Source organism: Notolabrus celidotus, chromosome 19 (assembly GCF_009762535.1).
Source record: "Notolabrus celidotus isolate fNotCel1 chromosome 19, fNotCel1.pri, whole genome shotgun sequence".
Classification (NCBI taxonomy): Eukaryota; Metazoa; Chordata; class Actinopteri; order Labriformes; family Labridae; genus Notolabrus; species Notolabrus celidotus.
Window position 1 is genome coordinate 9,098,651 of NC_048290.1, and position 1,112,500 is coordinate 10,211,150.

At 39.5% G+C, this 1,112,500-nt stretch overlaps 7 protein-coding genes and 2 long non-coding RNA genes across 15 annotated transcripts in view; 5 read left to right on the forward strand and 4 right to left on the reverse strand.

Moving 5' to 3' along the window:
- rgs3a (regulator of G protein signaling 3a) overlaps positions 1 to 57,889 on the forward strand; it is a 122,629-nt gene extending 64,740 nt beyond the window's left edge. For both annotated transcript variants that reach the window (XM_034709281.1, XM_034709282.1), the window contains exons 6-11: positions 11,900 to 12,889; positions 40,151 to 40,221; positions 52,580 to 52,681; positions 54,414 to 54,475; positions 55,456 to 55,622; positions 55,731 to 57,889. In XM_034709281.1, the coding sequence (XP_034565172.1) occupies positions 11,900 to 12,889; positions 40,151 to 40,221; positions 52,580 to 52,681; positions 54,414 to 54,475; positions 55,456 to 55,622; positions 55,731 to 55,931 (1,593 nt within the window). In that variant the 3' untranslated portion in view covers positions 55,932 to 57,889. The remainder of the gene's footprint in view (positions 1 to 11,899; positions 12,890 to 40,150; positions 40,222 to 52,579; positions 52,682 to 54,413; positions 54,476 to 55,455; positions 55,623 to 55,730) is intronic.
- Positions 57,890 to 67,317: 9,428 nt separating this feature from the next.
- LOC117831537 lies at positions 67,318 to 74,205 on the reverse strand. Its single transcript, XR_004635024.1, has 4 exons — positions 74,132 to 74,205; positions 73,338 to 73,396; positions 68,055 to 68,215; positions 67,318 to 67,448 (listed from the first exon to the last, which is right to left on the reverse strand). It is a non-coding gene; the product is annotated as an uncharacterized LOC117831537 (long non-coding RNA).
- A 26,993-nt stretch (positions 74,206 to 101,198) lies between these two features.
- znf618 (zinc finger protein 618) lies at positions 101,199 to 141,073 on the forward strand. 5 transcript variants are annotated; one of them, XM_034709164.1, is made up of 15 exons: positions 101,199 to 101,562; positions 114,951 to 115,356; positions 116,592 to 116,669; positions 116,923 to 116,967; positions 123,310 to 123,399; positions 126,926 to 127,006; positions 127,472 to 127,561; positions 127,894 to 128,022; positions 128,224 to 128,313; positions 129,671 to 129,748; positions 130,631 to 130,675; positions 131,272 to 131,349; positions 132,238 to 132,426; positions 132,516 to 133,609; positions 134,007 to 141,073. In XM_034709164.1, exons 2-15 carry the CDS (start codon positions 114,978 to 114,980, stop codon positions 134,553 to 134,555), a joined length of 3,015 nt encoding a protein of 1,004 aa, XP_034565055.1. In that variant the 5' UTR covers positions 101,199 to 101,562; positions 114,951 to 114,977; the 3' UTR covers positions 134,556 to 141,073. The 5 variants fall into 5 exon arrangements, with proteins under 5 accessions (XP_034565055.1, XP_034565057.1, XP_034565058.1 ...); XM_034709163.1 differs by lacking the exon at positions 101,199 to 101,562 and adding an exon at positions 114,830 to 114,848; XM_034709165.1 differs by lacking the exon at positions 101,199 to 101,562 and adding an exon at positions 114,830 to 114,848 and having other exon boundaries at positions 127,894 to 127,983.
- Positions 141,074 to 161,347: 20,274 nt separating this feature from the next.
- On the forward strand, positions 161,348 to 266,355 carry pappaa (pregnancy-associated plasma protein A, pappalysin 1a). Its single transcript, XM_034709161.1, has 22 exons — positions 161,348 to 162,750; positions 168,688 to 169,792; positions 178,563 to 178,708; positions 178,925 to 179,218; positions 179,484 to 179,676; positions 179,963 to 180,084; positions 186,861 to 187,365; positions 197,605 to 197,733; positions 197,833 to 197,924; positions 203,071 to 203,267; positions 220,248 to 220,358; positions 221,840 to 221,975; positions 222,131 to 222,344; positions 227,312 to 227,486; positions 235,386 to 235,569; positions 237,385 to 237,586; positions 237,688 to 237,892; positions 238,876 to 239,023; positions 239,250 to 239,365; positions 246,477 to 246,548; positions 247,657 to 247,755; positions 260,475 to 266,355. The coding sequence occupies exons 1-22, from the start codon at positions 162,360 to 162,362 to the stop codon at positions 260,577 to 260,579; spliced, it is 4,941 nt and encodes a 1,646-aa protein (XP_034565052.1). The 5' UTR covers positions 161,348 to 162,359; the 3' UTR covers positions 260,580 to 266,355.
- Positions 266,356 to 270,674: 4,319 nt separating this feature from the next.
- LOC117830879 (astrotactin-2-like) lies at positions 270,675 to 754,836 on the reverse strand. The gene is made up of 24 exons (XM_034709203.1): positions 754,508 to 754,836; positions 713,671 to 713,755; positions 582,840 to 583,027; positions 535,840 to 536,269; positions 500,935 to 501,087; positions 466,603 to 466,710; positions 460,260 to 460,406; positions 451,874 to 452,041; positions 427,298 to 427,382; positions 425,325 to 425,399; positions 420,280 to 420,417; positions 400,424 to 400,574; positions 382,117 to 382,283; positions 378,327 to 378,515; positions 347,805 to 347,929; positions 344,742 to 344,846; positions 343,157 to 343,336; positions 325,154 to 325,479; positions 314,368 to 314,501; positions 312,306 to 312,454; positions 285,480 to 285,621; positions 275,691 to 275,791; positions 274,826 to 275,009; positions 270,675 to 271,162 (listed from the first exon to the last, which is right to left on the reverse strand). The coding sequence occupies exons 3-24, from the start codon at positions 583,023 to 583,025 to the stop codon at positions 270,925 to 270,927; spliced, it is 3,681 nt and encodes a 1,226-aa protein (XP_034565094.1). The 5' UTR covers positions 583,026 to 583,027; positions 713,671 to 713,755; positions 754,508 to 754,836; the 3' UTR covers positions 270,675 to 270,924.
- Positions 333,278 to 340,514, forward strand: trim32 (tripartite motif containing 32). Its single transcript, XM_034709204.1, has 2 exons — positions 333,278 to 333,387; positions 335,332 to 340,514. Exon 2 carries the CDS (start codon positions 335,340 to 335,342, stop codon positions 337,386 to 337,388), a length of 2,049 nt encoding a protein of 682 aa, XP_034565095.1. The 5' UTR covers positions 333,278 to 333,387; positions 335,332 to 335,339; the 3' UTR covers positions 337,389 to 340,514.
- A 42,871-nt stretch (positions 754,837 to 797,707) lies between the features above and the next one.
- LOC117831225 (myosin light chain 4-like) lies at positions 797,708 to 800,021 on the reverse strand. Its single transcript, XM_034709822.1, has 2 exons — positions 799,956 to 800,021; positions 797,708 to 798,530 (listed from the first exon to the last, which is right to left on the reverse strand). Exons 1-2 carry the CDS (start codon positions 799,965 to 799,967, stop codon positions 797,934 to 797,936), a joined length of 609 nt encoding a protein of 202 aa, XP_034565713.1. The 5' UTR covers positions 799,968 to 800,021; the 3' UTR covers positions 797,708 to 797,933.
- A 78,547-nt stretch (positions 800,022 to 878,568) lies between these two features.
- Positions 878,569 to 887,916, forward strand: LOC117831644. Its single transcript, XR_004635041.1, has 3 exons — positions 878,569 to 878,676; positions 884,053 to 884,183; positions 887,783 to 887,916. It is a non-coding gene; the product is annotated as an uncharacterized LOC117831644 (long non-coding RNA).
- Positions 887,917 to 932,795: 44,879 nt separating this feature from the next.
- The window catches only part of brinp1 (bone morphogenetic protein/retinoic acid inducible neural-specific 1), a 184,775-nt gene continuing 5,070 nt past the window's right edge, over positions 932,796 to 1,112,500 (reverse strand). The window contains exons 2-9 of one of the 2 annotated variants that reach the window (XM_034709655.1): positions 1,097,764 to 1,097,999; positions 1,056,124 to 1,056,391; positions 1,019,278 to 1,019,468; positions 1,004,120 to 1,004,289; positions 976,201 to 976,306; positions 953,849 to 954,085; positions 943,342 to 943,564; positions 932,796 to 934,165 (exon numbers count right to left, since the gene is read on the reverse strand). In XM_034709655.1, the coding sequence (XP_034565546.1) occupies positions 933,025 to 934,165; positions 943,342 to 943,564; positions 953,849 to 954,085; positions 976,201 to 976,306; positions 1,004,120 to 1,004,289; positions 1,019,278 to 1,019,468; positions 1,056,124 to 1,056,341 (2,286 nt within the window). In that variant the 5' untranslated portion in view covers positions 1,056,342 to 1,056,391; positions 1,097,764 to 1,097,999 and the 3' untranslated portion in view covers positions 932,796 to 933,024. Of the gene's footprint in view, positions 934,166 to 943,341; positions 943,565 to 944,856; positions 945,154 to 953,848; positions 954,086 to 976,200; positions 976,307 to 1,004,119; positions 1,004,290 to 1,019,277; positions 1,019,469 to 1,056,123; positions 1,056,392 to 1,097,763; positions 1,098,000 to 1,112,500 lie in introns of those variants that run through there. The other variant, XR_004634922.1, reaches the window with a different exon arrangement.

A 1,112,500-nucleotide genomic window follows, 5' to 3' on the forward strand; every position in this document is an offset into this window, starting at 1 on the left:
TCCTCCAAGTGATTCAGCTAGAAGATGTACTTAAGTGTCCACCTCTTTTTTTATCCCCCTGGGTTTCCTTGAAACCACAGGCCCTCTTCTCCCATAATCCCTTGCTCACTTTTCCATTTTCTCCTTCCCCTTCGGCCTGATCAGGTTCGCAGGGTCTGACGGATAAACGACTATTACTGTCTCATCGCTCTTCTCTCTGTGAAATCAAGGGGAAAATAGGCCGGTGCGTTGCGGTGCATGTAATGAGGCCACTCAAAGATTGATCATCTATATGGCCTGCTGGCTTAATGAGTTATTGGTACAACAGCAAGCAACAATGGCATTCAAACCCTTCAGACACAGATTGATCTGGACAGCACATGCCAAAACATATCATATATACATTTAGTTGTGGCGCGGTCATGCAAGCACACACACACACACACACACACACATGCACACACAGATCGATGTGCTGTTTTCACTTCAGTCATACACGTACTTCTTTTCAAAGAAGCACCTAGCAGCAGGATGATTATAACCTCCGAAATTAGACAGACATGTGTGAGTGGTTTGTAATATGTGACCTGTGGTTGCAGGAATGTAGAAAATGAACCATGAGTTTGAGATTATATAACAACCTGTGACGTAGGTTTGAGCAAATGATTCCACTTACGGCAAATAAACAACTGGAGTTTATAAGGAGAAGTTTTGGTGGAAGAAAATGTTGTTTGCAGGTGCAGTAAAAAAACAAGTTGTTATCTCTGTTGAGGAGAAACAGAAAGCATCACTCCCATCAGGAGGCTCATGGTCTAAAAATGTGATCTTTAACTGTTGCATGCTTCCCAAGTTAGTCTTGATTGAACATCTTCTTCAAAGCACAGATATAAAGCAAGACTGTGTTTGTGTCAGATCTTTTTCTGTACCTCTTATTTCTTCTTTTATTTTTTTTAGCTCCTCTTCAGATAGAATTGGAATTCTACCAGCGCTATAAATAAATGTGACTTTTATCTTCTGAGATATTAATTTAGTGTTTAAAATGACGGTGCCAAAAAGTTAAAGCTAAAGTAGGGAGTTTTAAGGGGGTTATGAAACAGATTGAAATTTACAATGAGTCCTGTTTGTGACCTAAAAAGGTAGAAAAGACCATCAGCAACAACACTGATCATTTCTGCAAAGTTATTTTTAATGCTTTTTACCACTGCTGGGGGATAGGTGTCAAATGATAACTGTTACAGCTCACTACCTAAACAGCCGTGGTTTAAATTTCCCACAGCAAACAATCACAATGAGTGTGCAGGACATAATTAGTTAAGAGATAAGAGGTGACTATTGCTTGAACAAAATGCTGGCAGGAACTGCTATTTAACATTTTGAAATATCATTTCTTCTTTTAACTGAAGTCAAGGATCTGAATCCTCTGTAAGATGTTGTATAGTTAATGAATTACATTATACTTGTCTACAACATACTATTCATTTTATTATGTAATTAAATGTCATCATAGAAAGGGAGGGAAATACAGAAAGACAAATCTGAAGCAGATAGTGCTGGTGCTATGTAGATATAAGATTTAGACTCTGTCTGTGAGTGGGGAGCTGTTAGGGATCATACTGTTGCTAAATTTGGAAAAAGCTCCATTTGAGTTTGCCTTTGCATTCAACTTACTTAGATATGAAGTGGGGATTCCACTGAAGTCAGAAGACATAACTTTGGCTGCATTCAACTCCTCAGGGACTCATTGCGGTCATGAGTTACGAGGAGGTTTGCATGTAGGAAACCAGCGATTTAACAACTGCAAGTTTGGATGCTGTGTAGAATGTTAATAAAAACAGATGGTTTCAAAATAATTGAAACTATATATTTTCACTGTAAACTCTGCAAAGAGAACATATCAAACTTTGAAACTGAACATTTAAAATTTGGGATTGTTTAATGAAAAATATATGCTCATTTTGAATTTGATGCCTGCAATACATTTCAAAAGGGCTGGCACGGGAACAACAGAACCCTAATGAAGTTGTGTAATGCACAAAAAAAACAAAAAAAAAACAAAAGAAAAAACACCTAGAGGGACATCTCTTATTAATAAGTTAATTTGCAACAGGATAGTATCATGACTGAGTATCAAAAAGGCATTCCAGATAGACTCAGTCTCTCTGAAGTATAGTTCAAAAGAGGTCTGTGAGAGACTGTGTGGGCACATCTTAACAATTTCAGAATAAGGATCCTCAGTTTAAAATTGCAAAGAATTGAGGGATTTCAACATCTATAGTACATAACATCATTAAAAGACTCAGATAATTCAGATAAATCTTTGTAATAAAAAAGGGGACAAGACCGTAAACCAATTCACAGTCAGCACTGCAAGAACAGACATGACTCTGTAGTGGAAATCACTGCATGGGCTCAAAATCACTTTCAAAAAGCATTGTCTGTGAACACAGTTTGTTGTTGCGTCCACAAATGCAAGTTTAAAACTGTATCATACAAAGAGGAAACTATATATAAACATGACCAAGAACGACTTCTCTGGGTCCGAGCCCATTTAAGATGGACTGAGGAGAAGTGGTGAACTGTCCTGTGGTCCGATAATTGAAAAATGTTACATTATTTTCGCAAGTGGTAGCAACATGTCCTCTCAGCCAGCTTGTCATCAGCGCACCGTTCAAAAGCCAGCATCTCCTCTACTGGAATGTACCTGTAACTCTTATTGTGACAGTCTATTTGTTTTAGAAACAGACATTTGATTCTAGCATAGATGATCCATGTTTCCTTTTACAAAGGCATACATTCAGAAACACGATTGCTGTTACATTCGTTGGACGTCTGAAGTGGAGCAGGTTGACACTTTTTTTTGGTTCTTCCTTTCAGAAAGTCTTGGTGCTGATCAGGATGACAGCTCTTGAGATGCACAGTTAAATTGGTTGTGTCAAAGGAGTGCTGTTTTACAAGCATTGGAGGGAGCTATTTTGATGTCTAATTCTGACACTTCAAAATACTTCCACACAGTCGTCATGTCGAAGCATGATTTTGGCGCCACATGCACATAATTGATTTTTCATCGTATCGGTCATACTGGTTGAAGATGAATGAGGGAGACAGTGCCCAGTTTGATCAACTTTGTCCAGATTTCTTGTTCTTTCTTTGGTCCTTTGACTCCATTAACTCCCTTAAAGCAGGAAGTCTAGCCTGCTCTGACCTTACATGTCCTACGGGGAAATCGATGAGATAAGTCTGTGGGCAAAGAAAACTGAAGAACAACGTAAACAAGAGTAATGCAGACTAATCGGGTGGAGATACATCAATTAGACATCCTGCCAGCCACTTGGCTGTCATGTACATCCACAGCACTGAGTTATTATGAGGAAGAGAGTCGAGACGGGAGTCGAGGGAGTGGCAAAGCGGAATAGAAGAGAAAACATGCCCTTTTGTTTACCAGTGTACAATATACTTAACAGCATTGCTAATTGAGTTGAGCTGGATTTATGGTGGATGGAGTTGGATTTGGCAGTAAACCATTAATATCAGACTGAGTAAAGTGAAGCAGGGGATGACTTTAATGCTCTTCAGTGCAATGTCTTACTTAAAAACAGAGGAAATTAAATAAAGAAAAGGAGGGGAGGGGGTGAGGGGAGGGGGTGAGGGGAGAGGAAAAGATAAAAGATGGCACATTGAAGTTAAGAAGCAGGCAGGGTTCTGGGGAGAACACAGAGAGATGACAGAGTTCAGAGGTGCTTCTTTAGCTTTTGGAAAACAGCTGCTCCCCTGAGATGGATCACATTGCCATAGTAACTGTGGGACAGAGGTCATAGGATTGTCCCTAGATGGATGTCAAGGAGTGTGTGTTTGTATGTGTGTTTCCTGTAGTTCTGTCTTTAAAATAAGATGTTGACCTTCAGAGATTTAGACCTTCAGATTGTGATTTTTTTTGGGAGGTGAAGATCATTTTTGTCAGTCTTCATTACTTTTTGGAAACAAGACGAAATCTCAATACTCTCTTTATTTTCCACCTAGTTGGCACAGTCACACTCTGCATGAGTCACTTGGCACGATTCCCTGGAAGGTGCTACTTATTTTCTTAACAGATGGTGTAAAATTAAAGGCATATGCTTTTGGATTAATATTCCAGTTGGAGTTGGATCATTAGACAGTTGAGTTAATGCGCTCCACACACCAGAATATAGTTTGTGATTTATGACTTTACCATTTCAAATTCATATTATCTCAATCTGCTTCATCTCAGTGTGCAACCAAACCAAAGAGAACAGTACTCAGTGAACTCAGTATCGTTCTCTTTGGTTTGTTTTAATCGTGAGTTCTTTTGCATCTCTATAGCATTGTAAATGAACAAAACAATGTTTTTTAAACTAACATAAAAATTGATAACTCAAACAGTTATTTAAATTTCTTGATTCAGTTCTTGTACTCTGCTGTGCCCTGCTGTTGTGCACATTAAAATACCTCAGAATCCTGGAAATGAGGTCAAGAGGAGCTTTCCTCATCAGCCCATTTGAACTACAAAATCCAAATTTCAAATCATTGAACTCTGAAATCTGCAAAGCATGCATGTGTTTTGGCATCCATTGATTGTTTGTAGCTTGTGATTCGTCCGTGTGCACACAGTTGTACAGTATCTTTGTTGCAGTTTTGCCCAATTACCCTCGGGCCTAGTGTGATATCAAACAGAGCACGAGAAAGATCTGTTTTCAGAAGTTTTATAATGAAGTTTTGAATCCATTAAGCCTTTTTCACTGCAAATTGGATTCCCCCAAACTTCTGTTTGAAGCCCAAATGTACTCCGGGGGGATGAGACAGAGTTTGCCTATATGTAGGAAATGTGATAAACGTCATCATATGCTGGGTGCGTAGCTTCCATTTAAAAAAAAAATATATATATCTGTTTTTGCCAACATGTTACCGTATTCAGCTTTGAACTAATGCAACCAAAATATTAGCACTGCCAAATGTTAGATTAAAAGGCACTCAAGAGTTTAATTGTTAAAAGTTGAGGCCTGAATTATTTTTGATTGGCCAAAATGTAATATTAGAACAGGGCCCTGGACGATCTTGAAAGGATTAACACGAAGTGAGCACTGAAGAGACATAAGTGGTCATGCATTATTTATTCTGAGGCTGCTATTAGAGAAGAGAGAGCGGTCAACATGTTATGGAGGTCAACTTGTGAGGTTTTAGAATAACAACCACAGTGATGGGGAACATTTTCGAAAAGTAACAGTAAATAAAAAAATTAAGTGAGAGAAAAGTAAGAAATACAGAGCCAAAGTTGACCCCTGTCACTTGTTAAAATACAGCGTGAGATGTTGGCAGGTAAGTCAATGCACTAATCTGACTAAATGGTTTGGAAGTCCCTCAAGCACTCAGTGTTGTTTCCATTAATACTATGTATACTTTTTGTCAATGGTATCGGAGAGGCACTAGATATCAGCCAATAATCAACTCTGAGTATCATAATTGGTTAGATTTAGAATTCAATTTTAACAGCAATGTCAATAATTTGGAAGGTATTCATAGAACAATTGATGACAAATTCGATTCAGTCCATCAATAAATAATTGGGATCACCAAAGTTCCCACCAAGAAGACGCCATGAAGCATAAAGTAGGTTTATATCTCATCAAACAGCCATTGAGACACTCTGAACCACGTCATTTGTACCTGCTGGTGGTTAACTGGAAAGTCAGGCGATCCACTAAAGTCATGAGGAGTCATCCTCTGTGGACAATGAATGTCTATGAATGACAAGATTAGAACTCCAGGTATACTTGAGAAGAGCTTCAGCAAATATTTATTCCCTGGACAGAATGAGACACAAATAGTGTATGAAAACAGCAAATGTTGCTTGTGCTCTTAACAATACACATACAACAATGTAAGAAATGTGTAAAAAGACCCAGAGTGAGATCCCTTGGGCGTATAACTTGTGGTGAATTAATGTCAGTAGCCAGTATGTCTGCCTCTTGGCTTTGAACACAAAACGGCAAAGTATCATATTTTAAGCTCAGTGAACACAAGGAGGGAGCAGGCCAACAAAGCATTAAATTGCATCTCATAAGTCAGCTGAATCTAATCTCTTCTATATGACCTTCTACAAAGACTTATAAAACACTTCACTAACAAAATTGCGGTTGGAAACTCATATGTGCTGGATTAGTTTCTTCTTCTTGGTGGATAATTTCATCACGCTTGGTGATTTTGGAATTAAAAGAAATAACCTTCTTGATATGTCTGCTGTTAAGTCACTGTACAAACAGTCATCCTGCTTTTAATGCATCAGCATTATGAAACCAAGATGGACAATGTCCAAGATTTACTCTCCACTCATCTCCTCTTTTATGTCTTTCCCTCGGTCCTTTTCACTCATCCCATTTCTGTGTCACTGCCTTTCTCTGATTCCCCTCTTCCCTTCTGCTTGTCTTATCCACTTTGTCTCCTCCATCACTTATACTCTACATCCCACTCTCGCTGCCTTTTAGCGCTGCTGTTGTTTCCTTGCCAGGGTTTGTATTGTGTTAAATCATTGATGACTCTAAGCCGTATTTGAATACATTTGTGTTGCACTTGCATATAAACATGCACATAAACACGAGTGTATTGCCCATTAGCTTGTGACTTTTAATCCATCTTTTGAAGCAGGTTTATTGAAGAGAGAATGTAAGAGGTGGTAATTAGCAAAATTAGAAAATGCCTTGAACATTTCTATGTTTGTTAATGAGTCTATTCTTTTCAAATCCTGTGTAAGACATGAAGGACAGGCTTGAAAGAGACAAGGGTTCTTTTCTTACTGCATTTCTTGTTTTTGTGTGTTCCTCTGTGTGTGTGTGTGTCCACTGAAGGGATTGTGAGAAGGAACAAGTGTATCTGACAGGACAGGTGGCTCCATTGTGTCTCAAGCCATATCTTCAACAGACAGGGGTTTATGTATGTAAGACAGGGAGAGAGAGAGGGAGGTCAGCAAATTCTCAAAATGGAAGGAGGAACTGTCCGTGTAAATCACAGTTCTAAATAAAACATGGGTCCAAACAGCAATAAATGTTCCTCCCGTGTTTTTTCAAAATGTTCAAACTCTGACAGTGACTCATAAATCAAAAGTCATAATTTTTCTGACAGTGACTCACTTTTTCTAAACGAAGGAAGAGGAGAAGGAGGGGCTGTAAGGGATAGAGACAGAGGATTTACTTCCACTTTTCTACACTGATGCTTTTATGGAAGAGCATTGCCTTCTAAAAATACCCCTCATCCACCCATCGCATCAGTAGAAGCCTTGATGACTTGGTTTGAACACTCCTGTGAACCTTTGGATAGGATCAAGGGGAGGTTAAGAGGGAGTTAGAATGTACAATGAGAGTCTGAATCACCTTGGGGGGTTGTGGAACATACCCATGAATATCAAGACAAGTCTAGGTTATGTTTATTGCTTTGAGTCTCTGTTCTAGTCTCAAAAGGTTTCACAGCATGAACACTGGGGAAATAGGTCTGATAAAACTTGGGTACTTGAAGAAACTATCTCTTACTTGAATGAAAAAGCATCCTGGAAAATAGATATGTCACAGTTGCCTGTTCTTCTTACCTGTTCTTTGTCTAACTGCCATTCTTTGTGTTACACAATACATCTGCAACATGTCCCTACTGAAACCAAAAAAAAATCCAAAATGCAGGGTTTTTATTTTTCACCATTAAGGGCCTGTGTCCACTAACAGGTTTTTTTTTCACTGGCAGCATCTATTTTCAATGCAAAATTACTGCTGTTGAGCATTTTCAGCTCCTAGCATTGTCAGCACAAAAAAGCCCTCATTAGCTGTTTTTTGTCACTGCGCTGTCTTGGAACACCACTGCACTTGTTAATATCACTACTCCCTCAACAACCAATCAAAATCAAGAAAGGGCGGGACTTCTGATACAAGTTAGTCAACGACAACAGCAGGGGTTCATACAAAGGAAAAACTAAACATTTGCACAGATCCAGGTCTAGAGCTTCTGCTAATGCTACAACATGGTATCTCTCAGTTGTTTATAAATTTTCATTGTGAAAGTTTCAGTTTATGAAAGCAAATTTGCAGCATACTTAGCATTTTAAAACAGACTTAATGTTCACTACTAAGGGAAGCAGTAACCGTGAGACTACTTTTATAACCTAGAAATAGTAGGCAATGGTGAGAAACACTCTTAAATGTATCTAGAGGGTTGCAGGCTCTGGTGGCACAAAAATAAGTGGTTAGTGGAAACAGGCCCTAATTGGCACTCAACTGATTCATCAGTAGCTGATACCTAGCTCTAGCCTCTTCGTACTACATTACAATGTTGAGAAAGCAAGTGTAGCCACTATACTCAGGCCTCCATTATTTGCCACTGCCTTCCTATCTTAGCTTATTTTAACTTGCTTTAAATGCAAATTTTAATGTAATTTTTAATATATTCCAATTGTCCCTTTTCTTTTATGTTTTATTATATTTGTCATTTTAATTATGTTCTTTTATGCCTGTCTGAATGTCTCCAATGCTTTTAATCTTTTAATGTAAAGCACATTGAGTTGCCCTCGTGTATGAAATGTGCTATACAAATAAAGCTGCCTTGCCTTGCCTCCATTTATCAGTTAAAACATATTCATGCTATTGTTGAGTATGCTTATGAAGGGATAATGATGATATTAGGGCCTGATTTTCACTTGTACGTTTAAGAGGCTTGGAAACTTGTGTGGTGTTTGAGTTGCTTCCCTCTTTGTCCCTTCTCTGTCAGGGCAGAATTTTGTTTGCAGTAGGCATAACAAGCTACAATCTTAGCACAAGTAACATCAGGATTAGTACAGGATTGCTTTTTTGGAGCTGGTCCTGACTAAAAGTTCCAAAAGCTCTCTGCAGAGTTTATAAATACAGGTCAAAAGTTTACAAGTCAGTGTATCTTGAAACTAACATTAGCTTTACAAGTACACAAACAGCTTGTGAAATATCATGAGAGCGGTCTGAAAGCAGGCAGCATTGTCTCCATTGAGAGCAGAGCGTCTTGTGACTGCAGCTTGTCATCAAAGGTTAACTTGACCAACACAGTGAGACCCTTCACAAGACTTGTTGCTGCCTTAAAGCAATCAAAGCAAGAATTGATTTTACTTGTTTTATTACTTTAATGTAGTAATCATGCATATCTTATTTTGGGAAAGGGGAAAAAAGTATATGTAAATGTATAACTTTCCAACAGTTCCTTAATTTGCCTTGGCTTGTTCCCTAACATCACAAACTTTGATCTTAAGTCGAATAAAAAATGCATTTCTGTGTGTTTGCACAATTTTGGCCCATTCAAAATGCTTTTAATGAAACTCCCACTGAGTGCATTTTGAGGTTGATGAGGTTAACGCAGCATTTACTTTTGGGAGGTTACGCAGACAGATTACAAGCTGTGTGTGTTTGTACTGTATACAAACATGCACATTATACCGTGTTGCAGACATACTTTGTTTGACCCTGAGAGGTTGATGGGGGCAGTGGATGACTTGCACACTGTGTGTGGTCAGTTGGATGAGAGGGAAATAAACAGAAAGTTGAAATGATGGAAACATATCTGTGTGTCTGATGCTTACTCTATGTAACAGTGATATCATACATTTCTGCATGAGGCTTGTTTTTCTATCCCACATCCCCTGAGGGTACAGAACCAGTTAGTTTGACTTAATATGTGCAGAAAGCTCAAGTTTATTGCTGTAGCTATATCTGCTAGAGTGAGAAAACATCAGTGCATCAAATTATTAACTCCATTGCACTTGTGTTGCAATATGGTCTCTAGCAGACTGGCTTTGTATCAGTCTTGTGAACCAAAATTAGCACTGAGCCTGACAATGTGTTGTCTTTTTAATGTTATATAATCACTCAAAACCAGTCCTGAATCAAGGATGCCTCATAACAAGACAACCCTATCACAACTCCTATGCTGTCATCCACCTGTTTTGAAATATATAGTGTATAATAAGTTGACCCAGTCACCATTGCATCAGAGATTCATTTATGCCTCTATCCAGGTTGACAGGTCTTGGTTGTGACTTGCACTTGCCTGTGATTTGTCAGTCGCTGAGTGTATTTCTTTTAAGCATACCAGTCGTCTTCCATTTTCACCCCAAATGGGACCATTATTTACAAGATTTTGACATCATAAGACATCAACAAGTGACAGAGCCCATAAAGTCATCAGTAAATCTTAGCTGAAGTATTAAATCAACTAAGGAGTACGGCCCTTTTTCCATTTACCTATATCCATTTGTCTTCTTTCTGTAAACAACAAAGTCTGCGTTATATGAGAAAAAATACGGATGTGAAATCAAATTGTTCAACATTGCACTAATGATTTAAGGTGAGAAGGGTTAACAAATAGTAAAGTGTGTGTCTTAGCTATAACAAAGTGTCACCCTCCGGGGCTGAAAACTGAAGCCAATGACTCATAGCACAAAGCTGCAGTTTTCGAGTGTCACAGGGAGTACATTCTTTTTTATAATGCATTCATTAATACAATATTAAGGCTGAGAGTTAAACATTAATTTGCATAATTAGGGGCTGAGTTGATGGACAGTCTTTTAACAGGAGGCTGAAAGTCTACCTCGGCTCCACGTTTTTTTTAATGTGTCTAGGTTGATCAGAAGTAAGATTCCTTTTTAAATGTTCTTCATTTGTCCCACACAAGCACCGACGATGTAATGCACCAAAACTGTGAAATGATCTGCCTTTGGATGTTAAAGCAGAAACCTCTCTCTGTGTTTTTTAATCTAGCTTTTATCTCATAGTAATTTAAGGGTTTAGTCAAATTTTGTATTTAATTCACAATAGTTTTATTTTTCAGTATTGATTTTGTTTTATTCAAATTGTATTGTTTTTAATTGATTTTTATGACTTCCAGAACTGTTTTACTCTGTTAATATAAAACATTTTGTTAAAATTCTATTTGAAATTAATTTCATTTGTTATTATTTTAACTGTTGCTGTCCTATGTCATTTTTTGTTTGTTGTTGTGAAGCCCTTTTGGCTGCATGCTTTTGTGTATGAAAGTTGCTACATAAATACATTTGAGCTGAGTTATATTAAATCATCATTTCTAACATGAGGCCCACCATCATTGGGCTTCAAATGGATGATCTCACAGAGACCACATCCATGTTGTATACAGTCTCTGGCTGAAACTGTGGTCTCTATGCCAACCTGCAGTTCTTTATGTTTTACACAATACCTTTGTTTACAACATGTCCCTCATAAATCCTAAATTAGTCAAAAAATTGCAGTTTTTTTATTTAGTATTGGCACCAAATCATGTGAAGGTATCTGATAGCAAGCTTTTAGCTGGCTGTCAGCATCTGACTATTAAACCCAGGCCTCCATTCAGTGGATAAAATCTGCACATGCCAAGTGTGACAGCTTGATTGCATAAAATAATGTGTCTTATACCATGATGATTTCAGATCTTTGCAAACTTTATTATAATAAGTAATGATGTGATCAATCATTGTTGTGGACACTCCTGCCTAAAAGGTCTGCTTCTTGCCTCACTACCCAAGGTCAAAGGTCATGAATGACTTTATGGTGTGGTCAGTCAGAGTTCAATATGTGCTCCATCTCTTGAGCGAGTAATGGCGGCACTATAATCACTTCTTGTGACATTGTGACCTCATGAAACGACATAAATGTCATCTAGTGTGGTCCCAGTGTTTACAGCTAGGTTCACTAACATTGAGCACACCAGAGATATGTCAAAACCTAATTCAATAGCAGTAATGGAATAGTTGTGATAAGTGGATTTGCTGGTGGCTGTGCAGTAAATCTCAATCACGCAGACTTAAACTTGTTAGATTTATAGACACTACATTAATTGTCCAAACAGATTTGACTTAACGGTTCTCTCTCTCTGTGTCTCTCTCTCTCTGTTCTAGATGTTGGAGCCTAAGGTGGATGCCTCTTCATGTGAGCTGGGTGGAGTAGGAGGGGACAGAGGTGGGGTGTGCCTCCACCTGCCCCCACGCAGCTCTGAAGGAGAAGAGAGCAGCCTCTACCCCTCCAGTCCCTCAGAGCCCCCTACGATCGGCAGCCCTCACCCGTCTGAGCCTCTCACCCCTTTGGATGAGATCTACACTCCTCTTGGGGGGTCTGTGGAGCGACACAAGGTGCCTCCCACACCACCTCCTTCCACAGAGGGGGAAGACTGCAAGAGCATGGAGGGGAACGAGATGGAGATCTGGAGGGAAGGGAAGGATGTGGAGAGCCGGGGAGAGGAAGAGGAGGAGGAGGATGGAGCGAGCAGAAAGAGTCCAGGAAGTGAATTTGTGGAGAGAGAAGATGGAGAAGAGGAGGATGGAGACAGGAACGAGGAGGAGGTTAACATAAACCTGTTGGTGTCAAACACAGATGAAGAAAACGCCTCAGAGCCACCTGACACCAACGCCCCCCCTTCCTCCTCCTCATCCTCATTTGTCATCCCTGAGCTGCGTCTCGATCGCTCCTTCAGCGCAGACGCCCTCTCCTCACCTAACACAGATGACGAAGATTACGATGAAGACGAAGACGAAGACGATGAGTCTGAAGAGGAGGAAGAGGAGGACGAAGATGACAGCGACGACGCCTACCTGCAGCGTAGCGACAGCAAGCGACGCAGCATGGTGGAGGGGGCCACCTGTGAGAAACACGGAGGAGGCGGGCTCAGTGTGCAGAACTCCCTCCGCAGGCGCACACACAGCGAGGGGAGCCTCCTGCAGGACCCCCGCACGCCATGCTTCACCTCGGACAACGCCATCAACTGCCTGGAGGTCGGGGGAGGACACCACAAGGGTGGGTGGACGCTGCCATCGCCCAAAACCCTGAAGAAAGAGCTGACCAAGAACGGAGGCTCCATGCACCAGCTGTGTATGCTGTTCTCTGGGAGGAAGGTAAGCAGTGTCACACTGAAACCATAACACAGACACAAAACAACTGAATACATACAGCTGATTTTAACACCATGATTGTCATACATTCAATGTTTTTCATAGTTGTGATTCAAAAGAGGAGGGCCAAAGATGTTCAAAGAAAAACTCAAACACCATCACACTGACACCTCTATTTACATACCAGTACAGTATTTCTCTGTAGCTCCTCACTGTTGTATCAGCAGCATGTAAGTGATCTAACCGCTCAGCCCACAGTGTTGGTTTGCTTCTTTAAAAAGGGTGACATCAAGTGGTAGGATGGAGAAAGTACACACAAATCCTGTGTTAACATGGTTTGTGTAAACTGAAATTTCCAGTTTATCACACAAACATTAGTCTTAAGCTCATTAATAGGAAAACTACTGTATATAGAGCAACTCTAGCTGTATGGGGCAGTTTTATGTCAGATTGAACAGTCCAAAAAAAGAGCCCAGTGTCTAAATAGAATTGCTTTGTATTAATTTTCTGCCTAACTAGAGTTTAATTTAAACATTTTAGCTGTAGTCAAGTCATTGTACATTGCACTCAGCTTGGCAGAGTTACATTAATATCATACTTTATATTGTATTATTATAATCAAGACTAAGCACATATCCATGTTTGAATTATCATACATTCCCTAATGTAGTCAAACTCATACAGGTTTACACAACACAGCACAAAAGCAATGCAGAAAATAAACTACTACTACTACAACATAATAGGGAGTGTTTAGTGAGGCACATTCAACTAAAAATCAGACCTAATGCTTTCTTATTATCATGATATAAAATAATGACATAAAAAATGATGAAATATATGAAATGTAACCCTGCATGAGTGTTTTATCATTTTATACAATGCCAAAAACTCCTCAGATGCAAAAGTGAAAGAATGCAGTGTGCTAAATGTCAGTTTAAAAAAAAACTATTCAAATTAACACCTGATCAGTAATGTTTTATAGCAAACTTATACCAATTTGCTCAGACATTATTAACAGTAGCAGAGGAGAAAAAGATCTTACATTGGTTTAAAATGTACTGATGGCTTTGAAAGTCTCTTTTTTCCCACATGTTCATACGCTATGTTGTTTTAATGTAGAATCTACTTCACAATTAGTTTGACCTTAGAGTAAAGATGAATAAATGAATGAGATAAGGTGTTTTAAATTAAATCTGTTTCATTTTGCTCCTTCATAAAATGAGAAATGTTCTTAAACCAGCAGGGTAAAATGTCAATCAACACTTATTAGAACCTGTCTTACTCCTGTCACATTGTGTCTCTGGAAATAGCGGATCCTGAAACTCAAAATTCAATACACGTATCACAAACAGTTCCCTTTTTATCTCTTTAAGGAAATGTTTTCTGCAGTGAGTGTCCTCTTGATTTCAGTGGAGATAGTAGTAGAGCTCAGTGTCCAACAGAGGGAGGCATTCATCACAGCTCGTTGGCCCGGCAGCCCCAGATTCATGTGCATCACATCATTCCTCACTTCACTTTGGCCAAGGTTGAGCAATGAACGGTAACTGAGAAAAAATCTCACAGCAGTGACTTGTCTTCTGTTTAACAGTAGAGTAATGCTTTTTGTGAGTTCTCAGGAAAATTCCACCCCTGTTGGAATGCAGACAGGTCGTCATTTCTGCAATGATTTCCCCCCAAAATGATATTTCTAGTAATCTGAACCAGCACCTTCACACCTTAGTCATGACTCTTCTGGTGATTCTCTTTGAATACAAGATCAGACAAATGAAGGGAAACAGAAAAGGGAGAACATGTCAATTATCAGAGCTCCACAAACATCATGTTGACTTTATGATACACAAATGACAGAAGTGATGAAGAGCTCACTCTGTCATTGTTGACTATCAGAAGCACTGCTCCACTTTATCTATCCCTCCTTCCACTCGTCTGTCAGCACACTCGGTAGCCTTAAATGGCAGTTTGTGTGAGCTGTGCAGGGGAGGAATGCAGCAGACAGGGCTGCAGCCTATTGGTCTTGGCAGATTCAAGGGTAATTTTACTACCTATTGGCGTCATGGCCTCAGTTCCTTTAGTGCTCATGTTTCCATTATTTAGAATGATCAGTTAACCCGCCACCTCACTCATCTATCATGTGACATTTTTAGCTGCAGGAGTTCAGTGTATATGTGTGTCCAACATCTGACCTAAAGAATCTACTGGGATATTTTGGGATCAGTTGATTTATGAGTGGATGCACAGACTGTGAATGTTCACAGTCTGTGCAAAAGTTCAAAGTTCAGAGTAGGAAGAAAAATATCTCTCGTGTCCCAAACGCTGAACCCATCAGCTATTGTCTTATGAGGAAACATGCTTCTTGGGATTAACATCTTTTAGGGGCATTAGTGTCACACTGAAGCAAAAAACTGGACCAAAATACAAAACTTGAAAGACAGATCAAAAGTTCAAATTCCAGTTCATTGACACCAAGATTTGGCAAACAGGGAGTCAAAAATGAAAAGTTAAAGGTGTCCAAGACGTGAGGCAAAAAGCTGGTCAAACTTACCAAAACTGGTAAAAACACGACGAAGACAGGCTTGACTGCTGACGCATAGAATACAGGATGAACTGGGACAGAGGGAGGGGACATTGAGACACAGGTGATGGCGGGAACAGAAGGGCATGAAGTCGATGGACCTGAAACGAGAGATTTGGGGGAGTATCGAAATTAAACTGTAAGCACATGACATGAATCATGAGGGTGGAAATAAAATAAGTAATCAGGAGCCGTGAAAGTGTGTGTAGTCAACGGTCAGCGATAACTAGCAAAGAAAACAACTTCTTTACACGCACTCCGTTGTTTACCGTCCAATCAGGAACTTGGTCTGCTGCCATGCAGTACAATTCTGGAAATATTTATCTGAAACGAATGCCGTCATTTCATTAAATCCCACAGCGTACTACCTGTTAATCTGTTTCTGGTGAGTCTCAGTTACACTGTAAATAGTAAGTTACATAGAGACTTCAGTCAATTACTGTTGCAATATGAACTCAAAAAGAGAACAGTTGCCTTGTGATTTACTTGCAATGAACAGGTCTTAACGTTGCCAATATAACAACATCATGATGCAGATTTCTACATCGTAACAATGCGAGCTTTGTCAGGTCAGTCCTCAAGAGGATAAGAAAATAACTTTTAAAAGCTTTTTTGTTGACTCAAGGCTGGATTTGTAACAGCTTGTGTATGCCTGCTGTCGCTCTCCATGTGGACTGTTTTTCCTCATACATCAAAACACGCACACAAACAACAAACTTCAGGACTTTATTTATGAAGCAGAAAGAACCATGCCCTCCCTATTTTTCCCAGAATACACCACATCCTGCTGTACTACAAACGTACTACAAATAAAAACCAACGCACTTCCTGAACTTAAACCCAGGCATCCATCTACAATTAATGACTAAGATACAATGACAGTGAAAGACTTTTATTTGAGGGTTATTTTCCAACTCCATTTATTACAACCATTTGATTTATGTGGTAATAACAGTCTTGCATTGTTTACAATTAAGATCTATCACTCATAACATATGACATTGTACAGCGACTTAAACACCCACAGTCGTGCTTTAATCTTTTAGCTCAAACACATAGAGGACAAATCTAAAGTTCCACAGTACTAAATATGATTTTAACATATACTTTTTCATATTATAGAAAGAGATGAGTGTGGCAGAGGAAGAGAGTTATTGTTATTCCACTGTTGTTGCATAATGTGAAGCCTCTCTAATCCCCGTCTCTGTCTCTTTCTGCCTGTCACCTCACTTTTCTTTGCCAGCCAGTGTTTACTTGCCCTTTGACAACCACACACTCTGGTCCTATCTTTCTTTCCACTCTGCAGTGTTTCTTCCCAGTCGGTGTGGCTTATCATCCATGCAAAGAGAGCAGGTGACAGACAGACAGGGAGAAGGTTAAGAGCGAAAGTGTCAGTTTGTTTGACAAGGGGATTTTTCTTGACTACTGTTTAATAGAAACTCCGTCATTCCCGTCGCTCATGAGGGGAAAGTTGAGGCTGAAGCTGCTGAGTCAATCTTTATGGGTCACTTTTTAAAACAAAGTGATGCTTCTTTAGGAGTAAACACAAAATAAATGTAACAAATATCTCTATGCAACTCAAAGATTATGTTTTAAATGTCCTAACTGTGTATGCATACATTACATAAGATTACTGTGATGTTGTGTTCTATAAGGTTTACCTTAAAAAACCTTTGCCTTTTCTATCAGGCTACCTTTTAAAAGTAGTTCAAAGTCCGTTCAGCATATTCACAGGGGGATTGTTCTCCTCTCGAGCCTTATGGCCTGTGGTGCCGCTCTATTCCAGGTTGTAAGCTGTGTAAATTGAGAGTATGTGACAATCTTTATCATTCCGCCACTGCTCAATAAATGGGTCACTAATAAGACAACTGATGACTCATTAACTAACTTCTGCAACAGCTAAAGCTAGTATTCAAGCACTTTCTAAAAAACATGGATGGCACAACAGCTTCTGCCAAGTGAAGCCAGAATATTTACAGCTCCTCCTAGTGACTGGCTGCATAGGTCACAGCCAGTCACTAGGAGGAGCTGTAGGAGCTGTAGGAGATGTAACATGAACTTTCCATAACTTTCCTTGAGTTTAGCTTAAATCAACAAAACAATCTATTGGATTATAGCAACTTTCTGGATCTTTAACGTTTTATCGGAGCAGCGGGACTGACGTCACATCCCCTCAAACACATTTGACGGGATGTCACGTCAGTCTTGCTGCTCCCCCAGCCACAGTCAACAGTATTTTGGCTTCGCTTTTTAACGATGAGAAGAAATGGAGGCATGCCATCCATAAAAATACATATTCACTTGTATGAAACAAATAACATTTACTACCATTAATTTCTAGTGAGTGGCTGGACACTGTCATTAGCTGCTTTCTGCTTGTAACTAATGAGTTATCTGATATGTTTTGTTCTTTTATCTTAAAATATGACCAGATTTAGTTTGGATTCAGAAGCTGATCATTTTGTAAAAGCAGAATTGAAACACAGCCATTGCTAAGATACTATAACAACATTTAAGCTTCCCACCCTGAGCAGAGGATAATTACTGCTGTGCAGATATTTTAATAAAGACTGACATGCTTGATTGACTTAGACGCAAGTGCTCACAATGGGCTTCATCTGATAAGTGTGCCTCAATCTGCCTGTTAAATTATTAATACATTATATAATAACTTTCCGTTCAGAAGATTAATGTTTCAAAAGTATTATTAACAGTTGTGTCAAAGCTCCTCTAAAAGACAAAGACTACCATGAAAGCACCAATTAAACATTTAGATAGTAAAACTCCAAAAATGGAAATTCAAAAGAATATGATTTGATAAGTTTTCAAATTTGTTCCACAAATCTCTTGTAGTTTGCAACCTCACTGCAGCTCAGACATCAATATAATCCCATTTTCCATCACAAAGCAGCAGCGAGAAGCATGTCTTAAATACCCTGACACTGCGGAACAGTGTCAAGACTAAACCACTGCATGTTCTTTCCTACAGCACCATCAAATTAAACCTTCATCTTGCTTTCCAACCTATGAATTCCTCCCTTTTTAATTGCTAATCATTGTACTATCCATCATGTTGTTTCAGTTTGTGTATGTGTTGCATCCACACAGAGGTTGTTACAACAGTGGGGGACATCAGATTATTGTGCTTTTGGCTCAAACATTTTGTTTATAGGGTGTAAGTGTTTGTTTGAAATCTGGATAAATATCAGCTGTCTTTGCAGATGCTGGGGGGGGGGCTTTTAATGTGTTTACTGCTGCCTGTGTGAAGGTTCACATTCCTTGGTTCTGTCAAGGACACACAAGTGAACAGTACAACATGAATTTAGGTTATCATGGAGCCATACTTGAAAACAGGTGTGCTGGTGTTTGGTGCAGCCTTCATACACACACAAACTTACTTACAGACACACTCTGACACATAGATTTGGTATGTTTGCTCGACACCTACAGAATGATTCAGAGTGGTTGTGAAATGGAGGTAGATGCTCTGCTGCAGAACTGACTTTTGGAGGGAGTTGCAGGGAGTTTGGTACAGATAGTGAAGAACAAGATGGAATAGAACTGTTAATCAGATGGAGGAACATGTGCTTCTGTCCTTTATCACTTTTTATTTAATCACATTTCTGTCCTTGATACAATCTAGATAGTAAAACAATACTGACATTGGTTTATTAATAGTATTTCTATTTAGTCCTGGGAACAAGAGGCAGATTACATCTTTGTTTGGCTTTAAAGCCCCCAAAATTCAAGACTCAAGCAGCCAATTTCCATTTAATCTTAGCACACAGCACACATAATCAGCCCATCACTTATTACTTTTTTATGCAAACCTGTAGGCTACTGCACAACTAAATTAAGATTTCAATGGAAATTAAATAAAGCTGCCTAAGCCTGATCATAAACACAGGAGAGAAGCAAGGAAAGTCAAGAAAAAAGCTAAGCTGTTGTCTGTATTACAGGAATCTTAACTAGATAAACAATTTTTTTTTGCCAGAGAATTAACACTGGGCAGCACACATAGCTTTGATTAATCCAAGTGACTCACAATTATCCTAGGGGTGTATCCAAGAGATTGCAAGGGGTTGCATTGGCCCACCCCATAATCTTAATCTGATCTGTGATTGGCTGTCATGTCAAAGAGAGGGTTGAAATTCAGACTGCATTTTTGGACTGTGTAGCAAAATGCTGCTTTAGTGGGATTTAATAGCTGCACAGTTTCTTTGAGTACTACATCATCTGACTTGAGACCAAGCAGCAACATCTGGTGTTGAAACATGAAGCCAGTGTGGGAGTACAAAACACTGCAGTTCCTGAAGTTTCCACATGAGGCTGGCCACAAAGGCCAAGAAAGACCCATTAACACCCGTGTTAAAATGACCATTTTGACAGCAAAATAAAACATGTTCACAAACTGGATGGGGGGGGGGTACGTTTTTCATAACTCTTTGTTATATCACATGGATGTTGTCTCAATGACATCACCCATTGGTTTCTGAAGCAGTCTTTTGAGGCCTATCCGGTCGACCTTACTCCAGGCAAAGAAGTGGAGTTGAGGCGGGTCTTTAGCTTCATCCCTAACAGCTACAGTGTGCCTACTTGTTGGTGAAGTCAGCCAAGCACTTAATTATGCAAAACTCAGAACCTTAACATCTTCAAATATAATGAGTTATACAAAATTTGAAAATAAAAAACAGGTGTATGGCTTCTGGTGCTTCTGGAGCCAGCCCCAAGTGGACACTTGAGAAACTGCAGCTTTCAACACCTCTGCATTGGCTTCATATTGTTATAATGGAGGTTGCTGCTTGGTTGACTCACAGGTGGGCACAATTTAACTGTTTGCTGGGAGGCTTGCGGCCCACCTAGTCTAAAAAATCTGGACATGCCAATGCATCATCTTTGGGGCTTAATGCAGTCACACTCTGAACAAACAGTATGTTGCCACATGTGGACAAAACTTTAGTTTGGACTGACCTGTGTGATTGATAAAAGCTAATGTTAACAGTGCCTGCACGTGCCCGCCTAATAGTAGTAATATAGATGTGATCTCAACTTGAGTAAAGTACACAAGAAGGAGTTCAGAACAACATGTTTGCAGTATTGTGTTTTCCAAGTACAGTGTTACTCCCATTTCCTGGACCTCCACTTAATGTCCACTGCACTGTGATAAGCAGGATAAACAGTAACAGGAACCTAAGCATGCTATTTAAGGCCCACGCACTACAATATTAGTAAACTTCTTGTACTTTCCACTCGTCTACAAGTACCTCAGCTTCATGTCTAGACTCTCAGTGGTCTTCCAAGATAAATCTATCAGTGCTGACCTCTCATCCGTCATCAGGCCCTAATGTCTATTTTCCTTGTAGTTTTCCACATCTCAGCTCAGATGTTGTAGTATAAGGAGGCAAAGCACTTGGATGCGTTCCTTAAATGGGTCAGCACTTGTGATACCAGCTAATAATAGTGTGTTTTTTTACATAGAGTTCATGGAAAAGAACACAAAAGATACATGGTTTTAATGGGCGCTAGTCTAATAATTTCAGTGTTTTTCATCTAAATATGAGTCTACTGGGAATTTGGCAGGAGGCACATGGTAAATCCAAATCCTCTAGTACTCTATGATATACTGAATAAATAGTGTTGTAGGTAAATAAGACGGTTTTCTTCTCTTTGACGGATCAATCAGTGGCCTTGATGGGACAGAAGGTCTCTGGGGTTCATCAAACCAGACTGGATCTGTCCAGGGAACTGCTAAATGAGTAACAAGTAAATATTTACAGCAGCAGACTGAACAAGCTTTCAGGACAGTCAACATAGTGTCCAGTCACCCATGTGTATATTGACAAATAGGTTAGGGAACTGAACGTGATGTTGTTGCAGCTTAGCTTGTAGCTAATTTCCAAGACTGCACTATCAACAGACCACCCACAGTATGGAAGGCAATATAGAAAATGAGACTGCCAGGGAAGAAAGGCAGCTACAACAGATGAAATAGAGAAAATATTTTTTCATTTCACACGTACACATAGAAGTAATTCCTCAGCAAGTTTTGGCAGACATAACAAAGACACATTATGCAACCAAATGGTTCTCTCACTCTATCTTTCCATTATTCCAAGCAACTCTCTCTATTCTTTTTATTTACAACCTTGGCCTGAATAGCTTTGACACAATGTAAGAATTTATGATACTTTAAATTAAAGTCTGAAACACACACACAGACAAACACAAAAGAGCGTGCATGCACACAACATATGGCTACAAACATTGTAAACATGAGTTTAGTGTTAGCTCTACTTATTGCTTCATATATACTGTGAGATAAATCAATTCTAAAGCTCATCATCCTTAGTGAGTGTTCGACATTTGCCAAGCACAGCACAAAAGCAGTTTAATACAGTTAGATTAATAAAGGGCTGACAGTTTCAACTTTGAAAGCTGAAATGCAAACTGTCGCCAGCAGATTTTAGCAGCTAATGCTATTCATCTTGGATTAGCAGTAAACGTTACACAGTTTGTTGTAATATAGTCTTGTGCAGAGGCTGAGAGTAACTGATTCATTTTACTCATGTTGCGGTAATTGAGCAGCTTTTTTGTGTACATTTTTGAGTAGTTTTCAACATCTGTACTTTTAGTTTTACTAAAGTATGTCTGAAAGTATTAGCCTTCGCTGCATTTCACGTTAGCAACAGCCACTTAGCCACTTGTGTACTTAAAATAAGCATCTTTCTCAAATGGTGCCCTCAAGACAAGTAGATATCCTGGCTTTACATATAGCCGCCATGCCAACAGGAAGGGGAAATCTGCAGCCAGTTGAGTCAAGTATGATAACAAATGAAATAGTCTCCATGCAAGAGCTATCAGTTACATGAAATTCCTGATAGAGACACTTTGTTTTGACTTTGTTGAATGGAATAAATCCCTCTGCACGTCTGCTTATTACATTTCCTCTTACCCTGACATCAGAAGCGATGATGTGGGAGTTCAGATTTCCACTATGTTTCTGAGATTTTCAAAATAAATGTGCCAAAAAAAAAAAAATCAATGGAAGGTTAGGTTTATAGCCAATGAGTTTAAGCAGTGGGACACAGAAGTATAGAAAGGGCATCCTAAACAAATGATAAAAAAGGATCCAGTGTATGTCTGGGAGAACAAATCTTAATAATAAAAAGCTTTAAGATATCCATAAAGACCCTGAAGTTTTAGACAACACTAGCATAAGTGAGACACCTCATTGCTATTTTCCCCTGAAATAAAACCCATCTGTTTTATCAAACTAAGTAACTATTTCCGACCTTGTGAGAGTTCAAAGCTCCCCAAGCTAATCCATCATTGCCAAGGAAGCTCCCATTTGGCCAAAAACTCTGCCTGCACACTTGTTTACTTTTTTTCTTTGATATTACCAAAACATCTCTGTAGTCTCCACAGGGACTTATATTCCTTCACAAATCCCCACTGCAAAGGCTAAGCTACAATGCGTCTTGTTAGTTGTTAGTTTGGCTGTTTGTGATTACTGGGGGGGTTTTAATGAGCTACCTGGATTGTTAATGCTGTGAACTGTGTGCGTAAAGGATCGTGGGAACACTGTGTTACCATTCATTAACTCTGGTATTGCTGTAATACACTGTGAATCTGGGCTGTAATAGCTTTCTTTGGATGTGATTCCACACAGTGATTGGTGCCGATTTTGAACAAAGGAACAGGAACAAAAGAGAACAAGTCAAATATTTAATGTCAAAAGTTGCATGTGCTAAACTCTTGGACAGACATTTAGCAAAAGTCACAACATGGCAACAGCAGCAGTATGGTGCCTCATGTCTGATTAAGATTAGAAACATTTGTATATGGATATCTTTTTTGGTGCTTGATGCAAAATGAAAACCCACCATATTACAGTAGTGCAGCCTTTCATCAAGCCACAAAGTGAACTGAAAGCTGTGCATACACTCTGCACCTGTTACTGGTGCTGGTTAAAACTGTGGCCACCTGAGGACCAAATGCTATGTTAAAATATGGACAGCACAACAGTTCCCTCAAAGTGAAACCAAAACATTTAGAGTTCCCCCTGGTGACTGGCTGCAGTACATATCTTAAAGCCCGCCTCCTCCATTTTAACAGATGGAACATGGATTAAACAATTAAATCAAAGTGAGTGTCAAATAATTTTTTCACAAACATGTTTTTGTCATAGACGTTAGTTCCCTTGATGCTGAATTTTATGCAAATGTTAATTTTTGAGGAAATTTGATTTTAATTAGCTATTTGGGAGGAGTGTGATGTTAGTCCCACGGCTCCACCAGCCAGATTGCTTTTGCGCATGCCTTAGTTACAAATAATAATAATACAATTTATGAATAATGCACTTTATATTTAGAGCAAATCTCAAAGTGCTAAAAGACACATCATTATAACAGCAAAGATTATGTCACTAGAACTATATTTCAGCACCCAGGAGGTATTTTGGCTTCACTTCTTACAATGGGAGGCGTTGGAGGTGCCGTCCATATTATTATACAGTCCATGGTAGGGGAGTGGTGGCAGAGTGGACATGCTGCAAATGTTAAGTTCTAGTGGCTTCATCTACAGCACATGTAGTTGTGTGTCAAGTCACAGTGGATCAGTGGTCAGTGCACAGAGTACAGAGTACATATGTCAAGGCAGCACAAGACTCTGAGCTCTCTTCATAAGTAGTAACTGTCACAGAACTGGACAATCGTTGTCATAAGTAGCTCAACTGTAACACAAGTCTCATTTTACAGCTTTAAGAAACATGTCTCTTTTATGTTCTCTTTCTGGTCTATGTTTGTGTTAGAGCCACTTTCAGAGGGCTGAACCAATTATGGTTGAAGTAGGAGGTTGTTTAGTTAGAAAAGAGACTTTAAATCTGAAGTAATAAAAAAAAAAGTGCAGTTATCTGGTTTAATTGTCTCTGTTTTTTATTTTGCAAACTATATCACAGACGGAAAGGGTACCACAATGTCATTTTTTCCAGTGTTGTGCTTGTGTTAAATTGGCACTTAAAAAGTTAGCAGTGTAAAACATACAGTGTTTATGCAGATGATGCAGGTAGTATCTAGTATCTAGGTAGCAGTATCAGTATCAGGAAAAAAGACAGGCCATCAGAACATCTCTAACATACGAAGAGGAGGATTTTATATCCTTGTGAATATCATACAGTAGACCTCACCCTGGAAACAGTCACAGGGGGCCTTTTTCCAATCAACATCAGCTGGTTTGACAGAGTAAGTAAAACTGTTGGCAGCACAACATAAATTACCCTCATCACATGCAACGTAAAACCAGCTTATGGGAACACACAACAGTTACTGTCAGCACGTCTTTTTTCCGTAAGGCCTGATGGTTTGATGTCATCGCCTTCAGTAACTGGACCTATTGCAGGACTCCCACGCGTCCTGCCCACCTTAGCGCCCTATATTATGTGAAGTTAGTTTGTTAAGTAACAGGACTTTGGATGCTGTCACGGCTACAACAAAGCCTTCTCCTGACATTACCTAATTTAGGAGAAGATCCAGACGGCCCCTTGTTTCATAGCTGTGCTGTGCTGTGTGTGTGTGTGTTTGAACGGAGGTGTTTACAGCGCTGTTGCCATAGCAGAATTTTGGCTGAATCTTGAATGGTTATATAAACGTTAATAAATGGTTTCTCTAATGGGAATACACATGCACTAATGCTCTAAAACTCACACCATGTAGTCTTAGGTTTCACAAACTGTCAAAGATACACGGTGCAGATGGCACTCATTTCAAGAAACATCGTACAGTGTGATGTTTTTTTAACCACACTAATGTTTTTGAGCAATGATGTCTAACAGTTGTAAAGATCGAGGTTCATTCTCATCCCACATCAAACTTTGAGATGGCATTTTGATTAGCTAACGACCTAATTTCATAACGTAACCAAGACCTTTTAATAACCTTAAACAAACTGCTTGACTTTTCGAAACTGTGACCCAGTGTTTTGTAGAGTTATATCACTGACACGAGTGCATACACAATGAGATATATTGAGTGCACAGACTCCTGACCTGCATTTACATGTCACCCGCTCCAAATTCCCCTGTCTGATCTGCTCTCAAAGCTCTGCTCAAGATTACCAAAGATTAAAGATTGGTCCTTTTTATATTTTTTTACACCATAACATTATGTCAGTTACTGTTGAAGTGTTAAACGACATGTTTGTTAGTTGATTTAGCAATAAAACTGTAGGGAATATTATTTACAATATTGATCATTACACTTCTGATGCAATAGACTGTATTCTTCATGAATTGAAACTTTACTTCAATCTCACAACGTACACAAGAAAATGAAATATTAGAAGGGTCAGCATTAATGGGTTCATCAGAATGCAACTAAGGTGCATTGTGTCTTTTTTTAATTTTGTGCTTTTTTTACCTTTTGGCACACTGTAGTAAAAAGAAATGATGTAAATAACTCCACTACCGTTTTGGAGAGTGAATTTCCCTTTGCGATATCCTCAGATGGCTAGTTGACAAGTCAAAATAATATATGAACAAAATTAAATTATCAACAACGTACTCTGAGTTTGAGCTACCACTTATGAGCTAAGCAAGGGAGTGCCTTCCAAAACCTGTGGATGAAACTAAAACGAAGTAGTTAACTACAGCTCTTGCTAAATGAATGGCGACTGACTTTAGGCCAGAACACATAATAGAGGACTCAAGGTCCTAGAAGCGTCCTCAGGTTATTATGTATTGCTTTACATTGTTAATATAAACTTAAAAACAGTTTTGAGTTTCAAAATTAAACTTTTTAAAAAAATTTGATTAAAAATACAATTTATCAAAACTAACTTTCACAATTCTGCAATTAACTGCTATTTAAAAAATAATAGTTTTACAGCTCAAGAAAAAAAAAAATAATAATAGTTGTGCTCATAAGTTTATATACCCTGGCAGAATTTATGGTTTCTTGGGTAGTTTCTGTTGTCTTTATGATATAAAAAGAGTAAACGCAGTTGTTTAATAAAAATGTTGCTTCACCCAACTGCTAACCATGAGTGAAAAAAAAGTTTTCTCTTATCATTAATATTCTCTGAAAAATGGCCAGAAAAAAAAATCACAAATCCTGCCAGGGTATGTAAACTTATGAGCACAACTGTACATATATTTAAAAAAAACTGAGAAAACCGCAGGGCAGTTAATGATAACTTACCTTCTGGAACAAAGTACCTGGTAATCTTACACTGCTCTACATAGACACTCATACAGAGCTTTAATGTATTTGGCAAAGTGGCCAAATGTCCCCAGCACAACTAACAACAGTTATCTCAAATTAATGGTCAAGTTTGGCATGTTATGTAGGATTAGGAACATTAACCAATCACTTGACTGAGTCAGATAAGAACTATGGCACCAGTTTAAAAAGGATACATGATGGTAAATTACAAATAAGGTCTTCCTTCCTACATCCAGACTGATGCCAATCACATCAAACAGCTGCCTAACCAACCTTTTGAATACAAACATATCAATTTCATTTCATTTTTTAAAGTTTACTTTGGGGTTTTTATGTCTTTATTGAGAAATAGGAAAGTGGATAGAGTCCGAAACTGGGAAGAGAAAGTTGGGAATGACATGCAAAATAGGGCCGCAGGTCGGAAATTAACCTGCTGCCCCTTCAAAGACCATAGCCTAACAATGTCTAAGGAGCCCCAATATTTGAATATTTAGAATATTTGATGAACTACTTTTTTTTGTGCAAACAATCTTGCACGCAACACCTGAAAACAGAACCTCTACCTTTAAACACTCATCCACAGCCATGTAAGGAAGCCTTCTGCAGCCAAGTGTGTTAGATACATGGCTTTTTGTTCATGTCTCGATGTGTTCTCAGCATCTACTGCAGGGTTTTTTTTTGTAAAAGGAACATACAGTGAGATAACAAGTACGTTGTGTACTTTATCTGCGTGCCAGGGATGTGGTCCTCATCAGTACGCTACCTTGGCTTCAACTGAACACAGGACACGCAACTGTGTATCAGCACATGTAGAATCAGGACACAACCACACACACAATCAGTCATACTTTACAGGAGGCAGGAGTCAGGGTTAACAATGAGTGTGGGATGATGGGAGTAAACACGATGTTATAAGTCAAGGGAACAGAGAGTCCTAGGGGTAGAGGTAGGGAAGTTCACTCCTTGATGGAAGAATAAGATGTGGGTTATGAAGTTTCATTTTTAATGAACCTCACTGATTTTTTTCTCTCTGTCAAGGGGAAATAGTCAGTCTTTTGAAGGTTTCCTGTTTTGACTACAAAACCCATTCAGTATTTAATTATCTCATTTGGTGTTCGCTTTCCTTTCTCAGAACTTTCATAGAAAAAGTAATTACAGGATGTTGTTCTTGTGTATGTACACTAGTCTGTGTTGAAGTAATTCTTTCAATTGATACTATCGATGGTCAAAATATGACAAAATCTGTGCAATGTAAGATTTTTTTCTCAATTCACCCCACATCCAAACAGACAACCAAAAGAAGAAGAAGAATCACAGCTGATCACATATATTAGGTATCCAAAACACAGAAGAAGAAGAAAACATTATAAACAATCACACAGAGAAGTGATAAACAGTTTATAATAATACTTTAAAAAGAACAAAGAGGGATACACAAGAATTGGATAAATTGATAGGATGTAGAATCACCTCAATCTATAACCAACCCTACTTAAAAACTGAATCAATACAGAAAACAAATTTGGAAAGATGAAGAAGGTAGAAAGACAAAAGTAACCCGTACTCAGTTTACTGTTTTTGGTTTCTTGTAACATTTTTAGTCTTCTTGACCTTCATTAGTCAATCTTCTGTTTCATTATTTCACCCTTTGTGTGATTTTTTAAAGGAGTAGTTGGTTTTTTTTTGGAGTTGAGGTCATATGAGGAACTTGTCATTGTATGACTCGCACAGGATCTTGGTCAGCTCAGCCCCTTTGTCAAGAAACCGTCTGGAGAACTGACACAGTAGATAGGCTATCAACAGCTGCAGTCGGGGTCCAACCCAAACACTAAATAAGTGTTAGTGCTATATTTTGAACAATTCCAGCACCTTGCTTTTCCTTTGTCAGCTGTTCAGGTCTGCCGGTTTTGAAAGGGACAAAAGTAATAACAATATTTACTCCAGACATGAAGGACACCTTTATGAGCCGGTGTACAGAGAGGAAGAGGAAGACAGAGGCTCAATCAAACTTCAAATAGCCGAAATATCCCTTTAAACACAAAGTTTTTGTTTGGTACATTTATTTAGCTGGAAAGTTACAATAACCAAGTAAACAGTATTAGTCATACACATTTTTTCAGGCACTAAGGTGTAAATTTGCCAGTGGTTATAGTGTTGCCAAAGTTTTTATGTATGCATTTCTTAGCATTTGCATTTACTATTAAAACATGTTGAATCAAACCGTAACAAACTATAACTTATCAAAGACTTGTTGGCTAATGGTTATGCATTATGTAACACATTCAATAAAGCCTGAAACTTGGACTCCAGCTTTACCTAACCGTCAGTCAACACATGCTTTAATTTAATCTGTCACTTCACAAATAGAGACCAGCTGTAAACTCAGTTATTCCATGACTGCTGCGTGATGTTTACTTCCACGGGGAGTTGGAGTGCGACCTTTACATGAGGGTTTGTATGCCCAACATCATTCCCCGGCTGCCCTTGTCAGAATCTCATTTGCAACATTCCTCCCTTCACTCTCCGCTGCCAAACATCTCATACTGACATGCCGCTTTCCTGGAAATCACTTTGCTTATCTAGAAACCTGCCCTTCATTTAGGCCGTGAATAGAATTCCTGAAGCTTATAATTGGCACCTAGCAGCACCTGAACAACACCTCTTTAAGTACATATATCAATTATCCCTCTCTGAGTGTTACCACATAGGAGTCAAGGCTGCAGAGCTGTTGGAGGCACTGAATGTGAGAGGAATGTGAAGGGGCATCGGGAATGGCCCTCGAGCCTTATGTTGCAGCGTCAAGACAGTGTGATAATATGTTGGACGTCACTCACATAAATGTTCAAAAACACTACCTCAATTAAGCATGAGAAATGAGTTTTCTCTACATTAACATGCTTTTACCCCATTAATACGTGAATGAGATTAATGACCTGTTGAAAGTATGTTTGTGGACAGAGAATACTAAAGTACATCATGTCCTTATCACAACATTACAATAAATACTCTTTATAGGCGTAAAAAATTTAACTGGACTACCACTGTGATATTTATTTCATCCAAACAGTGATGCTGTACAGTAATTACTTCATGAAAAATGGCTGTGCAGCTGTAACAACCGGAAAAAGATATTTGGATTGTGAAATAAAAACCACCCGCCTAATCAGTCAAACCAGAACAACACAGAGTGAAAGCTGATTACAACAGACTGACTCTTTAGCAGAGGAGTTTGAGATGTCCGGAGGCAGGTCCATAGATGTATTAAGCTGTCTGGAGCTCATGTAAGATGCTGTATCAGTTTAAAAACACAAAATAAAGTATCACATCAAGAATCAGGGGTTTTACTACTCTTCCCTTTTACATAGCTAGCTGACGTTAGCACAGGTTGTTGACTTCTTAGCTGCAATTCAATTACAATCTTTCTAAAAACCCTGCATTTGAAGGTTCAAGCCTTTGTAGCCTGCGTGGACCTCTCAGGCTGAAGTGAGATGGTCTAGTCTACGAGGGATATCCTATTTGTGTCAACAGCTTGTCCCGCCTTTACACTTGCGGTGCCCCTGTCGCTGAGCAAACGGCAGCTAGCTGGCTACCATTTATTGGGAATAAACCCTTGAGATGTGTCATCTCTTTTTTATGGGGATCATTCTTTCTTGGCACAGGATGGACTCATTGGTCGCATTTGAAGAAGCCTTCAGTAATGGACAGCCTTTGAAGGATGCAGCCATGAAATTTAGACAGAGCTCTTGACTGAGTGTAGTCCATACAACAGCAATAGCAAACAAATCACATATATTCAGGGTCTGTAGTAAAGGCTACATCAGTTATATAATGATATTTAATAGTGTTGTTTTTTTAGAATTGGCACGTACTTAAGTCTAGGTATTAGAAATTTGGACTAGGAATAATAAAATGCTTTAAAAACATTTAATATTTTCCATCTATATTTAAAAAAACATTCAATCTTGACTGCATGACTGCAAGTGGCACACTCATCTTTTCTTATTGCCTGAGAGCGTCGGGAGCAGAAAAGCCTCACAATCAGACAACAGATTGCAAGCTTGGGTTGAGATTGAATTATAGTTATTAAGCTTCTAGAAACATGTCATTTAAGTCATGCAGCTATTGTAGCACATTAGAAAAATATACAGTCATGATTTGCCTCAGTGTGGCTGCAGCTCGTTGGCCCATTATTCTTCCTGCTCTGTGAATACTGTGAGGATGTGACCATTAAAATACCAAGTAGAAGGTCATTGGCTGGTCAGTAAAATGTCAGTAGCATTTTGATATATAGCACCAGTTACTGGACGGAGTAACCTGACAGCTTTTTAGAGCCGATTCAGAGAAGTGACGCTTTACGAGTATTGTTCGTTAGCATCCTGTGACATGGGAAGTACTTATGCAGGAAGCCGCAATCTCCTGAACACCGCTGAATAACAGGAGGCAGAGGAGAGTCCGATCAAGCACGAATGCACACACACACATACACACACGCACGCACAAATTGATACACTGTCTCACACACACACAATTGTGCGGACAATGCAGCTTTTGTATCCGCTTTCATTATGTAGTTTGAGTAGGAATGAGTCAGTATCCTGTCTGTGGGTCACTGGGTTTATTTTGAGATATTGCTGCATATTTTGGCTCTGCTGTTGTACTGTATGTGTGTTTTGTGTGTAAGTGTGTGTGTAAGCAGCTGTCATCAAGTTACACAACCTCTCCGAGGCAAAATTTGCACTTCCTCAGCTCCAATCATAGATTTGTTTTTACCCCAGAGTTTTAATTTTTTAATTGGGTGTTGGAAAACTGTTTCCTGTGGCATAAACTGGAACAGTAAAAAAAAAGTGGTATTCCAAATTTTTTGTTTTTACACCTCAAAGACAAAGAAAAATCTTTGAAGTTGTTTCTTCAAAGGAAATCAAAGAGATGAAAGACATCAGTACTTTTTTCTCACTGCTTTTATAAAAACAAAGACAACTATTCGAAACACTCTTTCAGAAACTCCATACATATAGATATAAAGCTGTTTTAAATTAATTTAAACTCCAATTTCAGCATTTCCCCCATGTGTGTTAAAACATTTTTTTTTCCTTGATTTAGTCTCGTCTCTATCTTCTCATATTTTCTGATTCTTATAAAGCTCCATTGTTCCTTTAATACCCCAAACACAGAGAGCCCAGTCTTCTGTTTTTCCTCTCCTTTTTCCTATTTTCTTTTGGCTCTCAGGCCAATATCTACAAGGAAGTGTTGACACTTATCCTAGCCAAGAAATGGCCAAGAATATCATCAAACAAGCAAGCCGTGTCCTGTTATTTGCTTGGTTAACTAGTACCAGTTCAAAATAGAAACAGCAAGCACATTCTTCTTTTCTTTTTTGTCTCAAATGAAATCAAATTAGGCATGTTTTCCCCCAAGAAAAGAATAAGAATAAGTTAATTTGTTGTGTGTTTGAGAGAACATTCCAGGAGGAGGATCTCAGAGTCAACCCTGGGAAGTGAAACTATGACTGTAAATGTTTCTACTTTATGGTACATAGCTGAAAGGAAGAGTAAGCTCAATCTTTGTCATGCAAATGTCATACTTGTGATCACACACAGAGCTTTAAGTGGGAAAAAATATGTGCCAGACTCCACTTATTCACTTGTTGGTGTGTGTATCATGAAGCCAGTATCAGAACATCATTAGAATTAATTCATACATTTCTACAGTTCATCAGAGAGACCCAAAGATAATGTTGATTTTCACTTACTTTCATTGTGTCTGCAAGCAAAGAACCTCAGCATCACCATGCTCCTATCCAATTTTCCATCAGGCTATATAAACACTTTGGTGTGTGGTGCAAAGAAGTTATCAGGCCTTCAATAAAGGATTACTGGAAAGTGAGAAAAACAAGTGGTCTCCCCTTCCCTCAGACAACAAACAAACAGGGATTGGAGAGGGCTGTGGCATTCCTCTCAGGCAAAATAACAGACAATGTAAAGCCCACCAAAGGATGTGGGCATCACGTACAGTTGAGGCCAACATTATCAGCCCCCCAGGAATAATGGAACATTTTCCTTAAATTCTGCCCAATGTTTGCATCATTGATAAAACTTGATATAATCAAACATTCACCTGTGTTATTTTGGTATCTTTGGTACATTTTGGAATGTAAAATACATTTTTAGGCAAGCTATATATCAAATATAGTGAAAAATGGGGTGGTCAAAAATATTAGCCCCCATTTGAATTTTTGCTTTCAAAACACACCTGTGCAGTCAGCTGGTTTCCTAACAACACTTGAGCATTCAATCGGCATTGAGATTTACTTAAGGGACTCCAAACAGGGAACTTGAACGCATTAATGAGATAGACTACTCTTACTAGCCATGCCAAAGACAATGGAAATCAGTCTTGAGCTCAGAAAGAAGATAATTGTGACTCATAATAAGGGGGAAGGCTATACTGCCATGTCCAGGTGTTTTACAGTGTCTAGAACAGCTGTACATTGCATCATTGCAAAGTACAAGGAGTCAAATTCTGTAAGAAACAAATCTGGGCGTGGTAGAAAGCGCAAGATTTCAAGAACTTTGGAGAGGAAAATAGTTGAAGATGTCAGCAAGAAGCCCCGGACATCTGCCAAAGTGATTGGTAGCAGTCAATGTCATTACAGTGGTTTATGCCAAAACCATCCCTGCTGGAGCTGAATATCTTTGATAGACTTTATGTTTGATGGAAATCTAAATTGTAAATAAATGTTGATTCAACCTGGGTAAATTTTTTTTAATGGAGCTCTTTGTCTAAGTGAATTAGAACCCATCATTGTCCTCATGTTACACTGGGAGCCCCAAGAATCCTGGAGTAGATTACAGAAATAATTAAAATGGAAAAAAAGGTCATAAAATTGTAACACCTGCTCAAACCAATGAGGTGTCATTCCAGTAATTTTGGCCCATTAAGACTGTTTTTATCTACTACAAAGTCGTGTAAACACAATCTGCTCTGTTGGATGCTGCAGCCTAATAAGTTTCAAATAAGTTCCTTACACTCTCACAGAAAACAGCAAGTGTTAACTGACTGTGATTCACATCTCGTCCTGTGCCAAACCAACCAGCTGCATAGCCATCCATTTTCCATTCATCATCAGATTAATGGATGTGGAGAAGGTTCAAGTTGAACAGGATGCTACTTTCTTTGGTTAGGAAGTAAAAACTTAAGCAAATAAAATAAAATAGAATTCAGAAATTGAATATTCAATCATCTCATCAATGCAGGCGTACAAAAGCCTTACAGCCTCATAACATACTTAGTGTGTTATTACCCTCATTGATAACCAAATAAGGAATGACCCCTATTTTCTGTTGACAAAATAACATGTTTCCAGTGAGTTAACACGGTGCAGGCTGGTTTGGTTAGTCACATGGAGACAATTAAGGGAATCATTTCCTCCTCTGTTTGTGCTGTTTTTAGCTCCTACGTCCTGATAATGTCATATGACTTTGGTTAAGACTGAAGTGGATGCTTTCTCCTGACCCTAGTGGAAAGTGAAAGTGGATACAAATGGAAAAGCCCAACCAACAAATGGTTGTCTCTCTTTTCTTACAAATATCATCCATTATTTAAGCCCATAAACCTACTAATCAGTATTTACACATGTCCCAGAACTGCAAGCTCTGCCTACATTGCTGCAAAATGGAAAGGAAATAAGTAAAAAGATGGTGTTTTTATTTATGCTTCTTTAATTTGTCTCCCTTTAAAAGTCAGCCAGCTTCTCGTTCTTACATAATCAGGTATAATAGATTGAACATTGGGCTTAAAATCTGTATGGAGCTATGGGTTCCTCTCTAAAGTCATAACTGGTCGCTAGCTGTAGTTTGGTAGAATACAGTAGAATATTTGTTCGGGATGGCATAAGTTGTTGAAACCAAAACAAGTGAAGGTTTTCCTGCAATCTGGGGTTAAATATCCACAGTGATCGACATTCAACTGACCTGAGAAGTTGGCTTATTTTTAAATTTTGTGGCATGTGTTGGTTACATAACTTGCGCTACTTATATGACATACATGACTGATGATATGCAGATTATGATTTATTTCAATCCTAACCAAGATGTTTTACCCAAGACTGACCAAGTCATTTCACTGCCTTAACAAAACTAAATCCTTTCCTGAACATAAAAATGGTGTCATCTGCGAACAAGTTGCAACCAATGCAGAAGTGCTAAAACCTGCAGTTCCTCAAGCGTCCACTTGAGGTTGCAAAAGCCCCAGAAGCAACTTGCAGGTGACACTATATCTGCTAGCAAGGAGGCTAAAGGCCCGCCTCAACTCCACCCCTTTGCCTTATGCTAGGTCAACCAAAAGTTAGGTTGGGTCAGTATTTCCAATATGGCAACCCCCACTGGTGGGCTTCAAGACTCAATGGGTGATTTCACTAATACTACTTCCATGTTTTGTACAGTCTATGTCTTCAAATAACACAAAACTGCAATAAGACTTAAAATAATTTATTGAAAGGGTCACAATGGACTTATGATACTGTACTTTTTTAATGGCAATCTTTTAGTAACTGTTAAAATGTGTTCATGTCAAAGCTGATCAGCTTCACAGCTTATGTAAATCCAGATGAGGAGCAGGGTCATGATGCCAGGTACAATGAAGTTACTTTGTAAGCCCATAAGTGATATGACACACTTACCGACACAATAACCTAACAAATGCTGCACTAAATGGAATGGAAGATTGTCTGGGTCCCCATAACACGGGTCAGACTCCAGCATGTCAATTTATTTTGACATAAAAGATACAGCAGGGGAATAAGAGGGAAGAGAGCAGCCTGGGGGAGGTCTGAAGAAGAGAAGCAGCAGGGGTTTATCTGGTGAGAAGAAGTTTAAAAACACAAAGAGAAGGATTCATCTCTTCACCTCATTGGGTTTTAGGTTGATGGAGGTTTTAGCGTTTTGGTTGACTGGGTCAAGAATGTCTCTGAGCTGCGAGGAGAATATTGTTTCTAGACTGTGTTTGTTAGCGCACAGTGAGGAATGTAAAGTTTGTTGAGACAAAGAAAGTTTTGCCTTGTTATCAGAGAGTGGCAGACCATTTGTTTCTAAACTTCTCCACCCAACTCACACACACACACACACACTGCTCTCCCTTGACTTTGGCCAAACAGACATGTTCCTGGGTCATGTGCATGTGTGCCTATAAATGTTTTCCTGGACTTTCATTAGCCAAAAACGTGATTTCCTTCACACGTGCATGTATGTAAGACTTCTATAGACAGCAGAAGTGGCTACAAAAACACGTGTGCAACACACATGCAGCCCATTTAAAGCATTATCTGTGTATCTGCACGACCATCCAACAACCCTTAACAGTGTAAACATCTGCATCACATGCCTGAAGGGGCTGTAATGTTGTGTGGTCTTTTGCTGAATCCGTGTTTTCTTACTGTCTTCAGCGAGCTGTATGGACATACACATACAGCGAACACACAGCAGGGTTATTTTTAGAAAAGAGTCAGACTTTTTTATGCTCCACTGGCCATTGCTCGGCAGTCAGAGTGTGAGTGAGTGTGAGTTTAAGGCTCTTGTATGTGGGGCCTGGTAGGGGTCTGGAATTTAATGGGAATAAAGACAAAAAGAAACCTGAGAATAAAGCGGTAACATCTTTCAATGCAGATCTATTCTGACAATGCTACATAATTTGACACATATCTGCCTTTGTTTATGGCACATTTAGACTAATTATGTACATGTATTGTATGTCAAAGAAGCTCTTATTCCTAACAATGTATCGAATTAACATCATAACAATGCTAGCTGCGGCTAAAAGCAGAGATATCTCACTGTTTGTGTATCCCTGTGGATCTCATCCAGCTGGAACATTGCAGTCGAGTGTGAATGAGCATTCAGTCCATGCATACAGGCAGTCAGGCAAAGGCTGACCAAGCAGACAGACAATCCCCCCTCTCTTCTCTAATGGCTACGCAGCATAATTTTTTCTACTGATACCCCCAAGTAATCCCGTCCTGAGGACAAAAGCCCAGCCGCCAGCCTCCAGAGAGGGCAAGGTTTACATCGTCTTCTAATTGTTGCGTGTGGTTTCAGGGAAAAGTGTGGCTGATGACTCCTAAGTGACTGATACTTCTCTGTTACACTGTCACCTCTCAGATTAATGATTAGGTTTCATGTCTTTTCTGACCCTAAATGACTTAATAACAGTGTGAGTGGCTGCTTTTAAAGGATGATTTAGTAACTTCTTGACCTAAAAATTATACTCATGTGTGACAACAGATCATCTTGGTTTTATTGTAAGAAAACAGCATTAGCTTGAAAAATATATGCCATGTCTCTTCTATTTTCTATCTTGTAAATACACCATACAGCTCGTCTGGCCTTGGTTCCCATGAAACAGCAGCTCTAAAAATATTTAGTCCAAGCTCTTAACTTGTACTTATTTTTAGACAGCTCCTACATAACAGACACTTCCTCACCTTTCACAGTCAACTGTGACTTCAGGCAGAAAGCGCCGGGTGCATCAGCGCACACTTCCTATAATCTGAATCTAAGTAGGAAGGAAGAATAATGAAATGGATGATGCAGCAGAGAGATGGTCAAATGATATCCAGGACTGTGAGCAGATGAATCTATTCATAGACTTTAAGATTTATTCCGACTATCTCATTACTAGGCAGTTAACTTCTTATCAGTGAAATAAAAGGAACTGACCCACATTAGCTCTGAATAAGGAACAACTTAGCACCATGACATGAGCAGTTTCTGTGTTGTGCTTCTTGCTGAAATCTTTCACATTTGAGAATCTTTGAAATTTAAGATAATGACTGCCAATGTTTTGTAGTAAAGTCTAAAATCCTAAGGGACACAACCAGAGCATAAATAGACTTGGGATAAGCTTGGACTAAAACTTTTAGTAGGATTTCAGTTGGTAAAATGTACAAGGTACAAAGTACAAGGTTAAAGCAGATTAATACAAATAGTATGGTTCCATTTGAAAACACCTCAGTGCTGTGAGGTATTTCGGAGATTCTGTTGAATTCAGTCTGCATCAGCTGAAAAGGGACCAGGCAAAGCCGGATGATCATGAACTTCCAAATAGTGAAACAAAAACCAAGCAGAGATAGAGGTGAAGGTTTTTAACTTATGGCAAAAGAAGCACTTCACCTCATGATTGAACAAACAGTCGGCTTTGTCTTCTCCTTTTTGCATTCCTTTGCTAGTCTTCTTAAAAAGCTTCATAAGCATGATGTATTAACCAGATTCAACAGGAGAGCAAAAGAATAGCAGGATGTGACTTTTGGCAGCTGCTGTATGTTCAGCATACTGTAGATGGTAGGAAAAATGCAGGAAATAGTTTCTCAAGGGGCTTTGTATTGTTGTTTAAGGCAATAATAATCTGACAATCACAATGTGCACACACACGCACACACACATTTCCACTTTATAAATGCACAATTGTTTAGCCATAACCTTTGCTCTGAATCTTCAACTCAAAAGAAGTAGAAATTTGACATTTTGGGAAACATGCTTTGTGTTCTTTTATCAAGAGTTGTACGAGAAGGTTGATACAAATCCTGTAGCTGTATGTTAGTTTTGTAGATATAATTAAGACGTGACTAGCCTCATTTAATATGTGGACTAAAAACAGGAGGAAGAAACTTATTCTTTTTACTCATGTAACTGGAAAAATTGTAGCATACTTGCTGTTGAATGTTAGCCCATGGTACAGTACATAATACTACACAAATTGATATGATAAGATATGATACGATACGGTACGGTACAATACTATACAATATAGAGAGGTTTTAGGCCCTTTGAAAAAATATCACATTGGGCCCCACCACTTAACTTCTGCAAAGTTTCTGTATTTTTTAAAGCCCCATGTCAGTTGTGGACCCTTGGCATCATCCTAACATTTCTCCCCAGTGACCCCTTTACATTACAATGCGATACATCATATGATATAATATTAAACAGTACTAACTGATATACTGCTATACAATACAATACAGTATGCTACTGTACTGAACAATACAATATGATTTGATGTGATACAATATATTATGACACTGTAAGATACAATATGATACTAAATCAAACGATACTGTACAATACACTATTGTACAATACCAAACTATATGATACAACATGATGTGATACTATACCGAAGAATACAATATATGATACAGTACAATGCAGTATGACAATAAAATACAATATGAAACAATACTCTATATGATATAACATGAAATGATACCATACAAAATTATACAATTTGATTACACACAATTTACTATGATACGATACGCTACAATATAACATAATGCAATATGATACTACACAAAATAGTACAATACGGTATGATTTAATTTGACACCTTAAGATGTGATATAAAATTATAGCATACTTAATGATAACATTTATGACATTACAATGGGATACATGATATATGATGATATGAAGTCTTGATTAATTTAAAGTGAAACAATTGCCACTGAATTTTAGTGTGAAAGCTGCTCACATTGGAAAATTATAAACTGTCATCACTGCCAAAAGTGAAGATTTTAGTGGTTTGAGAGGTTTCAAGAGCTACTTTTGATAAGACCTTTGTGATCCAGTATAACCGTATGAATTCAAGCCAACAACGAAAGATCAGACTCCACAGACAGCATTAAAAACTTCAGGGGATGAGTGTTTCGGTTGAATTTCTCTTGTAATTCAAACAGAACCTTGAGGAAAAAGAAGGTCAGCCAGAATGGTCTGTCATTTGCCAGACTGTCCTCTCTGTGAAGGTTGATAGGAAACACACACCATGTGTTACCAGCTGTTACCAGGGTCTAGCTCTGATTCAACTTCTGTTCCTGTAATACAATGGCTCATTATTTAGAGCCTCGCACACACAAATACAATGGGGCAGCTCCAGGCCATTAGATTAGTGCAGATTGACCCCTTCCCCACCCTGAGGCAACTTCCTTTTTTTCTCTTGACCAATCAGAATGGAGTGTCGGCAGAAAGTGTAATGTGAAACCAGAGGTCTTGGCTCCACACTTCAAACCTGGGGCACAGTTGGAGGCCGACAGAAAACAACAGCCGTAGCCTTTCACACTCTCACACTCGCACAGAATCTCCTGACTTTGCTAAACCAAGAAACAAACTGTTTACAAACACCATCTGCTGCTTACACACAGTTTTGTTCCTGGATGCACATCTCTGAGAGCTTTGCCTTGTTGGATTTACACTGCGGTATGGACTGCTGCTATGGATTAACCATTTTGGTGACTGGCTGTGTGTGTTACAGTCTGGACTAGCCTCAGTTAACCCAACTGAACTCACTGTGGCTCTGCTAGCTCGCTAAGCTAGCTTCACTGCCCATCAGGGCAAGCCAAAGCCTGTATCTGCATTACGCTACAGGGACCTCTTTCTGTTTGGAGGCTGGATGATGCAGTGTGTGCTCTCCTTCATTTCCCCCCAGCTGAGCTCCGGATCCCCCTGTAGCTGTGAGGTTGGCTCTGACGGAACAAAGAAGAAGAAATCCAAGAACCTGTAAGTACAGCTTCAAATATATGCACCTCTTTATGTTCCTTCACTGTGTGGTTTGCTTTAGTTTGACCATCTGCTCATTTTGAACATTGCATAGACTGCCATGGTGTTCTTTTCCTCCACAATGTTGATTTTAACTTAAAATATCCTACCATATTAAAGGAAAAGTAAGCATTTGACTCTAATATGTAATTAGATGTGCAAGTAAAGCAAGCAGAACAGAGTGGGCAATACTTTCACAGTCCTGACAATCACATCACATTTGACTTTTGTGTTTCCAGCACTGAGTAATTGGCCTTTATTCTCATGCAAATTAAACCAACATGTGTATTCAGTGAAAGATTTACACTTTCACACCCTGCTTTAATAGCTTCTATTTTGAAAGGATTTCTCTTGTGCCAAACTAATGGTGAATAACAATGGCCTGTTTCAGACACATGGGGGGTAAAGTGAGACTTTAGATGTGACAGTTTGTGCTGGTGTGATTGGATCAGTAGACTGGGAGATGTCAGGACATGTTCACGTCTGGATGGATAGATTTAAACATTACTTTAATATTATTCAAAGAAAGGTGATAGTGACAGTGAGTACTAATCATTTAGCAGTGTTAATCACTGACTTAATTAACTGCCAAGTGTGTGCTGCTACAGTATAGTACCATTTGTATGTCACACATTTTAAACAGTGCGTGAAGTAAGGATTGTGTGTGTTTGTCTGTGTGTGTGAGATGTGTCAGTCGACGCCTCAGTGATTCTTCAGCTGCTGAATGAGCTGTATTCACACATCCCCTTCATCAAGATGAAAGCACATTTCACACCACGGAGACAATACAACCACTCACTGTGGCTGTCTTGAGGCCTGATAGCCGCCCATTCTTGTGCACAGGCTGCGGTTTAATGTTGTTTAGTTAACCAGCAGATTAAGTGATTAAGATTGCACAACCCCCCTTTTCCCTTGAATCCAAGAGTATGTTTCCTTTTGGCAGCTGTTGCAAGACAGCTTCAGAGCAGCTTCATTCCCTTTAATGAAACAGACTGCTGCACAGAGGTTCAAGGGGGTTCGTCCCCTCCCTTTCAGTGCAGCTTTGTATTATTTTTCTGTCGCTTTGATGAAACTGAGAGATGAAGCCATTTATTTTCTGTTTTGTTTTCGTCTTATGATCAGTTTTTGTGAAGAAATTACAAAAATTTGTACCCTAACACCTTGCTGTTATGATAGTTTAACCAATCGATGGACCACATATAAATAACTACAGTAGATCATTACTTCTTAAAGCACTTTAAAGATAAGATAAGGTAAGATATATTTAACTGCTCCACTATTGGGCGATATTCACTCTATACAATAGCTCACACTAAAAGACAAGGACTATAGAGTAATGTATATAAATGCATAGGACATGGACATATACTGACAACAATACAATAGAATAATGATAAAGCAACCAAAAACAAATAAATACATACACTAAGTGCTCCTTTCACTTATAGCCAAGCTGTTATTACACACACAACCTGGAGCACATTTACATGATAAAGTGAAACACTGCCAACATTTGAATGTATTTAACTGAAATCTTGCAGCCCAGAATAATAAGTGAGTCACTAATGACTCACTGAGTCGATTGTACCAGAAATTTCACTCACTCTGCTTGGGAGCATTTGTTGATGCAAGTCAAGGTTTTGCAAACAGTGATTGTGTTACTAATAATAGGTAAACAAACATGCATCTTTATGTTAGCATGGCTAATATTAAACATGAACTTTGTCCCGAGATAATTCTCTGTTTTATTGATTTTTAGAGATAAGCGCGGAAACATGCAAAGGAATAGGACAGTTCAAAAGGAATGATAGTATAGGCAGGAAATAGAGATGTGAAACCTTCAACCAGAGCTGTATTTAGATGAATTGTGCAATACTGTGTCAAGCAGAGCAACATGAATATGAGCAGTGTGGATGCATAACATGAGCCATTATACTTATAAATCTCTATGTTTTAACATAGCAATATTTCATAGCATGATATCTAATAGGCTTGTTGGTGTTGGATCACACATTGAAGCTAGATGAAAGTCAATGGATGTGACAGTACTCTGAAAGAAATGCCACGTCTGTTATTCTAACAATGACTCTTACCCCATCTTCACCTATATCACTTCCTCTGTTGTCCCTGTGCCATTTATTGATGGGTCGCTTTGTAAACTTATAATGCAGATAACCTTGTGTGAGTCAAGCTGTGTTTTTGCTGTTAAAGAGACATCTGTTAACAGTGATAAAGCCTGCCTGGAAAAAAAAACCCTTGTGTTCAAAATGACCTCCTGCCATTGAGTGCAGCTCTTTGTCTGTCAGCATTAGCCAATAATGGAGAGGAAACACAGCATGTTGGAAACTCCACATGTTTACACACTTGTCTTGTATTCTGTCTTCGCAGCCCTCGTTTTCATTAAATTGCAAATGTCACGCGCTCATTATCATTCATAAATAGCTTTTCACGGTCCAGTATTTGACCCATTTCCAGCCATTTTTCATTATGCCACCCTGTAAACCAATAACAGAGGCAATAATCTCTTCAATCATAATAAGCCACACCAATAAACATACCCTCAATACAGTATCTTCCCATCTCACTCAGAGGAATACAGATGCCATAATATGATGTTGCTATAGATAGAACACCAGACTCCAGAAAATCAAGCATGAAGGAAATTATTTTCTTTAGATGTTGGGGAGTGATTTATCATATAGGAGGAGACAAGCAGATGCATAACCGTGGTTTCCAGGAAGATATCTTATATCTTGGCCAAATCATGCAAGGCTGAAGCAATTTATAGCTTCGAGAAGGCACTGTGGCCTAGGGCCGTGTGGTTTTTTTGTTGCAAGGTATCCAGTAATAACAGAAGGTTTTATTTCCTGTCTTCTCACTGTCTGTCTTTTTGTGTTCACTGTGTGCAGCGTGTTTTTAACCTTTAGCAGTCCAGATTCAATCAAATGGAACACATTCATACTTACAGTGTGATGATAGATGATTAATTTCAGCTTGAATAATTTCAACTTTAATTTATTATTTGCTAGGTATTAGGCTGGTAATTATGTTACAGTTGTACTGTATACAATACAACACAATTTGATACAATATGACAATACAATACAATACAATATGACAATACAATACAATACAATAAGACAATGCAATACCATACCATACAACACAATATGACACGATATGTTACGATACGATGTTACAATACGATATGATGTGAGACAACATGACACGATACCATACAATATGTTACGATACGATATGTTACGATACGATATGTTACAATACGATACGACACAACACAACATGACATGATACCATATGGTATGGCACGATAACATAGGATACGACACGATATGTTACGATACAATACGTTATGTTACGATACAATACTTTATGTTACGATACGATACTTTATGTTACGATACGATATTATACAGTACGATATGATACGACACAACACAACATGACAAAATACCATACAATATTTTTCCTGTATGTCTCGTATATACAGTGAAAATTGACAATAAAGACCTTTGAATCTTGATCTTGATATGGCATGATAACATAGGATACAACGCAATACGATACAATATGACACAATACTATACAATAAAACAGTATACAGTTACAATACAGTATAATACAATATAACACGTTATAATGCAATATGATATGACACAATGTGATATTTGACTTTATAAGATACCATATATTGCTGTATGATATGATACATTAAGATACATAACACTACAATACAATATGATACAATGCAATACATCACCACGTTATACAGTATGATATGATACAATGTGATATGATATATTTTACTATATGATAAGATAGGATATGTTACATTATGATACAATACAATTAGATACGATACTTTTTGATATGTTATAGCATGGTATATACACATACACAATATAATGAGATACAGCAATTTGCAATATAATACAGTTAACTTAATGTGCCCAGGAAGGAAATTTGTCTTAGTCATAGCCATACTTTGTTCCTCCTAGTGTGTCCATTGTAATCCAGAAGAAACAAAGGTTAGAGGAAAAAAGATCTTGATCATGCTTCATCTTTTACTACGACGTCATTCCTCAAAAATGGAAGTCTGAAGCATCTCCTTAGCTTTACTTCTTCCTCTACCTTTTTAACTTGTTGTTCTTCCTACGTATCTTCCTTTTGCACCCTGCGTGCAGTTTTCTGGACCAGCACAGCTGTTTTCCTTAAATTGTTCACATTATCTCTTCCCCCTCCCCCTCCTCCATTATGGGCTTTTGTTTCTACTCAGCCCAGGTGTCCTGCTTCCTCAAGCAATAGATGTGGTGGTTTCCAAAATAGTAGCAGTTAAGCCATAAACCCACACTGCACCAAGTAGTGCACCAGCCTAATATGTGCAGCAATGTGAGCTCTTTGACAGTTTAATCTCACTTTATAAAAATGATGCATACCCAGAGGGAGTTTTTCATTTCTTTGGATATAGAAAACAACCATATCAAATGTGCAACGAAATAGTCTGAGGAAGGATTATGGAACTAATACCGCTGTTATTAGAACTAGTAGCCAACTGCGAATCATAAAGACTTAAATATAGACCGATGGCGAAGACAGAGAACCACGGAACAAATAACAGGGTCTCTGCTCGGTGGTTATTGGAAAACACAACACAAATCACTGTATGTGTTTGTGTGTTTAATGAATGTATGTTTGTGATTTATACACCATATATTCATAAGCTGATGACATACTCTTGTCAGTACTCATCAATGTGATGTGTTTTTCACATCATAATACTGATTCTGTACCAGCTGCAGTAGCAGTTTGCAGAGAAACAACTCCTCTCATCTGATTTTGCTGCAATCAAGGCTATTATTGTGTGCTGTGATAGTTGGTCAAGGTGAATATTTGTTCTGTAGTAAGACATGATGTGTAAATACCTTTTTATAGAGTCAGTGTTGATGTTATGTGAACAACTTACACCTGCTATGTCTACACCGGTCACCGAAATTGTTGCAATTTATCAGACTTTGCACAAATGATTCATTCAGGAAAATATCACCTTGAAGCTGTGTTCACACATGCACAAAACTCCTGAAAACTTTCAGGGTGAGCTGCCAACAGCCAACATTTTCATCTGGACTTTTTCCTGCCAGCCTCCGTGTAAAATTTGATCAGCCAAAGGTGTCTGCAGACCCGTCTGTATACACTAAGCATTGATATAGATGCAAAAACTGTCACCTAAGCAGAGGTCCATGTTGCTTCGTCTGCTGTCATGCCACATTGTGGCTTTCGTAGCGTGCTTTTGATGTCATGTCCTGCCCTCCAAGACTCACCCCCCAAATCCAGTCCAACACCCTCTTCACTAAGCAGGGTAGAAGTTACGCTGTTAGGGAAATATGTGAGCAAACAACTAAAACATTTTTTTTTTTTAATTGTACATTCAATATATGACAATTCTTTTCAGGATTGCATGTGTGAAAGGGGCTCTGGTCATGTTAATAGTAATAAATTAAAGACAAGCTGAGTGCAGAAACTAAGGAAGAGATAACAAGAGATTGATACATCACACATGAAGTCTGCATCACTCTGCCAATCACTTCTCTTACCAATTCCATCTCAAATTGCAAACCCATTCAACCCAAAATCCAGACCAGACCCCAGTGGAAGGAATCTATCCCGTCTCAACACTGCGTTGTGATTGGGTGAGCCGAGGGTCCGCCTTCTCCAGACCCTCCTGACTATAAAAAGCTCCACTAGAGCCTCTCAGGGGTTAGAGGAATGTGATAGTCAAACAAAACCCCTGGACCCCAAGCGTCGGCACTCCTGACACGCGCTTACATGCAGTCAAACTCCCGCACATGCCGAGTGAACCTGCGGATAAGCTGGCACCCATGTTTCACACTATGGTCGATTTCTCTGAGAAGTACCTGGAAAGGTAAGAGCAGGGCAGTGTGAGGTGTGTGTGTTTGTGTGTTTAGGTTATGAAGAATCAGAAACATGAGAGGGGAGGGTATAAGGAAGGAAAGGAGGAAGGAAGGCGAGGGTGGGGGCTGTTTTTGCCTCCCTCAGGAATGGTCCCTCTTGAGCTGGAAGGAAGCTATGTGACCTCTACGTGGATCTCATTTGACAGTCGCAGTGAGGGAGGAAGAATCCCCCCGTGAGGCTAACTATTTTGGAGGAAGCAGCTTTTTAACTTCTAACTTCAGGCTGCCCCTTTTTCTTATTATACGCAGCCTGGATTTCAGGAATAGGACAGCTCATGTGGTCTTGGTGGCTGGGAAGGTGAGTTTGCTCAGATATAGAGTTTTTTTTTTCTCATTGGACTTATTTAAAGAGACTGTGAGTGAGATGGTGTTGCATTTATGAGGGGAATTAAGGACAGTCCCCTTTTTCTTGGTTTTTCCAGGAATATTGAGGGACTTCATCTTTGTTTTGAAGCACCTCTAAAGATTTGTCTTTTAGATTTCATGCAAAGTTGGTTCAAGTTTCTGGATAAATTGCATCTGTAGGGTGCTTATTCTGGGAAAAGAGCACATGATACATAACCTTTGACACATACTGACAGAGAAACAGATCCAAAACACTCTCACATGCTGGCACAGTGTTATGTACTGTATGTGTCCACACAACCTTCTGTAAATAGAAAGTTGCAGACTGAATCAAAACATGCTAGAACATTGCTCACCTTTCTGCTGCTGCATTTCAACCCCCCTCTGTTCCCACTGCTGAACCCCATACCTCACACACCAGGCTTTTCAAAGGGTTAACTCCTATCATTGTGGGAAACAAAGCCAGCATTAAAAAGTGGGGTTTAAGCAGAGCAGTGGATTTGGCTGGGTGCTTTGTGCTCTGCAGTACGTCTGTCTGCAGCTCTCTCCCCACATGTGCTCCCAGAGCCTTTCCCTGGGAGTGCGGCCTACTTTGTCAGAACACCAGGAATAGCCAGCGGGGTGCTATTAGTGTGTCTAATGTGAGCCAAGCAAAGAGGGAATAAAAAGGACAGAAACCTGCAGATAATTGCAGAACTGAAGACCTCTTGCTCCATCACCCTCACACTAGCAGTCACTCAGGTGTGTACGTACACATTATCCCTGAGCTGCAAACACGGTCAGTGCAGCATTCATCCCATGAAGGCACTATGTTAGATCAAAGATTGTCCTAATTTGATAATCCTCTTTAGAGTATGCGTCAATCTTTGGACACGTTAGGTTAAGTGAAGGGGTTATTGTGAATCCCTTGAAATGTGATGCAGGACATTGCTAATGGTTTTAGTACTGTGATGATATTAGCGAGTGAGGCTTACACTTTAAACACAGAGATGCTACATCCATATTTGTTATTCAACAAATCTGATACTTGAATATGTGTCATCCTTTTTTTTTTTGTCTAAATGTGTTGCCATGTATGGACCGCCTTTTAATCCAGTTTAAAGCCTAAGCTAAGGGTTTAGAGCTTCATCTGACAATCTTTTACTCAATGTGCTAATAGTGCTTTCCCTCCGTTCAAGAGATTAGTTATGGGGAGTTATCTAATGTTACTAATCTTTGGTGTAATAAAAGTGTTAATCTGTACAACTGGTGGACACAGACATGGCTGTAACACTTGGAATCCAACTAAATAAAGGGGGAGATAGTGTCTGCCCACACTGAGTGAGTTCTTAACGTGAATTGAGCTTACAGACAATTTCATTTAAAGGCACAGTGCGTGGAAATGGGAATATTGAGAGATATTTAGGAGTCAGATTCTAGATTGTAACACTCCCCTGCTCATCGCTCTTGTCATTGAGGTGACTGTGGCCTTTGAGGACAAGACGCTCCTTTGCTGTATGATAATATGATCCTCCATTTGTCAAGTTTTTACAATCAAAAACATCTATCAATAACTTGTTTTTGCCCACAACCACTCTCTTCTTCTTTGTCCATATGTGTATTTCCCCTTACTAGTCTATTCTGTAATACTGAAGAAACATGGCGGTACAAGATGACAGCTTCCTTGAAGTGGACCCACTCTTATGTAGAAAAAAAGACTCAAAGTTAACCAAAAAAAAAAAATATATATATATATTCAGGTGACTGTACTCTAATCTATTGAATTTCTACCATGTCTGTTCTGCGTAATGCTGCTAAAATCTACACACTGTACCTTTAAATGTGCCTCATGTTTCACACACAAGCAATAACGAAAGAGCTTCCTGTTTCAATGCTCTTAAACTCTGAGACTCTCTTCCTCTTGGTCTCAAAATAGTGAGCTATTTTTTAAGAAAACTTAAAGCTCCTGTGAGGAACTTTTCATTCATGCAGATTTAGGTACCTCTCATCTCTCTACTGATCTTATCTTATACATGTGCAGTGTCACTCTTACCATGTCACTTACTGTTAAATTTTGGCTCTGGTACTGTAAACAAAAGCTGTCTCTGCAGCACGTGTTAACTCACTTTGTCTGAAACTCACCCCTCAGCAGCAGCTGTGATTTATAGTTACTTAATGAAATTACTAATGGTTTATTTTCCTTTTTTAGATCATACTGAGGCATCAGTATTAATTTCAGTCTGTTCCATAACCCGCTAAAAGCTCCTCATAGGAGCTTTAAAATGTATCTGTTAAATTGGCTTTTAATTTGAGGTAATCAGAGGTTTGGTCAATGTTTTTATTATTGTTTATACTTGAAGTTTCTAACATTAACATTGTTACTGTATTAACTCTCACGTTTAAGCATTACATTGTTGTCCTCTGTTGCTTTTTATTTCTGCGCCTACTTTCAGTCTGTTTGTTACTATGTGGAGGGCTGCATGCTTTTATGTATGAAAGGTGCTTTATACAGGTAAATTAAGGTGAGTTGAGTTTGTATGCAGCAGAACTCAATGAACCTTACACCTCCTGTACAGTTTAACATGCAGACATATAGGGAAAAAAGGGTTACTAAGATTGTTGTTGCCATCGTCTGTGGCTCAAATGAAGCCACTACACAATATTTATCACTTGTTTTTATGAAGAATAGTGTCTGTGCTGTGTTCCTGATGATAATTGATTAAATAAATCAGTGTGTTGTAAGCACGAGTAGTTGACAACTCAAGAGTTAAAGAATGCCATGCAAGCAATCTGTGCTGCTAGAGGAGTGAAAACTGCCACCTTGTTTGTGTTTGCAGTATCCATTGACTCCCACATGGTGGCAGGATAGAAACATACATCGTGCCTTACAGTGACATCATTGTTACATCGTTCCCATGCAGGCGCTGCTTGTATAAATCCAGACATAAATAATGAAGCTTCTTTTGTCAGCCAACAAAACATTTTCCAGCCCTTATAAAAGCAAAGTTTCTCCTCACACGTACCGGCTCTCTTTTGGATACTACATGCACAGCTCAAGACCTAATTGCCTTGAGTGCAGGCTAAAAATAGAGCAATCTAATGAATCCTGCTCGGGTGTTATGAGTTTATTTAACAGCAAGAGGGTTTTTATTTAGGGAGTAATGTCCTTCAGACTGGAAAGTGTGAAAAGATGAAAGACAAGCCTGTTTTTTGTTCAGCGGGTCTACATGAGGTGTAAGTCTGCTTCCAACAGGGGGCTTGTATTATTTCAATCAATGGATGAGTCATCTCTCCAGCAGTGACACTGAGAGGATGCTCAGGTATACCTCTATAAAGAGGTGAAGTTCATGCTGTCATGTCTCTGCTCTTTTTGGTTAGAGGGGGAATTTATGCTGTTTAAGAGTTTTTCAGTCTCTGTTTTTGTCATTTCTTTCACTTCTTGTGTCGCATTTTCCCACTTCTTCATCTGGAACTGGACAGATTTGGAAATACCCAGGATGTGAAAGAGAAATCAAGAGTGTATCACATTTTCTTTTGTATTATTCTCATTACAACAAGTTAAGAATAGAGATGTGCACATTTAGGTGATTGAACATTGTCTCCCTCGCTAGTCAGCACTAGAAAAGTGCTGTAAAAGTTGTACTACCCAGATGTAAAAAAGCACAGATGAAGGATTCCATCTCATAGCGCGGCACAGTTTGGCAGTATCATGATCTAGAAAGTGGAGATAAAGTTGTGTGTAGGCTGTTGTGGTTAAACTGGCATAGAACCACTGGACCGGAGGAATGTGTAGCCAGCACAGGCATGTGGATGTTAACCTGCAAGATTAAGCCTAAGGCTGGTGGTGCTAGCTCTGCTAACCTTAGACACACTCTGCAAACCAATGTTTGTCAGCTGTGTTCAATTAATTATCCTCAATTCTGACTGTTTTGTGCGTGTTTCCTACTTTTTGACTTGTTGGCGAGTCAGAATCTAAATTTCTGTTTAAACGACCACTTGGATGTATGAATTATGGGTTCAAAATCCTAAAATAAATTGGTGCATTGATGACAGCAAAATGGAACAGTTGTTAAATTTTATGCTTAAAAGTAGTTCCTGGAGGGGCACTGGTGGCCTAGCGGTCTAAGCACCCTACGTATAGAGGCTACAGTCCTCGTCGCAGAGGTCCCTGGTTCGACTCCCGGCTGGTCGACCATTCACTGCATGCCTTCCCCCACTCTCTACTCCCCACATTTCCTGTCTCTCTCCAGATTTCCTATCCAATAAAGGCAAAAATGCCCAAAAATATAACTTAAAAAAAAAAAAAAGGAGTTCCTGGAGCTTGGTAGAATCCTTGGGAGTTAGTCTTCTATCTGTCCACCTTGGTTTCTTGTCTTAGATTTGCAGTCTTGTAATCCTGTTTTTGTCTGTTCACATTAGCTCTGCATGACACTATCATTATGTAAAATCAAATCTTACCCTACCTGAGAGATGATAAAAGCATAAGCATATTTTTTTCAAGATGCACACCAAAACATACATGCATTTGAAGTCACAACCATTTTGAAAATAACCCATAGTGCCTCTTATGCTCCAATGAGTGAACTTAAGTAACCTGCCCTGGCTCAACCCCCTAAAACCTACACACACCCAAAATCATCCCCTCACAAAGGTCACCCTCAACCTGACTTTAAAGAAGCCATTCATCCACTGCTGCTGCAAACACCTCCTGTAGTCATCTTGTTTCATGTGCGTGGGCAGGTTTCTACCTCCCCAGTAGGAAAAACTCACCCCAGACAGCTGACTGTGTTCTCTGTTCAGTTTCAGCAGTCGCGTACGATCACGCACGCATAAATTATCTTTCTACCACTTCCCCTTCACAGACACATGCACACACTGGGGGGAGGTTTCCAACACCTGTGACTGGCATGAAAGTGGCAGTGAGTGGGCATGAGTTGGCAAAAATGGAGGGGGGGATTCTCCAAGTGTTTCATCCCCATCTGGGTGTATTGTTGTACAGTTTTTGTGCTAATCTGCAGCTGTTGGGTCTTCCACCCCCTCCTGTGTGTGCAAATTTGACTGATGTCTATTACTGGAAGCCTGTGTCTTAATTTGGGGTGTTCATGCTCTCCTGGGGGGGGATTGTGGGTTGGCAGCGGAACAGCTTGCAGTGATTAGGGCCACTTCAGCGCTGCATTATTAGCAGGCCAGGCAATCCACAGTGGAAATCAAAAAGCAGGGACTCAGGAAATGGGTGTTGAGTGAGGTCACGTCCCAGCGAGGCAGCACGTGCTCCAGGTCGGGAAAAGCCAGGACACGTACCTTGGGATTGTGGGCATACAGGGACTGAGGGGTTGTGTGTGATTTAAGGTGGTAGCTACGTGTGTGTGTGTGATTGCCAAAGGAAGGTGAAAAAAGGTGAGGTGGGCGGTCAGGAGGATTTCGGATGATGCAGCAGGAGGTCACTGTGCCCCATTGCCTTGGCCCTCGGGGTCAGCTTCCTCTCAGAAACCCCTGTGGGCACACTTTGAGGAAAGGCGTGATGAAACAGAGGAGTGAGGATTGAGTCTCTCTCCTCCTTCTCTGTCACTTTCACTCAGTCCCTGCCGAGGAACCTGCCAGGGACACATCTCTACAGCGAAGAGATAACAGATTGACAGGATAGACAGCGAAGAAAGGGAGTTTAAAGTCTGCCTTTTTGGAGGAATTCTGACCTTTAACCAAGACTGAAGACAGAAAATGTACACTAAAGCATTTATTTTCCTCTTTTCTGGCTTTCATTGAATTGGTTTTGGTTGGATTTACATTGCTGAAGAACTTAATTGGTGACCCTCATGCCTTGGATTGTTTCAATTGTGGACTGGACTTGGACTCAACACACTTTCTTCTTTTTGTCCTCCTCTTCTTCCTCCTTCCATTCCTTTCATCATTCCATTTTCCTCCTCCTGTATCCATAAATCTTTCTCTCACTCCTCTCCTTTGCCAACTCTCTCCTCCTTTCTCCCCCCTATCTTTCCTCCACTCAGGGCCAAAGACATGAAGAATCGGCTGGCGTTCCTGCGGAGGAGGAATGAATCCCCAGGAAGCAATCCAGCCGGCAAGTTAGACAAATCCATGAAGTCAGTCAAGTAAGTGGCCACTTCCTGACGGCATGTGTGCATGTGGGTGGGTGTCAGACTGTTTTCCGGGTCTCACCACAATAACCGGTCGTGACCTGGCCTTGGAAGTCAGACATGTGGGCAGAAGGAGGGATGGGAGTGTACTTGTTGTGTGTGGAATTACTGAAGTGAATGTTCATAAAGCAGTGGCACGACATAGCAGGGTAAAGTGAAGAGGGAAAGTCAAAATTTGAGCTGTTTTTTGTAATTTGAAAGAGAATAGCACGTCTTGTTTCCCTGTATGAGCTTTGGTAATTACAATAGACAGACTGAGACAAGCTCGCAAATGTTCAACTCGTAAGGAACCGGTCTTAACTGACTGCTTGTATACTTCTTAATTAATACTTCTCTGATATTACTTGATTGTTTTATTTCCTTTAAAATGGGGTCCTTTATTTATTGCTTCCCATTCAGTTGCTGTATCAAGCTCTGTATCTAGGAGGTAGGGGCTGTAGTAAGGCGTGTAAAAGCTTCTTGAGCCCCAGGGCTGAATGGAGTCCCCTACCAGGTTTATAAAAGCGGGTGGGCATGATGTACTTAGATTTCTGTTGGGATTATTAAGAATTGTATGGTATAAATAAGTCATCCCAAGAGCTTGGTGTAGAGCAGGGGAAATCTTAATTCCCAAGGAGAAAGAGTCCTCAGGTTTAAGTCAGTTCCATCATAAATACAGAGGGTACAATTTTCTTTAGCACAGTGGCAGGTCAACAATGTAGAAGGGGCAGTAGCTTAATCAACAGTGAAGACAGCAGGAATCCCAAGGTGCATAGAACACACAAGTATGATGGGGCACCAGATTCAGGTGGCTGAGATACAGAAAATAGGTCTACATGTATGCATTTAGTTCAGTATCAGACAGCCTTATTTGGAGAACTTTTGACTGCTTTAAGGTGCCAGGAGTGATTTTAAACTTGGAGAAAGCATACTTCAAATATATAAGAATGTGTATCTGTATTATAACGTGTGTGTGTGTGTGTCTGTCACTACTACCTGTGAGCTTAACAACAGTTTGGCAGAAACTAGAAGTAGGCATTTTGGGGGGGTGCACTATTACCCTACAAGCAATCATGATGGCAGTGGAATGCTAGTTTTAATAACAAGACATGTCAGGAAGACAAAACGTAAAAGCATCTACATTTTTGCTGCTTTGATTAAAAAACAACAACATCTGAACTGATTAAAGAAAGACGTCACAGTGACACTGACATTTAAATCCATATAAATGTGTACAGATTGACGAGTGTAACACAAATAAGGTTCAAACAAGGCTTCGGATGTGGATTACAGTGTGTGTAAGATGAGCTTTACAGCAGCAAGGATGAGAGGCAGCAGGGGGCAGACAGACACCGATTGGGGGAGGAGGGCTCTAAACCCCGTCAACACATCCCCATTGGCTCTCTTTAGCCCCTCCTCTCCCGCCTTCAAAGTTGCATTCAATGGGAGTATAAAATCCTTCCCCCCACCAGGCTGAGGCAGACAGACTCTTTAGTGTTGTGAGCTCCGTGAGGCAGAACTGAATGTGAGGGAGGGAGTAAGTGAGACACACACAGACCTGAGTGGAAGGAAGCAGAGGAGAGGATTTATACGCTCCCACGTTTCCACTCATCCGACCTGAGTAGACGAAAGTTCTGCGGATGGGTCACACAATGAGAAACCTGGCTGAGATGGGCTTGTTAAAGAACCGCTCTGCTTTTATCTGCAGGCCCACCCCGGAGGAAGCGCTCAAATGGGGGGACTCACTGGACAAGCTGCTGGCACACAAATGTAAGTCAACTTTTTATTCCTTCACTTCTCTTTCTTTTGTTTACATTTTCTCCTGCTCTGTGTACAGCCTCTGTCTTTTTTGTTGTTGTTGTTGTTTTATTTGTTATATATATTTTTAAAGTGTGTATACAAAGCTTGCACGAGGTTTTGGGGGAGGGTGGTGAGCACAGGAACCAAGCATAAATGGATTACACACACACGCACACACACATTGCAGCAGGGAACAGGCAGCTTGCACCAAGTTACCCTAATCCCAACGGCGACAAAGTCCATGCTTAGCATAAGAAAAAGAGGGAAACTGCAATAACCTGCAGACATCTTAGTGTTTCTGTTTCTGTTTCCACGATTCACCCTGAGCCCCACTCCTTCCTTTAAGAAAAAAAAAAAAAACTCTGACATTAATCCAGCGCTACATCTGTTCCTCATTCAGAAATGTTGGCCTCTTTATTCTCTCTCTCCTTATTTCCTCTTACCTCACTCCTGCTCACCAGTATGAGGTAAGGGATGACCGCGAGCTCTGGCTTGCTGTATAAGAGCTCTGGGTGATTCATGGGAACGGAAAGGTGCAGACCGGAGCAGTGGGTGGACGCTGCTTCCTGCTATTCTTCTCCTGCATGCCGTCTTCCTCAAATCATTAACTGAAGTGAAACTTAAAAAAAGCCCAGAGTGACAGAATCAGTCCTCTCTTTCCCTCTTGCACTAAAACAGAAACGTCTTTGTTCACACAGTATGAGTGTAAAAGCTGCAAAACTAGGAAGGATTGGGTCAGCAGGGTGATGTCACTTTACACACTTGAATATACCATGCAGAGCACTTTTTACGCCTCACTTTTTTTCCAACCACATGACTCAAAAAGGCCGTCTCAGAGCTATTTTTGGGGGTGCTGAAACTCTGTGGAGTGCCTCAGCTGTGAGGTTGCTATGGAACTCTTGTCAACTCTCCTCATGTTTACCCTCCTCCTTCTTTCTGCTCTCCTTCAGATGGTCTGGCAGCATTCAGAGCTTTTCTGCGCACAGAGTTCAGCGAAGAGAATCTGGAATTTTGGCTAGCATGTGAGGAATACAAGAAGATCAAGTCGCAGTCCAAGATGGCGTCGAAAGCCAAGAAAATCTTCGCAGAATACATCGCCATCCAGTCTTGTAAAGAGGTGAGTGAGAGTGGAGAAACGGCATCAAAGCAAACCTAGAAAAACATGCAGTTCTAACTCTGCTTCTGTTCCTCTGATTTAACTCATCCTCTTGCATGTTTTCTCCAGGTGAACTTGGATTCGTACACCAGAGATCACACGAAGGACAACCTGCAGAATGTGACGCGCTCCTGCTTCGACCTGGCGCAGAGGCGGATATACGGGCTGATGGAGAAGGACTCATACCCCCGCTTCCTGCGCTCAGAACTCTACTCGGACTTAATCAACCAAAAAAAGCAGAGCTCCACTCCGACCTCCTCTTCATCATAAATAAGAGACCAGAAAAAGAAAATGAAGATGATGAAGAGAGGAGAAAAAAAGAGGGCAGACTTGAAAAAGTAGACTGTTTGGTTTGGGTGGGATGTGAGGTTCTTTGTTTGCCTTTTTTTATTTTACTTTTTTTATGTCTTGTCCTCGTGTCCACTATGATTTTTTTTTTATTTTATGGTGTGAGAGGACATTGAAGAAAAAAAAGCTATGGCACTGCAAAGGAATGTAGTTTACACAGTTACACGGTGGCTGGGTGTATGAGTGGAATCATGAATGGACGGATGGATGTTGCTAAAAATACAGAAGCCCACATGTGAGGGCTGGAGCAGGAGCTGGACGCTTGTCTGATCACTGTCTTGTTCATTTTTTATGGTATCAATGTTTTGGTCCTGTTTTTTTAATTTTTGTCCAGTTGTACTGGAGAAAAGGAGGGGTTACTCAGAAAACCCTGCAGACATGAAGACAGTCCGGTACTGTTTTGTCACTTTTTTTCCTTTAATTTCCCTCCCCTCCCCTCCTTCCTCCACCTCGTTCTCTGTGAAGCCACTTCAAAGCTGTTGGTACGACACCAAGTCCTTTTTTTCGTCCTGTATTTTTTTCTGTATGACGGAGGGGGGAAAAAAAACAAGATGTCTGAATGAAAGCTAGCGCTACTGCTCTGTTTCACACCTCCACCCTCACAAAGCTTCTATAAACAGCTTTCAGCTCATCCCAAGACTGCAGATGGATACTGTGAGCGCTCAACGGAGACAAAAGTGGAGACAGAGACGGGCGAAGAAACAGAAGTATCAACAATAAGGCATGATGGACTGTGATGAAACACTGATGGGTGTCACTCTCACATTAAAAGACATTCAGAAGTCACACTCAAAGCCAGTAGGGGGAAAAAAAGACGACGACTTGCTTCCTGTCTCCAAAGACTGTTTACAACAAGGAACGACAAGAAGAAGAAGAAAAAGAAGCAAAATGCTCCGTGCAGCCAAACGACATTTCCTTTAACATTGTAGCTCATTCTGGACTAACGGGGAAGCATTCTCAGGACATTGCTATGACAGGTTCCAGTTTATCTTCTCAGCTGTTTCTGTTTTTCTACACACTCTCACTGTTTTTATATGCGTTAGGGTTCCTACCTGCACTCCCTTAAAACTACTGAGCAATACACAAGAGGTTGCTCGACTCATAGAAATGCTTCACGTTGTACAAAAGTTTGCCTATTTATTTAGATAAACTCGCTGGATGCTACGACACACACACACCCTCACCTCCTCTTAAGCACTCAGCTCAAAGCTCTCTCACTTTTCCTCTTAACCACCAAACAGGTCCAATGCTGTCCTGAACTTTAAGTGCAATATTTTTTTTATTTTATTTTATTATTATGTTGGTTCATTTATTTGGATAATTTTGAATTTTTATGGGAAAGACGAACAGCTTGAGCTCTGTATTAACTGTATTTGTTAAGACACACAAAAAAACGTAGAGCTATAAGGTTGACTTACAAACTTTCAAGAAACATAAGTAGTTTAATGAATTTTAAGCAAGTGATTCTAACTGTGTGTTAACCCCCCTGGCAGCAGGCAGCTGGGGGAATTATGGTTGTAAATATAATTCTTTAAGAAAACTATGTGATAACACATTAAAAAGAAACAAAAACAGGAAACCGATAGGTCTCTGCTGGTGATGAATATGGGACCCAGCTGTATCTATGTAAATATGAGAGACTCAAAACTATAAGATGACATGTATTGTTAAAAAAATAAAACAATAGGTGAGCAAGTGCAGGTTCAATCTGCTCTTTTCCCCTGGTCATACACTGCTTGTAAGGAGTTTTCTGAAATGCATTTTATCATTTTCACTGTTTACAATTCAAAATGCATCTCTCCTCTGATAGCAAGTGAAAACAGTAGAGTACATTTGGTGTCATTGCTAATGATAAATAAACCAACCAACTGATGAAGTTACATGTGTTGTCTCTTGATTTTTCTCGTAATGTGCATTATCCCTTACAGCTGGACGGACTCACTGGAAGTTAATGAAGACGGCTTCACATACTGGATTTTACGCCTTTCTTATCCTTGCTGTTTTGTAAAGATACTGAAATCTTAAAGAAGTAGATCTGGAAAAAGTACTTCCCAACCACACATGCTGTTGCTGTGTTGCAGAGTAAGAGAAAACTGTTGAAGTAAATGACCACATCACAAGGTGCTCAGATTTGTTGCTTGGTTTGCAACTTTTGTAAACATTAATAGGCATGGGGTAGCTTTTCCCTTTTTTCCCTCCAAAATTAACCTAAGTTTTGTTTTTAAAAAGTACTCTGAAAACATGCAAGCTGGTGACTTTTCTAAAATGTACTCAACGTACATTACATAACGTTCACCTTTACTGACAGACTTCTATTTGTACTCTATTAGCTGCTCCTAGCTTCTTTTTGCTTAGCATGAAGACTGGAACAACTTCCCTATATTTTAAATCCCAAATCACCCAACAGCACTTTTAAACGCTTACATATCATGACATACATTTATATAGCCCCCTTTAGATTAAACACCTGATCATAATCTTGCTTGAACATCTTTCATTTCTGGAAAATAAGAAGCAGACTCAGCTAAAACTTAGCCAAGCACAAAGACTCAATATTGTTAGCCAGATTTTATTCAAAGTTTCCAAACAGCACCCTTAAACACTCAATCGTAAAAGGAGAAATTAACATTTAGTATTTATATTAACACCTTTTGATATTCCTGCTTAAAACTTCACACATATTTGGCGAAAGCTGCTGCTAAATTTAGCTTAGCTGCCACTAGCCTGACTTCCATCAACGTTTCTTAACAGACACTCTAAAGCACATTGCGACATCAGCATGAACAACAGCTTAATTTGGAGAATGGTTTTTCGTTTCATCTAATGTCACTGTCAGATATTTGGCAAATATGGAGCTACTGCCAACTGCAGCTGAGTTTAGCCTTTGCTAGGTACCATCGGTAGCCTACCCACCTTACCAGTGGGCTAGCTAAAATGTAAGCTAATATAGGGCTATGTTGCTTTGGACATGGAACTGCAAACACAACTGGTAATTGAACATATTTTGGTGTTATTTACTGAGGCTAGAAACTTCAAGTTGTCAAAAAAACTTTTGTTTAACCAACCTGTGGCTTTCACATTTAAGTTTTTGTTCAAATGTAAGGTGCTATTTGGTAAACTTTGACCTCTGATTTGAGCAGAGCTTGGCTAGTTTCTGCTAGCCGGCTTAATGCTATCTCAGTTTGAAGAGTATGACCATTATACATTTTTATAACAACGGCCAGAATGACAGCCAGGATGATAAAATAAGTGTTGCTAAAATTTGACTCCCACACAAGCTGAAAACATGACTTTGTTCACTTACTTTGACAAAAGTCAGACATTGTCAGTGATTGAGGAGTGATGAGATTTTGACACAAGATCCATCAGCACTTGTCCTGATCCCAGCTGTCTTATTTTTCTGAATTGTTGACTGTTTTTGGGGATAGGACGAAAGGAAACAGTTGACATAGTTGAGTGTTTGTGTTTGGAGGGGGAGGTTTGATCAGTCTGAAGTGTTGGATACAGAAGTAACAACGCCTAATCTTCTTTACCAGCTGCCATCTGTTTTGACAGTCACAGTTTCTTTTTCCCAAAAGAAATTGTCTGGGGCCTTTTCTATCCTCTCTCTGCCTGTTTCCTCCCTGTCTCAGTCCCTGCAGACTATCTTTCAGAACCCACGCTTGGACTTTTTTATGCTCATCTTTCATGCCAATCGAGGTCCCGCTCCTGAGCTGGATTCCTTCACCAAATCCCTTTGTCCAAGCTTCCTTCCTCTCTATAATCTGTGTAAACCATATCACAGTGTCTGTCATTGTTTTTAAATACAGCTGTCACGTGAGCCCCAAAAACATGCCAGTTTACATTTCCTCTCATATCCTGCTGCACCAAATATGGCAGTCAAAGTTTTCTACACATTGGCAGAGCCTTATCTTATTTTTTGTCATTTGAAACTTTGTCAACAGGATATGGAGTAGGAAGTCTTATCTTTAACAGCAGTTTTTCATTGTTACGCAACATTATAAAGAGAAACATGTCTTGTTAGCTGGCCTTCAGTAAAATAGACCTCTGAATCTTTTTTCTTGCTTGCTTTTACAGTTCAGTAGAACTTCCAATGTGATTAAAAACGAAGAAATGAAGCCATGTCCATTGATTTAAATCAAAAAAACAAAAACAAAACCCAACTTCTCTTGCTGAGACGTACAATAGCACTTACAAATCTGTCTGAACTAGTCTCGAATAGCCTGGGTTAGCTCACTATAGTTTAGCCTAGCTTAATTTAAGATGGGGAGCATATTGAAATACAGTCTAGCCAATAAACACTATGAGAACATTACTACCTGACATTTATTGTTATGTTATATTATATATAGTGTTATATTAAGATATGTTGTGATATTAACAGGTGTTTTCAAGACACATTGTTATACTTGGACATTTCCAGACTATCTGTTTCTTATCCCCTAATTCCTTCCTAGCATAACTCAGCTAACTAAGCTAAGCTAATGACCAGCTGGCTTTGGCTTCATATTTGAGGAACAGATACAAGATTGGTATCAATCTACTCATCTTAAATTAAAGAAGTTTAGTAAAAGCATCAGACATTTTGGACTGTTGCATGTGGGCTTTTTTCCTGATATTCACAGGTCTCTAATGTCCGGCAATTCAGACAGCTTTAACAACTGACGGCTTTGGGGTCTGACCTACTCAAAACTTTTTACATGGATCAGCTAACTGTGAGACTAGTCGTGAATAGCTCAGATTAGTTTGGCTAGACTTAATTAAGTTTATAGTAAAAAAAAATTAAGCATATGGGATCAGAGCCTAACTAAGAAAACGTTAAAGTATATAACATTTTATAAAACCAAAAGTTATAAATAAGATAAGATAAGATAAGATACTCCTTTATTCGTCCCACAACGAGGAAATTCATGGAGTTACAGCAGCAAACAAGAAGGTGTACAGTACAAGAATTTCAACAAGAATACATATAGGAAAGAAATGACAGCTTGGCCATGATTCTCCTGTCAGCCACCACCTCCACAGGGTCTAGGACTGAGCTGGCCTTCTTCACCAGTTAGTTCAGTCTCGCTCTCCTGTATCCTGTTCGCCGACAGCAGGTGAAATCCTTCCAATGTGGTGTTCATGTCCGGTGGTAGCTCTGTTAGCATGATGCTACTCTGCCAATATTCCCTCGGGTGCTGGGTTAGCTCGTCCACCTTATCTTAAATAGATGAATGAATGAATCAAATACATTTGTTTCTTCTTTAAAGTGTTTTCTGTTTTCAAAATAAACTAAACTAGGTTGAGAATACGGTGAAGCATTTCACTTGACCTTTCTCTGACTGCAGGGTTTCTCATGTCCCTATTTTCCAAAACAACAGCTATCTCTTCCAAGTGTCAGTTATCATCTGTTAAACACATTCAATCCAGTACAGAGATATCCACATGTTGATGTGTTGAACTGCTCGAAACTACCCGCACAAACTACTATCACAAGAGATAACACTTTTAAAAGTTAATGTGTTTTAACCTTGTGCATTTTTGCTGCCAAGAAAACATGGCAGATACAGACTTTTAAAATGTGTTTAGTTGGAACATGTAATCAGGAAGCTAAAATTCACAAAGTAAACACATTCTGTTTTTACACGCCTCCAACAGACAACATACCCATAAGTATCTCAAGAGAAAGTGTTTAAATTTTGAAATCAAATATCTGTTTTTATTACACTGAACCCAAGAGAGCCTTGAAGAAGCAGCCGGGCTGAAGTCAGCATGACTTCCTCTCCGGATCTCATCTATTTGTGCAGCAGTCAAGGGGCTTATGCCACGATTAATCCCTAATACTCTGATCGGCCGATCCTTTCAACTCTTGGCAGGTTTACAAAGGAAGCATCATGTCTACCCAGCTGCCGTTTCTTAAATCCTGTTTGACGCGTGTTTGTTTGTTGTCTGGCCTCTTGTCTATACTGCATTGAACTTGTGTCTTATTCCACACCAAGCTCAGATCTTAATATTTGAACAAAAAATGACAGAGGATTAGATTCATTGGAGAGTACTCATTAAAATAACTTATTTTTCTTTATTAAACACAACTTCTTCACATGCTACATGAGGTATAAAGATCATGAAAGTCAAAGACATGTTTATTTTCTTGCATCATCCAAGTTTGCTGCCAGATTTTCCGATGTTTGACTCAAGTGAAAATAATGTTCCGGTTTTAATGAGCTAGGGGAGCCCTAACTGCTCTGAGCTCGCCTTGATTGTGGAACATTTCGCACTTGACGCTGTACCTGCCTCATGCACAGCCAATTTCGAAAGCTCGTCCAATTTTCCGTCATTAGCATGTAGCATGGTAGCTTAAGCAGATGCCGTCATTGCTGCTGGCAGAATGGGACTTTAAAAAACAGCAACACAGAGAGGAAGGGAGAGAGGAAGGAGGCAGAATGAAATAGGCTGCTTTATCCCAGAGGTCCAATCAGAGAAGGTTGGTTTTATATATAGACGGCTGATGTGTTTTTTTCCCCCGCAAAATACTGGACACAGAGAGCTTAAAGAAACAGATAACTTTTTTTGTCAAGATAAAGACATTTTCCTTTTTAACATTTGTTGAGAAGGTAGATTAATGCCACTGTTATACCCTCTGTTTGGTTCCCTCCTCTGTTTTTTTGCCCTCTGTCTTCAGGACTGCAGACTTATTGGCAACTTCATCAGCAGTATTAGACACACCTTGGCCTTACTGTATATATGAGCAGCTGTAAGACCTTCTGGCGGATATCATCCCACTACCCACCCTTGTGCTGCTAATTTAAATCCCTTTTTATTATTTTACAGCCAAACTCATCTACTACATACACAACCAAGCTAAGAAATTATTTCCACCTCATTTTTGATTAAATATTCAGCTTAAATACATCACTTGGTAATCAAGGATTCACATTTTTCTCCCATTTCTTCACCGTCTAAGAGAAAGACTAACAACATTTAATATGAAGCTAGAATGACGCAGTCTGCTAGCTGACAAAATCAGCTGGAGGTGGCTTTCCAGTAAGTAGGCCATAAATGAGATCATGCCCAAGCCCATTATTGGGGATCAAGAGACTCCTCAAAAATACCTTAAAGGGAATGATTCCATAATCACATGCCAAAGGAAGACAAACAAGATCAACCCAATGATACATGTTTTCATATATTTGGCAATCAAAGTCTAGAAATTGACAAAACTTAGCTCTGTTTCCCTGAAGATACCTAAGGGCTTTGCTAATTCCTAAAAAAGACACTTTGTAATGCAATTATGATTTTGTTTATGACTGAAGTAAAACAGAACCGCTCTGAGATACAAAGACAAGACTTGATTAAGTGGGATATTTGTATTCCCCTCAGCTTCATATTTGGGCAGCTGTGGCTCACTGGCAGACTCGGGGAATCCACAGGATGCGTGTGCTCCGCGTTACGGCTGCGACACGGCTCTGCTCCGTCCCGGGGCTTTCGCCCTGGTCCATAGGATGCGGGTTTGGAGCGGCGCGCACTCCGGAGCAGGAAACTCAAGATCCCTCGAGAACTCCAAAACGCGCGAGAACAACACAGTATAAACTTTTCCGACTTTTCCTCGTCCATGGTGTCGGATATCTTTTGAGACTGGCGTCTGGCCCGATGCCACAGGTTATGACGTAATGTTGAAGAAGTGGTGAAATTTACGATCTTGTGTTTGCACATGGTGTTTATTTTGAAAGTGAGCGGATGTTGCATACGATCCTCGTGCCTGACTTCCGGGATAGTTCGATCATTTCTGTGTGGATTGACGCGTGCTGGGCGCGGGGAGCGGCGAAAATAGACTCCCCGCGTATCTCTGGCAGAGCGGCGCGGCGGAACGCTCCAGAGACGGAGCTGAGACGCGCCGCAGCGCGCCCTGTGGACTCTAGAGCATTGACTTGAATGGGAACCTATTTGCTGCGACGTGCACGGCGCAGCCGTAACGTAACGCGACGCATCCTGTGGATCTTGGGCTTGAGTCAGTCATCTCACAATCAGAAGGTTGGGGGTGCAATCCAAGGCCCTGCTGTCCACATGCTGAAGTGTGCTGTACATAGCAGCCTCTGCCATCAGTGTGTGAATGGGTTAAAGTGACATGTAATGTGAAAGCACTAGCATATTTACCAGTTTCCAGGCTAGGCTAACTGGCAGTAGAGTTTTCAAGAGTTTTAAGGTTTATAACAATATGTTTAGAGCTTCTATGCTAGGCCGATTTCTCCAATCTGTGCCTGCATGTTCAAATGCTGATTCTCTTTACTCCTTGGCTGACGATATCAGAACATCAATAAAATTACATAACATTTGTTTTCTGGGACCTCACCAGTGGCTTAGACTATTGTGTTGTCTCCATTCCTCCTCCAAAGTTATTTTAATGGTCCACACAACCACAGCTGAAGCTCAAGGACACAGTCTTCCTCCCAGGAGGAGCTTTAGCTCCAGATGGTTCCTCAATAATGAAACAGAATTTAATCAACACCATCCAACAGTTTATTTTCGTCTCAACTTTAAAATCAAAGTGACGTTCCGCAAGGTCAATCAGAGCCAAACGCTGAAGGGCGGATACACTAAGAGTGGATCACAGCCACTAATAGCACCATGAATTGGGCATCAACTGCAACTCCTATCAGCTCCGTCTCAAGGTCCAATTTGCAGAGCATACTGTGTAACTGATATTCAAGCGTTAAAAAGTTGATAAACTTCATCAGCACATTTTGCTCTTGTTTTGTGTCGGTTTGTGAAGAGGAGCTGTGTTGAAACCTCCACCTTCTCATTAAGTTTCAACAGATGTGATACAAGTTTCACTGTTTATCAAAGCTTCCGCCCAGGAGCGAGACAGCAATAGCAACCCCTTTATTATAAGTCATGTTAATGCCTTCTGACAATGAAATCCCCTCCAGGATTTGAATCCAGCTCATTTCACTCAAAGGTGGCAGACCTTACCACCACACTACCATGCCATCTATCAGTGGTGCTTTGTTTTCATGTTTATATTTAAGTTAATCATAGAAGTATAAATCCATGGACAACATTCCAGTGGAAGAAAGCTGGGACACTGTTGTTTCACACTGAAAGCCCCATGCCTGGATTTGAACCCAGAACCAGCTTACAGTTAGGCAGCAGCTCTAACCACCACACTAGCATCCCCACTTCAGTCCTTACTCATTGGGGTGCATAGACTTCCCATTTCACTCTGGTAATTAGGAGTCAAAATAGATATGAGTCGATGAGATAGAAAGGGTAAATGTAAGCTATTCATTTGTGTGTGCGCAGGCAGTGTCTTTATGCCATCCCTACAAAAGTCTGTGCCCAAGTTTTGCCACCCCAGTTACAAAAGTCTGGCTAGCCTGAGTCTTTGGAGCTGGCAAAAAAAATCTGGGTTACGTCGGCCACTAACATGCTAACAGAGCTAACACCGGACATGAACGCCACATTGGAAGGATTTCACCTGTTGTGGACGGACAGGATACAGGAGAGCAAGACTGAACACAATGGTGAAGAAGGCCAGCACAGAACATTTCTTTTTCTATATATATTCTTGATGAAATTCTTGTACTGTACACCTTCTTTATGCTGGGGGGGCAATTTCTCAAGTCATATTTTGGGGCATTTTTGCCTTTATTAGATAGGACAGCTGAAGGGAGAGTCAGGAAATGTTGGGAGCAGAGAGTGGGGGAAGACATGAAGCAAATGGTTGAGGCTGGGAGTCAAACCCGCGACCACAGCCTCTGTATAAGGGGCTCGCGCTTTACCGCTAGACCAATGGCGCCCCTCTTCCCAGTGTTTTGCCCTGCCAATATTTTTCATAGCATACCAAAGGGCCTTAAGTGGCCAGCTTTACCCTATAACCGAAACTGCTGTGACAGGACCACAGCCTCCATACATGGGGTGTGCGCCCAAACTGCCAGGCCAACGGTGCCCCTAAAAAAGATTTTTGAGTTTTGTTTTACAAAGCTATATTAGGCCTTTTATTTAAACACTACCTCTTATTTTTTCCTTATACTAGCCTACCCTACCCCAAGCTTGTTTAACTCTCCTTAATATCTTCTATAAAGCTACTATTACAAACAGTGCTAGAACCTTTTCCGTTCCTTAGAGAATATGTCACTTTAAGCTGTTTGGACACAAACCCCGCAGGTGCTCGATCAGATAAAGAAAAGGAAGGTGAGCTCTTCCCCAACCAAACACTTTAAATGATGAATGCTATGAGTAGAGTAACACAAAGCTCTAATGATGCACGCAGCTAATAGGATTGTAATCAACTAAAAACAATCCACTGACCTAAACAGATTACTCTACTCTACTAGCCACAACAGTATCTGTAGTAATGTTCCCTAAACCTGCTTGTGTATTACAATATAAGACAACTGAGGACATGGGATTTACAGAGCAGATAAATATGCTGTGACAAAAATAAAAACACATTCAATTTGATTTCAGTTGCACTTTATCCTGGTTTAACCCTCACTGTTGGTCATTCACAGCCATTTAAGGGATGAAAACATTGATTCACACTGAAATATCTCAACTTGGATGACATTTGGTGAACACATTTAAGGCCCGGAGAACAACATTCTGGTTTTTAGCGTTTCAATATGTTGGCATTTAGGGTTTGAAGCAAAAACTCTTGACAGCTGGTGGATGGATTACTTTTCAATTTAGTGCTGCACCCTGTGCATCAAACTTTTTGTGATCCTCTGACGTCTTGTAGGCTGCCATCATTGTTGATTATACATCTAACTCTCACGATAATCCAACAGTTTTGGATTTCCTTTTCTTGTTGTGGCCATATTGACTTGTACACGTCGCCGCAGGGAGAATTCGTGGAAAAGTAGTATTACACCAGAAAACACTTGGAGTTTGACATGTTTTAATGAGCTCTTTGATTCTGTTGATCTGGCTTTAGTGAATCTGTGTGTGTCATCTAAAGAGGGGAAGTGAAGCAGCGGAAATTAATCAATCTGGGCACGTCCTAAATAACACATCTTTTTGAAATCTGGAGTGACTCATAGTTTGTTTCATGTTTGATTACAGATATTTTAAGGTAGGCAGCACAGAGGCGAGCAGAGTTATCACTACGCATAAAGGAAGTTATCTCTGCATTGAGAAAACCCACACATCATCTCTCCTACTCTTACAGACATTTGGCTTCTCTGACTTGTTTTTTCTGGCTGCAGAGATGACGCTATTTCTGAGATATTGGAATTAATATACTGAATACATTTAACATTTTTAGAGGCACAGTCTGCCTTTTTATATGGAAAACTTTTCCTTCTGAGACTGAGTAGAGAAAAATAACTGGAAAAAATGAGTGGTTTAATAACAGGAATGATGATCCATGACTGTGAAAAGATGACGCTCACACATCATTGCACGTGACTGTTGACTTGGTGGGAGATGAGTGCCGTCTTTCTTGCATATCTTCAAGCACTGAAGCAAAGAAACCAACCTTAGTGTAATTTTCTCCACAGTGAGCTGATTTCATGCGATGGCAAAAATAGAAACAACAACGTCAATACTTCATCAACTGAGTTAGCCAGAGGGAATGATTTTAAATGCATCATATTTTGCATTAATACATGCAGCATTAGTATTGTCACAAACCCTCTGGCATCTCAGAATAATAAACGATTCCCTGGAAGTGCTGTGGAAAGCAAAATAAAGGCCAACGCGTAACCCAGAAAACAGATTAAGGTTTGTGTAGTAGGTCTAACGTGACACTGATGTGTTACAGCCCCAATTCTGTAATCACAGGATATGGAAACAAGACTTTGAACACGGAAAACCTCAGGAGAAGATAGGAGTGAGAATTGACACGCTCCATTTATCTCTCTTTTCTTTGTTTCTTGTGACCTGATTGCAAAATGCAAAGTAAATCTGGAAGTTGTCAAGCTCAACATAGAAAGAGAGCAGATTCGTATGAGGAAAGTGAAACATAAACTTTGTTAAGTTGAAGTTCGTCCATCTGCAAGGAAGGGAAACATCAGCCACTTCTGATCCAGTTAACAGTGTTGTGTTTGAGCCAGCGCTATGTACCTCTGTGCTGTACAACTAGTGCCAGCACCTCTTAACCGTGCAACTTGAAGTCAAACTTCTCGTCCCTTCTGCTGCCATGTGTCTCCGGATTATCCTAAGGCCACGGCTTGAAATAAACAGAGAGCCGGAAGTGAAGCACGGGAGGATCAAATCAGAAGGATCTGGAAAGAAGCAGTCAAACAGAGAACTTCTGTTGGAGTCATTTTTCAATGAGTATATAAAGTATAGCCGCTGTTTTCTGGAAAACAGTCTAAGTAAGTAGCTGCTTATAGATGGAGATTTACACAAGCCTAGTTTGAAGTTATTCAAGAAATAAAGACCAGCTGAATATCACTCTCATTAAAATTTTCACTTTGGGGAGTTTGGAAATCACAACATGTTCTTTCAGCCTTCACCCATAAAGTCCACTATCAATGTGGTTGAGTTTATCTCTAACCCATGAAGGTTCCCATAAATTCAGACGACTTGGTTCCTTTGCTCCAGCAATCCTTGCATTCTTCGCAGTAATTAACACTGCACTCCAAAAAAAATAAAAAATCCAGGCATAGCACAAGCTGTCCTTTGAGCTCAGCTTTGGTCTCCACCACATCCTGATTTATCTTATTCTATCATTTTGTGACTATTTGGTCAGCTCTATTATTTAGAGCTTTAGAATATATCATGTAGCTGTTTGTGTTAACCACGTGAATGAGAGCAGTGAGACAAAAAAAAATACAAAAATTGGGACCTGCCAAAAAATTCAAAACAACTGGCAGACAGATGCTAAAATGCCAAGTGGACACTGCAAAGCAGGTGCAAATTCACTGTGGATACATCATATGAAATAACCCTTTTATATTAAAAATGGTGATTCTATATAGGCTATAGTTGATACAGAAACAGTTTTGAACCACCTAGTATATTTTTTTCAAGAATTTTTGGGCTTTCCAATTCCTTTATTGGTAGGATAGGACAGTCTCAGAAACTAAATGCATGGCTTACTCTTTATTCATTACTATTGTCATTTAATTTCGCTATAAGACACACTTTTATAATAATGCTTTTATTTTGTAAATGTTTATTCTCTGTTTGCTTTTATTGTGTCATTACTTTTATCGTCTTTTTTTGTGAAGCACGTTGTTTCTATCCAACAGTGCTATACAAATAAAAGTATTATTATTATTATTATTATTGTAATTTTTTCAATTATTTGTTCTCATTCTTTACAAGTACCAAATTTCAACCCACCTTGTTGCCATTCTATATCGTCCAAAGCCAGTCTTGAAAATCAAAACAAAGTTAAAATTTTCCAAAGTGTTGATGAAAATGTAATTATCTTGTTTCTCAGTATATTACTCGACTCAAAATTGTCTTGTTTATACAGCTCATTATTCAGAGGCACTGCACTGGAGGTGGAAGTTATTTATGCCTGACAGCGTCAACACATAACCTGCAATAGACTTCACTTCTTGAGCATTACAATCACATGCACTCACACCCTTCATGTCCTCCTATACGATACACTCAAAGCCTCCATGTACCAATCAATACATGATTTACACATGGATTAGGTGTACTGCGCTGAGTGCACTGCATCTGCAGGTGTTTGCCACATGAATGATTTATCCATTTTCCTTCTCTCTGGCCATCTGGTTATGTAATGCTTTAACACTGACCAGACACTCTTTCAGCTTTCATTGCTTTCCCTCTCTGACTTTTCATTTTGTCTTTCATTTATGTTTTGTACTGAAAGGAAGCACAGGTCTGTGTGATTTCTTCTAGTCTAAGAAAATCAGACATTGTTAAGATTATGTCTAAAACAGTAATAAGCTTAGCTGTTTATTTATAGGAGGTGGCAAAAAAAAAGCCAAATAACTAGAAGCATTTAGTGAAAACCGTTCAACCGGGTTCGTTTTGTAAATGTGATAATAAGCCAGGTAAGAGTCTGCACTGCGCATAAGAGGTACTTTTGTTCTTTTCCACAGGAAAGCCAAGATAATGGCCTTCAGCCACTTTGGACCTTGCAGGTAGAGAAAAAAAAAACAAAGGAGTAATCATTTCTATATGCAGGATATTGAAATATAAACAGCTGTTACATACGGTGCAGGTGAGATGCGTCTGGCAAAGATCTCCCCCAGTAACACAAAAGCTTCCCTCCACAAAGAGAGAAATATTTTGGCAGGTAGTATCAATCCAATCTCTGTTGTATAAAGTTTATCTTCCATCTCTAAGAATGTGGTGACTGATGGCATTGGATGAGCAAAAGGGGTTTTCAGCGGTTTCCATCTTGGCAGTGAGTCATACATCTGCAAACTCCCTGAGGATTAATGTGTCAGCCAAGTCTGTGCAAGTCAAAGCAGGAGCCAGGAAAAGAAACCACTGGCTCAAGTGAGCGCACTGCGTTTATGAGCATTTTTCACTAACATTAGCATTGAAAATAATAACATTGATAATAATGAGGATGCAGTAAACTTGTTTTTTTTTTCAGTTGAGGTAATTTTGCATAATACTTATGATAAACAAATAATCATTCCCCCTCAAAAGTATAAGCAAATTAAGTGCTTAGGCTTCTTATTTTTAACCTTATTTTATTTAGAAAATCAATTTTACATATCAACTAAGTAAAAACAAGTACTGTTCATAATATAATACATGGTAGCTTATTACAATAAATCATGATGTAAAAGATTATTAGCTCAATAATGCAAATTGTGTAAAAATCAGACACTGGATTTATTTAATGCCAGGGTGTTTCAACCATTGACAGTATATATTTTATTTACAGTCTATGGTTCCGTGCTTGCTCCTAAGCTGTTTCATTGGCTGCGTCCAATGACGACATGTGGCAAAATAATTTTGGTGATCTGATTTTAGTTGATTTTTTTGTCTTTGTTTAATAGGACTTCAGAGGCATAATCATCAAAAAAAAATTATTCTGTGTAGACATTAACAGGACAAGAACATTCCTGTTTACCATAAAAACAAAATGGTCATACACCACCAAGAGTAAAGACACGTTTTCACACAGCAGAGCTCAAAAGAAGAGTAACGTACATAATTTCTCTGGACAGCTATGTCTTCTCTTACTGTTTTTAACAGTTGTTGTAGCTACAGCAACCACTGATGCATCCTGCTGAAAGTCATCAGTTAACATAGTCCCATCTTAAACTGTAACACCTGCCTACTGCCAACATGTCATTCAAGTTTCCTAAAAAAATGTCCTGTGAAAGCTGATATTCTCCAGGCCTGATGGCTGGTTCTGAGGTTTTCTCTGTAGTGGTCTGCTATTACTTTCTAGCAGACTGTTGCTAGGGAAGTGCCTCGGATCACAGACTTTTTATATGTTAAGTTTGTGACCTCGGGTGAAATGAAGTGTGATCATATCAATGTGCAGAAAGAAGTCGGTTGGAATATGCAGAGGTCCCTTCATTTACAGGAAAACCAAGAAGAGAGGCAAAACGTAAAAACTGTTGTTTACTGCAGAGAAATTTGCAACATGGAAGATTACGTTGATGTGGACACAAACACGGCATTGTATACGTCATGTTTGAAGACTCAAACAACATGCTCACTCATCCATTTATGATCACTATTAGTTAAGTAAGTCAAGAAGCTTTGATGTGGAGTTCTGTTTGTTCTGACTTGATAGATGATATTTCATGTTTGTATTCATTCTTAGCCCTGACTTTGCTCTTTCTCAGTCCCCTGAGGGAAATACTATGTTTGCGATTATCTGCTGAATGCTGCACTTTGTCTACCAGCATGTTTCTCTTTTGATTTGCATTTGGGTGCTTTAAGATTACATTCTATGAGTTGTTGCAGTGTTTAACCAAAAAAATGTAGCATGAAACATTACTTTATACAAAACAGATATTGAATATATAAAGAAGATATAGAAGAGGAGCTATGAATACTGGGAAACAGAATGGGGAGTAAAGGGTTTTTGAGGACAAAGAACTTAAATGACTTCACTGCTCTTACAACAAACCTTCATTTCACAAGTGACTTTCTTCTCTATGTTATATTTTAAGTTCAGTCATGTGTTATTCGCATTATTTGGACATATGCTTACACTAAAGTGTTTTTATCTCTTGGTTCTGCATTTTTCATCTAGACCATTCAATCACTGGATCTATGAATCCAATAAAGCTCTCCTGTTTCAAAGTTTCAGACAGATAAAGTTCCTCGAAACAAAATTTCCTAGGTTACATGAAAGTCAATATTGCTGCATACCATGCGAATAAGCATAGCATTAAGATGGAAAACATACAGTTGGAGCGTCACTTCAGCTTATAGTGGCATCAAATAATGTCTGACTGACTCCAAAACAAACTCACAGCAACAATCCTTGAAATACCTTGGCACCATTTTAGGGTTTTTATGAGGTGAAGTCCTCAGCAAGTTTTTAAGAGGCACCTACGTGTCTGCAAGAGTCACACAGACAGAGTAGGCGTCAAAAAATCTGAATGTCAAACATAGTGGGCGCAGTTATGAATTTGTTGAGACAGGCAGCAGTCTGACATGTGGATGACTTGTTTCCTCTCTGCTTCCTGTTTGCCGCATCACTCAGGGTGGGCGCCTCAGGGGGGCAGGGTTTGGGTGAGAAACTGTGTTGTCATTTAGGATCAGAGGGTGACACATCAACAGCTGTTCACTGTTGGCTTTTGGCCACATGCTTTGATTGCAGACTGCTAATTCTTTAATGGTACAGTTATAGGTCACCAGCTAAACATGGGTGGTGAATGTGGTGTCAAAATCCGCCATAAGTGGGAGTGTGGGGTGAAGAAAGAGAAAGGATGTTGTAAAGTTTGATGAAGTAAGTCAGAATGCAAGGTTGGGACAGACTGGGTCAGCATAGCGCACGACACAGAGTTGGGGATATGGCCTTAAATTAAACTCAGATTTTTCACACTAAACACGATTTTAATCTACTTTGTTTTTCTTCTTGAAAAACTACAAATGACAAAGAAATTATTGAAAAAATAAAAGTAGAAAATAGTTTAAAATGTAAAGTAAAATCAAAATTTAATATTTTCAGTGCTCCATGATTGCAAGGTAAGGTTTAGAGCAATTGCTTTATTTTATTGCATAACTCGAAGCCTCAGAGCAGCAGGAGAAATACCAAAGTGAAAGAAAAACACCATCAGTCAGTTTTAGAACTGTGATGGGATTATTTCTCCACTGCATGTTCACATTGAGTCAATTCAGGTAATGAGAGTTGTTGCTTGGTGAACAAATTTAGCTAGATCAGTAAAGTTTGCACTTTTAATGCATCAAAGTAGAAAATCAATCTTTTTGGCTTACCTGGTGGTTCTGCCTTGCTTGTGAACTCCAATTTGGTGCTTTACGTTCAATGCAGAAAGCTAAATGTGAAGAAGAATAAAAACACGAGGAAAATTACCTCAAAAGGACAGTAGAGTTAATATTGTCATATCATATTGTATCATAAGGTGTGCTAGAATGTCTTATATGATAATGTATCCAGATATAACGTTTCATGCCATATCTGTCATGTTGGGGGAAAAAGTTAAGGAGGACCCAATTCCAGATTTTACAATACAAAGGTTTTACAATGTTACAATGTTACAATATCATTTAGCAGATGCTTTTATCCAAAGCAACGTACATACGAGAACAAGAACAACACAAGCAAAGATCTAGACAAGAGGAAACAAGATCAGTACGGGTAACAAAGTGCTTCAAGTTTATTTGGGTGCAGGTACTGCCAAGCAGTGTAAAGGCAATGCACAAAAGTAAATAAGGAATTATTTATTTATTTATTTATTTTGTAAAATAAGGAACATCTACAATGTAGCAACCAAACCATTTAAGACTTTCCATTATCATCATCAACAATTAACATCACCACAATAATGACCAAAGTACCAAGTGCTGGGTCACTCAAGAGCTGAACACAGATTCCCAGAGTAGAGCAGGACAGTGCGAGTCAACTGTAGCTGGAAGACATGATCTGCCACTGGGGACAACAGTGGAGAACAGTCTAGCTAAGTGCATAGTGCTTCCTAAAGAGCTGGGTCTTTAGCTGTCTTTTGAAAGTAGAGAGCCTTTGATAAACAAAAGTTACAAACAAAACTTACTTAAATGTCCAAAAACTAAATACAAAGGGAAACAAAGGGACACAGAATCACACAGAACACAGGAGAGACAAACAATGATTCAGGGGAAACAGAGGAACTAAATACACAGAGTAATTAACACAGGTGTGGAACACAGCCCACAGGTGAAACCAATGAGGGTGATCAAAAAAGGAGGGAAAAACACAAGGGCATGAGGTGAAACTAAACTGGAATCGCAGGGATCAAGGACTACAAAATAAAAACAGGAAACACAAGACTAGACCATAGAGTGTATAAATGTAGACTAGACTAAGAAAGATAACAAGAGACATGGATCACTAAACACTCAAGGGTGACACAGGATATATCTAATAGGCTTACAGAATAAACACACGGAGGAACCAAGGTAAGAAACACAAGGAAAAAACTGAACATCAACTCATGACAATATCCTGGTCATCATTGATCAGCTATGATATTATGGCTTCAGTATGTTGGACAGTTCTCAGTCCTTGGCCTCTAGTATTCAACTTTGAGTCACATATTTGTGAATGGGTTGTTGTCTCTTCTGTTAAACAAGAATCCTGGAAATGATTCACAAAACAGTCGTAAATTTGAACTGATGATGCTTTTTGGATGTGTTTATTTTTTGCTCTCTTTGTGTATCCTTTGTTGATTCCTGCTCCTTCAGGCTGAAATCTATATCCTCTGTAATCACTTTGGTTACATCACCAGCAGAAAACACATGCGGATGAAAGAGATTGAGGAGGATTTTGGAAAATACCGCGCTGCGCTTTGGTTTCCAAAATGTCTCTGTGGTTGTTAAAAACATCTCATTGTCATGAAGCACTTTATATGGTTAGTGGTGGGACAAAGGCAGAGTAACTGTCTCTGTATCTACAATGAAGCCGCACGGGCTTGTTAAAAGTGCAGTGATGATAAATGAGCCTTTTCCACTCTATGACTGTTTTAACTTCATTGGGATCCTCTCCTGTCTCAGACACTGCGTCCCACATAGTTAGCTGGTGGTTTGAAAAATTACAGGTGCGCAAAGACGAGGAGCAGTCTCAGGTTTCCCACAGTCTGCTCTGTGAGCCTCTTAAAAACAGCAGGGGCATTATCGATGTTTTGTGGGCACAAGTCTGGATAGTGTGAGAGCATTTGCCATGTGGGAGCCAATACTCAAGATCAAGTGAGGTAAACGTTTTATATCTGACAAAGCAGCCAGAAGCATCTGTAATGAACAGGTTCACAATCTGAGGCTGCTGCATTTAAGCTCCTTTCTGTCTGTCCTAGAATGTAGCTTATGGAGTGTTTTGTAAATGTTTAACATGTTCCCCTCTTCCTCTGAATCTTACATGAGACCTTAAAAGAAAAAAAGGCAAATTTGCAATAATGCAACAAAAAGGCATTTAATAATTGAATTACAATTTGCAGGAAAATAGAAAGAGAATAAAAATAGAAACCTATACATGAAAATTAGAATTACATGCTATCAAATATTTTTTGACATTTAATATGGCCAACACAGCACACCCTTCCACACTAGCAGAATCCACTCACCAGTGATCAGATTACTGACTCTTAACGTTGGAAGTCTTGCAGAATCTCTCACAGCGAAATGTGACTTAAGAGTAAACAAACATGGCAGACAACAGAATGGTTGTCAAGCTACAAGTTGATAGCTACTAACGTGTGTTGTGGCCACAAATCAACAAGTTATCCATCTTCCTTTATGCCTCCCGTTTACCATATTTGCCGTGACTGCATGAGTTGCGGCTCCCTTCCAAGACAGCTTGCTTCCCAATATGGTATCGTTTTGTTCCTCTTGACAATCCACAGAGTGCCTTGCTTGACTATTTTCAGGGTTACCCCCCTCACAGCAGGATTGTAAATTGATCATGTTTAATTTTAATGATTTAAAATCTGTGTGGACACTATCTTCTTACAAGCAGATTAGAGATAGTAAAATCCCTTTCAACATACCTCACAACACAGGGAAATTTGGAAAGATGATCTTTAGAACCATCAAAAAAATCTGTCTGATGTCTACTTTTATGTGACCGGGACATCAACCATCATGAAAACTATCAAACAGCACTTTTTACCCTTTTCTAAAAAGCTGCACTAAAGTCTGCAGGAGTGGTACCACCTTATTTCCATGTCTGAGGCCCCTTGGACAGAACTTTCTTTCAGTGACTTGGCTCTGGCTGAACACTACAGTTATTTTGCAAATGGCACAGTGCTTGCCTGTTTGCTGAAGTGGCTCATTATATGCCTGCGTATATATATACACATAAATCAAGCTGTCACTGCTCATTCACATTATAGAAGAGGTGTTAGTTTCAACACATTTTCTCACCTGGCAAAAATATCATATGTTTTTATGTCTTAAAATAAAATGCACATCTCTTTTTGAGTTAAGTTATTAGGAGAAGAAATATTTACGTAGAATTTTTCAAGCAGTTTAGTTTCATTATCTGTGTAGGATTAATGTAGAGTGCTTATAGAGGGACATACGTGACTGGCTTTTGCACACAAACAGCTCAGTAACACACACCCTCTCTCTCTTTTTATTGCAAATGTCAAGGAAACACCTCATTGCAGATTCACTTAATCTCTCCAAACCTAAACAGGAGCACACATCCTCCCCTCGCCCACAGACCTGTTACCTAATACCACACACTTAATGTCAGCTTGTTCTGCCAGGTTCTGAATGTGAGACCTAAATTTATCAACTCTGAAATAAACACTTGAACGAAGGTACATTGGGCTAAGGGTGAAGTGACACATCAAGTTGTGATTAGCAGCGTGTATGACATAGAAACACTGTATTAATCATACCTTTTCCCGTTGCTTAGAGTGAATAACCAATCCTGGAAACAAAAGACGTTGTACTTGAACACTAAACTGTATAAAGAAATAGTACACTGTAGAGCCGACCCTAAAAGGATTATGCTTCGTTGCTCAGCTCTCCTGTTAGTGGCAGTGGCCTTCGAAGGCTAGAAGCTCCTGTGATGTATGATAATTAAGATCCTCCATTTGTCAAGGTTTTACTGTCAAAACGTCTATCAGTACAAATTATTTTTGCACAACAACCAGTATTCTTCTTCTTTGTTTCTTCATTATCCAACCCCTGCATTTTCGGTGGCAACCCACTTAAGAAAAACCTGTGTATGGCCCTTTCTAAGTTAAGACACAATAATTTTTGTATTCTGATAATACACAAATCTAAACATAGGAATATTATATTATACTCATTTTTTACCAAGTCTGTTCTGCTAAATGCCGCTAAATCCTACACACTGTACCTTTTTTAAGGACCCATTTTTCAAAACCCTGAAAATCAATAATATTTGAGCCATGGAGTGTCACCTGACGATAGCCTGTTGTGCAAAAAAGGGCGACATAGTTGCTACATTTAACCTAAGCAAAAGATAAGGATAATAGGGATCATTTCTTGTAATTGGGTGAACACAACCTGCATGGCTGAGTACATCAGCAGTGTGCTTCAGATTAAATCAGCTGCCCAACCTTCAACTGAAAAAACTCCATTAACTTCGGCTACTGTACTGCTGCTGCCGTGGAACACTCCTCCTCCTCCTCCTCCCCTGAAATCGGCACCCGAACTTAGCAGCAAGTTTCATTTGTCAGGAATTGTAATCCCATTTTGAAATCATAAGATAAGATAAGATAAGATAAAGCTTTATTGTCTGCCCCAGATGGTGGCAGAAATTCTACTTTGACAGGGCTCAAACAGGCGCATACACTTCACAATAAAGACAAAAACAGAGACAAAAACATATATTTAAAACACATACTAAAGACAAGCATCCATATACATAAACAGCAACAGGCTGCGGTGCTTATTTTAAACTGTTCAGGGTGGTTATGGCAGAGGGAGTGAAAGATTTCTTGTAAATGTTCTTACGGGCCGGTGGTACTCGATACCTTCTGCCTGATGGCAGCAGCATGAAGGAGTGGTGGAGTGGGTGTGAGGGGTTCTCAGTGATCAGGGTGGCTTTCTTCATCACTGAGCGGCTCTACAGTTCAGATAGGGGGGTTTCACCAGGGTAAAAGCTAGTTAGCTAACTTAACAAGGTTACATAAACTTACATGATCATGAGTCTCACCTTTAAGCCAAATAATAGAAAATAATTAATTTGGGAATCGCTAAAGACTCAGATAATTAAGGAGGCTTGATAATAGTTGAAATTAGAGATCCTAATCCCAGCATGTAATTAACTGTCAAACTACAACTTTTCATTGTCTAATAACAGTTCATGTACAGATTAAACTCTTTCTCAGATTTTCTTCTTTTTTCTTTTCACCTTTTTAAATTAGAAATTCTAGCCTGACTGTTTCCCTTTGTTAATGCTAAACTAGGCTAACTGGATTTTGCCTTTGTATACATACACAGGTAACCAACTCTACAGTAACAGGAGGGATTAAATTTATATATCTTTTTTTACAAAGTATTGGAAAAACCTTTATGCAGGATGTTGAATTCATCCTCTAATTTTATACAAAACTATTATTATTATCCAATGACTTCATTTATGTCGCTGATTCATTTTCATGTAGAAGTTATCATCTTGATTATCTTCATTCAATGTAAAAAATACTCCACTTGGAGCATCTGACATAATCTTATGATGGATAAACTCAAGGTAAAGTAACAGACACAATGTCACTTGTACTGTTTTTCAAAGATTTGATTATGTTTTTCTTATTTAGTTATTTTGAGACGAAGGTGTTATTCCAGAAAATGTTTTTCTCAAGTACAGGTTAGTCCCCTGACTGTTCCAGGCATTGTTGTTATCCCGCTCTTCAGTTTGTGTTTATGAAGCTGTTAATCCATGCATGAATCCAGCCTCCTCTCGTTGCGTCAATAGGGCATTAATAGCACTGGGAGGCTCAAGTGATGTGTAATAACCGCTGCTAATCTACTCATCCTGCTCATATCTCTGCTCCATGACACATTATCAGAGGCAGGCTGCACAGATGTGGATGCACACTCACATAAGCTTTGTATGAGAGGGGTATAATAATCTCATTTACGTTCTTGTGGGACTTGTACACAATATAAACCACACTGTGCAACAACGAAAGTGTTGCTGATCTCTGTTAGAGGTAGAACAACATGTTTCAGGGTGTGCAATTATAGGAGGAACAGGCTTCCATTACTCTGAGGCATGTTGTGAATTTAAATTCCTCACTCTATTTTTATACTGGAGCGGTGATCAATAGAATTGTGTCGATCAAAAACAGATGGTATTGTAGGATGTGGGAGGGAGGATTAATGGAGTGGTATGCTGCACGTGCTTGACAGATGTTCATGTGAACAAAACACACCAAGGCTTAGTTATTTTTTCCCCAGTGAAGCAGAGGTAGACAATTTCATATTATTACTTTTACTAACAAAATTTTATGTCACTCTCGCTCATATGCTCAGCTTCCCCTGGTCAGTGACTCACTCCTGCCGTTCCTTTAGCCCCTGACTTTCCATTAGTCTCCTAGCAACCAGGGCTTGATCCCTCAGGCAAACTCCTCATCTCCTTTTTTTCTGATGTAAAATTAGAAAACAGAAACCAGAGATGGGCGACAAAGTCCCTCATCCTACTCCTTACTGGCTGACGTGTAATCTCTATTTAAAGACTCTACATAAAAATGTGGAATCTGTACCTCCCAGGGTCTGTATTTGAGAGTGGGCAGTGTTTGAATTTCCATTTGCTGTAAATCTGTAGTCTGAGTGGTGGTGGTAATCATCATTCATGAATCAGAAGGCTTTGGTAAAGGCAGGAGGAGACAGTCAGTGTGGAGAGCAAAAGCAGGAGCAATGCGATTCGCAGTAATGATATCTTGGCTCCCACTGGCAGTACTCTGACAGCTCTAAAATTAAGATCTCTGCATGGAAGTGCAGGTATCAGTTCATTATAAATTCAAAATTATGATCTTGAGCGAAAGCCAATCATTGATGAGATTTCTCAACTCCCTGCCTCACAATCCATTGGTTTGATACCATTTAACAAACAAGCCTTATAGAGGTTGTTTTCTTCTTCTTGTGAGGATAAACCTGACACTTTTTTTTTTACAAATCTGCATTATGATATTGTAATTTCCTGCTTTTATCAACTTAGAGCCTTGCAAGTAAATCACAAGAGAATGTGTTTTTCTTTTCAGGTTTGTATGACTGGAATAAGCCAGAGTGAATGAGCCCTCTGTGTGACTGACTATTTATAGTGAAACTGAGACTCACCAGATACAGATGAACAGAATTCAGAAAGGATGGCTTTTCTGAAGCAGCAAATTCCACTTCACTTTTGACCTTAACACTCTATTGCTTCTTAAATTGTAAGTGCAACTGTAAACAAGGAGTGCATGGGAAGGAAAGTCATGTATGGTTAACCGTTGGCACCAGAATGCCTGTAACGTTGACTATTGATCCTGGGGATCCCTTGTTTTTTCATTTGTTGTCAGTTTGGTGATCCCCTTCTGTGTTTTTATTCTCAGTAGTTTAAGTTTAATTCACTCATTTCTCCAAATTTGTGAAATCATGTTAATATCATAGATATGCTTTGTAATTATTTTAACATGCAGGAACATGTGTCTGCAGCAGCTTACCAGAAGATAACAACTGGGTTTAGGGAACACTAATAAGATCTTTGTGCCATGAAAATGAACAAGACCACACATGTTTGATGCATTTTAAAATTATCTTTCTCTCATTTCCTTTTCCTTCCCTGAATCACTGAAAACCGTTCACTGAGCAGTTTGGGTCCCATGACTCTGAGAAAAGATGATTTGACTGTTTTCAATTTAATTCCAATTACACAACCTGTTCCTCTGCATGTGGCTTTCCAGAAAGGTATTTATTTTTCTCCCCCTCAAAGTGCCAATAGTCTACAACAATATTGTAACTGGCAATCTTCCTCCTGCTTGGCCTGGGAAGAATGATAAAACACAATCTGCTGTACTGTCTGAGACTAAAAATATCTAATTAAATTATAGCAAAGGTTGGAACAGGAAGGCCACCTCATCCTTTACTCATGGCGCAGGCCAAACATTTCTCAACAGCCTTTTACGTAACATGTATCCCTCAGTAATTCCTGCTATAATATATCATTTAATTCCTATCCGTCCTCCCTAAAGCATGTTATTGTTGAAGTCCACACTCAATTTAAAATCCTTTAACTTAATAGAGAGCTCTATAGAAACCCCTGTACTACCATTCAAGTATCAATCAATCAATCAATCAATCAATCAATCAATCTTTATTTGTATAGCGCCAAATCACAACAAACCTTATCTCAAGACGCTTTTACAAACATAGGAGGTCTAGACCACTCTATGTCAAATTATGAACAGAGACCCAACTTCAAGACAGGGTAAGACTCAGTCTGACCCCACCTTAATCCATCATGAGAATTGCACATTGCAGTATTTAGCTAGTTACAGTGGCGAGGAAAAACTTCCTTTTAACAGGCAGAAACCTCAGGAAGAACCAGACTCATGTTAGACAGCCATCATGCCTCGACCGAGTTGGGTCTGGAAAGACAGATAGAGGGGAGTAAGAGAGAGAGGTGATAGTGATGATACGAGTAGTAGAAGCTGTTGCCGCTGGAGTCCAGCACGTCCGTATCAGCTGGAGTCCAGAACGTCCGCAGCAGGAGGACGTCTACAGCAACTCAGAGGAATAGGACAATAGAGCTCAGGGACTCCAGAAAGGTCTATGGTTAGTAACTTTAATGGGACAGGCAGATATGTCTGTATGTATATGTGAGTATGAAGTTTGAATCGTGACTGGTGTTGAAAGATCACGTTAGAAATAAACTCTTTACGAAAGAAAAACCTCAGCAGGAGCATCTTTTACAAAACAGGAAACGACTAATAAATACCAGCCGCTTAGTAATCACATCTGATGTTTATTAGCTGTGGTTTGGTGGCTGCTCCACGGATGCAGCATTCAACATCAGTGGAATAGTGCAGATTTTTCTGGTTGGACTGACGTCTGAGTGTGCCACTTAAATCAGCTCCCTCTCAAACACAGCTGATGACGGGACGGGTTGTTGTAGATGACTAGTTGGGTATAGTGTAAACAGATGATTCAGGGTGGCACTAAATCCTCTGACATAGATTGGAAAACTTTAAATAAATGAATCAACACCAGAAGCGGATGACGGAAAGCGTGTTTTGTTTTTGTTGAGTTTGAGACGCCACGTTTTCAATAAACACACCATGAACACGCCTATAACTCTATCAGATCAGCAGGCGCATGTGACGCATGTGTTTCTACGTCACCCTGTGACTAACAGGCTCAAGCGGTTGTTTAAAGGGGATTTGCAGAATGAAAGGCCACTGAGGAAATGTAAATGTTTCACTGTATATAACCCCAAGCCTTGTACTGTAAATGCTGCAAGAGAGCGTGACTAAACCACCAGAGTGACGCCACTCCTTTGGTCTGAGGAGGGATGATGCATTCAGAAGTGAAAGGGAAAACGTAGTAGTTTTTGTTATGGTGGATAACTCAGCATGTCCACCCCCAGAGTAGGAGGGTCACGTGGCAAGAGGGTCCAGTGTTCCTGTAAAAAGTTTAATTCTGGTGCTTCTTTTTTGGATGCAAACGTGACCGAGACGCTCGGTCATGTAGTGTGCAGGCCTCAAATGAGCGGTGAAGACTTTGTGACATACTTAGAGTCTACTTTTAGACAAGTGCTGAATAATTGTCCAGTTTAAAAACAGTCCTCAGACATTTTTGCAAGATTTTAGCAAGATACTACAGCTGTAATTAAACAGAAATACATATGAGAATAAGAACTATATGAATAAAAAGGCAAACATGCCCTTGAACTTCATGAGAAGAAAAATGGCAGAAAAGAGGAGGTTAATGACTTTGCACTGAAAGATCCAAAAGAGAGTGTAAGGAGTCAAATCTAAAAATATGCTTTACTGGACCACTTCCATTCACAAGTTACAACCATAACTGGCAGCCGGGTATGAAGCATCCAGGTCAGCATAGAGCTGCATTCCCGCTCGAGCCTCGGAAAAGAGGAAGAAGCTGTTGGAAACTCAACCAGATTAGAGCTCACGTTTGGTTTAGCATAATCCTCAATGCTGGCATCATCATCAGCAGAGAGTTATGATGGGAAATGATGCACAAACAAAAGCGCATATTCACTGTGTGTGTGTGTATGAGTGTGTGTGTTCGTGAATGTATACACAGCTGGATTTCGTAGATCCACACGTCACAGGAGGAGGGCTCATCCATTAAGGTTATTTGATGTCTATTTTTAGGGGCGCGTTTGCACACAAAAGGATGAATGACTTCAGATTAATATGGACAAATATGCAGACAGAATCATGCTGCTTGTTTTGAAATAAAAGGCAAATCTTTCTAATTAAATAGTATTACCAGCACATTAATAAATGAGGTGTTAATAGTGTACTTCACACTTTTAACTTCACTTTTTCTGCAGCAGAAAACTATTTTGCTATGTAAGAAATGTCTGTACTTCTGCACTTTCCATTTTAGTCAATACAAACATATTTCCTCTCTAGTGGGGCGCTGGAGGCTTTTAAGGACAGGAAATACACCAGGGCTTTTACTTTTCATGGAAACCACTGGCAGAACATTGACGAAATAAATGAAACCAGCATCCTCTTCCCCCTGCTCTTCATGTCCGCTATACCTGCAGGTCAATTATGTAATATCACAAAATTGGAGCATGAGCTGGAGTGGCTCCATTTCTGATGCGTGTAAAGACAGAAAAAGGTCTGACACAGTCTCCAAAAGGAGGAAAGGACAGAACAAAACAGGAAGACATGGATGACAAAAGCACAAGTGCTCTACAGTAACACAGATATTTTCCTTGACCTATCTGCACAGAGTTTGTGAGTAAAAATTGCACACACTTTTTTTTTCCAAAAGGCTTACATTTAGAAGAACAGCCCCCACACAAACAAACATAATCTAGAGCCTTGGTTGTTGACATCTATGATGTAATACTTCTCTCTCTTTTTTATATCTGTTGTGCTTCTTGTTTTTTGATCTGCTGTTTGTGTGAAATGAACTTGTTTGGCTCAGCACTAGTAAAAATCCTTAACTCTTCTGTTTTTGATGTTTCAGTTAGACGCTATGACACAATCAATTCAACATATTACAGAAAAAACTTGCCTTTAATTGAATATTTCATGTTCACTGCCTTAAAATAAGTTGTACTTTACAGCATTATTAAAAATCTGTTGCTTTTTACACCAACAGTAAACTATTTTGAGCTACCCACATCCTGCCTCTGAAACACATTGTCATCTTAAAGCATGTTATTTAGGATCTGACCTTTCTCTATAGCCTCATGTGACGCGTCATATGTGTTATGAAGGTCAGACAGACACTTGTGGTTGTTTCTGTTGGGTGGTTTAAGCTTCAAGTACAAGATCCAAAAGAAAATGGAAAATTAGAGTTTGCAATTAAAGGAGAACTCTATTTTTGAGTAAGAAAATACTTCGTCTTCAATGCAACATATACCAATATGGACGCCAGTATACATTATGGCAGGTGTATTCATTTAGACTGAGTATATTCAGTTACTAGGAAACAGCATGTGACTGTGATCATCAATAACATGGCAAATTAAGTGCAGCTCTCAAGCTTTTAATGTGGAAGCAGTCAGTGCTTGGATTTGAAACAATAAGGAGAAATTGAGTTAGTTTTTTATAGGTTATCAACATCATATTACCAGACTGTGTAATGATTCTGATAGGTCAAATTTCCATGGCAAGGGTGATCAATTCTCAAAAACTAAAGCAGCTCTTGCGGTAACCTGATCACTCATCATATTAAATCAATCTGCAGGGTAGAATTTCAGCACATTTCACCTTTGCTTGTTGACCATGTGGCAAAAACATTAGCTTCTGTCACATACTGGTCTGGAGAGTCAGAGAATGAGACATGAGAGCAGCCTGTGGACATGTAAACAGAAATATTCCTGCAGAAGTCACCATGTTACCTTCAGTCTAAGAGTTCAGCTTCATGTGCAGGTTCATGATTTAACTTGACTGTGAATAGCAATGTTCAGATTAATGTTAATTTGTTTTGCGTCAGGGTCTTGCTCACCCTCAAGGGATTCTACTTTGCATAACCACCCATTCACTTGAAATTATCCTTCACATAATTTCTTTGTTTGACGTCATCTTCCTGAATCCACAGGAACACTTCTTCTAAAAAAAAACATGAAAGCTATATATAATTGCCTCCGAAGATCAAACCTACACATGTGAATCACTCATTTTAGAGTATTTATAATCTCTTTGTGAATCAATCCATACATTGTGGGTGTGTATGCATGCACTTGCAGGTTTTACTGAAAGTAGGGCAGCACTATGAATATCAAGTACTGCAGTGTTTTGTAACATCCCTGTGTAGCCTGCAGTATCTCAGTCTCAGTCATTTGGTCTTCATTCATAACAAAGACAGGCAGACAGATAGATGATATGAGGAAGGACAAGGATACTTAGTGATTCAAGTGAAAACTGAAACTACAGAAAAAGGATGTGAAGGACATTGTTGAGCAGACCAGCAGCAAGGTAAAACCTACATAGAGAACAAAAGGGAGGGCAAGCTGAGAATAGCAGCATTTGGGTCAGACATCAGAGATTTAACAAGACATATGAGACATTTTTTTAAAAGGATAAACGGCAAAAATTCCATGTTTTCATCTACTGGCCTGAGCTGGAGCTGTAAAACGTTCCTCACAAGAATAATTAAGCAGTTTTTTTTAAAGTTTCCCTGCGGCTACTTTTATCTTTAGTTGGCTTGTCGTGCTGCATTCAGGACGAGGGAGACAAAACCAAGCTGCACAAGAGGATTGTGAGTGCAGGTTACACAAAGGCAGATGAATATGGAGAACGAAACTGGCTCTTCACATTAGAGCAGTGGCTTCAAAGAGCTGAATATACAGCTCTCAGAAAAATATGGACAATCAGGCACGTTTACTGAAAGGCACAAGCATTGCGTAATCCTTAACAAGGTTGAAGAGCCACTAGGGTGGGATCAGAGAAATAAAGGATGGGTAAACACAAACTGATTTCAGTTTTGTGCACATAGAAATATATTTAGTCTAATTGCAGCCTGATGTACTTTATTTGGTAGAGTTGTGGAAAATGGATTCAGATCCTTAGGTTGAAATAAAACAATATTACTCCAAGTAAAATTACTTCAAAAATACTTAAAGAATGTGGAACTATAATCTGTACCATATATATACCATTTAGTTATATGCAGTCTTTGTAGTATAGATTAAAAAAATGAATTGCTAACATCATGCTTGGAAATGTAAGCACTTACTACAACTCTTCTCCACTCCAATGTTTTTTCTGAGGCAAACTTGTGTTTTCTTCTTAAATTTATCCTTAAAGACGTGACAAGAACTTGATGGGTAGCAAGCTAAAACCTAGAATATTTCCAGCTACACAAATTGGTGCAAAGATGCACAAATTGAAAATACCATTATTAAGGCTCCACTTGTTCCAAAGATTATACTTGGAGCTGCTGTGAGGAACTTTTTGTATATGTTGATTTTGGCGCCCTCTGTGGAAAAAGCGGGACATCAAATATCTTTACTTTAGTCCTGTACTTGTTTATAAAGAGTATTCTGATGGGAAACCTCATCCTGCTTTTTTTAACAGTCAGTCCCCATGAGTATTTTCTGTAGTAGATGTACAACAAGAATACAACCTGTTAGACAACTATCCAACAGAAGTGGTTAAAGGCATAACAAATGACTGCATAGAGATGATCAGCCTTGTGGCTTGTTTTCTTATTTGCATTTGCAGGTCACATTCATGCAACAATATTTATTTAAGTCAGTTTCATAGCTGGCTGGAAACTCCTCATAGGAGCTTTAAGTATATTTACTCAACTATTTTCCCACCACCTGTTTGGTACAACCATAATGTACGGTAGCTATGCTCAAACATGTTAGCAAACTTTACCTAGATATTAGTTGTGACTATCATTACTGAGATAGTTGGATCATTTGACAAATTGTCATCACATAATTTGGTTCAGAGAACTCTGCTATGTTGTTATTCTAGTGATCTTATTAACCAACTGTATGCTATGTGCTTTACCTGTCAAACTGCCCACGTAGAGAAAATGGCAGATCTTAGAAGCAAATGAAAAGCTGGATAGTTTCATGTTATGTTTTTTTTAGAACAAAACAGAGTCCAGAGGGACACGCATTCACCACTGAACAAACATAGTTCTGCAAATCAGCTTTAATGCCTCTCCATATCTTTTGGCTGTGTAAATAAGCAACTGTTGGCAAACCACATTGCTAATAGAATTTAGAAGGTAACACATCAATGTCAGGGTTGTGCTCATGGACTTCTTCCCTAATGTTATCTGGAGGGCGTTAGAATCAGTTATGATTGAAAACGGAGTGCCTCGGAAAATCAATGGATGGTAAATACCACTAAAGCCCCAAGGAATGTAATAAGAGTTGTAAAATTCACTACCTGCAAATTGTGCATCAAAGCCATGCGGTTTGTAGGGACTGGATAAAGACAAAATGTTTTGCACTTGCAGTTTGGACGCTACAGAAGCTAAGCTGGAGATTGGATTAATTTAATTCCTGGAAGTCAAACACTTTTGGTTTCATGCCACATTAAACAAGCTGTGAGTAAAAAGCGTCCCCCTGCGACCAAGGTGTTGGACATTGAAGTCAGGGTAAAGTACAAAAAACTGCAGTTTCTTCAGCATCTACTTGAGGATGACTCTAGAAGCCTTGGGAGCCCCTGTAATTCCCATGTTAAATGCCTATAGTTAAAGCAGAGGCTCATGTACATCTTTCTCCATAGAGCAATGGTACTTTACACCTGCCCGAGTGGCTGCTGTTTAAGTCAATTCCATAGACACACTTTAAAAAATACTCTGCTCTGGTATCCTATAACTAGAAGCTAGAATAGTATCATATGTTCTATAATTAGCTTCACAATCTCCAGTAATGACACTCCAACCGATAATGTTTTCCGAAGTGATACCAGGCAAAAAGTCACACTTGAACTCTTTTGTGGAGGAACCAATAGGATGTGTCTAAGTGTTGCATCACTCGCAGAATTTAAAGCCCCCAGGGTCCTTGTGATGACCTGTCTCTATTATAACAGCCCGCTAATGAGGTTCCATTTATAGACTGTTCATTTATATGATGTCAGCACTCAGGTCAAGCCAACACACACACACACACACTCACACACATGCATATCCATATCCGAGTCTCATAGGAGCACATTCCTAATGGATAAATGTAATTTACGAATACCTTGAGAAGTCTTGCTTTCCTAATATTCTCATCAGGTAATTTATTTCCGGAGTTCCTCTGACCTATATGCATACTGTGTTATAGTTACATAAGTGTGTTTTATTTCAGTAGAAACCAAAATCTGAGGTTTTACTCAACAGTAAAAGCCCCCCTAAGATTGATCTGTAGAAACCTTTGATGAAGCGTAACCAAACATAGATCATAGATGCCATTCTTGGATGTATATCAATGTCATGACGCTGATATCATCTGTCTTTAATGATGGATGGGGTGGGATGGGGGCAGTTTGCTGATTTTGCCTTTAAGGCTTGGTTCTCTATTCGTTATCTCCCTCCACTACAATGCCTGTATTAGTGTAACCAATGCATCTAACCTGCAGTCAACCTTACAGTGTGTCTTAGTCTCTTTTTAATTAGATTTCCTTTCAACCTTGAACATGCTTGGGTTACAGCCAATACTGCAACAGACAGGATGCATTACTTCAAATACCTCAGTCAGCCACGCACTGCTTCTGTTTGTCTTTGCACTTGTAAAGGTGGTTAAGATATGTGAGAATTATTTGGAAATAGGTAGTCCCACAGACTTTCTGCCAACAGTCTTAAAATTTGAATCACTGTATTATCACAGGGGTTGGCTCTATTGGCTGCTATTTGTCGAACCGGGTCAAACCAGGCTAACAGAGTCCTGATAAAGCAGAATAAATAAGTGTGAAACTCCTAATAAAGAATACATTGACACTTTTTGTTGTCGTTTTACTTTGATCCTTGCTTATTTAGTCATGAACATGCAATTACATGAAGGAGTGCTTTGAAAGACTTGAAGATTTTTTGGGAAAATGCTCAAAAACCCTTTCAAAATAAAGCACAAGTAAACCCTATTTTTAAATTCCTATTATCTCTGGTTAATCCCTGACCTCTGGATAATTGAATTCTCAGATGGAAAGTAGGATGAAGCGCCTTGAATGCATCATAACCAATTTACTTGAATTAACTTGTTTTGATTGAAGTTATAAATAAACCATACAAGCTAACCTTTAAGAGATAAATGCTGTCCCTGTTATCTTTGTCGAGTGAGGTTGGAAGCTCAGACAGTCCGTCTCATGTCAACCTCCACAACCCCTGCCCCTGGTCAGGGGGCAAAGGTCAGCTTTGAGACTGCAGGAGTTCCACATGGTGCCATACTTAGAACTCTTCTATTTAGCCAAAAACAATCACTGCTTGTGCTCACGTGGACTTTGATCTCAAACTTTGAAAGGACAGATGGTTTCCACCCAAGGTCTCGCTTGAACCATGATCTCCCAGCATCTTCAGACAGAGATCCTCACAGGTTTTTTTAAAGTATCATAGCATATGCTGAATTTTATAGTGTAGTCACACTAAAAGTAACATATGTCTGGATTGGGGCCTGGTGGTACACAAAACAAATGCATCTTGAATCATGTAACTTTTACATGCTCAAACAAAGGGTCATTTGTTGTATTCCTGTTCATCCTCCGTTGAAAAAAAGCCATCTGTGCTTCTTGTTGAAATTTGTCACCATCTGTATTTTCTGGCAAGTGGCTTCCTCCCTCTCTGCAGATGGAAAACTCATTTTGTTTTCCTTCATACTTTTGGTGCCTTGTAATCAGATGTTGTTCTGACTTGGCCTGCCTTCTGGTTTTGTTCTCAAGAAAGTTATGACAGATGGTGCATTTAGGTCATTGTCACTGTTTTCAATATACTAAACTCAATTTATCTATCTGAGTACATTCTTAATTTTGCAAGTAATGGACTCAGCAACCCTTGAGAATGTGGAGTGGGGAGTCAGCAATGTTTTTTTTAATAGGCACTTACTCTCAGAGTGAGCGAATATGTTTGTATGTCTTCATTTTCTATTTTTACCTGTCACCTAAGGGTGAAAAATTGTTCTTTCTGTTAGGATAGTTAGTTTTGTAGGACAGCTTCATGCTCAAACATTAGCTCAGAGGAGAAAATTAAATAGAAAGACAGATGCGGGTGAAAGTTGATGACCTAGTTTCACATTTCCTTTTTTTCTTTACTTGCAGTTGGAACCACTATTGTGAAAAAGTACAATTTATTGAAACCATAAGCATTGCATGGTAGCAAGGAAAATGTGATGTTTGCTGGAAGCATGGCAAACGTCATTACATATTTGACTTTGAAATATAATGTGTCTGCAGATGAAACACGTCCGTCCTTGTTCAACTAACGGTAGCACGAGGGAAGTTAGACAAGATATGTCTAGGTGATATGTCTAAGTGATGACGTGATAGAAACTTCACCAATTTTGTCATGGTAGTGTATTTCTCACAGTGGTGTAATCATGGCTGAAGCTACTCCAGCTTTTCTCCGTCTTAAAGTTACAGAAGAAGAGTAAAAAATAAAAGGCATGTAGAAGAGAAGACAAAAACTAGATGAAATGTAAATATAGGTCAGATGTTTACACAGAAATTCAAATACAACCATCCACATGAGCAGAGCGCAGTAAATGGAACAGATAAGTTTCATATAAAAATCTATGATGGCAAGCACACTGCCAACTCTATCAACAAGGAGGTTTAGAGGCTGTTTACAGTTCACTGGACTTCTCCATTAAGAAGAGGCTTTGATAAAGGTTATGTTGAGTTTGCAGCTCAATGGAGAAATTGGAAAGAAATCAGCTGTTGTCCTTGGCCTCAGTGTGAACTGCAGTGGGATTTTGTGGCGCAATAAAGTCTTTAGAAATAAAACTGTTATCAATAAATCTAAATGTAGACCCATGAAGTAAAAAAAAAAGGTCTTTGGTGAAATGCCTGCAATACTAATGCCATTACATATCGAGCTATACTTTGAGATAAGTGACGATTTGCAAATGTTTTTGAGCATGCTGACATTAGCTTTGAGCCCAAAGCTTTATTGCAGGAGCCTCACAAAACCCTTGATGCTGATGTAGACTACTCTCATTTTTATCTTTAATGTCACTACTTGAGGTTAAGCTGGATCCAGAGTTAGACTGGGGACAAAATATGGCCCCATTTTTTAATTTTTTTTTGTAGACAGGCCCTGTTTAGGCCTTCCACCTTCAAATATACACACAAAGTCATGAGCTAGCTAACAAAACTGTTTGCTGGAGATTAACATCTGCTAGATACAGGAGTGGCTGAGCTAACATTACTGTTTGATGGTGTTACAAAAAATACAACTGAAGGCTTAATGCTAGAAAAAGTAACGTTAGCTAGTAATGGTTGAATACTAGCAATGGTTCTGGTCTATGTTGTTGGACTTGCCCATGTTCATGGGTTGCTGGATAGCCAGTCCAGCCATGGCTATATAAAAAAATGGTAATCTGAGCTTTTCTCTGAGGATATATGACGGTAAATTGCAAGACAGTTGACAGTTGGTGCTCATAGGGGATGATGCAGATTAGTGGAAGATGAAAAATTAATGACACCTTTCTGAACAGCAAAGGGCACTATCTGTGTTTGACTTCTCTTGTTAGCCATATGTCTCTTAAATCTGTAGCTATATATAGGCATACAGTAATGGTGACGCAGATAAAGATTCTGCAGTTGAGGATGCACAGCCAGTGTTTCCCACACATTGACGACACCTGGGCCGACCGCCAAAGTACATTTGCTGAACATTTTTGCATTTTTCTTATTATACCCATGTTTGATTGCTATCTAATAAACTTGTATATGAGCCCTGTCTGTCTACCGCTTATGTATGTGTTGCAAGTAGGGTCTCCACACACCTGCTCTTCAGGAAACAAAGAAGAGAAGGGTTACAACAAAGTAAGAGCTAATGCCTCTTCAGTGGTTTTAACACTTTTTTATTTTTACCTGTTGACTGTTCTTTGAGCTGTTATCATTTGCACTCTTAACTTTATGTTGTAGCACATGTATTTTTGTGCCCTTTCAAAGTAAAAGCTTGTTTTTTATTAAAATAGAAAATAAAGTAACCCAAGCTTAAGACAATGAACAAGGTGAAATAAAAAGCATCCCAATTAATAGCTGTATAGGCAACTTCTTCTCTTAAGTTTGAACATAAACAAGGTTCCTTTGACCCTCAAAATAATGTTGGAAAAATCATATTGAGAACCAAATATTATCCTGTCGTTTGTGGTAAAGCCTCACTCCATTACTAGTGGAAATTATGCTGTTTGTTGTTTTGGAGCACTTCTTAACTTTTAAAACCAAACATAAGAAGTTGCAGATTCTCCTTGATTTAGACTATTTCTAGCTTTTAGTGGTGAGGCTAAAATAACTTCATAACACTTGATGTTTTGAATGACCAAAGTCATTCAAAGAGAGTTACTGTACATAAAATAAACTGTATGTCTTTAGTTGAAAACTTTTTGAACCACAGTCAGGTTCTGTCTGGTTTGTAATGACTCCCGCTTATAGCAGAGCCAAGTTCAGTACAGGATGTGAACACATCACGTGCAGACGCTTATATTTTCACTTTCTGGATGATGATTTGAGGTTGTGGCATAGACTCGACAGTGACCTAACACAAAAAACCAACATTCAAGTACAGGAAGCCAATTACTATAATTAGCTTCAGAAAGGGCACTACTGTATTCTGATACATTTTGTCATTGTGGGCAGCAAAAGTTTACAGCACAGTCATTGCATGTTTTATTCTTAGCTTCCTTCTCGTCCTCTCATTCATATGAACTTGTAGGAGGTGCAGTCAGTTCATACCACTCTGTTATAGCTATAATTACATTACTCACTTCTCTTGGCCTAATCAGCTACTCAGTGTTAGTTTGAGACTGCGTTAAAGCAATTATGGGCTTTTTACACCATGTGCTCTTGTCATGATTTGCAATCATGTGATGAACAAAACAGGCAGGAGCCTTTGATTGGCGACAGGTCGGGGTTAAAAAGTGAAAATGATCACTTGTCCCAAAATAGAGCTGCTTACGTATGGTTAAGTCTGTTTTTGTTAAAGTAAAAGCAGGTCAAAGGCTGCACTTAAGAGTTTACACATGGAAGCATAACTTTTTAAAGATGTAGATATACTTAGATAGATGTTTCAATAAGGAGAGTATAACTTAAGATGAAATTAGAACAATAAAATCAACATTAAGAAAAATAGATTAGCAGATTTCACAGAAAATCTCCATAAGCTGTATTTTCTATGTACTTGTTTATTCTGCAAAGCTACATCTTACAACCACAACTTATCTCTACACCTCACACAGTTAAAGAAAACACATGTTTAACCTCTTATCTCACTACGTGTGAGATGGCAAACATATTTTCCAAAACATCTAACTAAGCCTGGAGTCTTGTCCAGCTTGTTTTTAAACCTGTCACTTCAGAAAAACAAAAATATCCTATTTTCCTTCTGAAGACGGCATTAGCAATAAACAGTTTTCCCTGATCCCAAATAACACACTGCACAAAGACTCAAGAGCCCACTGATTGGTCAAAATTGGACAAAAACCCTGCAATTACTCGTGGCAACAGAACAACAGGCGAGACTCCTTCCTGCTTTTACTCGTCTGTGGTCGGGCAACAACTACTGTTTTCTTGTACAATACACATTGGGTTAAGGATAAACCTGGTGGTTGGTATTTGAACGGAAAACAAAGAATAGTCAGAGATTACATCATCCTGTTTTCTCATTATTCTCGTGCGAGGTAGCTGTTGTCTTAAAAAACACTCTCATCATTCTGTGATCAATCACAATGAGGCAAGATCTTCTCTGTACAACATCAAGTGTGGTGAACACTGTTTTTGCATCACCTTCAGGCCCTTCTTCTGTGGTCTGTGTGTTGTCAAGGTTAGTGTATATATTAGACTCGAAAAGTAAATAGTGTTTCCACTCCAAGGCTGTGATTCAGGATCCATGTTGTTCCTCAAAGTCAGCTGCTTGTTACAGGCTGTCATTGCTGTTTTGAAGGACATTTTAATGGAGTATGTTTTGACATACAAACGCAGAAAGAGAAAGCACCAGCGTTACCAGCACTTTTTAAAATAATGATAATAATCAGGGCCTGGTGTTGTGCATACCTTCTTATTATTACATGCCTTATTATGCCGGATCTTACTTAACATGTTTATTGTGTTATAGAAATTTCATATAAAAGCTTCTCAATTGTCCTTTAGTCTTTAAGCTCCAGCCTGTTTTCCTGTTTTCTTCAATATGGAAATTATGTTAGAAATGACTCTCATGCTTAGAATTTAAATCTCTTACACATTGCAACTCTACAACAGCGCTGGAACGAAGTCCTGCCATCACTATGCATTGGTATTTAACACATTGCACCACTAAACCGTGGGAGAATCAGAGGCAGAACAACTTTGCCTCACTATTACTCCTCTGTGCGTCACACATTGCAGACAGGATGCAACAGGTGTGTCAATATTCATCCTTGAAATGGCAATATGTGAGAGCCCAAAGTGCAGTGAAACCATCTATTTTGCATGATAATCTTGTTGGTCAATTTTGGCCAATTTTCAGTATTTACAGTTAGGTGTTAAACTTTTTTCTCAACAGAGGTCACTGAAGCTTTAACTTACAGTTGCATGAGGAAACACAGACTTTCCTTAAAATGTTAGCATGGTGAGATGTAACTGCTTCTTGTTATACCTTGACGCAAAACCATTAAAATGTCCATCTTATCCTGCTCAAATGTAATGAAACAGTAGCATCAGTAGGCAAGAGTGTAGGAGGCTAAAAAATGACTCAGCAATGTCAGTTAGCAATGTCTAAAGTCAGCTTACATTAGAATTAATTAGCCATCAGAAGCAGACACTAGAGCAAAACTGTAGTAGCAGCAAAACAGCTGAGTTCATGTTTTTTGGCTGGTTGCACGGTCTGTCTTCGAGTCGCACTTGTTAATCTAGTGAGTTGCTAGCTAGTAGCGACTTTAAACTGTTAATTAGCATTGGTTTGCCTAGTGTTAAATGTGACAGATGCCTTCAAACTTGTTATTACCTTTGAAATGAGTGATGGTGTCAAAGTTATGCGACACAAGCTATATTAGCTAGTTAGCAAGCCAGCTACCTGTTGCAAGCCAATAGAGGCAGCGCTATGTGAGCGAGTGTAAGGGTGAGAAAAGTTGATGATGCAAACAGGAAGTCCTCCGTAGACCAGATTGTCTCATGTTAGTGCAGCCTTTAGAGGTCTACACAGACTACAAGCCTGGATCCTTTTAGGTCTGAGTCTTTTGAAAGATCTTACCACTGAATTGGGACACAGTTACAGAAAGTTTCATATCAAACAACTCATTCATTGATTTTGAACATTTATGCCTTTTTCCATGGCCCACAGCATGCTTACCTCAGGATGTTCTCTTTATGCAGGTCACATTTTGGATAACCTAGATTTTAGCCACTCCAGAGGTGGAAAACTGTCTCCAAATCACACCAAAGCTCTTCAGCATGCAGTAAAGGTCTGGCGGCTCTCAATCTCAAGTAGGTCACTGAGGGAAAAAATAGCATCCTTGTTGTCGGCTCCACTCACCTGTTGCTTCATCTGCCACTTGAAGGAATATATCTCAAAAAGTAGGCTGAGAGCAGGTCAGGCCAACCTTGAGCTGTGAGAAATGATCGAGGAAAGAGAGAGTGTGTTTTGCTAAATCGAGGACACCATGGTTGCTAGGTATCATCCCAAAATGAAGAGGATGCCAGTTGTTTGAACAGGAGTGAGAAACTTCTTCCTTTGTGTGACTCAGTGGACTCCATTCGCTGTCCGATTCACTCTCAGAAAAATTCCCCTAGACTTTAACCCTTGTTTGCCTTGCACATTAAACTTTTGTCTGGTTTGTGAGTTAGTTATAATCACAAGGGCAGCAGAATGAATAACTGAAATCTCTGTTTGTTTTTTTGGCTAAATTTTCCTGTTAAAACAGTCACAGGGATTGTACCAAAATACAGCCACCCTGTGACCTGGAACACAAAATCTGATAATAGCCTGTGGCATGATGTTAAAACAGCTCCACTGGCTACCAATTAAATTCATAACTGACTTTGCTTGCCTTTGATCTATCCTCTTTTTCTTTATATAAACTTGGAAATCTAAAATGAGTGTGAGACAGAGCACACAAGTATGAAACAGCCTATTTTGTGACATGTTTGCACCTTTAAATTCCTATTTAAATTCCTAAACCCTATACATTTCGCTCATCATCGCTTTTAATATGTTTAGTGCTTCCTCTCTGTGCACACGCTTTAATTTATCACCAGGTATTTCCCCTTGACTTGCTCTTCATAAGATTCTGCTCCCCAAACTAGCTGGTAATTTAAAGCAGACACCATCTATCATCCAGTGTAATTCTTATACCAATAGATAATTTGAATTCCTTAAGTTCAGTGGCATTGAAAACCACTCAGGAGAGTTATCCCACCTACCTCAGGGTCTCAGACACCTTCTTGCATACCTATGAGGCATCAATATGGTGCTCTCCTTGACGAAGGGATTTTCTTCTAATGAAATTCAAGACTATCTTAGCTGCAGTTTCTGGTTAGGTTGGCCATCGACAACCCCATTTCTCAGTTTGTGTATACATCTGAAAATCACGATATCTAAATGAATAACTGACATTCTTTATTTTGAAAGAATGGACAAACCAATGAGTGATCTTTCCCTGAATGCACCAAAAGCTTTAACAGGACACTGAGCACTCTGCATTCGACTTCATTGTTGAGACCAGACATATTCCAGGGGAGTAAACAGAACAGCGTTCAGGAGCAGTCACTCTCCAGTAGTCTGAATTTGATCAGACAGTTGCACAATTCAAGCAGCAGAGGGGGAAAGAGAGCGAAACATGTGCTCAACTCTTGTAGTGTTGTTTAAAACCACTTTTCACTCTTTATTGGTACGTTGGTGCTCTCTGCTGGACAAACACTCTAACTACAGGAAGAGACACAGAGAGAGGGGAGCAGTGGAAACAAAGAATGTAGATCACAAACACTTTGTTTTTGATTTACGATGAATCACATGAGCACCAATTATAAATCTCAAAATCAAACTCTGTCAGAATTCTCATCCAAAGCAACTCTGTGTAACTGAAGAGTGTAATAAAAGGAAGGTATATGTAAAAATGTAGTGGCACTAAATAAAACTACCCTTTATTTGTTTTGATCATTGGTCCTGTATACTAAGACAGGATGAATGACTTCTTTATGCTGTGTGTATGTTGTTAATGTCATGTCATATATCAGTTATGGCATATACCTCTATGCAGGAATTTGCATGTTTAAAAAAAATGAAAAAATATGGCCCCTTTTCATTTGATATTTAAGGTAAATAAATCAAGCCATACCCATGACAAACACAAAATTAATGTATAAGGACCCACACAGCCTCCCTTTTTTTCCTTTGTTTTTTCAACGATAAATCAATAAATCACTGGGTGGGATCAGAGTTTGTGAGTTGATGCTGTGAGAGGAATAAACCCAGTTTACTGAATAGAGACATTTTAAGTTTAAACTTCAGAACAAATGTAAATCAGAAAACAAACCACTGTATATATATCAGCTACAGTCAGGGTGGCTTCTGTTCTGTGACAGCAGTTTTAAGTCTATGTTCATGAGTACTCTTTCATAGGGACAAACTGAATTTTTCACCATTCTTCTTTGTAATATTGGTCAAAGAAGTTAACAGCGAGTTTGTACAAGTATGTAAGCAACTAAGAAGTCCCCACCTTTCATTTTTGGTTGGACTCTTAACAAGTCAAGTTTAGTGCTTCAATACTTTCAGGCATTAGCCATTCCTGTTAAGATGTATAGATATGGCCTTACATGTACAGTTGCTGACTGAAGGAAGCTTTCTTCAGGATTTTCTCCATGTTTTACTGGATTGATTTGAACCCCTCTACCAGCACCATACCTGCAGAGGCAGCAGCTGAGAAGCCTCAGGATGATCTGAAAATGTAAGGATGTTGTGTCTGCTGATGTTCAGTTTGTTCCGTCTTCAGTATGTTGACCAAAAACACCCCTATTTATTTTAAATCGAACCTTTCATATTACTAGATATCTCACTTTTTCCTTCATATTTCAGAGTTACTATTATTCCCTTTAGAAAACTTAAGTCCAGACTCAACCGACATCTTGATTTTTTTTTCCTGTGTGTAAGTGTCTCACTCCTTACCATTTTGAGAATCAGCTGGACACTTGCAGCTCCATCAGAGTTCCCATTAGCATTTTTGCAGGCCTTTCTCAGCACATATCCCATGAGGATGTATATTTTTTAATGAGGTATATATTCTCTCCCTGCTCAAAACCTCGCAATAACTATGACACTGGCTTTTTTTCAAGTGGGTCTGAGTCCTTGGGTGCAGTTGAACACTGACATTAAGCTGTCATTTCAGTCACAGGTCTGTGTTAAAAAAATCTGGTACAGGCTATCTGAGGTGTCTTCCAATAATTCTTGCACTTACTCATCCAACCAGTGTTTTTCTTTAATGTCAAATAGTTTAATCTGCTTGTTGTTTAATGTCAATGTGTCAACAAATCTTAAAACAGATAAAGTCAGTTTGTCATAAAATGTTTTGTATGCTTTAATAAAAGTCTGTTAGACCAAAATCTCAAAATATGTGGAACATTTAAATGCTACAAGCATGCAGATGTATCCTCTATCATTACGGTCAGGTCAGCTGATCGGCTTTAAGTGTAAAACTGTAACATTGTAAAACCTTAATAAATTAATCATTGAAATTAATAGAAAAAGACAAATACAAATGCATGTAATTATTCTGATTTACAACTGTGATAGTTTGACATTTGTACATTTATTTGTCATTTTTGCAGTACAGTTTATGAAATATGCATCAATAATTGTTTCTTCTTCTTGTATACTGTCCTTCTTTTATCAGAAGTACACCCTATAACTGCTTTACCTCTAACCAAGTCACTAAAAAGTATGAATTGATTAATTAGCAATTTGAATAATAATCTATTAATGTATAATTATTTCATATTTTAATTATTAAGATGACTGAATACCCCTTCTTAGAGGTTCGCAGATTTTTTAATTGAGATTACAGAGTGATTGAGGGTATAGTGAGAAAAACATGCAAGAAAAAGCAGGAAATCCTTGTTTTTGTTATTGAATTATATTCATGTGATTGTCAACTCTGAGCTTTTCAACCCATTTCGCACAATAAATGTATTATACATAGTAAATATTATGAGTTGACATAATAAAAGCTGGTTCTTTAGAAATCCTGCTCAATGAGAACTTTCAGAAACAAAAACGAAACTATTTCAAAAGAGAAAAAAAGAGTGTTAATTCTCGGAGTGAGGTTTTGGATTCAAAATATGTTGGCCAACCAAAACTAACCCTTGGCATGTACCGTTGAAATAAACTGCATGTGGACTGCTGCAACAAACAGCACAATCATCAGTGCCGTTTTTTTGTGCAAAGGCTCAGGTATATTAAATGTTGGTTTATTGCACATGCTGAAGAATTAAGAACTTTGCACCATGACAGAACTATCTATGAAGATGTGCTGCTGCATACATGTTCATCACAACACTTAAACATTTGGAGAGCATGTGAATGTATCATTGGCATTTATCCGACTATGAGTCAAATAAGTTCAAACATGTGCAGGGTTCCCACTCTTTTCCAGAGATCATTTTCCAGGACATTTTCAGTGATGACCAAGCTGGTATGACAATCTAAATTTAGTTCCTAAATAGTCTAATATGTTCCTCTCAGTGGAAGTCTACATTGAAAGTCTATGGCTATCCATAAAATCATCTCTTACATGCTTAAAAATGATGGCAAATTGATTATAGAATAATGCAACCACAGATGTACAGCACCTTATTAGTGCAACCAAGTAATAATGATGGCCAACTCTCATCTCAGCTTTCTCTTTTCTCAAAAAATATCAAATTAGCTAAGTAAAAAACAAAAGAGCCAGCAAAGGACGTCTGGAAGCTGCCTTACTGAAATAAATAAATAATGATAATCAGAGGATCAGAGCATAAATTGAATGGGGATATGTTTTTTTTTTAACTTTGTCAGGTCGCACGAAGTCATGTTGGAATAATTTTCCAGGACAATCTGTGATTTTCCAGGGCTTTTTACTTTTTCTCCCATTTTCCAGGAGTTTTGGAAAGCTGGTCAACTATTTTCCAGGTTTTCAAGGTTTTCAAGGACGTGTGGGAACCCTTATGTGCCATATTAGAAGCTTTCATCTTAATGATATATTCTAAAGTGTTGACAGGGCAGAGCTGCAGTATGAGCATATTATATTAAATGTTACAAGCTCTGCAATAAGACCGTTTAACACCAGCACTGCTGTGTCCCGTTAATCATCTGTTGTCATCTTTCATTCCACTACATGGAAGTTACTATGTGACTTGGCACATTCACAAATAACTACTGTATCCATCTGAATCGCACTGTTCTTCATACTGTGTATGTTTGTTTTTAAATAACTTGGTGCATTTTTTTATCGTGCAATAACTTACCTTATCTATTTATCAGATAGAAGTGTACATAGTGTGTATATATCTGTAATAGTTGCCATATTTTATTTTATTTTATCGTTGTCATTGCTATTATTATTGTTATTATATTATTGCTATTATATTTTTTAACATTGTTGTATTCCCCTGTCCCATGTTGTAAACTGCTGTAACAAAATAATTTCCTCCAACAGGGGACAAATAAAATATATCTTACCATATCTTAAGCTCACGTGAGAATTTTTTCCTCTGCGTATTTTCCAGCCTCCTTTTTTCACCGTGCAACTTCATGGTTGGCCAACCCTTTTTACTGTCTTCCCAGACTTTTTTCTCTTTTCTTTCTTTTTTTTTTTTTTTCATGTAGGCTAATATACAGGCCGGCGCTGCAATTTCGGAATCTGCCCTTGTATATGGCGGACGAAATTTCCACAGGAGGAACTGCAACACAAACCCTCGTATGCACGGCAGGAACGGAAAGCTTTGCAACGGAGACAGAAAAACATGAATCATCACGCCATTACTCTTTCTTAAAATGTAACGCAGCGTGTCGAGGAGGCAGAATAACCGGCGGTGGTGGAAATTTTTTTTCAACATTTGGGAAATTCTCATAACTAATTCACAATTTTTTTTTGAGGAAGCAGTTGTGCAGCAGTCACCTCTGCTCGGGGAGGGAAGATTTCTGGAGAGCCTGTTTCGCATGAGCTGCATCGTTTTTGGAGGTATGTCACACCGCTGTGTTTTCTTTTTTCTGATTTAGAAATCCTAAATTTGTGAAATTTTCAGCTGCCAGTGTTTAAGTTTCAGTCTCCCTCCACTTAAAAAAGGCGAGACCTGGCTGTGTTTTCGCACTATTGCCTGACACCAGGTGCAGCAGGCTTTGAATACATCCGAAATGTATCAAATCTGTTGATGTGTTTTTGACTCAATTTCCTAATGAAGTTTCCGTGTAACTGCTGACTAGTCGCCTGTCAGTGCACCTGGTTTGTCCACATTTACACTACCTATAAGCTGTGCACTGAATCCGCCGACAGGGCAAAGAGGACCAGGCGGTAGTGGCAACATGAAGGACGATGAGGGGAGGAACAATCTGAAACACAAAAACCTCCTGCAGCCATGTTTTGTGAATTTTCCAGCAAATTTGAGCAGAGCTTCGGAGTTGCCTTCTGTCAAAACTCACAGCACAGTAAGGAGACTTTCTGCTGGATTGAACGGCTTTGTTTTCTGTGTTGACAACCGTGGGAAAACATCAAAGTGGCGTCGTATCGAAATACATTTGGATTTGTATTTTTTTCTTTAAGGAAGATAGAGGATTTAAAAATCTGGGTGTCGTTGGCGCCACCTGTAGGCAGACATTTTTGGAAATTAAAAAATTCTAATGAGAATTGTTTCGAGACTTATTTTGTAAATCTTGGTGTTTGCTAAATGCTGATGGAGACACATTTTATAGCCTCTTTAAGTGAAAAGACAGCATCATACATGGTGGATTCAGATGCAAGTGAAAAGTATTTTTTAGATTTTGTGATTATTAATACAAGGTGTGCCTTTTTTTCCTTCTTTGTTTTTTGACTGATGCTTCCTACTTCAACTTCTCTTTTTGGTTTAAAAAGCATCTCAATTCAATTCAATCTTTGAATGTATCTGTGATATAAGGATTTTAAAAAATCCCCTCAAGTATCCATCCATGCTAAATCTCTTCACTCTGACATGTGCATCAACTCCATGTTTGTCCTCGCCTCTGTATGTATGTGTATTGATGTGTTCTCATGGCCATATAGGGATTTAATTTTCTACTTGGTAAACATGGAACAAATTGGATTTTTAAACTTCTAGAGATTGGAAAATGTGTAAGTGGAAAATAACTATCCAGAGTGAACAGCTCTGGAAGAAGAAAGGACCATGTCAGCATAATTTGAGGGCAGGAAAAACAATCACAACCAGCGTCTCTACTGTTTATATTAATCCTGCAGACGCCAAACAGTTTCCCATCTTGCTCGGCTTGCTTTTATTTTAATGTAAGGGAAAACTGCGGAGGCCATCTTTTTTTCCTTTTTTTTTTTTTTTCTTGCTGTGGGTAATTTTAATGCTGACCTTCAAATCTGTTTAAATTCAAAGAGCTAGTGGAAATTGTATGGCTGGTATGCAAAATCTGGGTGTAAATTCTGACCTTTGCTTGGAAAGTCTCATCAAAATGCAGGAGTTTGAGTTGAAGCACAGGGCTGAAGAAAGGCAACCAGTGTCATGGGTTTAATAGGGTTCTGCCAGTGATGGGAATGTTTATATGCAGAATACCTGAAGCACAGAGTAATAACTTATAAATCTCTCAGGAATAATGCAGCAGTGTTGAAATGAAAAACACCTTAAACCCTGATCAGTTAATGGGGACTTTGTTGAGTGTTCTTCTCTTTTTAAGTAAGGTAACAGGAATGCTGGTGTGCCTGCACTTTAATGAACAAAAGCTTTGTTTCATGCAGGATTTTTGGGGCAAATAGTTTGGATGGAGGGGTGAAACTTGTCCCTTCAGGCTCTGATAAACAGGAGATGTTGAGGGATCATATCACTGCCTGTGGGTTTCAGTATTAAACATTGTTTTGCTGCTGCTCTGATTGTCATTAAGTCAGCACAGAGGTTTAGTTTCCATTTTAAAGGCTAAATGATGTTTCACAAACAGTTTCAGTCTTTGATGTTATTCCATTTCCTTCTTTTCTTAATGCACAATTACACATTCATGATTTGGTCTCAGATGTGTCTGGGAAAAAAACATACATCCCTTTTAGACATAGCGCACATCTTATCTTCTGCTACTTTCTTAGTGGCGTGTTGAAACTGTCTGAAAATGGCTTCACTTAAATTAGTCTCCAGGGAACGGCTTTTCAGAGGTTGGGGCTGCTGCATTAAAGAAAAAAAATCTGTGCATTCTGCACATATTTTTCCTGCCTCTTCCTTTTTAAAAATGAACCTTATTGGTTCCATGAATAATGCATGAGGACGTTCAATTGCTGCAGCAATGAAAATTAGGGCTGTTTACGTGCAGTGGTTATGTACACAGAAGCTTCTTTTTTTTTACCTTGACCATTTTCTGAAAGGTAGAGCAGAGCCTGAGTAGCTTTTCTGAAAACACAAATTTTCAGCAAAGCAAATCTCATTTCTATGAGTGAAAGGGGAGGGGGGAGAAACTCCCTTGGGTTTAATGAATCCATAAATCACAATAGTGCCAGGTTTGCTGCGCCTGCGTCAGTGTGCAGTGCAATTTTGATTTTCATCAAAAATTTAATCTGCCAGCCTACAAGGGTTTAGCAGCAGACCGGATGCCGCCCTGAATTTCTAATTTTAGGGGCCTGATCTTTCAGGATTTATTTTTGTATAATTCAAGTCTGCTTTTCAATATCTCTTGTTATTAAATTTTAATTCGTGGCATTAACATATAGATTGAAAAGGTTTTTATGGGGGTTTGAGTGTATGCTGATGGAATTTTACTAGACGACACAGTTTCTTTTTCCAGAGCATCCCGGGCGTGTGTGTGTGAGGTGGGGTGAAGGGAGGGGGGGGGGGATTTATCCATTTCTCTGCATTATTGCTTTTTGAAATCATTGGTCGTACACCATCTTGGAAGACATTTATTACAGAGGACGAGAAAATGTGCATTTGATTAAAGAAACAGGGAAAGCAAAGCATTTAGTGTGAAACAGGTTTTACAGGACCCCTGCTCTCAGTCACTGACTCTGCTCGGAGTTATACAAACATGCAGTGAAAGCAGTGATTGAAGTGACCCCCTCCACCCCCCATTTTAGCTCATTCCTATTTTTAATCCCTCCAGAGTGGAAACATTTCCATGAGCCTTAAACAAATTTGTATTTTATATTTGGAATCTCTATTCCAGCCTACTTGGCATGCAGAGCACAGTGACTTTTGGCAATGCAAGGTACAATTCAAAGTCACAAAATCTCTCTAACTTAGAAGAAAAGAAAATATGTTTTTTGCTTTAACCAAGCACAGTGATTGATTTACTTCATTATTGCAGAGGCAGATACAGTACTGCCCAAATATAGGCCAATTATTTTAAGTACCTCGACTAAGTGCTGAATTGTGAGCAGAGGTACGTCCTGGAGATGTTTTCCATGTACGCCTAACCTCCTTATTCTGTAACTCCTTATAAATGTAGTGCAGGGATTTAATACATTGTCGTTAATATGCATGCATTGACATTTTAAAACACAGCAGGGCTAAATCATAAAGAGAAAGCTAGTTTAGCAAATTGACACAAACCACAGGGCCACTTAAAGAACCTTACTTCTTGTTAGTGCTACATCTTTAATGTGGAAATGGGTTTGCTTTAACTTAATTTCCTGCTCCTGTTGTATGTTTATCTCCCTTTTTTGTTTATTTTAGCTTGTGCTTTTATTTGTAATGAACATCAAGCAAATGTACATCTGTTTAAGATTTTCTTCCTGCACGGGGTCTGTAGGTTACATTATATCAGACGGCTCAGACTTTAAAAGAACGGAAGGCCAGATGGCTAATTTTGCATTTTGACTTTAATTAGAGGAAAACAGGCCACAACAGGCATTTCATATATTCAGGGCATGCATTCAAAATGTTGCACAGGAAATATTACACAGCGAATAAGAGATTGATCTAATTTTAATCTTTCCCTGCCATTATTTTATTTGATTAGAGATGATAAAAGTCACTTAATGTTGGCATTATTTTAGTCCGATAATTTGATATGAAAAAAAGCAGGCATAAAAATAAGTGACATATCAGCCTGTTTCATCTCGGCCAATCAATCCTCTTACAGCTGCAAAAAGCCGCTTATGATCTTCTCCAACATCACACAAAGTTGAGTGTGTTCATGTGTGAATCCAGTTCAAGAACTGACTCACATCACACATATAGAATAACAAACTTTGATAGTATGTTAGCAGCAGTTGGTGCTTTTAAAAAGTTTCCTGTACTCTTTTGAAATGAGAGTTTTCAAGGATAAGCAGGTCAAAGTTGCCTCGTAATAAAACAATGTTGGGGAGTAGCTCTAATTATGTCCTTAAGTACAGCTCTGTGAGACTTCAGTTTGATATTTAACATATAATTGAACCCTTTTTATGACAAAGTAGCACCTCATTCACCCATCAGCGTATATCCACAATATATACTTGGGTATTTGCAGTTGAACTGTTCTTAGTCATAACTAATTGCAGATTTGTAAAGTTGCATTTACTTGTCATAATTCCAAATGTAGATCAATATGACCACTTTTAACCACTCAAAATGTATTGTTGGTATCTGGAATTATTTCTCATTATGCATACTAAAATGCATTATATAAAATTCTAACTATTAACAATTGGCTTATGGATACCCGAAATTGAGTTACACTACTGTAGTTATCAAAAATGTTCATTCTGGGTAGAAAGAATCTTATCTGGAATTGAAAGCCCAAAACACATGAATGGCAAAAGTGATGTCATTTGACCTCAGAAGAATGTCAATGCAGATATCTAAAATGCTTAGAACAGCTTGCCAAGTGAAAGTACATCCTGAATAAGAAGAATTACATTAACAGATATCCACAATACTTATATAGAGGTCCACAATTGTATCATTTCTGGTGAACTTTCTTTTTAACATATCCAAAATGTTCTCTCTACTACTCTAACAGTACTACTCAAAATGACATAATGGATATCCGGGGTGGTTTTTCCTCATGGGTGTTGAAAATTAAGATAATAACCAGTAACAACTGGTTTAAATATTTGAATATGACTGAGTTTGGTCTACACCTGCTTTTTTTTGAATGAGTCTTGAGATATGAAGACATGCTTTGATTTGTTCTGTACTACAATACAGATGGATTGATAGTAGATATCTGAAATGACAAACGTCCTTATTGATGTCTAAAATGGACCTTTTTAAAAATTAATAATCAATACCTTTCATACCAGCAGTGGGGCAAAATGTTGATGCGTCAATGCATCGTTGTCCTGACTTGTGATATAAGTGGCGCCATATATGAAGATTTAAATTGAGAACATAAAGCAATATGGCGGATCATTTTTACCTTTAATGGGTACGTAATATTGTTCAGTTAATCAGATATTAAAATGACAAATTATCATAAAAAATACTGTAACATGATAGTATTGTTATTGTTGGCATTGTTTCTGGTGTTGTATCATATCCTATCGTGAGTTACCCTGTGATTCCCACCTGTACCTCTTAATGTTTATCCAGTCCAACTATTAAATGTTTTAATGTCATTTCTGCTTTTTAAATATTCAAAGATATCTTGAACTACATTTTTTTTTTTTTTAAGTTATATTTTTGGCCTTTTTGCCTTTATTTGATACGATAGCTGAAGAGAGACAGGAAATGTGGGGAGCAGAGAACGGGGGAAGACATGCAGGAAATGGTCGACCGACCGGGCATCGAACCGGCGACCCCTGCGACGAGGACTGTAGCCTCTGTATGTGGGGCACTTAGACCGCTAGGCCACCAGCGCCCCTTGAACTACATTTTGACTAGTATAAATAAAGTTTTCATTTCTAGAAACACAAGTTTTAATAATGAGAATGTATAGGGATATTATATATATATGGATATGTATTAACAAATACAGATATAATGAGAAAGAATTAGCTTTAATGTAAAATATCTCCTGCGACTTGTATCACATTTATACACATTACTGTAGAGTTGGGCGGTAATCACATTTTGGTAGTTAGAACTCTCCCACTTTTGCCCAGGGTATACGCTACTGTCAAAATAACATTGAAACAAAAACAACAAAAAAACGTCCACGAATTTTAGGCACACTGAGTTACTTCACATACAGTCCTGTCCATATCTAGGTTCTGATTATTCTTTTAATAACTTTGAAATAACTTCTGAAAAAGAGAGCAAGTGAGAGGGTGAGTACCACTATGCACAGAAGTGGAGGATGAAGAACAAAACTTCATATGGACATCTATATATGTATGGTTTACCAGGCAAGTGTGTGAACAATGAACAATGGCACTTGAAAATCTTGCACACAGCCTCGTCAAGATCTGTTAGCTCTGTCCCGTCATTTAGTGGGAATCTGAAATGCTGCCAAATGCAGAGATGTTTTTTTCGTTTGGTGCGCAGCGCTCCATTTTTTTCTCTTCTTATCTCCCTTCTGACGGCAGCTGTAATGTGACTACTACACGTCCATAAAAGTAGTCAATGCCATCTCTTAAATCAACAGTTAAGTGAAACAGTTTACCGTTGGAGAGAATAGCTGAAAACACAACCACATAGACAAAGGAGCTGGATAAACTACATTTTTATGGCATTTATTACATATATTATGCAGCATCTATGCTACTTTTCTATACCATGGGATATCTTATTACCCTATTACCATACAAGCCTATATTATAGTAATGTAAATTCTAATCAACAATATTTAGGCAGCATGTTGTGGGTGTAGTCAATGAAGTTAGTTGTATCTACTTTATTAACAGTCTGTAGGAGTTAAGCCACTCCCTAAAGGTCTCCAGTTCAATCTGAATATTTTGAGATAAAAAATTGAAGAGGAAAAAAGAAAAGAAAAAAGAGCATGCTAAACAAAATCTGTTTCTGATTATTATTTTTTTCAACTTTTGTCTGATCTTTGCTTTGGGGTAGAATAATGTATAATTTTACCTCTTTTTGCTTCAAACAGTTATTAAAATGAAACCATGTGGGAGGTTCAGAGGGGAAGCGTCCCTTAACAGGGCCCAGGCTCTTCCAACCACACAAAGTTTTCTGAAGGGGGAACATATTTGGGTATCACTGGTTTCATCTTTAACGTTAGAGGCACATCTTCTCATTCCTTATTTTACATTTAAGCCATAACGTAACTATATGCTTAAACAGAGGGGATTGTGAGGCTTAGTTGCTGTGTTTAACATTATTCTTATTTTCAACATTTGTGATAAAAATGTTAAAGAAGAGGATCCATATGCTGCTTTGTTAGCTTTTAAATACTACCAGCCCCCCAAAACACTTGAGTAGTGCCTTCATTCTTTCTTTTTCAATGGTTTAATTTTGAATCAAGTGAATGACAGGCTCTTTGCATACCCTTTTGTGTTAATAATTTACAAACTAATGATAAATGCATCCAAGCAAAGAGTCACTATCACGCCGTCTTCATTTGTTTAGCCTGCCATTTGAGCTGACAGAAGGCCTCTACCCTATCATTCAAGAGAAAACAATGATGACACATTGCTTTTGGTGTGCATGGTGGATTAGACTTGTCAAACTTTGAGGTTTTTTTTTAGTTGCTAGTCTAAGTTCTGCCAGAAAAGCACCAAATTCTGCTGTTGTCAGCTTTGAAATCCCTTCCTTTTGGAAAGTACTGAGACATAGGGCTACATTTTGGAGAATACTGAGGCACAGGAGCCTGGCTGTATTGTGCTTTTCTTTAGTTGATCTAACATTTTTACGCAGTGTTTTTATAATATTAATCTTGCTGACAATGCTAAGTTGTTAAATTGGTATTCAAAAGAAAGACAGTCCATATGCAGTGAATAAGTGCTTCAATTTAGCCCCTGAAGATCATAAAAAAGTGAAATATTCTGAGTGCCAAAATCTAAGATTTCCCTGTTTTTTTTTAGCAAACTAGCCTGGAAGGTAAACTTAACAAATGTTAACCTTGCTGTAAAAAAAAAAACCGGCCAGAATCTATTCACAAACATCATGCCATTAGAAAAAACAAGTTAAAATCCACTCTCTGCCTCATGCAGGTGCTCTGTATTTTGTGTTTACCATTTTTATTTTCACTGTGGTTTTAATCCTACATGGTGCTGCTGCATGTCTGTCAAGGAGCTCATCAAATTATGTGCAGTTTCACAAATAAATGATATTGTGAATGTGTGGATGTATTGATTACGTTTTGTGGACTTTAAAGGCTGTCATTATAGGCAGGCAAAGACCAGGAGAGCTTATTCGTGTGTGTTGTTGTATCAGCCATAAGGAATTGTATTAAAAGAAAGAAAACAGCATACTATTGACCGCTGCATATTCCAGCATGAAACATTTATGAGCATTTTTCTTGCTTTAACAGATGATCATGAAAGCTGCTTTCTTAACAGCAATGCACTTAAAAAAAAAAGAATGCCAACCATTACAAAAATTCACTTCTAGGCAAGAGAGTTCAGCTAGAAAATGGAGAGCTGACCATTTAGTTTATGATGTCACTGGGATTTCAAATCTGGCACTGCTGCGTATACAGCAAATGGGCCACTAACTTTGCTGACCCAAAATATTTCTGCACAAATGCAGCTGTAAGGCCATTTCAGTCCTTGCCTTAAACTGAGGTTTAAATTTAGTTTAAAAAATCTCTTTGTACAGCATCTCTGAACTTTACTTTGTAGTTTCATTTGACAACTGCATTTGTGACAACACAAGCGCGACAACTTCAAGGTTTTCTCTGGTTTCTCACTGTAGATGAAAAGAATGATTCATCCATAGATTTTGCCCAAAATCTTTAAGAACAAGAACAGGAGTGAAACAGGAAACTTTAAACTGGTTGTATGTTCCCTAATGATTTTAAATGGTGACCCAAATTATTATAAAAGGTAGAGTAGAAAATTCTTACCACATATAACGTGGATCTACCAAATTCTTGACAATTTGATATAAACAAAGGCTACATCATTAATCTGCTGAAACGTATTGAGTTCAAATTAGAAAAAAAATTCTGCTCTGTTTTTCTGAATTAACGAGTTAATTATCTAGGAATTTCTTAATTAACAAATTAATTGTCTCAGAATTATGAGAAAAGTTCTTGTAAATAAAAAAAAGTCTTCTCTGTTTTTCTGAATTAACGGCATACCTCTATAGGAAAATCCCAATAGCATGTCATGGAAGTAAACATGCCCTGGTTGTTCAGTTTAATCCAGTTTTATTTGTCTCTGGGTTTAAGACATTGGGAGATACTAGTGACTCTAAGTAACATAGATGGTATTGTGATTAGGGATGCACGATCCTACTTTTTAGGTCCCAATGCCGATACCAATACCTGGGCTTTGGTATCTGCCGATACCGATACTGAACCGATCCGATCCCTGTATTGATTTAGCAACCGCTATTCCTTAATGTGAGGATAGAATCATGTTTTGGCAACTTCAGGCTTTTCTGACTTTGAAAACCACAATGAAATGAACATTTTTAAACTGACAGTATCATTATTCAAGAGTTTATAAATGTGTACCAGCAGTTTGGTGGGTAAATCTTCATAACCAACAGATATTACAGTTCAGCTGTAAACCTCAGCCGTGGATAACAGGAATTAAATATTCTGTATAGAAAAACTGCTTCAAATGAGAAAATAAAAAATAGGTCAATGTAGTGTTTACATAGTGTTTCCCACAGAATGACCTGTTGTACCTGTAGCAGGGAGGAGGGATATTAAAATCAGCACTATATATCGGCTCCTTGTCGCCTATATCCGATCTAGCTTTTTGAGTCCGATCTGGGCGATATCCGATACCAGGATCGGATCGGTGCATCCCTAATTGTGATTAGCTTGTAAACTTTTGCACCTGAGGACCCTGCAGCTGTTTAAACGTAAGGCCCGTTCTGAGAAAAACTGAGCACTTTTCTCATAATTCTGAGATAATTAACTCGTTAATTCAGAAAAACAGAGCAGAATTTTTGTTCTCCTGTGAACACAATATGCTTCAGTATTAATCAGTGATCAAAATAGATTATTGTTTTTGTCAGTTGACAGGGATCCATTGATTTATCTCTACATTCATCTTCAAGTTTTGCAACAAAATTATAATTATCACTTTTAATACCTAACAATTAAGCCAGTAGTCCAAATTTGCTTTGTTTTTCTCATAAATAAATGACTTGAAGTAAAAGATGGTTGAAAGTTTTTTTTTACTAATCATAATAATATTCCCCTCAACTTTTTTCAGTTGGTACAGGTGTTTCTGTTAAATCAGTGTCTGAGTGTATGTGTAACCTAATATCTCTTTTGCCACTTTTTTTTTGTAATGTTTCCTTCTTCCACATCCAATCCTCTTAAAATCATACCAGTGGTGACTCAGGGGAGGAAATAGTTTAACTTGACTAAGTTTTATAAGAATTGGCAATCTTCACCAAACCAGTTCCGTTATGTAACATAATCTGCTAACAAAGAAAATGTGTTGCTTTTGATGTACCCCTCCAAAAAAAACATTACAAAGCAAAGCCTTCAACATAGAAAGGCTTGTTTTTTTTATTTAATAGAATCACAAGTACGACTGAAAGTTGATCCTAAATGATAGTTATTAGCTCCAGGTGAAAGCTGTAGGAACCTGGGTAAGCTGTCTGGCTCATGTCTACAGTAATAATAAAAAAAAAGTTGTGTAAGGGACAACATAACATTGAAACAGTTGTGTAATGCTAAAAAAATATCTGGATGAACATTTTCTAACTAATAAGGTTCATTTGCATTAGGTTAGTAACATGACTGATTATAAAAAGGCATTCCAAAGAGACAGAGTTTCTCCCACGTAAACATGGTAACAGAATAATGTGAAATGTTGGTATTTCATTATCTACAGTACATAATATTAAAAGATTCAGACAATCTGGAGAAGTCTCCATCATAAGGGACAAGACAGAAAACCATTACTGGATGGCTGTGATCTTAGGGCCCTTTGGAGGCATTGCATTAAGAAAAACACAGGACTCTTTAGTGGAAGTCACTGCTCAAAAACACAGTCACTGCACCCAGAAAGGCAAGTTAAAACTGCATTATGCAAATCCAGAAACGCCAGTGACTTCTTTGGCAGAGTGCAAAACTGTCCTTTGGTCTGAATAAATAAAATTTAACATTCCTTTTGGAAATCATGGACACACCACATCCTCCACTCCTAATAGGAGAGGGACCAATCACCTTGTTATCAGCAGCCAAAAGCCAGTATGTATGATGGTATGGGGATGCATAAATGCCAATGGCATAGGTAGCTTACACATCTGGTAAGGCACAATTCATGCTGAACAATATATACAGGATTCTGAATGGTTGAGCGGCAAAATCATATATCCATATGTCAGGCAAGAATATAACAACATTTCACTTCCAAAACTCCAGAAATGGGTGTCTTTGGTTCCCACATATTTACAGTGTTGTTAAAAGAAGAGGTGATGAAACACAATGGTTGACTTACTCCTGTCCTAACTTATTTTAAAACATACTACTAGCATCACATTTGAAATGAGCATATATTTTTTATTAAACAAAACAATTTACACACAACATTTAACATGAAGTCTTTGCATTTTTATTTGTATTATTTTCTATTGAATATAGTGTTGAAATGATTAGCAAACCATCCAATTCTGTTTTTATTAGATGTACCACTGCATGCTAACCTTTTGGGATTTTAGGTTGTACCAAATAAAAGCCCTGTGGATAACCTGTGAACAAAACAAAGATTATTGGCTTATTCGTTTCACATTTTCACCCAATGGACAGTGGATATAATGTAATTGGTAAAACAGCTGCATTTTCCTTTTTAAAATGAGGAAAACAGACTACTACAACAAGGAGGAGAGGAGAAATCGTAAAAACCCTATTTAGAAATACTTGATAAGATAAATATATAAAAATATAAACCCAAGGAACATTTAGAAAATAAATAGTTTAGGGTAATAAAAAGAAAAGCTTGTTTTTGATTGAACTGAAACTGAAAAGAACGCCCCTTAAAAGAAAACTGAAAAGGTCTGTTTTTTCCACAAGAAGGTCAAATTCCCTTTTTCTAGTTATGTTATTCATTTCAAGATAAAGAAATAGACTGAATGAAATTCTCATGAAATATGCTGTGAATGTACTTATTACACACAGTTCACAATTTTAATTTAAACCTAACTTCAAATTTGTGAAGCCATGTTCATACTCGTTCCAACTAACAACCTTCAGTTGTGCAATGTCATGGAGCTGACAGTTCTTTCTATATTTCTGCACTCAAAGGCCACCAATTTAAATGGAAAATCTTGAGCATTTTGATTCCAACATTATTCTTTTTTTGCAAACCTGTTTGCTCAGGCTTTCTGGCCATGTATCACTTCCAAAGAAAGGTGTGTTTGGGCTATGAAAAGGCTTGTTGTTGCTGTATTGGTGCGCTATTATTAGAAGACCAATTTTCCCTCTTTCCATAATATCAGTCATCCTGGCATAACTCTGTTTTGCTTGGTTGCATTTTGAGCACATTCTCTTGACAGGGCCTTTTATAGCCTTGTGCTGAAGTGGCAAGTTGTGTAATTTGGATGTTTCTGAAATTAGAGCATTTGGATGTGACAAAGCCGTGGAATTCATGCCGTCAAAGGTCAGTCATGAGCAGTAGAACCACTCTGCTCGTCTTCATGGATAACTGGAAAAATTTGTCTGCTATTTCTGTCCTCAAAATGACACTTACTCAGATAAATGGCCGGTGGTGACTCCTGTGCACTTTTAGCTCACACATCTCTGTTTTCACAAAAAGGAAAACAAAGGATGACTGTTACACAATTTGGATTTCATTTTTTTTGACTCTGAGTAGTTATCAGATGCTGGCTAATTACCATATTTACATGGCTGCCATTTGTCTCTAAAATCAAGGTCAGAGTGTGAAGCTCAAGAGCTGTGTAAGGCGTCTCAGGTTGTATTCATGTGGATTAAAGGAATCTAAAATTACGACTGTATTGTACAGCAATCTTTGGATGATAAGCGACTGAAAGAAAATGGAGAGCCCGATATTTACACAACCTTTAACCAGGAACAAAAGTGCACGACATCTGGGCAGCATTTGAGCTTTCCTCCATGAGTGTGATGTCGGAAGAAAATGGCTGCCGGGCAGATATTGTCAGTTTTTCAGACTGCTCTTAGGTTCTCAAGTTATAAGATAATTTGAGATCAAAGCTTAAATGAGCAAAATGTTTTTTTTGCTCTGATATGGATGGTGTTTCCATGGCAATTTGAAAACAAACACATCAGACCCTGACAAACATGGGGCACTTATAAAATGCATTAATGGTAAATGTTGAAGGAGGCCTCTGATCAAGTCCAGACTGTACATCATGACAGAACTGTATAGTAAAGCCTTTGTCTCTCTCTGTTTTGTTTATCCTCCAACAGAAGCACGGGTGCAGAGGAGGTGGAGTCATGAGTGTACAAGAGGCACCCAATCCTGTAAAGGAGCAGGAGGATGCTAGTAGTGCTCCCCCGGATGCTAGCAGTGCTGCTCCAGAAGCTACCCCCCCACCGCCACCTCCACCACCACCACCACCACCACCACCTGTAGCCCCAAAGCCTAGGAGTCCCAGTCCACCACCTGTCACAGTCACAGTCACAGTAAAGAAAGAGCCTGAGACCTCAGAGTTAAGTAACGGGACAGTGCCTGACACCAACCCTGCTGAGATCTGTGTTGTCTTGGGTGGAGGTGATGGAGGAGTGAGTGGAGCTGCAATCCGTAGACCTCAACCAGAGGGTATCTTTGCTCTCGGTACTCCTCCTCCGACAAAGAGCACAGACTCATGCATAGGTATGTACACACACATATTATACATTTAAAGACGTGTGGGTTTTCTTCATAACACAAAGGTTGTCACTTTGACCCTGACTTTTTCAGAGCGGCTACAAAACAAGACAAACAAACTGCACAGCATTTGAAAAAAAAAATGACATTTTAAACATTCAGCAGCAGCGTCTTTTTTCTGAAACAATGTCCTTGTTACTGAGATAATCCACACACCCTGCTGTAAGCCGTTTTAATTGGAACTACTTTCTACAGACAAAATGGCTTTCCTGAAATGTATTTACAGCATTTTGTTGCTGTTGAATTTTTCAAATGTCATTTTCCAACCCCTTAGGCACAATTGAAATTCTGTTCACCTCTTTTTTGTGTAGTGTTTTGTTTCAGGGTTGCAGCTGAAATTACAAAGACAGACAAAACCTGGGTGGTGGTGATGATGATGGTTATTTTAAAGATATTTTCTCTGCAGTTGACATTTTCTCTGTAAAATGATTTGCATAAATACACAGCTGTACTATTTGTACATTCATTCTCCAATCTAATGCAGTTAATACACCAGCTCAGCAGTAATCCGAAGTTTGCATTGTCTTTTTTAATATTTGAAACTCATTCATGTGAATTAGGAGGAGAAAGGATTAGATAGGCCCCTAAATTGGACAAAATGTTATTCAACACCACCACCAAAAAATGCAGTCTTACTAACCCCTCTTAACTTAAAGCTAACTCTATAGCTTAGCTTTTATTGTTTTTAGCTAGCTATATCTCACCTGTAGGTATTTGACTGTGATTTACAACATTCACTCTTGGTTTCACAACTTTTCGTCTGGCACACTTGAGCATCTCTGACAGCTCACATAATTGCAGCACAATAAACAAAGACTTGAAAATGGAAGCAGGATTATATCGCTCATACTGACCGCTTAAAAACCCCTTGATTGGCCCTAATACCAGTCTTGGCTCCTGACTTTCATTATTCATATTACAATCAAATAATCCGATTTGTGGGTAATTCTATCCTTTTAGGCAACAAAAGCTGAGAAAAATATCTCAGATTCATAAGATGGAGAATTGTATGGAAAGTGACATTTAATTGGATTTCAAAGTATGAATTGTTTTTCGATAATATTTTGGTTAGGACGTAATCGGGAGTTAAATATTCACAGCACACACCATCAGATATGCTATAAATTCACTACTAATGATCCTTCAACTTTGTTTTTTGTCAACATTGAATTCTCATGCAGGTTCATATGTATGCGGGGTATGTGGGAAGAAGTACAAGTACTATAACTGCTTTCAGACACACGTCAGAGCGCACAGAGGTAAGACCTTTTCACATCTTTCTGTCTTTATGAAAATCCAAATTTTTTTTGTCTTTACCTTATGGCCCTAAATGATTCTTTCCATCCAAGTGCTCATAAACAGTGTTTCCTGCTCTAGCTAGGAACTGTCACTGATGAATATAGTAGAATTATGTAGCCATTTGAATAGATTTTGCATTAGATATATTCATTTGTGAGCATGCACTTCTTCTACTCGCACATTTCTCTAAAGCTGACTGTTTTCCCCCTACAGAATCAGAGAGCATGGTTGCAGATGGTCTACCCCCGACGCCCAACAGTGAGTAGTTTTGCACGCTCGTTCAGTGAACACACTCAAGTTTTAAAATCAAGCCAACACAAGCTGTTTATTTCACACATGGCTCATTGAACAGACATCATGTTTCTGTCTTTTATATCAAAGCTTTTTTTATCGATCTACTCAACTTCTATTCGCATAAACTAGAGCTCAGGGAGTGTAGCGTTCAAACAACATTTTCAGCTGATAAAAGCATATAAAAAACCATTTCTGTACTAGCATATGATTTTTCAAATAAGTGCAGTAATCTGTAAACTTCTGAAAATAATGCTTTGGTCATTTGAACATCATGCAGGTTGTTCAGCGTGTTTATAATAATAATAATAATAATAATAATAATAATACTAATAATAATACTACTACTAATAATAATAATAATAGTATGAAGTTAACAGTGCTCACAGCACTCTGCCTCTGCACAAGAATAGGTTGAAAATGTTCAAATATTATTGGAAACATCAATGATTATAATCATTATTATTATTATTATTATTATTATTATTATTATTACTATTATAACTATTCTTATTACTATTATTGTTGTTGTTATTATTATTATTATTGTTATTGTTATTGTTATAGTTCTTACTATAATGCCAATAATAGAAATACAAATAATAATAATAATAATAATAATAATAATAATAATAATAATAATAATAATAATAATTCACATGTTTTTTATTATTCTTATAATTCTTATAATGAATGTTTTTTTTTTCTTTTCTAATTTGTATTAATTACACAAAATTATAATACATCAACACATCACTGACTGGGCAAGCTCTAACCCACACAAACAAAATGAAAGGAAAAAAACGAACAACATATGATATACTACAACCGAACAATGTCGGGGAAAAGGGATCGAGTGTACATATTGCTGAGTGCATGTTTCCAAAAAAAATTATTAAGAGAGAAAATTGAAAAAACATGTATACAATTATGTTCATTCAAAATTGACAGGGTTTAAAACTGAATTATCAATAGAGGTCTATCAGAAGTGAACTGTTGAAACATTAGTTTGAGAGAACAGTGCATGGTTTGTCCTTGGTCATTTGAAGCCCAAAAATGCAGAAAATTGTCCTCCATATTTTTTCTGTTTAAATTGATATACATTCCAAAAAAAATGTCATATTACTTGAATTCTGCAACATCTGACCCTTTGTGACTCAGCAGGTTTAAAGCCATATTATTTCCTCCCTCTGTCCTGTGTCTCCCCCATCAGTCTTGTTTGTTCATTATATTTGTCTTCCATAGGTAACACTGTATTATTAAGTATCTGTAAGGCGACATCCAACTTAACCTCAACATTTCTGGCGCAGTCACAGCCATTGAGGACACAATGTTCTCATTATCCAAAAGATATTTTGCTGATAAAATTGGCTTGGTTACACTTTAACTGAATTATCTCAGCAGAGGCAATTTTAGACCATGTCCTCACGGCCCAAAAATGTCACACACTGGACCCTCATTGTCAGCAACACCAGTTTAACTAAGGTTAACCCTAAACTATTGTAAAAAAAAATCTATAAAAATAAGTGGCTGTTTGCAGATTGGGGAATGTTGCTCCAACATTTCAGTGGTCTGTATTTATCAGACATCTTAAAAATCACTCCCAGAAATCACTGTGAAAGTTTGATTAGGACTAAAAATAATCCTACCTCAGAGTAGTACTTGAGAGTTATTTATAAAACGTCCTACACTCACACCCAGCAATCATTACATGAATGTGCACATCGCTTAAAAGCAGCAGTATCAACATGGCAGGAAGAAAAGAAAGCAACTCCTTCAACAACAGGAATTTTTTTCTGTTTTTTTTTTATGGAGTGCAAACTTTTTTTTCTTGACCAAAAAGCCTGCGACAGTGTTACTAAGTAGGCCAGAGAGACGGCTTGGCAAAATGCTGATAGATTAAATTCTTAAGAGGAGGGAACATGCTGTAACGCACTTTTGGTTGATGCGACATACTTAGACTTCCTTCTTGATTATGACTGGCAGGCCAATTTAAAAAGTGTACTTTCAATATAGCTCATGAGAAGTCCAAGTAGCCCCAATACCATGTGTCAGTGATCAAAAATATAACAAATTGAGGCTTATTATAACTTGTTTCAGAATAAATTTGTTAAAGTTGAATAGACAGAGTGATGACCGTAGAAGGAAAGAGTAAGATTTGTTCTGCATGTCACTGATCAAAAGATTAAAGCTGAAGTTCAAGGCAGCAAATTGAAGATACAGCGTTATTGTAACCTTGACTTTAATCCATTTGAACACCAGATGTCTTCTTAGAGATTGGTCACCATATCTACTTCCTCTGGATCATTGTAAGCATGCACTTCCAAACCAACTGAGGCAAATTAATCCAAGACTACAATAACCCTGAATCTTCTAGAGTCTGTGATTTGTACAAGATTCCTCAGTTGAAGAAGCTGGGGCATTGGGGAATTTTGGAAAAAGGCAGAAGACAACACATGCTGTGGTGTTGTGGAGGAGTTCAGGGAGTTGGAATAGAGTATTTTGGGAGCCCTGCTTGAACAAACTTTGTGTAGTTTTGACTTTGTGGGCGTTGGGACTGAGAAATGAAGGGATTTGGCAGAGCTGTGTTGTTTCAGGTACCTGTGAGATGATAAAAATTGAGGCTGAAATCCAAACATTATATCCAAAATAATACAGATGTATTATAATTTAAGATTTTACTACTCCTTGAAAGTTCTTTATCTTTTGTCATGCTAGTTATGAGGTAACAGTAGAAAAACAGGTTATTAAAATGTTACAAACACGTTATGGTAGCCATTTGATGACATTCTGTTGAGGATTGAGTTAAGCCACGTTCACTTACAGGTATTTTCTGGACAACATTGTGATTTTTTTGTATTCCATTCCCTCAGTACGCTTCCATGCTGTGTCAACATTGCGGTCTCATTCAAATGTTACCATCACAGTAGGATTCTTGGAAACCTGGCTCAATATTTATCAAACATCTCAGAATATCTCTCTGTAAGCACGCTGAAATCTGGGCTAAGACTAAAAATATCAAAGTTAAATACCTGAGAGAGAGACTTGTTTTAAAAACTGCGAAATGAAAATGAAAACACCACTAACAAGTCATTGAACGTTTACTCCAAAATACAAACTTGTCAAGCTGATTGAGAATTCCAAAAGGGAAATGGATTGTGTCTTTTCAGTTTGGTTGAATAGGCAGGAGCTGCGTATCCTAAATTGGAAAATGTCAGCTGTAATGGCATCTGATGTGAAGTATGTCATAGTTTTAGTGCTCATCAAGTGAAAATGAAATGTAAATGTCAGTTTGGATTCTCAGCTGACTAATGGGTTTGTTTTCCCCTGCCTTTTTCTAATTCTCCTTCAAACCCAGTGGTAAGTTTCCAACTATTTGCTTGAACTTGTCTTCAAACAGACAAATAAGAGGACATTCAAGGTTGTCTAATCCTGACCTGTTTGTCTTGTTGTTCCATCAAATACAATAAAGTAAAGGGAACTGAGTCTGGTTGCAGATTTGATTTGTCTTTTCACTGTCCTTGCTTTCTGTTTAGAGTGTTTGTGCGGCTCTATATAAACCAGTGCACTGTAACTTCACAGTGAAAGACAAATCCACCTTGAGAAGATCATACATGAGCAGCGGTGGATGCCGTTACTGTGTTGTTAATGTACTCAGGATGTGTCCTCACCTGTGGTTGGAGCCATGATGTTATGTGAGCTTTAATTACTCTGACAAATACCAGGAACCTAATCATTTGTGGAAAACACTTTTAATCACGTGAATTGGTGTTGAAATTATTGGTTTCGTACGCTATTGGAGCCTTGAGGTGTTTCTAAATGCAATTACAGTTAAGCACCCTAATAATCACTTTGGTAGCTGTATTTCCTTGTTTCCAATTAAGCATAATTTACACAGACTCCTTGCTGTGAAGTAGAGGAGCTGGTTCCTTTGAAATCAGCTGTGTTGACCTTATTTGGTGCCCCCTGGTATTACATCACACTGGCAGGAAACCCATTTTTAAAACTAGAATTTAACTTTTGAGATCATTGACGAGGATGAGGACATTTTTGCAGAATTTGGAATCAGCTCAGTGCAGGATTACAATTCTAACCAAATTGTACATAACATGAATTTAAAAAATGTAGAGACATTGGATTGGATTTGATTTGATGCCTTTATTTCAAACATGTAAAAAAAAAAAAAAAAGGGAAAAACATGCAAATAAACAAAGAAGAAATAAAAAAACTAAATTAATCAATTCCATCAGCAAGTTGTGGAATCTATCTTCAGTCATGACATGAATGCATTTCCACTAAATTGCTATTAGATCGAAAAGAAACTGAAAATAGACATGTTAATCTCAAAGACATCAAATAATACACTTACTATAATAAAACTCTGGGAAACACAGGTGAACTCCAGACCCAGAGGGGGATCTAGACAGCACACTCTCACTTCGATTAAATAATTGAATGGTCAGTCATGTGTCATGAGAGGTTTTACCTTTATTTCTCTGCCAGTTAGTCATTTCTTCAGGAAGTACCCAGAGCCACTGTCCAATTCCAATGCAGACATTTTATGTCCAATTTGTTGCCATGCATTTTTGGCAATGTCCAGCGTAATTTCTTTAAGTTTGAATTGAAATTTGCAATTGCACGCTCCCTCAAAACTAGCAATATCTGTTGCTGTTTGCTGTGAAAAAAACTGTTAATGAATTTTTGCCCTTTGGTTTTTACAAGCCCTAACACTCGTGGAAGAATGAAGCTGTTTCATCAGCATTGTTATACACCACATCTGACAGAATGAAAAATATGTTTGCAAAGAAGTGCTCACTGTAAAATATGTACAAGAAATTATGAAAACAAAAGCAGTGCTTTTATTTATTTTGTATTATAAAAAAAAAAACATTATTATTATTATTATTATTACTATTATTACTATTATTACTATTATTATTATTATTATTTATTTTATTGAGTTAACATTATATACATCCGTCATATGGAACAAGTTACCCAGTTTTACATTTTTTAAGAACATACTATATGTACAGATCAATCCCCCTCCCTTACCCCTAAACATCATTCCAAAATGCTCAGAATAATGAAATTAAACAATCAAACAAATAAAGAAAACAATAATAATGGTAATTATAATAATGACTATGATGATGAGGATAATAATAATAATGGTAATGATAATGATAATAATAGTAATAATAATTTGAATGCATTTTTTAAGTACCTCAGGAATTCAGCCTAGCATGTGGTTGATCAGCTAACAGCCAAAATTGACAGGAGGAAATTTAGAAGTTGGCACTCTGCTTCCAAATCTGAAAACATTTGCCACATGGGCGTGTAAGGTGAGGGGCCTTCTGCTGGGGCAATCTATGTCAGACATACTGTATAGACAGAAAAGTAAACATAAGCCTCCTGAATAAAGGTAATCAGGGAGGGATTTTTGTCACGCAGTTGATCTTTGCAACAGATTGTCTTCAGACAGGATCTCTCTGTGCTGCGCCAAGAGGCACTGTGGTGTTTTTGTCAAAAGCCACCTGGCTGCACAATTCTTCCCATTGCAACAAAATTAGCAAGAGCAGAACATTTAATCTGCAGCCTTTCACTCTCTTTATAGAAAATATCCACGCGTTGGGGGAAAAAACGAGTTGAGTGTGATCTGAACAAATACAAAAGTTGACTTTATATAAAACTCTGTCAGAGATTTAAATACAAAATCCAGCTTTTAACTCATTTACATTTAATTAGTGTTGCATACATTTTCTTTAGCTTTCTGTGTATGTTTTTTTTTTTTTACTACACATAATTTAAGAAAAAATGAATTCATTATTACCACTTCTCTCAGCTGTCTCTGAGGGATTCATCAGCCTATTTGTCTTGTTTATCTGATCTCATAAAGCTCCCTCTGTCTGTCTCAGCACAATCCAATCTGTTCCTATGCATTTTAATCTTACTGTGTTTATTATTTATCCGTGGTTCTAATGCCGATGTTTCTGTGGTGCTTTTCTGCAGACTGAGTTTGAAAAGAAATAGACACTATGTGGAGAAGCTGCTTTTTTCAACGTATTAAATCGGGTGTTGTTTAGGTGTACGCTCTGCAGCTGCAATGTCCAAGGTTCAGTTCAAACAAATCATATCTGCTGTTTTAAGTTCTGTTTTATTATTTTACTTTTATATCTACCCTGTAAGCAGTTCTCAATTCAGTCATCCAGAAAGTACTGCTCTTCAGAGCCGGTAGCACCGCCTGCCTGCATGTGTATCAGCCGCAGATAAACAATGCTGGTCCCTCTTTTATCTCTTCCTCTGCAGGTAGCTTCCGATACTCCTGTGACATCTGTGGCAAGAAGTATAAATACTACAGCTGCTTCCAGGAGCACCGTGACCTGCATGCAGTGGATGGTAACCCAGAGTTTTTTGGAATTTTTCATGACACTCTTTTTTTCTCTCCTTTGAAACTTGATACCTTGAACTGGAAAGTCATGTGTAAGTGAACTCCCCATTTCACACTTTCCTCTCACTGCAGAATTTCTATTTCCTGCAGGAGCAACAAAAGCCTTGTAGCGTACTAAAAAAAGGAATGGATCTGAAAAACGCTTAATGAAAATAAGAAACCCCAAATATGTATTAAATACACACAGGCTTGACTGTGGGAACAATAAATTCAATTTGAAGGCTTTATTGGCTTGAAAGTTTCAGGGACAACTTTGCCTTAAGTCTGTCTGTCGTTAAGTGTTCAGACTGGATTTGACATCACATGGGGTGACATAAAGCCCACTCTCCTACACCAAAACGTCACTCCTGGCAAAGTTATAAGTGGGAAAGAAAAAGAAGTATCAGCATGTGAGTTAACAGTGGATACTCTACTAGAAGAAGACAGGAAACATCAATGCTTTGGTGGTTTAACTTTTATATTACCTTATGTTTGGTTCCTGAAAATAGATGTGCTTTGAAATAAATATTGAACTTGTTTTTTTATGTAGATGAAGCACATTGAGGCTTAAAGTGTTTCAAGCATAAGTGTTTGACTGTTTTTTGATCTCCTGTTATGTGAATGTAACATATAATTTCCTCATTCAACGTTTGACAAAGTAGTCTGATTAATAAATACAATGAACATAGTTATTATGACAACAAGTTTCGAGGTCGCTGCTGGATTATGATTTATATAAGCCCAGTTCCACAAAGTTGAGATGCTGTAAAATGTTGATAATAACAGCTTGATGGTTTGAAAACATTTAACCCTTATGTGTAATTGAAGAGACGCATAAGACAACTGTCAACAAATATCGAATCTAAAAATATATATTTTACTTTAAATTTGATGCCAGCAACATGTTTCAAAAAAGTCACGACATAGGCTTGTTTACCATCCTGTTGCATCATTTCTTTTTTTTAACAACATTCTGTAAATATATGCTCATTTTGAATTTGATACCAGAAACCTGTTTCAAAAAAGTTGGGACAGGGGCATGTTTACCAATGTGTTGCATCACCTCTTCTTTTAACAACACTGTAAACATTTGGGAACTGACGAGACAAGTTTCAAGAGTTTTGAAAGTGAAAAGTTGTCCAATTACTGCCTCATATTGTAGGTATTCGGCTTCTCAACATTCGGAGCCTCATTTGTTGTATTTTTCGTTTCATGTTGCGCCAAATGTTTTCAGTGGGTGACAAGTCAGCGCTGCAGGCAGGCAGGCAGGCAGGGAGGCCAGTCTAGCACCCGATCTCTTCTACTAAAGAGTCATGCTTTTGTAATATAGGCTGAATGTGGTTTGGCATTGTCTTGCTGAAATATGCAAGGTCTTCTCTGAAAAAGCATTGTCTGGGTGTCAGCACATGTACTGTACATGTATTATTCAGCATTAATGGTGCCTTCCCATGTGTAAGCTATCCTAGCCATGAAAAATGCAATGCAATATCACCCCTGTAGGATACTGGAGAAACATCATCTTTTGAGCTTTCAGCATTTTAAATTGTTTTCAAATTTGTGTCTTGTGTATAATATTTTAAATAGCTTGGCCCCGCCTCCACTGCGTCAGTTTATCAACTTTTGCTCAGTGGACTCCATTAAATCCACAAGAATATCATCGTTTAGAAATTGCAATGTACCCTTTCGCCGTAGTGCCTTTGGGCAGTCAGCTTTTTCTGTGAAAGCCCAACTCAGTGGAACACCTTACCAGAGGACATTAAGAACTGTGAATCTCTCAGCAGCTTCAAAACCAAACTGAAAAGTCTGCTAAAGGACAATCAACACTGCAACCACTGATTTGATACTTTTAACTTGATATACAGTATTGTTTGTTTGATTGTTTGTTTGTGTTTGTGTGTGTGTGTGTGTGTGTGTGTGTGTGTGTGTGTGTGTGTGTGTGTGTGTGCATGCATGCGCGTGTGTGTGCGTGCGTACAAGCGTGCAAGCGCGCAAGCGTGCAAGCCAGCGTTTTAACAATGTGATGTTTTAATTGTGACCTGCCAAGGGACTGCAGATGTAAATTAGCTTTAAGCTAACTTAGGTACAATGCATCAAATGGTGACATTTACGTTAAATATTGCACATGGTCCCTTTACAAATAAATGGAATAAAAAAACAAAAACAAAAAAAACAAACTTATAAATCCCCATACGTTCTGTGATATTATGGGGATTTGTACGTTTTGTAAGTGGCTTTTGAATTGTGTGCTGATAACAAGCCAAGTGGTCCCTCCCCTATTTAGAGCTGAGGACATGGCGTCCATGATTTCCAGAAAGAATGTAAAGTTTTGATTTGCCACTTTGCCCCTGTCCATCTTAAATGGGCTCAGATCCAGAGAAGTTGCTGGCATTTCTGGATCATGTGTATATGAATGGTACGGTTTTAACCTGCATTTGTGGATCCAGCAACGAACTGTGTTCAGACAGTGGCTCTTGGAGGTCATTTTGAGCCTATGCAGTGACTTCCACTTCAGAGTAGGGCTGTACGATAAATCGATTTAGTTGATTAATTCGCATTTTTGGTTTCAGGCGATTTTATTTTTTATATTTAGCAATGTCTAAACAGTCAGATTTTAGACTGAAACGCTTCCTTGCCCACCTGTCCTGTGGAACAACAGTGGCCTTTAATGAAAATAAGTTCCTGTGATGCATGATAAGTATGATACTCCATTTGTCAAGTTTTTACCATGAAAAAAGGAATATCAGTACAATGAATATTGTTTCCCATTCCTACCAAGTATGTTCTGTCACTATGTACTGCACACTGTACCTTTAAGGGGAAATTCAGTTTGCCTTTGTCAAATTTTATTGATAAAATTAAATCAAAACTTTTTGTTAGTCATTTGTAGTTTTCTTTTTTTCAGGAGAAATACACAAAATCGATTAAAATCTTAAATTTAGTTTTTTGTAAAAAAATTGTGGATTTCATTCTTGGGCTATATCGCCCAGCCCTACTTCAGAGCCATGTCTGTTTTTAATGCAGTGTTGCCTGAGGGCACGGAGATAACTGACACCAGTATTGTTTTTCAACCTTGTCCCTTTTGTACAGATATTTCTCCAGATTGTTTGAATTTTTTAATAATATCAAGTACAGTAGATGAGGAATTTCCAAAATTCTTTGCAAGTGAGGGACATTATTTGGAAATTGTTGAACTATTTGATCACACAGTCTCTCACAGAGTGGCTCCTAGGTAAAGGCAGAAGGAGGTTCACCACTCATCTTCTTTGAAATACCCTTTCTAATACCCAGGCATGTACTAACCTGTTTCAAATGAACCTAGTTATTTAGGAGATGTTCCCCCAGGTTTAAAATGAGCATATATTTCTCATAAAAACTGATCATTTTATTACGGGGCTCTTTCTCTCAGACTTTCCATCCTATTTTAAGATGCGTGACAGTTTTCACTGAAGAGTAACTACCCTGTTCTCTCCGCCCTCTCTGTCCCGACCCTCTCAGATCCATACGAACAGGTAGTGTTACCTGTGGATGGCCTTAAAGAGGAGGAGCCTGTTGAACCCTACCAGAAAATTGGACCAAGTAAGACTGTTTGATGCATTTCTTTAGTTAGTAACACACATATTCATTACAAAAGCAAATAATTGCAGAGCAGAACAAATGATGACATTGGGATATTTGCACACATTATTTTCTGATGCTTGTTTTGTTTTATTTTAAAGGAAATATTTTGACTTCAATTGACTTCTAACTCAAACTCTATTTGCTTGATTGGTATTAACATTCTAAAATAGGTTGTAGCTGCCTTCATCATCATCCCTTTGATTATTCGTATATGTCATACAGCTGGGCGGTCTGAAGTCCACCTGTGTCCGATTAAGTCAAGCAAGGTCACCTTTTTTTTGTTCCAGATCATTGGACACAGTTAGTCGTGAGCGACTCTAAGTCATGGTTATGATCCGTTTAACTAAAACATACAGTAAGCATATGAGCTAACTCCACACTGGAAAGGTTTCAGAACATGAGTCCAAAAGTCCTCCTTCGCAGGGGAAAAAGCACTCGCCCACCTGTGCAGAGAGCGCGGGTTCTTCCGACGGCAGCGGGTGTCCCTTCAAACGCAATTGGCAGTGTTCGCAGGTGGGAAGCCTGCACTTGTCACTGCACTAATGACTCCTATTGATTGGGGGGTTAACATGAACGTCTATGCACTATTGCAGGGAGAACCTTGCCTTTTCTGCTAAACGTAAACTGTCAGAGTTATCAGTTTGGAGAATATCAGAATCACTAGCTCCTTCCTCCTCTCCACCTCTCCTTTCTGCTTCTTCCTGATGAAATGAGAAACTATTAACCAAATAATCATTTTATCGCACAACTAATTCAACAAATTGGATCTTAATTGAAATGACAGGTTATTATAGCAACATAGATGTATGTGAAATCACAGGTTTGATGGTGTGTCTTGTCTACAGAAACAGGGAGCTACGTTTGCGAGTACTGTGGGAAGCAGTACAAGTACTTCAACCCGTACCAGGAGCATGTTGCTCTGCACACGCCAATGGGTGAGCCTCAGTTAACCGCAATACCTGGTATACTAAAATGTAAGACTCCTGGAGAACCCTCTTCACAAATTTTCTTTGCACTCAGATTCAATCGCACACACACACATCAGCACTTTGGATTTTGTTTTTGTGTTTACAATGTCTCTGTAAGGATAAAATCAGTATTCTCATATCTGAAGTCACTGGTCTAAGGCAAAGCTTTGAGATTGAACTGACTCTGTGAATGTGTCTTTGATGTAGGCTCCTTTGATTTGAAGGCATCACGGATACCTGAATGTGGAAGCATTGATATGAGTAAATTTGGCCACAGCCCAGCTGCTAAGATAAAAAGTAAGGCCGCTTCTTTTGTCCAATATTTTTCCAGTAGGTCAGGTGATCATTTTATTACTGCAAGCAAGTTTTACATGCTTCTTAATCTAAATACTTAAGACACAGAGAGAGAGGTAGTTCTACCAGCTCGAGGTGATTGCTAATTTGAACAGAAAGCGTCTACATTATGCACCTTCAGAGTTTTTTTACCCTCTGCTCAGTGCCCTTTATTACATTGAGACATCATATTTTATACCTCTCATTTTTGATGTAGAACTTGAGTTCTTTCTAATTAACCAAGGTTGTCAACATGACTAATTGTGATTCTATTTGAAAGAAGTCAGGACAATATTGAGCTTAGATTGATGCAGATAAAAGAGGAAAACATCATAAACATGAACTGTTAAATAACGTCTTTTTAAAACGCTGGTTTCACTCTTCATGGCTGCTGAAGTGCAGCCGTCGGTTCACAATGACACTGACATAGAGAGCTTTGAGGGCAGGGACCGCCACAGTAATATACCAGACCTGCTGTTAGGGCGTATTGGAAATTTATAAGAGCATAGCTCAGTATGAGTGAAGTGTGTTACACTGAGCGAGTGGAAACAGGATTTAAGTGAACCACAAGAGATTGAGTTTAAGGTTCTGGGTCACCTTGTCGCTGTATTTGTGGCAACCCTGCTGGAAACTATTAACCATTGGAGGAAAGTAACTGCACAGTTTTACTGATAACGCATTGAGAAATTTAAATTCTTGTGATGAATCTTTTTGATTGTCTTGAGTGTCCATTATTTTCGGAAACACACAAATTCCCAAAGTCTCAATAATAATACATTTTCATCCAGTATGATTCAACTTATAAGATACTTATTTTTGTAACTGATCAAGTTAAATCAAATACAAACATATATTTTCTGATTCTATTTAACAAATTATAATTCAACAGTCAATTTTTTGTATCCCTGCACTGCTTCATAAAAACTTTCTAGCTGTCCTGGATAATTTTTTCTCCCAAACTGGTTCTATATTTTGTGGTTCATGACACCCCCCCTCTATCTTTCTGCTAAGAAGAGCGCTGCCATAAAGAACTATTTAAAGCGTGGCACACTCACATGGTAGAAGTGGGTCAAAAAGATGGAATGAAGAGGAGGAATTAAACCCATATTTAAACGTAATACGAACAGTCGGATCCTTTTATCATGGCTGTTAGCCGGATTGATTTGCACGCCGCAAACTAGTTAAGATGAATAACTTGCATGTGTCAGACTTTGCTCCCTCTTCTCTGTTGTGTGGGGTCATAGTTTGAATTCAGAATATAGTGTAAGTATTGTTTATCACTGCCTCGTCTCTGATTGTTCTCCTGTGTTTCCACTCGCAGACAGTCCATTCAGGCGGAAGCTGGAAAGTGCAATTCAGTCTAGCCTGGTTGACACAAACAGCTCGCAGAACTCAAGCGGTGAGTACTGAGTCACTTACTTAATGTGGATGTTTGTGTACTTGTGAGGAAATGTATCATTTGTGCTCGGAGCGTGAGAAGTATTTTCAGTTTCTCGGGCTGGAAATTGAGATGGAGGGGGGAGTAAGGGATGTAAAGAGGTTTATGTGACCTACCTTACATCAACTGTCACTATATAAAGCTCTAGTCTGAGAGCTCCATTATTATTATTATTCCAGCCCATACTCAGACCCTGAAAACGGAGACCTTGTTGAATAACATGTTGGATCACCTTTGGCTCTGATAACAGCTGCCACAAATCAAAGCAGTGACCCAAAAATAGACTCGCAATTAAAGAGCCTGAAAACACATTTCCTTCTGCAGCCTTGTACTGTAAGTTATTCTGTCCTACATGAGCAAAAAAAAAATCTGCTTAAGTTCCAAAATCTTTAAGTCTTCCTCACTAAAGTTTCCTCTTGTCTTTGACATTCATACTCATTGAAGTTTTCTGGGATTAGAGGTGAAGGAAGCGTGTGTCTGTGCTGCGAGCCGCCTCATTTCAGTCACAATCTGATGATTGTGTGCCGTGAATTTGCCTTTTTTTGTCAGGCCTGGACAAACAAACCCCAGTCACACACAGAAAGACTAAAAACTAAAAATAATACCTTAAGGATGTGACTATCTTCAGACCTAACCTTAATGCTTGTTGAGTCAAAAATATTTAAAGATGTATTGAAGATTTAAAAAGGAACTTTCTGAGACACCAAATCAAGGAAAAACTCTTGATTTATGCTTCTCTTCAACACAACTGTATAAGCTGAAGGGAAAAAAAAGGAGAGAAAAGAGCAAGAGAGAAAGGTTCACTGTGCCTGCAGTTCTAACCACCATTGTCCTTTTCCTCAGGAACTCCGAGCCCTCTGGTGGCCAGCACCTTCACCACAGCCCAAAGTAAGACCAACCCCACCTACCTGTCGAAACAGAAAATATGCATGCTGTTACCTTCTCGATTTGCCCCCTTTTTTTTGGGTATGCCTACTTTTTATGAATGTAACACTTCCTCTCTAATGCACAGTTATACAGATGTCCTACACTTAGCTGCATTATATATACTATCTCAGCATAGGCAGACTAATTATAAGGTTTTCTTTAAGTGGACAAAAATGTTTGTTTGTGTTTTTTTATCTTTATTGGAGGGAGTATGTTAGAAACTGACAACAATTCAGGGGACATTTTAAAAAGGGACACGTGACAAAGTCCCTGTGTTAGATTCATACCAGAATTGTTATGACACATTAGTGCCTTAAGCCTCTAGGCCATGGTTGCAATCTCCGGCAGAGTAACACAACAACTGCATCACAACTTCTGCTGCTTATTCAAGTCGATTTAAGAAACCACAGAAGCAAGAAACCGCTGGAATTGGTGAAAGTGACTTTCAGAGCTGCTGATATAGCTACATAGATTCCGGGATAATAGATGCCAGCAGATGTATACATTTTCTGCTCTGACAAAGAGTCAACACTCTTCTGGGCCCTGTGATCTTTTAGAACCCTACACTTGTGGTGCCTGTGGCATCCAGTTCCAGTTCTATAACAACCTGCTGGAGCACATGCAGTCCCACGCTGGTGAGTCCACGACTACTACTGCATGTTAAGCTCAGCAGGAGATTAATACAGGGACTAATGCAGAATGTGAACACACCAAGGGGTGGCTGCAATGCATGTCAAAGTCTTTCCAGTTTAGTTAACTGCCAACTGAGATATAGGCATCTACTTAATATCACGCAGCACACATATGTAGAGTCTCAGGAATTTAAAAAGTACAGTGATGGTTGTTGCAGATCTGGTTCTGAGGCTGCTGCATACATTTTTTCCTCAGTGCATCATACATGTAATCTTAAAACATACATACAGTGGGTGTATCATCACGTGATTGTGTAATCAAGTCATTAGTTAGCAACGAAATGCAAAAAGAAACGCACCAATTCCAATTTAATGCAACCATAGCTGAAAGTCATGACAAATTTAGATCAGAAACAACAACAAAAAAGACGACATCACAACAAGGAGAGTGAGCAGACCCTTCTCTAAGGAGGTGTTAACATAAAATGTTTGAAATTGTACTTGAAAAATAAGTTGAGTGCAGTTTGTGATCCTCTAATGTATCCTCTAGAATCTCACAGTCATCACCTAGGAGTCTTAGGATGCGGGTATTCAGACCACAGCACATAAACAAGTTGTAGCTGTCAAACATTTGCTCTAAACTGCCTTTGTTTAATGACAAACCCTGCTAGATAAGGTAACAATCCTGTTCAAACATTTCCTGTGAACTTGTTAGTTTTAAACATACTATTTATTAAGAGCTGATTCAGGCAGGTAAAGTAGTGAGTTGGTTTGTCTCTGCTCTTGATTCATTCTTTAGATTTTCTTTACTTAACACATTCTTTTTCTATTAAACCGTCCAAATCTTTCGCCCCTCTCTCCCTCTCTCTGTCTCACTCTGTATCTCCTCAGCTGACAATGAGAACCACACCAAAGGCGACTCTCCTAAAACCTCCTCTGTCTCTGGTCCTCACGAGCCACTGTGGAGAGGTTCTCAGACTCAGACTCAGGCCCCGGCCCCGGCCCCGGCCCCGGCCCATCCCTCAGTTAAACTACAAATCCAACCTCAAAGTATCACCCAGAGAAATCACACCATCAGCCGTAAGCCTGGTTTTCAAATATCAATACATGAATAATACAGCAACTGATCCGCTGAAGTGATATCTGAAACTGTCCTCATCTCCATTCAGAGAATAACGGTCTACCTGAGAAGGAGCGACAGCAGGTGGCCGAGCGTCTCTTACGGGTAATGTGCTCAGACCTGAGCATGCTCAACGTGCTCAACAGCAAGGACTTCCTGAAGTTGGCGCAGACCCTGGTGGATACAGGCGCCCGTCATGGAGCCTACTCCACCCGCGATGCATTCGGCAGCATGAGCACCTTAGCGCTGCGCCAGCTGCCCCGCATGTACAACCAAGTCAAAGTCAAAGTCACGTGTGCTCTGGGCTCCAACGCTTCTCTGGGCATTGCTGTCACCTGCCACTCCCAGACCTCAGGTCCAGATGCGTGCTACGTGCTCACAGCCTACCAGGTAGAGGGGTCCAGACTGAAGCGCTACGTGCTCGGTGTGAGGGAGGCTGAGACGAGAGAGGGGCCCGAGCAGGTTCACCACTGGGTGCAGAATGTGCTGTCGGAGTTTGTCATGTCAGACATCCGCACTGTGTACGTCTCCGAGCCAAGAGTGTGGGCGGCGGGATTTGCGGGGTCGCCTCTTAGCTGCGGTCGAGGCAGGATATGCTTAAGATGTGCAGGGTGTTCGCTCGGTGCCGTCGTCCAGGCCGTTCTCGGGAAGCGCAGCCTCCAGGCTCGAGGTCTTCACGAACTAGCCGAGCTTCTCTCCACATGCAGAGACATCGCCACCTCCTCCTCGCTGGCCCTTCGCGAGGAACAGTTCAACATGTCCGCAAGCACAACAGAGGATGGTGCACAGGGCAGCCCCGCACAATGCCCCACCCCACCATGCTGGGATCGTATGGCTGAAGCTCTCCTGCAGGTTCACGCCCACTTTGAGCACATTTGTGAAGCGTACGGACGCAGTAAGTCCACGGCTCCTCTCCTGCAAGGTCTCAACAAGCATCTGCTGGGTACGCTGGCTTGTCTGCTGTCTCCTCTGCGTCTGGCAGCTCTGGAGCTGAGCAGCCAGAGGAGACCAACCTTACAGCAGGTGCTGCCCGTCTACCTACGCCTGGAGAAGTTTTTCACGTCAAAGGCTGGAGAGGCTGGGACCGGCACAGCTAGCAAACTCTGCCACTACTTCCTGGAAGCACTTAAGGAGAATTTCAAGGTACCTAGCTGACATTGTTAGCATGAAGTTTCTGCAATTTGCCATCAAAATGATACATTTTCTCTTAAATGTATACATTTGTGGAAGGCGTTTGGGTTGGAATAGGGATTTTTATTTTTTTTAGTAATTATCAAACAAACAAAAACATTGTTACCAAACATTTTTTTAAATAAATAAGTAAATCTATTAAATGTAATTTATTTATTTAAATAAATACTGCTGTACAAGAGCTTTACCTAAATAAATAGTAAAGCCTAGTAATGATAATATAAATATTAAATCAATTATTATTTGAAAGCTAGCAAATAAGATTACAGATCTGTCATTTGATACCCAGGTTTAGTGAAGAAACCCCTGATATTAAATAAATGCGATTGAGATGTTTTTCTGTTCCTAGGTTGAGCGAGCCCATCAGGTCGCCATGGTGCTGGACCCACAACTCAAGCTGCGTACAGTGCCGGCCTACCAGCATGAAGACATCATTTCCCGTGCTTGTGAAATGGCTGCAGAGAACAGAGATGGAGGATTGTCCGGTGGTGGAGGCTCAGGCGGCGAAGAGCGGGACACCGACGGCCCACCGACCCCCAAAATCAGCCGCATAGAGGGAGCGGGAAACAACGGCAGTATCGTGAGGGGAAGTGCTTCATCCTGCCCCGTGTCTGGTAACGGCGATAGTTCAAACCAAGTCAGACAAGAGATTTTTCAATACCTGGCTGAACCTCTCCTCCAAGGCACACCTGACCTCTTCCAGTACTGGAGCTCAGCGGTGGGGGACAAGTTCCCCAAGTTGTCTCGCCTGGCTCTGTGGCTGCTCGCCGTGCCCGCTGTGGGCATCCGCAGCGAGTGCGTGACTGTGTGTGAGCAGAGCCTGGCGATGAAGAGGAGGCAGCAGGTGACGGCAGAAGAGATGAACAAACTTATTTTCCTGCGCTCCAACATGGGCTAGAAAAACCAACCCTAACCAACCAAACCTTCACCTCCAACCAATGACTGAAGACTATTATTTATATACTTTAGGGTTAGACTTACTGTAAACTTAAACGTGTTTGGAAACTTATATTCTTCTCGAGACAAATACTTACAGGAAAATCGCATTGTACAGGTCTCAATTATCCATAAAACAACACGGCTTATTCCATATTTAATACGGAGAAAGGACTGTCGTTAAGAAATGTGGAACAAAGTAGGGGTGGAACGCTTGATCTCAAAATGTCCTGTTTTGTATGCCTCCCACAGTTTGGGATGCACACATAAGCAGGATCAGTTTCAGTCATATCACAGCCAGTAGTTTGAATTACTCCAGCCTAAAGGCTCTAATGCTGTTATTCTCTCTGGATGGCAACATATTCAGGTAAAGTCAGCTTTCACTGCTTGAACCTGCTGTCATAAACCTCTGAAAACAATCCTGCCAGATTAAATCAAGACATATAGCAGTGAGTTCTGCAGGATACAGTAAGTCAGGGAGTTATTGTTTGAGGTGGTGTATGACAAAAAAATTCAAGTGGTGAATCCTCACTGCCAATGCACCTCTGACAATGAACTAAACCAGGTTTATAATTTACTCACACAAGTACCACTATCACATCTTTTCAACACATTCACAGGAAAAAATCATTGCATCCAACTTGATGCTTGCTTCAGTGGCCTAAATATGTAGCTGTGCATCATTTGCATGCGCTGCTCTGCATGCATTTTTCATTCAAAGCAGCTGATAAAAGATTAATGATAATATGATGTTTCCCTTTTTTGTTTATGTTTTAAAAATTGTGGAAAAAAAACTCACCCAATAGCATCTTTCTGTCTGAACTGAACTTAAAAGGGTCTTTAGCTGCTAGATATGCAAATCAGACAGCTAGATTTGCACAGAAGGGCCAGTAACATGAAGTCAGATTGAAAACAAACATGAAGCTGTAGGTTGATTTTTCTTCTAACAATTTGTTGTTAAGTAGAGATGCACCGATGAGAGAGAATGAGGGTTGATACAGATACAGCTCTTAAATAATTATTTAGCCAATTCTGAAACCAATTCAGCTCTTGTTGCTTAATTTTTTTAATATTTATTCCCTCATCTGGGCTTCAGACTCAAATTTATCTTCTCAAAGCAAACGTTACTATACACTTCGATTAAGCGTAAATACAATCATACAAATAAACAAAACAATCTTCAATTTTAGCCTTACTTTCATCAAAAGTAAGATAAGTTTTAGGTGAAAACTGCTTCAAACACCTCTTTGGATGCTGTAAAATCACAAACTAACCAAGAAGTGACTGGACCAGTTTCTTTTTTACCTTGACATGTTTCAACTACAAACTTGAGTCACGTGATGTTGCTGTGATGTGTCTGTCGACTGTTCTATAGACTATAGAGGTTTGGTTGTCCCACCTGAACTGGCAGGACGACCACACCCTACTGAGGAAGACTGTTTGAAGTTTGTAGTTGAAACATGTCGGGAGTACAAAAGAAAAAAAAAACACTGGTGTAGTTACAAGAACTGTCTCACTACAATATACAGTCAGACCAAAAGAAGTGGTTCTCAAACAGCTTCTTTTTAAAAAAATAATGCTGATAGTTGTTCTACAATGAAAGGAAATCATTAGAAATGCAGTAAAATCCCCACAAAAACAAACAAAATGATAATAATAATTATGTACATTATAGGGCTTTCATTTCACTCCAAATGTGAAAGTTGTTATCAAAAGGAAAAAACCTTACAGAAAGTTGAAATATGGGCCTCATTAAATTGATGCAACGCAACAGATAAATCAGCTGCTACAATCAGTGAATGCCAAAGTATTTGCCAATTGGCAGAGTTCTGTCAACAGCATGTTTCAGACTATACCAATACGCAGATGATACACTGGTGTATCTCTATTGTTCACATTTACAAAGAGGGCAACATCATATTGCAGCATTTCTGCTCTTGACAGGAAATAGATTATCATACTGGATAACTAAATCAAACATGGTCCTTTAATGTTTGATGGTACAACCCAGCTTCAATATCGCTAAGTACACATTAATGGCACCTAGAGGCCGCATTGTCCGGTCTGGTGATAATTCAGGAATATCACAACATCACATGCAGTCCCCTTTAGGTTGCATCAATGTTTTTTTTCCTTTGCCTCCCCCTCACAAAAACAGCAGTAATAGTATTATTTATCAGTTTGTTAAGCTTATAAACAAGGATTTATTTCATAATGACTTGAATCCTTGTGCGGTCTCCCACTGTGCATGCTTTGCTGTGCTGTTTATTTTTTGTTTTTCGAAGCTTCATTAGTAAAGACTTCATTCTAATATATACATCGTCTTCCTCACGTAAGCTACAACTATCCATTTTCTAGGCAATAAGCTTTCTCCTTGGGCATATTTTCCAACTTGATCTACTACAAACGACTGTTCACAACGCTCCTTACAGGTCATCACTAAAGCTCAATTATTTTCTCTGTTTGTGAAATGAATGGTATTTTCTCAGGAATGAGTGCACCCTAGCCGGCACCCACAACTCTTTATTCCTCACTGTACTGAAAAACACACCTAACTGTGACCTCAAAGCTGAGGTATGAACTGAACCAAGACTTTTGCGAGACGTTCCACCCCGAACTCAGTTAGTGCCATTTGCAACAAACAAGGAAACAAAAAAACCCCACACAAACGCATCACTGAGGGATTATTGTTTTATCAGGATGAAGCAAATTCTGCCAGTACATTCTCTGAAGTCAACACGCATAAAGTGAAGTGGAGTTATTTATTTTTTTATGGATTGTAGTATACATTTACACGAGACGATACCTCCGACAAATGACTTGGATGAATGGAAGTTATACTGTAAATGAGTTTGTTGCCTTTGGTACTAATCAGTAAAGTACTAGTTTGTCATCTCTGTTTTTGGGCCTTAAGTCTCCTAGGTCATGTGATCACCTTAGATCCTTCAATCAGAGCCAACCTCATGCCTTTTTATTATCGTTAATGGCCTTCTTTTCTCCATCTTTTTCTAAAAACGTGTATTTATTTGTGTCTTTTTCACTCCTGTAGAAACAAAGGGACTTCTGATTGATGGTTGGAAATAGTGCCCTCTAGTGGTCAAATGTAGATATGGACACCTGTGGTATTGAACTAGTGCATTATTCTGAGTTAACGCAACATGTGCTGTTTTTTTTTGTTGTTTTTTTGGACTCATCTGCTGGTTAACACAACAGGTCAGGAAATATTGCTACAATGAAATCACTCAAGCACAAGAACCAATCGAAGCATTCTACACTTTATGTCATTCTCAAAAAAAACATATCATGATCATGTGACATGTTTCTCAGATTTAGGTCCCAGGACAACTCAGTATACTGCCTCAGTCTCCTCTTCAGTCCAGGTTTCAGTCTGTGATGGACAGTTTCAGGTGTCCAGAACTATGGGTAATCAATACATCACTTATTATTTATGTAGCGCAAAAAACACAACAAAGTCACATCATACACTTTACACATGGAGCAGGGGGGTGTACCTCGGAGGGTGAGCCGTGTCTCTTGAGCCTTAGTTCCAGTGTCACAAAGCTGTCTGTCGTTTAAGTTGGTTGCTTTAAATGGGCTTTAAAAGTGCTGTTTTTTCATTGGTTAATGCCTGCTGATGCCTTCCAATGACATTATAGATCCTCAGCTTGTGGTAGAAATTATGGAACTATACTTAACGTCAATAAATCCACAGATTGAAGCCGAGCTGTTAAAGTAACAAACACTGTACGTGCATCAGAAGTTACTGCTGAATATATTCGTATACTCCCTTACCTCTTGAGTTTTGCTTCCGTTAAAATGAAAACTTTGGATTACAGCAGGTGATCCATAAAGACCGATCAGAGCATCTAAGGAAGCTTGATTGCATTTTTATGCTTGCTCTGAAAGGCCTGCTGGTTTTGCAGTGAAAAAGCAGATAATATGATTTTAAAAAATCTTTAGGTAGCCTATTTATCACACATCAAATAAAACCAGTTAATTAAAATACTGAATTTATTTCCACATATCTTTCCGAAGGTAACCACAGCCTGCTTCTGAAATGATGTGCGTCTTTGTTAAAGTTCAGTAGTTATTTTATTATAGATAAACTTGAGGCAGCAGGAGTGAAAACTCGTAGACTTACAAATGAGCATGATAACTTCCTGCTGCATCTCTCTTTTCATATCTGCAGCAGCATCAGTGTCATTTGTAACCACACAATAACTCTTACATGTTTCATAGTGTCATATCAGTCTGACTAAGCAAATTGCTTGTGATTGTACCTTTTGATAAGTAACTGACGCACACAGAGCCTAAGGCAGAAAAGCCTGAGTTCACAGAGACAGTTCATAACAAGCTATGTGATACCTGATCTCTCTAACTGGGGCTTTAAGTTTTATCAAGCCAGTTTACTTGAAGAAAGCCTAGTTATGTTGACCTCACTTCATGGTACACCCTCCTGGTTTGTTATATTATTTATAAAGCCAAACATTACACCACAACAAGCAAGCACTTGGAAACAGCAGCAAGGAAAAAGCGAAAGTTCACTGTTGTATCTTCGACCTTGCAGATGTGCTTTGTCGGCCAGTGGGAACACAAATGAGCTGCAGGGACGGTTTACTGTTAAGGACACAGGAAGTAGCAAGTCAGTACACTGCACATGGGACATTAAAGGGCATCTGAGGGAAAGGAATACCGCGAAAAGCCAAGAACAGATTATGTGCTCAGTAAAATGAGAATCTTTTAAGTTGATCTTCTGTGTCAACATGACGTCAGTCTGCTTTTAAAAGGTCTACAATGCTTAAGAATCTCCTTACCTCCATTAACAGTTTTTGTTTAGTGTTCTTAAAAGCTTGTCTCTTCGTAATGAGTAAATCGACACCAGGCTGTGAGGAACAGTTTCACCTCTGTGCTCAGAAACGTACTCGCTTTACTTACTCCCAGTGGTGATGTCACAGAGTCTACCTGCACATCACTGCAGCCAGGTTAGAAGTTCAACCACTGGAGGTCAGCAGAGACAAGCTTTTCAGAGCGTGTTCAGTTACTCTTCCATGTCTGATTGTTCTTTTTCACTCCAAGGTTCTGAATGGAAACACAATTGTTTATCGAGGTTCGAACTGTTCATCTGTTATGTCTCTGTACGGCGAGGGAGGAAAGACGCGTCATCAATGTGCTGATTTTTGCGTACCTGAAATCAATCTGTCTACTGCTGTTTCAAACTTATGTATGTCACACATCTATATTTTGGTACAATCAGAAAATTGCTGTAAATGATATTTTAAATTTGATTTGTTTTAGAGCACCAATCCAATGTTTTACCTCAGTACTCAGAAGGTATTGTTGTTGTTTAAAGATTGGAAAATCAGCTGTTGATTCAAATTCTAGCTTTAGTCAAATATAGTCAAAATACTGTACATTGGTTTTTGGTTTAAGCAGAGATGCTCAATTGAACTGATGAAGGGATTTTTCTTACAGTTTTTAAATAAGTATTTTAAATAGAATATACTCTGGGACAAAACGCCATTGTTGACACAATGATGTCAACCTAATTCTACTCAGAAATAGCGTTTGTTTTTTTTCCTTGATTTACTGAGATTATATCTAAGATATGCATGCTTTTAATAAGATTACTGATATATAAAGTTAGAGTCAACATGATTCAGTTATACCTAATGAGAAACACTGGTTTATGAGTTACCTTCAAAGCACTCTTTATCAGGAGTCAGATAAGCAACCCGGGGCTGGATCTGAACCCCCTCCAGGTGGGAGTAGCGACGCTGATCATGGGTTTGGTGTTTCTGGGTTGACATCATCCATTTTCAGAGGAAGCTTTCTGTAAATACAGGAGAACTGCTGTTTTTATGCCACAAGGGGGAGCCTTCATTTCAGAGATACCGTAGGGAACACCAATAACATTATACCTCTCTTTTCTACAGTAGCATTTCAAAAAAGGTTTTGATATAATAGAAAACTCAACTTAGATACTGTTATAACTCAGCTGTAAGGTTTATTTTGTTCCAGGATTTTAACTTATTCAGATAATAATTGTAAAATATGGTATAAGAATGCTAACATGGAGATCTGTTCTGTTTTAACTATGGATTATAGTCTGCATTATCAATTCAGGTTAAGAAACTAGTGTTGCTTTCATCCTACTTTACAGGCATTACTTCCTTTTTATACTCTGCTAAAAATGCAAAAAATGTGTTTGATTCTCTTCTTTGTTTTTTGTCTTTTTTATCGCACTTTGGCAGCAGATTCCTGTGTAGCTTCAGATCTGAGTTGTCTTATTAGTAAGCCTAATTTATACTTTTGTAGCAACACTATTTTTATATAACGGCGAAGAAAGGGTTCAGTGTCTCTCTTTGGTTTGTTTAATTTTTTTGTTCCTGTGTCATATGTGGCAGCGCTGTTCAATGTTTCTTGAATACATTACCCACTGTAGTATGTGATGTGTGAATAAACTCCAAATCTGTGTCAAAATGGGATGTGTTTTTGCAATGACAGGAAGGAGTGCTTGCTGTATTTGGAGAGAGGACAGATCTGGGAAGTATTTAAGAGCAAGAAAGTTTATCTGTTAGACTGCCTTTTCCTGCCAGTTAATTTTTCAGTCAAGGAGGTGACTAAAATGAGAAAACTCCCTCTGCTTGCATGTATTTTATGAATCAAGAGAACATATTAGAGAAGAAAAAAAGCATCCTCCTGTTAAAATGAATCTTTGTGCTTATTTCAGTCTGATTGAGGTCTCAGTCTCAGAGAGAAACCAAGCAGTGGCTGCAAGCAGAGAAATGGAGGGCCTCAAACACATGGAGAGGGGAAAGAGGCCCTGTTTGAGGGCAGAGCGATTGAAGACCCACACATGGGGAGTGAATATACAGAGGCCGCTTAGAGGTGCGTGCAAGGGTCCCCCAGGGAGCTACCGATAGGGCAAAAGAGCGAAGGAGGGAGAGAAAAGGAGCAAGTGTTCATCGCAGCCTCCTGTCTTTCCTCCCTCCATTCGCACCCAGGTCAGCCAGCCCCCAAAGGTGCAGCAGTCTGCAGCCATGCAGAAACACCCGCACTCTTTTCTCTTCCTTCCAACACAAGGGGCTGCCTACCACCAAAGTTTAATTTGCAGCACATGCGTCCAGGTTTGCCTGCCCCACCAACCCCCTCACCCACCACACACACACACACACACACACACACACACACACACACACACACACACACACACACACACGGTACCACCTCCTCCCTTCCTCCACACCCCACTCCTGAAGGTGACGTTTTTCCACAAGCCATTACCACAGTGACGTGCTAAGTTTGTTTTTGCTTACGGCAACAAGTGTGTGCGAGCTGAGGCCTCAATTTTCAGTCATTTAGAAATGCAAAGTTTGGGGAAAACAACCCCTCCCGTTGGACAATTGCTTCCGTTTTGTTCTGGATTTGGGGGAAAGTTGCAGGTCAGCTCTTTTTCAGGGAAAGTAGGGAGGAGTGAGGTGGGCTGTTCTGCAACACGGAGACATCCAGGAGAAGCATGCAACAGAAATAAAACAGTACTTTGACTGCTTTTACTCAAAAGTCCTCAGCTTTAATTTGAGTTTTTGGCTGCATTAGGAATACACAGGACACTAGGGCAGCTGCACACAAAGGGGGTTCCCTGTCTGTACCAGTGTGTGAACACTAGGTGGCAGTGTCAGGCTTTTTATCAGCCACACATTGGACACTGTACAAGCATCACTACAGGTTAATCCATCTACAAATACAACAAGCTAACATCCAAGATTTAGACACAGATGTGAGGACAAACTCAAACATTCACAATTTCCAATTGAATTTTTTTGGACATGTTACTTGATAACATCAAACTCTGACATGCTAACCCAGGTGACTCAGGTGAGGGTATTCGTTTAGAAGGGGGATATGTTGGGACAGGTTTGGACTTGTCAGGGCATGCTGAAGCCAGTTTAATTTACCAAAGACATATTTGCCTCAGTTTTGGCGTCTCTATCTATGTTTGTTAACTCTTCCATATTGAGCAATTAAAAAGATTCCACCTCTGCAACTTGTTTTGCTCCCCCCGGTCAAACACATGTACTCGTCCAGCTACATTTACGGAAACAGAGAAAGTTCTGTAGACTTCCGTTTGCCCTTGGCTGTTACACAACCCAGTGAGGCATCCAGGTTTCGTTTTCCAAGCCCAAATCAGGAACTGCCGTGCAGCTTTTGCTCCCACCTCTGGCATTGACAAGGTTGGCACCTTCACCCCTGCCCAACCAACGCCCATCACAGCTGTCCTGACTTGTCTGCTCAGTGAGCATTGGAGGGACAGAGAAGGACAGGCAGGAAGGAAGTGTTCTCATCCTCCTCTCCTTGTCCTGTATGGAGGACCCCACGGCACCCGCACTGTAGTTTCTCCTGCTCAGCAGGTGCTGACTTTTATCAGTACTGACATGAATGTACAGAACTGCCAGGGCGCATCCACCCAGTTGCTGTCAGGTGTCGTTCCTGCTAACACTCCACCTAGCCCCTGACCTCACAGGCACCCGGTGCGCCTGTCTGTTTGCCTGCCTGCTCTGTTCCCTCTGCACACCTGCGCAGGCACACGTATATACAGATGCACGCACACCGTACTCTGATGACTCATATTGAAGTCGTGTCCCACAGTTGGTCCAAAAGATCGAGTGTTTCTGGCTTTTCATTCACCTTTTATAGTTGTTTGGTTCTGCCCAAAGGCAAATGATGCAAGATAGAGAAGTTATGACACCTGTTTTCCCTCTGGAACGTAGATTTAATCAGCACTTATTACGAGAATCTAACTTTGCATCAATCATAATGTAGCTTCATCCGCATATGGTGAGTGGTTTGAACGTTGTTTGTATGAAACGCTTTGTCTCTCTTGTTATGAACGCAGCTTAAGACATCTTTGACAATGACATACGTCTCCAAGGATGATGGAAAACCTTTCATGCACTCCTTTATAACCAGCAGTTAGCGATTAGCATCTTACAGGAACTTGCACCTTTCGTTTTCATGCGCAGCAGTGCTCATCATTTCAGTAGCAACCCCAGATGCAACTATATGATCAGATGTACAGGCTGAAATGTTTGCAAATTAAATTCCAGAATGTCTTTGTTCTTTACATCCCCAGGAGGAAAGTCATCCGTTTCTAGTAAGTCTCAGTTTCACTGTAATTAGGAAGTTACACAGAGGCTTCACTCTGAAGAAGAAGCTTGTAATTTGAAGGTCCTACATTTGCCAACAACATTATGATGCAGACTTTTTCAAAATAAAAATGCAAGCTCTGTCAGGTCTGTCCTGAAGAGAAGGAAACAACCTTTGGAATGTTGTTTGTGGAATGGAGGTTGGATCAAATATTGTGATACATTTTCAAGAAGCTGGGAAATCTAACCACTGATCAGCTTTGGTGACACAGTGCAGAGCAGATTTGTTGCTAAAGTTGAAATGTTTGATCTCAAACTGCTTGTTTGCTGTCCTTGGATGCTGATAAGTGTTCACAGAAAGAACAACTCTAATACAATGTAAACAGACTCCTTCAGTGACATGCATGAGTGTCCAGCTGTTTTTGCACTCTTCAAATGAACAAGCACGCAGGTGCAGGCAACATCCTCCTGAAACAATGAGCACACAGTCTGTGAGGCTTGTGATGAGGAATTTCACTGCCTATTACAGCAGGCAGAGCAGTATTTGAATATTTCATATCTAAGTCAGAGTTATGAGATGACGACTAAGTGTGAAAATATCTTGGCTCGAGGAAGGCAAGGGTGGTCACTGTGAAAAAGGAGGTCAAGGTTAAATTTGCTCTGTGGCTATAAATAGCCCCTTCAGCGATGTCCCCCTGATCTCACCGTTATTATTTATTAATCGTTGTCATGATCTGGGGAGCGCTTCCAGCTTCACGGTGCAGTTTCAGCCTGCTATAGACTATGACAAGAGGACAATTACCAAACTTTAGACCCCTTACAATGAAGCCCATATATTTTGGGGTTTAGTGAAACATGCCAATTTTTTTTTTTTTTTTCAAGGATGTAATTGCCCTTTTGTTAAACTGCCATATTCAGAATTGCTGACTCTGGTCTTTACAACCATTGTGGTTGTGTTCCTGACAAGACTCTGGCTTTTGTTAAATACTTTTTTCATTGAAATAACTTCTCTATACTACAATTAATTTGCAGCAAGAAACCCTAAAGCTTGACAAGCAACGTTGCACACACCAATAAAATTGTGTTATTTGGCTGGGAAATTATTACAAATGTCAGAAGTTGAAAGTAATCATCTCCCATGTCTTGGCTTATTTTACAATCTGTTTCTTCTGTTGCCGTTTTGTATTTTGTTCCGTCTCCTCAAGTGGTGTCTGCACAGTTTCCAGCCGCTCAATCAGTTCACCTTCTGTTTCACCTTTCAAACTTCTTTCCCTGAAAATGACTTGTTACACACGGTCCCCTGGGCTGTGTTGACAGCTCACTAAGCTAAAACATATACCGTGTACTTGTAACATAGTGAATTTTAAATCAATTTCCTACTTCCTCTCTCTTTTTTTGGCGCTATGTTCCTCTCCTACTTGCATTCTTACAAATCAAAACGAGCGTTTGAAAATTAATATAACAAAAGAGGAACTTTCTGAGCTCTTACAGCTCAGGTTTTACAATATTTTATCATGTTTTAATATAGTTACATTATAAATATTTCCTCTCTTCCAACTTTTTAAATTTCAGAATTGAATAAGTTGCTTTAGTTTGGTCAGAATCATGAAACTTTTTTTTTTCAATGGAATTTATCGGCACTTTTGGAAATACGCTTAAAGAGGTTGTATGATGTTGTTTTCCATACTCTATAAACAAATCAATCTTAAATGCTGGATGTCACTACTGAACGTAGGCAAAGTTTGAAATTTTGTGGTAAACATTTGTTGAGGTAATCCAACACATTTCCAGGGTACTCTGACCAGCTATTGCAAAAAGTCACATGAGAATTCGAGATCAACATGAGAGTTTCTCAATTAGTGACATCACAACTTGGTGAATCTCCTTAAAAGAGCAAATTTCTCATTTCACAATGAGAAACCACACTTTTATTTTAATTTTTAGCATGGCAACAGCATTGGAGGCTTCTAGAATGTTAGGCTCTGAAATGCTGGAAGGCCCTTAAAGAGACAGTAGCTGAAAAGAAGCATTGCATGTTTAACTTTAGTGAGCTGCCTTTCTTCTAGTTCTATCTTATTTCAGCTGATTCTGTTTTTTCCTTCTCTTTTGTGTGTTCTTTTCTATGCTGTATTATACTGTTGGAAAGGATTGGCTAGTAAATTCGAGCAATATATTTTACGCTTTCATAATAGAGACATTTTTGTTATACGACTGAAGGTAAAAGTAGCGAGGTCAGAGTGGTTTTGTGAATGACTCCCTCCTTCTGGCACTCTGGGTGTCATCACTTTAAGTACATTATTCCTCCTGATTTTAGAGCATTACAAACCTTTTAAATCTGTTTTATTGCCATGTGTCACGACTGCGTTGTTAGGAGATTGCCCTTAGTTTGTAAAAAATTATCTTTTACCACAAAGCAGCCCGGGTCTGCTCGGCTTTTACGCTTGGCCCTCTGCCAGCTAATGTCATGTGAGGCGTCGCTCTGGAGCTGAGGTAAAGAAAGTACATTTTTAATGATTTAGCATTGACTGCCTCTCTATTCTATATTCCATCATCTCATTTCCATGATTTGTAACTACTTGGTGGCTGGAATGATTCCTTGGGGAGAATAATTCCTTGGCACAGAAGCAGACACTCAATTGAAAATACACAGTGAGCAATTTTAATTTAAGAGGATACTGAAAAATGACCCATTTATTAAGCCTGTTTGATAATCAAAGCTAATGGATCATTTCAATTTTCTTAACTCTGCAAATGCTTAGAGGAAGTGAGGAGAGGCTGGCTGTGTCTTGTAATTTGGATGTATGAAATTAGGTGATTCATAATTAAATGGAAGCATGCTTTTGTAATCTAACGGCTTAATTGTTTGAGTAATTCTAAAAAAAAACTAAAAAAAGCGATATCCACTCCAAGAACTTGCACTGCTATTTATATGAACCTTCTTTTGTTCTAGAGTTTTTTACTACAACTAAAAAAGACAAGCATGACCGCTGCATTTGCTCATGGAAAGAAGAACTGATCGCGACGCAGCCACGAATCTAAATCTCTCACAAGGTGTCTCAGGGTCTGGAGCAAACACAGAAAGGGCCCAAGGGCATTACAGGTGCATCACGATGACGCACACCACCCATCAATGTCCTAGTCCTTGACAATGTCATTCCAAACTGAGAGAAAAAAAGCAGCTTCTGGGATCTGTTCAGCGAAGCAGGCTTGTTTACAATCTCCCTTTTTCTTACTCGGTCTAATTCGTTCTGGCACTCTCGCTCCTCTCACTCTTTTGTTTTGATGCAAGCTGGTGTCTCATTGGTGGACGCCTGAAGACAAGTTGATTGATCAGGCCAGGGGGTATTGATCAAGCTGATCCTCTGCCATGACCCTTGACCTTCCGATTGACAGCAGCCCCTATAATGAGGCCTCAGAACAGAGAGCATAGGATAGGGGGTTTTGGGAAGGGCATCTGTGGGGAAAAAAAAAAGAAACCCAAGGGGATGGGTAGCGAACACGCACACACAGCCCAGCTCAATCAACTTGGTGCCATTGTTACATTGCAGTGCCCTCGATAACCCCAATTTGCATAATCGGCTTTTGCATTGTTTGGCCCAGACACATTAAGGTGCAGCATTGCATTGTTGACTGCAAATCAGCACGTGCTCATTGTTTGCTCATCTCAATGTAGCATTATGCATTGTTTACTTCTGCTGCAGCATGTGTTTTTCCGCTTACTGACTTTAGCATCTTGCTAAACGCATTAAGCTTCCTCTCCCCCTGGCTGGAGTAAAATATACATCACATTTTACGCAACACTGCGCGTCCAGAAAACATTGTTTACCCTCGCCGCAAAGCTATTCGATTATTTACGACACACCCTAAGAGCGTAAGGTATATATGTGTTCTTTACAAAGTCTGCTGCATTTTGTTAACCCTGTTTACCGAGCACATTCTGGACATTCCTGCCATTTTTCTCGAGGATATAGCCGCCTAAGGTCTACACCTCTTTGACATTTGTATCTATCTTTTTAAGTTCTGCACAAACACTTCTTCCAGTCTGGTTAACACACACTTGCATCTGCACACACTTTGAAAACAGACGTTGCATTTCTTCAGGTGAAACACACCTCCATCAGACATGTGTAATCCATCTAAATACACCAAAAAACACACAAGTTGATGACTGAGGAGTGACACATGGCGCCACGCTGCAAATTTGATGCTTTATGAGCATTTGGCAGAGTTTTCTTTTCTTGTTGGGGTGCCCTTCCAATGAAACACACAAACCAGAAGACTTTCAGCAACAAGGCTTGGTTGCATTAATAAAAGGAGAACGTGAATCAGTGTGAAGCTTTGATATGTGCTCACAAAACATATTTAAGTGCATGTTGACTTTGTTGACAAGCACTTCTTGTTGGGCTGGTCTGACCTACGACAGCCCTTTATTTAGCTTAGCTCATTCTAGCATCTAAAGCTCAGCTGCATTGAGTTATTCAAAACACACTTATGCAGGGAGAGCTGTTAAACTTTGGCACAACCACTGGTCTGTTATGTTTCCTTTTCCTTGTTATCATGTTTAAAAAATGGTCGCGCTGACCTCCACGCTGCAGGTGTCGTGTTCGCATGAAACAAATTGTGCTGACGCAAGCTCTGCAGCTGCTTTACCTTCAATTTCAAACCAGTTAAACCGTGGTGTAAGGTTGCTATCTGTACCTTCTATCTGCAATGTTTGAGGTTTTCCCTGCGTCATGCTCAACAGTGTTTCTGCCTGCTCTGTGGTCACTGCTGTCAAACACTGTTCAGTCCTGGAGTGGCCACTAATGCAGTCACATGTGGTTACTGACCAAGTCTGCACAGGGTCATTGAATACAAGTAATATATTTTCTCTTTGATTATTGTCTCTGCAACCTTTAAATCCAGATCTGAAATACCAATTTAAAACAGGATGTATTTGTTTTTCAAATGAGTAATTACAGGGCGCCGTTGGCCAAGCGGTTTAAGCGGGCGCCCCGTGTACAGAGGCAACAGTCCTGCAGCGGTTGCGGGTTCCACTCCTCGCCTTGGCCTTTCGCTGCATGTCTTCCCCACTTTCAACTCCTCACATTTCATATATCTCTTCTGCTGCACCATCCATCCTTTTGTTTGGTGTCGGGCTATAAGGCCACATTACAGACTTTTAAATCTACATAAGTTGATTTTTTTTCGGTACTTTGAGGCAGTGCAAGGAGCTAAATCAAAATATTGACAGGTTACCTCCTTAAAGCTCCTGTGAGGAATTTTCAACTGGTCATAAAACTGGTTATTTTTAACAACATGCAAAAGCAAACAAGATTGACATTTTGTATGTTGTTATTGTCAGTGCTAGCAATCGTTGCAAGGGGTAGGTGTCAGGCGATGCAACCCCTTTTTTCACTTCTTTATCCAAAGCAAATATTCACTTATTATTCATTGGGTTTTTTGTTCAGAAAACACAACCAACACATGGGCAGGAGGATATCAGCAGAGATATGAGAGGCGTCACTTTGTCCATAATTGATGCCAAATCGCCACACACTGAAAGTTCCTCACAGGAGCTTTAAATCCAGATAAAAAATATCCAGTTTAAAGCCACATATAGTTTTTTTTTTTTTTAATTCCCAAAAACTTTGATTTTGATTGATTTTAAAGAAAGCTATTTTTTGGTTTTAGTGTTAGGTTGTATATATCATACTAGACACTTGTTCTCACCGACATTAATTTATCTTTTTTTCATATTTTGAGCTAGTGCAAGAAGCTAAAACACAGAATTAACAAATTATCAACTGAAGTAAAAACAGTATACTTGAAAGCTTATTAAAACCTCGAGCAACCACACAGTAATATTAGCACAAATAGTTATATTATATAAACAATGAATATGCAGCCTTTAAACATATGAAGGGGGCTGTGGACCTGAGGTAATGGCAGATGGTAAAAAGACTGTGTTTATATAGCGCTTTCTCTCATCTTCTGACCACTCAAAGCACTTTTACATTACAAGTCACTTTCACCCATTCACACAAACAGGATGAGTCTCTGGAGGCAGGGCATAACATCAAGAGCATGCTGAAAAAGCCATAGTGTAATGTTTTCAACATGATGGGGGATGAAGCATCAAAGTGATGACAGTTTTTGGATTCCTATCAACTCTACGTGTAGAGTGGAGACAACTTAGATTTTCTTGTCTCAGAAATGATTCTCCATCCTCTGTTTTTATTTTTCCTTGTTTTGTGTTGCTCTTCTGGGTTCACACCAGATATCACCCCTGCCTGCCCATTGAATAGTAGAGTATTTCCCTCTACGTTCTCACACCAGTTCACCCTGACTTCACGCAGATATTTTACCTTATAGGCAAGAAAAAGTCTTGATGAACTTGGGGTGAAAATTTTGGGACGCTTTCAGTAGGGTTTTGCACAAATGAATACAGCTCAATTGTGTTCACCTGCAGAATTCAATTCAATACTTTTATTTTCCTCTCCACCAACTCCTCTGTGAAACACAGAGCTGTTCGACTGCAAAACAAGCTAAGTGCAAACACTGTTTGCTTGTGCTGTGCAGACAGCATACAGTGTGTTAATCAAAGCTTTTGAGGCTGTAAAACCACTTTCACTTACTTTCCTCTTTGCACAGTTTGGTACATTTCCCCATGGTATCAGGTTCCCTAATTAGCCTAAATCAAGCCTGTGTGGACGTCTATGTGCTGTACAGTAGGTGTGGAAGGTGCTTTAATCTACAGCTCACCCAAAGTAAAAGGGGTTATACCTTTCAATATTTCTTTTTATGGCTTTATTTTACAACCTGAAAGCCTACTGAACATTCAGTTTATTTTATGTGAGGACCATTTGTGAGTGAAGAAAGGATGGTTTGAGTTTAAGTTCAGCGAGTTGAGTGTTTGAACGTAACGCTTGAATGTTTAGAAGTGACAAACTTGGAGAGGCGGTTGCATGAATTGCACTTTCTCCCTCAAATCTTTCCCTGCCCTGGAGCAATCCTTCGCTCACCCTAAATGTTTTTAATAAGACCACGCCATTTTTCTTCCAATGGGCCATATCCCACTCACCTTACCAGACATTTTTCCACTCTTCCTCACCCAGATGGATCAGGGCTCTACCTCAAGCAAAAAAGTTCCAGAAATCTTCCAAGAAATAATTTCTTTCCTTATTCCTTTCTTGGAAAGCACGCTGCTCTCCGCCATCGTGAACCAGAGGCCTGTGCCAAATTGTTGTCAGTCTTTGGGGGCTTGATGCCTCAACCTGGTTAATACCGCTGCAGAAAACCACTCCACTTTGTGTTTTTATGGACAAGCGTCACTGCAACTGTATTTCAAGTAGGCCGGCTAATGAGCTTTTTAACCAGCTCCATATGGGACGTGCTCTAACGTCTAGACGGAGGGGCAGTAGTGGTGGCAAGCCGTGGTGTGCTGACTGTGCCGTACTCTGCACCCCTGAACGTATAATTCTTCCCCACAAGCGGTAGAGTTAAACCGAGGGCAAGCGCCCCGGTTGCCGTCAGGGACTCATAATGGGTTATTGTTTACCGCAGAGCTCACAACAGCGGCTAAAACCCAGGATGTGAGGATGATGAGGAACACACTCCTCATGCACATTTACATATGTAGACAATGATGTGATGTTTGGTATGGTTTTGTGTTCCCTGGAGTGAAATGTTTTGTTGCAAGTTTGGTAGTTAGACTTAAAATTATAGTCTCTCTCTACTTTTTCAATACTTTTGTAGATTGGATATTCCCAACATGCATCTGGCTGAGGTAGAAAAAGTGAACTGTGATTCTAAAGCATGCTCTTTTCAGAATTAACATGTGAATAAGTTTGACGAAAGCATCTTTTTCCCCCTGTGTTTTGGCCTTCCAAAGTGGATAGATTTGTAAATGCCAGCCCTACATTGCAATGTAGCTGGGAAAAATTAAGCCTTTAAAAAACACTGATGCATGATTTTCTTTTTTCTTTTTTTTTTTTTTTAGCACTAAAGCTTTTAAAAACATGGCCAGTGCACTTCCACTTGCCAGCAAAAGTAAGAGACCAACTTTCTGCCATCTCCAACTCTCTTCTGCATTTATTTACTTAATGCCAGCCTGGTCCTCTGACAACAGAAAAAAAAAAAGCAAGACATGCCACAAATTCAGAGAAAGTGAGCTGCATCAGTTGATGAATCAGCTTTGCCAGGCAGAGTGCATCTGCAGCCAAGTTTGTCAAATAAATTTAGCCGTTCAGCCGCACAGCTTACCAGATGCAGCAGGCGGAGTATCATGCCTTTGTTTGTCAACCAACTCTTAACTATAGTACAATGAAAGAGCAAATTTCTGACATTTTCTGGTAGTTTTTTTGGCATGTCAGTGAGGACAACAAACATTTATATAACGATCTAAAATGTGAGCAAAGACATTTGGGAGTAAATTGCATTTTCAGTTGTGTTCATGTTCTTTTGTCTTAGTTTAGCTAAATACCAAAAGAAGATCATGAAATCATGTTGTGGGTTCTGAAATACTTCTTACCGGAAAGTTTAATTGAAATAATAATGTTTATTTAATCTTGGCTAACCTTTGTGAACTGTTACATAACTGAAAATGATGCTGTGTCATTGATAAATGTTTCAATTTTAAAATTGAATACAGCCATTAAAGTTATAACGCTTAGGACAGTTTATATTTTTTTGCTTCAGGATGCAAAAGATCACTCAGCAGGATGTGATATGAGTACATGATAACTTGAAGATAACCCCCTGACAAGGGTTTCAGTTTTTAAAACATGTTTTTCTTTTTCACCTGTTTTGATTGTTCACCAAAGTCAGTATTATCCACCAAAGAGGGGCAGATCTACCAGGGTGACACAGGGTGGCACATCCCAAACCTTAAAAGTTCCTTGCAAGCCAAACTTTTTGCTCCCTGTTTTTTTACCCTCGTGGTCAAACATTTTGAAGAGCAAAACTCAAACACAAATTCTGAATGCTTAAGCTAGGTAGCCTTATATTAGACAGATATCACCTCCAATCTGTTTCTAGTGAGTGGGTGGATTTCAAGGTCCAGGCCCAGGCAATCAAGAAACTAAAATACTGTTTGATTATTTGCTTTCCCCTCGCTAACTGTATGACATCATTCATGTTCTCACTCTGTCAGGTATCTATCATGCATAACAACCTGCTCACTATACATTACCCAACTTAATACCTTGCTACCAACTACAAACAAGTTGACAGTAAGTATTGATATAACAATAATTGTATTCATTAAAAATGATTTAGTTTTGCAGCTAAAAGAAATAGCACCTCAGATTGGACGGTTGGTTGCGCATCTATGGCAACTGTGTTCTGATCAGCCTACTTGTGAGAGGAATTAACATTAAACATAACATTTTCATTCACCTTAAAGTCTTAAACACTTTTATGTTAGCAACATTTTTGCCTGATTGTCAACAGGAAGAGGCAAAATGAATTTTATAACTGCACTGTATTTCTTTCCATGGATTTATTCAACAGGACGTACGGCATCTCATTGTCAATGTTTTGCTCTTGCTATTCAGAACTAATCACTGTAGTTATTGGGGTTTGACCAATCAGAATCAAGTATTTAACACAGCTGGGTGACTTGTAAGAAAGCCAGCTAATATTAAATTAGTGTTTACTTTTCAAATTTAGCTCACTTACTTTCAGCTTGTATTTTTACCACTCTTTACTACCTCTATGCCACCCTTTTGCTGCCCCAGGTATATTTCTCTTGATCCATCCCTGCCACCAACAAAGACACAGCTACCTTTTGCTTTGAGAAAACTTGTTATATGACAGCTCAAATCTCTAAAGGTGCAGTTAGTGTTGAGTTTTGGTCTGACTGGGGCTTAGAAAGAAAAGATTCTTTGTGGGGAGAAAAGCTGGAGGCAGCAGAGATGCAACACAGTCACATCCTCTCCTCTCCCTCCTCTCTGACTCTCTGTTGCTCTACAGCTGGAAGCTATGACTAATAAATGATGTAGCACTTGGATAAGGGAAGATAAAGGGGCGGACTGGAAAAGTTAGGATGACATATAGAAAAAAAAGAGAGACTACATGGAATGTATCATTGCATAGAAACACTAGCGCACTTAGGAGAAACCAGGGACAGGGAAGTAGGACACAGCAATGTGCTTGATCTAACTTTTTCTGTGGATATCTTTATTATAACTTAGGATCATTCAATTCTCTGTGATGAATTACTGTTAAATTGAAGAAAAGATGCGTCACATCAGTTTTCACCAACTAAGTCAGATTTTTGCCTCACTCCAGATTAATGACCTGACCTTAATGTACTTAGTCTGGATTGGTCACGTGGACATCTTTTCAAACTTGCAAAGAAATGCAAGCTATTGTTTCTTTTAACAGTTTTGACTCATGATGCCTCAAACATTACACCTGCACTATCTTATTCAATGAATTAATATTCTCACTGCATAATTACTAGCCACCCAAAAGTCTCTAAAAGCTTGTTATCAATACAATTTCAAACACCATAATGCTTGAAAGATTGTGTGCTGGTCCATACTCCCTGCAGTATCATCATTATATGTCAGTTGTTCTGTGATAGTCTACGATTTTACAAAACCCATACTGTAGATTATTATCAGATGATTTAATGTCTATTTGGTGTGGCTCAGTAGACCCTCAGTTCCTACCTGGTGGTTCTCAATCCAAACGTGGGTGTTCAAGCCATTTTCAGTGGGTTGCAGATATGTGCCTTGAAAGAAAAAGTAGTAGCAAAAGAAATCTGTGCTGCACTTTTATTTTGAAGGACATGTTCCCTGTGACTCATTCAATGCAGTAAAAGTGTGGTTTATTCACACTCAAACACAGCAGATGGTGGTAATGCCTACAACTGGTGGTCACCATAGACTGTATAAAACATGGATGTTGTATCACTTACGTCAGCTATTGGTTTCTGAAGAGGTGTTTTTTGAAGCCTGATAATTGCTGGCACCATTTTTGAAATGCTGACTCCAACTAACTTTGGGTCAATCTTGACACAGGTAAAGAGGTGGAGTTGAAATAGGCCTTAAGAACCTGGCAGACTGCTACAACTAAGTCGCAACCTCTGGTGTTGAACAATAGAGCAAATCTTGATGTTCAAGAAGCTGCGGTTCCTCAAGTGATCACTTGAGGCTGGCTGCAAAAGCCAAGGAAGTCCTGTGTCAAAACATAAATTTTTGTTATAACACATTCATTTTGATTATATTACAGCTGAGAGTTATGAATAGATTTGCATCATTGGGAATGTGGTTGAGTTGAATGACAGGAGAGCGAGTTGAGGTAGGTTGAGGCAGCATTCCCAATATGGTGTCCACCATTTTTGGGCTTCAAACGTCTCTTCAAAACCTAATTGGTGACATCACAGAGGCTTCGCCCATGTTTTAAACAGACTATGGCTACAACACACTTACCTGTCCGTCAGCTCGGCTGTGCCCATGATTATGCAAATGCAATATATATTTCTGAGCCTTTATATTATCTTATAGCTTTGCTTTATCATGAACGTTTAAGTGTACATGAACAAAGAAATGATGACCAAAACTTATTTTTGAAACAGGCTGTAAACGTTAATTTCTGCTATAAAGTTGGGCATTTTAAAATGGGACCCAATGGGGATTCTTTGGCTTTTCCACCCAGCCTGAAGTGGACACTCAAGGAACTGCAGTTTTTTGGCACTTCCCATTTTCTTCAAATATCAGCAGCAGAGGTTGTTGCTTGGCTGACACCAACCAAATGACAAAGACCTATAAAACTTGCTTTGTATGCTGCCAGTTTAGATGGCAAAACGCAAATACGACGCCAGATAATGAAATATACATAAGTTATCTTTATATTCAAAATGTATTAAATTTGGTCCATTTCTGGTCCAAACTGCACCATTTAAATTTGAGTGATGCAAGTTTTTTGAAATTCAGGTTGTGATTTGTCTCTTGGGGTATCCATGGAGGAAAGACAGTGGAACAAAATGGTTGAGGAAGGTTCAGGAAGCTGCCATGCTACCGTAAAGTGCTGCCTCTTTAATACGGTCCATCTAAACCCCAAACTGCACCACTTTTCACTCAATTTGAATGAGAGCAAATTTTCAGAAATTCAGGTTGTGTTTTTTTCATTGGGAGGTGCTGGTGGATCCTGAAGCTAGACTAGTGGACAACCACTGCACTAGACTAATATCAATCATGCACCAATCACTAGACTACTATCAGCGATTCACCCAATTACAAGCTTTCATTTGCTAGGACAGATCATCAATATAATGATGGTAATAAAATAAGACAGAATTCCCCCATGTCTCACACTGTAATAACTGACATCTCTCTGCTATGGATAGTATTTCATGTTTTCACTGCTAAACCATCGCACAATCCCAGGCTGTATTTTCTGTGTCCATATATAGTAAACCAGTGTCCATCTGAACTGGCTGCCCTTCCATGCTAAGTGCATATAAATGACAGCTGTCATAAGCATTAGAAAAGATTAAACCCGACTTACTCCAATGTATACATTTTCTGTAATCTTTGCGGTCTTCTCTTTTAAAGTAACAAACAACACCTCCATGTTTGTTCTCGCCTCTAGTTCCGTGAAGTGGTTTCTTATTACAGGAAACCGCCTGCGTGATAGTTTTCAGAGAATGGCTGGAAAACTTGACCTGGGGTTCGTTTGTTGGTGGTGCAGGATTATACACTTAAGGGCTTTAATGGGAGCTCTGTATCGGCATGGTATGTAGAAAGAGCCACCACCTAACAAGGTTGTAGCTGCAAAACGTGAAATCCTATTGTCGCTTTGCAAAACCAATTTAACTTCTGAGTCATTTTGTATTTTTTATGTCTGTTAACACAGTTATGACTTGAGCGTGTATCATTTTTCTCTCCAGATCATCCACTAAAAAATGATGCAAAAAGCCATTTAGGTTTGCACTTTAGAACAGCCACAGTCACAGATTAAGCCGGTGCATTAATGGATTATAGGACAATGTTTTTTTTCCTATTTGCTTCGTACTGCTCTACAGTCACTCGGATGACGTAGTGGGATTATTGTACGACATTGCAACCACTCTTCTCCAAACAGAAGTGATAGAGAGGCAGTATCGGCTGCAGCAAGGAAATGCAACGAAGCAAGAGTTTAAGAATACTTGTTGTCTCCAAAACAAGTTCTATTCATCCTTTTTCTTAATACAGCAAAATTGAGGGTAACACAATTAAAAGCGACAAATTTGCAGTGTTGAGTGTGTCATATTTAACCCATGTAGCCAAGCTGTTATTTTGAACAGATGTTTTCTTTCTGGGTCAAAAGTGAGTGAAAAAAGAGAGGGAGAAAAAAGCCAAAAAGTGCTTGCATGCAATTTGGGTACTTAATGACGATAATCCACTCAGTGTCACCCACTGTTGCACTTCTTTGTGTTCTATAAAACTGCATTTTCTACTTTGTAAATGCAACAATTCACTCACTTTGAGAGCATTTATTTTGAATACCGGGATGGATGTAATGCCATTTGATACGAGAGACTAGTTAGTGATATAAAGTTCAATAATGTGGCTGAATTTTTGCGCCTGGCTGAAAACGCAGTTGGCTTGTTCCAGATGTATCATTTACCGCTGCGTGTGCCTTTTTCTGATTTGATAATATAACAGGTTTATCTTTTGCCACTTTTCCTCTTTTATTCACTGTTGACCCCTGACTAATCACAACTCTCAAAGCGTTGCAGAGTCACATTTGCTTAAGTCACATGAAAGCGTTACAGGAGCTTCTACTTTACACACCGACTCAGATTTACAGCAGGATTTGCACAATTGCACAGGGGCTCCGTGACATGAACCATCACAGGTCATTGGGTTAAGATGGGATGTTGTCTTCCTGGACCATCAAATCCTGGAAAAATGGGCCTTTTTAGAAAAAAAAAAAACTGTTGAGATACTGTGATGCTCATTTACCAGCAAATGGTGGAGCTTCAGGGCGGCACACTGTTTGAACTTTGTGCATAGTGATTGGTCCGTGCCCTGAGGGGCTGGGTGCCGGGTGCAAGGCTATACCAAAACAATTCAGCTCAATCTCCTTGCATAACAGAGGGATGGTGAGTGACCTTTATATGAGCATGTTTCAGAGTTTTTTTCTACCCCTTCAATCTGAACATAGTGTACCAACCTGAGCTGATGCTGACTGTAAGACATTAGGTCATCTTTTCTATCTGTAACACTCATGTTCCCTTACAAAGAGAGTGACAAATGTAATTACAGAACCAGGGGAAGTCTTTCACCTTCTGCCTTGATACATTGGCACCTTAGTGGGTTTGGATTTCCATTTTCCTTCAGTGTGAACCTCACATATCAAGTACACTCTGTGAAAATCCACCTCGAGTACAGTTCAACACTAAACTATAGTACAGCCTGTGACCCAGCTGTGGTTAAAAGTGAAAGAATATAGGTCAGTCGTGCAAAAACATGCATTTTACAACAAAGTAAGGCATCTTAAATAATCAAGGATCTTTGAGACAACAAAGCAAACTTTCTCAAAGAGTTCAAATCTGACAGAAAAATGTTTGTTCACAATCTGTCACGCTGAGTTTCAGACACACAAACATAAATGTCTCCTCGGACGAGATTTCAATTTGTGTTCCATGTGAAACTCGCTCACGGCAACTTTTCAAAGTCAAACACCTTTCTGTGTGTCATTTCCCCCTCGCTTAAGGCACAAAAGGAAATATGTGGCCCAAAGTCGCAACACCGTTTGAAAAGGGAAAGCAAATATTGAATGTTTGTTCTCTCTTTCCTTTATGGTAGGTGGCAAGTTTTGGCCGTCTAAACACACATTTACAACAAACAAGCATGGGAGGACTGAGAGGAAACGCTCACATTCCAGCTGACGGTTTCTAAGGAAAGCAGAAAAAGGTAAAGTCACCATTTTCCCTGTGTCAAAATACTCCCAACATTGACCCAAGGGTCGCCTTTGTTTCACCCAGGGGCTGAGAATTACGAAGGATTCATCATTGCTCACAAAAGCTTGAAAAAGCTAAGCTGAGAGTGTGGTTTTGAAACTTGCATCCATCTAAAGTGACGGCTCAGTAAACACCGGGATGTGTGAGTCAACCTGGAGCTTACAAATCCTTTACATTTTTCATTATCAAACCCGGGACATAAATTCTTGTGTGATTAATCAGGATGAACTTGGGAGTCATTCGAGTTCACCAGATTGAAAAAAAAAACAGGCCGATGTAGAAAATGTAAGTGCACTTATTGCCACTTTGTGATTAAAAAACATTAAACTATGACTTTTAAACTGAAAAAGGCATGGACATATGATCCATCATATTAAGTGAAGCATAAAAAGAGACAAGAACTGCTTTGACTCCATCTTTGTTCTCCCATTACTTCATTGATCCACTGCTAACTTTATTTTGAAAGGGAATTAATGGGGAACATGACTTTGACAGGAGAGAGGTCTATCTTCATAATACATCAAACTTTGCTTAAGTCACATTGGAGAAGTCGTGGGTACTGGTGCGTAGCAGGAGTAAAAGTTGTTTGTGAAGTGAAGTCAGGAGGGGACAAGAACATACGCAACACTGGTTACCACCATGGGCTGTGTAAAACAGGGACGTAGCCGCAGTGGCATCACCCATTGGTTTCTGAAGGGGCGTTTCGGTGGCCGTCATATTGGAAATGCTGACTCACCCTAACTTTCACCTGATGCAGAAACTGTTTAAGAAGTGGGGCTGAGGTTGAATTTGGTCAGCCTGTCTATGCGCCCACCTCTCTGTCAACTCAGCTCCGCCCCTTTTTTTTTAACATTTTGACAAATCTGCTGTAAAACTAGATAACTTGATAAGGGCTCTTAAGGTGGTTCCTTGGCTTTTGGAACCAGCCTCAAGTGGACACTCAAGAAAGTGCGTTTTTGTTGCCCTTCATCGTTGGTTACATTTTTCAACACAGGAAGTTGCAAATTTAACAACTTCCTGTGTGTTAACTTTTTATTGTGCCTCCATTACTCATGAACGTAAAACAAGACTTAAGCTGTGTCTGAAAACTACATACTTACATACTATTCATTCCAGATTTAAACCTGGTTTATACTTCTGCATTGACTTTATGCGATAGCTACACTGTAGCACCAAATACTTGTGTGTTGGGGAGTTAGCATAGCTCTACAATACTCCGCCTGCCTAATTGGCAGGGCAACTTCTCTGCTAGTTTGTGCACGGCAACTCCGAGCATATCATCTGAGCGTATGGTGTCAGAGTTGGAGCAGATAAATGTTGAGCAGTAGTTGATAATACCACAGTTATTGCGAGGAATAAGAGAGAGGATAAGTCAGACAAGATGTAATGTTTGAGAGGAGATGTTGTAAATACAGGAAATACGATGCAATACCCAGCAGACCAATCACAGGGCTTGCGGTTTGCATCATTTGGATGAGGTGCCTGTCAGGCTAAATGTGAGGTACAAAGCTACATGGAGCTAAGGTGCAGGCTACGGAGAAGTATAAACCAGCCTTTATAATATGCAACTTTGTGGATACAAGAAATGTCCGGAAGTATACTACATTAGCCAGAATTTTTAAGTATGAGAAGGGAGCTCACTAATACTCAAACATCTCAAAATGCATTGCTTCTCTTTTAATTAAACAATAAAAGAGCTCACACTCTACACTTAAAACACGTACAAGGTGTCTTTGAGTTGCCTCCAGCTGCAGGTTGAATCCATGACTTTAAGGTACTTTTTTTCCTTCCTCTCTTTACAGTACGGTTTTCTGTATTTCACCCACTTAGTTCTGGACATTGTTAGCGATGTAATAACTGTTATCTAGACAGTCTATAAATCCTGCGCTCTTGTTATCTGTGTGCTTGTGTGTTGGGTGCTGTAGGGGGAAACAGAGGGGCGGGAGTAACCAGGGGAATGGTGTTGTGTATGGATCCTGTAACAGGATAAACTATTGTGTTTTGCTTTATTGGAGTGAGCTATAAAGTGTGTAAAGGAACAAACATGGTGGTGCAAGATGGCAACCTCCATGGAGGGGGACCTGCTCTAAAGTCTCATTTTAAGTTAACAAAATATGCATATATATATATATATATATATATATATATATATATATATATATATATATATATATATATATATAAAATAATATTGATTATTGATTTAATTTCTACCAAGTCTGGTAGAATATTGATTTAATTACTACCAAGTCTGTTCTGCTTCATTTTTCTAGAAACTACACACTGTGCCTTTAACTTAAAGAAAATGAAAGGGGAAACATGACTGGTGGGATGGTTGGATCGCCTTTAATAACACATCAAACTCTATCAGAATTAAAATGGAGAATCAGTGAGTATCACTTTATTGTTGGGGCAAAAAAAAAAAAATCCATTTCATATTTTGGAGCTTATACCAAGAGCGCAGAATTTTAGTTTCAAAATAAAATGTTTATTCTTTCAATCACATTTTGCACCTTTTTTTTTTTGCAAAGCGTTTATGTGTTACATGACTTTCTAAATCAGTTCCATGAAAACGAGTGCTTTCAGACGGGATTGGAACGACAAAACAACACGGATCAGTGTAAGTTTCTCATGTCCTCACTCCGTCTGCTTGTGCTCCTGTGTTGTGGACTCGGTGCAAGTGTTGGATTGTTTAAATTGTAACCGCTAGAGGGATACATATACGCCTTTCAAAACTCCGTAAACACCATCCTATCACTATGTGCCACAGAGAGAATTGCCGTCAGTGAGAGTTGCCTACCTGTGTGACTTCCCACTTTGAAAAAAAAGCACACTCACTCACACACACACATACACACAGCCCCGGAACATTTGAAACATGAGTTGTTCTTAAAAAGACTTAGAGGGAAAACTGCCTCTAAAGCTGGACGCCGAGCCACGACTCCTCCAAGTGTATCTGCTCCAGGCAATCAATGAGGACCGCGATGGTTACTACTTCTGCAGCTCTCTGCCCCTCTTTCTCTCATTCGCCTTAGCACATATTATAGTGCATTTCAACTTTTGTACAGGCACACAGGAGAGGGGGAAGTTTGGATTCCTTTTTTAATTTTTTTGCTCCCAATTTACCTCTTTGTTTTCTGTAATAAATATGAGAGGTCGCTTTGTTGTCACTTTTCTTTGGGATTTAATATGTGCCATTTCTTATGCTGTTTTACGGGTAGGATAAGGAAACAACAAAAAGGTGTGACAAGAGCTTGGCGGACAACTGTGGATTTCTGCGAGTAACTCCTACACCGTCCAGAGGGGATGAGGGGGGCATCGGCCGGACCCCCCTCTTGATTGATTACTTATTAGTCATCCCTTTGGCTTAATGGGAACCCATTGAAAAGGCAACGTGGAACACACACATGAATCAAATATTCCTGTGTCCCCTGAATGTCTCCAGAGTAGTTTTGCTTAAGAGAGGGGGTCGTGGCTTAGCAATATAAAGAGGGGAAAACAGCATAGCTTTATGGGTTTATTTAGACAGTTTCAACGCTTTGACATTCTACGGCTGTAAAAAGACAGAAGGAAAAACTCGGGAGGATTCCAAAGAGCATTGTGGACTTACATTTTTTTTCTAGTTATTCCGTTTTTTTTGTTTATTTTTTTTTCTTTTATTTAAGAAAAAAAATTCTCCCGAAAAATGAAACTTTGGACATCTCCCTGGGTGTCTTGCCTGGTGATTCTCCTCCTGTGTTTTGGATCAGAGTGTGGGACAGTCCGGAGAAAGGGGAGATCCAAGAGGGAGTTAGTGCGCATTAGGGAGGCGAAAGCCACCATCCCAGGGGCTTGTGCCACACGTCTGCCCCGGGGCAAACGCTCTTTGCCCGGCTTGGAGCGACGGGTGCTCCGGCAGCGTCGGCGCTCATCTCAGGCGGAGGAAAACTCTCCAGACCGGGGGAAAGCTGTCTATTTTACCGGCAGAGGAGACCAGCTACGGCTGAAGCCCGGCGTGGAGATACCCCGAGGAAATTTCACTCTTGAGATGTGGATCAAACCGGAGGGAGGTCAACGATCACCCACAGTGATTGCAGGTAGGATAGTCTACACATCCTCCTTCTTTATGTCAACATTTTATTAGAGTGTCTCCAAAGCCAGTTCAATGAGAAGTAAACATGCACACGTGAACTATTCCATCCTTGTGTCATTTAGTCAAATCAAACAAAGCAACATGCAGTTTCAGCGAGTTGAAAATGAGTTCATCTATCAGGCTAGACAATGATGTAATGCTCTAAAAAGTACAGCGGATATTTTAGGTAGTGCAAGCACAGGGTCACTGAAGATTTGATCACATTTAAGTTGGCCACCTTGCAGATAAAAATCGCTGCAATATGCTTTTCATTTTACGCACTGCATTTCCTCCCATTTCGCACTTCAAAAATGTGATTTATGAGCCTAATGATCTTATAAAGACACAACTGAGGAATACAGGCAGCAGATACAGGCTACCGCATCAACTTGACCGGCAGCTGATGTCACTGTGCGTAAAATGTAATTTCTCCGAGCCGTCTTGGCTATTTTAAAACTATGATGTAATGGCCAAAACTTTGTGAGCGAGCACGTCACGTCAGGCACAAAGCTAGGGAGAGATTTGCGGTGTGTGTGCGTGCGAGCGTGTGTGTGTGGAGACGCTCACTGCACGCAGCTCGAGCCGCAAGCATGAGTGTCCCCCCCTAAAACCGACACCTTTTGGATTGGCTACCGGAGTTACGGGACAGGAGTTAGAGACCTAGGGTTTCCCTTCTCTTGCCTGAAAATGTACTGCTTGCTTGTGTTTGTGCTTTGGTGGTGGTGTGAAAGTCGCGCGTCTCTCCAAAGCGCACGACTCTTGTGCGAAATCATGCGTTGGTCGGCGAGTTTATAAAAGGCGCAATCAGATTAGGATGATGTATATCTGTCCTGACTGCAGAGGCACACTTGAATAGATGTCTGTCGTCAGAGGAAAGCTTCTCACTTTATGGCTGACATCTGCGCGCACTCCTTTTTGTCCTGCAGCCATGCGTAAAAGAGCACCAGAGAGGTGTTAAAAACAGTTCTGCATCATCTGCTTTTTTGACCAATGGCGCTTTTTGTGCATTACAGTATAGGACAATTTTTGGTTGCTTTTCCTTGCCGATAGGGAGCGTTGCATACACAAGTCATTGCCTGCTACAGTATTTGTGCAGATGGCTGCCTTTGAACTGAACTGAACTGAATTGAACTCAGTCCTCCTCAGCCGCCTTTATGCCAGCCTGCCTGCACGTTTGGGGACTTTGCTGAACCATATGAGTAAATTTACATGCTCCTTTACTTTCCCTCTGTCTGACTTCAAACCCCCTCCAACACACGCAGAAATAATCACTTATGTGAGTGAGTGAGTGTGTGTGTGTGTGTGTGTTTGGAGATACAGCACACTTTTAGGTAGCTCAAGCCAGTTGGCAGGGACAAGCTCTGTAAAACCAATCCCTTGTAAGAGTCTCAAACTGGGGGGAGGAGAAGGGGGTGAGAGGGTCTGTTGTGACCTGAGTGACTCTTAGATTTACAGAGGATGGACACAATAACATGAACATCTGCACAGTGGAAAGCAATCCTGTATGACAACAACACAAACGGCATCCACGGTGATCAGAGAGTTTGATAAACATCTCTGGCACACAATCCCGACAGAAACGTAACACTTCATACAGATTTTCACATCTGAAAACGTTGTCTTTTACAGGTGTTGTTTTGGCGCCCCACCCCCTCCCCATCCCCCCACTTGTGCTTGCTAGAGATTAATATTCATGTGTAATCTTGTGTGTCCATTTTTAAGATTTGCTCCCATGGCGCCTGCAAGCCAAAAAGGGGGGACCTAAAGAGAACAAATATGATGACTGAACAAATTCAATAAAGCCTAATCTTTTAAATCCAATTCAGAACTCAAAAATCCTAGTGCCTCTGAAAAACGCTCCATCCCCTTGTTTTGATCCCAGCACAGTGTTGTTTGCAGAAGCTGCTGTTTTTTTTATAACAGTATTGTTTTGACCATCACCACTTCTCTCTTTCTCTGTTTCCATCTTCTAGAACTCAGTTCACCTTGCAGTTGCATGATGTCTAATGTAATGAAAATTAAGTCTTGAAGCCTCTACTACTTTACCAACTCTGGTGACTCCTACTTATGTTGTACTCTGTAGAATGTCTTTATTTAGAAACAGTCAGCAAAAATTGCTTTTTCTGTGGTTATTGGTGCCTAAAGTGCCAGATGTTGTGGCAGCTTTAGAAAAAGTTGAATGAAAGTGGCAGCGTTTTGAGGATTTATGGTTGTCTGAGCAGGCTGGTTGTCTTCTGACATCCTTTCTGGTGTCATGTACGCCAAATAAAATGTGTACAAATAAAAATGAAACTTCCGAAATTGACATGAAACACAAATTTCAAACTGCATGTCCATTTCTGTACTATCCAATATTAAAATTGATGCTAAAGGATACATTCGCTTCACACTGAAATGACTTCACTGTGACTTTATTGTCAGGGATCTCACCTGTAGCTTCCTCAGCTTTGCCCAGCAAAACGCGGTGATCACTCACAATAAAGTCAAAGTAGAATCATTTCAGTGTGCAGCGGTTTATGTTTTATTGTCTACATTGGAGTTCCTTCAACCACATGGTACCAGAGACTACAAGTTGGCTGTGCAATCCTGTTCATCATTTGTGTTAGATTGATGCTGTTAAATCATTATTCCAGGCGCAAGATAAGAGATGGTCACACGACTGCACAAACACCCGTCAAAATCAGTGCAGACAGAGCCTCTGGTTGGTGCAGAGGTTGCGTTAACCATTACAATGGATGAGTGGATTGTAGCTGATCAGCTCCTCATTAATAAGAGAGAGAAAATGATCTAAATGCACTATTAAAGTTGGTCTTATAAATGCTCTTTCTGGTTTGATGAACAAGTTCACCAGAGACGTAAAGCAGGACCACTCCTGAGTGAAAAGAGGACTTCATGGCTGAATATCTCTTGCTTCCCGCTCCACAGATGACTGGATCAAATCTTTATCAAACACAAGTGTGGATTGACGTGAGCCCTCTAAGTCGAACCACAAGATTTGCAGATAAAAATTGTTTCCTGCACTGTAATTTCGCATGATGACTATTGCATATGGTTAGAATTGATCCCAGCTTTGAAAAGCATTTGTAGAAATTACCTATACACACACTTGCTTGCATGCACTCCCATCCACCAATGCACCAATGCACCCACACAATCAGAACATCAGGTTCTGTGTCTAAATGTTATGCAAACTTTGCTGTGCTCTATTAGCACCTGTGTCCGGGTCATGTTGGGTTGTCCCGCATCAAAGGAAGAGGAGGCTCTCTTCCATGACCTGCTGGGGGCAATTATTTGCAGGCGGTGGCAGATAGTAGCTGCGATAATAGACATATTTTGGTGCTGTCATGTCGAGTGGTGATGCACACAAAAAGAGTATCCTATCCCTGTTCTGACATAATAAGCAGCAACTTCAAGTTCTAAGAGGAAAATGGAAAGTCTTCAGATCGTGACTAATTACCTGGCAAGTGGCTGGAGTTCAAAGATGGGTTTAGCACTGATTGTAACACTTATCCTCAACAATCACTGCGTCAACTAGAGACATCTTCACAGTCTTCTTATTCATCTGAGTCATTATCATGGTCATGCACTTATTGCCATGCTGTGCTGTCATGAGTGTTTGCAAAGTGCTCTTGAAGACCTCAAATCCTGACTGATATGTCCTAAAGTGTACTGAGGGAGCTTTTCTGTGGTGGCAGTTCTGCATATTAACTTACACTGCAAAAGAAGAGGTGTTCATTTATGTCGTCTTACTGGTTAACTTGTTTAAGTGCAGCTGATGGATAGATTTATCAAACCCTGCACTGTTGAGTCAGAGTGACATTTGACAGCTGAGTGAAAAGGTTCCAGTCAAGTGTTTTTTGTAGTGTGATGATATTTTTACAGTCAATAACTTGTTTTCAAAATGTTAATGGAACTTTCCATTGTCCCCTCTGTGGCGGTCACTTCAATGTGACTATATGAAAAGTGCCTTTCTTTGACCTTTCAGAGCCAGATCAGCTGAAAAGTAAACCAAGTCTTCATTGTTCCCTTCCTCCCTGCTTTTTATCAAGTCCTTGTGACATTTTTCTTTGTGTGTGCATGTGTGTTTTTTGACTTTTTCTTTTTTCCTGAGTGTGTTTTTCTTGGAAGAAGACAAATGGCAAGTGCAGGGAAGGTTGCCTTTGAACCTGACAGGAACAGCTCTCTACCATAGCGTGTGCACATGCAAATCCCTTTGCGTGTGTGTGTTGTTTCAGAGGGGACACAGATGTGTACTTCAGCTTTTCAATTGGATGGGAGCTCGTGTGTGTATTTGTCCATAAAAATGTACACATGCACGTCTGTGTAAGTATGTGTACGTGTGTGTGTAGGTGTGTTTGTGCGAGCTGGAGGAGTTGCAGTGCAGGGTCTGGAAAAGTGGAGTGTGTTAGATTAATTGAGCATGGCAGAATTATGACAGCTGTTTACACTAGGAGCCCTACGAGCATTTTAGCACACCTTTTAGCCTTGAGTGCACTAGCTGACAGATGGAAGGCTTTTTCCTTCCAGTGTTGTGGAAAGCCTGAAAACGTCATCCACCAAAGGACTGACCTTGACGCTGAACCCAGCCCTCACTCTTTGAACATTAGTCCATTGAAACACCCAGTTAATGAATGCATACTGGAGTGTGCATCTAATTAGAAACAGGTCAAAGTTAGCAACGTGTCCGTGCAATCACCATTTGCACGCCACTTACTGCCGGCTTAGGTAGCCTCCTAATCGATGGGGAACAAAGACATCTGAGCGGACAAGGAGTAAAGGAGAAGATGTGATCATCACTATGATGATCAGCTTATAATTTCAGACCTTACCAAAGTCAAATATGGAGGGTATTTACAGGCATGTAATGCACAGATCAAGCGCTACTGTAAAGGACCCTCCATACCTAAGATCTGGGTGTGCAGGTCAGGTGGGTGTGAGTGTCTTTTCGTGCATAGATGTACTTGCCTGAAAGCTCATGGTTAGGAGGGATGTTGGCAATTGCTGGGAGTAAATTCTTGTGGCAAGTGTGGAGTCCTGCCCTCTCCTCAGAATCACCTGTGAACACACTGACTTTCACAAGCTGAGATGGACCTTGTGAGACGTGTCAAGGTGCTTTGAATTCTCTACAAACTCTGACCGGGCTGTATGGGCTTACGCACATAGTCACGAACATGCATTTAGGAACACACGCACAGACATGAAGCTGTGTGCCGGCACACACGTACCTCAACAAGCGCAAAACAAACAAACAGTTAACATTCAGAGATCCCCTAAGAAGTGAAAACACATTACCATGCTGAAGCTGACATGCACGGTCCAAGTGAAACAGGAAAAAGGTGTTTTGGTGCCTCTACAAAAACAGAAAACTAGCCTTTTCTGGCTACCCCACCGGCAAGGGACATTTACACGAACAGCTTTTAAATGCGCTCAGTGTTCACGAAAACCCTATACAGGGAGATTTCCATGGGGTCTCCCTTGGTTAAACATGCACTTCAACCCAATTTCCAGGACGGCATGTGCATAGATTTCAAAATATATCATACTACAACATATGATCCCTTATCTCCATTACAGTTTGAATCTCTTTTGGGAAATAAAACTTTTCAGAACATTCCAGAATGACCTGGAGTGTTCAAAATGTAACAATTGAACTCTTTTTAGCTTATTTCCCAACAAAAAAATAAAATGAAGTTAGCGTTAAGGACCATATGGATGTGAATTGTGAAGATCACAAAAAATGACAAATTGAAAGACAAGATTATATAACTTAAAGTAACCAGCGTCGACTCTCTGAAAGGTGACAGATGAACAATTATATTAATAATCAGTTTATTTTTCTTTCAAATCACCACATTCACACAGGCAAAGAAATATTAATTGACTTTCTTCATTCTCTCTCCAGGCCTTTACGACAAATGTTTCTACGCCTCCAGTGACAGAGGCTGGCTGCTGGGCATCCAGGCTGTCAGTGACCAAGGGAATCGTGACCCCCGCTTCTTCTTCTCCCTCAAAACTGATCGTGCTCACAAAGTGACCTCCATCCACTCCAATGCTCGCTACGTTCCAAACCAATGGGCACATGTGGCAGTTACCTATGATGGCGTGTACATGAAGCTCTTCGTCAATGGCGCCCAAGTTGCCGTCAGTCGGGAGCAATCAGGAGACGTCTTCAGTCCCTTGACCAAAAAGTGCAAAGTACTGATGATTGGGGGAAATGCACTGAATCACAATTACAGGGGGGCAGTGGAGAGAGTGGGTCTATGGAGGCAGGCCCGAGGGCAGAGGCATATTATCAGGGATATGCAGGGCCGGGAGGACCCCCTAGATCTACCTCAGCTGGTTATTCGTGAAACATTCGAACACCCAGGCCGGAAGTGGCTGACTGTCAAAGATGGTAGCTTTCCTCAGCCTGAGCAAGGAGGAATTGGACGATTAGGGTTTCTCAGTGGTGGTGGAGTAGGAAATTCAGAGGAATTATTGGACACAAAACTGGAGCCACCAACTTGTGGTCAAACTGTCTGTGACAATGTTGAGGTCATCAAAAACTACAACCAGCTTTGGACCTTCCGTCGGCCCAAGAAAATAAGGTATCGAGTCATAAATATTTGGGATGATGAGCGGATGAAGCCAACTGTATCAGACCACCAGATTAGCCTGCAGCACCAGCAGCTGAATGATGCCTTCAGCCCTTACAACATCACATGGGAGCTTAGCATTCACAATGTGACCAATTCCTCCCTTCGAAACCGGTTGATTCTCGCCAACTGTGATATCAGCAAAGTTGGGGATGATAAGTGCGACCCAGAATGCAACCATCCGCTGACAGGCTATGATGCAGGTGAATGTATGTCCGGGCACCGGGGCCGTTGTCCTGAGCACAAGCAGGGGAATGGTGTTTGTGATCCTGAATGTAACGTGGAAAACTTCTCCTATGACCTCGGCGACTGCTGTAATCCCAATGTGACGGACGTGACCAAGACGTGCTTCAACCGCTCTTCTCCACACAAGTAAGATCACTTTCTTGAAATTTTGTAAGTAATCATGTTTCCAGTAAATCCTATTAAGTTGTTGTTTGACAAACAGAAGACTAAAAGCCCTGACTGTCCTCTTGGGTTGGCATGACTAAATAATTTTAGTAAACAGACCCTACACCCTGGTGCCTAAAGTCAATCAAATAACAAATCTTTCCATACACGTTTCCCTGAAGAGAGGTTTTAATGTCTAGTCCTACTGTTTCCTGACCATTTGGGCTGAGGCTGAGTGTAACATAATTCCCAGCCTGTGTGGCCTGGGAAATCCTCAGGGAACAGCTCGTCCAATCTAGCCTTGGCCTGGTTCAATCAGTGTTCCACACTTAAGCGGGGCAAAACAAACGCAACTGGATGACTTTACTGGAAGCAAATGTGCAGGCCAGACCGCTCATTTTCGTATCAATTTTTCAACAACTTTCCCCACCCTCCACTACTCTGTGTCTCTTATACCAAGTGGTCTTAATTAAGCCGGCTTGATTGGAGAAGAAGTTTATTAGTTTAAAGAGGAATTTAAACAGAGTATAAGGGCAATTAGAGGTCAGAAAGAGAGTCCAGTATGCCGTTTGCGTGTAGTGATGGAAACAGTTTCAAAGCTCTACTGCTCTCTCCAGGAAACCACTGAAAGACATGTTTCCTGGGGATGCAGGTATAGCTCCCTAAACGTGGGTGCCTGGAAGAATTTTCCCAAGAAAAAAACATTGGAGAAGGTTCACTTCACTTGCACGTGAATACCAGCAGTGCGAAATCTCTTAGGTGTACCGTGCATGAAGCAAGAGATTATGCGGTTTCATGTAGCTACTTTAGGAGAATACACAGGCCTTCATGAATGCATGCAAGTTTTTGTTTTTGTGGTTATCTCATTGTGGCTTGTAGTTGATGAGTAAAAGCTGGCAAGGAGAACAAATCTCTGGAATTTGCTGTAATAAGGCTTATGCCAGACCCCCAATAGCAGGATTGTTTGATTCTTGGTACAACTGAAACTCGACACAGTAGACTGAGACATTTTTGTGGACAATGCAGGAGGTCTTTATGGTTACGCCAGAGAGAGAGACAGAAATGACTGAAATTCAGATGTTTGTCAGTATTTCATGCCACTGTCAAGTGGGGACAGGGGAAAGAGAGAAAAGGGAGTCGACGGAGTGTGTGGGATTGTTTGGGTACTTCTGATAGGAGGAATCAGGGAAACCAGACTGTTTTCAATCACAGTTGAGCTGGAAGCATTGTCTGCTTGGCACTACCCTGTTGTTTAAAATGACTGCTAAATAGCTAAATAATGACATCTAATTAACAACATGAGAGGGGAAAAGCAGGTGGGTTTGCCTTTTGCTTCCATCTTTCAATTCCTACCAAATCCCTTCCAGCTTAGTCATCATTAGAAGCTCATTCATCAAGCGGTGGGCAAAGGACTTCATTTAGACGTCAGCCATTGGCAAATTGCTTGCTGTTACAATGTTCAGACCTCCCTGTGGGCATCGAAGGACCGACTTAGGTTACCAGCAAGACAGTGACAGATAGACAAATGGAAAGAGGACGAAAAATAGATGTAATCTCCTCAAGTGCTTGCTTATTTTGCTTTGATTATGGTATGTCTGGGGAGACTCGCAGAGAGCTGCACTACAAACAGTTAGACATTCCTCCTTAATTATGGAATCCTGGGTGAACAATGTACTGCGTATGCTGGGGAACAATGGTTGTTAGGTCCTGCATTTATTTCCGCAGCATCTGCGCCTGTTACCACTTACATGTAGCGTTTTTTAAAAGTCTGGCTTACACAGGACTCGGGCAACTCTGTGGTCCGGTAACAGTCTCTGCTCTTAAAATACCATCGATAATAACGCCCCCTTTATCCCTTCCTCCATATCTGGCTGAGGGAAACCTTTTTGCATTGTTTTTAGTTTTGACACTTCTTATGGTTTTGGTGGTATTTGATGTTATCAGACAGCACTTATTGTACTGCTGACCATTCAGTGTCTCAAGCCTGGGACTTTCAGGATTGTGGCTGTAATTGGAACAATGTAAATTTACATTTTGTAGAAGAAGAATGAAAAAAAAAAATTGCCATAGACTTTACATGGAAGATCCATGTGTTATCTGAGCAGAACTCATAAGAGTCTGAAAGTTTTTGTAAGAACCTTGCATTTAAATGCTCCAGAAAGATTGACACACAAACTTTGCAAGGTGCATAAAAGGATCATTTCAGCCTCAGTATGTTTTTGGGAAATTAAGTTCTCCGCTTACTATTGGAGGCTAACAGGTCATCTGTTTTTCCTTGGCCTCTATGTCCCTCCCCTTCCCGAGTCAATACCTCTCGCTGTGGCAGGTTAATGGATGGACCACTCTTTTCTCTTCCCTTCCCTCCCTCTCCCTGTAGTATTCCAGCTCGGAGCGGGGAGCTAATCTTCAGGGCCCTTGACTTGGGTGTTTTACAGTTGGTCGTCTAAACCTTAAGCCCCCGTCCCATAAAACATAATGGAGTGCTTGGGCGTAAATACCAGGACTTTGCACTTCCCTTTTAAAGCCACAGCACACTTATAAAAGCACCTGTTGTGGAGGTTTCACCTGTGCTCTCGAGGGGGGTGATAGAGGTCTCTCTGGTGCTCTGGAGTCAGAGGCGGAATTGCAGTTAGGAGGGGCTGTACTTGGGCCCAAAGGCAGCAGGAAGGATTGCATCTGGCTTTGATGGGAATATATGTTGCCAGATACTGTAGGTGGTCCTTCAAACACATGACACACCAGGGAATTCAACTATTCTTGAGGTCTGAAGTCAAGGGATGCTCATGATAGGGTTCACAAACTAAGAGAGTTTAATCAAGAATTTGTATTTAAGATTGGAATTGGGGGATCCGTTTTCCCATCCAACTGTTCAAACTGTATGTCTCCAGATACTCCTTTTCCAATTCTGGTCTCAGCAATAAGCAGTCACACTAAGATCTATCAAAGGCAAGTGTTGACATAGCTCTTATTCATGTGTCTTCCATGGAAGGGAAGGAATAATCAGGCAAGTTGGAAGGTCAAAAAGGAGAATGCGAACATATGACAGATCAGGGAATTCGACTGATAATGCTATGCCGATGATGTCATGGTCTATAGGTAAAGAAAGGCTAATTAAGAGGTTCACAAAGAGACAGTGTCCACCAAACAACTCAATCAAGAATTTGCCTGGAAAAGTTGGGTATCATACGGACCGTCCAGTTGTCTATTCAGTGCATCTCCAAGATCTCTGGAATCCAGATGGCAAATTTCCCCTGCATGTGTCTTCCTTGGAAGTGAAAATATTAATGAGAAAAGAAGGCTGGAAGGTTAAAAAGGGGAGAGTGCAAGTATAGTAATAAAGACAGAGATGAATGATGGGTTTAAGGGCTGTGGTGTTGACTGACTTGATGACAGGGGGAGCTGACGGCCCCCCTCCAATTTCAAAAGTGTTCTTGGCTGTGAGACCGTAATTGCCATGCCAGCAAACCCCAGCTTTCACACCATGTCGCCTCAGACATATGTACACAAAGCAAATTTATGGGCTTTTATGAATTATATATGGGTGTAAATGGAAGAAGTCATAATCCCCATTTAATATGCATCAGATATAAAAGCATTAACATGGCAGTTTGTGCTTCCTCGCACACCTCTTGATCTCTAACAGATGCCCTGCAGTGAGGCTTGAATTTAGACAATCCTTAGTTTCACCTTACCTCTTCTCCTGCTCTCTCTCTCTCTCTGCCTCTTATTTTCTTTCTCTGTAGGGTCTTTAAAAGTTTTTCTTCCTAGGACATGTCTGAAAAGTAGTGTGGTTAAATGCATGGAAAATCCTGTTCTTCCCCAGTGGCTCATCTCAGCTGAAAAAATGTATGATGAGAGGCAAGAGAGGGGAACAGGGGCTATGGGATGGGGAAATAGTTGAGGGGTGTGTGAGAAGGGGAGAGAGCACAGAGGGCGGGGTAAAGCGGGGTAAAAGTTTTTTGGCAAGGAGGTTTGAGTAAGATGTGGACAGACAGATAGAAAGAGTGTTTGAAAGGTGCACACTGTTCTGACTTCAAACACCCTCACGATTACGTCATTGGGAATTGGCTGCCTTGGGTGAAAACAAACCAAAGCTTCCACCAAATCTTTACCCCAGTGAAAGTTAGTGTGTCACAATAACAAATTTGAAACTACACACATACCAGGGTTGTCGTTGGGTCACCAAACCTTGAGTCCGAGTCTAGTCACAAGTCCAAGTCAATTCTGACTTGAACCCCTATCACCTTACTTTCTGATCCTGTCAGCATGTCTGATTTAAATGATCATTGAAGTTACAGCACTCTGCGTTGTGCGTAAGTTCACATCGTTCATTGTTCTACTTTGGTGGGATCACTGCAGGTGTCTAATAAACTCAAAAATACCTGCAACTCACCGGATATTAATCAGAATTGCAACTAATCAAACATTATGGATCCAGTGGTTGAGTCACTTTAGAGACTTACTATTAGCTAGGAATTGCTAACAGTCAGTCTAGGTAGCTTTAGCATCTCCCTTACTTTCCATGATGCTTCTTTTACGTAAAAAACTTGTTGCACTGCTCTTGTTTGCATTTGCTGTAAGGTCTTACAGTTTCATGGTACTTTTTTTTGGGCTTCCAGGCAAGAAATGTTGCTCCCCAAGTTGTCACGTCACTGGCATGAAAGTGAACACTTGGGCCAGCCCTTGTTTATCAGGGTTTTACACAAGAGAAAACAAAAACAACAACATGACAGTCTCTATTAATAAATAGATTAAATGCATTCATGCTCAAGTCTGGGTTCAATTCCAAGTCTCAGTCATCACTGCTCGAGTCCAAGTCGAGTCACAAGTCTTGAAAATCAGGACTCGAATCAGACCTAAGTTCTGATCCTGGACTTGAGTACTACAACACTTTCCTACACACATATATGATACCGTCTGCTTTTGATCCTAGAGTTCCCCAGTGCATCGACTAAGCATGAGATGTGCATTGTGTTTATGTAAGGCGTTCAAATAAATCAACTGTGACTAGTTCAGTTTTGACCCTACGGTAGAATTTCTGTTCATACTCACCGCTGACTCAATCATTTTTACATCAAACCCCTGTGACCCCTTTCCCCGTCATGCATGTCCAAAAACTCTAGACAAATATTTTCAAAGGAAATAATGAAATTCCTGAAATTATTAGGACAAGAGACCCTATATTATCTGTTCTCTCTCTCACTCCCTTTCTTCTTAGACCTGGCCCTAGAGAGTGCCCCCAGTTGCTCCTGCATGGGCTTCAAGAAAGTGTTTGCTACACTGAACCCTTTATTCAAAACGTCTGTTTTGAGGGAACACTGCATCTTTGCTAAGCAGCTCCTAATCCAACTTCTGATTTGAGGCAGACAGATTTGTCCAGCATGGGTTGTGGAGATGTTATGAAACATTCTGTGTATGAATAGTGCATTGGTGGTAACCTAAGCAGGCCTGTCACAGAGGGAGAACTATATCACTGGTGTAAAGTCTTTCCAAACTGTGTTACTGACTTTAAAGTAGCTTCCTTTAGGCTACATTGAACATATGCTATGAGACCGCTGGGTTTTACACTCAAATGTTAATGATTTATTCAGAAATTTGCTTTTCAAATGTAGAAGTATAATACACTATTGAATTCACTATTAAATAAGGAAAATGGAGCACTTTAGATCAGCTGGCCTCATTTTAAGGGCTTTTTAAATGAATTTCAGAGGGTGTCTCAGTACCCACAAGATTTTCTATTTAGGTCTGTTAATGCATTCAGTCTTTTAAATCTAAACTCTTACTTATATAACTTTATGATTATAAGTAGTTTTAAAAAAAAACCTTTCACATGAACTGTAATTTAAAGATGTTGATTTTGCCATAACTGGGATCGGACAAGATATCAAAATGGCAAGATATCATCATCCTGGCTCGTGCGATATAGCCCAGTTACCATATTGCTTGCACCAAATATACATTTTTTTATTTGAAAATAATAAGGCCTAAACAGATTTGGCTTCCAAATCACTTAGTGTTACTTCTTAATGACTCCTAGCGGTAGCACTGATAGCATTAATTATCATATCTTAACTTAATGTACCGTATTGTACCTTATTGTATCATATAGTATCATATCACATCGTACCAAATGATATTGTATTGTACTGAATCGTATCTTGAGTTACCCTGAGATTCCCACCTCCAGGCTTGATCAATTGAAGTTGTGCTGCATGTAAGTTCCTTATCTTGGCACACATTTGAAAAACATTTCTGAAATGGTAGCAGGCCCAGATGTAAAACGTTACAAAGTGAACTCTACCTTCATACACTGCCAGTAAAAACCTCACTCCCTTCGCTTGTGCGCAATCAAATCAAATGTCTTTGTCTAGTGGAAAGATACACCTTACACCACCCCACAACTTCACAAAGCAATTCAATACACAGTGTAAATACCTTTATTTTGAGTCAGCTGTTGAGTGGAAGAGCAAATATAAATAGCACACTCCAGGATTACATACTTCAAAACGGTACAAGTCTTTGAATTTCTTTTGCTTTTATCCGTCTATTTACTCGAGTTCACCTAAGTAGGACAAGTGTGAGGTTCACTATCAAAGACAAAGCATCGCAATCACTCTTACAAAATGATGCAGCAAAAAAGGACGTTTTGATGTTTCAAAGGTTTGAAATGTAACCAGAGTAAGACTTTGGTTCTCTCCGCTGGTCAGGTAATTCAAGAAATGGATCTTTGGTGCCTATGGTACATTACATATTCTGAATCTTCCCATATGTACCTTATGTCACAGTTAATAAAACATATATATACATATATATATAGTGAAAAAGTACATTTATCAAGTAACATAGTGGGATTGATTCAAATATGACCTGTTTTCATTGTCACTTCATTTACCTTCTGATAAACTCCCGTTTTTGTATCCACTGCGTATCTATTTCGTCAGCCAAAAGAAAAGATAAACCATCACATCAGCATGTGCAACACATTATTGACTCTTCCAAGAGATGACTGAGCATGTTGATGCTGTTTGCCAGGACCACCAGCCAGGCTCATAGAGAAAAAACTTGTTTGATGTGTTCATAAATTGAATGACAGTTTCACTGCTGGAAAGATATCTCATCGTGTTGAATGATTGCAGCCATTAGCGCTGCTGTTAGTATTCCCAGGACTGAGACAAAACATTATGTCATGGATAGGGGGACATCCGAATAGCTGAACAATTAATTGAAGTCCCAGTTTGGCATGAATGAGTCAGGCAGCTCTGAGATGCAAGGAGATGAAAAAAGCACATTTTGTGTGACAGATAGAGACTAAACAAGGGGAAACAGAACCAGCCTTGCTTGCAGGGTTCCACACGGTAGCTTTATCCCATGTCCAATGAAACACTTCCTAATCAGTGTAATGGATCATTCAATAGATTTAGGGCAAGGGTGATGATTTAGTTATGTAATAGAACAGGCGCTAAAGTTGGCAAATCAGGAATCCTTTTTTCAAACAGGAGAAAGAGTTGTTATTTGACTGCCGTGCAACCATAAGGAACATAAAAAAACACAGCTACAAAAAGCAATGTCACAATATGACACACTCAAAAATCCCTGGATTACTTTAAAGCTCCCGTGAGGAGTTTTTATCTGGATATGGAACAGACAAATACTTGCAATGATGTGTCTTTATGACCTCCAGTGAGACCATCAACAACAGGTCTGACATTTTCAATATGGACATTTTTAATGCCTGTAACTGCTGCAAGGGGGTAGGTGCCAGATGATATGCCTTGCAGGACACTATTGAAAAAAACACAACAAGTCTAACACTTCTTACACATGCAAAGGAAAAAATAAGCAAAGCGGTAAGAAGTATTACTTTGTCCAAAGGGGGCACAAAAATAGTCTCAAGCAAAGTTCCTCACAGGAGCTTTAAGTCTCACAGCTGCAATGTATTTATCTCCACCAGCACCTGTTTAGTGCTCACGTGATGTGACTTGCCATGACCTCTCTTCCTGGATGTCAGAATGAAAAAGGAGCACTCTCAAAGGGACTGTCAAAAACAGACAAAATGATACAAAAAATACTTCAGTGGTTATGATTCTCTGTCTTCCAGCATAAAACATCTGACATCATCATCCACACAAAAACATTGCGGCTTGGCATTCCACGTCTCCTCAAAACTCAAAAAAGAACTTAACGCCCAGAACGACATATTTGGGGTGTTGTGCTGTTTGTTTGCCTCCTGCACTTCCTAGACAACAACATCAACAACAAAAACAGTCTGTAATCTCCTGCGACTACACAAGTGTGAGTGATCAGGGACTGTCAGTCTTAATTGCATGGGAGGTGAAGAAATAGCTTGAGAGGTCAAATTGATACCAGGTTGATTCACAGTCGTTTCACCTTCGTGACAGCAGTTGTAACCACATTACAGGTGCAAAATCACAGACAGACAGTTGTTAAAATGAGTCAAAAGGAAACATCGATAATTGGGGATAGTTAAACTGCAGGATGTGTTTGCCAATACAAAGTGCACTGACGACAGAAATGTTGATTTAGAGATATTTTAATCCAACCGGGACCTAATTTTGAGCACTGTTTCATGGAAGATGAAGCTACACAAGCCCTCTCTTGCTAGGAAACCATGTTGTTATTTGTAAAACTTGCCATGGTGAAATCTCCATTCATTGGGAAGAGACTATCCTCATTGCAATGAAATTAAATCAATGCAAATGCTCTTTGTTTCTCCTTTTCTTCTTTTTCCCAGAGCCTTTTTGGATATAAAAGAGCTGAAAGAGATTCTACATTTGGATGGCTCAACTCACCTGAACGTCTTCTTTGCCAATTCCTCTGATGAAGACCTGGCTGGGGTTGCCACTTGGCCCTGGGACAAAGAGGCTCTCACACATTTGGGTAGAAGACAATAAATACACACACACATACATACAATATGTGCATGCAGGAACACTCACATGCTACGACGCTAGGTAGTTGATTTGGAGTACTTGCAGGTCAAGCCCCAAGCAGTTTCTGTCTTAGTCACAGCTCTAACAGAGGAAGAGGTGATAATGAAGCTGAGGAGGCCCATTAGTAATGCACAATCTGAGTTTTCTGTAATTTTTTTCTCAGGTGGAATTGTTCTGAACCCTTCTTTCTACGGCACATTCGGTCACACCGACACCATGGTCCATGAGATCGGCCACAGTCTCGGACTTTACCACGTGTTTCGAGGTATATCTGAGACTGAGTCGTGTAATGATGCCTGTTTGGAGACCGAGCCTTCGATGGAGACTGGAGATCTTTGCGCGGACACCAACCCCACGCCAAAATACAAAGGCTGCCACGACCCCGAACCGGGCAACGAAACCTGCGGCTGTCGGCAATTCACGCACACGCCATTTAACAACTACATGAGTTATGCAGGTGAGATGCAGCTTTCACGTGGTTTGCTACTAAGAGCATCTCCTTACAGTAATACATGCAAGAACTGACACACACAAGTGATACAAGAAGAATTGGCTGAGTCTGTGTGCACACTGAAACAGGTGTGGAATTTAGCCAAGACATTTAGTTGGAAAACACAGTGGGGTGTCATTTGTTGTTGTCATAGGTAAAATATGGAAAGATAGTGCTTTTTATGAAGAGATGCAATCATTTGCTCCCCCTTTACTACCTGTGTCACCTGCAGATGATGCCTGTACAGACTCCTTCACACTGAACCAGGTGGCGAGGATGCACTGCTACCTGGATCTCATCTACCAGACCTGGCAACCCGCTTCCAAACCTCCTCCAGTGCCCATGGCGCCCCAAGTGGTTGAGCAGCACCATAATTCCATCACCCTGGAATGGTTTCCGCCCATATCTGGACACTTTTACGACAGGTGAAATGAGCTACATAGGTTACCAATCAGGTGATGGTGTGTATGCTAATAAAGCTGATTGAGATTTATTATTGCTTGAGCTCCAGCGATGATAATGTGATTTAACAGTGTATCATTTTCTTACTGACATCAACCCCTTAAAGTGAGCCAAGTATTTGAAGCACCAACTGTTATACAAATGAATTTAATGTTACCTTGCTGTCATAACTGTAACTTCTGTTGACTTAATGTTACATATTTGGCCTGTATCTAAGTTGGTTGCTGTGCCTGTCTGTTGGTTTCCTAGAGAAGTGGGATCAGTGTGTGATAAATGCACTGAGGGGAGAGTTCTGCTGCAGTATGCCTCCAATTCCTCGTCCCCAAGACCATGTGCCCCCTCTGGACACTGGTCCCCCCGAGAGGCTGAAGGTACAGCATACAATCTTTTTGCATGCATTTATTGTACTAAGCACTTTTAATGCTACTTGTTTCACATTTGTCTTATAGAATATTTGCATAGTAATTGAGAATATATATTAGCATTCTTGATTCTAATAAGCTATGAGTTCACTATTGCACTTTACCTGATTTGGAGTTTGACTTTTTCTCTATTTTCTGAGTCAATTATCAAATATGCAAAAAATTGAGAGACTGACTCATCCTTAAAATATGCAAATGACTCACTGGATTCATGACACTTGGGTCGTGGGACAACATGGAAGGATCAGAGAGGTCACTTCCCACTGGATGGTGCTGTATGGTACAATTCCCATATGACCCCCAAAAAAACTTGGGTTAAAGATCATGTCTTAGTTGTAAATCCCCCCGTTTTATATTACAGTTTAGGGGGATTTAAGTACAGTAAATGCTGAAATAAGTGAAATTTAAGGGGGAAAAGCCGTTTTTATCTCCTTTGTTTATCTATTGTGAGGTATTTATGCTATAAAAATAGTTGGCGTCCCATCTGTGCTGCTCTGAATACTCTTTATGCAAGCTGTTGTTCTCCCATATGACGCACTTTCTAATAAATATTTAATTCAATGTACTTTTAAAGTCAAAAACAATTATATGAGACACCATGTCTCACAAGGTTGTGTTCAGACAAATATCCCCAGTGTAGCACAAAATTTTAAATGTGGGGATTTCTGTAACACTGTGTCCTGAATTCAGGACATTTTTTTATTGCATTAGGACTACACATCTACTTATTTACAACAGCAGATGTTCTCTTTGAATGCAGCAATCCTCTGCCAGCCTTATTACCAAGCAGCCTATTGCTTTAAGAGCGTGCTGCATTTGGGGCTTTTTGTTTCCTTAATGCTGCTACGCTAACAAGTTTATCCCTGCCTATGCTTTATGTGTTGCCAAGTTAACGCCTAAACCAAGGTAAGCTATCGGCTCGTGTAAAAGTTCAATGGAAGGTTACATTTTTAAGATACCTCTTATTATTAATGTCGTTTTGACTTAGTCAAAGCCACGCAACTTCAGTTGATTGATAATACCTAAAGCTAGTAATAGAAAAAATATCTTTTTTGAAGCATTTTTAAACTTTTTAAAAGTGAATTATCTGTTTTTGCAAATGAACTCTTCATATGTTTTTTGGGGAGACATCATGACAGCTTTGCGGACATATTTACATGTGAAATAAATTTATCTGAAGAGTAGTTTGTCGAGTGACTTGAGAATGTAGGGCAATGTATGACTTAGTGGCTTTCTAACTTTAATTCCAGCAATAACAATGAAATGTTGGTTATAGGCTTTGATAGCTACACTTATGATAAAAAAAAAAACTTTTAATGCTATGTTTAGGAATTATAATGCATACAAATGTAATACAATGGTGAATTCATCCATTTTTTAGCCATTGAAAAGTGAGCATAAGTCCCAAAAGTAGTACATTATTAAAAGTTTTCATGTGCACAAACACATACAGGTGTTAGCATCAGTCCTTGCAAACCCATGCATTACAGAACCTCTTTTTTACCAAGTGCTTGCACCAAACCTAACTTGAAAAGTATCTTACTTAGAGCATTACTCTGCACTGACTTGGTAGAGCACTATGCGTGTGTATGTGTATGCAATGAGTCATCATTCACCACCGATTCAAAGCTGGAGAGACTTGTTCTCCCATGACCAAATCATGGACTGGCAGACACCTGCATAACAAAATCAAAATACACAAAAATAACCCACTGCTCAAAACAAAGAAGTAGAATTCATTGTAAAGCCTAATTTCTGTCTCTTCCTCAGGTTGTGACACCTTGTTAGAATGCTTGCCTGCCTGTTTGTGTCTCTGTGTGTGGATGCTCTATGGATTCCAACATCACTGAGCCTTGCCTTCACACAGGCTATAGTGTGTGTACCAGGGGCAAGTCTGGGCTTGTCTAACATGCTGTGTGTGTAAACTGTGCTCTATTTTCCCTCTTGGAAGGGGTCCCTGTTTGTGGCAGCTCCCCATTCCCTGTTAACTGTGCTCGGGCCAGCTACTCACTGGATACTGCAGCTGCTGTTTCCTGATGTGATGGCGCATGTGTCCAGCACTCTCTAACTTCCAAAAAACATTCTGGCAAACTATAAACCTTTACATACATCATGCTTAAGTATTAGTTTATTATTATTATTTTATTGGATAGAATCTTAAATTAGAATATACAGAACAACAGCTTAACATTTGCACTTGCGTAACTATGCAGGTGTCTCCATGCATTTATCAGCCCTCATGCATACACATGGCACCTGTTATCTAAGGATTTGTGGGCTGTGTCCTCACACCACTTGACTTGGAAACACTCCCATGGTCAGAGAGCTTGAGTACCTGTCATAAATCTTGACCACTCTATGCCTTGGAGAAAGAGCTGCATGAAAAAAAGCAAGTATAAAAAAGGAGAAAACACACATGGATATGGATTCAGGGAGGGGGTAAGAGAGGTTGGGTGGGGTGGAAACCACCCAAGATAGTTAGGAGAATTGCATGTGGTTAGTGACATTCACAAGGGAGGTTCCTGGCTTGATTGAAAACAGCAGTGTGTGCATAAATGGAAGTGAAAGGTTCAGGATGTCTATGTGCGCCATCAGATGTGGAAAAGTGTGCATGTTACTTTGCAGATGGAGGCTCCCTTATAGAATAATGGTCATATGCTTTTGCAATATATGGAACATACGTAATGTTTCATGTCTGCAGAGATCTTAGATATAATTAGAAGTGAAGGTGAAATGTAGTGTCACGAATAGCTGGTTTATACAACCCACACAGGGTTTGTCTGCCTGATATTAAACAACGCAGAAGTCATTTTCTGCAAGGCTCCAAGTCCAGGGAAGGTTCAAACAAGGATAACTGTCCCACAACAAAAAGTACTCCTTCTCCACACTTGTTACATAATGTGTAACACAACAGAGTGCACAAAGACACTCTCTTGTGTTGCATTTCAATGTTTGTTGCAAACTGTGGCAAAAATGCCAGGGCTCACAAGTTAAACATAAACAGGGGCGCCGGTTTGGCTTAGCGGTTTAAGCTTGTATCCCCATGTACAGAGGATGCAATCCTCATTGCAGTGGTTGCTGGTTCGACCCTTGGCCACAACCCCTTGCTGCATGTCTTCCCCCATCTCTGTTCTCTACATTCCCCTGTCTCTCTTCAGCTGTTTTATCTAATAAAGAAGAAAAAAGAAAGATTTACATTTTGAAAGTATACAGCCCTATAACTGTGAAGATACTTCAGCAATATCACATCAACGGAAATGCTGTTGTACTCTATATTGACACGGTTGTGATCTGTTCATTGGCAAAGGGGGCAGGGAAAGTGTCATAGGTAATTACAGCAGTGTGGATATTGAGTATAACAGCATGGGAGTGTGATATTGCTCTTGTGCAACAGCAATATGTTGCACCGGCTCTGTGTATGTTCAAACGTAGCCTATGTAGGACGGGATTTTGAATTCAGGATGTAGTTTGGACTCTGTGATTTTAGGGGTTGCACCAGCTGAGGAAGTTCTGTGCTGACTTTGATCTCTACTCCTGCTTTATTTTCCCATGAGTTGAGGACACTTTTTTCTGCTCAATAATAAAGAACTGTTTTATTAACCTGTGTTTTACAAGACGATGTCATCACTCAGAATCACTGCTGTTATTTTATACAAGGTAAAATAAAAATCCCATTGTCGTTATGCTATATATCACCACTCATGGAATGCCAATACTGTCTGATGAAGTAACTACTTGGAAGTAACTGTTGGATAATTTATGATAACATTTGCACCCCTAGTGGATCGAAATTTGTAATTGGAAAAACACTATGCTAACTTCAAAAACTGGATCATTTGACTTTATGAGGTGCTACAATTCTGAATTCTGGAAAACTTTTGACATTTATTTTTTAGCAGTACTTTTTTTCTGAACTTGTTATCAAGGCAAAACAATATTTAGTTTGCCAGTTTCCACTGTCATAATCTTGGCTCCCTTCATCAGTTTGTCCCCATAGTGTCTTTATCTACTCATCTGATTTATCAATCACTGTTTTCAAATCTTTAGTGATGTGAACCTAAAAGTAGCCCTTGTGTCAACTGCTCCATATGATTACAAAAAACCCAACAGCTGCCAACAGCTATGACAGTTTAACCTCTGAAATACCCTGAATGTAATATGATGTGACATTGGTTCCCAAGCCATAGAGCGTCCACTGCCTTAATAATGCGCGTCTGTGAAGTGTCTCTCTGTTTGTGTGTGTGTCAGGGCAAAAGGGTTAGAGGGGGTTGATGTCTGCTTTCTGAGTGAGGAAGTGTGTAACAGTGTGTGACAGTGAGTCACTGATAGTGAGAGCCAGACACTTCTTAGAAAGCATAAAGCGTGCATGTCCGGACATATCCCTGTCTGTGTATTCATCCGGCTCTCTAGACTTTTTGCGGATCACCGTGATTCTCCGTAGCCTACGGATTATCGTCCCGTCTGGACATTGTACTCATCCCGCCGACTACAGCGTACATCAAATGCTTTGAGAACAGAACTATATCAGTATTTTTATTTACCTGTGTTACCATGTTAATTCATGGCTTTATTCTTGTTATATCGCAACTTTATTCTTGTAAATTAACATATATTTTCTCTTATGACTTAATTCCTGTAAATTGTAAGATTTATTTGAGAAATCTTAATATTTTTCTTCTTCAATGTGGCCCTTTCTTCTGTTGTAGTTCATTGTACCTGCTGGCTTTTCTATTAACTTGATTGATACATTTTAATTTAAAGCTGCATTTATGTTTTTTGGCCACTAGGAAATATTTCATGAGCAACAGCCGGGACTACATAGTGGTCAACCAGCCACATGATTTTTCCTCAATTAAGCTGTTTTCAGTTTATTCTTCAAGCAGCTGTGAGCCTCCTTTCGAGTTAGGAAGCCCTTGCCCATCCCTAAAATTCTTATGAGAACAGAAAAAAAATGGCGAATGTGGCCTATGGCAAACATAGTGCAGTAATATACAAATTAAATATATATATATATAAAAAAAACAATGAAATGTCTATAAATATATAAATTGAAATTAAATTGAAATAAATAATGAAGATTTGTTTGGTTTTGTTAGAAGTCCTTGAATCAGTTTTTCAACCGGGAATGAATGGCCCGTATTCAAAGCCAAGGTCCGGATGTCTCAGTCACCTTTAGTCCACCTCTCCACTCTGGATGAACTAGGCTTAGGATGTGGGCCATTTGTAGAAGTAAGCAGCTGACATGTTCCTAAGAAGGGCTTATGTTCCACTGCACATTTTTCAGAGAGTAAAACATCAATACAGAAAGCACTATTTATCTTTTCAATGGGAATTTTGATGGCCTGTTGCAGGTAGCTGCTCTGTCAACAGTTAAACGGATAATTAAATATGAATCATCATTGATTGAAAGTTGGATTTCAAACCCTTTGCTAGCACTAATTGTGCTGCCAATCACAGAAACATCTCTGACACACAGTTTGCAGTGCCTCCGGTTACACAGTGGATGACACCGCTGTTCTGTCTCCTCTTAAATCTCCGACCACATTAGCGGCAGCGCCAAAGCAGGAGTAGGGCCCATCATAACAGCTGACATTACAAAATATTTTCAGTGGCTTCAGCTCCCTTCCTTGCAAACTCAATGAAATGTACCAAGAAAGCCAGGACTACATGAGCGGAGCAAAGCCAAGCTCTTGGAGTATCTTGGTTCATTCTCTCCCAGCCTCCCCCCCTCGTTCTCCCTCCCTCTCTTTCTCTTTCTCTCTGTCTCTCATTTTCTTTAATTCACCTCCACTCTGGCCACACACACACTTACAGTACAATAATAAATGTGTTGAGATAATGTGGCTTGGAAACCGTATTCAGTCCTCACTTGATTAAACACTGGAATTTTGCACGGTGCCCAGAAATGAGGTTAGCAAATGGCTTCGTTGGTTGCCAGCTTGGAAATGCACAAAAGGAAATCGAGGGAGAACATAGTGTCTGCTGCTTGCTGGCTTCTAAAAGTGCTTGATGAATGTTAGTGTACGTCACTTGGGATAATGTGAGTTAGCTGTGTGTGGACTCCAAATATGGCTGGAGTGTGACTCTTAGAGGTTGTAATGACTGCTGAAGTGAGAACCCTGCACAGGCCCCTCTTGAAAGGTACACACCTCAGCTCTGCCTTTCCTCTGCAGATAGACTCACAATGAACTCTCAGTTTCACCTCTACCTTGATGTTGCAAAGGGTGTTGGTACACTACCAAGATCACTGATGCAAATTTTTGGTCTGTCAGCACTCACAGAAATACTAATTGCTTTACAGATATCTTACATATTCAGACAGTTTTCTGCATCCTAAACAGAAAGAGGTGCAGCACTAAAGTTTGCATGAGTCTCTTTACAGTTTATGCAGGTTCCGTTTACCAAAAGTGACCTACAAGGTGGCCTGTAATCTGTATCACTCCAAGCCAGCTAATGGGATTTCTTGCCCTTTTAAAGCTTGAGATTACGTTGTTATCCTTTTGTTCCCAAGACTCCTAATCATTCGCTTCACCAAATAGAATTGCAAGATTGTAAAGTGGCAATAACAATGGTTTATTTTGTTATTTAAGAGGGTGGCTGGGCGGGTATGGATAATTGCAACTGGTTTAAAGGCCTATCGAACATGTTTTAATTCTTCTCTACAAGTTTGATGTTGTAGATTCTGTGGGTAACTCTGTGTCCCTTTTCGTGATTTTATCCCTCAGGTCCTCCAGATGTGGAGCAAGCTTGTGAGCCCAGTGTCCGCACCTGGAGTCCAAACGCAGGGATCGAGCAAGGTATTGTGGGCCTGTCGGAGTGCCCTCTACAGGGCTGCATGCTCCAACTTGAGTTCCTCTACCCCCTGGTGCCAGAGTCCCTGACTGTGTGGGTCACCTTCTTCTTCAGCCCTGAGGAAACAGCGCTGCCAGCAATCCATAACATCTTGCTACTGACTGTGAGTGGGAACAACATTTCACTGGGCCCCAGTAACGTCTTCTGCGACACCCCGCTGACTCTGAAGCTGGACATAGAGGAGGAGGTTTATGGGGTTCAGTTTTTCACTATGGAGCAACACCTTGAGATCGATGCCACCCTCTTGGCATCCAAGCCAGACTGCATACTCTGTAGGCATTGTCAACCACTACGCTACCGCTTGCTGCGCCAACCGCCATTCACCCACGCACCACACGGTCTGTTGCTGAATGAACCTACCCGCCATTACGCAGACAGGTGAGTGAACTGGTAGGTGAATATTACTGCACAAAGACAGACATCTGCATGTGTCAGCAGAATGCACAAGATGCAATGTGGGTTGCACTTTTGCAAGGTTTGCAACACCAGCTTTTTCTCCTAAAGCATAGGAGGAGGAGGGTGTTATGGTACATTTTACATGCTTTAGTTTGAAACAACTGGTTCAACCCAAAGTATTCTGTTTTTATACGTTTAGAATTGCTGAGTGACTGCCATTTAGCTTCCTGCCGAAATGATGTTATAAGGGTATTTTGGACGCACTAGTAAGACGTTTTCTTTTGCCTCACTGTGGAAAGTATGCATGAAAATATGTTGGTGTAATACCAGATATCCTTTCCAATACCCCCAGGAGCGCTTGCAAGCAACCACTGCTCCTGCAGTTTCAAATCTGCAGCCCAACATTTGTTTCCTAAGTCACAGGTCAATGCTTGCCCACATTTGTTTTTTCCCATGTTCCATGAAGCAAAGGCAAACAGATGGCTTGTTAAAGGTATTATCTGCACACTGTGGTGAGAGTTTAGTGCTTTGCTTTCATGGAATGTGCTGACTGGATAAAGATTGTGCTATACATGGCACGGCTGCGTGTTATGCCATCTCACTATCGTGCTGTCAGCGTGGTTCACATGACAAGGAAAGTGCTTGATAACAGACAAAAGGGTGAGTATGCATGTTATGCAAGATGGAGCGATGATACTTAAGTTCCATTAGGTGGCTCGGAGAATTTCCTGATTGAATGGCAGTGTCTGTAGAAGGCGGTCTTCTGTAAAGACGTATTTATGTGGGGGTTTTGGCACACTTCAGTGATTATTGATGTACTGTAGGTAGTTTCACTGCTGTGGTATATTATACTAGCTGTGGTTGCATTCCAGTGGTGGTGGTCAGTGGCACTGGCTGACTGTTTTCTTTCGTGAGAGCATATGGGAGCTCGTCTCCGTTGGATGGTCAGAAAAAGTCTGTAACAAGTCAGAGTACCAGTCAACCGATTTTTAAACTCATTCCAATGCATAATAAGTGTAACATCATGAAATATGTATTGTTGTATTTATCTAATACATTTGAAACTAAATGTAAAATACAGATCCTTGGAAGAGATGATGAAAAAAAGGAGTCAAACAAAGAAAAGAGAACATGTTATTGGGATGGTTTGCAAGGATGCGTTGCGGTAAAATCCAGAATATTGTATATAAGACAGAGTCTATTTTGGGGGACTGTCTGAACTGTCTTCCTGCGTGATGATTCTAATTGTGTTCAGCAAAGCACAATTTCTGTGCAGCTGTGTAGCTCTTTCTTGTACAATCTGTTTATGCCATGTGGAGTTTGCGATCAATACCAATACACTGGTTGAGATCCCCATCCATAACTTGAATTGTTTTGAAGTATGAACCGATGCTCATTACCAATTAGCCTGGGAGGGCTCCAGCCCCCTCTGCTAGTCACTCGTTGTCTTACAGTCTTTACAGTACTTACAATATTATAACATACTATCAGTAGATAATCAATGCATTGATGGCTGTCTTACTAGCCTATGAGACCAGTGCAAGGGGAACCAATAAATTAGTGGTTTACAGTGTTTTGAGATCTATCTGTCATGTCATCTCAAACCAAGAGAGTGAAATGCAAGTAGATTCAGGTATGTACAGCTGCTGTGCAACTATGAGAAAAAAGTCTGCCCAAAAGGACAACCAAAAGGACAACCAAAAGTCAGAAACTCCCAGGATACATTGGTTTAATTGCTATTATGAAGCCTCATCACACTCACTGTGTCACAACAAACAGAGCCTTTGACATGGAAAAGCATGAGAGCAAAGTTCACTCAGATGTTTTGGCACGCCAACGTTAAGTGCTCTGTTTGATTGCCTCGCTCCAGCTGCTGAAATGCTTTGTTGACCACACAGTAAGCTGCTTCTTCTTCTCCCTCTTGCAACATGTTTCCACTGGGTTGGATGAAGCAATGGAGGTCTAGATGTGGGGGGTGATTGACCTCCCACTGTTGGGCCACTGGCCTTCACCTGAGCCGGGGCAAACTGAGCAAGAGGACAACTGACATCTTGGCTTCCTCGGCTCCATCCGTGGGTGGTGGTTTGTTTGGAATGGCTCGGGGCTTGGAGGTCAGGGTGACAGAGTAAATTATGGCGGGGGGTAAGAAAGGTGAAGTGAAGAGGAGAGGAGACGCAGGGGTGGAAGGTTTGACCAGTTGGGGGTAAATCATTGTGGGGCTGGAAGAGGCCAATAGGTGATGGAGAAGAACATTGGGGGGTTGAGAAAGTATGAAGAGAAAGGGTAGAAGGATTGGGTTAGTTTGACCCCATTCCTCTAAAGCACCCCGGCCCATGGGCTAATCCTCTTCCTGATGTGGATTTCAGAGCTGTCATTCAGTCAAAGCCTATCTCAGAGCTGATGTGAAGAGACCTCCCAGCCAAAAGGGAGAGGGCAGCTCCCCCCAGTATCACCACTGTCCCACAGCCCCCCTGTAATTAGACTCTCCCCTCTCTTGTCCTGCATTGCTCCTCTGCATTATATTCCAATATGTAAAGTCTGCTGCTGCACGAGAACCCAGTCTACTTTAGTTTCCTTCAGGAAGATGCAAGCTCGGATTTTTTTTTGATACACACTTTCTAGCTAATTGTGAAAAGCAGCTATGTGTCCTGAAACTGCTGTCACTGGCAACTCCATTTATTGATATCCATGCCAAACCAGAACACACGTACCTTACATGTGTCAAAAAAATCTAACACCAAATGATGCCATTGGATCAAGCAGGCGTAATTTGTTTTTGATTGTTTTCTTTCATTGATATGGCTGATAACGATTAAATACAAAGAGAGTTTGAACTGTATTCATTCTGAATTTAATCCCGCTTTCAGCATCACCTTAAGAAAATAATCAATATTTTAGATAAACTATGAAAGCTTTGGCAACACTTTTAGACCTCTCATAAATTTTAATTCCCTCTCATCGCTCATTGATTTGCCTTCTTAACATCCCGCCATCCCCTGCCTTTATAGGAAGTTGGACATTTAGAAATGAGCCTTGCGTAATCCACCTCTAATAAGAACCATATTCTTGGGTTGCAGACAGAGCAAACAGTGCAGTCCTCGTGGGGAGTCTTTGGGATGTCTGGTGCACTGACTAGAATTTCTCCTGCCTTCTGTGTTCCAGGATACACTACAGACAACTTGTGTAGGAATGGAATTGGGATACTAAAACTGGATTTTAAAAGTGGGTTTGCAGGTTTGTTGGTGTGGACTTCAAGGAAGATGGTTTCTTTTTTGGCAGAGGCTGTACAAAGACTTTTTGAAGATAAAGGACTGATAATAATTGTTATCAGAGGCGGCAATTTTGGCATTTGAGAGACTTGTCAGCAGAAATGAAATACTGGTCGATAATGGGAATATTTCATCATTATTTATTATTCCCATTAATACAATACAATGTATTATTATACAATTTCATTTGATAAAAAAACAGCTAAAAGTTAATTTCATTTATTTATTAACAAGCTTAAACAGTCAGGCACAATATGTGACATTAATGTGATCCTCCATTACATTAAAGAGAAGATGAAAAAGCCACAACAAACTGACGAGTAAAAATGGCGTCACCGGTGTGGATGTTTTTCCCTGTTTCAGAGGGAAATGATATGATTGCATTTTGCAAAAAATGTGCTAGAAGTGTTTCAAGAGGAAGACGAAAAGTCCTCGAGTTGTAACACAACTAATCCTCAAGTCACTTGAAAAAGTTGTCTTTGCAACGAAGGAGTAGCTAGCAGTTACCAAAGCTAGCATTAGCACCCCCAAGAAAGAAAAAATGCTAAAGCTGTAGTGCTGAACTGCAGAAAGACAACCAAAAGTTAAAGAAATTCATGACAAAACGGCAGAATTTACAGCAGTTGATGACCAGCCTAGGCGACCAAGGACCTCACCAGCCAATGGCGTATTTGGATCAGTATCCTGAATCGCCGCTACCTTTCAGAAGTGATCTCTACACACACTCATTGTCTGATCAACAACAACGTTAGTGACGGAAGTTTTTAAAAACAGACATATGGAGTGAGCATGCTAAGTTTGATGGCACAGTAGCTGAACGGAAACTTAATTATGAAAATACCTTATTACTTACACAGGAATGCTCTGGTTTACAGTCAAATAATTATCAATTAAAAGAATCAGAACTCTTCTTTGTTTTTAGCATGGAAACAAAAGTTAAAGTAAGAAATTATCTATATGCGCCTTTCATTATTCCAGATGTGCATAGCTCCACATTTTAAAACACAAAAACATAAAAAAAATGTTGGTTATTTTACTGGTATTGGCCATCAGGAGCAGGTTACCATTGGTTATTGGTATAGGTTCAGAAACTTGTCAGCTGTCTGTTGCAATATTAAAAGCAACCCTTTTGTTTTTTGCCTGGGTTTCATATTTTGGGTCATACACAGTTTATACAGCAGAGAGATGAGCTGAATACAAGCTGTGATTCAGGTAAATGGTCAAGGTTTAGGGGGGACTCTGGTATTTAGCTTTCTATCCTGAATCCACAGAGGTGGCTTTTAATGCAAAGGTAATCTGACTCCAACACAGACTTATCCTTAAGAGAATATATGTATGTATGCACCTTTTAAAGGAATAAACATGTGCCATTAGATTGTTTGTAGGTGTAAAATTGCAGTGAAACCTCAAATGCATGTCAGCTGCCGCACTTCCAAAGGGAGAACTGTCCTGTTTGTTGTTCTTGCAGGCTCAATTATGATATTTTCTCAACTTCCTTAAATGTATCTGCTTTTCTCATCTGTAATCTGTCAGCCAAGAGCAACAAACAGCTACAGAGCGGAAACACATCCATATGCATGCTCACACATTAGCCTAGTGCGCACATAAGTGAAGGCAGGAACACACACAGATGATCACAAACACACGGAAACTGTTCTTGCTCTCAGTAGCTGGCACATACATTAGCACATGCTTCCATATGTAATCACCTGGTGCTATCAAAACATCTTTGAACGGCATATTACTGTGCCTGACTTTGAGCACGAGCCAAGATAAAACCTCCATTCCTGTGGGGGTTCTTAAGAAGAATGTCTGGATGCACAAAGAAGCACCCATGATGAAATCTTATCATGTGATGGGTTGTCTGTGACAGGAGTAAAGTCCTTTGTAGCATCATTTGCATATCATACAACATATATTACTTAGAAGGTTGCAGATAATAGTGCTGTTTTATGTCGTTATCTCCATCTCTAAATACAGTATGATCCATTACATACACAGTTGGTCCACCATTTGTAACACAGCTGAGACGTAATGATGATAACAGCCAAAAACTACATCCCATATTTATCGTCTGTTATTGTCCCAGTGACTCTTAATGTCAACCTTACATATCCCACTCCTCCATCCTATGGGATGGAGGATTCATAGCACTATGTTAAGTTGCTGTCTTCTATATGAGTGCCAAATATCAGCGATGTATTAAAGCGACTAATTTGAAATCGAAATTTAAATGCTGACTGACCAACTTATCTGTAGGTTAGAAAACAATAGAAGAAAGTCAATAATGGGATCAAAGAGTCTGCGAGTAAACAATATCAAATTGGTTCACTGAGTGTGGCTAACACTAGCAGAGCTAGCACCACCAGTTTTCAGTTCTCCTTGCAGGTTTACGTCCACATAACTGCTGGTTATGCATTGCTGTGGTCGAATGGTTATTTGCCAGGTCATCCTGACACAGGGTACATACAACATCTGTCATCTGTGATTCTATACATCCAGGTAGTAGGGCATTATGGCAGCATATAGCAGGAGCCTTTTTAACAACCCCCCCCCCCCCCCCCCCCCCCCCCCCTTTTGGTCTCAATCCTGAATTTAAAGAAATCAGCAGTATACTTTTATATCAATAAAACTTGTGGAATACTGGTTAAATTAAAAGGACCCATGGATTTTTAGACAACAAGTGCAAGTGGGGGTTGAGCCCCTCCAGGTGAGTGGGTTCATACCTCTCAACTATCAAAGTTATGGGTGGGGATCTAAACTACCGAACCGCATCTCTCCGAAGCTACTGCAAACTCTGCATGGCGTGAACAGAAGGTACTTGAAAGAGCTACACAGCAACTTAACGTTGTGGACTTACGGCGGATGCATTTGGCTTTGTTTACTATCTAAGCAATGTTCCAGTAAACTACCAAACCCTCCCATCTACCAGACCATACTACTCATGAATTTACATGCACATATCTCTTAACATAGATAACCTACTGATTACCTTTGGCTTTACCCGTGGTATGAAGGAGATTCAGGTACTGCTTAGCTGAAAAAGCAATATCTTGTTCTCTTTTCTTTCCCTCTATTCTGTGTGTTTGCTCTGCTCAAAGATAAAGTCTCCCACAGCTTGACTTTTCCAGGGGCTAAACTAATTCAATTAGTGAGGGCATGTTTGAGTGTATCCTGGAGTTCCACTAGCATGAGCCAACATCGCAGAACAGGACACACTGTAGTATAAAAGAGAGTCTGTCAGGTCAAACATTCTGTGTTGATAATAACAAAGCCAACATAAATATCTCATCCGAGGCACAGATTTTGCTGTGGGGAAAATCATTTTGTTACTTGATCTTTAGGTCCGTCAGTTTATATTAGGAAAGCGCAGCTAACTTCAACTTGGTCTACTTTTATCAGCTGGAATTCGATGAACAAATATGAGGGACATGACGATAAGGGATGAAAACAAAAGCAATGGATCATAGTCAGAAACGTCATGAAGAAAATAATCATTGATTTTCATTGTTTGAGTTTATTTGAACATCAACATGCCTTTTGGAACATTCAAGTATTCTTGGACTACAATTAGTCCAAGAATATGATCTGCACTTTTCTACCTTTATGGAATAAAAGCTTTCAACATGCACTGAAACACACATGCACCTGCGGCAAGCGAGCTGGCATCCAAGCAACATGGGCTTCAAAAGAACCAGCACATGCCCTGATGTTCATATGATTAGCACAATATCCCTGCATGCTTGTCACTATATTTACATCATTGCAGAGGGCATTCCATAATTAGGTCTACTGTACTTGATGGTCCAGATGAAATGATCTGTGGTTAACTCACTGCTTGCATTTACCCCCATTTACTGATGTACCCTTCCCATATACATTATTCTTGCAATCTACTTTACCAATACAAGCCATGATTATACTCAACAATCACGCATTCCTATCTCCTTATGTATTCATGTAGAAAGAGAACATATAGCATACATTACACTTGCTCATTTTCTCGATGGTCCCCACAAAGTCACGTGTTTCAAAGATGAACATGTTTTGTTAAAGCTTTGTTTTCAGTTATTTTTATACCTCAAACCTGTCATGTTCTTAAAGCATAACTTTGCATAACAGTACATTTTCTCTAAGTATATTAAAGCTACTAGAAGGAGTTTTTGGCTGGCCGTGAAACATTATATATTGTATCAAAGTCTCTTTTGTGAGCTACACACACATTGTCATTTTTTAATGCCTGTAAGTGCTAAGTGTCAGATAAAGGGAGTTTCAACCTGCTGCAGAAACAACTTTAAGAAAAAACTGTAGAGTACTGTTTAGAATGTAACTCTGGTGGCGTTGTGAAAAGACTCAATTTGAGACAAATGAGCAAGCTAATGCTAATATACACTCACAGTACCTCACAGCTACAAATGCTACCAGTGCTGCCCCTACTGAGTGATACAACATGATTACGATAGCTAACAGGTTAGTGAAAACAAATGGTACTATTAAGAGCTACACAGTTTCACAGAAACTGCACATTGTGGACTTTGTTGAAAGCAATAAGAGTCTTCATGCAGGAAAACAGATTCAATCCTATTCCCCTCTGGGACACTCACAAAAACTGAGTGTGTTATATTCAAGATTATACAATAAAAACAAAATAAAAAAGAACCCGGAAAGGTAAGTTTGATAGACCACATTTGATATTTAACATTCCTATATGATGTAATTGTTTATGTAATAAGCTTTCACCATCAAATCCAAGTCAATGACCGCTTGTGACATGGTTAAGGTCTGTGAATTTTATCACAGACAAAAATAAAGAAATGGCTCTGTGGTTGAAACAGAGCAATAAAACAAAGCAAAACACCCAACCTACAAAAAATTATGTCAGAATCAGGAGGGATATGTTGAAATTCTGGTTTTTACCCCCCTTAAAGCTTTGAGCTTCTATTGTTGGGGAAAATACGCCAAAAGTTGTGTGTCGCCAGCACCCCTAATGGAGTGTTTATCAGTTGCAAGGTTGCAAACATAAACAGACGCTGACGCTGTAATGGTTTGTACAATTTTTACAGCCTTTTTTTTTTTTTTTTTTACAAAAAATAGTCTGCGCTGGTCAGAGGGGAGATGTGTAAACGAGTGTCTCATTAAAAACCGAAAAGCTTTAGAAACACTGGCACAACATTCCTAAGTGATTCCATGTCTGAATCTCAACAGAGCCTTGGTCTTGAGTCTTTTTTTAAACACACACTCAGACACACAATGCAGGGTCAAAAACTCTGAAAGCCAAAAAAGAAAACCATGAAGGAGAAACCATGACCATAAGCGACAAATCAAAACTAGAAATGAGAAACCAAAACTGTAAGCATAAGGGAAAAAATAAGCAACAATGGGAAGAAAACTGTAAACAACACAGTTACAAATGAGAGTGCTGATGTGAAAATCAATTATCCTGTTTTTGATGTTTCGGTTACGTATTGCAGTCGGTAAAGAAAAGTGAAGAAAAGATTAATTGTTTGCCTTTACATGTTTTCTATTATGTTTATTTATTCTTCCATTTGTTCTTGGTTCTATGAACACTTAAATGTGGATTCTAGGAACAGGCTGCTTGCACTAGCTCCAAGTTTCTTCTTCTGCTAGTGTGTGCAATTCAATCTGGAAGTGGCTTACAGGAACCTTGAGTAAGATCCTAGTGTTTAAAAGAGGTTCAGAAGCCAACAGGGATTATTTAACCACATGTTAAGGCAAACAACCGATCAAAAATAAAAAAAGAAAGAAAAAAGAAACTAAAAAACAGGACAAACGATGTCATGTTAGCACCCTCACTTGTACTTCAGTAGTTCCAGTTTTCTTTCCTTGAGTTTAGTTTTGTTGCTTTGCTTATGGTTTTGGTTCCTCATTTAAAGCTTTGATTTGTTTTGTTTATGGTTTTGGTTTTCTCATTTATGTTTTTTTTTTCCTTTCAGACTTTTATTTCAGACTTCCTTATCATGGTGACTCAAGAAACCATCATGGCGACTTGCACTGGCAAAGTGAGTAGTCCACGAATATTTCTCCTGTCCATTGTGTAGTTTTATGGTGGCCATCAAGCAGCCCAAAGGTTTTTTCATATGAAGAACAAGCCGCTACTTAAGAGATAATGCAAATTCAAGAACGCTTTTAATTCACCAAACAATGAAAGCGTACTACGAATGAAAATACATGCTAAAAAAGCAGACGCCATTGCTTTTACAGCAAACGAAATGCAAATACATTGGGGATGCATGGTCAAAAAATATATATAAATGAAAAATGCTGCTAATCCAGTCATGTCAACAGAAGTGCCTCAGGCCTGTAGAGGGCGCTAAATGGACCAAACTACTACTAGCTAGCATTAGCGGGAAAAAGTCCCAGCCCAACTTCCCCTCTGTGCCTGGAAACTTCTTACTGAAGCTTTGTAGAACACTTTCTTTAACAAGGTAAAATACATTCTCAAAATGTAAGATGATATAGTGCCCCTGGAGGCCTGGATGACTACAATTTTGATGAGTTGATGTGCAGCATTTTCTCTTAAGTTTTTTTTTTCTGTGTTTTTGTGTTTCTAAGTTTGCAGTCTGTTTCTCCTGATGAAAATCTCCTGGGCTTTTTTAATGTCTTTACCCCGGTCGGCCACCATATATTCACCACGATGGTTTCTTGTATTACTGTGATAAGGACACACAACATAAGTCTGGACCCAGAGCCAGCAACAATATGAGCAGGAGTGGATAAGTACATGAGAGGAAGTGTGTAGTGTTGAATTTAAGTAGTAAAAATTCTAAAAGGTTGCTACGACTGATTCTCACCAGCAAACAGAGCTTTAGCCTGATGACGTGGCTGGTCAGTGCATCCATTCTCATTCTCATTCCTCTTCCCCCTTCTCAACAGGTTTCACATAATCCTGAAATATGTGGACTCAGTGTGACATTTTCATCTATCTGTGCAGGGATGTGGAACCGCATGTTGTGTACACCTACCAGGTCCAAACCATCTCCAGTCGCAGTGAGAGTGTGCTCTCCCCGCCTTTGGTGCACGAAGTTGGGGCACCCTACTGCGGGGATGGACGCATCCAGAGGTAACAGAGACCAACATAAGAACATATAATAAATATGTGATGAAACGTATTTCAATGTGTGTGTAAGATGTTTCTAATCAATGCCTCTTGAACGTTTAGGTCCAAAGGAGAAGAGTGTGATGACATGAACTCTGTAAATGGGGATGGCTGCTCCAGTCAGTGCAAGAAAGAGTCCTTCTTCAACTGTATTGGTGAGTCATGCATTAGTAATGATAATGCTGGTATAACAGCATTGGTTTATTTCTCTAAATGCTCTGTAACAGTTAGTTAAAGGCACTGTGAGGTGTTTTCGTGACGTGTTAACTTAGGTGGCCCCCTTTTGGATGGAATCTGTGTTTTTCTGGGATGAGGACTACAGTTCCCATGAGGACCAACACCAACTGTCACAAAGATGGGACTCTTGCCAAAGCGTTAATTTGTGGAAGCAAATCAATAGAATATAGATAATCTTTTCAATGCTTCTTTTCTTTATTTAAGACTTTTTGCAAGATGGAGTGATGAGGTAATGTATTGATATGTAGCTACTAGGGATGGGCAATGATTTTCGAATATTCGTTCACTTAGTAAAAATTGAAGTTATTTTGTAGGATCTCTGAACCCAAAACAGTCTCTCCATGAAACCCACTTTATTTATTAGTCAGTGAATCCTGCTCACAGCGTTCGATCTGCAGTGTAACGACAGCCGGACTTGTTTTTCTGGAGATATTCAGGAGTCGGGGTTCAAATCCATTTAGTGTGTTTTTAAGGCTTTAAGTTGTCCAGGGTGTTCAAAAGGTTTAATCTGGATCAGAATGATCCAGATTAAACCGCATTAGCAAACAGAAGAAGAAGAATGCTAACTGCATTATATAACAAAAGAAGAAGAAAACATGAGCGACAGTCGCAGCGATTTTCTCCGTTTCTGAATCTCACACCACTACTCACGTATTTCCAGAGACTGAGCATGGCTGTAAAATGTAAACACAAAAACATGAATATGGACATGTTTGAACTCTTTCGTCCTCAAAGAGCATAAACATTAAATCCTGTTCATAGCCAATTTGCCCTTTCTCCTAGCAAAGCCATGCTGCTAGAGTTTCTCCATCTAAAAAAAAATTCAATAAAAAACAAACATCATTTTGCCAATCCTGCTCCAGTGTCAGCCAAAAGGACAAAATATTCTGTAAAAAATTTAAATCCAAAGAAAAAAACTTCAACCCACTCAAACGAGGTGTGGCACAATTTAAAACTATGTTAAAAACTCCTTACAGTGCCTTTAACCTTCTTTGTGTGTAAGTACTTATGATAAGTCTAGGTATGAAGACCACTTTTTTAAAGCCTCAGTCTTAGCCTGATCCCAAAAATATTTTCGTCTCAGTCTTGGACATAAAGGATTCCTGATTCTGTTTCAAAACCAGTCAAGACCATTCACTGGAGTTATAAAATCAACTGAAATGTGCACTTTCAGATATTCAGCGCTCTGATCAGCCACAGTGTTATGACCACCTGTGCAAACTAATGCAATCCAACGCAACAGCTTCACCATAAATTCTCTTTTTATGAAGCTTCTACATTTTCTGTTTTTGTTGGCACAGTCAGAAAAGTGATAATTGTACTTTATGTCTATTATTGAAGTCATAGTTGGTGCTTTGCTAGTATCAGCATAATTTTAGTTGGATTTAAAGTTTCAAATGCAACTAATGAAAATATTTCTAATTTACATCAGTTACAGGATTACAGAGTCACATAACTAAATGTTCACCATGCATTGACCTGCTTCTTACCCTTGATTTAAAGATGAATTTTTAGATTTAAAAATGAAACGGATAAAAAATAGTCCCTCAAACATTTACTAGTGAAAAAAGAAGTTATGACAAAAAAAACGAGGATATCTATACAATACAGTATACACTATACAGTTTGCTATCTAACTTGTCTTATAAACTTCTCAACATATTTCACAGGTTAAAATAAACTCTATAAAAGCATTGATCTTGTTCATTACAATACATTTCTCAAGTTGAGATTGGACCAGCAACATTACAGTTGTGTGTTTTTTGTACAAGAATACTAATGTCTGTTTAGATTGCACTGACTTATCTTCTTTTAACATTATCATTATATGATATATATTAACACAAATAAAGATGCTTTGAAGTAGAAATACACATGGTAACTTTGTGAATGAAAACATTTGACATCTGGGCGTGTTTAATCCAAAAGCTTTATGCCTTCCTTGAGAGAGAGAGAGAGAAAAAAATACCATTAGTTATCATAATCACTTCAGCCTCCTGTTTAAAATACAAATCTGGAAATCATTATTTTTTAAAAGAGTGAGTCATCTTACACAGTTGAATGACTGGCATCTCCTATGTAGTTTTTTTTTATGAATAGATGGATGGTTTCCTCTTCACTTCCCTTGCTGTCTGGCGATCATTTCGCCCCCCTGTCGTGACTGTGCGTGTGTGTGTGTTTTTCTGCATGTACAGTCCATGCATGCATACACACGTGTGAGCCTCTGTGAAGTAGCCACTTAATCCCTGTCAGATTGCTGGACTGCAGCGGCTGTGCTGTTTTTCCACCGACTGCAGTGCTCAAGAGTTTGTGTGTGTGTGTGTGTGTGTGTGTGTGTGTGTGTGTGTGTGTGTGTGTGTGTGTGTCGGACACTGTCTGACATAGTTGTAGTTTTGCGCAGAAATCTGACACTATAATGATGGGACCTTCCGTCCATCTGTCTGCATGTGTGAGTGAGTGTCTGCCTGTCAGTGTGTTGGATAGTGAAATAGAGTTGGATGGAGAATTGACACTAAGTATACAACAGGGCCAGGGTTCTGCAATCTGAATGAGCTTTAATAGGCTGTTCACACGGCGAGCTGAATTATCAGGGATTGACGATATTGTCAAGTTCTTTTGACACGACCCCGTTTGGCATTAAAATCCTTGGGGCGTCTGGGGCTCAAGCTACAGTAAACACATCAGCAAATGAAGCTTAAAGTAAAGTTGTTCCAATAAAGCACAGGTGATATTGCCTGAAATACAACGTCAGGTGTTTGTTAGTACAATGCACTGACACCATAACCAATAAATACCAAGACTCCAAAGGTTTCAGGCAGGGATGCACAATGGGTATTTCTACGCCGACTTTGAAAACTAATATTAACCTGCTCCTGATGGCCGATGCCAACAAGATTGCCAAGAGAAAGGTGGGTCCAGCAATTTTGTCAACGATTGCTCTAGCTAAAGATGATCTAGAGTACGTTTTTTTTAGTTCTCAAATGCTTCTTGAGACAGCATCAAGGCACTCGCCATTTTTTCTTGATGTTAATGCCAGCTGTGGCTATTGCTGCTTTGTATTCCCTGAATACATCATGATGGCGTTGATAACTTTTCAGGCAATTTAAAGATTTCTTGTGTTAACTTGTGGACTTTTTTCCTTCCACTCTCAATACTTGCAGCGCATGTTTTGGAAATTGTAATTGTGTTATCCTTCTCTGAAAAGTGAAAAACATCCACACCTGTTCACTCTCTTGTTAGATAAGATAAGATAAGATAAGATAAGATATACTTTATTGGTCCCCCATTGGGGGAAATACTTTTGTTACAGCAGCATACAACACGGGACAGGGGAATACAACAATGTACTAACATAGTTAAAAAATATAATAACAATAATAATAGCAATGACAAAGGTAAAATAGAATAGAATACAATAGAATAAAATAAAAAATAAATAAATAAATAAATAAATAAAATAAAGTAGCTTGTAGCAGCACTTGTGGAAGATCACATACGACCACCTACTTGTGTAGGAATAGGAATGTGTAGGCTTGTTGATGGGTAATGACAGCAACTTTTATTCATCATTCTTTCACCTGTTAAAATTGTATCAACAGGACAATAATCCAATTATCAGCTGATAATTCAATGATTTGTTCGCCCAAAATATACATTGTGCATCCCTACTTTGGGGAAAACTATCAAGTCACAGTTACAAACCACACATTGTGATTCCAGCAGAAAAACGAACTAAATGTCAGCAATTAGTGTTAAGCAATGTTGTGTATATTTTTAAACCTCACTTTTATCTGAGGGGTTCGAGGTATTGGCTAAAGCTCCAGTCGAGGAATTGAAATCGATACCAGGAAAGAAAAAAAGGGAATCGAAACCTCTCCAAAAAGGAATGTAATCTGATTTTCTTAAGCTTTATTCACATATTTGTGCTAAGATAACAGTGATAGCTTTGGAAGGCTGGATTGGCCCCACTTTCACATATCGTCAGTGTAACTTGGGATGCTGTGTTGAAGTTTGTTTAGACAGCCCCCTGCTCTCTCTCTTCTCCATCTCTTTCCATCTTAGCTCATGTCATCGCCCTTTTCTTCCTGCAACTGTACATCTGTCTACTTTTTTCTCTTGTACTCAATCACCTTTTCCACTTTTTCCACTATCTGTTTATTATGTCCCTGTCCAACACTCTTCCTCCTTTTCCACCTTCATCTCTCTTTAGCTCACACTCTCCCCATTACTTTTGCAGCTTTAACAAGCCACCGTTCTTGCTCCCTCTCTCTTGTCTCGCTCCTCGCCTTCTTCCTTGCCTCCGTTCCCGCTGAGTGAGTGGCGGGAGCGTATTCCGTATGCCCCCTCAGTAGCCCCTCGTTTCACCGTTGCCAGAGCACAGAACTGACTTGAGTTTTTTTGGCCGTGCTGCAGAGGGGCTGGAATTTCGAGGAGGAGGCCCCAGCCAACTTGGCACAGAATGCCGCCTTTCCCCCTAACTGGAACCCCACCGGCTGACACTGCTTTAGCTGAGAGCTGAGAGCAGTGAGGCCCAAGCAACCTCCCTGCTCCGCTCCACCTCTCCTTCCGTCTCTTAGCTTCCAGTTCCAGACCTGGGACGTCTGTTAAAGTTATGGCTGTATCTTTCTTTACCTCTTGACTTTGTCTGGTTCCTCCTTTCAAACCCTTCTCTCTGTTTGTCTCTCTCACGCACATTTTTATCGCTGTCTCACAGAGGATGTCATCTCCTTTTCATTGCACCTTTCCCCCCCAACCTTCATCCTCATGCTCCTTGATGTAGGTATCTCACTCTTCGCCTTTCAAAATAAAATAGAGAGGGTTAGAAAAGGTAACCCAAACAGTCAGAGTTTGAAATCTTCTATGACGAAGAGTCAAAGAAGAGGCATTTAGTAATACGCTCTAAATTGATTCTTATGGCATTGTTGCCTTGTTGTTTAGGAAACGAAGAGTCTGGCGTTTGCTGGTGACTTGTAGAGTCTTCGCCATTCCAAAAAAAACACTCCTCCTGTACAGATGAAGAACATGTAATTAATTAAGTATTTTCTGTTGGTTGTTTCCCTGCAGAGGAGCCCAGCATGTGCTACTACTACGATGGTGACGGGGTCTGTGAGGATTTTGAGCGCGAGACAGGCGTGAGGGACTGTGGCCTCTACACCCCCAATGGTTTCCTCGACCAGTGGGCCTCCACTGTGGAAGTTTCTCACGAGGAGAAGCCCTACTGCTCTGGTGAGGTGTCTGCTGGGTATCCTGCTGTCACTAAGGTAAGGACGAGTTTATACAGAATATAGTTTAGCTAAATTCACAAATGCACAAAACCTCTGTTACTTTTCAGAAGTAGAGAAAAATGTCAGCCCAAAATTAGCGAGAATTGTGCCTTCAAAATAAGAGCTTGGACAATGTCTGTACATTGCATTGATGGGAAAGTTGATGCACAACAGTGGGATATGCATCTGCTTGCACGTCACATTGATATGAATGCAGAAGCTGGCATTATCACGTCAGACTAGATTGCTTCATCCATCGTCATGTGGATTATGCAGCGTGCTTTTGATATGATGTCTCGCTTTCCGAGACTCATCTTCTGCCCCAGCCCACCATCCTCTCCCCGACAGGGCAAACTTCCCGCTCTGAAGGATATGTGTGAACAAGCAACTTTGGAAATTTTCAGAAGTGCATATGTGAAAGAACCTTTTTTGGTGTACTTCTGTTAAAGTCTTTGCTTTTTTCCTTTGTCATTATTACACAATACATTTGGTGCGAGTTGAAAGAGAAAAGCTGTTTGATGTAAATTACCCCACCGGAGGTTAACAAGCATTAAAACTTTCCATATGAAGACATTTGATCAAATATCATCAAACAACAATCAGATAAATTAAAGCGTCTTGTATTTTTTATCTGAAATTAGTTTATAATGAGCTTTTTGAAGCAGCTTTTCACATTGTTTGGAGAACGGTCTTTGGTCTTTCCTAATTCGATACCTGTCATCCATTAATCACTGGGCACACTGATGATAATGTGGCCACAGTTTTCGTGCAAAACAACTTATTTTGCTTGTTTGCCAGTTAAGTCATTTAAGAAATTGGAACATTTAAAAAGCATGTCTCCCAGCGTTGACGGAGAAGTTTGTTTCTTTTATCAAAGTAAGAGAAGTAGAGATTGATGCTGACAAGGCATTGATCCTGAATGCAAAACAAAAAAAAAATGGGCTGATTGCCCAAAAAATTAGAGAAGCATGCAGTCATGTGCACTCACTCAAAGCTATCGGACACATAAAAGTGCATTAGCATTCATAAATCCTCTTTAATCCTCTCCCTAATGTGCGTGGTCAAAGCTACGGCATGTTGTTGAAGTCCACTATCTCTTTTAAAGCTCTATTCATTATAAGAGTTCATTAGTTTTCTAATCGTTCTGAGAGCATTTGTTAAAACCGAATGTTAAATCATGTGAAGTGTGTCACTCTACTGTTAAAAGAGGGATCAATTTGCATAATTGAATTGTATTCCCATAAATATTAAAGAACAGGACTGCATAGACAGTACTCCCTTTTTAAAGGAGAGTGTGTTGCTGGCTGAAGAGCTTGTTCCCATTGCTGATGATCCATTTAACAAGGAGAGTGAGCTGGGTTTTGTTGTACAGCTGTGGTCAAGTGCCCTGGTCAAGTATGCTTTGGTTTGGACTTGCACAAACAAAGATAGGTAGAAGTTTAACGGACACCGGTCATGGATTTGACTTTAGCAAGGTTCCACTTCTGTCTGGGCAAAAAAAGAAAGGTGGCACACTTCAACCACCAATGCTGCAGATGGTCTATTCTCCAAGAGAAATAAGACACCAGTGGAACATCTCCATGTAACCATTAAGAAAGGATTTCTTCTGTGAAGGACACATTGTTCTCAAACAGCACTTTTACTGAGGAGAACACGCTGTTCCCCTAAGGATCATGTGTGATGAGATCACCTCATTACCAATCCACCGACTGTATACAGGAAGTGGACGCACAAGTGCACATTCACAGGTGTGGAAAATGTGCAAATGCAGGTTTACAAAACACAACAGTCTTATCACATCACTGTCCTCCTTTGCACTCACGGTAAGTTCTCACACGAGTTGGAAAGCTGGTAGGCACACACATGCACTTGAGCAGCATCAGATGCAAACTCTTGAGCTCCAAACTGACTTTGATTACGTCCTTGCAGTTCTGGAATATGCACACACAAAATTCTATGCACACGTTTGTGAACAAACATTTGTTTTTAGTGAGATTCCTGTTCTTGGTAATGCGATTGTGCAACTGCATGCATGTGGCTATGGCGACCATCCTGGAGGCTAATGCCACAGATGAAGCATGTGTGGATTAGTTCAGGAGATGAAGACCAGGCAGAAGTCATACCCTGAGTCATGGATCCAGTTTAGATGTGGCCACTTTAGAACAACACCACGGTGGCTGATCGACCACACAAAGTTATTGAAGATGTTACCTATTTACAAAGGAGCTTTTTTGTGATGTCTGGCATTTTGCGCCGTTCTAGCTCTATTTGTTGTTTTTCACTCTTGATGCCAATCAGGAATCCAGCAAAGAGTGCCCAATGTTACTCATTTTCCAGGCATCTGGATCACATTCTGTACTTCATTCTAGTTTTTTTTCAGTTTGTCAGGGATGGTTTACAGAAGCGGTTTGATTTTCTTTGGCGACTTTGAAGATTTTTTTGGTGGAAAGGGAAGCGAATGTGATAAAACCAAAGGAAGCGGAGTCCAAGCCTCAAATCTGTGTATTTGCTTGTGATGGTGCGCAGCATATTTCAATGTTTCTTGAAAGCTTTCTGAACCATTTAGTCCACCAAAAGCCCCACAGCTTTGCTGATTTAGGTTCAAATATTGCATGAAGATTGTTAGAAAGCTGTTGGGATGGCAAATTGCTTGGCGACTTTGAGATAACTGCTTTGAGTATTAAAATGAGAAGGATTGAGGAATTTAATGGCTCCTAGAGTTCTAACTTTCAGTATTCAAAGTAAATGACAAAACTTCTTGTTTTCTTTAAATTTAGAGCTGAAGATGTGTGGGGGCAGCTTATACTGCAGTAGCTTATATGGGACAAAATATCTTAGTGAGAACTTGTAGCGCCCAGACATTCAGTCGACTTTGCTCTGTTGGAACATAGTTAGATGTTGCTATGTGAAATATTATGCCATCTGTGGCTAATAGATCAATGATGGCTGGGAATGGGTCTAGTCTAAATACCAACAGTAAGTGTGTAAGGTAAGCAGAGGTTTTTTTAGGGACAAAGGGTTTCTTGAGTCATTTTAAGGGAACAGAAAGAGATGTTGTAATAGCATTTCTGCATAATGATATCATTTTTCAACAGTTGTAAATCACCATCCCTGTATAGATGCAATATGATCGCTATCACTGCTGTCTGACTTGGCTCCGATTGGATTGTCTGTAAACCTGACAAAAATGGAGACAGATAATTGTTAATGACTGTATAATAGTTTTTATAGTCAAACTGTCAAAGCAGAAATAACACATACAGGTCTCTCTCTGTCAAAAGAGACAGTTTTCATCATTTATAGCCTAATTCTTTATTTTTGTAATTGTTCAGCAGTTTGTTGTAGAGTAGTGAGTTGTTAAAGAGATAATTGTGTTCATTTCCTCTGCAGCCCTAAAGATTCTTAGAACTAAGTACAGCCTTGGAGAGACAACATGTATACATTAGAGTGAACAGAAGCTTTTGAGTGAGGAACAAATGACAGAAAATGAAACACACACGCAAAACAACAACGAAAAACATGCAATTTGCCTTAATCACTGTTTTTACCTGTTTCGGTTGCTAACATTTTGCTAGCTCTGTGACGTGAACTCTCCACTAACACCATATGGTTGTTTTATACTGGAGCATCAAATAAGATACCTAGAAATTAACCAATAGTTGAGCAGCTATATTACATCCATGGTGTGGAACAGATAGCTTACTGTCTTGGCTGTTGTTTTGGAGCAGCGAACAGCCAACTATTATTCAAGATAATTTGTAATAGTGGTAGTATTGGTTGTATTTGCATTTTTAAATCAAATGTATTAATTATTGTTTTATTTTATTATTTAATTCAACACGTTTCCTAATGCTAATGCTCCATATATTCTATATGTAGTGGGAAATCAAATAGTTTGCCTAAGTTGGGGTTGCAAAGATGGATAAAGGTGATTAAGAGAGAGAGAGAGATGAAAATGGTGAGATAGATAGTTGTAGTTGTTGTTGCTGGAGTCTGGCACATCCGTAGCAGCAGGCCATCTACGGCAGAGATCCACAATAACACTAAACCAAAGGTTAAGACAGTTTCCCCAGAAGAATCAACACTAAAACATGGTCAAACATGACATCCGTTTATGTCATGGTCAAAAGCCAGTGGTTGGACTTTGACTTAGTAGACAGCTGTTTGAGTCCAGTTTTCAACCAAGCACCAACCTTGGTTTCTTTTCCAATGATGACCACAATCTGTTTCCAACCTGACCAAGTCTTGTTCTTGATTCTAAACCAAATCAAACTGGAAGGACAACAGAATCCTGGAGGGAACAAATCTCCACCAAAGTCAATAGTCTAGTCTCCATGATATGCAAATAGAAGAACTGCTTCATCTGGACGTATTAGTTGAATTAATGGCTTTGGGACGATGGGATGAATGTAGCCCAAAAAATGGGTGGTTTCCTCTTGAGCAATCTTCAGGAGGAAATTGTCTATAGTTTTTCTGTATTCACGCTGCTCATCAACCGACAATCAAATTAAAGATAAGGAAAAGTTGTAATTGTTTGATTGCCGCTTGAAAATGAAATCCTGCTGAAAGGTGAAAAAGGTCAGAAAACACAAATATATTTCCTGAGTGGTCACAGAAAATGCACCAGTTGGAAAATGAGGAAGAGAGTTGTGCGCAAAAAAAAAAAAGTTTTTTTGACAGATGGAGGATTATACTTATGATACATCACAGGTGCTTATTGTCCTCTAAGGAGAACCATCGCTTCACCGACAGGAGGGGTGATCAAGGGAGATTTCCAAACTAGAATCTGATGGCTAGATATTGCAAAATATTCTGCGCACTGTACCTTTAACTCAGAGAATAGTTAGAAAACTTTAACTGCTTTCCAACAATTAAATAAAAGCTTTGAAAATGAGCCTCCACTAGTTGTTGAAACCAAGAGAACATAGTCGTGCCTTGTTAAACTAATAGCTCATTCATCCTTTGTGGTTTAATTTAATCATGTTTTCATGTTCATGGCTCACAGCTCTTTGGGGAAAGTTAGGTTACAGATGTGTATCCCTGATAGAGGACAATAATAAAGTGTAACCAGCTCTACGTGTGTTTGTGTGTGTGTTTGTTCTGCATGAGCGAGTTGAGGACGGAAGGCGAAGATAGTTCATCACTTCCTTCAGATCTCGTAAACAATTCCTGCATTGGTTTTGTGTCTCAGTCCCTTTTGAAGTCTAGCAACCACGTTGAGTCTGTGTGTGTGTTTGTGTTTGTGTGAGTGTGTGTGTGTCAGGGAGAGAGTGAAGCGGGCAGTAGTGATAGGGATCTTTGCGGATGCAAGAAAGCAACAACAGCACAAGAAGGCACTTGAGGAGAAACAGAGATCATAGACAAAATCTCATTTGCGATGTAGTTGTGTTGTACGCGTTTGTGCACCGTGAGTGATGATCGTAATGTGCAGCATCTGTGCAGAAGTGCTGAACTTTTTCTTTACAGCTAAATCTGCATGCACCAGATTTCAGCAACATGAGAACAAATGGTGCATAGAGGCATGAATACATACTGAACTTTTGTGTACAATAGCTTAGTAGGCTGCAGTTCAAACACTTTTAAGTAGATGTGTGCTAGATCCTTGTATGGATGACACACATTCATTTTTGGGTCACAAATCCCTGCACTAGCTTGAAGACTGCAGAGCTGTTGTAGGTTTTTGTTTGGATGCTGGGGACAGGCAAGTTTGGAGTTGGATATGGTGGGGTGAAAACATAAAAAAAGACATGTAGATTGAGATCATGAAGGAGAGGTTTAGATTTGTAGATATAAAAATGCTTTAGTGCCTGCAAAACGAACGTAAAATGATTAATACAGATACATTATATCGTGGCTTAAGCGGCATATAGAGTAATGTAAGGATACAAATGACAGATGGATGAAAACACTGAATTAGTGCTTGAAGAGAAACATTTTGGAAATTAGTCTGACCGACAGTCTCTCTGCATTTAGAAGAAAATACATCATTGACAAAAAATGATTGTGAAAGACGAGAAGGGGCCAAAAACAATCTTAAAGGCCATTCCCACATTAAAATGTCCTCGAATGAGCAGATTTATCCAATCAAAATACCATATGGACACCAGATAATGTATGGAGTTAATAAAATTCAGACACATTAATGATCACAAACACGCTGCCAAATTATTCCAGCCAAATTTGAACTGTTTTCATTTCCCTCTTCCTGTCTCAGACTCATTACATAAAGTTGTAGAGAGCCTCTAATGTGGCGCTACCTGTGACTACAGTAGAGTGGCTCCATCTTATCCAAATGACTTCCTTCTTTCTTGATCAAGCTCACACACACACATAGGTACACAGTCAGACAGAGACTCACAGGCAAACACACACTCCATGCAGGATTATAGGGCAGGTCCATAGGGGACTGAAATGTACTACTGCTGTCTTTGTGGAGCAGAACATAATGTTCCCCCACTACCACACCGTGGAATACGGTGAGCCAGCTCCACTTGCTCCAGGGGGATTGGATTGGAGAACTGGCCCTAGCAACTAACCTGTGACTGTGTGTGTCTCTCTCTCTCTGTGTGTGTGTGTGTGTGTGTGTGTGTGTGTGTGTGTGTGTGTGTGTTGGTACAGGCTCCTTGCCTTCATGTACATGTGTGTAGAAGGGTTTGTGTTCTTAAGGAGTGTGCGCGTGCATTGAAACTTTAAGATCAAACAGCAAGCCAGGTGATTTCTCCAGAGAGCGTTGCTGCCCAGGCAATCTCTGACGCAACCCCTGGGCACCCCTGGAGAACACTCCCCTTAATTATACATAAGAAGCAGAAGGGATAACATTTTAGTCCTCTCACGCTGCAAGAAATTGCTCATATATGAAGTTCAAGCACCCTCACATGTTAAACAAACATATGAGCATGAAGTCTGAATTAAATAACCCCTTCCACAGTCGTCATCATAGGTAAGTAATGCTTCAGATGGAGGTGGAGATGAAGAGGAGGGTGAGCTGTTAGAAACAGGGAAACAATAACTGGTCCAGTTTTTTCACAAATCCCTTTAAATCAGGCAGCGTTTGCTGATGCCTATCTGTATTTAGTGGTCTTATACTTTTATGCACATTTTCATCTACATCATGAATGCACACAGAGCCCTCCTAAGATGGAAAGTGCATGTCCTCCACCTTTCATACAAAAATGATGCCAAAACCCACAGCAACAGGTGCTGGCTCTTTGTGCTGGTAACATCATGTAAAGCCTGAATCTAGGAAGTAGAGATTGGCTGAAGTGGCTACAGAATAAGATCAGAGATCCCTCAGGTCAGCAGTCTGTAACAGCTTCTTCTGCCAGTTCACAGTTATGGAAAGTTCAGCGACTGTAATTTTAGTGTTCTCATGTGTTCTCTAACTGTTCTTCTCTCTGCTATGCTGCAAGAGCCACATTTGTCAACAGAGCTGTCAATCATGCATTATAACCCATTTATTTACAAATTAGGGATCAGTATTTGGCATCAAAGAACTAATCAAAAGCAAACTTTTTAGCAAAGGAAGCCCTTTGGCATTAATTGACAGGAGAATAACTAACAATAATCAATGGAAGTCCATTTTTACCAGGAGAAAAAATAAAATACAAACATTATGTCCGTTAAAAATAAAAGAAAGTCGAAATTATGAGATAAACATTTTTAATTTAAGGCGAAAAAGTGAAATTAATCGGAAGAAAGTCAAAATCATAACATAAAGGTCCAAAATTATGAAAACATGGGTCATTATGATATTAGGTTCTAAATCTTAATTATAGTAAGTCAATTATCAAAGTTGTATATAATTAATTTGACTTACTTTTTAAATTGTATAATTAAGTGTTTCATAAATTCGACTTTTATCCCATGATTATGACTTTTTTTTCAGAAATACGACTTCATTCCTTTTACTTTTGTCTAAAAATTTAGATTTTTGTATTACATAGTTATGATTTTTTTGTCTCATAATTTAAACTTTTCTTTTCTCATTACAATAACTTGTTATTTTAGATTTCTTTTTAAGGTTAAGTCTAATTTTCTTTTATTTGTTTGCAGAAATAGGCAACCATAATAATGACAATAATAAAATTTGAAAATCATTTTGTTTCCCTGTCTGTTAACCTGGAGGATGCGGGCTTTATGACCTGTATTGAAGCCGGTCATGCTGTGTCTGCACTTTTGGGGAGCTGTCATGTCATTCCTGACAGCTGCATCCCCCTAAAGAAACTACACAGCCCTCATCAGGCACCGTGCCAGTGACATAAGCGTGTGGAATCATTAAAAACAAACCCCCGGGATGGTGTTCCCTTTTCCCCTTATTTTACTTTTCCCGTTTCAATCATTATTGTGGTTCTTCCATGTGAAAACGTCATTGTGCTTGGTGCGCTTTTTGTGGCACTGATGACCTCCCTTACATTTTCAAGCTGTTAATTTGCAGTGTTTTGGTGCTATTTTATTGAGCGTAGGGAACCACTTACTGAGGGACACTTAAATTCTCCGCAGACCCATCTGTTTTCAACTTTCTGACATTGAACGCTCACCACTGTGCACCCTACCACCCAATCACTGCTCATGTCCTCCCAATAACTCCTCATGACAAAGCATAATGAGAATGGGATAGGTAAACTGCATAATTGCACCCACTTTCTAACTTTTACAGCCCCATTTTCAGTAGGCCATGGAAGTGGCCCATCATTAGCCACCAGGACCAATGAGACGGTGAGCTTCAGTGGGTATGGGTGGGGCTGGGTGACAGGACATTACCTCACACACCAGGCGCTCACCAGCATTCCAGTAAACCATGGGATGGTGCTTGGAAACTCATACTAGGTTCTCTCTGTTGCTCTTTCTTCCTTTTTCTCCACAAATGCCTCACAGATGCTCACTCCTTCAAAATTTGTATGTATGCTTCTGACAAAGAGAGAGAGGGAGGAATGGAAAAGAAGAGAAAGAAGTACCTTATGTTGGAAATAAACATTTTTAGGAGGGGCTCTGACAGCATAAATATTCTCTTAGGAAACTGTTTTCTGAATTTACATGAGTTCAAAATTTCCAAAAATTCAGAACAAAACAATCTAGGTCAGTGCCTGACCTCACAGAGTCCTTTGGCAGAACAATAAACTCTGAAGTGCTCAGTAGGTATCCTCGGCTCCTAATGCCCTGGTCTCACACTGAGTCCAGATCATTGGTTGGATGGGTTGCATGAAATGAGTGAATGTCATCGCTCAAGTGAGCAGCTTAATGAGGACAAACACAGTATGCAGGATATCGATTTTTAAGACAGTGGGCATCATTTGCGATCATTTTCAGAAAAGGGAGCTTGTAAATTGGTAAAGACAAGGGGGATTATGGGAGATGTGGTTGACAAAGACAAATTCTAACAGTGCTAATTAGTAAAAGTGCTCCTACAATCTGCTCATCTGATTACATCTACCATTCTCTCTCATGGTGGATAATATGTGGGACATGATGTTGTCATGATAGTGTCCTCATGTCTGTCTCTGTGCAGACACTATAAGCTCATATTGTCGTCTACTTCTCAACCAATCAAAAATGAGGGCATCACGCTTTTATTATTTCTGAGTCTGATAAGCCAAGAAACCATTTTCTTCATGTGTTATTGTCCAATCCACTTTGGACAAAATCAGTTTTCATGTTAGTAGGGCGGCTCTGCAGTGATGCAGAGTCAAAATAATGAATAGTTTCATTCAGTTTCGGGTGCCAGTTTGGCCTGGTGGTTGAGTTGTGCACCCAATGTAAAGAGGCTATAATCCTGAAGCGGGTGATGCAGGTTTTAATCAAACCAGCGACTCTTTTCTTGCATGTCTTTCTCCCAGTTTCCTGCTCTCTCCGCTGTAATATATCCTCTCTAAGAAAGGCATAAAAGCCTGAAGAAAAAAAAAGTAATGATTATAATAATTTGCCTCAGTTGTATTCAAGTAGCGAACCTGCTTTGGACACAGTTCGTAATGCCATTAGAGCCAACACACAGCCCATCTCTGTTACATATTTCCTCTTATCCTAGTTTATGTTTGGCTTATACTTTTATCTCCTTAATGAACGTTTTTAACTGTACAGACATATTTTCAGGGTAACAAGGCTGACAGTTGTAGTCTCTCTCTCTATCTCTCTCTCTCTCTCTCTCTCTCTCTCTCTCTCTCTCTCTCTCTCTCCCTCTCTCCCTCTCTATCTCTCTCTGCACCTTTATCTCCTCTGGTTTCCTCTTGGCTTTAGACACTTAGCTCTCCTTTTATCTGAAGTGGTGATTTACAAACACCAGTTTGTATCCACAGACCCAGGACTGGATGTTGTCTGCCAGTCTGACTTTCCAGCTGGTACAAATTAAAACCATGTGTGTAACTTTGTGTAAGTGTGTGTGTGTGAGTAATTGTGTGTGTATGTGTGTGTGTGTTTTGAGTTAAGGAGTTGAACTCATCTCCTGCATTGCTGTTAGTGTTTTTCAAGGAAAGTGAGAAGTTGTTTTGTTCCAAATAGACGTCTCAAAATTGGACTTGTGTACCTAAAAAATGACTGTTATGTCCTTGTTATGAATCAGAACAAGGGAAACATATGTTACCCATGTCTCGAGGCAGTGGAGGCTATCAGAAGTAATCCTTTTTGTTTTTTTTAACAAATAGGAACCTTTTTCTCATTTTTGAACAACAAACAACTTTTACCTAGAGGCAAATCCCCTGAATGGGTATTACTTATTATGATCATTATAATATTAGCTTTTCCTGTCACTTTCAACGTTTTTTACCTCTTTAACAACAGACCTCCTTTTAGTTTTCCTTAAGACTTCTTTTAAGCTGTCGTTTGTCAATACTTGTTGTAGTTCTAATCAAGCAGTTCTCTTGAATGACTGCTGGCAGGTGGTGTAACAGATTGAAGAAACACAAACAAAAACAGCTCTTAGTGTAGCTGCGTAAGGGCTTTTTCTTCACTCAGTCTCTGAATTTTGGCTTTCCTATTCCTTTAATCCATCTGAACTCAGACTGAATCAGTAATAATTGAATTTGCACCTTTTCTTTACCTGTAGATGATGTTTGTCATCCCTGCTTTGCTCTCAATTTGGCCTTTTTATGACATTATGCTGTGCTTTTGATATCATTTTTGACTACATGAATAATCATATTAAAGCTTCTGTTAGAAAATTTCGATAAGCGTCAATTTTGGCGCCCCCTAGTATCTCTTTTCATAAGCTTTATTTTAATTAGGAATATGTGTGTATGACTTAGTGAAAATCTCCGCCATGGAAAATGTTATAAAGAGGCTACTTTTGCAGCATTCAGTTGATTATTGAGATTGGCACCTACCCCCGACCTGTTATGAGCCATATATATATATATATATATATATATATATATATATATACATATATATATAGAGAGAGAGAGAGAGAGAGAGAGAGAGAGAGAGAGAGAGAGAGAGAGAGAGAGAGAGAGAGAGAGAGAGAAATAGTCAGTCTTTGTGCTAACGTTCTTGCTGTTTTGTTAGCTCATATACGGGCATCACTATCAATTTCAGTCTGTTTTATAACCAACTAAAAACTCCTCACAGGATCTTTAAATATATTTGGTATTACTTCACAGATCTAAAAAACACACATGCATGCAAACTTTGTAATTCCTTGCATGTCTTTGAAAACCAGATTTTTCCAAAACACAGTAAATAATGTGTTTGACACCAATTACTTTTTATCTTCAAATGTTTTCCAGTGATTTAATATTCCTAATATTCAGGACGGGTTGATTAGGCTTACAGTATTACCGCGATTGAGGAAATCACATCTGTTCTTTATTTGAGTCTCCTTGGATTCAGCTGATGTTTGAACCGTAAAAGTTTATTTTTAAAGTTTTGTTGTCACAGAGACAGATTTAAAAAAAAGTTGAAAACCGCACACCAAGACTTGCAGAGAAATTTCACGAGTTAGTCTGCATCAGTTTCTACAATGATAATGCACATGTTTTATGCACATAGTATTATTAAAGTGCCTATACTGTGGCATCACTTGCTGAGGTGGTTGAAGTAACCTTTATATTTTTAATAGTAGCAGCATGTTGAGAATCTGACCTGCATAATGTAAATGATACAAATGCTTCTAGGCTTCCATTCCCCTCTTTGCATTAATCAATGAGCCTTATATCATCCTTGGAGACTTTGTGTTGAGAATGCATTAATCTCAGTCAGTAATTAACATCTGATCATGCCTCGAATGAAACCGAAGGTTAAAGTCATATAATCTAGCAGTTTTGACTCTAACTAGAAAACAAAATCTGAAACCTTTAAAAAAAAAAAAGGAAAAAGAAATTGGTTATTGTTTTTTTTTTTTAAGTACAGATTGTAACAAATTTCAGATTGCAGGACCCTTCTCCCCCCAATATGTTTCTGTGCTGTTAGATCTTAAAAGACACTTGTTAAATTCCTAAACTGGGTGATGTTCTCAAAGGTTTAACTTTTCACTGTTGTTAATAAAGTTAAACATGGATTTTCATTTAACAGAGAGACACAGAAAATGTATTTGTGATGTTCAGACAAGGAAGTTTTCCTACGGTCAGTGTTTGAGATCATGAACCTTAGCCCATACATTACTGTTGACCAGCCTCCAGAAGTGTCACTTGTGGTTGCGAGGCTCGTCATCAGGCTTGATTTTCTTTGAAAAACAAAAACCCTACACATCTCCTAAGGACTCAAAATCTGAGATGTTGTCAGGAGAAAGAAAAACTGGCATGAAAAGACAGAACAGTGGTTGTACCCAGCCTGTAACATTTTGATTTAATAAAACAATAACAGAAAAAGATTATTAGAAAAAGACGGCTGTTGTTTTTCACTGAAATATCCACCGTCAACAGTTTTTTGTGCCAGGTTGACCAAAATTTGAAAATGTTAGAGTGGTTTGCCAGTACATATCTTTTTTAGAGATTGAGCTTTAATAATAATGGGGTAAAGAGAAATACTGTGTGGCAGCCCCATGGTGCAATGTTAAGCACTGTTGACTTTAACCAAAGAAGTCTTAGGTTTTAAACTTTGCGTCTCATCATGAAACAAGGAGTTGTTGTATCTTCTTTACTCACAGTTCAATCTGCTCCAAATCCCACGAGGATGATCAAGATCCACCCCTGAAAACATCTAGATTCCAATTTTTCTTTTAAAGTCATTGCACCACCAGAAAGAGCAGTACTGAGTCTTGTATACAATGTTAAATCTGCTCCAAATTACAAAGGTTTGTTGACAGTCTTAGCCTGCACTGATCTGCTTTTTCATAATCACATCCCCACCTATTGGAGATAAGGGGAATAACCAAATATACAATGTCTGTTTAGATTTAATTTAATTACATTTTCAGCCTGAACAGATCAACTTATCATTTTGGGTCATAGTGAAAGCAACACCTAGTAGGGCACAGTTGCAGCTGCAATGCCCTGTGACTTCACCCCTTCGTGCACAAAAGGCCTGTCAATTGAGTCTTTAATTTCATCTTCATTTTACCAGGAACATTCCCATTTAGAAATAGAATCCTTTTTAAAATCAAGTCCTGGCCAAGACAGCAGCATTGCATTTGAATGTGTGTGAAATATTAGCTGTTAATTGGCTTGCATAGCTCTAAAAGACTTACCACAATAGGTGTACCAGTCCCGCTCTACAAAGATTCCTTTGGAAAACATCAAAAGTAGTTTGTAGTTCAGTAATATAAGTAGTGGTGTCATCTGCATTTAAAATGCAATTTTGAATCAGTAACACTGCACTTAAATTAGCTCTAAATTGTAAATAAGAAAGGACCCAGTGTGGACCCCTGTGGGACACCATTTGTTTATTTTAAAAGCTTAAATCTAAACCATCTACTTTAACTGTTGGAGTTTTATGAACAAGGACGTTTTCAAGTTTAACATTTTTTGAGACAACCAAATGTAGACTAACCACACTAACAGAAAAAAGTGATAAGCAATACTGAAGGCATTTCAGAAGTCAAGGAAGAGGTACACAGTCTAACCCAAAGTGTACTATGATAAACAACTGCAAAAGCATGTTACCACCACCACCTCTCTTATTCACTGCTTTAATGACTGTATGAAATCAATGGTGAATCTATTAAGAGAGCTTTGACTCTTGCCATTGCATGAGAAGGAGGTTGGAGAAAGTGTAATGAGCCATGGGAGACTTGTGAATTGCCTCCTACTGGTGTGACGCTTCACAGAGGGGGGTTGTATGCTTGAGTGCAGGGGCTTTGGCATGCCCGGCAGTGTTTGCCTGTCTCAAACAGTGGGATGTTAGAAAACACAACAGGAGATGAGTAGGAAATTGTAGGATGCTAGAAAGAGGGGGAAGGTGTAGGTAGTGCCACCTGTGTTTCACATAAATAAGTCATCAGTTTTGCATGCGGAAAGGTTTTTTTTCACCCTTGTTAGAGTGAGGATAGCAATGGAAACCAGCTACTCTTGACTGTAAGTCATTAGCAGCCTACAGTCAGTTTAAATCATGTTGGTTGGTTAAGTCATACAGCCTTGGAGAGAGCTGTGGGTTCTTCATCAAGTCCAGACCAAAGTCAGTGTTGGGCTTGGAAGAAGTGTTGGACTCTGGGAAGCCTTCCACTTGCCAGAGTAAACTTAGCCTTAGTTTCAATATTGTTACTGTATTTATTTCATTAATATTAAGCAAATGACAACTTTTTTTCCTAACTAATACAAATTGGAGATCAACACAGCTGTCCTCAAGTGGGGCCATAGTCCCATGGTGACTGATCTCAGGTGTTTGCCACCTGCATTTCTCATTTCTGTCACCTCAGCTCTTAGCAGAAAGGTCATGTCAACAGATCCAGGGGACAGATATATAGACAGATAGCTGCTCTGGCTACTTTTCCACAGTGGCAGGATCTTACAGTAGCCTCTCTAGCAAAACTCTCATGTTACTGGTGTCTCATTTCACTAGCTCAGGGCAGCGGGCGAAACTCACCGTCCTTGGGTATGTGCCCTCTCTCCCCTTTGTGTTATATATTGCTCCTTAGTCTTTTACTGACGGGTCTATTTATCACTTTTTTCTTTCTTTCTACTGCTTTTCCTTCTTTTTAAAGAAAATCACTGTATTCGCCGTCTCATCTGTTTTCTCCACATCCTTTTTGAGTTTCGCTGTACACTTTCAAACATCATCCGGGGATAATGAGGTGATGATATGTGGGACACAATTCCTGGATCTTGAACTTGACAGCAAAGCCACAGTAATTGGATGACTTCGTCACTGTAGACTTTTTAATGTCCTGACACCAACATAGTTTTGAATTAAACTACTTTCCCTATGCTTTAAATCATGGCCAAACTATAATTGCTACTTCTGATGAAAGAAAGTCAAGCAGCCATGGCTTAGATTTGACCTGAGTAAGCTTTGTACGTATGTTCTTTATATACAGGTGGGTTACAGGTGGCTTTTTAATGTGCTTTACCTTTTTTTGGTGCTCTGGCCAAAGACCTGGGTCATTTTCACTGAAACTCTGAGGTTAAAAAAAGGACAAAAGATTGTTTTCCCACCAGAATATGTTTTGCTTTCATAAATATCACCATAGTGGTTAAAGCTCTGCTTTCTTCTGAAAAGGGTGAATCTTGGATTGAATTGGGTTTACTTGCATTTGCTCATGGTGCAATATTAAGCAAGTTATTGTATCTACCAAATAAGATGGATCTAAAAGGAATCAGAGGCTCAGTCTCGATGTCCGCTCTCACACGGTCACTGTCTTTGAGGCGTTTAACCTGCGAATGATTTTCTTTGCAAGTTTTCACAATGGGAACCCGTTAACTCAACTTATTACCTGGCTGTGTTATAGACTTGATTCTTATTGGTCAAAACCCCATAACAACAGGGATTCACTCTCGACTAACAAAAGAGGCACCAGGGACACCAGGATTACACAGTTCATATCAAATCTATCAAGGGAAAGGAGTATGACACATTTCACTCTGCCTGTTGACACTGTGGGGCAGACGCACAAGTCCATGCCTCTGGCTGGGAAACAACTCTGAAGGGTTGGGATTTGGTAGGTGTGTTGAGGGGGAGTGTGCTCGGGTTGGGGTCCTGCACACCCTGTCAGGGTTCCTAATTAGCATAACTACCTGCTCACTATAACCTAGTTAGTGATTCATAAACAACAGATCTAGTCTGACTTTTACCAGACAGACTGATTAGGAGTAAAACTGAAATACCATGCAACAGGTATGAGTATGGATAGACAATCCACTGTATGGAGTAAATGTGACAGAGCTATTTGACACAGGTGAATAGTTCAGGTGCTGCTTGGAATCTTTAAAACTCTCTGAGGGCTTCTAGTGGGCAGGTGTGGCATGTCAGAGTTTAAAGAATCAGTCACAGAGACATGTGTGGGTGAGTATCAGGACCAGAGGAAGAGAAGAGAAGAGGGACATGTGATGCATACCAAGGTGCCGGGTTTGTTGACAAGACACAAACAAACAAACAAACAGTGCTGCACAGAATGGACGTCAGCTGCACGTCAGACCGAGCTGCAGACAAACAGCTGACAGTTGTGGAAAACAGGGGTCACAGCCTTTAGGGGCAGGGCAGGCACAAACTAAAGCTTTCAAAGTATGTGTAAAATACAAGGTAGTCAGGAACTCATTTTGGCAAATTATCTGTGAAACTTGAACAAAATACATTTTTACAACACTGTCAAACAGCAATCTGAGTAACTGCTTGCTAGCTGGCAAGTTAAAATTACTCATTGGTTGTGAAATATTTTGGTCACCTTTGATACAATATTGCCATAATATCATGGTCCATCACTTTCTTTTAGAGCTACCTTTAATGGGTTCAATACACAAGATGTATAAGGCTTGTCAGCACCATGTGTCTAACTATAATGGGGTTATTAAAGTTGTTGAAACTTGGGGAAAACGTCATATCTTGCTTTTACATGTATTTAAACTAATGCTTACTATTACTTTAATTGGACATATCTTCTTTTTCCTTTTTTTCCCATAGACCTGTCAATCCAAGGTGTTCGATCTATCAGATGGAGTGTCCCAGTACGCCTGGTTCCCCTGTCGTCAGAACCATGACTCAAACTGGGGGTATCCCAATTATTGGCTCAAGGTAGGATCTGTTAACATAATTATTATAACAAACAAACACAGGAACCTTGGTGAACTGTATTGAAATCAAACTGCTATAGTTTCAATTGATTCTGTTGTGACCTTAGAGGGAATTGGGCAAAAAAAGTGTGCTTGAATTTGGAAAGGTAGTATAAAAAATGTATATGAATCCACACTCTGCTGGAGAAAGAAATGTTACGGACCAGCTGTAGGGCCTTGAGGCCTCAGGCAGAACAAGCCTGAAACCTATGCTTTATGCTATTGCTTGTAGTCCTGTCACCAGGACTGTCTTTTCTTGTCTCCAGAGGACTAAAAGGCATCACTAAAAAACAGGGATGGCGATGCTTTTGAGGAAATTCGACTCTTGTGTTTTCCACTCTCCTTATATAGATAATTAACCTACTGTTCTTGCTTTTATTTTACAGTACCTATTAAAAAAGTGACCACACTGATGCAGTATTTAATCGCTTTTTAAAGGGTTTATGTGATCATTACTTTGTAGGTTTTATGATCAGGATAATATATTCTAAAGGAAGCCTGTTTTATTGGGAACTCATTTGGAAATTAAGTGTATAAAAGCAGTTATGTTAAAAAAAATGAGCCAGGCAAGTACGTGGATACTACTTTGTCTTAGTTTAGTTTTAGCTTTCACTATTACCAGTGTGTTTAACTCTAGACTTGGAAACCAGTTATGTCATTATCTTTTGATAATGACATATTACTGGTTCAGGTTGAAGCTTGTGAAATTGAAGGGAATCTTATGTATATGTAAACATTTAACCTCATCAGGACTGATGTGTGACTGAAAAGAAACATAGAAAGGAGACATGTTTCAGTGTCAGAAAAACACATTTGCAACTTGTTATGCATCGTTAGGTGACAGCCAACAAGAGCATTTAACCAGTTCCTAGCTAACATAAGAGATTGTTACACAATATGTCAATTTATAGTATGAAATATTGTTTTTTCAATGATTTTTTTGTGCTTTGGGGCTTTTATTGGTGAGGACAGGACAGTGGATTGAGTAAGAAACAGGTAGAGAGAGTGGGTAGTGAGTTGAACCAGCGCTGTCTGCTTGAAGACTATAGCCTCTGTACATGGGGGGCATGGCTTAACCACCAAACCAACAGGGCCCCATAACATGTACATACAATATGTGAGGCAACAGTTGTGTCAGTTACCAGTGTCTGTACAGTTTGCTACATAAAATAAACACTTTAAATTTCAATATTGTAGCCCCCTTCCTTCCTTAATGACGTCAGAGAAAAAGGCCGCCATCTGAGCTTCATACATGCTTAGATTACAGCGTTGTGTGAGAAAGCAGAACACTCAGCGATTTAAAAAGCAAGCAAATGCTGACAAATTATTTACCAATGTGAGAAACAAGCAGAAGCACTTTGTGGAAGCAGCTCCAGATGAAACTAGGAGAAAGGAATGTTGAGAACTTGTTCCTAACTTTGTTCGTTTATTTCCTGCACTCAGGCACACTTTTCCCACCCCATGGTGGCGGCAGCAGTGATCATACACCTGGCTGCTGATGGGACCGGCTACATCGACCAGACTCAGTGTAACATCACTGTCCAGTTGGTCGACACCAAAGAGGGCATCCATAGTCTAGGTGACGTTCATTCTCCTTAATTAGAAACTGCTTAATTCACCTTTTGGCATCAGCGTCTACCACTCTGAATTTTCCTGTTCCACTTTGCAGACGCCAATCTCAGTACTCTCTGTTTTCTCTTTGTCTCCCCTCCATCCTAAATATACCCTCCACAGGTGATTGGCGTCTCAGCTGCCGCACCAACCCCCTGGTGATCCCAGTGAGCCACGACCTGTCAGTCGCCTTCTACCACACCAAGGCTATCCTGGTCATGTTTGCCTCCAGCCTCGTCGCCATCTCCGGTGTGGGCCTGCGCTCCTTCCAGTCCTTCGACCCCATCACGATCAGCGGTTGCCAGAGCAATGAGATCTACAACCCAACAGGCCAGAGGTGAGGCCAAGCAGTAGAAGGAAAATGGAAGATGGGTGAACATGAGGCCTGCATGTGTTACACACATATCAAAAGCAAAGACATGCATATAAAATCCTAAAATGATGTGCATCTACAAAAGAATGTGGCCACACACGGACTTAAGCACACACATTTTTCCACAGAAAACTTTTCCAATCGCTATAAATTAAGGTTGCTCCTGAGTAGAGATATTCTTTCAGCCCTTGTTGCTAGTTAAGGCCATTTTTCGACTAGTTGTTGCACACTAATAAGTTAATTGGACTGAATATACTGTCAGTTTTAGGTAAATCAAAAAATGGTATGAGTGCCAGTTATGAAAATAAAGCTATGTACTACACTGTCGCAACAGAGTATTATAACACTGTAATAATCCTGTAATAATCCTGAGGGAGATTTAATAATATTATTAACTTGGAGTTTGCCTGACTTTTAGCTGCCAACCAGCTAACTAGCTAACCAGTTTAGAAAGTTTTGAGACACTGCAATAACCTTGTTATAAAACAACCTTGTTCACAATGGCTGCTCATGAAACTGAGCTAATATAGAGATTTTCTGTAAGAATAATGTAGCTGCTTCCACTTTGTCCACTGCACATTATTAGAGTTTTCCGTTGATCACTCACCGGACAAACACTCATCCCACAACAGACCTTGCCATACTACGTCACGATAACATGTTAGTCACAAGGCTACCTTCCTCTAAAGGGAAGGCTCTGCTGGGAACACTGTAGGAATAGCTCTAACAGACAACAGACAAACTGCTGCTCCTGATTACTTCTGAGGTTGTTATTTGTTGTAGTGTGACCACCCAACCAATGAAAATGTGTTTAACAAATAACCTTTTTTAATGACATTTTGCATTAGCATTGGGAATCAACTCTAGTATTAAGGAATACAACATAACCAACAGCTGCATTCACACATGCACAAAACTTCCCAATATTTCCTGAGATTTTCAGGGTGAGCTGCATGTGTGAAAGCAAACAGCTCACTTGACTTTAATTGGACATTTTCCTACCATTGTGGTGTTTTCTGAGTCTGGTTGTTTGGGAATGCAGCCCAAAGTGGGGTAACCTCCATCTAAAGGCTAAATACCGGCTTGAGACTGATAATTGACAAGTACCTTAAGGGAAATTTGTGCATGAAGTCAGGGTGAGCTGATATGCGGACACAGCAGGAATCATTCAGGAAAATTCACCATGAGCAACCAGGTGGGAGTAATGATGTTTATATAGTACGACTGGTGCAAAATCAAAAGATCAACATGTAAGAGGATGAATAAGAACATCAAGAGAACAACAAATATGTCTACACATCCGTTTGTTTGCACATTGCATTGCTATAAATGCAAAAAATGTCATCATAGTAGATTTGTTGTGACGTCAGTCGTCATGTTCTAGACAGGTCACTTTAAGGTAACAACTAACTCCAGAGAAATTCCAGCTTGACTTCACTAAGACATTACTTTGACCAGTTAAACTAGTTAATTCCCATCCTTAACCGGGTTCACCTTTTTAACCAGTTCAGTGACTCCATATCTAACGTGTGTGCATCCTCAGTTAACTTAAGATCAAATCCACTCTGGTTGTTTAGTGTGAGGTTGGAGTTTGTGAAAGAATAATCAAAAACACTATTTGAAAAAACACTAAGACTTCTTCTTTACAGTTGTATTTCAGTGACTGAATTCTTTAAGGTTTAATTTTCATATTGTGTCCTCCAACAGTTCGTTTAGCAAAGCTTTTGCAGAAGGCTTTTGATATCACGTCCTGGCTCCCAAGAGGCCCTTGCCCACCACCCCCTTTGTCTGACAGGGAAGACTTCACACTGTAAGGGATATACTGTATGTGTGAACATGCAGCATTGGAAACATTGGGGATAGAGATCATTGAAAATTCTAGAAAGTTTCAGTAGTGAAGGCGTGAAAGAGGCCGACATCAGCGGAGATACCTTTTACAGTATGAAGGAACACGCAGTTGTTGCTGTATATAAAAGGTGGACAGAGGTGGCAGTGGTGCAGTTACAATCATAGAACTTGGTACATACGTAATTATGTGAAGATAGCAGAAGAGATCTAAGGTTTCAGGAAGGTGTGAGAGTGTTTGTAGTGAAAACATGTTGAGCAAATTTCAGGTGACACCAGAATAAGAGACAAGAGACGCAAGAAGCTGTGTTTGTATGTGCGTGTTTGAGCCAGAGAAAGGCAGAGGCATGTTCTACTTAATGATGCCAACAAGCTGTTTAATGTGAGACGTCTGCCCAAAGCCACAGCTATAACACTAAAACGTTCTCAGCTAACAGATATATTATCACTGGAAATTTACAATTAATTCAGACCTGTTGCTGAGCTCCACACATTTGCAACAATAGAGCCACCGCCTCCAGCACTAAATCTTGTTTACCACCCCGGTTTGTTTGTGTTGAGTATGACAGAAGTGCACACTGCATACAAATATTCTCCTCTTTCCAAAGTCCTGCCAAAATGGACACGTCTTATTTCTGTAATAGTTTGTACACGCTTGTTTTGCATTGTTCAGTCGCCATTTTCACAACTCTTACTGGCTAATTAAGCTAATGTCCTGTCAATCAGGCGTCAAATGTGCACTCAAGCTGGAGCGGTGTTCTCTAAACCATGAATACAGAAGATCACATTTAATTAAACTCCTCAAAAATAGTTGTCAAAGTTATTTTTCAGAGTTTCTGGCAACGCCGCCACAAAAAACAATTAACACCCACTGAGCTACATTCACCATTTTTTTTTTCAGACACTCCACATTTCACTTGAACTTGCGACCATATGTTGTCGAGGAGATCCCCACAAACATTGCTAAACCAGACCACACATGCACAGGGAGTCACAATTTACCAATTTCCACACCACTGTCATGCATGAGACGGTTCACACTGATGATGCTCCCACAGCCCTTTCAACAAGAAGTGCTCGCACAAACAACACGGTGCAGAGAGAACTGACGATGGGTGGTGGTGGTGGTGGTGGGGGTCTGTGCAGGGAGATAGAGCTGTTTGTGGCTTTTGTTGTGTGCCAATGAGACATCCAAGAGCACCTAAATAGATTAAAACTGCTATGTATCTCTATCAGCCAGGAAATTGTTTTGTTAACACACACACAGACACACTCTGTCTCTCTCTCACACACACACACACACACACACGCACAGACTAGTTGCTTTCTCCTAGAGTTCTTGCTGACTTTCGTTTCTTGCTCCTTGCACAAGCTACAAGTTGAATAACATGTCATAGTATTGAGATCAGTCCTTTCTTACAGATCTGTCCGTACGACATCAGTGGAAAACCCTGGCTGGACTCTTCGTCTTTTTTATGTCATTGATCTGTTTCTTCTCCTCAATCGACTCCAATTCTTCATCTGCATTTTGTCATTAATGCCCCACACTCCAAATATCTCCTCTCCTTTTCACGTCACTCCATCTTCCTCCTTTCTTCACATCCCCTCTCCTCTTCCCCCCTCCATAATATCATATGTTTCCCCATTCCCCATGGTGTCTTCTCATCCTTCACTTTCACATCATCTTCCTCTCCCTCAAACTGTTTGCCATCTCCCCCTCTCCTCTTCTAACTTCTCCCCTTTCTGTGCCTCCTGCTCCTGCTCTCTCCCTCTCTCTCTCCCTCTCTCCTGGGCTTGAGCAGCACATTTCCCGTAATACTTATGCCTCCACAAAACACCACATCCCTTTTTCCCTGAGTTGTTAACAACAGGAGCTATTAACATGACTCAGTTTTATGTTCCATGCTTGTCTGCAAATGCATGCGCACGTATGTGTCCCCCCTCTCCCCGTCAGTTTTTCTCACCTTTTTTTTTCTCTGTAATGGTTTTCTCCATTTTTCGTACTCATCACCTCTTCTAGGTCTGACCTCCCTTTTTTTGACTACTCTTTTGTCCTACTTTCTATTCTACTGTATTGTACTGTGCACTGTACTTCTCATTTGCAAGGGAGGAGAACAGTTTTCCAGGTAGTTAATTGTAATTTATGTCAGAAATTCCAGAGCTACTCGCGAAAAAAAAGCACAAAGAGATTTTGTTCCAAGTTAAAGCGTCCACAGGGTAGACTTATAGGCTTCCTTAATTTGTCCTCAAAGATCTCAAACATGAGGGACTGATACTCATGTGTGTTGTCAGCATTTTGGCAGTATTAGCATTGTGATCAAAAATAGAGGAATGAGCTTGATTAGATGCACTTTTCTTTAAAACTGTTAGTTTTTGAGCATGAGTGAGGGAAAGTGTAGTAAAAATCCTTATTTGGATTCTTAATAACATGAGAGCAAGAGGTTGAAAAAAATGGTAAGATTATACCTTCAACAGAAGCAGAAAAAAATACATGAAAAGAGCAAAATAGGGATTCCATTCTTGTAGCAGCGACTTTAACAATGTTTCTCCAGACCTGTATTTTCTTACATCCCCCTCTTTCTCTCCCTCTCTTTCTCTGTTGGCTTCATAAGGGAACCCTATACTGTAAAATGTGGACTGTTGTAAAAAGGTGCCTTGGGCGTCCAAGCATTCCAAGACTATTAAATGCCTTCTCCATCAGGCTACCAACATGGAGTCCAGGCCAAACTCCGCAGTTGTGGCTTGCACATAATACATCCCGCCTTTCTTAATTCACAAAGTACACACACATGCCGCTCCCATGCAAATGGCAAATATGGCCGCCTTTTTCCTGCGTGTGGTTTATTGATTTGATATGCTAAGCAGTCATTGATTGATGCATGTGGTCGAGTCAATGCGTAGATATTTAGTTTGTGAGCGAACGTGTGACTGCCTCCATGTTTGCAGTGTTATTTCATACTCTAAATGAATGTTGGTTGTAACTTTAAATGTGGTCCCTTTTTTTCTCTGTCTCCCTCTCTCTCTCCCACTTTCTCTCACCAACAACCTCCCACCCCCCACCCACACACATACACGCTCGCTCGTAGTTGTGTACATTATTCGTGCGAAGCCATTGACTGCCAGGAACCCTTAATCCGCAATGCAGAGCTCAAGTGCAGTAGCCCTGGCCGCCACTTCTACAACGGAGACCGCTGCACCATCTCCTGCAACTCTGGCTACGTCCTGCAAATCCACCAGGACGATGACATCATCAAGAGCCAGGTAAACACCCTGCTACACACATGTTCGGGGGGAGCTTGGTGCACAAAGGAGCACACGGATGGATAAATGTACACATGCAAACACTTAAGTGCAAAAGCATTTCTGCAACATATGGGAACATGCGTGCTGGCATGAATCTGTGAATGCACACATGAACATGCATTGATGCAAACTCGAGCACACATATGGCTATAAAAGAGGAGAGCAATCGCGCTTTCTTTCTGTCTCTCCTCTCCTCCTCTATCTCTGCGTTTATTTTGTCACCTGCAGAAACTAGGCTTGGCACGGCAAGCCTCCAGGGACGATGACATCATGAACATCCAGGTAGATGAGTGCTGCACTGAGGAGCGGAGACGCCCCAGTCTCCTCCTCTTGCTGGCTCGCTACACATATACAAACATATGCACGCACATATATATATATATATATATATATATATATATATATATATATATATGCACACGCACACACATTTTCTGTACACGCACAGACATAATAGTGTTTAGTCTCTTGCTGAGCACGCTGCACCATCACCTCAAACAGTCACTTTGTATCGCTACTCCGCCGGGACGATGACATCATTGCATAGTGTCTGCTCCCTCTCCCTCCCTCGCTCCATCCCTGCTCATTTTCGCACACATTGAAGTCTCTGTTAAAGGGCAGAGATTTGCTACCGCTCTCACACAGCAGCAGCAGCACACACACTGAAACGCTTCCACGTAGGTACCAACACACATACAGTAAAGTACAGACAATCTGCCCTGCATAAACAGGACACAGATGTGAGCAGATACAGTAAACACGCACATGCGAACACACCACAAGTAAACAAATAAATAGGGTAGTTGACACTGCATCGTAAACCGTTTTGGAGGGGGGCCAAGCTGCTGTAAAGGCCGTATAAACACTTTATCCTCCTCCACGGCTCTGTAAAGCAGTCTACAAGACAATCTATTAATGCTCCCTCAGAGAGGCGGAGGGTTCAGAGAACAAGGTAAATTTTGTTTTTAATGTGTAGTTCGGTCTGGAACTGGATGAGTGGGGGTTTTGTTTGTGAGGATTTATAGGAAAAATGGACAAAAACAGAAGAGAGAGGCAGGGGAAAGAGTTTCACAGACCAAAAGAGAGGAGGCTGTTTTCAATATTTGGTCTTTCTTCTACTGGTCATATAGATGCTTTATATCCTGTCTGCACACAAAGTCAAATATATGCATGTGGGGTGGTGTGTGGCATGCACAGGTCCACATTTGCATCCACTTTCATATATACTTTATGTACAAACACTATCAGAACAGTTCTTCATTCAGCCTGCACAGACCTCTAATTGCATTACATTTTGATTGACAGTGCACTGTGCACAATGTGGTCATTCATCAATGTCAATTCATTTTGTGATAAATTATGCTTTTCAGAGAGGGATGGGCGGGAGAGTACAGAGGAAGTGGGGTGAAGGGGGGCAAGAGAGAATAGAAAAGGTTTGCTGCAAATGATGACTGACAGTTCAAAGGTATTTAGAGGACCTGTTATTTATGGAGAACTTTTTTGCACACATGCACTCCACTTAAAGACATCAGGTCAGTTTTGTTGGTTATCTTATTATCATTGTGCAGTTGTTTTTAATAAATAATTCACTGTAGAGTAGAGTGAGATACATATCTTGTAAAAAACTAATAAGATGGCGATCCTGATTTGCAAAAGGAGTATGCGTTAAAGCTGACTAAAGGAGCCAAAAAGACACTGCCTTATCCATAAAGCAAGCTTTAAGGGGTTTTTAATTAATCAAAATGAGCCATCATGCATTCATTTAGGGCTGAATTTGTACTTCTCTAAGCAAATGAGCCTCACGCAAAGACCTGCAGATACCAAATACCTGTACATGATACTATTACTTTGACATTATGGGGCTGTCTGTAGCTCAACCCCTGTACATATTTTCTGTGCCTTTAAGCATGATGGAGTTGTTTTATTTTTTGACAATCTGCTGAAACTGCTCTTTGCTTGCTCCAGGAAGCAAGCTGGATATAAACTATGACATTTGTGTCACATCTATCGTTAATCGGCTCCACAATCAACTCCCAATCAGTGTCCCTTCCATATTCATTATGTAGTTCACCTTCTGTGTGGACACAATTGAGCTCTGTCAGGATGTGAGTGCAAAATGCAGTTCTGGGCTAAAAAAAGCTGAAGATGCCGACAGCTCATCTCCACAATGTGACACAAAACAAGAGCAAACTGCAGAACTAGAGCTGTAGAACTTACTTTGTGAATTGGACATTGAAACGGAGCAGATAACGGGCAAATAATGTGCAGTTCTTGAATAGGTCTGATTTTCAAATATGTTCCATAAAAAAACTAATAGAACTTTTCTCGGTACAGTTTTATCCGCCTCGACGTTTGGCGTCATCACTGGTAAAAAAGTTGATGTTGCAAACTGGATGTGCAATCCGAATAAGGTCTATAATTCCCCAAATAGAACTCACTGCTTCCCGTAACTCGCACTGTTTTCTTAGCAGGAGATGTGCTCTATAACTAGCCTGTTGATTCATTTTTAAGTCCAGTCTTTTATCCTCAAAGTGTAACATCATTCTCTGTGAAATTATCTCACCGATTGAGCGCTCCTCCAGGGGCAGTAGTAAAGTCCTCGTTATAGCCTTTGTGTTTGTGTATCTTACAAAGACACCATTCAGTATAAAGTTCTTTATTTGTTTGTTTGTTTTTTTTGGATGCTCACTGTAGCATAAAAAAGTCTTAAAGCAGGCTTTGTTGCAAGTTGTAATCCAGTTGGGAACAGCACTAAGTTGTTTTATGACTGCAACAACCGCAGAGCTGTGACTGAATGAACTGTCGGACCGCAGGACCAAAATTGACAAAGAGGACACTGGAGATTTGAAACACATCCATTCAGCATTAAATGCAATAAAAAATGATCGTCTTGTCAAGTAGTGTTATGAAATCCTCAAATGGGTCAGTGATAAATTAATTTAGCCACATTCGAAGAACTCATTCCCCTCCTGTCCAGTCAGTTCAGTTTATATGTAAGAGCCTTTATTAAAAAGTGAGACATGAAACAAGAGAATGCAAAACATAAAAAAGGAATTCCAATTTTTTTCTCCCTCCCCTCTTCTACATGTTCGAAAGACACACACACCTTATCTTTAAGGTTGAAAAGATCTTGTCGCTTTAATTTTCATTAGCCAATTACATTCTTATTTCAGGGCTGTCAAAGTGGTTCTGGGAAAACCACCTTCTAAGATAATATCTTTAGAAACAATCTGTCTCCCTAACTTCTTTTATAAATATACACGATAACACTGTGAGCCACTTAAAGCTCCTGAGATGAGTTTTTAACTGGTTATAAAACAGACAGAAATTAGCACTGGTGCCTCTACACAAGCTCCAACAGCAAACCAGACCATCAGCCTTAAGACCAAATACTTCTATAATATAATTTTAAAACCATTAGCCGCATTCACAGGGGTAGGTGTCAGTCAAGGAGATTAACAGTGCAGTGAAGACAGATGTTTACAAGAAGTGACATGTTTGACTGTTAAAAGACAGCAGGGTGAGAGTTTTTGTCAGGATAAACTATGTACACTTTGAGACAAGATGAAATAGGATGGATAGCTTTCTCCATAGGGTGTGTCAGACACAAATTAAAAGTTCCATGCAGTAGCTTTAACCAACAACAAGTGCATTAAACCAACAGTACCTGCCCACTATAACATTGCTTATCTTTTTTCTTTAAATTGCCAAAATACAGATTGTTACAGCCTGTCCTCATGCTGATAAACATTTGACACACATTGAGGAATAATTTCAGCTTTAATGAAAGCCATTACATCTAATGTATAGTGACTGTAGTAGACTTTCTTGCCACCTGAGGATGTTTTTGTACCTAATGTGCAACTTTCATCCTGAAAAAACCTGAATCAGGTTCTTATTTTAGCTATCCTAGAGTTCAGATGTTACCGTGCACAGCATTTCTTCAGGTGCTGTAGTTATCTGCTGCTTTAATGAGTATGCACGTAGGGTCCTGTACTGGAAATACTTTTGATCTGGAGCTCCTTTACTGCAGCTTGTGAGGTTGCTTTGAATGCAATGGACAGATAAAACCATGGTAACTCAGAGTACAGCCATGGACTGTGTAAAAACATGGACAGCGAACCAGCTTCCCCAAATTGAAGCCAAAACTTTTAGAGCTCCCCCTGGTGACTGGCTGCTGTATAGGTCTTAAAGCCTGCCTTCTTCATTGTAACAGATGGAACAAGAGGTACAGTACAAAATTGTAATACAGGTAACGTCACCAGCAAAATATGTAGGCACCCATTGAGGCAGTAATATGCCCAGTGAGCATTGTGGTTTCACTTTTTAGCATGAGAAGAGATGGGAATGCACCATCCATATTAATATAAAGTCAATGAGTATAACACACTTAAATCAGTAATGGGGAAATTTCAGTTTGAGCTGATTTTGGCTTAACCTGTGAAAAAAGCGCTATGCTTTCCATACTGTAATCATACATTGGCTATAGAGTGATCTTCTTTCCAAAGTAATTTCTTAAAAAGTTCCATTAAAACATTTTTTTTTACTGTGATAACCACCACAACCTTCACAGCAAGCCCCTTCATAGCTTGACTTGTATTTCATAAATATAATAGACAAGTTACAGATAGGAAGACTTCATGTTATGGATTGGTTTTAAGTGCTTCCAAATCCCAGAATTCCTTCCATATGTTGACCCATGTTTTCGCCCTGTGAACTATCACTATCCATATCCAGGTGCCTGTTCAAATCTGCAGAGTCCAACCCAAAGAATCCTGAAATACCCTGTGATATGGTTCCTCTTTTATGAATTCAAACTTTACAAACTCTTCCCCTCAAGAGCCAAAGGTCACACAAGGTTGTCTGTAACACACAATGTTTGAATCCCATTTTGTCCAGGCTGATGTTTTTATCTCCTTAAAATACAAAAGTTATATCCTCCCAGAATTTTATGTACTTGGAAGCATGTGTGCTTCTGAGTACTGTCAGATTCCTTGTAACACCCAGCCGCATGTTACTGTCCTGACCACACTCTAGTCTAGAATTATTTATGCGACTGTAGTTAAATGTTTTTTTATTTTTTTATACCAGGAAGTCTTTATTTTCCAGGCAAAGGAAACCTTTATGCTTCCAAGTAAAGCTGCTTTTCTCCAAAACTGTTTTGTGAGGGCTTTTCCATGAGGACTACACAAACAAATTGAACTTAAATCCACTTGCCAGGAGATAGTATGATAACATAATATGCAACTTAGAGTTACTACTTGACTTTTTCTTACGTTCCATTTTAACTAAAGAAAACCCTTCAGTTGAAGGAAGAGGTTGTCAGCGTGTGGTGTGTTCATTTGTCTGTTAGTCTGTCTGGCTTGAATTAGGAAAAGTAGCCAAAATTGTTTCTGAAGGAGAAAAATGTAGCTGTAAAAAATGAGAGAGAAGGAAAATGCCAACATAGTTACAAACACGATAAAAAGTTTGGCACATAAATCTATATAAGCTCGGCGAAACATGCTTGATTGAATTCTTAAACAGCCCAGGGTGTCTTTATCTGTGTACGAATGGTTTAACACACACATACTCTAGGCTGGAAAAAACATGACATTTAACACACACATATGCACCTTCACAAATCTAATATTCAATCTGCACACATATTTCCAGTCAACACATTAACACCAAGGAGATCCTACCCGATTCTTGCATTCCGACGCCTGTTATGATTGACTGCTTCAACTGCACGCCCCCCTTATTTTGCAGCAGGCACTCACATGCTATGCATATGTTACTTTGTTGGATATCCAAATTTGAAAGGAGCTTATTTATTTTGAGGGAACCTGATACTGTTATTCTTTATCATATAATGGGATCAAGATGAAAGATAGAAAAAAAAAAGGGCCTACATGGGAAAGAGGGAGAAGGTTGTGAAGCAATAGATCCGTAATGCTAACTGAGTCCAGCTTGTGTGGCCTAAGAGTTTGGCCAATCATTAAAAAGATTTGAGTAATCAAAGCTAACCATAACAGGGATAGACTGTAATTCAGGGTAAAACACAGGTTTCGTCAAAATGATTGTGCTCGAGCAGCTTTGTTGTGAGATTTCTTGGCAGCGCTGTCGATTTTAAGCATTCTTGCTGCGTTACATGGTGCTATTTCATGGACCAGGATGAAAACAGTTGAGGTTTGGAAGATGCAGCGGCTCCCCATTTTGGTCTCATCTCAGCAAATATCATACCACAGGCCAAATAATTTACAGGAAGCTAGGAGCTATTTCTAATAAGAAATAGAGCCTGGATCAGGACATTTTCTGCTGGAAAAAGTCAGGAACCAGAGATTGCAATTTTCAAGTGTAATGTTTTGCAAACATAACAGTTGCCATTACTGTTTCCAGGAACCAGTAGACTAGCAAATACAGAGTTCTGAATGCTCAATTCTCTGCAGAAGGTCCTCATCACTCTCCATTAGGAATGGCAGCACATTGATATTTAATACTATTTAATACACACACATGCACATACAGTACATGCATTGTAATGGATCACATGTGGCAAGTCCTGAATTGTCTGAGGCATCTTCAGCGGTTACCTGAATGGCTGCTGTTTCTTATCAATCCTCTGATTGGTCGAAAGTGAGCAAGGAAGGGATTTTTATTTATGAAACCAGCTCTTAGCTTTGTCTTTCTTTGTCAAAGTACAGTAGTATTACCATCCTTGGGTTTGACTTCTGGCCTGAGTCTGTTCTTGCAGACTCAGGCCAGGGTTTTTCATGTCCTCTCCATGTGTGGATTTCCTCGGGGTGCTCCAGTTTCCTCCCACATTCCAACACATTGTACTGTAAAATCTGGAATATAAGTTGTATCGGTACAGAAGAGGGAGTCTGTTTTGGAGGAAGGCTCCCAGTGGGGAAATGGTTTAAACTTTGCTCCTGTGTGATTACTTCTACTTCGTTCAGCAATGTGCAGTTTCAGTGCAGCTGTGTAGCTCTTTATAGCTCAGCCCGTGGTAACTGATAGCTAATAGCATTGCAGTGGTCACTTGCTTTATGGAGTGCCTTCTTCTGGGTTAAATATGGTAACACATAAAATACCTCTCTTTGCATTTTAAAGTTGTATATCAGGCACATCTGTTTCACTTCTTAGATGACAAAAAAGGCATCAATACTGCATCCAATACACCAAATATTATGCTATTAGTCTCGTCACAGGGTACTCTCTTTTAGCTTGAAGATGTGAGGAAGTCTGCTTGTTTTTTGGGGAAAAAATTGCAGTCTTGGCACTTTGTCTGCAAAGCATATGTTTTGTGTTGTCTATCTGCCAAAACACGATATTCTCTCAAAATTACAGTGAAAATGACTCAATTGTTTTACCTGATTAGCATTTCTGTTTGAGCTAAATGACATTAATAAACATAACCACTTTCTTTGGAACTCTGAGAAAAAAACAAACGCACCCAAATTGGTTTTCCATGGAATAATCCTTTTGTGTGCTTGGGTGTGTGTGTGTTTCCCAGAGGTTGTCACACCTCCACCAAAGTCAATCTGTTTTGTGTTAAGGCTGATTGTGCAGTTGTTGGATATCAGCTGTCTGAGTGCCATGCATTGACCATACAATCGCTATCAGCAGATACCTGAGCTGCCCGCTTGCCTGTGAGGCTTACTGACATACAAGAAAATAAGCCTGATCAAGCTTTGTTAGGATACACGCTGATTGGAAACTTGTAGGAGTGAGTGCTGAATTGCTGTAGTCATTTTTATTGAGGTAAACATTTAGAGGAGGTTTGTGGGACATTAATCTGAGATAACAAAGCTTGTGTCAATGCATTCTCCTTTACATATATGTCTCTGTCTGCTTTTTTTCCCTACCTCACAGTCGGACTCTTTAGTGACTATAACCTGTGCAAACGGAAAGTGGAACAAACAGGTGTCATGTGAGCCAGTGGATTGCGGTCTGCCAGACAAATACCATGTTCATCCTGCACATTTCAACTTCCCTGAGGGCACCACCTACGGCAAGAAGAGCACCTTTCAGTGCAAAGAGCCTGCACAGCTCGTAGGTGAGATGCATGGTGGGGCAAGCACGGGTACATGTTTTTTCAGGATGTCATCTTGTGGGTACCTGAAAGACAAAAAAACTCATAAAACCTTGATGTGACCTGCAAAGGCAAGAAAGACCACCAGCATCAAGATCAACTTCTTATATGTTCTTATTTTTGATGCCTGTGATCATGTTGTTCTAAAATCATAAAAATGAATCTGTAGGTGTTACTTATGTAAAAGTTGCGTGACTTGGAGAACTTGTTTTGACTCTTAGGGTTCCATCAAAACATGTTTTTGTATTTTTGGATTGCAGAACTTTATTGTTTGAGAACCCGGAATTAATGAACTTCAAAAGAAGTAGACAATAGTCAGCTCTGACCCCAGGAGAAAAAGGGTTTTTTCCTGTGCCAATAAGATCATTGCCAGCCAAAGAGATAGGTTGGGTCTCCTTACACCACAATGAGTTGGGTGTGTGCGTGTGTGCGTGTGTGCGTGTGCATGTGCGTGTGTGTGTAAGGGATATTTTGTGTGTTCGACTCTATAAAAGGGACCAGTGTAGCTAAAATAACAGAGGTCTGCTCGTGGGTAGCCTGCTCGTATCTACCCGTCGTAGTTTGTCAAATTTTGGTGTCTGAAACTCTTAGACTACAACACACTGGTGATAAGGATGGGATGGCAAGAGTTATATGTTTTTGCTGGCTGCATGCTCGGTTCTGCTGGCATTGTTCAAGGTCTCGAATCAGGTGAGATAACTCCGTGGGTATCAACTGAAATGTTCTCCAAGAAGACTTTAAATGTTAATTACAATCTGAATTCGAGACAAGCAGGTTTAAATTAATCGTTCTGTGTTTGTATGTCCTTCAATATATGTTATGTGCACTTAATAAGATACAAGTTAAAGCTGTTTCAAGTAGATTCAAGACAAAAAAGAAAAATTTGTGAAGGTAGTGCTGCAGCATCCCAAACTGAGGAAGTCGACAGATACAGCCTTTGCGTAGGAGGTGCCTTAAATCGAGACTACGAGTAGCCCATAACCTCCAGCTGATTCACCAAGTTTAGTGGCACGTTGCAGTTGAGGACCCTCAAGAGGGGCTCCATTCACTGTTAATATGTTCTGTAACCTGTGAGATGCTGCCCCAGAACTCAGGGGGTCTACATGGGTAGGGATAGGAAACTTGTCTTGGAATGATATAAGGTGTGTTAAGATGCACGAGACCAAGAGAGTGCAAATAAAGTAATCCTATAAGCAATATTAGGAGCTCAACTCTGAATAAGTTGTTGTTGTCTCTATTAGGGTCAGATTAAAGCGTAGGATCATTATTAGAAGGTTAAATTATAAGCTCAGAGGAGGATGGAGTAGATTAACTTTTATTTTGAGGATCCAAGTAATACACTATTATTTTGAGGAATCAAAAGAATCACAGTGTACGGTTGTGTGACTCTTAAAGAAAAAAGATCAGGACTGCGAGCAGGCTACATTGGAATGTCCGGTTCTGAGGTGTGTGTGTGTGTGTGTGTGTGTGTGTGTGTGTGTGTGTGTGTGTGTGTGTGTGTGTGTGTGTGTGTGTGTGTGTGTGTGTGTGTGTGTGTGTGTGATAGCAAGCTTAAGTGTGTGAGAATTTCAGGAAGTGTATCAGGGTCTGGGAGAGTGTGTGTGTATGTGTGTAACTGAAACGTGAAAGAAGGAGGGATGAAATAGAAAACCCCCAAACATCAGATAGAGATAAGATGACATGACATGACATTTCCTTCCTCATACTCCTCCTTTAAATCTTTTTCAATTAAACTGACTTCTTGTCTTTGTTCATATATTACTTTTTCCTCTACCTAAGGCACGAACAACACTCTTTACTGCCTTGAAGATGGTCTGTGGTCGTTTCCAGAAGCTCTTTGTGAGCTACGCTGCCCTGCCCCACCTCCTGTACCCAACGCTGTGCTGCAGACCAAGCGCTGCAACGAGGCGGGCCTCAAAGTGGGCACGCTCTGCAAGTACAAGTGCAAGCCGGGCTACCACGTCACCAACAAACCTAAGAGGTACAAGAAGAAATAGAAGTTACATTTAAAGATCTTTTAACAGTTTTTTTTTATAACTCTCTGGTGTTGCAAGTCCAAATCTTAACACTCTCTCCCTTCAGGCGTGCATTTAAGCGTCAGTGTACCGAGGATGGCAGCTGGCTAGAGGGTGCATGCGAGCCGGTGACTTGTGACCCCCCATCTTCCGTCTTCCACGGCTTCTATCACTGCACCGACGGCTTCCGCTTCGACAGCGTCTGCAGACTCAACTGCTCTGATCCTGCCGGTAATACTGCTATCGCCGCCACAGGAGGCTCTGCCCATACGGTGAGGCTGCTGCACGCTCCATGCAAGCAGGTCTGTCCATCTCTTTCCTGTCTTTCTATTCTTGCTTTACCTACGTGTTTGTCTTCTTTTGTCATGTGTGTAAAAAGTAGGCATTCTGTCTTTTTTCTTCCCTCTTTACATTCTTAATGTTTGGCACAAGAATAAGACTATTATCAAAGTAAATTAAGTTCAGTCAGACAACTCACGTTTACTTAATAAGTTTATTGCAGCATACAGTATTGTGTTTGGCGTGTGGGCTCCGAACTTCATTACTCCTTGTAGATTATTTAATGCAGACATTAGGAGCAATGAGATAGGACTAACCCCTCGGAGCCCGCAGGTGGAAGCCGGGGAGGAGGTGGGGACAAACTTCACACAGCACTGAGCAGAACAGCAGGAGCACTGCAAGCAGAGGCAGAGACAGGGAGACTTGCCGTTTAAATAGACCGCCGAATGAGGATGTTGAGATCAGCTGATGGAGAGGTGGTGACGTGTCAGTATGATGAGCGCGGCTCGAGTTGTCTGCCTGAACTAGCTTGCAGGCGGCGCTCCATTACTGTGTAAACCATTAGGTGTGTTCGCTTTTGTCGGAATATTGTACTTTCATAATTGTCCAAAACAATATTAGATTAAAGATTGTCTCGCAGATTCTACCTGATACTTCTTACACTTTCTCTCCTGTCTGAACGCTTGCCTCTCCTCAGCTGTCTCTCTCCCTGTCTCCCTTAGCCCTACTCAATTTGACGCCATGCTAATTAGATTGCTATTGATTTCCAGAACAGTCCTGCTACCACAGACTTCTGAAATGTATACACCTTTTAATCTGTTCTGCCTCTCAGGCGTTGTGGCTTGGATGACTGATAAAAATTGGATTGTATTTCTCCCCCCGTTGCAACGGGATGCCATCTCAGTGTCCTTGGGCCTGCGAGTGTGTCAATGTGTGTGTGTAATTGTTTGTCTGTCAATATGTGTGTTGTTTTCAGGGGGCAGGGTCCAATATGATCCGCTGTAGGAAGGATGGGAATTGGACAGGGTCGTTCCGCCTGTGCCCGCACAGCAAAGGCCAGTGTTCCTTACCTCAAAACCTCCATTATAGCCTACAGTACTCATGCAGAAGAGGACACGGCATAGGTCTGTACTACGAAAAACGTCACTGTCATAACTCAAAACTTTAAGTGAGCAATTGTTCTTAATATTTAATCTTCCTCATCCCTTTTTCCATTTTTCCCTAAATAGCAATTTTCTGTTTGTGTTTTGGTTTTAAAGGATTTTTTTTGGGCTGCAGAAATAGCTTTAACCAGTCTGTGATCTGTGCATACAATCATTGCTTTGGGTTTTCTTTTCCTCTCCTCTTCAGGTGAGGAATGCGAGCTGACTTGCAGAGAGAGCAACAACGACGTGGTGATCCTCCCTAGCAACATGACAGTAGAACGTGTACTCAAAGAGCACTGGAGGAACCCTCACAAAGTCAAAGTAAGTTTGTGCGTGTCTGTGGCACTTCACAAAGTTCTGCGATCCACCTCTCTCTGGCAAGGAATTTCACGTATACTGTCAACATCCTAGCTCTGTTACCCACAACGCAGAACGCCGGCATGCATCTGTGTTTTGCGTCCAATGCCGTGCAAATGTTTGTCTTGGACACATGGCAACCCTTCAAACATTTTGATTCCATTTTTAGTTTGGAAGTGTGAAAACAAGCTGCTGCCCTTTTGCACCCCTGTCCTCAATATGACACCTTTACAACCTTCTTGGCGATATACATAAATCAAAGCTGTGGGGCGGCTTTTAAAATAGATTGGACAAACAAGAGATTGTGCTATTTTTAAAGTTCATCTTCTCAAGAACTTTTCCGAAATCCAATAGTAACCCAAAAACAGCTCTCTATCTGATATAGCAGCACAATCATTAGCATGTAAAAAGTTCACCCAATTAGCTAAATGTAATATTTGAATGAGCCATAGTAATGTTGGGTTTCAACGTGAGGTTTATGTTTCTGTATCACGGCAATAAAATCTGTGAAACAGACAAAGAAAAGTAGCACAGTAGCTACTCAGCTGTTTCCACTTAGCATTAGTGGTCAATGTTCCATATATGGAAAGCTGAGTGTCCTCTGCAGTTGTCTCATTTTGACTAAAGGAGTTCAGTACTGGTCTCTAGCTAGTATTGTTACATAGTAATATAGCACAAGCTAAGCTTACAGAGATGTCACATATCATTGCATTTCTGCTTTTGAGGTTAAATTGGGCATGTAAGCTAACACTATATGTGTATGCTAACTGTATTAAAGATGGAAAAGCATCTTGTTCCTTTACCATTTAGTAACCAGTTCAAGGAATATTTTCAGAAGGCAGGTCCTCTGCTTTTATCTTTCCTCCTGAGTCACAGGATGCTGCTATACATCAGTTGTAACATAAGTAATTGCTGCGCAGTTAAACCAGGCAGATATCAATCAAAATTTTATCAGATATAGCAACATAGCCTTGAGAAAAAGTCCAATCAAAACAATTAACTGCTTTTTTTCAACCAAATGTTCTAGTAGTTATGGAAGTTTGTTCCCCAGTGGATTTTAATATACTAAATCTGACAAATCTGCTGAATCAAGCCCAATTTCTAGAGGCTTTGACCAGAAAATTACATAAACTGAAAAGAAAAAGTAAACTAAAACAACCTTTGAAATAATTCAGGCCAAGTAGCCAAGTTCTTAATCCTTATCAAATGGCTAATCATCAGTAATCACACTCATTTTCCCTAAATAAACCTATAACGTCACTGGTTAATGACCTCATTTGATTTAGAAACACCTCACAGCTACTTACTGCGGTGATTAAGTAATGTTTGCATAGGACGGCTGATAGCAAAACATAGAGGTCAGAAGTCATGGCAAGGGAGGTCATTAAAATTGTACTGCACACCTCGTCCCTCTGGGAGTACCCCCCACCCTCCCACCCTGCCCTGACCCTCACACATACCCCATGGTGTCATTTAGAGTTCTTATTATTTGGGTGGGAGGGTATAAGAGACAGAGGGGGTCAGATATGATGTGTAAGTGTGTGCGCAGTAGGCAAAGTGTACCAGACTACACCTACTCTTCTAATTTTACTCTCCCCACTTAACCTGATTAATGTCAATGATGTGCAATTTGCTTTAAGTGTTTGTGTCAGCTTAATGCCCTCTGCAGCCATGGCTGTAGAGTCAGAAACAGATCTTACTAAACAGCATCAAGTTTTGTAACTAGAGAAGGAGAGAAAAGAAGCCACGGCCGAGTAAAGGAACACAATGTATTTCTCGCTGTATTTTTTTCCTACAACTCCTTTTGTTTTTGTTTCAGAGTCACACTGAGTCAGCAGCTTTTTGTGGTGGATGTCGGGGAGAGGGGTGGCTCGGGCCACGTGGACATGAAATGATCTGTTTTTCATGGATTTGTGTAACTGATATCATTTGTGCTCAGTGGTAATTTGAGACCCAGGGCTGTGCTGTTGGGGGCAGTGGATAGCATAAGAGAAGTCTGAGAGGTGAGGGTGTTGGGGATGAGGCTTTTGGTGGGTTCAAGGCAAGAGAGGAGTTTTTACAAGTTGCATGCACTTTAGCATTTGATATAATCGAATACGGATAATTCCAGGTGTTTGAATAGGTATAGTACTTAAATGCAATTTCTTTCACAAACATACATGCACAAGGAAATATGGAGCTATTTTCCTGTAGAAATCAAAGTAATTTTAAACATCCCAATCCACAATATTCACATGGCCATGTTCCTCTGACATCCTCCTCTGTGTGGTCTCAAAGTTTGCAAATGTTTAAACTTTTGGAATATGACAAATCATAATAATTGATCTGCATCTGAATTAGGCAGCGACTTAAAAGATAATCGATTGCAAGAGATAGGGAGGGATATCAGCTCATGCCAAGGTTAAACCTTATACAGCTTTGAAGGTACTAACAACTAAGTCAGAACAACAAAGTTATACATGTTCCAAGCTAGTATTCCTGTTAGCTAGCTAACTGTACTGCTAGCTAGAATCTACACCTTCCCCATTGTATGCCTTAACGCTAAACCCTCTGTAAGCCCTAGGAAAACGTAACGTTGAAGGTCTTAAGGCGATCAAAAATGAGCATTGCTTTAAACTGATATAAATATGTCATATATTGATGGATCATTCCAATTTTTTTATAAATCTTTTAATTAACTTCAGTATTAATGTGACATACTGAATGTTCACTAATATTATAATTAACCCTTTAGTTACGACGTGTTTAAGAGCCAGAGAGAGGAATTTAGGGGAAGAAAAAAACACCAAAAATGGATCAGCTCCTGCATAATATAATGAAAACTGGAATTCTTTTTTTGAGTCAACACATTTTGACATATGTTGATGACTTACAACAACACTTTTTTTATCACTGCATTATTTTTCATGTAATGTCCTATGTTTAAAAAAGTTACGTTGAAGGTCTTAAGGCGATCAAAAATGGGCATTGCTTTAAACTGATATAAATATGTCATATATTGATGGATCGTTCCAATTTTTTTTTTAATCTTTAAATTAACTTCAGTGTTAATGATACATACTAAACATTCACTAATATTATAATTAACCCTTTAGTTACCACGTGTTACAGTGCCAGAGAGGGGAATTTAGGGGATGAAAAAACACTAAATTATTATCTCCTGTATAATACAATGAAAACTGGAAAAAAAAATTTGGGGTCAACACATTTTAACATATGTTGATGACTCACAACAACACTAATTAAATGACTGCATTATTTTTTTTGCAAAGTCATGTTTTTTATCAAAAAGTCACAATTTTGGCCTCAAATTGACCAAAAGTGGGCAGTCTAAACTGTTATAAATATGCCATACAATAATATATTTTTTCAAATTTTGAAAAAAAATCTTTCAATGGAAGTCATTCATCACTATCAATTGAAACAAATTTCATTTTCAAAAGTTTAACCCTTCATATGCCAGTCTGTGACTGATCCTTTGTTATGAAAAAACCCATGAAAGGCAAATGAGCTTTCTCTATAGGTTTTTGGCTATAATTTGACCCCCCCTACACACACACACACATTACTGTCACCATGCACATATACATACATCAATCTTGAGGATCAATATCAACACACAGAGACCTTCCTTGGTTGAATCTAATTTCAAAATTGCATGGAAGGCTCCAAAATGTAAAACTATAGCAAAAATTCCCAAAAAGAGCCAAAAAAATGATAATCAAAACCTACATGAAGTTTGGCCCACAGTGGAAACATGAAAAGTGGTTCATTCAGCTGAAAACCCTGAACATCATAGATTTTGAAGGCAAACCTACAATGTCAAAGCTGTTTTGAAAAAAAATATGATTTTTTCCTGCAGAATAATGGCATTCAAACTTTGAGTGTTTTATGCTTTTAGGTGGGGATTTAATCAGGGCATTTTTCCCATAAGGAATTCATTACTCCAATTTTGGCTACAGATATTCCCACACACACAAAATAATTTCACTAAACACACACATACACCACTTCCAGACATCTCAGGGTATGCAGTGAACTCAAAAAAGTCTGAACCCATTTGCCCTTTGGTACTCTAGAGCAGGATTTGTGCCCCTAGTGGACAAAGGAAGAGTAGCATGAATTTGGCAAAGGTATGAAAACTAAGAAAATGACGCAATCTGGTGTTCTATGGTAAAAATCAAAATTTTAGGTCCCTGTGGTTTGGTTCACAACAATGAGTAACTCAGAAACTTTTTTTCTGATGTAGTAATTCCAGGATCAAAAAACGTGGTTTGAATGGGTTTCAATGGCTGCCATTTTTGGCTTAAGAGCACGAACGTTGGTAAAATGAGTACACTGGAGGACATTACACTTACCAAATCATATATGTAAAAAATTTGTAAATTGACCCAAATAACTCCACTGTCTTTAATATCATGCCCCAAGCTTAGAAAAAAACACCAAAACACAACAGGCAAATATTGCGAATGACCAAAAATGGGCTAAGGCTTACAGAGGGTTATAAAAGTGGCTTTGTGCTGATGCTAGCTTGTTAAATGATGTGCGGTTGTTAATACAATATATTTTTTCTTTTATCGATATCTTCTTCCCTTTTCTCTTTCTTTTCTTTTGGCCCCCCCTTGCCATGACATTATAGCAATAGTAGCTTTTAACAAATTCCTAGCTTGCACTGTGGGCTAGCTAACTTTAACGCTAGCTAAAATCAACACCTTTGGTATAGTATGTATGATGTACCACAGTCAGTTGGTATTGTTGCCTAGAAAGTTGATGACTGCTAAGGCTAGCTTTTAAAAAATTCCTAACTTACATTACTGTTAGCTGGCTAACATTGCTAAAAGTCCATTAGCTAGGAAGTGGTTGAATGCTTAAATTAGTGGTTGTGTCATAATACTCAATGTGCTTTCAGTTGAGTTCTTTAAGACCTAGATACAGATAAATATATTGCTCCCCTTTTCACAATCTTGGTTTAAGTTACTGTTAAATTCTGAGGTTTCCACTTATGGTCCACCTTCAAAGGTTCAAATCTAAAACCAGACTAGAGATCAAGAACACAAGAACAAGATTTTAATGGGCTAAGCATACGCAAACAGCAAACCCAATACAAGAAATGCTCAGGCTGTCACAAAATAACACTCAAAAGGAGGAGGTTGTTGTGGGGGAAAGCAATAAATCATGGCGAGCAGTTGTAGTTCTAGTTGGAAGTAGAAGTAGACATTACAACATACTTCTAAGCTCTCCTGTTGGATGGGATGCTTCACATGGTATCTAAAAGGGAGCTCAGTCCCCAAATGTACTTTGTAGTTCCACTTTGCTGAGTTTGGGGTAATTGTTTCCCTCCTTAATAAGTGATGTTGATTTATTGCCTTAAAACCAGTTGTATTTCGGCTCTCAGTGTGACCCACTTAGGATTCTCTCCTCTACCTCCACCTACTCTTCTTCCTCTTCCTGTCCCTCTATCTGTAACGATCCTGAGCCCCCCAGCACCCTCCTTCCCCCCCTTTATCAGCAAAATTACCCTGTCGGGCTTGCTGTGGAATTAGTCATTTTCTACATGACATGACCTCGTCTGTGGTGGCGCTGAGATAGGGATCTATTTTTATGTGGAATCAGCGCCCCGGGGAGGTTTGAGAGGGTGAGGATTCTATACGTAGTTAGGGGTGAGGCCAGGCCACAATCATGGATTATCATGATTTACGGCCTTGCTGAGAGAGGAAAAAAAGAATGAGAGAGAGAGGGGAAGAGAAGGAGTTTCTAGATGACATCATCATAGCAGAGCATGAGAATAAGGGAATATAAGAGGAGTATTTTTCAAAAAGTTTCACCTCCATGACAAAATGTGCATAGTCTCCCACCAGACGTGCCTTAATGCTGTAGTACTATATATCTCCCAATGGTACAGAGCAGTTTTCAGATGGATAACGTTTGGAAAAAATCAAGTGTCAAGGGACCAATTTCTTTCTTATATCAGACCTGCAAAGCAGCGGCTTAAAATGTATTAAAGTGCAACTTTTTAATCTCCAAAGACAAGTAAGATGCTGTTTAAATAACACAATGCTGCAGTTAAATTCATTTTCCAATGTAATTTTACTGTCATTAACTCCAACCAATCATCTTAATAGATTTAGTTGGCCTAATTGAGGTGGTGAAAAGTTGATTTTGGCCGAGAGCCCCCCAAGTTGAATAGGTCTGCCATCGTAGAATAGTTGCTCCCACAGCTTTTTGTCGTCCTCCAATGCTATGTTGTTCTTTCTCTCCACCTCCAACCCCCCCCATCTTTTTTTTTTTTCTTTGCATTGATTTGCTGACAACACTGAAATGAAAAATACCTTAGTTTGCAGCAACAAAAGAAAAGCACGTCAACTTTGGGAGATATTTGGGCACAGGGGGTCCAAGAAATGGACCATCTGAGGTCAGCCAGTCCTTTGCTGGGGATGGCACTTTTAATCATGCACACCATCATCCAAGTCGGCTGTAAACAAAAACCCCTCCCCACCTGCTGGCTCAAGTGAAACTCATATATATATTGTGTGCATACTCATGTACTAACAGTCTACTTTTGCAACAATGCATATAAGAGTGCAAGTAAACACTCTCTGCACAGTAATGCCCAAATCCCTTAAGCAAAAATAGTTCTGTTACATTACAACCAAGAGCACAGTGGGAGAACAGGATGGGATGCCACACATTCTGCAAAGATACTTGAGAACATGCTGCTCTCCGTGTCTGAATCACTCTCTCTCTCTTCCTCTCCTGGGGCCAGGACTTAGTCATGAAAAACACAATTTTTATCAAGTTTTATCTGGTCCAAATCGACTTGTTCAGCTTTGTTCTATAAGGGGTAAAGGTCAGTGCGATTCAAAGAAGGATTTACAATGAAAGCCTCCACGTGTAGCACATGAACTGTTTGATAAATCCCTACTTTTGCTTATATTGGTCTGTTTGTTGCTAGAAATGCCAGGTGACTTGAAGCAGACAAAACGCATCGCAGTCAAATGCTGCACATAGTGAACAATGAACCACAACCAAACCACCAGCATCTTTAATTAACCACATGTTTTGTCTTATCTTTCAGAATATAGTCTGTACAATGGGACTGAAATGGTATCCACACCCTGGACTGCTCCACTGCCTCAAAGGATGTGAGGTAAGGACTCAACCTAAACTAGAGTTTTTATTTGTAGAGTTGTAGTCCTTCCCCTCTTCTTGACGCTGAAACAAACTGAGTTATTTTGAATCTGCTTGTTAAACATTGTAATAGAACAGACACTTGAACTGAGATCAGTGTAAGAAGATGGCCCACTTTTGTTGTTAATATGTGTAAGTGTAAAAATATGGAATTGCTTGATTGTGCATGGAGAAATATCCTCCTCCACACAAAGAATCCACCCCAGAGATGAACCTCAGGCCTAATAAACTCCAAATGTAGTTTCATAATATTCTGTTTGCTGTGTTTGGCAAACAGAATTAAACAGACAATGGATAAGCAGATGCTGGGCAAGTCAAACATTCAGACCAGCCTGCACTGTAGGTGAGGACTGAATCTAGTCAGAATATTTTGATTTATTAGTCTAAACAGACTTCCAGGTAGGGCTGAGATCAGTGCCGAGATTTTCTTCACAGACTTGCAGATGTCTGGGTGAATTTGACAGTATTTGAAACACACTGGCAGGTCATTCCCTGCATTGAAGTTTTTTTTTTTCTAATGTCAGTTGCTAAGGACAACCACCTGCACATGGGGCACAGGTGCTTGTTAGCATTTTTAAATGGGCTTAAATGTTGCTACTTGTGTGTCTGGCATCAGACCTTTAAAACTATTAGAATAAACAAACTGTAATACAATGTAATTCACTCATATGTTAAAACTTTCAAGAGGTGGTGCATTCACATTGAACACAACATGTGAAAGAATTCCACTTCACTTCAGGGAAGAATGACATCATCTACTTGGTATAGGCCAACTGGATAACCTGATTGGTAACCCAAGTGGAGTGGGTGGAGCCAACCCAATAAATCACCTTATTGGAGTGTTTTGTGCTGTGAATAGTTTATGGTGTCCTCAGTTTGATTTACGGGTCAGGCCCCCTCTGGGGGCTTAAAAAGTCACGTTGAAAGATGAGGGAAATTTAATGTTTTAGATTAATCAGCAAATTTATTCAGAGACCTCTTTAAGGTCCTGAAGTGCTCTAGTGGAAACCAAGGCGTTTTTCTTGCCCTGTGCTTTGGTCTAATTGACATGCTTTCTTTCTGATTAGCCATTCATGGGAGACAACTACTGTGACTCGATCAACAACAGAGCCTTCTGCAACTATGATGGAGGAGACTGCTGCCAATCCACTGTCAAAACAAAGAAGGTTAGTGGAATGCCTTACTGGAAATCATCATAAACCAACCCATGGGGAGGGGATAAAGATTTAAAACTAATACTTGTTACTTGTTATGCAAAGCAAGCTCAACTTACTTATGTAGTTTAAGGATAAACCAATCAAATGCATATGACAGCAATACAAATATCAGAATCTAAATCATAGTCATCACAGAACACACCTCTGGAAATACCAACTAGTTCAATAGGGTTAAAAAAATATCTTGGCACTTGATTGTACTTGGTACAGTAAAGCAGCTTCATGTAACATCACATCGAATCACACTCAAAAAGCAAGACACAACTTCTGCTAGCTAGCAGCTGCCTACCAGTTGTACAACAGTTGAACTACCTCAACAGACAGAAAAAATGCAAGCTCATGCTGGTAGTTGAAATTAGCCTCAATCACACAACACCTGATTTAAGTAGCTCACTTTCACAGCACTTACATACATAATGGCTTTCCAATCACCTGGTTGAGTCAAATACTTGATTCTGATTTGTCAAAATGTCTTGACCATGGTGATTAGTTATGAATCGCAAAGGTTGACAACCTAATCACACACATCACACATCAGATCAATCCAAAGAAAGGAGTTACATCACGTCTACTGTTCATGATTTCACCTCTTCCTGTTAACACTGTAGCAAAAATGTGAGTTTCTGATACCATTGGTAATAACATGATATTTGTAATATTACTCTCAATTTATTTGGAGAGTACAAAGCTTTAGATTAGTGTTCAATGGCTGACTGGTCAACAGCAGTGAAAAGAGGACAAGATGTAGTAAAGCTAAAGACCCAGCCACTTCCTCTATCTAGCTGCTGTTGGCCCCCCAATTATTTGACTGCTATACATTCATTACAGTTTTCCCGTTGTAGTTCTCAAGCTTTGACATTTTTTAATGATCATTTCTACCTACTCAAGGTAAGTGTAATGGATACCTCAGCTGAATATACTTGAGGAATTTGGGTTTTCACCTCTTGGATCATCTATAAACACATTCTTCCTTGCTATGCCTTGAATCCAACTTTAGATTACTGGTAGACAGATTACTGATTCCACATCCAAGAGAGTGGGAGTTTGTAGACTTCATCAAAAGTCTTTGTTTCTTTGAGGTATTCAGTTTCCTAATGTTTAAAACATCTCAAATTTACCAACTATCTAAAATTTGTAATCAAATTGAAATATATTGACAGAGAATTAAGGTCATTGCTTTAAAATATTTCATTTGGGGGAATATCTTCATTGTATTAACTGTCAGAACTGCACCAGCCTAGATGTAATTCACTATTAGGCCGAGCATGACAAAAAGTTTGATCATCCTTATGGTAGCAGCTCTCTTAATTCAGGGAGGTGCTCTGTCTTGCTCATTCCAGCCAGCTGCTGGCGAGGAAAGGGATTGGAAGTGTATTGTAGCTTCTGTGCAGCAGCATCTGCTTCTCTGGCCTGGCCTGTTTCTGTGAATCTGGCAAGGGACTTTAGTTGTACTCCTGGCATATCCATCTGTATGTCTGGCTGGATTTATATTGCAGTCTATGTGTCTCACTGGCTCTGTGAGTGCATCTGACTGGAGAGACTCTTCATTTCCCCTTTTGGAGAAAAGGGACAAACAGCAGACATCTTTTGACGTCTTCCCCTCTACATTTAAAGTTCTCATGATTGGTTTGGTTCTGTTTTTTTGTGGATTTTTTGGGAACTTAAGCATGACTGTATGTTTCAAGAGATACATTTCATAATGTTTAGTATTGTTCCTTTGACTGTAAAGGCAAAATAATGACTTCACCAAAGGAGCAAGACACCGCTGTTGCACATTTTGGAATTGTAAAACCCCCTACATCAGTAAGATGCATTCATCTTTAAGTACACTAGACAAGAGTTGGTATAATACCAAGACTCGCTCGTACTTCTTCACATCTTCATTGCCAATCCTCTTTTATTCCTTTTTTAATATGAATTATTACAAAAACAAGTCAATATTTTTAAACTTTACAAAATTGAAAAATACATACTTTAATATGATTTCAGATTCACTTTAATCAAGTAAAAGCATTCAAGGAACGAGGAGCTTTTTTAGAGAGAGGCATAAACACCCAGTGAATGTTTTATGTGCAATATACTCATACAGGATTGAAAAAGTGACAACAAATTGCAGATTGGCCAATAGTCCCTCTTTAAAGCTGCAGTTAGGGACTCTCGGTTTGTGCTGATCTTGGCGCTCCCTATTGGTAAAGATGAACGTCTTATCACTTTGCTGATTTTGTCCTGTACATCCCGAGGTTGCATTTTTAACAAAGAATCTCATCCTGCTTTCTTTAAAGGTCAAATATGTCACCCATAATTATTGTTTAGTATGTTGTCAATGGCTTGGTCTGACACCTAGGTCCTTTAGGCATTTCCAATGAGGGTCTCAATTGTAAATGGCCTGTTTTTGAAAATATGTTACTCTCAAAACTAAGACAAAGTGTATTGTGCTAAACCAGATAGAAGTGCCTCACAGAAGCTTTAAAATGAGACTTTTACAGTTATTAGAATAGATGTCCGGAAAAAAAGCATTATTGCCTGAAGAGGCCAAACAACTATATATACATATATGTGTATTTATACTTTAAAGCCACATAACCAACCTGTTGCTAGAAAAAGAGGCCAGAGGGTCCGGATTCTTTCCTCCTTCTTTCAAAACATCAGTATCAGATGTAAAGTATTGTATCCTAAGGTCAATAGAAGCAGGAAAGTAGGTGAGCAGCCCGCTGGGAAGTGACCTCACTCCTGAAGTGGTTTGGCTGCTGTTGATTGACGCTATCTCATCCCTACATCTTCTGGCCCCAGTCCAGGGCTGGGGCTGAGCCAGGAGAAGCATAACTCACTTTTACTGACAGACCCCAATGGGAGGATAGACTCCTTTGAATTACTACCGCTACAAGAGGTTGAGCTGGTGGATAGGAAACAGGACATGGACTTGATAAAGTTGGGATTTGTTGCATTAAACATCAAAGGGGGCATGAGCAGTTCAAATGGGCATCCAACGTATGAATATTACGTTGTAAAGTTACAATTTTCTCTTGTTTTCGACTTTTTGCACCATTCTCCTTAAAGGGGTTAGATGAAAGACTTGTGACAAGCTTAAGGATTGACAATTTTCATAAGCTAGACTGGACTCCATGTTTAGTAGCAAGACAGCAATGTAAGTGACCTGATCACACAAGTCAAAACAAATGTATTCACGGAAAGGGATCTGGTGCATTTATTAAAATTATGATTTCACCTCTTCCTGTTGACACTGGCAAAAATGTTGGTTTCCGATAGCATCGGTAGACAACAGAGAGAATATTTTTAATATTACTCTAAAGTTATTAGGAGAGCACAAGACCTTAGATTTGTGGTTAATGCCTGACCACTCAACGTCAGAGAAAAGAAGATAAGTGGCAGACAACACTGCAGAAACTAGCAAGGGATGTTACAACACACAAAGAGCTGAGCAAAAGAAATCGACCAAGTTAAAGAAAACAGACAGGAAGCTTTCACAAACTGTAACACAGTTAACACATTAACCTGTATGAAAGTGCTGAAGTTTATGTTCATTTCACTTGTGAGAAGGCTGATGAGAGCACCTCAGGTTGGACAAGAACTCTCTGTGCACCTGTTCACCCTGGAAGAATTCTACTCTGCATAACTACCTGCTCGCTATACATTATCTCTTACCCAGCTATTAATCAACATACTTGCAAATTTCACATCAGTCCAGGATTTTCTGTGAGTCCAACCCTGTTGTGGTCCTTTCACTTTTATACAAGCTCTGATTGTTTGTTGATTTTGCATCCTATACCTTTGGGCCCAGCTTGTCAGTTGCTGTCAATCAAACAGGGACACGCCCCCCTCCAGTGGATGAAAGGCAAAGGATTTTATTGCTTAACATTTTGCCATCTTCCTTTTAAAATTGAAAATGTTGCTGATATGTTCAAAAAGCAAGAACTCACTGTTATTCTGCATTGAGTGATGACTGAAAGTGATTACAGTTGGACTCTAATCTCTGTTGAAAACTCTGGCCCAGGTTAAATGCTGATGTCGTTCCAGGCCAAGGATGCTACATGCCGATGGTCAATAGTAGCGTCTGCATAACAGGTGTTAGCAGTTCTCTGAAACAATAACTACAGGCAAATAGGGGATCAAATTACCCACTTGGTACTGACTTCTGTCAGAGACGGATTTGGTGAAAAGCAGATCCATTCCAAATGAAACTATTTTCAGTGGACGGCCACAGTATGATGCAGTAAGTGCATTACCTGGAGCTCAAGAACTCTAGACTGCTCGTCCAAATTTCTACTTAAAAGCATTTAGCTCTGGCATTGTTTGAAGAAAATAGTCTGGCTGGTGTTTTTGCACTGGTGGGTCCCCGGGAAAGTATGCGAAAAAGATACGAAAAATTGCTCTGAAATAACCAATCATAATTTGATTCATCATCTGCCAGGAGCGAGGGATGAGGGAGGTTACTCTGGGTGAGAAACAAAAAGGAAACACTTGGGAATGAAGCTGATATGGGAAATTGATATAGGAACAGAGGGAAACCAGATGTTTGATATAATCCCTTGCGCTTGTTAGCCTGTGAGCCCATTACTTAATTGATGTTGCCTGCCTGCATACACATGTTTCTTAAAGCCTTAAATATACCCAATTCACATGAAACTCTAATTAACCTGAATTTCAGTTTCAAATGATTAGCCAGTCAACCCTTCCAAAGACTTCATCCTGCTGGTTTTACTACTGTACAGTTTTTTTGTCCACATTTAAGTCTCTACTCTATTTATTATAGTTGGGATCATGCATTTAGTTAGGCATTTGCAGTTGTTTATTCCTCTCGGGCAAAACTTTTCCTCATAGTCATTCCCGTTTGATCAACTCAGTCAAAACAGAAACAGTTTTTTTTGCACCTGATTCTGATTTTCTCCAACTAACCCAACACATGCGTGGCAGACGACCAAGGTCAGACTCATATTAAAGCCTCAAAAAACAAAACAAAAATGACACAATATATGACAGCAGTAATCTGTAACTCATTTATGACAGTCTCTCTCCTCCTCAGAGCTGCTGAATAACACACTTGCTGGGTGACAGAGACAGGCAGTGTTTTCCTCTTTAGCGGGAAATCAATGTTCTTCCGCAGACCACAAGTAAAGACTTTGTCCCGAGTTGTTTAATTGTTCCTGAATGCAGATTTTGTTGTTACAGATTCTTTTGTCTGCGTCAACAAAGAACTCTCTATCTATGTCTAGTCCTGGTGTTCATTCTGAACACAATTATTACATTGTGTTTTAAAAGGCCAGTGTAATTTTTTGCTTACAATTTATTATTAATGCATTTGATGAAAAAAAACAACAAATCTCGGATTGATCTGGCTAACAAGATTTGTCTGTGTAGCAGAGCTTAACAAAGCTTCTTATTCTGTAGTAGGCCAATAAGAGCTGCAGTGTTGCAGTGTTGCCCCCTTGTTTAAATGAACATGGACCCTGTAGTTCATCCCAAGTCAGTGAATTATGTTCAGAGCTGAGCACACGTGCATTAATCTACGAATTGTTCATTATCAGCGTTAATTTAAAAAAAAATCTCAGAATGAGGAAAATGATTATCAAAACCATTAACTGTTAAATTCAATTTTCATTATGTCTTCATTTCAGCAGGAAGACTCTCAGGTTTTAAATATTTGCATGCAATAAGCATGTACCTATGTGGAATGCCAAAATCTGAGGTTGGGAGAGCACATCGCCCCTCTCTTTCATATACATACATGCAGAGCCAAGGCAGGGAGAGCAGCAGCAACAAAAACCCCATCAGGCTACAGAACAGAGAGAGCACAAGTGGCAATACTTATGACACTGGTAAAATCAGACACAGCGTAAAAGGAGGATCTGGGGTGGAGGTGGGTTGCAAAGTGGTTTGCAGGGGGAGCAGCAAGAGATGGCAGGCTAAAGAAGCTCAAATAGAACACCCATTTTGCTATTTGAGCTGTCAGCTGATGTTCTGTCGGCTGAGATCGACTTTGTGGCCTGCCTGCACTAACGCTATGTTGAATTTATGCGTTACGTGACCTGAGGTTGGGAGCCTATGTGTCAGGTGCGAACAACTTGGCTCTAAGAGTTGGCTCTTGTTGGTCTAAATGGTAGTAAATGAAGAGTCGTTTTGAAGCTGATAGAGCCGGTTCTTGGTGGGCCAAATTATCTGGATCACTAAAAAGATACACAATTCCCATCACTATGACTTCAGGGTGACTATGTTCAATATTTATACATTCTATGGTTGAATCCAATGTTAAGTCAGTCTACTAGAAAACATCATTTGTTGATTGTTTTCCTGTGGTCTTTATCACAGTGGATCACAGTAGATGCTACCTCTAGGATTCCTCACAAGAGTAAGAAGACTGCTTCAGTTTTTTTCCCTTTGATAGCAACTTCTCATTCAGTTTTCTCCTGCCCATTCACTTCTAGATACTCATTCACAGTCTCTCTCACACGCACTCACACATAGCACATGAACAGACAGCAGCCACCAGTTAGTCTGGTGACTCAGTGGGGGTCTGGCTCAGTGTTGCTGTCCTCAGTGTGTTGAGACACAGCACATGACACCGTTAATATGACCCCTTTCATACATCCACACACGGTTCAAATACACCTCTCATTTGTTCCTCTGCACAAACCTTTTACATGTACTTAATTATCCTATGATCTGAGTGAAAGAGAAGACAAATGAGAAATGGATTATGAAGGATGAGAGAGGTCTGTTGTTAAATTGTATAACCATAAATCCATTTGTTTCCCAACAAATCAGTCCCAAATCTGAAAAACGACTCATTGTTTCAGTATGAAAAATCATCATCGGAATGAAATACAACTTATTCCAGATACAATAATTGGGCAATTTCTTCTCTTTCCAAACGAGCTTATCATAGAAATTACATTATTAGCAGTTATTAAAGTTTTCCAGATTCCTTACGCTTTTCTTTTTTTCCTTCACAGTTCAGAGTTTAATCCTGATAAGAGCTGAATTACTGTGAGGAAACAGAGCTGAATTGTGAAAAGCAATGGCACTCAGCTGCTCATTTATTTCCTACTACTTCCCTTCCCAGCACATGCTTCTCCCTGGTCTTTTATTTTGGTAGAGATTTGTGTATTAAAGAGTTCTGGATGACTTGCTGTGTATTATTCCTCCCCAGGAGCTTTGAAGGTGCAAGGACTGGCTGCACGTAAGGTCACCACAGGATCTCCCCTTAATAGTTGCAAGCTGTTGGCTGGATTTGGAGAGGCAGGGAGGAGAGGAGGCGAGGGTGTAGAGTGTGCTTTCCTAAGGGTTGCCTGAGCAAGACCCCTCTTTTAGGTCCCCCCTCAAACCCCCAACCCCCTCCCCCCTAGTTTGGAAGGAATTCCTTTCTTGGATGCTGGAAGCAGTACGCAGAGGGCACCGATTATATAGTTATATGACTTGGCCTCTCTGAAACAACTTTTGCTAACCGTGCCTGTAGGTTTTTCTGTCTGTGTTGGTGGTGGGTGAGTGCTGGGATCCCTCCCAGCCCCTGACTCCTGTCCCAGTTTGACACATGCATGCTCCATACGTGACTTGCTAAGTGACACAATTGATGTTAGTGTCTGACTGATGGTCTGTGACAGCCACCATAACCACAGCTGACCTCTTAACCTCCCCTTCTCTGGAGGTGATTTTCAATGCCCTTTCAAAATAAAAGCACAAATATAAAAGGGTCTTCCCAAATTACAATTGAAGTTATTTTTATGAAATCTATGCAACCCCAATTTTCGACACACAATCCTTTGGATCTAATACAAATAGAGATTAATTTTAACAGTTTTACTAGTTGTTTATTCTTTTATATTCCCCTTTACCTCAAATAACCACTGATCTGGATGGCAAAGGAATTAAAACAACATCTCTTTTATTATCTAATGCCTTTAAATAGCTTAGTTGACTTTATTTCCTGTTGCCAGTGCTTCATCCAGGCAGTCTATTCAAGGAAGGGCAGCCCTTCTCACACTGTAGGAGCATTTTCATGGAGCTAAAAGTAGTTTTTTTTTTAACTTTCTCTCTCTCTCTGTCTTGCCACTGCAACACATCGCTTATCATTAAACAAGCAGCAGCACCCCACAGCCTTATTTTTTCCCCAACTTTCCTGTATTTGTCTGTGTGTGTGGGGAGCGGGGGCTGTGGACTGAGGGGGCAAAAAACATCTTAGTGGGAGGGAAAGGAAGGATAATGTAGAGGGAGGAGCAGGGCTTTTCTCCACAGCTGAGCAAAGGTAGTTACACACCACAGGAGACACACTTCCCGCTGTTTTTAGGGGTTTTGGCTGTTTGCTGATGCTAAGTGCTTGTACTTATTTTGCCAAACCTCGTTATGTGTTATTTTGCTCTAAAGTTACTGTTTCCCCATTTTTAATCTTATTCATTAGAGCTCTTTCTTCTGCAGAGGGAGGATTTAAACCTCTGTTAAAGTAAATGGTGATTTTTTTTTCTCCCAAAGACCTGAGACATTTCTTTGAATTCACACTTGGTTCAATGGTCCCAGAGACTGATGTTAGGTGTAGTAGGTAGTCAAAACCATAAACTGTTCAAATAATAGCTTTCAAAACATAACTCAATAGTGTTTATATTAAAATAGATGTTTGAAAAATAGGAAATGTAGTAAGTCACTGGGACCAAAATTAGTTGTTTTATGAACCATGCCATAATCAATCATATTGCTGTACAGTTGGTAATTTTAACACCTTAGGCTGCTTTTTGAGCCACCCTCAAGTGGACACTTAAGGTACTGCAGTTTTCTACACTTCTAATTGGCTTCATTTTTCTACACTGTAGGTTGCTGCTTGGTTGCCACAAATTAAAAGGCCAGATATACATTCATGTGATTTTAGTACAGTGTATTGTAAAGGCTTTTGTGGTAGATGTGATCACATTGTATTTGCTATATTGGTTGATGTAAAAACCTCCTTTAGAGAAGAGGTTTCCACTGCTCGCGCTCAAATCTTATAGATTTGTATAACTGACAAGTTGCTGCTAGTCATAATTCTCTCTAATTACAACTGATACTTGCTGATAATGTCTGCTGTACATTTCAAGGTTAGCCTGTTCCCTTTTCCCTGCCCTGTGCCCCTTATAAACTCTCTCCCCTTTAAGCATACACACACACACACACATATACTACACACACAGAAGTGTTATTTTGACCTGTTCCTTAGATGGTAGGATGGGGCTCTGACAAGGTCTGCGCTTTTCTGAAGGGCTTTCATGTTGCTGTTAGTGGGTGTCCTCCCCCAGCCCTCCTCCGACCCCAGGACATGGGGCAGCATGTGGGCCCCTAGGCCCACAAGGCCAGCCAATCCCATTTCCCAGCCACCCTGCGAGAACCTTAAGTCAGGGCCAGATGTGGCAGCTGGCCCAGCCACCCTGGAGGTCAAGGTCAAAGAAAACCATGTCAAATTTGCCACCCACCATCATTTTCTAGATAGGGAGATAAACAGAAGTGGCCTTTGGAGGAGAGGTGAGGTGTTTGGGGAGTGTGATGTGTTGTAGGAATGTGAGGGAGGAGTAATAAAGACAGGTAGAGCAAGGGAAAGACTCGAAAACAGACAAGCTGAAAGTGAGAAACTGAGAGATAGTGTAATTAAACTGAGAAAGGGTCAGCTGGGAGCAAGGCGCCCCGTGTTCTTGCGTTCAAAATGCCACAGAGGAAACACTGACAGCTGTTTCTGAAGTGTGTCCGGCCCTGGGCTTGTAAAGTCGTCACATGCAGGCCTCATTTTCTCAGAGGAGTCCAGGCACTGCCCACCTGGCCCTCACATTAGGAACCCCCCCGCACAAACAACTTATTTTATATCCCATTTCAAAGGGGAGCCTGCGTCACTGCTCCTCAGTGACTAGCATGCTCCCCCATGTCATTGCACAGAAACTACTGGAGGTGTTTCCTGTGTGTTACATTTACCACCGCCTATAATGTTTTACACTATGACTTCACACCATTATCCAAAGCTGAATGTGACGCTCACTATATCAAGTTATTTTGACCAATCAAAAATTAAACAATTTTTAGACAAGACCGTAATCTTGTATATTGTAGTCTAAGGAATTAGCATTTGGATGAATGATTAAAAGGAAGTTCAATTAAAAGAAGTTGTGCAACAAAAACCTCTGAAAAATGTGCTCTGTTGTTTTAAAATGGTTATAACAAAGCATATTCCTTAAATAGTGAATTTTAAAATTCTTAAAGTCTTACCTTCTCATATTCTATCATTCTGTATTGGATTGAATCATATTATATCAAACTCCATCTTATTGTATCAAATCTAATTTCATCCTGTTATCGTATTATATTGCATTGTGTTACATCTTGTATCGAGTCATATCATATCAGATCTTTTACCAAATTATATGGCATATTGTGTAATGTTACATCCTATTGTGTCATGAAATATTGTATCATACTGTATCATATCGTATCGCATCGTATTATCATATTGTACCATACCATACCATATTGTATGGTGGGTATGGTATGGTACCATATCGTATTGTATCATATCATAAATGGCCATGTGTTTCTTCTCCTCTCTTTTTTTCTCTTCTTTTATTGAGCTCCAGAACTTGTTTTTTGATGACCCTTTTAGATGAGAAAAAAACAGGAACTTTTGAAGTAGGGCGCTGATGAAGTAAAATAAGGAATTTTAAAGATACATTTTCTATTAATATTCTAATTTATTTGTAAAATCTCTCAAAACCAAAAACAATTAGCCCTAGTGGTAAGCAACCTTTCACATTACTCGCAATGAGGTTTCCATTAATATTTGGCAAACCAAGTTGAATTTGGATTAACATGAAACTTGGGAAATGAGTCAGCCCTAAAGTCTCTGTCTTTGATATCGATGTTGTGCAGTATAATGGACATTTTTGTTATTAATGCATCTTTTAGTAGATGGAACATTTTCAATTCTTTCTTATTCTTTGCTAATGCATATAGTAATTACCTGACCAACTCTCCCAGTTGGTATGAGATCATGATTTAATTTATTTGATAGCATTACAGTAGTGTTTTGGGTAATTATACAGCAGCTACTCCATATACAGATAATATCTCTATGAACCAATCCTGGCAGACAACTTTCATTTATTCATAGAACTGAACCAATCATTTTCTTTGGCATGAGGCATGCTGTCTACTAAGTGTCTATGTTGGTTACATGGTCAGTGTTGTTAAATTCACGTTGAGTACAAAGATTCATTGTGTAACAGAGGCAACACCAATCAGCCCTGACAGAAAGAAGTGACACCACCCCCAGTCCCCCACAGATTGATCTGATACGCCACCAGGGCACAAATGCAGACATGCCCTTGGTCTGCTGCTTGCCTTCCATGACTTGGGCCACATGTGTTACTTGTTTGGCCTGGAGAAGGGGGACACATTTTGTGTACCCAAGCAGCTGAAGCAGGCCCCCTAGGAGGCGAGCCGACAGGGCTGCAGCAGCTGGTGCCGATGACGCATTGCCAACGTTATCTAGTGATGTCCAACGCCACGGGCAATGGCCACTGTTCTTCCGGTTCTATTTTCACCTTGACACCAGACTATCAGATATATCAATGTGTCAGATATTCTGAGACAGTGATATATTGTGTCGTCTATGATAGCCAAATACACAACATACATCATTTTAAAGTGACAGGGACAAGAATGCTTGAATTTGCTGGCTGGTGTCCATTATTTTCACGTAACTGCCCACCTTTCACATGAAGATTTTCTTCTTCTGTTGTTCAAAATTGATGCAGCACTTAAAAGCCTTCAGGGTCTAACAGCTTAGCTCTTGCTCTAGGTACACATTGTACCCAGAGTTTCTGTACCCATTACAAATTGGCCTAATGAAAACCACCCTGATTTAATTTCAAGCCTGTTTGATATTAGCAAGAATCTGGTCTACATCAACTCTCAGGAAAGTGAGCCAGCATGTGTTTGTGTGTTTGTGCAACTGAATAAAAGAGAACGAGGGAAAGCCAGGTGATAGGCATGTCTGCCTGAAGCATTACATAATAGCAAAAATGGCATAGTTACTCAGCAAGGTAGAACAGTAATAAAAAAATAACTTCAAACGATTTTTAAACAATGGAACAATAGATGATCAAAGATTTAGGTTCAAAGAGCTCTTGTGGTTGCAATCACTTTGAAATAATAAAATGAAGAGGTGACTTCATGATAGATCAGGTGGGGTAGATTGGCTAACCGAACACTGGACCACAATGAAAAAGAGAGCTCTCCTATACCTGTTTTCTCCAATGACTGGTGGACAAAGTTTCAGTGATGGTCCCCATATGTTTCTGGAGCAGCATTAGTAAGGCCAACTATGGCGGTTGCAAAATTGAAGATGGTGACTCAATCTAACTTTCGAGGCTGGCCAGTGGGTGGCAGTGTATTGAATGACTAACTGATGTTCTCTTAAGTGGCTGATGAGCATCCAGTCCATCAAAATCATGCCTTTAGTAGAAAGCAGCTTTTGAATAGCTGCACACTAAAGGGGACCACTATCCATGAAAGGGCTAGATTTTTTGATATTCAGCATGGGACATTTGTTATTTTGCAAACTTGGTACCTTGACTTGAGTTTGAAATCCTTATTCATCATTTGGATATCACAATTTATGTATTTACCTTTTTTTTCTCCCAACCCAGGTGATTCCATTCCCCATGTCCTGTGACATACGGGATGAGTGCTCCTGTCGGGATCCCAACGCCATAGAGAACAAAAAGGATGAACACGTCCAATCCCTGGGGTGACCAACCTGAGCAGGGACCTCGTTCAACGTCCCAGGAACCCTCGCATCAACACAACACAGCCAGAGCGGCCGAGGCTGACCCCCGTCCTCCTCCTACCTTCATCCTCCTTCTCGGCCTCCAATTTCCTGCACATGCTGCTTAACCTCTCCATCCATACTGCAACCCCAACCAGCTGAAAATATGTCTGCCTCCACATCACAGGAAGATCTAGAATAGAGGCCGGGACTCATGAGACTCCACAGAAAACATCATTTCTCAGCTTAAAGGAAAGTAACCCTGCAATATCATCATTAAAAAAAACATATATAGCAAAGAGAAAAAAATACATGAAACAGACTTTTTTTCTGAAAGAGTAAGAAAACAAACAAACAAAAAACAAAAACATAACCAAGCCTAGGTAGCATGCCTTTTGTTCAGTTTTGTGCTTGCTTCAGTGTCTATTTTAGTGACCTCACTCTAACAATCACGTGATTGAACCAAAGGTAAAACAAAATGTGCAAAGTGGGGGATTGTGTTGGTGTTGGCTCCGTGTTTAGCAAATATGAAGAAAAGCAAACTTTAAAGGTAATACTCAGACACTTTGAAGGCATGTTAAACACCTTTTCAGAGGGGCTAAGAGTTATGTGCTTACATCATTCCTGGTTTCAAACTGGTCAGACATTCTGTATCTCTACGTCCTTTTCAGTCGAGTGTGTTTCTTCATAGGCACATCAGAGGTTATATAGAGGTTATTCCGAGCTTGGTGGGGAATGAGACAGCCATATTGTTAAGTTTCAAGCCACAGATTCAACACAAAAGCCAATTTCAAATACACTCACAAACACATGCAAAAATGTCAACTAAGACTCAATATCCGAAGATGATTTTATACGTAGAGAGCGTTATTCAAACATTTTTTTAGCATGGCTTTCTGCTACTGTGTTTGCTGCTATTCGCCATATTCACATCATAATAACTGTCGGATGTCACTGTCCGCCTTGCTGCTTACAGTACCTCTTTATAGCATCCATTCACGATTGCATGTTAGTTCATAATACTTCCAGAGAAAACATGTCGATGCACTAATGACTTTAAAAACCCAGAACCTCACTATAAGTCCCCAAACTACCCAAGAAAAATACAACACACATTGACCACGACTTAAAGAATGTTGAAAATCGATAACACCTCACCTTAGGGTTGGGGTCGATTTTACTTTCAGTTTGAACTCCTCCCTCATGGCGCATGTTACCTCGAGCGCTGATTCAAAAAAACGTTTCAACTGGAAATAAAATGATCCCTTCCCTGCTCAGAATGTAGTCAATGCTTGTCAGGAGTCTGTGGCTTTTTTTTCTCTCTCTGAGTGCACAGTTCTCCATAGCACAGTCACACAAGAGTACAGAAGTAAAAGGGCTGGATAGAGGCCATGGCTCTTACGCAGAATGACTCCACACACATAACCCTCGTTCTCTCACCTCAAAGTAGTTTGGACTCTTAGCTGTAGCTTTGCAGGCAACATGAAAATGACATTTGGATGTATATGTCAACACAACATGATCAAAAGTCTCTATTATCTCTACTGGGTGTCGTGAGGTAATCAATTTAACCATAAGTCTGTACTCAAAGTGCACTTCCAATGAGCACTTTTTCCAGTATTGTGAACTTGGGTGTCCATCCCCACCAATAAACTTCTTTAGATTTTATGGCTGCTATAATAGCTTTTTATTTTGTTACTCTTCATTCCAGACACATAAAACACAAGTTTTCCTCATGCACATTAAATAATGAAGGCTGCTTGGCGTATTGGTCCAGATTCTGCTGCTCTTATTTGGCTGCATCCACCGTCGCGGTAACAATCAGCATGATCATTTCACTCGGGCCAATGGCACAGTCCCTCTGACTCATATTAGGCTGCTATAGCATTCCAGATCATTCTCAGACATCTTTGGACTCAACAAGCTGCACAAGTGGCAACGTAAGACCAATATAATGACATTTTAGTGAAGAACGTAGACGAAACAAAAACATGCAGAGAAAGTGTGAAGGTATTATTTTCCACCTCTTTTTCAAAAGAAAATATCATAACTATTATTATATGTTCTGTTTGGACAGAGGCGTTGATTTTTTTGTTTTCATGTATTTCCTTTTTTTTTTTTAAACAAATGTCATATTTAATCAGTGTTTGTATTATTGACCTCAGTTACTGCACTTTTTTAGTTTCCATGTAAGAAGAAAAAGTATATCTTTCAAAAAAAAAATGTTTAGAAGCTGCTATTGTCCGAATGGTGACCTGAAACAAACTGTATGATATTCGGTCCTTTAACTCCCTGTGTCGCTATTAGCTTTCCTGTTGTTGGTTTTTATTTGTATCTTACTCCTCTGTGATCTAAACTGGCTTTTGCTTTCGATGTCATCAATCATGTAGGGAGGTATTGTCGCTATGAACCATCCATCCACACAGGCCCAATGATCAATTTATTTTTATTAACACCGCACCAAATCATGACAACATGTTCCCCTTGAACCTTTACAAAGAGAACATATCCAGACAGTACTCTTTCAAAGGACACAGACACCAATTATCAATCCACCAATAAGGAAGCTCTTAGCAAAGGACTTTCACAGGCAGAAAACTTGTGCAAGGGCGGACTCATTGGTGGACAGTCATCTGCACAATACAATATTTAAAGGCAAAGTTTTTTGAAAAGGTCTTGAAGACAGCATTTTATTTGTTTGGTCCTGATGTGTGTATACTACATTGTCTTAGGTTGTGTATGCTCATTTTGAAGGAGAAACCTGTAGTAGGTGAATAGGAAGGAAGAGCTTTAATGAAGGATTATACTGAAAATTGTAGGACCTCCTAAAGGCTACATCGTCTTTAAATGAAAACATATATCGCTTACGTTGAAAATAAAACAGACTATATTATTTTAATATTATCACAACATTCACATTGTAACTCCAGATTCTGCTGCTTTACATAGAAATGTTCCCATCAGAGAGAGACTGACCTGCAATCACTTCCTTGCGCCAATCACAAGCAGTACTGTAGTTTATCAAACGCCAATGAGGTCACTGGAAAGCCACTCATAGCTGTTCAAACGGATGGATCTGAAATCAGTCTCCTGATCTTTTCCTTTCATTCTTCCCCCAAAAAAGGAGTTATGACTAACCTAGAAATATTCTCTTCAACAATTACTCGTATCATCAGTCAATGTCTGGATTCCAAAACGACTCATACTATCAGAAAGGCTACAGAATGTCTGCACGTCAACTTGAAAAATTATGTTCTCAATATTGAAGAAGGCACCCATAAGCCATATCGAAACAAAGATATTCATGGGAGGAAGTTTAAGATTACGCATTGGATGAGGACATCACCTCTCTACTGTAGTCATCACAGGATCCCTTGCTGTACCTCATGCCTGTAATGTTTGCTGCTTCTATATTTTTGGTATTTTAGTGACATTTTTGCGTCTCATAACAATGGTGTAAATAGTAGAACTATTTATTGAGAGTGTTATACTTTTTTAAGTTATATTTAATGTCCATGTAAGTTATTTTTTACATTGTTCGTATAAACAAAAAAAAACATCCTCGGTTGTGAGGCATTCTGTCTCTGTCATCGTCACGTTGCTCATTGCTTTAGATCGCTGCGAAAAAAGCAATGATCGGGAATGCAGAACACTTCAGGCTCACAACCGTGCAAGACCTTATCTCATTGGTCATTAAGTGTAGATGGACACTGCTTGCATCCAATGAGGATTCAACACAATGTTACTGAGTGCAGTGTATCTTCTTTTCCCTTTAAAACCAGAATGTAAAGTTTTTTATTTTCTTATTTTTTTAAAATGCACACATTAGCCATATGTTCAAGAGGTTGTGAAAAGAGAACCAAGTATACGATGTTCAAGTGCATAAATCCATAGTATAATAAAAGTTCTTGATTGAGAAATGTAAGGCACACAGTGTATACGTAGACAGCCAGCTGATCATGGGCAAAGAGAGGGATCAAAAAAACAGAAGACAAAGTCAGAGCGGAGGTCATACGGCCGCTGGTGGTGCCACAGATAGAGTGTTCATGGACTGAGGGGCTGGAAGTAGGAGGCTGATCTGGGATGGGTGGGCTGCTTTTCCTGGCCTGTCGAGCTATTTGTCCAGGTGTGAAAATGTGTACTCACAGAGGCTGCCCCTGGGCAAAGGGTGGCCGCCACTGACTGGCAACAAGCCGAGGCCAATGAGTCAGACTTTCTCCCTGGAGGTGGCAGCCGTCCCTCTCTGGGACTCCCGCCCCCCCTCCCACCTCCTACCTCCACCTCCCCACTCCTCGACACACTGCCTCATCTGTCACTGTCAGGTAAGCCTGCGCAGGGCTGCCAGGGTCAAGCTGGCCCTGTGAAAACGAAGAGAGGATGTTTGCCCAGCTTATGGAGCCTTTTGAAGTTAGGCTGAAGGAACACAGCTCTGCTCACCTCAGAGCCTACGCTTATCACCTAATATGATTTGTCTCGCAGCCTTTTTTTGACAGGCTTTGATACCTCCCCACATTCTCTACCAACAGTCGCTCCTTTGTTTCTAATTTAACACCTGGTTGTTGCATTTGCTCGTCTAAAAATGGCAGAAACTTTGTAGTGTCAACGTCATTACAAAGCGATGGGGAGGGTAAGAAGGAGTGGCTGAAGCCCTCATGTTTTTTGCTCAGATCATTGTGGAGAATAATACTGATGTGCCATCTTGTTGTAAGACATTTTCTTTGTGTATTGTAACACATGAAGTACCTCTCACAGGCCTCTGGTTATAGAATGGTCCACCTATGTCTGTTTCCTAATCTCTCAATAAATAAAAAAGGTGAATTGTCCCTTTTTTTTCTAAGTGGGAAGTACAAAAAAGTGTATTTACATATTATATGGATATCTAGTGGTATTACTGCAATGTTTCGTACCCGATTGCTCAACAAATATATTTTAAGATGTAAATAATAATATTATATGATGATTGTATTTGCAAACCATGTACTAACTGTTTGGGAGTAGCTCTTGGATTGATTTTTATCATAACTATATACAAAGAGATGAACCGTGAATATGTTGTGCATTGTGTCAAAGTATCACCTGCAAGACAGAAAAAAAGACAAAAAAAAAAAAGACCTGTGATGCTTTACCACACCACTCGCTGTCAGCATTTATTTGTTCATAATGGCTTAGTACAAGCACTGTTGTCAGTTGTCTAAACCATGAAGTTATCCATAATAAAGAGTCATAAATTATTTATTTGTTGCCAAGGTGAATAAAATCATAACGGTCATTTCTGGGTCTTTGGAGTCAGTTGAACTCAAAAACCGAACTTGACTGATCTTTGAGGAGTTTGTTTTCAAATTTGTCTGGCACCAACCGACAGCTTTCGTTTCTTCTTCCTCACTCCATACTGTATATTGTCGAGTCTTAACCCAACGCCTTTGTGTTTGCTGAGAATTTCACCAACACTGTAAAGGTAGCCATCGGACTCAGAAGTCCCTCCCTCCCTCTGATGGCCTCCTCCTCCTCTCTCTCTTTTGGTTCTTATACAGTATGCACTTTTTCAGGCACATATACAACACATTGGACTTTTTTTATGTTACAGTTGATGTTTCTCTCTTGTTTTTTCACAGTTGCAATTATATATATTTTTTGGTGCTCTGGTACATGGCAAAACATGTCTGATGTGTACTATATTTTCATAAGGAAGAGTCATAAAGATGAGTATCATGTTCATTTTGCTGTCATTTATTGTGTAGAAATAAAACACTGGTTAAAGTGAACATAAACTGGATGAGCGTGGTCACTTCTTTGTGGTTTTTTTTTTTTTTTGTCATTGCTGGAACATCCTACAAAACAAAATTGGGGGAAAAAGCTATATTTTGTGTTTTCTGATTCTTATAGAAGCCACTGAGGCACCAAAGATCCTTAGTGACCCTTTCAAAATAAAACACATTAACACGCTTATAAAAGATTAACCTTTTCTGTAAACCTTCATAGATACATTGGCGTCCAAATTTGAGTGCTGTTCCTGGCACACCAATGACGTTAATGGCCTAATTTGTGAGAATGAACATCAAGCTACTGATTTTAAAAGTGCAGTTAATGTTGCATGACTGGAAGGGGAAACTGGATCTGAGCTTGAAGGAAAAGTTTTGTCAAAGGAGATGGAAAAAGAAAATGCTTCCCAGCAGCTCACATGCAGAGAAGCATAGCCACCTTCAGCTAATGACAGAAATTAGAGTAATTCATAGGGGATAGCTGTCAGTTAGCTCAGAGACTGATTTCCTCTCTTTCCAGTGCAATGTAAATATTTTTCAGCTGGTAATTGGGTAAGACCTGGGAAATAACAGCACTCCTATGACTGGTAAGTTCAAATCTGATTGCAGTTATTTTCATCTGACTCTCATTTCAACATTTTGCCATCATGCCAGATAATTCTGATCAAAATATTGCGGCAATATTGTGCAACTTCATGGTAGTGGTTTGTACCCTGGGGACTCCCCTCCGTTGTGTCAGCTCAGGCTGAACATATGAACCATGTGCACCACCATCAGCTGATCAAAACCGTGTCAAATTGAGTTTGACCTCTTCACAAGACAGATCGTTGAAGTCATCACCACATTACTCTCTGTGCTGCTACATGCTGGTGTTGACGGCCTGAGGTTTTCACTTCAGTACTTAAACTTGACTACAGTCTGGTGAAAGAGTACTAAACTTCAGCTATTAAACCCATAACTCTTACCACAGTGATACACACACCAACGTGTTAGCGTGTTGATGTAGTTTTCAACCCCATGTACGTCAGGTAGCCTATGTGCCTCACACACATCTTTTAAGTGGAGCTGAAAGCGAATGTCAATATGCTAACATGCTCATAATGACTTTTGTGTGCTAAAATTTAGAAGTTCACTTTGTTCATTGTCATAGTTTACAAAGATGCTGTGTTGTAGTTGAGTCACCAACCACAAGTCCGAACAAAGTCTCAGATCCCCATTTGTTAAGACTGATTCAAGCCTGAGTCATCAAAGAATCCAGTGTAGAAAACACATTTCATTTACTAACATAAGTTTCTGAGTGATCCTGTTGGCGGGTCTGGAGATTCAAATGATTGAGGAGGCATGGGGCCTATATGCACACCATGCCTCTCTGACTTCCAACATACACTTGTTTCTGCTGTGTTGGGATCACTGTAGGTGTCTAATGAACTCAAAAATACCTACAACCCACCCAGTGTTTAAGTCACATACTGTAGAAAGCCTAGCAGCTAGCTAACATAATCAACAGTCTGAGTAACTTTAACATCTTACTCACTTTTCAGGGTGCATGGACAGATGTCTGTAACACTGCTCTTGCTTGCATCTACTGTAATGTCTTTGAAAGCACAACTCACAATTTGTGGTACTGCTTTAGAGATCCTAGCAAGATCTGTTGCTGAGCAAGACAACATGTGAAAGCCTATTGGAGGTGAACACACGAGACAGCCCTTCCTCCATACTAAATACAAACAGTCTTTTTTAAATAGATACAGTTGAGTCCTCTTCTCCATCTTTGGAGTGTCAATGCAATGCAAGTCTGAGTCAACTGTGCTCGAGTCCAGGTTCTGAAAGTCAGGACTCGAGACGGACTTGAGTCTGTGTCCTGGACTTAAGTGCTACAACACTGCAAAGTAGCATGTTAGCTTGTTGATGTTTTATTATTGGCACTTAATAAGACAAAAGCTAACACAAGCCTTATAACTAACTCATGGCATTAGCTACAGGCAATTGAGCTAACTTAATTAGCCTTTCAAGGCAAGGGAACTTGTGGCCAACTTCTGGTCTTGGAATAGAATATATCTTGAGAAGAACAGAATATATCTTTATTGTCATTGTACATGGTACAATGTAATTGATCATTAACCTCAATTTTTACACAAGACCAAATTAGTTGATCAGATAACCCACATAGTAATGCAGTTAGGCGTTGAAGTTACCTTATCATCCTAAAAATGTTGAAAATGTACACTTCCAGTCAAAAGTTTGGAAACACCTTCTCATTCAAGGGTTTGTATTTATTTTAATTATTTGAAGCACAGTAGATTGATACTGAAGGCATCAAAACTATGAAAGAAAATATATGGAATAATTTAATTAACAAAAAAGTGTTAAACAAAGCAGAATATGTTTTATATTTTACATTCTGTAAAGTAGCCCCCTTTTTCCTTCATGACAGCTTTGCATACTCTTGGTATTCTCTCAGTCTGCTTCATGAAGTGGTCTACTGGAATGGTTTCTAATTAACATGAGCCTTTTCAAGAGTTCATTTGTAGAATGACTTGCCTTCTTAATGTGTATGAGACCATCAGTTGTGTTGTTCAGAGGTAGGGTTAGTCCACAATGGATAGCCCTATTTGACTACTGTTGTAATCCATATTATGGCAAAACCATATTATTTCATAGTTTTGATGTCTTTGGTATTCATCTACAATGTTGAAAATAATTAAAATAAACAAAAACATTGAATGAGAAGGTGTGTCCAAACTTTTGACTGGTAGTGTATGTGTGATGAACTTATAATTGTATGTACTTTTTGATCTGAAACTGATTCAGCTGTTATTTGATTTTTCAGAGTTTTATCACATAATTCATTTAGTTAAAAATATGGTTAGGCAATTTTTTTCTCAATGATCCTGAAAAGTGTTCCAAATAAAAGCATTACTACAGGATACTCGTGTTTTACTTGAGGTTTAAATGAGTGATTCAGAGCTTGCAGATAAAATGAGTCATGAAACCTTTTGTACTATAGAGTAGAGTAGAGACAGAAAAGGCCTCAGGTTTTATATACATATTTAATATTTCACATTCTTCAGAAAAGACAATCAAAGCCACTTAATAATACATATGTTTCCTTTTTACAATTTAAAATGTACAATATAATAATTTATTATTACAATTCGTATAACATGACATGAAAGTATTAAAAAAAAAGGCATTGTTTATCTTCATCAAAACAATATCCATGGCTTTGAAGATATGACATTGGACTGAAAAATAAGATTCTTATGAACCTTAAAGTGACAGTTGGTGCGACACAAATCTTTTGGGCACCTGAAAAAAGTCTTCATTTTCTATGAGCTCATTTCCGTTATGAGCAAATATTAGTTCTGCTGTGAGGGAAGAGCTTATCAAAGATTTAGATCTGGTTTCTGATTGCTCCTGTGACCACATACGCAACCACATTTTCCCAGGACTGTCAGGTCTGATACTGCTTCTGTTATCTGTGAAATACTTACAAATCCCAACCTGTCATTGGATTACAAGCATGACGGGGTCTTGCATAAACCACTGAGTCTCAGCTATTACATTTCTTTTTTTGTTTGTAGTATTTATACTATTATGATAGGTATACTTATAAAACTAAAATCAGTATGTATTTTCATGAAATATATGGCAAAAGCGATGCATCTTTTGTCTAGGGTGCATAAACCACTGCTTTCAGGTCCATTTATCGATCTGACAAATAACGGTCTCTGAAACAGGTTTATTTATAATGTTATCTATTTTGGGTAACAAGTATTGAAAAAAGATGAAGAATGAAGGTTTCCAAATTTTAGCTTTGAAATCAGTACTTTATTAAAAGTCTATGAATGAATCTGAAGTTATAATTTCAGCCATTCTTTCTTTGCATAATTTTAACAGGCTATTGTTGCCATAACTCAATCTCATTACCACACAAAGCCTTGCTATTTCAGTTAAATCTATCAATACAAGGCTAACTACGTCGTTCTCACTCTGGTTTTAAGTTCATAAAGCAAACCTCTAGTTTTTTAAGTAATGTGAATCTGAAACAAGAAAGTGATTTTCAAATGGCTTTAACACACTCTAACCTCTCTTTTCAACTGAAACGAGTAAAGGCAAATAAGTTATGCTGTGGATTTTTCCTTTTTTTTCTCTCTTTTAAAGTGTTCCAGATAAGCTTCAAAGCACCAAAAAGGAACTACAATATTACATTCAAAGTATTCAAGCCAACCAGTTTTTCTCTTGGCTCGATGATATTTTACACGTTCACACTGCAGTTTCTCATTGATATGTGCAATCACTGGCATTTTGCAGTTGAGAAATAAGCTTGCTCAATTTTTTTTATTTCTTCTTCTGTCTCATAGTAAAAGTAGGCCACAGAAAAATAGTTTTTTTCAGTAGCTTGAACACAATGTCCAGTGAATTCTGAGGTTTTCTTAGGCTCTCCTGGCTTCTAAAATCCACCGGTCAGTTGAGAGACACCTGCTGCAGAGGTTGACGAGGTACATCAGTCATTGATGTCATTTTGCAGTGGGAAAAAAAAAGCACACTGCTTGTCTCCAAACTCCTGTCTCATCGGAGTTTGGTGTTGCTGTATGTGTTACGCTGTACAGAAATCAGCTTTTCCATACAGGTAGTGCGTCTTTCATGTAAGGAGCCATGCCACGTGTTACTGGGAGGTCGGCCCTCTTCGCTCCGGCAGTAGACATACGCCATGGTGTCAGTGCGGCTCTGGATGTGGGTGCTGCGCAAGAGGGACCGGCAGTAGTGGCTTATCTTCTCTACCCTATTAAGTATCAGATTGGCTTTTCTGTTGAAAGAGAAAACAGACATAAACAAGTCAGTCACATTGTATCAGAAATGTATTAGAAATGTCATTCAGTTGATAAAATAAACTATTTTTTTCTTCTCTGCTCGTCTTTCCTGAAAAAAGGGAAACGAAACATTACATTTGCGACAGGAGCAAATCTTAATGCAAGGAATTCAATTGTATCTATTTTTATAATGTGAAAATGCAAAAAAATGTTCTCAAAACAAATAATTCAAATAAAATAAAGTTGTATTTTTAGGGGAAACGTTTGATAACTCAGCTACCACAGCTCACTTAAGCATTCAGGCACTTCTTAGCTAACTATTCATCTTGCTAGCTTGCTAGCTAATATTCTGTTTTACTTTTTTACAAGTAAACATTTTCCTTTGATAGCTTACATTTCCTTTTGCTAGCCTACATTCTTGATAACTTAACTTTTCCCCTCTACTTGTCTTTGCTAGCTAGCATTTCCTATTGCCAGCTTGCATCCTTGGTTGCTAGCATTCATCTTTGCTAGTTTAGCTTGCTAGCATTTTTCTTTTGCAAGCAAACATCCACCTTTACAGGCTAAGATTCTTGTTTACTTCTTAACGTTTACCTTTGCTAGTTTCTACCAGCTAATATTTCCTTTTGCCAGCAAACATTTTCCTTTGCTAGCCCACATTCTTGATAACTTGTTAACTTTTCCCCTCTACTTGTCTTTGCTAGCTAGCATTTCCTATTGCCAGCTTGCATTCTTGGTTGCTAGCATTTATCTTTGCTAGTTTTAGCTTGCTAGCATTTTTCTTTTGCAAGCAAACATCCACCTTTACTAGCTAAGATTCTTGTTTGCTTGTTAACATTTACCTTTGCTAGTTTCTACCAGCTAATATTTCCTTTTGCCAGCAAACATTTTCCTTTACTTACTCAAATTCTTGTTGGCTTGCTTTTTTCTAGCTAACCTTTCCTGTTGCACGCATACATTTACGTCCATTTGGTATTTACACCACTACTATACTGTAATGCTATCAAAAGTCGTGTTAGCTAGGGAAGAGATGAATGCTAATATTAGCTGTTTCAAATGGTAGCTAGAGTTATCAAATATGTTGTTTTAATTTGAATAGTATACTTTGTGGTTTTACCAGCTGATAAATGTGTAAATTTCACAATGATAATGTTTAAAATTCAGTATTTTTACGAAGTCTGTAAAGCTGGAACATAGTGGTGAGATATATCAGCTAATGAACTTTGAACTCCAAGTGTGACCACACAGGAAAATAGCTCCTATGTGATTATGGTGAATTGAGTAAAGTGGTTTATCTGATACCTGAAGTCAATAAATAAAGAGAGCTAATTGAAAAACTGGGGATTGCACCTTTGATTTCCTTTTCCACTGTGTTTGTTCCTGCAAAAGCAACAACTTTTCATGTCCCAGAATTGAAAGCAGCTCCGCTGGATCTCTCCTGTCACTCTGATGGGACTGCCAGTCTTGGTCAAAACCACCACACAGGCAATTGCTTTTTGAGGAACGCTTCACCAGAGGCAGCTGTCTAGAGTGAGTAAAACTAAGAATTTTGTCTCCAGGTCCAGAGTCTGGAGCTGCTGTTTACGACATGAAAGAGCCATATGTCTGGTCACCTTTAATTTAGAAAAGATGCCTCACAACACAAACACACTAACAGACACTCACGCAAATGCAACTTTTCTGTACCTGCAAAACAGACGCAAACAGTACAGGCATTCAAGGTTGTTAAGTTCCTATGGACGCTAAAATGAGGAAAACACACGTGGAGAAGGGCGAAATTCCATTTGTTTTGAAAGGCAGTGTCTGCTGAGCATCAACATCTGTCTCTAGTTAAGCAGGGAGTACAGACATCCTTTTCACTTATTTGCCGAAAAAGGGGGGCAAACATTTTCTCATTTCCCTTGAATTCTTACATCTGAAACAACAGAATACCAAAACACATAATCAAGGGAGGCTTGTAAGCACATTAGTGAGGAACAAATTAAACACATTAAATTTAATTCATAATGAAAAACAAAGACACTACTAAAAAAAGCACTTCAAATAATATCCCTGGGTAAACTTTCTGGGTGCAACTAAGGCAACTTCTTCGTCATAGATTTGGTCTTGTGGGATTTAGGTAACTGAATCTGAAGTAATTGATTGCGACACAATCAAGGATTCAAGAGATTACAGCCCAGAGCTTAAAAGAACACTGGATGAAAGATGTGTTAAAATAGAAAAAGTACATTGCAGAACAAGATAATAGCTGTGTTTACAGTAAAGGCAGATAAATACCACTAAGCATGTATCACAGCATGTTCAGAGGACAATGCAGTTAGGGAAAGAGCTACCTTTTTTTTTCTTTTTTTTTTTTTTTACAGTTCTGGTGGACATTTGGGGGCTCCTGGAATTCTCGGCTCCTGGAGGGAGCGCTGACTGTGCTTACGTTTCACTTGGCCATTCTCTTACCTTTTAAAAGGCACCACCAATAGAGCCTGCTTGTAAATTACCCCAACGAGGCTCAACCCTGCCAACTTCAGGCAGTAAATAATCTGTGCTCGCTCATCCAACCCCCCCACCCTCACCCCCCCACCCCACCACCATCCCCCCCAACCTCCATCACAACTGCCCACACACAAACACATCATCCGACCACCCCAATTCCCCATATTAAGTCCCAATGGCCAAACCCGTGCCTCCCACCCCCCTTCACCAATCAGGGAGAAGCATAATCTTCAAACCAAAGTTATCCCACGATTAAAGTTATCCCACGATTATTATATTATTATTTATGGCTTGAAAAATGAGTCCTTCCAAGCAGTTGGGGTGGACAAACCAAAAAAATGTGGCTGTAACTTAAGATCTCCTGTTGCTATCATCAGCACTAGACCAACTTCCTTGTCAGACTCATAATTTTCTGAAGGATTTGCGTCATTTTGACCTCCTCACTCAGTTTTTTTTTTTTCAACTTGGTCAGCTTCCCTTTGTCTACAACATGTAGTGCTTCCTTACTGTCTGTTCATGCAGACTAACAGTGGGGGTGTCCCTGTGAAGAGGGCCAGGGGAAAGGTGAAGTCGAGTTTGGGTGCTGAGGAAGAGGAGGACCTTTTTTTTTTTCGAAGACAGAAGAGGAAATGGAGTTGGAAGTTGAGTTGGTGTTAGCTGCCTGTCAAAGTGAGTGTTTTCCTTGGCTGTCAAACACTGTTTTGGCATCACCATGGTAATGCGAGGAGTGCATGTAACCCCACAGTTTTCACGGTGACCTTGCCCACTTGCTTTCCAGTAGAAGCACGATGGAAAAGGGGGGCTAAAAAAGGGGGGGACTGGGGGGGTAATTGTGCAATGGCGCTCCAGCTCAGAGGGGGTGCAGACTAGGCTATGAAAAATGGCTCACTGGTCTGAATCTGGCAGCACCAGTTCAGACAGCTTTGGCTTTTGTTATGTAAGAAACCTCAGAGTGACTGTAAGTGATCCTACACGACAAAACAATGTCATCAAACAAAATGACAAGGACTCTCAGATAAATTGTAACAGGCTTAAACTATTGCCATTTCTAGACATGAATAAAATCAATCAGACTTGAGATTCTTTCTGAAACAAACTCTGCATTTAGAAAAATATTTATCATCTCTATGTTAACATTTTCATATAGCTTCTTGTGCTTCCAGATCTCTCACCTGGGGCCCAGCTCATCCTCACTACGCCACACAAAGTCTCCAAACTTCTCATAGTGGGAGTTGTAGTGATGCTGGACTCTGTAGAGCAGTGGAGGCGAGATCTCCATCAGAGTGTTGTAGGCCATCTGCTGCTCCTTTCCACTGGTGTAGCCATTATACAGGTTGTACACCTTGTCTGCTATCTCTGCAAGAGACAAAGGGACAGACAGAGGAGAGAGAGAGAGAGAGTAAGAGGGGAAGGAACCTCAGTGATTTGGTTCTGCACTTAACCATAATTTGGGGACAGGTAACAGGGAAAGGATGGTGAAAATGAACCCAACAGAGCCTGGGATATTCCGAACGATACCCTTTTATATAGGTCAAGCTTCACATATACTGGATTATGAACTTCCCATAATGAAACTTGACGACGCCTTTTATCTGGCCTGCCCTGCCTGGCAAACTCCACATGATTAGTGAACTGAGTCTGGCATGTTGAAATGCAGGAGTGCCCCTTTACATTTGGGCACAGCTTGCTTTCATAACCATAAAATGTAATCAAGCATGTGCACATGCTGATCAAAAAGAACTATACGTGAATCCTGACCTCCTTTCTGTGATGTACTATGAAACATTTTCACTCAATGAGTTGAGACAAAACATCCTACAAGATGGTAATTGGTTAAATTCAGATGATATGAAACATTGACTTTCTAATATGTAGAATTTACATTGCAAATAAAAGTGTTAATTAAATGTGATCAGTGGGGTTCAAGAAGTAGCATTTTAGAAAAAGAAGTGGTTGAGTAAAAAGATATATGTGCAAAAGGTGAGGCTAAAAATAGTACAAGAAGGCACAGCAGGAGCAAATCAAAGGTGAGGGTACCTTCAGCTCGGCTGTCATCCACCATTGGACAAGATGTTCGTACGGAGACAAAGCTCGACTCAGACTGGCTGCCCCTGCTATCCACTGCATGCAGTGTAAACCTGCAATTGATTAGAAATAAGAAAGCAAGAGGTTACTGTTTGATGTCCACAATTCAAGATTAGATAACATTAACTTCCATGACAAAAATGATTCCAAAAACTCTGAATGACAACTTTTGAACTTGTAGGGTATACAAAACAACCTGCCTATAAATTCACAATCCAAGTTATTTGGTGAAATATGTGAAAATATGTTAAATCCGATCAATTCTTTAACATAGTGAGAGAATAAATGGTCTTTTTAGATTAGATTATATTTGATCAAATACAACCTTTCAATGACTTTTATACAATCTCTGGAAAGTATCCTTGAAACAGCCAGGGATTGTGGGATTGAAATGTATATAAAGCCCAGCCAGTACCACAGAGGCAGAGCAGAGAGGAGGAAAGGGGCACATGGTCTGACTCCAAAAGGACAAAGTTCCTCCCCATGAAAATGCCAAACATCAGATTTTTTTGGGTTCCATGACATACTTCAGGTCCACTCAGTATCCTGATAAGATACACCAGTGAACAGTTCAAGACAGTGCAAATGGAGAAAGGACATACAGGGAAAATGTAACGCATCTCAAGGGCTGTAGGGCTGCACATCTGGGAAGAGAAAACATATGACCTTTCCATGTCCTTTTGAAAATGCCAATGTGTGCACTCCTGAATAAGAACAAGTACAGAGAGGAACTCGTCCTATTGAATTTAAAAAAAGGAGCAAGCGTGGTTCACAGTTACATCGATATCATTGCAGCGGTAAGACGGAAGGCTGATACAACTCTCAGGAATATGTTCTGCTGTTTGCCACTGGTGTGATGATGATGGTTGATCTTTTAACTTGCAGCAACTAGCATGTTTCAGGGTCCTGGTGCTATGTATGCTAGCATGCTAACTCGGTCGCACTGTTATTACATTACACTTACAAAACGAAACGGAACAGGACAGAACAGAACGAAAAATGTACACACAAAACTTCTGTTTCCATTTCCAGTGTTGGCTATGTTAAAAAAGGCTGCAGTTAAATATAATAAGATACAGTGTATATATATATATATATGGATACTTTGGAACTTCAAAGCACAAGTTCAACATTTTGGGGAAAAAGTCACTTTTAAGTAGATAAGCAGAAGGTACCAGTGTTTTCCTGTGACCTTTCTTCGGAATATCAAGCAACAGCTACCAGCCAGTTAGCTTAATTTAGCTAGCATAGCACAACTTAGCATTTTAATCTTAACACATTGTACAAAAAATATACAATGTTAAACTTTAAGTTATAGAGGGGATGGGAGGCATGTTTTGTTACCTTTAAATACAGCAAAGCTAGCTGTTTTTCCCTCTTTTTGAGTCTCTATGCTAAGGCTAGCTAGCCAGCTTGTAGTTCATATAAAAGTATAAATCTGCTTATCTAATTCTCTTCCAGAAAGCATACACGGGTATTTAAAATAATATATTACTTTCTCAAAGGACAAATTTGACACTTGTACAAAAACATGTTTGAAAATTGAAATCCGGCAAAAGTACATGATACATGAAACACCATAGAGAAGTACTTCAGCCATCTATTTGACACAGTAAGAGGCATTCAAGTTGTGAACAATAAGGGTACCCAAACACATATATAACAGGCTCTGTATAGTCATGGTAGAGCCACAAAGCCAACTATTTAGCACTTTGCTGTTAATTGTAATCTCCCTGAACAACCCATGAGCTTTGTTTCACCATCAAGGGAAGAGACATAGATCAGGTATGCTACAAATATCTGTGGTGAGCATCTTTTGGACCACAAGCATTGTTTTTCTGACTGCAGCCAAAGTTTTGCAAAAAGTGAATCTAGTGTTGAGAAATGTTTGTAAGTAGTTATGAAAAACTGTAAGCTTTCAGAAATATTTCCACAGAGCTACCACTGTAAAAACAACAGAACGACAGAGTGGAAACCACAAAACACAGTGAGACAAAATGAACAACTGAGACGGCATTCCAGTGCCAAACACTTTAAAAAATCCATGAAAATAAAGAAATTAGTATATTATTGTTTAGAAAATGCTTGCTTTTCTTCCTAAACCCATTTGCTTTTTTTTTCAGACAATGTCTTTTGAGAGCTGTCCCAATGCTGTCAAATGATTGTGTTGTTTGTAACATGACCTGTTTGGACATAGCTAGCATAGTTTGTCTGGTCTTGTTATTCAGCGGGGTACATGTGGTATTCCCCAAGAACCTCACAAAAGACACAAGGGCCTCACTGGCTCCTCTGCCCAGCAAAACAATGCCTGCATGTAGCAGTCACACTGTTTAAATTATGTAGCCACATAACGTGCAGATGGATACAATGAGGTGGGAGAGGAGGGGAGGGGAGCGGAGCGGGAGGATGAGGAAGCGGGAGTTTTATCAAGGCAATTTGTTAAAAGTTTTTGTTTGGGACCCAGGATGTGAGCTTGCCAGCCTTTTACTGCTGTTTTTTGGTGGTTTAAATGGTTGGCATCAGTGACAGGTACTGTTTCCCCTTTCACAGCCCTTAAAGCAATTACAAGATCATTATGTACTGTAATAAAGCTGTTACTGCCAGGAGATTAAGCCCTTCTATGAGTCACCTTTGGAGATCTGCATTTTATTTGGGTAAAAGTGGGAAAATAGTTGTAAAAAGAAATGTCTCATGTTACAGACAATGTACAACAAATCTCAGAACCCTTGGCTGTTGTCTGACGACTAAGTGCCTCCTTAAGGGACGTTCAACTTCTCAGTATTTCAGGTGTAGCCAGATGTTAGTGATGAATGACCAAGACTCCCTTTTCAGTGTGCTGAATATGTCCAATTAGCAACTTGAAAAGTGAGGCAACACTCACCCATCCAGATATGAAAAACAAACGCTGTCATTTCTTGGTTCATTATACCCCTGGAGTGGCGCCTGTTCATTTGACTGAGGTGAGTCTCAGCTTTGCTGTAAATAGTAAGCTCCACAGAGGCTTTGTTCTAGCATAGTCGAGCAGTATTAAACCAGTTTTCCTGTTATTTACCTGCAATTAATGGACTTTAGTTTACAGAAATAACATCATAATGCAGATTTGTAAAATAAAATAGCATATCTGTCACGAAGAGGAGAACAAAAAAATGTGAAATGCTTGTTCGTAGACTCAAGGTAAGATTGTGAAATTCTGATGCACTCCAGGAAGCTCGGAAATCTCAACACCTTCTGGCTTTTGCAATGCAGCACTGAGGTGACATTATTTGATCTAGAACTGGTTATTGACAACATTTACATGCTTGTACTGACCAATGCAATCTCCGTTAGACAATCGCCAGTGGGAGCAGGGATGTTATAATGGCGGATTCTGTTCCATCCGCTTGCTCTTTATTCTGACTCTTTTTCCTACATACACCAAAAGCATGTACATGTACACAAACGTGATAATTTATGATGAAGGAACCTTGGCCAGGGGTCTCTCCACAATGTTAGGACTTCATTCATAGATACAGATAGTAGAGCTGGATGGACAGAGTGTGGTGTCTGAGCTCAGTACAGGCACTCAGTGATGATGATAAAGATCGCCTGGGAGAACAAAGGAACCAGCCACGGTCTGGCCTGCCATGAGAATGTCAAAACATCAAGAAACAGAATTGGCAAGACACACACAACCATCCTGGCCACCCACTAACACACACACATACAGACACACACAGACAGAGAGACACTTTCCTTTGTCTCTGTGTTTTTTTTCTATCTGCATTGCTTGCATATAGCTCAGCTCTGTCTATCCCTGTCTCTAATTCCTTGCCTCTCACATCTATTCCAGCGCTGTCTGGCTGCACATGGCTCTCTTTGGTTTTGAAAGCTCAGCAAACAATGAGGTGGACAAATGGCAGATTAATGTTTGTGTAAATTAACAATGTTGCCATTAAAGTAACCATTGTCCTCTAATTTAATGAGACAGTGGAGCGATGGCTGAACAAGACATGACAAGACGGAGAGCTCGGAGACAGACAGCACAAGAGCGGACGTATGAGGGAAAGTGAGAGTGAGAGAGGATCAATTAGGGCAGTATTTTTGGCATGCCGAGAGAAGCCAGGGCAGTGGGGGATGCCTTTTCCATGACATCAGCGTTTGGACACACATCAGTCGAACCGGTCCACAAATCAATCAAAGCCACATAGAATCGTTTCTCGCAGCCCTGAAGAATTTATGGCAGCTTACAGTATCTCATGACTTGAAATCCTCAGATCTAAGTGGCATTAGACTGGTGCAACAGCCTTAAATAAAATTGGTTTGGCTTCCATTGTAAATTAGAAAAATTAGCTCAGCTCTGAATGATCTCACTCGTAGATCAGAAAGACCCTCAGTCCAAATGAAAGTAATGATGAAAACACCCCATTAAAGTCACTCTAGCTCAATGTATGTTCTAGATATATATAGGATATTGCGATACTTCCACAAAATAGACCTGACCATTATGCAAACATTACTTTGTATAGCACTTGACACAATCAAGCCAAGATCATTACACTGGGTTCACCAGTATCTGGATTTGCCACCATGTCTGCAATGGAATAATTTTAACCTAATGACCATATTCACTTTTGGAGCTTGAAAATTTTCTCTTTAGATTTTGTATCTTATTTGTATTAACATTTTCACTAGACCAAAAAGGTTAGTTTGTTATGATGTATTAGTCTTTTTGGTCTGGATAGCTCATTTCTCTACTCCTTCATACTGTACAGGGGTTTAAGGTTTTTGTTAACCCATTTGATCATATTATGGCTAATAGCTGTGCATACATTTGCATACTTTGGGAAGCGGCTGGGTTTATTGACAGTCAGGCGTACTGTTGCTGTTGGCCAGGAACCTCGACTTCTTTGCCGGTTGCGAGGTTGACAGAAATTTAAGTTTAGTCAGCAATTTTCAAAATGGCAACCGCCATCATTTGGCTTCATATACCAATTTAAGCACACTACTACTACTATAAGTGAAATTTCAATCAGTGCCGGTCTGTCAGTTCTACTCTTAAAACTGAGAATTTTAATTCATTATGGCCTTAGAAGCCATTACCAGGATAGCCTCTATAAAATTGCAGCAATTTATGCAATGTCAAAGGGGTTCAGAGGTACTAAGTGTCTTGAGATATTAAAGTTTATGTAGATTAAGTAATCTAAAGAAATTATAAACAGCAGAAGAGAAGGGCAGGAGGTTTTAAGACAATTTAATGAAGATTGTTGGTCCCCAATTTTCTGACTTCTTCTCAGCTTTTTCTGGATGATTTGATATTTTGATACTCTGTCTTACTCTAAATACTTACTTTACTGTTCTGTGTTTATTATCTATTAACTGCTTTCTGTAAACCTCATTGTCGCTCAAACACACCAAGCTAATCATTTCTGCATTAATTAACAATGACACCAACTGAAAGGTATATAACATTTTGTAGTTAAACGTTAAATAGAGAACTCTATTTTAGCTTATTCTGCTTTAACACTTGATTTGCACCTCTCAGCAGTGATGGGCCCATGGGACTTATATCATACTCTATATATGTGCACTGACTGTTTGTAGTTACACTTTTTAAAATTCAGCTTTTGAACTAAGGTGTGAAACTTGAAACTTTTTACAGGGCAAACACCAGTTCACTTTGCAGCAGAACACTGGGGCCCCTGCAGGCTTGGTAATGATCAAGTGTAAAGCCAATACCAGTTGAAGTCTTATCAGGCTCTTGATTGAGACAAGCGGGGGTTTGCTGCAAACAGATGAACCCTCGGACGTAGTTCCGACGTAGGTTCTGCTCTTATCAGAGGAACAACACTGTGGAGAATGCCTAAACAAAGATAACACTGCAACAAAGTTGAGAATGAGGCTCTTGTTGCAGGTTTTGTTATTAGAAGCATGACTTCAACAGATTAAACTAGCTGTAATTTTCTCACTACTCGCCATCAACTGTCAAAGCCTTGAGGAAATTCAAATTGTGATTTTTGTAACTTAATATTCAGTAACTGTTTTGCCACCAGATTCTTGACATGTCTGTTGACCCTTTCCTTCTTTATTACCTTCCCCCCTGGTTTCAATCCTCCCTTCAAACTTGCTCTGAATAACGTCAGAGAGCGGGAAATCTTACCCAACACTGCCCTTTCCTGGATTCTACCTCTTATGTAAATCTGACAGGCTCATTAGCTACTGCATACTCTGTTTATGAAAGATGAATCAGAAAAAGTCTCATGGAACCTGTTTTACCGTTATAGCTGTGTATTTGGGAGACATTAAGTTAAATAGCCTGTTGGTATTGCTCTATTAAACCATCCATCACGTTCCCTTTGGCTTAAATACACATACACACCCACACAAACTGCAATAAAAAAGGCCTTGTTATGCCTCACCTGTATCCCTGCTTTGCCAATGTGTGACGTAACTAAATAAACTTTGCTTGAGGTCAGTTGTGGGGTTAAATGTGGCAAGGATACTCTGCTGTATTTTCATACAGGTGAGCGATTTTTCTGGTTTACCTTATATGAATACGATCTGTATTGGGCAACTAGAGCAACGTGGATTTCAATGATCCCTCCGATTTGCATTTAATCAAAATGTTCAAACAATTTAATTAGAAACAGAAGAAAACGGTGGTATCCTCTGGTACATCATATGTGTAACTACACATGGAAAGCATGACTCTGGATCAAGTTTCCCATATATATTAATCTTAGCTGCTGTCTCTACACGGGCAGTGTTGAGACTCCCAAAACAAACCAAGGCCACCAAATAGCAAGGGCATTAAAGACACACACACACACACACACACACACACACACACACACACACACACACACACACACACACACACACACACACACACACACGCACAACACCTAACAAAGCCTGAAAGGACAGCCAAAAGCAAAGAGGACAGTGTGTTTCATATGTCCAGCGACAGCCACAACAACATCTGTGTCCTGTCTAGCTCACCCATTATTGCTGCTCTTACAAGTTTGCTTTGTGGTGTGGAGGTGGCAAACAGTGCTCAAAGGAAATGCACACAAAAAATAGCTGATGGGAAAAGAAGAAAAACAAATCATCAAATCAAATCATCTCTCAAACTGACAAAAAAAAAGACCCTGATCAATGTAATGCAATTCAATGAATCCAAAAAAACTCCCAAACTGGCAAGGAATCTTTTTTGGGTGCAGGGGTAGAGTACCTCACTTTTATCTGTCATCTCATCAGGCATGATCTGACCTAAGTAGTAGCACACAATGTGGTAAAAGCTGGCTAGCTAGCTGGTCACTGAGACTTCTTCTGCTGCTGATGCTTTCGTTTCTTCTTCTACATAAAGATTGATTGATTGGTTGAGGGATGTGATCACATTTTATAACCTTAGGCAAGGACTGTTTTTTACAACCATAGCCTTATAGAAAAAAAGAGAGATTATGAGAACTCATTAATTTTTATATAGACAAGTGTGTTATACTATATAAATAAAGTCATACATTTATACGCAAAAGAAAAATAGCTTTTACGTTATTTTGAAGGGGCAGATCAAAATAAGCTAGCCACCGCCTGAGCTAAAATGAGGAATGAGGAGCACCTTATGGAGTTGTACTTTAATATAAGTTTCATAAAAACTGAATACTTATCTTAATGTACATCAGCACCACATTGTCATAAGAATCCGGATTCTGAATCGATTATGCAAGAAAATTAGTCTGATATGAAGGGCAGGCTAGTAGGCAGCTTGAGCACGCTTCCACAAACGCTGTTTGTCCTCAGCTGTTGATTAGAACTCACAGACTGTATGTGGTATAACTTCACAAGATGGTTAGCGTTTTTCATGTCAGAGGAGGTGGCTGGCTGCTCTTCCGTTATTCCCCTAAATGCTATATGTTAGCCTACATATAGATTGAACAAAGCTTAGAATTACAACATCTTTCTCATAAAATTTTAACTTTGTGCTCATAAGATGATTTCTGTTAATTCACAACTTTTTGTCTCATTCATTTACAGCTTCAATCTTGTACATTTACAATTTAAATCTTGTAAGTTTATGCCTTTATTATCACAAAATTATGACTTGTAATTAAGAGCTTTGGTTCTGATTTTGATGTGTCCTCTCATAACTTTCTAGTCTTAATAATACAAGTACAAGTTGTTCAGAAGTGGTAAAACAAAAATTACACATCCCTAAAATGCAATGAAAAGAACTTCTGTGACCTTGCCCTTCAGTCTGATTAAAACAAAAAAAACACTCATCCTTTGTTGCTTGGCCGATAGCCAATGTGTTTCCCTGATAAATTGAGAATACTCTTCAGTCCACTATTCTCCAAAACTGGGAACCACCATCCTTTTCTGCTTTTTACTGACTGATCCCTTGAGTTCAACATGACCCTGACGAGATTTATCAACTGAGACTGCCAAAACATACGATTTCAAGAAAAATGTCAACCACCCCTGGCACCTTGCCACGACAGCACTTAATGCTTACTTCCACGGAAGAGATGGATCAGACATCCTTTGATTCTTACTATCGCTCTGCGGCAGTTATTTACTTCAAGGGGAGTTCAAAAGTTCCTCAAAGCCAAAGTGAACAGTTCTCCTTTTTCTGATAACAGGTCTCTTTTCTGCTTCTTGAATTTTCTCATGGTCTGGCAAGAGCTCTATGGAGCCAAACAGAAGTCCTTCTCAGGAGTTTCACCAAACCCTTTTGCCACATTTGCTTCTCAGACTACAGATTAGTTTAGGGCTGTGTCTTCTTGTTTGGCAGAGGCTTCACTCTGGCTTACTTCAGCAGTGTGAGCCTGAAAACAAAAGCGATAGTCTTTTGACTTGCAAACAATTTACAGGTTTTGATTGGTAACACCGTTTAACAGAGGTCAGGTTTGAAGTCAGGAAAGCTAAGCTGTTTGGCTTTCGTAATGAAGTGTCAAGCAGATTTGTCATTCAAGCTGAAATATTTGAATAAGAATGGATTGTTGGATACACTTGAATGAAGATATCTGTCTATAGAGGTAAATAAATTATTGTCAGATTACCACCTATGGGAGTTGGCCGGGAAGTCATTACACAGGATTGGTCTGTCTGCTTTTGTTCTGCACATGGACTGTTTGTCCTGCGAACGCCAAAGCTTGCTGATTCATGATTGGTCAACACTATTTGAACTACAAATGTACTACAGATGGAAACCAGAACACTTCCCACGCTGAAAATCCAGATCCTTTAGGCTGAGGCTAACTGGGCCCCATGGTCCAAAAAGAACTAGCCTGTAAGCTCCTTTGTCCCCCAGGGTATGGCCACATGTGTCTTTTTCAAGGTAAGGATGCTCTTTTTTGAAGTTATGTCAATAGAAACATATTCCAGTTAATGTCTAGCCTCACCTGGACCCAGTGTAACCTTATTTGACCCTGTTATGAAATCAACATCACAGCTCACAGGGTCATGAGGCCAAAAACAAACAGAAAACAACCGTGCAGACAGAGCTTCATTATGCAAACATATTTTTCCTGTGAGGTCCATTCTGGTTTTTATGTCTTTTCACACAAATTGAGATCTGGAAATAATTAGGGACTTTCCATACATCAAAGACCCATGCAGGATTCTTGCAACTGTTTCTGTACAAACTGCAACACAATACAATTTATGACTCATGTTTATTCATACTTTGAAATAATAAACAGGAGCAATAAATCAGATTTTAACCAGCTTAGTAAACTTGGCAAAGGGCATGGGCAGACTTACTTGTAGAGACTGTCGGGTTCCAGGCACTTGAAGACCACTGAATATAGCACTGAGTGAGGATGGTCCCCGCTCCGCTTTCCGGCAACAACACAAGGTGAACCCAATCCAGTGAACAGATCATCCATCAGACTCAGGACTTCACCTGGTGGAGAAAAAAAAAAATAGTGTTGAACAAAGAGAGAAATAAATTTAAAAAAACACACATACTTTGGCACTGTCATTTATACTGTTTTACCATCTATCATACTTTTTGCCAAAGAAGAAGAAGAAAGGGAAACTTTCTTTCAACATTTTCTTTCATCTGTTGGTCTTTGTCAAACAAAAACAATGCCTTATGTTTTGCTCCAACACATGTTTCAGCACAGGAAAAAAACACTGGAGCACAGCTTTGTCATGAATTAATTTCCATTTGTAGAAAAGCACCTTTTCTTTATCAACAATTGTGCCATTTGACTCGACATGTGTGTGACTTTCACCTTTGCCTGGCCCACTGGGAGCAATTTCCCAGCCCCAAGCCCAAGGCTAAATTAAATATGACTTTTTACTGGCGGCAGCCCATACACACTACATTATAGAACTGCAAGAAAACAGGATTTCTTTCCTTTATGGGCATATGGTAGTGTTACAATGATATCTCACTGAGCACCCTTGCGTCTCACAAAACACTACTTCACAAGACGTGAAATATCTTTCATGTCAGCTTACGGGAAAAGGCCAGCGACGCACACTTGTTCATTTAGACACACACACATATACACAACGCCAGTTTCCAGTGCTCATGGGGGTGATGGAAAAAAAGAGGGAGCTGTCAAAATACCTTAAAAGCTCTCAAACGGTTGGATTTCCAACTATTTCTACACGAGGTAAAGGGCAGCTTAGTTTTAGCTTATGATACATGGGCCAACTTATAAACAGAGAGAGTAAGTCTGGCTGGTAGGGCACAAGGGGATGGTAAGAAAAGGTTGCAGAGGAGAGGAAAAAGAACTGCACGAATGAATGATTTGACCTTTTCACAGAAAGAGCTCTGTGTATAGGAGGTTTTCCCCAAACACATTCCTGCACCATTGCAGGGTTGCTCTTTCGAAGGTTTTTCACCTTTTTAAAACATGAATCTCAATTTGGATGCATTTATTCTGATGTTAAAACTTGCTTAGGGCTGCAAAAGAGGCGGCCAATATCAACATTAGTGGATGTCTAAGTTTGAAATCATTACGTTTTGGTCAAAATGTTAGAAGGTTCCCAACGGATGGAGATGAAGGAGTATGTGCTTAGTGGACAAATTAATGTGGAATTCCCATTTGTTACATTTTACTATAAACAACTTACTGTACAACAACATTAACTTACATTCTACGTTTTCAACTTTCTCTTACCACTAGACCATCAGCACACAGTGTCTTTATGTTTTGATTACCTATAAACATATGGATTATCTTTATTTTACAGTAAGAAATAAAGGAATCGTGACATTTTACAAATTGACAATTTGTCTTTCAACCAATTTCCTCTTTGGTCCAATTATTGTTCCAAAGTCCTTATTGTTTTAGAGCCTGTTTTCACTATCAGCATTTTTTTGTGCTGGCAGCAACCACCTCAATTTCAGAGTGCTCCATACCTGTGCTTACAGTTGCTAGGCTATGAAAGATGTCCCACAGAACTACCACTTTCTTTAGTGGTGACTGTAAAGTCTCTTTTAAAATGCTCCGTTTGATCAATGGAATTTCACAAAGCAAAAGTAAAAACGTCTGATAGAAATTGTGTCATCACATTGGCAGCAGCTCTACACCTGGAATCTGTACCCTAGAAAAAACGAATGTGGTTAATTTCTCTTCTGTCAGGACCTCCATCATTAGTGTTGACAAAGCTGACAACTAAAAGTCCCATCTCTCCTGTATTTTGATTTGTCAGCGATGAAGAAGCAACATTGAACAAAAGTTTATCTATTTTGAGGATACTGAGTGCTGAAAACACTGGTCCTTGTTGGTTTTGTATAGGAAGTATAAACAGAGTGGCTGTGGCTTAGTGGAGTTGGTTGTCTCTCAATTGCAAGGCCAGAGTTTCGAACCCAGATCCCACTGTTCATGTTCCCGAGTGTCAACAAAACACTCAACCCCAAACTGCGGGAATGGGAATTGGATGAGTTAGGGGCACCTGTACAAAACACCATCTGCCATCAGTGTATAAATGTGGAGTGAATGTGACATGTAAAGTTAAAGCACTTAGAGTGGTCAGAAAGAGATGTATGAATACACTCTTTTATAGAAAATAGGGGCTGTCAGCGCAAAAAAAAAAAATGCCTTTAATGGAAACAGACCCATAAAGTTGAAAAATAGCCTTTATCCAGCCTAAAGCTGGTGCTCTGCATGGATGCTGAGTGACAGGTATACTAATTTAGAAAATTTTGTGCAATGTGTTGGTAAGTTTAATAAAACATTACTCTCTGACCCCTGGCAATGTAGGCGTTGAGATTTGTAATTGTCTTGCAGTTGGTGTATAAGGGGGCTTAGTAACTGAGTGAACAATAAATTATCCCTAACAGACCACTTAATCTTTTGCAGAAATACCTGATGGAACGATCTACTTAAGATTGACCGTTGACGTTATTTGGCCTGCGTTCATTATGCCTTTTAAGTCTATTCCCCCATCTTTTATTGCAAGCTACAACGAGAGGAATGCCAACTAAATGCCAGATTTCTGCTACTTCACAAAGGCTAAAAGTAGAAAGAGACAGCTCCAAATACAGCAGGGAGTTAAAGGAGGGTCAAGAGTGAAAGAGACAAACAATGGGAGAGGCAAGGAAAAAAGGACGGTGAAAGCGCTGATGTTTTATGAATTTGGATGTGGTCACGGAGAGGAATGATGATGTCAGTGGATGTTTTGATAATCAGAATAAATCAAGGAGCTGATGCGTGACTACAGAGCAGTTCAGGGGTAACCACTTGTCAGCTGATGTATGGAATAATAACATAATCCTGACTTCAAAAATCACAACACACAGAAATCAAATGGTACACATACTTACTCATGCTGGCGTAGCATATGTGCTCACCAACGGCTTCCCTTTCATACTCTCTAACGTAAAGACTTCATATTTATCATTGTTGGGTCACATGTTTGGTATTTCTTACAAAGCCTTGTTGAAAATGAGGCTTGTGGATATATGGCAAAACACATTGACGTAGTAGTCCATACAGTTGTTGCTTTTTTCAGTATGCATAGCTACAAGTACAACAGTTTCCAAATGTTTGCAGATGGGTTAGGCCAGTTCTAATGTACAAATATTTCATAAAATATAGAATCTGTAGGCACAGGACCACATTGTGGTACCAGAAGTGATACAATATGATACCATACAATAGGAGACATTACAGTAAGATATAGGACGATAGCATACAATACAGTGCTATACAATACGATACAAAATGATATAGGACGATATGATACAATACAGTACGATACAATATGATACAGTGCAATACAGCACGATACGATATAGTAGGATACGTTAAGATAAGATACGATACGATACGATATGATACGGTACATGAGATATGATAAAAAAATAATGTGTTCTGGTTTCAGTTTGTAGCACAAGAATATTGTCCGCATCCATCTGAGCAAGCATCGGCTGTACACAGTAACAGTCCATGTGAAGAGCAAAGCGGGCAGAACACTATTCCCCATAATGCTATCCCAGAATGCATTACAAGCCATCTATGGGAGCTTTTTGCTTTGACTTCTCTGCACACAAAGGCAGCAAATAAATCTCAGTTGATGTTGTTTCTTAAAGGTGACATATCATGCAAATTCGACTTTTAAATGGTTCTCTACCTGAAATATGTGTCCCTGGCATGTCTACAACCCCCCCCCCGAAAATCGAAAAAATCCATTCTGCCCTGTTCTGATTTCTACACCTTTCTGTAAATGTGTGCTGAAACGAGCCGTTTCAGTTTTCAGTGTTTTTCATACGTCACAACGACATCCGGTCTGTCACGGAAGTCAGAGCTCGGAGCTTGTTCAGCCCATAGACTGTATAAAGTACAACTCAACCCCTCCTCTGTTTTTCATCACCTGCACACATGTGCTAACAAGGAGCCTAGGAGGGAGGCATGCTAGTTGTAGGCTGTCTTAATAAACACAAAGGTCGGTTTTACTCCGCACGTCTGCAGATTTGAAGATCTAGTGGATGATTTTTATTTTTCATGGAAAAGTGCTAGCGCTAGTTAGCATAGCCACATAGCTACATGTTCGTCGCTGTGTACCAAGACACACGTCGACATACTGACAAATAAAACAACAAGAAACACTAAATCTGTGACCAATCCTTCAGAAAGGTCCTGCTGCAGGCGCCTCTCCGTCAGGATCAGATTCTGGATCAAATTCAGAGGGTTGAAGCAACACGGGTCTGTGAGCAGCCGTGTATATTCAGCCAACATGTAAACATTAGATCAACGTGCTGTACAGCCGAGGGCACATCCACTTCCTGAGGGGGCGTGGTCAGAGAGCTCATTCACATTTAAAGGCACAGACACAGAAAACAGCCTGTTCTGAGCAGGGCTGAAAAAGAGGGGTTTACAAGCATACCATAATCTGATTTCAAAGTGTTTTTTTGAGCAATACACTTTACAGACATGTTTTGGGGACCTCTTAGACCAATATAGTTTGATGAAAAAGAGCATAATGTGTCACCTTTAACATAAACTTTACAATTTGCTATTCAAGTGTAAACCATATTCAAGTACAGAAAGGAAGTCTTGGATGATGAAAGTCTAACTTCTGACCTCTGCCTACACTGAAGGCCCTGAGGACTTAGCTGTGACTCCCAGAACTGACACATGATTGGACAAGAACCAAAAGGTTCAGAGAATGGCTCCTTTCCTTCTTACATGGGTCATTTTGATTGAATATCACCTGGGATTTTTCAAACTTGAATAGGTGTTACACCAATTCCATACAGAAGGCGAGGCAACCATCAGAAAGTTTATTTTTCCAAAGCGAACAGGTGGAGCACCATGCTGTTTTCATAATGAACAACTTCCACTGGTTCTACAACTGCAAATTTCCGTGTGAATTTTTACATGCAAAGAGAGAAATTACGAGCAACACCAAATACAAGTCTCTTACTCTCTTCAGGACTGTCGGATGCATGCTCAACTGCTGTAGTTTTTTTTGCCTGTTGTATGTTAGGAATCAATGTGAGGTGAAGATGTGCAGACCTTGGTGTTCAGAACCGTGTGTGGACCATTGTGGAGTTTTTATTGAACGGAAACAAATGCAATGGCAATAATGCAAGAAAGTTGCCGCGAAGATTCTCGACAAGCGTAAACATATGTTTAATTTAAATAAACAGACTTCAACCTCTCCAACTCAAGTAAATGTAGTCGATACATGTAATAATGCAATCTCTTTATACTGGAGATTAGACTGTCACTCATAGCAACACTTCCCTCTGACAACCAAAAATCTCACTTAAAATAAACTTGGCTTGACAACATCCATGTGTACTGACAGAATTTGAAGTATGTTATGTCTCCCATAGGCATAAGAGAGTGGATGCATTGGCTTAGCAAAGCTTAGTGACATAATTGGACATTTCATGTACAGTGTGAACAGACCACTTATGTCTCCAACAGCACAAGGAAGTGCTTAAGCAAGTCAGATCCATCTGGGAGACTGAACTGAAGACAAATGTCTTTGGTCGGGTCTTCGGTGGCACTTGAATGGCTTACTGTGTAATTATCAATTTAAGGACTCAGCAGGAGAACACAGCGTGTGTTTCAGTTCATGTAACAATCATATACTCTTACCTAGCAAACTGTACCCACACATTCCATGGGTCAAACACTTTTAAACAGAGCCATCTGAAAGCTATAAACTGTTATGCAATTACATAAATATAAGAGCAGTATGCAGGCTATGTGGGGTACACGATGTACCATTATGTGCACATGGTATAGAGCTCATGTTGGCTTTTTCTGTGAGTAAATGCCACTTTGCAAGAACCAAAAAGAGGCAGGAAATTAAAAGTAATTACTGAAAAAAAGTCATCAACATAATCACAGGTCAGACGTTTTAAAAAAAGTGAAATGTACAGAGTTATTTTAATAGAGTAGTAATTGATTCCTCAAACTGCTGCTGGTGGTAGATGTTAGATGCAGTGATTACTAACTCACATTTTTAATGTTTTCTAAAGCAACAATTCTCAATGGGTGGTACAATTGGCTGTTATAAGAAAGCAGGATGAGATTTAATTTAGTTACAAAAATTACTTACACATGTATACAACAAAATTATCAAAGACAATAGTGGTACTACTTTGTCCACAAGGGGCGCCAAAATCAACACAAACTAAATGTTTCTCACACTCTCTCTCACTTTAACCGTAAGAGCAAGGTTTGGATTCTTCTTTACTAGGTGCTTTCATTCAGTCAGTGGCACACTGGTGCATCATTGTGGCGAGAAGTTATAACGTTGGGGTTAGAGAAGGGTGAGTACACAAAGGTCAAAGGTTTCAATATACATTTTCAAAGTGAAGCACACAGTAGAAGTTAACATCAATCAATCAATCAATCAATCAATCAATCAATCTTTATTCATATAGCGCCAAATCACAACAAACGTTATCTGAAGATGCTTTTACAAACATAGGACTAGACCATACTCTATGTTAACGTCTCATCCCTAATAGAAAAAAGGAACACTGATAATTAACATCCAATGGATTAATGGACATGTGCCCAGATCTGCTAATCAACCACTGTCCTGTTCAATCCAACGCTGACATAACCAATCAAACATCAGCTTGACATTCATAAACTGTTCTTAAATTGGTTAATATTAGCCTTCAATCACTCCCTTTCACTGTGCTTCCACAAGTCAGTGAGTTAATTAGCACCAAATCAGAAGAGCTGAAGAGAACGCCAAGTATTTTATTGTAGGCCACCTAACATTATGGGAAATGTGACTCCTGGAGTTGTTGATGATGATGTGGTTGATGTGGATGCACCAGCAGCAAACAATGCTCACAGTTTTGGTGAAAATTGACTTGACTTATCCATTGTACCATGTCATTATGAAAATGGCAAAGTGTAGTGTATACTGCAGTTGTGAGGCTCTTTAATGTTCGATGAGCGCTCCTAGAAGAAGAGTTAAAAAGGTAATTTGAATCCCTACTTTATCTGATTAAATGTTTGGAGACACAGTCAATAAGGATTATTAACTTTTTAGGCAAAGTATGATTGTACCTGTGTATTCTCTTTTAACAGCATTCTAGTTAGCTAGCCTTAAGACTATATGTTATACTTCAGCAGCTCTGTCTCCTTCTCTCTCTCCTTGGCTGTTGTATTCCAGCTCAGTAAGTACTGACGTAATCATCTAGTTTCTCAATCCTTCATATGAAACAATTCTCATTTTGTAGAAGCTGATCAGATGACTCTGTGAGCCATTTGGGAGGTTTTAATTTGGATCTGTAACCTATCACATTACCAAAAGATCTTGGCCAAAAATTGGTACAGACAAATGACCCAAACCAAATTCCTCTCTGATTGTCAAGAGGAACGCATTCAGGTATAAATCAGCCAAAACTCCTGTAGTCTAACACGAGAACAAATTCATTCTGGGAAAGGTTGGAAGTGAAATAAATGTGTTAATCTTTTAAAATTTGGCTGTAACTTCAAACATATGGCAGCAATCTAACTCTATATCTCTCCTAATCAAGCAACTGCTTCATTCAAAGTGGAGACAGAGGAAATTCCTGCAACACTTGGTGTATAACGAGTTTAACACAGTGCATGAATCAGCAACACATGTTCCTACAAACCCTGACAAAAGGAACGCGATACAACACAATGGACTTGGAAATAAATATTGCTTTCTTGTATCCTAGTGGTAATCATTCATCATTCACAACCTTGGAACATATGCCTGGATTTGAGACTACTTTACTCCCTGTATTAACACTTTCCCTCTCTTTGCTTCATTAACAAAAAGGAATTAAGTGGAGGGGAATACCTGCTTTTAATGAGGTTTAAAGTAGAGGTGAGAAAAGGGGTGAAGGAAATGACACGAGGTGATGAATCCAATGTGGAGTGTTGACATGTGCGAAATGATGCTATGACTCAACTCCTAAACTTGAATTCTCTTTTTACAAGCCATTAGCACACATGTATGGCTATGTTTGTGGAAGCTGGCTCATTTTTTACCGAGTGCCTTCAATCATCGACTTCCTCCAAGGTGGTAGCTTTTAAGTGTTTGCATACCAAGCAAGAATTAGTTAATAATACTCAAAATCAAACCCATTAACCAAAGGATGAGATATTCAAACCCACCCAGGAGCAGCATTTATGGTTCTACCCTTCCGAGGGGTTCCTCAGGGGTAGGCCTGCGGTCCGTCAACATTTCTGTCAATACTGAAGCCAAAACAGCTCACAGCTGGCAAAAATTAAGGCCCCCGAAATTCTATTACGGTAAAAGCCATTTTGCGTGTTCTCCAGCTTACACGGCGATTAAAACCTCATGGTAAATGCCAGGTGACCTTTTTTAGTAAGCAGAGAGGGGAACAAATAATAGCAAATCATGGGAACATGATGATCCAGGCTGATGGACAGTGAACAGAGAGAGAGAGATACTCGGATTCAAACACACACAGCCCCTCATAACTATGATGTAGCTGCAAACAAGTCAAGAAAAGTTTATTTGTGCAGACTAGTATGATATACAATGTCTCAAAGGGCTTTTCTGCACCACAATAGCAACAGTTTCTGACCCAGAATCACCCAAATTCTCTGCGAGGACGAGGAAAACCCCTCTGTAAAAGTTAGGTGCAGGACAAAACACAAAAACAGGTGGGAGGGGGTGGTTTGGGGACAGGGAAACTCAAAGAGGGCTTCATTTTTCCATGGGTAGCATGAGGTGAAAAGTAGTCATAGGAGGAGAAAGGGACACATAGGTGGAGCAGAGAGTTGCATAATTGGAGAAATTGGAACACAACAGTTGGATTAAAATTCAAGTCATGTATACAATTTACTGTACATGCACTATACTTTGTGCAGAATATATTTACATGTACAAGCACACCACCTTCACCTCATTTGTCCTACTTTGGCTGGATGTGGAGACAGGTGTGTGCACATGGTGGCATTTCCTCTGACACTGGAAGCCAGACTTGCTTTACTGCAAGCCCAGACATTCATTTGAATTACACTACTGAAATCAGGCAGAGAGTAATTATCTCAGCCATTAGTTGAGTGTGTGTGTGTGTGTGTGTGTGTGTGTGTGTGTGTGTGTGTGTGTGTGTGTGTGTGTGTGTGTAAGGGATATTTTCAAGGGGGCAGAAGGGGCGTGGTTAGGTTGAGGCAGTAAGTGTAAAGTCTCAGGGTCAGTAGGTTCACACATTAGGCCTTTATTCCCCTCAAGTCACTTTCTTTAACTGCAAAGTCAGCACAGTTTAATTAATGTGTAAATGTAACTACTTTATTCACAAAGAATGTATGATAATGTTTATTTAATTGATCCCTCTATGTCATTAAAAGTGTTCCGCTTACTAAAAACAGCAATCTCTATGAGAAGTTATTCGTCATGTCTTCATACAGCATCTCTTATTTCCAATTTTCAAATTTTTTTTCTCCTTTGTCTCTAAATTTCTTCACTTTCATATGTGAATACTGATATTAAGCATGCTTTAGTGGTTTCGTTTCAACTTTTATAAGTCTTCTTGGTGTGGTTTATAAGCCATTTATTGGTCCTCACCACACCCACACATGAGCTTTCATTGTTTTTTATATGCCAGCTATTTTTTGAAATTCTTGAGTGAAACAAATACATTTGTATTTATATTGTTCTATAATGTATGGACAAATCACAAACTAACTATGTGCATGTTTTAAAACCAGAAAGGCATTTATAGTTGATGTTTATGCAGATGCTCATTTACAGTCTGTTTCGTAACAAGCTTAAAACTCCTCTTTAAAGGTACAGTGTGGAGAATTTACCAACGTTTCTCAGATCAGACTTGGTGTAAATGGAAAATAATGTTTATAAGTATGTTTAAATTGTTGCATAATCACATGAATGTACAAAGATGTTTCGTTTTTGTAGCGAACCCCCTTCCATGGAGGCCGCCATGTTTCTACAGTAGCATAGAAAGGACAAACAACTATATATGGCATCCATGTTTTTTAGTATTTAGCTGAGAATGTGCTGGCTGTACGATGAATAAGAAGATCAAAAGAGGGCGGTTGCTGTTGTTGTGTGGGCAATCTTTGTATTAATATACATCTTTGACAGTCAAACCATTACAAATAGAGGAAAACTTGATGCATCACTGGAGCTTCTTTTCCTCAACGGTGACAGTTGCTTCATTGACGACAGGGGTAAGCAATATAGCCAAGTAGTCCCATTTCTACACACTGGAACTTCAATTTTTGAGGGTGAACATTTTTGGGCTTAAAAGCTATCCAAATAATAAAAAAAAGGTATTGACTGTTTTAGAGACACCATTATTCTGTATGACTTTGAATGCATTCAAGTACCTACCTAGTAAAAGCAGACTTGGAGGTTTCCTACTTTCTTTTGCCCTTTTTATAAAAGGACTAAAAGACAATCAGAACCAGTTCACAGTGTAGTGCCTCAAACTTGTGACTGTAATTTTGTGACAAAAAGCAGCTGATGTGTGTTAATATTATTTTCAGTCTAAGTAATAAATTGTATCCCTTTGTAAGAAAAATTCCAAAGCTAATGATCAAACTCCTCATAGATGTTTCAGTACATACACAGTACGTGCAGATCTCTGTTTTGTGCCTCGCGTGAGAAGTGTTTTTCTCGTCACTCATTGTCCTTCCAAAATTACATCTCTCTTGTCCTTAAACAACCCTCCCCTCTCCCTTCTGTTCGACTGAATCCCTCTGTCTATGTCGACCCACTATCACCTCAGCAAACTGCACAGTGGATTCTTTTTTAAACAAACAAAACACAAGCTTTACATTAACAAACAAATCCCAAGCTTTATATTTCCTGTGGGCTGCCAAACCGGCTCGGGGCCTCCACTGTTAAACTGTCAGCACTCAACCTTCAACTCCCGACGCTGAGCGTACACAACTTCACCTTCCTGCCTTCCTCTCTCTCTATCTCTCTCTCTCTCTCTCTCTCTCTCTCTCTCTCTCTCACATACACACACACTCCAGACATTACACAGGTATACACAAGCTGTCAAATGGAACCTAATGCCACCTATGGCAGGAAATTCAAGGTACTAAAAAGAGGGAAAAAAAACAAAGACACACATTTAACTGCATCATGTGAGGAAAGGTTACATTTGAACCATGGGGATATACTGTTGTAAACTTGGCATATGGCATCCAGGGCAGATATAGAGGTAGGAAAACAAAGCACTGTGGGAAATAAATTTCTCTACCCAGGTTGAGTTGCCCGTAATAGTCCAAGTTTTTCTAATCAGGTAGAGGGACATCCCTTTGGACAACCCTGCTGAGGCATTGTGCTGGCAGGAAGATGCATCATTTATTTATGAACACAGTTTTTTTTTATGGTTTGAGAGAGAGAGAAGGCTAAAATAGCCTACAATGGAACTAGGCGCATGTTCTTTAACACAGATTAGTGTTTAAAATTGGATTCTGGATTTCCTTTATGTGTATCCAAATGCTCATTCTCCAGTTATTACAAAGTGACAAGAGTGTTAGTAACAGCTACACTGAACTACGTCATTGAGATTCCCTGTCATGTTTCTTGCCACCAGGTTCTTTACACCTTGTGACAGAGACATTAATTGGTTGTGCTATTTCTTCAGTTATACAACCATAAAGCAAATGATCAGTATCCTTATGGTGGACTGAACACAAGCTACAGTCACTGATAGTTGTATTTTAAAAAACACAAAAAGGCTTTCCTGACATGAACAAAAACTAACCTTATATGTCACTGAGCTGAAAGTAATAGAATTGATCATTTGGTTAATTATTGGCATGCCTATCATCCTATGCACTCTACTTGCTGCCGGACATTGGTAGCGAAGACCAGAGAGACGATTTTGAAACTAGTGACGCACAAGCGTCTTTTGAATTTGAAGCATTTCAGTTTCCTAATCTCAAAAAAGTAGAGATGATAAAGGTGACATTCAAACAAAAAACAATATGAAGACACTGACAGACTACCCTGTCCTACGCATCAAGGGATACGAATATACGGGAACCAACTTGGCAAAGGTTTGAGAAGATGCAAGGAAAAAAACAAACCAAGCCAATAGACTCTAAAGGAAATGTTTACAGCCTCACTTCCCTGTAAAAAAGTGCAAGAGTTCAGGAGATCACAAGATGCATTGCTGAATAAATAGTCAAAGACAAACCAACATTTTCTGTGGTCACAAATGAAGGATTCGGATTGGTTAACATGTTGGAGCAGAAGTATAAATACCCATCATGACCAAACTTAAATCAAACACTATTATCAGCTCCCAACAAAGAGTCACACAGAGCTTTAAAATATCGTGGTAACCATCATACTGTAGACTTTGTGATATTATTGTATCATGAGATTTAGATATTGTTACATCCCTTATATCGACCCATATACAAGTTTCTTCCTTCAAAATATACTTGATAAAGGGACTTTCTCATATTCAGAGTCTAAGCTTTTGAATGCCTGTATTCGTTTACAACAGTGGACAATGCCACTTATCCGGGTCCGTACCCCTTATAACTGAAGCCAGCTGTTACTCACAACTACAGCGCCATGGGGATGAAAAATGGAGAGACACAGTGCCAAGTTAAACAACAACTAAGGTGGGTTTATGACACTGACTTGATGAAAGTGGTTATCAATGCAAGACAGACGTTAAACAACCAAGCTAAGAAATATGTTCTCACAGGGTGTGATGTCTGGAGATGTTGAGCCAAGAAAACTACAGGCACAAGGTCAAACAATGTCATAGCTCAACTTCCAATGGTAAACAAGCCATTCCTTATCAAACTTAAAACTTTTCAACAAACCTAATAGCTGCATCCTACATCTGCCAACTTTGGTGAGACAATCAGTGTTGGACCTCCCTTGGTTCCTCTCCAGAAGTGTTTGACACATTATCTCTGACAACCTAATAATGATGTGTTGTTTGGCAATTGGTTGCCCTTTTTGCACCGCAAAAAATTGTGTAAAGCGCGACGACAACGTTTCACGGATTAATGGCCTCCTGGATCCACGTCTGCCGTTCTGAGGTGGCTCGTGTGTGGTCTGATTATACTACCAAAAGAGTCCTTTTGCTGTGGCTCTGTCTCTCCCTGGGTCAGTACTTAGAACTAAGAATAGACCTGAGGGTGTTGACAGGCTCTTGGCTTGTGTCTTACTCTGATTCTGTTCTGTATTGACTGGTTGGTGTGCTGTGCCATCCTTCACCTGCTGCACCACAGGGTTGGTGAGCTCCGATGGCTTCAGTTGGCTCTGTGGAGAAGTCTTGAGTGGGGTGACCAATTTCTTTGGTTGTCTCTTCCACTGTGACAACATCATTTTCCTACGCAAAGCTTTCTCTTGCCAGGGTGTTAGGTAGACACTTTGCAACATCCCATTGGTGTCGCATTCAGAATCAAGTACAGACTTTTGTCTATGGTTTTGAACAAGTTATACATGAAATGGTCTGTTAAGGAGGCAAAAATCGTCAATGTCAGGAAATACATCACGACTACAATGCTGGTCTCCTTGGTGAAGGGCCTTTATTATTTGGTCCACCCATTGCCCATGAGTGCCACCCAAAGTCAACTTTATTGTTCTACAATAAAGTCACAAGAAGCTTTTTTTTTTAGTGTCTCATATTACTGCAAATGGGTGTTGATTGGAGTTTTGACATTGGAGTGCATCTTATTAGGAAGTGTCCCAATAAGATGCACTCCAATTTAAACTCCAAGGTTACTCTATGCGACTATTTGAGCACTGACACAGCATTGATATTTGGGAATAGGACCAGTTGGCCGACTGGACATAGTAGGAATCGTGGGGTGTTCATTTGAGTGATTTTTGTCAGGCTTGTAACTGGAACTTCATGTTTTATTGCCCTAAACTGCAAAACAGTGTAACTGTAGAAGAGAGCAATACTTTTCCATTCTAACCTGAGCCAGGACATTAACTTTATTATCATTCCCAATGTCACGTTAGCTATTTGGGATGAATCTCTTTGGTGAAGTTTGAGTAAAAATGTTATATCGGGAGGTTGACAAAGTAATAGAAAAACCTTTCATTCAACAACACAACAAAACATGCTGAGTATATTATTCCTCCAATTCATCTATGCATTTACTGCACAATACATGGATGTAGCCTTAGTGACGTCACACGTGGGTTTCTGAAGTGGAGTTTTAAAGCCAATTGTTGGTGAACGCCATGTTGGAAATGTTAACTCTACCAAATTTTCGGTCAACCTAACTACAGGCAAAGAGGTGGAGTAGAGGCTGGCTTTTAGCCTCCTTGCTAATAGCTTCAGTCTGCCCGTCTGTCAGTCAAGTCTGTCATGCCACTAATTATACATAACTTGTAATCTCAATATCAAAACTGATGAGTTATAAAAAAAAAATATTACCCCCAAAAGAGAAATTAGCTATATGGCCCAAAACATTTTTTTTGTACCATGCTTTAAACAAGTCTACATTTTGCTTTAAAGATTGGCTTTGCAAAACATCACTATTGCATTAGCCAGGAGTTCTGAGGAGCTTCAATTTAAGTTTTCCTTTTGTGTATTGTGAAAAATAGGAGAAAAATACAACCCTTAAGAAGGAAAATCATTGATTGTAATAGCTTTTATGAAGTCTTGGCAAAGTTGTTGGACTCTTCCTCTTTTCTAATAAAACAATGTGATCTGTCATTAGTAAATTAGTCGGTTTCAACCACTCCAATTGTTGCCCCACATTGCAAAGTGAGAAAAATCAACTTCAATTTAATACTTAAAAGCATTTTAAATCGATTTTTAGCCAGCACCATTTTTAACAAGAATAGTCCAGACCGCAAGAAGCTGTGTCAATGCCCTCTTAACACAGAGATCTCATTAACTCAAATGCTGCATAGCATTCAGTGATGAATGAAAAGGATGGCACCAAGAGATAGCAACCTTATCCTTATTACAATTATAGCACAAATCAATTGATGTGACTTAGAGGTTCAGTGTACACACATGAAGTACACACTTCCACATAAGGGACACAGAGGGAGTGTCGTGGTTATTGAGAGCTGGAGAGATAAAAAAAAAAAAATGAAACCAGAAAGTCTAGACCTGTGACGACAAGAGAGAGACGAACAATGTGTGAGTGAAGAGGCAAAAATGGGAAAGGAAGCAAAAAGAGAAAGGGAATGCAGAAAGCCCTTGGCCCCCTGCCTGCAATCTGCAATCTGCTGATGGCGAGGCTCGTGACGAGGAGGTGCACAGCGTCCATTTTTAGCGATGAGGTCATCTTTAATTAACAAAACAAAGAGAGTCAGCTGTGTCACTCCAATCTGTTATCTGCACCCATGCTCAAGGACACCGTTTATCTCCATATAATTCAATCTCTTTGAATGAGGGCTTATCGACGCATCAGGGGGCATTCTTGGTCTCAACCAATAATGGAACTGTTACATAAACAGGGGAGGGGGATACCACTGACCCTGATGGCAGCAGAAAAGGGGGGACATGAGGAGAGTGGAGAGGTATGAGGTATGTATAGCAGAGGAAGATCCACATGTCATGTATCAGAATAAGCCGTCTGCGTGCGCAATGGAGGAGGAAACAGAAACTAAAATAAGGGGCAGGGATCAAATGGCTAATCTGTTCTCAGTCCAACAGTGCCAGCATGAGGTGACATCACTGCTCAGTAACCCCCAGATCTGCTGCTGCTGCTGTCTGCATCCCTCCTTCATTCCTCTACACTCTTTTTCCTCCCCAGTCTTTTCTTCTCTGCCCATCCTCTCTCTGTTCTTCCCACTTCCCTGCACCTTTTTCCACAATCTTTTTTCTCACTTCATCGTTCCTGCCACCCTCCCTGCCCCGAGCCGTTCTTCGTACCACGGAATCAGGTGTTGTTCAGCAGTGACGCAACACCCAGAGCTTCACAGGTTTTTAATTAGAGTTAAGCGTGCGCATTTGTGTGAGAGTTGTGGGACGGGAAGCACAGTGTTACGCTGATGAACGCATTCACGCAAAAGTGTCACCTCAGCAAAAACTGTGATTTAAGGACAAGCCACCCAAATTAGAAGCTGACGAGACAATAGAGGGATTGTAAAAATGCGATAATGGAACCCAGAAGCATTCTCGATTCAGCCAACAAGGGAAACTTTTAGTTAAGCCTTCCTTTTGTTACACAAATTTCATAACATTTCTAGCACCTTCCATTGTTTTTCTGGGAACTCCCAGTGAGACAGACAGAAAACAGAACTGAAAGATGTCTGTCATCACTGGGTAGGTAAACCACTCATTATTTCCAATACAGTCACATTGACGGAACAATTCCAAGGTGTTCACTCACTTTCAAAGTAGATATTTGAATTGTGTAGTTTTATCACTTGGCTGTGGTTCCCTCACTAAAAGCAGGGCAGTTTCTTATTATTGGCCTAGCTATAAATGTCAAAAGAACATATGTTTAGAGGACTGTTTTTGAAATTTGATTCAAAGCACAGGTCAAACGTACTGGTCCTAAAAGTGCAGGCATTACCAGTTACACAACTTCTACATGCAAATCCTTATTTCTGGCCCATGAAAGGATTACATCTTCCAAATTTGGGACTTTCCAATTCCTTATATCATCCGCGATCCTCAGTATCTCCTTACATATCAGAGCTTGTTTGACCTATTGCCGTAGAGGAATGCTGAGCCCCCCTCACTAATACAACAGCACTGCCTGTTTTACTGGCTCTTCTGTGAATGCTGTCTCTGCCTTGGTGTGCCATCTAGAGGCCTGTGTGAAGCCCACTGGAGTCGATACATTCCCATCCATCACATATGTGGCTGAAATCAAAGGAGAATAGGAGATACACTGCACGAGTCCAGAACCTTTAATGGTAGGAGGAGCTACCCATAGTTCCATAGGATTGGTGAATTGTTGTGTATTAACAAATGAATAAAAAGAAAGTATGCAAAGGTTCAAATGTGGAGAATCGTATAAATTATGTATCCTTTCTCCTGGAACATGTTTCTATAACTGCAGCCCACATTGTGTACCAGACAAAACATAATGAAGTATTGTTTAAAGGCAGGGTTTCAATGATATGATCCTTTCCCTATACTGTCGGTCACTTGGTCGAAACATATTAATTGGCGGACATACCACCAGCCGGGTGTTCTTTACTTTTGCTCCATATCTTGAAATATGAGGCGCAAGGAGGCAGGGAGGGATAACATAGAGGTAAATTTTATGCTGGGGAATTTAGACACTGCTGATGGTAAAGGATGCCTTAGTGTTTATAGTACTATTTCACACAGTGTCTGCCATGCATGAGTGTTGCTGAGGAAGAGAATTTCATTGGTGGGTGTGAATAATGGGCATATGGGGGGAAAAACGCTCCTCCATCTCAAGCTTAATTGCTCTTATCTGCAAAGTAAGGCGCCAAAATTTACATTTGAATCGGCCTGCCAAACGTGAGTAGCTCAGCGCTTGAATGCCCCGTTTAGATGATGATGAACTGCTACCTGGGATGACCTCATCTTCACCTACGTTTCATGTCAGTGAGTCAGGGCCCCTCTTGCCTTACTGGCCTTGTTGGAACAGGTGATCCCTCTCTGTCTGCTCCATCTGTACATCTGGCACTCGCAGCGCTCAGTGTCTTCTGTGTGCACATGCAGGGCCTGGATCCTGGCAGTAACAACATTGTTCTCTATGTAAATGTGTGAGAGAAAGACAAGGCGGACAAGTGGAATGATAGTGTGAAAAATACCATCCACTGGCAACACAATGATAGTCCTCATCTCACCTTTTCCCAGTCATTTATCTGAGTGTATAATTTTTAGATTTAAACATGTGGGCAAGCATATTATGACAATGAAAGACCCAAACTCCATGATGGCATCATTGTACTCCATCTGTTTGATTGTTTTGGTTGCCATCAAAGTGGCCTGACCTTCAACTTTGCTACAAGGATGGGTCAATTTCTCCAAGATTAGGCAATCATCGGCTTGTGTGGTGTCTTACCAAGACACTACTTCAGGGGGTCCCCCCCATTTATAAATTAAATCTTCTCATTTTGTGTATGAAGGTTGAACTGGTATGCCTCAAGTCCAAGGTGAGTGTGTCCCCAGAGATTATTTTCCATCATAGAGACATGGCCACCATTGAAAAGACATTGAGCTGGCTCAACAGCGAAAGTTATCTCGTCTTTATTCTTTATTATTATTATTCTTCATTTATTTTTGTGGTTGCTGGTCTTCCTGGGGTCCACACAACAAATCAAAAATAATTAAACAATTATTTAAAACCACACAGTATTCATAAAACAATACATACGTCCACGTGCTGTGGATGTTTCAGACTCCAGCTGCTATGGACGTGCTGGACTCCAGTGGCAACAGCTACTACTATCCATCTCATCAATATCATTTATCTCTCTCTCTTAATCTACCAATCTAATCTTGTCTCTCTTTCCAAACCCAACTCGGTCGAGGCAGATGTGTCTAATGTGTGTCTGGTTCTGCTCAGGGATTCTGCCTGTTAAAAGGAAGCTTTTCCTTGCCCTTGTAACTAGTTAAATACTGGGAAGTGCAAAGGTCATGGTGGATTAAGATGAGATCAGGTTGAGTCTCAATAAAGATTGATTGATTCATTGATAACACAGTCTATGAGAAATTCATCAGTATGTGTTTTAGCAATTTTTTAAAAATGAAATCTGTTTTTGATCTGTCTTATGTTGGTCTAATTGTAGACGCTGATTAAACCTCTACATTTCAACCAGATGTCACCAGGCAGTCTGACTCTGACAGAAGGTTCATCACACGTTAACACACATTCATTTTTTTTGTACAATTGTCCAGCAAGCAGTCACTCTCTTGTGATTAACTGCCTACCTGAGTTTAACGATCAACTCTGGTGTGTGTCAGAATACTCACAGAAGACAAAGGTAATCTCACATAAGAAGCCTGTTGATACTGCTAATGCATGAAAGGTGTTATTTTGTGGCAATGACTGACTTGATATAGCTTTGGAATAGTCATGAAAGTAATATCAACAGGAAAGATACAGTTTAAAAAGATGCCACTTGTGCACATAATCAAAGGTAGTTCATGTTTCTCTCTCCCACAATTTACAACCATGTATATATGTTTCCAGATCTGGATGCTGATAGAGACACTGAGGGCAGCATATTGTCCATATAAAAAACAAGATATATGAACCGACGGCTCAGCCGGCCTCCTTGCACATCAAAGCAAGCAGGTCGATCCACCAGTCACTGTTGACTTCAGAGGGAAGATTTGTGAGTGACCAGAGAGAGGCCTTCTGGAGAAAACATGACTTCTTCTTTCTAAACAGCACTGATAAGTGGGGCAATCTAAGTGGTTAGGAGACAGGGGCCTTGTTGCTGATGTTTTGTACAGATGTGAGGGGTACGAGGTGATGTTGTAAAAGACATGACCCCTCTTAAGCTGTCCTCACACACAAAAACAGGGACAAAAGCAAGGCATGGGAGAAGTAGCGGCGAGACATGTCTACAAATGTAAAAGGGAAAAATGGAACCTTGTTTCTCAAATCAAGGTGACAACACAGTTAAGTCCAAACTGTTCGGGTCTATGTCAGCATTATGTTGTCAGTTTCTGTATTTTCTGCTAAGTACACACTCCCAAGCTGTCAAATACAGCAGCTTGGTTTTTGGACTTCAAAACAAGATGTGTTACTCTCGGGTCAGTTTGGCATCTGCTGGGTTCTGCGGTCGAGTAAACAAAACTTTAGAGCTGTCAACTAAGCAACATTCGGTTGGATTGAGGAAGTAATAAAAATTTGTATCAATGACTTTTGGAAACGCTTATAAACACTTGTTAACATTAAAAAAGCGGCTCAATTTTTTTAGTTACTCAAACTATTTTAACAGGGTAAGTTTGGGAAAAAGATAAATAAATACATAAGTACCTTTGCTAGTGACAAAACTACTCTATGCTGTGTAAGTACCTCAAAGGATGGAACTTTAAAGAAGTCAATCTCTTAAAAAAAAGTCAACACTGAAGAGTGAATAATGAAATCCAAGAGTAAAAACATCCATAAGATTTAGCAGCTCCATGCATTTGCTCTTGTTTTGCATCTGATTGTGGAAATGAGCTGTAAGCATCACCCCTCCCTCTGCTGCGTGGAGCTGTGTTGCTTACATCTGAGCTAAAATCTGTTTACATACGGATGATGAGCGAAGCGTGGAGGGGACAATTCTTATCAGTGTTTTTTGAAGCTGGTTCATGAATGTAATGCTAATTCCACAGTTCTTATCAATTTTTTTTTTATGGAGCTAGCTAACAAAGCTAATGTTGCATCTTGTCCTGATAAAAAACAATAATAATAACAAATCCACAACCTTACAACACAATGGCAACATATGTTGCTGTTGTGCTTTAGGCAGCTATTATAGAAATAATGACAGTAATGCCAAAGTTATATTAAAAAAACTTAATGTACAGATGCATTCTTTTTTGGTCACCTAGAGGTGGAATTGTTGTCATATTCACTGGAAAGCTTGAGCGCCATTCCTACCCATAGCTACAATGAGTTACCACCAACCCCTGACAGACAGTAAAAAACCTCATCTGACTGCACATGGATATTGCTGGTGGAGTTCGTGAGGCATATTTGCATAAAATGAGCTGAATTTTACCATATAATGGCTCATTTAAATTTGTGCAAACAGCACAGCCTGCTGCACAGTTTGGGATTCATTTAACCCTTTATTTGTTGGAATAATTAATCACCCTGAAACAGATCTCACACTTTATGCTCTCTATACCACACCTCTTGTACTTCACATGTACTATACTAATATTGTGTTATCATTATTATACTTGAGTACAGGGTCCAATTATGACCAAAAAGGGCCACCAATGACATCACGTTTTGCCTCTTTTGTTGTCAAATAGAGAGTGAGAACAGACCGCTTCATACAAGACCATCAGTGCAGAAACATAATTCTCATGTAATGTATTATGAGGCCATTGTGTCAAGAGCAATCAACCTGAGCAAGAAATGAGCAAACTGCAGGGAGAGGCTGACACAGCATTGGAATCAGTCAGCAAGCCAATATAGAGGATCCTTGCACCGTAATGATGGATGTTTAATTACATCAGAAGGTACATCAAAACAACACATTCAAAGTCTGACATGACTTTTCCTCTCAGCACCTTAATGCCCACTGCAAGAAAGTGTGCAGACCCATGTTATGAGCCGAGGCATGATATCATTTCTATAATTTACATCAAGCAAAAGATACTCACATTAGCAACATTTATGGATGTTAACTTAGGAGGAGATACCATTCACTGGCAAGTTTTTCAAGGACCCTATGATTGCATCCATTCATGCAGGAAGCTGCTACGGATGAAAAACCTGAGTCAAAAGGGCGGCACATTACATCATTTGAATTAGCTTATTAACATGGAAGAAACTGTCACCCAGCTTGTGGAAATAAAGTCACAGCATTCCAAAACAGATACAAGTCGTCATCTGATGTGATAACTGGGGTGATGATGGGGGATTTAGAGGTTCTCTTTTTCTCTCCTTAACCTCACTGTCTGAACTGCTGCTATACACTTATCAGCCGTAACATAGTGGCCACTGGTATGTGAAGTTAATAACACTGACTGTTTCTTTACAATGGCACCTCTCAGTGGGTGGGAAATTTTGACAGCAAGGGAACATTTTGTCCTCAAAGTCGATGTGTGTGAGAGCAGGAACAAGGGGAAGTGTGGGGATGTGAGGGACTTTGACAAGGGTCATATATTGATGGTTAGACATCAGTATCAGGGCATCTCCAAAGCTGCAGCTCCTGGGTAGTGTTCCCAGTTTGCAGTTGCCTCCCCAAAGCAGTCCAAGGGAAGAAAACCAATGAAGCGACAACAAGGTCATGGGTTACCAAGAGTCACTGATTGGTTTGGGGAGCGAAGACTGGCCCATGTGGTCCAACTCAACAGAAGGGCATCTGGAGCGAGTTGCTGAAAAAGTTTATGCTGGTTCTGATAGGAAGGTGTCAGAACACAGTGCATTGCAGTTTGTTGTGCGTAGCCAAATACCAGCCATGGTGCCCATCCAATTACAAAGAATGCCAACAATGGGCACGAAAGCATCAAAACTAATGGAAGGTGGCCTGGAGGAACACAAGAACAGGTTTAAAGTGTTGACTTGTGCTCCAAATCCCCCAGATCTCAATCCAATGGAGCATCTGTGGGATTTTTTTGACAATCAAGCAACCAAGTCCAATCTATAAAGGCCCTTCTTTGCTAATTAAAGGGCTTCTGATGATAACGCCAGATACAACAACACACGTTCTGAGGTCTTGTGAAGTCCATGTCTTGTCATATTGGGGCTGTATTGGCCGTAACCTGGCAAGAGGGGGGCCCACACAATATTGGGTGAAAGTATCATTGGAGTATTGGAGTTTACATGTGATCCACCTAACATTGGGCTTCTTGGAAAGCTCTGAAACAGCAGGATAAAGCAGGTAGGAAACAATGTTTTGTAAAGCAAGATGAATCTCTAGGATGAAGTCCCTCTTGTCATTAGAAAAGCCAGTTCTGTGGAAACCTTCAAGACAAAAACACAACCTATTCATCATACTTGTCAAATGACTGACCTTACCATTATTAACCTCAGGAAGGATACAGTATCTTCTCCTCTGCTAGTCTAGACAGCTTTGACATAGAAACATAGCTTTAGGAACCCAGAGAGAGCAGCATCCAAGCGTCTGCATCACCACGCTCACTCTCTGTCTGCCATCTGTATGAGTGTGCACATGGCTGAATGTGTGTGCTCAGAGTGTGTGACTCATGCTCAGCATGGTTGAGTGTGCGTGTGTTTGTGTGTGTGTGTGTGTGTGGCTGTCTGTTTATCTTTCCTCTCTCTCTCAGACACTAGCCCGAAGCACTGTTTCAACTTGGCAATGGATGTGGAAGCAGCCTCAGCTTCTATTGATGCCGGCGACGGCTGAATCCCATCCGCTGGACGCTTGGGCTGCCGTTATTACTGACGATGTAAGTGGATGGTCAAAGTCTCCACCACACCATCTGTGTCTCATCTGCCTTCTGATTTCAATGGCACAGTCCATGTAACTGTCCTTTGTACTTGTTTATCTCAGCCCATATTGCAGCCTGGGGATCTATTTTTTTATATTTACCCAGATTTTTTTTTTTCTAATTTGATATTTGTTTATTTCTTTCTAGGAAAATGGACTGACTTTAAATGCTCCAGATCCAACTCTGGAAGATATTGTTTGCACTGTGTTAGAAAATATCTAACATTAAACCAGCCTGGGGTTCAAAATGGGTTGCAAATGGTGCAATCTGATTGCATGAACATGGTGAAACAGGGAGGAGTACCCTTTATGTGCTTCATTTGCACTCAATAACGCATCAACTGTACAACTGCTTGTTTTCCATAATATACTCCCTGTAACACCTCATACTGCCATATATTGCCAAACACCGTCCTTGTCTAAGCTTTAGATGAGGATTTTCCTATGCCATGGTCTAGGTTGTCAAATTTGGTTCACTGTAAATAAGCCGAATAATCCTTTAGTGTGGACCCACCCTGAGATGTTGCTGAAGAAGGCTTGACTGCAAGCTCACTGGTTCAAATCAACACACAGTCTCTTGGAAAATATGATCAGGGAAAATGAAGGAGCAACACTTGCTTTCCAGAAAACCACCAAGATGCCCCCGAGCAAGGTATTTACCCATGTATTTATCCAAAAAGTGCTCCATTAGAGCTGCTCAGAGGCCAACAATAGAAGACTGGTTCACAAGGGAATGTGTGTGAAAGCTACAATGTGAACTACTAAGTGCAAAGCATCAAAGAATGATTGAGCTTTACAACTTGAGGTAGGTTAGTTACTTCGTTCAAGGTGTGCAGGAGGCCAAACTAGACTTTTATTATCACAGCTTTTGGTTCTGCTACACAGACTTTGACTTCCCTTCAATGTGCCTCATATGTTGGTCCTTAAATAAGAAGCCAGCAGTGGGTACGGGGAGTACAAATCCAATAATTTGAAAATAAGTCAGAGTAAGTGTGAGAAAATGACACTTCTCAAACGCTATGGCTTTTATTTGCTGAGTCCAGAGAACAAGATCTCATCGTTTTAAGAGGCCCCTATTATTTCATAAATCGACCCTTGTGGTGCCTTCCAAGTTTGTATCAGCAATCTTGATCCTGGCGTTTTTGGAGAACAATGAAGGTTTTGTGTGACTGCAGTTCAGAGTATTTGCAGTGGAAGTGGGAGCTACCCAGATACGTACCTATATGGTTCATGATATATGATGTTTCCACTGAGGCAGAGCTTAGAGTCTGCCAAAGTTTCCTGCCAATTAGCACCCACTACTTTTCTCAGAGAGGGTCATATACTGAACAAATATGTAGCAACCTATCCACTAAAGTTGTATTTGAGCTTCATCTTCGTACTATAAAACAAGTTGAGAGTAAACAAGACAGACATGACTAACGGTTAGAGATGGAGAGTGACAGACATAAAGGGAAGAGAGAAGACAAAAGACAAAGACAATGGCTTCTAATCTGTATTCTACTGTCTCTAATGACATGATTTATAGTGGTGACTGGCACATAGCACAGTGAGTCACCCACACCATCTGCCCCTTCCTAGCTCACCTCTGCCAGCATGCCTGTGTCTAACTGTCTGTACCCTCTCTTCCATTGCTGGTGCCCACGCTTTATCAGCACTCCTCCCAGGGGTGATGGATGGCCCTGTCCATACTTCCCAATGACTAAAGCCAGCTTCTTCCAGACCACCTCATTTTCTCTAATATTATTAAATTCCTTCCTATCACCCTTCCTCTGACTCACCCCCGGCCTCTTGTCACAACCATGACCACTTCCCTGAGCCCTACAGCACAATGGTCGGCACCATTTATGGCACTTGATAAATTGCCCGACGTCATCTTCTCCCATCCTCACTGAGTGCTCCTTCTTCTGTTCTGTATCCAGACCAAAAGTTTAACCTCATTTCCTCCAATTCTAACTTTAACTCTGTACGTCAACTCATCAAGCATCTTTATTATTTTATCTCTGAAAGGGATCTAACTCTGATGTCTGCTCTCATCCCCATTCCCATTTCATTTTGTAAATCAAAGAACACTTTTGGGAGGAGAAAACGCAGAAAAGATTGGACAAGGTGTTTTAGAGTATCTTGTTTCAGCTCCAATTTGATCTAAAGCATGGATCCTTATCAACTTCTGAGCAATATATAATGAAATGTTGGAAATAAGTTTCCTAAAATCATGAAATAATCTCAAATGACAATGAATTAGTCTGCTGGAAAACAGTGGATTGCTCCCTCTGTCGGGAGTGAGTCTTTGCTCCAAGGAGTTCTAGTATCTTGGATTCTTGTTCTCGAATGGGGATGAAATTACCATGAGATTGACAGATGGGTTGGTGCAGCATTAGTAGTAATGCAGATGCTGTATCAGACTGTCATGGTGAAGAGGGAGCTAAGCCTCAAGGCAAAGCTTTCAATCAACGAGTCGGTCTATGTCCCAATGCTTTGCCTCTGGTCATGAGCTTTGGGTAGTTGGCTGTCATGTATTTGGATGCATACCATTGGATGTTTCAGACTGTTTTTCAGTCTTCAACCAATTCTATTTAAACGTTGTCTGCTGTATGTTCTGCTCTGACCCTGATGAAGGCCACAACCCAAAACGCATTGGTCTGAGAATAAAGTTGTTGGAGTGTCATTGGAGTTTTGATCCCGTCAGACTTCCCTTCCCTCTCTGTGCACCACAAAGTAGATGAAGTTGTGCCAGAATCCTTCACTCTGCATCTTTGGGTAGTTACCGAAAGAATGACATTGTGAACACAAGCAGCTGAAATAAGTTTCCTTCGAAAGGTAGCTAGTCTAAGCCTTAGAGATAAAGTCAGCTTGGAGTAGAGCTATTACTCTACATCTACCAGGGTGGTTCCAATCCCAGTGGTTTGGTCATCTGATCAGGACGCCTGAACCACTGAATGTCTCCCTTAGAGAGCTTGCTGAAGGAATTACTAATCCCATTTAGCCCGGGAAACCCTCAGAATCCTTCAGCTGGATTTGGAAAACAACACTGAGAGAGGGATGCTTAGCCTACTGCCACCGAGGCCTGACCCCAGATAAGCAGAAGGAAATGAATGGATGGACAATTAGTTATTAACATCTATCTCTTTATGTAAAGCAGGTACTTCTTCTGTTTAAAGCTTCAGTGAGAAGCTTTCAGTTTGTGTTGGACAACATGGTACGTTCTATCTCCTTGCTTATCTTGCCTTTTCTATAGGGAAAAATCTCCTCCGGCTGTCTTTCAACAGTCAAACATATCACTCACCATTTATCTCAAAAGGCTAACTAGGCAGGTTGCAAGCTTTCAATTGATTTACCTGTCACCTTCCATGTGTCACTGTTTACAGGCATTAGAAATTACAGTCAAACTGCTGGAGAATAAATTAAACTTGCCAGGCATAAGCATTCATTTCAGTATGTTTCATAACCAGCCAAAAAATCCTCACAGGAGCTTTAAAGTTCACGAGGCTGCCAAAATCAGAGCTGAAACCTTAAAAACTTGATGGAATTCAAGCCAACAGACATGCTCAATTCATGTTAGCTGCATATCTGAATCGATACATATTAAACCAATCAATTGGAGTTCAGTATTCTTACCTGTGTAGATCTCTGCCTCTGAGGGATCCTCCACCCGTTTATGCTGGATGATGTAGTCAGCAACTTTGCAGCCAATCAGAGGCTCCACGTCCATCCACTCCAGGGCCACCATTGTGCTCGAGGGCTCCAGGTAAGGGGCTAAACGCAAACTATCACAGCAACAAAAAGAAGACAAGGTTTAAAACATAGAAGTAAGATCATTAACAATATGAACAAAAGGCTAGCTCAAGTGCTTTTCATCATCTGTAATTTCAAATTATTAATGAGTGTGAATGTGTCCTATTACTAAATGGATTTTTGTTTTAGGATAGAGAGTATCACACCTCCACCAAAATATATGACTGGACAACAGGACGGCTAAAAACAGCTTCAAACGAAACAGCATTCCAAAGCCACCTGTTCTCCAGCAGTGTTCCATGAGCAATTTTTCCTCTTTAATCCTTCAGAAGAGATAAAAGAACTGTATTTCCATTTTGCCTGCCCTCTAGCTGTGTCTGTGACAATGGCTAAGAGAGTGTTTTACCCAGCTGTCATAAAGAGCGTGCTGCTCGGCTCCATTCTCATGGCCTTACACTTCAGCGCAGACTCGAGTCGGAGATTTGGCTTCTGCAGTGACTCTTTGCTTGCCCTTTTCGTGCCAGCAAGCATAAGCCCAGGGAAAGCCTGACCAAAACTCTGGTTGTGGCACCAGGCCCTTCCTCTCCAATTACAAAACCACAGGCCACAAAAACAATACCAAAACTGCCATAAAAGCCCTTCAAACTGTTTGTGCAATACTTGTGGAGCATAATCTAAGTCTCAAGTATACTTGTGAGTGTCCCTAATACCAGTACTTTTGGTAAATTATTGCAAAGGATTTAAGACCAATTTCAACACAAGGAGCATTTAGTAACTGTTATGTAGATATTGATAATATCTCGTGATATTTATCAGCAGATTTTTAGGACTTTGTGTCAAAAGCTGAGGTTTTGATGTTAATACTTGATCTGGGATTCATTACATAATAAATCTTTGTGTGTTTAAACCATAGACTGCGTATTAAAATAGACGCCAAGTGAGATCTTTTATTGAGGCCAAAAGATTTGGAGCTCCCTCTGCTGGCTGGCTGCAGTATAGGTCATAAGCCCCACCCACTGTTAAGTTAACGGAGGGAAAAGAGGCCAAACTATAACATTGAAATACACGTCAAATATATTTTTCTCAATCATGGTTTCTATCCTTATAGCTAGTCTCATTATGCTGACTCATGTCTAAGCGCTAATTTTTTGCCTGTTGCAACACAGTCCATATACAGTAGCTAACATAATCCATGTTAGCTAACAACATATTTTGGGTGGATGTTAACATGGCAGCTAGGGGGCTGATCACATTTCAGGGGGCCCAGGTCACCCCTGGCAACCCCTCAAGGCACGCCCCTACACATGATGTGAAATTTGTTGAATATACACAGTTAGAATCTTTATATCTCACTAAAGCTGATAGTGTGGGGCAAAACATTGCTAAGAGTCACACAGTGGATGCAAATAAAGGAATGGACCTATAATTTTTTCCTGCCAAAACAATATATTTCATCCTTGCCTATAGCTATGCTTGTATTCTTGTGTAGTGCCCAATAAATGTTGCTGCAGGCTCATTCTCAAAGACAAACTGCTTAAAAGCTTTTTTTACTTTCATTCTTAAATTAATCGGCTTCGTTGTAGCCTAATCCTCAGAAGCATTGCCCTTTCAAAGTCCTGTTTCTCTTAAAAAGTTCTCAGGGTAACAATGGCTAGGGCCGATGACTCACAAAAATCCTCAAGAGTACTATTAGGACACCTTGAATGAGAGCATGTTCCTTTCAGAGGAGTGTAAGAGCCGACTGACAGCTATTACAACTTTGGGGACTGTGCTTGTGTCTACAAGTTTCTCGAGTGCCCCAGGAGTCAGCGGGGACAGGTAAGTGTGTATGCATGTGCGTGTCCACGTGCGTTTGTGAGTGCGCCTGTGGTGCATCAGAGCATGCATCCATGAAATCTCTCTTGTGCATGAATCCCTAGGTGTCATGGTGTCACCTCACACTTACATTGGCTGCCTGAGGGGACTGCAGTTAGGCAGGCCGTCTTTGCTGAAGGCACTCAGGTCACAGCGACACCAGTTATCAATGACATCGCCCTTTCCGGCACACCAGTATGAGCTCATTGTGGCGCTCTTGAAGGCCTGTAAAGGGTAACAGGTGAGAGAAATGCAATTATCCCTTGGATCATGTGCTTCCTGTCCATCTATGATAACCCAACCCCCCATGTCAGCCCACCATCTCAACCAGTGCCCCCCCCCCACACACACACAGACACACATCCTTATACATCTGTCTATTCTATATTGTTTTGTTCTTGTCTTAAAACAGCCCAACATTAATATCCTATTCATAAAGCAGTCCCCACTTTGCAAATAGGTCCTCCTTTTGAGAGTCTAGAATCCAACACCGGCCTCACAAAGACAGAAGTACAAGTACACACCCACCCCCACACACACACATACACACCTACAGAGTGACCTTTTTATACCCGCCGTTCCCAATTACCGGGAGGCAGGAACATCTCACTAACATCGACAGGCTTACACTGTGATATCATAGATGCACTGTTACTTTTATGATGGAGGTGTGAAAGCTGTGACACTCCCCACCTCCTCCATTCTTTGCGTATGCCTGTGTGTGTGTGTGTGTGTGTGTGTGTGTGTGTAGGTGTGCGTGTGTGTGTGTGTGTGTGTGTGTGTGGGTAAGGATCAGTCGGCAGTGCTGTCGGCCTGAAAGGCGGGTAGAGGAGGGGGGAATGTTAGGAGATGACATCATCTCCTAACATCTCCTTGTGCTGCTTCATTAACGGGTGAAAGAAAAATCAAAGGCAGAAGCTCAGTCATCCTCTAAAAGGCAGCAAAATGCCAATATAACCGTCAAAGCAATAAAGTATAATGTCAGGGCTTTCCCTAAAGCCACAGGCATGATAGAGAGTGAGTTCAAGGGAGTTCGCAAGCACTCTGGCTCCCCCTGTCACACTATGGATCAATGGAGCACTCAGTTATTTATGTGCTCTAACTGGTTGGCAGTGCTGCCTCATGCAGGCAACTTTGGAGATACAGTTGATCATAGTCACAAAAATAGGACACTGGAAACACGCAGGAACATTATCACTGCGTACCAGGCATCCGACGGAAAGCATAGAGAAGCCACTCCTTTTGTTCCAGCACACCGTGACATTCACTTATCCGAATGCAAAGGAACTGATGAGACCACACACATCTTTAAGACAACCGCACACATTCTGGTCAATGCGAAATAAAAGCACTCAAACAAACGCTCCAATTAAAGATTGATTTCCACAGTTGGTTGTTTCATTTCGCTGGAAAGATGCCGAGGAATATTTCTGCAGCGTGTTGATTAGTGAGAGTGACATTTGAGATGACTTCGAGGCATAGCCCTGACCAGAAAGAGAGGCAGTTTAGCCAAAGACAGAGTCAGGGTATGCCCTTCAGAAGCTGATGTTAGCATTTCCACAACACTGCATTGTTAGCTGTAATGGAGGCTCAACAGCCTTTCATGGGAACTGACTTCTTTCAGTACAACTTGCTCTCACTCTAGGCGAAGGATCTGGGGAGTGAAAGTGACCTAAATGGGTAGCAGAGGAAGACAGAGGGAGAGAAATAAAGAATGAGCAAAGGAAATGGGACTGTAAAAAATCAACAAGGAGGCAGACGTGTGAAAAAAGGAGACTCCAAACTCTCTTAGCAGTCATCACCTTGCCACAAGGCAAGATCAGGATCCTTCAGCATTCAGAGCTTGCCTTTTTTATCCTCCAGTTAAAACACTTCTAAATGAGCATGCAAAGGGAACAGTTATTAAAGGGGCAAGGTAAGCACTGTAATCCACGGCCATATGATAACCCCCTGGAAATCCAAAAAAGAGGAAAAAGGTAATTACATTTCTCCCCTCGTGCTTGAACCCATGTGGCTAACTGCTGCCAGAAAACAACAGCAGCAGGGGTCTTGCCACCTCATGTCGATGGGATGCAGGCCACAGACAAAGAAAAAAAAACGTAGACTTGAGGCCCAGGCACGCACATCGACTGGACAAATATGAGAAATGAGAAGTGACCAGCGCTGCTAGGGGGCAAAAGAGAGAGCGACCGCAGGATGGCCGAGTTTACTATCACCGAATTCCTAGAAAAACCCCATATGGGTCTGTGCGCTTGATTGCACGGCCGCACATGTGAAAAATAGACAAAGCGATTACCGCCGTGTTTATGTTTGAAGAGAAATGCAAGCCAGTCTCTACTGGGTAAACAGGGAATCTAATTGTGGTTTTCGAGACTGAGGTGGGGGTTGTGCGAGGGGCACGGGAGGTAACAGAGATGAGGATTTGGAGAAAAACAAGAAAAAGTGATATCACACTAATGCATTTAAGGTGATAATATGTCAAAGGTGTATCCTGCTGCTGCTGCTGCTGCTGGTTAGAAAAAAATGCTAGGGCCAGTAAGGAGAATCCTTTAAGTGAGATGTGCAGACACTCTGGAAAGCCCAGGAGAGAGGAGTTCTGTTTTTAATGCAGTTACACAGATAAGCCTAAGCTGGAAAAAAGTGAAGGATACCCTACACTGTATTGATTAACCACAGATCATGCATTTCCCAGAACACTATAGATCCATATGCATTCAGTGGAAGGGTAAAGACACACATTATCCATGGTGTTTCATATCAGAAAATCAGGTGTTTTGACAAAGAAGTTCCAGCCTGAGCTTTGACTGTAACAGAGTCAGACAGTAATGATGAATTAACGTTTCACATCATGAACTTCTGATACACCTTTTTGGTTACAATGACACATACTTCTACCATTTCACAGATACTTCTCAATTCATCTCAATTGACCTTTTCAATACTGAGCAAATTGAGCCATAATGTATTTAAACAGAAGACAACATCACTGAACAGCAAGGCCACTGACTGAGCATCAGCAACAACTCAAGCCGCAGATTCCAGGCCTTTACATCATTCAGGCCCTGCAGACTCACTGGCACCAAAATACTGTTTGGACCTTTCACTTTCGTAGAAGCTTGTCATGACTTACAAGAAGTGAACAGAGGCCATTGTGACCTCTTCAATCTATTAATCTGTTTGTCTAGTCTAAGCCGACCATATTACTGTCCGTCTTCAAAGGCTAATAGATGAAAACACTGGCCAGCTGGCCCGCAGTATTGATTTATCAGATGATCACGAGTGGTGGTAAAGAGTCTAAGTCAGCACACACAGGACACCATCAATAGTGACCTAAGTGTCTATGTCTTTCTGTGTGTGTGTGTCTGAGTGTGTGTGTCTGTGCATTTATGTATCCTTTCCAATCATTCAGGGCTAATGGTGTTAACAAAGGAACCAATGGGCTGCTTCTAGGAACCACGTCACAAGTAGTATTTCCAGGAAATAGGACACAGGGGGCAGCTGGAGGGTTGGTTCACCCAGAGGTTGATGGGGGATTGCCATATCATTGGAGAACCCTCACACAGGTATTGGTTTTGTGGGCGTCTAACTGTCTTCGAGGATGTTTTAACCTTGACCTCCCGACCTAACTACGTTGACTAATCTGTTTCCATTATATATTGAAAGAAAACCTGCGTCAACAATACCAGGACTTATATAAATATAAAACTATACAGAAAAACTCCCGAATGATCAATGTCAGTTGAAATTAATGAGAAAACATTTCTCCTTGACACAAGCTTGCTAACTGCTTAGCTAACACACACGCAGGTTAGGACATCTTCCTTTGAAAAATCTAAAATTACTCAATCTCATCATACTCTGCCCGTAATGTCCTACATCTTCAACACTTAACTCACCAAACTGTTTTTGGAATCACTTCAGCCTTTGAGTCATTCCTTGCTAATCTCTATCGCCAGATTTAGAATAAAAATGCACAATTTGTAGCCTAACACATCATCTTTTGGTGTCAAAAGTGATCTGCTTCTAGTTTATAGTCTGACAAGTATTGTCCAGTTGCATTTCAGCCTTGGCTTTATGCATTTAACAGTCCATAAACAATGAGTTGCTTTTATTCAAAGTATGACAGCAAGTTAACAGTTCCCAGTCCTCCAATAAGCACAGGGTGTACGTTTTTTTTGACAGTCATTGTAGAATTTACGCTTAGCAAAACTGCAACAAAGCTAAATCTCCATAATCAAAATCAATACAGGCAGACATTCAGGCACAAATTGGGACCACAATTCGCAAAAACAGAATATGCTTAGTCATACCGCTAGCTTACAGGTCTGGTAGCTGTCAATTGCCTGAATTCAAAAGTGCTTAAACAAATAAACTGAAGAAATGTATTCTGCCTTTTTCTATGACATCTACAAGTCAAAATTACACACTTACAAACAAATAGTGTTCAAGAAAACAATGCTAAAGATATTTTTTGCTCAAAGGGAAGCATTGAGGAAACATAACTCATTATTTGCCAATGTCACTAATTGTTTAGGGAGGGAGTAGTTGAAAAACTGAGCTTAAGTGTATCAATGGACAGAACAGTCCATGTTGATAACAAAAGAACCAATACACCATACCAACTCTCTTCACCAGTCAATTCAGCTTGCTAGAAAATTCAACACCAGTTCTCAAACATTCGCCCTCAACTCTGACCCTATTTTTTCTTATCAAGAGCTAAGTCAAAGGAAAGTTAGCTATCATTTCCAGAGGTTATACATCAATGTCAGGCAATAGCAGCTGAATTCCGGGATTGCTTGGAGGCTGTTTTGGTTGAGTCTATCTTTGTGATATGGAAGAGGGGTTAAGGGTCAATTTGGTTGTTGGACAATCGTATGTAGTCCGTTTTCCATGGAATACAGGAAGCATCTGTTCTTCTGTTGAAGCAATCAGTGAATTATCGACCAGAAGTTTGTTACAAAATACACTTGGTTGCCGTTTTGTATATACCCAGCTTAAAAAGCAATATAGTCCTTATAGAAAAGCACTAACTTTATGAACTTTTGCTGTTAAACTCCCCAAATCTCCAATTAGTAGAATCAACACATGTCTACAAAAATTAAACAGTAAAACTTTCTTTCAGCAAGTTGTATCTAATAAAATGAAGAAAGGACTGTTGAGTGGCCAAAGATAGTTTCTATGAATCTGTTTGATGTTCTGTAGAAGCATGAAGTCATCGTAGAACTAATGAGATAGTCCTTGGTTCAAAAAGTGTTTTTCCCCCAACTATTTTTATTTTATTTTAGATACACTACTTGTCTAATTGAGCTGAATGTCAGAGCATACATTAGGCAACCTGTTGGTGGTAACATTCAAATACTTTTTTTCCCGTTGCTTAGCGCCGCTCGAGTGGCTGCTTGTTGCAGCAGCTCTCTCTTTGTTGTTCTTTTTTTCAACTTTTTTTCATATCTGTTCAGTTATCTTTGTATTTGGAGCCTGTCATGAATTTTAATGACTCATTTGTTGGCCATCGACACCAAACTGGCTACGTTTGCAGTGGTGTTTTTGCTATTTTTGTTCCTGTCTGTGTCCGGAGATCCTGCGTGTATCCATGGTAACATTGTTTACATACGAGATCAGCTGTTAGCATCCCATAGCATGTTGATGCTAAACGGTGCTAGGCCTCATGTTCCCTGCGAGCTGAGGAGGCAAGGACGACGTGCAGGTACTGAGGTGCAAGCTAAAAAAGATGACATCGGCCTGTCCTTCCACCCACCGTTATGGGAATGTAAGATTTATCTACAATAAGGTGGACGAGCTAACCCAGCACCAGAGGCAATACTGGCAGAGTAGCATCATGCTAACAGAGCTAACACCGGACACGAATGCCACATTGGAAGGATTTCACCTGCTGTGGGCGGACAGGACACAGGAGAGCAAGACTGAACTAACTAGTGAAGAAGGCCAGCTCAGTCCTGGACCCTGTGGAGGTGGTGGCTGACAGGAGAATTATGGCCAAGCTGTCGTCTTTGATGAATATATATTTTTATATATATATTCTTGTTGAAATTCTTGTACTGTACACCTTTTTGTTTGCTGCTGTAACTCCATGAATTTCCCCGTTGTGGGGGCTGCTGTTGAATAAAGGAGTATTTTATCTTATCTTATCTTATCTTAAAATTATAGAATGATAGAAAATGCTCGTCGCAGTCTTACAGGATGCTAGGTAAACTCTAAAATCCCCACCTTGAGATGTTCAGTGTTATTTTAGTTTACAAATAGGTTCATACTGTAGTGGTTAACGAGATCCCTGTTGCAAATGTGCTATACATATATTGTGCATAATACTGCTTAGCTCTTTAATTTCAGATTCCACCTGCCCACACTGACAACATCCTAGACACGTCCCTGTAAGAGGCTGCAGAAGTGTATTATGGTGAGAGCATGACAGCCTCCACACGCCAAGATATAGAGCATTCCGACCTATTAGACTCGCAACCAATTTGTTCAAAAGGTTTGCCATAATTCAGTCAAAGCAATTCAGGACATAGGACCACTGGCACGCTTCACAGGCGTGAGCTTATTTATTTATCCACTGAGTTATTTTTCTCTGGCACTAAAACAGGGGAGTATCTGTGTGCGTGTGTGTATTTGCGTGCACACATGCCAGGCCTGTAAGCAAGACCACCTTGGTCGAGTCCAAAGCCAATTCCAAGACCGGTTCCAGTCGAATTCAAGTCAAGACCTGGTTTAAAGCAAGCCAAGCCCTAAGAACCAAGAAACTAGCAAACCAAAACAAAAAAGAGTAAACCTAAAACCTTTCCTTCCAAAAGTATCTACACGCTTTGCTATACATACATCTGATGAATGCATCAGCGAGTGCTTTTCATTGTTTCCACTGGAACTGCTGCTTCCTGAGGAGGGACTGTGGGTAATCCGGAGGGGGCATTGTTTTTGGAGAGAGATGTTGCTGCTGAATTTTTTAAATGTCACGTTTCAATGCTTTAAGCACCGCAGACCACTTTCAGTTTATCTTCATTACATTGGGGACAGACATCTTAAAATCTGGACACTTCAAACCAAAATAAACCAGCATGGATAGACACCACATGAGGTAAGTGAAACAACATGTTTTTGTGTTGTTTGTTGTTTGTGTGCTTTCTATTTGGGGACATGTTTTTAGGAAACATTAAGGTAACTAACAAATATTTGCAGATACTATCAGTCTTCCAGGTATAATTTTCCAAATCCCCAAATCCTTAACTAATCAGTGGTTATGTCATCGCTGGGCACATGTACAAAGAAAAACTTTCTCCTCTCCTCTTTGACAGAGCTGCACAGCAAGCTTAGAAGACAGCAGTTCTTCTATCTCTACAATTAAATTCTTTTTCTTCTCAGTCCTGGTAGTGGCCTTTTTAAAGAGGGGGTAATTTCACTTTGTAACAAAATCCACTTCTGGCTTTGTAATGAGGAGATTTATGTGAAAGGGACATGACATGTCCTGTCAGACAGTCAGGCAGCCAGGGAGAGGCCACTGAAAGATGCAGGTAGCCAAGAGAGGAGGGAGGGAGGGAGGGAGGGAGCCAATCATGGAGTGACAGGTCTTTGTAAACCTGATAGTGGGCATACAAAGACATGTGCATATGCATACAAATATTTATGCACATAAAGGTAAGACCGCTGGACTACTAAAGGTCTATTTTGATATCTTCAGGGGGTTGAAAGTAAAAAAAAAAAAAAGAACCTCATCTCTGAGAAAGCTTTTGCACCATGGCATCTGTCTTTCCAGATAGACTCAGCCAAGTAGAAAGAGACTCTCACGCAAAAGTGTGTGTGAGACGGACACACACGAAGACAGAAAAAGAGAGAGAATGGGTAGTTGTGTGCGTGTGGCAGGTTGTTGTGTCGCTCGTCTCTAATGCAATATGTGCCCGAGCTGCGGCTGCGGCCAAGAGTACGAAGCGAAGGAGAGGAAAAAGAGGGAGCAGAGTGATGGACTCCCCTCCCTCCCAAGAGGTCGATGACATCAATAAGAAGCTAATAATCCTACCTCCAGCTACCTCAAAAGGGCTTGCCAGAGCGATCCACTGCAGTCTACCCCCTTCTCCTCCTCCACCTCCTCCTCCTCTTCCTCCTCCTCCCTCTCCTCCTCATACATCTCACTCCTTTACAGCCCCAGAAGACCACGGGTTGGGTAGGGAGGAGAGAGGAGGATGGAAAGCGAGGTGTTTGGAGGAGAGGGAAAAAAGACATTTTGCTCATCCTCACGTTTAGCTATCGATGAGGCCCGCTAGGGATCGTCTGCTATTGATTGTGCCTTCTTTTCTTTGGGGCTGTGGTGCTTGTTATGGGCGGCACGTACAGGGGGCTTTGTTGCATGTGTGTGCGTGTGTGTGAGAGTGCATAAACATATACATGTGTGTTTTTATGCCTCTGGTATTATTGTTGCCCGCAGTAATTTCAGAAGCTAAGGTAATTAGATGCTTGATTGGGGGGGGTGGGCATGAACCAGTCTGCTCCCTATGGGGGTTCACACATGTGTGTTGGGAGTGAGTCACCAGCAAACTGCACAGAGAAGCCATGCACCGGATATTAGGTAGCAAAACAATGTCAAGATGAAGCCCAAACAGAGCAAAACATGGCAATTTAAATGTCAAGTGAAGCCAGAGCCCTCTCCTGAATTACCTTATGGAAAAGAAATCTAATATGATGAAGTTTCCCTGCATCAAGACCCAAAGACTTTCATACAGGATGAATCATAAATGTGGCCATTAAGCTGATATTACATTCATCTCTGTATGCTTGTTTTGACACACACATACACACAAATCTCACACATCGACTTTCCCACAAGAGGAGAAAACTATGATGTCATCTTTTTTATGCCCCCCTGTATTACAGTGTTCATTTCCACTCATAATACTTAACCAACTAATGCCACCTAGAGGTGACTGGTTCCAACTGCAGCAGACGATGTATCTGTACAGTATGAGAGCATTACGCCATCATTATATGGCATGGGAAGGGAATGAGCCTGTGAAACAAGTATCCACCTACCTGAGGTATTAGGACAGATTGTATCTTTTCCCACAGAGCGGCTTAATGTTTGTGCATTAATTATCTACACATTTATGGTTAACGTCCGTCTGTAGAAACATTTAACACATAATCATGTACATACATTTAGGGTTTATAATCATATCATTTAATCCCATGATTCAAAAAACTCTTTGAACTTGTTACACCAGTCTCTTCTTCTGTCGTTCTCTGCCTCTTTAAAGGAACAGTTCTGCATTTTTAAACTGGGGTCAAATGATCAAACAGGGTCAACTTTACCTCATAATTTAGCTAACTATACAAAACTCCAACCCAAATACTTATGTCAGTGTGAGTGTATGCTCTATTTAGAACATGATCAACTCTTTACTTTGCTGTCAGAAATCCTATTTTATTAGCAGACATGACACAAGTGTTTCTCCATTCTCCTAAAAGTTTCTCAACAAAGGGGCTGTGCTGACCATGATATCATGTGGCTAATACACTTACTATTGACAAGAACATCATGCAACCCCACGTCAAGGAAACTGGACTCTCTTGATGTCATCACAAACACATGACACATAATTTTGCTAAACTTTGCTTTACTGGTATTTACCTTTTCTTTTTTCCAATAAAGGTGTGTTTGAAAAGGCGGACATATAAGTGTCTGAGATAGCAATGTCTTAAACATTCTTTTTTAACTTTTTGACCTGTCTGCTTTATTCAGTTGCCTTTGTGAAACACTTTTTAACTTAGGCCCTGTTTACACAGAAACTTTTTCAATAGAGACAGTAAACTGTTAAACCACATTTGAGTGATTGAAAATCACAAAATTAAAAAAAAAAAAGGGTTGCAGAGTGAATTTGTTTTGAAAAAGCCACCACCTTGTGTTGCCACTTGAACTATCAATACATGTATCCTCTTCAATTCCCAGTCAAATAGCCAAGTGGGGATAGAAGGATGATGACAACAATGGCAGACTACCAAGCTGTGTTTGTGCTGCTGACTCTACCAAGCCTGTTCTTCGTTGGTGTTCAAAAAGTGATACCGCCACATACTGGTGTGGCATGCATACTACAGCGTTTTCAGTGATTTTTGTGTTGTTGTGGGAATGCAGCCCCTTTTAGACCCCAAGGAAAGACTTTTCCATTTCTTATGGGGCTGTTCAAATGTAAACAAGACCACACTTCTTTACTAACGGTCTTTAAAGCACCTTTAGGAACTTTCTGCATGTGTCAGTTTTGGCGCCCCCTGTAGGCAAAGCTTCACTGCTTACATATTTGCTGATTCTCTCCGGTAAAGTGTAAGTAGTGTTTTCTGTCAAAAAATCTCATCCTACCCTGCTTTCACAGTCAAATGTATCACCCATTGGGAATATTTGCTGTGAAAAAAGTAAATTAAGGCTGTTTTCTTCCTGCGTTGAACCCATTTTACACCTACATCCCCCCACATAGGTGACAGGTATTTCAAATATATGTACCATATCTGTAGAGGTATAGTCAGTCTTGTCCTTGATGGTCTTGTTTGTGTTTGTAGGTCATTAAAAGGCATCTGTTCATTTCAGTATGTTTAACCATTAAATAACTACTCACAGGGGCTTTAAATAAAGGTTATTATTCACATGGCTCCTTTCATACAAACCCAGAACCTAAAGTGCTTCATATTAGAACAGACAGAAAACAGGAGCAAAAATGCAAAACAGCACTACAATTCTGCAATACTAAAATATAACAGTTAGAACAGTGAAATCTTTGGCAGTAAAAACAGTGAGAGGTAAATAAGACAAAACAAACACCAGGGATAAAGGGTCACACACACAAACACGTAAAAGACTTCCTCCCCCCATGCTGCTTTCTCACCTCTTTGGTGACGTTGTCTTGGACCAGGCTGTAGAGGGGCACCACACGGCTGACTTCCAGCAGTACCGGGATGGGGGAAGGCTGCTCTCCACTCCTGCTGCTCCCAGCGTGGCCTCCCCTCCCTGACACTCCTCCCATCACGGCCTGGTGGTGGCACAGGTGGCAGCCAGCTGGACAGCTCCCCTTCTCCTCGCAGCGGATCTCCACGCCGTTCACCATGTCGTCAGAAAGCAGCTGGCTCTTCTGCAGCGCCGACAAGTAGCTGATGAAGGGAACCGACTTCAGCTCACGCCGCCCAACTCCGACGACCCCTTGGTCTGTTGCCTCTGCGTGGGGGTTAAACAAGAGAGGAGGAGAGGGTGATACATTAAGTTAATAACAATTATTCACATACATCTGAGGAAAAAAAAGAACAGTATCTCTGACACTTTTATACATATTATTCCCCATTTTCTGAAACTTCTTCTCATCTTTCTTGCTGTCAAAGAATTTATAAATCTTCACTTGGGGTAGCGTCATTATTCACAGCCCCTCAGCTGCACAATGCATCCACATCTGGATTTACTTTTACTTGCAGCCAAGGAAAAGAAGAAAAAACAACAACTAATCCCTGACTGTCATCAGCTTTCATTGACTAAAGATAAATGAGTTGGAGAAGGAGAGGAGGCTTCTTCTCCTGAGTGTCAGTTGCAACTGTCTGATGTTCTTGCTGGAGTTTAGTGTGTGTTTGGATGGGGGGGTGGGGGGTCTTTCTCCTCTACAGAAAAGGCAGTGACAAGAGAGAATGCTACTTATGTGTCTCACTTGGAGGACACATCACAGGCCACATGTTACAGATCTGCCGTCTGTGCTGATGCTGCAGATGTGCTTTTTGCGTCATTGGCTGAACAAGAATAGACAACACATATGGGTTTTACGGTTGAGTGCAAACAGGGATTCTTTCTTGTGACAGAAAAACAGCTGTACCACTTTGAATGTGGCTTATGATGTGTTTTGAAGACATGATAAATCACAACTTTTAATGACACAATATGTTAAGTTTATCCTAAAACACCTTAACATTGAAGATTTCAAACCTGCATAAGTATAATGTTTGTGTACAGCTGGTCAGAGTCAAGCTGCAACCTACAGTGCCAAAAAATGAAGCAAGTGCAGGTGTTCAAAAAAACTGCAGCTGCAAGTTTCCATTCGAGGCTGGCTCCAAAAGCCAAAGAATCCCCATTACAGCCCATGTCTACATGCTCATTTTCAAAGCAGTATTATTGACCGGCTGTGTGGAATACTTGATTCTGATTGGTCAAAACCACATTAAAAAAGTTATTAACTCTCAATAACAAAAGCGACACCAAGGACAACCTGATCACACATGTTGTATCAAATCAATCCACATAAAAGAATGAGGCAGATTTCACCTCTGCCTGATGACACTGTGGCAAAAATGTACGTCTCAATCTCAGGCTAGTCTTATGAAGTGGGAAATAATGACAGTTACTGTGCACAGAAGAGCATCATGAGGAGCTTCTTGACCCCAACTCTCTTTGATAAGGAAAAGTTGGATTGGGTTTCAGGTAACAGCAGCAGAGTCGGTGAGTGCATCTCTGAGTTGCTGATTGCTAGATGTAACTTAAGCTATATGTAGTTGTGACAGCAACAACCATAGACTGTATATCAAAATAGATGCTATATGAGCTCTTTGGCTTTGAGGCCAAAATATTTAGAGCTCCCCTTGCTGACTGGTTGCAGTATAGGTTATAAGCCCTGCCCCTGTAATGTTAACATAGGGAAAAAAAGGCCAAACTATAAAATTGGAATACATGTCAAATGTTTTTTTCTAAAACATGGTTTCTGTCATTACGGTTAGCTCTTATTATACAGTTTTTTTCTGATAAGTTTAGCTCTAACAAGTTATTGAACTTAAAAAGAGTGGATGTGACATCATGATTGACAGCTCTGTTGACAAATGCAGACTCCTGCGACATTCTGTATCGAGGAGGAACGACAAGAGGAAATGTAACAAACATTGACACAACATAATTGTCTACTTCAAATCAACACATGGATTTTTTCTACTGGGGTTGTGATTGGTTAGCAACATTGGTGTGATGTCAGTATCGGGACGCTATCAGCGAGGTCGCTTCTGCGCATACCTTGGTTGTACCAGCTCAATTTGTCAGTACCATTGAAGGTGGTCTTGTGGCGTCAAAGCTCACAATTGTCGGAAATGAAGTGACGTCTGTATTATATGGTGAAGAACATGTTAAAAGCTGTGACATTTGCAGTTATTATTTTCAAAGGGTAGTCATCTGCAAAGCTGTGAGAAGACGCTGAGCTGAATGAGGACAGAAATGTCAACATAAATAATACTGCAGAACTGACGTTCACCATGTCTAATGTTACCTTCAAAAGAAGTGTTCAAAAACTGATAACATACACACAACAAGAGAAAAAAAGAGAAACCCGAAACCTGAAGTGGGTTTCAGCCCTAGACATTATTCAAGGTGGAGTAATTGGGACCAATTAGGGTTAATATTTGAAATGACTTATTTCCTGTTAACAGTTTTAATGACAGAGAACTCCAACATCTGTCAAACCAGTTTGAGTGTCAAAAAGACAACATACAGGGTGCCTGAACTTCATGTGTTCGTGTGAAAGCAAGGGTGAAAAACAAGTCCTAATGTGTCTCCATGTGCAATTTCACTCCTGCAATGTCAGCAGAGTCTAACAAGTTAACCCAGGACACAGTGCGGGCATGTAAACTTTGGAGTATTCAGTTCTCAAACACAAACATATGCTGACATGTGCTTTACTGAGTGGGGATTTCACATCTCTGAAAGAGGACACAGGTGAGGATGGTTTAAGGAATGTATAAAATAATACTGTTGGCAGTTAAAGATGGCACTTTACCCACACAAATACCGCATATAAACTATGAGATATCTACTTATCTGTATCCTTCTTAATTTGTCTAATTATCTTATAATGTTATATGCCTGAAAGGCTTGATATTGATTGGTCTGTGACAAAGAAATTATGTTAACAAGCAATGCAGTGTTATGAGAGTACTGTGAGAGTGACGAGAAAAATCAGTTACCAGTACTGCCAGTGTAAAAAATGCTGTTCAAAAACAAAGATCCTGAATGTGTAAAGCTGCTTTGAGGAACTTCCATCCATGCATCCATCCATCCATCCATCCATCCATCCATCCATCCATCCATCCATCCATCCATCCATCCATCCATCCATCCATCCATCCATCCATCCATCCATCCATCCATCCATCCATCCATCCACAGATGCAGCAGTCTAGCAAATTGACCCAGACATCCCTCTCCCTAGAAACCTTTTCCAGCTTCTCCTGGGGGATCCCGAGGCGTTCCCAGACCAGTTTGGATATACAATCCCTCCAGTGAGGTCTGGGTCTACTCCTGGGCCTCCTCCTAGTTGGATGTGCCTGGAACTCCTCCAAAGGGAGGCGTCCAGGAGGCATCCTGAAACACTTTAAGGAACTTTCAGTTTGTGTCAATCGCCCCTTGGCGAGACTTTTACCTCTTTGCTGATTTTGATTCCTACATGTTGAGTTTTTTAAGCAAATAATCACACACAGCTGTCTTTGAACAGTCAAATGTATAACTCATACAGAATATTTGCAGTTGAAAACAAATAAAAAAGGTTGTGTAATGTTGCATGCTGTTGTGATTGCGTCATCTGACATATACTATGCGACAATGTAAATGGCAATAAAGTGAGAAACAAGGTTGCTTAGAGTCTGTTTGCTTTTTTGGGGTAATAGAGAAGTATCAGTATGATTTTCAGCTTGTTTGAATGCCAGCTTAAAACTCCTTACTGGAGCTTTAAGCTTACCTGGACTTAACAATGATTCTGCACACAGGCAGCACAGTAAGAAGCCCACTTGCTCTCTTATTGCTGTGCTGAATGGAAAGAAGGACAAATATTAAGTTCCTTTGAACCTATCATAATTGATGTTTGTCTTTATGAACAATGCGTAACTCAATAAGGGATTTATAAACTGTTTAGGAACTGCATTAAAAAGAGGGAAACATGAAGACAGAAAACTGCCATATAGCTAATAGGCTAGACTAAACAAGCAAGCTATATAGCGACAATTTGCTTCCATAGAAAAACAAACTAGCAGTAAGCAATTTATAGGGATTTACGAGTCCACTGAAGATTCTGGTAAGTGGGATTTGTACATGTTTATCCAACAAATCTGAAGTGTATTAGTGTCAGCTTTATGAAAACAAATCGTCAGACTAGTCCTTTAATGTGTAATATTCATTTATCAAACATAAATGGTACCTCAGGTCAGCTTCCATATTCTCGGAAACACACACTGAGGACACAACCTCTCTGTCCTCATATGGAGCTCTGACCCTGGTGTGTATGTTTGTGTGCGAGGGAGAAATTAGTCCATACATACATCTATTTGTGTACGTCTTTGCGGCTTCCTCGCTGTGTGCCTCTGTAAGACACTGGCAAACAGTTGAAAGAGGGGGGGTTGGTAACTTCATGTGCAACAGTGTGTAAACAGGCTCAAGGGGTGGCCCATGAGCCCAATTACATGCACTTCTTGAGGAAACACAGGCACTGAAAATGAGCTCTTACAATAAAAGCCCTGCAGCTCAGGTTGACTGCGGCCAGCCAGTCCCATTCACTCTCACCCCCTTTAACTCATTTCACCCTGGATTACATTTGTTTACAACGTAAACAGATGCATCTCATGAAAGCTTTTGGCACTTTCACGTAGTTATGGGGGGAAATAAAACACAGTCGAGGTAATGTGATTGTCAGAGTCAGCTGGATTTAATTGTCCACTTTCTTCCTGCATAATATTGTTTCCCCCATTTATCTTTATTTACTTTGGGAACTTTACAGCTTCTTCTTGTTGTATTTAAGTGTCTGTACTGTATGTACTGTTTTGAATCTGGTAGCAAACCACTGTAACATATAATTTCCATCTGGGATCACTGAAGCGCTTTGTCTGTGTGTCTGTTATTTGTTGTGTGTTTGTGCAATGTATGGTTCCACAACCATTTGACCGCCCTTCACATTTGGCACCCTTCACAAGGAGAGATTTAATTGGACCACATGTAATTTTACGCTGTTAAAGGATTCAAATACATTATGACATTTCTTTGCAGTGTGGACTAATTGTGATACTTGTGCAACACTTTCCTGTCATCAAACATAGTGTGGAGATAAATGGAAAGAATTGCCCGGCCATTGATCTTGCACTGTCTCTGTTAATTAAAATGTCTTTGTAGATGGGCTGCAGTATAATTACTCATCAGGGACACATCCCCTCCAGCCAGGGTTATGTTGCCCAGGCAACAACAGCAAAGGCATCAAATCTATTCTACTGAAGTTAAATACAGTTGTTATCAGCTATAGTAACTGTGAGCCTTGTTGTTTTTGGTTTGTTAAACAGCTCCTTTATATCATTTTTCCTCTGCATAACTGGACTGAATAAGTGAAAGCCATGCGTCATAAACACTCTGAAGGGTGGATAAAGCAGCCAGTTGGAGGAATGAATATGGCTTTTTTCACTTATTTTAATTCAACAACCTTTGCCAGACTTTTAATGTGACAACCCATGCCAGGAATCTTGGATGTGCTTGTATTTTACAAAGTATTATCCCACTTAAATTGCGTCTTACCTAGCAATATCAATTATATGAACAGCAGTTATCCCACGAGGACCAAGCCAAACTCCAATAACATTTAATGAGTAGGCTAAAAGTCTTAGAAAATGACAAGCAAAATGAATAATTTTTTAAGAAAGTGCTTGACCAAAGAAAAGCAGCCAGGTATTTTTTTCCTGATGGCTCTTTACTCACTTTGTGTGCAGGGAGGTTGACTTGATATTTTCTAGAAGACTTTTACTGACATCTAGTGGTCTCTCTCTGTACTTACAGGCTTGGAACTGAAAATGGATACAATCCAGCACATCTGGATGTTTTCACTTGTAGTTGTTGCCTGCAGGTAGTACTGTAGGTCTTCCCTATGAGACATATTAGATTAAAGTATGCTTTCTTGTTCCCTCAAGTAAATACATTTTATTTTGATTACTTTTTTTTCTCATCCTGACTCTCTGGCTGACAATGTATTATAATGCATATTATATTATATTATATTATATTATATTATATCATTATTATCATATTATACTGTTATATTATATTATAATTTTGTATTACAACTGATCATGTTCCTATTATATAGTACTTTTTACAATTATCTTTATCTTCATACAGTCATATTACATACCCATATATATATTTATTATTTATATTGCTTACAATCTGTCATAACCAAAGCATAATCTCACCATGTCAACCTGTCACTAAGGAATGTTTGCCTACTGCCTGTAATTACAACTATTTACACCATGTGTAACATTTATATATACCTTAAATTTGTATTATTATTTTATTTTTACTTATTTAAACTTAAATTCTCAATTTGTGCTTATGTCTGTGTTGCTGCAACAGCCGAATCCCCTCATCCAAATCCCCTCATCCTGACTCTCTGGCTGACAATGTATTATAACGCATATTACATTATATCATATCATTATTATTATATTATATTATATTATATTATATTATATTATATTATATTATATTATATTATATCAGATTATATTAGATTATATTAGATTATATTAGATTATTATTGTTTATTACAACTGATCATGTTCCTATTATATAGTACTTCTTTATCGTCATACAGTCATATTACATACCCATATATATTTATTATTTATATTGCTTACAATCTGTAATAACCAAAGCATTATCTCACAATGTCAACCTGTCACTAATTTGTATTCTTATTCTGTATTCATCTATTTTTATTTTTACTTATTTAAACTTATTCCTAATTTGTGCTATGTGTGTGTTGCTGCAACAACCAAATTTCCACCCGGGGACCGATAAAGTACTATCTTATAAAAACGTATTAAAAACGTATAAAAACTCACTGCAACCACTGTCAGGATAGAGCCATCAGAATAGTAATATAGGGGTTGGATTAGATAAGTTTTAAATTCTTCCTACTCCTTTTCGCACATGTAAAATGTTTCAGTGCTTGCTAATGGAACTGATTGATTTGGGTTTTTTTGTATAACTATTTCTTCTGTTTTATTTGTATGTTTTTTTTTCTTTTTTTACTATTACAAGTTCGAAATAAAGACATAAAATCAAATCAAAATCCCATTTTACTGATGAACTACTGTTCTGTAGTATATTAGATGCTGGAAATTATATGAAGGAAAGACAGTAAATTACATTTATCTTGGGGTCTTCAAGTTAATAATCTAACAAAAGTATAAAGATAGGAGATGAAGATTTGTTTTGTGGGAATGCACTCGTATAATGCAAGAAAATTGTGAATAAAGGGGTAGGTTTAGATACATTTTAACTTCTTCCTACTCCTTTTAGCACATGTAAAGTAAAATGTTTCAGTGCTTGCTAATGGAACTGATTGATTTTGGAGTTTTTTGTATTACTATTTCTTCTTTTTTACTTGTATATTTGTATAACTATTTCTTCTGTTTTACTTGTATGTTTTTTTTTCTATTTTACTGTTACAAGTTCGAAATAAAGACATCAAATCAAATCAAAATCCCATTTTACTGATGAACTACTGTTCTGTAGTATATTGGATGCTGGAAATAATATGATAAAATAAGATAAGATATACTTTATTTGTCCCCCATTGGGGGAAATTATTTTGTTACAGCAGCTTACAACACGGGACAGGGTAATACAACTATGTACTAATATAGTTTAAAAAATAAAACACAATAATAATAGCATTGAGAAAGGTAAAATATAATATAATAAAATAAAATAAAATAGAATAAAATAAAATTAAGTAAAATTAAATAAAATATGGCAACTATCACAGAATGAAGGAAAGACAGTAAATTACTTCATCTTGGGGTCTTCGAGTTAACAATCAAACAAAAGTAAAATACTATTAAATGCATCTTTAACTGTGAGAGATCCACTTGAGTCCTACTTGGCATGGCCCTGTACACCAGCCAATCAAAACAAACGTAAGGCTGAGAGTCGTGCGTATGACGTGACAGCGCCGGCTCTGCGTACGTGACGTCGTCAACACTGCAGTCTCTCACTAGCAGCTGCAGTAGCAGAAGCACAGCACGCCCATCCAAACCTCTGTACCTCCAACCAGCTAGCATTCAAGAAAAGGTAACGTTTTAAAAACAGGACTGACAACAAAATAACACGACGACTGGCTGCGTATGTTGCTTTTCAATGCATGTCTACCAAATCCAGCCATGTGTTAGTGTTGAATAACAGTGTCGCGTTGTCAGGGGACAGCGTTAACGTGTCTTCTGTAGGTGTCCAGAGGCCTACAACACATTGCTCTAAAATATGCGAGTTATGACTGCAATCCGTTTATTGTGTAGGCTGCATTGTTTCAAACAGGGAGAGAGCTACATGGTGACAAAAGGCATAACCTAGTTAGCTTGTTTATCGCTTGTCATCTTTGCACGTGCCCCTTTGCTCACAGGTAAATACATGTCATAAACTAGCTAGCTTACCTGCTAACATCACTATCACTGTTGCTGCTTTGTTTTTGGTAAGACTAGCTTTCATTTTCACTTGCAAAGGAATGTAACGACGGTCAGTTGAAGATATTGCCATTTTCAACACACAGTGCTTCTGTTTGTTGACGTGGGGGAGCTGTCAGTGAGCCCTTAGTGAATTTGCATGCACAGATAGTAACTAAATGTCGCCTTATCTATGTCAGTTACATTGCAGCAGCTAGGAAGGGAGAGACAAGTTGGGTTGTTGTGCTAGTTAGAAAATGGCCTCATATTTATGTATGTGCCCTAACAAATAAATGTCACCTTGCCTATCACTGGCTTCCTGTCTGTCAGAGAATAGACTTTAAAATCCTGCTGATGGTTTTTAAAGCACTGAATGGTTTAGACCCAAAATACATTGCTGGTCTGCTACTACTTTATGATCCACCTTGACCTCTGAGGTCATCAGGTACTGGTCTGCTTTCAGTCCCTAGAGTCAGAACTAAACATGGTGAAGCAGTGTTTAGTCATTATGCACCACATATGTGGAACACACTCCCTGAAAGCTGCAGGTCTGCTCCAACTCTCCCCTCTTTTAAATCAAAGATTAATACTTTTTTATTTACCACTGCCTTCCTATCTTAGCTCATTTTAACCCACTTTAAATGCAAATTTTACTGTAATTTTTAATATATTTCTAATTTTCCTTTTCTTTTCTGTTTTATTATATTTGTCATTTTAATTATGTTCTTTTATGCCTGTCTGAATGTCTCCAATGCTTTTAATGTTTTAATGTAAAGCACATTGAGTTGCCCTTGTGTAGGAAATGCGCCATACAAATCAAGCTGCCTTGCCTATCAACATGAAGTGTGTGGCAATGTGTGGGTCTGTTTCTCTTTTGTCACACAGTCACAGATAAGAGGTAACATTTCTATTGGAGCATATGTTAGTCCTAACAAAAAAAGTATTGAAGTCAGGGTTCCCACACGTCCTGGAAAACCTGGAAAACAGTTGACCAGTTTTCCAGTACTGGGAAAACACCTGGAAAATGGTAGAAAAAGCAAAATGTCCTCGGAAAACACGGATTATCCTGGAAAATTATTCCAACATGACTGCGTGCGACCTGACACAGTTTAAAACCACATCCCCATTCAATATTTGTGGCCATTTTTGTCATTCAGTTCTATTTAGGTCAATTTATGCACTGATCCTCTGATTATTATTATTATTTCAGTAAGACAGCTTCCAGATTCCTTTGCAGGCTCTTTTGTTTTTTACTTAGCTAATTTGATATTTTCTGAGATGAGAGTTGTTCATCATTGTTACTTGGTAAGATATGATTTCATGGATAGCCATAGACTGCATGTCTTTCAATGTAGACTTCCACTGAGAGGAACATATCAGATTACTTAGGAACTAAATTAGGAAATAAATTTAGACTGTCACACCAGCTTGATCATCACTGAAAATGTCCTGGAAAATGATCTTTGGAAAAGAGTGGGAACCCTGCAAGTGCACAACTATGAAAAGAATTGACATTAAGTCCTCACACAAGATTCCTATCACATAAGCTGATTTCTTTTTTATTTTCTCCCTCTGTTAGGGACCACAATGGCGGCTGCTTCTCCTGCACTGGACCCAGATCTAATGAGGGAGGTCCTCGAGTGCCCGATCTGCCTGGAGACCTACAACCAAGATCAAATGAGACCCAAACTCCTGCAGTGTGGCCACACAGTGTGCAGGCAGTGTTTAGAGAAGCTGTTGGCTAACACTATCAACGGCGTGCGCTGCCCCTTCTGTAGCCGAGTCTCTCGTATGAGCAGCATCTCCCAGCTGGCAGATAATCTCACTGTGTTGAAGATCATAGATTGCACTACATCGTGCAGTGCTGCCGCCGCCGCCTTAATGTGCAGGTCCTGCTGTAACCGCCTGCCACGACAGTACTGCCATGACTGTGCCGCTGTTCTCTGTGAGCTCTGTAAGGAGGAGGGCCACCTGCATCAAGGCCATTCAGTCGAGCTGATAAGGGTGGCTGCTGAGCAGCGTCGTAAAGAGCTAGGCAGCAAGCTGGCAGCTCTGCGCGATGTCATGGGTGAAATTCAGAAGAAAAAGACAGCTATCGAACACATTACCAAGTCCTTGAGATTAAAGTACCATTCCGTGCAGCAGGACTACACGACAACTGAGATACGCCTCCAAGAGGAACTCAAGAGGTCTCGGAGGACGTTCACTGCTGCAATGGCAGATGTCGAAAAGCTAAACGGGCATGTCTTGGAGGAGCAGACTTATCTTCTTAACATTGCAGAGGTAAAAGTTGTGTCTCGCTGTGATTACCTGACAATGCTGGTCAGGCAGAGCGACACAGCTTTGCTAAAAGATGATGGCGGAGACTGCGATGATGAAGAGCTGGATCTGAGGAGCACGTTGCCCACCATGTTCCAGCTGCAAGAGCCCGGGCTGGTCAGAACTGAGCACTCTAAAGCTGTAGAAGTGGGCCATTTGAACACAAATACTTTCACTGCCAGCACAGACGATGAGGAGAGTGGGTTGGAAATTCCACTTGAGGCTGATGTGGAGGGTGTAGCAGGGGCAGTAGGGGGTACAGGCGCTGTTCCGTTGGATATTTACAGAGACATTGACATGGTTTCAACTGTAGAGGATACAGTGTATGGTTCACCTGGAAACTTTAAGTCAAAGTCAATGGATGCTGGCGGGGGATCACCTGGTGGGGCTGGGGCAAGTGCAGGCCCCCCTGTCTGCCAGTTTGTGAAGAAGATGGGCTGCAAGGGAACTCTGCCCGGCATGTTCAATTTACCTGTCAGCATCTGTGTAACACCTCAAGGTGAGGTGCTGGTAGCTGACAGGGGCAACTACCGCATCCAGATCTTTAACCGTAAAGGTTTCCAGCGTGAAATCCGCCGTAATGCGAGCAGCATTGACAACTTTGTCCTGAGCTTCCTTGGTGCTGACCTGCCTAACTTAATCCCCTTATCCATAGCTGTTACTCCCCAAGGCCTGATCGGGGTCACTGACAACTATGATAACTCAGTGAAAGTCTACACTATGGATGGACAGTGTGTGGCTTGTCATAAGAACCAGCTGATAAAGCCATGGGGCATTGCTGCCATGCCTTCAGGTCAGTTTGTGGTGTCAGATGTGGAGGGCGGAAAGCTGTGGTGCCTCGCAGTGGACCGCAATGTCGGTGTGGTAAGCTACAACCGCCTGTGCTCAGCTGTGCGTCCAAAGTTTGTAACATGCGACGCAGCTGGAACAGTCTACTTCACCCAGGGGCTGGCCCTGAACTTTGAGAAGCGCCACAATGAGCCCCACCTCGAGGGCGGCTTCTCTATCGGCTCCGTGGACAGCGACGGCCAGCTCGGTAAGCAGCTCAGCCATTTCTTCTCCGAGACGGAGGACTTCCGCTGCATCACCGGCATGTGTGTGGATGCAAATGGGGATTTGCTGGTAACAGACAGCGGCAGGAAAGAAATCCTCCAGTTTCCCAAAGAGGGTGGATTCAAAGTCCTCATCCAGGAGGGTTTGACCTGCCCTGTGGGGGTGGCCACCACCCACAAAGGACAACTGCTAGTGCTAGATTGTTGGGACCACTGTGTCAAAGTCTACACATACATTCAAAGGAGGCACTCCTCCACTTCATAGGGGAACAATCCAGATTATATGCACATGGGTGTGTGAGGTTTGGTTGGAATGTGTTGGTGGGTGTGCAAGGAAAAATTAGTAAAACACTGTTATCTATCACTTAAGTTTGGCTGCAGTGCTAACATTTCTCTCAAGCTTTTCTTATGTTGTTAAAAGAATGTTTTGGTGAGTTTGATGGATTTTGATTTAATACCTCAAGTAAAAATCAGCTCCTCCAGCTGTGTTTTCCCGATCATTGTAATGGATCACAGACACTAAAACAGACCTTGTAACATTGTAACACCAAAATATCCGACACTTGTCGAGACAAAAAAAAGGAGACAGAAGTTAAGATGTCAAGCTAATGCAGGCACAAGGCACAGATGAATCCCCCTCCTCTGTTGCCGACGCATCGCTTCCACAGATTCAGCTTTTTTGCAGGGGGAGGAAAAAGGGGCGATGCAGAAGCTTGAACATGAACATGCATTTACACACACAGTTAATCATACCAAGGCTTTCGGCCTGAGAAGCACTTTATTGATGACCCAGCACTGTTTCCTAGTGTTGGGTCATAGTAGCACATACTAACATTGATGTTGCTGAATGCAGCCGGCAGCTTTAAAGTTTACTGTGCAGTTAGCTGATGGCAAAAAAGGAACTAAGTATCAGCATTCATTGGATTGCATTCAGTAACATTCAGGGAGCTTTAAGTGTAGGGTTTTAAGTTAAATAACAGAAATAGAGTGGACATATTTACTTTGTTTGGGTTCTTAGTTTTCTTTTTCTTACTTTACTCAAGAAAAGTTTTTGTTTAAGCCTTTAATTGTAAGGAGGAAATACGGAATCATCACTTTTTTTAATCAGATGCTTCAAAGATTACTGATGCAAAACTTAAGCCTGGTTTATACTCCTGCGCCGATTTGACGGCATAGCTTCCGTACCTACGCAGAGGCCTACGCACGTAGCTGACACGCATCTCCTCCAAAATGTAACTACGCATCGAATCAATGTGGACCGCCAATCCCTGTGATTGGTCCGCTTGGCAGCATTTACAGCACACATCGGCCGAGTATTTCATCTCCTCTGATGTGTCCTCTCTATTCTTCATGTAATCATTGCTGTATGATAAAAAGCAATATGCATCGGCTCTAAATTATCAAAATACGCTCCGAATCACTGTGAAAGAGTAAACAGAGAACACAGCGGGACCGGAAAAGACAACCCCCTCTATCAGAGGGAGCACACTGCCTTCAAGCGAGTAAGGGGAGTATTGCTGCGTATCACTGACACACCGACACATCGACGCAGAAGTATGTAGAGCTCATGACTGCTTCAGCCCCTGCTAAATAGTGCCGTCGCGGAAGCATAAACCAGGCTTTAGAGATCACTTATTATCATTCTAGTACTTTTTTTGTACACAGTCTGGCCCACACCGTGAGTAGATATACAGAACACTACAAAAAGTCTAGAGTTCCATGTGACCTTCCAGTCACACATTTGTCACAAGGACTCTGGTTGAAGGTATCCACGTGAAAGATAAAATTCTTGTAATTTTTTCCCACCACCTAGTCAAGCTTTCGTGCTCCTTCCGACAGTCTCACTCCAATTTCAAGCCTATGCACTCCCCTTTGGCTTGTTCTCAGTAGTATGTAATTGTGTCCGTTATGAACAGAGTGGGAAAGTTCTAAGGTTACGGATGATCTTGTAATTGGAAGGCCTGTAGAATGTCAAGGCTGTGTGTTTTCAATCCCCTAAGGAACTAGCTACATAAAGCCTTTTTTCCTTCAGCAACATCATACAATCTATACAACTAAATAGCTGCAGCACCCAGACATTATTGAGCAGACATCTACAGATTGAATAATGTTTACAATCTTTTAAAGTTTTCTTTTTCCCATAGCAAATGATTTTCTTTCCTCACGGCGACTCAATCTTTGCGTGGGTGTTCAGAACGGCACTGCTAGAGCAAAAGCAAGTTTTTTTTAAATCCAGCATCACGCCCCAAACCTGGTGGTGTTATCCTGAGATCTCGGTGCTACGTCACTTTGTCTCCTTCAGGTTTCTGTTACACACCAGACAATTACAACCAGAGTTCTCAAGTGTCGCTACAACAGCCATATGAAGGGGTTTTGCTAGTGAGTAGTGTAATTTAACATTTAATTCATATATAAATGACTGCATGTGTTTTTGGTTGATTTAGTTGAACTGAATTTTGGAGCATTAAAAAGACGATGCTTTCAGGTAAAGTAACCGTAACAGACACCTTTAATCAAATTATTTAGTGGCCTAAATATGGGGAATCAAGTTAATCATTGAAACCCACTTGTTGATAGTGTATGTAAGATAATCTATGTGTGTAAAGTGGCAAATAAGTAAATAAGCCTGCTCTGAGGCCATACGTATCTTCCAGTCCAGCTTTGCTCACGAGAGCGTAATGCATACTGACTCAGTTTCAGCCTGAAAAGTAAATAACTTCACAAAGCTGACCTTAACTCTGCACCTGGAGCCCTAATCAACAGCAAAACACCAATATACATATCTGATAATCGAAGTGTATCATACATAATGTGTTTTTAAAGTTTCTACATAAGAGAAAAAACAATAACTTTGTCACAGTCATCCTCGTGCTTTATTTTTCATTTAACATTATGTGTTTTTGTTTGTTTTGGGTCATCTTAACACTAAACTAGTAGACCTAAAGTGAATAGACTCAGCTGCATGTCAACCTCGCCTTTAAAATTGTTTTATTTTTCTTCTTCTGCGTGTACATTTTATTCAGGTGGTCACTAGAAGTAGTCATTAAACTGGAGAATATTCAACCTTAAACAGTGACAGAAAAATTGCCAGAAATATAAGTGTCCTTGTGTCAGTGTGCTGAACTTCAGTGTCTCACATCATGTGCATATGTTTTATCTTAAAAAAAAAACTGATTTATTTTTCATGCTTTTTCTTACATCATGGAATAATAATGCAATACTGTATATCCATGACCCGCTCTCCCATGTGTTTGAAGTGTTGTGTCCTTTGGAGGCTGTGAATTTCCAAACATGTGTTGAATGAACACATTAGAGTCATCTCTGTGTAGTTACATTCATGTTTGTATTGTTGATGATCTGAGTGCAATAAAGATTTATGAAACAATATAAACATCAGATTCAGGTTTCAGGTTTGTGTCGGAGGTAGCAGTGTGTGGTGATTACAGAGGTGGTTATAATACGATAGTTTAACATTTGAAAACCACTTTTAAAGTTATTTTCAAACGTAGGAGGCTCACTATGTTTTTGAGTCAGTGGAGAAAAAGGTTTTAAGACCTCTCAAATCAATATGGAAATAAGCAAGGGTGGAAAGTAAAGTAGTGTCTGTGGAAAGTATTGTGTTCAACTCCAATTTATGTAACCGAGTACTGAGTAAAAACTAAGATTAAAAGAAAGATACAAGCTTGATTCAGCTGATTGGCTGCAGGCTGATTGGCTGACACCTGTCACCTGACAGCAGAGTGAACTTCCAGATTCTGCCCTCCCTGGGTCAATGACTCATCAGTATAACATACTACAACTTTTACAAACTTAACACCTCTTCCCAAAGCTGGACAACTTACTCTTACCTCTACACACAGTTTGCCATTCCTTTCCCTCTGCTGTGACCTTGTGAGGGAGAGGCTTGCGTGCTCTGAGAGCTATGCAGGGAGGGGATTCAAAGCCCCCTGGTAGGCTATACATTACTAGATTGGTGTTGGGTTAGGAGCCAGACAAAAAAGCCAGTACACCAGCCCTTCAGGTTTTGTAGTTAGGTGTGGCTACACGAACTACTGTATATAGTTACAGAGACTACAATAAGTAGAAGCCTTACGTCCCATAGGGCAGGGGGTCCCAAAGTGGGGGTTGCAAGATTTTTAAAAAACAATCTAAAATTCTGTATATTGCCATTACTGTAAACATATTTTTTAAATTAAGTCATTTAGAAATAAAACCTTTTAAATATTTTTTTTCATTATTTTTCTGCCTTTCGTTAGATGACTCCTAAGGTGAGGGTTAGAGTTAGAGTTAGTTTACAGTTCATTAACTAAAGCATGAGTAGCAGCGGTTAATTCTTAACAGCAAAGGAAACACAGTCACATATGCATGTAGGTGGCTACTTTTCTGCAGACCAGCTAAATTAAGTATGAAGCTACATTTAATCACTTTGAGGGACAGTGGGGGTCACAAGTCTTTGGCCCCTATATTTTGGGGGTCGTGGGCCAAAAAGTTTGGAAGCCCCTGCCACAGAGGATGAAGAGGATTAAGTAAGTAGTGACAGCTTGACATCACTTGAGAGTGCAGGGGTTGTCTACAAAGTGTAATACTTAAAAAAAAAAAAAAAAAATCACACAAACATATTCAATAACCTCACCCTGGATAGGCGTAATCACTTCCTACATTAATGTCCTTTTGTTGGTTGCATTACGACAGTTAGTCCAGGATAATATGCTTTGAAATAATTGGGGTCGTATCTTACTTTTCAACCCCCAACTCCCCCTTTTATTAAAAGAACATGAGCAGTACTCAGGACTTTAAGTAAATATTGTATGACGTACTTTTGATTCTAACTTTTACTGGAGTAGATTCACAGATTTGTAGTTTTACTTTTAATATCTAAGTAACTGTAGTTTTACTTGAGTAGATTATTTCAGTACACCATCAACCCCTGGAAATAGGACAATATAATGAATACAGTTACAAAAAGAAGTCCTGTATGTATGAAGTATCTTCAGTATTATCAGCAGAATGTGTTCAAAATATCTTTTTTTTTTCTTATGATATGATTATGGATAGCTTATTTATTGATTTATTTTTTGTAAGTTATATTTTTGGGCTTTTTCGCCTTTATTGACAGGACAGCTGAAGAGAGACAGGAAGGGTGGGGGGTGTAGAGTGGGACGATTGGACCGCTAGGCCACCAGCATTCCTTTGTCATGATGTATTCTGCTCTCTAATTCATTTGTTGGTTGGTTGAGTTGGATGACATTATAACAACACTTTCTTCAGTTTAAAAGTTTGATCTGTTCGAATTAATATTTTCAAGGCTGATCATGTGTTTTCATCTAAATTCAACCTAAGTAGTGTTTAGAGTCATATCCTCTAACATGTAGTGGAGTAGAATTAAAAAGTTAATACTATACATGTACAAGATGAATCTTTACCTTCTATGTGTCAGATGAAAGAAAAGTTTTTCAAACAGATTTCTTCTATATTGGAGTGAAGGTGTTTGATCTTGGCCTTCCTTGACCCCAAATCGCTCCTTTTGTCCTACAAGATGAGCAAATATTTGATGGTGTTTATTCTGTCAAGTCAATCTATTTTTTTGGGATGGTGAATAAACAGGATTAACAAACCAAAGTCAAAAGAAAAATGGCTCCGAGATGATTTGGGATGCTATTAAGTCACGCTGATATTTAATTACCTTCATGCAGCTTACGCTGTCTTTCTGGGAGGCAAATTCTGGGAGGTTTAAGAGTTATAACACAACCCAGTTTAGTCTGTAGTTAGGTGAAATATAGCGTACATTAAAGTATAGTAAATCTTGCTCTTTGTCTGTACTTGCTCTGACTTTGAAAACTTTGTTGCCCTGATTATATTTGATAGTAGCCCCATTAATCTTCATGTTTCAGCTATTTTAGCCTCTAAGAATAACGTACTCTATTTGTTAATTTATTCTCTCTCTCTGCTTTGATAGACTGCCCACCTCCACCTTTTGATCCATCCCTCCAAACTGTATTTCTGGCTCTCCTGCCTCTCTGTCAGCAGGCTCACCTTTCTGGTACTGCAGCCAGAGCTGCTGCTGGGCCTTCTTGCTGGGGAAGTAGATGCTGCAGCTGAGCTCGGAGCCGTACAGGGCCTCGGACACGTAGTGGCTGCCGTACTGCTGGAGAAAAGCCAGGAGCTCCTCGCGTGTGCTCTCTGCCGACAGGGTCTTCAGTACCTTAGAGAAGCCTAGCAGGGGAAGAAGGAGAGGGAGGGAGATTGAGTTTGTATCCTGAGGGAGGGGAGGCATCTAGCATAGAGTGTGAATGTGCAGTTATTTATTATTTATTTACATAGTACCTCCAGGTACTACCTGTGTGAAATACTTGATCCTGATTGGTCGAAACCCCATAACAGTAGTGATCACTACTCAAAAGCAAAGTGACTCACGGGACAACCTGATCACACGTCATATTAAATCAATCTGCAAAAGGAGTCTGCAATTTCAACTCTGCCTGTTGACACTGTGGCAAAAAACTTTAGTTCCTGTCTTAGGCTGGTCTTTAGAGTCAGGCAATAACAATTAACAGAGATAGATGTGAGAGCAGCATGAGGAGCTTCTTCAGGATCCTGTCCTGCATTCCAGGTAACAGCAGCAGAGTTAGTGAGTGCATATCTAAGTTACTGACTGCTACGAAATAAACTAAATCATAAGCTGTAGTGATAATAGCAACAACGCTAAAAGTTGGGACATTTGTCTCTTTATGGTTTAAAGATGTGTCAACTGCAACAACTGAAGAAGAAGGAGAGCTGAATGAGGACAGAAATGTCAACATAAAAATTCATAATGAAGTCCCGGTAACCTTGTCTAATGTCCCTTCCCTTGACCATGAACTGAAATGTTCCTCAAGGAGGGAGGCTTACAAAAATCCTTAGCTGTGGAAGCATTATCAACTGTGAAATCGAAGGCACTATCTTTTCAATTAAATAATAAATCATCTTTAAATCAATATTTTGTGTTAGTTTGTTTGTGTCTATGGTTGGTAGCTACATAATGAGCTCTTCGGGTTGAGATAAGACCCCTAACCTTTGTGTCAAGTCTTGCTCACACTGTCAGAATTCAAATTAGCATAACCACCTTTTCACTATACATGATTACTAAAAGAACAGCTACTCTTCCCTGGGATCTATGTAAAAGTACATAAACAAATCATTTAAGATCTGTAACATCAGACATGAATAAATAAATTTGCAATTAACACAAATATTGAAATATATAGGAAACAAGGGGCCGAGTGGCAAAGTCACAGAGGCTTCAGTCCTCAAGCAGGCAGGCTGGGTTTGATTGTAATGTGTGGTTTCTTTCCTGCATGCTCTCCTAGTTTCCTTCTCTGTCCACTTTCATAGCCTCTCCAAATAAAGGCATACAGTCTGAAAGTATCACTTAAAGAAAAGACATAAAGGAAACAGAAATATGGAAAAACAGACAGAAATATAGTGCATACAATGCAGAAACTAAATAACATTGAGGCTGCCAGAAGATGGTATATGCACCATTTGTACAAGCCTCTCTGCCATTGATTAGAGTTTTAATAAATCTGGGTCTTTTTAATCTAAATAGATTAACTCTAGGTGAAATAATTGAGACACTGACCTGTAGATAAGGTGATGGAGCTGAGTTTGACTTTGTACAGATTGCTGCGCACTCTCCACTGTTGAACCATCGGGTAGCCCACTGCTTCACTGAATTGTGCATCCCCTGAGAAAGACAGATAATACAAGGTAAAAGATAAAGATGAGTTCAAATTAAAGATAAGAGGAGAGACAAAAGGAAGAAAACAAACATCACAATTTAAAACAAATTACAAAACTCATATTCATAAAGAGCGGCTGAAATTCAAAACTAATGAATTCATAAATAAAATCCATCATTTCATTCCAGCAGTTTATTGCAGATTTACTTTTATTGGTTTTTGGCCTTAACATCGTTTATTATCAGAGACCATATCCCAGCTGGTGCCCGATCAATGGCAGATATATAGTGCAACTTGAACTCCAATTGGATTGCTGACATTAGAAGAGGGAGCAATCTCGCCTTCCTCTGCAATTCAATTACCAAACTTTCACACCAGTTTAGAACTAAAGCTGCAGAAGTGAAAAGCAAAGGGGAAAAAAGTGCTTACAGGAACCTTGATCCTGTGCCTTTGTGGAGTGTTTTACACCTGAGACGTTCATGTGCAGAGAAAAAGGGCAATTTATTCTGAGTGTGTGTGTGTGTGTGTGTGTGTGTGTGTGTGTGTGTGTGTGTGTCTGTGTCTGTGTGTGTCTGTGTCTGTGTGTGTCTGTGTGTGTGTCTGTGTGTGGCCAATTCAGGTGAAAGCAGAGCCCAAGTAGAAATCTCCGGGGGTCAATGTGGACTGAATGCCAATTTAGCTAATGGAGGGATTAGGGAGCAGAGGTGGAGGTGCAGGTTTTTAAGCCAAATGTCTAAGTGACTCGGTTCCCCCCTCAAGATGAAAAGACACAGTGCAGAAAAAAAAGGATAAAAGGATGAAATGGGAGGTTGAGTGTTTGAATTTACAAGGTCCAGTGCTTGTGTAAGCGTGTGGGCATGTTTATGCATAAAACTCTGACTTAATGACGACATTTCAAGACGGGTTTGGGATATGACAGCACAGTAGCACAAAGACACACTCGAGTCCTAGTACACTTCTATTTGGCGAGGTCAAATGCTGCAATAAAAGATGATCTGATTGCATTTTATCTTTCCCAATAAGTCAACTTCTCTGTTGATCACAAATGAGTTCAAGTCCGATCCCAGTGTGATAAAAATAAATGAAGTTAAGGTGTTAACTTAGATTCAGGAGCAGGACCACGCCTAAACCACACCCTCAATCACCTGACAAGCCTTCTTAAACGTAGCCAGCCTACTCCAACTGCTTGTCCGTGATTCTTCAACCCACCCTCCCTCACCTTACTCTACTGCACTTAACCTATTTCCTTGTCCTCTCCAACTCAACTCGTGCTCGCTCCTTCTATGCCCTGTCTACTTCCAGGTACAACCTGGGTCAAGATCAGCTCCGGCAGGATAACGCTGAGACGGAACTCCCATCCTGAGTCTCCTTCTGCTGGGCACACCACGCACAACTAATTCATTAAATGTTCAACTTATATCCTTGTGTGGCGTGGTCCTTGCTAGTGAACATCTTATTAAACTGCTGTGCGGCTGGAGTGATACCCATGTGTGGCTACTGCTACACCTTGAAACTGTATCTTTGATGTTCTTGTCTTTATCTAACTGTTGGATTTTTTCTTTGTAACTTACAGCATATTTTCTGAAATTTGCAAACTCTGCCAAACATTTTTTTTTTTGCTACAAGCACCTCACAGCTGTATTTTTCTGTCACAATAGTGTGGTTTATATTTGCTGAATTATTCCTCTGTGGCTCATGACCAATTGTTACTGCTTGACGTAATACCGTATTGACCCAAATATAGGACATTTTTGTTTTCTCCCTGAAATACAGCTGAGAAAAGTAGGTCCTTTTTATGTTTGGGGTTTAGTAACTAAATGCAAACACGGTGCAGGGCAACAGCGAGTGTTCCCTTCATGACTGAGACCAGACGTCACTCACTGTTACAGTCCCAGGAGAATGAAAGATGGAGTCATGGTGACCAGAGCAAAGTAGCACAACAGGACAAGTTCCCTAACAACTGAGCCTGAGTTATGAGGCCTTTTTTTAAGAAAAAGCACTGCAGCAGAGATGATAAACAACCGTCAAACAGCCGAGGAAAACAGTGCCATGGAGTGTATTGTTCCAAGAAGATGAGCGGATCAAGACTGTCTTTAACTGTGTACTTGACTGAAAACAGATCAAAGGTAGTTTCATTGCCAGACCTGTCATGCATCTGTTAGACTGGAAGTTAATTTCTTTATTATGATGTTTAGATGCCAATTCTTGGGTGCTTAATTTACATACATGATCTTTTTTTAAATTGTGTTTGACTTTGACAAACTTGTAAAGATTATTTTATATACAAGGTGTTAAAAAAACATCTAACCTTGTTTTTATTGAACATGTCGATTTAATTATGATGTTCATTTAAAATTATTTTCTTTAGAAAAAACATATTTGGTCTTCAAAATTTTTTTTTTCCTTAAAATTGGTCTTGAAAAGGGGAAAGGTCATCTTATAATCAGGGTTTTCTTATATTCATATCAATACTGTAATACTTCCATGGTGGCAGAAAGGTTAAACTTGCTCTGTAGGCTACTGATTTGGAAGAAAAATTTGATTTCTGATAAACAAGTCTTTCAAATGTAGTAAATGATGGTATATGACTGGGGCCTAGACTGGCACCTTTCTCAATATTGGTGCCAATATAAATAACAACAGAGATATCGATATCTACATTGATACCAGTATCAGTTTTCCTAATATGTTTCAAGATAATGGGATAAAATCACACATCAGATTGGTCCTTATGGATCAATGAGGTCCTTAAAAAGAGCCATTGCTGGAGTCATCCACTGAAATAGCTTGTTAATCATAGGTGTTTTTTTCCTTCTTTAAAAAGTAATCACTGTAGCCTGTTCTAAACCAATTTCAAGAGATAGAAGAGGGGCAACTAAAAAACAAAGAAGTGAATGAAAAATGTATGTGTTGGTAACACCGCCAACGAAAAAGGCTAAATCCTCAAAATCAGAAAACCTCACCTGTCAGAAGCTGTAGGTTGGGCAAAGGCTCAGACAGCACTCCTCGACACTGTTCTTCCACTGGTAAAGGAATGACCATGAGACCATCTGCAAGCTGAGGAAAGTCCTTTATGAAGTTGTTGTCCCTAAGAAAGAAGGAAAGAAAGAAAGAAAAGAAAGAAAAAAACATGTATGAGATTTTCCAGCAACTCTTCACAACGAAAAAGTTGAAAACCACAGTGACCACCTTTCCTTCATCTAAAGGTTGTGTTTAACAGTCAGGGGTGCAGCTGCAAACTCCATGAAAACAACCCAACAACACTCCTGATAAACATCTACAATCATGACATGTTCCAGTGCTCCATCCAGCCGCTGCTCTCCTGAATCATTCAGAGATGGGGATTTGGAGGTTTCACTGCTTTTCTGTCTCCAGTTTTTCAATAATGATGTTTCCTAGGCTTACTTTCCTCCTGTCCTTCACAGGTTATAGTGGCGACGCTGGTGGTCTCGCTGGTTGCTTTAAAACACTGAAAAACAAATCAAATCAGCAGCTGCTGATAGAGCAATGTACCTTCCATCAGTGCATAACAAAGTGACTTGCTGTGTTGCCTACTGTTTTTGAAGTCTTAGAAAACTAAGAAAAAGTCAAGAAGAATTCCAATGCTCTCTCTTTCGAACAGTTAAAACACCTTTATTTTCTTGGCATGGTCATGTTGAACCTAAAAACACACTTCTACGTGTTTGGAATCAAGCCTTCATCAGGAAGTCAAACAGCCCTTTTAAAATGGGTTTCCACCAATAAGACGGTTCCACTTGGTCATAGAGTTGTGGCCTGGAAAGAAATTAAAACATCCAGCAGTTAGCAACATTCAGGTCACAGAGACATAATAGGCATATATAAAATGCCTCAGTGTCACCATCTGCTGGATGTTTTCATTTCTAAACACCACAACCAGACCACAACCCAATGCCCAAGTGGAACTTGGAACACCTATCAAACTTACACCTTTTTTGAGTGATTCTACAAACATATGAACTCTTTTGGCTTCATTTTTTAACCGCAAGTCAATTTTTCCAAAGCTAACTATGGTATTGGATCAATGCATATACTGTCATACTCCCAGATAGAAGTGCTGTTACAGGTACAGATATTGATACAGATATCAATATTGTTAAAATTCAAACTCCACTACTATTTCAATAGATGATGTAGAAAAATCAAGGGTGCAGCAACAGACTCGATAACACGATACGCGATAACAACTTCCAGTAAACTGGCATGGAGTGGTATATGTCTCAATAGAAATACTGATATCGATACAGATATCAATGTATATACTGATATTGCTCAAATGCTATCTTTAATATATAACAAGATCATGTTAAACAGTCAGGGGTGCAGCTACAGACCCTATTAAAACAACCCCACAACAACTCCCAATATACTTGCATAGACTGGTAAACTCCCCAAAAGAATAACTAATATCGATACAGTTACCGATACAGACACTTATGTTGCTTTAAATACCGACTTTAATACTATATAAAAAGTAGTGTTAAATAGTCAGGGGTGCAGTTACAGACTCATTTAACATAACTCAACAACAAATCCCAATAAACTGGCATACACTTGCGTATATACCCCTTGATAGAATTACTGATATCGATAATGATACCGATATCCCTCATATGCAACATTTACTATATCACAAATTCATGTTAAACAGGGTTGAGGCTACAGACTCCTTTGGCATAACCCCAAAACAGCTCCCAATAAACTAGCATAGACGTAAGTATATACCCATCAATAGAATTACTGATATTGAAACAGATACCCCTATCGCTCAAATGTGACATTTACTATATCAAAAGGTCATATTAAACAGGGGTGAGGCTACAGACTTAAGAAAAAACCCCAACATAGCTCATATTACACTGGGATAATCCAGCTTACTCCCTGATGGAGGTACCGATATATACAGATACAGGTATCGATACAGATACCAATATCACTTTATATGCATTATCTGTATCCTTTCTGAAAAAAACCTTCTTGTGTTTTTCTAGTTCTGGTGTACTTTCCCATGTTGGAATAGGCAGGTCTTTACTTTCCAATATTGGTATTGGTATCTGTACAACTTTGCAGTAGGCAGACTTGGCTCAAAGAGCTTCGTCAAAACATGGCTATAGTATGTTTGGATACTTTTTCATACTTTTGTTCTGGTACTTCGTCATTAGTGACAGCGGGAAAGAGAGAACATTGGTTTCAGGGCTGAAACATGTTGGTTAACATGTCTGATGCTGTATTGCCTAATGAATAATACAACTTTACCTCCCAGTTGAAGGTCAGAACAGAGGGGAGCAGCCAAATACAAGACGGGACTCCCTGAATCTTTATCTGTCTGTCTACTGGAGAAGTACAACACAGAAGAGCAATAAGACAGGAAGAGTAAGTTTTGGGAGGGAATCAAAGACGGAGACCCACATTTTGTGTAATAGTAAAGTTGCACACAGAGCTGTTGTCTTTGCATAGAATATTTGCTCTACAAACCAATTCCGCTCTGTTTTTTCATCTATTTCTGGCTCTCTGTTATATCAGAGTGGACAAATCACTTGGAAAATAAACAGCAACGGTCCTCCTACAAGTAGTATTTTAAGCTCCATTTTCATTTCGAAGATAGGCCGTCCTGTTGAACCAAATCCAGTTCATTTCCTGTCCAAAAGATGAGCTGTCTCGCTGCATCCCGAGAGCATGGCAAGCAGCAGCGATTCCCATAATCCACTTTTATGGGACCAAGTCTCAAAGCGCAGACCTTGTGCTGTAGAGACTCAGGAGAGAGTGGGGGTGGGTGGCTTGTTGATATCAATTTTTCATCCAGTTCCTCTCTCTCTCTCTCTCTCTCTCTCTCTCTCTCTTTCTCTCATTCTTTTTCCATCTCTCCCTTCGCTTCCGCTAACCACAAAGCCTGTTAGAAGCAATCACTGCGTTAGTGTTACAATGGACGTCTGGAAGGATTGACTCAAGGGCAGAGGATGAGAGGAGAAAGAGAGTAAGAGAGAGAAGGTGCTGTAAAAAAGATTACCGTGGCTTATGCTCACAGAAAACATATTGATTGCTAAATTAAATCAGCCAGCCTCACGCTGAGATCGAGAGAACCTTTGGAGGCGTGTGGACGATATGTAGCTTTATGGATTTTCAACCCCAGATGTGGACTGCCCTTGACACACTGCAATGAGTTATTTTTCTTTAACCACTTTCCTCACAACATCCATTGATATTCTTGGTTTGAAAAACATACAATGTACGAGGTAAATGTCTTCATAGTTTACCGCAGGGTGGCTCAAAAACACAACTGACTCTATTTGGAGGATATAAAAAAAAGTGTAAAGATTAGTGCCTGAGGTCTTCACGGTATCTGAGCACATATAAAATCATTAAATGTTCTTAACCTTCTTCATCATCTTCCCCTCTCTTTACCCCTGAGGGAAACACATCCAAGGCGAGTACAGATTGTTGTGGAATCCGTTGTTCTTCTGCAGAGGTTTGGTGGTGACCAGCAGATTCGGGGCAGATGCCGTCAGTCCTGAAGATTCCTGTTAATGTGGTTTTAGTGAGGCCACAGCTTGTTGGATTGTGTGTCTCTGTGTGTGTGGCAGCACGGAAGCTTGAAGCATCTATTTTGCAGACAGCTCATTAAAGAAGGGACATTTATCTGTACCATTGCAACACAAACATACCAATGTGGTTAAAAAGACAAGCAGTGACTTGTCTTTTCAGACTGATAATTCTGTTCTAACTAGAACGGTAATGGTATAAATTAGAGGCTATGGATAACGTATCTCTCCTTGAAACTGTGTGTACAAATTGAGTCTTGTAAAGACTAAAAAGGACATCAGGCTGAAATGTATTGAATTGAGATATTTAAACAGCTTCATACAGGATTTTATTTGCCAAATCTAACATATTCAAACAGTAAAACTGAAAAGAAAACACGATTAGCTTTTCTGGATTAAACCCTGCTCCTACCAGATATATTCCCCTAATTTCTTCTCTCTATCAAACCTCACACATGCACCCAATCTACAGGCGTACCACACTTAACAACCTCCCCGACACCACACCACATGTGAGCGTAGACTTGCAGGCAAACTTGTGTATATACTCATGTTTCATTCAGCACCCGCGTGTGTTCATTAAGGTTGTCGGACACTAGGCTCCCTCCTGGCCAAACACCACTTCTATCCTACTCGTGGCAAACTCTTTCCATTTGAATGAGAGTCTCCAAAACACAAGCTTTACGAATCATATCTGGTGGGATGAATACAAATATCCAAGACCAGTTCATGCATATATATTAAAGCTCTCAGACTGTCTTTTTTCTCTCATTCGCTGTGTGTCTTCCTGTCTCTTGTGTGAGCTATTCCAATTCAAACACAGTAAAGATACATCCGATTGTTCAAGCATACTGAAACTCAGGTCTCTGATGCAAATAGTTTTGTTTTTCTTTTGTATTTCACAGCCAGGCATCTGTGTCAGTATTTCTTCTTCAGATTTTAACAACCGTTCACTGTTTGTTTGTCTTGTCTCCAGCGGTAACCTCTTCTTTTATGCTTTCTGCATTCCTTATTCCTTCCATCTCCTCTCCGCCAGCCCCCAGCTACACCTGCTCTCTCTTCCTAAATCATATGCTGCCTGGTGATAGGTGTAGATAAGAGCTATCTACAAGTCAATTTAGATAAATATTTCCTTCCTGTGTGTTCACTGTATCTCTGTCTATCCGGGTATGTAACAGGCACAAGGTCCTATGAGTCACTTAGCCTCAAATGCCTGTCTGTGCTTGTACGATTGTGTGTAAGAACAGGTGTCCGCATATGTCTGAGTGAGTATCTGAGTTTGTGACTGTGTAACTGATATTGAGTGGTACTTATCTAAACAGTGGTTCGGATAATTGGCTCTTGTGCTGTATCGTCTGTGTGGAAACCTCATCCTCGCATCGCAGCACCGATAAGACACATTAAGCCAACCTATCTTTAACTACACTGACTCATCTATACAATAGTACAGGCTAATCGTGCTTGTCAGCAGCAGCCTGTATTTGATAATCTCATTGCCATTGGAATCTATTGTTTTATTGTCCATGTCGTGTTGATTCAGCTGTATGACTTATCCTTAAAATTAAAGTAAACACGCCTTCCAGATACCAGTATTTTCAACAGTTTTCTTTTCAAGAAACACTTTTGAAACCGAAGTAACTAAAGTTTTATGCAGACGATGCAATGATCTTTCAGACCCTCATTAACTCTGCAAGTTTAAAATTGCACTCAGAAAATCCAGTTTCATATTTGAAAATATAACAGGAAAGCCATCCAAGTTGTATCTGTGCCTCTAGTTTCCACAGATGAATGAACCTCCTGTGTCGAATAACTCTGAAATGGAAATTGTAAGCTACGCAGGCCACTCTTTAAACTCATTTAGAAGTTGCCTCTGTGGACCGATGCAAGCTCAAACAAAGACTCTGAAATTCCCTGAAGTAATGTGTATTAAAAATACATACAGGTCATTAATGCTAAGCTTACAAAGGCTATTTTCCGATTATTAGACACTCTGCTAATTGGTCTCATAATACCACCTTGGGTCAGAGCTGAACAAGGAAGTAGCTCTTCAAAAATAATGCAGACTTACAGAAAATAGTAAGGGTAAAAAATGAAATGTCCATCTTCATTTGAAAATTAATAATATAGACAACTACATTGAACTTAATATGCCATCAATACCTCAAGAAACATGCTGTACTGTGTACTATGTTTTGATAAGTCCCCATTTCAGCATTTTTCCTCAGCAGTTAAAATAAACTCATCACACAATCCCTTTTTTACATCATTCACTTGCAAAATGGAAGCTTTCTGGTTACATTTAAGCAGCCACAAAACTATAATAGGTTTGAAAAAATAAAAGTTTGGGTTCAAATCCATAATGAGTATGGGCTGTCGAATGATACATTTTTTAAATTGCTAAATTTCAATAGCTGATGGCAATAAATCACATTTTTGATCGCATTTAAAATTCCACTACTTTACATTTTGTAAACTGATTTAAGTCCATGTTACCAATGTTAAGTACGTCTGACCAGTGTCTTGAGTTGGGAATCAAATGAATGCAGTAAGTTGCCAACCATTGACAAGCACTGTGTTTAACAGATATCAGTCTGGAAGCAGGAAGACACTGCGGTGGCTTTGCTATGTGTGTGCTAAAAGGGACACAATTGGATGGGATAAAAATAAAAAGAAGGAATATGTTATTTTCTGACCTTAATCGTGTTATAATTGAAGCTGTAATGGTGACAGCTCTGATACGAATTCATGTAGGGTGCTCACTTAGGGATGTTATCTAACCAAAGCATTTCATGTAACAAATTTAGGTACTCAAACAGGTCACATTTCTTATACAGGTTAATGTTAGCTTCTTTTTTCCCCAAAGAAACCTCCATCTGCATAAAGTTCTGTGATTTACATATTCATTGCTCTGGTCTATATTCCAAGTCAACTTCTCTGCTCTTTATACTATGACATCTTATTTCACTTGCGAACGAAAATATAAGCAATATGATCAAATTTTGATATATTGGAATAATAATAGAAAAACTATTTTGTTCGAGTAGAGGTTTGTCAACTTTAGTCAAAAGTATGATTGAGGTCACTGAACGAATGATAATGTTCAATATGTAGAAAGAAGATCAATATTTGTTATTGTTTACCCTTGCAAATCTAACTTGGTAATCTGTTTTTCTCCATCCAAACATCACTGTTTGACTTCTTCATCAACATGCTCCATTAGTACGGTCTACTCGAATAGCCAGCAATAATGTGCACCCGGCCACATCCTGATGACAACTGACACAACTCTGTTGGAGAGCAGAAGTTATGATACAGCAAATGTGTGTGAAATTGAAGAGTCTGCACTTTCTGTAATGATGAGTAAATAACTGAGTGAATGGAGAGGAGAGAGGAGTAGAAACGGTTACAGTCTTCACCACTAGAGGCTGCTCTTTCTCTGTGCCAAAGGAAAAGCTAATGGAAACAGGATTAGTCAAGGGGCATCAGTGTTTCTGTGTGTTTATGTTACTGCCCTTTATGCATAGACTGCAGAGTTCTCTTGTTTTTGCTCTGTCAGACTCAAAGGAAAAAACAAACACTTTTTTTTTGGCATGTGGGACTGCACACTGTGTATTAAGTACAGTTTGTGGGATGGTCCAGAGCATAAACAGAAACTGTTAGATCATTAACTGCAAAAAAGTGTTGATCCCTCAGCAATTATGTTCAGTAACTAAAAAAAGTAGATGCAGATTTATGTAATTATATGTGTGTGTGTGTATGTGTGTGGTTGTATGTGTGTGGGTATGGAACAGGTTTGCAGGATGTAAGGTATACAGTTTGGCGCAGAGAATGAGTTCACACTGTTATAAGAATTCCAGTTATAGCTGAGGTAGAGAGATTTCGCCCCCACTGGGGAGTCCAAACCAGGGAAGGGTTAAAGTGTCAGGTAATTGTAGAGCAATGACCAATCCACCACAGAGAAGGGAGGGACGGTGATGCAGAGGCTGAGTGTGAGACTGTGGTGATGAATCATGATCTGCCGATACAAGGCTGGTTAGCCCTCGGTAGCCTTGTAGGCTAACAACAGGGTTTGGAAGTGGGTGAGTGGCCACTGGGTGCCAGTGCAGTGCACAAAGGAAGGGGGGTAATCGAGGCTAGGACCAGAGGGGCTTCAGCACTCTGGGTGAGCTGGAAGGGTGTCAGAGAGGATGCATGAGGGGCAGGAGAGAGAGGGAAAGTACCTTCAAATGAATTATAGAGGGCAATAAAGTCATTTTGGATTGCACAAGAGAAATATTTTTCTTGGGGGTGTAAAAAAAAAATCACCTTGGAGATGTCCAGTGGCTGTATTCACAGAGTTTCCTAGAAAATAGATTTAATCCTTGTGATGGAATTTCTATGAAAATTCTTAGAATCATAAGGTTTTCTTAGAAGTTTCCCTAAAAGTTAAGAGTAGATCTTTGTAAAGCTAAAAAAGTTTTTCAATAAGCATCTTAGCTCTTCAGAGAGCTCCTACAGTGAACAACAGTTAGGAGCAGTGAGGGGGACTTTTAAGAGGCTTAAGAGTTCCTCAGGCTGAGGAGAAAACAGTGGAAAGATGGCAAGAGACATTTTTTTTAAATGTGTTTCTATTTTTGTGGATCAACCAATCACAGCTTTTGAGATAATGCATCATACCAAGGGTCAACTACGCCTCTTCACTAAGTTAAAAGTTTCTGTCCTCTCCTTGCTCAGAGTTGCTCAGAGTTGCTCAGACAACGTTCCCAAATCAATCCAAGGCTTGGAGTTCTTACTTCAAGTTTTTCAGCTAAGTTCAGCGCTCTCAGAGTGTTTGGGAATTTGGGCACAGATCTGGTTTGTGCTTTGTATGTGTGACTGAAAACAAAATGAAACAAGAAAGTGCAATCTTAAATGCAACATAAGAGATAATGTATTGTGAATGGCGGTTATGCAAATTAGAATCCTGTCATGGTGAGCAGGACCTCAATGTAAAGCTGAAACTAAACTCCTTTCTGTACATTGATTTCATATGATGCATGGTCAGGTTGTCCCTGATGTCACTTTAGCTACTGAAGATGAATCACCATTGGTGAGGAGTGTTAACCAGTCAGAATCAAGAATTTAACACAGCTGGGTAATGCAAATCTTCTAATATCATCCAATGTGTTATAAAACACTCCTCTACAGTGGGTTTTTGAAGTATATGATATCACAGAAGTAATTGGACAATAGCAGTCATGCTTATGTTGTTGGCATTCATCAGTACATAAGCAATACCGACGCAATTTTCTCCTTCGCAGTACAAAGCAAACTAAGAGATGCCCAACAGAAAATTTGACATCCAGCATGACACAGCATGTTTGTTATTTCTATGGCTGCCACGCTGTTTGGATTCCTCCCTAACTGGGATAATTACCAAGCATTAGAAAGAAAAACGCACAACAAAAGATAGCTCGGACAAAAGCAAAGAGGCTCTGTTCAAAACAGTCGTCTCCAGCAATAAGTATAAATGTTATGCTTGTACAAACCAGAGTGTAGAATGTTCACATCTAATTACAATGTTGATGTTATTTAGTGTCATGGAAAGGCCAGCTGGCAGTGTGAAAAAACACATGAGGGGAAATAATGCCATATATCTCAATTTGGCTGAAATGTTACAACCAGCTGCTTTTCTACACAGTCAAATTATGTGAACAGTGTGCTTACACACAAATACAATCTCTTACTGTCTGTACCTGTGATGATATTTACCCACACAGACTGTTTGGTACAATGTCAGCAGTTGTTTGGATTTCTGTCACTTAGATTTCCAAAAACCAGAACACTAAAGTGGTAAATTGAATTTCCTGTGTGTTTGCTATACAGAAAATAATCCCTGTAACATGGAATAAAAAGAAAAATGAGCGTCACATCAATCGAAAGAGATGGAACAAATGATTTATTTGTGGATAACTTTGGAGGAAGTATTCCAAAAGTAGTCCCTTAGAGAAAATTGACACCCAAGAAAGAGGCAGGAAATGTCAGTTATCAGACAGTTCCATTCACTGAAATGAATGTAACTAAATTTTACCTCTATAATAAATAATCTCTGAATTGAACATTTAATATGTTCTTTCACATAATCAATCAATCCAACTGACTCTCTTTTTGCAGTTTCCCAGCAGATACTTTGAAAGTGTTGCCACACTTGCCCTTGAGAGCCATCCACCAATTTGTTGGACTGCATAATCAAAGATTTATGAGAGCTGGGGTGTGTAGCTGATCCAATTGCACGTAATATGCTTAATAGCTGTAATATCTGTTATTTGAATAAACGCTTGGTGCGAGTCGGGGCCCGTCGGATGAGTCATAACAAAGATAAAGCATCCAGTGTCACTCGGGGCACAGGCCCCAGATGATGGATTAAAGAGTTATTAAAGGACAGCATCCGAAAAACAGGCTAATTCGAGGCGTAATAAAACAATCAGAGATGTTTACCTTGAGACAATCTCTTATTAAAGCTGCAGCCACAGCTCTGTTGATGAATGAGTCCACTGAGAGGAGGAGATCTGGTGACTTTTCACGGCCAATATTGATTTGGCTTGGGAGGTGATGCTGTCAATGGAACAGCGTTAGATGGAGAGTACTCTGTGGAGTTTCTGTTTGTGTACATTAGCAATCTTTTGCCTTTGCATGAGGGTATGTGCTAGTGACGCACACTGAATGATGACAGTGTGGTTTCAGAATGGCATTGACCTTAATTGCTGACAAAAATGTATTCTTGGAGGGACAGGACTTCCTGTGTGTCCACAATTACTGTCATATGCTTTTTAAATTGGCTCATTTACTGCTAAACCAAGATTACAACCAGTGCAAATTCAGTAAGCAATGTAGACCAGCCACTATTTAACCAATCTAACCAAGTTATTTAACACAATTCCAGTTCATCCACTACTAAACACTCATAATAACAGCTACTTCTGACACATTTAATGAACGTATCACATGTGAACAATGCAATGGTAGAAACATAGCTAGCACACCAATGTGTCTAGATTAGCCAAAGCAGCTAGTGTTAGGAAGGTGGGATTGTTAACATTAAAACATGACACAACAAATCAGACATAGACTTAACTTAAAAACAGGATACACAGGAACCACACAATTTCCAGGTCAGTTCTCTGTGGCTTATGACTTTGCTAAATGCTCTTTGTGCCTAGATAGAATAGAAACTTCATCACCACTCTAAAAATACAGCTTATTATAGTTTAATTTACACTTCTTACAAACCTTATGTGGCAAAGCATCTGTTAGGTCAGTTTTCTATAACTAAAATTGCTGCTATCATGCTTAAGGTGCATAGATAAGCTAGCTACAGAAGCTAGCATTAGTTAGCTGTCGGATTTTCTGATAAAGGTAGGACTTTAAACATTAAAACATGACAGAGCAGATTTAAATCAAACTTAGACAGCCTTAAATGGAGGCTAAATCAATTTTGAAACAATGTAGCAAGTCTTAGGCTACATTAATGCTTGATGCAGTTCAAAAAACACTGAATGTGGGGACAATACAAGGGACAAGTCTAATATCTACTGCTAAAAATGTAGCTAGCATGTTGAAATGCCTCGATACAGAAGCTAGGGTTTTAACAGACTTATGTTCCAACATGTTTTATGTTTTAAACATAAAAACAAGACAGAAAATGTGAAGATGTATGGCAGGGTGACAGGGTGACAATCTTTAGAGTAGATAAAAAATTATAAAGTAGCGGTTTGCAACCAAACCAATCAAAATCAGTGCATTATTAAAGTGCTAGTTTGAGGCATAGCACATTCTACACAAAAACTAATTTAGCCAGAAAGAAAAGTATGTTAATTAGGATTTAAAATATGCCTGAGCACAGAGATAGAGAAGCATCCTGAGTGGGATGATATAAAAAGTGTTACAAGTGTTCCTTGTTGTAGAAATTTGACATTACTCATTGTGTTTGTCACTCTCTCTTCCCTTTCAACACTGGCAGAAAAACCACTCAACCTTAACTTTGATTTCCTGGGGCTGAGCATACTATTGTAATAAAACGTGAGTGTCCATAGACAGTTTTTTATACTTTGATATCTCTGTTGGCCTGCCTTAGGAAATTGTGGAAATGAACTCTGGTGCCCTGGAGCATTACCATAGAGATGAAGCTTAGAAATGCAGAGCGAGAGGGGCATGCAGGCCAGCTAGCTATGAAAGTGATTAGAGCTATTGCTTTTCTACTTTTTATTATTCCACTTGCACTTTCCTAAACCTGTCATTTGTGTCTCTGGCGCCTAACAAACTTCTGTCCACCTCAGTCTCACCCTCTCTCTCCTTGTTTTTCAGTCTATTATTCATTCATGACAGTGTTATAAGGAATCCTGACCGGCAGCAAAAAGTCCCTGACAGACTTTCATGTCACCACCCTGGAATTAGATGAAAACTTCAGGGGATTTGATAGAGGAGACTGGACTACAACAGCAGGTTATCTTTCCTTACTTGGAAAAACCATCAAGAGGCAGAGCAATTCGAAGATCTTCCAGTTTTGAGAAAACGAGACAACTTAACAAGATGTCAAAAAGACACAGAAAACTTTTTTTGTCTGTTTGATTAAAAACAATGGACTGAGCTGCCTAGCTCTTCAAAGTTCAAGCTGGCAGAGGGGTGACTGTGGACTGAGAGACTAACAATTGGCAGGCTTTGCCCAACATAGCAAGCACAAGACTTGTCCTTAAACAGCTCTCACCAAGCATCAGGACTTTCTCCAGTTTCCCCACCAGTCCTAACTGGGAATTAGGTCAGCCGTTATTTACATGTTGAACCATCCTGGACAACACTAAGTTTGCTTGAAAAGTTTGCTCAGTAACAGTGAGACACTGCAGTCCAGCACAAAGCTAAACAAGCTGATTTTGAATTTGAGGTTATCTAAGGCAAGGGTGACATCTGTTTTCCATCAAGGGAGTGGTATGGACAGTTCTGAGCACTCCAAGCACCTAAGAGAGTACAGTGACAATAAACTTGACCTGGCTAAGTACACTGAAAACCACTTTGGAGGGACCAGAAAGTAACAATCACTGGTGTTCAAAAAAAGAAGCCAACACAGACATGCATGAGCCAGGGAGACAGCATTTCAACATTGGTCTTTGTTACTAATTTTTCTGAACAGATTAAGGTTTTTACATCTTAATAATTTAATTTTGAGTTATAACTAGGCATAGATAGTGTCTTAGCTAACTGGGCTCATTGTGGATGTTTGCAAGGCACCATCAACTCAATCTCTTTGCCAGTCTCTAGATGAGCTGGAAGTTAGTAGGAGTAGTAAATCCAACATGGCGACCACCATCTTTGGGCTTTCTCTTCAGGAACCAATGGTTGATGTCAACAAAACTTGGGCATGTTGTACCTTGTTTGCCAGGCAGCTAAGCTATCACCTGAATTCCACCTCTTTGCCAGTCTCTAGACTAGGTGGAAGTTAGTTAAAGTTAGCTTTTCCAACATGGCGACCACCATCAATGGGCATCTTTTTTAGAAACCAATGGGGGAAATTACTGAGACTTTATCCATACATTTCTATTGTCTTTGGGACGATGGCATTTTTACTGTCAATGCATTTTTGTCCTTGGTGTTGGTATTTCAGACCTTGGGAATGAAAATGAGCTGGTTAGTAGGCTGAGTACAGGTTTATGGTGGGTAAAATCTGCTGTAGGAGCAAAGACAAATACGTTGGTTGTAGTTCTTGGGCAATTCACCCTTGTTTCCATTCAGAGTGTCAGTGTCGACTTAGTCCAGATCTCAAAGTACCTGGGATCATACCTCCACAATTAACTAGAAAAGCAAAAACAAAAACCTAAATCCTTTTCAGATACTGAGCTGCCAGCTGTTCGAGTAGGCTGAAGTCCTTGAACATATCTTAGACATTTCTAAGCATAATGCTTTTAATTGCTGTTGTGCATTTGGTCATTTGCTGTGGCAGTGGGTTTAGGGGGGAGCCGACGCCAACAGCATCAACATACCAGTCTAAAAAGGCCAAGGACCTTACAGGGGCCGAGCTGGAGTACCTGGCGGCAATTACAGACAAAAAAACAACAACATGCTTCATCTTGGACAGTGTCCCCCACCCACTCCATGACATGCTGGTCAAGTGCAGAGGTGCATTCAAAGTTAGAGTCAATACTGCCAGATGCACCACGGAAGGCAACAGGAAGTCATTCCTGCCTTAGGCTATCAAAGTTTTTAATTCTTGCTTAGAGTGTCAGACACTTTGGGTCAATAGACAGCAACTTGAACCTCTATCACCCTCATCAGCAGCATTAATTATTCCCTTTTTTTCTGGATGTAGTTCCTTCTTTATGACTTTATCTTATAGTTCTACGTCAGAGTGGGAGCAGTTGCAATGTGACTAAATCTCCCCCCAGGGAACACTAAAGTTATTGCAATTCAGTCAATGCAAGAGACAGTAGACAGGAAACCTTTATGCTAATGTTTGTCATGTGACCGTGTATCTTTGCATATCAGCTCTGTGAATCCTTAAATGAAGCCAACATTCATGGTCTACCAATATCTGGTTCGATTCCTGCCACCATGGCATAAATGATGCACTGAGGATGCTCCAAAAATCTTGTGAAATTTCTGAATTTATATTTGAATAGCAGTAATGGGCCAAGGCATGGAGGCGGCCTTTGTTGTCTTTCATTTTAGAGTGTAATTACTGAGAGATATAGCTGACATGAAGGCGTGATTAAATGTCATTATGTTGTCACAGATATGTCTTACCAAAGCAGAGGTGGGTTTTGTAGTCCAATCTTAAAAGGCTTGCTCTGGTAATTACATCACAGGAGCAGTAATTAACTACTTGCAGCGGTAAGTGGGCGAACGCTCAGTATGGCAAACTTCATATATCCAAATAAAGCTGAAAATAACTTAGAGTACCCGCCTATTTATGAATTGATATTTATGAATTATTTATGAATGATTAATTTAAGGCATAAGGCAACAATCTCTGGAAAGCAGGGGCGAATTGATGGGGTGAGAAGGATGAGGAAGAGGAAGAGTAAAGACAGATAGGAGTCCAGAGGGGATGCAAAATTACAAGTGCTGCCACCCTGCAGTTCACTTCTGCAGCAGTAGTCCATTAATCAATACTAAAAACATCGAGACACTAATTTAGGATTTAACTCAGGTCCACAAATGACTCCATGCAGTTTTTCCTTCGGTTAAAAGTGGAGAAGGGGGGCTGCTGGAGCCATTATGGAGGACCAGCATTGTTATCAACCCCCCTGTGAGGCATCTCCATCACATCCTGAGACCGAGGGTTTAAATCTCTGTGCTGCATATTCTCATTTTTCACCCTCCAGTTGACTATTGATTCACTGGCTGCTGCACATGAAAGTGATTTTATCAGTCTAGCTCGAGTGCGCACCAGCATCACACCAAAACTAATTAAATACACAAAGTCATTGTCGTTGATTCTGGATGCTGCTAAAGCTCAATTTATGTGGAATAGAAATTTGGAACTTCATAAGGTAAAGGTTACAGAGAGTGGCTGGAGAGTCATTTGCACTAAGAGAAAAACATGCACAGGGTAAATTGAGTGTGCCGTCAAATGTTCCGTATAATTGCGAAGAGTCTAAGTGGAAAAATGAAGAGGCTGTACAATCAATAAAAAAAAATTCCCATTCATTTTGATGATGAATTAGCCCTCTAGTTGAACAAAACTATGTGAAAGCACTTTAGCAGGAGCACAGATGACAAACACTGACACAAATAAAAGGGGAACAGCAGGCGTTTACAGAATGCAACTCTAGGGACTAATATAACCAGTCCTAAAGTTGCACTGTGAATTGAACCCAGTCCTATATTTGCCTTTTGGGATGGGGCACAGCAGCAAACTTTACTCTGGACAGAGGGGCACTCACTGTATGATCTTACCAGCTTTTATTTCTTCAGATCCGGTATTGTGTTTGACAAAGAAAAGTTCCAGAAAAATAAAAATGTGGATAATCAATTTGCAATAAATTCCAAAAGCTTTGCTCAGAGCAGTGTGTTGTATGTACCTTCCAGAAATTCTAGAATTCTAGAATCTAGAAAGACATAACATACATAAAAAATCTGTTGAGTTGGCTTTATTAACTGACAGACTTTCTTGGTGTATAGGATATAATCAAGCAGCAACCACTGGGGATGAAAATGTAAGCTGCAGCTGAAGTACAAACAAAACTGCAGTTCCTTAAGTGTCTACTTGAGGCTGGCTCCAAAAAAAAAAGACACCCGTCCATGCGTTCAGTCATAAAAAGACGTCAGTCCTAATTTTAGGATTTCCCATAACCATGTAGACCCTCTTTCCAGTAGCTTTAACCTGCAAGGAGGACCAAAGGCTGGTGGTGCTACCTCTGCTCATGGTAACCCCCTGAGGCAAACCAATTTGGAATAGTTTACACACAGACTCAAATAAATAGTGAAATGTGACTTTTTTCTGAGTGTTTTCTTTCTGTTAGACCAGTCGTTTAGTGAGAATTACAATTTTGGTTTAAACAGCCAGAAAACTGGTCTCATTAGAGGATCTCCAGTCCAACTGTCAGACTGTTAACTGTTGTATAGGGTCTAATAAGAGCCAAGAATGTACCTCACTGTAATCTAATACAGTGATTAATGGGAATCCTAAAAAGTGTTTTCAAAGCAAAAATAAACATGTTTAAAGCCTGGTACCAAAAACATGTCTTATGTCTTAATTTGCTGCTATTTTATGAGGGGTGAATATTCCTACATGACAGGTGACAGGTGGGCAGGCAGTAAGTGTAACTGTTTGTCAGGCATCAAGACTATGGCCTCAACTCCACCTCTTTACCCGTTTCCAGATTAGCTGGAAGCTAATTGCAGTTAGCCAATATGGCGTCTTAATGGCCCTTCAGTAACCAATGGGCGACATCACTGAGATAACATTCATGTGTCTATGGATACAATGAGCTTGCCTGTTCATGAAGGGGTTGGTATTTGAACAAGTTGGTAGCAGAGTCCTTGCCTCAGTGTTTAAAGGTACAGGACAGCTTGATTTTTAAATAACTATGAAATTGATTCTAATGATTGTATAATTCAAAACGTTACTGGATGTGAAGAAGAAATCATCCAGTAAATACAGTATTTTTACCCTCAAGCAGCTCCTTTAAATAACTTTCTGGGGAAGGTGCTTTAATTCCTTAAAGCAAAGAGGATGCTGTCAATATACTGTTGATACAACCCTTTTACTTAGGGTAGTGTTTTGGGTCTTGACGAGAATCTCTCATTGACCAGAACTGTAAATAATGTAAATATTTTCACTGAGTTTGAGCATACATACTCTTCTTTGAGCTGTACTTAAAGTTGCATTTTCCTTGCTTGCATTGACTCACCTCCTGCATGGCTTAACTTCACTTGTCGTTACACAAAGTCTGACTCCCGCCTCATGGTCGACACCTCATTTGGTGCATTACTGCTATCTGTTTTTTTCTCTTTTGCATTTCTCTCTCAGTTACTCTCCCCTAATTTCTCACAGGCTAACATTTGCTCAGCTCTGCTCTTTTGATTTAGCCTTTTCTCTTTCCATTTACTTTGCTATTCGTTTTCCCTCTTTCCTTATCGCTGCTTCTAACCATCCACTCTCTCTACCTCTCTTACTCTCTCTTTCCCCCCGTTTTCCACCAGTCAAACAGCAGGTATTCAGCTATAAGCCTCTCTGACATTAGCTGATATTAGGCTAGGGTCTATTAGGTCCTGCTTTGCCATGTGAGTTATTGAGCGAAGAGAGCGACTGCCTCAGGAACGATCACACTCACGTATGCATGAGCGCTGACTCATTCCGGCAAACGCAAGCCGCCACAAAGGTAAACACACAAATGTCTGAGCACACATACGCAAAGCCTTGACAATCTCCCAAACGTGCTCACCTTATGTCTGCTTAGTCGCAAACATGAAGGAATCACTGAGGCTTTAAAATCCACATCTTACACTTGCATCTTCTTTTTTCCCCAAATACCCTCCGCTGAGATGTCAATATGAGAATGATAACCAAACTTTCAAGGAAGTTAGCTGCTGCATTGTGTGAGTCAGCAACTTAGTAAAGCACCTCGAGTTACTTATAAGCTGGGGACCAACAAACACTTTGTGAAAGCTAACCCCAAAAAAAGAATAGATCTTCCTCATTGATACCACAAAGTCTAAGGTAACCTGACTCATACTCACTTAGAGCTGGAATTAAATTGTATCCTGATATAACTGTAGTCACTTTTTAGAGCATGCATACAAGTCACAGCAATCTTGGACCCATTGGCTACTATTTAAGACAGAATAGCCTTTGGGAGTGAAGGACTACTTTTTGGGATTGCGGTGCGATCGTCATTTTGGTAGATAGGACAGCTGAAGAGAGACAGAAAAAATGGAGAGTAGAGAGTCGAGGGAGACATGCAGCTAAGGGTCAAGGCCAGGAGTCAAATTGACCTTTAATAAGGACTGTATCCTCTATACATGGGGCCCACTTTAGCCAAACCAGTGCCCCTGAATTGCCATCATTTACAGTCTGACTATCAATTCGAGGCTCAAGACTATAGATGTGTTGAGAACAGATTTTATGTCCACTTGCACGCAGATATCTGTGTAAGGAGATTAATTTAAGCTAAGTGGTTGATAAATGACCACTGATGGGTTTTGGATTAGATTAAGACAGAATGCACTCCTCCTCGTTGCTTTTTGCATGTATTGTTGTCCTGCAAACAGCCAGAGCCTGGTAAAACACTAGTAGATGTCAATACTCAAACAATTGATGGAAACCAGAAAGATTTCAATACTCAAATCCGATGGTGGTTTAGTGGAATAATGGTTCTTTATTATTCATCATAGAGCTGATGAAGTTAATTCAGGTAACAAAATAGTGTTTCCCATCAATAATCTCTTAATTACTGCTGATGATTGCACACACAGAAACTGCTATACACACAATTAGATCTTAATGTTCTTAACCAAGTACTGGCTCTTTAAGAGCAGTAATAGGGAGACGATCGGTTAATGCTGTTTTTGCCTTTATTTGATATTACAGTTTGAAAGACAGGAAATGTGATGTTAGGGGGCTGACATGCATCAAGTACTGTCAGGATCCTGCGACTAGTGCCACTGGACTGAAGCTGAGTTGATAGAGCAAGTTCCCCATGTACAGAGGCTAAATTGGTGCCATATTAATGTTTTCTAGAATTTAATATCAAGAGCCAATAAGCTACTAGAATGTTTGCTTATACACAAGTAGTTAATGTTCCAGACATATACCTGAATGTAAAATGTTACTTCTAGTGTGTACTTGAAATGACAGCTGATTACAGTTAGAGCTATATTGTGATTGACTTATTTTCATTTTGCTTAAAGCTGGCTTTGGTAGTCAGATTTAGATACACTTTTTGTTATACTGGTTAAAATGATATTTATGTCCTGATGGCAATCATTACATAATGTGTTCCTAAAAAAGAGTGAAAAAAACTGCTATCTACAGCCGGAGTAAACCTGGGAAAACACCAACCAATCACCGTTTTTTGGCTCCCCAAATTTTAAACCAATCAAATCCCGTCCAGCCGTTCTGCCCTCCTCCTGCACGTACATTTCCCCGGCGTGCACTCCTCCGAGTCCCCGTCTCCTGCCTCTACTTCCCCTGACTCTATTTATTGCCCCTCTCGCTCGTCCTCGGGCCTGTCCCCTCTGACCTGATGAGGTGTTTTGCTCAGGACTGTAGTCCGGATCAGAGTCTAAAAAGCTCTCACCAACAAGCAGAATAATTAATGACGTTCAGTAAGTCCTACAGAAAATATATATTTATTGTAGCGTCCGTCCGGACGCTGTAGTGATGACGAGCCGATTCGTGAACATGTTGATCTTTAATAACCGGTCACTGTCGGCCGTGATCACACCAACCAACAAAGAACAATCAATGTTTGAATGAATGAAGAACTTCTCCTCTTGTCTCTCCTCTCTCCCACTTGCAAACTCTACACCTCTCCTGATGCCTTCACTGACTGTCAACACTGTAGGAATTAAGAACATCTACACTGAACACGTTTAACAAATAGTAGAGCTGTTACAGTATTATATGTGTTATAACTTCTCTCCTGATATCGTGTCACCGGTACAACTGGATAATGCTAGCATGATAGTTGTGAGTACTAACAGCAGCCATGTTTCTTTGTGTTTTTAACTTTCACTATGGTAATGTTTTGGTGAGGACCGGTTTTGAATCAGTCACGATCATATGGTCGAGAATCAGCGGCGCTCGTGCATGTGAGCGGGGGGGCGTCGTTTTGGAGGAGCTCCGAGGGAGGAGGGTAGGAGTTAGACGGAGTCATGAGGAAAAGCTACATTCAATTTCATGCTGGTTTTCCGAGACTACCAACCCTAGCTTTAAAGCTCCTATGACATTTTTTTGACTGGTTATAAAACCGACTGAAATTAACATGGATGCCTTTTTGTGAGCTACAAAAGTGAAAGCAACTATTAGCATAAACTAAATATCTCTATGCATTTATTTTTCATTGTTGAAACTGCTGCTGCAGGGTAGGTGTCAGAGGAAGTGATTGACAGCATGCTGGAAAAACAGGCTTCCTCTTGTCTTTTTCACATCTTCCATGACAAAGACTCATATTTAGAGAAAGCAAGATGAGGTTTTTAATTTTTTGTTTTAAAGACACTTGTGACTGACAGTATGTTAAAGATACAAAGTTCCACTTTAGGGGAAATAAATATGACCATCATCTGCAGATAGATCAATAACAGGGCATGATTTCTTTATCCACACTAGGTACCAAAACTGACTCAAGAGCCAAAGTTCTATACAGGGTCATTTCCTAGGCTGGCTGTTATAAGTGAACAGAGGGTATCTGGAATTTGGCCAAACTGTATAGACAAGTGGTCACCTGGCTGGGAGCCAACCACCTCCAGATGTGGTCTGGTCTTTGCAGAAGCATTCTTATGGCCGACACTCTGTGGGCATATACTACTACAGCTACATTAATCAGCTAATCTTAATTCAGATGATATCAAGATACAGGATGTGTTTAAGTTTAAACTGGGTCTCAGCATGGGTGACTACACAAAAAGAGCGGGCTTCCTAACTCATTATTGTAGATTCTTTTCAATTAGTCTTTCTAACCTGGGAAACATATTTTTCTTTCAGTTGTTAATAAACCTCAGGCTTTCTGAATAAAACCAATTAGACTTACACAGTTTGAATAAAGGTAAACTTGAAATAATATGTTAGGTGCTTAGAAAAGAACAAGCAAGCACAACACTTAGTTAAGGAAGGGAATTAAGTAGCTCCTCATCAACCTTCAGCGGCTTAACCCTTCAACCCCACTCTCCGGCTTACTGTCTCTTGGCTACTCGTTAAGTAGGAAGAAATTGCCCTATAATGTTTGTTGACTCAACTACCCAGCAGAAGCTACCTGCCGCGTGTTCACCAAGGAGATAATTACTGAAAATTACAGAGGAACATGCAAATGTGGCTGTGTTTATGCCTGCAAGCCTTGTGGGCTGCCAGATTCACAAATTATTCATGTTGTGGTGTCGTCTTAGTCTGAGAGGTGAGCGCTGATGAGGAGTTGGTGCAGGATGCCTATCAAAAGAGCTTTTGTCTCTTTTCTTCTCCACTGTATCTTTTCCTTCTTCTGTGAAAAGAGTCTGTGGCATCAGAGTGACACCGGTGGCAGCATCACCTTTAAAAAGCAGGTGAAACTTATTTTTCTTCTCTTTTGGCTGCCTCTCGTTTGTAACAAGAAAAACGTCTGACAGTCATCCACCTGGTGTGAAACTATGGGGCAGGAAGGGGAACATTGAGGACAAAGATCCTGTCTATCAAAAGGGTGAACACATGGGCTTTATACAAACAGAGTACATTTCTGAGGGTGCTGTGAGTGATAAAATATTTATCCTGGCAAAGGTGCTCAGTGGAGTCAGCGTTACAATTTAGGGGAAATAAATATGACCATCGTCTGCATATAGATCAATAACAGAGCTGATTTCTCATCATGGCCTAACAGCGTATTTTAATGATTATGTTAAAAAGAAACACAATCATCAGAAACTAAGGTGTTGGTGTAGCTCTGTTTTACTGCAGCTTATGCCCTGTGTGCATATTTCCAAGTGCTTCAGTGTGGACTCGCTATCAGCTCTGATCATTTGCCGACTACAGAAAAGAATGTCTCTTTGAGGTGAGGCACAAGAGTGTGAACTGTGAAGTGCAGAGACAAGATGATATATATTGCAGCACTTTTCAACTGCCACAACTGGTTAACAGGAGATGTATCACGCTGCTAACAGTTTCTTTACTTCGCTCTTTTCAGGTTGGTCCTTTTGAAAAAGCAAAACATACTGTTCAATTCTGTGCAAGACACACTATAATACCTTTTTTAATTCCAAGAGTGGGCTCCATCCTATACACGGGTACAACCAATACTGCCCTACAAAGGCAGAGTACAGTTTATAGAGTTACTTGGGTCAATTGTGTTCTGTTTCAGTAAAAAATGTGTGTTAAATTTGCAGCAGCTATAAAATCCAGAACAAAAAACAAAGCCAAACCAAAGTGTGATCAATGTGGTTAAACTTTGTATGACAGTAAGGTAACAGGGCTGCCACACAAAGCCAGAGCGCAGTAACTGTACTTACTGCTGGTTTGTCTGTAGATCATGGGTTTGTCTGTAGATTATGCAGTCTGACTTCGTTAGCTTCAAATCCATACACAACCTCACCCCTCCATATCTCTCTGACCTCCTCCATACTGCCACACCCGGCCGCACCCTCAGATCCTCCTCCTCCATCTACCTCACTGTGCCCCCTGTTGGCCTTGTTACCATGGCTCTGCTCCCCAGCTCTGGAACTCTCTCCCACCTGACCTCTGTAACACTGACTCACTCCCACATTTTAAATCCAAACTCAAACCTCATCTGTTTAAACTGGCTTACTCCATCTGACCACGACTCCACTGTCCATTCACTTAAAACGTTTTTAAATTGTATTTTATTTACTGTTTGTTATTTAAACTCTGTTTGTTTTTAATGTTGTAAGGTGACCTTGAGTGCCAAGAAAGGTGCCTATAAATAAAATGCATTATTATTATTATTATTATTATTAATATGAGCAGCTAATTTAAAAATGAATAATATCGTAAACAATAAGTGAGAAATTAGATTGCTAGTGGCTAGCATACAAAAAAGGGAGTTAGACAATTTTAGCCGATGTTCTCCCTTGATGGCAATATCAAGCCCACACACTCATGCTTATAACATTAGTCTGTTTTGGAATTAACATTTTCTTCCAATTGTGTCCAACTCTAAAATTTTTCCCCTTTATATCCCAGTTTCAAAGGCAACAAGAGGTTATAGTTATGGTGTTTTACCCAAAGGATGGCACTATACTAGCTAAAGCTTTGTCGACATGTGCTGTCAAGTCCTGAACTATCAAACACTACCTATAACCCAATACAATTAGAAAGTCACCTCCAGCCACTGTGAAGTGCAAACAGCCATTTCCCTGGGCAGAGCATGCTGGGATGTATTAATTAGGTCATAATCAGGTATTTAAGGAATAGTAAGAAGGATTGCATGATATAGAGTATATTGGGCAAATAGGTAACTGGCCCAATAAAAGGAGTATGTTATTATTGGTTATTATCGCGATAATACATTTTTATCAGATAAAAACAACTGATAAAAATTGCTTTCACTAACTTAATAAGCCTGCGCATTCGGACACAGTAAGTGGGCAGTATTTTACCCACCAATAAAATGGTGAGTGCTGTACTGCTGACAAAATCCCTGAATTTAGAGCACTTGATGACCCACCTTTTTCTGACGTAGAAGACCAAGGATTTCATCGGCTAATGGTATATTTGGAACAGTATCATAAGTTGTAGCTTTCTGCAGACGTATCCCTGCCGGTTGTGTGTGATATGATCTCTACACTTATACACAGCCTGAACAACAACTATGTCAGTGTGTATGAACTACATATTTCTATCATATTGGTAATTTAAAAAGCATCGACCAACCGGAGCAGGTTATTACTGGTTATTGGTATTGGCTCTAAAAGTCCATACAGCAAATCTCTAGTATCAAGTTAATCAACCTTTTGTAGGGCTGGTTATTGATTGAAAATACTCCTCATTTTAAGAAGGTGACTGGTGGAGAGAGCTACACGGCTGCACAGAAACTGCACATTGTTGACTTTGCTGACTGCAACAAGAGCTGTCAAGACAGTTTAGACCCTTTTCCCCTTTTTGGTTTTAATGGTATTTATACACATTGGTAGGATTTCAAAAGGGGCTATTCCACATTACAAACATCTATTATGGGCAGCACTGAAGTTGTAATATCCCTCATGTCTTGAATAGGTTCCTTCACTCCATATTTCTGTGTGCCATTGTTCTGTATCTGTGAATGTATCTGTATGTTTTTACCTCCAGAATGCATTGCCATCACTAAGTGCTACCTGTCTGCAATTTCACCAATTTTATCATCATCCACAAATAGCACAAGCCTCATATATGTTTATATATATGTACATTCTAGCCATATGCAGAGCTCAGGCCTTAGAAATATACTCTTTATGGCTGATGGGCCGCCATTATCACTGTACTACCACTCCTCACACATCCCCGACTCCCCACCAATCAACATGTCTTGCAGAGTGGCAATATGTTATTACTGTACATGTTGGAGCACAAAGGGCTGAAGTGAACATGTATTTTAAATAAAAAGGATGGAATGGCAGGAGAGGTACAGGCTTTTCCTCACACTGATTTGAAAGCATGATAGAGACGGTGGCGTGCATTGAAATATCCAAGGGTTAAAGTGCTTTCAGGAAAAGAAGATAGCATGGAATTAGCCTGCATTGGCTTTCAGTTCACTTGAAGAGCATTTTGAAAGTGAAATAAGATAATTATTATCTGTGGAGTGGATTCAACTCTTACATCTTTGTATAATTCTAACATGTTCATGGAATTGTTCTCAGCAGCGTGCATGCTGCATTGCACTGTATTATTCTTCGATTTCATGGTTGCAAATTGCTAAATTCTCTACTTCCTCTCCTCTTCGAATAGCAGAGCAAAGGGAGATTAATTGGTAACAAAATGTATGCAAAACAGCCGTAAATCACAGGTAATAATAAATATAGTAACACTTCCTGTGCTGCTGTGACTGAAAATCTTATAATTCATCTCAATTATCAGATTTTCCACTTGGAGCTGCTCATATTAAAGGATGAAGCGGTGTTGGATAGAGAGGGAGGGAGTCAGTAGACGGTAGAGATGTGAAAAAAAATAATTAAAGGTTGCTGGGCTATGGGATGAGACTTGCATCTGCATATCAAAGACTCTATGCACATCCCCTTAAAATATATAGCGTGTAGGTACGGAGTGTGCTACGAAATCTTCTGGGACCGAGCCATTCCGGAGACAAAGCTATTGTTCTTTTGACTAAAGACTCAGAGGATTTGATAAGCAGAATGAGCGCTTTGGTGAGATGACATGCAGTAATACACATGTTTAATTAGAGGCACCGGGAGTCAAGTATTATACTCCTGTGTGCTTAGCTTGTCTGGCTAGACTTACAATGACGAATAGCTGGAGGAAAATTTGACTTTCAAAATGTGAGCTGGAATAAATCTGATCAAACCCAATCATGTCAAGTTGAAAACACATAGTGACGCATACAGAATGACTTCCAGTGCACAATAAACAACACTTTATCTTATAAATTTACCCCTCTGTCCAGCAACGGCGCCGCTTGTGCCGCCTTCTTCTATTCACTTCATCTTTGGAATATCTGCATGACTTTGCATATGAGGTCAGCTTGCATAAATTCTCTTTTAATGCACATTCGCCACCTCAGACACACACGTGTGGGTTTTTTTTATCTAAAGAAGCACATCCAGCCAGGAAGTGCACTCCGCCTGTGTGTCTGCACGTAATCAGTGGAGTGTGCCTCCAACTGCAGCGAACATGATAAGCGAGGATCCTGCAATTAGCATGGAAATTTTTCTAGCTTCCGGGAGCAGGTGCAAATTGAACAGGTGTAATAAAATGAATTTTGAGTTGGAAAATGAGAGACATTTTACAGGACGCTCACAGCAGATGAAGTGTTAGTGTATCACAAGAAAACATGCATTGTAGAAGACCTGATTTACATTTAGAGAGTAACCACAATACCCATTTATGCTTATTTTTGTAGAATTTTGGGCTTTTTCATGCTTCTGCCGAGAGATAGGACAGCGGATAGAGTCCGAGACACAGAAGAGAGAGAGAGAGAGTGTAAAACCACAGCTGAGGCTTGGAGTTGGACCTTGGGCTGCTGCTTTGAGGACTTTGTGCAATCTCACCCCAGAGCTAAACTGGCACCTAAATGGGCTTTTAGTATGCCTTTACTGATAGATGGAAAAATGGACCGAGTTTGGAGACAGAAAACAGAGAGTGAGGAATGACATGCTGCAAAAGGTTCAGGTTGGAAGTTGAACCTTGGGCCGCTGCTTCAAGGACTATGGCCTCTGTATAATAGGCGCCCAAGGTTTAACCATTGAGCATCACTGGCAGTTCATTACCTTTCTATTTATTTTTTTAGATTATATTCTGTGCTTATTCAGGAAAGAGAGAATGGGGATTTATATAAGCAGGAAGTCCAACTTTCAAGGACTGTGGCCTCTGTACACGAGGGGCAATAAATAAAAGTTTACAAGTACCTCACTAATTCAAAAGGCTGAACACCCCACACCCCTTTCATGGTCCCTCATGTTTGAGTGGAACAGCTTGATGTCTTTAGGTACGTAGGCACGGAGATGGACCAACACCTGTCCTTCACTCGACATGCAGACTGTATTTCTAAGAAGGCCCAATTGCGAATGTTCTTCCTCAAGGGGCTGAAAAGTTTTAAAATCAGACAGGATACAGTATCTTAACAACAGTATACTGGTCACTCATTGAATCAGTCTCCATATTAATACATACAGGAGTCACTGCGTTGTATCCTGGTACAGCTTTATGAAGTAATTATAACGCAGGTTCAGGAACATGACCGTGCCACCAAAAAAAAAACATCTAATCACCTGCAGCTCGTTATCTCCTTCATCTGTGCAATTATCTGCTCCTGTGTATATAAGCCTGCCTAACTCTTTCTCTCTTGTCTCAATTCTCACAACTCTCCCCACAATTATTTTTATTTTTCTCCCTCCCTGTCTTCTCCTCCTAACACAGGTACCATGTGCCATGGATGTTACTGAACCAGAGGCATGTCCTCACTTTGAGTCTGGTACCCTCTATTCCCAACTATTTAGATTCTTCGATCCCTACTCATGCCTCCTTTCCAAAACCAAACCCCCTTACATTGACCCCTACCCAACCCTCCTTACCTCGACCACTACTCATTCCACCTTATCTCAACCCCTACCCAACCCTTGACCCCTGCTCATCCCTCATTACCTTGAACCCTTACTCATCCCTCCTTCCCTCAAATCCTACTCGAAACCTCCTTACCTCGACCCCTACTCGTACCTTTTTACCTCGACCCCTACTCGTACCTCCTTACATTGACCCCTACTCATCCTTCCTTACCTCAACCCCTAATACCCTGTCCTTACCTCAACCCCTAACTACCCCCTCTTACCTCCACCCCAACTCATCCCTCATTACCTCATCCCCTACTCATCCCTCATAACCTCGACCCCTACCCAACCCCTATTACCTCGGTCTCTACTCATCCCTCATTACCTCGACCCTACCCAGGCCCCTTCGCTTGACCCCTACTCATCCCACCTTACCTTGACCCCTACTCATCCAGCCCTACCTCTACCCTTTAACTTACTTAATATAAAATTCATAAAACTGTACTATCAATGGTTTCATTTGTGATGTTCAATGATGTGATTGTGTTTACAATGGTGTGGTCTTGTTAGTGAACTCACTTAAAAAAAAGCATCATCAAACATGCAGCTAAATTCACCGGCACCACCACAATCCAACTCTCAGAACCTTACAGCCGTGCAGCAGAAATGAAAAGCAGTCAGCATCACTGAGGACCCTTCACATCTCCTTCACTACTCATCTTATCTGCTCCCCTCAGGAAACCGTTTCAGAGTACCTTTGGCCTAAACGAGAACATACAAGAACTCTTTAGCTCCCACTGCAATATGCATCTTAAACAAGGCTCTATAGACACTAATTTAAAGGTGTTTTTCATGTGTGCTTTTACTACTTTATGGAACTTTTGGTATGTTTTTATTGCCTGATGGATGTGAATGTTTTTATGATGTTTGAGCCCCCAACCAGAGGTAATTTTCAGTCACTATGCGAGAGACAATAAAGTTTTCTTGAATCTTGAATGTAGACTGATAAAGTGGGGATAGGGAGCTGTAAGCTGGTGGCTATAAACTCCATATTAAGTGAGTGGAAATACCAGCCTTTTAACAAGATATTTATTGAGTGCTCTTCACTGCAGATACCTCATGACTGCAGGGAGACGCCATCTTTCACAGATCTTCCATAAAGATTTTTTTCCGTGCCACCACAACTTTATGAGAAGTCTAACAGACAAACAAATGGCCAATGAAAATGTTTGTAACGCTGCACTCAAATTAATGATGAGGGCTTTTGAAGCATTACGGCATCCTGGTGATTTAAAAGACTGGTGTTCTGGGATGGATCTAACCATTTGTTGTGGTAAGCAATGTAAGTATGTTAAATAGCAGAAGAAAACAGCATCTTTTGGCTTGTTTGAACATTATTTTTACTGCTGTGGGGTCATGTTTTGAATTGTGAATGTTGCAGCAGAAGGAGAGGAAAGTGTTGAAGGGGTAAGAAAGATGGTCTAGTTCTACGCTGGACAATCGAATGAAAACATGAATGCTCCTGTGGATTTTTCCCTCTTGTCCTCTTGCTGATGAATTCTCTTCTTTCTGTGAAAATGCTGCAAACTGGACTGGCTAGAATATTCTTGTGCAATACACTTTGTCATATAGAAATCCTCAGATCCTCTATTGCTTGTTGAGCGTGTCTCAGGGCTGTCAAGATATTTGACTAGTTTTAAACCTGTCGTGTGTATAACCCCACAGGAGCCCCGGCTTGAGTGCAAATCCCTTTACCGTCCACAGTTTGATGTAACCCAGTGTGTAGCGCCAGTCTGGAGACTGCAGGCAGGAGACCCACTGTGCTCCCCACTGCTGCAGGGCAAGTGGATGAACCTTCTGCTTCCCCTCCTGGTTTTTATAAAGCTTCAAACTTTGCCTTTGTTTTATCCGTCAAACTGTGCCATGTTTGGGGTATTTAAGGGTAGTTCCCAAGCGGGATAGCTTAGGGAACACAAGACTGCAGACTTGTCAGTCTTTCTAAGAAAGTCTCTTAAGATGGGTTTGAAGCTTTTTCAAGAGTAGGGCTCTTTAGGTGATCAAAGTGAGTAATCCCCTTCTAAATACTATAGCTTTTTTTATTTCGGTCCAGCTCTAAAGTATCACACCTTAAGATGTGTGCTTCTTAAGTACAAACTCATCTACAGAAAAGGCAGTGTAAAACCATGTTACCTTTCAGATCCAGTGTGTTATGCTTTACTTAATCTTTGAACCCTCTATAAAGCATGAAAACATACCTTCATGTCTCTTTTCTCTTCTGTTCTAATCAGATTTGATTCCGTGTTTATCTGCCTTCTATTTGTGTAGCTTAGGACAGCCACAACCCACAGACATCTTCAAGGTCAGATGCACAGGACACAATTGAGCGCTAAGGCTTTCAATCTCAAATTCAATTTAATGTCAATTGGAACTACTTCATCTAAAAGATTTTTTATGAGGTTTAAATTATATTACAGCCTTCTTTCCTGTGCTTTTTTTTGTATTTCTCACAACAAAAGCTGACTACTCTGAAGAATTATGTGAAATTGCAGCTCCTGAGTTATAGAATATCTCTCAGAAAAGTATTCACAAAAGAAAGTTTCCAGTGGACACAACGAGTCATCTTACTTCTGTCAAATTACATTCGTCGTTGCACTTCCTTTGAATAAAAAAATGATGGCTTCTTCTGACAAATGCCAGAATTCTAACTGGATTTCCAATGATGTATAATCATTTGCTAAAATAGAAAAGGAAAAGCTTTGAAATTCTTCTCTGTTTGCATGAAAGTTGCTTCAGAAACCTTAATTCATAGCAGCAATGCATTACAAAGAAGTGACCCTGAAGATATACGGCAGACTGATCATGTGGCGGTGTTTATCCAAGCACAACCATTGTGACCCTGAGGGCAGAGGAGAGGAAAAACATTTCATGATTACTTGAAACACTGTGTAGATGTATAGTGTGAGCGTGCAAGTGTGTTAGCGAAAGACAGACACAAAGAAAGCCTGATATAAGTTGCGTGTGATTTTCCACGTGTGCTGTATTTGCGAATCATCTCTGTGATTACGGGAGCATTTCAGCACAAACAGCATGTGACTTATCAGAGTGAGCCAGGTTTTCAGACGACTGACAGTTTAGGGAGAACTGCCTCACTCAACCATCACTCTCTCACCCCCCTCTTCCCTCTTTCTCTCTCTCATACACACATCTGTGCAAACACAGATGCAGCACCCCAACAGTGAACCCTGACTGCTGATTCTCCAAGCTGCTCCACAGAGATCTTGAGCCCTTCTATCTCTCCTACTAGTCCAAAAACTGATAAAAGACAACAGCTCCTGATGACGTGTCTTTGGAGACATGGAAACGTGTAAACAGTTGAGGCGTGCAACAAAAGATCTCAAAGGGGAGATTGTCAGTCTAAAATACACCGGTAGATGCAGATAACAGGAGGATGTGTTTCAAAATAAGGACAAGAAGACAATAGAGTAGTTGGAGAATGATAAGGAATAGTGTTCAAGTCAACAAAGGCAAGAAGAAGAACAGTTAAATCAAAGTGTAAGTGTGTGTTTAATTTTTGCTAGTTACCGGAAGGTCATTTGGAATATCTGTCCCAAGTTGACTTGCTGGGTTTTGTTGTTGTATCCATGCAGTATCTCGCCAAACAGGGTGTCATTGAAGTGAACATCCTGCCTCGAGCATTTTGGTCCCTCACAGTTGTCTGACTGCAGGAGGCAGGAGCGGCCGTCCCCTGCTAGTTTGTACTCCTGCACACACCTTGGGAGAACAGGGAAATCTGTCAATATAATGTGCACAGTTCCACGTTTATAAAACACTAACAATTAGAGTGAAAGAGTGCAAGGTACAGTAGCTGGCTAGAAGAATAAGAATCAGCAAAATCAGAATCAGGTTGATGATGAAGGTAATTGCCAAACCCAAAGGATCTGGATGACTGATGCAGTATGAAACCAAACAAAGATGTACCTACTGATCTAAAGTCCTACAGTGTGGGAGGTTAGGCCTCTGTATTATCAAGCCCCTTTCTTATTCTTATATCCTATTCTTATGGAATCTCACAATGGTGGGTTAAATTGTTGTTTTGGATATTTTTGTGTTTGCGTTCTTGATGTTTTGGTCAAGCTCTTTTACTGTTGGATCTGTATTTGTTGTTATATGTCCACTGATGTCAGTCAAATCACTCTGTTAACCCTTGTTTTAAAGGTGCTCTATAAACAAATGTATCATTATTAGGAGGCAGAGACTCTCTATTAATAAAAGAAGGCATAGAACTTACAAAGCTGTGCCAACTTCAATCAAAAGTCTCCAAAAGTAGTATAGGAAGTTAGGTCTCTATATTTCCAAGCCCATTTCCTGTGGAATCATTCAACAAATTAGGTCTGGGACCCAGACACCCTCTACTTGTAGAATTAGGCATACAAATTACTAACCTGTGCCTACTTTGATCAAAACTCTCCAAAAGTAAGTTACTCAGGCTTGTAACAGCTCCTAGTTTTGTTGCTATAGGCTCTAGACAGTGGGAGGACTTGATATACTGACTTCCTGTCATTAGGTCCCTTTAAATAAAATAACAATAACATGGTCTAGACATTCTCTCTCTGTAAATGGTCCTGGGATTAGTTTTATAATTGTTTGGCACTTAAATTAAAAAAACGAAGTGATACACAAATTGCAAATTCAGAAAAATAATACAACAAAGCCTAACCTTTGTTTTCTTTTTGCCATCTGGCAAATACAAGCTTTAACAGCTAGATTATATTCTGGCTGTGCAATATTTTTTGCAAGGTTGTAACTTTATAATTATGTTTTAAACAATATGACTTTTACACGGAGTTCTATCCGAAATGTCTTCTACTTTAGTGAAACAGTGCACTTCCTTTGTCACTGCAGAGACTTTGGATGCAAGTGCTGTGCTGGAAACAAATTCCAGTGGGGTAGAATTCAGCAGACTGTGCAATCAGCCCAAATATCATATCTCCTCCATTTATCTGTACAATCCTTCCGTGCAGAGGACTTTGATTTTCTTCGACTGTTGGCTGGCACTGAGGTTTGTGCTCACACAGCTGATCATGTCTCAGCGCCTCAGTGGAAAAATAGGACCCTGCCGTTGTTGGCAATACTTGCCTCAAATCGCAGCAGACTTGTAGAGTTTGGCATGAAGGCAGAGGAATATAACTTTTTGCTAAACCAGAAGTTTGATCAAAAACAAAAAAAATACCTACTTTGCCTTTATACAGCATGCAGTATTTAGAGTTAATGTTCAATTCTAGTCCAAACAAGCAGCAAGCATGACACATTTCCATCTATAAACAGTACACTGATCAATTACAGTAGGAAACACTCACAGCTTTACCATTACCATTGTGCAACAGATTTCTTTGGGAGCCATTTCTGTATTACAGAGGGGTTCATGTATTGATGAGATGAAGATATTTTCATTGACGAACCCTAACTGAACCTCCTGAGGTGCTGAGTTGATTGAACTGATGACATTTGAGGATGTGCGATTGCTGCTAATAGAGTTTTGATCTCGGCTTGTATTGTAAGAGTGACTAATGATCTGGGGAAAATGGAATCATCACACACTGTAGACCTGACACACTTCCAAGACAATTATGATATCATTCACCCTGGACACTCAAAGGTTGCCAACATCCTGGCATTTCTTCACATTATTGTCATGAAAAAGGATTCATTTTTTGTTAGAGTGCTAAAGTAAGTAGTTGATTAATTTGGCCGGTGTGACAGGAAGCCTGGTAAAGCTGTTCTCACTCCAAACGACTTAAATATGGTCTTCAGAACTACAGGCTCACCATAGATCAATTTCCTGTGAGTCAATGGTACCATGTGTAGGGTGTGTGCACATTTCTGCAATGGAAGTATGCTGGAGTATAATAATTTGTCAAGCTATGTGAGGGGATTAATCACCAAAGATTGTGATCGTTACCAAAACAAACAGACTTTGACAAATAGCAAACGACATCTAGATCTGTGTGATATTAGTGATTGGCTAAGGAACATTAGCTAGTGGACAAATATCAGTGGCCAGATGTTTAAGTGGAGAAATCCGGTGTGTATGCCACAGAAAAATTAACAGTGTACAAGTTACTTGATGCTTATGATGACATTATCTGTCCCACGTTACTCCTTATGAGTGGTCTAAGTCTTTTTTAGGAGTGATAGGTACTTAAAGCCTCCTCTTTTTTTCCTTCTTTTTCTGTTTACTTGGAATGGTTCTCATGGGGGAAATAGGGACTGGGTCCAGTCATGTCTGGTTTGTCTGATAGTTTAAACACACCCTTTCTGAGGGTACCTGGTCTCCTTTAAATTATGTCACAAGACTGAGGTGATGGGCTGCAACTGTGATGTGATAAGGATGCAAACTTGCATAACTATGATGATATTCAACCACCGATTGGTACCCATGACATTTTGAGAACCAGTCCATATCGGTAGAATCCAACCCAACCAAATCAAATAAAGAAACTTGAACTCATAGAAAAAGTTTTGGCTACACCAGCAGACAGGCATGCAGGTGAGCTCACCCAGTCTCCTATTTCCATTATTTAAAACCAGTCCTTTCTCTCCAACCTCTGTACCCTGTATCCATGGTTCACTTTCCAGGTTAGGGCTGGCGTTAAACTTTAATTCATACCTCTACTTGGGGAAGTCCGTACTTGCTAAAAATGCCTATATGAGTATGGTCCATTTCAAATTTAAGGATTATTACCCTGACTCTAAAAGACGCTTATTTGTGACAATAAAGGTTGATCACACAATTGTATCTTTTCAAAACACATAGCCGCCTGTAATTATTGCTAACTTGACCAAGTAGCTCTGCACCTGCAAAACCAACTCCAACACGGTGCCTTTCAGGTAGTTTGAAGAAAGTGAATGGCTTCTGATCAAGATGGTGCATTTGAGGAATTTGGACTGTAAGCATTACAGCAAGGCTAATGTTAGTATGGTATAGAACATGATTTAAAGCAACACACTTATAGCCCTCAAGTAAAATACTGGGCTTTTGGAAATGTCATGGTGTAACTAGTTTAGACATGATAATGCAAAACTGTGCCAGAGATGGAATTCATCTGTGATTAAGGAAGGTATTTATGTTAAAACAATGCTCACTTTTAATTGTAATCTCAGTCAAATATCTCGCAGCATTCGTGTATTAGAAGAGTATTTATGAAATCAGAAGTTTTTCCTTATTTACACATCTCATTTCCCTCATGTTGTTATTTGCCTGAGGAAGGAATGTCTTGATAGAAATATCAATCACAGAGCCAATTTCATGAGCAAGCTTTATTTCCTGCCCGCAGACATGTTTCATTTCTTTTTTACTGTAAGTTATTCTCACCCGCAAAACATGAGCACGTTGCTGGAACTGGGGTCATCTTCAAGGGGCACGAGCTGCTGGAGACACAGCTGTTCGCAGCCTCCATTGAAGCCATCCGTGCAGTCGATGCCCCTGGAGTAGTCATAGCAACCTGAGCCATCCTTCATTGGCCTCAGCCCCTCAGGACACTGCGAGGAAAGAGAGGAGGAGGAGGGAGAGGAGAGGTGGTGGGAGGTGGAGGAGTTGGGGGGGGGGGGGGGGGGGGGGGGGGGCAGTGGAGAGAGGGTGAGGAGGAAGGCATAAATTAGGGAGAGAGAAGAAGAAAGTGAGGCGCAGAGGTCAGCGTGTGCATTTTAATCAGGATCAGGCAGCACTGAGGAGGCACAGATAGTGAGATCAGAGAGAGGAAGTGGGCAGTGGGAATTTGAGAAAGGAGAGAGAGAATGAAAGTTGGCAATTATGTTTTTCTTGATAGGATGCAGGAAATGTGGGGGAAAAATCAAACTCCAATTGGCATCTTCTCACTTGAGTTGAATGGGAATGTCAGTCAACACAGGGAGTTTCTTTTCAAAGTGGAAACAAAACTCCCCATGTGTTAAGCTCGCCTCATGAAGCGTCAAACTGACAGGTTAGGCAGAGGAGACACGGATGTCTTCACCCTCTGCATGCCAACAGAGAGTTTAAGCAATGATTAAGAATTTAGTGATTTGGAAATCCCCATTCTCTACTTGGGGGAACATTTTGGATGGAAAATTGTTTATTTTGATCATCAGGATTATGTATTAATTGCTTGAACAGTTTTTTTTTCAGCCTGTCATGAGTTGTATTCTCAGCTAGTAGTTAGCAGTGACATGAAAATTAGCATTATATTTAATTAATGTTGGAAACTGAAGCCAATGCAGAAGTGCTAAAAACTGCAGTTCCCCAAAAGTCCACTTGAGGCTGACTCCAAAAGCCAAGGAGACCCCATTAACACCCAATTAGCACCCATGCTAGATTGCCCATTTTCACACATGTTTACAGCCTGATACAAAAAAAATGTTTTGGTGTATTGCTAATTTTTTTATTTGCACACACTGTACAGGGATGAATTGCTTCCAAAGCTCATCCGTTTATAATTCTAAGGCTGAAAGTAATGCATATGTTTGCATAATTATAGGACATGGTAAGTTGAACAGTTTTGCATGCTGAGACTGAAGGCCCGCCTCAGCTTAACTTCTTTGCCTGTAGTTAGAGCAATCAAAACTAAGGTTAACTCAGTGTTTCCAATATGGCGGCCTCCACCGTTGGGCCTTCTAAACTTGCTTCAGAAACTCATTTATAATGCCACTGAGACTGTGTCCATGATTGGCTATTTATGCTCCTGTTCTTCCAAATGCTATGATTGTAATGCTAAATGATAGATCTGTAGCGCAGGCTAGTTCCATATCATAAAACAACCCCTTAAGAAATGGACGATCATTGGCCCAAATAAGCTGTTGGAGCTGTGGTTCGTTAACGATCACCTGTGGACAATGTTCATATTAGATGTGATTAGTTGATTGGCTGCCATGTGACTTTTCCTATGATTTGTTTGCTGAATTCATTGAGATCACTGTTAAATAAATAGCCATGCTAACATTAAATGTGCCTTCTACTGTGTTCATCAGTCCTTAAAATGCTTTGTTTTGATGGGGATTGAGTATTATGGTTTTTATAGGCTTTAACAAAAGAGTATTTAATGTGTGTTACCATAAAACGGCTTTGAGAAGCAGGCAGGTTGGAATTACATGCAAGACATTAAGAGTTTATACTACAACACTACACAGGGCACCATAAGGGGGAGAAAAGTTTGGAGAATTCTTGGGGGACCATAACTGATAGGAGTTCAATGGACGTGAGAACATTTGCAGTAGTGAAGTAGTTGGGCCAAATGTTTTATCAACCTTGGGCTTAAATGATCTGGCAGCTCCCCTGTCAGTACTGATAAAGTCAATGGGTTCAATCAAAACAATAGAAAAGTTGTTGAAATTAAGACTTTTGATGCCATTCATATCTTTTTTCTACAGTTTCAATGTGAACTCTTCATCCAGTTTTACTTTAACATTTAGTTTTAAACCGATGCCACATGACATCCATAAAAATAGCATATTGTTTTCACCTGAATTCACACTTCCCTCAAGGAAATCTAAAGGGAATTACTGACTCTAATTACAACAGAAAGGCTAATTTACAGTACAGCTTTTAAATGCATGATGTTTTTTTAATGAATTATTTTTCCTCCAGCAAAATAAATACCAATTAAGCATAAATGCAACATCAGCAGATGCATTTAAAATAAAGCTGAACTCCATTAAAAATGTAATTTTACTAACCACTAATAACTTGACTGCTTAATAGCCTACAGTTTATGATTCGGGTGCCATTACCCATTTTCTGTGTAGACAAAAGAGTGTTAAACACTAAACAAAGAGGGCACACTTGAACTTTTCTGCTGGCTCAGCTTATGTGTTCGAGGCGAGGAAAATGCTGACAGGAAACAATGGTGACAGGCGTTGTTATGTTAATTTCAGAAAACTCGGTCAAGTTGGTTCATTATTGTAATGATACAATTTTCTTGAGTCTTTTTTTCAAGCCATTAAACCAAGAAACAATAACTTATTCTTAAGACTTTATAACTCTAAACTATGCTAGGAATATAGTTTGATATGTTTCTTTAGAGCCATACTTTTCTGTTACTTTTCATGGAGCCACTGTAAAACTAAAGAAAAGGTGTTGACAACTACTTTCAGAGGACCTCTAAATAAAGGGAAGAACTTGTCTGTTTTTACATGTGGCAGAAGCAGGGACAAAAATAATGAAATGAAACAGGCAAAAGGTGCATTTGAAGGGGCTCTGGCCTTCAGACAATTATGATACATTTATGGTGAAATGCCTACAAAGTAAGGGGAATTGAGCAGCCTGGATGGCACAGCAACACACATTCTGCACTGAAGGGCACATGAGAGGAATCTGCATTGGTTTTCTTGCAGATATTATGTTAACCCATGATAATTCCTACAACTGTGTCTTAGGTAAAAAAGATAAAAACTTGGTAATTAAGGGAAGGAAAGGTAATTTTTCAGATGCGATGTGGAATATTGTCAGGGAATACTTAATTTTCCCTTTTTCTTTTCCTCTTAAATTTGTAAAATAAATCAAACAGAATTTTCTGACTTTCTTCTCAAACATTCATGACTCTTAAGAGAATCCTAAAATCTTTGGGCATGTACAACTTTTTCTCATAAATTTGAGATTCTTTCTCCTGTGAGTATTCCACTTTAAATTAGGAGCACATCCAGTTTTTTTCTCACTCTCATAAATTTATGACTTCAATCTCCAACATTCTGAGTAAAATAAGTTTTAATTTTCCCCCTAACGATCTCTCTGTACTCGTGAATATCCAACAGGGCATGTTTTTTATTCCCATACCATCCACCTTTGATATGTAGGGATGCAATACTAGAAAGCCTTTACGACTGTGTGCAAAATATCCATAACAAACTAAATAAACAGGTGATTTATTGTTCTTACAACTGGGACACTATATCCCCATCTAACTATCAAACATAGGGCTATAACTGGAACATGTGTTCAATCATGTTGGAAAAGGAAAGTCTTAAAAAACACTTTATGTCATGTGCATATTTTTCTTCGCTTGCTCCTTTATAGAGTATAAGCAGACGCTTGGTAACATTTCATCATTGTGACCGTCATGTTATAAATATCTTCACAAGTGAGACGTTTAACGGCACTTCTGTACTTTTCACTTAAATGGCAAGGATGGATTCGTGTACAGTGATTTGTACCATGAACAGTTGCCATAAAAGGCTCATCTTTAAATATTTGATGATTTTTTCACGCTGGAGAGTGACTTAAACCATCGTTTAACTCTCTCAGACATCCACCATATGCTGAATATGTGTCTGTTTTAACAACTGAGACATTACTGTCCCTGTGAACTTGAGTGCTGCTCTAATTTAAGGGATTCACTTGGTTCTGACATGAAGACTGTTCGAGACTCTGAGATTACTTTACTTCAATTGAGTAGGCCTACCACTAATTTTAAGACAATTGAATAACTGTTCTACGGCATGTTTGACACAGTACAGTACGATACGTCACGATAGGAAACGATATGATACAATATTCAATACAATACGATTGATATGATATGCCATGATTAGGGATGCACCGATCCCATCCTGGTATCGGATATCGGCTAGATCGGACTCAAAAAAGCTAGATCGGATATCGGTGACAAAGGCCGATATACAGTGCCGATCCATATGGCAGATCTCTTCATCTCAGTTCTATGCTTTTCTGTGTTTACAACAGCCATGTGCGTCTCCTACGTTATCAGCGCCGGCCAGTCTGTGCATTTTTGCCCAGCGGAGCATGATGGAAGATAACCACAGAGGCTCTGCAGTATAGGTGCATGTCACGCTTCTTTTGCTAACAACTCCACGGGAAACTTGCAACATGTGCAGCGGTAATGTTTAGACGGATGGCTATCGCGTTGAAAAATACAATGGAAGCCCAAAGGAGGAAGTTTACTTCAGCTGTAGCCTACCAAAGAAGGAAGAAACCTCCTATTAATGGATTCAAAGTGTGAAAAAAACTGACAGGTTATTGGATTTAATTGTTCCGGATCTTTGAAATAAAGGGATTCCACCCTCTAGTTTAGCACTTGGAACCCTCCCTGATGTTGTCAAAACATGATTCTATCCTCACATTAAGGAATAGAGATTGTTAAATCAATACCGGGATCGGATCAGCTAGTATCGGTATCGGCAATTTGATACAAAACAAAACAATATGACACAGTAGGATATGGTATGAAATGATACCTTGTGGCAGGTTAGGGTAGGGCAGAGTATGATATTATAGGATACCATACCATACCATACCATTCCATACCAGACCATATATATCATGTTTTACCAGGTGAGACCAAACATTATGAAAAGCTATGAAACCCGAAATCTAACTCCCAAAGTTGCTGTGTGAAATAAGATTTGTTAACTGTGAGCACATCTCAAATATCACGCCAGAGAAACCACATAAATAAAAGCTTTACAGTAGGCCAAACACACCCTAATTGCGATGTAGTTTTCCTTGTTTATTTGGACTTTACCAACAAAAAAAAAATGTTGGTAGAAATTGTTGTTCAAGCCATTTAGCACTGTTAAGACTGTACAGACTGTACACTGTTGAATTGTTCTCAGTATGAAGCCCATCTCACTGATCCTGAAGTCAATACATCTTGTTCTGAAAGCTCCCTGATGTCAGCAGTAAACAAGTCATTTTTTTTTTCATTATTCTTTGTAATAAAACTGGGGTCACAGCAGCAATTAAAGGCTCATTTGGTGGGTTATGTAATGCAGGACAGGGGAAATTAAAAAGGAAATCAAGTCAGGAATTAAAAAAATAAAGTTGAGTTGAAGCGAAGATAGGATTGGTTTCATTACCGCAAGAGCTACAAGAGTTAAGGAGGAAAAAATATACTGTTTTGTGAAGGTTAAAAAAGTGTGACAAAGCTACTCTGCCAGACAAAATCCCAAAACAGCTCTAGACTTGATTAAAACTCTTATCCGTCTTCCACCTTTTCGGTAACATCTCCTCAGCAATAAAATATCAAACCGTAAAAGAAAACAACTGCTAAATATGAAACCTCCAAAGCCTTGCAAGCCTTCTGAGCAGCTGCTGCTGCGCTCTAGTTATCAAGGCTTTAGCTAAAATTATCAAGGGTAAGTTTTTAACACAGCCGGGGAACACGCTGGAGAGGGAGCAGGTAGATGAGCCAACAATGTCACCTTAAGCCTATTAAGATGATTTGGAAGAACTGCACACTCATGTAAGGCTTATATTTTCACCTCAGGGATGTTGTTCTTTCTATTTCAGACACAAAACATTGCAAAAACAGTTATGAGAACATTTCTGAGCAGTCAGTTTGTTGCAGGAGGTGTGACAAGTCATGGGACTGTTTGGTGCTACGATGGTGGCAACACAGCTTTCAATCCAGCATCGGAAGTGACTCAACCAGCTGTAATCAGGTGGTTCTTTCCTCATAATTAGCTTTTCCATTATGGCAAGACGGCTTTATCACATCCAGATCCCAATCCCAGAAGACTGGATGAAAGCAGTATCACACAAAGGATCAAAATTAGTACAAGGTTACGTCAGCTTCAGAAAAGCTCCAAATTTGCCAAAAAAGATTGAGCCATCAGGAAAACTGCCGCCTCGCAGAAGCAAAGATTTGATTGCCCAAATAAGGGGTTGCTTTGCTCACATGTGCTAGAAAAAGGACCATATGTTCAGCTTGCAACTGAAAAGATCTACCAGGCAGAGCTTTGGGAGTAAGTGTCAGTAATTCAGAGCGACTGTATGGCACTCCATTGTTGAATAAAGAAACTTGAGGTTAGCCCATAGCTATTTGCTCTTTCTGCTCGGACAACTCTCCAAAGACATGAGGGCCGGGGCTGAGGATGGATTTGCATTTCAGATAAACGCTCTCAGTCAATTATTCAGTAGTGATTCTGCGATAAGAGGAGCACAATGAGAGCAGGATTAGAGATCTGCTGGAGCCTTACAGCCCTACATTAAACACTTAAATAACAGAGACGACTCAATTGACCGAGACATTGCTGTAATATCTGGCTTGGAAGCTGAAAGCTGATTTAAAAAAATACATTAAAAATGTCTGATTCTGTAGATTGAATGATTCATTTTAATGGACCATCTTAAATATTTAAAGGTATGGTCACAGTAGGATGAAGCGTGGAGATGTTTTCGTTTAGCTTTTGTGCAAATTTGCAGTCAAGCTTCAAGTTTAAGATAAAATGTGACGGATTAGATGTCTTTATGTGATCCTTTCTCTGCCTGCATATCTTCTTTATCCCTGAATTTAGCATACGACAGCAGCATTAAACACTTAAGTTTGACTATGTTTGCATTCTCTTGAGGCGATTCCAAATGAGAATTTTATGACACCATTTAATACCAGACTGATGGCGTTTCACTCCTGTGTACTTCAGGGGATTAAAACACAAACTAAGCAGGTTTGAGGCATGAAATCTCCCTGCACATTATAAACTTCCCATAGATCACCCTTCCAAATTAAAGCTCACTCACTCTGAATGGCTGCGATTCGTTCTCCTAATTACCCATTAGTGTCCACAGCTTTAATCAGGAACTGAGCGTAATCTATTGAGAACTCTGAGTCGTAATGATCTTGTCAAAATTAAGATGCCAGATGTTCATACGTTTGCACATTTCAGAGGGAGAGGAGACGGCTGGAAAAGAGTCAACAGTCACTGATCAAGAATTTTGAAGTTCTCTCGCTGTGACCTTTGCATTCAACTGCAAAAAATGGCTTGAAAAATGCTGTAAACACTGAAGATTAGAGAGCTCGTATTCAAAGATAAAAATAAAGATAATGAGGAGAGGATGCTCACATAAACAAAACAACACAGATTATTTGGAACAGAGAAGCTTTAAATCACACTGACAGGATGGGGAGGGGGATCAAATACTCTAAAAGCATATGTGACAGTCTAATCTGGTTTTAGAAGTGGCGGAGACGCATGCCCCGCAGCTCTACTGCTGCTCAAATGGGTTAAATTAGGCACAACACTTTTATTGCTGCATGAGCAAAAAGAAACAGAAACTTGCAAGGGTGTGATATCTCATGTGAGAAAAAAAGGAGTCTCAACCCAGCTGTTTGTTCCTCAGATTTATGTGAATTCAGACTTCATACTTAATCTTCGGTGTGAGAAAAAAAGAAGAAGAAAACACAGTTATCTCTTTGCAAATGGGGACGTTTTTGTCCTGGGGCAAAAACATATACTCTGCCATTTAAGATAGATTACGCTAGTTTTTTCGGGGATTCTGATTCTCTTATTTTGCAACGATACGCTACATTTCGATTGACATACTTTTTAATTCTATTTCACACTTTTGTCACCGTTTTAAAGGGATGGTATCATCCTCTCTGCACAGTCAAAATCGGCCTGTTTGTTCTCAGCTTATCAGGCCGATGTCTGTATTTAAAGGCCATGTTGGCTCTATTTCTCCCACCTGTATTTAGCGATAATAACACAACAGATGACTATGAGAGAAAAAAGATACCTTTGTTTGCCTCTGCAGCTCTCAGCTCAGTTGGGTGGCCAAAGGCTTTCAGGAGCTGCTGTTTTGTGCTTTATTTGATCATGAGGACCACAGAGACTTCGCCTTTTAATGAGTTATCTTATGTGTGAGGAAGGAAGCATACAGAGGAAAATATAAACATGAACTTGACATTTGTTTATTTCATACTGCTGTTTTAGAGCTAAAATCTACCAAAAGTGTTGTTTAGTTTGGATCATTCTCATTATATGTATATGTCCTATAGGTTTTCTGACATTAGCTTAAAGAGAGGGTCTTATGCCTGTCCCTCTGGGACCATGATTTACAGCTCAAATAAATCCCATTACACCTCACACTGGTGTTTCTAGAAAACCCTCATTTGAGCATCCCTCTGAAACACTTCAGCTTCGCTACTGCCTCTTTAAGGCCCCTTGCAACTGTTTTCTGATTGCGGGGCAGTGCTGTTCCGCTGTGCCAGTAGCACAGATGAACCAGTGGGGAGATCCTTATGCGATGACCTCATCATTTCAGCAAGTCTCGGGAAGATCTTGTGAAGATCTTGTGAAGATCTCGTGGAGATATTGAGGAGATCTTGCGGTATTTTAAGAACAGACCATTTTGAGCAGTTTACACACAAATTCTTGGATTTCAAAAACATATGCATACCTAACAACTTGAAAATGTGCCCACATGAAGTATGGACTTCCAACATTGTTAATTTATATTTAGGTTTGAAATATGAGAAAGCATCATACCCCCTCTTTAAGAGTCACAAAGATACAGAGATGTGATGGGAGAAATAGGCAATAAAAATGGCCGCTAATTGAGTTCGGTGAAGGAAGCATCACAGAGCCCATGATTTGGAGCAGGTGTGGAAAGCTTATATATAGGACACCTTTAGAGGTCATGAGACGTTCTATCCATACATTCTCTGCATAAGCACCACCAAAACCTTCCTGCGTTAATTGCTCTCCAGTTCCAGTCGTTGTATGAGAGTTGTTGATGCTAGGCAGGTCATTTTACCCCAGTCTTTTGTGTTCTCTTCGAAGGCATCCTAGTAGCCATTGAGTTTTGTTAAGGAGTTCCTTCTTGGGTCGAAGAATACTTTAGCTTCCATTCAGTTGCTTAGCAAGCAACACAAACAAGCTCCTTTAATTATACAAAGCTTATTTTGTTTTCTTTTTCCCCCTCGCCATGTGATTACTTTCAGCGGTTATTCCTTTCAGAATAACTTTTAGAACCCCCATGGTCCACATTTTCCTCCTACGCCCCCCTCATCCTGACAGCAATATACAGTAATTTGATGCAATAAATATTTTCTGCTCCCCACATATTGCAATATGCCACAAAGAATAACAGATTGTATCTGCATTTCAGGCCAAAAACCCAGTCCACCTACGTTTATTGAATTACCAGAAGAGAGAGGAAATTGAAATATTAATCTAGCTTGGAGTATCTAACCTGTAAGTTGGGAATGAGGCCTGTGTGGTTTAATTCTCCTCCTTCTAATTCTTTTAATCTTTTTTTGAGCTTGCCAAGTTGAACGGATTGAGAGTGCTTCCAAATAAAAGATATTCACATAGAGTTTCCAAAGACATTAGACACACATTTAGAGTGTTATTTGAGCTTAATTCTGATGTAATAAGGACATTTAATAATGTTGTTTGTGATTTTTTCATATACAGGTGCATCTCAAGAAATTAGGAGCGGCTGTGGCTCAGTGGTACAGTTGGCTGTCTCTCAGTTGGAAGGTCGGGGTTCAACCCAAGGTCCTGCTGTCCACATGCCTGAGTGTCCTTGAGCAAGACACTCAACACTAAAACTACCCCACATGGCCATTCCTGCAGTTGCAGTTTCCTACAAGTGCTTAGACTTGAGAATTGTGCTTTATAAATACAGTCCATTTACCATTTAAATTAGAATAGTGTGAAAGAGTTTCATATTTTCCATCAGTAATTTGAGAAAGTTCTTGCCCACAGTGCCAAAACTACTAACAAATGGTTTTAGACCTTGATATTACTGTGCTTTGATTGGGTGGCCAACTCCCTTGACCCAAACTCTATAGGAAATCTATTGTCTGCAAGGGCTCAAAGTGTTGATACATGCATGATTGAAATATTTAAATAATGATAATAATAGTTGAATAAATGCCAATACAATTTTGGAGCCTCAAAATGTGTTGTGTGCACGTGTTGGTTGTATTTTCTGACAAAAAAAATATTATCTTGCTTTCTTTTAACAATCAAACACGTATATCCATGCAAATTTTTGCTGTGAAAAAAATAAACAAAGGCTGTTTCAGTCAGGACAATTCTCATCAAGCATTATTCATTTGCACACAGTAAGTTATATTTGGCAGAATGGACCTGTTCTGGGTGTTCCTTGCCCTTCCATTCCATGTGCCTACGTGGAATGCCAAAGCCTGAGGTAGGGAGAGCACAACTCCCCTTTCTTTAATATGCATACAAAAAAAGCCAAGGCAGTGAGAGCAGCAGCAACAAGGACCCCCAGAGTATAGAACCGAGTGGGCATCAGTGACCCTACATAATAATAATAATAATAATAATAATAATAATAATAATAATAATAATAATAATAATAATAATAATAATAATAATAATAGAGCTTTTCTTGGTACTCAAAGTCGCTTTACAGAAAAAGAATATTAAAATAAAAATTAAAAATAAAGCAGATGAATAAAACAGAACAAGGACAGAGGTGAGGCAGGAGTAGAGGTTATGTGTTCTATGCTTTTTTGAACAGGAAGGTCTTGAGGTGGTTTTTAAATGATTGGAGTGAGTCAGAGTTGCAGATGTTTGGAGGGAGAGAGTTCCAGTGAGTGGGGTTACGGTGCTTGGTCTTGGTGATAGGGGACAGGAGATTGGCATCTGATGATCTGAGGCGGCGAGACGGGGAGTGTCGTTTTAGGAGGTCGGTCAGTATACATACAGTATGACGCTGGTAAAATCAGACAGCATAAAAAGGGGTGCTTGGAAAGCAACGCTCATTTTTCTATTTGCCAATTAGTTGTGAAGACGTAATCCGCTGCACTGGGGGCTGGCATTAAGAGCAGCTGATGAACTAACATTGAGCACAATTTCTACAACGTGACATAATTCACTTCATCTGACACCTACCCTCTTGGAGGCAGTGCACAGTCATAAAAAAAATAACTGAAATAAATGATTAATTCTGCTGGTGGTGGTCTAGTTTGCTTTTGTAGCTCAGGGAGAGGCAGCAGTATTAATTTCAGTCTGTTTCATAACTAGCTGAAAATGCCTCACTGGGGCTTTGAAGAAAAAAAAAAGCTTTAATTTGCCGTCTTTTCTAAATGTGGTGTAAAATTTGGCACCATTAAAAATGAAGAATTTACCATAACTTCTTACAGAGCCCCACAAAAAGGTTACACATTTCCCATGTTCAAAGCCCATGTTTCATATATGCAAATACAAGTCTTCCACACCTGAGACATCACAGTTGCAGATATTCTTTCTGTCACTTTTGTAGAATGATGTTTTAGTTTCATTGCAAATACCTTCTGTTTCTCTAACGACACTTTATTCTGTTTTGTAAAGATGCTAAATCTTAACCATGCCTGCAACGTGGATCCATGCGGTTCACTAACCTTGATGAAGCACTTAACCAACCGTGTCAAAATACAAGCCTGAACGAATTATTAATATTTCTCTTTAAATCAAAAGGCATTCACAGTGAGTGGTAATGAGGTACACTTAGCTGTGCTGTTCAACATGGCGGGGGGAGTCATGATACTTGGTTGTCAGGGATGTGGCACTGTGAGGATATACTGGGGGATTGTGGGTAGAAGGATTAGGGGAAGAGGGTCTGTAAAAAAAAAAAAGCTTGTGTTTGGGTGGAGCTGCCATTTTTTCCCTCCCTGCTGACTCTTTATGCAAACCAGACGCAGCCGAGCAGAAATCTGGCTCCACACTGACAACTCATCATTTAATTCCTGACTTTTAGAGTGTGCTGCACATTTTCATAAACTCTTCCATTCTGCTACAATATACAAGCACCTCAGGAGGAGACTGGAGAAAATGGCATCTGTCTCTGAACTGTTATAAACAACAAGGCTTTGACAGGCTTGAATTAAGCTTTTCGTTAGTGGTTGATCTTAAAAATACGTCTTTGCCAACCCTGCATCTGAACAACTTTACCAGAGACGTCCCAAAAGGGACATCATCTGATGAAGGATAGGCTACTAATATCCTCCCATCTGCTCTGCCTCTGAGTACCTCCATTAAGAAGACGAATACTGTAGCAGGATAAAACAATGTGCCATGAAGGAAACGAAAGAAAGAAACATGCCGCTATTTCCTAAAAGCACAGAAACCACAGGCTGCTGTAGTTGTCAAAGTTAAACTTTAAAAATGGCAAGCTACCAGGAAAAGCCGTGTTCACAGAGTTCTGAACTTCACCAAGCAGCCCCGGGAGAGTTCAGCCAGTGCATCAGTAATACTCCCTCGCTCTCACAAACACAGCGGATGACACGGCACATTGACCACAGGTCCAACACGAATTTGACCATTCATTCCACACCACTGGGTTAAAGCTCAATGGTTTCTGTTCACACAAAACACATCAGTCCGCAGAAGTTCTGCTCACTACTTTCCTGCTATTGTGCTGGAATACAATTAAAAGAGGCCACCACATTTATTTTTTTTACACTGTGCATTCAACGTTGGGGAGCAGCACACGAAACAAGACGAGTGTGAATGTAGGGTAATGGCAAGCTTTTGTCTGACTGAGCAACAAACTGTGCGAAGTGAGAAGAAAATGAGCCTCTTACTAGTTAAACTGAGATACAGATCATGCTCCCATAATCTCTGACACCTGTATCTATGCCTGTGTTCATTTTGGCGGCTACTTTAAATTTAGTCTTAGGCCACTGAGTGTATAGAATGGACATTTCTGCACATTGTGAGCCCATTGTGACAACTCAAATCATGCTAGTCTAGGTTCAGTCGATAAAAAGTCATTACATTTGAGTCGTTACTCATTCAGTCAGCCAATCAGATTCTGACAAATGTTAAAATCAGCAAAATGTCATTTCCTCACAATTGTACTTCTGTTATAACTAAATTCCCTACCTTAGTTGGATAGTCTAGGCTCTCCCAACAAAGCAATGCTGCTGTGCCGTCCCTGCTGATCTACTCAGAAGTAGTACCACACAGGAGTTATCCTTCAAGTCAAGAAACAAAACACTCTTTCATAAGCCACCATGATTATATTTATTATTTTAGACTTCAAATAAGAGTGCAATGAACACACATGCCCACAACGGAGCAGTGAATGCCTGACCTGACCTTGTCTACCAGTGCAAAAATGAAAAGGGGATGTAATGCACTTTCATGATGGTGCCTACATGTACCTGTGGTGGCAGGCGTGCTGGAGAAATACTCAGTCAAAACGATGATGCATCAGCAGCAGCAGCAGCAAACTGTTGAGTGTTTTCCCAAATACCCTATGCTCTCTAATAACTCCCCAATGAGATGAATCAAGGATTTGACACAGGGCTGTTAAAGTAGACAGCTGCAAAATATGGCTAATGGGATTAAAACAAATGGCATTATTCATATAGCTGATGGTGGTTTGGTCACTGACATGTGTTGGGAAAAAATCATCAATGATAATTGAGAAAGGTGCATGGAGGCAGTGAGAATTTGTACCAGTGGTGCACTTGTTGCAGATAAGAGACAAAATTTAAACCAAGTCCCAAATAATTCAACCATTTACAGGAATGCAGTGCTTGTATTTTGATGAAAAGATTGCATGCAGAGTGGGGGGACTATCATGAGTTTTGAATGTCCTACAGCACATCTGATGTTAAAGTCCAATCTTGTCCAGGTTACAAAAACAAAAAAACATGGAATCAGAGTATTTATCATCATACATATATATACATATATATACACATACATACATATACATATATATACATATATATATATATATTAGCTGTCTTTTTTAGTCATGGGCTGAAAAAAAGTCTAGAAAGTCAGAGATTTTAAATGCTTCAGAAATAAAAGATAAGAACTACAACAACAACAACAAAAAATGCTTCTTTCTACATTAGAAACCCTGGCATGTAAAATACTATAAGAATTTACTGTATGTGCTTATGTAGTCACTCAAATTTAAGAGCTCACAAGGACTTCCAGTGTGATGTGAAATAGCTCTTAAAATGAGTTTGCTTTGAAAATTGTGGACATTGGTAAATGTTTTCAAAATTCACAAAAAGCTGTTTCTAGTTCAGAATTAATGAAAGCATACTTGAATTAAAATAACCAAGTCCAACTATGTGAGTTTCTTTTTGAGTCTAATAAATCACAGTTGTTATCAGGGATGTTCTGGAGGGACTCATTTCTCCATTTAAATAGAATTTCAATTCTGACTAGCTGACGAGACTTAAAGTAAGAAAACACTCAGAAACAGTTACATTTGTATTTAACACGAATAAACACAGAAACACTATGTTTGTGGGTAAACAATGTCAAAAAGTTTTTTTTGAGTGTGTCTACAGTTAGCAGAGCTAGCTCCACCAGCCTTCTGTCCTCCTTGGAGGTTACCATCCACATGCTCGTGCTGGTTACACATTGCTCCATTTGAGTGTTTATGAGCCAGTTAAACCATAGGCACGGCCAACAAACAACCATTTAGATCAAAATACTGCCAAACTTCACCATACATACTGATGTAAAAGTCTTTGAGTGTTTACATCCTGGTAGTGAGGCACTGTGGCTAGCAGGGGCTGTAGCATAAAGTGCATGATAGGCATGTCAGGCCTACCATAATAAAAGTATCAATTGGTTTCACTAAGTAGTCATTCTGGTGCCAGCTAGCTAGTGTAACAATTTGTTATCATTAAGTTGACTTAAACCGCACATCCCTAATTCTAATTCCAATACAAATGAAAATATAACGAGTGTTTATTTACCCATACTCCTTTTTCCTGTTACCTTTTTAGCTTTGACCACATTTAAGTAATACGTGTCATTCAAATGAGTGTTTAAACATTGAAAAACAGTGCAGGATATGCATAGAAATGTAAACAGCAAAAAGACAGTAAGCATTTTTGACCAACACATTCCTACATTCATCTTAAAAAAAGAGGAACTTGTGTTTGATGATCCAAGTGATGAAAAAGAATCATGCCGGCACCAAAACATTACCTGCGTGCGTGCCCTTACAACAGCTGTTGTTATAAACTGAGGTTAGCAAGTGCTAGAATAAACCACCTGTCATTGTCTGTGCTCATCTGCAGCAGAGAGGGAACACAGGCAAAATGAAATGGAACGAGGCAATGTCTCCAAAAACTTCAGAAAACGGCTATGGCTAGAATTTAATCTTTGTAAATGCATTTCAACTGTCTTAAGAGCAGCAGACAGCCTTCAGGGACCGGCTCTGATAATGGATTTTAAGCCCCTCCATGTGGCATGTCGCTGCTCTGTGTTAGCACCCACTCTGACAAGGGTGGTTAAAATTACACCAAGCCAAAAGAGTCAGAAAGGAAAATAATAGCATTGTGTCTGTGATACTTGGAGTTAATCTGGGAAGACTAGAAGGCTTTGTCACTCTTTTTTCCGTGTGTATTAATCAGCTGCATGTGGAGGTGTGAGGCTGTTCTGATTTTCCTTTTTGGGGTAATATTTCAAACATTTGTGCTTTCTCAGAGTGTGAGTTCAAGGCAGAATATGATCAAGGTTGCCATACATTTAAATGAGGTGCAGAGGAAGAAAAGTGCACTATCCTTTTCCACTTCTGCATGTGTTAATGGGGAAACCGCAGTAAGGAGAAAAATAGGTCCATATGTGGAGCTATTTTTTTTCTGCCTCGACATGTCCAGGGGCTTAAGTTTGACAAACAATCCAAGGGCTTGTTAACCAATGCTCATTCATATTTTATACACAGCAGTCTTTCCACCTCTGGGTCTAATAAGGATTCATCTTTGTATCGAGGCGTTCATAGAGAACCTGCCTATTCCAGTTTAGTCTGCAGACCTGTATAAGAAGCAAGTGCTACTACCACTGTGAGAATACATAAAACATGGTTAGAACTACTATTAAGGATGCCATTGTGAATTAGTTTGCAGGTATCAGCTAGTATGGAAACATGTGCATGAGCTAACATTACAGCAAACAGAAGCCCCATGGTACTAAAAGGGCACCACAATCTTGTGCAATAGATTATAAGGGAAGTGTTCAAAATACCTAAAAGGATATCAATTATTTCTCTGCTTGGATTTTCAAATGCTGTAGTTTTGTTGGTTGAAATTGGTGCCACTGAAGTGCATCCATATTTAATCAAAACAAAGTTACGAAACATTCGATCTGTCAAAAACAGAGACCGAGGCGTGAGAGCCGTGTATTATGTTCAGCCACTGGAAGCCGTCTTGATTGACTGATTCAGCAGACCGTAGCTGTTCATGCATATTCCTAATAAATTATCAATATTCCTGGTCCTCCAGTGGCACAGCAGAAAGGAATTTAGACACCTATGGTTATTATTTTGTGTTATTTAGAAAATGATGAGCATTACACCATCAACACGTTTGGGCTAAAGTTAATTTACTTTGAGTTGACAGCATTATATCTTTGACATGAAAAAACAGCCACGAGCTACTTAAAATGTCAAGGATGGAAACTGTCTCCGATCCAAAGACTGATGGGGAATATGACTCAGATTTATTAATAAGAAGTAGCTATGGTTACACAGTAGGAGGTAAATTGTGCGGGGGGGGGGGGGGGTTGCAGAGGGTGTGGGCAGAGTAACTTCAAAGTCTATCAGGTATGGTATGCAGTATTGCTTTAAGATAGTGTCAAGAATGTTATTTATCTTTCATAACCAGTGTCAGGTCATGTTTTTATGAGTATAATTAATAGATGTTTTCTCAATCTTTTTCTTGTTCAGTGAATTGATGTGAAATAAAAAACAAACAAAAAAAAACACAAGTAAATTGCTGTATCTGTGTTCGCCTTTGGTACACACACACACACACACACACACACACACACACACACACACACACACACACACACACACACACACACACACAAAGAAACACAAAAAAAATACCAGTCGATTTATAGCTCCATCCTAGCTCTTTAATGACTCACCAAAGCATCCTCCAGCAATTGAGATGGCTCATCAATTTAATTACTTTACAACCCAGGCCCACCCCATGCTGTCAAAACCCTGGCACTGGAAGTTTCCAGTCACCCTGAACTTGTAAATATGCCAAGAGGAGAGCTCTTTTGCACTGCAGTTTACAAAGTTACATCCCAAATCAAATAAGAGGTTGTGAATCAAGAGGAATAATATAGCTTTGTTGTAAATGTATCGGATGTATTCATACTGGTATTTCAATGCAAATAGATCTGTATCAAAAGCATACAGGACGCATTTTCTAAGCGCTATTGGTGCTAAGTTTGAGCTATAGCTGCTGCATATGCCCACAGTGTTCATATATATACAGTAAACAGCAAACAGTAACACCAAAGCATACTAATTAGGTCTGTAAACAGCACATTAAATATTATGAATTACTTGGAATTATCACAAAAGCCGTGCTGTATATAGCAGATGGCATGCAAATTTAATGAGTGGCAATATCTTTGGAGAGAAACATTAAAAAAAGTGATTATGTAAATGAAGGAACTTTAAATCCATCAATTCAACACAAGTCCTGCAATAACTACTTAGTAGCACAGGCACTGCTCAATATTTCTACTTTATTGGTTCTCTCCAGTGGGTCTCCTGTTCGCCTGGTATTTTTCAATGATCCCCTATGGGACGTTGAAGGCTGACGTGACAAGCTAGCACGCACAGAAAGCATATCTGTCAGACTTGTGTGCCTTGCCAGAGTTAAAGGCTTGAGTCTGCTGTTACTAGTGTGGCTGTAGTCTGCTGCCTAACAGAAATCAATTGTCAACACCTTCTGGTAGCTGTGATAGCTAGTTGGCTACAGATCAGTAGCCATTCGACTGACAGCTAGTCCGGACAATAAATGTTGTTAATAGGCTTTTTATCACTAAGTCTACCACTAGCAAACATATCTTTCACAGAGATGTAGAAACAGCACATACCCCCTATGTTTGAGCCGTACAACCTCTGAAAAGTAGCCTTTTATTAGCAAAAAGTAAAAGAAGTCCCTGAATCCACTCACCATGCAGCCGGATGACTCTAGCTGCCTGTCAGACACACACTTGAAGTTCTTCTTGCAGCCTCCGTTATCTTTGGAGCAGTCACGAACAGGCCCGAAAGATGCCAGAAGGTCCTCAACTGTCTCAAAATACGTGGACATCATGGCTTCCTCCCTGAAAAGGATAAAAAAAAAGGTTGAAAACATGAAAAACAGCCTCTTTTGCAAATGTTTTCACAGTGAATAAAAGGAAATATTGGATTAAGTGATGACATGAGGAAAATAAATGCTTCAGCAGCTGAAAATATGCCATCATAACCTTGCTGTTTTAAGCACAATTAAAAAAGCATTTGTGGCGTTTTTGTGGCTTTCACTCTTCAATCTGCAAATAAAGACTCCTTGTAATATTTGCCCCTTGTGTATTTTATTCAAAGGCTACTAAAGTAAGCCTAACAAACTATTAATAATATGCAGATTCATCAAAATAAGCATGCGCAATAACACAAGCTTTATTGATTTTTCCATTCCCAACATGCCATGTTTCCTTAGTGAGCTCTCGCTTCATTTTTATGACAGGCAGTGCAATAGCAAACATTAATAAACCTGATCCAATAGTGATTTTAAATAGATGTACCCCGGGGCTTGTAATATGTTGTGGTAGAGTACAGTACTTCTAACTCAACAAAAGTTTCACTGCAGGGTTCATGTTGGTCGGGTCATGTCTAGGGGATAGTCAGGGAATTGGCATTAATTGGTTGTGTTTGTGACGGTGTTGGGATGGAGAGCCCAGGGAACCAGCATTCCACGTCTATAAACTCTCAGGACCAAGCCAAGGCCAAGACATCCTGACCCGCCTTTTCTGGCAACGATGAAGAAAAAAGAAAGAAGGAAATGGAAAGGACTGACGAATGCATGCATGCACACTCACAGAAAAAAAGTTGAAAATAACAGTTTAAAGCAAAAAAGGAAATTTCAGTATTGAAATATAAGTATTTCAGTTTTTACATAACACATTCATATTTAGTTTAGACATACAGGATAGCATAATGATATATTTTTTAATTTGGCTGACTCAATTTTCCCTTTGTCATTCAAATTTGGTCACCTTTGGATCTCACCAAAAAAAAGAAAAACAGATGTCATCCCTGTGAATCTCAAAACTTCATATGGTAGTTCACAAAACTGAAGACACCAGGATAGCAAGTTGTGCATCCATTGTATTCAATCTAGAAAAACTATTAGCCTTCATCCATAGCACATTTGCCATTATTGTTACAAATTATACAAGCAACTTCTATCTATACTAATCTAAAAATACAGCATACTACCAACTCTGAGTGAATGTAGTGCTATGAGCTAAACACTAACATTAAAATGTTAGTAGGTTAAGATTGATGACTTATTATTATTATTATTATTATTATTATTTTTTTTTTTTCCTTTCTTTTTTTCTCTCTTTCTCTTGTCTGCATATATATTTCTGGTTTGTGTCATGTTTGTCACAAACTGTCAAATATTAATGCAATTTATTCTTGCAGCAAAAGAAAAGAAAAAAAACCTTTTTCTTCTGTGCTTGTGACTGTGTGCATGCAACCATCACCATCCCTCTTAGAACTCTGGCCTATCTTTTATTGGCAGCTAATATCATGTTCTGTAAAAGAGGGCGTGCACACCTAGGTGGGCCAAAAAAAATAAAACAAAAATAAGAGAAAGTGAAAGAAAGATTACATAAGGATATACAAAGGGACAGGGGGAGAGAAGGAGAGAGAGACCTAATATACTTAGATGGAGAGGGACCATCTCACCAAGATTGATGACTTATAACGTACTGTACAAAAGTGCTCCAGGCTAATTTTTAACATTAGCTTATTACTAGGCCATGTTGGTTACCTGGGTTACCAACACCCTATAACAACAATGATGTATTTCCTTTCAGCAAAAGCCAGGGACAACCTGATACTTCACATTGAATCAACTCAACCCACTGAAAGGAGTCACCTCTGCCTGTTAACACTGTGGCATATTCGCTAGTTGCCGTAACACTCACTCATTAACATGTTGATTAGCCAAGCTAGTGACTCTGAGAGGTACTTGACAGCAGAGCTTTGGTCTAAATGCGAACATCAGTATGCCAGTAGGTTCTGAATGAAAATGTTAAAATGCCAGTGTTTGGGTGGTTCTGCTATAATAATTAGCTTCAATTAGGATGCTATCGTGCAACTGGTGATAAGTATCTAATGCTGATTGGGCTCAGACACTAAAACTACTGGGTACGCTTTAGAAAAATAAAGCTGAGAGTTTAAGTAAGTAATAACTCAACACTGACATTTTGTTTCACACACACACACACACACACACACACACACACACACACACACACACACACACACACACACACACACACACACACACACACACACACACACACACACACACACACACACACACACACACACACACACACACCCCTAGTCTTCGAGGTGAAAGTCCTGAAGTAACTTATCAAACACTCCAACCTTTTCCCTGTGTGGGTTTTCTGGTGTTTCATGCTGTCACCTGACTCCTCATGCTAGACGTTTGAAGCTGTTGCTGTGAGCCGCTAATTTGCTACAGATGGATTTACATCAGAGTAGGTTGAAAGCTTGTCGTGTCTCTGGCACAGTGATATAAGATTTCTTGTGTGTTGGTCTACGACCCCAAGGGGCATGACAAAGCAGCATTTGCCAGCCTTGGAAAGACAACAATTTTTGAGTGGGGCTTGAATGTTTGTACCATATTTCAGGGTCTCCGTTAAAAAGTTAAGACATTTCAATCAAAGCCAGACATTCCAACCTTGCGGTAGAGCTAAATGAAAAATCAGGGGATTACTGGGGCGTTCTAAGTTTGACATTCTGTCTGGGTAATAGTTGTTTTTAAGTTCCAGGACAATTGATCCATTTTTCTAAGTATCAGTATGTATGTGTGTGTGTGTGTCAGCCAGTGCCACAGCCAGGGCTGATAAAAAATCATTACAAACAAAGGTGGAATCTACCTTCCAAAAGATTAATCTTTCTGCTTTCTTCTGGGAAATGTCAGCTTGACCAATGCAAGCTCAGCTGCTGAGTTCACTTCAGCATGCTCAGCTGTAACCATACACTGAGCTCTGCATGCCTGCTGTCAGAAAGAACGAAGGGGTAAGCAACCCCTGTGTTCTTCTTTGCACAGAAACAAAAAGCACTGTCTCTTGCAATGTGACTGCGGGGAACCCTGTGTGTTGTGAGGGTGACTTCACTACAAACAGCAACAAGATCTCGAATGATGGGAAGACGGAAACCCTGCTGAGTAAGGAAGATTTTGGTAACTGTCACTGTCTGCTCGAGCAGCAGCTTCATTCCAGAGTAGCAGTGGAAATATGGCCACTGAACAAATAACGTGAATAACAAAGTGGATGTTGATATAATTTCAAAATGTCCCAGAGAAAAGTTCCTACAGAGCAGATATGATCTATTTAAAAAAGGGACATATCTTGCTAAGTTTTAAAAAGAGCAATGATGGCAAAATGAAATCCAATTGACTCATTTGACATATTGAGTATTCACTGTTGAATATTTTTGGTAAGAAGAGTTGTATATTGTGACCTTGTCATTGGCTTCAGGCAAAGATGAAAGGCAAAGCATTAAAATTCATCAAAAAGTCAGAAATGCTCTTCCTAGCCTTGACAAAATACCTTTAAAATTCATATCTCATTAATATTGCCAGGGATGTACTGCAGGCAGGTGTGGGCAGACACCGTCTACCTTCCTTTTCAATTACAAAGTTCTATCTTGTATTTCTTTTTCAAAGTGTCTCCTCATGTGTGATCAGAATTCATAATGCCGTGGATCGCCGCTCATTGTTTTTGAGTCAGGGACAGCTCTTTTTAAATAGTTGCTTTTCATAAGAGATTTATGGCACATCAGAGCCATAATTGGCTCATCTTCCTTATGTGAACAGTGAAGTATTACCACTCACTGACAGAATATTGGAATGCTCCCTCTTGCAAAATCAAAAACCTTCTTGACGAATTTCTTGCTGACAGCCAATCAGTCACTGTCTCTCAGACCGAATAAGAAAATGAACAATTCCACAGCAGCAGTCCGAGAATTAAATGTGAATCAGGGATCAAAATAATGACCATTTTGGTCATATATGTTCCAGAAATTAGATCTTTGCAACCTTAAAATATATTTGGAGGATTTGTACGAGTGCATCTTGTCTTGGTGCAACCTTTTTTGTTTCCATTTCTCAATAAAACAGTGGTTTGTTGGCATTACCCTCTAAGAGCAACAGTGTTTTGGAGTCAATCACGAGCGACATGCCTCTTAGCAGGCATCACTAATCAACCACTTTTCCATTCAGTCCAACGTTTTTATGACCAAGCAAACGTCAGCTTCATTCTTAACTTTCAATGCTGATGTTAGATTGGTTAATATTAGCATTCAATCATTCCCTTTTACTGCACTTCACTGTCAGGGGGGCTAACAATGGCTAATTCAGAAGAGCTGAAGAGAGGTAGGCCGGCTCACATTAAGGAAAATATGAAGTGAGTGACAGCGATTGGTGATGTAGTGATGTAGTGAATGTGGACGCACCAGCAGCAAAGGTGCTCACAGAGAGAGAATGGCAGAAAGACTTGGAATGGCTCCACTTGGGAAATGGCACAATGCCCAGCTTTTATTGGAAAGCTTTTGGGACGGAGGTTGCAGGTAACTTTCGCCACAGAATCCACGCATTTTAAGTGCGAGAGCTTGACGAAACACACAGAGCATGCCAAACACAAGAAATGCAGGGAGCGGGGACGAGTGTGTGACAAGGAAGGATTCAAATCAGGTTCGATTGCTATGGCTTTTATTTGCCAGGATGCTGCCAGCTGTTCCACTCAATTGGCGGAGCTGACTGTGAAATGAACCACCAACTACACCTACACCATCGCCAAAAGAAGAGCTCACCCTCACTACATTTAAACCAATGTTTCTGATATGTATATTGTAGTTATGGTGTTCCTTATTTTCCGTGTTACACCCTGGATTATTAATGAACACCTTATCAACTATAAGGGATCATCTGATTTGAGTACTGAATCAACGAGGATATGAATGTTGAGTTAAAAAGGCAAGGAACCAATACATTTGGACAGGAGACTTAATTAGGAATACCAATAATTAGGGTCACCTTCTGTTTGCAGCAGATTAAGAAATGTTTATCAGTCCACAATAGAAACTTGAGATGTGTTATGCCAGACCCATTATGCATTAGAAGTATTGAAGTCACCCAGTCATTCCCAGTACCAAGGATTGATGCACCGAATGCAACCTTCCATACACTACTATATTTCAGCATACTGCTTTCGCTGTCACCTACGCAGCTCTGCTATTGTACAACATTTTGAAATCCACACAACTCTTATAGGCAGAATAAAGTCTCTGAAAAAGTCATTAAAAATTATGAAAAATTACACTTTTTTTCTTTTGTGCACTGCAGGGGATATTAATCAAACCAGGGCTGGGTTGTTCTGATTAAGAATATCAATTATCTGTATTTGCAAATGAGCTTTTATTTGCAAACAGGGTTTATTAACCTTTTGGTCAACCAACCGTTTCCCCTGGTGATGTATCATATTCATGTATTTAATTGTATTTATTCAGCTTTGTTTGGATTAGCATTTTCTAGCCACAGGATATGTGAAATAAACTTTCCCAAATAAATGAAGTTAGAATTCCCAAGACAGCAATAATTTCATGTTTACTTTGATAGATGGTAGAGATTATCCTGACTTGGATAAAATGTCATATTTAAAGAATCAGGTTAGGATGATAGAAAGCCAAATACAGTACAATTGTTAAAAAATCTTCTACTTTTTGCAGACCAAAATGGATTAGACTGAAATAGGCATGTGTCCAGCACTCTCAAGATCCCCTTCTGTAGCATCTTTGTCCCACGGCACTTGGACAAACAAAAGTTCCCTGAGACCATCTGCCAGATGAGGTAATCCTCAGTAAGAACTTGTACACCCCTAACAAAGACAGACAGACAGCTGGCTAAGGTCCTCCTTAATATGCCCAAGTACTAAACCACCTCAGCGCATAGGAGCCTCAATCGAAGGAGTTCTTTGATTTTGGGGCTTCGATCAGTATCATGCTGAGTGAGGCCAGCAACCTCCTGAAGGACCCAGCTGCTTAAATTATCAGTCTAATTCTTCAAATGTATGCTCAGGTGTGTGTGTTCAGGACAAAGACTGAATAGAAGATAGAGATGGAAGAAGGGGACTGCCTTTTCTTCCAATGTGTCCAGTGTTTTTCTGAACCATGGTCTGATACTACGCTTGGCAAGACTCTTTGCTATTTACAACTGCAGCTCTCCCCTCTTGGATGGTGTAGGTGTTTGACCCTTGGGTGTTACAGTGCAGACCAACTGACGTGTGTCCAATTTGCCTAGAGATGCGACGCCCACCTTGGTTGCTACACTTTTTAGTCTTGAACAAGTCTGAGGAGTCTTTTCAACAAAACCAGCACTTCTCAAAGCTTCTATACTCATAGTACATCACTGTTAGGGTTTAATGTGTCATTTTGATATAATAAAAATGTGGCACTGCCAACCAGATCTGCGCTGCCAGGTATCCCAGAATATTTTGCACAGGGAAGCAGATAGTTGCAATACACAATGAATGGGAGTGAGTTGTCCAATGCACTGTTCTGCGTGGGTCAGCAATGTTAGACTCAAATAGAGTCTAAAACCACTTGTGGTTCAATCCCAGCTCTTGGAGTCACTTGCCAAAGAGTCATTGGGGAAGGCATTTAAACCATAAATGCTTCTCAAGGGAATTAGTTAATACTGATGGGCGCTTTGCATGGCATCCTGTCAGTGCATGAATGCGGTGTTAATGGGTGAATATCACATATAGTTTAAAGGAACTTTAAGTGGTCTCTAGGTTAGAAAGGTGCAATACAAGTTCAGTCCATTTACCATTTACTTGGGGTTACTGATGCGTCACAATGTCCCAATGAGCCAAAAATGATATGATGCACATACAAAGTCAAAGGCCAATGATGCGGGGAAGCCGATTTAGTCTGAATACAGTGTGCACACCCAACAGGATCTCAGCTCTGTCTTGAATATCAAACACTGGAAAGTGATCAAAGTGAGCTAATGTCTGATGCCCAGAGTTATATGGCTTTATGACCAAAAAGAGAACACCTCTCCCAAGAGTATTGGCACTAATTGGCTCACAAGAACAAGCAACTTGCTGAAGTGAAAACTTGATTATTTTATTGGGATAAAAGGGTAAAATGATAGCGATCTGTGCGATGCATCCTGGGTGAAGGACTATGGTTGACAAGTCTCATCATTATAGACCTCATCACTCATTCTCTCAGACCATAGCAGTTCATCTCTCTTTCGGAAAGGTACCTATTGTGGTGCATGGAGTCGAGAGGTACCAACAACATACAGTTGGGCTCACCTCTATGCACAGCTTTGACTCTGTAACCAAACTTCTTGATAGAGGGTTGACTTTCTCCTCCTCAGGCACAGTTCATGGTGAGCTGGCCAAGTGGTTTTGGACTAATGACATATCACCAGCTGGCTGTTGCTTAGTTGGGCTTTTTTCCAGCTGGATGAGAAGGTTATCATCATGTCTGCCTAACACAGAGAGAAAACCAATGACTGTTCTTTGCACATTACGCACTTTAATGGTTGTTTGGCTGAAGGGGCTGGTAGACTATCCATCACCTGAAGTCACAATTTAAACCACAATCACATGGATATATCATATCCAAACACGATGGATTGGATATGTAATAAACTACAGTATACTATTAATAAACTAAAAGACTTGGACTTTGTTAGTCTGATTGCCGTCCATTAGATACAACACTTCACAAGTGTCTCCCTGCTATAAGTTATATTGATTGTTGGAGGGCACCAAGTTTCAATGACATTATACAGGAGGAATGTTACATGCCCAGGGCTCGTCATCAACACCCGCCAACCTGCCAAATGGATTACAGCAGTGTCGTGTAACACAGTCATTCCCACTAGCCATTTTGGCAGGCTACATTTTATACAGTATATACTCTGTATCTGTATACTACTATACTTTTAATTGCAGTCTTCTCAAAAGGCATCTGAAATTAACCGAAGATTGCAATGTGACACGACAGCACTACAACTCCCACAAGCACTAACTGCATAATTGTTTGAACTTTGGTCCATTTGGGAGGCCCATTGCCTTGCACTTCCACACTAGTGACCGGCTACACTGTAGAACCTGGTGGAGATGTGAACCCGAGGAGCTATGTAGTTGAAGATAAAAGGTGCAACAAATCCCAAAGAGCAGACAACACACATGAGAAAACCTGATGATGAAACTAAAAACAAAGATTAGTCAAGGAAAGAGAAAATACTAAACAATGAAACGTGGAAGTCAGGTTGAGAAAGATTAGTATATGATCCAGCCAAGGAATGCACAGCACCAATTGTAGGACATAAGGCAGTACTATTTGGCTAGTGGTTCTTTAACGTTACCAGCCAAAGTGGCTGGTGAGCAAAATAGTTATGGCTGTTTTGGCGCTCAAGCATTAGCAGGATCCGATCATTTATAAATGCTCTTGATGTATTTATAAAAATTCTATAGCATCCCTAAATAAGTCAAACCTACCATAAAGTATGCAGTGTCTTTTTGTCATTATAGCGCAGTTCTATAAGTGTTTCTCTGGAGGGCAATGTGGTGGTTGTTTATACATTTCTGTACCATCTGTGGTGTTAAAAAACCTCAAGAAAATATAGCTATGGGTTGCTATAACTTACATTTGATGTGTGCTTCATTGTTTGCCACCTGTGCTTCTGAGGGTTCCGAGTCATCAACATTTGGAGCTTTTTATTTTCCAACTTCTACACTGGTTTGGTTGTGAACAACCCTTCAAATGGGGATCCCTGAACAAAGATGTTAATTTGTTGGCAGAATGGAAAGAGAGGTGAGGCTGCAATATAGATTCATTGATTCTTTAAACTATTCATTTCTTGGCCCCAAACTGCCTCCCAATTGTTCAGTAACAGCCTCTAGATTGTGTCCTTGCTAAGCACGGTCAGGGAGGGAAATTGCACGCTTATTGTATTGTATTGGAATCTAAAAAGGTCCATTCTCTGTCTCGACCTCCTATGTCTTATTGTTCTTCTCTTTATTTGGCGACTCTATTTTTCTGAATTAGACAGACAACACATGGCATTCTGTGCATCAGTTCTTTCTGGCAGGGGCTCAAAGCAGTGACAAATGACTCCTTAATTCGGAGGAAAACAGAGGGTGGGGAAGGTGAGGCAGACAAAAATAATGGCCTGCCTCAGCTGTGAGGTGAATGTTAACTGGCTCTCCTTCTGGATAGAGGCAATAGTAAGTCAAAGATGAAAAAAACAATCCATTCCAAGATGCCCATTGTAAAGCAGTCCAACAGGGTAAAAAAAAAAGGACCACTTCCTGTTTGAACACTGGAAAGTTTCTTAAATGCTATGGGACACATTCAATCATTTAACAGAGCTGTGAGAGTATTCTAGCATTGGCCTTTCACTTCTTAATTAACAAGTCTGAGAACTAATCAGTAATGTTGCTTGGAAGAGTTAGGAAACCACAACCCAACAAACATAACTCTACAAAGAAATTCTAAAATCTTTTCTTGTCAAAACCAACAAGACCCGATAAATGTTCCTTTCCCAAATCATTACCAAATCACGATCATCTCTTTTGGCACTCTGACTCTGCTGCTCGACCCAGAAGCGCATTGGTTGCATCTAAACACTGACTAATGTACTTGTTATTAATCTCCCTCTTGCTTTCCCAGATGATGAATGGCCAGACGATGCAGCCCAAAGTTAGAGCGCTGCTCCAGCATGATTACAGAGCCCGTTATTGGTCTGCCCCTGCACTTGATTAATGCTCTTGCTCCGGCTACCCACAAATATGCTGACTCTCATCAAGCACTTTTGTCATTGAATAGAGTGCATTTTCTTTAAGCTTGCTGTAATCACTAAGGGAAAATCTAGTGAGTGAAGAAAGCAGGTAAGTGATAAAATAAAGATTGATACATCTATTCTTTGGGTCGAGTGTGGAGCTGTAAAACATCTTTGATGGAGATTTGGAGTAAGGGGAATGTGATTTATGTCCCGGATTTTTCACTGGTGTCAACTCCTTGCAGTTACAGTGGGTGATTGGCAATGGCATATTTTGATGGTTCACTTGATCACAGTGAGTGAGGTCATTAATCATCAGTATGGGGTGTCAGCAGCTATACTCAGGGTTATTAACCTTTCCTTACTGACAAAAAATGCTTGTCTTCAAGTACACTTTCCTGTGCTTAGATTATTGTTTAGTGTGAAAAATTAAGCAGCAGAAATTAATGGTTGAATTAGATGAACTAATTTTGCATCCTTGCTACAGGGAAACAATCTACAGAACATAGTCTAAAGGCTTGAAGCTAAAACATACATTTTGCTAGTTTAACATTATTTAACAGAGGAATAATTCTGCTGTGTGTTTCTCTCTGAACAAAGGGTCCCTATGTGTAGGTACATCTTACTTCCTATATAATTTGCAGAAAATGCTGCTTCATTTGCTTTAGACCAAGTTGTTGGGTCAATGGTGCAATTGCCTTTTCTGTCTCAACGCAATGCACCACCACACTGACACACTGGTGTGCACACAGATTTAGCCTCACATAGTGTGGGTGCCAGGGGGGGAAATGACAACTGCATTGGTTGGAAACTTTCAATGACAGCTGCATAACGCTGTGTGCTGCATAGGGTAGGGTGTAAGGTAGGATACAAACAGATTAGTCTTAAAAATGAATATTTATTCCAAAAAATGTTGGAAAAAATACCAGAAATGGAGCCATGCCTGTGAGCTAGTTCAGCCAAGCAATTCCAGCTGCACTGATGCATATGTGCCATGCATCATTCTCAACATCACCTGACAGACGTACTGTAGCTTCCCAATTTGTGAGTCTGTTTGAGTTGCAAGATTTCCGGTCCTGTGCCCTGCACCTGTGCTGCACTCAAACCCTCTAGCTGGATCCTGCAAGTGGACGCTGGGAAGTTTTGCAGGCTTAAAGGTACCATCTCATCACTCCACAAATTACAGTATTCATATACCAGAATTAAAACCCCCGCACCAAAAAACTGACTCTTAGGATCCCAAAAAGGTTAATGTTACTGAACACAGGCCAGCATCAGACAAACTGTGACTAGTAACTAAAGGCAACATAAGATTGTTTTCCTAAAATCCAGCACTTTGCAGTTTGTCGAGGACAACTTGGGCATCATAGAAATGTTGCCTCAGATTTGCCGAACCTTGCCTTGGAATGGCAACCCTAGTAGGCTCAATGTCTCTCCCAGGTCAGGTGGTCACTTTGCCCTTGTGTCAGGGGATGATGAAATCCCGACCTGTCGTCCTGTAAGATCTTTGTCTTTTAAGTCGTGATAGCAGCTTCCGTTTGTGGAAACTGTAATACTGAGCTAACTATAGTTGCTTTGTCGGTGAAGTTGTTGGGTGTCATAACATCCACTTCTCATTACCCAGCACCTGATGTGGACAATTTTGACCTGGCAGACATACCAGCCATCATGTCATTGCACTCATATCAAGGTGTTGGTCTATAGAATTAAGATCCATGCCCAAGGATCGTCACTGGATTCTGCCAAGGCCTGAGCAGGATTTGAACCCTATGCTCCTGTACCAAAGTCAGTCAAGTTAGCTATCCACTTGCTATGATGCCGTCCGATTGAGGTTTCACTTTTTGTAATGCTACAAATGTATCTTAATTTGGCCAAGGTGTGTTGTGATTTGTATAATTTTCTTTCTAATTTTGTCACAGGTGTCAATCATCATGCAGTGCTGTGAAGCTCCCTGTCAACAGTCGGCAGGTCAGGGCTGACACAAGACGTAAAAGAAACAAGGTGACATCGTTCTGCTCCCTGTCTTACTGCATCAGACTTAAACGTATGGTGTGTGTCTTCATTAGATGCTAAGAGGACTTGACAAATGTCATTATTTGCCAACCAGAGAATTAGAAGGGTTAGGGTTGTCGAGGCTGTGACATTGGTGGGAGGGGGGAGCTGAGACATGCACAGCAGGCAGGTAGAAGTGTTACTTTAGCAGCAAATTAACAGTCTTGCACCTTCCGTTTGTGCAAAAGTGAGGAGGTGTTTATGGGTTCTTTGGAGCATAACCGCTTTAAAAGAAGTAACTTCTCGTTTTGCAGTTTGGCTGCTTTGTTTACTGGGACTCTCTCTCTTAACTTTATCTCTATGTTGATCGACCATTTGAAAAAAATATTGTTTAAGCAGTGGCAGTCCTGGGGAGGGGCCAACAGGGGCCAGTGCCCCTTTAAAACTGAACCTGGACCCCCCTGTGGCCCCCCCTCCACACCAAACAAATATCATACAATAAAAAAAGCTTCGGTCTCGCACCGATGTTACAGGCGGAACACATGCGTGTGGCACTTGGTTCCAGTCCCTTAGAGTGCTAAGGGATTCATGTTGAGTGTAAACAGCCAAACAGCTGCTGTCAGTCTGCATTTTGATATAGTACACAGTAGTATATATGTCTAGTATATAGGGATGCACTGATGTTTTGCCAGTTTGTTCTCAGCTGGTCCTCGCCCTTCTCAGTCTCTTTTATCAGGGTTGAATGTGTCCCTCTGACAACACCCTTGGCCCCAGCCTGCCCCCCCCCCAGTAAAATTGGTCTAGAACCACCACTGTGTTTAAGGACTTTGATGCTTTTCAATACTATTGACCATAAAAATGACTGAAGTATCATTTTAGAGTATGTGGTATTGAAACATATCTAGGTATTTAATACTTTGACAAACTTATGATTACAATTTTCTGCTTTAACCTTTATAATAGTCCATAGACTTTTCTGGAGTCCCTTTGCTCCCTTGTCTCGTAGGTTCCTCTGAGTCGCTGCCGTAGATGTCCTGCTGCTGTGGATGTGCCAGAATCCAGCGGCTACAACTACTACTATGTGTCTCACCACTATCATCTGTCTCTCTCTCTCTCCATCTCCTCTATCCCTCTTGCCAACCCCAGCTTGGTCGACGCAGATGGCTGTCTACTAAGACTAGTTATGCTCGAGGTTTCTGTCAGTTAAAAGGAAGTTTGTCCATGCTACTGTTACTTGCTAAATGCTGCAAGTGCTCTGCTCATGGTGGATTAAGATGAGATCAGACTGAGTCCTGTCTGTAAGATGGGACTGGATCTTATCCTGTCTTGATGTTGGGTCTTTGGTAATAATTTAACATAGAGTACGGTCAAGACCTCCTGTGTTTGTAAAAGCGTCTTGAGATAACATTTGTTGTGATTTGGTGCTATATAAATAAAGATTGATTGATTTATAATGTGAGTTACTTGACTGAACTATACTGAGTCGAAATTCACTCATCTTTTGCCCTTCACAGTTGTAACCACAAACATTGTTTGTATTGTACAACTGCCGGGCTAGCCTTCATGCCATGCATTATAATAGAAGCTTGGGAGTACAGCATACACAATAGCTCTTTGTTTCTCAGCACAACCAAGATAACACAACAGGCTGAGCCTCAATTCCAACACTGGCACATTTGTTGTGCATCAAATAAGCAGATCAATACTGAACACAGAAGAACATGTGTTGCTTTAAAGAAAGTTCCAGTGTAGAAAGTTCTGTCTAGGCACGTCTTTCCTGGAGGCTAATACACATGAGGTTACATGTGTGAGTGGCTTCTTTATGACCCTACAATTACTGCCAGAAGCCATTATGCCCAGAGATGAGTGCACTGACTTATGACTATCAATGAACTGATCATTAAATGACACTGGAAATCAAGTGTGAAATGTGAAGATAGTATTCAGTTTCCTTACTTTTACATATCTCCCTTTATTACATGCAAAAAATAAACCTGAACTGCTGACAACAGAGAAAGCCTGCATTAGGTACTATTGCCCGTTTATCCACTTTATGTTTCCCATATGTCAATACACATTATAATATAATATAAGGTATATATATGCAAATCCACCCTCCTGACATTGACAGTGTTACAGAATGGACAGCCTAAGTGATTCAAGTGCAAATGAACAGACATAAAGGCGGCAAAACTAGCTTGATAGCTTTTTAATCGCACATACTTTTCAAACTGTTCCTCAGCTTCTTCAGCTTATTTACAAACTTTGAGGTCAAGCAAGTCCAAACTGTGTCGGGTGGAAATTATGAAAGAGTGAAAACCAGGACGGCTTTTTATTCTATTCCACACAGGTCTAACCCTCTAAGAAGCTCTGCACGCTCACCCCTGAGGAGTACAGCGAATGAAATGTGCATGCAGTGTTTTAGTTGCGGAGGATGGATGTTTCAAACATTACCACAAGATGCTTTATTTTAGTTTCACATCTTCCACCACAAGTTTTCTTCTTCTTCTTAAAGTGAAAAAAAGAGGAGCAATAAAAAAAGGATTACTGTGGTCAAGGTTGGCCTTCACTCTGATTATCTATGATGACACAGCCCCTCTTGGCCTAATTTGCATTACCATGAAGAGGGAATATTGAATAGTGGTTGGTGAGAATTTTTAAAAAGTTGCTTCTGGAATTCAAATTAAAAAAATTAAGGAAGTTTTTATTTTTCTACTGTATTTGAGGCTGGAAAAAAACTAAAAGATGCTTTACTGCTTGTGAGAAAATAAGGAAGAAGTCCCCATTAAAAACACCAATTATGTAGATCCATCTCAAGCAGGATTGAAAACATGGTGTTATTAAGTTCCCAGTTCTACGTTTTTCAAAACCTATGGGTCATATGACATACTGTTATATTTACAGTTGAGTAACATTATTTAAATCAAGCCAATGGTGCACAAAAATACAGCACATAGGCTGTTTATTCAAGTTTTTATGCCTGCTAAATGGTATCAAGCTACACAAAGAAGAATTCTGGTGGTCAGATGGCTGAATGTGCAAAGACGTCTGAAGTTTGACAACATTTCATGTTTCAAAGTAAAAGATAAGAAGGAGGCAAAATTCATGTTATGTTGTAAAATCATGTCTTGTAAGGGGAAAAAAGCACAACCTCCATGGTCAAACACATCAGCAATGTGCATCAAGTTAAAGCAAAATTATGTTGGTTTGACTATCCTTGGGTAGAGAGAGTCTGTTAGCTCATTCTCTTGCTGAGGGACAGTCTCCTCCTCAAGTTGCACCCAAATGCTGTAGTGTTTGTAAGTCCCGGTAGTTTAAATAAAACTAATCTAGTGTTTGTTTTATTAGATACTTTGGGGCATTTTTGGCTTTATGTTATAGGACAGCTGAGGACAGACAGGAAATGTGGTGAGCAGAGAGTGGGGACAGAGATGCAGCAAATGGTCAAGGGCTGGAATCAAACCCACGACCACTGCAACAAGGACTATAGCCTCTGTACATGGGGTAGGCCAACGGCACCCAAAAGTAATCCAGTGTTAAAATCCACATTGAAATTTGCGGAACAAGAGCTAGTTGACTAACTACTCAAGGTGATGTATGGTATCATTATGATGTGTTCAAGGGTGGGTCAGAAAAATGACTATTAGGCAAAGGTGAATAAAACTCCATCACTAAAAGCAACACTGGTCTGTAAAAAATATGTTGCCATTCTCGCCTTTCTACCATTACCGAGGCTCAGTAATGATTTATATATTCATATAACTACCGATCCTCATCCCTAACCTTGAGGCTACCTAAAAGTAGTTTTCAATTCCTGAGTTTACCACAAATATATAAATTCAGAAGGGGAGGAAATTGGACCTAGGTTTATGGTGAGCTATTGGTTGAAATACACCAACACTTTAAAATGTCTGAACATGCCAGTGTGTATTTTCATGAGCACTTTTAAAATACTTTTAAAAGGCATTTTGATGATTAGCCTTAAATTCAAAGGCTTCACTCAAAGCACCTTTACCCTACTTGTCACGTTCACTCATTGACACACACTCTGAAGGCAGAGGCTGCCAAAACTAGGTGCATACCAGTATAAGTTAATCCAATTCATAATGGCTGCACCACTTACATCAAGTAAGGACATGTGACCTGCAGGAGCTGGGATCAAACCATCAACCTTTCGATTGAGAGACAACCGACTCTACCACTGAGTCACAGCCGCCCCCAGTTTAGTGACGCCTAATCCTACCTGTGTACCAGCTTATAATTGCTTCTAAAGTACAATGACTCTGGATTCTGTCAGCCAGCTCATCAGCAGAGGTTAAACAGGGATGCATCATTTTTAAACACCACAGCGACAGAGCATTTCACAACTCCCAGCATCAACATGTCTATCATGACTGACTGCCTGCATCACTGTCTGCATAAACACTTTGGGAAAGTGCATCAGCCAGAAACCCCATAGGGTCCCCGGGGACTTTGTTCCACAAAAATGCTTTGGATAATGAGTCGTCTGCATTATTCATGACAATCTGACGGATCCCCTAAATGTTGCAGAAACTAATCATTAACCAAACACAGAATGTTAACTTATTATTCCAACTGAAGGAGGCTTTTAATCATTTAAACAATGTGTGTTCCTTCCTTCATGTTTTCGGATGTTTTCTTGTAGATCCCGGTGTAGCTAATAAATGTCTTAGCAGTACAACTCTCATTGGCAGCCAAGAAAGATGGCTTGTGTTCTATCTGTGTTATAATATGTAATATGTCATGTTCCCATGACAGACCAGATATGATATCTCACTAGGAGCTAGCTGTACAGAATGAAATATTCAATTCTGTCACTTTTTAAATGGGGCTCATACATCGAGATGGAACATATGCGTTCTAAAAGATTCCAGGAAGTGACAGCAGGAGGCTCATCCGCCAGCTTCATGTCTGCACGTCTTTTTCACTGATGAACTGCTCAGTTTTTGCTCTTACCTAAAAGGAGCTCCTCTGCAACGAGATAAACAAAAGCGAAATTTCTTGCTCTTTGCTAAAGTGCTCAATTTGCACCTGCAGTTGCGATGTTACCCTCTGAGGTCCCTTTGGTACGCAATAATGGCAGCACTTGAGTGATCTTCAAGAAAGGCGAAGGAGTAATTGCTTTAAATAATTGCCTAACTGCAAGCTAAATGAGGAGACAGTCATTTTTTTATTTTGGTGATAAATAATTCAAATGTGATCAGGTGCAGATAAATGCTTTAAAATGTTGTTGCTCAAAAATGTACCCTGGTTTTCAAGCGTACTGTCAAACCTTTTGGAGTCAGACACATTCCTTGCCTAATTAATACCGTTTACTTCACAATAAGCAGCTGGGTACAATCGCCTTGGGAGTTTTGTGCTCCTGAGGCATTTTATAAACCCTGTGAGAAGTTTGCATAATTGCAGTATAATAGATAGAAATTGCAACAACAATTTATATGATGAGCATAAGACGTAAAAAAAAATTCAGTACTCAGTGATCACAGGTTTTTGTGCTTTGAGAATTACAAATAAGCTTATTTAATTTTGTCGACAAAGACACCTTCGGGGACAGATAGTGATAATGAGGAAATGAGTGTTTATGTAATGAAAAATATACAAGGAATGTAATTGAGCATTGTCTTCATGATTGTGTTTAAATATATTTAAATGCATTGTAAATGCTGTGGTAATGAGAGACACTTAATACAGTGTTAAGATGCTGTCCACTACACAGAAATTTCCGACCTGGGTACATTTTCATCAACATCATCAACATTCTCTCTGCTATCATACCTTTGTCCAGTCAGTCTGGAACCACTGCACATGCTTGCCAAGCTATCTTATCAAGTCCCCAGAACTACCTCAGCTATGTTTGGAGTGATTACAATCAGAAGGGCTCAGTTGTAGTCCTTGCCAGAGTGACCTCACTTATTCAGGGTACCTACAAAGTATGCCTGTCATAGTCAATGTACAGTAGCAGGACATTTATCCTGAATAATAACTGCCTTGAATAAAAACATGGACAGCACAACAGCTTCACAAAATTGACGCCAAAGCATTCAGAGCTCCCCCTAGTGACTCGCTACAGTATAGGTTGTCAACTCCGCCTCCTCCATTACAACAGATGGAACATAGGTCAAACTAGAAAAGGAAAAATACACCTTAAATACATTTTCTAAAACAAGCTAGCTGTCACAGTAGTTCTTTTCAAGATGGGATGTGATGCCATGATTGACAGTTCTGTTGGTAAGTCATTGCTGTCAAGAAGAACCCTTGTATCTCCATCTTTCATTATTGATTTATCTTTTAGTAGTAGTGGTGGTAGTAGTAGTATTTATTCAGTCATCATACATACTACAATATTTTTTCCCAGAACAGACACGTTAAACAAAGCCAACAGTAATGGCGCAACTTAACCAGTAGGCCAAGTCCGCGCCCTATGTAAGTACAATTTTAAAGATACCTAAAATATCTTTGCAGCACATTCAAAAAGTTCAGGAACATGCTTCCAAAGTTACCTTACATTTTTTTTTTTTGTGTGTGTGAATGATTAAAAAAAACAAAAGATTTCAACTCCTTGTCATTCTAAAAAATCTTTGCTGTATGAGGTATGTTGGAATTTTTTCCTCATTACATGTAAGTGTAATTTTTCACAGCACAACTCTGAGCAACCTGTAATGGTTCCAGGTGTTGTTTGCATCATGCAGTGTGCATGTGTGTTTATTCACTGACACACTCTTTGAGGCTGTCTAGGTGTGCCATATGCTTCCATATGTGCAAACCATAATGTCCTCCAGTCTTGTAAACTAATGAGAATATGCACTCCTGCATCAATATTAATAAATGTACAATAGAAGCACCTGTGTGTGTTGATTCATATTGTTTAATTATGGGGGGAAATTATAATGTGGGTGATGGAAAACTTGATTCCCAGACAGTATATCTTCAGTACTCTTATTTTTTAACTCATCTGAGGAGTACAGCGTTTTTACGCAACAATGGCCGACAATTTGGTTTTCAAATGAAACGTCATTTTCAAATGGGCTGCTGTCAGTTGGATTCCATAGATGGGCGGTTGTTTTAATCTGTAGCTGATGCTCTGACATGTTCAGTGATCTCCAGCTGCACTGATGCATGCCAGAGCCTATTGGCTGGTTAGATGACAAAAACATGTTTCACATTGCCAATATTTTGTTATTGCACTGCGGGGCTGCCAAATCCCTAACCTCATTGACATTGTTTTGCAGTTTGGATTTGTGTTTTTAGATCCCTACTTTGCATAGCCCACAGTCAAGTTTCCATAATGCTGCTTTTCCTGTCACTGTCATTTTCTAAATCTGAGACCTGAGAGAGGATTTCATGACCTGATTAATGTTTTTTTTCTTTCGTCTGTTAAACCAATAAAGGCAAACTCATGTTTTAAGTTTCTCATACTTCTTGAGAATTAACACAAGTTTTATATAAGACATACTCATCTTTATTGCTAAGCTTAATTTCGAATGTCAAACAAAGTAAAGCAGCCATTCCAGAAATAATAAGGTAGCACTGTGGCATTCCTCTTTGCCATTTATTTAGACATGTGGGAATGTCATATATAATGAACTTCTGTGCTAAATTCAGAGCGGCTGCATCAGCACTAAAACTAGCATCACAGAAACAGCTCCCAATTCAAGCAAAGTCATAAATAATTTGTGCTTTTACACTCCATGACACTGAGGAGCTTTTTTAAGTGTTCCTGTGTTGCTCGTGCTGTAGGGCCCAAATTTAGAATCCCATAAACACAGAAACTAGATTTGTTCAGACCTTTTAAAGTAAAACAAACAAATGTATTCATGAGACTCACAGTGCCTCAGGACCACACAGCAATCAAGCTGCAACACGTGGTTTCTCTTCAAACACAGGTGTCATGCGAAGTGTCTCAGACTGACCTGACCTCCCCTGGATCCTCAGTCACCAACACGTCCGTCTTACAGCTGGCGATGGGGTTGATTGACAGCTCCACCGGTGGCACCACAAAGCTCTTGCTGACGGGCAGCCACAACCCTTGGCCCAGACTGTAGAATGATCTGTGTTGGCAGGACAGAAGAAAGTGTCACTCAAACTACTGTAGCATAATTACCTTTAGCTAATGCACACATATTATACAATGTAGACTAAAAGTAGACTATTGGAATGAGAACAGTGAGTAGAGGAGGCTGTACACCTCAAATCATTGTAAGTTTATTTGTCTTATTGCCGAAACATCTCATTGGACTTACATTAAAACTACAATTCATAGCCCAAGTTTTTATTCATTTTAGTCTATAAACTCACAGTGCCTTTATTTAGGACAGGCTTCTATTTGAGACAGGCTTTTATTGTACTTTTTTATCATGTTGAACAACACATATGCACAGCCAAGGGGAGGAAACAAATACACATGGTTGTTTGATCCCCAAAGAAATGTAACTGTGTACAAAATGAGTTCATAAATAACACCTCTATTAGAATGGATGTGTGTCTTCCTGCTACTCCTGATTGTGTAGACAGCAATTCTAGACATTCATAGCATTCAGACGCTACAGTTTTTTCTGTGCCACAATGGCAATTTGTAAACATAACTTGTTGCATTTGTAACACAATGAGGGGCCTCGTTTCCACTTATGTATGGGTACGGAGGCGAGCCAACCAAAAATCAATTTATTCCTGTGTTAATCTCTGTGACATTCGATGTGCCTGTGGGACTCCTCCCCTCTATAATATATCCGTCTGATTCTGACTTGAGTTGGTTCAACTGCTAACTAGCTTACAGGCTATTTCTTTCAATCCAGTTGCCTTTGTCAATTGTCAAGTGAGTCTGTTTGATGAACTTGGAAAGACCATTGCTTCTACATAAACTTTTTCATTTAGTTTTAACATTTTGTGAATCTGAGTAATGTGATTCTGCTAAAACATGGTTGTACATTACAAACACTCGAATTGTCACTAGCACTTTGATATGAAATACAGACAGATTTATCAGTTATCAGAGAAAATTAGGTTTCTATCCATGTGTAATGAAATGAACACTAGAGGTATCATCCGTGATCAGTTGATTTATGGATCTAAAGACACTTGTCACCTATGTAAGGGAAATGAGGCATAACGGTACACAGGCTTCTATTTGAGACCTGTTTTATTTGCCAATACATGCAGCCACACCCTGCTGCTAAAAGGGACTTAAATTTGAAGTTTTACGGTTACATGTGAAATTAACAACAATATTCCAAAATATTTTAAGGAAACAGTAAGGCCTACATTGCTAAAATTTCCTTTAAAAATACATTTACAGATACACTACCTAAGAATTGAGTTTTTGCTGTGTAAGGAGCCTGACCATAGGTGGAAAGAGCCTGAAAAGACACCAGTCTTTTTGTTTTCTAATGGTGGTATTTTGCATAATGTTAAATATTAATGCTAACACATTGATGGATGATTTTCCTAGAATTTACTCCTTCAGTGTAACATGAACGTCCAGACAAGGCGCAGTGCAGCAGCAGGTGTGATATTGATTCTGGGAGAGTCTGGGACACAATGTGGGCCTCCTCCAACGAAAATGCCTTGCAATTCTAAACATATTGTGATATTCAATATTGAAATCAATATACAGTGGAGGCGGGGGGTTATTTCTGAATTGTAGAATTCAAGCAGAATGATCACTCAATAAAACTTGACTGTTTAATTTATCACAAAAAAATAATTAAAAGACATGCTGCTAAAAATAGAATCACATTAAACAGACAAACACATTCAAAGCCGCTTATGGCTCATGCTCTGCTAGCAATAGAGATCGAATCTACATGAATATGTTAATGGCGACTAATGAAATTGATACTTCCATGTTATTGCACAGCTGGAAGCAAAATTAAACTTGGTGAATTTCATTAGCACTAGCTGTAGCGGCCTGGCTTCTTTAATTACTAATTTAGAAAAACACAGTACCCCTCCCTTCAAATGCAACACGCTCAGCAGCTCAGTGCTTCAGCATGTGTGTGGCATGTGCGCCGGCCACTTTTGCTCAAGGTGTTGTAAAATTAATTTGGTTTTCCCTGGAATGAATATTAGCATCCTCGGGAGGATAGCCTGCAGGAGGGGTTGACCTTTTGGATATGGTAATACAAAACAACACCTGGTAACAGCTCACAAAATAGCACAGGACACGGTCACGCTTTGCATTATGTGTTTCTGAAAGTATCAGAAAATGAAGGTAACAAGTAAGTCTGAGGAAACATACTCGAAAGGCTTGGCTTGTCAAATCTTGGCGCTGAATTTAATCAATCCCTCTCTTACAAAAAAATACATCACATATCTACTTCTTAACTTCATAAATTAATCCACTGTTAAATATTGCTGACATCCAAACTGTCAAAACCTGCCACTGAATGTACAATACCTGATTACTGGAACAGCTTCTTTACCGGGCTGCCAAACCTCAGCATTAAAGATCTTAAAGCTTATACAATCAGTGCTGCCAGTATAATAATTAGAATCAGTGAATGCATTACACTTATCCTGACCTCGCCTCTGTATCAATATCTTATTAACATTCAAAATTATAACGCTTAATCCATTACATTTTCATCCAACCATGCTTTATTCAGCTGTCATGCTTTTGGATCTTGAGACACTTTTTCTCTCATTGATTCTGGCATTAAGGAAAAAAAAAACTGGTTCCATACAGAGCTCCCCATTTGTGGAACCAATCAGTTATCAGACTCCTCATTTCACAGTTAAAAGAGTGTCTGTAGCACTAGAGAGAAATGCAGTCTTTCACTTCTTTGCCTGCAATGACATAGAAATCTTACAACAGGAAACCAGTGAGTTATTCCACTTGTTTGCGGCATCTTGCCCCACTTCCTCGGCTACATGTGAGTGTACACACAGCTGAAATGGCTGCAAGTATTCACCCCAACTCTGGACAGACACTGCACTTTGATCAAGAAGTACATTTTGTAGAGTAGTCCTCTTCACTTGCAATGAAGAGGCTATGTGTGTTTTTCATGCAAAGTTAAAAGATCGAGGATGGTGCCTGATTTATTTAAGTGGTAGCAGACTAAGAGGCGAGCTCTGCAAGGTCAGTGTGAAGAGGAGCAAGAATAGCGTTACAAAGAACCGTTAATTCTTACAAACTGAAGGGATAGTGAGAGTGAAGTCAAGATAAAGCTCCCGAAATCAAAGACAGTCCTTTAACTTACTGAAGTTACAGAACTACAAAAAGTGAATCAAGAAGTAGCACACCAGCTTCATCAAAAGATATTGCTTGTGCACCTGCTAAACCTGTTCATATGATACATGAAGACACTGTGTATTCAGATAGATAGTTCAAAGGGTTAAATGCACCTCAAACTCCAGAGCATATAGTCTCTCTGTGCCCTAGTGCTGTTTAGGCATATTTAAATGAGCCGTGATGCATTGATTTAGGGGAAAGCTGGCCCCTTTCTGTGCGAATGAGCCTCAATGTAAAAAATTATGCAAAAATTAAACAGTAAGAAAGTCAAAATACTGATAGAAAGAAGGAATAGAATAGGATATAAATCTGAAAAAAAAATCATTAAATGAAATTAAATACATAAATTTAAAGAATATTAATCGAAAGAAGGAATTCAATAAGATATAAAATAAAATAAAATAAAATAAAATAAAATAAAATAAAATAAAATATGTTGTCAGGGTTTCAGGTTATTAAGGGTATAACTTATGGTTGTTACATTCCAAGTCTAAAATCTTAGTTTTATTGGAGGGAAGACATTGGGCTGGCGGTGCTAGCTCTGCTAACTGTAAACACACTGCAAACCAGTTGCCTTTGTTTACTTGCAGATTGTGTAATCCCATATTAAGCTGTGTTTAATACACTGACTCAATTTTGACTCTTTTCCTGAGTGTTTTCTTCTCTTTAGACTTGTCAGCTGGTCACAATTTAAATTTCCATTTAAAAGACTTTGCATATGAGTCACTACCAAACATCCCTAACACAAAGGACCAGCCTGGCAGAGCTACTTTTTTTAACAACTTCTCTCCCTCATTTGGTCATACTCGTGCATTGAAAGAACACAGCGGTATACTTTTAAATTAATAAATCTTGCAGAGTGCTGCTTTGTTGCCTCAATTCAAGACAACAATGGACCAGTGGAGGCGAGTAGTGCGACTGCAGGCAAATCGGTCATGGGCAGTGGGTTCATACCTCACAAAGGTATCATTGGCTGTGCTCAAATAGCAGGACTGCAGACTCCACATGGTACAAACAGATGCAGGTAGAAAAAACTACACATAAATGGATGTTGTGGACTCACTACCATATAGTGTTTCTTCACCAACTTCTAGAACACATACACAAGATACAGCTATATTCAACATTCAGTATCCTCTTTCTTCAAAAGACATCCTCTGTCTAAAAGTGAAAGTAATGCACCAGGTGCGGTTGAGCTAGCCTGTAGGCTGGGTGGGAAATAATAAATAAAACTCCTTTGAGGGGAAAAATACAAAATAACATACCTCCTGGAAAGGTAAAAAATCATGGAGAAGCAATGGTCTTCTCAAAGATTTTTTTAAATTACATCTGTGTGACACTGAATGGGTCCATTGAGCCTTGAACTTCTTCAAAAATGTCAGACACAATGACCCCATCAAGAATGAGAAGTGGAACAAAAATGGCAGTAAAAGCATCTGAAGCAAGACTCCCCCGCGGGCTATTTCTCCACACTGGAGCCCATGGGTAACACTTGAACCTTGCACAAGGTGTATTTGTGTGTCCATCCAACTGTGTCTGAGTGAATCTTCCAGCAGCTCATCTGTATGCTCGGACGCACATATTCACACACACCCACACACACACACACACACACGTACACACACATGAGCCAAGAACACCATGATGAATCTGATGTGCGTCCACAGAGTCACAGATGGCCTGCAGAAATTGTGCGCCCAGGAGATGCAGCAGAAGAGGAGGACTCACCTGAAGATCCTCTCTGGGGCCTGCTCTCCTGTAACTAGGTCATAGCCTTTCTCCAGGTTAGCGTATGGCCAAGGACTACGGGATAGAGAGGAGGGGAAAAAAATTAACATTATTACTTTATATACATCTTGTACAGCTTTAAAATTGGAATAATTTTAAAGGCTTTTCATGTAATCTAAGTAATCTCAAAGCTTTTGGGAACCCTAATCCTGTATAACTTTGGAGGTTTATTTCCACTCAGATTTAAAGCTCCTGTAAGGTGTTCTTTTCTGGTTAAGAAACACACTGAAATTAACATTAATGCCTTTTTAACAAGCTACCAAAGCAAAAAAGACTCCCAGCAATGACATTGACCATTTCAACGTTGACATTTTTTATGCAGGAAACCACTGTGAGGGGGTAGGTGTCAGACCAGGTGACTGACAACAGTAGAAGACAGACTTTATTTGACTTAGGAATATTCAAAGTGAGTGATTTAAAAAACAGCAAGATAAGATTGATTGTGTCAGAAAACTCATCTTATACATTTACAGGACATGATAAACTAAGAAATAAGAGGTATGACTTTGACCACAGGGGGCACCAAAATCCACACAAACATAAATACCCTCACATGAGCTTTAATAAAACCTTCATTCAGGTTCTTAAGTTTAATGTAAGTAGCTGAAACATACACTTTTTCGATTTTAGCCCACTATCCAGACTATTTCATTTTTCCACTCAAAAAAGTGTTAAGGTTGCACAATTTAAAGCTACTGTGAAGGACAGTTTGTGTCACATTTGGCGTCCCCTGTGGACGACATAGTATCTCTTTCTGGTCTTGTCCTGTATTCGTGGGTAATGTTTTCTGATGTAAAGCCTGTTATCCTGTTGTCTGTAACAGTCAAACATACCACTTTGAATTTCTTCCATGGAGATTGTTTAATGAGCGCAAGTCACTCTGCTATAAATAGATTTTCAGACACCTACCCGGTGACAGCAATTAAAGGCAAAATAAATAAATCTACATTGAAATATTTATACAAATAACTGATTGGTTTGCTATTGTAACTTATAGAATTTAAGTCTGTTTTGTAACCACTCGTAAAATTTCCCACAGTAGCTTTAAGTGTACTTCCATAGTAGCTTTAAGTTCACTCTTTATCACTGTAGGTGATTGTGTGGGTTTATGTATTATATTTATGTAATTTTTTACCACATTTTCAGAGGCTTTAATATATTTTTTCTATTCATTAAGATTTTTCCATAATATGATTTCCATATTCAGCACAGATTACACAACATACCCTCATCAGAATGTCACCTAAGGTCAAAGCTAACATCCCCTGATCAAAGGTTGTGCTTCTGTTTGGATAAGATTCTCCTCTGTCAGCTGTTACTCCTACAAAAACAGTGAATGGAAATCTGATCTGAGACTGGCCTGAGTCCAGCTCATAACAGGTGGAGTTGAATAACAATGTGGGACCTTTTAAATGAACCAATGATTGGGAGAGCCAGCTAATTGTCAAACAAGGTCAGAGTCAGACAGAGGGCTCATTTGACTCACTTTCATGTCAGTTCTAACGATTTGAGCTTCCTTTATTTAAACTCTGTCTTTTTCCTCTCTCTGTCTGTTTCTATTGTTTGGTTTTATAACACACTATAACTTCTTTCCTGTACGTCTTCTTCCTCCAGTTAACTGGGGACCTCATAGGTACATTTGCATGTCTTAGCTCATTAACTACAGATTGCTTGTGACTTATTTCTAAATAATATTTCTGCTTGGTTTCCATTTGTTAAATCATTTAAATACTCTGAAAGTCAACTTGGAGTACATTGCTTCCATCCATCAAAGCTAACTGTTCACCTTTATTTTACTCAAAGTTAATATCCTGCACTAATACAGTTGGGAGTATGGACTTCAAACCACTTGGGGGGTCATTTAAGAACAAGACACTTGTCAGATATGAGCGGTTAGAACAGACAACACTCACCCTTCATTTCGACCCCAGTCGCTGCGAACACAGAGGTGTTTATGGACAGGATCGGGGGAATAGCCTTCGTGACAGCTGCATTCTCCTGTGACACAGACAACAAGGAGGGGGGCACAGTGGCAGATATTTATTTATCCTCTGTAGCTGAATAAATTAGCATTTAAGTGACCCTGGACTGCTCATTCACTAGAGATGTACCAAATAAGCAGTTGCCATGATACCTCATTTTGCAATTCCCTCCAGCGGACAAAAAAAATGGGTATATTTTCAAGGACACTTGCACCATTAGCAGGGCTATTTCCTGGAATATTTCAAGAACTTAACACCATTCATTATCTAAAATTGTTAACCGTCAGATAACAGGATGAATTTGCATGATTTGGATTTTTCTCTAAGAATACTTCAGGCACAAGCTGTGCTGATATATCGAAGGACCTTTTAGATGAGGCTTTAGCATATATTTGTATATACTTCACATCAGAGCTTTGAGACCCACATAGTTCTGTATAAAATAAAAGGAAAGTAGGATACCATGCGCATTCTGCACACACTTTTAGCCTCTGGTATGGGTGATATGGAGCCACAATGTTGGCTACAATGTGACAAAAAATGACTGGGTTTCTGTTTACTCCCAGTGCCACTATCAGTATTTATCATCCTGTCTCAGGTATTTTCTGCCCTTGAGAGTTTTTTTTCACTGTTTGTTTGTGTGCAAGATCTCCTCTCAGTTCTCCACAGTCTGCTGGACAGCTCCTGCTGCAGAACGAGTAGAGACATTCAGACAGCACGGCGGCTTTGTTTTGGTACAGGAGGCTCGTGCAGTCATGCAGCTCAGGTCAGTTTTTACATTTCTGGCTACTGCTGCTGCTGTGTTGTAATGTAACTTATTTGTCAAAGTCCAAAAAAATGTCACTATGCATCTTTTTTTTTTTTTTTACTGTTAACCATGCAGGTAGTGAAGTGTGAAGATGTTTTTCTTTCACCAATGTGGGGCTGCGAGTTCCACTCTTATACATGACAACTTTTTAATGCATGGTGGATCTTTGTTGTGAAAAGTTCTGTCAATTAATAATATTACAAACAAATACACAAACAAACAAATTGATATCAGGATTCAAAACAGCAGCACTTTGGAGTGATTTCCCCCTTTGGTTTAAAACCAATTCGAAAGCAGTTTCATTCCCATTGACTTTATAGCACTTATTTATTCACAGGGCTGCTTCTTATTGAAGTAATTACACCTTTTTATCTTATTTTAATTGGCTTTATGACCATAGACTGTTTAAAACATGGCGAGTCTCTCTGATGTCACCCATTTGGTTTCTGAAGGGACATTTTAAAGAACCAGAATGGAAGTCGCCATACTGGATATGCTGACTCAGACCAACCCTCAATCAACTTAGCAACAGCAAAAAGAGGTGGAGCTGAAGCTACCCTTCTGGCAAACAACTTCAACCCGCCCACATGTCAGTCAGATCAGCCATGCGCATAACGATGCATATTTAGAGTAAGACCCATGACCTTAATTTCAGAGCGCTTCTCACCAGTGTGTACTGTCACACAAAAGTTTATCTTCCCTTAAGAATATTTTAAAATGCTCTGTATGCCTCATTACGTATTTACCTTGATTTAATGTAATTTTACCAAGAATCTGTACAGACAAATTATACAACTTGTGTCATAGCTTTAGTAGCTGCTCTAGACTTGAAAATTGGACCTCAAAAAACAATCGGTGTCTTTTTCCTCTGTACGGACCTCTGCCATAGCTGTTGACCACCCTGATTTCAGAAGTCCCACCCCTTCTTAATTCTCATTGGTTATAAAGAAACATTGAGGAGCGCAAAGATGTTCAACACACAGAACTATTTTCAACTTTGAGCGTTGATAAATCTGGAATTTGAAAAGAAAACAGAAGCGCAACGCAAAAAAACAGCATCAGTTGACTCAGCCCCTTATGCATATCTCTTAGCCTTAATGTATTATTTAAAAAATCCATCTAAATACAGTGAGTGCAAGCATAGACGTGAGCCATTTAAACTAAAAGTGTGTTTTCAACCAGGCTGTAAACATATTTACCCCTGCTTTCAAAATGTGCATTTTAACATGGGTGCTGATGGGGAATACTTGGCTTTTGCAACCAGCCTTCAGTGGACACTTGAGGAACTGCAGTTGTTTGCACCTCCACATTGGCTTCGTTTTCAACATTGAAGAGTACCACTTGTTTATGACTTTTTTATGGCAGTGTCTTTTTATGTCTACAGTTGATAGTGGGGAAAAAAGCATGCTTGTTTGGATCAGGAGGATTACAAATATTTGTGTCTTTTGTGTAGATATTTTTACATTATTCAAGAATATATACATTATGTTTTCCATTTCAGATCACAAACACACATGAATTACCCACTCTCTGAGTTGAGAAGTGGCCTCCCAACTCAAACTACACCAACTGTTCAAAGACTCAAACTTTATTCCACTGGCAGATATACTGTATAATGTAAAAACAATGTGGGTATATGATCCTTAATAACCAGAAATAGCCTAGCCAGTCATCTCTTTCTAATGATGACATATAAAGTACACTTAATCCCATTCAACTGAATCATTAATAATGCAGATAGAAATGGCTTTAACCATTACTGTATCTTTACAGACGATATTCACTCTCATATACTGTAACTGTTGTCTAATATAACCTTAAACAAAGCCCTGGATATGCATTTGCTTTCTTTATGTGGGTATTTCTATCAGTTTCATGGAGACATATTTTTTTACAGTGTCATGTATGGGGCATCAAATATTTATATCAAAGGCTTTTACATGGAGGGCAGCATTTGTGCAATCTTAAGTCATTGATAGCTTCACCATCTTCTCTATTAGTGGCACTCCCAAAATAAATGCTGTCTTTTGACCTACATGGAGGTATAACACTGGAAAAATGTGTAATGGCCACCCAGACAACACCATTCACATTTTATCACCTTGTGTTTAATAATTTACAGGTTGAGTTTAAAGCCATAAAGCTCGCTCATGGAGGGATGCACCACCAGGAGTCAGATACAGAGAGGCAACTCACCATTTTTTTAATAATGTATATATATATTTTTTATATTCTGCTTGTGGCTATGTCAGGGTGCCCTTGCAAACATAAAAATCAAAAACTGTTGAAATTGCTTCACTTTGAAATGTAGACAGAAAGTGATCAAAATTCAAACAGCCATTTCAAATTCAGGATCAATGAAGAGCATAGCCATTGATTTAAAATAAATGCATCCATGCTGAAAACTATTTTCATCATTTGGTAAAATAACTTGTGTTTGCATCCTGTCCAGGATACAGCCAGGATATAAGGCATATACAAATAAAAGTAGTAAATGGAAACCAAGTACATGAATCATTTTCATTCACACCTTTATTGGGCCCTATAAGCAGAAGCAAAATTGTTTTTCTGCACATCCACACAAGTTCAAAAGTAATACTATTTCCTGACTCCAAAGCATGATGGCAATCATTTAGCTTTAATGATCATGGCTTGGGTTAAAGCTCCAGGCTGGAGCTTTGGTCGTGTCACTTTTGATGCCCTCTGTGGACAAAGTGGTGTTTCCTTCTCCTGTCCTCTACAACCAGTCTCTTGTGACATTTAATTTCAATCTGCTAAATCCGACAGTGTAATGTTATATCCGTTTTGAATATTTTATGCAGAAAATGTGGGAAAAAAAGCTTTTTCTTTGGCTCTTCGATTGACACCTACCCCACAACCAGTTTCAGGCATTAGAAATTACAACATTAAAATCTTCAGTGATGTCGTTGATGGTCTTGTTTGCTATTGTATATCATAAAGAGGCATCATGTTTAATTTCAGTTTGTTTTATAAATGTCAAAAAACTCCTTACAGGAGCTTTAAGCCTCATCAGCTAATGTCTGACAGTGAAATAGCCTCGGGAGCATTGGACACTTTGCCAGAATAGACTTCCAGCCACAACTTCCTTTTCTATACTTTGCTGTTGATTATCATCTGACTTCCAACTTGAGAAGTAAGAAGTGAACTGGTGAGGTCTAAGAGTGGATTGCTGGCTGCATTTGCATTCAGATACCTGTTTCAAAACATCACTGTGATCTAAATTGTCACTGCATTGACCGCCAATGGGAACAGGATTGAATTATGATGGATAGAGTTCCTACTTTGCTCTCCAAAGGGTTGTATTCTGTGTACAGTAGATGCTCAGTACACTTATCGACAGTACTAGTCGTTCTACTGATGAAAACCAGAGCGCTCCTGATAACAAAACCCGACCTGTCCCTACAGATTCTACATTTCCACGCCAAGTTAACAGGGTTTTTTAAATGTTCCTTATGTGTCCCACACAAGTGCCAGGGAGAGAGATTTCTGTTGTTATGCTCCAAAACTCTGGAACTCACTATCTTTTGACATCAGAACAACAAGGTCTCTTTGAGTTTTTAAAACTAAAGACCTGTCTTTTTGATATAGCTTTTAATTTCAGGAGTAACTGGTCAGTGGCGGTTCTGGGGAGGGGCCAACAGTGGCCAGTGCCCCTGTAAAACTGAACCTGGAGCCCCCCCTCCACACCAAACAAATATTATACAACAAAAAAAGCTTCGGTAACGCACTGATGTTACAGGCAGAACACATGAGTGTGGCACTTGGTTCCAGTCCCTAAATGAATGAGGAAGAAAATTTGAAGCCAACAGGAAAAAAATTACGTTTTATCTAAATTAATTTGGGGTTAAATTGCGGTGTGATGCCAGTATACATTTAAATTTGTGTGATTCACTTTTGGTTTCTAAAAAATTGGTTTGCAGAGCAGTTTTTGTAGGTTATAAGTGTTCATGATTTACTGTCTTTGTTTTGTTTTGTTTTGTTTATTTACACTTTGGTAGCTGTTAGCTTAATTAGAGAGAAAATGTAGATAAGTGTATATGTCTAGTATATAGGGATGCACAGATTTTTTGCCAGCTTGTTCTCAGCCGGTCCTCGCCCTTCTCAGTCTCTTTTGTCAGGGTTGAATGTGTCCCTCTGACAACCCCCTTGGCCCCAGCCTGGCCACCCCCAGTAAATTGGTCTAGAACCGCCACTGTAACTGGTCTAGATTTTAATTATTGATTTTAAAAATCTACATTTTTAAATTAATTTAATACATTTTTAAAATGTATATGTTTAGTTATTATTGTATTCCTCCTTTTAAATTTTTCTTTTTACTTTTCACTGATCTTAGTTTACTCCATCCTTTTTTTGTTACTTTTTATTGTTTTTACTGTGTATTTTATTTTAATTTAAAGCATTTTAATATCATCATTCTTGCCTAGTCTTTCACTACTTATTGATCTCTGTGACTCTTCTGTCTGTTTGTTCCATATGAAGGACTTCGGCTGCATGCTTGTATGCATGAAAGGTGCTATACAAATAAAGCTAGATTGGATTGGATTATGTTTGCAGTGATATCTACTTGGTTAAAAAGACCATATGACATTAAATAAAGTTAACATACCTTGACTGTGTATGTGACCCAGGAGACCAACAGTGGTTTCTCATGTTAGAGTCCAAAAAGTTAGTTAATTCCTTCACCCTACCTGACCTCCTTCCTCTACAGATTTATTATTCCCTCTTCTCCTGGAGGGCGTCAGCACTTTAACTTAAATACATACTGTTTTTAGGGCATTTGTGAAATGACTGATGTGTCGTTTGTCTTTGGATGACAGTCTGCTTTGTTTTCATGCTGCAAGGCATACAATCATGTATCGTTTTCAAGTCGCACACATACCTCTGTTTCACACTGCTACTCTTTACATACACACTTAACCTAGTTTTATTTAATTTTCCCCGGCTGCCAGAGGCTTCACTTAATAAAATCCATCTTGCACATGTGCAGTCAGGTCACATGTTTAAAGTTAGAAAGGTAGGGGTAATTTAAATAACCTTTTCGTCTGGCTCTTTTTGCCATTTTGGACTGTCAGACGTTGGAATTGGCATTTTCATTAGCAGTCTGTTTGCAGCTAAGCTAACAAAAGAGCCCCAAATTGATTTCTTTTACATATGCAATAGGAATGATTTACATAGCACAGTCTGACTTGCAAGTAAAAATGCCTGACTGCACCTTTGATTAATTGGAGGGGAAAGATGAGAGCAGGCTGCATTCAGGAACATCAATGATAACACAGTGCCTGCTGCCATGAACTGTCATGCTCGGTTTGTGCTTGGGTCAATATAAATATTTAATGGGATAGTTGTTTTTTTGGATTCACACACAAGAAATAAAAAGCCAATCTATACCTATATCACCAGTGTTTTTCAGTAGAATCAGGTGCCAGGAGATCCTTTTTAGAGCCAAGTGACCGTGACTAGGGTGATCACTACACGTTCATGCAGTTGTGTAAAACATTCAATTGCAATAACATCAGCTTGTATTTGAACCTTGAAATGGTTTTAGATTTCAACATGAAAAATATTCCGTAATATACATCATTATAATAAAATCATAGATCAGATTTTTTTAATTGTACTTGAGGAACAATCATTACCATTTCTTCGAAGCAGATCATGTGAATATTGTGTTATTACATAATAATTACCATACCTAACCATGACAGATTCATTTTTAAAAATGTCATATTTTTGGGCTTTTACACCTTTTACACCTTTTTTTTTTTTTTTTAGAAAGGAGAGTTAAGTGGATGGAGCTGGACACTGGGAGAGGGAGTGACACCTGGGAATCAAACCAGGGCTGCCCGCTATGTGGGTGCACAATGTAACCATTAGGCTAAATCTGTGCCCATCTGAGACCGATTCTTAATCTTTTTGATTAAAAGTTACTTTAACTGTAATCAGCTTAACTTAAAAACCTTTTCAGCTAACATTAAGTCATTTTGGATTTGCGTATTTCCATGCCAAAGCCTAATGTCAAAGACAAAGTGGATGATTTCTGTCAACATATCCAAGGAAAACCATATTTCAAGCTTACATAATGTAAATAAAACTGATATAAGCTGCACTCATCCGTCCACTCATAATCTAAACCACTTACCCATTTGGGGTCAAGGACTAGAGCCAATCCCAGCTGTCATTGGGTGAGAGGTAGGGTACGCCCTGACAAGGTCACCAGTCTATCGCAGGACTGACCTCCAACATCCAGACACACTCTAACTCACACTCACAACTACGGGCAATTTAGAGTCAGCTATTGAACTAATCAGCTAGTCTTGGTCTGATTGGAAATCCCATTGCCTGCCGCAGGTTGTCATCAACATTCAATGTCAATATCAAAAATCAATGCAGTGTTAGAAAGATAACTGTTATCACCTTGGGAGGAGGCACATCACCAAGATCCTCCTGATCTTGATTTGATTAGTTCTAGTCAAACGGGGGAAATTATTAAGGCTTGAAAAATCATTATTTAGAATATCTTGGCATAGCAATAACTCTTCAGAAACAGGAAGTAGTCTGGGACAGAACATGTTTGGTATCCAATTGGTGCTATGGATGGGCTCAGACCAAAATTTCTCAACAGTAGAATTAGCAACAAGTCTTGTGTTGTACTAACGGCTGGTGGGCGAGTTAATTGGTTCTGGCATTCAGCGAAAGTACTCAATATAAAAATGAATGTACCAAGGCATGAGTTAGTATCCAACGGTAACCTTTGTAGTTGTTGTGTAAGCTTTTAGAGACTAAGGCGGTCATTGATTAAGAACTTTGTGTGCAGCATCCGTCTTTGTTGTATGTGGAAAATGCCTAAAGGCCTCTCATCTCCACAATGTGTGTGTGTGTGTGTGGTTTCTTTTTGGAAAGGTTGAATCTCAAAAATGTGGAGAATAGCAATTAGTCTGAACAGAAAGGGAGCAAAATGAATCTGTTGAAAATATAAATAAATAAGAGTTGAAAATCCGTCTAGTTCCCAGGCTTCATCTAGAAGGAAGTAGTGTCCACATAATGTAATTAAAAACACAAAGACTGGAAAATGTCGTCAATGGAATAAAAGAGTAATCACGCCCGGATTTTGTGTGGAGAATTGATTTAGATAAATAGCTTACACATAGGGACACAATATTGTCAACCATATGTGTGTAGCCCGGAGGCTGCAGAGGGAGACGTTCACCAAGTCTGCACAAGCGCCCGAGGCAAAAGTCTGCCTTTGATCTGAGACGCACCTTGCAAGTAATCAGTGGAATGCATCTACTTGGTCTATGCAAATGTGTTTAAGGGAGGATTAGGCAATTAACGGGAAGAGATATGTCTGGTTGATTGCAGATTCACCTTTAGACAACTTTTAACAAACTGTTTTGTGAGGCAGTTTTAAGACTTTGTTAAGGTAACATGTAGGCGTCATGAAAGGGATATTAAACAGATTCTTAAAGGAGTTCAGTGACAGCAAACAAAAGGTGAGTGTGTGGGAAAAGAGTGTTCAGGGGAGGAGAAGTTGTGCGCAAATAGATAATAAAGAAGGAGCTTTCTTTAAGAGGATAAAGGCAGCAGTAAAAGCACGACACGAGGATGGGGAACAAGAGAGTTTGGGCAGTGATTATGTCATTAAACCCAAACTCCACAGAGCTGCTAATGCACTTTGGAGACAGCACTACTTTTACATTTACAGCATGCTTTTGGCACAATGTTCTTTGGATTCAGGAAACACAAGTCATATTATTCCATCCATCTGCTATGTTATGAGTTTGGACTGGTTGCTAATGTGGTGGCTCATTTTCTGTTTTATTCAGCAGACGTTATATTTGCTTTTATCTGTGCTTCCCAGCATCCTATTTATACATCATCTTTAGAGATTATTAAACGACTCCAAAGGCATTAATCATGCATACTTTAACTTCCTATTTTTGGATCCCGTTTCCTTATTGATAAAACTTTAATTGCGGCTTCAAAACAGGCTGTTTTCTTCTAATTTTAGACAAATCTCACTAATGAATGCTGCTGTGTGAGCTATTCTTATCACCTCATGCTGATTTACTAATCTGATGTTTGTTTAAAGCTGGATGTTGTTATCGGGGCAATGGGAGTCAATCAGAGTTCAGAGTGCTTAGAATATGTGGTTTTATATTGTCAAACTTAATGGTTGTGGTGACAGTAACACTAACTACACAGGCAACGACAGGGAAATCAAGCTGAAGTACTGACAGTAGGGGATGAGGTAGGGAGTGTATTGTGACAGGAGATGTTGCCTATGACCAGCCCATTAGGAGGCAACTTAGCACTGAAGACACAGACATTTTATGCAATAAATTGAGCTGATATTTAATCCTTTTCACACATGCACTGCTGAAGATTTCTAGAGAATGTCCATGTAAAAAGCATGGTACAGAAGCCACAGAGTAATGCTAAATTGACAGCAGTTTTTGCTTTGATATCAATGTTACGTGCTAAGGAACATATGTGCAGACATCTTCACTGTTCTGGTGTTTGACAATAATTCTCCCTCTTTAACCTTGGATGTTTTAATGTATCCCTCAAGAGTTGCTCTTCAAGGTTTGAACTGATTGGATGTTGCTAGCGGCCAATCCCACCAGATCTGTGTCCGGTCCGTCTCCGATCTGTCATGTCACCGGATCTGATAGGTTTCTATTCTAGTCAATGTGTTAACTCCCACTGGATCCGCTCCCTTGCGTTCTAGCTGTGTTTCTGAACCGGCACACCGGAGCCCTCCGTATGAGATATGCAAGACTTCTATTTTTGCCCAGTAATGGAGCACGACGCATCAATGTGCACAGAGCAGATGGAGCGGGACAGGAAGTCGGGCACCAAAACACAATTAAAATATCCGGTAAATTTTCCAAATAAAACACTGTGTTATCACCAGATCGTATTTCATTTAACTACAACAACAACTCAAAACATCATGATGAGCGGAGCCAGGCCTGGAGTCAACAGGTCAGAGGTTTTTAGAGGACGATAGGACGACATGGATGAGGAGAGAAGGAGGATATTTATTATTGCAGTCATTACCACAGGAAAACTCGGTCACATGACTCCAGCTGTCCTGCTCCGTGCTGTGTTCCGTAAAAACACAACTGATGGATGTTGACGGAGAGAGCATGCAGCCAGACCGCAGCAGATCAGACACGGACCAGACACGGGTCTGGTGTAAGTCCTGTGTAAGTGTCATTAGCCCACCCACTCTCTTGGGATATGTACACATCTGTACCTCCAGCCTATATAGGAAGAACTGTCCTGTATTTATTTCTTCAAACAAGCTCTAGAGGAGGGGCATTGTATGGTGATGGAATCAATAAAATAAAAGATAAGTAAATAAACAAAGTAGCTGCTTTACCTTGTCCTGCTGTTTCTTTATGAATTTGAGCAATAGGTTCAAGTCTTGTGCATGAGGACCATTCTAATCCACTCCCTCTCATAGTCATCACTATTCAAATCCTGCTGCTTTCCCCGTTTGCTTGCCTCACTTCTCTCGTTAAAAAAGGTACAAAGATTTACCGCTGTTCATTCTGAATGCCTCAGCAAAGCACCACAACTTATCTTAGAGCCTTTCTCTTTTAACTTACCATGACTTAAAATTGGGCTTTATCAACATCAGCTGACTGGTTTGTATGTCACTTACGTTTTTAGAGTTTGATATCTGTAACGCTGGCTTTGCTTTGTTTTTCCTACCATTACATTTCTATCTTTGCAGACTGATAATGAGACTCTAACAAGCCCTGCTTGTAGATGTCTGTGAGTCAGAGTCAGTGATTAACTGCAGTGTTCAACTGCAATGTTTCACAAAATTGACTCATTTGTTATAATCACTCACATATTTAAGTCGGCCTACATTCTTCAGCGGCGACATTTTATTCAGCGCTCTTTCCTTTTTTGTTTAACTTTTTCTTCAACTCAGATTTGAAGAAGAAAATAATGCCCAATGACTAATTTATGTTTAACTGTAGGATTTCATTACTTTTTATATGTTGCCCCCTTGCTTCATGATGAAATTGAGCAGCTTTGAAGTTGCATGTCATATTTTTTTGGGCATACACTGAGCCGTGTGAGGACAGGATGCAGCATTCAGCAACAGCATCTTTCTATTTCCAGCCGAATCTCTTTGGGGACCAAAGAAGAAAAACTTCAGTTTGATGACTGTGGAGCAGAAGGATCTTCAGATTTCCTGGATGCTGAGATCAATAAGGCACCATACCTAGTAAATACCTCTGAAAGATTCTCATTAAATGTATGTATTATTTGTATATTATTGACATACATGTTTATTTAAAAAAAAACGTTTTAAAAAAGTGTACAAAACGTTCTAAGGGCCTGTGTCCACTAACAGCTTTCTTGCTGGCAGCACCCACAACCTCAGTTTCAGAGCACTTCTCACCTGAGCTTACTATGGCACTTAATCTTGCTTTATTTGTGACCTTTAGGCCTGTTTTAATATGCTCTGTATGCTTCGTACTTGCTTTTATTTTATGTAATTTTCCAAAGAAAAAGAAAAACAATTGATTAAAATGGTGTCATAGCATTAGCAGCAGCTCTAGACTTGGTTGTTGTATCCTAATAAAATTAGTGTGGTTAGCTTCTCCCCCTCTGACCACTTTTAACGTAAAAGTTAATATCAGAAGTCCCGCCCATCGTTGATTTTCATTGGTAGGTGATGGAAAATTGACATTTGCAAGTGCAGCAGTGTCCCATAAGTTTAAATATTCTCAACTAAACACAATAATAGTGTCACAATAAAAAACATTTAATGACAGGGGCATTTTTTGGACTGAGGTAGCTGAACACTTAAGGCACAGAAATACATTGGTTATGGATATAAAATAGAAGCTGACAGTGTACACACACACACACACACACACACACACACACACACACACACACACACACACACACACACACACACACACACACACACACACACACACACACACACACACACACACACACACACATACATACAAAAAATGCTGCTTGTGGACACATGCCCTTATCATAGTGACATCCCATATCAATGTGAATAATTGTACTGGCTTGTATGGTATGCACCATATGTGATATAGATCTGAAAAGGGAATAATTAGATTTTTTTAATTAAAGCAGTTATTCATTTTAAATGAATCCATGTATGCAGCCTTCAATTCAGAAGTTTAATTACACAAATAACTGTTTTTTCTGTAAAAACTGAGCAGCCTTATTTATTACTCTGAAACTAATGCACTAAAGTAATCAAAAGCTAGGTGAACCGCTTCAGGCAGGTGGGTGTGAATCAGAATATGGATAAAACAAAGCAGCTGGAGCTCAAAGGAAGGGATTGCTTTCCAACATGAGACCAGCCTAGAAAGGCTACTGACCCAACGCTGCCTACTCAGTTAAGAATTTCAGCCTCAGAGTTATCCTATTTTTAATCCTATTTGCAAAAACGTAGGTGGATATTACCAGGAAGCCGGGTAGCCACTTCCTCCACTTGTTTTTGTAACCTTGCTGTAGCCTCACTGAGAGTTTCAAGGTGGTTCAAGGCAAGATCAAATCCAGTACTTTTTAATCTTTAATCAATATCCATAAGGGGATCCTTTTTTTTTAGGGTTGAGTCTGTATTTTGTTGCATTTTCTTTAGCTAAACCCCTAGCCAGGGTGTAGGATGGGTTAAGTTGGGCTGTTGAAAAAGCACTGTCAAAAAACATGTTATTTTTTAAGTGACTGTGTAAGGGTTCATCCCTGTTTTTCCCAGGGTCCCTTGTTCCCAAGATAAGGTGTATACCATAATGTACCTCCTGGGAAATTTGTTCAGGTTCTGTAGCTCCATGGAAGATAAAAATCCCTGTCACACACTGCATGGTCAAAGAAAAACAGCCACATTCCAACAACATATTGCTTCCACATGTTTGCACATACACATTCACACCTTTTGACAATAGCAATATATTGCAAAGCCCCCACGGCCAACACCCCATATTTCATCACAACCCCCTCAGCCAGCATCCCACGTTACCTGTTAGTGTTGAGAATTTTAATGGACATAGGCAGAAAGAATGTTTTATGGTGTTTCTGCCTACTCGGGGGGACCCTGAATCTTCTACTAGAAGATGGAGAATGTTGGATCAGACAGTATTTTCTCTTTCAGCTTGATAGTAGAACAGCCACAGATTGTTTGGAGGAGTTCTCAGTGTATTTTTTAACCCACATATTTTTTTTTACCCGTCAAAAACAAACTATGTGGATTTTTTAACGCTACAGACAAGTCTCAATATGAGGATTGTTTTGCTGTATCTTCTGATACTTTCTAAGAAGGAGCGTGGTAAGATAGTAACATGCACTTTTGTTCAACTCAAAAAGACCTTCAGTCCTTTAAAACAAACTCACTGTTGAAGACAATAGCAAATACATTCAATGTGGGTCCTCCAGGTCAGTGTATTGTCAATACAAACCCTAGCGTACTCATAGAATGAGTTGTGTTCTCTCCCCACTGCTCTTCTCCCTCTACACCAATGACTGCACCTCAGGAGACCCCTCGGTGAAACTCCTGAAGTTTGCAGACGACACCACCGTCATCGGTCTCATCCAGGACGGAGACGAGTCTGCTTACAGACAGGAGGTGGAACAGCTGGCCCTCTGGTGTAGTCAGAACCATCTGGAGCTGAACCCGCTCAAGACGGTAGAGATGACAGTGGACTTCAGGAGAAGCCCCCCCCCACTCCCCCCCCTCACCATCCTGAACAGCACTGTGTCTACTGTGGACTCTTTCAGGTTCCTGGGATCCACTATTTCCCGGGACCTGAGGTGGACCTCCCACATAGACACAATCAGAAAAAAGGCCCAGCAGAGGATGTACTTCCTGCGTCAGCTCAGGAAGTTCAACCTGCCTCAGGAGCTGCTGATCATGTTCTACACCTCCATCATCCAGTCTGTTCTGTGTACCTCCATCACTGTCTGGTTTGGCTCTGCAACCAAACTAGACAAACACAGACTGCAGCGGACTATAAGGACTGCAGAGAAAATCATCGGTGTCGACCTGCCCCCCATCCAGGACTTGTACCGGTCCCGGGCCAGGAAACGGGCAGGGAGCATTACCGCTGACCCCTCACACCCTGGACACAAATTCTTCAAACTCCTCCCCTCCGGCAGGCGCTACAGATCACTGTGCGCCAAAACAACCCGCCATAAGAACAGCTTCTTCCCCCAGGCTGTCACTCTGATGAACACTAAACCATAACAGTGTCATACCTGTCAGATAAATACTCTCTGTAAATATACATGTAGATACACAATGCAACAATTCTCAAGCAGAATTCCATATTTCTATTTTTTGTATTATTTAACTTCTATTTTATAATGTAAAACTACCTCTGCAACTCACCACTGCACTTTATCATATTATTTTAGCCTGTACATATTAGTCAAGCTATTTGTTGTTTCTTTGTATTTATAGCTAAGGTTATTGTTATTATATTTTCATTTTATTTTTTATTGTAGTTCTTATTCTTATTCCTATTCTTATGCCTTGTACAAAGAGAGCACAGTTTACCAAAGTCAAATTCCTTGTGTGTTCAAGCATACTTGGCGAATAAAGCTGATTCTGATTCTGATTCTGAGAAGTAGACTCCGGCTAATGGAATGATTATGAATAGCTGGAAGTCAAAGATCGCCCACTGTCCATACAGCATCTACTTAGTCTGTTTCACATTCAGTGTGCAATGTTTAGTGTCTGAACACTACAAGGTCTCTCTTTTTTTAATATAGAAAACTAATGAACTGCTATCCCTAAGCATTAAGCCAAGGATGGCTGTGTCATTTAGAAATAAGTGATTTAGTCCTCAGGGTGGGTTTGGTGTACTCATTTATATACAGTCTGTAGTGGACAGGGGAGCTGATGCAACCCTGAGGGAGACAACTGTTGATTAATCTGGGCTTTGAGAGGGGGATTGTTGACCTTAAACAAAGAGGCCAATTAAACAGACAGGAAGCATACAAATTGAATAAAACTGTTAAGGATGTCAAGCTAGGCATATATTCTCAGTGCATTTTGAATGTTGTAATATCAATATTGAAACCATTATTACATGCATGTGTTGTACTTGATACCGAACTCTGTAACAATGGTAATTCATTCTAAACAACAAAAACAACTCTTGGATCAACCTGATCGCACACATGATATCAGTTGAACTAGCGGAAGCTAGATTTCCCCTCTGCCTGTTAAAACGGTGACAAAAATGTTAGCTAACTCCTCAGGTTGATCTTCAGCAGCCCAAGGAGCTACTGTACCCCAACTAGAAAGAAAAAAAGAAAGCAGAGGAAGTTCCTCTCCTGCAACCAGGCAACGGCAGCCGAGCTGTAGTGATAATAGCAACTCTGTTATAAGTTGTGACATTTGCCTTATTTAGGTTTAAATGTGTGTGACTGCAAAGCTCAAAGAAAGAGAGCTAAAAGAAGGACAGAAATGTCGACATAAATATTCCTGGAGAAATCCTGTTTAGGTTTCATCATGTTACCTTCAATGGAAATGTTGCCATGAGTTGCTTCTGTTTGGTTTGTGTTTCTTTGTATTGTAGTCAATCTTTGATTTTCTGTTTTATTTTGTAGATTTACCTTGTGTTTCATGTCTTGTTTCCTCCCTGTCTGTATTCTGTATTAGTTTTGAGTTACCTTTATGTCTTCTTTGTGATCATCAGTGATCCGTGTCTTGTGATGTATCCCTTGTGTGTGTGTGTGTGTTTTCTCTTGTGTTTCTAAGTCAAGTCTATTGTGTTTCCTATTTTACATTGTAGTTCTTGATCCCTGTGTGTCCAGTTTAGTTTTACTTCCTGCTCTTCCCTCCACTTTGATTACCCTCATTAATTTCACCTGTGGTCTGTGTCAACACCTGTTGCTCGTTATCTTGTGTGTATTAAGTCTGTGTGTTTCCTCCCTTGTGTTGTCGGATCATTGAGTCTTTCTCCTGAGCCGTTCCTTGTGTCTTCCCAGTGTTATTCCTTGTGCCCCCTGTGGTGTTTTTTTTTGTTAATGGACATTTTTAAGTGAGCTTTGTCTCAACTTTTGCCTTTTTGTTCTTGTGTTTAATAAATCTTTAACATATAAGCATGCCAGGGTTTTTTCTTTATTTACCCAGGATTGAAATGTTCAATTTAATGCCAAGTTGGAAGCTGAGAAAAATCAGTTGCAACAGAAGCATTACTAATGTTGAATAGGAGGGACTATTATTAAGCTATATCAATAATTTCAAAATCAGTAAAATCATATTCAAATCAATATGCTTAGTGTCAGGGTCTGTCTCACCCTGCTGGAAGTCCAACTGCAACCACTCACTATACATTATCCTTTACATATTACAAAGTTTGGGCCAATGGTTTCAAAGAGGATCATCAGTTAGCTTTGAGCTGTATAGGCGGTTTATGCCAACATCTTGACTTCAGGTGCCTTTTTACTGAATCCAAGGTAAAGCCATTACTAAATTAAGAATGTAAAGAGGATTCAATGCTTAGTGTCAGGGTCTGTCTCACCCTGCTGGAAGTCCAACTGCAACCACTCACTATACATTATCCTTTACATATTACAAAGTTTGGGCCAATGGTTTCAAAGAAGATCATCAGTTAGCTTTGAGCTATATAGGCGGTTTATGCCAACATCTTGACTTCAGGTGCCTTTTTACTGAATCCAAGGTAAAGCCATTACTAAATTAAGAATGTAAAGAGGATTCAATGCACGGGTATTAAAGACCCTGGGTACATAGATATGCTCCCTTCTATCCGGCTTAATTGGAGGCTCAATCAGGTATGTATTTTATTAGTGCCTGCTGGTGTACGATTAGTTATGGTAGAGTCGCTTTGTTTAAAATTAGACCCACCTACTGTGCAGTCCATTTGTCTTTGGAAAATGTGTGGGAACTGCTGCAGCTGTATGGAGCAGTGGCGGCTGGAAATCTGGAAATGTGACTATTTTTGGAAATTTAGAGCTTACAGCACAACCTTGAAACATACAAAAATGCAAACACTGGACAAACAGTTAAGAAAGTGAGGTGTTTTTTTTTTTATCTTTGCAAATAATCTCTTTCAAGCATCCTCTTATCTGCAAATTACAGATCGCAATCTGTAGGTGCTGAACCAAATTTTGGCATTGGAAGTTTTCCAGTTTCTGTTTGTAGTTCAAGTAGTATCATCCTCTTGGTTGCCCAACCACAATTTGGCTTTGACCAAGGTCTTCAGATACCTCCAACAAGTGCAGCTAACAATTCATTCTTAAATGCTAAGTCAAAGCTCCAGTTGTATTCTTGCATCCAAAGTTGCAAGTCAGATAGTTGACAAAAGCAATGCACAGAAGACATTATTCACAGGAAGTCCTTTAACGCTAATCACTGGCTGCACAGGAAGTCCCTAAAAGTTGCTCGAAGGTCCCAAAGTATGAGTCTTCATCGGGCAATAGCTGATGGGTTCCAAGAATGAACAGCCTGAGATACAAACTGCCAAAAGTAGAGCAGAATCAGTGATGCCTAAAGTTATAACCGAGTTAATGAAACATGTTGTGAACCTAATGATAAGCTCAATCATGTGTGATTGGAAATGGCCATTTGATGGCAACAATTAGAACTGTGCTGACCCATTTCCTTCCCTGTTGAAATTCAGCAAGGTTTCTAAACAGCACACAACCTGAAACTACACACAGGGATACCACTATCCTCTTTAAACTCCCACAATGGATCCCTGATTGAATTTGTCACCATTATGTCACCTTTGAGTCCCCATTCTCCCCCTCTTTTCTTTGCACTCTTTGCATCCTTCTATTCTAAAACAGGAGCAAAAAAAAACTGCAGAGCAGTTCAAGTGGCAATCACTTGAGACCACAAATCATTTCTCTTCACTCCCTCACCTGTATCAACAACCTCATGTTGCAAAAATGATGTGTTTCATCATAATGATTTCTAGTATCTGGCTTTAGCCGCGTGGATGATTTTCACATTTCAAGGTTCATGGTGTGAGGACAGAAAGGAATTATTGTTGTCCTGATGCAAACTCACGCTTGTTATAAAATTTCCAGGAGAAGCCATTCTGTTAAAAGACCTTGGGCTGATTCAAAACACTCGTAGGAGTATCTGTGTATGTGTGTGCATGTAGTGCTATGATGAATAGAAGGATAAAACAGGGCTATATGTTAACACTCCAGCAGTTTCAGTTCCAATTACGTGGAGTCAGAAGGGCCAGGGAGACATTATTTCAAATGGGGAAAACAAAATCAGCTAAGGAGGTTCACAGGTCTTTATGAGGTTAGTTATGATGATGGATGGAAAGGTGCTAGAGGGAACATAATAATAACCATATATCTCCCTTAGTGGGGTGTATAACTATATGAGATAGGACGCATTGGCTCTTATTGTAATAACTCATAACGAGTGCTAACTTGAGTCATCATGTTACAGTGGTTGCATTATTGGCAAAAAGTTTTCAGATATGGTGTTACTTAACATAAAAAAATATTATATATATATCTTGTTTATGTCAAATGCCATTTTAACCATTTAGTTTAGTATTTTTATGGATAATTAACTATGTTTTCAGTCACGGTGTGTTAAACATGATCATAAAGACAAACACAGCTGCATCCCCCGCATCTATCATGCAATAACAGTTGCTTTATGCCCCTGTTCTGACTTCCGTACAATCAGCTGAGTCACATAGTGAAGCCTGATTATCCAGGCACATTGAATAATAGTCAACAATAGCTGTCTAACATTGTAGGAAGGACATGGTGGATGCTGCTTCTGATTGTATGAGGCAGAAGAATATATAACCATATAACCATGGTCCAAGGAGAAAATTTTAACAGAATGGCCCAAAGATCAGATAAATTGGAAGCAGCAGTGCTGAAAAATCACAGCAAACCCACTTTACTGTGGGCGAGGTCAACATGAGGTTACATAATGCAATCTTTTCTTCTTTCTTTTTCGTTGTTGTTTGTGCTTCAATGTCACTAGAAGTACATGTTTGTTCAATTTCCATTGTCCATGCCCTTTAAAATCTTATATACATGGTTATCTAAGCCAGTAACATGTTTTAGATGGATTTTTAAATTAATTGATAAAACAGAAAAATACATTGGGTTGTGCTAAAGATTCATAACATGACTGATAGCAATGTCAACCCAATTAAAACTGAACTGCATTATCATAAACATCATAACATAATTTACAGTCAACATTAGCCAGTAACTGTCTCAGATTGGATATGCTGTCATGTAGGATTGGAAAAATGCAACCTCATGAGCTCAGGCATTGGCCGATGCTGATTATTTCAAGACGCCATTAATTGGCCCAATTAATAGGCTGACAGATTAATCATCTGTCTCTACATAAATGATGCTTTAAAAAACGCAAGTTGTCACATGGACATAAACAACAATAGTTAAAAGTCGTGTAACGCCAACTAGACAGTGTAGATTTGATTCAATCCAGGCATCTAAATAAAGTCCATTCACAAGTGTGAAAATCAGACTTTTTAAAACATTCTATGACCTTGCAATGAAAAGAAAACTAATTTAACATATTTGAGACTTTTCAAGGAACTGTGGGAACACTGTGCATTTTGATACTTTCTACTTCTTTTAAAGGTTCAGTTGATCTATATTCCTTCGAAGCACTGGCGCATTTACCTCCTTATTGTAGGGAACTTAACACTGCATTTATGTTAAAGCTATTATACAAATAGGGGTGCCATTGGCCTAGCATTTAAGGCGCATGCCCCAAACACACAGCCTATCGACCCAATTTCTGATTCCCAAATGTCCTGTCTCTTTTCTATTGTCCTAACCAATAAAAGCAAAAAATGCCCCAAAATAAAGGTGCGATACAATTGTTGGCCTAGCGTTTAAGGTGCGTGCCCCAAATAAAGAGCCTATAGACCCACTCTCTGCTCCTCACATTTCCTGTCTCTCTTCAGCTGTCATATAAGGGCAAAAATGCCCAAACATATCATTTGAAACAAAAGGTGCTACACAATTAGGGATGCAGTTGGTGTAGCATGTGAGGTGTGTGCCCCAAATATAGAGCCTATAGACCCACTCTCTGCTCCTCACGTCCTGTCTCTCTTCTATTGTCAGATCCAACAAAGGCAAAAATGCCCAAAAATATAAGTAAAAAAAAAAGGTGTGATACAAACAAATTTCTGCCTTTGTATTCTTTTGCTATCTATTATTATAATCAATACATTGATCAGGACTCTTATTTTCATTATTTTCCATACGCAGTGACAATGAGCATGTGATCTGTGCACATGTCACATGAATGCTTTTTTCTGTTTTGCCTGCTTTTACATTTTTCCTTTCCAAAAACACTTTTCAAAGTGATTGTTTTCTCCTTTCGAAAGGTTATAAAACTTCTTCAACACTCTTTATTGTTGTAGCCAGCAATGCATAATGGTCAGAGGACATAATGCACACAGTATTGCTGCTGCCCCTTTCTTCCCCTATGCAATTTACCCTTTAACCAGTTTTCACCCTGCTGCAGAAAGTTCAATAAATGTGTCTGGATGAAAGAGTTCATTTCAGGTAGTTTGCCTTCAGAAACAGCACCCTTGCGTGTGAATGCGTGTGTATCATTGTTGAGTGCTATTTTGCGGGAGCAGGCAAGAGGACGCTGATGGAAATAGAAAGCTCTTTTGAAGAACACCTTTAATTTGTGCTGCTGGATGGATGAGGTTGCCCTGAGGAGATACAACATACTTGAGGGCAATTACTCATCAAACAATATTTTCTGCTGGAAAGTAGAGATGAAAAGAGGAATAAATGCAGGGAGACAAGGAGACATAGGGAGACAGAGGTAGTAATAATATGAGAATGGCGAGTGTACTGGAGTCTGTATGAGTGAATAGCTCCACGATTGAAAATGACCATAGCTGATCTGACCATTTATAAACCAGTAGTGGGTGATAATGCATATTTGTTTTCATGTGTTCCAAATCCACCAACGCATACGTGTCAACTTTATCTCTGGCATCTTTATGCATACTGACCGAGTTTAGAGTCTGCAGCTCTTAATACATTATGCATCAGCCCTCAACATGCCCTTGACCGGGGTGACATAAATTTCACATACATTACAGATGTAATCCATTCTAATGAGCTTAGACTTTATCTAGCTTGGCACGGAATACACAGGAGGGTTACGCCACTCAGAAGAAGATAAATATCATCAAACTGCACACTCTGCTCAAGTTGTGTTGGTATAGTTTAAATGTCAGCGCAAATAGAGAAAAATTTTACGAGTTGTTTGTGTAGATACGACGATTGAAGATGTGATTATTTACTGTACCTAGAAGACGCAACGAGCTCCGAGAGGCCTCTACTTAACAATGTTGTTTACTAGCTGGGTGCACTAAGCTTTCACTCCAGCTATAGAGGGCTTTTACATTTACTCCACAACTGAGGGAAAAGGAGAAAACATACTCCAATGAAAAGCTCAGCTTCACCACTTCACCCAAGAGTTTCTTTTCGCACCAAGCACAAAGATCCTCGAGAAATCAAAACAAAACAAAACAACCCTCTGACTAAAAACATGGAATATTTTAACAGAAAATGCACACTCCTACATTTAAACATGAGGATATATGTTATTACCCTTGTTGTTATGTCGTCTAGAGCCAGGGACTTTTCTATATTTCAAATGGACAAAGAGATCCTAGCTAAGTGTTGTAGATGCTTAACATAAAAAAAAAACAGCTGACTAATTTCAGGCTTTGTAGTCATGTAGTGAAATTAATTGTGTGTATATAAACTTTCATAAGAAGTGTTGTTTGTATATATGTATATTTGTAGCCATCTTGCTACATATTCCCACTGCCTTCGAACCAGACCAGTGGCTTTGCCCATATCTTACATTAAACCTAATAGAAACAGTTGATTCATAAAGGAGGAAAAGAGTGGCAGGAATCCTCTGCTTCTCTTATGATAAGCCTCAACATGCCAATCATTTGTGACTGCCAGTGATTCACTGTTTTTTGGGAATACCCATCCCCTCTCTTTATACCTTGATTTACTAGTACTAGAAGTGCAGAAAAGCGGACATTACTTGGATGGTTGTCAGTACTGCTCACAATAATTTAATTAAAAAATCACAAAAAGAGCCTTTTGACTCTAGAACATTCCTTTAGTTTACCTTGGTTACATGTGTTGAATGCGGGGAAATTGCTTCCATCAGACCTTTATTTTTTCTTCCCAGAACAAAAACACAAACAATTATCAAGGTAACCTTAGAGTTATCTTCACTTTTTTGATTCTTAGTATCACAGTCCTTGCTATTATCAACTCACAAAAGGCTCTAATTTGCAGTTTTTCTTGTAATAAAAAAACATTCTCAACCTTTGCTTCAGAAATTGTTTGAAATGTGTCTTTCTCACCGAGGTGAAAAATCTAAAGTGGACTCAATTTTATAAAATTACTTTTTAATTAAAACTATAATATAGTCTGATTTAAACCCTCTACTGTTTCAATCTGAAGTAAATCACTCTCTATTAATGTAGCTGTCTCATTCATACCTATGGCGTACAAGATTGTAATGATATATGGAGGCTTTATGACCTATATAATGCATCATCTCATTTCACCACAAGGCCTTAAATAGAAGCAGCAGGTGCTGGGTTAATCAGTCAAACAGTACAGCAGTTATGAAGCTGTGACTCTCAGCACCTCACTATAATTTCTCTTTTGTTTAATATAAAAAGAAGGGGGTCATACCATTTATGAAAATGTACATCAAATAACCTTATTTCTTATCACTATATCTAACAGCAAGCAAGTCAAACCGCAGAGAAAGTTACAGCCTACCTCGGACAAGATTTAAAAACATAATTTAAGTCTTGGGTTCAACCTATAACAGACAATTTGGACGCTGTAGAAATGTAGAAAACTAAAATTACCCACTGCAACAGCAGGTAATGAGTCAGTCAGCATCAGAACTACAAGTCTGTCAAACTAATACTTTATATTTCTACGTATGTAGGCCCACAGTGCTGGTTAAATGTTGTGCCACTACTGTGAGAGTAACTGTGGATGTTTCCAATGAGGTGCTTTAAAAAAGGTACAGTCTGGCAAATGTACCATGTCTCATCTGCTGTTTTGCAAGCCGAACTAACTGGTATACTGCTGGTTCCAGGAGTCATTCGCCACTAGCCGAGTGAAGATGAGCTGAAGCGCTACTGGATGGAAACTTGTATACCACTCAACAAAGATCCATGGAGCGAGAAGACACGGCGTTCTCCATAACAATGCATTTGCCATCTCTTTGTACCTGCAACGTCTGTGCTGGGAAGTTTCTTTCAGCTGTTGAACTCACTATAAAGTAAAATGTTTCAGTCAGTCAGTCAAGTAGTGTGCATGCTGTTCAAAGCTGATGGACAACAACACAACACTGTTTAACAGCCAAGAAATGGCAACCTTGGCCTTACTGTTATTATTTTGTGTGTTTTTGATTGCTAGCCTAGCTTTCCTGTTTCTGATTCTTATATATGTTATAGTATTTTAAAGCTACTGAAAGGAGTTTTTTAGCTGGTTATGAAACAGACTGAAATTAATATCAGTGACTCACTATGAGTTAAACAAGCAAAATAGACAGTTAGCAACAGGACTGACTACTTCTATGTAGTTTTTATTAATGTATAAACCTCTGGCGAGGGGGGTAGGTGCCAGTTGTGTGGATTAACTGCATGCTGCTGGAACAGCCTTAGCATTAGATTTTCAACAGCATGATTTCAGATGAGACATACAGTTGACAATTTAAATGAAGCCGGCGATAAGCGGTACGGCTTTGTCAACAAGGGGCGCCAAATTCAACACAACTGGAGAGTTCCTCACAGAAGCTTTAAATGTTATTTGTTGACTTTTTACTTATTTGCTGTCCTGCTTTGTGGGACAATGTACCATGTTCACTTTGCACATGACAAAGTCCCATACATCTAAGCTGCAATTCAAATAGATGTCAATACTGGGGTGCTGGTTTGGCCTAGTGGTTGAGTCAATCACCCCATGTACAGAAGCTATTATCCCCAAGGCAGGCGACTGGATTCCAGCCCACAGTCCCTTGCCACTACCTCTCCCAGTTTCCTAATCTATCCATTGTCCGATTGTCTCAAATTAAGCCCAAAAATAAGCTAAAACGATTTCTGTTATTCATGAGTTGTGCTCAGTTTGGACTGTTTTCAGAGTGTTTTCTTACCTTAAGACTCATCGACTAGCCGGAATTAAAATTTCTGTTCAGCCGGCTGGGAAATTAGTCCCTAGGAACATCCCTAATTATTATTAGGTTGTGATTAAGCCTTCATATTTTTCTGATTATCTTGTAATTTTCAGACTGAGTTCAACAAACACTGACTGCATATTTTGTCTCAAAATTAAAAGCATTAGTGACAGACCTATCAAGCACGGCATTGCACTCTGTGTGGCAGGGTTGAAAGTGACAAGCAGGTAAGATTTAATATGGTATAAACAAGTTAAACTCTAATATTTTAACTGCCAAATAAAAAAATGGGGGTTGCAGTGTGTATTCAGCAAATTGACTCCAGTGTGCATGGGTGGTGTGTGTGTGTGTGTGTGTGTGTGTGTGTGTGTGTGTGTGTGTGTGTGTGTGTGTGTGTGTGTGTGTGTGTGTGTGTACTGACCTGTATCCTGATCACAGATCTGCTCGCAGGGCTCGGTGGCCCTCTGCCCGCAGTAGTCCTGAACCCATTGTGTGGACGAGTTGGTCTGATAGTAGAGGGTTAGCTTGGCTGGGTTTAGCCAATTGGAAACATCCAGGAAGCTGCCCATGCTCACCACAAAACTGCTTCCTGAAACAGAAGACACAGGGAAAAAAAAAATGACCTCGGTTTAGAGCCAAGCCCAAAACAATAAAAGGAACTTAATTGATTGTTATTGTTTTAAAAAAGCTCCTTCAGTGGCTCTATTTTAAAGCCAATTGGAAAGTAGCTAATTCTTTTGTTTTCACTGTAATTTCAATTCCCCTCCTGACCACGCTGAATTTAAATGAGAAAATTAAGACCTATAATGTGTGTATTGATGAGATTTCCTTGGTAATTGCAGTAGAGGGGCTCAAAGAGTTTCACAAGTCAATCAGTAAACGCTCTGCCCATTGACGCCGACTTACCTTCCTTTCTTATTGCTCCCAGGCCGATCGTTAGACTCTGATCACTGAACAAGATTATCCCTAATTGATGCCAATGACTTTTACTTCCAAAGGGAGCAGAGAGGAGATTGTGCTTCTGCTCTCTTGTGAGCACAAAGAATCTTACACAGCTTTATTGTGAGTTTAGTGCAGGATGCGGAAGGTAAATTTGGGCTAAGTGTTTTCAGTAAGTAATTGTTTCTGTGTCAAAGTGAGTTTAAATAAACTTCAGTTACCAGGTGAGGGCAGAAAGATAGCAGTCATGAGGTTAAGAATGATTGAAAAAATTGATCTACTGTTTGATTTAAAGTGTGTGACAGTGGTTTTGTGCAAGAGAAAACTAGGTCTGAAAAGTTAAAGGGGAAATATCCTGTAATAAAATAAACTACTAAGGAATAAACACTCCAACAAGGTTAGTTGCTCATCAAATGGACACTAAATATTATCAATATCCCAAACAAGAAGTCACCAGCTGCCTCTTTATTTATTAAAAAATAAAATGTATCGCTGGGATAATTAAAACCATGTGGTTTTTGGAATAGCAATCATAAATTTGAGACTGACTCGGTCTTGCAGGGCTGTCAACCATCATTTCTGTCTTTGCTGTGTTGAGAAGCAGGAAGTTTGATGTCAACCAGCCTCTAACAGCAGCCAGACAGGCACTAAGCTTTGATGTGATCGATTTCTTCCCTACAACAATTGGCATGCATAACTGTAAGTCATCTGCATAGCAGTGAAAATCGATCCCATAAGAGCGCAAAATCTGACCATAGTAGATATTGTTGTGTTTGAGGCTATTACGCTAATGGAGGGTTAGGTCTTAAAGTTACTTTGAGGAGTTTTTTATTTCTACCAAGTCCAGTTACTTTTGCAGATTAAGCTTGAATTACCCTGACCTGGATGACTGAGAGCCCTCACAGACATTTAAAGGCAGCAAACTACCTAAGCATTTGACAGGAAGCAGCCAGTAAGCAAGGTCACTCCTTACACCATAACACCGGTAGTTTATCTGCATTATCAGGGATGTCAGCCTCGATCTGGTTGCAGGATGAGGAGTCTTACTTGTGTACCAGCATAATCTTTTCAAATAAAATCACAAATGGTGGTCAATTAGCCAAGTTGGCAAACGAGCTAATAACCCTGATGTTGAAAGTAAAACCCATCTACAATACATTCATGCAACTGGCTAGGTGTGTTCTGATGTTAGCTAATAGGCTGTCAAATATTATTTTTAACTTAAACAAGGCCTGACCTCCCTCCAGATTTTTCACTATCCATTGACTTAAGACGAGAAAATAACATCTGAGCTTTCCAACCACATCATGACGTCACCATGGGTCAATAGTTCATTTTGTCCAAAAGATAAAGAAAGGAAAATTAAATCCACTACAGCAAGGCTTCTTTGTGCTTTCAATAACTACATGTTTACTTGCTAATACTGCAAATGTTAATTTGGTTAAAAGCAAAGTTTGTTTCTGCTTTTGAAAAAGAGGTGAATGCCAAAAATGTGAATTACACACATCATTTTGAAAAAGGGCTCCTTGAGGCATCTCCAGGGTCAGGCTGACCAAAAGGTGAGCATAACAAGGCCAAATCCTGCAGCACTGCAGTTTAGTGAGCACAAGTGGCAGCAGCCCTCATTTGCTGAGAGAGAGAAGAATAATGGCTCCAGCTCACACAGCGAGAGTGATTATGGGTTGGTTTCTTTCAGACCTGTGCAGAAACCCCCCTCCTGTGCAGTAAGAACGGGGCTGATTGCTGGCAATTTAACTGAGCATATCATGAAGTGAGTGCAGAAATGTGGGGAGAAATTATTTTGTTAGCTCAATCACTTTTCTTTTTTTCCCACACATTTTCACCTCGGCATCATAGTGACAGTTATAAATAAAGAAAATGTGCACATCAGGTGGTGGATTTGCTTTTAAACAAGTGTAGCAATTATCTCCTCAAAAAAATAAAAACACAAAAGAAAGAAAAGAAAAGCACTTTGCAACCACAAACACTTTTCTGCATATGTATTTGCTGCTACTTTTACCACCTCCCAAGAAAGGGATTATGTTTAATAGCAAGTTGTCTAGGGTTTTGGAATCTTGACAGGGTAAGTATGACCCCAACATGCAGCAAAGTGGTCCTGTCTCACCCTGAGGGGGTTCCAATCTGTGACACAGACCTGTAGTGCAGTTATAACACGACCATCTACTCAAGAAATCAATAACTTTGCAGCAAATATTGATTTGGAGATGATTTGATTTTAAAATGGTTACAGCATACTTCCTGCATTGAAAACAGTCTGTTACATTCATGGCAATACCAGCTATGAAGTCATCAAGGTCTGGACTTTGGTCATTTTTCAGAAAAAAATAGCAAAAAATGGTAACAATAAATGTTTGTTTGCATTCGATGGCTTTTACTTTGAAAAGACTCCTATCGGAATGCCACAACATCATGGCCCACCCTACACTGCTTTTGATTGGTTTGGGCTTAGTGAGTCAGGTTGATGCATGACTCATGAGGAATGATGATTGGTCAAGGCAGGTCATAAGGCGGGACGTTGATATTACTGCTTGCTGAAGAGGAAGCGGTTAACTGTATCTTGGTTGTGTATCGACACGCATCGACGGGAGCCTCAGACAATCGTTGATCCAGACCTCGAGTGCAAATAGGCCAATGTGATGTTCTGCTGAGGTCTGCCTGATGAGAGTGCCTGTAGAGCTGACATCCTTCCCCTGCCCCCTGTCTTTTCTCCAACCCTTTTCTCACTGTACACTTTCCCGTGACCACATCTAATCTCAGAAATAAAAACAATTTAAAAAAACAGGCCGATTTTTATTACTGTCTCTTAGGGATTTTTTTTTTTACATATAATATATGTAATAGAAATCCAGCAAATTTTGAAATTTCACTTATCACCTTTTAGACACGTGTCTAGAGAAGACCATCTGGTGAATAGCTGGGGTTGAATTTGAAGGCATTGTTTGGGCATGAATGTTGCTTACCCTGAGATGTCTTGACTACAATAGATTAAGAAGCTGTTCCATAGTCACTGTTAACTCTGTAGCTACAGTATCTAAAAGTGAGCTAACTTAGCGTGAAGTAAAACAAAGGAATGAATGGACAGCATGAAATCAGCACTGTCCTTATTTTTCAAGGACACCCCTCCTTATTCTTCCATATGCCATTGAAAAAAAAACACCACTGGATTCCTTACCACATTCCGTTTAATATGTACTTCATACGCCATCTTCAATTTTTTAGATTTCTCTTTCATATCCTCCAGGTTTTTGTCTTTAACCTCTCCAGCCATTACCCGCTGTTTCCGCCTCTTTTCTTGTTTCTTTCTATAAAAAAACTGATGTCAAATTAACCGAACTACTTTCTGTAGATTGATGTGGTTAAACTAAGTCCACTGGAGTCTGCTATTGGAGCTGTATCCAAAGCAACTGTTGGATTTTGAGTAATAAAAGACCCTTAATATGGGGTATTGACCAATCAGAATCAAGTACACTGGGCGCAGTTAGCCTAGCGGTCTAAACGTGTGCTCCATATACAGAGGCTATAGCCCTCATCGCAGGTTCGATTCCAGCCTTGACCATTTACTGCATGTCCTCCCCCACTCTCTTCTACCCACATTTCCTGTCTCTCTTCAGCTGTCCTATCAAATAGAGGCGAAAATGACCCCCAGAAAAGAAGAAACAAAAGAAAAAGAATCAAGTTCACAAGACAGCCATATTACAATGATGCCTGGTATTGTTTTTATGTAATATTTTGCTAATCACAACCACAAAACAATAACTATTTTTCCTTGTTTTGTAAAATTAATAGCATAGTTTATCATATTTGATTTTAATATTTGGGATACGATCTTCTCTTAATGTTAAGATGTGTCTGATAAAGAATCCATTGATTTTGTTTAATATTTGTTTTTATGAAACAATAGCTTCAAAATCAAAACACCCCATACATGCACATAAACCTCATTAATCTGTACAAGTTACATTTTCTTCACTATCAATTCAATTTAGAAAGGAGTTTGTGATAAAATTGACCACATAAGTTAGCTTTTTAACATCGATCATCTCTTTTCCCTCCTGTTACCAGCCTATATTTTCCTTATTGTGCTGTGTGTTGTTCCTATTGCCATGTCTTACCTGTCCACAAGTCACATGCCTGCCCCTCTGCCTCCTCTCACTCATTCCTCCTACAGCCCACACAGGGTAGTTCATACAGGGTCGGCTCATGTGTCATCTTGTTTTGTAGCCACACCAGAAAGTTATTGTCCTTTTCCCTTTCCTCTCTGTTCCTGTCCTGACCTAACTTATTTTTATACGTAGCTTGCAGTTTGCATTCCCTCTGTTTGTTTATCTGCAGGATTTGTTTGTTTGTTTGTTCTGACTACCTGCCAGGTGCTGACTGTACGCCTGCCAGACCAATGGCTTAAGCCGACTTTTTATCACATCTGCTCTGCCTCAGGTGTCTGCTTCTCTCAGCCCAATTACAGTGTACACACGTTTGCAGAGGAAAAACAGAACTTAAGGGACAACGGTCTGCTTTAAGCTCTTTCAGGGTGCATATGCTCTCAAATGCAGGTTCAGCCTTCACACCCCCTCTCCCAAAAAAGAAAGGAAATAAAATGTGTGGAATACAACTTTTAAGTTGTTTTTTTTTAATAGCTGTACCTACAGGCGGTTACTGTGTTGAGTTTCTCCTGCCAGTGTCAAAAAGTAAAGGTCAAAGAGTCATGATATTCTTGAATAATTATCTGGTGATCATGAAGAACCAGGGAATATTTTATAGAATGACCGTTGCTTTTTGATATTTAAAAGTTAAGGAGTATTTGGTCAGAAGTCACCTCAAGGGTCATCCCAGTCCTTTTCTTTCAGTGTAGAATTGTATTTATAATGTCAGTAGTCAGAAAGGAAAGTTCAGGAGATTGCCATAACCAGTCATTATTTTAAGGGGAATACATGGCCATTAATAAATTGCAGTAAACTAATCTATAACAAGGGAGGAATGAAGTACTTTCTATATTTAATTCTAAAATCCTTTTACTTTTATGCTTTTTTCTGTGCCGCCTATATCTGCAAGTTTTTTAAGATTGATTCACCAATTCCTCTAAACTGTGTGAACCAGTCATAGGCAACCTGTTCCAGCTTTATTAATGCCTTATGTTCATGTCGAGGTTCACATTTTATTCTATTTTATTGTTACTATAATTGACACAGCTAAAAACTGTTCAATTTGTTGAAAGGTTTCATTTCTAAAATGTTGTGAAAAAATAAAAAGATGAGTTCTGATGATATGCATAATGTCTCCTTCAACTGTCTGAATCAAGGCAACAAAATATGGTGACACTGCATCAGCGTCAGCAGCCAAAACTGTTTAGTTTGTAATTATATGTTGCAAGTGCAGGGATGTACTGTGGCATATATAAAAAAGGGGTAATTACACAGTTAATACTACAAAAACATAGAAGATGACTTAACAGATATGGAACTATCAGACAAGGGAATGTTAGAGCCCTCAGTGGATTATGCTTAACTGTAAAGTCTTATAATTTATAGTGACAAATGACTGAACAAACACCACAAGTGACCGTTAACAAATACTTAAAGAAAAAAAAAAGGTGGAGAGAGCCTGGTTGCCTGTCCATCTGCCAATTAAATAATAAGGGCCTGTGTCCACTAACAACATATTTTGCGCTGGCAGCACCTATTTTCTATTCAAACCAAATGCAGTTAAATTATTTTAGCGGGAAAAATACCCCCAGTGTCAGATGATTTCAATCCCTGCACTCTCAATGATCTCAGTTGAACATACTTCAACTTTTGGAACATCTCAATGATCGTCAATTCTTGATAACCGACCAATTAGAATCAAGAAGAGGTGAGACTTCTGACATCAGCTTTGTCAACAACACTGGGGAAGGTCCATACAGAGGAGAAACTAACCACACAAGTCTTTTTAGGTTACAATTTCCTGATGTAGAGCTGCTGCTAATTCTACAACACGATTTATACCAATTGTTTTTAAAAATGCCTTTAAATTAAAACTAAAATTGAGCTTTAACCGACTAAACAGTCACTTCTGAGAGAGGTGGAAGTTCTTGTGAGACAACTTTCATGACCCAGCAATAGTCTGCACTGTGAAAAGTGCTCTGAAATTGAGGTCGTGGGTGCTGCCAATGAAAAAAAAAACATTGTTAGTGGACACAGGCCTTTTGGAAACTATGTAGCAAAGAATTAACATTTTCTTTGACATGTATTTTCTTTTAGTTTCTAACAAACTGACATTCCAACTCTGACTTCAGTGAAATTGAGGCATTAGTATTCTTGAGTAAAATATGTGATTTCTGCCTTGAGGAGGAATTGGCAGGATATTTGCACATGGCTTATTGAACAAGTCTGAGCCACTAATAAAGTGAGTAATTTAGAATATTAAGAGAAAGGGACAATTCTAAGAGTCACAAATTCTCTGTTATCACTCACATACTGTATGCTGCAAATTACAAGAGGGTCTTGTATGAAGCCTAGTGTAGTTTTAATTTGATTGACATAACTATATATGGCCAGTTCTACTGTTTGGAAAGTAGTAATAATTTAATTTGTTGGGTAGTTATAGTAGAAGGAAAACAATGATACAAAGCGACACAATATAGAACATAATCATAAAGTACTTAATGGTTTTCATCAGATATATTGATGTTGTCCTTTCTGGTTTCTTTCCATGGTTGGAGAATACACTACACAAGTTCAAGTGTGTGCTCTTTGTGTACTATGGTGTACCCATTTGCACACAAATTGTGGTTGGATGTGTGGGCGGACTAGAAATGAGGTCCTGGCGGCAAGAGCACCTGATCGACTGATATGTGAATGCTGAGCTTTCAGAGATATGACAATCATTAGTTAAATTGCCTCTGCTCTTCACTCCCTCTTACTTCACTTTACTCTTTTCCCATTTCCTACAGTGGGCTCTCTTGCCTCCCTGTAAAGTTGATGCAGTGGAATGATGCCAATACACGGAACAAATTCACAACCACCTCATCACCAGAAAGGAATTTAGAACTAAAAAAGTGCTAACAATGGATCAGTTATTATCCCCATCTATTGTATTCTATAACATCTAATAAAGTGGAAACACTAAAAGCTGCCACTGCAAAAACAAAGCAACAATTATGTGTTGTGTTTGCTGCTCTTCATCAGTCTGATGGCCCAAAGTGTCTCCCACTTTTGCTGTGATTATTGTACATTTTTCCATCGGGAGCCTTCACTACTTGGGCTTTATTGTCTTCATTTTTTGACTCCAGCACATCACTTACTTTTAGTTGCATTAACGTGCATCTGTTGTACTTTATCAGTCATAGAGGGGGCTTTTATTCTGAAAGGTGTTGAAATTGAAAACCACAAATCACATTTGAGGGGGTGGGGATTTCACTGCGAGACATTTGTTGACATAAACAGGGGAAGCATGTGGAGCTATCATTGCTCCATTAGCTGTGTTGCCTCACAACAACAAAACATACAAATTGAATAATATTTTTCAGCCTTCTCCTCGAGTCATCCCTGTATTATGCAGCTCGATGGACAGGAATATCCAATTACGGCTTGAAAAAACAAACAAAAGAAATGACTGAGTGCTGCTATAATGACTGCATCCTGCACAAATCTATATATTTCTTTAACCAATACAAAACACAATGTTGCCTAGGTGTAAGAAAGGTAGGTATTAGATACAAGGTCTAAAATATAAGCCTATAAAAAGAAACATCACCTGGAATTTTCACACAGATTCAGTGGAAATAAGAGCACAATAACAAAAATAAACATGGTAATAAATAACCTGTAGTTAAATATTCTGCCGTGATTTAATGACTGTGTTGCACTTACCGTCTGCGACGAAGTGCTCGGGCACATGGAGGGTAACCTTGACAGTGAGAGGGCAGGAGTCCTGCGTGGCATAGACAATGGCAATGACACATGTGCTGATGGTGATCAACGTCAGGGTGACCTTATTTAGAGGGCTGTGTGGGTGGCCTGGAGGTAGAGAAAGAGAGAGAGAAAAAAAAGGTTTAGGTGAACAGTTTTGGAGCCTTTCCAAAATATGGACAGCATGACAGTTCCCCAAAAGCGAAGCCAAAAGATTAAGAGCTTCTGACTGTGAGCAGTGCAGGTAAGACAGCCCACCTCCTCCATGGTAAAAAAGGTCAATTAGAAATGATGTCAATGACATTTTTCTTGATGTAATTTTTTAACAAACATAAGCACAACAGTCATTAGACTCTCTGAACTGTGATAGTTCACTTTAAACCAACTCATTAAGCTTTATGCTACAAGTCATAATTGAAATGTGTCACAGTTGACTGAAGTGGCAGGACATCAAAACCCAGCCAATCCCGACTACACAGACTCGGGCAAATGCATATTACACCAGCTCCTATCGAAGTAGGGTATTTTGGCTTTACTACTAAACAGAGGGAGTGGGGTCCATCTTTTCATACTGCCATTGATATGCACAGACACATAACCCACACACAGACACAAAACTAAATCACTTCACTTTAGCCCTGTGCTTTTCCAAAGTTCAGCCTGTAAGCCCTCCTAAATCCTTGAAAAGGCAGATAATTGAACTCTTGATTTATGAGTCTAACCCAGGTTCAAGTTTGGCCTGAGTGAGTAAAATATGACTTAGAATACCCGAGCTCCTGCAGAACAGCCCAGATTCATTTGCCAGGGTGATATATGATCGTATTGCCACTGACAGGGTTATAGATTAGTTGTTTTGGTTGCCCTTTGGCTCTGTCGGGGGCTCCCATTTCCAAGCCAGAATATAGAGAATGAAATTAGCTGCTTAACCTCTGTCTACTGGTATTTATCACGGGGGAGAAGTGGACATGTTGACAGGAGGTTCACAAGGGCGTGATGTGGAAAATGTAAAGATAGTTCTTGTTTGGAAATACTGCTCCAACAGTTTAAAATGAATCGGTCCTGTTAAACCTAAAGAAAATGTAATCCTGTTTTTGTTCTTATCTGAAAAAACATCATACATCACGATGTCTGAGAGTCTGCAGGCTTCAGAAAATGTGTGATTGTTTCTTAAAAAAGAGCTGCACAGTGTTCAAGCTGCACTATTCAGAGCTATTGTAAAGTATAATAATAATGTAGACCTGTTCTTGTTTTGCTTTTATAACCGGGGGAGTCCAACAAAGTCAAGTCAGCTTGAAGGAAAATCCTGTGCTGGTTACTTGATGTACAATGTCATGATGTTTAGCTGGTTGGAGTTACATTACTAGATCAGTGGAAACCTCAGAAACAAAGTCACACATGGTGTAAGGGTAACATTTTTCAAATACATTGCAAAGAAGTGGAGAAAAGTACACACCTTTGATACATTTTTAGAGCAAGGCAACTACCTAGTTATTTAACAATGGGCTGTTCAAAGTCCCTGCTGATAATTTGAACATATTACATTTCAGTTGCATATTTCTTCTATCATTTCTCATTGGTTGGTTTAGTCATGTAACACAGTGAAGCCAAAGTCTAGCAATTCTAACTAGGAAAGACTTAAGATATCGTCTATTTTATTTTTACTTTATTTTATTTTATTTTATATTATTCTATTCTATTCTATTCTATTTGATTCTATTCTATTTTACCGTTGTCATTGCTATTATTATCGTTATTATATTTTTTAACTATGTTAGTATATTGTTGTATTCCCCTGTCCTGTGTTGTAAGCTGTTGTCACAAAAGAATTTCCCCCAACGGGGGACAAATAAAGTATATCTTATCTTATCTTATGTCTGAACAACATACTAGCATACTCCCTACTGCACACTCAGACAGTGTGTACTGCACTGCCTACTAAGTAAATGATAAGGTGAAATAGAATCCTGACAGTGTGAGCTAATTGAATGCATTTTAAGTACATATCAAACATATTACCTACAATTGTATGTTGCATGGTGCTAGCTGGCTAGCTCCGTTATTGTATAGTTTGAAGGGCCGCAATGCATTTTGGGTTATGACTGCTAAGCTCCAGTCTCATATTTAAAAATCTGTCCAATCTAGTAAATATCCAGGCTTTTGTTGCACATGTGGTTTGGTGATTCTGTTATGCTCAAGCACAATACTGAACTTATAAACAAGCTAATGCTGCTAATATATTTTTTAAAGTAGGCACAAAAGGCGCTGGTGTTTTTGTTTTAAGTACCTCGGTAGCTTTATTGCTGCATTTATACCAGTGCTGTAGAGATTAGGGTATTAACCTGATCACATTTATGTACAATTTTTCAAGATATCTGAAGGCTATGTACAGCTGTCAAAATATTATTTGAATGTGAAATTTGTACGCCACAAAATTGTAGCTGCCATCTACTACGCATTATTATATGTAGATGTGTATTTGATTTTACTCCAGCCTTCAACCTACTCTTGAAATCTATTGTATATCCTTACCCTTGTGAAGGATACATATTTGGGCTGGAATCTACATACATTAACTGTACTTTGATAGTCATGTTTATAATGGTTGGATTTTTCTTTATCCATGTTGCCTTTTGTTATAAAAGCAGATAGAGGTGTGGGTGGTGTTAAATGGAACTTTGAAAGGCTTTGTTAATGTTTTGCTCGTATGCAATGAGCATATTTTAAGAAATTAAAATACAGAGGTACCTCTTTAATCAGAGATGTAATGTAAAATAGAGGAAACTGGAAAAATAAAGGTGAGTAGCTTAGAACAGTAACCATTTTTATTCCCAGTGACAAAAGTCTGGTTGATCCCTTCAAAAGTTTGGAGGCTACACAACTCAGCTCAAGGTTAAAACCAAGTAGACAAAGCTAGGACAATGGAACAACCCAATCTGAGTCACATGTCACTATATCGAGAAAGGGACAGAAACAACAGCTATCTGCAGCGAAAGTGGCAGAGCGGCTAATCCCTTTGGGGCCCGGGTGGTGTCACTGGGCTTGTGAAGGGGTCCCTCAATTACAGTAAAAGCCCACTGAGTAGACAAAAGCATGTACACTCACGATTGCAAACACTCACTTGATGGCTGCAAACCAAACAGCTCCTTTGTGAGCACAAAGAAACACTTACGGCACTCATGTAGACAAAAAGATAAATGAGAGTAAAGCAAAACTGTCTACCTTCATTTCTCTCAGCCTATCTCTGAGAGAGAGCATCACCTTTTTACACGGGCTGTATCTTTTACACAGATCATGGCGATGGGTTTTATGTCTCTCTCAGTGGTGAGCTCATGTGCTTTTCCAATAAAATCTCACCAAGTGCTGACAGCCCAGACAAGGACCCTTTTACTGTTTTATTTGTGAACAATCAACCGTTTTCTGTGATGAACTCTATTTTTAAAATTACACAACAAACACACTCCTATTTTCTTTGAGAGTAATTCAGTATTGAATTGGTTGAAGCCCATAAAGCCTATTGGAGAGAGCCTCCTGTTTTTATAAACCTTAGCTTATGAGCCACATCATACAGTACCACAAAAGGCTGCATATTAATGTTGACAAACCTACTTCTTGTACAACCAACATTTTTTGGATTACTTTAAAAACCCTTTAAAGCGGCTCAGTACCTTCTTGAAAAATATTTATCCAATTATTTGTCCAGCTGTAAAGGTATTTTGGGTTTCTCAAGTGATGAAAAAATATGCATGAAAAACTGTTGTGCATGATCCTTGTTTGGTTATGGGTTTGATTTATATTTGGTTATTCAGACTTTCTCTTCTTTTCTTTTGCCAGTCACTACACTTGTATTGCTGCACTCCCTGCCTTTCTTCCCTGCTTTTATTTATTTCACCTATGTCTTGTCAGTCTCTCCTGTGTCTGTATTTAGTCTCTGGGTTCCTTTCCTTTTGCCAGTTTGTCTTTTTTCTAACGGTGGCTGCTGTTGTTTTTCACCGTTTGTTTTAGGCTTTGAAGTTGGACCTTTTATTGTCCCTTGGAAATTTGATCTTCCAAGACTCTGCAAAGACAGCCTTTCTTTAGTCTTTTTGGTAATTCAATTCAGCTTTGAGTCTGCACTTGGGTCCTCTCCCTTTGTGTTAAATCTTAATCTGACAAACAGATCAAACACCTTTTGAACTCAGAATAATGCTGTTATAATCATTATTTAAACACAAAACAGAAATGTCAATTAAGTTTGTGGAAAGTACTAATAGCTGGATATGACATGATATAATAAGATACACGATAACATATAAAACAATTCAGGGTACGATGCACAATACATGATAAAATACATTATGATACACGATGCGATACACCATACGTAACATGATACAATACATGGTACAATACACGGTTCGATACACAGTACGATCCAGGACACGATGCACATTATGATTTGATACAATTCTCCCAAAATGACACAATACGATACACAATGTGATAAAATACACAACACACAGTACTATATAGCATATACAATACGCAACAGCATATGATATTCAGGAGTCAAATATAACTCAAACAGTAACAAAACTTGTTGATATTTGAAAGCTGAAATCAATTCTCAAGCAATGTTTACCCTACCATTAATTTGGAGCAGCAGCTTGCCACCCCAATGCCACCCCACCAATCAGAAAGGAAAGCTGCATACGTGTCGTATGAATTTTGCCAAGCAGTGTCAGTTCTGCTTGCATGTTTGTTCCGAAGGTGGGTTCTATACATGCTTCAAACACACAGCAAAGGCTAGGTCTACATCACTGCATGCAAGTTAAAAAAGTTAAAGCTTTCATGCTGCCAGCAAGAATCTATGTAGAAACATTTTTGTAACGTGACACGTGACTTGATGAAAATGTTCTCACTCAAAAACACAGAATAACAATTATGATGGAGAATGAAATAAGTGCAGCCCTGAAGATCACAAATTTGATATTAAGAATACAATTTGAGCATAATTAGAACATTTTAAATAATCACTTATGCAATTTGAAGGCGATTGTACATGAATATGGGAAGCCCCAATATGATACACAATACAAAACGCGGTACGGTACGCAAAACGATACGCCATACGATACACAGTACAATACACGATAGGCAATACGATACACGATATGATAGAGAAACGATATGATCCCTCTACATTTATATTTTAAGAAATATTTGGCTCCTTGTTTACTAAAACCACAGATTGCTAGTAGCTGGATTGCTAGTTGCCTTTTCAACTTTTTGTCTCCCTCTGCAAATCTCCTGAAAACATGGCTTTGATTCAGACATTATTTGTATGCAACAACCACAAAACTCAACACACTGACCTCTATTTCATTCATCTTTACTAAGTTAAGAAGACATAACATGAGCAACTTTATGTTTATAACAACACGCTCCAACATATCATCCAACAATAATGTCAAACTGAGCAATAATGAATAAATTGAGTTTTAAGAAATGTTCTTGCGTCCAAATTCTCCTTGAATGTCACATTAAACATACCAGAGTCTAAACACAAAGGAGCAAGAAGGATGTGCATCTAGCTCCTGTTCTCCTGAACCAAACAGGAGAAGACATTTATGATCTGTTATAGTAATAATAAAAAGATTAATATGTGAGCCATGACTTTCCCTCCTCCTCTGAGAGGTTACTCTTTGATCGTGTGGTTGAGGCTCTGGAAATAACAGGAACACATTGATTTCCATTATTTTTCAATCACTGCATGAACACCCAAGTGGACAGCCTCATACTAATTCTGTGTTTCAATTTCTCCAGGTCACTCACACACTCTCACACGAATCCACACGCAGTCTTCAATATCACATTTCAGTGTGTGGCACAGGACGTTGAAATCTCACTTCCCATCAAAGTAATTTGACTCATCTTTGCTCTTCACTGAGCCTCCATTTACATCCGCTCATATATCTGCTTTGAGTGTCATTGAGCTGTGCCACGAAAATCACTTTAAACCCCATCGGGAATGTGCACGACTCCCTCCTACTTCTAGCAACGCTTACAATTCCAGAAATGTCTTGCCTCATTTCACTTAGCTATAGGTTGCTTCACCATCATTCTCCCTCATATTCAACCAGCGTATGGCAAGAACTCATTTGTTTTCAAAATGTTTTGTTGTATTTCATCCCTTTTTTTTTTTTACTTTATTGCCTTCACAGCAGTATGCAGCAGATAAGTGGACTGCCCTCTGTGAAATTTAAAGTCTTTAAAATGTAGCACATTTATAACCATACAAAAGGAGAACCCCTGCTTTCCCACTCACCTTTGCTGCGCCTTCGTCCCCTGTGCTGCTCTGTGTAAAACTTCATTTGGTTGTCATCTTCAGGCTCTGACCCTGATTCTCCTTGAGGACCAAACACGCCTCCAGCCACTGGCAGTGAGAAGATAAGAGGGAATGAGTACAAAGAAACATGAGAGGAACCAATAAATCAATGGTTACAGTAAGAAAGGGTCTGAAAGAAGACGTGGCAACTGTTAACCAGCAAGTTTTTAGTGCAGTCGATACTTGAGAACTCTCAAGAAGACCGAACAAAAGAGGAGAAATATCTTATTTAAGCACCTGTGAAGAACTATCCATTTATGTTGGACTAAGTGGTACGTCTTACATCACTGCTTATTTTTCTTTGTATAAGTGTAGCAAGGGCTTTCTGACAAAAGGCTCATCCTACCCTCTATTAACATTCAAATGCATCACTCACTGTGAGCACTTGGAGTGGAAAACGTGAAAAAAAGGCTAATTCTTCAGCCTGATGTGCATTGTCTGGTTTGAAACCTGACCTTTGCACTGGTCAAGGCATTAAAATTTACTATATAGAAATCGTCAACCTTGTTATAAATGGTCGTGTTGCTTTTAAGGGTCATAAAGAGACATAACTGTTAATTTCAGTCTGTTTCATACATCCGTTTCCAGATGGATGTGAAATATATCCCATGCCATGGATATGTGAAACAGTATATCTGGCGTGCCAGGGTATCAGTGTACTCTTTCAAAATGAAACTTCCAACCATATAATTCCTGATTGTGCCAATATGGTAGACAACACCTGAAAGTACCATGATGGTTTAGACAACTGTAAAACACAGATATACGCCAACCAGCCATGATTTTATGACCACTTTTGCAACCCAGTGCAACAGCTAAACCACCAATCCTACTCTTATGAAGTTTTGTTGACATGTCAGAAAGGTGATAGTTGTTCTTTATAGTATTTATTAAAGTGGTAATCTCTGGCTTCAGCTTCCATCTGTTAGAGTTTATGAAGAAAACCTCATTGACAGTTGTTAATGTTCAATAAAAACAATGTAAGCACTCAGGTCATCCTTTACAATCGGACTGCACAGCATGAAAATGTAATTCCTGAGCGATTTGGTTGCATGTTTTAAACGAGGAGATGACATTCCACGAGAACAGGCCGGAGAAACTTGGGTTTGGATTCACTGCCAAATTCTAGATCCGTGTCCAGTCCGTCTCCGATCCGTCACGGCACCGGATCTGATTGGTTTCTATTAGTTAATGTGTTAACTCACTGGATGTGCTCCTTTGCGTTCCAGCTGCATCTCTGATCCGTCATGCCAGAGCCCTCTGGATCAGATACGCAATACCTATATTTTTGCCAGATGGCAAAGCACGACGCATAAAAGTCCACAGAGAAGATGGAGCGGGACAGGAAGTCTGACACCAAAACAGAGTAAAACACTCCATGTTATCACCAGATCGTTTTTTTTTACTTTACTACAACAACAAACTGTCACAATGAGCGAAGCCAGGCTTGGAGTCATCAGATCAGAGGTTTTCAGAGGCCAATAAAGACAATATGGATAAGGAGCGGAGTCAGATAGTCGTTTATTCAGTTATTACCGCAGAAAAACCTTGGTCTTACGTCTCCGGCTGATCTGGCAGTCCTGCTCCATGCTGGGTTCTGAAAACGCAACGGGTGGATGGTGATGGACGAGAGAGCCCGACCGCAGCGGATCTGAGACAGACACGGATCTGGCGGAGGTCCAATATCAGAGATAGTTTCAAAAGTAGTTTATAGTGTCTGCATGTACAAACCCCCCCCCCCCCCCCCCCTCTATTCTTTCAGTGTTCTTTCTGAGCAGCCTCCAGTGTGGTTTTACTTAGCATCCATTTAGGCAGTGAGGTTACCCACTCTCCTCCACCCTTTCCATTTTCCTTTTTGCCTGATGTGTTCACCAAAGTTGCTCATTTGTCCATCATTACAGAATCTCTGGAGCCCAACTTACTAATCAAATTGGGTCCTATCCCCAGAGTGTGTGACTGTGTGCCTGTGTTCATGTCCACGCTGAAGTCAGGGTGAGAGCTAGAGCCAGGCTGTTAGAGTTAAGAGGCTTTGTTTGCGCTGCCTTGCCACAGCAACATCAAAACACACATCCCCACTGAACGCACGGGGGCTGCTTCAAAGTGATAATTGCCAGGGATTTTTGCAAAGTGTTAAGCCACTGATGGATAAATAAGTAATCTAAAATAACCCAACATGTTTTGATGGCTTTCAACTTCATTCTTCACTTGATATAAAGAAGGTCCCCAGAGAAATTCTGTTAAATGTGTATATTAATGTAAATCATATAATACATTTTTATCACTGTTTTAACAAGGTCCTTTTGGCTGTCACACCTCAGAAATGCCTTAATGCTGAAAACTTGCATCTAATTTCCTTATGGTTGTACATATGTTGTGCTTGTATAATCCCTAGGATCACAGTGATTACACTTTCTAATCTCCCGGGGTGGAAAGGGGATATTGGACGGAAGGCAAATCAATGCTCTTTTCTTGGCGATGGATGAACAACTCAGAAGAAAAGGTTTACTTGTTGACAGAAAATGAAACCTAGGAAGTATGTAAAATGAAAATATATGATGTGTCAATACACATTCATATGATGCATCAGGACCATTAGCAATGACCACAACAGGACATATGGTTTACCCCCACAGGGTTGACAATGTGGCTACATTTCTTAGTGCTTTCAGTTAAAACAAGTCTTTGTACTTGTGTCTTTGATTGTGCATTATAACAAGGCATTGCGGTTACGACAGTGGGGTATGTTTAAAATATGCCACTTAAATGTATCCATTTATTCATCCTGTATGTATCCTTGGTGATGAATTCTTTAAATCAAGTCTTGTCAGACACAAAGTCTGGGTAGGAGGGAAGTTCTAAAGCAACTTATTAAAAGTAATTGTGAAAAATTGAGCATCATTTGTTTAAAACGGGTGAACATGGGATCACAGTCTGTGGTTAAACTATGTGAAATTGGTTTGCAGAGTATGGTTAACAATAGCAGAGCAATGGTTACACATTGCTATGGTCAAGTGGTTGTAAGCAAGTTTAACCAGACACAGCCGACAAACAACTTTATCTCTATTCTCTAGATCAAGATACTGACAAACTGCACCACACTATGACATACGGTCTGTGCTTGTTTACATCCAGGTCGTAGAGAATTATAGCATTATGGAAGTCACTTTCAACTGGAGCTACGGCACCGGCTTGAGCAGTTATGACCAACATAAGACCAGCATTATAGAAATATCAATCATTCTGTTAACTAACCATTAATTAATGGTGCCAACTAGCGACTGTGTAGTAGACTAAACGCAAACATCCCTACCAAGCACCACAAGGGAAATAATGTATTTTGCAAAAATAGAAAGCTGGACGATACATCCAAAGTGGGAACATTGTCATGAAATCTTGTTTTCAAAGATTTCAAACAAATTTTAAACAGGACTTGCATTTACAATTTCCCATTTTAGCTAGTAAAAAGATCTGGGAGTAAGTGTTTGGGAGCATTAACAGAAAAAAAAACATGTTTAACACCATAACTTCCAAAGAAAGTTCACAATGGTCTGAAATATCAAGATTATGAGGAAAGCCAAACCATTCCACAATTTGTAAGTTTGATTAATATCAGCCATGTAACACTACCTTAATCTTTGAAACAATATTACTTTTACTTAGACTTTATTTATTTGTTTTTCTCATATTCTTATTCACATATACTCAATTGAATGATCATGGAATAATTGGACACCCCCCCCCCCCTCCCCCTCCCTAGTCCCCCCCCCCCCATCAGGATGTAAAGTCAGGGTTCAAAATATATCACTGAAATCAAAAACAACAGTACCAACCTATCACAACCATTGAAAAGAAATAAGAAAAGACTGCCTAGTTGACCAAAACCTTATCTAGAGGCAGGTACCCCCTTATCCGTGTCAACATATATCTGCCTGCACAGACATGCACAAGCACAGGCACGTCCACACAAGTGCACACATATACATGCCCCAGAGACACACAAGCATACATACGTATACATCTACACGGGCGCACACATTGACCCACATGTCAAAATACACACCAACAATACAAAATTGACCAAACACAATTGGAGGGGAGGCCGCTATACACAAACTTCTGTCGAGTCAACACAGCGTCATGAAAAGGTGAGCAAAATGTTACAGCACGCAGTCTCTTACTGTTACTGATGCAATACACAGCTACCTAAGTACAAAAATAGCCACACCCCTTATGGTAGCACTACGCTTTGGACATGTGAAAGAAATAGTGACCAAGTTTTGTTGTATTTCTCAACTGACCCTTGTAGGGAGTGCCTCATTTTTTCTAGTTTTAGGAACATAATCAGGTCATGAATCCACCGAGATAAGGCTGGGGAGGTCTTACTCTTCCAATTGAGCAGAATGAGATGGCGGGCTATCAGAGATGCAAAAGCAATTGCATCTCTGTAAGGCTGAAAGATCTTTATACCTCCTTCCACCACACCAAAAATCGCAGTTAGAAAGTTGGGGTGAATAGCTTGTCCACCAATTGCTGAGAGTGAACTGAAGACTGAAGTCCAAAAATTGGCTAATGATGGACATGACCAAAACATGTGGCCCAGGGTGACTGGAGAGAATTGACATCTGGGACACACTGGGTCCACGTTTGTATAAAACTTTGCAAGTTTATCATTTGAGTAGTGAAGCCGGTGCACTACTTTGAACTGTATTACTCCATGCCGGATACAGAAAGATGAGGTATGTATACGTGAAATTATGTCTCCCCAAGTTTTGTCCGAAATTATTTCTCCAATGTCTGTCTCCCAGGCAGTTTTTGTTTTATCCCATGAATGAGTAGTCTCATTCTGGATGAGATTATATATTTTGGAAATTAAACTTTTCTTGAAGGGATCAATATTAAGAACTGAGTATATTAGGTCATCCGGGGGACGTGTAGGATAACTTACATAGTATTTAGAGACAAAACAATATTACTTTTAAATTACTCCTGAATGCCATTTTGGTTTGTATGGTTGATCATATATACCAACCATTGTCATGACATCATCAGTAATATACAGCCTTACATTTTTTATTATATTTTTGAAATATGACATGTTTTCAAATGAATAACACAAACCCAAAAGAAAATAGAAAGTAGATTCTACATATTTCTTTAAATATATATTACTTGTGTTAATGGTACATTTATTCTAAGGATGAGGTTTGTGATATTGGAAATAATAAATATACTGAGACTTTGGTACAGTTGAAAACATGTTAATGTGTAATGAAGAAAATAGGTAAGATAAATGCACTTAGCTCATTAAGGTTTAAACGTTTTTCAGTTATTTGTTCTGTTCTTAACAGTGAGTAAGATAGCCTTTCAGCATATAGCAGATTCAGGTATACAGCAAGCTTTGGAGGAAGTTTTAATCGTCTAATACACAACTATATTTCACATTCTTCAAATTCTAAAAAGAGTGACGATGTCAGTATCAAGTTCAAGTTTAAGAAGTCCTTTAAAAGAAGAAAAATTGAAAAGAAACATCTGAAGCATTGGGAGAATTTAAGGACATGAGTGGGTTTTCAGGGTATAAAAGAAAAAAAGAAGTAAAGACATGTTTTTAGTCTAGTGTGATCTCAGACAGAACAAACCTGTTTTTCTTCTGCACTTCATACCTTCCCTATTAAAATAATTTTATTGCCAACCATAGGGCAACATATTCTCTCTCCCTTGTTCACTGGACACAGTCATAACTCCTGAGCCTATGCTGAGCATCGCAAGTAAAATCCCCTCTTTTACTCACTTCATAAACATTATGTCATGAAAATCTGCCCGCACCATAAAGATTTTAGACATGATTAAAAGTTCTATTAAGCCCGTGTAAAAGTGCCCACAGAAAGCCGGAGTCACTCTTTTGGTCGGCTGCACTTAAACAGGTTGAGAGTAGGGGGCTGGGTTTGGAGTGTGAGACTCTGGCGGTATTTGGAAAGCGGAGCCAAGGCAATGTGGTGTAAAATTGGTTCTGAATTTATGCATCGTGTTCGAACATGCCCAGAGAGGTGGCAGATGGAGGGAGAGACAGGCTGAGGATGAGAGAAAGAAACTGCAAGTCAAGAAAACATATCAAAATAAGAGGCATGATAACAGATTTACAGATCAGCCTGAAAATGCATGTGTATTGCTATTGTTAAAAAAGGTGTTACTTTTAACATCTCTTGAAAAAAGGTTCATTTTTTAACACAGTTATTCATTACTTTGCCAGTAAGTTCTCACAGGAGGTGCTGTTTGGGAAATCTTACATCAAAAGGTTCAATTATTATTTGACTGCTTCACCTTTTACTTTCCTTTCACAATTTGTACAAAATGTTCATAATTACAATGACTGTATTACAGTGGTTTAGTCATTATCCCACAATTAAATGCATCATTCAAAACATTGTTTTTTCTCGGTGGGTCCCCATTAGTGATTAACTTCAAGGATTGCAGCCTTAGCACTGAGGTATACAGGCACAGGTGCTTCAGGTCTAATCTTAGAATTCCAGCTATGTGCATCTAATATCTGAATGCTTCTCCAAAATAAAGACTCATAGAACTGCCAATGTTCTTCAAGCAGAGGCACTCTTTATATCGCAGTTGGACCTTGAAAGACACTCATAGTCTGAATAAGTGCCTTTCAATTAAAAAGGCAAAAATGTCTCAAGCTTTGAAAGTTAATTCAAATATTTATTTTTCCCTCTTTTCCACACTTCTGTTTTTTGTTTGTTCTGTTTATTTTGTTCAAAATATAAGCTGGATCGACTCAATTTTAATGAGTTTTTTACCACTGCACTACAGGATCATCATAACATCTGATATCAAAATGCTAAAAGCAAACAACCTTTAAAACCCTGTTTTTGAGACCTGATTTCACAAAATGAGTCATGTATACAAGTTAATTATTCTTTCAAGACCACTACTTGCTCACAAAATGAATAACAAAAAAGCATGATGATAACATGTCCATGCAACATACTAATTTGTGTTTGCAAGATAACTTGTTTTTGCAATATAATTATCTTGTTTAAACAGGATAAAATACTTGCATGAAATCAATATCTGCAGCAACACAAAAATACCTGGTAAGCACTTAAATTTATATAAACATGAAATTATAACTTATTCACACAAGATTGAAACTTGTTCGCACAAGATATTAACTAATTCACACAGGATAATAACATTTCAACACAATATAGAAATGTCTTTGCGCAATATCATTATCTTGTTCCCACAAGTTTATAACTAGCTAACAAAATAATCACTTTAATCACCCGCAAGACAAGTATCCTGTTTGAGCACAATAAATTAACCTTTTTTTAAACTGAAATTAACTTGAGCACAAGATGAAAACATGCTCACACAAGATACAAATGTGGAATAAGATAACTTATTTAAGCAATAGAGATATATTTTTAACAAAAGATAGCAACTTATTCCCACAAAATGAGTACATGCACCCAAATTAAAATATCTGGTATGCACTTATCTTGTAATCACAAGATAATCAAATTGTTCCAACAAGATGATGACATTTTTACACAACAACATCACTTGTTCGCCGAATATAACTATCTTGTTCCAAAGAGATCACTTGTTCACGTAAAATTATTAATAAAGTACAATATTATACCTTGTGCCAACAAGATAATGATCTTGTTTGTGCACAAGATAGTCACTTCAATTCAAAAGGTATTTCTTATCACTGTTACGCTGATGACATCCAGCTGTATGTGTCTTTTAGGCCTGATGACACAGACAAGCTGATAGTTTTGCTTGATTGTCTGAATGCCATTAAGGACTGGATGGCTGACAACTTCCTGCAGCTAAACGCTGACAAGACAGAGGTCCTTATTGTTGGTTCTGATACTATAGCTTCCAGGGTTGCTCAGTGTATTGGTTCCCTCTCTTCTGTTGTCCAGTCTAAACTCAGAAATATTGGAGTTATATTCGATCAGTCCATGTACTTTGATCACCACATAAAACAGTTGTCCCGGTCATGCTTCTTCCATTTACGAAACATTGCCAAACTCAGGTCTGCTGTGTCACATCCTGAACTGGAAATGATCATACATGCTTTTGTTTCATCCCGACTGGACTATTGAAATTCACTTTTCACCTGCCTCAGTAAATCGTCCCTCCATCGTCTTCAATTAGTCCAGAACGCTGCTGCAAGTCCAGCCGGACAACCCACATCACTCCGATTCTATCTTCCCTACATTGGCTTCCAGTTAAATTTAGGATTCATTTTAAAGTTCTCGTTTTCGTGATAGAGCTCTGCATGGTCAGGCTCCTGAATACATCGCCGACCTGCTCCACCCCTACCTTACCAGTAGGCCACTCAGGTCTTCTGACCAGGGCTTGCTGGTTGTCCCCCGAGCGCGCTTAAGAACAAAAGGTGACCGTGCTTTTGAAGTTGTGGCACCGACATTGCGGAACGCTCTTCCTGTAAATGTCCATTCTGCTATATCTGTTGTCGCCTTTAAAAAACTTGTGAAGACACATTTATTTAAAAAGGCCTTCGACTCACTGTGTTCACACTAATGTTCTATTTATGCTATTGTCTGTTTCTTTTAATGTGTTGGATATTTTCCTGTGAAGCACTTTGTGATTTTATTCTGTGAAAGGTGCTATACTAAATAAAATTTACTTACTTACTTACTTACTTATTTATGAAAGAAAATAGCCCCAGCACAAGATGATAACATGCCCACACAAGATACACTTGTGTGATAGCTTGTATACACAGGGTCATTATTGTGTTCACAAATGATGATCATGTTTGCACAAAATAATAACTTATGTGCACATGATGACATCTTGGTTGCACAAGATAACTCTTGCACAAGATTATTTTGTTCCCACAGTATAATCACTTCTTCTCTATCAAAAGAAACAACTGTCTGCTCATGGGACTTCTGGGACTTCATCCTTACCAGAGATAATAGCTCTATTAAAAGGTGCTAGGAAATGTAACATAAAAGCAGCAGGTTTTAAGGATTCAAGAGGCCATAACTTTGTTTGTGAAATTCTCGTTTCAGGGGAAGGATAAACAAGCAAGAAGGGAAAAAATATTGCACAGGTAGTTATTAGAAGGAGTGAAGCCTGGGTTGATTTGAGATGTTTTTCAACCAGGTCACCCTAGCAATGACAGCTGTTTTTCAAAAGGGGCCCACCTTCGTCTGGGGTTGTACTTATGTGCACAGGAGATTGACATTTCTGAGATGTTACTGAGGGCATATAAGGCTGTGAAAGTTATTTATAAAATCTTGCAAATACCTGTAGCAAATGAGAGGAGGCAAGGATGTTCTTATAACATGATCCCTGTAGTGGAGCTTGGATGAAATGAAAGTTCAGATTAGGTTTTCACTTTGGCAAACAACACAGCTGACTTATTTTGGGACATGTTCATCAGCCCTAACTCCTTAAAAGCTCTCGATGAGATGAGGACCAGCTGAAAGTGTCCTCAGTTTGCAAAGACATCCTGCGCTCTGAAGGTCTTAAGCATAAACAGGTTGCCACTGAAATAGAACGCTAATATACTCAGTAGATGCATGCCAGTCACCACTATTTACACCCTCTGGTAGACTTCAACACATTTTAAGCACAGCACGAATTAGGCGTCTGTGAAATGTGCAATTGCAACCTGTATCGAATTTGCGTCTGATTTGCTAAGGCGTGAGTTAATTGCTCAGTCAGGAATTCGGACTGCCTTCTCGCTTCGTTGCTGCTCATCAAACAGAGAACCACAGCTTCAAAGCATATAAATCATTTTAATCTATAAAGGTTTGCACAATCCCTACAGTTGGATCCAGTATCTATACTTCAAAAAGGTGAAAAAATGATAACAAAAACAGCCTCAAATGTTAAAAATATCAATAGAGAGCACTTGCAACAGTGCATTACCAGCGTAGCGAACATCAAAATCAATTTCAGGTTTAAAAACTACACCGTCACATCTCTCTCTATACCCTCTTGGTGAGCATTCTTTTGTTAGTGCAGCTCCCTTGCATGTTTCTCTGTGATGTTCTTACCTTGTCTGCTGTCTCATTCTCAGTAAAACTTCCCTTTAATAAACCTCTGCAAATAGGCACTCTTTCATTAGCTGCATAAAACCTAGATACAGTATAATAAACCCAGGCGGAATAGGGTGAAGCAAATGTATATATTTCTGCTATTTGCATGATTTCTTCCCTTTGAAAACATACGCAGAAAGAAGCAGAGTAAGGTTTCACTGATTACACAAAAGGTGTGTTGACAGACACTGTGTGAGTGTATTTGATCCGTGACAGGTGAATTGTGCTCCCAGGCTAGGGCTCAGGTTTGATAAATAGCACACAGAAGACTACGTCTGAAACAAGGTGAAATAGTCTTTGGAAATCTGGCCTCAGGTCTTTTCTATTTCACTGCTTCACCACATTTCCTCCTCTTTCAGTCTGTTTTCTTTTGTCTTTATCTTGCCTTCCTCCCCCTTAGCAGTAATACCTTCATAACTGAGTCCCATAAAACATCAACTCCCAGAGCGCTGAGGGTAAACTGCAGCATGACAGTGCTACAAATTTCAATTACTGGAGTATACCCATCTCATTTATACAGTCCTTTTCGCAGTCCTGAAGTCCTTTAGATAATTTCAGAGTCCTTTAGGTCTATTTCACATTCCCACAAGCCTCATCTCCCTCCATCTGTTTCGTTACCTAATAACGAAGCACACTAATTTCTGCTCCTACAAATAAATCTCATTAATCTACACGTCTATCAAACAAGTTATTAATGCAATGAATAAAAACTTCAATTTACACTTTGATATGTGTAAAATTGGAAATGTGATACATAATTCAATACTCACGCCTCTCAGTTACCTATTTTGACTATTTCATTTCAGCAGTGAGAAAGACCTGGTATCATTATCATTCTTCACAACACTGAAGGCAGCATATTTTTCTTTGCAGAAATGCATATTCCATCAGACTGGAAAATCACACTTACTTTATACTGCTGGGCTGGATTCAAATGACAAATACAGACAAAAAGGGAAGGCTTGTAAGGAACTCAAGTGTGATGCAAAGTGGAAGATGTCATTCGAGAGTCAATGCCAAAACTAAAAAAAAAAAACATTAGAAGACCTGCAAAACTAACAATGAAACCCAAACACATGATTGTAAAGCAAAGTGGCTTCTATTCATGTGCGTCAATGGTCTTGATATATACAATTAACAATAATAGAAACGGTATTTCATGATAAGTTTGCTGGCGTAAACATCTTAAACATCTATGAAGTGATTCAGCTGGAGAGAGTTTTTAGTTGGTTATTACCTAGATTATTCCAGAAACCTACTTATTGTTGATCTGTTTGTATTTCACCTCATTGATTAAGGTTTTGGTAATGTATTCATTAGGGCTGTCAAATCATACACATTTTTAAAATTCCATTACTTTTAATTTCAAAACAGTTTTGAAATCCATGTTAAAAATGAAAAGCGTTTCTTACTGATGTCTTGATTTGGAAATCATACAAATGCAATGAAATGTACTTTATGGTCTTGACTTTTAGATTTATTATTATTAAAATAAATGCTGCTACACCAGTGTACTCTGAAACCATGACTTAGAGGTAGGAGACAGCCTCATGGTGTTTCGTCCCCAGGTCTGTGGTGAAAATAGTGCTCTGTCAGCATTTGTGATGCAGTTGCCCGCTGCCATCAGTCTGATTCGCTACACCTGTATGCTTTGCTTGTAGGTGGAGGCACAAACTCAAAGCATTTTGGTTATATTTTAGTTCATTTTGACACAAAGTGCCAATTACTTTTGACTTGCCAACTGAGCTGTCTAAGTGCTTCTTAAAGGTGAAATGCGCCATTGGTAAGCACAGTGGGGTCATTATTTTCTATCAAGGTGACAGCAGGAAGCAGGAAAACACTGCGGCAAGTGAACTATGGTGTGCTGAAAGGGTCAAAATAGTGCTGGAGCAAAAAAATGAAACTTTAGTGTGATCTTAATCACATCATGATTGGCAAGGTTACTGACAGCACTAGTACAGATTCATTATCAACAGTGCCACCAGAGACAGATAAAGGGAACACATAGTAAACTAATAAAGATAACAACAAAGACAAAGAAAAGAAGATCATGACTAAAAAACATAAATTTTCAGGTTAAGGGGAAAAAAAGTAGCAAGTAATTTCCAAGTCAAGAATTGTAGGAATTAGTGTTATATGGATGAATACAATCAGGTTAAAAAGCGGGTTAGGTTAAAAACTGCAGAGAAACACACACATGACTGTGTTTGAAGTATCCCAAAATCTGTAAGGAAGGCACAGAAACAGAGGCAGTTTTTTTTTCCATCCCATTTCCAGTAATTTCCAGTAATGAGAATGACTAATGGTTATGGGGAAGCAGGGAGAAGAGGTGATGAGTTCAATTTAAATGGTAAAAGCTAATCATCTCCTGTATAGGAGGAGGGCACATTACACCCTGTTAGAACTACACTATAATATACTTCAGTTTCACACCAGTGGAAGAAAAAAGCACCTCCCACCAGCAAAGCTTGTTTGCATTACTACTCCCTAAACTATGTAGAGATTTGGAGTGCAAGAAGATTGCATTAAAGTTTTATGCTCTTCAGATTGCCATAAAAGGTGAACCATTTCTTGAGTCAAAATCCTTTCTTGACTTTCCCCACATATTTCATATTTCATCTTGCCTTGAAAAGTTAACTCTATGCAAATGACTTGGTGCTTTATCAGTTAGTTATGAATTCATATATAGTGTGCACAGCAAATTGTCTGCGTTACATTTAATGGGGCCTTTGTTCAGCTCAGTGGGCAGGCCAGAGTTCAGTCATGGCTTTCCAAAGGAATAAACAAACTAAGTCTTCTTATTGACTTTTCTCCACAAATTACAGACAATATCTTGATTGATGTCTTGTTCTCTTGTATTAGGTGACACTCTGCCACAACAACTATCTATCCAAGTAACAGTAAGACAATGTAGTATTTTCAATGTATTCGACAGTCCCATGTTTTCCCAAGGATTGTTTAGTAGGGTTATGCTTTAAAAAAGTCAACTCTATGCAGATGGCTTAGTGCTTTATCAGTCTGTGAAGTCTTATAGTACATGTGCTCATTTATGTTTGATAGTGATTCAAATAAGACCTAAATGATGGCTTTGCAAACATTATTGGTTAACTTCATGACATTTAATCATTTTCCCATGAACAAAGGTGAAAAAATATATACTAATGTATAGGGGTGACCCCAAATAGTCGAATATTCGACGATTCGTTCCAACGAGCCTTTGTCGACTGCCAATCTCATAGTCGAATATTTGCATATGAAATGTGGATCATTCCATTCAAACTATGGGGGTGCTCAATGTCTAATTTTACGTTATTTTCCTGCTTCCTGTAAAAATAGTATCTCATTAAGCCTATTTTTATATAAATATAAACTTATTTAATGTAATTCTGAGAACAGCTCTTGAAGTGTTAAATCTCCTTAAAATGGTAATTAAATCTCTCCTGGTAATTAAAGGTGGATCATTTAGCAGGAGCTGTGGAGCAGACGTACCTCAGCTGGTCTTTAAATCTTTCTACGTTCATGGTCGCTCAAAATGTCAGAAATGAAACTTCAGTTGATCCTAAAAGATAGTAATGAAGATGAGGAGCAGCTTCATGAAGAGGGCTGTGAGATCAAGGATTACCGGACCACACAAAAACTGTACGGGGCCAAAAGAACGAGCAGGAATACCCAAAGCTGTCCAAAGCCTCATAAATAATCCACAGCATCCCAGTCAACTCAACGCCACAGTTGACAAAGCAAGGAGCGCACTTCTGCCCGTACACACGATGGTTTTCCTCGCGTACAATTTGAAAAGACTCACGTAGACAAAGATGCGATGAAAGACTGTTTTAAAAGGTACTGTTAAGAGATTTAAAAACCCTCTAGCTGGTTCAGGTTTGATTTTGAACATTATAAACATGTTTAGCCTTAAGTTGGACAAACTACCCTCCGCAGCGCTGCTCTCCGCTGTGCGAACACTGTTTAAATATCTCCTGATTCCTTATTCTATAACGGCGCGTTGTTCCATGTTTAACGGATGGTGGCCTTATTTCAGTTTTCTCTCCGTCACCTCGTTGTTTTTGCAATATAGATTTAAAAAATGTAAGTTTTATGCTTATAATATTCTGTTATCCCTTTTACTTTAAGCAACGAGTCTCTTAAATGTAAAGGGCTATGCATAATATTGTCATGCGGTCACCATCATGCAGACTTTGGGTCCATAGGGAAAAACTACAAACATTCAACTATTCGTCGACTATGGGCAAAATCTGATGAATCAGATTCGACTAAGCAAATCCTTAGTCGGGCTCACCCCTACTACTGTAATCACTCAACAATAAACCAATGTTGATTGGTTTTGCTTTCTGAAAAGAGTGATACATTATTTATTGTCTTATCTCCAAATGTTTTTTTAAGTTATCATTTCTCCATAACAACATATTTGAAAGAAGTTTTAGCCCACCCAACAGTCCAAAACCAGATATTATACTGTAATCTGTAACAGGTGACTAAGAAAAATGTTTTGACAGCTGGACCGAAAATGATCAGTTTTGCTGAAAAATACATCTTTATGACATAAGCTGTAGAGGCAGCTATCTTTGATGCATTCAGGGTTGAAACTCCATAGGCTGGAAGACATTCCGCCAATACAATACAGATGTTTGAGGATTTTTTTTAAATCTTCAAGACATATTTGGTAGGTTATAAACCCACGGGCAGAATTACTCATCTTCATGGTACAATACATTGTCATCTCAAATATAGAATCTTGCTACTGTTTTTTTTTTACACCATCAAAAAGACCATGTGTGGTTTTCATTGTTGTTTTATATAAAAAGAAAAAGTTATCCTGATACCTAGGGGTCATAAGTATGGTTGTACCAGATCAGTGTCATCTCTTGTCTGGAGTTTTTCCATCAACATAATTGGCTACAGAGCGCTTGACTTGCCTGATGCCACCTAATCTGCTAATCTGCAGTGGATAGAACAGGAAAAGATGAAAAACAAGCAGAGACATTTTTGATTCAAGGGGTTAAGTTTCTTTCTGTAAGCAGTGCCAATCAATATAATCATAAAAAACAAATTTATTATGTACAGGCTAAATTTATACACAGAAAATTAACAAGCCAAACAAACATACATTTAGTATACACAGTGGGTGAATTATTGCCTGGGTGCCTGCCTGGTTGGTAAGCAGTGCCAGAGTGTATGGCAGAGCAAAGAAGGCTGAAATTAATAGTGTATGGATTGTACAATAAATTATAAATGGAGGTAAGCTTCAGAACAGCAGCCATTGAGTTGAGCTGCCAGGACACACAGTACTTCTCAAGAACACTTCAGTTTGCTGAGGAGATGTTAAGCTGCTCAAGTCCTTGAACTTACACTGTCCATTTGTAAGGGCAGCTGTATGACTCATGTATGTATTATGTGACCAGGAAATTATATGTCTGAGTTAAATTAAATAGGGCCTCTGTTCAGCTGAGTGGGCAGAGAGGATTTCAATCAACGCTTTCCAAAGGAAGAAACAAACTAAAGAAAACTACTTTTAACTTGATCGGTGCAATTTCTCTTAAACCGCACCGATGTAATTATAAAAAATGAGATTTGAAAGTTGGGAAATTTAATTATCAGTTGATAAAACCATTGGTTACCTTGTACTCTGTCTGTTCTTTAACCTTTCTGAGTTTTAGCCATGTCATAAAAGATGGCATTGCAAAACGGCAGGCCATTGAGTCTTTTAAGAACAACTTTATTGTAGGAAATATAATTTTACAAACTCTAAGGCTGACATTAACAACATTCATTACATTGCTGGGGAGCCATAAAGTTCTCACACCAAGTCCCAAAATTGTCAGTCTCAGCTTTAATTGTTCACGTTTTTATCATTTTATTAATTTGTTTGTTATCTGTTTGTTTATTTATTTATTTTGTATGAGTATATATATTCTATTTGTAATGTACTTATTTTTAATTTATTTTTTAACCATGATGTGATATACCTGCACCAGGTCATCTCCTAAACATCAAACCTCATTATTTCCATGCTCATCTTACTCGCTAGGTGAGCTACAGCTAGCTTATTTGACTGTGTTTGTATCATTATAGGTCATAATTCTCCAACAAAATGACCAGGTAATTAAAAGCATTAAAAACATTTACACATTTTCACTCTAAGTGTCACCTTTTGGGACTAGTGGGGTCTGCTAGCAAGGTGCCGTTAGCTTGTACGTAAAACTCTGGGAGATGCATTACAAGTCTCATCCTCCTTAAAAGGTAACTTGACCAAGTGGAACAAACAAAAATGAACCATTTCAGTTGAAAATAAGTTTCCCCCTGACACTCTTTAGAGAAGCTAGCTTAGTTAGGAGTCACACTCTTGCTAGGTTTAGATCACTGGCCAGCTAATAGCTGGGTAACTATTAATTATGTTAAAAAATAAAGTAAATATAAATGGTAACATTCCGTCAAACACAGGGAAACGCAGCTGGCCAGTTAAATCTAATTCACATTTGATACCAGTTTGCATTAAAACAAAAGGCTAACATATGCTAAAATGAGTTTGGTGGTTCAAACTGAGGAAAAGACCCAAATAGACAAGGCTGTAAATTGAATAGTCAGGTGTGATTGGACTGACAAATTTCAGAGTTGAAACTAGCCCTGATAATTACACACGTGAATGAAATACTTTATATGAGTTTGAGACAATTGTGAGGGGAAATTATTTTACAACTAACAGTGCACATGGCTGTCAGAGTTAATCAAGACAGTGTAGGAGAAAATAGTAAATACATGACAGTAAATGTTACATTTTGTATCTGTCAGTGTTGACAGGTGACTTTTGGAGCTTTTATGTTTTCAAGTAATGTCTGAATAAGTCTTAATAACCATGTAATTTATGTTAATGTGTTCATATGTCTTGAAAAGCTTTCTCAAACTCCAATGTGACCTCAGTGACGTTGCTGCCTGAGTGAGACCAACTACTTTGACTCATTGCTGCTTGACTTAAAGCCAAATGTCACCCTGTGTTAGTATACTGCAGAGTATATGCTTTGTATGCATATTCACCCTGTGTGTGTGCCTGACTACATGTGTCTTTGACAATGTGTTTGTGAGTAAATTAAGCTGACAGCGACACCAGTCCCCACATGGCTCAGCAACTGGTAATCACATTAAAGCACAGCCGCATTCAGCAGTCAGGCTTTCTGACATGGGCAAGTTAAATATTTTCAACTCAGAGCCAACACAACCTGACATCTACATCTTCATACAAGAGTGAAAGTATGTAAATTTGTCATTTATAATGCACAGAAAGCATCTGAGAGGCTGTAAGAGCAAATTGGATAAGTTGTATTCATTGAGGTGTATGTGTGGAAAACCTGATTAAAAATGTATGTGAATACCAGCTTGAAACTAAACTGCATCCTCTGATATGCTGACTTAAATGAGCTGTGTGGAATTTTCATTTTATATTGATTTTGGCGACCCCTGTGGAAAAAGTGGAATGTCTCTGATATGGATAATCTCTTTGCTTATCCTGTTCTGCATATGCATGTTCTCCAAAGTTATTCAGTCTTCCTTTGGCGATGTGAAATTTGGTCAAGTAAATCACTTCATTTGAGTCCAACCAGGTGGCAGCTGCAGGTTTGCTGTTTGATGTACGACAGAACTTTTTGGTTGCCAACCAACCTTGGAACCCACCGTCCATAAAGTAATGACAACCCCTGAGAGGTGGCCAACACTTTGGGCTCTGGCATAGCTGGCAGTTAATGAAAAACAGACTTCAAGCCATGACTTCCTTTTCTTTGCATTCCCATTATTTACAGTCCAGCAAGCAGCTTGAGAACCAAGAATGGAGTTGCTGTTGTAAGATGACTGCCATTGGGTCTGGGATAACATCAAGGCGTACCATGTTCCACACCCTTTGCTCATCACAGTCCTGTTTGTCATTTGGTGTCACAAGCTGTGTCCAAATTGAGGCGTAGCACCCTTTAGACCCTGCCTTTATAGCCTGTGGGGACTGTTCAGGCTGAAATGAGATGAGATGGTCTGGTCTCCAGTGGACTTCCTGTTTTTATCACCAGCTGTTCTTGTCTTTACACTCTCTTTACTAAGAGCTACTCTTGTCGCAGAGCAACCTCAGCAGCTGCACCAGAACTTGCTAACATCACTAGCATCATGTAACTTAACCTGTTCTTTTAAAGACAATTTAAAGTTTTCAGACTAAATTTTTTAAAATATTGGTTTCACCAAAACTTTGTCTGAATTGAAATTTGAGAGTATCACTATTACGCTTGAGTGCGCAGCATCTTTAGATTGGCACACAATGAATCTTGGGATATGTTGGGCCAAGAAATAGGAACCTGATGCTTCTTCATGGCCCAGGAAAAGTAGGATGCATTGTTTTGGTCGCATTTGAAGGAGCCTTGGAAATGGGACAGCGTGCTACAAGCCTCTGTGATGGAACCGGTCTTCAAATGCGCCCTTTGAAGGATGCAGCTCCTCAATTGAGACATACCACCCACAATTCCAAAGGTCCTTCAAAAACTCCTTCTCCGATTAGATGCCTTTAGTTTTTCCATGTTTTCTGCATCTACACACATGGACTTACTCCATTAATACCAGACTTCTTGTACTGATTGCTGACTTGATCATCACGCGTACGTTTTCCTCTATTGTATCTGTAACTGAATACTAGATTTGCCTGCCTACTAGCAGTTTGTCTATCCGCCTGCCTATCTACCCATACCTGCCTGCAAGTCATCCAACTCCCTATAAATGGCACAAGTCTTCCTCTAGTCCTTGTGTTTGGGTCCTATCTTCATGTCTGCACTACTAGTTGTAATAATTTGGGGCTTTTGTAAAGTCTTATTGAAAAATGTTCAAAATTGTAGCCCAAACAAGTCATTTATTGATCTAAAACAGAATCTTTTAGTTTAATTGACAAAGAAAGTAGTTGTTTTTGTAACCTTGAATGACTTGAGGAAAAGTGTTGTCTTGTTGTGTAGCAAGCACAAACACAAGTAATGCTGGAGGGGTAGGGATCTGGAAGGAAGGCCTGAGGCGTTACATCTATAGCCATGCCGCATCGAGCAAAGAGATTCAACATTGCAAACCAGGAGATCAGAGATGAGATGAAATCCAGGTGGTAGAAAGTGATTTACTTTGTGCTTTCTTCCTCTCCCAAGTGGTCTATTTTCTGAAGGAAAAACTGCATATTGTTAGAGGATAGCCACAGGTAAGTCACGGTGGTCTACCTCCCATTGTCTTTGTCTGTTTCTCACTCATTTGTCTCTCAGTCTCGGTCTCCCACTGCTCTGTTTGCCTATCCTAAAGCATCCCAATCAATACTGTTCCACTCTGCTGTTGCACTTTGTATTTTTTAAAGCCCCGCGCACACACAAACACAATCCTATTATACATAAACAGCCTGAGCGTACTGAAAAGTTATTACATAGGGCATCACAATATAAGCACCACTGACACATTTTACAACCGAAATTTATGAGTCGCTACCTTTTATAAGGGAGAGAGAGGACTTGGAAAGGTGGGAGGCTTAACAAGGCACCACTTGCCTCTTGTACTCAAGTGAGCCCGCTGTTTATTCACTAACCTCTATATTCTTTTTATTGTATCCCTTCTGCATTGAGAGCAAACCCACCAATTTGGAGCTAATAAGCAAATGGTGAAGTGTGTGGCTGCTACTTATGGATTTTAGATATGTGATTGCTGAAAAGGCGTGACAGCTTGTTATGGGTAATTACCGATGCAGTGGCCCTGAGCACCTTATTGTATGCTGTTTTCTCACCTTTTTATTAAGCAGCTCAAGCAGTGGTAAAGCCTCAGAGGGTGGCGTAGGATAGCAGCTGTCACCAAAAGAGGTGTTCCCTGCTGCTGCAGCTGTATGAATTGTCTTTCTACTAATTAATAGAATTGTTTTCTGTTTAAAGTTGACACAAATATTGTAAACTAGCTCAACAATGATTTAAATGAGTAAACTCAAAGGTCCTAATTAGAGTATAACTCCTCAAAGTTAGGCGTGATTTGACAGTTAGTGGGTGTATGCGCTCCCAAATCTCTAGTTTTCAGGCTCCTTAGTTCCTTTGCTCAATATTTTAGACTGGTGGAAAAGATAGTGGATCATGCTCTAGTGCAGTCAGGTACTATCTGCCTCACGGGGAGTTAAAAGGTCAGAATAATGTAGCTGCTGTGATGGAAAAACCATGCTGCGGCTTGATAATATGAAACTTAAAAGCAGTCCTAAAATGAAAAGGCAACCACTGCAGGGAGGCTGAAATTAGAGCGGGTTTCCATTCCATTATGTGCATCTTTGAATGATATACAGACAGAGGTGTTTCTATACAGCAGGTGATTCTTGTAATGATTCAAAATAGATTCAACAATGTCTATGAATGAAAAAAAAATCAGAATAATCTATCTGGTTGAAGCTTATCCCACAGTAATAGATTGTGAGAATGTGAGACCCCACACATGACGGCAAATGACAGATTTATCAGCTTTGTTCTCATACTGTGTGGGGTGCAACAGAGCACATCACACACAAGGAATGAGACTAAATATGAATATCAATTTGGAAAGACACAGGTAATGAGGTGAACATGGAAATGTTCATATGTGAATATGCTCATTATTACCCGGAAATTAGAAACAAAGTCCATTTTCAAGTTATGCGCTTTGTCTGCCTGTGGCCCTGAACTTCCAGTCATCTTTCTTTGCACCTCCCTCCTGGATTCATTCACTGAGGCTGTGGCTTCAGTCAAAAATCCACAATGAACATCAAAATAACATTAAGGGACTGTCATTTTAGCAGAGTGTTAATTTCCTTTTAAAAGGCCCCAGTTGAAAGTTGTTTCATGTAGTCCACATTATTGAGGTTATACAATAGATATTGTGGGCCTCGTCTTTCTACATGCAGGCAGCGGGCTGCACACCAGTGGCATAGCCGTCTGCCTTGCAGAGTTTGGCAGTGTTAGCCTTGTGTCACGCAGGTAGATTCCTTTAAAAAACCCAGAAACTAAACTTAAACATAAAGCTTAGATCCTTTAGTTTTTAACCATGTGTTAATTTCCTTCACTTAAAAAGACAGTTGTTGGTTAGTTTAAACTTTGTCTTGATCACTTTGGCAAATTCAGTCTCACATTAAGGAGGAGAGAGGCAAAACATAGGAGGTGCTACTGTAGGCATGCATTGAGCGTCTGAAACTTTGGTTAAAAATTTAAATAATGAGCGACAGAGAAATAGAAGGAAGTACAGTAGGGAGAAGGGGAGTAGAAATATGTTTCATATATATACAATAGTAGATCCATTTGATGCTTTGCAGGGTTATGGTTAGGCACAAAAAACTGCATAGCCAGAATTAAAGTTACCTCTTTCAGTCTAATGTTAATTTGTGTGATTTGGTTACGTCTGTTCTTATGTTTTATGATAACTGTTGTAAGGAAGCTAAAAAAAAGAACATGTCCGGTATAAGCCACACCCATTTTCTGTTTTTCTAACCGAGTACAGACTCAGCTACAGATATTGATGTCTATGCACACCCCTATCATACACTAACACGTTCAATTTACCAACAATCTCTCAAGGTCAAAGGTGACTTTAGAATAAAAAAACATTGACAACAGAATGGTTGACAAGCTAAATGTTGCTAGCTGCTGAGCTACCTGATACATTGTCAGTTTAATTGTGGTATGTTTAACAGAACACATTGTTTAAACACTTGTGTTATCGCCGCATATCCACAAGTTGGTCCTTCAATTCTTTCAATTCTTACATCCATCTACCTTTAAGCTTCATGCTTATCATTGTTGCCATGGCTGCATTTGTTGTCCTTATTTAGTCAGCTTGCCTCCTGATTGGCTGTTGGTCCAATCCACAAGACAATCCACAAATTGTGTGCTTAACTGCCTTAGGTTTCCCCCACATAACAGGATATCTGATCATAAATATTGAACATGTTTAATATTTATGATTTCTAATTGGTGTGGCTCAAATTGTCTTCTGAAAAATCTAGACTTTTTTGACTTCTGTCAAAAGGGGGGGAACTGGGCCCAAAATACGCCTTAATATTTTGTGGTTTGTACCCTGCTTAAGAAGATAAAGGTTAAATTCAAACATGAATCCCTCACTAAAGGAACCCACAGATACACCTCCAAGCCAAAGCAAAACAGGTGGTCTGAAAGCAAAAGTTGCTAGTTTTAATTACTCTGTTTACAACATATTTCCCCTATGTGTGTGTCTGTGTGTATTTATAAGGTTCCGCCGGCATCACCAAGATGAGAGCAGCAACATCAAGCGGCACATAAAATCTGCAATTTCACCAGCAGAGGACATAGCCAGCAGCCTACTATGCCTTGCTTTGATAGAGGTTAAGGTTATTTGTGCTTCTGCTCTGTATTCATGTCATTGTCATTTATTTTTCCAGCTGAACCTCTAAATTATTCATGAACTTTATTTCACTCAATTATTCCTAACAATGAAATCCTCTTACCATTTATTTCTCTCCCCAAAATACCTTACAAAAATGTTAAAAAAGATGTTCATACCACAAAAAATAAGTTGCCACCTGAATATAAATGGCAGTGCTGTAGGCAACATCAAAGACAATCCCCTGACTCTTTGACTCAGAGTATCAAAGAGTGCTGTTATGACCAAGCGCAGTATCAACAGATTAGACTCAAAAGCGGGATGTAAAGAACCATGATGAATTTGCTATCAGCAAATTTAACCGCTGGAACCGTGGCTGTTTTTGGGGCCTTGAACATGACTTGCATTATATGATAGGCATTCACACTTACAGCCAACCTGGTGGGTGTCATCATATGGGTGCTGAAAGAATGTAATGTTGATGTATTTAATGTTTTATTTATTATTTTGGCTGTAAGCAATGGCCAGCTGATATGGAGTGGGCTTCCTACCTTCTAAGCATCGCTGTGTTTCTCTTTAGCGAGGCATTAGACCATTTATTGCTGTGGGAATTTGACTATTTAATGATATCATGACCTTATTTGTTCACAATTCAGAACACATAATGTCTGAGTTTCCTTTATGTGCATGAATTTATGTATCTATTTACTTACTTAACTAGATTTACTGCCCTGCTGTGTTAAGTACCTGATTCTGATTGGTTGAAACCCCGTAGTAGCAGTGATTAATTCTTGACCAAAGCAACACTAAGAACAGCAATCATGTCAAATCAATGGTAAGGAGTCCAGTAGATTTCAGTGTCAACTGCCTGTTGACACTGTGGCAAAAGTTAGTTTCCATATCATGCTAGTTTTGTGAGTGTCACAACCAAGCGTGCCGGATACGGCCCTGGTGGTGAGGCTTTCAGCAGTGTGACTGCCCCCTGGTGGCTGGCTGCAGTATAGGTCAAAAAATCCGTTTTTGAATGGGGGAGCAGTCAAACTTTAAAAAATAAATACACGTTGTACGAATGTTTCTCACATCCGTATGCTGTGGTTATATGTAGTTAGTATTTGACTGTTTTGTGTCCAAGGCCTCTTTTTTCAGAAAAGTTTATTTTTCGTTAGTTATTAGAGTTTAAAAACGGGGTTTTACTTCCGGGTTTCCTTTGATTCACAGCCGCCGTAGAACGAAACTTCAAAGGGCACACAGCGTCTTGTGACGTTACGCTGTAGGGCGGAGCTTATTACAAAGGCTTCACAGGCTCTGGCTGCACAATGGCTGCGCCCAGGAGAGGGATTTTTTGGCTTCAGAACTGTACAACGGGAAGAGGCGGAGCAACGCTGTCCATTTTTATTTACAGTCTATGGTCACAACCAGGCTCAAGGGCCATGACAAATACGGGAAGGACACTAAAGTTACCGTGCACAGATGTGAGAGCTGCCAGAGGAGTTAATTGGCTCCAAGCAAGCCCCAAGTGCGGGAAGATTCTGTCTCAATCCAGCTAATGGCAGCAGAGCTGGTGAGTTTATCTCCAAGTTGCTGATCACTACAAAGTAAATTAAACCATAAGTGGTAGCGTATAGTGAACAGGTAGTTATGTGAAGTAGAATCCCCATATGGTGAGGAAGTGTTGGGGTCTTGCTCACCCTGTTGGGATTGTAATTCACATAACCACCAGCTCACTATACACTAACCCTTGCATATTTTATTAAACAAATTAGGCAAAACTAGGCAGAATGAGGGTGGCTGATTTGACTGACAGTTGGGCACAACGTAGTTGTTGGGCGGCTAAGCTACAGCCACATCTTTGCCAGTTTCTATAAGCTCAAAATTATTTTGAGTCAGCATTTCCATCAGGGTGACCAAGACTTTTGGCCGTCCATGTTCTATGCAGTCTGACTTTGACAGATAAGCTAGGCAAAAAAATCCCATAATGTTAGAAAAAAGTTTCCCAGTCTGCATTTTGTGTCTTCCCAACAAAGCTGGAGTGGTATAAGAGTTTGACAGAATATCCATGATGACTGATGGGAGGACAGTGCTGTCTGCAAAGAGAAATAGTGATAAAAAAAAGAACTTCAAATGCAACCTGCTTCAACTCTGCCCAGCCAGCCAAACTTTATGAGAATGACTTTAGAAAATGAGAACCAAAGGATCACTTTAACAGCTGCTCCTGAAGCTGGTCTCAGCCAGAGAGGAGTGGCAGGGCTGACTGAGACAGACAGGGGATAAACTGAGGACAGAGTATGGCTGTTTGCTCTACGTGTCCTCAATGTGTCAACACAAGCAGCATTCTCAACCTCTGTCACACTTCTCTGAATAAACTTATGAATATTTTCCACATTATTAAGAGAGCAGAATTACTGCACTCTCCAGTTTGGGTTGAAGTTTTGCCGACTTCTCAAGAAAGACTTCTTAAGTAAAATAGACAACCTCTCCTCACAGGCTACTAACATCTTTTTCTGTTCAATATCCGTCGGGCATGTTCACACACTTTTGGTCTGTGCTGCCCAAGTTCCACTTGGTTGAATACCCCCTATTAAGCAGCTTCAAGTCCCCTTGTGTGAAAATTGTGGGAAATCATGTGAATAAAGCCATAGCACGGATTTGAAAAAAGGATATAGTGACTTCAATAAGGAGAAAAACTCGAGCAAACATCATTTTCTGAGATGGTGAAAGAATTCAAGGAGCAGGATCAATTTTCAGGATCAGGGGAAACAAAATATTTAATGAAGGATTTTGTAATCTCTAAAGCTCAGTGGGAGCGTAGTTTCATTGTACATGTTAACTGTTTTTAGAGTAAGATGTCTGCTTGTGCACATGTAAGGGTGCTTTTTATGAAGTGGGGTTGTATGAGGTACTTCTCAATAGTAAGTGTATTATCTGGGTCAGCTTGGCAATTTATTGAGAAACCAGCCCGCCATAGAAGCTTGGCTACCAACCACTGCAAACAGGATCAATCACATAATTTATCCAAATCATTAATTCACTGAAAGTGTACGCTGTATTTAGGAATTACTTAGCAGTCAGAAAGACAGTTGTTGTAGCGCTAATTCAAGAATGAAGTTGTTAGTTTTTATGGATATTGATGCCATTATCAAGACTCCTTAACAATCCGAGTCTTTATCTAGCGACTATCAATACTCCTCTACTATTTGGTGGAAAGACAAGACTAATGTTTCCAGTGAACAGAAAATAAATGGTGTGTTCTTATTTGTATATTCTCTATAAAAAATCCAAGCATCAGTTTTTTTAATGATGTATTTTAAGATGATTACAGCTCATACTACAAATTTAAAAATATGGGAATTCCATATCGTCACTGAAAGGCAGAAACTTTATCTCCAAAACCACTGTATTTTTCATCTAATCAAACACTGTATGAGATCCAAACACAAGCTTTTTTTATATATATTTTAATTTGTTATATATTAGAAAGCCCAATGACAGTAATAAAGGAAGATCAATCGATAATCAAATGATTAAATGAGGAGATACAAGGTTTCTACCTGTCAGCAACAATATGTAGTATATACTGTATTCTATATTGTCAGAAAAACACATATCTCATCCAAAACTTACATTTTTTTCTTGACATTTGAACACATCATGACATTTTATTTATCTGCACCCAATAGTTATCTCACTGACCAGACCTTGACCACATCTTAATATCCATATGTCACCTTATTTAGCTAGCTACCTAGCATGTATCCTGCTGTTTTTGACATAGCTTCCAACATCAGAATACTATTTTCAATTTACAGGAGTTCTTACAAAGTTTGGGTGTTGTTTCCAATGTGTAGGCTCACTATCCAGCAGCAGTAGCTCAACCAAGAGACAGTCAAAGGTATTACATTTTACCAAACTTTAGACCTCTTCACATGTTCAGTCATCCTAAAAAGCTTACTTCTTCGTTCTTCGGAATGAAATCCCGAAGAACGAACTGTTGAAAAAAAATTAAAAGTCAATGTATGGCTGTGCTCCAATGGTTAGATTTAAATGGCGTGACTCAACTCAACATGTAGTGTTACACCATGGGAGCCACAAGACTTGACAGCAGTATCAATAAGCTCAAACATTTTGACAAATGTGGAACCGTGTCCCTAATTGAACCAGGTTTTGATCCCCATCCTTACTATTCACAAATGCAATACAACCATGTTCCGTCTGCAGAGCACGTTATCTTGGTATTTAAAAAAGCGAAACCCTATCCATGCTTCTGTTCATGAAAATAGGTCAACATTACATTTTTTTTTCCAAATCAAAACAACATTTTTGGAGGAAGGGAGCAAAACAATCTCAGTAAAAATGGTTTGAGAGTGTTTTGCTGCTTTAATTAAAACCTGGAATTTCACATAAATATTAATCTTATCATTTAATGATAATTGTTGTTTTATGTGATAAGTATATAATAGCCATTTACTAAATTGATGGCCATAAAAGTAACAGATGACTAATTAAAAGGAAAGAAACTTGGTCAGATGGGACAGCAGATCTCTCTGTGATCCCTCCCTGTGTCTCTAGTTCAGTCACACACCAAACACATGCAGAACAGAGTCACACACTGCTCTGACTTGGCACTACATCAGCTGTATGGCACGTTGTGAAGAAGCCCTTGGGCTGCATTCCCACAGCTGTAATCGCTGTGTTTTGTCTGCAGCGAAGATTGAGGAGCGCTCAAAGTGAAGCTGAGCACAGCACCATGGATCACACAAACACACATGCACACACTCTCTCTCCCTCTCTTTTGCACACACACACACACAACATAGAGCACAACTGCTTTCATGTGCTACTTCAAAGCATCAATTAAACAGGAGAAGAGCTGGATAATAACCATAAGGTTATCCTCATCGTAATGAGCCAAAGTATTGGTTGTGACACATCAAAACAGCAGCACAGCTTCTAGCCAGCTCATGGAAATACATCCCCACCACAGCAGGGAGCAGCATGCATGCCAATAAGGGAGGAACTTTTTCAGGACATATCTTAATGTAATATGACAAAACTGCAATGACTTCAAAGTTCTGCTGGAATGTTGCCCACAAGAAAACAGTGATGGAACATTTTGTTACCCAAAGTTTTACAAAGACATCACCTTCCTGAGGCTCTGCCTTAAACATGTGTGGTTTTCACAGGAGGACTTGAAAAACAATGTTTTAGGCATCTTTGAGGGAAAATCTGCTTTTTATGTGCTCGAAAAAACAAAAACAAAATCAGAAAGGTTGAAGAAAATAAAAGTTTTGGCTTAATGGAGAGTGTAGTTGAACCCCAAATTGCTCCAAAAGCTGTGTGGACTGAAATGTTTCTATTTCAGCAAGAATAGGATATGTTGCATGTAGTGTTAAAAAACGCTGCAGCTGTGGCTCCGTGGTTGAGTCAGTCATCTCTCATTCTGAAGGTTGGGGTTCGATTAGGTCCCTCTGGTACCTCTGTTGAAACGTTACACTGTACAACCCCCTCTTTCCTCTGATTGGCTAGCCCTCGGGAGGCCTTTTGTGAGCAGAGCTATGGGCAGACCATTTCCTTCCTTGTCATTAAAGGGCATGCTGTTCCGCTGTGCCAGCAGCACCGATTAACCAATTAGAAGATCTTGTTAAGACATTTCAGAATTTTAAGGAAGGACCATTTTAAGCAGTTTACACAAATTCTGGAATTATTAAAACATATCCATACAGCAATTTGAAACTTTGCACACAGTGTTACTTTATATCTATGTTTGAAATGAGAAAGCCTCTTTAACCCCAAAACTTCCACAAGTGTTGTGCCATTGGTCTGTAAATTGGACTGGTCAAAAACTGATGGGCTTACAGGTTAAAGAAGTATAACAAATAAACAATAAACATGAAGCCTACACCCCAGAGTGTGCTGTAAGAAACAAAACTCCAAGCTGGATTTGTATTTTTTGTTATTACTGAATGGCACATTTTGTTTCCAGGTTTCATGTGATGTTTTGCAATGATGTCCCATTCCTCATCTTTATACCATCTCAAGCCCTCACGGACACAGAGACTCTTGCACTACTCGCCAGACACCATTTAAATCCACGAGGGTCTGATGCTTAGGCTTTGGGTGGACACTGTGATTTGAATTGGGGGATTGGGGGATTGAGCAAGTCTCAACTCACCTCAACTCATCTTTATTTTTAGAGAACCTTTCCTACATTCAAGCATGCAGCCTAAAGTGCTTCACAAAAGAACAAAATGATGCAAGACTAAAACAAGATAGAGGATAGTAAAATAAAATACTTCAAATCAAATCAATGAAAAAAGATAAGATAAATACCAGAAAAATCATTAAAATGACATTCAAGTATTATTATTATTATTTAAACAATGGTAATAACAGTAATAATGGTAATAATTATCTCTTTTAAACCTGCTAAGCAAGTGTGAAGACATCACTTATGACAAATATGTGAGGTGTAAAGAGAGAGTGACCATCCACTAGTTTATGTATTTGGCGTGGTCAACAAATGTACTTCTGCGGGCCGCTCCTGTATCATCTATGAGTTTGAAATACTTGCGATACATCCTAAACTGCATCTGCTGCTGAAACATTTATGTGAATCCATTCAGCGATGAATATTAGCTATACAAAGAGAATTCAAAGAGACGCCCTCGGCTGTTTTAAAAGGGTATCACTATTCACTTTTCATCTCAGCTATTTGAAAGCTCTCTTTTGTGTACCTCTTGATAAGCCTGTAGCTTTGATTGACTTCTTATTAAATGTACCTTTTCTTCTGAAGGATGTTTCAGACTCTAGTTTTGGTGTCTGGTGAGGGGAAATTCTAACATTTCTTACAAACTCTAGGCTTGACTGTGGCTCGACAGAATGTCACAAGCAAAAAGCCTCTTAATACCCACAACACTCTTTGATGTGTACAGTACATTGAGCAGGAAAAATGGGCAGCACTGTAGCACCAAGCATAATGTGCATGCTGAGTGTGAAAGGAGCAACATTACAGCAAAGTCCCTCCACTTATTCTAGTCTCGTCTCAACGCTGATCACACGCCGGGGGGAGGGAGGAGAGTACATCGACGGACGGTCAACATATCCCGCCACTTTTGGGACGTCTAATACTGTGAAGTCACTGACATACTGCAGATCAAATCAAAGCACTGAACAAGACACTTCAAAAAGTGTAGGATGAATCTCTACCCCTGCCCAAACTTCAGAGGGAGAAGGGGACACTAACAGCAGCTTACAGCATGTCAATTCCACATCATTAGAACCAGTGTTCACAGAGCTGGAAAAAAGGCATGTCTGGGGGCTTGTAGAAGAACAAAAGAAAGGGCTTCTGTGCGCATCTCACTTTAATGGACCACTCCTCACAGATCAAAACATAAAAACCAACCTCCCTCTCCAGACTTCACATGGCACGGGAGAAGTGCTGACTCATGCACTTTGATAGCAGAGTCTAACAACTTCTCTCAGGGAAGAAAGGGATCTTTAATTGGGCAGTTCAGTTGGTACAGAGTATCCAGTCCTGCTTACATGAGTCTTTTCATGTGCTTCTTATCCAGATGAAATTCAGATGAGGAATTACGCACTGTCAATTAGATTCAGTGTATTTAAATGAGGCAGGTATGAAAAAGTCTCGGTATCAAAATGCAAATCTAGGAGGTACGGACTTGAGTTAAGTTGGTTTAAATGATACCCTGAAGAGGTTTCAAACTTGTCTTAAAATGAGACGATAGATTAGCATTAGCCTGTCTGATAGCCCCCTGTTTATTTAAGACTTCAGCTTTTTACTTCTAATCTTTTTGGCAGTGTCTGCCTTGGCCTTGACTTGGATTTCCTTGTTATCAAAAAGCCATCCTTCCGCCTAAGACAGAGGAAGTTGCCAGGTGTTAAAGAGGTAACTGACATCTGGTCGGGTGTCATGGATTGCAATACGGAATTGCGGGGCAGGCAGAATTCCAACCTCCTTAATTATTACTTGATATTGCATAATCCTATATCCGATAAATTATTCATGTTGATAGCAATTTTACACCTGGCGGGCTTCCTGATCATCCTTTATGAAATATCCTCCAAATAAGGTTCCAGGAGTGGCTGCCAAGATGGGGGAATTGGAAAGCCAAGGGAGTTACTCTGCAATATCTGTGCATGAGCCAACATTTTCACACAGTCCAGGTATTAGATGATTCCTACAAGAATCTAGGGCAATGCATGCTGACAAGGAAGTGAGGAATGTTGATATAAAAGCAGAAAAAGTAGAAATATGCAGGTTTGTGGACACCAGGACAGGAGTAGGTGAACAGCTGCAGGGTTTAGCTGAGCAGACAGAAATGCTACTGTAGTTCTCCAGCTGAGCAGACAGAAGTGTTTTCTCTTAAATGCAAATTAGAACCAAGAGAATGTTGCTGGTTTTTTAAAGCACAAGAATGATGTATTTAACATGTATATACTGCTCCTTTATTTGCTTTTGTTGCAACTCCAACACAGATTTGTGGAAAACTCCAATCCAGACAGCCCTGAGGCTCACCGATTCTCCATTACTGTCATGTTTTCCCCATCTCTCGGGGTTTAGGGAAAATAATGTACAGCTTTTCCTTATGATTGTGTGCTGCTGGATATAGACCCAACCCCCCCCCCCCCCCCCCCCCCCCCCCACCCGCAGTACCCACTGCTTCTTCTCCAAGTAAGAGATGTAAGACAACAGCTTTTCTCTTGTGCAAACTAGCCAACTGTCTCTGTACTCAAATGTCTGTTAGATAACTTTTTACATCTGTATTCCATTTGTCACACACCAGCAAGTGGTACAAGAAACTATACCCACCAATGACAACATCGTCCTTAGTGGGGAGACGGAATTCCTTCAGCTCCCCTCTTATTAAGTGGGCAGGGCTGAATTTATAGGGCACACTTGTCCTGTATTTCCATTTATATAACCCAGTGGAGTAATACATTGTTATCCTAACTAGTAGATTGAATATGGGACTAAATCATCTTGGCTTTAATATGCCTTCAGAGACCCGAACCCAGGTATGTCCTGAGAAGGAAGAATCGGTGTGGTACACAACCCCCTCTCCAAGAAGTCAGTGGTTGGAAATAGGGCTGTCGCAATATAGCAGTATTGATGGTAACAGTCTTTAAAACATATATATTGATATTGCGCTAAAAATAAGCGTCCCGTATTGATGTGTCACTAACTGGTTCATGGTAGGGAGCATTAGTAGTTCTATATGCCAACTGCCATATAACTGAGGGAAGACAAAAAAGCAGCAGCAGCAGAAAAAGAAGGCTGAGTGCCCAGCTAGCTAGCAAGCCTTTACAGCATTGTGTGCCTACTACTGTAGCACGGCGTAGTAGTCATACTACAAGATGAAATGTAATACAATTGTCTCAAGGTATTACAGAGATATTGCATTCGTGAAGATGGCTGCTTGCAAGGTAACACTAACTTTTAACCTTTAACCTCTGACCACTAGCATCTAACCAGTTTACTTTCCAGTCCAAGTAACCGTGGGTCCAAAATTGGAAAATTCTGGACTTCATGATAGAACAGCTCTGTTAGCTTTTGGCCATTTTTCAAATATCTTATAATATATTTCAGAACTACTGTATGACTTCTTGAATTATGCCCCAAAGTGGGTTTTTACAGATCACAGTGATGTCAACCTCTGACCTTAAGTTTAAAAATTCCCATTTCAGAAAATCGAGGTAATGTTGTTTGGGTAATGAGTTCAATGAGTACAAGAATGGGCCCAAAGTGAGGTCAGAGTGATCTTGACCTTTGACCTTTGATCACCAAAACTTAACCTAACAATTCTTGATTCTGAGGGGGTGTTAGTACCAAATTTGAAGATACTCCATACAAGCATTCTAGAGATATAGCGCTTCGAAGAATGAAATGGACTAACAGATGTACTGTAGTGATGAATGGAAAACCCAAACCCAAATGTACAAACTAATTTTTTTTTAATCAAGGAACAAAAAGGCTTTCATTTTTCTTCTGTGGCACTAACCTTTCAAGGACTGATCAACCAGAATTTTCCCTTTAACCACACTCTAAAGATTTCTGAATAGTTCAAGTGTCTGAACTCTTAACACACTATTATGTTGTAGCATTGGTTCACAGTTTTGCACCAGTGACACATGTTCACCCTCAGTTATTGGCTGCCAAAGAAAACCCTTTCAACATTTACCTCATATGGGACATCTCTCGGCAGTGTCCTTCGCAGAGCTGTGAGGAGCTTTGTCAGCATGGCTTTAATTTCACGGGAATTATTTGCACAGAAAATGTACTAAAGATAACCTTAACAGTTATCTGTTTAAGGTTATAAATGGAAATACGGGACAGTTTAACAGTATTAAATCATTGAAAGCAAATAAGACGAGAAATGTTCTATAAAAGCAAAGAATACATCTTTCTCTAACACTGAATATGTGACTTGAAGGATTTATTATCCCAAGATGAAAAAAGCACAGTATCTAAAGAATATGTCCTGTGTTATATTTGGCACCACTTGTGGGTGATGGTGATAAAGAGGACTAATTAACATATTCTGCCAAGGGTAGGTGAACCCATCATGCATAATGTCTCCTCTTCAGTGTAAATGTCCCATCGGTCACAATGGTGTGACCAATGGCACAGATAGCCCATGTTACAACATTCCTCATTATAACGATCGGTAATGTGTTTGGTAATGAGCTGGATTTATTGCTGTGGCAAAGCCTGGTGTCACAACAGCTCCTCATCTTCAAATTGCACCGAGCTAATTTTTCACAAGTGTGAAACTGCACTCCAAACTGATCTCTGCTAAAAGTGAATGCCGATAGAGTGATCTTACAGCAGCTATAATACAGCGAGTAAACACTTGATTGCAGAGGTTAGAGTTATTTTGCAAGGCCAATCTTTCAGGGTGTTAAAGCAAAAAAAAGTAATCTCAATATTCTCAGTAAATTGAAATCTGATTTTCCTGAAGTTGTTCTGTTGAGATGATACTTGAACTGTTTGTATGAACTGCCTCAAAAAACATAAATGCAAGCTTGTAAAGTAGGTTAGATATTGGTATGTGGTATTCATGGCAAATGTGAAAATACAGGATAAATTTGCTCACTGTTTCAAGTTAAAGCTACTGTTAGGAAATGTTAGTTGTTTACAAAACACACTGAAATCAATAACAATGCCTATTTATGACAAAAAAATAACTGAATAAATGTAATGTCTTAATGAGGTGGCAAAGGGTAGATGTCAAAAGAGAGAGAAGAGGTACCTTGTAGTGAAATTAGTGCAGATTTCTATCGGTTTATAGAGTAATCAGAAATGTTGGAGTATGTCGCTATGAGTTTAATAGTTTCTTGAAGGGATGAATGAGGGTTTGTAAGAAGAACAGTATGTCATCGGCAGAAAGACTGACTTTATGGTAGTCATTTGATGTCTTGATTCCATGGATGTTTTTTTTTTTGGTAACTTAAAAAGTGAAAAAATAACACAAACTGAAAGTTCTTCACAGAAGCTTCAAGTTAAGATATTATGAACCTGGCTCAGGAAAGTCAACCCCTGTTTTTTTCTGTGTCATTCACTTAACTGCATCTAGTATCTACACTAGTAACAGAAGGTAGCAAAAAATACACAAAGAGAATGTCCTTATGAATAAGTTGTTTAGACTTCAGATTGAATACAAAAGTTTGGTAACTAATACTTAACAAGACTTATTTAAAAAAGGAAAATTATATTAAAATTAAAGTAACAGGCCTGCAAGGAATGTAACATTCTGTCAACAGAGCTGTTATCTTTTTAATTGTCTTTTTGTCCTACCTCTGGTGTGGCTGGGCACCCTCCGGCGGCCTGTCGATGAGCTGTGGATGGCGTGCTGGTAGTGAGACATGTCCGTCGGCGTGTTGGGAACCCGAAAACTGTCCTGGAACCTCTGCATCAAATCTTCGACCGACTCTGTGTTTGGGTCTATGGCTGTGAAACAGAGATCCAAAGTGAAAATGGCAGGAATGTCCAAAGGCTTTAAAGTGGAAATCACTTTGCAAGTAGTGACAGACACACAAGATAATATAACATATATGCACAGTTGGAAAGTCAAACACCCAAACAAAGCTTTTTTTTTTTTTCTGGAAAGCTAAAAGATTAGAGTACAAAATGCATCATGAGCCTCTTGGCTGTCCCATTTAGACGCACAATAAAAAGCAGCACAGTATTATTTCTTCTATTCCATTTTTTCAGCCCTTTAAATGATTCCATCAATTCAATATTGCCTCATCTCTACAGGGATTGTGCCAACGCTTCCTCTGATGGCTCAGTTTCACTCTTCCTGATGAATGACTCCAAAACAAATGGCTGTGTGGAAAAAGGGAGTGAGCTGAGTGAGAAGTTTGCTGCCCTTTTTTCTTACAGTGGAAAATCACAAATGGAAAGGACATGAAATGCTACAATTTTATAGATGTGTTCTGGCTCAATTAAGCCAACAAAGAAACTAATTATTAGTTGAGATTTTCACTCTGTTTTGTATCTGGCATATTCAAACAGGTTGGAAAATGTGCATTCCTTTAAGATAAGGTTATTAAACTACACATGTATCTACAGCCTTTGTTACAACTACTTAAATCAGATTAAGTATTGGATCAAATGAAGTGAAATTCTCAAGTTTGCAGTGACACACTTTCAAACCTAATTTCACTGTATGTAAATAACCCAATGTTGGACACACTGGGAAATAAGTTCCAGACACAAGGTCAGGGTTGAGGTCCAATGAGTACAATATCTCACTTTCAATATGGTAGTCAATTGTTATACATTTTAGTAGGGTGTACACTTTTAGTTGACTAAATGATGATGATGAAAGTGATGAAACATCGTTGTCCTCAACAGACGGCACCAGGATCACAAGTGGATTAAACATATCATCAATATTTTTATTAGTGTAGTCCTGCAATACTGATAGCAGGGAAGCTGGATAGGAGGCTATTGAGAGTGGTATACTGTAAGTCTTTTTGCAACGTAATATAAAAAAATTGTTATCAGCTATGTTAATGAACTCCTAAATAAAGAGTCCTCCTTAAGAATTCTTCCCACTTTCACCCGCTCTTGTAACGACCACAATCGCAGACACTTTAGCTGGAAGTCACCAGTTAACAGAGTAACTCGTTCAACTGCTTTCTGAGTGGGTTTTTCTCAGCTGGTGGACATCTAAATAACAGACTGAGGTCTTGTCTTCAAGCTGAGGATGTTGACATGTCAACTTTGTTGGTACATCATTGTAGTACCACAAAATGTGTTTGTGTGCTTTTAGTTGACTAACAAAAACCATGACATCCCCGCTAGTTGGCACCAGAAAAACTCATTGGTTAAACTAATTAATATTTTTATCATTGTAGGCCTGAAATGCTGGTCATATGATGTGTCTGAACTGTAGTGCACCCACCACCACTAATTTGGACTGTAGTTCTGGGTAATGGCTACTACCTTGATGCAAACAAGCACAGGTGGCATCTTGAAGCATAGCTGTTTTCCAGTATTATGATCTAGAGAATAGAGATAAATTTGTATGTAGACTATGTCTGGTTGAACTGGCATATAACCACTTGACCGAGCCATGTGTAACCCTCACAGCCATGTGGACATTAACCTGCAAGGAGGACTGAGGGCTAGTGGTGCTAGCTTTGCTATTGTTAGGCACACTCATCAAACCAATTTGACATAATTTACTCAAACTCTGAGATGTTTGGCTATGTTAAATAAATTGTGTGTAGTTTGACAGTTTTCTGAGTCTTTTCTTACCTTTAAATATGTAGGTTAGTTGCATTTTAAATTTCCATTCAATCGACATGGTAATTAGCTGCGTAGGGACTTCCCTGCTTTTTAAGTTCATAGCATCACCACTACTGAATGTCATGTATACAGAACAAGTTCCATCATTCCAATACAAAATGTAATATGGGGCAGATAAACTAAAAGTAAACTCATAATAAAAAGTTTGACATGTAACAGGTTAATACATATCAAGTGTTACCAAGTAAATCAAACAAAAACATACAAAACACACATCTTGGCTCCGACAGAGTCTGAGTGAGGATTAAGAAATTGATTGTCTGCACCGTGTGGTAGCTTATCTGCAACCGCTTGAAAAACTGAAAGCAGCTCTGTCCCCAAACTTACAGCAGCAAAGCCATCTCCAAAAGAAGGGGGCTATTTATCACCCTAACCACCACCACCCCAACCTATCACCAACATCTTTTGATCTGTCAGTCTGGCTCGGAGGTGTACTCTTTCCATGAATAATGGTGATGTGTTGCTCCCAGTGGAAGCCTCATCATGCATGCCGATGAGCCAGTGAGAGCCGAGAAGGAGGAAGATGAAGATGATGGGGGGTGAGAGTGAAGAGGCAGGAGCAGTTGTATTGTTTTTGAGATTATAAATGGAAAGCTAACAATAATAGAAGTGTTGCTGTGAGTTGTGAACAAATATTATCCTTGCAATAACACATATTTCTCTAGATTAATTTGTGGTTGCACTCCGTTCGCTCTTCTATGGGCTATGTTCCTTCAGCAGGGAATTGCTGTTGGTTTGTGTATGGTAATGGGCTGCCATAACCAGATGCAAAAGATGATGCAAAGTGGCCATGACCTTATTCCAGGGACAGCTGTTGGCAATCCTGTTCTGTGTAATGACAGTGAGAAAACCTTGAACCCTCAAGTTAAAGACACTTTCTAAAGTTTGCAAAGTTTTTGTTCCACTTCACCAGAGGAACAAACGACAGTGCTTCTTGAATAAACCTTGAGCAGTACCTCATTTATTTTTCTTTGAAACGTCGCTTAACTCCTTCAACAGTTAAATAAATGGAAGTACAACTTAAAAATGCATCAGCTTTGACAATGTGGAGCTCTTCTTTTGGGGTTTTAGATAAATGTCTTATCCATGCAAAACACTCAAGTTGACCCTAAAAAAAAGCAGCTTTGTTCAAATCTTCAGTTTCCTGTTATTCCATCTCAACTTTTGTATGAGTTGTTGACTTGAACACAACCACTCTCAAGATATGTGGTATCAAACCACAACTTCATTCAATATTGACTAAGGAGTAAAATATGTTCAGCAGTGTTTGATTTTTTATGTATCTGTTCTTCTCTATAGCCGGAGGGCTGGATATATACTTTCTGGGAGATATTTCTATAATAGTGTATGAAATTTTAAATCCCTGTGTTATAATTGATCAAAGATGCCCGGAAGGCAGCCAACTGCTTAATAAGAGTCAAATACACTGAAGCACACAGTTTATTGAACGAGTCAGTAGCGACCCTATGGTCCATAATCTATTGTATGTACTGTTGGGAGAGAGCAAACAGCAGATGTTTCATGTGATATTTGCTGCAAGTACTGTGTTCATGATCAAGTAGATATGCTCTGGAGATGGTCTTATGTATAATAGGTCTGGAATGGTAGCCTGGACCAATCCTAGTTCTTTATTTAACATAACAAAACAAAGTTTCTTCAGAGTTTTTTTTAGTTGTTTTTAGAATCTCAACCTCTCATCTTCATCAAGAAAAAAATGTACTTGACCTCCATGTGTCATCATAATATTCATTAACTAAATTAACACTGCTGCCAGCCTTTCACTAGCAGGTGGGTCTAGAGCTGCTAACATTCTGGAAGACTATCCATCGACTTCAGATACACTGGACCAATCATATTCCTTTATTTAGAAATGGGGAAGGTTATATAAGATGACGACACAGGAGCGCCACTTCAGCCTTTTTATAGACAACAAAGATGGCAGCTTCCGTCATGGGGAGATGTGTTGAAGTTGTTATTGCGGTGGTTTTAAACAAACTGGACGATATATATTCATGAAAACAATCATTAACATCTAAAAATCTGCTCTTTCCCATTTAGCTGTTGCCAATGCCCTCTGGAAGAGGAAATGATGCCAGGCTACTGGAATGCATTAATTTACTTGGGTTATATTATTTACTAGGGTTCAACTCCCAAACGGCTCTTAATTTAGGATCTTCTGTAGCCGTATATTTTACCTTAACTTTGCAAAAACGAATGGTTTGTGTTGAAAACCCTTTAATGTAGTGTTTTTATGAGAAGCCTTATAATTGCCTAATTTTTGTGCATTTATTCTGTTACAAGACCATTCTTACTTTTGTTTAGTATTTTAATCAAACTTTTTTAATGCACAAATTAACAAAAAACTGCATATGTATCCAGAACCAGAACCAAACTCAAGCAAACAGTACCAGAACCAAACTCAAGCAAACAGAACCAGAACCAAACTCAAGCAAACAGAACCAGAATCAAACTCAAGCAAACAGAACCAGAACCAAACTTGAGCAAACAGAATCAGAACCACCTCAAGCAAACAGAATCAGAACCACCTCAAGCAAACAGAACCAGAACCAAACTCAAGCAAACAGAACCAGAACCAGAATCAAACTCAAGCAAACAGAACCAGAACCAACTCAAGCAAACAGAACCAGAATCAAACTCAAGCAAACAGAACCAGAACCAAACTCAAGCAAACAGAACTAGAACCAAACTCAAGCAAACAGAACCAGAACCAACTCAAGCAAACAGAACCATAACCAACTCAAGCAAACAGAACCATAACCAATTAAAGCAAAAAGAACCAGAACCAAACTCAAGCAAACAGAACCAGAACCAAACTCAAGCAAACAGAACCAGAACCAAACTCAAGCAAACAGAACCAGAACCCACTCAAGCTTACAGAGCCAGAACCAAACTTGAGCAAACAGGACCAGAACCAAACTCAAGCAAACATTATTAATGTCCTCGGTGCAGGTTTGCATTGAGAAAAATCAGATGCCTCAGCTTGGATGGGCTGATCCGATTTCTCCTCTCAGTGAGTATTTGCCCTGTCTTAGAGAAGACTCTCTCAGAAGGAACAGATGAAGCCACGATACACAGCCTCCCCTCCATCACATATATCCTATATCCTCACATGTGATTGGCCGCATGGCCGCCATGCTAACCAATCAAAACAAAGTTCTGCCGTGAGCAGAGCTGGGGCTGAGCACAGTGAGAGCTTAGCAGCAAAAGGAAAAAACTCGATGCAAGCCGGCTCTTCTGATTCACTATAATGCATCGGCTCTCAGAGCCGCAGCTTTTGATAATGACACATCACTAATATATATAATATCATGGATTTTGAATGTCTGACAGCACACCACTGACATTTTAGTTCCACCTCATCTTCTTAACGAAAGCAAAACAAAGTTTGGTCCAAGTTTTGTTTTTGTTTTTAGCTCATTTGTAACGGGTGTGAGGGTGAACCCAAAAGCAGCACACTGGAGCCCGGAGGAAACAGCAGGTAACAGTCTTTACTAACCAGGTCACACAATGTCTGTTGAGAAGCTGGTTTCGCTGTGTGGAGGATCAGGCTGGAAACAGAAGAGGAGCAGGCAAATCTCTTGGTCGGGGACAGAAGGCTGAGGTAGTTACCAGGGCAGAAACGAGGAAGGAAGGTCGGGGACAGGCAGGGTCGAAACCGGGAGATCAGTCCGAGGAAAAGTGCTGGAGAGTCTTGCATTTGCAGAGAGAACAATCTGGCACTGAGTGAGCTGAAACCGGGACTTAAATACTGGCAGCAGGTAATGAGAAACAGGTGATTTGTGTTGGCTTAATGAGGAGAGTGTGGTTCAGGTAAACGAAGGGGAGTGGAAATGTAGTGGGCTGAGAGGTTGAGCAGGTGTGGCAGATGATAACTGTGACATCATTGATGTCTCATCTTCATCATGAAATAAAAGGTAGGCTAGTAAATGACTATTCAGTGGCCAGTGGCTTTATAATTTCTGTTTTCATTCATGTTGCTCAATTATCCCAAAGTGCAAAGATATCCATTCAATGTAGCTTTATACTAAAAAAAAGTGGGACCAATTTGTCAGCTTTATTAGACATTTGTGAAAAGTTGGGCTCTGTCTAGACCATTAGAATGGAGTTTTCCTGCTGGGCAGTAAACCGCTTAAATGGAGCCATCACATTTAATTAAATTCTATTTCTTAATACACAAATAAAGGGTGACAAAAACAATTCAAGTGAAGAAGTAGTTTTTTTCTAGGTTGCTGACTGACTCAGTTGCTGAAGAAGTGTTGCTCCTGGCAATGTTGTTGAAAACAAAAACAAGTGTACACCAACCTATGTCTGTGAGTGGGTAGGTTTTGAACACAAAACACAACAACCCAAAACAGAATTCCCCACATTTACTGGCACAAAGCTGCAAAAGATACCCTATCTTCACTGCGGTCTTCAAACCAACCAGATCCCAGTTCGTTTATCACTTCGCTGTAAGTCCCACATGAAAGCGTGGGAAGGTAGGAAGTGATGCAAAACAGGTGGCCCCTTTGTTTGGTTATATCGGTAAACAGCCTGTCTTTGCATTTGAAGAACACTTGGTGAAATTCAAGTGAAAGACACTGTTGGTTTACAGAAGAAAACAATATAAGTTTCTTCTCAGGAAATATTCCCCCTATTACATTTGTTTCTATTCTCTGAGTGTGGAAGTATGCATTCCTTTTAGAATATACAGCAAGGAGAAAAACTCCAGACTGTAATATATGGGCAGAAACCTCCCTGTTATATTGTGTAGCATGTCTACTAGGAGCAAAAAGTATCCCCACCTGGACTTTTTACAAGCATAACCCTGCTAGAGTAGTTCTCTCCGTTTGACACAGCTTTTTGTGTTAAAAAGTGGAATATATCCTTTATGAGTAGAATGAGTCCAACTCGACTTTTCAGCTGACCGTCACATTTAGTCTTTTTGGAGTTCCTAAAGATTGGAGTTGATGTTCCCTGCGGCAGGTGTTGATACAACTTGTAATACTGCCTAGAAGATTGATAAGAGTGAATCCAGACACCTGCACTATAGTAGACTGTGGAATCCAGTCCATACCTTATTTCATTCTGAACTGACTGTATTTAGGGCTGAATCCCACCATAGAGTATTAGGGCTGCTTCATAAATTTAGGGTTGTGATTAGGATTAGGATTATGGTTAGGATTAGGGTTAGGGTTAGGTTTAGGGTTAGGATTAGGATTAGGATTAGGGTTAGGGTTAGGTTTAGGGTTAGGGTTATGATTAGGGCTATGATTAGGATTAGGGTTAGGTTTAGGGCTATGATTAGGGTTAGGGTTATGATTAGGGTTAGGGTTATGATTAGGGTTAGGGTAAGGATAAGGGTTAGGATTAGGATTAAGGTTAGGGTTATGATCATGATTAAGGTAAGGGTTAGAACCAGAACTAAACTTAAGCAAACATAACCAGAACCAAACTCAAGCAAACAGAACCAGAACCAAACTCAAGCAAACAGAACCAAAACAAAATCAAACAAACGGAACCAGAACTGAACCAGAACCAGTCTTAAGCAAACACAACCAGAACCAAACCAGAAACAAGTCAAGCAAACATAACCAGAACCAAATTTAAGGAAACAGAACCAGAACCGAAGCAGAACCAGACTCAAACAAACAAAACCAGAACAGAAGCAGAACCAAACTCAAGAAAACCAAACCAAAACTGAACCAGAACCGAACCAGAACCAAACCCAAGCAAACAGAACCAGAACCGAACCAGAACCAAACTCAAGCAAACCGAACCAGAACCAAACCAGAACCAAACCAGAACCGAACTCAAGCAAACAGAACTAGAACAAAACCAGAACCAAGTCAAGCAAACAGAAAAAAACTGTAAGCAGGCTCTCTGTCTCTCTCTCTTGATGCAAGCCGGCTCTTCTGATTCACTATAAAGCATCGGCTCTCAGAGACGCAGCTTTTGATCATGACACATCACTAATGTGCTTAATCTGTGTTACAGTTATGAGGGGGTCCTTGGACAATTTTCTCACCTGTAAGGGGTCCCTGGCTCAAAAAGTTTGAGAACCTTTGCTTTATATTACTTTGAAAGAGAAAATCAGAACAGCATTAACCTGGAAGGTGGGCATGTTGTGAGGTTATAGTTTCACATAAGTTTTATTAAAACTGAAAACTACAGATCTTTAAATACATTTTTTGATCATACCATTTCCAAGTCTATGCTAGGACACAATTTATACACTAATTTTGATGTTTTCTTTGTAAAGTTACACAGAATAAACGCAAAGATAAAGCATACCTGTTGATTCAAAACATAACAGTCTCTACTAAGGGAAGCTGAACTAGTTGAGACAACTTTTGTAACAAAGCAACAGTGAACACAGATTCGAAGTACTCTGAAATTGCTGTTTTAGACACTGCCAGTGTAATAACTGTTAGTGGACACAGGCCCTTAAATAAGAACAGGCTGGTTATCATGCAGTTCTATTGAAGGAAAAGTAGAAGTAACATGTGATTACTTTAACACCATTTAAAAAAAATCACGTCAGTAATATCAACATATTATGGCACTTCTTGCATAAAGCACTGAAGAAACACAGGAAACTCCAATTGACAAATGTTAACCCAAAGTAAAAAACACACCCATTCATTTTGTGTGTTCATGGAACAGGCCTGATCTTCACCTTTACTGTTAATACAGCAGGCTAAAAATGCTACCTTAGGTGTTGAGACAACTCAGGCACTCAAACATGGTTAAGTGAACTCCAGTCCCTGAAGGCATTTAAGGTGGCACTAGGCTAATTCAGGTACTTGTGGTTAGCAAATAAACAAGGCGTGCTGGAGTGGGTGGCACTTAAGCTTCGACCTAGCTCGACTACTGAGAGTGTGTGACAGCATGTTTGAGGTTAAACGCTTGTGTACATATTTCATTGCCGCCTGAAGCTCTCTTTATCGCTCTTTCTTTGTTCCATTTGAAGGAAAAAAAGAGATGCTTGGCCATGGATGTGTGACTAAAGCCATTGTAATGTCTATTTTTCCATTGTGTTTCCCACTAAGACACAGATACATCTTAAAACTCATGTAAGGAGTTTTTAGTTGGTTTCAAAACAGACTGAAATTAATATGGATGACTCTTTATGAGTTACAAATGCAAACGAGACTGTCAGTACAAAGATAGAATATTTCTTTAGAGTGATTTTTAGGTGTTAGATTTTTTTTTATGTTATGAAAAAAACATATTTTTTAAAGCCCCTGAGAGGAACTTGTAGTTTTTGTCATGGAGTCCCCTGTGGACAAAGTATGTATAGCACAGCTCACTGAATACTGCTAGATTGGCATGTTCTAGAGCCACAAACATGCAAAACAGCCACTTGACTTCTGCTCTTACACAACTTTTTTGTCATTGTGAGACACATCAGAGTCTGAATTTTGTGTCCACTCCTTTACACATTTTTTTCCCCCTGTTGGTCTCTAACCATTTCCCTGTTATTCCCCATTTCTCTCTTCTGTCAGAAGCAGCAACCAAAATTCTTTATTCTGACATTTGTTTTCCCCCAGGCACTGAGTCCACACTGGCTCCTCATTTTGAGTTCAATGTCAGCTAAAGCTCTGGTGCCTTTATTTTCTCCCTTTCCATCTCCCTTATCTGCAGTCACTCCCTTATCAGCGCTGAATATGTGTTAACAGTGTCTCATAAGCAGTGGATGTCAACAGCATGCTGCCTCTGTCAATTTATTCCTGGTGGTCTCACGAGGATGAGTTAGGAGAAGACAACCCTGGTCTACTTTCATTGTTTTTTATTAGCTACATGCTTGTGTTTCAAAGGTTGCTATGGTCTATTGGTCACATTGTTGGTCTATGTTTCAGGGTATGTAAATGCCTTTGCATTTCTTATATCCCAGCGGCTTTCAGTTCCTACTTATCCATGAAGTATTCTGCTAAAAGGCTTTGTGGCAAGCACAACATTTTACACAAAGTGGACTCCAGACTCTATGTTTATGATTTTCTGGAGTTCACTACAGTGTGAAAATTGCAGTCAAACCAAATAATATTCTGTAAAATCAGTGTGTAAACATATTGTATACAAAAGTGACCATGTCCAATGTTGAGGTGAAGGGAACTTGAGCATCTGTGGCAATGTTAGATGCTCAAAACAACTACATAGAGCTAAAATGCAGAAGGGGAGTAGCATCAGTGAGCTACATGGGTTTAACAACACAGGACTTTCCCATGTGAAACCCAAAGTCAGTATCAGAAGAGTAGTTCCTCACAAAACAATTAAATAACACCATGGTGTGTTTGTGAAAATAGAGTAGTAGGGGAAGGTAGAGGGTAGAGCCTAACCCGGCTCAAACAGGCCTCTCACCCTGACTCTGCCTACCCTGCCCTTTCTATCACCTCTCCACAGACACATATGTTTGGCTCTTTACTTTTTTGGAGTGTGGGTATAATGGGGGGTGATAGCAGGCAATGGGGATGGGTGGTTCCAGAATGCCTAATTGGACAAACCACCAGCGAATGGAGGTGCCCACTTGATAAGCCCAGTGATGCACTTGCTCTAGCTGCCCATCTGCTCCCATCTATCTTCATTTGTTTGTTATGGTATAGTGAACATGAGGGGCCATGTAAAAGGCTTGGTAGCTTATCAGTAGAGAACATTGGTGAGAGTGCATGATTTGCAGGGTTTCTAGACAAGTACTTTGTGTTTATTTCATATTCCTAATCTTGACCATGTTGATAATTTGCTTTGACCAAACCAAGCAAGTCTTGGTGCCTAAACCTAACCCAAAAGACCCATTCAAATTGTAAGAAAATAATAAGAAAACACACACAGCATTGTGGGTGTGTGTGTGTGTTGCCAAGACAAGAGATGAAAAATGTGGATTGAGAGTCTGTCCATGGTCCATTCTAAACATAAAAACCAATCTGCTTTTTTTGTTGCCTCCATCTTTGCATCTCTTGTACTCTGGCCCCTCCTGGGACTTCATTGGCGAGTAATGCACTCATGCAGACGCAGAGATGTAAAGTATGCTGCTTTTGCTTTTTCCTGTACATGTAGTCACGGTGCGCATTATGGGTGCAGTAAGGTGACAGGAAAGCTTCACTAGGCAGGCAGACCTTAAAAGGCTTAACATTAACAAGCCACCCACTATTGGGCAGGTTAACAGCTGTGTAATATTTCTTACAATGAGGACAGGTTATCATGTGCACTCAAAATATCAGTGAATACTCTCTCAACCGCACTTTCAACATTCGATGCTATAGCAATAATTCAAGTACAAAACTGCAGAGTTTCAATGAAGTCATACCTAGCTCTTTCTGTTTTCAAAACAACTTTCTCTGTCAATACGGCTGAGAAAGATCCAGTCAATACGTGCAACATAACTGCAATCGATGAGCAAAACTCAAACATTGGAAATATTTCATAATCACAAACGGCTGACATTAATTTCTTACATAATCTTAATGTAAGATAACATTCTAGTTTTAATAAAGATTTTAAATTGTTATTTAAGCTTGGGGAAAATGTTAAATTTTAACATTACCAAGATTAAAAAATGGATTATCTTACTAAATTTAGGATAATTCCGAGATTGATTAAACATAAATATTTCTCACAGTGCAAATTGATTTCCAAAGTATTCATTGTTTGACACTTCAATGTCTGCTGCAATCAGTTCAGTTTGATTCAGACAGAAATAAAGTCAAGCTTAATGTGGATGGTATTATTTAACTTCTTCCAATCAACAACTGAAGTATCGATTGATGCACAACTGCACTGTTAAAGCAGTTATGATGTCTGTATCTGATGCCTGTAGTTTCACAGAAAATGATACCCAGCACCAGGAAGGACAACAGCTGTTCTGTCAGCGGAAATTCACACAGAATCACTCCCTATTCTAAAAAGCCAAATACACAAGACTAGGTCGGCTTCCACCAAATCGCTGATACAGCCCATGGGAATTACTGTCAGTCAGAAAGTGAAACCTTTGACCATGAATGCTTGTCCATAAATAGTGCTTGACCCTTATTTCTCTTAGGCTCAAGATATTCTCGACTGGTATTCAGAAAGAAAAGGCAACATTTTTAGGCCCTTCTAACAATAGAAGGGCTCGTAAGAAGATGGTCATAAACCCTGAGATCTAACTTAGCAGATGTACAAGAGACCTCTGAAACCCATACATGTGTAGTGCTAGAGTCCATCACATATAAAGCTGTATCTCTTGCTTAGTTATTTCAAAGCGCAAAGCAAAAAATGTACAGGTAGATTATATGCATGCAATCTGACCCTTATGCTGTTGTTAATCTACTGTGAACAAGATGCATTTTTCAAACAAATTTCAAAGGTCGGCTTTGTAGCATATACCTACAACACCAATTTGCCAGTATAAGATGCAGAAAGGGTTGTTTCACCCTGAGGATGTCGCTATAATCTAGCTAAAGCTTCATGCAGACATGTGCCACCATGTCTGCATGTCCAGTCACCATCCCCCAATGAATGTGACCTTACGCCATTCAATTCAAGAAGTGTCAGGGCCCATTTTGCTGCACAATGCATACTAGAATACAAAGCAGACTATGATTCTCCCTCATTCGGTTATGATTGTGGTTTCAAGCAAAACAATGGTACACTATTAAGTAAATTAACCCTGGGAAGCTGGTGTGATTGAGAGGACTCCTCAATTTAAGACAACTGACTAGCGGAGGTGGCTCGCGGAAGTTTAGGCACATTGGTCATGGGCAGTGAGTACCCACTGCACAATGATCATCAATACCATAGAATGAGCTCAACTACCGCCATCCCTGGCAACTAGAACAGAACTGCAAATTCCACAAAGAGAAAGCAGGTAGTACTCAGATAGCAACAGTTAGTACAGGCACTGCACAATGTGGACTTCTATCTAGGAGACCAAAAACAGACTGCCAGTGTGAGTATCATTCCAGATTTGATGTTACTTAAGTAATTAATTGTCTGTTTTAAGTTGCAATGCTTAAAGCCACTCATTTTAATACAATAACACAAGGGATAATGTTTAGTGAGCAGGTGGTTATGTGCCCTGACAGGGTGACCAAGACCCCAATACAAACTCCTGTATCGTCTGCAAAGCACTTATTTAGAACGCTAACTTAAACAAAGGTTTTGGCCACAGTGTCAACAGGCAGTGGTGAAATGTACCAGACTCCTTTCAGTGGATTGATGATGTACATGATCAAGTTGTCCCTGGAGTTTCTTTTTCTGTCGAGAATTAATCAGTTGTTGGGGTTTTGACCAATCAGAATCAGGTATGTCACAAAGCAAGCTAATAACATTTGACAATTCTATCATGAGAACACAGGAAGAAAAAAATGTCACCGTTTCCAATACATAGTTGGGTATCATCTGCATATAGCAGCAGTTTATGCTAAAAAAGACAACAAGAACATCCAAGAGTAAACTAAATCAAAAGAAAATCATTTACCCCCACATTGCCAATTTACTAACACTTCTCCCACATGCATATTTTCATAACTAGCAGACAGTTATGGACTTTTTCTTTTCAAAGCCATCCTGTTTGGCAGCCAAACATCATTCATATTCACAGGAGCAGATGAATCCACACGGGACACGATGGGAACATTTCTGTAGATCTTTGGACCCTAAAAACCCCTGCTGTTTTAATTTAGAGAAAATCTGCGTGAGGACAAAAAGGAACAGAGAGTCCAAGAAATTAAATTCCTGGTGATTTCTATTCTTTATTAAATTTCCTTTTTATGACTCCCTTTTGCACATGTTTTCTTTCCTTGTACTATCAACGGGTGCCAACACACTGCGTTCCCTTGTTTTTCTCTCCTCCCCTTCACGGCTGGCAGAGCAAATGAGTGCAGAGGAGATCAGTGGAGAGGAAACATGGATTCATCCCAGCTGATTCCCTCTGTGATTTGTTAAATTTGCCATTGTTTCAGCAGGAAAAGTCAAGTCTTGCTCTCGAAGAAAGCTTTGACGGCACCGCTTCTGGAAATGTGACAGGTACACAAGAGGGGAGTAAGAGGTGAGACAAGATACAAAGACAAAGACAAAAGTGCCAGAGAAGACAAAGGGATCCAAAAATGAACAACGAACGGAGAAAGTGATACCACCAGAGAAGTGTGTGAGGAACGGATACGTCGACAATGGATTCCAAGAAATGAGGAAGGACATGACTAAAAGCTGATAACAGGAGCCGGAAGGAATGAAAAGACATGGTTAAGGACACATATACTAAACAGGAAGAGCGGACAAGGAAGTGATTACAGGAAGAGAAGAGCGAGAATGTGTATGAATGATACTCATAGAGTAAGAGGGAGAGACAATAGAATAAAAGGGAATCAGTGTAAAAGGGGGCAATAATGAGCCAGTCAATCAAATACAGAGGATGTATATTTAGACTGGGGAAAGACAAATAATACGGCAGAATGCTCAAACGATGCTGTCATTCACAAGTGGTTTGTGTTGTAGAGAACTTTGAAGGGGTTAGGGCTCAGTCTGGTTCCTTGCATACAATCATAATTCATATTAGGATATCATGATTCCAGCTGCCGTGTCTTAATGAATGTCGAGATAAATCTCTCTCAGTGGGACGTCTTGAATGGCTGCTTTTCAGATTTATAGGATTAATTCCAGTTAGTCTGATTACAGGATGTAGACACTGTGTGTAACCCTGCCACTGGCCACCAATTTCTCATTAAACTCTCCTGCTATCTGTGTGTGCTAACTAGGGGTGCACCGATGGATCGGTCGCACATTGTATTGACCGATATTTGCCCTGTAAACACTGCCATCAGCAAATAATGTGCCATGCACCGCAAGTTTTAAGGAGGATGGGGATGAAGCATTCAGGCAGAATGTGCAGCTCTGTCATTGGATGATTGAAAATGTCTATATTTTAATACACAAACCACTATTAAATATAAATGTGCAAATAACACAAGTTCCCTAAGGACACAATAATGGGGTGTTGTTGCTGCATACTGTGATTGTGATTGGTTAGAGAGTGCAATCAACCTAAAGCATTACACTTTCCATACTGTGGAATTACATTAGGTCGATTTAGGTTTAGTGAGGCCCTGGCACATTGCTACTAAAAACTGCAGGGATGAGTCTGGCTTTGAGACACTACAGTCATTCATGTGAACCAGCTGGAATAATTTGAAAGTGAACGTTGTATCAAGAGGTATTAATCACTTAAATCAATATATCATCTAATCAATGTAAAGCTAATACTGAGGTCATTATCAACCCATATCCTTAATTACATAACAGAAGATTTTTAATGCAGATAGAAAAACATTGATTAGCAAATATGATGCAAAAGGTCCCACTGCCCTTGTATTGAAAACACGGACATACAGAAAAAATAAAGGAGGAGCAGAAAAAAGGGAAAAGGGAAAAAGAAAAAGACAGGAAGACGGGAAGACAGCAAAAAAGAAGAAACAAAAAAGACAGGAAGAAAGAAAAATACAGGAAGAAAAGAAGATAAAACAAGGACAGGGAGAAAGGAAGAAAGAAATAAAGGAGGAAAGTAAGAAAGAAAAACACAGGAAGAAAGAAAAAATACAGGAAGAAAAGACGAAAGAAAAAGACAGAAAACGGCAGGACAAAAGGAAGAAAGACAAAAGAAAAAGATAAAATAAGAAAGAAACAGCAAATAATGATAGAAAGGAAAAGAGAAGAAAAAGATGACAGAAAGGAAGATAATTCTATAAAAGAAAGAAAGAAAGAAAGAAAGAAAGAAAGAAAGAAAGAAAGAAAGAAAGAAAGAAAGAAAGAAAGAAAGAAAGAAAGAAAACAATAAATAAGTTAACTAATTTGAAGGGATTGTCTCAGTTTGAGGAAAAGCACATGATCTACTCTATTGTAGAAGAATTCACTCAGCAGCGGCTAAGTTTTGGAAGAAACTTTCAAAAGGCTTGACAGGAGATTATTATTAATGATGGATACCCCTAAATGGGAGAAACTGAAAGTTTGACAAATTGTCTTGAGTTGCAAAATATGAGAGAAAGTTATGGATATTTTTAAGTTGTTTTTCTCCTATGGTGATTGCTAAGACACAACAAAATAAGACAGAAAGATAAATGAGTACACTTTGAGAGATTTAAAGGAGTTAGAAATACCCCAAAAACCAGACAGAACCCCCCGTCCAGCTCCGCCCCTCCATCCTGTCTCTTTTCTCAGCACTATTCAAACCTCCACTGTCTCATGTCCTGTCATCCCTAGCCACTGGAAAGCATATGATTTCCAATCTCTAGTCAAATGCTTTAGCCTGCTGCTGGCTTTTCCCTGAGTGTATATTTCAAGGCCTCTGCTGTTTGCAGGGGAACAGGAATAAAGAGCTATCTATAGCTCGGCACTTGCCATGGGCCATATTAAAATATGGATGTGTCTCCCCATGCTGTGCAAGCTGAACATCCCAGGCCAAGCTCTGACCTCCAACTGCTCCTGAAAGGCTCGAGACTGACAGACACAAATGAGTCCAGGTCACAAGATAAGCAGAAAGAACAAAACCAGACGTGTAAGGATATTGAAATACATTTTTTTCTGCTTGCAAGGCATATAAGAGGGTGACTGAAAAATGTATGGGAGAATTATTCTCTGTCTAAATTTTTCATAAGTAACAATGCCACTGTGGCATGCAGCCTATTTTCAGCAGGAGACACCTGGAAACACCTACTGTAAAGCCTGTAAGTGCTATTCTGCCCAGGAGAATTGGGGAGACAGATCAGCAGCTATTTTTTTATTTAAACATCACTTTTAGACAATTGTGGTGGTGGTGGTGGTGGTGGTGGTTGTGGTGGTGGTGGTGGGGGGGGGGGGGGGGGTCGGAGGGGTAGTCTTTGAGCACATGCACATGATATCTTCATTCCGTCTATGACTGAAATGCCTTTGTATTCTCAGTCCCCAATGGTTCCGGGAGCCATGATTTCATGCAAAATGAAATGCATGCAAAAACATTATCCCCACACACATGCAAACCTTTGAAGTATGCAGAGCAACAAAGAATAAAGAAAGTGGCATTCTATGACTACCAAGCAACCCTTCCCAGCATGCTTGTTTCAAGTCCAATCTTAGGAGACAAGAAAGAAAAAGACATCCACCATCAAAGCAGAGCTATTTCAACATATACTGTAGCCTATTCTGTTTTTCCTTTTCACCGTATTTTATGCTGTTTGGTTTTTGAGACACTAATATTGTATGAATAGGTTATATACTGTAAGGACTTATATAAAGAGGTGCACATATTGGAGACTGGCTGGTCCTCTCAAATCTATATCCGATTCTTTGCCGATGATACATGAGCTGCACGAAAAAAACTCAATAGTGAATTTTGACTGTCCTGAAAATATAGTACCAAGATCTATGAAAACACTGAGTCTGCAGAGGACTCGTTCATGTGAGACAGCTGTAGTTCTGGGCGTTATCAGCAAAATATAATAACTCCACTGCAGATTTGGTTCTCTTTTTACCTTGAAGAACAGGCAAAATATCTGCATTATTACCTAACAGATTACATGGGTTGTTCGAAGAAATGCCCAGGGTTGTCTGGGCCCCCCTTGAAATCTGATTGGCCACCTCAGATGCAACCCCAGAATCCTAATTAAACTATCAGGGTTGTGTTGCAACAGGCTGCTAGCAGCTTTCTTAGAATTGCTTCCAATTTTATACATTCTGAGTATTATAACATTTTTGAAAATGAAGAAAAGCATTCCTAAACCTCAACCTAGGAAACTAAGCATAGAACCTAATTTTTTTATATATATTTTAAATATTTTGGGGTTTGTTTGTGCTCTGGCATGATTTGCAAAGGCAAGAACCCCTTCTGCATGTTCAGGTCTGTCCATCCAACTCCAGTTAAACACTTGTTTTTCTGACTTTTTTTTATAATTTTCTTTTTTCCCAGACATTGGTAAAAGTGTCAAGTCCTTCTCACCAGACTCCAGGCTACACTTCTTGGCTGATGGGTCACGCCAGCTGCTTTACTTGGGCCGGGACTTGAGCAGGTTTTATTGAGCCATGGCGGTGGTTTTCATGAGCTGCTTATCCATGATCAGCCCCAAGGATGTTTTTATATTCTTCGGTGAGTCACCCTCCTCACACATTTCACAGAGCTCATGCAGAGGGGCCACTGGCCAAATGGGCTCAGCTTGACTGGCAGGAATCCAACTGAGCTCTAGGAAACACCTCCATATGCATGTAGCAAAAAGTCTGCCATGTATTTATCCCATTTTTTTCCTATTACAGATGCAAATTTCTGAGTTTCTCTCCGGACACTTGCATATAAATTCTACAAAAGATGGGCCCCTGATTGGTGAGGACATTTTCAGTCACCGAACTGAACACTCTGAGCATGACTGCTGCCATCTGGGCAAAAACATTACACTTCTGCTCCTGGACTGTTGTGTCCACAGCTTGGCACTTGATTTGCACATGTAAGAGGCTCTTAAGCATCTTTACCAAGGTGACCACACTGGACTAAGCAGACAAGTGGGTTGATTTCTCACAAAAATACAATCCCCCACAACACCCACAGAGTGATTATTATAATTAAACCAAGCTTAGATCTCATCATGATATTCTTTATAGGCACGCTACCTTACCTCACCTTTCCATGGGCACTGCACCTGCCAAGTCCCCTTTATCAAAGAGTTTGGATTTTTCAAAGCTTAAACTGTGGGGTATATTCACTGTCCTTTGAGTGAGGACAATGTGTTTGCAAATCTGTGCCCACAGTTTACAAATCCAAGCCCCAGTATACAAATCTGGGCCCACATTTGCCAGTTTACAGCCCAGAGTTTACAAATCCATACTACAGTAAACATATTCAGAACCACAATTTACAAAACCTCTGCCCCAAGTTTACAAATCAACGTCCATTGTATACAGTTCCATGCCTAAATTTTACAAACCTGTACCCACAGTTAAAAAAAACACACCCACAATTAACAAATCCATGCCCACAGTTCACAAATCAGCTTACAGTTTACAAATCAACACCCACTACAAATCAGCTCCGTCATTTTATGAATTCAGACCACTTTATGAATTTTTGACCACAGTTTACATATCTGTGCTCTCTCTCTCTCTCTGTTTCGAAAAAGTGCCCATAGTTTACTAATTGGCTTCCCAAGCAAGTTTCAAAATTTTTGACCACAGTTTACATATCTGTGCTCTCTCTCTCTCTCTCTCTCTCTCTCTCTCTCTCTCTCTCTCTCTGTTTTCGAAAAAGTGCCCATAGTTTACTAATTGGCTTCCCAAGCAAGTTTACAAATTTCTGACCACAGTTTACAAATTTGTGTCCAAAGTTTACAGTTTCTTGACGACAGTGTACAAATCTGTACCCAAAATTTGCAAAGCTGTGCCCACTGTTCACAATTTTGGGTCGACCGTCAACCTTTTGTTTTGTATCTATTGAAACAGACCAATTAGGCTTTTGGTTCAGCAGCTGCATATCTATTTCAAAGTACCAAAGTCCTAACAATTTCTTTTTTATCTTATATATATATGTTGAACTGCTGGAGCACCGCTGGCCTAGCGGTCTAAGGGCCTGATCTACTAAGATCCCAAATAACGAGCGCTAATTTGCGTGTGCAAATAATAATTTTGCACGTGCTATTTCTGGGCGTGTTGCGGGTGATCTACTATGACTGTGTGCGCAAATGATAACAAGTGCAAAAGTGATGCGGACCGCCCTTTAATGAGCATTTTGCGTGTGCTATCGGCTGTCACCATGGAGAGTTTGAGAGAGCAGAGTGGTCTTAAGCGATAAATTAAGTTTGAAGTCATGGAGTTGGAGGTCTTTGTGGAGGAGGGAATAAACACATCGGTGAACTCCAGCAAAGGTGAATGCTGTGAGAAAAAACAGAAGATCTGCCGATGAAATAAACGCATCTACTCTGCTCCAAAACGCAATCAGCGTTTTGATGGAGTTTAGAGAGCAATTTGATGAGGCCTGTCCCTGCTTTTATTTTTTACTCTTCCCGTCAACGTTGCACCTTCTGAGGGCTCATTCTCCAAGTTAAAACTAACTAAAAACCCCTTGAGGAGCACGGTGGGACAGAGTGGACATATCATGTTATCTATTGAGAATGACAGATCAAAGAAAATGGACATACAGTGCATCGTGGACAAGTCCGTGGAGCTTAAGGCTCGTCCAGACAGTGGTGAGTAGGCCTAGTTCATATTGATTTTTTGTTTGTATGTGAACATGTGGGCCGCTGTGCCAATTTTACTAAACTTTATAGCTGTTGATACAGTGACCTACTGTGCTCTCATTAGTTGAAAAAGTTAAAGTGGGTGTCAGAATGATGCGGTCGCTATCCGTGGTGCTGAACTGCTTTGAATTTGTGTTGTTTTATTATTATTATTTTGTTCTCTTGGTTTGATTGACTAAAACATGTAGTATGCTTGTAAGCCCAGCTTTTGCGGGCATGTTGTAAAGCGATGGTATGATGAGCTTTACAGTGACCGCAGCCATGTGTGCGTAATGCTGTGCCAGTTTGCACCTGCCTTTCAAACGTGCTAAATATAGACGCAAATACAGCGCGCGCCATCTGCTTCAGGTTTGATAGATCACATTGCGTGTGCTAAATGATTACATTTGCATCTCCTCCTCCCAGTATTTTGCACGTTCTGATGATCTACATGTATTCTGCATATTCATGAAGGCAAACAACTCTCTGATTGGTTATCAATGACAGTTGTAACCCAAGCCTCACATACTACCCTCATTCAGACACTGACTCATTTCCTCACAAAAGAACTTTGCTCAACTTCTGACGGATTTCAGAGACAACTAAATATAAGAAGAATTATTTCCACATCTTGCCAGAGTGTTCCTGCAGAAATTTCCGGCACATGTAGGAGCGGAAATGAAGCAGAAAAGACATTATGCAAATATAATTATGACAGGGTGCCAATTTATCACACACAGAGATAATTCATCACGCCCAGAAACAATCCAGTTAATTTAATACACTGCAGGCAACAGTATTTTTCTTGGAATTGCACATTGACCAAGGGCAGGATGAGGTGAACAGCTGCAGAGCTAGATTGTCTCCTGGAAACCTCAAAAAAATGTAAGACCTGTTCTGTTTGTGTTAGCTTGGAGACAAGCCAGTTGTGCACCTAATTTTACTCCTGTGCAATTCAGATCTGTTCAATTTTCTTATATTTATGAACATTTGCGTGATCAACTTGTGGTTTTTGTTTGCTGTGATCTTCTAAATAAAAATTAATGAGACGCCCATTAGTATTTTAGCTTTTCATGTTTTTCCCCCTAAACTAACTGAATTTAAACCTTCAAAGGTCCTGTCTATGTGAACAGTTTGAATAAGTAGAATAATCACTTTAATGAACTACGAGTCTTTGAAATTCTGAGAGCACACAGACACTGAGCGATATATTGACCATGAATGTGGGTGAGCCGTCCAAACCACATTTCAAAACAACCTCATAAAGACGGCTTGTGAGTTGGCATGCAATCGATCCGCACATATTGATCCGGCGTGGCCTTGGTGCGTACAACTGGTATGTCTTATTTTTTCCATCTGTGCGTGTCTGTCAAAAGCCTTGTGTAGGATCAGACAACAAAGACTCCATTTCTCAGTGTGTCTCCAGACCCGAACTAGTTATTCCCCCTGTCTTGATAACATTTTATTCTTTTCTGCTGTAAATCATCTCATCAGCAGCTCGTTGACTTGTGCTTTTTTTTCATTCTCCTTTGAAACTCCTTGGCAAACTATAATGCACTTTAGAGTACATATGCCATAACTGACAGAACACAGGCTGTTTTCACACAACTTTAATTGTACAATAAACTACCTTGAACATACACAGTCCGTTTGAACTGTTGTTATTGGTTTTAATTGGAAAATGTGTTTTGCACTCAAGTCCCAAACTTACTATCCAAGAAGCCCCTTCTGTGTGTTTGGTTTTCTGTTTGCTGTTTTGAGTTTGTTTGCTGTCAATTATTTCCATTTTATTCTGTTTTGAAAGCTTTATTTGGTTCTTATCTGATCTATTTCTCTGTCTTTCCGTCCGTCCTTGGCACCAAGCACACTAACTGCTGCTTGCATTACCAGTATCACTGTTACCCTGATTGCTATTAGCGACACAGAGCACATAACATTTTCTATATGTGATTAACAACTTCTATCTATCTATCTATCTATCTATCTATCTATCTATCTATCTATCTATCTATCTATCTATCTATCTATCTATCTATCTATCTAATTAGCTAGCTAGCTATCTAGATAGCTATTTGCATGTTGTAGTCGTTTAAAGGTCTTAAAACAGTTGTTAAGAAGTGATTAAAGGGTGTTTAGCAACTATAACAAAGCTAACTAACTATCTATCTATCTATCTATCTATCTATCTATCTATCTATCTATCTATCTATCTATCTATCTATCTCTCTCTCTAATTATCTAATTAGCTAGCTATCTAGATAGCTATTTGCATGTTGTAGTTGTTTAAAGGTCTTAAAACAGTTGTTAAGAAGTGATTAAAGGGTGTTTAGCAACTATAACAAAACTATCTATCTATCTACCTATCTATCTATCTATCTATCTATCTATCTATCTATCTATCTATCTATCTATCTATCTATCTATCTATCTATCTATCTATCTATCTATCTATTTATCTATCTTTCTATCTATCTGTTTAGAATGATAATTATAATTTGGTTTCTTCTTTTTTTGTTCTTCAGATTTTGCTTCTCCAGTTCTAACGTCCTCTCAATGCATGCTCTATTTGTAGCTGGATACTACTATTTTTTGTTTTTTTTTGTCTTCTCATTTATCCCTACTGAATGTATCTGTGTGTCTATTACATTTTTGCATTTAACAATATATTTTGGTTTTCTTTTTTTGGGTAATTTTCTTTGGTTTATTATTTGGATTTTTTTTGTGGTTCTCTAGTTGATTCCCCTACAAACTGTTCACTCTTTTTGTCATGTATTCTTTTCAGTCATGGTATGTTATCATCTTTTCTTCTTAACAAACAGTAAAAAAAAAAAAAAAAAAAAAAAAAAAAACTAAATAATGCTATTTTGACACACAAGTCCAAAATACATTGTTGTATGTATTATTTTCTTTTAATGGTTTAATATTTTAGTCTTCTATTATCTTAGAAATGTATTTTACTTTGGTGATTTTAATTTCCTGTTTTGAGTTTTAACATCTGATTTTACCTCCAGTGTTTCCTCATTAAGATAACATGAGAGCGTTTCCTCAGTTCGTTCAGCAAATTATTTAGATTTTTTATTTATTCATTTTATTTTTATTGTTTTTATTACTATTGTTGCATATTGGGTTGTTAACCTTAGGATTGTGGGGTGGGTTTGGGGTCGGGGCTAGGGCTGGGATCTTTTTCTTAATTTATTCTATTTTAAGTTGTTTTTCTTGTACAGCACTTTGTGTTACAATGTCATTGTATGAAAAGCGCTTTATAAATAAAGTCTGATTGATTGATTAACGACTTTTGTTCGTTTGCCTGTTAGCCATTTTAAATGTGATGAAGTATATACTTTTGGTTTGTTAATTTTCTGTTTTTATTTTTTCCTTTTTTTCTGTTTTAGTTGAACGTGTTATCTGATGAGGTAAACTTTGCAGCTTTATTTCTTTCAGTATTGCTCCATCTCCTCACTGTCTGTCTCTTCTTCTGTCCTCTGTTTATTCACCCAGTAATAAAGGCTAATAAATAAAAGATAAATATTTTAACATGCAGCCTACGTTCTCAGTCTTGATCATACCATGATTCACTTATACATATGCTCCCCATTTGTATTCTTAAATCACCTGATTCATCTCTCTAAATTGCCCTCATTGACAACACACAACTTTAATGCCTTCTGTTGATAGGGCAAGAAGAAGAATGGGGAGTCTTTGTAATTAACTCCCATCCATTTATCATGGGGAAGGATGACAAGGCTGACTCGGTATTAATCAAAACATTACCCTGAGCTAGCTTGCGCGTGCCAAGCTGGCAGCCATTCCTCATCAATGATGTCACATTAGCGATCTAAAGCTCGACACTGGATTATTACTCTCCAGTCTTGGGCTCAATTAGAGCTCAGTAAACACTTGATAAGCTTGGTAATGACAGTGGTCTTGTGGGCGATGAGGAGATGCCTTCTTATTTCATGGATGCAACTTAATTTCTCTAGTGAGTAACCCTCCTATAATGAAGATTTTGGGCGCACACTGAGGAGATCATTACCATTGTTAAACTAAAAAAAACTCTCCAATTTTGGGCTGGGTTTCTTAGCAGTTTAATTGCAAGAAACATGCAGCTAGTTTACTGGATGATTCACCCTTCTAATAACCTTTCTCCCATAAGACCTTCTCCCTAGGTCAAAACAAATGGGGAAAACCACTGCCTGGCAAAAGTATAGCTTTGGTTTACCTGTTATATATATTGAATTAAGGCAGGGTAATTATTTTCTTAAACTGTTCCCTCCCCTGTGCTTCTGCTGAGGAAAAACTAAGAAATAAGAAACAAACAACATGCAGATTTACTGTAAGTCTTCGAGTCAAGAGGGAAATCTGTGCTTTTTGTTCAGTTTATGTGAAGCATCTCCACAGGAGAGGGAGGAATTTAATAATCCCCAGTACTAGCTAGGGATCTTCCTCAAACTGAGTGTTTCTGGTTGGTGTAATTGTAAATATTATTTAGGTACACATTTACGTCTTCTGAGTCGTACAATCCAAGTATCTTTAAGCAGCATCTCAGCAGGTTGCATGTGAAGCCCAAGGCTTTATCTGTGTTTACAATGTAATATAAATATACAGTAATTATATCCAGCAGTTTTTATAAGCAATATCATTCCACTGAAATAAATAAGAGGCACAACAGGAAAGCCTTTTGGGGTACTGAAAACTCAACATTCGAAGAAACTTAAATTTTCCGATTAAGCTTTTTTCATTATCTACAAAAGTATTCACAAAGACAAAGTAATCAAAAACATTTTTTATCAGGCTTTGACATTTCTGGTCCTTTCAAGAAAACAACCACACTGGGTAATCTTTTTTTTGGGGTCCTTTGTTAGAAAAGTTAATTTAATTATAACACAAAGAAATCCCTGATAAGAGCTGGTTATAATAAAACCAAAAGGCACAACAAGTCTTAAAATCTTGACCTTTTGCCTTGAGAAATGTAACATTCAGTGTATATCAGCTTAAGGGCCTGTGTTCACTAATTCAGTTTTTTGCCCTAGCAGCGCCCACAACCTCAATTTCAGAGTGCTTCTCACTAGTGCTTACGATTGCTAGGTTAGGAAAGCTGTCCTGTAGGACTTCTGCTTCCCTAAGTAGTGACTTTGAAGTCTGTTTTAAAATGTTCTGTACGCTTCATATTAGCTTTCACTCAGTGCCATTTAAAAGAACACATAAAAACAATTGATATAAGTGGTGTCCTAGCATAAGTAGCAGCTCTAGACCTAGAAATTGTACCTCGTAAAACCTAGTGTAGCTAGTTTCTCCTTTGTATGGACCTCTTCTATTTTTGTTGACAATGTTGAAATCTGAGGCTCGCCCCTTCTTGATTCTGATTGGTCGGTGATCAAGAAGTGAAATTGATGAGAGGTGGTATTCCAAAAAATGAACTACCTTCAACGACAAATTAGTTGACGCAGGGGGTGTTTTTGCACTGAGGATGCTGAGTGCTGAAACTACACATGTATAATACAGTTTGCTTCCTTTTTCCAAAACCTGGAAAATATATTCTGCTTTTGTTTGTGCATTTAAAAAGGATTTTGAAACTGGAAAAACACAGATGTGTTGCGTGGCGCTAAAACAAAGTGGCTTTCTGACAATAAAATAAAGCGTTCTATATGTAGCATACACTTAAGGTGCATTCCGACCAGAGGTTCTGGGGACTTCTAGCCCCAAGAACTACTCTTCCAGGAACTAAATGGTTCCTGTGGCCCATTTGTTGCCTGTGTGTCGCCACAGGGTGAACTGATTTTCTAAATATAACAAACTGAAAACTACATACACATAAGAAAAAAGATGTTATTGTGGATGGTGGGTGAAATAAAAACACTGCAGTTAATCTACCAATGAAACACATTCAGCATTGCAGGCCCTGCCCTCCAAAAGTTCCAGGACCTTTGAAAAGTACTACCGCCCAAGCAGGGGCTTTTCAGGGGGGAGATTAACTGTCCCAGAACTACATTTAGACCCTGGTTCCTGCGGCGGGAAAGCACATAGTTCCAGGGTAAAATTCCTGCGGTGGGAAAACACCTTTACACAGACAAGAGTATTTGTGTCAATGTTTCCTCAAGTGAGCTGAATTACATTGTAGAGTTGACCCAGTATGCAGTGTTTGATAGCCTCACCAGTTCTCCGGATGCTCACCCAACAAAGGGGCCTAGCAGAGCAGGATCCCATTTTGGTAATTTCGTATATAGTAATAAGTATTACTATACAAAAAGTCTAACAACCCTGATGTAAATAAACCAAGCTACACATTTAAGCTTATTTTGTTCTCCAGAGCATGATTTGTCCTTACATGTCTACCCCATCAGTGAGAAACACTTACTTCAGCACCAGAAAAGAAGCATTATAGTCAGTAGCCAAAGATGAACCCAAACAGCTCAACCCAAAGTGGCATAAGGGTGTTTGTTGGAAAGGGCTGATGGGAGTTATTTTGCATGGGAATTGGATGGATAGTGTGTTATTATTGTAAGGACTGTTTCAAGGCTCAAGCCAAGACAGCTTCAGCACTGGGCTGGAAGAGTGTTGCAGTGAAGTGCTGGACCAATCACATCTGAAGTACTCTTTTTTGACTACGCAGACTGGTAATATGTTTTATTCAGCTTGGAAAAAGCAATGTACTTTGAATCAAGCTTTTTCAGGTCTACATATTCTCCAACACACTGATTTGTTTGTCTCCAAAGGGAACAATGTGAAGATGGTTTCAAGCTCTAATGCCAACAACAAAGAAATAATGGAAGCCCAGTAGAAATGTATGTTTTTACAGTGGGAAGTAATGCACCACTGTATACTCTCATTGGCATTTATCCGTTGGACAGACACACTGAGCTTGAGGCCAGGGCCATTTTATATCTGAGCGAGGATGTTGTTGACCATCCAGAACACTGTAATAGCAGCATTAGCTGTATATGTGCCCCCATCATTAGCTCTAATCTTTGCTTCTGTGATATACTCTGTTGTCCGTGACACTTTGGGCACACATTTTTAATCTTCGGTGGATAAAAAAAAATGTTTGCAACCTTTACACAAATTTGAAAATGGCTCTTTCTTGATTTCAGATTAAATTTGCAAATGCTTCCATGAGAATGAGCTCCTTTCATTCCATTCAAGTCAACAACCCTTCAAAACAAATTAATAGTGTAACGATGCTAATTCTTAGGGTGTTTGTTAAGCACTGTGGATGACAAGACACACAACTGCAGCAATATTTCCACATTATTGTGTTTCTTGGCTGTGTTACCCACTATCTAAAGCAATTTCCCTGGTGAGTATAGCGTTTAATGTGAAACTGATAACATAAAAGTCAGCATGAGTGTCCAAATGTTTTTAAAATGCTTAAAAATACTTGGAAAGGCTGCAAACCAGCTAATTCAACAACTCCCAAGTATTCAAATAGAAGTATATCAAATTTTGTTGTCCTTAAATGTAGCATGTTTGGCAACGGATGCAATCAATTGTTAATGTCCTGGATTTTCGAGAAGTGAGTAACAGTATTTAGAAACTATGTCAGTGATTTTGATGGAACATGAAAAGTTGTCGGTTGCACAGGGCTGAAAAGAGAAACAGGAATACACAGAAAAGCTCTGCTGAGACACCACGACCCATCGTAACAGTCGTTAAGACTCCACTGCCTTCCTGCATCTCAGAGCTCCATGATTCCAAGTCATGACATGCACGATTTTACCAAGCAACACATGCTACACAAGCATGTTAGCGCTAGGAGACATGGCTCGCTGCGAGGAGGAGGTATGTGTGATAGTGATAAGTGGTCCCTGAAAACTAGTCTCAAAACAAGATTTTCAGCATGTCTCAAAGGCTTTCCCTGCTCCTGATTTACACTGCCCATGCTGCTCAATGCATTCCCAAAGCCATGGGAATCCAGCTGAATAGTGAAATTGACAGGCCTCATTTGTTTGCTTGTCTATGTAACAAAAGCCTATGCCATGCACAACCCTGTGAGGCATATCTGTAATCCCTGGGGGTAATACTATTGAGTCTGGCTGAATGGGGGGTTATCTGTCAGCAAGGACAGACAGATAAAGGATGACTGGTGTTTGGAGACTTCTGGGATGCTGAACAGGTGAGACAGGAGTTAATCAACTCTCTATTCAAATGTCTCATACAGATGGGGAAGCAGAGGCATCAAATTAGATGGTTTGTCTTCAATCTTTTGGAAAATTTCAGATTTTTTTTTAAGGATGTGTGATCGCACAAAATAGAGCAGCTAGGCATAACCATTTGGTTGCACTGGACTTCACATTCCCCCTCATCATATTAAGTTTGACCTCTGAAGTAATTGTCATTGTACTAAGGAGAGCCGGAGCTCCAACTGGGCTTGTCGAGAACACTGGAAAAAAGAAGTAGGCCTGGAAAGACACTTCATTCATGATCTAAATACCTTGGAGGTAAGATATCAAACAAAGCACGACTGTATGATCATTAAAAGGATTTTTCAATGAAGGCCGTTCGCCATCATCAAAAAAGGAATCCATTAAAATACCTTTTCTTTCTTTTTTCCTTCTTTTATCTTACTGTTATTTAGTGCTTTATAACTTCATCTTGTTTTTTTCCTTTTTGAGGTCTTTCCCTCTCTTTATTATTCTTTCTTTTAAATTTGGGGGGGTTTGTTTTCCTTTTTCTCTTTAGTTTGTATATATTATTTTCTTAATTCTTTCTTTTTCTTTTCTGTCTTTATTCTATAGACATTTGTTATTTTCTTTTTTTCTTTCCATCTCTTTTCTGTTTCCCTTTTTCATTCATCTTTTCTTTCTTCCTTCTTTTCTTTCTTTTTTCATTCATCTTTTACTTCCCCCTTCTTTTCTTCCTTTTTTCCCTACTCCTTATTTATTTTTTCATTCATGTTTTCTTTGGTCTTTCCTTTCTTTTTTTCCCCTTTTTTATTTACATTCTTTACTTAAAATTAATAATGCTAGCTCTGTCTATTTTATTTGTTCTCTTCTTTTTTCCCTTTCTTTATTCCTTGGCTTTGTTTCTTTTTTTAATGTATTTTTCTCTTTCCTTTTTTTTATCTATCTATCTATCTATCTATCTATCTATCTATCTATCTATCTATCTATCTATCTATCTATCTATCTATCTATCTATCTATCTATCCTTTGTGGCACCTAGCACAATGTTACTGCTGCTAGCATTCAAAGTTTTACTGTTAGCTTGATTGCTATTAGCACATAACTTTGGCTATTTTTTATGAAACACACAGTTTCATAAACAGTAAAGGCTGATTTATACTTCTGCGTTGAATCAACGGCGTACCCTACGCCGGGGGTCCGCGTAGCTCCTGTACCTACACCGAGGCCTACGCATGTAGCTGACGTGCACCTCCTCCAAAATGTAACTCCCTGTAGAGCCGACGCGGACCGCAAGCTCTGTGATTGGTCCGTTCGGCGGCTTTGTCTTTCCCGCATTTACAACACTTCCGGGATCCCGGACATCGGCCGCACATCCGCCGTGTATTTCATCTCCTCCTCTCTATTCTTCATGTCATCATTTCTGTATGATAAACAGCAACATGTATCAGCTGTAGATTAACAGAACACGCTCTGAAACTCTGTGGAAAAGTAAACAGAGATCGTAGCAGGACCGGAAGCAGGCGGCCGGCTATCAGAGAGACCGCACTGCCCTCAGGCTTTTCGGCGGAGAATTGCTGCGCGACACAGACACACCGACGCACAAGTATGTGGGGCTCATGTCCGCGTCAGCCCCTGCTGCGTAGGGGCGACGCAGAAGTATAAATCAGCCTTAAGATACTTTGACTAACTTTGATTGAAGACTGTCTCAGACTTTCATGTGGTTTGAAGTTTGCTGAACTTAATGGACTCATTAAGGATCAAAGAATTTTGTTTAAAGTGTTTACCAAGGCTCTTAACATCAAACAAGAAATCCACGACTAATTAGCAACCCAAAACGATTATCTTGGTTATGCTACACATGGCACTGCTCTAAAATAACCTTCCTATGAGTGAGTGCATTAGTAAAATAATATTGCTCGTTATTATGTGGATGATGCGCATGTGTCCCTGCTAGCAACCACTTTGCCGGGCTCCCTCATTGGAGCCATTCAGGAACAGATGTAACCTTTTTGTTGTATTGAAATAATGGCAGCATTGGCTAATTAACCCAAGAGGCAGGGATGCACAGTAAGAGCCCTGACCTCTAAGCTCTACGCCTCACTGTGTTTTTTTCTCTCAGTTTAATCCTCGCGTTGTGCCTTTCCACTTGGGAGTAGAGCAGAAATTAACCTCTATCCCTTAACCTTGTTGCACAATTTCCTGTCTTCTTTTTTTAAATAAAGATTGCATTTTCACATTTCAACCCTTGGGTGAGAGCTTTGGATGCAGTCGTGGGTGTTTGTGTTAAAGGATGAAATAGCCAGTCAGCAGACAAAACGCTACAGTCACAATAAAGTAAATGTCCTGACTGAAATAAGAGATACGACATAAAAGGATTCCTTTTTTTGGGTCAGCCAAAGCACTTAGATTGTTGCAGCTGAAAGTAAAACACCCCTGTGAGGTCAGTATTAATAAGGCAGGCCATTGCTTGATTTATAGTTATTACTCACCCCTTAGTATTTTTTTTTTGGCATATTAGAGGTAGAGAATCCAAGGAATTAAAGAAAGACACAAACATTAATATGTGATGAGTTTTTGTCATGTATGTTCAGTTTCGTTCAACTGTCCCGCACCTTACAAATAAGCATATAGACATTTGCAGAGCTGTTCCCAATTAGGTGAAAGTGTAATCAGCAGCATTTGGGTACCCAGAGAGAAAGCACTGTATACAGCATCTTTTTTAGAGAGTTGGGAGTGTTTGGCTAGCTACTCCAGCGCTTGTATCAAATACTAGATGGGGCGGAGCTTGTCAGGATAATGGCATAGGTAGAAAAGCCCTTTTGTGGAAATTGACCCTTAGTATTTTACATCTCAGTGTTGTGACAAACAGCAAAAAAAAAATCCCCAAACAATAAGATAGTTAAGAAAGCATCAACTGGGCGCTCTGATTGGTCCTGAGCATTAAGCGTGGGCCCCATGTACTCATGCTGTAGTCCTCATTGTGGCCGTTGCTGGTTCAACTCTCAGCTACGACTCTTTGCTGCATATCTTGTGTGTCTATGTGCATGATATCTGGAAATATTACCCATGTCATTGTACTGTTTTTATTATCTTATGATTAAAATTTTGATTTGATGAAAAAGGAACTCTGTGATAGGTTGGCGACCTGTCCAGGGTGTACCCTGCCTTCCGCCTGAAGCCAGCTGGGATAGGCTCCAGCCCCCTGTGACCCCCAACGGGATAAGCAGTCATGATAATGGATGGATGGATGGATGGATGGATGAAAAAGGAACTGAAAACAGCAATAATAAATGCTATCATGCAATCTAAATCAAACCCAAGCTTGGTGACAAATTGAATTGGGAAAAAATCATTCTAGCCCTAACATATAAGTGCATTAAGTTTCCATCATAGCTAAAATGAACCTTTTAATGTAAGAGTCATTCTCATCTTAAGTCAGTTGACTAAAGGATTGTTTGGAAAGTAAATATATTACACTGTCCTCCATTACAAAGACTGCTAAATGTTCAACTTTGTTTATTCTTCTTTTGTTGAACCATAAATTAAGACTTCCTTCATCTGCCTCTGGTAGTTAAGTATTGGTCTGCGATGTACTCTCTACTTGTGCAACCATGCAGCAACCTTTCCTTTTGTTTTATTTTTTCCCTGTTTTTGTCATTTAGTAAGTAATGCGCACGGTTGACTGTACACAAATGTGTAAATAAAGATATGTAAAGCACTAAACACTAAGAGACCAAGAGGGGATGCGATGCTTACCCATTTCACAAACCTCACCCATGAATAATTCAGTACTACACGAACCAGGGCGACCTCCAACTCTGCCAGCACCCTTCAATTATTCAAGTCCGAGTGTGCAGAGGAGCACCACAGGTTCAACAGGATGTCATATCAACAAACGCTACATGGCCTGGGATTATAACAGTTGGATGACTTATTAAGAAAATCTCAGACTGTTTTAAACTCTCACTAAAGAAATGATAGAATTTTTCGCCCTTGTGTGGAGAACCCTCACTGTGTTAAGCGCAGTTCAACAGGCCACATGCTGACACCCCCTTAGGTTATAAAAGACAAAACTTAAATTATATGACATTATGATATTGTTTTTTATTACCCACAGAGCTGATGGCTATGTTAACTGATAAGGGGCAGTTGGCTAATTGATGTGTTTTCAGATGGAAATTAAGGAGTTGAAGCCAGAAAACACAGCCACAAGCAGCCCGTTAACAAGCAAGCACTTATAGCTTCTCTTCACCCTGCAGTTCAGCAGGCGATGACATGACATTCTAACATTTTGTTTCCTTATCACAAATAATTTTAAGCTCTTTAAACCTTAAAAAGTACAATTGCACTGTTCAGTTCATTGCTAGTCCCCAGTGAGTCATTGGTGATGTAACCCCATGTGTTTTCATGCTGTGCGTGGACATACGATCATGTTCCATTAGAGTGAGAAATCTTGCATCCTTTCAATCTTTGCTGAGACTGGCACATGCAAAACAGCGACTGGGCCGTGTCAGGTAAACAAAACAAAAACTAAATTGTGACGACTGGTGCAACATAATTGCTTCGTAAAAACTCTCAAGTCTGAGAGCATTTGACTCATTGCTGCAAAGAAAGGAGCTGCCTGCCAGCTGTAAAGCAGGACAAACTTTTCACTGGAGCATGTCGGTAATGCATAAGCATTTGGGGAGAAGGCACGGTGTCATTTAACTTAAAGCCCAAAGGTAAAGTTACAATGTGTGAGTTTTACACTTCCAAAGCCTCACCTTCAAATCTTTACCTTACAACACCTCATCTTTTGCTGTCCTTTGTGCCTCTTTTTCTGTCTCCTCTACTACCATAAAACACTGGAGCAACTTTTACCACACTACTTGCTGAAACTAAATGATTTATTTTACATGAATTAAGGTTTTCATTGCATGTTAAAAAGAGTCATGTTAAATTAAAAAGCTGATCATTAAACAAGAACTGTTCAACAATTGTGCAATTCAATATCTGATTCGTCCAATAATCATTTCAAAAGTTGAAGACTAGTAAACTATTGAAATAGTGGTCAGTTGGAGCTGTTATCTAAAATTGTATAATGAATATTAAGAGTTATTTTTTCATTTTGGAAATCTGAAACTAAAACGACAACTGATCATGATTGGATGATGGAAATCTGACATGGCTTGCTGTGGCAGACTCATCTGTTTGCAGATGACACCATAGACATTGGCCACATGATGATGCATTCAGGTGGCTGGGTGTGAGGTCAGTCCTTGGGAAACCTCCCCCTACCATGCCATAAAGAAAGCTTCAGGTGTCTGGGATCCACACTCTCTTAAAGTCCAAAGCTGGCCACCAAGACAGACTGAGCAAAAAAGGGCAAGCAAATGATTTATCCTGGACATGAACCAGCTCACTGAGGTAAACCTACTTCAGGAGATGCTGATCAAATTTTACCTGCCTTGTATTCAGTCAGCGCCTCCATCACTGTCTTGTTTGGATCAGGTACAAAACAGGACAGAAACTGACACGGATGGAGAGTCGGGACTGCAAAATGAATCATGGTTGCTGACCTGTATTCCATCCAGGACGAATACACGTCAGAAAACTGGCAGCAAAACATCACTGCCAACACGTCACATCCTTTGAAACAACCGACTTCTCTCCCTCCGAAGGTGTTACAGAGAACTTTGCACCCAGACAACCAGACACAACAACAGTCGCTCTCCACAGGCTGTCACTGTGATTAACAGTTAACACCAGGAACACTAGCTGTGCAATAACAATGTAACACAACTCTACCTGCAAATTAGAAGATACACTCTTTTCTCACTGCTTATGATTACTGCAGATACTATCATACTAAAATACCTAATGTGTTAGAGGAAGCATATTTTACAGGAAGCATATTAAAGCTCCCTCTGTAAACCTTTTGCATCTTTGTCTCAAATTGGAATGCTGCTTTTGAATTGTTTTATCATCTGTAAAGCTGTGAATCAAGTTGTGGTAACTTTACTCTGCTTGTATATATAGTTTTGTTTATGTACACTATGAGCAATGTAAAACCTGAGTCCCTTTTCCTATATATGTGGCTAATAAATCTGATACAGACTTAGATTCAGATTCAGATTCTGATACAGGCTGTAACGGCTGGCAAATAGGAATCGGGGTAAACAGGATCCTTATCTTAAAACCAGTGTGAAGTAATGAGGTGAGTCATCCGAAACTGCTTATTTTTGACAAAATGTAAGCAGTACATGCTGTGCTACAGTATCAGGAACACGGGTGGGCTGACCACAGCCAAAGTGAACTGTCCATGCTTGTCCATCTGGGGATCTGGCACTGAGAGCCTCTACGGATGTACAAATCATGCTCGCAAAAGCAGGACGACTACCACTGTGCACAACAGATTTTCTGTGACAGGAAGGGTATGCTGCAGAATGATAGAGATAGAAACAGCATCATGCTGTTAATCCTCCAGCTACCACATTATCAATCTCCATTGTGTGCTCACTGCCATCTTATTTCCATTTTTCTAAATTGTTCGTCAAGGAAATGTATTTAGACGAGTAGCCTACCTCGTTTATCAAAATTATGCTTGATCTCATTTTCCTTGCACATCATGTCGGTGTGTCCTCCGATGCCAATATTCACTCCATAGTCTTCCTGGCACTTCCCATCATTCAGCTTGTTGTGCAGCTGATTAGGCGTGGAGTTATGCGAGTGTCCAACCTGGTCGTCCTCATCACAGTCGTAATCATCCAGGATTGGGGTCTCTCGGATGGGCATGCCGATGACGGAGCTTCCGTGCTGATGTGTCCCGCGAGAGCCCCTGTAGCTGTCCCGGCCCTGGGGTCCCAGCAGCACAGAGGGAATGTAGTGGATCTCGTGAGTGGCCTCGGTGCTGGCGCTCTTCTGGGGGATTCGGCGTCGCTTGCACCACCGGTGGCGGGTGTACAGGACAAGGGTGAAGAGAAGAATAAGGAGGAGGAGGGCGATGAGGCCACCCTGGAAAAGTCAGAGTGAAAAAAAAGATTGTGAGGGAGGCACACAAGGACAACAACTATGATGTTCATACTGAATTGTTAGTGTCAATATTTCATGTGGTACAAAATAATACAAGCACATAATAGAAAATGGACTCCACCTCGAACAATAACAATTACAATCACGGCTCTAGCACCAGTTATATTAGGTTGAATGCCAATTAGCAGCATTTGCTGGCTTTTGAAGGGCTCTGTCCATCAGCACTTCAATATGCGAGTTCTCAAAGTACTGTGAGGCAGCTAACAGGATCCCAAAGCCACAAAATAATTGCTGCCCGAACTACACACAGGTGCACTGTCAAAAATATACAGCGAATCGTTAAATAATTAAACACAGAATAGTCTTGAAAATAATGATAGTGCTGCAAACTCATAGTCAGAGATCAAGGATGTGACATTGTGAGACACTCTTTATACAAAATTGAAAGAAGTGCACCATGTAATCATTCCCTTCAGGCATGATTTTGAATCTGTCTTGTTAGACATAGATGTTGAGTTATTCACTGCTCTGCAAAGATAAGGTATCATTGATTGGATTGAGATTCTAAGTCTTAAAGTTATACTCAAAAGTATAAATTAATGAGTCTTGCAGTCCTACTACTGTCCTTGTCTAACATCCATTATGGCATTGTGTTGGTCACCTTAATTTCGGGCTTTGGGCTATACCTTTTGCTATATTCACAAACTGGCAGTGTGCCGAATTACACATTAAAAATCAAGATTTGTGATGTTTCAACATGAGTTTCTCTCCGTAATTTCTTTCAGAGTGGTTCCAAGTTTTCTTGCTGAAAAAGGACGCCTGAAAATAATGATATCCCAAGAAAGTGCCAGTCACACTAAATCAAAAACTATCTTCACATCTGTGTTTAGATATGAGGGTGATATAAATCAGAGAAAAAGCAGGCCCACTCGTCAAACAATTCACACCCCTCCAGGGAGACGCTCTTCACGGTTTGAAAACCTCTGTCATAGAGAAGCAGCAGTCTAAAGTTAGCACTATAGTAAACAAGAAAATGTCTGACAAGTGCAGTTTTAAGGAGCAGGGTAAATACTAATTGGTTTACTGTGAAATAAAGTGATGTTTCTGAGCCGTATTACTCATGACATCAAGTTTCTTTAAAGTTTGTGTCCTTTTATTAATTAGATAGTCATGCTATTTTTAGCCCCCTTAATAAGAGGAAGGCAGCTGCTGAGGATCTTGATTATTCCAGGATGAAGGAAGGGGGGTGGGCAAGAGTGAAACACAGCACACCCCTGCAGCAATCATGACATTAGGAAATGAGAAGATAGGAAGGATACACATACAACGATCATGTAAAAGGTCTTGCAGCTAAATTTTCTAATAATCAGCAACATGTTAGCAAAAAAGGCACTTTCTGTCATGGGTTGCTTTTGTTTAGGTTTGAATCCTTCTTGTTTTCCCAGTTTTTCCAGTGGTCAATTATTGTGTTGTAATATCATTCTTCATCCTTGTGTTCTTGTACTCCTTGTGTGTGTAGTGTTCCTGTTGTATTTTGCAGTATTTTCTCCCAGTGTGTCAATTCTATTTTTACTTTGTGAGTTTTTCCCCTCCTCTGTGATTGTGTGCCCCACCCTGATCAGATTCACCTGTCTCCCATGTCACATCCCTGTTTGATTACCCTGTGTGTATTTAGTCTATGTGATTCCACCCTTCTGTGTCAGTTCAGTGAGTCTTTCTAGTGTCTTTTCCACATGGTTCTAATGTTCCCAGTGTAGACTTTGCTTTGGACTTGTGTGTTATTTTCCTCAGTTGGACCTTGTGGATTTTTTCATTAGATTTTGCTAGGCATTTTCAGTAAGCCTCTTTGTATTCTCTTTTTGATTTTGTAAAATAAATATCTTAAGTTGTCCTGCTCCTAGTATTTCATCACATGTGACACTTTCAACAGTCAGACTTCCCCATTAGTCATAGCGTTAAAACACAATCCTAATGTGTAAGCCCCCCTCTCTTTGGTTTTGATGCTCTGATGCTCCGACCAGTGAAGACATGGACTCCAATGGACCTCTAAAGATGTGCTTTGCTACCTGGCACCAACATGTTAGCAGCAGATCCTTTAAGACCATTAAGTTTCAATTGAGGTATCCATGAATTGGACTTGGTTGTCCAGCACACCCCACTGATGCTAAACTACATTCAGATCTGAGGAATTTGGAGATCAGGTCATTGCTTTTGTGTTCCCCCAGTTTATTATTGCACCTTTGTCTAGTTTTGATGCTCATGTGCCCAATGTAGGGGTTGGCATGGGCACCATGGGGAGTTGGGGGCCCCATGCTCTGACACCTCTGTTTTAGAGCCAAGGTCAACTTTTTTTCAGCAATTTGAGCTCCAGTGGCTTTTCTGTTGAATCTGACCACTTAGGCCAGCGTGCATCAGTGAGCCTTGGTTGACCATTAACCCTGTTACCGGTTCACCAGTTTTCCTTCCTTACATTACTTTTGGTAGGCCTCACAATTTGGCCTTTGTCAAACTCACTCACATCCTTATGCTTGCCCATTTTTCCTGCTTCTAACAAATTTAGCCTCCAGCACAAAATGTTCACTTGATGCCCAACATTCAGCACCAACTGACATGTGCCATTTTAAAGAGATAATCGATATTACTCACTTAATCTGGAAGAAGTCACAATGTTATGGCTGATCAGTGTGAAGGACTTGGATGTATGGTACAACCTCAAACATTCCAACCATAAAGCTGAATAAGAACTTCTCGGTAACGTTTAAAAGATAAGATCCCAGAATAAGCATTAAATGCACAGCTACTGGTTGGGTTGGATTTTCTTGTGCAGGACTTTCATTACTATAATCTTTCCCATAAATTGTCTTTTAAGAACATACACAGGAGTAAAGCAGAAATTATATTCTTTGTTGCTGCTGCATCCAGTCTCCTTTCCGCAGAGCGTCACACACACCAATGCCCCAGGTATTGTAATATTTTTTTGTGTCTTCTCTCTCTTCCCAAAGCACCTCCTCTGGTACCGTAAATTCACAGAGGAGCATCACATTTCTCCTTGGGCCATTCAATATCTCACCATCACAGAAACATCAAACACCTCGCCACATATGCTGTGGGTGATAAAGTAAATCCATATGCACAGAGAGAATTGTGGAAGGGAGGGCATGACTCATTCTTTGATTTTTTGCACAATGACAGCCAATAGGTGAGACGTAGTATTTGATTCAGCAAGGCTTGGCAGCCTAAAGGTGATGTATATTTGAAGTGGCAGAGAAAAGGCAAGATCAGCAGCTTTTGTTGGCGCATTTTTAAAGATGGAGTGATATTCACATGCACTCACACACATGTGCATACATGCAGGAACTCCAGTCCCAGAAGCACGTAAACTGGGGAAGGCGTTGGCTCACACGCACACACACACACACACACACACACACACACACACACACACACACACACTTTGGAAAGTGAATCACGACAGAATAATAAATAAATCCACAAGGGGTCATTCATCACAACATTTAAAATTCCATCTTCATGGGGAAAAACAAACCCCATCGAAATTATAACTCATGCACTGCCGGGTGTCCATAAATCAAAGTACGCTGAGAGGAAAGGCGGCACAGAGAGGACTAGTGCCACGGACAAAGTTGTTCATTAATCTCTGATAGGATGGCAGCTTTGCAGAAATGCAGTCCAGAAAACTCCCCGTAGTCTGCACTTCTACATTAATTCCCTCTGAAGAATAGCAAAAGCATATGAAGGCTTATGTTTCATTTTCACAGCAGGGTGATAATGGAGTGACATTATATTTCTCTGCAGCACCATTGAAAAACAGTGATGTAGGATTGCGATGAAAAACTTGACGTCTCAGTTTAAAGTTATTCTCCTGTTAGCAGGCTTAAACAAGGCAGAGATATTTCTGTAGCCCAGTGGTGTCTTTATTCATCTCGGCACTGTGGGAACACGTTGGTGGATTGTGACAAGAAAGTAAAGAAAGAATTGTCCTTTTGTCATGGACATTTTTTTGTAATTTCACCTTTTACAATGCAACCATGCACCAATTTGACATTTAAAAACTTTAATAAACCTCCTTACATTCCAATTTAAATAATGCAGCCTTGGTACTGCTAGAGTGCAGACAGTCTGAAACCTTCGCAGAGTGCAAGCACAAGCAAAAGCAATGTCAGCTTTTGTCAATTCATATCTCTGTTTATTTGACTCTGTCTCAGGCACATCAGTGCCCTTAAGATTCTCTCAAATTTCCTTTCACGTATCATCTCACAATGTTTTCCTCTGCACTTCCCTCCCTTCCCGCTTCTGTTCTCTCTCCTTCTCGATTACTTTGTGTCCCTCAGTCTCCATTCGCCTTCATGTTTGATCACATCTGTCGTCCACCCCTCAGAACAACAGCCATATAAATTCACAGTGGCAGATGTAGCCATGAGGGAAAATGGGTTTTCTGTTCATCTTCAGACCCTACAAATCCCTGCTGCTTCGGTCCCTTAGTGACTTCACAGGGAGGATAGCTGCTGGAAGCCCAATAATTTCACTCTTTTCTGTAGTATAGGTTTACTTCAGTCTGTGATTATTTTCGAGGCTGCCCCCGAGAACTCTGTGATTCAATCATCAATCGACAAGACCCAGAGTTGACAATTGTTTCATCTGTCAATTCTCTGTGCTTTTGTTTTTTTAGCTGTGTCACTGAACATAGAGCAATGCAGGAGCAACAACACAGCAGACTGAAAACTTGAAAAAAAAAGACCTTAAAACACATAAGTAACTGTGATAGAGAGCGAGAAAAGTGGTAGAAATGTAGGCCAGCGTGTGGCAGGGCACGAAGGGCCAAGCAGCATTGTAAAAGTTTGATAGCAGCTTTAGTGCTTTCTTCTTTGGTGATGAACTTAGAAAAAGTTAGCTGAACCACATACCCAGATGTTAAAGGTGGTTGGAACATGGTGCAGAGTGAGGCCAGTTTGAGGCTTTAGTCTGCTGGCTGCCCAACACTCTCTGCTCTGGTAATAGCAGTCAACGAGGGAACCCAAGAAGGCTAGAAATGTAGAAAATTTACAGAAACGTAGGACAGCATGAGGCCAGGCAAGTTTGTGGCCCAACAGCTTGGTTCAACATTGGTCCTGTTATGATGATTGTCACTTGAGTTACTGTTAAGCACTGTCTGCTAAACCACATATCTTACTGCAAGGAAGCTGAGAAGGATGATGAAAAGGCAATGCGACTTCAGACCATGCAATGCAAGGTAAGGTTGTGAGAGGCCATGCAGCATAAGGATGGACAATGCAACTTAGCTCTGCTGGATGCCCTGATGTTCTCTGCTACAGTAGTGGCCTTAAAAGAAGTTAGCTAAACCACAAGCTTCACTGTAAAGGAAATGGAGAAGTGTTCTAGAAAGGCAGAGCAGAATCTGGTCAAGGTGAGGTAGTGGCAGACTTGAGTACTACTCAAGTCTGCTGGCTGCTAAGACACTTTCTGCAATGGTGTTGGCCTTAAAGAAAGTTAGCTAAACTAAACACATCACTTTAAGGAAGTGGAGAAGAGTGCTAGAAGGCAAGGCATGAATCAGACCCAACAGTGCAAAGTGAGGTAGTCGAAAGGCTGTGCAGAATTAGGCCATGTAGCAAACAGGCCACCCAGCACTGCTCAAGTTTGCTGTCTGCTCTGACACTCTGTGCTATGGTGATGGCCCGGAAGAAAGTTAGTACAACTACATACCTAATGCAAAAGAAAGCTAGGGAGGGTGATAGGAAAGGCAAAAGAGCATTAGGGGATACAATGTCAAGTAAGGGAGTGGTAAGCCATGCAGTATAAGGATCTGCTTAAATCTACTGGCTGCTCCCTCGTCCTCTGCTCTGCTGATGATCTTCAAGAAAGTTAGCTTAACCATGAGCCTATTTGTATAGATAGTTGGACAAAATGTAGCTTTTGGCCATGCAGCATGATGCTTAAGTATTCCGGCTGCTCTGACACTCTCTGCTCAGGTGATGGCCTTAAAGGAGATAAGCTAAATTATGTAGTCGGCTAATAAGGAAGGTGATAAGGGTGATGGGACAGGTAAAGCAGTGTAGGTCTTACAATGTGAGGTAAGGTGGCAAGAGGCCTGGAAGTGCAACTCAACTATGCCGGCCTGCTTCAACACTCTCTGCTATGGTGCTGGAGCACAAACTGAATGGCAAACAAAATAGAGAATAGTAAAAAGAAAGCAGCGTTAGGCCATACAATGCAAGTCCAGGTAGCAGTAAGTAGTGCAGCATGAGTTCAGGCAGTGCTGCTCAAGTCTTTTGGCTGCTCTGATGCGCTCTGCTTTAGAGATGACTGTCTCGCCAAATTTTGAACCAGACATTGGAGCAACCTCTCCTATCGCCAGCCACTGTGATTGACTCCTCGGCTGGCAGCACTGACAGGGCTGTCAGTGGCCCGTGAGGAGAGAAGTTCCACTGTGTATTAGGATTTAATAACAGAATATGAGCAGGATACAAACTTCAACCCAAACTGACTTTGAAGATTTGATGTTTTAATGGGCAGATTTATGAAGAAAGACATTCAAATGCCAGACCTACAGGTAAACAGTGAAGTACAACAGATTAAGATTTGTGGTGTAAGTGTTTAGCATGACGCTGTGTTGAAATAAGATGAAAAAGTGGACGAAACTTCACACTGAAGAGCCAAATTAAATTCAAGACAAATCCGGTCGCACTTTCTCTTTTCCTTTCTTTGCACTCCCCTTTTTCCAGTAATGTTCCAATTTTCTATCAAAATCCCCTTGCATACTTTATGTTCTTCTCTTTGTTCTCTTCACATCCTTCTCCCATTAGCCCTCTCCAGCAAATTTCACATCCTCTTCTTTTTGCCCCAGCTTTTACCTCTCATTTCCTGCTATTCCATTTTCCCCCGTTTCTCTCTGCTGATGATAATGTTGTCTCTTTCCTTTTATCAAACCCTGCAGGGCTGACTCACTACCATCTCATCCTTTCCTTTCTCACATATTCTTTGCTCTATTCTTTTACAGATTGATGTAGAAGCTGGCTAAATACACCAACACTGAATTATTCAACACTTTGGAACCCGTTTCTTTTTTTTTAAACAGACATAATACTAGCACATTCCTCAGGTAAAACTTGTGCCCCAATTTAGGAATGAAGAAGAACAGGGGTATGGCTGCCCCCTTTTGTTGTTGTTGTGTATGATGGAAGCCTGTGATAGTCACAATGGACTTTACATCCTTAGAATGAATAGAGCAGTGTAAAGGAACTCTAAAAATGTCTGAGTTATAGAAAGGATTTTTGGATTCATTTTCACTAATTGTTGTCAGTGCTACTTTAATTTTCTCTAATTGTTCAGTTAACTGTAGCCCATTCCACTTATAGCCCTGCATTGACAAAAGAAACAAAAAAACAAGCTAATGCAGTTTTGAGCTCAATGAAAACCTCAATACATTCAGCGATATGAGCTTAACAGGTTCTAGAAATAATGTTTTTAAAACACATTACAGTAAAATATACACCATCAATATGTGAAAGCAATAATCAGGATTTGTTCATATGGCTTGCTTGGATCAACAATGTAATTTTCTTTATGAAATGTCTTTTTCCTGGTCGTTTTTGAATACAATATAAAGGTTACAGCAATAACAAAAGTGTCAGAGAGCTTCTTCTGAGAATACAACTTCTGAGGGACACAGGATGCGAGTATTTGAGCATTATTTTGTTATGAGAGCAACTTAATCAAGCTGAACAGTAGTAACGGTTTAGCAAAAATAAAATGAAGACTGAGACAAAAATCAAAAAGAGGTCAATCCAACAACCTCTGAGCCAAACAAATAGCAGCCAGAGTATCTTTGTCGCAAAACTAGAGGGAATAGGTGCATCAAACTTTTAAATTTCATGGTCATATTTAATTAGAAAACAGTTTCTATGGCCACTTGAATGTGGGACATCATTATAGTCACTCTCACTACTTCAAGTGCTCTAGAGTCAAGAGGTTAAGAGACCTAAAGAAAAGCTTGATTAGACTTGACCATTAAGGTTGATTGAAGCGAAAGTGTATAAACGTTATTCAATCACTAATTAATTGTAGACAGCCACTAGTGTGTGCTAATGGAAGAAGCAACAAAATGCAAGGTTGGAGCTTTTGTAAAGCTTTAAAATAAGCCAAAGAAGTCATTTAATCAGGTAAAATTTCACCTTTCAGTCTCTTTAGGAGTCAAAATCGAAGAAATTGGGGTTTTGGAATCAGCTTTTTAAAAAGCAATTTCCTGACAAGTATTAAACTTTGCCTTTTTTTCCCCCTTGCATGATGTGTACACTTATATCATTTCATTTTCAGACTCTGGGCGGAGGTTTCACCAAGGCATATTTATTGGTTCCTGTTGGGTTGTTATTTAGTTGTCGTACAAGATCGAGAATCCAGATAATTCTAACAACATCTTGGGTAATAAGCAGCAGTATTGGGAGTGTGTTTGTGTAGGTGTTTTGCTGTGATTTTATTCCTGCATATTTCTGCAGTTGTATGTTTTTTTTCCTTCGCTATGTGACAATCACTATGATGGCATTTCATTTGTGAGGGACAGAAATAGCACTGTCACCACGGATCTCTCAGATTTGTCACCTTTCTTTGGCCCATTGGGAGAAAAAAGGATCCTAAAATGGGAGATGTCAGATCAGATTCTTTTTTAGATTTTGTACTGGAAAACAAGTGAGCAATGATATATCAATAAAAGCAGCATAGATAACATCATCATCTGCATAAAAAAACCTCAAACTGAGTTTATGTAATCGTCCACATACATTTGTATTCTAGTCTCTCTTTTGTTTGTGTATGCAGGTGTTTACTAAAGTTGAATGTGTTCTTCATTGTTTCCTCACCATGAAATGAGAAGAAAGATATTGTTCCCTAGGTCCTGTATTTATTTGTTTCCACTGAATGCTGCCATTATTCTGTGCTTTATTAATTACAGAGTCAACTACCAATTTATTGCTTTTTGTGTGTGTTTCCGTGAGTGTGGGAGGTTTATTTGGTATAAAGCGCTTTCAGTCTGGAACACTCCTGTCATACAGTTAATAGTTTATTGCCAAAAATGGAACTACAGTTATGCTAATGGCTCTGCTGTTGAGATACTCACTGGGATGGCTGAGTGGCATGCTACAGGTTTCGTGGAGGAGCAATGTGAAAACCTCCTTGGTGTGACCAAAAGATGGAGATTAGAGATGAGGAGGCAGGGCTGGCGGAGGCAGTCAAAGCATTGGCTGTGTCCGAAACGGCCTGCTACATACTACTCGCTAATGTAGTAAGAAGTAGGTATTGCCTACTACATACTGCGTTTGTATTTAGTTTGTAGTATGACTGTTCTGTTCGATCTGTCATGCAGCATGCTGAGCCAGACGTCCCTGGATTTCCGGTTTCGGAAAGCGGAAGTAAACAACGGCAAGCCGATAAATAAAATGCTTATTTAGCATCCATTTATGATTTAAAAAGATAGGAAGTGGTTTATATGTAATTTGATAACTTTCACAGCACCCAAAAATGGATTTCCTCCCGTCAAAAAATGAGGAAAAAGAAAAAGCAGAACGAGCGCTGTGCATTATGGGAAACAGTACGCGAGGCAGACTGGTCCGTTGCATACTGAGATATTTTCCCGTATCAGTAGACATCCGGGGAGTTTTGGCATACTGCAGATTTTGCTCTTGTTCACATACTACTTACTACATACTGAATTTTGGACTTATCAGTACGTACTGCTAGTATAGTAGGCGATTTCGGAAACAGCCTTTGTGAGTGGAGTGAGGAGGAAGTTGCTTGTTTAGGCAACGCCTTCTTGTGGAAATGTGATGTGATTGGTATGTTATTGATTAGAAATGAAGCTTCCTTTGTGTTGCGTTAACTTGTGTGAAAATACTTTACAAATTAAGTTTGAGTGATTGAAAGACTGAATGATCTTCAATCAAATTAATTGAATCAACTAAATTCTGTAAAGCAATGGGGATTGTATTATTTGTTGTAATAGCATATTGTCCTTGGCGCAGCATCTTCGCTCCAACAGAATGAGAATGTGGCTGACTGGTAATAAGAAACACACACACACACAAAACACACACAATTGCATACATTCAAATAAAGAAGTGCATCTCGATCAGACCTTCAAACTCTATCCCACTCTTTAACAGCTAGGATGTTTGATGATCAATTCTATTGATCCCGCCTCCGCACTTGATTCTAAAGCTCCAGGGGGAAATGATTCAGATAAAAGATTAACTTTAAGAAGTGCTTTGGCAGAATTATGATTTACTTATAATCCCAATGAGCTCATTTTATGCAGTGAAACAACACGATTCAGGGCCAACACTTGCGACACATGCTCTGTGGTTTAGCCACCATCTGTGCACAGTGGAGTCCGTGGCTCACTGAACCCTGGAAACAAACCACCTCCTGCTCCAAGAGAGGAATGGACAACAGAAATCTTAAGAGTATATTTGGAGATAATATTACAGTGTAACAATCTAGAGTGAAATGGAAACTTAAAAAGCAGATGACATGATTTAAAGGAATAAAAACAGACACAGATGACTTAAATAAAAGGTACTCGCTTAGAAGCTAGATCAGCCAAATGCACACAAGCACAGGTGATCACACATTTACTGTACACAGGCTACAGTCAGTATACAAGCAAACAGTTTCCTGAGCTCATGCATGTGTCAGGTAAATACCTTCAAGGAAGAACATTTTCCCCATTTTCTGAACATTTCTTTTTTTCTGTCACCATCCTCTGTTTGTCCACCTCCCACTCCTCTTACCTTACCTCCCCTGCTGACTGTGTTGTATCACTTTCTCCCATCCCATCTTCCCCCAGCGGGAAGTTAAAGTGGCATGTGCTCTAGCATCTGCTCTCCATTCTCTCTGTCCAACTAGAAGTCGCAGCGTGAATGACAGGACTTGGCTCACCAGTTAATGTTTCCACACGGCTAATTCACCTTGGAGAAAGCATGCCTGTCCATTACCTGGACACATACCTGGGGGAGAGAAGTACTGGTCCCAGACACAGTGAGGCAGAACTGTTATTAGCTGTACATGACCTGTTTTGCACTGGACAGAATGGAAAATTTTGGCAGAGATGCTGATTAATTTTGCTCTAAATTACAAAAACAGGTCTTGCTTTGTTGCCACATTTAAAGAACTAAAAAAGCAATGGTCGACTTTGACTCATGAATTCTACCAAACATGTCATTAAGCTAAAAGATATTGAGAATCCTGCTAATTGCTGAGAAGATATTCACCCCTCTTGGCGTCTCAACCCAATGGTAACACAACAGAGGCAGAGGGTAATGAATCATTGACTGTAAACATGGACGACACACGTCCATCACCTTCCATTGTAAAAAATGAAGCCAAAATACCACCATGATGAGCACCGAAATTCTACGTTGTCGACATGTTTGAGCCAAGGCATGCACTGAAGCGAACTAGAAGGCGAAGCCGTGAGAACAACATCACACCCCTTCAGCAAACCAAAACATACATTTACCTTACAGATAATATATATATATATATATATATATATATATATATATATATATATATATATATATAAATATATATATATATATATATATATATATATATATATATATATATATATATATATATATATACATTTCTTTTGGGCTGTCCAGAAATTAAATCTAGAAAAGAATGAGGCAGGACCCCGTTTTTGTCAAAAGAGCTGTCAGTCATGATTTCACATCCCAACTTTCTAGCATCAAATACTAAATTATAAATTTTAAACAAACACTTGCACACTCCAAAATAGTGTAAATGTAAACTGCACCAGTATGCTTAGCTCATATGTAGTAGTTCAAACTCTAAGCCTTTTGGCAAATGAGCAGTCTGGGAGTTTTTTTTTCCAATTTAAGAACGCAGTAGTGTTATTTGCCATCACTGAGATGCAGCCATGGCTAAGCTATGGTATGCCAAAAGGAGTATAGACTAAAACACTATTAATGAGCCCCAATTACTTTGTTAACACTGATAGCCCTGATTTCTAAGTCTTCTCTACAATTGTTGACAAATGATCAGGCATGCCACCAGCTGTTTGGGTCCTATGAAAAAAAATCACATTGGGTCCCACCACTTTATTTCCACAAATGGTCAGATATTTTGAGGGCCCCTGTCAGTCATGGGCCCTAAAAATCATCCTAGCTTCACCCCCAGTCATACTTATTTCACTGTACTGTAAAAAAAAAAACCAATCATGTTAGAGAAAATAAATAGAGGTATATAAAAGCAGCCCATTTTCATGACAAGTTTAATACAGGGTTTGCTTGGTTGTTTTAAAATATAAAAAGGCATGCTTTTAAAAGACCAACAATAATATTCTATATCCCTTTTTTTTGTGCAAGTCATTTGATCAAACACAAATAATTTGTTCTCAAGCAACTGAAAATAATCCTAAAGGTCTAAAGCCCCGGCTAGCTAAATCACCAGAGAAATTACACTGACCAAAAGCCCGTACCTAATCATAAAATCTGATTACACTGTGATTGAAAACTGAATGAAAATCTCCCAGAGCTTAACTGGAAAGCACCAAGTCGACCTTTCCATTTTGTCCCCTCTCACCATGGGAACTAATACATGCTTCCATCATCACCATGGAGTCCTATCCCTTCATTACCCCACCTCTCCATCCTCCCCTTTTACAAGCTATGATACACTCCCTCACATGGGGAAAAGATTTGAGGGCAGATAATGCAGTATTAAGGCCAGGTCTTTGGAATTATAACAGAGAATTAGGGTTGATTTGCTAGTGTGGTGCTCCCGCCCACACGATATACCTTTATCTCAGGCTTTCTCTAGCCTCAGCCCATGGCCTCCACCCACCACCTTCTTCATTCAGCCAGCCAAATAATAACAATACGGTTCAGGGTCTGCAAGCTCGGGGCATTCAGAATATATAAAGATGAAGTCTACATCCGCACCAAAGATTAAAGGGACAAATGTTAGCAGGGAAGGGAAAAGTAATTTAATTTCTGCAACACTTGCAAAGCAAAATCATATACTGTACATTTTTGAGGCACCTGTCAAAGGGATGCATGTCACAAATATCAAATAAAGTGCTGTTAATGTCACGACTGTTTTTATACAATGTAAAATACTGTTTAACCAACAATGCAGTTTCAAGTCGTCATAGGAAAACACATTGCTGTGTTTATATTTAGTCTGTGACATAGTTATTACATGGCTGTGTTAAGTACTTGACTCTGATTGATCCATTTTCCACACTCTAAAGCCTGCTTTATGCTTCTGCATTGACCCTACACAACAGTGGACGAAGCAGACATGAGCACTACATATTTGTGGGTCGATGTGTCCGCATCACTTTGCAATAACACTTGTGGGCAGTGTAGTCTCAACAATAGTTGGGATCGCCTGTTTCCAGTCCTGCTACATTTTCTGCTTGCTTTTTCACAGCTATTCCGAGTGTGTTATATTAAAGTGGAGTTGGCATTGTGATTCAATGCAACCAGGCATCAGTCTGTTATTTCTTGACAGCACACTGTTGTTGTGGCGATTTCTACAAACTCCTGTAGACTGATAATAATTGTATCAATTCATTGAAAGAAGTCTGGTTGATTTGACCCTGATTTGCTTACATTGGGGGAAAAAGGGAGGAAAACAGCCAAAGAAAGGCCAAAGAAATAAAGAGTAGAGGTTTTGAGAAAAAATTGAAGATGATGCGATAAGTAAGCACTTTAAAGAGTTTTTCAGGAGGAACAGCACTGACCTACCCACTATCAAATTACAGCTCCAAACACACCTTTCACTTCTTTTAACTGTTGATAATGTTTTAACCATTGTTTTACTGAGTTGTTCCCTAATGTGAATTTCAATGTGTTTTAAGTGTCTGAGTTTTTGTAAAGCACTATATAAATAAAATGTATTATTATTATTATTATTATTATTATTATTAATAATAATGTATTTTTTTAATTATTATTATTATTATTAATATGTTTTTATTATTGTTATTATTATTATTTTTGTTGTTGTTGTTGATGTTGTTAATATTATTATTTTTTAATTATTGCAATTATTTATTATTATTATTTTATTATTAATATTGTTGTTATTATATGTATTATTAATTATGTATTATTGTTTATTATTAATATTATTATTAATTCTTATATTTATTTTTATTATTGCTATTATTATTGATATTGTTGTTATTGTCATTATTATTCCAATAATTAAATTGTTTTTGCTTCATATAGAAGAAATAGGACCCTAGCATTATACTATTGCCAGAATGGTTGATAATGGATATTTGTGTTGATTGAAATCAACAGGGGCATTCAGTTAGGCATTTCCCATTACACCAACCACTGGGCATTTAAAAGTATAATCACACACACATTTATTTTAGCCCTCTGTATGCATGGGAGCTGTTATCCTCATCGCCAGTAGACCCTGTGTGTTTCATTTTAAGATGCACACAGCTCAAATGAAATCAAGCTTTTCAATTGTTATGTTCTTTATTTAACTTCTGGCCTCTGACTGGTTATATTTTTGTACATCACAAACATATAATTACTGGAGCCTACCACACGGAATCCCACCGTGACTTTCATTTGATGTAATCATACTTCATGAGCTGTTGGAAAAAAAAAATTGGCAACTGAATAGCGGGAAAATAAAATCCTAATGATTAAATGCATCAGTTTCCCACCCATGAGGTCATCCTCTGAGGAGAGGCATTTTGCATTTTAAAATCACAAACATTGAAAAAAAACAAAAAACAGTGTACATCTAGATAATAGCTAGCATTTATTTTCCCAAACCATTGTTATGGAGCCTTGGTGTATTCCTCAGTATAATGACATCCCATGATGCTCACTGTTTGCATGGTAACCAAATATAATTGCCTGATGACCATGCACCGCTGCTTGCTCATTACTGTGGCAAATTAGTACTGCTGGAAAAGAAGAGACTGCGATGCCCCCTCTTCCGTACACCACCCCTCCCACCCGCACTACATTACTGCTCTTTCATTTGCTAATATAAGAGATAAATGATATCTTCAAATCGAGGCAAGTGCAAGTCAGCTGTAAGCGCACACACACACACATACACACACACACACACGTACACATACACGCCTGCCTCAGTGACATTTCAGAGAAAGAAATGTGATTAGAAATGTAATGCCAATATTTGCTGTAGAGTCACAGGAGGGCTATATAGGCCAGCTACAGCTGTTGATAACAAGGCAATAAGAAGGCCTTGGACAATGAGGCCCTTGGGGTGACTTTGACTGAGAAAAAAGGAAGAGCAGAGGAGTCAAAGGGCTAGGGAATGGAATTTTTTTTTCTTTTGTAAAGATAGAAGCATCCGAGTGTGGACAATGGTGCATACTTGTAAAGAGCAACATGGAGGGGAAATAACCCAGGACACACATACAGGGTTGGTTTGTTTTCCAATTTTGCTTGGAGGACCAAGTTTCCAAAAAAGAAAAAAAGATGTTTTCCAAGGCTTGAAAGGACCACTCTGATGGTTCTGTTTGTGGACGTAATTGTGTTGTTTTTAATAGAATACAGAATAAACATAAGAAAGCAGTGAAATACATGACTTTATTTCCGCTACAGAAAGAAATATCCCTGCCCTGAAAGCCAGCGGGCACAATGAAGCTATGTGTGATTATAGGTGTTTTTTATGTGTAACTGTGTGACTGCCCATGTACCTCCATCAGAGGCAGCTGGGACCTCGGCCCTTGTTATATTCCCTGTCGTTTAGCTTCGAAAGTGAGGCCTTTATTTGTGTCTGCAGCTGTCGGCCGAGTGTTACCACAACAGCTTGCGAGAGTAGAGCTGTCAGCGAGCACCAGGAGCTGAAGTGGGGGAAGGTAGTCTTTGTCCATTCATGCCAGATGCAATCAAAAACTCACTTTCAGCCCAGCTCTTCAAACCTATCTCTAGTCTCTCCCACGTTTCTCATATCACCACAATGTCTTTTCACTTGGCTGGCAGCTCGGCGACACACATTTCATGCAGTATAGAGTGTTTGCATTGACACCTTTTTCCACCTAGTTAGAGCACTGGAACAGAAGTATGGAGGAAGCATGTCTTCCAGTCCTCTTAGGAGGAAGGGTAAATAAATTGAAATACAGCAGCGACAACTCCTAATGAATTCAGATCGCTCTTGAAAATGCTAATAGATAACACAGGTCTGAATAACACTGCCAAGGCCAATCCAAATAGCACAGATGTTCCCAATTGGTGCTCGAGTCATTAATGACTGCTAGCAAAACACATCTGCTTTCATTAGCACTAAGGGGAGGGAAAAACAAGCAGTTCAAATATACATTAATGGAGAATTTCCCCAAGACTTTAATCACTGGGATGGGAAAAGCGATTAAAAGAACAGCAGGAAGTGGAATGAATCAATAGTGAGGTATGGAAGCTGATGAAGCCACTTGTCTGCCAGCTTAAGGTAGTTAGTATGGCAGAGCTTGGTGTTATCTGAAGAGCTCATAGAGGTTAATGAGATATGCAATGGGGATGGTCAAATTCCCTACAGTAAACACCTCCAAAGCGATTCATCAATATATAAATAAGCAACTCAACTAAATGTACTCATTTGCCGGCATTGGGCATCCCTTGGTATTTAAACTTAGTGTCTACCTGAGTTATGAAAGTGGAGTTTCAGCTCATTATTGCACATATGAGTACAAAGAAATCTCTGAGGAAGTCTCTAGAAACAATAGGAAAAGAAACAGGAGGGAAAATATGACGAAAATATATGATGTTGACTATACCCAGATATAGAGAGCCAAATTACTATGATACTTGTTTCCCTGCCCCAGAAAAATTAGGTTAGTTTATTACTAAACCAATCTCCTAATTATACTGTAGTGACAACTTAATTACATAACAGCATAACAACATATTTTTTAAAGTAAATGAAGCCGCAGATTTACAGTACATTCCTGTGGCTGGGGTGGGTGGCTGGCGAGCAATGTCAACATCCAGTCTCTGGTTTCATGGTTGATCATTGGACATCACGATTTTACCACATAATCCAGTGTCTAAATTCATAATCTTCAAATTAGGGAAATGTTGGCACCAACTGGTGAGAATGTAGTGCTAGAATGCCTACTGAAGTGGACAGCAGGTCACCAGAAAACACCCAAGACATCTGTGGTGGTTGTGGCTTATTGGTATAGTTTGTTGATTCCCAATCTGAAGGTTGTCAGGTTTAATCCCAGCTCTCCCAGTCACTGAATACCACATTGTTCCTGGTGACAAAGTAAGCAGTGTGTGAATGTGCATGAATTGAATTAGTCAACACTGATGGCCCCCTTCTAAAGCAACCTCTGCCATAAGAGTATGAATTTGGTGTGGGTTATGGGTCAACCGATTATTGGCACTTGGCTGATTATTGGTATTGGTATTGTCTGTGGCCACTCAATTGATTAAAAAATGCAGTACTTTGACTCAACTGTCTTTTTTTACAGGTCTGTGGCCACTCAACACTCTGTCTCTCCTAATGTCCTGCCCACAACACGATCTGATTGGCTAGATGTCACACAGTCTGTACTGTAAGTGGTCAAAGGTTAACTCCTGCCCAAGTCTTGTGTTGGAGTTCACAATATTCCAAATGCTGAATTTTGACAGAAAGTTTTTCATTTTTACTGCAAAACACACTGGTTCCAAAATATATATATAGGTCTGATGAATTACTAATAACTGGTATAATCATATGCCCATAAAAAAAAAAATCAGTCGACCCCTGGTGTGGTTGGTGCATGTGGCGAGTAGCATAAAAGTCGTTGGAGGAGAGAGTGATCAGATATATTAGAAAAGCAGTATATAGGTACCAGTCCATTTCCCATTTCCTATCTTACATGTTCAATATCAATATTTGTGCTACTACCCATTTACACTACAACTTTTTATCATGTCATGTCAACAAGAAAAGTAGTAGACCAAAACATATTGGTCTTGCAAATCAAGTTATATATGGGGATAAAGTTGAAGGTTTGGAGACATGTGTGTGTGCTGCAAAGATTTTAAGAAGTAAATGTTTGTTTTTTTCTAGAAACACAATATGTAGGCTATTGTTCAGTTAAATGGAGTTTAAATTCTACAGTTTCCACAAATTGCTGCCTTTTGCATTTTCCTGAATGACACAACAATTAACCAAGTATTAATCTCCATGAAACTCCCTTACAAACACAATAGCCACAAGTGAAAATGAATGCAGAATGTCAGTGTCATTTATTTTAAGTAGTTATACTGAATAAGGTTGAATTGCTAAAGAAAGTTTAATCACTGTGTCCTTTCATTCCTGCAGCATTTTTCAACATATAATAACAATATCAAAGAAGAATCAACACATAAAAGCAAACAGCATAAAGATGTCAAAAGTGCAGCCTCAAACATATTTATTCAATCATGCTCTCCCTTCAGTACCAGACATTTCTTTTGTTCCCTGTAGTCCTGGTCTCCATCGGTAACTGTTACCCAGGCAACAGAACAGACATAAGGAAGGTGAGTGCATGGTCAGAAGAAAAGGGAAAAAAAGACAAAGATAGCAGGGATGAAACCACTCCTACCTGAGTTTCTCTCCATTATATGTATCCTCTCTCTTCCACTTGCACAACTACTGGGAGTCTAAAGGGGAACTCATTTGCTTTGGTCATGACACTTGCCCAGTCAAACAAGAGCTCTATAACAATGCTTTGTGTTTTCAAGGATGCACGTGCTGTGTGTGTGAAAGAGGAAGAGCCAGATTATGTATGTGGTGCACATCAGTGTGTCTGAATGTTCTGTGAATAGGAAACTGGAAGAATAAATGTTTAGGGAACTATCTAAACAGTATCACAATGCTCAAAGAGAGTTGTACTTTGATTCAACATCTATATTAAGTTTTCAAAAAGCTCAACGTGCCGGCGTGCGTTTACATAAAGGGCAATTTACATCTGTGCACTTGCTATTCAAATACACCCATATAGTCATGCAGTGTACAGTTGTACATTTATGAGTCTTTAAGCTGGCTATGAACTTTGGTATTCAACTAATGGATTATGTCTAAGTACAGTTCAAAGGTTCCACTGACCAGACAAGTCCTATCCATAGACCACATGAAACATGCAGTCTCTGCAAGTCTCAGAATAATGTTTCGAAGCGTCGAGTTGCTAACAATTTGGGGATTTCTTCATCAAAAGTACATAATATCATGACATATTTCTTAGAATCCCTGTGCGAAAGGGACAAAACTGCAATGACTCTGAAGTGGAACTCACTGCATAGGCCTAAAACAATTTTTCAAGACCATTGTCTGTGAACACAATACATTGGTGTAATTCACAAATGCAGGTTAAAACTATACTATGTAAAGGGGAAACCATATAATGTACATAATTCAAGAATTATATCTGGGCTCAGAGACGGAGGTGAAGTGAAAAACTGTCCAGTGGTACCAGGAATCAAAATTTGACATTCTTTTTGGAAATCATGGGCACCCCGTGTTATGCTCTAAAGATGAAAGCGACCCCCGGTTTGTTATCAGCACACAAAGGCTTGGGGATGCAGAGTAACCCATGGCATGGGCAGCTTAGACATCTGGAAAGGCACCATTGATGCTAAGTCGGAAAGTTAGAGTGGGCACTTAAGGAACTGTAGTTTTTTGCACTTGTGCATTGGCACCATTTTCAACACTGGAGGTTACTTCTTGGTCCTTTCTGACATTTTGTTCCCAAAGACATCTAAACAATGATTTGGAAGCCCTAATTTCCTAAAGCCATGCATGTGCAATTATTTTCTGTATCAGCCCTGGAAAAGATTGGCAGGATGTAAATAATCTTTGGCCTGTGGTTTTTGGTTATGTTCCAACCCTCTGAAACCATCACACAGGTGTAGAAAATTGATGAAAGGATAAGACATGCCATTAAGGATATAAAAGAGGTAAGTGATCTCTATATAATTGGTGTGATATCATAAAGCATAAGGATACTGGTGTGCACAATATTCTCCACAAAACCTTTCAAGAGAAAAAAAACCCAGAAAAGCTCAGATGAGCTACAGTTTTATAACTGGATGTGAGTTGAGCAAAGTTGAGTGTCCAACAGGCAAAAGTTAACTGTACCCGCAAACAAGGGCACAGTGTCATTTGTGCTTGACCACTTAAACCAGGTCCTGCCTACAACATCCAACAACAGAGCCCTAGTATAACTTTCAGACCTCAAATTTTGACCCACAAGTTCCAGTCCAGCCTGTGACAGCCAAAGGCAAGAAAAGTTACAACAGCAGCATTTTTGACCTAGTGAAGCAGTATCTTCTGGCATTTTATAAAGTAGCTATTCCAATTCAAAAAGTTTGATTCACCACGAGCAATGAGAAGGAGGCAGAGTGAAACAGCAAACAAACAATAGATTTGGATGCTTACAACAAAGCTTAGTTTTGTGGTAGTGTCTCAAAAATAATGCTATTTTTCGCTCTCTTTGTGTCTATACAGAGCATGCCTATTTCAATAGACCCTCTCTCTAAAGGTAGAGTAAACGGGTATGTGTTTAGTACAGAGGAGGAAGATTATCTTAAATTGAAAATGATGGTGTTCTCTGGGGCTGATAGAAAATAAAAATGTATCAAATGTACCGAAATTCCCTCTATCTCCCTATAATGATCTGAAAATGGGATTGACCAGGGGTCACAGTGACCCTGACCTTTGACCCTGGACCCACAAGATAGTATAAAATCTTTGTGTGCAAGTGGACACCTCCGCCAAATTTGAAGACATTGCTTCCAGGCGTTCTTGAGCACATTGAGAAAGAATTGGACTGGACGATAATAACGTGTTTTTTAAAAAAAGATATTACATTGTGAGAGTGAAGATGACCTCTGATCTTTTTAGTAAAACTCTTTCATCAGTTTTCATATTATTCCGCAAGATATTTGTGTGGAACTGATGATGACATGTGAATGAAATCTTGAGTTATAGCCAACTGTTTTATCTGTTGTTGAGAGATCTCAGTGACTCTGACCTTCGACTTTTGACCACCAGAGTTCATTCTTGAGTCCACAGATATTTCTGCCAAATTTAAATTATATAACACCCTTCAGTTGTTCCTGAAATATCTAATTTGAAAGAATGGAGGATATGTGTGTACAAATGATGAGTAAATGTAATGTCTTTGGGCAATAACGTCACCAGCATGGAGGCCAGAAATTCAAATAAGAACTGTAATCCTTATTGGTACAAGAGAGTGTGAAAGACAGCAGCTATTACTCTCCCTGACACTAGGAAGTAACAATAACATGCCTACATAGTATCCTTTCCTACACAACGTGCTGGTTGGCATGATCAGAAGTGGTCTAATAATATCACAACAGCTTTCCTTGTGAGGGATGCACAGCCTGCTTAATATGAATGAATGTTTTTGTGCATACTGAATAACAAATCAGTTCCATGACATGCTGTGCATCTAAAAATGCAGATGGCAAGCAATCAGTACGCACTGAGTAATCGCCAGAGCATACCCAAACAACCACTTCAAACACCAAAGACTCAGATTGAAATATCATCAACTGAGAATGAAATAATGGTACGTTATAAATGAGAAGTTACACACTTTACATGTGCACAAAGGGTTCTTTGAAGATATATTAATTCATAGTAAATGACAAAAAAATAAAGACACATTGCAGCCACAATCAAAGCTTGGACCAAAGCCATCACGACAGTGGTAGTAGAGTCCTTGAAGCAGCCCACAGCACCTGACCATGTGTTTAGTGCCCTGCTAAAATCTGGAAAGGGAGCAGCTATGAATGTGAACATGTGGGAACTGTGCCAAGAAGCTTCCATTACCAGTTGCTTGTATCATTCACTCCCCTATGGATTCGAGTGAGAGACAGAGGCAGAGCCAAGCAGCACACATAAAGAACACCTTGACCTTGTGTGCACATATGGTGTCACTCTCTGTTAGAGATTACAACGAATGGTGGTCGGTAACAAGGCTACTGTCCTCCTTATGGACTAATTAAAGGAAATTAGACATTATGTACTCGCCCCAAGTGTACAACTGACCTCGTATCCGTGCTCAGAGGGAGGGAGAAAGACCTGTATAGACTACTGTAAGACATGGATAAGTCAAGTTGTCATTAATATGATTGTAAATGTTTTACATACTCTCTTGAGGGAGGAGTGTCTTCTAGGAGAGGTTGCTGCAGACATGTCAATAATAATGTATAGTTAGTGGGTGGTTATGCAAATTGGAATTCAGACAGGGTAAGCAGTACATGAAGCTATACACGAAACATCATCCTGCTTATTGATTGGCTTGCAACTAAAAGATAGTCCCCCCAAATCCATAGTTGGTAGAACTATCAGGGCGACAAATACTTAAAGGTAAAGCGTCTTGAAATGGGAATATCTAGCAAACCAGCAGATTCCAGTTTGAAACAATCCCTTGCTCACCCCTCCCATTGATGAAGCTCCTGGGATGCATAATAAGTATGCTCCTGCAGGAATATAAACAGTATGTTGACATTTTTGTCCTTATTCTGCTCTCCCTGTTTTGGACCTTTAATTGACACACCTCTAAAAACAAATGAGATAAATGTCACAACTTGTAACGATGTTGCTATACTCACTTGGGCTGAGTATTGTCAAGAACTTCACAATTAAATTTGAGTTTAATTATTTGGGTCATGATTGATTTGACATCAGTTTAATTGTATATAAATAATAATAATAAAGTGTGCATTATTTGTATTGGTTTAGAAAAAAATGACTCCAGAATTAATTTTACTGTAGGATTACAAAGCTTGCAGTTTGCAGACAAATTAGTAGCATATTTGTATGAGATCAGCAGGTTTAGCCTTTGTCAAAAGTTGTAAAACCTTTGCATAGTGTCATCACAAATAGTTGCGCAAGTGTATCCTATTGTTGCAGTATTAATACAGCCTCACAAAGCTTACACAGAACATGACTTATATCAACTTCCTCTGTTCCAGTTTCATATCTAAATCCAACATGTGTCCAAATATCTGTTTACCAATTTGATGCTAACAGAAAAAAAATATTTGTTTTGCCACAGTGTCAACAGGCAGAGGAGCAATGTGCTGGATTCCTTTCCATTGAATAATTCATTTCGAAGTGTTCACTCAGGTTGTCCCTAGTGTTGCCATAGCTATTGAGATTTAATCACTGCTGTTGGGGGGTTTTGACCAATCAGAATCAAGTATTTATTACAGCTGGGCAGCAATAACAGTTAACTCACAGCTTACTGTAGATCATTTAACAAAGGGGTCATCTCCTTGGCAGCTTGTAAAAGCGCTACTTTACTGAGGTAACAGTGCTCTTGGCTGATTTGACAGATATGTCACATACTGTGTGGGCCAATGATAAATCCAAAAGACAATTGGACACTTAAGTATCCTTATTACTTGGCTCACATGAATACAGACATCAATTTAATATGAGTAAATTATGAGGCAACATGTTTCCTGTCCCTAGCTGCATCAACAATGTCCCTCACAACGCTATGTCTTGGCACTAATGGCTCCCATTAAGAACAATTGGCAAGGCAGTGGGGCAGGTCATTCTTTGAATTGATGGACTAGAGGAGAAGATACGAATACGTCTCCCACAAAAGCTGTCAACATCCTGTTCTTTTTATCTGGAGGGTAATTAGAGCAAGCTAAAGCCTGAGGCATGGCTGAAACAAAGTTTCTGTATGGGGGAGGCAGTGTCATATTTACCAGGCCAAACATTGCTAAAAACAAAGAACCAATCTAGAAATGGGCAATAAATCATGCATGTAAAGAACAAGCCATCTCTGCTCTCTTGACTTATTTGTTCTAGCTGCAAGGTACATTTTTTTTATAACTTTTTGTGTGAACCTGCAAGGTGAAACAGTTCCAGGTATGAGGACAAATGGTCTTTCAAAGAGCCTCTATCAAGAGGAACAATGCCGGGAATAGGGACACCAAGGCCCATTCCTGCAACTATGCACATTTAGTGAGTCCCAATGGATAAATGGGTCAGCCCAATGTGACTGCATGTTTAAAACAGTGGAGAACAGTAACTGCTGTTTCCAGGTGAGAAGCTAACAGCAGATGAGGTGATTTGCCTTCCATGAGAATGGTGAACTGCTACATGCAGACCACTTTAACAGATCTATAGTTGTACTTGGTCATATAAACAATCACATTAGCGACTTGTGTGCCTGAAAGGGTGTTATAAGTGACTATATCCTCTCTGTTTAGCACACATGTCGTGTTTTTATTGAATGTCTGAGCTCCACACGGACCGCCTATAATGGGCACAGTGCGAGGAGGCCAGAGTAGTGGCAGAAACGAAGATACAATTGATTAGGGGATAGGAGGAACACATGGACCCTGCTGGAGAACTCCTTGGAGATATAATCAGTTCTTTCACAAGCTAATCTTTACCGACACATCTACAGGGTTCATTTCTGTGAAGTTCAATCTTATCACAAGTGGATTGTTGGAATGATGCAAAAGATACATTATGCAAAGAGTGTAGCCTTGGAGGTAAATATGGAGATTAGGCTATTACTGGAACACAATGCATCTCCCAGCCCAGAGGCCAGTGAAAATGACCAGAGAGATTATTAATTCTCCTTGTAAACAATATTCATCAGTTGTTGCTAATCACTTTTGGCATTTCTGACGCATTTTTGTGAAGCCCAAAGTCAAAGCTGAGTAGAAACGCTCTGTAGGGCAGTAGCTGCAGTGGAGAAGGCTTGTGTGTGCTCATATAGGTTGACTTTGAGGAGACCTCAGTTGTCAGAATGGGTATGGAGACCACCAGGGAGCACCCTTAAGATAATAAATAAGCCCTTTGGACCAAACACAAGAGATTCATCAACATTGCAGCATTCACCGGGTCAGAAGAAAAGCATGAGGGGAGCGATGAAAGCCTTGGGTATTGTTAAGTTGTCATAGATTAAAATGCTGCTTCAATGTAGTGTGAACTTTTGAGCACTGCTGTGTGCTTCTCTTGGCTGGCTGCAGCTGTAAAATATCCAAAGATAGCTCCATGTCTGCCAGGCTTTGCTGCCATATTGGTCGAATGCCAATACGCTCAATCTTCCCAGCTGAATACTTGCAGATGATACATTATAGCGAGTCTTTCGCTGATTGCAGAGAGTAAGACTCGGTTGTTGTCTGAAGTGATGAGAAAGGCACAGAGCCACATGGCATGTTGTTAGCGAGCTGAAATGTGTTGGTCCACTGTTGGCAGCCGTGAAGGAAATGACTTCCCTTATGCTCATGAGAGCTGAAATTGAATCACTGAAAGTGAATTTGAGTTAGAGAAATTACATGTACAAAGAATAAATATTAAATAAATGAACTAATCCTTCTCAATATATCACTTTTAATTCCAAGTGGTTCCTTGCACATCCAGTCATAAATTAATTTAACCAATTTACTATCCCTGCTGTCACTAAGTCACTTTCACACATGAACTCCCCAACAATTCCAGGACATTAAGGTCATGGGGTTTGCTAGAAGTGATTTCCGCACACATTCCACAAAACAGGAGATTTTCTATTTATTTTTGTATTTTATTTAACCTTTATTTAACCAGATAAGTCCCATTGAGATCTTTACAAGGGTGACCTGGCCAAGACGTCAGCAGCACACATCAAAATAAATAGCACAACTCAACAACATGGAACATATATACAGACCGTATGTAGAAGCAAACAATAATTTAAGGGTGCAACTTATTTTCAAGTAAACTGCAATTTGTGATTACAAAACAACATTTAAAAACACAGGCACTGTTCTGGGGTCTGTCTTTCATTTAAGATGGACCTAAAGGTGTCCAGAGAGATAAGATCTGACAGATTCAAGTCCTTCTGGAGTTTATTCCATCTATCTCTGACCCAAACTCACAACAGGGAATGCTTTGTTATCCTGTGATGTGATCGTTGAATGATATCATTGTACATGGACAAGGATGTTTTCTACGACACAAATGAGCTCCATTCAAAGGAACGACATCATCCCCTGCGCATTTGCTCCTGGTGAGAGTTCCAAGCTATTACCTGGAAATTATCAGGAGTCCAATCTTTCTGTTGGATTTTCAATCTGCCTTTAAAATCCCTGAACAGTATTTTCCCCATGTGAGAATGCTACACACAAGCACTAAAAAAAACTCTCTCATAAGACGTTTGGGACATGGAATCAGATGACTCTTTTTTTTTTTTTATTTAACACTGGTACTATATCATGCATCAAGCTCTGACACAAAGAACTGTTCCCGTGCACCAATGCAGCATTATTTCCCCCCTAGATTTTGCACACTGTGGCTTCTGTGTTTTGACATCTTCTTGCGTTAGGTGATGGTGTGCCCTTTTCTGCACACCACTTGCTGTCACAGTGGACAAGGAAAAGCTTGCTCTGAGGTTACAAAAATTTGACACGTGTAACCTGCAGTCATGGTTGTAAAAAAAAAGAAAAAATCACATACTTTCGACATCGTCTTTTTACTTTTTCCCCTTTGGCTACGGAACCCAGTGATAAAACACACATTAGATTCCCATTCTCTGGAGTATCAGTGTGTGTTAAACATGTCACATTGCACACATAGCACAACTGATGTGAACTAGAGGCAAGAGATAGAAGTGTCACATAAAATATTGCTGCACTGAAGTGGTTATGTGTTTTAGACTTAGAGGCACATCACTTTATGTCTGGGTCAGTGGTTGAACTGCAGGTTTCTTCACGAGGAATTAAGAGGTAAACTCCAGAGTGATTCACTTTTGCCCTGCAGTGGACTCAGCTGAACCAGATTCATTTTTTAATGTATAAATTCTCCACCAAGCCAAATACATCAGGTTTTTTTCAAACCAAGGGAGGCAATAAGTTAAATCCTACACACAGAAGTATTCTAAGTACTATAGTGCTACATCTAAAATAGTTTACCTAATGTTCCAACATGTTTCTTGCATATTTATGTGGGTGCTTTGAAACTCAGTTTTAATATCATGTATGTTTTTATTATTTACAGCCAAATTTCCACAGACTTAACACTTTTGCTTTTGTTGAGCAGTTAGTTGGCTGAATCTAACATTCAAAATTCAGTGTAATGAAAACATTTTACCATGTAATCTTTTCAGGATATTTTTGTAGATATTTTCCTTGACTGACCTCCAAAGTAATTCAGATGAAACTTCTCCAACCGGAAAAAAACTTTCACAGAATGGAACTGTAAAATTGGCCTGTTTTAACACTGAAAGCTTGAAGATTACTGTGAACACTGAGCTTGACATTTATTGTAAGCGATAAAAGACTGCAGCTACGAAGTACCTTTCTTTCTCGACCACTCAAGGCATTTTACCTACACGACAGTCCCCTCATTTACACACACATTCAAACATACTCACACAATTTGAAACATATTATTTTGCCCAAGGATTCTCCGACTCCTGTGCACACAGCATGCTCAAAGAGAGCAAATAAATATAAAGCTACCAATACATGATTTATTTCTGCAAGTGATCTTCACTTGACATTCCAATTGTCATGGACACTTTTCAGTGCTGATTACTAGTTCACTGATGAATAAAAAGGAATGATGAACACTTTCAAAAACAAATCATTCAAACAAAAGTCATCAGTCTTTTAGAATCCAATTTAGGCATAAGCTTAGAACACTGACATTTGCTTCCAGCTAATCTATCTTTTCAGATGGCTCACTTAAATGTTACTGATGTATTTCTCTTTATTGATTTGAGGGTAGCGTTTAATTCATGGGAATGGACTTTAAATGTTTGTTTTTTCACTTACAAAAAAAGCACACACATTTGAACTATTCTATCTTTTAGTCACACAAAGCTGCTAAGTGAGGGGTAATGTACAATTAGCCGGTGGTTATATGAAACAGAATCCTGAAACAATGTCTTATCTCATCTTAATCCACCATGAGCAGAGCACTTTGCAGCATTTAGCTAGTTACAGCGGCAAGGAAAAACTTCCTTTCAAAAGTCAGAAACCTTGAGCAGGACCGGACTCATTTTACACAGACATCAGCCTAGACTAAACCAGCTAACATCTATTGGCAACAGATGAAGAAAATAACAGCAGCTCTTCTGTAAGACCCTCTTTACTGTAATTTATCGATTGGTATTTCCTTTTCACTCAACCAGCCCTGCAACAATGTCAAAGCACAAACCATGAAACGGTTTGTAGTTGCTTGGTGTCTGTTTTCTTCAATTTAGTCGACGTTTCTTTCACTTAGCTACTTGTGTCTTTCAGTCCCTTGCTACTTTCTGCGCTGATTTATCACTTTTTGTCTTTTTTTCTCTGCTTGTGACCGGTCAGTTTTGTGCTCTCCAAATCATTTGAAAGTAATACTTATAGTGTCCTCCATGTTGTTTACCAATTCTATCAGAAAGTAGTCTTTGTCACATTGTCAACAGGATTAAGAGAAGTCATAAACGAATGTGGCGTAACTCCTTTCCTTGAATTGATTCAATATGTGTGACGTGTGATCAGGTTGTCCTGAGCATCACCTTGGCGGGAATTCAGAAGTGATAACCATTGTTATGAGGTTTTGACCAATCGGAATCTAGTATTTCACACAGCTGAGTGATTAGTAATAAAGCTGGGTAATAAAGTATTAGAGGTACAGTATAAAATGGGTCACAGTTTGTCGTGATATATCATTTGGGTGACCAGCCGAACGATTTGTTCCTCTCCTTTTTTATTTTATCCTCTTTTAGGTCATTCATTTTAGTTTCATCGTCTACAGTGTCACTGCATTGGTTCAGTCTCACTGCTTTCATTAAAGTTATTTCAATCTTAAAAAAAAAAGCAATTATAAATACACAAAGGCCAAACGTCAAGAAGAGCTCATCAGCAACAAGTTATTGAACAATATTTACAGCACACACTGAACATTAACAGTTGAGTGGTGAGTTAATTTCCTTAAAAGTGGTGGGGATTAAAACTGAGCAAAAAGAAAGGTGAATAAGTGATTAAAATTCCTTGCGTGTTATTACAGTCATTTTAAATGAATGATTTTGTTGCTGCCAGTCTGTGTGTGGATTTGTACAGAGGAGACCATTCCCTGAGGTGTTTGCTTTGTGATTGAAATTTGAATATTGGGTCTGAAGTGTGTTACAATGCACCTTTGAAAATTTCACCTTGAAAAAGTTGTAGATCATTAAGCAGAACACGGTTATTTTCAATGGAATCTGCAAAACCTTTGTGAGTACATGGTTTTCAACAATACTAAACCTTCTGTACTCTTGCCTAATAGTTAAAAAACACACACACACAAAGAAGACAGTATCCAGCAGACAGACAAATAGCCTTAGGAAAACCACTTCAGTTTAATTTCAAAAGTTGTTCTGAGACTCTGAACCAAAACCTCCACGAGGTTAAAAGAAGAGGACCTCTTAAATGACTAAAGTAAAAGTGGTGTAGACTGTCGAGTTTGAAGGACAGTTGAAGAGAGAGAAACAAAGTAAGTCTGGTCCAAACTACATAACCAACTGATATTTTAGCAAAAAATACATTAAGCATATAAAACAACCTGAATCAGATGTGTACAGTTATACACATCAGGTGAAAATGGTTTAAGCTAATGGAGCTTAGTAGTTAATGGAAGTCTGTCCATGTAAATCAACAGTTATGGGGATAGGACAATCTTAAATGTCCATATCTTAAAGCTGGGGTTGGTAGTCTCGGAAAACTAGCATGAATTTGAATGTAGCATTTCCTCATGACTTCGTCTAACCCCTCCCCTCCTCCCTCGGAGCTCCTCCAAAATGACACCCCCCGCTCACATGCACGAGCGCCGCTGACTTGCGACCATATGATCGTGACTGATTCAAAACCGGTCCTCACAATAACATTATCATAGTGAAAGTTAAAAACACGAAGAAACATGGTTATTGTTAGTACTCACAACTGTCACGCTAGCATTATCCAGTTGTACTGGTGACATGATATCAGGAGAAAAGTTATAACACATGTAATACTGTAACAGCCAAGCGGCAAACTCCAATCTCAAACCATGAAGCCAATGCGGAGTGTTATAAACTGCAATACATCGAAAATCCGCTTGAGGCTGGCTGCAGAAACACCGGAAACCACATAGATATGAATGGGAAAAAGACGATCTTTGCAGCAATAATAAACATGTTTACAGCCTGGTTCAAAAAACGGCTTGGCCCTACAAAGCTCATCTCTCTAATGGCACACACTGTACGGGGGGTGAATTTTTCTAACTTGATCGTTAAGAAGATATTAAGATTACGTAAGAGTTTTGCCCAAAACTGATGTGACTCCCAGTCGAAACACAGCCATTGGCTAAGAGGCTCACACTACGTCACACTCTGCCTAGTTGAGTTCCGCATTACCAATATGGCTGCTGCCATGGATTTGCTTCAAAACAGCTCTCAGGAACAGATGGATGAGGTCACGGATACTACGTCAATATTTTATACACTCTATGATAATAGCTCTACTGTTTGTTAAATGTGTTCAGTGTTGATGTTCTTAATTCCTACAGTGTTGACAGTCAGTGAAGGCATCAGGAGACTGAGGTGTAGAGAGTGCGAGCGGGAGAGAGGAGAGACAAGAGAAGTTATTCATTCATTCAAATATTGATTGTTACTGTTGTTGGTTGGCGTGATCACGGCCGACAGTGACCGGTTAGTAAAACTCAACGTGTTCACAAATCAGCTCGTCATCCCTACAGCGTCCAGACGGACGCTACAGTACATATACATTTTCTGTAGGACTTACTAATTGTCATTCATTCTTCTGCTTGTCAGAGCCCCCGTGGTGAGAGCTTTTTAGACTCTGATCCGGACTACAGTCCTGAGCAGAGCACCTTATGGGGTCAGAGGGGACAGGCCCGAGGTCGAGCGAGAGGGGCAGTATATAGAGTCAGAGGACGCAGAGGCAGGGGGTACACGCCGGGGAAATGTACGCGCAGGAGACAGGCAGAACGGCAGGACGGGATAGATTTGAATAGTTTAAAATTTTGGCACCCAAAAAAAGGTGATTGGTTGGTGTTTTCCCAGATTTACTCTGGCTGTAGATAGCAGCTTTTTTTCCACTCTTTTTTAAAAACACTTTATGTATTGATTGCCATCAGGACATAAAGATCATTTTAACCAGTATAAGAAAAAGTGTATCTAAATCTGACTACTAAACCCAGCTTTAATTTCAAGCAATCTGATGTTATTAAACAATATGTCATAGGAGACTGTCATTGGGGTAGGTGTTAGGTTCCCTTTTAAATGTTCCTCGTGTGTCTCACACAGGTACCGGCCAGAGGGCTTTCTGTTTTTATGCTCCTAGGCTGTGGAACTCTTTGCCTCTGGACATGAGAACGGCGAGCTCTCTGGGTGTTTTTGAAAGTAACTTAAGACTTACCTTTTTAATCTAGCTTTTAATGGGAAGTAATTTATTTTAGCCCTGGACTGCATTATCAGTATCATTATTATTATTATTTTTATTATTATTTTATTATTTTATTATCATTTTTATTATTTTCATCATTATTATCTAAACCATTGTTTTAACATGTATTTATTTATCTTATTTATTTATTGTGTTCACCTGATCTCGTTAACTCTACCTTATTTTTAACTTTTATTTCCACTCTTACTTATTTTATTAATTTTACTGTGTTGATTTTCTTTTCTTTTTTAAGTATTTCTTCTTTTTTCATGCCTTCTATAATTCTACCATTGCTGTTGTTTTCTTACTGTCTGTTACTCTGTGAAGCACTTTGGGCTACATGTTTCTATGTATGAAAGGTGCTATATAAATAAAGTTGAGTTGAGTTGAGTTGAGGTATGGGGGAAGTGTAACTCAATGAGTGGTTTTAGAAGGGTCATATTGGACATTTTTGGAGGTTAAAAATCTACAGTTTTTGTATTGATTTAGGAATAAGCAGTAGTTAAATGAAGATACAATATTTGGTTTAAAAGGGTTGAACTCGCTATAAGCAACAAACCAATGTATAGTGAGCAAGTGGTTATGAGAATTTGAATTCTGACAGGGTGATCAGGAAACTGAACCTGGTGTATAGAAGAGGTTGCACCAGTGGGGAAGCAGTGGGGTCTTGTAATGTTCACTGAAACAGAATGCGTTTTTGCCACAGTGTCAACAGGCAGAGGTGAAATGTACCAGAGTCCTTTTCGCTTCCACACATTAACTTGATATGAAGTGTGTGCTCAAGCAGTCCCAAGTTTAACTTTTGCAGTTGAGAATTAATCACTTTTGTTATTATGAGGTTTCAACCGATCAGAATAAAGCATGCTTAAACACAGCCTGGTAATAAAACTTAGTAAATCACTTCTATCTGCACTTTCAAATTCTCGTCTGATTTCCCTTAAAACTATAAGAAACATAATTAATAAAATCTTCTTCTCAGTATCCATCAGAGCTATTATAATTACTCTTTTATGTGGTACATACGCTTAAAGACTAGCAAATGAGCCTGAGGCTTAAAACTTCAAAAACATGAGTGTTGTAGGAGTAGAATTTAAGCCATACTGAGCAGCACTGACATAGAAATGCTTTATTAATGTCACAGGAGAACAGTTACCCCCTTTGGTGAATTACTTTCCTAATAATTCTAAACTCTAGAAGCTTCATGTCAGTCTATTCACCCGGTTATTTTAATTAGCATTGATTTTGTATTCATGGTACGATAACATGCATAGAATCCAAAAAGTGACTGAAACAATTAAAGTGGGAGCAATTAAAATGTAACTGGCTTGGACTTTAATGTAATAATTGAAAGTGTCCCCACCCACAGTATAGCATTATGCCTGCCAGTTCCAGGGTCTAGTTTAAATTAATTCCCGCAGCCCCTTGATTCCACAGGAGCTACAATTGCCTCAAATGCATTGATGACCCATCGCTCTGATGATCATATATCACTGGCGACTGCTTAATTATAAGGACGCCATTTCAAGCGTGTAGGTTGGGCTGTATCTTCATGCATATCTATCAGGACAGAGATAAGAAAAGCAGTCCCTTCACTTTCTGTGAGCTCTGGATTATTAAATGTCCTCAGGCATATGCTTGGTTATAATAAAAGAAGACAGTTTAAATTAAAGTTTGTTATTTGTTCTGGTTTTAAGTCATTTTATGATGTTTGGTGGTTTTCTAACTAGTTGATTCAACATAATGTCCAAATATTCGCTGAAAAATGTCTAATTTCCATTTTGTGTTGTCTTACAGACACCCAGCTCTCAGGGAATGGATGATTATGTTCAGTAACGTGGCATATGAAAGGCTGTGAACTGCCAGCCTTTATTGCATCTCATTTTGGTAAAATACTACCTGTCCTCCCAGTGAACTCAAACATGCCATTCCTTTGAAAAATCCTCCCCAGTGCTACACACAATATGACTGATTGCAGTTTCCCCTGGACTCCATATTCAAATTCCCCACACTACATTATATCATTCCCAGTGCTGATGAGAATGAAATGCAATTATATCTCACCTATAATTCTTTTTTTTCCCACAAAAAAACTGTCCACATTGCAGCATGCATTGTGCATCATGGATGGTTTCCGGTGTAGAGGTTGTATTGAGTGGGGGAAATTGCTTTTTTCTCTGTGATCTGTCTTTTCTGTGGGATGGGGGTTTTGTTTAGAGGCTGCTTCACTACATCTCAGAGGTCTGATCAAACCCACTGCTGTGACTTCCTTCTGGAGGCGACTCGCCTGGTGTTAGACATTAATAATTTCATGAATCACATTATTTTTTTCCCCTCTCATTTTCCTTCTACAAGACTGCAGAAGTTCTTTCTAAAATGGTTCTAAGTCTATCAATCATCTTTACCTTTGAAAGTGTTAACAGATTTATTACTCTGTGTAGGTGTGTTTGAAGAAGTGTGAGTGTAGGCTTCATATTTTCTGCTAAACTGACTGTGATGTTCCCGTTTTTGCAAATGTAAGATAAAAAAAAGATGTAGCTAAAGTACTAAATTTTACATAGCAGAGAGTCTGCAACTGAAGTGACACAGTGATAGACTGCAGTGAACTGCAATGAAGTATTTCACTGATAACGATAAAAAGGATAGTGCCCTACCAGTGCTTTACAATCTCAGTTTGGCTCCTGATAGAACATCACTCAAGAGGTACGAATCAAAAAGAGCAGAAAGTAAAGCAGTCTGACAAAAAAACAAATCAAACCTTTCCTAAATTTGACAGATGCCAGAGTGTGTGATGGTTTCAGGCAAAATGTGCATCAAACATTTCAGATGAAGGCCCCCAGGCATAGCTAGTGAGCAGGCGTGTGTCCAGAGGGGTGGCCAGGTTTGGCGTGGGCCCCCCTGAGAATCTGATTGGCCAACCCAAGGTGCAATTTAAAGTCCTAACCAATGATTTTTGAACTACCAGACCAAAATGGAAAGTTTAGGAACTCCAATTAGTAAGTATTGCAATTGGGCATGCTAGTGTGGTTCGAACCCAGGCTGGGGTCTTTTCGTGTGGAAAAAAACAGTGGTCTGGCTTTCTCCTATTGAAATTCAAAATGTGGATCTACCAGAATGTACTTAAAAGGAAGTTGAACTAAACATGTTTGGTTGGTGGAGCATTGGTGCAATGGTTAGCGTTGCTGCCTCGCAGTTAGCTGTTTCAGGGTTCAAGTCCAGACTGGGGCCTTTCAGTTTAAAACTCCAGCTTTCTCCCACTGGAATGTAGCCCTTTTAAACAAACAAAAAAAAAAAACATTGCACATTTCATTGCAGTGCTAACAGCTGGCAGTGTGGCGGTTAGGACTGCTGCCTTTCAGTGAAATGATTCTAGGTTCAAATCCCGAACAAGGGCATTCAGTGTAAGATGGCATTGACATGGTTTCCTCACACTGTAGCCTAAAGTGCTTAGGAACTGCAATAACAAAATGGTGAAATGAAAAGATCAAAGGTCAGCACTGCCAGGCAGACCTTTGGTGTGGTGGATAGTATGTACTGCTGCCTTTCAGTGAAAAGATTCTGGGTTCACATCCTGCATGTAGGATTCAAACCCAATGTGAGGTGGGAATGAAACACTTTGCTCACACTGTACTTTGAGCTGTGCTTCTTAACTACTATATCAAAAAGGTGGAATAAGGAGTGTGGTGGTAAGAACTGCTACCTTTAAAGGGAAATTAGTCTGAGTTTAAATCCAGTGCAAGGACAGTGCAAGTTGAGGCAGCAAGAGGGTAGATAGAACACCACTGTAATGGGGTTTTGACCAATCAGAATCAAGCATTTAATACAGCTGGCTAATAAAAACGTCTTTAAAGAAGATAATGCTTAACAAGTTCCTGCTTGCAATGACACCTCTGTCAAACATGATTCAGTACCTACAATGAAAATGTACTCTATGAAGCATGAGCGATGTATATACGGCATCACATGAACCACTGCCCTAATTAGCTTAATGACATGCCATTAAATATAGTTTAACAGTGTAGGTGTGCTGTAACTAATGCTTACCTCTAAAGGCTCGTTTCTTTTCAACGTTCACCATCAAAAATAAACTGCCTCATACTGCATATGACAGGCAGCAAGTGGCTCCTCTGTAAGTGAACCAATGCAACAACCCACACTCCTTTGATTCTTTATTTTCTCTCCTTTTGAAGGCTGTTTATGGAGGAGTTATGTTAGTCATAGCTGTTTATTAAAAGTTGTACACAAGAGAAGATGTGTCACAAAAGTGTCTTGAGAAATGATCATCACTGTGTAAAGCTTTTAGGTATGAGGTATATCTGAGTACAGTATCACTTATGAAGAATGGTTTGCTGGGAATTCAGTCTAAATTTAGGCTTTAGCACCATCGCAGTGTCACAATGTTAAGTCTAACCAGGTTGCAGTTTAGAATAAATTTAGTTCAATGGAGTAGAGCATGTAATGTACTCATACAAACAGAGATTTATTTTTCAGTCTTTGAAAGTATTTTTTAAAAATAAACCAACCTTTGACCAGCGTTTTGAGAAAAATCATGCAAACAAATACTGAAAAACAGCTTAATTTTGAAGGCTTTGCTTGAAGCATGGAGTAATAAGGCATTGAAAGAGTGACTAAAGAGAGAAATGATACCTTCCTTAAGGTAGTAAACGTGTATTTCTCAAGACAGTGCCAACAAACTGGCATGCATTTTTGTCAACAGAATATGTCACTGGTCAAGCATTCCCTTGATGATAGTTAAAATTAAGTCACGGGTGTGTGATCTGTGGAATTTGTAAAACTGGTGTACAGCTTGTATGACAGTGTAAATTTACTGTTCCCTCAAAGTAACTCAACACAGCCATTAATGTCAAAACAACCAGCAACAAAAGTGAGTACACCCCTAAGTGAAAATGTCCAAATTGGGCCCAAGGTGCCAATATTTTGTGTGGCCACCATCATTTTCTAGAACTGCCTTAACCCTTTCTGGCATGGAGTTAACCAGAGCTTCACAGGTTGCCACTGGAATCCTCTTCCACTCCTCCATGACGACATCCCGGAGCTGGTGGATGTTAGAGAACTTGCGCTCCTCCACCTTCCGTTTAACGATGCCCAACAGATGCTCAATAGGGTTTAGGTCTGGAGACATGCTTGGCCACTCCATCACCATTACCCTTTAGCAAGGTAGTGGCCCTCTTGGAGGTGTGTTTGGGGTCATTATCAAGTTGGAATACTGCCCTGTGGCCCAGCTTCCGTAGGGAGGGGATCATGCTCTGCTTCAGTATGTCACAGTACAAGTTGACATTCATGGTTCCCTAAATGAACTGTAGCTCCCCAGTGCCGGCAGCACTCATGCAGACCCAGACCATGACACTCCCACCACCATGCTTGACTGTAGGCAAGACACACTTGTCTTTGTACTCCTCATCTGGTTGCCGCCACACACGCTTGACACCTTCTGAACCAAATAAGTTTATCTTGGTCTCATCAGACCACAAGAGATGGTTCCAGTAATCCATTTCCTTAGTCTGCTGTCTTTAGTAAGGGGTGTACTCACTTTTGTGAGATGCTGTAACTCGTGTCCCAAGTGTTTAACCAGGCAGCAGAATCCCTCATTTTCCGGACCATGATTCTAAGAACCTTCTCTTTTTCCACTCTTTCAAACCTTGACTTTGAAGTTTCCTGTGTCTTGGTGGTAAAGCTGTCAACATTTTCTACTTTGTTTCAGTTTTGTTCACCACCCCCCAAAACATGAGCTTTGCACATTTTGCAAGTTGCAGCTGGAGTTGCTGGCATAATAAGCGTTACATACTTCCAAACTGCTGAGCCTCTGTTGTAGGAAGTTCGCTCTATGCTACATTAGCTCTCTACCTAGCAAAATACAAAACCTAGCGACAGGATAATGACATAGCACGCGCACATGGTTGCGGTTCACATGGAATAGAATAGAAATGAATCGAATCAATGTGCCCCACGGATCATCCCCTTGTCACCAATACCTGATTTAGCTTTTTGATTCAGTATCTAAGTGATACCTAATGTCTGGATTTGATTGGTGCATACCTAATGCGAACCCTGATTGAAACCTTGATTTTTGGAAACATAACCCACAACAGTAAAAGAGGAGAAAAACGACTCAAACACAGACCTGCAACATTGTTTGAATGAAAAGCTTGTTCAAAAATATTTAAATAAATGAATATTGTTGTCGAAAAGGACAATTGATGGATAATGAGGGAAAGTGACGCATTGTAAAATCTGCTTGCTACACCAGTCAGCTGTCATTTAAACCTGTGTTAAAACAGACACCTGTCTCTGTCTGCCGGAGCAACGGAGAGACAGAGACAAGCGCTGTGGAAGGACAGAGAAAAGCAGACAGAGTTGGGAAAATGATTGCCTGAGTGAGTGAGAGAGTGAAAAACTGACAGCTCAATGCCAAAAGAATAGAGTGCTCACACTTCAGTCTGGGGGAGAAGTGACAGCACCAGACATTGTGATGTTCACTGAAAGCGTCAGGAGACACCTCGAGGCCTCGAGGCCAAACCACCACACCTTCTGTCCTCTCCAGCTTGCTTCGATGTGATCTGGTTTCCCCTCCTTCTTAGTATTTTGTCTATTTTTATACAGATGCCAAAACAAGGTAAGAAAAAGACACCTCCTGACAAACACAATGAGCTCTTTTTTTCTTTTTTTTTTTTTTTTGCAAAATTGAGTTTCCCCTGCAAACCACTTTGCATCCCACCTCCACCCCAGCACCTCATTTTAAGCTGTATCTGATTTTACTAGTGTCATATGTATTTTCACTGACGCCTGCTCTGCTCTGTACCCCAGGGCCTTTGCTGCTGCTCTCCCTGCCTTGGGGAGGTGTGCTCTCCCAAAGCCTTAGGCTTTGGCATTCCACTTAGGCAAGGCAAGGCAGCTTTATTTGTACAGCGCATTTCATACAAGAGGGCAACTCAATGTGCTTTACATTAAAACATTAAAAGCATTGGAAACATTCAGACAGGTATAAAAGAACATAATTAAAATGACAAATATAGTAAAACAGAAAAGAAAAGGAAAAGTAGAAATATATTAAAAATTACATTAAAATTAGATTTGTTTTTTTGTTAAAATGAGCTAAGATAGGAGGGCAGTGGCAAATAAAAAATTCTTAATCGTTGATTTAAAAGAGGGGAGAGTTGGAGTGGACCGACAGCTTTCAGGGAGTGTGTTCCAGATATGTGGTGCATTGAAGGGCAGGGGCTCCCATAACAGAGCCATACCACCAAATATAACTTATGCATGCAAATAATACATTTTTTTGAGACTGGTCCTGTCCTTAACTATTTTTAAAGCCGTTATAATCAATACTTTTACACTGACATTGGGTACCCCGACTACTTGCAATTTAGCTTAATCTTAGAGTTGAAGATGCAGCAATATTTATCACCACACTCTGCAGTTACCAAGAACCTTGGCATCTCTAAACAAATTCATTAATGCAAGCAGTGAACTCTAAGTTAATATAAGTGTTGAGGGGTGTTGTGAAAAAGCACAGACCAATGCCACAATACAATTGGGACAACAAAACATGCTTACCATGTGTTTTGAAAATGTAACAGCTTTGTATTTACGGACATAGAGCGCAAAAGAGCGCAAAAGAGAGCAAAAGAGAGCAAAAGAGAGCAAAAGAGCGCAAAAGACAGCAAAAGAGAGCAAAAGAGAGCAAAAGAGAGCAAAAGAGAGCAAGTGTTTACAAGCGAGTGACAGAGCGTTTGGACTGAGAAACTGTTTTACGAAGGATTGATTTCACTGTTTGGCTACTGACGATTTTATTCCAAAAATGTAATTTAGACTTATTCAAAAAAATGTTACTTTACTCTCAACATTTCAAATTCTTTTCAAAAGTGCATAATGAAAGAAATCTTCCTCCGCTCACTATTTTTTCTCATCCCTGGCCCTAATTCTCCTCTGGACACATCACCAATCCCCAGGCTGCCTTAGCTTAAAGAAGCATTTCAACATCTTTAAGATAGTTTTGAATTGAAGGTTCTCCATTATAATATAAAAGGTGATAATAAATCTTTTATTTTTTCATGCTTTTTTTATTCAGTCTGTTGCCACAAGGTTAGCAACAGAACTTTTGAACTTTTGAGCTTTAAAATGTGAGCATAAACCCACGGAAAAATCTTTTACCATCAAGGTTGTACAAGAATACAAGCTTTGTTGCTACTTGTCAGAAAGTTGAAAGTTATTGTGAAGTTATTTACCTGCAGTGAAGCAAATTTTTTGATGAGCAGTACTGTATTTTGTTTCCTGTGCTCTGCTAGGCTGCAGGGCCTCTTTAATAAAGGATATAGGTTGAAGATGAAAGAGTTGGGAGCATTAGGGAAACAGCAGCGTCTAATTACACAGACATGGGAGAGATTATCGAGCAGAGGAGAGGGAAAACCAGTAAAATCATGATCATTAATTATAGTAACAATCAGAATAACATCATCATTAATAACTCCAACAGCAGAATCAACAATAGAGACATGCTACCATCTGTCTTCTGTTGTAGTATGTTCTACTCTGAGTCTCAGGAGCCTTCAGCGTTGGGAACTATGTGAGAGACACACTCAATCATGGAATGGGCAGCATTTTACCCGGCCAACACATGGACTGATCACCACATTCACACTAACATATGGTCATTTTAGAGTTGCTAGTCCACCCAAGCTGCATGCCTGTGAACTGCCAACACAAGGAGTAGCTCCAGTAAATAAAATGTATGTAACAAATGGTCAAATGTGAGTGAAGACTATGAGATGGAACGCAAAGAAACATGTTGAAGGGACCAGTATTTAGTGTTAAAGGAAACTAGATTCCTTTTGGATTATTATTTTTTTGTTTCAGATTAAATTTAAGCTATAAAGGACCTTGATACTAAATAAGGGAGAGGCTTATAGCATTGGGAGCAGTGTTAATACATAAAGCTAAAATAAATATGCTCAAGATATTTGCATATCAAAATAGGAGCCACATAAATAATTGGTCAGGGCAAGATGAGGTCAATTTTGCATTGCATTACAATTGCAGAAACAGTAATGCATTCAAAGAAATAACACAGAAGAAACACACTGTGTCATTATAGATCCTGAGCTATACAACCATCCACAGCTGTTTTGTAAATTTGGTTAAAACACACAATGTAAAATTTATTTGCTCTAATTTCTACTATATTTTAGAATCAAATTCTCCCTCCATTTTAACAACTATAAGCCACTCCTGAGGTAACTAGTAAGATACATCACCCTTTGATTCCTACCTCCACATTACAGCACCCATTGTGAGGAAGTTCCACACACTTGCTCTACAATTGCAACCATCCCTGTTCAATTTAAATCTACTTCTGTTGCTGATTAACTTTGCACAAAATTTGGATTTCGATCATTTAGAAACATTGAGTCATTAACAGCAAACCTTCTCTGCATCTAATGTACTGTGAAGACTGATTTGTTCAGAGAAAAAACTCAACTTTTGTAACTTTGAAAACTTTCTGCTGATGATGAAGGAGAGATCACATAAACATGTAGTGAAGCAAGCAGTGTGTGGGTTTGTGTATAGGTGGGAGCAAGGTGATCACATTGAAGTAAGCCTTAATAAGAGTACAATTAAAATGTAGAAGTTGATAACCATCCAGAGGTAGTCATGCAGTATGTCTAACTGTAATGCAATGCTTACCACATTATAAACATATGCATTTAATTAATCACAAAGCCTGTAGTTCATTTCATTATTATCTTAATCACTTAGCAGCACTAATAATCATATATAATCTTTATATTAAACCCAGAGTTTGCACCTTTTCCACTTTATCACTTTAATTAGAAAGTAGATGCTGCTGATTAAAGATTAAAACACATCTCAGCGACTCACGGGGTGTCCGTGATAAACACTAAAATGTGTTACACTATAGTCTATATAAATGTTTAGTTTATTGTTATGTATTGGTATGATTAGATTTCACAAAGTTATGATAGTGTCAAGTTTTGAACTGAAGTACTGATTCTAAAAACTGCAATTCTGACATCAACTGGTTTCACAACCCAACAGTTCATGTCTTACATTGTGCATTTTTTGTTCCCATATATCTAATTTCATTAAAATTGAGAGCCTATAAGATCTGGGATAAATGGTGCTACTGTATAAATGCTGTGGTTGAATGCCACACTGTATGAGTGATTCATTAATGATGAACAAACAAAGCTCACAAATTATACGCTCACACTATATGGTCCAAGTTTTAAGCGTGACCTGAGCTACACAGTGTATGTGTTAAACTGGGAAAGATCATTGACACCTGTGAATAAAGATTCCTTTAACCTTCATAAATGGAAGTTGAAGTCAAAGAATACGACTTCAATGATACATTTAGAGTACCATCATCGCCTCTCTGACATGTCTCTGACAGAAACTGAAAATGTAGAAGCTTCATAAAAGTAGAACCTATATTAAAGCCCTTGCATCAGATTGCACCGGTGGCCCTGGTGTGATGGCTGACTGGTGTATACAGTATATGTGTGCATTTTGCCGCTGTGCTTTACATGCCATCATGTTGCCCAGATGCAAGCAGGAAAGAAAACCCCTGCAGTTTGGGGGATCAGCACATGGCCCTACTTTCAACTGCCGAACCAAATTTCAAACACACCAGAAATTCATCTGACCGGTCAGAAGCAGCTGACTGGGCTGTGATCTCCAACTTCAAAATCCGTCATGTGACTCAAAAATTGGGTCAGAATTGGCTTCTTTTTGCACAGTGTATGTCTGGTCTGTGGGTTTTCTGTATGTAGCAACGTACAGTATTGTCTTAAAGGTACAGTGTGCAGTATTTTGAGGCATTTAGCAGAACACACTTGGTTGAATTGGAATATAAGATTCATAAATATTTTTCCATCACCTGAATATAAAAACCATCTTGTTTTGTTAACTTAGAATAAGCTTTTTATATCTACATAAGAGCTGGTCTGCTTCCATGTAGGCCGCCATCTTGCACCGCCATGTTTCTACTGTAGCACAGAATGGACAAACTAGTATCTTTTGCATTTTTATTTAGTGAGTGGCTGTGTGCACGGGCTGGAAGATGAATAAGAAGGAAGTGGTTGTTGTGCACTAAATCATTTGTTTTTATGAAGTTTGACAAGTGGAGCATCACACTTATCATGCATCACAGGAGCTCTTGTCCTCAAAGGCCACCGGCACTTTACGTGAGGGGAGAGCAAGGGAGTGTTTCAATCTAAAATCTAAGTATTCAGATTTCTACACACTGTAACTTCAAACTTCCCAAACTGTTTTACCCTTAATGTTGTTTTAATCTTTGTTTCAATGTTTTGAATCCATGCTGATGATGTGATTGTATTTTAATCTGATGATTTTAAGGTTGTGCTTGTTTAATGTTGAAACTATGTTGTATGTTATTCCTAGTCATGCACATCTCTCCTGATAGAGACGTCTCTAAACCCAAAGAGACAAACCTGGTTGGGCTAAAGTTAAAAAAAAATAAAAATAAACTCACAGGTTGTCAAGACTGGGATTTCCAGCTGCAGTGTCAATTTAACACAGAAAGTGACATAAACCAAATGACGGCAATATTTATTCATCATGTTTAATTCATATTTATGTCAGATTGCACTGCATAGTCACGGCAGTGTTATGCACAAGCCCTCAGATAAAGTGTCACCAACAGCGCTCTGAGGGTGATGGAGGATGAGGTGGAGCTGTGAGCAGGAGAGGTGAGAGGATTCAAGAGAACGTGGAGGTGGAGAGAGCGAGGAGATGGCGCACGGAGGAGAACCGGGGGAGAGACAGAAATAGTGAAGGTGGTGGGATGTGAAAGGAGAGGTGAGGTGGAAAAAGTCAACAACAGAGTAGGTGCAAAGAAAGAAAAAAAAATGACGAGACCTGAAGACTCAAAAGTTTGAATTTCAAAAGTAGGTGAAGGTTATGTGGAGAAAGGGAAGACTGGAGGAGCAGGAGGTGGAGGAGGGAGATTGACAATGAGTTAACAGGAAGAGATGACACACTTTAAAAGCATCTATGATGGTGAGATGATGATGCAAAATGCAAGCAGAGTAAGAGGATTGTTAATTAAAGCATATAAGGAAGGTTGCAGGGGGGATATCGACAGTTCAGTCTAGAGAGGAGAGAATATTTGATTCTTTAGAGCAGGAATGTGTAGGCGGTGAGTTATCGCTGCACTGTAGTGTGTTTCATGTTAGTATGCCTATTGAGAAATTCAGCCTTGGCAGATTTAAAGTTATAGTATGTTTTTTTGCACTTGTAGGGAAGCCCTGAAAACAAACACATACAAGAGAACAGCCAAAACTCTGTATCTCAGGATTGCTACCATGGCTGGTTTTAGGGGTGAATCAGATCACGAAAATCACGGTTCAGTTCGTACGACAGTTTTGACTCAAAGATTGAATCATTTAGGATAAACACCTTTCATACATTCAAGCATGCAGCCCAAAGACTTCACAAAAAAAAAAAAAGGAGAGACAGAAAAAAAAATTGGCTAAATGATATAGAGCAAGAGGAAAGTAATATGATATATTTAAGAATAAAAATAGAATAATTACAATAAAATCAATAAAATAAAATCAGACAAATACCAAAAAACAAACAAAAATAACATAAAATAAGATAGAATAAAATTAAAATGTTTAGCAATTGTAATAATGCAGTTCAGGGCTAAAAAAAAAATACTCAAAATTAAACGCCAAATTAAAAATTTAAGTTGGGGCATAAAATCAGAAAGCTCTCTGGCCGGCATATCCCCCTACTATACTACTTTTTAATCAATCAGTATAATATGGAGATACATTATTTATTAGGTGATCAAAAAACAGCATTACCAAATTAATTGCCATGCCATTAAGGTCTGAAATTAATGGGGTTTTTTTTGTATTAATCACACTTTTTTGGCCCTTTCGGCACACCATAGTTAAGCTGCCGCAGTGTCTTCCTGCTTCCCCGTGTTATAATGGAAAACATCACTGCACTTTTCCCATATTGCTCAGGTGAATGTGTTCAACCAATTGGTGTTTTTGAAACCAACTAGCAAGGGTGACCCCATTAATCATCCCCAGTTCTGTCCCTGCAGAGGGGACCACATGTACTTTGTGCTACATATGCTTTAACGCAACACTCTGTCCTGCCTCTTTCCATTTGAACTCTTGGAGTTTTCAGTTTTCAGACTCGTTTCACCATAACCAGGTTTCTACTCCATGGTTGGAAATGCCACTCTCCAAAAGCCCTTATAGCATTTCATCGACAGGGACTTTGGTAATATAGCAAGAGGTGATTGACTAGTTAAGCTCTGCAGCTGTAGCCATGCAGCTCCCCGGGCTGGTTTGACATTTAAACATCTCCTGCACCACACTTTTTGTTCAAGAAAGTCATCGCTCTGTATCACGACCAAGTCTGATGCTTCTTGTGAATTAGCTTTAATACCAGCTGAGAGGACAAACACTCTGGAACACAACAATCAAGTCATTATGCAGGCTGGACTGAAGCCCAGGATTATCTTAAGTGAGTTATCACATCAAGGTGCCTTAACACCCTGCCTGAAATAAAATTAAGGGGAGCACTAACACCTGCAGCTCCTACAGAGAGAACATGAGAGTTAGCCTCTATGAATAGAGACTTATACAAAGCTTAAGGTGTGAAATGCTTTGTTGCTTAAGGCTGATTTATACTTCTGCGTCGAATCGACGGCATAGCCTACGCCGTAGGTCCGCGTAGCTCCCGTACCTACGCAGAGGCCTACGCACGTAGCTGACGTGCACCTCCTCCAAAATGTAACTACGCGTACAGCCGACGCGGACCGCAAGCTCTGTGATTGGTCCGCTCGACGGCTTGGTCTTTCCCGCATTCACAGCACTTCCGGGATCCCGGACATCGGCCACACATCGGCCGTGTATTTCATCTCCTCCTCTCTATTCTTCATGTAATCATGTCTGTATGATAAACAGCAACATGTATCAGCTGTAGATTAACTTAACACGCTCTGAATCGATGTGGAAAAGTAAACAGAGATCGTAGCAGGACCGGAAGCAGGCGACCGGCTATCAGAGAGACCACACTGCCCTCAAGCGTTTCGGAGGAGAATTGCTGCGCGACACGGACACATCGACGCAGAAGTATGTGGGCTCATGTCCGCGTCAGCCCCTGCTGCGTAGGGGCGACGCAGAAGTATAAATCAGCCTTTATGCATCTAAAACAGCAAAACTATGATGCAAAATATGTTCCTTTTTATTGGCTTTGCTGTTATTGGTGCATATTTTGCCAAGTGCCGTTTACACATTTTGGCCTTCAGAAAATGGAAAGATCAGAAGTTCAAAATTGACACAGCTATTGAAGCAAATTAGCGGGGTTTCATTTTTCACATTTAATAAACCTTCTGTGTCAGAGTATAAACTGCTCTTCAACAGAGGAGTCCTCTGTACAAATGTCTTTGTAATAAACCGACATATTGTTCTATTACAGTCCACTTTAACAAGCTTTTGCTCCCCTCTTCAATAACTCTGAATAAAATGACGTACAATCCTGAGAACAAAATGCCAAAGGGCACTAACAGGCACTCTATAATGGAAATAGTAAAAAGCTCGAGGAGCTGTTATGACTTGCGGTAGCATGTTTACGGCTGGTCTGTGTGCGAGTGGTACAGTAGTCGTGCATTCATTTCCTACATCACGCTGCAGATTTGCGGGTGACATTTGCTGTGCCAATTTCTGGTGTGTTGTTACTTAACTTTGACAAGATTCCATGTGACAACCATCAAATAAGCAGATATTTGCCTTTACAGACTAGAATGTGCACACTATCCAACTGCAGCTTTTTTCTGAGCGTCAACCAAAGTGATGACACGCTATAAAAGGAACCTGCAGAAAACAGAAGGCCCTGCTATACTGCAATAAACAGTGACACTTTGACTCACCACATAAACACTACCACATTTACCCCTCGAAAGATGTTCCAAAACTTTGTGTGCCTTTGTGCACTTGCCATTTTGCACATGCATTTACATTACATCTGATTGTATTAACCACTATCATACACCTCTGGCTTCAGTGTTCAGGACTTACCATAACCGAAATGTGAAGCAGATGCATGTGTTCATGCAGGACATGAGCAGGCTCTCGGGGTGTGGGTTGTGTCGTCTGAGGCAGCACCTCAGACTCAGCCATGGACACGTGGAAGTACAGCGTCCCGTTTTCCAACCACTGCTGCTTCCAGTGAACCTGAGAAATATCCTCTCCTGTACCCGACATTTCTGCAGAGAGCAAGAGAAGAATAAAAAAAAAAAGAAACAGTTATGAGACCTGTTTTTTAAATCAGTTTAATACATGAGAATTTGACAATTTAACTGAATAACATGATAACAATAAATATGTGTTATAGTACAGTAAAGTAAAGTATGATTAAAACAAACGATGACAGAAGCATCAACAAGTGTGAAAAAAATAAGCAGAACATTTAGTTCAGAGAACAGAAAAACACCATCATCATCAAGGTCAACACAGTCAGTGCAACAGCTGATTAAAACCAGGGCGTTTAATCCTCTTATATAATATCTCATTCCAGCCAAGTGATATGATTGGACAAGAAACATTCTAAGAGTACTGGTATACAGTACAACAGCACTGGGACTTTAGACTCTGTATATCACTCTGCTGCAGCTGTTATACCATTATTGATTAATGTTATTCAATTGTTATTTAAAATCATGTCCTTTTCTAGAACAGTGATTCCCAAACTGAGTGGAAAAACCCATAGGGGATCCCTGACCTTTGACATGAAGTTAAAATTCTGTATTTGTAACAGACAGTTTTCAGTTTTCAAATAACTTTTAAAGATACACAGAACTTGCTAGTAGTGCTAACTGGATGTATTTTATGTTATGGGTGTATTTTCATGGATATATTTTTATGTGTTGAAGTGTATGGTTAGTGATGGGGGGGACTTAATTTGGCAGAAAAAGGTTGAGGACCACTGGTCTTGAGTGATTAGAGCGTCACACATGCTAGCAAAGCAACCATGAACAAGCTCTTCATTATAAAAAGACTAAACAGATGAATGTATTTAATACAAAGTAACTAGACCTAGATGTGTTAGGCACCTAATGAATGATACAATAGACGAAATTGGTTGCTTATTACTTTTTTACAACTGCGTGCTGTTTATAGAACTGCTGTATAGGAGCACTATCACACTTGAAGTTGCGCTTTTCAACTGGATATCGACAGGGCTGTGATTATCATTGATTAATGTTCAACTATTGACTATGCTAGAATTATACTCCCTTTGTTGTTATTCAGTAAAACGGCACCTTCTAAAGTGCAATATTGTTTCATTTAAAATTCCAAGGTATTGCGATGTTCAACTGTTCCAAGGTTAAAGTGGAGGATGTCCCACAGATTAACATGGTCAAAACAGAAGGGGATCTCAACAGACACCTTGTGGGACTCCTCAGAGATTACTTAAGGCAACATTGAATCTGTTATAGTTGTGTTTAGGACCAAGTGGCAACCTCTGCTGTTGAAAAATGAAGCCAAGATGTACATGCCAAAACTGCAGTTTCATGAGTGTCCACTTGAAGTCAGCTGCAAAGCCTAAAAAACCCCATCAGGCACCATGTTGAAAATTCAAGTTTTGCAGAAGTGTTAAGTATGTAGCTCATTTATTAAGTCAGATGCAGTACATGGGGGGATTTTTTTGGCTAAGAGGTGCATTTGCAGAAAAAGGGGCAAATTTCAGGTTGAGTCAGCATGGGTGACTTGTGATAAAAGGCTCCAAGTGATACTCTAAGGAGATACAGCATATATCATATAAGGCGTTGTAGATGAGTAAAAAGACTATAAAACTAATTATGACAGACACATTTCTTTTTTGTACAGTTCAAAATCCAGGTGGTAGTTAATTCCAAACCTCATTATGATTATCCTTAAATACAAATCATATTAATAGACTGTGAAGAACAAACAGAGGTCCAAATGTGACTATTTGGTGTGAATTAGTATTCTAGAGCAGTTCCCTGCCTCGTACATCAACACAGCTCTGCAGCTCGAAGCCCTGAACTCCTGAAAAGCTGGACAGACTTCTTAGGCTGTCATAACTTGATGCATTTGTGCAGTTGGCTCGGCAAGGATTACTGTCAAGCCAATGCATTGCTTAACTGCTTTGATGAAATCTTTATAATAACAACTTTTGCACTGACGGTATTAGTGGGAGATTTGTCTAAATTCAAAATTAATAAGTGGCAAGCCTCACAAATGTTTCAGCCATCGCAATCAATACAGCACTTCAATTATAGGCAAAATGAGTCACAGATTGGAAAGACTTACTCCTGCTAATATCCATTTGTTTACTCTTCTCCCTTTTGCCAGCCAAAAAACACAAGACAGAAAAAAAACTCCACAAATGGGAAAACAATAGATTTCTCAAGCTCGATTAAATTCATGTGTCTGGAGCAGTTGTAGAAATGCTGTCGCACCATTCAATGTCCTCTTCTTATCTGCATAAATCGTTCTACATTTTCTACCAATATAAAACCATTAGCTTCAGGCCAGCGCTGGCATTAAGTATCAAACATCAAAGGAAAGCTGGAAACATTTAAAAGCGGAGGGGAAAGAAAAAGTCTGCTAAAGAAGAAAAAAAAAGAGGAACAGAAAAAACAGACCCCACTGCAATATATGGGGAATGGAAAGAGGAGATGAAAAAGAGCTGAGGGATCACCGCTTTATCTCGATATGGATCATGGCACAAGAATCTAATGCTATCAAGTGGGAGTGGTTGTTCAGTAGACGAGTACTAAGAAGCCTCAGGGAGCCTCAGATTGCGAGGCTTGATACAGTATTTGTCATGAGGCTGGGTGACAAGGGCATAGACATGTGCTGACATCTCCTATCAGCGGCAGGTAGCAAATGACAAATGGCTTTCGCTGCAGCTGGTTATTAACCTGCTGACTTTGGGTCAGAGGACGTGGACAGCAGGGAAGGGTTATGTGAGCTATGCTCAATAGTGCCATGGCCCCTCCGGTGCAGAGAGGGAGCACAGAGAACAGACATCTCCTCAGAAACTGGCAGAACTCATGAAAAAGATCCCATATTATAATCCTGTATGAGCTAGCAGGTGACGTTGCTTCTGCATTATTAATGAAGGGCGCTTTTCAAGTCATTTTTTATCTTTATAGAAAAATGGACAATGGAGATTAATCAACATCTAATGGATATTAATGCACCTAAGTTAGTTTAAAGGCTACTTTCTATCTCTTTGGCCTATTTCACAAGTACCCTAGAGTTACAAAAGCCACTCAGTATAAGACAACAAAAATTATCAAGGCTTCAATTAAAGAAAATGCATTGGTATTTTACTGTCCTTGAGCCTTCTCTTGATCTGGAAAGTACCATACAATCCAGAATAGAAGTCACACGGGTATAAAGGGCATAGTCTCTTTTGGGGGGTCTCAGAGGAGAAGAGTTTAGTTTTCATGACAATGACTTTAGGTCAGTTTTTCATAGCTGTGTAGCTCTTTCTTTTGCCATGCACCCTGTACTCCTGTACAGTAGCTAAGCTCAGCCTTTGGTAACTGCAAAAGCTGTGAGGTACTGGCCATAGTTTGTATAAAACATGAGCGCAGTCTCAGTGATGTCAACAACTAGTTTTTGAGGCCTATCCGCAGTGGTCACCGTATTTAAAATCCTGACATAACTTAACTTTGGGTCGACCTAGCAAGAGACACTGAATTGGAGTTGAGGCGTAAACCTGTCTTCTTTTGCTGTAAATATGAACATTTTTGAATGGGTGTTTTTATGGGGCTGTTGGAGCTTCTGGAGCCAGCCTCATGCAGGACTATTGGTATTCAATAATCAAAAATGGGCATTAATAAAGTCAGCAATTTTGTGCAGTTTGCTCTTGTTTTGCATCTGATTTTGAAGATGAGCTGTCAGCATCTCCACTCTATGCAGTGCAGAGATACGCTGTGGAGTCTTATCCTGGTGGTGCTCATATCTGTCTACATTTAAATGATGAGCTTAAAAGGGAAGGAGACTTTTCTTACCAGCTTATTTTGAAGCATATTCATATCAGACAGAGGCATTTTTAACAGTTCATCACAAAGCTTTGGCCTGGAGTAAGCCAGCAAGAGCAGCTTTTTCAAATAATGACTGTCTTGCATAACGGCTCCAGACGGCTTCTAAACTTGCGGAAAAGTTTGCCCATAAGCGCCCTGTACTGCTGTAACCCTTATTAATGTTATTTATTGTAATCCAAAGTGGTACGAACAGACATGATGTATAGACATCTCTTATAAATACTACAGCACAGGTACCACCAACTCTTTGCAGACAATAAAATTTTCACTCTGACTGGGCTGTTAGTGCTAGAGTTTGTCAGTTAGATGTTCATTTGCATAAAAAGAGGCCCATGATGAATGCATATTGTCTCATTCAGATATGTGCAAACAGAGATGTTGTTTGTTCTGCAGTGCACTTTGCGGTGCATTTAACCTTTTGCTTTGGGATGTTGTCTCATTTGCACAGGTATAGCGGGTACAAAAGCTGTGCAAACTGTGTGAATCAGACTCTGAGTGTTCTAGCTCAAGTGCTCAGAGGTACAGTCTGTGCTCAAGATGTACTGAAGTTTGAACATCTGAGGAGACGGACTGCGTTAATATTTTATTTGTCATTGTTTGACATGTTCTGAGATTCTTCTTTCATTGACTTGTTTTGTTTGAAGTGCCTTGTAAGTCCATGTAGTGTTAGGCATCAATTTGTGATGGCATGTTAAAGAAGATAAACAATGACACTTGTTTCATCAGTCAGCTATTTTGCCGTACATGTCCACAGATGGTGAGAAATTAACAGAACCAAGTCCAGTGTTATAGTGTCTCCAGATTGCCTTCATCCTGTTTATAAGGCCAAAAAGCAAAGATATCTAATCAAAGATGAGATGACTAAACTGATTTCATAATCAATCCACAACCTCTGACTATTTCACCAAAGACAGTGCACAGCCAATTGCATATAACTCTCAAATATCCTCTGAAAGCACACTTTCTACGCTCTTTGGCAAAGTGAAGTGCTCTATACTTTTGCTGACTACAGCTTATGATAAAATTTTGTGGGGTGTGAAATTCTTAAATGCCATAACTGCTTGCTATTCAACTCTTTATGTTTAATCCACAGGCCAAAGACACACTGCTTGACCTTTCAACTTAACTGGAGATAAAGCTTTGTCTCCTGGGACGGCAGCGAGATGCCTTCTGCTACCTGTTACCATTTTTTCACAGGGTTTATCAAGCGGCTGTCAAATTTACCTTGGTCGTTTGCTCACATACTCTATATGCATGCCATGTAGCTTTAAATAACTCCACTTATGCTCAACAATGACACTTAGTTTGATCCAAATTAAAAGCGATGTTGGTGTAGAATAACTGCAAAGCGAGTCATGCAGTAATAGAAGCAATCACATGGAGGATGGATGGACGGTAATAGAGTTCCGGGGTTGTTACCTACCTTTGTACAATTGTTATGTAGATGAGGAAGCTCAGTAAGCATGCTATTTAAAGACAAAAGGATTTTGTGTGTGTGCTTGTGTATTCATGTGTGTATGTCCTTGTCTTATGCGCTATGAGGCTTGTCATTGGGCACCTCTCCAGAAATTACTGGAATATAGGTGTGTGGCCTCAAGGTCTGCTTGTAATTCATTAGGAAGGAACATTATTAATGTGTATATGTGCATGAAAGTGGGTGTGCATATCTGTATGTGTGTGCGGCTGCAGCAAGTACGCCCCCAGCAGAGGGTGTCAGCGATGTAGTGTCTCTATAACTGAGTCCAAGGACAACCCAAAGGAAGGAAGCCATTGTGAAGATTTCATAGACCCTAGGAAAAAAAATCCTGTCTCCATTAAATGGAGGGATCACAAAGAAATGGTGACACATAAGCATGCTTGGATCCTTACAGGGCAGAACAGCTCATTTGAAGTGCGAGTGTTTTTCTTTTGGGTTATCACAGCTGAAGCCATAAAGCTCCAGGAGGAGACAGACAAAAAGACATAATGGTTGTCACATTATTCAAAGCTGCTGGAGTAGCAAAAACCTTGGAGAATGGCTTTGTTGAATCATACATTTAGCTGAATCTATCAGGGGCTGCACTGGTGGTTTGCATTGTTTATGCCATTGACTAAAAATAGTGCAGTCTTAACATAATTGCCAGCCATTTTTAAGCATTCACAATGCATGCATTTACCTGCACAGATGTTTTCTTTGAATATTCTTTCCCATTTGTTGAAGCAGGTCAAATGACTTTAATATACAAGTCGTCACCATTTACACCCATTCACATATGCACTCAAACCATATGTAAAAATGGGATGTAGCCTTGGGTGTCAAGAGTCAGGCCAATGCAGAAGTATATTTTACCTCCATTATCATAATGTCCAGGAGAGGGAGACTTCAATGGTTGCAAAAAGAAGTCATATTGCATGAATCTGATGGGAAAATCTGCCTATACTTTATAGTTGATTTTTCTCATTAAGTGTGGCCCATACTACAGGATTTTTAAGATCTTGACAGATTTTTTTTTAAATGTGAGAGACCCTACAAATGAAGACAAATAATGATAGATGTAATAGCTTTGATCTTGTACCGTGTGGCTATGGCCAACACACCATCTCATTCACCAACAACCAGAGTCCAAACTCTCAAATCTGGGAGTCTGCAAAGCCTCTCATGGTCAAATGCGACTTTAGAGTAAACAAGCTTAGTAGATTACTTACTAGCTGCTAAGCAACCTGGTACATCCATTGCAGTCACAATTGCCATCCAACTCCTCACCTTGTTAGTCTTCTTACGGTATGTTTTACAGGATACTTGTGTTGTTGCGACAAGTTAGCCTTCCATTACCAAAGTCCGTCTAACTTTACGCTTTACATTTACTATTGTTGCAATGGTTGCATTTCTTGTGCTTCCTTCTTTAGCAATGTTACTTCCGGAATGGCTATCATTCTATTCCAAGTGCCAGTCCACAGAGTGCTAGTTGGCTGTCCTTGGTTTTCCCCCCACACAAAAGGATATCTGAGCATAAATACTGCACACATTTCATATTTATGACTTTTAAGTGGTGCAGCCATGATCATCTTGGGAGCAGATCAAGGGAAGTATTGTCACTCTTAACACACCTCACACCACAGGGAAATCTGGTATGAAAATCTTTAGAACTAGTGGATAATAATCTTACTTATCTTACTGATCTTGTTTCCTCTTGTCTAGATCTTTGCTTGTGTTGTTCTTGTTCTCGTATGTACGTCGCTTTGGATAAAAGCGTCTGCTAAATGACATTGTAACATTGTAACATTGTAATAAGGCCTTTGTTGATTTCGTCAGAAGGGTGGGTTCATGCCCAAAATCAGCCCAATTATTTTGTTATGTTCACCCAGCTTTAGGCAGCATTTTCCTATTGGTTTTATGGCTTTAACCACTAGTTTTAAGTGTTCTTCAACACTGCATCATTTGCATTCTACAAACAATGGTCCCATCTAGAGAAAAAGCAGTGACAAAGTAGGTTGTGTTTTAGCATTATTAATCTGTGACAAATTAATTAGTTACCATTTGGATCTATCAACTAGGTAACTGTCATCCAAATGTGGTCACTGCTGGTTTAAAAAAATGCATTTGGGACAGCTACATCAGTGGCCTAGTCCATTTCTTTATAGAGTTTTTGTCACAGGAAAAAAAATGACAAAGACACACCACACTGGCAAAAGGAAGGCATTTGATGTTCAGTGTCCAGCCTACTTGAACATACTGTAGATCAGGTACCCCTTTGTCACAACTGCTTTTACAACAGTCTGACAAAACAGGACAACTCAATTCTTCTTTAACTCAATTCTAACATGAAACCATGAGGACACCAACAGTAGCAAGTTGTATGAAATGAAGGAATGAATTAAACATGCACGTCCTCTTAAAATCGCACACCTACTGATAGACAAGTTGAGAAAATTGGATGTAACCCATTGTGTTAGCCATTAGAAGCAAACCTTTGTATTGCTTCAGTTCAAAACTGCACAATAGACACCCTCAGAAATGAACTCTGAATAAAGCACAGGAGTTTAAATAGTTCTCTGAATTCTTAATTCTTGGCTGGATGTAAAAGCTTTCTAAACTGAGTGATTGAATTAGAGGTGAGTAGTTTCATAAATAGTTCAGCAAACAACTTTGCCCACATTCAGCTTTGTAGAAATGTGACTGAGGCAGAAAAGCTTTATCTAAAAAAAAGCTGAAACCTTGATTCAGTCCTCCTGTTTCATAAAGTTTGCATAACTATTGGATTAGAGATATTGAAAGCTTGGCCCAAATCCGTGATAAAGCCTCTTTAATTCTTTGCTAAGTCCTATCTGGAGGTGCTTAAGATATAAGTGAAATCTATTGAACACTCAATGTCAGAGGAACTCTTAGCCGGCGATCATGTTAGTGCTCACTCCACGCCTTCTTGTGTTTCTCTTCATCCTCTTCCTTTTTATCTCACCCCCGGTTGCGTTTCTTTTTCAGCTTTTTTTTTGCAAGGTCTGAGTGAATCGCTGAGTCTGAGTGAGGATATGAAACTGTAGTTTTCACATTCTGTAAATTCTGCCCATAGCAACAGTGATTTCCACTTAGCCCAGTCTCTCAGAGTTGGATATCTGATGAGATGAGGTTGCCCACAACCGCTGAGTTACAGCGCAAAGGTCTGGGAGACACCACTCAGCGGAGGCAACCTAACCATGAACACTCGCATTCGAAATTCAGGCTGATTGCCATGAAACCACTGCCTACTGCAAAACACTTTTCCTCACATGTGCCTGTATGTGTCAGCTGCAAATGTTTTTTAAGGAATTTAATCAGCTGCAAGGGAACATAAGAGAGCACTGTACATCTGTTGGTGGATTTCATGGATAAAACACAACAAAAAGCTCTATTTCCCAAGTAGCCACCGCTCTGAAAGCTGAATCATAATTAGCCTTAACAGGAAGAAGCAGCATGCTGATATTAAAAACAGAGTCCTGATAAGCAAAGCATTAATCATAGAGCCCCATGATCTGTTCCACTGTTCACTGAATCAATGATGACCATTAAATGTGTCTCCCATTGTCCGGTAACTTTTATAAAACTATCCACCATCTTTCTCATTCAGCTTCGGCCTCATTAGAACTTTCCATCCATATTTCTATGTTGCTTTGTTTGCTATTATGTTGTTTGTTTTCTCAAAAAGAAAGACTTTAAAAATCACCCCAAGGAGTTGGTAGAGACCAAACCAGAGCTAAAATTTGAAGGAATATTTTACTTCCAACTGTTACAATTTCAAAACAATTCTGGTGTTGCTCTCAAGCTAATAGATCTCCCTATCTCAAGCAACATTTTGCTATCAATTTTGTCTTAACAATTGACTATATTAAAATGGATGACATGCCTTCATCTCTAAAGTGAAGCCAAATTACTGCTCGATGGGCGCTGAAATATTGTGCTGGAGCCAAGGCAAGAGTAGAAGTGATCTGGCTAGTGGAGCCACAGGATTGACAACACACCCCTGCCGCTAACCAAAGCTCACAGATAAAGCATCTGAGGTTCTTCAGGTCAGTAAAGTCAATCTATACCAGAACAGATTTTTGGGCTGATTTGAAGAGGACACACATTGAAAGTTTGCTGATTCTTGTTTCTGTGTTCGTTATGTTTTCTCTCACTGTTCTTCCTCTATATTGCCACCGGTAAAGAGGTAAGAGCCCTTTTCTCAATGGAGCTGTCAATCATGACTTAACATCCCCACTTTTAACATCATGTAACCAATTAAAAGTATATTTCACTAAAAAATGAACACTTGGGGGCGCTGGTGGCCTAGCGGTCTAAGCACCCCACGTATAGAGGATACAGTCCTCATCGCAGAGGTGCTGGTTCAACTGCCAGCTGGTTGACCATTTGCTGCATGTCTTCCTCCACTCTCTACTCCCCACATTTCCTGTCTCTCGTTAGCTGTCCCGTCAATAAAGGCAAAAAAGCCCAAAAATATACCTTTAAAAAAAAAACCCCAAAAAAACACTTTGACATAAATAATCAGCTGTGACAAATGCATGTTTGTAAAAAATGTATTTGATGTAATTTTAAATTTTCATGTTTGACCCATGTTCCATCTGTTAAAACGAAAGGTCTTTTTTTAATAGGTCACATAGGTCAGTGTAACGGAGGTCCTGTCAGACTCCGTTACGTTAATATGTACCTGGGGAAATTATTACCTAGACCCTGTTGTTGTGGCATGAGCCAAAGTAAATAAGTACATGACATAACATGATTTATAAAATGATAAGGCAGAGAAAGGATGCAAAGTTCTTTTATTGTATTCAGCCTGTATTCATGTGTGTGTGTGTGTTGACCCCGCAGGCGATCGGTGTGTGTCTGGTTGCCGGTGCATGATTTGGCCGTACCAATCTATGGGGAATAAACAGTGAACAGTAACAGAGTTTGGAGCAGTTATGGTGTTCGGTAGAATGTTTTATCTGTGTAAATGATAAATGTATGATGGCAACAAATTTACCTGTACCGCTCTGTCTCCACTCCCAGGGTGCATGCGCAAAAGAGTCCCTGGGGAAACAGCAGCCTCTTTATCGTGTCGGGAGGGTTCCACCGGGAGATGTATATGGGGGGTTGTTAGTGCCAGAGACTTAGTTTGTTTTATGTCCTTTTTAGATTGTATTGAGTTTGTAAATGTATGGTAAGGACATAAGGGCATAAATAAAACTGGGGATTAATTAATCTTAATATTTGTATGGTGTTTAGGTGAGTTTTAGAGTGTGTGTATTTTTAGCACCCCTCTTCATGGTAGCACCCAATTGGAGAGGGTATATAAGTGTGGGCTTTGTGTCTTGAGGGAGAGTCTGTCTGTCTTGGGTATGTGGCTGAGTACGCTGTTTTATTCGTGGTGTAAATTGTGCACAGAAAATAAATGCCCACAACTGGGTTTTTGCAATCTTCTGCCTCTGCCTCCTTATATGGTCGTGACCGCTACGAGGTCTTTCTCACAGTCAGTAAAAAGCCTTGAAGTGAAAGACATTTAAAGCTTTATTTTCCCAGAAAACTAAATTGTATTTTGTTGCAAAACTTCAGTGGGGAAAGAGCTGGCAATGATGTTGTCTCAAGAAAAAAAATGGCACTGCTTGATTGACCAGGAACAACTAAATATAGGACTATGAAAATCCTAAAGCTAACTTTTCAGGGCATTGGCATATTTTCTGAATATTGGCTGCTGGCACTCAGTTTAATAAAGTGACTCTTAAAATTCTCTGAGCCCAAAAATTCAAAATCAAATTCAGCAGCAATGGACCATCTCCAAAAGTTATTGCCTTAATACACTCTCAGTTTAACTCTCAGTGCTCTTATTTCTAACCATGTAGTAAGAAAATACTGACTTCATATTTGAAATGTTGTTTAAAGTAGATGTGGAGTTAAATTAAGACTACCATTGTACTACAAACACTATTACTTTACACAGTTTTTTTTTAAGAGAATATATTCACCATCATGACTACCAATTATAGCACAGGCAGGCTGTGTTTAAAATCGTAATTACTGTCAAGGGCTGTGACGACTGCCCCTAACAGTCTGACAGACAGCTGACAGAATGTTGTTCAATAAAATACCAACTGGGAACGCACATACATATGCATGCACATACATTTATCCCTCTGCCCGCCCACTCTGTAACACATGTTCCCACAACGTTGAAATTCATCAGTTTAAAGGTGATCATAGCGGTGCAGAGCCAGTGATTGTTCAAGCGCGACAGCTCCATGACAGTTTGTCAGCTCGGCAACAAGCCTGTGTCATCAACATTTACAATGATGTAAGCTGGCACCCTAAAGGCACTTTGCTGCCTGTCATTCCATACAGGGCATAACGCGGTCCTCTCCCACAGACTGCGTTCTAGTTGCTCAGGTTTCCTATAGCACGGATGCCCTGCAATACCATAATAGGTAGATGCAGATTTAATAATTCATATGAGAGAATAAGGATTCTTTCATTGGTTTCAGAAGCCTGGGCCAAAATTTAAGCAAGGACAGGGAAAGAGAGAGAGAGTATGTACTGCAGTAAGACTTGCACTTGGGGGAAAAAAGGCAGGAAGAGGAAGAGGATTTATCGCTCTGACACTCATCAAAAGTGCGCAAGGATATTTGCATACCTCCTAGACATTCAAATTCTGCCTGTCAGTTGTGACAATGGCACATTTTACATGTTTTCACTTTTCAACTTCAAACTACTGTTGGCTGTCGACAGGGAGTGTTCATGTACAGCAAAACAAACACACTGAAAAAAAAAATCCATGCTTGATTAACTATTTAATGATCCGGATGTCACAGCCTCCCATTCCCCAAATGCTAATTGTGCCATTGCCATTTATAATGGCCTGGTAGCAGCCATGCAATGTTAAGGGAAATACAGGATGAGCTACAAAAGACTGGCAACACTCTCTTTTCCAGTCTAATACCTATATGCATCTAAATGCCACCCTAAAGTCTAATTATGAACTCTAACGAAATAGCTGGCATTCCCATAAAGACTGATGGAAATTATCAATTAAAAATGCATCAAGACTTTTTTTTAGGAGTGTAAGAACGTTATCTATGCAGGCGAGACACAGTGGGATAGTGTGTTTGTAATGAGTGTGTATTTCGGTTGAAATGAAAAACCCTGTTGTTATCTCCTAATCATTGATCCATAACAAGCTTCATTTTGAGGAGGAATTCTCCAATATATGTTATTAGAAGTATACACAAATGCTATCACAAGGCCAGATGAACAGAGTGGACACACACCAAACTGGATTTGCACAAAGCTCAAGCTAATCAGAAACACAGGGAGGTACCATTAATAGTTGGTCTTTCCATGCAAGTGTTGAATGTTTGCAGTTTTAGGCTTGTGATCCGTTAAAATTTTGAGTAGATTATGTTTTATCTTATTTAGAAATGGTAAAAAATATCTGAAAGACAGTGTACACTTAAAGGAGAGTTTGAGTGATGTACCATTTTGTCGTTTTACACAACATCAATGAAACATCTGGTGTATAGTGTTCATTTTCAGCCATATTACCAACAACAACTGTTTATCTACTGTGATACAGAACTGGTGCCGGGTAGCTTTGTAAATCCTGTTATTCTTTAACAAAACATTAAAAAAATATTGAAATACATTGGCTGTTCACAGAGACAATAAAAAAACATTTACTCTAGAGTGGTAAACTTTGTGAAAGGATGGTCTTTTCATTTCTCCCGTATTAGTTTCTACACTCTGGCTCCCTGTGAAATCTTGAATACAATTCAAACATCCTTCTTATGACCTACAAAGCTCTCAACTGACAGGCACCATCACATCTTAAAGAACTAACAGTGCCCTGTCACCCCTTCAGAACATTACACTCCAAAAAAGCAGGTCTGCCTGTAATACCAAATGTCTCAAAAAGTATTATGGGAGGTACGGCCTCCAGTTATAAGGCCCTTCTCCTTTGGAATCAACTACCAGTTAGGGTCCAGAAGGCAGAGACTCACTACTTTTAAGAGTAGGCTTTGAAATGTACTTTTAGATAAAACTTATTAGGCTGGCTCAGGCTTAGACCAGATCTTAGTTGTGCTTCTACACGCTTAAGGCTGATTTATACTTCTGCGTCGAATCTTCGGCGTAGCCTACGCCGTAGGTCCGCGTAGCTCCCGTACCTACGCAGAGGCCTACGCACGTAGCTGACGTGCACCTCCTCCAAAATTTAACTACGCGTAAAGCCGACGCGGACCGCAAGCTCTGTGATTGGTCCACTCGACGGCTTTGTCTTTCCCGCATTCACAGCACTTCCGGGATCCCGGACATCGGCCACACATCGGACGTGTATTTCATCTCCTCCTCTCTATTCTTCATGTAATCATGTCTGTATGATAAACAGCAACATGTATCAGCTGTAGATTAACAGAACACGCTCTGAATCAATGTGGAAAAGTAAACAGAGATCGTAGCAGGACCGGAAGCAGGCGACCGGGTATCAGAGAGACCGCACTGCCCTCAAGCGTTTCAGAGGAGAATTGCTGCGCGACACGAACACATCGACGCACAAGTATGTGGGGCTCATGTCCGCGTCAGCCCCTGCTGCGTAGGGGCGACGCAGAAGTATAAATCAGCCTTTAGACTATATGGGGGCCTGGAAAACTGAGCTCCTGTCTCTCCCTCTCTCCTCAGTCTTCCTGAATATCACCAACTTTGAATCTTCTTGTAACTCAGCTTTCTTACTTACCACCCAACTGTCTCAAATACTTGATTCTGATTGGTTGTATCAGAATAACGGTCATTAATTCTTAATTGCAAGGGCACATTTCATCTCTCTTGTTGATAAGTCTATATGGAGGCTCCTGCTTCTCATCGGTGTCCTGCTCACTGTACTTCAGTCTTACCTTTATTATCACTGTTATGTTAACCTTAGAACTGCTTGACTGCTATAACTGATATTGTGATCCCTCCCCTATTACCATTATAATTATAAAGGCTTATACTGGACCCGTTGACTTTCACTGTTATTAATATTATGATCTGCGTATTATCATTACTTTGCTTTTCCTGTAACAGCATGCATACTCTCAACGTGATTATTTTCACTGTAGCCACATGTCTGTACGAGCTGTTGAGAGTTTTCTGTTCATCTCTATTCATCTCTTTCTTCTTGCATCTTCCTCGGATGCACTTTCCAAGCCCAACAAGGTCACAGCAGATGGCTGTTCAACATGAGTCTGGCCCTGCTTGGGGTCTCTGTATGTTAAAAGAACGTTTTTCATGCCACTGTAAATTGCTATATGCTGCAGAGCGCTTTGCACACAATGGATTAATGTTGAGTTCCTGGAAAAAACACAATGAAAACTATGATCTAGACCCTTTCTTTGTGTCATTTGTTATGGATTGAAACTAGACAAATAAAGATTGATTGATAAAGACAGATATTTTATTGTTGTTTTGGAGAGTTTAACATTCTGCTTTAAAATGTATATTGAATACTTTGCATCATTCAATGTGATTGTAAGCACTGGAAGTTAGATTGAACAGCCAGATCTTCAAATTAAGACAAACAAGAAAAGAAAAAAAAACCCGCTGTCAGTATGTTCCTTCTTCACTCAGACTTCAAAGTCCTCTACACTGCTGTCACAAGACTTCCCAGCTCATTCAACACTGTGGGATCCAATTCCGTCGACTCAACACCTGTTCCTTTAGATGACCTGTTTTTCACCCCACTTTTCGATATGCTCCCCACTGCAGTCGTTACTTCATATACTCCAACATACCATATCTCAATTCTCAAGATGAAACGTATAAGCAGCACTTATGCCACTGCTGACAACCTAACCAGGCACCAAATTACGGCAATTCGTGATGTGCTGCATTTGCTCAAGAAGATACACAGTACCGTCTTCCGTTATGAATAAGTGTGCCTGATGTAATGCAACTAACTTCAGGGACTTGTTATCTCAATCTGCCGCTGAATTAGTCACTGACAGAGTGTCCTGTAGGTATTTATGGTGAAGCAAACCAGCTGTTCAAGTTTGTATCAGTGGAGAAGGATGAATGTTAAAGGATTTGAGACAGTGACATGAAAAACTCTGTCACGTGAGATCTTAGCCGGTTCCTCTGAAGGATCTCCTGCTAACTGAAAGCCCTGCCTGTGCCACTCAGGCCTTATCGCCACGTCCACACCCACGCTGGCTCCTACTGCGCTTCATCACAGCGGCAGCTGTTGGACTGTGCGCTGACCACCTCCTGCAGAAATCCAATCATTTTTTCTCCCGAAGACACAGCCGGTGAGCCTCACAGCATGGAGGAGAAGGTGACTTATGACTTCAGAACACACCAAGGCGTGGCACTAACAGTATTAGACAGTCACAGAGAGTGTCTTATAGAAAGCAGATATTTCATCCTGTTTTTCCACCAATAAACATTCCAGAAGTTAAGTGAAAGTCACCGCTATATAATGAATTATACCTTAACAGAAAAAAAAGGTATGCAAAAAATTGCTAAACATCATCCTTTATATTTTCAGCAACAGGGATGAAAAAGTGCAGGAAAAAAAACAACAGGTTCCAGAAGAGCAATTGTACCAAGTGAGACTAACGGACCTCTGGGAGCTGTAACAATAGCATGACAGAGTAAATAGAATAAATAAATAGCTGCATGCCACTGGTCCCACCATGGCACAGTGGGATCTGGATTATCTCTCATTAGCAGAGAACATGTTGTGTGATGTGTGACATTGTTCACATGTCCATGTTTGTTGGTTTTACACACACATGCCCATGCTATGTTCAAGTGAGTGTGTGTGTGTCTGCCTCTTTTGTTGCTGAAGGTCAAATCAATTTTCAAATTATTTTCCCGGAAAAAAATATTGCCTTGCAGATTTTATTGTGCAATCAAGTCAAATCATAATTAAGTTTTGGAAAATAGCATCATTAACCCACTAAAAAGGCAGTTTAAGTGTAATTTATGTGTGGATCTTTAAATGCTTTGTCCCTCACGCTCTCAAGGATTAGAGAGGCACAGTGCCAGAATGAAAAAAAGGGAAAATCAGGAGCCCTCCTACTCCTAATGTATTTAAAGTGACACATTAACAGGATAAACAGTCCCCTTATCTGCTGAGTGCATAGGCTTCTTCTAAAACACTACAATCCCATTAACAAGACCTTTTCTGATTTCACATCTCTCTCTGACTATAATGTAAGGCTTTTCCACCGGTGGGGGTTGCTTGCCAGTGCCAAAATGGGAGGCTTGGGTCTCATAGAACACACATTAAGATTTAGTAATCCTTTGTTTTGGCCTATTCAATTGAGACAAGGTCAAATAAGAATAGAATATCAAGCTGTACTACATCAGCCATGTTAAACCTCTTGAAAAGTAAAGTTAAAACAAAACAACAACTTTTGTTATGAGGTTGTGACCACACACAAAGCTCATTGAGATGTGGGATGGCACTGGACCTCACTCATGCATGTCTTTAGTTGAGTCATGTAAAAGCTTCCTCTGATACATTTTGGTGTTTCTACCATCTGTGGTGCAAAAACTATGACATCTCGAATTTTGTAAATGGGCCCAGTCCCATTTTATCTAATTTGCATAAGGTTAGTCTAAAATGATCTGAGGTAAAGCGTTCGCTTTGGCAAGTGTTGCACATATCTGGTGAGCACTAAAGAGAAAGAGAGTACTTTCTGAAAGGACTTCAAGTATCTGTGTTAGACTCAGTACATTTGGAATAACACTATGTTCATCCCATAGAGGAAGGGTCAGCTAGGATATACTAAATAGACCACCCTTAAATAGCGCTTTTCTCATCCTCTATCCACTCAACAGTATTAACTAATCTCATCCACATGCATTCACACACTGCTAGCTATGCAAATGGAAGTAATTTGGCGTTCAGAGTCTTGCCCAAGGACACTGCAGTATGTGGACTGCGGCAGCAAAGACAAAATCGCCAACCTTATGATTGAGAGATGACCAGGAGGACTCTACCACAGCTGCCCCTTGTTTTGATTCTGCTGACCAGTTCACTATGGTAAAGATCCCCAATGTGATATAACTGTTGAACTGGGCAACTGATCCTGAGACTTCTAAAGTCAGAAAAAACATTATCAAGCCAGACACGGTTTGTTTGTCAAAGTTTTGATGGCCACAAAGTGATGTCTTGAAAATGGATTTGCGTCAAAGAGAAGCTGTTACACATTCATCTACCAGATCTACCAATGTGGCTCCAAACTATGGATGTTTTAAACGCAACTAACTTCCAAGAAGCTCAAACATAAATGTAATCTCTGATTAACCGACTGGTCTAAAGACTTGACTTGGCAGGACACAGGATCACAGTCTGTAGGATAAATAATGTCCAATTGGTTTAGCGAGTATGCTTAACGTTAGCGAGTAGTGTTAACGTCCACATGCCGCTACTCGTTACGCATTGTTCCTTTAAATTGTTTATATGCCAGTTGATCCAAACCCAGCCTTCATCTTCATCCTCTAGATTGAAATACTACCAAACCCCACCAGGCTACAATAAGCTACCTGTCATCTGCACTTGTTTACATCAGGGTAGTAGACCATTGTAGCATCCTGGCTGTTGGTATTAGCCAGAGCTACAGCCCTGGCTAGTGGTAAATGGTTGCCATACAGATTGGACAATATATAACAAGCATTTTTGACCTACAATAATAAGAATGAATTTAACTGACTGGTAATTCTGCTCCCAACTTGCGAAGATCACTATGTTTAATATTTTATTTGACTAAATGCTTACAAAGGAATTGACAACTCTATAATGTTTGAGTTGACCAAAGATTGAGAGTTGATAAAAGTTTTGGTTTGAGTTTGGATTATCTGGCAGTCTGCTTTAGACATGCATCATTCTGGTCCCCCAGGTTCCTTTGTGGTTTTTCAAAGGCATTCCTCAGCCCATTAAAGGGCCAATAGCAATGTCCTTGTCAGAACAGAAAAAATGGCCTTGCAACAACTGACAATTACAGCTTTATAAAAACAAAGCATGAACACAGGGGTTCAAGGATATTTACAAGAGAAATTCAACTGGGACTGGAGCATGCAGGAGAAAATCAGGCATAGCCTGGTCTGTGATTTGACGCATAATAGGTCATACCTGTCAGCCATATGACCACATGGGGAGTTTCTGTCCACAGCCAGCTCTCACTTTCCGGCTTCTTGCTCTTGAATTTCCATTTCTCTTTCTAGACTTATGCTTCTGCTCACTAACCTTAACTTGAAAAACAAGACTCAAACATCAAGTCTTGCTCTACTAACTGTGTGTGCCTTTGAGGATTCTGTGAAAAAGCTGTGACTCAGTGGGCTCTATTACTGCAGTTGTTCTTAATTTTCTCCTAGTCTGCAGACTAATTACTTGCTTTTACAGTGTTCTCTCTCTCTATCTCTAAGTTGTTCCAATTATGTATATCTATGACCTCCCTCTGGGTTTGAAATAGCATCTTGGCTTGTTCTGTTCCCCAAGGAAGGTCAGAGTGTAATGCCGTACAGGTGTGTTGAAATTCTCCAATCAGTTCTACTTCGTTAAGATGCATCAAAGTCCTCCATTGCTTTGGCAGGTGCTTTGTAGATGAAGTTCATAAGGGTAGACTTTACTTCCAGTTGATTCCTTATACTGTGGACAGATCTCATGCAGTCATCCAAGTCTTGGCACAAGCTTTGGAATTCTGTTACGTCCCTCAGGCTGTTCTTTTGCCCCTTAATGTACTTTGTCATTGTGCTGGCACTGAAAACTTTATAAAGGTAAAGGGTAATCAGTCTGAAACTATTTTCTTCTTAAGAGAAGGTTATCTAGCCTGACATTTGGTGCTTGCCACCTCATCAGCTGCTTGCAGGATTTATGTCTTGCCTGGGAAGGACTCCATGCTGACATACATGAAGGTCTCAGTTAGGGGTGGACTGTGTACTAGTTTTAGTATCATAATTATAGGTGGGCGATGCACTGGTTTCAGTACCATAATTATGGGGATAAACACACAAGTTTTATTTTGCATGCACACGTTTTGGTTTTAGTGCACATTAGGGGGATTTACTTTGCCCACACTGATGCAGGCTTGGAAATTAGCATCTGCAACCTGCCATAATGTGGGTGTTGTACAGGTAGCATATAGCAGTGTCAGCCTGGGGCTTGGAGGAAGCATGCCTGGTGAGCATGACGACTCACTGTTTGGTATGTCAGGTTACAAAAACTAACATTAACAACAATAATAATAAATCAGTGAATGTGAAAAACAGCAATGTTTCAAATATCCTCTATTATTCAAAGTCAGGTTGTTTGCCCATACATATTACTCACAGCTGGCAAAAGGGCAGAATACTACTCCAACAACAGACAAAGGTCATGACTATTTTCTTTCAGTGCGACATTCCCGTACATCGACAATAACGAAAGAGCATTAACTGAGATTCAACGTTGGTATTTGGTCGGAAACAGGGTGAAACCAGGTCTAAGCATCAAAAGACATTTCTTTTTTAAACAATTTCAACCTGCTTAATTACAATAATCACATTAAATATAACAGAAAGCAGAAGTTTGTTTTATAATTTTGGCAATTTGACCATTATAGTGTTGGCATGGTCAATGAAAATTATAATTAGGGTGCAAACGACCAGTTGTATCTTTAGTTCATTGATACGATATATTTACTTTGCGTAGTGACAATGTATATGGTTGATCGCAGATAATTACTCTAGTTAATGCTGTTCTTTATCCAGTCCACAAGATGGCAGTATTACCCCTGTTTATGTTGCTGTTTAAGGCTGATTTATACTTCTGCGTCTCTCCTACGCAGCAGGGGCTGACGCAGACATGAGCCCCACATACTTGTGCGTCAGTGTGTCCGTGTCGCGCAGCAATTCTCCGCCGAAACGCCTGAGGGCAATGCGGTCTCTCTGATAGCCGGCCGCCTGCTTCCGGTCCCGCTACGATCTCTGTTTACTTTTCCACAGAGTTTCAGAGCGTGTTATGTTAATCTACAGCTGATACATGTTGCTGTTTATCATACAGACATGATTACATGAAGAATAGAGAGGAGGAGATGAAATACACGGCCGATGTGCGGCCGATGTCCGGGATCCCGGAAGTGTTGTAAATGCGGGAAAGACAAAGCCGCCGAGCGGACCAATCACAGAGCTTGCGGTCCGCGTCGGCTCTACGGGGAGTTACATTTTGGAGGAGGTGCACGTCAGCTACGTGCGTAGGCCACGGCGTAGGTACGGGAGCTACGCGGACCACCGGCGTAGGGTACGCCGTTGATTCAACGCAGAAGTATAAATCAGCCTTTAGGTGCCGTAAATAAGTAACATAATACAGTGACATAAAATGACGTAGTTACTTAGAATGAATGAAAGAGCACGAGTCAGAAAAATGAAGTTGTTCATGTCATGCTTTGTCGATGTAACGCTGCAAAGTTCCCAGTAAAGACCAAGTAAACATGCAAAGTGATGTCCGGTTGTCTTTCTAGAAGTTACAACTGAGTTCCCACACGACCACTTCTAATCAGATAAGAATTGGAAAAATTACCTGATCAGATTAAAATTTAGTCATATTAACACTTTGATCAGAACAAAACGGTCAATCTGATTGGAAATTTAATCAGAAACAATAAGTGGATTATTCCTTTTGTTTTCAGATTGAATAGCCAGATATACACTCAATCCGATTGCATTCTGTTGGGAGGCTTTTTTGCCCATGCTATAATATTGTTAAATCTGCATTTAACTTCTGTCAGACATGACTTGTGTAGAATAAAACAGTGATAAAGACATATGTGATGCAACTACTACACAAGATTTAGTCTTTATGGGTACCATACTGTATAATTATGTTGAACTTTAAATTTAGGCTTGTTTAATTAATGACATCTTTGTCCCTTTTCAGTGTTACACAACCTTTTACACTATTTTACACTACTTTTTTGAGAATATCATCAGAACAAATCTTACTATAATATAATCAATAGAAAACTTAACCTGAGTATTATAGTTTTTCAAACCAATGTTAATTCTAAATTTTTTTAAATGACACATTTTTATAAATAGGAAAATTGGTGTGATTTGCTTATCGTGATTCTGCCATTATAAGAATGAAAATAAAAATGAAAATGAAAAGATATTTTAGCCATATAAGATATTTTAGCTACCCCTAGCTGGGAGATAGTGGTAGCAATTAATTGCTAATATGCAGGGCAATCAGAGAAGCTTGGATGATTTCTGAAATGAAGTCCAACCATTCAGGAGATAACTGTTTTCAAATCATGAGGTATTTTCATTCAAATTGGACTCTTTTTGGATTATAAGAGGGACAAAGCTACATTTGAACACAGCCCATTAAGTGGCACATCATCAGGCTACCTTTGTTACAGTCACTTAATCAAAATAAAATCCCTCTCCACAGTTTCACCATAGCAGATGCTTCACAGGTGTTTTCTCTTTAGAGCTTGTAAGCAGCCTCACATTTGTAACCCAGAAATTATGTGTACTGAACTTTGAGATTTGACTGTTCTGCCGAGCTCAGCACTAGAAGCCTGAGGATTATCATCAGCTCTGGCGTTCTCATGCCTTGGAATATAGCATAAATCTCTTCCCTAACATTCATGATGAATAGTCATTGGTGGCAAGCTCCAATCCATGTCTCCCTTGGGTGCTAGTTTAAGGGCCAGCCTCTGCTGCCATTAGTAATCTTCCAATCCTTTGATTCATTTCTTCCCATGTGTCTTCTTGAAATATTTATAGGCTCAAGGTCTGGCTCCTCCTCAGTCTCTCTCTGTAACAACACCTAAATAATTTGTTTGACGTTGAGCATTTCATTATAAATTGCTAAATTTTGAGATGCCCAACATTTGGTCATCTATTCCTGTTTAACCTTGAATCTGATGGATGCTGTGATCCATCCTCCATATCCCCTTCAGGAGGTATGCTTGTGCAGATCAGTGTGGATTTTCCATGAAAATTTATTTTTAGTTGGCAATCTATTGCTCCAGATGCCCTTTATCATGACTTTAGCCACCACTACTTGTCTCATGTCAGTCCAAAGTTCACTGTTCATGGTTAGCTCTGATGCGGTTTGCCAAAAAAAAGTGGACATAGTTCATATAACTTAACTGTATTGACAAATTTAACCTTTCTATGACCCAAACTTATCCTCAAAGAAACCTTCCCACACAAATTCATGCTCAACTTGCCATTCCTACGTGCAAAAACAGTAAAAGTACTACATAGAGATTCCACAACCCCAATAAAATGGTCTCAATCTGGTTGAAATTTATCCTGACCAAGGCGCACTTAATATTATGAATTACTTATGCACTTTGGTCTTGTAGTAGATAGAATGCTCACTACTCTCAAGGGGTGAGTATTTATTTATCCTTTGCTGACTTGGAAAAACACATAATGAAATATGTTAGCACTCTATAATCAAAGGGAAGCGGTAGCAGTGGTTGTTTGAAGCAAGCAAAAGGGAAGAAAAGAGAAATGGGGAAAAAAAAACTGTTAGGATTTTGTCCTCGGCCAATGGGGGCTACATGAAGCTCCAGACAGATTTAGCCACTGGATTTAGCCGGGCACACATTATGTCCAACACTGGCACTGATTGCGGCCATCCACTCTACAACATTATATTAAATTATTTTCCAAGTCCTTGAAACAGTAGCGGTCCCCTCCAAGACGGAAATGCCTCTGCAAGAAAATATTGTCCAAATGATTTAGAAATAAGACCTGGCCATGAAATTGGTTCCACAGCATTTTATTGGTTATTACAGGGTCATGGCTGAGGGCCAGCAAGAGGGGCTATTACTCTATTGTAAAGGAAGTGGTGCCATTTTATATCCTGTGTTATGCAGTCATCCATTTCATGGACAGACGTTTAGGAGTGTGTTCTAAGCTGCTAAAACCGTTCATCTGGAGCGCTGACAGTTATTCAGAGCTGAAAATTCCTTCACTAATTAAAAATCACTGAAAGACACTTTATTGACACCGACTGTCTTAGAAGGCAGTGTTTTTATCCTTTCAGTTCTTCCATTTCAACTGTCGTCCCCTTCCTCTCTTTACACTTTGAAATCTCTCTGTGAAGGTTTATATGGAGTGCATAATTCTGGGATAAATTAGCCACTATAAATAATGAGCCTATGCTGATTTTTAAGAGTTAATTAATTTCCTGTGGGCATGGCAGTGTCTCGCCTGATTAATGATGGTAATACTGTTGGCATGCTGAGTTGGGTCCCCTGTCACAGGACATAAATCAGTGGTGCACTGGAAGGCGTCATGCCCCAGCTGTGTCCAACATGGCTTCCTGACCTAAGACACGATAAGGGGGTGACTCTGGATGTACATGATCATAAGTCAAGTAACCTTGTCACTCAGAAGACAGTGATATGGTTAAACTTAAAGATATGCCCCATCACTTCCACTGAGATTGCAAGATATGAACTTATTCTGTTAACTGAAAACAATTTTCTGAGTCTGCGTAGTCTATTTTCCATTTCAGGATTTTGAGTATGAACTACTTTTTATTCAAGTCGAATATATTCCGCTGATATAACACCTAATATTCCATATTGCTTAGTTTTACTCACACTCTGATCCCTTTAACTAATAAGCAAATAACCTGTTTTAAAGAACACAGAAATGAAAATAGTGTCAGACCGTACAAGTATTAGGTCACGTCCTTTGGGTTTATGCAGAGCCTTAGGGGAAAAGCACTGCGCTGTTCAACAGAATGAAGTCTGAGTCAGACATGTCCAGCCTAGTATCCCTCCCAGTGAAGTCCATTTTGAGCAACACTTTGCTGTTGTGTAATTATGTCAAAGGCATATCAAACAGCATTATGGTGAGGTGTACAGAAGGAATGTAGCAGTCGAAGTGTTGATACTAATCACCTGGGTCCATGCACCATATCAGCCAAACTTTTTAATCTCAATCTACAAGCTAGCTAAAAGTTTGCAGTTTAATGCCCAACCTTCATCAACCAACCTCAACTAAGGCTGGTATTGTTTGAATGCACGGACTGAAAAAAACATTCCTGTCTATGTAACCTTCCTACCCTGGCTCTGCTTTTCATGTCATCTCTCGACAGAATCTTGTCTTTGTTTTCATTCTCTTCTCTTCCCCTCATGAAAATAGGTGAAAAGGTGGAGGTAGAGCATACAGCCAAACCTAGAAGGGTGGGTCGTATCAGAAGCAAGACTCTCGCCCTGGCTCTGCTTTCCCTGTCCTCTGCTTAAAATCTCTACAGTCTGTTCTTTGTTTTCATTCTCTTCTCTTCCCTCATGAAAATGGACGAGTAGGGGGAGGTAGGGCATACAGTTCAGACTGGTGGGGGTCTTTCCTATCCCAAGGAAGCATCTCTCCCTGGCTCTGCTTGTCCTGTCTTTGATCTAATATCTTTTTCTCTTGGTTTTCACTCGCTCCCCTTACGAAAATTGGTTAACAGGGGGAGGTAGAGTATGCAGTCTAACCTGGCAGGGGTGGGTCCTGTCCCAAGAAAACCACTTGCTCTGGCTCTGATTTCCCTGTCTTATTCCTAACATCTATCTACCTACTCTTCTCTTGCTGTTGTTTTTGCTCTCTTCCCTTCCTTTATGAAAATAAGTGAGTAGGGCAAGGTAGAGCATACAGCATAACCTGGCAGGGATTAGGTCTTACCCAAGCAAGTTTTTCACCCTGGCTCTGATTTTCCTGTCTTATTTCTAAAATGTTTCCTCTTAATTTCCTCACTCTCCTCAATTCCCTCATGTAGAAAAAGAAGAGAAGGGGGAGGTAGAGTGTACAGCTACCTTGACAGGTACAAAGTCCTAGCCCAAACATATCTTTTTTTGGGCCCTGCCTACCCTGTCTGTGTTGTAACCTCTCTCTTTAGAGACTTGTCTTTTTTCTCTCTCTCTATTCTATCCTCTCATGAAAACAGAGGAGTATGGGGAGGTAAAGTGTACAGCCAAACCTGCCAGGGAAGAGTCCTTTCCCAAATAGGCTCTTTTCCCTGGCTCTGCCTTACCTGTCTTCTCTCTAACATCTCTCTTACAGACTATTCTTCCTTTTTTTGTTTTCTTTTTTGGTGGTTTGGTATGGTGAGAGGTGAGAGCTACTATTGAAGGCGTGTTGTTCAGACAAAGGTAACACATTCAATTGAAGTTCTGATTGACTAACAGAACAAAATTTGTAACCTCAGAATTTTACACCATATAACCAAGGCCTGTCATGAGAAAAAATATGGATCACGTTTAAATGGACTAAATCTTGTTAAAGATATCCAGAGCCACATGTGAATGGTCTTTGTTCAAACAGAGAGGCAGAACTCACGCTGTTCATGTTCCACATAGAAATACTTTAACTGTTATAAAAGTATGAATGCATGAGGGCTGAACTTTTTCTCTTCTTTTCAGACATTTGCAATACACTCCAGACTCCAATATTCACTGAGGCTCTAGTTTGCGTTTTTTAAAGGGCAATAATTTTCACCTGCCTAGCTGACTGATTCAGGAACTGTGACAACTTTGATTGCTGCTCTGGCAAAGGAAGGTCTGTCAGTTTGAGGAAGTGAAAGTGTATTTTGAGACTTTAATCACAAAAAAAAAATATCTCTATTTCTAAACAAAATACTCAAAAGCCTAAAACACAAGAGAACAAAGCAACTAAAGCTGCAGTTTCAATACCCTGACTTTATTTAGACAGTGCTCCCTATTTTTTTTAAGTTTTATTTTGGGGTGTTTTAGCCTTTAATGGACAGGGCAGCTGAAAAGAAAGACAGGAAATGGGGGGAGCAGAGAGTGGGGGATGACATGCAGTAAATGGTTGAGGCTGGAATCGAACATGCAACCTATATTCTCCGTATATGGGTCATGTGCTTAGACCGCTAGGCCAACGGCGTCCCCTTCCTATATTTTTGGCCCAAATTTCCCCAATTGTCCAGCTGCAGTTTTACCCAAAGCTGTCTGCGTTTGGGTCCAATCCCCTTATTATTGTGTTCCTGCTTTTCCAAATGTGATTGCGATTCAAATATGAGGCAGCCTCCGATAGAGCTATCACTACTTAAGGTGGGCAAGTTGTAACACTGAGAGGCTGCAGGCCAAGAAACGCCAGTCTGACTAAAGGTTTAGATGGACATTCATGGTGCCCAGAGGATGAACTGTTACATTTTCTCACATTTCTTTTTTTCTGAAAGACCAGGTGCTTTTTTAAGTATCAAAACATAATTCAGATTTACAATGAAAAAAATGTAGATATGACAGCAAGGCTTAGCAAAGTTGGTAAATAATATTTTAAATACATTAGCATTTAAACTGGCTATAGATAGAATGCTGCTAATATTATTTGACACTTCTAAAATATATAAATCCAAAGTAATCAATATAAATGCAAATGGTTTCCAACCATCTCCAATGTACTAAACACCCTGTCCCACCTCCTTGTTTTTTTAAATCACAGACCTTAATCCCCCATAATTCCTTTCTTTTGTTTTCCCCTCCTGTCTGGATAAATAAACACGTGGGGAATCTGAGTCAACTTGGCGTGATATACTTTATTAGCGTAAGAGGCTTATCGTCAGCATATGAACCCAGTTCCAATATCAGTCAGTACTGTATAAGCTTTCAGCTCCGGATACTCACGGCACTGACAATGAAAATGAAAAAGTAAAAGAAGATTAGGAAAAGCTGCAGAGGACCGTGCAGACTTCAGCAGCATGCAGGCTGATATACAATGACATCAGACATTATGAAAAGTTTATGCAACAAGTACAGTGAAAGAGGGTCAACTTGACAGTCTCTCCTACAATGAATATTCACACTGACATCTGTTCTGGAGGAGGAACTGGGGATATGCCGAAAACATATTAACTCCAGGCAACCAGTCAATGATTCTTCTCGTCCAATACTGACTTCCATCATTACAACTGATGAAAACATTTAATATTGCAAGGAAAGATCAACTCTACTCTACTAGTCAAGCTTTTATTTAGAGCCAGAAGAAAGTAATGAATCCAAATCTAGTAGTCATTTAATGTCAACACCTTTTTAATAGCTACAGCCTGCTTTTTCCACCTGATTAGAGCTACAATCACCCCCTCATCATTTGTCATATTGATTAAATGCATCATGTCCTTTATGTCTGTAGGAAAACAAGCACGGCTAATGAGCCAATATGTTACTTTCCACTTTAAGAATTGCTAGTTGGTAGTTCAGAACCTATTGTTTTGAGATGTTTGTACTGCAAGGAGGAGCAGCTTACCTGATTCACCTACAATTAGGTTCAATTGAACGCTAGCATTATCATAACATGCAAGAGAAACATGTTGAGAGTGTATACATAAGCTTATTACTTTGCCTGATTCTGATTGGCCAAAACCCTGTAGCAACAGTAATTAATTCTCAATAGTAAAAGTAAAGCCGGGGACAACCTGATCACACACGTCATATCAAATCAATCCACAGAAAGGAATACAGCACATCTCACCTCTGCCTGTTGACACTATGGCAAAAAAACATTGGTTACTGTAAGCATTCTAAAATGGTACAGATTGTTGCAAAAAATACTGGTTTCCACTGCAGGCTCTTCTAATGGGTTGGGAAATAATGACAGTTACTGGGCACAGATAGAGCAGTCTGTGGAGCTACTGGAACCCACCCATCTACATCTACCACAGCGAAAAGTGGAGCAACATCGTGCTAGGCAATCCAGGTAATGGGGGGCGGCAGTTGCTCCAGTCCATAGGGACTTGGCTTGGGAACCGAAGGGTCGCTGGTTCGAGTCCCAGTATGGACGAAGTTTGGCAAGTGGACTGGTGGCTGGAGAGGTGCTGGTTCACTTGCCTGGGCACTGCCGAGGTGCCCTTGAGCAAGGCACCAAACCTCCAACTGCTCTGGGTGCGCTGGTTGATGGCAGTATCCTCACTCTGACATCTCTCCCTAAGCATGTTCACTGCATGTGTGTGCATTTCGTATGTATATACTAAAAACATGTGTAGCATGTCCAAAATAGCATGAGTGAAAAAATTGAATTTCCCCCCTGGTGATCAATAAAGTACCTTTCTTGTCTTTTCTAATGCCAGCAGAGCTGTTGAGTGCATCTCTTTGATGCCAGTTGTTGCAAAGTTACTTAAAACCATAAGCCATACTGATAATAACAGCGATGTTAAAAGTTGTGATATTCATCTCATTTATGTAAAAAGTGGTGTGTCATTGCAAAGTACGGGGACAAGGATATCTGAACGAGGACAGAAATGTCAACACAGATATTACTGCTGAAGTCGTGCTCACCTTGTCTAATGTTACCTAAAATGGACATTTCCCAATGATGTTATCTATAACAAAAAAGCAGGGTAATGTTTTAGCTTGACTTTGTGTTCACTCCAAAGTTAATTTTACTGCAAGAAGGATAATAAGAACCTGTTGCCATTGAAGCAACAATCAGAGGGACTGTTTTTCCAGCCGTATAAATATATTATTTTTAAATTAATGAAAGCATCTTTAAATCAATATTTCGTATCCACTTGTTTATGTCTATAGTTCGTAGCCTGGTAGCAAGGGGGATAATGAATAGTAAATGGGTACTTATGTAAATTAGAATCTCTTCAGGCTGACACAAGACCTGTCAGGCCGGGTCCTGCTCACCCTGTCGAGATTCTAGTTAGCATAGCCTCCAGGTCTTGGCGCAAAAAGAGGAAAAAAAGCATTACATGGAGACATTTATTGGTTGTTGTGGCCTGTAAATGGGATGTGTTGATAATGCAAAAAAAGGAAAGTTGTTTCTTACCCCACTGACTATGGGACTCTGTTGACCGTTTTTGGATGAACACTAAATCATCAAAGTAAATCTTCTGATACCATGAGTGTGGTTGCAAAATAGTATTTGCTTCAGAGCGCATAATTAACCTATCAACAGCTGTTACTACCCCTGAAGCTAAACTAACACCCTACGTCTAGACGTGCAACTTTGACAATGCTACCTCTGTTTTTATGCAGTATAAAAAAAACTACCGCTGCGATCAACATGTTGTCATTGCAGTTAAAAAAGAAAATAAATCACTATTTTATCCATCCACACACTTACCTCATTACACAGTTACCTTTCAGGTTACACATTTTTTGACAGGTTAAAATTATTCCCATGCATACCACCAGAAGTGACACATGGGTTGGAAATGAGACAGACTATTTTGATAGCTTGCTCCATTTCCCAGAAAGGGATAAAAGTGCATGCATTTATGATAATTAAGCACTTAAAAAGCCTCTCTGACACAGACAGACAGCCTGCCTGTAGACTTCTGAATAGACGTTTCATATTAAACGGTGACTTACAATTGCTCTTCCACCTGAAACTTAGAGCAGCTAGACAGTCGTCTCAGAGTGGAGCTGCTTGGAGGCAATTCAACATCGATTGGTGATGAATGAATGAAGATCCTTAATGGGTGGCTTGGAAATCTTTCAGATATTCAACACCAGCTCTAAGAAATGAATACGTTTGTAAATACATGCTGATTGTGAGTTGTGCATGCTATGCAAATTGTAGAGGTGAAGTGTCATTATTGTATGCCTATTCACATCAAGCTGAGAACAAAAGGTATTGGCAATCCAGAATCACAAGGACACACCTCCATTAATTCCCCTGTCACTCACTCCCTTGGAATAGCATTCCTCAAAAGAAGAGAGGCTTAATCACCAAGTGAGCAGTATTGTCCTCCATAATTGGTGTGAGGAGTCAACCTATTTGTAACATAAAATGAAAAAAGACGGGGAGAAAAGGCAAAGATCATCCTGGGTAGGTGTTTTTTTTCCTGTTTTCTGAGAAGAAAACAGAAGTAAGCTACAAGAGCAATAAGTGGCTGGAAATAACAGTCCTACAACTGTGACTCACACTGCCACAACTGGAAATCTCATAAAGGTGTCAATTCTTTGTCTGGCTTCCAACGTCTTCATCATTCTACTCTGGCCTGCTATTACAGCATGATATCAATTATTTTCTATGGCCAGCAGCCTCCTGGAGAGGTTTCCAGCAGACTCCACCAGCAGGATGAAGCATCAATGGAAGCCAAGTGGTTTGGCACAGAGTGAAAAATGTACAGAGATATTGTATGCCTTCCCTTTGACAAGAAAGGTATAGACTGCTGCTTAGATAAGCTTAGACCTATACTTTAAAAACGATGGAGTAATTTAGATGGTGACCCATTTTTTTTCTTGCCACTTCCATAGCAATGTAATGGGTTTTTTGCCACTCTTTAAAAAATATGTTGGGCATTTTTTTATTGATGGAACAGCTGAAGAGAGACACAATATTTGGAGCAGAGAGTTGGGCATGACATGCAACAAAAGGCCAAGGTGCTGCGTCAACGCCAGGGGCTGATGTGTCAAGGACTGTGACTTGTATATTTTGGGCCAAAATTCCAACAACTGAGCTAAATGAGCAACAGACTAGAACATATTTTTAAACAGGTGAACTAGTTTCAAGGGAGGAGTATGATTGATTTTCTGAGCCAATACAGATAAATCCCGATTACCTGATTCTGATGGCGGATACCATTAAAAATAACAATATTATATCCTATTTTTTCATCATGGAGTTTATGTAAAACTGATGGAAAGAAAGAAAAAGTTGTAGTTTACAAATATGCCAATATGCCAATATTCTTACATACCCATTCTAACATCAGTATCATTAACATGTAAAAGCAAAGAAAAGTTGTGACTTTACTTTCACTAAGTCAAAAGGTACAAAGTATTTCTGTCATTCACAAAGTACATCAAAAACTTGCATCCAACATACTTTGCCTTTATAGACCATTTGGCTCGAGAGTGCGGATTGAATGCTTTGACAAACTGTCAAATCAAGCATGTCAACAAATAAAACACAGGTAGTTTTCAAAAATAGAAGTGCATTACTGAATGAAAAATTAAAGGTGACATATCACGCTTTTTTCATCAATATATATTGGTCTAAGAGGTCCCCAAAACATGTCTTTAAAGTTTATGCTCAAAAAAAGACTTTGAAATCAGATTTTGACATGCCTGAAAAGCCCTCTTCTTCACTCCTCCTCAGAACACTCTGTTTTCCCTCTGACCACGCCCCCTCAGGAAGTGGATGTGCCTCGGCTCTCCAGCACGTTGATCTAATGTTTACATGTTGGCTGAATATACACGGCTGCTCAGAGATCGCGTTACTTCAACCCTCTGAATCTGATCCAGAATCTGATCCTGACGGAGAGGCGCCTGTAGCAGGACCTTTCTGAAGGATTGGTCATAGATTTAGTGTTTCCTGTTGTTTTATTTATCAGTATGTCGACGTGTGTCTTGGTACACAGCTACGAACATGTAGCTATGTGGCTATGCTAACTAGCGCTAGCACTTATCCATGATAAATAAAAATCATCCACTAGATCTTCAAATCTGCAGACGTGGGGAGTAAAACCGACCTCTACCAGAAAGGCAGCAGGACCTTTCTGAAGGATTGGTCACAGATTCTGTGTTTCTTGTTGTTTTATTTGTCGTAATGTCGACGTGTGTCTTGGTACACAGCTACAGCTACGACATGTAGCTATGTAGCTATGCTAACTAGCGCTAGCACTTATCCATGATAAATAAAAATCATCCACTAGATCTTCAAATCTGCAGACGTGGGGAGTAAAACCGACCTTCGTGTTTATTAAGACAGCCTACAACTAGCATGCCTCCCTCCTAAGCTCCTTGTTACCACACATTTGTGCAGGTAATGAAAAACGGAGGGGGGATTCAGTATTAGTTTGTGCATGCTATGGGCTGAACAAGCTCCGAGCTCTGACTCCGTGACAGACCGGATATTGTTGTTACGTAACAAAAACACGGAAGTCTGAAACGGCTCGTTTCACACACATTTACAGAAAGGTGTAGAAATCAAAACAGGGGCAGAATGGATTTTTTTCTTTCTCGGGGGGTTTGTAGACATGCCAGGGACACATGTTTCAGGTAAAGAACCATTAAAAAGTCAATTTTGCATGATATGTCACCTTTAAAGCTGTGTTTTGGTCTTCATTCAGCTACTGGGCCGTCAAACTAAGCATACTTGCCGGACCAACTTCAGAAGTCCATATGTCTGAGATAAGACTGTCTCTGACTAGGGTTGGGTACCATTTAGGGATCACAGGTAGAAGGACACGTGTGTTCCGTCCGCAAATAGTGCAAGGGGTGAGCTGACTGGTATCCACTGTAGCAACAACAATAACTAGTGAAATGTAACTAAAACTAACTTTACATATGGATTGTGGGGTGGGTTTGGGGCTGGGGCTGGGGTTGGAATTGGGATAGTGGAGTCTTCTAATTTTTTTGTATTTCTAATTTATTCTATCTTCATCACTTTTTATGTACAGCACTTTTGGTTACAATATCATTGTACGGAAATCACTTTACAAATAAAGTCTGATTGATTGATTGAGTGATTGATAAAACACTGAGACATCCCTTAGACATAATGTTATGTATGTTAAGGTCCTGACAGATAAGTTCAAAGTTTGTGGACAGCAGAATTCTCACAAAGGTTTAATCCTAAAAGATGTTGTAGCTCAACAGCACTTGAAATTCACTCGCATCATCAAATACATGAAACACAGAAACTTAGAACCGCTTCCAACTCGATACCCAAGACTGATGCTGTTGTCTATCAGACACTACTGGAAAATGTGGGTGATCAAGTGTCATAACGTCAGTGATTTTGTCGTAAATTGCAGTAGTGTTACCCCCCATCCAAAATAGTGAAAACATCCACACTGGTGATGCCATTTTGAATCTTTCTGCAGTTTTGTTGTTTTCTGTGCTTAAATGGCAAACCACCACCTACTGTGAAGGCCTGTTAATACATAAATGAAAGCAAGTTTCATCAGTTGTTCTCCTGGATAAAAATGTACCATTGGAGTAGTAAATAATAACAAAATCCTCCAGTTATCACACATAATTTATCGCACCTATTTCTTATGTGAACCCCTACTGTTTTCCTTCTACCAGTTTCTCTATGGCTGTAGCTCGTCATGTTCTGCCTCTTTCATTAGACATCTTTACAAACTGAAGCAGATAAAAGAGTCTGTATTTCTGGTACTAAATTTTTAGGTGTTTTATTTCTTTTTTTAGTCTCCCATGTCTCTGAAATTGTACCATGTTCTTTTGAGTGTTTCTATATCCAGAGAGAGAGAGCGAGAGAGAGAGAGGAGAGAGTGTGCTGTGCCTTATGCTTTTCCAAAGCACACCACAGGGTACAAAACAAAAGTGTTCTTTTATGTACAAGCAGATCTGAACACAGCCAAAGGATGTTAAGCAAGTCAGTAATAACACTCCATGTTCTTCAACTTATTCATGTAGCAATCACATTGGAAATGTTACCCTGGTGTGCTCTCCTACTGACTCCCTCATTGAACAAAATGAGAACATATGATGTCTTAATATCGTGGGTGAAATCGTTTGTGTTGCAGCTTCCATTAATGGCATCAAATAAGACGGCCAGCGGAAAAAAAACCATCAATTAAGCTTCCTTTGTTTGAAGATCTTTGTATCATACACCTGCACCACATGCAACTACGCCCGAAGCAGATCACCAGCACCGCTTATCTAACACAGACAGCATACTAGCTGCAGTCAGCCCATGTTAGCGCTCTTAATCCAACCCCATGTGTTCTTTCCTGAGCACCACCAGCACCTCCTACTGAGCAGCCTGCTGAGTCTGAGATGTTATCTCCTCTGCTCTCCCTTCCATAGTCGTCCCCTATTGTGCAGCGGCCCTGTGTTTTTTGAAGCTAAAGTAAACCTACCTCCACGTGGTTTTTCCGCCACTGATTGTGATCAGAGGTCTGTAAGTGGATTTCTATCGCACCTGGATTCACTTCACTGGTACATTGATTCGTATCGGAGCCGGAGCGGTTTCACATGAGGTGATGTTGGATTGTATGTGATGGATGGGTGAATGACAGTGCTCATGTGAGTACTGGTATATGTGGGTAACTGTGTGAGTCGGGTGAAGCATATTGAGTATTATCATATGTGAATTGTAAACGTAAAATTAATAAGTGCACCTGTATGTTAAAATAGGTAAGCATTCCTTTGTTTTCTAGTACACAGAAAACATACTGGCGCCTTGCCTGTTAACTCTAAAACTCAGCTCCATTCCCTGCTTCTTTTTCACATGAGAGGAAAGTGTGTCTGCAGTCTGAGGCGCACACACTCATACAGTAATTGGTATATCTACTGTTTCGAGAAGCAAATTGTTTGAAGTTGCAACAGCAAACACACCACTGCTTGCCTTTTTTCTCTTGGAGGCTCACAGGAAATGTCTGCTATAAGCATGTTACAGATGTACACAGACAGCTGTTACCTTCTGGAGTGAGCTCATACCGTATTTTGGTGAAAGAAAAGAGATGGCACTATGTAGGAGTAGTCTAAATGAGTACTGCTTGAGTTGATGCCAAAGGCTAGGAGTAGTCAGTATCATTCTTTGTATGCACATTTCTGTTTTGCTCCATGAACAAAAAGCATCTACCAGAAAAAGTGTTTATGATGGCCAAACACATAAAGAGATACAGACCATTATAAAGAAAGTCTAGAAAGATTTCTGATGCATAAATTGTTTCATGCAGAGCTCCAAATGTTCATCGCATTATTGACCGAGACTTAAATTGCGAAATGTTTGCGTTATTAACATTTCACTTAGTATGCATGATGTCAAATTAGCAGCTTTGTTAGGTCATGATGCCAAACCAAGAAAAGTGCTTGGCTTTTGGACTGTAGATTGGACAAAGGAGAGATTTGATGACATCACTTTTTGGGTCTTGGAAATTGTGATCTTATTTTATTGGCAACTTTCTACAGAGCACCTTGTGAGCACAAGGTATTACCTTGTGGGTACTTGTTAACTGAGTGGTGCAAACAATTTGGAGTATTGTGGTAATAGGAGGATTATTTACCTTTTGTGCGCAAGATACTTGTCTTAAAAAATTAAGTCACTCTCTTGTTTCTTGTGCATAAGGTAACTGATTTGCACAAGAAACTCATCTGGTGCACGCAGGATAACTTATTTCCACAAATAGCTATCTTTTGTCATGTGAACACAATATAACTATATAATAAGAACTAATTATCTTGTGAGGACAAGATAACTATCTTGTAGGAATAAGTTATCTTGTTCACGCGAACTATAGTGAACTATTCTTAAAGGCTTAAACATCCTGTGCACACAAGATATTTTTCTTGTGCCAATAAGATATGTGTGCGCACAAGATAACTATATAGTAATCATGAATTATCTTTTAAGGTCAAGCTAACTATCTTGTAGGAATAAGTTATCTTGTTCAAACAAGTTAACTATTTTAAAGACTTACATATCCTGTGGGCACAAAATATTTTCCTTGTGCCAATTAGCTATGTTCAGGGTTCCCACTCTTTTCCAGAGATCATTTTCCAGGACATTTTCAGTAATGATCAAGCTGGTATGACAGTCCAAATTGAGTTCCTTATTTAGTTCCTAAATAGTCTAATATGTTCCTCTCAGTGGAAGTCTACATTGAAGACGTGCAGTCTATGGCTATCCATGAAATCATCTCTTACATGCTTAAAAGTGATGGCAAATTGATTATAGAATAATGCAACCACAGATGTACAGCACTTCACTTTATTAGTGCAACCAAGTAACAATGATGGGCAACTCTCATCTCAGCTTTCTCTTTTCTCAAAAATTAGAAAATTAGCTAAGTAAAAAACAAAAGAGCCAGCAAAGGAATCTGGAATCTTAACTGAAATAAATAAATGATAATAATAATCAGTGCATAAATTGACCTAAATAGATCTGAATGACAAAAATGGCCACACATGTTGAATGGGGATGTGTTTTTTTAACCTTGTCAAGTCGCACACAGTCATGTTGGAAAAATTTTCCAGGACAATCCGTGATTTTCCAGGACATTTGACTTTTTCTCCCATTTTCCAGGTGTTTTGCAGTACTGGAAAATTGGTCAACTGTTTTCCAGGTTTTCCAGTTTTTCCAGGACACGTGGGAACCCTGTATGTTGTGTGCACAAGATCATTTTCAGGTGCAAATACGTTATCTATCAAGAACACACTTTTATCTTGTGCACACAATACGACTATCCTGCATGCAAGTTATTATCTTAAGCACACAGGATACTATCTTCTGCACACAAGATAGGATCAAGGTATCAATGATATTTTTATTATTCTCAGGGGACAATATGCTTTACAGCCAGAAGCTCCACACGACAGAAATAAATATCAAGGAAAACACTCAGGACATAAAAGGTCATATCATAGATATCAAAAATAAATATTACACTGAGATGTCTAAATGCCTGACAGCAGTTTAGAAAAAGGAATTTCAGTCTGTTTGTCCTGCATGACAGCTGGTGGGTTGGATAATTTAGGACTGACTGGGCCTAGTAATTTAGTGTATCCTCAGAAAACATATTCCACAAGATAATAACTTGCGCAAAAGATAACAGCAATCATTTTACTGGACTTCAGGGACTCCATCATTTTCTTATGTTCTATACAAAATGATGAATTGAGTAATCATTCAAATAATTTGCAGCTTAATAATTCATCAAAATATATATTGCTTTTTTAAGATACAGTTTTTAGTTTTTAGTAGTAGCCCTGATTTTATTACACTGTATCAAACACATCATGAATAATAAAAAAACAAGACTCTATACGTGGGCCTGTTTCTATGCCTGGATTTATGGACATATCACATCTATTAAGCATGCATCCACTACGCTGAGAGTGTATCACACGACCGTAACAGACGGCCTCTGTCAGATGTCATTAGCGATCAGCTCTGTTTCCTTTAGACAGCAGACAGTGCTAAGATGCACACACAGCACAGGAGGAAACACAGGCACCAGAGACCGCAAACACACTCAATAACTGCAAACACACAGCAAACATGCAGCTGTTCTGATGCTAACATATAGGAGCTTGTCTCCCATGGCAGGATTACTGCAAACACTAAAACCTTGAAACTGCTCTTTTTATCACATCAGTTCAACCTCCTGACTAAAAGGGGAGTCAGACTTTGCTTTTGTGTGATATGAAATGTACAAAGTTCCAACCAAGCCAATGACACAGACTCATTTTTCCATCTCTATGATAAATGCCTCCAAGGCTTGCCTTTGGAAACATAGCTCAAGGTAAGATAAATGTGTGTCTGAGAGTATTTCTTTGCAGCAAGAAAAATAACTTTGACCAGGGTTACCAACTTTTTTGTAATTGGTTCCAGCATATGATGGCTTTTGTATATATTGTAGACTTTAAAATGCATGTAAACACACAGCGCCTCAACATTTTGTCAAGTGCCAAGAAGGCTACTTAAGCGGATGTCGACCACTTGGATTATCCTCCCTTTGGCTGCAGTGAGTTTTTGGCTGTGTCCCTCTCCTTCTGCTCTGCTTTTACTGCTGCCGCCTCCAAGATCACTCCACATTTGAAGTAAAACATTTTCATTCAGTTAGTATAAAACAGGAGTGCATTTAAGTTCAAAAACGACATGTTTCTCCAAGTATGTTTTTCTCTTGTACACCTCGAGCTGCAACAGTAATTTAATTGTAATACAATAGTCACCAGTTACTTTGTTCAACAACCTTTTGCTAAATTCACATAAATATGTTACAGACTTGCTGATTGCCGCTTGTTAAATGTAATAATTGTTGGCCATCTTTCCCAAAAGTCTTTGGAGTTCACATGTTGGCAATAGAAGACATCAATCAAGTTCCTGGGAAATTTGTTTTGGCTTTTGATAGACTTAGAAATTAACAATCTATCCTTTAGTCGTTTAATCATAGACATTTTTTGCAGTTTAAGAGCCTGTGTCCACTAACAGCGTTTTTTGGGGTTTGTGGTGCCTATTTCTTAAACCCAATGCAGCAGCAAACGTCATTGGTGTTCACATGCTGGCAACAGAAGACATCAATTAAGCCCCTGGGACATTTGTATTGGCTTTTGATAGACTTATAAATTATCAATTTATCCTTCAGTTCTTTAATCATGGACATTTTTTTTGGAGAGTAAGGGCCTGTGTCCACTAAAAGCGTTTTTTTTTTGTGCTTGTGGTGCCTATTTCTTAAACCAAGCCCTCTCAGCTGAAAAGTGTTCAACTTTAGGAACACCATTGTGCTAATCAATGTTCTTGCTCTTTGACTGAATAGTCTAAATCAAGAAGGGGAGGGACTTCTGACATCGACAACAATGGTGGAGCTCTGAATGGAGGAGAAACCAACCAAGCTTGTTTTTTCAAACGGTACTATTTCTAGGTTTAGAGCTGCTGCTAATGCTATGAAATTATTTCTATCATTTTTTCAATGATTATATTGTACAGTTCCATTGAATAAAATAAAATTAGGCACACAGAGCGAACAGACTTAACTGCCAATATTTGGGGACATAGAAGTGCCATGGGACAACTTTCATAACCTTACAATAGAAAGCGTAGGTAAGTGAAAATTGAAGTTAGGGTTGGTGTCATTGCAGAAAATGACATTAGTGGACACAGGCCCTTATGATAATATAAATAGTAATAGTTTCTTGCAGCCCTATATCTGAACTCTACAACACTATGAATTTTACACAGATCCAGGATTGACAAACAAATCTACTTGGTATTCCAAAAGCTAAAAATAGATTCAGCCCAAGAAGTTCCTCAATGCTTTAAAATCAAGCTAGAAATACACACAAAAATAGACTGTTGATCATGCAGCCATCCTTTTAGATATCCCTAGGCTTACAGTTAACTGGTAATTTCAAAAGCTTCCTTGATACAGAGCTGCCTGCATGCTCATTTAAACCCAAAACACCACGTTTGCTGTGAAGAATATGCGGCTGGTAATGGTATTCACAAACAGATGCTGAAAAAATCGGAAGAAAAAGACATCCCTGCAATTAGGGAATCATAACGTTTCCTGCTGTTAATGTGCCAAGCAGAATCATTATGGCATTGCTATGCTGAATAGAGTGCTCTGAGAAAAAAAATGATTAAATATTCATTAGCATTAATAGTAGCTCAGTGTTTTCAGAGGCTCCACATGATGGTGGTCCCAGTCATTAGATAATTGATCTTTTTGAGCTTTTTAGAGTTGTATTCGACTGCCAAAATCCCACACATGACACTCAGGGTAGCATGAAACCAGTACACCTGCACTGCATTAGCTGTGGAGAAAAATTGGGGAATGTAAAAAAGTAGGAGTACACCGTCATGAATTGGACAAAACCTGGTTCGCCAAGTAAACGTACAAATGGAAAATGTTAATTGCAAAACACTGCCAGCCTAGAAGATAGTTCTAATTCATGAGTCTGATATGCACAATCGTCCACACAGAGATAGACATGTGCCTATTCAAGCCACTCCATAACTGCAAATAGAAAGTATCTTTATAATAAATGCCTACATGCATGAGTGTGTATGTGTGTTCTGTCTGAGGGCATGTGCTCATGAGTGAGAGACGAATACACAAAAAGGGAGAGATAATTACACTTAAACCATGACAACGTAAATGGTCCGTGACCAATTTTTATGATGGGCAGAACAAAGCACTTGAAATTTAAATATGCCTGAACGCAGCACACAAAAGCACAGCCAGAATCTTCTGGGTTAAACAGACAGTTAACCTAAATCACAGATACATATTTACTCGCTCAGTCAAATTAGCCCGTGCACAACATGCATGCAGCTTTTATGTGAAGAAAGTTTAGTCTCTGTCACTGAGGATTGTCTTATACATGAGGTGAATGGATTGCTCTTGTTGAAAAGCGCAGATGCTGTTTCTTTTCAGTAACATTTCACCAATTCATGTAAATAATTCCTCTCAATGTCAAGAGTTTTCACAAGCTTTATTTCTTTTCTTTTCTGTAAAATGACCTGTGTTGGCTTACAACGTTTTTTAAGAGCACTCTCTCTTACAATATGAGAATAAATGTGAAATAAAAGCCATAAAAGTGGGAGAGCTCTGTATAATGTGAGCGCCAACATTAGTAGGAAAAGCTCTATTCTCATAAGATTCCTGTGTGCCATTATTGTGAAGTGAAACATAAGATGTTTAGCTGAAAGTGCTGACTCTCTCAGAGAGATATCTGTTTCCCATTTATCTGGGAAAGGCATGGTGCATTTGTTTGAATGGCAACAGCAAGGCAGTTAAAAATGATTTATCCAAGAAAGGAAAGACCAAAGAAATGATTGCTATCTTGCATGACGAGGCATATACATAAACCCTGGTCCCAATTTCATGTGGCGTATAGGTTCTTACGACAACTAAACCCATATGTTAGATTTTCACATATGGTTATTTGATTACATACTGGCTCAACCAATAGCAACGCCATGGTTATTTATTATTTCTGGTTGCTTCATTGATAGTGGTAAACAAGAGCAGCACTCCCACATGCATCAGGCCAATCAGCAAAACAGATGTTTTTAAAAGGCAACCATGGTGACGCGTTTTCTGAGGGATGTTACATAACAGGCTCAAGTAGGGCTAATCATAACCAAGGGAGTGAACACTGGTGCAGATTCTTAAGGAAACAGTACACTTCATAATGGATCAATGAAATTCAAGATTTCAAGGGCACGGACCATTTCCCGCTGCCCCACATGACAATTGGAGGATCAAGTTTCTGAGCAGGTATCAGTATTTGACAGTTTTTTGTGTTACAACCGAGCCAAGTCAATGAGCTCCCTTGTCGCGTAGGTTCCCCTGAATTGCTGCCGTAGACATGCTAGACTCCATCTACTACAACTACTACTATCCGTCTCACCACTATCATGTCTCTCTCTTCATCTCCCTCTACCCCTCTTTCCAACCCCAACTCGGTCGAGGCAGATGGCCGTCTAACATGAGTCTGGTTCTGCTCGAGTGTTCTGCCTGTTAAAATTAAGTTTATCCTTGCCACTGTAATTTGCGAAATACTGCAAAGTGGATTAAGATGAGATAAGACTGAGTCCTGCCTGTAAGATTGGACTGGATCCTAACTTGTCCTGTTGTTGGGTCTTTGTTAGTAATATAACAGAGTACAGTCTAGACCTGCTCTGTTTAAGCGTCAGATATCTATCCACGAAGCAACCCAGTTTAACTGCTCCAGCAGGAAGAGAGTGACTTCAATGTGGTGTCCACCAGAACAATCCTAATGACTTGAGATGCCTGCAAAGTGTTGACATATTTATATAAATCCCATCCTGACTTCAGAGCGCCATACATATTTCCCGGTGTCTCAGCCCGAAAAAGTAAATAGAAGGGCCCTCATCGCACTCTCTCTCCCATTCGTGGCAACATGAATGAAGACTGAGATGAGATCTTTCTCCGGTAATCAAGAGATCCTATTTTGGGGTTAACTTTTTGATTTATTAGCAATTAATAAATAATTAAGTATACGGAAATCATGACCAATCCCGACTGTACACCTCTATTCAGGTATGGCGTAAGAAACTAAAGGACGTCAAACAAAAGTGATCAAAGGCAGATAGCAACCTCTGCTGTTCAAAAATGGTATCACAGTTCATTTTTCATCTCACCGATACACGTCCCTAGGGTTGCAAAGGGGTGGGAAATTTCTGGTAAATTTCCATGGTAAGTGAAGCTGGGGAAATTTGGAAATATTTCAAATTGGAAATTATGGGAATTTATGGGAATTTAGGGTAATTTAATGGAAACGTATCATACCCAAGCATAAATATTTGGATTGTTATAAGCAGACATCCATCCAAAATAATACAATTCAAACAGATTTATTTGTAAGTAGAGCTTTATCAAGTGTCAAATGTTTTATTGAACAATCAATTATTTAATTGAAGAACAAAAACATGAATTTCAGTTAAATATTATTCATACCCCCGACCCAACCCATTCAAAATGTTAAATGAAAAGAGCCCCTCTCCCTCAAAAACAGTCCCATTCAACGCGCAAATAAAAAACTGCATGTAGGGGTCGTGGTCTCAATAGCCCTGCAGTAAGCAGTATGCTATGTGCATGTGATTGAGGAATAGCATAGAAACTTACATGAAATCTGGTTGTTTTAGTCCGGATTGTGCCAAAAAAAATATTTTCCCCAACTATATTTAAGTTCCCTATTAAGAGCCAACCTTCAATTTAGTAAATTCTTGATTTATTCACATTAATTCCCATGGAAAGTTTCCAACTTTGAAAATTCCCAGAATTTTGCAACCCTAGTCGTCCCACATGTGTACCAATTTCAACTGTCTCATTTGATACTGTTGCATCCTGACTGACTGTCAATGCTGAGATCTGAAGGACTGAATCACTTCCACTGTCCCAGTATAACTGGACGTCTTTCAAGATTCAACAAGAGAAGTCTGGCTGCTGCTGTGTGGTCGTAATCCTGAGTGGAAAACCTCCAAACACATTCCACTCTTTTCTAAGGTCTGCAGGGTGTTAAGCTCTTGGAAGGCTTTTTTCGATTATTCTCCCAAACAATAGAAGATTTCATGTGGCCTGTTATTGTTCATTAATGACTTGTCTGGATAATTCTTTATTAAGAGTGGGTTAATGAACCCAGTATTCAGGGCCAGAGGGAAACAGCCTGGGAGTAGAGTACAGTGCCATGCAACAAAAGGGCTCTCCAGTGCTGAAGCTGCACTAAGTAGTGAGTGTTACAGAAGTCCTGTGTTTAAGACAGGACGTGTTAGCGGAGCTGATAGATGTAGAAATAGAATGTGTTGGCAGAACTGTCCAATGCTGGAAAAACCCAGCTTTTGTGCTGCCAGAGGCGATTAAAAAGGACTAAGTAGATGATTTTCTAAAATTATATAACCATGGCTTTTTTTTATTTCTTTAAAAAGTCGCCAGGATTTTTTTCAAACTGCAAAAATAAGAAAGACTATAAGGGATCTGCTCATACACTGGGAGTTAAATTAACACATTACAGGCATATACAGCCCCTCTGGGAGACATTTACAACCATTGGGGGAAGGAAGCACACACTCACATACACATACATTTTTCATGTCATCAATCATCTTTTTGAGAATCTGGATTGTTAGGGAACAAAAGCTTCAGCTCCCAGAGGCCACACAAATATGAAAAAGGCTAAGACTATAATAAATGCTCCTTGTCACAACTTGGATGAGGTCACCACTTCAGATAACTAAATTATGCAGCACCCCCTGAGCTATGCAGAGTGTGAAAGAAAAGTAGTCTTATACTCCAAACCTGGCAGTACAAATGTAGATGTAGGAGCTTGGCAGTCCCTGGGAGTTACTTGGAACCAAAAACAGACTTATAGTTAGGCACAATGGAGGCTGACAGTACTTTTCTTTTTTAAACGCAGAAGGGAATTTATACACAGGCTTCTAATATGAGGAAAACCCTTGAAAATAACTGTCAATAAATAGCAGAAATTATGTTTTTGAGTCACAAACAAATAGACGGTGTTCTAAATAATACACTTTATAACCCATTTGCAAGTTCCACATACAGTAATTACTAAAAGGATATTTAACACTTTCATAAATCATCATTAATTGTGTTGTTACAAAACTTTTTAAGTTATTTTGGTTTCTCTAAAATGTCATGCATTGCAACACGGGAATGCAAGCTGAAAGCGGTGTCTATGCCATGGAAACTGCTTGGGGATACTGTGGTGATTTCACGAGCATGACACCAAATTAAAATGTCAAATGGTAAATATAGAATACTACAGTGACAGTTACAGCACACAGCCCAAGAAAAAGGGAGAATAACTGTTAATGTAGAGTAAAACTTGAGTTTTACCATATCATAAAACAACTGAGATTTAATAAACTACTATGGGGTTCGTACCATCTCGTACCAACATCGCCTTCGTTGGAGTCTGACATCGTTTTCTAAGGCCAACACATGGTGATTATGTCATTTATAACTGCATCTGCAGCATTACGCTGATAAGGTGGCGGCGTCAGAATCAGCGCTTCCTGCCAAAAAAGGAGGAGCGCCTACATCTGCCAAAGATGAGAGAGCGTAATAAGTTTTCCACGGAGACTATAAACGCTGCAGGCAAGGGCATCCCAGCCGTGAATTATGTCCGAAAATTACAATTTACGCGCATCTGTGAACGCCCGTTCAACCCGCAGATGAATCATTTATTTGAGACATCTGTCACAGTTTGTCTCTCTTCACAGTGACTCCAGTCTGCACTTATATCCATATGCAAATGCTCTCAGTCTCTCTTCAAAGCACTGTCGCGGTATAATGTGTTTAATTATTATTTATTATATATTCAGTGCCCTGGTTACAGTGTATTTTTAAAAAGCTCTTACATGCTGAAGTATTATGGATGAATACATATTGACTATAAACAGATATAACCATTATTGACATACATACTCATCTGTTGGGCAGAGAGAGATGTATCCTTAAGGGAGGTGAGAATTCAGGAGTTGTTCTTTATGTCATGTGAACAGTACGTCTTAAAAGCTGTTTACCAGGCCTAGAGATGGGATTGAAAAGGGCATACGTCTGAAGAGGATTAGAGTGCATCTCTTTATTGTATAGAAATTTTGATCATTCATAACTTTGTAAGGTGAGAATACAACTGAGACAAAGAAGTAAACTTTTCTATAATTCTTGGGTGTTATCAGCATATAATGTGAACAAAAGCTCTTGAGCCCATTAAAGCGCACCAACAACAACAGTTGTCATAGTGCATGTTTGTCATTTTTCACTTGTAAATAATGTTTTGAGTGTTAATGATATTTCATAAATCAATATGTCAATAGGCACCTTCGAATACAATCTTAAGAAACAAAAATAAGCCTTAAAGGTGACATATCATGCAGAATCGACTTCTTTAATGGTTCTCTACCTGAAATATGTGTCCCTGGCATGTCTATAAACCCCCCGAAAATGAAAAAAATCTTTCTGTAAATGTGTGCCATTTCAATTTTCAGTGTTTTTCATACGTCACAACGACATCCGGTCTGTAGCGGAAGTCAGAGCTTGGAGCTTGTTCAGCCCATAGACTGTATAAAATACAACTCAACCCCTCCTCTGTTTTTCATTACCTGCACACGTGTGCTAACAAGGAGCTTAGGAGGGAGGCATACTAGTTGTAGGCTGTCTTAATAAAAACAAAGGTCGGTTTTACTCCCCACGTCTGCAGATTTGAAGATCTAGTGGATGATTTTTATTTATCATGGATAAATAGCGCTCGTTAGCATAGCCACATAGCTACCTGTTCGTCGCTGTGTACCAAGACACACGTTGACATACTGACAAATAAAACAACAAGAAACACTAAATCTGTGACTAATCGTTCAGAAAGGTCCTGCTGCAGGCGCCTCTCCGTCAGGATCAGATTCTGGATCAAATTCAGAGGGTTGAAGTAACGGGGGTCTGTGAGCAGCCGTGTATATTCAGCCAACATGTAAACATTAGATCAACGTGCTGGAGAGCCGAGGCCGCATCCACTTCCTGAGTGGGTGTGGTCAGAAAGCTCATTCACATTTAAAGGCACAGACACAGAAAACAGCCTGTTCTGAGCAGGGCACAAAAAGAGGGGTTTACAGGCATACCATAATCTGATTTCAAAGTGTTTTTTTTTAAACTTTAAAGACATGTTTTGGGGACCTCTTAGACCAATATATTTTGATGAAAAAAAGCGTAATATGTCACCTTTTATATACCTCCTGTCACATGACATCATTGAGTTTCTAACCCACAAATTGAATAACATAATGATGTTTTTTGTTACACTTTTATATTTGATGTCATTCATTTAAATATGAGGTGAGACTACAACTAAGACAAAGAAGTACACTTTTCGTTACTCTTGGGTGTCATCTGCATATTGTGTTAAATATGGCTCTTTAACACATTTAAGCGCACCACCACCAAAAGTTGCCAAAGTGCCTAATTGTCATTTTGCACTTATAAATATTGTTTTGAGTGTCACAGATGTTTCATGAATTAATTATACGTCAGAAAAACTTTTAAATTAAAATAAGTCACCATGTACTTCCTGCCACATGACTTCTTTGAGTTCCTGATCCACAAGTTTCATAACATCATGATGGTTTCTTTTCATTACAATTTTAAAATTGATGCCACTTATTTAAATTCGATTTTCTAGAAAGAGAGCGCAAATTGGAGGAAATAAATGCAGAACATGTTCATGTTGGAGTCAATTAACATGATTATGTGCATAAAAACAGGGAGGAAAATGTGAGCACAAATGGGTAACATCTATATAGAATGTATAATTTTGCATAATCGGTGGAAGTACCAAACTATTTTTTTTAAATGAAGAAGTTTCTGTTTTTTGATGTCAATAGAGTTTTATGACTGATACAAAAAAATCACCAGAATGGACATAGGAAAATGTTCAGCATCAAACACTTTAATAATGGAGATTTAGAGAACTAAAACAATTTCTTCTTGTTTAAGCAGGTTATTTCATTTTTAAAAATCCAGTCATATAAACTCACACATTAGCTTTTACTGTGTGAATTGTCCTTTTGTTTTCAATAACACAATAATTTGAATTCCCTACTAAATTTGCTTGTAAAAAAACATTTTGCCATTGGAAAACACAACAAAGCTGATTATATTTCCAAACATTTAAAATGTTTTTGTAGATCACTGAAAGAGGACCAAATGCTCCCTCAGTCTCAAAACAGAAATTAAGGCAAACTCATGAACAACATTTAACATGTCTTTTATTCCTTATATTTGATAAACTGAAATTATTATGAGCAAAATATTGTTGGTTTTATTTGTTAAAGACATTGAGGGGAGGTCAAAGGTGCTACAAATAGCAGACTCCAGCAGACGGTGAGTCAGGGTATCACTGTTAGATTTTATTATAGCATCCCTGGAGGGCGTACCTGTTCCACTGTTTGTTGCTGTTGAACATGGCACACACAAAAAGCCGACTAATACACGGCCTAGGTGTTGTGTGCATTACATAAAAATAGCAATGTCTGTAGCAAAGCAAGGTCACAATTTGGCAGCCTGCTAGAGACTACATCTCTTTGCTTTTAGCACCGAAAGCAACCCTCTACTATCTGAGTAGTGTGGAATGAAGTGCAAACACTGAAGTACAAATTTTACATACATGCAGAACATCAGTTGATGAATTTCAAATTTCGCATCAAGCTATTGAGATAATCTCTCAATGCAATGCGCCCCGAGCCAACGACAATGTCGCCATGACAACAGAAAAACACTTCATGGTAGTAGACCTACAACAGTCATGGAGTGCTGGGACTGACATGCGATGAGGAGGTCTGTTGTGCCACATGGAGATAATCACCATGAGGCTGATAAAGAGTAATTACACAAACACACACATCATGGAAAACAAACAGTGACTGTAGCCATGTGTTCACTTTTAAACACAGATAAGAGGAAATCCTTACCACAGGGTTTCTCTTAAATAGTTTTAACACAGTGAAAGGATGTGAAAGTGTTGTGGTAATTATTCACCACCCTTATAAAAGACACATTTGCGACTTTGTTGTTGCTTCTTGGTTTGTTTTTAAAACATACTGTCAAAAACAAGCGACAACCTCCGCTCTCAAACGATGAAGCCCATGCGGAAGTACTGCAATACATCGAAAATCCGCTTGAGGCTGGCTGCAGAAATACTGGAAACCACATAGACATGAATGGGAAAAAGACAATCTTTGCAGCATTAATAAACATGTTTACAGCCTGGTTTAAAAAACGGCTTGGCCCTACGAAGCTAATCTCTCTAATGGCACACACTGTATGGGGGGTGAATTTTTTTCTAACGTGACGGTTCAGAAGATATTAAGATTACCAGTTTTGCCCAAATAAGGACATGACTGACGTGACTCCCAGTCAGGAACACATAGCTATTGGCTAGGAGGCTCACACTACGTCACACTCTGCCTGGTTGAGTTCCGCATTTCCAATTTGCTTCAAAACAGCTCTCAGGAACAGATGGGTGACGTCACTGATACTACGTCCATATTTTATACAGTCTTTAGTCAAAAATCTATTAAGTGGAGTATTGTTTTGAGTTGTGCACTCCCCTTTAAGCTTACTAAGGGTGATGTTGTTTCCCACCGTGCATGAATGCATCATGGTTATTCAGTGTTTCTGTGTACTACGGTCTCGGTGGACATGAAGTGTGTTTGCACAGCAGAAGTTGTCTCTGTGCTCTTCCTTTACCCGCACCCTGAAAGTATATTTAATGAAGTGTGTTACGTCTTTAAGCCCCGCCCACCGCTCACCCTGCAACATGATTGGCTGTTCATTTCAGTTATAATTATCGTTATCGAATTGTCGCCCAATCGTAATTGAATGTGATATATTATCTGTATTTAGGGCTGCAGGTTTTAGCTACATTTCTACATATTGCATAAAGCTATTTGTGAGTGTTGAACTAAGGCTATTGCTTAATAATTTTGTAACAGATTTTCTTTAGCTGATTCTGATTCACTTTCTTTAAAGAACTATAATGAACTGCAAAAACAAACATTTTTGCATATTTTCTATGAAGAAAAGTAAAAAATGTTATGTTTATAATGAAAAAAAAAAAAGTAATTTATTAAAATGTTTCAAAAACTGTACCAGGTCACTCGATCATCTCTCCTACCAACTCAAACAAATATCCTCCAGAAAACTTTGGATGTCAAACCCTTTATTTCATTCATTCTTAATCATATTCATGCCATAATTCACGGGGGAAGGTGTCCTTATAAAGTTTTTATACAAAGTCTGTTTATCCTGCAGTAGGTCAATGCTTTTTCTCCTCTGCTGATGGACACCTCATTCCCACACTGTTAACTTAGGTGTGTGTTGCTGTCATGCTAGTGTTGCTGCTGCTGTGCTCATGGCATAAACTTGCAGCTTGTATGAGTAAGACTTGCAGAATACCGGATCTAGCCAGTCAATTGTGTGTGATACTGCTTTTTCTCTGTGTATTATTATTATGTTTCATTATTTAAATTCCTTAATGTGTCATTTTTATGCTCCATATAAAAAAAAATAGTGCTTCACACATCCACCACTCAGTAATTTTATGCAAAACAATTAGTAAAAATGATTACGTAATACGTTTATAATAATAATAATACCTTTATCTTATTTATAAGAACACTAATAAATGAGCTAAATGCGTCATAAAATAGAATAAAAACATAGTTTTAATTTAGAATTAAAAATATTTTAAAGGAACAGTCTGTGCAGTTCACATTCTCACATTTTGTCCTGTAATTGAGGTACTAATTATTCTTGGATGTTAACCGGTTTTATTGGTTTGGATATTAAACCACAGTTGTGATCCAAGAGTTTGTCAGCCGACTGGAGAACAGCATGTACAAACATGGATGTGCTTTCCATTTTTTAAACATTCACATGATAATAATCCAAGCAGGATTGAAAAAGTTGTGGGCATTGAATATTTTTTGTGGCATGCAGTCAGAGTGAGGGTTTGCCTTTTTTAATTAAATCTGATGGAAAAAAGTGCAAATTTTTCAAGATGATTCAGCATCTTTCAAGCCCAATTACTAGAAAGGGTTAACTGTTTGCAAGCCAAACATACAGCCATGAAATGTCATGATCGTGACATGATTGAGGCACATTCCCCTCTCCACGTCTGGAGAATATATGGACTTTTACGAGTAACTTCTAATGGCTGATTCCAGCCTCAGTGACAGCTTATTACAGTGGCCTCTCCAATACTCATGGGAGGAGTCCATAAAACCACACAACACATCATTAGGAATCTGTCTGACCTTAGCAGGGATATGGCCTCACGGCTAATCAAATGGCTTCTGCCAGTCAAACAGGACGAGTGCTGCAGATGGGGTGTAATCAGGAACCAGCACAATGGTGTACTGCGCAATTAAAATCAATCAGGGGTGAGTGCTGAGGTGTGTGCAGTATGGAGATTGTAAACCTTGAGTTCAGCATCCACAGAAATGACTGCAATGAGTTAGAAAAATGTGCATCTGTAAAAGCATATACACATTCACTATATCATGTCATGGTCAGAAGCACGCCAATTTTTAACAGATTCTTTCCCTTATTATGTCACAGTTATGCATTTAAAGAAACATGTGGTATACTTTTAAGTAACAAACCTTGATGAGTGCTGGTTCGATTAAAAAGAGTCCCCTGCTCATGACAACACATGATCAGGAGAGATAGATGGTGTGAGTCTTGGTGAATTGGTCACAAGGACCACATGGGGCCGTACCTCAAAACAATCAAAGATGCTGTCAGCTGACCTAAACTATTGTTATGGTAGCTCACAGGATTGCAAACTCCACATGGCAAAAACAGATGTCACAAGGAAGAGCTTGAATGTGGGTCATATGTTGTGTCAAAAGCCGTAGCACAGCCACCCACCACTAGTCGGGAATGTAGCTCTGGTTAATTCCTACTGCTATACCACCATAATGCTCTACTACCTGGATATAAACAAGCACAGTTGGTATCTTGCGTGGCTTGTCGATATTTTGATCTAGAAAATGGAGATAAAGTTGTACATGGGCTGTTTCTGGTTAACCCTCCTGTTATGTTCGTTTCTCTGGATTAGCAATAATGTTCCTGGGTCAATTTGACCTGGGGCTTATTCAATTATCCAGAAGTGCCAGAACCACAAAAAATCCCAAAATACATTTTTTAAAACCTAATTTTCAACTCCATTACTAACCATTTAAATAAAGATTTGGTCCATGGGTGTTCTTTAATTCTAACAGATCATGGTTCAAAGAGGATAACTCGCTCGTTTTTCATTAAAATGAATGTTAAATTTTTTTTTAATGTACATTGATTGGAAAGCCCTAAATATAAATACAATAGTTTTACATGACATATATTTTTGTTTATTGTATTTTACATTTTGAATTTTTTTTTATTTTTAGAAGTGATGTTGATGAATTAACAAGAGACACCTCTTCTGTCACATGCTTCCCAGAGTTTTATGCTGCGTTTAGCTGGTTTGGAAGACATATATTGCCTAAAATAGACTTTAAAAAGTGTAAATTTGACCCGCAACATAACAGGAGGGTTAAACTAGCACAGAACGACTAAACTTGAGTGATACATAACCAGCACAGACATGTGGACGTTAACCAATAAGGAGGACTGAAGGCTGGTGGTGCTAGCTCTGCTAACTTCAGCCAAACTCAGAAAGCAATTACATAATTTACCTGCAGACTTTGTGATCCAGTGTTTAACCGTTTTCTATAAAATGTGCTAAATTTTGACTGTCTTCTGAGTGTTTACTTACCCTTAGACTGGTTGGTTAGTCGGAATTCAAATTTGTGGCTTTGGAACTAACCTAGTCAGTTGGGTAGCTAGTCTTGCAGTTAAACACCCTATCAAATCATTTTTACTAATTATGCAGAGTTCTTGATTTAGAACTTTGTTAGCATACCATAAGCTCTCTGGCTAATAGCTAAGCTGCTCTGCAAGTTAGAAATACAGTATTTCTTAGTTTCAATCCTCCAAAATTGTATTAAAAATCTGTGTTACTGGACGTATTGCCTGTAATTGGCATGCTGTGTGATGGGATTGACATGTTCAGGTATTGGTCCTCAGCTGTTGGCTAGCTAGAACACAAAATGTGTCTCCTTTAGCGAAGGGAAAGAGTAAATGTGGAGTAACGCCTCAGGCTTTATTTACTCTGCAAATTGTGCACATAGGACACTTCTTGCCTCTGCTTGTCCATAAGAACCTAATAATGGACATGTGTAAGACATAACATCTTGGATTTATTTCAATGTCCCATCCAAATCCTCCCTTTATTTGACCTTAAAAAAGTGCTATTTATTCTTCAGTTTGGCTCTCAAATCCACTCACTATTCATCTCATGAATACTTGTGGTATCATTGTTAGTTCAGCATAGCTCAAATAGAATCAAAACCAGAGAAAGACAGGCTTTCTGCTTCCTTGTTCAGTCTGGGAGGCAAGTCTGCAGTGAGGAAAAATCAATACACTAAAAATATGTTTGTTTTGATCCCTGTATATTAGATGTTGACTTTTTTCAGCCATGTAACCTTTAACAGTCACCGGATCGATAGGCTGGAAACTAAGAAGCCTGTTTAAATCTACTGACAAATAGCATTAAATAGTCAAAGGAAGCAATGTTTTTTTTTTTGATATAAGAGGAACCCTTGCTTCCAACAACAGAAAAAGGCAGCACTCAAGTTGCAATTTGCAAGGGGAGAGAAAAACATTGGCTCAAATTCAATTAGGTTAAGGAGAAGAGAGCAGGCCTGCAAGTAGCTATCATCCATTAGGAGACTGTAATAATGACATATAAATGCAATTAATATGACTGATGAGTGGCAACATCCTGACAATCATTTGCCTACTTCATCATAATAGTCAGTCTGGAAAATCCCATTAGATCAGGGGATGTAATAGTGAAAGCGCATAGGAATAAATCCATCACTGGGCTGTCGGAGGGGTTTATTAATGTTGAATCGGCTGGTTTTGACAGGATCCAACAAGTGTGGATATATCGAATAACAGTATATAACGTGACAAAATATTTGCTACATATTTGACACTTTGACAAAACCATACGTTTGTGGCTCATTTCTCACTCTTTGAAAAGACTTCTATATCTTCATTCAAAAAAAAGTTGCCGAGTGTAGATCCTGAATTCTGGCTTGTAAATTACTACTAACCATGAGGTCTATGCAGACACTCTGAGGCTAGGGGGAAGAGGTTCAAGGAACCCAGAAATAATGCTCACTGTTTAGAGGTTAAACTTTGTTCAAAGTAAGAGAGGAAGAATTTCCAGACTTAAAAAAATACTTGTACTGAAGTGTGGATATATCGAATAACAGTATATAACGTGACAAAATATTTGCTACATATTTGACACTTTGACAAAACCATACGTTTGTGGCTCATTTCTCACTCTTTGAAAAGACTTCTATATCTTCATTCAAAAAAAAGTTGTTGAGTGTAGATCCTGAATTCATACAGGTATAGCTAATCAGACTGATGTTACAGGTAACCACATCACATAAGCCACCTAGGAACATTATGAAGTTGGTATGTTGTTGCCAGACTTTACTTAATAGTTAATATAGATTTAAAACTTGCGTTGCAAAAAATTTAATTTTAAACACGCAATTAAAATGTGATTAATCGTGATTACTGAAACACAGCTGTTAATCTTAATCTGAAATTCATTCTTTATTTAAACAAAAGTTAATTAACGATGCTTTAGCTGGTCAAAGAATATCACTCTTAGTCATATTACTTCAAAGGCCTGTAACGAATCCACCAATAAGCCACAACTGGGTAACAGTTCTAAGAGAAATCCTCCTTAAAACAGGAAGAAACCTCCAGCAGAGCCCGACTTATTGTTTAACAGTCATCTGCCTAAAGTAAAAAGATGTGATACCTTGAATATACCAGCTTTAAGTTTCTTATTTTTGTATCAAAGCTCCAAAGATTACTCTGATACAACTAAGCATCTCATACAAAAACACTCAGCACAGTACATCACGCTTAAAACACAACAGGGTGAGAATGTCGGCAGTATTTACTGAAAAAAAAAAAGTGTGAGATCACACATTGGCCAACACTTTCTTGACTGCAGAGACAGGTGGTGGAAGCACGCGCCTGATACACTGAATGCAGCGGGTGTTTTTGCAAGTTATTTTTTTTTCCATGTCCTACCAACTTTAGAACAAAAGGTTCAGTTTGACAAATCAACCAAAGGGCTCTGTAGTGATTGAGATAACCAATAAAGCTGTATTCATCAAAAAGAAAAATATAAATCAACTGATTTCAAAGTGTTTGAAAAATCCAATTAGAGTTCTTAGGTCAAAAATGTGTAAAAACATATACTTAGTTTTTGTAAGCATTTAATGACTTATACAGTTTTTCTGTGGCCTTGTCAGATTAACTCAAACATTAAAAACCACACGTCAGAGATATATTATGTGTTTTATAAAGTTGCCTTGAAGTTAGAAGACAACAAAAATCAATCTTCTTTTTAGTCTTCAATTCAGCTCAGGCAGAGAACTCTCTTTGATTCTGACAGCCATAGTTACAAGCCTAACTAAGTGCTGATTGCTGGAGAGTGCCATTCTGAATGGACCCATTAATTCTGTTTGTTGAGCTGTCTCATTACAGAGTTAATAGTGCATTTGTCCTGATTGCGGTCATGTTACGGAACACTGATCACACTGTTAGATTAACTGGTGGAAGGCACCCCACACAGAGAGCATTATATGATGATCTCACAGTTTTTCTCATTCCAAACTACGTAATTAAATAATTCCTATAACTAGGTGTGGGCAATTTTGAAACTATTAAACTAAATGTTATTCTATCACTAACAGTAACAACACAATACAACAAAGTGGCAATAGGTATAGAATAGGGGCGCAATCTGTGGATGTATTTTAGGTGATGCCAATGACCGACATTATTACCCAGCTTTCTGACTGATCTTCCAGCTATGTAAGATGCTTGATTCTGATTAGTCAAAACTCCTTGACGACGGTGATTAACTTTCACCAACATGTGAAACACAAGAGGCAAACTGACCACACAACACACCAAATCAATCCGGGGAAAAGAGTCCCAGCATATTTTGCTTCTCTTTGTTGACACCATAGACCATAAAGTAAAACCTCTAGTTTTCATTAGCATCATATTGGTAAACAATGTGGCTAAAACATTCATTTTCCTTAGCATTCTAAATCGGCAGGCTACGGACATTTTCATATTGGATCCTGTGCAGGAATACTCTCGTCAGGGTCTTGTCTCACCCTGTCGGGATTCTATTTCCCATAACTACCTGCTAACCAGACATTATCCCTTACATAACCTGCTCCTGTTTACCAATATGGATACGATTACCAATATTTTTTATACACGTTTATATTGTAGAGAATGTAGTTTATATGTAAAATTCCGTAGGGATGTCCTGATCAGCTTTTTGGCACACTGTTTTTTGTTTACAAAATGAATTACAGTAAACAAAATAAACAAAAATGTATCTTCACCTTATTCCATTTAATTTAATCCAGCTAGCATTGTTGTAAAACTCACATATTATCAGTTTAACATGCTATGCAGTAAGAGACTCATGAAACTGGTGCGCATGCTTAAACCATAGACTGTATAAAATATGTACGTAGTATCCGTGACGTCATCCATCTGTTTCTGAACGCTGTTTTGATGCCAATCGGCAGCGGCAACCATATTGCTTCTGTCGAGCCAGTGTGACGTAAAGAGGCGGGCTTTGAGACTCCTAGCCAACAGCTGCAGTGTTCCCACAGGCAGCTGTGCCTCTCATTGGAAGACTAGTAATCTCAATATCTTCAAAATTGCAGCGTTAGAAAAAAATTCACCCCCCCTCACAGTGAGAGGACATCGAGAAATGAGCTATTCAGACTACACTCGTCTTTTGTACCAGGCTGTAAACATGTTTATTTCTGCTGCAAAGATCGTCTTTTTCCCATTCATGTGTATGTGACTTCTGGTACTTCCGGAGCCAGCCTCAAGCGGATCCTCGATGAACTGCAGCTTTTAACACTTCCACATTGACTCATATTTTTAGACCAGAGGTTGCCGCTTGGCTTAAACTTGAGGTAATGCTGCTGTGAAGACAGTGCGAGCTTCATGATGGCGATACCAAGCTGCGAGACCAAGAATGTAAATATTGTACATAAGCTTCCTTACATTATTTTGCCCATTTTCAATGCTATTTTTAGCACATACATAAACAAATAAAAATTCAGTATTTTTTTTAATTGAATTGAATGTGTTTTGTTTATAAAGGGAGCATGTACAACGTTGAATGTAAATGTTAAAATTTTATGCATTGTACCTGAAAGCTAGCCTTGTTCTATTAAAACAAGTTTTATTGGATAAAATTGTATTATTGTATTCAATTAATTTCAAAAATTCCCAGCATTGGTCTATAATGTATCAGACTTATAAATACTGTGCATCCCCTGTATAGACTACATTAAATGTTTAAATTTTTAACTAAATTATTCTTATTTAACATTGTATGTTTGTGAGCATCAGCCAGAGAGCTTTCTGTTTTTACGCCCCTAAGCTTTGGAACTCTCTGCCTCAGGACATCAGAACAGCAAGCTCTCTGGGTGTTTTTAAAAGTAAACTTAAGACTTACCTTTTTAATCTAGCTTTTAATTTGGAGTCATTATATTTTTAGCCCTGGACTGAATTATTATTTTTATTATTATTTGAATCATTGCTTTAACATATAATTATCTTATTTAATCAGAATCAGCTTTATTGTCGTCAATTTAATTATTTATTTATCTATTTATTTCTTGTATTCATCTGATCTTGTTAACGCCAACTTATTTTCAACTTTTCTTTCCACTATTACTTATTTTATTAATTTTACTGTGTTAATATAATTTGATTTTTAAGTATTTTACTTATAATGATGCCTTTTATTGTTTTACCATTGCTGTTGTTTTCTGTCTCTGTTATTCTGTGAAGCACTTTGGGCTGCATGTTTTTTTTTATGTATGAAATGTGCTATATAAAATAAGTTGAGTTGAGTTGAGTTGAGGATTTAGAGGATTTAAAATCCATGTGTCACTTGTGTATCATGACTCACATGTGTTACATCATGTTTGAGTAAGCACAGGTTTCATTCAATCAGTTAATTACATGTTACCATGTTCTGGATGAGTAAGTCAGGTCATGTAAGTGGTAATCATGTCCTTTGCCTTCTGCTGTGTGCTTCATGACTGGTTCTAATTAATGCTGGGTCATTAATTACCGTAATTACAGATTTAAGTTATGCATCACAGCACCCCACAGTGATGTCTTTATATCTTTACAGTGAGTAGAAATGTATAGTTGTGCATCATTATAAGCATCCAGTTAATTGGACGAATAACCACTGAAAACTTTCTTTATTTAAATGTCCCATAAATAACTCACATATTCCATAGTCACCAAAGAAAAAGTATATATATTTATATACATATAATCTGTAAATGTATCTTCATATTTGCCAAAGTTATCTCATTCCTCTATTGCACTGCTTCCTGTAGGGTTTCATATTGAAACCACTAAAGTACTTGAAATCTTAAGTTTCTTAGTTACCAAATTGAGTGAGGAGTTTGGGAATCTTGTAACAATGACAGTGCCAATGACAAATTCAAAAAGGTACCAAAAACATTATCATTGAACCCCAACAGTCAGAGAAAGTCATCTTCAAAGTTTTTTTTGAAAGCCTGAAACAGAAATAAAGATAGTAGAAGTACACAGTGATGACTTATCAGTGTATCATTTTTTTTTACCCTCTGGCAGTTTGTATCAGAGGGAAATCAGAGCTGTGACCAACACAAACAGATAAGTTGCAGCCTTTGGGAATCTCAAACACACAGAGATTTGAAAAAAAAAACTACAAATAGAAGCAGCAGTAACACCGCTCCCCCCCTCAGGACTTTTCCCTGCACAAGGATTGGAAGTTGTTGGTTTTTCAAAGTCAACCCTGGAACTAGTGAAACTACCAACTATTTCCATTACTGACGAGACTATAACAGGATGCCACAGGAAAAATCACTCATTGTAACTGTGGCACCAACAGTACAAATCTAACAAGGGAAATACATGCTCTACCTGCAAAAGACTGCATATCAAATCAAGCGCTCCCTAATAAATCAAGCACTCCCTAAACTAACAAACGTTCACCCAGGGGTTGATCCAAAGGGTTTTGGCTTAAAGTGGCAGCATAGAGTGGCAGATTAGACATCAGAGACCAATCAGGAGAAACACAAGTCAAATGCCTGGATCAGAAGATGAATAGCTGGTGTGGAATTTTGATTAATATCCTCTATTATAATCATGCATTTTCTTTTTATATAATCCTGTTTTTCTTATTATGCTCATGTATTCTTCTTTTAACAATTATATTCATATGTTTTCCATTTTATATGTTTTATTGAAGAAACCAGCAAATAGTAAGGCATAAGGCCAGAGATCTGTGCAGATCTCTGAATAAAGGGGAGACTGAGGTCAGAGCCCCAGTTTCTGCAAGATTCAATGTAGGTTCAGCTTAGAGGTGGAAAAGTTCATCTATTTATATGTTGTATTGCAAAGATCAGAGAACCAACCCTAGCCTCATATTGCAGTTGAATGTAAGCGAAGGGGATTTTTGGTAACTATGCCAAACGCTTTGTGTTGGTAGATAAAAGAGCCTATGTACGCTTTTAAGAATTGTTGATATGTGCTTTTGATAACCACAAATGTCGTAAGATGAATACGATATGTGCAGACATGTGCTTTTTGTAAACCACTAGACTGAGGAAATGTCTCTGTTGTTTCCAGGGTACGATGTTCACCTGACAAGACCCTTTGCTCACCCTTGATTGCAACTCACCCACACCTGTTACCCCCCCCCTCCTTTCTCCCCCTCCCTTTGTTCTTCCTTACATATGAACAACTGTATTAAGGTCACACGTACACATGTTTCCCCCCTCCCTTTTTCCTCCCTTATGTTTGAAGAACTATAAAGTATTGAGCATCTCTGTCATTCAGCGGAGAACTTCAGATGCTCTTGAGTATGCTGTAACTTCTCTCTCATGCTGCATGAATAAACTTTGTGTGTAAACTTTGATACTGAGTTCGAAGCCTCATTTCTGGTCCGCTGGACGATCGCCTCACGGCTGGGTCACCCTACCACACTGGTAACATTTTTATGTAAAAATTATTATGACACAAATGATCGCTTACCATGTATTCGTTAGCCTTTTAACCGTTCATCTTCGCTGCAGCATCACTCTCCATGCTCCCTCTGTCCCTCTGCTTAACTAACACACACCTAATCCTCTTGCCCCCTTTCTGCTTTATAACAGATGTTAGTCTTAGAACATTGAAATACACAACGTCATTAACAGCAAGTCTCATCAATACACAAACCACATTTGTTATAATGGTTTTCGTGAGCGAAACCTTTTAAAACGTGAATTTTGGTATTTGGATAACTTTATAAAAATGTACTACGGATGAATATTGTCAACGGAGCAGACGTAAAGGTAAAGAGAAGAGGGAGCAGGGGGTAGAAAGTACTGTGTGGGGAGAGCAGGCTAAGTGTGTTTGCGTGTGTGGAGAGAATATGGAACAATTGAATAGATTAAAGGTATTTGTGAACAAATATTAATATAAGTAAGATATAATAGCCTACTTAGAGCACATTATATATAACCTATTGTAATTTAAATTAGGTAATAACCTGTACTATTTTTAATAGATGACCACATGGTTTTCTGCTTTTATTCTAGCATATATTTTAAAGGTCATTAATTACCGGCAAATATGTTTCTTTAATTGTGGGAGGGCCAAAATTGTGATCGCAGCTTGAATAGATTAATTGTGCAGCCCTACAGGGACACTACATTTTGATCCTCCACAACAGGCCCTAAATGTCACCGCTTTGAAAACATGTCTAAAACAGGTTGGTTTAGAAACCTTAACAACAACTTTCATGGGTCTCCAAAGCAGGGAGGTCACTTCATCCATTTCTGTTGGACTGCAGCTTCATTGCTGCTTTAAATGTCTACAAAATGTGCTTTTCTTCCTGTTTCCTGTTTGTTTGTGTGACTCATGTAGAAGAGGTGACGTTTACATTTAAAAACAGCCATTCTACATGTGTTTCTATTTCTGTCTTCATCTGATTGAGCTGTACCATGAAACAGATGGGTGGAGGATATGTCTACATGCTTATTTGTACAAGCAATCAACACTTGTTTTATCATCACTGTGGGTTCCTGCAAGACTGCCTGACTCAGATGGTATTTATGTACATATTGTATGCCTTAAACAAATCTGCTTTCATTTGTAGAGCTTTAAAGCAGTCCACTTCATGCACAGAAAAGATGGACTATCCCATAAATACAACTTAAGATCCCGAAGATAAACAACAAACCTGCTAAATATTAAAAAGGGCTGCACATCCGTCAGCCCATTGCTCAACTTGACAATGCTTTCAACCAGTTCGAAGACACATCACCTCGCAGTGACCTCAGCGGAGCATGCTATGCTGTGTTACACTTCCAAGGGTAATTGCTGTTAGATCAGAGCTAATCCAGAGCCAGACAAAATACCTGAAAAAAAAAAATGCACACTGTGTGCTGTGCCTCAGAAAGGAAGCAAGGGGGGGTTGGATACAGCCATGAAATACCAATGAGCTTTGTCTGGATAAGCATACAATGTGTGAGGCCAAATGCTCGTTTTCCCCCTAAGGCTTATCAGAAGTGCATAGCTGTGCTGAAAACACCTCTACTCACTTGCTTTGATGCTGAACGAGAGAAGCGAGAAAGTGTGGACAAAGACTTGCAAACATGTTGCACTCTATGAATTTTAAAAATCTTACAGGCACCCATCCTTTGATATGCACAATGATTGCAAATACTGCTTCATGAGCCATGTCAGAGCACAAAAAACTGAAATGCGTTAGCAAAAATCAGCAGTCTTATTTCTTTCTTTGGCTTTTTTAAATATTAGAACATTTACAATATCACCACTACTTGAAAAACCAACAATCCTTGAACATAACCTTATCTACACTACCCGAGGTTGAACTGAATGTCTGCTCACATCTTACTGACGACTCAGAGAGGAAATGTCTATGTTTTGTTAGAAATCAATGAGCCGATTTTATCCCAGACTGCCGACCGGAAGAATGCAGACCTAGAACATGTGTCCCTGTGCAGATAAAACCCGCTCCACCTGGAACTCGTACAGATGTGCACTGTGGTGCATTAAAAAAAATTTTAGAAAGGGGGAACCTATCAGTCAAGGGTAGATTAATGGTGCACAATGTTAATCTCAAAGGAAATCTCTGAGATTGTGCAGCTTGGAGGGAATGCAAAATAGGTACAAACACACCAGCATAGATAAAAGGTTTAAAATCTTTTTGTGGGAACCGTGGGGATATGACGCTAGTGAGCTGTGCAGCGCTGGCTCGATTCCAAGGTGCAGAGCAAATTCTGGTGGGAATCAAATTTTATGGGTCTTAAACATCATTGTGACCAGCTTATATGAACAATGACGCTCCTTTTGCTTTTTAAATCGCACACACTGCTTTTCATGTTTGCAGAATAAGACTCCGTGTGATTTCAATAATTCCATTAACTAGGTTAGCGGGGAGTATTTCACTACAAAACACCGTCATAATGAGCTAATGTGCGTCATAGTTTAACCATAAATAATAGCAGCACTCCACTCAATGCCATTATAGATAAGGTAAAGGAGACATGTTTAAGTGTGGGTTTGTTTGGATAGTCTTACCAAAAAATGACATTGAATCCTCAAACTATTGAAAAATAGAGCGCAGCATGTTGGAAAAAGAAAAAGCAGAGTCTGACAAGTTCAGAATGAAAGGTTGGTGAACAAGAGTGTGCATAAAGGAAGCAAGGACAAGAGGGAGGGAGAGAGAAAGAGAGCGGCTGCATGGAGCCCAAACAGAGTGAAACAGAGCTTTCATCCTGCCTATGATCTCCAAGTCTAACCTGTCAACCAGTAGGAGGACATTTACAGGCCGTTTGGTCCCTTTGAAGACGAGAGAGGGAGCTGCAGGAGAGTTCCAGTGAGCCAGGGTTGCGGGTTAAACCGTGCGTTTTACTGACAGTTTAATGCAGACCCCTCGGTTTTATCCGGCTCCTCGTGTATCTTAATTATGCCAGAGTGGAGCGGTCGTGTTTTGCAGATTGCAATTTGATGGACTCACAAATGCACTTTCTCAAATAATTAATATAATTTGGAGCAATTTCATTTCCTTTTAGCAAGAAAGGACACTGTGACATTGAAATCACCTACATAAAAGACTGATTTGTGTTGCAAAAAACGTGAATTCAACAATACTCAACGCCAATACTGGAAAGTAGAACACAAAGGACGAAAAAAATGTGGAAACGTAGAGTAATAGCACAGTATACTGTTGAATCCAAAGGGATTGAGTCTGCCCTTGTTGCCTGACACATCCAACATGACATGGCTTTTTAAAAACTCTTGTACTGTTTATATTCCCAATCTATACAGTACTGCTCTTATTTTGTATGGTACCATGTAGTGCACTTCTCTCCTTCTACTTATATATATATATTGATTTCTTATATGCTGATGTATTTTTCATCCTCCAGGCCACGTGATAGTTCATAATGAACCTGTTGTTCCCCCAAGCCCTGATGAAGACCCAGTGAGGGTTTAAACCAGTTGGCCTTTCCTTTTTACTGAGCACTATCTTTTAATACATTATGCCCTGTATGAATTAAAGGCTTTTTAACCCTTTCCTCGACTCCAGCTAGTGTGCCTGAAGACAGCCCCCTTGGCTTCCCCCTTTCTTTTCGAGTATGGAAATGGACTTGGAAATGGACTTGTACTTATATAGCGCTTTTCTAGTCTGTCTGACCACTCAAAGCGCTTTTACATACTACTCGTTGCATTCACTCACTGATGGTAGAGGCCACTTTGTTCAAGGACACTTTGACATGTGACTGCCGGAGCTGGGATCGAATCGCCAACCTTCCAATTGTAAGACGACCGACTCTACCCACTGAGCCACAGCCACCCCATGTAAGTATGTCTTTGATGGTTTTCTGTCTTTGGCGGGAGGTGAAGGAAAGGGACTCAAAACATGAATTGCTTGTGATTACAACGCATCTTCGTATTTGCTCTAAACTAATTGTGCATTTATACAGGAAAAAGTCCCAAAAATGTTTGTAAATCACCCCAAAAAATCATCATTGAGGACTGTATAAGCAGCACCACTGATGGTCTAAGCTGCTTTTCCTGTGAGAGCAGTCTGCAGAGCACTGACTGAGTATCAGCAGGTAGGTGTGCAGCATTTCCAACACAACCCTTGCAAGATAAGTTAGAACTTGCACACAAAGATGAGCTGCAACCCCGGCACAGAAAAATTCCACCTTCTCTCTAAAACCCTGATGGCTCTCACATGAGGGTGAACTTAACTTTTTTTTATTATTTTTTTTATTTTTTGAGTAACTCTGCAGCCTCCAAGCTGGAATCCAAATGTGAGAGCAGATCGCCTCAAGGAGCACACGGCGTCCATTCCCTACACGAAACGACTCTGACTGCTCTCCAAGTCCTTTTCTCTGCTCATGTTTCATTTAGTTCACACAATTTGGAGTGGGCATATTTTCCATATTTTTTGTTTATTCATGCCATCTGGTTGGTCAAAATCTCCACACTGGCTCAGAACTATCTTTCTCACTGGAATAAGCTAAAAATAACCTGCAAAAAAAATAAGTTTCTGGTGGCTTCCTATTTCGTGTGACGTGGACATGATACATGATTGAGTCTAATTATACGTTATTGAATTTAGAGCCAGATTCTGCACATTAACTGCAATTATTCCCCTGCTGTGTTAAATACTTGATGCTGATTGGTCAAAACCCCATACTCATAGTGATCACTTCTCAACAGCATAAAGAAACACCATAATCACACACGCCACATCAAATCAATCCACAGAAAGGACTGACAAATCATATCTGCCTGTTGACACTGTGCCAAAAATGTTAGTTTCCGTCTCAGGCTGGTCTTGACAGTCTGGATATAATGACAGTTACTAGATGTGAGAGCAGCCTTGGGGAGCTACTGGGCCCTGAGCATCTCTGATAGGAAAAGCAGAGGATCATGCTGTCCTGCAATCCGGGCAAAAGCAGCAGAGCTGGTGAGCGCGTCTCTAAGGGGCTGATTGCTATTATATAACTTGAAGAATGACTGGTAGGGATAATAGCAGAAATGTTTCGAGTTTAAAGCATGAACTTTATAAATAATGGACATAGTATCCATGAAGTCACCCATCTGATTCTGAAGCGCTGTTTTGACGGCAATCATCAGTGGGAGCCGTATAACTCAACCTAACTTATATCGAGCAGGTGTGAGGTAAAGAGGCGGGGTTTGAGCCTCCTAGCCAACAGCTACTGTGTCTGTCAATCAAGTCAGCTGTGCCTCTCATGATGAAAAACTCAAAATCTTACTATCTTCAAAATTGCAGCGTTATAATAAAATTCACCCCGTACAGTGTGTGCCGATCAAGAAATCAGCTATTCAGACTACATTTTTTGTACCAGGTTGTAAACATGTTTATTTCTGCTGTAAAGATCGGATTTTTTTTAATTTGTGTGAATGTGGTGAATCCGGTACTTCCGGAGCCAGCCTCAAGTGGACACTTAAGAAACTGCAGTTTTAAACACTTCTGCATTGGCTTCAATTCCTGCGGCCGGAGGTTGCCGCCTGGTTTAAAGATGTTGACTGCATAGCCCTACAAGAGCCCTTTGTGTCGAGAACTTGCTCACCTTGTTGGGGTTCTACTTTGCATAACCACCTGCTCACTATACACTATCCCTCACTTGTAGAGCGCAATAAAATGCATTCTTCTACCCATAATTATTCAACCTGTTTAACCATCATTTTTTAGCACTGGTTTACGACATTAAGTAGCTTTAAAACATGAGCTATCAAATAGGAAAGAATTTATTCTCCCCAATATTCTGTTGAGCAGCCGGGGGGAAATAATTTTTGATTCCTCCATCCTTTTTAATCCTTTTGTGTTCTGAATATCTTGTAACAAGTATAAATGAAACCCCTGTTAAAGAAAACAATTGGCTCAGAACTCCCGTGAAGAGATCAATTGTTAATATTAAAATCTTGGGTTGGTACGCATCAGTATTGACCCCGCTGACTCTAACAGTGAAATATCAGGAAGGAAAAATGTCACCTCTGATAGAGGCAGTGAAGAAAAACTGATTTCTAGACAACTCCACATGAACTGAGAAAATACAAAAATTAAGTCACAGGCCAGTATTCAGGTCGGTGAAATGCAGTCACATCTCTGACTATTACAGAGGCACAGATTGATTCCTATGAGAGATTAAGATCGGATTGAAACCTTCATTCCCCCTTTTATAAAGTTGAATTTCAGGCTTTGAGTTTATCCAATCAACCTTTTATGTAAAAGTTGCTCTTCTATTTTTAATATTTAATCCAATCTCTTCTAAAAGGTTATATCTGCTCCTCTGGCAGCCTGTAAACTATTTACTGTTCACAGAAGTTGACCTCAGCGATCTGTAGCCAAATCTGAACTCAGTAAAAGATTCAAGCAGTCTGTACATCACGCATGGTTTCAAAGATATTTTGTGCCAGTTGATGGATTTCACCCCAACTCCCTGCGCCCCGAATGTCTGGCCAGCTTTATAAAAAGTATTTTACTAAGAGAGAGCAAATGCATTACACTGTTTTTTGTGTCACTTGGGGCCTTTTATTATGTGGTGGGGGACACAGCAGAGGAGCCCAAGGAGCAAAAAGAGCAACTAAATGGAATTGCTTTTATAAATCAGTGTCAAATTATGCATTCAGTGCACAGACTAGAAAGCCCCTCTACAATATATAAGCTGAAAGTTTATGAATCTGTGGGGAATCAGCTTGCGGCATACTCTCTTGTTAAATACACCATGCAGGCTGTACTTTGATACCAGCCGGCTTTACATATCAAGATGTTGGACTAAGAGAGGTGCACCTACGGACAACAATGCAGTATGCAGCTTAAATTACTAGCTATAGAATGAGATTCTTGAAGCTAATGTTAGGAAACATGCGGGCTGCTGGTTTGATTTGCATGAACGTAGACTTACAGGGATTGGGACCATCAGTTTTTGGTGATGCTGATAGCATCTTTAAAAATCTGAGTCTGTATCAATTCCAGAATTATTACTTCTCTATTATTGGTAAATACTTTTAACAGAACTGGTGTTGGTTTTATTGATGACCAGTTATTTTAACCAACCTGACCTGAACACAACATAATGTAACCTTTGTTGACTCGTTTAGTTAGCTAACTAGCTTTTACACTGCTAATTTTTTACAGATTTCCACTCTGGATTACTATTTTTAACTAACAGGTCTTGCTGCAAACTTTGGGTGCGTTTGTAACAGCTGCGTTGAGTAAAGGAGGAGGATGACTGTCCCGCAGTAGAAACGGCATGTGAAGTCGTTTTTAAAAAAACTGAGAAGGCAAAGGAGGAGCACACCCAAATTTAACATTTTAAAGGTGCACCACTTCACAGCAACACTAAAAAGACAAGTAGAAAAGGCTTTTTCGGAACAGTGTCTGTTGCCGTTTCTGGTCTGTGCTATTTGCAAAGATTAAAAAGGTTGAAAAGGACCTTTAGTGTGCTGACTTTTTCTGTGTACATTAACTCAAGTTATTTTTAACTTGTTTAACATGATAAACAGCATATATAATAGATGGCTTCTGTTATATGTAGGCTGTGTTAGGTTAAAATAGCGTATAACCACTTGACTATAGGGCAATGTGTAACTAAAACAAGCATGTGAATGATTACCAGCAATGGAGACCGAAAGCTGGTGGTGCTAGCTCTGCTAACTGTAGAGAAACTCTGTCTAAAGTTTAACATCATTTCACAGACTCTATAATCCAGTGTTCAAAAGTTGTTCTCAGTTTGACAGTTTCCTGTTTTACTTACCTTTAGACTTGTTGGTTAGTTGGATTTTAAATTTCCTTTTAAACGACTACAAAATTACTTGCTTGAGGACATCCTTAATTACGATAAACATACATTTCCTACCACTGGCTGCTCATCCAAGACTTTCAAATATCAGAGCTCATTGCATATATGGAGCTTTCCCAATTTCACAAATAAGCACACATCCTTATTTGTTTGATATATAAGTAAACAAAGCTCACACCTCATCATCACAAATCGGGAAAGGTAAACACTATAGGAAGATGCACTTATTTATCTATCCTGCTAGAGCAAATCAAACCAAAACATCTCATTTTACAAGACTCTTATAAAACAAAAAAATGTATGAAACAAACATCGAAGAAAGCTATTGATTTTCCCTTTTCTCTCATTTGCAGAACGATATCTTTGATCTTCTTTGCCTATTAATAAAACAGGAATGGAATGCAAAGAATTCTGCTTTATGTTTGTTTGAATAAATCTGAGAAAATAAGGCAAGTATACCCAAGCTTGTGGATTCATTAGAAGTGTTTACATACACTTTTCTGTTCGGCCCTTTACAGATAAATACGAGCCGCTCTGCACTGGTAATGATCAAATTATTATCTTGGGATCAAAGCTGGTCGCTACAGCCTGGAGACACCGACAGTAAAACAAAGCATTTATAAACTACAGTTCCTGCAGAGGAGAGGAACCAACACGGGTCACTTACCACGAGTCATTCATCCTTTCCATGCCATTACTTAGCTCCGTAACCATTAAGCTAAATGAGCATGAATTTGTACTCTCTGCCTGTCAAATGAGTTTCTTGTCGGGTGAAATGATGCTACCTCGCAATCTGTTTGTTTTTCTGAAAAACATTTCCTTGCAAAGAACCAAAAAAAATATGCTTCTCCTCTCACTACAAACAAAACAGCATTTAACGTTTCCAGGCTTCACTATGTCACGGCACTGCGAGCAAAACAAGAAACTTTATCATAGTTGTTTATGCATATGGCTCAGGTACAGGATTAAAACAGCAGACGCATAAAAGGCATAAGCACTCTCTGCATCAAACTTCCAAATGGAAGTCGGATGTTTTCCTTGGTTCTATTTTTGAAATCTTAGTCATTGTAAAACTGTGCAAACAAGCCTGATTTCAGCTCCAGATTGAGCCGGGTTTCCACCAGTGTATTGCGAGCTCCCCAGGCTTGAGTTTACCTCCCACTGGGCATAAGCACCAGGGACTTCTCATTCCACAAGTATTTTTAGAATGTTTTTAAACTACAGTTGAGTTGTAGCAGGGTGGTTTGGTTGAAAATATAGATATCATGGATACAGGGATTAGCAGTGGATATTGGTTAAAACTTGGAAGCACCAAAGTTGTTGCTATAGTTGTTATTGCTTATACTAGACATATTCCTGCCATTGCCTTTTTGCATTTGATTTAAAAGTCTGTGCTATGTATTTTTGCTGAGTGTTTCCCTCTGCATCTCTAGGTCTCTTTCCATCTTTGCCTTTTTCTTGACCAAGCCAGTTTCTACAGATGGCTGTTCCTCAATGAGGCCCGTCCTGCTCAAGGTTTCAGCCTGTGAAAAGACCGTTTTTGTACTTTGGCCAACTGCTTGCTAATTGACGGATTAGGCTGGAGATGTACTTGCTGTCTAACCTTGCATTCACATACACAGCTTGCTGCTTCATAAACAGAATTGTACTCATACCTTACAATGCTCTACTAACTTTGGGTGGCCATGTTTTGGATTTTCCATCGGTACACCTTTCAACACAATAGAAAGTCGACTGATAGATAGAACACACAATTGTCAACATGGCAACACAGTTTTTCCTCGCACTTGTTTCCATTGAGTTTTGCAGGTTCTACATCGACTTGTTAGATTGAACTTTTCTCTCTCCAACTTCTATGACAGCCGTGTTAATTGCTGTGTAGTGGGAATTACACATTGTACAGATGTAGATAATTGCCGACTTGGTCTATCAGCTTGTCTTTAAAACTTTCTGCCATTACTGTCCTTGCTGCTTTGTTAACTGTGGCCTGTCTGCCTTTGCCTCTGCACTGCCCATACAGTTCATGTGCACACTACATCTTGCGTCCACGACACGTTGATTTTTGAGGACGTGCAAAGTTGACGTGCTGATTGGATACAGGAAATACATGGTAGCAAAAGGCTACAGTAGTTTAACTCTGGCCTTTATGTTGATTCTCTGTAACAAATGATTACAACCTATACGGCGTAGACTTGCTGTGTATGCAAAGTGTCCTGAGATAACTTTCATTGTAATCAGTCACTATGTAAAATTGACTGGCTGGTCTGATATCTACATATTTACATGAATTGTTCAAATGCTGATGATGCGTTGAACTATCACAAGCTGGTGACCCTACAACAGCTCCCTTCAAAATATACTTGCCAACTTGCCGAAAATTTTCCTTGAGGGAAATTGGAGCTTTGATTTGCAATCAATAGAGTGACGTACCTCTCACCCAACTGTTTGGAGATGAGCTTGCCTTCTGTTCTAAAACCTGTTAATGAAGTGAACAAAGAAAATGCATACTTTGACAACATGTCAACATATTGAAAAAAGAGAAAAAAACCTCACCTCAATTAGTGAGCCAAGAAACACAATGACTGAATCATTCAGAATAGGGCTCACTAATGAGGATGAAAACAATGTGAATTATTCGCTCCTGGCTTCGCAGTCACACGCTTTCAACTCAATTTAGAATCTATTGGACACTCTAATTGTTCATTGTCTTTGACTGCACTCTCTACCACCATCATTAGGATACTAAATGTATGGATACATTTTGGTAGAATGATGTTTAATCCCTCCTGTAAAAGTTCCACAGACTGGTAGAATTTTTTCAAAAGGACCACTGAGGCTGATCCATAAGCTGATAGAGGCCAAGCACCTTTCTGCAAGACTCAGGCCGTCAGTTTTTCCTTACATTTCTCACCCATCTTGTGTCACATGGGAAAGCTGTCCGACAATGACAGAGCTGCCATCCTTATACACGACTGCTACACAAAGCTGGGGCTGAGTTTAACACCCAGTCATCTATCCCTCACACCTGCAGGTGTGACCCATCACCAGGAGTTGTCAGAATCTCAAATATCATCCAACGTAACAAGTGTGGAGTTTTTTGCACATTTCATTAATTGCGTCGTTACTTGATGACTTTAAGACGTGACAAACAATCAGCTATTTGAAGCTGTCTTTGTTCAATAATGCAATTTATTATGCACATTGTAAGAAGACCAATTCCTATGGCATGTTTCCTGTGTTGTGCATTTACCACAAATTTCTACCGGATATTTCATTACATGTAGCAACATGTGCGCTTTAGTCGACTAAATCATTACACATCGTCACTCTTGCTAATGTCCACAATTACTTGCTTACAAGTACGTACAATACTTTTATTATAACCTGAAATTCCAGTTATACAGTATGCCATGTCTAAGCTGTAGCTCCAGGAAAAAGCTACTGCTCTACTACCTGGATGTAAACAAGCACAGATGGCATCTCTTAGCACAGCACAATTTGGCCATATTTTGAACTAGAGAATGGAGATGTTTGTAGACAACTATATAGTCCATGTATCGAAGGCTGGTGGTGCCATATTTTGAATTACAGAATGGAGATGTATGCAGGCAACTATATAGTCCATGTATCAAAGGCTGGTGGTGCTAGCTCTGCCATCTTTAGCCACACTCAGCAAACCAATTTGACGCTGTTTACCCACAGGCTCTGTGATCCTATGTTTCGCTCACTCTGTGTTTAGCCGTGTTTAATACATTATGCTTCATTTAGACCAGTTTTTCAGTTTATTTTTTTTTACCTTCAGACTAGTCGTTAGGTTGGAATTTAAATTTCCGTTTAAAAGGCTGAAATTAGTCACTTTGAAACACCCCTATTTAAGTCCAAAACTTGAGAAGTAGCTATGAATCACAGGGAATTCAAGCAAAACCAAAAGCTGTTTCCATAAAATATATGTAGCTCAAATAAAAAGGCAAAAGAAAAGTAGAAGACTGAAAATGTGTAATATTTTAACCAACCCTATTAGACAACCTTGAGTAACAAATGGAATTTGCACTGACCAAACCCAAAGGCTCATTTCTTTTTGAAAGCAATAAACTGCCATTTAATGCGTATAAACAAACCAAGAGACTGAAAGCTAATTTGCAGAAACTCAGTCCTATACAGCTTGTTCCAGTACAGAACTCACACTACAAATGAGACTATGTAGAACAGCATCAACAGCCTGCTATAGCTCTATTATATCTAGTGGAAAAATGACAAATAGACCATTTGATGGCTTACACAAGCCCCAATATGGATCCTTTTCTGAACGGCCATTGAACCATATGTGAATATCAGTTAGACGAGCCTCTTTGTTGAATTCCTAACCAAACTCTATTCAAAATAAGCCCTGAATCAACAGCAATGCTAACATTTTTGAAAGACCACTCACACCTCTGTCTCAGCTCCACACCATGTAATAACTCCCATCTCTCCCGTTGACCTTTTCCCCCTCTCCATTGTTGGTCCTGCAGTGCTAAGCTCAACCCCTGACATAAGACTGAGATGTAGTGCAGTGCGGACATGTCTCTATGCCACAGGGAACTCAGTGGTCCAGTGCAGGCTCCCTCTTTTTTTCACTTTACCACTGTTGCTTTTAATCTCCCATCTCCAAGCGAGCAGGTTTTGCTGAAACTCGTGCTTGGAAAGATACCGCAAAGGGAGAAGAGGGAGAGAGAGGAAAAGGCTGGTTGACATGCCTGACTTGATAAGATACGCACACAAAAAAAGAGACTAAAATGTGGTAGAAAATGAAAAACCAACGAGATCTTTGCCAACACGATGGACAGGGATGATAAAGGACAGGGAGATATTTAAATGTCTTCGATCTAGCCTTATATGCTTCAAGGTTTTCAAAAAGGTGAACTCCTAATGAGGTGTTTACAGAGTCAGCCATGTTGCTAACCACACTGATTTTCACCAGGTCCCACAACATCACTTAAATGAGTAGAGAAAATGATCTTGTGTGCAAAGCAGAGCAGTGCAGGAATTCTCTCCTTGGAAATCCTCAGTAAGATGCTATGTTGAAAATATTGTGTTCACATTGCATGCTGGAAGTGCACTCATTTGGCTTTAACATGCAATGTATTAAGAAGAACAGTAGTGCAATCACAGTAACAAAGTGTGGCAGCATAGCTATTATCTACCTGTAATTTTAAATATTGAAGCAACTGCTTTTGAGGCATATTTTCGAGTATTACGTAACTGATTGTTGAGAAGTTGCACATTTTCTTCTGATTTTCTATCATGTGAAAACAACATGTAGACAAATATAACATTGAGGCACGTTTCAATGTGAACCAGCTGGCTGAAGGTGTTTTACCCGACAGAGATGCTCAGCCAGGGGCTGCGGCCATGCGCCAAGTCTCTGTAATGGGGGGGCAATGCCCAGCACCGGCCACTAAAGACACATATTTGAGAACTTTTTACAGGACTCTGCATCATCTTTGGTTACAAAGGTGCAACATCTCTGCATACCAGCAGTGCAATCTGACTCATTGTGAACCGGATGTTTTCCCATTATGCTTATTTTTCTCAGTTACAACAATAAGAGAGAAAACTGGACATTACGAGTCCAACATTGTTTCCTTTCAGTCCTCTTGTTGCACCAATTACACATTCATAAGTTTGACCCTCACTTTATATGGCTAAATGTCTACAGAGATTACTTTTATGAGCCTGCTCCAAGTGATAATACTCAGTGTTATCAATTTGTATGCATCTATATGTTCCTTAGCTATAATATACTGCTTTTTAAATGCATTATGTTGCTGTGGAAAATGAAGTTAATTGATTTAGGGAAGAAAATGCATTTGGTATAGTTTTTGTCAGGAAAAATCTAACTTTTTTAATGAGTAAACGATTAAGATGATAGATACTTGCAAATTTGCATCTCTAACCGAATCCATGTCTGGTCCATCTCTGATCCGTCACTGCACTGGGTCTGATAGGTTTCTATTCTAGTCAATGTGTTAACTTCCACTGGATCCTGCATCTCTTATCCGGCAGGGCGGAGCCCTCCAGATCAGATACCCAAGAGTTCTATTTTTGCCAGATGCCAGAGCACAACACATACATTTCAAAAGATTTAGATCGAACGGGGCAGGAAGGCACCAAAACAAATTAAAACATTTGGTTAATTTTCAGAATAAAATACTCTGTGCTATCGCTAGATTGTTTTTCACTTAACTACGACAACAAACCGTCATGATGAGCAGAGCCAGACCTGGATTTAACAGGTCAGGGGTTATCAAAGGATGATAAAGACAACATGGATGAGGAGAGGAGGAGGAGAATCCTTGGTTTAGTTGTTACCGTGGGAAAACCTCAGTCACATGACTCCAGCTGTCCAGCGGTTCTGCGCCATGCTGCGTTCTGAAAACGCAGCTGGTGGGTGTTGACAGACAAGAGAGCACGGAGCCGGACTGCAGTGGATTGGAGACGGACCAGACAGGGATCTAGTGGCTTTGACACTTCTTGACGAAAGTTCATTTTTACCAACATATTCTCTCACTGGAATCTCAAAGTGTGGAGCTAATTATTGAGAAGTTGCAAATTATAAGCGATTTAAAAAAAACAGCATGGGCATCCAATTATTTATGAAGTGAAAGTAGAATCATGGCACAAATGAGAATGGTGGTCTAACAACTAGGAATGCCCAGAGGCTGAAAATGTAAAACACTTATAACCTTGTATGTTGTTATAAAAACCTCTTTCTCCAGCATGCTAAGATGCACTAAAGAAGAATAGAAAAAACATCAGTCTATTCAATGTACATCATTTTACAAAGTACAGGCGGTTAAGTATACAGGCAATGTGCTTGTTGAAAACATTGCTTTCTTGCTTTTGCTTTATTGTTATTTACTGACACACACTGTAAGGGCTGAGGAAACAGCACAAGAGAGCGGGGGAGGGGACAGAGCCCTGCACATTTCCTCTGCACTGCCCTTTCCGCTCATCCGTTCTCAGTGACACTTAAGGTAATAAATCAAAGCTGAGCAGGCAAGCCACGGTGGGAAGGGGGGGGGGGGACTTGCTGTCCTTTACCCCCACCCCTCTTTCGCCAACCTCTGACTGGTCGCTTCGGCAAAACAATCGGACATCTGACAAGCGTAACAGAAACCGACACAAGCTTGGGCTCATTACAGCGTGGTTGACATTTGGCTAATTAGGAGATCTCTGTGGTACCCTTTGCAAAAAAAAAAAATAGCACGTGAACTGAGTTACATGCAAGACATACAGCGTCTGCTAGGAAGTGTCATGTAGCGCATTTACATGTCAGGAGTGTAGCACAGTATCAAGCGCTAACTGTTCAGCCACTACTTTTACTTGATAAAGTGGAAGACTGAGAGCACATTAAACCATCTTAAAAATAGAAGCAGAATTTATTTATTTTTAGCACCAGAGGTCAAAATGTCCACCAAGTAAAGAGGGGGGAAAAAACGAGCAGGCGTGCACGGCAAACAACTTTCAATATGTTAATTCCCTGCTATCACAGTAAGAGAGAGAATGTTTGAACAGAATCTGTTTACATTGTTTCTAGAATGTTCTGTTCCAGAGTTCAGATGACAATACTGGAGGCAGCGTTTGCTATGTTGTTAGAGTTGTTAGACTGCTTTGTCACAGGCAAAGATGGTAACAGCTTTCTAAAAGCTTCAGACACTAAAACAACAGAATGGAGTGTTAGTGGGTGGATGACTCTTACACCATAAAAAGCCCCCATATAATGTTAAGTGAGTATCATATGGTGGAGAAAAAAACAGACTAAAAATGAACAACGCCCATGCCAAAGCCCACATAACATGTGTTCTTTGCTTTTCTCGGGCTTCAAAATTCACACTTTTAATAAGAGATGGGAAACGACAAGGTGCAATATTGATGCCGCAAATTAAATCCTGCAAATAGAAATCCAGTGTCTGCGTGTAATCCACTCTGTTCATTTTGTTCTACTGAATAAACAGCTGCAAGGTACAGCATCCCACTCTGTCACTAATACATCCATCCAGAGACAGGCTGTCAACATGACCTCATGTGTTGTGGAGCTGAATGTGGAACAGATAGAAAACACAAGTGACACCAAAATGTCTAATATTCTGTCAGAGTTATCAAATTGTGTTTAAGTTTTGGTGTTTGGTAGTATCATTTTTAACCCTTAAATAGTGTTTGAGACAAATTTGACCTCTTGATATTTGGGCAACAATAAAAGTCAGTATTTTAGCTTACAACTCAACAACTTTTTCTGAACTGTCATACAACCCCCCCCCCAAAAAAAAAAAATCTGATTGATTGTATTCCCATAGATCAGATTAGATAGGTTAAAGAATGTGTGCAGTCTGTAAGGGTTAAGCAATTTTTTTGGGGACTAAATATTTTTTGGGGACTTCTTGCCTCTATTGCCCAAGGCTCCTGCTTTCAGGACTGTGGTCTCTGTCTATGAGATAGGGGATGGGTCATGGTTTTCAAATTTCTAAAAGTCATTATAAAAAAAGTTCATGTTACTATTATATCTTCTTGAAAAAATACTTTTCCTCAGTTTGTACCAGTGCCTAGTTGTAACCATAGACTGTATAATAAATGGACATAGTATCCTTGGTATCACCCTTCTGTTTCTGAAGCCCTGTTTTGAAGCCGATAGTCGGCAGGTGCCATATTGAAATGCTTAACTCAACGTAACCTGTCCAATATAGTGTGAGGTAAAGAGGTGGGCCTTTAGCCTTTCTGCTAACAGCTACAGGGTGCCAACCTGTCAATCAAGTCAGCCATGTCCTTATCTAGGCAAAACTCAAGTTTAATACCTTCAAAAATAACAAGTTCCAAAAAAATTCCCACCCCATTGAGAAATGATGTATTCAAACTGAAAGTGTTTTTTGAACCAGGCTGTAAAAATGTTTATTAATGCTGCAAAGATCATCTTTTTTGAATGGGTGTGTATGTGGTTTCCAGTGTTTCTGAAGCCAGCCTCAAGTGGACACTCGATGAACTGCAGTTTTTAGCACTTCTGCATTGGCTTCATATTTTAAGACTAGAGGTCGCTGCTTGGTTGTAACGTGGTGCTACCATCAGACAGTGGCTGTCACGCATCTGAAAGCTGTTTGCTGACTACCATTAAATAACAAAAGAAGAAGAATGCCGAAAGTATTAAAAAACTAAAGAAGAAGAAAGCATTAGTCAGATAATATGGGTATATAGGGCTGTGAGATTTGGAACGTTAAACAAATGCAGTGTGAGCATGCCCAGTGAGCACTTTCCTGTTGAAGCAATGTGTATAGGCAAGATTTATCACATGATCTCACATAGTAATTGTGATTACCAGGGAAAATCTCAGAAATATAGAGGCTCAAATTATTGTGACACGACTGCACAACCTAGAACTGAACATATACGGGAGTCAAGTCCCTGCAACTGTCAACTACTGCAATCTGTGAGCCTGTTGCCAACGTTACGTATTAATGTTAGCATCCATAGATCTTTCTGTGTTCATAGTCATAGTTGCGCAGCCTTTGTGCCTCAGCATGCCAAGTTGTCCTTTTTCCTCTACTGTGGAGAACCACTGCTCTTTTCATGTCCTCTCTGGACATTTCTGTTGACAGCCCAGCCCACAAAGTGAAGTATTCAATAATTTTGTATGACAATTAAAATGCATTGAAATTACAGCTCTGCATAGGTGGGAATTCAACTGTTCAGAACTGTGTTTTGAGACACACTGATGTTATCGCCATATATTTGCTAATTGAAAAATGGCTGAATTTACATGTTACATGTCCAGACCTGATGTCAACCTGTTCCAATTCCAATGACGAACTCCTGTGTAAAAATACCAACATGCAAGCCATGCTGCTGCGTCACATCAACATATACATTTTACCAGGCAGACTTTAAATCAATGCATTCCTGCCCTGGCGCTGGTTAAAGTTGTTGATGTTAGCGGGAAGCGTATCCTGTGGAGTGTCTAACTTTTAGTGTCCACGTCTGCTGCTCACACAAAGAGGTGTTGTGTGTGAGTCACTGTTGTCTACACTTCTCCATGGGGCTGTCTGAGCTGCTGTCAGAAGGCTGGACCTAAATAAACTGAAACACTCAAATAAAAAGGAGGACTGAACTTTTCACTGATGTGCATATAAAACTCAAAACTTGAGATAGATACTGCAGGATGGAAAAATACTGCAATCTCAGCTTTTTTTTTAATATCCCTTGTCAGCTTTTATCTGCATCTTGGGGGGGCTTTAAAAGATCATGGAATAGTTTGGAGTCACTAGAGCTGGGCAATGTTGAAAAATCTGTTATTACGATACATTTTTCATATCAGTTCATATGACACGATATATATGAAACCATTATTTCATTTCAATTTAAAGACAGATTTTCAGGCCTGAGTAAAAGTTGAAGAAACCAGTTTGTTAGCTTGTATCTGGGATTTTGTTCTCTGATAAGCTTCTTGAATCCATCATTTTTTACAGTGTGAACAGGAAGCAGGTATTTTGTGTAAGATGAGATTTTAGTTAAGTTGTAGTTTGTAGATTCTTATTTTTCTCAGCTTGAAATAATTTGCTTATTTTGATTTAAATTTACAACAAAGATGTATCAAATTGTGTACTGTGTATCGGTTTAGTAGAGTATTGTATATTTAACGCCAAGTCGACAGTGTCAGACTAAAGACTCTGCTTTGAGCTGGTAGGGTTTTGCGTTTTCTTCAGTGCCACTCGTTTCAGCTGTGTTTACATTCCGCTCCAAGCGTCTTTAGGCCCCGCCTTCCTCTTACCCTTTGATATGATTGGCTGTTCAATGCTGTCTTCTTCTTCTTCTGTCTAATGTCCATTGGCAACTAGTGTTTCAGGCACAGTAGCGCCCCCTCCCTTTCCAGTGCCTAGGGGTTGTAATTACCACTTTTAAATATAGCGATTTTTTTATTGCCCATTTGTTATATTTACATTGAGAAAAATTACTAGGGATGGGAATTTACCGTAATCCTTGTAATCGATTACTCAAATTTCCTAATGAACGATTACTCGAGTACTCGCAATTGTTTTATTTTTTTTTACCATAAACAACAATAAATAAATAAAAGTCCGTCGGACACGGACCTACCGGACCAGAATTGTAGTAAGTTCTGCTGCCTTTTCTTCATACATCTTTTCCACTCTCGTAGTTGTTCGTTGTTCTCTGTGATGGTAGCTTGTACTCCGGCTCGACTAACGCGGTCAGCTCTTTGAAGCCTTCTCCTTCCACAAAACTTAATGGGAGCATATCTCCAGTTACCATTGTGGTTATTATCCGGCTAATCTTCTCCGCTCTGGTTTCATCACGACGACGTGTGCTAACAGGGCGAGCAAAAGACGTTATGCGAGACTGCCTGTTATCCATCTCCGCTGTTTTCTCCTTGTGCTTTAAGCGCATGTGGTTAAGCATCAAACTAGTATTTCTATGGTATGTAAGTTTAACGCCACATATCTTGCACTGCACATTAACTTCATCGTTTTTTCAAAGTACTTCCAGACATTACTTTTTTTAGCTGACGTGTCAGGTGTCGCAGACGGTTCTGTGTTTGTTGTGCTTTCGCTTTCGGTTGAATAACGTGTTCCTAAAGTGTTGCCGTAGCTGCCGTAAAACAGTTGTTTTTGCTGAAATCTGGCTCAGTGTGTTCTAATTAAAACTGAAGCCGTGGTCGGAGAAGTCAAACGTTTATGTCCCGTTAATTATTTTCCTACCTAGTATATTCAGTTAGGCGAAAACAAAAAGCACATGGTCACACATGTAACGCTGTATGATTTCAAATTATCTTGCCAGGTGTGCGAGTATTGAAATAATGGGGTCAACGGCGAGTACTCGAGCAATCGTACCCATCCCTTAAAAATTATATCACGATAATTATCATTATCGAATTATCGCCCAGCCCTAGAAGTCACCACTGAATATTATTGAGGCTTAAAATGGCCATCCTCAATATGAGGCACATGAACTTATCACTGAGCTAGACCAGCGCCCCAAAATCACTTAATGGAGTATTTCAAATAAACAAATACATTTCAAGTGCTTTCCTTTTACGTCAAATACCACATTAAAGTCATAAATGTCACTTTATTTGGTTAAATGTCTTGATTCTTTGTGGACAAAATTACCCTGAAAATATGTTCTTCGTTTCACAATGTGGGCTTCATGCTTGCATCAAAACTGTACAAACCCTTCTTCTCCTCCTCCTCCTCCTCCTCCTCCTCCTCCTCCTCCTCCTCCTCCTCCCTCTACAGCTCATGGTCCTGCACTGCAAAGGGTGAAGCAGCAAATTTGCTAGCTGGCTGACTGGGAGGACAGAGAGGCCTTTCTCACCAGTCAACGGCTGTCCTTAATGAGAATAGAAAGTGATTTACTAGCTTAATGCTCCAGCCCTCTGCCTGCCTCTCCCTGCCTTTGCTTCGCGCAGCCAGTTTAGTCGGCACTCCTGATACAGAGAACGACACTGAAACAAGGGACAAAGGGAGAGTGAAAAAAAGCAGCCAAAGTCCCAAAAAATGCAGTAATAAGACATGTATTCTCTCATCACTGACCTCCACTGAGTCTTGCATCTCGGTATTTGCTGTGCAACTGTTTTTTGATTTTTTTTTCTGTCATGCTGGGCCAGTACAGTCGCCCCTAAACAAAACTGGAAAACATTCAGCGTTTTGCAATTACGGCCCACCTTGTGTGGCTTATTGCATTTAACAAACAGCCTCAGCAAAACACACACTGCACTTCTACCAACACACACTTTTCTTGGCTCACATACTAACGTGGAGGAAGTATAAGAACATCCATCTTTTGCGTGACTCTTTGACATAAGTGAGAAATATGGAAAACGCAAGGTAAGCAAGTTCCTTTCATGCGTACTGTGCCTTTCTTTCAAAGCAAATATCTCTGCAGCTGGTGTCAGGCAGGTACTTTTTCCCCACTATGATTATCCAATCAGTGATGCTATTACTGAAACCATTTGAGTGTAAATGGCACCCACAGAGAACTGCAGATGACCTGTCAAAGACTGGTGGGGTGCTGTTTTGATTCACACGAAAATAAGCGTGACCACACGCAGAAAGGAGCCATTTTGTGCAGTCATGTAGTACAGAAGCCCTTAACACGAGGGTTCCCAAAGTGTGGGTCGGGACCCCATGGGGGGGTTGCAAAACAACAAATGGGGGGGTCTTAAGATTTCTTACAGAATGTTTTTGTTTTTTTAAGTTATCAAGAATCAGGAATGTATTCATAAATTGTAGCTTTTAGTCATTTTTAATCGTATGGTGTGTTTTATTTTATTTTTTATTTGTGTTTTGGTTTCTCCTCTCCCTTTTCTATTTTTATTTCATTTTACTTTATTTTTTAATCATATCTTGATCTTTTTAGGGAGCCTTTTTAAAATCTTGCAAGGGACTGGGGATGTAATTTTGGCATATTTACGAACATTATAATCAAAATGCGTGGTCCTTTTAAATGAAAAATAAAATAAATATTATATCATTATTATATTTATTGCCAAGTGAGCTCACACACACACAAGGAATTTGACGTGGTGATTGAAACACAGGTACTTGACAAGAAGACAGAAAGGACCATAAATATCAAAACCTAAAATCTAATCTTAAAATTCTAAATAATAATAAAAAATACTACAAAGAAAAGTATAGAAGTACTTTTAAAGACATAAATAAGTTAAATTAGCCTAAGCTAGGGTGTAAAACATTCATGTTATCAGAAAAATAGTAAATTTTAATCATAATAGTAAAAAATATTGACAAAATAGTACCTAAACTTGAAATAAAACCTTGAAAATATAAAACGTAATGTTTTATGCCTTTCTTTTTGCTAGGTGACTCCTAAATGTAGGCTTAGTGGGCAGTTAGTTGTCTAAAGCATCAGTAGCAGTAGGTTAATTTACAACGGCACAGGAAACACAGCCACATGTTCAAGTAGGCAAATTTCCTGCAGACCAGCTAAATGAAGCCACCTTAAGTCACTTTGAGGGACAGTGGGGGTCACAAGTTTTTGGCACCTATATTTAGGGGTTCCTGGGCTGAAAAGTTTGGGAACCCCTGCCTTAACAGACATGCACTCTTTTCCCTTAATAAGTTATTTCTGGTTGTTTTCTCCACTTTTTGTTATTCCCAGATAGCACCGCTGGTTTCCCCCATGATAACAGAGTTAATGTCCGCTGTTTTCTCCAGATCTGAACGTATTTTTCTCGTTATCTCAGAATAATGGATTCCTGCCATCACAAGGAAATAAGCTTTGTTATCTTGAAATAATGAGATTAATGAATCTTTTATAATGAGAAAACCGGCTTTTCCAATTGAAACGTGAAAAAAGCTGGTCCAGATCTCCAGGAAACTGAAATGAACTCATCACGGGGAAACTTGTTATCTTGAGATATCGCGAGAAAATACATTGAGAACTTGTGAAAAGAAAACAAAAAACATGGAAATGATTCAGTAACAAGTGCAAACTGGGGATACAGAACTGCCACATGTCCACCTAAGGCTTCAGACTTCTAGCATGTGGTCATGTGAGAATAAAAGACCAATTTCATGCCTATTTGCAGGACCAAATTGCACTTCTTGATTAGGGTGCTACAGCAAGGGCAGGCATGAAATTTGAAGTTATAATCATATTAATCCACAAAACGAGTTAAAAGAGAGAGAAGAAAATGGAGTGACACTTTCACAAAAGTGGTACTTTGTGGTAGTTTAAATCCCATACAGATAAATCAGATAGCTTTGATTGATTCTACTTGGATTATGTGTTGCTCTGTTTGAGAGTAGAGGATGCTTTTGAGACCAGAAAGTCCAAACAAGCTGGGCAGGTGGTTTTAACACTGAAGACTGGGTGTATGACTGCATGTAGTGGGATACTAACACAGCTTAACTGCACACAAGGTCCCAACATGCATTGCTAGTTTGACTGGTCATCGTTTTGGAGGGAAAACACTGGAACCAAAGCAGTTCTTACCCAGCGTGAAGTACGGAAGCGCAGTGTTGTCAAGATCATCCATTACAGAAATTCGTCCAGGTAGGTCGGTCCTAACGAATAAGAGGAGTCGGGATTCCCCCCCTCCTCCTCCTCCTCCCACTGCTCCTCCTCCTCCTCCACCTCCCCCAGTTCCTCCTCCACCAACACCACCTGCTCCAGTAGAAGAAGAAGCCCCAGCATCCCCTCCTCCTCCTCCTCCTCCGACCACGTTCCCCGAGGCTCCGCCGGTGAAGCTGAACTCGTTCTCCCGGAGTACAGGCAGTGTAGACACGGTCACGGATTTCACCTCACACGGCGTCTCCACGTCGCGGTCTTTGTCTCTCTCCTCGTCCGGTAACGTCGCCCCTCTGTTTGCCCGGACTGTCAGGGGGGCTGTCAGTAAAAGCCCCGCAAGAAGGACGCGGAGGTGCAGCAGTAGTCTCCTCGCCATCCCCGCTCCGTGTGTGTGGTTCTCTCGCTTTGAGTGGGGCTCATAAGCTGTCCGTTCACTTATAGTACAGTCGCTGCAAAGGAGTCGCGTCCGTCCAGGAGGCGGCAGCACAGGTGTAGTGAGGATGACATCTCCCGGCTCCCTCTCAAACATCCGTCTGTGTTCACAGTGTCTGTGTTCACAGTGTGTGGGGCAACACAAACTGCCTTAACATGGACCAGCAAGCGCGTGCCCTTTTTTAACGAGACATATAAGGCAGAGTTTACATCATGCACATTTTTCTGTCGCGTGGCGTCATTTTATTTTCAAATAAGGCATAAGAAGAAGCATTTAAAACTTTTTTTATTATTATTATTTCGAATGGGTTTATGATTTTTTTCTTTTTTACATTTTACTTTATAATTCCATTTAGATAGAACACATGTCCATTATTTAGACAAAACAAAGCAAGGAAACAAACTTACAGCCTCAGTGTTCATATGATAGCTAATAAGTTCTTGGAGCTTTTGATTGGGTATTGTCTTTATTTTATTTATGTATTTATTTATTTTATTTAACCTTTATTTAACCAGGTGATTTAATTGAGAACCAATTCTCATTTGCAATAACGACCTGGGCGAGAAGGCAACACTGGTGGCATGACAATAAATAAAAGACAAAACAAAAAACACAGAGGACATAAATAGAAACCTATAGAGACAGAACAATACAATACAAAAATATGACAGCAGTGAACAACATTTTTTTGTGATCAAATTTGTATTGTAATTTCTGCAGTTACATACAAACATAGATTAACAAGGAACAATCAGAACAAAAAAACAAAACAAACAAACAGACAAAAAAATAAATAAAAAGACAGCAAAACAAAACAACAGATCCAGAAGAAGGAAGAAAGGTCATATGTCGTGGTAATGTGGTGAAGTTATGTCGATGTAGGCATGTGTATGTGGGTATGTAAGAGAAATTGTGTGAGGGGGATTGCTCAGTTCAGCAAGTTCTTAAGATCGTCCACTGTAGCACACCATAGCTGAGTTATGTCCTCTGCGGCTCCATGGATGTGAGCTGTAGACAGTTCCAAATACACAATGTCAACAAACGTTAATAACTATTGTTTACAAGTAAGCAGTAAGGGGTTTTTCCATCTAGTGGCAACCAACTTCTTAGCAGCCGTCAAGACAGCTAAAAACACGCTTCTGTGCAGTGAACAACTTAAAAGCTATTTTAAAAGCAAGTGCAGTGATGTTGAGTTATGGGGTGTATTAAGTTTTTGAAAGTGGTGAGTGGAATGAGAGGGGTCAGCTTTAGGGGTTGTTGCAGGTGATTCCAGTCATTTGCAGTAGAAAACTGGAAGGAGGTGCGACCAAAGGAGGTCCGGGCTTTGGGTGGGATGAGTTTTATAAGGCTACTTGAGCGCAGGCTACGGTTTGTGCTGTGAAGTTTGATTAGTGATTGTAGATATAATATAATATATAATTTTTGCTGTTTTAGACCAGGAGTTCCCAAAGTGTGGGTCGGGACCCCATGGGGGGTCGTGAGATGTCTTCCAGGATGTTTGTTTTTGTAATTGATCTAAAAAAAAAAGTACATTTTACCCATTAAAGTAGAAATATCAACAAAAATAGTAGCTGAACTTCAAATAAAACCTTGAAGATATTAATTATAATGAGATTTTTTCTGCCTATCTTTTTGCTAGATGACTTCTAAGTTTAGGGTTAGTGAACAGATAATTATCAAAAGCATCAGTAGCAGTAGGTTAATTTATACGAGTACATGAAACACAGCCATATGCTAGGTTAATTTTTTGCAGATCAGCTAAATGAAGCCGCATTAAATCCCTTTGAGGAACAGTCTTTTTCACCTATATTTTGGGGGTCGTGGGCTGAAAAGTTTGGGAACCCCTGCTTTAGACTATATAATTCTTTCTTTTTGAGCACTTTAAGAAATTATCATAGCACTACATTTTAAAAGTCAGTTTTGTCCTTACAAACAGAAGTTGATAAAACATTTCCCCTTGTAATAAATAGTTAATAATTATACAATTTAATTATTTCATTAAAACAAAAAAGAGATGTTCACCTCACCTTGTGATTAGTAAGTGTAAGAATAACATACCTTCTACATTTTGTACATGTCCACATTTAGATGGAACTTAGAATGATTTAAAAAAAAATAATAATTCAATAAATAATTAAAATAGTCATTCAGTTGCTGTAGTGGAACTTTTGATCATACAGCCATGTCTTCATCTACATGTGGTTTATGCAAATTAAGAATATAGGTTCATTTATTTTATCTGGGATGACTTAAAAGTGGAGGGTCAGAGTTATTTCTAGAACTCACAAACAGTAGTCAACAAAACATGGTCAGTCCACTTGACTTTTTAATACATTTTCAAAAGGGATGCATTGGGATTTCCCCCTCAGTTTGAAAAAACAAACCTGTCAACGCCTGAGGTGTTTTTGATTATATCTGTCTACATAACAATGTAGTTAGTGTTGGAAATGCTTGCACAAGCATGCCAGGCCAGTAGGTGGTGAGAATTTGTAAACAGTCTGTTGTGTCAAACACCATAGAACACTATGCATGTTTTTGGCATCTTCTTGCTGTAACTGTAAACAGTGTTCTTTAAACTGTGTACGGAGTGCCAAATTCAAAACTATTGAACATGATATATTTGTTTCCCCTTGTGATGCAGTATAATGCTGAAGAACAGTGTGGTTTCCTTTCTTAACATACAATTACACCGACCAGTATTTAACAGTCATAAACAAATCTGTAGCCAACCATCTTTGAGCAGGTGCAATACACATAAACAGCAATCACCATGTGAAAGTACATGAGTGTTTCCCAAAACTGATTTTTGCTGTCCACACTAAAATGATAATACAGAGTTGGAATAAATCTCCACTTTGAAGTGTTTTTGAAAACCCAAAACCCGGTTTAACTGTGGATGTAAGGTCAAAAACGACTTTTTCAAAAATATCCAAATACCTGTGGATGGGGCCCAAGGGTCAAAACTTTCAGGGCCAGCTCAAGGGCCCTAGCTGCTAATAACTTTCAAATAATAGTATAACATGAATGTTTAACACACTGCACTGATTTAAAATCACCTCACTGATTATAAACACTGCATGAAAACAGATGCACGAGCACTGCTGTTGCTTGCTCCCCTCACTTTAGCCTCAGGTCTTTATTTAGCATGCCCTAAAGACCCAGCAGCAAGTGCTCAGCAAATCATTTTTCATTTATGCACACACCAACCGTCAACGTAAAATACTTCCCCTCAAATATAAAAGCCACACTAATTCTTCTACTTCAATTGAAAGTGAAGTTTCACCTGAAGGGACTGAGTTCAAACTGAATTAAAGTCGTCCCGCCCTGAAATAAATCACCTCGGGTGACTGCACCAAAAATGAAACTGAGCCAATTTGCATAGCAAAATCACAGTGTTCTCCAAAGGAATACAGAGGTTACATTATGCAAACAATAACCCAAAAGAAATGAATTTAATAATGTGAATCGTTTGCATGGGTAAAGTTTAATAAGAACAGAGTTCATAAGCATCTGTCTGTACAATATATTCTGCCCTTAATGTCTATAAACCAAAAAGAGAAGTATATTGATACAATCCATTTACATGCACAATGACTTACTGCTATTTGCATGACTGTGCTTCCTCTCAGCAATTTTCTTATATAATTTTAGAGGGGAAAAAATCAAACTCCTTTACATAATGGTTCATCTTTTTTCCTTTTTTTTTTTCATTAAAACTCCCCTTTGTGTAACCTGCTTAATATTGCTCATAGCTCAAGGATTAAGTGTGTGTTTGGATGGCTTCTGGCATTCTTCCTGTCATAACTGCATTTGGCCCTGTAGGGCAAGAGAGACAATCTGTGTCCTTGTGCTCTATCCATGGTGCTGACACGTCAAGTTGTCTTGATTCCATGCTGCATTCAAGTACTACAGAATATGCAGCACTTGTCTACAGACTGTCATAGTATCATGCCTATACGTGAGGGCTGTAACATGACAGTTTGACACTTGGTTTTTTAAAATCAAGATTAATCGAATGTTTAAAATTCTCTAATTTTTCATTTGAAAACAGTTAATAAGTCCATATCAACGGCATAAAATAATACATACCAGTGTATTGATTTGGGAATCAAATGAATGCAATGAAAGTACTTTCTGATCTTGACTTTTCGATGTATTATTCAAACAAATGCTGTGCTGCTCTAACAGTGTGGCTTGAAACAAGACTTAGGAGGTAGGAGACATGTAAAGAGTTCTGTAGTGATTTTCACACTCCAAAATAGTGCCCTACCAGCCTCTGTTGTGCTGTTACCTGCTTACATTGGTCGGATCAGGTGCACCTGTATGGTTATGTCAAAGGTGCTAACTTTGACTCAAAGTACTCTGATGACATTTTGAATTCTGTTTAACACAAAGTGCATTTGACTTGTCGACTGAGCTGTCTGGGAGTTCTCAAAAGTGAAATATGTCATTTAGTAATGCTTTGGTGTTGTTTGCAATCACAGTGGGAAGCAGGAAGACACTGCAGCAGCCTAACTACGGTGTGAAAGAAAGGCGAAAATAGCACAAAGTAAAAAAAAAAAAAAAAGTATTTATTGCAGAACTTAATGGCATCAAGATTAACTGATTTATTTGAATATTATAGCCTTTTATTTTTACTATTGTTCAAGCAGTAGAAGCTACATGAACTGGACAAAAAGACTAGAAACAAGAGATATGCTTATGTTCGAACACAGTTGGGAAAAACACTTTGAAAGATAGAAAAATAAATAAAATAAAATATATTCAATTCTTTATTTTGAGCTTCAAAGTTAAATGAGAAGCTGTCCTTTGATTTCGAGCAGCTTGGTTTATTTTCCTCTCTGCTATGAGCAACTAAATTTTGCCTTTTAGCATTGCTTTGTGGACAGGAGTGCCCATCAACCGACTGAGGAATAATCAAAAACAAATTTGGTGTGCAAACTGGCATCTTTGATTATCCTGATTAATTGTCGGTTTGCGTGTTCAGTAGGAGCGAGCTGCTTTTCTCTGAACTTGCTTTTAATTAATGTTAAAAATAAAAAAGAATACTAGCCTTCCCCTCTGTCGCTCTCCATGGTGCTGAAATATTCAGACACGCTCTCCCTCTCTGTCTCTATCCATGGTGCTGAAGCAGTGAGTCACAAGGTCTGTCCCAGCACCCACACTCACAGTCCTGAGTACTTAGGTGCACTCTCACAGGCCACATGATAAGTAAGCTCATGCATGCCAACATACTGGTGAGGAGCGGCAGTCGGAGCTAATGGATTTGTATTGTGTAAACCCTACATCAGCATATCTTGCTGTACAATTGTTAGAGGTACCGATTAGTTCTTTTTCCATCTGTCATAACCACATACATATGGTCTTTAATTTGCTGAATAAATGCACTCGCACAAACACAAACACTCTATTGGCTTAGCTTTGGAATGTATTACTATTTCAGATTTTTTTAAAAAGCAATGAAGAGAAAGAAATATGTCTCTGTTTATAAATGTATGAATTGCCTTGAGGCCCTGAAAGCTTTGGAAATGTGATACAGAACTTAACACCCTTTTCATCCCCGCCTTGGAACTTGTAATTTTCCAATTGATCTTTTTGTGCTCTGTTCTTGGAAGGCAGGAGCAATTACAAACTGCTTTAGTCGTGTATAAACACTATGCAATTATAGCAGAGCCTGAAATGAGGTTATAACAAACTTTTTTCCATCACACCTTCAGTTCCCCTAATTATAGGTTTCTGTTTTTTCAATTTATTGTTGGGTTGCTGTCACGCTGCTATTCCAGACTTATTTTGTTTTCACTCACAAAACAAATAAGATCAAATAAACCAGCATCTGAGCTCCGATGGCTGTGCCAAAATTTCCCTGAGCGACGGGGGAGGTGTCATTAGCTAAGTGAGTCCCAGTTTGTCTTTTAAATCCAGCACTAAATTGAAATCACTAAAAATATGTCACTGAATCACAGGTGCGGGTATTGAAATGTGTTTTTGTTGCTCTCCCTGGTTTTGAAACATTCGTACCCAACATCTTCCCAACAATCTGTCCTATTTTTTTCTACTTTATCTTCATTTTTGGCCCTTTTTGTGTTTGAGTTGTTTGTTCAAATGCTACAAACAGGCAGATTTATCTTTATTTGTTTTGTCCAGTTGTGTCAAAGCCAATTTAACAATAGCCTAAAAAATTGAACATTTCGTCCTTATTATTTAGACAGTGCATCCTATAATCTGTAGACTTGAGAGACAGCTGACCTAGCTGTCATAAGTCACCAACTTTGACTAGAAAGCAAGGATGTGTTCCCTCTGTTTCCCCATCCCTTCTTTGTATGTCTGCCATGCATTTTTAAACAGGAGAGTCTCAGACAAGGGGAAACTAGTAGGGAGGCAGGATAAACACAGACAATGGATCAAGACGAATGAGATGAGCCCCGTGTGTATTTGCTTGCATACTCAGTCGCTCTCCATGGTGCTGGAACATTCAAAGCCAGCATCTGTTTATGCCTTTAAACCAACCTTAATCTAAATACATACACATCAAACTCAGTGCAAATCACAGACAAAGACTGTATCAGATTTCTTTTTTGTTTACTCCATAATTCAGAACATTGCATTACCTGTGCCATTTTATGTGCATAAACACAATGTTGTTTTCCTTACAAGACATTCTAAGAGGGTATGAAGTCGTCAGTTCTTATGTTTTACTGATGCTTCCAAAGAATTTGGCCTAGAAAGCCGTTATCCAAATTTAGTGATAGAGGAGTGCCTGACCACAGATGCAGTATTCTGGTTTGCTGGTGCACCCAACACCACAGTATAATGGTACAATTAGGAATTAAAGCCGCAAGCGGCGATGTGCGGGCCCTCGTTCAAGCACCGCCTGATGTGCGCGAGTCCCAGATGTGCACCACCGCCTGATTTAGGGCACCGCCTGATGTGCTGCAGGTGTTGCTGTGCTGCCTAGGCTGAAACTGTGAGCTTACCTGTGCAGTTATCAGCATAGTGTACATTGCAGTACCACCTGTCACCAGTAGGTGCTGCTGTGTGTTTAATTATGTTCTGAAGGATTGTTCATCACAGATCATTATAGAAAGAGTTGGGATCACAAGCATGTTAAAAACATGTTCTGAGAGTAAATACTCATTGTGTCCATTAGGTGGCGCTATTCAAATGACAAACATGTGTATATAGATGAGTTCAAGCTGGGCCCATGATGAAACATGTCAAATTTGGAAGAGATCGGAGATTGTATGTAAATGTCAGTACCATGTATTTCCTGAGGGTGGCGCTATGGCTTTAGTAGATAAATGAGTCCATCGGTGTGTTGAGGGATGGACCCTGATCATGTGTATGTAACTTCAAACAAATTGAACACTGTATGAAGGAGCTATAAGTATTTCCTGTTTCATGGCGAGACATCAGAGTTTGAGGCGGGGCCACGCCCACACCGATTGACTTAGAGAAATTCTGTCTGATAGCTTTTGATCGTCAATGTGTCTACTTCAAAATGTGCGTGGTTGGGAGTTGATCGGAGCAAAATTGTAGGAGCTATTTACATAAATACATACTTTAGAGGTTGAAAAAATGTACTCCAAGTTTAGCGCGGTCCCACGCCCACAAAAATTGAGTTAGAGAAATTCTGTCCGATAAGTTTTGATCGTTAATCTGTCCACTCCAAAATGTGCGTGGTTGGGAGTTGGTGGGACCAAAACTGTAGGAGGAGTTCGAACAAATACATACCCAAAATAAAGGGGTCAAAAACAGAAAAATCAAAATGGCCGACTTCCTGTTGGGATTTCACCACGACGTTAAGAGGATTTTTTGTAGGTCTTGGCATGACACCTTACCCAAAAAAATTTCATGCATGTATGTTGAACCGTATTATGGGGCTAGCCTTTTCAAATTTCGAACTTCAAGGGGGCGCCGTTGAGCCATTTTGGGGAATTTTTTTTCGGGACCACAAAAATGTCGAAATTTTCGCCAGGCCTGGTGCATGTGCAGCGGTTGGGGACTTTTGCACCGCGTTATGGCAACCAAATTGGGGTTTGAAACGGCGTAACAAAGAAATAATAATAATAATAATTAAAGCCGCAAGCGGCGATGTGCGGGCCCTCGTTCAAGCACCGCCTGACGTGCGCGACTCCCTGATGTGCACGACCGCCTGATGTAAGCCACCGCCTGATGTGCTGCAGGTGTTGCTGTGCTTCCTAGGCTGAAACTGTGAGCTTACCTGTGCAGTTATCAGCATAGTGTACATTGCAGTACCGCCTGTCACCAGTAGGTGCTGCTGTGTCTTTAATTATGTTCTGAAGGATTGTTCATCACAGATCATTATAGAAAGAGTTGGGATCACAAGCATGTTAAAAACATGTTCTGAGAGTAAATACTGCTTGTGTCCATTAGGTGGCGCTATTCATATGACAAACATGTGTATGTATATGAGTTCAGGCTGGGCCCATGATGAAACATGTCAAATTTGGAAGAGATCGGAGATTGTATGTAAATGTCAGTACCATGTATTTCCTGAGGGTGGCGCTATGGCTGTAGTAGATAAATGAGTCCATAGGTGTGTTGAGGGATGGACCCTGATCATGTGTATGTAAGATCAAACAAATTGAACACTGTATGAAGGAGCTATAAGTATTTCCTGTTTCATGGCGAGACATCAGAGTTTGAGGCGTGGCCACGCCCACATCCATTGACTTAGAGAAATTCTGTCTGATAGGTTTTGATCGTCAATGTGTCTGCTTCAAAATGTGCGTGGTTGGGAGTTGATCGGAGCAAAATTGTAGGAGCTATTTACATAAATACATACTTTAGCGGTTGAAAAAATGTACTCCAAGTTCAGTGAAGTGCCACGCCCACAAAAATTGACGTAGAGAAATTCTGTCTGATATCGTTTGATCGTCAATCTGTCCACTCCAAAATGTGCGTGGTTGGGAGTTGGTGGGACCAAAACTGTAGGAAGAGTTCGAACAAATACATACCCAAAATAAAGGGGTCAAAAACAGAAAAATCAAAATGGCCGACTTCCTGTTGGGATTTCACCACGACGTTAAGAGGATTTTTTGTAGATCTTGGCATGACACCTTCCCAAAAAAAATTTGATGCATGTATGTTGAACCGTATTATGGGGCTAGCCTTTTCAAATTTCCAACTTCAAGGGGGCGCCGTTGAGCCATTTTGGGGAATTTTTTTTCGGGACCACAAAAATGTCGAAATTTTCGCCAGGCCTGGTCCATGTGCAACAGATTGGGACTTTTGCACCGCGTTATGGCAAGCACATTGGGCATTGAAACGGCGTAACAAAGAAAGAAAGAAATAATAATAATTAAAGCCGCAAGCGGCGATGTGCGGGCCCTCGTTCAAGCACCGCCTGATGTGCGCGACTCCCAGATGTGCACGACCGCCTGATGTGAGCCACCGCCTGATGTGCCGCAGGTGTTGCTGTGCTGCCTAGGCTGAAACTGTGAGCTTACCTGTGCAGTTATCAGCATAGTGTACATTGCAGTACCGCCTGTCACCAGTAGGTGCTGCTGTGTCTTTAATTATGTTCTGAAGGATTGTTCATCACAGATCATTATAGAAAGAGTTGTGATCACAAGCATGTTAAAAACACACAAGCAGAGTAAATACTGCTTGTGTCCATTAGGTGGCGCTATTCATATGACAAACATGTGTATGTATATGAGTTCAGGCTGGGCCCATGATGAAACATGTCAAATTTGGAAGAGATCGGAGATTGTATGTAAATGTCAGTACCATGTATTTCCTGAGGGTGGCGCTATGGCTGTAGTAGATAAATGAGTCCATAGGTGTGTTGAGGGATGGACCCTGATCATGTGTATGTAAGATCAAACAAATTGAACACTGTATGAAGGAGCTATAAGTACTTCCTGTTTCATGGCGAGACATCAGAGTTTGAGGCGGGGCCACGCCCACACCGATTGACTTAGAGAAATTCTGTCTGATGACTTTTGATCGTCAATGTGTCTGCTTCAAAATGTGCGTGGTTGGGAGTTGATCGGAGCAAAATTGTAGGAGCTATTTACATAAATACATACATTAGAGGTTGAAAAAATGTACTCCAAGTTTAGCTCGGTGCCACGCCCACAAAAATTGAGTTAGAGAAATTCTGTCCGATAACTTTTGATCGTTAATCTGTCCACTCCAAAATGTGTGTGGATGGGAGTTGATGGGACCAAAACTGTAGGAGATGTTTACACAAATACATACCCAAAATAATGGGGTCAAAAACAGAAAAATCAAAATGGCCGACTTCCTGTTGGGATTTCACCACGACGTTAAGAGGCTTTTTTGTAGATCTTGGCATGACACCTTACCAAAAAAAATTTCATGCATGCATGTTGAACCGTCGTGAGGGGCTGGCCCTCCGAAATTTTCAAATTCAAGGGGGCGCCGTTGAGCCATTTTGGGGAATTTTTTTTCGGGACCACCAAAATGTCGAAATTTTCGCCAGGCCTGGTGCATGTGCAGCGGTTGGGGACCTTTGCACCGCGTTAAGGCAACCAAATTGGGGATTCAAAAGTCAGACGAAACAAAGAATAATAATAATAATAATAATTAAAGCCGCAAGCGGCGATGTGCGGGCCCTCGTTCAAGCACCGCCTGATGTGCGCGACTCCCTGATGTGCTCTACCGCCTGATGTAAGCCACCGCCTGATGTGCTGCCGAGGCTGAAACTGTGAGCTTACCTGTGCAGTTATCAGCATAGTGTACATTGCAGTACCACCTGTCACCAGTAGGTGCTGCCATGTCTTTAAATATGTTCTGAAGGATTGTTCATCACAGATCATTATAGAAAGAGTTGGGATCACAAGCATGTTAAAAACATGTTCTGAGAGTAAATACTCATTGTGTCCATTAGGTGGCGCTATTCAAATGACAAACATGTGTATGTATATGAGTTCAGGCTGGGTCCATGATGAAACATGTCAAATTTGGAAGAGATCGGAGATTGTATGTAAATGTCAGTACAACGCATTTCCTGTGGGTGGCGCTATGGCTGTAGTAGATAAATGAGTCCATAGGTGTGTTGAGGGATGGACCCTGATCATTTGTATGTAAGTTCAAACAGATTGAACACTGTATGAAGGAGCTATAAGTACTTCCTGTTTAATGGCGAGACATCAGAGTTTGAGGCGTGGCCACGCCCACATCCATTGACTTAGGAGGTACCTTTTGACAAATGTTCATCTCCAGTGTGACAACGCCATTGTGTGCGAAGCAGGAGTTGATTGGACAAAAACTGTAGGACATGTGATTTTCTGCTGCCAGTAGGGGGCGCTATATGATATTAGTGATTATTTGCCTATAGAGGCGTTCAGGCTGGGGCACTTATCATGCATGACCGGTCTGGGCCTGATCCATTATTGCATATGAGAGATATTACTGTTTAGAGATTTTCAAAATGTCCTCCAGATGTAGCGAGGTGCCACGCCCACACCAATTGACTTAGAGAAATTCTGTCTGATGACTTTTGATCGCCAATGTGTCTGCTTCAAAATGTGCGTGGTTGGGAGTTGAACGGAGCAAAATTGTAGGAGGAGCTTACATAAATACATACTATAGCGGTTGAAAAAATGTACTCCAAGTTTAGCGAGGTGCCACGCCCACAAAAATTGACTTAGAGAAATTCTGTCTGATAACTTTTGATCGTTAATCTGTCTACTCCAAAATGTGCGTGGTTGGGAGTTGATCGGAGCAAAATTGTAGGAGGAGCTTACATAAATACATACAGAAAATAATGGGGTCAAAAACAGAAAAATCAAAATGGCCGACTTCCTGTTGGGATTTCACCACGACGTTAAGAGGATTTTTTGTAGATCTTGGCATGACACCTTACCAAAAAAAATTTCATGCATGTATGTTGAACCGTATAATGGGGCTAGCCTTTTCAAATTTCCAACTTCAAGGGGGCGCCGTTGAGCCATTTTGGGGACATTTTTTTCTGGACCACCAAAATGTCGAAATTTTCGCCAGGCCTGGTGCATGTGCAACGGTTGGGGACTTTTGCACCGCGTTAAGGCAAGCACATTGGGCATTGAAACGGCGTAACAAAGAAAGAAAGAAATAATAATAATAATAATAATAATCCCTCGGGTTACAAGAGGGCCTTCGCCGACCTTGTCGGTGCTCGGGCCCTAATAATAAAGCCGCAAGCGGCGATGTGCGGGCCCTCGTTCAAGCACCGCCTGATGTGCACTACCGCCTGATGTAAGCCACCGCCTGATGTGCTGCAGGTGTTGCTGTGCTGCCTAGGCTGAAACTGTCAGCTTACCTGTGCAGTTATCAGCATAGTGTACATTGCAGTACCACCTGTCACCAGTAGGTGCTGCTGTGTCTTTAATTATGTTCTGAAGGATTGTTCATCACAGATCATTATAGAAAGAGTTGGGATCACAAGCATGTTAAAAACATGTTCTGAGAGTAAATACTGCTTGTGTCCATTAGGTGGCGCTATTCATATGACAAACATGTGTATGTATATGAGTTCAGGCTGGGCCCATGATGAAACATGTCAAATTTGGAAGAGATCGGAGATTGTATGTAAATGTCAGTACCATGTATTTCCTGTGGGTGGCGCTATGGCTGTAGTAGATAAATGAGTCCATAGGTGTGTTGAGGGATGGACCCTGATCATGTGTATGTAAGATCAAACAAATTGAACACTGTATGAAGGAGCTATAAGTATTTCCTGTTTCATGGCGAGACATCAGAGTTTGAGGCGTGGCCACGCCCACACCGATTGACTTAGAGAAATTCTGTCTGATGACTTTTGATCGTCAATGTGTCTACTTCAAAATGTGCGTGGTTGGGAGTTGATCGGAGCAAAATTGTAGGAGCTATTTACATAAATACATACTTTAGCGGTTGAAAAAATGTACTCCAAGTTTAGCGAAGTGCCACGCCCACAAAAATTGACGTAGAGAAATTCTGTCTGATATCGTTTGATCGTTAATCTGTCCACTCCAGAATGTGCGGGGTTGGGAGTTGGTGGGACCAAAACTGTAGGAGGAGTTCGAACAAATACATACCCAAAATAAAGGGGTCAAAAACAGAAAAATCAAAATGGCCGACTTCCTGTTGGGATTTCACCACGACGTTAAGAGGATTTTTTGTAGATCTTGGCATGACACCTTCCCAAAAAAAATTTCATGCATGCATGTTGAACCGTCGTGAGGGGCTGGCCCTCCGAAATTTTCAAATTCAAGGGGGCGCCGTTGAGCCATTTTGGGGAATTTTTTTTCGGGACCACCAAAATGTCGAAATTTTCGCCAGGCCTGGTGCATGTGCAGCGGTTGGGGACTTTTGCACCGCGTTAAGGCAAGCACATTGGGGTTTGAAACGGCGTAATAAAGAAGAATAATAATAATAATAATCACTCGGGTTACAAGAGGGCCTCGCCGACATTGTCGGTGCTCGGGCCCTAATAATCCCTCGGGTTACAAGAGGGCCTTCGCCGACATTGTCGGTGCTCGGGCCCTAATTAAAGCCGCAAGCGGCGATGTGCGGGCCCTCGTTCAAGCACCGCCTGATGTGCGCGAGTCCCAGATGTGCACGACCGCCTGATGTAAGCCACCGCCTGATGTGCTGCAGGTGTTGCTGTGCTGCCTAGGCTGAAACTGTGAGCTTACCTGTGCAGTTATCAGCATAGTGTACATTGCAGTACCGCCTGTCACCAGTAGGTGCTGCTGTGTCTTGAATTATGTTCTGAAGGATTGTTCATCACAGATCATTATAGAAAGAGTTGGGATCACAAGCATGTTAAAAACATGTTCTGAGAGTAAATACTGCTTGTGTCCATTAGGTGGTGCTATTCATATGACAAAGATGTGTATGTATATGAGTTCAGGCTGGGCCCATGATGAAACATGTCAAATTTGGAAGAGATCGGAGATTGTATGTAAATGTCAGTACCATGTATTTCCTGAGGGTGGCGCTATGGCTGTAGTAGATAAATGAGTCCATAGGTGTGTTGAGGGATGGACCCTGATCATGTGTATGTAAGTTCAAACAAATTGAACACTGTATGAAGGAGCTATATGTATTTCCTGTTTCATGGCGAGACATCAGAGTTTGAGGCGTGGCCACGCCCACACCGATTGACCTAGAGAAATTCTGTCTGATGACTTTTGATCGTCAATGTGTCTGCTTCAAAATGTGCGTGGTTGGGAGTTGATCGGAGCAAAATTGTAGGAGCTATTTACATAAATACATACTTTAGAGGTTGAAAAAATGTCCTCCCAGTTTAGCGAAGTGCCACGCCCACAAAAATTGAGTTAGAGAAATTCTGTCTGATAACTTTTGATCGTTAATCTTTCCACTCCAAAATGTGCGTGGTTGGGAGTTGATTGGAGCAAAATTGTAGGAGGTGTTTAAACAATTACATACACAAAATAATGGGGTCAAAAACAGAAAAATCAAAATGGCCGACTTCCTGTTGGGATTTCACCACGACGTTAAGAGGATTTTTTGTAGGTCTTGGCATGACACCTTACCAAAAAAATTTTCATGCATGTATGTTGAACCGTATTATGGGGCTAGCCTTTTCAAATTTCCAACTTCAAGGGGGCGCCGTTGAGCCATTTTGGGGATTTTTTTTTCGGGACCCCAAAAATGTCGAAATTTTCGCCGGGCCTGGTCCATGTGCAACAGTTGGGGACTTTTGCACCGCGTTATGGCAAGCACATTGGGGATTGAAACGGCGTAACAAAGAAAGAAATAATAATAATAATAATAATAATAATCCCTCGGGTTACAAGAGGGCCTTCGCCGACCTTGTCGGTGCTCGGGCCCTAATAATAATAATAATAATCCCTCGGGTTACAAGAGGGCCTTCGCCGACCTTGTCGGTGCTCGGGCCCTAATAATCACTCGGGTTTCAATAGGGCCTTCGCCGACCTTGTCGGTGCTCGGGCCCTAAATAGTGTTTCAGACAGTAATGGCCGTTATTAGGTAGGACAGCTGAAGAGAGACAGGAAAGGGTTGTGGCCAGCAGCTGCTGCGATGAGGACTACAGCCTAAGCACATGGGGTGCATGCTCAAACCACCAGGCTAACTAGCGCCCCTTTTTATTCTCTTTACTGATGACCTGTCTCTGTGGTTGAAAGCCTATTATACTGGGTGCAAGATTGATAACAGTCTAATGAACAATGTTATGTACGTACCTGGTTGTGCTCAGCCCAAGTTTATGGTGTTAAGATTAGACACTGAAATTTCCTGGCTTCAATTAAACTGGCTGATCATAACCTCAATGTCTGTGTTGGGGTCAGATATCTTTGACAATTTATCACTGAAGAAATTACTGATGATGATGATATTTAAGGCTTGGGTGATGCAGGTTCAGTATGTGTTCAGGTGTTGTAAAGGTATCTTTGTTTGGAGTGTATTGTAAAATAGTAAATGGACTTATACTTATATAGCGCTTTTCTAGTCTGTCTGACCACACAAGGAGCTTTACATTACTCGTCACATTCACCCATCCACACCCATTCACGCACTGATGGTAGATTCTGCCATATATTAGGGACCATCAGTTTTAGCTAATCTCATTTGTACACATTCACACACCGCTGAACAACAGCAGGATCAATTTGGGGTTCAGTGTCTTGCTCAAGGACACTTCGGCATGTGACTTCCAGAGCTCGGATTGAACCGCCAACCTTCCGATTGATAGACGACCGACTCTACCACTGTGACCAACATGGTGCCATGCAAGTAAAATGGTTGCAGCATCACAAGTAATTATTTTCCAAGCTGAATTTTTACAAGTTTATTTGCCGACTTGAGTTCTCTGTATCAGACTGTTTTGCCCTGACAAGTAGGTATTTTAGAGTCTGTTGGGGCCCTGAGCAAAAATTCATAGGGGACTCTTTGAACCAGCGTTCATCACTATTATGGAATAAATAATCTGACACCAACAACAACAACAAGTCCAAATATGAATATGAAGAACACTGAAAACCAGAAAAAGAACTTAAATTGAAAGAAACCCCAAGTAAAAAAATTTACAAAATTGTGCTCTTCATAAAACGAGCAACTGTTCACATCAGTAAAATGGAATACGTTGGCATAATATGCTTTTTAAGAAAACTAATGTAACATGCAGAACAAACACTGTAATGTAATGCAAGCAGAAGTTATGTTATTCAATGTCTCTAGCCCATAGGCAACAAACAGCATGCAGTCTTTACAGTTATATTTAATCATCATTATCGTCCCCCCTCTCTACTGTTTTGCACTCTCTCTTTTTTCCTTTTTTACTCCCTCATGGATAATTCCTCTTCATTTTTCATTGAGTGATTTTCATTGAGGACCTTTTGCAACAAAGGTGTTGCACATGGGATGCTTTGTAGTGCAATGAGAGTGTGTGCCGTCAGATAAGGCTTTCGAGTGTCATTGCAAACTTTGCACGTGTTGAGCCACTGCTGTGGTTTAAAGTTTGTCAGCTGTCAGCCCCCCCCCCTAATGGCCTGGGGTCCTGAGGAGTTGCCGGCCTTGCCTGTTGACAGGTAGAGCGCCTCTGACCCTGGCTGATGTCAGACATAGTTCAGTTCACATCATGAGTCCCAGCTAGGTAGACACTGGCTCAGTTGCCTTTATTTTAGTGTAAAGTATTTGATGATTTCTTAGTATGAATGTATTTTAAGATATTGTATGCAAAGTTTGTATTTAGAAATGATCTTTTATGTGTTGTATGTATTGTTTAGTCATTTATGTATATGTACTTTGAGTCTAGAATAAAGTTTAAATAACATTTAATTGACAATTTTTTAAATAAATCTATTTTTTCCTTATTAACAAGTCTATTTCAAACTTTGGAACATTTTTTTTTTCTCCAATTGAATATTGAAAATGAAATCCTGATTATTACATAGCATGCTTAAAGTGTTGTCATTTAGCACTTGGGTTCCCAAACTTTTTAGCCTGTGACTCCCAAAATATACAGTAGGTGCCAAAGACTTGCGACCCTCACTGTATCTCAAGGTGATAAATGTTGCTACATGAAAAAAATGTGTTTCTAAGATTTTATTTCAATTTGAAATTAAACTACTATTTTGTTGATATTTTTTATAATAATGGGTTAAATGTGCAATTTTAAATTACTTTGAAAAAAAACCAATCTGAAAGACATCTCGTGACCCCTCAGGGGGTCCAGACCCTCACCTTGGGAACCCCTGATTTAGCACACTCCCATTTTTTTTACTGGCTTATTCACTGTTACCGTTTTAAATCAGTCATTTTTATTAATTTATGTTCCCAGTCTACTAACAGTCTCATAAAGGTTAATCCCAAAGCCAATTTATCTTGCTTATGGCCCCTAATATATGCATGGAGTGGGTTAAGTTGTACCTTCATAACACTGTTGAAAGTCTCTTACTCATGTGTTTAATCCATACATTTCAGAGTTTGAATCAAAGTAAGCCCATCTAAGTCACCGCAAAATCCACTACCCCCTATAGTCATTTGCATTTGTGCAACTTCCTCATTCCCTTTCCCCTCTGAGTCTATTTGACATTTGAGTCAGGCTGTCATAATGATTTCCTGATAGAATAGTTGGCTACAAAGATTAGCCTAAAGGGCAAATTTGACAAGCTTTTGCTGTCCTCAGCGGGAAAATGCTAACACTGTGAGGAGATCTAGAATTGGTCCACGCTGTAGTTTTCACAGACATAACCTCTCCTTCTGATAGATTTCATTGAACACTGTCTGTCTTTAATGGGCAAACAGTAACAAGGCTTTAGATTGGATTCATTGATGTTGGTGTGTTCTGAGAGCTGCAACTTAAAAAAGGGTACGTAGGGAGAACTGCATTGTTATTAGCTGACAGGGCGCCGCGGTTGGTTATATGAGATTTATTGCTCAGGAAATTGCTTCGACCTGAATGCCGTGGTAGCCTCTCATCTCGTGCAAAATTGAATTTGATAGACAACAACTAACGCCCAGTGCACCTAGACAGAGATGGTTAAACAGATTTCTGTGGCTTAATGAGCAAAGGACCTGACCTATTCCCTCCATGCTCTCCTCGACAGGACTGAAGATTGTTGTTTGATGCCAGCGAATGATTGAGAAGTCTGTCTCCTGCTTTCTCCTTTGAGTTTGAGTATCACTAGCTGCAAGAATTAGGAGTAAAGCCATATACCAAACCCTCATCTAAAGGTTTTTGCATAAAAAAATCCCTAAAGTAGAAAAGTAAGTTTGGATTATGAATGAAAATGGCCTTCCACTCCCTTATCTTTTATTTAAAGAAATATAATTTGATAAGCTCTTGCTCTTTAAATTGACCCATGGCTGTAGAGGAATTTAGATCATCAGATCGGTCTGTAAATGTGCATAAAAATGTGTGTATGAGGCACTAACAGCTCTTAGACCTTTGCATTTGTTCCAGACTCAGCCTTAAAAGCTTTTAAAGACAGGTTAGAAGACTGCAATTGGAATGAGATTGCATAGTGCAACAAGAGTAGCACTAATGTTGTGAGCGGGGATATATATATTCAACTGTGGGTGGGAATGGGAGGTCAGCATGAGTCTTACGGACTGAGAATGTAAAGACGTTTTTTATATATGAATATGCAAAGCTGGTATGGCAGCTCTCACCCACTGGCTCTAAATAGACAGGCATGCCTCCATCTCTGCGTGAACCAAAATTAAGCCAAAATAACGCCGGAATGGAAGCTGACATATTTTGCTGGTGATGCATTTTGGAGCAAAGGTAGAAGCAATCTGGCTGGTGGAGCCACGGAACTGATGCCACACTCCTTCCGCTACCCAAAACAAACATTTAACTTGCAGATAAGGTAAGGGGAAAGAGATTCCTGTGTGATTTAAAGCAGACACTCATGGTTATGGAAAGTTCAGTGACTCTTGAGTGAGTGTTTTCATTACTTTTTCTTTCACAGCCCATACTCTACTCCAGGGGTTCTCAAACTTTTTGGAGCCAGGGACCCCTTACAGTTGAGAAGTAAGGACCCCCTCATAATTGTAACACAGATTAAGCACATTAGTGATGTGTCATGATCAAAAGCTGTGGCTCTGAGAGCCGATGCTTTATAGTGAATCAGAAGAGCCGGCTCGCATCAAGAGAGAGCCGGCTCCCAGTTTTTTCCTTTTGCTGCTTAGCTCTCACAGTGCTCAGCCCCAGCTCTGCTCACAGCAGAACTTTGTTTTGATTGGTCAGCATGGCGGCCATGCGGCCAATCACATGTGAGGATATAGGATATAGGATACAGGTGATGGCTGTGCACCGTGGCTTCATCTGTTCCTTCCGAGAGGGTTAGGGTTAGGGTTCTTCTCAAAGACAGGGCAAATTCTCACTGAGAGGAGAAATTGGATCAGCCCATCCAAGCTGAGGAATCTGATTTTTCTCAATGCCAACCTGAGGACATTAAAAATGTTTGCTCCAGTTTGGTTCTGGTTCTGTTTGCTTGAATTTGGTTCTGTTTACTTGAGTTGGTTCTGGTTCTGTTTGCTTGAGTTTGGTTCTGATTCTTGTTCTGTTTGCTTCAGTTTGGTTCTAGGTCTGGTTCTGTTTGCATGAGTTGGTTCTGGTTCTGATTGCTTGAGTTTGGTTCTGGTTCTGGTTCTGGCTCTGTTTACTTGAGTTTGGTTCTGTTTGCTGGAGTTTGGTTCTGGTTCTGTTTGCTAACGTTTGTTTCTGGTTCTGTTTGCTTGAGTTTGATTCTGTTTCTGGTTCTGTTTGCTTGAGTTGGTTCTGGTTCTGTTCTGGTTCGAATCTGGTTCTGTTTGCTTGAGTTTGGTTCTAGTTCTGTTTGCTTGAGTTGGTTCTGGTTCTGTTCTGGTTCTGTTTGCTTGAGTTTGGTTCTGGTTCTGTTTGCTTGAATTTGGTTCTAGTTCTGTTTGCTTGAGTTGGTTCTGGTTCTGTTCTGGTTCTGTTTGCTTGAGTTTGGTTCTGGTTCTGTTTGCTTGAGTTTGGTTCTAGTTCTGTTTGCTTGAGTTGGTTCTGGTTCTGTTCTGGTTCTGTTTGCTTGAATTTGGTTCTGGTTCTGTTTGCTTAAATTTAGTTCTGGTTCTAACCCTAACCCTGAATTTAATCCTAACCCGAACCCTAATCCTAATTCTAATCCTAATCCTAACCCAAACCCTAATCAATACCCTAATCCTAACCCTAACCCTAATCACAACCCTAACCATAACCAAAGTCTTAACCTTAACCCTAATCACAACCCTAACCCTGATCCCAATCCTAACCCTAATCCCAGCCCTAACCCTAATCTTAACCCTAACCCAAATCCCAACTCTTACCCTAATCACAACCCTAATCTTAAGCCAGACCCTAACCCTAATCTTAACCCAATACCTAACCCTAATCAGAACCCTTACCCTAATTTTAACCCTATCCCTAATCCCAACCCTTACCCTAACCCTAATCTCAACCCTAACCTTAACCCAGACCCTAACCCTAATCTTAACCCAATACCTAACCCTAATCACAACCCTAACCCTAATTTTAACCCTATCCCTAATCCCAACCCTTACCCTAACCCTAATCTCAACCCTAATCTTAACCCCAACCCTAATCACAACCCTAACCATAATCACAACCCTAACCATAATCACAACCCTAACCATAATCACAACCCTAATAACAGCCCTAATCTTAACCCTAACCCTAATCCCAACCCTAACCATAATCACAACCCTAACCATAATCACAACCCTAATCTTAACCCTAATCACAACCCTAACCCTTATCACAACCCTAACCCTTATCACAACCCTAATCACAACCCTAATCCTAACCCTAACCCTAATCACAACCCTAATCTTAACCCTAACCCTAATCACAACCCTAATCTTAACCCTTACCCTAATCACAACCCTAACCCTCATCACAACCCTAACCCTAATCACAACCCTAATCCTAACCCTATCCCTAATCACAACCCTAACCCTAATCACAACCCTTACCCTAATCACAACCCTAATCATAACCCTAACCCTAATCACAACCCTAACCCTAACCCTATCCCTAACCTTAATCACAACCCCTTGTTCTGTTCTGTGGATATGTTTGCAGTGTTTTGTTAGTTTGTTCAATAAAAAAGTTTGATTAAAATACTAAACAAAAGTGGAGTCCAGCAACCTATCCTAAACTGTGTCAAAGTCAAGCGGCACACCTCTGATGTTAAGAAACCCAGCCAGTCTGGAAGTACAAAAAAATGCAGTACCACAAGTGTCCACTTGAGGCTCACTCCAAAAGCTCAGGAAGTCCCATTAACACCCATGTTAAATGCCCATCAGGCCTAACTGAATTGAGACAGTCTTGTTTACTGGAGGATTTCCAGTTGATGTCACCAACAGTTCCCACCCTTACACTGGCACACCCGTGTCACCTAGCTACAGGTAGCTAGCTGGCTAACTGGTTAGCATAACTGCCTGCATGTGACATAAACACCGTCACCAACATTTCAAAGCTAATTTCAAGTTTCAAAGTATATTTCTTTCATAACATTTGTAAAGCTCGAGATTGAGTTGAAACCAAATACTGGTATTTAATAGTTTATTATTCGGCCATTTGAAGGTCCGCCATCTTGTTTAGATTGGTGCCCAAAGAATCATGGGATATGTTGGGTGGCAAAGGATGCACCTCATGAATTCTCCATGACCTGGGAAAAGTACAAGAGCCTTCCTTCCTTTTATCCTTCCTAGTTTACTGTATATTGTTAGCATGGTGCTTATGGTGCTAACTGGAATTTTAAGGCATGACTAAACTGTTCAAGGGGACAAATTTAATTCAGGGACAGGTCAGCAGAACAAAGTCATTACAAAAAGTACATTCATGTGAATCCACGTCGTACTTTTTCACCTGGATGACCAAAATGAAGTAAAACAAATAACTTTCACAAGCAGCTAGCTTGTTCTACATGAGCTGCTTTGTGCAGAAACAGTGCTGAGAGCTGTGCAGCACTGGCACTCTTTCCTGTGCTATCTTTGCTAATTGATTAGCTTAAGTCATCTGGAGACTGCTCCAGTTCTGCAGGTGTAAACAAAGAGTCCCTCAATTAGAAACTGGGTTACACCTGGAGGACAAACACACACTCTTGCACACCCACAAAACATACAGAGTGCACAGCGAAAGCAAAAAGTGTCTTAACAAATTGGTTTAGTGGGTGCTGAGCACACATTCCAACAAATGTGAACAGCATGCGACTGATAAGTCATTTTTAGCTCACAGTATTAAAACTTCAAATCTCTTCCATAGATTTGTTGTGTGATGTAACATGTGGGGGTCTGACCTTGACAAATTTCATATTTCTTATATATATGGCTCCATCAGCAGTGACGCATTCATGAAATCAGGAAAGATGAGTTTTTTTTGTGTTTTGGAGGGTTTCACTTTAAACTGCCTCCAACTGAGTGAACATCTCAGGAAAAACTGGGTCAGTGAGACTTTTTATGTTTATAACAGAATCAGCGTATTGTTAAACATGACATGCATGTTTTTTATCTTGTCCTCCACAAGGACATAATTCACTTTTGATTTCCAGATAAAGTCGAAGACAGCTCTCGGGGTGAGGTGGTTGGCAGCAGGGAAGGGAACATGAGTGGATTTAAGTCAAAGGGATCCTTACAATCTTTGGAAGTAAGTTTTAACATGTTAAAAATACATTTAAAAAACTTGAAAACTCACATTACATAACATAAAATTAAAGCTCAAATCACATCCAACCCTCTGTAGTAAGCTCTGTGGCCTACAGCCTACAGTAGATTACACAACAGACATGAAATATGCAAACATTTTGAATACATAGTTTAAAACAGAAGCATGGAGTGCTGCAGGGGTCTGGAAGAGTGTCTCCTCACTGTGGGGATCCAAGTATGAACTTGAAGATCTGAGGCACTCATGGGGTCATTCAATTAAAAGCCTTCATTTTCAGGGCTGTAGAGTCAGAGTGAAAACATGCCTGAGGGCATGTTTGTTAGTAACTCCTGAATAATAAAGGCATTTAATTGAATGACCCTCTGAATGCCTCAGATCTTTTAAAGAATTGTGAATACACAGCCGGTGAATGAGCAGTTTTTGTTAAATATTATTTTTCTTTCCAAAGTTTTGTTGGCAGCAACTAAAATCCTGTAAAATTCAAATATATTCCTTTACTGTTCATTTTCTGTTTTCTGAAATTGGTTTTCTTTTATTGATTTTCTTCTATTTATTTCTTTTGTTTTCTTATTTGTGTTTTTTTTCCTTTTGTTCTTAAAGACAGCAATTATTTACTGTAGTCATAAATTAATGTTAAACATCTGCAGACGTTTATTGCATTACTTTCAGGAGTGGATCCAGATTGGAGGAATCGGGTGGCCTGGCCCACTTGAAATCTAAATGGCCACCCCTGCTGCCATCCCAGAGTCCTAAGTCATAATATAATTTCCGACTTTGTCAGTGACATGACTTTTATGAAAATCAGCTCAATGGGCTGTTTTATCTAGGTGCATGAAGATTTCTTAGTATTTATTTTGGTGACTTATTTAAGAGTCCTAAAAGAGTAAGGCAGTGAAAGTGTTAGTGTTTCCACTGTGTTCTGTTAGTTCTTAAATTAAATGTAAATGAATAAATACATTTAACCTTTTTAGACACATTAGTGTTAAAAGTCAAAGCAGATTTAATTAGAGGAGATAGATAGGTAGATACATGATGTTTGTGTATGCACGCATTTCATGCCACACTTGCATAAATTGGTGCCAAAGTTTGAACACTACTCTATCCAGAGTCCCGGACCTGCCCCTGTTTAGCTAGCTTGACAAACTTAAAACTCCAAACTGTGACAACAGGTATGTTTATGGTGACAAACTTTTTTTGTGAAGACTACTGTGTCATAGTAATTCCTCAGGTATGGATGATATGCAGTGGAAATTATAAAAATCTTAGACTGCATAAAAAACATGGATGTAGTCTCAGTGATGTCACCAAATGGTTTCTTTAGAGGGGTTTTCGAGCCAAATGATGGGGGTCCCCAAAGACTGATGTCTGAAATAACATGTTTAATTTCCCTTTAAAAATGGGCTATAACATAAGTGTTAATGGTGAGTCCTTGGCATTTCCAACCAGCCTCAAGTGGACACTTAAGGAACTGCAGTTTTTAAATTTCTGCAGAGGCTTCATTTTTCAACACCAGGTGTTGCTGCTTGAACAGAATGCATATGTTTTTTGTTTTTTTTACCTCAATTTTACATTTGTTAAAGGAGTGACACCTGCAAGCTGAAGGCAAGCAACTCTAGCAGCATTGATTTCACACTTGACATGTCATCTCACAATCACCTGACAAACGTATCCTTCCAATTTGGCGGTCTATTTAAGCTGCAAGACTTCTGCCAAATACAAACAATGCTTTGCCGCTGCTGTAAACAGTTCAAGCCGTTACACGAGTCGTCTGACTGAACTTCAATTTACCCTCTCTCTTCATTTTTTTAACTTAAGGTTTTAGATATGCAGGTTTTTTTTTATTGTCAGACGGAGAATAAATAAGAAATTTTGACTCTGGGGTAGGTTGTGTAGAGCCAGCTTCATCATTTCACTGAATGTTCTGCCACTGGTGTTTAATGCTGCTGCAGTGCATCCATGACGTTGATTCATGTCAGCCATGCTCTGTTGTCATTCAGGGCCATGTCCCACTTTACTTACAGGTCTGACTCTCCCTGAAAGACTCCAGAAAATCTACCTCTGGATGACCTCCCACCCCTCCACCCTCCTTCTGCTCATATCCTCTTCCATCCTCCCCATCGAGAACTGCCAGGTCAGCTGTCACCCGTGTTTACCGTCCGCATCCCGGCCCACTGACTCACCCATCCGTTAGTCCCCCTCGGTGACAGACAGGGCAGGTGGGACAGTCATGCAAGGTCAGAAGTATGGTCTTACTTTCATACTCTGGCCTTGCTAACTGCCATTACTTAAGCTCTCCCCTCCTTCTCTGCTCTCTCCAATCCATCTGTCACCAGCATTAATAGCGTTGCGATATATTCCTCCCACCCCCAGGCGTGTTTTATTACAGCGTTTTGGCTGTTGAACTCGGGCTCGAGTGCAGAAAGTTGCTCAGAGTTTTAAAGAGAACTTAAATCTCTGATTGGACAGCCTGAACCAAATAACCTCCCCCCTCCACTCTTTCATCGTTGCATAGGTGTTTATTAACCTCATAATCATAAATAAAAAACAAACTGTTTGGTGCAGGGATGTTAAAATGAAAGTGTGCTTAATTTCTAGTAAAACTGACTCTGGGAATAACATTATCGTCCCTCTTAGCTGCCTTTGTGCTTCTCTTCTTTTGGTCATAACATCTCTGTCCATTACTGCAGATGGAATTTACTACACCTCTGAAACAGTGAAGCCTCAACTTTCAGACGTATAAAAATGTCAGGCTAAAATGTAGCAGAGCTCATGTGACATTCCAGGAAAAGAAAATCGGATGTTCTAAAATATTTCACCTTTATTATCAGAGTGAAGTGTTTCTCTATCCCTGATTTGAAGATAATCAAGTCAGCTGATTTATCTCTTCTTCTTTATATCAGCCCTAACTTTGCTCGTGACTTTTTTAAGACTTGCAGTAGTTTGTCCTTCTTTACTTTCAGGAACCTCTGAATTTTTAGTTTTAGCAGTTTTACCTGCAAATGACAAACTAGCTGTACAACAGTAAATGAGCCCTCCGCACCTATTTGTTAGCTTAACTTAAAATCCTTACACACAGCTATACTATCAGTCCCTGGGTCTTGACTTAAGGCCAGAGGTGGTTTGTTATTCGGATGGTTTTGGAGTAACACCAACTCTGGGGTATAATTTAGGTGTGGGATTAAATCTAAATTTCTAGATCTTGATGAAATCTTATAATTAGATTTTCTGTTCAAGCTTTGTTCTATTTGATGATTTATTTGTTTTATATGCATTGCTGTATGCTGGAAGCTTGTCTTTATGTTGGCACTGAAGTTTATTTAAAATAAAACTGAATGAACTTTTTTTTTTTTTCATTTAATTATATTTTTTTCTTGTGACAAAGAAAAAAATCATTTTCTTAGTGACGGCATGATGAAGAAAAATTCTTGAAAAATTGATATGCAATGTATTAGCAGTACAGTTTTATCATTTCAGCAGCAAGCAGTGCTTATAAAAACATAATAGAAATTTTGTTCACTTTAAATTGTAATTTCAATTCTCATATTTCATTGTCATCCTGTCTAATCGGATTCTTAACCTTCCAGTGACCCATTTAACAAAGAATTTGAGGGAAAATGTAACAAGTTAAAATTATCGCCCCGCTGCAGAGGCACATCCCCTGAGAGCCAAATCTCACTGTGCTCAGAAACAACAATACATATCACATTGCTTATCTCCAGTGTCCAGATCTGCTTATGTAACTGTACTCTTGACCTGATACAGAAACTAAATGTACCGTACAGCATTTCAAAAGAGGAGGAGAGGGAGAACCTGAGTTACTAATGTTGCAGCAGCATGGGTTATTAGAGTGCTACAGTATCTCTTTCATCTGATCATGGTGCTCCCTGGTATCTCCTGCAATGCCCCCGGCTCATCAGTAAGACCCCAGACCTAATTTGCAGCTTGTGACACTGCCCTCCCACACATTGACTGCTGAAAAATATGTCCCTTCAAACTAATTAGATGGCCACAGAATGCAATTAGAGCGGTTGATAATTCATTCTGTAACTAAATATATGCTTGGAAGTTTCACTTTAGAGTTGAAGTGGAACATGAACCTTCAAAGTCACTGTTTGGGAAGAGGAGAATCCCTGTTTCAATCATGCATTTTAACCAGAAACTGTTATTGGACCGTTCAAGATGTATTTGAAATTAGTGAATTTAGCATGTTTTATTTGTTTTTGGCTAAAACTAGCTGATACATTTGGGCTAATCATCACTTTATTTTCATTAACTGTCCATTTAATCACAAAGCAGCCACCCACACTTGAGGTGGGGTGCTAATTTAAGTAGAATGTCACACTGCAATACTCCAGGTTGTGTAAGATGTAGAGGGAATAATACAAATTGTTGTTGTGACACTGCTTGTCAGTTGATCATCAATTAAGTGAGAAGTTATAGAACATTCTGAAGGGACATCTAGCCAAATTTAACATTTAACAAATAGCTGCAGCCAGAGCTACCATTGGACAGCGGCTAATGATAGCATTCTGAAGTCTGCTAATTCATATAACCATTGGCTAAAAAGTGGATGCTACGTTTGGAATTCCGTGTACAGCATAGTTGGAAAAGGGTCAATTCCTAGCTAACAGTAATGTTAGCAAGAAGTGGTATAATATTGACATTAGCTGTTTCCTAATGATAGCTAGAGAGCTAATTCTAGTAGCTCACCTAGATTAACAAACATGTTGTTTGACATGATAGCAAAGATTAAATCAATTACAAGCTAGCGGTAGTGTTAGCAAGAAGTGGAAAAATGCTTACATTAGTTTTGCCTAATGATTGCTATAGAGCTCTCTTTGGCTGCTGTCAAAGCTCAAGTAGATTAAGAAATATCTTGTTTGGTATGATAGGAAAGGTGTAAATTCAAAGCTAATATAGTGTTAGCAAGAAGTGGAAAGATGCTTCCATTAGTTGTTGCCTATTGGTAGCTAGACAGCTAACTTTAGCTGTTATCTTAAGGTAGCTTGACAAACCCTGTTGTTTTGCCTTGACCTGATCTCCCCACAGTATTCTGCTAGCCATTGTCTCTTTGATGCTCTTCACTAAGGAAGTAATGAAATAACAAGTGTCAGGTATACTTTAATATACATTCTAGAGTGTGTATTGAGCTTTCTACTGGTCACCCTGTGAATACGGCCAATAAGTCATAATTGAACCAAGGCTGGCTTTAAAATCTTTTCTCAGGAGCTTATTTGACAGACAGCAAAATCTGCATTACAAATGAGTTCTCACAGATGCAGGGAGTAGTCATACAGAGAAACATAATTAAGATGCAAAACATACAAGGTCGCTGGAAACCTGTTTGACAGTCAGGAGCCAACCCCAGCTGGAATATCAGTTTTGATTAAAAACAGTGCAGAAAAAAAAATGTTTGTTTGAACTAATAAAAATTACCATAATGGTGAAGTCTTTGTGTAAAGAGAAACACTTTTCTCATCTGTTATTTCCAGTGTTTTATGATTCCACAGTACCTTAATATTATTTAACTCTAGAAGAATCAATTAGCTAATCATATCTATCACATTTGATGAAGATGTTGGTGAGCGTCTGCATAATAGGCTATAACTACAGAGCAGACTAATCTATGGGGTATGTGTCAGTTTTACCTTTATTTAATCTCTTTTTACAGATCCTACAACATAATAGACTACTGCACTCAGAGATTTGGATTTCCAACATGGGAAGAGGTCCAGTTTCCATTTGTAGTAAGATGTCATGCCAAACAATATTGACCTATCAGGAGTGTATATTGGAGAATAAGTCAGTGTAAAGAGCAAAGATAGGTGGAACGCAATCATTCATAGTGGCATCCTGGCTGCTACGTGCAGTGATCTGGCTATGATTTATTTGTCTCTGTAAATAGATATTTGCATGCAAGTGCTGCTTTCAAACCGCTCCAGATCACACATTTCAACTTGAAAGGCAAATCTGATTAATGCTGTGTTACGAAAGCCAATCGATGTTTAGATTTCCAGACTGTCTTGAACGCATCAGAAATGATCAATACAGTCTGCTTTCAAGAAATATGCATTTTAAAACTTTTTCTCTCAGCTCTGACAAAGCTTGCATTTTTCTATTAAGAATTCCTAATCACAGTGTTTTTTTTTATGTAAGCAAACATAATACCGTTCAACTGCAAATAAATCAAAATAAATTTGTATTCCACTCTGTGCTAATAGCACCGAAGTAAGAGTGACGCCTTTGCGTAACTTACTATCTATCAATAACTTGAGACTCACCATCAACTGTGAAACAGCGACTCACCAGAAACAGATAAGCATGCACTAAGCTAGGGGGGTTGTAGTGAAACAACACATGACAATGTTAATGTCTGCAACGCAAACATCACATTAAAAAGAAAATGTGGTTTCTTTTCTGTGCTTGTACCGCTCAAGTAAGTCAGAGTGAAGCCACAGTGCAACTTACTATCAACTGTGAAACTGAGAATCACCAGAAACACATAAGCGTGTACTAAGCTAGGGGTTTGTAGTGAATCAACTCAACAATGTTTATGTCTGCAATGCAAACACCACACAAAATAAATTTGGGTTCCTTTTCTGTGCTCATACCACTAAAGAAGCTAGATCAAAGCCTCCTTTTAACTTACTATCGACTGGGAAACTGAGACTCACCAGAAACAGATAAGCATGGACTAAGCAAGGGGTTTGTAGTGAAACAACACATGACAATGTTTACGTGTGCAATGCAAACGCCACACAGAAAAGAAAATGTGGTTTCTTTTCTGTGCTCATACCACTAAAGTAGGGGTGCAACAATACGTGTATCTGTATCGAACCGTTTGATACAGTGGTCACGGTTCGGTACGCCCTATGAACCGAACAATACGCAATTTTGTATTTATTTTATCAACTTCTGACGAGGCGCTCTGTGCTGAAAGTTCAGAGGATCTGCGCTCCACTCCTCCGGGCTGCATTGTCGATCGCAGGTCCACTGAACTGCACGCTCCTCCCACATTCATTTAGTCCAAGCTGGTCACGATTGTTTTAACTGTGCTTCATATGGAAATATATATTTCGCCCTATGACGGTCTGCTGGGTTCACATGTTCACATATGTGTGTGTGTGTGTGAGAGCGTGCCCGCACGAGAGTGAAGCACGAGTGTCCACCAGGTCACTGTGCTTTTGAGCTGAAACAAATGTTGGTAATTTCAATAAACTACAAGTAAAAAGGCATGGAAATTTCTCTTTCTGTATCGAAAACCTATCGAACCGAACTGTGGATTTTGTGTATCGTTGCACCCCTACACTAAAGTAAGCCAGAGTGAAGCCTTTGGGTAACTTACTATCTGCTATGAAACTGAGAATAACTAGAAACGGATAAATGTGTCCTTATCCAGGGGGCTGTAATAAAAAAATACATCACAATGATTGTCTGCAACGTAAACGCCACACTGAAAAGGAAGTCACAGCTGGAAGTCATTTAACGCTGACCACTTGCTGCTGCAGAATTACTGAAAAGCTGTCACCCATCCCCAGAGGGATACATCATCATCAGATAATGACAGTCGATGAATGTCAATGGGTTCTGGGATTGACCTTTGAATAATATTGTACTTCACATTGGGCTTTGAGATCCTTTTTAAGTGCATATAAAGACATACTGACTTTACTTGAATGTGTTTTATCTTTGCACCAAGACAGTCTTCAAATAAGCAGGGAGAATGTATTCAGTTGATGATCAGCTGTAAATAGCACGCACTAATTTAATAGACTGTTGCAGTTATCTTGCGACTGCAATGAACAACCCAGTAGGGGGGGGTTGGGCACATGATCAACGCCAAAATAATGAATCAATCTTCTGAAATCAACACAGGATGTTACAAGCTAAACAGTACCATATACAAGCTATAAAAAGGATTGATTTTGTAGCTGTAATGCCACTTCACTAATTTTGACAGCCGACACGCAGAACTGTTGATGGGCCTCAGGCATGTAGACGAAGGAACCAGCCACCAGCTTGAAAAAGTCTATTCAGGTGGATTATCTCCTCAACGCGACACTCACTGAGTCATATGGATTATGTATTAAATCAAACACTCGATGTGCTGCTGTGCTGGCAGCGCTTTAGTGTGAGCGCAAAATATCACCGGTGCATCTTTTCTATTTCACTGGACATTAGTAACAACAAAAACATGACTGATAAATGATACAGTGGTGAATTTTTACTGCAACACTTTTATTTGTGCCTTAGTCAGCAGATATATACTTTAAGAATTTTTTAGGACACCAGGATTTGGTGTTATGTAAATCCAAGGACACATAATGTACCAAAAAATGACACCCATTACAAGCTAGAGACATACTAAATGAATTTTATATTGGAGACACGTAGAGGCCTTCCCTCTGTACATACACCTTTGTTTGTTCTAATACTGGTTAATGGAAAGAGGCAGTGGGAAAGAGCCCTGGTGCAGATAGTCAGTATTTATTCTGAGCTCTGTGCATTTGCAAATTTAATTTCGTCTTCTGTTTTATATTCTGTGGAAATGCCAAATGTCATCATCCGAGTGGAGCTTCGCTGTGACAATAAGATGTACAGCTTAACCCTTCCAGCAAGGGACTATAAAGTAGTTGTATTTCAAGCACTATACCTCGCTGGGTTTAAAGGTGACCAGAAACAGAGATAAGGATCCATCATTATGGGTAAATAACACAAAGATGGTTATCAGGAAATAGTATTGTGACAGAAAGCTTAATACAAATAATCATGTTTCTTATCTCATCTGTTTACAATCTCAGTCATAACTCACAGTGGCCTTTTTTTAATGGAACAGGGTAATAAAACTGACCTGAAATACAGAAGAAAAACTGCTCCCATCCCTTGCTGTAGAATTGTTTTAATAGGTATGTTTTTCAGTTGTAGGACTGTGTGAGATCATGTTTTTGTTGCTGCCGAAACAAACCTACCCAATGATCAAGCCAGGGTACAATGGAGGGGGAAAAAAAGCATGTTATTGCCTGGCATGGCATGGTATCATATTGTATAGTTTCCTATGGTACCGTACTGCACCATACTGTATTCATAATGTACTGCACAAAATGGCATTGCATCACAGCCTAGTGTGTTGCATGGTATGGCATAGTATGGCATGGAATGGCATTGTGCCATATTGTCTTGTATCTTTAAAAGGGTTTGTGTATTAATATAGAAAATGTATAAGTGACAAAAATACTTACAAAAGATAACTACCTCACAAAACTTGAGAATATAACTGAAGTAGATAAATTGACAAAAAGCAAGAGATGGAATCCTACAGAATGAAAAAAAATGTTTCATTACTTGGCTTGGAACAGCTTGACTCATCAGCACATTCCTTAAAAACAAAAAAACAAATAAAAAAAAGGTACATCTGTTGTTTTTAAGTGCTTTGTCATGTTTATTTTGTTTAAAATAAAAGATGGTTTCCAATATTTAAACTCATCTACAAACAGTAGCAGATTACAACAAGATAACACTTTTTGATAGCATCATCAATAAATAGTAAATTGATCGTTAATTTGCTTTAGTTCACAGTTATTTTAATTTAAACAAACAATGCAATGATACATCTTACAGTTAATAATGTTTTTTAATTATTATTTGTTATGCCAGTTTGTTTACATATTTTAATGCATCATAGGAGACAACTGGTGATCATTATAACATTTAATGTACTGTATCAAGATTTTTTTGACTAAATTATCTGAAAACTTGATGATAATGTGTTTGAAACATGTAAACTCTCATTTTGAATACCGTCATTTGGATAGCTATGACAACACTGCAACAGATGATTTCAATTTTGAGTACTACTTTGTTAAACAGTTCATAAACAATTTGCAAAGCACCTTTGTTTATTATTTACACAGCTTATTATAACTGTATCAGCTGTATTATATAGTAGCAACAGATGCTTACAACACTTTAAAGATGATCATTGCATACTGGAGGATGCATATTAATTTTATTGGACGCTTTTATAGAGTCACAACTAAAGTTTATGATCGTAATAAATGTGTAATAAATGCTTTGTAAAGCGTGCAAGATTTGAGTGACTATTATACATTTTCAACTTATTGCAATAGTTATTGTAACTTACAGGCAGTTATATGCCTTACAAAGCATTTATAAATTAGATTGTAATGGGAAACAGACAACTCAAAGTCATAGAGAACATACTGTATATCTGAGTTTCAGCAGTTTCTTAGTTTTAATGATGATCATGAAAAAGTGTCACCAAAAACAATGATGGTGATCACTTTTTTATACTATATAAACATTTGACCTACTGTTATGCATCCATTCATGTATTAACCAGTAATCTAAATGAAGGAAGGTGCCTGCCCTTTTGATAATCCTGATAATTTACCTTCTCTCACTTACCTACAGGATGCATTTGTTACATAGTGACTGTATTGCTGCATCCTATTCTGTGCTTGCTTAAAACGCAGAGGTATTAATGTGATACCAGTATTATAATAAGCACACAAGGTCAGTGATCAGCTTTAACAAGAAAAAAAAATGTTGGTAAGAGTGTTTTCAGCATGTATTATGGGTGCATCTGTGAGGAGTGAAAGCTTCTCTCACCTGTGACCAACAGGGGGCAATGTTGCTCTGTGATTAAACTGATCACTTCACCCTGAGACTCCAGTGCTGACAAATCTATGGAGCACATACAGTGGGAAGGTTGACAAAAAAAAGAAAGAAAGGAAAATATAGCAAAACAAATGAATAAAACCACCAGAGGAGATATGTCTCGGGCAGAGCCAAATGACTTCAGGCAGCTTCATTTAAGGCGCTAAATCGGATTTTATGCTGAAATTGTTCAATAATTAGGGAATACAGTGAGGCCATCGTAAATGTCAGAGCAAATATATCAGCACAAGCTATCAGAGCCAGGTGCAGAGCCGCGAAAACACCACACAAGTCATTGCATGAAGCCCGTTTTCTATGTTTGCCTTGACCTCACCAGAAATTCCATCTACAACATATCTGTTTACTGGAGGGTGTCTGCACCCAGCATGTTTGTTGTTGCTGTTTGTGCATGTATGTATGCATCGACACCCATGTAGGTGTGTATGTTTTCATGCATGATGTATGTTTTGTGCTGTCGGTGTACAAGATTACTCAGGCCTTGCGACAACTAATGAAAATGCTTTTTATCTGCAAGACAAATGAGATGTTTTGTCAAAAAATCTCAGGGACATCATTTCAGTTTTAATACTCGTGCTTGGCAGAGATAAAGATCTTGATAAAGAGAGCTTCTTTCACTGCTAATTATTCCACCCAAGTGCAATAGAACAATGCCATAGCTCCCAAAGCTGAAGGTGAAACATTCACCCAGCATTTCCTGCAAAATTTGCGTTGGTACAACAATGACACCCCTTATCTTAAGAAAAGAGGAGAAGCTCTGAATAAAACATGAGGTCACACTTCTTTTTTATTTTTTAGAGCCTTTACAATACGTCAAACATGGTCAGAATAGCTAACAATCAAAGAGTCAAGAGATGAGTTCAGTTGGGAGGGACTCTTTTGAAGTCGTATCTCCCTGGCCAATTCTACATTCCTTTGAAAGGACTGAGGAACTACTGGACCATAGCGTGTCCATCCCTTGGTGGAATGTCTCTGTTTCTACTGTATTTATCTATTTACTTAATGGAGAGTGGGTGTCTTGTGTTATCAGCCAAGAGGATGGACTTTGTGAGGGGTGATTTGCACATCAATGCTCTCTCTGAGTGGCTACAGAACAATACGTTTCTTCTTCAAAAGCCTGCTGGTGTGCGTGATTGAAATAACGTCTTATTCCTCAGGGTTGTGATCGATGTTGGAATAATGTTCGGTGATACAAATTGTGGTTGTAGTATGTGGATCTGTGTCTTTGATGTCATACGCACTCATTTCAGAAGTCACTGTCGTGTCTGTGCTTTCTAATTCTAATCCTCAAATCACAGATCCTGGGCTCTTTGGTCAGGACTCTCGAGTAAGGGTAACAAAAGTCTAGCAGTCACCCGTATGATGCTATTTCATGGTTTTCATACACAATTCTCAACCGGAGTGTGACAGAACATTGGATGAGCTTTTTACTGGATTGGGGCGAGCCCAACAGGTGAAGGAAATCTTATATTAAACTCACAGATGAATTAACACAAGAGTCTGACAGGGTGAAACACAAGGTCTCAATCGGGAATGGGATTCTGTGAATGAAACTAGAGGGCCCAAAAGGTGTGGGATGGAAAAAGTATTTTTTCATGCCAAAAAGTAGCAAAAGATCAATATGGTACAGCTCAAATCAAGAACTCTCCTGGTAGGGGATTGTATCCAGAGTGTTGTCCTCAGAATACCAAAAAGGGTGAATATGAGTTTCAGGTTGCAGGGAGTGCGTTCATGGGGTTGAGGGCAGGTAGAGGGAACAGCAAGAGCTGGGAGCGTACTGAGACATTCACAATGGGTCATGGTGAAGAGGATTGTGGGGATCAGATTGGTGAGGTGCAATAAAGTCTGAAATCTTCTATCACAGCAACACAAAACCCAGTGCAAAAAATAAAAGATCAAGATACACCAAAGTACAACAGGAACATATTGTTCAGGATATGTGCAACTGACGATGTCAAAGGTCACTGAAAGGTCAAGAAATAATGCATTGATCATTTCAGAATTTCATCTCAGGCTGCTCTGACGGGGGACAGTTTGGAAAGTAAAAACTGTTGCCTAACTGCAAGGGCTGGCTTTTGCTTGAAATTAATATGTGAACTGAGGATGTGAGAGTTCAGATATTTACAACTTGGCCCAGTCGCAACATGAGGATTGTAAATGTGCCATTGTAGATATGGGAATTTCTCTCCTTCGTGTTGTATTTTATTTTGCAACCCTAGGAGCATAGCTCTAGAGTTTTACTTTTTTGCACACTGGTCTTGGCTAATATCTAACCGACCATCAGGGGAATTTCACAAATGGTTCCCTGAGGATGAAGTCATGTGGTGTTTATAGATTTAGACTCAGTCTCGTCTGTTTTTGTATGATGGTTTTGCTTCATCAGTCTTTTTTTTTTTTACATTTAAAATCACTGGCTTCTTGAAGACAGAGTTAAAAAAAAGAATCTAATTAATTTTAAATATTACAAGTTTCTCTTGCCAAATCAAACTGGGCATGTAAAGAAGTGTTAGCACACTAACATAATAGGAGTCCCAGATGTAATTTGATTTTAGAAATGAGGTTAGAATGCTAACACCCAAAACTTAAATCATTGACATGATTAACAGTCGTCCCCATCTAACATCAGAATGCAATTATTGTATTCATGAGCAATTTAACAAGCTCCTATTATTGTCAAAGCATCATTATATCTTTGTCTAGTCAAATGGAGGTGCTAGGATAGATTTAGACTCACAGTACTGCGCAGCTTTTGCGCCAGCTAATTCACGAAACACAAGCACAGTATTTAATGTTTCACAAACTGCATTGTGTAAATAGCATCGCTGTGCACCAGTGCTTGCATACACATAAATAAACCACTATGCATTTATAAGGAACATAATATGCCCCTTTCTATGCAAACTAGTCTCATTGCAAAAACACTCTTATACACCAACACTGGAGCTGACAACCACACATAGTTAGTGGTAAATTTTGTACTACTGTAGAGAGTTGGTGGCAGTTGTGCTGGAGTATTTATAAGTGCTGTCAAGCTCAAACTCTTGAGTGATCAAGAATAAAATTCAACCTCTAAAAGACCTGAAAATATTACATCTATACATAAAGTCTGCTAATATTATCTTGACACTTCTATTTACAAATGCAGGCTGTCATTACACACAATGCAGTTGTTTTGTTTTTTTCTTTTCTTTTTCATCTGAACAAGCTGTTTTTTGCTAGCTTGCACCAGGAAATAAGCTAAATTTCACAAACTTCCTTCACTAACTTTAAATCCACTGGCTCTTGGAAGACAGTGCCAAAAAACGTATTTCATTCATTTAATATATTTTAAATTTGTTGTTACAGCCCCAGCTGCTTTTTGTTTTTTTGGGCTTGATAGCATGCTAATATGATATACAGTAAGTCGTGTACTTTTATTTTAGAGCTAAAGGACAAATGTTAGCATGCTAACATGATTGAGGTCCAAGACGGAATTAAATGTTAGCATGCTAACATGCAAAATGCAGTGGTTGCCACGTCCAGCATAACAGAAGTTCAAGCGTAGATTTAGACTCTTGTTTTATGTTGTGTCCATTCACCCTTTCCAATGAATAATTGACAAGCCTTCTTTAGCCGAAGAAATTGCGGAGTACTGCTTTATTATTATTATTATTATTTTCACTGCTAATTTATAAAAGTACTAGCCGTCTTTAAATTTCAAGGCTTGATAGCAAATGTTAGAATGCAGACGTGATTGAAGTCACTAGTTTATTTTCTTTAAACAGCAAATGGTAGCCAATATGCTAAATTGTGGTGGATATTGTAAAACAGCAAATAGATGCACCTCACCATCTGTTTTTATTGTAATTGTGAGCACTTTGAAAATCTTACATTAGCTCAAAGCTTTTATTGTGTCCACAGCCACTCCGAGCTGCTAGCTTATAGATCTGTAGTCTTGTCTGTTTTTGTGTAATGCGTTCCTTTCTTCCCTCTGAGTTAACCACCAGCTCTCTTCATCTGCTGATACCATCCGAAAAATATTTGATTTCTCTCTTTTCATCACAGACTGAAAATAAAAGTGACGTCTGCAATTCCCCTGGAGAATATTCGCATATGGCTCATTTCCTGATTGTGTTTCACGCCTTCTGTATACAATATAAACAAGGAGCTGACAACCCAACACCCTGAATGGGGCTCTGAGTTGTTAGAGAACTCATCGAAAGTCATCTTTTCCTGCAGGTGAAGAATTAGATTCCTGAATCCATTTTATCGAGCACTGACATTCAGATTTATGAGGCTGTGCTGTGTTAAAAGCCCGACGATAGTAAAACAACAGTTTCCTGATGACACCGCTGCTTCACTCCAGGTGTTCACAGACCACATGCAAAGGCAGAGCATCAGCTTTACAGCAGAAATGCAAATTACAGGGTATCCAAAGGTCCTCACAAGCTGTTAGAAGCCAGTGGCCTGATATCATTAAATTTCACCTGGGAAGCTGGGATTATGCATGACTTTTTAGAGAGCAGAAATTCTCTGTGCAAGATTTACCTCACAAGACATAGCAGTGGGAGCACATCAGTGCATGGCAACCCATGGTGTCAGCTGTTTATTGTCTAGCAGCAGTCAGCCATCTTGCTGTCCTTGCTGTTTTTTTTTTTCCTTACCTAGGGTGAAATGCTGATGTTTGTTCCTTCTATTGCCTAGGATATAGTCGTACGAATCTGCAATTCAAATGCAATTATTTCCTCTGCTCTCTGTCGTTGGCAACTCGATTAGCCAATTACATTGGCGGTATCTTTTTTTATTAGAACTGCTTGCAAGTGAGGGACAAAATGTCAGTGGTTTCCAATGAGAGATAAATTCATTTTCAAAACATAATTGGACAAGGGCATGAGTGTGTTGTTGCAGAATGTGTTCAGGTCAAAATTGGAAATTTGAAACCCTTGAAAAACAATTTAAAACAACAAAGGACGTCGTTGACTCTTCTTTCAAACCCTATGTTAACACCTCAAGCTATTTTGTTCAATTCCTTCTCTTAAATGGCTTACTTCTAATCATTTCAGACCGGTCTACTCGCTATTCAAGGTGCAAAAAAATCAAATGACATTAAGTGTGTCTGCTTTTTTGACCTCTCGATGGTGACTCAGATTTATATTAGTACATGTGATGTACAGAGCAGTCTTATTGTCTTGGCTGCAGCACTTATACATGTATTGATCCGAATGCACCTCTGCCTCACACAGCATGAATCCGGAGCAGCGTCAGATAATAACCCTTTCCATCTCTGTCAAACAGCATGATGACTTAACCTTGCCACACTTGGGACTGCCAGCGAACTCCTTAGCCAGGCGAGCGAGGGCGAGATTGAGAGGGAAGTGTATTTATGTGCATGTGTGTGTGCGAGTGTGTGGGGGTGGATAGCTGAAAGAGTGACTGCAGCTTATGAGCAAGTGTCTGACAGTGAGAAACACCGAATCAGAGAACAAGTCCTCAGTCAACTAGCAGCTATTGATCCAGGTTCAACAGGCCGTCCAGAGGACCATTGATCTGAACCGCGACGCCTCTCATCGGTCATCATCCCAAGAGGCAGTGACATAGTGCAAGAAACTGTGTCCTAACAAGACATTCAGTCTCATATTCAGCCTAGCAGATTCTAAACTGTGAAAACATGAATTTAGAGGCTTTGAATTAAGTGTTAACATAAGTAAACAAAGAAAATGAGCTCAGGGTTTGTGGTCAACTCACCTGTCAGCTTCTGCATTTGTTCCCACAGTGGAGATGATTTACACTGTAGTTTATCCAATTGCCACAAAGATCACATGAATTGTCACATTGTGGTTTCTACTTGCAAGTTCCACATTGTTGCCTACATTTTTGTTTTTTAGTTTCTGCAACTGACAAAAATGATGTCAGATTCTTAATGTAAGCATCCTTTTAGACATTAATCTTTTGTTTTATTTGACAGTTTACAAGAAGAGGGCACGTTCAGACTAAATTGACTGGGGTGGCTTTGAGTATGTGTATACACACACACACACACACACACACACACACACACACACACACACACACACACACACACACACACACACACACACACACACACACACACACACACACACACACACACACACACACACACACACTCATGAATTGAAAGTATTTTTAAAATACCCACCAATCATATGTACTTAAACCTCTATCACCACTGTATTGTACGCTATATACCTGTTGTGGTTCCCTTCGTTTTTATTGGTGGTGGTCAGTTAGTCAGTTCATGCTAACACTACCGTAGGCTTAGCTTGACGGCCGTAGATGTAGCTGGCAGGGTGGCGATTGTATTGAAACTGCACATTGTTGAATGCAAAGCAAGTCTTCATGCAGGAGGACAGGAAAACATTTATTTTCCAATGCACACAAGAAACCACATACACACCCATTCAAAAAAGACGATCTTTGCAGCAATAATTGACATGTTTATGGCCTGGTTTAATAAAAAGTTGAGGTCCAAATAGCTAATTTCAGTATCAGCACAAACTGTATAGGGTTAATTTTTTTTACAACACGACAGCTCAGAAGATATCAAGATTACAAGTTTTGCCAATTTAAGGACATGGTTGGCTAAACTGACAGGTAGGCACCCTATAGCTGTTAGCAAAGAGGCTAAAAGCCTGCCTCTTTACCTCACACTAGCTCGATACACGTTAGGTTGTGTTCAGCAATTCCAGTATGGCACTGTCTGATGATGGGCTTCAAAACAGCGCTTCAGGAAAAGATAGGGGACATCACGGATACTACGTCCATTAATTACACAGACTATGGTAATAACACAGTCCGTATAGTTATAGTTACTCCCACCTCTGTCAAGGCACACAACCAGTAAAAGCTACAGATTTTGGGGTGGCATCTTGGATGGCACATCCAATTTCAAAGGGGGCCCATGCCACCCTCTGGACATGCCCCTGTTTATAGGGCTACATTTTAAGATTGGCACTTTTGAGTGCCACATCCTCCATTAAAAACAGTTTCAAACCTTACATTTAATGCATATTAAAGCTGGTAATTAGACATTTATTAATCATATTCATTTTTGTTTCTAAAGTGCCAGGAAATCTGGGAAAATCAACAGGTAGATTTGGGGAGATAGAATATTGCTATTGTTGTTTTTTACAAATAGCACTGCATTTGATAGGATGAGACATTTATAAAGAACAATGCAGCTAAAATTTGAGAAAAGTCTTTCATTATGTCCAAAAATGACCATCAAAGTTATGATTAACACTTATGTGTTTGACTAAATAAAAAAAAGAGAGATAAATCTTTCTTATAAGTGATAATACTCCAAATGCTCTGTGTAGTTGGATGGTATTCTGTGTCAACACACATTCACATAGTGATGATTTGCTAACAGCAAACATGTTTAAACCTTCAGAAAAAATACATGTGATGCAGATATTTCAGTGGTATTCCTTTGTAAGTGCATGGAGTAGATCTATGTATATATATATATATTATTTTGAAAGGATCTGCATTGAGTCAGCCATATTTGCTTCAGGCTTCACTTAATGCAAGCTTCATCAACATCAAGGTCTGCATTAGTTCTAGCAGGGTTGCGCACTACCTTAACTCACCATGATCATCCAGCTTTGAATATTCCCACAATGCATCAAGACTAATTATATTCGCGCAAAACAATTACTCAGGGTTAAAAATTTCAGTCACCTTTCACTCAAGTATTACAGCAGCGGCTGTTTATGCTGTTTCTTACACCAGCTGTAGAGTTTATATCAAGTAATGGATTTTTTTAACACCAGACTCTCTCTCCTGTCCATCTCTGTCTACTTGAGTCAGAGCTTTTCGCTCATTTTACAAATATGTCTGCTTCAGAAAAGACATGTTTTGTTTGTTCTGTGGAGCTCAGTGCAGCTGCCAACATGGCACGACTTTGAGATGTTAATATCCAGTCTTCAAACCTTGGAAATTGCTACTGGCTCACTCAGTGGGAATGCAGACAGAGGGACGATTGCATCTGTTCAAGTCATTTATTACCACGGTGTGCTCACACAGAGACACTAACCTCTGAGTTTAGCTCAATCAGACAGTACAGGGATAAAAGAAAACACTCTGACAAGTGTGGTGCTATGCCTAGTTTTAAACGTGATCTAATGCTGATTGTTTTAGAATACACCCAATAATAGAAATGCTGAAAATGTTAAATATATGTGAGGGTTAAGTGTTAAGCAATGAAATCAGAGTTAGAGTCAGGTTTGTTGCTGAGCAGGTTTACACATTCAAGACATTTTTCTTGGTGATTTGGTGCAAAACAATGAACACAGACGTAGAAAATTGAGCAGCTGCTATTGAACATCAGAACTCTAACTGTCAAGGGAACTTGAACTGAATGATATAAACTAACAATAAAGAATAAGAGTATAAAAAACTGCAATATGAATAAAAGGTGTTATGACAGGCTTTACAGGTTTACAGGAATATGCAAAATGATGGTGAGTGCAAAACACTTCACATTTAAAATGTAGAAACAGTATGAAGTGTCAACAGATGGAACTTTGGTCATAACACTTTCTTTTTCAATTTTGTGCACTCCAATATGCAAAACAAACAAGACAGTGTCATGTCCAGAACTCACTAAAAGAAGCCAGATTAATAAGTATTTACTATTATTGTTTTTCACTCATTGTATTGCTGTTTATTACATTTTATAAGATTAACCTTACAGTCATATTTCAGGTCAAGCATCTTAGAAGTGTAGCTTTTGAACAGCATTTCATATCTAATGGTACGTTGAAAAATCCATGCATGTGTATGGGTGCATATACACCTTTATGCTAAAGTAGATGCTACCAGTAGTGTTGTAGCTCATGAGTACAGTACTGGGACTTGTCTGACTCAAGTCCTGATTTTCTGGTCTTGTGATTTGACTTGGACTCAGGCACTGATGACTCAGATTTGGACTCAATTGACTGCATTCAGGCCTTGACGATGGAAAGCAGGACTTGAACTCATTTTTATTGATAAAGACCTATGAATTATGTACTTATGTACATTTTATTAACATGAGCTGACATGATTTTTGCATGTGGGTTAACACGCTAGCTCTTGACTGGCGACAGTTTAAAGAAGCGCCACAAATCACAAGTTATGCTTTCAGACAATTTACAGAAAATCTAAAGAAGAGCGGTGCAACTTGCTTTAAATGTAATAGAACCAACAAATAGAAGACATGGACAATCTCAAACTTTAGATGACATCTGCCTAGTATACAGCTGCTGCAGTCACTTAGATTGTTGGAAACGGTAACGTTACAATGCCTCTACCCATTGATGTCTTTGTTCCGTGGCAAACGTGTGCACCTCATTCAATGGCGCCATGGTTTTGCACCATCTGATGGTGCATCCTGCTTCCCTGGAGGGGGTAACCTAGCGTAGTGTAGCAAAACTGAACGCAGCTTGGCTCATGGGATTACAATATCATGTGAGAACTCTACAAGATCATTCAGGAGCAACGAGATCAGCCAATTCAACAATGTAGATATATTAACAACAGGTTAGTATGGTAGAAGTTCTACCATGAGTGAAAGCATTTGGTTTAGGTATGTATAATGTTTATAACTATGTTCTGCATTGCTGTGCTGTTACAAAAGACAACTGCAAAAACTTGTGACTGACATGAATTAAAGATGTGTGGCTGTTTTGTAGTAGATAAGAATGTATCCATCATCTGTAATATCCATACGATATGATATGCAGTGAAGAGTCTGTACATTATGTTTTGTTTTGAAACTGACCAGATGCCCTTTGTTGTTTTCGTGTCTCACTTTCTGTCTGGGTCGATCTGCTCTGCTCAGCTTGACATGTGGCCGACACAGACTGCATCACAGATAAACTCAGCCTGCTTCTTTCGCAAGGCAGAGCAGAGCAGAGAGACACATCTGGCCCGGATCTGAGATGCACCACAGAACTCTTCATGAAAACACGAGCAATGACTAGAGTGGGCAGGGATCAGCTCCTGAGTGCACGACACTGATGGAACGCGGCGTACACACTTCATTGATAATTTAAATCTCCAGACATGGTGACAAGGTCAACACTGGCCAAACTACATTAACAACAAAGTAATTATCTCTCTCTTCTGTTTTCTGGAAATTACATTTACTTTACAGCCCAACTGCTTTGTTGAATATGTCATAGAGGTAACTGACTCACTGCCTGGATCAAATGGACAGAATACTACTGTTATCGTCTTTGGTGGAAGCTTGGTGCACAAAGCGCTAGACTTCTGCACTCTTACTGACCTTTTAAATACCATATTTAATATTCAAGCATTCTAATTCATTCAGCATGCACATTTATTAGACTTGCCTGGTATGTTAATTGAATGCTACTGTTTAATATGTATATTCATAAATGTAATGCTGTCAGCCTTACGTTGCTGGCTGATTAAGTGTCAAATTAGCTGTTTGCAATGAAAGGTTGTGTAATATGTGTGCAGTTCTTTTACCTTTAAACTCAGGCATCTTAATCAATCAATCAATCTTTATTTATATAGCGCAAAATCACAAACATTATCTCAAGATGCTTTTATTAACACAGAAGGTCTAGATCCTACTCTATATTAGATTATTAACAAAGACCCAACATCAAGACAGGGTAAGACTCAGTCATATCTCATCTTATTCCACCATGAGTAGAGCATTTTTCAGCATTTAGCAAGTTACAGTGGCAAGGTCAAATTTCCTTCAACAGGCAAAAACCTCAAGCAGAACCAGACTCATATTAGACAGCCATCTGCCTCTGTGACTTCATATCCTATCCACTAATGACCTCTTCTTGCAGTTTTTTTCTTCCGTTGTAGAGCACTTTGCAGCAATTAGCAAGTTACAACAACAAAGATAAAACTTTTTTAACAGGTAGAAACTTTGAGCAGAACCAGACTCCTGTTAGACAACCATCTGCCTCTGTGACTTCATATCCCATCCACTAATAACTTCTTCTGGAAGTTTTATTTCCCTGTTAAAGAGCACTTTGCAGCATTAAGCTTGTTACAGCAGCAAGAAAAAATGTCCTTTCAACAGGCAGAAACCCAGAGCAGAACCAGACTCATGTTAGACAACCATCTGCCTCTGTGAGTTCATATCCAATCTACTATTAACCTCTTCTTGTAGTATTCTTCTTATGTTGTTGAGCACTTTGCAACATTTGGCAAGATCCAGCAACAAGGAAACATGTCCGTTTAAAAGGCAGAAACCTTGAGCAGAACCAGAATCATGTTAGAAAGCCATCTGCCTCTGTGACTTCATATCCTATCCACTAATGACCTCTTCTTGCAGTTTTTTTCTTCCGTTGTAGAGCACTTTGCAGCAATTAGCAAGTTACAACAACAAAGATAAAACTTTTTTAACAGGTAGAAACTTTGAGCAGAACCAGACTCCTGTTAGACAACCATCTGCCTCTGTGACTTCATATCCCATCCACTAATAACCTCTTCTGGAAGTTTTATTTCCCTGTTAAAGAGCACTTTGCAGCATTAAGCTTGTTACAGCAGCAAGAAAAAATGTCCTTTCAACAGGCAGAAACCCAGAGCAGAACCAGACTCATGTTAGACAACCATCTGCCTCTGTGAGTTCATATCCAATCTACTATTAACCTCTTCTTGTAGTATTCTTCTTCTGTTGTAGAGCACTTTGCAGCAATTAGCAAGTTACAACAACAAAGATAAAACTTTTTTAACAGGTAGAAACTTTGAGCAGAACCAGACTCCTGTTAGACAACCATCTGCCTCTGTGACTTCATATCCCAACCACTAATAACCTCTTCTGGAAGTTTTATTTCCCTGTTAAAGAGCACTTTGCAGCATTAAGCTTGTTACAGCAGCAAGAACAAATGTCCTTTCAACAGGCAGAAACCCAGAGCAGAACCAGACACATGTTAGACAACCATCTGCTTCTGTGAGTTCATATCCAATCTACTATTAACCTCTTCTTGTAGTATTCTTCTTCTGTTGTAGAGCACTTTGCAACATTTGGCAAGATCCAGCGACAAGGAAACATGTCCTTTTAAAAGGCAGAAACCTTGAGCAGAACCAGAATCATGTTAGAAAGCCATCTGCTTCTGTGACTTCATATCCCATCCACTAATAACCTCTTCTTGTAGTTTTCTTCTTCTGTTGAATATGCAGCTCACTAAAAACCCAGCAAACACATTCAAATAATTATGTTAGCCAATTTTCTTTTTACAGACTTTTAAGTTATTTTATTGATCTTGTGAAAGTCGCCCCAGTAAATTCCACAATATCTGCAGCACTGTGTGTATCTGCTGCCTTCAGTCCTCCTGTGTGTTAGTGTTTCTGTGCTGTCATCATAGCCTACTCATCTAAGGAACACAGTAATAGCAATGGCCACCAGAGTCTCTGTAATTCCCAAGTCTAAAGCATTTTATTGGACCCACTGTACGTCCAACTTTTATAATGCCATTTGTTTCAACATTAACAGCTGTAAATACTGGAGAGTCCTTTTATGTCCAGGATCGATGCACGCGGTGCGGCCCTGTCATTAATCATGGACGCTACCTTTTATGAAGCAATCTCACTTTATTCATAAAGGATAACTGTATGGCTCCATTAAGGTGTCACGCTATTTATCTTCCTTATAACCTGCCCATGGCATTACAAAGTGTCTTGGCTTGCTACACTCTCTCTCTCTCTCTTTCTTGTCTCCACTCCATTTGTCCCTTTGCCCTCTTTCCCATATAAAATAATTGGAAATACATGGAGGCTGTAACAAGGGGGCAGTTTACAGGCGATAACAAGGAGGCAGTAAAAGGGAAAACTGGTCATTTGTGGAAGTTGTGAGTCTGTGGTAGCTTACATGGGAGCATTATTTTAAAGATAAGGGGGTTGTAAGTATGGTGGAGCTGGAGAACTTTAGAATCAATGAAAAAATGATGCAGGATTCAAGCGTATAGAAGTCAAAGTACCACATGTGAGCGTATCTTTGATCGGAAAAAATGGGCCTACATTTTTTAAGCCTTAGGTTTGCATTTGATGTGCTTCCATATTATAAGGACGGGGTGGTTCTGGTCTTTAATACAGGATTAAATCCATAATTAAAAATGCATCAGATCTGCCTTCAGTATCTCAGGCAACTGTCTTAATACAACCCACCACACCACCCCTGGACCAGTTAGGTTATAAAATATACAGTATGTGATTTATCACATCTGAGCTTATGCCAAGAGCTAGCTGGGAAAAGCATGTTTTATGAATGTCCAACCCCAGAGTATTTGATGAACTGGTGGGTCACTGTTTGATCCTTTGGCAAAGGCTGGGCTTAATATCATCTAAGCATGTTGGCAGAGCCCTGGAGGAGACGCCACTGTCTCACCTCTTAGAGACTCATTCTGGTCATTCTTGGGTGCTAAATAGAAGCATTGATTTCAGCAAATCTGCAGAAACAGTCTCATTTTGAAGACGTGACGCTGTGTACATGGAAGGAGAAGAAAGTATGAAAATAACCTAATTACTCTGGTTATTTTCTATTAAAATGACTTTGAGATACAAATAATTGTATTTCCTTTTTTTCTTTTTGGGGAAAACCAACATTTTAATACTGCAATGAATTTTGAGTGCATTGTTTTACTTCTTCAGCAAACTGAAGGACTCAACAGTCATACATGAGCGAACATATGTTCATTACTTTGAGAATTACAGAAAAAAACAACTCCCTCGTTAGTGAAAAAAAGAGGACCTCTCTTTCTCGACTTAAACCCAATGAAAACACAGACAAATCTCTTACTTCTACTACTTTGGAAGTGTTTCTGCGTATATTTTAGTTTATTTTTCATCAATCCAAATGATCATCCATCATGCAATTTCTTATTAAATTGTTTTTCCGGCTGGCTGAGCGATACACAACCTCACTGCTAGACTCCAAATTTGTTTGTGTGCAGGGACACGTGTGCAAGAGCTGATTTCTCCTGAGAAAAACAAAAATATTTTTCTCTCTGGATGGGGATTAAAGGCTATTCTGGCTGCCGTAGGCTTAACTTACTTGCAATCTTACAGTAAATCATACTTTATGTTTCCTACTGTATTTTCATCAAAGACAGATGGAGGTTCGCTGAATGCTGATACAATCTTGATAAATATTGAGCTTATACAAGCAGTTTCCTGCAGTCGTGTGCTTTTTCTTGAAGGCAGTACAATAAAAAAAGCTATATTTATGAAGGAAATCTTGGCTTTTCCTGCATTATTTAGCAACATGAGTCTTTTTTTCCCTTATCATCTAATACCTTTCATTGCCTGCTAAAGCACTGATGTCTTGAAGGCATGTGCAGTATCTTCACTGTACAGTCTATCTGTGTAAATGATAGAGAATAGGTGGCTGGGATCATGTGAAAAGAGTAGGCGTGATTGATAGAAAGCTTGACATTTCTTGATTAGTGTGGTTCACAATGGATGCTGACAAATGCTCCATATTTCTGTGAGCATGAAGCAGATATCATGTTTGACATGTTTCAAATGCCTTTTGTGCATGGGTATTGGCAGATAGAACATATCTGAAAACATTCAATGGTATTTTCTGGTCTATTGGGTATAAACCCATACATGGATAATCTATGTAAGAGAGAATTCAGGATCCTTCAACTCTAGGATATTTTTTACTTCAAAGCTAACAGAAAAATGTCCACAAGAGACCTAAGAGAGAAAGTATAGCAACTGCAAGCTAACAAATTCAACTACTGTAAGAGTTATTAACTGATTACAAAACCAACCAAAGAAATGACTAATGCCTCTATGACTACAAAAGCAAATACAGTAATCAGACTCAATTATGTCTATAAATGTACTTTACCCCCTGTTATTACTGCAGTCTTCGTCAAGACGAAGGGAACTACAACATTCATTTTCTTCACATTTCTGGCAGCAAAGACTCTGAGTAAATGGTGTGCATGGCTTGTAAAGTAAGCAAATGGGAATATTTGGTAAGTGGGGTTGTAGATGAGTCACCAAACCTTGAGTCGAAGTGGAGTCTTGGGTCTCTCTTGGTCAATTCATCAAAGAAGAGTCCATATTGAGTTCAAGACAAGCCCCCATTGCCTGAGGATTTAGAAAGAAGACCACGGTTTGGACCTGGACTGACTCTGAGAGACCTTTTGGATGTGTGGAAAAAACATTCCACTTATCAACATTAAAATATGAAAGAGATAGATAACTTGATTTTCTACTTTTTGCAGGCAAAAGGCAGAAATGTGTCTTTGTCTCTTTGTGTGTGCAAATATAAGCCATAGAAATCATAAGACACATATTAGAAACACAGGGTAACCCATTACACAAGGATCATTTCTTAAAGCATTCAACACATTTGAAAATGAAGCACATTCAGAATTAAAACCAAACATGGCTACATCATTAGAGGGTACAAGGTTATTAAAGTAACAATACAAAGCGCTTTATGTGCAGTATGAAGCAGCAAGCTGACTTTGAAATATTGTGAATATAACTAATCCTGAAAAATATTTAAGTCAGGATCGCTCTCATCAAAAGAATAAATTATTTCCATGCAATAAGTTATATTTGGTAGTATGGTTCTGTTCTGGGAGCTCCCCTGCTTTTCCATGTCTCTATGTGGAATGCTAAAGCCTGAGGTGGGGAGAGCACACCACCCCTCTCTTTCATGTGCATACATGAAAAGCCAAGGCAGGGAGAGCAACAGCAGCACAGTCCCACAGGGGTACAGAACAGAGCAGGCATCAGTGGCAATACTTACGACACTAGTAAAATGTGATACAGCGTATCAGGAGGAGCTGGGGTGGAGGTGGGTTTGCAAAGCAGTTTGAAGGAAAGCAGGAAGAGAAGGCAGGATGAAGACGCTCAAAAAGAACACTCATCTTGATATATGTCAATTAGGTCTTGTCACAACTTTTAACATCACCACCGCTCATGGTTCAAGTTCCTTTGTAGCGACCGGTAACCTAAGGTTTCAGTCACCTGCTCCACTGCAGTTGCTAATATTGCTGGACAGTATCCAAAACAAAAATTGTCAATGGTCCAATTTAGCATGCTAACTGAATCTAACATTTTAGCTGCATTGTTTCGATGCATACGTGTGGTCAGTTTGCCTCTGGTGTTGCCCATGTTAGAGAAAGTTAACAACCGTTTTCAAGGGGTTGTCAAGATGTTTTGTCCAATCAGAATCAAACATCTTACACAGCCGGTCATAAGAGAGACGGGTAATAAGTTACATTACTCACTACAGCAATAAAATAATCCGAATACTCGAACAGATTACTTTGTAACATGTTGTTACCAATGCTGCTCATCACTGATTTGTAAGTCTGAGTCCTCGTCCATATGCAGAAAACACTTAAGTCCACTTCTGGGTCAACAGGGCTGGAATCCAAGTCCAGTTATGAGTCCTGAACTGGAGTCAGACTGGAGTACTGAGTCCTAATACACTGTTGGTCAGAAAACATTGCACATGTACAGGCAGATTCAGCAAAAGGATATGTTTCACCTCTACAGCACCTCACTGTAGCTTTAAACAAGAAATGAAAGCATGATTATCATGTCCTCTGGTCAGCCTCACATATCTGAAATGCACCCCTGCTGAATATGTGCAAAGATACATTCAGTTAGACTTAAAAGGCAGTCTAAATGCTGCATGCTGAAACTGATCTGCAGAGTTACTCAATCAATCACGCTGCTTGAGTATAATTACTCACAGTGCATGACTGAAATTAGAAGCTTCAGATGCTGTGCACACAATATTCCTCCTACTGAAAGATTTAGAGAAAGGGGAAGATATAGGTCATCATTCAGGCACACATTTATGTAAGTTTTGATATTACAAAAGATCCATGCCTGTGCTTAAATTTGCATTAAAATTTTAATGCTGACAAGAGAAAATAAAAGTGATCTAAAAGATGAAGATGAAGGCACGTGTTGTCTGCAAATATATCTTCATGATCTTTGAGTCATTTCCTTTGTCATTGCGTAGAATCTACAATTTTCCACAGCTATGTAAGAGGTACATAACAGTTACACTCCACACACAAGACTCTCCATTCTTAAGTATGCTATTAGGAGCGCCATGCTTCTGAAGGTCACCATGACCAAACAGCACTGTCTCCTTTTTCAACCAAACATCAAGGGAAAACTGTATACAGTTTGTCAAAGTGGCCAAATGGAAAGAGATTCTCTTGTGACAAAGACATGACAGGTTCAATCAGCGGATCTTTTCATCAACACCCATGTCTGTTTTTTTCTATTTTTTTAGTGTCAGGCTGAGAGAAGAACTCCTAACCGCTCGTTCATCTCAATCAGTGTTCAACTTCAGGTTAGAGGACCGCGTCTCTGAAAGGAGATCTAACATCATATATCTTAAATGAACTAAAACTTTGCAGTTACAAGAGAAATGTAGACAAAATACTGTCTGTACAGTTTTGAGATGTGAGTATGGATGGATTAGCTGCTTTTGTTATTCAGTCTGGCTTGGCTTCTTTTTTTTTTTAATGAGACTGGTATAGAATAATAAGTAGGCCTTTAGACTTTATGTGTCTGATACAGTTTGCATATTAATGCAAAGGAGTCTTTAGATTCGACCAGCTGTGGGACTTAACTTTAAATAAGTTGAAGCAGTTCATGATAAGGTAGATTACAGTGGCAATATTACATATGAAGATTGGATAGAACTTGTTTTCGAAGCTTGAAAACTCCAAATTACAAGCAACTTTATCCTCTTTTAATTGTCCTTGAGTGATCTTTACCCGTTTGTTATCATTTACCCTTCCCTCTCTTGTATTTTGCCTTACTTTGTGTCTTCTTGCTTATGTGATAGTGTGTCCCACCTCTGTTGTTCTCACCTGTGCCTTATATTTCTCTCCTACAGGTATTTCATTTTTTTTGTTTCTGTTCCAGTTTAGGCCCCCTACACACTCCTCCTCCACTTGTGCATTTGTCCTCCACATTTAGTGCCATCCAAAACCTCTCAGTATGGAGTGGAGTTGGGTTGTTAGACCCTCAAATGGCAAGTGTGCTCCGATGCTGGCTCACAGACAAGGTGTTCATCGTTTGTCACAAAAGACATTCATTAAAGTTCCATGTCGTAACCCGCACCTGCATAGACTGCTTTTATCAAGACAAAAATAATACAGTCATACAGAAGTAAAATTCTTAAAATAAACAATATATTCAGATTATAATGATCCTTATTTTAGTAGATACATCAATTAAACAATCAATCTTTATTTATACAGCGCCAAATAACAAAAAATGTTATCTCAAGACACTTCTACAAACAGAGCAGGTCTAGACCACTCATGTTAAATTATTAACAAAGACCCAGAATCAAAACAGGATAGACTCAGTCTTATCTCATTTTAATCCACCATGATCCAAGCATTTTGCAGCATTTAGCAAGTTACAGTGGCAAGAAAAAACTTCTTTTTAACAGGCAGAAACCTTGAGCAGAACCAGACTCATGTTAGACAGCCATCTGCCTTGACAGAGTTGGGGTTGGAAAGAGGGATAGAGGAGATGAAGAGAGAGAGGGATGATTGTGGTGAGATGGATAGCAGTGGTTGTAGCCACTGGAGTCTGGCCCGTCCACAGCAGCAGGCCACCTACAGCTGTGACTCAAAGGAACCTACAAGCTCAGGGACTCCAGAAAGGCCTATGATACATATTATAGTGTTGGATGTCGAAACTAAACTTCAGCAAAGTTTTAAACATGTGATCCACAAATTTATTCTGCGGCTTCTCTAAGTATCTCATTCCGATAACTTCACAAGGCTTAGCCTGAACCTGACGTGAGGCTCTTCTGTCCTATTTTGACAATGCTTAAGGACAAGCCCACCCAACTGAAGAGAAACTCTGCCTGGCATGTCTTTTGAGGACATGCCCACGTTGAAGCTCTTTAAAATTGTCCCTCCTCTGGAAAGTCCATTTCACCGCTTGGCTTTTTCCACAACTCTGAGTATGTCTCAGAAAGTTTCTCCCAAGTGTTCATCAGGTTGTGAAAGGAAGTTGGCTATTTTCTCTTCAAAAAGATGAAGGGGACAGGAAACAGTGATGAGATTTTTGTTTTCGGAACAACAGCCACAACGCAGCTGTTTGTGCCCACCACTTTACTGATGAAAAAGACGCCAGCTTGAGCTGGATTTGCGCCCCAAAAGTTACTGAAATCTAAGGCTGTCCTATCTATAAAGACCTTCCAAAAAGGCTCAGAACCACAAGTTGTAAGTAACATTCTAACACCACGATAAAGTAACGATAGCTAATGTATAATGAGGAGCTAACGTGGGCGCCAACGGCTAGCCTCAGACGTTTTCTGTGGAGGCATAATTTTCAGGTCGTTTCATGACTGCAAAGCTGTGTGAAAAGTAACACCCACAAGCTGTGTCTAACTTTACATCACTGGAAAAGCAGCCAAAGCAAAGCATTTCAGGCAGAGGATGAATAGTGCTGAAATGAGGTTTTTTCACAGATGCCAGTAAAAGATAAATAAGGAGTTTTTTGAGCTCATACAAAGCCATTCTATAGGTGTCCCAGACTGACAGAATTAAAGCTTCAAATGAAAAGAATGTCTCTTTTGAAGTCTACTATCTATTTAGGATAATATGTCTACAAAAAGAAATGCCACCAAAGAAGATGGGGAGTAATTCTCATACTGGAGTGATTTTTGTCCGTTTGCTTAACAATTTTATGTAAACTATGTATTATTTGTGACGTGTAACTTCGGTTACATAAAGTTCCTGTTTCCCGGCAGTGAGGAGAGTCTGTCCCAAAGCTTGTAGCTGTCTCTGATCCTTCCACCTTGAAGAAGGCTGCTTCATTCAGCTGTGAGAGTGAACTCAGACGAAGTGCACTCTGTAGAAGAGTGGAAGAGGGGAAGGAACAGTTTGAGAGAGGTCCAGTGTCTTTAACCCTTGGATCTTGTATGGATGTGTTCCACTTGTATTTCTCCCCCTGTTGTCCCTGAAATGTTCGTTTTTCATCTTCTGTTATTTTCTCCAAAAACCATACTGTTCCCCTTTTGCTTTTTTGGAGAGTTCCTTTGGCATTCTGCATTTGGGTCCCATCCCTTTTATTTCAATATGCCTTGATACACACATGCAGATACGATTTGTGACAAAGATAGGTTGGATAGATGAAAAGTCATTGCAGACAAGTGCAGCGGGATATGACAGTTAAGGACAAGAACAAGTAGGAAACAATGCAGAACATAACAGCACCAAATCTGAACAGTCTGAAAAGTACGAATTACTGTCGGCAGGAGGTTACAGTCAGAGCTAAAGAGAGCTTGGGAGTCCTGGTGGATGTTGAAGTCAAGTAATTGGCTAGGTTGGACTATAATCCTGGATCCATGGGGTGTTGGAATAATCTGGAAAATTTGTGTTTTACTAGGAAAAGTCAACAACTTGGAGAGACGAAGTGCATTTTAGCACTAGCTTGCTAACTAACTTCATTATACGCAGCAACTATAGACTGTATAATATATGGACGTAGTATCCATGACGTCACCCATCTGTTTCTGAAGCGCTGTTTGAGGCACATTGTTGGCGGCAGCCATATTGCTGCTGTGGAGCCAGTGTGACGTAAAGAGGCGGAGTTTGAGCCTCCTAGCCAACAGCTAGTGTTCCAGCAGGCAGTGCCTCTCATTGGAAGACTCGTAATCTCAATATCTTCCAGACTACACTCGTCTTTTGTACCAGGCTGTAAACATGTTTATTTCTGGTGCAAAGATCGTCTTTTTCCCATTCATGTGTATGTGCCTTCCAGTACTTCCAGAGCCAGCCTCAAGCGGATCTTTGATGAACTGCAGCTTTTAACACTTCCGCATTGGACTCATATTTTTAGACCAGAGGTTGCCGCTTGGCAGCAATGTAATTAGGCAAAATAAAAGTTGGCTTAATGGTATATAATATTTTTTATTAAGTCACATATTTTGTAGCAGTTTTGGAGCACTTGTACATTAAAAAAAGGTATGAGATTGTTACGGGGATATGTTTCTCTATTTCATTCTGAGAGGCATTTGGAGTTGGGAACTGCTGCTTTGGGGATTCTTGTGCTTCAGTTCTTTATTTATTTGTTGGTCTTTGTTTACTTATTTAATTCTTTATGTCATTGAATAGTACATTATGTGGTTCAGATTGTTTTAGGTGTCTTCTGTGATTTCATTAGGGTCATTTTGTGGATTGTTGTTAGCCCCACAGGTCTGCCTTATGGTGGGGCGTAACAGAGATCTAACATTAATTGCCATCCAAGTAGAGGGATCAAAATGACTTCTTTTCACTAAGTAAAACCCATTGTCTTTGTAGAGTTACATCACAATAAGAGCAAAAACACACTGACATAAGAAAAAAAAGATAAAAATTGGACCATCCGAAGACCACATCATGGATGAGAAAGCACTACAAGAATGGGCATGGTGGAAGTAATATGGATTAAGAGTTGGAAGAAGGTCAAGAAGTGACCTCATGACACCAGTTTTAATTCCTGTCTCTTATGACATTTCATCCAGGCTACAGAAAGCCTAAAAATCCAATCCTGCCAGGCACTCATTTGATCAAGATACTCTCTAGATGGTCAATCAAACTACTTATTTGCTCAGTCAAAGCAGATACACTTGCCCACACATTGACATTTATGCGCTGAGTTCAAGTTCCATAAAAACAGTCAACTTTTAGTGACCCCAATAGCGTATGAGTAGGCACACACACACACAAATACAATATCTCACTTTTCTTTCCCTCTGGCTTGTTCAAGCATACTTTCTCTCCTAACAAATACACAAGTGGTTTATACTTCAGAGTAGGTGAGTCTCACTGAATATACAAAGCCACCAGGCCCTCTGACAGCTCTTGATTCTTTATCATCTCGTTGGATTACAATGATATGAATCATTAAGGCAGCTGTCAGAAATCATTTGATTTCACGGGTTGAATTGTAGGCTGCGATATACATTCATTTGCAATAAATAAAACATATAACGCTCTAATTTTCCATCTCCGCTGAGTTGCACTTGACATTAAGCTACCCTGAGGATTGTCTGACCTTTATTAGCACTACAGTTCAATGCTTTAACAATGAGGGCTCATTGAATTTGTAATGTGCAGTACACAATCGTGCCCGGGGCAGGCTTGAAACATTGCCCAAGGCGAAATAAGACGTCCCGAGGGGTGGCTAGAGGTGGCATAGGCCACCCCAGAAATTGGATTGGTCACCCTTGATGCTCCCCCAAGTCCCAAACCATGGATTATGTGAAAAGCAACTATTTGGGTTAATGAAACATTGTCACCTTATCGTGATGAAGAGAAACAGATTCACCGACATCCATCAGCATTTCAGGGATGTTAAGTCAGAGTCTAACAATCAGGGGAGACTGAGTATTGTGTTTTACCTCCAGGACCTGAATGCTCAGACATCTCTCCTCTTCTTCCCACTGTAACTTATATAGGGCAGTGCAAAGTGGATTAGTGGTTGAGCAAAATAGAGGAGAGAGTGAGCAGTAACTTGATTGGAGCAGTTATAACAGATAGATAAAGAAATAGATCTTCTGAAAGGCAAGTTTAGCTTGATAGTTTATAACATGGGATGTCAATGTGATTTGAGTTACCACCAGAGTTGAGTCTCAAACACCTTCTGCTAGCCAAACACAGCTGATGCAGAGAACCTTTAGGTGTCTCTGTTCCAAACCGTCCAGTGTGGTCTTTGTTTCCCCAATGTGAGGCTAGATGCAACTACATTGTGAGCTTATTTGCTTTAAATGTGAAGGATTCAGGACATTTTATTTCAGTGTAGGAGAATTAAGCCGACCAAATCACTTGTGAAATGTGTCTGTTGTTGTGATGCATGGGGTCCATTATTTTGCTATCAGCTGCTTAAACAAGACGGCATGTTTAGTAAGTATAAAACCGGACACAGTATTGTGTTAGTATTACTTGAAGGTGACATATTATGCTCTTTTTCATCAAAATATCTTGGTCTAAGAGGTCCCCAAAACATGTCTTTAAAGTTTAATGCTCAAAAAACCCTTTGAAATCAGATTTTGGCATGCCTGTAAACCACTCTTTTTCAGCCCTGCTCAGAACAGGCTGTTTTCTGTGTTTGTGCCTTGAAATGTGAATGAACTCTCTGACCATGCCCCCTCAGGAAGTGGATGTGGCCTCGGCTCTCCAGCACGTTGATCTAATGCTTACATGTTGGCTGAATATACACGGCTGCTCACAGACCCGCGTTACTTCAACCCCCTGAATTTGATCCAGAATCTGATCCTGACGGAGAGGCGCCTGCAGCAGGACCTTTCTGAACGATTGGTCACAGATTTAGTGTTTCTTGTTGTTTTATTAGTCAGTATGTCGACGTGTGTCTTGGTACACAGCTACAAACATGTAGCTATGTGGCTATGCTAACTAGCACTAGCAATTTTTCATCCACTAGATCTTCAAATCTGCAGACGTGGGGAGTAAAGCCGACCTTTGTGTTTATTAAGACAGCCTACAACTAGCATGCCTCCCTCCTAAGCTCCTTGTTAACACACATTTGTGCAGGTAATGAAAAACGGAGGAGGGGTTGAGTTGTATTTTATACAGTCTATGGGCTGAACAAGCTCCGAGCTCTGACTTCCGTTACAGACCGGATGTCGTTACGACGTATGAAAAACACTGAAAACTGAAACGGCTCGTTTCAGCACACATTTACAGAAAGGTGGAGAAATCAGAACAGGGGCAGAATGGATTTTTTTCATTTTCGGGGGGTTTGTAGACATGATAGGGAAACACATTTTAGGTAGAGAACCATTAAAAAGTCGATTTTGCATGATATGTCACCTTTAATAATGTTACATTCTGGTCAATATGCCCATCTGTGGTAGCTTGTTGGGCTTCAGTTTACCATGGTGTTCTTTTAGTTTACTTTTTGAGCATGCAGTAGCATTCTGTAGAATTTACTGGACAGTACTGGTTGGGATTGATGCGATAATAATACACATAGTTTGTCCACTCCCATGTTTATAAGAGTATTCTTAACTTGAAAAATATTACTTTAAAGGTACATGTAGAAGAACTAAAATATGTTTGATTCATTGGTGATTAATCATGTGTTAACCTGAAAATTACGTGAATAATCAAGATTTAAAAAATGATCGACAGGCCTGGTAAGTACAGTGCGCAAACTACTGTGAACTTAAGGACACATGTTAGTAATACCTTTCTTCAGTAATTGTGACAATATATGATGTATGTATATTTTGTACTTGTTTACTGGTCAAAGAGTTTTGGCTAATTCAGAGGATTCGCAAGCTAGCTCTGGAAGTTCCCTTAGCTGTGCTGTTGTGTTGAACAATTTAGCATCATCATAGCAGCTTAAGCTAGTCAAGGTTACATTTGTGTACTTGTAATGTAAGAGTAATATCTTCGTTTTGCCCTCAGATAGTTACCTTGCTCATACATTTGAAATGAATAGGTTAAAAGTCATAATTCATGTGTTTAGAAATATTTCTGCTAAAATATACACTTCTAATCGTACTTGTGGTCCAGAAACTGTCCATGTTTGTTACTAAATATTTAACATTTGCTTTGACATGACTTAGTAAAGACGAGTGAGGGCAAGAGCTGTTTGTGTGTGGTTCCCAAATTTCAGGGCGCGACAGTGGTTCATGTAATTCCAACTATCACCTTAGTTAATCATGCTACATTTGGTTGCAGCTACACATGTCAGCTTATTCATCTCCTGCCACCTCACTAATTTTACACCTTGTCAAGGAGGCACACCTCAAACACAGGCACAAACATGATGCGTATGATTATAAAGAACCCCATGTTGGGAATCAAAACTGTGTCATTAAAACGTACCCATCCTGTCTGCATTTTCCACCCCTGTCTGTATATCTGTACCCTCTATCTTTGCACACTTAGCAACTTGAATGGATTTCTCATTAAGTCCTCCAATCATGTCTATCCAGTTGTGAGTGGGCCATGATAGTGATGGAGGTTAAGTAAGCTCCTGAACTAAGATTATCAAGCGGTGCTCTTTTGTGTCTATCAGTGCATCTTTGACGACTCTGTAGCTTCGGGTTATTATATCACCGAGCTCCCTTCACCTGATTAAGGTTTATCTCCTGCCACAGCTGTTCCAAAGATTATACACTATTCGGTGACATCATTTGAGCCATGGGAGCTACGTCTCACAGCTGCCGGGAAAACAACTACAGCGTGGGTGTGTAGAAGATTTTACCATGTGTGTGACCATTCCTTCAGTACAGTCAGAATAATCTATGGGATTTAAAAGTACAACCCGATAAACATATTTCAAAGGGCAGACTTAACGCTTGGTGCAAAGCTTTGTTCTTATGTTAGCATTTGGTTCCAGTTTTGTGGATTGAGGGTCTCTAAATCCCTCATTCCAGTGGTCAGCCCTTATTCCCTGTCTGTGAATCTAAAGAGCTTAACGGCTCTGAAGCGCTTTGTAATTATTTTAAAGGTTTATCTAGCATGATTTTTGTTGACATCTTCAATTAAACATAAGCCTTGCTGTATCCCTGGGAGAGATTGCAATAGTGTTTACAGTGTACACTTTCCTCTCAAATGAGTCGAAGCTACAGGATAAGAAATTGTTTGACCTTGTTTAACAGTTACGAAGGTAGCTGTGAACATGTTATCTAATGAAAACTGTGTGCATTCAGCTCTCATACACCGTATCTGGCTGCTATTTGAATGTCAAGCAGGATGTTGCAAGATCCTTGTCAGAGTAGTCTCTGCTGTGGCTGGAATAGTCCAGACGCTGCCAAGAAAAACAAAATACGGATTGAAAATGAATGTAGCAAGGGTCACTAGGAATTCATGCATAGCTAATGGAGAAATTGTATTTATGTTATGCGCTTTGAAAGTTCCTCTGTAAAAGATGAAAAAGGTGTCTGAAAGTGTCTGGACTTGTGAAAGAATGGATAGAGAAACGTGGACTTGTGTGTCAATGACATCGGCGCATCTCAAACAATGAGAAATTTGAGAAAAAGTTCAGAACTTTCCATCAGTTATTTCAGAAAGTGAACATTTCCTATATCCTAGACTCATTACACAGAAACTTTCAGGCATATCATTGTTATTCGGTTATTCAATTGATAATTATAACCCATGGTGTAAAAAATATGAAAATAAAAAGTCTCAAAACATCCTAATTTTCTATTTTGAGTTTGAATTAATTACTATCAAACATTACAAATACCATGTAACTCTTGTTCTAGTTCAGAACATGCAACCACAACCATGGGGAAGACTGCTCACTTGACATTTGTGCTAAAGACGACCATCGACACCCTCCACAAGGAAGGTAAGCCACAGAACATGATTGATGAAAAGGCCGGATGTTTGCAGATGGAAAGTTAACTAGAAGGGGTAGGAGAAGGTGCACAAGCAACAGGGATGACTGCAGACTTGAGAGGATTGTCAAGAAAAGTCGATTCAAGAACTTGAGAGATCAACAAAAGGTGGAATGAAGCTGGTGTTGGTTCAGGAAAGGGGCTGCAACTGTTGTGTTCCTAATATCAAGTCACCTCTAAACCAGAGACAAAATCAGTAGCATCTTATTATGGGCTAAGGAAATATCTGCTTCCTTCTGCTAACAAGCTTTATGACAGTGATCATTTTTCTCCAGCTGGACTTGGCACCTGCCCACAGCACCAAAACTACTACCAATTGGTTTGCAGACCATGAAATTACTGAGCTTGGTTGGCCAGCCAACTCATCCAACATGAACCCCATGGAGAATCTGGGGGGTATTTGTCAAGAGGAGGAGGAGAAACACACAACCCACAAATACAGATGAGCTGAGGGCCATTATAAAAGCAACCTGAGTGTCAATAACACTTGAGTAGTGCCACAGTGACCGCCTCTATGCCATACCGTGTTGATGCAGTAATTTGTGGTGGAGGAGCCCTAATGAAGTTTTGAGTGTATAAATGAACATGCTTTTCAAAACATGGACATTTCTGTGTTGTAGTTCCTTCTTTTTGATTTAACCTAAAGACTATTCTTGTGATTTAAGGTACAGGATTACTAACTTTCTTGAGCTATAAGCAAATCCTTTCTAATCTTTCAAAAATGCACCTGCAAACTTGGACCTACTTTTTCTGTTTCTACTTGTCTCCTCATGATTCTTTCATTGCATGTGTTGTATTCCCTGAAATTAAAGTGTGTCTACTCTGCACATATTTATCTGTTTTACAGGGGTTGTCCGAACACAGCTGTATACAGAAAAGGGTATATGTCCAAAACAACCACATAAATCTTGCATGGATTAGTCCTCATTAGAGAAATGTGATAGCACTGTTAGAATCCACAGTGTCCTGCTTTGCCAGCATCCTAATTTGCTGAGGCTGGGACAATTTTTGGGAGGAAGTGCTGCACACACTGATGGCTGAGTGACTAAAACACTTCATTTTGCACCTTTCAGAGGAGGTGATGGGAGGTCCAGGTTGCTCAAAGCGGCATCAGCTTGTTATAATGGAAGAAGGAGAGGGAGCTGATATCCTGGTAGGACTTGAGCTAAGTCCTGTCTATGCCCTCTTGCTGCTTCCTTCAGGGTGTCCATGCACAGACACGCAATGGACTTCACGTTTTTTCCTCAATTTTTCTGGGCCCTCTGTTACGTTTTTGCAGAAGATGTTTCGTGCATCATAAGAGTCAACAAAAAATGAATGCAGAAGTTTGCCCTACCTTCAGACAAACTGCAGCCTCTGAGGTACTCTTGGAAAAAACAAGCTTTTACCACACCCTCCCCCACATCTCCATGAGCTTCTCCCAAAGCAGCAGAAGCCTGATGGTTTTAAAGGCAGAAATCAAAGAAGCTGCAGGTCTCACCAGGTAGAAATAAGCCCTGCCAAGTTATTATATCACATTCTTGCCTCTCCGGGAGTGTTATGCAAATTTCCAGGGGGGTAATTGAGTAGTGGATTTCTTTTTTTTTTTTTTTTCCTGAAATGAGGGTAGTGGAGGCTCAAATGCAGAGGTGGTGTTAGAAATTCTCCTGACTATTGCAGCTTTTGAAAGTGAAACCTTTTTCCATCTGAAGCCTCCACACTTTCTGTCTCACCCATGGGGCTTTTCTGGACAAGGTAAGAAAAATGCATGACTCACATCTTTGACACATAACAGTTTGTTTTCTAAACGCCCTGGAAAGCAGAGATCTTTAAGGTCAGAGGTTAAAAGTTGTACTGCTTTCAAGTTGAGTTTTCACAGAGGGTATTGATACTAAAAAGTAACATTGATATGTTTTATCTCCTGAGTGGAGCTAAAAAAATCAAACCCCTTCAGTCTAAATCTAAATGATGACTTCATAGTGACTGGTCCGTCTGACAGATGAGATCTGATGTGACGCCACCATGGCTGTAACCTCTAGGTGGTAGCAGAGATCCACTCAGATACTCCTCTCAGTTGAGTCCGTTGATGGGAGCTTTTGCTGCACCACACTGAGAGAAAGTCACAGTGAAAAGGTTGTGTGAGCACACAGACTAACAACAGTACATAGACAAAGGCAAGGAAAGAAGAGAGAAAAGACACGGGGACCTTTGATTTAAGCAGATGTACTGTGAAGTTAGGCGTCCCTTTTTCTTTCAGCCAATCTTTACCTCCTCTCCTGTTCTTCATTCCCCCCTTCCGTTGCCCTTTTCCATTGTTCTCACCTAGTCACCATGTACTGTTTTAGAAAGTCATTCACTTCTAATGGCCTTATTGTAGAGGTAAGCACTGGAATTGAGCAAAATGCACTTCTGCAGAGGCCGTTTGGGGTAACGCTGTATGGTGCAATGTGCTGAGTGTTCTGAAGGTGTGGCCTTTCTATCAGTATCACTTTTTTAAAAGATAGTCTGTTGGCTTCCTGCTGGGGAGAAACCATTAAACAAATGACTTCTTAGCCCCAAGCTGACTTTGAAAAACATTTTGTGTTACAGTGTATACTATTAGTGCAAAAGAACGCAGTCACTTTGTTTTATCTTTTGTCTCTTCCCTCCTCCAGGCTGTGCTTGTTTCTGGGTTAGCATTTGCATTAGATTGTTTAGGCTGTGTGTTTGTGTGTGTGTGTGCGCTGCAGTGCTTATGTATGAGTTTTTATTACAGCAGGATCTTTGTGAAGGAAGGTTTTTCAGGGGTCACGTATATTTTAATTCCTAACTTTTGTTTATTTTAGATCATTGCATTACATTGCAATATCAGAAATGTTATATTCATATTTAACACTGAAGCTTTCAGAAAGGAATATGTTGGGTTTTTTTAAGTTATATTTTTGGCCTTTTTTTTATAGGACAGCTGAAGATAGGCAGGAAATGTGGGGAGTAGAGAGAGGGGGAAGACATGCAGGCAATGGTCGACCGGTCGGGAATCGAACCAGCGACCCCTGTAGCCTCTGTATGTGGGACGCTTAGACCACTAGGCCACCAGCGCCCCAGAATGGAACATGTTAAAGGAGTTGAGTGAAGTTAAATTAATTTGTTGACAGACAAATACAAATATCTGAGGTATATAAAAATATAAAGTTATGTGAATGTGTGGATATGGAAGGGACCATTCATGGCTTCCCAGTGAGCTTTTTTTCTCTGTGGACATGACGTTCAAGAAACATCTATCGTTCAAAATGGTTCAAAAGTGAAACTTTTTCCAATGTCTGCTTCTAGACATTAATTCAACATCTATGTTTAGAGAGTATTACAAGAGTGTAAGAAAATATCAATACACTGAAATACTCAATATTTCATGACCTGATAGTGTACCAATTTTTTGGAGTACTGTATAGATGTTTGAGGTCCCGACATGGACCGGATACAGGAGCGCACCAAACGCACAGCATACGTAAAGCCGTCTCATAGGCTAATAAAACGCTGGTCTCAGTCCAGTGATTATCACAACAAATCATCTCAAAACAAACTGAGTTTCATGTAATATGATAAAAACAATGGAGTTTGATAGACCATACTGTCCCGAAAACATATCCCCTTGCCCAAGTTGTGCACAGAAGTTAAAGCCAGGGCTTGCTGGAGTGGCTTTGACATGCAACATTGAGGGAACTATGAAATAAAAAAAGGAGGTCCAGCTTTTTTGACTGAACTCATAACATAAATTGTACGGGTTTGTGCATGTAACGTGTTTTTTACACCATGAGCGTTTTTCTAAAAATAGAATATTTGAGGGGAAATTGTTTTCAAGATATCGCCTGCTTTTCATATCCCAATATATGGCAATATATTGTATCCTCACCCCTGTATCGAGATACGTATCATATCGCCAGATTCTCTTTAATACACAGCCTTATTATGAAAGGTCGTTTCAAGGCATGAAAACTGAAATAAAATAACTAAAATAATTGTGGAGGTGGGCAGGGAATCGCAGTCACCATTTATAGTACGAGTCTGCACACCCTTGAATCAAACATTTGACACCTGCATCACAGTCCCGCAGTCATCACTGCCAGCTGTTGAAAGCTGAATTGCTCATGATGTCGTCACATATTTGTTAACTGAGTGGTCTCTCTGTCTTCATAGTCGGAGTAAAGTGCAGCTTAAGTGTCTGAGCATGTGCAGTCTTTTTCTCCTGCTGTGAATAATATTTAAAATGCTCTCTTTATGTCTGTGGACCTTTTTGGTGGCATCACACAGCCCACAAAATGCAGTGCTGAAAATGTTTGCATGAAAAATAAAATTGCATCGATGGGATTTCAACTTCTGTATCCTCAGAGAAATGCCATCAAAAAAATAATTTCTGTCCTCCATTCTACTTAAAAAAAAAAAATCTATTGCAATTCAAAATCAAATTATGTTTTGAGGGTTTTTAAAATTAAATTTTAGACATCCACACCTTATTTCACCCTGTTTCCAGCTAAATTTCAACATAAAATTCTCAGTTAGTGCTCACTGAGTTATATGAACACAAACCCAAATGACATATAAAAGATATTGTGTGATCTGATTTGAGAAAGTACAGAATTTTAGTTATACTGGAAAAAACTGAAAGAAACAAGCAAGAGATGTCGCCGTACAGGCTCAGACCTCCAGTGGGCATTGGGACAGTTTGAAGTCAAGTACAAAGGTTATGGGATGAGGCTCAGCAGGTCTAAGGCCAAGGCCATGGTTCTCTGCTGGAAATCAGTGGATTGCTCCCTCCAGTGAGGAGTGAGTCTTTATCCCATGTGAATGAGTTCAAGTATCTCAGTGTTTTGTTCCGCGTGAGGATGAAATGGATTGTGATTCTCGGACATCAGCTGGACCGTTGTGGTAAAGAGGGAGCTGAGCCTGAACGCAAAGCTATCGATGTAACAGTCGGTCTATGTTCCAAACCTCAACTATGGCCCTTAGCTTTGGGTAATGACCGTAAGAAAGAGATCATGGATACATGCGGCTGACATGTTTCTTGGATGGAAGGCAGCTTGAGAAAATTGGCTCCAGAGCTCAGACATCTGAGGCAAGCCATCTGATGGTGCCACTACCCCTTTAATTCCACAGGAGCCAGTTGAGATAGATCAGGCATATGATAAAGATTCCTCTTGGGTGCCTCCCAAGAGCTTTTCTGGGCACCTCCAACTGGGAGGACACCCCTTTGAAGATCCAGAATGCACTGGCAGGATTATATATCCAATCTGGCCTGCAGACACCTGAGGATCCCTTTGGAGGAACTGGAAAACATGGCAGTGGAGAGGGATGTTTGAGGCACATGCTGCCACCTTGACCTTACCTTGGATACGCAAAAGAAAAAGGATGGATGATGCCCAGGGCTTGGCATCTACTATTTTGCTACCAAGACACTGTGGCTAGTGGATGTCCAAAGTTACTAACTACTCGCCATCTGGCTGAAACGCATCCTTTGCTGGTTTGTCTGCTGCTTTTCACCGATTAAAAATTGCCAAAAGATCATTTAGTGTGCTGACTTTTTTTTTTACCAATTTATCCCTTTTTAAAATGGTACATGCATTCTTTTATATACTTGTGCATGTCAGAGCTGTGTAATAATGTGCTTAGATGCTAAAACCAAGACGTGAGGGTGCTCAGTATCAATGAGCACTGCCAAATTGGCTTTTTGGGAGTGACTGTGTAATACACCACTGCTGATGTCCACCCACATTTGACGGGTTTGCAAGAGTTAATGCCAAGCCCTGATGATACTGTACCATAGTATGACCAAACAACAAACTATATAACAAAATGAAAGAAGTTTAACTTTGTCATATGGACATGTAGTACAGAACTACCTCCACCCCTTTCTTCAAACACCCATATACAAAGAGGACGAGGAAACATAATATAGCACAATTTATTCTCATACATAACACCTCCCTGCTTGTCAAACCAAATTTGTGACTTGTTTCATCTTGGAAATATCACTGAATCCAAGTAATCAGAAGACTGACAGAACAAACACAAGCAAATTTATTTATATAAGCGCCATGTATTTCAAAGACTTTTTCATGGCAGCAGCAAACATTTCTTTTTCCCTGTCAAGAAGTTTCGTATTAGTGAAAGGCAGTATCAGCACAAACAAAACACTGAAGCTCTAATGGATAATAAATAGCACTGGATGTAATTGAAAGACAGACAACACACCCTATTGCTCCCATCTTCGCTCATATGCCACTCTTTTAAGGAGAATAAAATATATAATCATTAGTCACAGCATTGAACATGAGAACATTTAATATTCTCTTAGATTTAAAAGCTGGAATCTAAGGAATTTCTAAGGCTGTGTTGAAATTTGAGTCCAATACTTGCATGTACAGTTAAGTAGATATTTCTCTACGGCAAAGCAAATGAGAGTTATATTTCAGCCTTAAATGTTGGTAATGGAAAACAGAGAATTAGACGTACCTAAGAATAGAGAGGAAATTACTTTATTAGTTACTTGCTGAGCAACTGGAGCTTACATAGTCAAGCAACAGTGACTTCTCTTTCTAACTTCATCAAAAATGTAATTGTTTCACTGGCGAAGACAAGCTGAGTGTCTGTGTTCTTGTGCCAGCGGCATTATGTGCAAGACCAGGTGATAATTCACGCTTCGCAGGCCCTACAGCTTTTCCATTATGCTATGGGTTCAAAAAGTTCAGGGTGGCATATTGCAGTGCAAATTGCAGGCAAAAGCATGACAGAAGTAAGTGGAATCAATTACTGCGTGTATGACACACATCAAAAGAATGAAGGGAGTAAGCTACCTTGATAAAAAGAAGTCATGCGTCGGATGACAACTTGCATTCTACGAAGACAAGCTCCGGGACATTTATAACTTATTTCTCACTCTCTCTTTGCAGTTAATCTTTCTCAGAAGAGATATGTTGGGACAGTAGTTGTGCGGTAATAGAAATTGGAGGCGAGTTAATTAGGTGTTACATACAGCAGTATGTGGGGGGGGGAAGTGTTAGTGACGCACATCTTTTGAATTAATCCCTTGTGGTGATAATTTCTTGTTTCTTGAACATACAACATGACAGTGAGCAAATTCTACCACGTTACAGGTTGGGTAGCATATTGTTAATCTAATTTCATTGCAGGTGAATAATTCAAAAAACCGTCAAGCCTGTTCTCAGTTTATTGTAGAGTCTGGTTATGTATAAAGGCACGTGAAGATCCATACGAGCAGAGACTCCTTATATCCTTCTAATCCTGGAAGCAATTCCATTTAAACCAATGATACGGTGTGTTATAACCTGTACGACATGGCTGTAACAAGAAATAATGTCAAATTATGGTGCTTTTTTTTTCTGCTGGGAATAAAAATCTGCAGTGTTGTAATTTTATAAATTACTGAGGCTGTGGTTCTTTACTTGAGTAGTCTATGTCCAAGTTATACTTGTGAATTATTGTATGAAATGTTTTGATAGGTGAATAAATTATATATCTATTACTACATTATTTTAAATTATTACTTGACTCTCTGATCTTCCATTTGTGTAAGATGCTTAATTCTGATTGGTCAAAAATCCTTGACAACGGTTATTAACATTCACTAATATGAGCAACACCAGAAGAAAATTGATCACACGTCATGTCAAATCAATCTGAGAAAAAAGAGTTCCGGCATATTTTGCCTCTGCTTATTGACACCATAGACCGTAAGGTGAGTTAAAACCGTTATAGTTTCCTTTTACATCAAAACAAAGGGGTTAAAATGGTTGTTTTGTCCATATACAGAGGCCATCGCCCTTGTTGCAGCGGTCGCAGGGTCGATTCCAGCCTTGACCATTTACTGCATGTCCTCCCCATAGACTATAAATAAAAATGGACAGCGTTGCTCCGCCTCTTCCCGTTGTACGGTTCTGAAGCCAAAAAATCCCGTTCCTGGGTGCAGCCATTGTGCAGCCAGAGCCTGTGAAGCCACTGTAACGAGCTCCGGCCTACAGCGTAGCGTCATAAGACGCTGTGTGTCCTTTGAAGTTTCCCTCTACGTCTGTGAATCAAAGGAAACCCAGATAACTAACGAAAAAGAAACTTTTCAGGAAAAAGAGGCCTTGAACACAAAACAGTCAAATACTAACTACACATCACCACAGCATACGGATATGAGAAACATTCGTACGACGTGTATTTATTTTTTAAAGTTTGACTGCTCCCCCATTCAAATTAATGGGGGGGGATGGATTTTTTGACCTATACTGCAGCCAGCCACCAGGGGGCAGACACTCTGCAGAAAGCTTCACCACCAGCCGAGGGAGCTACTCCCCTGGTCCTCCCCCACTCTCTGCCCCCCCAACATTTCCTGTCTCTCTTCAGCTGTCCTGTCCATTAAAAGGTGAAAATGCCCAAACATCATAAAAAAAAAAAAGTGTGTCAACCACAGGGCTCAGAGAAGAAGGAGACACCAACCAATCCCTGCCATTAGTATCCAATTTATGAAACCAATCAAATCCTGTCCTGCCGTTCTGCCCGCATCCTGCGTGTACATTTCATGTTTGTTTGTTTTAACTGTCACTATGATAATGTTTTGGTGTTTTCCTACCGCTGAGTGAGACATGAGTTGACGTAGTGCAAAACACAAACGATGTGCTGAGGACTGGTTTCGAATCAGTCTCAATCATATGGTGGCAAATCATAGTTTTCTGTGGCTACCAACCCTAGCTTTAATACTGGTTGAATTATTGTCAAGAAACTAAACAAATACCATGTAGGCCTAGATTACTAATATTAACTCACTCATTTTATGACAATTAGTGAAAAAGATAAAGATCAAGCTCAATTCTTCTTCTTCTTCTTCTTCTTCTTCTTCTTCTTCTTCTTCTTCTTCTTCTTCTTCTTCTTCTTCTTCTTCTTCTTCTTCTTCTTCTTCTTCTTCTTCTTTTCTTCTTCTTCTTCTTCTTCTTCTTCTTCTTCTTCTTCTTCTAGTGTACTATTACTTTGCAGATGCCGATTTATTCTGGTGTGTAGTATTTCAAAAGTTATTGAACATAAGGTTTCAAAACTTATACATATCCAACATCATCCAGGGTTCTCTCTCTAACAAATTGCTGCTGGTGGTGAAGCAGTACCATTGATGACTAACAGCATGCTTTTATTTCTGGTGTGCAACGTTAAATACAGGCTTGGCTTGCTGAGTTACTAAAGAAATGTACACCATGTGGTTTTAACCATGATGTGACGATGGGGTGGATAGCTTGCTGAGCACATCACAGATTAGGGCTTATTGGGGAGCACTTTTGCTGATTTGCAAGCCCCTCTGCTGTGCTGGCTGCCATGGCTGCTACTTGCTCAGCACATTACAGCTGCAACCCCCAGAAAACCACCTGTTGCCAAATTTGGGAATTTCATGCTCCCCAAAAATATGTCCTGTTAGCAAACCAAAAAGCTGGTGTTGAGGCTGAAAAAAAAAAATTAAGACCATTATGCTAGATTGCATACAAAAATAATAAATAATAAAAAATTAAGAATATTCTATCATTATAGGGTAAAACTACTGTACTGGGTGCATCTGAAAAACCTAAAAATGTGAAGAGTGCACAGTATCTCCTCCTGTGGCCTCTTTTCTGCTAAGAAACCTTTTCTTTTGTACTGGAAAATGAAACATGTACCGACTTTAAATGCTTGGATTTCAATACTGACACCCTCAACCTAGAGAGAAGTCAACATACACTTTGTGGCAGAATGTAAGAATTTGGAAAAATTAGGAAACCAATGATTCCCATAATTCTATTGCTGAAATGAATTAAGGCCACTGCTGTATGACTCCTATTCAGATGCTTTACAATAAAGATATATGAAACCAATAAAATGATCAGTGCAACTCCATTTTTGTTTCTACATGCTGTCCTTGAGCATATTGCTTTGGTGTGCAGCGGAAATACAGTAAGGTAGCGTAGAATTACAAATATGAAAGACAGCTTAGTGTAGAGGATGGGAACAATTGGTGGGCAAAAACAAAACAAGTTTTTCATTCAAGGCCTCACATTGATTCCTGGGTAAATACAAAGTCAATGTTAACTTCCTGTAAAGATTTTTTTTTAAAGATACTTGAAGTTAGTCTCATATTGTGCTCATAAAGGCTGAGTCATAGATGGTGTGTTAGTTTTGTAACACACTTAGTAGGACACTTAATAAATCCTAAATCAAGCCAATGATGTGACAGCACTTATAAAATGTCAAATCTGGGATATCAGGCCTGTTTTCTCAAAGTCTAGATTTGGCATAATCATCTGTGATGCTGTTATAGTGTGTTTATTTGGGAACCTTGATCTTCATGTTGTAAAGCATGGGGCAAAGCTGCTACATTTTACAAGATGGTAAACAGGATTTGTTGGTGAAAACGCATTCCCACTTGGACTTTAACTCCACAGTTTCAGTGGATAGCAAATCCACCGTGGCCATTAAAACAACACTGAGGCCCCTGATGAGTGCATACACTTCTCTATGATCATTGTGGTGTAACAACTTTACCCTTTCCCTTGATATATGATGACAGCTGCCGGTTTCACCTCTGACTACTTGCAAAATATCAGGTCACCTTACTGCCTAATGGCGCGATACCATAATGGATGTCGTGTAAACAAATATCAAAGCTGGATAAGGATGATGAGCACTGCAAATTTGATGGTGGTAATTATGGTGGACTCTGAAGGCTTAGAGTTTAACTTAGGATGAATTTCAATAGGTAATACAAATGTAAATTAGGACTTAATCTTGTTGGGTGTCATAAAATGTCTCAAATGTGTACCAAAAGTGGTATGATTTGGCGTTTCATACAACGAACGTATACAATGCCATGTCAAAACAGACACATACTGACAGTAATTGTTAAAAATGACAGTCAACTTTGTCTTTGCAACTCTCGGCTTAGATAAAAACCTGACAGAGAAGTAAGAGAGCTGTATTTTATTCTTTGCATGCCTGCCATCTTCCTGCCAGGCGTTTATATAGTAACATCAACACCTGCTGGTCTGCACCATTTACAACCACTCTGGAGATAACAGCACAAAGTCCCCTTTTTTAACTTCAGGTGGAATGCTGTGAATAGTAAAAGCAACTCGCTTGCAATGAGTTGCATTTTGGTATGTTTTTTGTCACAAGGGTGCTGGAGGTCAGATAATATGTGTGGAAGAATAATGATGAGTCTAGCTAAAGTAAGGCAGGACATTTCTAGAGAGAGAATATGGCGGGGCTGGGCCTGTCTTCATGGGGAATGTTTGTGCAGGCTTGAAATATGTTGAGGCACACAGATAAGGCTGAAAATGGGGGAATAGTTGGAAAGGTGTCCTTGAAAGTGAAGAAAGAAAGCATCTTGAACCATAAAATACTTGAAATAACTACTTAACAAGGACTGCTAAAAACATGCACAGACACTGCAACCTATCAGATCATCCAGCTACTAGGCTCAGTAGTTGACTATCCATCTGGGTGGCCATCTTGTTTGTTTAAATAAAGGCATTAACTGTGCTTGAACCTGCCACATACACACAGTTTTAAATGACCAGACCTAAATCTGGAAGGGTCTAGACACATTTGCCTTAATAAACCAACAAATGAACAGACAGACGGATCAGCCTTAACATGACCACCTGTCTTATATTGCCCCTTCTCTCATCAGATCAGAGCCAAAACATCCCTGGACTGACAAGACATGTACTCAACTGGACCTTTGAAACTGTGTTAGGCATTGGTACAGCTCTACAGTTAAGCATTTGTGCCTGGTTCACTTTGGCTTCTGCTCACTCAGATGCTATAAGTTGACAGGCTTGTTCAGGCCACACACTCCTGGGGCACACTCCTGCAAAGTGCTCTACCCATGGCTGACTAAGATGAGATCAGACTGAGTCCGGTCTTTTAGATGAGACTGGAGCTTATGCTGTTTGATGTTGGGTCTTTGTTAATAATGAAACAGTAGTAGAGTATAGTCTAGACCACCTTTGTTTGGGAAAGAATCTTGAGATGTTTGTTGTGATTTGGCGCAACACAAAGCAAGATTGATTAATTGATTAAAGTTCCTGTGAGGAACTTTTGGTTTGCGTTGAGTTTGGCGCCCCCTTGTGACCAAAGTGATACCTTGAATCACTTTTCTGATTTCCAACAAAAACAAAAATATCATCCTGCTTTTTTTCTAACTGTATAACACATCACTCATCAAGAAGTTTTGTTTTGGAAAATGTTTAAAAAAGGCTCTTTACACCGTACTGTCGATCACTTCTTTCACTCCTACCCTGCAAAAGTGGTATTAGGCAATGACAAATAACACTATAGGAATAATCACTCTTTATTGCTGATGATCTCCTTTGTTTTTGTAAGTCATTTAGAGGCACCTGTATTTGTTTCAGTCTATTTCATATCAAAATGAAAACTCCTTACAGGAGCTTTAAATCAACAATACGTTAAATGGTTTCAATACTCAAATTGGGTTAAATACTTAAGATTATGAAAATACCAAACAAATGATTGTATGAGTAAGCTTACTTGGTATCAAACCTGTTTTCAGATTCTGATTTTTTTTAAATGTAAAGTTGATAAGAATTAAAGGCCCTGTGAGGAGTTTTTGAGTGGTCATGAAATGGACTGAAATGAGCAGTGATGCCTCTTTATGACCTAGAAAAGCAAACAAGATTGTTAGAAAAGGTATTGATCATTTCTGTTTTGTTATTTTAAAGCCTGAAATCGCTGTGAGAGGGTAGGTGTCAGATGAGGTGATTGACAGCATGTCAATAAAAACCCTTTTTCTGCAGTAAATATTCTTAAAGAGTGAAATAGTTGACTGTTAGTTGAAAGCAGGAGGAGATAACATAATTTACACATGTACAGGACAAAATAAGCAAGATCACTTAGTCCACAGGGGGGCGCCAAAGTCAAAACAAACAGAAAGTTCCTCACAGGAGCTTTAAGGTATTGTGAAATTCAATGTTCAATTGTAATACATGTAACCAGACTCTGTTTAAAATAGCTGTCAGCGCAAGGGAATGCAAAGTAGAACATCATCACAAGCTCAATACCCTACAATATAATCAATAGAGGGGAGTCACTTTGTCGAGGTCAGAGAAACAACATCACTTACCCGCCAAAATATTATTTGTCCGTCACAGTTCTGGCCTGTTTTGATGCCTGGAGAATAGTGTCTTGATTAGTATTTGGCCAGTTTTAATGAAATACAACCTGATCCGATTGACTTCCTCAGGTAAACTGTCTTTATAATCATCGACTGCATGTGAAATACTGCTTAATGAGCTGTGTTTCTCCTCTGTAACCTTCTATGAGCCGCCAAAATGCACCATTATGAGTCACAAAGCACATTCTAATAACTGTTTTTACTTACTGATGAAAATGATTGGGATTCTGCTTTTGAAATATTTTGTTGGAGAAGTGTCCTGGATGTTTTAGAAAACAGTGGGCTTGGTTCCAAATTACCCACCGGGCATGGAGCGACAAAACAAGCTGTGCTCTGGAGAGAGCTTGTAATAGATTGCCGTGATTCCCCTTGGACATGCTGTTGAGCAGGTGGTGCCTTAGCTGGTGCAACACGCGGCAATGAATTTACCATTTCCTACCCTGCCATCTGACTATAAATCATACCGTCTGAAAACACATTTTTAATAACTAGAGAGGCAATTAAATAAATTCAGATGAGAGTGGGGGATAACTCTCTTTGCAGGTTATTTTTCTCATTAACCCAACACACGTGCGTGAGCTAAACAAGACACATATGAGAGCTTTTCTGTACATTTGATTAGATTGAAAAATACAATTAAATGGCTACAACAGAGTAATTTGATTATGCTTTAATCCACTATAACAGGGTCAAACAATACACACTGAATACTATTTTAAATGTGCACTCTATTTAACTATAGTGCAACTCTGTGTAAGCTAACTAGCTTTTGAAATAGTTTTATATGTGTTTGTGGCATTTAAAAACTGGGGATATCAGGGTGTTCCTTGCAGAGCTAGCATTAATTGACCATAGTCAGAGGTGCTGTTAGGGGGTGGGGTGACTGACATAGGACCAAAAGAGGATAGAACATTAGTGGCCATCATTAAAACTGACCTTAAACACCAAAAAATTGCAGTTGTTTAATCTTCTTTTGCTGTATTTTTAACATTAAGGGAAAAATTAGCTACATACATGAATATTTAAACAACCTCTGTGTAGCTAAACTACCCCCTCTCAATTTTCATGAATTGGTTCAGTCCTGCCCAGAAACCTTGTACAAGTGCTTCTTACTCCCCAGAGCATAAAAGTTTGAAGAACAAAGTAATACATGAGTTTCAAAATGATAAGATGGATGCGCAAGAATCGTAAATATGAAGCCAATATTGAAGTGCAAATAATTGCAGTTCGGTGAGTGTCCACTTGAGGCTGGCTGCAAAAGCCAAGATAGACCCGTTAACACCCATGTTAAGATGCTGATATTTTAATTTTTTTTCTGTAAGTCATATTCTGCCCTGCAATTAGTTCATGTAGTTAAGTTAGCTCCGCCTACTGAGTATTGTAACATTGCAGCAGAGGGTCAGGAAGCAGGATCACATAGTCTTATGTAGGGAGATCTCAACAGTGGGAAGATATCTGTTGCAGTCCTTCAATTTTGCCCATCGTAAGCATTGTCCGTGAGTAATTTTTCATTATTTGCAAGTTTACCTGACAGAAGTGATGGATATTTGTCAAAGATGGGATGTTAGTTTTCTTTTAGTTTATGGCTGATAGGGGATCTTATTGACCTATTTGACTTGTCCAATGCAATGCGTTAACAACTTCTCTACAAGCGTCTACATTAAAACTGGAGCTAGAACACTACATGTTGACTCTCATGTTGTTTATTGAGGGAGGTTTGCTGGCTTTCTAATTTTGGTTACGAAGCACCATTAGGGGGACAGTATAACTCACCCATTAAAGTTATTAAAATTTAGAGTTATGCATAGACTTGCATAATCGGGTGGGTGGCCAAGTTGACTTACAGGTGGGTGCAGTGTAACTATTTTCTACAGTGATTGCAGCCTGCTTTAGCTCAATCTCATTCATTGTTTTTACGGTTGACAGAAAGTTAAGTCAAGTCAGCATTTCCAATATTGGAAATCGACTGGCCCTCTTCAGAAACCAATGGGTGACCTCCGAGAGGCTACATCCATATTTTACACAATATATTCTCTTAATCAAGACGTCACTAATATGTGCAAAGACTCCTCCAGTTCTTGCAGGAAGCATGATCAGCTACAGTAGAACCCACAGTCATGCTGTAACTTTGTTACTCGTACTGATCTTGTTTCCTATTCTCTAGATCTTTGCTTGTGTTGTTCTTGTTCTCGTATGTACGTCGCTTTGGATAAAAGCGTCTGCTAAATGACATTGTAACATTGAAAGATGAGATAAGAGAGGTGGGTGGCACTGTGATGAGACTGAAGCTTAAGGAGCCTTAACGAGCTAAAGTGAGCATGTCCAAGCAGAGGAAGGTTTAGGTCTGTATATTGTTAGTAATATCACTGATCTGAGGCTGCCTCTTCTAATGATATGTGAAAAAGCTGTCAACATGTTTAATTGATTTATTTCATGTAGCATAATGTACTGCATGTCAGGGATAGTATTATAGGCACTCTAATCACACTGTGGAAGTACTCCACTGTAAGTCAAGGTCCTTCATACAAGCATCAGTTAAGCTGAAGTCTTTATTTTAATCGATACAAAGTTAAAGTGCTTTAAGTATTGATAGTGCGGTAAAATGTTCCCTCTGAATGTTTTATTATTATTTTAATGTTACAGCTGCATTAATATGTATGTTGCATTTCATTGCTGTAATGTTTAAGAATGTGCACGGGGTCGTGTGTCCAGAGGTCATCCTATAAAATGCAGGGCTTATCCTGAGATGAGGTGGAACTATAAGTATCAAACATACACATACTTGTTAAAAAAATCTGCTGAATTGTGTTGAAAAGGGAATTCCGTTTTCACTGAATGTTGCATTGAGGTCTGAACAGCAATATGTTTTTCCGGTTAGCATGGTTTGTGCCAGTAAAGTTGACCATGGTACTATGGTCTACTACCAGAAACCACAGCCACACATACACACACACACACACACACACACACACACACACAAACAAAGATATTTACAGAAGAAATAAACATGTTAACAGCTTGGTACAAAAAACAAGTGTAGTCTGGATAGCTCATTTCTCGATCGGCACACACTGTATGGGGGGTGAATTTTTTGATAACGCAGCAATTTCGAAGATATTAAGATTGCGATTTTTCCATCACGAGAGGCACAGCTCTCTTGATTGACAGGCGGGAACACTGTAGTTTTTGGCTAGGAGGCTCAGAGCCCGCCTCTTTACGTCACACTCGCTCAACAGCAGCTATGTCAAGTTCAACATTTCCAATATGACTGCCGCCGACGATTGGCCTCAAAACAGTGCTTCAAAAACAGATGGATGGCGTCACGGATACTACGTTCATTATTTATACAGTCTATGGTCCATACATACAAGCCATGCAAGTTTTTGCATAAATGTGTGTCCTCAAAAACTTCATCATAAATGCATCTTTATCTGAAACGTGTAAAAACAAAAGTAGTTCATGAACCTGGGGTTGGGTGGTCCACATTGAAACACTAATCAACCAGTCTTTTTACACCCTTTAATCCCATATAACAGAGCATTCATTAGCCAATGCAGCAGCTGTTGTAATTGTACCACAGTACCATACTAGTACAAAAAACAGGCCTCCAACATGAAAAGTCTCTTCCCAACAGTCAAGCTGATAAAATCATTTATTTCTGCCCTGCTATAACTGCCTGCAGCAAGGGCCACTTGTCCATGACTGGCTCTTATCCTCTTTCTGTAAAGTCACACCCTCACAGGTGGTTAATCCCTGTGGACCGCAGACAGTCACCTGTAGTGGTCATATTTTCCAGCTTCTCTGACAGTGAGGCATGAAAGCCATTAGCTGTGGAGGCTAACGCTGAATGGAGCAAAACTGGTGTTACTTATTTTCTATTACTCTTGGGGTAAAAGTGAAAGGAGGGAGTTGTCTTTAAATTGAGGAGCTTTTATGCAAACCATTCAATGAGAAAGGAAATTATTAGTTCACAAACAGGGAATACTAGTCTAACAAATGGAAGCAAAAGAATGAAAATCCCACAAACAAATTTGTTTATCTTCTGTTTTTGTAAATCTAATATTTGTTATTATTAATTAATCTGCAGACTGTGATTGTGAGGTGTTTTCTGCCACCACTGTTCTCGACTACGTGCCTTTAAAACCAAGCTGAGTATTACAGTGCCATAAGTAAAAACGAGCCCATTTCTTTTCTTCCTTTGTTTGTAGATTTTTTCTTCTACCAAGGGACAAGACAAGACAAACACTCGTATTTCAGTCCAGGGATGTACTTCGGGTTCGTCTTGGATGGTATCCACCATAATTAGTTCCTCAACAGAGCCGATGCATCCTCAGGCTTAATGGGCAACAATCAATGCCAACACAAATAGCGTGTCTTCCCCAGTGTGTGGCTACAACTGCTTGTTGGATAAGATTATTGAATCACCTCAAACTTTGTATTTAGTCTTGCTTCTGCTCTGAATATGCTTATGTAAATGTAATAGTCCACAGGTTTGTTCCACTGTAACCACATACACGCCTATTCAGTGACACTCATACAAGATGTCAGAGAAGTTGATATATGCAAACACTATTGCTATCTCTGTCTCTCAACCTGCTGCCAGGGGTTAGACATATAATTGTGTTTAAGGCAGTGCACATTTACACTGAAATATTCCACCTACACGTACTTTGAAAATCTCATTTATTTTCCACGGCCATCTGCAAGTACTTCACAATGAACCTTCTGAACCGAATGAATCACTCTGCATTTGCAGGCAGCAGCACAGAACTTTTCCTCTGAAATGCCTAAGTCTTTCAAATTGAAAATGTTCTTGGTTACAAGCACCTTCACTGTTAAAATGTTTGCATGCAGCACACGCAAACCTGCAGGGTGAATTAAAGGACAGAGAATAATATGCAGAATAACATTGCTATTATGAGCAGAGCTGTTTTAATGCATTTGAAGCTTTTTAAATCAGAATTTGAAGGTGTGAATATAAATGTTGCTTTTAGCTACCGGGTAAAACTCAAACCAGAAAATTAATTATCTATTCAACATCACACAAAAGAGAGAAAAGCCAATAAGAAACAAAACATGATGAAAACTAGGGTTGCAAGCAGCAATAAAGGTATGGTGTGGAGAAAGTAGGGGTCTGTTGCATGTTGGGAAAACACTCGGCATGTGTTTTGGCAAGAACATGGTGTCAGAGCACTTAGTGTAAGTTTTTATGTCAACTGACTAGAGTGTCACACAAGGCTCACATTCTATTAACACCAGATGGGCGCTATCAAAACAGGTATTAATGGCACATATATACATGTTCAGAGGGGAACTTGCACCAACCATTTAAAGTTTTAACCAGTTTTGCCCCTGCGTTTTTCTGTCATGTTGAGACGAAATCTTTGACAAACTACCAAAGCTACACCCTTAAAGCCTTGTAAATGTGACATAACATTTCGTCTTTAGCGTCTCCTCTAGGTGTATATTCAATTTGAAGGGGACTGGATTTACCCCCAATGAGGAATTGATCAAAGAAGGACTCCCAGAAAATAGCTAAAAATTGACTGCATTTTATACATCTAACTTTAAGGAGCTGCTATGACCTCACCCTTTAAGTTCTGAACTGCAGCTAAAGAACCTTTTGTAAGGTTATTTTGGCTGAAGAACCTCCTCTGGCTGTACACCTGATTTGAAGTGGATTTGATCAAGTGGAGTTAATCCAGGAAGACCACCTGGAAATGATTAATTTAAAATGTTTTCCCTAAAATTCAAAACAGTGCACTCCCTGTTGAGTTTAGGATATGGGTCCTTGAAACTTTTTTGTATGTTTATACATAATACATAAACTAACTAAATTTCATTGTTCTAATTTGAACATTGAATTTTTTTATAAATGTGTAGGGGGCACCACTGAGGCATACCCAACATACAAAACCCATATTTAACATCTAATTTCTCCATTGGGCTCATGTCTACCAAATTTGGCGACTGTAAAACTATGTTAAGCCCCTTAAAAAAGACTTCCTGTTTATGACAAGCAATGTGTCGCTGTGGAAACAGCATTTGACATAAATGTATGAGTTTCATGATGGAGCATGGTAAAGATCTTAGGATGTACCTGGTCAAATTTGAGTGGAATTCTATTAACAGGAAAAGAATCATAGTGTTACATAGGCTTTAGGTGAAGATAATACATATGCAGTGACTTCCTGTTACTGCCAGACAGTGGCGCTGTGTTGTTTTATTTATATTTCAAAGATTAGATTAGACTAAAATGGGCCAGAACTATTAAAATGACATAAAAATTCATGCATGAACTATCATGTTGATGCACAAATGGCTGGCCAGTCAAGGCTTTGGGCCCTAATAAGACATTTCCAGTCTTTTTCCATTGCAACTAAAGTTACTAAGCTTGCATAGAGATCCCTCAAATGGCAGTTAAATCACTAAAAAAGTCCCTTTAAACAGTGTGTGTTGTATAATCAAATTGTGTTGTGGCAAAATCAATCCACTGTGGGTGTGAAAAGTAAATACTTAATGATGCTGAACATGATTTCATGAATGTTACCACAACAATGTTGCACCAGCACTCCTTTTACTGCTTTGAATGGCTCACAAACTCACAAAAAAACAAAAAAACAATGTAATTGTTCTTCTCAATGATTTTACGAGAGGGGGAATAGATTGGCTTTACAAAAACTAGTGGAGTTCACAAAAAGAAGTGTGTTTCAGCCTTCTCTGATACCCACAGTTTGGTATTATTATCACAGGTCAGAAGACTCTGACTAGCTCAGACAGGATTTCATGGGAAACACGTGGGCCGATGCCTCGTTTGATTAATGATCCTGCTCATGCTTCTCCAGTCACTTTGAACAGGTCAGAGATGGGTATCTGGGGAAGTTCTGGAATCATCTGATCCATATGCAAATTCTGTTGTTGGCTAACACTACAAATTGCTCTGCTGGTACATTAAACTTCAAATTGTTATGCTCAGTCAACTTTGGTGTCTGACTTACAATGTGTCCTCCGCTTGTTACAGACTTGAATGAGGAACCAACTTCTCTTTCCAACAATTGCTGCAAAACAACATATGTTTATGCATTGACTCTTGTCCCCCGGGAGCAGAGGAGGAAACTGTTACAATGTTGTTAATTGTGTCTCCATCATCTGGTTATTATGCACATTTCTTAATTGCACATAAATAATAAACATTGCATGGATAATATACACAAATACTTTTTTTTTTATTATGTATTTAATATTTTTCTACTATTTAAGCTTTGATTGGCACTCATCAAATCATCCCCACATAGCGTTTATGAAACTGCGTACCACTAAGCATATATATCTCCAATCCTTCCTGCATTCTTGAGTAAACAGTTGTTTGGCATTACATATAAACACACTACTGTCTGTAGATGTGATGCACTACCACCAAAACCAATTAAAATTCTGGGTTAAAGCTACTAAGTGACTATTTTGTCATTGCATGTAGAGGAGTTGTTGTAACACATTGTTGCTGTTTGGTTATGTAATGCAGTTTGTCATAATCCAGTTTGTTGGAGGATGGTGAAACACAAAGCAACTTGCAAAACATGAATGCGTGGAAACACAAGAGCCGATAGCAGTGTCACAATGCCTTAGGGTGCTTTCAGATCTGTGGCTCGTTTAGTTTGGTCTGAGTCAGATGATAAAATGATGCATTACTGCTCTATCACCGGGGTCTTGCAATATTGTAAAGCAGGATAAACCATCCAAGGTCTTTTCTTATATAATAGCGTCACATCCTCCTTTACCCACTGCATTGGTAAGCAAATGCCATATTTGCATTTATGAGCCAGGTTAACCTACCATCAAAATGTGTCATGGCTTGACGTGGAGCAACGAGGAGCTCAATACCTCACTGACATTTGGGCAATGAGCATCTCTGTCCAATGTTGGACACCACTCACAAAAAATACAGAGCTTTCCAAACTTCTGAGTCAGCACATGAACCACAGAGATGCCACTCAGCCGTGCAGTGTTTTGAGAGGGCCACAAAACTCCAATAGCAGAAGGGAAAGGTACCAGACCAGCTTGGTGTAAAAGTAGAGGTTCCAGTGATGAGAAGGACAAACTATCCTGGACAAAATTCCCAGAACTGAACCAGTCGTTGCACTAGTTGATGTAGATGTTGCTACGCCTACGTGGTTAGCGTTAGCCTATTGCTTTTTGTATGCTTATTATCATCTGCAATCAGAACAGCCTTGTAGCTGCATTTCTGCATATATAACTACTAGTAAACTACTACTGGAGTGTCATGAGTAATGTAGCTATTTGCTTTCTAACGGCAAAAGAACCGCTCAGGGGTTTGATTGGAAGTGAGGTGAGACCCCCTCTTCTAGGTACACTTACGCCCAAACGACAAAGAGGTCATAAGCATGGACACTTTAAGGTGTTTCCATCACTGTGTGCCACTGTTGACTGATTGAGAAACTTATCTCACAGGATAGTGTTTGACTTGTGCACTGTCTCATAAAGTTGTAACCTATGTAAAATCCCTCCATTCAAGGCTCTTGCCACTCAAATTCTTGGCACTTGTGCTCTGTGATTCTGTGCCTACTTCTTTTTGGGTGTTCTTCATCATGTAACAACCAAATGTTTGCGTTAGCACCATCCATTGGTTGTCAGCACAGCTATCTAAAATGCTGATATAAAATATAAAAACAAACAAATACAAAAAAGATGATACATAAAGGCAGCTGCCTGCCATCCTGGACCAACAGTCATTCTATGATTCTCTAGAATGTCCAGATGGCCAGTCTGCTCTTGGTCTTTACTGTGTATAATATGTAAAATCTGCACAGAAGGAATTGTAGGAGTCAAATAAATTCACAAGACTAATTGTCTAGCTTTATCTGAGTCATGTGCTTCTAGTCAAGGGTTTGTCAGCCTTTTCAGGCCTGTGACTCAAACCTTACTTTTTGATAATCTTTTAAATACTGTAAGTAATCCATTTTGTCACCAGTAAATCCCCGAGGACTCTGTTTCATTGATTTTTCTGAAGGTTCTGGCAAGGTGCCATACATTCTGTGGGAGGTTCTTAGAACTGACAGGCATGACCTTTCATTAATTGCTTTTTACTTCGTCTGTTTAGTGATAATGAGCTATAGAAATTGGGACGACTCTGTGGACCGGTGCTGCAAAACATCCGATAAAGCAGCATCAGCCTTTTCATGAGTTTGTTTGTCAAAAGTCAATTAGAATTAATACTCCCATGGTATTTCTACAGCGGGCCCCTCCAAGCAAGTTGAGTCCCTGTTCATTAAATCTTATACAAGTTAACATCTGTTGAACAATGTTGGTAAATGTGATTTTATTTTGAAAATTATAAAAGGAAACTACATACATCTGGTGTTTCATATGCTGCAGTAAACTATCTGGAGCTGCAGGATGAAAGAATCCAGCGTACCTCTGAAAAAAAGAAGCATGCTGTTCTAGGAGGAAATGCAAAAGGTAACAGGAAGTTATTGCTAATTAAGACTTCATTAATCACTGCAGTGTTAAATTGAGTTGCAATAAGACGGTGCACACATTTATCCTCTATGGACATGCTCTACAATTTGTGTCCCCTTCACAGGGCCAAGTAAGGCTTTAGTGCCAAAGACATTCCAAGCAGCATATTTTCACACTTGAACACACTGCCACCCAAGAGTTCAGTGTCAGCTTCATTAAAATGCATGGCTACTCACACAGTTGCACCTTGTGCATGCACAAATTAACATGAATGATTTTGCTCTCTGTTATCCCAGTTGGAGTCCCTACATGACTCTAATGTTAACAGACTGAATGAGAGTACTTGTTTCCAGGGCTGAGTGGACATGCGTTGTAACGGATGCTGCTCTCATTGAGAGAAAACTGCACAGAAGAATTTGAGCGTAATTCAAATACAGCTTTAACTAATGGCAAATTTTACCCACATTGTTGAAATATTTGTCATTGGAGTAAGGAGTCTGTATTTTTAAGTCAAAGCTCTTTGTTTTTGTTGATTTTAGCGCCTCCTGTGGACAAATGTTATCCCTTTGCTGATTTTGTCCTGTACTAAGGTCATAACAGTTTTGATTTTGTATTAGTTTTCTCTTTATTAAGTTTCTAGTCTAGTTTTAATTTGATTTGTATTCTGGTTTTGAAGTTAAGAGTGTTGATTTGAGTTCTTAGTGATATGGGATACAATCAGGAGACCCAAAAAGGACCTGAAAAGATATTGTGTAGAAAAAACTACATACTACATACCATCTTAAAAAATACAAAAGATGGCCAACAACCACAGCTATCCACAAAGGAAAAGCCACAGATTTGACTGGCCACCCCAATAGCCAAATAGCAAAAATAAATAAATACATACTTGTGCGTGGGCTCACGTACTTCATGCCACCCCTGCAAGTCAGTGCCCCATTTGGGCCCCTACAGTCAAAAAAGTCTGGACACGCCCCTGCTTGCTAGCGCGTATCTTGTCGTACATACTTTGCGACTATCAGGTGGATCAATGCGGAGCACAGGGCTCTGTTGATGGTAAAGAGGGAGTCACAGTGAAAACTAGGGACTCAACTTTCACCCAGGTAAAAGTCAGACAATGTTTCAAAGATGTATGTCCTTGTAGTGTGACACACTCTCTCTCTCTCTCTCTTTCTCTCTCCATTGAAAAGGCAATGTAGATCGCCCATTTGTGACCCACCTCCCCACAGTAACAACTAATACTCTCCAGATCATCAAAAAGATGGGGTTTTCTTTAACTGAATTAGAATGACAGTGTTCTGATTTTTTTTTTTACATATATTTCTACACCGTCTATAGCAAAAAATAAACATGACATTATTTTTGGAGAGCAGCATTAACTACTTGTTGTCAATCAGAATATTTATAGCCGGCGGGTGAACAAGAAACTGTTTCGGTAGAATAAATATCTCAGAGAAAGGTCTATAGCAAGTTTTTTTTTTTAAATTACCCTGTAGAATATAGAAGAATACAGGGAAAGTGTTTGAACTTGGGCTTTAAAGAGGTTTGGTCAAAACTGGCAGAAGGACCATGAGGAATGTGTCAGTCAGGGTTCTGGTGCCAAAGACGATAATTAAGACATTTTCTCTGTAATTCGTTATCGATAATAAGCCTTTCCTGTACATATGTAAGTAGCGTTTACATCAAGAATGTCATCATGCTTCATTCAACACTTACTTATTTTACTTTTTAAAACTGTGCTGTGGACAAAGTTAAAAATAAAGGCTGTTTCATCAGCGTGCATTCAACATCGCCGCCTCGTCTGCCACCTACCCTGCAGCAGCAGATTCAGACATTAAAAATAACTGTGTTGAAATAACTAAATCTTGTCGCTGATGGCCTTGTTTGCTTTAAAAGGTCATAAAAAGGCTTCGGTGTTAATTTCAGTCTGTTTCATCACCGCTCATAAACTCCTCAGGGGAGCTTTAGATGATTAAATATAATGCCTAACTACTTGTGCACCTTTGAACTAAGAAGTTTGCGTTAAGGCTTTAGAAAGTAATTATGGTGACCCCTTCGGACAAATTGGTACATCTTATATCTCTGCTTATTTTGTCCAGCACATGTGCAACTAGATTTTCATTCTGAAAAAATCCTGCTGTCTTCTAACTGACATGCGCATCATTCATTGAGAATCCTTTCTGTAGAAATTATGAACAAAGGCTGTTCCAGCAGTGTGCTGTTACTCATCTTGTCTGACACCTTCTCGGTGGCAGTGGTAACAGGCATTAAAAATGACAACATAGAAATAGTCTGTTAACTCACTCATGGCCTGATAAGTGAGGATTAATTTCAGCATGTCTCATAACCTGTTAAAAACACCTAACCTGAGCTGTTATCTTTGAAACGCTCAACAAATGCAAAGCTGTCTTTCCCAAGGCATTAGAAACAACGATGAATGGCAAACCTATTAGCCCCACACGATTTTTCTCCTCACATTTGAAACTTATCACCATAACCATTGTTTGCAAGATGTCATTAAGACCAAAGCAGAGAGTGCTTGTGTTTCTCAAGAGATACAAAGAGATCAAAGCTGTCCCCAGTGCGGATCATAAAGAGTTCTCAGTCATGTTTTATTAATAAAAAATAGCCCTTTTTTTTCGACCAAACGTTGGACCATCCACTAGACCGACAGCCAACAGAGGACATGGCCTCTCTTTCAGGGGTGCCTAATTTGTCTTTGGAGAACCTCATTTGCATTGCAATTACCTGAGAAGAACCTTTAAGTGGATCCTGACAATTGAGATGGAGTGGGCATTTCTGTTCAGTGCAATGGAATGAAAGGAAAATCAATTGATGGGGGGGTGGACACCTGGAGTTAGGATTTTTTTTTCTATACAGTGCAATTAAGTGGCACGCCATTCTGTACCAGAATAGTCTATTACATCGTCTTTGGAATTACTTTCTATGGTAATATGTTTCAACATATCAGCAGGTTTGCTGGGTTCATTATGTTATTCTAGGACTGCAAAATGACCAGTTGAATTTAATGGATCTTTAGCCATACTGCAAGAGAAGCAAAGAAAAAGAAGGAGATGCTGCCACTCTTACTATTTTAATACAACGATGGTAAAAGCCAAGGAGTCAACCTGTAAAGTGACCTCACCTCAGTTTTTTTCTTGAAATTTGTCATTTGGTAATTATGAAATTCTTGTGATGAAGCCACTAATAAGCTAGCATGTTTGATGCAGCAATTAGCTATGAATTGTGGTTTTAACCTTTTGTAAACAGTGTCAAAATAAAGTTGCTGCTTGATTCCACTTTCTCCATGGAAACCTACTTTTTTTAATAACATAATTTCTCTCAGCAGAACTGCCTACAGTGCAGGTTTGGCTAATCAAATTAGCATGATTTAGCAGTCAGCCTCTTAATGATTTAGAATTTAACCTTGTCAAGTTGAAATTATTTCAGCCTTTTTTACCAATGAAAAAATATGAGCTTATGCAGATTTCCAGGTTGAAGATTAAATTTATAACTTCTTTAAACCACATAAAATACTGGTCTCAAATCTATAACACCCTTGTTGGTAATAAATTGAAATTTCTACTAATCATAATGGATCCTTGCAACAGTTATAATGAAAAAGTATTATATGGCACTTCTAAAACCAAGGCTTCAGAACCCAAACAAAGTAACCCCCCACAACAACAACAACAAAAAACAACAACCAAAGACAACCAACTTTATAAGAACCCAAACAACAAAACCCAAACAACATAATGAATCCAAACATCACCAGGAACCAAGCAACACAGAAACCCAATAATATGAATTGTGACCAAGAGGTCCAAAGATATAAAATTGTGTAAGTTGTTAAAAAAAAGAGATAGAAATAATAAAAGGATAGAAGCAATTTTAAATAACTGAAAATAATAAAACCAGAAAAATCATTGAAGCGGGATATAAATAAAAGAAAAAAGTAGCCATAAAATAAAAAAACAGGGAAACAGAGTTAATTACAAATACTATACTGCTTTTCTCTCAGTAAAAGGCCATAAAAGCAATAAAAGAGATAAAAGACAACAGCAATCAAAAAGAGATAACAGCATTTAAAAAAGAGATAGGCAGTCATAAAAGATTAAAGCAATTAGATATCACTGAAATACATCAATACACATAGATAAAAGCCTGAAAGCAATTAACACATTAACCACAATGTGATTAAGCTCCAAATGTAATGCATTTGAGTAAGGATGAGTTATAATGTATATTTTTTAACCCTGTGCTTTTTGCCCTTCAGGCACACTGTAGTTCAGCTGCTGCAGTGTCTTCCTGCTTCCTGCTTCCTGCTGCCAACAAGATGGGAAATAAAACTGCTGCACTTTTGAATTCCACATGTCATTTAAAAAACCCCAGATAGCTAAGTTGACAAATCAAAAGCGAGAAGCCATTTGGGTTCAACAGAGTTAAAACATCATTAAGCTACCTACCTTCATCTGAGCTACCGCTTACAAGCTAAGTGAACAGGTGTCAGACTGATTACGGTTTGCTCGCCCAGTCTTTCCTACTTTCCGTTCAAATACACGCACGCACATATGCATGTATGTTCTCAGATATCATACACCAATGCGAACAGCTGAGTGGACCCTCAAGACTTATGTTCAGAATTAAAGGATCTGAATTGATCCAACAGGGAAATTATACTATTGCAGTTGCTCATTTTACAAGACACTATGGACCTGAACTGTTTTGAATTGAATTTTAAACATGGGATTAAACGTGATTTATTGCTATCAACTAATGGTTTGACAAGCCTAAATTAAAATAGATGACAGAATTAAAGTAGAAATAAAAGCTAAATGAAATAAAGCTGTAAAATAGATAAAGCATTAAAATGAATCACTAGAAAGAAATAAAAGCCATAAAAGCAATAAAAATAAATTGAGGATATGAGGGAAATTAAGCAATTTGAAGAAATAGTATAGGATTAAAAGTTAATATAATACAGCTCTCAGACTTGGCAGGCAGAAATAGTGCACAAGTGTTTTTTGGATAACTTTCACTGGGACCTCGTAGTTTTGCTATTGCAGCAGCCAGGCTTTTTGCCACAAACAATTGTGCGACCTATTTACTCTGTCACAAGCTCTGCTCATTTTTCTTTCTCTCCATTGTTCCTTCTTAGGAGGTTTTTGCTTGCCTTGAAATAACACTTTAAATAGAGAACCCTTAAAAAAACATCATTTATTCGACTTTCTTTTAACTTTTACCCAACAAGACATTAGTGAAAAGTAGTCATCCAACACTTTGGCAGGTTTATCCATGCAGCATGAAAGTCAGTAAGGGATTGTCTGGTGAGTTTTTATGAATCGTGAAATAATACTTTTGCACGCCTTCCACTAGCCCTGATCCACCCACTTAACTATAGATGAAATTGGAAATGTGGAAAAGCCTGTTTCTCGGTTTGCTTTTATACATTTTTTAAAACATGGAGCTGGAAAAGAAGCATGAACATTAGTTGAAACAAAAACATTCGATTTGTCAGTGGATGCTTGACCTCCTTTAACTGCTCTCATGTGTTCAGTGACGGTGGCTAAAAGGAGAGCATCTGCCATGGAAGTGTGAAGAGCGGTGGGAGTTAAAGGGGGGAGGAATATCCTCTCAGAAAATAAAGTTTCTTTAAGAAGAGGTGCAGTGTGAGAGAAAGGTAAGATAATGATAGCTGCTGAACCTTAAATGACAAGGACACAGTGTTGCAGCTCTTATGCAAAGACAGTAAGCTAATAAGAAGAGTCATGCGTGCTAACGAATGTGCTGCTGGCCCCGGGGGGCTTATGCACAGCTGTTTCCACCTGCTGAGTATTTTCTCTCTTTGCTTGGCTTTGTCTCGTTACTTTGAACACAAGAACACCCTGATGGCTATAATTAGCTCTGTCACTCCACACTTTTGAGCACCAAGTGAGCTGCCATTCACTTTCTCATGCTCACACACACCCCACCCAACCTTTCGAGTAGTTATTTTCAAGCTTTATGTCACTCTCTTTACATTAACCCCCCCCCCCCCCCAGTCCTGTTTCTCTTACCTAACCTTTCTTTAACATAAAAATGTCATCTTTTCCTCAACCCATCTTTATTCCGTGCTACAGATGATAAAAAGACTTCAAATTGGTGTTGCAAGAACTAATGGCAGTCATTAGAAAATCACTGACCTGCTCCATATTGAGAGGGTCACTTGGTTTCAAAAGCATCCAGATGGGCTTCTCTGAGATGAGCTAGGTGTTATTCTTGCAAAAGTAAGTGTGGTGGAAAGTTGTGTGCTATGGGTGTGCACAAACACTCAATCATACAAGCGTTATTAGATGAACATATCAAGACTTTCTTTGATTGAACAACATATGTTGAGTCAGTGGAACGTGAAATAGGACAGTGTCAAAAGTATTGTCATGCAACAGTTCATGAGTAATGAAAGGGATAATGTATAGTGAACGGATGGTTGGGCAAATTGAAAATCAGAAAAGGGTGAGCAAGACCCTGATTTTCCCCGGTATGAGCCAGGACGGCAAGAGAAAAATAGACTTGCAGAGTTAGTCCCTTGTTTTATTACACAAGACACATTTTTACAGAAAAGCTTTTATTCTGACTTTATTTAATTTTAACTTTGAATTTGTTGGTTGTTTTTTAAAGTGTGTCTGCTTTTAGATTTACTTTAATGCTTTATTTTATGCTTTTCTTTATTACCTGCTTCTATTGCCCATTGTGAAGCACTTTGTTACCTGTATTGAAAAGTGCTGTATTATTATCACCACTTGTGGTTTAAATTACTTTGTAGTGATTGGTTACTTAGGGATGCACTCACCAGCTCTGCTGCCATTGCCTGGATTGCAGGACAGGATGTTGCTCCACTGTCTCCACTGTCTATCAGAGATGGTCGGGGCCCGTAAGGTTGGCCTAGTTGATCTGGCTGAAAAATTAGGCAATAATCCAAACTGCAGTCCATGTGTATTTATTATCAGTGAAGGAAAAAATGTGCAGCATTATGTTTTTTCCTGGGGGTCAAGGAAAAAAATGAGTACTTGCAGGAAATAAGGACAAAAAGAGGGAAAACTCTAAAAAATAGCAAAATGCCAGACGGAAGTGTTAACCAAAGCTCTTTCTGCTCTTTGTTCAATTGCAACAGGTGATTTCACTTCAACTTCAGCCAACAACATTCAGCCTCTTATTATATAGCAGCTGGCTCCTACCAAGAGTGAGGGGTTCATCATTTGTAATCAAATAACTCACCTGAAGCTCTTACCTGGTCTGCAGATGATCCAAACACATCGATTGGGGTTACCAAACATTATCCAAATACATTTATATAAAGTGAATTCTTAAAATGCACTTAAATTTCTTATTTCATCTCTCAAAACACCCCTCCACCTCATTCATACATGGTGCCTTCCACCTGGCACACCTTCTCATAAGCCAATGGCAGACTGCAGTTCTGTTTCGCAGTTCCTGGTTTTGGAAGTGGGATTTGAACAGTGCAGTGGAGGAGAGGTGACAAACTAATGTTACATTTAGCATTAGTGATGGCGAGATGAAGCTTCTTGAAGCATTGAGGCTTTCCATTCAATTGGTTCACTCATGGGCCGAAGCTTCATGGTGTTCCATTTGCTCTAGTGCGCCATCAAGTGGACAAGAAATGTAAAATAAAAGCAGTGATTATAATGACACCATCCCTTTGGTGTGTGAAGCTCTGAATTGAATAAGTTAATGTTTGTGATACCAACACATAAATGATGAACTTCTTAATATGGTGTTTGTTTTTATGATACAATGGCCGGGTCAAAAGGGAAAGTGGAAACAAATTGGGGATAAGGTTGTGACTGTGCGCTGCCCCTTATATTTCGAATCGCGCACCAAACCCGCGAACCAGTTCCTGAATCAGTCACGTGGTACGGGGGGCTTGCGAGGCTTCGAACGTCATCATTTTCGGGCCCTCCCCTCAATGAAGCAAGCCTCGATACGCGCTTCGCAGAAACGCCCCCTCAAATACTCGACACACGCTTCGAAGCTTCGGCACATCTCTAACATCACTATTTAGCATGTTCAACAATGAATAAAATGGTTTATATAAAGAAACGATAAGTGTGTTTCATCTGCTTTAAGATATTGCCCTTTTGTACTCTTTCTGAATTAAGAAATGTATGAAATTTAATGAGGGATTTTAAACACACAGTGGTTACATGCTATGCCAACTTAGCACGGGCCTATAAGCCTCTCAGGCTTCATGTTTAAATTAGAGTAACCCGATAACTTACTATTTCTTGACTCCCACACTAACATTTTTGCGACAGTGTCAACAGGCAGAAGTGAAATGGGCCAAAACATTCCTCCCCTTCATTTAATATAATATGTCTGATCAGGTTGTCTCGTGTCACTTTTGTGGTTGAGAATCACTCACTGTTGTTCAGGGGCTTTTGGCCAATCAGAATCAAGAATTTAACCCAGCCTGATAATTAAGGAGAAAGTCGGGTAATAAAAACTTCTTATTTCCAGTCTTCAAATGTTAGAGCAACCAACATCAACATCTTTTTTTTTTTATTTAAAGTTATATTTTTGGCCTTTTTTTTCCTTTATTTGTTAGGACAGCTGAAGAGAGACAGGAAATGCGGTGGGGAAGACATGCAGAAAATGGTTGACCGGCCGGGAATTGAACCGGCGAACCCTGCGACGAGGACTGTAGCTTCTGTATGTGGGGCGCTTAGACTGCTAGGCCACCAGCACCCCCAACATCAACATCTTAATTTTATTGTAAGCAGTGGTGAAAAATATATAAATATGACAAAAGAGGACAGAAATGCAAACAATTTAGCTGGACAGATATATTTTGGTTGTTGAAAGATATGTAGTGCATGCTATAAATATATATGCTCATAATTTTTAGAGTGCTGTAAATATAGCTCTCTTTTTATAGCCTGTCAACCTCATTTGCATGGTATTCATTAACTAATGAGTGGGTGTACAGTACATTATTCCATTTATGTTACAGTTCTATTTTTGGATGGTGCTTTGTTATTCAAAAGCTAATCTTACTAGTATGTGTGTGTGTGGTAAAGCAAACAGTGTTTACATTGACCTATGCAAATATTCAAACAGCTAAGATATGATTTATTAGTTCTAGCTGTAAAAATAACTCATAGTTTTCTATTTTGATCTGTCAGCTGCAACTAATCTCCTCCTCTAACATACTTTCAAGTTGTGTCAATTTTGGCGACCATTTTGGACGAAGTTGTTGTCTCTGATCGGGTCTTTAAATGAGTAACGGTTGTTTTCTGACAGAAAATCTCATCCTGCTTTATTTTATCCAGCTTGCAATAAAATTAACTGGGAACCTGGCCTGAAGTCAACAGGTCAAGTGTTTTCAGAAGTCTATGACATAACATGGCTGAGGAGAAGCTCATTATGTAGATAGAAAACCATTCATTCTAGTATTGCTGCAGGAAATCCTCCATCTTGGGACTCCAGCTGTCCGATGGTGCTGGTCCATGCTGCGCTCTGAAAACGCAGCCTGTGGGAGTTGACGGACGAGAGAGCATGGAGCCAAACCGCAGCTGAGCTGTCACGCTACACACATGCAGAAAGTGAAAGTGGCAGGTGAGGTGTTAGAAATTATAATAAAGGCTGTGTTTGTGTGCTACATGCTGTCAACTGCCATGCCTTACACCTATATTGCGGCAGGGGCGACAGGCCGTGAAATGACTAATAGAAATAATGTATCTTCTGTCTGATGGTTTTGTTTGCATCTGTAAACCAAACAGATACATCAGTGTTAATTTAAAGCTGGGTTTGGTAGTCAGATTTAGATACACTTTTTGTGAAACTGGTTAAAATGATCTTTATGTCCTGATGGCAATCAATACATAATGTGTTCTTAAAAAAGAGCAAAGAAAAGCTGCTATCTACAGCCGGAGTAAACCTGGGAAAACACCAACCAATCACCGTTTTTTGGGTGCCAAAATTTTAAACCATTCAAATCCCGTCCTGCCGTTCTTCCCACCTCCTGCACGTACATTTCCCCGGCGTGTACTCCTCGTTCCCGTCTCCTGCCTCTACTTCCCCTGACTATTAACTGCCCCTCTAGCTCGACTTCGGGCCTGTCCCCTCTGACCCGATGAGGTGCTTTGCTCAGGACTGTAGTCTGGATAAGAGTCTAAAAAGCTCTCACCAAGGGGGCTCTGACAAGCAGAAGAATGAATGACATTCAGTAAGTCCTACAGAAAATGTATATGTACTGTAGCGTCCGTCCGGACGCTGTAGGGATGACGAGCCGATTCGTGAACACGTTGATCTTTACTAACGGGTCACTGTCGGCCGTGATCACGCCAACCAACAGAGCAACAATCAAAGTTTGAATGAATGAAAAACTTCTCCTCTTGTCTCTCTTCTCTCCCACTCACACACTCTACATCTCTCCTGATGCCTTCACTGACCGTCAACACTGTAGGAATTAAGAACATCTACAGTGAACACGTTTAACAAACAGTAGAGCTGTTACAGTATTATATATGTGTTATAACTTTTCTCCTGATATCGTGTCACCGGTACAACTGGATAATGCTAGCATGACATGGTGAGTACTAACAATAGCCATATTTGTTTGTGTTTTTAACTTTCACTATGATAATGTTTGTGTGAGGACCGGTTTTGAATCAGTCACGATCATATGGTCGCAAGTCAGCGGCGCTCGTGCATGTGAGCCGAGGGGGGGGGGCGCGGGGGCGCGTTGTTTTGGAGGAGCTCCGAGGGAGGAGGGGAGGGGTTAGACGGAGTCATGAGGGAATGCTACATTCAAATTCATGCAAGTTTTCCGAGACAACCAACCCCAGCTTTAAGTCTGTCTCATGACCAGTTAAAAAATCCTTACAGGAGCTTTAATGGAGCAGGGTTGAAAAAAGGACATATTAACTAGTTTTAATGTGCCTACCGTTTTAATTATTCTCAGAGTTCATCCAATGGTTGTTCCTTATTTACTATGGCGGCACATCTGATAAATTAGGACAAGTAAGAACTGCTCAAATTAAATAGTTATGTTGTATGCTATGAGAAATATTTCGCTGACACACAGCTCTCATACTTTATTCATGATAGCTACATTAAGGACAGCAAGGTTGCTCAGTGGTAAGAACTGTCACCTCAGGTTCCTTCCTGATGCCCTGGTTTCCTCTCTTCGTCCAAGGGCATTGACGTAAAGCAATTTGGTGACTCTAAACTGGCCAAAGTGTTAATGTGTTTGTCTGTTTACACGTGTTAGCACTCAGACAGGCGGACGACCTGTCAAGGGTGCACCCCCACTCTAGCCCAGTGTGTGCTGGGAAAGGCTCCAACTACTGCCAGCCTGCACAGGACACACAGTTTAGAGAATGGATGGATGATGTGTTTATGTGGCCACAGGACAATACAGCTGGGACTCTGTCACTGTCTTCAAACATACTGACGGCACTGTATGTAGTAATGCTCTATAAAATAAAGACACTCAAACTTGTCATTAGAAGTAGATATTGCATATTAATGTAAAGTTGAAAGTCTGTATAAGCTACATGATTAACAAGCTTGATGCCTGCTGTGTGAAGCAGCCTATAAAGACACCCTGGGTGCAGCATTTATTGAAGCCTGATTTCCCTCTCTCATAGCTCAGCACAATAGAGATTGATTCACTTAGGTTAATGAGATTAAAATGATTGTGCATCATTGAACATGATAACTGTATTTAAATGCATTGGTTACCTGTTCTCTGCATAGCGTCACATCATCTGCATAAAAACCATCTTCAGATGCAGCAATCATCTTTGGGTTTGCTGGATGTGTGACTTCAATTAACTCAACTAAGTCACATAAAAATTAAACACGATGACAGTCTTTCCTAAAGGTCACTGCGTACATGTGTGTGATAGCTCTGGTTTTCTGCTGCCATGGAAATACAGCTCCTAAAAATTTAGTGACAACATAAAAAGATGTTTTTTTCAATGGTTCTTCTTTTTACTGTTTTGAGTTTGAGTGAAATGAACATTTGTGATTTGTTGTAAACAACATTTCTTGCATCCTCTGAAAAAAATACTCTCATTTTGGTCTTTTGTTTACATGATGAGAAGTGGTGGATACCAAACAGATGCTATATTTTTCAGACTGTGAATAATGCAAAGAAAAATACATTAATCAGAACACTAATGTTTTAACTTGAGAAGAGTTCAGAAATAACTTTGTCACAATAAGACTGTTAATGACAGCTTTCATGAATCTTGGCATGCTCTCCACCATTGTTTCACATTTCTCTTTTTTGCCTCTTGTCGCACAAACATTCTAGCAGCTTGGCTTTATTTGATGGCTTGTCAAGTGATCACCTAATCAGTACCTCATTAAGCAGAAAGAGGTGTGCCTGTGATGAAATTCAACATTCACTGGAATCTGTGACGGCTGGTCAGTAGGGGGCATTAGGACTCTGCCAAGCCATTCTCCACGAGAATGGCATTACTTTTCTGAATGTGATTGTTAAAAACAAGCTTGAGATGTCAAAGTTTTTTAAAAATCAAGTTGGATATTTTATAGCTGGTGAGCACAATAAATAAAATGTAATAAAAATGTAAATTATATATGTTACACGTGTCTCAAATTATGTATCGGTCACATACTGTATTTCCAGTTTGGGGTGCAGTCAGGCCTACATTAACTCTTGTTAAAAGTTGCATCTGCTCATTCATAGGATGCATTACACACCACCAGCCAGCAGGTGGCAGCAAAAGAGATGCATCTCTTTGATTGAAACATGAAGTGGGTTGCATGCACGATGCAGTAAATCCAAGAGGCAACTTTCTGCAGCAAGAAATGAAGCCAATGCGGAAGTGCTAAAAACCGCAGTTCCTGGAGTGTCTACAGGAACCACATACACACCAATTCAAAAAGGATGATCTTTACAGCAAAAAAAGAACCACGTTTGCAGCCTGGTACAATTAATGTTTTTCTCAACAGTTCATTTCTCTGACGGCACACACTGTACAGGGGCTGACATTTTTCATGACTCAGCAATTTAGAAGATATTAAGATTATGCCTTTTGCATAATTAGAGAAGCCGCTGACCCCGACTGACAGGCAGGAACACTTGTAGCTGTTAACGAAAAGGCTAAAGGCCTGCCTCTTTACCTCACACTAGCTCAACAGAAATTAGGTTGAGTTCAACATTTCATATATATATAGCACCCGTCAACGATCGGCTTCAAACCAGGGCTTTAGAAACAGATGGGTGACGTCAAAAAGTCTATGTCCATTTATCATCCATTTTCATTAAGTTTTTGGTTTGAGTTACAGAGAGGGCAATTAACAAAATGCAGCAAGAAAACTCATTAAAGGCCACTGAAAATACCATTTGAGAGGATATCTTTGAAGGAGTAGCTGAGAGTTAAACAGCTTGTTCTTGAACAGCATCCCAAGGACGGTGGAAGAAACTACTTACACTCGGTCGTTTTTAAGTATCCGGCTTGCTAGGAAGGCTAATGGCATGTAGTGATGCTAATGCTTAATTTACCATCCCCTGCCTTCTTTTTCAAACATCAGGATCAGACCCAGCATGGATTCAGACAGGTATATGACCACTTTAGAGCACTTCTCTTAGAAAAAGCTAAAAAAATGCACCAGCCTCCACCGACTTGAATAGAACTGCTTCCATGCATTTAGAGATGCTGATGTAAGGACATTTTTTGGAGTGTTCCTTTTTTCTGCAGGTGTGGTTCCCACTTTATGCTGACTGGATAGTCATCGGCTGACACTCAAGTATCTGGATTTGGTAAGGCCGAGATAAGGTGTTACATCCACACTGTATTTTTTTTTGTCATGCTAGAATGTAAGGGAGAGCTTCAGCGGCAGAATCAACGCTTGTAATAGAATACTTTCTGCAGAGAAGCAAAATCCCGAGACATTTTAGAAGGCCAACTTACCGACAAAAACATCAACTGTGTCAAAGCAGTTCTGTGTTTAAGTATCTGTTTTACCGTCCTCACAGACGAAATGCTTTTCTTACATGTTCGATTTTTGTCGCTCTCTGTGTATAAACCAAGACAAAGAAGTCCTTTTGTGTGACAAAGGGCAGTGAATAATAGCTGACTGTAAATCACACAGCTGTCACTTCACCTTTCATCGAGAAGCCGGCGATCATACTGTGAGGGGTGAGGGGGACTTTGCCCTTTCAGTCAGATGACAGTATTCCCTTGTCTGTGATGTGTCATGTGCTCCTTGTCAACTACTTAATACATGCAGCCTTTTGAGCAGTGAGTCTGGGATTCTGTTTGACACTATTATTGAGGCGAGAGAAGACAAGAACAGTCTTGAACAGCGTTGTGTTAATGTTTTCTTCATGCAGTGAAGTAGACAGGTGCTGATTCAATGGGCCTTGGGAAGTTTTAAGGCTTGCGACCACCTTAAAGCTTTCATCTGACCCTTTGTTTTGGTAGCTAAGATGTTAAAAATTGTCATGTATGCTTCTGTTACTCCGGCTTCACTGCAAAGGAAAAAAGCTGAATGTACATTTCCTCAAGTACAATTTGAGGACATCAAATTATTAAACTACTCAGAGGAGTTTTAGCTGGTTATTAAAACGGCTGAATTTATCACTGAACCCTCTTTATGACCTACAAAAGCAAATAAAGCCATCAGTGAGAGAAGTCATTATTTCTACCGTCAGTTTTAATTTCTGTAAGAGCTGCCTGCTAATGAAGTCAGATGCAGAGTTAAAGTATGCAGACTAGAAGTGCCTTTTCTTTTTTACAATATTCATGGTGAAAGTTGTGTTTGACACCTAACAGACAGAAGAATCTTTAGTTATTGATTACTGCTAGCTGCTAACAAAGAGATGACACACCACTTTGTTCAAAAGGTTCGCCAAGGTCAACGAAACATGAAAGGGTCACGGATTTACTTTAAAGTATTTCTATACTCATCACTTTTATTCAACAGAGATTATGTAAGAATCATTTTAATTTGTATTCCAACCTTGCACTGTTAACCTCATAAATTAAAATTATGATGATTAATGTTCCCAATTTTTTTTTTCCATGACTAAGATGAGATGATGACTAATGATGATTAACCTCCATTAGTTTTGAACAGAATGAACAGATGAACTTAACAGAGTTAAATTTTGGATTAACTGTGTCCACCTCTGACTAAAAGTAATAACTTAAATGTTTTGAGTCACAGATTAAAATTAGACTAAAACTATCAAGGCAAAAAGCAAAAAGTAGTAAGCATTTCCATCTAAATATAAAATATCTGTCAAGATTAAACTGCACTCTTTTTTTTTTTTAAAGTGATATTTTTTTGGCCTTTATTTTATAGGACAGCTGAAGAGAGACAGGAAATGTGGGGAGTAGAGAGTGGGGGAGGACATGCAGGAAATGGTCGACCAGCCGGAAATCGAACCGGCGACCCCTGCGACGAGGACTGTAGCCTCTGTACGTTGGGCGCTTAGACCGCTAGGCCACCAGCGCCCCTAAACTGCACTCTTGACCTCCGTTTTAAAATGTCTAATCTGTGACATATTATGCAATGTTCTTACCATCCCAATCAGGATGCTTAAAATGCATTAAATATTTGACTCTGATTGGTCAAAACTCCAAAACAACAATGATTAACAGACAAATTCCACCAGATCCATGTCCAGTCCGCCTCCGATCCATCAAGGCACCGGATCTGATAGGTTTCTATTCTAGTCAATGTGTTAACTCCCACTTGATCTGCTCCGTTGCGTTCCAGCTCAGTCTCTGATCCGGCAGGCTGGAGCCCTCTGGATCAGATATGCAAGACTTCTAATTTTGCCGGATGCCGAAGCACGACGCATCAATCTGCACAGAGCAACACTGGTTATCACCCGATCGTATTTTACTTAACTACATCAAAAAAACGTCATAATGAGCGGAGCCAGGCCTGGAGTCAACAGGTCAGAGGTTTTCAGAGACCGATAAAGACAACATGGATGAAGAGAGGAGTCGGATAATCGTTGATTCAGTGAAGGAGGCTGGCAAATTTCACTTCTGCCTGTTGACACTGTGGCAAAAAGGTCAGCTTCAGTTTGCACTGTAAATTAGTGAGCCAAAGAACATGGAGAATATTTTATTTTTCCAACATGTTTCACTCTGTACTTTTGTAATTTCCATGACTACAACTCCATATGTTACTTGTGGTCATTTTTCATCTATATCCAGCAGTTTAAATTTCCTGTCCCATTCTTTTTTATTACCTAAAAATGAAAACTTTGATGTGACAGAAAATTGGACAAGCTTCTGAAAACATGCATGACGGGATCTGAAATTAAACTGCTCATAGAACAGGTAATTGGGTGAGGAATTGTGGATTTGGATCACTTTTCAAGAGTCAAAAGGGAGTCACCTCTATTTGTTAGTGACTGTACTGCTATTATAATTATACAGCCTGAATGAAAGAGAGACTTGGAGGGAAAACAAAGCTGAGTATTTAAAGGAGAGCAAGAGTTTGGAGAAGAACATTTTCAGGTCATGTCGTTTTATGACAGCTCAAGACATTTTACACTTCCTTAAAATACTACAATGTCTTTTCATTTCTTTTTGGAAGCTAAAGGAACCACCCACAGGGATGGCTAACAGAGGGAAGAGAAACTACCGCCGCATCCTGGAAGTGGTACAGGATGATGGACGATACGCTTAGACCTAAACATCACATTAATCCTCTGGCCCAGTGTGACTCCCCCAAGGACGCAGCAGCCGTTTCTCCTCCACCACAAGCACAGGGCAAAAGACTGGGCAGATTGTGAAGAGGAGGACACACTAGTTATGAAGCATGAGGAGCCAGACTGGGCTGGTGTAGCTCCAGGAAATGGAGAGGAGAGAGGGCGAGAGGGAGAAGAGACTATTGGAGCGAGAAGAGCAGGAAAGGAAGGTATTAGAGAGAGCCGGGAGGATGGAGGGCAGAGAGGGAGGACAGACGTGCAACTGGGCTGCTGGAGAATGAATACAGGGATCTGTTAGGATTCACAGAGAGTGCAGTGAGAGGACAGACTAATGGCCACTGAACAGAGCCTTTAAAGGCACACATGGCCACTCAGACCACACACTGAGCTGACTAGTCATGTTTTTGATGTTTATATTGTTGTGATCCTTTTTGTGTGGTCACTTGTCCTCGAGGGTAGAGTATCATTTGATAGTCATCTCACCTTTGTTCAGAGTTAAAATGCAATATGTGAATGTCACACAGCCTTTACTTCCTATGCTGAACTCTACCAGACAACCTTGTGATACTATGATCATCGCTGGTGTTGATTATGAGGAACTAAAGGATTATTTGAAACCTGACACCTTTTTCCACAAAAATAGAAAACAGGCTAAAAATGGCATCAGTAAAATTTACTTAAGGTCACAGAAACTCAAAACTAGCTAGGTCATCTCACAGGGATAGTTTGGAGTTTTTGAAGTGGAGTTTTGTGAGGCACTTATCAATCGTAAATGTGCTGCATGTAGCAGTTGACCTTCAGCATGACCCCTTTTTGCAGAAGCCAGTCAGAGTACTGATACAAGAGGGAAAATGTGTACCACTGTTGACTGGGTCATGAGAAAGGAGTCACTTAAAAAAGTCACACACAAAAAAAGTCCAAGTGTGGGCTGTACTTTTGATTATGACTGTGGATATTAAATATTCAATTTTTTTTAAATTGGCTAAATTATGATTTTCGTGATTCCATCCATTTGTATTCACACACATACAGTACATACAGATGGCTTCCCTCTCGCTACCTGGGCTAGCTTCTCCAAACAGGCAACACATTGATCATCATCTGCACAGCTGTGTTATATACATGATTCTGATTGGTCAAATCCATTATCATGTGGTTTCGCCCAATCAGAAACCACGTACCAATGGTAATTACATCCCAACAGCAGACACAACACCAGAGACAACCTGATAACACACTCAATGGAAAGGAATCCAGCACATTTCACCACTGCCTGTTGACACTGTGGCAAAAATATTAAATTCAGTTAGCATTGTAAACTAGTAGGTCAAAGAACATGGAGAAATTTTTCTATACTTTTTTGGATTTATTTGAAAAACACAAAACTTTTACCTTCACCCACTTACAGAAAGACCAACAATTACAGAGCAGACAGGGAGTGTGGTACTCCCTTGAGCCCACCGGGCACAATTACCTCGGCAATATGTTACTTGAAATCAGCCAGGCAGCCAGCCTTTCAAAGAGACACGCTAACCACAGCTTGGGGAACACAGCTGTACAACTCCTCTCAGGCTGGTCTTTGGAGTTGGAAAATAATGGCAGCTATCGGGCACAGATGTGAGAGCAGTTAAGGCCCACTGGGCCTCAGCCATGTTTGATAGAGAAAAGAGGGGCAAGATGCTGTCCTGCAATCCAGGCAATGGCAGCAGAGCTGGTGAGTGTGTTTCTAAATTGCAGATTGCTACAAACTGAGTGGGATCTTAATCAGAAAATATGAAATGCATGTCATACTCCTGCTAGAAGATTGTAAATGTTGATCTGCCTAGTGCCAAGTTAGATTAACTTTCACTATAAACAGTATTAATTAGCTTTCTCTTAAAATGTGCAGTCATGATAGTATGCGAGTACCAACATGAAACGGCAACCAAGCATTTCCTCATATTATTGGTTAAAAATCTACCAAAAAAAGTTTAATAGTAGATTGTGGGAATAGATGGAAGCTTCTGCTGTACTTCCACCTCAGCTACCTGCTCGTCAAACAAGATCGATAGAGGAACATGAATGGCTTGCCATTATTGAAAATGGGTCAGTTTAGTGCCTAAATTATACTGATCTATTCTATTCGTTCTTTGGGACCCCTCACACAAGAAAGGGTCCTTATTGATCTAGCATTCATTAAAAGGGGAAATGGTAAAATCAGTAAACATGGAAAGTGTCAGTCACATTTAAAATGTCCAGAAATTGTAAGAAACCAGAACCAGACAGTTCTGCTAAGACTCAATGGGTGAATATTTAGTATTTTAATAGACTAGATTTTATAATATTTATTATAATATAAATTTAAGTCTGGCATCCAACAGTAAGTATGAGACAATAACTGTTAGATGAATAAATTAACATATTAGTAGACCTATTGGTTCAATATTATTTAGTCTGTTGTAGGAAAAATAACAATAATTGTTGTTCTCAAGTTTGCCAGAATTCTATATTTTATCAATTGATTAGTTGATTGGTTGGTTGGTCGGCCTCTTGGTTGATTGGTGGTTTGTTCGTTTGTTTGGTCGGTTGGTTGGTAGGTTAGTTGATTAATTGATTGGTTTATTGGTTGGGCTAATTTGCATAACCACTCAATCCCTATATTCCTTTATTCAAATCCCCATTACCTGTTACAGCAGCTACTCTTCCTAAAGGTCTGCAGACAACAAACATAAAATACAAATTTCAACATAAATACAACTTGGGGCGGCTGTGGCTCAGTGGGTAGAGTCGATCATCTATCAAACAGAAGGTTGGTTCAATCCCAGCTCCGGCCGTCAAATTCAGAAGTGTCCTTGAGCAATACACTGAACCCCTTGCTGTTGTTCAGTGGTGAGTGAATGTGAATGAATGAGATTAGCTAATACTGCTGGTCCCTCACTATATAGTAGCTTCTACCATCACTGGGGGAATGTGGTGTGAATGGGTGAAGGTGACGAGTAGTGTAAAAGTGCTTTGAGTGGTCAGAAAGACTAGAAAAGTGCTATATAAGTCCATTTACAACAAACCTGTCAAAGAGATCATACATACATTTTCCCTTAGCACCTTAGCACCATTTAGTATTGCTGCAAAATGGTGCTAACCTTAGCTAAAATGTGATAGTCAGCCAGTCAGCTCTGTATAGAATAATAAAAGAGGCAAACTAATTGAAGCAGACTTACTTGCAGTTGGTGAGTAACAGGTAAATACAAATATGATTTTCAGTTCAATCAAGGCTCATGATGGGCTGATGGGTTAACTTTTAATTGATAGTAGAGACTCTGGAATTGTTCAATATTTAAACAATTTCAACATATTTTGTCCTATGATGAGCATGTCCTCTGCAATGTCTGACAATCTGCTCTAGCTGCAAAGATTTAGATTTATCATCATCACTCAGTTAGGAGTCAACAAATGATTAATTATTTATCATGCCCACAGTGTTGTTGAAAAATGAAGTTGGATACCTGGAGGGTCATCTGTCTACTCTTCATTGTAAATGGTCAAACTCCTCTCCACTGAATGCTGAAGCTTCCTCTCCCTTTCTGTAAACAATTTGATCCTATCTCACCTTGAACAGTGCATCAAAATACCTAGAGGCATGGGCATTTATTACTTTCCTTTAATATCAAGGACCCAAGGAGATGAGCAATGCAGTTAATCAATCAAGTCAAGCTGTTGCCAAGTGTGTGGGATAGAGATCTTTCTTTGTTGTACTGTACTTCTGGAGCTTAAGGCGAGTTATTTATTTTTTCCTTAGAGGCTTCAGGGATTTTTTCGTATATTGATGTCACTACAAAAGCCTGGGCTGCTAAAATACACACAATCACACAAAATGCAATTACGTGGGAGATGTTTTCATTTATAACTTAAATTTGATATGTAGCTTCATGTGCTTTTGAATAAAAGTAATGGAGCTGTTTACAGGTCCCTGTGGAAGACTGTTTATCTGATCTCAAGTATGCACTTAATGCAAAAGATACTAATTACAGCAACATAAAGTAAATTTTGAATCAAACAGTTATATGTTTTTATTTATAGTTACTTTAATCAGTTTATCACTTTTTTATATTTCTATATATGAATTACATACTTTGAAGAAAAAAAGAATAATATATGTTCTAGTGTTTACAGACATGTAGGTTAGCCTGTTGTTATGATTATGACATATAATTAAATGAAAGTGGCCTCAGATAATTATTCATCAAGAAGAAGACGTTATTAACCCCTGAGGGGAAATTCATTTTTCTCAATCTGTTAAAAAATGCCACACACACACCCACACTCACATAATAATACACCAAAGCATTCACAAACAGGATGCTATGAACATGCACTAATAATGGAGAGATGTTAGAGTGAGGGCGCTGCACACACACAAAAGCCCTGAGCAGTTGAGGAATCAGTGCCTTGCTTAAAGGGATATTTCAGGTTTTTTTTTCAATGGAGTTGTATCAGTATTATGTCACTAAAAATTTTACTAGCCACAAAGGATGCCGCTCAGCTCAGCGCCTTTAATGAGAAGGCCTGTGAGCGGAAGAGCACGTGTTGCATCTGCAAATAGTGCAAAAACAAATGGGCTTTCTGGTGGCAAAATAAAGTGCTGAAAAAAAAAACCGGAAAGTGTACACCTAAACCGAGATGATGGTGTCAGGATGAGGGGGTGTGGGATGCAAGTGCGGACCACAGGGTTTCTTAAAGTTAATCCAAAAATGGAATAACCACAAAAATTGCAAGCGATCAGAGGGAGAGGGGAAAACCAAAATAAACAAGGCTGAAACAAAAGAGACTCCAAAACCTAAACAAGGCGTTAATACCACTGCAGAGCAACTGACTGGAACCAAGCTATGAGGGAGACCTAGGAAAACCTTTTAACCAAACTAAAAGGGCTGCTAGAGATGCCTTCGAAGAAAACCAAAAGACTGGGGTAAATGAGAACAATCTTCTTATAAGAACAAGAGGGGGGGGGGGCAACATTCTGGAGAGGTTTTGTGATGCTTTGACAACAAACAACGCAGAGAACATGCAAGAGATCCACTCCCACACTAACAGAGGGAGAGCTAATGAGTCAGCAAAGGGAACTGGAGCCCAGAAGTATATATAAGCTTCCCCCACCTGCTCTAGATCAGGGGCAATCAGGCACACACACCTGACCCTGCACTGTGCTGATTAGTTAATCAAACTCAGAGGGTGGCAAAACTGAGTGCCCCTCACAGATCGGTAGTTTGGAGTCTTTCAAAGTTAGCTAAATTGTGTGGCAGAACTGGCCCCATCTGCAGAAACTGTAGCCTAGCTTGCTTTCTGTTTCTCTCTGGAGTTTCTCATTACAGGAGCTGAGCTGAGTGGAATCCGTTGTGGCTAGTACAATTCCTTGTGTGTTCAAGCATACCTGGCCAATAAAGCTGATTCTGATTCTACTAGTGACATACAACTCATACAACCCCATTTAGAAAAAAATGGAAATATCCCTTTAAGGGCACCTCAGTCGTGGAAATGAGGTGAACTGTCATCTCTCCAACTACCCGCCCAGTGCATATTGGTACTTGAACTATGGACTCCCCCTGGTTCCCAATCCAAGTCCCTACACACTGAGCCACTGCCACCCCTTCTAGATGCTCAAATGATACCAATGTGCAGTACATTTTCATTCCAAGACAACAAGATCATGTTAGCAGTTAGATTTAAGTGGAAACGAGATGGTAGTTATTCAATAAAAAAGTCCACTATTGCCCCAAAAGACAAAACAAACATAAGAATTTGATTTGTTGCGATGTTAAAATGTTACAGTTTTTTTTAGCTGAAGCTTTTGTCCAAAGTGAGGCACCTCAGAGAGTAAGTACAAGGATCCAGACAGGAGGGAAAAACACGAGGTGCCACAAAAACAACTTCAAGTCCGATTAAACAGAGGTGCAGACAGGCAGTGCAAAGAGGCACTGCACAGGGTGTATATTGTACCAGATTTTTTAATTTCATCATCATCATCAACGTCAACAACATCACCGATATCATTGCAATCATGGATGCCCTAATCATCGTCAGCAACATCTTCAATACCATCATCATTAATATCGCTGTCATCACTAACATCAACATCATTACATGCGTAGGCGTTCATAAAAGAGTGGGGTCTTTAGCCTTTTCTTAAAGGTGGACTCTGCAGATTCTAAAGGAGTTTTGTGACTCATTTCACCACCAGGGGAATAAAGAGGAGAGTCTTTGGGCCTTGTAATGGGAGTATCAGGCACCTTCCCTGGATCAATGAGTAGCTACAGGTTGGTGGAAACCGTTTTACTGTAAGGGTGCACAACAGAGTGCAAGTGGCAAATGGGAGCCGGTGGAGAGATATGAACAGCACATTGATGTATGATACTTTGGGTTGGTTGAGGACTCGTTGTATGCTGCATTCAGGATCATCTGCAGAGGTTTGAATATGCATGGAGGACAGCTTGGAATTGCAGTATGCAAGAAAACGTGTGCATGTGTCAAATATGTGGAACACATTCATCGCACATGTAAAAGATGGTGTTTTAGAACATATTTGCAGCATGACGTGCATAACCTTAGTAAAGTACTATCCATATCGTCTTCCTCATGGTTAAATAATGATAAGTGTATCTGCTTTTTGCACCAAGCTGTATCCAGGTCTTACTTTGCATTCATGTCTAAAGCGCTCGTCTCGCCTCCTCTCTGAGGTCAAAAATGTCATCTTCAGCCGGGTCTGCCTGTGTGACACTGATGCGGGGGGTTGAGCACGGTAGGGCAGAAAACAATGAAAATGCAGAAAGACTCATACTACATCAACCTTTCATTTTCCATTTCATTTAACAAACTCATTTATTACCCCACACCATTTACTTCTTCATTATGTTGACAAAATAGCACCATTATGGCTGTTAAAAATTTCAGGGGAACCAATGTGACTTTATCCAAATTAATTCCTGGTTTTTACCAGCGCCATAGTTTGGACACTCATAATGTTGCATGGCATGCTCCATTTACTTGTTCTGTGTCTCACACTGAGTATTAATTGTAAAAAATGAAAAAGTTGTTGTTGTTGTACATCTAGGAACTTTGCACGCCTGGAAAAGCCTCATGAGCTGTGCAGTAATGCTGTCTTTAGGGCTGTTAAATCAGTGTATTACCCGGCTTTCTTACAGATCTTCTGGTTGTAAGATGTTTGATACTGATGGGTCAAAATCCCTTAACAATGGTTATTAACCAAAGCTCTAGAGAACATACATAAACACTCTGCCTGACTTCACTATACTAAAACAAAGTTACATACATGTTTTCCAGATGTATCCCCACTCTGTGACAAATGCCATAGCAGAGAAGCAAACTTTCTTCATAGTTTTTTTGACTGCCCAAAATGAACTCTGTTTTGGTCTAGTATATTTAATACTCTTTCTGAAATGTTGCATGTAATTCTGAAACTTGACCCCCTTCTTGTGCTATTTGGAATTTCTGACCAGACTCCCCAGTTAGAGAAAAGTCAACAGCAACTGCTGTCCTATGGACTCATAATAGCTAAAAAATGTATCTTGATGTTTTGGAAGAAAGCAGAGGCTCCACCTGTCAAGGTATGGTTAGAAGAAATGGTAAAACTCTCTCATATGGAGAGAATTCGGCTCTCACTCTCAAACAATCTAGGGCAATATGGCAAGACTTGGGTTCCCCTTCTTCATTATATTGAATCTATCAACAAAACAAGCTAAAATAATTATGGCATAACATTAATGGCCTCCTTTGGAGTGGCAGGAAGTACAGTCCCGACAGGGTGGGTGGGTATGGTGGAGGTGGGGAGGGATGGGTGGCTTTGAGTATTATTTTTCCTCTATGTTGTTGTGGTTGTTTTTCTTTTAGTGTTACTCACTACATCTGTTGACTTGTATGTTTGTTTGTTTTTTATGTTTTTCTTCATTTAATTGAAAAGGAGGAAAATATCTGTAACATTAGATGTTCTATTATTGCTACCTCAATAAAAAACATTTAATCTACAATGGTTATTAACTTTCACTAATATGAGCAACGCCAGAAACAAACTGATCGCACGTCATGTGAAATCAATCTGTGGAAAAGAGTTCAGACATATTTTGCTTCTGCTGGTTGATACCATAGACTTTGGTTAGCATGCTAAATCAGCAGGCTAAACAACACAGATATCTACATATTGGATCCTATCCAGAAATATTAGCAACGGCAGCAGAGTTGAGTGCAACTTTGAGTTACCAGTCACTACAAATAAACTTTATACTTTTTTACCATGGGTGTTGGTGATCACAGCAGCGGTGTTTAAAATTGTGGTATTTGCCTCGTTCATTGTTAAAGGTGTGTCAACTGCAGAGCTCAGAGAAAAAGGAGATGAATGCAGACAGTTTAATGTTGAATCGACAACAACAGGCAGAATGGAATCCATCGCCATGAAACGCTCACTGCCGTGGAATCACTGGGCCTTATTTCTTTAAAAATCTATGTACATAAATCATTTTAAATCAATAAAATAATATCTGAATCAATGCTTTTTCCAAGGTGTTTGTATTAAAGTTAGTAGCATAGTATTAAGCATATATATCGTTATGTACTTGCTTTATATCGCAGTGTTCATTCTCAGTAGCTTACAGTTAGTATTTCTTCATAACAAGAGACTCATAAGTTCAAGCTATGGCATTGAATTCTGTGTACTTTCAGTACATCGTGTGCTTCAACAGCCTCCCCAAAGACATGCTTTCTGGGTTGGAAATGCTCAATAGTTCACATGTTTTTTGTGACCTCTTTCCTTAAGGCTCCAGTCATCTGAGACCAAGAAAAGTCAGCAAAAATGAATCAAATGACTACATTTACTTGTCCTATTGATTTTCTTACACAGATCATTGGAATCAGCCAATAACTCTGGAGGGAGTTACATGCCCCTGTCTGATTTTTCTCAGAGATACATTGCTTAATTTTAGAAAGACCGGGTCAATCACATTTTGCTTCCTCTGACTCTATTCTCTGTTGAGACACAGCACTTGGTTTATCAGGTGTCAAGCTCAGCCGGTGCCCCCTGCTCGAGGAGAGTGCCCTCATTTTTCTTCTTCTCCTTCTTCTTTTTTGTTTAGCAGTAACTCAGCGTTGATAAATGTCTCTATAACCTTGGCAAAAGTCACGCTGGATACATCCGCAGCAAAGTTTGGCTGTCAGCTAAGGGGTGGAAGTCAAATGCACAGGCTGTTCTCTCAACAGCATAACTGCTGTTCATCACGCATGCAAGCTGTGCTCTATTCCTCACTGACAAGCATTACGAAAGCTCACGAGGAAAATCTGGAGCATCTCTATTCGGAACTGTTGCGGGCTGACAAGAGAAACAAGCTATCTATACGTTTTGCAAACAGAAGATTTGAACTTTGAGGATACATTTGTACTTTTAATCCCCCTCTTATAGCCATCTAATGATACTGGACAATATGACAGGACATAATGATGCAGAGTTTCTCCTGCAGCTCCCTTCAGCTGTGGCCAAAAAAAGAAAAAAAAAATCAATCCTGTGCTATTTAATTAAAGGCCAAGCTCACATTGCATCAAGTCCTTTCACCCAGGCCGGGCTCTCCCAGTGTGTGCAGCAAGCCTCTGTTTTGCCTGAGTGTTTGTTTAGAGGGGAATACTTTGGCATTGTTGGCATTTATTCGGATGTGTGACCTTTTTAACATGCTTTCAATTGGGGGGCCACCGTGTTTTCTCACTGAAGCAAAGGTTTTGTGAAAATGCCAAAGAGTGGCAGCGTATAATGGGAGAGTAATAGGGTGGTAGTTAGATATGTCTCCCAAAGACAGATAAGGCTCACATTCAAAGAGATCCTGCTTCAAGAACAAGCCATTGTATAAAAGTTTTTTTTCTGCTCCATTCATGAATTCAATAGATCCTAGTGTGTCTGTGCATGAAAGCACAGATTGTCTTTTAACTGAACCATAATGCATTTCTCCTTTTTTTTCTTTCAGTTCTTTGTGTGTATGCTCTTATGCCCTCTTTTTTTGTGACACGATGTTAACATGAAATTGGTTCATTCTTTTCCGGATAATCTCGAACGAAGGCCTCATTCACACTGATTTTTCTGTTTTGATCCTCTTTTCATTTTGCTTAGAAATTGAATTAAAGAGAAAAAATCCGACTCCCCTTTGGCTTCACACTATGGGATATTTGGAGCACTTTCAAACTGTTTCAATCTGCACCCTCTCATCACAAGAGTCTAATAAGTGTGAAGCCTCGCAGCTTTCTTCGAGTCTTCATCTAGCTCAAAAAGCTACAGTTTGTTTAATCAACAGTCGGATTAACACTTCTGCTCTCTCGAACGCAACGCTGCTGTGAGAGCAGAGGCAGCACTCTATGACTCACATCAGTACACCCGTGCTGCCAGAATGTTGATACCTGTGTTAGATCACATCCTGACACTGTCAGATTGTGTGGCTGCAGACTCTGTGTCAGAAAGAGCAGCATATGCTTACATTCCATTCCCTTTTTGTTTGTAGTCAAAATTGTGTGAAAAGGGTAGGTGTTTCACAAATGTTAGGCTGCCAGGAAACATTTCAGCCATTCTTATCTTTTTCTCTTTGTGTTGCATGGGAATATGTTCGGTTCAATTGTTTGCTTTTATGCTCTCTTTTGCTATTTGTATGTTTTACACAAAAGCAAAGAGGGCAGAGAGTAAAATAGAACATGCTGTTATGCAAAACATGAGAAGACGCTCACTTATACTCTGCACGGAATCTTGTGCAGGGCTAAATCTAAAGGTTCTGCCATGTTGTTATGTGTTACGCAATTTTAATACACAGTCCACGATACAGATGATTGAACAGCCTGAGGCAGGGTGTCCCAAGCTAATGCTAACAAACTATATGCACTCGAGACCAGTCCATGAAGAGGAAGCCGGTGAGGCCTGTCCTATAATAAATATGTGATTGTGATTACTGATGCTTCAACTCATTTTAAAAGTCAAGAAATGACTAGCTTCTGGAATCCCTGCTGTGTAGAATAAATATGCATCCCTACAGTCAATATCTTTCTCCCTGCTTGTCCTCCTGTTGAGTGAACTCCCCTTCAGCATACAGATCTTGTAGCGTGCAGAAGTGAACACACTGCTGTCCACCTCCACACCTGTGTTGTGTGAGTGAGAAGTTCTTCCTTATAGTTTATAGAGTACGTATCAGGTCAATTCTGCATCTTCTGTTGCTTATTATAATGATGCCTTGTGATATGCTGTAGTCAAGTGGGTTATCCTTGCTCACAGCTTATCATTTTTAACTGTTTGTTTTTGTTTATGTATTTAGTCAGCCAGTCAATTAGTTGGTCAATTAGGTTGGTTAGTTAAACAGACAGTAATTCAACAGTCATTTGGATCCATTTGGTTGACTAACCATGTGGTAACTTTTTTTTAACTGGTTTGCTCGAGATGATTTATAATGATAATAATGACAATCCTTCGCAAAAGGACATACAAAGTAATTTGAATGACAAAAAGAAAACTAGCAAAAGGCACGCTTTCATCAACTTTTATAATTGTTTAACATTAGCATAGTAAGAGTGATTTCAAGAAGCAACATTATAGTGTATAGAAGCAGTCTGTATCATCTTTGATTATGTGTGAAATTAATTGCAGTCCTACAACAAACAGTGTTTGCAATTAAAAGGTAGATAATTAATTTAATTAAAACATGCAATAACAGTATTGTGCACACTGAATCCATATTTTTGAGTGATTGTCTGGAATATCAAAATGCAGTGAACATGCATTTTATATTAGTCTATTTTTCTGTTTATATTTTTAATTTACCTTTGTTTGATTAAAACTGTTGTTTCTGAATTTGGAAATTCTCCATCACTCACTTGCATCATTAATTATTTTATGTGTTTTGTTGCTTTGAAGCCTCAGTCCTCAGTCAATACTAAGCAGATTGTAAATAAGTTTAAAAAGTATTTCATTAAGTTATTTGTTTTTTATTGGAATACCCCCTCTTACTTTGAAGGCCAGCATCATGTCCTGTCCATGACGATGGAGATGTAATCGGTGAAAATGTCCCACCACGGCTTCAGGATACAGTATGCCGGCTGAGTGTCAGCAAAGTACCGGAGCTCTGTGATGGGAACCATGATAAAAACAGAGAATCAGTTAAAGACAAGCTTGCTACTAGCAGCACCTCTTCCCGGTGCTGGTTAACGCAACTGCCACAGGACAGGTCTGTTTGTGTGTGGGTTTTTTCACTTTTAGGGCCTTTGTCCACTCACTAACTAACAAAAGTTATACTCAATCCGTGCAATCTCAGTGCAATCTCTCAATCCACTTCACTCCCACAGTTTGTAGAATCTGGTCAGATAGCTTATATAGAGTACGATGACGACATGTGTACCAAACACATAATCATGTACCTGGTCAGCTGTTAGAAAAACTACATTGCAGTAGAGGTTTTGACCTGTAGATGGCAGTTGTTATGTACCTTTTTAACACAAAATGAGGAATTTCAATACTTTATTCTCAACTGCTGGGATCATAACCCACATTGATTAACAGCACTATGTAATACTCATAAATAAGCTTTCAGCTTAAAAAAAAAAAGTGGTGTGGGGTTTAGTTACTCTTTAAGGGATCAATGTAAATACTGCTGTTGGCTTTCTTTGTCCAGCATTTACTGAAAAAAGTTTGAAAATGTTGGTTATGATATGCATCTGAGTTTTATTTTGATGAAAGACAAAGAAACACAGTTGGTGCTGGGTGGGAAACAGCATAGACTCTCCATTTATCAAAAGCCCGTACAAACACAGACAATATTGATCTGAGATGTGGAAAGGTAAAGCCAGTGGGAATCTAGAGGCAATCTCTCTTTTATGCATTCTCAAACCTGCATTGCAGCATTTTTTTTTTCTCTAATGGTTGCCAGGGTGGTTGTCAGACCTGTCAAATCAGAGCTTGAGTGTATGTATGTGTGTATGTGCATCTTTTTTTCTGTGTGCATTATCACAAAAACAGATTCAGGATATTAAACACTTGGATGCCTGAGCAGTTGTGTTGTATGCCGTCTTGTTTCTGGCCAAGTCTCCTGATCTCATCTCTAAAATTAATTTGTTAGGTAGTTAGCTAAGTGAATTAGCAACATAGCTTGAAGTACTGATGGCTAGGACTGCAAAATACAAAAGTGTGTTGTCAAATGTTACCCTTAATGGCTTTTTTTGCCCTTGCCACCTGCCCAAGGAAAATTACAATGATGGTGTTGCTCATGCAGCCATGTTTAGTGTTTTTAATTGATGGCAAATGACAAGAACTAAGGCTAAAAGCTCAATTGGGAGGACTTAGTTCCAGTTTCAGTATAAAGGGGTCAATTATGCATCCTTTACAGTTATTTTTTATAATAACACTTAATGTACCTGGCATTTGTCTGTGTATAAACTGTCACATTGGCTGTTTTTGAAACCGCCTGCTAAGTACTACACACAAATGTAGTATACAGTGAGTACTGCTTACTGCGATTAAAGGTAATATACAGAATGACTGTTCTGTTGATCTGTTTTGCAGTATGCTGGGTCAGGCGTCAGTGGATTTCCAGTTTCGGAAAGCGGAAGTAAAAAACGGCCAAGCTGATTGCAAAACTGCTTCTTTAGCATTCACTTAGAATTTAAAAGGTTAAGAAGTGTTTTTTATGGAATTTAAGAATTTTCACAGCACCAAAAAACTGAGTGCCCCCCTTCAAAAAAGAAGAAAAAAGAAAAAGCGGAACATTAGCGCTATGCATTGTGGAAACAGTACGCAAGGGAGACTGGTCCGATGCAATCAGTACGACAGTTTTGGTATAGTGCAAATTTGGTTTTGTTCTCATACTGCATACTGAATTTTGGCCAAAGCAGTACGTACTGCTAGTATAGTAGGCGGTTTCGAAAAACTGCCATTGTCTTAAAAAGGAGGACCAAAAATGCAGGCTTATATAAAAAAAGTGTATCAACTTTAAACAAAATCAAAAAGTCACACTGAAAATCCAACAAAATCAATGAGAAACACTAGAGATCACGAGGAACACTGGGAGACTCAGATAATGACACAAACAAGACTCAATGAACTGACAAAAAGAGAGAGGAATGGAGAGACTAAATAAACACAGGGTAATGAACACAGGTGTGACAAAAGCACAGGTGAAACTAATTAGAGTAATCAAGGATGACAGAAGCACACAAGGGCAGGAAGTAAAGTTGAAACAGACACACATGGACTACAAGATATGAACTACAAAATAGAACCGGAAATACTGGAGACTGAACTAAGAAACACAAGGTAAAATACATATGAAAGGACAAGGACACAAAACATGAAAAATATAAAACAAAACTAGAGTAACGATGACCAAGACAACAACAAAAGAACAGGAAACCACCAAGAAACACAAAACTAGGAGAATAACAAACGCAACTCATGACATAAAACACCTACAGTATGTAAAACAGATACTTGTAGTGTAGCATATACCATGCACAGAGACTACCTTGACTCACTAAAACTAATTCCAGCCTCTAATCCCTGCTGCTCCGACTCTAAATTGGGTTCTACATCTTTCCTCGCTCTGGCCAGGCAGCGAGCCTCTTCGAAATCACTGTAACTCTCTCTCTCCTCTCTTCTCTGGTGGCTGCAGCCCCTCCTGTTCCATGCTCATCTATACACTCTCTCTCTCTATGTATACTCTGCTCTCTCCTCCTCTGTGTCTCTCATCTCCTGAGCAACAGGCTACTGTTAGAGAGGACGTATAGAAGTTAACAGTCTTGCACATTTAAGCTAAGTTTCAATCTGTCCTGGGTATCCTGGGTAACCATTTCACAATGTGTAAAAACATTTGTTCACAAATTCCCTTACACCTCTTGTTCTTTCTTTTTCTGTCTTTTCTGTGCACCTGATTTTTCGCCACCGGTCATTTTGGCATTTCACTGCAACAGGAGGAGGAAGGGAGCACTCTTCACAGGGCCAGGGCCTCGCACAACTGACCCAGTTGTCTCTCCAGTAAGTGGATCTGGAGCTGGAGTGGGCTGTAATATTTACATGGAGGTTCTGTCTGTCCGTCTGTGTCTGTTCCAGGACAAATGTGGTCGCAGAAGGAGAGAAGATCCCTGTGTCGAAGCAGCATTGTTTCAAGTCAAGACACATTGTAGGAGCCCAAGAGTTAAATATTGAAGATGTGTAGCTAATACTGGACTGAATAGGATCCAGTTGATAGACAGTTGTCAAATCTGTGTAGCTGCAGGCAGTGGGTATGAATTAATGCATGGGAAATGAATACAGTTTCATGTAATTATAAATCATTAAACCTCTGATTTAAACATTTATACATTTTATCTATAATACATTTCACCATGGACGTCCTTATTTTTTGCTCATTTTTTAAAATATATTTGGACTGAATGGTTGCAGGCTATCAAACCAGCGCAGATATTGTTTCATACAAATTATACAACATATTTTTTAACATTCTATGGGGAATGTTTTATACTCCGGGGGGCTGTAGGACTCCTGGAGATTGTTGGACGCATGCTGAGATTCCATGCTGATCCAGTAAGCATGTTAAGAATCACCTCCTGCTTTTTAGCATCTAGCTCTTACTGTGTTTAAAACTGTTGCAGCCTAACAAGTTAATTAAAGGGTGCAGATTGTATGGATTTCTGTACATTTAGGGCCTTACTTCAGAGAATCATGGGACTCATGGGAAACGGCTCAAGGCGAAGGGGAGTGTGCAGTGGGCAGACGGCAAGCAGTTTTTTTTTTTTTTTTTGGTATGCTCTAGGCTGGAGGCATGTGGTGCACTCACAGAGCGCTTGGTAATGGTTTGGAATTCAGAAGAATAAATTATCATACATTGCATTTCAGTGGGTGTGTTACGGATTGTTAGGGACCGGTAACAATCACATCAGCTCCTCTTTTTCCCCTTTAAAAAAGCAGCTCTCTTCCTGCTAGGACATACTGAGAGTTTGAAATTGAGTCCAGGAGCTAATATCATCCACACATTCAACTTTTTTGTATTAAATAAAAAATAAGCTTATTCGCTTTCTAGGCCACTCTTGTATTTCATATCATATAGGAAGTGACAGCCAGGAATGGGTTAGCTTAGCTAAGTAATAAGACTGGAAGCAGCGAGGAACGGAGTCTGGTCCACAGTGAAAGAAATCATCCAATTAACCGTCCACTTTATTTCATGTTATCCTCTTTTATTTTGCCTCTTCAGTCTGTACACTACTTTTTTTTTTTACTTTGGGATGTGGTAAATAGTTTAACAAAGAGTGTGGTCTTGAAATGCTTCTTTTGTAATGTGTCCTTGGATCAAATTTGTTTTGAATTTTGGCTGTAGAAATGAAAAAGAAAATCACTCGTTGAGCAGTTGAGACAGTTTTGTGTTGGACTTTGTTAAGAAAACCTGCTGTGACAAGATTTCAGGGGTGGTTATTTCTGTGATTGTGTTTAAACTTCAGTGCAAGTGTTTAAAGATGCAAGGTAACATTTATGAATCTTCTTAATGTAGACATGTTCTTCAGGATAATTTTGGGTACATAACTTTAATGGATTAAAACTTTAACCGTAGCTGTCCTATGCTGCATTCAAGAGGAAACATTCCCTGCTTTAACCTGTTCGTGAAATCTTAGTGTATGAACTGATATTTGACATTTGGGTATGAAAAGTAGGTAAAATAAAAAAAAACTATCGTCATCATAATGAATGGTCTAAAGCAAATGCTGCAAAGTGATCAGGGCATGTCTGACCACATTTTGCTATTGCGGCGCACAATCTCTGCACTCAGTGAGGCACAGGGCGCAAAGTGTTGAAATAAGGCCCTTGATTATTCAAAGGTGTGTTTTGGGTGTGTGTCTGCTCTCATTCCCCTTCACTCGAGCTACATACATCTGAAGTTGTATGTGAGCATGTGTGTGTTTGTACGTGTATTTGAGAGAGCATTATAGAGTGCAAGCATGGTGGAGAGCTCAGTGTTGGCCTCTGGCTGGAGGTTTTGTCCCTTGTGGGGCTGAGGTGAAGCAGGTGTTGTATTTTGGCATTCCGAGATCAAACGCTTACCAAAGAGAAGGAAAAATACTTGTGTCACCAAGCGCTCTGTTCTAAAGTGACTTCACTTTCATTGTATTAGCAAATATGTTCAAATTTCCTTATGATTAGTAGCACTTCAATGCATATCAGTGTGGGTGTAACAAGCAGAGGAACGCGCATTATGAACTCTTATGTGCATGCTATACTCTCACTATTACCCCGTCTGTTATCAGGAATTTACTGCGCCACTGACCTTAGACTTGAGGCCAGGGTTTGCTGGTGCAACACACACCTTGCCCCATCTCATTTTAAAAACAACATGCCAATAGGTGCAGACTTAGGCTGAAGCACGCTTGCTATTTACAAGACGAAGTCGCTGGATGTAAAAATGACATGCCTGATGGGTGGAAAATAACAATGACACTTGAGCTGCATGCCAAGAGGCTTTGTGTCTAGTGTATGATAGGGCCTTCATAAAGTGCTTTAAAAAGACCTTTTTTTTTAAAAAAAAAGAAATGAGCCATGAGATGGTCACAGAAGCCACATATATAACATTTTAAAGTAAGATTACCCAGGAAAAATTACCAATAAAACCAACTGCATTAAAGAGGTGTAAATTTAACTAACATAGTGCATGTCCAATCAGGTATGTTTTCAGATCGTATCATTAAGTGTTAATTCACAGAGTTCAGAAGCCTTGATACCTTACAGAACTCTGTGAGTTTAAAGGAAAAGTGGATTTGTGTGCTGTCTGTGAATTGGTGATATGATGTGTCAGAACTGGAAGTCAGAGTTGATAAACTCAGGTGTGAGCTGTCTTAGCTGCAGCTTCCTGTGATAAAAAAGTGATTTTTATTGAACAATTAAAAGAAGGTAACTGGAAGACTGCTGCAGGTTGAAACGCTGCTGTTTGTTTGTTCTAATCTGGAGGTATGGTTAGTTGGTGTAAACCGGCGTCCCTGAGGTCAGTGGTGCATGACAAGTAATAACTTTTTAATTTCTTTGCTTACACAAACATTACACTCTGAATTAACAATGTGTGTCCAATGTCTCCCAGGAATGTTGCAATCTTCAAACACTCCTGTGGATTAGGATGGCAAAACCTTGAAGATTTATAGTTTGTGAAACTTGTTTCTTCTGCTCATGATTTTGGAACAGTGAAAGTTATATATTTCAGCAGCCTGGATGCACATGCACGTGCCTTCCACCTTAAAGTGGCTGTAGGAATTGTATTCACTGAAAGGCAGGATCACAATTCATCATAAAGAGGGCATGCACTTCTAATTTGAATCATTTCCACATCCAGACAAACAGAGAAAGTTGTATATCATGCTGCAGCTAGTTTACGGAGGTTGACATGTTCATTCACAAGGTAGATTAACTTTTATTTCTTTAAATCAAGTCTGACATTGCTAACTTGATGCATTAATATAAAAGAACTGATTGGATCTGTGGGTGTCAGGATTAATAAAGCAGGCTTCTATTTAAAAGAAGTTCGTCTTTCTCTTAGTTGAGTGCAGAATAAATTGCAGTGGAGATAAGCAAAGCACACCTCATCACTTGTGGGGGACAGGTAAAGAATGGGGTGGGCCCATTGTTTCAAGCCTGAAGAATGACATGACTCTCTATCTAGCCTTAGCCAAAGGAACAATGGTCCGTGTTGCTCCACTGAGCAAACCTCAGTGACCCCGTCTGATAGCTGGCAGCACCAATTGATACTTACTCAAATATATCAGGTCTGGGGTTCATTTTTGCACAATGAGCTTTATAAACCACAAAACAACAATGCTTTAACTGCAACAACAACAAAAATATATCAGTTACGGCCCTCAACTATCCATATCCTATTTTTTACTTTTACTGAAAGCCCATTAAGATCTTCACTTATAGACTGAAGGAGAACCTTAGTTATTAGAAAATAGCACACTGTCACAGCACCCAGCCATTAAAGGCAAAGTATGGATGCCATTATGTGTACTGTTGTGTATTAGAGCTCTTAGCACTGAGCGGGAGGACATGCTACTCTGCTATTACTAGTTTCAATTGCACTGCGAGCAGATGTAATCACAATGGCCATGTCATTTCACATCTGAGGTAAATTGACTCCAGGCCTGTGAGATGATAAAGTTTTGACATGCATAAGAAACTGGCCTTTTTCAGAAAATTGTATATCCACAGAGGGCTACACATAACACAATGCTTTTATTTTCTACATGGAATTGTGCTTTTAAATACAGATAGTTCTTTTTTTTTTATTTTAATTGTAAACCTTCTGTTGAAGGTCAAAAAATAGGTTTTGTATGAATGAGTACATTTCCACATTTTCTCATTTCAATTTTAAATTGACATCTTAAAGCTCCTGTGAGGAAAACACATCACTCATCAAAAATTAAAAATGCAATTTTTTGGACTACGTTATCAATCACTTTGTCTGACACCTACTCCGCCTGGGGCAGTGGTTCCGGCATTGAAGGATACAGTATATCATTGTTAATGACATGTTAGGCATGTAAAACATAGCAGGGAGAGATTTCTTTGTTTGTCCGTAAACACAAGTTGCACACATACGGGATGAAATTAGTAAGTAGGTGAAACTTCCCGCTTTGGCATGATTCAACATAGCCTGAAAAATTCCTCACATTAGCTTTAAAAACTTAAATTGGAACTAATTTTGTGTGGGATGATATTTAAATGTGAAATGTATAAAGATTGAGATGCAAAACAAACAAACAAACAAATAAAAATGTAACTAAGCAAACATGCTTGCTGGCACCACCAGAACATTTTGAGCCCAGTATAAAATACCTGATTGTGCCTCACCACTTCACTGCCAGAAATGTTTTACTAAATGTTGAATTATTTCTCTTTCTTTTGTGATTTATTTGGTTCAGATACCAACAGATCTTCAAAATGAGAAGATGATTATTAATGGAAGAAAGTTTTGTTTGCTCTGGTTAAGTTCTGACAGGTCTATTATTGGAGGTATTTTAAACGCATTTGAAAGTGAAAGTAAAAAATAGGCTTTAATACAGATGCTTGTGTAGCAGCCAGCACAAGCCTTTTTTCTGGCTCATGTTTGTGCAGGCAGATTTTCTCAATAAATCAAACCCTGACTCTGAATAGTATGAGACCTAGTTTGGTGGTTAAGCGTTGCAAATGCATTAAGGTGTGATTGAAGTGGTTTCCAGCTTTGGGAACATCTGTCATCTGTCCACTCTGTCTCTGCAACAGCTGCCATCATTTACTTCTCACTTAATCCACCGTGTGTATCTATCCACAGCAAATATTTTAGAGCCTATTCCTCTGCTAAATCACTTCATCACAAACATCCCTGTTTGGTATAGAGAACTTAACAGTCAGATTTTTTTTTTTTCCTGAATCGCTAGTGGCTCCGACTGATGCTGATATTTAATGTATTTTTCTTAAAGCTTAGTGATCAAAAGAAATGAATTCCACATGGAAAATCAGCATCCTCATTGCTGTAATGAAGCCTAACTACTTCAGCAGATTAATTAATTTCATTCCCTGTAATTATTACTTTGTTATGTCTTCCCCTGTCTGCAAAAAAAAACACTTAGTAATTTGTCAGACAGGTTCAGTGAGAAGTTGTCAGGGGTCAGGAGAACAATGGTTGATTGATAATCTGCACCTGTAAGAGAGAGAAAAAAGGACTGCGAGTGAAGTAAGTTTCACATTGGAATTCAAAGCAGACTTGCAGCTACGTAAATTTGCAATATTTAATGAGAAATGTAAAAAAGTGTTTCCTCTTAGTGCTACTTAGATGTTTTGGCCGTGGGCTGTGTCTGTAATCCCTACAATGGTTTCTCAGTTACGGGTTAAAAAAAAAGAAAACACTGTCTAGAACACTCAATTAGGATTAGACCTGAGGACATAGATTTACATTAAGTGTTCCCTTTTAGAACTGCAAGACATCAATACGACGTACAACCGAATGACTTAATTCCCTGTGATTGACACGGATGTTCAGGGCACTTGGCGTCAACATGTTTTCCTGTTTGTGGGATATTTTAGCAGTCTTCCATTTATGTCTGAAAGTGCTACTTTGAAGCAAAGTTGTTTTTTCAGCAGGGGACTATATTTCCTTTCAGAAAGGGTTTGAAAACATGTCAGTTTGAAAACTAATATCTGTGTTGATTTATGCACACCCACATAAATACATAAAAAATGGTTTGGTAGGATCCTAACAGCTGAATAAAATGCCTAATGAACGTGACCAATCACCGTGACTTGCCAACGGGCTGCAGATTAGTATTCATCTACGCAGTTTTGGTTGTCAAATACAGCTTATCAAATCATCTTTTTTTCCCACTACAAGATCCAATTTTTTCTCAAGAGAAATGAAACAGTGTTTTTTTTTATATGATTGTCAGCATAAACATGTTAATCACATAGCGTTTAAGGCCCTAAATTCACTGGGTACGTTTTTGAAATGGTGTTCCATTATGTCTTTTGATGCATCTTCCTGCTTCCAGCTTCCTGCTGCCGTCGTGATGGAAAATGACAACACCACTGCACTTTTGGAGGGCACATTTCCCTTTACAGAATCCCAGACAGATAAGTTGACAAGACAGAAGTAATCTGCACTTTGTGTCCAATAGAATTAAAACATCACTTAAGTACTTAGAGTTGGCACTAGCACCTACGAGCTAAGCATACAGATGCAGCTAATCAGACAGCGGGCCACCGCATCACAAAAGCCAGCAGAGCACTATTTTGGAGTGTGAATCTACACAGACTTGTTAATGAAACTAAATTGAAGAGCATTTGTTGATTGGGTGGCAACTGACTGCTGGCCAGTCAACATTGTGGAAGACGAAGGTCCAAGGGACATAGGTTGCAGGTTAGCAATGCAGCGTGTATTTGAATGCTATTTTCAAAAGTCAAGTTCATACAGTACAATTCATTGCATAAATGATATTCCAAGTCAATACACTGGTAAGAATTGCTTTACATTGTTAATATGGAGGCCAGGACTCAGCCGTACATCTGCACCTCAAGGACAAGGGACACTCCCTTGAGGACAGCAAGGTTCAGATCCTGGACAGAGTAGAGCGTTGGTATGAAAAAGGAGGGTCAAGGAAGCCATCTATGTTAAGCTTGAACACCCTTCTCTAAACAGAGGTGGTGGACTAAGACACCATTTGTCTCCTAAATACAATGCTGTTTTGAATTCTCTGTCAAAACAAGTAAGACCATACCCACAACAGATATCATGTGACTCTAACGACTCACAGCTGACCCATCACCCTAAAGGCTGATTTATACTTCTGCGTTGAATCAACGGCGTACCCTACGCCGGGGGTCCGCGTAGCTGATGTGCACCTCCTCCAAAATGTAACTCCCTGTAGAGCCGACGCGGACCGCAAGCCCTGTGATTGGTCCGCTTCCGGGATCCCGGACACAGGCCGCACATCGGCCGTGTATTTCATCTCCTCCTCTCTATTCTTCATGAAATCATGTCTGTATCATAAACAGCAACATGTATCAGCTGTAGATTAACATAACATGCTCTGAATCTCTGTGGAAAAGTAAACAGAGATCGTAGCAGGATCGGAAGCAGGCGGCCGGCTATCAGAGAGACCGCACTGCCCTCAAGTGTTTCGGCGGAGAATTGCTGCGCGACACGAACACATCGACGCACAAGTATGTGGGGCTCATGTCCGCGTCAGCCCCTGCTGCGTAGGGGAGACGCAGAAGTATAAATCAGCCTTAACGACTGTCAGGAACTAGGCTAATGACTGCCAGGAGGTACTGATAAAAAATTAACGTAGTATTCGTGATGTCACCTATCTGTTCCTGAAGCACTGTTTTGAAGCCAATTTTTGGAAGGTGCCATATTGAAAATGCTGATCACAACCTAGTGTGGTGAGGTAAAGAGGCGGACCTTCAGCCATGCGTTTATCTAGGCAAAACTAGAAAGTTTAATATCTTTAAAAATAAAGAGTTATGAAAAAATTAACCCCTGTACAGTGTGCACCGATAGAGGCATTAGCTAATCAGATTGAAACCGGTTTTTGAACCAGGTTCCAGACATGTTTATTATTGCTGCAAAGATCGTCTTTTTTGAATGGGTGTGTATGTGGTTTCTGCAGCCGGCCTCAGGTGGATGCTCATTGAAATATTTTAAGAATTGCAGTCAATGACTGATATTCAGCGATTAACTGTAATTAAAAAAATGTACTGTTTAACCCACAATATGTACTTTTTATTATTGGCTAGTAACTAAAGTATTTTAATACACTTTTAAAAGTAGTCACATTTCATATAATAACAAGTGACTTCAAAGTAACATGTGGATGTTAAAGTTAATAAAGTTGTCATTGAGTTTTCAAAAATCTGCAACAAAATCAAAAGCACTTCTCGTTTAATAAAAATAAAATCTCTCTCAACCTTCTGGCACTTTGAAGGTCTTGGCAGTGCTTTAATACAGTACAGACTTTATTGCCTGGGGCTGGTTAATTGTGAATGTTCAATGTAAAACTTTACTAAAGTTCAGGGTCAGTTATTTTACATCATTTATATAAAGCAAGACCATTTCTGCTTTTCCAAAACTACATTATTGCAGATTGTTGACACCCAATCCCACCAGAGAGTTTCATAGAGTGTGCTTGAACAGTCTCTCGAACTCTAACGTCGCTCTCTGCAGGATTCTGTCGAGTCTTGGTTGGACAAAGAAATCACACACAAAGCATGAAACTATTAACAATGAAAGCAACACCTGAATCAATATTTGATATCAGAACTTCAGACCTACATGTCAGATTGGTATTTTGCTTGTTTTTGTCTGATAGAAGCTGCTGAGGTTTTAAGCTTTATCTGCCTGTCAGCGTGACTCTGTTGAGAAGCAGAAACTACAGAAAAATAATAGCCTCCTGCAGCTTAGGTGACAAAGGAGACATCTCTGGAGGGTTTAGACAAGGGCTCACCTTCCCCATAGGCAGTCAGGCAGGCATGGAACTGGGAGAAAAAGTATGTCCTAACTTAGAAATTATTTTTATTTATAGGCCAGCGAGGATTATAAGTGTCAAATGAAGGATTTTTTAAAGGTGAAACATGGTTTAGTTGTGACTCTGTTTTAAGCCTTGGTCTTATTATAAAGCACAAGAGACAATGCAGCAGTGTTGAAGCCTTATAACTTTTTTTGTATTCTTTGAAGCCAAATAATTCTACATAATATAAGTTATATATTATCTGAATGTTACATTTTCAGTTATATATGGAACCTTTACATGAATCTAGTGGACCTGTCTTAAAACTGTAACAAAGGCCAAAGTTTCATCTCCTCTCTTCACCCCTATTCACTTTCCTTCCAGGCACTCACAAGTTAATTTCAGAACTTTTAATGAGACAAATTAGATCGATGATGATATTCTCTTCTGCCTCTCATAAGCCTATAACGCATCAAGACACTCTTTTTCACTCCAATTAAGACATATTTTTGAAAGCCGTCAGGGAAATCTGAGATAATTCCTAACACCATACAATCTATACACCATGGATGAAAACCCAGCATCATTACATTTATTATAGTGGTATGTAATCACTTAACCAAGGCAGAAATTATAATATACAAGCAAATTGTGTGCCCTTTTATCCTAGTACATACAATATAGTGTATAGTTGCACTTATGGTATGGAACTGCAAGGTGGTATGGGGCTTTTTGCAGATGCATTGATTTAGTAATGTAGTTTATTTTTATTTCTCATCCTGAGGACAGAATAATTCTGTTTCTCAAGAATTTAAAGCTGGTTTGAAATAGTTAAATTGCATACACTATATGAAAATTGAGAGCTCACTTAGCATCCACTAAAATCTGTCACAGTGTAAAAAACAAAAGAAAACCCATGCGCAGATTTCATAACAAAAGAACAAAAGGTCTGAACAAAACTTAATAAGATTCCCAAGAAACTAAATTCAAAAAGTACAAAAGAAAATACAGGGATCCCAAGGAATCACAAGGGGAAAGAACACAGGTGAAGACTAGGAAGTTGAATGATCAAACACAGAAGAGGGGAATAGACAAACTAAACACAGGCTAACGAGCAACATGTGTGGAACACAGGACACAGGTGAAACTAATGAGGTTAATCAAAAAGGAGGGAAACACACAAGGGCAGGAAGTAAAGTTAAACTGGACAAACAGGGATCAAGAACTACAAAATAAAACAGGAAACACAATAGACTTGACTGAGAAACACAAGAGAAAGTACACACACAAGGAATACGACACAAGACATGGATCACTAATGAAATGAGTAAGACATAGCATAACTAATAAGTAATACAGAAAACAGACAGGGAGGAAAACTACATGAAACAAGGTAAATCTACAAAATAAAACAGGAAAACAAAAACATAAAAATCAACTCATGACAGCTCATTCTGTGGTTTTTACCATTTTTGCAGCCAGTGGAGGCAGGGCTAATCAAAATTTGATTCACAACTGTGTGGCTTTGCATGACACATAGCAATCAGAACTGTAAAGCCCTAGTCAGTATTTTTGAGTTATCATACTAAGAGTAGGGAAGCCCTGCTTATGTGAAAAACTGCTTTCTATTTGGACACTGAATGGTGGGTTACACAGTTACGATGCTAACCATGTCAAAGTAAACAGTTAGCGTTAACATGCAGTGTTAGCTAAAATGCCTCTTTTCATCCAGTGTGTTGAATTTCCTGCTTGAACTATATATCAATGAACTAAACTGGAACTAACAATTTTAATTGAACACCATTAGAGAAACTTTTCTGAACAGTTTACTCATAAAAATATTTTTTTTGCCCAAAAAAGTAACATTCAGACAGCCTAAAAACAAACAAGACCATTAGCATAAAACAGATCATGTCTCTTTTGTTATTTCATGCCTGGGACTGCTGCTGCAGGGTAGATGTTAGGCACACAGGACGCTGCTGAAATAGCCTTTTTACATTTTCCTGGGCAAGGACTCTCAATAAGTGAAACATTTCACTGTGCAGGATCAGATTTCAGGTTGAAAAACACTGTTTACACATGTACAGTACAAAATCAATAAAGATATAAGTCTTATCACTTTGTCCACAGGGGGTCGCCAAAATCTAGTCAGAATCAAAGTTCCTTTCAGGAGCTTTAATTTCTTAGTTAAGACTACCATGGATTTGGGTCCTCTTTTATATTTTGTATACAGGGTTTTAACCTTGACTGATAATAAAATGAAATCCAATGGAATTACGGTTTTTGTTTTGTAGCTTAACTGTGAAAAACCAAAAAGAATACAATAAAGGAAAATCCTTCAGGACTGTCAGATAAGTTGCCAAATAGAATTGGAACACGTTCATCCATAGAATCCAATCATACATCACATTGAAGACTAATTGCTTGAAATGATTCCTTTATGACAAACTGTCTCTATTTATATGCAAATATCACACAGTGTTATAGCACTGGAGCACCTGGCCTTGATTTTCTCAAGCAGATTAGTTTAAATGTTATGGACTCACGTGTTTGTGAGAAGAACTCATTATTGCCCTTGGAGCTGCATCTAATCTGGCTTCTGCGCCGCTCAAGGTGAAGAAGTATTGATCCCTGGATGCTGTATGTGTTGAATGAACGGTAATGAAAGCAGCTGTGGGGATAGAGACAGTTTATTATAAAGAGGCTTTGCTGTGCCTGCTGTATGCCATGAAGGACTGCGTACAGAAGGCCTTATCAGAGAGCCATGCTCTGTCTAACACTGTGAAACATCTGTTTTAGAATGCCTTTGAGTTTAGCTTGTTTTTCAAGTTGTGGTGTTGAGATCAAAACCTGCACGTGATTAAAAAAATTACATCAATTTTTTTTATTGATGTACTTAACACCTTGATTATGCAGGCCCTCGCCCCAGGAGAATACCAGTTGTTTGATTAATCCACCTAATTGTTTTGCTTTAATATGGACTAAATCACCCTCAATGCAAAGAAGTGGTTCACCACAAATCTTGCCATAATTTCTGTTGAGCACAGCATCGGTGTGATTACTTAACAGTCATCAGTCAACAGGACACATGCATGCTAATGCCATTAGTGCTAACAAGCTGGTTGGTGTTGTGCATCACAATGACGATATTAGCGAGTCAGAGGGTGACTGAATAAATTGAACGCAAAGTAGTTCAAATCTGCAGCATGGCTTTAATGCGTGTAGGAGAAGGGATACTAGGAGTAAGGCTCACGTGAATCAGTTGATGGTTATTCTCAAAACCAGCTGTTTTTGCAAGAGGAGATGTAGCTTCCTCAAAATATACAGATTTTACTGAATAAGTGCCAGTCCAAGAGAAGACCAAATCCTGTTGTGACTTCTACGTCTGTTAAAAAGGATCAGAAAGTTAGCAGCAAAGGACATCAAAGCTAGAAGTTATCATATAATCATGTTGAAGCTATCATGATCCTCCACCTTAAAGCTCTTGTGAGGATCTTTCCATTTGTGTTGATTTTGGCAACCCCTGTGGACAAATTGGTATCTCATCTCACTGCTGATCAGCTCCTGTACATGTGACAGTTGTGTTTTAACAACTAAATGTATCCCTTATCAGGAATCATTGTAGAAAATGTAACAAAAGGCTGTTGCTATGGAACAATTTACTGACACCTCCCCCCCACCATTGGATTCAGATGTTAAAACTTACGACATAGAAATAGTCGATCTTGAGACTAATAGTCTTGTTTGCTATCTAAGGTGATGAAGAAGGATCAGTATTCATTTCAGTCTGTTTAATAACCAGCTAAAAACTCCTCACAGGAGCTTTAAATTGAATTTTATGTTGTCTGTGTACAAGAAGTGGACCCAGCCTTAAGTTGCAAAACTTAGGACTGGGCAGGCAAGGGCAGACATCCTGCAATGGCCTTTAGGATATTTATTGGGAGATTACATTTTATGATTTCCTTTCATTTGCATAATTTGTGTATATGTTGTTGTTTTGGCTTTTTGCTGCGTTTTCTCATTTGCTGTATGTTTCTGTTTTAGCATTTGCTTCTGACTTGCATGTGTTTTCTGCCCTTGTCAGCACCCGTACATGACAGCGCTACACTGCAAAAACTAATATCTCAGCAGATGTATTTGTCTTAATTAAATCCAAAGAAGTCTCATTAGACTTAATGTGAGCCACATTCATATGACAAGTCCAGAATAAACATCTTATTTCAAGACATTACAAGAAAAAATTAAGGCCTGAATTGCTTTTTACTTTAAAAAAAAAAGAAAAGTTTTATAAATACACGCTTCATGAGGACATTTTTTATTCATTACACAAAATACAGGCCTTAATTTCTGCTTGTAATTTGATGTTCATCTAGACTTCACTATTTCAAACACCATTCTCCTGAGTAGACTCTCCTCAATTGGTATCACCAACACAACTAGTTTCATTCATACCTTTCAGGCTGTACTCAGTTCATTCAACTTAAATCATTCACCTCCCATCCAGTCCGTGTCACCACAGCCGTGCCCCAGGGCTCTGTCCTGGGGCCCCTACTATTCATCATTTACGTCATTATTTATTATTATTATTATTAGTATATAGAGTCTAATGAGATCATTTTGACTTGAATCAAGAAAATTTGATTTGACTTTTTGAAGTGTAATTTTGTAAATAATGGTCCCGATGCAGTGAAATAGAGGATAAAACAGAGATAGGATACAAATAGACACTTTCAGTGATTTATGGGTTGCCACCATGGCAGCTTCTCAACCAAGCTTGTTCACAGTGTCATCCAATTCATCCAGTGTGGTTCCAAATATCAAGATAGCAGTTGAGTGCCAAACCCAATGTATCAAATGGGCGGTTTACATACAAAGAAGTGACGTCAAAAATAAGCTGCTTACACAGCAGACACTACAGGGCAGAGTTAGAATACGTGGATGAATGCATGAGGGTTAACAGGGTGTGTAGCTTATAGGTTGGTCGTGACACCTAATCCTATTTAAAGAATTTTCTCACACAATATGAGGCTTTATCAATAAATGATTCCTGCTCTTGTAATTCAAAGTCCACCCCGGCTCCATCATAAATGAAATGAGTTCATCTATTCTTAATAGAGCAGTGAATTTGTTGCTCACACTGAAAAATGATCAGCGGCCGGTAAATGATGCAGGCTGCTCCTGACCTTGGCGCTCTTATACTTTGATGTGGTTTTTTTTTAATAATCCAGATTGTCATTTCTCTTTGTCATTATTCTTATGGTAATTTGAAACTGCTGAGCTCAGCAGTGTTAAATTGAACATGAGCAATATTCACCCAAAAACTGTGCCTGTGCCTAGAATACTGGGGAAATAGAAAGTATATATTGCTATTTTCCAGCGGATTCTCATGAGACATCCAAGAACACAAAAGGTTCCCTAAAACAAAATGTCTTTCCCGTAATGCATTGTGATACATATCTGGCAAAAAATAAATGGCAGTGACAAGACTGATATAGGTACAGTGTGAGATTGTTAAAGCAATAACTGCTTGGCACAACACACCACATGTTGCCCTTGTCACAACATGAGGATCTCACGTATTACCACTCCAAATGAGAAATGCCACTTGGTCTTTCTGTGCAAGTGCGTGTGTGTGTGTGTGTGTGTGTGTGTGTGTGTGTGTGTGTGTGTGTGTGTGTGTGTGTGTGTGTGTGTGTGTGTATGTGTGTTTGTGCGCTGTGGTGTTTTATGCGGCCACCTGGGCTGTTAGAGCCATGCAGAGAGCAGTTTGTATTTGTGACATTTTAATATCAGACACTCTAAAACTCCAACAAAGACAGAAATCATGGCTATAAAAATTAGAGGCATCACCGCTTGACACACTTAATGAACATTTATCATGTTGCGTCCACCATTTGTGCCACAAATCCTCCGCACAACTACGAATGAAAACTTATGTACACAAGCCGGTGGATCCTCTCAGCCAAGAGCTGCACATATTTGACAAAGGACTTTAAAGCTAACAGCTGCTGATTAATCACGATGGGAGCAAATTACTGGCTGCCTCTCAAGTTGGTATGGAGCTGGATGCCCAGCGCACTAAGAACCTCTTTTGCATGTACTTGACAGCTGCATAGACTAAGTGCCACTTCTGCCTATTTAGCTGCATCTTCCTACTACTTCTACAGTGAGCCAAAAATAGATTCTAACACAGTGTACATTAAAAGGCTATTACAGACTGGATTTCAATTAATTTGGGGGAGCTGAGTATCTGGTTAACTTAACTTCAAATGGTGTTATGAGAATCTTCTTGACAGATTTTGAGTAGCTACGAATGTAGAAAGTGCAGCACTGGAAACATTGTAACTTAAAACCAACTTATAACTTGAATCAAACTCACCGGTTTATATACCTCTAGTGAAGTGCAATCCAGTTTTCCTGTAGTGTCTTCATGGTATATAAAATACACAATCCATTATTTGAAAAAGCATTAAACTTTGAACTGTTGGTTCTTTAAAGCTCCTGTGAGCAACTTTCTGTTTGTGTTGACTTTGGCGCCCCCCTGTGGACTAAGTGATCTTGCTTATTTTGTCCTGTACATGTGTAAATTATGTTATCTCCTCCTGCTTTCAACCAACAGTCAACTATTTCACTCATTGCGAATATTTACTTCAGAAAAAGGGGTTTTCTTTGATGTGCTGTCATCACCTCATCTGACACCTACCCCCTCACAGCAATTTCAGGCTTAAAAATAACAAAACAGAAATGATCAATTCCTTTTCTAACAATCTTGTTTGCTTGTCTAGATCATAAAAAGCCATCACTGTTAATTTCAGTCCATTTCATGAGCACTTAAAAACTCCTCACAGGAGCTTTAAAGCTCCTGTAGGGAGTTTTCCTTATTGCTATAGAACAGACCGACATTTACAATTATGTCTCGCTATGTATAAAATTAAATGAAACCTTTAAAACAAAATTTATATTTTTCTATATAATACATTTTAATGTCCGAAACCACTGCCGCAGGGTAGGCGTCAGACAAAGTGATACACAGCATGCTGCTAAAACAGCCTGTGTTACATTTTCTTTCCTTTTTCTGTCAGAAACACTACTAAACATGTAAAGGACAAGATCACGTATCACGTCACCCACTCTTTGAACTCAACTGCAATTATCGTCCATCATCGTCTTCCAACGAGAGGTTTCTCGAAGTGCACAGACCCACTGACGGCAATTATGTTTTATGTGTTTCTGCCCTACAGGTTCAGATGTGGCTATCACATTCAACTGTTATCAGAGTTAATATCATATCCTCTTTGACTACTGCTAAAAAGAAAATAGAACTCTCCTTGCACTTTGTTCTTCAAACTGAAACTGAGAAAAAAATCAATCAAAAGGTTATAATGGCGCTAATTTTTAGTTGTTAAAATGTAATTAATCAACACAGCTAGTTGTGGAAAAATGAGTTATAGACTCTGAGCAGGATGTGGTGGTGTATGAAATAAGAGAGAGATTTGTTGTACCCTAGATGCTTTTAAACCTAAAATCCCAAACTGCACTCACAACCTTTTATCTTTTTTTTCTACTCCAGGTCTGGTTTTGACATTGAGTAAGTGATTTTTCATCATGTAGGTTTCCTGTACTATCAACTCCACTACAGCATTTTTTTCCTCTGCTCTCTACTTCTTACAGCTCACTGGTCCGTGAGGTTGAGTTCTCTCACCAGACCCTCATATAAACTATGGCCGTTTCCATTACATGAATAGGTCAAATGTTTGCTACCTACTCAGACCAAAATGATGGGGGGCAAGAGTGCCATTGACTTTTGAAGAAAGCTGAAGTAGTGATCCAATCAAAGGTCTCCTTTCCCCTGATGGTCAAAAAAGCTTAATGAAGCTTTAAAAGCTTCCATGTTGTGTGGTGGATGTACTTGTCTAAAAAACACTTCTCCACTGTTATAGTAAATCAGACAGGAACCAGTGTATTTATTTCATATCTGATTCTACTGAATCTCTTAAATGATTGCATAATGCATTAAACAGACTCTTCTTTGCTGAAAGAAAAACAAAAGTTATAAAGACTCAAAAATACTGTTTAAATATATAGCACCAAAACTAGTCACTTTGGTATTAATCTTCACTTCTGCAATAATAATCACTGTCAGGGGCGTGTCTAAAATAGTGGCCAAGGCTGGCTTTGGCCCCCTTTGAAATTTGATTGGCCACCCAAGGTGCCACTCCAAAATCCCAACCAATGATTGGCTGTTTGCCTTGTCAGAGGCGGGATGAATGTCTAAATCTTTCAATTCGATAACAGCAAGTTTTTTATAGTTGTCTTTACATTTAAATGTAGAAAATTATCTTTAGTTCGAACTTAAAATGTTAGAATTCTACCTCAACAGACAGTTTCATAGGAGAGGAATATTTTGCAAGATAACTCCTGCAAACTGTTCAAAATACATTTATCAGCATTGACACGACACAATAAGCAACATTTGTATTAATATTGCCAATTAATGCATTTTTTGACAGATGATGTGCAGAAGTTTGCTTGAAGTTGTTTATTGTACTCTAAATTGTCTTTGAGCAATCATCTTTGTAAGTCTTAAAATAATTAGGCCAAAAAATGCGTTGCCACTCTGTTATGTTACAGTCGCAAGTTAAAAAAACATATATAGCAAAATAATTTTCTATGATACTTCAATGTTAGTATTTTAAGTATATGATTAGCACACTAATGCTATTTTCCCTTTCAATGAAAGGGTTAATAAATACTAATGATTTGTGTTACCTCTGTGCCCTTATTTCATGCCCCCCCCCCCCTAAGTTGGGCCACCCCAGTTCAAAAAGTCTGGGCACGCCCTTGCTTATTGTGTCAACCTCTGCCAAAAAGATGAGCGCCTGTCCTTGGAGCACCTGTCCTGTAATTGTCAAACGAAACTACATGTGTGTGTGTGAATTTGCATGTGTGTTTGTGTGTGTGTGTGTGTGTGTCCAGAATGTGGGAGTATATCTTGATCCACAGCAGCTGCCCCTCAAGCACAATGACAAGCACACTCATTCAAACACTCTTTGTGTAACGTAGAATAGAATCAAATCTGTTCTATTTTCAGATGCAGCCAAAGCCGATTTGTTTTTTTTCTCCACATCCAAACAATACTTTTCCTAATCACATTAACACAGTTGATGTGCAAAGTTGAATAGACACAAAATAAGCACTTTTATCAGCAATCCTGGGTGAATCATCATTTTCTCTTCACATTTAAATGTTGGGTGTGCTGAAATGACATTTGTGAGGCAGCTTGTAATCATATTTCCTTTATTAATGGAGCCTTCTATGGACGTCCATACTCATATCTCAATGGCATTTCATTATATTTCAGAGTGTTTATTAAAAATAACTAATCATGGGTCTGAAGGCCAACATTTTTCAATGAACATTAACTGCTTTTCTTGACAGCAAAATAATGTCTCACGCTAAGTGACATGCTCACCTCTAACTGGACAAAAAGTTAAGTAAGGATCCTCAAACTTGAGGAAACAGGCAGGATTAAGTCTTTCAGGTAAATGTCCTTTCAGCCAGAGAGAATGTGTTTAACAAAGGAGGCGTAGTTGATGCACCCATTGGCATCTTCCTGACCAGCCATCAGTCTGTCCACCTCGTCTTCCGTCATCCTCTCCCCCAGTGTTGCCAGGACGTGACGCAGCTCTGCTCCCATGATGGTGCCGTTGCCTTCCTTGTCAAAAACCCTGAGCCCCTCCACAAAATCCTCAAAGTTGCCCTGATCTTTAGCACGAGAGATGTGTTGCAGCATCGGCAGGAAGGTCTCAAAGTCCACCAGTCTGGTGCTCATGTCTTCTGGACGTGGCTTCCCGAGGACTTTGAGCACATCTGCGTTGGTGGGGTTCTGGCCCAGAGCGCGCATCACATCCCCACACTGTGCAAAAGTGATCTTCATCTCTCCAGTTGGTGTGCGGTCAAACAGGTTGAACGCTTCCTTGAACTCCTCAATCTGGTCAGCTGAGTATTCAAGAGTGATGCTCTTGGGATCAAACTCAGGCTCCTTGGGGGGCTCAGGCAGAGGCTCTGGAGTTGGAGCTGGCTTAGCAGCTGGGGCGGCATCTTTCTTGGGCTCTGGCTTTTTGGGCTCTGGTTTCTTTGGTTCAATCTTCTTTGGTGCCATGTTGTAAAGGGAAACAGAGGTGAGCTGGGCACTTGCTGGGAAACAAGCAAGAGTCTGAGGGGATTGGAAATGATTCCGGAGCACAGAGGGTCACCCCCTCTTGCAAAGCTTTTATATGGGCCTTCTCTGGGGAGCAACATAGCAATTTCAAGCTGCACACTATAAAAGGAAGAAACCTGAAATAGATGCCCATAGCAAGTGATGTCAACATTAAGTATTGTTCTCAGCTGCTGTCATCTAGCCGACAGGGCTATTTGCTGTCATTAGCCTGGGTCCAGTTGCATTAAGCTGAAAATGCTCTGTCTCTCTGATGGACAAAGGGATCAGTGCAGAGTCAGTGTATCAGCCCATGAGGTAGACAGACTAAAATAGCTCAGCTGGGTAACCGCTGACAGTCTGGGAATCACTGTTTTGTAAAAAGCAAACTCACAATTTGTTAATTACTCAGTGTCAGAGGTCTCAGGATGGGTGGGCACACTTTGGGACTTATCGTATATAATTCTTATAATATGAGCAAGGCAAAGAAAGAATGTGATAGGGCTTAAGGGAAATTCACTCATCTCCCTCAGAATGTATGCTGTGGTTTTATAGGTTTAAAGAGACAGAAGGTCTGCCAACCCCTTTCCTATTTTTTTGGGATGTTTGGATAGTATCATTGCTCAATGATACGTTTGGGGATTTTGGTGATTTCTCATTACCCAGATAAATGATGGCTTGCATTTTGCCACTGAGCAGCTTAAAGTCTTCTCCAATATTCAGGAACCTGGCAAGCCCTCACAGATCCTTTAGAGACTCTTAATAGCGCTTTATTTAAGGCTGATGTACTGGAAAGGTCACGATTAAAGCCAATAAATGTTAGAAAATGCATTCGCTGCCAGTTTCAATGGGAAGATAATATGTTGTCTGCCCAGAGTGCCTGATAAGGGCAATCAATGCGTTTTCCAATCATACTGTAGTTCTTTTCTGTAATGGCATAGAACAAAATGTCTTATTCAATAGATACATGCTCACTTTTTTCCAAATTAACACAATCTACAGTTACATCGCTTTCACAAAAAATACTTGGTATTAAAATGTTTGACTGGCAGCATTGGGAATGTGTGAAATGTGTCCATCATTAACAAGTTTAGTTTAACACACTTTTGTGGCTCTAAGCTTCAGCATATTATAATCCAAGTAATCCCCCAATATATGATTGTCTCATTAAAGGCGATGTGGACGAGTTAACAGTAATGAATACGTAATAAGTACAGCAGATAAACCCTACATATTTTATGACTTTTGGACTGGCAAAAATAATCCAGACGTGGTTTTAGTTGTTCTAATTATGGTTGATTTAAGGCATCAAAGCTACTTGGTAGTACTACCAGAACTACTTGTCTATATTTGGGTAACAAAACTAAATCCACTTACATGACTGTACATGGCCAAGTGGGAACTTCTGTTGTTGAATGACGGAGCCAATGTGGAAGTGCCAAAAAATTGTTTCCTCGAGTGTCTAGTTGAGGTTGGCCACAAAAACCAAGGAATCACCTGTAAGCCCAGTGGCGTACTCAGGTTGATTGAGGGGCACAGGCAAAATGTAACTAAACTAAGTGCCCAGTGTATGTCATGGGACACCAGTACACAGAAAGTTGTGATAATGAAGATCCGCCTGTAGCAGCATTTGGGAGACTTTTTTTGTAAGCTCCCCAGCTTTCTCTGCAATAATAAAGTATTTGCAGAACAGGTCTAGTTCTCACCTTTCCTAAAATAAACATGGGCTGGTACATTTCTTTAGTGGGCTAACTGGGCAGCAGGTGGCCTGGAGGTTATAAAATTGTAAAAGTTTATCAAACCCCTAATACCCACAATGTAGGGTTATTTTAAACATAGTGAGGCACAAGTAATAAAAGAGAAAGGGAGGTGTGGGGTCCTCCATCAGGAACATTTGAGAATGTAACACGTAATTCCCTTCATTCAATGAGTAGTTATTCAACAATTTGTGTTGGGAATTAAATAATGTAGAAAGACAACACAAAATCATGAATACATTGATTAGAAAAATGAATGCTACTGTACTTGCAACATGAACCTCACATTTTAGAACTTTTATTTTTCACATGGTAATTGTATTACCAATAGGGCACTAGGTCATGTTTTATCCACTGGAAGGGCATCTTAGAGGGCACTTCATCATATTCTAACCACTAGAAGGCCACCTAACAAGGGCTTTTTTTTCATGTGTGTTCCATTTAAAGGGAATCAGAGAGGGCATTCCATAACAATTTATCTACTACAGAGGTATCCAAGACGGCACTTTAGGAGTGTTCTTTTAAGACATGAGGGCACCAGGGGAGGGCATTACCCTCATCCCCCACCCAACCATAATGACAAATTATGAAATATGTTTTCCGTATGTTTTGCATCCCAAATCTGATCTTGAAAATTTGGAAAGAGACCAAAAATAACAAAGAACAGGTATGAGTAATGTGTATTATGCTCTTTTAAGTGGATTCACCTTCTGGTGACTACACAATTTTGGCAAATCTTGTGTGGATCTTGCTTATTTCTCTTGTGATTTTCTTGAATGAGCTGTTTACACCATCCCGCAGTCTCCTCCTGGGATTACTCCAACACAGTTTTAGCCCGCAATTTCAAACTTTGCCCAAGTTAAGTATTGACATCCAGCAATTTAACTTAAAATGTGTTTGTACAAAATGGAGAAGGTCATAATATGACCTCTTTTAATCGAACATGTTTACAGCCTGGTTCATAAACAGTTTCGGGTATGAAGCTTATTTCTTTATTCGTACACATTGTACAGGGGGTGATTTTTTTAATAGCAAATCCATTAAGATAATATGGGAGGTTAAAATTAAACATAATAGTTATACATTTGCATTGTTAGGGGCACAGCTCAGTTGACGGACATGGTGGGTGCATCAACCCGCCTCAGCTCCATCATTTTGCCTGTTTCTAGGTTGACTGAGTCACAATAATTCAGTGTTTCCAACATGGCGACCACCATCATTGGGCTTTAAAATGTCTCTCCAGAAAGCAATGACATCACAGGGACTAGGTCCATGTTGCATACAGTCTATTCACAATATTATGCACGTAAGTAGACTGTATAATTAATGGACGTAGTATCTTTGACGTCACCAGTCAGTTTTTGCAGCCCTGTTTTAAAGCCTATTGTCGGCGGGTGTTATAACGGAAATCAATCAATCAATCAATCAATCCGACTTTATTTATAAAGCACTTTTCATACAATGACATTGTAACACAAAGTGCTGTACATAACACAACTTAAAATAGAATACATTAAGAAAAAGATCCCAGCCCCAGCCCCAAACCCACCCCACAATCCTAAGGTTAAGAACAAATATGCAACAATAGTAAATATTGAACACAACCTAACGTCTGTAACCTGTCAATCAAGTCAACCATGTCCTTTAACAGGCAAAACTCGTAATCTTAATATCTTATGAACTGCCGCATTATAAAAAAAAAATGTGACCCCATGTACAGTGTGTGCTGTTAGAGAAATTAGCCAGGCTGTAAACATGTTTATTATTGCTGCAAATATTATCTTTTTGAATGGGTGCATATTTGGTTTCCAGTGTTTCTGCAGCCAGCCTCAAGCTGATATTTTAAGACCAAAGGTTGCCGCTTCCTAAGTACATGACATTACTAATGTGTTAAGGACCTGACACAAGAAGCTTATTACAAGTTGTAAACATTGTCTACATTTTCACACGAGAGACCAGTGCTGGACTCACTGGATTAAATTCCCATTCGTCTTCTTCCTCAACCTTTAACACATGTGGCCTTTTGTGCTCTTCATAATAAGTCACTTTGACTTCAAGGACACACTACAACAACAACCTGGATTGACCTGGGAGAGAGTTTCTGGAAGTTATGCTCGAGTAGTATCAGCAGCACTTTCTTGAGACGTTGGTTACATCTGATGCTTTCATATTTGTCAACTTTAAACAGAGAAAGGCCTGCCATTGTTTGTGTACTCATTTCCATTTCCATTCCTTTTCTACAGTAGTTTATCCAGTACAGATAGCAGGTGAAAGCAGGGATGGCAATTCCATAATGTGTCTAGTATAAAAAAACAACAACATGTCATTTTGTTTTATGCAAATGAGTACTCTGTTATACCTTTCAGTGAATGATAAATGAACCAACAAAACATTCATTACACTTGTGGTAGGGGTTTGAGTAGGATATGGAATTCTTTACCAAAATTTGAACCATAGCATCTTTAATTTTATGCATGCATCATCGTTTATCAAGTCAGTTTCAGACAGCTGAATTCTGTCATGCCATAATCTCATTTAGCCTTTTCTATCTTCACTCCAGTCCCCCCCCCCCTTGATCCGTCAATCTAGAGGCTTGAAGTCCTTGGACGGAGAGTTTAATGTGTGTGTGTGTGTGTGTGTGTGTGTATGTGTGAGTGTTCACGTCTGTATGGTTGCCCTTAGTCTAAGATCATTATCTCCCTTCTCTTTGCTTTTGAGGTCACATGGCGAGTAAAACTGACAGCTAATTTGTCGTCTTGTGGTGTGTACTTGCACATGGGGATGTGAGTAGTTGTGTTAGACAGAAACAAAAGAGTTTGACGTGCTGGAGAACAGCTGAATGGTATATAGTGTATACCGAAGCCCCATATTTGTAAGATTTTAGGTATTTCCCCAATGGCAAGTACTGTTAAAAAAAAACCGATGAAATGGTTCAATCTTCTACCCCATTTACTATCCTCTGCACTTGGATGGATTATCTCCTGCATTGATTCCTGTCATTTAGCCAAGCCACAGGTCCATATTTCTCTCTATATATATTAATCATACCTCCTTCAGGATAGTATCTTGTGCTAACAGTTATTCATCCCCTTCCATTAATAGTAAACTCAAGTAACAGCAGACTCTAGGTGATATTTTAAACCACTGTGTTGATTGGACAAGTGTGAGCAGCATGACATTGAACACTAGAATCACAGAAAATAACGAAGCAACAACAAAAAAAAAATCTCTGGAGCTTTGTCAAGCTGTCACCGAGCTGAAGGCAGACGTGGTGCTGACTGAATGGGCTGCGGAAGAACAGACTTGTTATTGTTCCTGTTTTCCATCAGACTTCCTACAAACAAGGCTTCAATCAGTACACGGCTATTGCAATGATTGAACCAGTGGATCACTGTTTTCAGCATCTGACCTCAAACGAGTGGTAATTTCAGTGGTTCTTTGGAACTTTAAAAAACTGTGTACATAATGAAGAGAGCTTTTTTTGAACTCAGAACTTCCAGAGCTTGTACTCACCCCAAGATGCAATACATAACATAACATTACTACCGACTGTGTACTCTTTTGCACTTGTGATCAATCTTTTTCTTTTTCTTTTCAGAGTCTACATATGCATGACTTCAACTTAGATGGCATGAATCCAATCAAAAACAAAAAAATAAAGTTGTGCATTGCAATCTGAATTTCTGACCCAATTTACATGAAAATCTTGTAGCTTCTGTACTAAACAACTGGTGTCTTTCGCTTATCTGCATTTGGGTCCATTTTCCTCCTTTCAGTATCAAAACGTAACACACTTTTCTACCCGCCTGCACTTGAATGCCAACACAATAAAGCACTTGTTCATGCACATCTTCAACTTAGATTGCATCAATAAAAAAAGCAATGGCATTTTGTGCACTATGTACATGTTGATCAGAACATAACTTAGGTTGTAGCTTCTGTATTTGATGGCTGGCGTTACTGGTAGTGAAACAGTGATATAATGATACTACCCTGCAAGTGTCTGAGCAGGTTTTAACACACTCGTGTCACTGTTTGGCATTTAAACAAGAAAGTTGGACCCAAATGCAGACTAGTTGTAGATATGTATTAATCTGAGTTAAAACAGGCAAAAACAAACGCTAACTCTTTCAGAGTCTGGTTCAACAAAAAGTTTGAATTTGAAATCATGAAACACTACAAGAAAAATACACTGTAATTTGATAACTATACAAAGGTGTGACCAGTTCTTTAAGTGTGCTGCATCACCACTTTAAAAGTAACCCCTTGGCACACCAGATCTAATTCAGAGTACTAGGATTTCTTGCCAGTTTCCTGTACCATTACCCATCCTCTCCATACTACAGTTTTTCTTGGGTTTCATAATAGCACCTAAAGTAAATGGCCCAAGGCGCATTATGCAACTCTCAATCCTTTTGTGGACGATACACAACGATTTGTTTTTGCTGGAGAGTAAAGTCAAACTAACGTCAGTCTCTACAGTGTTGGATAAATTAGGTAAATCTAAGTAAAATGAATACGACGGCCATACTGTCTTGGTGTTGGGTCTCTGTTCATAGTTTGACATAGAGTGGTCTAGAACTCCTATGTTTGTGAAAAGCCTCTTGAAATTACGTTAGTTGTGATTTAGCGCTATACAAATAAAGATTGATTGATTGATTGATTGAGTAGTGGAACAAGATATGACGCACAAGGGGCAAAAAAATGTATGAAATAAAAAGATGATACCAACAAATCACAAACGACAGGAGCATATAAGCTAAACAAGAAGAACTATTGACAAATTGTGTCTATTAATTGTATTGAGGATTCATATTCGTCTGGTATGACTGACATGAGACCATAGACTGTAAATAAAAATGGACAGCGTTGCTCCGCCTCTTCCCGTTGTATGGTTCTGAAGCCAAAAAATCTCCTGGGCGCCGCCATTGTGCCGCCAGAGCCTGTGAAGCCACTGTAATAGGCTCCGCCCTACAGCGTAGCGTCACAAGACGCTGTGTGTCCTTTGAATTTTCTCTCTACGGCGGCTGTGAATCAAAGCAAACCCGGAAGTAAAACCCCGTTTTTTTAAACTCTAATAACTAACAAAAACAAAACTTTTCAGGAAAAACAGTCAAATACTAAATACATATCATCACAGCATACGGATGTGAGAAAAATTTGTACGACGTGTATTTATGTTTTAAGGTTTGACTGCTCCCCCATTCAAATGAATGGGCGAGACAGATTTTTTTGACGTATACTGCAGCCAGCCACCAGGGGGGAGACGGTCTGTTGAAAGCCTCACCACCAAGGCCGTGTCCGGCACGCTTGTATGAGACAGACTCATAGGTATGTCAGGGAGTTAACAACAGAATCGGATGTTGCTCAACAAACTGAAAGATGTATAAAGGGATACATTTTAAACCAGGATATGACTCATATGTTCATTATTGTAGTGCACACATACACATTGAGTGCTCTGCCCTTTAGGTACCACTCAGTTAACTATGCCATCAATTCAGTAGAAAAATATCCACTCCAGTCGTACTTTTCTGATGCTGTATGGATGTTACCATTGTGCTCTCTGCCAAGCCATGCAACCAGAAATAGCTTTTCTGAATGAAAATTTAGTGCTGATGTCAATGATGTCTTTTTGTCACATCCTTGGTTGGCGGCATTGATCTACTTTCATTTTTACCATGAGTCATGTCCGTATGTAACATCTATAACTCATGGTGACAAACATACGAGGTGTAAGCCAGGAAAAATGAAGTCTAATCCGAGTTATATGGAACCTTTCAGCTCCTTTCAGCCACTTGTTTTGGTTTTACAGCCTGCAAATTCCAATTTATCGACCTAGGTTACTGCTTCTGAAATTAATATAAAAAAATAAGAGGCTTTAATGGTTTGGCCACGATAATCAGCTTATGGTCAGGTCCTCTTGGCCACAACTGGTAAACAAACAAAAAAGGATAAAGAGGACGTGACTCCAACTCTCTTTCTTCTGTGAAACAATACCATCCATAAAAGCTATTCTGAGATATTTTGAGCACACAAAAAAAAGAGAAAACGATGGACTATATCCACTAAATCCTGACATAAAGTCAGTCATTCACGTCTAACTCTACTGGGTAACTTGTGTGTGTGTGTGTGCGTGCCCATGTTTTTATGGAGGTCCTCAGAGTGTTTGTTTATATCTGTGTGACCAGGCGAAGAGAGGGTGGTCAAAGACAGCAAGCCCTTAATCCCTGAGATAACACTGGGAATGAGGGCAGGCAGACCACTGGTCTGGTCCCGGCTAATAAAAGAGAGCGTTTGAAACAGCGGTTACATTCCTCCTATGGCCCTGGCAGGGTGTGACTCAGACTTGAAAGAATCAGTGTTTTGTTAAGTGGCTAAAAAGGGAAGCGAGCCCTGAGCCCTTTCTTTCCTCTGGAGCCCCATTGACTGTGAAGCATGCAGAATCATTTCACCAACTTCATATAGTGGAAAGAAAACTCAAATACAAACATTTGTCTCTGAGTGTGTGTGGAGAAAAAAACATTTAAATTCAGTTCTATTCAACCTTTTAGAACAAAAAGGCAAATTTTAACGCTCCAAATGAAGAGGCAGCGACGGTCTTTCAACATTTGAGTTATGCTAAAAAGGCTCTCGATTTATGGAATAAGTATGTTCAGAAGAACTGTAAACAGCTAGCAGATACCCATCAACATTCAATTATGTGTTGACGGTGAGGTATTTATTGCATAAACATTAGTGCATTCCCCTTCAGCTGCCTCTCCAAAGAGTAGCGCCTTTTTCAAAGCGACTTCCATACCTCCAACTTCCATTTGAATTAGCTTATCAGAATTCATCCCTCTGTTTTATGGTGACCTACAGAGTGCAGTAAACACAAAACTTTTCTTACGCATCCAGTTCATAATATTGCATTGGTATAATGGAATGACTGTTGCAGGCACCAGCTTGCAGACATCTGTGTAAACAATTTAATTAAGACCATGTTTGATGAATTATAGCTGGTGAAGGCACTGCCTGTTCTAATACTTCAGTTTCTTAATTACACCAGACATCCATGTGTTCATTCGCTTCTGCCTGCCCTGTACTCTTTCCTCCCTGCTCTCAATGATAGAAATTGAAAAAGTACAAAAGGGAAAGTGCATTTCACACTCTACTGAAGCAAAGCAGGCAATTTGAAATTAATCAAAACACAATAAGTTTACAACATGATAAAGAGGTGCTGTATATGGAATGAGGGGAGTCAATTTGTGATACTTAGACCTGTGCTTTTTATTACCACATTTAAAATAGTGGTTTTTCCAAGAATTACATTTGGACTAAGCTGAGAAATGTGAAATATTTACATTATGAAAAAGGCTCACAGAATGTAAGTCTTAGTTTTCTGTCGGAGGGAATGGAATTTCCAAATGCTCTTTAGGGATATTAATACCAGACAGTACGTGCCTCTGCAAGAAAAGCCCTCAAGCAACACGATTTTTGGTATTTCCATGCGGACAGTTATAAATAGAGGCGACCTTTGTTATTAAGAAAAAAGTTACACCCTCTGAGAAGCTGAGCATTGAATGTCAGCGCTCAGAACAACAATAGCACAAACTTAACCCGCCGAACCGTGAATCAGAGAGGAGCACATTTCATGCTCAGGGTCAGTTTATCATGTGTGATGCGTACAATCAGTGTATCATGTTTCCATTTGGGCAGGCGGTGGGGACGGGGCATGTCAGATAGGTCAGACAAGTTCAGGCATCAAGCAAGGCAATTCATCACTGTTAGGTTGGCTGAGGTAGGGCACAGCTTAGTGGTGTTGAGATGTGCTGCATATGGATATTAGAGATGTGACAAACAATAGATGTCCAAACATAGTTGTGCAACATAAAAATTGCCATAAAATACATAGTATAAGACACACATGAGTGAGTGATACTTTATTGTGCTGTTATTTTACCCAGAAGATGGCGCTCAAAAAACCAAGCAACCACTTTGCTGTGCCTAGCATGCTGGATACATAGCAAGGTGGAACTGTCATGACATACAACCTAGTAAAACCATAATAACCAATAGATACAAGATTGTTTCTTTCTTAATACTGGACATTAGTGTCTATGTTTAAGTTACAATTTCTGCAATAGAGACGATAGTTAATGAAATACAATTTTCATACATTATAACACCATATCTGTGACAGATAACTTTAAACCGATATATTTGGTCAACTTTTTAAGCTAACTGATGGTAATAAATCCAAGTTTACGTAGTTTTGTCACTACTATGTTACACTTAATAATTGTACGTAGTTACAAATCACTCCATTACCTCTTCACTCTGCATCCTGCTAAAAAGTATGTTGCTGTCACGACAAATACTCAAGTTTGTAAGAGTCACATCTTTACAAAAGGGAGTTGTGGTGCTCATGAGAAATGAAATCACATCCCACCAAAGAACGATCAATTTTGTCAAGACAACATAAAAGTTCCTTATATAGCCTTTAGTTAAAACAGTGGTATACTCTTAAGTCAGTGAACCTTGTAGAGTGCTGGTTTAAATTCAAAGACTGCTCAATTTAGTCAAAGTCATTGGGAGTGGGTCTGTACATCACTGCTATCAAAGTTACCGTAGGTCCAGCCCAACTACTGTACTTGTAGCTAGGAGGACTGCTAACTTCTCTTGGGGAAAAGAAACAGTTCTATGAAGATCTACACAGCTTAACAGAAACTGCACATCGTGGAATACATGGTAAGTCTTCATACAGAAAGACAGTTTGAACCCTTTTCCCATAATAAATCCTGAAAAATAGACTGAGTCTTAAGAACCAGTGCAGCTTGTACAGTAATACTTAAAATTTTATGGTACAAAGCAGCAAATAAATCAGTAAATATTGTAATTTTTGGCTTGTTTCAGCTTTCAAATTATATTTATTTGCACATATTAAAATTTCATTGTAGCTCAGCCAATTGTAATATTTGTAATTCTTAAGGTAAGCTGGGGACATCATTGATGATAGTTCAGTATTATCACGGAGGAGCCTTCACCATTTACACTGTGTGATTTAAAACTATTATATTGATTAAATGCTTGATAAATGAAAAAAGTCAGGTGACCCTGTTTACTCTTTAAACTTTTGTTTGTGTCTTCTAAAGTATCTACGCCTGTTCCAAACAATAGCTGGGAGATCACAGTGCACGTCCCCCTTAGTAGGAATGAGCACCATGCCTCCTTCTCACAAGCTTGGCTAGGAATTCTGACGGGGAGATTAGGGAAGTTTCCAAGCTATTCATACCCCCCTCCCCCCTCTTCTTCTATTCTCCACAGAGTACTTGGCTTGGTGGCAGAAATCCTCTCCTGTTCAGCTGGACTGGTCTATTTCCGATGTGCCTGTGATGCCGTGTTTGGAGCGTGTCTCTGAATGGCTTGTACCTGTTTATCCCAGCAGCACACAGGCTTATGGGATGTTTTCCTCGAAGCTTACCAGGTGCTTTTCTCAGCTGGAGAAAAAAGCGGTATGTTTAATTCAGGCCCCTTAATCCTGACAAAAGTGGACCAAACATGTCTTTCCGAGTGCTTTCGCTATCTAGCACAAAAATGTGGACTCTAAACTTCAGCTTTTTTTTTCTTGCATCTTTTCTACTTTGTCTGTTTACCCTTCTCTACTGAGTAAACAGCTCCAGTAAATCACTCCAACTAAACAGGATAACCAACACACAAATCAGGAAGTATTTGATGCAGAAAGAAGATTTGCACAAGCTAATATTTTCCATAATATAGACACTAAACGTAGAAAAATCAGCTGGAAAGGGCACTCACAGAGACCATATAGAAAAGGTTTGGCAGCTGGTGAAATATCAGCATGACTCATTATAGTTACCATGGCTACTGGGGCAATTATGTCTGAATTTGATGGTCAGTGTTAAGATATTTTTTCTTTTCACTAGAAGTGGTCGTACTTCAGCTGTGGGTCATTAGATTCACATGTTCAGTGTTGACAGATTAAGCTTTTTTCCCCTGTGTTTTCTGAAGAGATTTTGTCTGATAATGACATGCATGGTCGATATTCTGTGTGAGTTCAGCTTGCGTTGATGTTCAGTTTTTTCCACTTCAGTGGAGTGAATAGGAAGCTTTCAAGGGAGCAGTTTCAATGTTTTCTTTTTGGCAACAAGAGGAATGTCAGTTTCCACACTCTCAAGTTATACAGATCAAATGAATGTAAATAAGAACTGGCTTAAACTGTCCGAGTTCAAGTGAGAAAAAAAAGAGGAGGACCCAAAATAAAGATTAAATTAAAGATTTCAAGTTTAAATCTAAATCCATGAGAAACAAGAGGACACAGGGAAGACTTGCAGGTAAGACCGAACAATGACCTGACACAGAGGGGAGGAAACACAGTGACTAAATACTAACAGGGCCAATCAGACACAGGTGAGATAACGAGACACAGGTGGAACTAATCAGGGTGCAATCAAACTGGAGGGAAACACGAGGGCAGGAAGTGAAACTAAACCAGATACACAGGGGGCAAGAACTATGAAACTGAAACACTATAGAGTATACACAGGCAAGGAATACACAGACATGAGGGTATATAAAGTTTTATTCTGCAGTCCATCTCTCTTTAAGAGGAGCAAAATCCTGGAAACCACTACCTGATCACTGGAAACTCATTGCAAACTTCACCATGTTTAAGAGAGTCACCAAATCCTGGTTAATCCAGCAACAAACCTGCACTCATTTCTGATTCATTGCCATATTATGTGTTTTATCATGTTTAGCTTGCCTCTCAGCATTTTAATATTTTATTCTGTTTTACTTTGCTGTATTTACTTTTAGTATAGTGTCTTAGTTTATTTTACTGGTTTCATCTTTTGATGTTTCTTTATCTTAGTCATTTATTTTATTTTGGTGAGTTTTAACATCTTATTTTACCTGCAGTGTTTCCTTATTAAGATATCATGACAGCGTTTCCTCAGTTTGTGCATATATCATCTTCTTAAACTTATGCATGGATTGTGGGGTGGGGGGTCGGGGCTGGGCTGGGCTTGGGCTTGGGGTGGGGATGGGGGGGGGTCTTCTTATTATTTTTTGTATTTTTAATTTATTCTATTTGATCTTTTTTTTTTATATGTACAGCACTTTGTGTTACAGTATCATTGTATGAAAAGTGCTTTACAAATAAAGTCAGATTGATTGACTTATCATATGTTGTTTTTCTTTATTTTAACTAACTATTTTAATATTTTATTCTCTCAAAAGCCCTTCTAGGGACAACTGTTGCAAATTAGCATTCGCTTTACACACTGATACTTGCATGGGATGGCTGTTCTCTGTCTATGAATACTGTATCTGTCTCTAACAAATAAACCATAAATAAATCAATTAAAAGGAAGGAGAACATAAAAACCACACTCAAGACATAAGTGAAATATAACACCAGGAAAACTAACACCAAGGCATGAAACAAAAGGTACTAGAAACTAAATAAACCTGAATTGAAACAAGACTAACCAAAAATCATCAAAACCACACTCAAGACCAAAACATGGCATAAACTGGTCCTTTGTTTGTCTGATTCAAGGGGCTAAAGTATAGAAAAAAAGAGAAGAGTGAACATGTTAAAAATGATGGCAGAATAATGTTGACAGTTGTGATAAATGGAGAAACAGAAGATACTATGTATTACATTAAAAGGTCCAAATAAGTTTTAGTCCAGTCCAGAGAAAACATCAACATCTCTTTTTAGATAAGCAAACTTTCACCCACCCCCTTAGCCAAATGACAAGCAAAGTCAAAGCCCACGCTCTCCATCCACAGACACTGTTGGAAGTGCTGGTCCTTCTCGAACCATCGCGTCTGGCAAGGCAGAGGGGGTCAGTTGCCGGGCAACAGAAGAAGTAGTCGTGAACATAAGCTAGTCTTTGACTAATCTGGGGCTTCGTCCAACAAGGCCAGTGACTCTGTTCAGCTGTGGATGTGACCACAGAGCAGGGTGGAGGATGTTCATGCTTTGATGGTGGAAATCGAGTATTAACCAGACCATGGCTGATTGTAGAGAGGAGATGAATGGAGTGAAGCCTCTGAATGTTTATGCCAGTCGTTTAACAGTTTTGCAGCTTTTTGGCAGTAAAAATAGAAACAACACACAATGTATCCTAAAGTTGATGTTTCAAACTGTTTTGTTTTGTGCATGAAACCGTGTGTATCTCATCAGTTTACATCAACATGCATCCATTTGCAATAGTCATTTTTGTCCCTTGATGTTCCCATTTTCTAAATTGCTTATCCTATGCAGCATTGTAGAGAACTGGGACTATCCCAGCATGCTTGATGATGCACACTCTGCCAATCTATTACAGGGCTGACACACATAGAGGAAAACCACAGTGTGCCACTCATGCATAGTCCAGAGATTCCAAATTGCAAAGTGTGTGTGTTGGATGGCTAATCGGATTTTGATAGCTTTGACATTAGCTCTCAGAAGGGTGCCAATAAACTTTATATAAACATGAACACTGTAGGTGTTCACTGACTGTAAGGCCAAAATATTTACAGCTCCCCTGCTGACTGGCTGCAGTATAGGTCATAAGCCCCCCCCCCCCCCCCCCCCATGTTAACAGATGGAACATAGGTGAAACTGTAAAATTTAAGTACACGTCAAATACATTTTTCTCAAACATGGTTTCTGTTGTTATAGCTGATACATATCATGCTGATTTATGTCCAATTGCTAATTTTTCTAAGAAGTTAGTAAGTAAGTAAGAAGCTCCTGCAGCGTTTCGTACAAGATTAGCAGAGAAGTGGAGGAACGGCAAGAGAAAACATAGTGAACACAACACTAAAGTCATTGAACCTTCCTTAACCAGGTGTCTGTTTCTAATCAACACAGAAATCAGTTATGTTGTGGACTGTACCCACCTGAAGGATGTTTTATCAGTAAGTTAAATGTGTGGCCATAAAGGAAACTGTTACTTCCTGATTCCACTGTTCTTCCACCCACCGTAATGGGAATGTAAGATCTATCTACGATAAGGTGGACGAGCTAACCCAGCACCAGAGGGAATACTGGCAGAGTAGCATCATGCTAACAGAGCTAACACCAGACACGAACACCACATTGTAAGGATTTCACCTGCTGTGGGCGGACAGGACACAGGAGAGCAAGACTGAACTAACTGGTGAAGAAGGCCAGCTCAGCCCTGGACCCTGTGGAGGTGGTGGGTGACAGGAGAATTATGGCCAAGCTGTCGTCTCTGATGGACATTTTTTTTCTATATATATTCTTATTTAAATTCTTGTTCTGTACACTTTCTTGTTTGCTGCTGTAACTCCATGAATTTCCCCGTTGTGGGACGAATAAAGGGTTATCTTATTTTAAATGAGTGCGCTACATTCTGTCAATCTTCAATAGCTAATGTTGTAACTGAAAGATCTGATATATGCATTAATATTTATGTGCTTATTTCCAAATTTTGTCTGCTTGCTTATGTCAGACTTTCTATGAGATGACCAAGTGGCAACCTCCGGACGTGAGAATTGAAGCCACTGTGGAAGTGTTAAAAACTGCAGTTTCTCCAGTGTCCGCTTGAGGCTGGCTCCGGAAGTACCGGAAACCACATACACACAAATAAAAAAAAAAGTCGATCTTTAAAGTAGAAATAAACACGTTTACAACATAGTACAAAAAACGAGTGTAGTCTGGATGGCTCATTTCTCGATTGGCGCACACTGTACGGGGGTGAATGTTTTCATAATTCAGCTATTAAGATCACAAGTTTTCCATTCTGAAAGGCACAGCTGACTTGATTGACAGGCGGGAACACTGTAGCTGTTGGGTAGGAGGCTCAAAGCCCGCCTCTTTACCTCACACTAGCTAGACAGACGTTAGGTTGTGTCCAGCATTTCCAATATGGCTCCCACTGACGATTGGCTTCAAAACAGCGCTTCAGAAACTGATAGGTGACTTCACAGATACTACTATCATTATTTAGTCTATGGGGATGTCCTCCACTGTTAGGTTTAACCCATGCTGGTCATGGCCTTTAAAAATTGACTTGGTTTGAGTTCAGAAGGCTGGGTGCTGACTGCTTGTGATTGTGTACAACAGCACTGCATTCAAAAAGTAAGTCTTGAAACCTTAGCATAAATTCTTTATGATAACATGGATTTGATCTTCTAATTAAAAGCCACCATGCGTCATAAATAACTATTTTGTTTCATTACATTCAAATTCAAGAGTAATTTACTAAATTTACTCAGCTGGATCATTATTTCTTTTACACGCATGATATACTTTCTGATTCGGCCTTCAATTTTCATTCCTGCCCTCACTTTGAGGATTCAACCAGCATTATGAGCTATAAATTTGACTGGAACTAATCAGTCCTCCTGCCCTTTACCAAGCAGTAGATGGACATTATAAATGTCACAAAGATGAAACACTTTAATTATCTAGGACTTAAATGAATTGCTTAATTTGTGCCAGAGAATTAAATTCCTTTCAATAGCAGCCTTACATTTTGAGTGAATCTTCACTCACTCTCACTCAAGTTGACTTGGTGAAGATTAAGAATCAGTGTGACCAAAGTATGTGTATCTTTCAGAGTCATTTATGCTCTGTCAAAGTGTGCCATGCAGCATGAGTGTCTTGGGCAAAACAGGGCAGCTGTGAGATGAGCAAAGGAACGTAAATGGAATTTATTTTGTAGAAGAGCAGACAGACTTTATCAGCAGTATGTTGAGAAAAGGAAAATATGTGGATGCATTCTGATGCTCTTATATTCGAGGGGGACCGTGAACCAAGGACTGACATTGTATACAAATTTTCTGTAGGTGAGCGAAGGTAAGCCTTCCTCTTTCTGAAAATGAAAAGGTATTGCAATTCATGGCCCATCTAATATACGCTTTAAAGAAAAAAGCAACCCTTGCTTTAAAAAACATAAGCCTCAGATAAAAGATGTTAGCTCCCAAAGCCAAAAGGACAGTGAACTTGAAGATAACTCTTTGGATGAATTTATCAGAGTCCTGCAGTCAGTGTTGAAATATTCATAATGTTGTCTGCTTGCTAGATGGAACTGAAGATGAAAAGGTTATCTTGACCATTCTACTCCACATTCAAAAGCAGGGGAGCCTCTGGACATGGTTACAAAAGATTACTCTAGATAGTCCCTCACACTTGATTCAGAGATGATCACATATGGAAATCATTTACAGTATACATTTAGGGTGTGTTGCTTTGAAAACCCTGGGCTTACCTGTCACTAACAATGTTGGAATTTCATAGTAGTAATCCCCTTGGAAGCACCACAGCTACATTTGTGCAATAACAGAGGAGCCAAACTGGGAATTACCTTTCAACAGTGTGCAACCCCATCCACATTGTTAACATTGGTGGCATTTGATTGCCATTTCAAGCTTTTTTTTTTTTTGTATTTTAAAGATGCTATACTGATTCTCCTGTGAATGAATGAATGCAGGGTCAATCAGGGAAACAAGATCTAACTGGGAACGGACCCAATCCAGACAACACAAGCAGGAAGGCACATTCCAGAGATAATTCCAAGGCAGTGATAACACCTAAGCTTGTTGGCATGGGTAGTGAGTCCAGAACAGAACAAACCATGAATACGTTTAACAGGATGAGGGCATCGCAAAGGTCCAGGTCCAGGTTTTAGATTAAAGGGCACGGGGCTGAGGTTGCAGGTTTCAGGTATCACAGACTGAAAAGCAAAGCAGCATTGACAGTCGGGGCTGGAAGAAGTGGAGAGGGGCTGGTGGAGGAGTGTGGGAACAGGTGAACAGGTTAATTAGTGAGTGTGGTGCCTTGCAAAGCAGGGGGGAGGGGGGAATCAGAGGGCATATGGTGCATGGGGATACGTAGAGAGGGAGAGGCAGGAATGTGATAAAGGGCAGAAAGAGAGGGTTAAACTGGGTGAAATGAGAGAAATTGGTAATCGCTTTGTGACGTATAGTTTTTTAATTTGCAAACTGCACATAGATGGAAAATGTCCCAGCAAATCATTAGTCACAAAGCCAAGGGACTATTTTCGACATATTCAATGCAGTAACCAAAATGTATTTGTTATTAGTGATAATGGTGATGTGGTACTTGAGTTGAGGGGTTGAAATGATGTGCAGCTTGGGGTCTGATTTTCTGGACTCATCTTAGACTTGAGCACTGATGACTCGGACTCAAAGCATTGACGTGTATGCACGTGCAGATGAACACTCCAAATATGGAGTTTATAAAATTTTAAAATATAAGACCCTAAATTGAAGTTCATACAGTGAATAGTTTGGAGTGAAACAATGGCACTAAATCCTCAGGTAATGGAAACAGGACTAGGTCTCAAGCCTGGTTCATACTTGTGTGTTGAGTCAATGCTGTGGCCCATGCTGTAGGTCTGCATAGCCCTTCTTCATTGCTGAAGCCTGGATGCAGTGCCTGACATGCAACTCTTCCCAAAGGCAACTAGGCGTCAAAACGACGTGAACCACAAGCCCTGTGATTGGTCTGCTGGACTGCATTGTATTTCCTGCATTTACAGCACTTCCAGAAGCAGGCGACCCGACTATCAGAGACCACACTGTCTTCAAGTGTTTCGGCAGGGTACTGCAGAGTGACGTAGACACATCAACGCACAAGTGTCATCGGCCACAAATGTAAACCAGGCTTAAGACACTGAGATAACGGGAACTTAAATCAGACTCAGTTATTGGGGACTGGACTTAAACACTGGAGGCTTTATTTGAATGAAGAACATGTTAAATCAGTCCGTTAGCACAATATGAACTTTCCTTATTTTCTAGCCCTAACCTCCAGCTGACCAGCATTGCAGTACATGAACAAAACAGTTAACACATGACAAGATAAACCTATTGGACAAAGTGGAAAGGTAAAAAACAGATAACTGTGCATGTATGTTATATCAGTGGCAATATAAGTGAGATTTTTATTGCTCTAAATTGTGTGCTCGAGTAACAGCTGGGGCCGTTGCATGAACATGTAATGAGCGCATAAATAAGGGCAGGGATTATGATGAGAAGTACAGAAGCCTGCTGGGATATTACACCTCTCCAAGGTAGCAGAGCTTGATACTGACTAATACCTATGTGTGGTGATTATGTAGGAGGAAGAGCAAAGTTTAAGTGTTTAAGGCATTCTAGTAGACACCATTATGTGCTGTATTCCTATGGTCAGAGATTCTTTTGTGAAGTTAAGATGGTGCAACTCTTGCCCTAACCTTAACCTCTCAACCCTGTAACCTTATTCCAATGTTGAGAATCCTTTCTTTGGTCCACATGCAAGAAGAGGAATGAAGCGTGAAAGTTAAACTGAAGGATATAAGATGATGAATAATGTAGAATTCAGATTCCAGCAGAGTTTCCAATATTTTTGAACTTATATAATATGCCTTTTTTTTTTTACTCCTTTCTCTTTACACCCTTTGATTCAAAGAAGATGTATAGTGCTCCATCTGCTAGTTACTGACTTTACAATGGGACACACACAAATGCTTCAACTTTCATGTTGCAATATGCTCCCATTGGATGTAAAAGTTGGAAGATAAGATTGAAGATTGGCATAATGGTTGTACTCATGGGGATTTCTTCTTGACTGCAATTAAGTATGTCTCCTGTCAGGGATCTGCACAAAAAAAGGTCTTAAACATGCAGTTTGAACTACATATTAATTGCTTTTAAAGGTAAGGCACACCATTTTCTGAGGCTTTATACCCCTTTTATCCACTCTGCTGTGACACCATGTGCTTCAAAGCATACTTCACATCAAAAAAACAATTCTATCCCCTCTAGAGTTTCACCTTTCAACCATACATGAAGCCCAGAATACATGTGATCAAAATGCCATGATGTCTCTGTCTCTTAGATGCATTTATGTGCTCTTGAGGATGCCTGATGAGGCGGTCATGCCTTGCAGCGGGGGAAATCTTATACCTGGAGCCTGACTACGGCCTCCAGGTGTCAAATTTGAGGCAATAACCATTAAGATTGACAGGGAGGACAGTGGGAAAGTATAGGCTGTGCTCAATCTTGGTCTCACACTGACAGGAAAGCGGTGCATAATTTAATAAATTCTTCAGAGAAAATGTGGACAGGTGTGTCCCGACAGGAGAGCCGCCTCAATCTTTGGCGAGGCCTGGAAACTGCACCGTCTGTGTGAAATAATTCAGTTTGTTTAATATGAAGTGAAGATACTCTACAGGAATGGGTTTGGGAGCTGCAGCTCTATGGGCTCACTTTATGATCCCAGGAGATAAAAACTTTAGTATCTCCAGAGAAAACTATCAAACCAGTGGGCCCGGCTCCTCTTGCGCCTTCAACAGCCCCGGTAATTTTATGACTCGGCTGCGGACTCCCACAGTAGCAGTCAGTGCCATTAACAGAATATGGCCATGCTGCGCCTTGCTGCAAAGCACACAAACGCCTCCCCACCCTGCTCCACGCACAGGTTTTATGGATACATAACAGCGCACACACCCAAAATTCCCTCCACGGGCTTTGTGGCCCACATGGTTAGTATTGTGAAATACCTGCCCACCTCAGCAGCACTGACAGCATTTAGAGCACTCTGGAATTTATTTCAACAAATAAGCAGCAGGGCCAAGCACCTGCAGTAAATATTTTTAATAATATGCCTAGGAAGAAATGGTTTGGCAGGACAACTGTGACACCAGCCCTAAATATCAAGCTCAACTTCAGATATATTCACCATATTAAATAAATAGAATATGAAAAGGGCTGTTCAATGATTTTTAAAAGTGATAATAGTCTACACTGCAGACATGGCACTCTAACACAATATAGATATTTAACAGGCTGTTTACTGTCACAGGTACCACCTCCTTCATGACAAACAGCTTAAAGGAGAGGTGTTAATTCATTTGTGGTGCACACATGCTATAATTAAACTTCTCTTTACTTTCACAATGCAGTTTCATTTTCAAGTGACAGGTGGATACAAAAGTACAATTGTGTTTCTAGAAATATTGTACTAGATGTTTTAAAAACCATTTATGATCTAAAAAAATAATTCTAAGAAGAAACATCTTGGATTGAATTGTAATGGTACAACAGAATATCAGGGACTTTGGGGGGAAAAGGAGTAATATTTTTAGAGTAAAGTTGCACATTTGTGAGATTATGAAGTTATGAATTTGTTAGAAAAAAGGTTGAAATGTGTGTGAAAAAAGATAAGTGTAGAAACCGTGTCTCTTCACTTTGGAACACCCTGGTTATGCCCCAGACACAGCCAGTAAACAGGGAATGCTACAGGTACAAAAAGTGATGAGTTATAAGAATATCAAACATGGCTTATTCATTAAAGGTATCTTTAAATTGAATTGAATTAATGAACAGGTTTGTTCAAGATTAATGAGTTATTTTCTCACATATGTGCATCTTTATTATCCAACAAATTTGTGACTTTTTTTCTGACATAATTTGCAGTTTTTCTCACAAAGTAGATACTTTATAATCTTAATTTTATGGGTATTTTTCCCACAAAATGTGACATTTTTTTGTCAGAACTGCATTTTTTTTTTTTGATATTTGGAATTGTTTACTTGCACATTTAAATCTTTTTTTTTCTCACAAATTTGAAATTTCCAGACCAATTTGTATCTTTATAATCCCAAACTGTTTGGGGTTTTTTTCTCACATAATTTGTAAACAAATTTTCTCACAATTTATTTATTTTTTTCTCATAAATTTGCCATTTTTTACTCACCATTTTCTATTGAATAATCCTAAATTTTGCAGCTTTTTTCCAGCAAATTTGAAACTTTGTTCCCACATATTGGCTTTTTTATATTTTTTTATCAAAAATTTGCAACCTAGTATTTTCCAAATGTTCTACTACATTCTCACAAATGTGTGACTTTAATCTCAGAATATTACACATCTCTAAAAAAAAAGTAAAAATTTTTTCGTAATGGCCATTATACACCTTCGTACTATAGAGCTGATTCTGTCGATACATCTTATTTAGTCAAGTACTACATCCTTCAGAGAGGCAGCTGATATGTATAGTGTACACTTTAACACATCTTCTAAAGTCTCAAATTCAACACAAAGAACCACAACAGCTGAATTCATAAGAGGCCACAACTGAATCTGAACTTTACTTAACATATTGACCTATGTCAACCCTGTTTTGAAGAATGAAATCAATAGAGGCTTTAAACTAAACAGGCTATGGGTCACTAAACACCCACATCCTTCCCACAGGTGAAGAGTGTAAACATTTCAAAAGCAGATTATTGAGGAAGCAGGATAGTAAAAATAAATCATTTCCCCGCAACAACACATAGCAGCAGCTGCTTTGTACAGAGCTATTGGTCTTTATTGAAACCCTTGACTATATATAGATAGGGGCATCATGCCTCCATCTCCTCCCACGGTAAAAAAAAAATAATAATCATACCCAAGATCCCTCTGGTCTGAACAGTCCACAACAGAACAAATTCTTGTTTTCTGGCACTAACTGTTATGGAAAGTTGAATGACTCTTGTGTTAGTGTTTTATATTTTCGCTAGCTGTGCCTTTACTACTCGGCTAATCCAGTCAAGAATGTCACAGGAGCCAGCAGTTGCCAACAGAGCTGTCAGTCATGACGTCACATTCACTCTTTTTGGCATCAAATCACCAAATGAAAATGCTAAAATGTGGAAAACTGCTCATACTGTATATCAGCATGATAAGAACTTTATTTGACATATTTTAACATTTTTGTTTCGGCAACATTCTGTCTGTTATAACTGAGGAGATGGGCTATATGAGCTATACTGCAGCTAGCCACCAGGGGGAGCTCTAAACGTTTTGGCTTCACTTTCCAGGAGTGATTGCGTCGACCATCATTTTACAGTGATGTCACTCGGTTGTCATAAATGTTTACCTTTTTTAACTTTGGAAACAGTGTGATCTTATGATTAATTCCCTGTAAAAATAATCTGGGATCATAGTGGGCTCACCGGTTTTGATTCTCTAACTAGCTTAACACGGCAACTGGCAGCTAGCAATTCTTTGCTAGCTATTAGGGATGCAACGAAATCAAAATCTCACGGTACGGTATCGTCACGGTATTAAGGCCACGGTACGGTATTATTGCGGTATTGTCAAAAAAATAGGATGACTTTGGAAAAATTGTCATAGTGTGGAAAATTAAGTGCCAGGAATGATAAGGATAAACACACTTACTGTAATTGAACACAAACATAATGCTCAAATGTTCTAATCACATTTATTACTACCAACTAGGGCTGTCAAAATTGCTCCAAAATGACGTTTGAATATTCGCTCTAAAAAAAACCCATAGGTTCGAACCATTTGAATATCTATATTTGCGCATTATGTCAATAACAGGTGGACAAACTAATACAAGGAGACATAACTACTTGTATATGTATTTTTATTTAAGATATAACATGCCTAAAACATACCTACACATTACAAAACAAGTAAATAACCTAATGGTCTATACCGTAACACCTTTAAGAACGTAGACCTCTCGCTCGCTCGCCCCCCTCCCCTCTCTGTGCGCAATGCGCTGAGTGAGTGCTGAACAGTCTATGGTGCTGAACAAGACTTGTGCGAGCAATTAAAGGTCCCGACTCTTGTCCCTAATATAGGCAGGCTTCAGTCAGTGATTGAAGCAAATATTATTAACATTAATTGAAGTTAAAGTTAAAAACGAAAAGTAGTCCACTTACATTCTTGGCGCTTGTATAAAAAAAGAGGAAAAACTGCATTTTATCCCAGTGTCACTGATTGTCGGGCTCTTTTAGTCCACTGTAAATGTAGGGTCTTAGGCCTGACAGGTTATTTGTCAAAAAAACGAGACAGTCCACATGTGAAGAGGCCCGATCTCTTTTTATTCACTATGTTCCCAGCAGAGGAAAAGAAGCGCTCAGAGCGCACTGAGGATCCGGGGCCAGAAAGATTTCTCTCTGCAATCTGCTTCATGCTGTGCATGTGTGACTCCTGTGACCTGTCCCTGACCTGTCATGCAGCGTGCACACCAAGCGGCAAACTCCGGTCTCAAACGATGAAGCCAATGCGGAAGTGATATAAACTGCAATACATCGAAAATCCGCTTGAGGCTGGCTGCAGAAACACCGGAAACCACATAGATATGAATGGGAAAAAGACAATCTTTGCAGCATTAATAAACATGTTTACAGCCTGGTTCAAAAAACGGCTTGGCCCTACAACGCTAATCTCTCTAATGGCACACACTGTACGGGTGGTGAATTTTTTTCTAACATGACGGTTAAGAAGATATTAAGATTATGAGTTTTGCCCAAATAAGGACATGACTGACGTGACTCACGGTCGGGAACACACAGCCATTGGCTAAGAGACTCACACTACGTCACACTCTGCCTGGTTGAGTTCTGCATTACCAATATGGCTGCTGCCGTCAATTTGCTTCAAAACAGCTCTCAGGAACAGATGGGTGACGTCACGGATACTACGTCCATATTTTATACAGTCTATGGTGCACACTCTCAAAGCAGCCGCCGATGTGGTTTTTTTTCACAGTCGAATATTAATTATCATAATTGAATCTCCGTTTTTTTTAAATATTCAAATTTAGAATATTCGTTGACAGCCCTACTACCAACAGGTCTTTTCAAGTGCAATGAGCAGTGCAGGCACATCCAGTGTTTCAAGTAACAAGCAAATAAAAAAAACCAACCTTTTAAATCCCTCATTGTCCACCACTGAAAACGGCTGCAGGGTGATGATTCATCAAGTGCCTTCTCATATTACTTATATTCCCCGACTCGTAGACGATCGCGGTCTGGCAGTGTCTGCAAACAGTTTTGTTTTTTTGCATGTCCGTCATTTTTTCTGCTCGATCGTTTTTGTTTACTGCAAAACCAAAATGCGTCCATACTTCAGTTTAAACTTCGCAGGAGGTTCCACTAGTTTAAGTTTTCCGCTCTGCTCCCCCTCTGTGCTTTCCGTCATCTCTTCCTGCACTGCGCAGGGGATCATGGGAGATGATGTTTGCTTCTCAAACCGGCCCACTCAATGGCGCCAGAAAAAAACTACACTAGCGGGAGTACTCCGAGTCCCCATTTGATACCGTCACATGCCACGGTATTATTGTGAGAATTTTGATACCGAAATACCGCGATATTTACAATACCGTTACATCCCTACTAGCTATCATTACTGCTTTAACTTTGGTGATAGCCACACTACATTTACAGCTTAATAAAATTAAACATTATCCAACACCCCCATGTTTAATTGTTCAGTTTGCTATTCCGACACATCAACATTTCACTGAAACATTTTAGGGTAATATCAAGGTTAGCTAGTCTGTATTCCATTTTGTAGCATCTCCTTTGCTTCCCTTCTGCTTTTACTTCTCTATTATTCTCAAGTATGGCAGCAGTATGATCATTCTGCTGTTAAAACTTAATGTGTAAGACTTACTGGTTTAAATTCTGTAACATGTATTTACAAACTAGCTTGCTAGCAACTCTTTGTTAGATGCTGGTTGTCTTACTTCAACAACTTGTTAAATTGTACTGTTTGTGTCTTTCTTTTTAATGTTCGATTTTCATGTGTGATAGCCTCTTTATTGGTTGTTCTCTTGGCAGTTCTTCTCTTCAATTTGTTCTAATCTGACATTTTTTGAGATAGCATAAGCAAGCTAGCTGGCTACTCTGTACACCAGGCATGTCCAAAGTACGGCCCGGGGGCCAATTGCGGCCCGAGGTCCATTTATTTATGGCCCCAAGCTTCCATCTTAAATTGTGTTATTTATAGCAAAGAAATTAATCACATTCTGAATCATGTGTACATTTGCAGTTTCTTTCACGCGCACAAACAAAACTAAAGTCAATCCAGAAACGTCTCAAAAAGCTTCATATGGACGACCTATGTAAAGCCAAAGCTCTGGGAAGTCTGCAAAACGGCAATACAGAAGAAACACAAGAACTCTTAAAGTGGACAGGTTTTCAAATTAATGTTTTTATCATGATGTGAAAAATGTTATTGATGAACACTAAAAGTACAGAAGACACAAAAGAGGACACAAGACAAGATCAAAATTATGAAATTGTACAGAAAATGCAACATTTGGTGGATAAAAAATCTTCAGAACTCAGGAAAAATAATGATTTAGTTCTTAATATGTTGTCTGCTGGTCAGAAAAGTCTTAAAAACAACATGAAAAAGAAGTGTGATGAAATCCAGATTGTGATCCTGCCATAGGAAAATAATGATACAATACTTTTTCCCACATTGCCCGACCCTTAAAAACATTTTCCCCCAGAAGAAGATACATTTTGCTAATCTTTACATGGTACTTCCTAGTTACTGATTTATTGAGAAAACATTTAAAATAACTGATATTAAATAGATATTTCATATATAACTTTTAGGATTCCTAAGTCTCAGTAGGAGTCACAGGCCCTGAGGTATTCTGACAACATCATATGTGGCCCTCTTTGAAAAAAGTTTGGACACCACTGCTGTACACCATTAGCTTACTCTTCCCTCTCTTTTCTCTCAGAGGTAAAAAGGTGACAGTAAAAAGTTGCTATGATCATATCAACTCCTGTCATTATCTAAATTGAACCATTAAAGCATTTTAGAGAGTCTAGCTGTGGTGCAAAAGATGGAGAAGGTCATCTGGTCCCCTAGAAGTGTACTATTGTGGTTTCACAGATGATGGAGGATATTGCAGGGAGATAAAAGATGGTTACTCATGCATGATAGTTTTCAAATAGCAATACTTTTCATGTCATATAAGACAGAGACAACATTCAGCGTGTCTCTGATTGACAGCCTGCAACAGCATGAAATCACTAGTGTGGAATAATAACTAGGCTCTGTACATGACACCTGTCTTTTTCTCCTCATGACAAGGACATGACGTGCGGACAGCAGAAATTGAATTTCCTAAATCTAAATGCTGAGCTTCGCTTCGGATGATTGTTGATAGATGTATTTTCTAAATGAACGTGATAGAGAAGGGGCTCACAGTTGTAAAATCTAAGGAAATTGCTTTTGTTTTCAGATTTAACTTCAGTTACAACAAGCTCATGGGAATGTGATCCATTTATGTGTCACAGTATTTCCATGTTGGAAGAGAGTGTAAGTGCCAGTAGGATATACAAGAAGGCGACTGCAGATGTAGAGGTGGAGCTCTGTCGATAAACTGTCAGTTAAATGGGTCCCACAGTTCGACTCTGTCCTCTACAGATTGAAGTCTGGACTCCGTGGAGGGGAGGAGAAATTGTCTTGGTGTTCTACTTTGGCACGTTTCTGTGCAACACGTTGCCTCTGCAGCTGCACAAAGTGTCCTATTCACCGTCCATCTGCAGCTTTCAGAGAGCTTCCATTCATGTTGTTTTGAAGTGGTGATTGTGACAACTCCATCGTATGTGAAAAAAACCCACACCAGTAAAAGGAAAAAATTACTAGAAAAACTACCATGGCAGGAGGCTGTAGACATTGCAACAACTTGTTACTATGAGAGCTGGATTGAATCTGTTTTTTACTATTCATTCAAATCTGCATGGGATTTGGTGCTGTTACTGGTTGTTACCCTGAGGGGCCTTTCACTGCAGTCAACCTACTATTTTGCCACAAGAAAATAGACTTTGCACCGTTATATTCTCTAATTTTAATGCGCCTCTTTTGTGGTAAATCAGAGATAATTAAAGGATGATTCCAACGTTTTTAAAGCTTGCATTTTAACCATCTGGACATTGTATCTATGCAACTTTGTGATTATAACATTATCAAATCAGTTTTACATATTCAAGGGGAAGATAATCATTCAATCAATTTGTTGTTATTGGTTTATTGTGAAAATGTATCATAAAGAGGAAGAAAGTAACTAAAGAGAAAGAGGACATTTGCTTGATCAACACATTTTTAAGCAATCAGAGTTAAGACTGGTTGTTTAAACTTGGCCCATAGCAGCACCAATACTTTCCCAGCTTTCTCAATTTCTAAAATTTTTAAAACGCAGAAAAATAAACATAAAAAAAGAATGAGTGGGTGCTACATTCATATTTTCTTCCATTGCATAAAAGCTAAATGTGTTTCAGAACCTGTTTATTTCACTGTGGCTTTTTTTGCCAGATTTCTCCTCGGACTCATCCCTGCCTGTGGTATTTTTCTGTGAATGATTCACGTTGAGTGGAGTAGACTTTTTAATTTCCATGCATGTAAACAGTAGGCGAATATTCCCACTGATAACAAACCTCACTGCAACTATTTATAATGGGGCAGTTTTGTTTCAGAAACCTTACAGAGATGTTTTCTGATTGAATTCTGTCTTTACTAGAAGACATTTTTTAACCCAGAAAAGACATTGTGGTCCTCAGGGCATAACTCTGATTGATGTCCACATGGTGAAGAGAAAAACACCTTCAATAGAAATCTATGTTATACTCACCCTTTGTGAGTTACTGGCCTGTGGTGTATTCCATCTGTCTTCACAATGCCATTTTGTGGTACAATCCTATGCAAAACATAAGCAAAATGAGAGCTGATTTGCTAACACTGCAGCACTCACCTCAACTTTATTTTTATCCGGTTGATTTATCAAAATTTAGACTGCAGCACATTAGAATAAAAAAAACAAAATGACAGTTCCCTTTGTGTATGATCTTATTTGGAGTGACAATGATGACTGAAGAAGAGGGACGAACATATCTCCAACAGCAGTGTAATCCTGCATGCAGCGAAAAGAGGGAGAGGTTTGTTGTCCACACTCTTTAAGGATACTTTTTATTATATCACCATGACATCTATTTATAGACTTTGAAGTAAAGCAGAAATTGAACAAGATTAAATGCTGGATTGCATTTATGTGCAAAAAATAATCAACAGAAGTCAGGGAAATGAATTGCAGTGTGTTTTCTAATAAAAGCCAATTTGAAAATGTCTCACAACAGTCACACTCTTTAAAGAGTGTAGTTTTTGTGCATAAAATATGTTTAAAACAAAACCATTTCCTTTTTTGTGATCGGGAATAACAAAAAACTTCCAAATGTTGTGCTCGCTGTTTTTGTGGACAAAACGGCACATATGGCAATTTTCCTGTTCATGTTTTAATAATGTACTGATGCTGTGAACAGATGATGATGCACATGCTATTTGCACTCCGCTGCCATTTTTCCTCTACATATGGTGCCATCATGCTGGAGCTTTGTAACACAAAAAAACAGCTGGTAGTACTTCAGAATGTTGAAGTGCACAATGCTGTTATTGTTGTTTTTCTCTCTCTCTGTTGTAAATGTAGTGGTGTTTTAATAACAGAATACTAGATGCAAACTGACAAACAGAAGAAGCAAAGCAACATGTGCTTGAGAATAATTTACATTAAAAACATGGAGTTAATATGGGATGAGTCTGACATTTATGATTTATGCCCTGTGGTGGCTTTCACAGACAGAGGTTCACCAAGGGCTACAGGCACTGTATGTTTGATTTAAAATATATAAGATGCAGTCAGAAAACACAGAGGAGTTCGACTGTTGGGAGCACACACTGGCTTCAACCCGAACCATGGCCTCGATCCTGTGCCTCAGCTATCTGTGATCTATAACTGATAAGTGAAGCTTATCAGATCCAGTGGCAGCCCACAAGGACAAAGAAAGTCTTCCTCCTTATTTATTTAAGTGACATCTCCCAAAGGTTTGCCACTTCACCCACACAACCTTGAACTGATTGTGGTGATTGGCTTATAGGTCCTGTCAACATTTATTCTTGGGTAGGCTGCAGTCTTTCCAATCAAGCCACACCGCCTGCTGGAGCTCAGTGTGACCTTTGTGCGATGTTTATTGAAAAATGTGTTCATAAACAATGAATTACTTGGTGCAGTCTCCAGTATGCAGATATCTATCATCTCATTTATATAAAGCTATGACCTTTCACCTCCACCTCCTGCTATACAACACCACATATTAGCTGCCTACACCTTTGACGCAACAGTTCAACTTTATACTAACTAGTAATATTTGTACAATTACTGAAACAGTTCAATAAAGGAGTGAGCGTCTAGAGAAACAAGAACTGAGGACTTGCAACCTTGTGAGAATTCAGTGAATTATTCTTCCCTATGAGTAATTTCATACCCGGCTGTCCATACTTTCTCATTAAGTTTGCTCTTTTAGAACTTGTTAAGTAATTCGACAAAGAAGGCCAAAGCTAATTTAAAATTATTGTCAAAAGAAAGCTCTGCAGGTAACTATGCTTTTCATTTGCAGTGAAAAGTGAAGGCTCATAGCCTCAAGCAAGGACGAGGTGTTGTTCTTACAGTATCAATGAAAGCTAGCTAGCTTTTAGTCGACATATAGATAACTCCGTCAGCACATAAAGGCAATGATTGCTCCTGGGTGCCACAGTTTCTTGTTGACAATATGAAAATGGTATTAAGCTGAAATAAATGAAACAAGTCATGAAAATACATTTTCCATAGAGCTAACTTGATATACAGTGCATGGCTAAACGATACGATATGATACGATGTACTTTATTGTCCCCGTAGGGAAATTTGTCTTTGACATCAGTGCTGCACGTTACCTGCTCCTAAAAAAGTCACCACAATGACACAATAAATAAATAAGAAAAATAAAATAAATAGTTCACATTCATAAAACACACAGCATACTCTTAAAGAGAGAGCACCATAACACTGTCCCAACCCTAACAGGCTATTTACTATTTAAAATTCTAATAGAGATCGTCACAAAGGAGTTTTTTAAACGATTCAATTTACATTTGGGGGCTCTGTACCTTCTTCCAGACGGTAAAAGTTCATACTCAGAGTAAAGGATGTGCAACGGGTCTCCAAGTATTCTCTGGGCCTGCCCAAGAACACACTGTTCATAAATGGCCTGACGGGAAGGGTTGCCAGTCTTCCCTATGACCTTCATGGCAGTCTGCACCAGGCGAGAGAGTTTGGTTTTGAGCTGAACAGATAGGCTACCGTACCATGCTGTCATCCAATACCTAATAATACTCTCTAGTACAGCCTGATAAAACAAAAACATAGCCTGCTGATTCACACCAAACACCCTGAGCCGACGTAAAAAGTACAAACTTGTCATGAATAAGGACTGTAGTGTGATCACCCACAGAACGAGGGTCAAACACCATCTCCTGTGTCTTCTTCACAAAGCTAACATAGCTAGCATAAAGCGTCAAACCATTTTTACAAAGTCAATAGCAATTTTTACTAGAAATAACAAAAAAAACAAAAAAACATAAGCTAACATATTATTTAGCTAAGAAGTTGTGTGTTGGGCTTGTCCAAAACCACATACTAGCATTGTACCTAGCCTAACACATTCTCATACAGTACATATTGCCTGCTGCCTAGTAACTCCACAGTGACTATTATTTTTAGAACATACAGTACCTATGCGTGTCCTCTAGTCATCACTGATCACATGATTTCAAGCAAATATCTGACTCATTTAACATATTGCAGTGTACTCAAAAATGTTAGCCAAAGAATCCAAGTGCACAACAGCTCCTCATCATCTGAGTTTTGGGCCTTTTATAGCTCTTGTAAGGATTTTTTTGCTGGTTTCAAAACTGTCTGAAGTGAATATTGCTACTCCATTATGAGCTATGACAGCAAATGAGACCATAATTGCCAAGATATACTATATCTGTTTTGTTATTTTAAAGCTGGGAATTGGTGCTGTGGGCAGGTGTCGGATGAAGTCATGAACTACATGCTGCCAAAACAGTCTTTGTTTGGCAAAAATGTACAATGAGTGGTACCTTGAACTGCAAGATACATGTATTTATAAGAAAACAAAATCAGTCAATAGATAACACAGGGGGCGCCTAAATCGTTAGCCTAGTTGTAGTCACTTCGGACATACTGTATATTGTAGGCTTTTTAGGATCACAGCTCTCATTGTATTTCTCATAGCTATCAGCATCCATAGGGTGGGAAACAACTGAAGGGGTGGCCTATATCAGGTCAAAGGAAGCATGAATGACTGCGTTGGTGTTTTCATCTCACCCCACCAGGAACTCCTGTTCTTTCAGGTGTTTCCCTCAGGTCTCTCACCTTTTCCCTCTCATCTCTTGTACATTTATGAAGTTGATTCATAATGCCCTAGAGCAAAGCAGTGTTTTCCTCAAGCTCTAACTATTTCAGCTCTGTCGGACGCATGTTCATTCCCTCTTATGTCTTACGTTTGAGTTTGTAGATAATTGCATCGCCTCTCTGCAAAGTCTTTCATTCCCTCTGAACATAACTCAATCATTCTGGATCATTTTCACTTTTGAGCTTGTCGCCTTCAGGCTAAAGAGACATTGCCTTAAGTTACATTTCTTGAGGCAAGCTTAGCTCCCACTGATCCACAAGAGAGCAACAAATACAACTGTTCTTGCATATCATGCAGTAACCTATCATTTATGTACACAGTGCAATACCTTTCTTTGAGCTCAATCTAAGTTTTGTCAAGTTGAATGAAGCACAATGCAACTTTTGATTAACTGCAATTATGAGTGACACATTGTTAAATAGTTGGAAAAACTAATTTGAAGAATTTCAAGAGCCCATCCTCGGAAATTGGAGTTTGGCAACGTAAATAATAAAAAATCATGTGCACAAAGAGACAAATCAAGCTCCAAATAAACGTTTCTCTTTAAGCACACTTACAGTTCCATTGTGAACATTGTTTAGTGACCTCAGTTGAATGAAGAAAAGCCATTCTACTGAGTGTTATGGCTGTGTAAAACCTCCTTTTTAGTTATTTTACCTTTAAAAAAAACTTTAATAGTTTAAAACATGAAACATTTACTCCCTCACAGACCCAATTACATTCCCCAAATTGAGAACGGTTAGTTTCATCCTGGCCTTCACACACTAAGAGCCCATCACCAATTTATGAGACATAAGAACAATTTTACACCACTTTTTGAAAGGAAAATCAATGGCAGCAGTCCATTTACAGCCATACACTACAAAAACTCAAAACTAAGGAAGAGTTGTTGTCTTATTCCAGTCTGAAATATCTTATATAAGCTACATCCTCTTGACAAGTTCAGATAAACTATTTGTTTCAAGATATTACAAGCAAAAAATAGGCTGCATTTTTAAATTAAGACATACATTTTGGTCAGCCCCTTGGCAGATCTTTATAGGTTTTGCTTGTGATATCTGGAAATAAGAGGTTTATTTGGACTTGTCAAGTGAATGTGACTCATATGAGAAATTTTTGGGATAAAAGTGACACAAGCACTTGAGGAAAAAGAAGCAAAGTTATCGTGGTAAACTCCAGGTAGAGGCCAGGTGCTCTTGAAGAAAGAAGCAAAACTTGAAAAAGGGGAAGCCACTGGGGCTGTTTTCAGGCACACCAACTCGAGCCAAGTAATAGTTTAAAAAGCCTTTAACCCTCAAGGGAAACCTACGTAGTTTCTTCCTCTGAGCCAATTGGCAATTGGTGTAGATGCTTAGTCCCACCCCTGTGTATCGATTGGTTCAAAATGTAAATGTCCAGGATGTGTTTCACCATGATAACCATCTTCTCCACCAATAAACGTGTTTTTTGGGGGAAATTTTTTATGTAAAGAGCGGAAAACAAGACGGAGAATCCATATACAAAACCGGCCAGCAAAATCAAACAGATTTGCCTGTTATTTGAACTCAACACAAAATAAAAATGACAACACGAAGGTACACAACAGAAGAGGCACTGTTTCTAATTTTATCAAATGACCAGCTTGGCGATTTTGCCGAGGAGTCATCTGATTCTGACGCAGACACAGCTGGGGCAGAGAGGAGGAGTGCATCAATCCTTTCCAGGACATATATAGTATATATGTTTCTGTAATTTATGTGTATAGTTGCTGAAGATCGTCTGAACTTTTTGCTTATTTTTACCAAATAATTTACATCTCTCATTTTGTTCAGAGTTAGTGAAAAGAATTTGCAATTTGATTATTTGCACTAGGTGTATTTCAATTCATTATGTTTCCTGTATTTGTGACCATGTTTGCATGTGTTCATGATCAAAATGTAAATCTGAAAAGTCACTTTTACCTCTGTGTCCTAATTTATGATATAATAACATCTCTACTCACTCTCAGACCTTTTTTACACACATCCACAGGGTCAGTAAATCAAACATAAGAATACACCTGCTTTTTCCACTAAAAAACGCCTTAGAAAATACTATAATAAATGGCTGTAGCTTGCTCAGTAAAGGTTTGATAGTGACAAAAATTTATTTGGAAGTCTAAAACACCTAAGTACAACTTTCTAACAAAACAAAACAAAACTTCCTGATGTTTTGTCTGAGTTCACAGTAAAAAAATGACCTAAATTTCCAGACGATTTTTAAAAAACTTCAGTATTTTCATCCATTATCAGACAAAACTAAAGTAAAACTGGTACTTTAAATGCAGCACAGTGAAAGATAAGGTTCTCCTGAATAAAACGATGTATGGCACTTGATGCTGAGTGCTTCAATAGGTTAGAAAAACAAGATAAATACAGGAGAGTCTGACGCCCCCCAAAATGGTCTAGGTCTTTAAGGGTTAACCGTTCAGGGCATATAGTTTAAAAAAAGTAATCGGATATCTTTCTATCTACTTATTTATCTAGAGAAATGGTTTAAAATCTGTCTCCTCATTAAGGCCTGGATAAACCATGGCATCAAATTTAAACAGAGTGCGTCTCTCGTTGGGAGCAGTTTTTAAAGACGGTCACTACCTCTAACAGGCAGGTCCTCCTGTTCTAAGGGGTTCCACTTTTTGAAATTGCTCTTATGAAATTTTTGGAAATGGCAGGCCATGTGGTAGTCCACATTGCTCGTTTTGATAGCGTATTTGTATTCAGCTACCCTGTCTTTCAGAGGCCTCTTGGTACTGATACGTACTGCCCTGAGTGGGGGTATGAATGAAAATAATAAACAGCCCTAACATGAAACACAATACAAGAGTGAAAGAAAGGGACTGGTTCTCATTCAAGGGAGTAGGCTTCGTCAGTACACTGGACGGCGTGGCGATGGGTGGCGAGCTCGAGCTTCTTCGGTGAGTTCAAGTTTTTCTTTTTGTTTGGTTGAGTTAAGTTTAAAAGCTGTGCTGGTTCTCCAAAGTTCATTGGTCTCTCTGTGGTTGAGTCTTTCGTGGTTATACCTGTCGGCGTCCTCTATACATCCCAGCTGCTGCTGATCACACCAATCACGTGACGTCATTTAAGGTTGACCAAGCACCTCCTTGGGCGCACCTCAGGAAAAGGATGCGTTTTAAAGTGTCGGACAAACCAGTGACAAGACTGAACCCAATTCCCATTTCCCACATGAGAACCAGTCAAAGTAAACAATAAAGAAAGGAAAAGAAGAGGAGGCTGAAGGTACCCACTACTCCTAACAGTACGTCCAATATAAAACAAGTTGGTGTTTCTTTTTCCTGATTACTATTTTTAAACTTCATGCCCTGGCTTTTCAAATCATTCCTTGGCTCGAGCTGGTGTGCCTGAAGAGAGCCCCCATAGCTTCCCCCTTTATTTGACACAGACACTTGCTTGATTTGGAGTTTTTGCAGTGTAGTCCAGCAACCAGAGCGTACCAAAAAGTCATGAAACAACACAGCCAAAAAGTAGTGTTTAAGGCTTGTTCTTTTCCAAGTAGACAGCCATTAGCATGAGCTGTCATCACTTTGACATACCATGAATAAATAAAGGATGGACATCAGTGAAGACATCTACCACAAAAGACAATTTGTGGAGTGGTTCTAAAAAGAACATTTGTTCTGTATGAAAAAAGGAACAAAAATACAAAAGAAAGAACAACAATACAAAAGGAAAGATTTTAAATAAAATGATCTCATCTTACATTCACACCATTTCAGCTCCTGACTAACGGAACACGGTACTCTCTAACAGTACATTGCCACCATCCTCTGGTGTGCAGAAACTGATGGTCGTGATTCTAGGAACTGCTCTGTCATTTGTAATTCTGTGGTCGAGATGTTGACAGCCACTGCCTGCAGGTAAAATACGAGCCTGCCATGCCGCTCACGTAGCTGTTCCACTTGCAGCTCCTGATTCTCTGTAGGGAGATAGTAACACTGAAATGCTTTGTGTTGATGTGTGCACAAGGCTAGACAGATTTAACTGGTGAAGTAGCTTAGGTAGTGTACTGCTCAGGGACATCATTGTGAACAAATACATAACCTATGAAAATGTCCAAGCGTGACCCCAGTTACTAAGCAACCGGTACAGCTGAATTGATTACTCTCTTTTCTTCAGCCCAGGAGAGATTTGGCATTTTCAGAGCTCCTACATCTATTTATGTTTGACAAGAGGCTGGTGTCCTATTATTTCTTAGATCTCTAAAAATGTTCTTTGTGGTTAAACAAAGGTTACTTTAGGAAGTCAAAAACAAATCTAATAACATGAAAAGGGGAACAAGCAATAATTTCTCACTGAAATTAAACGTGTTCTTGGACTGGTCAGGGTTCCCACTCTTTTCCAGAGATCATTTTCCAGCACATTTCCATCATTGATGATCAAGCTGGTATGACCGTCTAAATTTAGTTCCTAATTTAGTTCCTAAATAGTCTAATATGTTCCTCTCAGTGGAAGTCTACATTGAAAGACATGTAGTCTATGGCTATCAATGAAATAATCTCTTACATACTTAAAAATGATGGCAAATTGATAATAGAATAATGCAACCACAGATGTACAGCACTTCACTTTATTAGTGCAACCAAGTAACAATGATGGGCGACATCTCATCTCAGCTTTCTCTTTTCTCAAAAAATATAAAATGAGCTAAGAAAAAAACAAAATAGCCAGCAAAGGAATCAGGAAGCTGCCTTATTGAAATAATTAAATAATAATAATGATCAGAGGATCAGTGCCTTAATGACCTAAATAGATCTGAACGACAAAAATGGCCACAAATGTTTCTCAACTCAACTCAAACTCAAAATATACCTGCTTAATCATGATATTCATCCTGCTAAGTGGTCGATATAAAACATAGCAAATGTCACGTTTTTTTATTTGAGTTACCGTAAACTCTGAAAAAATCGCACCGGTGTAAAGAGGCACTCTGTATTTGAAGGTCTCTAAGAGATTTTAAAAAATGTAAACTGTCTTCCTGCATGGCGATGTCTATTATGATCAGCGATGTCTACAACGTGGAGTTTCTGTGCAGCTGGGTCGCTCTTTTTGTTCCGTTTGTTTTCACTATCGGGAGTTTGCACTACTACTAGCTAGAGCAGGGGTTCTGAAACTTTTTGGAGCCAGGGACCCCTTACAGGTGAGAAAATTGTCCATGGCCCCCTCATAATTGTAACACAGATTAAGCACATTAGTGATGTGTCATGATCAAAAGCTGCGGCTCTGAGAGCCGATGCTTTATAGTGAATCAGAAGAGCCGGCTCGCATCGAGAGAGAGCCAGCTCCCAGTTTTTTCCTTTCGCTGCTTAGCTCTCACAGTGCTCAGCCCCAGCTCTGCTCACAGCAGAACTTTGTTTTGATTGGTCAACATGGCGGCCATGCGGCCAATCATATGTGAGGATATAGGATACAGGTGATGGAGGGGAGGCTGTGTATCCTGGCTTCATCTGTTCCTTCAGAGAGAGTCTTCTTGAAGACAGGGCAAATATTCACTGAGAGGAGAAATCGGATCAGCCCATCCAAGCTGAGGCATCTGATTTTTCTCAATGCCAACCTGAGGACGTTAATAATGTTTGCTCCAGTTTGGTTCTGGTTCTGTTTGTTTGAGTTTGGTTCTGGTTCTGTTTGCTCGAGTTTGGTTCTGGCGATGTTTGCTTGAGTTGGTTCTGTTTCTGTTTACCTGAGTTGGTTCTGGTTCAGTTTGCTTGAGTTCGGTTCTGGTTCGGTTCTGTTTCGGTTCTGGTTCGGTTCTGGTTCGGTTCTGTTCTGGTTCAATTCTGGTTCGGTTCTGGTTCGGTTCTGGTTCGGTTCTGGTTCGGTTCTGGTATGGTTCTGTTCTGGTTCAATTCTGGTTCGGTTCTGGTTCGGTTCTGGTTCGGTTCTGGTTCGTTTCTGGTATGGTTCGGTTCGCTTCTGGTATGGTTCTGGTTCGGTTCGGTTCTGGTTCAGCTCTGGTTCGTTTCTGGTATGGTTCTGGTTCGGTTCGGTTCTGGTTCAGTTCTGGTTTGGTTCTGGTTCGGGTCTGGTTCGGTTCTGGTTCATTTCTGGAATGGTTGTGGTTCGGTTCCTGTTCAGTTCTGGTTCAGTTCTGGTTCGGTTCTGGTTCGGTTCTGGTTTGGTTCTGGTTTGGTTCTGGTTTGGTTCTGGTTCAAGTCTGGTTCGGTTCTGGTACGGTTCTGGTTCGGTCCAACTCTGGTTCGGTTCTGGTTCGGTTCCGGTTTTGTTTCAGTTCTGGTACAGTTCTGGTTCGATTCTGGTTTGGTTCTTGTTCGGTTCTCGTTCCGTTCTGGTTGAGTTTGATTCTGGTTCTGTTTGCATGAGTTTGGTTCTGGTTCTGTATGCTTAAGTTTAGTTCTGGTTCTAACCCTAACCCTAATCCTAACCCTTACCCTAACCCTAACCCTAATCTTAACCCTAACCCTAATCATTATCATAACCCTAACCCTAACCCTAATCATAACCCTAACCCTAATCATAATCATAACCCTAACCCTAATCATAACCCTAACCCTAATCATAACCCTAACTCTAATCATAACCCTAACCCTAATCATAATCTTAACCCTAACCCTAACCCTAATCCTAACCCTAACCCTAATCATAACCCTAACCCTAATCATAATCATAACCCTAACCCTAACCCTAATCATAACCCTAACCCTAATCATAATCATAACCCTAACCCTAATCATAACCCTAATCATAATCATAACCCTAACCCTAATCATAATCCTAACCCTAACCCTAACCCTAATCATAACCCTAACCCTAATCATAACCCTAACCCTAATCATAACCCTAACCCTAATCCTAACCCTAATCTTAACCCTAACCCTAATCCTAACCCTAATCCTAACCCTAACCCTAATCCTAACCCTAATCCTAACCCTAATCCTAACCCTAACCCTAATCCTAACCCTAACCCTAATCCTAACCCTAACCCTAACCCTAATCATAATCATAATCATAACCCTAACCCTAATCCTAACCCTAATTCTAACCCTAACCCTAATCATAATCATAACCCTAACTGTAACCCTAACCATAACCCTAACCCTAATCACAACACTAACCCTAACCCTAATCACAACCCTAACCCTAATCATAACCCTAACCCTAATCACAACCCTAGCCCTATTCACAACCCTAACCCTAACCCTAACCCTAATCACAACCCTAACCCTAATCACAACCCTAACCCTATTCACAACCCTAACCCCAATCACAACCCCAACCTAAACCCTTTGTCCCTTTCAGCACACCATAGCCAAGCTGCCGCAGTGTCTTCTTGCTTCCCGCTGTCGCCAAGATGGAAAATAATAACTTACTTTACTTCTAAATGGCACATTCAGAAGACAGCTAAGTTGAGAAGTGAAAAGTAATATGCAATTTGTGTCAAACAGAATCAAAATATTACCAAAGTACTCCAAGTTTGAGCTACCACCTATGAGCTAAGCTAACAGGTGCAGCTAATCAGACTGATGTCAGTGGGCAGAGCAGTATTTTGGAGTATTTAAATCACCGTAGACTTGTGGATGAAACTTAATCCAGGAAGTTAACAACAGTGCTTCCCAAATGGGGGGCCACTGACTTCAGGGAGAACTCGTCATCATTTGATTCCTAAATCAAGACACATGTAAGAATTGCTTCACAATGCATCATCTTTTTAGCAAATCAAGGTCTTACTTTGCATGCTGTACCTTGGTGCTGTGTTATTTCATGATGGACAACATCAGAAAGACAGAAAACAGAATTTAACATTTTTTCCTTGTGTATGGTACAAGCTGTATGCCCCTGTTAAGTGAAAAATGACAATCTTCTTTTAAAAGCAGAGCTTAATAGCATAGTTCCGGGAGTTCTTCAGCACTATACCCCTGTCTTTAACTGATGTGTTCCATTCACAGTGTCTTCAATTATCTCACTGTTTTCTGACAGAACAGATAGATAGTAGTTTAATGTATACAGCTGTCTTCACTTCAGCATAATGGCTTGCACTTTACAAATGAATCACTGGGCTACAGTATATTTTCAGCACAAAAGTCTATTTCCTATACTGAACTGCTTCCAGTACACAGCGCTGCTGTGTCTGAAAAAAACACATGCAAATGCTGGCGGTGAATTGCAGCTCCTTCAAATGAAACAGGAACTTAAAACTGAAGACAGCTGTTCTATGTATCTATGATTTTGATAATTTAGTCCTTACCAAGTGTGAATTACTGAAACCATGAGGACAAAGCTAGCAAAGTAGCAACACCAACGAAAAACTACATTTTTTTCTTAATCTTTACAAATAACGTTTTTTATTCCTAACAAGTCTATGAACAACACTTTTTCAGTCACAACCTATTGTTCGCTATAAAACAAGAAGTAGTTTTGAGAGGCCTGGGTCACAGAATTTGGTATACATTAGCCCAATGGAGATGTTTTGTATTGGTTTTATGGGTGGTTGGTGCAATATGGCTTAGCGCAGCCTCTTGCAAAAATTCAAAAAATTCAGCTGCCATAACCTACAATTATGAAATATAGTAAGTGTCATGACAAGACCTATGAATAAACCTTTTGGACCCATATCCTTAACCCAACAGCGAGTCTGAAACATTAATTTTTTCTTGTTAAAACAAAACAGAACAGGGTAATTTAACCATTTCCAGGGGTCATACTTTGTTGATGTGATCTCAGAGTGAATAGCTGTGCTGTGCTGTCTTGCCGTGTTAGTGTTAATTAGAGGCAAATAAAGAAGAAAACTGTTTCAAGAGATATATTGTAGTCCATTTATTACCGACAGCCAGAAGAACTGGAGAAGGTTTTCAACATAGAAAAGGGGGTTACAGTATGTTTAGCGATAAGCAGCATGACTGTATCAGTACATTTTTCTTTTCATATGCAATGCAATAGGAAAATGATTCTGCTAATGTTGGCCGCTTTTCAGGAGGTGTGTGTGGGCTGTTGCAGTCTTGTGCATCTCTTAGCGAGGCTTCTCCCACTCAGCTGCATGCCTCTGTTTAAGATGTAGAAATATGTCATGCTGCTGCCTTTAGCTGCAACAGCCTTTGATCAAACTTTACAGCAAACTGTGGTTTGTCCAGGGTCTTACTCAGCTAAACAGAACCAATTCTAGGCAACTGACAAAACTGTGGCACTGTGCCTCTTTTGGGAACAAACTCTTCATTAACACTAGCAGTTATGTCATTATTGACTGTGTCTTTTTAGGAGGTAAACAAGGGGGAGGTTGTGAACTTTGGGAGCCCAAAAGTAGTGGGGGAGAGAGTTAAAGAGAAAGCAAGGTTTTCTTTTTTTTTTTAAGTCTGACAGAACCAAACAGATATATGGACCCAAAAATGCAAGCTCACACAGGGAAAGGTGAGATAAAGACAAGGTTTAAAGACAGTCCAGGTCAATACACAGCAAACAAAACCAAAAGGGGCTGGCACAAGGAAAAGTTAAATAGTAGGTAATGGTCAAACACTCGAGAAAAAACTCATGAGAAGGTGACACGAGGGCACACAAATCCAACTGGCAACATGAGGGAGAACACACAGCTTTAATACACAGACAATCAGGGGATAACGAGACACAGGTGAGCTCAATCAGGGCAGGGGAGCACAAGGCTGGAAAACACAAGGAGCAGGATCTGGAAGACAGAGACAAGGGTGAGTACCAAAATAAAACGGGACATGACTGTTCTAAAAATCATAGGTGACTTGACGGCAAAACAATGTCAAAATCATTGTTAAGTAAAAATGTAATTTATTGATTTATCAACCAGCCACTTTTACATGTATGGAAACTTCCCTTCCCTTTACAGAACATACCATAATGCCAAAACTATGTAGCACTTTCCAAAACAAGGTTACAAAGTGTTTTCCATATGAAAAAAAAAAGATTAAATGAAAATATAAGTATAATAAAGAAGAGGAATTTGAGGAATGCAATTATTTTTTTAAATACAATTTTTTAAAAAGAATAGCAGGGAGTCAAGCAACATAAGAACCACAGAAAGACAGAAAATCTGAAATTATTAAAAAATGTAGACCATGAAAGATGAAAAGGAATAAAACAAGTTAGCTAGCTAGCTAAAACCAACAACAATTTAATAAAAAGAAATAAAACAAAGTCAGTATTATAAAAAAAAAAACAATATAAGAGATTAAAAGAGCAGTGTCTGGATTAAGACACAGTGATGACAGCACACTGCAGCTTGGCCACACATTCTGACATGCACCACACGGTAACGTTCACAAAAGGTGCAAAGGCCGTGTCAGTGCCGCTTGCAGCCTTATTGTCACTGTAATCACATTTTATTTTGGTATAACCCTACTTGTTTATCTAAGAAGCACATAGTTGTTCAGTTGGAACGTTGCTTCAATAATGGCATAAGGTCAATGTTGGATAAATATCTGATTCTTACCAACATCTTTCATATATAAAATCACAGCCTTCCTTTTCAGTCGATGAGCACTGTCTGAATGTTGTCTAAGGTCGGCAGCTATGTGCTCAAACTGTGCTCCCTGATCTTAATGATGTTGGTCACAAAGCACAAGCACTCTTACCAGATCTGCAGGTCTTTTCATTGTGATACATAATAACCTCAACAACATAAATGGCTAAATGCTTGTATTGTATGGACTGAAAGGATAAACTTGAAACCTTCAACACAGAGGAAAAATGTCTCAACACTGTCGACGTGTTCAGAGATGGCTACAAACTTGTCCAAACAATACCATGTCAAAAGTAGAAGATTAGATTTCTCTCAGAAGAAGATACTCTGAACTCTTTGTTCCATTACCAAACTGTCATACATCACAGTGGTAGAGCGCTGTTTTTAAAGAGGCTGAGGAGAGCCTGTTTTGAAAGGTAGGCTGACCCTGGAGTCTGGCTCAGTGTTCTGAGTATAGCAAGATAAAAAAGTGTCTCAAACTTAAAAAAATATCCCATGCAGGTCAGTTTACAAAAAAAAGGGTGGCTTATTTGTGCCCAGGATAAGTTTGATCGCCCCCAGATACTCTTAGATGGTGACTTTATTTGTCCTTTTTTCATATGTGAAACAGGTGGGAAAAGAGAAGTCAGTTTTGACAGGTGGAAAAAAGTTTCGCTGGATTATGTCTATAAGCTGGATGTGGAACATGATTTAAAAAGGAGAAAAGTTTGAGGCAATAAACAAATCCAAGAATCATTTTTCTTTATTCCTTTTATAAGATCAGACTTTAAGGATCACCAGTTTTGTTTAAGTGCCTCATATTAATGTGTTCTTTTATCCACCCCAATGCATTTTAAAAAGGTCTCATACATGTCTGATTTAAGAAATTCTTATTCATTACCAGTAAAATGTCAAGGATTAAAATATCAAGATTGATTCTGTGTTGTGGTTTCTATTCATATTGTTGTTTTTTGTACTCTGATGATCCACCCAGAAAATCACAGGCTACCCTCTTCTCGCCTTGGATGAGCTTTACAGTGCCTCAAAAATGCCAAAAACATCTTCAGGGACCCATCACACCGAGAACATGACCTGTTTGAACTGTTGCACTTGGGGCGAAGATACAGGACACCAAAAACCAGGACACAGGTAAAAACCAAGCAGCAACCTCCAGTCTCAAAATATTAAGCCCATGCAGAAATGTTATAAACTGCAGTTCATTGAGAGTCAGCTTGAGGCTGGCTGCAGAAACACCGAAACCACATACAAACCCATTCAAAAAATACGATCTTTGCAGCATATATAAACATGTTTACAGCCTGGTTCAAAAAACGGCGTCGGTCTGAATAGATAATTTCCCGACTGGCACACACTGTACGGAGGGTGATTTTTTTTCTAACGCGTCAGTTCAGAAGATATTAAGATTACAAGTTTTGCCCATTTAAGGACATGACTGACTTGACTGACAGGCGGGAACACTATAGCTGTTGGATAGGAGGCTCAAAACCCAACTCTTTACCTCACATTAGCTCGACAGCAGTTGGGTTAAGTTCAGCATTTCCAATATGACTCCTGCGGACGATTGGCTTCAAAACAGCGTTCAGGAACAGATGGGTGACGTCACGGATACTGAGTCCATTATTTATACAGTCTATGGTTAAAACACTGTTTAAATCCAGAAGCAATAAGTGCACTTAATGCATAATATTGCAAGTGCAAATTGGGGACTGTGCAATAATTTGAATGTTGAAATCTGCGTGTGTTTTTATTTATTATTTACGTTTGTCCACTGTTAATGATTTGACTCTTTTACTGCTATTTTATGAATCTTTTGCACTGTTAATGGGTTGCAATTTGACTGCATTGTACAATCCATCCATCCATTATCTTGACCGCTTATCCCGTTAGGGGTCACGGGGGGGCTGGAGCCTATCCCAGCTGGCTTCGGGCAGCTGGGATAGGTTGCCAACCTATCACAGGGCTAACACAGAGAGACAGACAACCATTCACACACACACTCACACCTACGGGCAATTTAGAGTGATCAATCAATGAGCATGTTTTTGGACTGTGGGAGGAAGCCGGTGTACCCAGAGGGAACCCACGCATGCACGGGGAGAACATGCAAACTCCACCAAGAAAGGCACCTGCCTGGCCAGAAACCTTCTAGCTGTGAGGCAACAGGGCTACCCACTGCACCACCGTGCAGCCCTGCATTGTACATTGTACAATGTACAATAAAAATAAAGATATATTCTATTCTATTCCCACATAAACCATCACTGAGAATTGAAACTTTTTACAAAGTTGAACTCCCTCAATACAAAAAAATAAATAAATAAGTGAAGAAGAATAAAAAGGAAAACACTCAGAATCATCTGCTGACTTGCGGAAACATCTGTTTTAAACTTAAATTGACATGAAGCACACGCTGGATCATCCTTGAACTACAGGTAAATAGCCTTGTTTAGTACTGACTCATTCAGGATTATGAAAGTATTACAGAGTAATGACTCCGAGCCTTTCAGTAAGTCTTCAGAATTAAACCACAACATCTACTGTCTGCATTCTGAACTCCAGTTTCAAACATCAAAATCTCCTCAAGGCCAGAAACGTATTTAAAAAAAAGAAATGCCTGATGATCGCAGGCAGCATAGAGCCATCCAGTGCTGAGAGAGAAAAAAGTACCCATCATTATTTGAAAAAACTGACCTGTGTTAACCAGAATTCTGTGAATCATGCTCTTAAAATATAAGCCCTTTACGTGAGGAACAGTCTTCGGGATGGTTAAAACTGATGCAACTTAGAGGTAACCTTTTAAGGTAAAAATAAAATCTTCAAATTGAGTCAGTCTGATAGCAGGTAATATAAAAAAGACTGAAGTTCATAGAAGTATTCAGATCCAATATTGCAGAGAAACTCCTGGAGAAATGATACATATCTTCATCACTTGTGAATTGTCCACATAAAGATGCTCTCTTCGCTGACAGGGATGGTGTTTTTCTTTTTTTAAGTGGGGTTGTATGAGGTACTTGTCAATAGTAAGTGTATTACCCACTAAGGTTCCGAGGTCAGCTCGGCCTCTTTGTTGAGAAACCGAGCAGAGAACCAGCACAGACACTAGGCTATCGATTGATGCAGACAGGGCCTATTTTACCAAGATCACATATGCTGCATCCATGAATAGTGCTTTAACAAGCTGTAACAAGACAAACCTAAACAATGTGTAAACTATTAAGACACTGAATTAAAAGTCAAATCAGCACCTAATCTCATCAGGGGATCTGTTGTACTAGTGTAGGATATGGCGGTGTGCCTTGGTGTTTTTGTGGAGATATTCTCTCGAGGCAAGGACTTTAACACTATCGGGTTTTAGGTTTTACTCTAAGTGCAGCTAACATATCAATACCAAAATCTCAAGATCTTCACAGTTCCCCATCTTTGCCAAGCAGGAGCTGGCTATCACTCACTTGCCCTGCACAAAGAGCCGAAGTGGTCCTTTTATCTAATGCTGACATGTCCATTTTGTTTGAGGAAGGAGCTTTCATTCTGTGTGACAAGAGGCCTGATCAGGCAGATGTCTGGATGGATTAGAAGTGGTTTGCTTGGTTTGGCAATCTTGCAGATGTATTCAGTGAAGCAAGCAAGATGTGCAAAAAAGGAAGCAGGATGGACAAACAAATAGCATTACACAGCATTCATCTTTCCCTTTTATGTGTTACTTTTTGTCATCTTGAATTTCTTATTCAAACTGGCTCAAGTTGTGTTTCTAACCTAGACAAAAGATTATTGATCCTCAGTGCTGAGTGCTCTGGTGTGCTCTCTTGTGAGGGGTCAAGTGACAGATCTAGTCTTAGTCACAACAGGGGTGACTTCTTCTGGTTGGATGGAGGACTTGTTTGCATCAGGGTGGGACATGCAGTGAAACACTCATGTTAGCGTTTCCACACTATATTATGAATCAAAAGATGAAGAAATTCTGCCATGAAGAAATCCCAAGAATTGCGAGAATAGTGCAAGTGCATCGTCTTAATAAAATGCCACACACTCCCTAAAGTGAGCAACGACAGTGGTACGTGAACAGCCTGGGCCTGTTGATGTCAAGTGGCGTACAAGAGTCCACTAGCTGAGGCTTAGCTTCAAATGATGTGCAAGATATCCACTCTACTGAGTACGGTCTTCTATAATGTAACAAGAAAAGACATCTGAGTCAGTGACAGAGCTAAGAAACTAGATGTTAGGAGAGAAAAAAAGAAGGGGACCCAGAACGGAACCCTGGGGGACTCCACCAGTATTGAGGATATAAGGTTTATATACAGATCCTTTTAAAGTTTTCCTGCAGGCTCAGTCCTTGAGTTGGAAGCTGAAATGCCCATCATATTGTTCCCCATAGTGATGATCTGTATGAATATAGATTTATGCTTACTGATGCTTTTTGGATTCAGTTGCTAACGCAATGTATGCAGGCTTAAGTCTTTTGGGGACTGTGTTGGCTCCTATTTCCAATAATACTTTGCCTGAGGTTTTTATTACTGAACATTGTGCTGGTTTGTCTGATACCTCTTGCTAATAATTGTTAATATATCATACCACTTTGACTGTTCCCATTGTTCTTTGCCACTAATTAATACATCTTTGTAAGTAGGGCTGTCAAACATTAAATTTTTTTCAAGTGCGATTAATTGCTGAGTTTCATGTAATAATCAATCACAATTAATCGTAATTTTAATCAAGTTTTAAATGTCATATTTTGCATTTCAAAACTGTTTTAAAGTCTTCCGCTATAATATGAGGTAAATCTTACCAATGTTCTTAACCAATGTTTATAATTCTGATTACTCACTGATGTCCAGGGATCCCTGGTTAATGCAGTTGTATTTGCGCTTTTCAGGAGTTCCAGTTTGGTTGCTTCATTTTCTTCAGGTTCAGTATGCTTGAAACTATTGAGGTTAAGGCATATGACTTGTCACAACATGGCAAACTGAGGACACCCTTTAGACCCCAGTCTTCCACAATGTTGACTGGTCTACAGTTAGTTGCTGCCCATTTAGCAAGTACTGGGCTTACCTTCTTTGATTTAGCTTACCCACAGGTTTGTGGCGATTTATACACTCCAAAATGGGAAAATGTGCCATTAAAAATAATTATATAGCGATAAATTATAACCTTTATGGCACCATGATTAATGTGGTAATGCTGACAGCCCTACTTGTAGGTTAAACTTAATCCAACACTTCTTTTACTTTGGGTTCATACTGGACAATGAGACAAATGTCAGGTGTATCAGAGGTACAAAAGTGTACCATGGGTATGGAGACTTTAATTTGTTATGCTGAAGGCCAGAACTAATGCCTGCTCAAGCTATTGCATGAGATAACTAAATAAATTGCCTACAGGGTCATTCGACTCAGATAAGATTTAGTCTCACCACCACCAGCAGCACGATTAGGGTTGTGAGTGTACAAATCTTTGACAGCGGGGAGGTCTGAGGCCTCTTGGCCCCAGTAGCAGCAAGCTGTTCAAGTACTTTGTGTGATGTTCTAAAGGGGCTGACAATGCATGCAAATCATCTTGAGTGTCTGGGTTGCTAATGCGCCTGATTCACCAGAGAGCAGTATTCTGCCAAGCTGAACTTTAACCAGTGCTATACCTGTAATCACAGGGTTTACTCCCTGGCTGTCTCACTGGAGAGGAATTAAATGCCTTGAGGGACCTTAACAGTCAGATTGAATGTTTGTGTTGTTACCACTGAGCAAACACTGTCAATCATGACAGATTGCCCAAGGTGGAAGGGCAGATTAGGAGACACTTTGCAGGTTTAAATCAGCTTCTTGTCAGAAAGCAGGCATCTGTAAATTAGTCTGGGGGGCTGTAATGTGTTTCTTAAGCCCTTTATTTGAAAGTGTCTAATACGTTGATTAGCTCACTTTCAGAGGAAGGCTGGTCATAATTACAAGCAGTAACTGATCATAAAGGAAAATACCAAAACAATTATCTTGTGCATGTAATGGGTGCTTTTTTCAAACATCCTACATCATCATCTAAATAACATTGCTCAACTCCAGTTCAGATCCAGTAGCAGTCAGGTCATGTTGATTCAATCAAGAAGTACAGTCCCAGATCACAGCCTGTGACGTGCCTCAGATTGATTAAAGCATGGTGTTGGCATGCTGAGTATGAACATTTTTCTCTTGCCCTTCTTGATCAAGCTCTAGTCAATATCACCTTGGAGGGATGCAGGGCTGTTGGGTTGGGCTGTATGGAGTATTTGGTTGATATATGACTGGCCTGCATCATTTTTGACTGTCGTATCACTCAATCACTCAGCAAGATGGAGATGCACAGGCAGACTATTAAATGGCCTCAACCTCTACCCAAGTCAGAGGCAGGTAATCTTGGCTGCTTTTTATATAAGCCCTCGAATAGGTCACATAACAGCCCAAACTAAGTAAGCCTATTTTAATGTGTGCATTTTCAAGGTGAAAGAACTATAATCAGTGACATATATGAGAGCAAATGTTGAGGTCACCTGTATCAAAAGACATTTTTGTAATCTCTGTGGACTTTGATGAATCTCTCCTGCAATCTTTTCAGCAAAGATATACAGATTTCCTATCTGTCCATGACCCCAAATCATCTGCCAACTATTGTAGATACAATGTGTGCAAAAGTGATTGAGGTTGGGGTTTAAACGGTCCAGAATCTTCCCATGTCAGGTTTAATTCCAGAGTGTATGTCAATCAGGTGCACTGAGCCTAATCCCTTATGCAGTTTTGACCCTCTGAATAGACATATCCCAGTGTGTGTGTGTGTGTGTGTGTGTCTAAGCAATTTTGCAGCCTCCTCAGTATTTTTCATCCATAATTGCCTCCTGTCAAAATGTCTGAGTGAGCTGATTGCAGGAAATAGGACAGGACATGTGTGCCCCTCATTAACCCATCAGTGAGTGTAGCAGATGTGGCAGATTGAAAGATAGGGTAACATGAGCAAATATTACCTCTGTAGATCACACTTCAAAAAAAATAATATTCTATCTTTCTTTCTAAAATCATGAAGCCAAGAGTTATACCATGGTTTTCTTTTAGATAGAGTGCTGAGGTAACCATGACAAGTCTTCCTGAAATTACTGTACTGTACTTGCAGAGAACATATGTATCATTGAATGCAGATGATGTGATGTTTTACTGTTGCACTTGAATACTCTTGGCATTTTCCCCACCCATCTCAAAAAACTTAGCACCTCTATAGTCAGTGGCTTCACCCTCACTGCTTGCTTATTTAGCATGTGGCTGGAACAACTGAATAGATATACACCTATTGTGCATTATATTTTTATAGACGTCCAAGGAGAACCAGTGCATACACAATAAACCCCAAAGACAAAGATTTTGCACCAACTTCATAGAGAATAGTCCGTGGACCTTTGCATCCTCATACAGGGACGCTGGAGTCCTAAGCACTGTCTTTATTCAAATGAATAAGTTCTCTGTGTGTGATGGCGCTTTTTAAATAAATCCAAGCGGTGTATGAGATTCTGCAGGAGTACATTAAAACTACAAGGAGTATACAGAAGAGGACCCAGAGGGTGTATATCACTGAGATGCGGGACATACATAATGCACAAGGCATGAGACGCCATCTCAAGTATGGTAATAAGATAGTGGAGCAGGAGAATGGAGAAGTCAGCACATGCAATAAAGTAGAAGTAGAGAAACCAGCTGACGTACAGGCAGCATACATGATCAGAAAGATCCAGAGTCAGTGTGAGCTTGTTGGATTATTAAGGTCTGACTTGTTTGGATTTGACTTGTAAGAGTAAGATTATAAGAGTCAGCAGCTAATGGTGGGCATTACTTCAGAGGACAGACTCACAGTTTCTATCAGACAGGTCAAAGGATCGACAACCATGCATTGCACCAATTAAATAGGACTGTACTTGGTATTAGGGGCTTTTTGCCCCTGTGTACTCCCACTGAATGAAACCAAACAGCATGTGAGATTGCGAGGGAAGACATTTATCACAATAATCAAAAGACCGATCCTATTTTATGCCTTTAGTTAGCAAATGAAACACCCTAAGACAACAGATCCTGCTGACATAATGATAACACAAGATGATTCTTGCTGGAATTCTGCAGCATTAAAGTCTACTTTGTGACGACCCCTCTACACCACTAGGTGTGCCTATGTTGCTGCTTGTTGTCTTTATCTATCAGGTCCTAATTTACTTGATTTTATGCACCCTTATTTCCTTCCTTTTGTAATAGATTTATAATTACTTTGCAATCTGATACAAATTTACCACGTTTGATTACATCTGAGTGTGGACCAACATGGGCTCTATGCAGCAGGTGCAGCACACCTCACTGCTGACTCACTTTGGGGTGAACAACAGTGGAAGGCTGCATTCAATGCTGCTTTATTTCACCATAAAATCAATATTCCCATTTTTGAAACAACCTCAAAACCACCCAGTTCAATCGGTCATACTCTGCCTAGTCTAAACTAGCTTCTAAAGTGGCTAATTTCTATTCATACTGAAAACCAGCCATCCTCATTTGCCTCTCCAGCACACCCTTGTACTTCTTTAACCACAGTAGCCTTTTGGCTTACACAGGCTTTTTGGCCTGTGGAAACCTATCCTCTCATTCTGAAGCTAAACTGTGCCAACCAGGCTTGGATGGCTTCCTTCTCCAGCTTTACAGCCTCCCTCACTGCTAGTGTCCATGCTGCTGGGTTTGAACAGGGTTCAAGTGTTCCCAACCTCTGCCCTTCAAATGGTGGAAGTTTGCTCTTGGGTGAAAGTTGAAATAGTTTAGATTGATAGAATCCACTCAGCCAATAGAGGAACACAAATTTCAGTGCATTACACACTTCCTTCTTCACCATCTGATCCAAATCACGACCAGGTGGGGATCAGTTGACAGCTCAGCTCCTCTCCACACCCAGGACATAACACCTCAAGCCTAATGAGACAGCTACAAAGTCTGTCATTGATCTTTGCCCCTAAGTGCCCTGCTACTGCCAAATGAACCTGCCTTTGAGTTCAGCAGAGAGGCACAGCTGATTTTGTGTTTATGCAGATTAGCAGCACAGTGTGATTTCTGCTGCACATTTTGGCAAGGCGTTGTGTTTGCATTTCTGCCTTTTCAGACCTCTTCTAATCACAAGTGCAAAGAACAGTTTATGTGGCAGCAGTCAGCGCGAGAACAAACAGTTCTGTTAGGCCAGCATTGCAGCCTTCACTCAATCCTACTTTTTGTACTCCAAATTCAAGTCATCTTGTGTTTGGATTGCTGTAACTCAAACATGCCTGAGGCTGTGAGATGTACTAGCCCTACATTCCATACCAAAGCAACCAGCGTGAAGTAAGACAATTCTGCCGGCTCATTTCAGGTGAACTAAATAAAAACCTGTGACATCCTTTGACACCATGAATGACAAGCTGGTAATGTATTCTGCATACATTTACAGGTTTGTAGACTGAATTATCACCAATACAACAACAATACAGCCATTGTGAATGACAGGGGGAATTAACCTGCTGTTTATGCAATAGAAGTTTTCACAGGAACACAGCTTAAACCGTTTTGTCCTCTGAGAGACCCCCAGAAACAGTCTGTGTATTATACAGTTCAATTTATATACTAGATTTAACAGTTCAAGAGGCCATTTTATGCCTAAGAACATTGTCTGTGGATTTGATATTTAAAGTCACTCGACCTTTGGTGACTTCTTTTGCCTTTGCCTTGCTGTACTTTATTTTGTTTCTTATACTGCATCAGACTACTTCGACAATTACTTTTTATGACTCCATCTTCAAGTGCAACAATAAAACATCACATCATCTGCATACGATGATATGTATTTTCTCTACAAGTGCTGTAAAGTAATTTGAAGAAGACTTGTAAAAGTTATCTAAGCACTCTGTCTCAAAAATATGGTATAACTCTTGGCCTCTTGCTGTACTGGTCCAGGAAATGCAAAAGCCAGTGCAGTTACTACAATACTGTTGTTTTGTTTTGTTTCTTATACTGTAATATCAGGGGGGAACTATGCTGACAATTACTTTTTATGACTCTATTCAACAGTATTAGAATATTGGATCCATACTTGTTTGATCCAACTGATACAAACAGCTTAAATGTGCTATTATAGATGTATTTTATATTTAAGTCTTGCCAACATTTGGTTATATTGTAATAAATATTTTCATATCCATAATCCTCATGTCAGTTAAATTTTGCATCGACATCATCCTCTTCTTTGTCATCATTTCTCTGAGTCACCACCGTTTTTGCCTTGATGACAACATGAATAATTAACACTTCACTTACTGCAGTTTGTTGTGGTTTTAGGAAGACTTTGTTTAAAAAAACACAATAAATATTGCAATAACTACAAAGCAAAAATGGATTCTAAGATGCTGCCCCAAGATTTGAAAAGGCATCAAGAGACCGTCTTTTTTTTTTTTTTTACACAATTTGGACCCATAATGTCATCGCATTTTGTCAGAAGACTGAGACAGAGTTCTTAGTACCAAACATCAAAATCCCTGTATGACTGCATTACTTGACATACAAATAAATTGAAACTACATTTTTATTTTATGTGCTTCATTGACGCACACGTCATCTTCCTCTGCTGCTCCCTGCTCAATTCAGTCACTGAAGCTGTGGTTTCATTCCGGTCAAACCTCCAAAAGTTAAATCTATATATAGCTGAAGAAACTTTTGTTTTAGAGGGATGTGTTAATTTCCTCAGTTGAAGAGAATGTCCCAGTTGAAAGTCATTCCATTTAGTCTACATTATTGAACTTGATTGTTAGATATTGTGGAACTCGTCTCTACACGCAGGCAGCAGACTGCACACCAGGGGAAAGTCCATCTATTTCTGTGTATCTCAACACTGAGGAGGGCTTTGTGCTGAAATGCATCTATTGCTGTTGCTTCTCTGCGCTATTGCCCGGATTAAATAGTTTATATAAACCCCTACAAACTATACATTGGAATTAACCTTGAAACTTTTAATTTTTGACTTCATGCATCTATTTTCTCCACTTAAAAGACCCAATGGTAGTTTAGTTTAAACTTTGTCTTGACTGCTCAGGGAAAATCAGTCTCGCATTGAGGAGGAGACAGTCAAAAGAAAGGAGTTGTCATCTGTGAAAACTGGCAGATGAAAGCCTGATTTGGCAACTGGTTATACCTTTTATCTTAGTCAACTTTCACCCATTTAAGATGCAAAGCCATCATGTGTGATTACATTTTGACTTAGCATACACTGACAGCCTTGTATTTCAAGGTTATTTAAACAGACAGCAACACATTCACTTGAAAACAATGCCAAAATTAACATAATTTCCTTAAATGTAATGTTCATTTGTAATGTAGATACGTCTGTTTTTATCTTGTATGATAACTCTTAAAAGAAAGTAAAAAAACCAACTTTCTGATATAACCCAAACCTACTTCCAGTTTTCTATCCAAATACAGATCCCAATACAGATAATGAACTCCCTGCACTCCCCTAGCTTTTTTTTTTTTTTACACAACTTATTATTTATACATTCATGGAATATAATTTTTGTCAAAAATAAACACCAACAATACATGACACTTGAGTGCAACCCTGTGGACACTAAAAGTGCCCTCTCAAGGCTGCAGTAGCAGACTCATATTCATCCTCAGCTTCATATAGACACACCCACACACACACACACACCCACACACACACACACACCCACACACAGGCACACACACACACACACACACACACACACACACACACACACACACACACACACACACACACACACACACACACACACTAACGCAGCAGAGACAGACAGATACTCTTGATAGAACTGACTCCAAAGCTTTTAAATGAGTCAGACGTTATGGGGGCATGGGCTCACAAACAAACACACAAAGAGAAGGCCTCCTCAGATACACTCGCCAGCTCCGATCATTCACCTCAAACAGTCGACTTGTTTGTGAACAAACAGCAACAATATGGAATCTAAATATTGTGAGGTTGAGGGTTTGTGTTGCACAGGATGTCACAGCTTGTCTCAAAGGATTCCTGTTTGATATTTCACTTTAGTTTCTAGAAGACAACAGATTTAGTACACCACTGTTCCTTAAGATCAGACTAATAACAGCACTTACAATTAACAGGTTTACTTCACACATGTAAATTGCAGCCAAGTGCTAAGAATGGATGCTTATGTGTAAAAGCATAGCACCAATATGCTACAATATTTCATTTCACAATTCCCTTCTCACCTCTCCTGAGCAGATGGCTTGTAAAAAGAGGGGGAAAAAAAGGTATGCCAACCAGTAATCATATGTGCAATAAATGGTGCTGGTTATGTTCCTGTGGAGTGACTACAGATGGCGTGGTGATAGTGTTGCCTCAGAGAGCATGTGCACGTTTTAGACACACCCTTCATACTGCCCCAGTGGGGACTTAAAGCACAGACCGTGTCACTGCTTATTGCCAAGGCAAATATCCTAAAGACCAGTAAATCAGGCTGAAAAGGACTTTTATGGACAGCTCATTTGATTGGTCTGCGTCAGGCCAGATGCTAACCAGGAAGAGGGATAATTGTATTGGGCTTATTTTTGAAAATGCTGGTGAAAAATGATAACTGATGGATCCAAATTCCAAATCCCATACTTTAATAACACCTGGTTCCATCCAGGTTATCAAAAAATAAACATCCAACCCTGTGCTTCAACTGAACATATCTTCTTTGTTGTTTACTTCTTTACACGTTGACTTCCCAGAAGTATTCTGTGTTGTTGTCACTCCAGAAGTCTATAATTTCTGAGAGCATTGATAAAAAGTGTGGAATAATAGCATGGAAAAGAACTAAGAGAAGATGCAGACAGACAAAGTGCTGACTGAAAATCACTCTACAATTGTCTATTTGCTCTGATTTGCAGGCCGGAGTTAGATTAAGTGAGGAGAAAGGAAGCTGCATCAGACTCAAAGAAGTATCAATACAATAAGAACATAACAACCAGCAATCACTTTCGATATTGAATAGCAGTGCTGCTGCATTATGGAAGACATAGATCTCTAAAAGTGGAGAGTCTGACTAAATATTTGGTTTATTATTTCTAGGAACAACTTCTAGGCATAGCTTCCTGTAAATGAGGCCATTATTCAACCTAAGCCATTAAACAGCCTGGAACTACTTAGCTGAGTGATACACTAGTTAAGCATTCACAGGAGCATAGCAACAAATTAGAATATTGTGAAAAAGTGAAATATCAGTGATTTAAGAAAGTTAAAATGTAATATATTCTAGACTTATTCCATGTAAACAAAAATGTTTCAAACATTTATTTTAAACTGTAAAAAAAAACATCTCAAAAGATTAGATTATTTTATTATGAGTCTGGGTAAATTACTTTTCAAACAGTATAAATAGCGAGTATCTCTCAAGCTAGTTCAGTACACTCAACCACAATCACGGGGGAGGCTGCTGACTCGACAGTTGTCCAGAAGACGACCATCAACACCCTCAGCAAGGAGGGTAAGCCACAGAAGGTCATCGTTGAAAAGGCTGGCTGTTCTCAGAGTGCTGTATCAAAGCATATTAATGGAAAGTTCACTGGAAGGGAAAAATGTGGTAGGAAAAGGTGCACAATCAACAGGGGTGACTGCAGCCTTGAGAGGATTGTCAAGAAAAGTCGATTCAGGAACTTGATAGAGCTTCAGAAGGAGAGGACTGAGGCTGATGTCAGTACATCGAGAGTCAACATGCGAAGAGGTCTTCGGGAAAAGGGCAGCCTACAGCTATTGCGTTCCTATTACCAAGCCACTCCTGAACCAGAGATAGCATCATCGTCTTACCTGGGCTAAGGAGAAAAGAATCAGACTGTTGCTCAGTTGTCTAAAGTCCTTTATTTAAGCATTGAAATCATTGAGGTTTCCTTCATTTAAAATGCTGTTGAGTTACACTTAAAACAAACCCAAATTAACCAATAAGAGTAATGCTCAGAGAAAACAACTGCACACTGAGATGAAGTGAGCCTAGATAATCGACTTGAATTGTCCAGGAGATACAGGATTGTCCATTTTTAGAGCTTCTTGTAAGTAATTCCATGTATTTAGAGCACAGAAAATCAACTTAAACCTGTGGTACTTGAAGCATCAGACAGTAGAAAGGGTTTGATAGGGGGTCCAGTAGTCCAGTTCACCATAGATGTTATATAAAGACATGAACGTCCAGGGATCTCTAGATGAAAAGATACAAGTGCGTATCATGCCTCTGTGCCATAGAAGAGCAACCAACATTGTTATACAGAATATAATGAAGAGTGTAGGGATCTCCTGTTAGAAATGTAAGAGCAGAGTGATGTACTGAGTCGAGGGATTTGAGGGTGGAAGCAGCAGCATGTCTGTAGATAATATCAGCATAATCCAGGACTGAAAGAAAGACTGCTTCAATAACACTTTTGCAACAAGTAAGAGGAAAGTTGGATCTGTTTGAATACAAAAATACGGTTTTCAATATGGATTTTACATGTAAATGATTCACCAAGCCACATACTGAGGTATTAAACACTAGGACTCTTTCAATATTACTTCCATCCAGTGTGGCTAGTTGTAGGCTATTAAAATCAATATAGCTTTCTCTTGAAAAACTCAAACTCAGTTTTTCCAGCATTCAGTGCTAGTTTAAGATTGTCCTTTCTGAAGAGCATTAAAACAAAATTGTTATTTCTCAACAGTGAGCTGTAGAGAGTCAGCCAAACAATACAGAACAGTGTCATCTGCATAAAGAGAGATTTGACGGTCCGAAATAGAGGATATATGGTTATTGATATAGATTGTAAATAAAACAGGGTCATGGACTGATCTCTGTGGAACACCCTTCGTTGATGGTAGAAACTATGATTGGAAATATCCACCTTTGTCATATTGAAATCTGTCAGAAAGATCATTATTAAATGCTGGACTAGTAAATTAAATGATCTTAAATTCATTCCAATGATTTATTGATTTGATACACTCAAGCTAATGTACTTTTTTGATGCAACTCTCTTTCACACCAGTATTTCAGCCATAAGTGTTACACTTTCTGTGTTTGAGTTGTCTATAAGAAGTAGAAGAAGAAGGAATAAGGATTATCTCCCCCAGAAAAATCATTTTCCTGCATAGATTACCCAAAAGCCTCCCCAAAGAGCAGAGCATTTCTGCCAGATCTAAGTGGATCAGCATTTGCTCTAAATTGTCAATTCCTTGAAATAAATGCCTCCAAGTTGCCCTCCACTTCTCCGAAAATGCAGCTGTTTTGATCAGGCGCTTACACATTGCATCACAGTCTAATTTATCTTGCTTCACACTGCTGAGTGGGTGAATGCTTGTTCTTGACAGCTGTCTCCTATGCAAAAGCTGCATGATAGCAAGGTGAACAAGAGGGCATAAAGAATTGCTGCCTGTGACTGGATCGCCCATTACATCATCGCCATCTGCTGCTGTTTGCTATGCTATGGACATCTATTGACTGTCCTCCCACAACTGCTGCTGCCTAAGACACCCGATTTACTATTAATGCTGTCTGCACAATGCCCCATGTCTGAGGATATGTGCATAAGTCTTCGCTCAATTTGCTGCCGTAGCAAAAAGGAACTACTGCAAGTCAATGTTACTTAAGGATAAGACTTTGATCCATGGATTATCAGCCAACCCAATACTGCTGTACAGTGTAATGCCAGGAATGGCATTTTTCCATTCGGACTTGATTTGTAACTTGACTTACAGTTATACTTAATTTGCTGTGTACCAATAAGCATGTACTAATACAAGTGCCTAATTATGTATTACACTGTATATGACAATGGAAGCCATTTGATTGTCTTGCTTTGAAGCAAAAGGATTTAGAGCTCCCTCTACTGACTGGCTGTAGAATAGGTCAGAAATCCTGCCTTGGTAATGTTAACATAGGGAAAAGAGGCCCAACTGTACAACTAAAATAGACATACTTTTTTGTCATTATACCTAGTTCTTATTATGCCAAGTTATGTTTAAGTGCTTATTTTTCTGACAAGTTTAGTTTTAATTAAGACTAGGATCGAATTGTTTTTTAAAAGGAGAGATACACACCTTTTGTGCTAACTGTACAGAAAACGTATCTTAAGCAGAGCAATCATTGACTGTGTAAAACGTGGATGTAGTCGAAATGATGTCACCTCTTGTTTCCTGATGAGGCATTATGAAGCTTAAAGATAATGGATTTGCTCACTCCTGAGTAATCAATAAACCAGGAAAGATGTGAAGGAGAAGCCATAGTCTGCCCTTAAATTTATGTTCCAACAAAGTTTCCTTGGCATCTGCACTGGCTTAATTTTTCAACACTGGGGGCGTCATTGGGCTGGCGCTTTAGGCATGTGCCCCATGTACAGAGTCTATGGTACCTGTTGCAGTGGTCGCTGGTTTGACTACCAGCCACGACCATTTGCTGAAGGTATGTCCACACTTTATATTCCCCACAATTCCTGTCTCTCTTCAGCAGTCCTATCAATACAGGAGAACAAAATACCCCCCCACCTCCGACTTTTTTTTATCATTATTTTACACACTGGAGCTTGCTGCACTGGTAAAAATTGCAAAATGCATACCATTCCGTGATGTTAACATGTCAGATTCAGCCAGGGATCTTTGTTCCCCTCCAACTTCCCTAGTTTTCTTTAGCTATTTACCTTCAAATTAAGTCACACTGTAAAGAACATAAATACATTCACAAACCAGCAACATCCTCCAACTTCTTAAGCTCATTTTGTACCACAGGACTGGTCACCATATTGCTAATGTAAGCACAATCTTTGATTTGGGTTTAAAGCTGTCCATGGCTTCTCTCCTGTTTACTTCATTCGAGTAGAGCTTTACAAATTGTTGATTTTACCTGTCCAAGTATTTGGAAAAGAAAACATTTCTTTGTTTTGTCCCAGTTGCTTGGGGGGACAACTCTGCACTGCAAGCTAATCAATTCGTTTACATGGCAAAAAAAGACCTTCGTAGGTGCATTTTCCACAGCATTTGCTTACCATGGGGTTTTCAGTGCATATAAGCATTTTCCACTGTTATTGTCAGGGAAAAGAAAGTGGCAACCTGGCTGCTGAGAGGTTAATTTTACTGGTCTGACTGCTTTGAATAGTACACCTCTTCAGCATTGACAAGGACAGACAGATCAATGGAGAGATTATGTACCAAAGCAGCATCAGCGTTAAAGTTTGAAAAAAGTTTAAAAGTTATATTAATTATTCAATCAGTAATCATCACTCCTTTTTTCAGCATTATGTAATGGCATGATGAGGTTTATGAAGGTGGATAGCAGCAGCCTGTAGTACGCAGGCAGGCAGATGCAGCCGGGAGTAGTGACGTCCTGCTGCTGCAGATGCAAAATACTGAACATTGATGTTGACAGTTGATGGCAACTTCTCTGAAAGCACCTTTACTTAAATGGACAAGAAGAAGTCAACTTGAGGAGGTTGTTTGCATGCATATTTTTTCAGCTTTTCAACATTTTAATTATGGAACACACAGCATATCAGTCATAAGAACTGAGTCAAAGTGTTAGCTCATCAGTTCAGAATAGTTTGGGAGTTCACAGGCATTAAAGCTGTCAGGGCTGTTCACTCATTAAGGTCACTAGAGGGCTCCTGTCATCACATATGACGTATCAAGGTTGCATGGCAGGCGTGGAAGTCGTTCAGTCACACTGACTTAAAGTAAAATTGGTGAGAAACTGGCAAAGAGGGGCCGTCAGGATGGTGTTGTAAGTAGCAGATAAGTGCTGCTGCAGGCCCTTTTCTCAGTTCAGGGATTGATTTTCATGTTTAACAAAAGATTCTATCCTTGACTCCTTTTTTACACTATCTGTCTCATCATCACCTGTCAACCCTCTTCATCTCGCACAGTTTCATTCTGCCTCGGAAAAGATAAAACTGTATGCTGTGAGCTCGAGCATGAAAAAGATATTGTAATGCCACTAAGTAACAGGGACAGCGCCTGGTCCCCACCCTCCCATCTGGGGGTAAGCTGGGAGGATCAATATTGGATCAATACTCGGTGGATAATTTGACAAGTGCTTTCGACTCTATGTGTCCCAACCTGTGCTTTGTATCTTGATTACTGATCAAGTGGATGCCCTGAGGACCTGACCTGCAATGGAACGATTGGACAGCGACGTGCACTACAGATGCAAGCACTCTTAAACCTGGCAATTGCCCTATTAACTCCTCATCTCTCACCCACTGTGATTTAAGCATCTCCACCATGAAACATCATGAAACAATACATTTTCTGGTAAAAGATGATCTGCAGATAAGGATAATATAATGCTTTGATATGCTTATATGATATGCCAAATAATGCTTAAAGAGGCAGATTTCATTAGATTTACTCAGATGGATTGGAGCCACATGCTATCCAACTTCCTGTTAACTGTTCAAATGACCCAACTACCTGCAACTAGCACACTGAAGTACAGGTTGTTTGGAATCCAGCAGAAGGAGGTACACTTACATTAAAGCACTGATCACCTGAAACTACCACAATTTCATAATTTTAATCCACAATGTTCATATACCGTAAAACTTCCAATAAAGGCCTACCCCAATTAAAGGCCTCATCTATTTTAGTTACTGGGTGTGGCTACATGTTTTGACAATTAAAAGTCAGTCTCAATTAGAAGCCTATATTCATGAAATGTTTTTCTTGCAACAAAAAAAAGGTTTATACTGTCAATGAAACGCCACGTTACATTTACTGATCACCAAAGCGGTAAAAAAGCAGCAGGAGGACAATTTTCTATTGACTTTAAGATAGTTAAAGGAAACATAGCAGAACTGTAACCTAGTTGATCAGAATGAAAGATGAAGAAATGTATCCACCGGTGAGTGATGGGGGGGAGACTTAGCTTCTTCTGCTAGCTTTAAAGATGGAAATAAGGCTGAAACAATGACAGGAGGCCCAATAATAATTATTAAAAAATAATTAAAAGCGTGTCTCCTATTGAAGCCTGTCCCAAATAAAGAAAGGGTAAATTTACAGATTGAAACAAATACAAGCCTGTTAATCCAAATACTGGGATACTGTATAATGAGCAGGTGACTATGTAAATTAGAATCTCAACAAGATGTGCAAGATCCTGACAGCTCTCCTTCTTCTCAGAGCTTCTACCTTTAACTATAACAACATACATTTTATAGCTTTAATTTAGCTATTATTACCATTACATTTAGGATTTAAGGATTTAGAGATGTACTCTACCAGCTCTGCTGCCTTTGCCTGGATTGCAAGACAGGATGTTGCTCCACTTCCCCTATCAGAAGTTGCTTGAGGCGCAGTAGTGTCCTCAGGTGTCTCCCACTAACTATGCTCGCTAACTGTCATTGTCTACAGACTCTTACGATCAGCCTGAGACAGGAAATAAGGCTTTTGCCACAGTGTCAACAGGCAGAAGTGAAATTAACTTGTTTGCATGGATTGGTTTGATATTATGTGTAGGGGATCAGGTTGTCCCTGGATTTGCTTTTGTTGTTGGGAATACATCATTGTTGTTATGGGGTTTTGATCAACAGAATCAAATATTTAACAAAGCATGGAAAGTAAGAAAGTCAGATGACAGTAAGTGATGAAAAAACAGACATATAGCTGTGCTTTTTTAATATGTACCCCGATTCAACAGAGTGAAACCATTGGGATGAAATCCAATTGAACATTATATCAGACTTCAAGTGAATGGAACAAAGATCTCTATACAGCCAAATATATTGGCCTGGGCCCTTTCTAGTAAATTATATTGAGCCTTCAAATGATTACAAAGTGCACAAAGCTTCACAGGCTCAATATTTCTCTGTGTGATACTGAACAGTTTGTGTTATTTTGCCAATTCCAGTAACTTAAGGCCAAAGATTAACTCTTAAAGTGTGTTATGGCTATTTGAATCCCTCTTGCTATAATGATAATCACCTCATCAAGGGACTGTGACCTTTATATATTCCCATGACGAGTGAGGCTGTGCCTGTTGCAATGTTTTATAGCACCTAATATCCCATCATAGCAGCAAAGAATCTCGACTTTGTCAAGATTACCTAAACCTACCAGACCAGACAGAGTTGCCCTGCATGCCAGGAATGTCACCATGCCCCTGGCAAATGACCTGCCCACTGGCCATCTTTTCTATTATATGTTTCTTCATTCTTTGCGTGTCCTCACAGAAGAGACTTCTGGCTGTTCCGAGGGCAAGGTTGAAACCATGGGGTAACAAAGCTTCGAATGCTATTTGTGCTCAACAGCCCCCCTCAAATTTTGAAAGAAGTAAACAACTGCAACACAAAAAGGTCTTAAAAGTATCTTCGGTTGAAGGAATTTCTCCTTTTTTTGCACCAAGTGTCCTTGTTTTGGAACATGGTCTTGTCTGTCCTTTCTGTCTTAGTTCTCTGTTTTCACCTCAACTAAAGCTCCTGCTGAGAAACACTCTTGAAGTGTTTAACAGGTTATGAAACAGACTAAATTATTAGTAATACCTCTGTATGAGTTCAAATTTGTATTGGGGGGTTAGCTGTTAGGCAATTGATAGCACCCTGATGAAACAGCCTTTACTTTTTCCTCCACAGCAAATGTTTACAATGAGTGAAAATTCAAAAAATGCTGAAGACAGCAGGATAATTTATGAATTTATTTTCCTATTTATTTTTTTATTTTTTTTATTTAGATAGTAAGTTATTTAGATAGCAAGTTAGATAAAAAACACTACCTAGTCATGTACAGGACAAGACCAGCAAAGAGAAGGAAAGTAGCACTTTGTCCACAAAGGGTGCCAAAATCAACACAAAATCATAGGAGTCTTAGCCCCATCATTTTTTTTAAAGTAAATAAATAGATAGATAAATAAATAAACTAATAAGAGTTAATTATTTTTCTTTCTCTATAAAGTTCTAAAACTTTTATTTTCTGATTTTATTACCCCTTCCTTTAATTGAGGAAATCCAAGTGTTCCTTTAAAATACTGTCCTGGTTAAACAATGAATTCTCCTTGTTCAAGATACAATACTTGTTTGAATCATTGTGAAAAGTTTTTGGGGCATTTCTGCCTTTGGAATCATTGGGAGCAGAGAGTGGGAGGAGGATGTGCAGCAAATTGTCATAGTTTGAAGCAAAAACTCAGTAGGGGAACCCAAAATGTAGACTTAAACAAAAAAAAAAAAAAAAAGGATTTAATGAACCAAACTCGAGCTAGAACAAAAACTTATTTATAACAAGTAAATACAGGGGAAGACTCACAGTAAGGGAGGAAACACAGAGACTAAATACCCAGAGGGTAATCTAACACAGGTGTGAAAACGGGACACAGGTGAAAATAATCAGGGTGCAATCAACACTGGAGGGAAATACAAGTGCAGGAATTAAAAGTAAACCAGACTATGAAATAAAATAGGAAACACAATAGACTAAACTAGACACACAGGTGAAAATACACACTCAAGGCATGGAACACTATTAACAATAAGAAGGAGACAAGGATAACTCATAACCAACACTGAGGATAATACAAGGAAACAAGACATGAAACACAAGGTAAAAGACTACAAATGAACACAGGAAATAACCAAGACACCACACAGGGATTAAAAACAACCCATGACACAAATGGTTGTTGCAACAAGAACTACAGTCTCTGCACTTTGGGCGCATAAACCCTAAACCACTAAGCCAATGGCACTCCAAAATCATTGTGTCTTCATTTTGCAAACTGTAGCTATGTTTATATCTATAAATGCCTTTTTTGACTTCATACTTGGTGTGGTGTGTACTAGTAATTCAAGTTTGCATAGTAAAGGTTAATTCTGATTCTAGTTCTTGTGTTTCTGCAGTTATAGAGAGCATTAGACGCATGTGGTTTCATATATTTTCCCTCGCATCAGGCAATATGCTTCTGAAATCTGAAATCCACATTTTCTCATGGTATTATTCTCAAATTGAGCCATTGGTCAAATCGTTTCAGGGATTTTTCTCCTTGTTGTTGTTTAAGTTATGAGGCACAATCCAATACTTTTTACTCTGTGCTGCCGGTTATTGCTTTCACACTGTGGCTTTCTCAATAATCATCTGAGGGTATCTGTAAATTAGACTTCATCGATTGTTTCAAAAGCTGCAGAAACTTGTTCTGTCACACATCAGTATAGAGATGATATCTCTTCAGCTTTACCTCTTTTATTCAGCCTGTAATGAAGCCTGTATACGCATAATGTCTTCTCATATTTGGTCTACCATATTTGAAACCTCTCTGCCCTATTACCTTAAAGGTGGAATTAATCTAGATTCTCATCAGGTCTTTTAACACATTTCCCCTTATCACGCTCACTTTTATGTCTTGCTGTCCCCGTATCTTCTCATTTATATTCCCTTTTTCTTTCAACTTGCAGTCAATTTTTTTCTCTTCTTAATTTAATCTTATTTCACTCTTTCTCTGTAACTCTATGCCTCTGTATGCCCTAACTGATGTGCCTGCCCCATCAGTTCAATTTCTTCATTTAAAGCTATTTCATTCTCTCTTTGTAATTCTCCTCCTATCTCCTCTGCACCTTCATGTAGTTGATCACAACCCAAACCTCCCCCACTCCTTGGTGTAATCAGGCTATCGTTTTTGCCGTGTGACTGTGTCTCAGTGTAATTTTGTATGATTAAATAATCAAACGGCACTCCGCACTCCCATCTGTATTCATATTCTAAGTGTGTTCATATGTTCCAAGCAGACAAAGGGGGAGAGAAGGTAATAAGAGATGTTGGGGTCGATGTCAGGGGTGTGGAAATGGGCGGGGCACTCATCAAAGCCAGCAAATGATGAAAGCATCGCTTTATAATCTCTCTAAGGAGCATTCTGACTTTCTGACACCGTTTGATCATCAGCTGATAAACTTTCCAAGTAACACTCACTTCTAGAGTTCTATTTAACATTTTGCCCCTACCACTGATGCTACAAAGAGCAGCAAACTGAAAAAGCCAAGCAGATCACAGAAGAAGAAAGGGGTTCAGATATTCAGCCCTAATAGGTGTGAAACGACTGACAAGGGAATTCACAAAGACTGGATTGCGGCCTCTAATAGTACCAGGAGTTGCGCATCATTTGCCCCCGCTATCTGCTCCATCTCAACGTCTAGCTCACAGAGCAACGACTATAATGATATTCAAGTACAATAAAACCCACAAAGTTCAGCTCTGCTCAGTTTGCTCCAGTTTTGAGCATGATTATGATGCAGAGCTGCACTGTGTGCTCTCATCCTGATAACGCTTAATTCTATCCCAGTATATGATGGTCTTAACGGAGAGGGGAAGTCGTTACCATTTGAGGAGTCAATTCATGGCAGATGCGTCACACATTTAACAGTTTATAGCGTGCTTACTTCCCAGTGCATGTTAGTGTAACCGGCTGATTAGCGCTCATGCCCCACAGCTGGGTGGGAACCAATCACCTGCGGTTACCTGGTTGTTTGCGGGGATAAAATTGAGTGACGGAGCTCCCTTCAGTCTCTGCAGAGCTCCGGGTTGAGAGCAGGTACGAGTCGCGTGTGTTAAATGTTCGTACATGTTCGTACATGTGAGTAACTTTCACTCTTATTCCAGGACGGTGTTCCTTTCGTGTTGGTGGATCGTTGTGTGCCGCCAGCGCATATAGTACGCGGTACGAGCGCGGGTAGTGACGTGATAGGGTCGCGGACGGCCGAGCTTGTCTTTGTTTTGTTCTTTTTGCCTTGAGTTACAGGCTCTGCTCAGTAACAGTACAAGGCAACTGTTGGCGCAGCGTGGGATCTGCTGTTTGTCCTGGGTGCAGACCACTGACCGACGACACGAGTGGCTGCTGCTGTAGTGTCCCACCACCATGGAGGACGAGCTGCAGGACCTCAGGGAGCAAGTGCGACAGCTACGGGCAGACAAGGAGCGGCTACAGGAAGAGGCTGGGCATCAGGCCGAAGCACAAGCGGGTCCGAGTGCCCCCAGGACAATGATGAACACTGCTGCCCCTGAACGCATCATCTACCTTCCACGAGAAAGGAAGTGCCCCATGTTCAGGGGTACTCATGGTATTGGGGTAGATGAGTGGGTGGAGGAGGTACGAGCTAGCATGAGGGCTAGACATGTGGGTCTCAATGACCAGGCATGTTTTATTTTTGATCACCTAGAGGGCGAGGCTAGGGATGAGATAAAGTACAGACCATGTTTAGACCGTGGAGACCCAGATCGTGTTCTAGCCATATTAGAGGAGCTCTATGGGTGCCCAAAGTCCTATGTGTCTCTGCAGGAAGACTTCTTTTCTAGGAGACAGCTAGAGGGAGAGTCTCTGCAAGAATATTCTCATGCATTGTATTTCTTAATGGACAAAGTTGTTGCTAGTGCCCCTAATAGAATGACTAACACTTCTATCTTGCTACGTGATCAGTTCGTAGAGAATGTTAATGACTCTGATCTTCGTAGGGAACTGAAGAGGTTGGTTCGCAGTGATCCCACGCTGTCCCTACTTGATGTACGTGCTGAGGCTATCAGATGGGAACGTGAGGGTAGCCCAGCTAACAATAAACACCATTCTATCTCCCCTTTTTGTGCAGTGCAGAGCTCCAGTGTCCAGCGTAATGTTGAGTGCCCACCTAGCAGTTCCACCACCGAACAGCTTGCAGCTTTGACCGCTTTGGTACATAAACAGCAGCAACAGCTAGGTAAGCTCACTGAGGCTATCAAAGCGATGCAGGCGCCCCTAGTCCCCAGACCTAGTCGACCCAGTAGTGTTGTGTGCAGACGGTGTCAGCAGACAGGACACTATGCCCGTGAATGTGAGAATGAGCGTGTCCCACATTATCCAAACAATCCTTCACGTGCTCCTCGCACACAAGCCGCTGTTTTTCAGTCGGCGGGAAACTAGCGCCCCCTAGTGTGCAGAGCCAAACATTAGGTGGTGATCTGGAAGGCTCCACAGACCCTAGCTCAGTTGATGAGGCACTGGTGGCCCGTTTAATTGCCCCCTGTCCCCAGGTTGACATCAAAATAGCAGGTGTTGAAGTTAAGTGTGTGTTAGATACAGGGTCCATGGTATCTACCATTCGTGAGAGTTTCTTTTTGCAACACTTTCAGGATAAATTGAAGTCTTGTCACTGGTTGCAGCTTCGGGCAGCTAATGGGTTGGAAATCCCCTATGTAGGTTACATGGAACCCGATGTTGAGGTGTTTGGACGCTTCATCCCGAGGAGAGGTGTATTGGTAGTCAGAGACCCCCCTGAGCATGCCACCCCACCTGAAATCCCTGGGATTTTGGGCATGAACATTATTAAAGCTTGTTATGATGTTCTCTTTTCAAAGCACGGCCCCAAGTTGTTTGACCTCCCGTCTGTGTCTGGTGCCCCAGAGGCATGGCTGCGAGCCCTCCAGTGTTGCCACCAGGCCGAAATTAAGCCCCCTACTCCCCAGGCAGGATTGGCAAGGGTTAGGGGAAAGACGTCGATTCGGATACCAGGAGGCACTACAAAAATGGTTGCCACTACCTGTTCGGCACAGTTTGGGTCTTCTGGGTCAGTTTTGGTAGAGCCCCTGACTTTTGAACATGCTCTCCCTGAAGGGCTATTGGTGTCTCCCTCCCTGGTTAACGTGGTCAGCGGCACTGCCTACATCCCTGTTGTTAATGTCGGTGTTTGTGCAGTAACACTTCGGCCCCGTCGTCCTCTGGGGCTCCTGTCACAGGTAGAGGTGGTAGGTCTGCCAAATGAGGTTAGTGGGGTGGGGCCTGAGCAGTCAGGACGGGTTGCTACAGTTAGCTCCCAGGTTCAAGGGATCAGTTCAGTGCAGGAACAGATCAGGGCTCTTGATTTATCTGTTCTTTCTGATGCAGAGCAGCACAATGTGAGGTCACTGTTACTGAAGCATGAGTCAGTGTTTTCTGCATTTGAGGGTGACCTCGGCTGTACCGACCTGATTACCCATGAAATTCCACTAGTCGATGATGTACCTGTGCGGCAACGTTATAGGCGAATCCCTCCGTCAGAGTATGACACAGTCAAAGCCCACATACACCAGCTGCTGGAAGCCCAGGTAATTAGAGAGAGTTGTAGTCCCTACGCTTCCCCCATTGTTCTGGTGAAGAAAAAGGATGGCACACTGCGTCTTTGTGTGGACTATCGTCAGCTCAACAAAAAGACCAGGAAGGATGCCTTTCCACTCCCCCGCATCGAGGAGTCCTTGGATGCCCTTGGCGGAGCTAAGTGGTTCACCACAATGGACTTAGCCAGCGGCTACAACCAGGTACCTGTGGCAGAGAGCGACAAAGCCAAGACTGCTTTTTGCACACCATTCGGCCTGTTTGAGTTTAACCGGATGCCGTTTGGGTTGTGCAATGCACCCGGGACCTTCCAACGGCTGATGGAAAGAATGTTTGGGGCACAGCACTGCCAATCATTATTGTTGTACCTTGATGACATTGTGGTTTTCTCTACCAGTGTAAACGAACACTTGAGCCGCTTGGATGCCGTTCTGAGTCGCCTTCAGCAGGAAGGACTTAAAGTGAAACTCGAAAAGTGTTCGTTCTTCCAGAGGGAGGTTGAGTACCTGGGTCACCTCATCTCCCAGGAGGGAGTCTCCACGAGCCCAAGCAAGATCTCTGCTGTCGCTAACTGGCCCCATCCTACAAACGTTGCTGAAGTCAGGTCGTTCCTTGGCTTTGCAAGCTACTACAGACGCTTTGTTGAAGGTTTTGCAAAGCTGGCTGCCCCGCTGCATCGGTTGGTTGCTGAGTTGGCTGGAGCGAAGAAGCGGAGCGAACGAGGCCAAGGTTTGGGACCTAGCTGGACAGAAAACTGTGAGGAAAGTTTCCGTAAGTTGAAGGCCTGCTTAGTATGTGCCCCCACTCTTGCTTTTGCTGACTTCTCTCTCCCCTTCATCCTGGAGGTCGATGCTAGCCATAGCGGCCTAGGTGCAGTGTTGTCCCAGGAGCAGGGTGGCAAGGTGAGGCCTGTCGCATATGCCAGCCGGAGTTTGCACCCAGCCGAGAAGAACTACAGTTCCATGAAACTTGAGTTCCTAGCCATGAAGTGGGCGATGACAGAAAAGTTTAAAGAATACCTGTGGGGTCAGTCGTGTGTCGTGTGGACGGACAACAATCCCTTGTGCCACCTGGAAACCGCTAAGTTGGGTGCCACTGAGCAGCGTTGGGTTGCCGAATTGTCTGCATTCAACTACAACGTCCGCTATCGGCCAGGCCGCATAAACAAGAATGCTGACGCCCTCTCAAGGCAGTCAATGGCTGACGCTCCCACCGAGCTCGAGGAAGTTCTCCCTGGAACAGCAGTACCTGATGCCCTGCAGAGGACAGCGAGAAGGGGTAAGCAGCAAGTTGCCGTGCAGGCAGAGGTAACGGCCTTTCCCTCCCGCACCCCAGCGGACCTACAGGCACTCCAGCAGGCGGATCCAGCCATTGGAGCCTTTCTTCACTTCTGGCGCCAGCAGAGGGAGCCAAGTCAGGCTGAACGACAGGAGCTGAGTCCCCAGGTGCGTGGGTTGGTCCGGCAGTGGGACCGGATTGTGCAGACTGATGGCCTGCTGTATCGTCGGCTGTTTCGCCCAGATGGCGGGGAGGAGATCTACCAACTCCTGCTTCCAGAGGGTCTCAAGGAGGAAGTGTTGACGCAGCTTCACCAGAATCACGGGCACCAAGGAATCGAGCGAACTACTGAGTTGGTGAGGCAGAGGTGCTACTGGCCAAAAATGGACCTCGAGATAAAGGAGTGGTGTCAGCGTTGTGAGCGGTGTGTCCTGGCCAAATGTACACAGCCAAGAGTTCGAGTGCCCATGGGTCATCTCTTAGCAGCTAAACCGAATCAAGTGCTTGCTATAGACTTCACCTTGTTGGAGCCTTCCCGGGACGGAAAGGAGCTTGTGCTGGTGATGACAGATGTCTTTTCAAAGTTCACTCAGGCCATTCCCACCCGGGACCAGAGAGCAGCTACGGTGGCAGAAGTGCTGGTGAAAGAGTGGTTTTATCGCTATGGAGTCCCAGCCCGCATTCACTCTGATCAAGGGAGAAGTTTTGAGAGTGCAGTGGTTCGACAGTTGTGTGAGCTGTATGGAGTGAAGAAGACACGCACCACACCCTATCACCCCCAGGGTAACGGTCAGTGCGAACGGTTTAATCGGACTCTGCATAACCTGCTACGCACTCTGCCTCCTGACCAGAAGAGCCACTGGCCTGAGCATCTCCCCCAGCTTGTTTTTAATTATAACTCCACCGCTCATCAGTCGACAGGTGAGTCCCCACACTTCCTCATGTTTGGCCAGGAACCGCACTTACCTGTAGACTTTTTGTTGGGTTACCTTCCAGAACCGACTGAGGGGAGAGTGTGTGACTGGGTGGCAGAGCATCGCTGGCGGCTGGATGTTGCTTTTGACTCTGCCCGGGACCAAATGGAGGCTGCGGCAAGGCGGCGAAAGGAGCGACATGATCGGGGGGTGCTGGAGGAACCGTTGAAAGCAGGTCAGTGTGTGTACCTGCGGGACCATGCAGCACGTGGCCGTAACAAGATCCAGGATAAGTGGGGATCAACTGTCTTCGAGGTGGTGAGACCACCTGAACCAGGCGGAGTGGTCTATTCCGTAGCCCCAGTCTACGATCTAACTCGTGTGAGGCAAGTGCACCGGACAATGTTGAAACCTGCCCTGCCCCAGTCCCCTGGACAAATTCAGGTCAGGCCGCTGCACGCACCCGAAGTGGCATCGCCTTCAGAAGGTGATGAAGAGGAGGAGACGGTGGAGACTGGGTTATGGGTGGTATTGACGGCACCAGAGGACCATCGGCCCACTCCAGCTCGTCCAACACCTTATCGGAGTGCGCCAGTAAATCAACCGCCTGCAGCAGTTGCCAGTTCCTCCCCTCTCACACCGCTCCATGGAGGCCCTAGCACCAGCGCAGCTGTCCCACGCAAGTCTGTAAGGAAAACGGCAGGGCATCACACAAATGTGCATCGTCTCCCACGACCAGTGCAGGGGGAGGCAAGTAGGGCTACAACCTCTCAGGTATTGGGTTCTGGCAGTCTAGGTGCAGGTATCTTTCGTCCTTGGTCTTAATATGAGTGTTAATGTTAATGTTAGTGTTTATCAGCGGGCCGCTGATAAAAATTGGGGGGGGGTAGATGTAACCGGCTGATTAGCGCTCATGCCCCACAGCTGGGTGGGAACCAATCACCTGCGGTTACCTGGTTGTTTGCGGGGATAAAATTGAGTGACGGAGCTCCCTTCAGTCTCTGCAGAGCTCCGGGTTGAGAGCAGGTACGAGTCGCGTGTGTTAAGTGTTTTCAATGTTCGTACATGTGAGTAACTTTCACTCTTATTCCAGGACGGTGTTCCTTTCGTGTTGGTGGATCGTTGTGTGCTGCCAGCGCATATAGTACGCGGTACGAGCGCGGGTAGTGACGTGATAGGGTCGCGGACGGCCGAGGTAAACCTCAACTGGGTTTTGTTTATCTTAATGTGTCGTTTTGTTGTAAGTGGTTAACGTTCATGTATTTTGTTGCAGATTGCCACTTTTGCCTTGTCTTTTTGGTGTCTTTTTGTCTCTTTTTGTCTCTTTTTGCCTTTCTATTTAGCTTGTCTTTGTTTTGTTCTTTTTGCCTTGAGTTACAGGCTCTGCTCAGTAACAGTGTGAGTTAAAGACTCTACTCAGTAACAGTGTGATTTAAAGACTCTACTCAGTAACAGTGTTAAAGTGTCCCCGTCCAGGCTGTGTAAGCAGCCGTGGCTGTAGCTACAGTTTATTGTGTCAGGCTTTTTCTTGTTCTTTGCATCGTCTAATTTATCAACTAGATGTGTGTTATTGTAGTGAGTGTGCCGTGTTCATAAGCCCGATACTTATAACCTGGCTGCAGTTAGCGGTGTCCCAACACTGATTTCTAGTATATGATTCATGTTGAAGTAATGATAATAATTGTGTTTTAAAACTATTTTTCTGCCAGTTAAATAAAGATTGTGTATATATTTTCCTAAACCATGCCTTTGTATTCATTTGTGAACTCACCTGTGTATTGTTAAAGGGGAAACCCTCTGTTAAAGGGTCGGTAACTAAAAAATAAGTATATTGGTAAAACTCTTTGGGTGAAAGTCCCAAGGTGGCGTTGTTGGTATTTTATCTTCTAATCCCAGAAATCCCTTTCCAGCCCTAGCTTGGTTACATTAGCAAAAAGCAGCTTGATCAGACTGTATTCAGACAGGCTGTGCTAAGCAAACAGCCTGTCTAATAAAGTCAATGCTCAAGTCTTGGAGTCCAGGGCTACAACACTGGTGGAAGGAGGTACCTTGGTCTTTGTTGAATCTCTAGGTTACTGACCTTAAACACAGGCCATCAAGGATACTTCTGGTATCTAGATGAATCGTTCCCAAGAACCTCTGGAGGACATGTCTGAGTATCAAAACATGCTGTTTGGACATGGAAAAAAAAATGTTTTCATACAAATTCACAAAAACAAGACTGTATCATCAAATGGTTAGCATTGTGGTGGCATAATTTCCAAAGCATTTCAAAAGCAGAGCAATTAGTGCATGGTTCCACTGCAGGAATAGGTACCCTGTCCCAAAGTTGAAGAGTGAGAAGTGGGTTCAGAAGGGAGCCCCTAACATCAGAAGACTTGCTAACAGCCATTGAGGACCAGCAGACAAGTGTCCCCCTCACCCCCTACTACTGAAAATGGCAGTCAGTGCAGACTGAGAGAGCAAAAGGAGCCTCCAAATTGGCAGAAACATTATGGGCTGCCATCTGTCTTCTATGTGGATGGGTCCATGGTAGAAAGTATGAAAGAATGAGGAGATGTTCCAGTTGCTTGTAGCTTATATAAAGTGGAACTCAATGGGTTAGCTCAACAGGGTCCCTTTTTGATGAGACCAACATCGAGCAGCCTCTTTTCCTGGTTTAGCTGGAGAACAACTTGAAGAATGAGCAGATGGGAGCTTGTGTTCCCCACTCTGCAATTCCCCAGTCCTTGGTTGCATGGGGAACGACCATCAGACACCAAGAGCATTTGAGTACCGCTCCTAAGGAGTCAAGTGCTCAACTGACGCCAAAGGAGTCTGTAATGGAGGATGCAACAGTGCAACCATCTGTAGCCAGCCTAGAGAGCATCTGTAGGTCTTGTTCAATGGAGCTCATACCCCTCTCTCCACAAGCCGCCATGGCCCCCTTGTTCAAAAGCTATACTGACTGCCAAAGCATTGAGCTCATGTTAACCAGATTATAGGCTACTCTTTTTTTTTTGTTGTTGTTGTACTGGCCGAATGGAACACCCCAAATCACAATGCCTTGCCATAGTCCCAAATATAGCAGAGTCTACTTAACAAGCAATGGTCAGCACCACGGTTTGTGACATGTGCAATGGCAGGACCCTCCCAGGGTGGACTGTTTCTTGATCTACATGATTGCATTGTTTTGAAGTACAAGGCAACTGATCCTAAAATGTGCATGCAGACATGACTAAAATGTGTATTATAAAGTAGAAGGCAGGATTTAAATGGTAACTTAGATTGTAGCTAGTTTCATAATAGGTAAACAAGTAAGATGCGTTTGGTCCTTTTGCCACCAAGGGGATATTATCGCCGTTCAAATTGGCTTCAGGGTGCTTCTTTTTGTTAAAACAATTATTCCACCCACTTGGTTCAACAAGTTGATCAATTTGTTCCATAAAACTTCTTTAAATTGAAATGTATCATTGAATCTGTACAAAGGAATTTCTCAACTTATAATTCCTCGTAAAAAATATTGATGTTAGTTGTGAAAATTGCTAACATTTTTATGATTCTCAATACAAGGAAAAATATTAAAATGATCCAGTAAAAAAACAATATATAATCCTAAATTACAAGTTGTATGGGGTCATAATATATGCCATAGAATAAGAAGTTCTATAATTTGCTAATTAAATTTAAATGACATTTCAGTAAAGTATAGATTGATCATTAACTGTTCCTTCATTCACAGCATCCCAGGGAATATCTGATTGGCCCATACATGATGATAACACCACAACCATTAACCAGTCCCTTGCATGTAATGTGCTGCTTTAAATCAAGATCATTTAATTTCCATGACCTTGGACCCTGAACACGCACAGCTATCTCATAAAGTGATGGAAATTGGAAAGAGATACATGCTCCGAGGATGTACTTGGTAAGGCAAATAATTTCATCACATTTTCATTGTATGATGGAACCCAACTGAGAGCTTTCAGATGATTGAAAGAAATCCTTTCCTATGTGTTTATATTTACAGTATGAGTAGCCATCTCAATACATCCGTCAATTAATACCCCAGAAAGAAAACACAGGAAGTATGACCACAACTATATAAAGTTTGGATTTGAGTAATGATGGGCAGATGAAGCTTTGCAGCATTTTTTTAATTCATACAGAAGCGTTGCAGCTTAAAACTTGGCACACACAGTGACATCTGGTGGCTTGTAATACTTGTGGCAACCCTCTTAATAACAGTCTGAAGCACCATTACACTTTTGTGATATCAATAGTTTAAGTCTTCTATTTAAAGACTAGTTGTCCAGTTAGACAGTGCATTGAAAAGAACTTTTTGCACGGTCTACTTTTGTCCGGGTGTACTGCATTAAATATGTATTGCATATTGCATATTATAGCATGTTATTATTTATAGCCTACTTTGGTGGAAGTATATTGCAAATGAATAACCATGCATCATAATAAAGATCTCATGTTTACATTTATAGCAGATATAAAACATTGATAAACCAGCTTGGAAGTAGTTTCTTTGGCTAATTTCTTTTAGCTTCATGATTGGTATATGTTTGAAAATTCATAGTTGTAATGTGATGTAATAAAGTTTATGTCAGAGAGTAATATTTACTTAGTTAAATTGGCTGATATTTTTCTGACATTCTTTTAAATCAACTACATTCAACATGTGTTTGTTTGAAAAGTGCATTGCTTTATTTTTTTGTTTGAATTTTCTGAAGTGCCAAGCTGAATGGATTGTAGCTCAGGAGCTTTGGTATCGTACGCCTGTCACTAGATGTGAGGGATTGCAGGTGAACCACTCAAGTAGAGGAGAACATAAAAATAAGGTGATTAATTCATTGCTGAAAGCATCTATGAAGATAATTTAAGCAGGATTTTCAGGCAGTGCAATATAAAGATCCTTACACAAATGCCAGAGTTATTGTTTTGTGTCGTGATTGTGCCTTTGCTTTGTAAAAAAAAAATGGTCTGACTTTATTGAAATTCGAAAAATAAGCCTTACAATGTGATATTTCAGGTAGAATTTTTTTTAAGTCCTTTTCACTTTGTCAGAGATTAATTGTTAAAATTTTTTAGGTTAGAGTAGCTTGCCATTACAGTATAAATGTGAGAATGTTGGTTAGAGTGTAAGAAAGACGTACAAAATTAACAAAGGATGTTGAAACAATGTTTGTGATCAAAGATAAAAGATGTTTGAGCCTTTAAAAGATGTTTGAAATTGTTTTACGATGTTTTAAGTCTTTAAAAGGACAAGATGCAAGACAAAGATGTTTTAAAATTAAAAAATATGTGTAAACATCACAAATAATGTTAAAAAAGGTGCTTCCAATAGTTATTGTCGAAATCCTCTATGCGTTGAGGGTTTTGGGGGCAATCTTTCCATGTTCTCTCTTGGGAAACTCCTCTTTTATACTGTCATAACATAAAGTCTGAATGATAAATCCAAATCAAAGTCTACAATAAAGACATTCACTTGTATGTAGAGGAAAAAGCTGAAAACTGTTGCTGCATAGAGAGACGATTCCAACTCAGCCTCATTTAGTCTCTGAATTCAGTCCTTTTATATTTCCAGCTACCTTTAACCACAGGAGATTAGGACTTCTAAGAGAAGTGCCTCAGGTTGCATCACTTTTTTCATCGTTTTCTCTACAGCCAGATGTGCTGGTTGAAGTTTCTTTGATGTGTGCTAATCAGGGTACTAGAAGGTGAAATTTAAGGTCACGCAGCAGAATTTTCGATTTGCGGTTGAGAGGAAGCTTCTCGAAAGCTGTTGCCTTTGATACGTCACCATGCATGGATTTATTGTGCTGCTCTGGAATTTTCCGTGCTTTCTGAAGAACAGAAGTAGCATCTATTTTGAGACAGGTCAGCCATCTCCCAAAGACTTTGTTTCTTAATGCAGTGCTCAGTGATGCCAAGAATGCTAAAATGCCTGACAGACCTGAGTGATGAGAAGAGCTTAACAAGCACATGTCTCATTCGCAAAGCAAAACACAGCTGTCAGATTCATTGTTCCTCCGCTGTCTGATATTCTGAGGAACCCAAACAACTTGAGAAACAAATCTATAAATAATGTGAAAAAATGTAGGGCTGTTTATCGATTCTTTCTAAATTCGTTTGATGAAGCTTTCGGTCTGTGCCAACGGTATTGTTTGCTTCTCTTCTGCTGGCATCAAAACAACAACCCTTATCATCATGTCATACACGCCTTGTCATTATTCATTCACATAACTGACAGCTTGCCATTTTGTTTCCGTAACAATGGAAAGGCCAAAAACTAACAACTTCATAGTGGCATAGATGCTGTATGGTGCCTTATTTGTAGCAAATTGACCAAACAGTTATGATGAAATGTGGATTAAGTTTGTGTACTGAGAAGATGTAGGGGGTAATGTATAGTGAGTGGGTGGTTATGTGTATCAGAATCTTGAAAGGGTGAGCAAGATCCTGACATGAAGCAGAGGGCTCTTGAGCTTCACTTCTCCATGTCTGGCGCCTGCGCTCCCTGTTAGGATTCTTATTTGCATAACTACCAGTTCACTATACATGATCCTGTTTATTACCTGACTTCCTAAGAAGGGCCAATCTACATAACCGAAAAGGAAAAGTTTATGGTAAGGATGCTTCCATGACTCTCAAACTTTGCAGGGCTTTTGACTCACCTTTTTCCTCATGTCACCATTTTTGACATTGCTGCCATTATTGCATGGTTTGAGTGACTTTGTACCTATCAGCAACTTAGAGATACACCCACCAGATCTTCTGTTTTCTGGATTGAATGATGTCATCATTCTCCCACTTTCAAGACCAAACTGAGATGGAACATAACATTTCTTGAGACAATGTTCCCCAATTTATAACGCTAATGGACGATAATGTCTTTTTTTGCCACAGTGTCAACAGGCAGAGGATTTGAATTGATGTGACGTGTGATCAGGTACCTTTTGTTTCAGGATTTTATCAAGTATTTTACCCAACAAGGTAAAAAGTTAGAATGCTGGGTAATGAGTAAATAAATTCTACTGTCAGTTAGTAAATAGATGAAATAATGTGGTTTATTTACTGTTCATATACAGAGCTGAAATTGTTTGGTTTCTTCACTTTGCAGATCTGGCTCTTGTGAATCAAACTCTATTTTAACAGGAAATTCAGGTGGAAAGTTTTAATGGAAACAAGCTGGTGGAACTGTAGTAGAAGGCTGTGTGGAGGACTGCATTATCTTTGAATCATCCACTGTGAAATTTGTAATCTTTGGCACATGCAGAAGTGTGATACTTCTGACTGGTTGGCTTGGCATCAGTATGTGAAAGATAAAGATAGTTTGCTGTTTCAGTGTTCCACTTTTTTACAGACTTGTTGAAATCCTACACACTGGACTTCAAATTTCCTTTGACCAACTTGGTTTTTTTTTTTGTCTCGGGTTCTTCCTCTGTTCCTCCAAATTGTAGGGTCCTCATGTCAATAACTTTGCTCATAATGACTTTGCTTAGTTTTCAGTTTCTGTTGTAATCTTAAAAAAGTACCATGCTCTGTTAAACTAAAACACTGATCTGTATGCAGATTTGCTTTATAAAGTTTTGACCTGCAAAGTTCAGAAGATTCATACTTACAGGTGACCTCTTTTACACCCCTGAATAGAAAAGCTACAGAGTATAGCAGCTTAGAATAAAGTCAGCATATAACTTTGTAAGTTTTGTGAAGCTCAGATCACAGTGAAATAAAAAATCCTGTCAAGGTTATGTGTGCATACTGATACACAAAAAGCATTCACAAAAGCATAGTTCCCAACCTGGGCCAAGCTTTCTATAAAGATGAGAAAAACTTCCATCAAACCTCTGAAGTTCTTTTCTTTGAAAAAGAGTTCAGATAAACTGTAAAACAAAAAAACTATACTAACAATGAAACAGTTTTGAGACACAAACTGGGGAGCTATGCAGCAGTCAGAGGAAGAGAAAGTCTCTATACAGACCTTTTTTTAAAATTCAAAATAACTTAACATCATGAGTTATCTCATGAAGATGCACACATAGGACAGGTCTGGAGCTTTGTTTGTATTTTTGTTAAGGTTTATTTTTTGGCCTTTAGTCTTCATGATACTGGGGCTGACCTGCACAAAATCACGTTGTGACAAGGGATCCTTAGACTAGAGCAACGAGGACATGGGGCGCCTGCTCTACCAACTGAGCTAAACCAGCACCCCATAACACCCTGTTTATGCCCAGTATTAGAAACGGCTGACTGAATACATGCAGTAAGCAGGGCCTAGGGTGTTATTATGGATGTTCCAAAGTAACTAATTTCCTGGTTGTTTAAAAGGAAATTTAAGTTCCAACTAACTGACTAAAGTCTGAAGTTAAGAAAACTATAGTGACTGACAAGGGATACTGAGGGGCGCCATGGGCCAGGTGGTTTAGGCACACAGCCCATGCACAGAGGGTATAGTCCTCATCATAGCGGTAGTAGGTTCTAGACTTTTTTGAATGGGGTGGCCCGGTGCCCTGATTTATATTATGCAGGTGAGGCATGGAGTATGTTAATAAGTAGCATTAATTAACCCTCTCTGCCCCCACTCATCAATTCTACTTTGATTACTGAACATCTCTGTGTATTTTTTAACTTTGACAACTAACACAACAGAGCAACAACTGTAAAACATCCTAACTTTAATTATTTAGAGACTCAAAATGAACATATTTTTCTAGCCACAATTTAACTTGAAAAATTGTGAGCAAACTCCCGCACACTGTTTAAGTTTGCTAAAAAATACACAAAGCTACTAGCAGATAGATTGTTGCAACACATTCCAAATAGGGATTGTGATTAGTGATTTGACATAAATCCCATCTCCAACAAGGACAACAGCCAATCATAGATAAGCATTTTGGGGTAGGCATTTGGGGTGGCTAATTTCAAGTGGGGGTAATGCCATCCCTGGACACCCCTCTGGACACACCCCTGGCAGTAAGCACTAATTACAGACATCATTAGAGTCATTTAGGAGGGATTAAATATGATAAAGATAAAGTATAGTGAAGGGGTGGTTATGTGAGGAAAACATAAATTAAATATATAAATATTAAGGTAGCCTTTGGTACTGATTGTTCAGGGAAATTAGTCTAGTCTGAGAGATTACACTCCTTTCAAAACAACTCTTTTCTTTTTTATGCTGCCAACAGGAATCAGATTTGGTTATTCTTTTTGTAGTCAAAAATGTCAGTCTGTGTTTATTTTCTTAAAAAACAAGAACAGGGTCTGAGGGAAACATCACAAATGCCCATTTTTAACTCCAGCAGATGTAGGGGTGTGGCGGGGTCTATTTTTGATTAAGAGCAGCTGGCGGCTGCCAGGGTTACAGCGAGACAACAAGACTGAAAGTAAACAAAACTTGCACTGTAGCCTCGATGACACGAGCAGACAGCTGTTGTTAGAGGCACTTAAGGAAAGGGCCAATACCTGCATCTTATTAAACCAACAGGACATTTGGAGGTATGCTGTTTGGTTAGCTATGTAGCTATCAAAGCTGAGGTAGTTTCCTCAAAGAATGATTGGCTTGTTGCCTGCAAACATGCAGAAGATGTGCTCCTGTTTGCACTGTAGCAGAGTAAATGCTCATTGTTGTTGGCTTGGTGTCACCGTCTGCTCTACCTGTGAAAGAAAGCTTAAATGATGTCCCTTTATTCATCATTTTATCGATCAAAATAAGGTGTTTATCTAAATGTAAAGTGGCATCCGGTGGCAGAACCGGGGAGCCGCCTTATCAAATGACATTATAAGAAGTATCCATGTCTCTCTTTTCGTGCCTTGTTGTTTTCTTAAAAGATGACACAGGACAAGTGATTGACAGAGCAGAGTGTCTCTAGTAGCAGAGACAACAGTTCTAATTAAGGTCAGTCGCATTTTAGAGGAGAAAGTGGCAATAAAACTTAGAATGATTTAAGGCTGATGCAATCACAAATAACCTGCTCCCGATGGCAGATACCAATTAGATGACCCTTTTTTTTGTAAATGTGTAGTTTATGTGCAACTGAGCGTATGAAAGGCTACAATGTAGTGAGCAAAGATGAAAATAAATGTTCTATACCTAACAATTCCTACTGAAATCCCTATGGTTAACACAAAAAACAAGGAACAGTTCTGTGCCCAAAGTCCTGTGAACCGGAGCTCCTTGTGTGCATTTAATAATGACTTTCTCATGTTCAAGAAGGCCACTGGGACTTCACACTAAGCATACTCACTGGGCTCACATCAGAAGGCTATACATCCATGGTAAAGCTTATGTAACTTACATTGTTGTGGATCTGTGAATGTGTGGAGAGATCACATCAAAGAAAGCCCTTGTGACTATACCCGGGTTCAAAATCAGAATTAGCTTGAGAAATCTTTGGCCTTCTATGTCAGAAAAATATGAGTCATCAAGTTATGGGATCCTTGCCATAGATTTTGGGTTGTCTCTGGTAAACTCTCTGCAGCTCCTAAATGCCTGTTCAATTGGGACTATAGGTCACATACCATTTTTTCTTGATGCTAATGCTAACTGTGGCTACTGCTGCTTTGTGTTTCCTCACATCTTCTTTGGAATGAAGACTTTTCAAAGTGTCTCCAAAAGATTCATTGTATTCAAACTTGAGGACTTTGTTCTTCATCATGGAAAGCTTGTGGCACTTTTGTTAAGTGCAATCGTGTTAGCCTCCGTTGACAGTGAAAAACATACACACAGGTGACGCCACATTCACTCTGTTAGCTTGTTGTATCTGCGCTTGTTCCTCTTTGTTTATAATGGATAATCGCCACCAACAGTGTAGGCTTGTAATAAGTAAATGAAAGCATGTTTTATCAGTTGGATGTATTAGTTAAAGTCGTATTATCAGAAAAATAACTAATAATAAAATGTTCCCTTTATTGATTGTTCATTTATTGGACCAATATGTATTGTTCATCCCTCAATAAATATCTGCTTGTACTGGGTGGCTTATATATTGCATGTTTTTGCATGAAGAGTTCATACATTGGGCAATACAAGCACAAACAAAAGAGAAACAACAGAGAAATGCAAGCTTTCAAGTCAAAATATTATTTTATTGACTGATTATATAATCATATATTTCTGCTTGTCCAAACACTTCATCACAACTGTGGTGCATTTGCTGTGAGAAATATTCACCGACAGTTTTATGGCCCTATCATTAAAAAGAAAGAAAGTCTTTCTTGATGTCTAGTGCATCACTTTCAAACAGTTCATATCACTTCAAATCAAAGTTTCATACTTTATTGCCGATAGCTTCTGCGTCTGTCCATCTTTCTGTCATCCACTTCATCCGTCAGACTCCTCTCTCTGTCTTTCTGTCTGGAGCCTCTGTGCACATCTCTCCCTGTCGTCTCCTTGCCTCTGTCTGTCCGTCTGTATGACACAGTCTGTCAACTGGTCAGTGTCTTAATGGCGGCCCCTGTCACATCAGTCTCAGTTTAAGTTATCTGGCCCCTCTCCGTCTGTCAACTGGATGTTGTCATCAGCAACTGCGCTCTGGGAATCTTCACAATTTTCTTGACCTGTCTTTGAATAGTTCACGCTGTGTTACTTTCTCTTGAGGACAGCGATGACATTGTATTGTGATGGTTCTACAAAGGGATCTTGTAGTTGGGGATGCTGCAAAAATATTAGTTGGGGTAGTAACAGTCAAACAATCCAAAATGTGAAGACAAATATATTCTTTTTGCCACTTACTTTATATTTTTCTCACATCCTTGTGATATTTTCATAGTGATAATAACCAAAAGCACACCATCATAAACCTGTTAGAATTCCTGATGTTTATCTCCCCCACCCTTCATTATAACCTCTGATCAAAAGACACATCTAGAGGCCTGTAAAAATGACAAGTTTTAACATGTATATTGCAGTAAAGCTGGAGGGCAGAGAATATATTATGAGATTCTTACAGCATATGTCATTAACAACAGCTTGCATGTTTGTGGCTGCCATTTCACTTGATTAACTCCCTTTACAGCCATCTGAAGTCAGCAGGAAGGCTCCATCTGCAGTGTCTCATTTCAGCCACAAAGAGTACACATGCTAGTACCCATGTGGTCACCTTAATTTAATATTGCACAGTAACCACCAGGTTGCTGCAAAATAACAATCAGACATGAGTTTATATCAGCATTCTGAAGACATTCTATGTAAATGGTAAATACACTGTGGTGTAGTAGCACTTGCTGTATAGTCTTCTGACCATTCAAAGTGCTCTTACATTATATGATGACGAATGAACCCATCCACAACATATTCACACACCTCTGGCACAGCACAGCTTTAGGGTTCAGTGTCTTGCCCAAGGACACACTTCCACTTAGTCCTTCAACAGGCCTGGAGCAGTTCAGTTAAAAGGTCTAGATTTGCAGTCATTATCTTTTGGAGTTGTTTTCTGCTTCTCTGTAATAAAGACTTGGCTTAATATGCAGTTGTTTTTTGCCTTTTGAAGCCCCTTTTTTTTTCATTTTCAGCATGTTCCAGTCATCGCGTTTGTTTTGGACTTTCCTGTGTTTTTGAATTTGTATGGTTCGAGCATTTGGAACGTGTTTCTTCTATGCTCCCTTGTTCCGTTTTTTTCCTATATTGGATAGAAAAGTGGGAGAGACAGGAAATTTGGGGAGTAGAGAGTGGGGGAAGACATGCAGCAAATAGTAGAGGCCGGGACTCAAACCTACTACCACTATGATGAGGACTATAGCCTCTGTGCATGAGCTGCATGCCTAAACCACCTGGCCCATGGCGCCCCTTAATGTCCCTTGTTGGTCACTATAGTTTTCTTAACTTCAGACTTTAGTCAGTTAGTTGGAATTTAAATTTCCTTTTAAACAACCAGGAAATGAGTTACTTTGGAACATCCAAAATAACATTGAAATCTTTATGCACATAAAACACTGTTTGTTTAGAATCACAACTGAAAGTACCAACAAAAGAAAAAGTGCCAAATTTGAATTGAATTCAAAGAACGCCTCTGGCACTATTTAGCAATGCAGCCCAAATAGCTAATTTTAACACCAGTCCCAGTTTAGAGGGCGCAAATAGCCAATTTATAGTTAAGGATTTCAGGGGGGGATGCTACAGGGGAATCGTCCCGAGTTTTCTGCTTCACACATGTTGCACACAGCAGGGACAGTTAACGTTAGAGGTGTTCTCAACAAATCTGTGGTTTGGTAAAGGCAAAGAAAGTGAAATAAAGATCAGGATGTGTAAGTAATGATGACTGTTGTTTTGTTGTTAACAGTTCAATATGTTCTCTGACACAAATATAGTATCAGTCATAAACAACAATGCAGGCAATCAGAAAGAATATATCAACAATTCAGTTTCCTACTTGAAAATTACAAGCTCCATTCATACAGCTCAAGCTGTCATCATATAGACTTTCCACTTAATGTCTGTTTCAACTCATTCGTTCTAATAAGCAACTCTTACAATAATGTCCTGACAATCTCAAGAGCAGAAAAGAAGGGCTTTGCTGTTGCATAAATACTACTTTTGAAATACTTATCATGGCTTATGTTCTCTGTATTATATGGATGTTATTTATGAGTCACACTGTCTTGTTCCAAAGTTCTGATGCACTTAAGAGTTATCAGACAAACTCAAACCACAAGTAAAAGGTCTCTCTATCGTTACATTTTTCTCCACCTCCTGATCTTTCCTGTCTCTCCACGTGTTAATCTTGCGTGTTACAAAGTATATGATGATGTTGAATTATGAGCATGCACAGAGCTATAAACCATGTACTTGGCATAAATGGACCCTTTATATCATTGGGAGAAATGCTTGATGCCGTACATTCTGTTGTTGTGACTTAAAGACTGTAATTTCATGATTGCACTTGCTTGCCTCTCATCAATATCCCATAGGCCAAGGCACTATAACCTAATATGAAAGGCTCTGCAATCCTCATTAAGGCCTGAGAGGGAAATTGGTTTTATCAGCATGAGAGGAAATAACCTCAGCTCTCTTTTAACTTGCTGTAATATTATAATGGAATGTATATGGCAAGTGTTCATTTCTTATGGATTAGAAATGGTGGAAGTGAGTGGAGCACCACAGTGACCTTCGTCATTCACTGCCGTGGTAAATGTTGCTTTCTCTTTAAATGCAGGGTATGTAGGTTCAACCTTGGGCCTGACTGAAGCACCTGTCGAACTAATGAGTAGAGGAAAGTTTCTCTATGTTTCTTTATGAACTACGTATTTAATGAGATGGTCTGAGATACTCTTTGTAAACCATTGTTATAGTTGATTCCTCTGAGACTCAATGTCTTTGATACTTTTGGATGATGACATAGTTGACTGATACCTAATGGGATTGGAATGGTAAAAGAACTCACCTTTAGCTGAACTCAAGACCAAAGCTTGCTCAGCTCTTAAAAATTATTTGTTTGTGACCACGTTGCTATGTAATGCAATCATTTAAGATGCAGTTTTTATATGCAACTTCCTGGTAGAATATGGTCCTAACATAGACATGTAATCAACGTCCAAGAATAGTCTGTACCAAGTGATTGGTAACTTCCCCTCACCACCCCTTCAATGTCCACGACTCCTTACCTGATTGACTGTCTGAAGATCAACTGAAAAATGTATGCCACAACTCAGTTGTGATGAAAACAGGTTGTCGTCATTACACATTCTTCAATGACCCTTTTGTGAAAAGTCTTGTGGTCAGTTAAAATCTAAGGAAAGTCTAGAATCAAACACTTTCCATTCATCCTACACACACAGTGACAGTCAGTGGTTGATTGATCATCATACAGCTGCTGCATTGTGACAGAAGGAACAGCACCAAAGGACAATTAACATCTCCATCTTCTCTCCTCCTAGATGAATGACATCCTGATTGGTAGCCATGTTTGATTGCACCCACCCACCAGTGTTAATCCATAACCCACGAGACAAGAGCAGATTTTGATCTTTCACCCACTGCCTAACATGGAGAAAATAGTTTGGCAGCTGTGAGTATGGAAGACCATGTTTTATGCATTGCCTGCTGACATGTTGGAATGATTATTTATTGAAACAATTTGTTGGGAACATGGGAGCTGGCCACAACAGGCTGGGACAACAAATCTATAGGGGCAAAGAATTTATCCTTTCACTCACAAATCCATTCATCAAGCTGTCTCGAGAGGAGTAAACAACAAAGCTGGGCACCTCCTGAGCACTCCTTTGTGGGGTCTGCTGGGTGGATGCAGCTGACAGTGGGGGCAAACCATTAGGTCCCTGTGTGCACCCTGTCACAGAGAAAGTGACAGCACCCTGTGGTTTCTTCGCTCCCATATGACATCTGGAAGGCATCTGGCGTGAGCCAGAGCACCTTCAGCTTGTTTATTCATTCAGTTAGTTTAAAATGTGAATATGGGGGTTGTTGGTCCTAAAACACCTGCCAGACAGCTTAAAAGGACTTCTGGACTACATGTGTGCAGTTGAGCCTTCGTGCAAGTCTCTCAATTCTGTAGAAACATAAATTGGTGGCAAAATGGGAATGGGGTGTTTGACTGGAGGGGAAAATGGAACTGAGTTCACAAGGCCATTGTGTGAGAAGGGACAACACATATACTAGCATGACTAGCTATGGATACTATTTTTTCTTTAATAGGTTGTCAAAGAGCGGGACAGTTAGCCTCCCCTGACAGAATGAAAATATTAGCTGCCACCCCAACCCCTAACCCCCAACCATTACCCTCAAAGAAGAAAGGGTTTCACCAATAAATACTGTAAACATGGGGGCGCTGTTGGCCTGGCAGTTTAAGCGCACTCCCCATATACAGAGGCTATAGTCCTTGTATATGCTGCATATGCTTCAGCTGTCCTATCAAATGAAGGCACAAATGCCTGAAAATACAACTTGAAATACTGTAAAACATATTTTCTTATAATCACTGGTTTACGTCTGATTTGAACTGTTATGTTTAATTGCATGTTTATAATGAACAGTTAGTACTGACACAGGAAGAAAGTCAATACGAATGCACATAATGCTCCTCTGTGATAATTGAGATGATGAACTTATTACAGTATCGCCACCTACTGGCCTGGCATGCTTATATGGGCATTTTAAACTGTTTCTGCATTGTTTTGAGGACAGTGATATATTACTAAACATATCTGGTGACAGGAGATAAAAAAATCAGTTTTAAAAATATCTGTAAATGTGTAGACCTGTTGATAATTTCCCAACAAAAATCATATGGCCTATTTTGTGCAATTTTACTTGAGTTAAATCAACACTGAACACATCAACACCAGTTTGACGCCAAACAAGATAATTACACTACAGATACTCTGTTTTTGCACATGTCATTGTTTATTACACCATGCGTTAACCCTGTTCCCATATGCTTTAACAATAATAGTTGTTGATATTGTCTTCTTATTATGTTCACCTTTGCTTTAGTCAGAACAATTAGGCTGTGTCCTCTAACCTGTTTGTGTGCAGTAGCTTCTCTAATGTTGAGTTATCTACTGTTAAAAATAAGCAAATATTTTACATCACAGTTTTATGAAACTGAACATGAATACTTATTAAAATCAATACTTGAAACCCTGTGTGAAGCATTAGGATTTTCACAGCAGCCCAAGCAATCCTCCCTGAAAAGTCTCATGAGGTATGTACCTCGCCTGTTATTTGAATGTGCTTATTTTCATGCGCTCTGAGAGAAATACACTTCAAGGAAACAAATTCCAATTCATGAAGAACCCAAGGACAGGAGCAAATATAAAAGCAATAAAAGATATCCAGGAGATAGGCCCTATCTGCAGTCATCACACTGCAAAGCATGCATCATGCTTTTGTCCTTGAGACATTTTCCCTCCTCCATCTTCCCTCTAATACTTACGCTATCATATGAAAAATGTGATTAAACTGTTCCACAGCTGAAAAAGTACAGCCATTTTCCCAGAGCTATTATTTTTTTCTGGCTGCAGATGTAGCTGCCTTGCTGTCCATACATGGATCACACCTCCTGTCTTTGATTTTATTACTTGTTTTGTCCATGTTTTTCAGGGGAAGGCCTTGGTCATGGTTTACCCAGCACAACATTTCAAACATTTCATTACTGAATGTAATTGAAGCAAAACTTAATTTAGATTAAATTTAGGCAGAAAGCTGGGGGAGAAAAAGACAACAAAAATAGCTTGGGGATATGTAGTATCAGTTTGCAGTTTGAATAAAAACAAAAACATATTCATGAGTTTCACTGAACAAAAATGTATTCTAGTCTGTCAGGAGAGACATGGAGGAGTGTTTTGTAAAATGACAGAACTCATGGACCCCATTAGATATTTTAAAAGGCTAAGGACTACCAAATCTTGCATTTAGCGACCTTTAGACTCATCATCGTTATCATTACTTCTAATTCTTGATCGTCCCAATGTACAACTTTATCTGCAGTCTGGAGCTACTGATACCAATATTTGATTTCTTTTGACCCTGCCTAAGTCACAGGATTGAGTATCAGCAAGTTCACAGACAGTGCACGGGTCTAATACATTAAGCCATTAACATCAAAATTTTTCACTGGAAATAAAGCCTCCTTCGCCGTGATGGATGTCAGTTTTAGTTACATTTTTAACCTCCCTGGAGAGGTGCCCATTCATCTGTTTCTGTTGAGTCTCAGCTTCACAGTAGTTGGTAAGTTTCACAGTAGCTTCAATCTTGGCCTGCTTCCAGGACGCTTTTATATTTGAAACAATAAATGTGTCACAGATTTTTTTTTTTAACATCCCTGTTAATAAGGACTAGGTTTTAGCCAATGCAGTGGCAGTAAAGCAAATAAGAAGGGGTTGGAAGCTAAGCTATTGACAGCATTGGCCAACTTTTTTAGTAGTCACTCTGATTGTTTCTAGATTAGCATTTCTTTATTGCTCTTGATTGCTGATGTTTCAAATGGTCTCTTCATCTCTAACGAATTGAATATCATTTTTTTGAATCAGTATTGGAAAGGGAAAAAAAATAAAATGGAAAAAATGTACCACTATCTATTGAAAACTGTCATATGACAACAGCAATACGTTTTTAGTAACTGTATGAAACTCATACATTTTAATTTATACTTGGCCCAAAGTGCCTTCATTTATTTTTCCTTTATCATACTTTCACCATCTTCTTTGATTCACAGACTTGTCTTGAAGAAAAACTTAGAGAAACACCTGCTCAATCATACACACACACATATACACACGCAAATCAAGAGGACCAAATCAATGCGCTATGTCTGAGGACTCTCATGTTTCCTAGCAACAGTACACATTCAGACAAAAACTGGCCTTCGACAGAGACTCAAGTTGAAAGTAGGAGATGTGAAGGAGGAGAAGTGGATGAAGGGAAAATGGGATTAAGGCTGGACTAAAAGGATGGGCTACAGGGAATGATGGATGGAGGGGAGGAGGATAAAATGGAGGCAGGAGACATAGAGGGGATGAAAGAGAAAGAGACGAATGGTGTGATGTTGCTGTTGCCTTCCTGGCCTGAAGCTTTTATGATTTATGACGTGTTTTTCTTGTCCTTTTCTTGTGTGCCATGTCTGACCATTCGCTGTATGGATGTGTTTAGGGAGCACTCCAAGAAACTGCAGATGGCTGGGCGATGCTTGAAAGAGAGAAAGAAGTGGAAAAATGGCAGCACCAAATTTGGAGCAGAGAGTGGAGTCATTAAAAGCATTTCAGTACAAATTCAACTGACATGACTAAGCTAGTCCCAGTCTCGTCTTTTGACTTTCACGTCCTCATACACAAAAATGTGTGTGTGGTCAGATTTGAAACGCAAACCTAAGCAAAGTCTTGACTCCCCACCACTTAGAGGAAATTGAGAAATTTGCCTGTCATGTAAGGTAACGTTACAAAGTGGATTATTTCTACCACATCCCAGGAGAGAAAATCCTATTTAAGCCACTATCTGTTTATAGAATGCAGTGGCAGAGACAATGCGGAGAGTCACGGTGTCATCAAAGTCAAATTCTCTAAGGTCAGTATTAAAAGTGAGTTTTTCCCAACAGCACAACACCAGAAGGGTAAGAAGCTATTATCCATACAGTATTAAAACCTATGCTAAAAGGCCGTTAAGTAAGCAGAGATTAAAGTTAAGCACCAATAAGTTTATCAGCTCTATAACTCTGTAATTATTTCAATCTATTTTCTTAGGCAAATGAGCCGTATAAGCTCTCTGGGCTTCAAATATTTTCCTCAACTAAGCACCGGGATATACTTCAATAAATATTTACAACTCTGTCATCCCTTGTACAGTGCTTATAAAAAAGTATCCAGCTGGTCTGCTCCTCCCTTGGGCCGCATCTGGTCTCAGGTTTCTCAAACCACGAGAGGATCCGAATAGAGACGTATCCTTTGTCCACCACAAGATGGGGTGTCGTCCGAGATATGCTGAGCATGCAAACTGTCATCACCAATAGAGTGGTTCATTTAGGACATCAAACTCTCTTCTCATTCCCTTCTGCTGTTACTTATGCATGCCATGTCCAACTGCCCAATTATCCACCTGCTGGTTCCAATTCCTCAAAGTTCCCCACAGGAAGGGCAGCATTGATCTCCTCAGCTTTACATTTTTCTAGGCTTTTGATTATTTCTCACTTATGAACCAGAAACTTGACACCCAAATTGAACCGAGTCACATGATTCCTATTGAATTTTTCTGTCTCTGAAAGAAAATAAGGGCATGTGACTTTACTTCAATAAGGTCAGAGGATGATTGGGGAACAATAAGACCAATCATTTTACTTCCTTAGCACGTTTGGTCACGGCAGATGGCTGTCCAATGAGGAGTCTGGTTCTGCTCAGGGTTTCTGCCTGTTCAAAGGCCATATCGCCTTGTTGCTGTGGCCAAGTCTCTTCAAACAATGTTGAGATAATAATGAGAAAAGTCTAGACCTGCTCTTTATATGAAGAGTCCTTAGAAAACTTTTGTTGCAGTATGGCTATATACTGATATATTCATTGTATGATACTTTTGCCAATAGTGCTGATCTTGAGTCTGCCTGATTTTCACATTTCTTTACCTTTATTCTGGACCTTATATCTTTGTTAGAAATATCAACCTTGTCGAACTAAACAATGGCACGCCAGTTGAATAGTCACACCAATTTCCACATGCACAAAGTCACCAGGTTTGACCTAACCATTGAGTCACTGAAGTGTTTCGTTCCATCGGAAATTTGAAGGACATTCTAAAAGAGGTGACACTTTCTCTGCTCTAAATACTTAAGTGGACTACTTGTATGGATAATGACCATTCACAAAACATCTTCGCCCAAAAAGAAGCACTGAAGGTGAAGAGCTTCTTAAAATATGCTGTCTGAATTTCTTTTATAGACGGAGGCCACTAAGTTGCTGGGACTAAGTCAAGTGCTGCATGGACAATGATTTGAGTTGAATTTCTTCCAGTAATGTGTTTACATTCAGTGTCATGGAAGTAAAGCTTTTAAGCAATTTAATGAAGCTGTTTCAGGGTCATTGATTATATTGCTATCAAAGTTGTGCAGTCACAAGCCAAAAACAGCATTAAGGCATGTAATAGATTTCCCCCTGTGTCATAGGGATCACTGCTGGGACAAACATTAGTGTCATCATTAGTCTTGTTTGCCATGTTTGCCAACATAAGAGAGGAAAGCAGTAGTTAGACACTGTCTTGATACATTTTCACCTGCTTTTACTGGAGCTACATTTATGAACAGTATTATATTTCCACAAATAAAAGCCTTTGAGAGAGGCATTCCTTATGTATTGATCAATTAATATATTGGAAAGTATCAGAGCCTATGTATTATGTTATCATACAAGGTGTCATTCCTCTGTATGTTGAACCATCAAAGCAAAGGAACGCAATATCCTATCAGTGTCAATATATATGGTGTGCAGGTATTCCTAGATAACTTTTTTTTTTTTTCTTTTTTTCTTCCTTTTTCTCTTTTACTCTTGTCTGCATATATATTTCTGGTTTGTGTCATGTTTGTCACAAACTGTCAAATATTAATGTAATTTATTCTTGCAGCAAAAGGAAAGACAGAAAACATTTTTCTTCTGTGCTTGTGACTGTGTGCATGCAACCATCACCATCCCTCTTAGAACTCTGGCCTATCTTTTATTGACAGCTAATATCATGTTCTGTAAAAGAGGGCGTGCACACCTAGGTGGGCCAAAAAATAAAATAAAATAAGAGAAAGTAAAAGAAAGATTACATAAGGATATACAAAGGGACAGGGAAAGAGAAGGAGAGAGAGACCTAACACACTTAGATGGAGAGGGACCATCTCACCATGACGCCAAAAAAACTCTGTGCGGTGATACTAATGATTAAGCAACCCTTAGTGTCCACAATCATTACTGAAGCTTGGGTCGCAGAGGGTTGCCGCCGTGCTGTGTTCTATTTGTGTAACAAGACCACCACTGGTGCAGATGATACCACTTGGGTCAGATCAGCCGAGCGGTTCAGCCCAGCACCCGGGCCGCGAGAGCAGTCAGACCGAAGGACCCAACCCCCCGGAAGCAAACAGGTACCGCCGGAGCACCCAGGGCGACCCCCAGGTCACCCAGCAGGAGGAAAGGGGGGCGAGGGGGGAGAGATCCTGCAGCCCCCCCCAAGGAACACCTCCACAGCACCGCCCCCACAGCCCCCCAAGACCGAGCCAAAGGAGCCACCAGGGCCGAGGGGGCCCAGTACCAGGAGCAGACAGCCAGGCAGCCGGGCAGGACCAGGACCAGAGCCCGCCAACCGGCGCGCCGGAGCGGGGGGAGGGCAGAGGCGGCAGGGCCAATCCCCCCCGCCCCCCCCAGCTGGCCCGACCACTCCCCCCAGCCACGCCCCCCACGCCCCCCCCTAGATAACTTTGATTACTCACAGATGTCCAGGGATCCCGAGTAAGTTATTCACACTCTCCTGAATAGTGCTCTGTTGACGTTTGTGATGCAGTTGCCTGCTAACATCGCTCTGATTAGCTGTACCTGTATGCCTGTGAACACAATTATTTCTGACCTTTACATGTAATTTAACCCATATCATGTACATAAGCTATGTAATGAAGCACCAGAATGGTCCCTGAGCTTTTGGCTTATTTAGTATTTTGTGTCTATAGTGAAGTGCCCGGACCCTGACCCAACCCTTACCCAGATCCACCTGATAGCTCAGCAGCTTAACCAAGTTAATTTTACATTTTACATTGACTAGTTTAGCATGTATCTGTCCAGTACGCCTGTTCGGTACTTTCTAATGATATATCATAAATGGTGTTTAAGTAGTAAGTGACAATCAACCTATTTGGTTGTTTAGATATGAGGACATGTTAGAATATCCATGATCAATATCTCACCTTTCATTACTAGATTAGTTGAGTATGTGCATGCATGATGTAACATTAAAAGAAACACAAAGGCAAAAACCTCACAGAGCCTGGGATCTGTAGGCACTTGTAAGATTGCTTCAGACATCCTAAAATCAGAGAGGAATTAGACAAATTGTGTTCCTGAGGAGGTCAAAGCCACAGGCTTCTGAATCAATCTAATTGAGGGGAAGGGTCTTTGCTTGAGAGCCCTGGAGCACGTTTGAACATCGCTCCAGTGCCAGCATTAAGAAGAGTGCTTCCTGCAGACTTCACTCAAACCAATTCACTCCACCCCCCCAAACAAGTCCCTAAGCTATGGTGATGAACTGGATACATGGGAGCTTTATAATGAAAGGTCACAATATTCTGCAGACAAGAAGGAGGTAAAACACTGTTATGTCAAATTATGTTGTGGCCTGTGGCAGGCCAAAACAAAATTACGCGGAAGACGGGAGTGAGCTGAAGCCTTAGCTGCTGCAAGGGGCTCATACTTTAGAATCGAGATAAATCAGGGCAGAGTTTAGAGAATGCTAAGAAAGGCACAGAGAATGACAACTACAGACAATGTATTTGATGCAGAGGTTATACCGGCCACAATTACTCACACAGGTGAAGCAGCTGTGGTAAGCAGTTGTTTGTTGATACACATTTTACACATTAGTTTCCTGTGACAGTAAGAATTACATTTATGGCCATTTTTTGGCTTATAATGTGTTGAGATGGGCCTTGTGCAGAAAAATAAAGGTTTTAATAATAAAAGAACAAAAGGTACAAATAAAACATACTAACATTTCTAAGAACTAAGAACAAAAGAAAACACTGGAAATGCTGCAAACTGAAAACATATAGGGGAAACAGAGAAACTAAATACACAGAGTAATTAACGCAGGTGTCGAACACAGGACATAGGTGAAATTAATCAGGTTAATCAAAAAGGAGGGAAACACACAAGGGCAGGAAGTCAAACTAACTGGAAACACAGGGATCAAGAACTACAAAATAAAACAGGAAATACAACAGACTAGACTAAGAAACACAAGAAAATACAACACGAGAAATGGATCACTAAACACCGGGAAGACATGAGATAGCTTATACAGAACACAGACAGGGAGGAAACAAGGCTTGAAACACAAGATAAAAACAAAACTAAAGATCAACTCATGACAATATGTGTTTCAAACAAATCCAATATAGTTTCTATATGGATGTTCTTCTAAGTTATTGTATCCCAAAATCCACAAGAGTACATTTTTTATTGTTGTTATTGTGAATGTTTATTATTAGCCTTTCTTTGGCCATTCCATTAACTATCCTCACATTACATTCGGTCAAGGCAGATGGCTGTCTAACATGAGTCTGATTCTGCTCGAGGTTTCTGACTGTTCAAAGGAAGTTTTTCCTTGCCGCTGTAACTAGCTAAATACTGCGAGGTGCACTGCTCATGGCGGATTAAGATGAGATAAGACTGAGTCTTATCCTGTCTTGGTGTTGGGGCTTTTTTAATAATTTAACATAGAGTACAGTCTATACTTGCTATGTTTGTAAAACGTCTTGAGATAACGTGTTGTGATTTGGCACGAACAGATTGATTTATTGATTACAGATCTATGTATGCTTGAATTATAACCAATACAGAAATAAAATACCAATCAACCAGGTCTTCTGGCCATCTGAATTCAAGTGGTCAGTGTAACATTTATATAGTCTTGGATATGAAGTAGTGTTATGGTTGAATAAACCTTTACAAGGTAGAAGTACTTGAACAAGTAATACTTGGGTGATATAAACCTTGAAACTGGTATTGTCAGACAGAAATTATTTCAGCGAAATGAGCCTTCAAACTATGTATACTTAGAAAGTATTTGGATATCAGAAATCTCTAATGTCAGTCAGCCTTTCTATCTTTGTGCAAAATATATTCACCTCATTTCAGAGTACCTGAGCTAAGCAGCTACCACAAGAGGATAGAAAATAAAACATATCAAGAAATCTTAAGTCTCTTTGAAGCTGTGTGGGCGATATCTACAGTCTGTTGCGTTAACATCCTGTGGAAGCCTTGCACTGATTCCTGAGATTGATGCCAAAGTAAAAGATATGATCCTCAAAGGGCAACCTTCAAAGGGCAATCCTCAAATGTAATGGCACATCTTTTTCAGAGTTGGGCTGAGCGGGGCCGTTCGCAAGTTTTCTGAACGTGGTTTGTATCAGTCCAAGATCACAGAAAGCTTTCCAACTGGCTCATGGCTTTTATAATCAGTTCAAGCTTAATTATACATGACTTATGGCACATATTCATCCATGTTCATTCATGTTCCTCTTAGAGGTTTTACATATGTTCTTGGAAGTTGGTTTCCTCCAATGAATTCTGAAGCAACGTTAGCATTGATAGAAGATTTAATATCAACCGTTGAGTGTTTTTCTTCAGTCAATACGTGTACTCTGGTAATACTTCACAAAAGGTGCTAAATGTTGCAGTGTTTTTGTTTTAGATTTTTTTTGTAAATTTGGATTACAGCACTTATTCATCATTTTTTACAATTACAGTATAATTTATATATATTGTCATGACTAGCTCAAAAGGACATGGCAAATAAAGTGGGGATACAAGGGAAAAACACTTTAAAAGATAAGATGAGGACATCAGAAAAATCAGTTGTGTAAGGGAGTGGGAGTGTGGAGAATGTATTGTGAGCTTGTTGGTGGAAAAAAAAAAGAGAAAGAGAAACAAACAGTGCATGAAAAGAGTCCTCCTGAACAAATCAAGATGGCAGCTTTTCTAATGATTGGGAGCACTGGGCTCATGAACTACCAGTCAGACTGATTGACCAGCAATGCCCAATTATTTCTGTTTGCAACACGAAAGAAAAGGCAGAATAACAAACAGGCCTACACTTTTTAACCTAATGGGTTTACAATACATTTTTTAATTCTAGAAGGAACAAAAAAGATCAAAGTCATCCAATTCCTTTGATGTTTTTTTTTCTGGATTATTTTGCTTGATGAATATCTCTGTATCTGTTATTTTAACTTGGAATTAAATTTTAATTGTAATATTTATTTGCTTCTGTTGAAGTTCATGATACTTTTGTTATCCGATGTTGACATATAACATAAATTAAGTTTTGTCAACACCAAAGTTGTACCTCATTTGAACAATAACATTCCTCTTAACAAACACTCCTGTGAAGTTCGTAGACGTAAGTCAAGTTGATATATGTTTTTCACAGCGGTTTAAAGGCACTGTGAGGAGTTTTGAACTGACTGAGAAACAGACTGAAACTGATACTGATGCCTCTTCATGACCTTTAGGAGTCAACAAGACTATCAGCAACAACACTGATGCCTGCTCTGTTGACGATTTTAATGCTTGAAACCGCTGTGAGGGGGTAGGTGTCATACCGGATCACTTTAGAAACAGCATTTACTTGACTGTTTTCATGGAAAATAATCACATTGTGTGATAAATATGACTGTTGGAAGACAACAGGATAATGTTTTTGTACAAAACACTACTTTTGCATGTACAGGACAAGAGATAAGAGGTATCACTTTGTCCACAGGGGGTGCCAAAATCAATACAAATCAAAAGTTCCTCACAGCAGCTTTAACATCGGTAGACGTCAAGTTAAGTATGTTTTTTGTTTTTGTTTAATTCACAACATGTAGTCTTGGAATTTCCCACAATGCTGTCAAAATACATTTTGCAATTAGGAAATGTAGATATAAGTACTTCAAAATGTATTTTTCCAACTACAGCATATAACAAAACGCTTTTCAGTTAACTTTTTTACTTAATACCTTTAAATGAAAATCTTTATGGTATTTAATAAGCAATAGAAGATGTATAGTGTGATGCTGAGACTAGATCCTGTTGGGAAGTTGAAATGGTGAATTATTTACCTATTTTAATAAGCATTTCTGCGGATTTAGTCAGTTATCTGGTTGGAATTACTCTTAAGATTCATGTTTCATTGTTGTTTTTATGGCGTTTCGACCAATCAGAATCAAGCACTCGACGCACCTGGGTAATAACTGAGAGAGCAAGGTATAATTTGTTTTTATTTCTCAAAAAGAACCAAACAAAAATCCACGGAATCCATTCCTGTGATGTTTTTGTGTTTTCTTCTTGATTATTTGTTTTTCTTCTTGATTATTTTTGTCAGGTAAATGCCTCTGTTTTTGTTCTCGTAACTTCAAATCAAATTTTAACAGCTAAATTGTTTCCATCGAAGTTCACACTATTGTTGTCTACTGAAGCTGAAATAATTGAAGAGATTGAGTTTTGTCAACACCAAAGCTCCATTTTTTGTCATCCATATCTCTGAACAAATACTTTTGTCTTTACTAACACAACTGTGAAGATTGCTTTCCCACAGACTTCTCAAGGCCTATAATCATTCTTTTTTTTCAGGAACAAAAGCGACTGGAAAACACACTGACAAATAAACATATGCTTCTGAAAAAGGCACAAAAGACACAAGACTGGCTGCAAACTGGGAGGAGTGCCTGCAATTCAAGAAGAGCAAGAGCCATGTGATACTCTTTAATTAAGCTCTCTTAACTTTTTTTACCCACTAACCGTCGGTTATGTCTGAGCAAAGTAGTTTTGGGTACAGAAAGGGCATTGATGCTAGTCCAAGAGGACAATGTACCCCCCTAAAGTGCCCAGCAGCTACAGTGCTTCTTTTGTCAGGTGCCATATTTTAAAGTTATCACAATGCAATGGGGAAAGAATTAAATACTGTATGCCATCAGGACCCTAGTTCTAGCGTAAAAAAGTATAAGTGCCATTGGGTCGTGGGGGACAGCTGAGGGATTGGCTCAGCAGGTGAGTAACACAATAGATTCCTGAATAAGCTGCGAGGCCTGTAGAACTAGGGGCGTCAAATGACAGGCATCATCTCTTGCACAGCAAGACCTTTTTTTTCATTCTTTCTCATTTATTTCTTCAGCCCAGACATCTCCAAGGGGATAACATTATATACTGTGTTGTTGACTTTCTATGAAACAGCTTACCCATTCACTGTGCAATGATATGCTGCTTTTTTTGCCTTCAGAATTCAAGATTTTCTGTAATGAAGCTGATTAAACAGGTATATTAAATATGTTCAAATGCCTGGCTGTTCCTAGTGTACATTGCATTTTTTAAATGTCTCTTGTTTTAAAGTTTTGAACGTTTCTATTGGCTAGAGTAAGTGAGAGGGGCAAATACAAAACACTTAAAGGGTTAACAATCAATGAATAAACTTGTCTTTTTTTTATACTGCACTAATTCTCAATAAAAGACAATCTATACCGTAATCTATGTTATATTATTTACAAAAAGCGGACATCAATCCACCAGATATCTTGCACATGAGAGCAGCAGCAAGGATGTATCCCCTTTATGTAGGCAGAAACCTCGAGCAGGACCTGAATCAGGGGTGGTCAGCCATCTGTCGGACTGGATGCACCAAGACAGACGGGATTTCTGCTACTGAAGGTAATATGCAAAAAAGTCTGTTTTTAGAAGGTTATATTTCCTTTTTATAAGCAACATTATTTTTCTTTATCTGCATTTCTGATGTCACTTCAAGGTAGTGTAACACTGAACCATGAAAAGGACCAAGATGCAAGACTTAAAATTCACAGTCTGTTTATTCAAAAACAGAGGTTGGAACACAGGTGGTCAAAATAACAGGCAGGGGTATTCAAAACAAGAGAGACAGAGGCCAAGTCCAGAAAACACAAATCACTGGTCAAAAAACCACAAGGAAATAAGGCTGGACCACTGACTCTATGGTACAAGATGAACTGGCACAGCAGGGAGGGAAGACTGAGCTTAAATACACAAGGGGAGTGGGGATAACGAGGCACAGGTGAGGCGCATTATGGTAATCAGGGAAGTGGGAAACCCAGAGGGGCATAGAGTCATCAGACCTGAAATGAGAGACAAGAGTATCAAAATGAAACAGGAAACATGAGGGAAGTGTTTGGTTCTGCACAAGGTTTCTGCCTGTAAAAATAAAGTTTTCAATTTTCCAAAAAAAAAAGCACACTCATGGTTGACTCTTTGCTTTCCTTTTAGAAGGAGTATTTAATGAATATAATGAATAGTGTTTTCTGGGCTGGCTTTATATGGAAAGTCTCATGGGATAAATTGTTGATGGGATTTAGTGCTGTTTAAAAAAAACGTTGATCGATTGAAGGATTTCTATGCTCATATTTGCTGTAAATCAAGAAGTTTAGCTTAAGAAATATCCTTAGGGCACAACTATGACAGATCACAACCCCCTCCATTTATTCTTCTACTTTCCCAAAACACAACATAAGCATGTTATGAATGAGGCCATAGGATTTGGACTGCATGATGTTGAAGGAGTTTGCTTTGCTAAATTTATCTCAGAAGTTGACAAGAGCGTTTGCTGAGATTGTTTTCATAATAGTTTCCACTTTATTCATCAACCTGTTTATTCCTCTGATCACACCGTCTCTGTACGAGTACAAAGTCAGCGTGAATTATGACAAGCTGACACGTTATCAAAGCCGTTGGACCTGGCAACATGACATATCTTTAATTAATTTTATATTAACAAAAGGACTGAGCAGTGGGTGCCAAAAAACTGCTTTTGTTTACAAGATGCTCCTGAGAGAATAAGGTCATGAAATGGATTGCACAGAATCTGCAGCGTACAGTATTCAACCACGCAATACATTTGTTTTACTACTTTACATTTTTACGCGATAAACAATTTTCCCTTCACACTGAAAATGTCACCTTACATATCCCTCACTATCAGTAAACAAGGATTGCATTGTCTTGTATGAGATTCAAACATTGTTATTCTGCTTTACCATTAATACACATCAGAAATCTTTGTCTTTTTAATTTCAACACAAACTTAAGAAATGTTTGACTTTCCTGTTTTTTTTCTCTATGTATGAGCACGATGCAGATTGCTTTGGACATGATATGCGTTGCATTATTCTTTTTAATTAGGGGGCCGATGTTTATAAGCCCCAAACAGTAACTCTAGATAATAGTGTATTCATGTCCAGTTAATCAAAATCATGTTGGCAGATAATGGCTGCCAGGGGCTCCACCAGGTTTGCAAAAATTTAATTAGCAAAGCCATGAATCTCCCCTCTTCAATGCTCGCTCAAGGGTGAAAAGGGCTGAGCGCAACATTGAGTTTGTGCTCGAGTGGTTTAAAAAGTTTAAAGGTCTTCTTTTAGACTGATTGGGGAGTTTTAATGTCTTTGTTTTAAGTGCAAACCCAAATACAGAGATATTTCTACTATATGTAATGGCTTTGTGTGCACCAGACCTTGATTTTGGGGTAATTAGCTTAGCTGCAGTGGCTCTGGTTTTGGATGTTCAGACTTGAAGCAGAAGCAGAACTTGGAGACATGGCAAGTTAGACACAATGAGCTAAAGGGAATTTAGTTGTAAAGCAGAGGCCAATCAATCAATCAGTCTTTATTTATATAGTGCCAAATCACTACATATGTTACCTAAAGAAACTTTTACAAACATTGCAGGTCTATATCATACTCTATGTTAAATTATTAACAAAGACCCAACATCAAGGCAGGGTAAGACTCAGTCTGATCTCATCTTAATCCTCCATGAGCAGAGCACTTTGCAGCACTTAGCAAGTTACCGCGGCAAGGACAACCTTCCTTTAACAGGCAGAAACCTTGAGCAGAACCAGACTCATTGCGTTGGAAAGAGGAGATGAAAAGAGAGAGAGGGAAATGAAAGTGGTGAAACCGATCGTAGTAGTTGTAGCAGCTGGCACGTCCATGGCAGCTGGAGTCTGGAACGTCCATAGCAGAAAGCGGTCCAGAGTAGCGACTGAAGGTCAGCAGGCAGATAATCAGGATAGGCAAACAAACAAACAAACAAAAAGTGTCATCGTCCTTCTTGGTTTATATGAAATATTTAAAGATGGAAAAGAGTACTGTTGTTCGGCTGTTATTAAAGCAGCACTGGTACTAACAGCCCAATGACGCACATCTGTGAAGTCGAGGAGCCAGTTTGACTAGACAGAGCCATGGTTGCTGTTCAGTTGCACACCATGCCTCCTTTGCCAGACTTGTTTTAATCCAGAGTAAAACAGCAAAACAGCATAAAAGGTGAGCCCTTCTTTCGGGAGCTATTTCAAAACCTCTGTCAAAACGTTAACAGATGAGGTGGATGGGTGCTTTAGACACAGTTCGTGCGGAGTTCAGGTGGCAGCGAAAGGCAGGAAGCCACAAATGCTGTGGCCTGTGGGAAAAAATGAAAATCTCAGGATGAGTGGATTGACAGAAAGACAGAGAATTTGACATCAGCAACTTCAAACAGCATATTGGAAAGTCTCACAGGGCATTGCAGGAACCTGTCAGGTGTCTGTCATGTAACTTATTGCCAACAAGGAGACAAGGATGGTTGACTTCAGCTGTTTGAAGACACATTTGACATAAAACAAAGTGGGATTTTACATGACCTTATAATTCCCAGATGGGAAAGGAAATACTTGATGGAGTAAAGATGCATCTAATGTGAACTTTTTGTGTATGTTTCAAATGAAATGATAATATGGAAAATATTTGCAGCCTTGTCAGTTAGCTCATTATTTAAGTATTGAAACTGTTACAACAAATATTTAAAACTTTGCACAGTTTAAACTAAATGTTATTTTATTTGATGCTTGCTTTGGTCTTCTTTGGTCACACTTAAATATAATGTTCTATGAACTCGGTTTTATAATAATGCCATGATTTTATGTCTATTAAGGTTTAGATGGTGTGTTGATACCACAATATTGGATGCTGTGGTGTAGCTGCTATGGTGTAGTGCATTCAGCTTCTTATATCGTGATGTCATTGTGAGAGATATGTGTATAGTGATTATGCACTATTGTGTAGTTGTTTTTATAGTGTAGAGCATTTAGCTTTTAATATTTTAATATTGTTCTGTTAATTCCACTGTGAAAGTACCCATGTTGTTGTATAGTAGCTGTGTATTGTTGTGTAGCTGTTTGTAAGATCTACTGTTTGTTTTTAACACAAGCATTATCTGTGTCTCAATTCAGGGTCTGCATCCTACGGAGGGCGCAGCCTATGCGGTCTGAGGAGGCACATCCGAGGGCCGCGTCAACTGTTGTGAAATGGGAATGGTCTGGCCTTCGGAGGATTTCCGGGTTGCGTCACCATGTTCCCGTCCTTACCTTTGTTTCACGATTTCTGCCTTCCAGGCCCGCGAAAGTAGAGAGAGAGAGACAGACAAAGGACAGTAGCGGTGTGTCCTGCAAGACAAGGGAAAAGAAGGCCACATCTGTGGGCTGCATTTGAAGCAGCCTTGAAATGGGACAGCCTTCGTTCAGCGTTGTGACGTAATCGGCCTTCAAATGCAGCCTCCGTAGGATGCAGACCCTGAATTGAGACACAGGTGTTGTCTATGTCTACCTGCCCAGGGATCACAGATGTATATGAGCTAATAGCTAACTCTGGAACAGCTAAATGGCTGTACACTGTCCCTGTCAAAATAAGCAAATACATTAAATCAAAATTAAATTAAGTTGATGGGTGCATTATCAAGTTGAGAAACAATAACAACAAATATTGGACAAAAACTTGATTAAAAAAAAAAAAGAAAATTCCACATAAAGAAACTTAGCTTTGCATGCTAAATCAACATACTAGCATGCTAATAATGACAATGCAATTAAACTTGAAACAAATAAGAAATAAAATAACTGATAAGTCCACGATGTGACAGGCAGGTGGTTAACTATATAGAGTTTAGTTCTGCTCGAGGTTTCTGCTTGTAAAAATAAAGTATTCCATGTTGCTGTGGACTAGTGCGTACTCAGGGTGGAAACCTTAGTTAACTTGACAGTTAACTTTTAATGTGATTATATTTGCCACTTGCATTTGTCTTTAAGTTTCTGTGTGCTTTCTCAAGTTGAAAACCAATGACATATCTAACGTGCCAATGATAAGAGAGAATGATGGTCAGGCCACCATGCTAAACATCTTTTTTGGCGTGTTAGCATACTACAGTCTACTATTTAGAACTAACCACAAAATATAGCTGTGCTTTTAGGAAGTAATTACTTTTCTAAGAATTGAATATTGGAGAAAAACGTAATGAAAATGAGCTTAGGATGGCACAATGGGAAATCAATATAGATTTGATTCCCTCTGTACCAAATGTTCATCCAAAATCCCTTAATACATCCAAAACGCTCGATTGAAAAGCAAATACACATATATGTTTTACACTTGTAGGATTTGTTAAAGTCCAGTAAGGTTGAAGTAGTCTTATCATGTGGTACTGTATGTAGCCATGAACATCTATCAAAGGATGGATTACAGAGCATGGGGCTTATAGGTTTTGTGTGGAATAAAACACAGTCACACAGTCGTTTTAGCCAAGACAGAGAACACCAACTGAGGATAAAAGCAACGGATGTCTGCCACACCACAGGGCTCACATAAAAAAGTAATGATAATACCACATAATAATAATATCAGGGAACGCCCACAGTGCTGCTTTTCTCATTGCCCTTTTATCTCCTTATTTCTATTACACCCATAAGTCAAATTTCCTTCTAACAGTATTGTCTCAAAGATGCTGTCCTCCTGTAACCTTTAGTGAACCTTGTAAAAACACAGTGGAAAGAATGAAGAGGAGATTTTGAGATTTCCAGACCGTATTCTGTCTGCAAGTGATCAAATGAGTTTTGGATTCAGATCTTTGCTTGCACCCAGCCGCCATCCAGACAAACAAATGGAACCACAGTCCAAGCAAAGCCTAATGCACCACAGAGAGGACATTAGAAACACATATCCTGTTTTATTAATGTGGTCAATACAGTCCATTAGGCCAGGGATTTAAAAGCCACAGAGCTCGTCTGCCTCCATTTAGATTTGCCTCCAACGGCAATGTTTTGTTTTTGTCCGAGAAGGCCAAGTTGCTTTCCATATTCTCTAAACTGCACTAACAGAACTATTATGCTGTATCTGAAATGTGCTTGGCATTTCTAATCTGTTTTATATTTTCGAAATGGGAGTTAAGTTGTAAATAATGAAAGGGTATTGTCAACAAGTTTCAGAGCTTAATTGTATTGTTAGGATGACGTTGCTTAGATTTGCAAGATTGTATGGCTGTCCATTTATCTGCTTTTTGAGCAGATTTTCCTTTTTTATAGAAATGTCACATTTAAGCCAAGACTGAGGTTGATTCAAGGCTGCTTAAAAGTTTCATAGAGAAAAAATAGAAGTTGATTTAATTTCAGACTGGATGTCTGAATAGACAAACAATTGATAGTGTGTTGAAGCCAAATTGAAGTAGGACTTTGACAGTCCTTTTTCCGGTAATTTTGAAGAACACAATGTCATTACGGATGGCAACTTTTCAGTAGTTCTGTTGCTGCCAGCAGTTAGCATTAAATAACTTCCAACCAAGGCCTCCTTTTCCATGCTGCATTTCTGTCAACATGCCGCTGTCATTTCCCCCAGAGTATCACCCATTCATCTGTTTCAAGAAGGTGTAAGTTTATCAGTCAACATTTAATGCATTGAACTGGTCATAATTTAGCTGAAAAACAGATCATGATAAATATGTGTAAAAGGTGAAATTGTAAACTGTGTCATGTCTGTCCTCTAAGAAAACAACTTTTAAAATGTTTTTTTGTGGAATGCAGGTTCGGTCAATCATTTCTGATGCCGCATTTCTTCAAGATTTGTGGCCAGTACATCTCCGCTGGGTATGGCTTCGTGCTCCCTCACTCATCAACACCCACTGGCTGCGTTTTCCTAGTAGCACCACCGGACAGCTGGAATCAAGAGACTGAGGATTTCCTGCTGTAATCACAGTATCAACGTTTTTCCGCCTCCATGATAAGCTTCTCCTCGTCCACATTTTCGTCATTGGCCTCTGAAAACCTCTGACCTGTTGACCCAAGGCCTGGCTTGGCTCTTTATGACGGTTTGTTGATGTAGTTAAGTGAAAAATGATCTGGTGTGAACACCTAGTATTTTTATTCTAAAAGTGAACCGGATGTTTTTTCTTTTCCTTTTTTTTACCTTTAATGATAGGACAGCTGAAGAGGGGAAATGTGGGGAGTAGAGAGTGGGGGAAGACAAACAGCAAATAGTCGCGGCCCAGATTTGAACTGGCCACCTCTGTGATGAGGACCATAGCCTCTGTATGTGGGGCGCTTAGACCGCTAGGCCATCAGTGCCCCTGGACCAGATGTTTTAATTATGTTTCTGTGCCTGGCTTCCTGTCTACTACTATCTGCCCTGCACTGATTGATGTGCTGTGCTTCAGCATCCAGCCAAAAAAGAAGCCTCACATATCTGCTGTGGAGGGCTCCAGATTGCCGGAGCTGAGAAGGAGCTAGAGACACACACTAACTAGAATTGAAACCTGTCATCTCAAGTGCCATGGCAGAGCGTGAGGTTCAAATGCATGAGGATATCTGTTTATACAGATAAATGAATACTCATCAGATTATCATTGATGAGAGGCAGGCAGTTACACGCTTTGCTTTTGCTCTCCGTAGGGACTGTTTTACCTGAGTACACCAAAGCCTATTGATACATGACACTTGATGGTTGGTGAATACTGAAACTGAATACATAGAGAGAGGCCTGGACCTTTATACGGCTGAGGTGAAAATAGTTTAGAATTTATGATTAATTGAAGTAGACGAGTAGTTTCATTTGTTAAAGAGTTTGACGTGTGACTTCAATCTGTACTACACTGACCTCCAAAGACAGCAGCCGAAGTCAGCAACAATTATTGAGCTGACTATATAAAACCATTCATTTGATTCTATTGCTAATGCAAGACTTTACAATAGAAGTTGACCTGTCTGTCACACACAGACCAAATAAACCCTGATAATACTTCAAGGCTATCCAGATTTTACAGGAGGTACAGTGGTGAGTGTGAAGGAACAAAGATTATGATAAGGGGCGTTGAGTGTTACTTTTTTTCAGAATGTTCAAGAGTTGCATGAGATATGAAATTCACTGTCCATATCTTTGTCCTCCTTTCTGTGATAAAGTAAAAGTTTTGTTTATCTGCTTGGAGCAGCACCCAGTATTTTTGGCTCCATTAGAGCATATCTGTGTGTGTGCACTATAAAGCCAAGGTTACCGTGTTATTTCCCTCTGTAGTCCCATCCGTGGCTTGTGTCAGACCACTCCCTATGACAGTAATGGTTCTTTAAAAGCTTGGCAGAGGTGTATTCCCTTTGCTGTCTGACAAGGTTGAGCAGCAATGGTCAAAGCCCACCTTGTTCCACACATGCCCCCTCCACCCTTCCTCTCTCATAAGAGCTCTATTTCAGGTGTGTGGATGTAGAGTCTATCCTGATTCAATGAGACATTATGCTGCACAAAGAGATTCGCAGGTGCGGTGTCGTGCCCTCATTCCAAGGATCTGTAGTGAGCGCTTGAGAATGTTCCTCTTTTCTTTTCTTCTGTACTGTATCATGATTCCCAGGGCAGAGAGGGACGAGACAGATAGCATGGTGTGATAAGACACAAAACCCTTTTATTCAGTGTCGGGTTTGAAACAGGGAAATTAATTCAGTCTTATTATCTGACTCCTTCAGGAGCCAGAGGGGCTGAAACTTAAATGTCGTCTGCAGTGATTTTCCAAAATTGTGTTCTAATGCAGGTACTGTAGACTGTCTATCTTTGGATTTTCAAAATAAGATACCACTTTTAAAAGCATGAAATTATAACTTATTTTTGTTGGAATAACTTGAAGAGCTTAAAATAGAAGTTTAATGGTTTATTCAGGGCATCAGCAGCAATAGTTATTTGTTTCAAAGGAAGTAGGACAAGAAATCACTCCCCACTGTGTCATTGCAAAAATGTACATTTTGCACTCTCTCCTAACACATTCTGGGATGAGTAAGGTTTGACCCCTAACAATTTCCCGCAAGGTTAGCATGGCCTCCCTACCATGTTTTATCCAGAAGCCCAATACATCAGCGCTGACACTGGAAAATTAATGTCACAGAGATCCAGAGCCAGGCAATGCCACTGATGGCATCTTGCACAGTGGCCGCACACATTAGAGATCAGTTTATCCTTGACAAAGCATTAAATGTTTGAGATAATATTTAAGAAAAGCAGGAATCAGGGTTATTCAGTTCCTGCTTTTATCTTAGAATCCAACCACAGAGAGCTTGGTCCAGCAGTTCAATGAATAGCAAAGATAGTTATCAAAGTCTGTATTTTACACATGAGGGATGTAGTGTAAGAGAATAACTGGAGTGATAAGATGAGCAGTTCTCACTGAGAGGCTCCCACTTTAATTATGCTATCATTAATAAGACATTATAGATCAGTCTCAGGGAGAAACAATTCATCATGTTAGCTGAAGGGTCACAAACATGATGAAGTGATTAAAAGTTAATGTTTAGTTAATGATCATTGCAACACTTGGATTTAGATTGAATCCAAGGCCTCCTCGGACATCTTGGCAGACTATAATGAAGAAGAAATTACATTTTTAATACCTCAGTTGTCTTAGTAACACAAATATCTTAGGTTTTGCGTTTATTAAATTTCAAAGTTTGTGCCCTAAGGTGTACTGGCCATTTTTGCACATTCGCAGTAAAATGTTGTATCCCAATATGCCGATTACTTCAATGGCTGACAAGGGCTATCTGATCTGCACCTGATCTTCATTAAAAGAAATGTACCTCAATGCAAATGTGTGAACACAGGCAAAAATCCAAGACAAATGTAACAGCAGATAATGGCTTGAAATGAAAAAGAAAGTGAATATAAACACAACACATGCATGTCATGTCGAGAGATGACAACGGAAGTACTCCAGACCTCCGAGGGCACTCCGTCGAAACATTCATAACTTTTGACTATTGATTGGTTGAGCAAGACAAAGCAGTGAACTGATTATCAGACCACATTATTAGAGACACCAGAGAGACAGCTATGTTACCGCTTTTAAGTCTGGCTTCATTTGGCTAGATTCTCAGTTTACCACAAAGCTAGCAGTACTATTAGCTGACTAAGCTAGAGGTCAGGTTCTGAATACAGAAGCTGTGTCCCAATTCAAGGGCAGAATCCTTTGCATTTTAAAACCCATTGCGACACAGTAGAGTGTCCTATTTTGAAGGCTCCTTCAAATTCAGCCAACAGATACCTCTATTTTACCCTAGATGCGAAGGCAGCATTGGGTGCATCCTTTATGGTCCGTCATATCAGTGATTATGTGTGCTTCAGTTCAAACAAAAGGGCAGACTCTTAAGTGGCCGAGTAAAACAGTTGGATGTTAATAGTTTGTTAGCTAGCTACCTAGCAATATGAATGTTAAAAAAAGGACACCTTGAAATATGAAATTATCTTTAAAATGGTGATGGTGAGTAAGTTATGTATTGCTAGCTGTTTTAGCCAGTTAGCTATGTGTCGCTAGGCCACATAACCTAGCAAGTACAGGGCAGGTGACGCATACATAAAATCTTACTATGCGTTAACTATGGAGCTCACTTAGCCCTACAGCAACTGTGTTATTAGCATTAGCCCCTGTCAATAAGCTATACTACTTTCTTTTCTAAACAGAACATCTCATCACGTTTCAATTAAGTTTAACCAGGGAAAGCAGTTCACATGATAAACTGTTCTACTGGGTGCCCCTGACAGACCTCCTGTTATCATGTCTTAATTTACCTTTTTCATGCGTTCTCTCTCTCTTTGTGTGTTTTGGACTTGCATGTTTTATGTATTTGCTAGTGTTGCAGTTGCATTTTTGCAGCACAAATTGCATTTGCAGTGTGTTTCAATTGTTGCATTTGTTTTGAATTTTTTTGCTATGCAGAATGTTTCTCCTAATGAAGATCATTTTGACCGTTGCAGATCACTTTGTCTTGTCAGCCACTGTAAATTCTGATTAAGTACTGTATAACAATACTTATTTTTAAGTTTGATTAACAAATTTACTTTGATACTGATTTCTATTTTACTGCAATGTTATAATCTACAGCTACAATTGCTGCTCAACTTGCCTCTAATTGCTCTTCCAACAATATTTCATGATATTAAATGGACTAAATTATACCACCCATCACATGCTTGGTGATTACAGCATCTTAAATCAAAAGCATCATAAAAAAACTCAGTACTTTTAAAAGGCTGTTCCATGGCCAGTCGCTGGCTGGAAGGATAAAACATCCAAACCACTGACTGAAACTAACTCCTTAAAGGAAAATATATAATGATCACTAACGACAGGCGTCTTACACTGACAGACAATATGTCCTACAAGAGACAAGGATGAGAGGAACAGGGGTAGAAGTGAGAGCGAGAGGAGGAGGAGGAGGAGGAGGAGCAGGCAACATTCCAGCCTGCAGTAACCTTGATGACACCCTTCATTACTATGTGCCGGCTGACAGCCTGACAGAGGCATGCGGCACCAGATGGAGGGGAGGGACGCAGCACCATTCCCACCCTCCGCTTGTCCTCTGTAGAGGGGGCAGCATGGAGGAAGTTGTGGGTATAGGGAAGAAAACGAAAGGGATAGCAGTTGCGGTGGTGCACAGCTTGACTGACACTGCACTGGCTCAGCTCTGCAAGGCTGCCCTTGTCCTTGTGCTTTGACAGCAGGTGGCCTAAACTGTGGCCTGACCTTGCCACATCAAAACCCTAGCATAGTACTCTGCATGGAGCCAGAGGACCCTCAATACAACCCTTGAATAATTCCCCCCCATGAAGATGTCAATGCTGATATGCTTCATCTCAAATTTTTAAGTCCCAACGGGGTGAAAAAGTTCCCAAGTTGACTTAAAGATGATACGATGCAAATTGGGTGTATTAAAAACTGCTTAGTTAACACTCATTTTATATTGATGACTTTCATTATTCTGCAAGAAAACCTCCTGAGAGCACCAGGGGCGTATCCAAAATGTTTTAATTTGGGTGGCCCAATCACGGTGCAGCCTGATGCAGGGTTGGCACAAAGTACGTGTGCACACACACTTGTCTAAATAGCAATTACTCTCCATTTCCACACATAGAATATGCTTTGATTACTAATCTACAACCAAGGCATCATACTGATAATATATTCCTGTTTATGATTGAGGAAAAAACATCACAGGGAAGCAACGACATAATCTTCCATGCCTCTTGTCTTCAAGGACTCAAAGGATGTATTCCTCCAAGTCAGTGTGCAACATCAAAATACATGGAAAAACTATGTTGCAACCGCTGACAAAATAGAGGTCGTCTCTGTGATGTTACCCATTGATTTTTTAAGCCTAACGATGGTGGTCACCATATTGGATTGCTGACTCAGCCTAACTTTCAATATACCAGGGCACACAAGCAAAGATGTGTTGTTTATGTGGGCTTTTAGCCTTCTGGCAAACAACGCCCCTTACTTTCTGTCAGCTCAGCTGTGGCCCTAATTGTGAAAATGTATGTACAACTCCTAGCCTAGTCTTTATATTAGCTAAACAGATAGGTTACAAAAAATTAACTCAATGTGCAATGCAATCTAATAATGAAATTAGCTACAGAGACCAAAGCATGATCTTGAACCAGGTTGTAAACATGTACAGTGTACGTAGTTGGTCATTTTAACATGGGACTCAATGATGATTCCTCTGCTTTTGCAGCTAATCTCAAGTGGGCACTTGAGGAACTGCGTTTTTTTGGACTTCCGCATGGAGTTCATTTTTTCCAACACCAGAGGTTGCCAATCAATGGCAACAGCCCAATAAGTTTATTTTCACACAAGTGCCGCATCTGGTTAGTCAAACAATAGCCCATTTTACACAGCATGTTCAAGACAGGACTCTGTTACGTTACATCATCTGAGTAAAAGGTACGAAGGCAGAATACTGGAGTTAAGTCTTTTGCCACTGAGCTGGCATTGGAGGGGGTAACAGAGATTTATCAGAGGCGAGGAACAGCATATGTGTGAATCGTAAAGTTGGCAGAATGTAACAGTGCTGTACATGTTGACCTTAAGTTCTCTCTAGTTTGTGCCTCTTTTGCTTTAGCAACACCGTAAAGCTTTGTAGAATAACTTTCTGTGATAGCAACAGAAAAGTGTTGTTTGGTTTTGTGAAGTTCAAAGGTGGTGTAAGAGAAGAGCTTTGTTATGGCACTGCTGCAGGATCTCTGTATAAAAAAGGCCAACGTTTAAAACTGTAGGGTGGCTGATCACATTTCATGGGCCACCAAAAGCAAACCACTTGGACACACCCCTGCTGTGCATTAAAAGGTAATCCTTCGTTTTACAATTTAATCCAGATCTCCTGCACAGAAACCAAAGAGCTAATTAGGGAAACCAGTGCTGAAAACAAAGAAATAAATAACAGAAAAAAACAGTATGAGGTGTTTTGGTGAGAGGTTTCTCAAACCAACTGTGTTTGTTTGAATGCTACAGCATGACACAGAAAGCTGTCCGACAGTTCCAGAGCTGTGGGAGATACAGTCATGGTGGACTGATCAAAGGTGGCATTGCCAGCAAGTCCCCTTTAAGGACATTGGCAGTTAACGCAGGGCTGCCCGGCCGCTTTGTCTTCCTGGCAGCTCTTTGATGAGAGCCCCCCTGGGTGATTCACTCTTACTTACAGAAGTGCACACGGCTGTTAAGAATTGGATCAAAACAGATTGAGAGGGGGTTGAATGCGCAGTGAGGAAGAGCAGAGCAAGGATTAAAAACAGGAGATAGATGGGAGGGATAGAGGAACAGTGTGTAAAAAAGTGGGAGATGGAGCATGGGGTAGACAGAGGGTGACTCAAAGAGGGAGGATTAAAATGTTGGAATATTCAGTCCTATTCATCAGATCATTGTCGTCATATTGAGATGAAAAAGGTCACTGTATTTAATGGTCCTCCTGTCCTGGGGTGGCTGACATGGGTTGTGCAATCATCTCATCAATTTGAACACTGAATCAGTCACGCTAATCTTTGCATGGGTATAAATCTGATGTAAATTTAGATGAATCCCTGCCCTACTTAACTCATCAGCCTTGACAGTTTTGCATGAAATTTGCCAGTCTCCATTAGTGTGTATTGCTTGAGTCATGGAAGGGATCTAAAGGTTTTCTCTTGTATCCCCAAAAGGGGATACATGTAAATGACAATGTCTGGAAGCTACACAAAGGGTCAGAGACAAATGTTCTTACTTTTCTGTTTTATCACCACAATTTGCTTCATTATAGTTGTTTAGAACATAAAAAGACCAATGATTTGATCATCAAAACATTGATGGAAGAATTATAATCAACAACTGACGAAGACTTGTCATCAATTGTAACAAGTGCAGTGTAAAAATTCCCCTCCATGCACTTCTTTTGTTGTCATTGATTTTTTTTTCCTCATGTATGTCAGTGGCAAACCACAACCAGCTAGAGTTAATGCAAGTTTCATATTGCTGCTGTTAACATTAGAATCGTTGGGTCAAATCCTCCATTTTTTCCCTAGTTTGAGGATATATTAAAGAGCATATTTGGTAAGATGTTTCAGTTGTGTTCATTCTGAATCATCAAAGAGTTGATGAGTGCAGTGAACCGAATGTCTGTCCAGCACGCCTGTCACCACAGGCACAGTTATGGAGTGTCGCAGAAGTGCAATACGGTTCTTTATATTTCAAACACACATGCATTGCACTCTCATTTGACATTGAAGAAATCTGACATAGCCATGTTGTTAAAAACAGATTGTTATGTTTCCTGACTTGGAGCAAGCATAATTCCTCTGTACTACCATTTTTTCTATGAGTAGTTTACTTCTTACTTTAGATCATCAGGGACAACAGAGAAACATAACTTGGTGTTTCTTTACAGATTGTAACACTTAAGGCTGATTTATACTTCTGCGTTGAATCAACGGCGTACCCTACGCCGGGGGTCCGCGTAGCTCCCGTACCTACGCAGAGGTCTACGCACGTAGCTGACGTGCACCTCCTCCAAAATGTAACTCCCCGTAGAGCCGACGCGGACCGCAAGCTCTGTGATTGGTCCGCTCGGCGGCTTTGTCTTTCCCGCATTTACAACACTTCCGGGATCCCGGACATCGGCCGCACATCGGCCGTGTATTTCATCTCCTCCTCTCTATTCTTCATGTAATCATGTCTGTATGATAAACAGCAACATGTATCAGCTGTAGATTAACATAACACGCTCTGAAACTCTGTGGAAAAGTAAACAGAGATCGTAGCGGGACCGGAAGCAGGCGGCCGGCTATCAGAGAGACCGCACTGCCCTCAGGCGTTTCGGCGGAGAATTGCTGCTCGACACAGACACACCGACGCACAAGTATGTGGGGCTCATGTCTGCGTCAGCCCCTGCTGCGTAGGGGAGACGCAGAAGTATAAATCAGCCTTTAGTATAACCTTGATACTCAATTTCTGATCGTCTAATTTAATTTATTAAAAGAGAGAAACTAAAACAGTGACTACAATGCCTTGACTTTTTATGGACTTAAACTAGACCACAATCTTCTGAATCATCATCAACTAAAGCTGTAAAAGGAAAAAAACAACTTAAAAGTGACTGAAATTAATAGGATTTTTTTTAATAGAATGATATCTACAATTAATATAGTCAAAGCAAATCAGATGTGCTCAGTTTTCTTTTTTCTTTTTTTTTTCTTTTTTTCTTTTTTTACATTTTATGACAATAAATAGAATGAAGACACGAGAAAATAAGTAATATGAATTAAAATGGAATTGGAATTCACAATTCGAAAGTAAATAAGTCAGAAATATAATAATAATAGCCATAATAAGAATATTAAATAAAGGAGATAATAGCAAAACAAGTGCAGGCTTGCTTCATGCTAATAGGCATTTTTATCAAAATAGTAAGAATAACAAAACGTTTTTTTATTCTTTAGGGAAAAAATTCCAGAAAACTTTAATCCAAAATTCAATATTCACACAGGTTATCTGTTACAGTGAAGAAGCTGTAAAAACAGTGTGTCATTTTTCAAAGTAAATTTATCTGAAGCATTTTGCTTTAACAGAAGAAGAGGGCCTTAGTTGTAGACAGAAACAAATAGATTTATTAAATATAAGACCGAAAACTAAGGCAAAACTAAGAAAAATGACTTTCAAGAGTCAGAAACACAGTCCAAACAAGTCCAACTGAGGGAAATAACACATTAGACATAGGTAAAATCCACACAAGAAACACTAGTGATCTCAGAGGGAGGAGAGAAAGCACTGGTAAGACTCAACGGACTTACATATAAAGGGAGGAAACACAAAGACTACAGACACAAGGTAATCAGACACAGGTGAGACAATGAGACACAGGTGAAACTAATTAGGGTAATCAAAGTGGAGGGAAACATGCAAGGGCAGGAAGTAAAACTAAAACAGACACACAGGGAGCAAGAACTTCAAAATAAAACAGGAAACACAAAAGATTTGACTAGTAATGAGTGAAAATACACACAAGGAATACAACACAGGGAAGACAACATAATATCACATAAATAAATACAGACAGGAAGAAAAAAAAGGAAGATCTACAAAATGAAACAGGTAGGCAAAAACAGAAAATACAAAACTAAACAAAAGCAACTCATGACAATTTAGATGATTTAAACATTTTAGTTCAACTGGCATGGAGAGGGTAAAAAGTTGTCCAGAGGTCAGCTGTGACCTCTTCACTGTTTGTTCATGCCCCACCATCTATTTTAAATGTTCACTATATTTTTCTTTTTGTTACTTTTGGACATTAGAGAATCAATATATGCTAGTAGTCACAGAGAGACTTGAACACCCTAAAGATTGTCTGGGTAAAATATGTTAGTAAAAGTTTGTGCGATGACAGCAGCCTCCTACGCAGATTTTCGAGAGCTGCTCCACAAAACTGTAATCAGAAGTGAAAAACTGTAGAGCTGCAAGGAAAAGGCAGTAAACTCTTTGCAACCTCCACATGTAAGAAGAACCCTTTTCATGTTATCCACTATGCGCAAAACACAGAACGTACAGTGTGTTTTTACGCGCACATCAAAATGCAGCATGGTCTGTCACCTCTGCTGTGTTTGTCAGCAGCATCATATTTCATGCTATCGTTGATTGGCAGCAGCGGTGGCTCCTGGCTGTTACTGCAGCGGCAAGAGGCGCATATTAGACCTGCAAAATTTTTGGTGGCAGATGGCAAAACTGTGTGCTCTCCCATGGGGTGAGAGCCAGCTGGCCTTTCTTTGCCACTGTGACTAGGGTGAGCAATAGAGTTGGCACTTTATTTGCTTTGAAATATGAAACATTTTGCTGTTTGTCACTGTCCAAGAATCATGCATTTGTACATGACATGGGAAGCAAAACAATATGACGTATTTGTTCTGTGTTGTTGATTTTTAAAGTGAGGCAAGGAGCGGTTGAATGGCGCTTGGAGGTAGCTTAGCATTGAAAAAAGAAGCTACTTTTGATACTTTTGGCTCTGATTGAATAAAAGAGTACATTTTCAAAATACAGACTTTAACTCCATACTTTCAAAATGTCTGCTTGTAGCATAATCATTAGAAAACAACTCTTAAAATATCCTTCTGGCCAAGCAAGCCCTCACCTTATTTGTAGTGATTGAAGAGTGTAATGTGGTAATTTCAGTTTTTATAAAATGAAACCAAGAAGGCCTCATAAAAAATGCAAACAACCCGAAGACAGAACACCAAAACAAATGCACATGGCTGAGGTTGCTAGGCTACAAGCTTGTTAACTATGGATCAGAGCGTGAAGGTAACAGAATTATCCCACTGTATGCTTCAGTCAGAGAGCTCTAATAGCTGCAACAGTCTGGTGGAGATGATGAAATTATTGCAGAGCAGGGTAAGTTTGTTTACTGCAATGCGAGGCGACTAAACACAGCAACATGGACGGCATTGCAAGCTCTGTCTTTAAGTAGTATGTGTTAATAATTCATCAGGGAGAGGGAAAAGGTTGCAGAAATACATCATATCCAGCCCACAGGATACTTGCTACAGAAAATAACTTCTTAGGTGTACTATCTAACTACTGGACTAACAACAAATATATACTAGCCCCATTAAAACCAACTCTGATGCAACTGAAAAATGTGACTAAACCGTACAAATTATCACGTTCAATATTTACTTTCAGATATTCTGCTGAGTGGTGGGAAGAAAGCTTACTGAAATATGAAGCACAACACCATCCCATTATCCGCTATGTATGTTTACTCCAAACTCATGTTTGACCATGGGAGATTTTGCAAGATTTCCAGTTTTGTGAGTCTGGACTCTGTACTCTCTGAACAAGTGCAAAGTCTGCAGTATGACAAAACTACCTAGATATTGTACTGATTCGGGAAAATTTCTCAGTATGCAGCCGACCAGTCTACCTCACGTACTGTTTCCCACAATGTGCAGCGCTAAGGTTCCACTTCTTCGTTTTTTCGTATATGACAGGGGGCACTCAGTTTTTAGGTGCTGTGAAAATTAATAAATTACAAATGAACCACTTCTTAACTTTTCAAATCATAAGTGGAAGCTAAAGAAACAGTTTTGTTGTCAGTCATACGAGATATACCTTCGGATTCGGATTCGAAAACAGCCTCTGTTTGTGAGTGGTGTGCTGTGTTCTTGTTGTGCACCATATGAACAAAATTGTTAAATCGGTCATTTAACGCCATCATGTGTGGGTCTCTCGCATTTTCAAAAGCTTTTAAGATTTAGAAAATATCTTTGTGAAAGAATTCTGAAGTATGAAGTGTTTACATATCATGTGTCATAGTTTAAGAGTAACAAAAGATGGAAGAACCCAAAATGGGGCAAAAAAGGTTTGATCAAACAAAAGAGATTAAACAAAAACGTTTGGATAACCAAAATCCCTGAAAAACGAAAGAAACACTTGAGTAAATGACAGACAGCAAGACATGGGTAAGACTCATACAATGAACTGATAAAGGAAAGGGGAAACAGAGAAACTGAATACACAGTGTAATGAACACAGGTGTGACAACAGGTGAAACAAATGAGTGCAATCAAACTCGAGGGAGACACAAGAGCAGGAAGTAAAACTAAACCAGGAACAGATGGAATAAGTTATCCAAAATAAGACAAGACACACTGGAGACTGAAAGACAACAAATAACACAGGAGGAACAACAAACACAACTTAACAGAAGCAACTCATGACATCATGGACCTTTAAAGCTCCTGTAAGGAACTTTAGTGTAAAATGTTGCTGCTCCCCTGTGAACAATATTGTGCATCTATTTATTTTTACACGTTCAGGTAGATTATTATAAGATATTATCATTATTATTTTCATTCTGCTTTATTATGATTGTCAAATGCATCAGCACCTACAATCCTTTCCTTAGGATGGTTTTTTTTTAAAGGCTGTTCAAACAGCATGTGGTTAATCACTTAGTCTGACAACTACCCCCCGGCAGAAGTTTCAGACATTAGAAATAACTTTATAAATAGTTGATCTTCACGCTGATGGTCTTGTTTGCTTTTGTAGGTCATAAAGAGGCATCAATATTAATTTCAGTCTGTTTTATAACTAGTTAAAAACTTATCCCAGAGTTGAACAGGTTTAATACTAGTGCAACTAAGGGCAAGCACTGTAACAGAAAAAATGTGTTAAACAAAGCCAAAACATATGCTTTGTTTGTTCTAATAAGGGCTGCATGCATCCACCAAGTGCCTCAGGTATTGTTTCTTCCTCATAGAAACAATACCTGGTGGCCCAGCGGTCTAAGCGCCCCACATACAGAGGCTACAGTCCTCGTCAAAGGGGTCGCCGGTTCCATTCCCGGCCGGTCGACCATTTCCTGCATGTCTTCCCCCACTCTCTACTCCCCCCATTTCCTGTCTCTCTTCAGCTGTCCTAACAAATAAAGCCAAAAAGGCCAAAAATATAACTTAAAAAAACTATAAAGAAACAGCGTGTGTGTTGTGGAATGTAAGACTGTTTACGTTTTAAATTTGAACTTCTTTCTTTGATGTCCAAATAGATTTTTAAAGGTTACCTTGAAGAGGGGGTGTTGTGCTTTTTTTCAGGCTTTATATTGTCCCTCTGGTATGTCTGTTTTATCATTACATTATTTACAGCTAAAAAAAAAAACTATTTTTCTCACACTGGTGTTTAAGAAAATCCTAATTTTAGCCTCCATCTGAAACGCTTCATTTTGGCTACTGTCTCTTTAAGGCCCCCAGCTCCACAAACCCCCTTCTCTGATTTGCTAGCCCTCTGGAGGCCTGTCGCAGGCAGAGCTATGGGAAGGCCGATGTGCCAGCAGCACAGGTGAACCAGTTAGTAGAGCAGGAGAAATACAGCTCTGCCAGTTAGGAGATCCTTATGTGATGACCTCATCATTTCAGCAAGTCTCGAGAAGATCTCGTAAGGATCCCACGGGATTTTAAGAACGGGAGCAGTTTGCAAACAACTTCAGGGATTACTACAACATGCACACATAGTGATTTGAAAATTTGCATGTTTAGAATAGATCTACAACATTTTTACTTTAAAATACATGTCTGAAATATGAAAAAGAATAATACCCCCTCTTTAGAAACATTATTCTTCACTTGCAAACATTTATATACACTGTCACAGTTAGCCGTAAAAATTGCTATGTCAAAAAGACACATTTGGTATTGTCTCAGTATGGCTGACTGGAGCAGTATCAGTATTGACTAATTACTTGTCCTACAAATCATAATTTGTTTTGCCAAAGATTCCTCTCAGTAGCATGCAAAATAAGGCCAGAGGTAATCCCATTGATTAGTGTCGCGTGAACTCAGCACCTTTCAACAATGAGGTGAGCATGCCATCCCATTAAAATTAATTAATTACCTTTAGCCATTTGGGAACCATTTAAATTTGTAAAAATGTGCCTGGGCCAGGCAAGGTTAATTGGGCATTTAGCTCTCAGAGCTCCCATCAACACCCAGGAGGAGCCTGTCCCTAAAACAGAAGCAGGTCCTTAATAAAAGTAGCACACTGACCCCTCCTGTAGACAAAAGCTGGTTTCTTGTCATTGACCCCGGCTATGCTGATACTGATAAATGGATGCAGTTGGATGTGTCCAAGTAATTTTATTCCATCCAGCAACAATCTCTGGAAAGTAGAAGAGGAAGGCTAGAGAGGTGTTCCAAGCTTGTGTTTTGAAACTGTGATCATGGTGCGTGTGTGTGTTTTCTCCTCCCTGACAGAGACAGATGGAGTGGGAGCCACCGAATTTACCAGAGGAAGCAGTTTATAGAATATTGTCAGGGGAGAGTAGGCAGTTTCTGAAATACAGCTTTCAAGTCACAGCCATCAATCTCACCAGTGCCTGTCTGGATCAAGCAGGCTGGAGAGCTAGTTTGTTAGTGTTCACAAAGGATCAGTGTGTTGTACGGTGCACTTCTCTGACGCCTGGGAGACAAAACAGCTGCCAGCAGAATCATGCACAGAACTAAGTGGTAAAGGTGACACTATCGGTCATCAGTATGTAAATAAATTGCCCCATTCTGTCAATCAGGAAGTGTAAGTAGGGCAGGGAAAGTTGTGTTAATGAACAGGCTTTTAGGACTATTTGCAGTCACATAAACACTGGGGAGTAGCATCATGTATACACATTAAGCTGTCCTTATTTTGACCCTGATTTAACTAGTGACCCTTTAAACTCTTCTTAACACACATTTTAATGATAATGGTTGTAATCATACTAATTTTCATCCAGTACTGTAGCATTTACTTATTTCAAGAGGTCACCTTTTCCATCAAAAAGAGAAAAACAACACACCGCTCTTAATGTGTGTCATTATCAATTCTTAGGTGCTGTGATAGATGGGGAAAGGGGAGCTGGGGCTCATTTATTTTTGTGCCATAAAGAGGAAGAGCTCGGCAGTTTAGATTGGTTAATATTTGGATGAACAAAGTCATAATGATATGGCAACTCATAGATTCATCAGATGCTAATATAGTGAGTTCGCTTTTGTTTTTCAAGTTTTTGCACATGAATAAATGGAACTTATTCTTGCCTTACATATAAACCAAGATTTGTCTGTTACTTTAGTAATTCAAAAATTGAGAGTAACCTTAATGAGGCAAAATACTGAAAACAATCCAATTCCAGTAATGGTCAAAATGCCAACTGTGTCCATTTTTTTTTACTACCAATAAGCTGTTAAAAGATTAAACCACTGGGTCCAATAAAAAAGGGGGCCAGTGTTCTCTTCCAATAAAACATAGGTATCAAATTCCATTAACGCCATTTCTCTCCATGTTCCTGCTGTGCCAAGTCCTGCTCCTGTCACCTTCCAAATCTAATTTGACCATATGGTTTGCGAGGCTATTATGATAGAAGTTATATTGGACGTGAATTTTTGGGTTCGTGAAATAAATGTGCAATGTGGAAAATGTATTTTCAAGCAGTACTCGAAGACTCCAGGAACACATTGAAAATGAAAGACTGAATGTGTTCTGACAAAAAAGAGGAGCTGAATGTGGGTCAAAGAAGCAAGTTGGAAAGAACTCTTTACTCTCAGCTTGAACTGAAAGAAAAAAACATTACTTCAGACAACAAAAGAAAATGTTCAGAATTCACAAGGTTATGCACAGGAAGTATGGTGTACTTGAAAAAACACCTTCAGCATGCACAATCCAGTTGTCCCAACCAATCTCATCCGCACAATTCACAATGATAAACATCACCCTGTGGTTAGAAGCTAAAACACAAGCTCTCATTATCAGCAGGCAAGCTTTGAGCACCGGATTCTGTCAAGTGTATTTGTTTTTTGAAGACACATTCAAAGAGGAAAAGTCTAAAATCTTTGATAAGAAGGATGTGTTGAAGACTCAGGCATAGTTTGAAGCAATATAATAACTCCTCTGCTGAAATTGCAATAAAGTTCCAGCAGGTTTCACATGGCTGCTCTTCTATCAAGCTGACTCATACTCATACTGACATTTATCTCCCAAGAAGTAGCAAACGCTAAGCAATTGTGGCTACTTGTAGCTTATGGCAAATTACACTTGAGAGTTAGCATAAAGCACAAAGCAGCTAGGCTTGCCCTGTGCAGGGCTATCTTCAAAAAGGTAATGCTAATTTTAATCATTGAGCCAAACTATGAAAAATAAGCCCTAATAATATAGAATATTTACAGACTCCTTCTGGTTTGCAAAGGTGTCAAAGCCACTGATGGTTTTTAGAAACTTACAATTTAAGTATAAAAGTAAAAAAAAACTGGGGTGGCCAACCTGGGGCCCTGGATTTTGGAGGGGTGGTATCAAATATGTTTGCACACATGATGAAAATCATTTATACCCCACTTTTCATACTTCAAGCACTATTCAAAATGTTTTCTTAATTTTATTTTCGTGTATTTACTTCTTCTTTAAAAGGTAAAACAACACAGTGGCAACATGTAAATCTTCTTATCTTGCATCCTCAACGGCTAACAAAAGATGCTTGTTCAAAGTCACAATTTAAAGCACCAACGAAGGTAAATATGATACATTGGAATGCAAAGAAAGCTGCTAGCATCCTGTTTGAAACAGCCTATTCATTGTTTAGGTATTTGCAGCAGCCTCCGGGGTGGTCAATCAGATTTTAATGGGGGGCATGGCCACCCCTGACTTTCCCCTGGAAATGCCCCTGGTGCTTAGGTTATATTTTCAAAGCTACTGCGTCAGACTGTAATTTATTGTGTTGCTGTGCTAGTTTGAGCCTTGAAAAGGTTTCCGTATCGCATTTCAAGTTTTCTTTGCTAGCACATGATATTTACTTTCACCTGAAGGCCACTATAAATAACACCACTCCTTAACCCATGACATCATCATATCGGGGCATATCCTCATACCACACTGGATTTCACACAAAACTGAACCAAGGTGTTTCAAGTTGTCTCTCTCTCTCGCTAGCTGTGAGCCATATGACAACATATTGCACCTGAAATACTTTATGCTGTATTTTTGTGCCTTGTCACAAATTTCACTCTGCAGAATGCCCTCAACATTGGCACTTACACGTTTCTGTCATCCACAGCTGTTAACAAGATTCTAGAATAACAACAGCCTTGAGGTGTTTGCGGTGTAGTGTCTTCAATTATCAGGAGAGCTACCTGCCAGGTTGCGTCTAATTCCTTGCAAGGCAAGAGTGTACACTAACAAGTGTGTTTATTCCTGTCAGCTGTTTTTCTGCCCAGAGGTAAGCACAAACCGAACAGAAGCGTTACCTGGTCCTGTGTTTCAGGCTTTATTTAGTTGAAATGTATTTATCTTTGGCTGCTATATTATATGTGTGGTTTCTTTGTCCCACTTTTTAACATTCTCATATGCTTTGCTGTCAAAGAGAGGCTCCAAATGTTATCAACTTTATGGAAAATGTTTGTTTTCTGTGCTTCAAGCAAAATCATCCCCTGTGAAGCAGATTGGACAAGTGAACTACAATAAGCAATCAAAGCAAATGTTATATATCTCGTACCTTACATCATTGTAACATTCTTGTGTGAAAGTTTTTCCAAGCCAAACGCCTAAATGATGCAATGTCTTTGCCAGAAGACGTCTGTTGTCTCTAGTCTTACTGTTTCTATGTTACATTCTGTCAGGTGTTGGCTACGCAGCCTCACACCACAAAAATACAGCATGCATTCAAGTCTAGTTTCAAGCATGGTAATAAGAAGTCAGCAAACTTAACTTGTTTCATTCAATCAAATAATAAAATATGTTAAATGGTGATTAATTTAAATCCTGTAAATTTGCGCCAAACGTCTCTTCTTCATTTAGTGCAGCTAAATAACTTTAAAGCCAAACTGAATACAAACATAAACATATTACCTTTACATTCTGGGTTTTGATTAAGTAAATGTAGCCTGTTCTCATGTGCAAGCTTTGTCGTGGCCCTTCACATCCTCTCGAACAGGGGTTCCCAAAGTGGGGGTCGTGAGGCACTAGTGGGGGGTCACGAGATGTCTTCCAGAACCTTACTTCTAAGTAATTTTAAATAGCGTATTTTACTAATTATTTTAAAAGTATTGGCAAAAATAGTTTTTAAATTCCAAATAAAACCTTAAACATACTTTGATTTTTCATTAATTTTCTGCCTGTAAGATTAGAGTCTGAGTTGAACAAAAGCACCAGTAGCAGCAGGTTGATTCTCTGCAGCACAGGAAACACATCCACATGTGCATGTAGGTGGCAGATTTTCTGCAGACCAGCTAAATTAAGTATGAAACATTTCATCATCTTCGAGTCACAGCGACTCTTTGGCACTTATATTTTGGGGGTTGTAAGCTGAAAAGTTTGTGAACCCCTGCTCTAGAAATGCAAGCCTCACTTCAGTGTCTACATGAGACACACCTGACTAACTTTACCCCTAACCCAAAATGTGGTGTAAACCCATCTGCTGCAATACAAGCAGACACTGACTTTATTTGGTGTTTTTTTGACAAGGTAAAAATTCAGAAGTCCCATTTCAGTAGCAGTAGAGTGAGATCGATAGACCCAACAGTACAGGGCTGTCACTCAGGCCAACAGAGCTGGAGCCCTGTGTGAACATGAACCCCCTCTTGACATTGTTGCTAACTGTGTTGTGGTTTTCACTTAATCTAACAAACAACTGTTCTTTTCTAACTACATGTCAGAAAAGTAAGAAAACAGAAACTACCAATCCACATGACTCTGTATGATACATTACAAGTGCTAGCCTGTGTATCTGTATGAACAACTGAGGATGAGAGCCTGCATTTGAATAACAAGAAGCTTACTGGGGGAAATTTGGGAACCTTTACCCAATACATGTTGCACCTATTCTATTCTATTCTATTCTATTCTATTCTATTCTTCTGGCTACCGGTATGATTGTTAAACTCAGCCTACAGCACGGTGATCATTGTGAGGTACGTACCCCCTGCCTACAGCCCAGTTCACCCACAGACTCATCACCCACCTCAGCTAGTCACTTTTAGACTTTTCAATCAAACCAGCATTCAACAAGGATGATTTACTTGTTCTCTTTGAATGCATGATTGTGACCTGATGTTGGAGAAAGCTGTTAAAAACTGGAGCCTCCAGTCTACTCCACGTCAATATGTATCCGAGCATGCTTTGTGCAGCGAACCGGCTGCTTTGAGTTAAACCAATATACACTTTAAAAAATACCTCTCTCAGATTTTTTAAAGTGTATGTTAGCAGTATATAACTCGCAAGCTACTTTTTAAGGTGTAAAAAAAAGCCTCTATTTTGAAAATTACTGTTGGCTCTTATACAATAAGGTTAACAGTAATTTCATTTTATTTATTTACTTTTTGCATTATCACCTTTAATGGACAGGACAGCTGAAGAGGGACAGGAAATGTGGGGAGCAGAGAGAGGAGGGCATGCAGTAAATGGTCGAGGCCAGAATCGAACCAGCGACCTCTGCGACAAGGGCTATAGCTTCTGTATATGGGGCGCGCTTTGTCTGCTAGACCAACACCAGATAGAGAGAGATTGCTTCTTAAAACTAGACTGCTACTTTGTGTGCATTCACATATGTTCAATTCCCCTTCTGCAAATAAAGTATGAAAAAAATATTGAGTACTTGGAAAATCAAGAAAGATTTGGTTCTTGTTATGGCCCACTCTTAAATGCAGTCTGTTTTATTGGTGTAGTAACATAAGTTTACTTAGTAAAGTTGCCACCTGCAAAGCAGATCCCAATTTTAGTCAGAGATCTTAATTGGCTTTGGCAGGAAGTGGGTTGGGCTGGTAAGACATTGGTGCAGCAGCAAATGTGTCTTTTGAACCTGTCTCTGAGTGAACATGCTGGCGGGCACCAAAGCAGTAGGTGTGTATTCTTAGAGAGACCAGAGACCTCATTAAAGTGATAATGTCATGTCTGATTAGGTCAATTATTTTTGATTGAAGAACATTAAAAAATCAAATGTGTCATTACTGAGTGACGAGAAATCATGTGGAACAAACACGGATGATAGGAAAGGAGGAGGTCACTGAGTAAAGCTCCGTCAAAACAAAGTAGAGCTCAGTTCATTCACTGAGTTTGCTCAGAAAATTCATTTTAAGGACTTCAAGCTGAATTTTGCTCCTCTTAGTGTAGACCTAGGTAGTGTATCGGTACAGCAGCTCCAATTAGAATTCACGTCAAAGGGATCAGATACAAAGGCTGGTGAGGCAAAAGTGTTACATCAGAAACAGTGATACTCAGAGCGAGGACCCGATCCAGGGTGATTCTGTAACAATGGCTCTTTTCATGTACAAAGCAAATCATGTGACAAGAGATCTCACCCAAGGGGTCAGACGCAATATTTGTATGAGGATTGAAATCTCAGAAAATACAATGGAAGGGTCGTAGAGGGCACGTGAGGTCCTCCAACAAAGCCGGCTGACTTTTTTTTAGAATCAAAGAGCTTTGTGGTTTCGGTTTTAAATATACCTTGGTTTCCTGTGCCACCCATGCAGATGGTTTTAGAGATGAGAAATCAACACAGAGGATTGTAACATTAAAAACAAACACAGTACAAACAAGGTTACATAAATATTAAGGCGTTTTTAACTATTTTTAGCACACGGATTCGTGGTCGGACGATTGTTTGTGCGTCTGAAACTTCTAGAGCATGCTTTTTACATCTCAGTTCCGTCCCATGCTTTGGTTGTAAGTTCTGTTTTAATATCTGCTTTGAGGTGACAGAACAGGCTGGAAACTATTCAAGTTTCCATTCTTTGCAGAGGGGATACAACTTTCCAGGAGCGTTTTTTGTGCACATAGCCATTTCTTTGAACAGGAAAACAGTCCTTTGTGTTTGAGGTCCTCGTTTTGGAAGCGAGAGATGTCATGGTTTACAGCTCTGTGTTGCCATGAATTAAAGTTTGGACTGGAAGTGGAGAGTTTGTATGTTGTTACAAGAAAGTTTTTCCCTTGCTTGTGGTTTGAATTAAATGTAAAAACTGAAAACTAAAAACAAATTCTCTCTCGAAAGCAAACTACTGTGCTGAAACATACATGAGGCTGTGAGGTATGACAAGATGAAAACAGTGACTTTAGAGAATGTGACTTCACAAAATCTTCAATGTATTCTTTTACATTCAGGATTACATGCAGTGCTTTTGTGACTAGATCATCATATTCATTTTGCTAATTGCAGCACAAAGAAATCCAAACCAGACAAAAAAAAAACTGCAATACAAACTGGTTTCATTCCAACACGACAAAGAGCTACAATGTGAAATGCAAAAAACGTGATTTACATCCAAAAGAACAGATTCAGCGTGACTGTGCTGCCTGTGGTTTTGTCTGTATCCCCTGTTCTTTCCCCTTATTTCCAATTCAGAGATTTTCTTTGCCTTTCAGTGTTTCTTTGGTTCTCTGATCATGGTTTTGCTGTAATCCAAAAAAATCTTCCGTTGATCCCTAATTGGTCCAATAAACTGCCAATCACATCGCAAAAGGTAACCACAGAGCTCTGAAGCGACTACTCCTGGCAGTAGGACTACCTTAAAACCCAGATTATGAGTTATTAACTGGTTTTGAAACAGACTGGAATTATGAGTTATACATTTTTATGACCTACAAAAGCAAAGACGACCATCAGCAACACGACAGCAGATTTCTCACTTTCCAGGAGGAGTGAAACATTTGTTAAATGAAAGCAGGATCAGATTTTAGTAAGAAAAACTGCAATCTTTTTCCAAAGGGATCCAAAAATGGACACAATCCAAAAGTTCCTCACAGCAGACGTTAAATTGTTTTCATCAGCTGACGTCAGATGACATTTAACCTTTGAACAATTACCTCCAAAGACCTCCAAATCACTTACCTCCATGCTTTTACTGCTAAAGGCAATCCTTTTATGTCTCAAAAGAAATGCTTGGCTCACCATTTCTTTTCACTTTTTCTGTTTGCTCAGTTGGAGGTGAACTGTGTTCAGTTATGATTGATTCACGGAGGACAAAAGCAAAATAGAAACCACAGGCATGCATCTTAGACATCAAATTGACTTAGACATTGTTCTTATGATGTTGATTTTTTCCCCCCTACCTTAAAATCTTGTTTGCTTTGTGTCCGCTAAGCCCGACAAAGTATGATACATGCATACACATGTGGCAGTAAAGATCCCATCAGTATGTGGGGTAATTATTTGAAAAGCTGGTTCACTTCTGCTGTCTGTAAGTCAATTATTGTAAGAGCTCTCTCTGGGTTTCTTCTTTGTAAAAGCTTGCCTATTAGCTCAGTTCACAGCCTGAAATGACACAGCCATTTTCTTTGAAAAGAAAGGAACTCTGGGAAAATGGAGCAGTCATTTATGCCTATCAAAACTTTTTCATTTTTTTTTTTTGCGTCAAATGTTTTTTCAGCTCTTTAAAAATAATATTCAGAAATTTGTATCCAGCAAATATGTCCCAGAGCAGACGTACAAACTAAACAAAGCTTATCTCTGTATTTACTGCACATCCTGAAACAATACTTTAATAGTAAAACTGCTGAAAGTCACAGCAAGAGCTTTTTAATAACACTCAATTCTGGTGGCAATATTTCAGGTAAATAGTTAAAATTCAAAACATGCTAACACGTAAAAAAGGTTTCAATACATTTCTGAAAAGCATCAACACTCTCATATCAAAGATACTGGACGATGGACAAGGGTGCAAAGCTGAGGCGGAAGAGGGTCCAGGTGGCAGAAACCTGCAGGTTCCGTACCTGGCAGACTCCTTTGGCTTGACCCGGTATTCCCACCAACACAACTGGCAGGTGGACAGGTGGGAAGCCAGTACGGGAGCACGTCCAGGTCTTGGCTGGTTGAGCTCTGGCTGAGGGTTGAGACCCAAAACAGAATTTCTGTATAGAGCAGCATGTAGTTTAAATCTCCATAACATGTAGGGTTCAAAGAGAAGCTGAAACACATGACTTCAGAGTCTTCTTTCCTGTGAGTGACAAGGTTTAGAGTGTCTGAGCATGGGGAGGCTGATGGGTAGCCAGCAGCTGCCGGGGTTAACTGAGGATATTTGTTTGTTTGCGTGATTTGCTTCCTCATTCAGTTGATTCTACAGAAACATTCTTGTGCTGTTGCGAGTCCAATACACCAGGGTTTAATTAGCTGAAATGCATTTCTCGTGGTTCATTGTTCTAGAGTTTAGTCAGTGTACAGAGAGGCTGGCAGAGTGAGTGGTATCAACGTGTGAAGGAAACAGACTTGAGCTATTTCAGATGATTTAATGTGTCATGTCTAATCATATCTTACCTAAGAAACTTACTTACTTTAATTTTGATATATTTAAAAAACAACAACAATAATTTCACAGTTTTTTTCTTGTGAGCATGAAACTGAAGGTGATTTAAAAGTATTGCATCCATTAAAACTTGGCCAAATTAGCACAGCTAGCAATAATGGCATGCTAGCAATGCTAAACTTCAAGCTAGTTATTAATGAAAATCCTTAAATGTTATAGTGAAGTCAATGAATGGATTGCGATATTGATTTGCAGCATGAATAGGTTGTTTTTGTGCTTTTAGGACCCTTAAAATTTGAATACTGTATAATTACCGTTTTTTTCTAATACTAGCTTTTGCTATAATCAAACAACTGAGGTAGGGTGGCTTTGACTAAGTAAAAATTACTTTGCTAATCAGAGATATCTTGAAAATGTAACTTTATTAGGAATATATATCAAAAAGAAATGTTTTTTGAAAATTTCTAAAAACTGAGTTATCTGTTTTTGCCAATGAACTCTTCATATATAGTGTGATTTTTGGGGCCTCTCAGAGGGAAAAAAGGTCTACACTTTCTTCCCACATGAGGATTTTCATTGGGTTCAATAAAGGCCACAATGAGCAGTTTCTGTGCAGCTGTGTGGCTCTCCAAAATGCTGTCCATTCTCCCCTTATGCAATTTGAACTGATGCTAGCTACTAGTATGCTAGCTGCGCTCAGCCTACAGTAACTCTGATAGTTGTGAGTTACAGACCCACTGCCTGTGAACAATTCTCCTATGGTCACACCACACACCTCAGCTGGATCCCTGCATACTTATTGCAACATAACAGCCGCTTGCAATGCTCAGTGGATAGAGGCAAATTTAAAATTTCGCATGGAGGAGGAGGTGATGGTGGCAGCTGCACTAGTCAACATGTTTGCTCATATCTGTGACGAACCAGAAGCTCCATTATAGCGTCCTTTTTATGGGGTAGAACAGTTCTCTTTTGCATTTTGAACTGGTATAGTGATAATATATATTGGTATATAGGATGCAGGAAACTCCTTGAATAATAAAAAGTTATAAGAAGTTCGTCTTATACACAGTTTTATGGTTGTATTTAGTATTGTATGAACAAAACACATTTTTACCCTGAGTTTCTTCATATTGACTAGAAAAAAATGTTATTTGTTGACTATCAAATATCTGCTTCTTCGTTTATCATATTTAATTTTTGTAACAATAATTATGGTGTACTTTTACTGATCACTATGAATGTGTTGTAGGGGGTATGGAAGCTTTTTACAAAATTAGACCATATTCAGAAAACCTGCACCCAGTCAAAAACGTGTGCACAAATCTGAATATTTTGATGGTATACCCAGTATATCATGTCAGCACGATTTTGTAGTGTAATGGCCATGAATGAGTCCTCCTGGCGCTCCTTTGAGCTGTAGCTGCAGCTGTCAGTTTAGTCGCCTACATATCACACACGTCATCACGGGTAAATATTTCATTGAACACATGGTACGGTTGGGATCAGTTCTGCTTGGATGCAGTAGCCTTCAGCTATCAGAGCTGCAAAGACAGAAGCAGGCCATGATTAAGTGGATAAATAGATGGATAGGACTGTTGGGCCTGCATGATGGGGAAATAAATACAGAATGTGCTGGTGATGAATGTCACAGCCTCAGTGGGTGTGAATTCTTGCGCACAAGCTTTTTTTTTTTTTTTCTTCCTTTGCTGCATTCAGCAAACAATAAAACATGAAGCCAGATAAAGAATTGGTGTGCCAAGGAAGAAATCTTTGTTATCAGCAAACTTCAGGGACAGGATAATGCCCGTGCTGAGAATCTTCTTCCGAAACCAAAGGCTGTAAACTACAGAGAGTGTTTTGGCAACGCTTTGACCGTGGTGTCACACTAAAAGAAACCCGGCTCTTAGGATTTGGTAAAATTTCCAAACATAGAACGAACTGCTGTGTGGCGTGTAGAATACTGATTAGAGTTTCTATAAAAGGGAAAATTGTACAAACAAGCCTTGCTCTTCTTATTAAATATAGCCTTTTAATGAGAAATAGATTATTATATGAAACATTCATTTGAAATAAGCTGATATAATGATCTCAACAGAACAGCAAAAAAGTACATAGGCAAGGTATTAGGTGTAAAAATCTTCAGACATATCATGGGTACATGTAAGCAACACTGTGGTAGCATAATGCCATACGAGTAAATGTGCTTGTTTTATGGACCTTGCAGTGGCAAAAAAAAACTAACATTGTAATGTACAGCATGTTCTGACAATAAAAAAACAGTCATAAATCGTCATGAATCTAATTAGTTATAAGACATGAGTGCCCTTTAATTTGTGCCAATGTACTCAAATGGAGGGCTTGAATGAAGTAGTCTCTGTATCCCCTTTTAATACTGGTATATTTTATAATATTGTTACTGTAGCAGAGCAGTGTTACTGTAACATAGTTAATATTTACACATATACTGTACAACAGGGGACAAAAAAATAGCCACCGTTACTTCGAGTCATCCCTTTGTCTCAGCCTGGTGGTGGATTTTCCCCACATGCACGAACCCTCCTTGAAGGCGTAGTTCTCAGAAAGAGATGAGAAGTGTGGATCTGATCTACATCTATGGTCCTAAATTCTGAAGCTAATTGAGTGTCAGTCTGCTGTGTAGCATCTAAACTTTCCTCCAGCTCTAAATGTGTTAAAGGGATAGATAACAGGCACTTAATAATAATAATAATAATAATAATAATAATAATAATAATAATAATAATAATAATAATAGGGTGACAATTAATTTGGATAGTCCAATGTTGATGCTGAGCCATCAGTTCCCCTATTAACTGCATTTCTATCAATTACCATCTTTTGTTGACAATCTTAGGCTTTACCTTTCGGTAAAAATCAGCTAATACAACTTTGAATCTGTCAGAAAACACTTTTCGTAATGCTGATGTGACAATGCGAATGACACTGCTGCTAACATATTTGCAGAAAAGTTAAGTCCACCATGTTACCATTTGCATGCAAATGGACTAAATGATCTTAAATGAGCTGAAAGTACAGTATTATGGTGCTCTGAGAGAGTTAGCAGTTGCTAGCTACACCACAGAAGATGCACTTGGCTGTTATCCATTGGTCAGGGTGCGTTCACTGGTCGCATGATTCTATGCTAGCATCCTATGAACCCTTGGAACAATAGCATCCCAGAGCTAACTGTACATTCACTTAAAGCTCCCGTATGAATATTAAGCTATTATCCCAACAAAGTTCTAAATTGATGAAAGTACTGTTGTATTTGATCAAGTAGAGGATTTACATTAGCTGCGTTTGACAATCTTTGTGAAATCTACAATTTGCTAAATCATACTATCTCCTATTCTACTGAATCACCAATATTTGACTAGATTTGTGGCAGAACATTTTAGGTATTTCTGTTTCTAAGGGCCTGTGTCCACTAACAGCATTTTTTTTTTGCACTGGCAGTGCTCACAACCTCAGTTTCAGAGCGCTTCCCCCTGGCACTTACTGTGCTAGCTAATGAAAGCTTTCAACTTTCCTCTGTAGTAACTAGTAAGTCTGTTTTGAAATGTTTGGTATGCTTTCAATTTGCTTTTATTCAACACATTATTACAATGAAAGTTGAATTACTGATACAAATTGTGTTGTAGCATTAGCAGCAGACCTGGACAATGCACCCACGGAAACTTTAGTGTGGTTAGTTTCTCCTCCGTATGAAGGGTCAGAGTTGTTGACATAGTTGATATCAGAAACTGGCCCCTTCTTGGTTTTAATTGGTCTCTAATGGAGAAGTGACATTAAGGAGCCCAGGGGTGTTCCAAAAGTGTAACTATTTTTAACCAAGAGTGCAGTGAGCACCGCAACAAAAACAGCTGATGAGCCTTGAAATCACTGAACTGCATTCGTTTAGTTTAAATAAAAAGGTCCTGCAAGCAAAAATGTTAAAAACGCAGCTGGTGGAAACAGGCCCTAATTTGTTACTCATAAAGCACCATCCATAAAGCATTAAAAGAGGTCCACATAATATTGACAACAGAAAAATATATATATATAAAAAGGGATACAAACAAAGCAAAGAATGCACTTCTAGAAACAACTATTAAAGTTGTGAGTACGGGATGCATTTAGATCTGAAGCTGACGACACTACGTTCATGAGGAATAAGGTGGTCCCAGGTTGATGATTCTCCTAACTCTGACCAACGTTTTCAGGTGTTGGATTGATCAAAGAATTCTAAAACCTGTTTTCTAGATTATTTTTTTCCTCCTACGTACATGTAAGTCACAATCAGTCTTGGTTGTTCCGAGTATATTACATATCTCTGCTTACAACTGACCCTACAGGACTAGAAATCATAACATGAAAGTAAATGAGAACTTAAAATAAATAAATAAATACAAAAATCCCGCAAGGCAATCAATCTAAAACTACAACAAATTATATACATATATACGGTAACTTAAAATAAAAAAACTGGTCTTTTGATGAAAAAGCTTGCAACTGGGTGAGGAGCTTTTGCACAAACAAGGGAGGGGGTGGGAGGAGTCTGGTTGCAATGGCAGCAATAATGATGTCTCTTTATTTGAGTTCAATGTTAAAAACTGTTAGATTGTATGACATGAGTAGCCTTGCCTTTGTTGTTCTTGTTAATAATCATGCAGGTAATGGTCTGGACCAACAAAACACACCATCAATAGCAATGCTTCAGCATCAGATTACCCAAATAAATCGTGACCAACAATACATAGGTAGTGTTTCAGTTTGTAGTTCGCGAGTGTCGAAAAGAAAAAGTCGCAGCTTCGTTGATGTTTCCAGCAACATGCAAAAGAAGGTTAATCTCAAATCTGGAAAGAAATACTGCAATCGTAAAAAGCTTACAGATTTAACACTGGCAGAACGGTATTTGAAGCTTTAATATCACCATCTCTTTTTTTCCTTTTTTTTCTTTTTTTTTCTTTTACCTGTGGCACAACAGAGCGAATCAATGGCTTTACAACACGATCCTTATCCGACATAATACGCCGCCTCTTGTCACCTGTCTTTTTGCTGTGCTCTTATCTTAAAACTGAGAGAGTCAAATAAAAAACATACAAATGGAACTGTTTTCTTATCTGGTGGAATGAAGTAAGTTCCTTTTGAAATAGGGATGAACTTTATGTCTCGGCGCATGTCTACCTCGGGGGAAGTGTATGGCTTTAAGTTGTCTCGCAAATGTGCCTGAACGATGAATGTTTACACTTTGCTCTTGGTGCTGAAAAGCTCCACGAATCAGCAGTCACAACATGTACATTTTGCAAAGCTGTACAAAATAGCATTGATTGTTAAATCTTCAGACCACAATATTGCACTCACGCACCAGGAGGTACTGCCTTGTGAAAAACACAGCTTGAATCTCAAACACGGGAAGAAGCGCTCCAAATGCAAGTTGTTTTTTTTTTTTTAGTAGCTTTGACCGGAGTCAGTCTCGAATGACACATTCAATTAACAAACAGCAATAAGCATCAAGCCAAAAGAATAAAAGAAAAGGGATTTGCACACTTTCGCACGCACACATACACACACATTCACCCACATATATATGTATATATAAACAGCTGGCTTTTGTTATTTGACATGACTATCCATTACCGCCCTGCTGTGTGCCGTGTGTGTCAGAACAATGACAGAGTGCCTCATAACTCACAAAGAGCAATGCAGATCTGCTGTGAGTTTGAAATGTAATAGAGTCTAGAAGTAATGTGTTGACTACATAATTGCTAGGGCTATTTAATCCTTACAATGTATAAACATCTTGAATATTAAACTCTGCATTATGTCTGAAATGTTTTGCACATTTGCTGAAATAAAAGGATATCTGCTCTGCCCTTGTGTTGTGTCATTATTCCTTTAAAAATGTTTTTTTTTCTCAATAAAGAATGGCAGTTTCAGATAAAACCTTTTGATCCCTCAGAGTAAAATCAAGGCCTCTTTTTCACCAGTAAATATATTTAATATTTCTTTTTTTTTTTTCACTCTCTCTCTTTTGAGTTCTTTAAGGGAATGACAGACATGCTGGGACAAATATGATACAGTCCTTATAGTGGTTCCATTTATCTTCTTTATCTGCCTGAAATGCTTTTCATCCTGCGTTTTTCCTTTTTCACTTTAAGAATTATGCTTACAAAGTTAACATTACATCAAAAGGCAGAAAAGGTCCAAAAATGAAAAAAGAGAAAACAAAATTAGGATTAATATCCCCTCATAGTTCATTTGTTGGGTGTTTCTCTTTGCTGTCCTTGTGTTAATTTGACTATGTTCAGCAGAGTTTAGCAGTCAGGTGATCTGATTGTTTTAGTATCTCTGTGCTGTACATGTCCAAGGCATGATTTACTCGAATCATCTCGCTGTTGTTGAGCTTGAGCCTGTGCTTAAGCATACAAGAGAAGAGGTCCAGCTGGGGTTTTCCAGGTGCAGATGGAGGGGCAAGGCGGTTAATACGATCCCGAATGTCCAGTAACAGGAGCATAACAGACGAGGAGGAGTAGAACTGAGTTCCTTGTGTGTACGACTGGTTGACCTGCTGCACGGCACTACGGAGCAGGTCGGCGTTAAAGCGTAGGCTGTAGCCAAACACTTGGATATCTGATATTTTGATGTAGATCTGACGCTTGTTAGGGTCTGCAAGATCCACTGGACCCTGTCCTGTGTCATTGCGCAGGCCAGTCGGGATCTTAGCACGGCTACGCAGGTAGATGTGCACCGTCTCAAAGAAGGTCTTCCACCGATTGCCGAGCAGCAGAGTCCAGTTGAAGCACTGGGAGTTCTGCAGTCGTACCTTTTCCCAGCGTGGGTAGCCATGTTCCCCAAAGGGCATACTCCAGCCTTCTGAGTGACTACCACTGAACGGGTTGACATAAACAAAGAACATGGGATCAATACTGCTGTTTCGCATCTGGCAGATCTTCATTGAGAGACCAATTATCATGTGGAGGTAGTCCATCCGGTTTTTGTTACTCTTCAGAGTCAGGGACATGCGCTTACGCCATCGAGGGTCAAAGAAAGTCTCCAGTCTGATCTCGTTGCTGATGAAAGTGGTGTGAATGTACAATCGCGAATCCATCTTCTGCAACAGGTATTTGAGTTCCAGGTCCTGAAAGTCCAGATCAGTTTCGAAGCTGATGAACTGCTCGCTGCGCTCTGAGTCCACATTCTGGGGCTCACAGCGACCGCGGTACAATTTGTAACCCTTGTTGCAGGAGCCGCACTGGGAGATGTTGGCCAGGCTGCACATGGCACAGCTGTTGTTACCACCAATGACACATGGGATTGGTCTCTGGCATAGAGTGACACCGGTGTGGCATACGCATGTCCTTTGGCTCTCCAGGAAGGTCCCCCAGAACCCGTTCTCATTGCAGTAGAGGAAGGACTGAACCCTGTTGAGCCATTGCATCACAGACCTAAGAAGAAAGGAGAAGAGAAAACAAAAGACATTTGTAAGATCAAAAGTGCAAGACTGTATCGTTTCAGCATTGTTTTACCAAAAGTTCTTTGCCATATTGTGTTTTTGTCTTGCACTTTTGGTTCCGACATCTCTGTGAGTGACAATCAACCTTCACAGTCGTAAAACTCACACAACTGAGCGGACATCGATGGCTTCAATGGAATGAAAGGTGTTAAAGTAATTTGAAAAAGAGGGGGATTGAATGCTTGGCAGCCATGCATACATGAGAACTTTCTACATGTAGTCAGGGTATTCAGTGAGTAGGATAATTTCTTCCCTTCATGGGGGAGGAGTCGTGCTATCTCCCTTAGGTGGAAGGCATCACTTGCTATTCTTATCTTGTCTCTTCTTTCCCCTCAGGCATCTTTCCTTGTCATCTTGACAGTATACTGGAACTTCTTCTCCAACTATGGGAGGTGAATTCTGAATCCTGATTTCAAGATAGAAGAGCTGGTCAAGGTTGGCTTGACATGTTAATGAACCTAAGCATTAACTATGATGGATGACACTGCATTCTCAGCAAGCCACAAAGCCCCCAAGCCATACCCAAAATGAGCCCAGAACAGATCACCTATAGAGGACAATGGGAGCACATAGTCTGAGTCCTCCAACTTTTGCTTCAGTTTAGGGGTGAGCTCCAAAGCCTGTTTCACTCAAGTGAACCGAATGACTACAGAGCAAAGTGTTGGAGCTTGTACCGAAGATGGAATGTGATGTGACTGGTGACTGGTGACGTATGAAGCTTTGAACGTCACAGATTCAAAAAGTGCATCCTTCAGCTTGACAGTTTAGAAAGTTTTGTACCTAAACTGTGTGACATTTGTGAGACAAGAAGAGTGGAGATTATAGAACACTGGAGTTTATTTCTCAAATAGACTAAAATGACATCAGAGGTGTATCGGTGCGTCAGACTTTTTTTTTAAAAAAAAGGCTGCTATAAGTTTAACAAGCCACCAAATGTCACTGTGTTTGCTGAGATTGAAGCTTGAAAGCATTGATCTTTTTTAAAACAAATTGAAAGTAGCTCCAGAGAGTCATGAGGCTTCATCTACCTATCACTACAGTTAGCTTAAGGTAAGATACACTAGCAGTAACAAGGTCCCATTCCTCTGCCCCTTTGCACGGGAAAAAGAAAAATAGACTTTGGCAGTATGCATTTTGGGAAGTACCAGCAGCTCGAAGCATATACTGTTTATATATATATTCCTACACAAAATAGTCTTTTTAAAAGCATTAGCTCTAAAGAAATACTATTGATTTACAGGGAGTCAAATCAGTGCAATCTTCAAATCACTGTCTTGTTAATTTGTATTACAATTTTCAAACAAAAATGGTATTTCTAATATTTGTATAGTTGTTCATATACCCCTGAGTATAATCCTCTTTCACCTCTTTCATTTTTAAATAAAACATTCTGCTCTACAGACTTAATAAAATGAGTTGCAAGAATGTATTTGGGTATATGATTAATAGTCATATTTGCCAATTTGAATATAACAATATAAATTCATCCTCAAACTATTAAGTCAACCAGTCAAGGTTCTTCAACAGTTTCAAATACCTCACGGGGGGTTTGAGTGATACTGACTATTTATAGTTACAATGGTTACATTTCTTCCAAAAGTACTCCACACTCTTATTAGATGTTGAGTAAGTACATACAGCCATTGCTGCATTGGATAATAACCTTGGGAAGATTTGTAAATGTAGAATATCACATAATCTGCATGCAATCACACTTTGTATTTCTTCACTAAAAAACATGACAAAGATTTTTAAATGTTAATCAATGATCAGTATACAATCTGGTTTTGTGTTTCCTTTAAAAGTGACATTGCTTGTATGGAAATTGCCAAGTTGTTCAAATGCAAACATTACAACAGAACATGAAAGATGGTAACTCTCTCTAAGGAAACAAGGGGTTAAAAGAGTAGAACTGATGCCATTAGGCCAAGAAGAACGGCATCCAGAAGAAGAGATGCCATTCTTCTTGGCCTAATGGCATCTGCACAGATTATAACTCCACATAGAATGATTAACAGTTGGTTTGTTTTAATCTCCTATAGATTAAGCATAATCAGAGACAGCCATTCACTACATTTTCTATGGTTGAATTTTGCCAGCTCTCCCTCTGGCAATATGTATAATTGCATGAGTCACAAGTTACGCTTTCTCTCTGTGGACAAAAGTAGATTGCATCCAGTCTGGCGACGATGTATACTCTTCCTCTTTGATGTAATGACACAGACACTGAGTAGGGTTAGTGTTATTTCATCATTTTGTCTGTTAGATTGTTTTTTTTTGTCAAAGCAGTTTCTTCATATTACAGCTGTGTCAGATAACGTGTCTCTGAATAATGCTTTGGATGTCCTTTGAGTGGTGCTGCTGTTTGTAGATTTATGGCTTTTAATCTTCTTGGCAAACATTTAATCTGATTCAGAGCGCCATGTCTTGGTTGGAGTTAGCTTGAGGATTGATATCTGTTTGCAACATGAGATAGCAGCATGAGAATATTAGCTTCAGTCTGACACAGCAAGTCAGAATTGACAACCCTAAAAGATGAAGTACAGTATCCTCTAAATTACAGCTTGGCTTCAATCTACTGACTGATGCATTATCTGGATTTCTGTGGTACTGTTGTCATGAATTCACGTTGTCTTTCCAAAGCAGAATCCCACTGAATGATGTCAATCAATGGTTCCCCCATTTGTTTGTTCCATGCAGGCTTGGTATCCAACTTCTGGGGAGCAATTTCCTAAGTGTACCAATGTGCTGATGTCTGCTCTTGCCTCTTCCTGAGAGATGAAATGTCTTACTCTTCTGGTGCAGGCACAGAATTTTTGATTTTTCATGTCTTTCTATTCCCTCTCTGTAACTGTAGTTTGATGTGAAATGTCTTAAAGAGAGATGGGTGTATTGTGTTTCTTTTTCTCAGCTTGTGTTTGCCGACTGTTCCAGTTTGAATACAGGAGGAGCGACCAAGTACAGATATGCCAGCATTCTGGCTCTCCCTAGATACTGTGGCCATGACTTGCTATATTTACATTAGCTAGTTCACATACCAAAGCACAGCTACCTTCTGAATGCTGACTCTTAACATTTATGAAAGAGTAAGCATACATTTTAAATGAGTGATTCAAAGTAATCTTAGCACTTGACATTATAGACATTGTGCTCTTTCTCATAGGTGAGCTTCATCTGTGGCCTTGTGTGGAGTAAAAAAGATGAATGCCTACGCTACACATAAATTGTTAAAGACACAAGCAATATTTAAATTGCTCATATCATACGACAACAGTCCCAGACCTTGAACAAACACTCTGGCCCTGATTCACAAAAGGATTGTTCTGCTTTTGCCCCTGCTAAACCTATGCAAATTAACCAGACACCGTCTAATTCATAAAGCATGTGCAAAAAAAAAAGGTTAAAAAAAGGGCTGTCTGTGTCTAAACCTCCGTAACTACAGACTGTGCCATTACACATGACAGAGTGTTTAATTCCTGGAAGTAAGCTGGTTATAAACTGTGAAATTTGTATCACAGCTGTCGTGAATCGCCTCCAAAATAAACTTGTTAGAAGCAGCCCATCCCCACTTTCAGCTCATCATATTTATGTGGACAGGATTGACTGCTATCAGGAGGAGAGTGCACATCGCAGAGTGCACATCGCAGCTCTGCGCAGCAAAAAGGTGGAGATGCTGACAGCTCATCTCCTCAATTAGACGCAAGACAAGAGCGAATCGCACAAAGCTGCAAAATGTTGTGGGTGATATGTGTAACGTTTCGCCTGAAACTGAAAGCTGAAGGAAAAGGGTCGCGGTGTTGGAAACTAAGGAACACTTCACTAAATAATAAAATCAAAAGGAAAAGAAAAAAAAACATTTTTTCTGTAAGATGCTTTAGGAAGTATCATTCCCAGCAGACATACACTAACACTACCAAAGGGTAGATTAACAAAGGAATTTGGCCAAAAACAAAAAGGGAATAATTTATTAGGTGGAAAGAAAACTATTGTTAAAAAGGAAAAACTCATATATCCAAATTCAAACTCTGATTCATCCATTCAGGCATGCATCCAAACCCAAACTCTCATTCACAGGTGCTCCCAATAATGACTGATGAGCGAGGCAACCTGTGGATCAGATTTGGATCTTTACTTCGGACCAAATACACTTTTCTTTAATGTAAAACTCTAGGTCTATAACACATGTGCTTTAATATTATTTTGGCAATATGCTTTGTGAAATCAATAGGGAAGTGTGCGAATTTATTTCCATTACTATAAAGAAATACATTGATAACCACTAAAAAAAATAACCACCTGCCCTAACAAGCTGTATGAGTGGATCACGAGTCATAGTTTTTACTTTTGTCTTATTTGTTTCCAAAAAAAACAATAATTTGGCTTCGACTGGTCTAATTAAACAAAGTAAAAATACCTCATGTTTATAATAGGGCATCAAACAGCCCTTGTATTCAGATGACAAGAATCCCTGCACCCTCCTTTGTTGGAGTAAGGAACACAAAGAGAAAAAGAGAACAACAGAGCTGGATAAAGGAGTCTGCCTCCAATTAAAGACAAAAAAAGAAAGAAAACAACAGATGGGCCACAGACATAAAAATAAGTCTTAACAACAAGGTGATAATACGGAGCCTCAGAGAAGGTTGTAGTTCTGCATTTCCTCTAATTCAGGTTGGAAAGGCTGGGCTGTATTATAATGCAGGAGATCACCCCTTCATGTGGTGGAGCTATAGCCTTCTCACTGACCACTACAAAGGCTAATGGACACAAGCTTTAGCTGGGATTATGACTATGGCCATGGCTGTGATAAGGTTGTTAAGATTATAGCTGTGGCGCATTAATTTGTAATGGGCGTAACACAAATGCAAGGGTTCTATGTTCAAAGAGAGCTGACATGCACGGTCATACCTGTTTTATCTGGTACAACTACAGTGTGTTTAAACCTTGTGTAGCTTAATTATGCTTTCATGGGCTATGTTAGAAGAGGCAGTAAAAAGAAGTTAGAGCACAGTTGTAACAGTCACATATAGAAAACATGATAGGGGCCACAGTGCAGACAATAACCATATACAGAACCATTAGGCTATTACAGCTAGAGGCAGAGCGGGTATATATGTGCTCATAGCCAATAGCTTTAAGCTGTTGGACCTTTTAAAATAGGTAATAAGTAGTTGTATAATGTTAAATGTTAAATAATAATCTTGCCTTTCCTCATTCTTTGAGAACCTGACAGTGACTTATTACTGCACTGGACCAAGACGCTAACTGTACCTGTGGATCAGATGGAAAACCACAAATCACATTATGCTTATACTTCACACCACAACTCTTAACTATTTAATGAGACTGGAAATTAGAAGTCAAAGCAAAACAAAATTTGGACATTGGTAGAAAAAGAATGGCACGTCCAAATCAATACAAGCTAGGACAGTAATTAATTATATAGAGGGTGTACTCATATTTGTAAACATGCTTGACTTGGAGCATGAATAATTGAAACCAATGCATAGCCAGGATGCAAATGATTTGGCTGAGAGTGATGCTACTTCATATCTGTCACTATTAATCATATACACCAAAGACAAACGGCTATGTTCATTCTACTTGAAGCAAGCCACTGCACTCATTACAGGAAATGGAATCGCAAATCCAATATAGTCCCGCTATAAAGTTTCCACACAGTTATTGCTGTTGGGGTTCACGGGAGCAGTTTACGATGCATGTAATGAATGGGCGCGTTGTGGTGAGGTAAACCAAAATAATAAAAAAAAGTAAGGTGATGATATGCATACTTGATTATGGTAAGCTAACAACGGATCTGATGCCTGTCTTTCATTAGCTGATGTAAATATGTTTATTGACTGACCTGATTAATAAGCAAATGAGGAGCGCCAGTGTTATTTAAAGCATAAAACCCTGACATAAGTCTAACTTGATATGTTCAGTTTGCATTATGATAATTGCAATTAGTAATAAGTGACTTCAGCTACCCCTGTTTTGCATACATAATTTAATTAGACTAAAAGCATACAAGGGCTGACATAACACTGATGCTTAAAGGCTGCATGTGAGAATTATGAGATAAATGAATCTGAGGAGGAGCTTGTGTTTTGAGAATGCATCATTCTAATTCTCCCATGTGTCAGTCAACATATAATTACTAGATGCATATTCCCAGCTATGAACGTGTGCATTTACTCACATTCATGATTATGCCTGCATTTTTTGCATGTGCATGAGGAACAGGTTATTAAGCAGCATGTATGTATTTTGTCCATGCTCCCTTTTAAAGATGCACTGCACACTAAGTTTCAAACCTAAACAGTGAGAAAGTAGACAGGTGTCAGAAACTGTGATGTAGATGGAGTAATATGAGAATCCACATTCATAGCTGTAGGTAGTTTTCCCAGCAGATTAGCTTGGACGGTGTTAAAACCACTCGAGGAGTCAATGAGCATGTTTCTTGCAGGGCCTCTCCAAGTGGGACCATGCACAGAGTAGCAGGTGGATGACAGTGTCCTCCTCCCCATTGTGGACTAATGTATGAACTGGAGGGGATGTAAACACTCTCTCACAGGGGATCTGGCCTGCTGTCATTTAGAACCCCAGTGTTCCCGTTCTTGGCCGGTGGGGCCAGGCAAGATGTTTTTCACATCATCATCAGCCCCCTCTGCGGTCTCAGTGACAGGTTGAAGACGTGCTGGAAGGCCTCCCTAAGGTTGTTGGCTCACACTTTGAAAACACTTGGGCTGATGCTTTATGGGTATTCAGCTGTGCATCAATTCCCTCATCCTCTGATCAGGCTGCCCAGAGGAGAAATGAGGATTTAAGCCCCTCTGTTGTTGTATACTGCGCCTCTTTTTTCTTAAACCAGGGATAAAGGAACACATAGGTAAGTCTTAGTAGGGAGTCATTGTGAATCTTTGATTCTGATTGGCTACATGCGTCAATTCATTTCTGATAATTGGACTTTCATGAAGTAGTCCCAGTGGCACAGATGATAGAGAATCCAATTTAATGCAGTAGCGAGTGTTAGTATTAGCCTGAGCTACAAACAGTTATATGACTTATCATGTCTTAGACAGAATTTTTAAGTTGAGTAACAGACAATTGAGCTTCTAGTTAGCTAGCTAGCTAAACATGTTGCTTAGCACACTGACAAGTTATATGTCGTCAGAGTCAAATGTAGGCAATGCTTTTAGCTTTGAGTTTTTTTAGCATATTGTTGCACGGCATATCTCTTGTATGAGCTGAGCAGAGTGGAACAAGCTTTCGTTGCTAGTCTTTTCTTTTTCCTTTCTTTTCTTTTTCTCCTTTCTTTCTCCTTACTTTCTTTCCTTAATTTCTTCTTCCTTTCTTTTCTCCTTTATTTCATTTTCCTTTCTTTCAAACATTTTTTTCTTTCTGTCCTTCCGTTTTACTTTCCTTACTTGTTCCCTTTTATTTCTTAGGATTCCCATTGGCAAGCGTATAACGATTAAGTTGTACATTAGTTGTACGTCTGAAATGCTGTCCACGCTCTCGCTTAGACACTACCTGGGGCTTTACTCCTAGTTATTGGCTAATGCCATAATACTATAATGATCTACTAGCGCAGCTATAAACCAACACAGATGACAGATGGCATCCTTTAGCGCTGCATGGTTTGGCATTATGTTGGCACGGACATGTGGACTTAAACCTGCAAGATGAACGGGAGGCTGGTGGTGCTAGCTCTGCTAATGTTCTCCACTCTGCAAACCTAGATTTCCAATACACACAACTAGCTGCAGACTCTGTGATCCCTTGTTTGGCTGTTCTAAATAAATTGTGGTGGTCTGGTTAGTTGGAATTTAAATTAATGTTGAAATAATTCGGTAAATAGTCGTTTTAGCATTCTTAATAAAGACCTTACAGGAATTGTAGAACACGTGAAAGCAATGGCCTACTTTTCTTTTCTTTTTTTCATCAAATAAAGACATGACCTTCTATATTATCTATTACTGGGAATGTATGTACTCCATGGATGAAACCATCCTCTACTGCACATACAATGTTTTTGGTTTTCACCTTCTCTATGGATCTCTGATAATGGACCCATCATCCCCTCTGTTGATGAGACTTGGGATGAAATGAAACATTTTTTTCCAGAACATCATAATAAACGTAAATAAAAACATAACAGTACAGCGCAGCATAGGACTCGAGTGTTTGCATTAGACCACTTACGCCCCACTCATGCATGTATAGAAAGCACACTCACACACAAACACACAGAGGTGATGAAAACAAATAAGTCCTCCATCTGATGCAAAGCTGTCTCACACGAGCAAGCAAGTAAACACGCTGCTCTTATTTCCAGTGCCATCAGGCACCCTTGATGCGTACTCCATGGAAGAGGAAGCGCACGCTGCGGCTCTTTGATAACACTTCAGAACAAACCTTTTGCCAACTCTCGCACACAAATGTGGGTGTGCTCCTTTTTCTGTCAGCGGCGGTTGACAGCTGCTCATTTTCAGACCACTTAAATGAATATTTTACACTTTCTTTTCCATTTATAAGGTGACATCCCCTACACAGAACAGATTTAGGGGTGTTTCAAGTGGCAATTGGGAACTTTGCATTTTTTGCATAGTGTTTTCTGACATTTCTTGCAGCAGATAGGGACAATTCTGGTATTCCGTGCGGCGCTGACACCATAGCACATCGGCAGCGTGGCTCTTAAGCTTTAGCTGTTGTAGGTGGTGACAGATGTGTGCAATGACCTATCAAGAACACTCCCACAGCTACATTTTCTTTTCAGATTGCAATGTGAAATACAAGAGTGAGCAAGAGTGCTTTGGGCATGTGCAAGGCTCGGCACTAAGTCGACTTGATGGACAGAAACAACAGAACTATAGGTAAAAATATATTATAGATGACATCTTTACTGAGCATGGTTCAGGAGACAACAATCAAACTAAAATCCTCCCAAAGGAGAAATTTCCTTGAAAGACGTCACTCATCAGTGGATAACAGTTTCACATCTACTTTTCCAGCATAATGAGAAAAGAAATAACACAAATTATTCACAGCAAAAGCCTCCCCTTTGTTCTTTTTTCTGAGGATATCCACATTCTATTTTCCACCCACCTCTCCCTAGGCATCTGGTGGTTGGGGTTGTGGTGACAACGGATGCTGAGGCCGAAGAGCTTGCGGGCGGTACGCTGGATCTTGAGCCGCTGGATCTCCAGAGAGCTCTGAAGGAGTCGGTAGCGAGCCTGAAGGTCCCAGTCGCTGCCCCAAAGGAGATGCACACTGCTGATGGGCAGGAAATGAGTGGACGGCAGCCTCTTCAGGAAGGACTTGAACTCATCTGGTTGACAAGAGGGGGGATGGAGTGAGGAGAGAGCAGATGTCCAAACAGGGACACGAGGAGTGGAGAGGAAATGTGGGGGTGTGACAGAAAGATTTAAAAAAAAAAAGAGGAAAAAACATTTAGTTAGAGAAAAGATTCAAAGATGAAGCTTTCTTCACTTGAGGATGAAGTAAATTTATGTAGATATATTTTTATATTCTACTTGAAGTCAAAATTATCAGAGGAGCATCTTCAAAAGCAGATCACTTTGGATTTATTCCCACACTATTTTAAGAAGGTAACTTTAGGAATGGCTAAAAGCTGCATTTGCATTTCTTAACTTTATTACACCTGTGACAAAATATGATTCATATCATCTGTGAAGCTATGCAGTGTTTTCCAAACAATGCAAAGAGTGTCAACATTATTGGTTTGTGAGTTTGTTTTATGAGAATGCACAATTTTAAGCTTGAACAGTCAATTTAATCTAGATAAACATCCTGGGTGGAAGTACAAACAAGCGACAGACTGTAAGAAACACTCCGTGTGATAAAACCATAGACTGTATAAATAATGGACGTAGTATCCGTGACGTCACCCATCTGTTTCTGAAGCCCTGTTTTGAAGCCATTCGTCAGCGGGAACCATATTGGATATGCTGAAGTCCACCCAACTTCTGTCGAGCTAGTGTGAAGTAAAGGAGGTGGGTTTTGAGCTTCCTCGCCAACAGGTACAGAGTTCCCCACCTGTCAATCAAGTCAGCTGTAGCTCTCATAAGGGAAAACTCATAATCTTAATATCTTTGAAATTGCCGGGTTATGAAAAAATTCACCCCCCGTACAGTGTGTGCTGATCAAGAAATGAGCTATCCAGACTACACTTGTTTTTTGGTACCAGGCTGTAAAGATCGGCTTTTTTAAATTGGTGTGTATCTGGTTTCCGGTACTTCTGGAGCCAGCCAATGGACACCCGAGAAACTGCAGTTTTTAACACTTCTGCATTAGCTCCAATTCTTGCGGCCGGAGGTTGCTGCTTGAATAAAACTCATAATTTTGTTGTTTTTCTTTGCCAATGTGGTCTTTTTATTTCTTAAGTTGTCCATTTCAAACATGGGTTAACTCTCAAAAACAGCAATAAAACAGGATTAACTTCCTGGATTACAAAAAAATTAATTCAAACCATTCTTATTTCCTTTTTTTTCATGCGGTAGATAATTATGTGAACTTTTCTGACTGTGTCCTGTAGGTGATTTAAGTTGTTTTATGTAACAAGAACCAAAAATGAACACTTGTTTCAATTGCAATTTTTACCTTGTGTTTCAGGTCTTTTTTCTCTCCCTTTTCTGGTATCAGTTAATCTTGTTTTAGTTCTCCTTGTGTTGTTGTTCAGTTGTCATTTCTTGTGTGCTATTGCCATTCAATACCCTTATGCTCTTGTACATGTGTGTGTATTAGTTCAGTCTTGGTAAGTTCAGTGCTTCCTGCTTCAGTTCTCCCTCCCTTGTGATTATGTGCACTGCCCTAACGAGTTGCAGCTGTGTCTTGTTGTCACACCTGCGACTGATTGCCTCACCAGTATCTACTCTCTATGTTTCTCGATTGCTTTGTGTTTTAAGTGATCTTTTAATGCTTATTCCGTGTCCTTAGTTTAACCTTTTTAGTGACTTACTGGTCTTCAGTGTTTTTGGTTTTATGTATTTTGAAATAGACTGTTGTTTGATAGGAAGTTCTTAGTTTTTGCTGTTTGGACTTTTTGTCCATAAATCTGCAAGTCTGGATGTCTGTCATCTCTCTTCTTTTATTAAGCACATGACAAGTGCAGGTTTTTGACAAGTTTCCACCAAAAAAATAAATCCTTTTCTAAAATAATTTGACTGAAAGTCTCTGTAGAATCCTCAAATGCCACACATCTGATATCAAATTGAAGACACAGGCTGTTTCCGACACTGCCTTCTATACTAGCAGTACATACTGATTTGGCCAGAATTCAGTATGTAGTATGTAGAATATGAAAAAGAGCAAAATCTGCAGTATGCCAGAACTACCCAGATGTCAGACTGATTTGGGTAAATTTCTCAGTATGCATCGGACCAGTCTCCCATGCGTACTGTTTCCCACAATGCACAGTGCTAACGTTCTGCTTTTCTTTTTCTTCTTTTTTCTTCGTTTGGATGGGGTGGACTCAGTTTTTAGGTGCTGTGGAAATTATTGACTTCCATATGAACCACTTCAGCATACTGCAGAACAAATCCAACAGAGCAGTCAAACTACATACTAAATTCAAAAACAGTATGCAGTACTGCATACTGCATACATTTCTAGGTAGTATGTAGCAGCTTTTGCGTGCACTGCCCTAATGAGTTGCACCTGTGTCATGCTGTCGCACCTGCGACTGGTTGCCCCACCAGAATCTACTCTCTATGTTGTCTCCATTGCCCTGTGTACCAAGTGATCTTCTAGTCTTTATTCTGGGTACTTATTTTCAATTTTTTTGGGGAGTTTCTGGTCTTCAGTGTTTTGGTTTTGTGTATTTTGAAATAGACTGTTGTTTTAAAGAAAGTTCTTAATTTTTACTGTTCTTATTTTTTATAAACAAATCTGCAAGTATTTACGTTCGTCCTCTCTCTTCTTTTATAACACACATGACAGGTGTAGGTTATTGACAAGTTTCCACAACAAAATAAATACTTTTTTTTTTAGAATGACTTAAAGCTGTAGATCAGCATTTTCCATTGATGCCCCTAAATCATGGAATACCCTCCAAACAGACTTTAAAGTTGATATCAATTCCCTCTTTTGCAGAGTTTAAGACTGTGATCTCAGACCACTGTCTCAAACTGTATCTGTTTTAATTAATCTATTGTTTTGTGAATGATTGTGTTTGTCCTTTTTCCTAATGTTCCTTGAAAGCCACGTAGAATCCCCAAAGGACACATCTGATACCAAATTGAAGACACATTTTGGCTTTTAGAAGTGAAAACATCTCAAAAGAAATGTTCTTTCAGTTTTAACAATGACACTATTTATTGAGCTTCAAGCTCCTGTGAGGAACTGTTTGTGTTGATTTTGGCGCCCCCTGTAGACAGAACACAAACCTTTTATCTCTTTGATGATTTTTTCCTGTATGCGTGAAAGTTCTATTTTTTTTTTTGCTTTCCTTTAAGAGTCAAATTCATTACTCATTGAGAATTTTTACCAAAGAAAATATACAGTTGTATAATACCCCCCAGCGGGTATTCTTTTGCTCTTGAAGGTAATTTAGAGGCGTTCAAATTAATTTAGTGTGTTTCATAACACACCAAAAACTCTTTATAGTAGCTTTAAGTAAGGGTTCTCAGTGAGCAGCATCAGCAGTTGAAAATTCTGCTGGCTCTGGAAAGTTAAGTCAAACTGTCAAAATGGGTGAAGTTGTCCAGACGTATCCAGATTTTTTTATTGCATGTCAAGGAAACATTGTTTAATGTTGAAACGTATTCCCCAGGGTAGCATCTTTCATGTGCGTTGGTGTTTTCAGTTGCCCAGGTAAGGATATGAAACTGTTGTCATAAGCACAATATGATTCTGTCTCAAAATTAGCTCCAAACTCTGAGACATTTCCCAGTAGCACACTCAAAATGATCTTTTTAAAGGTGCTGAAAATGCGCTCTGTTTTTGGAGAAGACTGTCCGTTTGTTATTTCAGATGTTGCAGTGGACAGTGAGCACCCACACTCCTGTCCTGTCTCTTCTCAAGTTAACACTTTTGGACGTCTCTGGTTTACTCTCTTGGATTGCTTCTGCGGGGAGTATTTGCAGAGAATAGAGTCCCTGAGTGCAGTAAACACCCTCTTACTCTGTGCTCTCACACTCGTACTGAAGAGCGCCGCCTCAACACATTTGTTCCCAGCAGTGGTGATGATTGTCCTTATGTTACTCCGGCCCGTCTCCCCAAACACTCTGTGAGTTCAGCTCTCTGACCCTTGTTTCCAGCACCAACTCTGATTCTTTTTAAAGCAACAACAGACGGAGAGATGTTCCAAAGAACCTGTTTTTTCTTCCCTTTTTATTTGGTGTTTGAATTAAGAAAACACTGAGTCAAGGAACTCGGTGTAGCTCATTATTATCTCTGAAGATAAATTTAAGCACATCATTATAAATAATAGAGTGAGCAATTTGAGGCCAAAACTTGCCAACGTAAGCAGTCAGGTCAAAAAGATAACTATCGACTCTGGGTTCATATTAAACACAGTTTAACGGGCCTGCTGCATGACATTGTTGGGCTCAACAACACATCTTGTGGCGGAAAAGATAACAAAGATGTTTTAGGGGGAAAACTCAATACGCTCTACACTCAAATCTCAAAAGTACAGATCCCTGAATCCACAAAAAGACCTGCACAGTAATCCAGTTCCCCCCCTGCAGACCTCTCCGAGACAGTTTAACAGCATTAACCACAGACTCGAGAGCTCTTTTTCAGCAACAGGCGAGAAATGTCAGGATTTTTCCCTCCACTCTCCTTCCAGGCACGTCAGAGTTCCTTTTTCCTTTCTCTTCAAAGAGGCAAAGTCCCTTCTCCTCATGTTTTCAACTTGCCATATTCATCTCCTCCCAGTTTTCAGGGATGTCAAGAACCTCTCTTGCTCTTTTCTTAGAAAAAGTAGGCTACTCCAGCTCCTTATTGTCTGATTCCTTCAACAGGAAATGCTTTATCGAAACAGTCCCTCATGAAAGGTCAATATTTGTGAATGCCTGTCGCTAAACCTGCAACGCCACAAAGGATCCAGCTCCCAAAGAAACCAAATAACTCACATCCAAAGTACGGCACCATCATATCCGGATCCCAGCTCTTACGATTACAGTCGCCCCACATTGCCTCTTATGTCATCACGTCTTAATGTGTTGGCTTCAGGACTTATAATCACAAATATTTCATCATATCTAATGTTTCCAAAGCTTTTAGGCACCATTGAGATTTCTGTTGTACTTGTTCTGAGCAAAATGATGCATCTAAATAATTCATGCAGCACAGAATTTGGAAGAAGGGTGTGCAACCAAATCAGCTAAACTAAGCAGATCTGTTGTCAGGCTATGTTTAGAATGAAGATTTTTGGAACCCCCAATATAATAGCTTGATTGCAGCTTTTTAACAGAGGTTTATAGCAGAAGTTTGAAAAATGTAGTATTTTTATATGAAGCTGATGTGGAAATTATTTGGATCATCATCTTAAAATGCAGCCGAACCAAAAAAGTCTCCCTGCAGAGGAATTTGGAGTCTTAGTGTAAGAGGTTCTGTGTATATTTGTTAGGACAGTGGTTTTCAACCACTGTGCCATGGCACACTAGTGTGCCGTGACAGATCGTCAGGTGTGCCGTGGGACATTATCAAATTTCACTTAATTGAAAATTTAAATTATAATTTAAAAATAAAGTACACTTATGACCTTGTTCATTTAAGACAATAGAATTAATGATACACGCGAGAGGTGTGTGTGACAAGACGTAGGCGTACAACAGCGATGGATAAATATTCAAAAAGGAAAAATGAAAACTCCAAACTGGGCCCTGGACAAAATTGTAACCAGGATGAAGAGCATAATATGGGTGGTCTAAAAGGCAACTTTATGAGAAAAATGACAGCAGTGACTGCAAGACCTCTCAAAGCTAGCTACTTAGTAGCTGAACTCATAGCCAAATCGAAAAAAGCCACAAATTGTGGCAGACATTAATACCTGCAAAAGCTATTGTAAATAAGATGCTTTGCCCTGACACAGTTAAAGAAGTAGGCAAAGTCCCTCTCTCAGATAAATAGATTAATATATTGAGAGACTAAATGTGTCATTTTGAAAACCTTTTCGTTGGTGGTGTGTCTCAGGATTTTTTTTTATGTATGAATTGTGCCTTGGCTCAAAAAAGGTTGAAAAACACTGTGTTAGGACACAATACAAGTGTTTTGACAGGATGAATCTAATTTGCTTAACATTCGACTTTGGTAATAGTAGAAAAGTAAACAGTCAAACGTGAGAGAAAATTAGGGCTTTGATTAACATTCACAGCACAAAAGTGTGACACAATTGAAATGCTAGTGTGGCTCTGATAGGCAATGTCTCTGTAGAATGTTAGATTCAAATTTTAGTTTTCTTTTATATTGTCTTCTTGTTTTAAAACTAGGGATGTAAATTTCAAGTATTTTCCATGATCGATCTTTGGAAATGTTAACGATCAATTATCGATTAATCATAATATTATATAACCGATAATATTTAATAGCTACGGATCATATTGAGGCGTACAAAATGTTAAACTCTGAATAACAACGTGTGGAGCAGGTTTATAAAAATTACCTCCGCGGACATACAGTCATATAAAGTGAAGACTCAGACTACAACATGTGGATTTACTGCAACAAGAGAACTGAACTGAAACATATTTTAGACTCACAGTGTCCAGTTTTCTTTCTAGTCGTTCTTATTGAGAAAAATAAGCACGTGTAGCTGTCAGCCGGGAGCGCAACCTGGTCATAATAAGTCCAACGGCAGAGGAAAAAAAACGCTCATGGAGACATGGCGCACAGCCGCAGCCCCCAGCTGAGCGTCTCCGCTGTGCACATCACCTTTAGTCAGCTGATTCACATCGAAACATGCCATAAACCTAAAACACCTCAGTGATAGCTGAACGAAATATAAGACCACATGATGTTTGTTCCATGTAATAGAAAATCTAAACAAAAACATGTGTCTGAGTATGTTCTTAAAGGTGACATATTACACCCTTTTCATCAAAATATATTGGTCTAAGAGGTCCCCAAAACATGTCTTTAAAGTTTATGCTCAAAAAAACACTTTGAAATCAGATTTTGGCATGCCTGAAAAACCCTCTTCTTCAGCCCTGTTCAGAACGGTCTGTTTTTCCTCTGACCACACCCCCTAAGGAAGTGGATGTGCCCTCGGCTGTCCAGCACGTTAACCTAATGGTTACATGTTGGCTGAATAGACACACTGCTTACAGACCGCGCAACTTCAACCCTCTGAATTTGATCCAGAATCTGATCCTGACGGAGAGGCGCTTGCAGCAGGACCTTTCTAAAATAATTGGTCACAGATTTTCCATTTCTTGTTGTTTTATTTGTCAGTATGTAGACGTGTGTCTTGGTACACAGCCACTGACATGTAGCTATGTGGCTTTGCTAACTAGCGCTATTTATCCATGATAAATAAAAATCATCCACTAGATCTTCAATTCTGCAGACTTGGGGAGTAAAACCGACCTCTGCCAGAAAGACAGCAGGACCTTTCTTAACGATTAGTCACAGATTTTGTGTTTCTTGTTGTTTTATTTGTCAGTATGTCGACGTGTGTCGTGGTACACAGCTATGAACATGTAGCTATGTGGCTATGCTAACTAGCTCTAGCACTTATCCATGAAAAATAAAAATCATCCACTAGATCTTCAAATCTGCAGACGTGGGGAGTAAAACCGACCTTTGTGTTTATTAAGACAGCCTACAACTAGCATGCCTCCCTCCTAAGCTCCTTGTTAACACACGTGTGTGCAGGTAATGAAAAACAGAGGAGGGGTTGAGTATTATTTTATACAGTCTATGGGCTGAACAAGCTCCGAGCTCTGACTTCCGTACAGACCAGATATTGTTGTGACGTAACAAAAACACGGAAGTCTGAAACGACTGGTTTCAGCACACATTTACAGAAAGGTGGAGAAATCAGAACAGGGGCAGAATGGATTTTTTTCATTCTCGGGGGGTCTGTAGACATGCCAGGGAAACATATTTCAGGTAGAGAACCATTAAAAAGTCGATTTTGCATGATATGTCACCTTTAACAATCAATCATTCAATACTTGATTAATTGTTAACATCCATAATTAAAATGTGGATGTATTTTGAGATGGATGTCTGTCTTTGGGGCGGTTTCTCTTGTTGTCTATGCACTTGGTACCCCTTACTGAAAAAGGGCTTAGCAAATAAAGTTATCATCATGATTAATATCTGAAAAAGCTTCCATTATCATTTGACTGGTGCCTTATCGAGTCTCTCAAAATGATATAACAAAAAGTATAAGAATGTCGAGTTAATCATCCAACATTTGTGTTACTTTTTTTTGGGGGGGGGGGTTACATGTCTTTAAAGCTTCTTTTTTTCATTTACTGAAATAGACTGAAATGAATGCCTCTGTATGCAAATAAGAACATCAGTTCAAGGATTGATCATTTTTGTTAAGTTAAATTTAATTCATTCATTTGAAAATGAAGCAGGATGAGATTCAATTATTTTTTTCAATTAGCAAAAAGATGATAGGTATTGTTTTGTCCTCAGGGGGCGCCAGTATAAATACAAAGGAACGTTCCTTACTGGAGCTTTAATAAATTAAGTCTGTCTGTATAATTTCGCGTTACATTTAATGTTAAGAGTTCTGCATTAGCCTGAATAACTCAAGAACTACTGTGGTGTGTTTTTTCTAAACACAAGACAAAATGATACATTTGGAAAATTGTTGTACACAGACCCTCCTCAGACTCTGAGAAACTTTTATTGATTCCTCTATTTCTTCTTTTGTCCACAGAGTGAGAACAGCATTTTTTTTGGCCTCTCCACTTTATTTGGTACTTTTATTTTCAAGCACCTCTTCACAGCTGCACTGCACTCAGGGACCTCCATGACTCACGTAAGCTTTCTTCTATGGCACATAAATATATTTATCTGTTGCTGGCAGGTTTTATTGGGACACTTTTATATCGTATCAATAATAGATAAACACAGGGCCTCTCCATGTAACAACTGGGCAGTAGATGTGCTATTTTTCCTGCACTGGGTTCAATATTTTACAGGCAACCTTTGGGGCATCCAATAAAAACGGAAAAATTAGTATGGGAGAAATATTTTGTTGTTGTGACCTTCAAGGATTTGACATAAGAAACTATGCTTTAAACAGTAAGCTTAGCTGTATCACACGATAAAGCATGTATTATACTATATGTACTGTATGCGGGTATCTTCAATGCCTTTCAAAGTTTGGTGTGAGTGTTGTCTAATCTTTTGCCTTCATGTAGAACAGGGGTTGCCAAAGTGTGGGTCGGGACCAAGCGTGCCGGATACGGCCCTGGTGGTGAGGCTTTCAGCAGTGTGACTGCCCCCTGGTGGCTGGCTGCAGTATAGGTAAAAAAATCTGACTCCCCCATTCATTTGAATAGGGGAGCAGTCAAACTTTAAAAAATAAATACACGTCGTACGAATGTTTCTCACATCCGTATGCTGTAGTTATATGTAGTTATTATTTGACTGTTTTGTGTCCAAGGCCTCTTTTTTCTGAAAAGTTTATTTTTCGTTAGTTATTAGAGTTTAAAAAACGGGGTTTTACTTCCGGGTTTCCTTTGATTCACAGCCGCCGTAGAACGAAACTTCAAAGGACACACAGCGTCTTATGACGTTACGCTGTAGGGCGGAGCTTATTACAAAGGCTTCACAGGCTCTGGTTGCACAATGGCTGCGCCCAGGAGAGGGATTTTTTGGAACTGTACAACGGGAAGAGGCAGAGCAATGCTGTCTATTTTTATTTACAGTCTATGGTTAGGACCCCCTGGGGGGGCGCAAGACAAAAATGGGGGGGTTGTGAGTTGTCTTCCAGAATGTTTTTATTTTTTTAAATTATCTAAAATTAGTAAATTTTACTGGTTACAGTAAAAAACATCAACAAAAATAGCAGCTAAACTTGAAATAAAACCTTGAAAATAGAAAATGTAATGAGTTTTCTGCCTTTCTTTTTGCCAGATGACTCCTAAGTATAGGGTCAGTGAACAGTTAATTATCAAAAGCATGAGTAGCAGTAGGTTAATTCATAACGGCACAGTAAACACAGCCACATGCTCATATAGGTAGGCTAATTTTCTCCAGACTAGCTAAATGAAGACACATTAAATCACTTTGAGGGACAGTGGGGGTCATGAGTCTTTGGCATCTATATTTTGGGAGTCGTGGGCTGAAAAGTTTGGGAACCCCTGATGCAGAACATTGTTTAAGGTTAAGAGGAGATAACCAGACCAATTTATCCACCCTTCTCTAAACACACAGATTTGTTTTCAGAACAATAGTTTTACCTGATTTTTCTGCAGGGATACTCAATTATTTATTTTTATCCGCAGGCGAGGAAGAAAGGACTCCTTTGCCAAATTATGAAAATTGGCTTAAAAGTGGATTGAAGCAAAAAAAGAAACAGATCCAGAAATGAAACCATGAGGTTATCTTAACTGCCTGCATGTGTACAGATATTTTGGCTAATTCCAGTTAATGAAGTGGTGTAAAACTTCCAGCTCACCAGAGTTCTCAAAGTCCTTGTAAGAGGAGACCCAGGACTCAGACATCCCCAGCAGCGTGTTCTCCATGATCTGGATGTCGGTGATGGGACAGTTGCACTGGGGATACTCGTCCGCGCACTGACAGATGCACTGGTTGTCATGGCACACATACTCCCCCTCTCCGTTGCACATGATGTAGCTCAGAGCTGACTGGACAAATTTCTCCTGCAGGTACTCTGGGAAAATGACCTGGAGACCTGAAAGAGAGAGAAATGGGAGTTTTTTTAGTCCCACTTAATAGGTTAAAGAACACGATGTTGGAAACACACTCCAATCATGGCTCAGTTTTGTTTCATGTTGTAAATAAGAGAAGCTATTAACGCGGGAGGAGATCAGAAATGTGCAGACATAATTAACAGAACAAAGAACCTGATTTAACTGAAGTTCAGAACAAATCTCAGAAAATTAATCAGAAAGATCCTCAGGAAGCCAAACCATACAAAGTGAGGTGAGTAGTGTTTTCATTAATATATAAGGGGTAAGAATTGAATCTCATCATGTAAACAAGAAGTGAGCAGGATGAGGAGAGTGGTGGTGAAACAGCTCACTGCCCTTCAAAGACTGCTCTGTGTTATAAACATTCATTTATCTTATAAAGGATGTGCTTCAAAGCTCCACTGCCTTCAGCTGGGGCCGCTGCAGGTCAACCATGATGTGTCAGTGAACTACAGTGATTGGTGCCTGTGTTGTTTGGGTTTATTTAGCACAGAATTTGCTCCCCTTTTCAATGCATTTTATAGTGTGTTGCATGCGCTTTATTGTGTGTAAGTATCAGCATTTGTGTTTGCCTGTGGTTTTCATACCCGGCTTGGCAGCATTCGGCTAATTATACACTAATGGCAATGGCTGAATTTGTAATCCAGAGGCCAATTTGGGGCTCAAGCTAAAGTACCACTTCACTCTCACTCTGACAAGGTATTTATAATTTTTAGACTCAGAGCCAATCCATATCTCACCCTGGGGATCTCATCGAATTGAAGCCTGGACAGCTAACAGTAAAGGCTTTCTCTTCACTCTAGGCTGAGGGAAAATAAATCCCTCGCTCTGCAAGCCACTGGATTGGAAAAAGAAACTAAATAGATTTTTCCTCCTCATATGAAACAGCATCTTGGTGAGGCGATATTTTCTTAATAGGTTTTACTTGAGCACAAACAGAGCTTCAGCAGAAAAATATGCAACCAGGAACCAGAACGTAACATGTTATTGAATGATGAATGATTGCATTATTTTTCCCCGCTCACGTATTATTGTCACCTTTTGGGCGAAGAAAGGAATCCATTTATGCAAAATCAACATAATGTATCTGAAATGGAAGGGAAGGTAAGCATATAATTCCGTATTGTATACATGAATCACTTTCAGGGTGTTGTCATGGACTCAAATGGTCCCTCTCATTATGCATGGGGTAATTAATGCTACTTCTTTCCACCCACAGCATACACTTAACTGAGAAACTGTGGGTAATTGAGAAGCAAATTAAGGACTTAATATGAGGCAAGATTTGGCTCTGAAACATGGGATGACTTCATCATGGTGAAAGCCTTTGAAGAAAATGAGCATATAGTGTGTTTGCTTGACTTTGCAGCAACATACAGATCCATATATCAGTAATTACAGCCATCTATCAGCCACGGCAGGATTTCACAGACTTGCTTTGACTATGTTGCAATGCAAGTTGTGTGCTTGAGTCATTTCTTATGTTATTGCTGGAGCACATACGCATTGCAAAAAAGTTCAATAAAGTGAAATGTTAAACGAAGTGCACATATATAGTGCCTTCTATTCTTACAAACACTTGAGGTGTTTTTCCACTGCCTCACACACACACACACACACACACACACATTCACACTAATAGTGCCACACAAGGCCACGAATCAGCGAATCAATAACCCTCTGTTGAATGATTCACTTTCTCGCCCAAGGACACTTCAACATATTGACAGCAGGATCTGAGGATCAAACCAGCTCCTGATTGGTGGGCAACCCGCTCTACCTCTGAGCCATAGCTGCCTCAATTTTTTTTTTGGAAGGTTAGTTCTGGGAAACCTTGTTAAAAAAAAAGCTCTGGATTATGATCCAGGATCAAAAAATATGCTTTACTAGTAGATAAAAAAGTGGACCCTGGATTTCTCAAAGCAGATTGATATTTTTAGCAAAAATACGAGCTCCAAAATGTTACATTTAAGCTTAATTCTAAGACTTAAAGTGTAGAAATGATTGAAAAATGTCATTGACAGTGATTAACTTGGTATTCCAAGAAGATTACATGCATTATTTGCTACATTTACACTAATCTGCTTGTTATTGTAGCAGATATGCTACAACAAAACTACTGATAAAACTACAGGAGGATTACTGCCACAATATTTCTTTGGTATCAACTCCAATAATCAAATCAGTAACAAGGCCTCTGCTTGGTGGAATTTTAGGAACACAGCCTCCAGTCACGAACAACTCAGCCCATGGGACCATGGGTTGTTATCTTAAAAATAGTACGAGATAATCAGAACAATTTGGGTCCATTTTGGGCCCAAAACACCCCTTCTGACCAAAGTCAGCAAAGGTCCAAATTATTGATGGTTACAAGGATCATCTTGTCAGATTGATCTGTGGTGTGAGGGATGTTAAGAGTACTTTCCCTGCTCTGTTTTCGGAAGTCAGGGCTGCACCCATTTGAAATCATAAATATTAAACAGGTTCAATATTTATTAGCAGATATCCTGTTATGTGGGGGGAACCCAAAGGACAGCCTAGCAAACACTCTGTGGAATGATAGCCAAGTAGGAAGCAATCTGACTGAAAAAGTAAGCACGACAACTGAAGCCATGGTGATGGTAGTTAACGCAAAGCAGAAAGGTAGATGGACTTTGGAATTGGAGGACCAAGTTGTTAATTTGTGGCAATAACAGCGAGTCCTGAAGAACACACTACAATTGATCTGTGAAGGAGGGGAGTGGAAGAGAAGCGTCCGCCTTGTTTGTTTACTCTTAAGTCATGTTTGACAGCGATAGATTTTCCAGGACTGTGGTTGCTGATGAATGGAATCTGTTTGCGTGTGGTGTGCTGTGCTGGTCATCTCATTACCCTCCATACACCACAAGAACAAAACAGCTAAATTACGTGTCGTCAAGTGTGGGGTCCCTCACATTTTCAACCGTTGCTGGCACAGAAAATCGATCACTTGAAGACTTTGCATACTAGATATATTGTTGTTGATCTACAGCCTAGAAAAAAACCCAAAACAGTAGTTCCAGGGTAGATTTGGAAGCATACAAAAGAGATAAGGTGCATTTCGACCACTTTACCCTGAAGTAAAAGGTTCTGTCCCCCCCATTGTTATCTGCAATTCGACCGCAGATTGTGCAAATCAGGCCAGTGACGCATGGACGAAATAAAAAGTAAATGCACTACACCATAAGACCAGTAGAGGGCAGTAGGCCAAAGATGAATGCCATTCATCACAGATGACACCACAGAAGAAGACGGACCAGTAGGTATCACATCAGTTAGCCTCTTAGCATGGAATAGACTCAGCTGGCGCTGTTTTAGATGGTGCTTTATTTCATCACAGATGGATTCACTGAATCAACACGTGAGAGGAGATAAGCGCAAGTAGCAAAGAAGTTTCAACACGGCTTTAAAATCCTTTTAACTCAAAAAGCTGTGACAGAGCTCACCACTGTTTTGGTTTAAACAGCGCCCCTGTTAACTGCCGACTTTCAGCCGGATGCATCCCTCATAAACGTCTTTAGACGATCATTAAATAATTATCTGATGAGGATATTGAATCTTAAAACTCCCTATGTGTTTCAACAGCTGTGTAAACTCCACAACCACTGTTACATTCAGCTGAAGGTCTCCAGTTTACAGGGTCACTTTTAAAACCGTAACACCGGGAGAGACACATCGCAGTGGGTTGAGAGAAGACTACTATTACAAGCTGCTAAATCACAGCTTCTTCTTTTAAAAAGTACACACACATACAAAAAAGACCGGTCGAAACGCACGTAGTTCAGGGGTAGAGTCCCTAGTTCCTGGGTAAAGTTCCTCCTGTCGAAAAACGCCAATACAACATCCTGCAGGGATTAATGTCTTGTGATAATGTTTCTATCTAACCATGCAAAAATCAAACTGCTTTGATGGCAAACACCCATTCTTCTTTCAGGCTATCAGAAGGTTCCCTCGTCAGAACCGCAGCCCATCGGTAATAAAGGGAACAGACGGAGGGAGGAAGTGGATGGAGGGTGTAAAGGGGGATGGATGGATCATGCCTGACCACAAAAGAGTTGGGTTGCACGGGGGGCTTTCTCTCCATCAGGCCTGTCTGCGGCCCCTGGATCCAATATTCATTTAGCTTGATGTATTCCTGGGCTTGAAACTTTAATGTGATTTGTGGGAGAATCCAGATGGCAAGTTCACGGATCAACGCTGCTCACTGACAGTGCTGGTGCCAGCGGCCGGGTGCACAATAACGCCGAGTGCCTCAGCCCTCCCTCCCTCTTTTACTTCTTCTTCTTCAGTACATCATACCCCCGAGTTCTTTTCAACGCACACACATTTGGGTTGTCTGATATCAATGTGTGGTTACAGGGAGATTGCAGAAGAAATCGTTCGGGATGCTGCTGACATCCAGATCAGCACTATCACTCTTGCGATCTCTTGTTTTCTGCTCTTCTCTTTTCTTCTCTTTCTCTACACAGCTCTTCTGTCTTACCTCATTACTCTCGCTTCTACCCCCGCAACACTCGCGCACATGCCCCTTGACTCGTCCTCGCCGTCTTCCTCTGGCTCTCGTTCACTCCATCAATCACTCTCCTCATTCCGGCATTTCTTCACCTCTCCTGCTCTCCTCTACGTTTTCCTTGCACCCGCACACATCCAAATATTGGAGATTTCATGTCTTGTCCTCCCACTCCCGGTGTAGGAATGATGTCATGCCATAAAAAGTGAATCCATCAACATTTGTTAGGTGCGGTGGAGGGAATGAGTCAGAGAATTGGAAGCCCCTCAGGCCAGAAACGAAACAAATCAGAGTGAAAACAATTATCTTTGTGGCTTTGTTGTGTTAGCGGGCTAACATGTGGAGTGATTTGGCCATAAAGCTGCAGTTACTTTGGCTTTGAGGCAGGTATATGTTGAGGGAAACATGGTGTATTGGAATGAGGAGTTGCACTTACAATCATTAAAAGAGCTGCCGATGAAATAAATAGGTGCATATTGGAATTCCCGTGCAGCCGTTTGATAACCTCCAACTTCATGCTCTGTCAGTGCACATAATTCCCCGCAACCCTTATTCCTGGCTCTCTCTAAATAAATAGCACCTCAAAATGGCAGTTAATCTCATTGCATACATCAAAGGCTGATATATTTCTATCACGTAGGGTCCACAAGCATTCAATGAATGCTTAAAAACAAGAAAAAACGGAGACTCTGCGACTTTGCCTTTTCATTACATCTCTTCCCAGCATTCTCTATTTTTACACACTGATAGATGGATGGGGAGTGCAGTCCGCAGCTGAGCCATGTAACTGCCTTGGCAAGCAGTTGCCTTGCTTATTGCAATGCCACGCTCCGCCTCATAGGTTACAGTTTCATTAAAGATTAATTGACCATTGTGTGGCTGCAATTTCGCAAAATAATCATTACTTAATCCACTGGTGCAATAAAGTGCGTTACTTCAATGGGGGGCATTAAATTACCATTGGAGGTGATCGTTGCAGCCATGATACAAAACCAAAGACCTCTGAACTGGAAGATTGCCTGTTTTTCTGCAAGTCCAGGCCTGCCCAGTGCACCCTGCTGATCCCTAGACACTTCAAATATACAGTTTTAAGATTTGCTGCGTTGGCCCATTTCACACACGGGCTCCTCTGCCATGACTAAAAAGGTAAAGGTGCAGCTAAAGCAGCTATTTATCCACTTTTCATCCCTTTACATAAAGAGCTTTAGGCCTCTGACAGCGTGTGTGTTGGGCCTGGCGGAGGATAACATGTTCTACTGCAGCTATTCTCAGCGCTCAGAATATGTTAGCATTTTTTAAAGTTCTCAATGAGGCGTACTTAGAATTCAAAAAGGATAATGTGTTGCTGTGTCTGCGCTGAGTAGATTATCACAGATTATCATAAGTGTTCTCGGCACTCTCGAAGGTAGCAGCCTGTGCTATCAGACAGGACTTGAAATTGTGTTGTGCAATCTCAATTTGTGTGCAGGGAATAATTGTTTGGGACATTTTAATCAATGTTTCCATCTCAGTTGTGCTTTCACGTTCAAGATGCAGCAGAAATATTCTGGTTTTTTTTCTCTCTGTAATGCTCTGTGCGTTTGTTTTTTCCAATCTTCATGGTGCAAAGATATTTAGGCAGGCTCTTTTATTTACAGAAAAACACAACAAAAAAGAGGCAAATCTCATTTCCAGGAACATATTGACATACAAGTACTCACATATGCATGTGAACAACACACCACTCTATCTTTGCCAAACACAAAGGCTAGCAGAACACAATGCGTTTCATACAATATCCCCATACAACATTAGCTTTGAAGAGACCTACTCGTTCTTATTGTTAACTCCAAAAAGCAAGAAAGGATACGGCTGCAGTAATCACCGTGAGAGCATAAATTATATATAAAAATGGTCTTGGCATTCAGAGCTTCCTTCCTGCCTCCTGAAAAAAAAGCAGAATGCTGAAATTGCATGTTGAAGCAATTGCAGGATTGAGGAGGGCAGCCAGTCTGGAGAGGAAGATGAGCTCTCCGTGGTGCTGAACGACTGCCAGTTGTGCTGGACAGACACACAAGTTGAGTCAAAGTGAGTCTGTGAGTGCTTTCTTCTGTGCAAGAACCCAATAGCAGAAATTTGATTCATCTATTTTACAAGAAAAAGGCTGTCCAAGTGTCTGTCTCTGCAGCTTCAATACAGTCATTTTGTAATGAATTAGCAAAGTGCTCCAAAATACTTCTAATCATGGCTATGTTTCAAAAAATATGAAATGTAGCTGCTGTTGGCGGCTTGTGCACTTCAGCTGCACTCTTCAAGCTGCTCCGTCTTGTGCGGCCATGTGTCCCCGCACAGCAGTAGCAGTAGGGTTTCAGCTGGTGAGAGATTGTACCACTCTCGCGCACTCAAGTGCTCGCGCAGCCACACGCAGGAAACACAAAAGAAGCATGTGCGGGCTCTCATACACACCCCTTCGCAGGCTCTTGCAGAAATCACATGTTTTACAAGAACCCCGGAGAGGGGGAGGAGAGACGTATGACAAGCTCTGACATTTCTATTCCAGCTATAAAAGACACAACTGCCCTCAAAGTGTCAGGATGAGGGGTACACACGTCAGATCTAAAGCACAGATTAATCTCTGAAATTACATCAAACAGCAATAAATACTGAATAATGCTCAGCTGTTTGTATTGGGAGGCACATGTTTTTCTGTACATGCTGCTCAGAACAAACTACTCTTGTTCTAAAACAGATTGTTGTACAGAAACCAAAATTTTGAGAGGGAACCTACAAAAACGAAAGCTTTTAGAGTTGCCATTTTGGTTTGATTAACAAAGAGCAAATCAGCTTATCTGCAACATAAATCCAAATTTTGCATATAATTCATATGATTTACCATTTATATTAGTCTCATGCACATATTTTAATTAGTTGGAAATATACAGTATATTAAATTATTATTATGTGGCTCTGTTGAATACTCGATTCTGATTGGTCAATTATGACATTTCAATCAAATGGATCTGCCTAAAGAAGTCCAGCCCTTTTACTGTGGGGGGGAAAAGTCAGCACAGTGAAAGCAATAGAGGTTAAAAGTAGGCCAAATACTATTGGATAGTCACTGCATGGGATCTATTTTACTATTGTTGCTACAAATGCACTCCCAACTGCAGAACCTGAGGGACTACATCCTGAATGGAACATTATATTGATCACTTTAAATCAATAAATTATCTTTAAAATCTCTTCATGTTTCCAGTTATTGAAACCTATAAAAAATTGTGTTTCTGCACCGTATTTCTGGAACTCATCCTCTTAATTTAACAGTTATGGATCATTGATTGTATATGGAATGGACAACATGCCTTAATTTCCACCCTTTGTGAGATGTAAAGCCAAAAGACTGCCTATCTAGGCGCTGACAAATCGTGCCAGTGTAGCCAGGGCATGTACAGAAGCTACATGGCAGGTATAGTTGCAAGGCTGGAGTCACACCTGCCGCTAACTAAAACAGCCATTTAACTTGAGATATGACTTTGACTATCCTTTAGGTTGGTACAGTCTACAGCAGAACAGATTCCTGCGTGATTTGAAGGAGCTATGTTTGGCTTTGGAAAGTTCAATGACTCTTGTTAGTGTTTCTAACGTTCTCTCTCGCCATGCCTCCTCTGCTATGCTAATGTGATAATAATGACATCATATACTGTGTTTGTTTGTTTTTTTAAGTTATATTTTGGGGCATTTTCGCCTTTATTGGATAAGAAAGCTGTAGAAAGCTGAGAGACAGGAAATGTGGGGAGTAGAGAGAGGGGGGAGGACATGCAGTAAATGACTGAGGTTGGAATAGAACCTGCAACTTTTGCATCCAGGGCTGTAGCCTTTGTATGTGGGGCGTGCTCTTAGACCGCTAGGCCAACGGTGCCTCCATATCCTGTCTTTTTTAAATTGAATAACTAACACTTTGATATAAATCAGCATGATATGAACTAACTATAATGATAGAAATCAAGTTTGTGGACTTTCTTCAGCCGTATACTTTGAAAGAGTGAAATAATATGCATCATTTTGTGTTTTTGATGAGTGTCTTTGAGGATTAAACCACACCAAAATGATGCCCTCTCCATCCTGTAAACTTTGAGGTCCGGCAATAAACAACTACAACTCATTCCTGATGAGTGTTCTGGAAAACATCCCAGCAGAGACAGTCAAAATGAGGTTCTTTAGCAGCCAACTATTAATCCCCTACATTAGATTTTACAGCAAGCTATGTAATAAGGTAAATCACATACAGTAAGTGAGTTGTAGTGAGTTAAAGTTAATGCAAGAAGCCAAATGCAAGGCAGAGAGTTCTTTTCTCACTGTAATACAATGCCCTTAAAGTAAACAAAATTATTAAAGTGTTTGTAGCAATCATTAAATACTGGAGGGGTGCTTTAAATTTTGAAGAAAGAACAAAGTAAAGAAACCCCCTATAAACTGATAAACCACATTCTAAGAGAGAGAAAAACGACTGAATGGAAAACTACAGCCCTTGCTGAAATGGCAGCCTGCAGCTGGTGAGGGTGATTGGGGGAGGGGAGATTTATGGTCATGCTGGCCCAAATGGAAACTCACTCTTGATTGACCACTTCCAATTGAAAGCTGACCTTCAGGTCAACACGGAAAGATTTCATCAGGTACCAGGAGGTTCAGCATGTTAGGGAAAAGTGAAAAAATGTGTGCAGCCATCCATCTTGATGGAAATGATCCTGCGTTATCAGTTCTCTGGGCGAAATGACGCATGTTTCATAAAGGAAATTGTGCCTGGGTCCAATGCAGAGGCCTGTCTGAGAGGAAGTTCAATACCTCAGACGGCTGCTGTGACAATCCATGACATATGGTCCAAGTTACGCCAGGACTTTCAGGACAGTAAAAATTAGACCAGTCTCTTTAACTGTAGGGCAAGAACTATAAAAGTACATTGTACAGTTTTATAAATCTATTCAATGTCTATAATGTTACTTGCTTGGGGTCTGTGTCCATACTATGAAATAAAAATATGACTGTTATTTATCTAGATTTCATTTGGAGAGATTTTTTGTGTCACTCAAATTCCATTATTTTGTTCGTTACAATAAGGGCCTATCTCCACTAACAGCATTCTAATCATTTTCAATGTCAACATGCTTCTCATCAAGGCTCAAAGTTGTCATGTGGCACTTCCGCTTCCATTAGTATTGACCATTGAGTCTGTTTTACACACTGTACGTTTCATATTTTTCTCTCCCTCAGTGAAAGAAAAAGTGAAAAAGGTTGATATAAATTGCATCGCAGCTTTAGCACCTGCTCTAGCCTTGGAAATTGTACCCTTAAAGAAACAAGTGAGGTTAATTTCTCTTCTGTATGCCTCCACCAGCGTCGTTGAAAAAATTGGTATCATGATACCCAATCCCTTATTAGTAATCATTGTACAAGGATGAAGTGACACTGATGTTTGAATAGTTAGGTCATCAAAGTTCAATATTTATTTGAACAAAGCATTTCTGTTACAGAAAATGCACCACGCGGATTTAATTAACCACGCATGTTGTAACATGCTCTTATTTTGAAAAAATGTAAACTATGGTGTATAATAACCTATTCAGTGGGTAGGCGAAACAATATTTAATAGTTTCATATTAAAATACTAATTCATCACTGAAATGTAATATTAAGTGATTTGCTGGATAACTTGTCTCCACAAAATCAAATTTGATTGGGTAAATTAGAATTTGCCTGATTTCAAGATAAGTCATCATGAAAATTGTAATGTTTCACAGGAGAAGAAAAGTGATTTCTGTTCTCTAAAATCATGTCCAATGTGTTTCATTTCAAATGTAATCTTTGTTTATTTAGATATACTTAAATATATATATATTTATCAGAGAAAACATGTTTTTTTCAGTCTGTGGTGAACTCAAGGGAAAAAGACGACTTTAAGGGCGCACCAAAATTGACACAAACTAAGGATTGATTTGAACGATCTATAAAGCATGGTCTAGAGCAGGGGTTCCAAACTTTTCAGCCCACGACTCCCAAATTATAGGTGCCACAGACTCCTGACCCCCACTGTCCCTCAAAGTGATTAAATGTGGCTTAATTTAGTTGGTCTGCAGATAATTAGCCTACCTAGATGAGCATGTGGCTGTTTCCTGTGCCTTTATAAATTAACCTACTGCTACTCATGCTTTTAATAATTAACTGTTCACTAACCCTAAACTTAGGAGTCATCTGGCAAAAAGAAAGGCAGAAAACTCAGTACATTTTCTAAGGTTAGCTATTTTTGTTGATATTTTTACTGTAATGGGTAAAATTTAGTATTTTTAGATAACTTAAAAAAAAAGAGAAAATTCTGGAAGACATATCATGACCCCCAGGGGGTCCTGACCCACAATTTGGAAACCCCTGGTCTAGAGCAATGATTGGATAAAGTCATTTGATTGTTCAAGGGTGTGTTTTGGGTGTAACATGAATCACACCAATCAGTGTGTGAGGGTTTTTATGTGTCTGCTCTAATTCCCTTTAAGAACCAAGTGTGCCTCCAGGCAGACATATTACTATTGGATTTTAGCCTTTCTACTTCAATACACCAGGCTCACAGAAAACACATGTTACTGTATGAGCAATGTATGTGCATGTTCATGTCCTATTTTCACATCCTTGGCAAAACGGTGGCGAGTGTGGTGGGTGGAAAATAACAGTGAGACTTTGGATTACAACCATAGACTGTGTAAAAAAAAAATGGACATAGTATCCGTGACATTACCCATCTGTTCCTGAAGCTCTGTTTTGAAGCCAATCTTTGGTGGGTGCCATATTGGAAATGCTGATCACAACCTAACTTCGTCCCAGCTAATGTAAGTCAAAGAGGCGGGCTTTTAGCCTTTTCTTTAACAGCTACAGGGTGCACAAGTTCTAAAAAAAATTCACCCCCCATACAGTGTGTGCTGATGCTGCAAAGATTGTCTTTTTGGAGTGGGTGTGTATGTGGTTTCCGGTGTTTCTGCAGCCAGCCTCAAGCAGACCGTCAATCAACTACAGTTTTAAGCACTTCCGCATGGGCCTTATATTCTAAGACTGGAAGTTGCCGCTTTGATTACAACCTACATAGAACCATGCAGACCAGAGGAGATGTATTCTGAAAGGACAGTTTTGTTTAAATCAAACCGTCTGTGAGAAAATTTCCGTTTGTGTTGACTTTGGCGCCCCCTGTGGACAAAGTAATACCACTTTGCTAATGTTGTCCTCTACATATATAGGTCATCTTTTCTAACAAAAAAAAGTTAATCCTGTTTTCTTTTGATGATGTAATGTATCACTAAATGTGAATATTTGGTGGGTAAAAACCATAGACTGTATAAATAATGGACATAGTATCTGTGACGTCACCCATCTGTTTCTGAAGCGCTGTTTTGAAGCCAATCGTCGGCGGGAACTAGATTGGAAATGCTGAACTTGACTCAACCTGACTGCTGTCAAGATAGTTTAAGGTAAAGAGGCAGGCTTTGAGCCTCCTCGCCAACAGTTACAGTGTTCCCGCCTGTCAATCAAGTCAGCTGTGCCGCTCATAATGGAAAACTCGTAATCTTAATATCTTCAAAAATGAAAAAATTCACCCCCTGTACATAGTATGAATAAATATGTGTATTTTTGCTGTTAAGATCAGCTTTTGTGTGTATGTGGTTTCTGGTACTTCCAGAGCCAGCCTCAAGTGGACACTCAAGGAACTGCAGGTTTTAACTTCCGCAATGGCTTCAATTCTCGGGACTGGAGGTTGCTGCTTGGGAAAAACTAAATAAGGGTTTTCTTCACTGTGCATGTACATTTTTTTTTCTGACATCTACCGCATCACAGGCACTAAAAGTACAGCAGAGAAATCGTCAGTCCTTTTGGTAATGGTCTTGTTTGCTCTTTTAGGTTATAAGGAGGCATCACTGTTATTTCCAGTCTGTTTCATATCCAGTTAAAAATTCCTCACTGGAGCTTTAATTTCCAACATTTTGAAATATCAGTGTCCTCCACTTTCATATATGTAATTAATCAATCCAAACTCCTCCAGCTCACCCAAAGTTTTGATTATTTTAGTGCAGATTTAACACAGACCAGACAATGTTTTATGTCTATGTTTAGATATGAATGCAGGGAGAGACGCAGACAAAGAGAGAGCACAACTGAATCAGAGAGAAAGAGAACAAGACAAAAATGCCTCCATCTGTTAATTGTTGTGCTCGTCCAACATTTGCTCTCCACCAAAGATTTCCCTTCAGTAAATTATTCTCTTGTAAACCAAGGACGTTGTGTTTACTGATATACTTTAGTCTCCAAATCAATTTCTCAACCCGTCTGTCATCAAAAACAACTTAATTGATTTGTATGTTTGTTTGTCTTCCCCCATAATGTTTGCAGGCTTTTCACTCGCAAAAAGAGGGACAGGCATCGAGCGACAGAGCAATGAGTATCTAATTCATCACTCTCCGCACGACTCGCCTACAGGGCCGCTTTAATTTATTTTCACTTCACCACTTTGAAAACTGTTGGCTCAGGCTATTCTAACATATTCATAAATCTTCTGAGATAGGCTCATGGCTCCTCCAAGAAGACGGGCTGTTGAGGAAACTGGAGGAAGAAGAAAAGAGAGGAATCACGTGGCGGGGGGATTGAAAGACGCAAATTAGTTTGCTTTTGTTGTGGAGCTAATTTATGACAGCCATATTGGAGGTGATTGGGTCCTTGGAAGGTAATGGCTTGTGGAGGTTCCAAGGCCTTTTATCTTTCTTTGGATGCGTATAAGTCAGCAATTTGCTATTTTCAACCTCCTGTGTTTCAGTGTTTGTGTTGTAAATCAAATTACACCAAGGATATTCCAATTTTCTGCCTAATATCCTGAAAGCCTTGCTGTTCTTGCTATGCCACCAGTTTGAATAAGGAAATCAACAAAAACAATAACAGATGGTGAGATATTAAGGGACATAAATTAGGGCTACTTTTTCTTTACCACCTGAAACATACTTCGAAACTGGTGTTTAAGCAACTAATGTAAATCCTGACTGTTAAACCACTACTTCCTAATTCCCTCTTTCATTATTTCACACCCCTCAATAAGCTATTTTTACTTCTCCGTCCCAGCGGAGGCAGGAAGTGAGAATCCAGCCAAAACCAATATCATCGGGTTTTCTAAGCTTTAGCCTGGAGAGAGGACAAACAAACAAACAAACAAACAAAGAATAAATTAATGCAGAGGGGAACAAAAGTGTATTTAAATCCCAATCGTCATAAAGCTAAATAGTGTGGATCTTTCCTTCTGATTAAACTCTGGGGACCAAACAAACCCGGATTCTTCAGAAGATGTCCATTTTTATGTGAGTCCCAGGATCCACATTTATAGATTTTGCAACTTTTGCAGAATGTTTCTTTGCTCAGATGATTAGAAGCGCAAAAAGGTCAATTATATCATTTTCAGAGGCATCAGGGTGTGCAAGATTGTACTGTAATTCATATTGGGTGACAGAGGAAGATCAATGAGTTCCTCCAGCGTGTCCTCAAATAGTCCCTGCTAGTGCCATATGCTAATGCCCTCTTTTACTCTATCCAACTGCCAATAAAGCTGTGCATTTTGTAACATGCGCAAAGTCCCTAAACATTCAAAATCCAAAAGTAAATCCTCCACAGACACATTATTTTCAAGCAATACAAAGTTCCCTGTTTGATAGATCAAAGCTTTGCAAAGTGATGCATGAAATCTGATGTGAAAAATTAGTTCCAGTGCCATCTCTAATTCTGATGATTGTCTGGGAGGGGGAAAAAAAGCAGAAGGTGTAGCTTAATTTGCCAAACATTTTACAAAGCCAAACTGTGGGGTAGAAGAGGATGTAGTTTAAGCTTTGATAGGTAGCTTCCCTTGATGTCAGAGTCCAATACAGCATTCTAATCTTAATCTAAGTGAAAGCAGAGGGAATATCCAGGGAGTGTCAAATTGCTGCATTGTGTTATCTGTTGCTCACAGCCTCACCAGCTCACAAAGAGCAGACCACAGGGGTGAGAAGGAAAAGAAATCCCTTTTAAAAGTCTGTTATTTCGCAGAGACAGTTAAAGTAGCTGCAGGAGAAACCTGACCACAACTAAACAGCTTTTTTTTCTTCCTTGCATGTTAATTCCAAACTGTCCTGGACCTTTCCAATGCTAATTCCACCACATCCAATCACTCAGAAAGCAGTTAAAATGTTGCGTTACACGTCTGCAATCAGTCCCGTGTGCATTCGCTAACAAAGTTTTGCAGTAACACGTGCGCCTGAAGCTCAAGAAAGTGCTTAGGTTTGGAGCGCCTAAAAAATAAAAGTGGGAAAGAAGAAAAACGGCATGATTAAAAGTTTAATTAGAAGAGCGAAATGGAGTGGGTTTTCTATTACTGCATCCTTGTTGTAACTCACATGGTGCTGCATACTAATATGATCTTGCCTTATTTAATTCATAAGCAATTAAAATAGCTAGTCTAGATTAGAGTTTTTATATGTCTATTCATTTCAAAAAGACAGTGCAGGAGGATTACGCTTTAAGGCGTTTTGTTCTATGTTGAAAAGTTGGTCAAAGAAAATCAGAAGTACTTGTTTAGATGTCCAGAATATTGATCAACTGTCTGTCAGCATGCTTCTTTAGAGGCAACAAATGCCAAGATGCTATAGAGAAATAACATAAAAGAATAAACAGGAATATAAAGAAACAAAAGCAGTTTGGATTGATGGAGAGTAGCGCTCAAAACTTGCAGGACGAGTGAAGAAAACAGTCAAAAAAAGACAAACAGGCTGAGTAGGAGTATGAAAAAGTAACATGGTGAAAACAGTTCCAAAAGAACAATTTTAGAAAGACATGGATAGAGAAAGAAAAAAAATGTGCCAAAGCTGACAAAATGTACTTGTCACAGCTTGTCATGGCTCACTAGAAAGTGCCTCAGTATGGATGGGACTTCACATACACTACTCTGACATCTCAACTGAGTCCCACAAACAGAAAAGGAGATGTGCAACATGCATGTGCATCTTGAAATCACGCCTTCTAAAACTAGAAATCTGAACTTGTTCAAAACCTCTTTATTCTCTCACTGCTGCGGTTTGGACAGCTATCAAGAAAAAAAGAGAAACTTTTATCATCCACTTCACAGACAGCAGAGAGATGCCGTGTCTAGACATGGGATGTGCAGAGATGCTGTAAAAACCGAGGGGGGGAAAAAAATGAAGTGGACTGAAATAGTATAAGTCGTCTTCCCCATGACCCTGACTGCTTCCATTAGGCCTTCAATTTAAGATGAGTCAGTCATCAGACTGTCAGACTACACTTGATTCTTAGTCTCATCCTCACACTGTTGTGCTGACATCTATACGTATGTTAGCCAGTGAATATTTACATAGGGTTATGATGACACAGAGGCCGGAGGCAAATGTTGGTCTAAGGCTGTAAATGCCTAAGGCTGAGAGTCAAACCACTTATTTATTCTGTCTGGGTAAATGGAAACAAACAAAAAGTCAAGACTGGAAGTGTAGACCATCTTTTCTACTTAAAACATGCATTTGTATACCTGTCAATCAATTTAGCTATTCAAATGTTATTAATATTCTTCCTTCCAAAGGATCAAAATCAAATCACCAGTTTTTAGACATCAACTTTTCATGTACATTATAATATACAGGGGTCTGCCCAGAGAGGTTACCAGGGGTGCCATGGGCCAACTGTTTTTGGCCACCCCAGGTACCGGTCCAGGATCCTTACTTATCCTTGCAGTTGGGTAGAAACCTTGTATCTCAAAGTTCAAAGTTCAAAAGTTAAAAGTCTTCTTTATTGTCAAAAACTTCAGTATGCACCAGATATACAGAGGATTTGATATTACATTTCTCTCTCAGACCCTACCAACGACAACAGATAAACATTGGAAATAGCTAGAAAAAGATAAGCTAAAATTAAAAAGAGTAAGCTAATAAAAACAATAAAATACAGGTTAAAACAGTGCAAAAACGTTGCTATAGTGAATTAAAAGTGAGTGTGTGCGTGTTCAGTCCTGAGGATGACAGACCTCAGAGTTGATTTGGGGGGAGGAGGGTCAGTGACCGGGTTAAGTCTGTGAAGGGGGCACTACGGGAAGAGGGGGCGAAATAGGGAGAGAGTTCAGCAACCTGACTACTTGGTGGATAAAACTGTCCCTCAGTCTGCTGGTTCTGGCCCGGAGACTGCGTAATCTCCTTCCTGATGGCAGTAGGCTGTATTACATAATGTTACATTTGTTACAAGAATCAATATTACTGATCTCCCTTTATGTCTGCCAGTAGGTTTTGTAATGTTTAACGGATGAAAGTATTTTTAAAAAAAGCTTGTGGTTGAATCTCTTGAAGTTTTTAGTTGTATACATTTTTTTTATACTTCCTGGAAAGTGGAGTTTTAAAGATTCCATGTCTCTGTCTTACGGTAACCTGTTTAATTTTTAAGTGGCAGGACTTCTGTTTAAAGCAACTATCTGGGCATGTTGCAACATATCTGTTAGCATTCTTGGCCTTTCAATGTTTCCTTTGTTGTACTTCAAATTGGGATTTTCGTCATAAATCTTTTGTGTGCCTTTATAGAATTGAGCTTAGAAGTTGTATATGTTGCCACTGTTGTTTTCCTTTCACTAGTATATAACTTATACAGGATATTCAAATGTAAGAATTGGATAAGATTCAATGAGAACCAGAAGAAGGAAATCATTAGGCATACGTCATTCCACCCCTGCAGAGGTCAGCGCCTCCCCAGTATAAAACAAAAGTCCATACACACCCCTGGTAGTGTACTGTATAAAGGACAGAAAGACTCCAACTTGAATCTTTCCACATTATCCAAACCAACTTTCTTTCAAGTGCAATTTTGGCTCCCTATGATTTTGAAAGCAAGCCAATGAAACTAATGCCCCTACCTGCAATACTTATGTCACTCAGTAGAGTCAAAAGTAAAAGGATTGCATCAGGGTTTAAAGTGTGCAGCTCTCTCCTCCTTCCTTTGATGTCTACCTGTGATCTACTACCTCATGAGAATAGGTGTGTATTTCCCTTCAGTTCTTTATTGATTGAAGCCGCCAAACATTTAAAATAGTGAGCCTCTTAAGCCCTGTGGCGTCCTGCAACACACGTTTAAGTGTGTTTGTCTAAACCTCTTCCTTTGACCCAAAAGTCATTCCTGCACATTCTGAATTAAATTAAACCCATGGGGAGAGAGTGAACGCATAGAAACCAACACAAAAGAAATAGAAAAACAGTAACATGCCCTAGTTGTTCAGTTTTGAGGTATATACACAATTAACTTGTTAGTTTAATACCATTTGTCTCATTGGATGATGTGTCCAGTGATTGGCTTACAATCAAAAACGATTTCTGCGAAAATGCTGCATAATGTGCATAATTTGCATCTTAGGCAGTGCTGCTGGTGATCCATGATTTTCCACATTGGCCCGATTTGACTCCTCCCCACAGTTTAAATGCCAAAAGTTTGCGATTAAGCTAATTGCCTGGTAAAAGGTCAACAGCCTTCTGAAAATGAGACACATCGTGGGTGTTCATTAGCTGTGCTGAGAGCTGCTAGTGCATATAGGAGCGGTTCTGGGCACAGCCAATGTCTTTCTCCTCAAGGGATACTTTGTGAAGTCCATTTATGGCTGGTTGTCAAAGAAGAGGACAATGCTGTCAAAGCTTTTGTTTTTGGGGCATTCACTGTAAAGACCAGCCAAGGGACACAGTGAATCTGTCAGGAAATCTAACCGCCTTTTGTACGGATAAATGGAGATCAAGCGGCTTTGGATCAACTATGAGGTTCAAAAGTTGTTCCAAATGGCCAAAAAAATCTTGCAATTTCAACATATGCAATTCTTGTAAGTGCCCCCAAATTATTAAAATAACACTCCAACACACATGGCTTTGATCTTGTTCTACCTCTCTTCTGTAGAGTGTATATTTTTCCCAATATCAATCAGAGTTACTATAGCAACGGCTTCAAATTCTTTCGCAATAAAATGACTTGAGTAGCAACTAACAATGCCTCAAAATACCAAGACACAGGAAGGACAAAATAATAGTATTCTTGTGGCCCCACTAAACACCCCTAGCAACTATGTAACAACAAGACTCCTAGCAGAGGGGATATTAAGCTCATGTTCCAGGCTTTATATTGTCCCTCTGATAGCTTTGCAGCAGCTTTACATGATTTAAAGCTCATTAAATTATTTATCTCAGGTTGGTGTCTTTGAAACCCCTCATCAAAGCCTGTCTGAAACACTTCGGTCCATCTACTATTTTAAAAATGTCACATTCCCCCTTATAAGGTGATTCCCCAAACTGGTGATGCCACGATTTGACCAAATCTCATGTTGACCTTGCTAAATTCCCATGTGACATCTTGAATAAGTCATTCGTGGCAGCCTGCAGTCTCATTCAGGGCTAACCCCAACAAACATTTACCTCGAAATTTGAAACTTTACCCATATTTAACATTGACATCCTACAGTTTAACTTCATTTTTTGTATGGAAAAAGCATAAAACCATCTCTTTAACATTAGTATCAAACATCACAGCAACTAACAAACTATTTCTGGGAAATATTAATAATAGAAAAAAGGAAAAATGAAAATATCAAAGCTTCTGTCCGAAATCATTTGGAAATGTTCCAACTACTAAGCAGTATGGTACCAAATATCTACACCATCACTGCAACCACTTACTAACAATCTGCAACTCCAACCCAACCTATCTAAAAAACTAGAAAGTCAACACCTTTGCTTCCACTTCGCAACCACCTAGCAATGTCTAATCAACCGAACATTCAATCATGCCATTAGATGGCTTCAAAATTCCACCATTAAATTTGCTTTCACTACACTTTTCCCAATAAACACATCAAACACCCAAGCCACTATCAAGCCTTTCCTACCAAAACATATTCACCACCAGAGCAAACAGCTGTGTACCAATAATGCAAAGGCACCTATCTGTAAATCAAGAAGGTCAGCACCCTGGGGGCCACCAAGCAAAACTATGATTAATATCTACACCACTATTGAACCAGCGTCCAACAACCAGACCAACCTATCTATAAAACGACAAAAGTCAACGTAGCTGCCACTGCCCAATGTCCAATCAACTGAACATTCAGCCATGCTTTTAAATGGCTTTTGAAAGTCCTACCTTATACAATTTTCTAACATTGCAACAACGAAAACAACGTGGTGAAAAATAATTCACACACGAAAACACCCAAGCTACTGACAACCAACAACCTCGTACCAACATTCCCCAAGCGACCTTACTGGATGTCAAGGACATCAACAACCTAGCTGCTATTAAGTGACCACCTAGCAATACCCCAACAGCCAAACGTTAGCCATATATCAGAGTGGCGTCAAGGTCATTGCCAATACATATCTTAGAATAGAACAAGTTTCCAACCAATCCCTTTAAAAGCCTGGCAACCCTGAGGTATGCGCCAACTCCATCCACTACAAAATAACAGCCACTTATCAACAAGCCTGCAACTATCTAGCAGTTTATCTGGACAACGATTTAGAAAATGACTTAGAATAGAACATTTAATCCTTTATTCACTTTTGTCAACAAATCAACTAACACCAAACGTACACCAACCAAGTTTTGTGACTGAGATTTCCCAACTCCACATAGTTTTGAAACTGTAAGATGCTGGGTGTGCTGATAAACATATCAAAGTGTAGACCATCTTTTCTACTCTCTCTGCTTGTCTTTGTTGATACAGAGGAAAAGTAGCCTATGGACACAGCCTCATGTATTTTAATATGAGTGCATTTCTTTCAAAATAAGAGAGAACCCCGGTGATACAGAATAATAAGTAATGCTTTCTACTGCGCTCTCCCAGTGGAGCTGAAAAAATAACACAATTTTGAGGCTGTGTGAATTGCCTGAGAATTACAGAAATAAATGAAACATTAATCCAACCAACATGGGAGTGAGCGCAGACAAAAGCATGTGACCCAAATGAATGAAACATTCAACCTATGCCAATTTTATATGCAGAGGGGGGCAGAATCTTTAAACATGCACAAGGTTGGCTTGACTTGAGGGGAATATATGGCTCACCACGGGATTAAATAAGACTAATTGTTAGCCATACATTAGCGTTCATGACAGAGGGAGAACTGCAGAGTAAATTAAATAATTGGATCTCATTATAAATATATTTTGAGCAGCATAGACCTTAAAAGCTCTCAGTTGAGTGCTTGCCTCTCCATGGGCTGTGTGAAGTGCTATCACTTTGAAGAGCACTATGATTGTTAAAGAAGTTACACCCTCAGCTGTCTTTCTAATTAAAGGCTGAGTCGATAATTGCTCTTAAAAGAATGCATTTTTGGAGAACACTTAACACCTTGGCTCACCCTTCACCAGACTCTAAATGCAATAAACACACACACCAACTGAATTTGGCCTTGTATAAAAGCTTAAGCCAGAAACCAATCAAAAAAGCTTTGGCATTCTTTTGGAACTGAAAGAAAGATTCCTTCCCAGGCCTGTCATCTATCAATCGCGCAACAAAAACAGTCTTCAAAGCACAAGGCTAATGCATTTGATGCATGACAATAAAGCTCTTCCCAAAACCTATAGAGTCCTTTGAATAAGTGGCAGAGGAGGACTTAAAAGTATTTCTTTGACAAACCACTTAGTTCTGTGATTTTAGAGGACGGGTAATGACTTCAGATGGAGAAAAGAAAAGAGGGGGAGGGGAGGTGGATTTGAAAAGAAGCTTCTGTGATTCTCAAACCGGCTTTAATAACCTGCATAAACTGGAATAAATCAAAGAACCAATCACGCTATTCAAACACTTGACCATAGTTACGCCGTCTTTCATCATTTCTGTTCCCCAGGGTGACTGTCACTGCAAGAGATTTCTCCTTTTCGGCTAATTATTAATTGTGTCAATGTTTAAAAACAGAAGTATTCCTGCTTTTAAGAACAGAACCACTAATAGGTAAAAGTTGCTATTTGCATCCACTGACATATCTGTGAGTGACGTGCAGGGAGACTGTATTTCAAATACTGAGCAAATACTGATAAAAAGTGACTCATTTCAGTGTTGAATACTTTCTTGGGATATATTCCAATGGGCTAAAAATACACCAAAGTTCAAATCTGATATTTATAAGTACAGAAAAACCTGCAGACTCTTCTAATTGTCTCATTATATAGAGTGGCTGCATGGAGAGGAGTAGTCTATCTCTGGTTTCTGTGCAGGTTTACAGTTCATGAAGCTGTTTTGCATGTAGGAAAGTCTTTGAACAATATTTAAGAGACGCTTACGAACACGGTCACGTTAGAGAACAAACAGACAGAAGATTGTATTTCTGTCCCCAGAGGTGTCTGCTGAGCAAATCTATCCTGGTCCCAATTAAAAAGCACATTGACATTCAATTCTTGTGAAGACACCAACTATTTACCTTGTCCACTCAAGAGCACTCCATGTGTGGGGATAGATTTCCTCTAATTCTTAAAAGCCAAATTGGACCAATGTGAGAAACATCCGATATGCTGGGGTTGGTTTACCTTGCAGATGAAGCTTGCTCTCAGGGCTCTGCAGAAGGATTGAGCTCACAGAGTCCAGATTGTCGTAGCTACTGCATCCGAGTGGGCCTGTTCGAGTCTCCGTCACCTGCGGAAGAATGAAAACACATTTTTTTTTAAATGAATCAAAAGCTATTTTTGCACGCGTGTTGATGCTTTAAGTGCCAAACTTAACAACGACATGTGCAAAGTTAGGCATCACAAGTCGCAACAGCCATTAAAAATGTCAGCTTGTAGGAAGATGTCAACACCTGTTCATTACTGCTGTCAGCAGATAATGTCACAGTCATTAGGTAACTTTCTTTCTTTGATTGATTTAGACTTTCACATGTGATAATTGCACTGAGTTCACACCTTCTGGCCCGTTGTCAACGTTAGATTGTGCTTTAACAGAATGTAGTGCAGCAAAAGAAACATGTTTTATAATATTTTTTTCCCCACCTTCCATAATGTAAGGGCTTAGAAAGACCATGCTCTAGAGAAGGCATAATTGCATCTTAAAGAACACCTTTGCATAAGGTAGCAGCTGGTGACATGTCTGATTTCTTTGAAGGAGAGCATTAATAGCTTATTTTCCTGAACTGTGGCCTTGTTCATATCTGAACAATAGGACCAAGGCTATAGCAGTGGCCCTTCGTGCCCACCCTAAACCACCGTTGAAAGAAATAATGACGCTTTTCAGATGTGAAAAGGCTGCTTTAAAATATACAACCTCCACACTTTGAGACCTTGAAGAGGTTGCTGTTGAAAAGCAAGGAAGGGGGCGAAATATCTCCTCTTTTCAGTTGCCTTTGCTCATTAAGTTGTTCCAGCAGTTCCTAATAGTACTTTTAGTACTTTTACAAGGCTCTGAGATGACAAATGAGGTTTTACTCAACAAAGGAGATTAAAGGAGAGATTAGATGAATCTCACTGAAAACCTCTAGTGTTTTTATCTTGCAGTTCTTTTTTCTGCCAAAAAAAAAATCAAACGGCTTCAGCAAGCAGAAGATCTACTATGTGCACAAGCAAGACCATGTATTGGATGGTGTATTAATGATTGGAGATAAATGTTGGGATTGCAATTTTATGGGGAGGTTCAGGTTCATTTTCTGTATTATTTTTCTCCATTGATCAGCACTTAAACACAATCAGCAAAACAAGAATGTTACAGCAGGACAGTAAAGTAGGACAGGAAGTGTTGAGAGTTTAACCAAAATATATAGTATATTATTTTTCTATGGTGGTTTCTGTCAAACAGAGCAGCTGTGTTCTGAAGGAAAAATAATAAATGTTGATGAAACCAGTTCAAGTGAGCAGAAATGAAGTTGGAGGTCATAAATCCAAAACAAGGGGCTGAAAGACACTAAAAGGCTCAGTGGAGGGTAGCTGCAGAGACAGGTGATCATTTCCAGTTTCTTTGCATTTTTCAGCAATCTGTCAGAAAGTGGTCATAATGCTTTTAGGTAAAAAATGAAAAAGAAAAAAAAATTATAACAGCTTTAAATGACAGTAAGAGTCCCTTTAGTGCGAGGATCAATGGAAAGTGAAACAAAGAAAAAATGCACAAGTGATGAAACATTTTAAAAAATTAATAAGTTGAATTATAGAACCATTATAATTTTCCCAAAGAACATTAAAAATAAAAGGCTTAGTATGGGAAATGTACATTATCTTCAAAAAGATAAGAGGGCTTTGTATAAGAAATGGTCATTATATTAATGAGATTAGGAAGCTTAGATACAGTTGGAGAGTTTTTAAGCTGATCCACAAGATCGGGATTGAGGCCAACTTGGACACTGCAGGCAGCGGAGTGTTCAATGATTTGCTAATCGTAACCTTTTGTACTTATAGGACATTAACTTTAAAAAAAAGACTACTTTTACACTCAATTAATACACCATAAATCAACTGGTGACGCTTAGTTAAATCAAATCACTGCCCTCTCTTGTCTCATCATCCTGAACCTGGTCAAAATATCACACTGAGAGGTGAAAACAAATGAACTATTTGTTTATAAGAAGTCACCCAGCTTTGGCCTCGGTAGCTTGTGCCTTCTCTCTGGTGTGCATGTGAGTGTGAGTGTGAATGTGTTCGGTGTGGGATTGACAGTTTGATGCCATATTTCCTGTCTTTAATGTTGATGCTGCAGCAGATGGTGGGCTGACAAGCAAGAAATTAGACAGATGTATATCTTACCCTTGGCATCAGGCGGTTGAGGGGGGGAATGCAGAATCATGGAGAGACGAGACAGACAGGGACAGACTACAGGAGAGCTGTGCAGTTAAAAAGTTATATAAATATGTGTGTTTATATAGTATATATATGCTTATATTTATATATTTTTTGCTGATTTTCATCATCCTAGGATATGGTGTTCATATCACTGTGCTGTACAAGAGGTCTGAATTTGATGTACTGAATTTCACTGTCATCCAATCCCCGGGTGGTATATTGGCACTTTAATGTTTCATTGCATTGTTACTGTTGCATTGGCGCAACATTATCATTGTGTATAGTGTTAAAATAAATCAAGTGTAACACATTTAATGAGTGGTAAAAAAACATCATTAGCCACTATAGCAACGCCTCATCATAGCATCACAATGCTCATATTGATATCAAACTATATTACAGACACAGAAGTAAGTGCAGTGTTTCATGTTAACAGTACTGTTGATCAAGTCTCATCTGTTTCCTGTGTCTCTAAAAGCCCTTAATTTTCATACAAAGCGTGAACTCTGTGTTCAGCCATAAGAAGAAAGTGCATTCTAACAGAATAGGATATGAACAGTAACAAGCTTGTAATGGTAACCTTGACTTCTGTGGAACTGAAAACCTATTTTACAGACTTTAGCAGACATAAATAAAAACAGGTATCACATCAATTTACACATGGAATGAGGAATGTAATGACTTTTCTAGAGGCTACTGGATCTTCAAAATCAGACTGGGTTACTTCAACACTGAGAACACCAACTGAATGCACTTTGAAGTTCTTTCATCCGCACAAACTTTTCTCACTCCTGCAATAAAAATGAAACCAATCTTTGGTCGCTCAAAAATCTTATTTTTTATTCCCCCTGTGAGTTTAGAGGTTTATGTCAGCACCACAGACTATATATAAACATGGACAGCACAACAGCTGCACCAAAGTGAAGCCACAACTTTTAAAGCTCCCTTCCGGTGATTGGTATGCAGTAGATTTCATAAAGCCCGCCTCCTCCATGTAAACAGATAGAACATGGGTCAAACTAGAAAATCAAATAATTTACCTCAAACATGCTCTATGTTATGAAAGTTTATTCTCATTATGCTAATTTATATGAAAGTGTTTATTTTCAGATACATTTAGTTAAATTAGTTAGTTAGGGATTAGGGATGGGATGTCATGATCAGTGTTGGGCAGTAACGCGTTACTAATAACGCGTTACTGTAACGCCGTTACTTTTGACAGTAACTTATACTCTAACGCATTACTTTTTAAAATAAATAAACTCAGTTACCGTTACAACATCGTGCGTTTGTCCGTTACTTTAAATTAATTCATTGTTGGCTAGCTGCAGTGTACTTCTTCCTGTTTACAGTGGCAATGCATTGTGGGATTGCTGGGTGCCATGCCAACCGCTGTAAAACAAAAGAAGAAGACGCGTGTGGGCGTGTTTCCGTTTAATAACATGTGCGGCAGTCATGGAGAGTAAAGGCGAAAGCAAGACGAGTTTCTCAAAGTGGAAATACGCTCATTATTTCATATTTTCATACTTAAGCTGTGAAGGAACATTTTTAAGGGCTAAACACAACAGCTTTTATGATGCTGAAGCCACTTTATTTTTTTATCTTTGATTCTGAATAATATATTCAGACTGTTTTGTTTTATTTATTTCAGAAATCCTTGTGATATTGTCAGTTGTTGCTGGTCTGACTTAAATAAAGTAGCATTTAAAAATTACTTTGAGGTTGAGTCAGGTCTGTGTTTGCATTGATCATAATGCTGAGCAAAGTTTAGCGATGTGCATGCAAATGAATAGAAACTATAAAGATGATCAATAGTGTATTATGTTCCATACAGCACTGAAATGAAGCTGGTAGTGCATAAATAGGAGCATTAAAGAATGTTCTTATTATAAAGTAACTAAAAAGTTACTTTTAACAGTAATTCATTACTTTTTGGTGCAAGTAATTAACAGAGTAATTTAGTTACTTTTTGAATAAAGTAACTAGTAACTGTAACTAGTAACTATTTTTCAGTAACTTGCACAACACTGGTCATGATTGACAGCTCTGTTGACAAATGCTGGATGAGCAGAGTAGAGAAAGAAATAATGAAGAAGAAATAATGAACACCAATACAAGAGTCGCTAAAGTTTCCATAACCATAAGTGTCTTCAAATCAACACAGGAATCTATTTGACTGGTGTGACGTCAATCCTGCAGCTGCAGGCTGGCTTCACCTCTTACAATGGGAAGAGTTGGAGGCACCCATTCCATATTAATATACAGTTGATGGTCTGTACCCAGACCCCAAATACATATGCTCCTGGCACTGGAAACCCTTTCTCGGCAGCTATGTATTGCATTTGAATATTAAAACAGTTGATAACAGGTGAAAGACGTCCCTCTGTATTTTTATTCTAACTACAGCACATTTTCCAAGCATGTGTGCTTCTTCATTCCCCTCCAGCGACACAACAGTTTTTTGAAATCCACCTCATGGCCTTGCATAAAGTGCATGCACAGATTGATTACAGAGCCACACTTGCCTATCACACTCTACCATCTTGATGGCTGCTGACGCTGCCGTTTTTCCCCCTTTTTGTTGTCGCCAAATGAATTACTTCCCTCGAAAGGTTGTGTTGCATGATCCATGGTGACTGAGCAAAGTGAAAATCTGTCCTCTGTCGCCAACGGACATGTTCCCAGGTGGCAAAGCAGACGTACGCAAGAGCTAGCACACGCATACACTTTCAGTGGCTGTGCATAAACATGAGCACAGCTTGCATCAGCCAGTTTAGCATACAGTCATTTTCCTCCAAAAATTATTGGAGGCCCGACTGGAAGCAGACATATGCAGCTTTATGGATTAGAGACTGACCCTTGTAATCTGAACGACTTTAGGAAAGTAGTATGCAGCACTTGTTCGTCTCTCTCTTCCTTTCTCTCCAGCACACAGCACAAGAGCGCTGTGCACCAGATTATGAAAATGGAATATAACGTAATAAAAATACAAGGAGCAATCAAAGGACTGAAGTGGGCCGAGGGGGACTTAGAGGATTTGGATTATTAAGCAGAACACAACAGTGGAATCCCACTGGGCACAGACTATATCACAGCCCACAGTCAGAAACCACGGTTCTGGAACATCCTCTCTAATTGTCATCTGTCATCAAGAAAAGCATCTAACCAAGTAAATAAGAGATGATCCACATGAGATGCTAAGTTCCTCTGTTCCTGTTTTTTTTTATGTTGGCGACCAAACGTAGTATTCCCAAAGCTCCAAAAGTAAAAAAAAAAAAAAAGCAGACTTTTCTCTTGTCTGTCCAAACTTCTTTGTTTTTCAAAGGGCAGAACTCTTCCTGGTGGGATGCACACAGTGTGGCTGTAGAACATCAGGTGTGTGTAGTTGAATATTTGTTTTCTAGATGTGTGTTTGTGTGTTACTGCTTAATTCTTCTTATTTTTCATATTAAAATAAATCTCTTATGGGCTGGTGATTGTCATTTACATGCATTATCAGCTGCTAATACACCACTTAGACCGTTGACCTCTGTTGGCTCTTCTGCTTTTTGGTACATCTATTTTTTATCTAAAGCAACTGGCAGTCCAAAGCAGCCTTCTATCTGTGTAAAATGTATCAAAGAGTCATATGTACATAATAGTAATCATCTAAAGAATGTTAGAAATAAGTCTCGATCCAACTCTGGGTATTGTCTTTTCAGTTTCTGTGAACTTGGAATTGTATTTGAATTGTGCTCAGAAGATTCAGTCCAAGGCAAAAACTCACTTCAGCTATGTCACTGTGAAAAAAAAAAATCCTTAAAATAAGCTTCTATATCAAATGCTGTATGCATTGTTTCTGTTCTGTGTTTCCAGAGGCTTTGAGGCCGCTCACTCCCTGTAAACCTTACAGTTAGAAAAAAATTTGTTGTCACTTTTGGAATTGTAGTGACCTACTTAAGCTGCTCTAATTAGGCACCTGTAGAAAAACTGTATGGTGTATTTATCTTTAAATAGATGCCAGCATTGGCCATGTGCGTTTAGCGCATTGGCTAATCCATTTGTATGGCTGGCCTTTCAAATGCACCTGTCTTTAATAAGGCACCAATTAAAAACCTCATTAAGAGTTCGGAGTTTGAAATTTTTCTTTGAGATTGCTTCCTAAATCCAAAGTTTCAAACATTTAAGAGCAAAACAACAAACATATGCATCCTGTTACTCACGAATGCAAATGTTCCTTGTTAATGATGGCAAAATACTTTGTCCATATCTTATCAAGCACTGTGAAGAAACAGGGATAATTGTAGACCTCTTAGGATACAGTTGTAAGATAAATGTCACATGACTGATTGAGCCTAATCAGAATGATCAAGAATGAGGTCATTTTCAATTAAATGTTTTCAATATCTCCCAATTACGTCCACATCAGTTAATACTGAATCATTTAAATCCCGTCATGAGTAGAAGAGAGTGTTATGTGGGGTATAAAATCAAAGATATACACTAATGTAGCAAATAAAACATGTAAATGTAGTAAACAAAGGAACTACTCTTGTTTTTAATTGAATACCCTGGAGCTATAATGTGTGTTAAAGTCAAAAGGCTTCACATTTCAATAGATTAAATCATTAATAACTGCATTAACATTTCAGGCCTGTCAGAGTGGAGTAGGAAAAACACATGAATTAGATACCACCCTTGGATATGTATTGACTGATTCACTTGTGAAATAACGCCCCTATTCACAGGGTTCATTAAAATTATCACAGCAAACGGAGCTCTCATTATTTCTATAATTCCTCTAACTTGTCATGGGAGCTGCGTGCTCTCACTTGTGTTGTTCCAAACCACACAGAGACGAGTACATTTCTCAGAAAGCAAACCTCACATTATACCGTGTCCCCAAGTCGCTTTTCAACTTGAAAGACCGGAGAGAATAACAAAGTTGGTTTTGAAGCTCACCGAGACAAGGAAAACAAGGTTTGAAGGGAAAAAAAAGGGGCGAGCGGGACGAGGGGAGAACACTGTAAATTTGAACTGTCTTCATTACGTGTCGCCGCTGCTGAGCCTTCCTCATATGCTCATCACCTGCCATTCTCTTAATGACTTGCTATTTCTGGATACATAGAAATGAACAGACAAGCTCCCCAGTAATTCTCCCAGCTTGGTCGTGTAAGATCTCAGAGGACATTTTCTTCTGTGCCTTGTTCATTTCATACTGCTACAGAGTTACTGCATGTCACATTAAACAGACGATGCAGCCAGAAACCAGGAACACGTGTTTTAGCACAGTTCTCTAGTTAATCTGTACATTTTTCTTGTACAAGTATGTACCGCAGTGGTCTTAAAATATCCTTTACAACACTCTAATTACCAGCTGAACTGGCAAAACCAAAAAATCTATTGGGTGGTCAAAATTGGTTGAAGTACCTGATTATGGGGCCAGTTCTTTAGCAACTGCTTTTAGTTGTCAGTTAAAAGGGTGGACATTTCTTTTTTTCTTTATTTCTTCCCTACAAAAAGAAACCAATAGCTATATGTTTGGAATTTAGGATGTCTATAATTCCTCATATTCATATAGACCAAGTAAATGTTAAATAGACTTGTACTTATAAAGCACTTTTCTAGTCTTACTGACCATCAGGGACCAAGGGACCATCAGTATTAGCTATTCTTTTTCATACACGTTTACACAACACTTGGATTGGTGGAGCTGGGATTGAACCCCCAACCTTCTGATTGATAGACGACCGACTCTACCAACTGTGTCAAGGCGCCCCAAAGTGGCAGCCTCCAGTGTTGAAAAATGAAGCCAATGCAGGAAACAAAAAAAACTGCAGTTCCTTGAGTGTCCACTTGAGGCTGGCTGCAAGAGCCAAAGAATCTCCATTAGGTTGTTAAAATGCCATTTTTTAAAGCACAAATAAACATGATTACAGCCTGGTTCAAAATAAGGTTTGGTTAATGTAGCTCATTTGATTATTTGTGTAAGGGTTATATTTTCCGGTAAGCATTATTTTGGGAATACAAAGGCAAATAATTATACACAAGTTAGCATAATCAGAGCACAGCTGACTTGATTGGCAGATGGGTATGTTGTAGATTTTTGCTATGAGGCCCACTCTAGTCTTACCTCCTTCCCTGTGTCTAGAATGACCAAAAGTATGGTCCACAATCATTGGGCTTCATGACACCCACTCAGAAACCAATGGGTAACGTCAAAGAGACTACATCCATGTTTTATTCAGTCTATGAAATAACAGAGTCTCCAACAGTGTTGTTGAAATAAGAATGATGATAATCTGATGCTGTATCTTGACCCAGTATTGACACTTTGGTGACCTATGGCATTTTCGTAACCATTGACTCATGGCCATGGGGCGCTCATGTGCGTAACTCAAGCAACACTGCATATCAATCTGTCATGCTTGCTTGTGGCGAATGCAAATGAGATTCAAACTGCTTCCAACTTAGCTTGTGCAAAAAAATATATCTGGGTCATATTGTATACATGTCATATCCCCCTTACCTGCTTTAAGCCTTACGTGACTGGAAGGTGATATGAGAAAAATGATGGCTATGGTTGCTGCTGTATAATTACAACCTAAAACACTGCAGAATAATGTGGAAATGAACATATATATAAGCCTAGTATAAAGCTGTCCAGAGTGACTGTATAGATAGGTGACCTTGTGAAGGATGTGGTATGCACACTCCCCTGCAGGACTCCATACATACACACTTCATGCATGAATGAATATGCAGCACACACGCCACAAGCTTATTGTTTGCATGCGAGCATGTCTACACATAGTCAATACACACTCACTCATAATACTGTCTTTTTATTCTCTCTGAAAAAACTCCATTAGGTGTCGTATTTTCAATCTTAAATGACCCTACCGCCCCGCTGGAGTCCATGCTCGCAGCAAATCAGGTTTAGCTGTACAAAAGCAAACCACATGTCATTTATTTCTATCAGCAAGGTATGATAATGCTAACAGTGGGAAGGGGACGCTCATCGTATTGACTTTATTTATTCTTCTTAAGAACCCCACTGATTAAATATATGCCAATAGATGAAAAATCATGTCTCAAAAATTGTGATTAATACAGATTTTGGCACAAGATGTAACTGAAATATGGTGTATGAATCTGTTCAAATGCTATACTAAAGAGCTTAAAAAAAAACCCAACATTGCGCCTTGGTTCTAATGTGTGTGTTTCTTTGTATTTTTACCCATAAACCAATCCCAACTTTCATGAACACATGAACTCATACACTTTGTGTTCCTTCCCCAAAAAGAACATGAGGGATCAGACCTGTCTCAATTTGAAATCTCCATGTGCACAAGGGGGGACTTATCAACGCCAAACAGTGCCCTTTATGTAAGACTGCAAATCTGTTTTTGTGGGATTTGCTCAAATTTCATTGCATCCCAGCTGCCAAGGCAAGCACGCACTATGAGCAGAAAAGGGTACCCTAGAATATAAAGTGCACTTATATACAAACGCAGTCTCTTTTTGGGGGGGGGGGGGGGGGGGGGCTACCAGAGGGAAGAAGGTTCAAGCTCTCTACCTGTGTTACAATTTCCAGCAAACCCTACAACATACAGTTTCTGTGTTACTGTGCAGCTCTTTCTTGTATCATCTGTTTTCCCCATGCAGAGTCTGCCTGCTGCTGGTTCACTATAAGCTCAGCCTATGGTAGTGTTGATAATTATGAGGCACTGCCCACAGCCAATTCACCTGGAGTTGCGCCAGTTGTCTTTCAATCAAACCAGCATTTCACTTTTCTAATCAAACCAGCACTTCACTTTTATATGAAATAAGAAACAGCTGTTTTCTTTAAAAACATGATTAAGACTTAATGGAGGAGAAAAGGTGGTAAATAGAACACAATGAATGGGGCTAATTTCCAATCACAGCAGGTCACAAGCAGTGGGTGGTGGTCATGACAAAGCATGATCCTGACAAAGCCTAAGTTAGTATAGCATCGCTCTCTGGGGAAAACACTGTGACACAATAAAATACTTGGATCTTTATGCTGGTCAATTGGTTGCACCAGTCTTTAAGATACAGCCCAATATTTCAATGAAATAAAAATGTATTAGAGTGCGTATTTTACAGGATTTTACCTTAACTAGGTTTATCTTTTAAGTTCTCATAAGATGAAACTTTAAGCTGTTTACAATATGTCATAGTTGTCTTTGAAGCAAGGTTTAACATTATGTTGCAAGATCCATCACAAACACAGCCTCTGAAGGGTGCAGTCCAATGCAGAGGCGGAAAAACAACAAAACTAGCATGACAAACACTCCAGAAGAACCTGCTCCAGTATGCTACATATATGATCCAGAATCCAACCGTATGTAGGAGGAAGCAGCTCCTGTCTGTGGTTGGAGTGAAAGTGGTTTTGCATGTATGCCTATGCAATTCACTCTTGTTGTTAGTTCACCATTGCAGCCAGTTCAATATGCCCTGCAGAAGCTATGTTTACCAAGTAGACGGGCTAAAGAAGCAATGCAGAGGCAATTTGCCTCAACATTTTAAGGGTTGCTAGGCTAGAGCAGGGGTTCCCAAAGTGGGGGTCTGGACTCCCTGGGGGGGGTCACCAGACACTATTTGGGGGTCGCAAGATTTTTCAATCTTTTTTTAAGTAATCCAAAATTTCATATATTGCCATTACTGTAAATATATATTTTTTAAAGTAATTCATTCAGAAATAAAACCTTGCAAATACATGTTTTTCATTAGTTTTCTGCCTTTCTTTAGATGACTCCTAAGGTTAGGGTTAGAGTTAGGGTTAGTTTAAGGTTAATTAACAAAAGCATGAGTGGCAGCGGTTCATTCATAACAGCACAGGAAACACAGCCACATGCGCATGTAGGTGGCTACATTTCTGCAGACCAGCTAAATTAAGTATGAAGCTACATTTAATCACATCGAGGGACAGTAGGGGGTCACAAGTCTTTGGCACCTATATTTTGGGGTTGTGGGTCGAAAAGTTTGGGAACCCCTGGGCTACAGGACGACTTATATAAGTACATATAGGCAAGGGAAAACATGTATCTAATTACGTAGGACCTTCAAGTTGAAACATGCTTTTAAATTACTGTTATTTAATGCATATTTTTAGACTTGTCGGTGTCTACAATTTGCTAAAGTGGAATGGAAAACCTACAATAACAGGTGAAGCTTTTTCATTATTTGATAGCAAATCTTTTTCCATGTAGCACTGGATGTCATGACAGTGTGCCTCATTCTTCATTTTTACATTATATCAAGCTCTTGTGTACTCACACACCCACACACTGAATGTCTGATGTCAGTTTAGTGGATAAGGGTTTAGAGCCCTGGCTTTGGTGTGAAGGCTTGATGGGCTCATTTATGTGTCTGCTGTTTTTCTGAATCAAAAGTACCTTACTTTCTAGGCACCTGTATTTTTGTCTTTACTTTTTGTTACACTTTAATGTGTTATTCATTGCACAGCAGTAGTTATGGTTTAATATTCAATGCACAAGGGAAGCCATAGACAATAAAAAAAAAGCACTAGTTTAGAGGATGTATTTCTAGATATGTGACTCACAGGTAGATAACAAGGCAAAGACTTGTCTTCCACAGGCGCCGACACCACAGCGGGGATATGTCTTGGTTCTGATTAACGCTCACATGAAGCTAAGACCTCTTAAGCAGTGCAAAGGCTCAGGGAGACAGAACAGGGTATCAAGGATGAAAGGTTTGATAAATTCTGCCAGCCTCTATGCACGTAGTCTATCAGTCCACACATTTAGTGGCAAGATATTGGATATAGGCTCCACAAAGGACAAACACACATAGGAGGATCCCTTCCTTGCTGCTTAAAGCATATCTTCATACTTTTGAGTAAAAGAGAATTGTATACTTTTTATCATCATAACAATAAAAAACGAGCTCCACAGAGACAAATTTTATCCTCATAACATTTTTTAATGTGTTTTCAGTATTCCATCGACTGTGGCTTGCACAGCGTGTGAAACCTGTAGGAGTCCAATAACAATCAAACAATTGTTTGCATTTCTCACTGATGGAAAGACGGCTGAGTTTATAATGAGCGAGCTCTGCGTTAGCGCCGGCACAGATGTCTGATGTCATCAATGATTGATGCTTACATGTCCTGCTGGCTGCCCTGATGTTTACGTGCAGTTCTACAGTCTCATTAGTAGTCTTTTTCAGGCACTGTTTGATTAACAGTGCCATTATCAAACTATACACAGCACAGATTTTATTTTGATTTACTGTAGATACACAATTATTAACTTTTTCATCAAGACTCTATCTGGAATTAAATTGCTTGATTAATGTATGTCCTATCACACATGGATGTTACACAATCACATATAGTATACACTACCAGTCAAAAGTTTGGAAACACCTTCTCATTCAACGTTTTTTATTTATTTTAATTATTTCAAACACTATAGATTAATACTGAAGGCATCAAAACTATGATAGAACATATATGGAATTATCTAATTATGAAAAAGAAGTTAAACAAACCAAAATATGTTTTATATTTTAGATTCTTTAAAGTAGCCCCCTTTTGCCTTGATGACACCTTTGCACCCTCTTGGTTTTATCTCAATCTGCTTTATGAGGTAGTTTCCTGGAATAGTTGAATTAACAGGTGTGCCTTGTCAAGAGTGAACTAGTGGAATGAATTGCCTTCTTAATGTGTTTGAGACCATCAGTTGTGTTGTTCAGAGGTAGGGTTAGTAGACAATGGATAGTCCTATTTGACCACTATTATAATCCATATTATGGCAAAACCATAGTATCTGTGTCTTCTGTATTAATCTGCAATGTCGAAAATAATTAAAATAAATAAAAACCACTGAATGAGAAGGTGTGTCCAAACTTTAGACTGGTAGTGTATATCTGACCTAATGGGGAAAAATCCATTTGACATGCTCTGGTTTCATTGACATTATTTGTATTGAATATCGATTGTGTCCTTCTACGCAGATGGAATTTTTGTTATGTTTATCCTGTCCTGCAAAACATCAGGATAGGTCATTAGCTGTTTAGTTGCAACAACATAAATTGCATTGATTATACATGAAAATGTCAATTGTTTGGAGGTCCTTACTACACAGCAGTTTGGAGAGAACTGAACTACTGTTATGCCATCCCCAATGTAGGACATTACTCTAACTACAAATGGTTTTGGTCATAAAGGAAGATTAAAGCACCTGTAAGTAGTTTTTAGATAGTTATGAAACAAACTGAAATTCATTCTGATTCCTCTGCATGACCTTCAAAAGCAAACCAGACCATCAAAAAAAAAAAAGGGTGGTTACTTCTATAAAGTTATTGTTAAGGCTTGTATTTATGCTGTCAATCCGTAGGTGTCAGATCAGGGCGATTGCCAGAACAGCCTTTGTATATTTTTTCAACAAAAAGAGTCACAATGATTCATACATTTGAGTTTTAACAAAATAAGTATGACATTTTCAAACAACTCACTTCACATTTACTGGACAAGGAAGGCAAACATTTGAGGTACTGCTTTGTCCATACGAATCAACAAAACTCCACAAAGAAAACACATAATGTTGCAATCAGTGGGAAGCCTAGATGGAGTTGTTTCGTGGGGAACATGTCACGTTAATTTGCAGAACTGAATTCTCTGCTCACTTGTAAAATATGTTTGACCTAAGTGATTAATTTCAAGTCTGGAATTGTAAACTTTGACATGCATTAGATACATACATTTTCAATTTTAAATTGACACTGATTATTGCAAATTATGAACAAATGACCAGATCAGATGTTTTGGTGAATGTAAGACTTTTGAGCAAAATTTGTAAAAACTCAACTGATTGGAAATTCCTCTGGTATTTAATTGTCTTTTTCACGTTATTTTTGTCTCTCTTGATATAAAACTACATTTTATCCTGTCTGGTTTTTCTTTTTAAAGGAATATTTTTTAGGCATTTTTTACTTTAATGGACAGGACAGCTGAAGAGAGAGAGGACATGTGGGGAGCAGAGAGTGGGGAAGGACATGCAGTAAAATCGAGGCTGGAATCAAACCTGCGGTGTAGAACATGATCAGCAGCTCCTGGTTCAACCTGCCCCTGGAGCTGCTGATCATGTTCTACACCTCCATCATCCAGTCTGTTCTGTGTACCTCCATCACTGTCTGGTTTGGATCTGCAACCAAACTAGACAAACACAGACTGCAACGGACTATAAGGACTGCAGAAAAAATCATCGGTGTCGAACTGCCCCTCATCCAGGACTTGTACCGGTCACGGGCCAGGAAACGGGCAGGTAGCATCACCGCTGACCCCTCACACCCTGGACACAAATTCTTCAAACTCCTCCCCTCCGGCAGGCGCTACAGATCACTGTGCGCCAAAACAACCCGCCATAAGAACAGTTTTGCCCCCCAGGCTGTCACTCTGATGAACACTAAACCATAACAGTGTCATACCTGTCAGATAAATACTCTCTGTAAATATACATGTAGATATACAATGCAACAATTCTCCAAGCAGAATTCCATATTTCTATTTTTTGTGTTATTTAACTACTATTTTTTTAATGAAAAAACTACCTCTGCTACTCACCACTGCACTTTATCATATTATTTTAGCTGTACATATTAGTCATGCCTATTTGTTGTTTCTTTAGTATTTATAGCTGATGTTATTATTATTATTTTATTTTATTTGTAGGTCTAATTCTTATCCCTTGTAAAAAGAGAGCACAGTTTACCAAAGTCAAATTCCTTGTGTGTTCAAGCATACCTGGCCAATAAAGCTGATTCTGATTCTGACCTCTGCAACGAGGGCTACAGCCTCTGTTTATGGGGCACACGCTTAGACTGCTAGGCCAACAATGCCCCTCCTGTCTAGTTTTTCTAAATCAAAATATCATTCCCAATACTGCTATTAGTACCACTAACAACCCATTACATATAGGCTACTGTACAGTGTAACACAGGAACTCTAGTAGACTTCCTGCTGTCAATCAATCAATAATAAACCCCAAGAGACAATGAAGAGCGTATTAGAGGTATTTTTCTTCCTTTAAAATGACCATAAGACTTCAATAAAAAAGCACAATGGAATTATTGTTGACTACAACGAAGACAAAAATATGTAATTCTATCAAACTCTGAATTAAATTGTGTTCCAGGTTCAGTCACTAAGCAGGAAATTGGGTTTTGTTTGGAAACAACAATCTATTGCTAGACTTCAGTCGTTATTTTTTCCACAGGTTTTTTTCAGATTTACACATCTTGAGGTAACATATCCTCTGAGGATGATATCACATTTGGTTGTTTTTTTTTTGTTTTGGGTCTGAGATAACTCCTATCCATCACAGGAAACACTTCTGTGATATCAGGCAGAGATCCAAGCAAAAGTTGGCAGCCAGCCATTTGAGACATTTTGTTGAAGAGATCGGGCTTCCACCAGCTTGTCCCTGACATCTGCACAATACGCAGCCAGATCCAAATTAGAGAACTTTTCCTCCTGGAAATAGTCAGTCTTTTTCAAAACTACTTTCAAAGGGGCTTTTTGTTTCCTTTTACGGCAAAGAGGTACTTCACAGGTTGGATCATCAAGACTTGCACCATGGCAACACAACACAAGAGAGGAACATGGTGTTAAAAGCTAATTACTGAGTAATTTAAAACTGAGTGTATACAATTTTGACTTTGTATTATCCTAAGCCAATATGTGAGAGGTTTTAAAATGATGCTGTGTGGGTGTTTTAAGTATTGCATTAGTCAGAAGTCATAATTAAATTATCCAGTATGCCAAAACACAAATAGTATAGACGTAGCTCTTCACTGATGTTCCTGGACTTTAAAATGCTCCATGTATCTATTAGTCATAAAAAATGTAAACATTTTAAAGAAACCATTCTTTGAATTTGAAAGAATAACCTTGAACTTTTAATCTTCTCACACACTTCTTCAGAAAAACTTTTGTAATTGTGCAAAAAAAAAGAAAATAAAAAAAGGGGAAAAATCATGTTCTGATATTTGCTTGTGTAAGAGTGTTTTAAGGCTAAGGTAGCTCTACTTTTACTTTGAGTGTATGAGAGGAGCTTTCATGTGGAGTTAACTTTGGTGCCCCCTATTGACAAAGCTATAAGTGTTATCAAAGTGGCAACCTCTGGTGTCAAAAAAACAAAGCCAATTTGGATGTGCGAAAAATTACAGTTCCTTGAGTGTTAACTTGAGGCTGGCTCCAAAAGCCAGGGAATCCCAATTAAAGCTGAATGCTTATTTTGGTAGCACAAATCAAACATGTAAACAGCCTGGAACAAATTTGGAATTGGTCTAAAAGGCTAATTTCGTTATCCCTAAACACTATACGTACAGGGATTTTAATTTAAACTTGTCCATTTTATATTGAGACTGAGAGCTATGCAGAGATCTGAAAAATGAAAGTTGTGGGAATAGGATGTAGCTGTTTGCAAAGAGACCTGGCGCCTTCCTCAGCTCTACCTGTTGGTCAGAGGGCGTCTGCCATTGTTTGGCTTCAAAAGCCCTCTTCAGGAACAAATGGGCTACATCACTGAGACCACATCCATGTTATACAGTCTGTAGTGTTATCTCTATGATTAACTTGTCCTGTTCATGTGTGTATAGTGTTATCCGTAATGTACCACTCACTGTGAATCTTGGCTTTGAAAATATCAATAAAGACTCATTGAGACTCATGCAGGGTTTTGTTGGAGTGCAGCCTGGTAGCAGTTGTAACAAACAGAAGAAAAATGACTACAGAAACAGTCAATCGTTCAGCTGGTGGTCTGATTTTCTTTTGTAGCTCTTAAAGAGACTTAAGTATTACATTGATTCTGTTTTATAACCAACTGGAAACATATCACAATAAATTAAAGTGAAAGATGCAGCTGCTTTTTCCAACCCTATGATCTTTACTATCTGAATTCTAATGTCTGCCTCAGAGAGATAATTATGACTTCTGGAAAAAATGTCCTTTATTGAAGAAAACACACATTTTTCAGTGTATTTATTGTCAGGAAGAATAAACATTGGGTAATTAAGAGTGTTTTTTCCTTGCATTACTAGTTTGACATGGTGTCATCTGCATACATTTGCTTAATCGTGTCTGGTGTACAGATGTACAGTACACATAATTATTACTATTATGATGATTACTACAGTGCATGAATTCAAAGTGAAGATTATACATTAAAATGCTCATACTGAGGATAACTTTAAAATATACTAAATATGTAAATGAAAGTTAATGCGTATGAGTTCATTTAGTTTATGCAAAATACTGCGAATGCACAAGTCTGAGTGGGAACAAATGATGAGCCATCTGATGAAAGAGATCATCATTTATAAATAATGTAATGATGAATCCCTCGCAGGCCAAAGTTTAAATTGCCTCCCCATAATAATGTTATTGGACCAAAGTAAACCTGACTTTGAATCTGCTTACTTGCAGACAGGAAATGTCTCAAACATTTCTGCAGTATTGACACATGTTTTTCATCCTGATTGTAAGTTTGCACTCCAAAGCAGGTCTCCTAGCCGTGCTAAATCAATATTGGAGGAGCAAAGCCCTTGTTCTCTCTGTTTATAGATCCGTGCCTTCTTCTGGACTTTGCTTCCTCTGCACATTCTGATCACAGTCTGTCTGCTGGCAACGTGACCAGAGAACTACAATTTATGCTGCTCTTATTTATAGTCCAGAGACACCGGGATGCAAGTTCAGCCTTACACGATTTTTGCTCTGATTTTTTTCAAAGTATTTAGGAATTTAAAAATCAAATAAAATTGGACATATATCATCTAATTTCCATTTCATCAACATTTTATTTGATTCCATGAAGTCAAACTTAACATCTTATTGCCATTTGAGGACATATGATCAATATAAGCATGAATTCAAGGCCTGTAATTTGAGGGATCTAGTATTCTTGAATTATGAAATGTAATCTAACATTTATGTTACATATGTTCTGCACATTACTGCATGTTTTGTCTCTCTTGATATCTCACATAGTCAAACTAGCCTCAGGAAATAAATCTCTCTTCTCTGCAGATCAAAACAGAAACTTGTACTTTTGCATAAGACGCTGTACTTTTGCAGATTTCGTTATAGAGGTCAAGAGACCGTCCCCTCCAGAGAAAAGATGCCCCGGACTCTTCTTCTCCCACCTTATTAGAGAAAATGTCTGCTGCTTTTAAATGAGATGAGGAGCGTTAATGTGATTGGCTATCCCTGAAGCCTTCTCCAACTCTTTTTTTTTTCTTTGATAATATATCTCGAAATGATGTCATTATCCTGGCTTCGCCTGTTATCCTTTTTTTCACATTACTCGTGTGCCTCCAGTCACCAGACAAAAAAATGAGAAAGATTGTTTGATTAGAAATTCAGACTGAGGTTAATTTGTGTTTCATTGCTTTTCTGTAGATATGAGAGTTTGGTTTCTTTGAAAAAGAGAAGAAAACATCACTTTTTCTTTTTTTTTTCTTACATTTTATCTCAATAAGATTCATAGAAAAGTCTGATGCAGAGTCACAGATCTTGTCTTATTTATCACAACTGTATTCTTAAATTGAGGAATAGCATGTTCCCATAAGTTTGAAGCTCATACCAGTTTTTTCGTTATTAGTGCAGGAAAAAATGCCTCCAATGCCCATATAAGGGCATACGATTGCAAGGTTGTGGTTGCACCCGAGGTTACGCAGGATTAAAAAGGGAAGCAGTAAGACAATTGGAATTCACAAATTAAAATCAAAACTGATTGTGCACAGGACTTTAAGTAAAAAACAAATACTTTAGTACTTCTGCAATGGTGGCAGTGCTGCTTGAAGCACTGGATGGATAATAACTAGGCAGTATAATAATAACACAGAAAGTATACAAAAATGTTGTATATAGAAAAACTACAATGATACGTTGGGCTCCATTGGCCTCAGGGTCTGCCTCATGCACCAAATAGAGGCTATAGTCCTTGTCGGAGCAGTTGCAGGTTTGACTCCTGGCCTTGACAATTTGCTGCATGTCTTACCCCACACTCTGTTCCCTACATTTCCTGTCTCTCTTCAGCTGTCCTATCCATTAAAGGTGAAAATGCTGAAAAAATATAGCAAAAAATAAATAAAAGGAATGCAACGCTAGAATCAGAAAAGGGTGCACACCAGATGAATTGTAATAATAAACTTGATGTCAAATCTAAGGGTAAAATGTGCTTGAGATAAAAAAAGATGTTGACCATATCTCAGCTTGTTTTTAAAAAAATAATAATAATGAAGTAAAAGTTAATTTATTGTGAAAGCTGTCGCTGTATGACCAGTCAATGTGACACATTTTTCACAAGAAGTTTATTTCTTTAGTCTTTATATTGTTATGGTGCTGATTTTTGTTATTTGCCCTAACCCTCTCTCTCTCTGCCTGCAGGTTGCATGGGTAGGGGCGGGGCCGGTCTCCTCAGGAGCAAGGCTCATCAGGCACACCTGTACCTGATTTTCTCATCAGCACTGGCTTCTTAAGCTGCCACCAAACACTCCTCCAGTGCCAGATTATTTCCTCTAGCCGCATGCTCCATGTCCCATTGTAGCCTTGCTCCTGAGGAGATTCAAGCCATGTTTTCTGTGAACTTATCTCGAGTGTTTTCCAGAGGATTGATTCCTAGTTTTTTGTTTGTGAGTTTTTTGATAGAACCTTTTCCCCCTTTTTGGGTGATTTTGTGTTACTCCTAGTTTTGTACTTTTTCTCAGTTGTTTTTACCCGCAAGGCGCTTTAGTTGAACCTTGGTTTTTTGCTTAATAAATTATTTTTTCTCTGTACTCTGCATTTGGGTCCTGGTCCTTTGCTCAAGCCGTAACATATATATTGTTTTACACTGGCTTCTACATATTAACTTAATATTCATGCTTCATGCTTGTAGGTCTAAATACAGACCACATATAGCTGATTCTGATTGTGAAATTTTGAGATATTCTTATCTAAATGCTTAGTTTCGATTCATAAGTCAACATTTTTTCAGATTTAACATTAACATTCCATGATTGATGTTAAAATTGATAAAATTTCAATCATTGAAATCATGATTGTTTTTCAGACTATAAAGGGGCTAAATGAAGAAAAAAAATATCCAATCATTTTCACTGATTTAAAAATTCACAAGAGTGCTCTTAAGTGTTCTTAGCTTAGAACAAATCTCAGATAAAAAAAGTCTTAACAACCGTGTAAGTAAGTTTAAGAACAAATTTCTTCTCAAGAACAGTCGGTGAATGACACCCATTGTACCAAAAGTACAAATCCAACTCTATACCGTTCCCACGTTCCTACTGTAATTACACCATATTATGTGTGTGCTCAGCCATGTTTGTTTCACCTGATAGAGCAAACCTGTTAGCTGCTATTTTATCCTCTTAAAGGTGCAGGCATTCACTGCAAGTCTCAAACAAGTCATTAGTGATTCTCAGAGGAATGAAAACCTGATCATTCAAAGACAAGCGATCTAGCACGTCGACATCCCCATTAACCAGCTCACAAACTCACTCAATCACTAATCCAATCCTCGCCATTTTCCACATTTAGACTGAGCCTCGCCGCTCCACATATGCCACAGATCCATCAGCCTTGATCAGCAGAGCAGACATGAAGTCCAGTCAGCTTTGCAGCAACTTTAATGTGCATTTGTGTATGTGTGTGTGGACGCTCTCCACACCTCCTGCCTCCCTTTCCTGAGAAACTGACTCAGCAGCCTCTGTCAGGTCTGCTTAATTTTGTCACGCTTGACTTCCTGCTACCTAGAGTCTCATCTGCCAGAGCCCCTTAATCCACTTGTCACTCACCACAACAAAAAGCGAGGGGAAGGTGCTCCTTGAATGGAGACAGAGAGGTGCAGCATTGGTGGGTGTTTGGAGAAAGTTGGACTGGAGGGGTTTTGTGCAGGTGTGCAGGCACAGGTGCATGGCAGCAGCAGCTACGGGAGTTTTAGACTAATGGAAAAGTTCCAAACTGTTTTAGGACTGTACTGAGAAGAGGGTGAAAAATAAAACCTTCTACAGAAATAAAATGTAAAATCCAAACTGTCAGGGAACTTTTTGTATATGTATTAAACAATGCAAAAGTTGGTTATGGATCCCTGCAGTCTCATTTGCCTCCAGAATGCCTTCACTCTTTCTGCATTGCAAACTCAAAGTTCAGTCAGTCAGACCACCCACAATAACCAAACAGTTTGATGTGCATTGACGTTTATCTGCTTATTTTGCAAAAGCCTGGTGCATTATTAAAATATGCTAGCCACAGAGGGGTTCTCTATTTGCACTTGTGTTTAATAATGTGTCTTTTTGAATAAATAGAAGTCATGAAAATACTTGCTGTTACCGTCGGACGGCTGGATTCAGCGGGATGAATTATGAATGGTTAAACACTATTTATCTCTGACTCTGATGAGACTGCTGGCATTTGATATTCACTTTCAAGCTGTAACTCAATGCTGCTGAATGCTGAACAGTGTATGAGTTTGAGAATCTTGTCTCTGCAAGAAAGACAAGAGCATTATTTATATGTGCAGTTAGGATGACCACTTGCTTGAATGTCAACATTTTAATTTAATTTGACTAAGGGCCTGATTCACTAATGGATAATGCTAATCAATATGCACCTGCTTAACCTGGGCAATGAGTCAGAAAGGGTTAAATAATCATTAAACTGCACTATAGAACATATAGCATTTGTTATGTCTTGTGTTTGCACATTCAAATAAATAATCATGTACTAATTTGGGGCAAAATGCACCCCTTTTTTTACGCCGTTACCAAAATATGTCTAATCCGGTGTTTATAAGGGATGTCATGTTCAATCTTTCCATTCACTAGGACTACAATCCTTCCAGTGGATGATGTAAAAATACTTTGTCTATAAATAGTCTGTAAATATAACTTGCTCATTATCCTTATTATTGCAGCAGGGCTCTACCTGGCTTCTCCTCATGTGTTAAGACAGGCTGGAGCTCCAGGATGCACAGGGATAGGTTTTTTTTAAGTCTAGGCGAGATGCACCGGCACACTTAATATAGATGCTTTTAAAAACAGTAAGACTTGTACCAAATCCATCGAGACCTGATTTCACAATAAGACTTGTCACCACTCCTCCCATCTCATCATCGATGTTTGAGCTACATTAGGATGTGAGTGGCTCTATGCAGCAGAGAGTCGTAGTGCAGATGGCTCCTCTCTATCTCCTCTTTCAGTCACAAAACCCAAGCAAACAGCACAGAGCTGAAAAACTTTGTCTGTGTTTGCACTTAATTATTAGTGCAAGTTGCTTTGTGACTCAAACTGAAGACTGAGAGTGGGAGAAAATTGATGCACAATTGATGCACAGTTTCTCATCCTATTAGCAGCTGCAATCCATTCTCAGTGAATCCCATCCTGTGAGGCTGCAGACCATTCCTCTCACATCACATCAAACAGACGTTAAATCATGAGTCAAAATGTGACTGAATCCATAGATCATCCAATTTTGGAAACCATCAGCGATTGTCTGATAAAGATATAAGTGTCTGAGTGAACTTTTCAGGCTTTTCATGTAGCGGGCTGTTAGCAATGAAGGACTTCAAGGTAATACTTCCTTTTGTTTTGTTGCTTTTTTTGCAGTTTGACTGGCAACATAAAAAAAGACTTGTGCAGGTGTTGAGAAAAGACATTTATGAGTTGCTTGGAGACTGCAGCAGTTTGGAGACATTTTTTAAAGTTAAGTCATCATCAGATAATAATGGGATATTGGATTGCATTAGAGTGGATGTGTGCCCCTGTTTTTGCTTTCCATACAGGCTGTTTTTTGGTGGAACAATGCCTTTTGATCCACGAGTGCATAACACCATAAATTGGAAACAGCATGCTTCTGATACCAAAATCAAGAGCCTACAGATTATGTATTTTTACATAGAACCTACAAATAAAGAGATAATTACGGAAGAGGATAAGGGCAACTGAAAAAAATAAATTGAGAGGGCAGATGAGCAAAAACACTTTTTTATTTTTTTTATTTTCTAATTCTGAGATTAAAGTAAGACTTATGAGTTCAATTCTGAATAAAAAAAATAAAGAACATTCAATTTAATAATTAACGCCCTCCCTCCAAAATGTTGACTTTTTTTCTCTGATTTCTGACTTTAATCTCAGAATTTATGCAAAAAATAAAACACTCATTTTTTTTCCACTTCCAGCCTTCAATTATTATTATTATTTTTTTTTAATTGCCCTTATTTTTTTCGGTAGTTAATAGATTACCAAATCCAAAACAATTGTATCAGTGTTACTAGCTTCTCGAGGGAATTATGTTTGTTTTCTTTGATTAGCTGTCTTGGAATCCTGAAAACAGTCAATAAATCAAGTGCTCTCACAAACATGTAATCAAAAATCACTATCTCCTGCAGTCTCCAGCCTTTAATCATCCTGAATGATTCACTTCATGTGTGATAAAAAGTGACTTTGATCGACTGTTTTTCAAATCAAGCTAACTCTTGCGATTCTCTACAGTGTCACCCACACCGTCTTCGCCAACACACATCTAAAAAAAAAAAAAAAAAAAGGCGCCCCCAGAGTCTTAATTGCAGAGTCTCACAGTTTGAAGCCAGACCGGAGCGCTAAAGTTCAGATGGTTTTCATTGATATTTGCGGGATGTGCTGCAGCGCTGCAGGATGAAAGTCTTTACCAATGGGGTGACATTCCAATTTCTCTTGGGTGCAGACTATTTTCAGATCTGCAATCTGCTTTCTGCTCAAAATTGGCTGTTTGCAGACCCATGGAAAAGCAGACAAGTCTGAATAATTATGATCACCTGGGCTTGAAATTAACACCAGCTTGTCAGAATATTTGGCAGTGGCAGGTAACGCAAATCCATCTGCAGCTTTGTTGACGTTTTTGGAATCTGTGTCCTTTAAAAACATAAATCCTTGCAGGTTGCGAGTGTGCACTTTAATAACTTTTCTCAACTTTTTGGCTTGGAATGCATATTTTCACATCCAGCACAACCAACCTTATTGTTCATTAATGATGCATGTTTAAAAAAAGGTATGAAAAGAACAGAAGTGGTCTTTCTGCAAGTGGCATGTTAAAAAAAGCGTGAGAATGACAATGCTGTAAACATATCCTTCAGTGAATGTCTGCTGTGATATATTTGGCATATTTACTGGAATACTGTGGAAAAATACACAGATGTATTTCACAGTCAGTAATCAACACTTAGCTGCTCTATGTTAACAGGGTCCTTACAAACATACTGGAAGCACATGAGAAGCATGAAGCGCCTGCTGCTGAGCTCTACACTTGTTAATCAAGTTGACGTCTTCACATAACAGAACATCCCAGAAGCAGCGCCGCACACTCAGGAGTGCTCCAACTTCAGCTTATGTATTCTTGTGCACGCTGAGTGCAGAGCAGCAAGGTCAAAGTAGACAGTTAAAGCCCTCCTCGGCCTCTGGGCAGTGATAATGACTTGTTGTACGGATGAATAATAACGGTGATTTGTAAAGCACCATTGTTAATATGTCGGCTTTTCTTTTAGTGTTCTGTTCCGCTCTTGATGGAGCTGTCCTGAGACTTCAATTCAGTGCGTTCTTTTGTGAAAGTTATGGAAGTATATACAGATGAACAAAACACAAAAGCACTATAACTCATCAGCTTTAACAGGTCTTTCTCACACCGGGTGCGTACTAACTGCATGACAGCTGCGGTGCTAGACAGCTATGCTTTCACACCAGGTGAGTTACAGCTGTCTGCCCAGTCTGTCTTGATAAGTTTGATCAAAATAAGGCCATAAACTATCTGTTATTCAAATTTCTTGGCTCAATATATGCCATAGAGATTGATTCTGAACAGAAAAGGGAGAAGTGGTGTGTACATCAAAATTAATAGATTTGAGTGACGCGCATATTCTTCATTTAACAGGCTGTTTGACCGAAAAAGGGTCAATTTTGGGGGTTACACTTTTAGAAAGCTAGCTTATCTATATAAAAATGGGTCCATAACTTACATTCAAGCCGACGTAACAGAGAGAGCAATAGAGAAATAAGGACAAAAAGAGGGAGATAAAGAGAAAGAGAGCTTGCACTTGAAGAAACGTTTCTTGTAATCTGGTGTTATACAATTACTGCCCCGATGCTCTGGACCTCCTGGAGTTGTTTATTTAATGTACATTAATAGGTGTTTAGTGTAGTAGTACTAGTAGTAGTAGTACTAGTAGTAGTAGTAGTAGCAGTAGCAGTAGTAGTAGTAGTAGTAGTAGTAGTAGTAGTAGTAGTAGCAGTAGCAGTAGTAGTGTTATTATTTTTATAACTATTATTATTATTAGTAGTAGTAGTAGTAGTAGTAGTAGTAGCAGAAGTAGTAGTTGTATTAGTAGAAGTGTTATTATTATTTTAATAATAATAATAATACTAATAATAATAAGTATTATTATTAGTAGTAGTATATACTAGTACTAGTAGTTGTATTATTAATTTTATCATTGTAATCATTTTTATTATTATTATTATGAGTAGAATAAGTCGTAGTAGTAGAAGTTGTAGTGAAAGCAGTAGCAGTAGTGTCATTATTATCATTATTATTAATGTTATAATTATTATTATTATTATTATTATTATTATTATTATTGGTTGCAGTAGTGGTAGTAGTAGTAGTTTTAGCAGTATCATTATTATTTTTATATTAGTATTGTTATTATTATTAATAATAATACTAGTAAAAGTAGTGGTAGCATTAGTATTATTAATATATTTGTATTATTAATCTCATTATTAGTATTAGTAGTAGTAGTAGTTTTATCATTATTATTATTATTATTATTATTATTATTATTATTATATTTACATTTTTACATTTTCATGAAGCATTTATGATTTATCACTATGTTTTCTGTTTGTTTTTTTGTGTAATCCGGTGATGCCTTTAGGTGTTTTGGTGATTTGGGTGTTTTGGTCTTATCAGAAAAATGTCTTCTTTCTTTAAAAACAGGTGCTTGATTTACATTGAGAGGCCAAAACAACTGAAAAAATAATAATTTTATCAGTGTTCTTTATAGAAAATTTGACATCCCTTGATTAATGTCAGTGCTTTATTTACACCAAGAGGTCAAAACAACAGTATGCAGAGGGAGGGACAGAGCAGGAAACAGAACAGGAGAGAGAGATGGCCCTGAAACAAACATCGGCCGTGACCTGACACTTTTTAATCATCGACATGGCCTACCTACCATCTAGGTGATTCATGACTGTCTTTAGCAGGGACTCAAATAAAGAGCTTTGCAAGAGATATTGTTCACCAAATAGTGGCCTGGGACAACATTTCAGCATAAGAGCATTGAGTGAAAGTGACGCAAGTGAACATTTGGCCTAATTACAGGAAGGTGGTCATAGGGGAGGGGGATTCCAAAACTCTGGCCTCTTTGATTTGACTTGATGTTATTTTTATTTTACAATTGCTCTCCCTAGCCTCCCCTCAGCCCCTCTGGGTGAACAAGCATTTACTCAAAAGTCTAGTTTTCTACTTTTTCTTCAAACAGCTGAAACAGAAAGAGGAGACTGCCTTGAGCAAAAGCAACAAAGGTAGTTTGTCCAAAAGCTCGAATCAGCCCACAAACAGTACATGACCTTGTTCACGGTAGTTTATTCTTTGACATCTGATGGATATGCACGAATATAGAATGTGTTCAGAGTCAGAGAAAATCCCTGTTCTGTGTTTTTTTAAAACCCAGCTATTCTTCTTCCTGATCCTCTTCAGACATCAGTCATATTAAAACGTCCTTATCAGTATAACTCTCCCTTAAATGTAACTTCCTTTGCAAATAGGAAGTCGTGGGTTTAAGATGTTTATCAGATAGAATGTTTGTTGTGGCAGAGATTAAAATGTGCAGGTGCTTTCATAACACTGATAAGGTTTTCTTTAGAAGATACTCTGAAAAACAGTTTCTTGTTTTGTCTCTTGGGTTTTCTTCGGCTAATCAAGGTAAAGGAAAAGGCCAATACAGATGAAAATATTAAAGCCTCTGGTGACAGTGACACAAATAAACTAAAACTTTCTAACCATGATTATTATGGTCGAATGTACATATTGTTAAATACTGAAACATATTGGAGCTGAACTTTTAAGCATTTTTTTTAAATATTTCAAGTTAAGTATTAAGATGTTCTGATACTTGGTGTACTACTCATGTGGTAACCTTTCTGTGTGATTTCACACTAGTCTTTGTCAAAACAAAATGCTCACTCAATCACATCCGGACCACTTCCTGTATTTGGTACATTCCTTTTCAGGGAGAATCTGCCGTTTGTACATTTGTTTTAGGACTGGTAAAAATGTTCGCTCACTTGTAAGATTGTCTCACCGCTTGTAAAACTGTTTCTGATTTTATACATTTGTTTTCTTAAACGCAAATTTGTTTTGGCCTTGGTAAATGTTTTGCTAATATAATTTACTTTTATAGAATGTCATTTATTTTTTCCAAAATGTAGATTTGTCTCAATTCTTTTAAAAGTGTTTCATTCTTTTAACATTTACATTGCATTTTCCACCATTCATCCCCCTGTGAAGATGACAGCTATTTTCTGACTGATGTGGATTTAGAGACAGTAGTAGTACCACATATGCCCCACTGTACTGACATCATAATAAACATACTTATGTGTTTGAGTGTCTTCTGTCATATGTACCAACCTTGATGGCATTGGTAGAAATTTGGATCTCGTGCAGCTTCCTCATCGTTCCGTCACGGTCAATGAAGTAGGATGAGGCCAGCTGATGAAGAGCTTCCACATTCTGAGTAGCGTTGACAAGCTTCCTGTCCAGCTTGTTTTTGGCCAGGTACATCGTCAGTGCTTCCTCTCCTACAGGTAACACAAGAGCATGAGATAGGATTAGGATTACACAAGCTTGATGCCTTGGAAGAATTTGGGGGAAAAGTGAAATCAAAGTGTTGATGACAATTTAATAATCTTAATTTAAGGTGCACTTTATGAATAATGTGAGTGTGCTTTGGGGATAATTTGTTGGGAAATGTCCAACCCAGCCATATCTCCATTGTCAGTTGAGCTCTCAAAAAAGGGATAAGTCAGAGGTCTAAATACCAAGGCAAGCAGTTTCTGCTTGTGAAACCAGATGCCCCAGTTTTCCAAGAACACGTTCTGTATTTCCTGCTTTATCCCCAGCTGGCATCATCCCCAGAATTGTCCTCGGATTTACCCCTATTGGGATAGCATTATTTTCATGAGAGGTCTGCTGATATAGAATTCTTCCCTCCCCAAAAACCACAGGAATTTTATCCGGTGCAGAACAAATATATCACGTCCGGTATCTCCCTTTTCCCCTGGTACCTCTGGAAGGGAAAAGAAAAATTGAATACAAACACTTAGATATGAAACAACCGTTCAGATTTCAGGGGTTTAATTAGTGCAGGGGACATTAGAAAAATAGGGCTAAGTACAGGAGCTGCTGCAGCTTCTTATTAGCATGCTGATCCTCTTGAGGAAGATTGTACCTGGATATCTGTACTGTGGTGTTGCTTTTCAGGTTCCACGATAACCAGAATTCCACTGATATTTCTCTGGATGTCAGAGTATATTCACTCATGTTCATAGTTAAATGAAGTTACGGGCCCATCTGACCCTAATGCTGCCTCGAGAGGGGCTAAGCTATTTTCTACCTTACCTTTCTCATTTTCGACACAGGTAGAGTTCAGTTTGGTTTCCTTTATTTAATCTTATCAAGCTTTAAACCTCAGAGGGATCCCTTACACTAAGTCTGTCTACATCACAATAAGCTGACAGCTATTATAGGGGGTGAAATGTTTCTGTATGGATGTCTTCAAGCTGTGACTCTTGTTTTTTTGTAAGTTAGGGGTAGATTGCAGCATTTACATCGGAGTTGCAAAGCACGTCCCACTTCATGGCCAAAAATTCACGTTGGAAGGCTACCCATAGCCATGCTGAAAGAGGATTGAACACTCCCTGAGAACATTTCCATCATTAATGGTCTCTCCTAGCTTTCCACCATCTTTTAAGTTGGTAAGGATGTACACCAAAAGATAAATTGGACCATGTGTAATCCCTTTAAATGGACAACAATACACTATTAAGGGCAAATTTGTTTAAATGGCCAACTTCCTGTTTACTATAGAGTGTGCCTCCAAACTTTGAGTAAAAAATACAGCATTTCCATATAGATGTCTTCAGGTTGACACTCTAATCATTGACGGTAAGTTTGGGAGAGCTTGCAGTATGAACAAAGGAGTTCCAAACCCCTTCCAGCTTCATGGTCAAACACGCCACTTTGAAGGCTTGCAATAGCCATGCTGTTTGAGGACTGTACACTAGCTGAGAAACCTTTCATCATACAAGGTCTCTTCTAGCTTCCCACCAAATTTGAGGGTGGATATAATGTACGCCCAAAGAGAAATCTTATCAAGTATGATACCTTGAAGTAGATGAAAATACACTATTTTTTGAATATTTAGTTCAAAAGGAAGGACTAATTGTTTGGTTCATTAGCTCCAAGCTATGAGAGAATAATACAATCCCTGATACACCTTTTATTATTTAATGTCTCTTCTAGCTTCCCACACAATTTGAGGTGGATAAGATGAACGCCCAAAGAGAAATTGATCAAGTACGATACCTAGAAATAGACAAAAAAATACTATTTCTGAATATTTAGTTCAACATGAAAGACTTATTGTTTGGTTCACTTGCTCCAAGCTACGAGAGAATAACACACTCTCTGATACAATTTTTATCATTTAACGTCTTTTCTAGCTTCCCACTAAATTTGAAGTGGACAGGATAAATCCCCAAAGAGAAGTTCGATCAATTATGATACCTTGAAGTTGACAAAAATGCACTATTTTTGAGTATTTAGTTCAAAAGGAAGGACTTATTGTTTGGTTCGCTATCTCCAAGCTATGAGAGGATAATACACTTCCTGATACACTTTTCATCATTTAATGTCTCTTCTAGCTTCCCACCAAATTTGAAGTGGACAAGATGCACGACTTGAAGTTTGATCAAGTATAACCCCTTGAAATGGACAAAAATACATTATTATCGACTCTCTAATTCAACATGGCTTACTTCCTGTTTAGTTAAAGGGTTAGGGTTCTCTGAAACGTCTTTGTACATCTCAATATGATACATTACTCTGACAAATCCCATGTTGTATATCTGAGTGAAACCAAGAGATGGAGGCTTTAACTTCATATATTGCTAAAGGGCATCAATAGGCTCATTTGCCACACTCATTCTTAAGACCCAAATCGGATCATAGCAGATCTTATCTTATCTTGGGAATTTACTGGGTGTCTTAGTCACATAACTATTTGCCAGGATTAACTATTTCCCACAATTCAGCCAAACCATTCTGCAGAGACATTATTGTTGATGTTGTTGGCTTTGACTCATAAATCATTCTAATGTGGACCTATAATCCCTCTAATTTGCTGAAGTAAAGAGGTAGATTTCCTACCTTAAATGAGATGTGAACTTGAATCTCTCCCACTGTTATGAGGTCAAAACTGCTCTGAATATAAAACTGATAATGCCTACAAAAAACAGCATGCCTCTAATCTATCCCCCTAAATGCAGCCTTATGAATAAATGAAAACCAACGAAGGCCTCAACCTCACTGAATATGCGCTCAGTACTGTATGTACAGTACATCAAGTTTAAATGTCCACAGGAAAAATGTGGGGGATTTTATTTAAACGACACCACTGACCTTTCAGTCAGTGTCTGAATACCACAAAAGAGAGGAATGTGAGCGCTCCGAGCAGTAACAGGGCCAAATATTTACAGAGTACCAGACAATCTCTCTGATTTGCATCTCATATGTTTGTTTGTTGACACACTATAACGGGTTGAGCTGCTTCTCCTTCAATACACATCATATTTCCCCATCTCTCGTTCCTACAAGCAGAAACAGACACATAGAAAGCAAACAAGCAGACAGCAATTCTCATTCCGCGAGCTCACAAAAACCTCGCCTTTCGAAGATTATTGCTCAAAAGGCAAACCATATGCCGGGAACTTGTTCAAGAGCATGTCACATATGTTCAGGTTTCCCAGTGATGTGAATGGTTATTTGGCTCCTGGTGATGCGTCGCAAGTTGGTCACTTAACTTGTGGTGACCGTGACCAGGGGTGGGTAGCAGTCAGGGCCAATGTCTCATGCCTGGTTAGAGAACAAGCACTGAACGGGCGAAGGCCTCCATTCTGTGACGCTGCCATGCTCTTGCTCCCTCAGGGGATAGTAAAGTTACTTACACACACTTGACTTACACTACTGCACAAGAATAATGGTCCCACATTAAGCCGCTGATCTGCCCTTTTTTTTATCTCTATTGCAACTTAGTGTGGCATAAAGGAAGTCTTCTGTGCATAAATATTTTGTGGTTATTGCTGCTGGTCAGGCAAAATCATTACCTCGGAGGCTTTAAAAAATTCATCTGTGTGCACCTTCCTGTAAGTAATACATTGTGTTACATTATTACAAGGCACCACACTGGCACGCTGCCAGAATTAATCAGCTCATGCAGAGCTTATGTGTTTACAGCTGAGAGGTATTTAAAAACAATGTACTGTTTCACCTCAAAATCACCAAGGGTTTGCGTGCTAGTGTGCAAAGGCATCTACTGCATAAAGCATGTATTTTTTCAATTTTTGCCCGTGTGTGTGCATGCATATGGATGTCGATGAGGGTTATGAGTGCAAGTGGTGTTTTAAAGCAATGGCATGGCTGGGAGTGCTCCATTTGGTGGTAATGCTACAAATGTGTGTCATTTCATGGAGAACATTAAACTACTGCTTTGTGCTGTGCAGAGGACAGATGCTAATGGATGTAATTGTTTAGTTTTTTCCTTTTTTTTCAAATGACTTTCAAAAACCATTAAGGCTCAGGCATGGCCTCCGAGGGGGTCATGGAGGTCTAGACGGTGGTCATTTTTTGAAACAAGAAAGCAAAAATTGGTACCAATCATTGTATAAAGCATTAGATGGCTTTTACTTTGAAGAGAGTAATAAAGGCAAGCCACTAAGCCACCCTACTCTGCCTCTTATTGGGTTTGGCTTAGGGGGTGCGGTTGATGAATGACTCATGAGGAATAATGGCTGATTAAGGTGGGTAGAAAGAGGTAGGAAGAAGTAATACGCTGGCACATGCCATGGGTACAAACACTTGTCTTATATCAATCAAGAAATTGCCCAATTGACAAGTCAAAGGTAATATGCACTTTGTGTCAAATGGAATGAAAATACCACTGAAGTACTTTGTGTTCGAGCTACCAATACAGTTGCAGCAAATCAGACAGATGTCGGCAGGAGACCACATCAGAGCACTGTTTTTCAGTGTGTAAATCACCACAGAACTGTGGATTAAACTAGATCGAAGGAGTTAACAATAGCAACTGACTGTAGGTCAGCCAACACTATGGATGACTGGGGTCTAAGGGGAGTCCTCAGGTTGGCATGTTGTGACCAGTCAAATGCCTTACTGCCATTGGCAACAATTTCACCAATACAGGACCTCTATGAAACAGAGAAAGCAACCAAACTGGAACTCTTCAGAAGTGCAAATGTTCCATTAACATGGGAACATTGGACGTCAGTAAGTAAAATAAAATAAAGTGTATGCATTTCACAGGATAAACACTGAAGCTGTGTCCTACCTTTAAGTCATGGTTTCAGAACACACTGGTGTAACAGTGCAATTTTTAATTGAATAATAAAATGTCCTCTTTTTTAAATTAATTTGACTCCCAAATACAGACACCAGTGGGAACTGCTTTACATTGTTAATATGGACTTTATAACTGCTTTGAAATGCAATGTAATGGAAATGTACATAGGATTACTTTCGATTAACTATTAGAAATATGCGATTAATCATTAATTAGAAAAAAATATAATTTGACGGCCCCTCTTTTAAGGCTTAAATGATGACTCCTCAGCAAAATCCATTTATCAATGGTTCATGCTGAGTGAGAAAAGGCTTCCCCCTTATGCAAACTTAGCTCAATATACTGTCTAAATGACAAAATTAAAGGTATTAATGCGTATAGAGTAGAGCATAAAATATCATGTTATGCTGACAATATTCTCTTATATTTAAGAGATCCTGAAGGATTAACAGGAGAAGAGAATTCTTGGAATACATAATACTTAACATACCCACAATATATTCAAGTAAGAACATGAATAAATTGAAGTGGTTTTACACTCAGCTATAACTACAAGTTGGTGTCAAAGAAATTCTGAAATGTGGCTGAGGCTTTCAGGCAGCCTCACTCTTACAGTTCAATTATGCCCTGTAGTTTTTATGTTGGCAGCAGAACAATAAGGCCTACAACAAAAAGGAAAAAAAAGTTTCAAGTATGATGTGGCAAAGGTTGTTCTGTGAGGTTTTTGTGTGAGTAGTCTTCTGCTCACCGCCCAGGGCACAGCCGGCGCTCTGCATATGAACTCTAGCCTCAGGCTTCAGTGACCACGAGTCATTTCGATAAAGTACTTCTTCCTCTCGGGTGCTGAGCGCATAAGACTGTTGCACTGCAAAGGTCTCTAATCCGGTCATATAGGTTGAGTATTCGCTAGAGAGTAGGAGGGAAAATCTTTAGTGCTGAGATGTAGTCACTCCCAAATGAGAAGTGCTATTCTGAAAGTTGTTGATGTAAAAACACAAAGACATTGCTCTGGGGGTATGCAGTCTGACTTTTGTTGATCTTGCATAACATGAGCTTTAGTATGAGCAAAATTAAGGCTTATATTGAGTTTGTATTTTCTTACTTGGTGACTCTTTTCTTCTTGAGCTCTATGTATTAACATTCACCCTTCTTGCATAGGTTTCCCTTCAGGGAGAGTTAAGGTGGATCTTGTTTTCTTTTAAAGACACTTTGCCGAATTTACATAAAAATCGAGTCAGTGATTTTAATTCCATACAATTTGCCTTTCACATTCTTCTGAATGTCTCTGTCAACATAACTGACGTCCAGCTCTTTGTGCAAAAACAATCACAATTCACAACGAAACAGCAGTTATCTAACTCAAAGTGAAACTGTTTTTAAGCATGTGAAAAGCAGCAGTCACAGATGTGGTTAACTATGTCCCACAAAGATTTGGCTGAATGCAAATCTGTCCTTCATAACGTTACTGATTGCAACATCTCCCAAGCATTTCCATACAACCTTGCCGGTGCTGTACTTCTGTAGCCCTGGACACAAAGAGAGGTTCCGATTGTACTGTAAATAAACACACACCAAACCTACAGTGTTGTTCTCTGCGGCTGCAGGCAAACAAAAGATGTTAAGCATCTGTGTCAACACGTTTTGATGTGTTTTCCAGTTTCCGGGCCTCAGAACTCTGTTAAAGTCTGGCGCACCGACTCACAGCGGTGGTGTCTTTTGTTGGGGGAAGTCTGAGATGTGTTTGTTCTGCCTAAACTTCAAGTCTCCCACGCGCAGTGTGCACCAAGGATGCAGTCAGGTCATATGCTTGCACTTCAAAATACACATGCCTTGATGCCTCTTTAAAGCAGCTGCATAAACTCAGCTTCAGGTTGTGTGCGGTAGTTAAAATGTTCCGACAGCAAAGAGGAAGCATGTAATTGATACTTGTTTCTCCAAACATCGTATTTGCAGATGCTGTCAGTCGGTCGTATTAGCATAGAAAGTAACTGACAATCCCCCTCTGTTAAATCAGAGTTAGAATGAAGCTCACCTACATTACTGCAGTGTGTTTTTCCACACGTTCATAAAGCACACAAACTATAATTAACATGGCTGTCTTTCTGGTGTCAGTAAGAGCTAAACTTTACAATTACCCATTTTAACTCTATTGTTTGTGACCTTCTGAGATGTGCCGACAGTGACAGTATAGGGGAGTCCTTGTCCCACTGCAACCTTGGCCAGTACCTCTCCACAGGAATTAGAAAATTAGCATAAAAGCTCAAATAAAGAAACCCTTTTTATTAAGTCAAGAGTGGCTCCATAAATCCAGACTTACCAAACAAAAGGTACTGTCACAGTTTTTTGTTCTGTTTTTATTCAACTGGGTGCTGGCGCCCGTTGCTTCCCGGCGCCATTGTTTTTTAAACAAAAAGAAGCCAAGGGACTATAAAAATGAAAAAACGTATTGGTAAAAGTCTTATTTGTAGAATATATGAGTAGTAGTGATTAAATGGGAGCTCAAGTTTTACTAATTTGATAAGAAAAAGGGATATTTAGTGACTTTAAAGGGTTAAATGAGAGTGACCTCACCTGAAAAAACAGCACTGTTTAGATGCCCACTCAGTGCTAAACCCTAACTTGACCATGTTCTCTTTCCTTCCCCTCACCAAATATTTTAAGTTGCTTTAATTCAAACATCCCCTTAATGTGCCTCTTGGCGATTTATTGGTTTTGTTTAAATTTAATGCAGCTCATCATTACTTGTATCCTCGAGGCCAAACAAATGTGTTGGCTGCATTTCCTTCATCTGAAAACAACTTGCAGTGCTGTATTCTAAATTATTTAAATCATGCATGGCTTACATAAGTGTTTGCTGTGTGTTCACAGTCATCTTCTTCTCTGTATTTCGCACTGAAGTTGAGTTGCAACCATCAGATGTTGAACATCAGAGTACAGTGACACCAGCACCAGGACTAAGACGAGGACTATCACCTGCATGATTCTGCCTGTTTGCTGTACGTCCTCAAAAAGTTTGCTCTTCATGTACATCAACTGCCAAAGTTACTAGGCCTTTATTTGAATCAGTCTTGTATTAGAGGATGGATTTTCTAATTTCCTCTGTGTGATATGTATAACTTCTCAAGTTTTGATCCTCTTAAGTCACTGCCAAATGCTATAAGTAACTCAACACAGCTTGGATTCAAAGTGAGAGTGCTGTGTTATTTTCAACAGACAAAATGTAATTAAAAATGTGACGGGTTGAAATGTATTTATGTGGCATTTTTTGTAGCTACTGCCATCTTTTGGCACTCGTAAGTCACTACAAAAAATAGTTACGCATAAAATAAAACACCGGCACATGACATGGTTCCAATCATCAAATTACCAGAACGATACTGATGGAAAAGTAAAGTTTGCTTGATTGGCAATCCAGTGAACATAAACAATGGGGGGGGGGGGCTAGCCTTTATTTGGGACTAGCCTTTTTTTGTTTGTCTTCTCCACGGCATGAGCCATGAATGGAGGAAGCTTTTATCTGACTACAAGCTTATATTTAAGAATATAAATGTATCGTGTGCCTTTGGCCTAGTGGTCTAAGCGCACACCGAATCTAGGGCGGCTATAGTCCTCATCGAGGCAGTCGCGGGTTCAACTCCCTTCCTCGACCATTTGCTGGAGGTCTTCCCCCACTCTGTGCTCCCCTTATTTCCTGTCTCTGTTCAGATGTCCTATCAGTTAAAGGCGAAAATGCCCCAAAAATATATTTTTTTAGGAAAAAAAAATATATATATACACATGCATGTACAAAAAAATAAATAAGGGCTAGCTGTGGTTAAAGACTAATATCCAAAACACTTTCTTGAAATGCTTTTTGGAAGGTATACATATATCGTTTGACCATCAAAATTGTGATGTTCACATGCACAATAGATCTGTCAAAGGACATGCAATGTAAGTCATGTGATCTGAAACACATCATACTATCACCAGTTCTTGTTTTTCATAATTAATCTTCAATACACTTCTATCTAAAGTAACTTTAAAACAGCTCACCTGAACACACTGAGGAAGGTGGCTTTGATTTTACTATTTCACTCTTAAACCTATGCATTCAAGTACAGAGTCTTGAATTTTCAGAGTGTGTTTGCTAGGTTGGTTGCATTTCAGGTATGTGCGCCTTCAAGAAGTCAATAATGAAGAAAATGAGCTCCCTTTCATTTTCTTCCTTTCCCAACCTGAAGTGCCTTAAAGACAAAAATAACCTCCTATCTGACATAACAATGGTTTAGTGATGATACATTATAACCATTTTATTCAGTTCAGAGGAGGAGGCTTCTAATGGAGCTCTTTGGACTCGGCCACTCATCTCTTCATGCCTGCAAGAAGGAGAATTCACTTCTCTCCTCTCTCAGGTGTATCATGACTCTTGAGACCAGAAAATGACGGTAGCTAAAGAGAGAATTAGCCTCTTCTTCGCACTTTATCACTATAGTCTAGTGTGCACATTTATTGGTTCATATAACAGTGTCTGTAATGGGCAATCTCAAGATTGAGATAAGAAGGTACTGACCCATAACTTCAAACAAAATGGCCTCAAGGTTAAAGATAATAAGGTGATAACTCAGACATGGAGAAGAGCAGACGGGATTGAAAAACAGAGGCAATGAAAGGCACCAAATGTAAAAAATAAAAAGGAAAATTAAATGGTATTGTAACGCGATAAGATTAGGAAGGATACTGTGGTAGAAATTGATACTGTGAGCTGTTCTCCAATTTAAACCACACGATGCATTGGTGGCAGTAATCTTCCAAGCTTAGCCACACTTAATTACATTCAACCCTCATATTATATTTCAGCCCAATATTGTATTTCCAATTTCCAAAATGAAAGTCCCAGCATGAACTATCATGCAGAATGGTGTGTGTGATATTGCAGCTCTAACCCTTCACACCTGATATCCCTCCTGCACAGTTTGGCTAAATTATTAAAGCCCAGTGTTTGACATTAAGTGGACTGCAATATCCTGGAATAAAAAAAGTCTGCTATTGGTTTTCTTTTTCAGCAAAGTTTTAGTTGAAGTCTCAAAAAGGACAAAAATGGGCATTGCCAACTTTCCTTTCTTTTTTTACTAAATGCAAAACATCTCAGAATAGTTTAGACCAGTGTTGACAACAGTTGCCCATAAAGAGTTAAAAAACTAAAACACAGACACCCTAATTAAACCAAATAAGGATATGTGAAGCTCTGTGATCCAAGCATGCCAATACTGTGTTATAATAATAAGAGCTACAACACGAGCAAAGTATCATGAATATTTCTCAAAGGCAATTTGATTGTGAGATTACAAAGCGACAAACCTCCTTTTACACAACTGCGTCTTCTTGGTAATGTTTCATGCATACCATTATACAATACAGGGTTTGGGAAAAAGGGTGAATTATCTCACTAATTATATCTTTGAAATGCAATTGGCAAAGTAATCATTGCTAGCTGCCGTCATGCGTCCCTCAGAGCTTGAGATAAGATAAGGGAACTGAGGGAGAAGCCGTTTATATTTAGACTTGGACAGCAGGGGTGCTTAACTTTTATTTTGGGAGGCAAGTCCAAAATCCTTCCATTTATTCCTCTTTTTGTAGATCAATCTTTGCAATAGATAATTAAATATGATGTTACAGATGTTCAGTGTTTGTCTGGATTGGTAACAGCGGGCGTTGGGCGAACATAAAAAAAGAATATGTCTGCGATGGAAATAGCATTTCTATAAGCGCTTGTTCCAGGAAGTGCTTAACATGCTAAGTGATCTGTTCTCTATCACACAGTGTCTGTAGATAAATCTGAGCAATACATATGATAATCATCCTCCCACATTTACCTGAAATGTCCATGAGCTTCATAAGTACTTATGAAGACAATTATCTTACAGTTAAATTTGGCATGTACGTTAAAATGCAATTACCATATGTATGACTGTAATGGTGTTGGGTGTGTGTGTGTGTGTGCGTGAATGAAATTAAAGCGGTGTTGTTAGATCTTTGAGCGTATAGGCAGATGATTCTGAAGATGAATGCATTTCAAATCAGCATGTTGTAGTCAAATTCACTCTGTTTACCAAGTGAATAAGAAGACTGGGATCTGAGAGGCAAAACTAGTAATCACATCATGTTTGTGTTTGCAAGGACTGTTGCTTGAGGCTGTTTACAAGGCAGTGAGAAAATATGTAGCTGGGGGTCAACACACATTGTGTCAACACAAAGTTAATGCTTGTTGGTGTTTGGGTTCAAAGACCCTCATTATTCCTGCAGGCAAGCCGGGTTTTTGTTTGTATGTTTGTTTGTGAGGTTCGTTACGGTCAGTGTTTGAAATGCTTACTAGCTAAAACATGCTAACCATGCACTCATGACATTTCAAGAAATTTCAGGTGCTTAGCAACTAAAATTTTCATTAGTTGACTGTTCATAATGTGAAGTCTTCCCTGATGAACTTTGGTGTCATGTGGGGTGTCTAAGTTGGCTGGATTTGACGTCAAACAGACACAGCAGTGGTAACGGTGTATGGTTTTACAATCTAACCAAAGACGGCCAATCCTTTGATTTTACTCTGGCACATGTGTTTGTTCTTATATTCACTGCCGTGTTATTTTTAATGATTGCAATAAAGTTTATTGAAAAAGAGATGGCAGAAAAAACAACAAAGTCGTACGCTTTGACAACAGTTATTATCTTTTTATCAGCCCTAAGATATATTGAACGTATCCACAGTGTCAACAAATTGGTGGATAAGAACACACTGGGGAGAAGAAGACAATATGGCTGCCTCACTACCTTTTGATGTCTTTCTTTCATCCTGATAGGTGCTGCTATTCTGGGTTCACACACTGGTGTCCTATCTAATAGATACAGTAGGCATTGCATCTTAATTGGGGGCGGGGTTCCACCAGGGGGGAAAACACTGCGAACGCACATATTTTAAACTCTGATGCTAATGTGAACAAGCTTTCATTTCCTAAATTGAGACAAACCTGTCACTTGACAAAGAATGAAACTTAAATAAACCAATCAGAACCATAGACTGTAAATAAAAATGGACAGCGTTGCTCTGCCTCTTCCCGTTGTACAGTTCTGAAGCCAAAAAATCCCTCTCCTGGGCGCAGCCATTGTGCAGCCGGTGCCTGTGAAGCCTTTGTAATAAGCTCCGCCCTACAGCGTAACGTCACAAGACGCTGTGTGCCCTTTGAAGTTTCGTTCTACGGCGGCTGTGAATCAAAGGAAACCCGGAAGTAAAACCCCGTTTTTAAACTCTAATAACTAACGAAAAATAAACTTTTCAGAAAAAAGAGGCCTTGAACACAAAACAGTCAAATACTAACTACATATAACCACAGCATACGGATGTGAGAAACATTCGTACGACGTGTATTTATTTTTTAAAGTTTGACTGCTCCCCCATTCAAATGAATGGGGGAGACAGATTTTTTGACCTATACTTCAGCCAGCCATCAGGGGGCAGTCACACTGCTGAAAGCCTCACCACCAGGGCCATATCCGGCACGCTTGATCAGAACAGGATTGGATTGTTGTTCATGTGTTACAAAAGACAACGAATGATCAAACTCACATAACATATGCTAATCAGCTGATAAGAGATCATTTCACATTTTCCAGAGATATAATAAATTACACATAACATACTTTCATTAATACTAACTATAACAGCATGTTTTAGTGAATTCCCTGCACACCTAACGATTATTATTAATGACGCCGTGCTATATCATGCAGGGATTTACACACAGAGCAGCCTCAAAATTTGTGGTATGCAGTTCACACTTAAGAACATTTGCCTTCTAACCATTAATCCAACATTTATAGTACCCCTGAAAAAATCATACACTGTTTGAATAAGGTTAACATAACATTAAATTTACCTAAGACATTAATATGTGTGGATTTCACAGGCAACCAAACTCAACATCCTGTTGGATGGCTTGGAGCCACAGTGTTCTCCTACTCAGCTCTGGGCTTTGGTTGGTAAATAGTACTTTATATTCAGATTTTGGAGTTTATTTATCGTGCAGAATAGCATGCAGCCGCTCTTTTGCATTGTGCCTAGTGGTTTGTTTTCCCCCTCAGTGCCATCTTGATGTGACGTTTCCTGGAATGTCAACTATTTAGAGTGCATACTTTCAAGGTTTGTGCATGCATAGAGCTGGAGTCATGGGCACTTGTCACCATTGGGAGAATTACATGAAAGAAGATTTCCGCCAACCAAGATACTCTTCTCCTGATGTCTTAATCAATGATTTTACAATAAGGTTCCAAAAGTAGCTTGACAAAGCAAATAGAGAGTGGTAGCGTGATAGAAAGTGATTCTGTACAGGGAGCATTATTTTCAGAGGATATTGGTGCACTGGGAAGCACCTCTCCTGAAATCTTAAGTAAAGGTTTCATATCAGAGAACCAAAATGACTGCCTTATACCTCTGCTATGGATTTATGCTACAAAAGCATTTTTTGACCAAGCAGCAAAACTACACAAACATCATCACCACCACCTGCTCATTCCCAGTGAATTTCACAGATTTCCTGCTGCATTCTCATGTAAAAAAGTAAAATATTTTCCTCTATATTTCACAGTTCTTTTAGTTATAATAACCCTAAATATGGCTATTGTTTGTGTGTTAGTATTTAGATGTGCAGCCCCTCCCCTCTCCCCTTTTGTATCCTGCCCCTGTGGGAGAGGAGCTGCAATATTTACATGGAGGCTTTGCCTGTCGGTGTCTGTGCCAGAGTAAACCAAGGTGCTGAAACAAAGAGAATCCTGGTGTCACAGCATCATTATTTCCAAGCGCAGCACAATGCAGAAGCCCACCGGTTACGCTCACATGAGCTCACCCTGACTTGACCCCGAAATTAAACTTGGGGGGGGGGGGGGGAAATGTGTCACTTCTTCTTAAATGTTCCTACGTGTGTTCATTGGGGATTAGGTATAAGTGGCTATGGAGGTAAGATAGTGCGACACATAGTGTAGTTTTGGGCTCCTCTTAGTGAAGTACACTCAAGATAAAAGAGATGTAATACCGCTTTAGAGTGAAGTGGTACTTCTGTTTGGTCAGTGTGGAGTTGACCTTTCCAAACCACTAAAGCTGGACCGACCAATCCACTTACCTGGAAGTAGTCTGTACCCTGTGTTTAAATATTGCTTTTATAAACAGTTGCAGTAGCTTCTCTTAAAGAACCATTGCCATAGCTACCATCTATTTGCAGACAAGCTTACAAATAAATACTTTCACTTTGAAAGAGATTTAAATCTCAGGGCCGTGTGGCCTGAGGCTAAATGTTAGCACACTGCTCATTCATTAAAGCTCTACTTGAGCTTTGCTTTATGGATGCGAACGCTGCTCTGGCACGGATATGTCTCATTAAAATGGTTTAGTAAGTCTACTTGTCTTTCACCATGGTCATTTAAAATGAGCCTAATCTTGCTTCAGAGGAAAGTCATTTGGTGTGTGAACATTTCTCCTGTCTGCTTTGTCCTGCCCTCTTGTGATGTAGCTGCAGTTTTGCTGTAGGGGAGTTTTTCAGCACCCTGGAGAACAACTTGACCCCAAACTGCTTCACTGAGCTGTTTTGACATTGTTGCAAACAGGCAGATGAATAATCCCGGGCACGGTGGTGTTGCAGTTTCAAAGTGTATCATGTGGAGAGTCATTGGAAAGGATGTGTATTTTTATCATGAATAGGGGCATACTGTACGCACTCATTTAGCTGTTTTCAGGGGCCTGACATTTGTTTGCTGCATGTATCAGGGATTAAGTTCAAACTTTAGATATTAATTCTTGGTATTTCTATTTCTGCATATTCCATCTGCTCTTTTTCTCAGTAGGGCAGGGAAAAATCTCAGATACATACTGGCATTCACTTTGATTATGGGTAAACACACCTCGCATGTTTCATCCCTTATAGTCCTGGTTGTAGAAAATAACTAACTCAAGTCATATTTGCGGCGCAAGAAACTCTGTGTCTGAAAGGAATGACTCCAACTTTTATCACTAAGTACTTTTATTCTCATGAAGCGAGTCTGAAAATTACAAACCCTCTATGAGCAGCGTTAAGAACAGCGTGTAAAAACTGGTGGAAGTGAGCAAATAAAACTAATGGGCCTCTCTTACCTCCCAGGGTGGCTGAGATGAGAATGTGGGTTCCATATTTCTTAATGATGGTGTCGATGAACTGCTGAGTCGTGGGTCTGCGGCCCAGCAAGCGAACGCTGCGCTGGAACTCAGGCATGAGGGGGACCGGGTTCCGGATGAGGTCCCTTCTCTCGATTGCTGTGTTCCTCACCTTCCAACGTGCAAATTCCCTAAAAAAGAACACAGGAACAACAGCTGATCAGACTCAACATAGTGTACAAAGACACTCTTAAGAAGTAGAGTAAAAGTCTAGCAACATTTATATAAGTGTGACTTCATTTGTGGTGAGACGATACACATATAATAGAGCAAACTGATCTGTCTGACAATTAAAAGTGGGGAATTTTAATAATCAATGAAGCACTTGGGAGCTCCTAGATCAGAAAGTTTGCATTAAAGCAGATATTTAAGCAAAGCACAATAACACACATCTTAAATGACTTTGATGAGAATCAGTAGTTTTCTATCATGCTCTTAGATCGCTCTGAAAAATGTGAGAACTCTCTCTTCTTCAGATTGTACTCAGACCTCTGTCTTGCGTTGTGTCTTTCATGATATGAGCATTTTTTTATTAAATTACCCATAGTCCCCTTTTCTCTAAAATGCTTCAACTTGAAAGTCTAAGAAAAAAGCTAATCTACACAGAAGCCAACAAAGAACTACATCAACCAGCACTACAACTTTCCAAAGTGCACATCCCTTTGCTCCTCCTCTTTTGGACTGCAGTTAAAAATACACTTAACAGCATGACTATCAAAAAGAGGCTGTGAAATATTTGTTGGATGTTCATGATGTTTGCTTCAGTACCCGCTGAGGCACACTCAGAGAGCATTTCTACAGACAGACATTACTGCCGCAGCTCTGTTCGTCTGAGGGGGAAATAAATGAAACACACAACCCTGCCCAAGGAAGAAAAACAGACCAGGTTTCTGCAGCTGTCTGGAAAGGAGAAGAAGATATTCTGCTATTAAGCATATCCTGCTATCTCCAGAGCTGCATGCAAATGTAGTTTTATGAATACAATCTGGTGGGTTATTTAAAACAACAATTTTCACCATCATCTGCTCCTTCTGTCAGTCACAGACTGTTTCTCTCTCTATCACATGTATGTTTTTTTAGGTGTGTGTTGATCAGAAGTGTTAGCATTAGAGGTGTATTAGAAATTAGATGCATATGCTCACACTATAACTTAAAAGGTGTGAGTTTGCATACACAGATGGTGGAAGTATAGTTGGATCTTCATTATCACAGCACTAGGATGAGCACAAAATCTTTAGCGGGGAAGAGAAAATGTAATTTCCTAATCACTGACTGATGGTTTTAAAAGCATTTTCCCAGAATGAGATTCAGACTGAATTAGACATATTAGTTGATGCAGACTTAAGAATATAAATGATGGGATCAATTCCAGTAAGTGTTTGACTTCAGTGAAACAAAAGCTCTGTTGATAACGCAGGGAACAAAAGGCTTGCACTTCTAACTCGTATAATCTCTAAAGCCTGCTGTGACTGAAATGTGAGTTCTGTTGAATGGATTCATATAAACTCTAGGTAAACACGCACATGCACACACGCACACGCACACACACACACACACACCACAATCAGCCATTCTCTTTTGTCTTTTAGCTGCTCTTTCAACTTCTGATGTTACAATGGCAAAGAAGTCTTAATAAAAGTCAAACAGAAATAGAATGCAGATAATGAAGCAATGCTATGGAATTGATTAAGTTACTGCCTTAGTTAGACAAATCAGTTAATTTACACTGCACTTGGTACATTCCTTTAGTAGACTTAATGTATGTATTTGTATTGTTAATACTTTCCACTAAGAAAAGAGCAAAACAATGCAATATGCAGTATGAAAGCCTTTTTCTACCAGGGTTGTTCCAAAGCTCCTAATATCCTAATTGTTTCAATTAAATGGAAATTTGAATTTTGACTAGACTAATGCCTGATTTATACTTCTACGTTGATTTGACGGCACAACTTACGCCATAGGTCTGCTTAGCTCCCATACTTATGCAGAGCCCTGTGCACTTAGTTGACACACACCTCCTCCAAAATGTAACTACGCGTTGTATCGACATGGACCGCAAGCCCTGTGATTGGTCCACTGTCCATTGTATTTCCCACATTTACAGCACTTCAGGGATCCCAGACATCAGCCTCATATCGCCTGTGTATTTCATCTCCTCCAACGTGTCCTCTCTATTCTTCCCTGTAATCATTGCTGTATGTTACACAGCAACATGTATCAGCTGTAAATTAACCAAATACGCTTGAAATTGCTGTGAAAAAGGAAGCAGAGAATGCAGCGGGGCCGGAAACAGACAACCCAACTTTCAGAGAGACCACGCTGCCTCAGACGTTTCGTGAGCAGTATTGCTGTGCGTCGCTGTCACGGTCAGATTGAAGCAGAAGTATGTAGTGCTCACGTCTGCTTCTACCACTGCTGTATAGGGTCGAACCCAAAGTATAAACCAACCTTTAAGGTAAGAAAACACTAAGTAAAGCATGAGCACAATTTCTTTAGCACTGTTAATAACCGGATCACAGAGTCTGCCAGTAAAAAAAGACCAAAAACTGACACTTGCAGAGCTATCACCACCAGCCTTTGGTTCAACTTGCAGGTTAACATCCCAACAAGTTCAAAACACATAAGTAAGTAATCAAAGTTTCTCATTCTTGCCAATGATATTTTTTTTATATCTTAGAACAAGATATTCTCAGATTAATGTGATGATGTGCTAACTTTTTTTTATTTTCCAATCACTAGCCTTTAAACACTGTTGTATCATTTAACATACTCTTTTCTGATTACTGTTGACTCCAGGTTCTTTTTGCAACTCTGTTGCTTTTCTACTGTGCCTACAGTGCTCTGTTTTTACAACCTCTTTTACTTTATCTTTGACATTTTCTTCTCTTTTCTTTTTACCCAGAGTAAACAGACCAACAGCAGGATTACCCGACTTCTTTCTGCAGACTGATATGATCAAAGGCAGTCCTCCTAAGTCTGTAATAAGAGCTGCATCTCTGGCAGTCGAATGCTCCTCATTGCAACAGTTTGCTTCAGAGAAATAGCAGACCTCTGAAAGCTATAATTTAACATTTAGACCAGCTGTGTAATAATTATATTTGAGTAGTGTTCCAATGTTTTATGCTGTAAACTGAACTTATACTGTTATCAAATGAAAGTTTGAAGTTACATCAAAAGGTGTTGATCTGAGGCTGTGGTGGATTTCTGAGGTTGAACATATTTTGTTGACACTCTCCTTCAAGCTGTCACTGACCGGTATATTCAATTATGCAACTTTAAAACATAGTTATTGTAGGATAGAGTTCAGCCACAAATAGCAACACGCTGCAGCTGAGTGAAATTTTAGGAAATAACCCCACAGTGTTGGAAAGGTTTGTTTAAAGAATGTTTTACGGCCTGAAAGTGCTATTATCACCACATATAAAGTGATTATTTCATTTAAAAAGTAAGAAATGCAGATAAAAGCAACAGCTTAGTGCCTTTATAACAGCTTCATCCTCTTAAGTCTTTTCCTTTACAGCCCTCCAGGGCTCTTCATAATGATTTAGTCATGAATAGGTGGGTCTCTTCAAATTGATCTCCGGTTACTTCTTTAGAATTCCTCTGACACGTAGTCAGCGATGTGTCAGTCTGCCTGAGCGCGGCTTGATGGCAGCACTTTTTAATGCTCCATTCAGCACTCTAGATTAGCATTTAAAGTTGAATTTTCTTTCTGCCAATGCACAGTTACGTAATCGGCAGCATCTCAGAGGTAATATCTCGACAACTCACTTTAAGACGAGGTTATTTTACACATTGAGCACAATCAAAGGGCAGTTAAAGTGAACTTGTAGTATCAGAATGAGTGAATGCTTTTACAATCGCTTCAGAGTGGGAGTCCCTGATTTTATTATTCCCTATCTTATAATGTACATCATCATTTTTTCAACCAGGTATTCAATAGATGCTTTGTGGCAGATATGCACTCTCTTCCTTTGGAGAACTTTGCAGTGAATGTTGCAAAGACATAAGTTTTCATCTAGCAGGCCCTTCGCTGTCCGCTATCTAGTACATGCTGATTCAGCTCCCACAGAAGAGGTACACATTGCTGTTATTTCTGAAATCTGGAGCAAAACATTCGAGCCACAAGAGCTTGCAAAAGGCTTTCAGATTTGCAGCCATGTACCAAAAAGAATCTCCCCTTTTCATGCTTTGCCCAGCACTCTCACTTTAAAAACCCTCCCTCTCTTCCATATCGAATCACTTCTGCTGAATTCTCCTCATGGCTCCTTCACTACCAATTATTATATAAAACTTTATATGGCGGCCATATGTACTCGGGCCCTCGTGCCCCAGATTAAGCATGCCAGCAGATGGAACCTGCGACATGATTCAGTGCTTTACTCTGCAGCTCCAAGACCAGTTTAATGACCTATCACAGGAAGTTAAGAGGAGATAAATGGCATCGCAGCAGCAAAGGAGGGAAATGGGAGCGTAGGTGATTATTGCTTTATGGTGTTCGAGTAACTGGTGTGGGAGGGTCGGTACATTACATTTGCCTGTGAAGAAGTGTCTGTGACCTACAGACGATACATGATACATGATACAGAGGCAGAAAGCTGTGAATAAATACTTCACACGTATATAAACACTTCTGAAAAATGGCATGGATGGCCTCATATACAGTATGTGCTGAGGAATGCCACAGTGCTTGTGGCTTCATAAACTGTATTGTGAGTTAGGGTTATTACTTCAGGGAAGATGTTTAGCGAGCAGGTTGTTGTAGCGGATTGGAACCCTGACATGGTGAGCAGGATACAAAGAAGAAGGGTATTGTCTTCCACTTATTACACAGCTAGCTCCTTAATAAGTCGATTATTTAAAAACATGTATTGATTCTGGCGGGATTTATTGATTTAAAAAAAAGAGTACATTTATTTTGTAGTCATGTTTCATCTCCTGAAAATAGTCTGTTTTACTCATAGTTTGAGCTGCATCCACAGTAACAGTAAGAGTTAGCTCTGCAGGGTCTTTGAAATGAGTTAAGCTAGCTGTTATTACTCGCTTTAAACTGAATTTTTCCACTGGTGGTGGGGTTAACCAAAATGAACATGTCCACATGAATCAGCACAGCTCTTAATAAAGTTATTCTGCCTCGTCATTGTCGTACTCATTGTCCTTAAAAACCACCATATCCTCTACCGTGTTCCATTAAGTGCAGGCCTATACTTCATGTGGCCTCTTCAGTTTGAAATTCTTCTTCTGTCTTTTCTCTGCTATTCTCATCCCTTTTTTCCCACTGTAAGCAAACCAACATCAATTAACCAGATTTCTTACAGCGGATTGATATATCTACAGCTGGTTCACCATTGTCTGTGATTAAACCCATAGCAACTGTGCTGTTGAGAACGGAGGGACTGTTGCAAAGGAGTAACAACCAATCAGAATCAATTTAACAAAGCCCTGTGATAAATGACTGTGTACCCAATTCTGATTGGATAGCTCCAGCATTCTGGAGTCTGCCATTGATAGTATCAATCCACAGAAAGTCCTGTGAATAAAAAAGATAAGCATGTTCACTGTTGAAAAAAGTGGAGAACAGAAACAGCTGAGAAAAAATGATGGCTATGGCAGTGAAATCAGCAAAATAAAATGAGATTAATAAGGTTGACAGAAAACAGAACACAGATGGTAAAAGGCAAGTCAAAACACAACAATGTTTTGACTTGCTGGTGAAGGCTTGATGCCAAAACGGGTTACAGCTTGTTTTCAAGGGCTACGTGACCGTGCCATGAAAATAAAGGCATTTGAACTGCTCAAAAGAGAGTAAGTATTTTGTGTTGTTTTTCTGTTAATTCATGTTTCCTTATTCACATAGAAAGTCACACTTACACCTCTGAAAATTCAGGAAGCACCCCTTCCTCCATCTTTTGAGTACAGGATGTGATATGAGTTAAAAGACCGGTCAGTGGAGATGAATGAAAACCACAATCTGGTACAGCACTGATTCATGCATTCACCTGCTCACCTTGTCTCTCTTCCCAATTAGTGGAAATGTTCAGTATAATGTGAGTTACAACTAAGTACCCTGATTTTACTATTTTCCATTTGAGTTCATTCTGTTTTCTTGCGTAAGTAACCAAATAATTAAACATTAATTAAATAAGTTCTAGCCTATGAACACCATCCTTCCTTTGGGCCTCACCAACCTGCTCAACGTACATTATTCCTCATGTGCGTTAATTGGCTTTTCATAAACTCAGATTAATGGCTTTTAATAAGCAACACTCGAGCATTGCTAACAAATCATTAGCCTCATAATGAATTGTTTTTACTCTTGAGAATCATTTATGAGTTAATGTATCCCAAAGTGCCCTCGTGAACAGTGGACTACCATAATATACAGGTTTAGTTATGTAAACATGGATAGTAGTTGAAAGCGTATGATTGCAATCAAACAGCCAACTCTCTTGTCTCCTATGAATCAAAACAAGGCTATTTTTCGTGAGAGCTCATTTGCGTTAATAAATGCCCCGCTAGCTCAGGGGTATGTGTTTCTATTTAACCCTTGGTTTTGAAAATTTTAAAGAGAGGTGATGTTTGGAGAAGGGGTATAATAAAATGTTCTTTTTTAACACGTGGAGCTTCCTTGTGGGGTAGTTGCAGAGAAAAGACTTATTAAATATCAAAATGGGTAAAAAATTAAATAACACAAAAAGCTTGGGGAAACTCAAGGTAACTTTGTGAAAGTCAACACCTGAGTAATAAGGCAAGTAAACACAGCTTTGATTTGCTTTGGAAACACTGATATGAAGTGAGTACAGTCTCTGTGATACAGCCTGTGCCTGTTAGAGCCAAATTACTGAGGACGCGCAGGAACACACTTGAAAGTTCTCTTTTGAGGATGCAAAATGCAACATGAAACTCAGATGGCAGGACGAAAACAAATTAAAAATTTAACAGAATGCATTAACACATTTCTGCCTGTGTCGGGATTTTAATATTTTGGGGATTAATTGATGTTTACAAGGGGCGTAACGATTCATACACTGCACCAGTGCATCAACTGGAAATTATGCCAAATCAACTGCATCAATCTGCTCAAAGAAATAAACAGGATGAATTACTGTGATTTCAGTAATGATCGACTTTATTATGATATGAAACAGACTAATTGCACTTTCTAAAAAAATGATCTAGCTTGTTACCAAAGAACAGAATTATTCTGCTACCCACTAAAGTTTTAACCCTTAAGAATTTAATGAAAACCTTTTTTATACTATTAAATCAGTCATGAGTTTGAAATTAATTCCTAACTTCACTGTAGTTTTCTTCATTAAAGAAAATTCTGTATCTCAAATTATGGATGATAATTAATGTAGCATTTGGGATTAACAGCAAACAAAGTGTGTATGTATGTGATCCATCAACTGTACAGTCCATTATTAATTCTCCTGCCATTGTAACTATGCTATACTGTTTTTCTGCTAACTGAACACTTCCTACTGACACTTCTTCACATTAAAAGCATCCCACTGGGATTTATGAAGGGGCTCTTATTGTGAAATGGTCCTTTGTTGAGAGGCTATCACACTGTCACAATAAAAGCCACTTGTCATCACTTAGGTTGACGCTAACCCACCTAACCCCCCCTTTTCTTTAGTTTTTTTTATGATATGGCAGCTGTTAGAGAAGTGTTTGCCTTCCTAATAATTCTGGGACCTGTAGTTTTAAACCACACTGGCTGCTACCACCTGCATTAAGCCTAGACTACATAAACATGGATATAGTCTCCGGAGAGAGAAGCCCAACAATAGCAGGCGCCATGTTGGAAATGGTGACTCAATTTGGAGAGTTGGATTTGAGGCTGGTATTTAGCCTCCTAGCAAACAGCGACAACTCGCCTATCTGTCAGTCAACTCAGCTTAGCCCCTGATTGGGCTTATTTGTCTATAGATCTTGTGTTTTATATATCTTAACTGATGTGTTTCTAAAAATAGTCCGCCTTGATATAGTGTATACGAATAAATACATAAGCACAAACAAAAACTGATTTTACACAGGGATGTTAACATGTTTAATTTTGCTGTAAAGTTGGGCTTTTTAACATGAAACCTAATGGGGCCCCAAAGGGACACTTGAGGAACTCCATTATTTTTGCACTTAAAGATTGGCTTCATTGTTCGACAAGAGAAGTTGCCGCTTGGCATTAAACCACGAATCCATGTATGGATGCTAAACAGTCTAAAGTTAACACAAAAGGAGGACAGTACTCCATTAAAATATGCTAACTCCTGTAATAATGGTTGTTCCCATTATAACAAAGACAGTAGGGTTATGCCTAAAATGAACACAGCATTTCTGATTATATTTATTTGCAAGAAATTAATAACTATCTAAACTTGCTGGTATTTTGTAAGTGTATTTTTTTAACCTTTCCAGAGCAGCAATCATAATTAAATCCCACTTTTAAATGACTTTTAAAAGTGTGCGTCATTCAGCAAACTTTGCACTCCCACATAGAAAGTAACTTTATGTTATTCGTTTTTCTTGTGTCATAAAAATATGGCTTAAATAAATAACATCATGCATAAAGCAACATCAGAGTCCTTTAAAATATCTTCAACGCAACTGATGTCATAAAAAAGCAGTTGCAAGATATCTCTAAGTATATATTTGTTCATAGCAGTTCTTATACCCTGTGTTTTCCGACAGCTATAACTTCTCATTTTGCACATTTTATAAGGTGTTATGAATATCTCTGTTCTTTCAAGTGTGTCCATGGCGTGTCACAACACCTCCCAGCCAGCATGTTGTCTGCTTCAATTAGCATCGGGCTCTGTATCGACATCCAGCGAATATTCCCCTAAGCTCTGACAGGGGCAGGAAACGGCCATCATACAGTGTGTCACCACAGGCACTTTGTTGATCCTGGCGCTGGAAACCAGATTAAAAAACCTTGAGAGAGCATGACAGACATCCAGAGAGGAAGTGCGGCGGCGTTGTGGAGGAAAGGGTGGCTCAGTTTGTCGGAGGAAAATCTCTAATTAATTGAGTGGGAATCTGGCTCGGCAGGCGCCGGAGACAACATGTTTGTGGGTGCCTCATAAATGGCATCCAGAAGCAATAAAAGCAGGAGTGACGGTAATATACAGGGCTTGTCATACTTGCTTCTTATTTACCTCTGTCCTCTTCTCACACTGGATCAAAGTCTGAACAGTCAAATACAACATAGAAATATGCTGTTCAGTTACATCTTGACCTTTGTCAGTCTGCGGTTTTGAAAAAAAAAGACATGAATACGTGACACAAAGCCTGAACCGTTTTCTCTCCACTTGAGGCACAAACAACCATTTATGATGAAACAAAGCAAATAAAAAAGTAACACCTCGCCATAAACATGTTAGTGTTATCAAAACAGCCCGGCTTCATTTGAAGCAGACGAGGTGCCGTCATAAAGGGCAACAGTGTGGCACTCAGCGTATTACAAGGAAGATTTAAAGGATGCACCTGCAATAGAAAGGGTATAAAACAGAGCAAGAACAAAGCAAGCTGAAATAAATCATTTGTTATTTTTCATATTTTTCTGAAGAACTTTGTGCTTTCCTTTATGGGTAAGTGCACACTGTCAGCATGTAGTCATTAATTATATATCAGGACACGATTTCTAAAGCTGCTTTTTGAAATTTGATTCTACATTAAATTACATCCCTTGATATAATTCAATGCAACATATTGTACGAAATGTTGTCAAATCCAAGATAAAAAGGACATTTTATTCTGATTTATATCCCAGCTGAAACAAATACTCAATTCTGATTGGTCAAAACACATTTGCCCTTATTTCACATTTCCCCTTTGCCTGTTGACACTGTAGCAAAAACACTAGTTTCTGTTAGCATTCCAAAATGGTAAACACTGTGGCAAAAATGTCAGTTTCCGTCTCAGGGTAGAGTCGAGAGTCGTTATGACAGTTACCGGGTACAGATATGAGCTGGTTAGTTATATTTCGCTACCCAAGCTACTTGGCTGGGTTTGGGTTTAGATATGGTAAATGGTAAATGGACTTGTACTTATATAGCGCTTTTCTAGTCTTTCTAACCACTCAAAGCGCTTTTACACTACTCGATACATTCACCCATTCACACCATATTCACTCACAGATGAGTGAGGCTGCTATATAGTAAGGGACCATCAGTATTTGCTAATTCATACACAATGATACACCGCTGAACAACAGTGGGAGCAATTTGGGGTTCATTGTCTTGCCCAAGGACACTTTGGCATGTGCCCACCAGAGCTGGGATCGAACCACCAACCTTCGGATTGATAGATAGACTCTACCCATTGAGCCACAGCCGCCCGTGATAGTTACAAACTCTGTTTTGTAAATATTGCAGCATATTTGATCTGATCATTGAAGACATACAACCTAAATAACAAGTGTATTATACTTTTACCTGGGGGCAGCAGTAGCTCAGTCCATAGAGACTTGGCTTAGGAACCGAAGGGTCGCCGGTTCGAGTCCCAGTATGGACAAAGTTTGGCAAGTGGACTGGTGGCTGGAGAGGTGCTGGTTCACTTGCCGGCGGTGCCCTTGAGCAAGGCACCGAACCCCCAACTGCTCGGGGTGCGCTGGTTGATGGCAGTATCCTCACTCTGACATGTCTCCCTAAGCATGTTCACTGCATGTGTGTGCATGATTGTATGTATATACCAAAAAACTGTATGTGTAGCATGTCCAAAAATAGCACGAGTGAAAAAATTGAATTTCTCCCCTGGGGATTAATAAAGTACCTTTCTTTCTACCTATGAGACCTTGACCCCGGTTATCTGGAAAAAAGCTCATGTGTTATTATCCATCCATCCATCGACCTTGACCAGCACCCCAAGTGGATTTTAAACCCTCTTGCTATGTTACTTCAGGACTTTGTGGACAGCAACCTGAAATTACATCAGATGGCTACCAACAGCATCATGTTTTGAAGCCTCGGGTCATTGAGCAAACTGACACATTTGATGACTTTGGGAGTGACAACAGGCTGTCTACTTGAGGTGTGTACCTAATGTTATGACTTGTACAAGACACATCATACAGCTCACTACACATCATGATTTGGATAATATTTGGCTGATACTAACTGAATTAATGCATTATGTTAATATCTACCAGAAAATGCTGCAGACTTCTGATTCAGAATTGACCTCAAATGCATACCAATGTACAGTACTTCCACTCTTGGAACACACTCTGTGATTAGTTCCCTTGTAAGACAGACAGGCATACAAAGGCGGGGGATGTAACTACTGGTGTTCTGTACATTCTGCTCATAATGATTGTTTTTTCTAAGACACTGTCAGAGAGTTGATGATTCAACCATGTTGTAATTTCTGTAGCTGCAGTTTATGCTTATGTTGTACTGAGTTACATCACTCCCTAGCAGTGGTAGCACTTTTTATAGTAAGCCTGTCTATCACACACAAATACCATTAAGTGTGCAGTGAAAATTAGAATTTTTGGCAATATTAAAAATGTAAAATTTCATCTGCTTTGATGCTGTAATAAAACAGCAACAGAGGCTTCATACAGAGCAGTGGAATCTGAACTAACTTGTTAGGCCGATGGAGTCACATCTGCTTACTGACATTTTCAAAGAGTGAGGACGGATTTCAGCATCTGTTTGGCACCGCACCAACATTACTGATTGATTGCCTGGGTATGACATTTAATTATCGGAGCTATAATCAATAACATAGCACTTATTAATTTTGAAACTAAAAAGGTGTGAGAGGAAGAGTCTGCTCGTGTGATTAATAATGGATAAGTGTGACTCATAAAAGCTACACGTGTTAAGCTTATAAAACTTTAAACCATTTAAAATCTTTGTAGTGCAAAAGAAATACCCCAAACGAACCCTGCTTTATTTTTAGCCTCAAGGTTTTAATTTATAGATAAAGATGCAATATTCATCAGGCTGAGAGTCTCACTGTATACAAGGATACAATATTTATCTGGCTGAAGTCACACCAAATGTTTAATTCAAAGTTACATTATTTTGTAAGCCTCCACAGCCATGGGGCATACCAGACTTGGTACTTCCTTTCAGTTTCTTCAAATTCACTCTGCAGGCAGCCGGTTTCTTCATATCACCTTTCACGCATGTTTCATATCCGGTGAGTCATTCATTTTTCCTGCTCCTGTCCATATTGCCATGTGGCATAATTGACTTTTGGGTGATTAAATCTGAGAGAAACTTCTATTTTCATGTAATTGCAGTGTTTAACTTTGGCTTTGCATGAATCTGTTACCCTACTGAGCAGTTGAAAAACCATAAATGCCATATTGACTCAAATATGAAACAACCCTGATTATAACACAACGCCCCGTTTTAAATCTATCTTTTATGAAAAGAGACTTTGAAGATCAAATCTTGTTTTTTAAATCAGAAAAATAATTAAAATTGATAAAAAAAGTAATTGAATAAATAAGGTAGATTGTTGTTCTTAACACCATTTGAATAATGTGTTTTCAATGCCTTTTAAAGTACATTAAATTGGAATTAAATATGGTCACTTGTCTAAATAAACCAAAGTCATACCCATTGTTTAGGAATTAGTGGGGTCAAGAATTTTGTCTTTTAATGTATCATTTATAGAGATACAGAAATAAAAAGTGTCTCATTTTTTTCATTTTCTGAGACTGGATGTGGACATGGGCAAATATAGAGTCAAAAAAACACCGGCAGGAGCACTTCCCAGCAAGGATGTCCGCCCTACGGGTACTCTTGCTGTGCAGACATCAGCAGCATGTCAGTCTCTCTGCTCTGGAAGTCTGGATCAACAATTACCAGAGGTTCCTGTCAATGCCAGTTGATGCATATCAAAGAGATGGCTGAACATCAACGTCCCGCCTTATGACCTGCTTTAACTAGTCATCACTCCTCATGAGTCATGCATCAACATGACCCCCTAAGCCCAACCCAATAAGAAGCAGTGTAGGGCTGGTCATGGGTAAGTGCAGACCATCAGCATGTAGTGTTTAATTATGAATCAGGATACAATTATGAAAGTAGCGTGTTCTAATTTAACTGCATTAAATATGCATACCTTGATGTTATTAAATGCAAACATTTTATGAAAAATGGTGTCGGTTACAAAATAAATGACATTAAAAAAAAATCTGTTTCTGTCTCAAGGTGGTGTGGAGAATCGGGGAATAATGACAGTAAATAGGTACAGATATATGCTGGATGGTTATGTTTTGTTACCCAAGCAACTTGACTAGTCAACCCTCCTCATGATGCATCAACATGATCTTCTAAGCCCAACCCAATCAGAGGTAGTGTATGGTGGGTCATGACTTCATAGCATTCATTTATGAGTCTTTCCAAAGTAAAAGCCTTTCTTGCTGTCTTGTTTTGAAAAATTACCAAGGTCCAAACCTGCGTGACCTTATATCGTACTGTAGAAATTAAAATAACCTGCAATGGGCGTACCTGCAATCTCTTTTTCAGTCACATAGCTGCACTCACACATATTACGACAATCTTGCTGTGCTCACCACTTTTGAGAATTACACTTTGTGAGACTTTCTGGGCTGTTTGACAACTGTTTAATGTTTCTGCTGCATTCATAACATAATTCATTTTCTTGAAAAAGGCACTACAACACTGCATCAGTGGTCGAGTAACTTGTCCTACATTATTGTACTTGTGACAACTTTTGCTGTAGTGACAACTCACCTCAGTCATGAGGGGTACGCTCACTTTACAGATACTTTCTGCTATTTTAACAAATGCTAGCTTTTAATTTGTAAACCCCAAATATCCCAAACTTTTCTGATTTGTTTCAATAGAAATACCAAGACTTGTTTTCACTTCAGTGCAATATAATTGACAGGATTCTGTTTGAAGAAATGTTGAATTGGAACAGTTTAGTTTGGAAGTTAACAGATGGTACACAACTCAGAGTGAGTGTCTAATACAAAGCCATAAACAGCACAAACACTGTTCTAAATCTAAACAGAATACTTTGAATACTTGTTTTCCGGGTGCCTGTGAATGCAGCGCCTCATTGGAATGAGCTGTGTGTGTCTGTCTTCAAGGCCACTGATGTAGTTCTGGAGATTTGTCTGCTCCTCCTTATATGAGAAGGAACAGACAGCCTCCTTTTTCATGCTTTGATGAACGATGAACCTTTCATTTTTAGTCATTTGTTCCACTACTTGTTTGTAAAGGATGACTTGACTAATATGTCAATTGCCTGTTGAAAAGGATACAGCGCAACAACACTGTTTTAAACTATCTACTTTGGACAAATTTATTGTCACATAACAAAATACTCCCGAGGGTAACGGTCCATTTGCAGCGACAAATCAGAGGAGGAGAGACATCAACTGCTGCGTATCTGATCCCTGCACAGGAAGCTTAAATCAGCTCTAGCTAAGCCAAAATTTGTTCGCATGGCAGCTTCATGCTAACAGGACAGCATTTTAATTGCCCTTATTGGCATTGCTACTACAGGCCTCAGTTCTTTGTTGTTGATTTGGCTGTCAATGCATCTCTATCTGTTTGTCTGTTTTTATCCATCCACGGGGTTTCTGTGTTATCTATCTACTAATCTTAATTAGGTTAGCTTATATTTTTTGTGCTTCTCTTCCTTATTATCGTCTGTTTTCACAAATAGCAACGTGTCCTGCGACGCCTCCTACTGTTTCTCTTTTCTCATTGTGCCTGATCTTTTGACAACAATCATTAGCAAATTTTACAAAGATACCTAAATATCACAAATTATGTTTCCAAATCTTTCAAAGTTCATAAAGTGCAAAGTTTTCTTTAATGTCAAAAACTGCAGTATGCACCAGACATACAGAGGATTTGATATTACCTTTCTCTCTCAGACCCTAGCAACGACAACAACAGATAAACATAGGAAATAGCTAGAAAAAGATAAGCTAAAATTAAAAAGAGTAAGCTAATAAAAACAATAAAACACAGTTTAAAACAGTGAAAAAACTTTGGTATAGTGCAATTTAAAATAAAAGTGAGTGTGTGCATGTTCAGTCCTGAGGACGACAGACCTCAGCGTTGATTTGGTGGGGGTCAGTGACTTGGTTAAGTCTGTGAAGGGGGCACTATGGTAAGAGGGGGCAAAACAGGGAGAGAGTTCAGCATCCTGACTGCCTGGTGGATAAAACTGTCCCTCACTCTGCTGGTTTCACTTAATATTATGTTAGTCCAACTGAGATAACTGCATGTGGACCAGACTTGTTAATGACGTAGGGTTTTGCAACAGTCCAGAAACGAGCTAGTGCAGAATAACATCTGTAGCAACCAGCTGTGTGACAAAGTTCATAACCATAGACTGTATAATACATGGACATAGTCTCTGTAATGTCACCCATTGGTTTCTGAAGCAAAGTTTTGAAGCCTATCATCAGCAGTTCCCACATTAGAAATGCTGGCTCAACCTAACTTTCAGTCAACCTGACAAGAGGCAAAAAGTTAGAGTTGAGGCAGACTTTTAGCCTCCTCGCTAACAGCTACAGTGTGTCTACCTGTCAGTCAAGTAAGCCAAGTCCCTAATTGTGCAAAAATTGTAACCTTAATATCTTCAACCCCTCCAGGCTGTAGATGCGTTCATGTATGGTGTAAAGATCAGCTTTTTTTTAATGTGGCTTCTGTTGCTTCGTGAGCCAGCCTCAAGTGGACACTCAAGGAACTGCAGCTTTTAGCACTTCATTCCTTGACACCGGAGGTTGCCACATGTTCATAACATGAGGCATTGTACTTGAATCAATGCATTAACAGGAGGGACATACTGTAGGATCTCCCTCCCTTTCTCTCTGATCAACTGAGAGCATGTGGTCGGCACTGCAGGTTATCAGGGGGCAGAGAGTGATGACAGATTGTCTAGTTCATTGATTGCATATAGTGATTTTGTAAGGTTATTAAAAATTTAAATGTAAATATGGTTAGCTCAACATAACTTAGCAGATGAAAAAAATACTTGGTCGCCTGCCCAGGTTTTTTCTATACATGACAAAAAAAATCCATTCTTTCTTCTTTCATCTCTCCCTCTGTCACCCTTTCTTGGCCAATCTGGTTGTGGTAGATGGCTATATATGGAAACTTTCCATGGGAATTAACAGGAATTTATGGGGATAAACCAGAAATGTACAAAACTGAAGATTGGCTCTTAATAGGGAACTTAAATATAGTTGGGTAAAATATATTTTAGCATAATCCTGACTAAAACAATCAGATTTCATGCAAGAACAAGTTGAATATCTATGCTATTCCTCAATCTCATGCACATAGCACACTGCTTACTGCATGCATATTGAGACCACGCCCCCGACGTGCACTGTGCATTCCTCCATCACATGCACTGATGATTTCTAGAAACCTGGACCACCCTTTTGAGTCCAGAACACAAGACTATTGAAGCCACACATTTGAGCCTATGGACTACACAAAGTGAAGTAGGTTTTGATGATGTTATGTGGTAATATCTATTAAAAAAAATGTATGTATGGTACTAATGTTTAACTTACAAATATCAATGGGTTAGGTCGGGTAGATGAGCATTATTTAACTCAACATTCATGCTTTTGTTCTTCAATGAAATAATTGACTGTTGATTAAAATATTTAACCCTTGATGAAGTTCTACTTACAAATGAATCTATTTTCATTGTATTATCTTGGATGGATGTCTGCTTATAACAAAACAAATATTTATGCTTGGATATGATACCGTTCCATTAAATTAACCTTAATTCCCAGTTAATTCCCACAAATTCCCATAACTCTCATGGAAAGTTTCAAATTTGGAATACTTCCAAAATTCCCCCGCTTAACTTCCCATGGAAATTCACCACCCCTTTGCAACCATATTAACAATACATAAAGTGTGACATGAAAAAGCTGTTTTGATTTGATGCTATGTCAATATGAAAATATTGGATTGAGAAAAAAAACGATCAAGATGGGTTTTTTTACAGCTCTGTGAGCTTGAGTAGAATGCCCACATTTTCCATATCTATAACACTATTTAAACATAATATTGTGACACAGAGATAAAGCACATTCTAATGAGCTTCTGCTTTGTTTAGCATTAACACGATCATCCATCAAAGGGACTTTTATAAAGAGAACAATGAAGAGAGGAGTGCCCTTTATTTCTACTCTTAGTTAAAGGAAACTATGATCTCATAGGAGTTTTTATATTTTGCATAACAGAAAATTAGTTGTAGTACAAAAGGTTGATTGGTTTTAGGAATACACATAGGTTTATCAGCTTGTGTGTTGTATCCACTTGGTAACTCTGTTCTCTGATTGATTCGTATCACTTGTTTTTAGGGTGAAAGAGTGACAGATAAACAGGAAAGTGTGTCTGCTGAGAAGGTGACAGCAATTCTTGTGTTGTGCTAGACTGGAAAAAAATAAATCAATACAAATCTAAAGTAATGACTGGTGCACAGCTTGATGACAGCTTGGTGTAGAATACAAGCCAAACAAACGTGGAGGGCGAGGGGAGGGGATCATTCTCCTCATCCCGAGATTACTCTTCTATGGCCGTAATACTTTGCTATTAAAATTAATTAGCTAATGATCATTCTAATGGAGATTTTACATTACAGCATCCTAAATTATTTACAAAAGCCCATTATACATTCTATAGAAATCATTAATTGAATCTTTGCCATACTGTTCTTTATAGAGCCAGGCTCTGCTGAGTGATAGTGATGCAGCAGGAGGGCCTCGACAGAAAACGCTGGCAGGCTGCAAGGAACGGGGGAGACTTTGATCCAATAATGGTAATTCCCCTATGAATGACTTTGTGAAGCGATTTTGTCTTCCCACACAGTATTGACTTATTCCCTTTCATTCTGTACATGGTGTTCCCACTCAGACACAGTGCCGCATGATCTCATCTACTTGGATAAGAAACATTTCCAGGGATGTAGGATAAATGTTTCTGCATTAAGAGCGCCATGTGGCCCAGCAGGCTTCATGTACCGCCATGTGTAATGCGCTTCAGAGGCTGCTCCCTGTGCAGAAATACTTGCTATCAAGGAGGGACTTTTATGATTTACTCGATGTATATAATCTGGTAATGATCACTGAGCACGTGAGGGCAAACACCTCGTGTGTAAAACATCATCAAGGTGGTCTTCAACCTGATAACAAAACACTGAATGATTAACAAATTAATAACTATTAACTCTTTTCCCCACTCTCTGGACTACATGGAATTCCCAATGGGGTTCCCAAACTTTTTAGTATGTAACCCCAAAATGAACTGCCAGAGACTTGAGATCCCCATCGTCCACAGGTGGTTAAATGTAGCTCACAGCCGAGAACTAGTGGGACAATTCAAAAACCTACATATTTCTTTGTAATTAAAAAAAAGCAGCATAATTTCCTCAGGGGTCATTTGGCAGCAAAGTAAAGAAGAACATTTATGATATTTTTTTTACTTTGTTTTTTCTAAAATTACAACGATGGATAAAATATGCAATTTTAGATCATTCTGAATTTGTATTAACATAAATTATTATAATTGTATTTGGAAGGCGTCTAGTGACCTCACCCATCAGTGTCGTAGAACTTGCGTAAAAAAGTGTGGGAGATACTTAATTCTGATTGGCTAAAATACAACACACACCAACTGTGCAAGAACCCAACGCCAAGTCCCGATTACCATTTTGTTGGATAAAAAAAATACTAAATTAGTTGCTATTTACTGAGCGGAGTCACCTTTAAAAGCAACATCTGATTAATTCAAACTTTGTTTTGTTTAGATGGTCATATCATCTCTGTTGTGTCCGCATCATGCTAAGTGTATTAACATGCAGATGACACTGAGGTTTACATAAGAAATATATTGGGCTCTACTGGTCCACAAGTTGCCTCAGCTCATCCACATGTTTGCTAAAGCTAAGTGGTTTATGAATAGCAAAGGAGACACACCACCTTTTGTAAAGATATAGAAGGTCTGAGTCTGATTAAATTGATATTCTGTGCCCTACTTCCTAAACTAACTAACAGAGAAAGTTGCCTCTAATGTCACTTTATTTATTCAGCCCAGCATTGTGAGTATACATGTCAGCTGGTTTTCCCTTTGGTAAGGATATGATGTTTTGATAAATCAGAGATCTGGCACTTATTCAGTGGTCAGAAGCAAGGCCAGCATTTTCCACCACAGCATATGTTTAAGGTCACAGGGCATTGCTCAGCCAGGGGACTATGCCGAGCCAATTTAGGAAGAGGAAGTTGTACCATATATGGGCGAGAAAAACAAAAAGCAGTTGAGTGCCTTTTATGTTGTAACTCTGATTTGACTTAACCATGGCAGACTGATCTAAATTGGAGTCACTGGGATACTCTCATCATACTTATACATACAGATGATTTGCATGTTCATGTTCCTTGGGGTGTCGTAACAGCAGTTGTGGCTTGAGGGACATGTCAACACCTGTAATCAAAGCCCTTGGAACCCTTGGAACCCTTGTCCCTGCGCTGCCACAGTGTTAAGCAAAAGCATGATGCATGGAAAGGAAAAAAAAAATCCCGGCTTTTCATGGTAATAAGAAGGAAAGCACAGAAATAAATCAAAGCGACATAGATACAATTGAAATCCTGCATAAATTCCAACCACCAAAACCATTTAAAATATTACAGAATGAATCTTAATCCCTTGCTTCAGTGCACAGTGAAGGAGAATGGATGTGATTTTGGTTGGCCTGAACTGTTCGCTTGTGGTTGTTTTATTTATTCTTGCTTCAATAGTGTCATGGGTAAGATTTCCAAACACAGCAGAGTAAATAGTGCAGGAAATTGAAAAGGGCTATTTTGAAATTGTGCTATAGTGCTGCACATAAAAAAAAAAAAAGCAGATGCCATCAGCGGAGAGGCCATGTGAAAATATCCAAGTGACTCTTCCAAGCTAATGGGTTTAGATAAAATTAGATACGCGTTAACAGTAAATCGCTTTAGACTCACTGTCAATGTTCTCACGTGTCTGTCAAAGTAATGATGATACTATACAAACCATCCAACCGGGAGGGGTTGAATTTTTCATCAAGTGACAACTAATGTCCTTAAATGTGTCCTCATATGCACTTTCAAAAATATGATCTGGCAGATGATGAATTTTAACTCTTATATGAGGGATAAAAATGACATTTTTGTGGTTATACTCGATCTAAAATACAAACCATTTAAGGAGCTGGACTGTTTGCTATCACACTGTTTCTTATCCTAGAAGGGTGATGGTTATTATGTGTGGCACAATGGTGGAAACCAAATTGTTGTGAACACCTAAAACGATGTTGAATCCTCCTGTCAACCCTTTTCACAAAAGGCTACAACATCTTTTCAAGTCGTGACATCATGCATGCCCGTTGCCTGCTGAGTCCATCTGTGTAGAGTGGTGGCATCGGGCCGATAATGACCATACTGTTGTCAGGGCCATCGGAAGGAAAGGGCGGACAGACAGAGAGGCAGGAAGAAAGGAATTAGTTGAGGAGAAAGACTTTCGCCAAGGGTACTGTGTTTGTGGAAGACTTTAAAATTATTCTGCCAACTTTTGTGTACACGGTCAAAAAAATATTTTTGTTACGCTTCCGGAAAATGTACATTGGTATCGTCTGTGAAGCTAGTTTTGAGTTCTAAACACTGAGAAGGGATGGTAAAAAACATGATTCTATGAATGGACTTTTTTGTTCACTTTTGGTTAGATCATCTTTTTTATAGTCTACAAAAAATGGACTGACCCAAAGATCATTTATAAATTAGCTCAATAAAAGGCAAAAGGGGAATAAACAGTCTGAATGCATTTAGCATACTACCATTATTGCACAGTTGATGAAATAAAGTTTGGTCAGCAGTTAAAGAGCAAAAAGTGACAAAGCTGCTGCATTTTGGGAGCTTGTTTTAAAAAAAGGAGGTGATATCCAAAATAGCTTCCCTACTTAATCCCCAAAATTCATGTGGTTTTTTTTCTAAACTACAAAAACCTGAAATTCAGAATCAGCTTTATTCGCCAAGTATGCTTGAACACACAAGGAATTTGACTTCAGTAAACTGTGCTCTCTTTGTACAAGGCAGAATAGGAATAAGAATAAGAACTACAATAAAAAATAAAATAAAAATATAATAACAATAACCTTAGCTATAAATACAAATATACAACAAATAGGCTTGACTAATATGTACAGGCTAAAATAATATGATAAAGTGCAGTGGTGAGTTGCAGAGGCAGTTTTACATTATAAAATAGTAGTTAAATAGTACAAAAAAAAAAAAAAAAAATTCTAAAATAATAACAAAATAACACAAAAGTACTGTATGTAAGTTATTAACCACTGAAGAAGCACACCAGCTAATTGGACCAGAGTGCCTAAATGGAATATGATGGCTGGCATAATCACTTTGTTAGTGCTCTCTGTAATTATCACGAGGCAGTGACACAAAAATGGATCTAATCGAAAACAATCTCTTAATTCACTTTAATCTCAAGAATTTGATGGGACGTGGTGCCGGAAGCGAATGCACTGGTGAGCGGCACGAGCGTGTGTTTGAATCTAATTAACTGTGTAATGTGAGAAGTTGTGCAGATGAACTAGTGTGACTGTGTGGGCAAGGGCTGCATGAAAATCATAATGAGCCATCACAACAAATAATGCAATGGGGGCGACTGAATCTCATTCATGTGAAACTCACAATATCTAGATTGCTTTTTTTCTTCATATAAAAGGGAGAAACATGCGGCCGAATCCTCACCTTAGAAAAATAGTTTACATTGCATCCACACAAGCCAGGGGATTATTTTATCTTTTTTCCTGTACGGTTCAATTTCACATGTGAAGTCTTGGTGTTTACTATTTCCCATTTACAGCTGATGAAACACCTCACCACCTTCTTTGTCCTGCAATGAAATCCAGAACACTGCTCTCCCAGCGCACATATAACAAAAAAAATCTACCAAGGTCAAGCTATTCATGCCGTAAACAGAATCAAGTGTTATTGTCTGTGTCCTAGATGCGGCTTATTGTAACCCATCCATTTGCTGCTGAACTCAATTTGCCCCACAATAACTGCCAGTCATACCCCAAATAAAATAGCATTATGTTGATGATTTCTATGCACAGCAAATGATATTGGTGCAATGAGTAAAATAAAACCCAACTCTTTATTTAATAACTCCTGGATTATTTTATCTACTGGAAAGCAATTTGCTTTAGATTTACTTTGATGTATTTAATTCAAGGATATCTGCAGTGAAGAACTCCTGCACTGACATCAAATGCACCTTTGAGATCAAATCATGAAAACTGAACATCTGAACATTTTTTCCAGGCAATAAGGTGAAGAGATAAGATGTTTTTCATGACTGTTCAGGATTGCAGCAAAAAGTACAGAGGCAAAAAAAATAAGACTGTTTGGGAATTGATTTCAGCACCATGGATAGCGACAGTTCCCACAACAAGGAACCTTTGAATGCAAGGCAAATTCAAAAACGACAAAAGTGTTATTCAAGGGGAGCATTCTTTGCATGATGTGTTGGATATTTATCTCTAAAAAAAGAGGATGCACTGTTCTGTTTGAGAATAAATGAATGTCTAACATCAGAGAGTCAGACCACAGCAATGTAAGCTATGTTTTTTTATTCGTTCTATTTTATCTAAAAATCCTGAGGGCATGTCACATTGAGTTGATTGTAGTGATCCCTCTGGATGAAATCAGTAGTGTTTGTCCAACATGAAGACAGCATTTCCCATGAACACCATCATCCACTGTTTTACAGATTTGGCTCTAGCCAAAGTTAACAACATTTTGGGAAGAAAATGAATGGAATATAATTTTTTTTTTTTAAATATTACTTCTCTTTGTTCAAGGCCACTTTTTACAGGATTCAGAGTGATTAGGTAATGTATTGATTTGTAGCTATGCAAGATTACTAAGTGTTACTTTACATGACAAAAACGTACACAAGTACATAAATGTCAAGTGTAATAATATACGAAGAGCAAATCTAAACATCTATCAATATATTTAAAACAGCACAAGCTGCACATATTTGAAAGGGAGTAGGGTGAAGTTTAAACTTATCATTTCCCACCCTCCTATCTCCTTTTCAGTAGAAATACACAAAAATCCAAACCACATTATTTTTTGTAAAATTTCTTGAACATAATTAAATTTTTGGCTTTGCCTGAGTTTAGTGTTCAAACTGTTCCACAAAAACATTCAACAGATTGTTATGCATTTAAATTTCAGTTTAACCCTCCTCTCAATTTAAGAACATTTTAGGGATGTTAGTTGGAAGTAGTCCATGTCTCCACTCACTTTATACATAATTTGTACTGTGTTAAATGATATCAGTTCCATAAACTTCAACATCTGTGGTGTTAAGAACAGTGTATTCAAGGTATCCTGCATTATTAACTTCCTTTTGCTGCTTTATTTTGTAAAATACATGATGGCAGCAGGGTGCTTTTATAGGTGTTACCACAGACCTTATTAAAGTAATTCAGGTAAGGAAAAATGAGTGATCACAAAGTTTGCAGCAGTAAGTGGCCAGACATACTACTTCAATGTTACTTGTCGCTGCCCCCCTGGTGTCATGATGTGGAGTCCTGTGTCCCAATAAATATCTGAATAATGTTAATAACCACACTATTAAACTCATTGTCCAAAAAGAGCAGTCACATGCTAGCATATACATTAAATCAAGTTCATAGCAATTTTCTCTTTTACTTAGCTTAGTAGAGTTTCTCCATCTAAAACATTACTTCAACAGAAAAAGTTTGTCTTCTTGCTAATTCAAATCCAATAAAACATTAGGTAAAAATACAATTTAAAAAAGAACCTCCTGCTAGCTAGCTTACTTCGCACTGCCAAACTTTACCCACTGAGTTTCAAACATATCTACTTCCTCGTGAGAGCTGAATATCTACTTGTCTTTCGGGTGGAAATATCTGAACCCAACGCTAAAATAGAGTTTTAAGAAATAACCAATTGTGTTGATGTTAATGTAATTGTAACTTGTAGGTTACAAGAGGCATCAGCATGAGAGTGTAATGGTTTAAAAATCTGTTAAAACTCCTTTGATGTGCAATCAGGAGGTAATGTGTCAATATGAAAAACTTGTATTTAAAAACAGTAACAGTGTCCCTTTTAGCCCACAAAAGATGCCTTTCTTTTGAACTTGTAATTATCTTTTTAGGATATTTAGTTTCTCTTTGAAGTCACACTTCAATTGTAAAATGTCATGTCAGAAGTGTTACAGTAGAGACAAGCATGAACACGTCAGTGGTAATCTATAGTATTGCTGCTCCACTGCCTCAAGCCTGAAAATGAGAAACATGTCATCACTTGTTAAACCCACTTATCAGGCCTGGGCCGTGCGAGCCCCAAGAGATCATGACTACCTTCCTGGAAATCAGGCTGGCTAACTCTGTACCCTTTTCTGTAAAGCTCCCTGTGCACACAGTCCACATTTCCTTTTTCAACCTGATTCAGACATTTATATATTTTTCTTTTGTGAAGAACATGTATGGCAATCCATTTGTATTCAGCACAGAGGTCACAAAGATGGGACAAACTGAGTGGCGGCTGTCCTGCTCCTACACTATCAATCCGCATACTGTCTATGTGGTGATGCAAATGCTCAAAATCATGTTTTCTACGTCTCAAACTTTGACTTGTTGGTACAGAGAAATGGATTAAGTTCACATTTTCTGAGCACTTTTTATTTTGAGTCAGTGTGAGGTCTAAGGCTATATCCATTTTTTTTTTTAGGAATATATCTAGTGGGTAATGATGTTGTCTACTAGTCGCTTCACTGATTGAAATTGACAACCAAGGCAGGGTCATGAAGTTCCCTACAATTGAAAATCTAAGGTCTATAAGACTCAGAAAAGCCAGTTAGTAAATAATCAATACATACTGTATCTCCAATGATCTCAATCCACCGGACCATTACACAAGCAGGTAAACAGCCAACATTTTAAGACAACCATACCTCAAAGAACTTACTGTAAAAGGCTTTAGACGGGTAACCTTTCTGAATACCTACAGTACAGAGACCCTTTTGAACAACAGATTTCAAACAGTTATGATAGCACCTACATGTTTAGTGTTTTGCAGGGAGTCAACTGACTCAAACATTCTGTAGGAGGCCAGAATAAACCTTGTTGTGTTTGTGTATGTCAGACACAAAAGCAAAGCTGTGCACTGACACAAGTAAGAGAGTAAAGGAACATCTACTGAGGTGCTCTCCTGAGAAACTCTGCACCAACTCCGAGACTGGAAAGGATGTATCCAAAGCATTTATCTATGAAGAGTAAAAACTAACAATAAACTTTCATTTATGAGGATTTTTCTTGATCCATTTCAATAAGTGGGTTATTTTTCAAGGTGAGAATTAAAGTAGTAATCAGTTTTTGGTTATTTGTCAGTCAAGCACTGACAATGCTCCTGTAGTGGAGGTATACTTGCACTGGTTTGCAGTAATGCTTGTATAAATGATTGGCTCGTTCACAGTTCTGTGACTAAAACATCATATTCATACAGCAAAGGTGTTTTGCACAATCATTGGTTACTCTTTGTTTTTTGCCACACAACTGCAGGACCATTTATCAGTTCCTTGACCAAAGTGGGTCTGAATGGATTCAGTTACAGCCACAGGAAACCAACTATGTTATTTTGGGTTGAATGTACATGTCCTTTAACCTTCTGTGAACATTCCTGATACAAGTTTGTTAAAGTACCTTTTTAAAAATCACATAATTAAAGCTACTGTGAGAACTTTTCAGTTTGTCTTGATCCTGTTGCCCCCTGTGGACAAAGTGGTGGACCTCTCATTTATTTACTAATTGTGTCCTGAACAGGTGCAAGTTGTGTTTTGTAACAAAAAAATATCCTCCTGGTTTATTTTAACACTCAAATATGTGGCTCATTGAAAATTGTTCACTGTTGTTAATATCAACTGACAGTAACTGATAGCATGCTGTCACTCACATCGACTGACACATAACCCTGCAGTGGTTTCATACATTGAAAATAACCATATAGAAAAGGTCAATCGTTACGCTGATGACCTGAATTGCTTTTGTAGGTCATCTAGAGACACCAGTACTAATGTCATTCTGTTTCATAACCAGTTTAAAACTCCTCAAAGGAGCTTGAATTTGAATGCAAAAAACGTTTTTCTTTTCAATATCAAGCTCAGAGTCTTTAAAAGAATTTATAAAAGCCAACACTTTCATATGATTGTGTATAATCCCATGTTTTTTGGAACTATTATACTGCTATTTCTTCCTTTTTCTCTTTCAAAGCTTCCGTTCAGAACACCTACACAGGTGTATTCAGTTTGATCAGACCTTTCCCCCTGACTGCGAAGTGTTTGCACACTTCATGCTTGACTGACATCTCCCTGACCTCCATGTGTTGGTTGTTTTGTACTTTTACGAGAAACACAAGTAGCAGCTCTGATTCTGTAGAATATATGAGGTTTGGGAACAGCAAGTCTTCTTCACCTTAACACAGAGGTCTAATCATGTAATTGATTTAAAAGGAGAGGAGGAGTAAAGTGAATGCGAAGTGCACATTTCTTTAGCCGTTTCATGGCCAACAGTTTGCTGCATAAAATTATACAATTCTTTTAGGACGATATGCATTAGAAGTTTGAAATTCCCTAAATGAGGACTCCCTTTGGTAGAAAATTAGATATTATTTAGCAGCTTGAAAGATATGAGAGATGGCTGCTCCATCATCTTTCATCTCTTCAGAGCTCACTGTTCTTGTGGTGGTGTTGTATTTCCAGTCTCAAGGGAGAGTGGCACAGCCGTCCCACGCATTGAATTAGTCAGTACTTAACCCTGACAGTTTCTTCTAGCCTCCTGTTCCTCCTCTAATTACCATCCCTTCCTTGCCAGTAATTAAGTCGTCCCACAGCGGGGGCTTTTTACCAACAGGAAGAGAAAGGAAGTGGCATGGACTCCCTCCCAAGATCAGCCCCTGTTGATTCTCCCAAACTTAGACAGCTGAAGAACACAGATCAACACCCAGTATCAGCAATGCTCCAGTGATTGTAATTGCAGTGTAGCGCCACAATAACAATGTGTTTTCCGTGTTTGTAAAAAACAAATATGCAGAGGTAAAACTCAAAACCAATGCTTGAACAAATTTGTCGCCTTGTACAGATTCTGCTACAAAGTTAGATTTGTTCTTTCTTTGTACAAGTCAGCATCTCTGTGATATTTTTCTGCCCCATATCTCATACTTCTAGTCCCTAAGGATAAAAGAGAAAAAAGTTTCTGAGAGAAAATAATGGTCCGATTGGTGCACATCAGACACAAGCTGTGCTGTAATTTCAGCCTGCCTGATTGGCTGAAGTGAGCGCTCGAATTCCAACTGTTGGAAGTGGTTCCTGCTACAGTCAGCAAATGGGAATTCACGTCTGCTGCCAGAGAGCACAAGACAACCGCCAACATCCTCTTTGGTGACAGAATGCTCATGAGTCATTCAATCTAAATGTTCACAATTACCTCCTGACAATATCATTTAGAAAATGCTCAAAATATGTATGTTGTGTAGAAAAGGCAAGTTTTGTGACTAAGTGCCGGCTCTAAACCCAGGGACAATGGTTTAGCACTGGAAAATGATTCTGGTCTTGAAATTGAAGGCTAGAAATGATATTAACATGACATATTGCTTACTCATGTTTTGGCTAAAAGACTTTCAACTTTTACTTACAGAAGACTCAAGTTATACAAATACAAAATCTGAGCAATTCCTTTCAAAATGTTGGATTTCATAGAAAATGAACACATGTTAACTGTATTCAAAATTATTCTCTCAAAGAGTAGAGCTCTCTACATCATTGCCCTCCCTGAATATAGGCTTGCTTGTGAAAAACACAAGTCTCCAAGAGTAGTATGGGAGGTAAAACCTTCAAGCTGTCAGACCCTTCTCCTTTGGAATCATCTATCAGTCAGGGTCTGGGAGGTAGATAACATCTCTACTATTGAGAGTACAGGCTTAAAAATGTATTTTTTTCACAAAGCTTATATTACTTTATAAAGCCACTTTATCTAAGCTAAGCCAGGCTTGGCTTAGACCACCCTGTAATTATCCTGCTTAACCAGGGGACTTGATACAACAAGCTTCTGTCTCTTCCTCTCTTTCTTTAACTGTGTCTGTTTGAATGTATGTCTCTATCCATCCATCTATTTCTCTCTCTCCCTCTAACCTACTTTATGAGCCAACCCTGTTACTACAGATGAGCATCAACAAATGAGTCTGGTTCTGCTCTGGGTTTCTACCTGCTAAAAAATGTGTTCCCTGCTACTGTTGCCAACTGCTTGCTTATGGTGGATATTTGCAGGGCCTCTATAAATCATACTACAGAGAATATTATCCAAACCTACTCTCAAAGGGAAAGTGCCATGAGAACAATTTTGTTATTAATTGGTACTATATGAAAATGATAATCTATACCACAAACTTAATTTATATCACATCCATACATGGTTGCACCACAACAGTTTGAAAGACTGTCTCTCTAAAACATACAGCTGAAAAATATTATGAATAAATAAACTGATGTTGTGTCAGTATGTTGGTAGAATGGAGGAATAATATAAGCTAAATATACTTCTCCTATGGTGCCTAGAATGCTTCCTCTCAGCACCGGTTCTTTGAGAGATCACTTTCATGGATGATAAACACCTGATTTCTAAGCACTTCTTTGATGAGATGCAGAGAAGACTTTAATAATAGATGGCCTTTGCTGTGTTTTTTCTGTTTTTGAGAGAGAGATGCACCTGGGTACATGCTTTTCGTGATTCATCCGAGCCACTCCTTCTATGAGGCATCTCTTCCTCACATCAACTCTGACCTCAATGCCAGCTTACCTGTCTGCTCCTTCTTTACTTATTTTGATGCTAAACTCACCAGACCCACTTCCATGTCCTTGCATTTTCTTCATCACACACTTATAGCACCTTCCTGTGGCACCGCCTGATGGCATCTTAGACTCCTGGATGTCTCTGTCCTCTTTCTGTTTTATCCAACCCCCCCTGACTTCCTGTTCGCCTCTCTCCTCCTCCTCCTCCTCCTCTACCTTCGGCTACAAGCTGCTGAATTAAACATCGCTGCAGCCTCCCGCATCAAATCTGCCGACTACTTCAAATCCGCCTTCCCTCCGCTCTATCCAATTACAGATGGCTCATCCAAACTAATTCAAGACCTGAGTCGGACAAATGTTACACCTTGTTTCTGTTTAAAACAAATGGAGGCCTGATCAGCACTGACAGACACATCCACTCTGAACACATGAGGGGACTCAGTGCATTGATGCCTCTGCTTGTTGTTCGTTGAGAATCACATCAGTGGTACAAACATTGTTGTGCTCATAACAAATTAAAAGACAAATTAGGATAAAAATGCTAAATAAAAGGTGAAATGAGTCCCAGGGTGCACGCCTATCTGTTTGATGAACACTTTAAATTAGAGACTGAATAAAAGAAGTTGTTTGCACATGCAAATTAGAGCTGCAGATTATTCATTCAAGGTTTAGTGCTGATCAAGTGTTGCCTGTGGACTGATTATAGTTGGGGAATAATTAAGAGCATGAAGGAAATGTTCAGTTTAAGATATGCATAATGAGCTTGCATTAAATATATAAACGTGTCAAAGCCTGACAACACTGTATAAACACTGGTTTGATGTAGGAAAGAATTAAGCTGGAGGTCCAGGGTAATTTTGTTTATACATGTAACGTATATCAAATAAGGGCATTGATGTAAGATTCAGCAGTAATACATTACGTCTTTACATATATCTTAAAATGTTGACAGATGTTTATTTTAATCCCAAGACATATCTACATTAATGGGTTAAAGCCTTCACTGTTAAAATTATTAATTATATTGCCTCCTCCACTCTTTGTGGACGTGTGTGAACCATTAACTGTGTATTTAGATAGATAACGTGCCTCCATCAGTCCCATTGGGAGATGTGAAGCAATAATACTGTCTCTATAGCATTGATATGTTGCACTGGTGGAGCCAAGGCATGAGCAGAAACCATCAGGTTGGTGGAGCCGCGAGACTTGCGTCACACCACTTCTGCTACCAAAAACAGACATTTAACCTATGGATAAAACGTCTAAGATCCCTCAGGTCCAGTATATAACAGAACAAGGTCTACTGTTGGTGGCTATGGAAAGTGAAATGACTTTAGCGTTAATTTTGGGTTTTGGATACATTTTCTGCTGCTCTGTCTCTACTTTGCTGACCGGGTAAAGAATTCTGCATTTTGCAACAGAGCTGTCAATCACAAGGCCATATATCACCTTTTAAGCATCAAATGAGTGATTAAAACTAAACGTTTCCAAAAGATGAACACCTGCACATAAATGAGCATGATAATAATTAACTATAATGAGAGAAACTAGTTTGATGGGGAAAATGTATTATAAGTTTCCAGTTGGACCCATGTCCCATCTGTTAGAATGGAGAAGGAGGGCTTTAAGGTCTAAAATGCAGCCAGTCACCATGGTCAGCACTGAAAGTTTTGGCTTCACTTGGCATTCATTCACTGACACTGAGGCTGTTTCCGAAATGGCCTGCTCCATACTACTTACTAATGTAGTAGGCAGTAGGTATTGCCTACTACATACTGCGTTTGAATTTAGTATGTAGTATGACTGTTCTGTCCGATCTGTCATGCAGCATGCTGAGCCAGACGTCGCTGGATTTCCGGTTTCGGAAAGCGGAAGTAAACAACGGCGAAGCCGATAAATAAAATGCTTATTTAGCATCCATTTATGATTTAAAAAGTTAGGAAGTGGTTTATATGTAATTTGATAACTTTCACAGCACCCAAAAACGGATTTCCTCCCGTCAAAAAATGAGGAAAAAGAAAAAGCAGAACGAGCGCTGTGCATTGTGGGAAACAGTACGCGAGGAAGACTGGTCCGATGCATACTGAGATATTTTCCCGAATCAGTAGACATCCGGGGAGTTTTGGCATACTGCAGATTTTGCTCTTGTTCATATACTACTTACTACATACTGAATTTTGGACATATCAGTACGTACTGCTAGTATAGTAGGCGATTTAGGAAACAGCCAATGTCCGCTATGTGAAGCGCCCATCAGTATTAACTAATGCCATTCACCGGGCAGTTTGGGGTTCAGAGCCTTGCCCGAGGACAATTCAGCATGTGGACAGTGGGACCTGGGATTAAACTAATCGACTGTACCACAGAGCCACACAGCGCGCAAGAGAAACTCCCATGGAAAAGTAACGCTCTGCTTACGTGTCACAACACACAGCCGTGCCCGTCATGGATGTCCACAACAGGGCAGCTTTCTTCACAACACCGCAAAAAAAACCGCACCAGAGCGGATGTCAATACATGCAATACCCAGCTGAAATATTGAGCCTAAGGTAAACAGCTGCTCTGGAGTATATTGACTATCTGCAACATCAGTTGATAGAATGTTACTTATAAAAAACGTTTTATTATCCCTAGTTGAGACAGAATTACACGCTATCAGAGAGAAAAAAGAGGTGAGCAGCAGGCTTTAGAATAGAAATATCAAAATGAAAATCATTATATTGACATTTTTCTCATCTTAAGGGAAAACTATATTGAATATCATGTAAAACAGTACATCTGGGAACAATCAACTCAGCTTTTATGAGTTTATAATTCAACATATGGATATAACTCTGACTTGCAATTATCCTACACATTCTACATCTGTAACAGTGTATATGATGGCTTAATGTCCTCTTTGATTGGAGTCTATGACGACTACTAAAATTTTACAAATCAGACTTACAGAGCATGTCTGAAGTGATTATGTAATTTCCCACGAGAGCATTTTATTTGTCTTTATAATTGAAGTCCAACAATGGTCCCGTTTTGTTGTCGCCTTTGACAGCATGTTCGCCTAAACTTCATTTCCAAGTCTTACTTTTCCAAAAGCCATTTCAGGGTTTTGTTCCAAACATGGGATACATTCTGAGGTCTTGATGAGCCCTGGTTGGATGACAAGAGCGGCTCTATCAGGCTTCTCTATTCATTCGCTTGAGCATGGCTTTTCAAAGAGTGATCAATCAGAGCTATTCATTTTCATAAATATTTTTATTCTAAATAACAACCCTCATCTCGCTGCTTTGATTACAGTGCAATGCTGATTTGAGGCCTTTAAAATGCATTAATGGCTACCAGATTTGCATTTATATTGGTTTTTCACTCAGGCACAGGAGAACCTGAGATGGAGCTCTGCGACAAAAAAAGACCAAAGAGAGAGAACACGCATCATCTGAGACACATTCGACCCCATAATAGAGTACAAGCAACAGAACCAGAGATGCTAGTGTGAGCAAAACAGGCCATCGAGTTTCAGCACTGACTGAAGCACACATTGATAGGCATTATTCAGCTGCAGGTTGGACACAAGTGCGGTGAAAGAGGCTTTCTTGTGAGTGATGAACACCTTATAGGAAATGTAGACCTGCACATACAATTACAGAGGGAAAATAGAGATTCCAGTTCTAAGATTACAATCGGAGGCGGCACAGTAGAGAGGAGTGCTTTCACAAAACATACTCCAATCATTTACTTAAGAGACATACATCTAGAGAAAGAGGATAACTGCCTCCTTCTGATGTAGCTTTCCCCTTCAAGCGACTGTGACCTGCTCAGAGAGCTAGACAAGAGGCTGGCACTCCCTAAAATCTGTGTTTATCCTTCAAATTAGGCGCAGTGCCCATGTTATTAAAGATGGGGCAGATTTGTTTGTTGCTGATCAGGTTGGCATTGTCCGCGCAGCCTAATCTCTCTTGATAAGAGAAACCCCGGAAAGGAATGGATGCTTTGTCTCTCTGCAAATCTGATTCAAACACTTTCCACCACTAAATCGCAGAGGCAGAGAAAGTCCCCAGGGAAATTTACAAAGCGATTCAGTTCTCATTGCTGGTTAGAGCAGAGCATGGCCGTGCAATCATGTGCCGAAGAAGACCGAGGGTATGTATGATTTCATTCCAAGCTAACACTACACCAGCTGATGTCACTGATTTCCTCTCCTTCACTGCTGGAGGATGTGCTAATCACTGGAATTAACTGGTGGTCCATGATGGGATGGATTCTTGGAAAACACTTGGACCTCCAGGGGCAAATTTCACGGCCTTGCCTCTAATGTATATGATTATTTATCAGACATGTAATGCATGCTCAAAGGATATTTAATTAAGCCTGGTAATACAGTTATATAGTGCACTGCAGGTTCTTACTCCCAGCCTGGCTAGTGGCCCTACAAGTAAGGGATCATGTATAGTGAGTATGTGGTTATTCAAATTAGAATCCAGACAGGGTAAGCAGGCTGTTAACTGGATTACCGAATAGAATCTTGCTCCACTTGCTTTCCTGAGACAGAAACTAAAATTTTACCACAATGTTTACCAATTTAGAAAGCTAACACAAACTACCATTTTTGCCACAGTGTCAACAGGCAGAGATGCCATTTTCAAGACCTCCTTTAGATTGATTGATATGACATGTGAGTCCAGGATGACCCTGATGTCCACTTTTGTTGTTGAGAAATAATTACCCTTGGTATGGGCGTTTGACCAATTAGAAACAAGTATCTTATACAGCCTGGCCATATGTAAGAAAGCTGTGTATTAATATATAAAATATTCTCCAGTGTAAGTTTACATCTGCAGGGCAATGTAATTAAGTATGCGTAACAAATATGTAAGATCGGGTGGGTCTTTCAATTTAATGCTTACTCAGCCATATTTCACTTTTAAGGAGTTTTAGGCATACAACAAAACTAAAAAGTTGTTACAAACGGATATATGAACACAAAATGTAAAAGTTTCTCAATTGGAAGTTTTCTTGGTGTCTATTCGCAATTTGAAATGGCCGTGCACATTTTGGTGTGATACAGGATTTATTTATTCATATGTAAGCATTTTCAATTTTGTAGTCTGACAAAACTACTTGGTTACCTTGATGACAATCACTTTGAACAGTTTTCTACTTACATATGTAGAATCAGAGGACAAGGGACAAGATTTCAGGCTTGGTAGAACTAGGGTTTCCATTTGCCGTCCAACAAGTATTGACAACCCCATTTTAGCAGGCTTTGGTTGTATGCAGCAAAATGGTTAGCATGGAGATATGCTTTGACTGGTATCAGATTTAGTATTTAAATAAACTTAATAAACTTACATCTTCTTTTTAGTGTAGACAAAACTATAGTCACGGATTCCCTTTCGCCATTACCACACTGTTGTTACATCTAAGGTTGCAAGCCAGAGTATAAACAATAACTTTGAACTGAAAAGGAAGATTTAGAAAGAAAATCCCTACCACTTAGCCATTTAATAACTGGCTTCACTGGAAAACCTAAAAATTTAAAATTGAGGCACAGAGGCTGATCCCTGCTCAAATGATAGGAAATGGGTTTAAAAATGTAAATGATGCACACATTTACATTGTACAAATCTAATGTATGTATTGATCTTGCAACCTAAATGAAAGTTTGGATTTATACTAAGTATTTTTTTCATTAAAGTGTAATTTGTGCTAAGCATTGAATCATATTTTCGAATGGTGGCCAATGGCTTTATCTGCCATGCCAAAACTTTGCTGACAAAACATAGGTAGAGAAGTGAATAGAATCTGTAGATTTGTAAACGATATGAATTAAGATGCTACTTGTTTAGAGCAAATGTTGTTTAACTCTCAATACAAGACTTCATTTCCCTGTCCCCTGTCTAGCAATGTTGGCAGAATGTGATGCCACTAATGGTCTGTTAAGAGGGAGAAACAACAAAAGCCACCTGGGCCCAGCAACGTTCCCAGCAGCCCCCCTACATGCAAACACACACACTCTGTTTTAATAAATCACTGCGGCATCACAGACAGCGCTCGACGGCTGCACTGAGTCTATGGAAAAGCAGCTTCAGAAGTTCTGCCTCTGAGAATCGTGGCTCTGTGCAACATCCCACTCTGTCAAGTTACACATTATGCAAATACATTGTTTACTGTTCATGTGACTATATCAAGGCAGGAAAAGCCAATGGGGAGTTGGGGGGGCTGTGGCAAGGTACCAAGAGAGATGGGGAAGTGGGAGAAAGAACAAACTCTCTGAAATAACTGCCAAAGGAACGTGGCAAATGACTCTAACTCCATCTTAGTGTCTCTGAGTTTCTAAGGGATGTGAAGAAATCAAAGCGCTTCATTGTGAGCACAAGGATTTCTAGCCATCTAATTTCTTTACTTCTATGTTCCTGTGTGACATGTAAGGAAATGTGCAAAGCTGCAAAGCAAAATATAAAATGGGGAATACAAACCATGAAGTTACTCCACACATACTTCAGCATTTGCACACAAGTACTGAAGAAAAGTGGAGAATTCAGAGAAATCTATAACAAGAGGTCTCAAAAGAGGTATTTATAGTTAAAGGCTATGAATGTCAATGTTGTTTTTTTGGTCTTTCTATCTGTTTAAAATTGAAAAGTAGGGAAATAGATTGAACAAATCCCCCTTACTGAAAAGTGGTGAAACACTATATGAGCCCTGAGTCCTTTTATTATTATTCTAGTAACGAATGGTATTCACATTCTTTGATGCTAACAATGCACAATATTCGGGCATTCAGTAAACATCAAGGGTTTCCAGCTTGGCAAAAAGAAAACTATTGAGTGAATTATGAATGCCAAGTTTTATGCGTCTTAAAATCTCAAAAAAGGGGGCAGTAGTGCTTCTTGCTGTTGCCACCTGCCAAAACTGAGGGAAGACCGAGAAGATGCAGCAGCAGAAGAAGACTCAGTAACCAGCTAGCTAGCCCGCCTTTACCACAGTGTGTTGCTATACACCAAGGCATGGTATTTATCTACACTCAAAAAAGTTTCCTTGTTAATTTGGGAGTTTTTTTGGATTCCCTTAAAAAAAGAAAAACAGGTTGATTGTGGACACTCCAGTCTGCAGGAAGTACAAAATATTAGTGACCACAAATCTGAGTATTTTAGTTCAGCCTGAGGGGCCCCAAATGGACTATGAAGGCTGGCAATTTCTAGGCTAGGTCCTGTGATTGATACGAATAGACAGCTTTTAATACAAACTGGGGTGCTCTGTTTGTACATGCAAGTTCCAGACTGTACCATGCTTGCATTGCATTGTGGGAAGTATAACATTAAGTATTCTTGCCTTATTATCCATGACTCAATCTGTTTATGCTGCTTCTGTTTTGATAAATCTTTTTGAAAACTATGTCCAGTAACTCTCTAAAGCAAATGGTAGATTTTAAATGGTGAGTGTTAAAATGTAACTTACTTAACGCAACTTCAAACAAATTAACTCACACTAGTTCGCTCATAGTGAGGCTTTTATTCTGTAATAAGATCATATGACATTCACTAATTTGCTGTTGTTTTGTGTGGAAAAGTAAGGCCTCTTTATTGCATTTCTATGGCATGTTTTCAAGTTTGGGAGAATTCAATTGCTCATGAAAATTCTTGAAACTTAGGTAACAGCATAGAACAGAAAAAGTGCTTGCAAAGTACTTCAATTATAAAAGAAACAGAAGTTCATAGTGCAGAGAGTGGCTCCGAGTAGATATAAGAAATACACATTTAATAGGTTAAAAATGTTCAGAGTGAAGCTTTTTGCAAGCAAAAAACCTCAAAATAGAAAAACCATTAAAACAGACAGGACTCTTAAAAAGCCTGCGTGGCATCAGTACACAGGCGGAAAGTGAACTCACCTATAAATTTTATATCTGGTCGTAAATCCTTGGCGGAATCTTTCCACAAAGGACAGATAACTCCGAGAGTGGTGGAACGGTCCTCGGTCAGAGATGAGCCAGTCATATTGCTTGGTGACATGTTGCTCAGTGGCCAACGGGTCCTGGCGGGAAGACTGAACTGTTATATGGTCCCATATAAACAGGAAGCAGATGACCTCAATAAACCTCCAGTTCATGCTTTTTTTTAAGCCGCTCTCTGTTCATTCTCGCTCCATTATGTGGAGACCTAAAAGGAGAGAGAAGATGAGGAGGAGGAGGGGAGGAGGGGATGGAGGGGAGGGAGGAAGACAGAGAAGAAGAAGAGAGCCGTTACATGACAGAGTCCATTTTAGCAGCACAAGAAGATGTCACAGAGCTGGGTTAATTGTGTTGTACCATACAAATAAGATAGTGCCCTTGTCATCGTCGTTTTACTGTGACATGATGTGTATTTATTCCCTGCCCCTGCTCAGATTGCTCACCCTTCATGCCTGCCTGGAGTTTTTTTTTAGAAACCCACGCAGATTGGGCGCAAGGGCTGTTACCCTTTTGAACATGAGCATGAAGAACATCCTCAACAGCGTGGCTGTCTCTTTTTTTTTTTTAGCTAATTGGTGTCATGATAAATGCTGACAAGGTTAGGGGACTGGTTTTATGATGTTATGACACCCAGCCGCTAATGTAGAGGAACACCATCTCCCTTTACACAGTGGTGTCAATTACCGCTGGAAGAAACTTTCAACTATTGACTTGCGACTTCATGAATTGTTAAAAATAATGTGGTACAAAATGTTAGCTCTTTCATCAAATACAGAATGGGGACTTAATTTGGTTCCATTAAAGCTACTGAGGGCGGTTAATACAATTTCAATTCTTGACCTACGAGTTCTAAACTTGACCCACTTTACGGTAAATACTTTGGAGACAATACATTTGAAGCACAGCTCACAAATCAAGAAGCTATAGCCGCTTATGTACATATTACTTATGCTAAGACTGTATGACTCGGGGTCTGATATGTGCAGCCTAATCCAATTTATTTTCACTTGCAACAATGTTAATGTAAAAGCTCCCTTAGAATGAAGTAAACCACATTTTGACATCTTCACATCCAGCCCTATAGACAAAATCTAAAGAGGAAATAACATTGAAAATGTTAAACCATCCCTGACGAACATTAATATGACACATATCCTCATTGTGCATTAACTGTGAACATTATTATCCACTTGGCAGAGGAATTATGTCTCCTAGTCACTGATAAGGAAACGATTTCCATCAGTAATTGCATTAAAGAACTTTGGCCCCCTGGCCGTGGAGCACCAAGCAGTGTGCTATCAACTGCTACTGTATGCAAAAATTCTCCCCCCCCTTCATGCTTTATTAGACAATAAAACATCATAAAGAGCAGGGAAAATTTAATGGCTTTAATCTCCTCATGTTAAATAGATGATGAACTGCTTGATTGCAGAAGTTAAAGATATCACAGTGGGATAGTTAAAGGATTTTTTGTCACATCACTGTTAAAATTAGTGGCAGTTTCTTACGATATTTTAAATTACATTTGCATTTTATTACTCAAACATTGCTTCACCTACTTGCACAGGACTAAGCAAATTCTCTGATCTTCTAAATGTATTTCCTTGAGCAGTTTGTTATAATCATACTGCAGTGTCTGAAGCAAAATTAATCCCTTAAAAACTCACTGCAAAAAACCTCATCTGTGAACACTGCGTTTCAGCTCCTGTATATGTGACTGAAAGAAGTCAGTTTGAAAGTCGAAATATGACAATGTATTTTTCCAAGCTAATTATGTAAAAGTAATTTGAGATTGGCAGTCAGAGTGAAGAAACACATTATCTGATGGAGTGAGGGAGATCCACGGCAGTGGATGGATGATAACATGCCATTTGGCAAAGAGGGTGTGAGCACTTGCGAACTAGCCGATGACAATATGAAAATTGAGAAAATGTTGCAATGACAGTGAATAAATTCATCTAAACATGATAACGATTGTTTTCATTTGCAAATTGTTTATAGTGAAGTCAAATTTTCCCAAGAAAAGAAAATCATTAAAATACAAGAATTAGCATTTAGAGGGGTTTGGCAATATGCTGATGATTAGTGAAGATACTTATGGGAGGAAAACTTTTAGAGAACTTTTCTTACTATTACTTACTAACGTGAGTGTTAAATTCGTCATTGTTTCCATATTGGAGGTTGGATGGGGTTTTCTTGCTCTTGCATAAAGCTTCTGCAAGAAATCATGTGGCAATTTTGGCGCCCCCTGTGGACAAAGCTGTACGTCTTATCACTTTGCTGATCCTCAACACGTAAACTCATTGAGCAGAATGTTTGCTAACGAAAATGTTTCTAGAGTCCACATATAAATACCTTGTAATACCTATCAAACTACAACATGCACATAAACATCAACACTTGTATAACTGCACACACACATTCATAATCCCCCTGCACAAACCACTCTTCCCCCTCTCAAAAGCAAGTATTTTTTCTCTTCTGGTCTTTATCTTCTCTTTCTATTGTGTTTTTCTCTTTTCTCATTCTTGACAATCCCTACCATAACAGTCTATTCTCTTGTTTTGTTTTTTTTTTTTTGTTTTTTTTGTTTTGTGATCGTCATTTATAGTCCAACACTTTTTTTCTAACCTTTTTTTTTGTTTGTTTTGTTTTTGTGTACTGTAGTCTATACTTGATAACTTTATTTGGTTATTGCTCTCGAGATCTACTGTTTGTTTTTCTTTTATGTTCTGTTCAATGTCAAGCACGTTTATATATTTGCACTGTTGCATATGAAATTAAAAGTTAAAAAATTAAATAAAAAATGAAAATAAAAAAATAAAGAAAATGTTACAACGGGCAGTTTCTGCAGAGTGCTGTTAATCCCCTAATTTGTAGCTACTCTATGGCAGTGGTTATGCATTAAAAATTGAAATGTGTTCTTTTTTCTGATGCTCTTGTTTGCTTTTGCAGCTTATGAAATCAAAAGTATGGAACAGTTACAAATTCCTCACAGGAGCTCAAAGAATTATGAAAACAAAACGAAAGTATGAGAGAAAAGTTTATACAATGCAGACTTTAATTCTATTTTCATTATAATGTCCATTTTTGTAATGTAAATGACTAAATATTATTAGGGATTGGTTCGACGTTATTGGCTGAAAATGTAAATGTTTTACTCCTTCTATAACACATTTTAAATGATAAAACCAACTAATAAAAGTTGCTTTGATTGACTTATTAATAAGCCTACACATTCTGGCATTGTAGGAAGGTGTAGGCTTATTGATTGGTAGATGATCAATGAGCTCGCCAGTTAATGGTGTATGTAGACTAATAACCAAAGTCAACGCAACTTTACAAACGTCTTCCAACATGCAAACGTCTTCCTACCTGCGTGGTATGATGCAATCGCTCCATACATTCGCACTCTAATTGACAACAACAGCAGTGATTCCATATCCTGCATGCCTTTATATTACCCTTAAGCACTTAGGTGGTCATAAGGCTTTGACTACCCCAACTTTGAAAGGTGTCAAAAGTAAGAGTGGTAGATGCAGATTAATTCTTCTTGTTTGTAGACCATGCAGATGTCAGTTTAGCTGCATATTTTTTTAAAAGGGATTTGATATTGACAAAAACAAATGGATAATTAAAATTAGCTCAAGCCTTAGTGGGGGGTTTTAATCATACAAAAACATTTTGTCATTACACAGTTTTGGACAGATTTCTAAATGCAAAAACAAAATTATATTCATTCCCATTTCAGTACAACAACTGTTATCAAGCTAATGACCCAGAGAGGCTTATATTTCTAGCTCTGTCCACCAGTCTGTGACATGTCTTCAAGAATTTAAACAAAGCTCAGTTGCTCTTTGGATTAAGCTTTGGTCTCTTTCATTTGGCGTCCTCGACATTATCAGACAGACTTCAAAGAAGAAAACTCTGTCTGGTGTTTGAAGAGTGGCTTGATTATAAAATTCTGTGATAAAAGACCGTTGCTAAACAAATTGGCAAGGCAAACAGATAAACTGGAGGACTAAATCCCTACATGTGCAGTCTGGGCATTGTGTAAGGCTCCACAGTCCACTAGCCAGCTGGATTTGTTCCTTAATATCATCATATAAAATTAAAAGTATCTCAGGCACACATTGTACCTTTACATGCCCTTGAAAATGTCCCATTTATTAAACTCATTACTGAACCAGAGTCTGATCTTCACTTTTACAATTACAAAATGAACCTTAACCTAAAAGTTAGTTCCTGTCTGCTCCTCATGAAACCCAGTTTTGCAGCTGACCCAAAGACTGACTCATTTCTACAACCTAGGGAGTCCTTCCTCTCTGATTCCCGGACACTCCCTGCAGTGAGGACATTTACATTCATACGGCCACATGATGAGAGCCAATTCTCAGCGCATCCCTCTATAAGCCAACTTTCTATTCCCATATTAAAATGTGTCTATCTTGTGCCGCCGTGAAATGGTCCTCATCTCATGGTGGATTTTCTGCTTGTTTGCTTTGTGAGTTTGGCAACTGAACATTATCACGCCTTAACAAAAACTATCGCTGGATAAAAGGGGCTCTGAGTCAACAAGCAGCACCTGGTGATAGAGAGGAGAGGTATGAGTCATCAAGGCCACGAAGCTCTTATGATGGCATGAATCTTGTCATCTTTTCATTATGTCATTTTTTTTTCTAAATAATCAAAGGTCTTGTTTTTGTGCTAATGAAAACAGGTGCATTGATTAGAATGGAGCTCAGCAAAGGAGAAAATATTACCATGAAATGTTTCTGTTGGTTTGAAAATCTGTCCTCTTTAGACAAATCAAAGACAGAGGAGTGAATGTGGCCCTCTACTTACGTAAGTGGAGGGCCTTAACACTACAGGGGGGCCTCAACCGGTTGGCAATAATGCCTTTTTCCTGTTGAAGTATTCATCCAGCCACTAGGCCATCAAACTAAGCATACTCACTGGACTAACATCAGAATATATCACTGATGCTGCTCTCAATCAGTGAATGGTTGTAGAGTTCACATCATAAGGGCACATTAGGAAACATCCAGTATACCTGTGACTTGACATACTGTTCCAAATGCGGCAATAGCTGGCAACATCCTCACTCTTCTACCTCCGAATAAGGTGGGTCTAAACTGCTGTTAATTCATGCCTTCTGAATCGGCACCACTACACTCACTGTTTTACTGCTGCTATTGTAGCTGAGACTGCTGCTTCATATTTCATCAATACATCTTTGTTGTGATGCCAACTTTTCAGGTGACTTAAAACAGGGGTTCTCAAACTTTTTGGAGCCAGGGACCCCTTACAGGTGAGAAAATTGTCCAAGGACCCCCTCATAATTAGTGATGTGTCATGATCAAAAGCTGCGGCTCTGAGAGTCGATGCTTTATAGTGAATCAGAAGAGCCGGCTCGCATCGAGAGAGAGTCGGCTTCCAGTTTTTTCCTTTGGCTGCTTAGCTCTCACAGTGCTCAGCCCCAGCTCTGCTCACAGCAGAACATTGTTTTGATTGGTCAGCATGGCGGCCATGCGGCCAATCACCTGTGAGAACATAGGATATAGGTGATGGAGGGGAGGCTGTGTATTGTGGCTTCATCTGTTCCTTCTGAGAGGGTTAGGGTTCTTCTCAAAGACAGGGCAAATACTCACTGAGAGGAGAAATCGGATCAGCCCATCCAAGCTGAGGCATCTGATTTTTCTCAATGACAACCTGAGAACATTAAAAATGTTTGCTCCAGTTTGAATTTGGTTCTGGTTCTGTTTGCTCGAGTTTAGTTCTGGTTCTGTTTGCTTGAATTTGGTTCGAGTTCTGTTTGCTTGAGTTTGGTTCTGGTTCTGTTTGCTTGACTTGGTTCTGGTTCTGTTTGCTTGAGTATGGTTCTGGTTCTGTTTGCTTGAGTTTGGTTCTGGTTCTGGTTCTGTTTGCTTGAGTTTGGTTCTGGTTCGGTTCTGGTTCTGTTTGCTTGAGTTTGGTTCTGGTTCGGTTCTGGTTCTGTTGGCTTGAGTTCAGTTCTGGTTCGGTTCTGGTTCTGGTTTGGTCCTGGTTTTGGTTCTGGTTTTGGTTCTGTTTGCTTGAGTTTGGTTCTGGTTCTGTTTGCATGATTTGGTTCTGGTTCGGTTCTGGTACTGTTTGCTTGAGTTTAGTTCTGGGTTGGTTCTGGTTCTATTGGCTTGAGTTTGGTTCTGGTTCAGTATTGGTTCAGTTTTGGTTCGGTTCTGGTTCAGTACTGTTTCGGTTCTGGTTCTGTTTGCTTGAGTTTGGTTCTGGTTCTGTTTGCTTGAGTTTGGTTCTGAATCTGTTTGCTTGAGTTTGGTTCTGAATCTGTTTGCTTGAGTTTGGTTCTGGTTCTGTTTGCATGAGTTTGGTTCTGGTTCTGTTTCGGTTCTGGTTCTGTTTTAACCCTAGCCCTAATCCTAACCCTAATCCTAACCCTAACCCTAATCTTAACACCAACCCTAACCCTAATCCTAAACCTAACCCTAATCCTAATCCTAACCCTAACCCTAATCTTAACACCAACCCTAACCCTAATCCTAACCCCAACCCCAACCCTAACCCTTATCCTAACCCTAATCGTAACCCCAACCCTAACCCCAATCCTAATACTAACCCTAACCCCAACCCTAATCCTAACCCTAATCCTAACCCTAATCCTATCCCTAATCCTAATCCTATCCCTAACCCTAACACCAACCCTAACCCTAATCCTATCCCTAACCCTAACACCAACCCTAACCCTAATCCTATCCCTAACCCTAACACCAACCCTAACCCTAATCATAACCTTAACCCTAACACCAACCCTAACCCTAATCATAACCTTAACCCTAATCCTAACCCCAACCCTAACCCTAATCCTATCCCTAACCCTAACACCAACCCTAACCCTAATCATAACCTTAACCCTAATCCTAACCCCAACCCTAACCCTAATCCTATCCCTAACCCTAACACCAACCCTAACCCTAATCATAACCTTAACCCTAATCCTAACCCTAACCCTAATCCCAACCCCTGGTTCTGTTCTGTGGATATGTATGCAGTTTTTTGTTAAATTGTTCAATAAAAAAGTTTGATTAAAATACTAAACAAAAGTAAGAATGGTTTTGTAACAGAATAAATGCACAAACTTCGGCAATTATAAGGCTTCTCATTAAAACACTACGTAAATGGGTTTTCAACACACAAACCATTCGTTTTTGCAAAGTTAAGGTAAAATATACGGCTACAGAAGATCCTAAATTAAGAGTCGTTCGGGAGTCGAAAGAGCTGGCTCTTCTTTGGGAGCCGAGTCAAAACCCAACCCAAGAAATGACTGTGCTTCAGTTGATTTATTACTTAAAATGATGTTAAAATGTTTAGTTTTTGTGAATAATTGTCCAATCCTGAGCAAAATAAGCTATAACACAAGGGTATATTTTAGGGCATGGCAACTTGTGATTGACTGGATTAGAGATACACCTATGTTTAGATATGACCAATCCAATTATGGTCACCTCTGGATCCAAAGAAACAAGATGGTGACAGTTAAAAGACCAGACTTGTAACTTCACAAGGGAGGTTAACAACCAGTGGGTGAAGTTATAGCTACTGTAAGTCTACTTCTCATACACAGGTCTTCGTTAGAAAGGCTGATAGACGGATCCCAATTGAATATACTGCGAGCCCATATCACAATCTGTGGGACCCAACATGGTAAATCAATGCACATAGGTGTAAAACATTGTCCACATGGGAGGAGATGATAGAGTTTTTGTATTTTGGGGGTTGGAGCCATGTGGAGAAGTGCAGCAGCTGCACAGCTGGAAATGAGCTGCGATTAAGAATCAGATACACTTTTATTCTTCCCTCTAATGGATGCAGACTCGACTTCATGCTGCTCCTTCGGTTTAAATATGGAAACTACAGAACAGACGGGGGCATTAACCACAGAGAAAAGTTTCCCTCAAGAATTACATTCAATGTGCAAGAAGTGCTGACTCATCGAGAGCAAATATGCAGCTCTGTAAATAAGCCACTGAGGCCGGGTGCTGTTGAATTAGCATGGGGGAAGATAACACGTGTGGTTAATAATTGTTGCCCTGGTCCTGTGAGGACTGTTGTCCGTTGTACGAAACAGTTCAATGGCATCACAAGGACAGCCAAATAATTTGGCTTGGAACCTCAGGGACAGTTTAACAACTGGATGTGTGCCATCTGATATAGCTGAGCCCTCACTGGTGCTGAGGGTGTGACTGTGTCTGCAAAGCAAGCTCGGAGTGTTAAAGGGTAAAGGGGTTGGCATTTAAAAAACACTAATAGCTCCAACAAATCTCTAATTGGCCTTAATGTTGATGTTTCAAGGAATTCTGGGGCTGACGGGGGAAGAAATTTGGCTCTTTTTTTTCTGAGAAAGATGCTAGCAAGTTAAAGTGACAGCACTTACTGAGATTTGATGGTACATTCGTGTTTTACTGAGCCTGGAAAATACACGTTTAACTAAAAGTGATGCCATCTGTTCATTTAAAAAACTGCTCACAGAGACAAAAAGAAAAACCACAACTTCACTTAGACTGTCAAAAAAAGATGATGCAGAACTCCATTGCCTCAATGTTTGGTGCACAATACGGCAAGTCCCTATGTTTCAGATAAAGAACTGAAGTAGGTGGCGTTACACCTACACCAAGGTCAGAGTGGGTTAGAGAAAAAAGAGCAGTGCTGTTAAAACAATGATGGCTCCCTGCTTCTTTCTGGTCTTCACTCAAGTGGATGTGATTCTTTTCAAAAAGGAAATGGCTTTCTTGAGAGGGATGCTTGAGGTCCAGCTGAAATCAAATTGCATTTTATGTATCATATCTGCTCTGCAAATCATTTGCCTGGGTTCTGGGTTGAGGATAAATGAAAAAACCAAAGGGAGGAAGTTGTATATAGTTTGTTTTATTGTTCCTGCCATTCACTAGTTTTGCGTCAATTGAAAATGTTACTTGTATACAAAAACAGTATCATGAGTTGATCCTTATTCCAATACAGCCAGTTAAATCTCCCATAGAGCAGTAATGTGTCAAGTGAAAAAGTTAAGCATTACTAGTTGAAATTAAAACAGTAAATTAATGATCTTTTGTGTTGTGAAAAACGTGATTAAACATAAAACATTACAAGAAATTTCCATCAAATGCAGTTACTTAATTGGCTTAATTTAAAACTCTTAAAAATCACTTAAATGTTAGAACCAAACTGTAAAAATGTTAAATAGTGTTTTATACACACATTTAAGATGAATACGTATCTATATTTATCCCTGAGCTACTGAGTAGTCTTAGTCATATTAATCCAATATGTTTCAATTAATACTGATGGTCCCTTACATTAGCAGCCTCTACCATCAGTGAGTGAATGGGTATGAATGGGTGAATGCGACGAGTATGTAAAAGCACTTTGAGTGGTCAGACAGACTAGAAAAGTGCTACATGAGTACAGGTCAATTTACCATTTAATCTGTGACTGCTTTTGTCTTCCCCCGCCTCGCTGTTTTCCCTCATTCAAACATCACTGAATCACTCTCCTGATTCTTTCTTTGTATTTTTCTGGTATGTTTATGTTCAAGCACAGAGACAACATGCCACAAATACCTTGCTGACATATCAAGAGTTTTAAGACAGTTTCATTGTGATGTTTCTCAGAGTTAAAATTAAGTTGCATGAACAGTAAACGTTGCAGCTGTTTCATGCAAGAGCTGGCACACATACATAGAATTTCCTTTACCATTATATTTGTGTTTCGTTCCATGCAATGAAATGAGTTTGATGAGAATTTAGCTCACCAAACTCTTTTTTTTTTAAGTTATATTTTTGGCCTTTTTTTGCCTTTATTTTATAGGACAGCTGAAGAGAGACAGGAAATGTGGGGAGTAGAGAGCAGGGGGAAGACATGCAGACAATGGTCAACCAGCCGGGAATCGTACCAGCGACCCCTGCGATGAGGACTATAGCCTCTGAATGTGGGGCGCTTAGGCTGTTAGGCCAACAGCGCCCCTAAACTCTTCAGCTAGCTTAAATTAATTTATGCTCAACAGTATTGTGAGAGGAAGTGATTTATTCTAGATTATACTGGAGGTATGATTTTGCTTGAGTGAAGTGAGCACTTCTTACCTCTACCTGCTTGACACAAATGTAAATTTGGCGGTTGTGTAATATTTTTGTAAATGTGTTCATCAGTTCAACAAAACACTTCTGATGAGTGAGGAGACACTGCTGAAATCATTCTCGTGATTATTTCTCTCCTTTTCGTCAGGGCTGTAACAGTAACACCAGCTGTCTAATCGGCACCCTGTTACTCAACACGAGAGCCACAGACATTGAACAACAACCACATTAGCTTTCCTGCCGCAGCCTCCTTCTTATCTAACTTCCAAATGCAATGCTAATGACAGTTCGCAGGCTAGATAGCTAATTAGCGGCTCAGCTGCAGCACATTAAACAGCATGTAAACGTACCTGCTCGTGTCACTTTGGTCAGGCTTGATGCTTGTGTGGTCCTTAATAACCAGCACTGTTAACTGCATGCTGCCTTCCAATGACATGTATGCCAAAGGGCACATTTGTTTACTTTTTATATCTTTGGCTCTCTTTGTACCATAACTAAGTGTAAGCCCGCCAGCTGTTTTAATTGAATACGTTTCTAGGAAGATTTTTTGTCTTCTTTTCAATAACCAAAATATATTGACTGTACAATTTAACCTTTAACAGCAAGAAGGGGCATATACATATTATTCCAGTTGGACCCTAGGGCCTAATGTTGCCTTATAAGAAAACCCTGCAAGGTAGAAGCTTCATCGCAAACCATAAATATCTCCCGAAGGATCCATTCCCTCATCCCATGCCGATTGAATTGATATTTGCTTTTTGGTGTAAAAATTGCTCAGTTCATCATAAAATCTTGTCACCCAATCAAAAACCTTATGCACTAATTAAATTTATCGACAACACTGTCCTGATATCAAGGGCTTCAACGTGCATGGCTGGCCCGATCAATCCCTTTAAGCCCCACAGTACTAACAAAAAACGCCTTTGCAGATTTCAAGAGTGCTTGTTCAACTGCTTGACAAATAGTATAGACCCAAATCTGCTTCATCACCTTCACAGCAACACAGTTTTAAAACTCTCCATCCATCCTGTGGTAGTTGCACCAACTATCACACAAAGAGATCCCTTATCTGTCACAGATTTCCTTGCCGGTACGTCAGAAATATCCTTTATCTTTTGATATTTGCAGATTATAGATATTTGCGGAGTGGATTAGCAAAACAGAGGGAGGAATAGACAAGACTGGATCACGCTACCCTTGAATAAGCAGGGTAAGAAAAAAAAAAGGAGGGGGGGAGGATGTCTGCTTCAGGAAATCACAAGGCAGGACAAGGGGAGGCCTGTTTTCTCCATCCCTCCTTTTAAACAGCCTTATTCATGGAGCGACTCCCCCCTCCATTCTGGTTCATTCAAGGGAATTCAATCTCCATTCTCGTCCCGTCGCTGCCTTCGCCGATCAATTCCTCCTCCTCCTTCTCTCTCCCTTCCCCTGTGTGGAGCCCTAAGTGTCCCTCTTTATTCTATAAAGTTCATAAGAATGGGGAGGCTTGTTCTGCTTATTTGGATTCTAAATCTGACGGAGGCGGAGATCAGAGGAGAATGAAAGCTTCTGCAAGGAGACAGGTAGACTCAGGGGAATAAGAGCACATCGTCTGCATATCTGCTGTGCGACTGACACCTGGTCACCTATATGTGGTGGTTATTTTCTGCTTATTGCCCAGCTTTCTTATTTATCACCCAGCTGTGATAAGTGCTTGATTCGGATTGGTCAAAACCCCATAACAACTGTTATGAATTCTGAATAGCAAGAGCAGCACCAGGGACAACCACACGTATCAAATCAATCTGTGGAAAGGAGGCCGGCACATTTATATAGATTTCACCTCTTCCTGCTGACAGTGTGCCAAATAGTTTACGTTAGCATCTCTTAACAACATGGAGGAAATCTTTATTATAAACCTCAATTTATTTGGAAAGCACAAAATTGTTGATGGCTTAGCAGCCACTGGCAGAGAAAAGATGAGGGGAGGAAAACTGTGCTGATCAAGGATGAAGGATACCTTTGTGGTCTCTCGGGGGAAATTGTTTGATTGCAGAAGCACACAACCACCACATAGACAATATAGAAGAATATGAACACACTAAACTAAATGGCAAGAATATAAATATCAGAAATAAATATCACATAGAGCTGTCAAAAAGGACTTTCTTAGGCTGTTTGTCCTGCGGTAGCAACATGACCTCTTTAAACAGTGAGGTATGTTAAAACACACAAGGAGCTGCGACAAAGAGACGTCCACCAAATTGAGGAAAATTGACACTAAGCAATCACAAACTATAACACAGTGTTACAGAGTTATAGGATTGGTTGTGTGAGAGTAACAGCCAACGGAAAGTTACTAGGAAGAGGACCTTACGCGGTGTTGCTGTTATTTTATGTATGTTAATAGTGCTAACTAGGGATGCACCAATCAGCTATCGGCAAAAAGCTAGATCGGATATCGGTGACAAAGGGTGATATATAGTGCCGATCCATATGGCAGATCTATTCATCTCAGTTCTATGCTTTTCTGTGTTTACAACTGCCATGTGCATCTCCTACGTCATCAGTGCCGGCCGGTCTGTGCATTTTTGCCCGATGGAGCATGATGGAGGATAACTACAGAGACTTTAGGTGCATGCTTCTTTTGCTAACAACTCCGCCAGAAACTTGCAACATGTGCAGTGGTAATGTTTCGACGGATGGCAGTGGCGCTTAGAACAAAAAAGGGAGCCCAAAGGAAGAAGTTTACTTCAGCTGTAGCCTACTGCAAAGAAGTAAGAAACCTTCTATTAATGGAGTCAAAGTGTGAAAAAACAGACAGGTTATTGGATTTAATTGTTCCGGATCCTTGAAATTAAGGGAATCCAGCCCCTGGTTTAGCACTTGGAACCCAGGTACAATTCACAATCAAGTCAGAAAAGCCTGAAAGTGCCAAAACCATGATTCTATCCTCACATTAAGGAATAGAGATTGTTAAATCAATACCAGGATCGGATCGGCTAGTATCGGTATCGGCAGATACCAAAGCCCAGGTATCGATATCGGTATCTGGACCTAAAAAGTAGGATCGGTGTATCCCTAGTGCTAACAGAAAAACACTAATGCTTGACTTTATTGTGAAGGAAAATGTTAATTTGAATGTGGTTTGCAGAAGTAATGTAGGATGTTATGACTCACTAATGAAGATGATGAGTGCAATGTTTATTCGACTTGGGAGTGCATCAAAAGGGACGTTTCCATAGAAGCACTACCAACCGTCAAATCTGGGGGACTATTTTTTTTTTGCTGGATAACAAAAATAATTTTCAAATCAATAAGATAATCTGTCAATCAATAATTGGTGTCAACTTGTTTATGTCTTTAATTTTGCAGCTTGTGCGAAACACAAGACCCTACCTCAGGGCGGTGTCTTCTCTCACCCTGTCAGGATTCTACTTCGCATAACCACCCTCTCATTATACATCATCCCTCACATAATCTGTCATCTGCCCAGCACAAATCCTCAGAGCAATTACTTTTCTTCTGATATGAGTAAAATGCAAGAATACAAGCAAAACCTTTGGCTCATGGTAATGGATGTCTGGATTTGTATACTCCTCCAGGTTATTTTAAGTCTGCATTTCATATTAATATGACCCCAGTGGGACTAAAGGGTTACGTGATGCAAGGGAATGACAGAATGAGGAGACAGAGGGCACAATTGCATCTAAATATGCCAAACCAGTGTCATAAGAAGTCTAGGAATTACTATTGCACCGCTTACAGCCATGTCTGGAGAGGCGTGGTAATGGTCTGCCACTTGCAATTGCTGGGAAGCGACAGAGGAATGGGAAAGCGGTCCATGGCTAACTTGGTTTGTACTGGATTCTTTTTTTCTTTTTTTCCTTACTCGTAGAATCTCTCGCCTCTTTGCGTGTGTCGTTTCTTAAAAAAACAAGAAAGAAAAAACAAGAAAAGACCTGCAGTGGCACCCTGACCTTCAGATTAAAAAAAAAAACATGGCTGAGCAAGCAAACACTGTTTGATAATTAAATTCTCTGGTTGGTCAGCAACCAATCAGCTCAGCTTGGGGATCAATGGCTGATTTTAAAGAGCAAACTAATTCACTAATGGTCAGAGTTATCCCAATTTACCTGGCTGCTGAATTATTGTGTCCAAATCTATTCGGGGGGCTGGTGTGGAGGGAGATCAATGCGAGCTGGGAGAAGGGGAGCCGGATGCATCTGTCATGTGAAGTGGTGCGAGGAGGAGGAGGTGGGGGGAGGATGAGGAGAGTGCTGCAAGGTTTTATTTGATAGCTGCCCAGGTGAACAGCAGCAATGCGGGGGAGGTTTATGAGCTGGTTCTAAACAAGGGCTGCCTCTGTCATAAAGTGAACTAATTAATAAGATCTTAGAGCAAACAGTGAGGAAGATAAGGGTTTTTTTTTTTTTTTTGGTGTGAGATTTGAAAGAATTAGAACTCTGCTGAAACCACGGGGCAATTAAATTAAGCATGAAATAAAAAATAAAATGACTCTGCTTCTTGGGGGATTCTACAGCAAGGGAAATAAAAATACTCTGGCACTTGAATTTTTTCCCCATCAATCTGTTTTTTAATAAGCAGAGCTCACCTTCCCATCGCAGTTTTGGATGTGAGAGCTGAATCGATTATCACTAGCATATGTCTCCGGAACTGATTAATTGAATAAAGCACATCAGTTTTTATTTGCTCCTGTATTCATCTCATTCCAGGATGAGCTGGAAGAAGCAAAAGAACAGCAGGCTCCCACCTCTAATACCAAACTGAATGAGAAAACAGAGCCAGCACAGGTATGCTTTTTGTTCCCATATCCACCGTTGCTGTTGCTTTATGCTACTGTGGTGGCGTTACAGATGAAGATTGATCATTTGTCAACCTGCAAATTGGCTTTCAAGTGCTTTCTCTAATTACTCTGTGGTTTTATTGATGAGAAACCACTGACTGCTTCCCTTCGATTTACCTCGCCAGGCACGCTCTTTGTTTTGAATATGTCGTCTTTCACCTCCCTTGGATTAAAAAAATATGCCAACCGTAACAGATTCCTCATGCTACCTCTTGTTCTCATGTTGAAACACTGAAACAATGTGAGATTAAAGGAAAAAAAAAAAAACGCCAGAGCCAATTTTGCTCCCTTAGCTGGTCAGACTGAAAATGCACCCAGAGGAGCTCCTGACATGAATAAAGGGCCTGGATAGGAGTAGCTGGAAGGCTGTAAATGACACTTTTTGCTCTGCAGCTCTTCCCTGCTCATGCATGTAAATGTCAGGTGATGTTATCCACTGTATGGCTTTCACTGAATACACCCCAAAGGAAACAATGAAAGAAAGAGAGAGTGAATGCCTCGCAGGGATTTTAAACACATTTACCTTGTAGAGAGCAAGTGCAGGATAAGTGTAATATGAATACATGATCTGCTGTTTGCCTGCATGCCATTTTATTTTTTCTTTGATGCATTTGCGGCTATGCAATCTGTGCATCCAGCAGTAAACAACAACAACAACCATAAAAGGCATTAAAATGAAGCTGCAGCGGAGTTCACCTCAGGCCACATTAATGTTTTCTTTCTGCTGTAATTACCAGCAGAATTAAGCAGGAGATCCTCCTTCCTCTTTTTCTCCCTTCTGTGACTGATCTGTCATAATTGCTCGCGTCTGAAACATTTTATTCAAATCTCGCTATCGGTGCTACAGGGCTGGGTGTGATGATGTGTTGTTGCGAGGCAACTGCGAGACTGCAATTGGATTGCAGGGCTGCATTTTATTTTAGAGGCATATGTGAGGAAAGTATCATTTTATCAGGGTGAGGGCGTGATTTGCAAAATCCTATTTCAGCATCTGAGGTGCGGAGAAAGAATATTTTCTTGTTTTTCTCATCCTGGATTTTATCAGCGTGTGCACGCAATGATGCCTGAGCAGAACAATGAGTTTCACTCTCACACTCACAGGCCTAATGACCGTCATACTCGGGCAATTTCTGCACCCAGATGTATATATATCAGGAGAAAGAAAAAGAAAACAGAGGAAATGTCGCGCCTGTTCATTTCTGAGCGTTAATGCTGTTTCACCTAACCTTTCTGACGCAACCTTACACTTTTAGACTTTTTTTCCACAGGGGGGGTGGTTCGCTGACAGAAATACATAACAGCTGCTGCCCTCTCAAGAGAGCGGACCACTGGCATTATGTGGAGAGAGCTTTTTGTCCAGCTGCAGTGGGTTATTTTTGTTCACACTGCTACCCCCATTTGCTCGCACACTCTGATGCAACGCCATCCCCCTGAATTTACTGACCTCATTTTCCTCCCACTTTCATGTTTACTTCCCAATTTGACCAAAAACTGCAAATTGCAAGACTTTGGCAAGAGTCCCCTCCTTTCTGACCCGGCGCCTTGCTCTCTGGATGGGGGGGTGTCAAGGCAACAGTCACCTCCTCTATTGTTCCTAATTCAAAGCCATAAATTTGTGAAATGGAAGGAAAGGAGAAAAAGACAGAGTCAGAGGGTTCCATAAATCAGCAAAATCTGCAGAGACAAACAGCAGATGGTGGGGGGAAAAAATGCCTCCGTCTCAATTCTTTGCAGATTAAGCATTGCGAAGCGAAAGTGCACTGTATTACGTATGCCTGGTGTCAGTGCTGTGCATGAATATCAATATTCTAAGGGTGTTTTGTTGAGTGCCAGGCTCAATCTCCTTCACCGTTAGAATGAACCTACTCCATGTCAACTACAATACAACGTCATTTATTAACCTACAGTTTGTCATTTGCAATTGACTTAATGTACATTACAGGTTCCGTAGCATGGAAGTCCCACACAGAACCCTGCATCTGTGTTTATTTGTATTCAAAGCCATGCTCAGCAATCTGTCATAGCCTATAGCATATATAAGAAGGAGTCTCCAAAGGAGGGTGCCTTTATTCCCCGTTTGTCTCCAGATGAATTGGATGCATCTGCCGTTTAGCCCTGGGAGCATTTTCAGAAATTACCCTGCAGTGCCAAGGACAATGACAATTAAGTCTCAAAACAGTTGGAAATGCCTCTAATGGATGTATGTAAGAGTTTCTCGCGGACTTATTGCAGATGCAGTTATCCAATGCATCTAACAGATCCATGTCTGTGTAATTACAGCCCAAAAAAATGGAGGTCACAGATGTTTAATGTCATGGTTTGATGTTTCAGTGATTCAAAATGAAAGTTTCTTTACTGCATCCAAGAGGAGTCATGTAGGCAAAATGTTATTGCTTTATTGCTTTGCCTCCTCCCATGCACACACATAGTTATGAAGCACATAGATCCACAAGTGCAAAGGCATCCTAAGCAGACATTTCCAGGCCTGATATGACTAAAAGGATTGGGAATATTTTTGCTGAGAAAAGCTTTTTCCCCCTTTCCGCGCCACATTTCCTCTCCTCTTCTCGGGAGGTTATCGTTTGCAAAATAGCGCTCTTGATACGTGTTATAGCAGCCAACTTGTTCCCATTCCCCATGTTAGGATTGAAAATAGACTACTCTTGACCCCTCGCCTTTGAAATTCCTCCACTGTCGCTCCATTCCTCCCCCGAGCTGTCTCCTTTTCATGCTGGAGCTCAGAGGCTTTTGCCACGAGGCTGGCATTTTCATTTCCCGTGCTCTGCCATTTCTTTGGCTTCTTTCCTTTCTCAAACGGAAGTAAACTGAGTCATAAGGCATCTAAAATGCATGACATTTCAAGATATTTGTAGTTATATGCACCAAAGGAAAACCTCAGTGCAGGATAGCCAATGAAAAAAAAAAAAAGTCCTGAGGCATGTTGACGCATCTTTCACTGAACCCCAAATTACTCCCAAAGGCTGTGCCATCCATGGCAGTGAGGGTGTGCGTGTGAGCCTCTGCCGTGAGTAAACAAATGTGCCTAAATGGGGTGAATCTCATGTGTTGTAAAGTGCTACAAGGGGTCACAAGACTTCAATGCTGCTGTATAAGTGCAGACCATTTACAAAGCCTATAGCTGCTAAATAATTCAATGACTAATTTTTCCAAATGTGTGCTGTGGGCCAAATAAGAGAAGGGGTGATTTTCTCAAGTCTTCTTCAAATGTTTATGTTCCAATAAAGACGGCAAATGTCTGTTTTCAATTTACATATAAATTGGGTGATATAGGTAATCCTTTCTTTCTCTGGGGTTAGAAGCACTTACTGTACATCAGTTGTAAATTAAATTAAAGCCACTGTTATTTACACAAGGATTAGACCATCTTTCTTTATATTGGTACACAACAGTAGTGCTTCAGCGGTTTCTTTAAGCTGTTTGAAACAGAGTGTTGTTCTTTCAAAATCTTACAAAAGTCGGATAAATATAGAGAAGGAAATAGAGGAATCAATTTGGATGGGATCTATCCACATTTTGTATTTGTCCCAATGACAGATGTGCAAAGTTAACTGGTTAAACTTATAAAAGTCGTCACCATTGCCAGTCAGCACTAGAGTTACGAATCAGTAACACTAATTTTCTTGGTTATGCTGATATATAGGCTTAGACTGCCGGGGGAACTTGCACACTGACACACTAGGATCCTATCTCCCGCCCCTCCCCCCAACCCCCCCATCACTTACTTTATCGCTCCCTGTCCGATTAAAAGTTACTAACCATAGACCTCTCTGAAGGCCCTGAGCTCCATTGCCTCGTAGGTTCCTCTGAGTAGCGTCTGTAGACATCCTCCTGCTGTTGACGTTCGAGTCTCCAGCTGATATGGACATGCTGGACTCCAGCGGCAACAGCTACTACTACTACTACTACTACTACTACTACTACTACTACTACTACTACTACTATTCATCTCATCACCATCATCGCTCTCTCTCTCTTTTTCTCCTCTATTCCTCTTTTCAACCTCAACTCGGTCAAGGCAGATGGCTTTCTGACATGAGTCTGGTTCTGCTCAAGGTTTCTGCCTGTCAGAAGGAAGTTTTTCCTTGCTGCTGTAACTAGCTGAATACTGCAAGGTGCAATGCTCATGGTGGTCTAATATGATAACACAGCTCATTAGGACGATAAGTTGTAAATCTTCAGTTGTGTTCAAAACGTTGTGCCCAATGAATGCCTAGATGGAAGAACTGAGGTCCATTGTAATGATTAATAACTGTTTCAGAATCTTAACATTTTAAAACATACATACAAAATAAGTGAATGTATTAAAGCTCACTGATGCTTCCTCTGTGCATTTTGTTGCCAGAGAAAAGTCCTGACAGCTTTTTTGACAGAAGGCAAACAAGATGCCTCTGTAGGTTTATTTGGTAGACTTTCAGTAAAACATCTGAATCATTTAATGGCACAAGAATAACAGAAACACATTTCTGCTTATATATAGATCTTCTACTCAAATAGAAAATCTAAGGCCTTGTTTCCTTTTCGTTTGCCTTTGCTGTACACATGAATTTGGAAATATTTTTAGCCTACGCAAAGACATTTTTGCAATGAAGACTTGTTTTTCTGCAGTCGAGTCAAAACCTATTTTTTTCTGTAAATCAGTTGATCTCTTTCTTATGTGGGCTCATCACAGATTAAAGACTGATTGCTGCCTTTTAAGTACAGCAGATACTGAGAAAATGTGTATCAGTCCACTGGGATGTTATACTGTTAGGAGGAATTATGCCTAAGTGACACTCCTACTGGGAGAACCATTTTTGTCTGGTCTGAACATTAGCTTTAGTGAGTCATTTCCTCTTTCAAGACAAGGCTGTGGCTTGGTGGAATCATTGTTTTCGCAAAATGTCTCTATTTGTGTTTTGTGCATCTGGTACAATTTGTACTGGAAGTGGCAGAATGGGTTTTTGGGAAAGGCTACTAAAAGCAATGGGACTCGGTGAGCCTCAGCAGCCGTTGAATGGGTTAATAAAGAGCGCACTGATTAGCGATTTGCTCCCATGTGGGCAGGAGAGACGGAGTGATTTTTAGGCTCACTTGAGTGGATGATGAACTAAGAGGAGGTTGCCACTTGAATTTTAAAGTGATGTAACAATAGAGAGAGGTGGGGATGAAGGGATTGCAGCCAAGAGGTGTGGCTTAGATGGTGAAATGAATGGAAGAACAGTCTAGAGGTGAAAGAATTAAAAATGAAGTGGTCCTCTTTATTAAACTTTCTTGTGCTGCAAAACCAATGACTAACCACTCATCATATTTCACTGAATCCATTTTCCTGACATTCTGCTCGGGGAGAAGGATTGAAAATGTTGTTATGATGTCATACTGCTGTAATTCAGGTTGTCAGAATACAGTAAACTAACAAATATCATCAACAGTTGTCTTTATCTCACTGCTTCATAATTGAACAGTACTGAAAAGACAATGAACATCAAAAATGCAGAAATCTGGCCATATGTCAATTTTAAATAGAAGTTTTGATATCTCATGAGCTACGGTCAGACAAAAGATAATGTTAGCATTCAGCTAATAACAAAAACTACAAAGATAGCTTTAATGTTAAGAGGAAGGATGCAAACGCCTAGCTTACAGTGCTATCATGTAGCAACAGTAGAATTGACTTCCTGTGTAATGTAATGATAAACAGGCTAACTATTTTCAGACAGAAGCTAATGTTAGCATTTAGCCAATACTAAAAAAATATGAAGTTACCTTTACTGTTTAATAGTGTTACACATACAAGAAGATATGCAAATATCAAATTAAAGTTATATTACATTAGCATGGTGGCATTGGCTTCCTAAGTAATGCAATGTTAGCAAGGCATAGGTTGAATGCTAATGCTAGCTGTTGCTTATGGGTCACTGATCTTTTATTTTAACTTGAAATACGGAGATTTCCCACTGAGTTTTTGCTCTTTTTTTGTTCTCGCAGTTATTCAGTAAAGGAGAAGCTGTAGATTGACATAACTTGGGATTCTCAAGCTACTTTTTTTCCTAGTTGTTAAAATGGGAACTGAAACTCCAACCAACAAACTAGTAAAGTCAAGAAAACACTCAGAAATCCTGAAATTGTTTTGCTGAGTGTGGCTAAAGTTAGCAGAGCTAGCTCCCCCAGCCTTCGGCCACTTTGTGAGTTGCTGTCTAAATGCTTGTGCTGATGACAAATTGCTTTAGTCGACTTTTTATATGTGCCAGTTCATCCAGACACAGCCTGCATAGAACTTCATCCTGATAGATCAAAATACTGTCAAACTACTCCAGGCTACAAGATGCGATCCATCATCTGTGCTTTTACATCCAGGTAGTAGAGCTTTAGCATTGTGGCAGCAACCATGAAGAGAAGCTACAGCCCCAGCTAATGACAGGTGGCGGCACTGAAGCTTAGACAGCCTATGACTGGCATTTGGGGCAAAAATGAAATAACAAAATCCATAACCATCTAGTACTTCTGGTGCCAACTCGCAAGGACAATTATTGTTTAGTAAACCAAACAAGCACACCCTTAATTGTAACAATAATTAAGCGTGATGCTCTGGGTGTAATGCCATAGGATATGGCAGCTGTATGAATAGCTCCATTGTGAGTGACTGAATAAAATCTGATGTCATTGTGTCGTGATCCGTTTGCTGAACTGCTGTTCCTTGAATGTAGCCAGACCATTATCCAGCCAAAGGCTAATACTACCATAGCATATTTTTTTTTCTGCTTACCACTGTGACTTGCCACGTTGCCTCTTCTCTGCCCTACATCGATGTCATGATGGTGTGCTGAGTCTGCAAAAACACCACAGAGGATACTGCTCACCTGGCCTGGCCTCTCCATCATTAAAACGAACAACGCCAGCTCCATCAGCACAGCAGAACAGAGGTCTTTGGGGAGTGTGTGGGTGTGTTTGTGGGTTATGTGTTTGATTTGTGGTCTTTTTTTGCATGCATATCTAAAAGTGGGCCTGCCCTTGTCCTATAAGATTCAATCAATGCGTGTCTGTTTGCAAACATGGCATTCACTGTATGCGTATTTACTGTATATGTATTTATGTGGTTGAATGAGCAGCAATATAGGATCGATGTATATGATCAATAGCACATCAATCAGTAATGTGTCATATTACACACATGACTTGGTGTATGTATACATGTCCCCAATGGCGTGACCCCTGCAACTCCAGTACAACACAGCACAACCTTTTGCACATCCATTTTAAACAAGTATTTTTAGGCACTGCAAATCCTGTTTTTTAGGCAGCTCACTTGCTAATGGAATTCTATTTCATGTACAAGGAACTGGTAGAAACTAGGAACTTCGGGGGAAATTATTCAATCATAGAGAACATTGAAACTCCAAACAAAGAACCAGAGCCAAGATTTGAAACCAGACACTTTCAAAATGAGATAAAAGTGCAAACCACCCGGCAACAGAACATATTTTTACCACCCAGCAAACCTCCAGCAAGCATCCTAATAAAAAAGAATGTAGCTATAACACCACAGTATGCAGAATACCCACATCATGGAAACACTGTATCCATTATTCCTCCGTCAGGAATTAAATATAGCAGAAGTTCAGAGTAAATCACAGTATACAGTGAAAGATTAAATCATATATGAGGTGCTTGTGAATTTACAGTGCACACACAGTGCATCTTCTCCCAGTCAGCGCACTGTCAGCAGTTTGATTCAAACACAAATCTGACTGAAACACAAATCTTTTCCCTGTCTGGCTCAGGCGTGCTTGTCGGATTTTGTGGGGTATTTCAGTGCTAAAACAGCATTCCGGCGAAGCAAATAGGCCCAGTGTGGGCTGATTTGTGATTCTCTATTCGTACTTCAAACGCTTAGGATTCGTCTGTGTCTGTCTTCTCTGCCTAAAGAACAACTTATAAGACTGATAATCTTGGCACAATGTGATGTCCTGTTATTCCAAATTTAGAACAGGATGGTTAATGGAGTGAGCTGCCAGGTTGGCGCCGAGCTGGCAGCACTACACTCAGTTGAGAAAGCAAATTATTCATGTAAAGTGTGTGTATTTCAAATTCCTCTGCTGTTTTGATTGAAGGCAACAAGTGTGTCATCCACTGAAGTACTGCAGAATTAATCAAATTGGGAATATTGTGACGTGTAATTACCTGCATATACACTGAGTTAATGTGGGTATCCAGTTTTTACCAATTAAGATAGAGGGATGATTGAAAGAATGACTTTCATCTGTTTGAATTCTTGGGTCACAGTGTTACAGGAAAGATGGTAGTATCATCTAATGTGCTTTTTTTTTATTTCTACTGAGGTTTTCATCAGATTTTTTTCAGATATATTCTTGAACTTAAATCAAAGAGGCATGAAATGCAACCTTTAGCCATTGACTGACTCAAGTTATCTGATACAAAATCATCCAGAAACATGATATAATTACCGCCGACATTTTCTTCACTGTGTTTGACTCCTTGCATAGCAAGCCCAGGGGGAGCAGCATAAAGACCTGATCTGTTTTACAACTGCATTTCACATTATTACAGTTGTTTTAGTTCATCTTGAAAAATCAAATTAGTTCAAGTGTCCTTTGGCGAGTCTTTCCTTTTTTATATACCAGTAGAAAACTCCTCTGAGGAGTCCCTGGATGTTCCCTTTAACCCAGCTACCCTTAGAAAACCTCTTGAGTTTTGGAAACGGCTTCCATAATTGTCCTCACTTCCTCAACCTCCATCTCCTGTCAACCCTTTTTTCCCTCATGTATCCCCGAACTTGCCATCTCTGTCACCCCAACCCCCTTCTTAAAGAGGATCAGGAGAGAAGCCCCCCTCCAATTTCTCTCCACCTCTAATAGGCACTTCTTCCTCGTGTTACATGATCACCGGGTGTCAAGATTAAAGAATGGCTACCGCTTCCCAGGGCAGACATAGATAGGAGACGGAGAAAATAGCACTCCATAATTACTGATAAATCGAGCACACTGCCTCCTCTCCTTCCACTTCCTCCCCATCCACCTGGCCCTGATGTCAATGTGAGGGGCTGAGCAAGGAAAGCCGATGAAAAAAAGTTGACCACGCCAGCCACTTTTTCTTCTCTGCTGATATTGCAGTTAAGTTCGGGCAATTCAGGGCCAATTGACTGACTTCAAGCTTTTATTTGCCCTCCAATCGTGTCCTCTTTGAAGTGGGACTCACAGTACGAGGCTTACATAAGGCAGCTGCAGACAGAGCACAATAGCACAGGATTACACTGTACGGAGGTAAACCATACAACACTCTGTAGTTAAAGCTGCTTTTATGAACATAGAGTCAAAGTTCTGCTTTGAGTCTCTATCTGCTTTAAACAAGCAGCAATCACCAGGGTTGAGAATTACACAAACGTGCAAGTCCCAAAAACTGCAGTTCCACAAGTGGCCACTCGAGGCTGGCCTCAAAAGCAACCAAATCCTGTTTAAGAGCTACATATTTGAGTGACAAATGGGTGCCTCTCGCGGTCTGCTAGATGTACCTCGGCTACATCAGTTGCTGCATTAAACTCTCAGCAGTGTTCAGTCGTTAATGCATTTTGGAATCTTTTTATGCAAATGTGTCACCCTAACAGTACTGACCGCTACTCCCATAATGATACAGCTCTACTACCGAGATAAACAAGCATAGACAACAGATGGCATCTTCTAGTGGTTTGTTAATATTATGATTTAGAAAATGGAGATAAAGTTGTATTCCACAAACCAATTTGTCACAGTTTACCTGGAGGTGCTTAGGTTCCGTGTAAAGCCATGTTAAATAAAGAGTGTTCTCTTACCTTTAGACTACTTGGCTAGTCAGAATTCAAATTCCTGTATAAACAACACGGAAATATGCTTCTCCAGTACATCCCTAATGAATAGAAATTTTAATGGGAAATGCTATGGTAAACTAGCTCGTTCACCACCAGACTCAGCCATAGGCATGGAGTGTACAGCTTTGATAACCTGGCATTTGCCTCCTCTCCAGCGCCAACCATCTCCCAAATATGTTCGCTTCTGGCTTTAGAAAACCAACATGGCAGCAGCCATGAAGAGCTACAAAAAAGGCTTTAGAAAACCAATGGAAGATGTCACAATTGTTACATCTGTTATTTATACAATCTATGGTAATAACCTTCAGAGGAGGATGGATGCACAACAGAACAAGCATCAGTCTCTACTGTACACCGCACATATGCAGTGGAAAGGACAGCATCTGGCACATGTGGAAAGGAATGACCAGCTGGTTGTTTCTCTTCCCTCTGCTGGACAGTTGCTATAGGTTGCCAGGTGGCAACCCACTGCCATTGTTTATTAGTAATCCCAACAGCCTTGATGGAAACCAAAGTAGAGGTGAATGGAGTCCAACAGTGCATGAAAACCTCTGCTGCAGTGAGACTAGTTATTTTCCATCCTGTCATATGAGAGAATTTGAAGGTTCAGTTGACTTGGCAAGCAACCAGGTGGTGGTGAGGCAGAGTAATCACACGCAGTCTATCTGTGAAATAATGAGGCTAATATAGTATGGAATATTTGTGCCAGAAAGCCTAATCTTGGATAGTGTGGATGAGCTAAAGTAGGCCCAAAGTGTATGTACTCCATTAGCTTGACTGAGTTGTTATGACATATAACATGACATTGTGTTGACATCAGCCTGTCTCTGTTTGGGAGGGGGGGTGATTTTGCTGCCTTTTCTTTTATCCTCACTTATCAGTACCAGGTGATGAACACATCCCAATGACACTATTTCACTTCAAGGCCTTGCAGGAGCAGCTTCCAGGAGATTACCAAACTTAGCACAAATAAATACGTCAATTAAATATCTTATTTATAAATGTTGAGTAACAGCAAATAGTATAACCGCATCAATCTAATTCAGTGGTTCCTTTGTGGCTCTTCCCCTATCACTGTTTTACACTTGGTAGCTAGCTTGCCAGTAATAAATGACAATGAGAGCGCATTTTTTAAAAACATGACTTTCAAAGCATTTCAGAATGTACACAGGAGGCACCTTTGAGCCCAAACCCAACCCTAAACTACCAAAATAAACTATTCAAATTTATCTAAAGCTCCTTTGAGGAGTTTTTGATCGGCTATAAAACAGATTGAAAATAATAGTGATTCCTCTTAATGCCCTGCATGGCAAACGATACCATTGACAACAAGACTGAAAATGTCAATATTCTAATTTGTAATGCTTGTATCTCCTGTAGGCTTCAGATGTGATTCCATTTACAGCACAATGTAGATACAGCCTTTTTATATTTTTTCCATGGCAAACATGATAGTGATATATTTCACTGCGAAAAGAGAGTGAGACAAGTTTGTTTTGTTTTTTTTGTCAGAAAATGCTAATTTCAAATGTACAAAATCAGCCGAGATGAAAGGGGTACACATTTGTCCACAGGGGGTGCCAAAATCAGCACAAACAAAGTTTCTCACAGGAACTTTAATTAATTTAGATAATTTGATTTGTTTGTAAAATGTGTTACTTTTACTTTTATTCACTATTCCTATATGTATATTGACGTTTGGTTTGTTGGAATACAAAGTACATCCAATGGTTTCATTGGGCAATACAGTAAAGAAGGAAGAGCCATCTAAAAGATGAGTAAAGATAATGTGTACAATGTAGGATATTCAAACTTAAGCAAACAGTACAGGGCCAGTGTTTGGGGGATGCTAGGGGCCCATGACTGACAGAGGCCTTGATAAATATTAGAACAAAGAGTGTTGGGCCAAATGTGATATTTTTTCATGGGCCCCAAAATCCCTTGTGGCGCCCCTGCTTGAGTAACTGCAGTGTACTGCAAAAGTCCCTGGTCTGTCCCATTAATTTGTCCTACTAAGTTTATAGCTTATTTGATGTAGCATTTGTCTATTTTTACTTGTTCTCTGGCCACAGTATCCCCTTCTATTTTTAAATAAGCACTTCCTCATCCCCTTTTCTGAATCCATGATGATGGTTGACCTAACCCTGTTTCCAACAAACTGTGAGCGCTTTTGAAGATTGACCTTTTCTGTCCAGGATTTTTTTAAATAATCATAACACAGCTGGCCTTCTTCACGGGTGAATATAATATCTCTGTTGTCAAGTGGCCTCTTATGATTTTTTTTTTAAAAGGAAGGGTTCTCTGTGTTTTAGCAGGGATCTTATTTTATAAGGGAGTGGAAGTAATGGTCACATTTATGCATTTTACAGAGAAATCATCAATATTGTAGTCGGTAGCTTTCCAGTAGATTTCTTCATTAGAAATGATGCATAGCTCCATCTGCTCATGCCTTTCAGAAACATCTGCTTGCTTGTTTCATCTTCAGTGGACATTACATGTGGGATTTGGCAGGGTTCACTTAAGTTCTTGCTATTTTTTGAGACGTTTAATCCCAGGTCACTGCTTTTCAACTGAGACACCCATTATAGATGAGCAATGTTTAAGCCTACGTAATCTGGAAGCACAACAGTAGACACTGACACAGCAACCAATCAGCAACTAAAAGCCTTTAGCAGAAAAGACTTGATAGAAATTGAATATAACATTCATGAATATGTTTAAATTAGTGAAAAATCCCCAGAATATAAAATATAATGAGCTTTTATATTTACATTAAAAACGGGTCCCCTTCCTATGAGGCTGCCATCTTGCACTGGCATGTTTCTACAGTAACACATGGGCTAACTACTTATAAAATATAGTGAGCTAAGCTACTTATTACTCTCAAATTAATTTTGAATAGACTGCATAAAATATGGATGTAGTATCCATGACGTCACCTATCTGTTTCTGATAAGAAACAGATAAGAGGTTAAGAGGCCAATCGTCGGACGCAGCCATACTGCTGCTGTCGAGCAATTGTGACGTAAAGAGGCGGGCTTTGAGCCTCCAAGCAAACAGGTACAGCGTTCCCGCCTGTCAATCAAGTCAGCTGTGCCTCTCATTGGAAGACTAGTAATCTCAATATTTTCCAAATCCCCCCCCCCCCCCCCCCCAGTTTGGGCCGATCGAGAAATGAGCTATCCAGACTTCACGCGTCTTTTGTACCAGGCTGTAAACACGTTTATTTCTGCTGTAAAGACCAGCTTTTTAAATTGGTGTGTATGTGGTTTCAGGTTCTTCCGGAGCCAGCCTCGAGCAGATCCTTGATGAACTGCAGTTTTTAGCACTTCCGCATTGGACTCATATTTTTAGACCGGAGGTTGCTGCTTGTTAATAATATGTATGAGATAATTACGACTAACGCATCACTGAAGCGTTCAGTATGAAATTAGCACCCTAAATGCAAAGTGTTGCTGCAATATCAAAAATTTACCAAAATAAAAGCATTTCAGAATTAAGTATTACCGGCAGCACATCCTGTTGCGCTGGTTTTGACGCCATGTAATATATTATTTATCATCTTATAATTATATTCTTTATCCTGAGGAAAATCTAATTTATACTTCATAATGTCCAGTGCATTAGCGGAGCCTTCAGACATCAATTTACTTTGAAACACATACAAATCCAGCAACGGCAGTGAACACTCTTCAGTTGAAAAGACAACTCATTATACAAGTCATTTTTTTCACATCATTCATTCATTCACTGAGTGAATCAAAAATAATGACAAGTAGACGTTACGCAGAGCAAATAAGAATCAGAACCAACAGTTGGAGATGTAATACAAGGCTACAAGAGTTACCGTGGTAACAGCCTTGAAGGCAAAGTAAGAATGATCTCAAATATACACTGATTCATAGTCAATCAATGTCCCTTGGGTTACATGTGGCGGGGCTGCAGAGCTCAGGCGGTGAAAGTCACATTCTATGAATGCAGATGTACTAATGGTTCATTCATTGGGACACACGTATAGGAGTGACATAAGGGAACATGAAAGATCTATGTTTAGCATTCTAATTAATGTACAGGCCTGCTGTCATGGCACATTTTCAGCTACAGCCACTGAAAGGATGTGCAGGAGACACGCACTGACACACACACACACACATACAGACATAGGCAAGGTCAGGTACATAAAATCTATAGGCTGGTACTTCTGTGAAAGTGCTGTGTCAGGTCATTCATGTTCTACTTCTGGTCGCGGTAGCACTCTGTCTTTTACAGCTCTGAAGTTGTTGCCGGGAAAAAAAGAGAAAAAGAATGCTGCGGTAATCATCTGTATCTCCTATAAATGATGTCGGTTTTGCTTCAGCAGTTACATTTGAAGAGGAGAAACTACTGCCGGGATGATGTTTTCCTCCCACGTATCAGGGGAAATGTTAAATATGGTACTGTACTGATGTAAATACACATATGTTTTACCACATTTGGGCACTCGTACAACTGAAGAAGTTTGTGGTTATAAAAATTCAGTGAGTCCTAACTTTTACTTTAAGTTTTCTTGCCTCTGGCAACTAGCATGAGTTTTTAGCGAGTTAGAATTTTTAGATGTAACAGCTGTCTACTGTTGTAAAATTGCATTCTTATTTTTTTATCTTTGCTGGAAGATAAAACAAAATCCAAACAAACCGCCAGAGACATGATCCGTTTCTTAGATATGTTCTATCTCAGCAGTCAGACATGTATCCTACATGTATCCTACATGTCTGACACACTGAAGCTTTTACACATAACTTTTCTGTTCTCTCTGAAACAGTTTAGTCACTTTTGAAAAATAAATCTGGTTTATGATGTAAAATTGCATGGGCGATGTTTTGTTAGTCAAAAACTCAATGAGGAGGTTCTGATTTGTATCAAATGAAATTCCTCACAAAGGTCAGGGACATATTTTGTAAAAATAACTCCTACATTAAGAGCTTGGGGTACCTTTGCAGACACGTATACTCTATGTAACATGTGGAAAAGGTCAAGGAATGGTATATTTCATGCTCTGGTATGAGCTGGGACTTAGTTTGTCATTGTTTTTCAATATAAATAGTGATCCTGTAAGTTTATATGCAATAGACAAAGATTAAAAATTGCATATAAACTTTTCCAGAGACTCAGGAGCTTTCTGAGACATTGAATATCTTTCTCTTTCTATCAGGTGTTTGTCCTCGGCCATGACACATAGAAGCTTTTCTGATCCAACGCTGCATAGGTGTTAAAAAAATAAGTTGTTTAATGTGACAAAACTTATTTAAGATTGAGTTGGTTTAGGCACCAGAACAACTTGGTTTACCTAAGAGGGGGCATCATGAATAAGGGAACTTAAGTTGGACTTTTTAAAGCGACAGTAGGCAACGTTATGTCATATTAATTTTCAGTCAAGATAACATTTTTTGATCATTGCATATCACTAAAAATATTGAATTAAAAAGATCCAATACAAAAATGTGTATATGTTCAGTGTCTGCAAGCGCCATACATTTGTATTTAACTCCAAAAACAGGTTGGCATGCATGTTTGTTGCGTCCTTTGGTATGAGGGGCTTACTGGAGTAATACCAGATAGCAGAGAGAGAGGTGGAAGGTTCCGGTTGCTAATTGAATAGGACACATTTAAATAGGCCTTTTAGCTAACTTTAGATCTATAGTGTATGATGATTAGCACTCCACTCATTTTCAAAATATCTAAACTATCTATTTAAAGGCGAGGGACATATCTGTGTTTTGTTTAAAATGACTTCCTCTATAAGACTGTCATGACAGTAACTATCATAAATTATGTGAATTAGAGCCTATGTCCACTAATGCTTTCTTTTTTACTGGCAGCACCAGTGACCACAATTTCAGAATGCCTCTCACAGGCGCTTGAGGTTGGTTACGAAGGTTGTATCGCAGCACTTCTTCTTCCCTTGGTAGTGACAGCATGTTGGTTCTATTGCTCTGTGTACTTAATATCGGCTTTTATTCAAGGCAACTTTAAAAAGAAAAAGTATGAACGATGGAAAGGAATTGGGTCTTGACATTAGATGTAGCTCTAGACCTGGAAACTGTACCCTCAAAAAATACTCACCAAGTTTCTCTTTTGCTGTTAACATAGCTGATATCAGATTTTGATTGGTTGGTGAGGTGACTAAAGTTGAACTATTTTCAACTAAAGGACTGCATTTAGAGTACAAAATTGGTGCTACAAGCTCAAAAAACACTGTTAGTGGACACAGGCCCTTAAGTAAAGGATTGACAACTGTCATGCTTAAAAAAAACAACTCTGTCTTTAAACCTGTCATTGTTACAACGGTCACCGGAAGGCGTTTTCACTTTAATGTAAACATAGTTCATTTCAGGGCACTATAAATGACTATGCTGCAAGATTATAGCTGCCATCACATTTACATCAGAATCAGAATCAGAATCAGAATCAGCTTTATTCGCCAAGTATGCTTGAACACACAAGGAATTTGACTTTGGTAAACTGTGCTCTCTTTGTACAAGGCATAAGAATAAGAATAAGAATAAGAACTACAATAAAAAATAAAATGAAAATATAATAACAATAACCTTAGCTATAAATACAAAGAAACAACAAATAGCTTGACTAATATGTACAGGCTAAAATAATATGATAAAGTGCAGTGGTGAGTTGCAGAGGTAGTTTTACATTATAAAATAGAAGTTAAATAATACAAAAAATAGAAATATGGAATTCTGCTTGAGAATTGTTGCATTGTATATCTACATGTATATTTACAGAGAGTATTTATCTGACAGGTATGACACTGTTATGGTTTAGTGTTCATCAGAGTGACAGCCTGGGGGAAGAAACTGTTCTTATGGCGGGTTGTTTTGGCGCACAGTGATCTGTAGCGCCTGCCGGAGGGGAGGAGTTTGAAGAATTTGTGTCCAGGGTGTGAGGGGTCAGCGGTAATGCTCCCTGCCCGTTTCCTGGCCCGGGACCGGTACAAGTCCTGGATGGGGGGCAGGTCGACACCGATTATTTTCTCTGCAGTCCTTATAGTCCGCTGCAGTCTGTGTTTGTCTAGTTTGGTTGCAGAGCCAAACCAGACAGTGATGGAGGTACACAGAACAGACTGGATGATGGAGGTGTAGAACATGATCAGCAGCTCCTGGGGCAGGTTGAACTTCCTGAGCTGACGCAGGAAGTACATCCTCTGCTGGGCCTTTTTTCTGATTGTGTCTATGTGGGAGGTCCACCTCAGGTCCCGGGAAATAGTGGATCCCAGGAACCTGAAAGAGTCCACAGTAGACACAGTAGTGTTCAGGATGGTGAGGGGGGGGAGTGGGGGGGGGCTTCTCCTGAAGTCCACTGTCATCTCTACCGTCTTGAGTTGCGTGTCTGAATGGGACTTTATACAGTTATCTAAATCACTGTATTCACAGCAGTCACAAAATTCCAGCTTGGGGTAAAGGGAAGTAAATTTACATAATTTGTGGCCACAGCTTGTAATCAGAGTGTCAGGGTACCTACTCATTAGCATACTCACACACTCATACAATTAGATAACAAGTGAGGCCACAAATTGCCTCTATTATAAGATTATGTAAGGAAGCTAAAATTGTTGAGTTCATGTATCTTGTTGATAGCAGATACAGAGGTTTTTCTCAGCACTTCATGATACTTCTCCACCCCAATTTGAATATTCAGATCAGATTTGATTTTGGCTGCTTTGTAGGCCGCTGCTGCCCCGAGCTGTAAAATAGGTCACTAATGCTGAGAGCCACTGGCCTGAGCCAACAGTGCATTGACTCACCAGCATCACATTGCTTACGGGTCGGTCTATGAATTTCCCCTCTCTCCCAAATGACTCCTCTTCTGTTTCATTTTCCAAAATTGAGATGTTCTGAGAATAGAGGCTTTTAATCTCCTCCAAGGCTTTATTTCATAAACCCCACCACTATTTGAAAAATGTTTTAGCAAATGTGTCTCTATTCTTGAGGAATAATTGGGGGTACCTAAAATGTTCCAGGAGGGAGTTCTTCTTCACTTGCAAGTCAGCACAAGGAAGATTGGAAAAGATTAAAAAGCAGCTCTGTGAGAAGCCTAATTAAAACATTTTCAGGAAGATTAACATCCGATGATTGTTCACATCTCAAATTGAGGCATTTCACAATGAAAAACTATAAGCTGGCTCTTAGAAAGAAAAAAAAACACTTTAGTTTTGGTTAGAAAATTTAACAAGTATAGTGGTCCAGACACATCAAACTATTCCTTATAAAATGCACATTGAAAATAAAACAACGTATTATTTTCTTGTGATGAAAAATATATATTTGTGTGTAGGATTGTGTCATTGGATTGTAATTAGGGCTGTGAACTGTGATTGTCTATAACTGGAATCAAATAGATGAATACATAGATATAGTTTGATATATTTTTGTGTATTGTATTGTATTGTATATACGTATATATGGAAACTACTATCTTTTTGTCCCAGTCTTTGTATTTATATATATTGTTTCAAAAACAAATTTAAATGAATTCATCATAGACTGTATAAATAATGAACGTAGTTTCTGAAGCGCTGTTTTGAAGCTGATCGTCGGCGGGAGCAATATTGGAAATACTAAACACAAACTAACTTCTGTGGAGTAAGTGTGAGGTAAAGAGGCGGGCTTTGAGCCTAAGGTAAACATGTTTATTTCTGCTGTAAAGATCATCTTTTTTGAATTTGTGTGTATGTTGTTTTCTGGTACTTCTGGAGCCAGCCACAAGTGGACACTCGAGAAACTGCAGTTTATAACACTTCCACATTGGCTTCAATTCTCATGGCCGGAGTTTGCCGCTTGGTATTTCTCTGTATTTTAACGATTGCATTAAAATTAACCACGAAATTAAAAGTTTGACACTAAATGTATTTAAATAGTTGAGAAATGATCACATTTTCTTTCAGTATCAGAATTTTTTTTTTTTTATTGAGTTTCAACTCTAAAGTTTTATGATTAATTCACATTTGAATTCCAAAAGTGAGGGGAAGCTTTTCAGCCACTTGCACACGGAACATTTTTTTATTATTTTGCCAATTAAGTCTACATCTCTCAACCCTTTAAAACCATAAAATTTCACTTGCCTCTACAAAATTGACAGCTCTACAGGCAAACCAGAACCAGTATGCCTTTGAGATGGGCTTAATTTCCAAGGATGTGAAATCCCCGTCTCAGTCTTGTCTCCGTAATGACCCAAACTCATTAAAAAAGACTGAGCGCCAGACAATACAGATAAAGAGTCCCATTCTTTTGTTGCCTCCAGTATTTTGTTTCCACATTCTGCTTTAGAGGCCATATACACTCAGTAGGTGGTACTGTGTTTGTTCTGATAACTTAAGCGCTTACTTTCACTTTCTATTGGTGTGTTTGGGCTAAATCTGTCATCTAATTATCCATCACTTACAAAAACGCTCTGACATGATCAAACTCCACCAGAGCAGTTGTCATCTTTCAGTTATTTTCAGACGTTTTTGGGACAAGAGTGAGAGAGAGGAAATGTGCCACTGATGCACCTCTGGAAGCACAATGTTTTTAATGAGAACACAGAGTTACTATCCCAAAAACACCTTTGATGGATCTGCAAGGGACCAGTGTGTAGCCAGGAAAGCACGGTTGTTGAAGTGGCAACTGCACAGTGGAACACTGAAAGCTGTGAAAACCACAAACACACTGAACCAGACGGCATGAGGCTGACAGAAATCATTCGCACAATTGGGCCATGTGGATTGGGTACGAATTTTTGTGTTCAAAGGATGTGGTATGGTGTTGAACAACTCCGATCAATGACTTAAACTAGAAAAGAAAGTAATAGTGACTGGACTGGACCATACAGCTTGATGTGCTACGAGCATGGACATTGATTTGTATTTTCATTGTACACAGTGTGAATACGCCTGCAAAAGAAGAAGTGTGATGTCTACACATAGCTTGCAAAAGAACTGGGTTGAAGTATTTCAATCTAACCTACAAAATCTATCCCCCAACAGAATGTACTTAATACAAACCAAGACATACTTGTGGCCAAAACTCAAGATTACACAAGGAACTTTTGAGGAAACTGGTAGACAATAAGCAGCAGCACAGCATTGTTATATTATCACCATATAAAGTTTATATAGAAGCAAGCTTATGCTCATGTATATGTTGAAAAGACAGTAACATTTTTGTAGTTGTGTTCATGTCTATCTGAAGACCTTGAACATTCACACCTGTTTCTCTGTTTTGGTCTCCACCATGTCCGGGTTGATATAATAGTATTTTCTGGCCAAATTCTCCACTGTGTCAAACAGTTAGTTAAGAACTCTGCTGTCTCTCTATAGATTTAGCATTTTTCTGAAGAAAAAAGTAAGCAAATTGATTTTATGTCTGCAAGCAGATTGTTGAGGTCGTGAGACCCCAGACCAAATAATGATCCAAGTTGAGCCCAGGGAAACTAAAGACATGGATGGTAATTCAACAAGGGTTCATCATCAGGGGTGGATCAAGCCTTGCTGGGGCTCTGACTTGTGAAGGGGTGACACAAAGTACGTATATACACACACACACAGGGATAGATTAGCCTATCTAACTTAGCTCATCATATTCATTTTCACTAGCAGTTAAGTATTATGGAGATGTTTCTGTGTATTATTACATACAATCAATTATATTCAATCTTAATATATCTCTTACTTTCTTTTAAGGACTCTCAATGATATAATATTTACTCTTAAAAATTATAATCTAATCTTGATTCTTGAAGGACTGAAAATAAATTCATAGTTACAATTTAAAGTACTGAAAAAATGGACATTGTTACATTTTGCAACATAAATGCAAAAGAAAACTACAAATAGCCTTTTACTAAAACAGCCCAAGTAATAGGATTGAACATAAGTCCCGCTTCTGACAAGGTAAACAGCCAATCATAGTGTTGGATTTATGATGGTACATGGGGTGGCCAAACAGATTTCAAGGCGGGGAATTTTAAGGCCACTCCTCTGGATCTACCTGCTTATCACTTATGGCCACAAATGCTATACTGATTTTATCCATTGTCAATAACATAAAAAGATGAAAGCAGCTTTAACATTCTTTATGTCAAGCTTAAGGTGCCACACATGGATATGAATAAAACTGAACTGTGCACCGTGAGGAATATACACACTGTACAGTATGTTGGCTGTTAAAGTTTTGTTGAAATGTTCAATATAAGATGAAATGTATTAAATATAGTGTAAAAATCCCCCTCCCCATTATGTTAACCCTGTATTTACCTCATGGCTGCCCACAGAATAAGCCAGCAGATGACGGTAGAAGGGGAAATCTCTATGACAAAATAGACAAATTTCAAATTCTGGTCACAGATGTGATTCATCTCCATACAAATTGAGGCTCTAAGATATTTCACCAGTAAGAAGACTACATTGTGTTTAAAGTACCTCAGACACAACTTCCAGTCTGGAGCAGATCAAATTATACCGCTGGAGGAAACATGGGAGGCAACACTGAAGCAAATGAAGTTAAAGGTTCTATTTGTAATCGCTGGCCGGTGCGGATGTGTATTGTTGGGTGAAGTGAGAGACCACATCATATCAAAATAACTCCCTCCTTCTTTCTCCCCCACACAGCAGCACAGGGCAGAAATTCTCACAGCTATCACCCAGCCAGCAAAGACCAAAGCAGTGTCAAGCAAGATAAATGACCGCGGTTATTACTGTGTTGTCAGAGTTATCATATTTTTAAAGAGTAATAACTGAGCTCCTTGGCAGTGCTTAATGACTCAGCGGGTCAGGTCTGTACAGAAGCTACTTTTAGCATCACTTTTACATGCCGTGTCTCCGACCTGGCATACAGCAAAATGGAAGGTCAAGATGCGAGGACTGTTTTCTGTGTTATCCAAATATGCAAGGTCTACTTTTGCATATTTGAGACTAGAAATCTTCTGAGCCAGTATGCAAGGAGGGATCTGTTTGAGTGAAGAAAAACATTCTACAACCACTCAAGATACAGGCAGGTCGTGCAAGGTCTGGTTTTGATCTTAAGAAAATATCTTGAGAGGGATGAATTTAACTGCACAATGAAAGCTAGTACACTCAACAGAGAAAGCTGCATACTTTCCAAGTTTTCCAAATTAGCAAGGTCTTTCTTTGTAAAGAAGCAAAAATCTAACGGGACGTCACCAAAGAATGTTTTTCTGTACTCCAAAGTATCCAACAACCCTGGCTGACAAGTGTTATATGAATTTAAAGTCTGAATTTTGTACAAAAGAAAGCAGAAATCCTGTGAAAGAAGACTGCCTGAGTCTTTTGTTCACAAATTCAGACTCCAAACATTCAAAAACACCAATGATTCTTACTTTTTAAAGTAATTATGTTTTTTTTAACAAAACTACAAAATACTGAACAATCACAGCTAACACATGCTAGCTTAAGTTTGCCAAATGCAAAGTCTGCTTTTGCAAAGATCTAAGGTAAAGTAAGTCAGGATTATTTTGGGGGTTCTCAAATTATTAATGTTTTACTAGACTGGATCGCAGATTTTCAATAGTTCATCACCATTAATCACATACTTTATTGCATGTTTAAAACTCTTGATGATGGAACCAGTATCATGATTTGGGAACCATTTGAATGCAGTAAAATGTACTTTTATGATCTTGACTTTTGATTTATTTTTCAAAATAATGCTGCACTGCTCCACCACTGTGCTTTGAAACCATGACTTAGAAGCAGAAGACAGCTTCAGAGTCTGGACACTGGTTGGAACATGCCAACCTCAAGACATCCCATGGACCCTTGGATGTTGACTACCCTGCAGTCAGTTGCTACTCATTTATCAAGCACTCTGATTCAGTTACATCCACAGATCTGTGGCGGTTCACACACTCTAAAATAGTGCTCTACCAGCTTTTGTGAAGCAGTTGCACTCTGACATCAGTCTGACTAGCTGCAGTTGTATGTAATGCTTGTAGGTGGTTGCTCAAACTTGAAGTACTCCTGTGATATTTTAATTTCGTTGACACAAAGTGCATATTACTTTTGACATGTCAACTGAGTTTTATAAGTGAAATGTGCCATTGAAAAAGTGCTGTGGAGTCATTATTTTCTATCACAGCTGCAGTTGGAAGCAGAAAATGCTGAGGCGGCTAAAGTACGGTGTGCAGAAAGGGACAAAATAGCATGCAATTGTGGACCTTAACTTGTCACGATTAAAGCATTATTGCTGACAGCGCTATCTATTCATTTTCTTTCATGGTTTTACTTGAAAATACTCAACTGCATACCTGTCAAAGCATGCCAAATATGCAAGATTTGCTTTCGTACACTCAAACTGAGTTCAACAACACACTGTCCAAAATCTTCTAATCATTCAGTCCTATAATGCAGTTTACTATGCAGCTAAATGAGGATAAGCAGTCTTGACCAACTCTACAACACTCCAGCAAATTCTGCAAAATAATGGCAGTCCCAGGATGGAGCTCTGCAGCTGCTTCTGCAAATAGACTGAATGTTTAATGATTTTTACATAACGTCACATTCAGGTCCATCAGCAGTCAGAACACAGGCCACAATGCAACATAGGCTCTGCTATCAGGGAGTCAAAGCGTGCATTTTTATCTTATAAAATATAGAATTTAGGGTTGCTGGTGGACTAGGGGTCTAAGCGCCCCACAGACAGAGGCTGTAGTCCTCATCATAAAGGTCGTCGGTCTTCCCCTCTCTACTCCCTACATTTCCTGTCTCTCTTCAGCTGTCCTACCATAAAGGCAAGAAGGCCCAAAAAACCTACTTAAGAATAAATAAATAAAATAATATAGAATTTAGTTTGGGTGTTAACTTTGATGCACAGTTTATTTCTTAATTGTGTCTGAAATTTAAGCTAAAATAGACTGGGTTTCCTACTCTGAGGGGAAAGAGAGGATACAGAGATTGGACATGCGACTGCGTCAAGAAGAACTGAGTGTGTCGAGTGTTGGAATAGTTTAATATGAATGAAATTGTCACTGTTGTGAGTATTTCCTGAGTCTGCTTACAGCTCCTCTAAGGCTCCATATAGAGTCAGAGCTTTGTGTCTGCAGTAGCTGAAAAAACAGATGGAAAGGAGGTGTACATGCAGCTGTGAATCTCAAGTTTTCAGTCGCTTTTGTAGAAGATATCTCATTGCAAGTTTGTGCGCTGTGCGACACAAATGTTCAGATGAAGGCTATTGTTTCAAAATAGAGCAAAAGGCCCATCTGGAGTTGTTTATCAAAGCTTAGTGTGGTTTAATTTTATGGGGTCTGAGAGTGCAGTCAAGCACTTGTGACCCCAGCCCTTTAATTCACAGCCTACAGGGGTGAGAATTCCTTTTAAACACCATGCAGTACAAGCACATCTACATGCATGTGTTCTTATGTGACTGATAGCAGCGGTTCACGGGTCAGACGGCCCCGAGAGGAGTTCAAATGATTCAGCTGCCTCTCCAAAATATTCTTAGCTCTCCGGCATCACTGTGAGAATTTTTGTCACATGTCATTACATGACCCTGTTGTTTGTTTGCAATAAATAAAACAGATTTTTTTTTTTCCCACAAACCTCTTGGGAGGCAGCCTTCTGGCCGCTACAGCTGCAGCCAGCACCCACATAAAAACAATGGCGTGCCAATGCGAGAATAATACAAAAAGAGAGAGAGAGAGAGGAGCTGAGAGAGCTGGTGGGAGCTGCCAATACAACACTGTTCTCTCTGTGCAGCACAAAGACAGTTTGCAAATAATGTCCTTATCTGGAGAAGAGATGCTTCACATTAAGCATCTCTGCGTGCAAAAGGTGAATGCATGAATCCTATCGCCCTTTCCCTCATAATTATGTTTATGCGTGTTTACTTCCTCGCCTTTTAAGAATCACAACCCACACGCTTTTGCAGACAATTCATCAGCAAGCCGCGACTGCCAAGGACCCTCTGCTGCTGCTGCTGCTGAATGTTCCCTTTCCAGGTCCTTGAAAGCATCATCATTGACATCAGGGTCATCTAAAGCCATGACACAAATGTGGCTTTAAGCTACTGCTGGCATTTTCATTTTGGCATCATGATGTGGAATGCCTTTTTTTTCTCTCTGTCTCCCTCTCTGAAAATGATTACAATGTTGCCAGGGCTTTTTTTGCCCATTGAAAAGGCCACCAGATTGAATGAGGAATACTGAACAAGGCGGCTTTTCTTTCTGCAATTTCCGCTGCCAGTGCAATTTTCTGCGCTGAACATTTGAAGAAGATAGAAAACAATACGGCGGGATGCATTGATTTGTTGTCAATTTGATGCTTTTTCTGAATGTTAAAAGATTAACTTAAAGATCACATGCAGGACACAGGATACTCCACAGCTGGGTGCCACTCATCATTCTTCAAATTGCTTTAGAGACTAAACCGCAAACTTTATCAGCTAGATTTGGATCTGTAATCGTTCACTTTGGCAGAAGTGTATCTATTTTATCTGAAAACTGGTGTCTTACACTCTAACCTGGCAATCAAGGCTGCACAGAGTGCATCTCTTTCTGGGTATACTTGTTAAAGCTGCATGAATGTAACTGATAAGGGCAACTTTCCAAAGAGGCACAATGACAAACAAAACAGGAATTTCAGTGGCAGTAATGGAAGTGCAGATAAATGCTCCCGGACTAATTTCAAAACAGAAGCTGCTCCTCTAATTTCATAGAGTTGGTATCAGTATCACACACAGTTGTCTCGCCGTTAGCCACAATAATGACACCTTGAGTGTAAAAGAGCATGAGCTCCCCTCGCAGTTAGACTGTGGAACAGCAATCAAAGCAACTTGAGGGGGCACGGAACGGCAACTTTGCCTCACTGGTGGCACACACAGACACAGATACAGGCACGCACGCATACACCAAAAGGAAAAAAAAAAAACACACAAGCATGTACGTGCTTACTTCAATGCACGCACAAAGACACGTAGAAGAGAGAGAGCGGCATGCGCACACACAAAACACAGATCCGGCTGCTTTCACGGAATTCATTACTGGCAGAAATTCATCCATTACATTAAAACTAGAAAATAATAACAGGAAGCATGACCGAAAGTCATTTCACATCCAATATCCAAGCTGACATGACACTCACTTTCAGTTATTGGATCATGCAGTTTCCGGGATGAATTGATCAACGTGGCTGCAAACGCAATTAGCTTGAATGCAAATATTGATGTCGACTGCACAGTGATGTATCTGTAGGCCTGCAATACACCTTCACTTTTAACAGTCATCAAAGCTGCAGCAGGTTTTTTTGCTTTAAATGCGAGCCCCCATATTCAAAGATGATTGTTTCTCGCACTGTTCTCTGCTCCTTCACATCCGCACTTCTGCAGCATCGCCCCGGGAAGATGCTGTCTCACAACGGGGAATGCACAAAATCGAGAGGACAACTCATTTGCATAATGTTATCTTAGAGGGTGCATTGGTTTATAAGATTTAAAAGACGCGTGATGGCGTTAATAGCTTCCAATTGCTCCGTTGGAAATAGGTCCGTGTGGAGCTTTTACGCACTTGCACGTAGATTTTTTACCTCCATCCTGAAAAGGACACCACCGGCCACCCCACTAACATGCTGACCACGCAACATCGCCATAATCGTGCCACAGTATAGCCCTGCCTACCCCCGATCACTACCTCGTGGTCAGTGATGGACAGAAAAGAAATAAACGTAAAGATATTTTTTAAGAGGTCCAAGCTGGTGTAATCGTACTCACCTAAAACTGACTCTCCCCTCTTCGCTGTATCTGTGCTCCAAGGTTTGTTAGTTCTCTAGCCAACAACTTCTGCTGGAGCATATGTATCCAGTGCTCATGCTGCTGGTGGCTCAGTCGGTGATGTTGGATTGCGGATGATTTGGCAATCCTTTTCATGCTCAAGGGAAAAAAATCCTCCGTTTCGGTGTGGTCTCGGGCATTAGCGCGCAGAGGAGGAATAAAGTCATGAAGTCCGTCTGCAGGCAAGGAGGGGAAAGGAGGAGAAAAAAATAGGGAGAGCTGGATGTGAGATTTTTTTTATGCCGAGGTGTTTGAAACTGTTCTCTCTGTTCTCTCGGTGTTTTTTTTTCTCCTCTCACCGAGCTGTTTGCGGGTGGAGAGGTGTGGGATGGATCTCTAGGAAGGGGAGGCTGGGATGCACAGACTGAGGGCGAGAAAGGGGAGGTACAAAGAATACAGTCTCATATTGTAGAGGACGGTCATGGCAGACAGTAAAGGGGTGGGTCTGGACTGGATGAGGCGGAAGGCGAGGGAAGTGAGGGTGGATGAGGATAAGAAGCCGTGTCGTGACTTTTCTGCGCCGATAGGTACAAATTTACACCTGGGCTGTGGGGTGACCATCATAGAAAGCTTGACTAGGACGCAACATTTGGGGGGGGGAGAATCTTGACATAGGGTCATGTGGGCTGCAGTACTTTAAAGTATGATAAATAGATTTATAAAAAAAAAAAATAGAACTGCTACTAAGCGAGAAGGCGTTGAGATGCACAGAAGGTGCCCCGCTGTTCCACGTGTAGGCAGTCTACTTTGCATAAGACACAACGTGACTGTATTAATGTAAAGATGAAACAACTCGCACTAAAACTTGTGCTTGGAAAAAAGTTGCGCTCCTGTGTCTGTTAAACTCTATAAAAAACTTCAAAGACTCACCGTAGCTGTCCATGGTGCTGAAACAAATCAAGTAAACCACAGAACCCTGCTGTCTATGTTGTTGAAGTATTCAAAGTACAATTCTGCAGTTGCTGTCCACTGTTTTGTGATACACCAAGTATAGATTTGAAAAGAGCTGTCCATGGTGCTGAAACACACAGAGGGTTCCCACTCTTTTCCAGAGTTCATTTTCCAGGACATTTCCAGGACATTTTCAGTGATGATCAAGCTGGTATGACAGTCTAAAATGAGTTCCTAATTTAGTTCCTAAATAGTCTAATATGTTCCTCTCAGTGGAAGTCTACATTGAAAGACGTGCAGTCTATGGCTATCCATGAAATCATCTCTTACATGTTTAAAAAATATGGCAAATTGATTATAGAACAATGCAACCACAGATGTACAGCACTTTATTAGTGCAACCAAGTAACAATGATGGCCAACTCTCATCTCAGATTTCTCTTTTCTCAAAAAATATGAAATTAGCTTAGTAAAAAACAAAAGAGCAAGCAAAGGACTCTGGAAGCTGCCTTACTGAAATAAATAAACAATAATAATAATCAGAGGATCAGTGCATAAATTTACCTAAATAGAACTGAATGACAAAAATGGCCACAAATGTTGGATGGGGATGTGTTTTTTTTAACCTTATCAGGTCGCACGCAGTCATGTTGGAATAATTTTCCAGGACAAAATGTGATTTTCCAGGACTTTTTACTTTTTCTCCCATTTTCCAGTTGTTTTCCAGTAACAGAAAACTGGTCAACTGTTTTCCAGGTTTTCCAGGACGCGTGGGAACCCTGCACATATCTAGAAAATTTCATAATTTTTTCTGTCCATGGTGCTGAAACACTTCAGTATTGTACTCAATGTTGCTGCCTCAACCTATAGAACACATCAAATAAGTTCAATAGGTCCCTGTCCATGGTGCCAAAACACATCAATATTATACTATATGTTGTTGCCTTAACCCATAGAACACATGAAATAAGTTCAATAGGTTGCTGTCTATGGTGCTGAAATACATCAAGTAAGGTTCTATATGATGCCATGGTAAATGGACTCTTTTACACTACTCGTCGCATTCACCCATTAACACCACATTCACTCACTGATGGCAGAGGCTACTACAGTAAGGGTCGATCAGTAACACCTAATCTCATTCTTACACATTCACACACCGCTGAACAACAGTTGAAGTAATTCGGGGTTCAGTGTCTTCAGCATGTGACTTGGATCAAACTGCCAACCTTCTGATTGATAGATGACCAACTCTACCCACTCAGCCACATCTATCTATCTATCTATCTATCTATCTATCTATCTATCTATCTATCTATCTATCTATCTATCTATCTATCCATCTATCTATCTGTGAAAAAACAAACTGCGAAAGCCACTGAAACATTTTAAGTGAAGGTCTTTAATAACGGTCCATGGTACTGAAATATAACAGGTATAGATCTAAATGTTGTCGTCCATGCTGCTGAAAAAAACCCATAAAGTAAAGTTTGACATTTTGCTGTCCATGGTGCTGAAACACAACCCTGGTTTTGAAATATTACAAGTATTCTTCTTTATGTATCTGTCTTGCGCTGGAACACATCAAGTAAGTAAATGTTACGGTCCATGGAGCCGCAATACAACAGGTAAACCACTAAACACTGCCGTCCATGGTGCTGAAACATTACAAGTACCCTTTTAGTATTTATGTCTATCCGTCCACAAAATATTGTCCTACATGTTCCTATCAAAGGTGCTGAAACACCAAATCAAAATCATTTTTGTTGCTGTCCAGGGTGCTTGAAATCAACTCTGATGACTGTTCTAAAACGTATGTCAACCAAGAATTGTTACTCTGAATGTGAGAGTTTGATAATGAAATTGAATGTGCACATTTAGTCCAATACAAGGTTGTCACTCTTGCCAGTTAGAATTCTAATCACTAATTATAATTAATAATGTTTTATTACTACAGGCCCAATTTGTCAGTCGTATATTGTGCATCTGCTGTTGTGCTGCCACCCGTCATTTACCAGAGCTGTGGCTCTGTAAAGGCTTCTACCATAATGCTGTAATGCTCTACTACCCAGATGTAAACAAGACAGCTGGCATCTTGTAGTGTGGCGCAATGTTGAATGTTTTCCGAGTGTTTTTTTTACCTTCAGACGAGTTGGTTAGAAGAAATTTTAACTTCTGATTAAACGGCAAAAGATATAGCCGCTTTTAAACATCCCTTATTATAACAAGTTAAGTTTTAATTATGTAGTAATAAGCAACGTTTCAACTTCAAGACTCTTCAGTGGATTTTGATGTTTTTGAATTCATTCAATTGAGTTTTTAACTAATGATTCGTAAAATCTATGTGTTCTATCTGCATTGGAATTTTGTAATGCAATATATTTTAGCCATTCATAATATAAGACACTTTAAAAAAACTTGTATATATTTCTGTTTTTTTGGTAGCAAATCCATAATTATAATTGTATGAGTTACATGAAGAGATCTCTGACATTATGTACTGTTTTCTGAAATTCCAACTATAGATTTGAAGCTTATGCATCTTGAAAACACAATGGCCTGTCAGTACAAAGGTTGAAGAATCCTACTTGACATGATCAAGCAATACTCAGAGGAGTCCTTTTTAGAAAACTGCCATGGAAATGTAACATTGCCTTTGACCACAAGCTCTGCATGCCTCAATGTATGGTGTCTCTTCTTTGCTTAATATTACTCCATGAATAATATACAGTATGAATTGCACATCTCTTAATATGTGCATCTTCAGCATTGTGCACAGGCTTCTCTTTCTTCTTTTCAAGCTTCGAATAATAAACAACATGGATAAGAATAATTCATTAATAACACTTGATTGTTATAATGACACACAGTTGGACTTGCACGCAATTTGCATACCAGGTACAATTCATGCAAGATATGAATAATACATTTGCTCCTTTAAGATATTCCACTAGTTGGCCATTCCACAGTAATTTCAAACTCACTTTACTCAATGTGTCAAGCATACAAAGGGGCCATATTATAAGCGTAATTTCTTCTTCAAAGGCAGTTTAACAACTTAAATCCGTATAAATCAAAACAAACTAGGCATTTATAAAGCTTTGCTGACTTCAGTTTATGTGGGAGTTTAATTGCTGTCTACATTCGAGAGTGATGTGTAACTCAGAGCCCACATACTGCGTTTGGCACTGATTATTACTACTCTGAAGTTTCTACATTTCACATTTCTGAAAGGAATATCAATGTAGCATTTTAACGAGAGAATTGACAGTCAGATTTTAATATATGGGACTTTCAGATTTTTTGAGAATTTTGATATTCTCTTAAGTAGGTCACAGGGTTCCTTTTGATTTTTTTTAGGTAATTTGTTGTTTGTTTTACATGAGCAAACAAGTGACCTGTAAAACAGCTACTATCATAAGAATTGGTATCGTCTTTAGAGTGTTTACATCAGTGGAATGGCAGAAAGAAAGCCAAGTTATGCTGTAAATCCTCTGAGGGCTGTTTTATAATGATGTAAACAAACTCTTACCATCATCTGCTGTTTCCTCTAATTCTATATATCAGAGATACTGGATTCCATATCTGTGCTGTATTAAAAAAACTCAAAAATATGTATTTATGGATTGATTTTCAACACTATATCAACTGGATAATACATGGCAGCTGAAACCTTGCCTCCAACCATTTTTCTTCAGGTTAACGAGGGTTGTTTGAAGTGTCAGGCTCTTCCTGGGTAGTCCAAAAGTTTCAAAGTTTGAAAGTTGTGCTTAAATTTCTAATCATCTTATTTCTATTTAGTCCGTGGCCTGTTTTGATTGAGTTGTATGTTTGCTTAGTCTTGATTTGTTATTGGATATGCTTGTCTTGTACTCATTCTTTCCTCGGTTATGTGTTCTTGAACTCAACCAAACTCAGATTTTTTCTCAGCATTCCCTTTCTAAGGTTCAGAAAGAACCAGCAAAGTTGTGATGGTTGCTATCCATGGTGCTGAAATGTATCAAGTAAACTAAAGTCTATAAGAAAGGCTTATGGTCGCTGTCTGTGGTGCTGAAATACAACTCATGAGGCCTGGGTATTTATGTTGAGTTTTGTCAACTACAGATTGTTTCTAGAAATTGTGTGGTTAGTGTGACTTAATTTTGAACCCCCGAGTAGTAACACAAAGAGTTGATTCTGTGAGACACTAAGGTTGATTTTGTTATTACTACAGCTCATATTCTGGAATTTGAATTAATAATGTGAAGTAATATTTTTTAGAATGAACAGATTATATGCCAATGTTGACTTTTTGGCATGACAGGAAACATTTTGATAGTGCATTCAGACAACACTTACTGTTGGATCAAAATTCAATATATAGAATGATAACAGTTCAAAAAATATAGAACATGTAAAAACGTAGTCAGCCTCCAGTGTTAAAAAATGCAGATGTGCAAACAACTTCAGTTCCTGAAGTGTCAGTTTGAAGCTGGTTCCAAAAGTCAAGGAATGCCAATTAACACCCATGTTGAAATGCACAGATTTTAGAGCCAAATTAAACATGTTAACAGGTACAGAAAAAAGGTGAGGGTCTGGAACGCTAACGTCTTTATTTGCAAACATGTATGGGGATTGACTTTTTAAAAACTCATCTGATTTGATTACATGAAGCTAAGAGTTACGCGTGGTTGATTGGATTGACAGGTGGGTGTGTTATAGCCAAATGCCTGCCTTAGATCTACCTATTTGCCTGTGTTTAGGTTGACTGAAAGTTAGGGTCAGTGTTTTCAATATTGCGACCGAGATCGTTGGGCTTCAAAACGCCTCCTAAGAAACCAATGGGTAATGTCACTGAGAATAAATCCATATTTTGTACCTATAGGAATAATGACATAAGAGTACTCTAAAGATGGCTAGGTAAAATTTGTCAAGGTGGTTGTGTTAAAGTGGACTCAGTTCCGCAATTAACCTTGGTTATGTTGAAGAATGGCTCCTCACATTGCAGAAATATAAATTCATGACCATGACTGTTACGACACTTTGGAGGTAGTATGTAGTGGTACTCAGTACAACAGATGCACAATGGAAAGAGTGCCTGACCTTCCCTCTCTCCACCATCTACATTATAAAGAGCATACCATACATTACTGATATAAAGATTCCAGTGGAACCCCTTGAAAATGATCAAAGAAACCTCAGCGGAGCCCCCTAAAAGCTTTCCATTCTCATCAAATAACCCAACATTTGATGTGCATGTGTGACAGCAGCCGGAGGTTCTATGTTCATTCTTCATCTTCATTGTCATTCAAAGCTTAAGCACGTAGAAAAGATTGATTCTGACAACACTTCACCCATCGCAGTCACTGACAGCTTTTGCAACTCACTAGCTCCCCAATGGTCCACTCGCAGTCGAGTGTTTGAAACATCCTGCAATGGGCAGAGAACCTGGCGAAACCAGCATTGCATAGAACTCAATGAGGCTAAATGGATGAATGAGGCCATTACAGAGTCATTAGGCTGGAAGTGGTGATGACATGTGACAAGCTGCCTTTGCAATTGTAGACATTAAATACTCCTGGGATCATTGGAGCCTTTTCATTAGATAATTCTACCGGTCGTAGCTTTTAATTTCACAATTCCCTTTAACTTTTGTTCATTGGGGGTTTTGAGATTTACTGTCTCTGAAAGGGAGGAAAGTGTCCGAATTGTTATGTAGCCAAGAATGTTGTAATTAACACCACACTCCAAGACAATCTACTCTATTTTTTTGTTGTATGAATGCCCTGTACAAATATGTAAGCCACTTTTATAGAGGGACAGAGGATTTTTCAGGGAGGCTAAATGTATGTACTCGCATTTGTATGCACTCCAAGGCTCCTTCAAACACACTAAAGGAAGGAAAGTGTTTTTTGGCTTGCCCTTTTCCATGCGTTGCTGCAGCTGCTGCAGAAAAAAAACAGTGTGTTATGTGTATGGTGCATGAATGCTACAGTGAACCATCAATACCATTGTTGCACTGGGTACACCTGTCTGATGAAACGTGTAGCTGTGTGTGTGTGTGTCTGCATCTGTTGGTGTGTGTAGCAGTGGTGACAAGAGGAGTGTTAGGAAGATGCATATTTCAAATTTCCCCGTCTCCAGAGGGAGACTGGCAGGAAGGAGCTGTCGTGAAACTAAAAAGATAGAGGAGACACAAACACACAGGAAAAAAAGCAGCAATGGCGAGATATGAAGGTGTATAAGTTATAAGAAGAAGTCGACTATGAACCCACAGTCATGTTTAAATCAAAATACTCGGCACTGCAAGGCCGCCGAACATCTTTCGTTCAGGTAACTGCCTAGAGAAGGCTCATGATCTTCTGTTTTCATTGCTTGTGTTTATTTGCTTACCAGGTCTGTGTCATCACTATCGATTCACAGGCTTCTTGGGCATTTGGCAGAGCAGGTATTAGAGATAAAATGAGGTGTTCTGTTGTTGTGATTCTCCATCACTGTTCAGACAAATAAATTCAGGTAAAGTTTGCCTCCGGCAGAATGAACGGGAGCAGTTCTGCAGATATATGAGGGACTTATTTATGAATTTGGATGAAGGGTAAAATCAAACTCTTTAAGTCCAACGCAGACTAGAATGAGGTGTGATTTTCTTCAACAGCAGAAATTGCTCTGCAGATGGTATTTCCTTCAAGCATTAGTGTCTATGTGATTTGGAATAATGTGATGCTGCAAAGGCCAACTAAGTTCTCCAAAGTTCTGCCAACAAAGCTAGATTATTAGAGATGTCCCTATCAGCTTTTTTGGCCTAGATAATAGTTGCACAAGAGGTAAGAGAGTTGAGCTGCACAGTTTTTTTTCCTGTGACAAAAATAAGAAATTAAAAAGACAAATAAAATATGTCTTATGTTTATTACAGTTAACTTAATCCAGCTAGCATTGTTGTAAAATTCATTCTGTTTAACAAGCTCTGCTGTATAAGTCCAACAAAACTGGTGTGCATGCATCACAGCACGCTTAAATCCGAGGCTGCTCTGAACGCAACACTCACAAATCAGTGTGTGTGATTTACAATGGAAGCATCCGGATGCAAGACGGTGAACGTAAATATTGGTAATGACAGCAGAATCGAAACACACTTGGTTGCATGCCACTAGCTACAGAGTGGCATGCGGGTATAGTGAACAGCAGCTGCCACTAGTTTAGGAGCGACATATTGGTGTAGTGAACGGCAGCTCCCGCTAGCCACAAGGTTAATTATAAAATATCCAGATCGGGATTGGGAGTTTGTTAGATATAGCATATTACATGATTGCCAAGAAGGGGAAGATACAATGCCACAGCTATAAGGAGAAAGATGCAAATTCAAACACACAAAAAAGTGCAGCAAGGAGGCTGCAAAAAGCCAAAAACAGACGCACTAGCTGTAAACACCCTGCAAATTCAGAAACAATGCAGGGTAAAAAAAAAAAGAAGAAAATCCAGTTGTTTAAATGTATCTGTTACAAGCCTGTAGGGGGCGCTTTGTGGCACAGCTGTGTTTCCAGCAAGAGAGGGAGGAGATGAAGAATGACTGTACTGATTATCGAACTGCACAACAGTCGATGTCTCAGGAGCAGAGAGAGGACCGGAGGGTCAAGCCTACCGGACAATGCTGAAAAAGAAAACCCATCTGACACACTCCTCATAAATTTAGACACTGCGTTTTAGAGCAACACGATCATATTTCAACAAGAATTGGTTTCTGAAGGATGCTTCAGCCCTGCCCAAGTAGCCACTGCCGGGCCTAGCTTCTGGTGTTGGCACTGTGAGAACCAGGGGACTGTTGGTGTGTAATCCTCTTACGAGCAAAGGAGATTCAAACCGCCGGGAGGTCAAAGTTGTCCAGCAGGTGTCTTTGTCTGCTGCAGTAATATCGAACAAATTTAAAATTCAGCCAATGCAAATCCATCACTGGTCAGTTTGGATTGTAAATGGCTTTCTCCTTTTTCTCCAGTAACACTGCTAACTAACAGCTACCAAGCTAGACTTCAGCTTTATGGGTTTGTTTATCATTTCCTGTCTCCTCAGAGGATTGAGAGCTGCAGAACTCATTTTTCTTTATTTCAATGAATAATTAGATTAGTAGAAATTAAAATAAGGGAATGTTCTTTTGAAGTGCAAAGGGGAAAAAAGAAAGCTTGAATTGTCTTTTAACAAGCATTGATTGTGGAACGCATTAACCCCAAAATCTGGTATCTGGCCCCTTGACTTTGAATTTATATGTTGATTATTTATTAATTTAGTATTTCCGTTTTCATGCCTAATTTTAATGTTCTGTTTTCCTATTTTCTCTGATATGATGTCATCTCCTCCTTAAAACTTTTTTATCCTAATATCCTGTCCTTTCATGCATTTTTTTAAAACATTTGTAACAATGATTTATTAGTCTACTGTGTCTTCACTTTATCCTGTTTAATTTGAATTTATTCCTGTTAACCTTTTGCTTTGTTTTTTTGCATTAAGATTTTCTTGTTTTTAAAGGTGCTATATAAATAAAGTTATCATTATTATTACTGTTATTATTAGTAGTAGTAGTATTAGTATAATTATTACTAATATTATTATTATCATCATTTTTCTTATTAGCATTATTATTATTATTATTGTATATATTATTGTCGTTATATTATCATTATTATTATTATTATTATTGTTGTTATTGTTATTACTACTACTACTACTACTACTAAGAATAATAATAATAATAATAATAATAATAATAATAATAATAATGATAACAATAATAGTAATAATAATTATAATAATAATCATAGTAATAATAATAATCTGTATTTTATTATTTTACTACTTCTATTATTATTATTATTTAAGACAGTTTTTTGGGGTCTCTCTGGGTAAGTGCAGTTTTCTGTGCAGCTGTGTTGTTCTCTCTGGTACCATCTATTGACGCTATGTGGAGTTTGCAACCCTATTGGCTACTGGCATGATAGTTGAACTCAGCCAATAGCACCATTGATTATTGCGGGTCATGAACCCACTGATCTCCACCAGTTTGCCGAGAATTACACCACCCACCTCCACTTTTCACTTGTTGTCTCAAATTGAAGACACTTTCAAATCAAACCAGCACTCTGCGAGGTTTATTTACTGAGTAGTAAATCACTGTTTTCTTTAAAAGCCTGATTATGACTTAAAGAGGGAGACAAGCTGTTAAAAGTTGTGCTGCCAGCCTCATAGACAATTGCTTCTTGAAGTGCCTTTGATTGGATAAAACATCGCAACACTATAAAATACCCCTCACTGCCTTTTAATCTGGTGTTTGCTGCACTGGTGCTCGCTTTTTGCATTTTATACACCAAATGTTACACCAAGTTTTACATGCATGGAACTGAAAAAGTCTTAATGCGACATGTAATCGAATGTTCGGTTAATCAGAAGAAAAATTAATCAAATAGACGGATAAATGTGAAAGGTTAAATTGCTCTTGTATGTGTTTTGATTTATGGCTCCAAATAATTACCAAACTTGCCCTATGGAACTACGTCTAGACTGTAATCTTTGTTCTTGATATTAGGAGAGATCCACTGATGGTGGGCACTTGGCAAGAGGGGACAGAGAAGGAAAAACTTTGTTGTGAAGGACAGGAACTTCAAGCAGAATCAGACTTATTGGTGGACAGCCAATATATGACACTCTCTGTCGCATATTTTCAATTAATTGTAATGACTGGTTGTATTTTCTTATAACTTCTGAGTCTTCAATATGGTAACACTTAAAGTGGGGCGAGGAAACATATTTGGTAACTTCAACACACACCCAAAATGGCACCCTCCTACTTCACAGTGAGGTTGAGAGGCATGTGATTTACACCCAGCCAATCAGCAAAAATCACTCTACGTCACAGAATGCCCCAACGTGGAATTTGACCAATCAGCAGAGTCCTGGAACACATCAAACTTCCTTTTTACTCTGAAGTTGGAAAAAGACACTTTACCGGCTCCGCCAACTTTAGTAAATAAGGTGCAACATCAAAACAAACCATGGTAAGTTGACAAAACTCAAGCATTTTTTTTAAGTAGTTGTACTAAGTGGTGACATGTGTGTTGTTTGCAGAGAAATTGGTAAAATAAGTGCAATTATGGCATAAAAAATGTTGGCATCATATTTGATCATACGCCCTGTTCAGGTAAGAACTAGTGTTAGTATGATATTGACATTTTTGGACATACTCCCTCCTTGTCAGAGTTGAGCACACAAATGTAGTAAGAAACAGCTCAACAGAAACCCATGGTGACGTGAACTGCATCTATAGGTACTGATAAACTGATATATAATTGTAAAATAATCAATACTTGCAGCCCTACCAATAAAGAAATAATATAAATAAATAAAGAATACATTTTAGTACAATTTATGTTTAATGCATGTGTCTAAATTTTACACAATGTCTGCACAGATGTTTTATGGCAAAAGGAAGGAGAATGTTGTTGTGCCAGCCCACCCTGCCATCAGTGACGATGATGAAGGGGACAATGATGATGATGTGACTGACCCTAACTTTGTCACACCCACCTGCAACCTGGATATTACCCCCGGCCCATGTGCTATGTTATTTTCTTATGTTCTAATCTTGTTAAATAAATGTTCTTTTCACCCCTACTTGATTTTTCTTGCATTTCTCATAAACACTATTCTTTGTTTTTTTTTTTACCACCAGAGGGCAAGGAACCATATTTGGTAACTTCGTTGACCTCGATTTTCTACATGAAAATGAAAACTTTTGAAAAACGTCACAAGTGTTAAACAGTCTTGTTATGTCCTCCAATAACACTCTAGGGTTGAAATTTTGAATTTCAAAGTTTTTCATGCCCTTTAAAGGGTTAAAGCCAGCTGTGCAAAGCACACTAAGACCCTATCCATGTGCCTTCTTAATGGCTCCTGTAAGCTAAATAAGGGACTAGCGCTGTGCATGCCACCCAGCAGCTCATTACTGTTGAGCATGTGGGTTTTTTTTATGTCATATATGACCAAAGTTTCCCTCTCCCAGCCTTCTGTCAAATAAAAATATATTTCTATGCAGTGCAGATTTGACTCCATTATCCACATAACTGCAATAATTGTGCCACATTCAACACCAGCCCCGACACAAAACCTTACAGGAGCCAAATTTATCCAGACACATCTTCCTACTTGTTGGAAGCCATGGGCTAAATCTTCCTCCAAGCAGCCCAAGAAGACTGTTAGCGCTGGCTGGATTGACAACCTACTAATGGCTGATCTCTGAGGCTCAGGCCACAGAGATGTTTTTACCCGGTGTTAGTACACGCTGTTGTGGAAGCCTGTCACACTGTACCCAAACCTCTTTCCGCCACGGATATGAAGGAGAAGACAGATGTCCAAACAGCCAGCAGGTCCATCAGTCATGTGGATTTTTTTTTTCCATCACAGGGCGGGGGAGGGAGGGTCAAGTGGGAGACACACACACAGATGAATGGAGATGACACCATTCCGGCCTCTCTGCTGCTAATGAAAAACAAACTCATTTTCAGAGAGTTTTCGGGGTAATAAGACAGTCAGCCAGCCAGATCCAAACATTGGGACAGGAAGTTTTAAAAAGTTGTATTTTGCTATGTGAGGCGTTCATGTGAACCTCGTAATTTAAGTCATAAGAAAGCATATGGCTGTAAATGAACATTATGTGATTAAGACCCTTGGCCTACTGTGGGAAATTAGCAGAGGTGGGTAGAGTAAACCGAAACAGTACTCAAGTAAAAGTAGTTACTTTACAATGATGTTACTCAAGTAGAAGTAAGAGTACTCGTAGAAATAAGTACTTGAGTAAGAGTCAATAAGTACTCAAAAAAACACTACTCAAGTAGTGAGTAACTTGTAAGTAGTATCATTTATACAATTGTATTGTATTGGAAACGCTAATAACAATGTGAAGTGCACACTGCCTTTAATAAAGTGACATAACAAGGAAAATGCCAAAATGAATGCTGTTAGGCATGGTTTCCTTTCAGACATTAAAGAAAGAGAAGCTGCACTGTGCTCAAACTAATGTACTCGCTTTCATTTTTTAAAACAAGCTGAAACTTCAAACTGTGTCTGAGATGTAATCAGAACATGGGAGATTTAATGATCTATTCATCTATAATACTCCAAACATTACAATAAAAAAGATATTTATGCCTTCCAAACTTTCTTTTTTAACCTTTAACTTATTTTCATTACATCTTACTTAAAAACATGATTTGAAAGTACTAAAACATTGAACACTAAAGTGTTTAAAAAGGCCATGAACTGAGTCCTGAAGAATCTCTCTGAGGTGACTGTTGAGCTTCAGAAGCTGCTGTTTTTATCAACATGCTACCTTACTGCTCTTATACGTTAGTTTAGATTACTTTCCAACATTTCTAACATGCTTTTAAGATTTAATGTTAACCAGTATGATCCTTAGCTCACCTAACTAATTACTAACTTTAACATGTTTTTAAGATTTAATATTAACCAGTATGATCCTTAGCTTACCTAACTGATTACTCACCATGACATGCTTTTTAAGATTGAATTGTTCTATGTTGAAGCTCAAGATTTCCACCTTTTAGAACAGAGTAAGCAGCGCATAATGTGACTGTTTCTCCTTGTCATTTAGAAGTTATGAGAGAGTCTGGATGTTGGGTGCAGAGTAAACAGGGTTCCCACTCTTTTCCAGAGATCATTTTCCAGGACATTTCCAGGACATTTCCATTGATGATCAAGCTGGTATGACCGTCTAAATTTAGTTCCTAATTTAGTTCCTAAATAGTCTAATATGTTCCTCTCAGTGTAAGTCTACATTGAAAGACATGTAGTCTATGGCTATCAATGAAATCATCTCTTACATACTTAAAAATGATGGCAAATTGATAATAGAATAATGCAACCACAGATGTACAGCACTTCACTTTATTAGTGCAACCAAGTAACAATGATGGGCAACATCTCATCTCAGCTTTCTCTTTTCTCAAAAAATATAAATGAGCTAAGTAAAAAACAAAAGAGCCTGCTAAGGAATCAGGAAGCTGCCTTACTGAAATAATTAAATAATAATAATGATCAGAGGATCAGTGCATTAATGACCTAAATAGAACTGAATGACAAAAATGGCCACAAATGTTTCTCAACTCAACTCAAACTCAAAATATACCTGCTTAATCATGATATTCATCCTGCTAAGTGGTCAATATAAAACAAAGCAAATGTCACGTTTTTTTATTTGAGTTACCGTAAACTCTGAAAAATTGCACCGGTGTAAAGACACACTCTGTATTTGAAGATCTCTCAGAGAATTAAAAAATGTAAACTGTCTTCCTGCATGGCGATGTCTATTATGATCAGCGATGTCTACAACGTGGAGTTTCTGTGAAGCTGTGTCGCTCTTTTTGTTCCATTTGTTTTCACTATCGGGGGTTTGTACTCCTACTAGCTAGAGCAGGGGTTCTGAAACTTTTTGGAGCCAGGGACCCCTTACAGGTGAGAAAATTGTCCATGGCCCCCTCATAATTGTAACACAGATTAAGCACATTAGTGATGTGTCATGATCAAAAGCTGCGGCTCTGAGAGCCGATGCTTTATAGTGAATCAGAAGAGCCGGCTCGCATCAAGAGAGAGCCGGCTCCCAGTTTTTTCCTTTCCCTGCTTAGCTCTCACAGTGCTCAGCCCCAGCTCTGCTCACAGCAGAACTTTGTTTTGATTGGTCAACATGGCGGCCATGCGGCCAATCGCATGTGAGGATATAGGATACAGGTGATGAAGGGGGGGCTGTGTA

Bases quoted from the DNA above. Each gene is read 5' to 3' on its own strand.
- znf618 (XM_034709163.1), top strand. The intron at 115,357-116,591 runs GTATGTACACAC...ATTCTCATGCAG, and splicing joins GAGCACAGACTCATGCATAG to GTTCATATGTATGCGGGGTA. The intron at 128,023-128,223 runs GTAAGACTCCTG...TCTTTGATGTAG, and splicing joins AATACCTGGTATACTAAAAT to GCTCCTTTGATTTGAAGGCA.
- pappaa (XM_034709161.1), top strand. From the start codon at position 162,360: ATGAAACTTTGGACATCTCCCTGGGTGTCTTGCCTGGTGATTCTCCTC. The intron at 187,366-197,604 runs GTGAGTGAACTG...CTATCTGTGCAG, and splicing joins ACCCGCCATTACGCAGACAG to GGATGTGGAACCGCATGTTG. The intron at 235,570-237,384 runs GTGAGATGCATG...CCTCTACCTAAG, and splicing joins AGAGCCTGCACAGCTCGTAG to GCACGAACAACACTCTTTAC.
- trim32 (XM_034709204.1), top strand. From the start codon at position 335,340: ATGGCGGCTGCTTCTCCTGCACTGGACCCAGATCTAATGAGGGAGGTC.
- LOC117830879 (XM_034709203.1), bottom strand. From the start codon at position 583,025: ATGTCGGGTACAGGAGAGGATATTTCTCAGGTTCACTGGAAGCAGCAG. The intron at 427,383-451,873 runs GTCAGTACACAC...TCTGTGTCACAG, and splicing joins GATCTGTGATCAGGATACAG to GAGAATGCAGCTGTCACGAA. The intron at 343,337-344,741 runs GTCAGTGTCTCA...TTCCCCTGCTAG, and splicing joins CTCCATCACCTTATCTACAG to GCTTCTCTAAGGTACTGAAG.